The sequence below is a fragment of the Halichoerus grypus genome, chromosome 7 (genome assembly GCF_964656455.1).
Source record: "Halichoerus grypus chromosome 7, mHalGry1.hap1.1, whole genome shotgun sequence".
NCBI classification, from domain to species: Eukaryota; Metazoa; Chordata; class Mammalia; order Carnivora; family Phocidae; genus Halichoerus; species Halichoerus grypus.
The window spans coordinates 48,614,422-49,767,854 of record NC_135718.1 but is presented as its reverse complement, the minus strand read 5'-3'; the positions used below and the strand labels follow the sequence as shown (position 1 = coordinate 49,767,854).

General features: G+C 43.4%; 2 protein-coding genes, 2 long non-coding RNA genes, 1 other non-coding gene and 1 pseudogene across 29 annotated transcripts in view; 3 read left to right on the top strand and 3 right to left on the bottom strand.

Annotated features, from left to right (window-relative positions):
- LRMDA (leucine rich melanocyte differentiation associated) overlaps positions 1-173,223 on the top strand; it is a 1,038,849-nt gene extending 865,626 nt beyond the window's left edge. For both annotated transcript variants that reach the window (XM_078077548.1, XM_078077549.1), the window contains one exon: positions 173,059-173,223. In XM_078077548.1, coding sequence (XP_077933674.1) covers positions 173,059-173,160 — 102 coding nt within the window. In that variant the 3' untranslated portion in view covers positions 173,161-173,223. The remainder of the gene's footprint in view (positions 1-173,058) is intronic.
- Positions 1,253-1,359, top strand: LOC118529547 (U6 spliceosomal RNA). Its single transcript, XR_004914186.1, has one exon. It is a non-coding gene; the product is annotated as a U6 spliceosomal RNA (small nuclear RNA).
- Positions 144,563-157,380, bottom strand: LOC118529509 (uncharacterized). 4 transcript variants are annotated; one of them, XR_004914162.2, is made up of 3 exons: positions 156,977-157,380; positions 149,180-149,312; positions 144,563-145,237 (listed from the first exon to the last, which is right to left on the bottom strand). It is a non-coding gene; the product is annotated as an uncharacterized LOC118529509 (long non-coding RNA). The 4 variants fall into 4 exon arrangements; XR_013449728.1 differs by lacking the exons at positions 144,563-145,237; positions 149,180-149,312 and adding exons at positions 150,419-150,441; positions 155,945-156,144; XR_013449726.1 differs by lacking the exon at positions 156,977-157,380 and having other exon boundaries at positions 149,180-150,847.
- Positions 173,224-189,932: 16,709 nt separating the features above from the next.
- Positions 189,933-217,010, bottom strand: LOC144382462 (uncharacterized). Its single transcript, XR_013449447.1, has 3 exons — positions 216,965-217,010; positions 192,473-192,547; positions 189,933-190,834 (listed from the first exon to the last, which is right to left on the bottom strand). It is a non-coding gene; the product is annotated as an uncharacterized LOC144382462 (long non-coding RNA).
- Positions 217,011-407,531: 190,521 nt separating this feature from the next.
- Positions 407,532-1,129,264, bottom strand: KCNMA1 (potassium calcium-activated channel subfamily M alpha 1). Of its 21 annotated transcripts, none has more exons than XM_078077542.1 (31): positions 1,128,709-1,129,264; positions 912,939-913,100; positions 768,567-768,628; positions 706,852-706,945; positions 705,918-706,029; positions 648,943-649,018; positions 638,584-638,659; positions 636,316-636,486; positions 634,608-634,699; positions 615,594-615,704; positions 612,925-613,030; positions 611,100-611,182; positions 607,261-607,330; positions 600,869-601,024; positions 571,163-571,272; positions 558,117-558,185; positions 555,788-555,799; positions 548,753-548,839; positions 542,297-542,373; positions 538,541-538,549; positions 531,735-531,908; positions 504,455-504,548; positions 489,742-489,865; positions 485,532-485,756; positions 481,997-482,189; positions 451,531-451,644; positions 446,673-446,803; positions 427,802-427,996; positions 425,835-425,953; positions 424,682-424,906; positions 407,532-415,143 (listed from the first exon to the last, which is right to left on the bottom strand). In XM_078077542.1, the coding sequence occupies exons 1-31, from the start codon at positions 1,129,093-1,129,095 to the stop codon at positions 415,119-415,121; spliced, it is 3,741 nt and encodes a 1,246-aa protein (XP_077933668.1). In that variant the 5' UTR covers positions 1,129,096-1,129,264; the 3' UTR covers positions 407,532-415,118. The 21 variants fall into 21 exon arrangements, 20 of the variants coding, with proteins under 20 accessions (XP_077933668.1, XP_077933669.1, XP_077933652.1 ...); XM_078077543.1 differs by having other exon boundaries at positions 407,532-415,140; XM_078077526.1 differs by lacking the exons at positions 531,735-531,908; positions 538,541-538,549 and adding exons at positions 422,356-422,384; positions 450,696-450,776 and having other exon boundaries at positions 1,128,709-1,129,263.
- On the top strand, positions 436,335-436,423 carry LOC118524519 (small nucleolar RNA U3; annotated as a pseudogene).
- Positions 1,129,265-1,153,433: the final 24,169 nt, after the last annotated feature.

The following is a 1,153,433-nucleotide window of genomic DNA, read 5'->3' as shown; positions in this document are numbered from 1 at the left end:
ATTCAACATCTCAGTGCAAGTTAAGGCTTAGGAAACCTTAGTGACAACAGCTCACTGCAGGTGTTTGTTATCCCCATCCCACTCCATTGCAGATGGTTCAGGGTATAATATCAGGAGACCTTCCACATTTGGGCCAGGTCTCCAGTGACACTGTAAGCCAATATTGAAGACTTCACAAGAGAATGCGAGTGTCAGAGAAGGACATTGTAATACTGAGGCTGAACTGGGTGCTGCCGAGTGTTACCTATTTGAAAGGTAAGCCCGATCTGAGCTGATAAGGGGCAACAGATCCCTTGGGGGTTTTCCCAAGTGGCAGAAATGCGTTACAGAAGAGTAATTGGAAATTGTTATTTGACATGTCTCTTGGTTACTTTTTATTCCTGATAAGACCACAGGGTTTGTCCAGGAGTCGCTAGTGACTAATACGTGAAATCCTGCAATCCATTGCTGAAATGCAATCTCTTCTTTGTTGAAAGTAAGCAGCTGCTTTCTGATCCTCTGCTTCCTAACTAGCACTTCAAGTGTAGAGACCCATGGGCTTAATTTGGGTGAAATGAGTGGTGAATACAGCCTTTTGATAATTTTCTGAAACAAAATCATCGCTGGCAATGGAATGCTGTCCTTAAAATGCAACTCAATTTAACAGGTACTTGTTCAGAGCCTGCTATGGGCTCTAGATTGTGTTGTGTACTATGAGACATACAAAATAAATATCAAACATGGCCTTTGCCCTTGAAAAACTTATAGGCTTTTAGGAAGGATGATGTGTTTATGAAACACATTTTACATGGCAAGATAAGATATCGTATGTGTGCCAAAGTGAGTGGAACCTGGAATAAGTATAACAGGGAGTCAGAAAAAAGAGAGCAAGTTAGACTGGAGCTGTCAGGGAAGCTTTATGGATGAGGTAACAAAGACACCAATGTCTCAAACCCGGAACTCTACCTTAAAGAAATTGCAAGGAGCACAGTATCAGATTACTTAAAGATTATGGAGTCCCCTTTAAGTGAAAGTAAATTTGTTCAATATGAGAATGGATTAATTTCATTCAATAAATATTTATTGAGTACATCTATGTGCCAACAACTGTATCCAAATGAGGTAAGGGAAGAATAATCCATGCAACAAACACGTCTGGGTATTCTCAGGTGCTACCCTCTCTTAACATAGATACTTAAAGTTATTGCTGCTCTGTGTGATTCCAAAACCTGTGATTTTTACCACTTACCATTCTGTCTCTCAAATAGACCTTGTGCTTGCTTTAGCAGCACATATCCTAAAATTGGAATGGTACAGAGAAGATTAGCATGGCTCCTGTGCAAGGATGGTGTGCCAATTCATGACACGCCCTATATTAAAACAAAAACAAAAACAAAATGACCTTCTTATTTAGGATATCTTTGGGTTAAGAAGCCAAGTCTAATTTTTTGTGTAGTGGAGGAATGACACGTCCAACCTTGTAAGTTATAAGCAGTATAAACAGTTGCATGAGTGCTCGTGGTAAAAGGAAGACACACTGAGTTAGCACTGAATGTCCCAAATTGTTAGGTTAGGGAGTATTTGGGAAGCATTTGAAAAGTCAGCACCTGGCCCACACTCAAGACCATAAGCAGAGCCCAAGCTCTCTGAAGATCAAGTTTTTCTTGGACTTTCCATTATTACCCTTGATAGCTACTGTGGAAACCCAGTTAGAAGGGTCTTCCATCATTAGAGTTTGAAACAGTCTTGCACTGGGCTCTTTGGCATTTGTGAAGTTTGAAATTGGCACCACCCAGATTTATTGTTTAAGTCTAAAAATTCTCTATCTATTCTTCCTTGCATACTGGGGAAATCAGTTTTTGTTCACCTCTTTAAGGTACAGGTATAGCCGGGCAATTGCAAATTGTTCTAGAAAGAAAAGAAGTCAGGATGATAATGGTGGTGGCATTGGTGGTTATCATGGACATGGTAGTCATTATTCTAAATATCCACATAACTTTTAAGTAATATAACCACAGAACACTAGTAAATCCTGGAAAGAATCTAAGATATCAAACACTGAAGGGCAGAGGTGTCAGAGTTTATTTAGCTAAGCAATACCAGAAGAGAACTAGAAAATCCCCCTTTCTAGCTAGCAATCATTCTCATACCACAATGAGACCCCTGCTTGGTAACCCCTGCATATATGCCACCCATGTGACTGCTTTTTGAAGCTAATTTAGGTATCAAATTTAAATGGAATTCTGAGAATACTTTTTTATTTTTTAGTCTGCAGTGTGTAGTAGAAGGACAACTACAAGAAATTTGAAATCGCTCTTGATTCCTGTCATTTTCCTTAGTATTTAATCACTCTCTTCAGTTGAAAAGTTTGTCTTGGCCTCCATGGGTAGACACATACACATGTTTTCCCTCGTTCATCTGCATGCATGTGTATATATTGATATGCATTCCTCTTCATCATCTGTAGGCATTTTACAAATAATGGCTTGTGTGTGTGTTTTATCATCTTATTTTTTAAATGAACATGACAACTTCAAAATTTTTTGCAGAAATAGTTCTTCAATGGTAAAGAAATTCCAGCATGTAGGCTAGGGTCATCTTTGGGTTACAAAATTCCACAGAGGTGTTGGCATGGGAAGAGTATAGGCACTGTTGCTTTAGAATTTTTGTCTTTCCATTTTGGGGCAGACAAGCAAAGTTGGTAACAAAAAAGTTGAGTTAGTGGAGAACTACTGTAGTAAAGGGTCAAATGAGAAAGGTAGAACAAAATTAGTAGGATGTAGATAGAGGCAAGAGGAGGTATGGATATCCTCCACCCGTCTCCCAAACCCTTTCTCCTCTGTGAGGTCATTAATGGGCTGGGGGTGGGGTTGAGAATATAAAAGGAGTTTCGACTTCTGGGTTGAAACTTTTGTTGTTGATGAAGCATTTCGGAAAGCTTTCTTCTTGAAAAGAGACTTGGGGTATTTTCTATAGTACAGGGGATCAGAGTGGAGCTCAGAAGAGAGGAGACAGATAATTTAGAACCTAATCCAGCTTCTGGGTTTAAGAGTGAGATAGTACTACCAGATTTCCATAAACCAAGGAGGCAAGTCAGCAGGATCAAAATCTGGCCCAGGCTCCACTCGTCAAGCTATGTGTCTGTAGGTGCATCCTCCCCGTGGGGTGTCTTTTTCTAATTTTATTCAGAGCACTGTCCAGAATAGCATAGTCCATGGATATAGGAATTTTTAGTTTTCCTATAGGTTGTCCAGTTTGATTCATGTGCCTAGGAAAGGAAGCAGAGATTTAGAGGTGAAATTCCTGAGAAAAATACTTTTTAATGTACTTTTTCTTAAGCTGAGCATAGACAATAAGAAAACCTGGTGGCTCATGGAGCAAACCAGCTGCAGAGATCACCCTGTCCAGTGGGCAGGGTTAGTTTAAAAGGGAAATGACCAATGGGTCTTCGATTTCACACTTTTAAGGAGGGAGCCACAAACCCCAGGGTGTTGATACCCAAATTTCCAGATTCTCTCACCTCTAATTTCCTTTTGGGAATGTGATGAGCAAGCATGGCTTTAGTGGTTCCTCTTTCCTTATCCATAAACTCCCTGTCATAATTATCGTGCAGGTCCTTGTCCTTGGTGCCATAGTGCCTGGAGGAGGTGAGGCCTCTGGAAGAACCTGATGACTTTGAGTAGCTTAGAGGTCATTGTGAAAGCAGGGAAGGCAAGCAAGATTGTACTAACTGAAGTGTGTACAAAGCCTATTTGACAACAGCTTAGGGGACCTTGAAAAATCAGAGACCGCCATCACATATGGAGAGATCTTCCCATCTTCACCTCAGTGGCTGTTTCTTCTTATTGAAGAATGAAAACAGTAAATGGCCTAAAGCAAGCTAAAAGCAAATCCCTTGACTTTATTCATTTCATAACTACAGTCCTTGGTGGTAATATTAGTAAAGGCCCTGGCAGTCCTCATAGGTGAAATGCCAGAAAGGAGGCAACTGACTGTTCATTCACCTGCTTTAAGTTCTTTCAGAAATAACATGATTTATAATAGAATGCAAAATCATAATTGTCAGCCAAGATGTCATTTTTACTTTAGGATGTCCAGAAACAAAGGGATATTATATCCTTTGTTCTTGGAGTACCACAGATGCCAAATTATGCACAAGTTTCCCTCTTGGCATTGAGTGCTTTGGAGCCTAAAGGCAACCAGTGATTTCAGAAAGATGTTGCCTCTGGTGGTGTCCTCACCTGAATATCTCCCTGGAGCTAAGAGAGGGAGCATGGCCCTCCTAGCTTCTCTGCATTCTGATAGAGCAGGAAACAGCAAGAAGGATGGCAATCTTAGAAATGGCCGGTGGCTTGAGGTAAACTATCCTCAGCCTCACTCTAGGGAGCTTGACAAGAGTACCATTAATGTACTGGAGAAATAATTCATTACTTTTGGTTTTGTCTGTACATCAACATATGACAACAGATGCTCAGTTCAAAACATGAATATTTGATTAATATAATATCAGGCATCTGGAACAGAGAACAGTGGAATTTGTAGGGCTGAGTAAGACTCAAATGTCATCCATTCTAACCACGGCTCTCTGAATGCACATAGTAGGCATTGAAAATATTTGTTGATTAGGTTTTCTTTGATTTGAACAACTTGGTTGCTTGGTTTTGAGCCCAGATGTTTGGCATCGAGCCAGCGTTGTGTGCTCTGCATGCTGTCATCAGCCTTACCACCACAGAGATGGTTGGCAGGGGGCAGCATTCTTCCCATCCCCATGGAGGTCCCTTCTCTCTTCTCTCTCAAAGTATGCACACTGGCTATAGGCCACAGAACATTACTGCAGGTGGCCCATTGAGCTGTCCTCCACACCCCCATTTTCCCCAGTGTCCTTGTGGTTGTATCTTATGACAGAGAACAAGTGCTGGTGACAGGTACTTGGGCAGCCATTTATGCATCCATTCCATTGGTCATTGCAAACGTGTTGAGTTAAAGGCCTATTAGTTCACAGCACTGACCTGAAATCTGAGGAGGAAAGATGAGAAAACCATGGGACGGGTAGAAGAAGATTAAAATATGGGTGGGATGTTATTTATTTATTAATTCCTAGAGAACAATGGCAAAATAGGGTAGTTATAAGAAAGGGCACCTACTGATTGCATTAGTGCCAATGGCATGCACAACAGAGGGGAAGGGACACTATATGGTAGAGTAGATATACCATCCGCAGGTCCACATTTCAGATCTGCCTCATAACTCCAGTATGTGGCTTTAAGGTCAGGTCTCAGTTCCCCACTCTGTAAGATAAAGTGAATGTCCCAGGATATTCTTCAGTACTATCCTTCTGTGACATTTTGATCAGGAATTATGAAATCCTCATTTTCCCATAATTTAATACCCCTCAAATATCTAGAATTTAATTACTTATAGATAATCAAGTACACCCCTAATATTCTAAGGAAACTAGGCATGCAAAGTAGTGAAAGAAGGTATACACCATGCCTTAATATCTTGGGAAGAAGACAGCAGGCTTTGAAGTGCTATAAAACCCATTCTCAATAAAAATATAAAGATTTGTTATGGTTGGGAGTGGAGCTCTCGTTCAAAGTGAAATAGTGGCAAGTTTTATCTTCTTGAAGCATGTTCTTGGCTCAGTTATTGGTTCACACAGTGTTGGTATGACAACTTAGTGAGTAGGTCCAGGACGATCTCTGTTGCCAGTGGTAAAAGTGGTCTCTCTGCAGCCCATCCAAGAAATTGGGACTATATTTTTGTGGGTGGTTGAGAAACTAGAGCTTGGATAACTAATCTGTAGTTGAGCTCAGCAAGTAGTAGAGCTAGAAGTCACAATCCTATCTGACTGAAATAGACTCATTGTGCAGGGGGTTTCCCATCTCTTCAGACCCCAATGGAGGTAGATCAAGTGGGTTAAAGGTAAAACTCAGAAGTCACTAGAAACTCTCACTTCTGCATAGTAATTTATAGCTTTCTGAGAGGTTTATAACAATGATTAACCAAGTGGTTTAATCCCCACAGTAATCCTGTGAGGTCATATTATATCCCTATATTATAATAATCCTATAAAGTCGGGGTTATATCCCTATGTGACAGATGGAGAGTTGAGGCCTAAGTATGCCGATGAGGGTTTAGCTGTTTCTCACAGGGCATTTTTGATGGATGCTGGAAGAGCCCCCACCCTGAAGCTCCATGGTGCTCTATCTTTATAGTTTAACTTCATCTATAGGTTAAGACATTCCTTTTTAAAACGTAGATACCCCTGGGAATGAAATCACATCAAGCTTGCTATCCCTTAAATATTAGCCTGAATGATATTGCAACAATCATTTTCAACTGACCTAGTTGAGTATATAACGCTAACATGTTAAAATTAGGATAAAATGAAGAGGGATTGGGATAGATTTGGGTTGGGGAAATTTGTTTGGAGTCACCATCCTGGTGGGAGTGTAATCATGAGGACCTCAAGACTCCATTTCTGAATGAGGGGAGTCCCTGAGCAGGGAATAGTATGCAGGGCATGCAGCAAGGAAGAAAATGAAAACAAAATAACTGTTCATATTTCTAGCTTGGTTGGCCTACCTGTGTTGGATCCACCCCCCAGTGAATGGGGCAGGATTGTGATGGATGGGGTCAAATATATCTGCTGTTATTTGCCAAGTACCTGGCTTTGGGCATTGGGCCATTTCATATGTTCTCTTATTCTGCTAACTACTTAAGGCAGAAAAACCATTCCCCTATTTGACTCCAATATATGCCAGTTGAAACTGAAATCCTCATATTGAGCAAATGTACCAAAGAACACTCTATAAACTTAATGAGGGAGATGAAGAGCTATGTGCCAGAAACCTAGAAAATTTAACACTGATGAGGTTATGACTATTATATGTTTAGTTAAATTGTTGACACCGACAGGACATGGCTGAGGAAATCTACCGTCCGTTTTCTCCTTGTATCAGTGATAATTGTTCCTTGGTGTGCTCTTCTCAGTTAACAAAAATATTCCTGAAAGTTAAGTGCAGGGAGAAGTGACATAAGAAATACTTTTATTATCTCTGCTCTTCTGGGAGTTCTCTCCAGGAACATTATTTAAAATGGGACTTCTTCTGACTGGCAAATGAGTTTGGAGGGAAGGACTCATAGGTTCAGAGGTGAATGTGGATCCTCCTGAGAGTTGCAGTGTCTCCTGACTCCTGGGCTTGTACACTTGCCCTGGCAAGTCCATCTAGCACAATGCTGCCCTGGCCTTCCAGAAACACCTCTTCTCTCATTCACATTTTCCTTTCTCTTAAAAACGGACCAAGGTTCTCCTTTGCCTAGTGAATAAAATCTCAATTTCTTTAAGTGCCATTTAAGACATAAATGTGATCATGAGTTTTATAAGCTGCAAAGTACTATATAAATATTAGCTATTTGAAGAGGAATAAGAGGGTGGTGGAAAGGATATTGAATTTGGAGTGAGAACACCTCAGTTTGAGTCTTGTGCTAGTTGGGTGACCTTGGAGAGGTCACTGAAAGTCTCTGAACCTCAGTTCCTTCATTTATAAAACAAGATTATTGTAATAATTAAAGTAATTGAAAGTGACATAGTAATTAGCAAAGAGTAGACACTCAATACCTGTTAATGAAGATGAAGGCAATTTAGTCAAGCACTTAAGAACACTGGCTATAGGGACACAAGTCACTTATCTTCCTGTGTCTCTTATTCCCTACCTATAAAATGGGGATAAGATATAGGAGTCAAATGAGTTAATACATATCAGGAACTTTCAATAGATCCTGGCCTATATCAATCCTTCTGTAAATATTAAGGCTCCTATCGCTGCTGTTGTTACTTTTATTATTCAAGGACCTGTCCTGGTTTATCTTTGGAGTTTTATTTGGTTGTCCATCTTACCACTAAAAAGAGGTCCTCCACCAGGTCATGACATCCTTAAGTTGGGGACTAATTCTTTTTTTTTTATTATTATGTTATGTTAATCACCATACATTACATCATTAGTTTTTGATGTAGTGTTCCATGAGTCATTGTTTGCGTATAACACCCAGTGCTCCATTCAGTATGTGCCCTCTTTAACCCATCACCAGGCTAACCCATCCCCTCCCCCTTTAGAACCCTCAGTTTGTTTCTCAGAGTCCATAGTCTCTCATGGTTCATCTTCCCCTCCGATTTCCCCCCCTTCATTTTTCCCTTCCTGCTATCTTCTTCTTCTTCTTCTTTTCTTTTTTAACATATAATGTGTTATTTGTTTCAGAGGTACAGGTCTGTGATTCAACAGTCTCAGACAATTCACAGTGCTCACCATAGCACATACCCTCCCGAATGTCTGTCACCGAGCCAAGCCATCCCTCCCACCCCCCACCACTCCAGCAACCCTCAGCCTGTTTCCTGAGATTAAGAATTCCGCCTATCAGTGAGATCATATGATACATGTCTTTCTCTGATTGACTTATTTCACTCAGCATAATACCCTCCAGTTCCATCCACGTTGTTGCAAATGGCAAGATTTCATTTTTTTGATGGCTGCATAATATTCCATTGTATATATATACCACATCTTTATCCATTCTTCTGTCGATGGACATCTTGGCTCTTTCCACAGTTTGGCTATTGTGGACACTGCTGCTATAAACATCAGGGTGCACGTACCCCTTCGGATCCCTACATTTGTATCTTTGGGGTAAATACCCAGTAGTGCAATTGCTGGGTCATATGGTAGCTCTATTTTCAACTTTTTGAGGAACCTCCATACTATTTTCCAGAGTGGCTGCACCAGCTTGCATTCCCACCAACAGTGTAGGAGGGTTCCCCTTTCTCTGCATCCCCGCCAACATCTGTCGTTTCCTGACTTGTTAATTTTAGCCATTCTGACTGGTGTGAGGTGGTATCTCATTGAGGTTTTGATTTGGATTTCTCTGATGCTGAGCGATCTTGAGCATTTTTTCATGTGTCTGTTAGCCGTTTGGATGTCTTCTTTGGAAAAATGTCTGTTCATGTCTTCTGCCCATTTCTTGATTGGATCCTTTATTCTTTGGGTGTTGAGTTTGATAAGTTCTTTATAGATTTTGGATACTAGCCCTTTATCTGATATGTCATTTGCAAGTATCTTCTCCCATTCTGTCGGTTGTCTTTTGGTTTTGTTGACTGTTTCTTTTGCTATGCAAAAGCTTTTTATCTTGATGAAGTCCCAATAGTTCATTTTTGCCCTTGCTTCCCTTGCCTTTGGCGATGTTTCTAGGAAGAAGTTGCTGCGACTGAGGTCGAAGAGGTTGCTGCCTGTGTTCTCCTTTAGGATTTTGATGGACTCCTGTCTCATATTTAGGTCTTTCAACCATTTGGAGTCTATTTGTGTTTGTGTGTGGTGTAAGGAAATGGTCCAGTTTCATTCTTCTGCATGTGGCTGTCCAATTTTCCCAACACCATTTGGTGAAGAGGCTATCTTTTTTCCATTGGACATTCTTTCCTGCTTTGTCAAAGATTAGTTGACCATAGAGTTGAGGGTCCATTTCTGGGCTCTCTATTCTGTTGCACTGATCTATGTGTCGGTTTTGTACCAGTATCATACTGTCTTGATGATGACAGCTTTGTAATAGAGCTTGAAGTCCGGAATTGTGATGCCACCAGCTTTGCTTTTCTTTTTTAATATTCCTCTGGCTATTCGGGGTCTTTTCTGGTTCCATACAAATTTTAGGATTATTTGTTCCATTTCTTTGAAAAAAGTGGATGGTATTTTGATAGGGATTGCTTTAAATGTGTAGATTGCTCTAGGTAACATTGACATCTTCACAATACTTGTTCTTCCAATCCATGAGCATGGAACATTTTTCCATTTCTTTGTGTCTTCCTCAATTTCTTTCATGAGTATTTTATAGTTTTCTGAGCACAGATTCTTTGCCTCTTTGGTTAGATTTATTCCTAGGTATCTTATGGTTTTGGGTGCAATTGTAAATGGGATCAACACCTTAATTTCTCTTTCTTCTGTCTTGTTGTTGGTATATAGGAATGCCACTGATTTCTGGGCATTGATTTTATATCCTGCCACTTTACTGAATTCCTGTATGAGTTCTAGCAGTTTTGGGGTGGAGTCTTTTGGGTTTTCCACATAAAGAATCATATCATCTGCAAGGAGTGAGAGTTTGACTACTTCTTTGCCAATTTGGATGCCCTTGATTTCTTTTTGTTGTCTGATTGCTGTAGCTAGGACTTCTAATACTATGTTGAATAACAGTGGTGATAGTGGACATCCCTGCCGTGTTCCTGACCTTAGGGGGAAAGCTCTCCGTTCTTCCCCATTGAGAATGATATTCGCTGTGGGTTTTTCATAGATGGCTTTTATGATATTGAGGTATGTACCCTCTATCCCTATACTCTGAAGAGTTTTGATCAAGAAAGGATGCTGTCCTTTGTCAAATGCTTTTTCTGCATCTATTGAGAGGATCATATGGTTCTTGTTCTTTCCTTTATTAATGTATTGTATCACATTGATTGATTTGCGGATGTTGAACCAACCTTGCAGCCCAGGGATAAATCCCACTTGGTCATGGTGAATAATCCTTTTAATGTACTGTTGGATCCTATTGGCTAGTATTTTGGTGAGAATTTTTGCATCCATGTTCATCAAGGATATTGGTCTGTAATTCTCCTTTTTGATGGGGTCTTTGTCTGGGTTTGGGGATCAAGGTAATGGTGGCCTCATAAAACGAGTTTGTAAGTTTCGTTCCATTTCTATTTTTTGGAAGAGTTTCAGAAGAATAGGTATTAATTCTTCTTTAAATGTTTGGTGAAATTCCCCTGGGAAGCCATCTGGCCCTGGGCTTTTGTTTGTTGGGAGATTTTTGATGACTGCTTCAATTTCCTTTGTGGTTATAGGTCTGTTCAGGTTTTCTATTTCTTCCTGGTTCAGTTTTGGTAGTTGATACATCTCTAGGAATGCATCTATTTCTTCCAGATTATCTAATTTGCTGGCATATAGTTGCTCATAATATGTTCTTATAATTGTTTGTATTTCTTTGGTGTTGGTTGTGATCTCTCCTCTTTCATGATTTTATTTATTTGGGTCATTTCTCTTTTCTTTTTGATATGTCTGGCCAGGGGTTTATCAATCTTGTTAATTCTTTCAAAGAACCAGCTCCTAGTTTCGTTGATTTGTTCTTACTGTCCTTTTGGTTTCTATTTCATTGATTTCTGCTCTGATCTTTATTATTTCTCTTCTCTTGCTGGGTTTAGTCTTTATTTGCTGTTCTTTCTCCAGCTCCTTTAGGTGTAGGGTTATGTTTGTATTTGAGACCTTTCTTGTTTCTTGAGAAAGGCCTGTATTGCTATATACTTTCCTCTTAGGACTGCCTTTGCTGCATCCCAAAGATTTTGAACATTTGTGTTTTCATTTTCATTTGTTGTCATGAATTTTTTTAAATTCTTCAATTTCCTGGTTGACCCATTCATTCTTTAGTAGGATGCTCTTTAGCCTCCATGTATTTGAGTTCTTTCCAACTATCCTCTTGTAATTGAGTTCTAGTTTCAAAGCATTGTGGTCTGAAAATATGCAGGGAATGATCACAGTCTTTTGGTACCAGTTGAGACCTGATTTGTGACCTAGGATGTGATCTATTCTGGAGAATATTCCATGGGCACTAGAGAAGAATGTGTATTCTGTTGCTTTGGGATGGAATGTTCTGAATATATCTGTGAAGTCCATTTGGCCCAGTGTGTCATCTAAAGTCTTTATTTCCTTGTTGATCTTTTGCTTAGATGATCTGTCCATTTCAGTGAGGGGGGTGTTAAAGTCCCCCACTATTATTGTATTGTTGTCGATGCGTTTCTTTGCTTTTGTTATTAATTGGCTTATGTAATTGGCTGCTCCCATGTTAGGGGCATAGATATTAAAATTGTTAGATCTTCTTGTTGGATAGACCCTTTAAGTATGATATAGTGTCCTTCCTCATCTCTTATTATAGTTTTTGGTTTAAAGTCTAATTTGTCTGATATAAGGATTGCCACCCCAGCTTTCTTTTGGTGTCCATTAGCATGGTAAATGGTTTTCTACTCCCTCACTTTCAATCTGGGGGTGTCTTTGGGTCTAAATGAGTCTCTTGCAGACAGCATATCAATGGGTCTTGTTTTTTAATCCAATCTGATAGCCTGTGTCTTTTGATTGGGGTATTTAGCTCATTTACATTCAGGGTAACTATTGAAAGATAGGAATTTAGTGCCATTGTATTGCCTGTAAGGTGACTGTTACTGTATATTGTCTGTGTTCCTTTCTGGGCTATGTTACTTTTAGGCTCTCTCTTTGCTTAGGGAATCCCCTTCAATATTTCTTGTAGGGCTGGATTCGTGTTTGCAGATTCCTTTAGTTTTTGTTTGTCCTGGAAGCTTTTTATCTCTCCTTCTATTTTCAATGACAGCCTAGCTGGATATAGTATTCTTGGCTGCATATTTTTCTCATTTAGTGCTCTGAATATATCCTGCCAGTCCTTTCTGGCCTGCCAGGTCTCTGTGGATAGGTCTGTTGCCAATCTAATGTTTCTACCATTGTAGGTTACAGATCTCTTCTCCCGAGCTGCTTTCAGGATTTTCTCTTTGTGTCTGAGACTCATAAGTTTTACTATTAGATGTTGGGGTGTTGACCTATTTTTATTGATTTTGAGGGGGGTTCTCTGTGCCTCCTGGATTTTGATGCCTGTTTTCTTCCCCAAATTAGGGAAGTTCTCTGCTATAATTTGCTCCAATATACCTTCTGCCCCTCTCTCTCTTTCTTCTTCTTCTGGGATCCCAATTATTCTTATGTTGTTTTGTCTTATGGTATCAGTTATCTCTCAAATTCTGCCCTCGTGATCCAGTACTTGTTTATCTCTCCTTTTCTCAGCTTCTTTATTTTCCATCATTTGGTCTTCTATATCACTGATTCTCTCTTCTGCCTCATTTATCCTAGTAGTTAGAGCCTCTATTTTTGATTGCACCTCATTAATAGCCTTTTTGATTTCGACTTGGTTAGATTTTAGTTCCTTTATTTCTCCAGAAGGGGTTTCTCTAATATCTTCCATGCTTTTCTCAAGCCCAGCTAGTATCTTTAAAATTCTCATTCTGAACTCTAGTTCCGACGTCTTACTAATGTCCATATTGATTAGGTCCCTGGCAGTCGGTACTGCCTCTTGTTCTTTTTTTTGAGGTGATTTTTTTCCATCTTATCATTTTGTCCAGAGGAGAATAGATGAATGAGAGAACAAAATGCTCACAGGGTAACAACAACCCCAGAAAAATATACACTAAACAAATCAGAAGAGACCTGAAACTGGGGGGAAAGAAAGGGAAAGAAAGAAAAAGAAAAAGAAAAAAAAAAAGGAAAAGAAAAAGATAAAAAACAAACAAAATAAACCAGAATATGATCAAATATGATCAGGCTTGTGCATAGATCAGTGCCACACACTAGATTTTGGGTGTATTTTGGTCTGTTAGAAGAAAGTGCCTCCCAAAATTTTAAAGAAAGAAAAGCTTATATATGTAAAAAAATAAGGGTAAATACAATGAAGGGATGGAATATGACTGTAAAGATGAAAATTATAAAAGATTTTCTAAAAGGAATTGATAACATAAGAAGTTGGTTGAGAAAAGAAAGAAGAGGATTTAAAAAAAAAAAAAAGGAGAGAATGTGATCAGGCAGGAGATTGGAACAAAGCCATGCACTAGAGATTTAGGGTATGTTTTGGTCTGTTAGAAGAAACTGTATCCCAAAATTTTAAAGAGAGAACAACCTATGTATGCATATATATATATATATATATATATATATATAATGCCAAAAATAAGGTTAACTACTATGAAGGGATAGAATATGACTCTAAAAATGAAAAATAAAAAAGATATTTTAAAAAAGGGATTGATAAGATGTTGGTTGAAAAAGGGAAAAAGAAAAATTCAAAAAAAAAGAAAATTAAAAAAATTAACTTTGAAAGACTAAAGAATCATGGTAAAAAAAAACGATGAATTCTATGTGCAGTATTCCCGTAGTGCTGGAGTTCTCCCGTTCTCATTGATCGGTAAACTTGGTCTTGGCTGGCTGTTCTCGCTGATCTTCTGGGGGAGGGGCCTGTTGCCGTGGTTTCCAAATGTCTTTGCCGGAGGTGGAATTGCCCCACCCTTGTCGGTCAGGGCTAAGTAATCTGCTCGGGTTTGCTCTCGGGAGCTTTTGTTCCCTGCAAGCTTTCCATACAGCTTTGGAGGATGAGAGTGAACATGGCGGCCTCCCAATCTCTGCCCCAGAGGAGCTGAGAACTCGGGACCCCACTCCTCAGTGCACCCCCAGAGAAAAGCAGTCAGTCACTCCCATGTCCCCAGTCTCTGGCCGCACTCTGTGCTCACCCGGCCTGTGACCGAGCATTTCTATCTCTGGCACCCGACCCCATTTGGAGTCTCCAAACCCAGAAGATCCCTGCGGTGCGCTCCCGCGCCGCTCCTCCCGGGGGAGGAAGGGGAGTCTCCCCGGATCTGCCGCTTGTTGGGTCCCTGCTGGAGGAGCAGTGGCCCGACTGTGCCGCAGATCACAGTTTATGGCAACCCCGAGCTGAGAGCCCGCTCCTCGGCTCCGTCTCTGCAGCCGGCTTCCCCACTCCGATACCTGGGAGCTCTGCCGCACTCAGGCACCCTCGGTCTTTCTGTTACCCTGAGGGTCCTGAGACCACACTGTCCCAGAGAGGGTTCCATCCCCTGCTTAGCCACTGGAGTGACGTCCCTCAGCGGAGCCGACTTCTAAAAGTTCTGATTTTGTGCTATGCTGCTCTATCATAACTTGCAGGTAGGGGCCGATGGAGGCCCCCTCCCCCGCCATCTATCCTCCTGAGTATCGCCTCAGATTCACTTCTCCGCACTTCCTACCTTCCAGAAAGTGGCCGCTTTTCTGTTCAGAGAGTTGCTGCTATTCTTTTCTTTGATCTCCTGTTGAGTTCGTAGGTGTTCAGAATGGTTTGATCCCTATCTAGCTGAATTCCTGGGACCAGACGAAATTTAGGTCTCCTTCTCCTCCACCATCTTGCTCTTCCCCCTCTGGGGACTGATTCTTACTCACCTATAACTTCCCTAGGTTCTACTCAATACCTGCAAAATAATTATTTTTGTTATTAAAAATATATACAAATACATGCTTGCTACCTCTGCTCAGCATTGTACTGAAGCTTTTTGCCAGTGGAGTGAGACAAGAATAAAAAGAAAGAAAAGGCATCTAGACTGGAAAGGAAGAATAAAAACTGTCTTTATTTGTAGATGAAATGATCATCTACATAGAAAATACTGTGGAATTTATGAAAAGCTACTAGAACTAATAAGTGAATTTAGCAGGTTGCGGGATAGAAGATCAATATACAAATCCATTTTTTTTAGTTCCTTATCCTCAGTACAGCCAGTATAGCATAGACCAGTTTAATAGGAGCATAGGATGAAGTGGTAAATAAAACTGGAAAGGCAGGTTCAAACTCAGTTTGATGACTTGACTTGATAACATGGAATGCTCTTCCTTATTCTTTTTGTCTATCCCCTCCCACTTTTTCTGTCTTTGTCTTTCCTGTCTTCCTTCCTTCCTTCCTTCCTTCCTTCTTTTCTTCCTTTTTTCATTTGTTCCTTATCCTCCCTCACTTTCTTATTAGTTTATTGGGCATAAACAACTTTTCTCCATGAAAAAAGTTAGAGTTCTGTTTCTTAAAAACAAGGTTTTTTATTCATTGGGTTAAGTAAACAAAATAACTGTAGCTCTGTCACTTTGAGCTTACAGGGAACATTCTATGGAAGGAATTGCCAAAGACAGGGAGTGTAATATCAGCACACAGACACTGGAACTCAGGGTATCTAGATTCAAGTTCTGACTTTCTCTTAGCTAGTTCTATGACTTGGGAAGGTTACTTCATCTTTTTGAGGCTCAGTGTGCTTTGTCTTAAAAAAGGGGTAATGGTAACGTGACCTTTATAGGGTTATGGATAGTTCAATTCTACAACACTTTTTCAGTTTCTAGGAACTGGATCAGGACATGTAGATGGAGAATAGTTCTCTTCAAGGAATGTTTAGGGAAAAATGGAGTGGAAATAACTCCAGTGGCATAATATAGGCACAAAGTTCTGGCTTAGACTACTGGATTTCACAGATCTTAGCCTTGGTCCCACACATCATCTGTGAGATTGTTAAATATTTGATTGATGAAGTATTGAAGATTATTTAGAAATATAGGGAAAAAAACCCCACTATTCTGGGGCTTGCGAAGAGTGGGAAATGGAGCCAAGAATGTACCTATAATTTAGGGTAAAGAGCAATAATGAGGTCTCATAAAAATAAATAACCATGATGTTAAATAGACTGCAAATCATTTGCACCTTGAGGCTTTTCTTAGATTTTGTGCCAGTGGGGAAAAAAATGGAAGGAAAAAAAAAGTGATAATTGACCTTGTGCTTTATGCCAAAGGAGTTGCTTGTATACGAGATTTTGTTTTAGTGTAATCAAAGAGCCTCCCCCCACACACACACACACTACCACTGAAAATTATTTAAGGGAAGAAAAACAAAATCCATCCAGCTATAAAGAGCAACTGGCCTGGATTTGGAAAAGGCTTTAATCTACTCTGCCTGGGGTCATATTGTTTTATGCTGCTCTTGACTTTATTTCAAAGCTGATGTTGCTATCTAAAAAAACCTAACAGCTATAATTATTTCAGTTTTATTCACTGAGAAATTATTTCCAATCATGTAAGAGAAATGGATTCTAGTGTTTGTAAGTGACCTTTTATCCTGTCCTTTAAAGAAAATAACATATATGTTGGAAAAATCACTGAACAAGGAGTTTGGATGACAAGAGTTCTTAAAGTTAGAGCTGCCAGTGCTTGAGCTTTTAGACTTTAGCTAAGTCAAGTCCCAGATTTGATCCTCAGTTTTGCCCTCTGTAAAATTAGGAACAGTCATACCTATCCAGCTGCCTCATAGGGTTGGGAGAGCCAGTTGAGATGCTGGACTTGAAACTGCCATAAAAATGCAAGGTAGTGCTTGCCTTTCTCCTCCTTGCAGTAGGGCTCTGGGTCACCAAATGACAGGATCGACCTCAGGTACTTTCCAGCAAGCCAATGGTACTTTTAATACAATGTCAGTTGAGTGTTACATGGTAGGGTGTAACACAAATTAATTTTTTCCTCACAACTGCGTTTCTAAATTCGCTTGGTAGGACTAGATATTCTTCTGCTTCTGAATAAAATTTCAGTGGGTGCCCAGAGCTTGCTACTCACTCTTAGATAATAATAAGTGCTCTACCTGAGTCTCCAAACAAGTCTTGGTTCAGTTATCAATATGAAAAGTCTCGGGTAAGAATGAAAACTCTGCAATTCATCCATAGGTAATGCATCTTCTGTGTGCTGGGTAGCTTCCTCCTTTATTCTTTCATCCTCTCCCCATTCCCACACACCAGGTGAGTTGGGTGGGGAGATGGGAGAGAAGTGGGAGGCAGGATCAAACTTGCTTAGCTGATGCCCATCTGCTGGCTTGCTCTTCCAGTGGCAGATGTTTAGGTTGGCCCTTCTTGCAGGCTGTTTCATGAACAGCTGGGGTCCTCTCCGTTGCACTTCTCTTGATGATAAATCCATCTCCTGAGGCTGTGCACTTCGGATTCCTTCTTCACACCCTAGGCATCTGGGGACTTTTCTCTGCTGAGGTCTCTTTACCTCCAACAATGCAGGATCCAAGACTGTCCTATGGTGCTTTGTCTTGCACTTGGCCTTCACTTCCTCAATGGAGATACGGGTTTTTGACTTTCTAGTAGTGAGGTAGAGTTAGATTCTCAAATCAGGCCTCCTTTCTTGAGCCACCTAGCAGGCAGCTTCAGCCGCAGTCTTTCTTTCACTTGTTAAAGTTTTCATGTTTAAATCAGAAATCAGTTCCCTCTGACCCTGAAAGTGCAGGGGGCACATACCAAGCTACCTACCTAAGTGAGCCATTGAACTCCCTGTCATTCGCTTGACATGAGGGAAGAACCCTTAGCTCTTTTCCATGTGGATAAAGCATTGCAGGCAAACCTAAAAGTTTCAAAAAAAATCTTTAAAGAAATCCCTGCTTCTCGGGTGCCTGGGTGGCTCAGTTGATAAAGCATCTGGCTCTTGATTTCGGGTCAGGTCATGATCTCAGAGTCCTGGGATCAAGCCCCATGTCTGGCTCTGTGCTTGGCCAGGAGCCTGCTCGAGGGTTCTTTCCCTCTCCCTTTGCCCCCCCCCCCCCCGCTTCTCTCTCTTTCTCTAAAATAAATAAATCTTTTTTAAAAAATCCCCACTTCTCAACTCCAAACTCTTCTCATAGCCTAGCCAGTATCTTTTTGAGAATACAGAGAGATGTGTTCAGCCAGTGTTTGCAAATCCAGTACTCAGACACCTCTGTCACAAGTCCTGTTTGGGTAATCCAGCACCTCTTCTTGGTATATAGGTCTAGTTGGTTCCTATTGTCTTGGGACTTCAACTGAACTTAAAACAGAATCTTATTTTAACATTTTGTTATATTTATATCAGTGTATCCCAAACTGTAGTTTGTGGAACACGGCTTCAGAGAAGTGTTTTCCAACTCTTAATGTGCTCATTGCATGTGAGCCTTTTAAAAAATATGTGGGGACACCTGGGTGGCTCAATTGGTTAAGCGTCCGACTCTTGATTTCAGCTCAGGTTATGATCTCAGGGTTGTGAGATCAAGCCCCACACTGGGCTTCATGCCAGGCGTGGAGCCTGCTTAAGATTCTCTCTCTCCCTCTCCCTCTCCCCCTCCCCCCCACTTGCGCTCTCTCTCTCTCTCTCTCTCTAAAATAAATAAAATCTTAAAAAATATGTGGAATCTATAATAAGGAATACTGTTGGACACTTTTTAAGCCCAGTGTTCCTCAAATATATTTAACTACATAATTTTTTAACATAGTGTTTCTGAATTTTGGGAAGTACTGCTCCAGATATAAATTAGAGCATTTTTGATGAATGAGCAGGAATAGTCCCTGGTGATGCTTCCACTGAGTTTAGCTAAATATGTTCACATATTCCTCTAAAGTTTCCCCAAATAAAAAGTTTAATTCATTACTAATAGAAACGGGCTCATTTTCAGATGAGTATCTGTTTTGGAAACAGCCAATCAGCATTGGCTATATGGATGGGGAGGAAGAGTCACTAATAGCCTACTTATAATAAATAACAAAAAAATAAAAATATAAGATATTTAAACCCATTAGAATAGGGGTTTATTAATGTTTTGATATTTGCTTTAGAATTGAGAGCTTAGCTTTGATGATGTGTAAAAGTAAAGGTACAGAGATTTATTCTCATCTGCACCAGATTTTGTTCCTTCTATATTTTTTAATGTCATGATCATCAGTTGTATTGATTTGAGCCATCCTGAATGTCTCCAACTTTGTGTAGGTCCAATTGGTCAGTTCTCAGATAGACATCTTTTTCTGCATATAGCCCATTTTCAAATATGGATCATGATTTCCCTGATGGCCTATTCTATGTATTGTTTCATCATGTCTTGATAAGATGATTGACTTTATGGTTCTTTTCTGCTTCAAACTTTGTAAGAATTTATGCTGAATAATGTTTGAGTCCTGCTAGCATGAACAACTGTCCTGGTTTTAGAACTGAGAGTCCCATATCCCAGAAATTCCATCCCTGGGATACAGAAAATCTTATTTTTTGGTGATGGACGCCAGAGGTTCAGGAAAAAGTATAAAACCCATATGGCAGCCCAAATATAGATGCAGAAAGCAATGCTGTTTTTAGTGCTAAATAGATAATGCATAGATTATTTATCTTCCTTAGTTGCTGTCACTGTTTCCCCCTTCTATTGCCAACCGTGATTTGAAGTTCACACTAATGAATCAACCATTGTTGTTTCACTCCAATTGATGCAACTTGAGTGTATACCTTAAGTACATTGTAATTATGAGTATTCACGGTCCATCTATCTTTGACTCTGTTTGTTGATTAATTGTGCTTTGCATCACCACAGCGCCAGTTTAAGTTTTGACATTGTGAATATTGTGACTATATTTTCTAAGAGTTCAGATAATGAAAATGAGGGTGATTATAATACCAATGCCAGCATGACCTAGAAACCCCAGAAGAAGAAGGTTAAATGACTGGTAAATAGTGACAGATGGAAGGACTCATACAACTAGATTGGGGAAATCAATAACCAAAGGAGAGCGTCTTGCAAAACATGCAGAAAATTGGACATGGTGGAGAAGGGAGATATGAAAGCACATAGGGAGACTGAATCTCACCATTTTAGGATGAGACACACAAGAACTTCTAAATTAGTCAGAAGCTTTTGTGTTTCCCAAGAAGACACCAGGGCTTAGTTGAAAATAGTCTCTGCTGAATTATCTTGGGTATACCACCCAAACAAGTAACATTATCATATTGTTCCCTTGATCTCTATGACACTGATTTAAATTACATTGCCTGGTTTATAAATTTCAGTTAAAATGTCCTGGGGGATAATATTGGGTAACAGATGTGTTGCCCTCTTACAGAATAGAGCTAATTTTGTCAGATCTGTCCAACAACCATGGTTTCCTTAACATGTCAAGTGATTCCTTGAGCCACAGCAACAAAGTAATGTTCCTTCTAACTCTTCAGTATTTGGACTTGAAAACTGTAGTTTCAGATCATCTTGATTTCTGAAGATTTTAATGAAACTGTAGAAACCATAAAACAAAAGATTGTTGATATCCTAGATATCCTATCCAAGCTAGACTTTGCTTATTTACCTGCATATTAGCAGACAGTGTAGGTATTAGTAACTCCATTCAGCGTTTAAATTTCTTACCAAACAAATGGAACCATCTCACCTGCTGAATATCCTTACACCCTGTCTACAACACTGCTAAAAAGGGGTGTGATTTACTTACCTGTGATATTGAAACTCACAAAATGAAATTTTCAGTCACTTTTAGGTTCCTCAAAACAGAAGCACTTGAGCTTTTGGACTTGATAGAAATAGAAAGAATTAGCCTTTTTAGGTATGTGCCTACAAGATGGCTATCAGTATTGAGGGCCATAGAAATGATGTTAAAATGTTGGCCTGCTCTAAATCTTATCTTCAAAGAGTGGGGTAAGAAGAATGTACTTCACTAATTGGGAATACATTGGGAATGAGAATGGAGGACAGTATTATAGTAAAACAGAAATTTATTTGCTGTTTCTCCAAAACTCTTCGATGATCTATGAAGAGGCCACAAGAAGCCTAGGAAAGAATTATACCTGAGTTATTTGATGTTCTATGTAGGATATGACAAAAACTCATGCACGAAGTAAAAAAAAGACTCACTTTTTAGAAATAAGCCTGCTTCTAAATGAACAAAAAAATGTCACCAGAGGACAGCCAAGTCAAACAGGACTTTTCTCAATTTCCTTATTTACTAAAACTGTAATTACTTGGAATCCAACTTTGATTTTACAAGTTGAGGAAAGTTTTGAATTCACAAGTTTGAATTACCTCAGTGCTTTAAAATCATTTTCCCTGAGAAAAAGAAGTTGAACTTACTATGACATCCAATACACTTCATAGTGTTTTAAAAACGATGAGCATGTTGGACACGGACAGTTTCTGTGATGAATTCATACATGCAGCAAAGCTGATCGACAGACTTCTGGCCCATCAAAATAGGCATGTAGATACCAAGTGGAGGAATAGTTTTTGGAGAGCTGGAAATGGATTCCAGGCTAAAACCCTGCTCTTGCTAGTAAGGAAACACCAGAGTGTTCCATGCTGAGATGCTTTTGTTGATAGGCTGTTTAGCTTGGTGTCACCACATTGGATTGACACCAGAGCAGTGTAATGTGAGCTTGATAAGAACATAACCATAAGTCCAACGGAATTTTACATGTGACTGTGTTCAGCTTTACCACCACGTAAAGGAAGGGTGTCTTGAAGGCTGCGGGCAGTCCAGAGAAGCATTATTGGAAAAGGAAACAGCAAGAGTAAAGATACCCTATTATATTATCGGAGAGAAAGAAATGTTATTTTTTACTAAATATAGGTAAATCTGTTTCTATTGTATTTTCACTCTCCCTTTAAAAGTCTCATATTTATATACTTTAAGAATATACAATAATACAGCCTACAAAAGTTAAATACCCAATAAAAAGTTTTAGAAGAGTTAAAATAAATTTGTATCAGAAGACAGAAACATAAAAATAATGTCATTTTTTCTCACATTTATTATCTGTTTAGTCAGTGCTACTATTAATTATAATTAATTGCCACTGTTAACTAATTCTTTTTGTCTTACATAATAGGATTTATGTAACTGAAAGGTAAATACTATAGAACAATTATAGAGTTTCAAATAAAACCCATTTTTCATATATTTTTATGTTAAAGTAGTTATATATATATATATATATATATATATATATAAAATCATTTATTATATATTATTTTTTGGAGGAGGGGTTTCTAATATGGGTGCACCCTGGGTCACCTTTCTGAAAAGCTGGTTATCCTACTTGCCACCAGTGTGCTTTTCCTGAGCCTGTCCTGGTTTGAGGCAGGAAAGCAAATCTGATTCTGATTAATTGCTCTTACATGGTACAAGTAGCCCTGCACATTGGCTTCTGAGTAGAAAGGAAATTTCCTTGCCCGTGACTCTCAAACTATTTTATATCCTTTAGGAATCTTTTTATGTCATTTTAAAATGTCATTTATTTGAGATTGGTTATCTTCATTTTTCTGTTTGTGCTAATTGAAAAAAGGGAAATATATTAAATTTTCAATTCTCTAATAAGAACCCAAAATAGAATTGACAATTGTCCATATATATCAGTAAGATAATGTGCATCATCTACCTGCCAGTTCTTTCAAAATTGACTCTGAGTAGTTGGAAAATGAAAGTTTTATTTTCATCATTGCACCCTTCACTCACCCTTTCTCAGTAACTGGTAAGGATTCTCTGTTCACCTCTCCTTTTTGGTGTTCCAAGCCATCATGATGTGTCCCATCCTTATCATCTACCCCTTCTCAAAGGGAAGACCCATACTCTGCTTTCCCACCCTCACATCCATGTCACTGTGCTTAGGACAGAATATCCCCTTTCTCTCTTTGGATCCTGTCTTACTCCTACCTGTACTTCATGGTCCCATGAAGACCCCCTCTACTTTCAAAACTTTGTCTGGACCATTTTCTAGCTATGTACTTTGATGTCCCACATGCCTTCCTACTCAGCTGTCCTCCTGTAGGGTTCTGTAACATTTCACATAATTTCTCCTCAGATTCATCGTGAGATAGATTTCTTGCCTTGTTCTTCCCTTGTATCCCCAAGACCTAGACCTAGTGCAGGTCTAGGCAGATCATAATCGTTCAAGAAAGGTGATCAATCGGTTTATATAAATGGTGCTGCATGAAAAATATGACGTGGGAGTAGGCAAGTAATAATATCTTTACATATGGAAACATTGTCCATAATATTTAACGGGAGGTGAAAGCACAAGGCCTTGTTGAGGTGGAGAAATAAGGGGAGGGCAGGAAAAATAATCATAACCCTGACTCCTGGGCTTAGGTTTTAGTTTGTAAAGTAGCTTTACTACTCCTGGGTTGGAACTCTAGACTGTGTAAAATACACACATACGCACATGCACATACACACAGGATGGGGGTTTGGCCTTGACATATATTTTAGTTGGATGCCAGTACTTTTTAGCAGCCTGGTCTAAAGTTGGGAAAATAGCCATTCAGTGTCTAGTTGAGTTATGAGTTGAGAACAAATTTCACAACAAACCTCAATGATTTTCCACCGACTACACCAACCCAAAGACAATTTCTAATCACTTGGTTGCCATCATATTGCAAAAAAAGCAGAACACAGACATGCTGTCTGTTTCACTTAAATTTATAAAAACCCGCTGAAAGGGGATGTAGAAGTAAACGACCCATGGTAAAGCATTGTGAATGAAGAGAGAGGTGCTGTGGTTAGCTGGGTTTCTCAATCCCTCAGATTCTCAAAGCCAAGAGAAAATTTATCTTCTTCCACTGAGACATAAACTAAACTCTTTTGGTCATTAATCTGCAAAGTTGATGCCTGCCATGGTAATTCATCAAACATTTTTGTGGAATGAGTCTGGTGGGGCCTCTGGGGCATCCGCCTTTGAAATTCAAAGCACTGTTTTGTCCCCTGAGGAAGGAGTGACTTTCTCCCCTCATTGCACATCTGGAAGGGAAGTTTCTGCTTCTGCTCTTGCCTAGGCTGAGTCAGGACCTGAAAGAAGCAGCCATCTTTATGAATCATGGGCTTGTGCCATGAGACTCTGAATACTCTTCCCTGGGCTGTCCCATACCAAGAAAGAAGAGAAATACAGCAGCAGAGGCACTGTTTATAAGGGCCTTTTTCCCTGTATTACAGTTCACCACAGGAAAAGGACAATTACTGTTTGCAGTGATTTTTATAGGGGTGGGAGTCACCGCATTAACCATTGTGAAAAATGAGTAGAATCCTCAAGCTACAGCTCTCCATTGTCTATAGATAAATCAGGAAATGGTTCCGGAATCTTGAGGTCTGATCTGAATTTACAACCATGTCTCCAGGCTCAGAGACAAATACACACTCTGATGAGAATGGGCATTTCCTACAGAAAGCATGCCCCGTGAGTGCTGGGCTGTCTTTTGCCCCTCCAGTAATTGTGCCTCCTAATGCCTTGTCCTTAGCTGAGGACTTCGGAACTTCCAATCCTCTTGTGAATGGGCCCTGCCCCCCAGCCCTCACCCCCAGCTCCTGTCCTTCTGTCCCCAGCTCTGCAACGTACTTGAGACACAGTGGCCACCTTTCTGTTCCTTAAGCTATGACACCCATGTCTTTTCCACACAGGGCTGTTCACCCTGACCAAGAAGTCTCCACCCTAAAATCTTTGTGAGATTGGCTTTTTCTTGTCATTGAAGTTTCAGCTCTACTGTTAACTCCTCAGAGAGGTTTTCTGAGACCCTCAGTTTAAAGAAGCTTAACCTACCCACCCACCAGCCACTTTCCATCAGTTCTGTGTGTCACTTTCTTTGTAACACTTGATGTCTGATTTAATTTCTTTTTCTCTTTCCTTTCCTTTTTCTTTTCCTTTCTCCTTCTTTCATTCAATGCTCCCCCCCACCATTTTTCCCTCCCTCACTTCTTCTTCTTTTTCTTCCCACCCTACCTCTACCTCTGCTAAATTGTTAATTCCAAAAGAGCAAGGTTCTCAGCCATCCTCTTGACTATGATATATCTATGGTACATGTTCAATCATTCTTATGGAATTAAATGGTTTCTTTGTACTTCAGGTGTTTGGCTGAGGATAGCATGACATTTATAGTAAAATTTTTGTTACTTTTCGTATTTTAAAAACATGCTTGGATTCATGTATTTAGGTATAAAATTTACTCTTACACATTTATCTATTGATCAGCTTATTCATTCATTTCTTCAACTGATGTTTAAGTATCTTCTGCATGAGATATCTTAGCAAGATATTACAGATGTCAGAGAAGCTTCAGCCATCCAAATGATACCATTAAATGGAGAGGAACATGTTTGAAAATAGATTTTCATATTTTACGTCAAGCATTCTATGCAGACCAGTCTAACTTCTAATTTTCTTTTACTAACCAAAGTTATTTCATACTACTCCAACCATGTATCCTCCAGTAAAGTTTTCTTCAGGTTCCCACAGTGTGACTTGTCTTCCCTCATATTGTTACTTTGTTTTAGAACTCTCTTCCCTCTGCTGTTTCCTTCTGCACATTCTATGCATCCTTTGAGGCCAGTTCAGGGCTTTCCTCCCCATTAAGGGCTCCATAATCCCTTGGCTCTGATTGCTTCCTTGAGCTCTTCCATTTAGCTTATAGATTCTAGACCCTCTAAGTCTGGGAGTTTTCTACTGATGGATTTTGTTTGGATTTATATTTGTTTCATATATGTAAATTTTGAAAACCCAGTTGGATTCTAACTTCTTTGAGAAAATGAACATATTTCATAATCTTCCAGATCTCTGCCACTATCATAGGTAGTGTGGGGAACATAGTAGCAGTCAATAAATTCTTACTGATTGATTGGTGTCGAAATTGGGTTGTCATTTCCAGACGGGGTGCTGAATAAGAGCAGATCTGGTAAAAGACTCTTCAACATTCAGCCTCCCTGTAGATCAAGTACAGGCAAAGTTTACAGTGAAAGGTGGTGAAAGGCAAAATTCCAATAACAAGAGTATTATTAATCTACTTAAGCCATTAAGTGTTGTCCAGTATTAGATTGGACCGGAAATCCTGGTTTTCAACTCTTTCCTATTTGAATGCCCAAGAGGCTGTCAGCGAGTAAGAGGAAATGCGGAATGGGCTTTCAGTTGCCTGAGGAGAGGAGCTTAAATTTCTAGATTTATGGCTCTGCTTTACCTGAAACTTTTATTTTGCTTTTACTTTTATGTAGCAATCGGGTGTACTGTATTTCAGTTGGTACTTCTTAAACAGTCTAAGGGAGCTCTAAAAATAAGTACCTACCAATTTATACAATAACGTCCATAGTGGTCTTTATTGAATGCCTCATCACACGAGTGTATTCTAGAAGTCCCCCAAAGGGATGATACTTTCAGAAGGGACCTTAGAATGAAGGAGGTAGAATTGTAGTGTGAATGGTCTGTCTGTAATCTCTGAACTCAAGTATTCTAGCTTTTCAGATTCTAGTAGTAGAGAGAGGCAGGAGGAGTGTAAAGTGGCAGCCTTGTGTCCTGAATCTACTTTACTAATATGCCATCTCTTGGCCTAAATTTGCTGTATCTCAAATAAATGAATGGGTGGAACTAAATATCCTCAAAAACACCTACTACCTATAAATTGCTATGTATCAACTGCTATTGAGACAATAAAAATGAACTTAGATATCTAAAGATAACTTAAGCCAAGAAGAAATTTATCCTCACTGTCAGTAAACATGTCCTACATTTCTAGGAAGGCCCCAGAGTCTTCTTCCCATTGAGTTTCCTGATCTCATTCATATCCTATCTGACCTTCATTCCCTAATGTGAATACTCTCTCCTTTGACTCTTTATAGCACTCATATGCTTCTCTGTTCATTTGCCTTTTATTAAAATTGTCATTTAATGTAGATGCATTTTATTTTACTGAATTGACTTTAAACTGTTATTGGGTGGGAACTATGCCTCATGATTCTTAATATCTCCAGAGTGCCTATAGTAAGTGCTCAATAAATATTTGCTGCTAATAATACACCTTAGCTGATTCATCTTTCCTCTGGTGAATTTTACTCCAGCAATTATGCAACAAAATGACTTAAAACAAAGAAGGCAAAGAAAATCTAGAGTGACTTTGGAGACTTGATTAGAGCTCTAAAATGGGAAAATTCTTCCAGTTAGCTCAGTAACATAAATATTATTTTGAATGATTTTATCAATTCACCATCTCTGACTATTATTAAAACAAGTGTTTATGTTAATCTCCTCTACATTTAACAAGGTTAGGATCTCCTTAAGGTTAGAGACAATATGTTACTCCTTTTTATGTCCTTAGCCTTAGCTAGGTCACAAAGTGAGTGCTCAGTAAATATTTATTAAAACCATAAACAAATTATCTTTAACACCAAAGCTAGGAATTCTGTTAAAATATTTAGACCCACTACCCCCAAACTTGAAAGTTGCTAATGCTGCTGACCATTTAAAGGTGATACTCACTAATGGGTCCATCTTCTATGCTGGGAGGATGGTTAGGCTAAATAAAATGTGATAATAGGGATCTATAAAGTTGATGTCTTTGCAATAGCTACCCTAGGAGTAGGGTATAGAAGATGGGATTAGGAGATAAAATATAATTTCTTTGCAGTTTTATTTGGCAGCCTTGATCTTGGTGGAATGACATGTTCTTAACACTTGAAAGATGATAGGATGGCTTAATTATTACAATCTCAGGCCATATTTGAGAACTGTGATAGACTAGGGCAGATGTTGTAATCTGTGAAAAATGTTAAAATAATATCAAACTTCCATAAAATAAATCATTGACAGATTTTATAACATTAAAAATGTTTAAATATTCTGTATCTATAACATTATAAGCAAAATTAAGACAAACTAAAAGATAATATATAAAAATATAAAGATTCAGTCTTCTACTGTAGGGAGAACTTTTGAAGTTCTACCAAAAAAAAACACAGTAGAAAGAAAAATGGATTAAAGAGGTGACTAAGCAAAATTAGAAACGTAGGTGAACATAGAAAGTTCAAACTTATTAGAAAGGAAATATTTGTTAATAAAAGAATTTGGAGTTAAAAAATAGTATTACTTATTGAATGTAAGAATATAATGGCACTCTTTTTCTTCCTTCTAGAATTAACTTATTCTGATATTTCTGGGAGGCAATGCCATTTTTATTATCAATATGAAAATATGGTAGTTAGCCTTTGGTTCAATGATTCTATTTTTAGGAATCTATTCAGAGGATACAATCAAAGGTACAGCCACAGATTTATATATAAAGCTAAAAGTAATTTTTAAGATATTATTGTTTAGAGTAGTTTTAGGTTCACAACAAAATTTAGAGGAAGGTACAAAGATTTTCTGTATATCTCATGCCCTCATAGCCTCCCCCCATTATCAGCATCCTCTACCTGAATAGTATATTTGTTATAATTGATGAACCTATACTGACACATCATTATCACTCAAAGTCCATAGTTTACATTACCGTTGAGTTTTGGTTTTGTACATTTTTTGGGTTTGGACATATGTATAATGACATGTATCCATCGTTATAGTATCAGAGTATTTTCACTGCTCTAAAAATCCTCTGTGCTCTGCCTATTCACTCTTCCCTCTACGCCTGGCAATCACTAATCTTTTACTATCTCCATAGTTTTGCCTTTCCCAGATGTCATATAGAATCATATAGTATTTGCCTTCTCACATTGGCTTCTTTCTCTTAGTAACATGCATTAAAGTTTCCTTCATGTCTGTTCATGGCTTGATAGCTCATTCCTTTTTAGCATTGAATAATATTTCATTGTCTGAATATACCAGAGTTTATACATTTACCTACTGAAGGATGCTTCTATCCTGTTCCATTGTTCTATTTGTCTATTCTTTGACCAGTACCACACTGTCTTACTGTAGTTTTGTAATAAGTCTCAAAGTCAGATAGTGTCTGTCCTCTAACTTTTTCTCTTTCTATATTGTGTTGGCTACTCTGAGTCTTTTGCCTTGCCATTGAAACTTTAGAATCATTTTGTCAATATCCACAAAATAACTTGCAGGGATTTTGATTGGCTTTGCATTGAATCTATAGATCAGTTTGGGAAGAACTGGCATCTTGACAACGTTGAGTATTCCTATCCATGAACATGGAATATCTCTCCACTTCCTTAGTTTTCCTTTAATTTAGTTCATTGGAGTTTTATAGTTTTCCTTATATAGATCTTTTGCATATTTTGTAAAATTTATACCAAAGTATTTCATTTAGGGTGTTAATATAAATGGCATTATGTTTATAATTTTGAATTCCATTTGTTCAGTTTTGATATATAAAAGGGAAATTGACTTGTTTATTAACCTTGTATCCTAGAACCTTGCTATAATTGCTTAATAGTTCCAGGAGGAGGATGGGTTAGCCTGGTGATGGGTATTAAAGAGGGCACATTCTGCATGGAGCACTGGGTGTTATGCACAAACAATGAATCATGGAACACTACATCAAAAACTAATGATGTATGGTGATTAACATAACAATAAAAAAATTAAAAAAAAATAGTTCCAGGAGGGCTTTTTTGTTTATTCTTTCAGATTTTCTACATAGATTGTCATAGTATCTGTAAACAAGGACAGTTTTATATCCTTCTAATCTGTATACCTTTTCTTTCCTTTTCTTGCCTTATTGCATTAGTAAGGACTTACAGTATAATGTTCAAAAGGAGTGGTGAGGGAGGACATTATTGTCTTGTACTTGGTCTTAGTGGGAAAGTGTTTCTCACTATTAAATATGATATTAAGTAATTCTTCATAGCACTGTTTATATTAAGGGAAATGGAAAACACTAAATATCTAACAATAGATGAAAGTGTGGTGTATTCAGATGATAGACTATTATTTAATCAATGAAAATAAGTTCCTAAAGAATAACATGAAATTATGCCTATAATATTATAGGTGGAAAAAAGTAGAAAAGATGCATAGAACATCTCAATTTAATAAACATACTGAAGACTTGGGGGAAATTCACAAAATATCAATGATGCTTTTCACTGTGTATAAGGCAGAGTATGAGTGACTTTTATGGCTGGGCCAAACATTGTTCTGTCATCTTGTTTGTGTAACTATTAGGCTGACTCTATATCAGAGCACTGGAGATCTAGTTGGTTTCAAAGAGTTTATTAGTTCTTTGGACAAAAAATTTAGTATATATATCTGGTACTATGCTAGATAGTGAAACATGAAGCTTAGAATCTAATGAGGGCTATAGGTAGGTCAATAGACATTTATGGTATAAATATTATTGTATTAAGTGCTATGATAATTTAATGATGAGAATAATGGTAATGATAATGATGAAGATAGAAACTATGTATAGTATATAGCTGTTCTACTTTCTATTCTGCCATAACAAATTACACTAAAACTTGAGTGACTAAAATAACCATTTTATTACGCTCATGGATTCTGTGGTGTAGAGATCCAGACAGGATAAGGGGATGGCTTTTCTCTGCCCCACAATATCTGTAGCCTCAGCTGGGAAGGCTTGAATGTTGAGGATGAACTGACTAGAGATTGGAATTATCTTAAGGCTCATGCTTATACACTAATATATCTGGGCCTGGGCTGGGAGAATTGTATTTCTGTCTGAAAGGCCTTCAGACTTCCTGTGCTTGGTTTCTTCATGGTATCACAGTTCCAGGGTAGTTGGACTTACATGGTACTCAGGGCTTCAAGCCCAAGTTGACTGTCATTCCAGTCAGCAAAGCAGAAGCTTAATTGGAAGTGTTTCTGATGTAACCTTGGAAATTAGGCACATTCTTTTGATTATAGGTGAGTCACATGCCTACTCAGATTCAAGGGGAGGGAACATAGACCCTCCAGCTTGGTGGGAGGAGTGTTAAGGTCACATTGCTGAAAATCAAAGTGGTTGGAGATATTGTTTGAGACTACACTCTGTGGTAGACACTGTTCAGCCTGCTGTCCATTGATTAACTCATTTAATCCCCATGACAATCCATGAGGTGGAACATATTATTATCCTCATTTTTAAAGAAGAAACTACAGTCAGAGAAATAAGTAACTTGCCTAAGGTTACATAGTAAGTGGCAAAATTGGGCTTCAAACTTAGGCAGTCTGGCTTCAGAGTCCATCAGTTAAGGTAGTCAGGTTGCTATGGGAATATGCAGGACATCTACCTAACTCTTACTTGGAGTAGGAAAGAAGGAACAGGTCAAGAAAAACTTCCTGGGTTAAGTGATATCTAAATTGAAGAATTAATAGAAAGAAATTACACAATTCAATACACACACACACACACACACCCAATTAAAAATGGGCAGAAGACATGAAGAGACATTTCTCCAAAGAAGACCTACAGTTGGCCAGCAGACACATGAAGAGATGCTCCACATCACTCATCATCAGGAAAGTGCAAGTGAAAACTACAATGAGATATCACCTCACACCTGTCAGAATGGCTAAAATCAAAAACACAAGAAACAACATGTGTTGGCAAGGATGTGGAGAAAAAAGAGCTCTTGTGCACTATTGGTGAGAAGGCAAACTGGTGCAGCCACCATGAAAAACAGTATGGAGTTCCCTCAAAAAGTTAAAAATAGAGCTACCCTATGAAATGGCAGTCACACTACTGGGTATTTACCCCCAAAATACAAAAACACTAATTTAAAGGGATACACACACCCCTATGGTTATTGCAGCATTATATACAATAGCCAAATTATAGAAGCAACCCAAGTGTCCATCAATAGATGAATGGATAAAGAAGATGTGGTGTGTGTATACACACACACACACACACACACACTGGAATATTATTCATCGATAAAAAGGAATGGAATCTTGCCATTTCTGACAACATGGATGGAGCTAGAGAGTATTATGATAAGCAAAATAAATCAGTCACAGGAAGATAAATACCAAGTGATTTCACTCATATGTGGAATTTAAGAAATGAAAGGAAAAAAAGAGAGACAAACCAAGAAACAGATTCTTAATGATAGAGAACAAACTGATGGTTACCAGAGAGGAGGTGGGGGGTCGGTGAAATAGGTGATGGGGATTAAGGAGTGCACTTATGATGAGCACTAAGTAATGTATAGAATTGTAGCATACACCTGAAACTAATACAACCCTGTATATTAACTATACTGGAATTAAAATAAACTTAATAAAAACTCTAGCTTGAGACTTGAAGGATTAATAAAATGTACTTAGCTGGGGTATGGGATGGATGGCTGGGATAGGAAGAGCAAATAGCATGTTATGAAGTCCCCAGGCAAGGGAGCACAGCATATTCAGGCAACATTAAAGAGCGCCCAGCACTGGAATTTAGAACTTAGATGGTAAATTTCAAGTGATGAAGTTGGAGAAATGGGCAGGGGTCAAATCATAAGGACCTGGGAAATCCAATAATGTGCTAAAGAGTTTGGTCACCATACTGAGGGATCTCTTAGTGATATGACTGAATTCACTCTTTTTTTCCCCAGTAATTAGCTGTATATTTATTTTACATTTATGTTTTTTATTGTGGTAAAATATATAGAACATAAAATTTACCATTTTAATCACTTTTAAGTGTACAGTTCAGTGGCATTAAGTACATTCACATTGTTATATAACCATCACCACCATCCATTTCCAAAACTTTTCATCTCGCAAAACTGAAACTCTGAACCCATTAAGCAATAACTTTCCTTCCCCCAGCCCTGGCAATCACCATTCTATTATCTGTCTTTATGAATTTGACCGTTCTAGGTACATCATATAAATAGAATCATACAATATTTTTCGCTTGTGACTTAGCATAATATCTTCAAGGATCATCCATGTTATAGCTTGTGTCAGAACTTCCTTCCTTTTTAAGGTTGAATAATATTCCATTGTATGCATATACCACATTTTGTTTATCCATTTATCCATTGTTGGATATACGGGTTTTTTCCACCTTTTGGCGATTGTGAATAATGATGCTATAAAGAGTGCCTGGGGGGCTCAGTTGGTTAAGCAACTGCCTTCGGCTTGGGTCATGATCCCAGGGTCTTGGGATTGAGCCCCACATTGGGCTCCCTACTCCGCAGGGAGCCTGCTTCTCCCTCTCCCTCTGTCCTGCCGCTCCCCCTGCTTATGCTCTCTCTCTCTGTGTCAAATAAATAAATAAAATCTTTTAAAAAAATAATGCTGCTATGAACATGGTTGTAAAATATCTCTTTGAGATCCTGGGTTTTTTGTATGTTTGTTTATTATTTTTTTAGGGTTTTTTAAAATATTTTATTTATTTGACAGAGAGAGACACACAGCGAGAGAGGGAACACAAGCAGCGGGGAGTGGGAGAGGGAGAAACAGGCTTCCCACAGAGCAGGGAGCCCGATGCGGGGCTCAATCCCAGGACCCCGGGATCATGACCTGAGCCGAAGGCAGACGCTTGACGACTGAGCCACTCAGGTGCCCCATTTTTTTTAGTTTTTAAGTAGGCTCCATGCCCAGCGTGGAGCCCAGCACAGCTTGAACTCAAGATCCTGGAATCAAGACCTGAGCTGAGATCAAGAATCAGACGCTTAACTGACTGAACCACCCAGGTGCCCCTGAGACCCTGTTTTTAATTCTTTTATAAATATACTTGGAATTTAAATTACTGGATCATATGGGAATTTTATTTTTAATTTTTTTAGGAACTACCATACTGTTTTCCAAAGCAGTTGCACAATTTTACAATTTGACCAGTAGTGTACAAGTTTTCCAGTTTTTTTTTTTCATTTTCACCAATGCTTGTTATTTTATTTTTACTATATTTTTAAATAATATATATCCAAAAGGTTGTGAAGTGGTATCTCACTATGGTTTTGATTTGCATTTTCCTAATTATTAGTAATATTGAGCATCTTTGCATATGCTTATTGGTCATTTATCTATCTTCTTTGGAGTAATATCTGTCAATTAAACCTTTAGAATGAGTCCTCTGGGAGTAGGTAGAAGGGTGGGAGTAGAGCAAGAATGGAGGCAGGGAGACGAGGTAGGAAGTTGTACGAATCCAGTCAAGATGATAAGGCATCAATAATGCAACCAATGTACTGGTATGAGGGTGGTGGTGATGGTGAGAACCAGAAAATAGAATTGAAAGGATTTAGTGACTGTCTGGATTGCAGATGAAATAGAACAAAAAGATAAGGATTCTCCAGGTTGAATGAATGATGGCACCAAGGCTGGTATTCAGCCAGAATGTACTCTTACAGTCACCCTGGTTTTTAAAATATTGACATACTTTTATGACAGCTCTCTCAAGAGCCCAGAGTGCCCCTTCGTTGCTCCTCCCAACATTGCTCTGACTTTCCCCTGGAACTTCCATACTGCCAGTCTGCCTCACAATTCCCTAATTAAGAGTTAATGCTGAGAACAGTTGGGGAAGGGTAGTGCTCTAGGACCCTGCTCCAGCTCAGTGGCCAGTGTCCATTCTGATTGGTCAGGCCCCCTGATTAAGTCTTTTGCATGTTACCCCTGAATAGCAGTGCCATTCACTGACATGTGTACCAATATGGAAAAGATTTTCAGGGGATGTGGGAGGGCTTCACCAGAGGTGATGAGTTCCATTTTAGAGCCTGTTTGTGTATTCAAGCGGAGATAGTATTTTTGGCTCTAGAAAAAGAGATTTAGGAATTTTCAAACTTATGATGGTCATAGAATCCAAGAAGTTACAATCCAAAGGAAACACTCTCTCTCTGTAGTGACTCCATTCTTTGATAAAGTTATCCACAATTTGGCAACTATGAAGAGGAACAAAACCCCTAATCAATACTCTGTAAAGGTCATCTGTGCTGGAGATGTATTTTGGCAGAATGTCATAACATTCCCAGAAATTTAGGAAACCAGGGATCTGGGAGGAAGCATTCTTCTTTTTCTATAGCAACTTAAAGATTATTCCAGAGAAGGTGGTTTGTTCATTTGCTTCTGGAGGGCCATTAGCTGCAGATGAAGAGACTGGGGTTCACTATGATCATCTGGCACTCTCTCCATGATGAGCAGCCTACAGTTGTATGGAAGCTGATGAGACTTTATTTTTTTTATATATATTTTTTTAAATTTTTATTTATTTATTTATTTATTTATTTATTTATTTATTTATTTATTTATTTATTTTTGTGGGAGACCAGAATGGATGTCAGTATTGCTGCCTGCAGGATAAGTAAGGATATCCCACTATGTATTTTATTGGCAATCCTGATAGCATTTTCTCCATTGGTGGTTTATGTGTAATAGAGACCAAACTGCAATTTTCTGACCTGCCAAGATCCATTATGTCTGGTAAATATAGTTTATGCTTGACAGAATCCACACTTAGGGTGGAAAGCCATGCAAATTAAACTAAGGCTTAGGCTAATTTTTGGTAGTGAAAATTATTCTCCCTTGGTGACCTTATTCAGAATAGAATAAAACAACCAGAAAGCTATTCATGCAGTCCAGTCTTCTTTCTTTAATCAAAATAATAAAAGTCTTTGGATTGGCCCAGTTTGTGATTCTCATCACTCATGTCTTTCATGGAGCCCAATCATTTATGCTCGTAAGTTTTTCATGTTAATAGATTGGAGGTCAGGTAATAAAATTTTTTTTTTTTTGGTCTTCTTTGAGATCTATGCAAATCTTATCTCTGTGGATTTATAGAGACTCCACCACCACAGAGTCTTGGTACTTTGGCATAAATAATATTTTAACAATTCTTCTTTACTATCTGGGTTATTAAAATTTAGTCTTAGCTCAGGATGGTGTTTCATTGTTCCCCGTCTGAGTAGTTGTATTTACAGAGCTAAAAAAGGAGTAAGGCCAAACTCTAGTAATATTGATAAGTTAGAAACAATCTCAACTGTTTAGTACATTTTACTGTCCTTTCTGGTGATGACTTATATTAATATATTTAGGTTATATAGCTTGGTTTTCAATATTATCTTGATAATCCCATCTTCATTTGCAGTGGAACAGAAAAGGTAGCATCAACTCTCCCATTTTGTGGTAGGGGAATTAGAAGGCTTATTAGGTCAAGGTAACAGACTTATCCCAGATGATAGCTCTCAAGTTTTGTGAAATAGAAACTCACACAAGCCATATCCTCCTTGAAGTTGCCATTTATAGCCTAACACAGCCAGAATTAATACGGTGTTACTAAATATAATGCAACAGCAAGAAAGTAATCATTGTATTTTAATTTGAAAAGGCATTCTCAGAAACAGAACTTTGAGAAATAGCATTTATAAATGTAGACACCAGAAGAGGAAGTTGTAGGCCATTGGGAGGTTCCAATCCATTTTCTGAGAACCTTTGCTTTTTGAGCACAGGAAAAAGTCAGGTGAATTGACCAGAAGAACCCAGATATCTTATATCACTCTCATCTTTTCACAAATAGCAAGATTCTCCAGTTTTTCACTGGCAGTTATATTTTGTCAACTAGTAAAACAAATTCTTCAAAGATGAAAATTGATCTTGTGAAGATTTTTCATAGGCATCATATTGGAGAAGAATGTATTCCCTGCCTGAGAATTAAGAATCTTTCATAAATTTCTTCCCTTTGTGGTTAGACCACAGTCAGTTATAGCTCCTTAGATGAAAATCTTGTATTATTTTTCAGAGTTAGCTCACCCAGCTTTGTAGTGGAGAGCCGATTCCATGAAAGAAGCTGGCCGTTGGACCAAGCATGGATTGGGGAGGTGGGGAAGGCATGTGTGACTATTCACAACAAACTAAAAGGAGGCTCACTACTACCATCACCACCAGCACTACTACCATTACTGCTACAACTCCTCTACTACTGTTATTATTAATTTTAGAAAGGGAAGTTATCATTGCCAACCTTAATTTGCTTTATTTTTATATTTTAGTAATTGGTTGAGTGAGAGTATGCCCAGACATGCATTAATCACTGAAAAGGCATAAAGACCTAATCTCCCCAAGAGATTTTTCCCATTGTCATTTCCCAAGACATGTTGGTCGTTACCCATATAGCATACAAAATAAAATCAAACAATGAAAGAGATGTGATTCATCTCTTTTATGCCTTCTTTTGGGCTTAATTCCCAGAACTGGAGCAAACTTAAGAAGAGAGGTGGGCTTTTGAGTTCCAGACATGTTTCTTCTGAACCTTCCACTTAAAGCTAGCCCATCCTCCTGACCTTGAAAAGGTGAAAAGACCCCCATCACTGAGATTAAATAAGGCACTGCAGAGAAATAACTACAGGAGGAGCAAGTAAGTGCAATCTCCCCTGGTGTGAAGTGCGACCAACCTGAATGAATCAAACCATATTTCTAGTTCATGATCAGATCCAAATTTACAGAGCTCCTGCTCAATTATGCCACCCCACTGTATCCTTGGCTGGCTCTCATAATTGCCTCATTATTGCTGCTTTTTTATATAATATGCATCTTTGGATTCACAGCCCAACTATCTCAGCTGGAACTTCCCCTGTAGTTTTTTTTTTTTTTTAAGAAGACAAATGTAGTCATTTCCCCTCTGCCTATTCAACATGGGTGATCAGGATAGGAATGAAATACAGACTTGGCTTATCAGAGGGCAGCTTTGGCTTCTCTTATATGCCACGAATGTCATCACCTCATAACACAGACAATAGTCACTGATGAGTACATTTGAATTTATTCCCCAAAGTGGAAAGTGTATTGCCTCCATACCATGTGAATTAAGGCCATTTATGGTTTTTTGTTTATATGTTCTTTTGCTTTCCTTTTCTCTGGTGTGTGTTCAGATCAGATTCCATTATTATTTTCCCTTAATGTAAGACTTACCTTAGATTATTCTAGCTAGATTGTCAAATTCTTTGAAAACTCTTTGTAGCTCTAAGTCCAGTATGGTGCCTGGCAGTTGATAATTATCACCTGAATGAGTGAGTATTTTCCAACACTTAGAGGCAATCAGAAAATAATAATATTCCTAAAACAGTCTGAAAACATGATTTTTAAAAGAATTGGTGGAAATAATATATAAACCACATAAGTATAAGGGCATCATACAAGAGTAGCACCAACAGGATTTTATTTATTTAATTTTTTTCGGGGGGGGAGGCTGCTTGATACAAAAAAAATACCTTGTAAAAGAGAAGATTCAAACCCAATTGGTAGATTGGGGTTGATGAGTCAGTTGAAAATTTTAGTATCCTATCATGTGCTGTGCTTTTGACCCTGGAACTCGAGCATTTCTGATTGAAGACAATGGCTGGAAGTGGCAAGTTTGAAGGGCTTGAGAAAGAGGGCAATCCTATACTCCTTGTGACTTGACTAACACACACTCCTATAAGTAATCTTTTTTCCAAATGAATTGATTGTTAGGCTCTTGGTGGGAAACCACTGGACAGTAATATAGCTGTATATATACAACACACTAGCATTGCTAAATACATGGTTTTTGAATATGTTTTACTCAGTCTTTTCAGGCAAATGTAATTCCAACTTATCTTGATTTAAATATTAGACAAGGAAAAAGAGATGGCCTAGGTTTCCTTTCCCAGATGATTAAAACAAGACCAGAAATACTGCAGGGTGGAGAAAGGGTGGGGGCAGAGCAGAAGTCAGGACATCATTATTCTTTGTCTCTTCTTTTCCCTGGGGGAAATATTGGCACCCAAATATTCAACAGTAGGAAGACATTTGGAAAGTGGCCTAGTCAAAGGATCTGGAGTGATCAGGAGCTATAAATCAGATATGAGAGGGAGAGACCATATGGTGGGGGAAGAAAGTGGCGATGCAGTTCTTTCAGCTGTAGCTGTTCAAATTCGTTCTCTTATCCCATAGAGTAGGGAGCCCCATCCTGCCCCCTTTTCTACTCCCCTCACTGAACCTTCCAGAATGTCAGCTGAAATACCTTATTCTTTTCTAAACACTCTGAACCAGCGAGATGTCAGTGACCTGGAGGGGATACAGGTGAAAGCTAGAAAAATTATAAAAGAGCTGGGGATGCCGGTGATCCAGTGGGGGTTTCCTCTCTGCACCTCTAGAACTGACTTATGAGAGGACAAATAGCTAGATATGTGTTGTTTGGCCCAGGGCAGACAAGGCGGTATGGGCTAACTTGTCTCCAGTTGAGTTGCCAACAGCCAATAAATTATTGTGTCTTTTCCCCTCCAAATGCACTGTCAGTATATATTTTTTAAAAGTTTTATTGAGAATAGTTACCTCAAATTGATTTGCCCTCATTTTCCAGATTGTCTGAGTAGTTGCAGACTCTCACTGCTGCAGGCCCCATGAACTTTAAAGCACCTTGCCCTGCTCCACATAACTCTGCTTCACCCAGGGAGATTGTCTCTGGAGACAAAGATGGGCCTCACCCTTTTCCCTACTTTGTCTTGAGATCTAGAGAGTGAGATTGAGAACTTTTTCACTGGAAACATGTCACCTTCCATGCCTATTTCTGACTCCCCTTTTGGGTACATGAGCAAAACCAGTGTATTCAACCATGTGTCAGGAGGCAGATGGGAAATGTGTCTTTCCTATTACTCACCAGAAAGGGACCCTGGCAGCCATGGAGGGAATTGGTCAGGCTGTTACAGTGAACCAGACCAGAGTGGAGGAGATTGTGCTTTGCTCAGTTGTCCCATGGTCCCAGGCAGTTCCCCAAGAGACCTTGAGCCAACAAGGCCCTGTTTTTATTGGCCACCCCTCTGTTAGGCTGAGATCCTTCATGCTGAGCTTCAGAGCTAGTGAGGGTTGTGGAGCTGTGTGTCAGGATAGGGAAGGGGGGATAGGGGCCTAACATTCGGAGGCTTTAGTACCTTGCCCTTGACACTCTGTATCCATGTTTAATTAATTTCCTAACTTTGTAGGGGGGAAAGATGAAATAAATAAGGCCAACTGACCACTCCATAATTTGTTTCTGAAGTTTGGCTGGACATAAAATCTACCTTCCCAAGCCACACAACATAATTTATTTTACGATTCCCTCTGGACATTAGGTCTAGGCTAACCTTGAATTTAGAGGCTGTGCCTTCACTTCCTGGTGCTGGTGGTCACAGTCTGTCCTTTCTTGGCAGTGGCCGTGAGCCCAGCAAAACAGACCTCTGAAGGGGAGTGGATTAATCATTCTGAAGGCATGCTTGCCCCAACAGTTCCCCCACAGGATGTCTGAGAACCAGAGAGACAAGACTGTTGTAGCCTACAAGTGGCAGAAAGAGAGGTCTGAAGACAAAAAAGAAGAAAAGGGAAGGGGAAAAAAAAAAACAAAACAAAAAGAATGAGGCTTGTAAATTGTACATGCTGGAGTTTTCACTAAACTGAAAAGTATTACAAAAAAATATATCACCACTTCTATAGTAGAAACTGTGATGAGTCCAACGTTTTTATTACAATCAGGTTTTCTCTAAATATATTATGCCCTGCAGGTCAAAATGATTTACTTCTCTATTTTGGGACATCTGAGTTCTATTCTACTGTTGCCAGTATGTTTTCAGCTGTGCCAAAACTGAGCAGGTCTGCGGTTCCTTTGTAACATCAAAACGGAGACATTTATCATTGAGATTTATCATGGGACAGCCTGCCAGATGGTTTGGGTATTTTAAAGGTGAACTGTTTGGGCCTTGATTAGCTCATGTGGACTTCTAGCTAAAGACAACTCTATCAGCTGCTCCGCAGAAAGACACTGGCTTCCCCTCCACCCGACCCCCTCCCTCTGTTCTTCTAGTAATGCAGAAAATATTAATGTAATGGCAGATGTGGCGTAGATTGTCATTTCAGGAAGAAAACCAAGCCATAACCAATTCCACTGATTGCATTCTAATTATAATGTGACCTCCTGTTGCTTTGCATAGAGGCAGTATTCATTTCAGTACACCACTGTAAAACTTGCCGAGTCAACGACCCTCAAAGGGGCAATTGTAAGATTTAAGCTTGGATTTTTTTGCTCATACCAAGGACCTTTATTCTGCCAAGCCTCTGCTGATTGGGCCAGAAAGAATGTATTTGATTATATAGACTAAACTTATTGGGAACAGAGCCTTCGTGCTTTGAAATGCTTTTCATTCAAATTACATTCAGACATTCAATCAGCATTGATTATGATATGGATTGGCAATGGGGAATGCCTTGGGTTTTTGGTCTGACTTGAAAGTTTGCTCAGCTCCACCCTAGATAACTGGAACTGGGAAGCCAGCTGAGTTTCCTTAACCTTAAACTTGAGTCTCCTGTAGGAGGAATGTTTCTCTGGGGAGGCCAGGGTTTTCTTATTCCCATCTGATTCAGTGTTCCATGATCATTTCTTTACTTGAAGATTCTGGGTTGCCAGGGCTTCCAAATTGAATTAATCTCTAAGATCCATGGAATATGTGTATACATTTGTGTTTGTTTGAAATAAAGTAAGTTTTTCATTTTGCACTTTAAAAGCTAGGAGAATCCATCTTAGACTCAGATTCTAGGTCAAGAATTTGGTATCATGGATGGAATCAAGAACTGGGTGAAGACCGATGTTTATAGCAGCAATGTCCACAATAGCCAAACTATGGAAAGAGCCAAGAGGTCCATCGACAGATGAATGGATAAAGAAGATGTGGTATATATATATACAATGGAATATTATGCAGCCATCCAAAGGAATGAAATCTTGCCATTTGCAATGACGTGGATGAACTGGAGGGTATTATGCTGAGCAAAATAAGTCAATCAGAGAAAGACATGTATCATATGATCTCACTGATATGAGGAATTCTTAATCTCAGGAAACAAACTGAGGGTTGCTGGAGTGGTAGGGGGTGGGAGGTATGGGGTGGCTGGGTGATACACACTGGGGAGGGTAAGTGCTATGGTGAGCGCTGTGAATTGTGTAAGACTGGTGAATCACCTGTACCTCTGAAACAAATAATACATTATATGTTAAAAAAAAAAAAAAAGAAGATAGTAGGAAAGGAGAAATGAAGGGGGGGAAATTAGAGGGGGAGACACACCATGAGAGACTATGGACTCTGAGAAACAAACTGAGGGTTCTGTAGGGGAGGGGAGTGGGGGGATGGATTAGCCTGGTGATGGGTATTAAAGAGGGCATGTACTGAATGGAGCACTGGGTGTTATATGCAAACAATGAATCATGGAACACTACATCAAAAACTAATGATGTAATGTATGGTGATTAACATAACATAATAAATTAATTAATTAAAAAAAAAGAACTGGGTGAGGATTTGGGAAGCTCCATGTGACTTAGGGCATGCCTGCTTTCTCATCAGCAGAATGAAATAATAATAAGAATTCATAATACAGGTGATTGGAAAATACTAAGAAGCAATATAAAATTCTTCTTATTACTATTGACAAGTCAGTATTTATACGTGTGTTTTTGGGAGCCTTTGCCTGCAGGTAGACCTGTATCTCTAGAAAAATCCTGACAATACCCATGTTCCAACCAGTTGGCTCTTGGCAGACCTCACAGACACATCCTCAAGTTTTTGTTTTGACTTGCTAGTTCTCTCCCCACCCTTCCAGATTCCAGCCTGGAGGTGAGGCTGGAATTCCCATATGAGGAGCAGAGTTGCAAGGGTTTCCTCACTAAAAGCTGATAAAATAGCTTGAAATAGCTCCATTCTCTTTATCCAATTGCATGCTATCATCTGCTACCTGTGTGCAGGTGACCTTCACATATAGATTTTCAGCCTCATTAGCTTTCCTGAAAATTACCATTTCCAAGTATATGCTCACCTTGGATGGTATCCTAGAATCTCAGGGACAATAGGTTCTCTTTTTCCCATCAAGACAGCAGCAACTGGTCTCTCCTCCCCTGTTCTCTCTTTCTCTTAACTACTTCTCTAATTCCAGTTCCCTTGAGATCCTCTTAGCACCTGTCTCTTAATACTCAGACAGAACTCATTAGCAAGCCCTGTGTGCTGTTAATTCTACCACTGAGAATACTCTTCAAAATATCTATTCTCCCTATAATTACTTCTTTCTCTTTGAGTCTAATTTATTTCCTCCTGGCTTATGTAATAGCCTCTTTGATGGTTTCTTTACCTTTGGTCTCTCCACCAATCCTTTCTGCCCTACTCCAATATGATAGGCAACTTCTAAGATGGCACTCCTACCTATTTCATGCTATTCACACCCTTGTGAAATCCTCTCCCCTTGCATGTGGGCAGGGCCTGATGACTTATTTGTAATACATAGATTATGGAAAAGTTGAAGGGATGTCACTTTCATGACTTGGCTGCATGAGATCATGACTTCTACCTTCCTAGAGACTAACTTCTTACCTACTTTGATGAGATGCCACATGGCAAGCAACTAGGGGTGATCTCTGGCCTACAATGATGAACTGGGGCCCTATATTCACAAGGAACTGAAAGCTGCCAACAACCATATGAGCTTGGATGCTTCCCCAGTCAAGCCTTAGATGAAATCCCAGCCCTGGCCAATAACTTGATAGCAGGTTGTGAGATACCTGAAGCAGAGTGGAGGACCCAGTTAAGCTATATCCAGATTCTTGACCCACACAAACTGTGATACAATAAATATGTGTGTTTTAAGCTGCCAAGTTATGGTACACAATAATAACTAATATATTAGCATAGCCAGATTACTTCATGACAGCGTCAATCATTTTCTCCATACTACTAAGTGGCTTCAAGATTCTCTGTATTTGGTCTTGAACCACCTAGCTAAGCTGGTTTCTGGCTGTCCTTCCTAAGCATCATCAACTCTATACCATACATAATTCTGACTGTCCTCCCTTTACCCTTTGCTGACATTGTTGCTATTTCCTGGGTTCACTTTATGACTAAATCACGTATTTTTTAAAGGCCCACTTAAATGCCACCTCTTTCATAAAACCTTTTGTGATCCCTGCAGCTATATAGATCTCTGAGCTGCCATTGTTCTGTACCTTAGGGCACTTTTCATTTTCTGCCTCATAGAGGAGTTGAGGGCATTGTCTAAGACTACTACTGGCTTGCAGATTTTATGAAGAAGGAGACTGCTCCTGATTCATCTTTGCATGCCCTCAGAGCTCCTAGTAGAATACTTTTTGAATGGTATGCTATCAAGGAAGCATTCATGAAAAGCAAACTGGGTTGCTCACAAGATACACAAAGTAGAAGTCATCTGTGGAATTATTAGTTTATTTACTTGCCTATTCTTTCATTAATTCTTTCATTCCCTTCCATATGCCAAGCATTGTCCTAGGGACTGGGGATAAGACTGGACTCAGGGCCACTGTGATTAGAAGGGGGACCTGTACTTGGGGGTTAATGATCTGTGGTTGTCATTTTGAGATTCTTAATAATTTTATATTTGGATCTGTATTTTGTGAATGAAGTCCAGCAAGACAGTTGGATATGTGCTCAAGGCTCGTTGAATCCTTTTGTGCCTCCCTATCTCCCTAGAACGGATTCTCAACCATCCTTTCCCCTTATCCTCTGACCCTGGCAGGGGTCTGGGCACAAACACAGGGACATTTGGGGTTGCATGCCAAGTCATGGGGTTTGGGGCTCTGGGCGCCTGTGAGGATCTGTACTTGTCCCATAGTTGGAACATGATATTAAACAGCAAATAAAACACTGTGACTGGTTGAGAGAGACCACAGAAGAAAAGAAAGAACTTTTTTCTTGGTTGTTGAACAAGGGGCCTACATTTTTATTTGTGTTGGACCCTGCAAGTTATGTGGCTGGCCCTCCCTGGGAGTTTAGTGAAAAAAAAAAAAAAAAAAAACAGACGGATGGGGGTCCATTTCCAGCAGGGGATGACAATAAACAATGGGCAATAAGCAGGGTGACTTGAGAGTGCCATTGGTGTTATGACAAAAATAAAATAAGGTGATACGCTGGTAAGTACCTAAATGTGGTATGGGGAGCATATTTTACCTTAAAGGAGGTGATTAGGGAAACTTCTCTGAGAAGGTGACTTTGATCTGACATCTGACAGAGGAAAAGGGTAGGCCCGTGAGGACTATGGGGCAGTTCCCAGGTGGAGGAAGGTACTAGGTCAAAATTTTGGGGAATGGAGCAAGTTTGGAATGGTCAAGAACAAAAGCCAATGTAGGAGGAGCCTAATAACTACCGGGGAGGGGAGATGATTTGGGGTGAGTTGACAAAGGTAGGACACAGCCAGACCTTTCAATGCCTTGCTGTCCACAGCGAGGGGACAGGTTGCCTCTGAGCCTGCCCCAGTCTGAGGGCCTGTATTTTCTCACCTAAGAATGACTAAGGAGAGGTTTTCCAGCAATGGGCTATCCCTGCAGTTTTTACTTCAGTTTTATTCCTTCGTTTGTATCAACATAGCTACTTCACATTCTTTAAAGCGGAGATATTTTGCACTAAGTATGTAACTTACAAAGGATGTAAATAATCATGTGTGGGCCAAGGAATTTGGAGTTCCTGGAGAAACTCTGTAAATGCAACTCTTCAGCTTTCCTTCCCCCCAGATCCGCAAGGACTATCAGATTTGTTCCAAAGGTCACAAACTCGTGGCCCAAAATCTGGGACCAGAAGCATTTTTATTTGCTCTGCATGTTGTTCTTAAATCAACTGGAGTGTATCTTCAAGGGCTTTGGGGCCCTCACAGCTAGCTCTGTCCTCATTTGTCCTGTTGTCTCCTTCCTGTCCCTCTTCCCTTCATGCCTGGACCCATTTTTTCCCTACTGTTTCTTCTTAAAAAATGATACTCTGTAGTACAGTTCAGACCTAGAAATGTTGGTATGTGGCTGGAACATGGTGCCAAATATACAAAAGAATCAGAGTCCCTGAAGTATTTCTTCCTCATCCTCTTTGCCAGCCTCTTATCTTCATTGTTTTGGAAATCAGAGGTGGGGAAAGGCAGGTAAAATAGCCAAGAGGGGTAAGAGTGGTAGTTCCTGTGCCCCTAGGCTCACCTGTGTGCTGTCCCCAGTGGGTGGGGCCAGTGGTGCATTTCTTGTTCTCTGCCTAGAGGCTTTTCCTTTAAAGATGTGGCTCTTTGGGTAAGAAGGAAATTAAGTAATTTTGTTATTTTTCCTTAATAATGCTAAAATTATTAATCTTCAAAGATAAGTACTGTTCAGTACATAATGAGTTAGAGTTGTTGATAATTATAATTTTGAAGAGTTTGAGCTTGCTGTCAGCCAAGTAATTAAAGGGGTGGGTCCTGGGTTCTATTTTGTTCCCGATGTATGTGCTTCTGGTAAGAACTCTTCTACATATGTCAAAAATGCCTTCGTTCTAGGCCCGTGCTACAGCGAAAGGGTTAATTAAATCATGTAAAGTAGTCCACAGCTTGTGAAGAGCTCTCCTGTCCTAATTTTGCCCCTGGCCTTCAGTCTTTTCCTCCTGATGTTTCCATGGTTTTGGAAAAGCTGGACACCCTGATAGGCCCCCAGTCTCCATTGATTGAATGATCCAGGGGGTTTGGGTCACCCTGAGCCCAAGGGAGAGGCCCCGTGCCTTTTTCTCTTCTGCAACTGCACTGTCATCCAATTGCCCATGAGCCACCATTTTTTAAAAACTTCTTGCATATACTAGCACCAGACTAAAACAATTGAACAAAAAGAAAAGAGGAAGAGAAAATGGAAAACTAATGATTCAAGAAATCACATCCCACAAGATAATTCTATTTTGAAATCACAGCAGTGGCACCCAGAGGCGGACGCTCCCCAAATTACTAGTGAAAACCCTTTGATGTATCCAGTTGTAAGAAAGCCCAGGGCACTTTTTTATTATTCTTATGAGTGCTTCACATTCCCTGAAAGAAGCATTTAGCAGCTATTTTTAAATGTCTGTGTGTGAGCAAACTAAAAAAGAAAATAAAAGATCCCTAAAAATCTCCAATCCTAAAATGTGCTTATTTGATTGCTGGCTTTGACTTAGAAAAAAAGCCCAAGTTTTCACAATGGCATTTGAGGCCCTCTGAGACCTCTCCAACCTCATCGTTCCCCTTCCCCCACCTCCCTCTGCTGTGGCCATGCTGCCCCTCCTGCTCTGGCTGAGCAGCCAGGGATCAGGCTCTCTGCTCTGCCAGTGTTCTTGCTGTCTTCCCTGCCTGTGTCTCTTCCTTGGAGATCTCAGTGGCTTATTCCCTCCCTCCCTTCAGGTGTTCCTTGCAAAGTCTCCTTCTCATAGAGACCCTCCCTTGCCATGCCTTATAAAGCCATAACTTTCTACTTGGGACATGGTAAAAAGAACTTTGTAGGTGTGATTAAGAGTCTTGAGGTAGGGAGATGATTCTGGATTATAGGCCCAATGTGGTCACAACCGTCCTCTTATAAAAGGGAAGCAGCAGGATCACAGACAGCAAAAGAAATGTTGAATGATATGCTTTGAAGATGGAGGGAAGGGTCCACAAGCCAAGAAATGCAGGCAGCTTCTAGAAGCTGGAAAAGGCAAGGCAACGATTCTCCCCTGGAGCCTCCGGAAGGAACCAGCCTGCTGACACCTTGAATTTAGCCCAGTGGGAGCCATTTTGGATTTCTGATCTTTAGAACTGAAGGTAATAAACCATGTTGCTCTAAGCTTCTGACTTTGTGGTAATTTGTTACAGCAACAATAGGAAACAGGGCCCAGACCCACAAGACCTCAAACAGTATGACAAGCTTCAACTCCTGCCATCTACAAAGCTTCTAGTATTTTCTTCAGTTTTCTTTATGGCTCAAAGACAGGGGAAATGTTGTAGTACAAACATGCCAATCTCCTTTGGTACTTGAGATCAGCTTTTGTTACTTACGGGAATAGAAGCTGCACTGTGTATTTTGGGGTGGTGTGGTACTCAGGTGTGTTACCAGATAGTTCAGGTGAGGGTGAAGGAGATGGCGAATAGCAGTTACCCCTGCCAGGAACAGTGGGATGCTGCGCCTAAATCCATTTCAAAAGCCTGGACTTGTCATCATTTGAAGCCAAGTGGACAATTCTCTTCAGTTTAAGGATGGGATTGGCTGGTGGGTTTTGAAAACAATGTTTTTTATGGTCATTCAGAAGAGTGAACTTCAGAAGTCAGAGTTCACACCTGATGGGAAGGGCTTAGAATTTACCTGGTAAGAAATGTATCCAAACAGTGCAGGAAGAGCCGAGGGGAAGGTCACACAGTGGCCTGTTCCTATTCATTCATTCATGCAGTTAGCCCGATTTTAATTTGAGGGAATTAAAACATTACAAAAAATTATTCCTATAGTCTCCCCAGCTCCTTGTGCTCTTCTCCCTTCCCTGTCTCTAACTTCATCTTTTCCTCTCTCTCACACTTTCCCCTGACCCTCTACCTCCTGAAATGGCTTGTGTTTGCAGGAAATGACCTTGGCATGTGAAACTCTTTCCAGCTTTATTGACCAATGATGATAATTTAATTAGGCAATCAGAAAATCCAAAAGAATTCTCCACCACAAGTGATTTTTTACTTAACTGACCAGTGAGGAAAAGCCTATGAATCTCCAAACAAGAGAAGCAACAGGAAGAGCTGGTGGCCTCATTTGCTTCTGCACGTGTTACTTATTTAAAAACTAGAGAGTGCTGAAAGGATGGGTTTGGGAAATATGGATGCCATTCTGAAAAGGGCACTGGGCACAGTTCACACATCCTGCAGTATTAACTTGGCATGCAGGAAGGGAACATACTGGTAGTTACTTTGGGAGGCTCTCTTTTACTTCATGTTCTGTTATAGAAAGAGGGTGAAGGTTTAAGTGGCATCTTCAATGGATCTCACCATGACCTGCAAGCCCTTAACGTATCAAAGGGAGAGAGAGTGTAAAGGGGATTTTGATTAACTTTTCTGTCTTCTTATATTTAAGTACCTGGCATGGATATATTGAGATGGGGACTCATTTAGATTTTATTAAAAAATATGAATGAGATGGATAGCCAGTTAGAGATATTTGTGGAGCATCTTACGTTCTAAAGAGAAGTGTTCCAGCCTCTTATGGTCTTCTGGTTGTATAGATTTTTTTTTTCCCCTTGAGAGGTTAAAGAGTGGTCACAGTGGTTCTTCTCATCCTGCTATGTCTCTGTGGTTGTCATGGGAGTGGTGTATGCTATGACATCTGTCCTCCATTGATCCATGAGGTTGATCCAGGTTGGATTGTCAGGTGCCTTTCAACCATCATGACCCTAAGTTTGTCCCTTCTAAAAGAGATACATATTTGGTTCTAGGGAGGTCTTCCCTGGGGCTGATTTGTGAAACAAAAAGTGAAACCATTATTATGGGTTCGGTTAGAACCTGCTCAAGAGTCCCTGGTGATTCTTTGATTCTACCTACTTTTAAGGTGCAAAATCTTTAAAGTTTAAAAAGCTCAGAAAAGCTGGAGGAACTTTTTAAGATTTTGGTTGAGCTACAATCCACTCAATCATCCTCCCTCTTCACCATCAACTATCCATGTATCCTTTGACCCTTCTATCTACCTCAAAATAGTTACCCAGTACCTGTAAAATAACAGTCAGTTCATGCCTCAAAAAGCTCATATGCTAATGAAAGGCCAGAATGCAGGGCGGTGGAGCAGGTACTATTGTAGAGATGGGGCTGGTGGAGGCTGTATGGAAGAGAGAGGGTTCAGCTTGGCTTGGGCTCCACCGTGGAGCTCTGGAGGAGGACAGGAAAGGGTCCTCAGAGTTGCTGGTGTGTCCTGGTGAAGAAGAGTTATTTGCCAGGTGCTGAAGATGTGGGAAGACTCAGTTTTGTCCTAGTCTTACTTTCTCTTAAACTTATAATCACTATTTCCCCATTCAGTCTCTCATTCAGTCAACATTTTAGAGCTATGGATGCCCAAAGGAATGGGACATACACCCTCTACACACAGGGGAGCTTAATTGAATAAGGTGTGAATGAATGTGCTAGAAGTTATTGGATCTAGGTTTTATCCAGCACAAGAATAACTCATAAGTACTCCTTAACTTTGAGATTTGGTTAAATATAACCAACCTTATCTCATCTTATGCAACTGACAGCAGTGCTGTAAAAGAGACTTTGTTATTATTCTCATTTTTGTAGATGAGTTAAAACAAGAGAGCTTAAGAGATATGCAAGATCCCACAAGTAGAAGGTAACCAAGTGAGAGTCAAAGCCATCTTTGTATCCTGGATTATTTCTATAGCATCACTCTGGCTCACTTATAAATAGCTGAACTCAATAAATGACTTCATAGTTGACCAGAGCAATCTCTCCAATTAATGACACTCACATGATTTCCTGAAAGGAGACCTATATTTGTTTTGAATTAAAATATGGTATTTAGGGCATCCCTATTAAGAAGGGCAATATGTTAAATATAGAATTTTATACAATCAGAGCTGAACTGTAGATAGAACTTGTTCAATCACCCTCTACCTCGTTTCAGATGATCAGGAATACAGTTTCAAAATCATGGCAAGAATGCAGGTTTCCCTACTTCTACCAGTGTTATCTCAACTAACACATTGATTGCTTTTTAAAAAATTTTATTGTATTTTATTTTACTGTAGTAAGAACACTTAGCATGAGATTAGCCCACTTAACAAATGCAGTATTGTTAACTATAGGCACAATGCTGTACAGCAAATTTCTAGAACTTATTCAACTTATTTAACTGAAACTTCATGCCTGTTGATTAGCAACTCCCCATTGCTTCTTTATTTTGCCCAGTATCCGTAAAGATCATAATCCCAAGAGAGCAGGATACAGAGCCAATAGGGTTTGAGGAGAGTCTGGGCTTAAGAAAGGTTTGGAGCATGGAGTGAAATTTTTTATTCTGTGGTCATTCAAATGTTGGGATGAGAACATGAGTGCAGAACCACCATGATGTCTACAATCAACAGTTAGTTACACACCATGACACTATTGGATACTAGCTGCATTTGGTGGAGACTTGGTAGAACTAAGGACAGGGCCTTTAAATGGCAACCCAACTGTTTAAAATACTTGCCTTTGGCCAGTCCTGCTTTCAAGTCATAATTCTAACCACTGGGAAGTTTATTTAAAGGCATAATTCTCATTGATGGTGTTCCAGACATCTGCAAGGAAATGTTCTATGGACATGGGACTAGAAATAGAAAGTATTCCTATTATCAGTTACCCAAAAGACAAGCTTGGACCTTCAGACAACAGGGCAGGGACTGCCTGTACATATTGATGTGATTTTGACTAAGTAAGAGCTAGAATGTTTGCACATCTGTCTGGTCAGTGTCTTGCCTTTTCCTTAAAGCTGTCTCTGAAGTTTGGCTGTCTTGTTTTCCCCTTTGTTTTCATACTGGGTTCTTCTTTCTCTCCCAGGGTCCTAGGATTCCCACTGCATGTTCAGTTCTACTCACCATCTCTACTGCTGGATGTCCTCCTCCTTCCTTACTCTCTTTAAGAAGTCATTCCCTTCTCTACCACATTCCTCTCCTGGTTTTCATACTCCCCTAGTTTAGTAGTCACATTGTAGAATGAACTGATGCCTCCAGAACCTTGCGTTTATTTCCGCCTCTTTTGGTGCTCACCATTTAGCATCTGGTAGGGACTCAGGAGTATATTAGGAATTGGATAGATGTTGGAAGCAAACAAACAAACAAAAAGAATATTTGTATCTGGTTACTGCCATCTAGAGACTCCAAGGAGATCCCATACAGTCTAGTTTTATTCAGTGTGCCACACTGTGTCAGTTGTCCAGGTGATTTTTAGGTAAACATTCGCATACATACACAGGAGGATGAACATTTACCACCTTCTTCATAGTAGTAAGATTATAAGTGGTTTTCATTTTCTTTTCCTTTGAACTTGCTGGTGGTTTTATATTTTTATGCAATGAGAATATTGTATTTTATATTTATAAATTATTAACATTTTTCAATTATATTTTCAACTCTAAAAATGTTTATTTTACAAAATTTAGAAAATTAATAGTATTGGGAGAAAAATTACCCATACTTTTAACACCTCAAAACAACCCACTGTTAACATGTTACCTTTATTTACTTCTAGTCCTCTTTTTCTTGGTGCATGCATTCTGGTATGTAGCTGTGATCATGTTGCAAATGTACATTTTTATTTTGCTTTTTCAGTAAACATTAATCCAAGTGTTTTTGTGTTATGTAATATCCACAAGTTTTACTTTTGTTGACTGCATACTAGATCATCTATTTGAATATTAATACCATTGCATAATTGGATTTATCATTTCCCGATATATAACAGCAACACTAAAATGAACATTTATTAAGTGCTCACTATGTGTTGGGCATAGTGTAAGGCATAAACTAGTAAACAAATGAACTTCTGTCATTACAGAGGATAGAGTCTGCAGGAAAAGTTTGCATTAACAACTCAATGTGGTAAGAGCTTTATATTAGACATGTAGACTCATGAGAGCATTTGAAGGAACATAGAATCTAGTTTTAGGCAAGGATTGGGGAGAGTTTTCTGGAGCAGATGACCTTGAAGCTGAGACCTGACAAAAGCACAACACCTAATCAGGGAGAAATGTGGGAAGAACATTAGAGGTATAGGGAACTGCATGTATGATGGCTCAGAGGACAGGCACACAGTCTGTTGAAGGAACTGAACTTCAGTTTGGACAGAGAATGTTGTGGGGTGGATAGAGGGAGAGAGAGGAGAATAAGCAGACAGGTAAGGGAGCTGGTGGCAGAGGTGAGTAAGAGTAAGATCATCAAGAACTTTGTATGCTAATTTAAGGAGTAGAGACTTTGTCTTAAATACTTAGAAAAATTCGAGTTTTGAACTGAGGAGCTAAAAGATCAGATTGGCTTATTAAAAAGATCATTCTGACTTCAGTCCACAGGCAGAGACAGGGAGACCATTTCAGCATTGGAGCAAGTAATTCATACAAGGGGTATTGGTCACTTACTTGGTTTTGCCTTTTTCATAATCATAATAACCCTGAAATTAAATTGTCATGCATAGCACGATCTTGCTGTACTTGTTACTATCTCTTTAGAAAAGAGTGAAAGGAAAATGCTAACTGATCATAACATGTCAGGACCGCTCAAAAGCTGAGGTTATTCCACCTACCAAGTCATTTCAGTAGCACATGGTGGAGATAGGTGAGGTTTACTTTCTTGAGTGTGGCTCTCCACAGTCTATGTGGCTCACACCAGATTTCATTTCGATTTACGCATCCCCCAAAGCTATATCATTTGCCAGAAACTCAACTGCTACACTGAACCCAGTGCCACAGGATGATTACATACATTTTACAGCTATGTTTCATGGACTTACTGGATTGAAAGTGTTTGCCCAAGGTCAACTACATCATTTCCCTAAAGGAGCATTCTAGTCTGCTTCAGATAAATCCTTGGCTATTTTTAAAGTACTTCAGGATATAAGATTCCACTTTCCTGGCCAAAATTCTATTTATGGCCTAGTGTAGACCATCGTGGGATCTCAAAGCACATTCTTTATAATGTTGCTAATCTTCTTTTTCCAGGAATAGAGAACGGAAGCAGAGAGAAGTAAAATGTGAGGGCATCAGAGGCAGTCAGTGGTGCCACACCCCTGGCAGAGTACATGGTCCCCAGAACTCAGCACCAGGCTCTGGTGGGACAGGCCACTTTGGAGGCATAGTAAATGTAACCAGGCCAGAGCTCTGCCAGAATATAAGAATGGAGACAGTGACGGAAAGCAGATGGAGGCTCTGGCCTTTGCTTAGTGAGAAAACCCACCTAAAGACTGGAAAATGTTTGCAGAATCTTAGAGCACACTTGGGGTGCCTCCTGGTGCATTTACAAGTTGCTGGCCTCTGTTTGCCAATGGCTTAGCTTGGTTTTGGTGAGACCAAATTACTCTGAGTTTCTCTTGAAATTTTGAACATTTCCCCAGTTTTGTTTGGCTTACCAGCAGGAGGCTCCAGAACTAAAAATCTGACATTAGAGCATGAGAAAAATAAGTGAAAATCTTGCTTTATTTTGGAGTAGTGGTTGAGTGAGGTGCTAATGGCTGTCTAGCTTATGATTTGCTCCCCAAATTGTGTAATCCTTGGCTTGACACAAATCTTGGAGTATCATTTTATTTTTCTCCTTCTAGGAGGAAATGTTCCTCTTCCTCTGAAATGTGCAACAAAAAGATGGGTGGTCTCTTCTGATATAAGGCCTCAGGAAGAAAAGCTCATACCCTATTTGTTTTCTTGCTCATGGTTATAGGGTTAAACAGTCAGCCTGCATGCCATGGATTTTTGGAACACATCCACTTTGAACTGGTTGTGATGTTGAGGAAGACTTCATGGAGGGCTTGACACTTGATCTGGATTCTGAAGGATTAAGAGCTTTTTGAACACCTCAGAATTTCTGGAATAATGCTAACCTAAGAAAAGTTCCTTTCATGGCTTACCATCATATGCTCTTAGTGGAATACAATCAAGAGATAGATTTATTTTCTAGAATAGAGAGAATAATATTGACTGGAATTCTTGGGGCAAGGCTATAATGAGACACCTTGAAAAGGAACTTAAAGGATATGAGGAACGGAGAGAATGGAAAAGAATTTATTCCTCTGTGTTCCCTTCTTGTATGAAGATGGCTAACCTTGAGAAAACTGGCTGATATGTGGTTCATCTGGTTGCCCCATCAGTGGGCTCCTTAATGTCCTCACTTATGTTCACCTGCCATGGATGTGAGAGAAGGCTTTGAAACGTCATTGCTAAGTCACCAGCCTGGATAGGAAATGGAGAGCATATGCTCTGGAATGGGAAATTTTCCAGAATATAATTTCTAGCATGTTTTCCAGAATGGAAAAGTAGCTATAAAAGGAGTTTCATATTTGATTTAGAGACTTCAGGATAGTAAAGTATGGGCAGACATTGCAATTCACACAGTGGGGAGAAAAGGAAGGTGAGCATCCATAAGCCTTCGGTCCTTGGGCTGTGGGTCTGAAGGAATCCAACAAGATTTGTGTAATCTACCACCTCTCTTTGCCTCAGTCTAAGACCTTTCCCTTCCGGGAGCCTGTGGGAGGGGAAATGCAAGGGCTTTGTGTGTCTCTGCCTTTATAGCAACTTTATTTCTTTGCTGTAAGGAACAGTTGTGCATGTTTCCAAAAGACTGGTCTGGGGACCTGGTTTTCCAAAGCTGACTGATTGGTTCTCCTTTCTGGGCTTCCCAAGGCTCCATTTGAGTTTTAGAGCCAAGAGTTGACATAAAGACAGTCCAGAATCCGCCCCCTCATTCTCATGCCCTGTTTGAGACCTGCCAAAGGGACATTCTGTCCAGAAGAGCTTTTGTTCCATTTTAGGAAGGAGAAATATAGCTGGGTGCTCTAAGTTTTTGAGAAGTAGCTTGGTATCGAGGACAGAATCTAGATTGGGAATAAGGAGTCTTAGATTCTAAGTCCTGGGTTCTATGTGACTTAGGATATATTCTGTCCCATACATTCTGGGCTTCGTTTTTTTTTTTTTTTTTTAATAAAATGAGGGGATTGGACTAGATGATGTCTAATCCCTATTTCCATGATAACATTCTCTAATCTTCTTTGATTGGTGTGTGTACGTATGTGTGTGGGTGTGTAGAAGTTTTTTGAGATAGATTAAGGATAATATCCCGTGCACATTATTGTCACCATATGTGCCTGCGTTCCTGACACAGCTACAGGCCCCACCCCTACCATGTGCTTTCCACACTTTGTGAGCCTGGCTGTCCTTTATTGCACACCAAAGCTCAGCACACTACATGTTCCCATGTGCCCAAGATGTGCTGACACAGGCTGACTCCATGTCTTGTCCTACAGGGTGCTTCTTGAGGAATCCTAAATCCAGCTGCAACTCCCACACTAGCCTCGTTCTGAGGAAGGGGAAACGCAAAAGTGGGCTTCTAATCAGCCCAAACACATTTTGTGAAGTGGCTTCTGAGAGGGCTTTGTGAGGCTACAGTTCTCTGTATCACATTGTATCAAGCCTAGACTTGGGTGTCATGACATAGTGGGGTAGCCTCTCTAAACCAGGTCAGAGAGAAGCACGCCAACTACTTTTGACCATCCAAGTAGTGCCATGACCTAAGGATGAAGCATTAAACAAATATGGTGGAACTCTAGAAGGCAGAAGTAGGATGGAAGCTTCAGAAAGGGGAGATTTATGGCTCTCTGAAGGTAATTCCACAAATGACCTTTGCTCTGGAGTGGAATAGACTACCCCATGAAATCATGCTTTCCCTGTCCCTAGTGGAGTCCTCATGGATATGTATCAAGTTTCTCAAAGATCTTATATGAGTAATACACTTGATTCAAGTCTCAGCTCTACCACTTATATGTGGCCTCAGGCAAGTCATGTAACTTCTCTGAGTTTTATTGCCCTAATCCTTAGAAGATGATATTGCCTACCATGTTGCCTCCTTCACAGGGTAGTTATAAGATTCATAAATGATCATGTTTGTGAAATAATTTGTAAAGAATAAATTCTTAATCAGTGGTTATTGTGGAGAGTCAAAGACCCCTGGGAGGATATGTTCACTGGAACCTTTCACCAAAAGGGTAAAGCAAAAACATACCTGCATCTACATATAGATGATTTTCATGTACAACTTCAAGGTGTTCACTTAGCAGAACCATGTGTCCCTGAGATAGAAATCAAATAATCATAATAATGCTTCTGCCTCCATGGTGGAAACTACATCTCTGTTTCTCCTCTTCTACCATCATCTCCCCAGTGCTCAGACACACACCCCATTGGCTTATAGTTACGGAATGATTGAGGAAATGTGCATGTATATATATGTGTGTGTGCATATGTGCATGTGCTATATGTGTGTATATTTGTGTGTTGTAGGTGTGTGTGTTTATATTATTCATTCATGAATTTCTATGTTTAGTAGTTACACTGCAGTGATTAAACAGTATCTATGATGGGAAGTAGCAAAGAGTATCTCCTGGCTCATAAGTGTTTCACTCACTAATGAGCTAGACAAGAGTAACCCCACTGTTGTCTATTCTTCCTGCCTGACTCCCTTCCAGAAGTTAATTTTGGTAACGTGTCATATTTTTCTCTGGCTCAGTGGATTAGCTGGGAAACTATAGATTGCATCAACAATTTGATCTCCCTGGATACAATTTGGTAGTCCTGTCTATTTCGATCACAGCCTGGGTCACACTTGCTTGATATATATTTTTAAACTAATTCCTCTCTAGATTCTTTCTGATCAGGAGCAAGGCAAAATGGTGACATTGCTCTTTCATATCTATTTTAAATAGCATGTCCTTCAGGTGTTCCTTATCCTTCCAGTGTAAAGGAAAAGACTTCTAAGCACTGTGCTAAATTCTTTGCATTTACTTGGAAATTAATTTATTTATAAATATACTTCTAAAGTGAACTATGACATACTTAACAGAAAATGAACAAATCATAGTGAACAACTGTATAAATTATCACAAGTTATCATTATCTACGTAAAAAAATATAATATTACTGCTATGTGCCCTTCTCCCCACCCACCCCCCAAAAAAACCCCTCTTATGTCCTATCCTGGTCATTAGTCCTTCTTCCTCCTGAAAGATAGCCAGCGTTCAAATCTAACACCATAGATAACTTTTGCTTGCTTTTGAATTTTATATAAGTGCCAGCATATAGTGTATATTATTTTCTTTTTGTTGTTGTTCTTGTTCAGTATTATGCAGTCTTCCATACTGTTGAAGTCCAGTGTATCAGTATATTCCTTTATGGTTAGTGCTTTTGGAATCTTATTTCAGCAACTTTGAGATCAACAACTTATTTCAGCAACTACTCAAAGATCATGAATATATCTCCAATGTTATCCTTTAGAAGTTTTATATTTTACCTTCATATTTAGAACTATAATATATCTGACATTTATTTCATGTATGGTGTGAGGTAAGGGGTCAAGAATTAATTTTTTCATGAGGACATCTGAAAAAACTTTCCATTCCTTACTGCTTTTCTCATAAATCAGTTGTCTGCATATGTGTGAGTTTGTTCCTAGACTTTCTATTCTGTTACATTTGTATACTTGTCTCTTCTGGGTCAATGCCAGTCTCTTAGTTACTACAGGGTTATAATAAGGCTTAATATCTGTGATGAAGCAAGCTTATATTGGTTATACTTGGCCCATTGCATCTTCTCCATACAAATTTTAGAATCCTTTTATCTGTTTTAATAATAGCAACAACAGTGAAAAACAAGATATGGGATTTTGATTGGGATTACTTTGAAGCTGTAGGCCAATTTGTGGAGAAGTGACATGTTTATGATATGATGTCTTCCAGTCCAGGACCATGGGGATATGCTTCCATTTATTTAGGTCTTATTTAGTTTATCTCAATAATATTCTGTAGTGTGTGTGTGTGTGTGTGTGTGTGTGTGTAGAGGTCTTACACACATTTCAGTGGGTTTATTCCTAGGTATATAATTTTTAAAAATCTTATTCACTTGATTTTCATTGTATTTTATTTATTTTTTTGGTGCTAGTACCAAGAGATAAAAATAATTTTAATATATTGATCTTGAAGCCAGAAGCCTTGCTAAATTTACTTACTAATTTTAAGAATTTATAGTCTTTTTATTTTCTCTATATACAAAGTATATCTCCTGTAAATAATTATTTATTCCTTTCCAATCCTTGTCAATTATGAATAAAGCATCTATAAACATCTGTGTGAAGGTTTTATGTGGACATAGTTTTCAGTTCATTTGAAAAAATACCAAGGATTGTATGGTAAGAGTATGTTTAATTTTGTAAAAAAAAGAAACACACAAAAAAAACCAAAACACCAATTTGTCTTCCAAAGTGGCTGTACCATTTTGTATTCTTGCTGGCAATGAAAGAGTTTCTGTTGCTCCATATCCATGTCAGCATTTGGTGTTGTCAGCGTTCTGGATTTTGGCCATCCTAATAGGTATGTAGTAGTATTTCATCATTGTTTTAATTTGCAATTTCCTGATGATATATGATATTGAACATATTTTATATGCTTATTTACCATTTGTATATCATCTTTTGTGAAGTGTCTGTTTGGTCTTTTGCCCACTTTTTAATAGAGTTGCTCATTTTCTTATTGTTGAGTTTTAAGGGCTCTGAATATTTTTGATAGCAGTCCTTTATCTGATATATCTTTTACAGATATTTTCTCCCAGTCTGTGTTTGTCTTCTTATTCCCTGGATGAATTACATTGGTTTCAAACATTAAAGCAACTTGCATTCCTGTGATTTACTCAATTTGATTGTGTTATATTAATACATGCACACACACATACATGTATACACACAATTTTTTTGTTAATAGTTTGTTTATGAATTTTAAACCTTTGTTTAATGAGAAAGATTGTCCTACAACTTTTATTTCTTATAATGCTCTTGTCAAATGTTAACATCCCCAAATTTTCCTAGCCCCAAAAAGAAGCTGGGAAATCCACCCCTCCCCCTTTTATTTAAATTCTCTGGAAGACTTCATTTAACATCAGTGTTATTTCTTAAGTATTTGGAAAAATTCATGGCTGAAACCATCTAAACCCAGAGTTTTCTTTGGGAGCAAGCTTCTAATTATAGACTCAATTTCTTTAAAATATAGGGCTATTCTATTTTTTATTTTATCTGTTTTGGTAAGCTGAGTTTTCAAAGATTTTTTAAATTGTATTTAAATGTCAAATTTATTTGCATGTCAAATTTATTTGCATAAAATTATTCATAGTTCCCTCTTATCTATTTTTGTAAGCACTGTATCAATGTCCCTCTTTTCATTCCTGATATTGTAATTTGGAACTTTCTCATTTTCTCTTGAGCAGTTTCACCTCTACCCTTGCCCTCCAGAATTGTTCATTTTATAAATCCTCTCAAAAAACAAATTTGGCTTTGTTGATTATTTTAGTGTATATTTCATTTTTTTTGTTATTTTGCTGTTTTCTGCTTACTATTTTCTTCCTTCCACTTGTTAGGTGTTATTTACTATTCTTTACTTTCTTAAGATGGATAATTTGATTAGTGCCTTTTAGTCTTTCTTTTTTTCTAATACAATGTTCCTCTAAGCTTCACTTTGCCTGTATCCTACAAGTTTTTTATGTCTTATTTTCACAGTCATTCAGTTCAAGATCTTTTTTAATTTCCATTGTGACTTTCTTTTTACCCTTCAGTTTTTTGAAGTGCTTTGCTTAATTTCTAAGCACTTAGACATTTCTCGGTTACCTTTTGTAAATAATTTCTAGGTAATTCTGCTCTGGGCAGAAAATAAATTCTGCATAATTTCATTCTTTTCAAAGTTATTGACACTTGCTTTATAGCTTTGCCTATGTTTAATTTGAGTGAATGTTTTGTGTTGTTCAGTGTCTGCAGTTTTTATGTGCAATATTCTTCATTTGTTTATTTGAGGGTGTGTGTGTATGATCAAATTTCTTAATCATACCGTTCAAATTGTTGCTATAACTCCTGATTTTTGTCATCTGCTACTTTCACTTACTGAGAGGCTTATTGAAACTTCCCATTATGATTGTGAATTTCTCCTTTTTACCTCCTTCAGTGCTGTCATTTGCTTCTTATGTCTTATAGGTCTTGGGGAACAAAATTAGATTTAAGGTATGCCAAGGATAAGAGGCATTAAATATATATATATACATATACATATATATATACACACACATATATAAAAATTATATATATAATATATAATAATATCATATATTTTAATATATAATATTATATATTATTATATATAATATATAATATATATTAATTATATATAATAATAATATATATTTTAATATATAATATTATATATTAATATATTATATATAAATTTATATATAAATATATATAGTTTTAGAATTTTTACATCTTCCTGAACAGCTGACTCCTTTATTATTATAAAACTTTCCCTCTTTATTTTTAGTAATGCTCTGTGCTAACATCTAATTTACTTGATATTTGTATACACACACCCTATTACAGTAAGTACGTTTGCTAAATACTTCTACCATTCTTTCACTCTCAAATTCTCTGAATTCTTATATTTAATATGTTTCTTGTAAGCTGAATGTTGTATTTTTAATCCATTGTTAAGTCTTTCCTTGTAACTGAAGTATATAGGATGTTTAATATTTAAATTAGTGACCTCTTAATTTACGTGTAATATAGGTTCCTTCTGACCCATCCTCTCTTTTCTTAATCATCTCTTCTGTTGTGTCTAATCTTTGTTAAATACATCAATTAAATCCTAGGTTTAAACTATTGTATGTTTCAGCCTTGAATTTTCATCTGATTCTGTTTTATAGTTTTCAGTTCTTTGCTAAATTTCTCTATTTTGCTTGCTAACATCTTGAAAATATATGTGATTAATATGTTCAAGTCCATGGCTAATAACTCCAATATCTGGATGTCTGATAACTCTGTATCCTTTATTTATTCTTCTGGATTTTTTTGGCATTTGATCTTGTCTTTTGGTATGCCACATGATATTTCATAGAGTACCTGACACTGAGTGCAAAAATTATGGAGGTTATTTGGGGCTCTGAATAGTGTTATTTTCCTCCAAAGAGTATTTATTTTGTTTCTGGGAGGCAGTTAGGGTGGGGAAAAATCACCTCAATCCAGTTCATGATGGAGTGAATGGGAAACTGGGACTTTGAGAGGTCAGATCTATTTCTACTCACCTCTCCCCCTGAGATATAATTCTTCAGAGCCCCAGTTGAGGGTCTGGAATGTCTACTTGAGCCTCTTATCCTTGGCATACCTTAGATATAATTTTGTTCCCCAAGACCTATAAGACTATTTGAAGTTTGGGTCAGCTTCTCAGCCTCTTCATTGCAGCCTAAGAATTGAAAATTGCCTCGGGGCGCCTAGATGGCTCAGTCGTTAAGCGTCTGCCTTCGGCTCAGGTCATGATCCCAGAGTCCTGGGATCGAGCCCCGCATCTGGCTCCCTGCTCGGTGGGAAGCCTGCTTCTCCCTCTCCCACTCCCCCTGCTTGTGTTCCCTCTCTCGCTGTATCTGTCTCTGTCAAATAAATAAATAAAATCTTTAAAAAGAAAAAAAAAGAAAATTGCCTCAAGGGAAAAAGTGGCACTGGTTTTAGGGACATGGCTTTGTACTTTGATTCTCTCTACTTCCTTTCTCTCCAGGATCTTACCCTTCATTTTCTCACTGGCTCAGTAGCTCTCTAAGGGCTTCAAAAAAAAACTCCTAGGGACGCCTGGGTGACTCAGTCATTAAGTGTCTGCCTTTGGCTCAGGTCATGATCCCAGAGTCCTGGGATTGAGCCCCGCATTGGGCTCCCTGCTCGGCAGAAAGCCTGCTTCTCCCTCTCCCACTCCCCCTGCTTGTGTTCCCTCTCTCACTATGTCTCTCTCTGTCAAATAAATAAATAAAATCTTAAAAAAACAAAAAAACAAAAAAAAACTCCTATATACATATTTTTCTCAGCATTACTAGTTTTTCTCAGTGAAAATGTTAGTCTACAACCAGCTAGTCTACCTCACTCATCAAATTATTTATTCACACTATACAGACCTTGAATTCAGGCTAAATGATCAAGCTAAATCATCAAGATCACACACACACACACACACACACACACACAACTTAGTTTCACCACATTCTCTTCTCAGTCTGTCTAATCATAAAGCTAAGTCTCTTTCTACTCCTCAAGCCCGTCTTTCAAGTCTATCTCTTGCGTGGTTGTCAAAGAAATCCTGATAACAAAGTATTAATTCTTAAGGTGAAAGTCTTCCTAAGGAATGCCTGCATTTTATTAATAGAGCTGTTCTGGTGGCTTGCCCCTTTGACGGAAATATCCATGGTGGAGGAATAGAAGTGACAAAGTTGTTCTTGTTTGCTTGGCTCTTGGTAATGCCATAGGGGTATCTAACTGCACCACAGCCAACTTTGTCTCTGGATCCCCCCTCTCAATCTGAAACTCTTGCTCTTTCCAGTGCATTTATATTGTTTCCCCCTCATATGAAAAGGGGCTTGTCGTCCTAAACCTCTGCAAAAGAATAAAGAATTTAAACTTCCATCAGTGCTGCCCAATAGATAGGCAAATTCAAAGCCTTTTCAGAAAATGACAACCTGTTTTATCTAATAATGGTAAATAGGCAAAAAGAGGTAATTTTTTTTCTATGTCCTTCTATAAACCAAGTACAAAAAAAAACTCCATGAAGATGGGGAATTTAAAAAATGTGACATTGATCCATTTGTTAGCTGTTTGACCTGGAAAAATTCACTTAACTTCTCTTAGCCTTGATGTTTTCACCCACAAAATGGGGATGACAATAATATTCACTTTATAAGGATGTTGGGAGGATTATATGAAATAATACATGTGATTATTAATTAATTTTTCTGTATTCCAGGAAGAGTTTGAAATAAAATGACTTTAAAAATTAATGATATGAAATTCTTTTTAAAGTGAAAGGCACTGCTGAAAACTTTTGCTTTTGCTATTTTGTGGCAGATGGCAGTCCTCTTTTTTACTTAAATCAAAATCTTATGGGGGCGCCTGGGTGGCTCAGTCGGTTAAGCGGCTGCCTTCGGCTCTGGTCATGATCCCAGGGTCCTGGATTGAGCTCCGCATCGGGCTCCCTGCTCGACAGGAAACCTGCTTCTCCCTCTCCCACTCCCCCTCCCCCTGCTTATGTTCCTGCTCTCACTATCTCTCTTTCTGTCAAATAAATAAATAAAATCTTAAAAAAAAAAATCTTATGCCCTATCTTGACTAGAATGGTTGTTACCATTGCTCCGGTGTCTGCTTTTCTTAAACTGAGGATCCTAATCAACTGAAGGGGTATTGCTGGAACCAACTACTAGAAATCACTTTCCCAGATATAAAATATGAGGCCCCAAGAGGTGAAGGAGTGTGCCTAAGACCAGTAGACTGGGAGCATCCTGACTTCTAGGCTAGGAGGGAGAATGTTACAGAGTATTCCCTGATTCCAAAACAGGAAGAATTAATTTCTTCTCCAGACTGTAGTCTCTAACCCTCTGGATGATGGTGAGGACAGGTATGTGGAGTAGACAGCCAGACAGGTTTTTTGTGATCCCAGGTCCTGGCCCACCTTCTATATGGACTTGTCTTCTGGTCTTTAATAACTCCCTCCTACATTACATTACTTTCTGCCATTATAGCTTTCTTTTGTGTTTTTTGAGACTGCACCAATGACTCTGGATGGACAAGGACTTTCTGATGAAAGTATTTTTGAAATTGAAAATATAAATGGCTGTCATATTTGAGAGTCTGATCTGGTAACATCACAAATAATAGTCATATCTTACATTCGTAGGCGGTTTTCTTCTTCACGGTCCATATTTATTTACATCATTGACCTGCAAAACAATTTCAGACATGTTAAGACTAAAACAGTAGCAATAACTGCCATTTACTAAGTGTATTTTCATTTCCATACTAATCCTTTGAAGTGGACAATTTATTACCCATTTTAAAGAAGGGCAGTTGAGGCTCAGAAGGCAAAGAATTTGCTCAAGATCATAAAACCAATAAATTAGGTGGCCAGATTTTTCAAGGCAATTTATTAGGCAATACCATAGTCTTTTCACAGTACCTTACTGTCTTTCCCAAGTACTTTCTCCAACATGTAAAGAGAAATTTTGCTTTGGCTAAGGAGCTATGGGGTGTATTATGGGTGGTTGAGTCAGGAGTAGATGTTTACTCTCTTAAACCTTAGCCCAGTTCTCTTTCTACCAACCATACAATTTTACCTCAATTAGTATCTCAAATTTTTGGAACTGGGTATACTCTGAGCTTCCCTATTACAAAAATGCATTTGAGATGCTGGAGGTGGAAATGCAGTGCATGAGACCATCTAATCCAAAATAACTGATCTAAAATTCTAGTTACCATTTCTAATCTACATGGATCAGCATCAAATTTACTTAATGTAAACATCATATTATGCACAATTTCCAATTCAGAAAAAGTCTGAATCTCTGTGTGGCTTTGTTACCAATGTCACCATTATTTTTGAGCCATTGGTGTCAGGAATTGAGGAATTTGAGTTATGAGAGTATTAAGTAAGAGAGAATTTGGACAACCTCAATTTTTTGTTCTACTCTGTGCTTCTTATGTTGGAGCCAAAGCACTCATATTACAAGACCAAGGCAGTTTCTGGAGCTTAGAAGGTTTTAGTTGTTTCTTCTCCTTCACAGAATTAGTTCTTTGCTGAGGGAGAGATAATCTAGGAGTGAGCTTATGTTGGATTGTTGTGATACTTTTAATGGCTCTTTTACTTCTCTTTATAAGCTCATAAATCCCTCTGAAAGTAGAACTTGTGTTCAGGGCTGAAGCTCAGATGCTTATCCCAAACCCATCCGCAGAGGCTGACTTGATTTTGACTTCATGATGACTCATCAAAGACCCATCTACCCTAGTTTTCTATCTGGGTCCATGTTAACTGTGGCAAGGCTGGAAGACCCAGAGACTTGGCCCAGATTTCTCTCCTTGATGTTCCTTTCTTGCAAAATTGCCACTAGGGCTCCTCACTCTGACCTCTCAATATGAGATACACCTGGAGTGAATGAGGATGACAAATAGGCCAAGGATGCAAAGAAGAGAAGGACTGCCTAGCTGTGTATCTCAGCAATACATGAAGCTTCTAGCATGAGTCTGACGGTGAACACTTAAATAACCTGGTATGTCTGAACAAAGAAACCACACTCAGAAGCACTAAATCTTAGCATGATAAGCCTCTGCCATGGAGACCAAGAGAAAGAAAAGGACAAGGATCTGAGAGGGGTTAATTGAGGGTGAGGAGAAGCTTTACTCTGTTATCAAATTGACCCATTTGTATCCCTTTACCTTTCTCCCTTGAGTCATTCTCATTCCACTTGCTAGGAAATGGACCGAAACTTGGTGTTAGATGGGGAGTAAGCAAAACAATTACACACACACACACACACACACACACCCACTCTACATGGGTATGCTATCTCCCTTCCCTGAAATCTGAGGACTCCATTAACTAGTTCTCTCATTGCCTGTGACAACCAAAAAGTAAAGATGTGGGGAGTTAAAAAAATAAAAAGAGTTACAGCCTCCAAGCCGAAGTTGCATTATTTTTTCAAAAAACCATGATGTCATGGACTTACCTCACCTTTAGTGCAGCCAAGCAAATAATGTGTACTGAGCTTTCTATCATGTACCATTATAATTAGCTCTGTCAGGTCTTAGCCCTGCAACCCTCATGCAGATAATATGATAATATGTCTTCATAACCAAGTGACCTTACATGCACAATATTTCTCCCCTTATGAAGATTGCATGTCAATAAAGTAATTGAGTCTCAGAAGCTGCAGCAAGGGAAGATTTAGATGATTGGACGTGCAGAGCAGTGATGTATGACCATTATTATTCCTCTTGTCAGGGAGGCGCGTACAAGCGAGGATGGCCAGAAGATGACAGGGATGACGGGTTGCGTTTCATTAAAAAAAATATTGCTGTTAATCACCGCTCTATTCTTTTCAAAGTCACTGAGGAAAGAAACTCTTTTTTCATTTTAGCTTGTGATGAACATGCAAAATGGGAGCACATCATAAGGTTTCCAGCCTCAGCCCCTCACAGACTGTCTTTCTTCCATTGCGAAGGGGGCTAAATTCAGATCATAATGAATAGATTGGCAGTGGGAGTGTGGACAGGAGCCACCCAATTTCCCTGCTGTAGGGCTCCTTGGGTTTGCATGTGCAGAAGGAGTGCCTGCACTTCCTCTTCTCTTGGTGTTGAGGGGAGCGTGCTCACAAGCTCTATAAAAAGAAGGCAAATGTGAGAGAACCAAATCGGAGACAACTATTTTTACTTGAATTAATTTGTTTGGACAGTTTTAACACTTGGAACACTTATATTTCCATACTTTATAAAAGCAAACATGCTGTTTCTCTAGCTATAAATTTATCTTATGATATCATAACAGCTGGAAACTTGTAGCCTGGTAGGATTTTGTTTCATATTTGAACAGCTTGAGAAATATGTCGGAAACAAGGTATATTTTTCCCTATCTCTGTGTGTTTCCCTATCTCCTCTTGTTTTTGGCTATCCTGTCACTTGGGGGGTATCACTTGGAGGGTATCAAGGCTCCAGGATTTCTACTAGCTAGGCATTGTTAATTTCTGCTCCCTTGCAAACATCCTTCCTATAAATGCTGAGAACACCCTATAAATGCTAAGGAACTTCTTCCAGGGGTGTTGGAGAATCTTTCCAAGGGGAAAGAAAGCTAATAGCAAAAGCATCTTTTGTTGGCAAAGGGGCTTCTGAAGTCTTTAAATCTTCGTTCATAAGTAACTGACTAAGATCTAACAGCTTTGAAGGAAAAGAAGCTGATGGTATCACTTTTTAGTCATAGTATTAGCCTTATGATTTATGGTGTAAAATTAGCCACTGCATCCTCTCATTACGGGTATTGAGTGATTTCTCCAGGCCAGCAGGAGAGACTAGTATGGAAGTGAGAGCTCGGTTTGTATGTCTCATTGAACCCTACCATTTCCTCCCAAAGATCCATGGTGATGCTTTTGGGGAAGGGGATGTTATTTTTCTTTCATTTTCTCAACCCTCTAAAAGAAAAGACCAAGCATAAATAAATAACTTAAAGGATTTTGAATGTTCAGAGGAAATGTTAACCCACAGATGACCCAAAGTATCAGTACAGAATATAGTTTCATATGGGGTCAGTAAGTGATTCCAATCTCCTAACTGTCCCACAAACCCCCCCCCCCCGCACAATCTCCCCACAAATCCAAGGCCAAAGCCTTCTGATGGTTTTTCCATTGAATAGTATCTGGCGTAGAGATTATATTCATTTCCCAATTTGGACAGGTTTTCCCTAATAAATTCAAAACCCCCTAATAGATTTCAGGGGCACTAGGAAGACTGATGATTTCAAGTTGATACTTCCTGTTCATATGCTGACATTGAAATTTTACAAGTGGAACTTCATCCCTTTAGTTCAAGGCTTTGGTTGCTGGTAAAAACAAAACAAAAAAACAAAACACGATTCTCCTTGGGAGAACAGATTAACCGGTGATCAGTTATTTACATCTGGGTGAGAAAAAAAAAATCTTAATATTTTCTGAATACTGATAAGAAGAGAGTAAGCAACATAATAACCAAGTGTCTTGGAGGGTAAATTTACATGTGTAAGGCGAGATGATAGGGAAAGGACATAGATGTAAAAAAGGCCTAGAACTGGGAGCTTTATGCCATTGAGAAACATTTCTGTTGACTTAGAGTTTGCTTGAGCCTTACCAGAGCTTAATTCTCTCCTCTCTCATTTGTGTTCTCTCCTGGGTGGCGGTAGCGTTAGAAGCACAGACTTCAGAGTCAGCCGGCATTAGTTCAAGTCCCAGTTCTTTCACTTACCAACTCTGGCATTTTGGAAGGGTGCTTAACTTTCTGTGGCTCAGTTTTCCCATTTTTAAAAAGGGGGAATAATAGTACCGTCCTTTAGGGCGGTTGTAAATGTAACATTCTTAGAATGGTACATAGCAAAGTGTTATAAATGTTATCTCTTACAGTTATCATCCCCAGTTAATGACTGGTGATAGTTGAGAGTTGTTGGTTGGCCAAAAAAGAATTCCCCAAAATGGGGGGAAAAAAAAAAGTCTTCATCATCGTTTCTAGGACACTTGAAGAAAATGGGAATTGCTTGTCTCAAGGAAAATGACAGTTAGTCACTGGCTAAGTATTCCCCTTAACCCTCCCTCTGCTGCCTCCCCCTCTTGGGTCCCTTACCTTGTGTGGATGGAATCAAAATTGGTCTCAAGGGTTCTCTGAGCCAGAAGTATTTTATTAATTTAATTATTGTATGAATTGACATTATAATTAACCCTTGCCAAAGAATAAACTTTATTTTGGGGGGAAAATGTGTCCTTGTAGTGATGGTCATGATGATGATAAAAGATAATAGATCCTAAATATATTAAATATATTAGGAGCTATTTCCAGTGTATAATTTCCTTTTGTAAAACTTGAGTCTAGGCTGATTGTTTTCAAACTTCCTCCCTGTTCCTCTCTATTTTAAATCCAGTATGTGTAAAAATACAGCTGAGCTACTCAAACTGCAATGGGAGTGGGCCTGGGGCCCTGCTTACATGTTCTATCTTTACCTGTTCTGTCTCTCCACAGACTTCCACAGAGCTCTAGGGCCACTGATGACAAAACGAAAACATAAAATGGGAAAGAGAAGATATTTCTAACAGGTTGCAAATCCCCATGCCTTTCCTTCGCCTTCCCGGTCTCCCATGGCTTTCCCAGAGCAACATTTGGGCTAGAAGGGAATTGAGAAATGACCTGCCTCGTGGTTTTCACACCGTGCTCTGTGGAGCTGTGTGAGCACTCCAAAGAGATGTGTCAGCTGTCGAAGAGGGTCACGCAGGGGGCCCAGCAGGGTTGAGCCACCAAGCCCGGGCCTGGATCATCCATCTCAATTACATTTGTCTTTATTTTATATACTGGGGTCTAATGGAAAAGATCATTTAACTAAAATTTGTACTGCTACCATAACAACAACAAAAGGTTTTAGATTAGTGGGCTAGTCAGTCTTGTTCATTGTATAGATGAGGACGAGGGTAGGCTTGTCCTTTGCCCATGGTTACTACTGGTCAGTCAGACTGCGTCCTTAACATTGCTCTTTCCAATCCTAGCCATTTCCACTGGTGTGCCTGTGTAGGAGCTTCCAGGACCTAAAGGCTCTCACCTTGACCCTCCCCTCTCCATGCCTTAGATGGTCTCCTGAATGATTATAACACGAACACGTGGTTGCTATGGTGGTTCAGCATCTATGTCTGCCACCACAGTGACAGCTCTGACCATAGTCATGGAGGCCCAGGAAGAAGGAACAAGAAGATGAATGAGGTGCTAGGGGACTAAACGTGGGCGGTGAGGGGCAGAAGTTGAGCCACATTAAACTCAAAAGTGCAGGTGAAGAACCCACTGTAATTTTACCCTTGGCCTTCAGGACCTTGGCCATCAAAGAAAGATTGAGAAGAAAGATTGAGATCTCCCAACTCGATGGAGCTCTGACATGAGTAATCTGACCATTCTGTCAGTGGGGCCTGGACTCCTGCTAACAGGTATCAGTGTTGATGGGCACCCCTGCCTGGAGCTGCCAACCTAGCGGCTTGGATCCCTTGTTCTTTATTTCCATCCTCTCTCCCTGTTTTCTGTCACTGTGTCATGTCAAATCATTGTCAGGTGGCAGACACTGCACCCCCCAAGTACAAAGGTATCAGGTTTCAGGACACAGTCTGAAATGAATATAATAATGGGAGCCAGAACTAGGCGCAGACCACTTATCAGGCAAGGAAATAGCTAATAAGTGTTGTTAGAGGTTTCCATGGGGGAGGACCTGGAGTCCATTTCCTGGACAGGCAGGTGTAGCACAGCCTGTCCTGGGGTCCAGTTACAGACAGGCTTGTACGATTAGTATTGATGCCTGTCACTTTGTGGCTGCCGAGCTGTTGATTCTGTGAAAGACCAAAGGCTCTGGTTATCTGGTAATCAACACTGCTCTCAAGAGCAGTGCTGGGGAAATTGGGGAAACAGAAATAGCCTTTCCTGAGGAGTGACCAAAGCCATGGATCATGTTGCTGGCTTGTGTTTTCCTTTGGCTCGACCCTGAGATTGCTCCAGCCTATTCTTTACCTGCACCACCAGGTAGCCATTCTCATTTGTCATGGAATCAAATTCTCCCTCCCTTAGAGTGAGCCAGTCCAAATTCCCTATCCTGTGCCAAACACAGCTGTAACTAGCACTTCTTGTGGGACGGTATAGGAAATAGGATACTTTTGCATATTGAGGCAGAAATTCAGTCCTTTACTTGTGAAAAATTCCCAAATCCAAATGCATGGTTGATGCATAAGCCTATTCTTAATCCCACTCTACTTCACCTGTGCTAAAGATGTTTTAAATCCCTTTAAAAACATAAAAATTAAAATCCTAAAGGATTAGTAACAGAAGAATAAAAAACATAATTGATTTCCTTACACAATTCATTTTCTTGGTGACTGTTGCCTTCTGAGCTTCTTTTCTCTTTCTTCATTCCAGAAATTTAATATCTTATTTCTCCAAAGCATCAGTGTCCTGATTATAGTGAACTTTGAATAGAAAGCCCCCTCCTGCTCTCTGAAAAAGACAAAACTCCTGGGCTTTGTGACAGTTCTAATCTCGCTCTCTCTCCACCTCAGCCTTCTCTTGGCTCCATTTTCTTCCCTTTCTCTTCCCCACGCCCAACAAAAACTGGAAAAAGAAGAAGCATGATTGCTTTTTTTCCATTTTATTTAAGGTACAAGTAGGAATTGCATTTGCACAGAATATTTCACAAGGTTCATATCACCACTTTGTTAACCCATCAGTCCATCCGTCCATCCATCCATTCAATAAACTCTACTGGGCACCCTCATCAGTCAGACTCTGGCTAGATGTTGAGCAAACAGCAATGAATAAGATGAAATCTCATCTGCTTGACCTTGGGTGTTTCATTCATTCATGAATTAGCAAATCTTTATTGCCCGCTAATAGTCAGGCATTTTGTTAATGTGGGTTTATAAAGAAAAATACAATATAGGCCCTTTTTTGTTCTTAATCTTCTCATGGATAGTAGTCTGGAATGGGCCCACCCAGGTTTTCTGCTCATGGACTGGCCCACTCTGGTCCTCCATTTAATTTTATACATGAATTAAGAATCATTTATGCTATACATTTGCTCCCAGTTCTCAAGGAAAGGAAGGTATCATCAAATAGTCACTTACAAAGGAGTTTAGAGATGAGCTGCCTTGAGCCCCTCTTTCTGCAAGTCAGAACACTGAGGTTCTGGTGGAGGTGAAGTGATTTCTCCAGGTCACATGGGAAGGCAGTGGAAGAACTACATCATGGCCTTTGGGTTTTTTTTTCCAAATTTTTTCTAAGTGTGGTGTCCCAGTCACCCAGTGTCCTAGCCCTGTCTATTTTTTGAGGTTGTGGAAGCTGCCTGAATTCACTCAGGCCACTAGAGGATGACTCAGTGACCTGAGGCCATTGTGTGACACTTCTCAGAGCCAAAGGGACAGACTACCTGCAGGGAAGGGGCTGAAAGGCAACCCAAGACTCTGAGCCAGGAACAGTATGTAGGTCAAGCACTTCACCTTCCTGCTCTTCAGAAAGGCTCAAACAAGAAAAAAATTCAGAGATCAAATGCCCAGGTCAGCAGCTGATTACATTTTCAATGTCACACTTCCTTCTTTTGGGAGGCTCCCCAACGTCACCCCAGCTTATCTTGTCTTTGGTGAATACTCTTCGCTCAAATTATCAGAGTGCTGTCTTCCCAGAGGGGTTGACCCATGGGTCATCAGTTCATCCTGCCACACCAGTTCTCAGAAGCTGATTGCCCAAAAGCAAAATTTAGGAATGAAGATTTCTCTCATAGGTCCTTCTTACGCTCACCTTTCTGGCAAAGACAATGGGGGAAAGAAAAGACTGAACTGGTCACGAAAAGAAAGATTATCCTCCAGAGGGCTTGTTAGGCCTTGGGAGAAAGTGGGTAGACTAAGCAAATGCTTTGACTATTGGGATGTTGCTCATTTCCCCAACTTTTACTTTAATCCCATCTGTGGCCTCAGAAATAAGAGCAGCAAACCCTAGGCCTTAGTTATACTGAAACGTCCTATCAGTTCTGTGTGCCGAGAGGAGCTTAGATGGGCCGCGTGCCTACCTCTGTGGTTTCACACCACCTTGCAGAGTCTCCGATGTTCTCTTTGTAGAAGCAAGTGAGCTGATGGGTGTGGTGCCAAAAGTAGTAAAATGGAGGCTAGTTTCCATTTCCTGTAGCTGCTCCAGGACACCAAAGGAGAATACCAATGAGTACTTCACTTAAGTGAAAAAGAAGCTTGTGAAGAGGAGGCTCCATTGCTGTTGGGCTGTGAATGGTACACGTAAGGCAAGCGAAGCCCACCGTGTGTAGTCCCTCGGACAACTCGGATCACGTGGAGTTTGGCCAAGTTGCAGGGCTGACACTTAACCCGCTACTTAACCTTCTCTCTGTGTCTCCAGATGCACCCTCGTGCACAGAGGTGGGGCAAATAGTGCGCTTCCATTTTCGCTTCTTGCAGCGTAAGCCGCTGCCAGTGACCGGATGCCGGCTCAGGAGCGGGCACCTTGGAGCCCTGCAGAGTATGTGTTCAAAGAAGGGAAATTGGCCTCCTGTGCTCTTCGTGCCCAGACACTCACAGTTTCCAGGACTAAACAGGGACATGTCTAAATCTGTCTTGGATATTTACTCACTTTATCTTTGGCCATGGAATGTTGACAAATATTCAATATGGTTGAGTGACCTTCTGTAGGTCAGAGCAGGCTCCATTCTGATTGAGTTTAGGAGACTCATAAATCTGGCCAAGCCTTCGATTTGTCAGGTGAACAGTGCTTTGTTAGCAGACACTACAGCCAGAACCCGTGGTTTCTTTCCCTCTGCATTCCTGAGCTGCCAGGGCCCCCAACCCAAGGACCCCGCTCCTCAAACTGGTGTTCCCTGGTTTTTGAACACATTTTCTCCTCTTTGTGAACAGAGCTTTTGGGTCAAGCCCTGTGGGACGCAGACCCAATGGTGTTTTAATCCTAGCCACAGGCTCATTACCTTGAACTTTCGCAATCTAAATAAATAAACAAACAAACAAACCAGGACAAGTGAGAACAGCTGTAAGTGCCAGAAGGAATTTCAGTTTTAAATGTTGGACTGACGGACTGGTCCAGGCTCAGCTGGTTGCATTCTTTTGCTTTAACAGCTTAGCTGACCTGATAACAAAGTATCCTTTTGCAGCTTTTTTTTCTGTAAGTTGTAGAATTTTAGAGCAACAAAGGGAATTGGAGATTATCTTTACAGATGAGGAAGCTGATGTCCCAAGAAATTAAGTGATTTTTCCAAGGTTAAAGAGATACTGGTTGCCAGAGCCGAGATAAAAGTAAAGCTTCTTCTGACAATTTAGTTGTTGTTTTTTTCTTTTTGGTGGGTTTCACACACCCCCCACCCCCACCCTCCTACCTCACCCCTGCCCAATATGTTTATTGCAGACCTGTGCTCAGAGTTCCGGGGAGGTTTCTCTGGGTTCAGGGCTCTGAGTAGATCATGATCCATGAACTCAAGTGATGTACACCTGATGAGGAAAACAGACGTGCCAACAGGTAACTGTAAAACCAGACAAGAAGATGAGAAGATAACTCACAGAATCTGGTGACATTAGCACCAAGCCTCTGTGTGACAGAAAGTGTGTGTGCAGAGGAAGAAGCGTCAACCTTTCGAGAAGGAGCCACAGGGAAAGCAGAATGGGTGCATTGCGTCCTTTCCTTACCGACTTTAGGATGCTTGTTGGATTGAATTTCTGATAGGCCACACCTCTGGATTGAGACCCACTTTCCCCACCAAAGTAAAGGAAGAGGACTACCGCTGATGCTTCCTCTAGAACAACCCTCCACTAAGGGCTTTACCTTGCTTACTTTCTTTTATCCTCACAACAACCATGAGGTGGGTTCTATCACTAATTTCCACATGAGAAAGCTGAAGATCAGGAGAGTTAAGTGATTCGTCCAAAGTCACCCAACTAGTCCGAGGCAGTGATCTCTTCCTAATGCGGTTTCACTTTCTGTTAGTGCAAAACGGTGATGTCCTTGTGATCATCTCTTTCCAAAGACATGATCAAAATACAAAATCACAGTGTGATCACAGCTCCCAGGCAGGCCTGGAGCTACTCTGTGCTGCCTTCATGTTTAGATCCAAGAATGTTCTTTCTTGGATAAGAAATGGATAGGTAGTGGGGCAGGGCCAGGTTAGGGCTTTCAAAGCAGTGCCACATCAAATGGGGCCCCAGAAGGCTTAGAGGACCTTTGTCAGAGGCTCTTTGCACATTTTATGGTTGGTTGAGCTTTATGACCCAAAAGAATCCATTATTTGTTTTATTTATTGCAGACCTGAAACACCAGGCTTTGCTTTTTCTTCAAACTTACAATGCTTATTGCATGACAGAATTATTTTTCATTTTTCTTTTTCTTTCAGAGCCTTGGAATCCTGTTAGGAAATTTCTAGTACAAGCATTTGGGGAAGATACCAGTACTCAGGTTGGGCATCTGGGAGAGATAGACAAGCTCTTATTACAGCATGGAGGATGGGGAGATTACCTGGCCAAGTATCATTTCAGGTTGTGGCAGAAAGAGATTAGCTCCAATTTATCGCCGCTCACATTTTCCTCTTTTCCCCCAGTTTTCTGAGTGTCATGGAAATGATATTTGTGAATCCCAGGGGCCTCTCACAGTGGTGTCAGTTTAGAGATCTTCCCAGATACATCTAAATGTGGACATAAAATGTAATGGGAAGAAATTGAAAAAATATCTGTTTCTTGATTCTTTATTACTGTGGAGTTAAGAAAGCTATTTCTCATGCTGTTTCGCAAATTTGAATCCAAATGTATATGTTAATTTGTGTTCAGATGGCTTTTGGATGATTCAAACGCGAGGATATTTTTTTATAAAATTTGTCAATTTTCTGGCAATTTATAGATATATATTCAATGTATATGTATACACTTGCCGTATGTACATACACTGTATTGTCAAAATTGAGCCTAACCGACTATAATGGAGAGTTAAAATCAATAAATACAAAATGAATACTTTGTATTTGAACTCAGTTTTTTATTTTAACAATATAAACATGAGTGAAATTAATTTTTGGCTGCTTACTCCATTAATATTTTACCTAATTTAAATTTGAACATGACAAAGACAAACATACAAATTTTTTTCTTGGGTAATACTCTGTGACACAAAAGCACACAGGTAGATTTCAGACTCTAGAAGAAATGACTGCAAGCCCCAAAGAGGATGTTTTTAATTTCATGGAAAATTTTGCGAGGCAGGAATGCTCGGAGAGAGCTATGTGTGATATTTAAATGTGTGACATTAGCTTATTTCCTAATATTACTAGGAATTTTACTAATTAGGGCCCATTACATAGATTTGCCTGAGCTGTGGTTGACTGGGTTTGGGGTGCATCATTGTTAATGCATAATCTCTTCTTCTAATTCAGAAACACTGTTCTTCCTTTGTACTGCTCAATTCTTAACAGAGAGAGGGTCCAGCTGAAAGATGTGTCCTAAGCCAATGAGAAAGAAAGATATTGCCTCTGTTACCAGGAATTCTGTGAGTTCCCTAATCTCATTCAAGTGGGTGTAAACCTTGGGACTAACCCCTGAGCAACCTCTGGATTTGACTCTTCTCACCTGGGAGACAGGAGGGTTAGAAGCGCTCACTGGTCCTCACTTCGAACACAGGCTCACAAAGTGTCATGGCTGTATGCAATGACAGTAGCAATGACAACCCCTGAGGTCGGTGCAGGGGCGTGGGTGGGGGAGGGTCTTTTGGGGCTCTCTCCAAGTACAGGTTTACCCCTCTCTCAGAACGTAGAGCATTCCTATGAAACCTTTCATAAACTGAAGTGGGGTAAATATTGGGAGCTTCTTGTGAGCTACAGTCCTCAAGTTCAAGTAATTGACTTTCTAAATAGATAGTTAAAGATATAAATGGCTAAAGAATCCAGCATACTTTATGAGCCAATGTTACCAAGTTGTGGTAGGCAATGCTTATACATACTGCAGAGGGAGAGAGAGCAGCATAGTCCAGGAAGCCCTCCTGGAAGAGTTGGAACTTGGAAGAAGTTCATTGGCCATGTAAAATTAGATGATGTTACCTAATATTGGATGTTATGAATCCTATCGTTTGTGGACCAATTGACTAAGCAACAATGCATCTCTTCAAGTGCTGAATAAATCATCTTCTCTGCTCATGGTTCAGGATAATAACAAATTGAAGGTGTTCCCTCTCACCCCAGATGGCCTCCATTTCCCCACTACCCCATTTAGACACAAAATATGGTCAGCAATCTTGTAGTTTTGCTGAGTTTAGGAGAACTGTCTTTAAGTGGCTTTATTACTGATCTTAGGCAGGGCTGTTAACTTCATTTAGTCTTATTTCCTTCATTTATACAATGGGAGGGTAGTGGTGGATGATTTCAGATCCTTTTTAGTGCTAACACTCCATCTGACTCAGTTAAACACTTCTCATTATTACATGACTGGAAATAGGCCAGGTCAAATGATGTCCCTTCAAGCATAACCATCAGATACAGCCGCATGCTGTAAAGATGGATATTATACTGTTCAACTTATCATCATTAGTTCCCTAGTCTTAGAATGGAATGCACCGTAGTTCATATCTGTCATAGTTAGTATTTGGAAGTCTCAAAGCCTGTGAGATTATTCACATATTTATTCCTGTGTACTGCATATGCCATCCAACGTCTCCCCTTCATCATGTGTCTATGACAATATATTGAACAGAAAATCTCCATCAGCTGACTCTGACAGAAGTGTATTATTTACAGTGTTGTCAAAATGTGCTGCTTATAATTGGCTGGGCTCATAATAAGCCAACCTAAGAATCTTTTCTTCTCATATTCCTTCTCACTGGTAAATCCTCCACTTGTGTTCCTTCCATCAACAGCTTCTTCATTATTTACACAGGAGGGAACATACCCCAGATGGTTCATGAGTTATGTTATAGGGTGACTTTTTCATCTTGGGATGGTCTCTTTCTCCTTTTCTCTTTCTCTGACTTAGGATTTTGCTTATGGCAATTAAGGGTAAGGGAAATCAAGTCAATTGGAATCCATTTCTCAACAGAATTCACTTCTCAGTTTCTCCCAACTTTGGGGGACAATGTGGAAAAACAATAGTTACATGGTCAGTTTCAGTTTTTAGTCCTCATTTTACCCCTTACTGTCTGTGGGACCTTGAGAAAATTACTGACCTTCTGAGTATTACAGTTCTGTCATCTGTAAAATAAGGATACCAATAATATGTAACTCATAAGAGTTTTGGGACTATTAATCAGATAATGCATATAAAGAGGTAAATCCAGAGTAAAAACAACAACAACAACAACAAACACACTCAGGCCAAAGCAAACGTAAAGCCATATCTTTCATGCATTAACCATCCACCTAAATCTTCCTCTCCCAGAAAGGTTTCAGAATGTAATGGGCAGAATTGCCTGCTTCTTTAGCTCCATCCAGCAGGACGTGGACCTGCACTGCTGTGCCTTGCACTCCTCTCCCCAGCTATGCACTTCTTGCTCCCCTTTCAAAGACTCCTTAACATTTACATACATGTGTCATGCCTGGTATTTGCCTAAGCTCAAGTAGGTTTTCTGTTTTTATTTTGTGGCCAAAATGACCACATGTAATAGGACTTATTCATTACCTCTCCTAGATTCTAAGCTGCAAAGCCAGAGGTGATACAGCAATCATACATCTTGGTATTTACCCAAAGGAGCTGAAAATATATCCACACAGAAATCTGCACACAGGGGTTTACAGCAGCTTTATTCATAATTGCCAAAACTTGAATGGAACCAATATGTTTCTCAATAGGTGGGTGGATATATAAATTATGGTACATCCAGACAATGGAATATTATTCAGTGCTAAAAGAAAATGAGCTATCAAGCCATAAGAAGGCATGGAGGAAACTTAAATGCATATTACTTAGTGAAAGAAGCCAATCTGAGAAGGCTACATGCTATATGATTCCAACCACATGACACATTGGAAAAGGCAAAACTATGGAAAAGTAAAGAGATCAGTGGTTGCCAGGGATTAGAGGGCTGGGGGGAGGGATGAATAGGTGGAGCACAGAGGATTTTTAGGGCAGTGAAAATACTCTGTATAATACTATAATGATGGGTACATGTCATTACACATTTGTCCAAACCCACAAAATGTATAACCCCAAGAGTGAACCCTAATGTAAACCATGGATATTGGGTGATGATGGGGTATTGATACAGGTTCATCTATTGTAACAAATGTAGCATTCTATTGGGAGATGTTGATAATGGGGCAGGCTACACATGTTTGAGGGCAGGGAATACACAGGAGATCTCCATACCTTCTCTTCAATTTTGGTGTAAACCTTAAACTTCTCTAAAAAGAAAATGTGTTAATAAGGGGGGTGGGGTGGGTAAGACAGAGGTGAAGTTTGTGTGGCACCATGCTCCCTGAAGCAGTATTTTCATGGTTTCAGCTATTTCCTATCTGCCAGCCACTCTATCTCTGCCATGAATATCCAAAAAAATTTTGGAGAGTTATTTTCAAATTTCAATGGACCAGTGTTTGTGAAAAGCACTGATTTAGACTAGTATTTCTTTTTTTTTTTCAAGATTTATTCATTGTAGCAGGGAAGGGGCAGAGAGAAAAGGAGAGAAAGAGTCTTAAGCAGACTCCCTGCTGAGCACAGAGCTCAATCTCACAACCCTGAGATCATGACCTGAGCTGAAATCAAGAGTAGGATGCTTAACCGACTGAGCCACCCAGGCACTCCGACAAGTATTTCTTTTTAATTCAGTTGTTTCTTTTTAATTCAGTTGTTTTGATGAAAATCCTCATGTCCATTGGAATTCCTGAAGATTAGTATAAGACTAGTGTCCTGAGAGTATGTTTCATCTGGCATACAGAGTTAATTTGCGATTGTTAGAGCTTTACCTTGGTCTTCTACAAGAAAGGTGTTATTGTCTGTCAAAGTGAAGACATTTAGTGGAATGAAGTAACCAAAGAAAAACTGCCTGAAGGCGGGGTCGCATGACTGAGATCTATCAGGCATTTTACATTTTTTCACAACCTTGCTTCCCCTCTCAGAGGCTGAGGTTCTTCACCTTAAAATGAGAAGGTAAACAAAATCACATCTGAGGTCTCTTTTATCTTTACCGTCAGTTGACTTCTCTTTTTAGGAATTCTTAGAAACATTTCTAACTTGTCTTTGCTGAGCTTCTGAGGCAAGCCTCATGTAATGAATAAGCTCTTTCTGTGGTTTCCGGTTGTCTTCTAATGCAGAGGATTTCACTTTCAGAAGGAAGATGCGATCATCTTTCCTTTCTTGTATTTATTTTCTCTTTCTTTATTTGAAGGAGAACCAGTGAAGATTCACCTCATTTCGGTCCCATAAAATTGTACAGTTTCAAAGTTTGTAGAAGCCATCACAGTGAACTGATCTAGCATCCTGATATAACAGATGAGGAAACTGAGGCAAAAAGCATGGCCATGGATTAATTAGATGTAGAATCAGGAATAGCATGTCAGTGTCTTCATCCCTTATCTGGTATTCTTCGACAGCACCATGCCACCTTCTTCTCCCTAGAATCATAAAAACAGTACAAAGTTCCTTGGACCTGAACTTAGTTCAGTTAAGGCAAAGAGTTGTGTACATTTCCAGATGCTAAACCTGTCAGGTATATATTTGTTCAGTTTAAAGGTCTTTCTATTGTGCATTCTCTTACAAATTCTCCTTTCAAAATGTTTATAGCTCAAGCTGGATAGTGTGTAGCCTTCCACTGATGGTCCATTGCCCACCCTCAATTCCTGCATCACATCTGTGGGTGATGCTCAGGACTCTGAGAGCTTGGCTCCTGTCTAGAATTTGCAGTTTTATTTCAGTACTTTGCTGACTGGATTATACTAGTTAGCTTTTGGGGATTCTGGGACAGCAAACACATGGGACCATGATATTTATAATAGCTAGTATTATATTGAGAAAAACTAAGGGAACTTAACAGAAGAAACCTTTTCAATATCACTTTGCTAGCTGTCAGTACAGTATATCATAGAATTTAAAGTGTTTTATCCACATTTATGTTTTGACCACAGCTTTGCTTTTTCTAGCCATGGAAGATGGAATTTTTCATATACCTATCACTATCAGCTATCTAGATTTTAACTTGCCATGGGTCGTAAGGTGATATTTTGGCATTTTACAGGTTGTCTTTGTTGGATGCCAGAATATTTGAAATCTTTTGGAATAGACAAGTGATTTTTACTATGAGAGCTTGGAAATTAAAATCAGCCAATTCAATCTTGTTCTTTTTTGGTTTATATTGGTTTTTCTCTTGGTTTTTATTTCATTAAACATCTTTCTTGGGGTACCTGGGTGGCTCAGTCAGTTGAATGTCCAACTCTTGATTTCAACTCAGGTCTTGATCTCAGGGTCATGAGTTCAAGCCATGCATTGGGCTCCACACTGGCCTACTTAAAACAAACAAACAAACAAAAAATCTTTCTAGTTACATTGTGGTTGCTAATTATCTATAACGCACATGAAAATAACAGGCTTCACTTAAGCCTGACTTTGAGGAAAACAGCACAAATCCTCTTGCTGATTGAGGAAGCCCCTGTCTGTGATTGGCTTTGTTGGATGTCTTAAATCTCAGGGAAGGGAGAAATCCCATGGAGGGTGGGCCGATGGACAATGCATGTCTTCTACTCAGAGGAAATAAAGCCCAGATGGAAGGCTGAGCGGATGAGTCCCAGCCCCTTCTGTTGGTATCTAACCAGAGGACAGAATGGATAATGACTCCTCAGGCCGCTTTGTTCCATGAAAGCAAAGCTCTATTCAGGTACTCTCTAAACAGTGTTTGCCTTTGCCTTTCCTCCGTGGTAAAGTGCTGGCTTTATAGAATAAGGAGTTGAGGGGTGAGATTTTTCTCTGGTAGAGAAATCTGAACCTCATAGAATCCAATCTGAACCAATCTGAACCTCATAAAAAGTCCCTGCTATTTCAGAAGACAGTGACTTTCATCTCTTTATTTCAAGGTCCCTTCTCAGCTCAGCGCAGCAAATGAGTACAAAGTACTTGCTCAGAGCAAAGCTGAAAGAGGAGATGCTACTTGACAGGAATTGCAAGAGCTGATAAAAGTGAGAAGTGAGAGCTGGGCTTGGGCCCTGGTCTGAGTTCAGTGTGGGTGTGGAGAGGTGACAGTTCTCAAGGAACAGGAGAAGTTAAGACTGAATGCAAACCTCATTTTTTTTAAAGGGTGGCAAAAAGTAGTTTTCTGAGTAGCTCACTCAAAGGCCTGTAGCTCAGCATGTTTAGATCTTTCTATTCCATCTGGTAGTTTCTATTCTATGTGGTCCATTATTTAGCCCAAGGAATCTGTAAACTAAAGTTTGGGTGGTGTTTACTCATCTAGCCAACCATGGGCTTAGGTTTCTCTCAACTCGGAACTCACCTCATCACATGTTGAAGGAGAATGGAAGAGCCTATTAGAGACCCAAATTTTGGGTTCCAAGATGGTGCAATAATATTAACCAAAGGCCAAACTCTATAAAACAAGCTGAGATCAGGAAGGAGAAAGGAAAAAAAAATTTTGATGAGTATGTCCGTTTATGTGTGTATACATATAAAAAATATATTAGTGTATTTATAATATGCTATATATGTAATATGCTATATGTGTGTATATCTCTATCTATCCCCACCCTGTGTGTGTATGGTGTACCTACTAAAAGCCAAAGCACAGTGCAAAGCACTATGGGAAGTACTTTGTGGAATAAGGCACAGGTCCTCTTCCCAAGGAACCTAGAGGGGGATGTGGTGATCTAAACCCATTAACTATTCCAGAAATGCCTGTCTCCATGATTTGGTAGGTGAATGAGGGTAATTTACCCCTGGATTTTGTGAACAATAAAGAACAGAAAGCGGGTATCACAACATTTGCCGTGGTCAGTTTTTCTCTTTTCTCCTGAAAGGCAGTGATAATATTTCCAGTTGTATTGCCTGCTTTTAGAAAGGGTCTCTGCTGGTACCTACCCAGCAAGGTCCCTCTTTGCTTCAGGATCTTGGCAAGAGCAGGTTCTGATTCTGAAGCACTAACATTCTTCATGGCTCTGACACCTCTCAGAGGTCTGTTTGCTTCTGACCCTGCAGATGCAGGTCATCACAGATGTTTATTTGCCTGTTTCCAGACTCAGGACACATATACAGCAGTAAATCCTTCAGTTGCCAAAGTTAATCACAGCCATGTTATAGCTTATATCATTCCAACTGCCCTTTGGGAAAGCCTTGAAAATGTAGATGGGATTTGTTCTCCAGGAAATCAGTTCAACAAACCAGATTGGTGAGACGACACAAAGGGAGAAGTTGGAGTCAGGGTCCCTCCTTGGATAATATCTTATTCCAGTCCTGTCAAGGACCAAACTGAAGACTTGCTTACATTTCCAAGGAGAGACTAGTGGCAACTTGGAGCTGAGGGAAACAATGAAAGGTTTTGTTTGCTCTCCCATTAAACATTTAAAAAAAATAAAGTACTGATGAAAATATAATGAATGTTACTCATGTTCCCACCATAAATATGAAAAAGTGTTAACATTTTATTGTATTCACTTCAGATAATTTTTATTAAAAATATTATTTAAATATATTATTAAGAAATAAAATATTTGGGAAAAGATGAAGTCTCTCACATTCCTCTTCCTGGTCCCATTCCCCCGATGATGGTCCCCAAAAGGAAACACTGTCATGCTTTGGTGTGTACGTAGTTTATTTTTTTCCTTTTTACTGCATTCACACACACACACACACACACACACACACACACACATCCACAGATAGTGTGGAACATTGTTTTAGTATCTTTAAAAATTATTTCTGTATCTTTTGACAATATGTTTTTATTTGATCAACATTGTGTTTTTGAGAACTATGCATGTTGATGTGTATACAGAGGTCATTCATTTTAACTGCTGGGCAGTGTTCCATAATACTAATATAACTTTATTGATGCATTCTTGTCCATCATTTTCAAATTTTTGCTGTTGTGACAAAGCTGTAATGCATACCCATATATATCCATCCTGTGGCAGCAATGCGTGAGGTTTAATGTTTGTGTGTTTTGGCTTTTGTTTTTTTAGGCTATATACCTAAAATTGGTATTTTTAGAACTATCTTATTATTTATTTCCAAATGGCTTTCCAAAGTGGCTGCAGTCATTGCCAACCCAAAGTGTTTTGAGAGTTCTTGTTTCTCTTCTGTCCTTCGCAACACTCAGTGTATCCAGGCTTTTTTTTTTTTTCTTTTTTGCTAATATCTTCTATTATTTTCATTCTTAATTATGTCTGTGTTCTTAATTTCTTAATGATTCATGTTAGATGTTTATATGTTTCATTATTCCTTTAAAGAATTATCTTTTGTTGATTTGTTTTTTATATTTTTCTAGTTATTAATTTTGGCTCTTCTTTCCTTTTACTTTCTGTGGGCTTACTCAGTTATTTTCCTGATTTGCAGTTAACTTATTTCAGTCTTTTAAACTTAAAATAAATTCACTTTGTCTACCTGTTTCTAAGTATTGCTTTAACTGCATCCCAAAAGTTTTGCAGCAAATCTTTGACATTTGTAGGTCTAGAGATTTTGTAATTCACATGGCAATTTCCTCTCTGCCCATTAATCATTTAGGAGTTTGCTTTTTTCTTTGTCTCTAAATCATCATGTCTTTCCTGTCTTTTTATTGTTGGTTTTTAATTTATTGGCATGTAGTTACAAATATGATCTGTTTGATATTCTTTGAACATTTGGGAGGGTTCACTCAGACCCTCGCACCTGGCACATTTTTGTAACTCTATGAAGTATGCTAAAAACAAACGTGCATTTTTGGTTTTCTTCAACTCCCAAACTTGCTTCTTGCACGGTCTTCCTCTTCTTAGAAAATGATGACACTCTTCTTTCTGTCCCTTGGGTCAAAAACTTCAGAGTCATCTTTAACTCCTTACTTTTTTCTCACACTGGTATGCAATTTATCTATGTGTCCAGTTGGCTTTGCCTTCAAAATATAGCTTGAATCTGGCTATTGGAACCACTTCAACAACAACACCATAATTGTGGTCTGCTGTTACAGCCAGAACTTCCGGTGGAAGTCAGAAAAATTTCCACTCAGTTAAACGCTTCTTGTCATTACTCACCAGCAGTGAGAATGGTCCTTTAAATATGTAAATCAAATCATGTTGCTCCTCTGCTCAAAAGCTGCCAAAGTCTTCCCATTTCTTTCAGAGTAAAATCCACAGTCTCCGCCATGGCCTTCCTCCTTGCCTTGAACCCCTTGAATCCCTGTTACCTCTCTGATCCTATTTTAGGGTAGTCTTTTCCTCCCTTTCTTTGGATCACTTGATGTTGCCTCAGGGCCTTTGCACATCTGCCACAGGCTCATCTGCCTGACATTTACATGTGTTGCTATGCTACTTCATTCAGGTCTCTACACAAAGGTCTTCCTGACTACCCTATTTCAGGTAGCACCCCAAAATATTCTCACTCCACCACCACTTTTTCCTTTTATATGATTTTCTCTCCCCCTCTGCCCCTCCCCCCACACTCTCTCTCTTAAATAAATAAATAAACTCTTTAAAAAAATGAAATCTTGTCATCCATGACAACACGGATGGACCTAGAGGGTATTACGTACATTTTTTTTCAGGAGTTAAATCATCCTCTTGATGTTGATTTTGTTGAATATCTTTCTTGTCCTGTTTTTCCTTACTGATTTTGAATTTTAGTTTTCTGTCTGATCTAAAATGGAAGTTATCTTTTAAAAAATCTTTAAATATCTAGGTGTGCCTGGGTGGCTCAGTCGGTTAAGTGTCTGCCTTCAGCTCAGATCATGATCCCAGTGTCCTGGGATCAAGCTCCACATCTGGATCCTTGCTCAGCGGAGAGCCTGATTCTCCCTGTCACTCTGTCTGCTGCTCCCCCTGCTTGTGCTCTCTCTCTCTCTATCAAATAAACAAACAAACAAACAAATAAATAAAATCTAAAAAAAAACCTTTTATCTGTCATACTTGGCTGATTTGCACTAGCTACCATGTGGCTCTCTGAGAATCTCAAACCAGAAACAGATTTTATGTTAGTGGGCTGGGATTCCTGTTCCATAGTGGTTGGTATTAGGGATATTGCAGATTCAGTACTTAGCAGCTTATCATAAATCTGATCTCTGTGACTTGCTTTGTTCCTTCCTGTCACACATATACATGGTTTGATACAATCCACAGCCCTATCTTTCTCAGTATTTTTCCCTACAGGTTGGGAAATCCTATTAGATGCCAGTTTTATGCTCTGAGTCTGGCTTGTGATTCTGAGTCAAAGTTTAGTTCTCAATAAACTTCTTACTGTCTTTGTCTATTTCTATACTTAGAATTCAACAATACCATAGTTCCAGCATTTGCTGCTTGCTGTTTCAGTAATTTTGTGGTGTATGGAGAAACTTACCTTGTATTGGGTATAGATACAACTTCTAATTTTTGAAAAGTCAACTAAAATTGCTTTTTGGGGCACCTGGGTGGCTCAGTCGGTTAAGTGTCTGCCTTCAGCTCTAGTCATGATCCGAGGGTCCTGGAATAGAGCCCACATTGGGCTCCCTGCCCCGCAGGAAGTCTGCTTCTCCCTCTCCTGCTCCCCCTGCTTGTGCGCTCTCTCGTTCTCTGTCAAATAAATAAATAAATCTTTAAAAAATAAAATAAAATAAAATTGCCTTTTTTGTGGTATTTTGAGGAAGAGGTTTTGAATATATAAATCCACAGTGCCATCTTGGCAAGAAATCTTTTATATTTAATTTTTGTAGAAGAATTCATGCTTATTATCATAGTTTTGGTAACTATAGAAAAATGTCTAGAAAATATTTAAGTAACCAGTAATAATTATAGTTAACATTTCAGTGTGTTGTCTAAGTTTTGCTTTTCACTAAATGGGACTCACACTGTATATCTAGTTTTATATCATTTGCCTTTATTCCAGACATTATAGGGTGGATTTACCATGTCATTAAATAATCTTCAAAAGCAATTTTTTAACAGCTCCTTAATGTCCCAAGATATGGAGGTACTATAAAAACATAAATCATCAAAAATGTTAATATCTCGGGACGCCTGGGTGGCTCAGTCGGTTAAGCGGCTGCCTTCGGCCCAGGTCATGATCCCAGGGTTCTGGGATCGAGTCCCACATCGGGTTCCTTGCTCAGCAGGGAGCCTGCTTCTCCCTCTCTCTCCCTCTGCTTGTGCTCTCTCTGTCAAATAAATAAAATCTTAAAAAAAAAAAAATGTTAATATCTCTCACAGCATAAATTAACATGTAATTACCGAGCAAAAGTATGAATATTTTTAAGATACTTGATACATAGTGAAGCATTTCTATCTAAATATGGTATTTCCAGTTTATATTTCAATGGTAGGATAACCATTCTCTAGCCAGTACTAAGTGTTATTTCTCTAACTTCACCTGTTTGAGAGATGGAAAATTCTGTTTATATGTTTGTGCTTTGAAAAATTCCTGTATCTGTTTGTGTATTTCTATTTTAATTTCTACTTAAATTTTTATTTCAAATAAGACTCTAGGTTTCTCTCATTTTTTGGTTTGCCAGAACCAGTTTTAATATTTTCTGCTTTTTGTAATTTCTACTTATATGCTCTTTTTCTTCCTTCAGCCTCTTCTTGTGTGTATTCTTTTACTTTATGACTCCTTTGGCTGATTGTTTAATTCATTTTAGTTATTCCTGTTTATTCACAGCTTTATATGTTTTTTTCTGCTGTATCTATATTCCGTAAGCTTTGACATGAATATACTTATTTTCATTATTTCTAAAGTAGGTTGCAGTTATAATTCTATTTATACTCTTTGGTCTAATTATTTTAGGAAATCTCCAATTTTATTTCAACTTTGCTAAAATTTTTAATTGTAATTCTAGTTTTATTACATTGATATTTGAGAATTTTTTTTCTTTAAAACCTTATCAAACATATTGAGCAAATGGTCAAATTTTAAATGCCATATGGGTGTTAGAAGAAAGCTTATATTTTCTTTTTGAAGAGTATAAGGATATGTGTGTGTATGTATGTAAGTTTATATATTTATTCACATTTATATTATTCAAAGGTTTCATTCCTTTTAATAGTCATTTAACCTATCATAGGCTGACAATTGTATGATGTTTCTCAACTCATTGTTTCTGGTACTTTTTGGAGTATATATTTTGGTGTTTGATGATTATATTATCTACCACATAAGTTATGTATCCATTATATCTTCTCTGCGTTGGGTTTCTTTTATTGGCACAAAATATTATCTTCTTTTTCCAGGCTGTTGCTTTCTGCTTGAAATGTTGTTTCTTGTATTGCCTTCTGCAAGACTTTCCCTATACAATTATTTCAATTTTAAATTTTATTTAAACGTTTTTAGTGATCTGTATCATTTGATTTTCCAACACAAATTGTTACAAATATTTATGGCATTTAAATCTATTGCTATAACATTTGTTTGGGTTGAATTTTTCACCTTTTCTAATGTTCTCTTGCTTTTTACCTTTTTATTCTAGGCTTTGTTTTCATCTTATGTAGAGATTTGTAAGATTGAAATCCTTTCATTGATTTTACTCGTGGTGATTCTTTTGCTTATCAAATGCATATTGAAACTATATTTGTCTATCCAATTCAAGAACAAGTTCCTAATGAGGAATTTAAATTATCTGGGCTTAACCTGACTTTCTCCTTTTCTATATTTACCAGTTACTCCTTTTATCTGGCATTATGATATCAACATTTTATCATGAAGTTCTGATTTATTTTGCATATACAACATCTTTTCAAACTTTGAATTTAATTGTGTGCCCATGTGACAGTTCATCATATTTGATCCTAAAAATTAATTGGTTTCAAAGTTCTTTGCCATTTCTTTTATACTTTAAGTGTTAGAGTCTTGAGTTCTTGATTTCTCTTTATTGGTTGACAGGTATTCATTTTTTTGTGCTTTCTCAGGAAGGGAACATGAATGATTTATCTTTCATGATTTTAAGCTTAGCAAAATGTCTTTCTGCCAACTTTTCACATGAACAACCTGGATATAAATCTCTCAGGTTACAAACTTCTCCAGTCACTACTCTGTACAAATTGTTTCATTGTCTTCTGACATTTGATTTTGCAAAGAAGGGTGAGGTCGCCTTATTTTTGCTACTTTAGAGATAAGCTTTTATTCCTCTTTTGATTTTTTTAAGACTTTAAATTTACCATTGAAATTTAAGATGAAATGAAACTTCCTTGATACCTGGTCATTTAAATTTTTATGTTATTTAGTTCTTCCTAAGCCCTTTTACTTATAAGTTTTTATAAGTTTTATAAGTTTTTTGATGATAAATTCTCTGTTGTTTGGATTTCCGTCTCAGTAACACTCTCTTTACTTAGATCTAAATTGTCTTCCATGTCTTTCATCTTCTCCTTATTTCTTTTTCTCCTCTAAATATTGGGAAATATTTTCAAAATTTTTTTCTACATTATTCATTTAATGTTTTATGGTGTCACTCCTGTTTTATTTCCTCCAATATGGATTATCATTTTACCACTGTGTTTTGGGTGTCTTTAGGTACTTTCTTAATTCAGCCAGCTTCCTTATCATCTCTTTGTTCATTTGAGAACAAGCTCTTTTTTGACAATCTGATCCTTTTTAACAGAGTGATTTTTTTTCTATATTTTTGGATAGCAAATAGATGTGTTTTAAATCTTTTTTCTGTCTCATGTAGAAATCAACTTTCAAGTATGTCATCTTTACCCAGATCAGTAAGGAAGATTTCCTTTCCTAAGTGTTATTGTTGTCTTTTTTTTACAGACTCCATAATGGCAGGTGTATATATGTGTTTCTATATACTCCTCTTTGAATAGGACTAGTTCTAGCCTAGTACCAACAGGCAGGCTTTGTGGATTGTTCTTTGCTTCTGTCCCACTATAATTTAATAGGAGCTTAATCTTGAAGTTTGAAGTCATGTCACTTAATCTGGTATGTTGAGGAGGAAGCATTCCTCTGTATGAATCTTCTGAATTGAGTTTTATATACTTTCACTGACAACTGAATATTCTGAATAATCTAGACTATCAGATAGACTTTTCAGTTTTTCTTTGAACAGTGCCACATGCAGACTATGTTAATCAGTAGATGCTTCTCCTAGTACTCTTTCCTTACCCGCTGTAAAGCTTTTCTGCAGAGGGATAATCTATCTCCAAAATCTACCCCTATTTTCTTCATTGCTTGATTGACAGGGTATAATACGAATGGTTATAGAGAGGGAAACTGGAAAGATTGGAAATACAGATGAGGATTCTAGCCCTATCCAGCTCAGAAGTGACTTATCAGATGGATCATCAAAGTGGTGATAGAGTGGGTGGTATCTTATGACATAGCTTAAGCCAACTGGTTTGCCTATTCCACTTCTTCAAATATATATAAGTCTGGAGTAGCATTCAGTTTGGGTGCAGAATATAATAAATGATAAGAAGCCCTGAGGTTCTGGGTGAGGACCTCAAGGCCATCCTCTTGTAGAGGGGATATGGGGAGGCCATATGGGCCCCTTAACTCTTTTTTAAACAAAAGAGGTAATCACCTACCTGTTTCTGCTGCCCCCAAATGTTTGACAGTCACTGAAATACTATCAGGTTAGAAATTGTCTACTCCAACTCCTTTAGTAGACAGATGATGTGAAATGTAAGATGAGCACTGAATGACAAAAGATGTAAGGCACGTAAAGATGAGATCAGAGAGCATAAAAGGCAGGAGAGCTGGCACAGAGGTATTAAGTAGAGGATCTAAAATAAAGCCAGTATAGTGGGAGTGTAGTAGGCCAGCAGAAAAATCGTGTGAGACCAGAATGGAGAGAGATGCAGGGTCCAGAAAAGAAAACAATTTTTTTTTAAATGAGAGCAGGAGTTTGTATTTAATTAAAGTGTTATTAGAATGCCCAGGGAGAAGGGCCTTTAAACAGGTAAGAAACATAATTTGATGAGTTAGCAACAAAGGTTTCATGTTTTGTTTCACTCATTCACCCATTCATTAATCCATTCATTTATTTATATTTTCTTTCATTCACTGAATAAACACACATTTATCAAGTAACCACTAAGTTTTAGGCACTCTGATGGGGTTATATCTTAGGATTCCCAGTTGCTAATATGGAGGTATTTCCATTATGTCATGTAACTTCTCTACTTGACAGTGTGCTTTGTGTGAGCAGGGTTTGCACTTTTATATATTTGAATCTCATGTTCCTTACAGTACCTGGCTTATGGTGGTCCCTGAATAAGATGGTAAGTATAGATATTAATGATATTAATATTAATGATAAATAATATTACATTATACACATTTAAAGGTCTCTGGAGTGGGGAGGAATGTTTCTAAAAAACAGTTAAAAGATAGTCATCATCAGTGACCAGACTTCCCCACTGGTCAGAAACCCATAATGTCTTTGCAGGACTGATCAGTCAGTTGGACACATTGAATCTTTCAATCAGGCTAAATCAGCTGCCCTTTATATACGTAGATTTGTTGGGACTCTGCCACATCAGATTTGGTCATGCTGACATGGAATAGTCAAGACTTGTCTCTTTAGTTGTCAACTAAAGAGTTTCTTGTATATGTTTAGTGAAGTCTCACAGCTAAAGTATATATGAATTCAAAGAGAGCTCCAAGGCCTCTACTCTATTGTGGCTTTCACAACATACACAGTCTTCTCCTAACATATATTCCCAAGATTTTCAACAGTGGAACATCTGTTTTACTTTGAGGTAGCTATGATAAGCATCTGCTTAGAGGAATGATTTGAACAAAACCAGGGCACATTTGTTTGCCATGTTATGGATTATCTAGTCTTACACTGTTTATGAATAAATCATACGGGATGGATAAACTGATAACCACAACAGCATGTTTTATACTAGGTTTAAAACATAAATTTATGCATTTGTAAATTTTTTTCCTGTAGAAACTAAAAAATTTATGTTTTAAATAGAAGATAACATGGATTTTGACTATAGCTCAGCAGTTGGGTACACAGATTCCAGAAATTCCTTTAGTAAATTAGAACCCAACTGGCTGATTAAGGGCCCTGGTGTTCACAACTGACATTCAGTGCATTTAGTATAAGTGAGTCAAAGATAAAAATATAGTATTGTATGAGAAAAAAGTAATACACATTCCACATTTGTATAATACTTAACATTTTATCCTCAAAACTCTTTTTAAAAATAAGAAATGTAATGAAGGTTCACAAAGGTTCAGGGACTTCTTAAAGTCACACAGGCAATTAGTTACAGTCTGAATTGAAAATCACATCTTCCTATTTATATTCTACTATTCTTGGCTTACACAACAACTGGTTCATTAATAAGTTATTTTGAAACCATATTCAGGGGCTGCCAGTGACATTTAGTATGAAGCTAAATCCATAATATCCATTTTGAATGCTTTGATTTGGTGTATATAACAATTTTTAGGATGAATCAGGTGTAAGATGGAGGAGAAAGATATACAAAAGATTGGTGGTTGGGTTATTGTATTAAGGAATCTGATCTAGGGGCGCCTGGGTGGCGCAGTCGTTAAGCATCTGCCTTCGGCTCAGGTCATGATCCCAGGGTCCTGGGATCAAGCCCCTCATCAGGCTCCCTGCTCAGCGGAGAGTCTGCTTCTCCCTCTCCCACTCCCCCTGCTTGTGTTCCCTCTCTCGCTGTGTCTCTCTCGGTCAAATAAATAAATAAATAAATAATCTTTAAAAAAAAAAGGAATCTGATCTCCATTGGCCTACTGAATGACAAAATTGTCTGTAAGAGCCATTCATTATGTTGCTTCCATTGTTAAAAAAGCAGTGTCTTTACTATGTATTTTCCTGTTGTTTAACACAGACCCCACAAAAGGTAGATTTTGGTCACTCTGAGGCTGCATTATTGTTTGTCCCAACCTGGCCATCCTAAATCAGGCAAACAAACTGAAAACTAGAAATGGTGAATAATCATTTTAAAAAACCCATGTGTTCCTTTAAGCAGAAAGAAAAAAATGACCCAGTGAGACTTTAGGGTGATTTTGGTCTGCATTCACTCAGTGAGAGGCAAGCTGTTCTCATCTCCCATGACTTTGGCTTCTCTTTCATTTGTATTTTCCATTTCCTTTCCCTGGGCCAGATGTGTGGATTTCCTCGTTGTGCTCAGCGACGGAGTAGACTTTTGTGGAAACTTCCAGGGCTATTTGTAATCTCCTGGCTTTGCAGAGATCTCAGATGCTGAGAAGAACAAATTCTGATGTTTCACAGCCACAGGAAGAGGGGTCGAGATGTTGAGAGAAGGACAATTTGGGTGGAGTTTTCACATGTGTTTCTCCTTCATGGAGAATCCAGGGCGGGGATCTGGTATAGCTGAGGCCAAGTTGTATTTCTGCCCTCTTTTTTCTTGTGGTTTGGGAGAGCAGCCATGAGGAGTGAACAGTTTTAGCTTGGACTATGACTTCCTTATCCTACAATGCCAGGGTTGGAAAGGCCAGTAGAGGTCATGTTGCCCAGCTTCCCATCAAAATCAATTTTATTTTTTTAAGATTTATTTATTTGAGAGACACAGAGAGAGAGAGTACAAGGGGGAGGGGCAGAGGGAGAGGGAGAGAGAGAATCTCAAGCAGACACCCCACTGAGCACAGAGCTCCACACACGGCTCAATCCCAGGACCCTGAGATCATGACCTGAGGCGAAACCAAGAGCCAGACATTTAACCAACTGGGTCACCCAGGTGCCCTATATCAAAATCAATTTTAGATGAAGTCTGCAAGAGAGAGTGATTTTGTTCATACAAAAGTTGGTCTCCTAGAACCTAAAACTGCTTGCTGACCTTTGATACATCTGTGGCCATCAGAATTGGTGAACATTGTAGAACTGAGGTAAGTGATGGTGTCAAAGGACATTAGCTTCTCATCCGGTGTGAAAATCCCTTAGTTATAAGTGAAAAACAGAATATATATTGGTGATAATGGATTGCTATGAAATTCTGATGGTCCTAAAATGCTGTTTAACCCCAGGACCATAATAGGTGAATCCCAGAGTCTGCTAGTCACTGTTTCCTACAAAATGCCAAGTTAAATGTATGCACAGAGACTGAAAAATGGTGGGATAAGACTTTAATACTAGCCAGGGACTTTAGGGACATGCCCCAATAAAAATACTAGTATGGGTTAGTATGGATTCCACAGAAGACTTCTTTATCTTAGTCATTGTAGGCCAACTTAAAGGTCTATGCTAGAACAAAAGGAGGCCAAAAAGGTCTCATCTCTCTATATCCACTCCAAATTCAAAATCAGATTGTAATTCTTACCACTGTGCTGTGAGAAAAGGCCTCATACACCACATAGCAGCAGATGAAAGCACAAGAATGTGAGTATGTAATCCATTGTGTGGCATGAGTACGTGGGGAATGAGCAGGCAGGCATATCTTCTGGGACCATCTTATGTAGATACGTGGGAGAAAAGAAAGCCCCTGAAGAGTGGGAGGAAGTGTCCCAAGTGATGTATCTTGTTACTGTGGCTATGCAGAAGAGTATGGTAGAAAGGAATCTAGAAGGACCACATTAACTTGTATGGTCCAGTGACTCCCGCTGCATGCACCATACTGAAGAAAAGGTTTTTTAACTTGGCCAATCATACTAACATTCCTCCTCTTTCTCCTTCAGATAGATGTTGAAGGGGTCAAGAAAGGGTATGAGTGTTTCTCGGAGACCACACCCTTGTGCAGCATCCCTACCTAGAAATAGCCATCCAGTCTCCACGTTGTTCCTGATGCCATTTTACGTAGAGGACAATAGCCAGATTCAGTCCCAGCCTTATGGTTTGGGCATGGATCACACTTCTACAGTGGAATGTGTTGAGGGCTATTTCCCCACTAGTTTTACTTAACCCACTAAATATATTTTGTAAGAGAGCATATCTCAGCACACTGCCTCACTCTAAAGTTTTATCACGGAGACCAAAGAGCATGCTCGTATATGCCAGCTTCTCAGAGGAAGGGGAGGTCAGTCCCTGCGCTGGAGCTTCCCCACTGCTATGAAAACAATCATGGAGGACACATGATGTAGCACCAGAGCCAGCTACTCAGATGTCCAATGAAAAGATATATTAGTTTAGGCCAATGGCTAAGTAAAATGTCTACACCCTTTCGAGAGGAGAGTTGCTTTGAGGTGAGGATGTCCTTCTATTTTAATAAGGTAGCTACTTGAAAGAAGTACTCAGTTTCTTTGTGCACAGTGAAGACCAAGCAGAAGGCCTTTTGAGAAAGTTGTACTCATACCAAAAAAGCAGCATTTTAGATGGTAATTTGAGATGTTGAAACATTAAATAAAAAGCAGTGATCTGGCGTACCCAACCTATTTTTCTACCTTCCCATTGTTAAGAGACTTTTTTTCTAGCTCTTCACCTCCTTCTTCCCTTCTTTTTGATTTTTTAGTTGTCTGAAATATTAATCCTACAAAAGTGGATTTGGGTGAAATTGTTTCTGTTTTGATCCCTGCCTTTAATTTATTGAGGGACACAAAAGTTAAGTTGAAGATACGAAGTTGAGTTGTTTTTTAAATTGTGTTCTTAGCCATAACACAGACCTTGAACATTTTCTGCAGTTTCCTGGATGTCTGGGGCTAGTCAGTCACATTTCATTGTCTCCAGGAACCATCATGGCCCCGTCCTTAGCCTTCTTGCAGGCTTCTCTTCACTACAGACTAAGACAGTACTTGATGTTGATCTCCCCCTGGGAGGGAGCATTCAGGGTTTGGTGTTGACATTTCAAAGTTTAATCCTTTTTCGGTTTCTTTTCTCTGTGTCAGCTGAGGCTGACAAGTCAGGTACAATTGATCCTCAGTAGCACAGTTGGTTCCATTATTTGCAAATTTGCCTACTCACTAAAATTTGTTTGTAACCCCCAAATCAATACTCGTGGCATGCCTTCATGGTCATTCACTGACATGCTCAGAACAACAAAAAATTTGAATTGCCCCACACACGTGTTCCCAGCTGAGGTCAAATAAGGTCACGCTCTGCCTTCCTGTTTCAGCTCTCATACTATAAACAAATGTCCTTTTCACAGTCTATGGAGGGCTGTGCTTTTCACATTTTTGTGTTTTGGTTGGTATTTTGAGGTTTAAAATTGCCTCCAACTTTAGTGCGGAAGTTCTGTGTAGTGTTCCTACTTTAAGAAGGCTGTGACGTGCCTATGGAGGAAATACGTGTGTTAGATAAGCTTTGTTCAGGCATCAACTAAAGCACTCTTGGTTGTGAGTTCAATGTTAATGAACCAATAATATATCTTAAACAGCTTTCCTTTAAACACATCACACATAAAACAAGGTTATATACTGATTGGTTGGTAAACATCTTGTGACCAGAGGCTTTCAGGAATCCAACCCTATACTTTCCCTAAGAGCAATGGCTTGGCATATTGCTAATTCAGTATTTGCAGCAACTTTACAGAAAGTAACTACCTTAAATAATAAGAAATGGCTGTAATTATTTAGTAATTATTTGCTGTAATGATAAAGATAAATATTACAGACCCAGCATGCCAGGTGAGGATGCGAGCATGTGATGTACTGTGTCAGCCACCTGTCATAGTAAGGGACATGGGAGAACCCTCCCCTCACCCGGAACTTCTCTAACAACCCAGAGAGAGATGCATCATTTTCTGGGCCATTTCACTTGGGTCGTAGCTTATTTTCTTTCACACTCCTAGTGCTTTCCAAAAAAATGGCTGTTTAATTTAAAAAAAAATTGGCCCCACTGTTATGTGTATATATGCAATCAGAGGACCCAGGGAGAGGAGCCACCCTACTCTTTAAGACAAGGGTGGATTGTTGAATTTTATGTTCTATCTTGACATCGCAATAAATCTCTGAACCTACACCAGCCTGTATTGGATATTTAATACTGTTTTTATTTTAATACTAATCAATCATAGAAGAATGTGCTGTTATTTTTTAGTTTCATGTAAACGTTTAGATGAATAAAAACAGCATATTGATAGTTTATGCACAGACAAGGTTATTGATAATTTTGTCAAATTCTGTGTGTCGATTGATGTGGCCATTACAACTGCTGTGAATGTGGAATAAAACCGACATGACATTTTTATTTCCTGGCAGTCATACGTGGAGATAGATGGGATATGGGGAACCTTGAGCTCTGTCTCTTGGACAGGAGTAATATCAGACACCCCTCAGACCACTGCACTATTGAATCACTCATATTGGGGACCCAGCTGCTGGGGGGGAACACATAAATCCCGATTGTGAAACTTCTTTGACTACAGTTTCATTTTGGGTTTTGTTTGTTGTTGTTGTTGTTGTTGTTGTTGTTTAAGAGGAGGTTGTTAGTAGGCACTTTATGAAATTTTCAAAATGTATTAATATAATTTGGCACAGACCCCAGCTAGGCCACTTTCCTCAGCCTGCTAAGCCTACTAGCCCAGGTGGAAACTTTGTATCTTCCCCTCTTCTGATTGTGAATCCCAAGTGTCAAGACAGAATAGCAATAAGAAGTTAGTAAAATGTGAAGGTTTTCTCAGGCCCCTACAAGAGCCTAGCCAGATGCACATTTCTTATTCCTTTTGGTAAATAGATTCAGATTTGTATGATTCAGCGAACTAAAAAATATCCCCCGCTCAGAGTTCATCTCTGCCTGCTAATTGCATGAAGCTTAACAGATCCTCCTCATACAACACCAAATAAGGGCTGGCTGGAAATCAAAACCGCCTTGCCAGGCACTTTGGATTTTCCAAAGGAACTGTAATGTTCCTAGAGATCTTGATTAATGGAAATGGGGAACTGTGTGGACTGGGGGTAAAGCCCCACAGAGTGATAGCCTGGTGCCAGTGTTTATTATTTTTGACTCTAGATTTAAAATACTTTCCCCTGTCATCCCTAAAAGAACTTCCTCTGTTACATGGGGCTGATAATGGGGTTGAGGTTCAGTACTTCATGGAGAAATGCAAAAGGGAAACACGGAATGTTAATAAGCCCAGGATTTTGCCCTCTGTTCTCTATTGCTCTGCCCCAAAATACAAAACCTAATTAGTGCTTCCAGAGAAGCGTTAAATGGATTTCATGCTGTTTAATAAATTCTTTACGTGCTTTGGTGTCACTGCAGAATGTGTGGTTGAGTGAGGGTAGGAATCAGGAGAAGACATGATTGCTGTTAATGCTTCTGCCAATGCTGTTCCCTTTCAGGTGAGCACCAGGGATGTGTGTCTGTTACTCAGGTCTTCTTCTCTTCACCCGAGTTTTCTTCCCTTTGGCTAGCCTGTCATTTTCCTGGGCTTTTTCCAAAGGCTTAGCTCACAATTGTTCCCTCCCTGAATGATCAGTAATTGCTAGTGACTGATGTACACTGAGTACCCACTGTGTAGTGAGCACAGAATGGGACACAGGAATTAGGAGTTATGATCTTTACCACCAGGGAGCCTATGGTTTTTTTGGGGGGAGGGGAGCAAGAGGAGGACAGACACATGATATCTAATTTGCAGAGTAGAGTCTTTGTCTGACATTCAAAGTCCTCCATCATTTGTCCCTTATTTAGCTACTTGTCTGTGATGTGGATCTTCTCTCAGAGACTGGTCTTTGTTGTTTTCTATGTCAGTAGTTGCCCCTGCTGCACAGTAGAATCATCTGGAGAGCTTTAAAAAAAGTGCAGCAATGTCCAAGCTGTACCCTCTGTCAGTGCTTAGAGAACTTGAGCTGCATCAGAATCACCTAGAGGATATATTAAAACACACATCCCTGGGCTCCACACCCAGGGTTTCTGAGTCAGTAGGTCCAGGACTTGAAAATGGGTTTTTCCAAAAGTCATTGCTAATGCTGCTAGTCCAAAAGCACAGTTGAGGATATTTTCTCTTTTTCAATGAAGTCAGAACCTCTGTGACTTTAGCACTTTCATAAATTCTGATAATTCCATTGTGTCATCAAGATTGAGATCCATGTTGTCCACATTCCTTGCTAATGAATGCAGATTGTAGAGGTAGATTATCTTCCATGATGAATTTCTTTGGATGTTTCCTGAGATCTGGTCTTTTTTCCAACCAGACAGTTAAAGTCTCAATGGCAGGAACTATCTTCTACTCTTCTTGAATCTCCCAAGACACCTGACAAAGAGTGGACACATGGAAGTGTAATTTGAATGGTGTTAACCAAGCAAATATGGGAGGATAGATGGAAGAGTTGGGGGTATCACCAACACTCTTGGGCTCTCCATTCTCCAAAATCCAATGGGAAGTCCTTCCCTCTACTTGTAGACTCATAAATGCATTGCAGAGTTACCTTCTTCCCCTTCTCTTTCCTTCCATTGGGGAGGGCACATTTTTAATGTTTACTTTTAAAGAAAGAAACTGCAGAGAGTAGTGTATTTACAGTCATAAAGCCTGTATTCACATCCAAGCTCTGATATTTTTACTTATTTGATCTTGAGGATATTATTGAAACATTTCAAGCTTCCATTTATTCCCTTATAAAATAGGCTTAAGAACGTCTTCACATACTTCTGAAAATTAAATGAGTTTGTGCTTAAATCACTTCTAAGCATAATACAAAACACAAAGGGTACAGTAGGCCTTTTGTTTATAGATATCATAGCAAACATACCTTTTCCTAGAAAGATAGTTGAGATGCTCATGGATTGTGTAGAGCAGCAAGCAGAGGTTACCACGCATTTGAGCTTCATCCCATCATCCCAGTGTGTGGTTTGGAAGTATTGAGGCCGTTCCATCATGAATCAAGAGCCTGGGGAAAAGAAAATATCTTGTAACCACATTATTAATATGGAGAGAAGATCTTGCTGAACTTCACTGTCACTAAACTCTACAGAAACATCAGTTCTGCATTCACGTATCTTATTTCCTAGTCAGGAAGCAGGCTGTGAGCACCGAGATTTCCACACCAACCTGTTAGTGTCTTTAGTATTTTGTTTCCAGAATGATTCATATGAAATAAAGAGCCTGGTATCATAATTACTACTTTGCAGCAAATGTTCTTCCCTATAGATAAGCATGCCTTATTTCTAGAACTGTTGCTTAAAAAAGCAGCAAGTTTGCATAGGTGTGAAATAAACTCCTTGAAAGGAGAGCAAGATGGTGAACCAGGAGACCCAAGAATCCTCATCAAGCTATGAGGAGAAGCCCCTGCTCTGAGAAGTGCTGTCTATTGAGAGCTTTCGCGCTACTCAAAGTGTGGTTCACACAGGGTTCCTGGACTCTTATAAGAATACCTACTCCCCTAGGCCTCCTGAACAAGAATCTGCATTTTTTTTTCAAGAGTCCCAAGTAATTCTTTTCTTTTAAGATTTTATTTATTTATTTATTTATTTATTTTAAAGACTTATTTATTTATTTGACAGAGAGTGACACAGCAAGAGAGGGAACACAAGCAGGGGGAGTGGGAGAGGTAGAAGCAGGCTTCCTGTCAATCAGGGAGCCCGATGTGGGGCTCAATCCCAGGACCCTGAGATCATGACCTGAGCCGAAGGCAGACGCTTAACGACTGAGCCACCCAGGCACCCCTTATTTATTTATTTGACAGAGAGAGAGAAAGAGAGAGAGAGAACAAGCAGGGGGAGTGGCAGGCAGAGGGAGAGAGAGAAGCAGGCTTCCCTGAGGAGCAGGGAGCCCGATGCGGGGCTCGATCTTAGGACCCTGGAATCCTGACCTGAGCCAAAGGCAGTCAACCGACTGAGCCACCCAGGTGCCCCCATCCCAAGTGATTCATAAGCACGTTAAAGTCCCATGAGAAAGAGGAGCCTCTTAGAACTGCAGTGAGAGTCAGGAGACCTGACTTGATATTATTTTAGTTGCATCTACACCTCAGTTTCTCCATATGAAGAAAAAAAAAAAAGAGTACAGTAAGTCCTGTTCTTCCAGTTGATAGGAGTGGGTAGTAAAAGGATACCAGCAAAAAAGGGTCCAGAGCCTCAATGGCCAGTGGTCTCTTTCTCCTTACCTACCTCCTCTTTGGCAACTTTTCCAGATGCCTATTTCACTTCAAGCTGCTTTGGGTCTAGCAGGTATGATGTCCCAGCTGTGTCACCTCCAATTACTAGAAGTTAAGATTCTCCCAAGGACATCCTGGCATCCTGCACCATCTCTGCTTAAGTGGAATGGACACTCCCCTACCTAGACTTGGTGTCTAAGGCAGGCTAGGTTTCAGGAGTACAAGTGAGCAGAGGCCCTGTTTCTGGGCCACCAGGAAGGACTTCAGCCAGATAATGGCCCTCTCCAGTTACTCAGCGCATCCTGCCTTGGACAACTGGGAAAACACACAGGGAACAGCGGGAGTTGTTGAGCTCAGCCCTGTTCCCGATAGTGCGTAATTAAAGAAAACACCTGTGTGGCTGCTGAATCACTTCCCACTGTTCCCCTGTGCAAATGCTGCACTCAATAATCCTACAAGTGCCTCATTCCTTCCACCCAACCAAGGCAGCACACAGAGCCGCAATGCATAAAGCTGGCAAGTTATTACTTCAGGACCCTTACAGGATCTCTTAAGATTGATTTGTTACCAGTCCACTGGGCCCCTCCGTCAGCCTGGCTGCAACTTGGCTAACTACAACCTAAGGAAGGCTCATGGATGAGGAGTGGACCTCCTCTCTCCCAGTGCCCTTGTTTGGTCAGCACATCGCTGTATCCAAAGTAGGCTCATGGAAGAGCCCTGGAGCTATAGGGGCCAGAAATCTTTGGAGCACAACTGAAATACTGTAACTGTGGGCTGGATGCTGCCCCCAGGGGAAAACAGCCAACAACAGTGAAATGAGATGTGAGTGGGACCTATGGGTTTTATTGGAAACGCAGGAAAGGGAAATGATAGTAAATCAAAAGGCAAGGCTATCATTCTGAAAGGGCCTCTTCCTGCTGCTGAAGTTTATGGGGTGCTTTGGTTACCACCAGGATCTTGTGAGGCCCCAGCTGCCCAGAGCAGAGGAGATAGACGCCCCTCTACCAGCAGGTGGATTGGTAACAGGATTCAGTATGATGACAGGTCAGCTTTGTAATTTACTTCTTCCAGGGCAAAGCAACACTGCTTTCACTGTGAGCTTTAGAGTATTAGAATGGACGAGTGAATGAGCCTAAGAGACCCCATAAAGGGAATTGCTGGATGTCAGAGGGGAGGGAAGAGCTTCAAAGGAGCAGAACTATATCCTGAGAAGAAAGGACAGCTGCATATTGACCCCACCCACTTTCTACCACATCACTGCTTAATTTTCTTCATAGTCTTTGCCACCAACTATAGTCATCGTGTTTATATGTTTGCCTACTTATTTATTATATATCTTCCCAACTAGACTGTGACCTCTGCCAGAGCTGGACTTTTACCTAACTTGTACACAGCTGTATCTTCCAATGCCTGGCACACAGCAGGTGCACAATAAGTGTTCTGAATGAAGAAGTGAATTTTTATTATTCGGGAACTGTTATCCTGAGTAATTCTGGTTTGGCAACTTTCTGAGCTGATATAAATCATCTTTATATTTTGACGAAGTAGGTAGAAGGGTTGCTTTCCTTTATGGGGAGGAGAAGACACAAAATAATTTAAGGCCATTTTCTACTTCTGCAAAGAAGCTGCATGGACCCTTTTTTCTCTCTCAGTCTCTCGAGACTCTTGGAAAATGTACCTTGGGTCTCCTAGTATAAAGTTCTTAAACATTTTTAAGCATGGTATGCCTGTACTCTCCTAAGAGTGGGGGCTACAAGACAAATATCAAAATTTCCTGTGCTCAAGCATTTCATAGTGTGCTAGAAAATAATAGGTATGCAAACAGATGATGAGTCCATTTGTGTATAAGGGCTATGATGGAGATGTGCATAAGTTACACCTGAGGGAAATATGTTGGACTTGGGAGAAGAATGGAGGAAAAGTAATAATAGCTTCCTGGAATAAATTATATCTATTCTGGGTCCTAAAGGAGAAAGAGGAATTGGCTCTAGGTGACAGTGGCAGGGAAAGGTATTACAGGAAGAGAGCCTGGCATTAGGATGATACAGAGATAAGAGAGCCTGGTGTATTGGGAACTGCAAGTGTGAGTGTGATTGGACATGTCGTGAGAGATTGGAGTGGCTTGGTCCCCAGTCAGTATGCCCCCAACAGCAAAAGACATAAGAAAAGCACTCCAGGGAGGACAGGGGTTCCCCGATGAGAGATGATGAGGGGAGGTTGGGTGAACTCCAGTGACAGAATATATCCAGTGGAAACTTAATCAAGAATCATTGATTTGTGCTTATATACCTGGTGGTCTTTTCAACTGCAACTTCCCACTGTTCCAGCTCATCTGTCAGGCAGTGAAAGCAGCCCTGTCTGAAACAGTTATTGAGTTAGAAATCTGAAATAAAATGAAGCTTCCAAATGATCCATGGGTTTCCATTATACACATTTCCCTCATATCTTCATTACCATAGTGGGTAATGAGGTGTGAATCTGTGTGTGGCCATATACACATACATGCTTATGTATTCATCTCTTGGACAACATGTGGTACAGAAAGACAAAAAGATCTAAGACATGGACTTGCTCTTCTCCCAGTTTCAACATGGCTTTGTGGACATGTGGACATACAGAAGAATCAGACAGCAGTACAGAAGCCATCCCCATAGAACTGTTCCTCAAGGTCAGAAATGAGAAGATGACAGGATTGTGATAAAGCTATATTTTGGCAGACAAGAACTCTTGATGGCCTGTCATTCAGTGCTAGACTGTTCCCACTATCACACTAATTAGTTGATACATTTATAGCATACAAATACTTATTATCTGGTATTACCATTTCTCAGAAAGATACACAGGGAAAAAAAACGAAAACAAAACAAGCCTTTGTCATCTTGGTGACCTTGAGCTAAGAGGCCCAGAACACAAACAACATGACAGATGAACATCTTTTCCTGATTGCCTCTGACTTCCTATTTTTGATTTTTGAATATGGTTGGCGATTCTGCCTGCTGAGTAATGGACATTGTCTGTCTCCATTGTACTTCTGGGGCCTCAAATGCTCAAGTGGTCAACTCTTATGACACCAGTCCTATGATACCAAGGAGTATCTGAGATCACCAGGAACGTTTGAGCCTCCCCAAATAAAATATTCATAAAGGGCTGCTATAGAGGCTTTCTGGTTCCCTTGTGACCTGAGCTGATATTTTAAGACCTGAGTGTATAATTTTCTTTCTGGAAGTACTTTAGTACAGTCCTTGCAGCTGTCCTTGCTGCCTTAATAATGGGTATGTGCATCCGCCATTTGTTCACCTAAGACACTCGGTGCAGTAGATACAGTCTACCACGTGATAATTTGATTAACTTGATGTAACTGTTTACAGTGGAGATAAGGTATGTCCAAAACAACCTGGGATTCCACCGTGGAGTGGCTATTTCCTAGAACCACTTCTGAGCACTGGCATGCCAACTCTTTTGATAGAGAGCATTTAAGATAGGGATTGGTTAAACAGCGTTAACAGTTTGCTAGAGCTGCTTTAGCAAATACCACAGAGAGGATCACTTAAACAGTAGACATTTGTTTTCTCACCATTCTGGAGGCTAGAAGTCCAAGATCAAAAATGCCAGCAGGGTTGGTTTCTTCTGAGGCCTTTCTCTTTGGCTTGTTGATGGCTGCCTACTTGTTGTGTGCTTACGCGGTCATCTCTAGCTCTGTGTGTTTGTGTCCTAATCTTGTCTTATTAGGAGACCAGTCACATTGAATGAGGGCCTACCCATATGACCTAATTGTACCTTAATTACCTCCTTAAAGGTTCTGTCTCTAAACACAGTCGTATTCTAGTTCCTAGGGTTAGGACTTTAACATATCAATGGGGTAGTGTACAATTCAGTCCACAGCACACAAGTACTGGGGGGCTAGAAAGGCAAGGAGGGAACATTGAAACAACAGAGATAGTAACTGCAAGAAGCAGCTACCCTACCCTTAGGGCTAGAGGAATAAAAGAAAGAGAGGAAAAAGAACCTGGAAGTTTGGATACGGGGCCTTGCAGAACTGGGATCCAGACCTCTGAGGAGCGTTTCTCATGCTCGTGGCTGGTGCTAGCATCTGTGATGGGGGCACAATGAGAATGGTATTTGGGAGCACGGGAAAAAATAGAAGGAATATGTCCTTTCCCCCTCCTTCAGCCTGCCAATCTTGCTTTAGTATCCTCCATAGGTAAAACCTATCAAGTGTCCCCTGGTAAAGGAAAAATGTAATCTGCAATTCACAGCCCCAGCATTATAGGGCATATTGAAGGATAGATTTGGGCTGAGAAACAATAACTTAATCAGTATAAGTTCCTTCAGCTTCTTTTAAAAAGTCATATCTTGCTCTATGGCCTTGTCTTTATTATTTAGCAACATATGAAAAAAATCTCCAATGTCCATACTCTTCTAGAGCATGAATTCTAATGGCTGTATAATGTATTCCACCATAGGGATATACTATAATTTACTTAACCAACTTCCTATTCTTACCTATTATATCTTCTAAAATTTGGTTGTCTTATAAACAGTAGTTCAGCCTGCTAAATCTAAGCACATATCCTTAAATAATCCCTTAGGATAAATTTTTTGAAGTCCCAAAATATGAATATTTGTAAAAATTACTTTTTCTAAGATACAGAAAACATGAAATATGCATGGTTCTTTCTGTTCTGGAATATAACAGGGAGAGAATATACTGTCCTGAAACATACTGTCCTAAAACCCAGAAGAGGGTTTAACTAGTATCCAATGAATGTGAGCAATAAGCATGGCGATACGATGATTTCAGAGTAAAAGAAAACTTGCCCTTTAAGAAAGCATTTAAAGGTGAGGGGAATACTAATAGTAGCATTCGCCTTAGTTGGTAGAGACACCATGTTGTTACTGATTTTAATGCACTTGCATTCTTAGCAGAACTACTTTTGTAAAGCATTTCCCTAAATAATCCAATTTTACTTGGTGCTATGTTTGGACAAAGGAGCAGACAGGGTTTGTATCTGTATTTATGAAGTGTAGCCTTGTAGGAATTACAGTGGCCAGGGGACATTGCTCTAAATCTATAATGATGGTTGTGTTTTTGATTCCATCTTCAGTTTCTGAATTTTAGCCTTTGTAATTAAAAATCCATATCATAAAATATTGGCCTGTGATGATTTTATTTTTCTCCTGGGATGCCCTGATTATCTGAGGTATGACGTGCTTTGTTTTCTGTGGAAGAAAAATCTGGATGGTTCTGAGCCAGATGCTTGAAGCCCACCTTCCTGTCAGAGACTTGGTGTGCAAGTTTAGGTGCTACCTTCAGAAAACCTGAGTCCAAGTCTTTGCTGTTTCCCTGAGGACAATTCTGAAAAGTCACTACCCCCTATGCTGGTTTCCCGGTGTTGGGGTATGCTCAGTTTTATAAGACTAAATAAATTGATAAATTCAGCTGATTCAGAGCGTTTACATAATCTTTCCAATGTCAACAGTCATTTAAATTATCCTAACTTTATACTGAATCTCCAAAATCCAATTACTAGCTAATAATAATTGTCAGTTTTACTTTAAACCTTTAATGATAGGTCACAAGGGATGTGTAGCAGCAGGATTAAATCGCTGTAGACTGTAGCTGTGCCCAGCCTTAAATTACTCGCCTCTTATCTCTGGCTAACAGAGCCACTATATGTTTTGTCACCATTTTTGCTAAATAGAATAAATGTCACCAAAATTAATTTCATCTCCCTTAAATTAGCTTCTTAGTGTGATTTCTCACTTCAGTCAAAATTTATTTCTTCAAGAATTTAATTTCCTTCTTCATCTCTTTTATTTGAGACAGTGAGACTGTTCCAGAGCAAATGTCTTTTAATCACTGGCTAGCAAGTTTTGAGGCTTGCTCTTCATTAATAATTGCTGACCCTTTAAGGGGAATGTTGGAGGATATTTCTGTTTTATTTAAACCATTGTGTGCTTTTAAGTAGAGTAGCCAGGGATCTTTCTGAACAGTCTCAGAGAGAGTTCTGAACCTTGCATAGATCAGGAAAGATAAAGTTACCACAAAGAAAATCTTTTTCACATGAGGGATGATTCAGGAAGGAGTTTGTAATTAGGTAGGTTAGTTGCGTTTACTACTTTTTAATCACTTTCAGGTATATAGCTCCAACTATAGTTATCCTTTAAGAAAGGCATATGTTTGGAAAAACTGGAGGGATTTTAAAATTAAACTTCTTCTCATAGAACATGAGAAAAACATGGAAGGGTCACCCAACTCTGAAATGTATCCAGAAGACAGGACGAGAGGCCCCATAACAAATTTTCTTTGCTCATCAATGAAATCCCAAGATGTCAAAACAGTGGGAGCAGGGATGGTTTTAAAAAACAAAAAAGGAAAGAGAGGGAGAGATCCACTTCTAGAAATGCAGTGTGGGGAGCTCTGTGATCTGCTCCCCAGTGAAACAAGTGTAACTGGTGAAGATTATGGGGAAAAAAAAAACCAACCATTTAATGTCTCCAGATATTATCTTAGGGAAATACAGCAAATAAAGAAACATTTATGTAAAAAAGTCCACTAAAACTCAAAAGGAACAATGAGACTCTATGGCCCTTGAACCATGTGAATCCCTTTCCCCCCTCCCCTCCCTAGCTTGGTTTGATGAAGCTCCACCTTGGGCAGGTGTGGCCAAGAAGATGGGTCTCCCTTTTCCTTCAGCTCCCAATCGAGGGATCAGGTATCTTACCAAGAAAGGCAGGCTGCCAGCAATTTTTTTTATTCTTTCCAGCTCCAAGTTGTAGAGTTAAATTCCTGGTGTGTGCATAACTTTGGGGACTTCTTTCTCTACCCAACCCCCGCTTAGAAAGTGAGGTTCTCCCCCAAGTGAAGCAAACTGAGAATACAGGGCCTTGATCACTCTTGCTCCAGTTTGATTGTAGAGTGGGGGTTCCACACTGGGAGAGGCAAGCTGAGAAGACCAGAGCCTACCATTTTCTTTCTAGCACCAGGAACAGTGGCTTAGGACTTTTTTCCATGGAGAGAGGCAGTCCATAAGAACAGAAAGTTCTGAAATTTTCTCCAAAGGAACTGACTATGTGTGAAGCAGAATGTGGGGAAGTTTAAGGTTAATGGCACTTGCATAAACAGTGGAGATTTTGATATTAAGCAATTATGAAGAGGCTAATAACTATGAGAGCAAAAAGGTAAACAAGAGGTCAGTACATTTCCTCATTTTCTAGAGAGAACCATGGGAAAGAGACAGCTAACTCTCCTGGATTTACAACAGTCCTTAATGACTAACCTCGAAAGCTATCCATGCCCATATACAATTCAGTGGCACTAATTCCATTTACATTATTGTACAACCACCACCACTATCTATGTTGAAAACTTGTTCATCCTCCCAAGAAGAAAATCTTTAACCATTAAGCAATAACCCCTCATTTCTTCTTCCCCCCTCCATGGGCAGGGATTAACAACTGCCTTCTCATCAGAAATAATGGAGGCCATCTGTCAAAAAAGTAAATAAAATCTTAAAAAGAAAAAGAAGTAATGGAGGCCAAAAGCCAGTAGGATGACATATTCAAAGTGCTGAAAGAAAATAGTTGTCAGACAAGAATCTTATATCTAGCCAAACTGTCTTACAGATATGAAGATGAAATAAAAACATTCACATTCAAAAACTGAGATGTTTCATTGCTAACAGACATGCCCTATAAAAAATACTAAGTGAAATTCTTCAGACTGAAAGCAAGGACCCAGACATTAATTCAAAAACACATTAAAAAACAAAGAACACCAGCAAAGATAATTATAAAATAATAAAAGATAATATAAATGCATATTTCTTCTCCCTTATTCTCTTAACTGACTTTAAAAAACAGGATATAAGAGCAATATGGGAAAATCAATTATATTTCTATATAGAATTTGTTTTCTATATAGAAATTGTTCAGTGAACAATCTGAAAGTAAAATTAAGGAAACAATCATAATAGCATGAATGTGAGGATGGCATTACTCCCCCAAATTAATCTTACAGATTCAGTGAAATTGACTTTCTTTCCAATTTCAAAACTTACACAAAGCTTCAATCATCAAGGTTGCATGGTACTGACATGAGGATGGACATACAGATCAATGGAATAGAAAAAAAGTTCGTAAATAAGTGATCAGATTACAGTTAACTGATTTTTGATGAGGACACTAAGACAATTCAATGGGGAAATAATAGTCATTTCAATAAATGGTGCTGGGGTAATTGGGTGGTCACATGAAATAGAATGAAATTGGACTCCTACCAAGATTAACTCAAAAAGAGTTAATATAAGACCTAAGAGTATAGAATTCTTAGAAGAAAACATAGGTGTAAATATTTGTAACCTTGGGTTAGGCAGTAGTTTCTTAGATATGACACAAAAATCACAAGGTACAAAAGAGAAAAATAGCTATATTGGACTTCGTCAAAATTAAAAATTTGTATTCTTCAAAGAATACCATGTGAACATGTGAAAAGGTAACTATAAAATGGGAGAAGTTTTTTGCAAATCATATATCTGTGAAGGACTTGTATTCCAAATATATAAAGAACACAACTTAATAATAAAAAGGCAATTATCCCATTTAAAAAATGGGCAAGGGATTTGAATAGATGTTTGTTCAAAAATGATATACAAGCAATCAATAAACATACAACCAAATGCTCAACATTGTTAGTCATCTGAGTAATTCAAATCAAAACCTCAGAGATACCACTTCATGCCCTCTAGAATGGCTATAATAAAAAAAGATAGACAATAACAAATGTAGGCAAGGATGTGGTGCTGGGCATATAAAATGGTAAGGCTCCTTTGGAAAGCAATCTGGTAGTTCCTCAAAAGATTAAGCATATAGTTACCATATGACCTAGCAATTCTACTCCTAGATGTATACTCAGGAGAACTGAAAACATAACATCCACCCCCAAAAAAACTTGTGAATGAATGTTTATAGCATCATTATTCATAATAGCTCAAATAAGTGGAAAAACTCAAATTCTACCAATTGAAGGATTGATAAATGAAATATAATATCCATACAGTGCAATGTTTGGTAATTAAAAGAAATAAAGTACTGCTGTGTGCTACAACCTGGATGAATCTTGAAAACATTATGCTAAGTGAAAGAACCCAGTTACAAAAGACCACATTTAGTATAAGGTAAATATAGAGAGATGGAAAGAAGATTAGTGGTTGCATAGAGTTGAGAAAGTTAGGGGGAAGAATGAGGAATGATTACTAATGGGCATGAGAGTTCTTTGGGGTTGATGAAAATGTTCTTAAATTGTGGTAATTATTACATAACTGTGAATATACAAAAAAAAAGCTTGAATATACACTTTAAAATAGTGAATTTTTGGCTATGTTTATTATATCTCTATAAACCCTTTATTAAAAAATTATGAAGTCGGAAAACATGGATCCAATCCTGTATTCGTGTTCTTCTTCCAATATGACTTTAGACAATTTGCATATTTGTGGGTGTTAGTTTCATTATCTACAGTAGCTTGGACCTAAAATTTCTTAAAGGAGGCACTTGGCAATGTAAGGTAGGGCAGAGGAGATTAGTTAGGGGTTACGTAACCAAGAAGGCTCTTTCCACAAGGGCCAGCTTTATGGGCTTCATGATCAGAAGACCCAATGCTTGGTTTAATTCTCTGCTGTTCCCATCTTGAAATTTTTAAGTGTTGAACAAGGAAGGAGTCATGCATTTTCATTATGCACTGGGTGCTACCAATTATGTAACCATTTTTGATACCACAGATAGTAGGAATGGGCTGGGGCTTCTTCAGCATCCTGCAGTGTACAGGAATGAACAGTGTCCTGTCTACAGTGTCCTGATGAGAAACATTGATTGCTAAGGAAAGGTTGAACTCTGAAGTACTGTAATTTTTAACTAGCCTAGTAGAAACTAATCTGAAACCTTCAAGAATGGTACCTGTTCTTCAAAAGAGTTGTTTTATTTCATGTACTTAACAAAAAAGTGTAGAAGGTCCAAGACATTTTGGGGGTTTTGTCCCTTCTTTTGTTTCCTGAGACAGATAATATACCCTATATGAACCATATTTGCCTTAGCCCTGCTTCTCTTCCTCTAACTGGCCTGCTGAGATTCCGATGAATACACCCTCAACTTGTGTTATTTCTATTAGTAGATTCCTTAAGAAATTTCCAATTCAGCAGGCTCTGTGGCAAAAACAATTATTCCCAGAGAATTTCTGATGAAAAATAATATTCTAAGCTAATCACTTTACTTACATTGTTTCATCTCATTTTCCCATCAGTCTTTTCAGTTGATTATGATTATCCTAACTTTACACATGAGGAAGCTGAATCTCAGGGAAGTTAACAGAGAAAGATTAGAAGAAAATGGTATCTTCCCTTTGATTTCTCAACTGCTGTTAGATAAAATCTGAAATCCATAGGTAGCTCTTTCCTTCATTGACTTTTTTCTCAAACATAATAGGTCTTATTAGAAGAATTACTGTTGGAATCTACTGATATATGATACTGCTGTACACTTATTCTATTATAAAACCATATGGTCGTGTTATTTTCATATTGCATCAAGATTTATTATATACCCAGGTTGGGTATTTAATACTCTATATGAGACAAAAATACTGAATTGGAAAGTGAAATATTCAATTATTTCTAGAGTCATAGAATGTTAGAGTTGGAAGAAATTTTTTTTAAGATTTTATTTATTTGTGAATGAGTGGGGAGAGGAGCAGAGAGAGAGGGGCAAGCAGACTCCATGCTGAGCACCGACCCTGACATGGGGCTTGATCTCATGACCCTGAGATCATGATCTGAGCTGAAATCAAGAGTGGGCCACTTAACTGACTGAGCCACTCAGGCACCCCAAGAGCTGGAAGAAATCTTAAAGGACTCCTGTGCCAGCCTACACATTTTACACATGTTGTAACCAAGATCTAGATATGTTAATATCTTACCTATGTTCACATAATCAGTACATGATGCTAATGACAAAGACAGAAATATAATTTGTGAATTAAAGTAAATTTTAGGTTACCAGTCTTTTCACATATTACCTTATTTCTCTTTGATCAGCTTTGTCTACATGAAGTAAAACAACCAGTTTGATAGTTCGACATATTTCTTTTTAAATAGAAATAACTTGTATGAGATTTAGACAGCTTGTGGATATTCAGTATGTGTAAATTATAGGCTTTTAAGGTTTCTTTAACTCAACATAGAGTTGTCTTCTTTGAAGAGAACTTCAACTTACATAGTAGAAACCAGCAATAAATACTTTCTGGACAAGTTCAAAGGACAAGGTACAAACAATTCATGTGTTGTGAGGAACAAGAAATTCTATCATTGGGGCAATGACTCAATGGTAGAAATAAGAGGGATGAAATTGAAAATGAAGCATTTAGAAAGGTGAGAGGAAATGTTCTAATTTATATTTCTGGAGCACTTAGACTTGAGAAATCCTTATTTGTAGCTTATTGGTCTCTACTTTGGGGATCCATCAAGGTGTAAAGCTGGGCAGTTTAATAAATTAATGTGGATCGTGAAGACTTGATATCTTTTTGATATCTTCTTGATACCCACCTTCTTTCTACAACTCTATTGATAATAAAACCAGAGAGTCAAAGCTTGCTGGTGTTTTCTTTATTCCATTATATACTTTTTTTTTTTTTTTAACTCTACAGGATAATTCTCTAACCCTGTGTTTGATTCCAAGACAACCCTGATAAGGTCAGCCTTAGGGATTCCTTCCTAAACTTCAGCAAAGGACCTGAAATGACCGTTCTTTGCCTGATTCCTCTGATGAGTTAACTTAGCACATTTATGACAGAGATGACTGGCTTTTATTCCTCCCAGTTTGTTGAGATATAATTGACATATAACATTATATTAGTATAAGATATATAACAAAATGACTTGATATATAAATATATTGTGAAATGATTACCACAATAAGTTTAGTTAACATCCATCACCTCATATGGTAACATTTTTTTTTCTTGTGATTAGAACTGTTAAGATCTACTCTTTAGCAACTTCAAAATATACAATACAGTATTTTTAACTGTAGTCACTATGCTGTACATGACATTCCCAGGACTTGTTTATCTTATAACTGGAAGTTTCTACCTTTTGACCACCTTCACTCATTTTGCATCCCACCTCTACTACTGCTGGCAAACACCAATTTGTTCTGTTACTACTAGGTTTGTTTTATTTGTTTAGATTTCACACATAAGTGAGATCATACAGTATTTGTCTTTCTCTGTCTGACTTATTTCACTCACCATAATGCCCTCAAGTTCCATCCATGTTGTTGCAAATGGTAGGATTTCCTTCTTTGTTATGGCTGAATAATATTTCAGTGTGTGTGTGTATGTCTATTACATTTTCTTGATCCATTCATTTTTCAGTAGACACTTAGATTGTTTCCAAGTCTTGGTTATTGTAAATAATGCTCTAGGGAACATGGGGTGCAGATATCTCTTCAACATAGTGATTTTGTTTCCTTTATATATTTAACCAGAAATGGGATTGTTGATCATATGGCAGTTCCACTTTCAATTTTTTAAGGAACCTTCATGCTATTTTCCATAATGGCTGTACCAATCTATATTTCCCACCAGCATTGCATAAATATATCCTTTTCTCCATATCCTCACCAACGTTTGTTATCTCTTGTCTTTTTGATGATTGCCATTCTAACAGGTGTGGGGTGATATCTCATTGTGCTTATAATTTGCATTTCCCTGATGAGTAGTGATATTGAACACCTTGTCGTATATTTGTTGACCATTTGTATGTCTTTGGAAAAATGTCTATTTGATTCCCTTTCCCAGTTTTAAACTGATTACTTTTTGTTATTGGTTTATATGAATTCCTTATATATATTAGATATTAACCCCTTTCAGATATAGGATTTGGAAGCATTTTCTGCCATTTCATAGGGTTGACTTTTCATTTTGTTAATTGGTTCCTTTGTTGTGCAGAGGCTTTTTAGCTTAATGTAATCCCACTTGCTTATTTTTCTCTTTGTTGCTTATGCTTTGGTGTCATATCAAAAAATTAAGACCTATGTCAAGGAGCTTTTTCCTTTTGTTTTGTTCTAGGAGTTCTATGATTTCAAATCTTACATTTAAGTCTTTAATTCATTTCAAGTTAATTTTTGTAAGTGGTGTAAGGCAGGGGTCCAATTTCATTATTCTACAAATGGGTATCCAGGTTTCTCAACACCATTTATTGAGGAGACTATCCTTTCCCGATTGAGTATTTTTGGCTTCCTTAAGAAATATTTAGTTGAACATATATGCAGGGGTTTATTTCTGGGCTCTCAATTCTGTTTCATAGGTCTATAAGTCTATTTTCATGTCTGTACCAGTACAGAATATGGATAGTATGGGTATTTTATAAAGGGATATTCATAATTACTCTTACTTATCCCCTATGATATTGTTTTCATTTATTTCACTTGTCCATATGCTATAATCACCCAATACAGTGTTACTATTATTATTTTAAAGAAGCAGTCACCTTTCAGATCAATTAAGAATAAATAATATTTTACCTTTATTTATTCGCCTGAACTCTTCCTTTCTTCATATAGGTCTGAATTTATGACATGTATCATTTTCTTTGTCCTGGAAGAACATTCTTAACATTTCTCACAGATTAAGGTTATTGGCAATAAGTTATCTCACATTTGTTTGTCTAAGAAAGTTTTTCTCCCTCATCTTTCACTAAATGTAGAAATCTATTTTAAATATATTCTACTCTCTTCTTGCTTGTATGATTTCTGACAAGAAATCCATTGTAATTTTTATCCTTGTTCTTCCATAGGGGCTTTTTATGTCTGCATCTATTGGAAGTTTTGGGGCTGTTATAGCTCCCAGGTTGGTATATATAGGAGGCAAAAACAGAAAAAAACAACAAAAAAATATAAAACAGGGAGCTCACCACTATGTTATCCTTTGATTACTGAGATCCTCACTCCCTTCTGCTGTGATCCCCTTTCAGAATCTTCTGGTAGGTTCTTTGTTATGTTTTACTCCAGGGTTTTTAGTTACATTTATGGAAGAAAGGGTGAAGTGTGCTTATTCCATCTTGTTTGGAACCAGAAGTGGTATTTTTAATATTATATACATGAAACTGTGTTTCCTGTTTAAATTCTCTGGATTATGTTTATTTATTTATTTTTTTAAGCAGGCAGTCAGTTCACTTAGGTTCACACTGCAAGGTTCTGTCCTACTTTCTGTGGACGGTGGTCCCAATGTCAGTTAAGTTACATAGCCTTTACTGTGCTCTCTGAGGCTACCCAGTGTATGCATTGTCCAGGGTTTGTCTAGGACTTGGGCCATTTGTATCATAATTATTTTTCAAAGCCTTACTGTGTTTGGTTTGTTTTTGTTTATTTCTTTGTTTGTTCTGCACATACACAGCTCAAGGTTGATTTTGCAACTTACACACAGATTTAGGGGATTCCCGTATTCAGCTCTCTTTTTTCTTAGGTTTCCCCCACACCTTATGATTCCCAGGAATCCTGTTTCCTCATTCTTTTGGCTAGAAAATCAGGTTACTTGCACTGTCACACATTCTATGTGACTGGGACTATTTGGGGAAAGAGGCAGTGGGAGAAAAGAAAAAGAAATGGGCATTCCCTCTGCACTCTTTGGACAATAGAGGCTACTTTTTCCAATAATTCTGGCTATGGAGACAGATCTTCTCTCAAGGTTCTAGGTGATTATACTGCTGCCACTGTCATGACTACCATGGCAGATCAGGTCCATGAATGACCCTGGCCTTGGAAGGAGGCTGGGAGGAAGAAGAGAAAGGGAAATGCAGATTCTTCTGACACTCTCTAGTTTGTAGGAGTTCCTTGATACAGTTTTAACTACTTCTGTGTGGACAGCTAATGAAGTTGGATATTTTAATAAAGGCCAGCTTGCTTGCTGAGATGGAATGTTTTCTTCCTTAGGCAATAATAACATGGGGTATAATGATTATCAAAGTAGGATTTATAGTTCAGCTGCATCAAGTCCCCCAGTGAAAGATGTTACATGCACATTTCTAGGCCTTAGCATTGGCTTCTTTAATCTTGATTTCTAGGTTTGTATCATCTATGCATACTATGCATCCTATGCATACTGAAGATTTAAAACACTACTTATAAGTGGTAGTGGATCAGTGAGACATCAAAGTTAAAGAGATTAGTAAATGCCTATAATATTGTAAGCAAATGATATCAGGGTCTTGAAGTTAGGCCAAGGCCATAGAAAATATGGGGGAAATAGGAGAGATATTTTAGAGGTAATATTGAGGGCACTTGGAAGTGCCTGGAAGATGAAGGATTCTTCCTTGGAAGATAAAGAAGGGGTATATTAAAAGATAACTCAGAGGAAGGATTTTGGATTTATGTGAGGAGGATACCACAACTAGATGGGAGAATGCCAAAGTAAAGTATAAGATATAGAATGAGACTGGATTTGCATATGGAGATTTGGGACACCTCTGGCGTGTTTGTGTCCAGCTCTTGAGAGTCTGTTATGTTTGAGGTAGGGTGGGTATAAGACATATCTTGCAAGAATTTACCATCTGTTAGTGGGAATAAGAAGTGGGGAAAATTCACAGCGCTCACCATGCTATGGTGAGCGCTGTGAATTGTGTAAGACTGGTGAATCACAGACCTGTACCTCTGAAACAAATAATACATTATATGTTAAAAAAAAAAAAAAAAAGAAGATAGTAGGAAGGGAAAAATGAATGGGGGGAATCAGAGGAGGAGCCGAACCATGACAGACTATGGACTCTGAGAAACAAACTGAGGTTTCTAGAGGGGATGGGGGTGGGGGGATGGGTTAGCCTGGTGATGGGTATTAAAGAGGGCATGTATTGAATGGAGCACTGGGTGTTATACACAAACAATGAATCATGGAACACTACATCAAAAACTAATGATGTAATGTATGGTGATTAACTTAACAATAAAAAATTTTAAAAAAAACTAATGATGTAACATATGGTGATTAACATAACATAATAAAATTAAAAAATGTAAAAAAAGTGGGGAAATTAACAAAACTAACATTTGTTGAGCTCTTTCTATATGCCATAACCCTTTAAAGTAGATATTATTAAAATCTACCTTTTCAAATCTACCTTTTCAAAGCAAACTTGTACATAAGTCTTTTTATCCTATTCCATTGATCTACGTGTCTATTTTTGTGCCAGTAGCATACTGTTTGATTACTATAGCTTTCTAGTGTATCTTGAAATTTGGAACTGTGACACCTCCAGCTTTGTTTTTCTTTCTCAGGATTGCTGGATCTTTTGTGATTCCATATAAATTTTAGGATTATTTGTTCTGGTTCTGTGAAAAATGCTGTTGGTATTTTGACAGGGATTGCATTGAATCTGTAGATTGCTTTGGGTAGTTATGGCATTTTGACAACATCTCCAAATCTCTGAGCACAATATATCTTTCTATTTCTGTTGTCTTCAATTTCTTTCATCAATGTCTTATGGTTATCAGATTCTAGGTCTTTTATCTCCTTCATTAAATTTATTCCTAGATATTTTATTCTTTTTGGTGTAATTATAAATGGAATTTTTTCCTTAATTTCTCTTTTTGCTGCTTCATTATTAGTGTATAGAAATGTAACTGATTTCGGTATATTAATTTTGTATCCAACAATTTCACTGAATTTATTGATCACCTCTATCAGTTTTTGGTGGAGTCTTTAGGGTTTTTTATATGTAGTATCATGTCATCTGCAAATAGTGACTGTTTTATTTCTTCCTTACCAATTTAGATACCTTTTATTTGCTTTGTGCTATGCTACTGTTTAATTTCAATTTCTGATTGTTGCTTTTATACATAAATTCAATTGATTTTTGTATATTGATCTTGAATCCTGCTACCTACATAAACCCATTTTTTATAGTTCCAATAGATTTTTTTGTACATTCTGTGTGATTTTCTTTATAGATGATCATGTCTTCTGCAAATAAAAGTAGTTTACTTTTCTTTCTTTTCCTTTATTTTGATGAGGTCCAATATATCAGTTTTTCCTCTTAAGAATTATGCTTTTTCTAGGTTCTCTATGCTGTTCCATTGATCAATCTCTCTCCCTCAATACCATACTGTCTTGATTACTATGCTTATATAATAAAACTTGACATTGAGAAGAGTGATTCCTCCCCCTTTTATTAAAAACAAATTATTTTGGCAATTTTAGCTCCTTTACATTTCAATATAAGTATCAGAATAAGTTGTCTTTGTCTATAAAGAGACTTATTGAGATTTTGATGGGTATTGCATTACATCTTTACTGAGATGAGTCTTCCAATCCATGAACATGGTATGCCTCTCCAAGTGTTTAGGTCTTTTCAAAATTACTTTTGCCCCAAATTTTGTAAACTTTATCATAAAGATCCTATAAATATTATACTAAATTTATACCTATGTATTTCATATTCTTTGAGCAATTATAAATCTTTATCATAAAGATCCTATATAAATACTATACTAAATTTATACCTATGTATTTCATATTGTTTGAGCAATTTTAAATTCAATACAATTGTAAATTGTATTAAATTATTTATTTCGTATTCCATTTGTTCATTGTCACGACATAGAAAATACAATTTTTGTGTGTTGATCATGTATACTTCCACCTTGTTGGACTTATTTATTAGTTCTAAGAGTTCTTTGGTAGACTTCCTGGGGTTTTCTATGTAGATAGGCATTTTTATTTCTTCTTTTCCAATGTGCATGTGTTCTGTTTTGTTTTTCTTTGACTTACTGCCTTTAAAGACTTGCTTTTAATCTTTGTTAGTTGGGACAAAAGCAGCCTTAATCTAGGCTAATTTTGCGCCACTGTTGAGCCTATATCATTCTGGATACTCTACCCCAAATCCCATGATTTGCTAGGTTTTCCATTCTAGATGGTGGAAAACATGAACTCCTCTCAGTTCTATGTAATATTGAGGAATTGCTCCTTTTTTTTTTTCTCCTTTCAGGTAGTTCTGTTTTATTTCTTCCTTACCAATTTAGATACCTTTTATTTGTTTCAGGTAGTTCTCTTCCCAGACTCAAATAATTGTATTATATACATGCCTTGATCAGCTAAAGACTTGAGGCAGATTCTCTGAAGTTTTCTGGAGCTCTTTTGTTTAAGTTTTCTCCTCTTCACTAGTCTGTCCTTTGCACTCTAGCCACCTTACCTGCCTTTTCCTCCTAGCTCCACTTCCACTACTCAAAGGGACTCTGTGCTCCACTTGGGTCCCCTTTGCCTTTATTCTCTCCTACAATCTCTCCTTAACCTACAATTCTCTCCAGGCAGTAAACTGAGGCAATTCCAGAAATCACTTCCTTTATTTTCCCTCCCTTAAGACACATTAGCCTGTGCTGCCATACATCTATTGACTAAAAACTCTTTCTTTTGTATATTTTGTTCAGTGTTTTAGTTATTTAAGGTTGTGGGGGGTGAATCTGGTCCCTGTTATCCCATCTTGGTTGGAACTGCAAGTATATTTACCTACATTTATGGCTAGTATTTATTATAACACAGATCCTGATTTGGTTTGACATTCCAAAATTATGGATGAGTTGCCACTCCTTATACCATTGTTTTCTAGTGGGACCCTTGAAGACCAATAAGGAAAATTTTGCCTTCCTCATGGCAATTCAAGACACACCCTGCCCTTCATGTCCTGTCTTTTAACATGCCCACAATTCCAACCCAAGTACACCCTGCTGGTTCCATTCCAGTGTAGTGATGGTAAAATTGTCAGATTTTATTCTCTTCCTCCTACTTCAGTTCACTTTTGAAGAGGAGACAGACCAACAGACAAATTTACATCTTGAACTGGGCCCAGATAGTATATTTATAGTTGAAACCAAGTTTTAGTGCTTTCTTAATGAAAACCATGCAGGGAAATAGAGGCAGCTATTGGGCTGACATTGCATTTGAGTTAAAATCTGGCATCTCCATACCACTGACAAGTCTGACAGCTGGAGCAGCAATCACCTCATCACATCTCTCAGTTGTGTGTCTCCTAGATTTTGGCATCCTTCCTGTCTAAATTTTTATCAGATGAACACTTTTCCTTGGCAAGTACTTTAAATACCTTCAACTTGTTTTATCTCTGAACTGTTGCCCCTTGCCCTCAGATGTCATTTCTCACATGTATGACTGGAGGATATTCGGAACAAATTAGTTAAGAATGTAGCTTCAGAGAGCAATTCCTTTTGGCCTTCTGCCCTTTCCATTCTCTCCCAGAATATCAGACCTTCCTCTCGAGGAGACCTCTGAGGGCATTTATTAATTTCAGATAAGCCTACTTCATGGGCTTGCAAATTGGAACGATTGTTTATGAGTTTTGATTGTGATACCACAGGGCTTGCTCTGTCTGTGTTCAGCCATCAGCATTGTTTTCTTTGGCTTCGTTTCATTCACAATAATCAAGGACATGGGGTTGTGACCAGCAGTGAACAAGCCTCAAAGGCCTCCCATAAATCCCAGCTAAATACTGTGTTTGGAGGCTTCTCAAGATTAATGGCAGCCCTCAGCTCTCTGAGGCTTGACTGAGACCTGAGAGAAGGTGATGTTCACTGTGGCTTCATTGTTTCCACATCCAGAGATAGTAAGTGGTCTGCAAGCACCAAGGGACAGAATGTGGGCCTATACCAGGTGCCATCCACATATGTAATAAGCTTCCCCTGCCTTCCATGCAAAGCCCTTTAGAGTTTTCCCCATCTCTTTCTATAAAAAAATTCAGATTTTGACAGCCTGGTCCATTTTTTTACACCTGCAATAAACACATCTGGAGCTTTTCTTACCTGATACATTGAGAGCTGAACAAGGATTCATGGCAGTAATGCAACCCCCTTTGAAAGGTGAAAAAAATAATTTTAATTGGTTATTCAGTAAACAGACAAATCAGAAGAAATCTATAAAAGCTAAATAGATTGATATTTTCCCACTGGGTCACATTTTGTCCTTGTTTTCTAGCATCTTCATCCATGCTTGCAACTGAAATGGATTCTCCTTTAACCCTTGGTCTTTCCTCAGGGGAGAGAGAGATCATTTGGTTCCCAGTAGATGGGAAAAGACAGTTAACAAGTAACTAAGTCATTTTACCTCTAGCTTATTTATAAGCCTTACAAGTTAATGCCAAAAAGGCATGAGCTCTAGTGAGGAGAAAACAACAATGATGACAGTAATAGTACTAGTGATCATTGTCATCATCATTATTGTCATGTGCCATGTTTTTTAGAGTATGTATTATGACCATTTATTATTACTTTTGAACATTTATAATAGTACCGGGCACTATTATTTTTTTAAAGCATCTTTATTAAGATACAATTCACTTACGATAAAATTTTCCCATTTAAAGTATAACACTTTAGTTGTTTTTAGTACAGAGTTATACAACTCTCACCATTATCTAATTTTAGAACATTTTTATCACCCCCAAAAGAAACTCCGTATCCATTAGCAGTCACTACCCATTTCCCTACACCCCTCAGTCCCTGTCAACTAATAATCTACTTTCTATCTCTATAGATCTGTCTGGTCTGGACACTTCATATGAATGGACTCATAGAGTGTGATTTTTGTGACTGGCTTCTTTCACTTAGTATGATGTTTTCAAATTTCAGCCATGTTGTAGCGTATGTCAGTATGTCAACCTTTTTTGTAGCCTTAATGTTCCTTTGCATAGATATACTACATTTTGTTTATCTGTTCATCATTTAATGGACATTTAGATTTCCACATTGTTAGAGTTTTGCTAGATATCACAACCACATATTTTTTAACCTTTGGTTTTCAATTAATTTCAAACTCACAAAAAGTTGAAAAGTTAGTCCAAAGAATTTTCCCAGATTCCCCAAATGTTAACACCTTACGTAACCTGACAGTACAATTATCAAGCATTGATAAAGTGCTATTGTCTCATATAAAGACTGTAATCAGATTTCTCCTTTTGTTGCACTCATATTCTTTTTGTGAAATAGGATCCAACTCGGAATCACACACTGCATTTTCTTGTTGTGTCTCCTTAGTGTCTTTTAATCTCAAATAGTTTCTCATTCTTTGTCTTTCAAGACTGACATTTATTTTATGGAATATTCCTCAATTCGGATTTGTTTAGATATATTAGTATTTCTTTATGAGTAAATTCAGGAAATCCATATGTGGTCAGAATAGCTTAGTGTGTCCTTCTCAGTCTATTATACCAGGCGGTACATGATATCATTTTGCCCTATTTCTGATGATGCTAACTTTGATAACTTGGTTTGGATAGTGTCTGTCAGGTTTTCCCAGAGTAAAGTTATGACTTTGCCTTTGTATTTAATAAGTATCTTGTGGGAAGATACTTTGAGACCCCATGTAGGTATCCTGTTTCTTTTTTTTTATTATGTTATGTTAATCACCATACATTACATCATTAGTTTTTGATGTAGTGTTCCATGATTCATTGTTTGCGTATAACACCCAGTGCTCCATTCAGTATGTGCCCTCTTTAATACCTATCACCAGGCTAACCCATCCCCCCAACCCCTCTCCTCTAGAACCCTCAGTTTGTTTCTCAGAGTCCATAGTCTCTCATGGTTCATCTCCCCCTCCGATTTCCCCCCCTTCATTTTTCCCTTCCTACTATCTTCTTTTTTTTTTTTTTTTAACATATAATGTATTATTTGTTTCAGAGGTACAGGTCTGTGATTCACCAGTCTTACACAATTCACAGCACTCACCATAGCACATACCCTCCCCAGTGTCTATCACCCATCATAGTCTCATCACCAATCTTAGCTTCTATTTGTAGTACTTACCTGCAGTAGTCATTATTGTTGTGTTTGCCAAATGGTGATTTTCTACTTCCATTATTTCTTCAACATTTATTTATTTATTTCATTATGGTTTAGTAGAACCTTATTTTATTCTATGGGTTATAATTCATTACTGTCATTATTTATCTTTTGATTGGATTAAGATTTCCCAATTGAAGACCCTTACATTTGACTCTTGTATTTTTTTTTAATGTATTCCCATAATTTATTGTGCTATTCCTTATTTTCTGTTCCAGGATTATCTTATAATTTTCTTGCCCTAGTCCTGGAGTCAGCCATTTCTCCAAGGAAACCTGGTAACTTTTACTGAAGATATTTATAAGCCATGGTCTGGACACCATTCTAAGCATTAATATTATTTTACTTCCTCCCCATGAGTTAGGTTACAATTAAGAGCTGCATTTTTTTTAAATGAAAGAACTGTCATTTTGACATACCCATATTTGACATAAATAACACATCCAGTGTCACTCAGCTGTAGTTGAATCCAGGTGTTTTAACCCTAATGCCCATGCTTAAATTTAATTTCACACTGGGATTAGAAAATTTGTTCAATATCTCTGAGCCTTCATACCTTTATCTTCAAAATGAATCTAATGCTATTTGCCTCTCAGGGTTGTTGTGGTGAGTGAATGGAAGAACACATGGGAAATAGCATAATATTTGTCCCATAGTGGGCATTCAAATACTAGTTGAATCTGAGTTGGGTTATTCACTCATATTTATATGAACCTACTTTGAGCATTGAGATAGAAAATGTGCAGGTTAAAAAATGTTAAAAGATACAGCCCCTCCCTTGTAAGAACTTGTGAGAACATGAAACTATAATACATGAAATTTCAAGTGAGTGTTACAAGTGCTGGAATTTTGGGGGATGCATGGTCTAAGATTTTGGAAAATAGAGATCTCAGGCAGAGGAGGAGGTATTTGAGCTGAGCCATCAAAGATGATGGGATTTCATTGTCATAGAAGAACACTGAAGGTTAGGACACTGGAACATAGAGTACAGTTCAGGACCACTCATTTGTACATCAGAAACTATTAGAGTGATAGGAGACAAAATTTGCCTTTCACATGCAAATCATTCTTTATACAAGAGGATAGTCTTCCATGACAAGGTGGCCTCCATCCTACCAGATATCCAAGAAGTATGGACAGTTCTGTACTAGGTCTCCTAACGTATTGACCTGATAAATTTTGCAATACATACTATTGACAACAATTGAGGAATATATTACGATGGGGACAGATGATCTTAGGCATAATTAGATTGTTTAACTTTGCTGGGATTCCTAATGTTTAGCATCACAACCACTTCTGGGTCTGGAATATTGGTTTGTTAATTTAGTGAAATATTTTGAACATTTCTCTTGGAACTCATTGTACATAAATCTGTATTTTCATTGGTCTAGAAAATAAGTTCCACATGATGTACATAGAAAATTCTTTAACAGTTTACAACCTATAAATTGTAAATTCTGCTGCTGGAAATTTTGAGGGTGGATACTTAATAGATTCTCTTGAATGCTCTGCAACTCCCTTGGACCTCCAGAAATTGTTTACCAAATTTTGTTTATTGGAATATGTGCATTTTTTTTCTAGAGATAGGGTTTGTAATTTTCATAAGATTCTCAGAAAATTCTCAGAACCCCAAATATTTAAATGCTACTATCCTAGAGCTATGTTGTCTAGTCTGGAAGCTACTTGCCACAGATACTTATTTACATTTAATTTCATTAAAAATAAATAAAGTTAAAAATTCATTCCCTCATTTGCACATTCCAAGTGCTCAATAGCCTCATGTAGCCAGTGGCTATGATATTGTACAGTACAAACATAGGACATGGTTTCCATCATTACAGAAAATTCTCTTAGGTAGCACTGTAAGCTGTTGGTTCTCAAACTTTGGCATGCATCAAAATCACTTGGTTTTCTTGAAAACAGATTGCTGAGCCCTACTTTCAGAGATTCTGATTCAGTAAGAATGAGAGTAAGTAGAGTAAGTATGAGTAGAGTAAGTAGGTAGAGTGTATGTAACTAAGATTGAGAATTTACATTTCTAACAAGTTCCCACATGATGCTGTTGTTGCTAGTCTAGGAACCTCTCTTTGAGAACCACTGGGATGGATGAGGTTGACTGGGCTGGTAGGGTTGGGAGTGGTTGGGGAAGGGTTGGCATGGGTCATGGAGGAGAGGGAGAAACGTCTACCATAAACTATTTGACTCTGAACTTCTTGGCAATCAAGTTGTAGGTCTAGAGAAGGCCCATGGGTCTATCCCTATTTTACATTTATTCAAGACCTTTATATCTGCCTCATAATCAAATTTTATATGCCAAGTATAAACTAAGGACATATGTCTTTTGGAATCTCTTCTTTTTTTTTTTAATTTAATTTTATTATGTTATGTTAATCACCATACATTACATCATTAGTTTTTGACGTAGTGTTCCAAGATTCATTGTTTGCATATAATATCCAGTGCTCCATTCAATACGTGCCCTCTTCTTCTAAAGTTTATCTTCAGGAGAAATGTATATTATAAAGTGGCTTCCATTCTGTTTAGAGTCTAAGATCTATGCAGGCCTTGTTATTCTATAGATTACGAAAAGAGAATGGGGTTATTCAGAGGCTGTGGAGTGAGGCAGAATGGAATAAAACAAGGCCAAGTATGTGTTAGATTGCCAGGCCAGTGTTATCTCCAGGGGAGACTAGAAACCTAACTTCAGACTCCAGAGAATGAGTACGTCCTTCTTCTATCTCCTCCTCTAGCTATAGTTTCATTGGTTTCATAAGTTGGGGATAAAACCCATGCAGGAAACCTGCTGGTTATTTTCCTATACCCCAAACCATATATCATTAATCCATTATGTCACTCCTTCCCTGTCCCCAAACAGAACCTCAGAATCCTTTTTAAGATAGGACCTAGATGGACATTAACCAATCAAAAAAATATGTTTGGTACCCTGGACATGAGTGATGAAGGGTGGAGGGATTGATTTTTCTCTACCAAAAAGAGGCAGGAGACACTGACTCACATTATAAAGCAATCATGCAACCTTAGTTTCTAACCATTTTCTCGCATTTCCTGAAATGATGCTGATGTGGGGACTTCCCAGCAACACAGTGGGCTGGGTGTGCACACTAACAAGCAAAAGACATGAAAGATCCTAACTTCTCAAAAGATGTTATGAGATGATAAATGCAACTCCTAAAAAATGCTTGCTTTGATTATTTTTGGGAAGTGACAATCAATTTATTCTTCCCCTGATTGATGGTTTGCAGGATCACTGCATGGGAAAGATCTGAGAGTGGAAATTTCACTGGAAAACATTGAGGCTGCCTGTGTAAAAGCAGAATTCCATGAGCCATCTCATTCCTAATGTGGTTCCCTTTTGGCCTCATGGTGGACATAGCATCCAGGTCACTGCTGGTACAGGCAGACAAGCTCAAGCCATAGGTAGTGATGCTGAATGTGTTTGTGTGTTAAGGCGAGAGGTCACAGATGGGCTCAGTCTGGATTACTTCAAACTCAGACCCCTAGCTGAGTGCCTGGAGGCTAAGCAATGATCAAAAGGAGAGCTCTGAGCTAAGGCTGAGGATCAGCATCCTCCAGCCAGGCTGTGAAAGTAGCTGAGTGTCCCCAAATCACCTGATGTTTACAAGGGTCAGATGCAAACTTGTGACATATTTTTTTTTTCAGGAGGTTAAGTGCTAAAATAATTTTCTTCCCTATCAGAGAGCAGAAACATGAGTGATGATGACTGGAATCCTTCAGCTGGTAACCAGTTTCCAGAGAATCACAGAGAGGGCTGATCTTACATGTAGACCAAGTCAGTGTAGTGGGAAGATCACAGACAAGGAGTCCGAAAGAACCAAATTCTAATCCTATGACTACCATGAAATTGTGGTGTGGCCAGGTAGCCTAAGCAATCCACTTAATTCTCTAGGGATCCATTCTTCACCTGTAGAGTAAAGAAGATAGATTAGATAATTTTATAATTCCTTCTGGCTCTGAAAACTATTGCACAAATGGATGACTCATGATCATTGTTGAGGTAAGGACTTTCAGAGCCTGTGACCCCATATGTGATTATCTACCTTACCAGAGCATCAGCCACCAACCCATCTGTAAGGAAATTCCTGTCCACATGTCCCTACTAGATCTGCCCTTTCATGCCTCACACTCTATATCTGTCCAGTCTTCTTTAGGTTAAGCTGTGGAGTCCAAGTTTCTTATAACTATTGAGCCTGTCATCCAGTGGGTTATTTCTTTGAAGACCTGGTTGTAAAGTAGATAAAAACAAAACTCTTCTTGATAAAGCAGGAATTAGGGGATCTATAACCTCCACCCACCTTGTTTACACTGTCCTCCCAGCAACGCACAATGAGACAGTGTCACAGAAATTCCAGGAATCAGGAAAACAGAGTTAAAACCACAGGGTGAGAGGAAAGCATCATGGAAGACCATTGACTAGGTGGTCCAAGGAAACATTTCAAAAATATTATTTCACTATGCAAGTTACTTCAGTGCACTGTGGTAAGTGCTACCATAAAGTTTTATTTAATATGCAGCAAGGGCACATAGGAGGCAACTGAAGATGTTGCTTGGATGGACAGGAATCTAGAAAGGAAGTGGAAGAAGTACTTGAACTGAAGATGAGGAGGTACAAAAAGGAAAGGGCATTCCAGGCAAAGGATACAGAAGTGTGAAAGCATGTCAGGCATGGGATCTGAAGGCCATTTAATACTGTTGAAGAATTAAGTCCAAGGAAGCATTAGAAAATAATCACTTTATGAAAAATACTATATACATTGCAAAATTTGAAATATTGTCAAGACTATAAAATAGGAAGGGATCTACATGTTACTGTGTTTTACAAGTGTATGTCTAGTAGCAGCTTTCTTGGGAGACCTGGAAACAGACAGCAGAATTAGAAAACCCTAAGTAGAGTTTTTTTATTCTTTGGGTAAGTAAATACTTAGTAGTGTGATTACTGGATCATAGGTTAGAGAATATATGCACCCCTATGTTTGTTGCAGGATTATTTATAACAACTGAGATATAGAAGTAGCTCAAGTGCCCATTGATAGATGAATGGATAAAGAAGATGTGGTATATACATATAATGGAATATTATTCAGCCATAAAAAAGAATGAAATTGGGGCATTTGGGTGGCTCAGTCAGTTAAGTGTCCAACTCTTGATTTTGGCTCAGGTCATGATCTCAGGGTTGTGAGATCAAGCCCTGAATCAGGCTCTGTGCTGGGTGTGGAGTCTGCTTAAGACTCTCTCTCCCTCTCCCTCTGCCTCTCCCCTACCTTCCTCTCCCTCTCTAAAAAAAAAAAAAAAAAGAATGAAATCTTGTCATTTTCAACAAGATGGATGGATCTAGAGAGTATAATACTAAGCAAAATAAGTCAGGGAGAGAAAGACAAATACATGATTTCACTCATATGTGGGATTTAAGAAACAAAACAAAGGGGTGGGGGGGAGAGAGACAAATCAAGAAACAGTCTCTTAACTATAGAGAAAAAACTGATGGTTACCAGAGGGGAGGGGAGGTGAGTGGAGGAAAGGGTGAAATAGGTGATGGGGATTAAAGAGTAGACATCATGATAAGCATTGAGTAATATATAGAATGGTTGAATCACTATATTGTATACCTGAAGTAATATAACACTGTATGTTAACTACACTGGAATTAAAATTAAAGACCTAATAAAATTAAAAAAAGAAAACCCTGAGTAGAGTTAGCAATGGGTAATAAAAGGGAGTGCAGACTTAGAGTTGGAGCATGGAGCAGGGGACAAAGAGAGGAGATGTTAAGGAAGGCGAATCAGTACACTATAAATGTGAAAAACAACCAAAAGATTTTGCGTGAGCTTCTTTGTTGTTGTTACTTAAATGTGTTTATTTTATAAAGCTATGCTAACCACATGCTTTTTAGAAGAAAACTTGTTTCAATATTTATTTTTGTTACATGAACAATTTAGTACCAATGGAAATTATAATTAAGTAGATCCAAGGGCATAATTATGCTAATACAAGATAGGTGTCCCACAATAAAGCCTCAGGATCTACCTTTATACTTCAGACAGGTCAAGTGATGTAGCACCCAAATGTTTTTAAATTAGACCTATGACTCCTTGGTAGAATTTTGGTTCTTATTTGTTCTTATTAATGATAAAATAATTAATAAATGTTTTTCATAAAAACTTTGAAAAATATAAAAAATTATAAGAAATAAAAATAAATTTGCAATCCTACCACCCAGTGATAAATATTTCTAACATGTTTTCTTCCATTCTTTCTTCTACATATGTATGTGTATACACGTATTTTAAGTGAAAGTTGAGATTATAGTGCATACACATTTTTCTATTGTTTTTCTCACAATAGTGTATCATGAGCATATTCCAATATTTTTTTTTTTAAGATTTTATTTATTTATTTGAGAGAGAGAATGAGATACAGAGAGCATGAGAGGGGGGAGGGTCAGAGGGAGAAGCAGACTCCCTGCTGAGCAGGGAGCCCGATGTGGGACTCGATCCCGGGACTCCAGGATCATGACCTGAGCCGAAGGCAGTCGCTTAACCAACTGAGCCACCCAGGCGCCCCGAGCATATTCCAATATTATTAAATATTTTTCAAATATATCATTTGTAATGGCTGTATTTAATCTTGTCCCTGTTGTAGGATGTTTGAATTGTTTCTATTTTTGTCATTTGTCTTGTGGTTGCCCCACAGAGTGTGGGATCAATATTCCCTTCCCTCTAATTGGTTCAGATATCAAGACTAATGATGCCACACATGCCCCAAGAGACTATGGAAACATTTATTTCTTACATCATGAGGCTTTCTGTAGAGAGCAGAGCAAGCACTCAAGCTGGTCTACTTGGATTGAGTGAAGAAAGGAAAAGTGGCTTTGGTTTTTATTATGACTAGGTATAGGCTGGCATGAAGGTTCCCATGTACAGCATAGGTTTGTGGGATTTGAAGGGAAGGATTATCTGAGTTTTTAATTTGCTTGCTCAGATGTGGGGCAAAAAGGAAAGGAGAAGGATGGGGTCTGAAAGTGGTCAGCAGCCACATGCTGCAGTCAAATGATCTTACATATTAGAAAATTCCAAGGAATCCACTAAAAATCTACTAGAACTAATAAATGAATTAGCAAGATTGCAGGGTACAAGATCAGTGTACACACAGGTCAACTGTATTTCTATACATTTACAATGAACAATTAAAAATGAAATTAAGGAAATAATTCCATTAATCATGGTATGTAAAAGTATAAATTACTTAGGAATAAATTTAACAAAAGAAATATAAAACTTACACTCCAAAAACTCAAAATATTATTGAAAAATTAAAGAAGACCTAAATGACTAGAAGGACAGCCTATGTTCATGGATTGTAAGACTTAATATTAAAATGACAATATTTCCCAAAATGATCTACAGATTTAACACAATCCCTAGCAAAATCCCAGCTTGTTTTTTTATAGAAATTGACAAGCTAATCTTTTTTTTTTTTTTTTTAAAGATTTTATTTATTTATTTGACAGAGAGATAGAGAGCACAAGTAGGCAGTGTGGCAGGCAGAGGGAGAGGGAGAAGCAGGCTCTCCGCTGAGCAGGGAGCCGGACGTGGGGCTCGATCCCAGGACCCCAGGATCATGACCTGAGCCGAAGGCAGCCGCTTAACCGACTGAGCCACCCAGGCGCCCCGACAAGCTAATCTTAAAAGTCATACAGAAATGCAAAAAATCTAGAAGACACAATCTTGAAAAAGAAGACAAAGTTGTAAGACTCACACTTAACAACTTCAAAACTTACTACAAAGCTACAGTAATGAAATATGTATTGGCATAGAATAAACATATAGATTAATGTAAAAGAATTGGATGTCCAGAAGTAAGCCCTTATATTTAAGGTCAGTTGATTTTCACCAAATGTGACAAGACATTTCAATGAGGAAAGAATAGTCTTTTCAACACCTGTTTCTGGGACAACAGGATAGCCACAGGCAAAAGAATAAAGTTGGACCTTTTTCTTGTACTGTACACAAAAATGTACTCAAAATGGATTATAGACCTAAATGTAAGAGCTAAAACTATAAAACTCTTAGAAGAAAACATAGGAGTAGGGTCCGTATGACCTTGGCTTAGTAAAGTGTTTTTAACTATGACACCAAAAGTACAAGCGGCAAAAGAAAAAATAATTATGCTGAATATCACTATTAAATGGGAGGATTCTAGAAACAATAACCTCTTCCTTTAAGTACATTTTGTTAAAAAGGAGGGGGGGCTCTTAATTTCTGTAGGCCTTGTTTTCATCTATATTAGGCCATATTAACTACTTTAACCCAAGAGGAATGCTCCCATTTTGGATCTATGGGTCTCATTTTGTCAAGCATTAATTTTAAGCACCAAAGATTTCATTTTATTTCAGTGTATCACTTGCTGTGTCAGAGTATCCGTGTCCACTATGGGATATATTAAAGAAATGGGTGCTAAGACCATGGGAAATTTAGACAAAACAGTAGGATAGTGGGTAAAGTGAAGCATACCTGTTTGTCCTCTATTTTATTTTTGATAACTCCCTTAAGAGTATGGTGTGCCTTTAAATTTAATGAGAGACCCAGGTATAACTGTAATTTGAGTCCCAGCATCAGTTGAGACCATGAAGTTGTGCCAATTGTACAACTCAGCAGAGGTTAGAGTTAATGTAGAACCTCTGTTTTAAAACACAAAAGCCAATTGGTACCCTTTTTACTTTTCCATTGTTGAATTCTTTTAGTAAATTTTGGATTTATAATGGGGGTCAAGTTGTGGGCCTCCATTCCAGTTCTCCCCTACTTCTCACTTTCTTTTGATGGATACTGGATATGCTTTTGGAGGTTCTCTCTCTCTCTTGCTCAGATTTATATAAGTTTCTCTTTCCTCAGAGTTAATTCAGTGTCATCAAGATTAAGGATCCCTTCCCCCATAGCAATTGTTTTATTGTGTGTAAGGACATTAGCTTAAGTAGGGTTTATGTTGATAAGCCACATTACTCAATGTGATGGAACATAGAGTCTTTGTGGATCAATTTTATATCCTCTGGCCCTTTAAGAGGTGTGGGGATAGCATTCAGGATCTTGTTTTTTTTTAATTTTTTAAAATCAGGGTCTGTGTTATATGGTAAATGGGTGTTCTTTTCCTATAACTGTGAGGATCAGGTTTGTTTTTAGTGGCAGAGGCATAGGGAGAAGCAGCATTTAAAGCCTCATTGGGTTCTACTGAGTAATCTGTTTCTAGGAGTGCAGAACTCAGCATACCATGTAGTGACTGTTCTTTATAGCAGCAGCACCCAGTGGGCCTATATATTGCATAGGATATCAATATTGATCTTTCCCCTAATTACAGAACAGGGTCCATGCCTGATTGAGTGACAGTCAGTGGTCTTAGCTATTTCCCTGTACCTAGCATGAGTCACAAAGTACATGATGAAATTGAGATACAAAATGTAATCTGAAGCACAAACATAGGTCTAGCTGAGATATATCACTTAAAGCTACTTTAAGGAGAACCCCAATTCCTATTACTGTCCCTAAATGCCAATATGGAAACTTTGATTTACATTGGTCTTCTAGATTTTAAATCTATAAGAAAGGCTAGGTGGGACTCAGCAAATACATCTCAAAGTGGTTGATAGCTAGCAGGCTTCAAAACTGCACACTAGCCAACAGACAGCAGAGCCTGTTAGCAAGCCACAAGCAAAAGAAGAGAGTTCTCCAGATGATGGTAGTCATCACTTAGACCATCCTGCTCACAGGGTCAATTATCTTGTGGGTGTTCAGCAGAGGGTGGAATCAACCACCCCATACCAAAGTTGGATCCCATTTCAAGACTGATGACACCACACATGCACCAGGAGGGTATGAAGACATTCATTACTCCTATCATGAGACTTTCTGCAGAGAGGAAGGCAGGCATTCAAGTTGGTCCATTTGGCTTCAGTAAATGGGCAAATGGCTTTGATTTGTATTGTGGTTAACAGTTGCACCAGGGAAATGTGGGCCAAGGTTTGCACGACTTGAACTTCCCTTCTGGTGCCAAGAGAAGAAGAATCTGGGCTCTCTTACCAGCCTGCCCAGAGGTGGGGCAAAAGAGAAAGTGGAGGAATGGGGCCTATCAACTGTCAGTGATCAAATATCAGAAATAGAGTCAGATAATTTATTATGCTATTATAAATACTGCTGTAATAACCATTCTGGTGCACACATATTCATAGGAATCCGAACAAATAGGCTTTCTAGAAATGGTCTTAGTTAACAATTCTAGAAAGGTATAAATAGAGAGAAAGCTGTTGTTCAAGTATGGTTGAGTATTGACTGCTCCCTCCCCTGGCTCAAGAACCAGGAGAGTTCTCTGCCTATAAAATTTCTCATAAATGGAAGTGCATACATTGTGATGCAACCTTTTGGAATGATTATGTAAACTTTGAATATAAAAGGTAGGAATCTAGGAAAACTGAGCTTTCCAATACTTTCCTGAACATGTCCCAAGCTACTAACTATGCCCCTTGGGTACTCTGAGAAATAAGAAATACTATGCTGTGATTGTTGTATCCGTTCCTGTTCTGTGTGGCCACCTCACTTATGACAGAATTTTTATCCATGGTTATTAAGTTGGAGAGTTAATATGATTTTAAAATATGAGAGTCCATGGAAGGGTTTGTTCTTGCATATCCATAGGCCACCTGAATTTCACAGCAGCTCTGAATATCTCTAAATTTTAGAAGATAAATCGGAAGATCAAACAGTATATCAAAAAAAATTTTTTTGGAACTTCTGTTGGTCAATTGTCATTATTTGAGGGCATGTTTTGCCTTGAATTTAATGCTATCATTCTCACTAACTCAAGTGTCTAGATTATTTTTAAAATAATGAATGCATATTAGAAAGTATGGCAGATGCCTTATTTCTAGATCATGATTGTTAATACATTTCTGGGTCAACTAGAAATAGGAAAAATCACGAAAATGGGGGAATCAAGAAAAACATTCAGCTGAAGTCAGTGAAGGAAGCAGGTATTTGCCCCAAATCTCAATACTGGAATTTGGGCAGAGGATATGAACCAAAAGCTCCTTTATGAAGCGTGGATCCCTGAATTTTAATCAAATGATATCAGGTCTATAGCACAGATCCTTTTGGAAGGAAGGCTTATCAGTTTAGGCTACTCAGATTTCCACAGAATAAGAAAAAGCAAATATTGAGCACACGATCAGAAACCACCAAACACTCCACAAAACCTCACTTTAGAGTAAATGTTAGCAAAGAAAGAGATTAAACTCCCAGTAGAGCATCAGATACTGGAATTTGCACAATCTGATAAAACATATTTGTATGAAATGATTTAAGAAATAAAGATGGAATAAAACAGAAAAAAGTAGTAAGAGACTATAAAAGTAACTGATTTGAAAACTATTCATTTAAAACTTTCAGTATAAAATATGATTATGTAGATTTAAAATCTTCAGTTAGATTAAGTAGATTAGGTCATTGAAGGGAATTATTGGTAAACTAATGAGTAGATCTAAAGAAAAGATACAGAATGCAATACATTAATAAGCATGGGAAATTTGAGAAATCAGATGACGTAGAGGTTAGAATGAGAAGGGCTTCCATTCAGCAAGTCAAAGTTCCAGAGAGAATAGAGAAAAGACAGGAGAGGCAGTACTTGAAGAGGTGATAGCTGAGAATTCTTCAAAATGATAAAAGACGTGGGCGCCTGGGTGGCTCAGTTGGTTAAGCGACTGCCTTCAGCTCAGGTCATGATCCTGGAGTCCTGGGATCGAGTCCCGCATCGGGCTCCCTGGCAGGGAGTCTGCTCCTCCCTCTGACCCTACCCCCTCTTGTGCTCTCTCTCTCACTCTCTCAAATAAATAAAAAATAAAATAAAATCTTGAAAAAAAAAATAATAAAAGACGTGGAACTATATAGGAAGCAGATGGGAGAACAAGCAGAATAAATATTTAAAAGCTACACCTAAACAAAGTTATTAAAACTGCAGAGTATCAGGGCATCTGGGTGGCTCAGTTGGTTAAGCATCCAGCTCTTGATTTCAGGTCAGGTCATGATCTCAGGGTTGTGAGATCGAGTCCCATGTTGGACTCCATGCCCAGCTTAAGATTCTCTCTCTCCCTCTGCCCCTTCTCACCTGTTCTGTCTCTCTCACTCTCAAAAACAAAACAAAATAAACAACAACAACAAAAACTGCAGAGTACCACCAAAAACAACAGTGTTGGTAAGGATGTAGAGAAAAAGGAACCCTCATGTAATGTTGGTGGGAATGCAAACTTGTGCAGCCACTGGGGAAAACAGTGTGGAGGTTTCTCATAAAGTTAAAAATAGAACTACCCTATGATCAACAATCACACTACTGGGTATTTCCCCAAAGAATACAAAAACACTAATTCAAAGGGATACATACACCCTTATGCTTATAGCAGCATTATTTGTAATAGTCAAGATATGAAAGCAACCCAAGCATCTATCAATAGATGAATGGATAAAGAAGATGTGGTGTGTATATATACACACATACACAGTGGAATATTATTCAGCTATAAAAAAGAATGAAATCTTGCCATTTGCAACAACACAGATGGAGCTAGAGAGTATTATGCTAAGCAAAATAAGTCAGAGAAAGACAAATACCATATGACTTCACTCATATGTAGAATTTAAGAAACAAAACAAACGAGCAAATGGAAAAAAGAGAGAGACAATCAAGAAACAGACTTACCTACAAAGAACAAACTGGTGGTTACCAGAGGGGAAGTGGATGGAGGAATGGGTGAAATAGGTGATGGGGATTAAGGAGGATACTTGTCATGATGAGCACTGGGTGATTAAAATAAAAATTAAAAAAAACTGCAGAGTACCATAGACAAAGAAGATTTTATAAACAGCTAGAAAGAAAACAAAAATCTCCTACATAAAACTAATCTTTAGGATGAAGGCAGAAGGCAAATTTCTTAGCCTCAGCATGGAAGCCAAGAAGCAGTAGGATATTTTCAGAGTACTGATAGAAAATAAATATGAAAAAAAAGAAAAAATATATATATGAGCCTAGGAATTGTGTTAGAAGTGAAACTGTCTTTCAAGAATGCGTACAAAATAAAGAAATATGGATGTGGACAAAATGGGAAGAACTTACTACACATATTATCAACTAATAGAACTTCTACAGCAAGTATCTGAGGAGAAAACAAAAGGAAAGGATCCTGGAAGGAATATTTGAAATAATGAAGAGGACTGATGTTACATGTGTAAAAAAGTATATCTTAGAATCAATGTACTATCATAGCCTCATACCATATAAAGCTAAAGCAAGTATTTCTATAATAGGAAAATAATAGAAAAATCTACATAATAGTCACATATTTCAAAACACTTCTCTCAATTTGTGATAGGTCAAACAGACAAAAATAGTAAAGATCTGGAAAATTAATATGATTAAGCTGATTTTAATGGACATATGTAGAACTGTGCACAATTAGAGAATACATATTCTTCTGGAGCATATAGGGAACACTTTAAAAATTGACCACAGCATAAGCTAAAAAGCAAGTTTTAACAAATTTCAGAAACATGGTATCATATACATGTTGTCTGGCCACAATATAATTTGTATTTTGTTTTAGGCTTTTTAAAATCACTTGAAACACATTCACAGCCTTCCCACGAAGCTGTGCCAATTTAAACTCCTACCAACAGAGTGTGATAGGGTTCCTTTCACTACATGATCACAAACAGTGGATATCATAATTTTAAAAAATAATTAAATACCTATTTTTTTTATTTCTTTGATACCTTGTGAGGCTGAACATACTCAGTACATTGACTGACTACTTTTATTTTGTTATAAACAACTGTTTTTATTGTTTACCCATTTTCCTATGGAGATGTTAATAATTTTCATTTGATTTGTAAGAAATGTTTGCTACCTTGAGGATAGTAACCCCTTGACATAGACGATAAAAAGTAATTTTTGTCTATAATTTGGATTTTACTTTTTTATGGTGTTTTAACATGCAGAGGCATTTAACTTTTTACAAGCCAAATCTGACAATATTTTGCCTTGTTATTTCTTCCTTTGACTTTATCCATATCCCTAGAGATTGGAGAGCTCCAGTCAATTTCTGTTGTTGGGATTGTAGTTAGTTTTGTTACATTTGACTATCTGGTTAGGATTGCAAATTCATTTTGTCCCTTTAACATTTATTAAACAGCACTTAATTTCCTCACTGATATAAAATGTCAACTGTATCCTAGTCTGAATTTCTTTATAATAGAATCTACTTCTTTGCTTTCTATTTTGTATCATTAATCTTCTTTCCACTTTTTTCCAGGTTCCACATAATTTAATTATTGTAGCTTTGTTATTTATGGGGTAATGATGAGCTCATCACCCACCCCATTCTGCTGCTTTTTCTTTTTTCCTCCATGTTACTAGATACTTATTTAAAAATTATAAACATTATGCATTATCTTGTATTTCAAAACGATCTCAACTACCCTTTTTGATTAGCTAAGATGAAGTGCAGAGTTACCTCCTGAAGTAAAAAACTACAAACTTAACCAATCCTTTTGATATATTATTTTTAATTTCATTTGACCCATGAAAACCTGGGGAGAGCCAAGGTAGGATTCTAAACTGAAATACGCCTATTCATTTGGAAAGGGGCAGTAGAGAGGAAATAGTTCACTCTGATAGAACCAAAGTTTAAAAAAAAATTGTCTAATGTTATTTATCTGACATTATTTCTCCAAAGCACCTCATCTACTCTAGCCAGACAAGTCTCTTCATTATTCCTGCTTCAGGCCATGCACATTTCAAATTCCCAGCCTTTGCTGAAAATATTCTTTGCCAAGAATATTTTTTTTGTCTCTTTTCTGTGTATTAAGATCTGTTTCTTTAAGGAATCTTTTTTTAAGTCCAGACTCTAGCTCATCTAGCATGGAGCTGTCTTTCAATATTCATAGCATTTATAATCTGTTACACAGTTTAAACATTTTAGAACTTTTTCTGATTATAAAAGCAATAAAACAAACTCACAGAACATTTGATAAAGAGAGAAGACATACTTTGTATAGTTCTAACTACCTGTTATAAATTGTATATACTCCATTATAGTATTTTTAACATGAATGCATAGCTGTAACCCTACTGAACTTACAGTTTTGTAGGCTTCTAGCATATATTCAAGCTGTTCTATGTTGCTTCATTGTATTTATTATTACCATTTTAATGGCCACCTGGTGTTCTATAGAGTTAATGTACTATTATTTACTTAATCTTTGCTTTACTTTCTGTTCCCTATAACAAAAAGCTCTGCAAAAGTAAAGTGAGATCTTTGTTGTGTAGTTTTCCTCTCCATGGGGAATTATTTCCTTAGAATAGATATCAAGAATTGGAATTGAGGGGAGGAAAGGTAAGTGCATTTTTAAACTCCTGATATATATTATCAGATGACTTTCATCCATCAGTTTAATTTGTGAGAGTTTTGGTACCCCAGCAGCTTTGATTTTACTGGGCTTAAATATTTTACTATTGATTATTTAAGAGAGAGAGGGGAAAAAAAGCATGTTAAACACTTCTGCCCCTAATTCTCTGTGATCATGTATTAGTTAGCTTTAATGTGTTAATTTTGTCTCCCCAAAGAAATTGTAAGGTCCTTGCATGAAAGTAGAGACAGTGACTTTTATTTATTCTTTATGCCTCGCAATATATTTTAAAAAGTGTAGCAGGCATAATTTTCTTCAGTATTTGCTCTTAACTGATTGAAGCCTTTATAAAATTGTATTCTGTCCTCAAATTCAAGTTCAATAATGATAGATGCTTTTGGCCAGCAGATTTTTGCAGTCCTATCTCCAAAAATAAACTTTTACCCTAACCTTACCTACAGAAATTATACTTATCCTTGGAATCAGTGTTATTTGAAATTTTCAGTAAGCATGTATTTTGAATTCTTCTAGAACTTCAGACTTATTTTATTCCAGCATTTATCCAGTTAATTCATAAGGCACAAGCTGTTTTTCAGGGTTTTCCCATAGAAAGCCCAGACAAAGAACATGGTCTTGGTTCTCCCCACACTGATGTCCTGGGATTCTAGAATGTCCCTTAGCTCCAAATGAAAGTCAACTGTGATAAATGTACCCTACTGATAAAAGTTTACACCTATGCTTGTTCCCTACTTTATCCTAGATCTAGAACAGTGTGGGAGATCTGAGAGACGGTCAATAAATATTTGTTGAATGGTTGAATGAATGCATCTGTGTGCTCAGGTTGAACTAATCAATCACTCTACAAATATTTATTGAGCTCCTCTGAGGTGCAAAGCCAAGTGTACTTATAACTATGAAAATAATAGATAAAGTTGACAGATCCTATACATGGCAGGGGGCTGTCTCTAATGACCTTGAGGTCTCATCCAATGCAGTTTTCTTCAATTCATGTGCATTCCTTTTGACACTTACATGTCACATCTACAAGCCAAATAAAACTCCTCAAGCTGCATCTCTCTGATGCATGATGATCCCCCATCCATTTCCCCAAAGGCCCTGAAAAGGAGTTGTGTGCTATGGATTCTTAGTGCTGGTCACTCCTGGGCTGGGACGAGAAGGGCTCCAGATGGAGGCTTTTGTGGAGGGCTCCCTTTTATCCTTGGTTGTAAGCAGCCTGAGCAGTTATGTTATAAATGAGTCATTTACAGCCTTCTCCCCAAGTCCTTTCATGGACTTTGTTACCCAAGGTTACCAGCGTGCCTGGTGCCTTTGATTTTTGTGGGCACCGTAGACCAGAGAAAAGAGTTGTGGCCTTGGGCATCTGCATGTTGGCTTTCACACATCCTGCAAACGGGTACCTGCCAGCCCTCTTCCCCAGATGTCCTTCTGACCATTGATTTTTGCCACTCACTATTGCAGTTATTAGCCACAGTGAGGCCAGGGCGCTCAGCTCTCCACTTTAATTATTCATCCTTATGAAGAAAAATTTCTCTGGTGTGCTTTATTCTCCTCCTGCCTGGACCTGAGTGCGTGTGGACTCCTTCTTCCTTGTCTTCCCAAGTGCCTTGTGTGTCGAAGGGCCTTTCACCAGGGTGCTCGTTCCGTTTATGCCTTTAATATGCATTTTGTGCTCTGCCAAGGGGGTCAGGAGGGCACGCGGAGAAGCCAGATGGCTTACCTCTTCCCTCAGGAAACACGCCGCTATTTAGCTGGGCACCTTCCCAACTCAAGGCCGGCTGAGATTCCACTGTTTCGGGAAGGGTTGGTTCAAACGCCACCGTCCGGGAGTACAAATCCAAATTCCTCGGGCTATGCACTTCTCGACTCCACTGCCGCTCTCTGGAGTGCTCTGCCAGAAACGGCATTTTAGGAGCTGTTAGAATGGGGGGGGGGGGGGAGATAGGAGAGATGGGGAAAAAGCGACCCCTTTTATTTATTGCCTTTGCTCAGACACACGTTCCCGTTATTTTAATCTGACTGAAATAAGAAACCGTAATCCATGGATGAGAAGACAGTGGACAAACTCAGTTAAACCGTGAGCGCCCTGAGGATGTATGTTTTTCCCCGTTCCCAGTTTTTAATGTTTCTTCCCTGCTGCTGTTTCCCGACTTCAACTTTTGAAAAGCCAAGCAGTTTAACTGGCCAGGCCTGGGGAACTTATTTGTATGCAGCACAAATTTCAGAATCTGTTCTCAGCCTGTGCCGAGTGAAAAATGGCCTGCATTTTCTTGATAGCCCATGTGGTTGTAAAGAATAAATGGCTAATGAATTACAGATGAACATTGACGCAAATTAATCTTCCCGCTGTCCCTGGGTTATATGGCAGCCATTTAAAAGTTTAATCAATACACTAAAGTTGAAAACATGCAGGCACTGCAGTTGTTTGGTTGTAATAAACATCAGAGGGAACCGGGAGGTTTGCACTCAGTCCATGTATCATAATGACAGCTATTTATGTTTAATGGACTAAATATTTTTTATTGGAAGGGAGCAAATGTCAGCTTAACTTTGTGAGCCCCGCATTCAACTTTCCTTTGAGGTTGGTGAAAGACGGCTGACGTGTCATTGGAAATGAAATGTTAAGTTGGGGAGGGGGTGGGGAAGCACGACGGAGACAAAGCGAGGATAAGGAATCATTGGGAGACGTGATGCGGCGCTAACATTCTGCAGCAATTCATTAACGAAAACGTAAACTCTGATATTTCTAATGTTGCTGTAAAATGGTTTACGAGGAACAACTCTAATGGTTATTAGGGAAAACAAGTGCCCAGATCTGCCAGATATCCCGTTCAGTACGGGCTTTTGTTTGAAAACTCTTTACCAGGTCATATTTGCTGGAGATGTATAATTAGTCCTTTTTCTTAATGGGAGAAGTGGGGGAGAAATGGCATGATGACTCTCAGCCCTTGTGTTCCATAGATCTTTCCATTTGAATGGTGTCCAACGACTTTAAATAACCATGTGCTCTTTTTGGAATACTTATATCTTAATTACTTTTCAAGTCGATATTTTGTAGCACTGCTGAGTTGGGTAGGACCACATTGGCTAAAAGGGAATGGCCTCTGCCAGGAGTGGTGCCATCTCGCTGGACAGAAACAGGCTGAAATAAAAGGAGAGAAATAGCTTTGTCTGAACAACAACAAAAAAATATAGACACAGTTCAGCTTTGCATTTTCTTTTTTTGTTTTCCCTTCAAAATAAAACAGAAAAAGTATGCTATCCCTGTGGAACATGGGGTCTTGGAAAATGGCATACACTTTATTAAAATAATTAGAAATATTTTACACAATGGGAGAGCATGTTTTTAATACACCTTTTGCAACCAGTTGTCTCAGGTTCTCTTTGGTGTCTGAGCCTTCTGAAAAGTCCTCACTTTGTTTTTTCCCCTTATTTATTTATTTATTTATTTATTTATTTATTTTTGATGTAGTGTTTTAAATGCCAGAGTGTTGAGGAAAACAGTTTAACACCTATTGAGGTGGGGCTGCAGGATGAGGAAAAGGGGCGAGGGGTAAGATAATTAGCTATCTGATATTTGGACCTGTAAAAATATAGAACAACATCTGCTTATACACTAAATTTGTTTTAAATCACAAGAATTTGTGTTCTAATGGGGCCTGAGATTCAGAAGAAATCACCTTTAGGTTAGTCAACCAAACTGATGCATTCTCTGGTCCTTTGTCCTCTCTTAAGCGAAATGGGGAGACACCTTTTGTTCTGAAATCCAGAGGGTCACTGTCTGCTAACTGTGAAGACGTCCCACCCGTGACTTCTCATGCCATACTCCCCCTGCAGTCCCTGGACCCTTCTTTATTTTTTTTTCCAAATTCTTCTCACTCTCTTAGGTGATTGCTTGATCGATTTGTCTATTTGTACATTCTGTTTTCCCCATGTTAATATCAGGTCTATGGTAGGGGGCAGGTGGATGGAAAGTAGGGAGGCAGGAAAACAATTTTCTTCTTTGCTCCTAGAATCCCAGGGCCTGGCCCACAGTAGGTTCTTACAAATAGCAGTTAAGTGAATTTCAGACTATTATTTCTGATTGTCTTTAATAATCATCATTATAACCATTTTGGGGGTTCACCTATTATGATTTCTAGACACTGTGATAGTTGTTTTACAGATAATACACGATCTTAGCTCTAACCCAAGATAGTAAGAGTTATCTCCATTTTACAGAGGCAAAAACTGGGGTCTCAGGCATTTAAGGTAATTATTCATGATCACTGTTAGTGTAGCAATTCCAGAATTTGAATCTGGCCTGTCTCTCTTGCACTTACACAATACTCCTGTGTTCTGTAGGGCCTTGTGTTCTCACTGGTGATTAAAATGTGACTAAGTCACCCCAAGTTTTTATTCTAGTCTACAACCAGCCAGCTCTCCAACTGGCTGCTAATGGGCAGAAGGATGCATGCTTTCTCACCTAAACCTCACATCCTGAGGCATAACTATGAAGAATGTTGAACCATTAAGTCTAAAAAAGTAGATGTTGGTCATTTGGTGATGGGCAGTGTGACCCTCAGATACGTGTGTTCCATCATCTGAGGAAACACAAGTGACTCTGGCAAATGGTGAGGAAAGTGTGTCAGATAAACGTATGTTCAGCTACAAATGACAGAAACCCAATAAATAGTGACCTAAACATGTGTTTATTTTTCTCACGTAAAAGTAAGGATGGAAGTAGGCAATCCAGGACTGTTACAGTGGTTAAAAGAGAGGTCAGTAAGCACCCAGGCACTTTCTTTCTATTCCACTGTCCTTAGCATGAGGATTTCATCTTCATGTTCTCAGAATGACTGCTATTCCTCTTGGCATCATTTCAGCTCACCGGGCAGGATGAAGAGGGAAGGTCTTTTCCTTGCAAGGCATTCACTTTTTATTTGTGGATGGACAGTTTTCTAAAGACATCTGCCTATTTCTCATTTGCCAGACCATGTCATTGGGAGGCTGGAAAATCAAGTATTTTAGTGTTCGTGCTCTTATAGTACAGGAAGATAGGATAAAAGGGAGCCAATGCACAGTGTCTACTATGTAAGAGAAATCTCATTTTTTGTGTTCTTACAGAAAGGCTTGAAATTTTGCTAGATGCCACATATACAGCAACTTATACCATCTTTATAAGGACCTTATTACAGAAGAGTATTTATTCCCATTTCACTAGGAAGGGGTGGAGCTGGAATTTGAAAACCACATTTGTCTGATTCCATTCTGGGCCTTTTCTCTACTGCCATGGTTCTTTAGCTGCCATTTTGATTTCATAGTGAAGGATGGTAGGATTACTCCTAATTGTTCCAGCTTATGATATCTTCTGAACATGTTGTCTTCTGAATTCACTTGACACATTGGGTCTACCTCTTTGATCATTAAGCATGCACTGACATGTGCCATTTTTGAGCCTTTTGTATGCAACAATGGAAAGTTCTGTACAAAGTGGTTAAGAAGGTAGGCTCTGAAGTCTTTCTAGATTCAAATCCTGGCTCCATCAGTTACTACTTGTGTAAGCTCAGACAAATTACATAATCTCTCTGCTTCAGTTTCCTTATCTGTAAAATGAAAATAATAGTAGTGCCTATAGCATGCATATTTTGAAAGGAGTAAGTGCTTAGAACAGTGTTTGGCCCTCAGTAAATATTGGTTATTCCCATGACCGTTATTATCCACATTTACTCTGTTTCATTTTGTCTATACAAACAGATTGAACTTTGGAAGACCAGGACCATGTTTATTTTCCCCTCTTGATATCCCCAAAAGTTTCCATGCACATTGGAGAATCTGAATAAAAATTCATTCTAGAATTACACTGCATAGGTTGAAATCCTTGTTCCATTGATTTAACATCTCTCTGTCTCAGCTTCTAAATGCTAAAATGGGGAGGTTAATACTAACTACCTCACAGGGTTATTATGAAGTTTTAATGAAATAATGCACGTAAAGTTTTAGAACAGTGTGTAATAAATAGAAAAAGTTCAGTGTTAGATGTAACTATTATAGTCCTCCATGGGATCATCAGTATTCAAACACTAAAACTCCACGGTATATAATCTAATTGGTAATAATTCCAAAAGCAATTTTTCTCAGGCCATCTCAGGTACAAGGTTATTAAAAATAACCACATCTTTCAGTGAAGCCATATTGAGTTTATCCTGTGATCCAGGATGTACGGTAGATGTTGGAGACACAAAGATGCATAAAACACTGTAGGAAACACAAGTGGTGGTGGGCATGAAGAGTGTTCACTCTCAGTAATAATCAAGTGCTCAAAAAGTAAAACAATCCTAGAACATAATTTCTTCACTATTAGGGTAGCTAGGATGATCACATAACCATGTTTGGTACTATTGAGTGGATTGGATGTATACTGATCTGTTTTAGAAAAGCATTTTGGCCCTGTGCATTGAGGCTAGAAAATATTTAAATCCTTTGACCTAATAATGATACACTTAGGAATCTGTCCAAAGGAAAGAATCTGAAATGCATAAACAAAGTAACTTTATACATTCACATGATCGCCATAGTAATGTTTATGACATCAAAATACAGAAAATAGTCAATATCCAACTAGGTAGGAATGAAAAATAAATTATGGCAAATTCATAGAATTTGCAATATTATGTAGAATTTAAAAGATGTTTAAGATAATTTTTAATATGGCAGGCAAATATTTCTGCAATAAAACAAATGAAGAAAGATATATATGAGCTCATCCATGCTTATGATATAGGGATAGAAAAATGACTGGAAGGCAAAACATCAAAATGTCAACTGCATTTAGCCCTGGGCAGTGAAGTTATGCATGATTATTTTTCTTCACACTTTATTTTTTTTACAATGAGGATGTAGATATAAGAAATACCTTAAAAACTAACCTCAAACAATAATATAGTGTTTAGGCAAATAGTTCTAGAAGGAAAAGTAGTGATAGTACAGAAAAGGGTTTGCATAAGTTAGGAATTGTGTTCAGCTGCAACTAACAAACATCCCAAATAGCAATGACTTTAACAAGATTCTTTCATATAACATGAACCCTAGATATAGGCAGTCTATAGCAGGTGTGACTCCATTGGGAGCCCAAGGTTCTTTTATTTTTGTTCTAACTTCCAAAAGACCAGCTTCCATCTTCAAGTTTGATTTATAGTCACAATATTGTTGCTGTAGCACCAGCCCTTATTTCCATGTTTCAACTAGCAGGAAGAAAGAAAAGCCAAGGTTATAATGATATTCCCTCAAGCAAAGAGATTATATTTTAACAAGTTGTCCCAGGAGCCCTTCATAACATCCCCTTTTATTTTATGGCCACCATCAATGAGCACATTGCCATGCTCAATAGCTTAGCATGTCTGTGTGTAAGATAAAAGGGGAATATGGATGCTGGCATTCAACCTTGCTTCCCGATTTTAATTCCAATTCTGCCACTCAATAGCAGGTTGATTTTAACGAAGTCTAGCACATTAGTGGCACCAAGGAAGCCTCAGAAACCTAATTCTATTCTAGCCCTTCCTTGATTTTCTCTTGCAGGGAGACTACATCCCATTTGAACAGGTATTTTTAGTAGCATGCCAAGTGTTTGGGAGGCTTTGTCACCTCACATGGAAAACAGGGCACTCATTTCTGAGACTACCCCTGGTATAGTAGTTTGGGGATGAGAAGATCAATCAATTGGATTGATCCAATAGGTTTGACTTTGTTGGTTGGATTTTCATTAGTTTTGAAAAAGAAGGTCTTTGAAGCCAAGCATAAGGGCTGACTGGCAAAGAGAGGTAAACAGATAGTTTCCAGGACGATCAGGAGCATCTACCACCTGCCTTCCTTTGAGCTCTTCTCTTGGCCCGCTAATAGGAGAGGTGCATGGAGGAGGTCTATATGTGTCAATAGACAGGCTCCCCAAAAGAGAAGACAAGGACTGGGCCATTTAAAGCTCCCAAGAGACTCATTTCCAACTTGAATACAGGAAAAATGTCAGAGCAACTGAATTTTGTTGCTTTTTTTTTAAATTTTTTTATTGTTATGTTAATCCCCATACATTACATCATTAGTTTTAGATGTAGTGTTCCATGATTCATTGTTTGTGCATAACACCCAGTGCTCCATGCAGAACGTGCCCTCCTCAATACCCATCACCAGGCTAACCCATCCTCCCACCCCCCTCCCCTCTAGAACCCTCAGTTTGTTTTTCAGAGTCCATCGTCTCTCATGGTTCGTCTACCCCTCCGATTTCCCCCCCTTCTGAATTTTGTTCTTTTTAGGACTGTTCTTTCTTGCAGTGGATCAGAACCATCAAGTCAAATCATATATTGTGATAGATTTAAGCATTGAGGGATGCTGGGGGAGAGAGAGAGAGAGAATGAGCACTATGGGCATGGATTTTCATGAACTGCATTGTAAACTAACTTAGTGGGCTCCAAGGAGAACACAAACATGACACCAAGGACTCAGACTTGAATTTTGTTTATATCCATTTTATAGGCAATTTGTAGAAGAAAGAAAGGGCAAAAATAATACTAGTTATCTCATTGGGTTGTTTAGAGGATCAAGTGATCAGACAATCATGTGAAATGTACATCAGAGTGCCTACACCCAGAAGCTCAATAAACTCAGCTATGATGATGATAGTGGAGGATGAGGAGGAAAAAAGAGAAGGAGGGGGGCAAGAAATCTGCTGATGTGTTGCTCCATAAAATGTCTTTCAGTTGAAAATTTGCATTAACAAGGAGGAAGCTTTATATTTATAACTGGAAAATTAATTTTGAAAATTTTGTCATGAGATGAAACACAAAACTTTTTGATAAAGCCTGGAGTCACAGAAATACTGCTCATTTGCATTCTTCTTTGGCTCATCATTCCCTAAAATGATCTTTGTGATAATGGAAGAAGCACTGAATCAGAAGAACTGAAAGCCAACCATAGCTTCTTCCTATAATAATTTTATCTTTTTGAACACATTTTTTTTAATCTTTCTAACTCTTATTTGCTTCATCTGTGGACTGGGGGTAATATAACCTATCTGTTAATGCTAGGGATTAAATGAATGATGAATTTAAAGCACCCAGTACAGTGTCTTGCACATAGAATGAATGAGTATCTGATGCTGTGAAGGGCTATGGATGTGCCATGTTTCTGGGGGACAATCTGCCTCCATCTCCAGGGACATGCCTGATGCAGAAGACAATTCTACCAAAAGAAAACTCAAAACAGCAACTTTTATTATGTTAATGGTTAGATGGCCTAAGGACTTATTATGTTCAGGGGCAGAAATTTTGTTATGTCTTTTCCTGTTAATGTTAGAAAGAAAATCCTCACCCCATTAGAATCACTCATTGTGGTGTTGCTCAACATGTCCCAAGCCCTTCCTGCCCTTGAGAATCTGCCCAGCCTCTATGCTGTAGCTGTCAGGGACTGTAACTGCCTTTAACGTCCAAGAGTGATTGGTAGATATCATGCCGCATGGTCCCTAGAATACATGGGCATAGGTCATTCCAGATGGGAAGATGAGACATGTGAATTGAATTGCAGAAGTGAGAGTGGATATCCCATTTTGTTCCTAATGGAGGGAAAGCACTCAGTCTTACCATTTTCAGTATGATGTTAGCTGTGGTTTCTGTAGGTGACCTTCATCAGATTGAGGAACTCCCCTTTTATTCCTGTGTTTTTGAAAGGTCTTATCATGAAGGAATTTTGAATTTTGTCATTTTTTTCTGCATCAGGTGAGATGATTATATTTTTCTCAATCTGTTGATGTGGTATATTAAATTTATTTTTAAATATTGAACCAACCTTGCATTTCTAGGATAAACCCTACTCAGTCATGATGTACTATACTTGTTATGTACTGCTGGATCCAATCTTCTAATATTTTATTACAGATTTTTGCTTGCATGTACACGAGGAATATTGTTCTGTGGTTTTCTTTCCTTGTAATATAGTTACCTAGTTTTAGTATCAGTATAATGCTGGAAGCAATAAAATAAATTGGAAAGTGTTCCCACCTTCTCAATATTTTGGAAAAGTTTGTGGAGAATTGATATTATTCTTTGGTAAATCCTTGGTTGAATTTGCCATTAAAGCCATTTGCACTTGGAGTTATCTTCATAGGTTGATATTAAACTATAAATTTGATTTCTTTAAGAGACATGTGGTTCTTTGTGTTTTTCATTTCTTCTTTAGTGCCTCAGCTTTTTTATAGAAGACAAGTTGCATGCCCATTAAGCCTCTACTTTTAATAATTGTGGCTATCAGATAATCATTGTGTTATTTACAGCTTAATTACGAATTCTGCTCATGATCTCCTAGGCCTTCTGTTTGGTAAACAGAGAAAGTCTGGCTCACTTGCTCAATGCATTCATGCATGCATTCATTCATTTAGCAAACATTTTAACTACATTTTAAATTCCAAGACCCATGGTAGAGAATCCATAGATTCAAAGATGAATAAAGCAGTGTCCCTGAGTTCAAGTAAATTACATTTAAGTGGGAATAATAATGACCTGATTGGCTATGATACAGTGGGGTGTGTGTAATGGTTGTGTAATGAATGGTGCACAGGGAGAACAAACAAGGAGCCACTAATTCTGCCTAAGGGAAATCAGTGGAGGCTTCCAAGAAGAAATGCCATTTGAACTTGGTCTTGAAAGATAAGAAGAATTTTATGTGGCAGAATGGAGTCCTACACGTGAAATGCCATGGGATGTTTGGGGAAAAGTCATCTCAGATTTTCTGAGGGTAGGAACATTTATTAACCGAAATTAATTGTTTGGATCAGGGCAGTGAAAATCTGAATGGTCAATGAAAAAAGTTAAATTGCTTTAATTTTCGCAATTCTTCTATTTAGGTGTTCTTAAAATACAGCTGGTATGCCTGATCTAATATCACTGCAGAGTGGACTTCAGTTGAATTCTTGCTCCATGATGACTCTCAGATCTTTAGATCCTATTTTTATTTAAATTCTTATTTTCATGGTTGTAATAGTAAATACACATTTTCTTCAAGGAAGATGTGGTCATTGAAATAGATCTTAATTTGAGTGCTGACATTTCAGTAATGAAAGAAGAAAAACAAGATCCTGTGTAGATAGAAGGGGAGAGGGATGGAGAGGTGAAGGGGACAAAGGAGGGAGGGAATACAAATACCTGTAAAGTGTGGACGTTGTAGAATTTCTCCCAAAGTCAGTTGATTGCGACTGTTCACACTTTTACCTTCAGTACATTGATCATGTCAGGTCAACTTAAGCTGCTCTATCCAAATTCAGCTGGATTCATTGGCCTTTGAATATATCATGAAAAACAATTTCTTTGTATAAATTTGATGAGGAACACCTCTTCCTCATGAGGTTAGCTACATCTAGATTGCCATACAAGACCCAAGTTCACATGTGTTATTGCAGTTAATGTTGGTTGTGTTGCCTTTATAGAACCATGTTGGCCTCTGGGAACACCTCACTGTCACCCAGAAGCTTGCAAATTCATTGCTTTAATTAATTAATGGAGGCTCTTTGGAAGTTAGGGTCCCTTGTTTTTAATTTTCAGCTAAAGGCACCTACTGATTTCCATTCAAAAAATAGATGCTGTCTACTTGATTTGCTTATTACTCTTTGCTACTAAAATATAGCTATAATGGCTCTGTGGAATTGTCAGTTATTTAAGTATTCATGGGTATTTAGGTAAAGCCTGGATGGTTTGGAATTATTCTGACATAACTAAATGTGTCAAAAATATTTGCTCCAAGAGTATGCTATAAATGCATATGCCCAGTTCAGGGAACAAAATATAACTTTAGGTTTTAAAACAAATTATTAGTATATATTTATTGCCCACTCCATGCTGAGCACAGAGCTAGGCACCCAAGAGACTGTAGTAAACAGATCAGACTTTCTGCTCGCATGGGGCTTGGGTTAGTGGATGTTCATTCATTCATTAACCTATGACTACATACTGAAATGCCTTTTATGCGCCGGGCACTGTGATAGTACTGTGCTTTGCTATACAGGTGAAACATCAGGATGGTATTGTGCCTGGTACTTAGCCCAGAACAAGTATTTAACTGACTGTAAAATTACCCTTTCTCTTCTCTTTACCATATTACAATATTCCACATTAAGTAAGAATGTGGAAGGAAAAAAACCATTTTGGTCATAATAGCAGAGATTGCTTTTTCTCAATAAAATACACATTTTCTTCCCCTTTTGGGACCACAAAGGTGGACTTCAACTCCGTCTCCCTTGAAGTTAGATGTGGTTAGATGAATGTGGTTTAGCCGAAGAGATGTTAATGGAAGAGATGTGTCTCATTCCACAATGAAGGCTTTTGAGGAGTGGCTCTGCCTCCTTCACTTTTCCCGATGGCAGGACTTCCAGGAGATGGCAGAACCACAGCAATCACGTAGAGGAGGCTCCCTGCATTGGACATTTGGGTAAGGGAGACATAAACTTCCATTGTGTTAGGTCACTGAAATTATGGAGCTTGTTTGTTATAGCAGCTTGCATAATCCTCACTAATATAGTAGTGGGACAGTTATAAGATCCCTCCTTATTATAAGAATTATGACAATCACCACAAGATATGCTATCATTTGGCAATGACAATAAATGCTATTCAGTAGCTGGAGTTCCTTATAGTCAGGTGATGAGGGAGTACATAGGCAAGGATTATTACTCCTATTTTAGACATGAAAATCAAGGCTCATATAAGTCACGTGACCTGCCAAAATTCACAAGCCTGGAATATAGAACAATTAGTACTAGCACCAAGGTATCCTGTTTCTTAGTTCAATCTTCTTACTCTTTACCACCTTCATTATATTTATATCTAAAAGTATTAGTTGGCCTTAAATTTTGTCTACTTATTGCCTTCCTTCCCCCACTGGGTTGTAGTGTCCACGAGCTGAGACCTTCTCCCCCTACCATATCACCATCTGTAAGAGCACTGACAGGCACATAGTAGGACCTCAGGAAATAACTATGTAATGAAAGAAGGCATGACTAATAACTGAGTAAATAAGTACTTTACTAGTCAGGCATGTTGTGATGCAAATTAAACATGACCTTATACATTTTTGTGAAGGAAAGATGGAAGGAAGGAATGAAAGGATGGAGTGTAGGGGCACCTAGGTGGCTCAGTCAGTTAAGTGTCTGCCTTTGGCTCAGGTCATGATCTCAGGGTCCTAGGACTGAGTCCCGTGTCGGGCTCCCTGCTCAGCTGGGAGTCTCCTTCTCCTCTCCCGCTGCCCCTCCCCACCTCCACTTGTGTGTGTGCATGCTCTCTCTCTCTAATAAATAAATAAAATCTTAAAAATAAAAGATGGATTGTATATATGGATTGTGTGTGTCCGTGTGTGTGTGTGTGTGTGTGTGTGTGTGTGTGTTTAGAAAGAGGAAGGCACAGAGTGATGGGATTGCAGTAGCAGGGACTGATAATTTTTCACTCTCAATTATTCTGTTTTGAATAGCAAAGTGCTGTTTGTGGAAAACATTTTGACCTGAAAGGATCTCAATCAGTGCTAACTGAAAGGCTTAAATAGGTCACCTGATGGAATCCAGAGAAGAGAAGGCAAAGAAAGTTAACACAGATTTGGAGATTATTCCCGGGGTCATTACTGTACACTTACAAAGATCATATGCCAAGATAAACAAGCAATCTCCTCCAAAATTATTACTGTGAAAATTTTCAGGCCTATAGGAAAGTCAAAAGAATAGTACATTGAACACACATATATTCTTTACCTAAATTCACTGTTAATATTTTGCCACATTTGCTCTCTCTCTGTATGTCTATGAGTCTGCATGTGTCTACACACATTTTTTATGAGACATTTAAATAAATTGCAGACACCCTCACACTTCAGCCCTAAATAGTTCAGCATGAATATCCTAAGATAAGGACTGTTTCTTACAAAACAACAAAATACTAAGAATATTAACATTAATTCGGGGTGCCTGGGTGGCTCAGTTGGTCAAGCAGCTTCCTTCAGCTCTCAGGTCATGATCCCAGGGTCCTGGGATCAAGCCTGGTGTCAGGCTCCCCGCTCCGTGGGGAGCCTGCTTCTCCCTCTCTCTCTGCTGCTCCCCCTGTTTGTGCTAGCTCTCTATCAAATAAATACATAAAATCTTAAAAAAAAAATAACTCAAATCATTGTCTACTATACAGTCCATAGTTAAATTTCCTCAATCTTTCCAATGATGTCTCTTATAACTTTCATTTTAATCTAATATCCAACCAAAGTTTGCATTTGGTTGTCAAGGCTTTTATTTCTTTTTTAATCCAGTGTAGGAGTTCTCAAGGGTGACCCCCCTGACCAGCAGCATCAGGATCACTAGAGAAATTGTCAGAACTTGAAATGCTGGAGCCCTGCTCCAGACCCACTAAAAGAGAAACTCTGGGGGCTGACCCAGCAATCTTTGTTGTTAACAAGTGCTCCAGGTGATTCTCATATATGCTGGGGCACACCTCCCACCTTTCCTGCTTTTCATGACATTTAGGTTTCTGTTTTTTTTGTTTTTTTCAAAAGCCCAAGTCAGTGTCATTGTAGAATTTCCCATATACCAGATTTTTCTGGTTGCTCACTCATAAATTGATTCAGGTTTAACATTTTGCCAAATGTTGGTGATATTGGGTCTATTTCATCATGTTGAGAGGCACATCATATTTAATGATCCCTTTCGTAGTAATGCTGATTGATCATTTGGTTAATGTGGTTACTGCCATATTGATCCACTCTAAAGGTATATGTTCCCCTTTATAATTAATAAGTAACCTAAACAGTGGCAATCTAAGGCTGTGTGAATATTTTCTTCTCCAATAAACTTTCACCCAATACTTGTAGCATCTGTTGATAATACTTGCTGGAATTACTACATTGGAATATGGTGATTTTTCCAATTTTGGAAATTAATTAGCAGGCATTCATTAAATAAGGGCTTTTTCTCTTATATTTATTTATGTACTGAAGTATCATTATTAACTCATAGCTTTCTTCTCAATTCAATGTGTCAAATTAATTACTCTCATTATTCATTTTGATATCAAATAGTGCCAAATTTGGCTAGAGAGAGGATCTTCAAGCCACCTTCTGCGTTCATGACCTGCTTTCCAGCACAAGATGTTTCAGGCACTTTGTATATTTCCTGCCCACATCCTGCTTATTTTAGATGGCAATATTTTGGGGGGAATTAGTTTCTAGGTGCCAGTTGTCTGACACACATTCATACATATGTGAGTTTTAATCATTTCTTATAGATCCCTCCAATTTAGATTTGCAGTTTCCATTACCATCATCATCGTCACCATCATCACCTTCCGTATTTAGTTTTCTAGGGCTGCCATAACAAATTACTCAGACTGAATGGCTGAAATAACACCAATTCATTATCCTTTAGTTCTGTGGGTCAGAAGTCTAACATGGCTCTTCAATGAGCTAAAATCAAGGTGTTGGTAGGATTGTGTTCCTTTCTGGAGACTCACAGGGAAGCATCCATTTCCTTGCCTTCTCCAGCTCCGGAGGCACCCCCACCCCCATTCCTTGGTTCCAGGTCCCTTCTCCCACCTTCACAATGGGGGGTGTTTCATCTCTCTGATCCTTGTCACATCTCCCATTGTGACCACAGTCTTTAGAGCTTCTTGCCTTTTTAAGGACTTGTGGGATTAGGTAGAGCCCAGGCAGTTCAGAATAATGTCTCCAACCTAAAGTCCATACCCTTTATCACTTCAGCAAAGTTCCTTTTATCAAGTGAAATATTATAGTACAGTTTCCAGAAGTCAGAGTGTGGATGGACATCTTGGGGACCATTATTCTGCCTACGACATCTTCCCTCATTCTTTGTTTTCCCTTCTCTCACAGTGAACTACTAACTCCCAATAACTTCAGTGTATGTACATGTTTTCTTTACCCTACAATACACACAAAATAATATGAGAATTATAATGGCAGTAAAACTAACAGCAATAAGCTTGCTAAGTAAAGCTCAAGATTTCTTTGCTTGTATTTTTTTCCTCAGAATATATCTCACTCAGGTGTGCAGTTGAAGTATGGTGTTCCAAAATTACTTGATTTTCTTTTCTTGTGTCATTATGTTATTGATTTGATATGCAGTTAGGTTCATTTTTTTCTCCAGGTGTATTCGGTTTTAGGATTTGCTTTTTCCATCCTTTTGTATTCACTTTTGAATATGTGAAATATATGAATATAAAGAGATATATTCAGAGAAGTCTCAGCTCCATCCCGATGCCCGCCACCCTATTTTCACTTACCCACTACACGTAGTCATTCTTACTAGTCTATGGTTTATCCCTCCCATATTTCTTTTTGTAAAACATAGATGAAGAGGTGTGTTTATTTTTTAAATCTTATTTTTACTTCTTTCTTACCCAAAAGTAACTGAATTTATGTACTTTTTGGTTCCTTGCATTTTTACTTAGCAGTATGTCCTGCATCTACATCCATATCTATCCATATCTATGTAATATATATATATGCAGTATATATACACACACACACCTGGATCAACATCTCTATCTCTATATATCTGTATGCCTATGTCTACATCTATACTCTGTCTATTGCTGTATCTCTGTATATCTATATACCTACATTTATACCTGTATCTCTATCATCTCTATATATCTATACGTACATTTACATCTCTCCAGCAGTGTATCCTGGGAGTCACTGTATATCAGGTGATCATGGAAATCGTGAGAGGAGTAATACGTTTTTAAATATGCCTTCTGTACTGTCTAACTTATTAACAACAAATATTATATCTGTGGCTTAAGTAAAAAGGGAAATACATATAGAGAAAATGGCTTTTTTACGCTTTCTGCTCACCCCATCACTCCCCAAGGTAGAGCTAATCTTTTTTCTATGTTTGCATAACATTTTGTACATAATATTATTACAGCAAATTTTATTGCAGTTATTTTTATTTGACAAGTCATCTGCCTTACTGGCCTGTCAGCTCCGCAAATGTAAAAAGAGTCTCTCCCTTTCTTTTCTTCTTAATTTTGGGTATCATGGATTGTTCCTGGCACATAGTGTTTCCCCACTTACTTGTTTTGCCTGAAATTTCATTAAAGGTTCATTCAGTTCATCTAGTTTTTAATGTGTCTGTTTTTAAAATTAAAATATTTTATCGAAGTTATGAAACTCTGTTAATATCCTCATGTGAATTAGTGATCAGAAAACTAGTTGATTCTTAGAAAATGTGTGGAGGGACATGCATCTGAAAGAAGACAGTTATACATATTTTCAAAGATTTTATTTATTTATTTGACAGAGAGAGAGAGAGAGCACAAGCAAGGGGAGCGGCAGGCAGAAGGAGAAGCAGACTCTCACTGGACAGGGAGCCCGATGCAGGACTCGATCCCAGGACCCTGAGATCATGACCTGAGCTGAAGGCAGATGCTTAACTGACTGAGCCACCCAGGTGTGCCAGGACAGTTATATTTTAACTCTAGAGTTGAAACCCCAAGAAAGGGGAGAGGGAGTATGAGGGTCATAGATATTCTAGGAGGGAAGGGGACAAACCAAGGAAAGGAAGAGAGGGACATGGAAAGAGAAAGATCTCTATCTTTGTGTCAACCATATGAGCTATGCACAGCAGAGAAAATATACGTAGATGATAATAGCGATTATATTATTAGAACAGAAGTAAGAAGTGTTTTCTCCAGACACTAAGAAACCAAGGTCTGGAACAATTGAACAAGTTGCACAGGACACATACTATAGACCCGGAGCTAGAACCTGATCTTTGGACTCCTCCGCATTTCCCAGAGTTGATATGACCTTTCTTGTGCTTCTAAAAGGGGCACATCTGAAATCAGGCAGGTACCCACACTGCCCTGAGGATGGAGAGGGCCCAAGCCTTCTCTCCTTTTAGAGCTCTTTGAAGTTGGGCTACTAACCTCAGGACTGAAACACACATCTCTGTCTTTCTTGACCTCCTTCAGTGAAGTCAGCTATATTTGTGGAGGTGCATTGTTCAGCCTCAGAGCATCGTTTAAATTTAAAATCAATAAAGAAAAGTGAACCAGTAAGAGGCACAGACTGATTAAGTGCTGTCTGTATGAAGAGGTTTATCCTCTGCCACATTTCTGTTGAAATCCTAAGAAATGTGAAGAGGATGGAGGAAAGTGAAAACAGATTAAAAATTATGTCAGATACCAAAATGCAGTAAGGCAACTGCTTCTTTGGCAGGCAGTTGAGAATTGGCAACTTTGAGTTCTGATCCAGCGCAATGATGTCAACATATTCACACCCACATACACACCATGTGCGCATATAACACAGTCATACTCGAGATGCACACAGACAAAAGTAAGACATACAACATATATAACATGATTTACTACAAGACCCACAGCACGCATAAAACAGTGCACACACAGGCACCCATGTGTAACACATACACACAAAACACACAACACACACTTGTGCAGGCACATACATACACACTCATGAATTTGTTCTTGACTGGTAGTATGAAGATGTAACTCTTCCATCTGCCAACTTATCCCACGTTTTTTTTTTTGATGAAAAAATAGCAGTAGAGAGGAGAAAATCTCATCATCAGAAAATTCAGTGGAAAAAAAATTCCCAAGACATTGTCATGTATTACTGGTTATTTTTGGTGGTTAAGAGAATTATTTGAAAACAAAGAAGCCTTTCACAAAGCCTCTAAAATACAAAAGATTTAATAACATTTACATCTGTGTATCAGCCATGTCTGTAATGCAAGTCATGAATAACACATAAACCAGAGCACGGAAAGAACAGAAGTGCTCACACATCATTTAAAATCCAACCCACCCCATCGTCAGTGGAATCAAATACGCAGCAGGAGCAGTTCCAGTTGATACACACACAATATAGTCATTGAAAATGAAAATGTATTAATTATGTTCCATAAGGTTAGAGAAATGGCAGGATTCACTAACCTGTTCGATTTCTCTGTTGAAATTCTGTACCAAAAAGTACATCACAATTTGCTTTCTTATTTTTCTTAAGAAATTACAGAGCAAGCGCTTGTATGCATTTGTCTTGTTTTACTGTTCATGTACATCTGCACTTGGGGCTCAGTCCTGCTTCCTTGCTGTGCTGAAAATGGGGAAAGTTGGCTTAAGAAGATGGGTCCTTGTTGCAAGTGAGTGACTTGCAATAAAGGAATTCATTGTTGAGCAATGATATTTTCAAGTGCCGATATGTGCCCAACTCCCAAGTGGCATATGTGGAAATCCACACCGCTAGGAGAATAGTTGTGTGTTACCAAAACCTAGAGCTCACGTAGCAACACGTTTGATCAAGAAACACAGCGAAATCCTTCCTTGTTCTGATTCAAATAACTCTCTGAGGCCCAAATTTGGAATTGTGCTTTTCTGGATCAGTTCGTTTGGCTCCTACGAATTTCCAGGGATCTCCTAGGCTCTCCATATATGCTGTGAGATCCTCCCACTCCGCCATAGGGAAGCCTCTGGTGCCATGATGGAGAAGGACGAGTGCAGGGAGGTGATTTTTGTGTGGGCATTTGCATTTGACATCTGTTCATAGTGATCCTTTAAGTGTTGCTGTGTTTTATTTCCAGGAGTTAAGAGGATATTCAAATAACGTCCGTATTTGATCAGCACTTTTTGTTTGCTGGCTTTTGCTTTGATGTTTGTTTGTTTGTTTGTTTAACCTTCCTTCTTCTGGTCATTGTTTCCCCTTCTGTCTTTTGTTGGAGCCAGACCATTGCATGTGGGTCCTGAACAGTTTAATATGAGCTCTGTAAATGTCAGGGAACCCCTTCCTCTTTTTCTACCATGTATCCTATTTCACTGAGAGATTTCAAGCCCTTTGCAGTCCTCATTGCAGCAAAAGGTTAATAGTCGTCTCTTTTATGTACTATAAGTGCTCGATTCTTAAGGACAGCGTTTCAGGGCAAGCTGAGTGTAATTGCTAAATAATATAGTCATTCTCATTTTAAATGAGTGGTACTTCTGGTGTTCCGGATGCTTCTCCCTGCGTGTGTGTACGTGTGTGCATGCGTGCGCCTGTGGCAGGCATGGGTGAGACCTCCACTCGGGGGAAGTCACAGCCTTCCCATAGGAGTCTGCACATTCACGCATTTGGGTTTTAAACGTTGTGCCGCATCCCGGGCCTCCTAGGCTCTGCAGATTATGTATAATAGATGACCTGCATTTACAGAGATGTGTGCTATACAGATGTAAATGTTATTATAGCTTTTATATTTTATGTTCTTGTTGAAAGATCATTTTGTCTTTGAATAATATGGCTGTTCAATTTTTTTGGAGGGGAGGGGGTTATCTTTAAAAGAGAATATGAAATGGATATTGTACATCATATATTTCTTAAAAGTAATTTGGAATTTTAGGGTCTGGGATTGGGGCTGACTGATACACTGCCACGATGAGCTATAACCCCTGGAAAATAACAGCACCCGCACATGCCTGCATCTGTCCAACCTCATAATTCACTTTCACATTGGATTATGGATGTCTGCGTTCAGTGAGTCTATCTTCCCTTTAGGTATTATTTCAGCCCTTTGAGATAATAAGGAAAGTTTAATTGCGTTGTTAATTGATTTTTTGCACAACATTATTACCTTGATTGATTACAGAGTTGATGAAAATGTTAGACAGAGGCAGCGTGGAGTATCAGCCCAGCGAGGAGTGGGAGCCTTGTGCAGAATAGATAACCTTGATGTTAAGAGCTATATCCTTCAGATATGTCTTCCCTTGACATATTGATGGCCCTTGAAAAGGGAAAAGCTGATTGTATGCAGAATGCAATCATTAAACCCACTTCAGCTCGCTGTTGATTAATTTGTTTTTTCCTGAAGGATCTAGTTAGAGGGAAGGCCTCACTTGTACGAACAGCAGCCATTTCGTAGGCTCCATCCAGCTTGTGCTTAACCCTCTAGGTGAAGAGAAACACTGAGAGGCTGGTGTGGCTGAGACAAGAAGACCGTCTTAGGGTGTCCTGAGTGCGCACCTGCTGTTCACAGATGTCCTCACGCTCAGCAGCATCCTCTCTCCTCCACCAAAGTGTTATTTCCCCCCAAATACCGACTCTTTGAAAATTCCAAGACCAGGGATCCTTTCACTGACACATGGCGTAGGATGTGATGGAAACTTGTGGATGCCCAGGAAGATTTGTTAACTAGGCTTCTAGTCATTTCTGGAGAAGACCTGGCACTCAGAAGTTTTAGGATACCCCTGAGTATAACCGAGGTAAAACCTGGCATAAACATGCTCCCATAATTGGAGAATTTGGTTCTTATTGGGGTGTGTGTGAGGTGTGGGGGTGGAGGAGGGATTTGTATGTAGCACGATGAGAAGGAATTTCTGGAGATGGTTTATTGTATTTTCAATTACTCCTTTCCCTGGCCCTCTGTAACTCTTTCTAAGAGATATTTATTGATAGCTGTCATGGTTACTACAGTCCAGAACCGTCCTCATGGTACCAAAAACCAGGTTAATTGATCTGCTGTTTGATTGATCCATTGGACTTCTGTCCTGTTTCCCTCTACCAAACCCATACCACTTCATCCCTAGCTGCCCAACCCTGGACAGAGACTAAGAGGGCCAGTCTTCCAGGATAGAGGGGCTGGCCTTACCCCCTACAGAAGAATGGAAGCTCATATAGGTGCAGTAATTCTAGAGAGGCTCCATTTTCTGGGGAAAACAGGTGGCTTCCCTCTTCCTCTCTCTCTCTACCCCAGCTTCTACCCATATTATTCTGGAGCATTCTGACTTCTTTTGCCTTCTTCTTCCCTTTGTGGCTATCCTCAATATTCGCTTAAACCAAATTTTAATTGTATAGCATTATTGGAGGCCTACCAAGAATTACATCAGCATCCTGGAGTCCTGACACCCCCCCTACCGACCCCCAGAGGTCATGTGGACTTTGGGGCAAAAGAGAAACAGCTCCCAGAGCTCCCAGAGCCACAGAGCACCCTGTAGAAGGAATTCACGCTACGGTCCAAAACAGTTTCTCCTCAGTCGGCCCCACCGCCCCCTCCGTTCGGAGTCTTTTTCTGCTGAACTAACGACTGGCGCTCGGGGAGTCTAATATCCACAGAGTCTTGGCCCTCAATTACCGTAATGGCTTATAATGAGATTTTGGCCAAGTAGCAGGTAGCAGGTTATTACTTCCTGCTCAGCGTGGGCAATGTCTACGCTGTTAATTTGTGTTGCCGAATGTGGCTCAGAGCTGGGCATCAAACTGTCAGAGCCAGATGTATTCTATTAGGTGCGAGGCTCACATTGGCCCATGGGCAATTTTTTTTCAATATGGAGGCATGTTAACTCACCACAGGGTGAATCCTGACGAATTCAAGCCAGCCAAATAAAAGGGGTAATATCCCAAGCCATCAAAGTAGTATGTTCCAGAGACAGATAACACCTGGTACCACCCATTGTCAGCAATGTCTCTCCAACCCAGGCCATTCCACTGATAGGTAAAAAGTGCACCCCTCTTAATATTGTTGGAGAGACTCTGGTGCCTTCATTAAGTTTTAATGAGCCTGCCCCTAATGAAGGCCCTTATAATATGTTCTTCTACTGTTTACTTTGTCTTTATCTTGGGTAAAAAAAAATGTACAAGAGGTTCATATTGCTCTTATAAACTGCTTTCTACTATTAATTCTTACTTAACCTATAGTTTCTTTCATTAGCATTAGCATATATATGGACTTTTTATTTTTCCAAGGCAGGTTAGAGGATGGGAAGTCAAAGATCAGGAAATAATGAAAATATTTTGGCATTTGGCATTGAGATTTGCTAGTGCCCAAGAATTATGCTGTGCTTTCTGCAACAACATATTTTTTTTTATATAATGCAAACTTCTTTCAGTTAGCTCATATATCAGCAGATTCTTTTTGTTTTCCTTTTGGAGAAAGCAATTTAGAGTGTCCTGGAATTAGGAAAGATTATAGTAATATCAGTACAGGAAAAGTTTGTTTGGATTCTAATGAAGGGCAGATGGAGGCTGGACTAATGCGCCCAAGAAAGAAGGTCTTTCCCCCAATCCTTGCAGAGTTTGAATTATGACAAACCTAGTTGTTACTGGCTCTGCTTAATTTTATTTGAGAGGTTCTTTTTTTTTTTTTTTTTTTTGCAGCTTGAAGAATAAAAAAAAACAAAAAAGCAACTTGTCTTTATTTTCAATGACTCTCTTGAGAAATTTTAGCTTGAAGAACTAGACAGAACTGTGGATGTTTTCCCCCCTTTTGATGTAAGCTTTCTAATAGGAGCAGATCTGAAACCCAAAAGCAAATTTGTGCTTGAGAGCAAAGCCAGAATTCCCATTCAAACTCTGCAGGAGGACCCCCACTGCTCTGATTTGTTCATTTAAGATTCTATCCTTTAGAGAAAAGCTAAAGACTTTCTGGGAAATTTTTTCTGCAAGTTTTTTTTTTTTCCTATACTTCATAAATTATGGTTTCCAGGTTCAGTTCCACTCTACTTATCCAAACAACTCTTTTCTTCTTTTCTTCTGTTAATACAGTCTACACATCACTTAAATTTAGACTTTTGTTTTTTTGTTTCTTATTAAAGAGCTGGCACAACTATTATAATTATAATAATAATTATTATTATTAATTTTAGGTGCCATTGGTTTTCAGAATGTTGTTTGGAGACAGTAACTCATTTACTAAAACTCAATACACTAGGACCCTCAGTCAGCTAGCTTTTCTGTCTCTGAATTTGTGTGATCTTAATTTTATAAGAATAAAAGCTAATGTCAAGGGTTTTATTTTTTAAAAAGGAAAAAAAGGAGTCCCTTGGGTTTTCCTAGAACAGTGTTTCTTAAAGTGGGGTCCCCTAATCAGCAGCATCACTCTCACCTGGGAACTAGCAAAAATGCAAATTCTTGGCCCTATCTCAGACCCACTAATCAGAAACTCTGGGGATGGGGCTCAGCAGTCTGTTTTATCAAGCCTTCCACGTGATTCTGGTGCAAGGGCAAGTTGCATCGTAGGATTGTTTCATTTATTCCACACACAAAAAATAATCTATTGAGTACCTACATGCCCTGAGCCTCATGAAGCAAGGATGAAAAGTTGTCATCTCTACCCTTTTGGAGCTCATACATAAAGGAGATCCTAAGACCTTGAGAAATGTTCAATGAACAGTCTTCCCATCCCAGCTAAGCTTCTAAACTGTATCATCCTCACTATAGATACTCAAAGAAATCCTCATTTGTGGTCACTGTGATATACCTGGTAAGACAATGAAGCTGACTTTGGTTTTACATAATGTTGAGGTACGAGAGAAAACTCAGAAAGGTTTCTAGTTAGTCATGAGTTAATGAGATAATTTAATTAGTTAACTGGAACCCAACATTCCCCTAGTGGCTAGTCAATCACATGACTGTTATATGAGGAAAGAAAGTGTATGGGAAGAAAGTGTGTGAGAGCCATTTTACACATGCTTCGCTGACCACGTGAAAGGTCTCTCAGCTGAGATGGAGAGCCCCACCTGCACTCAGCTCTACTTCCCCTGGTCTAGTAACACCGATTTTTGTTTACTCCCTTCTCTGATTGAATCTACTCATTGCTTTTACTCCTAAAAAATTCTAATTTAAAATGCCATGCTCTAGAATGTTATACCTTTATTGCTGTTTTAAAAATAATGATAATCTTGAAATCCCTGGAAACCCATGAGTATCTCATTTCTCCTAAAGGGAAGTGGTCATTTGCTGTCAGGCCATGAAAATAAACACTGACCCATGTACCAGAGACTAATGATGGGCACCAAATAGTGGTCAAAGAGAAGCTGGAATTATTATTTTATTTTTATTTGAGCTGCTTTTGCCTTCCTTCCTTCCTTCCTTCCTTCCTCTCTTTTTTAAAAAAGATTTTATTTATTTTTGAGAGAGCACAGAAGGAGAGTAAGAAGGAGAAGCAGGCTCTCCACTTAGTGGAGATTGATCCCAGGGCTTGATCCCAGGACCCTGAGATCATGACCTGAGCCAAAGGCGGATGCTTAACTGACTGAGCCACCCAGGCAGCCACTGCCTCTCTTTTCTGATTAGTCTGGACCAGATACTCTAAGAGGGAAGATGATAGCTGGGTGGGTTTGGGCAGCTATGATTTGTGTGGATGGAGTATACACATCTTTTGTATATTTTATTGATCCAGTTTTATTCTGTTTTATTTTTGAGTTTTCTACTTTTTTTGCTGTCACAATAATTGGTAACTCCATGCCATTGGGTAGCATATTTCCTTTTGGATTTCTGCAATGAAAATGATATTTTTCTAGGAAATGCAGGTATTTTTCTTTGTATATTCGTTTGCATACTTCTTTATATTTATGCAGGTATTATGTAAACATCCCCAACCCCTGAGCCTGGAAGATGAATTAGAGCAACTGATGGCAAAGAAAATCGGTCTTCAGAATCAAGGCTAGGGGAATCCAAAACGGGGTTGTTTGGTTGCCCCATTCCCAGAAAGCCTTCAGTATAGATTGAGCAAACATGACATATTGATCATTACAGAACTTATAATTGGTGACCAAAAGCACAGTGTGCCTTTAATGGCCCTTCCTGAATAGTTGCCATCATTTTTTTTAAGAAAGCTGCTGTTTTTCCTAAATTCATGCTGCCCTCTAGTGGCAATGCTCTTGACTTCAGACGGAAGATGGAAAAGAGGAATGTGCACATAATGGTGGAAATGGTGGAGGTGATGAAGGGGTGAATTTTTCTTTCTTTTCTCTCTCCTGTCTGAAAGATTTCTGAGTTTTCTTCAATAAAAAGAAAAAAGAACACCGAGAAAGAAAAATGAAGCCATACCACTTGACCACTGTCCACTTTGATTGACAGCTTGGTTTATGTGACATCCATCAGTGAGCAGCACAGAAGGGAACTTCATGAATCTGAACTGATTTGCATTCCATCTTGGCATGCACTTTGGAATCCAGCCCATCTCAAATCCATTAAACCCCACTTAGAATACAGAGATGGGGAGTAGGGGAACATGCTCACACCAAACGGGCCTTGAAGATTCAATTTCTCCCAATGGAAAAGTAGGACTCAGCCTATGTCAGATTGATCTTTGGAGTGCTCCCCTGTCTTAAGGGCAGTTTCCTATCATTCAGAGATACCTGGGCTAGACAGGTAGAGTTGCATGGACGTCTGGTCTGGCACTGTGACCTTGGCGAAGCCACTTTGAACCTCATTTTCTGCCATTATGAAATGAAAGACTTGACCTAAAATGAAGATGTTTAAATTTTGTCTCAATGAGAATTCTTCAGTACAGTTAAAGAAATAATTTTAAACAGAAGTATTCTATTCTGTGTTTAAGCTTGCTAGGAAGTATAGCAAAATAGAGTGTTCTTGTAAGAGTGTATAAATAAATCATTGTTTAGGAAGTCAGAATAAAAACTTTCTGGCTTCATTTTAACTCAGCACAAAAAATGTAGCCTGAGAAGAAAAACCGAAATTTGGATTACTAAGAAGATTTAGCAGGTTTTGTGTTTTGTTTTGTTTTTTTTTAATGGAGGGATATTGTTGGAGCAAGGAAATCTTTACTATGGCATTGATTTCTGATGTGTATATGTTCCTATTTGATTGAAATACAGTATATGTAGAGATAAGAGCCAAACATATTAATGAGGTTTAAAAAAGAGCAAGTGAGCCCACCCTCAGACTGAGATTCTTCCCATCAGTCTCTGTCTACCTGAACAACCTCAATACAACACAATTTAAAAAGCATTGACATCTGAGGAAAAGTGTGTTGACTGTTTCCTTTCCAGGATTCACATAATGGAAACATCTGCTGCCAGATAACTTTTAATTCTGTCAGCCTAATATTTCCTCTATGTAGAAAGGACTTTGAATGGCCAGGTCAGGTCTGGGCAGGGCCACGGCAGGGACCACGGGCTCAAGGTGGGATAGTGGAGCTGGTTACTGAGGGTCCCCTCTAAGGTGTGGTTATTTCTGGAGTTTGACCAGCTTTTACATTTCCCACTAGCAGATTATGTGAGGACAAACCTGGCCCTGCATTTTTCTCCTCCTTTCCAACCTCCTTCCCTTCTTCTAAAATGACAAGCCTCATTTCAGCTGCCCTGGGAGCCCAGAGTGCATTTCCCACAGGCTCTGGCTTGTCACACATCAACCTGTCTGCCCAGTCATGTGACCGTTTGTGCAGCCTCCCCCAGGCTGGGAGGCTGGCGTCTCAGCCTTGCATTCCTATCACCTTCAGGGCAGGTTTTGCCAAGATCCTTTCTCTGCTGACTGGTTTCCCTCCCTGGCTTTTTCTTCCTCACAAACACGCGGGTGAGGCTTGACAAGGCCCAGCATTTGTGTAAGCAGAGGCTATATAATCCGTTTGCTCTCAGTGCAAATTTTAACTTCCCACTGGGCCTCCCCTGGGGGACTGAGCACTGGGGCCAAGTGCTCTCTTCTCAAAGAGATAGGTGGCCCGGCATTTGAGGTCAATCAGCTTTCTTTCAGAATGTGGATGCATCCAAACCCTTGGATGCTGTGACCCATGCTGTATTTTTGTTTTTGTTTTTGTTTTTGTTTTTTTGACCGGTGCTTGGTAGAAAGCAGCACGTCATAACCCCACCGTTCGGATGCTGTCATGCATCCAGAGTATTGATCTTTGTCCTGCATACTCTTTGTGCTAAGAAATGAATAAAAACTATCATTTACTTTAACTTATAATAAGCATTGCCGGTAGAAAGAGCCAATCCAAAATAAAACTGACAGCAACTAAACCTGCACATAATGTAATTTATTATGGACCAAAAAAAAAAAAAAAAAAACTGATCAAGATTTATATCTTGTTGGTATATTCACGGGGAGAAATTAGCCTTGGTGGAAATAATGAAAACAAAATAAAATTGAAATGAACCAAAACGACACACAATAAAGTGAGTTGACTAAACTTTAACAGAAGGCACAAGTCTTCCTGTCACAATTCAGATTTGCAAAATTTTACTCAAGGTAATGTGACTTTGTAAAAATTGATGACTCCGGGATTTAGAAGCTATAACCAGTCAACTTTGATATTGGGCAAAAGCTGAGAAATTTAGCCTTGATGTAAAAATTACATGGAAAAGAATTGATTCCATTGAAAATAAACTTGATAAAATAGAAGCGAAATGTGAAACATAGAATATGGTTTAACTTTGCATTTAAAACTTAAGGAATTAAATTGGCTAAATGGAGTTTGCTCTGAATAATTAATGCTTTCTCAAAGAAAAATTACCAGGCTAGTCTCCATGTTTATATTCATAAGCATGAAGCCAAAGCATCCTTGGGGTCAAAATGGCAGAATTCAAAGGTCTGCCACGGCAGTATCTCAGGAACAAGAGAGCAGGGCATGCTGCTCCTACCTCTCCTGGGGTTGTTTTGTATAATAAAGGAGGAAAGTTCTGGAGTGTGCTCATTTGAGAGACTAGGAGATATCCCTTGCATAGCGTTGTTTGAGGTAGTCACTGCAGTAGTCAGCAAGGTTCCTGTGCCCCTGGCTGATGGAGGGGACAGCAGGAGCCCCTACAGATGTTTTTGGGATCAGCAAGCATTGAACAACCATGGCACCCGATTCCAACCCAAGAAGCAGATAATAAACTGAGACACTTGCCTAAAATCACCCTCAGCTAGTTTGGGAAAGAAGTCTCTCACTTTCTTCTTTGACTTCTCTACCGAGAGAGCCTTTCCCCTTTTCTTCCCAGCCTGAGGCTTCTCAGAGGGGCGTGCAGACGAAGGGAAAATCTGCGGGGCATGGACGGTGGACTCTGTCCTCCTTCCACAAAAACAGCTCCTAAGCAACCCCTTCCCTTAAGACCTTTTACAATCTCTCTTCTTTTCATTTTGCTTTTGTATTTAAGTAGCTGACACTGAAGGAGGATGTTGTGCTGGGAGCCTGTAATTCTGCAGGCTCTGCTAAATCCGGTGTGATAGCCACAGCAGAGCTGATAGCTCATCGCACAGGCTGACCTCGGGGTATTGCTCCAGCCACTTCTCAAGATCATAAAACATGGCTGTTTATTCCCTTCTAGCTCCCAGTTTACTCGCGACCCACACGTAACAAAGACCGACGAATGTGCTTTCTGCGGAATGTCCTTCCCCGTGTATGATGTTTACAGCTCTTAAGGCTGGATGATAACATTCACTTCACTTCTCTCTTTCCAGCCAGATAATGTGATGGCTTTGTTTCTGTGGGAGGAAAGTGTTCAGCATAAAAACAACCCTGGTATTTAGGAATTGAGACTGTTGCCTTCTGTCATTTTGCCCCCTTCTTTAATAATGCAGATATTCAATCTGTGTATATTTTTAAGCTGTTTCAGACATGTAGTCTTAGCAGAGGTTAAGGTATGAGCGTTCAGCAATTGAAATTCCTAACTTTGTGGATTCTGTTCAAATTGTGTATAGGTAATAATTTCAGTGGTATTAATCTATTCATCAAGTATTTATTGAACACCTGCTCTGTGCTGTTTCAGCCAGTGGGCATTAGAAACTGGGGAGGAGGGAGTATTGTAGAGGTGACATGTTCACAGGTATGTATAGTGTCACATGGAAGCATAGTTCTAGAACCTTCTTCAGTGGACCAGAAAGACTCTCCAGATACTCTTTCCCTGTCACTGGACCCACCTCTTCACAACACTGTCATCACTTTTTTTCAGAGGCCGTAAAGAGTCTAGTTCCTTCCTTTACTTGTACAGATTGGAAAACAGGAGTTCCGTGAGAAGCCCTCTGTCCTTTGCCTGTTCCATAGCGCTAACTGCAAGCTCCTAGGGATCAAAATCACTAGATCAAAATCTGTTTGTCGTTACACAGCAATAATTACATTTGTGATAATAGCATTTAAAATGATGATTACCAAAACTAATGTTCATAATGATAATAGCATTGATCCTTTTTACTTTATTTTACAAATATGAATTTATCGGTCCAACCTGTACTCCATCATCAAATAAGTTTTTATATTTGTATGTTTATGTGTGTCTCGATTATTATTGTTTAGATTATTGTTTAGATTAGATTTTGACTATTACTGTATAGATACAAAAGGCCAACCACTTACTCTGAGACTTAGAGTTGAGCTCTGTTGAATGTAAAGTTGATAAGTTAATGGGCTCATATCAAAGCTAACGGGGCATGGGCTAGGTTGCAGGAAGCACTTCCCAGCTCTGAGTGTGGAATACAGGCTGCACAAAAGTGAGTGGAACTTCTTTCCTTGGGGATTTTGAGGTCCAGCAGAGCTCTTCTTCTATATATTATGGGAATGTGGGCTGGATGCGTTTCAAGAGCTAACTTAGTTGAAATCAAATTTTTGATTAACTGACCATTGGATTTGCCTTCTCCATCAGGCAGTGTTGGATCTGACATCCCTGTCTTCATAAGGGAAGCATTTGAAAATACTAAATCACTTATTTCAGAGCTAGAATGAACTTCCAAGATTATCTGGCCCCTTGCCTTCATTTTACAAATGGGGAATGCAGCCCAGTAAGGAAAAGGCACATGGATGCGGTCACATAACCCTTAGGGGTAGCGCTGGACTTAAATACAGGTCTTCTCCCACCTCTCCTTAATAAATAGACATCAGAAATGCAAGTGGAAGTGCAAGGCTGTCCAGGGGATCAGGGAGCCCAGGGGTCTTTGCTGGACTCTGCACGAGTGTACAAGGCATTTCTACTCAGGACTTTCAGGGTCTTCCCCGGCAAAGTCTCTGGTACTGCCCCGCCATCACAGTCTTGCATCAAAAGAAAAGAAGCTGCTTCTCGCCCCTCAGGCAGCCCCAAGGTCTTAACTTAACCTGCGTAATTAGAACATCCATTCCAGAGGGGGAAACATTTAAAAGATAAAGGACCTCTTTAAAACAGATTCTTCCCAATACATTTTTTTCATAATTATAGTTTTAAAAGCTTATGGTGATGGGAGAGCTGGCTACTTAAGAAAAATTAGGAGTCTCATTTGGCAGGAGCAGATTCCCCAGGGGACAGCACACTGTCATTTTTCAGGGCCCCTGAAAAGAGCCCCCCACACAGACAGATACATGTCGGCCTGATGCATGGCAAGCCTGTTTCACTTATTATGGCCAAAGCCAGATATTTTAATTAAAAACACTACATATGCCATTAAATGTGTTGTTCCCCCTGCAGTCCCAAGACGTTATAGTTCGAGGAGATACAAACAAGTGAATGCATTACAGATGTACGCGGAAACCACCGCCTACTGAGTCACAACCAGCGGGTTCCCAAATTCCAGCCTCAGAGCGCCTCCCTGTCAAAATGTTCTTTGCAAGCAAACTGTTCCCTCTGTAATTTTCACCGTTTATAGCAGTTGCCATGATGAGAGAAGAGGACCATGGGGAGGCAGGGGAGAGAGAAACATGCTGCCACCTCACTTAATTTATAAGCAGATTCGATTGTTTTACAAATAATCTTCCTGATAAATAAAGTCCAATGGCCACACATGGGATTGTGGGGTTGAATTTTTTTTTCCTTCCTTGTTACATTTATTTATTTATTTATTTATTTATTTATTTATTTAACACTAAAGTCCCATGTGAGGGAATGATCACCTCCCAATGTGAGCTCGGGTAGGATTCTCAACAGAGGCAACACTTGCTTAATTTAAGCAATTGTAGGTGGTGTGAGTTCAAAAATTTCAGCCGATTTTAACTGTCACTAGCCAGACCACCTTTCTCCCCAGGAGAACGTGAGCAGCTGGATTTCATTTTTGGCTGCCAGGCCGTCCCTGTGCCTTCCTGCAGCAGCCTGCAGACGGAGTGCCTTCCCTGTAAGGATTTTATTCAAGGTGACAGCGCCTCACACGTTGGCGCTCTGATCACCTCAAGTAGCCGAGATACCAGGGGGATGAGTGCACTCCTCCTGCAAAGTCCAAATTTAGATTGACTGAGGTTATCCTTAGGCCCCTTGACCCCAAGTGCTCTGACAGAACAGGGCTGCCAGGAACTTAGAGCAGCGAGTTCTGTCATGATGTCTGGGGAGAAATGCTCTGCAGGAGCGGGTGGAGAAGAACCCAAGTGATAGGGAGTGATGTCAGCTTTCGTTAGAGCGGCAGACAATGTTAGAATATCCTTGGCATAATATGGCACTGGTATCTCTGTCAGCATCTCTGTTTTCTGTCACCGCGCACAATCCTGGGCCTGTCTCTAGCCCTGACAGCGTCTCTTCAGATCAGGTTATTGCCAGCACAGAGACTAGCTCTGCTCCCCACCATACAGCCCTTTGTTTGAAGTCTGCCCTTTTGTCATCAATGCACTTGATGCCTATTTAAATCTGACGGTGAGTATGGTATCTGTTTTCCCGTCAAGAGATCATTGACAATATTAATACCTCATGTCCTTGCCTCATTCTCTAAGCTCTGACACCTCGCCAGTCTCCTGCATTCATCAAACAGCCCTCTCTCACCAGGACATCTATAAACATTCTTGCTTCCAGGCCCCAAGGAACAGGGAAAGCCTTAAAAAGGACTTTCATCAGTGCCGACCAGAAAGAAGGCCTGGGGAACAGGGCTCAGAACACTTCACCTCCCTCCCTCCACATTCCAGCCCACGTTCCAGGAGTAGCCAGCTTGTTTCCAGGATGGCACTTGCCGTCCAGGTTGTATCTAGGCAAGGTCTGGAGTTGACGGTTACCAAGGAAAGAGGATAGAGTAAAGAAATTCAGTCCCTGAACAGACTGGAGGGTTTACTGGAGAGAATGCACCCACTAGTGGGTGGTGTGTGTGTGTGTGTGTGTGTGTGTGCGCACGCGCGCATGTCTGCCTTTCATTCTTTTACTCAAGAGAAAGACTGTGTTCTTTATGACATCTGACAGCCCTATCCATTTCTTTTTATAAAAATTCATGCTGTCCTGGTGTTGTAGAAAGAAATTAACATCCCTTGGCCTCATCCTTCCAGATTTTTGAGGGTTTATTTGAGTCAGTTATGTTCAAGGAAGCCCTTTGTGGATTTGCAGAAACATCTGAGACACTCGCACCCAGGCCTGTAGGGGATACTGTTCCTGGAACAGAACCTGACCAGCCAAGCCAGACCAACAGGCCAGCTCCCAGCGTTGGTAACAATGTTAGTACAACCACAGGTGCTACATGATACAGTACAATGAAGGGAGCGGCTCGGTGCTGCCAACAGCCAAAGGAATCATTTTTAGCTCCAAGAAGGGTCTCAAGAAGGTCTTATCCAAGCTCGATGTTTCCAAGCACCTATGAAAAGTAGAAACTCGGGATTGGGGCCAAGGAGAAAACATGGCTAAAGGGGGAGGATTGGTCTGCAGTAAACTTGTTCATGGAAACGTGATAAACAGAAGTAATGAGAGCACCAAGACCATGAGGCCATGAAACAATGTCATCCTCGCCCTTTTGCCAACTCGCAAGAGATTCTGTGACCCCAGGAATTCCCAACTTTGTCCCAGGCCATCCAAACCAGGGAGCATCTGCCCTGTCCTTAAAAGTTTCTAAGAGCCATTTTTAATCCTTCGTTAAGAATATTTAAAGTTCTGGGGCACCTGGGTGGCTCAGTTGGTTAAACATCTGCCTTCGGCTCAGGTCATGATCCCAGAGTCCTGGGATTGAGTCCCACATCGGGCTCCCAGCTCAGCGGGGAGCCTGCTTCTCCCTCTGACCCTCTCCCCTTTCATGCTGTTTCTCTCTCTCTCTCTCTCTAATAAATAAATAAATAAAATCTTAAAAAAAAAAAAAAAAGAATATTTAAAGTTCTGTAGTAGAGAATCATCTCTTGTAGAATCACCAAAATATTTACTTAGAACTTCTGCTGTGAAGAACCTGGATAATTTCAAGTACTAATTTACCCCAAATGAGCAATAGATGGTGATTGTTGGTTTCACACTAACAAACTGACAGAAAAAAATAATCATGCATACAGGCAGCTATTTTTACAGGTAGATTTTTGGCTCATGAATTAATGTTTTATAGACATTTCTTTGCTTTTTTCTGGTTATGCACACTTCAGAGACTCAAGTACTTTTAGTAATAAGACAACTCTGTGAAGCTGAATTTTAAGTTACTTTTTCTAAGATTAGAAGAAAAATATGGCAAAAAACAAACTGTAATTATAAATATTTTCTTTGAGAAAAACTGATTTACCCTTACTGATCATACAAAGCTTTCATAATAACTATGGCAGGTGATTTCTTATGGATATTTAGAATAAATATTGAGTTGGTTAAATGATTTGACCCTACTCTAGAGGTATCTTTCATACTTAAACTCTCCTACAATCTCCTTGAATGAAACAAAAACTGTATGTGGAGTCACAAAATTATTTAAAATAAAACTAAAGATGAAAATCAATGGCATTCCAACCTGAGAATTCATCTCAGCCCTTTTGGGGTACCTGGGTGGCTTGGTCAGTTAAGCGTCCAACTCCTCTTGATTTCAGCTCAGGTCTTGATCTCAGGGTCATGGGCTCAAGCCCTGTGTTGGGTTCCATGCTGGACATGAAGCCAACCTAAAAGAAAAAGGGAAGAAGAAGCCCTTTAATGCTGGAGGCTCTTGTTAATTTCCATGTGGCATTTTGTCAACACCACCACTGTTCCTTGATCACCCAGATGTGTTTGATGCCTCCTGAGATTTGGAAGATTCTCCCTGGAAGGTCATAATCTTGATTCATGACAAAGGACTTGAAAAGAGTCACATTCTGGGAAGATTGTTTTACATCTTTTGCTTGGGTAGGACCCATCTTGAAAGTCTTAATTTTCCATTTTTAGAAACTCTACTGAGGGAACCTAGAGAAAGGGTTATGCTTTATTTTAAGGTGTACTAGGCCAAACTAGAGAAGTCTCTGAAAGGTGAAAGAGAATTTGTGAAGGAAACACGTTATTCCTAGAAGCCTGTGCTCTGGTGACATTTTATGTGAGTGTCAACTCTGAGGACAAGGAAGTAGGGTCCTTCCTTCTCGGGGCTGACTCCCTTTGCTGCCACCCACTGGATCGGTGACCCTGTTGCCTGTCTGCTTTTCTGCACCTGTGCCTCCTTGCTGATCTGATCGCGCCACCTCTGAAGATGTGTTTGCTTTTCTTTGCAGGTGTCCTGGGGAAGTGCCGCTATGTTTACTACGGGAAAAACTCAGAGGGCAACAGGTTTATCCGAGACGACCAGCTCTGATGGCAAGTTCTGTATGCTTTAGCCTGTGTCATGAGAATAAAAGAAAAAGGGCAAGTAAAAATAAAGAAAAAGCTGAAGGAAAAAACAATGGCCCACATTGCATCTCTGTGGGAAGGCTATGACTTCCGCTTTTGGTACCTTCTGCTGACTTTGCCAGGCCTGTCAAGATCATCCTTTTGCCTTAGACTGAGTGGTCACATAGAGATTGACATGATTGCCCTTAAGCAGGTCTCATCCACTAGGGTGACAGACAGTGGCAGCGAAGCACCAGGGCTGACAGGAGGAACACCATGATAGATTGCCTGGCCCCTCCACTGCTCACAGGGGAACAGAGGTCACACCTGGGGCCTCCCTGAGCATGCTCACCGGCTGTAGTCAAGCAAAAGAGACTGTGTCTTCAGCTTGTCTATTGAGTAGAGAGCCCTCTGATACCATTGTGCTGTGGGTTGATTTTTAGTGAAATAGTCACAGTTTAGAGGAAGGCTACCCTCCCTTATTCACCTTAAATTTTAATCCCTTCTATTCTGCACAGCCGCCCCTATCCCCTCCGCAACATACACCATCCTTTAGCATCTTTCTTTGTTGCAGGCAGTGCATTCTGGTTTGCAGTTTTTCAGAGAACGGAAGGTATAAGTTCTCAGCCAGGTCAGACATTTATGGCTGGCTTTGTGTTGTTACACTTCCCGTATTGGAGTAAATAGCTTTCCCTAAATCCCTAACTCAAAAGCGTAGACTCGATCTCATTTTGTATATTTCTAAATCCACTTCTTGCCCTGAATAGTAGGCAACGTCAGGCATCTTTCCCAGCACCAAGCGCTGGTTGCACCAAGGACTCTGATTTATATAAGTATGTATGTTTGTATTTATTTATTTATTATTTTATGTTATGTTAATCCCCATACAGTACATCATTAGTTTTTGATGCAGTGTTCCATGAGTCATTGTTTGTGCATAACACCCAGTGCTCCATGCAGAACGTGCCCTCCTCAATACCCATCACCAGGCTAACCCATCCCCCCAACCCCCCGCCCCTCTAGGACCCTCAGTTTGTTTCTCAGAGTCCATAGTCTCTCATGGTTCTTCTCCCCCTCTGATTCCCCCCCTTCATTTTTCCCTTCCTGCTATCTTCTTCTTCTTCTTTTTTTTTTTTTAAACATATAATGTATTATTTGTTTCGGAGGTACAGATCTGTGATTCAACAGTCTTACACAATTCACAGCGCTCACCATAGCACATACCCTCCCCAGTGTCTATCACCCAGCCACCCCATCCCTCCCCCACTCCAGCAACCCTCAGTTTGTTTCTGAGATTAAGAATTCCTCATATCAGTGAGATCATATGATACATGTCTTTCTCTGATTGACTTATTTCGCTCAGCATAACACCCTCCAGTTCCATCCACGTCGTTGCAAATGGCATGATTTCATTCCTTTTGATGGCTGCATAATATTCTATTGTATATATATACCACATCTTCTTTATCCATTTATTTATTTATTTTTAACCATACATATGTCCAGCAATGCCTGTGGCCATATTTGTAGTTTGGAGCTGGCTTGCTCCTTTGGGGGCTATTTAAAGATAGTGAGGTGATGAAAATAGAGTGATGGGTCAAGAAGTTAAAAAAGAAAAGGAGGACTATAGAAAACACCCACCAGACCAAGCAGTTTTTAATAGAAGGCACAAACCCTTTGAATTTTCCTCAGGACCTCTCAGAAATGAAATCCATAAGCTCGTGTGATGGTCTTTGTATATATCTTTGGCTAAATTCCAGCACTAATGTTACAAGAAAAAGAAGCATAATCGTACGGGTGGCTATAATTTCATTTAATATCCGATACACTGGTAAAATCACTCTAGGAGATATTTGAAAGGCTGGGTGCTCTTGAAACAACAGCATTTATTTTTCCTTCTTCTGTTTAGACCAGGTGGTCATTGTCCTGGATCTCCCAGTATTAGGTTAGATTGAGGACAGCAAAACCTGAAAGAAAGTCCTTCCAAGTTATAGATAACACAGAACTAGAGAGTCACTACTGTACAAGTCTTTGGGGACTCACAATCCCCAAGGACCTGAGACGAAACTACTTTCTCAGTTCTAGACCGTTTACGTGGCCTCTGGACTCCTGAGTCAACACAGTCCTTGAATGACTTGCAACGAGGCTGGCAGGAGTCCCTCTTGTAGATTATGCAAGTTAATCAGTTATGGAGAAAAATTTAGATCAAAATCCTCAAGGCCATTAATAATTAGAGGATGTGAAATGTTTGCCTTTATCTCTCAAATCCATTAATAACCAGAGCTGAGTACCTTTTCTCTGTTTGATCTACAAAACAGCATTGGGGTAATGCTTTAAATTAGCTGCCTTAGGTCCCACCCTGGCTCTTTGTTTAGAAGCACCAACACATGTTTTGTCCATGGCATATTATGGGCAGCCAGATTTCTGTGCAAGGGCAGCTAGACGAGTCCAATGTCATATCCAATCTACCAGCACATATATCCTTGTCTTTATAAAAGGCTTTAACCCTGCCTCAAACAATAAAAAAGCACTTGTGAACTGACCACAGAATTTTTCCATCTTTATTTTTCTTACTTGTTTACTTTTCTTAATGTCAGAACCATTTGTATCATGCACAGGAATGTCTCCCTCAATGCGAGCTTTGGAGGCAAAAAATATTTTTGGAGTGAGTTATTGACCACATTGTTTCCCTCTCTTTGGATTGTTTATTTTCTTCCAAAATGGTGTAATAACTTTAGTTAAGATTAGCTTTAATTATCATTTACGTAAAGGCCATCACTACAGTCCATTCATCTTAATGATAGAATTATTACGAGTTTTGTTTCTCTTGAAAAGGGATAATGGTCATGAATTTGTGTTGGGTTGTTTACAGTTCCACTATTTGTGGAGCAAGATTCGCTGTGTAGAGCGAGATGTTGGTCTGAGTCGTAGAGCAGGAAATGACGTTGCTTGCTTATCTTAAATTTGTAAGAATTTCCCGAACCTTGTTTTTTAAAGTAGAAAATTAGAAGGTAAGAAATTCAATCAAAGCTCAGAATTATTTCATACCTCCAATGGCCCCTTGGTCCTTCTGCCTTTTACCCAATTCCACTGAGCTTTTTCTTAGGAGATCACAGTAGCTGACATCCCTGTATCCTCTCTCCCAGGACACCGATCCGCCTTGAGAGCCCCTGCAATAGAAGGCCATCCGGAGTCCTCTGTTGCCTCTGCAAAGTCAGGGCAGACTGTCTTTTTCCTAAGTAACGCAATTTTATAGAACAATTTGTTCCTTGGGGAATAATGTTTTAGATTGTGGGGAATCCTATTAAAAGTACAACTATTACAATAATTTGCTTTTACTTTTACCAGCCTTGCTCATAAACCCTCCATCTGTTTGTTGCTTTAAATAGAGGCACATTATAAGAGATTATCACTCGATCAGGCTGCACGTCTGAGTGTTGTGCATTTTCACATATTCACGTATACTAAGGAATAAAAGAAAGCAAACCACGGATTCTGCATGAAAGGATTTTTCATTTGTTTTGTTTTGTTTTGTCTCTGTGTGTGTGTGTGCGTGTGTATGTTCCACCAGAGATGTATCTTGCACATTTTTAAGGGAAAATCTTTCTTGTTGCTTCTAAGAAATAACCTGGCTGTCTTTTTCTTCTTTGTTAATATGCAGATCAAAAACAATCCACAGGGCTCTTTTCATCAAAAACAATAACAGTGTTCAGTAGTTGCTACTCATAAAAGCAGCCTAAGTCAGATCTGCGTCACTGCCTCATGCCAAGGGTGGACAACCAGGGTCCTTTGAGACTCTTCCATGGTGTCTATCCAATGCAGCTGATCCAATGTGACATTCACCATCTGCTTATCCCAATTCTGTTTCCAAGAAGCCTTTGCTGAAGAAGAGTGTTTACCATTACTTGTTCTGCTCCCTCTAACTTGTCCAAATACCATGTGGTAAACTACCGTGACTAGGACCTGGAAAGAAAAATGAGACCAGAGGAGCACAAAACATGTTGGTTACTTAGTCATATGACGAACAGACCATCAGCCCCTAGTGGAGTACTGTATATTACTCCCAATGCATCAGCAAACACTTAAGGGATTTGAAGAATACTAGAAGACACAGCCACTGTCCAAAAATATTGTCTTCCACTATGTTTACCTGAAGTTTTCCAGCCTTAGGAGTCCTTCTTTGGGGAATTATAATGTTAATTTGTCACTTTGTGGGTGAAGTAGATAGTAAGTTATGTTATTTGTGCCTATTAACATATTAGCATGTGTTGATTTTTCTAAAGTGTTTTGGAATGTGGGCTGGAGAACATACAACCTGGGACAAGGGAGTTTTGCTAAGAAACAAAAGAGGAAATTTAAGTATGGAATATATCTGGGAGCGAGTTCCTAAAGTAGGGATGATGTAAACGATAATAAATGAAATTATGCCAAAGGAGACAAATGAGGCAGAGCTGGAAGTGGACACAGTGGACAGGAATAAATAGGGAGCTGAGGGAATAATGAGAAAAGAAGCGAAAAGACCGTTTTCCGCCAACTAGAAGGGTTGCTGATGTTCAGCCTGGCAGTGATACTTAGCAACATCTTCTCCTTAAAATGGAATTATCTTTGATACAAGTGAGGAGAGCCACTATTCAGTCACATTTTATGAGTTTCTCTGCCCAAGACAATGAAACAGTGAGGAAAAAATGGACTACAAAGCAGTGTGGGCATAAGCGGTCATATGTGTGATGGCTGCCTATGCACAAAGATGACTATGGGGTGTGATTAATATTCAACAAAAACCAGCATCCAAAGGTAAGTTCCCTTGCTACTTGGACTGGCTGAAAGATAAGGGGAAAACTTGGTGTCTGGGCAGTTAGATCAAAGAGAGAAAATAGTTTCATGCTCTTGCCAAACCTTCATATGTTCGTTAAGTTCAGAGGTGGAAGGATGTCTTGAGAATATGACATAAATGCCAAGATATTTAAGGAAAACGATGAAGGCCTCTGTGTGGGGCTGAAGATGCTGGCAATAGGATTTGAGAGTCCCTGCGTTCAGGCTGTAAATGGTAACTCCACTCATAGGACAAGTGGATGACATCTAAGTTCAACTGCATAGCCTTAATTAGCATGTTGAATAATCTGGAAATAATTAATGGTTATGTTTTCTCACATCAATTACCTTAAACCAAATTTCCTTTTCCATGTTGGAATAATTCCTTCAATCTTAGAAATAGGGATGAATTTGAGAGGTACTGGGAATAATTTCCTTTAAACACTAACTTTTCAATGTGACTCCTTGTGATGAGAGGGACAAAGGTGGCTCATGGTGGGCTTAACCATGATATTTAGACTCTTAAGTGATGGACTTTTGAAGTAGGTAAGAATTAATATACACTATCCATTCACAGAGGTTACTAAATCATAGTTTAATGATACAGGCGTACTTCATTTTATCGCGCTTGACTTTATTGTGCTTTACAAATCGTGTACATACAAGTGGTATTTTTTACCAGTTGAAGGTTTGCAGCAACTCTGCATCGAGCAAGTCCATTAGTGCCATTTCTTCCAATAGCATTTGCTCACTTTGTATCTCTGTATCACATTTTAGTAATTCTCACAATATTTCAAGCCTTTTCCTTGTTATTATATTTGCTAGAATAATCTGTGATCAGTGATTACGGCTCACTGACAGCTCAGATGATGGCTAGCATTTTTAGCATAAAGTATTTTTTAATTAAGGTATGTACATTGGTTTTTTTAGACATAATGATATTGCACACTTAATAGACTACAGTATAGTGTAAAAATCATTTATATGCACTGGGAAACCAACAATTTCATTTGACTCGCTTTCTTGTGATATTCCATTTATTGTTATGGCCTGGAACCAAACCCACAATATCTCCAACGTATGCTTGTATTCACCTGTTCTGTTATATCCTTAAAACATCAAAGTCAACAAACCCAGATTCTATGCTGCATGCTCTGTGCTTAGCCCATAGTTTTAAGTTAGACCAGCTTGTTTTCTACAGATCCCCCTTTCCCTTCTTGCTTCCAACTGATTTAATCTGTTCTTATCTCTCTGATCATATATTCCTTTCGGTATGTCTGACTTTAGTGTCACTTCCAATTTTGGCCATTCATTCTCATTTAGTTTTAGTAATCTTCCAGACATTCCTTCTGGCTTGACTCTTCTACCTTGGGCCTTTGCATTGCTACTCAGACCTTTACTTTCTTCAGTCCTTTGATGTCCCCAGTTGCCTTGGGTAAGAAATTCCATTTCAGGATGCTGTAATGCCAGCCCTGACTAGTTCACACCCCTTGGGGAAGATTGGGGGGAACTTGGACATCACTTGCTTGATGTATATTTAAAAATCCTTAGTCCTGTTAACACTCAACACTGGTTTAATTTCCAGCTAAAAATCCTAAACTGTGGCTTGTAACTGACTTCATTACTGAAGGCTAAGTTTTATCTGTGATGGTTTCTCTTATCTTTGCATTTTCCCCATTTAGCTATTAAAGCAATTCCCAGTGGTTTTTAGTTCTTCTTATGAAACTTGTTTTCCTCTTCTGCACAGTTTGGCAGAAACTAAGTAAGAGTATGGCCTTCTGTTCATTAGTGCCTATATATGAGAAGAATAAACCCCACATTTGCCTTTCCCCCAATTATACAGCACTATTTCTCCCCACCTAAGAGAACTGAGGACTAGTGTGTGTGTAGATATATACATAATTCCTTCTTTTTATACAAATGGATCCATATACAATGCCCTGCACCTACTTTTTTTTTCACTTAACATCCCTTAAAGAACAAAGATGGATGATGTGATGGTTAATTTTTTGTGTCATCCTCATTGCCCATGGGAGGCCCATGTTAAACGTTATTTCTGGTTTCTCTGTAAGGGTGTTTCCAGATGAGATTAGCACTGAACAGGGGACTCAGTAAAGTAGATTGCATTTCCCAGCGTGGGTAAACAGGATCCTAGTCCCTTAAGGGTATGAATAGAACAAAAAGTGGAGAAAAGAATTGTTCCTCTTTTTCCTGCCTCACTGCTTGAGCTGAAAACTCATCTTCTCCTGCCCTTGGACTGAAATTTACACCATTGGTTCTCCTGGTTCTCAGGCCTTTGGAGTCTGGCTGACCTATGCCCCTGATTCCCTGTGTCTCCAGCTTGAAGATGGCAGAGAGTAGTAGAACTTGTCAGGCTCCATAATCGCATGAACCAGTTCCTCATAATAAATGCCATACCATCCTGAAAAATACAGGCAGTATAATACTGCTAAAAGAAATGTTAAATTAAAAAAGGTATTATGATCATGAGTATCTATATACCTATCAATATAGGCCCACATATATATAAAACAACTGACAGAACAACGTGGAGAGAAAAATAAGCAATTTTAGTTGGGAATTGGTGCATCTATTTGGGCATCTATTACCCAGAGTGTTTCAAAAGTCTTAGTAGAGTTTTACGCTTTAATGAGTCTGGAAGTTTAAATGCCACAGTTACAAATATATCATTTGGCAGTGTACTTATGTATATTGCCCTTCTACTTATTTATTTTTGTGGGTTTGAAAAGTAAATTTTTAATTTTAACTTATTTGGATGTAACAGTTTCTGAATGACACTCTCTCTGACAGTGGCTCAGTGGAGGAAATCTACTACTTGGCCACCAAGGTCACCTGATCTGTGTCCATTAGACTTTTCCTTGTGAGGTCATTTTCAAAGTCTCTGTCATGTGTTTTTCAAAACCTTCTTCTTGGAGGATCTTGAGGCCAGCATTATAAATGTAATTCTTTCTCTCACTGAGCAACAGCCGAGAAAAGTTTTTACAAAATTTGAAAATTGACTAGAGTGAATGTAGCACAAGACAGTAGTTATATTGAATTTTAACAAGAAACATATCAATATTTAAAAATATATACAATTAACATTTCAAATATTGTTAGTGGAAGTTAGTAGCACTTACCCTTCTGAAAGGCTTAAAGCTTAAAACTGCACTAAGACTTTTGGGACTCCCTGAATAATCTAGATATGAAAACTTGGCTCTAATGTGTGAATCTATGGTTTACCTTTTAACTTTGTTATCTTTTCCATTTTGATGTGATCAAATTTCTTAATTTTTATGATATACATGTGAGAGAGGTGCAGGGTCTGTGATATGTCTACAGACATTCTTCAGTAGTTGAAATTATAAAGTTATTCTGCTATATTTTCTTCTAAAAACTATAAAATCTTGTCTTGCGTATTTAGGTGTTCGATCCTTCTGGAATTTGTGGTGGTGTGATGCAGAGTTAGAATTAGGCTTTTTGACTACATGGCTGGCTTATTGTTCTACTTCATCTTTTCTCTCCTTTTCAGTGTCAACTCTGTCATTGCCAAGTTTGCATATACATGTGGCATTCTTTCTGGGTTTCTCATTTTTTCAATGTGTGCATTCGGCTTTCCTTGTGCTTGTATTACCCTGTTTTTGTTTTTGTTTTTGTTTTTTAAGATTTTATTTATTTACTTGAGAGAGAGACAGCTAGAGAGGGAACACAAGCAGGGGGAGTGGGAGAGGGAGAGAGAAGCAGGCTTCCCGCCGAGCAGGGAGCTCGATCCCAGGACCCTGGGATCATGACCTGAGCCAAAGGCAGATGCTTAATGACTGAGCCACCCAGGTGCCCCTATATTACCCTTTTCTATTGCTATAGCTGGGCAATTTTTTCTTCCTCCCCTCTTTCCTTCATTCCTATATTCTTTCCTTCCTCCTTCCTCCCTTCCTTTCATCAACTTTATTATATGTATGATTTCTAGACAACACCAAATGCCTTAGTTTTAAGTTTAAAATTCAGTGAATACACCTGTATAACAACAATGCCAATCAAGATATGATTCATTCCCATCACCCCTGAAAGTTCCCTTATACTCCTTTACAGTCAGAACCCCTAACCCTACTCAACAGCTAATTTATTTCTGTTACTATAGATTAGTTTTGCTTTTTCATGAACTTGATATAAATGGAGTCATACAGCATATACTTATTTTGTGGCTGGGTTCTTTTGCTAAGTATTATAACTCTGAGATTTATTTACATTGTTGCTTTTTGTTACTAAATAGTATTCCGTTGTATGAAGAAACCACGATTTATTTCTCCATTTTCCTTTGCGGACATCTGCCTTTTTTCAAGTTTGGGGACAATTTTCCTTTTCTTTTATTGTGGTAAAATGCATGTAACATAAAATTTACCATAGAACCACTTTTAAGTGTCTAAGTCAGTAGCAATATGTTCACAACATTGTACAGCCCTACCATTCTCCATTTCTAGAACGTTTTCATCATCCTAAGTAGAAACCCTACACCAATTAAACAGTGACTCTCCCGTTTCCACTCCCCTCCCAACCCCTGGTAACCTTTATTCTACTTTCTGTCTCTATGAATCTGCCTATTTTACGTGCCTCATATAAGGGGAATTATATCATAGTTCTCCTTCTATGTCTGGCTTTTTTCATTTAGCATAATGTTTTCAAAGTTCATCCACGTTGTAGCATGTAGCAGAATTTCATTTGTTTTTAGAGATGAGTAATAATCCATTGTATGTATATACCATATTTTGTTTATCTATTCATCTTCATGCATCTTGGGGTTGTTTCGCCCTTTTGGCAATTGTGAATAATGCTGCCATGAACATGGATGTACAAGTGTCTAAATCCCTGCTTTCAATTCCGTTGGGTGTATACCTAGGAGAGGAATTGCTGGATCATATGGTAATTCTATGTTTAACTTTTGGAGGATCTATCATACTGTTTTCCATAACAACTGCACCATTTCCAACCACAGTACACAGGGGTTCCAAATTCTGGAATTTTTTGTTTGTTTGTTTTTGTTTTACAATATCCATTTAGTGGTGTGAAGTGGTATCTTGTGGTTTTGATTTGCATTTCCCTTATGACTCATGGTATTGAACATCTTTGCATGTACTTGTTGGCCATTTGAATACCTTCTTTGGAAAAAAGTGTCTTTTCAAGTCATTTACCCTTTTTTTTTTGGTTCATTCTTTTTTTTTAATATTTATTTAAATTCACATTCAGTGTATTTTAGTACCATACTGTCTTAATTACTATAGCTTGAAGTATTTTTAATAATGTTGCCATCAACATTCTTGTTCATGTTTGGATATGTTTTTTATTACTTTTAGGTATATATTTAGCCATATAATTCCTGGGTTATATGTTAGGAGTGTTTTTTCGCTTTACTTAAAACCTCCATGTTATTTCCAAAGAGGTTGTTCCATTCCACACTCTTAACAGGAGTGTATGAGAGTTCAATTGCTCTACACACAAGCGAACATTTTGTGTTATCAGTCTTTTAAAATTTTAGCCATGATATTTTAAATGTAGTATTAAAGTATTGTGATTTTATTTGCACTTCCCTGATGAGTAATTTTGAGCATGTTTTCATGTGCTTATTGGACATTCATGTATCTTTTTTTGTGAAATTTAAAAAATTTTTTCCTTATTTTTAAAGATTTTATTTATTTACTTGAGAGAGAGCTAGGAGAGAGAGAGCGCACAGAGGGAGAGGGAGAAGCAGACTCCTCGCTGAGCAGGGAGCCTGATCTGGGGCTGTATCCCAGGACTGTGAGATCATGATTTGAGCTGAAGGCAGATGCTTAACTGACTGAGCCACCCACATGCCCCGTTTTGTGAAATATCTGTTCAAATCCGTTACTTATTTTTAACAGGCTTGTGTGTTTTCTTATGATTGAATTGTAAGAATTCTTTATATATTGCAAATATTTTCTCCCCATCAATATCTTGCCTTTTTTATTTCTTACAGTCTTTCTTCCCCCTTCTTGGAAATTTCTCTTTTTAAAAAAATTTTTTCAGGGGCGCCTGGGTGGCTCATTTGGTTAAGCATCTGACTCTTTATTTTGGTTCAGGTCATGATCTCAGGGTTGTGAGATAGAGCCCCATGCTGGGCTCCATGCTGGTTGTGGATCCTACTTAAGATTCTCTCTTTCCCCTCCCGATGTTCCTCCCCCTTTTCTCTCCCTCTCTAAAAAAATAAAATAACTGGGCGCCTGGGTGGCTCAGCCATTAAGCGTCTGCCTTCAGCTCAGGTCATGACCCCGGGGTCCTGGGATCAAGCCCCACGTCGGGCTCCCTGCTCCGCGGGAGGTCTGCTTCTCCCTCTCCCACTCCCCCTGCTTGTGTTCCCTCTCTCGCTGTGTCTCTCTTTGTCAAATAAATAAATGGAATCTTTAAAAAATAAATAAATAAATAAAATAACTTTAAAATTAAAAAATATTTTCACTTTGCAATAGTTTCACACTTGCAAAAAAGTCACCAAAAATGGTGCAGAGTTTCTGCGTATTTTTCATCCAGCTTCCCTAAATGTCTTAATAAAATCTTATATAACCATGAAACAATTATCAAAATCAGAAAATCAATGTTGGATACATTTAATCTACAGACTTTACATTTCATTGGTTGTCCCACTAATGTCTGTTTGGTAATCTATGGTCCAGGAGTTTATTAGAGGTTAGTTAATTTTTCCTCTATTTTCTGAGAAGCAAGTTCAGTTTCATTTATTTTTCCCTCTTGTGTGTATGTTTTCTATTTCATTAATCTTCATTATTTTCTTTGTTATTTTCTCCCTTTCACTTACTTTTAGTTACTTATCTTATCCTAGTTTGCTAATATAGGAACTTAGATAATTGATTTTTAAACTGTCCTATTTTCTAACATGAGACTTTAAAGCAATACATTTCTAAGTACTATTTTAGCTTCATCCTGTACGTTTTGATATGTGGTGATTTTTATGTCCTTTAAAAATATTTAATAATATCCTTTGTGATGTCTACTCTGACTGATAGATTATTTAGAAGTGCCTTAATTTCCAAATAGTTGAGTATTTTCCAATAATTTTTGGTATTTTTCTGTTAAATTTGTGTGTATGTTTGACAGATCAAACTCTCTATGACTTTGATCCTTCTAAATGAGCTTAGCTTATAGTATAACTTATTGGATGTTTTAGGTACAATTTAAAAGAATGTGTCTACTGCTATTGCTGATATATTGTCCTATAAATGTCAACTAACACAAATTGATTTATATTTTTGTTTAAATCTTTTATATCCTTACTGATTTTACATATGCATTTTTGTTAATTACTAAGATGAATGTTGAAATCTCCAACTATAATTGTGAGTTTTTCTATATTTCCTTTTGGTCTTTAAGTTTTTGCTTTATGTATTTTAAAGCTCTGTTATTAGATACTGCTTACCTATTCAGAGTTATTATATACTCATATTGAATTGTCATTTTTAATGTCGTGCCATATTTCAAATAATATTCTTCATTCCAAAATCTACTGTGTTGTTAATGTAACTATTTCAGTATTTGTATGATTTATCTTTTTCCATCCTTTTACTTTTAAACTTCTTATTTGAAATTATTTTCCTATTCATAGCATATAATTGCTCCTCACTTTTAAAAAAATTGAATGATCTCTGCTTTCTAATGGACTGTTTAAACAATTTACATGTAATGAAATTAACAATATATTTAGTTTTAATTCTGACATCTAGCTATTTGCTTTATATTTGTACTTTTGGTTCTCTGTTCCTATGTTGTCTCTTCCTGGTTCCTTGTCAATTAATTTAGTAGCTTTAGTGTTCCAGTTCACTTTTTCTTGTATATGTAGTTGCTCTAGGGTTTACAGTAAGCATTTTCTACTTACACAGTATGTTCTTAATTCATTTTTACTTCCCATGCAATGTAGTACCTTACAAAAGGATACTTCCATTCCCCCCTGCTATCTTTTGTGCTATTATTGTGATATATTTTATTCCTATGTATATAAAATTCCTAATACATTTTATCATGTTTATTTAAACAGTTAGGTTTTAAAGAAATTTTTAAAATAAGGAAAAAGGTACACCCGCACCCACATTTTTCTAATTCCCATATTTACCATTTTTTGTGTTCTTTGTTTCTTTGTAGAAATCTGAGTTTTCATTTAGAAACATTCTTTAGCATAAAGAACTTCCTATAACATTTCTTATAGTATGATTTTGCTTACAATAAATTCTCTCAGCTTTTGCTTGTTTAGAAATGGCCTTATTTCACCTTCATATTTTAAGGATATTTTCACTGGATATAGAGTTGTAGGTTGACACTTTTTCTTTCAGCACATTGAATATGTCATTTTACTGTGCTCTGTATTGTATCATTTTTGATCTGCAGTCGTTCTAATCTTGTCCCTCTGTATATAATGTGGCTTTTTTTTTTTCCTGGCAACTTTTAAGATTTTCTCTTCATCACTAGTTTTTAGCAATTTCATTATTATGTGCTGTGGTGTGGTTTCTTTTTGTTTATTCTGTTTGCGAGTTGTTGAGCTCCTCAAATCTGAGTTTATAGTTTTCATCAAAATTAGTTTAGCTATATGTTTTATTTTTAGAAATTCATTTTTCCAGATTTTCCTACTTTCCTAACTTTAAAAAGTTTCTTTCAACTTGGCTTATTACCTGTAGTTCATGGGGTGTAACTTTCCTGTTTTTTGTACCTGCTGAATCTGATTATGATATTTTTGTTTATAATTTTTCTTCTCCTCCCCGTCCTCCTCCTCGCCCTCCTCTTATTGTCCTAGTTCTCCTCCTCCTTCTTCTTATTGGTATTTGTTTGCCAAGATAGCACTTGATTTTCTATGCTAAGGAATATCTCTATTGGACAATTTAAAATTTGCCTTTGCTTAGACCCTGTGGATATTACCATTTCCAGGGCAGCTTATAGTTTCATTTTCTGCTTATCTTTCCTTCCCTATGAGTGGAGTGGAAATTTGAACTCTATATCTCTCATTGCACAGACTTGGATTTTCAGTTTAATGTGGATAAATCTTTTACCATGTATTTTTCAGAGTAGTTAATTGGGCCCCATGTCATGTTCTTCTGGGCTCTAAGCCTTATTCAAGAGCTCAAATTCAGTTTATTTTCCTTAACAGCCTGGATCTTAAAACCTCCTCTCCTAGGCATTTATCCTTTATTCAAATCCAGTGCCCCTGTGGGCCACTTGCCTTTTATTTTCATACTCAGGCATGGTTTTGGGTTTCTTTTTTATTTTTGAAATTTGCAAATTTTCAAGTTGGTGTGTATGCATGTGTGTATTCCAACACTTTATAATGTTTTTAGTGGTGGAACTTTCTTTCATGAGCTATTTAACTGAAATTCTTACATGTCTTTATTTTTAAATATGAATGGAAAACCAACAATCACTAAATATTTGAACAATAAGATATGACATAAGCTTTACTATAAGGTAAACAAAGGAAGGTTTCAAAGAAAATAGAGTTACTCAAGATTAGAGAAAAAAACACCAAAAAATAAACAAACAAAAAACACCCTTTATTAAGATGCTCAGAGACACGTGAGCCAACCTGCCATCCATAACATAAGAGGATGTCATGAAAAAGGGAGATTCAGGGGATAAAAATGATATCTTAATGATTAAAATATTTTCAGACCACAGTGCTTTGAAACTAGAACTCAATCACAAGAGGAAAGTCGGAAAGAATTCAAATACATGGAGGCTAAAGAGCATCCTACTAAAGAATGAATGGGTCAACCAGGAAATTAAAGAAGAATTAAAAAAATTCATGGAAACAAATGAAAATGAAAACACAACTGTTCAAAATCTTTGGGATGCAGCAAAGGCAGTCCTAAGAGGAAAGTATATAGCAATACAAGCCTTTCTCAAGAAACAAGAAAGGTCTCAAATACACAACCTAACCCTACACCTAAAGGAGCTGGAGAAAGAACAGCAAATAAAGCCCAAACCCAGCAGAAGAGAAATAATAAAGATCAGAGCAGAAATCAATGAAATAGAAACCAAAAGAACAGTAGAACAGATCAACAAAACTAGGAGCTGGTTCTTTGAAAGAATTAACAAGATTGATAAACCCCTGGCCAGACTTATCAAAAAGAAAAGAGAAATGACCCAAATCAACAAAATCATGAATGAAAGAGGAGAGATCACAACCAACACCAAAGAAATACAAACAATTATAAGAACATGTTATGAGCAACTCTATGCCAGCAAATTAGATAATCTGGAAGAAATGGATGCATTCCTTTCTTTCTACCTCTAGAACAGTCAAACATCTTATACTATTAAGACCCTGAACATCTTTAAAGATGAACCAAAAGAGTAAAAAGAAAATGCCCCAAGTGGTTAAGACTGATAAAACGGGTATTGTTTTGTTTTGCTTCTTTGATTTACAGAAATGAAGAATAAGTAAAATACTCAGAAAGGGAAGTGATTGTTTTCTGTTTATGGGCTTGAATGAGACCTCCGTGTTCAATTTAAGAAAGAGGAAATGCATGCATTTCAGGAAAACTTCCTTAAAATTCTTCTTCACAGAATTTGTTTTTATCAAGATTGAAAATCAAATAATTCTAAAATCAATAAAGGGGAAAATATCTATTAAAATAAATAAATAAATAAAATATTATTGCTAAAACAAAATAAATATTCAGTAGAAGAATTGGTTAAAGGATTGAAGGAAGAAATTCCAAACTACCTTCCTCCATGAAGTAAAATAGAAAGGAAGTAAAAACAAAAATAGAGCAGAAAAGATCAGTGACAGGGGACAAATCTAAAAGGTCTAACAGTCAAGTAATAGAATTTATAGAAAAAATATATATGGAAATGAATGAAATAAAATATTTAAAGAAATAATGGAATACAATTTTTAATAGCTAAAAGATATGATAAAACAAATGGAAAAATCATGGTGAAATTTCAGAACTTTAAGGATAAATAATTAAAAACTTGCTGAGACTGAAAAAGTAAATCAGATAAATATGACGCTTTTGAAGGACTAACCTGCTATCATAATATTGAGTGCTAAATTATTGTAGAAAAATATTTTCAAAGTTCTGATGACAATGGTTTTCAATTGAAATTCTATACTCTGCCAAAATATGTAACCAATGTAAGATCAAAGTAAAGATACTTTCAGATATGAAAGAGAGAGAAATCTGTTTCCCCCGTGATCCATTTTTTTTTCTAGTCAGCAATAGAAAATAGTTTTTATTATCATTCCAGCTAAGCTTAAAAAAAATACCTTCTCTTCTCTTTTCCTCCATGCAGCTATGGATGGCTATCTGACCACATTCTGCCAATGATTTTTAGTGGATGTGTTGGGGGGGGGGGGTTCATGAGGATATCTTTAAAATAGAGAGAATGACCTCCTCTTATTCTTCCAACTTGTAGGTACAGTAGCTGGAGCTCTAACATTCATTTTTGCTTCTTTGGCTTTCTTGAGAATGAAAGCCATAGGTGGAGGATAATGGAAAAGAAAGATGAGAAACTATGTCCCAGATTACAATATGAGCTCACCATACCAGCTCTGTATTGCCTGCCTCCAAAATCCTTTTTGTAATAGAGAAATAAAATTTTATCTTACTTAAGTTTCATTTAGTTTTGACTATTCCCTTATATGCAGCTACATTGAATCTAAGCTGACACAGAAAGCGATTTGAGGATATATGTTAATTAATGAGGAATTGAATCTTATTTTGGCATTCATTTGGCCATGTGACCATATTTTGGCAAATGATCTGTAGTGGAAGTATTGTGACGGGAACTACAGAGAACTGTTTGGATTTAACTCAAGAGAGTTATCAAGGAAAACACCAGAAGGATATCTGTGCAAAAGGCCTAAAGAAGGTGAAAATAAAAACTTTGAGAATAAAATAAAGGCAACTAGAAACTCCAGGGAAAATATAAAGCATTTAAAAAAATGGCATTACTTTTTTCCATAATAAACTATAGTTACACAAGCAAAATCATTTAAACAATAAGTGTCTTTACAAGGGAAAGTTTTCTTCCAGAAATGATCACTATTTGCTTCTGCTAGGAATCTTTATTCAGACTATGACAATTACTAAAAAATTAAATTTCTTCAGGATATTTAAATGTTGGTCTCTTTTCCTGAATTTACCTGATATGTGGTGCGTCCTCTATAGGCACACTCTTATTCAGCTTGGGAAAGTTTTGTTATACATATGATTATTATTTATATTCCACTGATTCTGATTAGTTTCTTCAGGAATAGCAATTATAGCATCTTTCAAATATCTCAATAATATTATTAATAAGCCTTTATTTTATTTGTTTGTCTAATTGCTGTCATTCCTACCAAACTGATTCATTGATCATATAAACAGTATTTTTCAGCTCTATATTTCCAGAACTTAGCCTAGTATCAGGCACATCAGAAGTACTCTAGATTATTAAATGAATTAACATGAGAAAACTTTAGTTCATTATTACAAAAACATGTTACTTTTGGGCTATTTCCTCAAGGAGGGAGAAAAAGAAAAGAGTGAGAGACGATGTGATTGAAGGGGAAAGGAGAATACTGAACACATTTAATAGACATCCCTTCTCCAAAGCACTTAAGCAGCAGCAAGCATACCCTCAGAGCATGTCTGATGATATTTCAAAGCTTCTCTTCACAGATCACCTTGCAATTCCAGGTCACAAGATGGGAGCTGCCAGTAGTCCTGGTATTAAACCACAGCACCAGCTTCCAGTCCTCCTTTAAGTGAGGTGGCTTGCGATGGACTAGCCTAGGGTAACTGTGCCAACTTACAGCTGCCCTGTCCTGTCTCCCTGCCAAATGGACTCAGACTTCAAGCGAGTAGTTTCACAAGCCTGCAAGGAATGGATATTTATAAAGACAAGTTATGTCATGGTCATATTCACATAGCATCACCATCAACTCAGCATCCAGGCAAACCAGAACCATATCTTCTGTGAACAATTGGCTTTACTTAATGCAGGATGCTAGGAATAGAGACACATGGGGAAAATGAGGAGTAAGTAGGTCTGACCAACTTAACCAAATAGAAGCATATAACCTTCTTTTTTTTTTCTTTTTCCTTTCTTCTCTCTCTCTCCTTTTTACATAGGGTCTTTGTCAGAGGCATTTGACATACAGTGGAAAGAGCATGCATCTTAGAATTAGTGGACCTTGTCCTTGGTTCAGTTTCTGCACTTACTGGCTTTGTGTCCTTGAGCAAGTCCCTTTCTATCTCTGGGCCCTGTTTCCTCATTTGGAAAATGTCAACCTCATTGAGTTATGTGAGTTATATTGAGCATTATAAAGAGATAATGGATGTGAGCATCCTTTGTAAAATGTAAACTATATTGCTCTTTTTCAAACTGGGAGATGCCTCAAGGCTGTTCAGCATATTGTATTCAATTCATATGTGAAGAATGTTAAAGAGAAATATTACCAAATCAGGAAGAATTGCTTGTGTTAATAAACAGTATGAGAAAAAAAATTTGCTAATACTTAAAATTCTTCTTTGTGTATTAATCTACTAGTCAAATTTTACTGAGCATATCATCACCATCATCAAAAATATTTGAGTGCCTACCATTCATTTATTTGGTAGACATTTGTCAAGTGCTCAAGTGCAAGACCCTAGGTTAGCCCCTATGAGTGAACTAGTAAGGAAAAAGGAGAAGAGAATCCACATTCAGAATTAGATAGTTATAATAATTCAAGACTATGAAGTGGATAAGTGTTATATGAGTAATTTCTAGAATCATAGCATATCTCACCTGGATATCTATATGATACCTCACCCCTTTTAACTCTTACCTAATGCATGAATTCTGTCTATACTCTTATAACTAAGAACTCACTCTATGGGGGGACTTTTATCTCAATTAGATCTAGTTGTTAGAAAACCCTTCTTTATAGTTACCACTTGGGCCTCTTGCAGCCACACAACTAGCTTCCTCTTCCACATGATCACCACTTGGATATTTAAAGATGGTCTTCATGCCTCTTTTGTCCAGGTGATAGAGTACCATTCTTCAGATCCCATTGTCCCTTCCTTTCGCCATCCTGCTTTGTCACTTGTGAGTCTGCCCAGGTTTCTGGTGTCCTACTCAATGTGTCACATCCAACCTGGCCTCAAAAATCCAGAGTGGTTCCCACAGGGCATAATAGAATGGGACTCTAAGCTCTGTGTTGAAGGTTCTCATTGGAATTTACAATCCTAGAGATCATTAGCAAACCCTCATTTTGTTTACATGTAGTATATGTCTCTTTCATGTAGCTACGTGCTCTGATTGCATATTTGTGAAGTTTGCTTTTGAGAACCAAGTTCACAACTTCACAATTATATTTACTACATTTTATTTGTTGATGTTGTCATAAACACCTATCCCTAATACAGGTCACTCCTAATATAGTACCATCCCTACCAGGATCAAAGGAAGAATTATTCAAGGGTAATTGCATAGTATATAAGTCATGCATTGATTCTGAGAGTTTACCTGTGATTCACTTTTAATCACTTTCCACAGTTGTATTTATGATGTCAATGTTCTCCCATTTCCCACAGAAGTGGCCTGAGAATAAAAGACATTTGATTTACCCACAATCTTATTAAGATTTTGAATAACCCTTCCCTCTGGGAGTCAAAAAAACAATAAAAAGTAGACATAGGAGTCAGATAGGGACAGGAATATTGGTTTTTCTTGTTGATAAATTAAATTCAAGTATGTGGTATGGTGCCGGCCAAGACCCTACTGCCTGTTTGCCAGTTGCACAGTAGAGGTGCTCTGCTCTCATGAGCTGACCTGCATCATGGCAACTGGAACAAAATATAAAATCAGGCAAGCAAATGGGCAGTACACAAAGAGAGCCCAGAGGGGCAGACCTTCACACAAGAGGGCCAGAGTCCAATTTCCCACCTCATATTCACTTTTCCCCTGGGGTGAGTAAAGGTGCTACTTCTAAAGAGTGACCTAGTCCATTTTCTGAGCCAAAGAGGCATACTAAACAAAGGAGAGAATGGTTCCCTGAACAGTTCTTGCATTCACAAATAGGTGCTGAGTTCCATTACCCCTATCTGCTGCAGGATGAGCTGGCTTGTGTGGGTGCAGGTACCTCTTCCATGGTGACCTATCTGTCTGCACACAAGGCTCTATGGCCACGCCTGTTTGTCCTTGGCCTTGCGAGTTTTTGTTTTAGGGGCTAATGGTCCAACTGTCAGCTTAGGAACTACTCATATCCTTCCCAGCACACCATTGCCTTCCCTTGGAATCTCACACTCTATAAGGGCTGGTGTTACTTGATGTTAGACACCTGGATATGGAGAGAAAATCAGGCTTATGGGTTTGCTTTTCTCTCCCTGAAGTCCCAGACTCCAAGTTGTGCTGCCCTGGGTGTGAGCTGAGAGGAGCAAACTGCTGGCCAGAGAAGATGAGCATTGCTGTTAACATGCCCCTTAATCCCACTCCGGGGGGGGGGGGGGGGCAGGCGGTTAGAGTTATACGTTTATATTCCTTTTTATCCTGATTTCCTTTTTACTCTTAAGATCATCTTCTTATCTTCTCATTTCTGGGTACAAATAGTTGTCTGATCTTGTACAAGATACCTGAATCTTTTGCAGTCTCCTGTTCTAACCCAGAACAATTAATATATATAATCTCCCTACACAAGCTGTATGTCCCTACTTCTTCCCCTTCTAGGAGTTAGTTGGCACCATCCCCTACAAACATGGTTCCTGGGTCCATTTGCTTCTATGCGTGGTTGTTGAGGATAAGCCAGGTCATAGAAGCCCATTTACAGTACTTATAAGATACATTTGTACTAATTATTCAAACCCTCCCCATTTTTTTATTCTAATAATACACCCCCTTATTCTTTTCAAGTAATTCCATAACCATTATCTCATTTGGACTTTTAAAGGATCTCATGAATGAGGCAAATCATCCTTCTGTCTTCCCATTCTATATCCAGAGATAGAGGCACAGAATGATGGTCATTAGCTCAAGGCTTAGAAGAGAGTTGGGAGCAGAAGTGGAATGACACCACACCTGACCCCCAAGGCAACAAACAGTCTACTGCATCTGTCTGCACAAGCTTTATAGGATTCGGACTCTTGTGTGGCTGACAAGATGCTGCCCCACAAGAAGCCAGCTCCGTCAGTTCTAGTTCAATGCCCTGCTTTGGCATAGCTTCTTGAGAAATCCCATCCCCTGAGTAAATGGAAAGAATTATTTATTGTGGGGGAAAATAAAATAAAAAGTGTCACCATTATATGGTGACAGATGGTAACTACATTTACAGTGGTGAGAATTGTATAATGTATAGAATTTTTGAATCACTATGTTGCACACCTGAAACTAATATAACATTGTGGGCCAACTCTACTTCAATAATAACAATTGAGAAAAAAAATCACAGATTTGGGTGACGTTTTTGTGGCAAAAGCCAGAGTTTAAGTGCAGTGGAAACTAATGGGAGATGAAGCAATTCAATGATACAGTTTACCTCTATGCAACCTGTTTGGAGTGTTAAAATAGCTCAGATGGACTAAAGGAAAAAGAAAACACTCATTTTGTCCTCGTAGAAGACCAGTGAAAGAACTCTTGTGCTATCTGTTAAAGCCACTGGGGAGAAAAATTTGGATGGATGCGGAGAGCACTTCTGTGCCTACATATTTGTCGATATTATGTTAATGAAAAGAGTGAATTACAGACATACATCCATACAGAGCTTGCAACACTGTGAAGTTTTATCTTTAATTAAGACCCATATTCTTGCCCGTCTCTCCTATATTAGAATGAAAGTATTACTAAAAGGAAGAAAAAGAAAAACAATAGACAACTAAAACCTCCCACCAAGAAAACCTCTGCAATTTTGGATAACTCATATGCTCATATGCTAAATTATTCCACTTTATTGAAAAGAGAAAAAAATGCAAAGGAATCCATGTGTTTAGATGACTTGAGTGCATCCACACGTATCCCAAAGCAGCACGTGTCCAAAGGGCAGAGATAGCCTCATGCGATGCCTCTTTTCTTTGTTTAATTTCCTCATTCTCGAAGGAGATGTGCCCAAGTTCTCTCTCTCCTGCATTGTTTTCAAATCTGGTCACCACTGCATGCATTTCTAAATGACAAGGCGACTGGGTCTAAACTTTGATATGTTGAGAGAAAACTCAAATTGACAGGTGGGGGAGGCAGAAAGAGGAAGGCACTGCCCAATCCTCCCTCATCCCAAATGTCATCTCTTCCTTGTCCAGGCTAAGTAGGCAATCCTGATGAAGAAACGAGCAGACATTTGAAAGTTTCTGACAGGTGTCATGGGCACAGGCACTGAGTGGCCAGGAGTGATGGAGCTTGACGTGACAGTGGCAGAGTGATCGAGGCTGGCTCCAGGACATGCAGAGTTTGGTGTATGTCAATTCCAATTCTTGTCATGCCCCGACTCCAGAATGGTAACTACAAATGGACAGAGCCAGTGGGAAGTGTTCAGAAAACTTGAAAACGTTCTTTCCTGACCAAGTGATATTGCCAAGCTGCAATAACCTAGGATCAGTCACCCAAAGTAGGTGCACTCCAGCTAGGGAGGGTCAGGAGGTGGAGGCAAATCTGGTCACACTGGTTTGATGTGCTTTCCCTTGCTCTCTTTCTTTGTTCTCTGCATTGCCCTCCAAGAACAGGGTTTCAATTATTCTAGTTCTTTCCCACATTTCTGTGTGTGATTTTTGTGCTGCCAGCATTTCCCCCACCAATAACTTCTGACGACTCTAATTCCTTTAATATAATGATCTTTGCAGCAGATTCTGCAGAATCTAAATATTTGGCAAACCTGCTCTTCTGACCTGGCTGAAGAGTGATTTATAATGGGAAAGGAGAGCTAGCTTCTCGGTAACACTGTGCAAATAGTTTCATAAATATTCCTCTGTTGCATTATTTTGAAATATTACTTCTTTTAACAGTCTGCCGAAGTCAAATATTTCTGCTAAATAAAAATCCATGGCTAGTCCGCTCACCCAGCCAAAGTAACAGGTGGTAACCAAGCTCACCTGGTGGGAGAGCCCGGCTTGATTAACTCCAGCCCAGAAGTGATGGTTAACTGGCATTAGGGCATGATGGATGGCAGCAGATGTGTGTATAATCTTTAGCTTGGCCTTCCAGCTTGCTCAGAGAGTGTATTTATTTAATGGTTCTTAACTCAATACACTGGCTTGTCATTAAGCATTTTTAAATAACATAAGGACTTTATAAGTACATTCATTTTATAAAAATCCAACAAACAATTATTTGATAAAATGTCAGTGGTACATATAGGCTCTGAATCTGGTTTCCACTGAAAATCCCTTGGAGCCTCAGGCACAGTGATAAATCAACTGTGGTGTGACTGTCTGCCTTTACAAATGCCAACAGTCAATGCTGAAGTGGAATGAGAATTCTGGTGTCACAGTGACCCAAGTAGAGCCTGAAATTTGAGAATAGCAGGGCCCCTGAATAGATACTTTACTTTAATTGCAACCTGCCTGTGGAGTGCCAAGTAAGTTTTGGCCATATGTGCTGCTGCATCTCAGTTTCAGCTACTTTCTGCTCTGGTTTTGTCCTTGGTGAGTGGAGATGACCCATATAGCAGAGTATCTCCTTCTGCCTGAGAATAGTGATGGCCGGCTTGCATCAGGAACCCCAGGCCCTCCCTGTGCACACATCACTCCTGGTATCTCATCCTTTTCCATGATTCCAGCTCACATCTCTACAATGTTTACTCCCAAGTATGTATTTCTAACTAATTCTGTCTTCCAGCCTCTCGCCTTACAACTCCATACTGACAATGACCCCTGATACGCATACATCTGAGGCTGAAGGAATCCTGCTTGTTCTCTGCTGGTTCTCTACTCTGCTGGTGGTTCTGCCATTCTGCCATTGGCCCAGCTTCTTAATTTCAGTACGACTTTAAATCCTCCTCTTCCTTTTCTCCCTGTAGTCAAGCCCTCATTCAGACCTGTCAGTTTTCTTACATAAAACTTACCCCCCATTCTGATTCTTGAAATGTTTTTGTAGCTTGCTTTTTAAGTTATGTATTTTCATCATGAACTTTTCAAACAATATGGCAAAACATAAAGGAAGAAAAATGCAACCAGAACAAAAAAAAAATTAAAAGTAATATCCAAAATCATATTGCCCATAAGTATCTCATAAAATTAGATAACATTCTTCGAGACTGTTCTAATGCACATACATGGATGGATGGATGGAGAAAAACTAAAACAGATTATGCTACCCATGTTATTTTAATGAAATATAATTTTGAGAGGAAAAAAGAAAAATAATTTAAAAATAAGGGAATTGCTTAACTTCAGCTGTTTCTTTACCATAAGAGATATAAATGCCTAAATTATCTAAGGCTAAAAAACTATGAACTTTCAAATTTAAGAGACTGTGGAAATATTATACTTCTTAAAATTCCACTTCAATTTTAATCAATAGTGATCAAATTCACACAATGAAGGGTAAGTGGGTGGCCCTTTTTTACTTCCTGTCAAGATTCCTAGCCCCACCTCCCAAATTTATTTACCAAGAGTTATCACACTTAGGTTCTGTAATCACAATGTACAGAGCATAATCACTTTAGTTCTTTGTATTAATTTATTGCTCACCACCAGTCTTTTCTCTGGAGCTCCTCCATTTCTGAGTGTTTTGGTTTTGATTCCTCCTGCTTGGTTAGATTTGGTTGTGGAGTACTTTTCTCAAAAAGTTTTGTGCTGCATTCTCTGAGTTCTTTGTATGCCAGATCACACTCTTGGTCTATCAGCAAGATTTAGCCATTGCAGTACTGGTTTCTGACATTGAACACCCCATGCTCCTTTTACAAGTCACCGTTCTCTTTTATTAGGCTGGATTTCATCATTGGGTGGTTGTATTCTCATCCCCACCCCAACACCAAACAGGAAGGGAAGGAGGGGAGGAAGGAGGGAAGGAAGGAAGGGAGGAAGGAAGGGAGGGAGGGAGGGAGGGAGGAAGGAAGGAAGGAAGGAAGAAAGGAAGGAAGGAAGGAAGGAGGGAGGGAGGGAAGGAAGGAAGGAAGGAAGGAAGGAAGGAGGAAGGAGGAAGGAAGAAAGGAAGGAAGGAGAGAAGGAAGGAAGGAAGGAAGGAAGGAAGGAAGGAAGGAAGAGAGAAAGGAAGGAAGGAGGGAAGGAAGGAGGGAGGGAAGGAAGGAAGGAAGAGAGAAAGGAAGGAAGGAAGGAAGGGAAGAAAGGAAAGAAAGAGAGAGAAGAAAAAGGATTAAAGCACCTAATAAAAGTTGCTTGCTATATGATCAAGTTCTGTCACACTTGAAAATGTCTTCACTTTGCTCCTTTACTTGAATGTTCTTTAGAATGTTCCACTCATTTTTTTCTCAATATGCTATAATTTCAGTTTCTATTTTATATTTGAAAAAAGAGATGCTTATGGGACTTTTTTATGTTATTTGTATTGTTACTAATGTTATTTCATTGTAAGCAATAATACATTTTTTAGTACTTTTAACTGAAATTTATTGGGGACTTCCAAGTGAAGTAGACTATTTGCAAATAGTCTATGCCTCGAAAAGAAGGTATGTTCTTATTTATTTTTTTAAAGATTTATTTATTTATTTGAGAGAGAGAGAGTGAGCAGGGGGAGCGACAGAGGGAGAGAAAATCCTGAAGCAGACCACCTGCTGAGTGCAGAGCCCAACACAGGGCTCACTCCCAGGACTTTGAAATCATGACCTGAGCTGAAATCAAGAGTAGGCCGCTCAACTGACTGAGCCACCCAGGCACTCCAAGAAGGTATATTCCTTATTTTCAGTGTTTAAAGCTCAGAATATATCAAATAATACACCTATTTTTTTTTTTTTTTTTTGAGAGAGAGTGAGTTGGGGAGTAGGGACAGAGGGATTGAGAGAGAGAGAGAGAGAGAATATTAAGCAGGTTCCACACTCATTGTGGAGTCTGACACAGGGCTTGATCTCATGACCCTGAGATCATGACTTGAGCCAAAATCAAGAGTCAGTTGCTTAGCCAACTGAGCCATCCTGGTGCCTTCCTTTTTAATTATGTTATTTGAGTCTTCTGTTTGTTTCCTTATAAAGACAGAGGAATTAAAATCTTAGGCCAGCATATTTTTGCTTATCCGTATAACTATAGCATTCACATTCATAAATCATGTTGGTTTATGGATGTGAATGCTATATTATTGAATGCATATAATCACAACAGTTATGTATTCATTCTACATTATACTCTTTAGCCTAATATTATTAACATATATATTATATATAAATATATAAATAAAATATAGTATATTTAGGATCATTTAAGGATTTGGGGGTGAATTCAATAAGATATATTATTAAGTTTGCTAATTCATTTTCTTTTTTATTTCATCTTCCTTGTTTATAGTTGCCTTTTTTTCCCCCACATCTTCTTTTTTTTTTTTTTAAAGATTTTATTTATTTATCTGACAGAGAGACAGCGAAAGAGGGAACACAAGCAGGGGGAGTGGGAGAGGGAGAAGCAGGCTTCCCGCTGAGCAGGGAGCCCGATGTGGGGCTCGATCCCAGGACCCTGGGATCATGACCTGAGGCGAAGGCAGACACTTATAACGACTGAGCCACCCAGGCACCCCTCCCCCACATCTTCTGAGTCACAATGTATTAGGTATGTCTCCTATACAGAACTTAGAATTTCACTTTTATTTTTCTCTGTCAATATTTATGTACATTTTATTACGAAAATTTTCTAACAATTAACAGAGTTGAAAGACTTTTAGAGAAATGTCCATGGGTTTTGTTTTTTAATCCAACCTGAAATTCTTTGTGTGTGTTTCTGTGATGGTCAGCTTTGTATCAACTTGACTAGGTTTTAGTACCTAGTTATTTCATCATACACTAGTCTAGGTTTCTGTAAAGGTATTTAGCAGATGTGATTAACATCTATAGTCAACTGACTTTAAGTAAAAGATTATTCTTAATTATCTGGCTGGACCTGATCCAATCAGTTTAAGGTTCTTAATAGCAAGAAATCTGAGGTTTTCTTGAGGAAAAAGAAATTCCACCTGTGCACTATAGTATTAGCTCCTGCCTAAGAGACTCCAGCCTGCTTTTCCTGATGGCCCATACTACAGATTTTGAACTTGCCCAGCCTACCCCACCATCACATAAGCCAATTCTCTGTTATAAATATCTTTATATATATAATCACTGGTTGTGCTTCTCTGTTGAAACCCTGACTGATATGGTGTCCTAAAGGGGTCAATAAATACACTAGCTTATTTTTTATTTCTCGTCCTCCTTTTCTACTATATTATTTTATTCTATTTCTATCCTTTCTAGTCTTATTAAAGTTTAATGTGTGTGTATGTGTATGAGTGCATGTGCATGTGTGTATGTTGTAAGTGTTACATCTGCTAATGTCTTGGACACAAGGGCCAAATATACAATGACTGGAGAGGTATGTGCAATAATCCCTCAAAGATAGTGCACATGGACAAAGTGATCCAAGAAAGAAAATATGGAGTAGCTGCATGGTGTGTACAGTCCTGTACTCCTCTGTGCCTTGCTACATTCAGCCGTTAATTTCCTGGCGGTTTGAAATATTAACACGTTGATAAATATCGTACATGAATCAATGATTTCCTCAGTATTCCAGCACCATGTCTACCAATTTCAAATCACATATGGCCTAAACTCATGTAACAGAAGTATGCATTGTAGAGCATAGATGATACTTGATTTGTGAAACTTAAATGGTATGCTTTGATTTCTAGCTGTTAAACATGAGGAAGTCAGCATACTTTTCTACCTCTCATCTTTTTCTCCTTCATTGCTCCATTTCTATTTGTATAGTTTCTGTATTATTAAAGCGTGTATTATTTTATTCTGTACTGTTGTCCTAATTGCCAATTTTATATATTTACACTTAGTTGTAAGTTTGCAGTTTAATCTTTGTTATAGACTCAATACTTAGTATCAGTACCACTATTAGACTCAGACAAAAGGATCCTTTAGCAGTCCCTGCTCTGGCCTTTTTCCTCTGAATGTGGATGCCATAGACTGAATGTTTGTGTCTCCCCAAAATTCATATGCAGAAGCCCTAACCCAATGGTGAGATGGAATTTGGAGGTTGGATCTTTGGGAGGTAATTAGGTTTATATGAACTCATGAGGGTGGGGCCACCATGGTGGGATTTTTGTCTTTATAAGAAGAGGGAGAGAACCAGAGCTCTCTTTCTATCACATGAGAACACAGCAAGAAGGCAGCCATCTACAAGCCAGAAAGAGAGTTCTGACCAAGAACTGAATCTGCCAGTATCATAGTCTTGGACTTCCCAACATCCGGAACTGTGAGAAATAAATGTTTGGTATTTAAGCCACTCAGTATATAATATTTTGTTGCAGCATCTTGATCTAACAATACAGTGGCCCCTCCCCATGGGAAGAATCTACAAGAGCCAATAGGAGATACCCACCCCAAGCCTACATACTCATGTTTTCATTATAAACCCTAGAGTTGACTACCCAAACCACTCTAAAATCAATTCTATGGCTTGAAAGCAGCCAATATAAAGATGCATTACTTTTAAAAGGAACAATAGTGGGACAGACAGCTGATGTCCCAAGAGAAACTATAGCAGCTTGTGGACAACAGAATGGTATATTTGAAATACTGAAATTAAACAACTGCCACTTTATAATTCCATACCCAGCAAGAAATATCCTTTATTAGTGAAGACAAAAATAAAGTTTCTAGACAAAGACTGAGAGAATTTGCTGCTTGCAAGTGTGAACTAAATAAAGACTAAAGGAAGTTCTGGTAGAAAGAAAATTATCTGACAGAATCAACGGTATGCAGTAAGAAATAAAGAGCACAATAAGAAAGGGAAATATGTGGACAGCCAGAAAAGCATATTGACTGTACCAAAGAGCAATGTCTTGTGTGATTTGAAATACATATCCACAATTAAAATGTATGATAACAACTAACATGAAAAACATCAAAGATGCTAGACTAAATGGAGGTTAAATAGTCTAAGGATTGTCTGGGAAGAGGTGAAAGTACTAACAAATTAGATCCTAATAACTCAACAATGTATTTTGTAATATCTAGGAAAACCACTAAAAGAATAGAAGAAAAAAAAAAAGCTTTGTAATGAAGAAAATAAAGGGAAGAGAATAATAAAAATATTTGATTAATCAAAAAATTTTGAAGAAAAGAGAGACAAAGGAACCAAAACTAGATAATAAATGAAAAACATTAAGATGGTAAATATAAACCCAAATACATTGGTAATAATATTAAATGTAAATTGCCTGAATATTTCAATAAAAGAGAAATATTCTTAGACTGGATAAAACTTCAAACTCAAATTATGTTATACTTACAAGAGACAACTTAGGATAAATCGTGGAGTAGCTTGAATATTAAAGGATGGAGAAAAGATATGGAAACATTAGCCATAAGAAGCCTGGTGTAATATCAGATAAGGCATGAAGCATTACTAGAGATAATTTCCTGACAAAAGGTCTATTAGCCAAGAAGATAGAAAAATTTATATGAACCTAAAAATGACCTCAAAATATGTAAGTAGTAATTGAAAAAAAAAAGGATAAATCAATAAGCAAAATGGGAGAATTTAACATGCCTCTCTTAGTAACTAGTAGAACAAGCATACACAAATTAGTAAGAATCTAGAATCCATTAACAACATAATGAGCAAATATGAATCTAATAGAGGACATTGAATTGAACATTGACAGAATCACATTCTTTTCCAGTAGATATGGAACATTTATCAAAATTTGTGACACACTAGACTTTAAGGTTAGTCTCAACCTACTTCAATGTCTCACCCTTGACACCATTGACATTTTGGGCTTGATAAAATTCTTTGTCGTGAGAGACTGTTCTGTGCATTATAGGATGCTTAGCAGTATTCCTGGCCTCTATCCACTAGATGCCAGTATTAGCTCCCCTCCCCAAGTTATGACAACAGCACTCCTCTCCAGATACTGCCAGATGTCCTCTGGGGGGCAAAATCATGACTGATTTAGAATATGTTCTTTTAAAATAGTTTAATGAAGCCAGTGATCAATAACAAAAGATTATTAAAAGTCCCCACAGTATGCAATTAGGCAATAGAGTTATAAATAACTCATGAGGCAAAGAAATAATTGAAATGGAAATTAAAATATATTTTAAATTGAATTATTATGAAATAAAGCTTATCAAAACTTATGCAATGAAGCTCAAACAGTTCTTAGAAGAAAATATATAGAATTAAATGCATATATTAAAAAGAAGAAAGTATAAATTCAAGATAGGAAGGTCAGGATTTATGGCCAAGTGAGATTGGCAAATGTTCTCCCAAAAAGTAACTATAAAGCTGGGCAAAATTAACCAGTAATATTATGTCATTACTCCGGAATTCTACCAAAGTCATATAATGATCTGTGATAAATCATTGAATTCAGGATAAGAACACTGGGATTCTGTGGCATTCAGACCTGGGAATGGGGCTACTCCCGTTACCCCCTCCTTCAGCAGGTGATGTGGAGATTCTGCCAGGACAGGGTAGGCCATGAGGACCAGCAGTTTTTCTGACACAGTTGAGGAAGACTCACTCCATTTGGGGCAGTAAGTATTGCCCATCTTCAATGGAAATGAATTCTCTAAGACAAACAAGTGGCAAGGCCAATGGCTTCATTCTAGTAGCCTGAAGTTGTAGTCCTGACTGGGACAAACATATTTTTGGCTGAGTCTATATACATCGTCAGTGGAGACAGAGAGCTCCAAGCTATTCTCACACTCCTGGCTTACCCTGAGGCTACATATATAAAGTACAAGACTCAAAAGGAACTAGAGGACAGTAAAACACAAGGCAGACTGAAAACATCCTGGATTTTTTAATGCCTCATATTTAGAATACGTGAAGAACTCTTATAATTCAATAATAAGATGAAAAATTGAATTAAAATACAGATAAAATACTTGAACAATCATTTCATCAAATAATATATAGAAATGGCTAATATGCACAAGAAAGCACTTAATACCATTAATTCCTAGAGAAATGCAAATTAAAATCACAATGAGATATCACTATACACCCACTAGAATGACTATAGTCAAAAGAAAGACAATACCAAGTATTGGTGAGAATGTGGAGAAACTAGAAGCCTTATGCATTGCTGATGAGAATGTGAAATAGTACAGAAACTTCAGAAAACAATTTGGCAGTTACTTAAAAAATTTGAAGATAAATTTAATATATGATGCATTATTTCTACTCCTAATAATCTACCCAAGAAAAATGAAAACATATGTCCACACAAAGATATGTGCATTAATATTCAGAGCTGCCTCAGTCTTTTCTCTTTTTCTTGACAAACCCCTAGGAAGATTGATGGGAAAAAAAAAAAAAGAGAGAGAGAGAGGGCACAAGTTACAAATATCAGGAATAAATAAGGGAATGAAAATACAGATCCTATAGACATTTGAAGGAGGGTATCATGAATGATTTATGCCAATAAATTTGAAAAACTAGATGAAACATTCAATTTAAAAAAGGCAACTCACTAAAATTGACACAGGAAGAAATAGAAAGTCTGATTATCCATTTATCTGATAAAAAAATTGAATTTCCAGCAAAAGTATCCTTTAGGAATGAAGGTGAAATAAAAACGTTCACATATGGAAGAATGCCAAGAGATTTTGTTACCAGCAACAAGACTGATCTAGAAGAATTGCTCAAGGAAGTTCTTCAGACAGAGGGACAGGATAACAGAAGAAAACTTAAAACTATGGAAATGAAGAACAAGAGAAATACTAAATATATAGGTAAATATAGGGGGCTATCCTTTTCCTACTGAGTTCTTTAAAAATGTATTTGTCCATTAAAATAAAAAATTAAAAAACATTGTCCCGAGGGGTTTTCACTGTATACAAATATAATATATAAGACAGCTATAACCAAAAAGGGGAGGGTGCAGGAACCTATATTGTGGTATACTTCTTACATTACACACAAAGTGGTAAAATGTTGATTCTAAGTAGAATGTTAGAAGTTAAGATTGTATTTTTTAATCCCTAAGGCAACAAATAAAAGTTATAGAAATATATTTAAAAACACAATCCACAATTTAAAATAGAATGCTGAAAATGCCTGAAAACCCCAGAAAGGGCAGGAAAGAAGAAACAGAGGAATAAAAACCAGAAAACAATAAAATGGTAGATTTAAATCTAAACATATCAACATCACTAAATGCTAATGGTGTAAACATACCAATTACAAGACAAAGATCATCAGAATTGATAAATATATAACTAAAAGAAACTATAGAAACTCTCTGGAACTATAGAATATACATAGATTAAGAGTAAAAAGTATGAAAGTCTACCTTACAAACACTAATTTTAAAAAAAGGTTGGACCATTTATATTAGTATCAGGCAAAGTAGAATTTAGAGGGAAAAAAATAACCAAGGATAAAGGTGGGTAAATTGATATCATAAAGATCTTAACTAGGTATACAACTAACTACAGAGCTTTAAAACTGACTACTATGGGTTGAATTGTATCCTTCCAAAAAATGTGTTCAGTAAGCTCTAATCTAATATAAATGGTGTCCTCTTGAGAAGAGGAGAAGAGACACAATGTGACAGCTGTCTTAATACTTGTTACCTTTGGAGGGGCACTGACTGGAATGAGCCATGAAGGATTTTGCATAGTACCAGTAATATTGTACTTCTTGATCTGGGTGGTGGTTATATGGTGGTGTACACTTTGTGGAAAATCCATTGAGCTCTACTGTGTTATATTTTGTGTATTTTGTATTTTGTATATTTTGTGTTTCTGCATGTACATCATATTCCAATAAAAATTCTATTTAAAATTTCTAAAAATAATTAATATGCCTATTGTCTTTATGCCCAAGTTGTATAGTCCTAGAACCAATTTTAGCTTCTATTTTTCTATTCCAAACAAATAAATAATAGGTTTGTAGGTAGGTAGATAGGTAGATAGGTAGGTAGGTAGGTATAGGATAGATATCTCCAGGCCCCCCTGGAGAGTACTCATTACATGTTTGGGCAGGAGAGAATACCTTGATATTGGCATACAGTAAGAATATCTTCAACAGTTGCTGGGAATAGGGTTAAAAACAATAAAGTGGGCAGTCTGAAGAGAAGGATGAGTGGTTGTAGTAATAGTGGAGGGTTTATAAAATTTAAAATGCTATTATTAGTATGGAAGTGTTGGATTACTATATTGTACACTTGAAACTAATATAACACTGCATGCTAATTGGAACTAAAAACTTTTTTAAAAATTTATTATTATAATTATTAGAACTTGTTAACCTCAAAAGGGACAAAACATAAAACATACTCACAAAATGGACAAATTATTCAATTGGTGATATAATTGATTTATTTGATTGCTCCTATATTTCCCCTTATTATATAGTCAAGTGATAATTGTATACTATGCATAATAAAATAGAAGTTCAAAAATTAAATACCATTTTACAATTTTTTAGCAACATGAGATGATTGTTTCATAATTTCACTAGTCTTTTGTCTGCCAGAGATTGACATGCCAAATCCTTTTGTGTCTTGTTTTGATACTGTGGTTAGAAAGAAATGAATGAACATTAAATAATTATCTCTGGGGGGTGGGGGGGTGGGGTAACTGAGTGATGGGCATTAAGGAGGGCACGTGATGTAATGAGTACTGAGTATTATATAAGACTGATGAATCACTGAACTCTACCTCTGAAACTAATAATACACTATATGTTAATTAATGAATTTAAATTTAAAAATAAATAGTTAAAAAAAAGAAGTTCAGAAAGATAAAACAACATAAAAACAAAAAACCTGAATGAACCAACCAAACAAAAAAGCTAAATCTACTGAAATGATACTGTGAGGATATTTAATCTTAGACCAGAGGGCTCATTTCAGGAATGGACCTTATGCATGTTTGAAACATGGGCCTCCTGGAGTTCACCATACCTGGAAAGTTAATCATTAATTTATGTAGTCCTGCAATAAAGAGAAATGTGCTGGGATATAAAGCATTTGTCACTTGCATCCAAAGAGCAAGAAGCACCATGGTCAGAGACTTCACATCAGACAGATGGATGAGGGGAGAGGGAGACAAGGTATTTTTTAAAATAGGAGAATGACAAAATCAAGCTTCTTGCAGCTGGTTGAATACTCATTCCATGGAGTGTTATCCACAGCTGCTGTTTTTTTGTGAGGGGCTTGGGAAAAGTGGAAGCCTCTCCCTGTATCCAGTACCTAGGGGCAAGCTCTCACCTCATGCTTTGTCAGAGTATCACCTCTCATACTTGATCATCAAAGAAACATCACATACTCTGACCATGTCTGTTGGTGTCTTTCACTCAGTAGTTTTGTCCCACTGGCCAACCAGGCATGTAGACTCAAGTTAAATTTTGCAGGCTCTTATTGCCATTTTGAAGATGTTGCTCTTTATATTAAGTATAATGAGAGTTTATTGAATAAGTTTATCTTACACTGACATCGTATTTATGTTTTGCAATGAGCACCATGGCTATCAGATATACTCACTGATAAGAAATGTAGGTTTCTTTAGGAAGTTCTTGCAGAAGTCCAGTAAGAAATGGTGCTGGCATAGACAAGGACAGGGGTCAGCAAACCTTTTCTGTAAAGGACGAGGTAGTAAATATTTTAGGCTTTGTCAGCCATATGGTCTCTAGCGAAACTACTCCACTCAAAATGGCCTCGGACAACCTATTAACATCTGGATGTGTCTGTGGTCCAATAAAACTTGGTTAACAAAAACAGGAGGTGGGCTGGATTCTGCCTGAAGACCAAAGTTTGCTAACCCTGAACGAGGATAATGGTAAGGGAGACACACGGTTTTAAGGATGCTTAAGAAGTAAATCAGAAGGTCTTTCTCAGGGATCTGATGTGAAGGGGGGGTGGTGATGACCCCTAGGTATGGGTCGACTTCATAGCCTGGTAGTAGAGGCCCTTCATGCTCTATCTCCACTCCCTCTCCCATCCAAAGGTAGTACTCAGCAGTCAGTGTTTTTGGCTGTCCACATTTGAACACCTTACCAAAGCTTCCAATGTTTCCACCTATGAATCCTCACTACCCTACAGTAGATGCCCAAAACTTGGTTTGCCAGTTTTCTGGCAGTGCAGGCATGTGACTTAGGCTCCCCTGGTCAGATGTTTCTGTGTGAGACTCTGATTCAGAACCTAGGGACTCAGTTAAGCAGATGCCAGTCAGACTCCACTCTGAAGGGATGGAAGGAGAAATATCCCAGAGACTGCAGTGACTGAGATGCTAGTGACATGTCCTGACTCAGCATCGGGGCTATGTATGAGCTACAGCCTGGGCCAAGTGGCAGTAATGTCCCCACTGACATAGCCCATGATGAAGGAGGCTATGTTTGCCTGAAGAACCTCCAAACCTGGTTCTCTGGCTCTCCCAGATACTCTGTGAGTCATATAATATCCTCTAATAAGTTTCCTTCTTGAACTAGCCAGACTAGGTCCTGCTGTCCATAACTAAGAACACTCACTGGTTCCCTGCTTCATCTCTCCCTCAGGCCTCTCTCTGGGCAAAAGAGAATTCCATAGAAGTTCCTGAACCATTCTTTCTCTGCAGCATCTTTTGGTCTCATCAGGGCTATAAGGGTTGCACAAGCAAAACACTTTTTTAAAAACCCAAATAAAAGAATCATTAATAACAAAGCACACTAAGTTCAGAGGAGAAAATAGTAAGCTTGAAATCAAGTTTTCAAAAATAAAGTTGATGAGCATAGCAGCTGATAAGAGAGGAGCAAGGCAGTGCAGGCTGGAGGAAGTCCATAGTCAGGGCCTCAGAAGCAGGGAGGAGGCTGTGTACAGTTTGGGTGGGGACATAGATCAGGTGGCATATGGATAGGCAAGGCCAGATCATGCTAGAGAGGCCGTGTGAGGGAGGACGTTCAGAGAGTGCAGCAGCCCCTACAACTGCTGACCTATGATTACTTCCCAGTGCTTCTCCTTCCTGGCCTTTGTACATGCTGTTCCCTCTGCCTAGAGAGATGTCTCCCTGTTCTTCCTGCTGCTAGCCTCAGCTAAACGCCACCTGTTGTGATGGGCTGCACCGTAGATCAGGTTCTTGGGAAACCAGGCTCTGAGACTTTCATGCAGGTTTACTGGAGAGTGCCCTCTGGAACAAGTCCTGTAAGGGTGTGAAAGGAGCAGGATTGGGTAGAGAGAGAAGTTGGAATGCATGCAGCTGTACCAGAGGCCTCAGCAGATTCCACAATGGGCTCTGGAGCTTCAGAATTATCCTGCTCCGAGGCGAGGGAGTCAGACATTTGTGCCCTCTTGTAGGCCAGTTATTGGATACAAGTGCTCCAGGAAGGGTGTGTTCCCTTGGGTGGGGAAATTCTTTTCAGTTAAGGGCAATTCCACAAGTGTAGAGGAGGTGGGTGGTTAGGAAGTAAGGAAATTACAGGCTAACTCCCATCAACCCATCTCAAGTAGGTCCCATGTTATCTTTTATTTTTTTATAGCATGCTATTATTTTCCTTTCTAGTGTTTATGATGATACATAATTACATACCATATTACTATCTCCTCCAATAAACTCTAACAATCATGAGTATAAGAACCATGCCAATTATAATCATCATTTTATCCCTAGCATCTAGCAGAGTAGGTACTCAACCAATATTTGTTAAGTGAATGAATGAGTGAATGAATACAAAAATAAAGAATCAATGCAAGAAAGCTGACTTGGCTGACATTGGAGCAGAGGAGCGAGTCTGAGTGCGATCCGGACCAAGGAAGGAAGGGCCTGTGTTTACAGCTCACCTGAAGCCCCCCAGAACTACAGCGAAAGAGATGACAGTGAATGGGCTACCACAAGACAGTGTGAGGCAAAAACATACTGGACAAGCCTATGTTTTATGGAAGACCAGCCACCTTTGATTTTGCTAATACTGAGGGACTTAAACCAATAGAGTTTGAAACATGAATGTTGACTGGAAGAACAATCATGAGATGCCCTGCAGAGGTTGGTGCATCACCAACAGATCTCTAGAAGAATTCAGAGCACTTCCTGTCAAAAGATGGTTCCTCTCTCATATCATGGTGCTGACAAGTGGTAAAATTAAATGTCAGCCAAACAACTTCCTTTGTGGGTGAATGGTTTCACAATCCATGATGCATGTTCACACAGCAATACATTAAGGGTAAGATTTAACATCAAGGCGAAGACCAGGTAATTAATCAAAACCCTGATTCATTTTTACAAACCTGTGAGCAGTGCATTGGACTGCATATTGTGGTTGATCCAGGACTTTCTATTCAAATGGGGCAGACCATATAGCTCAAGACAATATGAGGTGGGAGTATAAAAATGTCACTAAGAGGGAAATGACTTAAAGACTGAGGCCAGAGACATTATGCCTCATTTCACCTAAACTTGTGCTACAAATTAGAGATTCAGCCTCCCACCCAAGGATATGCTAAAGAAAAATATTTTAATGAAAAATTCAACCAAGCTCATGGACGATATATACTCCTAGCTACTGTAAGTTTGAATATAAAGCCAAGAATGAAGAAGGGATCTCTTATTGAGCCCACAGCTCATATTACTGGGGAACAATTTTAGGCACCTAATTGAAGCCTTTCCATTAGAAACAGTGTCAGCAGAAATTCATCCTTTATATCCAGCACACCCAGCATGGAGGTTCCCCCCTTGTAGGGTGTTTGTATGTATAAGTCTCCAGGGCAATGCTTATGATACACTGAATCATTATCTTGGTGGCAAAAGAATAGATCCTGGAAGCATAGTCGTATTCCTAAAAATTTACTTTTCTGTATATGTTGACAATCCAAGTGTAGCTTTCCAATGAGAGGAACACAAGGCTGTGAACATCACGAGCTCTGGGAAAGAAACAGTGTGAAGGAAAAAGGGGAAAGGTCTCAGTGAAAACGAAGAAAGGTCACTTTAGAGTTTTAAGTGGGAGGTAATGTAGCATTGTGGAAGGAGCACAGGTTTTAGATTCAGACCCACTCAACTTCAAATGCTGTGTAAGCTTGGGTGTATGATTTGACCTCTCAGAGTCAGTTACCTCTTCAATATGACAGGGTATTAAAACCAGCCTCAGAGAGGCACAGACAATGCCATGCGCTTGTCTTCATAATTATGATGATATTGTTATGGTTGTTGTTATTACTCTCTCTACCATCTTGCCAACAATATAGGCGTTCTAGAAGTGTGTTCCTCCCCCTCATCAGGTATCCCAGAAAATGGGATTGATTCGGTATTTCTTATCCCTTTCACACTCAGACTAACTTGTGGTGTCCTACCCTCATGGTTTAGTGGTGCCCGCATCTGAATTTCCACAGGAAAATAGCTACCCTTGACAGAATGTCCCCTTGGGACCAAGTCTGTGCTTAACCCTGGAGGAATGGAGAGGAACAAGACTCCTGGAGCTCACAGGCACTGAGGGAAGAGACAGGAAACAGATCACTTACCATGACATGTGGTGGAGAGGGGTTCCAAGTATAGCCAGGGTGTGGAGGGGGAAGCCTGAGGGGGTCAGAGAATGCTTTCTGGAAAATGATCAGTCAGAAGAGTGTGCCTGTCTTAAAGGTTAGCACTAGCTCTGTTGTGCCTCAGTGTCCCAGCAGGTACCTTTATTAAGCCACTCCTAAGCTCTTTCTCCCCTGAGTCAGAGTGTCTTCTTTACATTCCAGGTCACCTAGAACTCATCATGCATTCAAGAGTCTTCCTCACAGAATACTTACAAATTAGATGAAAAGTTGGGATGATTGAAACTTAGGGCACTCTAATAAAGAGCAATAGCGATGCGGGACTTGAGTGATTTGTCAAGACTGTATGTAGGGTCCAGGGGAGAGTCACTGGCCATGTAGGCTTTCTTGGTCACACAGTGCCTTGGATACCTAGCCAAATGCTAGAACATATCATGGACTCAGTGCCCTAGCTCTGGCTTAGCAGGAGGCCCGTATGTTGCCTCAAAAACAAAGTTCTCCCCCTACCAGGGAGCCCTTAACTTGGTGGGTTTTGCCTAGAAGAATATTTACAGTGAATAGGGCAGGTGCCACTTATGCAAATTCTACAGTGAATTCCCCAGAGATTCATTACCCCCTCAGCCAGACCTAAGACATCCTCCACATGCTATTTCCAAAAAGCAGGGCCTCAGAATAGCCAGGACACCTCCCACCCCAGGCCACCACTGTCTATTGATGGAAGGAGTTCATGACATACCCACATCTCTCATGGTTGTTGTCCCACCTTTTTATCCGGGATCTTTGCTCTCCCTATGTTTCTCATATTCTGGGATTCTGATATCCCTCATGGTGAGTATATGTTTTTGTGCAAATCAGAGTCTGGGAAATGAATCATCACCCCAGCTTTGGGTGTGGGAGAGTGTGGGCCAGGGCTGGCGGATGCAGAAGAAATCCCATTATTGGGTCCAGAGGCAAAAGTATCCTGCTCTACACACCCTCAACATAGTCACGTTGGTCTCATATTATAAAATGATAGAGTACAACATGGTTAAATACATCACTGATTTGCCAATAATAGGTATTGGTGTGTAAGTCTAACTGGTGGTACAGCTGCCTGAGGTATTGATTTTACTGTCTAATGGTTGAGAGAGATGTTATCTTGATTAATTAGAAGTCAAAAACAAATGCATCTTCTATTAAATCTCTTGTGGCATTCACCTGAAAAAAATTCTACACGTCTTAAAAATGTCGGAAACCTAAAAGGACAGGGTGAGGAGGGAGCAAACCACCCCTTCCGCCACCTGTCCTAAGTGAAGATAATGTCTGTGAGTTCTGGGTAAGCTGATGTGTGCTTATCGACCAGAAGGAAAGGGGGGTGCCAATCTTTCTCTTCTTTCCAACTTCAGCCTTAAATTCAGAAATTAAAAAGAGAAAGTAGCGCCGAATATAGTACTTTCCCTGGAGTTACGTACTACAGCCTTTCTGGGTTTGGCTGGATGTAAACGTTTCACTTACCCTGCCATCCCAAAGACTGGTAAATTGTTGCGTACGGGACTTCCTCTGCAAGACGCATTTTAGAAGCACCCAAGGGATAATTTCCAGAAGCCATGAATAGAGTGCTAAACAATATTGTTCTTAAAGATGAAAGGTATAAGCATATCATCTGCATGATTGCTAAATTTTGGTCAAAGTATACTTTTACAGAAAAATCAAAGGAATTTTAGAAAGAGAAATATTACTTGGGCATTTTGGTGAGCTTTAAAAAAATAATTTATTGACCTTAAAATACCAATCCATATGACATGATAAACCATAATATAACACAAAACTACAATGAGAGTTGATCTTCTTTGGGATTTGTGAACTAATTTCTATAAAACAATCTACATTGGGTGGCTGTTGTTGTTTTTCCACATTTTCCTTTATGATCTAAAACTTTATCCTTTCTTCAGCTTGAACACTACCTGTATCAATGAAACTGAAGGTGAATCTACCTGCCATTGTGGGCATGGCAAGAGGTTGAGTTATGAGCACATTTGGAAAACATTCTTAACTACCTGTGCTGAAATGTAACTGCTCTGCCATTTCTTAACTATTTGACATTGGGAAAATGATATGGCATTTCTAAGCCAGCATCTGATTTGTTATTACTGATTTATTCAACAAATATCTATTAACAACTATTCATTGAAGTGAGGAGAATGTAGTGATAAACAAGAGATACCTAGTCCCCGCCCATATTGGAGATGAAGTTGTAGTTGTGCCATTCTGAATGGGGTGGTGTATGTAAAAGGACTTTGGAGTCTATTATCTGTTTACTAACGGTAAAAAACTATTGCTATTTGCATTACAATTGCTAGATGATTTCTCTCTTCATCAGGACTAAGCTTAAGCCATCCTATGTCATGTTGCAAAATGTTTATTTGAAAGTCTAAGCTACAGAATTTGAAAGACTGCCAAGTTCACTTTATTTTTTTTTAAGGACATTTTTCTAGCTAGGAGAGAAATTTTTACCTGCAGAGCTCAGATTAGAGAACAGTCACCTGGGTCAAGGTCACCTTGCTAAGGGCCCCAAGAGGGAGCCCCGCTCTACAGCTTGACCGAGAGTCTATTTTTCTTGCCAAGTGTCAGGATGCTACTCTTTCTCTAAATGCTTCTCCAATCTCCTTGCCATTCCTCAATTTCCACATGAGCCAGATCAGATCAAGGCAGATCTTGGCTTGAAGTTAATTTGTCCATTCAACTACCTGGCAATTCCTGAGATCCCACTGTGGGCCAGGCTCTGGGCCCTGAGTTAGGGACGCAGGAGATTCTTTTGCCCTCATGGGGCTCACTGGTTTAGATGAAGGTCTTCAGAGAAGGCCTAATTTCCTCCTCTTCTGGCAATATTGAGGGAGAAGCACAGAAATGAACCTGTGGTTGCCTGGGGATGGTGAGGTGGGGGGTGGGGGGACTTACATGAAACCTTTCTCCTGATCTACCTATTTCAGCAGCTCTATACAATCAGTGAAAAAAAAAATGGCCTTAAGAAAGCTACTCTCAGCACCCCACAATTTATAAGCACAGAGTGAATGATTTAAAGGATCTAATTTTTAGACCTTCATGTTAATTTTATGTGGATGTTTCCAAGGGATTTACCAGGAGAAAAAAAAAATATGTATAAAGTGTACCCAGTTTAGACTTACAATTATCCCCTTCCTTCTAGTGGGAAAGGACTTCATAAGTGGGCAACTCCTTTTCTCTGACCCACTGAAATCATTCACTGAAAATAAGAAGCAGAAATTCCTCCTTAAGAAGCCGAGACATGCATGAGACTTGCTCCTAGGCAGGTCTAATTTGCACCCTATCATCTATTCACATCTGAGTAAATCTTCACTAAGGGAAGCTCTTAGTCCTTTCAATTAATGGGCAGTGACTATAGCAACCTGGGGAACCTGCACTTTTTCTCCAATTCCCGTGGGATATTTGTGTTTGGCCATGGTTAATGGCAAGTGGCTTTTGATTCTTAAGTGTTCATCTTCTTGGGCATATTCAATTATATTAACATAATTCTTCCATGGGGATCATCCAGTTGAACCCATTATTTCATGGAAGAGGAAATTGAGGCCTGGCGATGAAAATAATTTTCCCAAGGTCAGTAGAGATGTAGAAAGGCCCATGACAGGAATTATTCCTCCGTGTCTATTAAAAATTCACCTATTCTGGGGGCACCTAGTTGGCTTGGTTGGTTAAGGGTCTGCTTTCAGCTCAGGTCATGATCCCAGGATCTTGGGATTGAGCCCTAGTATCAGGCTCCCTGCTCAGTGGGGATTCTGCTTCTCCCTCTGCCCTTCCCCCTGCTCATGCTTGTGCTTGCTCTCTCTCTCTCTGAAATATAAAAGAAATCTTTAAAAAAAATGAAAACTCACCTATTCTTCAAGACCAAATTTAAATCCTACCTCTTCCAGGATCCATTCCCTGAGCCCTGTTCTTCCCCTGTGTGTGCGCTGTACTTTGTCCTCCTTTGTGTCTAGCTGGCTCCTTCTCATCCTTCAGGACTCATTCTCAATGACACTTCATCAGAGAACCCCTCTCTGATTACTGAATCTAAATTTGATCTCTCCCCAAATTTTCTCTGAGGGTACCCAATTACTTTCTCTCATAATACTCATTTTTGGGGGTTGTGTTTTGTGTAATGTCTGACTCTCCCATAGATTGAAAGCCCCATGAAGATAAGGATCAATATGTACTTGGTTCACCAAATTAGACCTCTCACTTAGTCTGGTGCCTGCCCCAGAGTAGATACTCTATCGAATGAATGAATACAAGAACCTCCTGCCCTCATATTGTATGTCTCCATGGGCCCTGGTAGCACTTGCTTTTATCCTCACTTAATGCTTAATATTTCATCACATATGGATTTTTCTTATAATTTCACATATTCCTGTGTTACTTTTTCTGGTAATATTATTTGCTAATTATTAGTAACAATATCTAGTTATATATCTATACATATTTGTTTATGATTTGTCAAGAACTATCGTTGTCTTACATTTATTAAAAAAAATATCTTCTAACTATTTTAGAGGTGAGGAAACAGAGAGACTAAAAACATTGTAATGCTGGGTTGGCTCCCTCTTAGGGCGCGTGAGAAGTTGTCTCATACTGAAGGGAATCAGCCATCCCAGTTTGCCTGGGACTGACTCTGAGTTAGCACTGAAGGTCCCATGATCCATGAAATCCCTCAGTCCTGAGTAAATTGGGACCATGGGTCACCCTACATAAACTCCTTTGTAGATCAAATTTCACTGTGCTATGCCCTGGATCAGTAGCTTACATTTGTAAATTATCAACCCTCTGCATGAAAACAAAGTCCATTTTCTAGCTATACAAGTGCTTGGTATTCTAAGGTCAAAATATTAGGTGGTGTTTAAATATTTAGGGTCATAAAAATAGAGCTCAAATGTTACACAAATTTTCTTCTCTCATTTTTCATTTTACACTAAAATGAAAATCAAATGATGTCAGGCACATTGATGACCACGTCTTTATAGACATAGTAGCTGATGCCCTCTTCCACATTCTGAGGATTCCTTTACTGGAACTTTCCTCCCCTAGGGTTCTGGTTCTTATGCCAACTGGGCAATGAGTAATTTTAAGGATATGGAGCTCTATATCTATATAATAAAAAGAATATATATATAATCCTGAGGATATATGGATATATATATATATATATATATATATATATATATACATACAAGAATACAATATGTATATATTATATTATATATATTACACTAATAAATGTATCATATTAGTATATAAATTATACTGATGCTAGGGACTGAAGTCCATAGCAGACAGCCAGGAAAGAAAGATAGACATGAAGTCAGGAAATCAAGGACAAGCTGGAACCGACAAGGCTGAGTTTGAGCTGAGGAGGAAAGTCGGGAATCCATGTTGTTCTCTTACCTCCTATAGACCTCCCGCTTTGATGAGGTGGTAGGCTGCAGGAAAAGCTCATACTGGCACCTCTTCCAGGCATTGGAAAAGCTGAAGCAGATGACCCAGCAGCTGGAGGAGCTGTGAGCCTGATGTCTGTCCCATGCCAATCAGATAAGCCAGCAGATAAGTGGCGATGTATGATTCCCTCTGCTGACCTCTGGAGAGTAAAAGAATATGGCCACACGTCTACAGTCCCCTTCTAAATCTCATACAAAAATATCTCATGTGGCATTAACTTGGAACTATGCAGGGAAGGGAATTCTAGGAAACGTGCAGTTTAGCTCAGCTAATATAATACAAATCCACTGCAGCCCACCCCTTCTATACTTCACTTCCATTAATGGCCCTTTCAGCTGTAAACAAAGACAATATCAAAATTATGTAAAAGATCAGAATGCACCTAATACTGTCCTCAGAATCCCACAATCTCAAAGGCCTTCTAAGATCTTTCGCAAAGCAAGCTGTCTCCAGTGACTTTTCTGCTCCAAAGTCCATAGTTCATCCTGTTCTCATCACCATACTTTTGCAGCAAACAGAATTCTTGTTTATTCAGTGTTTTTATAATTTTTCTAAATTTATTCCTACCAAGCCTTGACTGGGAGGTAGACTGGGGTTATTCAGTTCATATTGCCGGTTTGGATTTTGAGAGTTTGAGTCTTGCCTAAGACCCAATTCTAGCCGTCTTGAGTTTCCTCCCAACTGAGTAACAGTGCACACAGGGGCCTTTGTTTTCTGCAGCACTTTATCTTTTAAAAAGAGAATTAATTTTGCCAATTTATTTTGGCCAGCACAAAATAGAGCAAAAATATCTGTGGCAGAGAATAAACCAGGTGGTATTTCCAAAAAAGAGTTGCTTCTTTTTGTCAACACTGTCCAGCCTTCTCATAAATATACGACTTCCCTGTGTTTACTGAATGCTTTGAGAAAAGGCTCTTCATGCCTGTTTATGTGCATGCCTTGTCTTCCCAACTAGCCTGCATGGTCCTAAAGCAAGAGAGCCACCTCATTGCTCCTCTTGTGCCTCCTCCAAGTGTGCCACATACAAGGGTACCCGCTCTTTAAAGCAAAGCCCCACAGAGTAGGTGTCCTGCCTCCAACGCGTTCTACTAAATCTGCATGCAAAATAATCCTTGAAGGCAAGAACAATTTACACAATTAAATCACAAAGGGGCTTTTGGGTAAGAGGCAGCCAGGGAAACTATCCACCTTGTCTCCCAAAATGGGCCCTTGCAGTGAGCATCCCAAAACGACCCCCACAACAGCTGTACAAAGCACAGAAGGCATTTTCCCAACCTCCATGTCATCACCTGAGTTGGACGCGGTTGATGTTTAGGAAGAGCTTGGCTAATTCAGTCAGCTCGGCTCTCTCTGCCGGGCTCTGACTGACAGGCCGGGCCCCTGCTCATCCCTGAAAACTAGCATCAGGGAATGACATACAGTTTGATAACATAAGATGCTTAGGTTTTTTGGCTCAAGTGAGATGTTCAGAGCTAATAGCCCTGTGAGCTGAGTTTTAGCTGCGATCTGCACCTTGAGATATCCGTTATGTCTGGCTCAGGAAAAAGGGAAAAGAATGAGAGCTTATTTCTAGAAAGGTTTCCGATGAGCAGCATTTGTCATTGAAGGGGAAGATGGGTATAATTAGCTTGTCAGTCTAGTTTGGGCTGAGCAGGCTGTCTCTGCTAAGAAAGATGGACTAACTGCCAGAGCCACTGACAGGCAGTCGATAGCGCAGCAATTAACGTCATAAATAATTCCAGAACCAATTACATCAAAATGGACTCAGAGCTTTAAAAAGGTACAGAATTCTCTTATTCTTCCTGCTAACAGCAAGAAACAGCTTTCATTTTTCTCTGTAATTACTTTTCATTGTATATAGCAATACAGCTGAGCTTTTCTGTCCATATTTAAGCCTTGTCTCTTCCCCCCACCGCCAGCCTCCCTCCTTCACCCCACAGCACAAGGCTGTGAAAGCAGTGGGGTGAATGTATAAGCTTTTAACTTGGCTGTTGCTGGAGAACTCCAGCTACACCTAAATGATTAAGAGCCAAGTTTTCGAAAATGTCATGGACAATGACAGCGGAGTGCCCCAAACAATGGCATTTGGAAATGAAGACATTTGTGAAATAAATGGATTTGTCTTATTATTTTAAAGGTTGCTGTGACTTTGCTTACACTGAATTTATTGATTTTTTCCCCCTTTTCCTTCTTCTTTTTCTTCTCCTTCTTCTTCCCCTCCTCTTTCTGTACTGTTGCAAGCGTAGAAGCCAGGCCAGACTATTCCCTCTACACTGGAAACGCGATTCAATACTGCCCATGTGTGCTAATGGGCATTTTTTTTTTTTTTTAGAAGGACGATCAGTCTCTTTAGCATAGCGTTTTGCTTAAAAGCTATTCTCTTGAGCTGTCTCAGCTCTGCAGCTCGTTCTCTATGCATTACAGTACATATGTAGATAACACAAAGGCTATTATACACATAATAGCAACGACGTACCAGATACCACCGGTGCTAATAGTCTTTTTTTTTTTTTTTTTTCCCTTTTGCTCTAGCCCCATCAGTTGCTTCCACGGCTGGTTTAGAGAAAGGAGAAGATTGTGGGGAAGCAAATTGCTGTAGTATTCATTCACAGCTTTGTTCTGGGCCTGACAAACATTTCCAACTTTTCAACCATGGTGGCATTTACTCCGGAGGGACCAGGGAAAATGGCTCAGGAAGCTCCCACCGCTTCAAAACCAGAAACAGCTGCTGGTGTTGCTTGCAGTTTGCTGAGTGTGCTCTGGCTTTGAGCTTCCTGCAGCTTACGGCTCTCCCTTTAGCAGTAGGTGTCACTGCGGTGAGTGGTAATTACAGCAGAAGATTTTAGAGGACACGGGATAATTAGGCCAGCCCACGCAGGCATAAACACTGACATTTACCATATTAAAAACTGGAGATGTCGGCATTTTCCTCCCTCCCAAGACCACAGCATTAGCAACCTCACCAACAAAGACAAGTTTTCAAGAGAACAAAGGGTCTTTGCATTTAGGGGAGTTTGACTGGGTGCCCGGTGCTTTGCAGTTGGTCCTGAATGGGTTCTGCGGACCACTTGGAAAAGGATCCAGCTGAGGTTATGAGGCTCATGTCCTGCAGTCCCGCTCCTGCCCCTTGGACACACAGAATGCCATATCCTTGTTTTGAATGGTGGAGGGGGCAGTGGAGCATGATAAATGACACCATGCAGAAAGCACCTCTCCCCTTCCACTCTGGGCCGGACACAGGTAGACTCTCTCGATATCCTCTTCACCTGGTACCTGGCACTGACACCAGGTATATTTCCTGGTTCTTTGGCAAGTGATAGGCAGTAGGAAGGTAGGTGACCTCAAATTCCAGTCCTATAAACCCAAACCACCCCTCCAAGGGCTGAGGTTGTTGAGAGGTCCCTCACCCTCCATCCCAAATAGAAAAGAAACAAGTACCTAAAGACAAGGTCAATAATACCTGGGCTGCAGCTGAAGCCTCAGTAAGGGAGTCCCTTCTGAAAGAGACCAGCCTGCTTCAAGGGCAAGGCTGAAGAATCAGAAAAACCTGGGTTTGAAGCCTGGCTATTTTCCTATTAAAGGGCCCTGGATAACTCAGATCTGCAGTTTTCCCTTCTCTAAAATGAAACAAAAACAAAAACAAAAAACTAGCCAACAGAGTTGTTGTAAGGATAAAATAGATGCATACATTGAAAGCATTGAGCACACAGGAAGAGTTTGGAAAATGACAGATAAAAAGGTAGGATGCACTTGATAAAATGGTAAAATTCTTTATGATTACAAAAGTTCATTTGCCCCAAATCGGCAACAGTGTTTGAGGTTGATTTCCCCACAGAAGAGAGGAAGCTCAAACTCAAATTGTCTCTACTTGAGAGAGACAGCAGTGATTAAATAAAGAACCCTGGGTACTTTCTTGACCCAAGACTTAGAGAGATGTTTGTACCCGATAAAGTGGTGTGAATTAGTTCTCACATTTGCTCGCTCACTGACTCTGCAGATAGAGGGTGGACATTCCTCAGGCTGAGACGACATACTGGCCTTTTAGATAAGAACTTGTCAATATTTAAAGCATATTCCTAAATATGGAGGCCCTCGTGGTCTGCACAAATTTCACTTCTCTTGAGGTGGGTTGTTGGGAATAGGGTCATGGAGCCTTGTGGTCTGGGAGAGTAAGGCAGTGTGGACCTGCAGAAAGACCTGAAGCCTTGTTCCAGGTGACTATGCGCTAACCCTGGGCAGATCACTTCCACTATTTAAGCCTGAATATCTTCACTTATAAATGAGAGAAAATAACTTACCTCCACTTACTAATGCTGTGGGAGGAGAAAATGAGCTAGCTCAGGTAAAAGACCCACTAGATATTAAGTCCTTGCCTCTTCCTTTGGGTATTCCCTTTGTCATCTATAAAACACCTGGCCTTCCTCACAAAATCTGATGTCAAATGGTATAAATACAAAGTACTTCCTTACTGGTAATATTCATGGTGCCTGAGGAGCTTTCTGGTGTGGCTGTTCCCCTCTTCAAGATGTCGGGCTCTGAGTTCCTTGTTTTGCTCAGTCAGCAACACATCCCTTCTGCAAGGTGAGCAGCAACAAGTGCTAACGAGCTGAACTGGAGACGGCTTCTGCTCTGCCACCTGTATTTTCCCAATTAAAAATAAGCTTGATAAATTTATTTCAACTACTTTAAGAGTTAGCCTAAGAGTGCTTGGACACATAAAAATCAGAATTTCCAGAATATGTCAGTGACTTGTAAAAGAGGAGGACCACATATTTTAAATGGCAACCATCTTGGATAATTTGGCCTCGCTGGAAATCCACATCTCCACAGCAGAATGGAGAGGATGGTCCAACAGTCATCTGTACTGAGCATAAGTTGACTTGCACAGGGAAGGTCAAGGCAAGATTTGTGGTTAAGCCAACAACAGGATATGACATATGAACAGCCTTTGGGACTGGGGTGGTCTTTTTAGATGGTGTCTGAGATGGTCTCAGAGCCACACTGCCTATGGTCCTCCTTGCTCTGCTAAGTTTTTTTTTCTGCAATTTAGAATCTTACGCAACCATTCGCATTCTCTCTTTTCCTTGGCTCTCAGGGAACTAAATTCTTGTCCACCCTATAGGTATGATCAGTTATTGGATAAGCACAAAGGTTTTGGAGTCAAACAAACTTGGATTCAAATTCTAGTCCCATTACTTCCTTGCTATACAACTCTGGGCAAACTTGTTTTTTCTTTTCTTTTTTCTTCCTTGTTTGTTTTTCCTGGGATACTGGGTTTAGTAATACACACTTCATAAGGTTTTAGGGTGAATTATATAACATCCAACAAGGTAATCATGATAGTAGTTATAGTAGTAGAAGTTATAGTTGTAGAGTAGTAGTAATAATGGTAGTAGAAGATACTATGTTTTACACTCTTACTAAAGTCACAACTAAAAAATGATCAGAGCTAGAATTCCAACCCATTTTCTGACTTTAAAACCTCTTTTGAAAACATTGTAGAACATGCACAAAGCATCTGGAACACAATAATCTATGATTATTGATTTCCTTATTACTTGATTTGGATGCCGGTCCTAGGTCCTGTGATTGAATTTTGGATTCATTTGAGACATCTGGATCCTCTGTTGGGCTCTTATTCCTCCCAGGACCCTTCCAAGGGGACGAATAGAATTTCAACACCACTGCCAACTTCAGGCTCTCTCTGCTTAGAGGACTAGGAAATGGGTTTGGTGGAGATGCTGGCTGTGGTATTGCTGAAGATGCATAGAGGTAAGTGTAAAACTCTAGGCCTGGGGTCAGAGATGCTGTCGAGTATTGGACATTTACTAACCTCTTCAATTTGTTTTATTTTCTGTGTAATTCAGAAAGTCTCCAGAGCCTACTCCCACCCCCCATCCCTGCCAGTATCTCTCTCATTTTCCTCATCTTCCAGGTCTGTCTCCTCTTAATCCCCCAGCCAGTAAAGGTGGGTACGTTTTGGTATGTTCCCAAGTGAATGGAACATGGAAACCACTCAGCAAACATTTTTTGAGTGAATGAAAGATTGTGATTTTGCTAGAACACTTAGAAATTTCACATGTTCAAAGATCCTCTTTTCTCGTGATGAGGAAACCCAACTTTTCCATGAGAAAGCAAACACCAACCTCTAAAATTTCAGGTTAAATTTAATTCTCTCAAATCACCAAGCTCTATTCTTACCAGAAGCAATTCAAGTGTCTCTCCCTATTGGGCTTGCTATAAGCTCCGGCTTCTGGCAGCTGATTAAAACTATTTTTTTTGGAAGGATAGAAAGGGGAGAAAAAGGGAGAGCTTAATATTCCATTTTCTTTTTGTTGTTTTGAAACCTGTTTTCACACTGTATATCATATGTATTTTGGCTTTTGTGGACTATTGGAAAAAGCACTGTAGAGCTCTCTTTGAATATAGATTTCTTCATCAAAGCTTTGTGTCATCTATAGGTTTGATAAGTGTGCCTTCATTGCCATCATTCAAGTCTTCAAAAAGAAGAATAATATCAGGGGCGGAGCAAGATGGCGGAGGAGTAGGAGACCTGGATTTCGTCTCCTCTCAGGAATTCAGCTGGATAGGGATCAAACCATTCTGAACACCTACAAACTCAACAGGAGATCAAAGAAAAGAAGAGCAACAACTCTCTGAACAGAAAAGCGACCACTTTCTGGAAGGTAGGACGTGCGGAGAAGTGAATCCGAGGCGATATTCGGGAGGATAGACGGCGGGGGAGGGGCCTCCGACGGCCGCTTCTGGCAAGTGATAGAGCCACAGAGCACAAAATCGGAACTTTTAGAAGTCTGCTCCGCTGAGGGACGTCACTCTGGTGGCGAAGTGGGGGGTGGAACCCTCGCGGGACAGTGTGTTCTCAGGACCCTCGGGGTCACAGAAAGACCGGGGGTGCCTGAGTGCGGCAGAGCTCCCAGGTATCGGAGCAGGGAAGCCGGCTGCAGAGACGGAGCCCAGGCGCGGGCTCTCAGCTCGGGGTTGCCATAAACCGTGATCCGCGGCACAGTCGGGCCACTGCTCCTCCAGCAGGGACCCAACAAGCGGCAGATCCGGGGAGACTCACCTTCTTCCCCCGGGAGGAGAGGTGCGGGAGCGCACCGCGGGGATCTGCTGGGTTTGGAGACTCCACCCGGGGTCGGGTGCCAGATAGAAAGGCGTGGCCACAGGCCGGGTGAGCGCGGAGTGCGGCCGGAGACCGGGGAGACGGGAGTGACTGACGGCTTTTCTCTGGGGGCTCGCTGAGGAGCGGGACCCCGAGTTCTCGGCTCCCCCGGGGCGGAGACTAGGAGGCCGCCATTTTCACTCTCGGCCTCCAAAGCTGTACGGAAAGCTTGCAGGGAACAAAAGCTCCCGAGAGCAAACCCGAGCAGATTACTTAGCCCGGACCGGCAAGGGCGGGGCAATTTTGCCTCCGGCAAAGACATTTGGGAACCACGGCAACAGGCCCCTCCCTCAGAAGATCAGCGAGAACAGCCAGCCAAGACCAAGTTTACCGATCAATGAGAACGGCAGAACTCCAGCGCTAGGGGAACACTGCACATAGAATTCATGGCTTTTTTACCATGATTCTTTAGTCTTTCAAAGTTAATTATTTTTTTTAACTGTCTTTTTTTCTTTTTTCCTTTTTTCTTTTTTTTTGAATTTTTCTTTTTCCCTTTTTCAACCAACATCTTATCAATCCCTTTTTTAAAAAAAAAACATTTTTATTTTTCATTTTTAAAGTCATATTCTATCCCTTCATAGTAGTTACCCGTATTTTTGGCATATATATATAAGTTGTTCTCTCTTTAAAATCTTGAGATAGTTTCTTCTAACAGATCAAAATATATTCTAAATCTCTAGTGTATGGTTTTTTTCTACTCCCCTGCCTGATCACATTCTCTCCCTTTTTTCTTTCTTTTTTTTTTTTTTTTAATCCTCTTCTTTCTTTTTTCAAACAACTTATCAAATCCTTTTTTAAAATTTTTTATAATTTCCATCTTTACAGTCATATTCCATCCCTTCATCATATCAACCCTTATTTTTGTACATATATAAGTTTTTCTTTCTTTAAAATTTTGGGAGGGACTTTCTTTTAACAGACCAAAATACACCCAAAATCTAGTGTGTGGCACTGATCTATAATCCAGCCTGATCATATTTGATCACATTCTGTTTTTGTTTTGTTTTGTTCTGCTTTTGTTTGTTTTTATCTTTTTCTTTTTTCTTTTTTTCTTTCCTTTTCTTTTTTCTCTCTTTCCCTTTCTTTTCCCACTGCTTCAGGTCTTTTCTGATTTGTTTAGAGTATATTTTCTGGGGACGTTGTTACCCTGCTAGCATTTTGTTCTCTCATTAATCTATTCTCCTCTGCACAAAATGACAAGACGGAAAAAATCACCTCAACAAAAAGAACAAGAGGTAGTACCGACTGCCAGGGACCTACTCAATACGGACATTAGTACGATGTCAGATCTAGAGTTCAGAATCATCACTTTAAAGATACTAGCTGGGCTTGAAAAAAACATGGAAGTTATTAGAGAAACCCTTTCTGGAGAAGTAAAAGAACTAAAATCGAACCAAGTAGAAATCAAAAAGGCTATTAATGAGGTGCAATCAAATATGGGGGCGCTAACTGCTAGGATAAATGAGGCAGAAGAAAGAATCAGTGAGATAGAAGACCAAATGATGGAAAATAAAGAAGCTGAGAAAAAGAGAGATAAACAACTACTGGATCACGAGGGCAGAATTTGAGAGATAAACGATACCATAAGACGAAACAACATTAGAATAATTGGGATCCCAGAAGAAGAAGAAAGAGAGAGAGGTGCAGAAGGTATAATGGAGCAAATTATAGCAGAGAACTTCCCTAATTTGGGGAAGGAAACGGGCATCAAAATCCAGGAAGCACAGAGAACCCCTCTCAAAATCAATAAAAATAGGTCAACATCTAATAGTAAAACTTACGAGTCTCAGAGACAAAGAGAAAATCCTGAAAGCAGCTCGGGAGAAGAGATATGTAACCTACAATGGTAGAAACATTAGATTGGCAACAGACTTATCCACAGAGACCTGGCAGGCCAGAAAGGACTGGCAGGACATATTCAGAGCACTAAATGAGAAAAATATGCAGCCAAGAATACTATATCCAGCTAGGCTGTCATTGAAAATAGAAGGAGAGATAAAAAGCTTCCAGGACAAACAAAAACTAAAGGAATTTGCAAACACGAAACCAGCCCTACAAGAAATCTTGAAAGGGGTCTTCTAAGCAAAGAGAGAGCCTAAAAGCAACATAGACCAGAAAGGAACACAAACAATATACAGTAATAGTCACTTTACAGGCAATACAATGGCACTGAACTCCTATCTTTCAATAGTTACCCTGAATGTAAATGGGCTAAATGCCCCAATCAAAAGACACAGGCTATCAGATTGGATTAAAAAACAAGACCCATCGATATGCTGTCTGCAAGAGACTCATTTTAGACCCAAAGACACCCCCAGATTGAAAGTGAGGGGGTGGAAAACCATTTACCATGCTAATGGACACCAAAAGAAAGCTGGTGTGGCAATCCTTATATCAGACAAATTAGATTTTAAACCAAAGACTGTAATAAGAGATGAGGAAGGACACTATATCATACTTAAAGGGTCTATCCAACAAGAAGATCTAACAATTGTAAATATCTATGCCCCTAACATGGGAGCAGCCAATTATATAAGGCAATTAATAACAAAAGCAAAGAAACACATCGACAACAATACAATAATAGTGGGGGACTTTAACACCCCCCTCACTGAAATGGACAGATCGTCTAAGCAAAAGATCAACAAGGAAATAAAGACTTTAAATGACACACTGGACCAAATGGACTTCACAGACATATTCAGAACATTCCATCCCAAAGCAACGGAATACACATTCTTCTCTAGTGCCCATGGAACATTCTCCAGAATAGATCACATCCTAGGTCATAAATCAGGTCTCAACCGGTACCAGAAGATTGGGATCATCCCCTGCCTATTTTCAGACCACAATGCTTTGAAACTAGAACTCAATCACAAGAGGAAAGTCGGAAAGAACTCAAATACATGGAGGCTAAAGAGCATCCTACTGAAGAATGAATGGGTCAACCAGGAAATTAAAGAAGAATTAAAAAAATTCATGGAAACCAATGAAAATGAAAACACAACTATTCAAAATCTTTGGGATACAGCAAAGGCAGTCCTAAGAGGAAAGTATATAGCAATACAAGCCTTTCTCAAGAAACAAGAAAGGTCTCAAGTACACAACCTAACCCTACACCTAAAGGAGCTGGAGAAAGAACAGCAAATAAAGCCTAAACCCAGCAGGAGAAGAGAAATAATAAAGATCAGAGCAGAAATCAATGAAATAGAAACCAAAAGAACAGTAGAACAGATCAACGAAACTAGGAGCTGGTTCTTTGAAAGAATTAACAAGATTGATAAGCCCCTGGCCAGACTTATCAAAAAGAAAAGAGAAATGACCCAAATCAACAAAATCATGAATGAAAGAGGAGAAATCACAACCAACACCAAAGAAATACAAACAATTATAAGAACATATTATGAGCAACTCTATGCCAACAAATTAGATAACCTGGAAGTAATGGATGCATTCCTAGAGATGTATCAACTACCAAAACTGAACCAGGAAGAAATAGAACACCTGAACAGACCTATAACCACTAAGGAAATAGAAGCAGTCATCAAAAATCTCCCAAAACACAAAAGCCCAGGGCCAGATGGCTTCCCAGGGGAATTCTACCAAACATTTCAAGAAGAATTAATACCTATCCTTCTGAAACTGTTCCAAAAAATAGAAATGGAAGGAAAACTTCCAAACTCATTTTATGAGGCCAGCATTACCTTGATCCCAAAACCAGACAAAGACCCCATCAAAAAGGAGAATTACAGACCAATATCCCTGATGAACATGGATGCAAAAATTCTCACCAAAATACTAGCCAATAGGATCCAACAGTACATTAAAAGGATTATTCACCACGACCAAGTCGGATTTATCCCTGGGCTGCAAGGTTGGTTCAACATCCGCAAATCAATCAACGTGATACAATACATTAACAAAAGAAAAAACAAGAATCACATGATCCTCTCAATAGATGCAGAAAAAGCATTTGACAAAGTACAGCATCCTTTCTTGATCAAAACTCTTCAGAGTATAGGGATAGAGGGTACATACCTCAATATCATAAAAGCCATCTATGAAAAACCTACAGCGAATATCATTCTCAATGGGGAAAAACGGAGAGCTTTCCCCCTAAGGTCAGGAACGCGGCAGGGATGTCCACTATCACCACTGCTATTCAACATAGTATTGGAAGTCCTAGCCACAGCAATCAGACAACAAAAAGAAATCAAAGGCATCCAAATTGGCAAGGAAGAAGTCAAACTCTCACTCTTTGCAGATGATATGATACTTTATGTGGAAAATCCCAAAGACTCCACCCCAAAACTGCTAGAACTCATACAGGAATTCAGTCAAGTGGCAGGATATAAAATCAATGCACAGAAGTCAGTGGCATTCCTATACACCAACAACAAGTCAGAAGAAAGAGAAATTAAGGAGTCGATCCCATTTACAATTGCACCCAAAACCATAAGATACCTAGGAATCAATCTAACCAAAGAGGCAAAGGATCTGTACTCAGAAAACTATAAAATACTCATGAAAGAAATTGAGGAAGACACAAAGAAATGGAAAAACATTCCATGCTCATGGATTGGAAGAACAAATATTGTGAAGATGTCAATCCTACCTAGAGCAATCTACACATTCAATGCAATCCCCATCAAAATACCATCCACTTTCTTCAAAGAAATGGAACAAATAATCCTAAAATTTGTATGGAACCAGAAAAGACCCCGCATAGCCAGAGGAATGTTGAAAAAGAAAAGCAAAGCTGGTGGCATCACAATTCCAGACTTCCAGCTCTACTACAAAGCTGTCATCATCAAGACAGTATGATACTGGCACAAAAACAGACACATAGATCAATGGAACAGAATAGAGAGCCCAGAAATGGACCCTCAACTCTATGGTCAACTAATCTTTGACAAAGCAGGAAAGAATGTCCAATGGAAAAAAGACAGTCTCTTCAACAAATGGTGTTGGGAAAATTGGACAGCCACATGCAGAAGAATGAAACTGGACCATTTCCTTACACCACACACAAAAATAGACTCCAAATGGTTGAAAGACCTCAATGTGAGACCGGAGTCCATCAAAATCCTAAAGGAGAACACAGGCAGCAACCTCTTCGACCTCAGCCGTAGCAACTTCTTCCTAGAAACATCGCCAAAGGCAAGGGAAGCAAGGGCAAAAATGAACTATTGGGACTTCATCAAGATAAAAAGCTTTTGCAAAGCAAAGGAAACAGTCAACAAAACCAAAAGACAACTGACAGAATGGGAGAAGATATTTGCAAATGACATATCAGATAAAGGGCTAGTATCCAAAATCTATAAAGAACTCATCAAACTCAACACCCAAAGAACAAAGAATCCAATCAAGAAATGGGCAGAAGACATGAACAGACATTTTTCCAAAGAAGACATCCAAATGGCCAACAGACACATGAAAAAGTGTTCAATATCGCTCGGCATCAGGGAAATCCAAATCAAAACCTCAATGAGATACCACCTCACACCAGTCAGAATGGCTAAAATTAACAAGTCAGGAAATGACAGATGTTGGCGGGGATGCAGAGAAAGGGGAACCCTCCTACACTGTTGGTGGGAATGCAAGCTGGTGCAGCCACTCTGGAAAACAGTATGGAGGTTCCTCAAAAAGTTGAAAATAGAGCTACCATATGATCCAGCAATTGCACTACTGGGTATTTACCCCAAAGATACAAAAGTAGGGACCCGAAAGGCTACGTGCACCCCGATGTTTATAGCAGCAATGTCCACAATAGCCAAACTGTGGAAAGAGCCAAGATGTCCATCAACAGATGAATGGATAAAGAAGATGTGGTATATATATACAATGGAATATTATGCAGCCATCAAAAGGAATAAGATCTTGCCATTTGCAACGACATGGATGGAACTGGAGGGTATTATGCTGAGCGAAATAAGTCAAACAGAGAAAGACATGTATCATATGACCTCACTGATATGAGGAATTCTTAATCTCAGGAAACAAACTGAGGGTTGCTGGAGTGGGGGGTGGGGTGGGAGGGATGGGGTGACTGGGTGATGGACACTGGGGAGGGTATGTGTTCTGGTAAGCGCTGTGAATTGTGCAAGACTGTTGAATCTCAGATCTGTACCTCTGAAACAAATAATGCAATATATGTTAAGAAAGAAAAAAAGAAGAAGAAGAATGTAGCAGGAGGGGAAGAATGAAGGGGGGGAAATCGGAGGGGGATAAGAACCATGAGAGACGATGGACTCTGAAAAACAAACTGAGGGTTCTAGAGGGGAGGGGGTTGGGAGGATGGGTTAGCCTGGTGATGGGTATTGAGGAGGGCACGTTCTGCATGGAGCACTGGGTGTTATGCACAAACAATGAATCATGGAACACTAAATCTAAAACTAATGATGTAATGTATGGGAATTAACATAACAATAAAAAAATTAAAAAAAAAAAAAAAGAAGAAGAATATCAAAAAAGCATTTTGAAAAGTTATCTTTTTGTATTACCTATGATATAATACTTAAACATATAATTACATTAAATATAAACATTGACTCCTACTTACACATATTTTCTGTGCTTCCCAAGTAGGCAAAAATCCAAGTCTATGGGGCTATTGTTGTTGTTGTTTTTGTTTTAAATAATAACTTTTCCCTTTTTACCATCACTATCCATACATACTCTCATAATAATCAAGCATAGATAATTTCTCTTCTAATAGAGTCAGCTTCTACAATGCCATCTCTCTGAATGGACACCCTAGAGTTGATACTTAAATTTATTGGCAAATGAAGATAGCAGTAGCACCCAAGAACAGGAGGTAAGATATCATTGTATAATGCATCTCATGAACCTGTCATGGTGAAGAAGAGAGACAACCCCATTTTGAGCCTATCAGTGATAAACAGAATGCAGAGCTGAAATCTGGGCTTTCAAACAATTTATTTGCCAACTTATTACTTGACTATGTTGCTACTTGTGAATTTCAGCCTGATTAATGATATATTTTCAAGAATTAAGAGGACATCTCAAAAATTAAGTTTAGAAATTTTTTGTTTCTTATATTGAACAAACTGTGTCCAGGTTTGAAGAGCAAAGAAGAAGCATTTAATTGGAAATTCTATGAAAAGAAAGGTAGACATAGGGTAGAACAGAATGCTCTTATTAATGACAGATTCATGGAAAAGTCCACATGCCAAAGGGTTAATGAAGTCTTCACTCGTTAATTTATACATCAGATATTTATTAGATATTTACTGTATATTTGGTATCATGATAATGAATTTAGCCTGAAGATATATGTGTTCTTCAGAATTGTCACAGATTTCTGGAGTGATTGCTTGGAGCAAGTAGGAGAAGGAAACTTTGGAGGAACTAGTTCTTGGTATCATTTTACATTCAAATACAACATACAGCTCAGCCTATTGGAGGAAATACAGATGAGAATTCCCTATGTTTAATATCTGTCATTAAAATGACAGCAATAAAGCCTAAAACCCAAAAAGGGGAAATCAGCTGGGTCCTTATAGATTGTCACAGCCAAGAGCAATAAAAGCTAAATCAATCACAGATCGTGGCAATAGATAATTTAGCTAGTACTGGAAATTAAATGAAAGGACATTTCCAGCACTCAGCCCCATTGTGGGAGGATGAACATGCCCTCAGAATTCAGATGGGCTCATTGAATAGTCTAGGGTGAAGATAGGGGGAAGAAGGGAAAATTATTTAAATGAGATTTAAATTGCTTTGTTTCTTTATTCCTCTGAAGGTTGCCTTTGTTATTACATTGCAATATTTAGCCATCAACATTTCTGACACACTATGGATTTCTTGGCTTCCCACCTTTGTTCAAGACAAGGAAAGGTGGCTCTCCTGAGAGTGGGCCTGTGTCTGGGCAGCTGGAACCCAATCATCAGTTTATTACTAGGGCCAATTTTGGAAAAGAGTTTTTTGGAACAGAAGCAAATGTGGAGAGGGGCAAAGAGTACCACCAGGAGCCAGGATGATGTCTGTTCCAGGCCTGTCTCTAATACTATCAATCACAGGTCAACAAATCCGGGCTTCAGAATTCTCAGTGGCAAAGGGAAAATATCAGATTCAATGACCTCTCAGATCTTGTCTAGTGCTAAGACTCTGTTATTCTATTATAAATGATCAGTATGAAGAACAGAGTCCCAGTATCATGGCCTTGACCCTGAGGAAGTTTGGCTGCTAGACAGATTGAATGCCCTGGATATAGGAACTCCATGTTTTCCCCCCTCCCCAGAAAAAATTATATCTAGAATTAATAGATGGCTAAATGACCAATGGGTAATGTTCCATTCTTTGTGGACTGGATCTAATTCACTGCAGTGTTCCCAGCGAGGGTTTTAATTTTTCTTATTTCAAATACAGTATTGTCTTATGATCTGGGCTGATGTATGGGAAATCTCTGGATCTATTTCCAATATTTGCTTTCTCTAAAGAAAGCTGCCTTGTGTTTAGTTCCTCATTATGGGATTCCCACTGGATTTTAAGCCACCCTCCCTGACCCTTCTCCTGTAAGGGCTATTTCCTTAGTATTACATGTGCAAAAGAGGGTTCATGCCACTTTCAGGAGAAGTGAATGGGACTCAGGGGTACTAAAACTACTTGTGTAGAACACCAAAGGCAATATTTTAAGGGACAAAACACCTTCCCCCTTCTGTTGGCATGAAGAATTGGAATAAGCCTGGTTACTTAAATCCAAGTGAATGCACTTACACGTAATGTGTGTTACTTGTAAGGCAGGAAGCAAAGGACAAATTAGGGAAGTAAATGGGAAGGCTCCTTGGAGAAATGTCAACTGATCATTGAATCTTAAGACCATGTCTGAGGCAAATCTAAAGACCTAAAGAGATGTCTGTAGATTTGAAAGTAAATGATATTTAGTGAACTATCGATAAAGGGACATTGATAGTCCAATGGGACTTCTCTTTGAAGAAGTTTAGGGGAGAAGCACAGTTTGGAAATAGAAAGTAAGTTAGGCTCTTAGACATCCTGACTTTCATTTCTAGCTCCAGGCTTGTGACATATTTCTGGCAGCCAGCAGGATTTCTATTCCTTCAGGAACCCCCATTTTCTCCACCAACCTACATTATTTCTTTTCCTCTTTAACTCCCATATCAGGTCTCTGAAGGTTTGTTGGCTGTTCTCAGCAATATCTTTTCCATCTATTCACAGAACTTGAAATGATGGCAAACATTTGGAGAGAACACCAGCCCATGTGCTATGCACATTCCTTCTATTACCTCAGTAGACCCTCTCAACAGCCTCAAAAGGAAGCTACACTTATTGAAAATAAGAAAGTTGAGTCTTAAAGAGGTTAAGCCAACTTGCCCATTGGGGCTAGGACCCAAATCCCTGAATGCTAAATCCAAGACCATGCTTTGAACCCACTATCTTATACTACATTACTGCTAATGTAATGGTTAGAGCTGGCCCTTTAGAAATGATGCTCGCTTTTTTTTTTTTTTTTAGATTTTATTTATCTCACAGACACAGAGCACAAGCAGGGTGAGGGGCAGAGGCAGAGGGAGAAGCTGACTCCCCGCTGAGCAGGGAGCCCGATGTGGGGCTTGATCCCAGGACTGTGGGATCATGACCTGAGCTGAGGGCAGATGCTTAATGACTGAGCCACCCAGGCGCCCCTGATGCTTGCTTTTGATGCACTATTTACTTCTGTATCACTGAAACGCTATTTAGAACTCTTTTGCCAACCTGGCCCTAAGATCTAAAAACCAAGGCTCATGACCCTTCTTTGCTACCTCCCTCCTCTGTCACCTCCAGCCTGCAACCACACCATAACACCAGCAAGCCCACTCTCCCCTTGGGGCCCTGACTAATTGCTTATCCAAGACCAGCTTCCTTCAGAATTGTCCTTTTGTCCGCCTCCTCTTGCAGAGCTGCATGGAGCCCAGGAGGCAATGTGAAGCGATTAGTCCCCATGTGTACACACAGCCTCAGCACAGCTGGATTGCAAAGCCAGTTTATTATCTTAAGAAAGGATCTGGTTTAGCCTGAGTTTACATCTCCTCTGCCTCCCATTCATGAGATGGGCTCAGGGGCTCAGCTTACATTACGTACACTCAGCTGGTATGTATACAATGCCAACAGTATGGAGGAGGCTAACATGTGTTGAATACATCTACTGCATCTTAGGTCTCTGAAGGTCACTCACTAAAGTAATATATGGTGCTAGTGTTGGTGGCTGAAGGTCAAGTCATCTTGCTTTTCATAATGCATAAACCTGAAACTCACTCAGACACCAATCATATGACCTAAACCTTGGAACAAATATTTTACTAAGTAAATCAGTGAGCATGCTGGCATTTCTATTAACCTTCAATGCACTGCTGACAGAAAATGAATAATGATAAATAATAACTCAAGCCTGTAAATCATGCTTAGCATCAGAAGCAAGAAAAAAATGCTCGTGTGTGCTACCATCTGTTAGGAGGAGAGCAGCAGGGACTTGAGGAGAGAGGTGGGAGAAGGGAGAGCAGGCTGTCGCTGACTGGGATAACCACCTTTTGGATTCAATAAACTGACTGACAAAGGGTAGGCCACTTCTGGACAGGATTGATGGAGTAAGGAAAATCCCTTTTCCTCCTGTCTCCTGTCTGATGGGCATCAGTTTCTGACTTTGATCTGCCACCCTTGGCTGTTTCTTCTTTCCCCACCTCTTGCTTCATTAAATCTGTTTCCACTGTACTCACTGGGTTTCTGGGCCATTTGTAAAGGAGTCCTCTAACTCAACAAAACCCTCTTGGGAACACTCCTCTTCTGTCCCTCACCCCTTGCTTATAGCACTTGATTCTTATTGCCCCGCAGGCAGAGATAGGAGCTGGAATACTGCCCTGAAGTTGCTACACTCCTCATAAATGTCTCTGCAGAGGGTGGTCCCAGGCAGAAGGACTTCCAGCCTTCCAGCCCAGAATAATTCACTGTGATTCCAATTTCGCAAAACAGAAATCTGACCCCCATATCTACAAGGTGTGTGAGACAGTGAGGTCTCCATTGAAACATTCCCCTTGTAGGGAAACCCTCAGTTTTTTTCAATAAAGTCCTAGACGTTGATGCTTGACATCTAGGTGCACCTCTTCCTGGGGTTGTGAGTGTGCATTTGCTTTCCTCTCTCTCCTCTTTCCTACAGCGGGGCTAACATTTACCCAGTTGGCATTGTCTTTGGATACATTCTAGCCAAGAAGCAGACAAAGGCATGTTCTACGGTCAAATTTCTTGGAATAAAAATCCATACATACGATTTTTTGCTGGTTCTGGGAGCACCCCAGGTGCCAAGGCAGCTTTGGTTGCAGATTCATTGAGAAGTCAGGCTTGAGGTCACACTGACCCTTTCTCATTTCCAGAGGATGCCAGCCTGCCTGGACAACAGGCTGACGGAGAGGAAGCCAGGACTGTCAACAGGCTTTCCATCTCAGACTCTGTGAAATGGGGAGCAACCGTTCCTGCAGGGAGGCCAGCTCATTGGGTTGAAAGGAATTGTACCGATTATAATGTGTGTGGCCGCTGGGATGCTGTCCATTCTGGCTACTTCGTGAGTTGAATGGGTTCTCCTTGGGAATGAAATAATCAAAGAGAGAATGTATTCTTTTTCTTGTTTGAAACACGAGTCTTCTTTAAATGCCAGTAATTTAAAGTTATTCTGTACCCCTTGAGATCAGAGTTATGCTAAGTGAAGATAAACCAGATAGTGTAAATGGAAGAAAAGTAGTTCTAACTGCTCACAGAAATTTTGGCTTTTGCCTTTCCTTTATTTGCTATGGGATCCATTTCCCCATTTGGATTTAGGGCCTCATCAAACAATGGGCCTGGAAATGCAGCCAAAGAGCAGTGAGTTCACAGTGGGAAACTTACTGTGAGATCCCCACTAAGCTGAGTAATCGTGGGCATCCCCCTCTGGGCCTCAGTGTCTCCTCCCATAAAATTGTCTAACATTGTGAATTTGTGTGGTAGGTTTTCTCTTCATTGGCTTCCCCCACCACCATTCTCCTTATTTTTTACCTTCCCCACTTTTTTAATTAGAGGGTAAAACAGATGAAAGGAAAAAAATGAAAGAAAAAGCAGAAAATTAGCATTTTCTTGGCTGCACATTTCAGTTATTAATATTGCAATTTGAGGTAATGAAATTCACAAAAATGCAAAAGGTTTAAGGTTTGCCTGGTAGGGTGAACTCTGCTGCATGGTATATGGCTTGAATTTCAAGGTGAGGTTCATTATGCAGAATGCACAATGTGGGCAAGCTAACAATGCCATAAACCCTTCCCTTTTGCATTTCTCGACTTTAATGTTGCATTACTGTAGATTTTGGGTTTTAATATGCTGTATAAATACGGAATACATATTTGTAAGTACAGGCGCTGTGAAAGAGAGGATTTTTCTGTTTTAAATCTCGGGCTTTGAAAGCCCAACTCTGTTTGCTCTCTGGTTGACTTTGTTAGAAAGCTGGTGGGAGAAAGTAGGGCAGGGTGAGTTACCTAGGAACAATCCTCATTTATGCCCAAATCCATTATGAAAGGCACAGGCTTGCTTTTTGCCCTCACTGCAGTTTGCGGAGGATTTAGTAATGGAGACTGAGGGCTCCTGGGAGGGGAAGCACCAGGATAAAGGGAAGATTTTGCTTGGCTCATCCCTGGCACCTGCCCAGGCCGGCCCTTCCTCCGGCTCTGCTGATGGTCAGTGCCAACTCTCTCCCTGATGTCTCTCCGATTAATGATGTTGCTCACACGGAGCAGGGGGTGGAAGTCTCTGGGCAACAGAAGAGATGAGAAAAACAGCACAGTTCATCTCTAGCAGAGAATGTGGTCAGTGAGCATGGGATGGATGCTCTATGGGGATAATGTTGAGTCCTTACTGCCAAGGACTTTTCAGGCCTCCAACCTGTCTACCCAGGTGCTCTCCACTGTCAGAGGCAGCAAAGGGACCACTCTCTTCTCCCTTAGGAGACATCATCACAGCCTCGGCACTCATGGTTGTCCGCTGGGAGACCCTTTGTCCAATGGCTGAGGTGGTAAAGGGCTTCTCATCTGGCATGGACTGAGGGGAGAAGGGCTCGATTTGTAAGAGAGGCTAATGTTGTTGGAAAGGCAGGTTTGGGGGAGGAAAGGTGAAAACCAACTTTTTTAAATTCAAAGAGAAGATGCCTTATGCCCCAGAACGTCATTTGTGAGCCCTTACGCAGGGCCACCAGGCTGCCCCCAGCACCATTCTGACCCGTGCCATGCCTCTATGGTGACAGCGTCCCTGCACGTCAGAATCACACATGCTCAGGACCAAGAGAGGCCCTCAAGTTAACACAACTCTTCTCAGTTCTCTCCTCACTAAACTGCTATAACCTTTAAGACAGCAACCTCTGTTAAGTGTCTTGACACTTTCTACTTTGCGTTGGAACTATTGGCATAATCTCCTATCTCCTTTAGTTTCCTTTGAGGTAAGATTTTATCATGTCACATTCAAACCACTCAGCATTTATGGAGGACCTACTGTGCGCCAGGCCCTATGAGATCTATGATACCCGCTTATTAATGCATAAAACAATGGTTCCTGCCCTCAAGGAGCTCACAGCCTGGTGAGGGAGGATATCACATGAATAAGCAGTGCTCATTCATTGGGGTGAACGCTGTGATAAATAAGCACACAAGTAGGGAAGAAGGAATTCTCTCTGCCTCAGGGAGCAGAAGGGTGGAAGAATCAAAGTGCATAAAGGGAATGTTAAATAGTTTAGTAGGACTGTTCCTTAGGACAAAAGGGTGGTTCCAGCTGAGGTGAGAGTGGAAAGTAGGCCAAGGCCAGGAGGTCAGGGGCGTATTTAGGTCCTTGCCTAGAGTTGCAGATTAATACCTGGTGATCTAGTTCTAGAGGCCCAAGAGGATCCACTTCCTCATCATGAGACCAAACTTGGGCCTTAGAAGGCATATGGAGCCAACCCAGAGGCCATCAATGCTCTCATTAGTGTGGGTCCTCTCTGGTCTACATGCTATATTTTGAAGAGTACACAAAGTCTCCCCTTTCCTGAAATACTTTTCTATGAGCTTATCTTTGAAATACTTTTCTAGGAGATTATCCTAAAATTCATTGGTGTTACCCATGTGGATTCAGGCACAGCGTTAAACTAAAGGCATATATTAAACTCCAAATAATTTAGCAGGTAAAGGTAATGTATTCTGATGCTATTTGTCATGAAAACCTTAAACATTTTCAGGACAACTGCCACCACCACAAACCTAAAAGATCACACACAGGCATGCATGTCAGGGCATCTGCTGCATCTAGAAAATACTAAGTCTGTGCTTGAATGAACAAAGCCCTCTTGAAGGGGGCGGAATGGTGGCTCTAGAAGCAATGATTGCTATTGTCCTGGCCTAGAGCATCTTACCACCTCTCAAGAGTCCTTCTTCCCTAAGTCAGTACTGGGGACCTTCACTAAACCACCCTCTGGAGCGTGTTTGTGTGTATGTGTGCTAATAGGAAGGAAATTACACTCTCAGTGCTGGGATACAGAGGAGCTAGCTGATACATTAGCGTCTTGATCTGACATGGCTGTCAGAAAAATTATCCATGACCCAGAAGGGGCCACACTAAAGGTGATTTATCCTCTTACTTGGCTTAGGCTGAGCTCTCCCCAGAGAAGGCCATGCCAATTAAGCAAAAAATAAGGCAAATAGTGTGTGTTGTGGTGCCTAGTGCCTCTACTCCCCTAGAGAGACCTACAAATTAATTTTCTCATCCTCTCCTTGTTCTGTAACCAGTTCCAAAATGGAAACCTCAGCAGTTTATCTCCTTAATCTCTTATTCCCTTCCTCATCCACTTTTTTCCAAAACAAAATTAAATCATTTAACAACGAATTTAATAAGCACTAAAAAGTGTAATGAACCAGATAATGAAGAAGAACTCATATTATTTTCTTTATCTACTTTGTACTTAATTTATTTTGTGTGTTTCCTTTGCATGCCTCTTCCCTGAGAGTGTTTCCAACATTAGGGTTGTAGGTAAATGTTTCATTAAGTTCCATTGAAACCTGGTAAAAATTCTTATTTGAAAGCTGGATGGACTCCTGTCCAGAACACCTGGGACAAGGTTTCAAAGCTCATGCCCAGGACCCAGCACCCTTTTTTGGGACTTGGTGTCTCTCAGGCTCTAGTGAATTTCCTCTCAAGTCTCAAATCAAATGGGTCCCTCCTGGGGCTAAGGAAGCCATACAGTTTTCCATTTTGAGTATGTAGTCTCCAGTATCTATTCTGTCTAAATTTCCTAGGCTGATTAGTCTACTTCACTATAAGGAATGGAGACAGTTCTTTAGAACAGTACTCTTCCATTTATCTGTTCACTCTGCTTGTCTCATCACCTGGACTATTACTACAGGGAGCCACAGAAGGACTGTAAGGAGGAATACCTGGCTAATTTTCCCGACCCAATCTATATGCTTCACGGGCTATGGAATAGTCATGAGCATCTTATAGAGAATGGGCAAATGATGCTCAGCCACATAGCAGAACTCCTAGGAGCTCCAAGTACTTGGACTTAGGGCTTTGTATCTCATTGCTTCAGTCACATCCTAGTTTGTCTCTCTCACCCAAGTATCAAAACCACAGACAAAGAGAAGTCCAGTCCAGCATGGGCCACACTTCCTATTCTGACTGTACTCCACACTCAAAATATATAGTATTTCTGTAAAAAGAAAATACAAGTATATTTGTTAAACCCAATCTCTGGGTTTAAAAAAAATATGAAGGAAGAGAGGAAGGAAGAAAAGAAGGAAAGGAGGAAGAAAGGGAGGGAGGTAGATTAAAAGGGAGGAAAAGAAGGTAACTCACAGATTGTGTTATATATTAGGACTTTTTATAAAGGAAAACACATCTACTAAATGACATCAACCATGACCCTATTGGGAATAGCCTTGAGGCTGGGATCAGGGCAAGGTTCCTGGAGACTGCTCTGATTACAGGATTACCAGCATCTCTGGAATGAACATGAAAGGATGGGGAATGGATGTGCCCGATATTTGCCTCCCAGCAAAGCAATTTGGGAACATGTCTGAATGGAGGCACAGAATCTGTGTGGGGAGAGGACCCCGAGCTCATGGACTATAAGGAGAAGTGTGGACCAGATTGTAGGGAACTCTTAGCTCTCTCAGGGTCTTTCATGGAAGCCCCGGGGGGAGCAGAATGAGTCGCACACCGGGGCTAGGAATCCTGGCTCTGTCTCCGCATGCTAATTCCTCAGGGCCTCAGTTTCCTTGTCTGCACAGAGGCGCGATGAAACGGTACCTATCACACGGGGTAGCGATGAGCCCTGCATGAGCGTAAACCTGTGACCCAAGACCACAAATGCTGGTGGGTCTTCAGAGCCACTGTGGAGCAGTTTGTGTGCTCCCTGTCGCTCTGAACCTGTCCCTCTCTTCCCCTGCAAACACCGCATGTCCTCAGCTCTGTGCTAACGAGGGGTTTTCTTCAGCGGAAATTGATTAAAATGTAGTGGCATACCCTCATTTTGCGTCACCATGTGTGTGACTAATAGCCACGGAATTCATGCCACAGATAAATAATTGGTCCTTCAGCCATCTTCCGTGTCTTCGGAGACACGCAACCATGATCTATCACAGCCGCAGACATCTCAATGAGCATCATCTCCAGATCATAATAGATCATGTTACATTTGTATATGCTCAGGAACATAATTTACTATTAAACGGGGCCAAGATCAGCACCAAAGAAATTATCCTTCCACGAGGGCGGACCCTTCGACTGCATTATATGCATGCTGCAGTTTTTAAAATATTAATTATATTGTAAACTAAAGGTTTACTTTATATATCATAAATCTGGGTGTCCCTTCTTTCTGTGTGCCCAATAAATATACTTCTCATCAACTTTTAATTATGCTGTTTGCATTATTCTGTCCCGAGGATGAGAGTGCATGCTAAATCATGGCCTTCTAATGTGGACTACAGCATAAGTTTAGTTAATTAAACCATATATTTTATTAGTTCTTGCACCTTCATCTTGTAAAACCATGCATTATTATATTGAAGTTGGGGGGCATAAAGTAACAGAGCAAGGGTCTTGTTTATTGTTATTATTATTATTATCATCATTATTATTTATTCTGGAGATTCAGATAATTAAGGGAAAGTTGAACTGTTTTATCTCTGGGTGGTTCTGCTGCCCTATAGACTCTGGGCATGCTATCGCTCCAAAAGCAGGGGAGCTTATCAAAGGGCCAGGAAGTTCCAGAGCCAATGATGGAAACGCAAGCATGTAGTAGGCTACAAGCTCTCTGCCAAGCTAAGAGCAGCTCCCCAGGCAGGCCCATCCAACCCAGTGCTATTCTTCCTTTACTCCGTATCTCTGGGCAAGTGGCCTGTGGTGTTTAGGACCACTTCTCGGCTCTTTAATTCATGCACAGAACAACAGGAGCTTTAAGACATGATAATTCTTGTTCCAAGTTTAGAGAAGTCTAGGGTTCTAGAATGGAAGGCTGAGATGTCCCCGAAGGCCAGAAGCTTGAGAAAAGGATGAAGAGATGGAGAAGCTCAAAGCCTGATTGGGTGACATTGCAGGTCTGCCCCTGCATTGCAGTTCACAAGGTGCTAACATGTAAAAGCTTCGGAGTCAAAGGAAATTGAGAGCTGATATCCTACTTTGCCACTTCCTAGTCCTGTGACCATGTGAAAAAGGGGTGCATAAAACTACCCCTCCAAGCTATTGTGCTGATTAAGTGAGATATACTATAAGTCAAGTGCTTAACCCAGTACTGATATACAGTAAATGCGTAACAGCAGAGCACCTGTTGCTGTTACTGCTGCTGCTGTTGTTCTTAACATTCTCAGGACCTAGCAGGTCTGATGAGCCAATGCACAGCACTGACCTGTGCCGCAGTCCCGGGGGGCCAAATCTGTGGGTGCAATCGATGATGATACCACAACACAGCTTGACTCAAGCCACCCTTGAGTAAAGGCAAGTGGCACTAAGAGCTAAAACTATTGTTTCTGGCAAATTCTCTGTGTTCTCTCATGTCCCCATGTTGACCACTGAGTTGTAGTGTCCTGTGGACCCCAACCTCCCTCAACACACCTCTTGGCATTGTCTCTAGCCATTCCCTTGGATTTCCCATCTGGACGCGCATGCCCAGGTGCCCAATGCCCTGTGCCTCCCGTTCTCCACACAGGTGCAGGTGACTGCCATGCCAGCCCATTCAACAGCGAGAGGGTCCCTAAGGCATTATGGGACCCTTTCGGTTCCTGCTCCTTTATAAACAACTCCCAAGGAATGTACTGGCTTTATCAGCTCCCTTGTTCTCTTCCCCTCCCCCGCACCAAAAAAATAAATAAAGAGCAGAGGCAAGATCTGTTTTATTTCAACTTTTAAAGGTCTTTGAAGGCACAGCTATTTGAGAACAAAAAAAAAAAAACGCATTTTGTTTCTTAACTGCAGCTCAGGTGGTGAAGCCCCCCAGTTTTTTCCACAGGGTGGGGAGGGTAAGGGGTGGTTGTGTTTTATGGTTGGCTCAGGCCCTTCTCTTGCACTCCCTTCTTCAAGTGTGCTGCCCTCCAGGACAGAGTCCGAAGCAGAGTTTGCAATAAACAAAGGCAGTGAGTCACAGCAACATGAACAGGGTTGACTGGAAGTGCCTTTGCTGTTCCCCTCCCCTTCCCCCCCGCCGCGAGAGTGTGGGTGGGGACCGGGGAAGGAACTCCCAGAGGAAGACTTCTTGCCCCTAATGGATCCCATATGCCAAGGGCTGAGTTCTGATATTCTCCAGTCCTGAAGCACCTAGGCTTTGATTTTTATTTTATTTTGGATGGGTGGAGGGATAGAATCAGTATGCTTGGGCCTCAGATCTCAAGCTGACAGTTTGGCATTAAATAAAGCATTAAACACAAACATTAATTTTTTTTTTCTAGTGTGCTTGCGTGTGGTCTTACCTCCTCCTTCTGCCTTATGGCTCTCAACTCCCTTTCCTTAAGACTTTCTTTATCTACCAGTTTTAAAAATTACAAAGAGGTTTATGCTCTTAACTATGAGACTGTCATTAGCCTCCCCTAATCTGAGGATACCGAAGGGAGGCTGACACTTTCTGTAATTTATCTTCCTGTGGAGGAGGGAAAGCTGGAAAAGACAGGAGGGTGGAAGGTAAGGGACTTCACTGGAGGTCCCATACCCAAGTGTCAATATTTCTAGTCCAACTGAGGAATTGACAGCATAAAAATCTAATTCGGGAATTTTCTGTGTCTTGAACTAAACGTTACACAAGCTCCTCCCTTTTCTGTTACTATTTTGTAGAAAAAAAAGCAAAGAAACTTTCAGTAAGATCTAGCCTGTTGACAAATAGAAATACCTCAACTATGTGCTAAAAGTTTCTAACTCCTACAGCCAAGCTCCCTTGGCTCTATTTTTACAATCTAATTTCAAACTCACACCCCTTCGTGAGTCTGAGGAATTTCAGCAATAAGGCTACAGGCAGAGAACTTCTGAAAGAATATAAGCTTGAACCATCATAGACTGAAAAACCCCCACAATCCATTCTATGCTTGACGAATCCAAGAGGACCCGGATAGAGCATAGACCTGGAGTGTTTTGCGTTTGATCTGATGGACTCTGCATCTCCCTCAGGACAAGGGGGCTTTGCAGGAAAGCAGAAGCCAAACTGAATTCCAGATGGAAAGGAAACCCAAGTGTCACCCTGGGATGCTGATGATCTGGTTTAGTCATTAAGAATGCCACAGCTAACAGAAAGCTTCATTCTGAGCCGTTAAGAATTTACTAGTTTTGTCTCTCAACCCCTACTGCGGGAGACCCCTGAACTTTTATTTTCCTTCGAGGCTGTCCTGGGTTTTCTTCTTTAACATTGTCCCTGATTTATGGTATGTCCACATTTCCCTGGATAGTACCATCTTTTGAGTTATACATCATCAGAGTGACTCATTCTGATGATGTATGGCCCCAATACATCATCAAAGCTCCTTGCTCTGCCGTTGCACTAATGATATGTTAGTGTAATACATCACCGGGCTGAGCTGCAGCGGTGATGGATGGCACCGAGTGTGATGGGAGCCCATGGAGAGGGAAGCTGAGGAGCAGGCTCCGGGTATGAACAGGAGGAAAATCAGTCAATCCCAAGTCTACCTCCCTTCCTGGTACCAATGCCCATATTGAATTAGTACTGTGACATGGGTCCTGCAACCTTAAAGAAACACAGAAGTATGCATTTTCCCCAAGGGAGGGTGAGCTCAAAGCCCATGCACAGATCCTAGGTACCTTAGGGGTTATATACGTATGGCTATAATTAAGAGATAGGAGAAGTCCGTTGGATTAAACTGGGGCACTGAGGAGCAAAACAGAAGGTGGGCTCTATACAAGGGCTTCTTGGGCAGGAGGAAAGTGAGTGCTCATAGAAAAACACAGGAATCAGAAATCTACTACCTGGATTCATAACGGCCTAACAGATTTTAGATGGGAATTCTCCCATGGTTTCTCTGCTGCTTTTCTCTCAGAGCACCTTTCTGTTTGCTTACCTCCTCCCAGGGCTGTAAATGTTCACCTTAAGGGAACTTTGAAGTGTGAGTATTTGTTGATGGGCAGATCCAAGTGCCAGACTGAACCTATATCTACTCAGTTTCCTTATCTATCCATGGGGAAAATAAATAATAGACTCTACCGCATGGAGATGGTCTGAGGATTATGGGAGTTAACAGCTCTAAAGTGCCCAGATTATGAAACACTCACCAATGTTATCCATTACTACCACAGCTTCTACAATATCACCACTGCTGCAGGTAGTGCTACCACCATCTGGGGCTAATCCTTAAAGTTGGACTCCCCAGTATCACTCCTCACCCTCCAAAGTGCTCTTTATTCCATCTCTTGCTTGGAAGGTGCCGGTGTACATTAGCATATTAAAACAGCTGAGGAATTCTGCAGTTAAAAAAACAAAATGCTACTTCTAATTCCAGTGCAAAATGGACTAGGTACTCTGAAAAATCCCCTTGCTAAAATACACCTAGAACTGGGAAAATTACTGCAAATAATTTTTTATTGCGCTGAAATTCACATTACATAAAAGTAACCAGTTTATAGTACAATTCAGTGACCTTTAGCATATTTCCAATGTTGTGCAGCCACCACCTCTATCTGGTTCCAAATTTTCACCATCCCAAAAGAAAATCCTGTTCTCGTTAAGTATTCATTCCTCATTCTCCCCTCCCACAACCCCTGGCAATCACCAATTTTCTTTCTGTCCCTGTGGATTTAACTATTTTGTATATTTCATATGAATTGAATCTTAAGATCTTTTCTGTCTGGCTTATTTCACTTAGGATAATGTTTTTTAGTTTCATCTACACTATAGCATGTAGATTCATTCATTCATGTTTTTCTTTTTTCTTTTTTTTTTTTACATTCATGTTTTTCATCTACACATTTTGTTTCTGTTTATTCATTAGTCCTTGGATGGATGTTTGGGTGGTTTCCACCATTTAGTTATTGTGAATAGTGCTTCTACGAATATTCAATACAAGTATTTGTTTGAATACCTGTTTTCAGTTCGTTGGGATATACACCTAGGAATAGAATTGCTGGGTCATATGGTAATTCTGTTTCTGACTCTTTGAGAGCCACCAGTTCCTTGAATTAATGTGCATTGATGGAAATTGTCTAGAAATTTCGGTTTCATTTTCATTCTAGAAAGATGGTTTTTTTGGTTACACAGCACAGCATTTTATATCTATTATCCATCATCTTTTGGCTTCAAATATTGCTACTGCTTTCATCTCGTATCTTTTTTAAGTGTTTGATTTTTCTCTGTTGCTGTTTTTAAGTCTTTTTGTCTTTAGTGTAATATAGTCTTATTATTGTATTGTTAATTATAACTGTTACTGTTATGTGTTCAAGTGCAAATTTTCTGCTACTTAGTAACATATACTATGTTCTTATATCTGTGAATTCCATTAAAGAAGATTAAATATAAAATCATTGAACTAAATATATAATTATAAAATATATGATTATTAAACTAAATATATAATTATATTATTAGAGAAAAATACTTGATTATGTCAATAGTTGCAGAAAAATCATTTGATAAAATTAAACAACTATTAACAAAAAGGAAACAGAACACAATGGACAAACAAAAAGTCTTACAAATAGAAGTGTCTTTCCTTAACTTTATGAAAGATGTTTAACAAAATAACTATATAAATAGAATTCTAAATTGAGAAGTTAGAGTTATTCCCTAAAAAGTGAGGCATGGGGGGAAATGAATCCCAATATCACTACCTCTACTAAATATTGTAATGGAGATCCTAGCTGGTACAGTAGGAAAAGGGTAAAAAGTAATAGGTATAAGGATGGAAATGAGAAAATAATATTGACAAAATGATATAATTGACTACATTGAAAAGACGAAAGAATCTGAAGATAAATTATAAAAATTAAGCCTTCCAAGGTGGCTGGATATAAGATCAATATAAAAAAAAAAGTCAATTGCATCTCCTTATAAGAAAAACAAAAATTTTAAAAGATATAACTTAAATAAAAGTACACCATATATAATAACAAAAAATAAATACATAGGAATAACTTTAACAAAAGACTTGCAACTTCTTGATATAGAAATTAAAAATATATACTAAAAGACATTAAAGAAACTTAAATAAATGGAGAATATTCCTTGTTTATAAATTGAAAAACTTAAAATCCCAAAGATGTCAGTTCTTCTAAATTGACTTGTAGGTTTAATGTACTTCCAATAAAAATTCCAATTGAGGTTTTTAAAAGAATTGATAAACTGTTTCTAAAATATATACATAAGACTGATGAATCACAGACCTGTACCCCTGAAACAAATAATATATTATATGTTAATTTTATATATATCTATTTATATGAAAGATACAAATAACCAAGGCACTCCTAAAGATGAATAGGACGAGGGGACATTCCCTACCAGATATCAGTACTTATTTTAAAGCTAAATAATTAAGGTACTGTCACTATGGTGTAAAGAAATCTACTTTGCAACAAAGTAGAGTCCATACAGAATTCCATACATGAATTAATACTTGATAAATGCCAAAGGAAACATGTCACATCACTGAGGAACTAGTAAATAATTGGTACAGGGACAGATGTCTTTACTTAAAAAAAATGATGAAGAAAAAAGAAATAAAATTATATACTCACCTCATACCACACAATCAATTCTAGATAAATTAAATACTTAATTATGAATATTAAACTTAAAATTTGGAATGATATATAAGGGAATACCTTCATAATGAAATTGAAATGGGAAATTATTTCTTAAAACTTAAAAAGTGCTAACCAAAAGAGTTAAAATGAGGATTTTTGTTCCTCCAAGGACACCAGAAAAAGAATAAATAAAAGACAAACCATAATACTGGGAAAAATATTTGTGTTGCATGTCACCAAGAAAGAATTAGTATCTGAAAAACATAATGAACTTCTCCAAATTAAAAAAAAAAAAAAGGAAGAAACATTTTTTTTTTTTTTAAAGATTTTATTTATTTATTTGACAGAGAGAGAGATAGCTAGAGCAGGAACACAAGCAGGGGGAGTGGGAGAGGGAGAGGCAGGCCTCCCGCTGAGCAGGGAGCCCGATGTGGGGCTCGATCCCAGGACCCCGGGATCATGACCTGAGCTGAAGGCAGACGCTTAACGACTGAGCCACCCAGGCGCCCCAGGAAGAAACATTTTTAAATGGTTAGAGGAAACCCTGAAGATTCCATTAAAAAAAGACTGTTAGAACTAAGAAGCAAATTCATCAAAGTTGCAGGATTCAAAATCATCATGCAGAAAATTGGTTGTATTTCTATACACTGATACAAACTATCGAATAGGAAATGAAGAAAACATTCCATTTACAATAGCATCAAACAGAATAAAATACTTAAGAATAAACTTAACAATGGAGGTAAAAGACTTGTACACTGAAAACTACAACATATTGCTGAAAGAAATTAAGACAACACAAATAAATGTAAAGACATCATGTTCATGGGTTGGAAGGCTTAATATTTTATGTCAATACTACCCAAAGTGATCTATAGATTTAATGTAATCATTATCAAAACCCCACTGGCATTTTTTTCAGAAATAGAAAAATCCATCCTAAAATTCAGATAGTATCTCAAAAGACTCTGAATAGTAATCTTGAAAAAGAAGAACAAAGTTGGGTCCCATGCTTCCTAATTTCAAAACTGATTAAAAACCTACAGAAACCAACAAAGTGTGATACTGGCATAAAGATAGGCATATAGACCAATTGAATATAATAAAGAGCCCACAAATAAGCTTTGCATATATATGGTCAAATGCTTTTCAACAAGGGTGCCAAGACGATTCAATGAGGAAAGGGCAGTCTTTTCAAGGCATTGGTTTTTAATACAATTGTTGGTCTTTTCGATAAATCCAGTTGAGAAAACGATATAAACATGCAAAAGAATGAAGTTAGACCCTTACTGCACACCATTAACAACAATTAGCTCAAAATGGATCAAAGAAAGATCTAAAACTATAAAACTCCTAGAAGAACACAGAGAGGAAGAGCTTCATGACATTAGATTTAGCAATGATTTCTTGGTTATGACACTAAAAACCTTCTGTGTATCGAAGGACACAATCAACAGAGTGGAAAAACAACCTACAGGATGGAAAAAAATATTTGCAAATTATGTATCTGGTAAGGGGTTAATATTCAGAATATGTGAAGAACTCTTACAGCTCAACAACAAAATAACTGGATTTAAAAATGCAAAGGACTTGAATATATATTTTTTCAAAGAAGATATACAAATAGCCAGCAAGCATATAAAAAGATACTCAACATCACAAACAGTTAAGGTAATGCAAATCAAACCACAATGATATAACATCTCACATCTATTAAGACGATTATTATTAAATAATGAAGAGAGTTGGCAAGGATTTGGATAAATTGGAACTCACCTGCACGGTTGGTGGAAATATAAAATGCTACAGCCCCTATGGAAAATAATATGGTGGTTCCTCAAAAAATTAAAAGTAGAATTACTGTATGAACCAGCAATTCCACTTCTGGATATATATACAAAAAAAAAAAAAAAGCAAAGTCTTGAAAAGATATTTATACACCCATGTTCTAACAGCATTATTTACAGTAGTCAAAATGTGGAAGCTACAAAACATCTTGACAGATGAAAGAATAAGTAAAATATGGTATATCCATACATTGGAATACTATTCAGCCTTTAAAAGGAAGGAAGTTGTAACACATGTTACAATATGGGTGAACCTGGAGGTCATTATGCTAACTGCAATAAGTTAACACAAGAAGACAAATACTGCATTATGTGAGATAGGCAGAGTAGTCAAATTCATATTAACAGATAGTAGAATGGTATTTATCAGGAGCTAGACGAAGGGGAAAATGAGTACATATTAGTTAATGGATACAGAGTTTTGTTTTGCAAGATGAAAAATTTCTGGAGATTGGTCACATAACCAAGTATATGCATATACTTGACACTACTGAACTATATACTTAAAAATTTTTAACATAGAAGTGTCTGGGTGGCTCAGTCAGTTAAGCATATGACTCTTAATTTTGGCTCAGGTCATGATCTCAGGGTTGAGAGATCGAGCCCCAAGTCAGGCTCTGTGCTCAGCGGGGAGTCTGCTTGTCTCCCTCTCTGTCTCCCTCTCCCTCTGCCCCTCCCCCCACTCATGCTCTCTCTCTAAAATAAATAAATTAAAAAGTCTTGTAAAAAATGTTTAAGATAGTAAATATTACGTTATGTGTATTTTGCCACAATTTTTAAAAATGGCTAAAGGACTTCAAAAAGCACTTCACAGAAAAGTTATTATAATGGCAAATAAAAACATTTTAAAAAGATCAAATTAACTAGTAATCGGGGATATGCTAGGTTGCAAAAATTGAGAAGTTTGACAGTACTAAGTGGTGATGGGATTGTGGAATACTGGGCATTTTTATACATGACCACTCCTAAAGTGTGTGGGCTTCTAAGCAAATCCATGTTTCAGGGACTCTATGTAAACAATTAGATCAACCCATATCATCTAAGTCACCACTGTTCTGGCAGCTCAATCTCATGCAATCCTGAAAATGAAATACTGCCTCAGTCAGCAGAAGCAATGTGCTGACCAGGCCAACCCTTGAAATGGAGACCCCACATTGAGGCCCCAGGACAGCCCCATAGATGGCAGTCTGGGAACTCCTCATGTGTACATGGGCAGGTATGTTGGAATGGGGGTTAGAGGGGCAGAGAACACCCTAAAGAGGTGAACTAAAACTTGGAATGCCCTACCTACACAGACAACTTTCTTGGTCCAAGCCAGTCTTAAGCACTATAGGAGAAGTTAGATAATTTTCAGAACGGCAGTCCAAAGTGCACAATCCCCTGTGATACAGGCCAGGGCAGAGACTTCTTGCCTAGGTATTAAGGAAATTCTATTCTTTTTTTTTTAATTTATTTATTTGTCGAAGAGAGAGAGAGAGCGTGCGCGCACAAGCAGGGGGAGCAGCAGGCAGAGGGAGAAGCAGGCTCCCTGCGGAGCAAAGAGCCCGATGTGGGACTCGATCCTGGGACCTTGGGATCATGACCTGAGCCGAAGGCAGACCCTTAACCCACTGAGCCACCCAGGCATCCCAAGGCAACTATTCTTATATACTGCTGTATATAATGTGTATCTAAGATGTGTATATAAGATGCTGTAAAGAATGCATCAATATAATAACTTTGAAAAACAATTGGCTTTTTTTTTTTTTAATTTTTTTATTGTTATGTTAATCCCCATACATTACATCATTAGTTCCAGATATAGTGTTCCATGATTCACCGCCTGTGCACAACACCCAGTGCTCCATGCAGAACGTGCCCTCCTCAATACCCATCACCAGGCTAACCCATCCTCCCAACCCCCTCCCCTCTAGAACCCTCAGTTTGTTTTTCAGAGTCCATCGTCTCTCATGGTTCTTCTCCCCCTCCGATTTCCCCCCCTTCATTCTTCCCCTCCTGCTACATTCTTCTTCTTCTTTTTTTCTTTCTTAACATATATTGCATTATTTGTTTCAGAGGTACAGATCTGAGATTCAACAGTCTTGCACAATTCACAGCGCTTACCAGAACACATACCCTCCCCAGTGTCCATCACCCAGTCACCCCATCCCTCCCACCCCACACCCCACTCCAGCAACCCTCAGTTTGTTTCCTGAGATTAAGAATTCCTCATATCAGTGAAGTCATATGATACATGTCTTTCTCTGTTTGACTTATTTCGCTCAGCATAATACCCTCCAGTTCCATCCACGTCGTTGCAAATGGCAAGATCTCATTCCTTTTGATGGCTGCATAATATTCCATTGTATATATATACCACATCTTCTTTATCCATTCATCTGTTGATGGACATCTTGGCTCTTTCCACAGTTTGGCTATTGTGGACATTGCTGCTATAAACATCGGGGTGCACGTAGCCTTTCGGGTCCCTACTTTTGTATCTTTGGGGTAAATACCCAGTAGTGCAATTGCTGGATCATATGGTAGCTCTATTTTCAACTTTTTGAGGAACCTCCATACTGTTTTCCAGAGTGGCTGCACCAGCTTGCATTCCCACCAACAGTGTAGGAGGGTTCCCCTTTCTCCGCATCCCCGCCAACATCTGTCATTTCCTGACTTGTTAATTTTAGTCATTCTGACTGGTGTGAGGTGGTATCTCATTGAGGTTTTGATTTGGATTTCCCTGATGCCGAGCGATATTGAACACTTTTTCATGTGTCTGTTGGCCATTTGGATGTCTTCTTTGGAAAAATGTCTGTTCATGTCTTCTGCCCATTTCTTGATTGGATTCTTTGTTCTTTTGGTGTTGAGTTTGATGAGTTCTTTATAGATTTTGGATACTAGCCCTTTATCTGATATGTCATTTGCAAATATCTTCTCCCATTCTGTCAGTTGTCTTTTGGTTTTGTTGACTGTTTCCTTTGCTTTGCAAAAGCTTTTTATCTTGATGAAGTCCCAATAGTTCATTTTTGCCCTTGCTTCCCTTGCCTTTGGCGATGTTTCTAGGAAGAAGTTGCTGTGGCTGAGGTCGAAGAGGTTGCTGCCTGTGTTCTCCTTTAGGATTTTGATGGACTCCTGTCTCACATTGAGGTCTTTCAACCATTTGGAGTCTATTTTTGTGTGCGGTGTAAGGAAATGGTCCAGTTTCATTCTTCTGCATGTGGCTGTCCAATTTTCCCAACACCATTTGTTGAAGAGACTGTCTTTTTTCAATTGGACATTCTTTCCTGCTTTGTCAAAGATTAGTTGACCATAGAGTTGAGGGTCCATTTCTGGGCTCTCTATTCTGTTCCATTGATCTATGTGTCTGTTTTTGTGCCAGTACCATACTGTCTTGATGATGACAGCTTTGTAGTAGAGCTGGAAGTCTGGAATTGTGATGCCGCCAGCTTTGCTTTTCTTTTTCAACATTCCTCTGGCTATGCGGGGTCTTTTCTGGTTCCATACAAATTTTAGGATTATTTGTTCCATTTCTTTGAAGAAAGTGGATGGTATTTTGATGGGGATTGCATTGAATGTGTAGATTGCTCTAGGTAGGATTGACATCTTCACAATATTTGTTCTTCCAATCCATGAGCATGGAACGTTTTTCCATTTCTTTGTGTCTTCCTCAATTTCTTTCATGAGTATTTTATAGTTTTCTGAGTACAGATCCTTTGCCTCTTTGGTTAGATTTATTCCTAGGTATCTGATGGTTTTGGGTGCAATTGTAAATGGGATCGACTCCTTAATTTCTCTTTCTTCTGTCTTGTTGTTGGTGTATAGCAATGCCACTGACTTCTGTGCATTGATTTTATATCCTGCCACTTTACTGAATTCCTGTATGAGTTCTAGCAGTTTTGGGGTGGAGTCTTTGGGATTTTCCACATAAAGTATCATATCATCTGCAAAGAGTGAGAGTTTGACTTCTTCTTTGCCAATTTGGATGCCTTTGATTTCTTTTTGTTGTCTGATTGCTGTGGCTAGGACTTCCAATACTATGTTGAATAGCAGTGGTGATAGTGGACATCCCTGCCGCGTTCCTGACCTTAGGGGGAAAGCTCTCAGTTTTTCCCCATTGAGAATGATATTCGCTGTAGGTTTTTCATAGATGGCTTTTATGATATTGAGGTATGTACCCTCTATCCCTATACTCTGAAGAGTTTTGATCAAGAAAGGATGCTGTACTTTGTCAAATGCTTTTTCTGCATCTATTGAGAGGATCATGTGATTCTTGTTTTTTCTTTTGTTAATGTATTGTATCACGTTGATTGATTTGCGGATGTTGAACCAACCTTGCAGCCCAGGGATAAATCCGACTTGGTCGTGGTGAATAATCCTTTTAATGTACTGTTGGATCCTATTGGCTAGTATTTTGGTGAGAATTTTTGCATCCATGTTCATCAGGGATATTGGTCTGTAATTCTCCTTTTTGATGGGGTCTTTGTCTGGTTTTGGGATCAAGGTAATGCTGGCCTCATAAAACGAGTTTGGAAGTTTTCCTTCCATTTCTATTTTTTGGAACAGTTTCAGAAGGATAGGTATTAATTCTTCTTGAAATGTTTGGTAGAATTCCCCTGGGAAGCCATCTGGCCCTGGGCTTTTGTGTTTTGGGAGATTTTTGATGACTGCTTCTATTTCCTTAGTGGTTATAGGTCTGTTCAGGTGTTCTATTTCTTCCTGGTTCAGTTTTGGTAGTTGATACATCTCTAGGAATGCATCCATTACTTCCAGGTTATCTAATTTGTTGGCATAGAGTTGCTCATAATATGTTCTTATAATTGTTTGTATTTCTTTGGTGTTGGTTGTGATTTCTCCTCTTTCATTCATGATTTTGTTGATTTGGGTCATTTCTCTTTTCTTTTTGATAAGTCTGGCCAGGGGCTTATCAATCTTGTTAATTCTTTCAAAGAACCAGCTCCTAGTTTCGTTGATCTGTTCTACTGTTCTTTTGGTTTCTATTTCATTGATTTCTGCTCTGATCTTTATTATTTCTCTTCTCCTGCTGGGTTTAGGCTTTATTTGCTGTTCTTTCTCCAGCTCCTTTAGGTGTAGGGTTAGGTTGTGTACTTGAGACCTTTCTTGTTTCTTGAGAAAGGCTTGGATTGCTATATACTTTCCTCTTAGGACTGCCTTTGCTGTATCCCAAAGATTTTGAATAGTTGTGTTTTCATTTTCATTGGTTTCCATGAATTTTTTTAATTCTTCTTTAATTTCCTGGTTGACCCATTCATTCTTCAGTAGGATGCTCTTTAGCCTCCATGTATTTGAGTTCTTTCCGACTTTCCTCTTGTGATTGAGTTCTAGTTTCAAAGCATTGTGGTCTGAAAATAGGCAGGGGATGATCCCAATCTTCTGGTACCGGTTGAGACCTGATTTATGACCTAGGATGTGATCTATTCTGGAGAATGTTCCATGGGCACTAGAGAAGAATGTGTATTCCGTTGCTTTGGGATGGAATGTTCTGAATATGTCTGTGAAGTCCATTTGGTCCAGTGTGTCATTTAAAGTCTTTATTTCCTTGTTGATCTTTTGCTTAGACGATCTGTCCATTTCAGTGAGGGGGGTGTTAAAGTCCCCCACTATTATTGTATTGTTGTCGATGCGTTTCTTTGCTTTTGTTATTAATTGCCTTATATAATTGGCTGCTCCCATGTTAGGGGCATAGATATTTACAATTGTTAGATCTTCTTGTTGGATAGACCCTTTAAGTAGGATATAGTGTCCTTCCTCATCTCTTATAATAGTCTTTGGTTTAAAATCTAATTTGTCTGATATAAGGATTGCCACCCCAGCTTTCTTTTGGTGTCCATTAGCATGGTAAATGGTTTTCCACCCCCTCACTTTCAATCTGGGGGTGTCTTTGGGTCTAAAATGAGTCTCTTGCAGACAGCATATCGATGGGTCTTGTTTTTTAATCCAATCTGATAGCCTGTGTCTTTTGATTGGGGCATTTAGCCCATTTACATTCAGGGTAACTATTGAAAGATAGGAGTTCAGTGCCATTGTATTGCCTGTAAAGTGACTGTTACTGTATATTGTTTGTGTTCCTTTCTAATCTATGTTGCTTTTAGGCTCTCTCTTTGCTTAGAGGACCCCTTTCAATATTTGTTGTAGGGCTGGTTTCGTGTTTGCAAATTCCTTTAGTTTTTGTTTGTCCTGGAAGCTTTTTATCTCTCCTTCAATTTTCAATGACAGCCTAGCTGGATATAGTATTCTTGGCTGCATATTTTTCTCATTTAGTGCTCTGAATATGTCCTGCCAGTCCTTTCTGGCCTGCCAGGTCTCTGTGGATAAGTCTGTTGCCAATCTAATGTTTCTACCATTGTAGGTTACAGATCTCTTCTCCCGAGCTGCTTTCAGGATTTTCTCTTTGTCTCTGAGACTCGTAAGTTTTACTATTAGATGTCGGGGTGTTGACCTATTTTTATTGATTTTGAGAGGGGTTCTCTGTGCTTCCTGGATTTTGATGCCTGTTTCCTTCCCCAAATTAGGGAAGTTCTCTGCTATAATTTGCTCCATTATACCTTCTGCACCTCTCTCTCTTTCTTCTTCTTCTGGGATCCCAATTATTCTAATGTTGTTTCGTCTTATGGTATCGTTTATCTCTCGAATTCTGCCCTCGTGATCCAGTAGTTGTTTATCTCTCTTTTTCTCAGCTTCTTTATTTTCCATCATTTGGTCTTCTATCTCACTGATTCTTTCTTCTGCCTCATTTATCCTAGCAGTTAGCGCCCCCATATTTGATTGCACCTCATTAATAGCCTTTTTGATTTCTACTTGGTTCGATTTTAGTTCTTTTACTTCTCCAGAAAGGGTTTCTCTAATAACTTCCATGTTTTTTTCAAGCCCAGCTAGTATCTTTAAAGTGATGATTCTGAACTCTAGATCTGACATCGTACTAATGTCCGTATTGAGTAGGTCCCTGGCAGTCGGTACTACCTCTTGTTCTTTTTGTTGAGGTGATTTTTTCCGTCTTGTCATTTTGTGCAGAGGAGAATAGATTAATGAGAGAACAAAATGCTAGCAGGGTAACAACGTCCCCAGAAAATATACTCTAAACAAATCAGAAAAGACCTGAAGCAGTGGGAAAAGAAAGGGAAAGAGAGAAAAAAGAAAAGGAAAGAAAAAAAGAAAAAAGAAAAAGATAAAGATAAAAACAAACAAAAGCAGAACAAAACAAAACAAAACAAAACAAAAACAGAATGTGATCAAATATGATCAGGCTGGATTATAGATCAGTGCCACACACTAGATTTTGGGTGTATTTTGGTCTGTTAAAAGAAAGTCCCTCCCAAAATTTTAAAGAAAGAAAAACTTATATATGTACAAAAATAAGGGTTGATATGATGAAGGGATGGAATATGACTGTAAAGATGGAAATTATAAAAAATTTTAAAAAAGGATTTGATAAGTTGTTTGAAAAAAGAAAGAAGAGGATTAAAAAAAAAAAAGAAAAAAGGGAGAGAATGTGATCAGGCAGGGGAGTAGAAAAAAACCATACACTAGAGATTTAGAGTATATTTTGATCTGTTAGAAGAAACTATCTCAAGATTTTAAAGAGAGAACAACTTATATATATATGCCAAAAATACGGGTAACTACTATGAAGGGATAGAATATGACTTTAAAAATGAAAAATAAAAATGTTTTTTTTTTTAAAAAGGGATTGATAAGATGTTGGTTGAAAAAGGGAAAAAGAAAAATTCAAAAAAAAAGAAAAAAGGAAAAAAGAAAAAAAGACAGTTAAAAAAAATAATTAACTTTGAAAGACTAAAGAATCATGGTAAAAAAGCCATGAATTCTATGTGCAGTGTTCCCCTAGCGCTGGAGTTCTGCCGTTCTCATTGATCGGTAAACTTGGTCTTGGCTGGCTGTTCTTGCTGATCTTCTGGGGGAGGGGCCTGTTGCCGTGGTTCCCAAATGTCTTTGCCGGAGGCAAAATTGCCCCGCCCTTGCCGGTCCGGGCTAAGTAATCTGCTCGGGTTTGCTCTCCGGAGCTTTTGTTCCCTGCAAGCTCTCCGTACAGCTTTGGAGGCGGAGAGTGAAAATGGCGGCCTCCCAGTCTCCGCCCCGGCGGAGCCGAGAACTCGGGGTCCCGCTCCTCAGCGAGCCCCCAGAGAAAAGCCGTCAGTCACTCCCCTCTCCCTGGTCTCCGGCCACACTCCGCGCTCACCCGGCCTGTGACCGCGCCTTTCTATCTGGCACCCGACCCCGGGTGGAGTCTCCAAACCCAGCAGATCCCCGCGGTGCACTCCCGCACCTCTCCTCCCGGGGGAAGAAGGTGAGTCTCCCCGGATCTGCCGCTTGTTGGGTCCCTGCTGGAGGAGCAGTGGCCCGACTGTGCCGCGGATTACGGTTTATAGCAACCCCGAGCTGAGAGCCCGCGCCTGGGCTCCGTCTCTGCAGCCGGCTTCCCTGCTCCGGTACCTGGGAGCTCTGCCGCACTCAGGCACCCCCGGTCTTTCTGTGACCCCGAGGGTCCTGAGACCACACTGTCCCGCGAGGGTTCCACCCCCCACTTCGCCACCAGAGTGACGTCCCTCAGCGGAGCAGACTTCTAAAAGTTCCGATTTTGTGCTCCGCGGCTCTATCACTTGCCAGAAGCGGCTGACGGAGGCCCCTCCCCCGCCGTCTATCCTCCCGAATATCGCCACGGATTCACTTCTCCGTACGTCCTACCTTCCAGAAAGTGGTCGCTTTTCTGTTCAGAGAGTTGTTGCTCTTCTTTTCTTTGATCTCCTGTTGAGTTTGTAGGTATTCAGAATGGTTTGATCCCTATCCAGCTGAATTCCTGAGAGGAGACGAAATCCAGGTCTCCTACTCCTCCGCCATCTTGCTCCGCCCAGCGAAAAACAATTGGCTTTTATCTTGTCACGTTAAACATGTACATTACTTGTGACTTAGTTCTACATGTCTATACTAGACAATTTCTTGCATATTTGTCATAAGAGTCATTTATAAGGTTATTCATTCCACCACTGACACTTCCATGATCTACACTTATATACAACATGGATGAATCTTAGACATATAATGATGAATGAAAAAAAAAACAAAGTCATTCAAGATTATATGTAGTATGATTCAATTTTTACAAAATTGCCAAAAATCAAAATTAAATGTCTAATACACACATGTGTACACATATATAGGTATATATATACATAATATGTGGATGGGGCAGTTGAGGGAAGCAGGGAAGAATTCACAAGTAGATTCAGAGATATTGGCACTGTTTTTGCTTTTAAGTTGTTTGGGGAAATACATGGATATTTATTTTACCATTAAGCTTCATAACTTATATATGCTATATATTCCTTTTGTGTATTAAATATTACATTTTTTCACTTATTTTTAAAGAGAAAATAAGTAAACTTTTAAAAAATCCTTTAACCAAGAATTTCCCAAACATCTTTGAGGACAGGGCGTTCTTTCTGGGGGACCTTCATTAACATGCAGAACTAGCGCCCTTGGAATGCTTTAAGTGCCTGATTTAAGAGTAAGCTGAGCTTTATTAATGTAGTTTCCCAAGAGAGCAGGCTAGGATAATGTGTGGTTTTATGTCTCCTCATTTCAATAGCAATGCCACCCAGGAGGGGACATATTCAGTCTTGTACCTTTTCAAAAATGGGAGAGGAGACTATTTGGCACTATTAAAAATAATCCAAGCCTGATTGTCCTCAATACTTCACTCCTTTGCTTTACCTTCCTTGTGTGTATAAATTGTTTTCTATTCAGAGAAACATTAGTTCACTCTAAAACAATAAGCACTTTTGGTGGCTGTATGCCTAAATCCAATCCATCATGTCCTTGCCCCAAACTTATCTCGTCTCAAAACCTAAACTGTGAGTGAGAAATTATGTGTAAATTGCCACCACACCTTCATGGTGAGCAGTGCTGGTGTTTGAAGACCCAGTGATGTCAACCTAGGGCTAGATAAGGGGCTGTTTTGGCTCTTTGATCAAAATGTGACTTAAATTAGTTATGCACAATCATACTTCTACCCCACATGAGAGAAGAAGACCTCCAGGGAATGTGGCAGTCATGTTTTCTTGGCTGAACAGTCTCAGAAATTTGGTTCTTGGCCGAACAACCGGTGCTTACTCATTTCCATTTCAAGTCAACAAATATTTATTGAGATTTATTGAGTGTTGGTTATAATTCTTGGACTTTGTGGCTGCAAATGAAAAAGATGAATTTGAAATTAGCCCCATCCTCAAGGAAGTTAAATGAGAGACAATGTTGAAAAAGAAAGAGGCCCCAGTTCTCATCTCAGCTCCATTGTTAACTTGCTAGGTGGGCCCATGCAACTCACTTTGTCTGGGGCTCTGTTTTCTCTTTCATAAATTAAAGTGTTGGGGCTACATAATTGTGAAAGTTCCTTCCAAAGTTAAAAATTGATGTTTCTGTGAATCTGGTTGAGTAGATAAAATAATCACAGAACTATTTGATTACAAGCTGTAAAGGTCATCAAGTGATCCAGTCCCCAAGGCTCGCAAATGTGCAAACCAAGGCCCAGAAAGATGATGGGACTTGTTCAAGATCACCTAACTACAATATGAGAGAGTACTGAAGGTGTGAGGATGGGGGAGGAGATGTCATTATTGGGGGTGCTTTGGATGCACTGAAATCATTGCTTAGGATGAAATATAGTCTATGTCAGAAGGCCAGTGGACAATGGGGGGATTGAGCTGACCCTCCTCCCTCAGGTATCTCTTCTGTAGAAGGGGAGAGAAAATTGAGCCCATAGGTAAAGGAATTACATGATTAATTGTGTCCAGAGGACCGTGTTGCCAGACAGAGTTTACTTTTAATACAGTGAAAGATTCTAAGGAGAATTAAAACAGAAAACAGAGAGATATCAAAGCATTTACTATCCCATTAACCATAGCCAGTGTGCCTGCCCCTCTTTTTGGCCTCAGCAGTTCAATAGCATTTACATTCTGTTATCATCTCACTTTGATTCTGCTAATGTCCTCTCCTGATATTAACCTGAGTTAAAAGAAGGCTTTCATTCCCATGAGAATCCTGCCTACAATAATTTATGAACAGTAAGCTTTGCACATGGGGCAAAGTGGGTCAGGTGAGCTCACCACAGGACACTTACAGAGCAATTCTGGAAGAAGGATTTATGGAGTTTTTCCCAAGATTTATGTGCAGGAGACAGACAAAGAAAAATGTTATCAAAGATTGGACTTGAAGCTATGTCTGCATTGAGTATCAGATCCCAAGGATCTTTCCAGAGATTTTAGAGCAGGCCAGGAACTTCTCATTAAGTATAGGGAGTTGGATCAGTTAGCTATTGCTTTGTAACAAACTATCCCAAATTCAGTGGCTTAAAACAACAATCATTTATTATTATATGTTGAATATCCGTGGGTCAGCTGGTTGCTCCTGATGAGGACTAGGTTTGCTTCATTTCAGTTGGGCTTACTCATGTGAGTAAAGGTTTTTTGAGGGGGAGGGGCTTTGCTCTGAGCTGGACTTAGTCAAGATACCTTGGTTGGGCCAGTTCAGGATTCCTTATCTTCTTGGGATCAGCAGGGTGGTCCAGGCATATCTTTCCAGTGGTGATGACAGAAGCTAAAGAGAACCTGCCGAAGCACACAAGGTCTCTTAAGGCCTAAACTTGGAACTTACACACGAAATCTCTTCCTCATTATATAGCAAAAGCAAGTTCCAGGGCTGAACCCAGATTTGAGGAGTAGGGACATAGAAGCCATTTCTTTAACAGCAAGAACTGAAAAATCCTATGGTCAAAATATAGAAGGGGGTAAGGTGAAGCATTTGAATCATTAATGGGGGTCTACCACAGGAACCTAAGAAAAGCAGTGCTTTCCAAACATTTTTTAAAAAATCAATAGACCATTTTGAGACTCAAATAAAAAAAAAATGCATCCTCTCCCAAGATAAATCCGTGGTATTTATGTCTCTGGGTTTATTAATCCTTTGAGGTTTATCCATGACTTCAAATTACAAATTACTGGCTAAGAGGGTCAAGGTGGCTCACACTTTATTTCTATTATGGAGAGAAGGACACCTGCCCACATGTGAATCTGTGAGCGTTCTCTGAGAATGACATGTGTTAATCCATCAAGAACAGAGATTTTTCTTTTTTTTAAATTTTATTTTATTATGTTATGTTAATCACCATCATTACATCATTAGTTTTTGATGTAGTGTTCCATGATTCATTGCGTATAACACCCAGTGTTCCATTCAATACGTGCCCTTTTTAATACCCACCACCAGGCTAACCCATCCCCCCACCCCTCCCCTCTAGAACCCTCAGTTTGTTTCTCAGAGTCCCTAGTCTCTCATGGTTCATATCCCCTCCGATTTCCCCCCTCTTCATTTTTCCCTTCCTACTATCTTCTTTTTTTTTTTTTTAACATATAATGTATTATTTGTTTCAGAGGTACTGTGATTCATCAGTCTTACACAATTCACAGCACTCACCATAGCACATAACCTCCCCAATGTCTATCACCCAGCCACCCCATCCCTCCCACCCCCTACCACTCCAGCAACCCTCAGTTTGTTTCCTGAGATTAAGAATTCCTCATATCAGTGAGATCATATGATACATGTCTTTCTCTGATTGACTTATTTCGCTCAGCATAATACCCTCCAGTTCCATCCACATCATTGCAAATGGCAAGATTTCATTTTTTTGATGGCTGCATAATATTCCATTGTATATATACACCACATCTTCTTTATCCATTCATCTCTCGATGGACATCTTGGCTCTTTCCAAGGTTTGGCTATTGTGGACATTGCTGCTATAAACATTGGGGTGCACATACCCCTTCGGATCCCTACATTTGTATCTTTGGGGTAAATACCCAGTAGTGCAATTGCTGGGTCATAGGGTAGCTCTATTTTCAACTTTTTGAGGAACCTCCATACTGTTTTCCAGAGTGGCTGCATCAGCTTGCATTCTCACCAACAGTGTAGGAGGGTTCCCCTTTCTCCGCATCCTCGCCAACATCTGTCATTTCCTGACTTGTTAATTTTAGCCATTCTGACTGGTGTGAGGTGGTATCTCATTGAGGTTTTGATTTGGATTTCCCTCACGCCGAGCGATGTTGAGCACTTTTTCATGTGTCTGTTGGCCAAGAACAGACACATGAAAAATGTGTCTTCTTTGGAAAAATGTCTGTTCATGTCTTCTGCCCATTTCTTTTTTTTTTTTTTTAAGATTTTATTCATTTATTTGACAGAGAGAGACACAGCAAGAGAGGGAACACGAGCAGGGGGAGTGGGAGAGGGAGAAGCAGGCTTCCCGCAGAGCAGGGAGCCTGATGCAGGGCTCAATCCCAGGACCCTGGGATCATGACCTGAGCCAAAGGGAGATGCTTAACGACTGAGACACCCAGGTGCCCTTTCTGCCCGTTTCTTGATTGGGTTATTTGTTCTTTGGGTGTTGAGTTGGATAAGTTCTTTATAGATTTTGGATACTAGCCCTTTATCTGATATGTCTTCTTTATAGATTTTGGATACTAGCCCTTTATCTGATATGTCATTTGCAAATATCTTCTCCCATTCTGTCAGTTGTCTTTTGGTTTTGTTGACTATTTCCTTTGCTGTGCAAAAGCTTTTTATCTTGATGAAGTCCCAATAGTTCATTTTTGCCCTTGCTTCCCTTGCCTTTGGCGATGCTTCTAGGAAAAAGTTGCTGCGGCTGAGGTCGAAGAGGTTGCTGCCTGTGTTCTCCTTTAGGATGTTGATGGACTCCTGTCTCATATTTAGGTCTTTCAACCATTTTGAGTCTATTTTTGCTTGTGTGTGGTGTAAGGAAATGGTCCAGTTTCATTCTTCTGCATGTGGCTGTCCAATTTTCCCAATACCATTTGTTGAAGAGACTGTCTTTTTTCCATTGGACATTCTTTCCTGCTTTGTTGAAGATTAGTTGACCATAGAGTTGAGGGTCCATTTCTGGGCTCTCTGTTCTGTTCCATTGATCTATGTGTCTGTTTTTGTGCCAGTACCATACTGTCTTGATGATGACAGCTTTGTAATAGAGCTTGAAGTCTGGAATTGTGACGCCACCAGCTTTGCTTTTCTTTTTCAATATTCCTCTGGCTATTCGGGGTCTTTTCTGGTTCCATACAAATTTTAGGATTATTTGTTCCATTTCTTTGAAAAAAGTGGATGGTATTTTGATAGGGATTGCATTGAATGTGTAGATTGCTCTAGGTAGCATTGACATCTTCACAATAGTTGTTCTTCCAATCCATGAGCATGGAACGTTTTTCCATTTCTTTGTGTCTTCCTCAATTTCTTTCATGAGTGTTTTATAGTTTTCTGAGCACAGATTCTTTGCCTCTTTGGTTAGATTTATTCCTAGGTATCTTATGGTTTTGGGTGCAATTGTAAATGGGATCGACTCCTTAATTTCTCTTTCTTCTGACTTGTTGTTGGTGTATAGGAATGCCACTGATTTCTGTGCATTGATTTTATATCCTGCCACTTTACTGAATTCCTGTATGAGTTCTAGCAGTTTTGGGGTGGAGTCTTTAGGGTTTTCCACATAAAGTATCATATCATCTGCAAGGAGTGAGAGTTTGACTTCTTCCTTGCCGATTTGGATGCCCTTGATTTCTTTTTGTTGTCTGATTGCTGTGGCTAGGACTTCTAATACTATGTTGAATAGCAGTGGTGATTGTGGACATCCCTGCCGTGTTCCTGACCTTAGGGGGAAAGCTCTCCGTTTTTCCCCATTGAGAATGATATTCACTGTGGGTTTTTCATAGATGGCTTTTATGATATTGAGGTATGTACCTTCTATCCCTATACTCTGAAGAGTTTTGATCAAGAAAGGATGCTGTACTTTGTCAAATGCTTTTTCTGCATCTATTGAGAGGATCATATGGTTCTTGTTCTTTTTCTTTTATTAATGTATTGTATCACATTGATTGATTTGCGGATGTTGAAACAAACTTGCAGCCCAGGAATAAATCCCACTTGGTTGTGGTGAATAATCTTTTTAATGTACTGTTGGATCCTATTGGCTAGTATTTTGGTGAGAATTTTTGCATCCATGTTCATCAGGGATATTGGTCTGTACTTCTCCTTTTTGATGGGGTCTTTGTCTGGTTTTGGGATCAAGGTAATGCTGGCCTCATAAAACGAGTTTGGAAGTTTTCCTTCCATTTCTATTTTTTGGAAGAGTTTCAGAAGAATAGGTATTAATTCTTCTTTAAATGTTTGGTAGAATTCCCCTGGGATGCCATCTGGTCCTGGGCTCTTTGTTGGGAGATTTTTGATTGCTGCTTCAATTTCCTTAGTGGTTATAGGTCTGTTCAGGTTTTCTATTTCTTCCTGGTTCAGTTTTGGTCGTTTGTACATCTCTAGGAATGCATCCATTTCTTCCAGATTATCTAATTTGCTAGCATATAGTTGCTCATAATATGTTCTTATAATTGTTTGTATTTCTTTGGTGTTGGTTGTGATCTCTCCTCTTTCATTCATGATTTTATTTATTTGGGTCATTTCTCTTTTCTTTTTGATAAGTCTGGCCAGGGGTTTATCAATCTTGTTAATTCTTTCAAAGAACCAGCTCCTAGTTTCTTTGATCTGTTCTACTGTTCTTTTGGTTTCTATTTCATTGATTTCTGCTCTGATCTTTATTATTTCTCATCTCCTGCTGGGTTTAGGCTTTATTTGCTGTTCTTTCTCCAGCTCCTTTAGGTGTAGGGTTAGGTTTGTATTTAAGACCTTTCTTGTTTCTTGAGAAAGGCCTGTATTGCTATATACTTTCCTCTTAGGGACTGCCTTTGCTGCATCCCAAGGATTTTGACCAGTTGTGTTTTCATTTTCATTTGTTTCCATGAATTTTTTTAATTCTTCTTTAATTTCCTGGTTGACCCATTCATTCTTTAGTAGGATGCTCTTTAGCCTCCATGTATTTGAATTCTTTCCGACTTTCCTCTTGTGATTGAGTTCTAGTTTCAAAGCACTGTGGTCTGAAAACATGCAAGGAATGATCACAATCTTCTGGTACCAGTTGAGACCTGATTTGTGACCTAGGATGTGATCTATTCTGGAGAATGTTCCATGGGCACTAGAGAAGAATGTGTATTCTGTTGCTTTGGGATGGAATGTTCTGAATATATCTGTGAAGTCCATTTGGTCCAGTGTGTCATTTAAAGTCTTTATTTCCTTGTTGATCTTTTGCTTAGATGATCTGTCCATTTCAGTGAGGGGGGTGTTAAAGTCCCCCACTATTATTGTATTGTTGTCGATGCGTTTCTTTGATTTTGTTATTAATTGGCTTATATAATTAGCTGCTCCCATGTTGGGGCATAGATATTTACAATTGTTAGATCTTGTTGGATAGACCCTTTAAGTAGGATATAGTGTCCTTCCTCATCTCTTATAATAGTCTTTGGTTTAAAATCTAATTTGTCTGATATAAGGATTGCCACCCCAGCTTTCTTTTGGTGCCCATTAGCATGGTAAATGGTTTTCCACCCCCTCACTTTCAATCTGGAGGTGTCTTTGGGTCTAAAATAAGTCTCTTACAGACAGCATATTGATGGGTCTTGTTTTTTTATCCAATCTGATACCTTTTGTCTTTTAACTGGAGCATTTAGCCCATTTACATTCAGGGTAACTATTGGAAGATATGAATTTAGTGCCATTATATTGCCTATAAGGTTACTGTTACTGTATATTGTCTGTGTTCCTTTCTGGTCTATGTTACTTTTAGGCTCTCTCTTTGCTTAGAGGACCCCTTTCAATATTTCTTGTAGGGCTGGTTTCATGTTTGCAGATTCCTTTAGTTTTTGTTTGTCCTGGAAGATTTTTATCTCCCCTTCTATTTTCAATGACAGCCTAGCTGGATATAGTATTCTTGGCTGCATATTTTTCTCATTTAGTGCTCTGAATATATCATGCCAGTCCTTTCTGGCCTAAGAGCAGAGATTTTTCTATCATAGGATTAAAAGGCTTGAGATTAACAAGTATAAGATCCAGTGCCCAAGTGTGTTTAGAAGAAAGAGCTCTGTGTGGGTTGCTGGTCTAGAATGCACCACACTGAAATCCTCTCTTGACAATATTTTCATTAAATACGATACTTTATGAATTCCAACTTTATTGCTTCATTAGCATAGTGACAGGAAGTTATATTTCACTTTTCAAAATAAGATTGTCTCTTTTTAATGGCCTACTGCTTCTGGAGAGGACATAAGCAGGGAGAGGCAGTTGAGTCTGCAGAGCTGGGTTTTAAGAAACATCACTCCTATAGACAGAGATTCCCTCCACCTCAAACCCCCACCAAGCAAGGAAAATGTGTGCAGGCCCTACCCAACTGCCAATAACACTGCCATGTGCAATTGACAAAGGAAGCTTGAGTTATTCCAATGAGTTTGTACGAATCCCTGGTGAATGAATAGCTCCCCATAAATGCACATTCGTTTGTCTATTTTCAGTGAATTGACCTTCCGAGTGCAGTAAGTAAAATAATATCCATTTGACTTATTCATCTTTTCTTGGTTAATTAAGTCAAAACAGATGGATTATTTATGAAGATGTCATTTTAAAAAGCAGGGAACCTCAACAAACAGATTTAGGAAAATAAAGTAGGAAAGCCTAAGTGACAACATTCTGTTGTTTACAGTCCTACACGGGAAACTGCCTTATCTAGAAAGCCAGCACACAAGGTAGGACTGCTTTGCTCCTTATGGCAGTCATCACATTTGCGATTCTTTTATGTCTGCGTCCGCCCCTGGATCATGAGCATTGTGGAGGATGGCACCTGTACCTGCTTTTATTCCTTGTTGTGTTTCTAGAACATACCACCTTGTCTAGCACACAGTGGGTACTCACATTTGTCAAATGAACAAAAAGAATACTTTCTAAAGCTCTTGGAATAGTTCCTTCCATGCAGTAGGCATCTTATTGCATATTAGATATTTCAACACTAATGAACCTATATTTATAACTAAGATCACTCTCCTTGGGCTTTGCTGTATTTTCAGAATTCCTTGGGGAAGATAAGGAACTTGAAAACTGTGGTATTATAATAGTATAATTTTGAGTCAAAAAATGTATAATGAAGCTGAATTCAAAGAAGGATTTGAAATGCAAAATTTGAAAGCTATTTTCCCACAGAGGCTTTATATGATGAAAATATTTTTTAGGAACTTTTTTTTCTTTTGACTCAGTGTTTAATCAGGAAATTTTAACGTGTTCTATTTTACATAAAAAGTTGGACTTATTATTAACAATAGGAATATTAATTGATAGTCACTATGAACCATAATACTGTCTTGCCTTTGGGATGAACAATTAATTATTATCACTTTTTTGTTTTTATTTTAATTAAGCACTTATGCAGCACTTTACATATTTGATGTATTTTATAACCATTAATTACAGAATTAATGCACAAACATAAATTATACATGTTCAGAAAAAAGACTCATCTTTAAATTACAAATAAAGGAGCTGTTAAGTTTGCATAGTTTGTTCTCTTTGGGGAGAAATTTCTGCTCATATGTAATAGAAGTTTCAAAAAACATTTTTCTATAAAGAATGACTGGACTAGTAAATGTTAACTAATAGTTTATAAGGAGGACTTGTGGCAGATAGCAAAAAATGAGTATGGTTTAATTTTTTAAAAAAATATCTGCTGTTTTAAGGAATACATATTTTTGGGAGCTTAATGGTTGATAAGTATGCCCAGTGCCCCTAGTGCAGTGGGTTTGCTAAAGGAGAAGTATATTTGCATTTTTCCTCCGTAATGGAGGATTTCGGGGAGAATGGAGGAGGAGAATAGAGACATCCTTTCAGCTAAGAAGCACTGTGCCTTCAGAAGCAAAAGAAAGACCCGGATTTGGGATGCAGAGATGGGCTTTTTGAGGGTTCTGTGTGTGAAACACTGAGAATCAGGGCCCAGGGTTGCTGAGCTGGGGAGTGTCTGTCATGAGCCCAGGCAGCCTGCTCTGTGGACCCAGGAAGGAAAGGGAAGGTCTCAGAAGGGACTGTGCTGAGGAGGGACTGGCCTTGGTTGTTGGAAAACAGTCCTCAGAGCTACCTTCCTCCTTTCCCGAGCTAATACAAACATTCTGAGAGGTGATGTGTGGCCTCTGGAATAAGATGATTGGGGGTCTGTCATCGGGATGACTTTGGGCAAGTTCCTCCACCTCTCGGAAACTCAATTTCCACATCTGTAAACTGGGAATAACAATCTATGTGCCCCTAGAGGGTTGGTATGAAATGAAATGAGTTAATTCATGTGAAGGCACTTTAAACAGTAGCCAGTATATAGTAAATTCTCAATCAACGGTAGTTATTTTTATTTGTTATTCTTTGTCACAAAACTAGGAAATTGCCAGGACATGATGCACCAGAGGCTTCTGTCATTGGAGTGCTTTCTTTAAGAAGCTGGTCCTGTAGTACACACATCACAGCAGGTTTTAAATTGGTCTGCTGGATGCTGAGAACATGCAGTACATTCCTTGGAAGGAACTGGGGATGTTTTGATTGAAGAACAAACTTAGCAGGTTCATCCTTGCTGTCTCCAGATATCTAAAGGAATTAGTGGTGCCTGGGTGGCACAGTCAGTTGAGCGTCCAACTCTTGGTTTCAGTTCAGATTGTGATCTCAGGGTCCTGAGATCAAGCCCTGCATCAGGCTCTGTGTCAGGCTCCACTCTCAGCACAGAATCTGCTTGAGTTTCTGTCTCCCTATCCCTCTGCCCCTCCCATTTGTGCTCTCTCTCAAATAAATAAATCTTGAATAGAATAGAATAATAGAATAGAATAGAATAGAATAGAATAGAATAGAATAGAATAGAATAGGAAATAGAGTTGCTACATGACCACAGGCAGCAGATCTGGGAGCCCTGTGAATATGGAAACATACAGTCCAGTACTTGGAACAGAAAACCCAACATATGTTTGTTGGATGGAGGAATGAATAAATGAGACAATAAATTTGTATGAGAAACAAGAGAACAGTGACTAACAGCTGGATTATCTGGAGTCAGCTAGATTTGGGTTAAAAATTGCCATGTGACCCTGGGAATGTTACTAACCCTTCTTGGCTACAGCTTCTTTATCTATAAAATGTGTACGTTGGTTGTACCAACCACACGGTATTGGTGTGAAGGTTAAATGAGAATGCATGCAAGGTAAAAGTTCAGTCTGTCATAATCATAACAGCAGTAAGAGGAACTATTGTTACCATCAGACTGGGCAAATACACGTCAAAGGCATTATAGATGGACCTGGGGGGTCAGATCAGAAAGGGGACTGAATGATTTTTAGGTTTTCCTTAAAATTATAGGTCCTAGGCCTCTATCTTCAGCAACTCTATACTCTTTTAGAAGCTTTTGAGAGTAGTAAGTGTGTGTCTCTGTATTAAAGAGGGAGGAAGAAATCTGTCTGTTAGTAGAAAGGAGTGCAGCCTGTGGCCAGGAAAAAATTGACAACAGGTGCATCTGAGGAGGGATTTCATCTGAGACCCTGTACTCTAACCACCAAGCAACCAGCCACAGAACTAGTCACTAGAGACCAGAGGTAAAAGGAAGTGAATGGAGAGTGGTTTCCCAGCAGCCATGATCTTTGCTAACAAGGTCTGTGTGTCACTCTGATTGTGGTCATTCTCCATGGTCTCTATTTCTAGCACAGGATCAACTAGAAACTCCTTCATTCTCTTACTGGTTTGTTCACTCAATTCTCCTTGGTGCCACACTCCAAACTGAAGCTTTTACTGCTGGAAGGAATCCCCTCATAAGACAGATCCAACCTGATCTAAGTGGTCTTAGATGGTAGAACCCAGGTCCAGCATACGAGGACACAGGGAGGTGGTGTAAGGAAGGACTTTCTCACAGCCTTATCAGGGCCACTGTATTGCATCATTCTGGGAAGTGCCATTGATACTGTGGTTATATGCTGCAGCATTCTGGACCTGCATGGAGGTCTTCAAAGTCACTGCATGCCTTGTCATCAGAGATGGCCCAGGCGAGGCTGGGAGACCAAGAAGTTGTGATGAGTAGATGGAATGTTGGTTGTCTTCAATCCAGAACTTTTGGGTGCTAGAGCATTCTAAGACATAGCTCTTTCCCTCCTTCTGGGAACTTATGTTCTTTCTAGGGAGAGGACTCAGTTCAGACATAGCACATGGCTACCTATGATTGAATGCTATCCCAGTTACACAGGTAGTGCATTATGGATTATCTCACTTGAAATAAAATATCTTCCTAATCTGACCAAGGCAGGAAAGAGAGTTTGATACTGCAGTTTGTTTGGAGCAAAAAATGCTTATTAACAAAATGCTATTCATGAAGAGAGAGAGAGTTTGTCTTTTCACCTTTAATATATGCCTTTATATATTTATAAACATAAATATATAACTGATAAGACTGAAGCAAGTGCAGTCTGGCACATACCACCTTCTGGTCAGAATCTAAGGTGGTGGATAAAAAATGAGAAGAGAGACAGGATGAATTTGTTCACTTTGGTATGTGTTAGCCTGGAGAGCCAGAATTGGGAGCAGAGTCCCAATTACAAGAGGGTAGTTACTTCTAACACAGTGGAGTTTATTTTGGAGACCCTTTGAGGATCTCAGCAAACTATGGATTCTTTTCCCCAGAAAAAAAAGGTGTATATATATATATATATATATTTATATATATATCTGTACATGAAGGTATCTCACATACACATGCACATACAGAATCCTGTTCATGGACCCTGGAATTCCTGGATTCTACATAAAGAGCCCATGCATAGAGCTGCCCTAATTTCTCTGCCCTTATGCTCCTGCTGTTTCTAGGGGGGAAATTTTGTTGCTGTAACTTGTCTGGAATCTCCCCGGGAGTAGGAACCTCATTTTCCTTTCTAACCAATCAGTCGGTACTTAGTACAATGCCAGATGTAAGGGTTTGTGTTTAATAACTTCAAGTCAAATAAGTAAATGTTGAAAGGCTGACTCCAAAGTTAGACCCAGAATTAGCATTTTCCCCAACCAGCCCAAGCCTAAAGAAAAACTCATGTTTTGGTATGTTTTCCTTCTCTTGTAGAGGTACTCACTGGACAAGCAAGACCTTTCAACACCTCCACTTGAAGAAGGACAGAAATTTCTTCCCTCTAAAAAGAATCTAAAACCTGCTTCCAAAAAGGTTTTTGAACCAGGGATAAACAGCCCCAAGCATGCAAGCAAACATCACAAAACATCCAAATAAAATGACACTAAAAGGTGACTGTGCCAAGAGCGCCAAGGAGCTTAAGAAGGTCGCCTTGGGGAGGCCTTTAAGGGAGGTCTCCCACCAAGTTCCCTGCAGGGCCTTGATCACATGGGCTGATTTTGGAAATGTATCTGGCCTCCTTGTTCCTGGCCAACCACCCCCTCAGCCAAAACCAACTGGGACGCAGGAATGTCTTCCAAAGGAGTGTGAATGTTACAATTGGCCCCTTTGTGAGCCTTCCTGGAAGTCCGGTGGTGCTCCAGCCCCCGGCTGGGATTCACAAGCTGAGATGAGCCTCTGACATGAACCTGGATGCTCTTCCAGGCCATGGCTCAGCCCCTGGAAAGTGGAAAATGCCACTGAGAGAGATGAGAACAGTTCAAGAAGACAGAGTGGGATGCTGCAGTGGGCCAGACCCCTTCAGAGGAAGGACAAGCATGTGGTCACTGATTTGGCATGAAATAAGAGAAAAAGTACCTGTCGACTGGTTTCATAGCACAACAGTGGGCCTCTTGTGGTGGAGAGAAATGAGGGGAATTCAACTTCCCAGCTGCCCAGATCTGCCCTTTTGGCTCTGGGCTATGTAAGACTTAGGCTGCCCTGGGGCCAAGATGCTGACTAATTCATTGGCATTTCTGCCAACAATGGGCTCTCAATAAACCCCTTGCAAGGCATATTTGTGATTATTTGAGTTCTCAGAATCTGGAAGACCAGGGTTTTGTGGTCCATATTAAGCATGAGGCCTTGGGCAAAGAAATGACTTAGCTATATATGGTTTATTCCCATAATCTTCACTTATTTAGCATTGGCTTTTAACAAACATGAGTAAAACCCAGTCCTTTTCCTTTAAGCATGTACAGTCTGGAAAAGGACCATGGGTATAGGCCCAAGCAATCGCAGTGGCAGAACGTGATGATGAACCCGTGAAGGCCAATGGGGAACACAGGGGAAAGGGTGCAAAATTCAATTCTAAAAATCAAGAAGGCTTCACGGAGTAGGAGGTGTTTGAACTGAGATGCAAATCATATCATGTGAGAGGGAAATAAACAGCCCATATCCACCCCCCAACCTTCAGAGACTCTAAGAATAAATATACACATGATTATGTAGTTACAATGCTGATATTTACCTGAAAGAAAACCTTCGTACACTTAAGACCTTGATATTTGATAATCACTTAACATCATGACATCTGGCTTATCTGATATATCTCAATAGTCTTGTGTTAGTCACTCATGAAGAGCCAACTAAGGCATGATAAATGCTAGATTATCCCCTGGTAGGGAAGACACATATGCAAGAGTTAAGGGTGGTGACACTGACTTTCAGACAGAAAAGTTCCACAGCTTTGGAACAATTCCAACATCTTCAATATCTTCAGAACACCATGTTTTCCAGTGAGATAGTCAGGCTGACCTGAGTTCAAATCCTCATTCTACTAATGTGATATGTGGCATGTGGAGCGAGCTACCACATTCGCTGGACCTGCATTTCCTCAACTGGGAAATGGTGACGATTTTACTCACCGCACAGGGTTGTTATAAGGAGTAAACAGTGATGCTTGTGAAGCCCCAGCACCTAGCAGGCCCACAGTACAGGTTGGCACCCCTTCTAATACATCAGAATTATGACTCTTGATTGGCCTAATTCAAGCTCCCTGTCATGATCCCCTATCTTAGTGCTATTTCTCTTACTTCCTACCCCAACTTCCCCTTGTGCAGAGTATAAACCAAACTTCCTGGATTTGTCTAAGTTTCCTGTAAGCCTTGGACTTATGGCTGAGTTACAAATGACCATGTGGAGGCTGCGGCCACTAGGAAAATTAACCTACTCCCTCTTTCTCTCCCCTGCCAATTTCCCACTGGCAACTCCCCCAGATATTCCCTCTAGAAGGAGCTTTCATCTACTCACTATAATACATTTTTATCACCTCTAATCTCCAGAATTTGAGAGTAAAGAGAACCAGTGTATGCCAAAGGTTTTGATGTTTATAGGCCTAGATCAAGCTATGGGAAAGACCAGAACTTTGATGGTGTGGGGAGAGAGTCTATGCTCAGAAAGTTGATCCCACAATGGCTGTTATCAGCCCACATCACCCTGTCAATAAATTTGTTAGGGCAGACACAGCTGCCAAGGAACAGGGACCTGCTGGAGACGACCTGACCAGGAGCATCCTTAATTCTTGACGGGTGGACAAGGAACACCCCTTTATCAAGCATGATGAGTCGTTTGTGCTACTTGATTAAAAAACAAAACAAAACAGATTCATAAGACTCAGTGCAGACCTAATGGGTAGGGTGGTGAATTGAGGTGCTTGACACGTTCTCCAGTTGATTTTGATGTTCACTATAGTTTGGTATTTGCCATCCACACAGGAAGAACAGGGGCCTTCCACTGGCATGAAAGGATGACCATCAATATGCTTTGTAGTTATGGAAAGACACGGTGGCTAGAACAGAGGTAGGCAAGAGGGGCTGGTGAAGTCATGGGTAGAATAGAGCCAGGGTTCTAGGGAAAAAAAAAAGAGAGTAGTCTGGAGTGCATTATGTTTGGTGTGGAGGGGATAGCAGATACCTAAGGCCAGAACCAGACAAGAGGTCAGAATCATGCTGAGAAGACACCACAGAGGAAACGAAGGGCCGGAGCAAGCAGCAGTAAGAAGGTAGGTGGCTAGACAGGAGCAATCAAACTATCCTGCCATTTCTAGAGGTGTCAGGCGTCCTGTGGGGGTTCTTGAAGGTACTTCAACTCCTAGAGGAAAAGAAAGCAAGATATAGGATGCCTAACCAGAGAGGAATAAGATAATCCTTGGCCATTTCTTTACAGAATTCTCCAAACAGTCCTGAATCTCAGTGTCCAGCTCCCGTCTGTCACTTAGCTCTGATCATGGGACGTTAAACACCAGCTACAGGTCACATTGGTGCAAGGAGCAAAGCCATACATCAGACAGTGTCCTGCACATTTTGGATATTAATCCTGACAGAGAAATCTTTAGCATTGTATAGATTAGTCAATGTAAATTCATTACCTACTTGTCATGACCATAATATAATCTGGCCTGACGGTAAAGACTAGACAGCACGGTGTTAATCAAATCTATGCAGAAAACAATGCATTTCTGTTTAGACTCAACAGTTGCTCCTCCTGCCAGATCAGAGGCTGGGTCCTTCCGGGGAGAAACAAAGGTGGCCTGGTAGGGATGCTCCTGTCCTCAGAAGAGCCTCACAGCCCTGAGCATCTTCCATTTCCTGCAAACCTCACACCCTCCATGCAATGGAAGTCCGTCCATCTCCAGTCCCCATCAGTGAGACGTTCACAGATAATAAAACAGAATGTATTCTGCAGGGTTGAACATTTAGTCCCAGGATGAGTCATTACCAAGTTTTAATCATGCTCATTAGGCAGCCATTAGAGTCCTGTCCAGCTTTTCACTGCCAGAGATGAGAGGAGAGAATGATTGTAGTAGGGGCTGCACCCTACTTGGTGAAATACTCACCATCTGTTCCCAGTTGTAACTCCCTGCGTGAAGCACCTTGGTTTATGGCCACAGCCATCGTAGATCCCTAGCACCGAACCTACTGTTTCTCTAGAGTGAGCCGGCCTGAGCCCACCAGAACTTGAAACGGACAGATTTTGACATCCACTGAAATCAGAGGCAAGCCCTCACCAACTTACCAGTCACGAGGCTTCCATTTCAGCAGAAAATGCATTTGAATTTCCACAGCTCAGAGCATTAAGGAACCAGTAAGAATGTGACTTTGAAACAAGCTCAGTGGAAATTGCTATGAACCCGTTTCTTTTCTGTTCTGGAAGCAGCTGCCACTATAGGGCAACACGGGCCATAAGACAAATGCAGAGTGAATATTTAAGATTTCTAATATCTCACCTCCTGTATACTGTTCTCTAGCTCTCTCAGTTGTATGCTGATTGTCTCTGATTGGACTGTTCTGTGTTCTTTTATTCTTGTGAAATTCGATGTTTTATTTGAATAGAGTACCTGCCAGTGGTCTTCATACACAATAGGTGTTTCATAAAGTTTTGTTGAATGATAGAATAGTACATGTGTATTTTCTTAGCTAAGAATTGGAAGACAAAGTGATTTGATTTCCTTCTAGCATGAAAGTTCTTTTTTTTTTTGTCCCTATGTCTAGTGCCCCCAAAACATTTTACCTATAATAACCTATTACCCTACCTCAGCCTTTTCATTTATAACCTGCTCATTTAGAATTGTCTCTCAACTGTAGAACAAAACAAAATAAAGGTTTTCACTGTCCTTCCTTGTTAGAGAGGTATAAAATCTGTTCTTCCACTTTTGTATCTTTCTTAAACTCAGATTCTAGCCCATGTTAATTTCAGTGTTACATTTTCTTACCTTTCCTCTCTGTTCCTACTTAAAGAATCCCCTTTAGTGTTCAATGCAGTAAGATGGGGCATCTGGGTAAGCCCTTGACTTCTAACTTGATGGCCTCCCCTTCCAGTGGGAAGTCCGGTCACCTCAGGCTTGTCACCTGTAGCTCCTTTTTGCCTCCACATTTGACCTAAGTGTTTATTACAGGATCAAGAGAGCATAGGAAAAAGGAAAAGAACCAACAAAGATCTTCTATTTTGTGCCAGCTAGTATTGGGTATTTGTACTATGTTTGTACATTTTGGAAGCTGTTGAGGGAGACAGGGAAAAGGCTGGGGAAGATCATCCAATTTAGGTACTGGGTTCTCCAAGCAATACATTGATTGATTGATTGATTGATCTTCCACTCATATAAGTGATAGAATCACAATGTTACAGGATGTCAAGTCCCTTCCTTTGGTTCGTAAGGAAATCAAGGCACAAAGAGGAGAATTCCTCCTTCAGATTGTACAGTGAGTGAGAGATAGAGGTAACACTAGAACTCAGAACTCAGGTCTTCTGGCTCCTGCTCTGAGCCCTTTACCCAAATGTTTTGTAAGGGGTACAGGTTTGTGAGGGCAGGCTCTGGATAGTACCTTCTCTGCAGGGCCCAGCACAGCCCTGGGCTCACGGAGATGCTAAGCCAGACCTTGTCTCTGGTAAGAAGGTTGCCTGGAGTCTCTACAATAGTGCCTTCCCCATTTATTCCCTATTCTACCCCAGCTTAGGCTACTCAAGACAGTTCCTCATTTCAGGTGTGTGGCTTCCCTTACAGCTCAGTCCTTGCCACCATCACAGACCTGGTCTCCCTTTTTGTGACTGCTTTCCCACAAGCTTGTCATCCACCTTCACTTTGTTTCTGTTGGATGGGCAGTATCAGATAGTGGCTAAGAGCTTGGACTTTAGAATCAAGTTCACCTGGGGGTGCCTGGGTGGCTCAGTTGGTTAGGTGTCTGCTTTCAGCTCAGGTCATGATCTCAGGGTCCTGGGATTGAGCCCCACGCTGGACTTTCTGCTCAGCAGGGAGCCTGCTTCTCCCTCTCCCTCTGTGCTCTTTCTCTTTCTCAAAAAAAAAAAAAAAAAAAATCAAGTTCATCTGGATTTTAAGTCCCATAGTTTGGCTCAGAGACCTCAGGCAAGTTATCAAACTACTTTCAGTCTCAGTTTCTTCATCTGTAAAAATGGGCATAATAGTAACTTTGTGTTCACGGAAAGGTGAGACTTATATTAGACAAAATATTAATTTATATTAAATTAGATGAAGTATGAGGCATGCCTGGCTCATGACAAATTCTCAAGATCTGATAGCTGCTCATTATAATGTTCATCCATACTAGACGCGGGGGGTATAGCTGGCAGGATTCAGAGCCAGAAAGCTATATTTAAAGATGTCCCACTCTTTATCTAATCCTATTTCCTGATATCAAGCATTCCATGCTTCCTATGTTTCCTTAAATCATCTTGTGCTCAGAGATGGAAATGTATCCTTCATTTGGTCCACACTTACCGAGCACCTGCTCTATCAGTTAAGCTGACAGACAGTAGACACTCTGCCTCCAGCCCTGTGTCCTTTATGGAGCTGAGATTGAGGGCAGTTCACAGATTCTATGACCTGAGGGCTCCAGAGGTGAGATTTGACATTTTTCAATTATATGGGAAGTACATCATTCAGGGAGGGAGTGTGTCTGAAGACCTGCCCCCTGGGGACCGCATAGGCTCCCTTTGTCTCCCTCTAGAGGGAGTCTCAGTCCAAACAACAACACATTTACATCTCCTTCACTATAGAGACCCCTATACTCACAGCAAGAGTTGGGAGAAAGGAGCTTCTCCGTGGCAGAAAGAGGGAAGCCCTCCGGTTGCTGACCCTGCATTGCCATGGCAACACCCCCCTCTGTCCATGCGTCATCTCTGCCTTAACCACTTGAGAGTCACTCCCATTCTCCAGTTAGACTCAGACTGGAGCCTCCATTGGCAGCGGAGCCCAGGTGGTCAGGGCAGCCCTTATCAGAACAGGAAAGAAACATCAATCGGAAGACATCCCAAACCCAGGAAATAAGCCCATTCCAAAAAATAGTGACTTTTGCACTTTATGTAATTTTGTATTTCCACTAGAATAATGTGAGCTCCATGAGAACAGGATCACCCCTGCCTTGTATTGATTTACATCCGCAGTGCAAGGCAGAGTAGGCATTCAGTAAATATTTGTGAAGAGAATGATTCCCGGTGTCTAGAGGTTATTTTCCAAAACGAAGGGCTTACTATATGCTAGGTATCACTGGAAACACCTCACACGAAGTAACCTCTCTATGCCTCAGTTTCCTGATCTGTAAAATGGACAAAATATTAGGAATCATATTTACTGTCACGAGTTATAAGTTAAATAACTTGGCCAAGACCACATGGTTAACCAATGATGAAGCCATAGCTTGAAATCACACAATCTGCATCTTAAGATTGCTAACAAGGCTGCAGAGCCATCTTAATGGAGAATTAGGGTCTGGGCCATCTGCTCTTATGGGTGCTTATGAGTACCAACCCCTACATGGTGTGTTCTGGTAAAATAACATTAAAATGACTATTTTCCTAGCTTGTTGGAGAAATAATACACACCAGATTGCAAGCTTGAGAGAGGAAGTTAGTGCTAGTCTCTGCCATGTGGCAGTCCTATGGAAAACTCTGGATTTGAAGTACGCTGGGGCTCTTCCCTCTTCTCTCAAGTACACTTCCCTCATCCCCATCACAGATCCAAGTCATGAGCTAGACTAAACTCCACAAGCACAAGGACAAAGTCTACCCCATTATCTTATAGCTTCATTGCCCAGCCCAGTGCCTGGCAACAGCAAGGGCTAAAAAACAAACTGAATGAATGAATGAATGAATGAAGAGATTAATGTGTGATGTGTGGGGATTGTTTTAAAAGAAAGAGCACTAAGTGTAACTATTCAGGGTTCGGAGAGAAAAAGCCAATTGACAGAGCTTTCTTTTTTTGAGACTCAAGTTTTGAATCAAATCCCAGAACTCAGATTCCAGAAGAGACAACAAAAATAATTATCTTTAAAATTCACATTGGGTAGTGTGACTTTTCTTTGGAAATTTTTGGTACATAAGTTTGGGAATGCCAATTGGGAGGGAAGATTATTTTTCCAATAAAACAATACAGAGCACTTCAATTATCCCTGGGAAAAGGGCTGTCTGTTCTTCCCTCCTCCAGCCTTTCACTGAACTCTGCCTGCTTCGTGAGGAACTATGGGAAAGAACAAGATGTGTCTGCTTCTTTCTTTTTCTCTAATAAAGTCTGTCATTAACTGAAAACTAAAATGCTGTCCTCTCCCCTGCAAGATTAATGCCCAGCTCCCCTCTGCAAGTTTTGGACTCTGAGCCACCAGTGAGGAATGGAGCCCCACTGCCTTCCTTTCCCCTGGGAAAAGCAACACACAACACATGTGCAACCAGACACACACAATGCACATGTGTGCAAGCACACACCACACACATTCACTCCCATGCCAATCTGCTCCATGCTTCTATCAGCCTGGGCCAACATGCTCAGCTGAGGGAGAGGGAATTTGGCTTCTCTGCCTCTTACGGGGCCTCTGGGTTGTTTTCATTGTTCTTGTTGTTGTTTGGGGGTTTTTGTTTGTTTTGTTTTGTTTTGTTTTGTTTTGTTTTGTTTTGTTTTACAACCTGCTGGTAGCAACAGCAGAAATCAAAGTTACCCTTTCTCTTCTTTGGGGAATCTAGCAAAATACAGAACACGGCAGAGCTAGCTATCCTGGATAAGGTGGCCATTCCTGCCTGCCTGAAAGGACATGAAGAGATGGGCTGTTGCATCTTCTTGCTGAAGCATAATAGGTAGCCTCCGCGGTGCACTCTATGAGGATGGGGATCCGTTTCGTTTACTGATGTGCCCTAGGTCCTTACAAGGGTGCCTGATACTTAGTAGATGCTCAAGAAAGACATTTTGAAATGATGAATAATTCTGGATAGTTTTTAGAAAAATGCATCATCTTTCCTCACATATGCTGCCTGGCATATTCCACCATTTCTACCCCTTCCCAAGGCAGAGTGCCATGTGCATCTCAAGGGCCTGCACACGCTCACTTCCTTGTCCCCATTTTGCATCATTTCCACCCCAGGTGTAGGGATTACTCCCCCTTCCCGGCCCTCAGAGCACTTTACCCATTTTGCTTTTCTTAAAGAAATGGACACACTGAGTTGCAATCATGTATTTACATTTTTTGTCCTCCACTGGTAAAAAGGTTTTTCTAATTAGACATTCCATTTGTTCATTTCCACGTCCCTAGCATATACTAAAATTATTGCCAGTCACTATAGCACAGTGACTGAAATGCTCTGGAGCCAGGCTACCTATTGGCTAACCAGGTGGACTTGGTCTATTTCTAACTTCATTCTTTGTTTCCTTATTTTGTAATATGGTGATACTAAGGGTATCTATCACATAGTACTTGTCAGGGTTTTAATGAATTAATGCACGTAAAGCTCTTAGGACTCTGCTTTGGGCAGATTAAGCACTCAATAAATATTCACTTTTATTTTTTATTTAGAGCTTATAGTTGACATTTGTTCTAAATTTCTTTTTTTAAATGGACCCGTCTTCAGTTGCTTAATATTCAAGCAATCTCTCCCCACTAGTAACCCTTGATTTCTGTGAACTCATCTCACCCTAAATCAGAAGGCCTTTCTGATAAAGTCAGTCTGGGTTAGACTTTGCATCACTCATCACAGAAAGAATCCTAACCTATACAAAGTTGATAAACATTTGTTGGATCGACAAGTTAATTGTTGAAAATCCGCTCTGCATTTTGTTGGGGGGCAGGTAGGGAAGCTAAGTCTCATGTCGTCGGAAAGCCTAACAAACAGTGGTGTCCAAATAGTTTCATGCATCTAATTAGCCTTGCCCAGCAGGTCAGGCTCACTTCTGCAAGCCTTCAGCCACATAGTACCTGAGATGTATTTGCCAAACATTCTAATTCTCGCAAAACATATTCATACCCATGAAATTTCTTGGCCTGTCCAATCATGAGGGGCAGATATTGTCAACTTTGAGTCACTGGACTCAGTTTAAAGATTAACAGAGCTTGATAGCTAGAGGAAGAAAGTAATTAACATTACTAAGTAGTAGACTATAATGAGTTTAATAGAAATTCTCAATAAAATGGCCAAATGCTCATAGACAGTTGGGAAAGTCTGGATTAACCAAAATGAAACAACATATTTTTTAATTTTAGTCTAGGACTTACAAAGTCCTTAATGTGGCATTCACCACCAGGGACTGTAAAGAACAGACTACTGTGAAGTAATTGGATCACAGAACATTTTTTTCTAAAACCCTCTTTTCCATTCTAGGAGCACAGTTTGAGAAATAATGGTATTCCTAAGACAGATCTTGGAGGCAAACATAAACCTTTAGTATTTTTGTTCCTACTTGCCCTTTTTTTTAAAGTTTTTTTTTTTTTATTATTTTCTCCAGCCTATTCAATTTCATAGTTCTCATATAAACACTCCACAAATGGTGTCCATATGAGTATGACATCCTCTGATTCATTTTGGGGAATAACTGCTATCTTCCTGGGTGGGATAATATCTTTCATCTGTAGAATGTAAAATACTCTATGGTATGTGGGAACTTTGACATGTCACTAGCAAGATAAGTCTTCCTGCCACCAAGAGAAGTGCCTTGTCCCAATTTAGAGGGGCTCTAATTCTTTATGACAGACTCACGAGTGTGCTGTGTCTGGGATATATTTTCTAGCTCTGGAAATTGGACCCAATCCTTCAAACCAGGACTTCCTTTTAAAGGCAACCCCATGAGCCAAAAAACAAATGGTAGATATTCACTTTTCTCCACTAATAGCATTGCTTTGCTAATACTCATTTGTTGAGTTTCTTTACTTATACTTTGCTTGGAACTTGGCCATTCTGTGACTGGTTATTCTAAGCAGAAAGGGAAGTAGCAGCTCCAGAAAGGTTGGCTTCCTCTCAATGTTCTTCATTTCTCAGTTAAATGTCCTGGTACTTGTTGCTCCTATATATTCTTATCAGGAGACTTCTCTGTGGTTTCACCTGTTGTCTGGTACCTATCACTGTTAAATATTTACAGGATGCCAGCACTCAATACATGACACATAACAGACCTACACAGGACTGAGCATCTATCCAGCAATTTACAATTCTCTTGCTGTGAGTTTCTGATGGAGCACAAACAGCAGGAAGAAATCTTATCCACCAGAAGGATGATACAGATGGATCACTCTCTTCCAAATATCTCCCTCTTTAAGAGAAAATTCAGCCTAATAATACAGAGGTCATTGGAAAAGAGATTGTGATTCTTATTCAGATGACGTGGGCAATGATAAGAGAAGAGGGCAAGGAGGTAAATGATGGTCAAAGAAGGTAGATGCTTGAGTCCAACATTGCTCAAAGTATTTTCCAATTAACATCAATTCTGCAGAATATTAACAGTTCTTAACTGAAAAAGAGATTGTTTAGTCAGATGAATTTAGAAAACCTATAGTTAAAAACTTTTTTTATTACAGGACTTATCAGAGCCTTTAATACATTAATTACTTTTGCACATCTGCAAAAGGGAGATGTTCCAAAAAGACAATGTTCTAAACACTTCACATGAATTAACTTATTTTAATCCTCACAATTCCATGAAGTAGGTAGTATTATTACCTTCTTTTCACAAATGGGAAAGTCGAGGCACAAAGATATGGCATTTCTTGCCCAGAGTCACTCAGCAAACAGATAATGAAATCAGAAATTAAACCCAGGCCATCTGACTCCAGAGCTTTTGTTCTGATCCACCATATTATACTGACTCGATAAATATTGAGGGAAGTGTCAATGGACCATGCGGGTTACTTCAAGGAAAAGGAATGGCACTGCTTATAAAATGGTTTTATAGCATGTTTGGAGTAGAGAATCTTTGATGGAAAGATGTTTGTGCCTTTTCATGTGACAATCATATCCCTGAGTCCTTCTAATGACACCAGCTTCTCCCACTTACATTATGTCCTTAAGCCTACAATGAATGGCATATGGGGGGAGTGTGAATCATAGGGTTATGTCTGGTGGTTCCTTCTTGACCCTGGGAAACCAATACTTTGGATTTCCAGTTGTTTAAGATGTTCTTAAATTATATTCCAAATTTTATGTGCTTTTAAAAATTAATAGAATTTATTTTTTAAAGAAGATTTAGGTTTATAAAGAAGATGAGCAGAAAATATTAACGGTTCCCATTTCCCCTTCTCCTCACCACCATAAACAGTTTTCCCTACTATTAACATCTTGCATTGCTGTGGTATGCTTGTTACAACTGATGAACCAATATTGAAATTGTCTTATTAACTGAAGTCCATAGTTTATATTAGAGTTCACCTTTTGTGCTGTACAGTTCGATGGATTTTGACAAATGTAAAATGTCCCATATCCACTATTGCAGTATCACACGGAGCAGTTTCAAATATTGTGCTCCAGTTATTAATCCTTCACTCCCTAGCCCCCAACCCTTGGCAACCATCTTTTTCAAAATGTTATTTACTTGGAGTCATGCAGTATGTAACCTTCGCAGATTGACTTCTTTCACTTCGCAATATAAATTTAAGATTCCTTCAAGTCTTTCATGGCTTGGGAGTTCTTTTTTTTTTTTTTTACTGAATATTATTCCATTGTATGGATGTACCACAGTTGATTGACCCATTCACCTTTTGAAAAAATCTTGGCACTTCCAGATTTTGTCAATTATGAATATAGCTGCTATAAACATTCACACGCAGGTTTCCCTGTGGATGTAAATTTTTAATTCATTTGGGTAAATGCCTAGAAGTGCAATTGCTGGATCATACATGAAAAGTATGTTTAGTCTTGAAAGGAAGTGCCACCAGACTATCTTCCAAAGTGGTTGTATCATTTTGCATTTTCAGCAGCAATAAATAAAAGTTCCTGTACCTCCACATTCTCGCCAGGATTTGATATTGTCAGTGTTTTAGATTTTAGCTCTTCTAATAGTTGTGTAGTAGCATCTAATTGTTTTAATTTGCAATTTCCTAATGACATATGATGTTGAGCATCTTTTCTTATTCTTATTTGGCATTTGTATATCTTCTTTCTTGAAGTCTGTTCAGATCTTTAACCATTTTTGAATTGGGCTATTTTCTTATTGAGTTTTAAGAGTTCTTGGTATATTTTGAAAATCTTTTCTTCTAGTCTGTGGCTTACTTTTTTGTTAAGATGACTTTCACAGAGAAAACCTTTTTAATTTTAAATCAATTCCAACTTATTATTTTTCTTTCATGGATTGTGCCTTTGGGGTTATATCCAAAAAGTCATTGGTAAACCCAAAGTCACCTAGACTTTCTCCTGTATTATTTTTAGGAGACATATTTTGCATTTTATATTTAGAGCTGTGATCCATTTTTTTTCCATTTTTTCCATTTTTAGTTAATTTCTGTGAAAGGTGTAATGTCTACGTCTAGATTCTTTTTTTTTTTTTGCCTGTAAATGTCCAGCACCATTTGTTGGAAAAACTATAGTTTTTGCATTTAATTATATCTGCACCTTTGTCAAAGATTAGTTGACTATATTTGTGTGGATCTGTTTCTGGGGTCCCTACACTGTTCTATTGATCTATTTGTCTATTCTTATGCCAATACCACACTGTTTGATTTACAGGACTGCTTTATAGCAAGTCTTGAGACAGGGTAGTGAGAGTCTTTCAGATTTGTTCTTCTTTAATATTGTGTGGGCTATTCTCTCTATTGTTTTTCCTTATAAATTTTAGAATCAGTGTGTACCCACAAAATAAGTTCTGAAGATTTTGATTGGGATTGCATTGAATCTAAGATCAAGTTGGGAAAAACTGACAGCTCACAATATTGAGTTTTCTTATCCATAAACATGGAATATCTATTTATTTAGATCTTCTATGATTTTTTTCATGAGCATTTTGTAGTTTTCGTCATATATTTTTGTATATATATTATTTACATATTTATAATATATATAATACATATATATAGTTGTTAGATTTGAAATAGTTATTTCTCTGTTTCTAGTGCCAATATAAATGACATTGAGCTTATAAATTAAAATTCCAATTGTTCATTGATGGTATATAGGAAAGTGATTGACTTTTTTACATTAACTTGTACTTGCTATAAGTATTTCTTAGTTCCAAGAGTTTTTTTCATGGATTCTTTGGGATTTTCTATATAAACCATAATACCAGTTTCAAACAAAGACAGTCTTATTTCTTCCTTCCCAATTGCATACCTCTTATTTCCTTTCCTTGTCTCATTGCATTAGCTAGAACTTCTAGTACAATATTAAATAGGGTTAAATAAGTTTGGTTATAGGGGACATCCTTGCCTTGTTTCTGATATTACAGGAAAAAACTTGTAAGTATTAAGTATCATGTTAGCTGTAGGTTTTCTATAGATGTGCACCAAGTCATGGAAGTTTCCCTCCATTCTTATTTTACTGAGAGATTTTATCATGAATAGGTGTTGGATGTTGTCCAGTACTTTTTCTGCATCCATTGTTATGATCACCTGTTTCTTCTTTATAGTCTGTTGATGTTATGTATTACATGATTTGAGTTTTGTATGTTAAACTAGCCTTGCATACCTGGGATAATTCTCATGCTCTTGGTCATGCTCTGTAATGCTTTTTAGACAATGTTAGATTCAATTTGCTAATATCATGTTGAGAATTTTTGCATCTATGTTCATGATATTTGTCTATAGTTTTGCTTCTTATACTGTCTTTGCCTGGTTTTGGTATTAGGGTAATGCTGACCTCATGAAAAGTGATAAGACATGTTCCTGTTAATTCTATTTTTCTGGACAAGATTGTTAAAAATAGCATAATTTCTTCCTTAAGTGTTTGGTAGAATTCACCAAAGAAACCATTTGGTGCTTTCTGTTTTGGAAGGTTATTCATTTCTTTCATTCTGTTTTTTTGTTGTTGTTTTTGGTTTTGGTTTTTACCATCATCACCCATTTAACTACCCACCCTGCCCACCTCTGGCAACTACCAATCTGTTCTCTGTATTTATGCGTGTGGGTTTTGTTTTGTTTTGTTAGATTCCACATATAAGTGAGATCATACAGTATTTGTCTTTCTCTGTCTGACTTATTTCACTTAGCATAATGCCCTCAACGTCCCTCCACGTTTTTGCAAGCATCAGGATTTCCTTCTTTTATATAGTTTTATATATACATATATACACATATTTATATTATCACACACAAATATATATAGCCCATTTTCTTTATCCATTCATTCATCTATCAATGAACACTTAGGTGTTTCCATGTCTTTGCTATTATAAATAATGCAGTAATAAACATGGAGGAGCAGTGATTTCATTTTGAGACAGTGATTTCATTTCCTTCAGATAATTACCCATAAGTGGAATTAATGGATCATATGGTAGTTCTATCTTTAATTTTGTGGGGCACCTCCATACTGTCTTCCACAGTGGCTGCACCAGTTTACATTCCCACCAACAGTGCACAAGTGTTTCCTTTTCTCCACATCCTTGCAAACACTTGTTATTTCTTGTTTTCATTTTTGTGTTTGATACTGGCCATTCTAACAGGTCTGAGATGATATCTCATTGTGTTTTTTATTTGCATTTCTCTGTATTTCCCATTGTTCATTACTGATTCAAGTTCTTTAATAGATGTATGCCTATTCAGATGATCTATTTTTCCTTGTGTGAGTTTTGGTGGATTTGTATCATTCAAATAATTGGCCCATTTCATCTCAGTTATCACATTTGTGGGCATAGAGTTCTTAATAATAGAATTTCATTACCCTCTTCATGTCCATGGAATCAGTAGTGTTGGCCCCTCTTCCATTTCTGGTATGAATCATTTGAATCTTCTCTCTCTCTCTCTCTTTTTTTTTTTTTTTTTTTTTTTGCCTTAGTTAGTCTGGCTAGATGTTTATCAATTCCATTGATATTTCCAAAGAATCAGTTTTTGTTTTCATTGATTTTCCCACTGATTTCCTTATTTTAATTTCATTGGTTTATGCTCTAGTTTTTTTTTTTTTTTTTTTCCTTCTCTTCTTACTTTAGATCAAATTTGCTCTTCTTTTGCTAGTTTCCTAAGGTGGAAGCTTTGGCTATTGACTTTGATCTTTCTTCTTTTCTAGTATGTGCATTCAATGCTATAAATTTCCCTTCAACCACCTGTTTTTGCTGCCTCCCACACATTTTGATAAGTTGTATTTTCATTTTCATTTGGTTCAAGATATTTTAAAATTTCTCTTGACACTTCTCTGAACCATGTGTTATTTAGAAGTGTATTGTTTAATTTCCAAGTCCTTTATTGTTTTTCTGGCTATCTTTCTGTTATTGATTTCCAATTTAATTCCATTGTGGTCTGAGAGACTACTTTTTATTATTTCTATTCTCTTAAATATGTGACAGTATGTTTTATGGCCCAGAATGTGGTTTATCTTGGTAAATGTTCCATGTATGCTTGAGAAAAATATGTATTCTACTGTTATCGGATGAAATATTTTATAAATGTCAGCTAGATTCAGTTGACTGAAGATGCTGTTCTGTTTAACTATATTTGTATATGGTTGACCCCCAGATCTGTCAATTATTGTTAGAGGAGTGTTGAAATCTCCATGTGTCATTCATAATTATGATTCAGAAATTCATAATAATGAATTTTTCTATTTCTCGTAAGTCTATCAGGTTTTGTCACATGTATTTTAACTCTGTTGTTAGACACATACATGTTAAGGACTGTTATGTTTTCTTGGAGAATTGACCCCTTTATAATGATAATGCCTCTATTTATCCCAGATAATTTTCTTTGCTCTGAAGTTTGCTTTGTGTGAAATTAATATAGCTATTCCAACTTTGATTAGATTTAGCATAGTACACCTTTCTCCATCTCTTTAGTTTTAATATAACACTATCTTTATATTTAAAGTTGGTTACTTGTAGACAACATATAGTTGGTACTTATTTTTTTTCAAAATCCACTCTCACCATCTTTTAATTGGCATTTTTAGATCGTTCACATTTAAAGTGACCATTGATATAGTTGGCTTAATATCTACCATATTGGCAACTAGTTTCAATCTATTGTTCTTGTTATTTCTTTTCTCATCTTCCACTCTTTCTTTCTTCTCTGATTTTCATTGAACATCTTATATGATTCCATTTTCTGTCATCTTAGCACATGAATTACAAATTTTAAATTTTTTAGTGATTTCACTAGAGTTTTCACTATAAATTTACAACTAATCCAAGTCCACTTTCAAATAACACTTTACTACTTCATAGCTAATATAGGTACTTTGTAAGAGAGTCTTCCCTTTTCCTCCCTCCCATCTCTTATAACGTTGTTGCCAACATCTCACTTATCCATAAGACTGAATACACTGTTGCTATTGTTGTGAACAAACTGACACCTGTTAGATTAATTAAAAATAAGAAAAAATAAAAATTTAATTTTGCTTCATTTATTTATTTTCTGGCACTTTTTCTTTTATTAGGCAGATCTGAGTTCCTCCCCTATATCATTTTCCTTTTCTCTAAAGAACTGTCTTTTTTAAATTTTTTATTTTATTTGAGAGAGAGAGAGAGAGTGAAAGAGAGAGCACAAGAGGGGGTAGGGTCAGAGGGAGAAGCAGACTCCCCACCGAGCAGGGAGCCTGATGCGGGACTTGATCTCGGGACTCCGGGATCATGACCCGAGCCGAAGGCAGCCGCCCAACAAACTGAGCCACCCAGGCACCTCTAAAGAACTGTCTTAACTTTTCTTTCAAGGCAGGTCTACTGGAGATGTTCCTTCTTTTTTTTTTTTTTTTTTTTTTTTTTTTTTTTTTTTGGTCTGAGAATGTCTTAAGTTACTCTTTACTTTTGAAGGAAAATTTTTCAGGCTACAGAATTCTAGGTTGGTGGTTTTGTTTTTTGTTTTTTGTTTTTTTTCCTTTCAACACCTTAAATATTTCACTCCACTCTTTTCTTTCTTGCATGGATTCTGTAATTTTTAACCTTGTTCCTCTATATGTAAAATATCCCCATCTTCTTGCTTCTTTCAGGATTTTCCTTTTTTTTTTTTTTTTAATTTCTGCCATTTGAATATGATATGCCTAGTTGTAGCTTTTTTAGTATTTACTCTTTTGGTATTATCTAAGCTTTCTGGATCTGAGGTTTTATTATCTATCACTAATTTTAGAAACTTTTCAGCCATTATTATTTCAAATATTTCTTCTGCTCTTTTTTCACTCACTTCTCCTCTGGTATTCCCATTATGCACATGTTACATCTTTGGTAATTGTCCCACAGTTTTTGGATGTTCTGTTCCTTTTTATTTTAAGTCATTTTCTCTTTGTGAAGTTCTCATGAATGTATCTTCAATTTTACCAATTCTTTCCTCAGCTGTCTCCAGTCTACAGATGACTCCTTCAAAGGCACTCTTAATTTGTGTTACAGTGTTTTTGAATTCTCACATTTCCTTTTGATTCTTTCTTATGGTTTCCATATTTCTGCTTACATTACCCAGCTGTTCTCTAGTATACCTTTTCCATAAGAACCATAGAGTATTAAAGTTATTTTAAGTTCCCTGTCTGGTAATTCTAAATCTCAGCCATAGTGAGTCTGGTTCCAATGCTTGATTGTCTCTTAAAACTGTGTTTTGCCTGTTAGCATGGCTTATCATTTTTTTTGTTGAAAGTCAGATGTGATATATTGGGTTAGAGAAACTGAGGTAAATAGGCCTTTAGGGTGAATTTTTATGTTTATCTGGCTGGAAGTTATGCCTATTTGTTAAAACCCAGTAAGTTTGCCTCAAGATCATAAATTGCTTCTTGTTCAAAGATTATGTGCAATAATGTTTATCACAGGGTTAATTATTGTTAAAACAAAATTTTTTTTAAAGTGAAATGCCTCACAATAGGTAAATAATGGTTAAACAGGTGCTGGAATATCTATAGGTTAGAGTCTCAGGAATTCCTATGGAGGCATTGCAAATCATGATACTCAATAATATGACATGATTAAATGCTCTGGATAAAATACTAAGCGTTAAAAGAAAAGAAAAAAAACAAGATATAAAACTGGGTGATCCATATTTATCTATCTGGGAGGAAATATACCAAAATATTAATCATGCTTATCTTTGGGTATTGTAAATATGGTTCACTTAAATGTTTTTCTTTATATATTTCTGTGCTTTCAAAATATCCCACAATGAACATGAATAACTTTTCTAATGAAAACTGTCAGAGATTTTTATTATTTTTTATTTTAATATGTTATATTAATCACCATACATTACATCATTAGTTTTTGATGTAGTGTTCCATGATTCATTGTTTGCGTATAACACCCAGTGCTCCATTCAGTACATGCCCTCTTTAATACCTATCACCAGGCTAACCCATCCCCCACCCCCCTCCCCTCTAGAACCCTCTGTTTGTTTCTCAGAGTCCATAGTCTCTCATGGTGTGTCTCCCCCTCCGATTTCCCCCCTCCTTCATTCTTCCCTTCCTACTATCTTCTTTTTTTTTTTTTTTTTAACATATAATGATAGACATTGAAATATTTTATTTTTAGGGAAGGTCTTTAAGGAGAATGGAATATTCTGGGGATATTTCAAAATGGTTTCTTCCTCACTCTCCTTGCCACTACCAGAAACCCAAGGACATTTTTCTCCAATGTATATCCTGAGAAGCCTGTAGGACTCCTGGAAGTAAAGCTCACAAAAGTGCATGGTCCCCCACCCTCACCCTAAGACTTTGTCTTTCAAACTAGTCTATGCTGAGCCTCTGGAAATTTTTAAATTATAGTTTAAGTACTCCTACTAGCACTAGCTCTAGTGGCGGCCTTTGCTCTTGGGCTTCTGCTCTCAGTAAACTATGATTCTCTGTAACTACCTCTTTCTCCAGCTTTCAGAGCAGTGGTTTAGCCTATAACCACAATTCTTTGATGACCCAAGGAGAACTGCTGATTTTCACCTTAGTGGGTTTTTTTCTTGCTGTGAGCATGGGAGTGACAACTTCCAAGTTCTACCATGCCAGACTCGAAACCAGAACACAATTTCATATGCTTTGGAGGAAAAAATATATAACACTGACACTTCCCACACTTTATTTGCTGTCTATATGGATTAACTTTTATTCTACTAGAAATTCCCTCCCCATCTCTAATTAACCATGAAAATCTTACTGCTCAATCGAGGCCCACCTCAAATGTTCTTCCACTAATGCACAGTGGAGTCTCTTGGCGACACACTTCTGTGAGACTTCTTCCCTACACCATCCACCTGACCCAAACTTTTATTTTGCTTTGACCTTTTTCTGATCATTTGAGGATCTGAACTTTTTCAAGAGACCATGGAAAAACCCTTGGGAGAACTAAAACAACCTGGGAGTTGATATCATTTCTTTCTCCCTGAGAGTCTCCTGAGGCCTTGCAGAATGATGTTAGAGACAAGAAATTCCATAGATGCTGACTATGAAGGGCATGTCCTCTCTTCCTCCGAATTTCAAGCTTCCAGTCACCCATAAGGTGACTTTGTAAGAATAAGAAAAAGGCAGGCATTCCTTCCCTAGGAACTTAAGTTCTATCTCTCATACACTAGCATGGTGATTTTGTGAGAGCAAGTTACTTTACTACCATCTGCAAGGAAATCTTGTAATACATACACACCTGTGATCTTACACTGTGAACGGAGCCCTCTTAGACATGAACGCAAAACCTGTACATTCAAACTGAGAGGCCCTGTCACTAATATCTTAAAGCATTTACAAGTGATTCTCAGAACCATAAAACAGCAGATATCTGAACCTCTCTTATTAGGTGTAAAAGCTAACATTTTATTTCTTTAAATTTTATTTTTTATGCCCATGTAAATCTTCCCTCTGTTCATTCAATTTTTATCTATTCTTCAAAACACTGCCTAAGTCCTGCCTTCTCCAGGACAATTTCAGGGACTCCTACAGCCCCCAGTGATCTCCCACATCTCTTAAATTCTACACCACTGATCTATCCCACAGAGTTCATTATATATTGCCTTATCTTGTTCACTGTTATCTCAGAAATGTTAACTTTTCCATCTAAGGAGGTTGGGATGCCCTGAGTGCAGAGACAATGCCTTTATCTTTCCTTCTATTCCCTGTTGCCTTTATTTGGGGGCACTGAGTGGTCTTTTTTGTAAACACATTCTGGTTGGATGATAGTATCTTAGGAGACAAATGGACTGTAGATTGTCTTAAACTTTTATTGCCTCAGCCCTTGATGTTTGACTTCTTGAATCTCAGCTATATGTAATTATCTACATTTTCTCTTTACTAATTTTAGGCCTGGAAAAAGACATAAGCCAATTCTGAACAAAGAAATACTACCCTAGCTTGAAAGTGTGAATGAAACATCCAGAAAATGTAAAAATAAACAAAATGTAAAAATAAATAAACTTACATTTTTTTTTTGTAAGTTTTAGTTGTTTTATTTCAAGGCTGCCTCTCACACCGTCTGCCTTCTTAGACATCCAGAAAGCAGTGTTTCTAAAGTATGTGCTTTCTGGGCACCTAGGCAGCTCAGTCGATTAAACATCTGCCCTCAGCTCAGGCCGTGATCCCAGGGTCCTGGGATCGAGTCCCACACTGGGCTCTCTGCTCAGCAGGGAGCCTGCTTCTCCCTCTCCCTCTGCCTGCCACTCCCCATGTTTGTGCTCTCTCTCTTTCTGTCAAGTAAATAAACAAAATCTTTTAAAAAATAAAAGAAGAGAAGAGAAAAGAAAATATGTGCTTTCTATCAGTAAATCCACCAGTCCATCAGAATTGTTGAGCCCTGCTGTACTAGGCGCTGAGAGAGGCCATATGCAAGCGATGAAACTAGATTGAATGCATTGTCTGCCCTCGGCAAGGCTCCAAGTCTTGTTGGTGAGTAAAGACAAGCTCAAGAGCACAGTGACTACAGGAGAGTGAATGTGATTGAAGTGTTGTGCAAGAGCTCGGAGGACAAGGAGCAGAGAAGAGCTAGAACAGGCAGGGGGAGCCGGTCCTGGACCTGGGTTAGAAACCCAGAAAAGGACTGGGAAAGCAACAAAGAAAGTATGTTACATTTGGCATGGAAAGACACCAAAAAGTAAAGACACAGAGAAGAGGAGTGCAATAGGGAATCCAATAGAGGGTACATATATAGTAGCCCTGGGAAATAAAAAGAGATGCAGGGAGGGGTCAAATTTGTAGAGGGCTTCTTACAGAAGCTATATATTAGTCAGAATCTTTTTTATCTGAACCCCAACTCAAATTTGCTTAAGCAAAAAACAAAAAAAAAGGAAAAGGAAACAGAAAAAGGAAGGAAGGGAGTAAGGGAGGGAAGAAAGGAGGGAGGGAGACAAGAAAGTAACTTATTAATGTCTGTATCTTCAGATGCCTGGATCCTGGTGTTCAAAGGTAATGTCATCAGAAATACCCTTCTGCAATTTTAACTGTATTCTCCTCTATATTAAACTCATCTCTACATGGTGGCAAATGGTTACCAGCACTCCACGTTTCCATTTTATAAACTCAGCAGTCACAATGGAAAGGGAGCTTCTCTTTTGTAATGACCCCAGCAAATGATCCCATGAGTGTCTCCGTGACACGTAGACTTGTGCCATGTGTCAGTCTCTTTACTGGTTACTGCAGCCAGAGGGATGCAGTGCTTTGCTTGGCTTGCTCTCAGTGTGCACTCTTAGAGTCCCAGGATGGAGCCTGTTGTGCCCAAACCACTTGAATTGTGTGTCAGGAGAGAGAAGAGATGGTTCTCCAAATAAAAATAGGAAGCCATTATGTAAAAGGAAATGGGTGCAGGGCAGGAAACTCTAAGGGAAACCAACTGGGGAGGCCTTAGAAAACTGGGTAGAGGGCAGCTTATGAAGTAGACATCAGTAAACAATAGCTAGAGTTCAGTGGAAGCAATTCAGAGATAACTGGGAGGAGCACAAGCTGGACAGGAGCACAAACGAGACTTTGTAGCATGGAGTCAGGCAGCCTTATAGCAATGCAAACTGAACCCCAATACTCTGAGAGCAGTGGACTTTGCTTTTACTGCGGTCTCTTCTCTGTGCTGTCCATTACAGTCATCACTAGCCATACATGGCTACATAAATTAAAATTAATTAAAATTAAATAAAATTAAAAATTCAGTTCTCACTTGCACTATCCACATCTCAAGTGCTCAATAACCACATGTGACTAATAGCTACCATATGATAAAGCACAGAATAGAATATTTTCAGCATTGCAGAAAGTTCTATTAGGTAGTGCTGGATTAAACTATCACTTCCATCATTTCAGTTAATTTTCCCAAGAAACATGTGCTCAGACATCACACTTTTCTGTTGCTGTTCAATTTAAAATAATGAGAAAATGAGAGTAGAATTATTCTGCTAATGATAGAGCCAATATAGAATCTCCAATGAGAGGCTTAAGCTCAAACCTGAAATTCAATTAAAAATGTTGATTATCTATCCATTGCTCCACCTAACCCCCTGTGTGCTCTATTTTTCTCTTCCTCTAAGCATGTCTTGTCAAGTTGGAAAATAAGTTGTGATTATTGGAAGCCAGTCATGTTGATTAAACAGATACCAATTAAGTATTTCCTGAAAGGAGAGAAGAATATGCTGGTTAATTCTGGCTTTGGAGCTCCATGGCCCTCGACTTGTATTATGCAGAGCTCCAGCAGGGTTTTAGGAAACAATTCTCCAATTGCTTCTGTCAGCGACCCGTCGTGCACCCTGGATGGCCCTGAGAGCATGACAGGAAACCTGAGAGCATGACAGGAAACCTGGACTGAATCTTCCTGTACCTGATGACAAATATTTACACCTGCCACATTCCCAGATTGCACCATCGGTTTCCTATCTTAAGGGAAACGTCGTGCTACATAGAAGACGTCCTTCAGGTTTTATAAATGTAGTGGAGAGGGATTTGGAGTGTGTCTGAGCATCTGGCAGGAGAAAGAAAGAGGATGATGGGATGGCAACCATCATTTACCAGAGATATAACAACCAAGGACTTTAATTCAATTACCACACGAATGTGGGGATTATGTAGGGATGTCATGTAGGGATTATGCCCACTGGTACTGACGATGAAACTGAGGCTTAGCGAGGTCCAGCAATTGTCCAAACATCTCAAGTCTGTCACTGAGTAGCATAGGTGGGGCATAAATCCATCATTGTCTGATACCAACTTCAAATTCTTCACCACCGTGCACTCCTACAGTATTTGCTGTGCAGACAATCGAGCTTGGCCCTTTGGTTAGGACCACCTCTTCCACTTTGTCAGGAGTCCACACAGACTCCATTTGGTAAGTCTTATGACTTTGGGCAGTGCTCAAGTTAGAGGTTTGTTACCTTTGCCCGGGGTATATCAGTAAGGATCCTGGCCCACTTCTTGTTCACATATATTCACGGAGTCATTTTTCTTCCAGCAAACAGTTATGGAGAATCTATTATGTATCAGGTGTTGGGGATATAGAACTGAATAAATAAAGCATGGACTCTGCCTTCAATAGCTCACGATATCCTGTGCTATATAGATATTTCAGTCAACTATCACAAAGCAGCAAGGCAGGTATAATGATAGAAGGAAACACAGGATTCTATGCAGCACTATTCCAAAGGTGGGGTGCTGGGAAAAGCCAGGAGCAGGCAATGAAGGGATGAAATTAAAAATAAAAATAGACTTGAGGCACCTGGGTGGCTCAGTCAGTTAAGTGCCCGACTCTTGGTTTCGGCTCAGATCATGATCTCAGAGTTGGGAGATCGAGCCCCACTGGGGGCTCTGCGCTCAGCAGGGAGTCAGCTTGAGATTCTCCCTCTCCCTCTGCTCCTCCCCACTGCTTGCACTCTTGCTCTATCTCTCTCTAAAATAAATCTTTAAAATAATAATAATAATGAATAGATTCAACTAAAAGCTAGACTTCTTTTTATTATCACCATATGACAATAAATTCTAAACAATGTCAGTGATAAAATTCTCCTTCTTCCCCGGATCATTTCTTGGTCTAAGTTCTAAATGATTGCTGGAGTTGCTGTTGAGTTTAAATAATATATATATATATATATATGAAATATATATATATATATGAAATATATATATATATATATATATATATATATATATATATGAAATCAGCACATTTTTGTCACCTGTCCTTTAAGAAACATTCTGTTCTGCGTGGAAATTAATTCAGAGAAATCTCGATTATACAGTCAGCTCCCCACCCCAATGCAGATTGACAACACTCATCCATTTCCAGAATTAAGTCCATAATGGTCCAGACAAGCTCACTTCAGAGGCAGCCTGTCTCCAACCTCTGTAACACCACATCTTCCTGAATCTGAACAGGAGATTCACAATAAGCAATGATAGCACAATGAATGGAAAGATGACAGGACTAGCTTTCTTATATAAACCCTCGGTTGTAACAGTGTTTTTATAGGTAAGGAAAGATTCTAATTCATACATGAAATGTTTTACAGATTTTGTAAATATCTCTTAAATTGACACTTTTAAAATTGTTCATCGTTTATTTTAAGCTAGCAAACAAATCAGGAAAATAATGATTACTATTAATTATTATGTGATTTCAACTGAAAAGAATTTCATCATGTAGAAGAGAGAGGTGTTGAAGAAACCATCCCGTGTGGATCCAGCACTGGTGCTGTGGGCTCAAGAGAAGGAGGCCCCCCACACCCAGAGGCTTGAGAAAGGCTGATGCATTCACAGAGCTCACAGTGGCTGGAATCTAGGATAAGTGCTGGAATCCACAAGAGGTGAGTCTGATGCTGCTGGCAGGGACCAGGTAAGGAAGGCCAGAGGCTTAGAAGGTTTTGAGCAAGGGAGAGAAATGGTTAGCTCTGTGCATTAGAGAGTCCATTGATAAAAAGTATGACCATAGGCAGCAGGCTGCTATTCTAACCACTTTATTTTTTTAACTTTAAATATTTTAACAACTTGTCATTTTAAAATAATTTCGGACTTAAAAAAAAAAAAGTGCAGGAAGACTTTTCAAATATCCTTCACCCAGAATCCACAGCAGTTACATCTAATCACAATTGATAGAGTATTATTGGTATGCTACTATTATTTTATCTATGTATCTTATTTGAGCATCACTAATTGTCCCACTAATGCCCCTTTCTTTGGTTCAGGATTCAATACAGGATACCATGCTGCATTTAGTTATTATTTCTCTAGTTAGTATCTCCTCCAATCTGGGATAGTTCCTCAGTCTCTCTTTGTTTTTCATGACTTCAGCACTTTTGGAGAGCACTGGAGACACGTGATGTCTCCACATGACTACATTCTGATTTAAATTTTTGCCAGAAATACTGAAAAATTGATGTATGTCCTTCTCTAAGTACATTTCAGGAAGTACATGGTTTGTGCCATTCTGCTGATACTAACATCACTTTGTTAGGAGAATATATGCTAGGTGTTGTCACCCTGGTTATAATTTTTTAATTTGCAATTAACAAGTATATTGTGTGGAGATATTTTGAAACCATATAAATATCCTGTTTCCTATCATACTTCCACTCACTAATTTTAGCATCCATGGATGATTCTTGCCTGAAATGATTATTACTGTGATGTTTCTCACATGGTGATTTTTCATTTCCACTGTTCCTTCTACCTGTGTTAGCTGGAATTATACTTTAAGGCAAAGCTGTTTCATTCACTCCTTCATTCATTGATGTCAGTATATAAATGTGTAAATATACATTTATAGCAGTACCAGTATATAACTATCAGTGTAAACCTATGAATTCTTATTTTAATCTGTGGGTTATAATTGATTACTGCCATTTATTTTGTTCCTCAAAATTCCCATTTGGCCATTAGGAGCCTCCTCCTCTTGGCTTCTGTGTCTTTCTAACATGTCCCTGTTTTTATTGTTGCTAGTGACATGTGTATTTGATTTTCTTTTCAAAAACAGGATTTTGATATATTAATTAGATCTCTTTTTTTCCTATTCTCAACATTAAATCATTTGGCATTGTTTCATGGCCCCACGATGCCATGTTCCATTCCCCCCACCCCCCTTCACTTTTCCCATTGTGTTTCAGCTTGGGAAATTTCTATTGACCTATCTTCAAATTCACTGATTCTTTCCCCAACCATGTCTAGTCTACTGATAAGCCCCTCAAGAGAACTTTTATATCTGCTCTCATGTATTTTTATTTCTAAGATTTCCATATGGATTTTTCTTATAGTTTCTTTCTTCAAAAATTGCCCACCTGTTTATTGTTTATGAATGTTGTCCACTATTTTTCCTGGATCCTTTAACATATTAACCATAGTTATGTTTAATTCCCTGTCTGATGTTTCCAACATCCGGTTCATTTTTGAGTCTGATTCTGCCGATTACTTTGTCTCTTGCCAAGGTATGCATTTTCTTGCTTTCTAATATCTTACTGTTTTTGACTGAGTGGCAGAGACTGTGTGGAGACCAGAAGCAGCTGAGGTAAATAGTGTTCATGCCTGGCAATAGGCAAATTTCTTCTGTTGAGCCATTAGTGTAGGGGTTTAGTCAATCTAGTTAGGACTTGGGGCTGGATTTGGGTTTTACTGTTTTTAGTGTTACTTATAATGCACTCCAGCTTTAAATTCCTTAGCATTACCTGTGTTTAGGCTGGGGGCTCTGACATGGAATAGTGCTTCTTGGTGCTCCTACTCCATTCTCAACTGTCATCCTTCCCCATGAATCCGTGCGACAGAGTGGTTTCTCTCCATGCTCTTCCCCATTCTCTACTTCAGTAACTTCTGTTTTTATCTTTTTTTATTTTCTACATTGTGCTTTTTTTTTTTTTTAAATTTTATTTATTTATTTGACAGAGAGAGACATAGTGAGAGCAGGAACACAAGCAGGGGGAGTGGGAGAGGGAGAAGCAGGCTTCCCGCGGAGCAGGGAGCCCGATGTGGGACTCGATCCCAGGACGCTGGGATCATGACCTGAGCCGAAGGCAGACGCTTAACGACTGAGCCACCCAGGCGCCCTACATTGTGCTTTTAATTTATTTTCTTGTACCGTTTTTATACTTTTGTCAAGCTGAATATTTCATTTCCTTACTTTCATTGTTTCATTTTTAGGTATAAGATTACTTATGGTTATGCATGTGATGCCTGCGGGACTAGTTAGTTGAGTGTCCAATTCTTGGTTTTGACTTGGGTCATGATCTCAGGGTCACGAAATCAAGCCCCGTGTTGGGCTCCACACTCAGTGGGGAGTCTGCTTGAGGTTCTCTCTCCTTCTCTCTGTCCCTCCCCCCACTTGTGTTCTCTCTTTAAAATAAAAACAAAATAAATCTTAAAAAATAAAAGATTACTTATTGCTATGCAGTTCCCTGCAATCATTACTCTATATGTATCCATAGGTTCTGATAACCAGTGTGTTCATTATTATTAATTTTTTTTAAAATTCTATATTTTCAATGTGTATTTCCCTTATGCAAGCTTGTTTTTCAATTCCACATAGAAGGACTTTTGGGGTTTTTAATTTTCTTAGTGATATCTAAGTGTTTGGTTTTGCATAGTTATCAGTCAGTTTTATTTACATTTCTACTTTATGAAAATTATTGCTGATTTCTTTGTGACTTATTAAGCTAAATTTTGTGACAACCCATGAGTATTTTAGAAGGAATATTCTCTATCATCACTGTGTTTTGCATGTATGAGTGTGTGTGTGTGTGTGTATGTGTGTGTACACACATGATGTGGGGAGATATTCTGTGTCCACTATTTACTGGGTTTTTGCTTGTTTGTTGTCTGGAACAACCTTAAAATTTTCCATTTGGCTTCTTTTCTCCTTCACTATTCAATTGTCAAGGGGGTCCTCTCCTTCCTTTTTGCATCTTCTCCCTGAAGTCATGCTTTTCAAAAACTACCACTTCAACTCATATGCACTTTTAAGCACCTTTTTTGGGGCATCAATAATCAAATCTATCAATAAATATTTTTAGTATTTTCACATATAAGGTGAACTTTATCTTTCTGGCTGTGCTTGTAGAAAAATTTATGTCCAGCTTTAGCTCTCATCTTTTTTTTTTCTTATAGTTTTTCTCAAACTACCCTTCCTTATCATAAGCAGATTTTGGTGAGAGTCTGAGTGAGAGTTCCCTGGGATTTGGTAATTTTTACTTCTGTAATTATTTTGAAGTTTAGTAATTCTCTGTGCGCTAGTTATTCTGAGATTGTGAGTTTTGTGTAGTTTTATTTGTTCTTCTTGTTGTTCTGTATTATTTTTACAGGTTATATGGCTTGTGTAGACCTAGGTAGCAGCTACTATTTTCAACTACCCAGAAGCTCCCCATGTAATATTGTAAAACAACACTACAATTTTATTATCAAAGACAAAAATTTTGAGGCAGTTTGAGCAGTATACCCCAAATCATGCAGCTGGCAACTGACAGAAGCTGAGAACAATAGACTGTAGTGATAAGAGCCCAAACTGTAGGATAAAATAAATCCGGTCTTAAGTACTGGTTTTCTAGCTATGTGATCATCCACAATTTATTTAACTGCTCTAAACCATCCATATCCACATTCACCAAATGAAGATTATAGTACTTACCCCTTGGTTCTTCAGTGTAAACTAAATGAGACAACTTTTTAAAGTCTCAAATATAATACGTCTCAATAGATATAAATGGAAGCCTCTCTTCCCAAAAATATTCTCTTTACAACCTTTTTTCCAGAGTTCTACAATATCTTGCTGCCTGTCCAATCAGAAAGAGCTTTGACCAACCCAATCTTGACTTGCTCCAGGGAAGAGTTAAGTTCAACCTAGCATGTGAGTATGAAACATGGCTCTCATATTTTTAAAACATCAAAAGTAATATGTCAGATTCAGAAGGGAATTTCAGAAGGGTCTAATCTTCCATTGGATGACTAAACTGCTCCAAAAGATCCCAGCAATTGATTATTCATTTCATTTTTTTCATTTTGTGGATCTCCAATGGCAAATGAAAATAATCATTATTTCCTAAGCAGCTTATTTTTTTCTTATGTTAAACTGACATCTTCCTCCTTTCAACCTCCATTCACTGGATCCAGTCTTGCCAACTAAAAGTCACAATAATAATTTTACTCCTCGGTGATCCAAGGGCCTCCAAAATAGATCTGGCTCACTGGGGTTGTTATTTGAAACCAAGTGCTCCATTAAGCCTTTCTTTCAAGACTGTGGAGCCTTCATTGTTTGGGTGGTTGGTTCTGCTCTATTTGCAGAAATAAGTAGCCTTCTGCATGATTCTCCCTAGGATAGATCATAGGATAAGGATGTTTCCCCCTGTTTACTAAGTGTACCAGACTCCTTTAAGAAATGCCTACTCTGGATCTTTTCTAGAATCCTGACCTTCCAAACAGTGCACCATCTATGGCAGTGGTTTCTTTTTCTGGATGCTAGAGTGCATTATCTAGTTATAGGATATAGATGTGTGCCCAGCAGGGCTCAGGACCAGTAATGAAAGCTATTATTTCTGATTTTCTTTAGTGCTTTCTCTTATTAGACTTTTTTGGGATAGATTTTCTCACTCTTGCTCTCATTCTCCCCATTCCTGGCAGTATTTTCTTCTATTTGATTGAGTAGTTCAGTTATATAAACTGATGAGTTGCACAGAAACATGATACAACTATAAAGGCAGCTTTCATCAAGCCAATTTTAGAATGGCTCCAAGTTTTAGATACAGTTACAAGTAGACATCATGTAACCCCATTATAGTAGTAAACATGACTACAGAATAGCAGAATATTGTCTAGTAGAGTTGTTACTTATAGACATCCCTCACCCATCATGATTTCACCACTTCACCACTTCAGGCTACATGTCATACTTTTTTCATCTAGTCTACACAATCACCAAACGCATAAAGCATCTGATATTCTAATTTCCCCAAACCAGTGATTATCATCCACAAAACTATGGTATTGATAATAGCAGTAGTAATAATAATAATAATGATAGGTTGGTTTTAGTGAGTACTGTGTGTCTACTGGGTTAAATGCTTTGTATTGACTATTTAATTTAATCATCACAAGAGTCCTATAAATATTCCATAGACCATGCCTTTTCCTAAATTTACCTTAAAATATCTCTTTCTCTTCACCAAGCTTCTTGAAAGAGTCTCTACTTTCTTTTGCAGCCGTTTGGTATTTTTCTCCTGCCCTCACCATTCTGTTAAATACTCATCACCAATAATCATTTTACTGACCAATTCTTATCCTGTTGGACCTTTCTTGAAGACTGACGTTATTGACCACTGCCTTGTTCATGCAATTTTCTAACAAGTATTATTATCCCCATTTTACAGATGAAGAAATCAAGGCTTCCATGTGTTGAATAATTTGCCCAAGGTTACACAACTAGCAAGTCAAAGAGCCAAGTTTGATAGAGAGTTCAAGCCCTTTGCCTCACTAGGCAATCCCATACCTCAAAACTTAAACTGCATAGTTCCTTAACCAACTTTACTCCAAAGATATTCACTTCATTTCTGTGACTCTTCTTTGAGGTTGAGCTTCCAAGATCCTAAACTAAAATTATGACTTACTACTCACAACAGTCCCCAGGTAACCATACCTCCTTGAATGATGTTAATCTCTCCAATTCCCTCAATCCTCTTTTCCCTGGTCATACTGCTATATTTTCCCTATTAACCCAGCCTCAGATACAGAGTGAACCAGTCACTCTATTTCTGAATAATTGCCCTCTGCTGGAAAAGGGTATCAGTTCAGCAACATCTTTAGTTCTCTTACAATTAATATTCCCATCCATTCCCTTTACCTCTTTCCCTAAGTCCAACACTCCACTTCTGCCCCTTTACTTTCAACAAATGATGAAGCCTTTTACTTCTTCAATATAATAGAGGCCACAGAAGTATGAAACAAGTGTATTTACCTCTCTTCTTTCTCCAAACTTATTTTCATTCATCCTCATCTTCCTACACCTACACCTCAAAATTAGCTGCATGTTAGAATCCCATCAGAAAATTATAAAATTCCCAATACCCAGGCAGAACTCTAGACCAAATAATTCAGCATCTCTTGGAGGTGGGATCCAGACATTGATATATTTTGAAAGCACCTCAGTGGGTTCCAATGAACAGTCAAATTGGTGGACCACTGCTCTAATTTCAAATATTCTTAGAGCAATTTCCCAAACCAGCATGATTATAAGGGTCACTTGTGATGCTTATTATACATTGAAATCCCCTGGTCCCTCAGGTGGATCTTCTAAATCTACTAATTTAGAAGATCTGAATTGGGGGCCAGGGACATTGTAAACAAATACCCACAGGTAATTCTTGTTTATAGGTTAATTTAGGAAATGCCATTCCAAAATTTTCTGTATTTCCTCTCTGATAAATTCACATTCTATCAGTTTCTCTTTTGAGCTCAAATATCTTTAAGTATTTTTCATTCTTAATCATCTTCCTTCTGCTATATATCTTCCTAAAATTACAAACATACCTCTCATCTCTTTTTATCATCAGAAGTCTTGACAATGTCTCCCATTCAGTTTTCACCCGAGGATAATCTGGCTTCTATCCACACTATTCTTCTAACTCAGGATTGCCAAGAATTACCCCAAAGGCTTTTCTATTCTGTTTGGTTTTTAACTAAATTCACTTCCTTGTAGCATTTGCAATTAACCATCCCCCCTACTCCAGAAATATTATTCTCCCTTGATTTTTCTCCTACTTCTTTGACCAGTCTTTCTCTGTCTTTTTTTAGTGATTCAGTTCTCACCATAAGTATTTTCCATAGGATTCTATTTTTCTCCCAGTTCTCAACCATAGTCTTTTTGGGTGTTCTCATCCATTCTGTGGCTTCAAACTACATACTGATTAGTTTCAAAATTATATGTCCAGTTCTAAGCTCTACATCATTAAATTCAACAAGCCACTAGTTAATCTGTGTTTCCAATTCATCAGCCCCAAAGTAAACTCAATATCACTCTGCCTATATCATCTTCTGTCTTTGCTACCTCTGTTAACATCACCCTCCTTTGAATCACCCAGCTAGAATTCTTGGAATAATTCCTGGTGTTATTGATTGTATCTGAGTTTACATGAGCACATATATTATTAAATCTCCTCACACTGGCACCATACCAAACTGAGGAATGATCTCCCGTGTACCCCGCATGAACAATTTGCCCCAACCATATTTCCAGCTCTGTATTTTGACCTCCACCAACTTTCATGAGCTTCTCATCTCAGTGATCCAATACCTCACTCTTACCTTTGGATCATCTTCCATGCTTGGCTCTACAGACTGTTTCCATGGTGATATTCTTGGCTGTCTTCTTAGACTAAATTTCTCCCTTGACTCTGCTGCCTTAGTTGGCCTTGTGCAAATTTTTCTCAAAGTCCTACACTCCCCCAAGACTAACTTTCTTGGAACAGATGCCAAGGTAACCCTTCAGCCATATATGCCCTATCCCTAAGAGCAGGAGTTTGGTAGATTATATTTATGAAACATTTCTCTCATCTTTGTTCTTCTCTCTATTCCCTGATCAATCTTAATCCAGGATTTTATTCTTTTTGCCTGGAACTATTATAATGCTCTCTGGCTAGTCTTTCCTTGTCTCCACACAGTCATCTGATTGCATTATTCCTCTGCTTAAAATCATTAACTGCTTTTTACTGCCTATAGATGAAAAAATCTGAATTCCTTAGCTTGCCATACAAATCCTTTCCTCTGGTCCCCATGTACCTTTCTAGTCTTTTCTGCAACCAATTTGTCCCCCAAAGTCTCCTTCTCTATTCCATGTCCCTCCCATTTCACCAGTCTTATCTGTTTCCAGATCTCTCTCTCCCTTTCACACACACACACACACACACACACACACACACACACTACACTCTGGCTACACTGAATCTGTAATGTCTTTACCCACCTTACCCACTTAAAGCTTCTTGAATGTGTAGCCCCAAAGTCCCCTGTTTTCTGTCATTTTCTCTGAATTTTTTTGCCCTAGGGAGAATTTATTACTTTCATCTGTGTATTTTATTTTATTTCATTTCATTTCATTTCATTTTATTTCATTTCATTTCATTTGAGAGAGAGAGACACAGATAGTAAGAGAGAGCATGAGTGGGAGGAGAGAGAGAAGCAGGCTCCCCACTGAGCAGGGAGCCTGATGCGGGGCTTGATCCCAGGACCCCGGGATCATAACCTGAGCCGAAGGCAGATGCCCAACTGACTGAGCCACCCAAGCGCCCTCTTCTGTGTTTTTTAATTACAGCACCTAATATACTGTATTATAGTCATGCACACAAGTAGCCATCTTCTCCATTATACTGCAAATTCTTCAAATGCAAGGACCGGGCTTGTTCCCTCTTTTTTCTCTAACAGCTAGTGTTGTGCCTGACAAATACAAAGCACTCCATGAATGTTAGTTGGGTGCACGGAATTGCTGCAATCTTTTTGGTCAGGGGTCTGCAAACTGCAGCTAGCAAACCAAATCTGGTCTACTGCCTGTTATTATAAACAAAGGTTTTCTTGGAACATAACCACTCCTACTCATTTACATATCACCTATGACTCTTTTCATGCTATAATGGTAGAGTTCAGTAGTTGCAACAGGGATGATAAGGTCTACAGAGCCTAAAATATTTACTATTTGACCTTTACAGAAAAGGATTTGATGACCCCTGCTTCTGGTCACTGAAGAGTATTCTTAGTAAATGTTAAATGCAATTTTATATAAAACGTAAAATTTTTACCTCTGATACCATTGTTCCAATCTGTTCTAATTTGTTCATGCTGGAGCCCAGGGCTTTAACTGCATCAAGGGTAGGATGTTCCAGTAAGTGAGAAAAAATATTTCTGTCCAAGAATCTCTCCAGCTTCTCATTTCCTTCTTTGGGAGTTCTGTTCTCTTGCCATGAGGCCCTTCTCTTATTTTGCTGAACCATTGGATGGTTTGGAAAAAATTGCTCTGGAATCATAGGCTTAGAAGATTTAAAATAAGGCAAAATATTTCTCCTGGGAAATATATTAAAAACTCTGTGTATTTATGGCTTTCCCTAGCCCAGATTCATCAGTCTAAAATAATCAGCCAGCGCCACTGGGAAGAGTAGGCTTCCCGGCTGATGCGGGAAGAGGCATATTCCGTGAACGCCTTGTGTCCTTACACGTTGCTTTGGCAGGGTGTTAATGGGATTACCCACGCTTCATTTGGAGAAGGCTTGGCCCAGAATATATATTTGGATTGTACCTGAATACCAAAGGAGAGCCTACTACATCATAAACATTCCTGAGCCCTTGCATAGATGTTAAAACCTTGGGTGCCTTTGTTGTGGTCCTTAATTCTGTTAATCGCCCTAGGTAAAGATTAGCTGCTCTTGTCAATTTAATTCAGCTTCAAACAAAGCAACAAGGTCACTATTTTTTCCCCTCCTCTCTCTCTCTCCCTCTCTTTGCCAGCAAACAGGATTGAGTTGTCATGTAGCTCTAATAGGCAGCGCGGGGAATCGTTAGCCCACCTCAACGCCCTGACTGATGGGCACTTCACTTCAATCATCTGCCTGAGCAGTAGTGGCCCAGTACTATTGACACTGTGTCAGCTTCGAGAGAAGATGCCTTAATCGGCCTCGACACCCTCTGCATTGATTTGACAAGTTGCTGTAATGACCTTCTTGTTTTTCTGAAGGATTACTGTTTACTCGGGAGGTGCTGCTGACTAAATATACTGCATCGTCATGGAAACGCTGATGGTGGAGGCTGCCCTCCCACCAGGCCCGGGGGGAGGGTGACATTGATAGCAGACCGAATATTTCCATGAATTGGTCTGTCCCACTAGTGCTAATCCCAGCCCCACTAATCGGACCTCCTCTGAAGAGCCAACTGGAATTAGGGACCAGCCTTGTCAGGTCCCCTATAAAAGACACTTTGCTCCAAAATTCATTATTTTTCCAAAATTCATGTTTGAGTTTTCCTTTCAGTGAGAAGGCACGGTCTGCTGTGACCACCTCCTGAGTGCACCTGGAACTTATTACCGTTTACATTTTATTGAAGGAGGCTGCCTCTTCCTGAACAGACACACCCTTGCACTAGAAGAAGCGGTAAGAATGGATACAAAGAAAACAACAATTTGAGCGCCAGCCATGTACCTGGCAGTGGATTAGCACTGTTATGTTTATAAATAAAAGTTGCTCTGTAAATGTTAGCTATTATTATTATCTTATTTCATTGATTCCAAGAAACAAGGTTTGCCCATCCTAACATTTCCGAAGTCAGAAATAGTTGTGACATAGTTGGAAGAAAACATTCTATTGATACCTTCTGGAGAGAACAAAAAACAACAGCGTTAAAGTAACCTAGAATCAATATTGCAGATTTTTGCAATGAGTGTTTTATATGGATTACTTGTCTGAATCCGTAAACAATCTTAACAAAATTATACATTGCATTTGGCTGCAAGTAACAGAGACTTGACTACAGAGGACTAAGCAGAACCGGGTTTATTTGTCTCTCAGACAGCAAGAAGTCTAGAAGTAAGAGGTTGCTGGCCTTGTTTCAGCAACTCGAGAATGTCAAAGCCAAGGTCTCAGCAATTCTCTTTGTCTTTCCTCATGGCCCCTGGATAGCTGCTGAAGCTGAAGACATCACATCCTAATTGCAGATAGAAAGAAGAAATAAGGGGCACGTGGGTGGCTCAGTTAGTTAAGCGTCCGCCTTTGGCTCAGTTCATGATCTGGGGTCCTGGGATCAAGCCTGCATCCAGCTCCTTGCTCAACAGGGAGCCTGCTTCTCCCTCACCCTCTGCAGCTCACCCTGCTTGTGCTCTCTCTCTCTCAAATAAATAAAAATAAAATCTTTAAAAAAAGAAAGAAAGAAGAAATAAAGGCAAAAGAGTATCAGTTACATCAGCCCCCTTCATAAGGCTTCCTCTACATCACTCTTAAAAACTTCCACTTTTCTTGACCACCCCCATATGCAAGGAAGGCTCAGTCTTTTTAAAATCATGGCATATTGCCACCTCTACCAAAACTGGGATTATGTTACTAAGGAAAAAGAGCAGAATGGATATGGAGTTGGTCTCTGACTTACTTTATGAGTAAGGTATTACTATGTGTCCACTGTACATGAAATTGAAGCTTAAAGAGATTAGGTGATTGAAGCCTCACACCTGTCTCATGAAATAGATATTCTTATTCCCATACTACAGATAAAAGATAAACCAAGCTTACAGAAATTAGGTAACTTACTCTCATTGTCTTACATCTAAGTTACCCTAGAATTTTAATACCAGGTACTACACCGCAAGTCATTCTAGCAAAGGCTTATATTTAAAGGCAAGATAATTTGTGGAGGAACTGGCCTAGGAAACATGATCGAGAGTACGTTTTTCTTCTTCTTCCAGGGATCCAGCCAGTGGTCATGGGTAGAACCCATCTTCACAGATGTCTGTGATTTGTTTGATGTTTATCAAGCATGCACAGAATGTCTGGCTGCTTTTCCAAGAATCTTGGATCGAGACCATCTGCCCATCTTTTACTGCCTACTTTAAGGCTTACTGGCCATGCAAGTGTTTTATCTCTTGGGCTTTTGTTGATTTCTGCTTTCCCTGGGAAAATCCTGAGCAACTGCAGCTGTGATTTAGAGGATACTTGGGAAAAAAGTAGTTGAGGCCTGGGTAAAGGGTAATGGATTGGAAAGTCGCAAGTGTAGTAAGATTGGGAGAGATGATTAGCTAAGGTAATCTGAGTCAAGGTACTTGGGTAGGTAAGGTAGAGAGGTAGTTTCTACTTCTGATTCCTCTTTTCTATGGGAGCTGCCCTCCCCACCCTATCTCTCAACACACACACACCATTCCATGTGGTTATGATGAGGCTATTAATCATGGAACCCCATTTAGCCCTCTGGCCCTAAGCTGGGCTCAAGTGACTAGGCTAGACCTAAAGTGTAAATAGATCCAATGATTATCCCAGTGATTTGGGGTGTGACCCAAGTAAGGCCAGTCAGAAACCTCCCTGAGATTATACATATTGGCACTGAAAGAGTGGTTTTCTTTCTCTTCCATCATGAGCCTTTAGGGTAAAGGCCTGAGGATGCTAAAAACCATTTTTCTCACTACCTGGAAAGAGCTTATCTGAGAATGACACAAGCATACAGTGGAAAGTGAATCCAGACACAGCAAGATAGCCAGAGAGCCCTGACAACGTCATCTGAGCACCTGGATCTAGCAATGCCTAAAGCTATATAACCTATTTCAAATTAGGTTGAACAGAGTCACAGCAACCAAACAACAAAGAAGTTCAATGTCTGATGTAACTAGACCCTCTCTATCACCTTTGATAAAAACGATCCTAACTAATAGTCTAGGAATGAAGCACCACTGCTAAATAAGCCCAAAGCATGGCCAACTAAAAAGTTTAAAGGAACAGCAACAAGGCAGTTATGCAAGGTTGTATGGAGAACAAGTAAGGGATGGGTTGAGAAGGATGGTTCAAGATTGAGTTTGAGAACAAGGGAGATGAGATACAACTTTCCTTTACATCGTGACTGTATACACACACACACACACTCACACATACACATACACACATATATATACATACACATATATACACACATGCACATACATGCATATGCATGGACATACACCGTATTATCTCAAGGATGTATGTGTGCATGTGTGTGTATGTGTATACTGTTATTTTTCAGATCTATTGAAGGGCTCTTGTGATTGAATTAGGAGTGCTTGGAGACAAATTTGAATTTTCTGAACGATCCTTTTTATCATTTTCTAAAGCAAAAAATACAAAGAGAAGATTCACACTACATCACAAAATGGTCAATGAATTTTTTTTGCTATGGTCTGGTGGCTAAATGAGAACTCTCCCCTCCTCTTTTCTCCCAGAAAGAGCCTCAGACACACAAAAACTGATGCTGTGTCCCTGGTTCACAAAGCCACTTCTTTAAACTCTTTCCTTTAATGAGTTTAAAAATTCAATAATAACTATGCATATTGGAGCAGAATCAGTTGTGTCATCCTTGTTTCAGTTTTTCACTATGAAAATCATATATTTAAAAATATTTTCGTGGGAGGACACATGCGTATTTCATATGCCGTCCTAGATGTGCTCTCTAGCCAAGTTGTCAGGAAGCAAAATATAGGCATATATGAAATGTTCGACTGGATCATATGCGACTTAGTCAAATAAATACCAAGATGACAGTCTCTAAAAGTGATTCACTGTAAAATTGCTAATAGACTGTACATTGTCTGTTAGGCCCACATTGTGTTTCCACTGAGTCAAATTAAAGGGTGAGGTAAGTTAGATTTGTGTGTCACTCTAAATTGAAACATGCTTCAATATGCTACTTGAGCATAATAAAAGAATCCCTATATACCACCGTATGTTGGCATGGTAATGTATTAAGCCAAGATAAATGGGGCAGTCATCTGAAGCAGAAACTAATGATAGCCAAATCAGCAGTTAACAAGCTAGGGGCCTGACATCTATCAGGTTTTGAGAGAGAGAAAAAACATCAACAGTCCTTCTGATCAACATCTGATGAGGGTGCAAAGAAAGTTCATGGGATCTTGCTAACCCATTTCTAAAAAGAAGAGTCACTTTTTTGAATGAGCAGAGGAAGCAACCGGAAGGAGGATTAGAGCTTCCTATTCACACTCGTCCTCCTGCCACCCCTCCCCCCAACAACCATGGCATCCTAGGATAACTGCCAGATGCCTTAGGGGTACTCAGCAAAATATACCTTTGTGGCAGAAAAGAAAATTCAAACAGCAATTCATGTTTCAAAACTTAAGTGATTTTTTTTTTCTTGGTGTGTTTGGGGATTTTTGTTTCCTTGCTTTAGTTTGGTTTTGGTTTTGGTTTGGTCTATCTTGATGAAAGATGTGTGCTACTCCCGCCCTTCCAGACCAGAATGCTATCTCACTTAGGGAGCATGGTAGTGACATCGTGCTTCTTCCAGGTCCACAACCAAGCTCACTGACCCCGTAATTCTGCCCCTCCTTCCCCAACAGAAGCTAAAACAGTTGTGCCTTTGGTGGCCCAGGGCTGCTCCTTCGATTCCCTTTTTCCATCCCCCTGTGCCAACCATCGTTCTTGGAGTTCACTCGTCTCTTTTTCTTCATGCTGCCTTTTTACTTATTCCTAAATGACCCACCCACTTAGGTGCCCACTCTCACATGCTACCCCTAAGATGTGGCTACTAAAGTTCCGTTGTCCATTTGTGATTGGGGCCGTAAAACAACGCTGGAGAGAATGTGTATGTCCATCTCTGTGAGCCCTGAGGCAACTTTCACATGGACTGAAATGAACTGATCAATGAATATCACATTGAACATGTGTATAGATGGTGCTGGACACAGCCGTGTCTGTATGTGTCTGTCACAGTCCAGTGCACAACCTCTATGCAGGGGAAGACATTTTATCAAGGAATGCTAAGAGACCCCTCTGCTCCCCAAGTCCCAGCCCAGGCCATGGATAACAAGTAGATATCCCAACAAACTCCTTTCTATAACTGTATTTATGAGGACTGTGATAGTAATGAATTATCTTTCCTGCATACACATTTGCACCTGAATAGGAGTTTCACGGTGATCCCATAGATTAATAGGAGTGCTACACTGGTGGGATTTGGAACCCCCTGAGTAGCCAGTGGGATCTTCTAGTTCTCAAAACCATTTGCAGAAGCAGTCACCTATGTGGTTGCCATAAAGAGCTGGGTTTTATCATGGAGGAAGGCACGTCGTGGACTTGTGCATGTTTATTATTCCCATGTGGCAAAAGAAACATGAGGTCAAAGCAACCTGGAACAAATTCTCTAAGACAACATGGAGGAAGGCCAGATAAGTGATTGGAAATCCAACTTGCCTTTCTTCTTTTTAGAAATGGGTTAGCAACCGATGTTTATAGCAGCAATGTCCACAATAGCCAAACTGTGGAAAGAGCCAAGATGTCCATCAACGGATGAATGGATAAAGAAGATGTGGTATATATATATACAATGGAATATTATGCAGCCATCAAAAGGAATAAGATCTTGCCATTTGCAACGACGTGGATGGAACTGGAGGGTATTATGCTGAGCGAAATAAGTCAAAGAGAGAAAGACATGTATCATATGACCTCACTGATATGAGGAATTCTTAATCTCAGGAAACAAACTGAGGGTTGCTGGAGTGGGGGGTGGGGTGGGAGGGATGGGGTGACTGGGTGATGGACACTGGGGAGGGTATGTGTTCTGGTAAGCGCTGTGAATTGTGCAAGACTGTTGAATCTCAGATCTGTACCTCTGAAACAAATAATGCAATATATGTTAAGAAAGAAAAAAAGAAGAAGAATGTAGCAGGAGGGGAAGAATGAAGGGGGGGAAATCGGAGGGGGAGAAGAACCATGAGAGACAATGGACTCTGAAAAACAAACCGAGGGTTCTAGAGGGGAGGGGGTTGGGAGGATGGGTTAGCCTGGTGATGGGTATTGAGGAGGGCACGTTCTGCATGGAGCACTGGGTGTTATGCACAAACAATGAATCATGGAACACTATATCTAAAACTAATGATGTAATGTATGGGGATTAACATAACAATAAAAAAATTTAAAAAAGAAAAAAAAAAAAAAAGAAATGGGTTAGCAAGATCCCATGAAATTTCTTTTCACCCTCATCAGATGTTGATCAGAAGGACTGTTGATTTTACTTTTTGGAAACAACGAACCCTGTGTGGTAGCTCCGTGGAAGTTTTCATGGGGAATAAACTTCTCCTTGACTGGGTGAGAGCTGCATTAAATTCACCTGGCCCCTCAGCGTCACCTCCTTTCCTTCACTTCAGAACACTTCCTGGTTCTGGCCATTACCTCCATTTCCCAAAGTGGCATCTGCCTATTGCCCCCAGGCCTATAGACATTCTCTCCTCCTGTCTCTTCACCTGCAAACCTCTCAACCAACGACAGTCTAGGTCTCAGTTTCTGTTCTCTCTGCTTACAACACTATCTCTAACTCCATGGTCCTCCAAGTGAGCTCCTCAGACCAGCAACACTGACATCATGTGGGAGCTTAATAGAAATGCAAACTCTTGAGCCCCTGTCTTGCTTACCCCTTTCAGAGCATGGAGACAAACAACCAAGCAGTCATCACTGATTGTGAGGCCTCACCCCATCAGTCTGGTTGTCCTTCAGAGCAGAGAATGTGCCCATTCTTGCTTGTATGCTTTGTATCCAGGTGGTGTTACTGGGGGGACTGACACATAGTAGGGGCTCAATAAATACACATTGAATGAATGAACGATTCAACAGTGAACGAGAGGCAGAAGTGGAAGGTGCTCAGCTGTCCAGGCTCTGGAGCCACATCAAATCCTGGCTCCTCCATTCCTGACTGTGTAGCCCTAGACAGTTACACTCTGTGCTTCTTTTTAGAACAGGCACGGTAATGGCCCCAATTTTGTAGGCTCGGCACGTAGATTTGGTACATTAATACTGGTAAAGTACTTTGAACAATGCATGGCATCCAGTAAGCATCCACTCTTAGGAGTATAAAAAAGGATTTTAACTCTCATATTCGTGTTGCCAGAGGATTTCACTGGATTTCCCCAAAGGATACTTGGAATTAGAAGATATATTCTATGATTCTCTGTCTTGGTACTTTTCGACACGGCATCTGAAGAGCTTCTTCTAGTGATGTTGTTTTCCACCCAAGTAATGGTTTTTATAAATCCAGAGCTAAGTTGAGGGGAGCAGGGATTTGCTGACCAGCCCCTCTCCCGCCCCTCTCACCTCCCTTTCCTCCAGCACTTTCTTCTCCTCTTTTCTCCCTCTTTCCCCTCATTTCTTTCTCGTTGTCCTTCTGCCCCTCTCCTCTCTCTGCCTCCCATTCTCTCCACTCACAGACTAATGACTTCTTCCTTGCCCCTCCTCTCTCTTACCCCATGCTTCGGGAGTTGTCACAGCTGGTTTTGGCCAGAACTTTTAAATGCCACAAAGAGTCTGCCATATACAAGATTTGTAAGTGACTCTTAACTGTGCATGGTTTTTAGCCCAAATGAATATGCTAAGAAAGTGGCGAGGGCAGGGCGGGGGGAGGAATTAGTGCAAATGAAGTCCTCAGAGTGATTTTGTTCATCAAAAACCTGCAACTGAGCTTCTTTGCTGTGCTTCCAGCTGAGGACATCTTGCTACCAAGCTGTCCACACAGCAAAGGCAGGATGGGGTGCCCAGGGACTGTCTTCCATGTTCCTGGGACCCCAGCCCCTGCAGCAGGATGCCAGTCTCACCGGCTCCAGTCAGCCATGCCGCTGCCTTGCATCAGCTGATCCCACCACCCAGGAGGCACGGAGGGAGCCTACCATGGAAAGAGCTAGTGATCTCCCCGTGGGCCAAGGCTGGCTCAGCCCCTCATGTGTACTGAAGAGATGATTCTGATGACCTCAGAGATTCCCTCAAAGTGGGAAGTCTGCGACTATGTTAACTCTTGACTCCAAACTCTTGCGGGAGGGAATTGGAATTCTGCTCTGTTCTAGGTCACCCCGCCTAACGCCTCTAACCACTGAGGCCCTTCTCAATGGTCTGCATCCTCTCAGCCCTCTGGCAGTCAGGCTCGCCTCCTCTGAGTTCTATGTTGGCCCTGTACTCTTTTTCCCAGTCTAAGCAATGAGCCAAAATGCCTCTCTCTGAAGTGGCCAAGAATGTGGGGCATTACCCACCCAGGCCAGCCGATGGTGGCTCACAGGCTCAGCTGGAGCTGGGGCTCAGCCTAGGAGGGAAGTGAGAGCGATGATGATGGACCATGCCCCTCCTTGCTTTCCCTCTCAGCCAAGAAGCCCTCTCTTCCTCCTGGGATGCAGCCTCCTCCCTTAAAAGCGAAACCAAATCGGTGCCCCTTTCTCTCCTCCAGCCAGACAGGTGACTCCTGCCGGGGCAGGAAGGGAAAACAGGCATTGTCTGCGTCTACCTCCGGCTCCCCTTCATTTCACTGAGCTCACACGTTCCCTCTTCATGTCACTGAAAATGTTATTTATCGATCCTGCTGACAGCAGCAGTAAATAGAGCCTGGGCGGTTTTACATCGCTGATGAGGAGGCTGGCGCCATAAGTCATCAGGCCCAATCTGATTCCACATCAGTCCTCAGCCCTTTTTTCTCCTCTGTATCTCATTACAGAAACGGGAATTAATACACATGGACAGAAGAGAAATGAGTTCAGCTGCTCTTAGGGCTTTTGTGGGAAGCAAGCATCCTCAGTGGCTCCTTAAGAAAAATTGACGGATGGGTCAGCCCGGTTGCGTGTGTGGGCCCGCCCTCATCGAGGCCCATTAGCTGTGTCCTGATGGTAATAGACTGTGGGGGTCATCGCGCATCTGGGCTGGAGCCGAGACTGGGGGATTACCATACAGACAGAGAGCCCCCAACCATTCTTCTGAATCTCAGGGTATAGCTTTGGGCCATGGGTGCCCTGAACCAGAAGAGAAAATGGTGTATTTTCTTGGAATGCCTATTTTACTTCAAGATTTAAGCAGTAAATGTGTATCAAAATAAACACATATATTTTAATGTGGAGTTGGTTCAAATGGATATGAATTTTAATGGGAAACTTTGAAGAAATTTCCCTCTTATGATGAGCCTCTTGGAGCCATGCTTCAGACCCTTGGTGACGGGCAATCACTTTACTCTAGCTTTGGGGCTTTCTCAAATAACACATTCGCAAAAATGAGTTAACTTATTTATCCTACTCTTCTGAAAGCACCGTACTGAAATAGGGGCCTTGCTTTGTGGAGTGCAACCCACAACGACAGACAGTGAGTCTATACCGAGAGACAGGGTATTGAGTGGGGTCCCTGCTGGCTGTAGGATGGGAAACCTGAGATTATTTTCCATGCCCATCCCTTTGTTGCTGGACTGCAGGCACCTAGCTCCCTCCGCCCCCGCCCCCCCCAAACTTGCTTTCCTCCTCTATTAAATGCAGATGGTGGTAACTGCCTGCCTGGGTCTTTGCGGGCATTAATTGAGACAATGAGGGGAATTTTGCTTGTCAATATTCTTGTAAGTGGGATTTTCTGCAGTACAGAATCGTCACTGATTTCTGATGGCAGGTACATCAACACTATAGGGACATGTGAAAAGACCACACATCATAAATTGTCCCACTGTATAAAACACAGTTGGTAGCATTGCTGAGCACCTGCTGGTTGAATGAAGACCAGAAACTGGGGAATACTAAGTGGGACTAAAGATGAAACTGATCTGAGGGACTCCACGTCTAATTGAGAACATTAGACAAGTGTCACCAATGTGGGACAGCTAGCAAGCAATAGGAAGAAATGTCCAGGTGGACTGTGTGTTCAGACTTTAAAATAAAAAACCAGTCACAGGAAAGTTTTATGGAGACCTAATGTATGTTTGTCCAAAGGACTTTACCTATAGCTATCACCTTAAAACTCCTAACATCCAAAATTTGTCTTTATTTTATAACTGAAGAATTGAGCCTTAACAAATAAAGAGGCTTGCCTATGATCCTCCCATGTCTGCACCCAGATTTGGGTGACTTCAAGGCCCATGACTAAGGGGCTTTCCCAGGGAGCCATGCCATGTTGGGAGCGGGTGCATAAAGGTTCCTGAGAAAGCCCGAATTCCTCTACCACCGACCCCCTGAGCACTAGGGCTCCCAGACTCCTCATTGTGCCTCAGTTTCTTCATTTGCACAATAAAGGGATTGACTTAGATGATCTCAACTCTGAGATTCTAGATTACCTGTGAAAAGGGAAATGAGGCGGATTTAACCTCATTCTAGAGAAACTTCTGGTATGATTTGAAGTCTTTATTCTAAATGGAATGAAGAAGGGCATGATACCACACTAAACTAGGTCTCATTTATCTCTCAGGAAATGATGCCTTTATTTTGGAAAAATAGACGTAGTAAAAGAACACAACAAAACAAAACAAAACCCTCAACTCATCCATTGCTTTAAATAAATGTTGAATATATGTGTATTATATATACAATATATATTAATATGTGGGCATATATACATGTATTCAAATATAAAATATAGATATCCATATGTAATGTATATGGTATGTACATACATAAGTCTGTGCATATGCATACAAACGTATCATTATTATCATTGTAATTTTTATGAACCTGTTTTAATTTTAGAGTGACTTTCCTTCTTCTATACTTGGAGCTTGGAGCTCTGAGTAGGGAGACATCTGAAAAATCCCAGCTTTTACTCCTTTCTTTGCCAATCTTTAGAAGTTGTGGCTACTTGTTTTCCAGCTATTTCATAGTTCCTAACTTTGCTTAAAAGCATTTCTAATTCCTCACATTTAAAAGTGGATTGCAAATGAAGTTTAATACGGAATGTTTTGTACCACGAAAACTAATGCCCCGTTTTTCCCCCCTAATGAATGCCAAAATCATCACAGACTCAAGGCTCATGAATAATGTATATCATCCAATTAAGTGCAAATGCTGTTCAGTTCTTACAACGGGTATGTGATGCCAGTTCTGGCCTTGGAATGGGCACTGAGGCTGGGGCTGGGAGAAAGGGCCGGGGAGGGTGTGTGGTTGTGGGCATGTGTGTGTGTGCGTCTGACAGCTAAGCCCCCACCAACTGTAGCCTGTTCATTATGCCCTGGGAGTTAAACTTCCCATGCTCGAGTCCACAGAGACGGGTTTTTTCCGCCCATAAATAGAACTCATCTTAAATATCTAAATCCCTAGTCCTTACCAGCCTGGGAGCTCTGGCCTGGTCACGCCGTCCTCTGCCTGTAAACCATCAATGCTAATTGGGCAGCTGACCCCTCTCCCCAGGCTGGACTGCTCCAGAAGGTCAGCTTCTGGAGGCCCCCTTTCCAAGGAAGCTACAACTGTGACTTTGTGGGTACCTCATTTTATTCTTTTGGCTCCTGATCAAGATGTCCTTCTTCACCAAGAGAACCTGGCAGCCTTTTGCAAGACCGCTGAATCAGGTGTGTTCTCAATCTTCCACTGCCAGAAGCACAGGGCCCCGAAGACATAATATAAGTCATTACTTTCCCAAACCCAGGAAAGGTGGTCATTTCACATATCTGAGCCTCAGGTTTCTGATCAGAAATAGAGGATGGTAACATCAATTGCTGTATCCCTGGGCGGGTGTATAGATCTGGGTGGATATTATCTGTCAATCCTGAAGCTTCGTGCAAATGTTTATAATTACCCTCTTTGCTTTGAGTACAGAGACATCCTCACTTACAGCTTCATGACTGGACGTGACAAATCTCCAGGACCTGGGCTGGTCTGAGCCTGATTAATGTTGTTCATAAAAATATTCATCCATCAAGATTTCCATTTGTAGCATTTAGTTGTGCCAAATAAGAGCCAGCCACTTGTTTCTTAGAATTATACCATCTAATAATGAATGCTGGAGACAGATTTTTTTTTCAGCCTGAAATCTCTTCTTATAACTCAGGGCTGATGAGTGCTGCCCTACATTTCTCGATGGATCCAATTTAACACCAGACGAAGCAGTGACTCAGACTAACTTAAATATCTCAAGACGAGTTTCACCTTTTCCTCTGAGGCCGTATCAGTTCAATTGCATAAGTGCAAATTTATTGAAAGTGGTTTGGTGCTTAGCTTTTCTCTATTGGCAGTAATGGAGTTTAAATTTATAGCAGGCTGATGAATTTCAGATAAGAGAACCATTACCTTACAACAACATTAAGGAAAAATATATAACTCCGATTGCTGAACCTCGAATGCGTATTGTTTGAATGAGGGGAGATGGATGAGGTAGGCTGACATTTGCAAATGCAATTCCTTTCCATCCTCACAGTGCTAGCCCAGGAGTTTGAAAGCATGGCATATTCCAGAAAGGGCTTGGGATAGTTATGCATTACAAGTGCATTATAACAAAATAGCAGGAGTAGGATATCATCTAGAGGTGAGGGGTTTTTCCTTCTCTTTAGTAATATAATTGGAGGTGTCTTTTGGCAATGCACCAAGGCTGTTATAGGCCTTAGGTCATTCATTTGGTACTTGTAATGTGCTTCTCCCATATGTTATTTTCCTTTTACTACATGGCTTTGTCTTCCCACGGAGTGGGACTCTGGCATCGTGGAGATGAAAATGAAGGATGCCCAGGACGAATGAGCAAAGCCTCAGAGAGATTGAAAGAGGCCTGGACTTCTCTGCTTCCTTAAAGCTCCTGGTATGTGAAAAAAATACAAAGAAATACTGAAACAGAGTTATGAAAATCATGTTATATGTTTAACCGGTTATGCTAAACAAGTTAACTCTTTAAGTTAAAAAAATACGTATTGTGCAGGGTGCAGAGGGGGCTCAGTCATTTAAGCATCTGACTCTTCATTTCAGCTCAGGTCATGATCTCGGGGTCATGAGTTCGAGCGTTGCATTGGGCTCCATTGGGCTGGGCATGGAGCTTACTTAAAAAAAATGTGCTATGTCTGAGATAATCACCAAATTGATAAAATGGGGGTTATGGAGACTATTTTTCCGAAATTTAACACAGGTTTCTGGTGATGTGATGAACCTTGTTTTTTCTCCAAATCTGCCATGCATCTTGGCAGTTGTATGAATAAGTTCATTTGGAGATACAGTTGAAGTCTAAATGCGAGGTCCTTTGTGGGTTTGCATGTCACAAAGCCTACCTGTAAAACCCTTCCCACCCCATTCCCCTACAGACCAGAGTCTTCCAAAAAGTGTCATTCTTGGGCAAGTTCTCCTTGGCTCTCACCCTCCTCATTGATAAGAGGCACATGTGTCCGTGGCAGCAGAGAGGTGGGGGACGGTCAGCACTGCAGTGGTGCTGGTGAGACCCCAGACCCAAATGCCTCCATCCATTTCCTCAAGAGGCGAGACCTTCCCACTGTTGGGGGAGGAGGGTCTTTAACCCCAAAGCCTCCGAGGAAGCCAGGCACTCTTGGGTGGTTTCTCTGTTTTCTTCACTCAGTCTGAAGTCTGCAGTTGGCCCCGCACGGGGCCTACTAGCCTCAGCTCGCCCCGAGGAGGAAAAGAAATAAGGAAAAGGACATTTCATTTCCTCCGTCTCCCTGAGAAGGCCGTGGCCTGGAAGATGAAGCCAGAAACGCGGTCTCTGTCCCAGCACTGCAGGCAGGGGAGAGAAGTGTAGGCGCCCACATAAGGGCCTTTCTGTGTGGCTTGCACGCTCTGTTCTAGAACACCAGAGGCAGCCCAGCACTTAAAATGCAGTTAACTTTAAGAGAGAAACCTCAGTGTTCTGTAAGTAATACCAGAGGGATTTGTGTGGACTGAGACGTTTGCTTTGTAGTTATACACACAGCAAATTTGAAAGAAAAGGGGCTGAATTCGGTTGGCTAGTTGTTTATTTGGAAAAGAACGGGCTATTAACGGAACTCAACAAAGTCTGAATGAAATTAAATAGGCAAACAACTTGATGTTGTGCCAGCAGTTTTCTCAGCTAACAAACAGCTTTTGGTGCAGACCAACGCTTGGAAAGGTTCATACTGTCATTCTGGGCTGAAGCAATCAACTGTGGTCCCTTGTTGTAACAGCACAACAGAAAAGACCCAGACTAATGCGGCCTTCAGTGGAAAACAGTATTTCAAATGCAAATTGCAGAACAGTGTCCAGTGTTGCTCCAAGAACGTCAATTACAATTTTAATTTGGAGTCTCTGAGGCTCTATCAATAACGCTAAGTTGTTTGTTTGGTTTTTGTTAATGTAAAGACAATGGTGCACATCAAAATACTAAAAATAAAAGTAACAACGTCACGTTCCACTTTGATTCACGGACTCATATAATTTTAAAAGTGAAAGAAAAATGAGAGATCATTTATTTCATTTTTCTTATTTTACAGATGGAGAAACTGAGGCCCGCAGGATGACCCAAGGCACAGTCTCCGGGGTACACATTCCAGCTCATTCTTCCCGAGTGTCTTGGCTGACAGAAATTGACATCCCAAAGCTTCAGAATTAGGAAGGACAGCTTACTTTTTTGGGTCCCATTTTAATTTTTCTCCAAACTCATAAAATATCATTAGACTGCTTTTTAATTTTTTCTGAAAAGCAGGAAATCGTAAGATTGATAAATAGTTTAATGTGAACCTGATGGCTTGATTAATTAATCACCAAGCTGAGGAACCACTACAATTCATATGTCAATTCAGACTATTTTCGGGAAATGATTTGAATCAATTGCTAATGAAATTGAGAAATTTAGGAGCCGCTTTCTGACTTCCAAATGACAGGGCTCATATTTAACTCAAGAGACATGACAGTTAATGACAACATAAAAAGTGCCATGAATTATTTTCCAGATCATGGGAAAATTACAACATCTCTCCATTGAAACAGCTCTCAGCTCATCAACATGAAAATAAACAGCCTTAATCACATGCTAACAAATCTTAGATGCTGTTTAAAATCTAGCTTCTTTTTGAAATAAACAAAGACCATAATCCTTAGGAATAATTGTAATATTTCATAACCTCTTCCTTAACACAGAGTGATAGATGAACCTAGTCTAACTAATATTACAGCTGAAGCCTATGGAAAAAAAAATTGGATCATCATTCTTAGATCTAATTACTTTAAACCCTTAAAATAGGTTGAGTTGAATTTTTCTTTTCTGCTTTAATTCATAGACTGAGCTTTCTAGTCCTGTTTATGTTTAAAAGGGATTTCTTTCCATAACTTTTCATTTACATCCAAACTCTTTAATTAATTTAAAGTTTCATCTGGATATAACAAGACAGTTATTGTGTCATAATGAAGTATCAATGAAAAGTGCACTGATCAATATTTAATCTAATTAAGGTGTATACAAGGCAATGTTATTATGTAATTAACTCAAAACAGCATAAGTAATACCTGCATGTTTAAATTTTTATTAATATATTTGTTAAGAATTTTTAGATCATGCTGTTTTATGGGCTTACTTGAGAGATATAAAATTAAAATGTTTGTCAAGATGCTACTGGAGCAACTATTAAATGTGGTTCTTAATCATCTTAACAGTCCTTGAGGTTCCCTTGCAGTTCTAATAGTCTCACTAAGGATGAAAGATGATCTTGCCACAAATAAGAGTCCACATGTAAAACCTTTCTGGAATTGTCTTTTTGGTGTTTTTTTTTTTTTTTTAAGTTCCCATGCCGCTTTGCAAGAATGATATATACCAGGGCTTATAGATGCAAGAAAATTTGAAATATGTTAATATTTTTAGGAACATTCTTTAAAGAGCTATATGTTGCTAGAGAGAAAAATTTATTGAACAGTAAATATCACTCGATTACTCTGTACCCGTCTCATGGGATTTTAATAACACAGTTTCACAAATTCCTATCAAATTGCAACTTGGGGGGTGGACTTTGGTGGGACAGTGATTATCTCATACAAAGACCAGAATCAATTGCTATGATTTTCAGAGCTCCAAATACACACAGTTTCAATATGGGAAAACACTTAAACAAGGGTCCTTAAACCAAATCCAGGAACAGGTCACTATGCATAGACATTAACATGAGTAGTGCTATAGAAGTATATTTGTACTGAGTAAATTATGGTGAAGAATGAGTCCAAAGTTACAACACTGAAGCTCTTTTTTAAGGGTTATTGCTAAAAATTTGCAATTACTCATGATTCCCTAAATTCCATAAGCAAATCTAACTCTTGAACCGGAAAACCATCAACTGGAATCTACCCATTTCACATACAAGTAGATGTGTTTAGAGACTCTCTCTTTGGTCCCTGTAGCTGCTGGAAAGCCCAAAACACTGGGAGACTTTATCTAAATAAATATAAAGATCACACTTGATGGAATGATGATTTTATTCCAAAGGCTTCCATTGCTTCCCTCAATCCTGCCATTTTATTGTGGAAAGAATATAGGAGTTACTGGGACAATTTATTTTGCTCCACCATTCCTAGTATGTATATCTTGCCTAAATGTGGAAGTGGCATTTCTATGTTTTTATCTCTGTGAATGAGGGAGTGAGGGATAACTCATACCATATGATCCCCCATCTCTCCTATGAGTGATGATAACAACAGGGTTGAGTCATCATATATTATATACACAACATATTTTTCTTCCTCTCTCTTGAGAAGGGCGGCAAATGCTGAAGATGACAGTTACAGAAGATGAAAAAGCCATAAAAGGTGTGGGATAAAGATGTTCCAAAGAGAAGTAAACTTCTAAATACTTTTGTGTGACTATGTTAGTAATGAAGCCATCGATACACGTGTGGCAAGCTAACAAGGATGGCTGAAAACGATTACACTCACCTCTATGTTTCTGTGGGGTTTTTTAAACCATAGTTAGAAATATCTTGAGTCCACAGTTCCTACTGTTACAAATCTTTTCTAGCTAGACAGCTTTTAGGACTAAGCAGTTGCTAAGGCAAGTAAGGGAAAGATTCACAAAGCCCTTCGTTCTATAGGCTCATGTGTGATCCCAGCTCGACGGAGGGGGCTAAGGGTTCTGCAATCAGTCTTGAAGCAAGCCGGCAGCCTGCACGTGTGTGTACGGGGGAAGGAAGTTAACAGCCTCTTGCCATACTGTCTCCGCACAGCAATGGTGAAATGGGAATAATGCGATTTGTTTACCCTTTGAATATCAAAGCTGAAATGTTAAAGGTTCTTTGCCAATAAGGGAACAAACAATCTTTAATTTCAAGGAACAGGTAACAAAAAAACAGAATAAAAAATGGGAATTTCGGTCAGGAGCGAAGAACACAGCTAGGTTATTCAGGAGACTTTCCTCATGGAGCCACTTCTGACTTTGATGGAATGAAAGTTTTCTGAGTGGTCTCTTATATTATCCTCAGCTTTTTCTTCCCAAAGAAAAATGGTTCTTTACTTTCTCTGTCATTCCTGAGCCTTTCTTTTTTATTATTATTATCAGCTTTATTGAGGTATATTTTACCTACAAAAATCATCAATTTAAAACGTACAATTCTATGAGTTTGGCAAATACAGATAGTCATGTAACAACAACAGTCAAGGTCTGGAGTAATTTCACCACCTCACAAGTACCCTCTGCCTCTTTGCTGTCAGTCCTTCCCATGCCAGCCCAAGGTGACCGCTGGACTTCTTGCTGTCACTGTAGTTCTTTTTGCCTTTCCTAGAATTTTATTCCAGTGGAATCATACAATATGCAGGCTTTTGTGTCAGGCTTCTTTCACTTAGCATAATACTTTTAGGATTCATCATGTCATTGATTATTTCAAACCGCTACATAGTATTCCTCCAATGGACATGTCACAATATGTGAACCCATTTACCGATCTACATACCTTTGGGTTTTTCCAGTTTTGAGCTATTAAGAATAAAGCTGATATGAACATTTCGGTACATGTCTTCCATACATATGAAATAAGCAGACATATGCTTTCATTTTCCTTGAATAAATACTCAGAAGTGGAAATGCTGGGTTGAATGGCAAAGGTATGTTTAACTTCATTAGAAACTGCCAACGATGTTTTTTTAAAGTGGCGGCATAACTCTGTGTTTACACCAGCAATGAGAGGTGTAATTGCTTCACATCCTCACCAACACTTAGGTTGTTGGTCTTTTATTTTAGACATCCTATTCTACTGGATGTATAATATCCAGTAGAAATTTCATCTGGTTTTAATTTCCCTTTCAATTTTGTAAGAATACTTAGCGTGTTTTCATTCCTTCTCTAGTCATATATACTCTTTGGCAAAATAACTGTTCAAACCATTTGCTGTTTTTAAAAAGTATTTTTCTTACTATTTTATCGTGAGAGCTCTTTATTTATGCTGAATACAAGTTCTTTATCAGATATGTTTTGCAAATGTTCTCCCAGGATGTACTTGCTCTTTTGTTTTCAAAATAGCATATTTCTTAATTTTGATGAAGACCACTTCATCATTTTTTTTCTTGTTATGTTTCATGCTTTTTTTGTGTCCTATCAAGAAAGCTTTGCGTAACTCAAGGTCACAAAAATGTTCTCCATTAGATTTTTCTAGAAATTGCATAGTTTTCTCTCTTTAGTCCTATGATCCATGATGACTTATTTATTATACATGGTGTGAGATAACAGGGGAAGTTAATTTTTTCAATGTGAGGTCCAGTTGTTTCAGGACTATTTGATAAAAAGAATTTTCTTTCTCCCACTGAATTACCTGGCAGGTTTCTTGCAAAACAATTAACCATATAGGTGTGAGACTATTTCTAGACTGTCTATTCTATTCTATTAAATTATATGTCCATCACACTGTCTTAATTACTGTAGCTTAATAGTAAGTCTTGCCAACAGGTTACATACTCCAATGATCCTCACTTTCAAAATAGTCTTCACTATTCTGGCTTTTGCATTTTCATACAATTTAGAATCAAATCATAAATTTCTTTAAACATCCCATTGAGATTTTGATTGAGACTATTATTTCATTGAATCTCGAGATTAATTTTGTAAAATTTGGCGTTATAACATTATTCGGTTGCCAGATGTATGAATACTGTACAATCCTCCCTATAGTAGTTGGTGGTTTCAACACACAGCTCTTGCACAGATTATTTTATATTTATCTCTATTTAATGTTTAATGTTTATCTCTATGTAATGTTTAATGTATATTGCAAATGGTATTATTTTTAATTGCAACTTCCAATTGTTGATTGCTATTATATAGAAATTCAATTTTGTATATTGACATTATATTCTGCCATCCTACTTAAATCACTCTTTAGTTTGCCTAGCTTTTTGTAGATTTCTTGGATTTTCTACATAAATGATCCTATTGTCTGCAAATAAGTATAGCCTTCCTTATTCCTTTTAAATCTGTTCACTTTTCTTTTTCTTGTTGTATTGCACTGGGTAAGATCTCCCATACAACATTAGACAGAGATAGTGACAGCAGACATTCTTGTTTATTTCCTATCATAGGCATGAAGCTTTCAGCCTTATGAATGATATCAGCTGCAGGTTTTTCATCAAGTTGAGGAACTTTCCTTTCTACAGCTGAGAGAAATTTTAAATCATAATTAAATGGAGAGGTATATTATATTCATGAATCTGAAGACTCAATATCATTTAGGTATCAGTTCTTCCCAAATTGAGCCAAAGATTCAATGCAATTCCAATCAAATTTTCCAATGCTTTTCAGTGGAAATTGAAAAGCTGTTTGCAACATTTTCATGGAAATGTAAAGGACCTAGAAATGTTAGAACAACTTTGAAAAAGTTTATTTGAAAATTTGGAGGAACTGTACTATCTGACTTCAAGAGTTATTATTAAAGAAAAAATTTATTATGAAGTTGCAGTAATCAAAGAAGTGTGATAGATGAACAATGGAACAGAATAGAGAAACTAGAAGTAGACCCCCCATAGATATGGTTAGTTGACTTTCAAAAAAGAGGGAAAAGTTATTTGGCGGAGAGTAAAGTGCCATTTTAACAAATGATGCTGGAAAAAGTTGGCATCAATATGCAAAACAAGACAAAAACAAAACTTTAGTTCATATCTTGCAATATTTACAGAAATTAAATCACAGTGTATTATGGACCTAAATGTAACACCTGAAACTATAGCATTTCTGGAAGAAAATGTAAGAGAAAGTCTTTCTTAGCCACAAGGAGAGAAGCCATAAAAAAATGATAAATTAGACTACATCCAAATTAAAAACTTCTGCTCTTTGAATGATACTATTAAGAGAATGAAGAGACAAGACACAGGTTGAGAGAACATATTTGCAAATCACATATCTAAATTACAGGACTTGTATCCAGAATATATAAAGAACTCCAAATATCTCATTATAAGAAACAAATAATCCGATTCTAAATATCCACAGACTATTAAAAGGATAGAACAGAAGTCCCAACATGTAATAGATGTTGTGGAGGAAGGAATAGAGAGAATGAAGGGAAAATAATATTCCAAAAGATCACAGATAATTTCTAAAAACTTAAGAAAGACATGCACTTAAATTAAGAGGGATGACAGAGCAAAACTAAAATACAAACTACAATAGCACCAATGCTATGTTGACATACTATAGATCCATCCAGCTCAGGGCATGAGCGGTAAAGAAAATCTACTTATCTTCCCATCTTTGCCTCAGAACCTACTTTAAGAATTCAGGTAACACTAGATTTGTCATCAACAATATTGGCTACAAGAAGACAGTGGAGCACTTACAAGTGCTCAGGAAAATACTTTAATTCTAGAAATCTATACTTGCACACGTTGTCATTTCAGGGTGAGTTTGGGCACCAAAGGTCTATAACTTCAGATCGTTTCTGAAAATAACTGCTTCTCAGATGATGAACTACATCAGGAAAGAAAATGAATCCAGAAATAAGGAGGAGTATGTAGGATGATACAGTCAACAGAGAAGGGAGAACCACTGGTTGTCAGGTCTAACTAAGTATTTAAAAAAAAGAATTTTAACAATAATATGAGCTCAAATTCCAGGCAGCTACCACATGGGCCTTGGTAGAAGCTAGGGGAAAAAATGGGGAAAATGAAAGTGTTCTATGGTTTTTACACTGCTCTGGAGGAAACAGTTACTAATTAACTGATTCAAGACTTTAAAAGAAATAAAAACTATAACTAATTATAGAATCGCTTCACATAGGGACTGCTCAGTGAATGATGTTTTGCCATAACAGCTCTTGACAAAGTTTACCATTTTTTGGATACAACTTTTTTTTTTTTTTTTTGGTATAATGACTTTTTCACCTAAAACACACTGAGTAAATATACTTTAAGATGTGGTATTTCAATGGTATATTTTTAAGCAAAGACACATTCAGCAATTTATTAGACACACTTTCTAGTCAGAGAATATCATATGGAACAAATTTAAACTACAGGTCATGGTTCAATGAACCAAAACATTTTTATTTGTGAATATATGCCAAGTGAGAAGGATAAAGAAGTGCTTCCTCTTCATCTCTTCAGTCTGTTGAGTATGTGTGCTTTTTCCATATGTTTCAATGTGTTTTTGGATTTAGCCTTCATTTTCTTAGATAGATGTTTTTCTGTCCTTTGATTTTATTTATAAGAGCTTGCAAGATAAAACATGAACTCCAAAATGTTAACTAAGAAAGAGGTACAGAATGATGAGTGCACCTTCCAAAAAGTAACTCCTTGCACCTCTCCTTCATCATCTAGCACCCATTCTGGAATTTTCTCTTCATCTTACAGTCAGCACAACAAACCTGTATTACATTATGTATCTTATTGGTTTTAATGATTGCTCCTATCTTATATAAAGTTGTTTGACTTGTTCAATTTACATATCTTTCTATTTGTGCAAATTGTGTGGGTCTCTAGGATTGAAATGGAGCACATCTATTTTTTTTTTTTTCATTAAAATTGGTAGACACGAGTCTATCTCTTTCAGCTCTGACACTTAAGGAGCTTGCAAGTTACCACTTTCATCATTACAATAAAAAGCTGGGCAAAGTAAAAATCAACAACTGTTCTTAAACCTATCACAGAACTGAGGTATTAGAGCAAACTGCCGCTCCAGAATCTAGAGACGGGGGCATCCAGAGAGATACAGCACTAGAGATATACTTACCTGGGGCTGAAGCCACTGGAAGCCATAAATTAAAGCTACTTCCTTTGCTAGTAATTCTGACAGACTGCTGTAGTCTGAGTGCTAACTAGCATGATCATGACAAATTCCTGGATGCTACAATCAGAGAGCCCACACACTTTCTTGGGTTTTCCTTCCAGGAAACCCACAGATTCTCACAGTAAGGATCCAAGAAACATCTTCTATGGTGCTGACAGGGGGGAGAGGAAAAACAGCAAAGGCAATCCTCTCCTTTCCTTTTCTATAATAAAGGCTTATTTAATCTCTGGGATGAAATACTTCAGCATAGAGCAATACGGAAACTTTATCTCACCTGGGGAAAGAGATGTCCTTTCCACCACACTCTCTTCTAGCACTTGTATCTCACCTGAGGGAGGAGAGGAAAAGTTAACAGGGACAGAGCGTAAGGAAATGTCTTGGAAGCTTGGTACAGGGGAGGTGGGGGGAAGCTGCATGCCTTGAGGAGGGACGGAAACACTCATGAAGGCCACACCATGAGACAGAGGTCCACTAAATGACTGAGGTGTCTTCCCTCCCCGACACCCAACCACCACACCAGCAAACCTTTGGGATAACAGAATTATAGCTGAGAAAGCTGTAGGACGGAGACTGCCTCTGAGAAGTAATCCAAAGAGAAGGCTTAAGGCCAAGGGAGGAAACAAAAACAGTGAGGCTAGAGGGCTCTGGACTCTCTACTCCCTATGGCTACAACAAACATTAAACACAGCCCAACTCATAGCCAGATTAATATAAATCCTCCACCCAAAAGGTCTATTTACTTCAGGAGTTACTACTGATACATGTAGACTTTCAGCAAAAAATCGAAAGGCCTATCAAAAGGCAAGAAAAAACAGTTTGAGGAACAAAGCAATCATCATAACCATATTTCAGAATTAACAGATAAGGAATTTAAATTAACAGAAAAGGAATTTTGAGTAACTATAATTAATCTGTTAAGGGTTCTAATGAAAAAAATAGACAACATGCAAGATCAAATGGGTATTTTTAGCAGAGTGGTGAAAATTATTTTAAAAAATCAAAAGAAAATGTTAGAAATCAAAAACACAAAAATAAAGAATGTCTTCGACAGCTCCCAACTGGACTCGACACAGCCAAAGAAAGAACCAGTGAACTTAAAGATAGGTTAATAGAAACTTCCCAAGTGAAACACAAATAGCAAAAAAAGTTGAACAGAATATCCAAGAGCTGTGGGATCCAATTCTCACAAGCCAAGACTGTTAAAGAACATCCCAAACCTATAGTCATTTGTTTTGTGATCCGGTTGGGCTGAGCTGTTGGTTCCTAGACAAATTTTCCTTCTGTAGACCTTTGTGAGATCTTGAGTGACAAGTTTTGTGAAATGGCTCTGGTCCTTCATTATCCCTGTCTTGTGCTCCCGGAAGGAGATGCAGTTCTGGAACTATTCTAGAATCCATTTCAAAAATTAGGGAAAAGAGAGAGAAAATGACTCCAAGTGAAATATCCCTGAGATTTCTTTGGGACAAACTCCCTAGAGGGAGAGGAAAACTCATTCCCAAGAGGCTATTCTTATCATAAGAGGGGAATCCTAGATTTTTGGAGCTGGAAAAAGCATGGACAACATCCTTGGACAAGATGTGGAGACCACGTCCCAGAGAGATTAAATGACTTGTCCAAGGTCATGGTTTGCTAGTCTCAGAGAGGAAACAATACATCTTTCTGAAATAGCACACTTCTCACAGTTTAGTCTTTCATCTCCTTAGCAAATTTAACCTTTTCCATACAGCTGTTGAGATAACCTACTGAGCATACAAGCTAAATCAACACAAGGGACATATCTCAGAAAATGCCCCCAAACTGCTTCCCTTTTCGTTGTTGAAAACCGTGAGATGAAAGTCTTTAATAACTCACTGCACAAGAGGACCATTACTGTCAGCGTATACCACTCAGCCATATATTATAGCCTTTTACTTCTCCACACAAAATTGCTTTGAAATTTACATTTGCTATAAAGGATTCAAGTCCATCACTATTAATTTTCTTCTACAAATTATGTTTAATTATCACCTCTTTCCACCTAGGAAGAAACCCTTCTTGTACTCCTGTCTCCATATAGCTCTCAAGAAGAGTTTCCTCAGCATGAATCTTTGATGCTGATTTTATATCCCTTACTTGCCCTTCCTCATCAAACTCGCAAAGCCTACTTAGAGATATGGAAATGAATGGTTTGCCTGGCTCCGCATTTCCTGCATACATGTGAAATCTGGTCTCTCTATGCAGGAAAAAAGAAGGCTAACATTTTCCAGCTTTAGCCTATGGACAATTAAGCTAGAAACATTCCATTTTAAGATTCAAAGCAGCTTTGAAAGTTGGCCCGTGATTGATTGCTTAACAGCTCATATACTACGTCTACTAAAGAAACTTCTTAGAGATTCAGCTGTCTTTCTGATGCTTCAAGAATCACCTTTATTCTCATGCAGTTTTGGAGCCCTAGATGAAACTACTTTAAAAGAAATAGAGAAATCCAAAAATTATATTATATTATCTTTTCCTTTAATTTTTTTTTATTATGTTATGTCCTTTAATTTTTATGCTTCCTTACTACATGGTATCATAAATAGCGTGGTGTTTGGAGTCAGAAACATCAACAGTCAGATCATAACTCGACCAAAAACTCACGTAACTTCAAGCAAATCGCTTAACTCTGAGTCCCTGTCCTCTCAACCTCAAACATAAAACTATTTCAAGTTTAACTAAGCTTAACATGTATTATGCTCAGCACATTCAAGGAATTCAAATGGTAATTGTCTTCCCCTTCCAAATTCAATGAAGCAGTATTTTTGTCTAAAAACTTTTGTCTGCAACTGATCAAAACTCAACTCAAACTAGCTGAAACAAAAAGGAATTTACTGATTTACAGACTAGGAAGTCCTGGCAGAGGACTTTAGACATAGCTGGATTAAGCTTCCCAATGTTGTCATGGCTCTTGATTCTGTTTATCTCTGTTCTGAACAGAACAAATGCCTGGCAAAATAGCCCGTGTAATTTATACAACGTTAGCCCCTTCTTAGCAGGCCCTCAGTCAAGAAAACTGTCTCCTACTATCTACATATCAAGTGCAGGGAAGATTCTAATTGACCTTGCTTGAATAGTGCACCCACATTTAGCCCAATCTCTGTGACCAGAGGGAAGGAACTACTCGGTCTGGCAAAACTGGGTAAGGACCTGTCATTGTGGTGGAGAGCAAAGTACCATGATTTATAGTCTTATCAGGATTATAAGGAGTGAGGGATCCTGAAGAAATCAGAAGAATGACTATCTGACTATCGGAAATAATATAAGGGGAAAAAACTAAAAATAAATAAATACTAAAACTTCCATTATGCTTTGTTGTCAATCAACAAATAAGTATTTGACTTCTTTTTTCTTTTTTCTTTTTTTTTAAGATTTTATTATTCTTTTTTGTTTTATTTTATTATGTTATGTTAGTCACCATACATTACATCATTAGTTTTTGATGTAGTGTTCCATGATTCATTGTTTGCACGTAACACCCAGTGCTCCATTCAATACCTGCCCTCCTTAATACCCATCACCGGGCCAACCCATCCCCCACCCCACCCCCTCCAAAACCCCCAGTTTGTTTTTCAGAGTCCATAGTCTCTCATGGTTCTTGACTTCTTTTTTCACGAACTGATTTTCTTTTTCCCTTCTAGATTGTCTTGTTCAGGGACCTATAGTTTATGTCAGGGATCAGCAAACTACAATCCCCCAACCAAATATAGCCTACTGCCTGTTTTGTAAATAAAGTTTTATTAAAACACAGCCACATCATTCCTTAACATATTGTCTATGGTTCTTTTCACACTACAATATCCAGGTTGAGTAGTTGCAACAGAGTTCATATAGACTGCAAAGCCTAAAATATTTACTATCTGGCTCTTTTCAGAAAAATGTTTACTGACCCCTGATCTATGTTTTAACAACACAGATAATGAGAAAGTCAGAAGAAAATGCTTACTTAGAATATTTCCTTGAAATAAAATAGAAATATTGATGACAATTAAATGTTTATGTGATTTGCACTCACAGTCTGTTAGCAATAAAAGTATTTTAGAAGTTAGAAGAATATATCTTTCCAAAAAAAGTGTTCTCTACAGAGTGGATGCTTAGTCATATTTTTAATCCATATTTAACAGCACAACCATTCACTAAATTCACTCAAAACTCCCAAATTAGGAACCATCCTTGATTCACCCTTTTTGTTCATACTCTAACTCATCCATATTTTCAAATCCTCTTAGCTCTGCCTTCAAAATATATCCTGAATGGCTCTGCTTCTCTTCATCTTTCAGCTTCCTCCTTAGTGCAAGCCAACATCATTTTTGTCTAGATGGATGCAGTAGTTTTCTAACTGGTCTCCCTACTTTTGTTCTTAATCATCTACACTCCATAATCCCCTCAACAGCCAAGAGGGACCCTTTTAAAAACAAATCAGGTAAAACTCTTCCCTGCCCTAAATCCATCCAATGACTTCCCTCTTTGCTTAGACTGAAATCCAAATTCCTGTCCTTGGACTACTAGTCACTATGTGAACTGGCCCCACTTACCTCTCAACCCTGACCAGATTAACTCTAACCACTTTGCCCCACTCCAGCTATGAAAGGCTTCTTCGGTTCCTAGAATATAACATGCGCATTCCCATGGTAGGACGTTTCCATTCCCTCCCTCCGCCTAGAACTTTCGGCTCCCATCCCTACATAGCTGGCTGATTTGGACTAGTAATATAGGAATCAATTCAAAGGTCACCTCTTCATTGGATTAAAAGATATTTTCCCATAACTTTTAAGGAATATATAACATTGTGGTATTAAAAGTGATATTCTAATGGGCGCCTGGGTGGCTCAGTTGGTTAAGCGACTGCCTTCGGCTCAGGTCATGATCCTGGAGTCCAGGGATCGAGTCCCACATCAGGCTCCCTGCTGAGCAGGGAGTCTGCTTCTCCCTCTGACCCTCCCCCCTCTCATGTGCTCTCTCTCATTCTCTCTCTCAAATAAATAAATAAAATCTTTAAAAAAAATAAAAATTAAAAAAAAATAAAAGTGATATTCTATTTTCTATATGGTTGCCACATACATAAGATTTACATTACATGTAAATACAAAGTAATTGACATCTATAATTTTATTGTTTATGACTGTTTATGATTGTTTATTGTTTATTTCCTTGATTTCCTAACATGGTCTAGATGGTAGAGTGATAAGAGCATGATGATATATGCTGGGTGAATGAACTATTTTAATATGATATAACAATACAATATTCATATATTTCTTATTTTCATAAACTTTGACTAATTGTTTCATAATTAGCTCCACCTCATCTACTTCCTTCAATTATTGAAGTTCTTTGAGCTTGTTGTTGAAGTTAACAATCATTGGCTAAAATAGACTTGACACTGATGTGTATGATCAAATAAGAAACTCTGCATTCTGTTTAGATTACTCAATGAAGCCGTATATTTTGATCTAAGAGCTGTTGATTTCAGGTAACTCAGACAAAAAAAAATATCATCATCATTAAAACATCAAATCTCATGAGTTTTTAAAACATAGTGAGACAGGAAGCATTTACTGATTTTTCTGCTGCAGGACAGAGTTTTAATTAACCCTGAATATGACCTTGGTCCATCAGGGTGTTAGCACTACATAATATAAGCTTTTATTGCACTATGACTGACCTCTGCTGGTTCATAGTTACTCTGAATATTCAGTTGAAATGGATGTATTAATGCAGGTTAAAACTGTATATTGATTCATACACTTTGGATGCAATCCTTCAGCCAAGTACTAGCCACCTTCCAGAGTATGTCAACCCCTTATTTGTTCACAAAGATATTTTGAGAAGTTGGCCAAATGCCATAAAAAATGTGTACATATGCTTGATCTACAAGCAACATCAAAAATAGGAAATGGGATTGATCTGTCATGATTTTTTTTAATGACCCCATCTTAGGTCCTGGTGGGAACTGCTTTTTCTCCCCAGTACTCATAAAACAGCCTGTAATTTTGATCAAAAATATCTCAGAAGTAGAAAGGGGAACCCTCCTACACTGTTGGTGGGAATGCAAGCTGTTGCAGCCACTCTGGAAAACAGTATGGAGGTTCCTCAAAAAGTAGAAAATAGAGCTGCCCTACAACCCAGCAATTGTACTACTGCGTATTTACCCCAAAGATACAAATGTAGTGATCCGAAGGGGCACATGCACCTTGATGTTTATAGCAGCAATGTCCACAATAGCCAAACTATGGAAAGAGCCAAGAGGTCCATCGACAGATGAATGGATAAAGAAGATGTGATATATATATATTATATATATATATATATATATATATATTATATATATATATATATTGGATAAAGATATATATATATATAATATGGATAAAGAAGATGTGGTGTATACACACACACACACACACACACACACACACACACAATGGAATATTATGCAGCCATCAAAAGGAATGAAATCATGCCATTTGCAATGATGTGGATGGAACTGGAGGGTATTATGCTGAGCAAAATAAGTCAATCAGAGAAAGACATGTATCATATGACCTCACTGATATGAGGAATTCTTAATCTCAGGAAACAAACTGAGGGTTGCTGGAGTGGTAGGGGGTGGAAGGGATGGGGTGGCTGGGTGATAGACATTGGGCAGGATATGTGCTATGGTGAGGGCTGTGAATTGTGTAAGACTGTTGAATCACAGACCTGTACCTCTGAAACAAATAATACATTTTATGTTTTAAAAAAAAGAAGATAGTAGGAAGGGAGAAATGAAGGGGGGGATATTGGAGGGGGAGACAAACCATGAGAGACTATGGACTCTGAGAAACAAACTGAGGGTTCTAGAGGGGAGGGGGCTGGGGGGATGTGTTAGTCTGGTGATGGGTATTAAAGAGGGCACATTCTGCATGGAGCACTGGGCGTTATACGCAAACAATGAATCATGGAACACTACATCAAAAACTATTGGTGTAATGTACGGTGATTAACATAACATAATAAAATAAAATAAAATTTAAAAGAAAATATCTCAGAAGTATAGCTTGTTATGTCTATCCTTTTTGGAAAACCAAATGTCTCTCTGTCTCTTAGCATCTAGCACTTCTATCAATGTTAGGGATCTTATTCGGAAGCTGTATTCATACTTGGGATACAAATCCAGCCATCGAGGAGCTAGGCCCTCACACAGAACCCCAGCTCAGTCTCCTACAATCCGGCTAACTGTCCAGGGTCTCCCCTGCCGTACACCAGGCACCGCAGATTTCAGTCCAAAAACATTTCCTTTGACCAAAAAGACCAAAAGACATGTGAGTTTATTTTGCACATTATATGCATTGTTATGATAAAGAAGAGTCAGAGAAAGAGTTCTAGATATTAAAAAAAACCAAAAAACCAAAAAACTTTGGCCTCGTCACCACAGAATTTGTAACGTTTTCATGGAGTCTCATCACGTAATTGTTACTCAGACAGGAGTTAAGATAAACATGTCTACAACTCACTGATGAACTGTAGAAACTTATAGATGAGCTTTAATTATAGGCATTCCTGGAGCTTGAGTCATCTCCGAGTGTTTCTTAGAAACATGTGGCCAGTTTTGGACGGAGAAGAGGAGAATCCCTCAATAGATACTGAATGTGGTTTCCATAAATGGATCAAAAGCAAAATTGAGAAATCCTTGGCAATTTGTCACCTCACCTCTACTTCCCCCTCCTTCACAAGTTCTAGCCCTTCTTTTTTCCCCAGGGCTCGGTCATCTTGTTTCTTAACAGCCGCCCAATCCCAAAGAGACACTTCCAAACCCTGTACCTAAAACTCTGTGTCCCTGATTTTTTTTAATGATAGACTCTTAGAAAGGAGCTGCTAGGAAATATTGTAAAAGCATTTTGAAGGACTTTAATATATATTGCCAGAATGGCATTCCATTTTTTCATCTCAGAATTGAGACCTCTTGCAGCCACATAGCTTAACTCTCAAGACTGAGAACTAAAGCCAGCTGTATCAATATGATTTTACTCTTTCTGCCTGGAAATTGTTGCTCATTAAGATAAGGCTATAAACCAATAAATAACTCCACTTTTAGCTTTAGAAATCGTTTGAAAGCTAAGTTATATGAATAATTAACTTGTTCATCTGGATAAACAGACACCCTTGTCAAAACAATAGATTGTTCATGGGGCCACGCACTCACATATCAAATTATTTTTACTTAGAAGACTTACTTAAAGGTCCTTATCTTGCTGTGCTCACCAATCTTAAACTATGACATCATACTTTGGCCATTCCCTATCAGCTCTTCACACTAAACACCTGCCTTAAACCACCTGAGCCCAGATCCCCAAACCCTGTGGATTTGTACCCATGATCACCCTCTTCTGAGACATGACTAAGACTCTGTCAAGGTAGGTTCTCCCATACTGCTGTAAGCTTAATAAAGTTAGCTTTGCTTTGGCCACAGTTTATTCTAGTGATCTTTTGGGAAGTCAGCCATTGAAAGATCCAACAAATATGTATCAACTCTCTTATTTTCTGGCACCTTGCTACACATTGGTGACAATGGTGACACAGTTCATATAATCCTGGGAGGGAGAAATGTACTAATCAAATAATTACAAATATATAAATTCCAATTGGGATTAGTGTTATAAGGTTTTGCTTATGAGAGCAAATAACCAGATAATTCGATGCTTTTAGGGAGTATAAGGAGACTGCATTGAGTAAGAAATGTTTGATCCAAGATTTCAGGGATAAGTAAGTCTAGGAGAAGATGGAGAGGGAGGGGAAGAGAGAAAGAAAGGATTGAAAGGAAGAGTGACAAACATGGAAGAAGGGGAGGAGCAAGGAAAATGGAGGGGAAGACTCAGGAACAGGGGGAGGGGGAGAGGCAGGGAATGAAAAGCAGGAGAAAGAAGTGAGAGGGAGGGAAGAGAGGGTAAGTTTGAGAGCTTTCTAGGCATGTGGAAAATCTGCACGATGACAACTGAAAAAAAAACAAAAACCTCCTTATTCTGAAACAGAGAGCAAAGGAGAAAGCATTAGGAGATAAGAGTAGAGAGGTCATATGGGACAACATATAGGCATATAGACCAGAAAAGTTGTACAGCTTAACCATCATCGATAAGAGTATGAGAGTCTCTGTTTTATCATATTATTGATAACATTAAGTATTATCATATGTTCATCTTTGGTGAAAAATTGAGAGATGAAGAATATCTCATTATCTCAATTTTTAATCTTTTGTTGACTGGTGAACTGATGAAAAAAAGGTAATTTAATTTTTTTTATTCCCTCCATATAAATTCTCTCTTCAATCCTTGACCTCAACATATGCATTGTGATTCCTGTTTTTCTGATCTATTTGAATGAGATTTTATATATTAAGTGATATTGGTCCTTCACCATAATTTTTTACAAATATTCCTCCTAGCTTGTTGTTGGGTTTTAATCTTTATATTGTTTTGTAGATACACAGAACTTTATTTTTATGTATTAAATTCATGAATATTTTCATTTAAGGGTTTTCCCTTTGCTTTTCTGCTGGCAGAGACTTTTTGAATCCAAAGACTTAAATAATCACCTAAATGTTTTGAAGACTTTTATCATTTGGATTTCTACATTTAAATCATGAAATATTTGGTATTTATTTTGTAGCACGCCATCTCTTAGGGATCTAAATATACTTTTATCCCCTTCACAATTTTCTGATTGTCGGGAGCTGTTTTTTTCTAATCTTGCCATCCCCTCTCCCCAAGTGTTTGATAATGCCTTTGTCATATTTTGCTTTTTCAAACACTAGAGTCTGTTACAAAGCCACCAATTCTACTTCATTTGTCTGTTTGTTTATCCCTGGGGCCACACTGATATAATTAGTGGGGCTTCACACTAAGTTTTAATATCTGGTTGCAGCCTGTTCCAGCTCTCACCTGGTTATTCCTCCTGTCGCACTTTAGAAGAGCAGTATCAAGTTCTGAAGAAACAAATCCTTTTGAAGTGCTCATTTGGAGTGTGTTAACAGATTCACCCTCTTACATTGGAATGCCTTTCCAGACACTTCATACAGTACACGTATTCTTTAGCCTGCTGATTCAGGCTTCCGGAGCTGTAATCGGACAAACTAAAATCCAAAGACCTGCACTTGAGGTCAGATATCCCTCCTTTCGGCATCTACTTGAGGAGGTCTTTAAATTGCTGCTTTCTCATAACTAAGATGGTGGGCCCTGTGCGTCGCATGAAGGTATCGCGAGGAGAAGGTAAGGTATGGAAAACTTTTGTGGGTAAGAGGTCAAGATTGGTCCCAGAGTCTGGAGCTAGGTGAGGCTTCACGTTGGTGCTGTGATAGGGCCACAGTCACACCAGCTCTCCCATTTTATTTTCACAGCCCCCCATACCTCACCCGCTCTTCAGCCTAAAAAGCTCCCACTTTTCAGGATCAAGTGCTGTAATTAATATAGTAAAAGCAAATACCTCAATGTTTAAAAGATACCACAATATAATCCTGCTATAAAGCGAAGAGCCTGAAAAGCAAACAAGCCTTAAATGGCCCTCCTTAACCCCAAAAAGCTTGGATTGGGGGATGTTGAGTTTTTTTCAGGAGCAGAGGGGAGACAAATGAGGAAAGAAAGGGAGAGGGAGAGAGAGAGAGAGAGAGATCTGTCACTGGGTCAAGTAAACAGCTCACAGAAAAATGAAAAGAGAAACAAGAGTGGACCTTTTTAGAAATTCAGCTGGCCCCCTCACTAGGGAGTGGAGATGAATTTCAATGAGGATGAAAATCCCCCACACTTTTCCTAGATGAGATCTCTTTTCCTCCAGCCTGTAAAGGCGGATCCCAGAGAGGCTTCCCTGAGGGCCCAGTGGCCCTCCCCTCCTCTGAGGCTGGGCTCCAGGTTGTCACACACCCCAACAAACCCCAACAAGTTAATTTGTAATCTTAGGGGGAAAATGATGGCCGCACTGTGTCTGTCACTGAGGACTCTCCCTGCCAGTTTAAACAGCTGATTAGTTAGCGCCCCTGGAATCGATCCGCATCAGTTCCACCTGCATGCACCCACCAGGAACCACTTTATTGTAAATCAATCATTCTGAAAACATCTCACAAAGGGGCCAGGCTTCGCTAACAAGCCGTCAATTCCTGCTGCCTGTTGGCAGCACCCAGCAAATGAGGAGTGCAACCAACATTTATTCAAAAATTATCTCTTCAGGGTCTTTTGAGCCTGGACAGGAGGTGGAGAAGCAGGGACGGATTGGGGCTCCCTAATGTATGCACATGCACAAGGTAGATTTGTCTCCCAAGGTTTGACCAGGCCCACCCTTTAAAAAAAAAAAAAAATAGGCAAAATACTTGCATAGACATTTCACAGAAGAAGATCTATGTATGGCCATAAGCATGTGAAAAAGTGCTCAACATCATTAGTCGTCTTACAAATGTAAACTAACACCTCACTGATGTAAGTAGAGCACCACCCAAATGATTAAAATTAAAAAGACTGACCAAGCCCAATGTCGGTGAGGATCTAGAGCTAACTGAATTCTCGAACATTGTTGGCAAGAGTGTAGCATGAGATAACTACTTTGGGAAAAAAAGGCTGCAATTTCTTATAAAAGTAAACATACCCTAGCCTATCACCAGCAATTCCACTCCAACATATTTACCTGAGAGAAATGAAAACATAGTGCATACAAAGACTTGTATACAAACACTCACAGCAGCTTTATTCACAGTAGCCAAAATCTGGAAATGGCATAGGGGCTCATCAACAGGTGAATGGATAAACAAAGGTGGTATATCCATACACAGGGGATACTACTCAGCAATAAAAAGGAATGAATTACTGGTACACACAACAGGGAAGAATTTCAAAAACATGCCAAGGGAGGAAATTTACACAAAAGAGTACTGACTCTGATTCCGTATGTATAATACTTAGAGTGAACAAACTAATCTATGGTAGGGAAGAACATCATAATGGTAGTTGCTTCTGGGGAGGCGGGGTTGAGGACTGACTGAGATGTGGCCTGAGGGAACTTTCTGGAACCAGGGTCATATTCTCTACCTTAACAGGAGTTTGGATTACACAGGTAAACGCATGTGTCAAAACTCAGTGAAGGGTCCACTTAAGATTTCCACATTACAGTGCACCTCCAAACTCAAAAGTAAGAGAGACATCTAAATAAATACTAAATTTAATAATAGATGTGCTGAAGTATTTGGGGTGATGTGTATCAAAGTCAACTTACTTTAAAATGCACTTTACTCTAAGATGGATAACTGGAGAGATGTGGCAAAAAAGCAGGTATAATAAAAACTAAGTAGGGATAGGCAGATGAGTCACTGTAAAATCCTTTAGATTTTTCTGTATGTTGGAAAATTGTCATAATACAAAGAGGGGGGGAGAGAGGAGATGGAAGGTTGGCCTTACCTGGTCAGCATTATGCCCTGGACAGCTTTGTGCCCTGTCTGAATGTCCTATGGGTCTTTAAATCAATCCTTACCCTTATCCATTGACTAGATGAAAAGATTAAATTTGGGCTCTCCAGAAACAAACCTGCCAGATAACACGGGAAAAGATGAAGTCCTCAGTGAAAAGATGTGCGGGGAATATTATAATTGGTTTCCAAGAGCTTTCTACAAAACATGTTCAACTCTTTTTAGTTAAAGAGATGGGACAGGGGTGCCTGGGTGGCTCAGTCGTTAAGCGTCTGCCTTCGGCTCAGGTCATGATCCCAGGGTCCTGGGATCGAGCCCCGCATCGGGCTCCCTGCTCAGCGGGAAGCCTGCTTCTCTCTCTCCCACTTATCCTGCTTGTGTTCTCTCTCTGGCTGTCTCTCTCTGTCAAATAAATAAATAAAATCTTAAAAAAAAAAAAAAGAGATGGGACAAAGGCATTTTGTCTTGAGATATTCTCCCCCTACCCTTGTGGCTGCTATCTGAATCTCAGTATGTGGGCAGGAAAGCCAAAGAACACTGTGCTCCCATTCTGGGTAATGGAGAGCTCTATTGTTTGCATTTGGTTAGAAGGCATGAAGGTAATAACCTGATTTTGCCAAGTGTGGTCCAGACAGCCTCATGCAGGAATGGCTCAGCTCATTTGCTGACAGATGATTGCATTGTCAACGCTGCATGGTTGAGAGTAATTGTACGATGATGACTCCCTTGTAAACCTTGCATCAGAAGGCAAAACTCCGGGAGTAGTTTGAGCAGTAGGGAGGGGTAAAATTGGACTGCGAGGGAAAACAGCTGAATGCCTGTGGCCCATTCACTTCAGTGGGCATTTGTGGAGGCACAGATGGGAGAACCAGCTTAAAGTCACTGGGGAGAAAGTTATGGTAATGAAACATCACAAGGTAATGGTGACAAGATAACATGGTTAGAAGGAACCTTGGATTGATTAGGACTTGGCAACCAAGGTGGCACCAGATTTCAGGAGGCCGTAGGTACGGTGAAACCACTGTTTCTGGTGTAGGAGCTAAGTCCCCGGCTGCTAAATTCGCTTTGCCCGAGTTCAAGTCTCAGCTGGCCACTTACTAGCTCTGTGACCATGGGCCAATTACTCCAACTCTTTAAGCCTTTTACCTTATCTGCAAAAACGGCTTAAATAACTGTAGCCCACATACGGTTGCTATGAGGATTGAGAGTGGCGTAGAAAGCTGAGAATAATGCCAGCCATGTGATGGCATCATGGAAATGTTCATTGTGACGGGAGGCAGGCTGCCTTTCCTCCAGGCCCTGGGTGGGCTTGAGTTATAGTAATACATTATTAGGCTCCGAATATTACTCTCTGCTGCTTGGCTACTGTCTGCCCTCCATTTAGGCTAGACACTCTTGTTCTGGGCATGGGCCATCACTTATCACAGTATGCAGTATACATGCAAGGTCTGCGCTAGTTTGTTTTAGGCTGAGCAAATACGTCTTGAGGACTCTTTCAGAGAATTAAGGCATAGGGTTCCTACACTTCTGGGAGGTTATCGCTAACATTTCGAGGCCTTAACTTCCTCTTCCTAGAGTAAGAATAATAATGCCAGCTTCTGCAGGGTTACTGTGAGGATGAGGACAAAATATGTAAAGTGCCTGTCGCCATACCTGGCACATAGGAGTTGCTCAATAAATGATATGCTATTATATATATAAATAATATCATATATGACACATACATCCACATGCATATATATGTGTGTGTGCCACATGTATGTGTATATACGTATGCATATATATACAACACATAAATATACACATACCTATAACTATAGTAATAACTGTCATATACATAGTTATAGTTGTAGTAATAATATAAATCCAAAAACTGTAACCACATAAATGAAGGTTGCAGGTGAATATTTATTTAAACATATGAGTCCCCTTTTTCTCAGGCAACTTAGAAAACATTGATCCAGCAAATCATCCATTTACCTGTGTCTGGTAAATTCTATTTAATTCTACACGATTCTATTTAGAAGTGATATATATTATGATAATAAAGCTTATGGGCTATTTAACACCCCATGTAGAGCAAGGGTTAAAAGAAACAATTTTTATGAAGCGCTTATTAACAATAACAGACTGGTCGTGATAGTAGTGAAGTTGATGGTAACACAAAATACACAAAGTACTGCCAGTTTAATAGTTTATGTTCATTTAAATCTTCCTTCTGAACACTTTAAAACCATCAACAAAAACAACATGTAACCTAAACTCTACATTATCATGGATGAGCAAATTAAGAACCTGGGAAACTATGCAACTTGACTCATTCTTTCATTTCATATGATGACGTATCATGTGCTCAGCATAGTGCTTTATGTTTTTGGTAAAAAGGGGCTAAGAAATTATAACTGTGTACAGAGAAGTAAAATCGAGGTCCCACCTGATGTACCCTAGAAACAAAAGTTTCTAGTTCCAAAAAATTCTGTGAATTTCAACCTCCTGCTTATTCCCCTGGTGGAGATTCTCAATGCACGTGGAGTATATTAAATGTTCTAAGAAGTCCTAGGAAAACCTCTTTGCTCAAGTCTGTATTCCAATAATTATTTGACCACAGAATCTCTCTGCCAACAAGATGCACATTCATGTTATTTGGGAAATCTGTAGTATAAGGGAACAGGCATGCAAATTCAGTGATGGCTGGTGACAAAGGCTGGGACACTGGGCAGCCTAAGGACAGAGAGGACAGAGGGGTCAGATCTACCTCTGCATTAACTAAGGATCAAGAAAGTCTCCCACATTTGAGCCAAGGTCACTTAGCCAAATGGTGGAAGCACCGGGATCGTCCCAGGTCACAGTGCTTCTGAAAAGAAAACACAGCTTTTCCACATATACGCTTCCCTTTCAATAGATGTCCTCCAAGAAGTGTGATGTTTTCAAGTGTTTTGTTCTCTTTGGGAAGTTCAGCATTGGTTTCTCCACATGTAAAACAAGGTGGCTGAACTTGTCATTTCTAATTGCATGCTGGCCTTCCATGATTCTGTGCTTCAAACGTAGACGCTGAAATGTTTGAGTAACGGCCAGTGGCCCACAGACCAGCACAGCAAGGTGTTTCTGTTGGAGCCCCAACCTCAATCCAGCTGAAAGGCAAAACTTTTCAGAGGTTTATCTCATTAATGGCAAAATGTATTAATTTAGGCTGGAAAGGCTCACACACCACATCATAACAGATACCAAGAAGAAAGAAACTACCGGGTCAGGTTCAACTGTAATATAACATTTGGAACTCAGAAAGCCCTATGGTAATTGCTTTGAAACCTCCACTTATGAATGGCTTCGCCATACCAATGGGTAACTCTAGATTACTCTAGAATTTAGAGTTCTGTCAACAGAAATACAGAGAAGAGGTTTGTGTGAGTACCTGTACCCCACTTTCATAAGTCGAGTTTCAACACCACAACCCTCTTACATAGTCTTCACAGATATTATAAGCATATATGGGATACTCAAAGAAAGGTCTCTAACCCCGTGGTCTGAATCCGTAATCTCAAATCATACATTTAGGAAGAGATTAAAAAAAAAGAAAATGACAGAGTCAGGGAATATTTTAGGGGCATGTTTGCTCAGTTAAAGGATGAGGAAAAAGAGATAGAATTCATGAATGGTCTTCAAATTTCTGACTTGAGCAACTTTGTGATTTAGAGAACAATTTTATGCAGGTCTCACTAATAATGTAATTTGACATTATCTTTAATTAAAATTGGCTTTCCAGGACTGTTCACTATGTAGTATTGATAAAGAATGAGGTCTGATTGTCCTGACCCAGCAAACAAAGTCTTGATGGCATTAGAATTCTGAAAAGCTTACTTTGCATACAGGCTTCCTCTGCACTAGTATTATTAAGTCAAAACACAGAAAAAAATTCACTGTGGGATAGATCTGATGCTAAATCTTTCTATAATTAATGACAACTTCTATGATTTAGTTTCAGCAAAAACATTATCTATCACATTGAAGTAACAGTGTAAATTTGAATTGTATTTGTTTTATAGTTTTGTTTTCACTTAATTTTAAGTTATTTTTCTTTATAGCCAATAGTTTTCAAATCATTTTGTTTTATAGTTAAGAGCTATATACATAAAGAATTTTATTCTTAATTTTATGTTTATGCATTTATAGAAAATTGTAACACTTATGTAATACCTGTTATATGTCAAGGACCTGATGTAAGTGCTTTGCAAATATTAATGTATTTAACTCTTGCAACAATGTTATGAATATAGGCATTGTCATTATCCCCACTTTACAGATGAGAAGAATGAGGCAAAGAGAAATTTCAGTGATTTGGCCAAGGTCACATGACCAGTAAAGATCCGAGATTCAAACACTGGCAATGTGGCTCCCGAGTGAATCTATGCTCTTAAATAACGTTAATAATTTAATGTAACATGAGGAAGGTCTGTACATTTTTTTCCTTTTAATATATTACTCGGGTTTCACTGTAATAGTCCTTCGATTCCTTGAGCAGAATTTAGAGAAGATGTAATCTAGGATCATTCTTTTTTTATCCAGGAGGAAATATAAGCCCAGAGGGGAAGAGGTGAGTATTTGGGGGGAGATTTATGTGTTTCTTTGTAATGTTCTTCTAGTTACTTCACCTGTATCTGATCTCCCAATTCAGATTGTGAACAGACAGAGTTAGTGTCTTTTCTATCCTCCAGAGACCGAGGACAGCACAGAATAGAGACCTACAGAATTCACCATGGCTCAAATAGACTCAACTGAGATTTAGATCAGTTAGGGATCTAATTGGCTGAGGACAGCTGGGCACATTTCTCATCTCTCAAGTGTCACAGAAGGTCCCTAATATGAGATATCATAAGCCTGCTGAGTTGACTCTAAATATCTAAAATGCCCATTCTTTTCCTTGTCCTTCCCCATTGGCCTGGAGACCTCTTACTAAGACTGCAAGACCCAGAGCAAACACCATTTCCCTCCTGATGCTTTCTGTGATCCAATCAAGCAGTCCTTCCAATTTTTCTCTGTGCCTTCCCTACCTGCAGTATCTGCCTCTTTGCTATATTTCTCAAACTGCCATATAATCAACTTTATTTCTGTCTCAATGACTGGATCCTTGAAAGGCAGGGACTATGTCCCATTTGTTTTTGTTGCCCTAGCATCTAGTGTTATGCAGTAAATTGTATCTTCCCAAATTCTTATATTGAAATTCCAGCCCCCAAGTATCTCACAGTGTAACCATATTTGGAGATAAAGTCTGTAAAGAAGTGATTAAGTTGAAATAAGCCCATAATAAGAGAGAAGAGACACCAGGGAGGAGCACACACAGAGCGAAGGTCATGTGCGTACACAGCCACCTGCAAGAAAAGGAGAAAAGGAGAGAGTCTCAGAAGAAAACCACCCTGCAGATACCTTGCTCTTGGACACCCAGCCTCCACAACTGTGAGAAACGCAATACCTGCTGTTTAAGCCCCCCAGTCTGTAGTAAAGAAGCTAGAGCAAACTAATGCAGCTAGTATGATACATTCATATGTACTTGGTGCTAAAGATAGAGGTAGACATATATTTATACTTACAGTTTTATGTTTATGTCTATATCTTAAAATAGAAGTGACTTGTCCAAGGCCACAGAGTAAACTGGTAAGAGACTGTGGTTACAAAAACAGCTTTCTGCTCATCTACATCTCACCCTGCTTTCAACTCTGAATTTTATGTGATTATGTGATTCAATTTTTGTGATTTTTCAATTTATATGAGGACCCTCCAAGAAGTACAGTGTGTTGGCTTTGACATCATAAACCACATAAACAAATTCTTATACTTTGGGAGATGATGCCTGACTGATTTTATTATATTAGGATCGATTAAAGTAAAGAATAAGGCAACAAAAGTGAAGTGTGTGTGTGTGTGTGTGTGCTGGCAAGCATGCACTAATGTGTGTGTTTGTGAATGCACACAATCACACAACATGATTAAACTTATCAGAGTTCTCTTGGGCTCTTGTTGGAAGCATGATCTCATTCATACTTCTAGTATTTTCCCAAATAAGTGCCTGTGCTTTGAGCAACAACGCTAGACAGAAGGTGGGGGTGAATATGACAATCTTACAAGAACAGAGTAAGAGAAAATCAGCGAAGGCTAGGACTAGGACAGCCAAATGCCTGCCACTGGGCTCATCTGGGGTGCACAGGGAGAGAAACGTGAGAAGAGCGAGATGGTGGGAGCCATCAAAGCACATTTAGGGATCGCCTCCTTGAGCACACACAGCCGAGCTCTGCTTCTGCCCTCCCTCAGACTTCACACACATCCTAAGTCCTTCTCTACAAACTGTTGCGGCTCAATAAGTGTTTGTTGAATGGATGAATGAATCAAAGGGCTGATTTCACTGAGAACACACTTAAATGTTGATCATAGAAAAAGGAGGTGGGTTCGCATACTAGCCTGCAGTAGAGAAAGCAATTCAATTCCCAACACTAACAGACAGTAAACTCAGGCGAAAACATGGCAATTTTATGAGACTCTTGGCTGCGGCAACTTTGTCTTCCTTTTCTTGGTTTCTCCTTTCCATTTCCACCCCCTATTGACTATTTGTAAGCACCACAGCATGATAGCCCGGCTTTTAAATTTTTTCCTGAATCTCCTCATCACTGTGTGGGCCATGGGAAGTCTCCATTGGCTGATTAGTCATTTGCTTTTCTTTTTTTCCCCTATATAGTTGAATAACTCATATGGTCCACAGGCTGAGGAATTTGGCATGTGCGAACACCACACACACAATGAATGGGAACCTTATTTGTTTAGGAAATAGAGTCGGGAAGAAGTTTAAAGCACTGAAAAGGCCAGAATTTATCCTGACTCCCTGGTGGTTGTGTAGGTCAGAGAATAAATGTAACCTTGAGTTTTCTGGGTCCCTGCAAACAGGGCAAAGGCATTCAGACCAGGGGATTAGCTAGTCTGTTAGTTAACACATGAAAATGGCTTCACAATTTTCCCCGCAGGAAGCTGGGGAAAGGGTAGCGAAGAGGGATTAGTTGGGAGGGGGAAAAAAAAAAAAACCTTGAGGAAAGAAGGATGCTGATTTTTGGAAGCAAAGAGAGAGGACAAAGTCAGATGCACATTGGAATCTGTCCTTTGGATGACTGAGGGTAGGATGGGGCTTTGATCTATATTTAGTCCCCAAAGCTCAGAGCTGCGAGGCAACCTTTGTTATGCCAGGGAGACTCATGTTGGACACCATAACAAGGGCAAGAGAGGACAGTGGGAGAGAATTACAGAAGAAGAATGAGGGTACGCAGGGAGGGGTTGCAGTGGGGGAAGGGGAGCGCTCTCTTTCTCTTTCCCTCCTTTGTGAACATACAGACAAGTCCATCAAACCCGTGGCAGGCTGCTGTGATGAGAAAGATACATAATATGATAAAGCTTGGTAGCAGGCATGTGTGATTGAACAGACCAATGAAGAGATAACATTTGAAAGCTTTACTGCTTGGAAAGCTGTTAGCAAGCTGGTGTCCCCTTCATCATGTTTAATTTTACTTTTACTACCCTTCATTTGCTTTGACGGGTTGATGTTGCCATGGTGCGGTTGGAATTCTCATAAAAGTGCTGTTACCCTTTCAAGATGGCCATTTTTTTCTAGGGTTTATACCACATTTTATAGTTATGTCAGAAGGTTTACTTGGTTTATGAATTCTCCAAGCTGTAAGATTGCTCTCGAAAAACTCCGGGTTGCCTTCAGTTCTTGTCATTTAATTTGTGATCTTTTAACAACAGTCACATCTTTGGGTGATGTCCTGACATAATTAGAAAAGCATCTTTTGGTTCATGCAAGTAAACAAAGGGCACAGAGAGAAACCAAGCCCACTTTTCATAGGTTATAGGCCCCTGAATATATGTAACTGTCTATATGCTTCTGAATATTGCACTTGATGCATGAAATGGTAATAAATAAAATACTGTGACAAACTATGAAATCTGATGATTAATATCTAACCATATAACTTGATGACTCCTTTATTTCCTCTCTAACAATTCAAGGCTGGTAAACTGTGTAAGAGGAAAACATTCTCTGTAAATCCCTACTGAGAAGCCCAGGTTTTGGGTCATGAATAAGACTCTGAACGGATCTTCAACTTCATCAATTATTATAGTCTATTCACTTACTCAAAGAGATTTAATTACTCACTGAATATGTGTCTCTGAATTTTAAGAAGGCAGAGGAATTCAAGGCACTCTCTGCCACATTTGAGAAGTAATCCAAACTGAGAATGCCAAAGGCAGCATATAATTGCAAGACACTGTGCTAAGGTCTGATATAGAATATAATTCGAATGAATTGGAATGTGACTTTATGTTAAGATTTGAGGTGAGACATCAGAAATGTATGCCCAAGTCTATCTTTCAGTTTTATGCTGGTCAATAAATGTTTAGTGCATTCCTCCACATTGCCTTACAAGATCTGAAATGTGAAAGTAGTTTTAAGAAGTGGCAAACTACCAGTCTGTATTAGTTTCCTATAGTTGCTCTAACCAATTACCACAAACTCAGTGACTTAAACAATACAAATTTATTATCGTAGAGTTTTGGGGGTCAGAAGTCTAAAATGGGTCTCCCTGGGCTCACATCACGGTATCAGCAAGACAGCATTCCTCTGGAGGCTTTAAGGGAGACCCTCTTTCCTCACCTTTTCCAGCTTCTGGAAGCTGCCTGCATTCCTCGGCTTGTGGCCCCTTTCCTCCATCTACAAAGCTAGCAATGTCCCATTAGCCAAAGTCACATCTCCCTCTGACTCTTGTACTTTCCTCTTTCACTTTTTTTTTTTTAAGATTTTATTTATTTATCTGTCAGAGAGAGAGAGGGAACACAAGCAGGGGGAGTGGGAGAGGGAGAAGCAGGCTCCCCGCTGAGCAGGGAGCCCGATGCGGGGCTCGATCCCAGGACCCAGGGATCATGACCTGAGCCGAAGGCAGACGCTTAATGACTGAGCCATCCAGGCGTCCCTAAAAACCAGTTTTATTTTATTTATTTTTTAAAAATATTTTATTTATTTGACAGAGAGAGACACAGCGAGAGAGGGAACACAAGCAGGGGGAGTGGGAGAGGGAGAAGCAGGCTTCCCGCTGAGCAGAGAGCCCGATGTGGGGCTCGATCCCAGAACCCTGGGATCATGACCTGAGCCAAAGGCAAGACGCTTAACTGACTGAGCCACCCAGGTGTCCCTCCTCTTTCACTTTTAAGAACCCTGGTGATTACAGTGGGCCCACCCAGATAATTCAAGAAAATCTCCCTATTTTAAGGTCAGCTGATTAGTAGCCTCAATCCCATCTGCAACCTTAATTCCTCTTTGCAATGTAAAATAACATATTTACAGGCTTGTGGATTAGAAGGTGCATATCTTTGGGGGGTCTTTATTCTTCCTATCACAGCACCCATTGGAGGTGGCAAACATGTGGGAGGACCCCTTGGAAAAGGATAAAGAAGGCTCTCCCTTAAAGTAGAGTGGGACTACATGACCAGAAGTCAACTTTCCAGCATAGACATTTTATGACACTTTGACATTGTACAAGGAACTGAAAATCTCTAATTTTAGCTTCCCCACTGGTATCATGGGTGTGGCAACATTTTACTGCCAGCAAGCAAATGTGTTTAAAGTGGCAGAGTAGGGGCACCTGGCTGGCTCAGTCAGTTAAGCGTCTGCCTTCAGCTCAAGTCATGATGTCAGCGTCCTGGAATTGAGCCCTGGTTTGGGCTCCCTGCTCAGCAGGGAGCCTGCTTCTCCCTCTCCCTCTGCCCCTCCCCTCTCCCGACTTGTGCTCTCTCTCTCTTTCTCGCTCTCAAATAAATAAGTAAAATCTTTAAAAAATAAAGTCGCAGAATGTTTGATTATGTATACAAACAGTGCTTATTTAACCTTTCTCTGACTATTTTACACTTTAATAACTTTGAATTTTGCTATTATAAATGGCCCTGCAATAGACATCACTATATAGCACTGATTATTTCCCTGTGATAATGTCCGAGTTGTAGTCACACTGGATCCAAAGGTGTGAACACCTTTAAGGATATTGGCAATTTCCAAAAAGTCAGGATAGTTGCAAGTGTATATCTTGGAGGAAGCACGGATGGGACAAATAAACCTGCTCATGCTCAGTCTTTCTTGGTTCCTGAGGCCTGTCATGAAATGTTTAATGATACACATTTTTATACATCAGGACCACTAAATGCAAAAGAATCACTTTATTTATTTATTTATTTATTTATTTATTTATTTATTTATTTATTTATTTTTGGTACAAAGGAATCACTTTTTATGGTACTTAACCAAAGAAACTTCAGAAAGGAAAACTCCTGTTGGAGTTACTTATGTAGAAACATGGCCTAAAATGTCAAAGTTCCACATGGCCTACAGAGCCCCCCATGATTTGCATCATGTGGTCATTCTTATGACACACAGCTCCCCTACAAATCGACTTTAGAGTCTAACATCTATGTGAGATATGGTTCACCGGTACCAAGGTACAATTGTGCCAGCAATGTGCATTCAATGCACTTACTTAACCAGGATTTATTGAGGGTCAACTATGTGCCACACCCTGTTCTAGATACTTGTGATGTAAACTAAAGATTCCTGCTCTTAGAGGGTATACCTTCCAATGGAATAGATTTGGCTACTTTTAAGTACTACTGATTGATGAAAGCATTCTTAGAACAAAGCTAATTTGAGTAATCTTGATATTGTCTATGGCCTAACTTGACCCTTAAATAGAATATAAATGAATAACCTTGCTTGGATAATATATTCCTAGATTATCTCCCAAAAGTTCATTGTCCCAGCCATTCTTTTGGCTGAAAGTAGTGATGTCAGTTGTTTTTAATCTACTCAACATCACCTCTTTTAGGGAAATGCTCCTCCCCCTTCACATGTGGTCCTGATGGGACTGCCAATCATAAAACTCCTTCCCCTTAACTGCAGGGGTAGGCTACATGTGTAGTTGGTAGTGGAAATGAGGGGGATGCCTATACTAATGATTGTATTCTTCCCAGGATGATAATTTTGCTGTAAAAATTAGAAAGGTTGCTAATTGATTAGACCCTGGCTTCTAATTATCATATGGAGGTTGGTCAAGTCTTGGAACCCCATCTGTCCTTGACTTCTAAGATGACTCCCAGTGATCCTCATGTCCTGGTATTCATACCCTGTGTAACCTTCTCCCCTTAAGTGTGGACTGACTGATCTAGTGACTCACCAATAGAACGTGGGAAGGTGATATGATGTCAATTCATGATTAGGTGACAACTGTGACTTTGCCTTGCTAGTAGACTCTCTGGTTGGCCGGACTTACTGAAACATGCTGCCATATTGGAGAAGCCATGTAGCAAAGAATTAAGGGTGGCTTCCAGCCAACAGCCAGCAAGGAACTGAGGTGCTCAGTCCAATAGCCCTCAAGGCACTGAAGACTGACAACAACCAGAGTGAGCTAGGAAGCAGATCCTACTTTAGTTAAACCTTGATTGTTACCTGATGAGAGACTCTCAAGTTGATAACCCAGCTAAGCCATGCCCAGATTCCTGACCAAAAAAACTATGAGCTAATTCTGTATTTTTTATTTTTTTTTTTATTTTATTTTTTTTTAAAGATTTTATTTATTTATTTGAGAGAGAGAGAATGAGAGAGAGAGCACATGAGAGGGGGAGAGTCAGAGGGAGGAGCAGACACCCCGCAGAGCAGGGAGCCCGATGCGGGACTCGATCCCGGGACTCCAGGATCATGACCTGAGCCGAAGGCAGTCGCTCAACCAACTGAGCCACCCAGGCGCCCATAATTCTGTATTTTTTAAAGCCACTAAGTTTTGCAGTAGTTTGTTACACAGCAATAGATTGATTATATAGTCCTTGAAGAAATACAGTTTTTTGCCTTCTTAGGAGACTAAGGCTTTTCTCATAATGATTACATAAGAAAGTAGGTTGGGCTGTGGGTTTTGAACACTCTCAGGCTCATGGCCCCTGTACAAAGTGGCTAGAAGTACACTATGTCCTTCAGGTCAACCAGCTTTAGAGTAGCTTAGGGTTATGAAATGGGGAATTGGAATATGCTACCTTTCCATTGCCCACATGCAGAGTTTACTCCACCTTAGAAGAAATTTCTGCAAGAAAGAAAAATAAGAATCAAATGGCACTAGTAGGAGAGAGAGTTTTTGAGCAATGGTCTCACTGCTGTCCTTAATTGCACATTTTTATTTAGTTTTAGCCAACTGGCATTTAAACACCATTTTAATTATGTTAGCACTGGAAAAAGAAGAGTATTTGGTTTGAGTTTCTTGTTCCAACTTCCTTTCTTAATTGCCTTTTCATTCAAGCTGAAGACTTATGGTGGCAGCCACAGCCCAGTTGAAAAACAATTCATTGTATCAGTGACTGGGCCTCATAACAGAGCACCTTAATAAGACCAAGTTCTGTACTTCCTGACTCCCTAAGATGGATTATGTTCATAGTCCATTATTTGAACGAGGGTATCTGACTTATGGCAAATCTATCTGAAACAGCATTGTAGAACTGTATTTTATCTTTAAGAAATGTATTTTATAAAAGTAAGATATTTACTTCTGTTGCAGGCAGGAATTTAAGCAGAAAAATTTCTCTCTAATGTTTGTTGAATCATATGAGAATGATGAGGGGGAACAGGGTGATACATCAACCAACTAACTTGAACAACTCAGTTGTATTTTTATTTCAGGAAGAAAGGCTGAGCTAAGGGTGCCCTGTGGTATTGCATGAAATACTTTTCTTCTTTTTCCAAGTCATGCATGTCACCCAGGAATTCACAAGGGTAGCATCTCTGTTCTCTATTACTTAAATTTGCACAAGCATGCGATCAATTCTTCTTTCCTTTCCTTCCTCTTTAGGGCTTGTGAAAGGAGTTGAAATTTACAGTCTTTGAGGATGGCAATCTTTGTTTGGAATCATAGCATCATAGACTGTAAGAACCAGAAGGGACCTCTGAGATTATCTGGTCTGAGCCTCTCATTTTACAAGTGAGTAACCAAGACCCTTTAGCAAATGATTCTGTCTGTGACTAATGCTTTTAACAACACCTGGAGCCCTGAACCAGAAGAGACCACGGTCAGGGTTCACAAGGAGCAAGGAAATCATGCACACAGGTGAGGAGTTTTAACTTCATTTCAGTACATTATTTTCTTCTTTTTTGAAAGGAGTTTGATCAAGGACAGAAGGCCAAAGGCACACAGACAATGGTGGCAGAGCCCCGGGTTCTCAGCCTGGCCTCCCCACTCTCTAAGTCTGTGACCTCAGGAAAGTCTCTTAATCTCTCAATTTCTGCATGGATAACCATGGAGAAAAACAATAGGGCCAACTTCTTGGGTCGTGGTGAAGATGGCATGAGCGACTACACGGAAAACTCGCAGCACAGGGCCTGACTCTTAACAAGTACTCATGAAACGTGTGTGATCATTATTACTGGTTCTTATGAGAATCATACCATACCAAACTTGTTAACCCTTGACAATGGCAAATCATGTCACCTTTTAGGCTTCAGATTGGCCACATATAAACTGTAGGAATTTCAGCATTAAGACTCACTCGATCTTGGATTCTCCTCTCCCGCTGACCTGGGTTTGGAAGCAATCTCCTCAACCTTCAGTGACCTCTTCCATCAGCTCACACCCTGTCTCTGCACTGCTGGACCAGAAGTGCCATGAAGGTAAAGCTCGCAGTTGACTCTTCTGTGCTTTTCCCTTGGACCTAACACAGTATCTTCAACTAATCGGTCCCCATATTAAATCAATACTTAGCTATTTAACTTTTATTACTTCTAGAGACAAGGCCAGCTTGATAGGTTAATGCCAAAAAAGAAGATCCTGGCTAAATAGCAGCTGAGGATAACATCAGAAAGTTCTCCAGAGAGCCCATGATTAGCGCCAATACCTCAGGGAACAGTGGGCTGTCCGTGCACATGGGGCTGTGGGAAAGCTGGTAGGAGGAATTGAAACAAGAATTGGACCAAGACATCAAATGAAGAGTTGGAGCTGAATGGAAAGATCAGTTTTAATGGAAGGGGAGTCTGTGGGGGGAGGTTAGGCTAGGTCTAGTGGTGGAGAGGGATACAACAATATTTATTTGTTACTTTTGGTCACTCATCCCTGAGGCAAAAGAAGAACTGGTGTCTTAGTTGATTTTTAAAAAAGTACTTGTAATGTAGTTTTTAAGTGGGAAGGTCTTTAGTTACCAAGCACATGCTCTAAGGAGCAGCCCTGGCATTGTTTTTCAACCTTGTCTGCCTTGCACAGAGCTTCTGTGAGCAAAGGATTTGGAGAAAACAAAGTGCAGTGCTTGGCTCGCTCAAATGGACTGTCCCCTGTTGTCAGGGCTTAAATTTTAAATCATTCCAGCCGCTCAATGTGGAACCCAGCAAAGAACCTTTGTCAGGAAAAGGTCAGATGCAGTTATTAACACAGAGTGACAACCGTACTTCAGAGAACAATTGCCCTCTCCTGTCCCTGCAACCTTCACGGAAGTCTTTGCTGACAATCTCTTCATTTCCTAACATTGTCAGCAAGATATTTAACAACACCTTGTCGTCCATCTTGGCCCTCTCAGAGGTGTGGGCCAGGAGAGTGCACGGTAACTTGGGAGAATAAAGGATGAAAAGAACATTTTAATCTCTGGCCAGTTCAATTCAATGCCACTGGAGTGAACGTTTAACTTTTTGTTGTTGTTTTTGGCATTGCTAACAAGACTGAGGCAACTCTGAGCCACAGCTGTGGTATTTTAGACCTGGGAAGAGTTCTGTTCATCCTCCTAGGAACCCCCAAGGAGCCCCAGAGTTCTTTGTCCCTGTGGCCAATATTGTGCTCTATATGGGTCCATTCTCCATCATTCTATCCTCCTGAGTCTCAGTCACTATAGGAAGCTCTTGGTTTCTGGTGACCTTGGGCCAGGTCAACCAACATGCTACTGTGATTTGGCCACACATTGCATCCTGACACAGCTTGATGTTCTCTGTCATCATGAGGTTGAATGGTACCTGTCCTGAATGGATACATTAATGCATTTCCCTAGACTTGCAGGACTAGGTCAAAATGGGCAAAGTTGTGAGGATATTTTGCTTTATAGATGATGGAGAAGGGACAGGGTTAACCCTTCCTGAACAATACAGGTGTAGGAGAAAGGCAGTAATGCAAAATCTTGTAGCCATCTATTAGAGTGCTATATCTTGATCTGGGTAAGCAGGACTTTAGAAGCAGAGTGGCAAACCGTACTGACAACCTCTTTTCTAAACGTGTCTGCATGTGTGTGTGCGTGTCTGTATGTGCACCTGCATGTGAGCATGCTCATGTTTCCAAAGTCCATCATAGTTATGCATATGGAGTGATGAAGACCAAAAGCAGTGGAAGGAGAAATGACATGTAGGCTATTGGCAGCCAGCACTGTTTCATGTGAGTCCTCAAATCGAGTAATCACCATGCATTACCAGTTGCTGGTCTAGATGCTAAGTATGGGTCAAGCCACTGTCCTCAGGTAGGGGGAGGGTCTCTGAATCTCTCTGTTTTCTTTGTGTGCTACTACTATGGACCCTTGAACCAGCCAGCCCTGTCCTGGTTAGATTTTATAGAAAGCTCTTTCACCGGAATGGTGATGCCTGTGGAGGGAAGGGAATCTTCTCTGGAGAGCATGTTGAGACCAAAAGAAGCCGTGACATCTGATAAAATGATGAGCTCCCGGGGGAAATCTCCACAGGCCTGGCACTAGCTCTGCGATTAGTCTTGTCCTCATTGGGGGATGCACATTGCCTTTTTCCAGCTTCTTGGAAGGAATAATATATGATTTGGATATTACTCTGCTATTGATGTGCTGGCATTTCTGCTTTAACAATTTTTAAAGAAACAAGTAGGAGTTTACAGTTCTGGGTACTTAATAATCCTGGAAGACAGCTGAGGATGGTTGCATGAATGCATAGTACTTCCCCGCCCCCGCCCCCACCCCGTTTTCCTTAGGTCATTAAACATAGCCATAAGGATTTGTACCCCATCTAAGAAAATAGTTGTGGATAAGGGGGATTTTCAATAAGATAGGGTTAGGGATTTCAAGTAAAATTCCCTCCACACCCAACTTCCTCCTGAAGATTGGAACTTTTTAATTGTTCTAGTGTGCACTGATCTGTTTCATAGTGGTTCAATTTCAAGGACCATAATTTGACATGAGCTTTCTCTAAAGCTGTATACAATAATAAGTCTTGCCAAAAATTAGTCCACCTCTGCTTTACCCACTTGAGGGTAGACATAGGCACCACAGGCAGAGCTCATAATTTTTGAACCACTTTTTGGAGATGTCATTGGGCATCACCTCTAATAATGTACTTATTCTGTAAATGAGTCTGTATCACTTCAGGTCCATGACATGAATTTGTTTTGATTTCTAGTGTGAAGAGGTGCTGAATGAGAATAAAACAACACTGAGTTGAAGTGGAATAGAAAAGTTTGTAGTTAGATGCAAAGAAAATTGTTTACAACATTTTTAATCATTTTTTATTTGACTTTTTAAAAAATGGACTTGTTTATAAAGTTTAGATTCTTACTTCTTACCCACTAGTGATAATTTGTTTGCTTTTTGTTAGGCATAAACTCTGAAACCAAAACCAAAACCAAAGCCAAACCAAATAAAACAAGCCCAACCTTACAGGAAGACCCACATAAAGTTAGAAACTATGGAGCGAGCCAGCAGTCTAGTCTGATCCATCACCATACTGTCCATGTGGCATAGTTCTTTTTGTGGGACTCAGTCTGAAGTGTTATGTTAATCTTTCAATGGAGAAAATGAAGGTTCTAAAACTCCTAGGAGGTCCCCACTTATGGGACAGAGGTGTTTGGGAGTAGCACAGATGGGGAAGGAAACAGGATGCTCAAAGGAGATGCCCATGTACGTATGACTTAGCTTCCCAAGAGAGTCAGGACAAGCTTGAGTGAATCATGTGCATCAGGGCAGAGACCTGGAACAAGAGAAGAGAAGATGTGAAGATGAAAGATATTGTGTGCCCTCACACACTGTTATGGGCTGAAATGAATCCCTCCCAAATTTGTATATTGAAGTCCCACTCCCCAGTATTTAAGAACATGACCATGTTTGGAGATAGGGTTTCTTTTTCTTTTTTAAATTATGTTCAGTTAGCCACTGTACAGTACATAATTAGTTTTTGATGTAGTGTTCAATGATTCATTAGTTAAGTATAATACCCAGTGCTCATCACAGCATGTGCTCTCCTCAGTACCCATCACCCTGTTATCCCCCCCAACTCTCCTCCCCTCTGAAACCCCCAGATTGTTTCTCGGGGTCCATAGTCTCTCATGGTTCATCTCCTTCTCTGATTTCTCCCCCTTTGGATTTCGCTCCCTTCCCCTTCTTTTAAAGACATAATTAAGGTTAAATGAGGTCACTAGAGTAGGCTGAAATCCAATATGGCTGGTTTCCCTATAAAAAGAGGAGATCAGAACACAGACACACACAGAGGAAGACTATGAAAATATAGGGAACAGATGGCCATCTACAAGCCAAGGAGAGAGGCCTCAGAAGAAAAAACTCTGCCAACACCTTGATCTCAGACTTCTAGCTTCCAGAGCTGTGTGGAAAAAGAATTTCTATTGCTTAAGCCACTCAGTCCATGGTATTTGCTGTGAAAGCCCTAGCAAACCAATACCCACATGTGCAAATACACACACAGAGCCACTTTTTAAAGATTTTAAACAAAAGTGGATCAGACTATAAAGTTTTGCAATTCACTTTTGTTTTCCATTTTTTTATTATTACGAATGAAAACTTCAAACATTCAGAAAAGTAGAAAGAATAATATAATGAACCCACTAATGTACCTACTCTCAAAATGTAACAAATCTTAATATTTTGCTGTTTTTTGCTTTAAATCTTTTTTAAGGGAATAAAACATTTCAGGCACAATTGAAACTCCTTTGGTACCCCACCCAAATCCTAGCCTCTCTCATTCCCAACCAAGAGATTACACTCTCAGGAAGTTTTGTATATTTTTGAAATTTTAATGCATATGCAAGTATCCATAAAATTCATACTATTGTTTTATGTGTTTTAAAATTTTATATTAGGGGCACCTGTGTGGCTCAGTCGTTAAGCATCTGCCTTCAGCTCAGGGCATGATCTCAGGGTCCTGGGATCAAGCCCTGCATCGGGCTCCCTTTTCCGCAGGAAGCCTGCTTCTCCCTCTCCCACTCCCCCTGCTTATGTTCCCTCTCTCGCTGTGTCTCTCTCTGTCAAATAAATAAATAAAATCTTTAAAAATAATAATAAAAATAATAAAATTTTATATTAATGGCATCCCACTTCAGGGATAATTCTGCAACATGTCTTTTAACTAAGTGTTTACGATTTATCCATTTTGACACATTTGGCGGTAGTTGATTCATTTCATCTGCTAAATAATGTGCCATTGCAAGGTATATCAAGTTTATTCTAATTTGCTTACTGGTGGACTTTTGGGCCATCTTTAATTTGTTGTTATTTCAAACAATGCTTCCATGATTGTTCTTCAACATGTCTCCTTGAGCGCATGTGTAACAGTTTTCTGGTAAGTGTATTTACATGTGGAAACCCCAAAATCCCTTCCAGTCATTAAATTAATTTGGGTCCCAGTAGCAGTGTACATGAGTTATTTATTTCTTACTTCTTCCCAGCACTTCATTTTGTTACACTTCTAAGTCTGATGATTGTGAAATATCTCAATTTCAAAATTTGCATCTTCTTGATCTTAATTAGGTTGCCTATTTTTTCATGGGTATTGGTCATCTCCTCAGTGCCTCCTCTTTAAACTGCCTATTGTCATTGCAATAGCATTGAGTAACTTTTTCTTATTGATGTATAGGAATCTTTTGTATCTTCTGAATTTTAAAACTTTGTCAGTTATATTTGTTGTGAGCTTCTTCTTGTTTGTGGCTTGTCTTTTCACTTTTTTCCTCAGACTTTGGTGAAACAGAAGATTTTAAGTAACCTTTTTCTGTGTCTTATTTAGGATACTTCCCACAGTCCTGTAAAGATATTCTTTGTATACTTTTACCTTAAATTTTTAAAGTTTTGATTTTCATACTTTTCATCTTCTAGGGAAAAAAAATATAAAGTGTGAGGTAAAGACCTGGTTTTGTTTCCCTGTGACTAAGCAGTTACCTCAACATTATTTACTTAGTAGTGAGTCCCTTCCCCACTGACCTGTGTTGGCACACCCATCACACATGGAGCTCCTACGTTTATTTGTGACTCTAATTCTGAACTACTGGTTAATTTTTCTATGTATGCACAAATACCGTAGTGTCTTAACAACTAATACTTTAATAAGACTTATTATTTGATAGGCAACTCCTATTCATTTTTTTCCTTAATCCCCTTTACCTATTTTACCCATCCCCTCACCCACCCCCCCTCTGGCAACCAACAGTTTTTCTTCTGTAAGAGTGTGGTTTTTGTTTGTCTCTTTTTTTCTTCATTTGTCTTGTTTCTTAAATTCCACATAGGAGTACCATTATAAGGTATTTGTCTTTCTCTGATCGATTCATTTCACTTAGTATTATACTCTCTAGATCCATCCATGTTGCTGCAGACGGCAAGATTTCATTCTTTTTAGGCTGAGTAATATTCCAGTGCACATATACATACCACACCCTCTTTATCTATTCATCTGTGGATGGATACTTGGGTTGCTTCCATATCTTGGCTATTATTGTAAATAACACTGCAATAAACATAGATGTGGACAGATCTTTTTGAGTTAGTGTTTTCATATTCTTTGGGTAAATACCCAGTAGTGGAATTACTGGATCATGTGGTAGTCTATTAATTTTATGAAGAACCTTCATACCGTTTTCTACAGTGGATGCACCAATCTACATTCCCACCAACAGTGTACAAAAGTTCCTTTTTCTCCACATCCTCGCCAACACTTTCTATTTCTTGTGTTTTTGATTTTAACCATTCTGACAGGTGGAAGGTGATATCTCATTTTGGTTTTAATTTGCATTTCCCTGATGATTAGTGATGTTAAGCATCTTTTCAGGTGCCTGTTGGCCATCTGTATGTCTTCTTTGGGGAAAAAAAAATCTATTCAGGTCCTCTGCCCACTTTTTAATTGGATTTTTTTTTTTTTTGGTGTTAAGTTGTATATGTTTTTTAAAAATAAATTTTGGATATTCACCCCTTATTGGATATATCATTTGCAAATATCTTCTCCCGCTTAGTAGGTTCCTTGTCGTTTTGTTGATGATTTCTTTTGCTAGGGAGAAGCTTTTTATTTTGGTGTTCCCCTTCTTGAAGTTCCCACCTCATTTTATTTTTTAAATTGACTTTTTTATCATTTATCTTTTTATATTTTTTATCTTTTATCTTTTTTTCTACCTCTTCATATAAATTTTAGAATCACCTTGTTAAGTCCCACGACAAATCACTGCCTCGATTTTGCATTATAGGAAGGGAGACCATAACCAGGCACTGAAAGTGACTGATTTGTTTACACACAAATATAAAAATTTAAGAGAAGTCAGGTGGCGCTCCGCATAGCATCAAAGTGACTATCACTGACCCAATGGCTCTGAGGAAGGGTGCAGTTGTGAGTGCTGCCAAACCCCAAAACCACTAAACTCTTGTTGCACTACCTTGCCTCTATGCTTGAAGATGTCATCACATGGCAAGCAAAGGCAACGTTTCCATCCAAGACAGTATTTGTTGACACTGGCCTGTCTTGGCACTTGAAAGCAGGTTCACAGCAAGCATTCTTGATCATTTTATTTGCCATCTGCTTTCCAGCATGAATAGAAGTTGTTTTCCCTCACACAGTTGGACTGAAATGACACATAATTTATACATAAATTTAGAGAATATGAAAAATTTGGGAATATTGAAACTTCTAAAGAATAAGCACAATGTATCTCTCCAGGTATTTAGGCATTTTTTCGTGTCCATTAATAAAATTAATTTTTTTTAATCCATGATGTTCTAAAAGTTTTGTTGCTGCTGGGAATTATATTTTTTAAATTGTATGTTTTTTAAAGATTTTATTTATGTATTTATTTATTTGACAGAGAGAGAGAGAAAGAGAGAGAGAACATGAGCACAAGCAGGCAGAGTGCCAGACAGAGGGAGAGGGAGAAGCAGACTCCCCACTGAGCAGGGAGCTCACCCAACGTTGGGCTCCATCCCAGGATCCCGGGATCACGACTGAGCTGAAGGCAGACGCTTAACCAACTGAGCCACGCAGGTGTCCCTAAATTGTATTTTTAATTGGTTATTTCTAGAATGTAAAAATACTATTAATTTTTATATTGATTTTCTATCTAACAATCTTACTATTTCTAATACTTTGTAGATTCTCTTGGATTTTTTTATTGTAGAAAATAATATTCTTGTAACAGAGTTTGCCCCTTTCTCTCCAACTCTTATACTTTTTGTTTCTTTTTTTCCTCTTACTGCGTTGGTTAGGAATTCCAATAAAATGTTAAATAGAGGCTGTGATAGCAGGAATCCTAAATTTGCTTTTAACTTTAAAGGTTTCTAAAGTTTCACCACGAAGTTAGATATTTTCAGTAGGTTTTGGAGAAATAATATTTTATCAGATTAAGGAAGGACTCCTTCATTTTGCATTTTGATAAGATCTTTCCCTTTTTAAAAAATCCACAACGAGTGTTCAATTTCATTAAATTCCTTCTCGGTATTTATTAAAATGGCTATATTTGCTTCTCTTTACTCTTAGAGGGCTTTCCTGATATACAATTCTCCATGCTTAGTTAATATGGTAGATACAGCTATATGGATGTCTTAATATATGTATTGATTTTATTTGATAAATATATGACAGTATAATTACAAATTTCATACTTAAATATAATAGTTATAGATAATATATTCAATGGTAATATGATAAATTATGTAGGACTTTCTTCTAATGAGCTATACTTGCGTAGTTTTCATAACTAAACAGGCAAATCATACGTCACATATATTGATTGTTCTATACAAATATATGTTGAAATATATGTATTTAATATAAAAATTTGGTATTATATATATTTAATACAATACTGACAAATAATTAATAATGTTAGATGAAGGATTCTTGCATCTATGTTTATAGATAAAACCAGTCTATAATTTTATTTTAATTTATCCTTGTCTGATTATATTATCCATTATACAAACCTAAGAGAGTGAACAAGACATTTCCCTCTTTTAGTATCTGAAACAATTTATAAGACATGTGTTTCTTGAAAGATAGCAAATTCCCCCATAAAACTGTTTTGTTGTTAAGGAAAGAAAGTAAAATTAAAATCTTAAAATTGATTTGATTTTTGATGGTTACTGATTTACTCTTGTCTTCAAGTTTTCTTAAGACAATTGTAGCAACCTATAATTTCCTCATCTGTTGTCCATTTCATCTACATTTTTCAAATTTACTGTTGTCATTATTCATCACACTTTTAAATGATTTTTCCCTTTCAGAGTATCTAGACTTCAGTCTTATGTTGCTTTCCTGATACTGTTTATTTCATTTTGTCCTGATGTATATAATCTAAGATTTGTCTCTTTGGGCTCCCTGTGTGGCTCAGTCAGTTAAGCGTATGGACTCTTGATTTTGGCTCAGGTCACGATCTCAGGGTCCTGGGATCCAGACCCCAGTTGGGCTCCACGTTCAGTGGGGAATCTACTTGTCCCTCTCCCTCCTCGTCTGCCCCTCTCTCAGCGCTCTCTCTCTCTCTCTCTCTCTCTCAAATAAATACATAAAATCTTAAAAAAAAAAGATTTGTCTGTTTTATTGATCAGTTTTTTAAAAAACTTTTCAGTGTATTGTGTTTACTGTTACATCTTTTTAATTTTTTTTCTGCATCTAACTTTATTTTGGTTTTCATTTCGCTTACTTTGACATACACTCATAATTTGCTTCATTTTGTCTTTTTTTTTTTACAAAGTGGCAGGATTACCTCTATTATATTCAATATCTTTTTATTTTAACATATCTTCATATATGCACATAAATTTACCTCTGAGTAATGCTTTAGCTGCACCTCACAGGCCTTTACAGGCAATATTCCTACTGGGTTTCTAAATGTGTCACAAGTTATTTGTAGTTTCTTCTTTAATTCAAGTGTTAAAGACATGAATGCTCAGCTCCAAACTTATGTGTTCTTAATTATCTTTTGTTTTTTTATTTCTAACTTTATTTTCCTGTGGTTAGAAAAGATAGTCTGCATGATATAGATACTTCTAACTGTGTTGAGTTTTTCTTTCTGTGTTTATGGATTTTATTAGGTTGAGCTGAAAGTTTGAGAAGAGGTGGGTAGGTGAACATGGCAATGAATAGCGAAAGCATGATGATTTGCTTTCATATTCAGGAGATAATTGTGATTGCATTTCCATTCCTAAAATGTTAAAAGCAAATATACATAATTATAATTTTTAAATAATCTATAATTTTCAGTGAGGAAAGAAGGATGAACAGAGGCAGGGAATAATGTAAACAAGATGCCTGGAAAAGAGACTGGAAAAAGAAAAACAAAATGAGAAAGCAAACTTAGGGCAAATATCTCAGAATCAAGACAAGTAGAGACAGACTAAATGTACTTATTTAAAAACAATGACTCTCTGACTGAATGCAAAGAACCACTCAATTTTAAGCTAATGCCATAAAAAATGATGCAGAAAAGTGAAATACAACTATTTGGGAAAAAGATAAATCAGAAAAATGTCACCAAAAGAAAACTAGTGTGGCTTTGTCAATATCAATAACATATAATTTAACCTATAATGTATGATTAGAAATATAAAAAACTATAGAGAGAGGCACTTGGGTGGCTCAGTCAGTTGAGTGTCTGACTCCTGATTTTGGTTCAGGTCATGATCTCAGGGTTGTGCGATCCAGCCCCAGATTGGGCTCTATGCGGAGCGTGGAGCCTGCTTAAGATTCTCTCTCTCCCTCTGCCCAACCCCCTCCCCCACTTGTGCACTCTCTCTCTCTCAAAAAAAAAACACACACACACAAAACAAAACAAAACTATAGAGATAAGCAGCAATTAATCAAGATGATATAAAAATCATGAATGTATATGTATACAACACACACACATACAATCATACTGGAGGATTTCCCACAATTTTCTCAGAAATTATTGGATAAAGAAGACAAAAAATGTATCATGAACATTTTCTTATATCATTTAGATCTTTAATTTCATGTGTAATGCCTTTATAGTTTTTCTTAAATAGATTCACAATGAAATTAAATGACCTCTTTTGTTGTATATTTAGCATGATTCCAATTTTTTTGTTTTGCAAAGAGCAATGTAATAGATACACATATTACGCTATTTTTAGACTCCTGTAGATTTGAATTTCTATCTGGTATCATTTTCTTTCAGTCTAAAGGACATCCTTTAGCATTTCTTATGGTGCACGTCTGCTGTCGACATATTCTTTCAGTTTTTGTTTGTCCAACAATTTTATCCTCATTTTTGAAGGATATTTTCACCGTATATATGTTTCTTGATTTCAACACTTTAAAGATGACATTATACGGTTTTCTGGCCTTCATTGTTTCTAAGAAGTCAATGTTAATTCATGTTAGTGTTTCCCTGTATGTGAAGATGTAAAGTATGTCTTTCTCTTTATACTTTCAAAATTTCCCTTGAAATTTTACTCAACAATTTTACTACGCTGTGCTTAGGGGTACGTGTGTGTGTGCATTTATCCTGCTTGGGATTTTCTGAGTCTCCTGAATCTCACAAAAATAAATGTTTTTTAAACTACATTTGGGAAATAAAATAAAATACATTTAGGAAAAAATAAAATATTTTTCTGCCTCATCGTCACCATTTCCTGCCTCTGAGACTCCACTATACATATTTGGGACTGATATTGTTCCACAGGATCCTGATGCACTGTCACTTTTCCTCAATTCTTTTCTCTCTCTTTTGAAGTTTGGATAATTTCTACTCATCTCTCTGCTTTGTTTCTTTCTATTTTCATTTCTGATTTGCTGTTAAGCACATCCATTTTTTTTTTCCATTTAGATTTCTTTTTCTTTTTTTTCACATCTAGAATTTCTAGTTGTATTTTCTCTATAGTTTCTTTTTCCTGGACTATGGGCCAAGGCTTTCTTATTTCTTTTCCTGTCTACTGGGTTTCATTCTCTACTAGATGTTGTTAGTGATGAATTGTAGAGACTCTAGATTTTATTATATTCCTCTGGAGAAATTAGATTTGTGTTCAAGTATACAATTTAATTATGATTATTCAACTTAAATTTGTGTGGGCTTGGTTTATTACATTTTCTTAGGCAGACTTGTGAAGAGCCTGCACTTTTTTTCAAGTTTATTGTTGTTGTTTAACTTGGAAGGACTCACCTTTCAAACTCTGCCCTCTCTATAGGTTTTGTCAGATCTTAGTTTTAGGCTTTGTTAGGGAGGCTCTAGAGTTGGCTTTCTAGAATAAGTTTCTATTCTTAAGGTTTGGCCTTTTTGGCATCTCAGTTGGATGCCAGAGATGTCAGCAAGGAGTTAAGGAGGCCTCCACTCCAGCCAGGCTGGACTTCCATTGTTCCCTAGCACTGCCTGACCTCTAGTTTATCTGTTCTACTCTCATTTCTGGTGAACTTTCTCTTTGGAAATCCTGTTTATCTTGTCCTGTGCAAGTACAGCCCAGGCTTAGTCACAGACTTCCAGGAAATTCTCACACGTACTTCTGGGATCTCATGTCTGCACAACTTCCTTCTTTCTTGTGTCCTATCCACAGACTTAGGTTCTGCAGTGGTCCCAAATTCTGTTCTCTACCTCCTTAGTTCAGCAAGTTTCCTGAACTCTGTTTGGACTTTAGCTTGCTGCACAGTGACCTAAAAGTTGTTCTCATGCCCGTCTAGGACAATTGTCCTTAAATGGGGCCTACATGCTTCATGTTTCTTTTTCAGGAATCAGTTTGGGCTCCCTATTGCCCAGAGCTTTATAAACTTCATAAACTTTATAAACTATATTTATTATTAGTGGGAGGACTAGTTCAGTATCAGTTTCTCTGTCATAGGTAAAAGCTAAATCCAGATACTGTATTTTTTTTAATTCTAGAAATTTTACTTGATCTTTTTTTATAGATTCTGATTCTCTAGCGAAACTCTTCATCTCTTAATCCATTTTGTCCACCTTCATCTCTATTGTCTTGAACAAACTAATTGCCTTTATTTTAAAGACCTTGCCACCCAAATCACAATGGGTCTGTTTCTATTTTCTGTATTATTTTTCTTTTAGGCTTTTGGTTAGATAGTCTTGTCTTTTTGTGTGACTCGTAGTGTTTTGTTTTGTTTAATTGAGGTATAACACATACCAAAAAAAAAAAAAAAGGGAAAATCTTAAGTGTACAATTTGATGAATTATTATATATGGATAATAAGTGTAGCAATCATCAAGATTAAGATATAGAATATTTCAGAATCCTGGAAGGCTTGCTTGTACTTCCTTCCAGTCACTAGTTCCTAGAGGTAACCATTTATTCTGGTTTCTATGTCTACAGATCAGTTGTTAAACTTCGTATAAGTGACATAGTATTTTATGTACCCTTTTGTGTGTGACATCATTCACGTTATGATGTCTTTAGGTTCACCCTTGTTGTCCTGTGTATTAGTAGTGTGTTTTCCCCATTGTGTGTATTATTCCATTGTCTGGATTTGCCCTATGGTATTTACCATTCTCTTTTTGTTGGACACAGAGTTTGCTTCCAGGTGGGGGTATTGAAATATGGTTGCTATGATTATTCTTGTATATGATTTCTGAAACATTTAAGCTCTCAGTTCTACTGAGTAGAGAGTAGTGTATATGGAGCTTTAGTTTTGTAAGATATTTCCAAATAATTTACCAAATATTTTGTTCTCATCTTAGCGAACCTGCTCTTTGGAATCTTTCCAGTAATCTTGCCCTGTGTAAGGACAGCCTGACTCTCACTCACAGACCTTCAGGGTATCCCCAGATATAAGATATTCTAGTTGTTCTACCCACTCTCCAAAGCCTGACACTATCAGTTCTAATTTTCCCCATTCTCATGGGCATATAATAGTATTTCATAATGGTTTTATTTGGCATCTCTCTAATGACTAGTGATATTGAGCATCTTCCTATATGTTCATTCATTCTAACAATGCATTTATTTTAGAAATATATAATAAAAATATAGTGATGCAAGCTGGATACTAACATTTTTCTGAATAAGGTTCTTCTTCCTTCCCAGGGAAGGTAGAGTGGAGTTTGAAGTGATGATGTCTCTTACAGATATTCTGGGGACTCCCCTGACTGTAATCCAGTGATGTGAGATGTGTACATCTTCCCCTAGGCCTTCCTCTGGCCTTAGTTTGTTCGAGAACTCCTCACAGAGCTCTATCTGTTAGAATCCTAGCACCCCTCTAGGTGCTACTCTGTGGCAGAATTCCATATATATGTATGGTACTTTAAAAGAGATATTCCTTTTATTTATTTATTTATTTATTTATTTATTTATAATCGGAAAAATTAAATTGAGGTATAGTTGACATGTACTATATTGGTTTCAGGTGTACAACATGGTGATTCCATGATTATATAGATTACAAAATGCTCAACACAATATGTGTAGTTACCATCTGCCAATCGCAGAATTTTTAAATGGCCCCAGATTCACTCTTAGTCCTTTATGGCCTGTCTTCCGTCCATAGGAAACACTCAATAGCTTATGCTGGTGGACGCAAAGGTTATTTTCAAATGCAGACCCCTATTTCCCTTGGCCCTGTTGCTCAGGTCGGCAGCCACAGCCCTTTACTCTGAGATCCTCAGACAAGGTCTGACTGTAGTCAGACTCCAGCGGATGTGTATCAGCCCCCCTAGTCGTTTCCCATAACTCACAAAGTGGGGATGCAGGTGCTTCCCCTCCTTTTCCCTTGCCAAGGGTACACAGCCCTTCACTAAAGAAGTCCTCCTCTCATAATCCATTCTTGACAACTGTATGCCCTCAGAGTGGTTGAAGGGTTTCAAGAGTCATGAAACAAGCTCTGTTATTTGCTTTGAAAATTCGCATTTCGGTGTGTCAACTCACTTTGAAAGTTTACATTTGTGGTATTGTGGTCGGCTGAATAATAGCCCCTCAACTATGTCCACCTCCCCAGACCATGGTCAGTTTTTACTGTCGCAACAGGAAACTAGTACAGGTCTCTTGGTGCCTCAGGTAAAATTTCAAATTTTGCATGTAGTTACTCAGGCATGCAATGCCCGTAGAAAACTGGAGTATTTGAATAGTTGGATTAGCCTGAGCCCTCACCGTAGGACAGACATGAAATACTTAGAAGGGCTCCTAAATTCTAAGTTCTACTCCCCTGTGGGCAGTACTGGCACCCACTGCATTAAGAGGAAGAATCCCTTTTGTGCTACACCTGCTGGCAAATACCAACTCTCTCAGTTCTATTAGCCAAGTGAGTGTGTTACTCTACCTATTCTTATTTATCTATAGAAAAGGGGATAGCATTATCTACCTTTCCAGATTTGTCTGAGGCCTGAAGTTATTTAAAATTTGAAAACCTTTTAATCAGTACCTGCCATGTAGCAACGGATTTGAAAAGCAGAGCCGTTGAGCAATTAATAGTGAAATAATTGATGACAAAATTGGTGACATCTAGATTCATACTGAAGTCAATTTGGAAGCTTTTATTGAGCATTTACTCAATGCTCAGGATAATCTTAGGTGCTGTGGAGGGTTTAAAAATACCAATCGTTAAGGTGGTTATGGGGAGCTGCCTTACAGCGTCCATGGTAAGTACTGGGCCAGTCAGTACTAGCCCAGGTAAGTGAGATGTCTCTCTGATTCCAGAAGACAGTGTCTTCGTGGAAGGCAGTCAGCTTTGAAATGTCAGTTTCCTTTCCGATAAAAAATAACTGCTCACCCGATATAAAATATATTTAGTAGGACTATTGATGAATAAATCATAAAAGATGCACACTTGAAAGGTTAATATTGACATCCTGTAAGACATAACTTTATATGCAGCACAACTATTGATCAAGCTGTGGTGATGAGCTGGAATGTTCTAGTGTGGATCATTTACAGGAGGGGCAAAGCCAGTGCTCAGAGGACTCAGGCACTTTAAGAAGGTGAAACTTTATTTAAACACACTTGGAATTTCCAGTCCAGCCCATCTGCTGATTCAATTGTCTCTTGCAACTATGGTAACAAGAGCTATTCCCTGTGTCCAAGAAGAAACATTGGATATGTTTTGGTTAATTGTGACCCTCCCATTTACCCAGATAAAGGAGTCAAAAAGAAGCTCCCAGGGCCTTGAAAAGTGCTTTCAAAGAGAACCCTGTGTTTGACTTGTTCAACCCACAAAAAACTAAGAAAAGCTTTTGGTGTTATCTTGAGCCTTTACTAATTCCTTTCTGACTAATGGACATCAACAAGATCATTATTATAAGAAGATGTATCAATTAAGAGTAATGTTTATTTCAGTAATAAATTGGACCAGAAATCAGTAGATGGCCAATAATTATCCTGGATAGAGGGTAAGATAAGTATATTCTGCTTAAGGAGCTGAATGTTCAAAGGGTACTTTTCATTTCTTTTCTCTAACTGCTACATATCAAAAGAACAGTGAAGGAACCAGGGGCTAGATCTGGCTGTTTCTGGCATAATTACATAAAGAAAAAGAAAAAAAATGTTATTGTATATATACACATATAGAAGCATATGTATATTAGCATATGCTACTATACACAAAAGAAATTAGATTATTAGATTTATTTGTTTCTTTAGTTTTTCATTTCAAAATCATTTCAAACTTATACAAGTGTTGCAAAAACAGTACAAAAAATTCTTGTACAAAAAAAAAAATTTCTTTTAACAACAATTAAAAAAAAAATTCTTGTACAAGCTTTATCCAGATTCTGAAAATGTCAATAATATGATTATCATAATCAATAAATTAATGTTGATACAATATTATTATCTAAACTATAGATCTTATTAAAATTTCATCAATTGGCTCACTAATATCCATTTTCTGGTCCAGGAGCCAACCTAACATCACACATTACATTTAATTATTATGTCTCCTTAACAACCATTAATTTGAAACAGATCCTCAGTGTTTGTCTTTTATGACTTGACACATTTTTAAAGAGAATTGGCCAGCTGTTTTATTTTTTTTTATTTTATTTTTTTTTTAAAGATTTTTTTATTTATTTTACAGAGAGAGAGATAGCGAGAGCAGGAACACAAGCAGGGGGAGTGGGAGAGGGAGAAGCAGGCTTCCCGCTGAGCAGGGAGCCCGATGTGGGACTCGATCCCAGGACCCCGGGATCATGACCTGAGCCGAAGGCAGACGCTTAACGACTGAGCCACCCAGGCACCCCTTGGCCAGCTGTTTTATAGATATTCCTTCAATTTGGGTTTGTCTGATGTTTCTTTGATTCAACTGCAGTTATGCATTTTGAGCAAGAATGCAAAAAAGGGATGTTGTGTCCTTCCTAGTACATAATTCAGAAGTTTTACCTCATCTTTGCCAATTCTCAGCAGTCAATTTGTCCCACAACTGGTAATACTAACTTTGATCGCTTTGTTGTAGTGATGTTGCTAGTTATCTCACTTTTTTTTTTTTTAGGCTTTTGAGAAATTCCTTCAAGACTGCTTAAAAATCCTGTTTATCAACCCACCTTTGTCCCCATCCCCAGTTTTAGGGTTCATTGATGATAATTACCTAAATGATCATTATTGTGGTGATTTTCAATTTCCATCATTCCTTCTATGTTTATTGCCTGGAATTCAACTGTAAGGAAAAATATCCTCTTATTCCCCATTTTTTAATTTATTCAATTAGTTATTAGTAATAGTATGGACTAGTGAATTCTTATTTTATTCTCTGTTATCAACAAGTTTTTGATTTATCCTTTCTGAGTTTCCCATGCTAAATGTGTATATTTTGTTATTTTCTCTTACATTTACACAGAAGCTAGCCTAATATAGAAATTCTTTGGGTCTAAATCTCTGATACAAATAAACTCTTGGTATTAAACATTCTTGTGTATGATGCAAGGTATGGATCTAATTTGACTTTTTTTGAGTTGGCTACCCAGCTGTCACAGTGCCATTTATTAAAAGTCCATCTTGGCGCCATTGATTTGAGGTACCAGCTTTATCATATACCTCAACTACCCCCCCCAGTGTCACACTCCCTAACTTGCAAACATTAGTCTACTACCTTTAAATTCTTGATTTCTAATATTTCATTCTGAATAAAATTTCCTATTCCCAGTTCTTACTTTAATAGTCCCTTAGTTCTCATCTGACCTCATCAACACTTCAGTCTCCAATGAATTAATCCTACCACTCTCTCATAATCCCTTAGTTCTGTTTCCATGCTCTCCTCATACAGGTAAGAGTCTGTCATCTACTATGACAATTCAGTGCTTGGGATCTCAGAAGCTTACAGGGTCAGGCAGGAAACATTAATGATTGAAACCAGCAAGACAGGGGCGCCTGGGTGGCTCAGTCGTTAAGCGTCTGCCTTCGGCTCAGGTCATGATCTCAGGGTCCTGGGATCGAGCCCCACATCGGGCTCTCTGCTCAGTGGGGAGCCTGCTTCTCCCTCTCCCACTCCCCCTGCTTGTGTTCCCTCTACCACTGTGTCTCTCTCTGTCAAACAAATAAAATATTTAAAAAAAAAAAAAGAAGAAACCAGCAAGACACAACACAGCTAGAATGTGCAGGGATGTGGTGAACCAAATGGATTGTGCTCCATCTAAAAGCATTCAAATGCATTGTTTTAATACAATGAGCGAACCCCCCAAAAATTGGTCTCCAGGCTAAATGTGTCCATTTGTCTCTCACCTTATTTCCATTTATTGCTATCCTCTAAAGCCTCAACTTTTGTTGAACCCACTATCTGCTTTCCCCATGTCTGTATCCAAGTTACTTCACATTACAGACAGAAAACTTTCAATTCACTATGACATCTGGAGGTGGGCGTTCCGTGCTCAGCAGCCATTCTTCCACATTTTTTTTTTAAAGATTTTATTTATTTATTTGACAGAGAGAGACACAGTGAGAGAGGGAACACAAGCGGGGGAGTGGGAGAGGGAGAAGCAGGCCTTCCGCTGAGCAGGGAACCCAATGTGGGGCTCGATCCCAGGACCCTGGGATCATGACCTGAGCCGAAGACAGACGCTTGACGACTGAGCCACCCAGGTGCCCCTCTTCCACATTTTCTAAAAAGCTTTCTATTCCTCTCTCAGACATGACTATTTCATACTTTCTCCTCTTCATGCGCCTTCTTATTAGGATGCTTTTAGCTGCAGTAATAGAGTTGCCAACTAAAATGATTTCTATATATAAGAAATCCACCCTCTAACTTTATTTATTTACTTGTTATTTACTTGTTTATTTCCTTAGCAATCATTACATTCTACAATCATTTGGGGTTTTGTGTACTGTTTCATTTTTTTATTTCCCACAACCAGAACATAAACTCTCTTGGGACAAAGACCACATCTTTTAGTATTCACCAAGTTCTCCGGGGTCTACCACAATGGCTGCCATACATTAGGTACTCACTAAAACTTGTTAAATGAAGGAATTAATCAGGACCAAGGCTCAGCACATGTGAAATTCCAAGAAATCCAAGACGAAGAGTTGTTGCAGGTAAAGTCTGGAGCAGGGCTTAGCAAACTGTTCTGTAAGAGACCAGATAATAAATACGTTCAGCATCACAAGCCAGACATTCTCTGTCACAACTATTCATTTCTGGTAGGATAGCGGGAAAGCCGCCCTGGGTAATACACAGTGAATGGGAGGGGCTGGATTTGGACCACAGTCATTGTCTAGATGAACAGATCTTTGCACCAGTCAGAATCCTGGGTTCACACTGCTACTTGTGGATGCTCAAGAAATTATATAGGAAACTGCATATTCACAGCTTTATTATTATTCTCAGCTGTACTTTCCTGAAAGACAGCACATCAGAGTGGTTGAGAGTATGGACTGTAGAACCAGATTACTTGGTTCAAGTCCAGGTTGACCACTGACATGATTTGTGACCATGAACAAGTCATGCCTCTCTGCCCTTCAGTTTTCTCATCCTTAAAATGGAGATAATTACAGTGTCCATGTCATAGAGGTACATGAGGATTAAATGAGGTAATCTTTGTGAAACACTTAGAGCAGGGTTTAGCACACAGAAAGCGCTAGATGTCTGTGTTAAGTAAATGTGGAATAAGTCTTTGGTTAGCACTTGGCATACTTTGTCTCATTCTTTTCTCACAGAGGCCCAGAGAGGTAATATATGTATTTTAAAGACACAGAAAGTGGGATTCAGAGAAACTAGGTAAGATTCCTATGGTCACACAGCTAGTTAGTGTTAGTATTAAGGCCAAAGAAATACATTTAGAGTTTAAAAGCTCTGTGAAGAGAGTTTAGTATATGTCTCCAACTCAATATCAATTCAAAATAAAAGTAACTGATATGGATTGGCTTCTACATTGGTTTTCAAAGATGGCTGCAAATACTCTGACAGGCTTCTCTTCAAGAGCAATCCCTTCCTTTTGAAGCTAGGTGGATTTGAGACTGCCTTGACCAATAGAGTTTGATGAAAGTGACGCTATGTGACTTTCAAGGCTAGACCATAAAGGGCCACCCAGCTTCTGCCTTGTTCACCAGAAGACAATCTCTTAGAATGCCAACCTGTCATATAGAAAGTCAAATTACCCTGAGGTTGCCATGTTGTGAGGAAGCCTGGGCCACATGGAGAAGCCAGGCATAGGTTCTTAAGCTAATAGTCCCATTTGAGCCCAGTCTGGAGTCATCCCTGCCCAGGAGTCGTACATGTGAGTGGAGAGTCTTCACATGAATCCAACCTCTGGCCGTGGACTAACTCACAGACATTTAACTCTTCCTTTCTGAGGCTCTAGATATCATCCATACGCACTGTGATCGCCACAGAATCCATGAGCAAAATAGTTGGTGTTTTATGCAACTAAGTTTTTGGGCGCTTTGTGAGTACAGACATAAACAGGACATTTTTCCAGATTTTCCTAAACTACAATTACAGTTCAGCTTATTAATTCTGGTCTTCCTTCATTCCTCAGTGGTCCTCTTTTGCTGCTACCCTGAAACTCTTTTGAGTCATCAAGCATTATAAGGACTTAAGATTTAAACCCAGAAAATCTTCCTTTGAAGCAGGGTCGCTGACCCCCAAGCTCTACTGGCAGATCACAAGCAAATCATTTCATTTGGGAGGGGTCAGTTCTCTCTAATCTAAAATAGTGAGCAAAACCTGTTTTGCAAGATTGCCATGAGAATCAAATGATACCAGAGGTGTAAAACTGCTTTAAAGGAATTTAGACTCCAGACCTTTGGCAAGAGACCTGGGAGAGAGGGTCGTTTTAATCCCCCCGGAGTTCCAACCCAAACAAATCAATAGTGTTGATGCCACAGCCATCAAAAGAGCAAGCACACTTCTCATCATACACTGGGGGCTCCTAAAGGGTCTGTGTCTGTGCACGTGTGTGTAATTTAATAATGGACCAGCCTGGTGATTTTGAAACAACTCGAGTGTCTGACATGAAAGCGAGTGAAAATACTTAGAACGAGGGCCATGAAATGCAAGTATATTGCAAATCACTCGGTTGTGCTGTCGGAGGAATCATAGTCACCATATATATTTTCTTAAATGTAGCTTCCCAGCAAACCTTTCATAAAATTCATGACTGTGACTGACCTCTGCTACATGCTTGCCTCCACAGCTTCCCCTATAACCCAGGCTTACAATGCACTGGTGGCAAATCACTGTTGATTGGCTGCTGAACAGCCATTCCTAGTGCCTTTCTCCCTTTCTTCCTCTTTCTATGCTGTCCTGAAGACCATTATTTGTCAACCTGATAAGGAAAATCTGTGTCCTAAGATTGTCGACCGAGCCAGCGAGAGAGTCCCAGTCCTTGCCCCGGGGCTCTTCCGGGTTCTTCTCCCTGCCCTGCTTTGCGCCAAAAGTGCCAAGTATGCGGAAGTAGATGTGTATAAATTGCCCCCTTTGTTTGTGCTCAGGGCTCAGACCTTTGGAGACCACTCTCCTCTGAGCCCACCGCCATTAAATAAACCTCCGATCCTCCAAGATCTCTGGGTGCTGCTTGGTTCTTCTGTTGGGCAATCCAGCCCAGGTTCCGTAACATTTGGTTCCCTGACCAGGAAACCCAACCACGCTGGCCCATTGTTGCCACCCGTTTGGGGGCAATGGCAGGGTGGTGATGGAACGAGGGGTCATAATGGAGAAGGCATGCCCACCTAATTTTCGGCAGTCTCCCACCCCGGTCGCCTTGGGCTGGCCCTGCTCCACAGACTCGAGGAGACTTGGCAGGTGAGGACCTGGTCCTGACGTCATATTCCAGTAAGGCCTGGGGCCCTAGGACCCAGACAGGCCCACCCCCATTGGGGTGGAAGGGGAGCCTGATCACCTCCCAGAGACCTCTTAGAGGTCTCACAGGAAGGGATTCCCAGGGAGGGAACGTAATAACTTCTGGAGTGTGAATGTGTGAGTGACTGTGCAGTCCGACCTGGCTTGCTCAAGTGGACTGATTCTGTGACTCCATGGGCAGGCACCTTTAAGGTCCCCAGAAGCCTAGGGAGTCTGAGTGGGCCCGTCTGCGATTCCGTGGTGAACGGCATACAGTCTATGGCGGCATCGGAATAGTTTCTGATTGTAAGTCACAACACTGAGACCACTATGGCTAAGCCTCACATAAGCTCCTTCAGGACACAGCCAGATGGGCATCTGATTGGTCTCCTCACCTCAGGAGGCACCCCCTTTGTCTGTCTCTGTGCCACCGCACACGGGGACATCACCATGGAGTCAGGGCAGAGTAAACCTACGGTTCTAGAGACCATGATCAAAAATTTCAAGAAGGGGTTTTCGGGAGACTATGGAGTCAGGATGAACCCCGGCAAGTTAAGAACCCTATGTGAATTGGAATGGCCCACCTTTGATGTCAGGTGGCCTTCAGAAGACACATTGGATGTCCCAACGATTCGTTGAGTATGACGAGTCATAACAGGAGAACAAGGACACCCTGACCAGTTTCTGTACATTGACTCCTGGCTAGGAATTGCTCAGACCCTTCCCCCCTGGGCGCGATTCACTTGCAATAGGCAGGGACAGGCCAGGGTCTTAATTGCCTCATCCAAGCAACCTAAAGAAAATCAGCAAAAGCCCCAGTCTCCAGAAATCCTGCCGGAGATCCTGAGGACGAACCGGCCCTGCCCCCACCGTACATAACCCCAAGACAGTCTATACCTGGCCCTTCAGCTCCAGACACTCTGCCGCCATCGGTTTCACCGGCGCCCCCAGGCCCAAAAGATCCACTTTCTCCAGGACCAGCAGCCAGGCTGCGCCCCAGGCCAGGCACAAGCATCCTTCAAATGCCAGTCCGAGAGATGAGGGAACCCGAGAGGCACAGTGAAGACGGGATGGTCCAACCTGGCCATTCCATGATGTATTATCAGCCCTTCTCCACCACTGACCTCCTCAACTGGAAACATAACACCGCATCCTACTCTGAGAAACCATAGGCTATGGTAGACCTCATAGAATCCTTCTTCCAGACTCATTGGCCAACCTGGGACTGCCAAATGTTACTCCACACCCTGTTTAACACAGAGGAAAGGAGGAGAATAATGAAAGGTGCATGGCAATACCTGGAAGAGCACGCACCAGCAGGAGTCATCGACCCTGCTGCCTGGGCTAATGTGGCCGCACCTGAAGAGCACCCAGCATGGGACTTCACCACAACGAGGGACAAGCTCACATCAGCCGTACCAGGAGGCCCTCCTCCAGGGAATCCGGGCAGGAGCTAAGAAACCCATGAACATGACTAAGGTATCCTCAGTCACTCAACAACCAGGGGAGTCCCCCGGGAACTACTACGAAACACTATGTGAAGCCTACAGGATATACACTCCATCTGACCCCAAGGCACAGGAAAGCTAACAGATGGTAAACACCTCCTTCGTGGCTCAGGCTGCCCCAGACATCAGAAAAAAGCTTCAGAAACTAGAGGGTTTTGCCGGGATGAACATCACCCAACTAATAGAGATTGCCAATAAGGTCTACATGAACAGAGAGGTCGCAGCCAAACGGGAAGCCAACAAAAAGATGAAAAAGAAAATCAGCCTCCTCACCACCACCCTGAAAGAAAAGGACAACACAAAGATGGGGAGACCCCAACCACCGAAAGGGGGGAAGCCCAGAACCCCCTTGGCAAGGGATCAATGTGCCTACTGTAAAGAGAAAGGGCATTGGAAAAACAAATGTCCCAACCAGGGAAAGGCTGAAAAGCCTAGCCACTACAAGGAAGAACCCTGAGAGGAGGACCTCATAAGCCTTGCGGGGATGGACTCAGACTGAGGGGGACCGGGCTCTTTCCTCCTTGGCCCCCCTGAGCCCATGGTCAAAATGAAAGTGGGGGGCCAACCAGTGACTTTTATGGTTGATACCGGGGCCGAGCACTCTGTTGTCACCTCCCCAGTGGCACCTTTCAGCAAAAGGACTGCAACCATCCTTGGGGCCACCGGGACATGGGCGATACAACAGCCCTTTTGCCAGGCTCACCAGTGCAAACTGGGAGGCCACAAGGTCCGACATGAATTCCTTTATCTGCCTGATTGCCCCATCCCTCTCCTGGGTGAGACATACTCTCCAAGCTTAGGGCTCAGATAACCTTTGAGCCCACTGGACACACTAGCCTCCGATTGAACCCAAGGCAAGAGGAGACGGGGTCTCTAATATTAGCAATTACCACACCAAGGGAAGAAGAATGGAGGCTATTCTGTGCCCAGGCCCAATCAAGCAGCCCGCCGGAGTTCAGACTCACCTTCCCTTCAGTATGGGCTTAAAACAACCCACCTGGACTAGCCCGGAATTGGGCCCCTATCATTGTTGAACTGATCCCAGGAGCCCAACCTCAGAGGCAAAGGCAATACCCCCTTCCACAAGAAGCTAAGATCGGCATCCAAGAACATCTGACCAAACTCAAAGAAGTACATATTCTAGTCAAGTGCCAGTCGGCCTGGAATACCCCACTCCTGCCAATCAAGAAGCCATGAAGGGGATACCAACCAGTTCAAGACCTGCGGGCCATCAACAAGGTGACCATCTCTCTGCACCCAGTGGTCCCAAATCCATAGACCCTCCTCGGCCAAATCCCAGGGTGGGCCAGATGGTTCACTTGCCTAGATTTGAAGGATGCATTCTTCTGCCTCCTCTTAGCTCCCCAGAGCCAGCCACTATTTGCCTTTGAATGGTCTGAACCTGATACAGGGCACCAGATGCAACTGACTTGGTCACACCTCCCTCAGGGGTTTAAAACTCACCAACCCTCTTTGGGGAAGCACTGGCAGCAGACCTCGCCAGCTTCCCAAGGGAGGCCACACAAGCACCCTTCTCCAGTATGTGGATGACCTCCTCCTTGCCAGTGACACACAAGACTGCACAAAAGGCACAAAGGCCCTCTTACAGCTCCTGTCAGACTCGGGATACTGAGCCTCATGGAAGAAGGCACAAATCTGCCAACAACAAGTCCAATACCTTGGTTTCCTCCTCACCCAAGGGAAAAGAGACCTAGGGCCAGAGAGGAAAAGGGTCATCATCTCCCTGCCACAGCCCCAGACAAAAAGGGGCCTACGAGAATTCCTGAGGGCTGCAGGATTCTGCCGCATCTGGATCCCTGTGTTCTCGGCAATAACAAGACCCCTCTATGATCTCTTAGGGGGACCAGATCGAGAACCCCCTGCCTGGACTGAGGAAGCAGAAGCTGCCTTCACAGAGATAAAGACTGCCCTAGGGCGGGCTCCAGCCCTGGGCCTACCAGATGTAGAAAAACCCTTCAATCTCTTTGTGCATGAAAAGGAAAAAATAGCGCTTGGGATACTCACCCAGACTGTTGGACCCTGGCAACGGCCAGCTGCTTACCTGTCAAAGAAGCTGGATCCTGTGGCAGCGGGACAGCCACCGTGCCTCAGGGCGCTGGCAGCCACAGTCCTACTCATCAGGGAGGCAGACAAACTTACCCTGGGGCAAGAACTTAACATCAAGTTCCCTCATGCAGTTGTGTTCCTCATGAACGCACAGGGACACCGCTTCCTTCCCAACTCTCGGCTAGCCCAATACCAAGGGCTCCTCTGCGAAAACCCACGGGTCACCCTCAAAACAGTAAGGACATTAAATCCAGCAACCTTTCTCCCCACAGAAGAGGAGGAACCAGACCATGACTGCTCTGAGGTGACTGATGAAGTCTACATGAGCCGTCCAGATCTGCAGGATCAAGCCATAAAGAATCCAGAGCTCATGCTGTTCAGCAATGGCAGCAGTTACCTATAAGAGGGTGCCCAGAAAGCGGGTTATGCAGTAACCACAACCACTGAAGTCCTAGAAGCTAAGGCATTTTCAGCTGGATGGTCAGCTCAATGGGCTGAACTATATGCCTTAGTCTGAGCCCTCACTCTCTGTGAGGGCAAGCGAGTCAACATCTATAAGTACACCTTCGCTACTGTACATACACATGGGGCCATCTACAAGGAAAGGGGCCTCCTAACCGCAGCAGGAAAAACTATCAAGGAGGAGATACTGAGACTCCTTGAAGCTGTCTGGCTTCTAAAGGAAGTAACAATCCTGCACTGTAAGGGACACCAGAAAGGAGACGACCCCATAGCATGGGGAAATCGTCTGGCAGATGAGGCAGCCAAGACCGCAACCAGTGAGGACATGGACAGAGCCCCTTCCCTCACCATGGCCCTAACACCCCTGGAAGAAGTCCCTCCACCCAGTTACACTAAAAAGGAAAAGGAATGGGCCATGGCTGAGGGATCCACCCTGACTGAAAATGGATGGTGGATGATGCCAGATGGGCACATCTTTGTTCCAATAGCAACTGGAGGGCACCTAGTTAAGGAATACCACCAACTCACTCATCTGGGAAAAACTGCATTAGAGGCCCTACTCAAGAAGCACTACTACATCAATCAGCTGCCAGCACTCCGCCGAGCAACAAGTGAACGATGCATAACATGTGCTAAAAATAATGCTCGGTCTGCACCATGGCCCCCACCAAGTGTCCAGAGGATGGGAGCAACCCCCTTCAAAGATCTAGAGGTAGACTTCACAGACGTGCAGTTGAGCAGGGGGTTAAGATATCTCCTAGTGGGGCGCCTGGGTGGCTCAGTCGTTAGGCGTCTGCCTTCGGCTCAGGTCATGATCCCAGGGTCCTGGGATCGAGCCCCACATTGGGCTCCCTGCGCTGTGGGAAGCCTACTTCTCCCTCTCCCACTCCCCCTGCTTGTGTTCCTTCTCTCGCTATCTCTCTCTGTCAAATAAATAAATCTTAAAAAAAAAAAAAAGATATCTCCTAGTAATAGTGTGCACATACTCTGGGTGGGTCGAAGCCTTCCCGACTAGGACAGAGCAAAGCCGGGAAGTAGCTGAAGTCCTCTTGTGGGAGATCGTGCCCCAGTTTGGCCTGCCATTAACAATCCATAGTGACAAGGGACCCACATTTGTGGCAGACATTGTACAGGTCTTGACCAAATCTCTCAACATAAACTGGAGACTCCACACCAATTACCGGCCCCAAAGTTAGGGGAAAGTAGAGTGAATGAATCACACCCTCAAGGGAACCTTAGCAAAGTTTTGTCAAGAGACTAACCTCCCGTGGCCGGATCTGCTACCCCTAGCTCTCCTGAGTGCTCACTGCATGCCTGGGACATCAGGTTTGTCCCCATTCGAATTAATATATGGACGGCCTCCCCCATGCCTGGGAAGCCTTCCAGGAAACTTGCATCAGGTTGGAGATAAGGGGATAAAGGAGCAGCTTCAGGCCCTGGGGGCCACCCTAAATAAATTACAAAAGTACACCATTGAGAGGGCCCCAATCTCCTTAAGGTCTCAGGAACACTCCTTCCAGACAGGGGACTCAGTTTGGGTCAAAGATTGGAAGAAAGACCCCCTCAAGCCACAGTGGACAGGGCCCCACACTGTTGTTCTAACTGCCCCTACTGCCCTCAAGGTCTCAGGTGTCACCCTGTGGGTCCACCACTCTAGAGTGAAGAAAGCTCATCATTCGGACAAGAAGCCGCGCCAGCGGAGAGTCCAGCCAGACTTCACAAACCCACTCTGGCTTCACCTTCGACGAGACCCCACCGACTGATGGACACCTGCTCACTGTGGTTGCTGGTTCTCATCGGCATGATTTCCCTCATCTTCGGAGTCGGACTCTACACTGTTGCTCCTCCTGACTGGACTTTCCCCCAGAGGCTTACTATTGTCATTGCTTATTGGGTGTCCCTAGGGTGTATTACTGCACTTACTTGTCCACAGGTTTCATCTGCTGACGGGTTAGCCACAATGGCTCCCTCTACCCAAGGTCATAGATCCCACTTTTACTGGCCCTCTGCTGTCTACTCCTGAACGCATTTCACTATGGCTTTCCTGGCCCCAGTGAGTCCTGGTCTTCTGCTACCTGGTGTGCTGTTCCTCCTCACTGCCTCTAGCTTCCCCGGCCAGGCAAGGCGAGCAAACTCTCATACTGGGAAATGGACTTTCCAGCTTATCCCCCTCAGTTCCACACCAGTGCCCTCACTGACTTCTTTCACCTGGGATAGGCACACACCAAAGGTTAACCTCCATTTTGATGGATGCCAGCCTCTTGATACCTCCTGGGAACCCCATAGACGGTGTTCCTACCATGGCCCTCACTCAGGTTACTGGCTGGTAGATATCTACATCAGTGGGGGCCCTACGCCTCAACAGCCAAACACCTGCCCTCAGTTCTGCTCACAAGCCTGGGAATTCGAGTCATGGGTGGCGACTTGGCCGGGAATGGAAGGATGGTCCACCAGGTGGTGGCACCTCAAATAGCGCAGTGACATCTGGATTTCCTTGTCATGCAAGGCCACCCCATCCTCTTGCCCTAACAATCACTGTATACCACTCACCCTCTCAGTCTTAGAATCCAATGCCACATCATGGACTACAAGAATCACTCTCCTGTTGGGCCAATATCACCCTATGGGGACTGACCCCGTGGCCAAATTTATGATTAAGTCCATGTTCACTCCAAGTCTACAGTCAACCCCCAGAGTCAGACAGAAAGTAACTCGCCCTGGCGCATCCCTGGGTCCCCCATCCACACGCAGCAAGGATCTATAGCACAACTATTAGGTATGATTAATGCCTCCCACCAAGTGCTTAACCACTCGAATCCACCCCTAGCGTCTGACTGTTGGATCTGTATGAAGTCCAGTCCTTTCCAATACCTAGGTGTCATCCTCAACCAATCTACCGTGTCATCTCCCACTTTGGCACCAGGGACCTCAAATTATCCCTTTCTGGCTCTGGTACCACTGTATGGCAACTCTTTCTCTCCCATCACGGGCCACAGTCGGGTCTGTGCACCTAACAACACTTTTCTGGCTTGTGATCAAGGTGTATATATCTGCATCACCCCGAGCAATCAATCATGCATGCTTGTCAGTCTCTTACCTGATCTTTCAGTCTTCCCCAGGAGCAATGCCCCACTCATATGGAGACCTCCTAGCCACCCTCAACACTCCCCCGTGGCCATCCCTCTTATCGTGAGCCTGCTGGCCACATCAGGTGTTGCCCTCAGCGCCACTGGCGTCGAGATGTCTCAGGTTCAGAACCAGGAGTTAACTCAACAACTCATGGCAGATTTTTCCGCCCTCACTCTGTCAGCCCTGGCCCTGCAGCACCAACTCGATTCACTGGCCTCAGTTGTCCTCCAAAACAGGTGTGGGCTCAACTTGCTCATGGCCACACAAAGGGGGCTCTATCTCTTCTTACAGGAGGAATGTTGTTTCTATGCTAATGAGTCGGGGGTGGTCCAAGAAACTCTGACCCAATTACAGGAACGAGTACATCGCCGGTGGGAAACACTCCAGAGGACAACTTGGTGGGATACCCTCTCACAATGGTTCCCTTGGTTCGCCCCCCTCGTTGGCCCCCTCCTATTGCTTCTCCTCATAGTAGCATTTGGTCCTTGTATTCTAATGCCCTTACTGGGTTTATCACTGCTCAAATTGCTAAAATCAGACTCCAGTTACTCCTTACTCACTATCGCCCCTTAGAAGATGAAAATGATGACCTCTAGACTAGGTGTTTAAAGGGGCATCAAAGGGGGGAATGATAAAGAAAATATGTGCCCTAAGATGGCCGACCGAGCCAGTGAGAGAGTCCCAGTCCTTGCCCCGGGGCTCTTCCGGGTTCTTCTCCCTGCTCTGCTTCCTGTGCACACCAATCCAGGTTCTTCTCCCTGCCCCGCTTCGCGCATGTGCCAAAAGTGCCAAGTATGTGGAAGTAGAAGTGTATAAATTGCCCCCTTGATTGTGCTCGGGGCTCAGACCTTTGGAGATCACTCTCCTCTGAGCCTGCCGGCGTTAAATAAACCTCCTATCCTCCAAGATCTCCGAGTGCCGCTTCGTTCTTCCATTAGGCGATCCAGTCCAGGTTCCGTAACAAACCAGTTTTCTGTGCAGTTAGGGGTAGCCAGTGTCCATGAGGAATAAACAAAAGTCTTCTGGGAAATGTCTTTCATAAAATATTTCTCTTTCCTCATATAAGGACACATAATGCTGGCACAGCTTTTCCCACTTAATCTTTCCATTGCCTTGACTACATAATGGATGGAGCCTTAGCAGCCATCTTGTGACAATGAGGACAACTCCAAAAGTGGTACCTGCTCTGACATCTTTGAACCAACCCCCTCCCTCTGTGAGGAAAATAGTCCAAGTTTGTGCAAACCCCTGAAGTTGTATTTTCTTTTACTTTGCAGAGGCAGACAATTCTGACATGACTTGTGCCATGTGCAGTTGAACTCTTTCCATTAAGGACTAGGTAATAAATACTATCACATATGCATGTATATACTCACATCTATTCTATCTATCACTATGCTGGGTTTGCAGGTAACTTCTACTTTCCTACCCTTTACGAAGATGGTGGAAACAAAACCTCTTGGGTGTGAAATCACTTAGAGGCCACATACTTCTCTCTCCTTCTACTGGTCCATGACTTCATAGACACTCCCTCCACTTCTCCCCATACTTTGCCACTCTGCTGGTTCAGGTCATGATCTTCTGCCTAAACCACTGCCACAGCCTCCCTGATTTTCTTCAGTTCTCCACTGTGGTACCTCCCATTCTCTATACTGAGGCCATCAAGGTCTTTCTAAAAGCAACATCTATGTACGTATTCCTGTGAAAGCAGCATTCCAATGCTCGCTTCACTCTCCTGAGAAGACCTTCTATGACTTGGCCTTTGTGTCCCTCTCCAGTTTTTCCTACAGCCAGCTCTTTTGTACCACCTCCTCTCTATGATGTTCTCAGCTCCTCAATGTCAGCCAGGCTGAACTTAAAAATCCCCTCTCTCACTATTCAAGTCTCTCTGCCTGGGTCACTCATCTTGGAAAAAATGGATATAGTAAGATATAGTAAGAATGAAAACAGGAAAATGAGAAATGAAGTACTCAGTTGAGAAATCAATATAAAGTATGTGGTATGGTGGCAGTCCGAGGCTGAAACTACAGACATTGAAGAGACATTGCACATCATTTACACGATGCCTGGCTACCACGGCAGGTGGATGCAAAAACTGAAGGACCCACTTCAGCTGGATAATCCTACTCTTCATTTTCCCTGACCAGTTTTACATATTTTTTATAGAATAAAACTGGTTCTTTTTTTTAGAATAAAACTATTTCTATATGAAAAATAAGTAAAGATTGCTTTCACAGAAGTGAAGTTGGGAGGGGCTGGCCCTGTATTCTCTGTCCTTCTACTCTCCCCAGTGGGGAGACATGAGAATGTTCGATGGGTGTCAAAGGGGCATAGACCATCCCATTTCATTCCTCTGAACAAATCAGGGCAGGGACAATTTGCAGTCCTCTTTGAGAATCTGATGAAATTTAATGACCCTCTCTTCAGAGAAAAACAATGCCCATATGCACACATTCATAAAACTCGGCTCAGAGTTTTGGAGAGTGAAGAATCCCACTTGAAAAGCAGAAACATTGACATTTAGAGGCCGTAACAGCCTCTTTCTCATCTCTCTGCTACTTAGCAGTCTATTTTTAAGAATTATATTCTTGGATCCCACCCTATGACTGGACAGTGCCAAGGGGCTCAGGACACTCTCTTCCTGCCAGTGGGACTGAAATTAAAGGCTAGAGATGAAGAAATAGGGTAAACATACCACTGATGGCCCCCAGCAATAGTTCATATGGCAAATGTTCTTTTTCCTCATCCAGGTGTTGTGGACCACTATCCTCCCCAACCTCCTCCTGTGAAATCCCCATGCTCTAGGGCAGTCCCCACACTTCAGCATATGCCCCACCCTCTTTGGGATAGTCATCAGATGCTCATCAGTTCCTCTCCTTTCTGAGCCCCATCCTGCTTTTCTCTGCAAGGATGCTATTCATCTACCTGTGTGAGGGTGAGCTTTCCCTGCACTGACCATCTGGACTCAATCCCCAGCTCATAATTTGGTCACAACCTGGGCTCTTTTGCAATTATATTTCTCCATGGGAAAAGCCAAAGGTAGGGATTCACGGAATAAAAGGTCAACAAAGAAGGACCACCATGTAAATGCAAAAGTCAAGAATGAAACTTGACAAAACAGATAATGAGAACTAATTGCATTCAGGGAAGACAATATTAACAAGAGCTGTGTAAAATAGGGGAGGGGGTGACAGTGATGCCCAGATGTAGGCAGGCCCTTTAAGACACTACATTTATGGAGATTACCATGTGTTCAACCCTGTCCTGAATATCTCACTACACAGGCTCTTCTAATCCTCACAATAACCCAAGAGAAGCACTATTTTTGTACTCACTTTGCAGATGAAGAAATAAGCTCAGAGACAGTAAAGAACTTACTCAATATCAGAGAGCCAGGATCTGCACACAGATCCATCTGATGCCAAAGCTTTTACGGTACTCCAGAACATGTGATCGATAAGGCCTAGCACATAGTAACTGCTTTGTCAATATTCATTGAATGAATGAATGAATGAATGAGCGAATGAATGAAGCAATGATGTGAGGACGAGAAGGCTCAGACATCTTGGAATTGGATTATACATCCACAGTGGAGCAGGACGCTTAAATGGAGGAGGTGATTGTATAGCCACTGAATCACTGATATTTATTGAGTGCTTACTACGTGAGAAGTGCCTTAACACTCCATGACGATCCTCTTGAAGTCAACAGAAATATACTGAGCACTAAGACACTCTGCCTGGCGCTGTCCCGGGCCCTCAGCATGGCAAATTATCTGCAAGCATTCACAGCCCAAATGCAGCAGAAAGACCTGTAATGTTCTTCGCACCATAAATAGGGTTATCTGGGACCTTAATTTACCTACTCTCCACTTGCCCTCTACAACCACGAGCAATCCATCAGGAGCTAGATTTCTTTGTCTCTGGGGATTTGGGAGTGATCAATGGGCTTGGATATAGTAGGAATCCACCCCCTCCTCCAGTTCTCACAAACTCCTCATAATAGGCTCCCATATAGCGTGAGCAATTTACAGTATAATGAATTTGTTTTATTCTGGTTCAGCCTGGCACCATGGCCCCTGCCTGCCTCCCTGTTGTTTTATTTACTCCTCAGCCATTCTCATTCTCGTAGCTGTTCCCTTTAGCTCTCCTTTTCTGTAAGGTCATTCTAAGGACAGGATGTTGCAATGGCCAAGATGAGTTGTGAACAAGTGCAAGTCAGGTGTGTGCTGGTGATTCTCTCTCTTCTTTTGGGCTCTCTGAAATCTGGGCCATAAAGAAAAATATCACATGCTCAAGATTTAGAGCCCAAATTCCGATTTTGAGGTCCGTGTCATTCAGATGAATGCCCCTGAGCCAGGCACAACAGAACAGTTATTGAGAGAGATAAGGTGATTCAGTGTCGTACCTTAGTGAGCTGTAACTCACGAGGGGTAGGGGGAGACATTTTTGTAACCACTAAAATGTGTAAGGCCAGCCTCGGCCCTATATATTGCTGTTTTCCACAATGGTTGTTTCCTGGAAAATCCATCTCTTTCACCGCAGGGTGCTAGGGGCACTGAAAATTAGTCAGTTTGCTCTACTGGCCTTGTTAACACTTGCGGCAGGACATTAATACAGGATAATAGTAATCACATTGGTGTTAAATATCTGTAGTGTTAGGGCAATAGCTTTGAATCTCAACCCACTATTTCTGATTAATAGCGATACTGGTGGTAGCACCAGGAAGATGGACTCCCCAGCCTTCTTGTCCAGACAGTATAAACACTCCAGAGCTAAATGCTTCATTTATATGTGAATGCAATTAAGATTAGCTTCTAATTATTTCTGGCACGTGCTCTTTGATGCTAGAGCCTTCGAGTCACAGTGGTCAAAGGGTAATGCATCATAACAGGTTACAACATCCCCAAGGATTTCTTGATTGACATCAGAATGTTTTGTTTTGTTTCTTTCCTCCAACTGATTGACACTATGGCAGGTGTGATGTGATGGCCAAGCTTTTAGCTGTCCATTAAAAGATATTAAATCGGAGGGATGCAGCTTCAATGATTAGCTTCCACATTTGGGGAGTGAGACCAGCTGGACTGTGGATAGAGCTTTGGGGGCTAGGATACCTCAGGGATGTTGAAATAATTTTTCAGTTGAGTCAGAGCAACTACTTGAAAAATTGATCTCCAAAATTTCTGGAGTGTCTTTTTTTTTTTCTCCTAGAGGGACGTAAGTGGAAACCAAAGGTTTACAGTGAAGCAACAAGATAAACTCCAGCTAGAAGTAGGAAATTTGCCAATGAGAAGAGTTTGTCTTTGTCTTTGCAGAAATGCTGTGCAAACAGGTAAGGAAATGTGTTTATCTTCAAAAATTGGACTGTATATTTCAACCATTCATTGGAAAAAGGAGCAGATGTGTCTCAAGAACTACAACGCACTGTAACCAAATGGGTATGTTTGGGAAGGGTTGCAAAATGGACATTCCACTATGTTCTAAAATTCTGTGTGCCAGGAGGACAAGATTTCCTTGACCTTTTGTGACTAAGCTCCCATAGTCCTGCTACTTGCTCCATAACACTGCTTTGGTTTGGACAGAGGGTCTTCAAATACATATTTGTTCATTGGAGTGTTTGAATTTTGGAGGCAAGAAATCCATGGATTTATAGCCTGCTGTCCCCTCAGGACTCCTGGGGAACAAGGACCTGAATTTTCCCTGTGTCAGTGGCTGATGAGCCAACAGGAGGAAGGAAGTATTACTAGGTAAAGATGATTCTAAAATCCTAGAAAAGCAAGCATCATGTTGTTGCTTAAAAATAAAACCCAGGCACGCCTGTTCAATGTGTTTGGGTTAACAGCTCTTAATCTTCTGGCCTTCAAGTTCTCCACCCAATGAAACCAAACAAAAATTCAGTGTCTGCTATGCATACTGATGCTAGAATCCAAAGAAAATAGGCTTTTTGAGGGGCTCACTTTGTAATGAGAGAATAGGATATAATACGTAAACCAAATAAGGACTCGGTAGTGCTAGAGCACTTGGAAACTGCACTCACCAAATGGTGCAGAAGTACAAAAAAACAACTCATTTCTCTGGGAAGGGAGAAATGATCCACAGTGTCAACAAAGACTTAACAGAGGAGTTGATATTTAAGTTGAACTTGAAAAATGAGTATTGTGGTGGCAAACACAGTGGCTCAGGTGGGAAAGGGGCATTCCCAGCAGCAGTGTGCTTAAAGGAGGGTGTCACGTGATCTCCACGCATTAGGAGCTCCCAGCAAGGCAGAGAGGAGAGCTGCTGCCAGGCCTCCAAGGGCACATTTATTTACTCAGGAACTGTTTGTTGAGGATCTTCTCTATCCCAAGGATTGGACTATGCAATAAACATCATGATGATGTGGTTAGGATATTGAGGTTAGCCTTTTCTTTTTTTTCTTTATCCTTTCTTTTTCATCTGCTATGAATGTGCCTATTACAGACACTCTCTATTATATAATTTATCATATATATCATACATATTATCCAATTATATTAAATAGACTTGATATAGTATATTATAGATACTATTATATATATAAGAAAGTAACCTATAAGAAAAGAAGTTAAAAGAGTTTGCATTCATAGTAATTTTTATATCTGTTGCCAAGTAGAAGAGGCCTGCTCAAGTGGGGGAAGGAAAGGATTGAGGTCTCTTAAAAACAATCATACATATACTATATATGCATTATATCATATACATAATGTATGTACTATATATATACTATATTATATACATAACTTATGTGTACATATGTTATATTATATCTAACATAACTTATGTATATAATATAATATATATACAGTTATGTTTACATAATACACATTTGTGTAATTATATAATTATATTTATATAATTTTTATATATATCCAAACCTAGATTTTTTAGTAGCAATTAAGTTCTTGTACCATGTCACAGTTGGTCAACCTTTATAAGATCACTGCTGAGCACTGATTTGAGATGTGTGTGAAGGCCAGAGGAGAAAGGAAAGAAGAGAGCAGTAAAGAGGGATGTGCAGATTGGCATTAGATACTCGAGGCCTTTCAATGCCATTACTTGCTGGGAGTAATGCACCATTGTAAATACTTAAGCTTGGTGGGGGGTTGGTGGTGACATAATCACATCTAAGCATTAGAAATAGAATATTGTCAGAGGATGGCTTAAAGCAGGAAGGTGGGGGGCTGGTTCGGAGCATGAGATGTGACTTACGATATTTTGAGGACCCCAGCTATGCCAGCGTCTGTGAGAATTGATGGGAGGGTCAAAATGGAGAAATACTCATTGACTGGGAGGTGGTTAGAAATGTCAGGTGTTGGCACAGAAGGAAGACATCGAGATTGGTGCTAAGGATACCCCCTTAAGCACGGCTGTGAATGTTGTGCTATTTCTAACTTAAGACATCCAAGAAGAACAAGAAATGTGGGAGATAACACCAAGTATAGTTCTGGGCAAGAGGAGTGTGGAATGTCTGTGGCTGTTCAGGAGGAAGTGCTAGATCTTAAAGCAAAGGTAGGTAAAGGGTAGGAAAAGAAAAGCCATGGAGGAAAAGACACATGGTCAGAAAGCCAGGAGGAACCAAGGGAAGAGAACCCATATTTATCTAGTATGTTTCAAATCAGACACTGCTAGGAACTTAACATGTGTGATGGCATTTAGTCCTCATAGAAGCCTAAAAATCATCTTATCCCACTTTATACATGTGGTTAAGATGTTTTGAAATATTAACTGACATTTTTCTTGCAATCTCTTTGTACCTATCAGTCTTTTCCCATATGGAGCCCATTAATTCATAGACTGAATACTATAAAAGAAAGTAGGAGGAAAAGCCTTTTGATTTTTAAAGAGCCTAGGACTTTAATTTTCCCCAAAATAAATAGCTTTAGGGAATTTGAAAACCAAGAGAGCTGTGTCTCTGATTAACAGTGAGAGCCCTGGGAAGTGGGAAGGCCAGGGTGTGTCCAGCAGGATGGGCTACAGGCAGCCTCAAAGAGTTCCTCGTGTCTCAGCAAGCTGCAAGAGCAGTGGAGAGTGGCAGGGAAATGGGAAAAGGTCTTAAAGAGCCCCACTGAGTGTCTTACAGACCAATAAAGCCAGCAGACTGGCTCCTGTCCACTCACAAAGGGCATGAAACTAGCTCAGATAGGGGTGAGCCTGATGAGGCTTTGGGTTCAGGAATGAGGTACGACTCAGGGCAACCTGCATGGACAGACAGAAAAACCACATGGGAATGGACATCTCACAGATGTCAGTGTGGGTGGGTCTTGACTAATCCAGGATCAGAAATCCTCAACCCAAACCTTAAAACTATATGAATCCCCAAGACAAAGCAAGAATCTAGGGAAAAGAAAAGGGAAACCCTTGAAAGGATTGAGATTGACTATTTGCCCCTAGCCAAATGGGGGATCCAAACACTGGAGAAAAATAAAGGAAGTTCTATTTCTTGCACCACAGAATTTGAAGTCAAAGATTCATATCTACAATAATCAGTAAAACTGTATTTAGGAGAAAAGGTTAAGGTGACTTCCAAAGGCCATGCAGGTAGACAATGATGGAGCTTGTATATAAGCTTAGGTTTGCCTGGCTCCAAGATCCTTGCTCTTGCTACTATTCTGTTTGTAATGTGCATTTCCATTTCCAAGAGTCAAGAGAAAAAGGGTCAGCTGTGTCAGACTTTGGGGTCTGGCCAGGAAGAGGTCCCTCACCTTTTGTGCTTTTATTTCCCTGTAGTGGTGAGGGCAGATGATAGAGTAAGTCAGCTGAAGACCAGCCTTGGATCTTCATCTGTAAACCTCCTATTGACTCACCTACTTCAAGAAGCTACCAATGAAGCCACTACTTCTTCTGACACACGAAGGTAGGAGTTAGAGTTGGGTAAGAACATGACTTTAGAAGGGAAAAAGTAAGTTAAAAGAGTTTTTAATTTTAGAGTAATTTTTATTGTTGTTGCCAAGTAGAAGAGGTCTGTTGAAGTAGGGAAAGGAAAGGATTGAGATCTTTTAAGGCAATAATGTAATGAAAATTTACTATATCCAGGAGCTGTATGTTAGTGCTCTCGAAAGTGTGACCCATGGGCCGATATCATGAATATCACCTGGAAGCTTGCTAGAACTTAGGCTCCCTCCACCCTGATCAACTGAATCAGAATCTCTGGAAATGGGGCTCAGAAAAAAAAAACCTGTGTTTTGTAATCCCCTCCATTGGCTGTCATGCATGCTGAACTTCCTGAAGGGCTGCTATAGAAATATGAAAAGCAATGACCCAATTTGAGGAAATGGATTATGGAGAAATATAGGCTCAGGTGAGACTGGGAATCGTAAGTATGTAAAGTATCTCATCATCATGGTTATCCAATTCTCAACACGCGCTCTTGGTGGCTAGCTTGGAGATAGATTCAAAGAGAAGGGATGGGTGTGTTGACCCTGAAGACATGAAAATTGCAGGATACGTGAGCACAAGGTCAAGAAGAAGATGAAACTGAGGAATCTAAGAGAGTGTAGTTGATTTGATTAAGCCACATTAACCACACAGGCAGGGTGGAAATAATCCCAGGATGAAGACAACTGATGGGGAGCCTTATCTGAGGATGCCGTGATGTCTAAATGTCACTTGCCTACAGGGTGTGTCAGGAGAGGTGGAGGGAGGTGGCCAGATAAAGGTGTGGTGGTACAAGTAGTTCGCTGAAGTGGAAAGGAAGTAAAAGGCAATGGAAGCTTTTTCCTCTTATTCACAATTGCTCCCGTGCTTTTTCTGATATCCCAACGAGACCCAGTCATCAGCAACATGGGGACAAATTACTGGGAAAACCAGAGAAATAATCCCCTTCCTGTAGCCTCTTGACTGGTCTTACATCTCCTCTCCTCTCGCCTTCCTGGGATTCTAGGGTTGCGGAAAGGTGAATAAATCTGCAATCCGGGTCCATCTCCCCCACCTGCGAATTAAAGTGGAGCATCAAGATGTGCACACACACAAGCCTCGCTGCTCCGTGAGAGGTTTTTTTCTCTTGCCTATCTAGAGAAATCACTTGACTTCTGTGTATGGCGTTAGACCACTGTCATTAACAACAGTGGTGTCATTTTGATGTGCTCTGTGAGGCAGTGGGCGCTTTGAAGGTGAAAGATAGAACAGACATGGATAAATAGTACTCTGAGCAACCTGCTCTTGCACCATTATAGCCGGCAATTATTTCACCGAGTGACACATCTGATAAAAAGTCAGCCACCTTCCTCCAGGAAGCATCTCAGTAGCTACAGCTAGGGACTTCTGCCCAATTTCTTTCTTTCTTTTTTTTTTTTTTTAATGGACAGAAGCTTGTTAATTTGCTGGCTGGAGACTTCTGCTGCCTTTCGTCCTCCTCTGTTGGCTCTGTCTCCGATCCTGGGAGTGGGGGGCGAGGTTTCTGTTGTGGGCTTCATGGGAACCAGCACGGGTTAGAGGCTGTTTTCCGGGATTGGCAGGGTAGTGGCCTTTTGATTGGTCCTTTCTGGGTTTCTTTTTTGCTAGGTTCCTTCTCAGCCTGTCATTACTTCTGACAGTTTTCCTTTGCCGGTTTTGGAAATGCAGATGTGACTTCTTAGAAACTGAACAGCTGTGTCTAAAGAAGACCTAGCATTTGATGGGTAGTTATTTTGATCACTTACAGCACTATGTGCACGGCATCGTCTGAGCACAGCTCCCAGTATTAACTCTCTCAGTCTTCGTAAGGGTGAAGATGCTAACTGAGGAACGGAGATGAAACAGAGACCACACAGCTAGTCATCGGCAGAGGAAGACTCAAACCCAGGCATTTGGGCTGCCGAGATCCCCTAGCTGCCTTGTTGGCTGAGCCATGCTCTGTGGAAGATGTGCCTGGCATCGGTATGGGGTAGAGGATGTGGTGTACGTCGTCAGGAGTTAGAGGGAACGGAGTTGGGCTTTCTGAGGTTTGCACTGAGACTTGTCCCTCAGTGCTTGTTCTGGAAGGATAGTTGCTTCAAGTGGCTCACGCTAGGACCCTGACCGCTTGAATGGTGACTTCCACTCATACAGGACCCACTGTGTTAGGGACCGCTATAGCCAGGACTGGGACAACCAGCTTCTGGTTAGAGAATTGTGCGTGGGAAGGACTAGAAGCATCCATTGAGGGGGCGGCAATTCCAGTGGCAGCAATGGAGTAGTGGCCCCCATGTAAGTGAGTCTATGCAACTGGGAGGTGCTCAGCAACATGGGGGATATGGACCGAGGCTTGGCTGGTTGTATCAGGCCTGGGAAGATGGTTGCTGGCAGACATTCTTTGCACTTGGCTGCCAAAGGATGGGTCCAGTAGCCCTGACTCTAGTCTGGCTCAGTGCAAAGAGAAGAGTTTCCTAAAATCCTGATATTTCTGCTTCCAAATTTGACATCCAAGGAACTTGTCTAGGTAGTCCATATCTGTGTGCATTTCCTTTTCTTTTTGTTCCCCCACAGAATTTATTATTTAGGTAGACTTCCTGCTTTAAGCAAGAATATGCAAGTTCTGCTTAAACAAAACCTGCAAGTTTTGCCATGGCCTGATTCCCTGGCATGACTTACAGATTGTGTGGTTTAATCAGGCAGTGTGTTGATGGCAATCACTAAGGCTGGTATCTAGAACTGAGGAAGTATGCTTTCCAACAGCTTTGCACAGTAAATATGGTAGAAACTGTGACCTCTTCACCTCCTTCTTTCCTTTCCCCATTCCTACTCAGGCTTTGGTAAATCTGGAGAAAGAGGTACATTACCATCCTAAGACGTTGTAATTATGTTGAAAATACAATAAGGCAAAGGTTTACTTGTCTTGTAGGGGTTTCCAAATGTTGGTTAATTATTGTGATGTGTGCCATGATTCCCACTGATTTCTACTATAGCTAGGAAAAAAACAATCTAAAGAGTTGAATTTTCAAAAGTGTTATTGAGAAGCCAAGGCAAAAAAGTCACTGAGTTACAAGAAGATGGCAAATGTAAATTCCAAGCTGCATCCTGAAACTAAAACAGAAGTAATCCAGACGTGTGGTACACCAAGAAGTGAGCAGACTAAATAGGAAGTATAGAAGAACGTATTATACCCAAAGTGCAGCAACAGTCAGTTTAACATCAGCCTTGGGATCCTGAGATGGAGGTGAGAGTGAAGGTAAATAGCTGTTGGGTAAACAACCGCCATCAAGTGTTTAGGGAACATGTAAATTCATCCTTCCTTCTGTGGAACAGTCTTGTCTATTTTTTTTTTTTTTTTACACTTTTGGGCTCTGTTTTCCAAGATGGTGTACTACCCACCCCCAGTTTCAGGGGGAGACACTTGATCCAAGCCAGGAAAGGGAATATGTATTCTCAGACTTTTCCTGAAACAATCATGAATGGGGGGTTGAACAGCTGCCTGGTGTTAAGCCTGGAGCTGCTGTAGGCCATCTTTTCCCCGACAGTGAGAGAACTTGCCTGAGAATGAAGTCAACACAGAGGAAAGCAGAGTCTAGGGACACAGAGACAAAATTCTTACGATATCATGTTAGCACCTGGATCCTGCTGCACCTGAAGCCATCACCCTGGACTTTCAGACTCATGAGCCAATATTTTACTCCTTTTGCTGAAAGGAGTTTTAGTTATAATTCTATCCTTTGCAATTACTATAAAACCGCATTTACTTCCTTGATGCCACAAGAAGTTTCATAACTAAAAGTGGTTTTGTTTGTTTGTTTATGAACCAGGATCACCCAGACTTACTAGGAAACAAACATTTAAAGTTCCAGGGATCAGCAAACTTTTTTTTGAAAGTGCCAGATAGTAAATATTTTAAGCTTTGTGGACCAAGAAACCAGACTGAGGATATCATGTGAAGACCTATATAGCCATTTAAAACGTAACCTTTGAAAAAATGTAAAAACCATTCTTAGCTGGATGGCAGAAAGAAAGAAAAAACTCAAGAGGGTGGGGAGAAAGAGAAAAAGGGAGGGAAGGAAGGAAGGAAGGAAAGAAGGAAGGAAGGAAGGAAGAAAGGAAGGAAGGAAGGAAGGAAGGAAAAAGGAAGGAGAGAAGGAATGAAAGAAAAGAAAAAATCAGCACCCTCAATTTAGCCTGCAGGCCCAGCAACAGCAACAAAAATGACACATCTTACTTTGAACATTCTTTCTGGTTCTGTCTCTTAGAAGAAAGAAAGAGGTCATTTCATTTTCATCCTGCAAGACACAGCACAAATATCCCCTTGCCATGGAGCTCCCTATAACTGCCCAGGCTGGGTCTATGCTCCCGCTTTTGTGCTCAGACTCCATCATGCTCCTAACCTCTATTCTATTCCTTCATACATTTTGACATTTAAAAATTGTGAAACTCCAAACATTACAAAATGATATAAAAATATTAAAATAAGCACTTGTGTAAAATGTGTAAAACCAAGCATACCAGTTAATGCATTACTAATATATTTGATGCCCATTTTAGACCCTTCCTCAAACACATTACCTCCCTCCTCTACGGGTACCTACTGCCCAGAGTTTGGCCCCTGTCATTCTTTTGCATTTCATTATAATTTTACACCATCTGCAAATATTCTTATATATATGTGGGTATAACATTGTTAAATATTACCTTTAAAACTTTATGTAAAATACATGGGTTCTTCTAAAATTGGCTTTTTTCCTTTTTCTTTTTTCACCCCAGGATTGTGTCTGTGAGAGTCATCAAAGTTGATTTATGTAGCTATAGTTCATTAACTTTTACTGCTCTATTGAAATACATTTGATGAATATACCACAATCTGTCTATTTTCCTGTTGATGGACAGCTAGGTTGCTTCCAATTTTTCTCGCATGCAAAAATGTGCTGTTCTGAAAATATTTTGCCTGCATTCTTGCATACATCTATGAAGGTATGTGTATAGTATATATGAAGGAGAGGAATTAGTTGGTTGTAGATCATGCACATCTTCAAATATTCTTGAGATTATTATATTTCTACCTAACGCATACCGTTTCCCCTCTTCCTAGCAGTCTGTAAGAGTACTTATTGCTCCAAATCCTTACTAAAATTTGGTGTTGTCAAAAAATTTTTACTTTTTTTTAATTGAGGATTGCTAACATATAAGAAATTGACAGAACAGTATAATAGACCTTATGTATCCATCATTCAGTTCCAAGAGTTATCATCTCATGGCCCATCTTGCTTCATTTGTACTTTTATCCATGATATATCTCTATCATATGTCATTTTAAAGCAAACCTCAGGCATAGGTATCACTATCATTTAATCTGTAAATATTTATTACATTAGAACTGTAAGAAGTATTTTAAATAATAACCCCAATAGCATTACCACACCTTAAGAAATACTTTCTTAATAGTACATTTCCAACAGTGCCATAATCATCACAAAATTTTTTAATAGTCTGTTTTAACCAGTATCAAATCAAATCTACATATCACCATTGGTTGATACATCTCTTACATCTTTTTTTAGGCTAGAGATTCCCTTTCCATTTTTTTTGTTTGTTTGTTTCCTCTTCTGTGTTTTTTTATTTAGAAAGTAGGTAGTTGGTCCTGTAGAATTTCCCATAAACTAGATTTCAATGATTGCCTCTTCATGATGTCTTTTGACATGTTCCTATAAATTATTAGTTCGTTCTACAGGCTAAATGGTTAGTGTTGTATTTTTCCATCACAATATCTGATTGTCTCATTTTTTTTTATTTTAGCAGTTGATGCTCAATGTCTAGATTCATTGATTCATTTGGTGTTACAAAATACTGCATTCTGATTCTCTCATCCCTTCTTAATTGACTAGCTGGAATTCTTAGATAAAAGTATCCTTTCCTCTACTATTAAGTTATTTAGTGATAGGGTTCATATAGTAAAGATGAGATAAAGATGACTCATTGTACCATTTACCAGTTCTTGAAAAATGACTTGGTTTACAGCCATCCTTCAATGACAACTAGTAAATTTATTTTTTGCATTATCTTTTATTTATAATGACAAAAAATGTATAAAAGCTCATGAATTCAAGTAAATTTGATGAATTTCAATGCATTCTACTTCTTGTTCTTTACAATGCTCAAGATTTCTCAATTTCGGCTAATGAAGCCTTCTTGAACTGGATTGCCTTTGACATTTTTTTGGGGGTGGGGGGGTGATACCTTCCTTGATAGCTACCATGACAGGAGATTCCATGTATTATCTTGTATTTATCTTTGTCTAGACCTGGAATCCTCCACTTTTCCCCAAGGAGCTCTGGTTTCTTTTAGGGCAAAATGACATTTGGAATCCAAAATCTGGGCACTGAGAATTGTTCATAAGATATTTTAATTCTTATTAATCTGATGGGTATATAATGGTATAAATGTATAAAACCGCACTGTGGTTTTACTTTGCACTACCTAAATGATTACTTAGGCTGAGTGTTTCTATGAGTATTTTTACCATTTGGGTTTTTTCTCCCACAAATTGTCAATTCATATCTATTATTCATTTTCTTCCATTGGACTGTGGTCTTTCTTATTAATTTGAGGAAGTTCTTTATATATTCTACATACCTGTTCTTTGTTGGCTATATTTGTTTCCAAAAGCTTCTCCCAATAGGTAACCTATCTTTTTACTGTTGCTATACTCTCTTAATGCATTTAAATATATTTTTTATTTCTCCTATGGTTTATACTTTTTTTGTATCTTGAAAAAGACCTTCCTGAAGAAAACGGTGTCCTAAGTGGAGGTCTGAGAAGACTTGCAGATCCTCTCCTGAGTAAAATAATTATAACTGGTAAATATCATGAAAATAACAACCATTTAAAGTTTCCAGACATATGTTCTAGGACATACAGTAAAAGTGGAAACATTTATTCCAGAAAATTTACAAAGTCTTGGTAAGAAAAGTATGAATCTGTGGTTCTGGAGGCATGACCCTCTCTTCCTGCTCCCCTTTCTGAGCTTGACATGATGGAAGCATACTCTGGGTTCAGTCAAGAAGATGAGGCTCCCTCTCCCATCTGTTCTCAGTGAAGGGCTACTGTATTTCTGTAACAGAAGCAAGCCACCAGGATTTGTCATCCCCCTTCTACCTCCTTGTAGCAGAGACCAATTTCCAGGTGAGTGTGGCCAAGATGTAAGGGCTCCCGTCCTTCAACCAGGCCCAACTTGTAGGGCAGAGGCTTTAGATCAAGAATACTGATTGCTCTGGGTGCCTGGGTGGCTCAGTTGGTTAAGCGACTGCCTTCAGCTCAGGTCATGATCCTGGAGTCCCGGGATCGAGTTCTGCATCGGGCTCCCTGCTCAGCAGGGAGTCTGCTTCTCCCTCTGACCCTCCCCCCTCTCATGCTCTCTCTCTCTCTATCTCATTCTCTCTCTCAAATAAATAAATAAAATCTTTAAAAATAAAAAAAATTTTAAAAAAAAAATACTGATTGCTCTGATCACCCTTGTCTGAGCATGATAGTAAAGCAAAAGTTCCATGCTTGGGGAAGCAAAGAAATGCCAGGGGTACTGCCTCCACCCAGCACCATGCTTATTAGGCAAGAAGTGTCACTCAAGAGAAGCGTAGCCACTGTCTTCATCCCCAGCCTCACAGCAGTGGCCTTGGAATTTTGCTCAGTTGAAGTAGGCCATAATAACAGAGAGATAGCTCCAAAGCTCTCCCCAGGGAAACTTACCTTATTTGGAACAGAGTGTGGGAAAGTTCAAGACTTAAGAGTACTCTTGATGGTAAGCAATTAAGAGGGGGCTGGTGGCTGCATGAGAGCATCAGCTAAACTGTAAGCAAGCTGGTTCACTAGAAAGAAACCAGGGAAAGAGACAGCTAAGTAGAGCCACCCTAGGGTTAAAACAAACCTCAACAACTTGCTTCAAAAACCACTCCTATCAAAGGCTTTTATTTAATTAGATCAAACAATGGAGGAATTTAAGCTCTAGGGTATATTAAAAAAACAATAGAGCAATTGGTGTGCAATTCATGAAGCCTAAACAGCTGGGTGTGATACCAAGAAAAACAGCTTAAGAGAGAAACAGAGAGACAACTGTGAAGCCCTGCTAAAATTGCCACAATCCCTGAGTGACATCAGCACGCATTAGGTTGAGTCCCCTGTTGAGCAAAGTGTAGGCTTCACACTTCAGGGAGAAATAAAGTTTACTAAAATAGTCTATGCAAGTCGGGAAATGAATTAACAATCAAACAACAACAAAAAGTGTCTAAGAAGGGGCTATACTAATGAGGTTCATACTTTAAAAACTCTAAGAATATATATTTTTCCTTTTCTTACTTTTGGCTTCTTTTTAAGACATAAAATTAGATAAAGTAATAATTATAGCAAGGTATTGTTGGGAGGAAGAATCGGTACTCAGAGTTGCTACAATATATTATCTAAAATGTCCAGTTTTCAACAAAAATTATGAGACATGAAGAGGAAGAGGGATGTGAACCAAACAACAGAACCACCTGTGAGAAGGCCAAGGTATTGGACTTAGCAGACCAAGACTTCAAAGCAGCTGTTAAAAATTCAAAAGGGGACACCTGGGTGGCTCAGTGGGTTAAGCAGCTGACTCTTGATTTCGGCTCAGGTCATGATCTCAGGGTCTTGAGATCAAGCCCTGCATCCGGCTCCACGTAGAGCCTGCTTGGGATTCTCTCTTCCCCTCTCACCCTACCCCACTTGTGCACTCTCTCTCTCTCCCTCTCTCTCTCTAAAAATAAATAAGTAAATCTTTAAAAAAATATTCGAAGAACTAAAGGAAACCATGCTTAAAGAAGTAAGGGAGGGTATGAGGACAATATCTTGACAAATAGAGACTATTAATAAATATAAAGAAGTTATGTATACAAAAAGAGGGAACCATGTGGAAATTTTGGAGTGAATAAGTCCAATGACAGAAATGAAATATCTACCAGAAGGACCCAAGAGTGTATTTGAATGGAGAGAATAACCACCAGGTGTGACAATAGCTTGTTAGAGTTTTGCAAGACAAAGAAGAGAGAGAAAAATGAATGAAGAAAAATAAACAGCATCTCAGAGACATGTGGGACACCACCAAGCCCACCAATATGCATAGAATAAAACTACTGAACAGAGGCGTGAGAGAATGAGTTGAAAATATGTTTAAATAAATAACGGTTGAAAACTTCCCAGAGAGGTACAGCATTCCAGCTTTCTGGAGGATCTGCCTCTGGAAGTCCTATTAACAATGTTTTAACTAATTTTTTAACAAATATGTTCAGCTCATTTTATGTCTATTTATCTATCTATTTTGACTTCTTCCTACCACCTTAATTGTGCTGCCTTTTTATGTTTCTGTTTAAAAAATCTGTTCTGGCTGATTTCAGATTGAAATATTTTTTGTTGCATTTTCTTCTCTAATGATTTGGGAATTATACACTCTGTTTCTTCCATTAAATGGTTACTCTTAAATTTTACCATCACACACTAAGCTTAATAATGTCTAAGATGAAGGAATGCCTCTGCCCTTCTTCTGAGCAGTTTGAACAATTATGAACATTTTAACTCTGATCACCACTCTATATCTATTCCTCTTATATTGTTAACCTATTTTTTCTTAGCTTATATTGCTTTCCTTTCTTACAATAATCATTTCCTTAAGTTTACTCACTTAGATTTATTTGCTACTTTATTTGCTTTCTGCATTTTGCAATTTCCTTTTAGGATCGTTATTCTTATTCCAGACCAAGAGTGGATTCTTTGGAAAAACTAATAAACTAATAACATTAATCTAATAATAAAAAACACACGAATTACCAATAATGAAATTTTAAAAATGAGGCATATCTTTAGATTTTCCCAAAATTAAAAAGAAAATAAGAGGATATGAATAAGTGCATCCTCAAAAATCTTGAAATTTTACTCAAAATAGAAAGATTCCGCTCATTGTGACATCACAGAACACCAAAGACAAAGAGAATATCTTGTATGCACCCAGAAATAAGAGACATATTACCTAAGAAGGAAAGGCAATTAGACTGTTGAGGCTGTCTAAACTAGACTAGAATTATATTCCTTACTAAATTACCATTTAAGGTCCAGTGAAAAATAAAGATCTTTTCAGACAAGGAAAAACTACGAGAGTTCATCACCAATAAATTCTTCCTAATGGAAGTTAAAAAGATGTTTATGTGAGGCTTAAAAACAAGACACAAATGACCAATAATAAGTATATAAAAAAAGAGGTACCTACAGTTAATAATACTGTGTTATACACTTAAAAATCTGTTAAGAGGGTAGGTCTCATATTAAATGTTCTTATTGTAATAAAATATAAGTAAGTATGTAAGAAGGATTAAAAAGAAAAAGTAATAGAAGAAAATATACCAGACATGAAAAGTATTCCTCAGATTGGGGAAGGTATTTTAACTGACACAAAAGGCATTAAATTAAAACATTCTTGTAAATAACTAAATCACTTAAAAATATTCATGTCAAAAATAAAATGTCCTGTATAACACCATAAACCCACTTGTCAAAAGACACAGATGGTATATTTATTTCTGATAACCACTAACTGGTATATTGTTCCAAAGATCCCACTAAAGAACTAAAAAAGCTATTCTTTTTTTTTTTTAAGGCAAACTGTCTGCCCTAGGTCTTGGTGTGCCACCAAGACAGTTTAAAGGTCAAGATTTACTGCTAGGTGGTCCCACCCTCCAGTGTAACATAGATGAATCCTGACTGTTCAGCCATGAAACTCTAAGCCAATCACATAACTATCAGTCCTTCTCTGGTTATCAGTCTGGGTGTGGCCACGGGCTCCCATCCTGGCCGGTGGGACCTGAAGGGCCATGTACAAGGTACATCTCTACAGCCACCACTTGACCGTGAGCACAGTGGCGGCCGGCACGCCGAGGCAGCAGCACACCAAAGGGACAACACCCAGAGTCTCAGTAAAATGGCGTGTTCCTGCCTCAACCAACACTGTGGCTAATTCTCCTCTGGAGTTTGCATTTTATCAGATGGTAACCACATACTGTCTTAGCCACTTTTAGCGCAGCATTCTGTTACTTGCAGTCAAAAGTATCCTGGTTAATCTAACATCCCACGTTGAAGAGAGTGTGGAAAACCAGGGACTCAGTGATAGGTGGTAGAATATGATTTAAGACACGCCCTTTGGGGGATCATTTGGCAATATCAAATGCAATTAGAACGTTTTCAGAAATGACAGAGCAACTCCAGTTCGGGGAGTTTATCCTATTGTTATATCTGTGCATAAAGATATGTACACGGGATGTTCACTGAAGCTGTGGGGGAAATACAAGATGCTGGAAACAACCTAAATGCTCATGGGTGGGAGAAAGGCTAAATGAATTACTCCTTGTATGGACAACTATATAGCCCTGAGAAAGACTGATGGATGGATAAAAAGCAATCTATACGTTATATTGATTTTAAAAAGCTATAGAGGATGTGTATAAAATGTATGTATAAAGCATTCTGTGTTCGGATTATGCTTGTATATGTGTAAACTATTTCTGGAAGGATAAAGAAGAAACTGTTAAGTATGATTGTCTATAAGGAAGGGAGCTGGGTGACTAAGATAGACCAAGGGAGGGGATTACTCATGCTGTGTACCTATCTCTTATTTTTAAAATGTGTGTGACTAGTATACACGTTCTATTATAATTCACGAGTTAATTTTCATTTTCACTAGTTAATGGAGAAAAAAACATCCTTGAAAGGCATATGCTTCCTTGGGGAGATGCCTTGATTAAAAAAGACTGTGTAAAACAGTAGAAGCCCATGATCCAGACCTGCCCAGTTGAGACCTATGGAGAAGGGCAGCCTTGGAGCTGGACTTGGGCAGCTCAGTCCCACGGCTCCTCCTGCAGGTGTGCAGAGGGCACTGTGTTGGTGCTGGGCGTGCAAGTACAGGAACAATAGTTTAAGGTGGGAGGAAACACGTGCTTGCTAGCCAGGCAGGTCCGGAGCTTAACACTTGTGACAAACTCAGAGCAGCAGAGAAAACGTCCCTGTGTCTCAGGCTTGCTCGCTGTGCACAGGACACTTAGAATTAGGGAACAGTGAGATACAGAGCCCTAGAATGGTCTTTGTGACCACTGGCCCTTAATTATTCATTTTTCCTAAAAAGAAGTATCTTAAGCATTTTTCCTGATAATAGTTATGCATGCGTAATCTACACAAACTTAAACAACACAGAAATGTAAAGTGAAAGCAAAAGCCTCTCATACGTCTTATAATTTTTCCCCTCCACTCTTGCCCTACCTTGAAAATCACTGTTTATAGTTTGACCTATTTCCTTCCAAATTTTAGTGAATTTACACATGCCTACTCATTTAACATAAGTAGGATTATAATATACATTATATTTTTTCATTGTATGCAATATAGGCCAGGAATCAGCAAACTTTTTCTGTAAAAGGTGAGATAGTAAATATTTTCAGCTTTACATACCATCCAGTCTCTTGTAATTACTTATCTGTGCTGTTTCAGCAGGAAATCAGCTATAGAGGATACATAATGAATGGACGTAGTTGTGTTTCAATAAAACTTCATTTACAATACAGGTAGCAGGCTACATTTAGCCTCAGAGACGAATTTGCCAACCCCAATATACATAAATCTACCTCATCCTTTTTACTGGGTGCCTAGTACTCCATTGTATGGACTGGATGAATAAGTCCACTTAACTCATCCCTCATTGATAGATATCTGCAACCATTTCTGCAGGACTTATCAACTAGCTGAGTTAGCTGACGCTCTCTCTCCATCCCTCTGGGAACAGGCTCGCTGCTTTCCATGGTGCACTGACATTTTACGCCTGCTCCTTGTGCTTCCACCAGCTAAGCTGACCAGCAGTCCCAAGCTTGTTTAAACACTTGTACTTGTTACTGCAGTATGTAATTTAATTAAATAGTATGCTAGCCAAAGAAACAGAAGTACTTCAGAGTTTGTTGATTCTATACAAAGTTGGTTATTTTTGAAAGACCAGATTACGGTAAATAGCTTTTCAAAAAAATCCGTCGAGTTAGGTATGGGTGAAATAACTAGACCAGAGAGTAAACCAAGGAGCATGAGGTGGGCAGTGGGTGCGAAAGCCCCACATTAGCAGTTTGGAAAGAGGAGGCCATGCTACCAGGGTATATCTGGGCTCAAGCACCACCCTGCTTCCTTGGCAATTTTCAGAAGCTGGACTGGGCAGGGAGACTGCCTTCTGCCCAGTTGACGCCCCATGCTCCCACCTTGCCCAGCCATCTTCCCCAGGTCTTGGGGGACCTATTATCTCTGATTTTTAGCTTACGTTTCCAGGCTCCCTGACTGTGAAAAGTTAGTAAGCATGAGATTCTGTTCCTTCTCTCAAAGGCCCGGTCCATTAACATTTAAAATAGTGCTTATGCCGGTATTTACATTTTGATATTGTTCATGCTTTATTTCTTTTGCACACTGTCTATTCTGTTCCCCCCAGTTTTTCTCCAAGGCAGAATCTATCTTATCTGACATTGTAAAGCAGTTAACATTGATTCTGGTGAATGGTCTACTTTGATTTTTGCTACAGGGAGATTTTAGCACAAATTCACATATATTGTTTTTGCAACAAATAGAAAAATATGTTCCACATTCATTGTGCTGTGTATGCCGAGCATGCTATTTTGTAACTCACTGTCTCATCTCTTTTATTTGCTTTCTCTGTCACTGTCGATCTTTCCTAATACTTCATCTTTTATGCAGGCTCCTTCCTCGGAGCCGGATTTGGCAGTGGAGTTTGCCTAACTAATGGGGACCATATGCTCTGCAATTACACTCTCCCCAACAACATTCAGATTTGTTAGCAAATATTGGAGAAGGCAAGTCGAAAAGCTGAAGTGCAGAGCCTGGCAGGAATTGGCACATCCTGAGAGGTAAACCTGCTCTTGCTGACCCCGTGAATAAGGTCTGGTTTGGGCCGGTGTTGGCTTAGGTAGAACAGGGATTTGTTTTTGAAAGTATCAATCCATTGGTAGGTTGTTCTTCAAATGATTGCATGCCTCTTATGTGTTCCCAACGGCATATCATGCTTACCCCTCTGGATCAGTTTTTAATACATGACTATTACCTATTTATCTCTTGATTCCATCCCTTCTCACGCTGGAGACTGGGATCATGGTGTTACTCACTGTTGGATCCGCAGCTCCCAGTAGAGGAATGTGAACATATTAGCTATTTAGTAAATATTTGGCTGATGAACAATGAAGTAATCCCTAGAATATATTAGGTGCCAATACATTATATACATTACGTGCATATAACTTGGATGGTTTTTCTCCCCACTCCAGCTCCCTCCCTTCCTCCAGGCTAGACCAGCCTTAATCTTGGGAGCCCAGCCTCCCTCAAAGAATTCAACTCACAGGATTCTGAAGATTTAAATCATGGCCCTGAAACCACAGTGCTCATTTTTAAGAGGCCTCTTCTGTCTTGAGACAAAGTTTCATTTATTGCGCTGTTGGGGGTGAGTGCGGGCAAGATGAGTCAAAACTTTAGTAGGTTGTCCTGGGTTTTGATCACTGAAATGCAGGGGGAAAGAACGTTGCTTCACTGTGCAGATGTCAAGAAAGGATAGTCAGCTTGGGAGCAGGTGGCTGAGGAGAGGAGTGTTCTAGCTTTCCAAGGGCCTGTTTGAAGGCTGCCTCTCTGTCTTTAGAGTCTTGCTTGCGGGAGACCGCTGCAGGAGCCTGTGGTCCCACCGGCCATGACGTGGCCCTAAAGGGTTCTCAGGTAGCACGTCTAGTGACAGGGGCTCTCCCTCTCAGCCACTGTCCATTGTAGCCTTGGGCTGCCGCCCACTGACAGCCTCCTTGCACCAGTAAAGGTCTGTTTGCACTTGGAGCTGGAAGGGCAATAGACAGGCAAGCCCAAGAGAAAGGCAAAGCCCAGTCCACAACTTTGCCTTCATCCAAGAGAGCTAAGTCATCTGACAGGAACCTGGGGACTTTGCCACCACCACCACCCCCAAAAAAATCCCCCAAAGACATGGAGGCTACAGAAACACAAAGCACACTCGTTGTTTTAGAACACAAATACATAAATTTTTAATCTGCGAAAAATACAAAATGAAACCATGTACAAGTTATGTACAAACCCTTTTTACAAGACAAGAGAGTTATCACTGGTTATTACAGACGACAGAGTTGGGTAGATCATTTCAGAGCACCGGCATTTATTCTCTCCTCCAGTTCCTGTTCAGTCGCAGTAATTAATCATAATCATAATCGTAATCATAATGCCGACAAGCAAAGTTTGAAAGACAGATGAATAAGCCACGCTCTTTTTCCTTAATGAACATGTAGGCTGACCTCTGTGGAAGTGTACTTTTTTTTTCTTTGTCCCCTGAGGAAACATTGAGTGCAGGTTTCGGTGTTAAGTGGGGAAAGGTTTCTTTCTCAGCATCTGGGGGGTGGGATGTGGGCCAGAAGTTTTAGGCAGATTGCGACTGTGCCACCTGGGAATGGAACATTTTTAATTAGGATTTCCAGGCCGAGTTGGGTTTATGTCTGAAATGTTGCAGTTCTGGTCAAATGTGTCTCCGGCTGTACTTAGCGGAAGGAAGAGAAAGGGAGCAGGCTGCTCTGGGGGAACAAGGCTTTGCTTTAGTGTAGAAGGGGGGCTCTGTCAACCTTGTTGGCGGGAATCCCTTACCTGCTGGCTGCCTCTCACACTGACCCTGAATCCCGTGTGAGGAAAGCTCTGGTCTGCTCTGGCAGGCGCACATCCTTGCCGTGCGTACATTCCCATCTAAGATTCTGAACAGCCAACCCAGCCATGCAACCTAAGGCAGGCAACCTGGAGAGCTTTGGGGTCACTTTTGTCCCTGTTCTGCTGAAGAGCAAGGTGGAGGAGAAGAAACACAGATGTCCTCAAGGGGATAAGCAGACCAAAGGAAACTTTTTTAAGCTTAAAATCTACCTAGAAATTCAGGTCAGTTTCCACCGTGCCAAAAAACCTCTCTCCTCCTGCTGCCTGCCCAAAAAAGCCACCAAACCAAAGTGATTGTCACATTTGTTCTAAGAATGCTGAAACCAAGGCTTCCAGTGTGTGCATTGTTCGGGAGGGGAAGAAGAATAATGGAGTGACATGAACAGGGAGGGGAAAGAAGAGGCCCACCTCAAGATCCCTCTCCTTTGAGTCCTTCTCCAGGAAGAGTGTCAGTGACCTAGAAGATCTGCCCACCCTGCATTTCCCATGGAGTCCAAAGTAACACAAGGTGGTCAACTGACAGCCCAGCCTGAGCCAGGCCTCGTGACGAGCTCTGGGGATAAAGACAAATAACAAAGTCCTTGCCCTTATCAAGTGAGTCCTTTCACTTCTGAGTCATCCCCTCCAGTACCCTTCATCTCCAACCCCATAGATGACCCACCCTTTCTTTCTTAGAGTTTCCCTCTCTTGCTTGCCATTTTCCTAGTTCTGGAGTACCCTGGATCTCCTATCCCAAGAGTATCTACTTATGTTGTTCCATTTAGCCCCTATAAATATGGCTGTAGCCCCCTAAGAGTCTTCTGCCAGATGGCCTTCTAGACCTATGCTTCCTCCTTTGGAAGATTCAGCCATGCTCCCCACTTTACAAGGACCTCCATGGGTCTGACTTCCAAATCCACAGGGCCTGCTGGAAGCCTCTCCCCAGCTCCGCTTGCCCACTGCTTTTGCCTGCAAGGTCTTCCCATAAGGAAAGCTCTCAGCTTTTACTCTGAATGAATCCAGTACAACATTGCTCAGCTGCCCACATTTGCTGGCTCCCCTTCCTGTCTTCTTTTCTTCTTTCCTATTCCTCCACATGGTTCTTCCCTTGGGCTCCAAAGTCAGTGTTTCTTTCGCAAAGAACCTTTCCAGAACCAGTCATTGCCCCAACACCCTATCCACACACCAGTCTCTACAACTCCAACTAAACTTCTACAGCTAGTATAACACTTATCTGAGGAAGGTAGGTGCTTCATATACTCTTTTTGACTTTGAATGTGCACCCTTGAGAACTCCATGCAGCTGAGAAAAATGTTTAGCTTTTCACATGCGCTCTGATGACTTCCAGGAGTAACTGACATCTCAAAACTTTCAACCTAAAAAACGCTCAGGCATTGGTGTTCATCACTCTGTTTAAAACTTTTAGTGGCTTTCCATGGCTTTCTAAATCAAGTCTCGACCTCTTGGCTTGGCCCTTCAGACTATTTCCTAATGTCTCATCTTAGATTTCTTCAGCTCCCCTACAGGATCGTGTCACCAGAGACAAAATGGCTTATGTATTGAAATCACATTCTCACCAATGAGCCATGGCCCATTAAGTCGCCTCATCCTGGAACACCTTCATTCTCTACATTTCTCCAGCCATCTATTTCCCACCAAAATACCTCCAAAACCCATCAAGCAATATATCACTCTGTGATCTTCCCAACCCATATAATTCAATGCAACCTCTCCTTCCTTTCCACCCAAAGCACTAACTCTTGCCACCACATACCTGCACCTGGCTGATGGTGCTTGAAACTGCTGTTTATATCATTTTGTTTTTGTTCTTTCTTCCTAGCTCCCAGATGCATGTCCTGGTTTGGCCTGTCTTTAGATAGTTAAGTCTCAGGCCCTTTTTCAAAAAACGAGGCAAAAAAGGAAGGTCTGGTACAGATAGTCTAACTCAACATTCCTCCCCCAGTCTAACCACATGAGGCTGTGGTACACCTCTAACTGGTGTTCAGCTGTTCAGCTAACGGATTGCTGCTTCGGGGCACACAGGCTCCTTTCCCTCTGGACGTGTTCCAAGTGAGCTTGCCAGAGCAATGGCAAATTAGGCTCTGTAGCTCCTTGGGAAATAAAATTAAGGATAAAAGTATACACTGAACTGTCTTATTTTATGGCAATTTTTAAAATATGAACAACTGGTATTGCATGGGCAACAAGCAACTAGGGCTGACTTCACTTTAAAAACCAATATGGCCATGCTCGTACAAACTGGCTGGAAATCATTTCTAATTACTACTCTCTCATTAATAAATCCAAAGGGCCATATCACCACTTTACATGATCATGGGATTTAAGTGCCAAATCATCTCTGCTGGATAGAAAAGTAAATGCACTTTGGGAACCTGGGGTAAGTAGGGGAGGGGCAGAAAGGGAATTTACCAGATGAGTTATAAGTGAAATCTCAGTTCCCTCTGCTTTTTAAAGAGGATGAGTCAAGCTCTATAAATAGTAAAGTCCTTTGAAGGACCACAGTGATTTTACCACCATTTCAAAGACCACAAAGAGGAACAGAATAGAGAATAGACAGACTATAGGGACAGAAGACAAAATGGACAGATTATGCAATAGAATGCCATGTCGAACTTGAATGGATCTGCTTGGTCTCCTATGAGTAGGCTCATGATCAAATCAATTGATTTGATATTCTTTTTTTTCTCTCTCTTCCTACCTCTCTTCCTCTTTTTGCTCTTTCCTTCCTTTCTTTCTTTACTGAGGCTCCCATTGAAAATGAAGAATGATAGGTCAAATTAGACTTATGAATGTAAGTAACAGAGAGAGAGTGTACTAATGGAAGAAAAGAAATCGAATAAACGGGACAGGAAATGAAGTGAGAAGTAAGATGGGTTGCTTCCTAAAGCCCAGATCCACCTGTGGAAATAAAAATGAAGAAAAATCACAGGAATCTAGGGGTCATGAGACTAACTACATATTGAAAAGTGGAGATATGGGTTAGTGATGAAGGGATTGACTGGAACTGAGCTTGGAGCCAAGAAAAGGGGCAGGCAAGGCTGAAATGGAGAAGAAAACACTAGGAACACACAGAAAAATCTGACCTGATATGACCCAGGAGAACCTGAATTTTGAAATTGCATTTTGAACCTAAGGAGACTCCAAAGTATGAGGCAGAGGCATGAACCTAGCTTCCATGTGTCCAGAGCAGAAACTGCGCACCACTCTCAGGAGTATCTGCTTGGGTGCTGCAGCAAGAGGACTATCATTCCAGCACAGGACAAGATTTTTTCCAAGGGCTGTACCCATGCTCCCACTCCTAACCTAGCTCAGATCTTCCCAGATCTGAAAGGCACCGTAGGGCCATTTAGGTGAATCACTTTTATTTACAAATGAGGTCCCTGGGACTCTGAGGGTTTCACAAACATTCTCAAAGTGCATAGCTAGTTATTTGCAGATGTAGCTCTTGAACACTCTTAAGCCACAAGTAAGGAAGTTGCACTCTTTCGTCTTTCAACATGAAAATAATCCCCAATTTTCTTATGCTTTCTCAGTTTCCCCCTTTTCCAACTCTAACCAAATAGTTTTAATCCCCTGTTGTTTTAAGTCTTTAATTACATTCTGTACAAAATACATCATAAGATGCCCCAACCTTTGAAAGGAGAGAGCTCTGGGTGTTCCCAAACATGCCTTAGTCACAATCACTTATATTTAAAGTCTTTTATATTGGTTCAAGGTGATATTTTGAAATATAAAATTGCTTAGATAAAAGTAAAACTTTTCTTAATAAGAAAGATGATGATGGTGATGATGTCTTTGTAAATACGTGCTTTCAGCTTTTTAAATAGCCTCTTGATGAGTCTTGGATTCCCAAAGCACCCAAGAGTCTTTAGTTTGGGTAAGGACTTTTCTGGAACCCTAAACTGGGACAGGAGATCATAGTCTTAAAAGACAGGCAGTACCGATGATGACCATCATTGGTCTATGCTTAATTTAGTCAGAAAAATGGGAACGGGTCCACCACAGTGGGGTCGAAAGATGACCTCTTCCCGGCCAGAGAGATCAACACATAGAAACTAATCAGGAAGCTCTATAGCATTGGCTGGAGCTCTTCAGTGTCTTACAATCTTGTTTCTGTTCTCATGTCACTTTGACCCTACCAGGCACCAGTTTTTGCTAAAGGAGCCACCAACCATTTTGCATACTTCCTCAAAAAAAAAAAGCTCATTTTTATTTTCTGTCTCAGAACAATTTATTATTGAATTGTTATTGAATTCATTATCAAAAGCAAAACAGCATGAGCTTGCTGCTCTACCGTAGAAGAAAATAGATTCCTGCCAATTAGTTTTGGGGCGGCCCTTTGCTATAAGAAGCCATTTTAGCCATTTTGGTCTAAAGGAAAAAAAAAGTTTTCTTTCAGCAATAATTGAATGGAAAGAAGGAAAAGAAGAAGAAAAAGAAAAAGAAAAGAAAAGAAAGAAAAGAAAAGGAGTTTAGATTCAAATCTCTAGTCAATCAGGTCATGGAGTTGACCTTGTGTTTTCAGACTGACTTGGTATGGAGAGATGGGTTCGAGAGGCACAGGACACTGTGTTTCTCTACGGGAAGATCATTTAGGTGGCCACCATCACCTGCCAGAGGACACCAAACAGTTAGGACAAATTCAGAAATGGTTATCAGGAAGAAGCGTGAAGAAGAGCCCACCAGGGTTCATGAAGGAAAGAAGAGCGTGGATTAATATGAACGTACTAAGGTGACCCCAGTGCAAAATCATTATGTAGAAGAAGGCCTAGCTTTCAGGAAAGTTGTGAAATCCAAACTAGGGATTCACCCCCACAGACCCGTTTTGCTTCTGTTGGAAACCAGGAAATGTTCATAAGCCTGAATATAGACAGCTGACGTCATTTTAGTCCGCTGTGTAGACTAGTGATGGGTTATAAGTAGTTTTTAAACAATCCAATTTTGGACGTACATTATATTCACAATACTTTTATAGAACTACTTCTACAAAATGTGACAACAGGGTAACCACAGTCTGACAAATCACTTCAGGACGGCGCCTACAAGGTGGAAGCACAACTACATGGGCTCTGCAGCGAGTAGACAGGGATGGAAGCTCATTTTGCCTACACTGGTCATTGGAGTACTTAGTATGTTTTCATGGTGATTTCATTGCTTGGCTCTGATCTGATTTGCACTAATATCCTAAGTACCACAGGGTCATGGCCTAAAGAATTAATGGAAGAGATATCATGGGACTTTGGGGGGATATTTTGGTAAGTTTGGTTTCTTCAAGTGTCCACAGTTTACATTTTTAAGAAAAGAAAAATCACTATCACATCCATGCTTCTCCATAGACCCTGATGACTGTATAAAAGATTGATCATTTTGAAGTTGAAAGATTTGCTAAATCGTTTGGAACTTAACAGTTGGCGGGACGACTAGACACGGAGCATGCAAGCCACGGCAGAGCGCTGAGACTTGGTAATTGTGTCTGATGGCTAGAAAAATCTTTGAGCACAGTTGGAAGTGGCTGAGACATTTGATTTCATTGCTGGTCATTTTCAAAGGCCTTTTCTAACAGTCTGTATTGAGTGCATTCATTGCTTTCCTTTTGTCGTTATTATGTTTTACACAGTTGCAGCAAGTTTGTATGTTCTGTCCCAGCAACTAAAGGAAAGCCTGAAAAAAACAAATAAAATCTGGGCAAAAGTAGTCTCCTTGGTCGTGGAAATTTTTCTGGCTTTTAAACAAAAACTCAGTGAAAAAACGAATGCGTTATCATATCCTATTGTGAAGTGAAACTATCCACCGGCATTTACGAACTTTCAGGCTAAAAGCTCTGAGACTTGGGGCATGGGGAAAGAGTCCAACAGACCCTTCCAAAGTTGAAATTCCTGTACTTGCATGGGTGGGTTAGACATAGGAAATGGGAAGCATAACAGCATGGAGGAGTCCCCACCATTCGCACAACAAACAGAGCAATATCTCGTGTGCATCTGGTCCTCAACTTCTACGTCCCAGGCATGCTCACAACCCTCCTGGCACCATTCGTTGGCTGGATAAACCTCATCTGGCAATTGTAGAAAAGCTGTAAGAAGGTCTTCCCTTCAAATATACGAACAAAGGGATGAGCAATACAGAATGAAAACTAAAACTACAAAAATATGACTTTCAACTGAGAAAATAAATAAGTTTCCATTTATTAAGAGCTGGTGTCAGTGCAGCTAAGATACACACCCATCCAGGAAATTCACCTGCCCCCTTTTGTCTTCTTTTATGAATTTACTAAAATACATGTTTACATCATTGGACCATTTCTAAATTGTTTTAATAATCCATTGCCCTTCATTACAATTAATTGTGGTGGTGACCATCATTCTCCTCAAAGGAAAAGAGAGAAAGAAGAGAAATACGTATTAAGGAGTCTGGCCACTTACTCATGTTGATTTTGCATTGTTTAGATATAGGGAAGATATTTGACAATGAAAAAAAAAAGAAAAAATATATTTTCTTTCTAATAAATAAAAATAATTTAAAATGCTAGAGGCTATACATGACTATTTTAGTATGTTCATTTATAAATGAAATCATTTTCTTTTCCAAAATACATGGAAGCAATATTCAAGGCAGACAAAGAGAAAGATCTGTCTACTTTATTTTTCTTGCAATTCTCGCTTATCCTAACGTTTCCACCAGTGATTCAGCATGTAAGAGGAAGAAAAGTCACATCACCATTTATGAAGTTTGTCAGGCTTTAAAAAAATAGTTCTGGTCTCCTGGGAGTCAACATTCATCTTCAACTTCTCTGATTGGTGGAATCAAGCTGCTTGTGGATTTATATTGGTTGATCTGGTTAGCCATGTGGGTACTCATGGGCTTGATTTGAATGTTTCTGGGATAGGCATTATCCGGTTCATCTGTAAACCATTTCTTTTCTGCTAAAGGGCAAAACGGATAGAGAACAAGAAGGAGAAATGAGAAGTTTAATTAGTCCTAGGGTAAAGCCTTTGGAAAGTTCATTGAAAAAATGCAAAAATGTAATCGATAGAAGCTGACGGTGAGTAGTTGCTAAGAGATAGTGCGGTGTAGGGAGAACCCCAGAACGTGGGACACCTCTGCAGCTTGTGGCAAGTGATGACCAATGCACCCTTGGGACTTGGAGGCACTGTGGGTGGACCTCTGAGAATAAGGAGGGGTTGGCAGAGGAACTCTAGCAATGTTCTCTGGGGTTCCTTTAGTGGCCTGGAAAGTTTTGGTGGGAAGGAGATGCTGAATCAAATATTGGGCATGAACATTGTGCCTGAGGAAAGATTTGCACGTTCACTGATTTGAGTGGAACATGAGGGACATTGTCCTTGACACAGAGTCAGTGATCTAGCATCTCCTCCTCTCAACCTCTACTTGGCTTTGTTTGTAACAGACGTACTTAAAGTTATACTCAATATGCCACTCTTCTTTTTTTCTTTTTCTTTTTTTGCCACCAGTTTTGAGGGTCTTAAAGTAAGCCCACAGATTTTGCTGGGCAATGAGACTAAAAATCAGAATAGCAACCAAAGTTTGAAGATGATTTTGAGATGGCTTTTATTTCAAGAAAGAAAACTCTGTGTTGGTATAAAGTTATGAAAAGAATTCCTAGTGGCAATATCTTAACCGACTATAATAACCCGAGCTGTTGACAAGGGAGCTCGACGAAGTCTTGGCATTTCATTTCCACCCTAAATACAGAGATGGCTGAGAGAATGCTGAGTCAGAGCGTTGGGGGGGGGGGGGAGGGGGGAGGGGGAATGGGAGAAAATGGCCTAGCATCCTCTCAGCATTTCAGTGCTATTTTACAGGACTCGGGCCTCGCCCCTGCCTTTTTCTAGGATTGAAACTTTCTGGATAACCAGCCATGTGTACAGACATGAAGAGATTGGGAAAATAGGACATTCTAATTTGGGAATCATATTAGTGCCTTAGGAAAAGAAAAGAAAAAGGGGGAAAGCTTTCAGGCACACCCACGGCTCTAGAGACAATGGCCTCATTTCTGCTTATCAGAACAAGTCACAACTGCCTTGTCAGTGGTCCTGGACTGATACATTAACCAAAATTGCTCACCTGGCTTGATGGAAGAGTATATGTAGGTGCACGTGCGTGTTTTTACGTCTGTACGTCTGTCTGTCTGATAGGCTAATGATCTATAAATTCAGCATCTGCCATCAGTTCATAACCGCTCTGCTTGTTTCTCCTGGATGCGTCCTCTCTCTTGCTGTGTCAAGTCTGAGCCCTCAGTGTAAACACTGTCCCTGGAGCTGGGGTGTGCCTCGGTGAGAGCTTGCTCACTACCCTTTGTTCGGCAGCTCGGTTTACCCCCAAGAAACTACCGTCTCTCGGATCATTCTCCACTCCCCTTTCTCCTGCTCTGGCTCTCTCACCTATTATAATTAAGTTCACTTTGATTTGAACAGATTGGACGATAGGAATTCATAATGCTACATCCTCACAGTGAAGCTAACTGATTAAGTGCTTTAAATTATTCCCCCTGACAGAATGATAAAGTTACAATCTGTTCTGAGATGATCTACAGCTTGCCAGACTCCTACAGCTTCTTTCTACATTCATTTATCTTTTTGTCAAGCAGAGTTTTTTTTTTTTCCTAAGCTTCAATTCCATAGATCTTTTAAAGTCATCAGCACATCTGAATTATTAATGAGGCTTTAGAGGCAAGGTTCCTGATGGACTGGTTAAAAAAGGTTGTATAGAAATCCAGGACTGTGTACACATCAAAATAATTTCAGCTCCATTTAAAAAACCATTTAGTTCAAGTGTGACATAGATGAACCATTATGCATTTGTGGAAACCAATTTTTTGTGATCTACGATTAAACTAACCTTTCAGAGAGGAGTAGAGTGTGATGGTTATCATGTTTTAAAAGCATTGCCAGGCCGCTGAAACAATTTCAAACTACGACTTTTTCCAATGGTTTATGTGTAAAGCTGATTTTCAGAAGAGCGGAACGGGGCGTCTGTGCTGTTTGCCTGAGCTGCCCTTGGTTTTGGCCGAGCCGCTGTGGGGACTGATTGTGCGAAGGGATTTAGTGCTAGGTTGGACATGCCAGGTTGGAAAGGAAACTGAACTCTGCCGATGGAAACGAGTAGGTCTTTTGGGCAAAAGACCTAAGACAGCTGCAATTTGCTGAAATTTTTACAACTGCTGCAGAGAATAATTGTTCAGAATTTAGTCTTTACAGTTCAATTCAAAGTTGGCATTTTGACCTTTCTCGGCAGAGAGAATATCAATTTCCTTCTGCTGTCGGTAAAAAAGAGCATTATTTCCCCATTTAAGCTTCGTTCTCTCTTTCCACCTACACTTTTTGAAGAAAAGCTATGCAGAGTGGCCTCTGCGTTTTGGCCATTCAGCTTCCACACAAGAAGGAGTTGTGTTCAAGCACATCCTGGAGATGAGTTGAGGTTCTCATTATGCCTGAGAAACAGGCTTTTTAATTTGGGTGCCTTATAAGATATAAATATATAAGTTGTTGGAGACTTGATTGGATAGAATGTTGAGAAAATGGAAATATACTAGTGCTCTGAGTATTCTAGTAAAATATCCAGGGGCAAAGGTATTTTACGAAGAGATTCTCCCAAAGGGCATCAGAGGAACACACACTTTAACGATCGTCAGTCATTTGCTTCGACAGAGAGTGCTTGAAGTATGACGATGACACTTTGGTTTATTGAAGCTCTCCTTCCAAAGAAGAAACTGTGCCAATGGGAGGCTACAACATTGGCCATGAGAAAGAATACTCAGGGAAGGGATTCAAATGAGTGCTGAAGTGGTCCAGGATAAACCCAAATCCCTGAGTTTATCTCCTCTCCCTGCTTCATCCCACAGGCCAGAAAAATTTCCGGGAGCTTCGTTTTTGTCCCTAAGATGAGAAGGGCAATGGATCTGGCTGTGAGGGCCTCCTAGCTGCCAGAGTAAAACAGCCCCATTTGTTAACAAGCCTCTCGAGGCTGCTAAGCATGACGTCATCCCTGCAAGGGTGGTGTGTGACCTGTCGGGATCAGGGACAGGAGGCGTGGCAGTCTCTGGCAAGTGGGCTAGTAGCACGAGACGAAACCCGGACATTGACGGCAGAGAGATGCTTCTAAAAGAGCCGGCGCACTGCCGATGGGAGAAGGCACCTATGGAGACCAGGCGGGTCATGGGCTCTCCACCACGGACTGGCAGGGAGGCATGGGCTAGGGAGATGGCGTGGGGCAGGAGGGCAAGGTCAAAGGGATCTGGGGTCTCACAAGGGAGTTGCATGGCTCCAAGCAAGTCATTGTGTAATTGAGCTCAGGTACAGTTTCTCTTCTGTAAAATGGGCTCGTGATCAGATCTTCCTAACGCTGTTGTCTGGATGAAAGGGGCTAGTGCCGGTGAGCACTCACCACAGGTCCAGATGCATGGTAAGTAAACATGAGCACTGGCATCTGTTAGTAATGGCAGCCTCCAGGACGGCAGAGGGGCAGAGTTCATAGTCCAGTTTTAAATGCCACTCTGCCACTTTCTGGCTGGATGACTTTGAACAAATCTGTCCTACAGATTCCTTCGAACAGAGATGCGAACTGCCTGTATCTCTGAGCTTGTGTGAGGATTGAGTGAGTTACTATATGTAAAGGGCTTAGAAGAGTCTGGCACTAAGTAAGCACTAAGGTATTAGCTTGTTGTATGAGGTTAGCATTAATGTGAGTATTCTCAGTACTAAAGGGCTACAGTGAGGATGGGTGGTCCTTTTCAGTGTGGCCACAGATTAACTGGGGGTGGAGATCTAAGGGTCATAAATTTGGGTGCTGGCCTGCAAAATGGGGATTTTGGCAGTAGAGACGACAGAGGAAGATTTGCTCAGGTTATCTTCATTTGGAAGGAAAGGAGAGGAAGGAGTGACCCAGTGCTCTTTCTGAGGAGTCCAGGGTTGCTACCCGGCCGTGGGACCTGTATCCTTAAAATAATGGCTTTGTACTCAATAGGTGCCCTACCCCACCCACAAGCCATCTGAGTCTCCCATTACTACTTCCATTACTGAGATAGAAGAGTCCAGGATAAGAGCTAGGACTTCCTCAAGCCATGAGGAGCCTGGCAGGGTGGGCTGTGCGAGATAAGAACCCCAGACCTGGGCTGACCTCACCGCCTGGGTACCTGCAAGCAGAGAAACAGGCTGCGCTGTGAAAACTGAGCCTCTTTGCTGGCTCTGTGGGTTGTCAGTGCTGTGGGATTTAGCCTTTTCACATAACTGCTCCCCCGAGAAGAATGCATTAAAGGAGAGACGATAATACAGCAAAGGTATCTGGAATAATTGGCCCTCTTCCTGCTGTACCACAAACTGAGGTCTAGAGAGAAAGGGCTTGAAAGGAAAAGGTTCCATGTGGCTAGAGACAACAGCTAAGAACAGTAAGCCCTAACCAGGAGCTGAAGCCTTCAAAGGTGACGCTGCATGGTTTCACAGCTCACCATTCCAGGAGGCAGGCTGGCACGTGCCTTCTGCCCGGCAGACCCCAAGGCCCCCAGGGGACCCCACCCATGCATACTGCCCTCTTCCGTCTCTGTGAGCAAAGTGTGGCTATTTCATAGAGATGAAAACCATCCGTACCAGAACTAAAGCAGCCTCCATTCATGAAAACTGACACTTCTTTGCAATTGTCCGCCATGACTCTATTTGCCTCTTTTAACTGAAAGTCTAATGCTGCCATTTGCTGGGCAGAGCAAACTGCCCGCTCCGGCCCTTTTCTGGGGTCCTTTTCTGGGGCCTTTGTGCAAGGACAGACTCTTCACTCTTCCCTTTCGGGTGGCAGGGGATAATCCCCCTCACCTCCCTATGCAATAGATGCAAGAGATGTGCGATCTCCTGGTGGGAGACAGGCAACCAAGTTTAGTGACAGGTGCCCACAGCTTGTTCTTCATCTTGTTATGACAAAGCAGGGATGGGCTGAAGAAGCTGACTGGGACACTGATTTTTACCCTGTCTTGACTTCCACGGGCCCCGAAGTCTCTATACGCTCCTCTTTATCCTTCAGGAACCTGTTGCTATAGGAACCTGGCAGGTTGATTTAATTGTCTCTGTTGGGATGCAGACACCTTTAGGCTTTTCCCATGCTGAAGAAGAGCCAAAGGTTTTACTGGTCATCTGAGATCTTGACAATGCTGGTGGGGGCACGGTTGGTGGCTCTGTCTCCCTGTACATATAAGACTATTATTCCCCCTCCCAGCCGTAAGCTCGAGAAAGTGCCAACAGCACCGCAGCATCGGGAAGCACCCAGAGGCTTTCTTGTATTTTTTTTTTAAAGATAAGCCAAGGGAGTAAAGATAATTGATAACATGATGAAAGGTCTGAAAATATTTAAGATCAATTTATTTCAGAATATTTACTGAGCACTTATATTAAGGTTCTGGGTCACAACCTGTAATATTCATACTGAATTTGAAACTTCTCCCAGTTGTGGCAGAATTTTATGTCTAAGGGTCCAGCTTTCTCTTTATCCATTTGAACTGGCTTCAGGAAGGACCCTGGGTAGCAGTCCTTAGGGATGGTGATGATTTTACCATCATCTCGAGTGAGTGTTGAGGCTGAGAAGGCTTCACCACACCTCCTGGTCTACCCACTTATTTAAGGTTCAGCCCTTTCTCAGCCTAAAGCAAATTGGACTGAATGGCTTACAAATTCTTCTCTCCTAGAACGGTACAGATAATTGAGTTTCTAGCTGTTGCTCTTTTTAAATGTATATACTTTCTCTTCAAATAATTCTTTCACTTTCTACCCTTTACCTCTTTTTCTTTCTTTTTCTTTCTTTCTTTTCTTTCTTCTTTCTTTCTTTCTTTCCTTTCTTTTTCTCCTTTTCTTTCTTTCTTCCTCCCTTTCTATTTCATCCCTATTCTTTTCTTTTCTTTTTTTATGGGGAGCAGGAAGGGGAGAGACATAATCTGAGCACCTTGTGTGCTTCCCTCCTAAGAGAACCTGAAAGGGGAATGAGGAAGTTTGGAGTCACATGGAAAACAATGGAGGAGACTCTTGGTTCTATTGAGGAAAGTATAACATAGTAGTTTCAGCTAATAGAACAGAGGTCATAATGATACCTTTTCATCACTGAATGTATCATTAGCCAAATGCTACAGTCAACCCTCAATTGTGCACCCAAGGTCCTGGGAAAGTTCCAAAGTTTCCTCTCATGTCACAGTCTGTACCCACTCCATTCTTGTCACAACATCATCCATTCAGAGCTGCTAACAGATTGTATATAAAACGCCTTTTGGAATTCTTCTCTCTATCTGCCCCATCTCTTGTTGGGCTGTAACAAGTGCCTGAAAGGCAGGTGGCAGGAGAGACGTGGATAACACAGGGCCTGAGTCGTGAGGCCCCAGATAACGGCGTGCTCTGTGAGTTGATACACATAACTGAGCAGTTTTCCTTTGGGGTCCTACTGATCAAACATCAAGGAGACCAATGCTTTTGTCACTAATACACCTCCTGGTCTAAATTAAAAGGAGGATAAAATATGAACCGAGAAGCAGGTTTGCCAAATGGAATAGCTGCCAATGTTTTCCAGCAAAGTTTATCGCCTGGCATCGTACTTTGATTTAGTAGGTCTTGCCAAGATAAACACAGAGATGTGGACAGACCGATGGCGGGGGAGGGGGCCGGGCTGGGGTGGTGCTGATGAGGGGGAAGTGGAGAAAGCTGGGTTTCTTGATGGGAAAATGCTTTTGGACTTGGAGCAAGGTACCAAGGTGGGCAGGGAGGCCACGTGCAGATTTAAAGGCAAGCCAGATGGAGAGAAGTTCCCCCAAAATTACCCAACCCCAAAACCAAGAACACCAAAACAAACTCTAAGGGATCCAGCATAGCAGCAGCATAGCGTCATCGCGCTGAGCAATTTAGAAAGTGGAGGAAGGAGGAGAAGTAGGGAAGGAAGAGGAGGGGAAGGGGGAGAAAGAAAAAAGAAAAAAAGCAAAACAAACTAAATAAAACCACAAACAGAACAATATAAATAAAAATAAACAAACCAATAACAGAATAAAATTTGTAACTCCTTTTTTTTTTTTTAATTTCACAAAAGTTTTCACAAGGACAACGTTATAGAAGAAAACCCCCAGCAGTGGCTAGGTCATGCAGAACCATTAATTGTCATACCTTGGCCCATTCTATTCATCCTTGTTGCACTTTAGAGAGAGAAGTAAGCTATGTGAGTTTTACAATGCTTTTAAACTGTCATATTTCCTGTTGAGCACTTTAACTGGCACATTCTTATCGTTATAAATGTTCTATGGGCACAACTTTATAACCTCCTTTGCAAAGAATGCATGAAAAGCTCTTCATGATCCCAAACTGGGGTATATGTGTGTGTATATATATACACACACATATATATGCGTATATATGTGTGTGTATATATACAGATATATATATATATATAGTTCTATATAAAAAGATAGTTATACATAATATAGAAATTGATATATATAGGGACAAAAATAATTTGAAAAAAATTTTTCCACTCATAGGGCTTTTTAATATACATGTATACAATTTTGCCCCACCCCATGCCTGGTCTGAATACTGCACTGCCCTGTCTTTGGTATGGGGGCAGAGGTTCAGACTCAGCCTCACCATTTTGTCAGTAAAAGTGCTTGTCAATTCACACAGCAAGCAAATCTCCAAAACTACCATGCTTGGGGGGAGAGGGGGTCTGAAATCTAAACTCAAAGCATTCACCATAAAAACACCTTTATAGAGATGGTATAGCTGTGGCATTTTTCTCCTCCCCTCCACCCCTATTCTGCTTGATGGAATTTTTTTAAGTAGGCATTTCAAATCGGTATACACCAGCCCCGGGCTAGTCCACACGTACAAGAATTTGGTTCCGGTGGAGGTTGCTGATTTGTAAGGACTACTGCCCTGCCTAAAGCCCGATTTGCATGCATAAAACATCTGACGACCGTATATTGAAAAAAAGGGATTTTTCTACCTTTCCTCTCATGCTTACTAACTGTTAAAAAAAGGAAGGAAAGAAGGAAAACAAAAGAAAAAAAATAATTATACCAAAATGTGTTTGGCTCACTGTTGCACGCTTCTCCCGCACCTCCTGACGACAAGGAGCAGCTAGCTGTTGCTGTCGTTCATCTGCCTAAGTGAATTGGCCATGTTCAAGAAACTGGGGAGGAGGAACCTTCCCACCAGCTCTCTGCTTTGGGACAGCCGGCACCACGCAGCTGTGCCAACAGTCCGAGGTGGTGGCTAGCTTTTGTCTTCATTGAGTCAACTGTGGCTCGATCCCCCCTACCTTTTGATTTATTTAGCAGGTCGGCTCCTAGAAAAACATGATCTGCTGCTGGGTTTACCTTCCTCACGCTCTACCACGCCCCAGCCCTTGCTCCTCCCTGGCATTGGGGCCCTAGCTAATCAAACAAAGGGGAGTAAAAAGGTCCCCTGAGAATGCATGGAAAAATACTCGCTCTTTCCTGAGCATTATTTATTCTGTACATAAGGTAAGTAATTCACCTTTTAAAAGATGTAAAAGTCCCAGGAAGGCAGTTTTTAATGACTTACATCTGATATTTATGATACATATGGCTTTTCATCCAAAATGTCAAAAGTGAAAGAAAAAAAAAATAGCTAGTCATATGGCATAAGAAGACAGAATAACAATTTAATAGGCAATCAAACCTCTGTTCACTTAAATGACTAGAATTTGATACATCCACGAATGGCATACTGTTCTTTCCTCCACAGTAAGGGTAGAAATGTTCACACGAACTCCCAGAGGAAGCGAGCTCTGGGACAAAAAGGCCCTGGTGAGTAAAAAAATCTCAGATGTTCTCTTATAAAAGCAGGTGCTTAATAATCATCTACACAAATGGGGAAAGCCTTTTAAATGCTTCGTGAGACTTTAGCCCAGAGAGTGGAAACAATCGATATGTTTTTGTTGCTTTTTGGTTGCTCGTTTCAAATAAATGTGTATGTATATATTATTGCGTGTGTATTAAAAAAAAAAAAGAAAGGAAGGAAGGAAGGAAAACAACAACAAAATCAAAACCCGAAGCACCCTGATAATCCTGATAAATCAGAACAAACTTTTCTTCTACATTAACTAAACTTGCTTTGCATAACTGACATGGATCACAAGGGCTCTCCCCTACTCTGCGAACTCCTTCCTGCAGTGAGCTATTTATGTCTGGAGCATGCCTTTGGGTTATTTTCCCCCTAGAATCATAAATAACTTTTGGTCCTTCTGCTTATTTGCTGTTGTGCTCAAGGGTTTTATGGTGGTGAAATAAAAATGACAACCACATGCACACTATCATACATATGCAAATATGTGTAAAAAAAGGGGGGGACTACAGGGGAAAAGGGGGGAAGTTACTGTTGGAAACACCCACTGGGAAAATGAGTGGCAGATAACAGTTTCACACACGGTGGCAGTGGGTACACACATCAGAGGCGCTCCTCCTGCACGTACTTCTGTTTGTCTCGGGACTCCCGGGACTTCGGCCGGTTCTGTCGGTTTGCGGTGGATGGGATGGAGTGCACGGAGGAGCTCTTCTTGCTGGAGGACTGGGACGAGTGGGAGGAATGGGAGAGGCTGGCCCGGGACTGGCCGGCGTTGTGGTCAAACTGCATCAAGCAGAAGATCAGGTCTGTGGGCACGAGCTCAAACTCGTACGGCGGGTTGGTGATGACATACCTGCGCGGGAAAGCAAACGGGTCACAGAATGAGGAGAGCTGGCTGCAGAGTTCCCCCTGCTCTGAACCAAGAGGATCCTCAGGTCTTGAAGAGCATCTGGAGGATGGGCTTCTAGCTGGTCCAAGGCCTTCAACATTCCCTTCCAAGCTGAACTAAATCTTCCTCTCTTTAGCTCAGGGCAGGAGGCCCGTCACAAGCCCTGGCAGAGATGCTGAATTAATGCCTATGATAGAGAACCAACCTGTGCTGCCTACGGTCTACGTGCCCCTTTCTTTTTTTTTTTTTTTAAAGATTTTATTTATTTCTTTGACAGAGAGAGACACAGCGAGAGAGAGAACACAAGCAGGGGGAGTGGGAGAGGGAGAAGCAGGTTTCCCGCTGAGCAGGGAGCCCGATGCGGGGCTCGATCCCAGGACCCTGGGATCATGACCTGAGCCGAAGGCAGACGCTTAACGACTGAGCCACCCAGGCGCCCCTACGTGCCCCTTTCAATTCAATATCAAGTTCAATTCTGATCCTGAGTAGCCCAAATGCATTCAGGAGGTTCACGGAGTGCACTGCATCTTTCATTCTAGAATGTTCTGACCATCCCAGACACACATCGCAGGATTAAAAAAAAAAAAAAATCACCGTTTCCTCTATAGTAGTACACCTCAAAGTGGGTCCTCAAGCCAGACATACCAGCATCACCTGGGAACTTAAAATGCAAATTCCTAAGCAACTCCACTCCAGATCTATGGAGTCAGATGTGCTGGGGGTGGTCAGATGCGCTCCCATAACCTCCAAACTCAGTGTTGGATACAATGTGGGCAGAGTCACTTGCATACTGAGAGCATGTACATAGACCTTTGCCTTCACAGTGGGGGACAAGAGAGGGTATTTCTGTCTCTGCCTTTGGGTTGGGAGAGCAGAGTGGAAATATACTCACCTCTTCGTGCATTGGCTGGGGGTGCTGAGGTGAGCATCTCTCAGCCGGTAAATTCCAAAACAAAGCATATTATACGTTTTCAGAGCTTTGCAGAACAGATCACCATAACAACCACCATCCTGGGAGACAAGAAAAAAACAGAGAGAAACATTTTTATTTGTCTGAAAGTAGAGGTCCAGGGGGAACAGAGCCTTTTCACGAAAGCTCGTTTTGGTGTCTCCTGAGTTGGAGGGTCCGTCCCAAGGGACTGAGGCTAAAGACGTCATTGTGATTAACAGCTTACATCTAATACTGGTCATTTTGAGAGATCAGCTAATGATGGGGTTCTCCTCTAGGTCTCTCCAGTTTTCCATCTGTAGCAATGAGAGCCCTAAAGAGAGTGTGCCTCTCCCTCATTTGAAGTGAAGGTGTAAAGCTTGAAGGTCTCAGATGCATGCTTGGCTGAGAAGAAACCAGCTCTGCGAAATGGTGATTATGTTTAGCCCCAGCTCAGCTGTAATCACTGTGATCTGACCGTGTTGTCAAAACTGCTCGAGTGATAATTAAAATCACCGCCAGGAGAAAAGACCCCACCAGGTACTATGGTGACAGACTCTTTCAGGGAAAGGACTGTGTGAAAAGCACAATTTACAGACCTCCGAGATGGCACTGGTGGAAGAGAATGTGTTTCCCCAGGAGGCGGAGAGCTGTGGGCTGAATAAGTGGGATTCACAGTCCTAATCAGTTCACGGTCACCTTCCAAGGTCTGGGGCCTGATGTGGAATGTGAAAGCAAACCCACTCACTTGGAAATGCTGGCTTCATGCAGCCAGGTGGCTTCAGGTGGGCGTTAGAACAGGAAGGGCCCTGAAGGATGACTTCTCTGGGAATAAAGTGGCTGCCTTTGTCCTTCTGCCATTGGAATTTCCACATGGGCACCGTATGACAGAACACAAACGGGGCCAAATCTTACCATTATTTAAAATCTTTATCCCTTCAAAGTCAATGATAGAGCCCAGTCTAACAAAGGTCCTTGCCCATTACCACACCAAAATATGGTGCAAGTTGGCATCAGGGTTTCAGAAGAAACAGAGAAAGTGACCCTTTCCCTGGGAGATACTGTTGTTCATGCAATAAATGTATCTGTCCCCAAGACTTGTGGCTCCACCCCCTGAGCAAATCCCTGGAGGTGGAGTAGGGCTGCGAATAAGGGTCAAGACTGCAGACTTTGGCCAGAGTACGTGAACCCAGCTGGTGCATGGGGCCCAAGGGGAGGCACTGGTCATCCCCTCTGTGGCAGGGAGGGCCTGGGGAAGAGTGACTGGGCCCAGCCTCAGAAATTCGAAGACCCAGGTCCAGAATTAGAGCCATTAAAGGATCCACATGAGATGCTATTTGTTTGGCCGGTGGCTCTAGATGCATGTTGGTGTTTCAAAAATTTCCAAGGCCTGAGTCATACCCAGATACAAACACTCCGAATCCTGGGAACTGGGCATGGCCATCAGTGGTTTTTAAAAGCTCCTCATGGGCTATGAATGTGCCTTTGGGGTGAAGTAGCCCTGCAGTATGCCAACACCCTGTGGAAAGGGGGATCCCAGCCTTGGCTGCATGCTGGAACCACCTGATGCCTCCCAGCTCATGATAGAAGATACCTAGGGGAGTGAGTAAGCGCACAGGCTCACAGGGCACAGGGTTCCTGGTGCAAATTCCTGATCGGGCCAATCCTCAGTCTCTCTTTCTGAGCCTCAATTTCCTTAGAGTGTCTGATAATAAAACCTATGTCAAAGGATTGCCATGGGAATAAAAATGAATGACTGTATGTAAAGCACAGTGCCTGCTACCCAGTAACCATAAACATCACCTCATAGTTATTTACCATAGAAGACAGAAAAGGCAGGTAACCAGCTCCTCACTGTCCGGCACCCAGTTCACCCAGCCCAAGTTATTCCCAATCAGTGGGCTCAGAGGACCTCTACGCCATGAACTCACCCCCAAGTCCGCAAAGGGCCCATCCAGCAGTGCTAACTGGGCCACGCGGCAGCGGTCCCTATTGGCCAGCGTCTGGGGGGTGCTGTAGCCCCCTCGAAGTGCATTCTCCTCAGCAATCAGAGCCTCGAGCTCTGGCGTGGCTCCTCCGGTCACCAGGGTCCGGATCAGGGTAAGGATATTGTCGTTGAAGTATGTCTGGGGAGAGAGTTGGGGGAAAAAAGTCCTTTAAGCAAACACCCTAATGTCGCAACAACAGACATCCAAATTACAACTTTTCTTGGGATCGCCTGTTTAAAGTTCTGGCCTGTCTCTTCAAATAATTTTATGTGGGAAGTGAAAAGACAGCAGCCTCCAATTATTCCATTCTTTTCTCTCCTACTTGGTTCTGCCAGGAGAGCCTGACTTTTAAAAAACCAATTCAGGGAACTTTCATTAAAGGGCTGAAATCTAAATGGTTGGTGTTTACCATAATTGGTGTTAGTAGGGAAACAAATACTGCTTCCTCTCTTCCTGTCCCGCGTGTCTACCGAGGGACTTTGGACTTGTGACACAAAATGGCAGCCTGCCCAGGCTGCTAACCCACATACGACTACTTCTGAGGTCCTGTCACCTTATGCCAGGAAGTCGCCTTCCCCAACAGTGGCAAAACTTCTCTCTGCGTTGGAAAGAGATGCCAAGAAAGTCATTGAGGCCACACGCTCTACAATTTACTACGTGCTTTGATAATAATCTAACCCAGAAATCTCTATCAATTAAATATGCCAGATAAAATTATGAGGGGGAGGATGTCCTGGTGTGTACACTTTGGGTCTTCTCTTTTTAAGTCCTCTCAACAGTCTGAGGCAAATATAGCATATTAGAGAAGTTTCCCTCAATTGTACATTTGTCTCACATCTGAAACATAACAGGTCTGTCAGGAACAAAACAATGGGAGTTTAAAAAAATTAATAGGGTGTCAAATAAAAGAGCTCAAAAAGACATTTGTCACCCAGCATAATTTGAGAAAAATCTCAAGCAAGGGTCTGCATTCCATTTTCCAAGGTAAGAAGAAATCAAGCAGGTGAAATGAATTCAAACCAGAGTTTGCCCGTGGCTTCTGAGGGCGCGCGGACCTTTGGGAGAGGGTTAGGAAAGACAGCGGCACTTCACCTCCGCAATTTCTCAGACACTTGACCGAGCAAAACGTAGTGGCGAATAAACCAGGTAAGGAGGAGTTCTCGTCCCGGGTAGCCAGCACTAGTTCTCTGTCCTGGGGGAGGTTGACTAACCGGTTCTAGGCTTTGATATTCTCATCCGCAAAATTAGCACAGTCATTAAGATCAAGTTCATATGCAAATTATTCCCTGAGGACTTCTGAGTTCAGATGATAGCTGCTCCTGGGGCAAGATTCACTTTCCTCTTTGAAATACTCGCAAAACCCACCCAGAGTGATAGACAATCCCAACAGCAAAGGAGACTAGGAATGTTACTCAGGAGTCAGACCCTAAGGAGAACCTTGTCTCAGAGATGCCGGAGCTCAGATGTGCCTCAGGGCACAGAAGCAGACCGAGGACAAGCACAGGAGAAGTGTTGCTGGGTCAGTCAGGGGGAAAGAGTCAGGCGGTGGGTTTAATGCTGGCTTCACCTCGCAGGAGCTGTGTGACCCTGGAAAGTTATTTGTCATTTTTGTGCCTCAGTTTCATGATCTGTAAAATGTATTAACAGAGTGGTTATAAGGACGATAGAACTAATACACGTGAGGTGCACAGAGCAGGGCTTGGTGCACGAGAAGCGCTGATAAACACTTCTGACTTAATAGTAGAGACTCCGAGCTCTCGCTGGTGAGAGGAATGGTCAGCTCATTCTCAACCTTCCCTTTTTAAAAATCATTTATGTTTGGGGTAAGGGGTGGGCAAACCAAGGCCATGTATTTCATCCTTGAATCTGTACTTCTCAGTTGCATCCATTCAAGGCCCTATTTGGAATCAGGAATGACACAACAAAGGTCACCAGGGCCCTGCATCCTGGGATGGGACAGCAGTAATGGCAAGAGCCCCCAGAGGTGTGTTTTAGTGGAGGTGGCCTTGGGGCACACCCACAAACATTTCCAAAGTTTTCAGAGGTAAATCCTCTTCCCTACAGTCAGATGGCACATCAGTAGAAGCAGGAGACCCCTCCTTAACATTGGGGCACATTAAATGTATGAGTGCTGGGCATAGAACTTTGACAAGGGCCTTTGAACTCTAATTACCCTTTTAGGTAAGACCAAGAGGAGGAATCTAACAGCTCGCAAAGTGGGCGGCAGAATATTCACGACCTCATATACCCAACTCTGTTTTTCGGTAGAGAGAAATTTAAAAAGCCAGTATAAATATTTTTTAAAAGGGAACCACAGTATTTAAGATATAAAGGAAAAGCATCATTTTGACTGATTAAATGGTTGCTGGAAGAAGTAAAAGAAAAAGAAGCATCTGTTTTAGAATAAAATTTTTAAAAATATAGTTTCTATAAGAAGTAAAAGATCAGATTATAAAAAAGCTGACTTCATACAACTTACCCAATTACTTTTTATGAAAGATATTTAAATTAAGTAGATGTGATTAGAGATAATTAAAAGAATCCAATATCCTTTCATGATAAAAACATTCAATAAACTAGGAATAGAAGGGAATTTCTTCAACCTGATAAAGGGCATGTATCAAAAACCCAAAGTTAACAGCAGACATAGTGGTGAAAGACGGGATGCTTTCCCCTTAGAATCAGGAACAAGACAAGGAAGTCAGCTCTCACCACTTCTATTCAATATAGCACTGGGAGCTCTAGCCAAGGCTAGAAAGAAATGAGGGGACCATATCGGAAAGAAAGAAGTAAAACTATCTCAGTTTACAGAGAACATAATGTTATATATAGAAAATTCTAATGTATCTATTAAAATTCAATTATAGATAATAAATGTGCTCAGCAAGTTTGCAGGTACAAAGTCAATATAGAAAAAATCATTTGTATATCAATACACTTGCAATGAACAATACAAGAATAAAATTAGGAAATTCCATTTATAATAGCATCACAAAGAATAAACACTTAAGAATAAATTTAACCAAGGAAGTGCAAGACTGGTACACTGAAAACTACAAAATATTGTTGAAAGACATTAAAGAAAATCTAAATAATGGAAAGGCATCCCATGTTTATGGATTGGAAGTCTTAATATGATTAAGATAGTATTCCCCCAAACAATTTACAGATTCAGTACAATCTCTGTCAAAACCCCCAAAACCATTTTTATAGAGATGGAAAAGCTGATTCTAAAATTCATATGAGGGGGCGCCTGGGTGGCTCAGTCGTTAAGCGTCTGCCTTCGGCTCAGGTCATGATCCCAGGGTCCTGGGATGGAGTCCCACATCGGGCTCCCTGCTCGGCGGGAAGCCTGCTTCTCCCTCTCTCACTCCCCCTGCTTGTGTTCCCTCTCTCGCTGTGTCTCTCTCTGTCAAATAAATAAATAAAATCTTTAAAAAATAAAATAAAATTCATATGAGGGGCACCTGGGTGGCTCAGTGGGTTAAGCGTCTGCCTTCAGCTCAGGTCATGATCCCAGGGTCCTGGGATCGAGCCCCACATCTGCCTCACTGCTCAGCAGAGAGTCTGCTTCTCCCTCTCCCTCTGCCCCCTGCCCCGCTCCTGCTCTCTCTCTCTCTCTCAAATAAATAAATAAAATCTTTAAAAAAAATTTAAAAAATAGTAAAATTCATATAAAATTGTAAGCACTCCAAATAATCAAATAATCTAAAAGAGATAAAGTTGGAGGACTCACACTTCCTGATTTCAAAATACACTACAACACTACTATAATCAAGACAGTGTAGTACTGACATAAGGACAGACATGGGACTGAATTGAGAGTCCAGAAAGAAACTCACATGCTTTTGGTCAATTGATTTCAACAAGGTGCCAAAACCATTCCATGGAGAAAGAACATAGTCTCTTAGACAAATGGTGCTACAATTCTTGGGCTTCCACATTCAGAAGAATAAAATTGGAGCCCTACCTCACACCATATGCAAAAATTAATTCAAAATGGATCAAAGACCTAAATGTAAGAGCTAAAACTATGAAACGCTTAGAAGAAAACATAGGGTAAATTGTCATGACCTTTGATTTGAAAATGGATTCTTAAATATGACACTCAAAGCACAGCAACCCCCCCGAAAAAGATAAATTTAACTTCATCAAAGTTAAAATTTTTGTGCATCAAAGTACACTATCCAGAAAGTGAAAAAAAAAGAAAACCTTACAGAATGAGAGAAAATATTTGTAAATCATATATCTGATATAGTATCCAGAATATATATATAATATATATAATCTTATGTAAGACTACATAAATAAAATATTTATATATATAAAATCTTATATCCCAACAACATAAAAACAAATAACTCAATTTTAAAAATGGACAAAAGACTTAAATAAACATTTCTCAAAAAAAGATATACAAATGGCCAACAAAATAAATGAAAAGATGCTCGACATCACTAGTCATCAGGAAAATGGAAATTAAAACCACAATGAGATACCTCTTTACACCCACTAGGATGGCTATAATCAAAAAGACAAATCATAACAAGAGTTGGTGAGGATGTAGAGAAATTGCAACCCTAACACTCTGCTGGTGGGAATATAAAATGATACTGGCACTTCGAGAAACAGTTTAGCAGCTCCTCACACGGTTAAACAGTTATATAACCCAGCAATTCTACTTCTATATATATACCCAAGAGAAATTTTAAAAATATGTCCATATGAAAACTTGTATACATATGTTTATAGCAACATTATTCATAATAGCTAAAAACGGAAATAGTCCAAATGTCTATCACCTAATGTATGCATAAATAAAATGTGTTATATCCATGAATATTATTCAGTTATATGAATATTATTCTTACCATAAAAAGGGATGAAGTACTAATACCTTGAAAACATTATGTTAAGTGAAAGAAGTCAGTCACAAAAGACTACATATTGTATGATTCCATTTATAAGAAATGTCTAGAAGAAGCAAATCTATAAAGATAGGTGGTAGATTAATGGTTGCTTAGGGCTGGGGGAAGGGGACAGAGGTTAGTGGGGGTTTCTAAAGCATACGGAGGGTTTTTTTGAGGCAATGAAAATGTTCTAAAATTGACTGGTGAAGGTTGTACATATTTCTGATTACACTAAAAATCACAGAATTGTACATTTTAAATGGGAGAATCTTAATTATAAAGAGAAATAGTTAAAAGGTAACTAAACTTATAATGGCCAGATTTTTATCCATTAAGAAGCAATAATTAACAATACTGTATTGTACATTGAAAAATTTAAGTGGGTAGATCTCATGTGAAGTGTTCTTACCAAAACAACAATGAAAAAGAGGCACTATGTTGCAGAACTAAAAATCACATGCACACAAAATCAGTGGTGTGGAAGTAAGACTAAGAAGTTGGCCGAAACTACATAGAGAAATATGTAGAGACCTTTCTTTTTCTTTTTCTTCTTCCTTCTTTCTTTCTTTCTTTCTTTCTTTCTTTCTTTCTTTCTTTCTTTCTTTCTTTCCTTCTTTCTTTCTTTCTTTCTTCTTTCTTCCTTCCTTCCTTTCCCTTTCTCTTTCTTTCTTTCTTTCTTCTTTTCTTTCTTTCTTCCTTCCTTCCTTCCTTCCTTTCTTTCTTTCTTGTCTATCTGCCTGTCTGCCTTCCTGCCTGTCTGTCTGTCTTTTTTATGAGAATGTTAGTAGATATTGAGGAAAGACAACAGAGGTCAAATTGATAAATAGTGTTTACAAGTTAACACTGTAAACAAAATTCAAGCAGGTCAAAATGAGTAAGCAAGCAAGGAAACAAATGAACACAACCTGTCTTGAGCTGAAGAATGAACTGAGGATGTGGCTCACCAAGTGAATGTGGCCATCACTTAAATCTGTAACAGGTGAATATTTAAATTTAAAATATTAAATGAAGAAAAAATGTCACCTAACACAATGCTGTGAGGAAAAAAATATGTACACGATCAGGTTAGCCAGAGACTTCTCTAGAAAACTTAAGAATGATGCCAACTGAGTTTGGAAAGGACACATTTATTCCAAGAATTCTACATGCAGCTAAATCATCAATCATTTGTGAAAGCAATAGAAATATTAAAAAAAAAACCAGAAATATTTTTGAATCTCTGAGTGTCTAAGCATTTATTGATTTACTTCATTAAAAAAATAAGGAACAAAAGTCAGCATCCTTCAAGATCATTTGAAACTTTTAGAAATTAAGAAATGAGCAAATTTGGTTTTAAAATACCGGTGAAATATATTGAAACATGGAATTTAAGAAATGGTTGTATGTTTTATTACTAAACTAAATGCAAATGTCAAAAATAATTCTTGAAAGAAAAAATGACAAAATTATTTGTTAATATGGTAATATTAATTTATTTTTAAAAGTCAGAAAAATGAGGTAGGAGAGAGGAGGATGGATATAAAGGAAGAATCAAGAGCTAAATTTTTCTAGATAATAATGCTAAGAAAATATACTTTCAAACATATTTATAGAATGTCTGGTAACTACTAATTAGAATCAAAAATAGAATATAGATAGTTTACTCATCACTAGAGAAAATATGCATACCAAAATATAGCCTATATACCCAAAGATGGATAATAAAAGACACAATTATAGAAGCATGTATAAAGCATAATGCAAAATTATAGCATTATATTTTAATAACTAAACATAAATGAGCTAAAGGATTTGATTAAATTGCAAAGGTTCTCAGACTTATTCAAAAGCCAAAATAAAAATCAAACTCTGATATTTTCAGAGACAAATAGGAAAAAGCAAAACAAAATAGGCATACAAAACTGTATTTCAAGGGAAAATTTTTAAATGTTACATTAAGCAAGTTAACTTTGTATTGATAGTTAAAATTTACAATAAAGATATAACCTACTTATGCACAAAATAATATAACTGAAATATAGAAAGTAAAACTAATTAGCAATTAGAGTAAAATAAATGTGGACTGAGAGTGATATGTAAAATATCACTGTGTTTCTAGCTTCAGTAGCTCACACAGACCAAACTATGAGAAAATTAAGGATATAATGAAAGTGCTTTAGTAGATTTGTGCTAAATTTTGCAACATTTTTAGATAGCTTCCAAACAGTAATTACAAAAAAACGATCAACGGCTCAAAGTATAAAATTTCAATATATACAATAAAGCATAAGCTGTAGAGTTTACATTTAGAAAATTAAGATAATAGTAGAAATAAAAGTAAATATCCCAACATCTCCAAGTTTAAAAGAAAAGTATTCTAAAACCTAACTATAGGTCAAGATGGAAATCAAACTTAGAATATAGAGTATTTAAAAGTTAACTATTTGAAAATGGCATATAAGAATGTCATGGATTGAGGCCAAAGCTACAGAAACAAATTCAGAGCCTTAAATGATTTTATTATTAAGTACAAAAGAATTACAATAAATAATGCTAAGCATTAAAAGAACTGTCTTTTACTGTTCTTTTTTTATCTTAGAAAAGCAGAAGGATGAAATAATAAAGTATCAATTAATGAAATCACAAGAGGATATTTATTAAAATGATAAATACAAGAAATAATTCTTCGAAAAACTAAACAAGCCTATAACAAATATAACTAAAAAAATAAAATGAGAAATAAGAAAGAGAATATAGTGTCATATATGTTTGAGAATTAACACTCCTATCCTGGAAGCTCTCTTTAGTATCACAGCTCCTGGTCATGCATAAGAACAGCTACTGTTGTTTAAGGGAAAGCAAAATAATGACCATCCACAGATAGAGAAGATTATTACGAAAAAATAAAAAAGAATACCATATTCCTTAACACGTCAACTGGATGTTATAATGTCTTATTTTTTCCAGTAAAATTTTTAAGTTTGATATATGTCATAGATTCAACTGGACTTTTAATATTTATTTATTTATTTGTTTGTTTATTTTGCGAGAGAGAGAGACAGAGACAGAGAGAGAGAGAGAGAGAGTGTGTGTGTGTGTGTGTGTGTGTGTGTAGGGGAGGGGTGGCAGAGGGGCAGAGAGAATCTACGCAGGCTCCATGCTTAGCCCAGAGCCAGACATGGGGCTCCACGCGGGGCTCTATCTCAAGACCCTGAGATCATGCCCTGAGCCAAAATCAAGAGTCGGGAAGCTTCACCCACTGAGCCACCCAAGTACCCCTCAACTGGACTTTTTAAAAATTTGATACAACTATGCTAAATTTCCTCTGGAAGCAGTTTATGAAATTGTCCTCCCAGGGACTGTAATAAATATTAAATATTTCATAACTTAACATTGTAGACAATAGTAAAAATGAGAAGACCAATCAACCAGAATAGATTACTGAGAACAATAGTCTAATAGTTCTATGTACAAATACAGGAGCTGGCAAATCTGGCCCTTGGGCCAAATCCAACCTGCCACCTGTTTTCTTAAATAAAGTTTTATTGGGACCTAGACATACCCATTTGTTTACAAATGGGCTTTTAAAGACTATACTTACAGGGATCATTTCTATAGTTTATTACAAATGGGCTTTTATGCTATAATGACAGAAGTCAAGTACTTTCAACAGAGTCTTTATGGCTCTCAAAAACCTAAGATATTCACCACCTGGCCCTCTACAGAAAAAATTTGCTGATCTGTTCTTTAATATGATAAGGAAAGCATCATACACCATAAGGAAAAAATGTTTTTTCAAGAAATGATTTAGGGATAACTGGCTATCTGGAAAAAATTCTTCAACAATATGGTAATGATTAAATAAATCATGATATACTTATATTACTTACATTGTCCAGATATTAATGTTTTCAGAGAATATTTAATGGCATAGTAACAATTATATGATGTAATAGTAAAATATGCAAAAAGGCAGGATCCAAAAAACAACATGACATAAAATTCATGTTAAAAGGGCAGACCTCGGGGCACCTGGGTGGCTCAGTCCGTTAAGCGTCTGCCTTTGGCTCAGGTCATGATCCCAGCATCCTGGGATGGAGCCCCGCATCGGGTGCCATTCTCAGTGGGAACCCAGATTCTCCCTCTCCCTCTGCCTGCCTGTCTGCCTACTTGTGATCTCTCTCTCTGTCAAATAAATAAAAAAATCTTAAAAAAAAAAAAAAAGGCAGACCTCAAGTGATACAGGTTTATTCATGTAAAAATAATTGTACTTAGTACCCCAAAATTTTACTTGGTGATTAACTCTTGGTGATAGAATTCTGACTGATTTTAATTTTTTCCTATAATTTTATTTATTTTATATGTTTTGACCGTGAAAATATATATTAAATTTCTAAAAAAGGAAATGAATGAAATTCATATAACTCAGTAGCAAAAAACCACGAAAAAATCCTATTCAAAATGGGCAAAGAAACTGAATAGACATTTTTCCAAAGAAGACATACAAATGGCCAACAGGTACATGGAAAGGCGCTCAACATCACTAACCATCAAGGAAATGCAAATCAAAACCACAATGAGCTATCACCTCACAACTGCTAGAATGACTGTTGTCAAAAAGGCAAGAAATACACGTTGATGAGGATGAGGAGAAAAGGAAACCCCTGTGCACTGTGGTTGTGAATGTAAATAGGTGCAGCCACTATGAAAAACAGTATAAAACTGTTCCTCAAAAAATTACAAATAGTACTACCATATGATCCAGCAATTCCCCTTCTTGGTATATCTGAAGGATGCAAGATCACTATCTCAAAGATACAGCTGCACTCCCATGTTCACTGCAAAACTTTTTACAATAGCCAAGACATGCAAACAACCTAAGTGTCCATTGACAGATGAGTGGATAAAGAAAATGTGGTGTGTGTGTGTGTGTGTGTATATATATATATATATATACATATAACGGAATACTACTCAGCCATAAAAAGAAGGAAATCCTGCCATTTGCAACAACATGGATGAATCCTGAGAGCATTATGTTAAGTGAAATAAGTCTAAGAGAGAAATCCAAATATTGTATAATCTCACTTACATGTGGAACCTGGAAAAAAAAAAAAAAACAAAAAAACCTGACCTCACAGAAACCAGAGAACAGATTGGTGGTTGTCCGGGGCCGGACATGGGGGATGGGGGGAAACAGGTAAAGGTGGTCAAAGGACACAAGTTTCCAGTAAGATGAATCCCATTCATTCCATAAGATGATTAAGTTCTGGGGATGTAATGTACAGCAGTTAACAGTACTGTATTGTATATTTAAAAGTTGCCAAGAGAGTAGATTTTAAAAGTTCTCACACACCCACACAAATATACAGCTATGTGAGGAGATGAATGTGTCAACTAACCCTACTGTGGTAATCATTTCTCAATATATGCATATATCAAGTCATTACACTATATACCTTAAATGTACATAGTGTTATAAGTTCATTATATCTCAGTAAAACTAGGCCAAAGAAAGGAAGCAAATGTTATAAAATAGTTCAAGGCAAAAAATGCAGCCACAAACAACCTGATGAAAATACAGCTGAATATTTAACTGATCTCAGGATACCTGATAGTTCTCTTGTTCAGCAGGCACTTTTTAAGCATAAACACTATAGAATAATTCACAAAAGTAAATATGCATTTACATGATTACATATAAGTTAAAAGTTTAGATACTTCAAAAATTATCATAAACACAATTAAAGGGCCTTCTAGAGAAAATGATAATCACTGCCGGCTGGAGCACACGGGATAGGATTTACACACCCATGATGGCAGTATGAATTAATAGGAGAGAATCCAGCCATATGCATCAAGAGCTTTGAAAGTGTTCCTATTTGTTAAAAACCCAGTAAGTTTGCCTCAAGATAATAAATTGCTTCTTGTTCAAAGATCATGTGCAATGATGTTTATCACAGGGTTAATTATTGTTAAAACAAAAAATTTTTAACGTGAAATGTCTCACGATAGGTAAATAATGGTTAAACAGGTGCTGGAATATCTATAGGTTAGAGTCTCAGGAAGTCCTATGGAGGCATTGCAAATCATGATACTCAATAATACGACATGATTAAATGCTCTGGATAAAATACTAAGTGTTAAAAGAAAAGAAAAAAAAAACAAGATATAAAACTGGGTGATCCATATTTATCCATCTGGGAGGAAATATACCAAAATATTAATCATGCTTATCTTTGGGTATTGTAAATATGGTCCACTTAAATGTTTTTCTTTATATATTTCTGTGCTTTCAAAATATCCCACACAACATGAATAACTTTTCTAATGAAAACTGTCAATGATTTTTAAACATAAAACACTGTAAGTTCTGCTTTGCAATGATAAGTTTAGAAGGTCAACATGAAAGGTTATTGTTTTGTCAAATCTCAAGGATTTGACCTCAACATGTTTCCCCTTCTGTGTTGAAATCAGTTACACTGTAACGGCACAGACTTTTTGATCAATCAGTCGCTGACATTTATTGAGCATCTACTAATCCCTAGGTCTTTGTTTGGCTTGCAATTGTATTCTATTCAAAGAGTGTGTCACTTGCAAAATTTCCCATCAACGGGTATAATTTCAGGGTGGGTCACAGGGTTTTATGGGTGGCTGAACAGCTCTGGAACCACTCACAACTCTGAACACAAATCTCTACCGTCCAACCTGTATCCTAGATCTCTCTCCTTGATTCTCCCATGCAGGCATTAAGGAGCCTCACTGTGGGCAGCAATATCTGCTATGACAGAGAATAATGACGTCTGTCTCTCAGCAGAGCACTCCTGCTCCCATTTGGTTGGCTCAACATTCAGCTGCAGAGAAGTACTTTGAGCATTTCATGTGGGTGTGTTCTGAGCACGTATCAAGGTTTCTTTGTGATCTGAGTAACTTAGTGCGAAGACAATGCTTTTTTGAAAAAGGATGTCTAGTTGGTCATAATGGAAGGCACAGATTTCTTCATACATTGATTGGTCGGCAGCTAAGCAGCAAATCCAGAGCTTTCTGCATAGAAAGTGGCTGTTTCAGTACCATGCAGCAAACAGATGCTAGGCCCTCAAATGCCAATTATAACAGACAATCCCTATGGAGAATGTGCCAGCTAGAACAAACTTCTGTACAACTCACCCGACCCAGAGGGCATCATTCTTTTCTGGATTAAAGAAAACACTAGAATCGAAGAAACACAAACTTCCGAAGGGAGGATTGTAATATGGAAGTGTGATCTTTCGCCTCCTGAACTACCCATGTAGTCTAAGGAACATGGGAGTCTCTCTTCCCACTACCAACGTCGGGGTTCCACCCCTAGTCAGGGAAGCCTTTCTTCCCGATAAGACAACATGACACCCCTGGTTATGTGTACTGACCTCAGAATTCAGCTTGTATGGTTTTAAATCCCTGATTCACCATTCAACACCTATGACAATGGGAATGTTGCCTGACTTTTCTATGCTTCCAACTCCTCACCCATGTAACAGGAACACAAAAACCCCAGTGCAGGCCAGCTTATAGGATAGCGTTAAATGAGATACTTCGTGTAACTTCAAATGCACAACAAATAATAAATGGTAGCTTATAAAAATAACAACCGGCTAGGAATGCAACCAATTTGGAAAATTCCCTCTCTCTGTGTTTCTGTGTTCTCATCTCTTATATCAGAGATCTGGCCCAGATCACACGCATAGCCTCCTTGGCCTCTGAACTTTGACATTTCTCAGATCCCATATGTAGACGGAGTAAGAGGCATGGAGGGAGCCGAGAAATGCTGGGCAGAGGACCTGACTGCACAGGGAAATCTGAGCCCGCAGTGCCACCTAGCCTGCTCTGAGGACACCCCTCTGCGCCTGGGTTTCTAACTCACTGGTGCATCTTCCTCTTTTTATTTTTTTAAAGTATAATTACCAGAGCTTATGTTTCACAGTTAATGCTGTCAAGCCTTTTAAACTAATTGGTCTTTTATAGAAAATTTAACTGAAAATTAACACATCTTTTAATAACATTGCCTTAACTTTAATGGCACTTTGCCTTTCGTTTATAATTGCTCTAAAATTGTCATTTTCCATGCCACAGCTGCCATTTTTTAGATTTGTTAGTTTTCATGGTGTAGATTTTTATTTTTAGTATTTTTCTTTCATGAAGGATGAGAACGATTTGATTTTTTTTTTTTTTTTCAATCCCGGGCCTGCCTGGCCTGATGTGACAGTGGTGAAACGTTCTGGGTGCAACAGAGCACGCTCCCATTTGCCACATGGACACCGGTGCTAGGTCCTCTGCCTTGGGATGGCCCATGGGCCGTCCCTCACCTTGCGAGCAGAAGAAATGAGGCTCTTGAGTGGAGTGTAAGGAAGAGGGCCAGGGAGGAGTCATTTGTTTATATAACATGGCACCGGATTAGCTTGGAGAACTTGGTCTGCTCCATGACACCCTCCTGGGGTGCAGCCAAAACACAATTACAATTAAGAGAGCAAATCATGTGGGTCCATCTTCCAGATGGCCACATTCTTCAGTCTTACCAACATAAGCCCAGTTATTTCTGACAGAGACCAGCTCTGATACTAGAGAATAGAATACAGAAACATATAACATATGTGTGTGAGTACATACACATACGTGTGTATATGTACACACACATATATAATAAATCTACTTCTTCGTAGTTACATTTGATCTGAAGAAATATTTGTCTATTCTGTGAAAGACTTTCATCTACCTTTGTCCTTACCTGATTACCCTAACGTGATAAGGGATTATTAATATCATTCCCATTAACAGTTGGACCCAACTGAGTCCCAGACAGTGGAAAAGACATGCACGGGCTGCTGGTGAGCTGGGACTGGAACCTGTACGTCCTAATTCGTGGGCCAGTGCCACACTGTTTCTCCTGTTAAGTCCTCGCCTTTGTTATGAAATGCAAATTCATTGAACATGCAAATACCCACCCTGGGCATTGGTGCAGTGAGCAAAGCAAAGACACGCTTGGCACAAAATGCTCATACTGAAGTTTTTCTTGGGCTCCTGGGGGATTCAGCAGCAGGGATCCCAAAAAAGGTTGAGGGTTCAAAGAAAATGGACATCATGTGCTCATCCTTCTGACTCCAAGGACAGGCCCATGGCCAGAAGCCCAAGGATGCTGGCTGACTACAGTCGTACAGGCTCACAAAATTAGAAGCAGGAGGCCTGTAAGTCTGGTTCAGTGGGATGCATAGGCAGGGACCAGTGGGATGGGTGAAGCAGGCCTGGAGAGTTCAACAGCGAACATGGTGGGCTGTAATTAAAGGAAGCATAACTCAGCTCTAGCCAACTGGTGCTTTGTGGGTATCTGGGAATCTGCTTTGTGACTCCAATCAAAATAAGCCGGAAATCCATATTTTTATGTGTAATCTTATGATCTTAAAATATTGGCCACAAATTCCATTTAAAAATGAAAAACTTTGGGAAATGCAGAACTTGTCTGTGGGATGCGTGTTGCCTGTAATGTGCCATTTTGAGACTTTTATGAGAGACGATTCATTAGAAGCCAGAGATCAATCCAGCTCCTCATGCCAATACATTGTGCTGTTTCTCTTCCCTTCTTCTCTTAAAATGAGTGCAGTAGGATGGAGTGTGGGACAGAAAAATAATCGGGGGTTACTTCAGGAGTCAACTCAGTGATGGGTGCGCCCCTCCAGCCAGCACACACAGGAAGCAGTGACCTCAGGAGGATCCTGGTGGGATCCAAAGGAAGATGACTGAAGTGTTTAACCCTGACTGAGAACTTGATGGGACATGGTCTTTTGTACTCAGAATACTCACAGTGTGGACAATAGCTTTGCCTGTCTGACTGCTTCTTGCATGTCCCTCCCCTGTATCTACCATGTTCCAAGCATGACAGCCTTCAACAACTCCCTCAGACCCCCCAAAGTCAGCTCGGCACCACTGTTCAGCTTTGCCCCCTGATCTTTCTCCTGCCTTGGAAACCTCATCACCCTCGCCCCCACGTGCTCTCTTCTGACTTTTCAGTGTCAGCTTCCAAGTTTTCAGCTGAGACAACTTTACTCTGACCATTGCAGCTAACACAGGTCTCCACACCCATTCAAACGATTTTATGTTCTTCAAATCAGTTTCGCCCATTTGATTTTATTCATTTACTACTACCGATGGTAGCTATCATTACTGATTTACGTAATCATTTACATAATTATCGCCCACTAGAATGAAAGTTCCAACAACATGAGGGCAGGGTCTTCCTCTTTCTTCTCCACTGCCAAATCCCCAGCATCCAAATAGTGCCTGGCATTTAGTTAAGTGCTCAGTGAAGGCAATGATCGATAATAATAAATACAATATTGAGCTTGTCATGTGTGAAGTGCTGCACTAATCACTTTACAGCCTTAACTCACTTATTTATCTCAACAATTCTATGAGGTAAGTGCTATTATTATCCCAATTTTAAAGATGATAAAACTGAGGCACAGAGAGATTAAGTTTACGCGGCCAGTAAATGCTGGTGCTGGGATCTGCATCCGGGCAGTCTGGCTCTTGGTTCATGACTTTTCTGCCTAGGGAGGGGCCAGGTAGAACTCAAATTGGGGCTGTGGGTGGGGCGAGGGGTGTCTGTGGAAAAGAAGTCTGAACACTTGAGCGCCAGTTTTGGCTGTAAATACAGAGACGCTTCCTTTCATCTTTTCCGTGTGTGTGTGAGCAGCAAGCTGGTACCACTCTGAAAAATACATTGCCTAGTTGTGAGCCTCTTCCTAGAGGCACATTCCCACAAGCATAATCATTCCCTCTGATCATGTGTTTCTGCTGTTGATTAGCAGGAGAAAGCCACGAGGCCATGTCTGCAACATCCCTATCTGTTCAGGGATGCTTGTGACGGATCAAAACATTATTCTTTTAACAAATGAAGCAGTAAGCAGCAGGAGTTGAGTTATGAAGGACAATATTCAGGGGATGTTTAGACACACGATTAAGTGGCAATTTGGGGGCTAGAAAAAGGAGATCATGGACATCTGAGGAGGTGAGTGTGTGCGAACATCGCGGCGTTGCTTGTAAGCGAATGACTGGGATGGAAGCTTACCTCCGGTTCCTGCTGCTTGGAGTCTCAATTTCTCAATTTACATTCCTGCCAACCTTTTCAATTCCTTCTAGTTACTGCCTTGGTTCCTGACTAATCTCCTGGTTTTTCATAAATTAGGGTTGGGGTGGAATGCAAAGAAATCACAGGTAACATTTTTGTCGGAAGGCCCGATTCAACTGGGTCTGCTGAGCCAGACCCAATGCAAGACGTCACCGTGGAACTTGTTCATCCCAGACAAGGAAAACCAGGCCTGGAACCATCGGATAGGCGTTTTGACTAATGATCTGAAAAGTCACTGTCAGTGCAACAGTTAAATACGTCTTGCTTCAGGTTTATTCACATTATTGTCCGAAAGATCAGTCACTGTGGCTGAAGTGCCTTGCACAGTTCTGGGCCCTCAATAAATGAAGCCGATGGTGATTACAATGACTGTTACTAGATTCCTGATACTCTTCTTTCCCAGGCTGGAATTCAGAAGGAATGCTTCGGGGCAGACCGGTCGCATCCATACGTGTCTTAGCTCCTCTCTCCCAGACACTTCAGTTTGCATTTCAAAGGAGATTAGAGATGGCTTCTTAAAAATTTCTAACCAACCCACTTTGATTTCTCATCTGAGTTTCCAAGAACTGACTCACTGGTGGTGCTATAGACGGACAGAGGTGCAGCTCAGATCCAGAGGGGCCCCCTACCCCCACCCCATGGCCACCCAGTGCCCCTTCGGTTGTATAGGGGTGAAGTTCTTTGCTGCTTAAAATCCATTTTATGGGCTTATTGGTATGAGGGGCTGGCTTCACGGGCGTGTGGCCTGTGCGGTCACCCATGGTCCATGCTCAGAAGGGCCCCTCACTTGGCTTAAAGCTCTGCAGTCATCATTTTGAAATTCTTAATTACGTATGAAAAAGTGGCCTTGCTAATTATATAGCTGCCTGGAATATCCCGCATGTCTGATATGTAGAAACATAAATAATTGTATAAGTTTGGATTTTATAAAATGTTAATAGAGTATTTTGGAGTTCTTGAAAAAAAAAGCTACTGTACCCAGTTTAACCATCTTTTAGTGAGACCAGTCTTCTGTAATCTCTCTAATTAGGATCAGAAGTAAAATGAAATTTCTAAAGAGATGAATTACAGAAATCCATTGGAAACTGAAGACCAGTACAGACAATTTGGCCCTGTATGAGCACATCCTGTAGCTTTCGTCATTCCTTCTGGCTTGCTTAAGGAGTTTGGACAAACTGAGCCCAACATCACCAGCAGGTAGAGAGGATAGGCCCAGAACCATCAGGCCATCAGAAAAAAATCACAAGTCCTGGGAAACCGAGAGCGCCTTCTCTAGTGACCTTTTTCTCTCCTTCTTGGCTTTGGAAAGCAAAGGTCTGGCATGATGCCTAGTCAACCTTAATTCAGATGAATATTGTTTCATAATTATTTTTAAATCCATAATTCTAATTTTTAAAATAAGATATGCTTGCAGCTGGACCACATTCAGGAATATAGAATAACCTAAATTAGTCTTAAAAAGCTTTATGTTTTTTCTTTCCTCAAATAGAGGTTCTTCTGGGATTAGCTTTAATGAATAGAGAAGAATAATGCATAATTAGCATATCAGTTGTTTAACACATTCAGGAGAATAGCCTTCTTAAGCACTTTAAGAAATGTATGTGTATAAAAACTCTCGGAGCTATGTTTATGGTTTTAATGTGTTCAATAAAACTCCTTTTCATGGATTCCTCAAAGGTCAGTTTTTATCCAGCTTATGTCTGTATTTTCATAAATTGTGAATTTGAGAATTCCAAAATAAAGAGGCTTTTCTCTATAATAAATAAAGACACTCAGTGGGAACACTTCACAATCCCCACTTGTAACCCATTCTACTGTCTGCTTTTGCCTTTCACAATTCAAGAGAGCTCCATGAACTGGGGCCTACTTTTTAATATGTTACTTGTTTTTGGTCTCAAAAGTGAAAAATCAATGCCTTGATTGTTTCGTGCATATCAAGTTATAAAAGAAACCAATGATGCTTTTGACCCCTAAGACAGCCCACCCTCCTCTCTTTGCTACTACTTCATTCCTTCCCAGCAGCAGAGAACTGGCCAGACCTGACCCTCGTGCATGGTCCTCTCCCAGGCCTTACATTTCAGTGACGAGCAGTGACCTAGGAGTCACCCTCGACACTTTGTCCTCTTCCATATTCTGCTCATATTCAATCTATCCCCAAGCCCTATCAATCTTCCTGACCAACACCACTCAGATGCACCCATCTCCCTCTAGCTCTGCCAGCTCTATCCTTATCCAAACTTTGATAGCCCCAAATTCAGATTTCCTGCCGCCATTTTGCCTCCTGAGCCATCCTCCACACACCAGCCAAGACAATCCTCTTAAAACATAAACCTGATCACATGACTTGCCAGCTTAAAACCATCCTTCAAGGTCTCCTCATTGACCTTAAGAAAAAAACCAAAGCCATGACAATGGGTTTCTTGGTCTTATAGGCCCAACCTTGCCTCATCCTCTCCTCTTCCTCTCTCACTGTGGCCCAGCTACAAAGGCTTTCTTTGGCCTCCTTAAATTGCCAGTTTCCTTCACCACCAGGCCTTTGCATTTGCTTTCCTTCTTTGAGGGGGATATTCTTCCCCACAAAATCTCCCCTCTTCCTGATCTTCCTCACACTTTCAAGTATTCATAATCAAACGTTTATTTGTACAACAGTTTGGTATCCCCTTCTAGAGTGCAAGCTTTGTGTGGTCATGCTCTCCCCAGCTCCAGTCCTGGGCCATTGATGTTGGAGGTTGGAGGTGCTCTACTCCCATATCCCGCGCCCACTCACCGCGCTCATGAGCGAGTCCAGGACACTGACTGCAAATGCTGTCCCACATGCAAATGGCTGCGTGAGGTACAGTTCTGTGTCGGGGTCATCATCATCGTCTTGGTCCAAAAACTGAACGTTAGTATCATTCACTAGAAAAAGTGTAAAATGAGAATTAGCTCAAAAGACCACACACGGACAGTGAAGCCAGAGAAAGAGCAGGCTACTGATTTAGCAACACTGAAGTCACTGAAAAGGAGAGGAAAGCATGGGAGAAGCTGTAGATGAATCTTGGGGTGGGAGCCAGTGGACTCAATGGACCGCTCTTATGTGATTGTTCAAGCTTCCCAGGCCTGGAGAGCAATGAGTTCAAGCAGCCTTGATCCATGGCAGACCACTGGAGAATGGCTGGACAGTGCTGGTCAGTCCTTTGGTATAGTTTTAGAATCATGACCGAAAAACACTTCAGGGTGTTTTTCGGTCGCCAAGTCCTTTGAAAGATGGACATATTTCAAGGATGAGTAGCCATGAGTAGCCATGCTGGGATGCTAAGTTTAGCCACAGGAAGAGAAAGCAACTTATCGAGACCGGAGAGCAGGAGACTAGGAGCACAGCAAAGGCGCATAGCAAGGAATTCACCTGTAGGCAGGACCTACAGCCTGCCCGGGGTCGGCCTGGGTAGGGTCTGGTGTCCCTAGCCCTGAATCCAGGCCCACCCCGACAGGCCCTGTTTGATAGAACAGTGACCCCAGGTGGGGTGGATCCCTGGCTGTCTCCGTCTGCTGGCTGACAAGTACTTGCTGTGCATTCCAAGTTGCATGGGGACGCCCACGTTCTCCCTTTCCCCTTCTACACAGCTCAGTCTTTTATGTGCTGTGGCTCCATGACAAGCAGCATCTGATGCTGTAGTTCGTTTCCATCTGAGGATTCCTCAAGGACTCCTCTGGCAGGCGGGTGCAGACGGATTGGCTGTCACTAAGATGTCTTCAACTTATTAAAAATTAAATGACAAATTAATTTCCATTCCCATCTTGGCTTCAGAAATTATCAGTGTTGCAGAGCAAGTAATAGGGAAGAAAGTGTGTGGTGGGGGAGGAGATGAGCGCTCGTGATTTCTGGAATAATTATGGTGCTTTTAGGAAAAGAATAGATGAGGTTTCCTTTTTCTGATTCCTTTCTAAATGTATCAGTAGTGAATTCTCTTTCCTAGAGTTATTGTTTTAATTTTTTTTTTCCTAAGCGTAACTTTCTGGATAACTTTTTCTTTCAACCTTTGCTTGTTTATTGTATAAGGCAGAATAAATGATAATAGGATAAAAGGCTAGGCATGGAATTAGTTTTAAATGACACCATCTTGTTTCCCTAGAGAAAAATTTTAATGGAGGAACATCTTTGCTCAGTAACACTTGAATTACAGGCTAGTGGGTAAAAGTGCAAAATGTGGGATCTGACAAGTAAGCTTTGAATCCAGGCTCTGTACAAACTCTGTATAAGCCTGCGGCTTCATCATTCTGCACCTTACTTTCTCTCTCTATAAAATGGGAGAGTTACTAGCAGCTCTCATGAGATTGTCAGGAGGCTCCTAAGGGATTGTGCTTGGTGAGCCTGGCCCAGGACCTTGACAAATATTAGCTGTCTGATTAAATATTCTGTCTACCCTACTACACTATGAAAATTCCCACCTTCCTTCCGCCTCTCTCAGAAGCAAGTAAGGCCTTGCTCAGGAATCCTACGGGGTCAAATGGGAGCTTTTCCTCTCCTCCCTCCATTTACCCAAAAGCACATTGGAGGCCACAGTTTTGGCTTCTTGCTTTGTGAATCAGAAAACGTGAACTCTGGACAATAATGCAGAGGAGTGTGGTTTTAATTACTTAGAACAACCAAGGATGGTGTGTGCATTGACACTCCAAAAGGGGTAGCATCTGTTATCTCTTTTCAAGACCATGGGGAAGGGCTGGTAGTAGACTTGGAGGGGAAGTGGCCACAGGTAGGGAGAGATGACTAGATCATCAGCGAACCAGGCATTTCAGTCATTGGAAAAGAGCTAAGGCAGGAACCAAGGTTCTGTGAAAATCCTGTGTCTCGTTCTGGGAGAGTCTCATAGGGAGAGCAGACAGTGTTACCCAAAGCCTATTTCACAGAACAGTAATTATATGGTGCTAACATGTGATTTTTTAACCCCTCCCCCAACGTTTTAGGTCATAGATGACTGGAAACCAGGTTAAGTAGCTTTAAACAAATGTCCTTCTTGTGGAACTTCTAGAAGCTTTTGACACACTACCATCAATTGAAACTCTCCAAGTGGATGAAGACAGGAATATACTACACAGCTTTAAAAAAACCTGGTATCCTCTGTGCTTTTTAGAAGGCATTTTACTGGTTTGGCATTATGCAGAACACATCTCAGAACATGCAGGTAAACAGTAAATATTTGTGGGGGTGCGGGGTAGCGAAGTGGTCAGACGATGATGGTATGTTTGCCAAAGGTGGTATGACCACCAGGAAAATAGGGCTTAACACAGAAGGTAAGGGTGACGTGTACACATGGAAGGTTCTCTGAGCTCACAGAAGAAATCTGGTGAGGGACGAAGGCTTTGGGAAATTCAGTTATGCTAACTGAATGCCTGCATCATTGCCTCAGATTTGGGGCACCAAGCCTTCTCTTTCCTCTTCTCCTAATCACAAATCGAGATATCCTAGTTAATTGGTAGCATACGAACTCCAAACAGAAAAAGAAATCCCTGGCAGTAATGATTTTGAAATGCCCCTGAAGGTTTCTGAGATGGAGATATTTGGATGAATTTTCCAACCAGCGGTCTGGGCTGCACAAGCTCCCTGGGCCTCTTACAACCCTAAGGTCCTCAGAAGAGCAATCCAGAAACCTAGGCTTTTAGCCAACTTCTCTAAACATGAAAAAGACACCTCTCCTACTGTCGGAAACAGAAAATAGTGCGATACTCCTTGACCTGAGTGAATTTGTCCTGATAAATAGCTACGTCTACAATAATGCAGTGCTGAATGGTGGACAATTTATTCCTTAGTTTCCAGACACCTCACAAGCAAGATTACTGTGTTAAAAGCCTGCTCTCTTATTTTGAAATATATTTTGGGGCCAAGAGAATGGCATGTTCGTTTCATTTGTGAGTCATTCGAAGGCAGGTGCTCCCCACCTCTCTATCCACCCCTCGGCAGAGCAGTACTTTTGCTGTCTCTATTTAGAAGATCAATCCCCAGTTCTGAGACCTGCTGCTGATGGGTGCCTTTTACAGAGTTATTAACCAAGTCCCAGGGAAGTGTGAAGGGCCTGACAAATGTAGTCATGACCAGAACCCTTCATCTTCCTGGTGAGTCCACTCTGAATCTCCGGGAGGCTCTGGGCCAGCCGGGTGGGGGTCAGAGCACAGACCTGTCCCTCCGTGGCCGCTAACCTTATCCTCAGCACCCTTCTTGAAATCTGGCTTTCATAAGAAAAGGTTCCCTAGGAGCTGGCTGCTTTTATGGCCTCAGAACCAGAGCTTCTGAGAAAAGGTCTCGTAGGAAAAAAAAAAAAAAAAAGGCAAATAAAGTCAGAATAAAGGAAAATAAACAGCTGGAGGGAAGGCTCCGTCTTAGGTTTCTTATCTTAAAATTTTTATATTTCTCCTTTGACTTCTCTGAGAGCTGTGAAGACATGTCAGTCAAACTGACAGGGTGTTGGAAGAGGAATATAAGGGAGAAGGCGGGAGAGCAGGGGGATACAGGGAGGGGGAAAAGGCCCAGGCCAAAGAAAATGAATTAGAGCAAAGATGCTTTAGAAGCAACTGCCAGGTCAGATGGGTGTGATCAAAGGTTTACTGATGCTGTGTGGGGAAAAAAATCATTAAGAAAGGCCAGAACAAGACAGTCGATTCCAACCAGAGCCACAAATAAAACACATTCAAAGCAGTGCCATGGGGTAGTCTTTCTGTTACAGCCCATGAAATAAAAAACAAGCCGATGATAGTTGGAAACACCAACAACAGAACAAAAGGAGATACCGATGTGAAGGAAAACAGTGCTTCTTACCCAGTTCAGTTATCATTAGAATGTGCGTCCCACTGTTTTTTTCCTGATTGACTGATACCAAAGGCAACTTGCCAGGTTTAGCTAATTGGATACAGCATTTAAGGGTTGGGGAAAGGGAGTGGAGGAAAGTACAGAAAAAGAAGAGCATGAGGGAATAACAGAGGACACATTGTAACGTAAGGGGACCCAGCACCATAGGTGGTTAGTATTGTCTTGGGGGGAAGAGACCACTCAGCAGCTTTGCAAATTCACAGATGGTAGGAGGGAATGCCATGGCTGGGTTAAAAGTTGGGTTCCACTGGCCTGTCATCATGGTCGTCCAAACCCCATCTTATTTTAGGCCAGAGTGGCATTAGCTGAGAAGTTCAACGAGAATAGATTAAATGCCCATTGTCTCCACCCAGTTTTCAGAATGGGTTTGGCTTAGACCTGAGGCTTTGTACCTCAGTGGAGGGCTCTGATTGCAGAAGCTGTCTGGAGGTGGTTCCAAGGAAAATCACCAGGAAGAGTCCATGGATTATGCCTTTCCTCCTTTCCTCCCCCTTCCCTAATTTATGCCCCAATCTCAAATCCATCATCTCAAGCTCCGTTGAGAACGGTGACCAGCATGAAGGAAACTGTCTATTCATCTCAGAGGAAAGATAGATCAGTTTTCCTTTCAGTAATCTGTCATATTGCTACCCAGACCTCTCTTCACCCCCCCCCCCCCCCCCCCGCCAACAAGCCCTACTGGAGCCCTCTATGCTGAAGGAGCTAAGAAACAGACTACCCTCCTATCCTACATGGCTGGAAGAGAGGACAACAAAATCTGCCCAAAGCTGACATTCACCCCTACCTAGTTCAGTAATGATGGGGATGTTGACCCCAGTCGTGATGGATGGCTGGCGTAACATCCCGTGCACTGGGCTGTTATCTGGAGAGGATCTGTCCATTCCTGGAGGTGTGAACCCTAGTGGAAAAGAAAGAGAGAAGGGAGAAAAGTCAGAGACATGGAAAGCTTGGGAATAATATGAGTACAAGATACATACACAATTAAAAAAAAAAAGTAGTTTATGCATTATTTACAGGTCAACAATTGGCACTCTCAGGATAAACTCCGATGTGTTGCTTTTGTGAAGGACAAAGTAGGAGGCCATTATCAATAATTCTAACCTGCCTTGATAGCTCCCTAAAAATGAGTCTCTACATCAATTACTGCTCTTGCTCACAGACTTTTGTTCCAGGCAGACAAGAAGATTGTACCTCTGTGCCTCCATGTGACAGGAAATGCTCTAGCCCATGAAAAGTGAACAGAACAATGTATACCATTGCTTCTGGTACAAAGATTTGATTTTCTGCCTCCCATCCCAGACTGTGGCAACCATGGGAACATGGGTTCCTACAGAGAGGAAGGCTGGGCAGCAGCCCTGGACAGTAACGCAGACTGCAAAGCATTCTGAGTGAGTGAAGAGGTGATCTCTGTTGCTTGAAGACACTGGGGATTGTGGTGTTGTTGTTACTGCTGCACAACCTAACCTACCCTGACTATTACGGTAAACCAGCTGATTACTTATTCTCTTGCCAGTGAGTGACTCAAGCCGGGGTTTTTGACAGATTCTCGTCAAAGGGAGGTGGGAGGAAATCTGCTTGGGGACTTTTAGGAAGGGTTTCCCTGCTCTTAAAAAGAATCACACAGGAAGAGATTGTCTTTTAATTCACTGGACATTGCTCTCGTACCTGTGGTGCCTGGAATTGTGGCAGCCATCTTTTAACCAGGATGGGCACCAGCTGAAGACAAAGCCAGCTTAATGAGATTGGCTGAACAAATGATGGAAAGACTTAACAACAGAAAGATCTATCCTTGAGGGAGCACGTGGGTGGCTCAGTCAGTTGAGCATCAGCTCAGTTTTCGGCTTAGGTCATGATCTCAGGGTCTTGGAATTGAGCCCTGCATTGGGCTCTGTGCTGGGCATGGAGCCTGCTTGGGATTCTCTCTCTCTCCCTCTGCCCCTCCCCTACTCTCTCTCTCTATCACAATCAATCAATCAATCAATCAATAAAATAGAAAGAACAATCCTTGAGTTACTGAATTAACTAGCCTTAGAGCCAAAACCAACTGACCTCAGGATTTCTTACTACATGAGACTTTGTATACAGTATATACAAATGAGATTATAATATACACTATGATAATGAGATTATGTATATATTTTATATATATAATAGTTATATATATATGTATATGTACATATACATATATATTTTCTTATGGTAAAAAATCCTGAGGTAGGATAGATTGGTTTTGTACACACACACACACAATTTTATAAATATGTAGTTGATTCTTCCACAACACAGGTTTGAGCTGTGTGGGTCCACTTATATGCGAATTCTTCTTGATAAATATAATGCAGTCCTGTAAATGTAATTTCCTTATGACTTTCTAAATAACATTTTCTTCTCTCTAGCTTACTTCATTGTAAGACTATAGTATATAATACACACAACATACCAAATGTAGTTTCCTCGACTGTTTATGTTTATCAGTAGGGCTCCCGTCACCAGGACGCTATTAACAGTTAGGTTTTGGGGACTCAAGAGTTATACATGTATTTTCAACTGTGCAGGGGGCTGGCACCCCTCAACTCCCCCATTGTTCAAGGGTCAACTGTATATATTTTTCTTTTTGTGTAAGCCCAAATGAAGAATTTTCTTTTCTTTTCATTTGAAAAAGAAGTCCTCCTGACTACTGCATATGCTCCCGGCTTGTCGCGGGTCCCGGAACCCCCTGGCATGCCGAACACGGACCTCATATGGTAAACGCGGGCATAGGAAATTGGAAAGTAGGCTACTTGGTTTCTGATTTTTGCTGTTTGAGCTTCTCAGACCCAAATCCCAAGCACATATTAGAATGAGCTTGGCCCAACCACAACTTCAAGGCTGAACGGCTGCCTCTTTAAGGATGAGCATAGAGACCTATAAACATGAGACATTTATTTACCTCATATATTCATTTGGCGAAAATTAATTTTATCAAGTGATGCACCTGGCAAGTGCTACCATCAACTCTGTGCTGGCTGCAAGACCCAGTTTGCTCCTGACCTTAGCACACAGGCAGACAGATGTTCACATTCACTTTGGTTTCCCTTCTTTGTCCTTGGGGGATTGGCTACATGTGCTTATCAGTGATTTAAGGACTTGCAGATACAAAGTCACTTGCTAAGTTTCCAAGGACGAAATTCCAAACAGACCATGTGGCCAGATCCCTGACTTAGTCTCCAGGAATGTGGCGATGTTGGATTGATTCTGCTTTACAGTACGTGTAAAGCTCCATCCATCAGGAATGAAATGACAGGTGTTCAATAATTGCCTGTTGTTTTCGAGGTGCATAATGCATGAAATGCCAGCAAAATATAAAAGGGTCTTCCTATTTTCTGTTCTCCTGTGTATAAATTTCATACTATTGAACGCCATACTTTCAGAAAGAAAAGTTTTATTTACTGTTCATTCTCTGATTGCCATTAATTTTATTCTTTGTGTTGATATGCTGTGCACAGGGTAAGTAATGTCGAGTGACAGTATAATGTCCATCTTTCTAAACTTTGGAATGTGTATTTTTCAGCCAACCACATAACCAAGAACACTCATTTTAAATGCTAGCTGTTTTCTTCCCCAGAATAGCGAAGGGGAAAACTAAACTGTTTTCATCAGAAGTTTCATTCAAAAGCATGAAAAACTACAAGTGACAGCTGTGCAGATTCGGTGGCTGTGACGTTTTTGAATTTCTTCAACTTGACAAGTAAACACCTTAAATCGGTAATGCTATATGCATAATACATGGCCTGTATTTTGACATCCATCATCAAATGCTGACTTGAGAAAATACGGGTTTGTACGTCAAGGAATAGCACCCATAAAACAGGGAGAAATGCAGGTCGCACGGTATTAGGAAAACTGTATTTCATTACAGAACCTGCAACAAGCCACAGCATCCTTTTATTTTATCTTATTTAAAGATTCCATTTTCAGCTGTGAAAAGACTCAACTCCTTTGCATGAAACCTTCATTTAGAAATGACATGCTTGCCTCATAGGCCTATTTCATTTTGCTTTCATATTCCATTTTCCCCTTCAGTCGCCAAGCCTGGTTCCATTAGCATCTGCAACTGACAAACTACGGTGGGTGTCCAAAGACACCTCTCCATTAAAAGTCCCTTCTCTCTCCTATGCATGACCCCAAGAACAGGGTGCTTTTGTTGGCAAGAAAACTTCAGCAATGATAATATCTCTTTCTCTTTTGCTACTTTTCTAGCTACATATTGTTCAAAGCAAAAGGCAGAGACAAAAGAAGTAGATTTCATCTTTTTTTTTCCTCCCCTTCCTATGGAGTTGTGTTAAAGATGAGCAGAATTCATTAACATTGTTTTCTTAGAGGTCCTAATATGGGAAAACCTGTAGTTTGAAATGACAGGGCTGACCCAGATTCCCTAAATGGCCTTGGAGAGAAGAGAAATAAATGCAGGCGCCTTTCTTCAGAAGAGACGAGGCACTCTGGCCCTTGATGGCATCGACCCTATTCGTCATAGCTGCAGTTGATAAAGGGGCAGCTCTAAATTGTGTCCAGGTTTCCCAACTGTCTTGCTCCCCACCCCATCATTGTTTGCTGCAGTGGATACATCTTTGGTCGAACTTTAAGTCTCTCTACATAAAACAGCACTCTAGTTCCGCACGTGAGAGCACAGTCACATGAAATATACTCCAGGGATCATAATCTACAGCTGGAGAATGGTGAAACTGGCAAACTCTCCTTTCATTAGTTAAACTAACACTGGAGAAATTAATTTTAGAAAACAAGCACTTATTTGGCCAGGAAAGAGGACTAAGAATGTTGGCATCTGAGAGAAAGGATGAGAAGTTCTTAATCAGGAAAAGATTCAAGTTCAATAAATCTTACCAAATTGGTCTCCTGATTTTTTACATGTGTCCCCATTCTCTCTGTTGAGCATGGCCATAGGCGGTAAGTTTGGGGCTAAAAATGACTTCCAAAGATTACATGATCTTGTTAAATTGAAGGCCCCTCCCCATTCCAATCCTCAGGGGCAGATGTGAGGGGCTTATGTTACCTTTCTGTTCTTTTGGCATTAGGCATAAATGGTCCCAATATTGCCCCCCTCGTAAGCATGCTCACTCCACATGCTGTATGAGAACTTTAGGCCAGAGACGGAGTTTTCTTTTTTTAAACTTCCTAGATTGTCTTTAGAATGCCCGCCCATAGAGAAGAAATGGAGTAGATAGTTAAAAGTATGAACTTTGAAGTCAGATGTCTTGGGTTCTAATTCTGATTCATTTATTTACGAGCTACATAACTATGAGCACAGCTCTGACTCTCTGTAAGCCTCTGTTACTTTGTCTATAAGCTGGAACTATTTCATACATAGGGCAATTGTAAGGATAAAATGAAACAGTGTATTCAAAACATTTAGTATAATGCCTGGTATAAAGCAAGTACTCAAAAATTTGACTACGGATGATAATACTTCACTAGGTACACAATAAATATTTGTGGATAGGTATAGCATCCATTACCACTTCTTCCCTACGGATAAAGAATTGAGGAAGCCTTTGGCATATTTTTTAAAAAGAATTTTCATGTAGAGTAAACCCTAGAAAATTAATGGTAAGGCAACGAGCACTGTGAATCCATTCTGGTAGGAATAATCAGATCACTTCAGTGATAAAAATGAATTTCAAAATATCTAAGGAACAAAGATTTTTGCATAGGGAGATGGTTAGGATTTTCTTTAGGTACGTTGAAAACTGGGGCCAGTTGTTAAGAAAGACTAAGAAAGTCTCTTAATTCCTTATAGCAACTGCAGAATCTCTCTGGAGCCTTCTTTTTTCAGACCTGATCTCCCGCTATTCTTGATTATTTAGGGATATAAAACTTCCTTCTTGAGTTCCAAGGCTCCTAAAATGGTTTTTACTACTCTCTGCATTCTTTTCCAGCATTTGTGTTCCTAACCAGGTGTGCCACTGTTGGGTTCAGGTGAACAAAATCAGCAGTGTCTAATGTTCTTTTCATGGTATCGGTTACTCCAGGGGCTGGTAGCACTCAGCCCCCGCCAGGGAGGTTACCTTAAGTAACTTAAGTGACCTTTAGTTAAATGAGACAAGGCCATTTCAGTTAGGATGGCTTCAAGTTAAAGAATTTAACACAAACATTTGGGCCATTCCTAAGAAGTTTAAGGAGAAGAGATAGAAGTGGATACAAAGGAGATCACCAAGGTTTTGTTTTTTCATTAGTTGTTTTGCGTGCCTGTTGCGTGCTTGCATCTATGAGCAGCATTCAGGAGGCATCATGTGGTTATAGGGAAAAAAAAAAGGCTGTGGCTCAGACAAGATTTATACCATCGAGAATGGCTAGATTTCTAGACTCGGGTTGGGTTCCAGGGTAATGCAGAGGTGAGTGCATTAGAAAATGAGACTCAGCATCACTGTTTGTATGGAATCCAAAACAAAGACAAGAGTGTTCTAGATTGGGAATGAATAAGATAGGTGTAACTAGAACCTCAAGAAAAAAATTCACTAACATCTATTGAGTGCTTACTATATACTGCACTCTGTTCATGTAATAACTTTAGTTCTCAGAACCATCCTATGTAGATACAACTATTTTGCAGATGAGGAAACTGCAACATGGAGAAGGTAAGTAATCGGCCCCAGGACACACCTAGGAATTAGCAGATCTAATTACCTGTACCCAGGTAAATTGACCCCAGGTCTCCTCTAACCCACCATGCCATGACTTTTATTATGCGTTAAAGCTGGACTAAGAACTTTTCATGGGCCACCTCATTTATTCCTCTGAACAACTCCATGAGTGTTGGAACGGTTAACATCTCCATTTGGTAGATAAGGTAAGTAAGATTCAGAATGGTCGAAGAACTTCCTCAAGCACAACCAGCTGGTAAATGGCAGATCTGGGAGCTGACCAGGCAGGCTGACATCAGAGCCCATGGATAACCACGTCCGTGCTGCCTTCCCCCTGTGTGGGATGCTCCCTCCTTCTCAGGGGCTGACCCAGGCAGGCAAGTTGGAGGCCTGAGCCAGTCTTATGGTTTTGTCGTTAAGTCACAGGGCTTGAACTCACAACCCTGAGATCAAGACCTGGGTTGGTATCAAGAGTCGAACACTTAACTAACGGAGCCACCCAGGCGCCCTGAGCCAGTCCTACTCTTTTACTGTTTTCACTTTTAAACAATAGCTGATAACAACTGGGACCCATTGTAGTTATGCTTAACTTGCTTTGGTACGGTAGCATGCACAACTCAGTATATATAATAAATGCTTTATTACGGTACTTTTCCATGGGGGAAAACACAAAGTACTTTCTAAATCTTCTGTAGTTAAATCCCCAAGCCTTTCCAGGGAGAGAGAGAGATGGAAATTCTTATCAATCACCTCCCCTAGAATAGATGGAGAAATGAAGGTAAGTGCCTCTCCCACCCCCATAGATTTAACATAAAGGAATTGGTTCAAATGGTGGGCCAAATTATCTTTTACTGTGTGCATATAAATGATGGTTAGAAATCCATATGCTACGTTAAGCTAGGGAAATAAATTAGGCCGAGTCATCTAGCTTTGCTGAGACAGGTATTCAATATGAAGTTGTAAAAGGAAAAGATCACCGTTAAAAATGATCTATAAAGACATGTTAAAATCAAGAGAAACATCTCATATTACATCACCTATGAGATGAATTAAATTTCCTGTTAATGCCAGGAAAAAAACAATCCCAAAGTGAAATGTCAGATGAAGTGAAGATCAATAAAAATATTTTGATAAGTAAATGCAACAATGCTATTTAACACATGATTGGCAACTGCTGAAACATAAATTATCCAAATTTCCCATTGCTGCTTATGGGAAAATTATGCAGATTAGAACTTGATTAGGCTTATATCATGAGACTCAATTTGGACTTTTAATCTATTAAGCTCCAATAAATGAGGCATCTGAATAGCTCCCCTGAGCAAGTATAGTAATAGCCACAGTAGTCATTTTGCAGTGTGTATTCCAACACATTCCTCAGCAGCTGAAGTCAAGAAAATTCTATGTATAAAAGCACGACTGCTTCTGCTTTCTAAGTTGTAGGAGGAACATCCACATGCAGAGGCTCGATGTGGAAGACGGATTTTTGGAAAAGTCTGCAAGAGCAACCCAGTCAAGGGAAAATTTTAGTTTAACCTTGTAATATTTTTTCATAGTAGTTTTCAGGGCCTCCTACAAAGTTGGAGTCCCAGAGTCATGAAGTCCAGGCAGCTGACCAGCTGACTCAATAAAAAAATGATAATTTAACAAGGCAGCATCTTCTGACACTGTCCAAAGGGCACTCCAACCCACCGCTTTCTGCTTAGGAACCTGAGGTGCGCTAGCCCGAGACAGGGTGCTGAAGGACAAAGTTTGCGGAGCTGGGGAGGGCGGCGTGGCGGGGTATGCCCCTGCCAATCTCAACAAATAGCTCATATGCTTGGAGTCGATAACTGCCCCAAGCCAGATCCTAAAAGCAGAACTTAAAAACCACATAAATAGACAATTCTGAGAAACCTAAACCACACCTTTGGGTCTCCTTGGCCTCTACCAATCACTCTATGTTAGACTCAAGAGCTTTGGAAATCCTCTAGTCAATCTTCCCATTTCACAGATGAAGAAACTGAGGCTCAGAGCAAAGAAGTTACTATGCCCAAAGTCATGGAACCAGTTGGTGGCAGAACCAGGATAGATGATGCTCTGCTTCCCTCCAAGTCCTTCTCCACACAAGGAACCCATTCCACAATGAGTGGGGAGAGGCGGAGGGCAACCTTGTCCCCACCCTGGCCACAGGAGTGACAAAATGAAGACAGTGTGACTTCACAAGTTCAGCAAGATGGTCCCCCAAAATCCTGGGCACATGGCTGGTTTAAGATGAACCTGTCCCTCAAGCTGGGGTCAACCTATGCTCTCCCTAGGACCTGGTGTAAAAGACTTTTTTTTTTTTGCTGGGGTTGCAAAGCCAGAAGGAGGTAAGTACAGGGCTGTGGGTGACCATTTAGCCTGTCATGGGGCAACTGAGTCAAGAGGTAAAGAGAATAAGATAGAGCTCTGACATCGTTCAAGCCTGTGGGCCCATGTGCATGAAGCCACAGGCACCACAGTTCTATGATTCCCTTTTTGTTTAAGCCTTTTCTAGTTGAACTTCTATCTCTTACAACAAAATGCTCCAAACAAAAAATCTGTCTGCTTGGTGAAATAGCTCACGCATGTCTGATTTTGTATTAAAACAAATAACTGTATCTTCATTTAAGCTTTCCTTTTCACTTCCATTGACTACGCACAAGACCTGGGTCAGTGAGACCTCTATTTCTTCTATTTATAGTAAGTAACATTGATATTGTTGACAGTACTTTTTTCTAGAGACCATATTTGATGAATGTCTTGGGAAGTTGACTCTACCCATTGTGTAATGTACCTCATTTTTTTTTAGAATTTGTGTTTTGGATCTGAATCAAACCAAAGCAAACTAAACCAACCAACCAACCAACCAACCAACCAAAGTTCTTCATAGCTGTTGCTCATTAAGTTTCTTTAAGCAGACAATGCCTTTCCTTAAAGTAAGCCTAAAGAGCTTACTGTCCCAATATCTATCTCTCAAAGGAAAGAGAAAGGAAGGAAGGAAAGAAAGAAGGAAGGAAGGAAGGAAGGGAGGAAGGAAGGAAGGGAGGAAGGGACAAAATTACTCACAACTCAAACACAACTAAGACCACAAATTTGGAAAGAAATCTAATATTTATCTGGTGTAATGTCTTCATTTGCCCCAGAGCTCATGGTGTCATAGTGAATTTTCCACAACTTCTCAATTGCTTTTTTACCCCCTCTGCATTCATCTTACAACTTAAAGATAAGACAAACTTTGGCGATACAAATCAAATAACTTAAAATTTTATGTGCTCTTTGGCTTAAGCAATTTCACTTCTAAAAATGTGTGTACAGCCATAATTTCCTTATATGAAAGATTTGATTACAATAGTCTTCATTTGTAGTTATTAAGTAACAATGTTAAATTGAAAACAACAGGAATGTTCTGTTTTAGGAAACTGATTATGTTAAGTATAATCCAATAAATATAAGGCAGAAAAATATTTAATGACATAGAAAGTGGTCATGATAAAATATTTGTGGAAAAACACAGGTTATATACTAATATATATGATCCTTTTTTGAGGGGGGAATATATCTACAGAAACAAGACTAATGTGTCAACACTAATACGTCCATGTGGTAAAATTATAGGGAATGTGAGTTTTCTTCTTTTTGCTTATATGCACTTGCTAAATTTTCTAAAATGAATATATGTTATTTGTGCAATGAGAAAAAAAATTATCAAAATTATAAATTAATAAAAACTTGAAAGCTCATGTGATCTTTAGGAGTTGAGATATGGTGGATGGATGCACCCTGTTGAGCTCTAAAGATTCTAAATATTATTTTGAGATCTCACTTGGTTTGGAAGTTGGGGGAACTAAGGTTCTAGGATGGAAATAATCAGCTGAAGTTTACACATTAAAAAGTGAGTCTTCAGGGAGCCTGGGGGGCTCAGATGGTTGAACATCCAACTCTTGGTTTCAGCTTAGGTCATGATCTCAGGGTCATGGGGTTGAGCCTCATGTGGGGCTCTGTGCTCAGCAGGGAGTCTGCTTGAGATTCTCTGTCCCTCTCCCTCTGCCCTGCTCCTCCCACCCAATCCTCTCTCTCCCTCAAAAAAAAAAAAAAAAAAAGCGAGTCTTCAATGTTCCCAGGTCTCTGCCATGTCAACCTCCCATCACTTTGTAAGAGCCACTCAAGCTCAGAGGAAAGCGTGCCAAATGCTCATGTAGCTTAAAGAGCACTGGGCACGTGGTGGAGGGAGGAACAGTCAGCTGGTTTCCAATACAGAGGAGTGGCACCTGCTAATTCTCATCCCAAGGCTCACCCACTTCAGAAATGCGGTTTCCTCTCTTCCCTCCAAACCCAGCTCCTGCCCCTCCTTCACCTCCTCCAGGAAGCCTGCCTTGACTACCTTCTTTCCCCCATTTGGTTACTTCACAAAGACATCTTTTTCTGTACTTTTTCCGTTTTCTTTATTATTTTAAACTGAACAAATAAATTACTAATTATGTATGAATTACCACACTCTAATGTTTAAATGTTTTTTCAGTGTCTTTAACGTTTCCTTTTTTTTTTTTTTTGGTCTTCATACTTGTTAGGTTCTTCATTTCAATAAGGCATGGAGTATGTCAGCCTTTCCTTTATTATTATTATTAATTCCAAATTAATTAATTCCGAATTGCTGCCACCACAAGAGGTCAAAGCCTGTTTTGCCACTAATATGAGGTCTCCTCTTTCATGCTGGATCACATTTCCAGTAAACTAGAGGCATGCTACACCAGGGAAAAGATAGACATATACATTGCAAGACAGTGATATGCAGTGGATACTAATAAAACACACACAAACCTCCCCTGTGCTGCCAAGACTATATAGCATTTTATTTCCATTACATCAATTTTTTTCTCCCCCTTTTGTGAGCATTAATCAAAGAAATGCAAAGAGCTCATTAAAGTGATAGATTGACTGAAAATGTAGCCACCTTTACATTATAAATAGTTTCTTTATGTTCTCAGTGCTATGGGCTTTGTTTTTCAGCATTTGTCATGTAGTTCAAATGTCCTTTTACTTTTTAAAACACCAAATGCCAAATGGGCCCCAGTTGTTTGGTTTAATATGAACCAATAGCCAGCGTAGCAAAAACCAGAGCTATGAAATCCCAGGCAAACTAAAACATCTATATCTTAAGGGCACAGAAAATTAAGTAGCTGTAAGAGATGGATTTGCCAAGTGATCCAAGGCATTGCCATGCAATTCAGGAAAAGCAGAATCCCATCCCCGACAACTTTCAACCGGCTGTCTCTGAAAGGTTCTCGAGACAGGACGCCTGGCCTGAGAGCAGCCCACGTTCCAAACATTTGATAGTCCTTTAACAGAAAGCACTGTAATTTTTTTTCTTTTAAGTTTTAAAGGCTTTCCTGAATATATGTTTATGCTGGCAGATGAATATATAACTGGGATCAGGTATTTCCCCATACCCACAAATCTTCACTAAAGAAGAGGTTGATTGGTGCTAATTTGATTTTGAAAAGTCGTTTACACTATAATCAATATCCCTTGACCACACCTGAAATGAACCATAACGCTGTGCTTATAAAACTTGAATTCTGGAGCTAGACTGCCTGAGTTTGAGTGCTGCCTTGTTCAGTTTCTCGTTTTGTGATTTGGGGAAATTTTCTTCAATTCTGTGTCTCAGTCTCTTCATGTGTAAAATGGGAGAGTAATATATCACGAAGATTAAGTAAGGTAAATAATACAGGCAAACTGCTTACAACAGTGCCGGGAACAGAGTAAGCACTTCCTAAGTACTAACCTATTTGATGATGATGATGATGATGATGATGTCAACAATAGATTGGTAATGCTGACAGAGAAATGTACAAAGAATCAAAAGACGTGGGTTTTAAGCCCAGCTCCACCGTTAAATCCCTATGAGAACTTAGAAGGACTCAATGCATTATTAAAACTCGGTTTTCCCATCTATACATTTGAAGCAGATAAGGCAATGCCCAATCCCTTCTGGTACTCGAAAAACCTATCGTCCTAATTCTGGGGCATCGTATATGACAGTGGAACCCTGATAACTCTAGGTTTAATCACTTATTCAGCAATGACTGCAGAGTCATCCATGGGGTTGTTTTTTGTTAAGAAGTGGAAGACACGAACCCTTTCTTCCAGTATCCTAGCACATAGTCTGTGTCAACAAACACGTTGATATGCGCATACAAGAGGCACACGCTAAATGCACTGTATCATGGCAACAATGCAACTTGCATATCACGACTCCAGGCATGACATCATATCATCTTTCAGGAGTCACCCATAAGGCACGATCCTCCCATCAGCAACAGACAATCCGGCTTCATCTCTTACTCTGTGATTATAGTTATGGCAACCGCTCTGGTCCTCAGTTTCTTCACCTGGAAAATGGGAACGACTCTAAGGTCCCTTTCAGCTCTGAAGTTTATGTCTCTTACATGACCCCAAATTTTTAAAGTAAACGTGTCCAGAATACACTAGCAAAGAGAATCAAGAGGATTTCTTTTCAGAGGCCCTAGTACAGATCCTGCCTTTCAATTGTATTTTATATCTTTGCCCAGAGAATGAAATTGCAGTGCTCAAACCAGTGAGAAGGATGTACTTTCTCCAAAGTTGCTATAATGGCCAAAAAAGCCATAAATAACCATTTATTAAACAAACAGTATGGGCTAAAGGAAGAGAAACCGCCACAATTAGGCCCCTGGGGCCTGCAGGCATGGTAACATAACAGTGGAACTCTCTCATAATCCCAGCAATATGTTACCAGTTGTTCCATTTTCTTGAAGTTATCTTCATAATCAAGATGCTATCCCAGCCATTGTGGGCTTTACAACTATTTTTAATTTTAATTTAAAGAGCAATTAAAGAAAGACAATGGATACTCGGCATAATAAAGTAAGTGATTAGCAGCATGCAAATGACAAAGGCTTAATGATAATATGGTTCTAGTCTCCAAAGGGCTTGTCAAGAGAAAGCCCTTTCTACATGTGGTTGTTCAGCTAATGTGTCTCAACCCACAATTACAACATTGCTGACACCATTAACCAGTGAAACAACATCACTTCGCGAAATCCTTGTTGTCTCATTAAAATGGAAAGGGTCAGGTAATTTACCAGCGTTGTATGTCTAGTTTTGTTGTTGGTAATTAGCAAACATTACCCAGCACGGACTCCCACTGGGAACTGGAGAAACTTTGTGAAATATTAAAGAGGAAAGTCTTTATATTTCACTAGAAAACTGAAAAGAGATGCAGTAATATTCTCCTTGTCATTCCCTTGCATTTAGGAAAAGTAAGGAGCAAGCTGGACACTCTTTAACTTAGGGACACATGATCAGAAAGCACTGGGAAGTCACTGTTCAAACAAATACCCTGAATCAGGCTGTAAACTGGCAGAAAGGGCTTACAAAAGGGGGTGGGGTGGGAGGACAGGAAAATTGCAAACTACATCTTTATTGCTCTTACCGAGGTTTTTTTGAATTAATCTCCTTGAAATAGAGGAAAGAGGCTATAAAAAGTTTTCTCCTTGGAAGGCTTTGTAATTTAAATAAGCCCCAGAATTGTTTACTCAAAAAGTTATTGATATATATATTTTTAAATGTAGAGATTGAGGAAATATATCCCAGTACCCTGACTTCCTGCCTTTCTGCTTCTTAATGAAAGGAACCTAGACCCCGCCCGAAATGCTGGCCAACCCTCGGTGTGTTGTCAGGAAGCAGAATGGTCTCGTATTCTTTAAATGGAACTTTTGGAACATAAAACACATTCCAATAAATGTGAACAGAAAATTATGAATTCATTAAACTACTTTGGTATCTTGCACTATATATAATATTTATATTCCGACTACTGTAAAATATGCTTTAATATCTTTAGGCAACTATGAGGACTTAAATATTTATAAAATGGCTAAAGATAAAGTATGGCCCTTTTATTCCTACATACAGATGATGTAAGGCGTGCAATCAAAGACAATAACACTGTCTGCCCATTTGTCATCTTAAAGGAGCCGATCACTGCGCCATCCCTCGTGTGCCATCTACGTAAGAGTTGTTGCCGACACAGGCAACTCCAGAGGAGTTTGCGTCTTAAAAACTACCTAGAGTGCTATACTTCACGGAAAACAGGGCTTTCTGAAAATGGAGACAAAACAATAAATTTGCAGGCAAAACAGCTCCAAGAGGGGCTTCAAAATACTGCTGTATTTATCTCTGGGACATCTGGGAGCAGGAAGCATTTTGATTTAATATTTCATAACATAGAGGCAATTGCTTCCTTGCATGGTATATAATTAATGCTCATAAAAAGAGGGTTTTTTAAAAAATCTACAGTATCCTAAATACAAATAAATAAATAAATAAATAAATAAATAAATAATGACACACCTGGACTTCCTTTAGAAATGTGGAACAGCCTCATATAATTCAATAAAAAGAAAGCCACCATGAATTTATAATCACCTGGGGGCCTATTAAAAGTAGGTTTATAGATTAAGTGTGAAACTTCACCCATGACATTCCCATTATTTACTGTCCTTCTTTGTACCCAGGGTTTGATTGATTCTCAAACTTCTTCCATTTCCTTCACTGCAGATTAGGCATTCAGAGAACTACCCGCACCCACCTGCCTTGACCTCTCCTGTGCACTCCTATGGCTGGGAACCACCTGGAAGTTCATGAGTCAAAGTTCATTTCTCATATAACTCGCATTTTTATAATGTCCATTAGATGCTTTGCAAACTTCCCCGCAAGCACCCTTCGGTGGCTGCCAGGTCCATGGAGATGTAAGCTTACTGAATCAGCAGCCCCTTATGAGAATCACAGATGGTTACCTTGAGTAACAAAGAGGCTAGGTCTGTGCTTCTTGCCTCAGGCGGCACCTTGGGATCTCTACTGCTTGCATCCTATTTCCAGAGACCGGTTTAATTGCTCTGGGTGAGGTTTAAAATTTCCGTGGTTAATTGCAATGTGCAGCTAAGGTGGAAAACCCACAGGCTAGGCAAACTTGTTGAATCTGTATGCAAATATTTCTGCATACAACTAGGGGGAGGTAAGGAGAGGAACAAAGATTAGAGCCATCGTTTTATTAGGTACTTAAAGGGATCCAAGACCCCATCCCCAATTAAAAATTAAAGTTCCCCAGGTCTCCGGGTTGAGGGCCAAAATTAGTAGTAGTAGTAGTAGTAATAGTAGTAGTAGTAGTAGTAGTAGTAGTAGTAGTAGTAAGGAAAAAAGAGGCCAAGGAGGGAAGACAGGTGTCCCTATCACCTAGCTGGAGCAGCATGGGCCCTACTCTGCCAGTGGCAACTCAGTGCGCCGCTGTCTGAGGCCGAGCCTCTCTGCTTCATAGAGAAGCTCCATTGTGTGGTGCCACACTAGCCCGTCTATGGAGGGAAAATCCCAGTGGTCATTGTCAATCTGCCCCAGTTTGTCCTCAACTCCTCTGTAGGCTTCTGTAAATCTACTGTGCCCGGATTGCCCACCTCCCAAAGATGTTTTGGTTGCCACCATTATTTGTTTTCTATGCATATCTACTGACAAACAGAATCAACAATTATTCCGGCCGCTAGGTACAAACAGATAACCCCATCTTGCTATTTGTTATTTTGGGGGAACGAATGAAAGAAAATAGTAAAACTATCCGAAAATAATAATGACAAAAATAGCTAATGTTGCTTGATCTCTAACTGAATCCCAGTTACTAAGTGCTTTGTGTCCACTCATTCAGGGTTGTGAAGGTCCTCTAAGTAGGCACAACTGTGGTCATCCCAGATGTCCCAGAGATAAATACAGTAGGCCATGTGTGGTCATGAAGGCTCATCTAGGTAAGTGCCACTCATACTGTGGACATGGTATATTTTCATATTTATTACAATATTCTTTTTATAGCAGATAGTGGACAAGTATATCGTTCAAACACAATCATATTATGAACATTTGTCAACAGATGGAAGTAAAGTGTCTTGGAAAGGAGTGACTTTCTCTGACTCACGTAAAGGTACTACATGGAATAGAGAAAACCCTGTCTTATTTACTTCTCAGAGCAATCTGAAGAGCCAGGTGCAATTTGTATTCTCAGAGGAAATTGAGGCACAGAGAAGTTGAAGTGTTTGCCCAGGCCTCATAGGTGGTGGAGCTCACATTCAAACCCAAGCTGCTAGCTCTAGAGCCCACACACGCCAACATTCAACTTGACAGCGAATCCTGTTTCTACAACTGTTGATGTTTTATAAAACCCCTCTGTGGCCATCACCTCTTTAGATTCACACATGATCCCTCAGGGTACTTAGGTGGGGCCACTTTAACAAACCTTAGTTTATAGATGAAGAAATGAAATCATAGAGTGTTTATCCAAAGTCAAATAACACATGATGGCCACAAGGAGGATTTAGAACCTGGTTCCTGACCCTAAACGACTGTGTCATCACTCTGACAGCCCCATTTGTGATTCAGCATCATAAATTAGAGCGACAAAACCCATCCGCTGAATTCTTCCTGCCCAGGTGTTCGGGCACCATTGGCTAGTCGGCTGCTAAGAGAAGGGTCCATCTCCACGTGGCCAGGAAAGCTCTCTGAAACCATTCAAAGCTCCCTGGAGCAGAAAGCAGCGATGGTTTCTGCCCTTTATTGAACTTTGGAGGTCTCGGTCCCACAGCTTCCTCAGGGCTTGGGCTGGTATTGGGCAATACCACCTGCAATGAGCCCAGGGAAAGGTTGAGGATCGGGAGCTATTAGTAAAGGTGAAAGGACTGGGGTGATTTACTAGAGAACGTTTGGACAAATCTGACAAGTTCAATATCCTGGGTCTTTGTAGCCCTTGCCCCGTGGCCAGTGGTCAAATCAATGAGAGTGACTAAAGCCTGGAAGAAAAGGATATGGTATTTACAAAGTATCCAACTGTTTTATCTCATTTGAGGGCAAACGAAGACAGCACAGACTACAAACAACAGAAATGGGGATTAAATCATTCATTTGCTCACTCCACAAACATCTACAGGCTTCTACTGGGTGTGAGGTGCTGTGCTACACATTTAAATATATTTCTAACAGTTGATGGGAGTGGGGAGATCAATGAAATGATAGACCAGGCCATCCTTTTGAGGGCCTATCCAGGTCAACAGTGACCTCACCTATAATCCTTTCCTGACACCCTGAGACCTTTAAGGCCCCTCTGTTGTATCATCAGCAGACACATAGCCAAGAGCCCCTTTGTGAACTACACTTGGCCTTTCTTGCTTATGAGCCTTCTCTTACTCCTCCCCAGCCTCTTCCACCTGCCTGTAGCCCCTTTATTACTTATTGATAATTGTTCCTATTTTCAAATTCAACTCCATTTACTCTAGAGCCCCTGGCCCCAACCCTTGCTGCCCAAAGCAGCCCTTGTCTTCTCATAACACACATGGTGGTGACATCCATGTGGCTCTTATATCTGGTAGAAACGCTTTACTGGAAATATGCAACAAGATGCTCAATGACTACTATGCTGCTGTTCTAGAATTTGGGGGATGATTTCCACTAGACCATTCCTTGAAGTATAATTGAAATACTTAAGAACCACTCATATTCATTAAATATTCTATAAATCCAGAACTAAAGTAATTTAAAAATCAGTTGTTTTCTTTGCAGGGCCCTTTTAAAGAAAAGAAATAAAGGTTTTAGGACTTCATACGAGTTTTTGGTTATAAATAGATGGATAAAGACAAAAATCCATTGGATGATTGGTTAGGCTCATTGGCCGGCTCTTGGCTTGCACGTCACCATCACAACATGTGGATTAAACTCATGCCTCAGAAAATTACAAATGACTCACACCAGGCATTTTGCAAGGTACTCTGGAATGTTCCTGACCCCATATTTGTTAGATATGTGTGTTTTAAGTTGTGCCATACAACTTATTTTATGTTTGTGTCATTTCCTATGGATCCCATTAGTTCCATGACAGCATGACCATGGGAAGAGTGGAAACATTAACCTCAGCCGTGGGGTATAAAACAAAGTATTGTTCAGGAAAAGAACTCTTGATTGACTCATCCTTATCCAGAATCTCATCAGGGCCCTTAGAGAGTCCATAGGATGACAAGACTTCTTTTACTTTTCTTTGATTATATAACCACACTTTCCTCCCAAAGGACCATTTATCTGGACCATTTTCGGAGTATCACACACTACCTGAAATCCTAGGCTTTGGGGGCTAGTGTGGTCTGTTTATTCTCATCTACTGCTTTTTATGGAAACGTCCACTTGGAGAGTGGGATGAATCTATAAAACCTGGAAATATTTTGTAAGTGTCTGGACAACAGAAAGCAACATCAGGGTCTCAAACTTTCCACCCTTGTACTGACAGCTCCAAAATCAAATCTATATTAACAAGGAAAAAAGCTCCAACAATTAAACGGCTCACAGAGGCAGGCTAAGCAGAGCTCTTCATACTTCTCTCAACTCTACTCTTTTTTGTATAGCTGGTCAGCAAGGAAGACCGGGACCAAGAGAATCCCAATGTCTCTGATTGCTGGGGCAAGGAGGGCCAGGGACCTACAAAATGGGGATGCACAGAACAAGAATATTAAAAAAAAAAACAAAACCTTAGTCCCTGGGTGCAAGGAGAAGTTTAGCATGCCCGGGGATGCTTCCATGACCCTTAAAAGCAGACATATAGATTCAGGCCTGTTCTCATGAGAATAGCACTTGTTCTCTTTTATGGAGTTGACCGATGTGCTGAGGAAAGCACAGGCTTTGGAATCAGTTTGGACATCAACTCCATGTGCTCTTGACAAGCTATGAGACTTTGGGCAAGTTTCCTGGGCCTCAGTTTTCTCATCTGTAAAATGGAGATAAATGACCTCTGCCTTAATAGGTTATCGGGAAGATTAAATGAGATATTGCACATGAATGCACCTGGTGCATGACTCACCTGGTAAAAAGAGGACTTACAGTTTTTAAAAAAGAAGCATTAACGACACACACAAATTTTAAGGGGGAAAGCCTGATATGAGGATGATGAGTTCGGCCCAGCACCACCCAACATCTGTTTTCTGTCTCTGAAGCTAAGATTTTCTTTCCCTGCCGCTGCCCCAAGCTGGGCACAGCCCGAGTGGGGAACTCTATCTGCTCTGCATGCAGTCAGAAGGAAAAGGTGATTTGGTCCATTTTTACTTTTAATCCCCCACCTCCACTCCCCAAGGAAGATCCTCATGTACGGAAGGCCGAGAAACCTCCACAGGTTCAGCAAGGAGCCCAGGCCTTCGAGTCTCCTGTTAGAACTATTCTTGTGTCTGTGTTTCCTTGTTTTTGTCGCTGGGAGTCTATTACCAGAATAGTCAATGGCGGTCTTAAGAGGATCCCTCATGTGGTCAAATATGCTGCGTAGGACAAATTCTCCCAAGCTGAAGTCATTTAGAAAGCAGCCGCACATGCTGCTTTGCTAACATACACGTGCACCCCCGTGCCGAGATTAGTCTCGTCACGTCCGCCGAGAAGGCGCACCAGGGCAGGCCCCTCTCTATGCTGGAGACCTGCTCCAGCCCTAAGCCAGATTTTCTTTATTGGTTAGTAAGCTCTTTTAATGAAATGTACTACTCTTATTATAGAGGACTCAAAATAAGACCTAAATCACAAACCAATAAAAGAAAATTATTGGGCCGGGTATCTAAAGTTACTACCTAGAGGCTACTCCAGCGTGGTATTTATAAATCTCTAAACAGTTAAGTATAATTGTCTTTCTGGTTTTGGGGACTGAAGCCAACAGCAGTTTCAGTTACAACTGAAGAAAAATATTTTAGCACGGAGCTTTGTTCATTCGGTGGGTAGAGAGAAATGGCTTCTCCCCCACCACCCTTTCAGGATTAAGAGAGGCTATCGTGGCAATGCATGTTATATAGGGAGCAGCTGAAAAAAATGCTTCTCTGGTTTCGGGGCGGGAGAATGTGTGTGAGGCTCTGTATATAGGTGCGGGTGGGGGGCTGGGGAGCGGCCTGGGTGTGCAGGGGTGAAGCTGTGGGAGGACTAAAAGGGGGGACACTGGGAAGGACGGAGGGTGATATGGGAGTTGAAGTTGGGGGTGGTCTGTCAAATTAACGGAAAAGCCAGATGTGCAGCTGCTTGCCCACGGCCTCTGAGACACAGAGACAGTGCCATTCTGGAAGGACTTGAAAGCTTCCACTGAAAGACCCGTTAGAACCGCAATCCCACCAAACGCCACAGTGCTCCCTCTGGAGTAAGAATGTAGATCATCGAAAACGCAGATCCGCATGTAATAAGAATAAAGAAAATACCACAGACCCTCAGTCATAAAGGACCAAAGAACTCATCTGATCCAATGTCCCTCTCATCACAAAGATCAATATCAGTGACTTTCCCTTGGCAAATGGACATGTGGTGACAGAATGCTCACTACATTTTTAGGCAGCCCATTCTGCTCTGGAAATGTCTTCCTTATGTGGGGCTAAAATCTGGTTCTCCTTCATCATTAGCCATCAGTCCTGGTTTTTCCCATGGAGTAGAAGATAAAATGGCCCTTTCAGCCCACTACCCCCTATTCTCTTGACTGCTTGGCAAGTGACAGCTTGTCCCAGCATTTCCTCATTCTGACCATCCCCTTGGCGGCATTCTTGAGTTTGTTAGTTCTTTCCTTCAAACCTTCGTAGCTCTTGACACACTCCCTCTCAGAACGACCAGTATGAAACAACCATTACTCAAAATAAATCACATTTCTATCAACAAGGTTTATGCTGCCTGTCTTCAGTGATTATTTGAAACTTAATGCTCAGAGGTCTTCATTACATTCCATCCTGTGGCTTTTGCCCCAAAGTTCCAGGTTAGGAAGGTCCTTTCGAATCATGACTTCTGCCATTCAATAATTTTGAGGTCTGAGAATCCATACAGCATCCCCCAAAGATAAAAGAGAAGTCACATTTTCTTCTCTGGAACAGTAAAAGAAATCTCAGACTTCAGGATACACCCTATGCCCCCAATTAATGCTGTCTTTCCAAGGAGCACGGCCATACTTCCAAAGAAAAATGTCATTCCCTACTGGAGGCTCTTAACCTTTGTTGAAAGGCAGACAAGGGGGAGCATCTGCTTATGTGTGGGTATCATTTAGTGTCACCGTGGCTGAGGGTCATGGAGGGCTGGAGGAACCGTGGTGTGTGTGTGTGTGTGTCCCTGCACGTATGTGTGCTGGTATGCACAAACGGACATGCTTGTGTACCTATTGGTGTGTTTGTGTAAGCCACTATATATTTTTTTAACCTGGTGGCTATAGAGAGGCATAGAATATAGAAAAATAAACCTAGAGGGGTGAGGAAAAGCAGTCAGGGGACATTCATTCTGCGTTTTTGACATATGTTTCCTTGGGAAGTTGGGAGCCCAGCTCAGCTCGTGGAGCCTCAGCTTCTACCAACATTTTCCTCTGCCCTTTCTAAGATGCTCCTCATCCTTCTGCCTTTCACCTCTCTTTCCTCAGACCTCTCTCTGAGGCTCTTCTCCACTTGTAGAGCACGAGCAGTGGGGCGGACATTTAGCTGTGACCCTCTCCTGGATGCAAAACTTCATCTCCACCCATCTTCTCTTTGTGGTCCCCTGATTTTCTGCCAAATCTTATATAGAAATGAACCCTGGCTAGAACCCCAAATTACCAACACCACATTCTCCCGCAGCCAGACCCTCCGTACTGAGGCCTCTTCCTATAAGTGCATTGCTGTCCCCTGAGAAGGAAGCTCATGATCACGCAATCTGTTTTACATCTACTCTGTCTCACAGTAAAATAATGTCCCCTTCTTTTTCCAGTTCAAGGTTCCTGGTCTCCTGGATAACCACAGTTCCTACCCAGACCCCTGCATCCTCTTCTTTCCCACTCCAAACAATGCTTCACAGGGCTGCCAGATCAATCTCCCTGAAGCTCAGGTCCAATCCCATCACTCTCTCACTCTGAAAACTGCTGTAGCTCCCCAGTGCCTACTGAAATATTTATATCTTCATAACTCAAAATTTTAAAAAATCCCTCAATGCCTAACCCAAATTTCTGCCTCAGGTGTCCCCACTGTCTTACACATAGCCTGTATTCCAGCCAGATTATACTCATCACTGTCCCTCGAACATGTCTCCGGGTTCCCCTGCCCCTTACTTCTAGTCTCTGTGACTGCAGCCAGCTCTATCTGTTTCCACCTGGTGAAATCCTATGCATTTTTCAAAGTGTCTCTCAAACCCACTCTCTTTTTCTTCCTGTCCCACGTTAGCCTCCACAGACTGTAATTCTTTCCTGGTAATAGACCAGCATTCGGAAGCAGAGCTACACATTTGCAGAGGAGGTTGCCAGGACAGGGAATGTGCTTCATGGTACCCATGTCTCCCCAGCAATGCCTGGCATGCACAGTCTGGGCACACAACAGGTACTTAATAAGGGTTTGTGGAATTGGATTGACACCTTCAGGACAGGTAGCGTGAATCTGAGGAATGCAGAGCATATAACAGGAAAGGGAACCACAGAGTAACCTTAACACCACATCCAAATTTAACCCCGAGGTTGAAATACACATGCTCCATCTTCTTGAAGAAACTCAAGCTCTGGAGGGGAACACACAGCTGGCTCTGGGGGTGAGCAATTGTTGCTGTTTAGTAGCAGGGTGGTGCTAGATCTCTGCACCACTGTCTCTCAAAAGCTATGATCAGGAGGAAGGCCAGTCCACTGGGCAACTAATATCCTTCACTTATCACCATGAGACACATGACAGAGACAAAATGGCAGATACAGCTAGTAGGCAGAAACCAGAGCCTGGTCTCCAGCACATCCCCTAGCCCCTTTCTCTCCACTTAAAGCTTTTTAGTCTTGGGAAGCTGATGACAATCCAGATAATAGGAAAGAAAGAAGGCAGACCAACTAGTTGAGCCAACAGCATTGTCCTAAAGAAGTAAAATAGTTTAAAGTTTGGGATCCCTGGGAGACCAAGAGACCCCGGTTAAAACCACTACTTCACTCCTCAAGGCCTAGTTTTCTCTTCTTTCCAATCAAAATGGTAACCTCCTTAGCACATACACCACCTCTGAGGACCAACTCAGGCAGTGCTTCCTAACCCTGGCCGCACACGGCATCATCTAGGAGTTTATAAAACTCCTCCTGGCCAGGTTGTACCCCAGGCCAGTTAAACCACAGTTGCTGAGGTGCAACCCAGCTACCAAAATTTTTTAGAAGTTTCTCAGATGATTACAATGTGCAGTCAAGGGTGAAAACCAGTGATCTAAGAAATGCATAGCATCTCAGTTGGCAAAATGCCTACCACAGAACGGCGGCAAACGTTCATGAGCATTAGCATTATTATTACAGTTCTCGTTGGTACTGGTGCTGCTGGTGCTTGTGGTAGTGGGACAGGCTTGGCTTTGGACTCCGAATTCTCACGCGGATGAACGGTTTTCAGCATAGTACCACCAAGCTCTGTTCTGGCTCTGCAAGGAATATGTCATTCTCCAAGCTCATCACATATTCCTCTCTCAGATCAAACCTCCCACGCTTCAGTTCTCCCATGCCTTTGCCTCACACCCTGTTCTTCGACCTCATGGGGATTTGTTTCCTGCTTTGTTTTGGCCTCCCTTTCTATAAGCCCCAACACTGGTTTGACTTGTCTGTCTACCATCTTACACCTGGTGGCCACTCATTTTCATATTCTCTCAACAGCTCCATGGAATCCTTCCCCTCCTCTGAGTCTCCATCCCAGACTAAAGCCATTTTGTATGTTTTCTGTTGTTTCTGCCAAGAACTGCAGAGAAAATCAAAGAGCTGTGTTGACCAGCATCATGGCACCATCACAAATCCAACCCCAGCTGGCCCTCCCCAATGCTCACTCATGCTCTCACCTCGCTCCAGCCATCTCCCTTACATGTTTACTGTAATGTCTGCTCTCAACTTTGTCACCATCAGTTCCCCATCCCAATCGTCCTGGCCTGTCCTTCGATCTTCAGGGAAAACCAAACTGGCTGCTTTGTGAAGGAAGTAGAGCGAACAGACTGAGCTGCCTCCAGCTTCATCTTCCCCATCTAGCCTTCTGTCTCAGAGGGACAGGAATCATTCCTTCTCCTTTTCAAGGCCATATCATCTTCTCCTAATTGTCTCTGTTCCTCTCTCTATCATTTAACAACTCTCCCCTAAAGCTTCAAACTTTCCCTCTCAATGGGGTGTCACCTCAGTCTACTGTAGCCAACAAATATGGTATCTTTCTCCACATTCTAAAAAGAAAAAGGAAATCTTTTCTTTGACAAGATACTCTGAAATATCCTATTTCTCTCCCTATCAGCACTTGAAAGAGTAATATATGGTTTCAAATTCTCACCTCCCATTAATGCTTCAGACCCCTGAATGCCAGCTTCTACTGGCAACCAGTTATTCAACCATTCTTGCCAAGGTCATCAACAACTTCTTGAGGGTCATATGTGCCATTTTTAGAACCTCATCTATATGACTTTTTTATAGTACCTGACAGTGCTAATCATTGTTTCCTTTCAAATCAGTTCAGCCCAACACATTCTTATGGCATATCAACTCTGTCAGCTCCTGTGCTTGGGGCACTGGGAACATCGAGATGAGCAAAAGAAGAAGAGTCCTTGCCTCTCAAAGAGCTCAAAGTCTACTCAAGGAAACACATGTAGCAACAAATAATTAGGATATATTCGAAACAGCTATCTGGAACTTATTCAACTCTCTTCCCCTTTGACAGCATCCACTCCTACTTCCTTAAATTTTTGCCCTCAGCCCCTTTCACTGGATTCTCTTCCTCTGTTTGTCCCTTTGGTGTTGACATTTCCAAGGTTCCAGGTTTGGCCCTTTTCTCTTAGTTGCTCTGCCTTCTCTCCCTGAGAAATATCCACACTCAAGGCCTATACCCTGCCATCACCAATGATTTCCAAGTCTGTACCTTCAGACCTAACTTTATCCCTATAGCTGTATGTTTGTATTTCTTCTTAGATATCTTGTTAGATATCCTACTTTCAACTCAAATGGATGAGGACCAAATTCTTTATCATCTGCCAGAAGCCTATTTCTCCTCTTGAGTTCTCAGCTTATTTCATCACTTTTATATCCACCCAGTAGCCAACTTTGAAAGTCATTATCAACTCCTCATCCTTGCTCATCCACACCTCCTTCTCACCCAACTGGCCTTCAATGGGCTATCTTTTCGGTTTCAAATCCTCACACCCTGCCTCAGTTTCTGCCTTGCCCTTGTGACTGACATCACTACAGCTGTCCTGTCAGTGCTTATTCATCCCTTCATGTCTACTACAACTGTCTCCCTACATAGCTCATGCTGCCATCTCTTCCCACATCTAAACCATGCTCATATTCTTGCCTGTTATCTCTTTAAAAGGTGGATTTAATCACCATCTTCCTATCATCCCAGCCCTTAACAAGGCTATAAGCCTGTGCTCTAGACCTGCATTGTCCAATACGGTAGCCACTAGCCACATGCCTATATTTAAATTTATAAATTAAATAAAAGGGAAAAAAGCAGTTCCTCAGTCACACTAGCCCCATTTCAAGTGCTCAATAGCCACATGTATTCAACTCATCCACAAATGTTACCTCTTCTTGGAAGCTTTCTCAACTCCTTAAAATATATAAAATGAGGAGCTTTATGTACTCTTATATTTCTAGTCTCAAACTTGTCTCATTGCACTGTAATTGTTTATGGGGGTACCTCCTCCATTCACCTGAGCCCTCAAGGATAGTGACTGGCTGCATCCAAGTCATCTTTGTGTTCTGGGCTTTTATAATGCCTGATGTATAGTGGGCACTCGTTTATTCCTCTCTCTTTCTCTCAAGAGTTATCCTCACCAGAAGGTTAACCAGGAAGAAACTCTAAGATGCTCATTTCATAATGTGATACAAAAGCACAAAGGGAAACTCAATCACATGTTCCCTCTTTTCAGGTACTGACTCAAGGGGCTCTCTGAGAATGGACCCTTCCTTCCTCGGCTCACCCTCCCTTTCAAGATCACACTCAGTTCTTGTCTTTTAGAACCACAGGGAAACAGTCTGGCAAGAGCCACTGTTGTACCAGTTGATTTAAATTGAAATGTTTTCCCCAGATAAATGCGTGCTAAATAATACACCAGCTCTCCAGCCAAAGGGAAGTGACAGGCGCTCTGTAAATAAAGGCACTTAGTTGCTGGTAAAGAGCTGTAAAGTGGTTCTGAGCTGATGTTTGCTGACCAGCAAGAAGCAGCTTCACCTGCTTTATATAATTGTCACTGCAGTCTTGCCTGCTGTATATTAAAACTGCATCTCATAGACCCAACTGTCACATCGGATATACCATCCAGCATGGGGTATGCCACCTTTCTCTGTAATTGTTTTTGACAACCAGGCATCACATCTCAAATCTTTCAGAAAGTGTCTGGTCCAGAATCCCTAGGCTGGGTCAGTTCTGACACCATGTGGGCTAGAACAGTGACACCAAAAGGCAATGTGAATAGAGGAGAGGGAAAAGGGAAAAGAGGTTTTGTTGGTCTCGGAGACCAAGTAATGCATAGTGGCAAGTGTCTGAACACAAATCTCAACAAAGACTCTACCTCCTCAGTGTTAAGACACATTTTTCATGTTACACTGTATCATGTTAGGAAAACTTGCCATAAAAATGCATGGGTATTTTGGCCCCAAAGCACACACATTTGTTCTGAGTCCACATTTCTGTCCTGCTGAGTTCTGGAGACATGGTCATGTAGCTCTCAAGACAAAGCAAAGGATGGGGTTTTATGAGGACTACAGAATAAATCATAATGAAAACTGGGTAGCAGTGGCCAGAAAGCTCTGTCATTATCACTCAGGGCAAGTTAGATTTGCTTCCGCCCACTGAAAAGAGGAACACAAAATCATTTGGTACTCTAATTCCAATTCACCTGCAGTGCGGTGGTGACAAATGCCCAGATGAAGGGTAGTGAGAATATCTGAGGCCAATGAGCATTCCTGCTGGTCCAGAGCATCTCAAGGAGGGACAGAGTGGCAGGGAAACCTAGTTTGTCCCTCAAGCCCCATGGGCTGGGACGAACCCAAGGAGTGGGCTGCATGATGAGCAGCCCAAGGTGAACCCAGAGCACTCACCCATCAGAGAGAAAGTCACTTCCTGTGCTGATGGCCAGGAAAGTCAGAGTGTCCCCAGAGGAGAGTGTTAGAAACCAAGGGCAAGAGAAGAGCAGACAGAGTAAGAAAACAAGGGGAAATGTGGGCTCAGTGCATCTATAATTCTGACAGTCTCTCACTGAGGGCAGAACAGACTGCTTGCTGGCTGCTGGCAGCATGGGCCCCATTCCACTGCGGACCAAGATACATCCTCTAAGCTACAAGCCCTAAGATACATCCTCTGCCTTCTTCTGGCCCCTGCGTGCCTGTGTGCGTGCGTGAGTGAGTGCGTGCGTGCATGCGTGTGTGTGTGTTTAGGGGGATAGGCGTACAAAAGAAGGAGTGTCCTTCTCTTGTTTTTGTAAGAAAACTAAGCTCCCTTTCCCTTTCTTCCTTATCTCCTCCCAAAACATATTTTCCTTGCTTATTCCCATGCTAAAGACAGCAAAGGGAAGGCTTTTGAGAATTGGGTATGTGCAGAGGGGAGGGAAAGCATTTTTACCAGTTTGGCCATCATCTAGGATCTGAGAGGCTGGGAGCTGGTTTCTGAGAGCTGGAAGGAAAACCCATGTCAGATGCACACGTAACTCAATTGTGCATTGAGATTCTGATCTATGGACCTTGACGATCACAATTATTAAATTGGGAGAAAACAGACATGCACTTTTCTGCCCCTCCCGCTCAGTTCCATCTCCCCCACCCCGCCCCCTAAGAGAGTGATTCTCCTGCTTCTGCTTCTCTCCATTCCCCTTGCTAGCTCCTGCCAGGAGAAGAGGAGCGTCTGATCGGGTCGGTCAGTTTGTTCACTGGACCGGGTGTTGTTAGCTTGCAGATTATTGTGCCTTAGAGCAGTGCACACGAGTCACCTGGGGACCCCGTTAGAACGCAGATTCGGACGCAGGAGGTTTGGGGTGGGCATGAGATGCTGCATCTCTAACAAGCTCCTCGGGGGATGCCCACGCTGGGGCAGAGTTGGGAGGACATACATGGAAGAACAAGTACTTAAAGGCAGGACCAAACGGTGGCTTGCCTCTTCCACTTCCTAGAAGGTCAGCTTACTGTCTCCTCATATCCTCTGTCACCTGCCCTCCCTGCACAGCTCTGGCTCTCCGGGACACAGCGGGGTAGGTAAGACTCTCGTTCAGAGCCTTGACAAGTTGCTCTGCCTGCAGCCCAGCTGAGCAAGTGGATATCAAGATTTAGACTGGGGGACAGGCAGGGTTGGTGGCGTGGAGAGGTGAAAACCAGGCTTCAGACTGGATCAGTCAGGGTTGCCTCAAGCCACTCCTAACAGACACATGAAAAAATGCTCCACATCACTCGGCATCAGGGAAATACAAATCAGAACCACCATGAGAAACCACCTCACATCAGTCAGAATGGCTAAAATGAACAACTCAAGAAATAACAGATGTTTGCGAGGATGCGAAGAAAGGGGAGCCCTCTTACACTGTTGGTGGGAAGGCAAGCTGGTGCAGCCACTCTGGAAAACAGGATGGAAGTTCCTCAAAAAGCTAAAAATAGAGCTGCCCAATGACCCAGCAATTGCACTACTAGGTTTTTATCCAAGGGATACAAAAGTGCTGATTCAAAGGGGCACCTGCACCCCAATGTTTATAGCTGCATTATCAACAATAGCCAAATTATGGAAAGAGCCCAAATGTCCATCAGCTGATGAATGGATAAAGAAGAAGTGGTATATATATGCAATGGAATATTACTCAGCCATCAAAAAGAATGGAATCTTGCCATTCACATCAACATGGATGGAAGTAGAGGGTGTTATGTTAAGCGAAATAAGTCAGAGAAAGACAAATACGTGATTTCACTCATGTGGAATTTAAGAAACAAACAGATGAACATAGGGGAAGGGAAAGAAAAATAAAGTAAGATAAAAATAAAGAGGGAGGCTAACCATTAGAGACTCCATAGTTAAGAGAATAAACTGAGGGTGGCTGGAGGGGAGGTGGGTGGGGGGATGGGGTAACTGGGTGACGGGCATTAAGGAGGGCACTTGTTGGGATGAGCACTGGGTGTTATATGTAAAGTGATGAATCACTAAATTCTACCTCTGAAACCAATACTACACTATAAGTTAACAAACTTGAATTTAAAAAAAGCAATGAAGACTAGAAGCCACTCTATTCCAAGTATGAAGAAAATCAGATATGGACGCAACCATTGGAAGTGCCGTTTCACTTGCAACACGAGGTGGAAGTTTCCACAGGAGGTGCTGGAGACCTCAAGGCAACTCGAAGAAGACCACAGCAGCCCCCTCAGTCCCTAGCAGCAAAGCCAGTGATGCTCAGAAAGCTCCCCTGAGCCGCTTTGAACCTCGCATCTGCTCAGGGTCGGGCTGCCGCTGCCTCCAAAGAACTAAGGCTTCTTTCCCTTTTCCAAATTCCAGATCTCGTCCCTGGGCCCCGCTCTCCTTGGCAGACGCTGGTCCAGAACCGTGCAGAGAAGAGGATTCTAGGAACGGCTGTTCCCAGCTTTGCTGCACTGTTGAACAGCTGTGGGAAGGGGATGGTGCTGAGCTGACAGAAGGTCACGCATGCGCAGCATGACCGGTCTGGGCGGCATGACGGAGCTGAGCTCTCCCCTGTCAGTAAGATGGCACTTCTCATCCCAGCAGCTATAGTTCTCATGGGCGCTGCTCCCTCCACCTTTGGTCCTGGAATGATGGGATTCAGGCCCCCATCAGGCCCCCAAGGCCACCCATCTGGTGGAACACTTATGGCAATGATCCTGCTGTTCACGGCAAGCCTGCACCGAGGCCTCACATCCCATCCTGCCGAGGCCCTGATTAGTGAGGCTGTTTGCTACGAGGTTTGGCTGTGCCGCCTGAGACTTCTAGATGACATCTTTACTAGCAGCTATCTGCCCAGGATCCCAGGGAAAATGACAAGGAAGACGGGGGCAGAGAAGAGAAGGCAGATGTGCATCATTTAACTCTGTCGTGCCTCCTGCAGAGAACGTGTGACCTGATGAGCATCACCTCTTGCTAAATGACTTCTCGTGTCCATATTGTCCCCACTGTCCAGGGGTCACCATCCGTAGGTCGGCATATAACAGGGCAAAGCTTAACAACCCCATGCAGCAATAACAATGGCAAAGCTTAACATAGGTCAATGGCAAAAATATATACTGGAGAGAAACATTGGGAATTGTTCTGGCAGCATCTTTCCAGTGTCTGACGTTAATCAGGGGACCCTGGTCATCAAGCCACTGTTTGGGAAGACTGAGGGGGTGGTAATTTAAAGGCTGCTTTCCTCTCTGGGACAGCAGCCTATTCTGAGTGTGGGTGTTCAGGTCTCAAGCCTGCTTCCCGCGATGGTAAGAAGAGGCAGTGGATGCCCCTTTGAAAGCCATCCCAGCAACCGCGGGTGTCACTGCCAGGCAGGCTGATGTGAGCCTCTTTGAATTACTGAGTGAAGGATATCCCTCTTGCCAGCCCCTGTCCCCTGTAGGCACAGCAGAGAAGTATTACAGGCTGTCCTTACCTTGGGAATTAGCCTGCAAGACCCCGATGCTGTCATCAAACTGCATAGATTTGATGTTGAGTGACGCCAAGATGCATTCCTTGTCCTGCAGCGAAGTATCATCAATATTATTCTGATTGGCTGACAGGATAACGCACATGTCACAGAGGTTGATGTTGACGGCCCTTAAATCAGCCCGACTTAATGGCGTACCCTTTGGCATAGAGGAAAGGAAACAAAAAAAAAAAGAAAGAAGAAGCCAAAGTGAGACCGAGGGACGAGAGGGAAAGAGGGGGAAAAATAAAAACAAATTAAAGATTGAGCCAGAGCTTTGGGAAATTATTTAACAAGTATCTTTGTTACGCCTTGACATTAAGCTGGCCTAACTACATTCAAGGGAATAGGAGCTGTGTGCTAATCTAAAGGGTAGTCAGTGCTGATGGCGGCATTTCAGGCTTGCTCTCCACACTCAATCAAGCCGTTGCTAACAGACGAGGGAGAGGAATAATGCCAGGGCCCTACATCTTCTTCCTGCTTGGAAATTGTCTTGATTTAAGAAACTGTCCTGTGGCAACCTCTGGCTTTCAGAACATAACGAGGGGGTGGGTTTCAAACGCCTGTTTATTTAATAGCAGGTCACTTCTGTCTCGGGCAAAAACAGCAGCTCCAACTAGAATTTCCAATGCAGCCAAGGGGAAATAGCCAGTGAGCGTGGTGTGATGAGGGGGTGCTGATAGCGGCTGCTCCACCTGGAGGAGGTGGGAGGGTTGGAAGGAATGTGCATCTTGTAAAGGGGCGGGGGGAAAGGAGTTAAGCTTCAAGTCATACAATTTTATTGCGTATTTTCAGCAAGAAAAAAACAAAAACAAAAACCAAGAGGGGCGCCTAGGTGGCTCAGTCAGTTAAGCATCCGGCTCTTGGTTTCAGCTCAGGTCATGATCTTTGGGTTGTGAGATGGAGCCCCACACCTGGCTCTGCACTGGGCGTGGGGCCTGTTTAAGATTCTCTTTCTCCCTCTCCCTCTGCACTCCCTCCCCTGCTCCCTCTCTAAAGAACAAAACAAAACAAAAAACAAGAAAATCACCTAATTGACCAACAACATAGGGATGGTTGAATACACCACTGGACATACGTTCAAGGGAAGTCTATGCAGCAGGTAAAGAGACCAAAACAGTTCTCCATGTAGGCATAGCCTTGGAAGGATCTCGGAAATAGTGGGTTAAGTGAGGGGGAAAAAACGCACACACAAAAAAGTTGTAGATAATTCAAAAAGTATGATTTCATTTATGTAAAAAGAAACCCACAAAATAAAACTATCTATTCATGAATATACTGATAAGTGCATGTACATTCAGAGAGAAATTTCAAGAAAAATATACACTAAACTAATAATAGTAATTACCTCTAGGGAGGAGAATAAGATTGGGGGTAAAGGAAAAAGTTTGTTTTTGACTTTACATACTTCTGTCTTGTTTGAATATTTTATAACAAGAATGTATTTGTATATTACCGGTATAATTAAAAATAAATAAGCCAGTAAACAGATTTTTTTAAAAAATCCCATAACAACAAAAAGCAGTGGGGGCGGGGGGAACAGAACAAGGAGGTAATGACAGAGAGGTAGAGAATGCAAGCTCAGGTGAAATAAAAGGATTAGTGCTAGAGGGGAGAGGTGTGACCTCCACAGGCTCTGTGTCCCTAGGAGGGATCATAGAACTGACCAGGCCAGCCCATGCCGGTGCTCCCCAGGGGCCATATGGCCTCATTTTGGAATTCACATACTGGGTTCTCCAGACTGACTCCAGCTTCTGCTTTGCCTACATGGGGATTTGAGTTGCCTTCAACTCACTGACTGTGTAGGGAGGGGGTCTGCCAACCACCAGATATCCTTGGATCCCTTCCTCCCATTCTCCCTCCTGGAGAAGGGGCTTTGAGCTGATGGAACTTGGCTGCACAGATTGAGACCATCAACCATCTTTTATGACTCAGTGACAGTCATGATTCTGCTCTCAGCCCCCAAAATACTGCTGCAAAGGGATATGATGGAGGAAGAGGCATTTAGGGCTATGGGGCTGGGAAGCTACTAGGCTCTGGAGCAGTATCTTTTGAGAGGAGAAGAACCCCACTTTTCCAGGGATCTCTTGGTACAAAACAAGTCTGACCAACTTCCTGAATCATTTTGCCAGTGCATAAGCCTCAATTGCCTACATCCATAATCTTTTAATTTTCACCTTGTAGGGAATCCAGCAGTAATTGTGATACAAGACAATCCCTGCACAGTTGTATACACATGATTTCAAAACTCAAGAAATACAAATGACATACATAGAAACACCATGTTTCTGTGGGCTGGCTCCAGATGTGGGGTACTGTTTACACAATGAAATATGTGAAGACAGAGATGAAGGCCCATTTTGTACAAATATATTGTGCTTGAGTGAGCTAAATTTTGGAGAGTTTAAAAAGGACCTGCAAATATGAGAGCTTATTCATATGCACACCAACAGGTGAGTGCATGTATGGAAGGGTACAAAGAAGGAAACACACACACATACACCACACACATGCATGTGTACACACACACACACACAGACTCATGTAGCCCAGCAAAATAATAAGCTCTTTTCAAAATACTTTTAGACCACAGTCCATGTGTCCCCAGGGGACCATGTGGAAAAGCACATGTAGGAAGACAATCGTGGAAATACATACTCAAATCTATGACGACTGGAATTAGAAAGGTATATATCTGTTTATGCTCTTCCATGCATAGGACTATTTGTTTTTCTTCAGGTGACTGTTTTTAACTACATGTGTTTACTAAATCAGTTTACTAGTTTACTAAATCCAGAATTGTTTAAAAGTTTATGAAAAATATATTGATTAGTGATTAGGAAGTAATTAGATGACTCCAAGATCATGTATCCCATGTCCTTACACTAAATTATGGAGTCTCAAACTGTTCCTTTTAGATTTGGGTCCTAGGATTTTTTAAAGTCAAGAATATCCCATGCACATATGTGCACACATACATACAAGCCCATGAAAACATTGTTAGGCTTCTAAATGAATGGAAAGCAGGGAGTGGCCAGCAGAAGGGGTTGGCAGCAGGAATAAAGAAAGAACTCTTAAATCCACTTGGTTAAAAACATAAAGTGGTACAACCAAGATTTATAGAAGCGTTAATAATGTCATAAGTAAATTGATAGAAGTAGTTCCATAAGTAAATTCTGCTATAAGCATCATAATATCTCAAAGCACTAGGTTTGGGTAGGCAAGAGAGAGAGTGTAGAGACACTGATATGGTAATGCATTTGATACCAGCCTAACTTCATGCTCGATGAGCAGCTGAACTTGGCTGCAAATTCCTTTTAATAAGGTCTCCCAGGGTTTAGCTATTCCTAGACAGAGCAGAGGGGAAGGGCTGAGTCCTCAGGCCCATAACCAGATGAAGAAGCAGACGCATGATCAAAGCTACAACTATCATATCCATCTGGGATTTTCTTTTGTGAAGGGAAAGAAGAAAAAAACATCACTAATGTGACCCTGGACTTACAGGCAATATGGACACTTTGGGGAAGTTATGAAGCGTCTCCCATTCCCGCTTGAGGTACTCAATGGAGCCCACAAACACGATGTGCTTGAGCTCATGGTAATGAAAGTTGCTGGCACGAAGTGGCATCACCAGGTTCCGGAGGCCAATCAGGGCTGAGCTGACATCACCAAAGATGCAGACCACGACGTGACCGCTCAGGACTGTCATGGCGGCTTCACTTCGAGTCTGCAACAGGGAGAAGTGTACCAGCATTGGAGAAAAGACCTCAGAGGTTGTGGTAAGGATTAAAAAAATCACTTTCATAAAGATAAACGTTTGTTGAGTGCTTACTATGTGCTTTCATTTTTATTTCATCAATGTTACAGTCACGCCATATGTATTTATAATTTGAGTATGTGTGTATACATTATACTGGTGTAATAAGTATATATAAACATATATCCACACATAAATGACCTTTTTTGACAAGGATTTAAGAAAGTTATGCCATAATACATATGAGCTGGTGCTCTTTCCTGATGATTTTTAGGGGGGGAAATAAGAGGGAATAGCAATATTTATGTTGCTTAGAAAAGAAGTCTTAGTTTCCATGAAATTGTTGATAAAATAAGCTGCCTTTTCTGGCTCTCTTGCTGAAATGATGATAAAATGGTAAGATCTATGCTAGTCTCAGCTTGAGAAGTTTGAATTTTGAGTTCTGGACTCACCAATGGGATTTCACACTACATCATTACATCAGTAGATAGAATATAACATCCTAAGGCAGGGGCTGGCAAGCTATGGCCCACAGGCCAAATCTGGTCTATACCCTGTTATTGTTTGGCCATGACCAAGGCAAGATTGGTTTTTACGTTTTAAAATGGTTGGAAAAAAAAGAAGATTTCATAGTATGTGAAAATTACATAAAATTCAAATTCCAATAAAATTTTATTGCAACACAGCCAATCTTATTCATTTAGGTATTGCCTATGGCTGCTTTTGCATTACAACAGCAGAGCTGATTAGCTGTGACAGAGACCATATGGCCAGCAAGATCTAAATTATTTATTAGATGACCTTTCGTAAAAAGAGTTTGTCGACCCCTGTCCACTGCTGCTTTGTGGTTTCCAGGGACATTCCTGGAGAGGCCCACCTGGGTAAGTCATCAGAGGAAGACTCCCAAAGAACAATTAAAAGGATCTAGAGATCGATCAGCAAGAGTAATAAGCCCATGTCTTCCCCCCGACCCTAGGCTTGATCTCAAATGAATGAATAAAATCACCCCAGTGAATGAGGACCCCAACTTCCCATGCAAATGTTTAGCCACTGCCACCCTTTTGCTCACTGTGTTAGTGAAGAGAGCAACACAGGAGGCCACTTAGTGGGCCTTTCTCCACTCCTCCGTCTGGTCCAATACCTCCCATTCTTGCCTTCCTTCCTCCCGATCCACCCACTGCATGCCTGGATGGCCCCATGTGGCTTTTGGGGAGGCATATTAATGTCCACTGCACATATCAAACTCTGCTTGATTTAATCCCTAGAATTGACCGGTGTATTGATTGTTTAAATGCCAATATTACAATTCACGACAATGTCAGCGTTATTACAGTAACCCCCAGGGAGAAGAAGGAGCCAGCTTTCACTGCCTGATCGTTAGAATAAAGCAGGGCTGTCACCATTATCGGTTTCCCTCTGCAATAGCCCAGGAACACCTAAGACAGGGGCTGTAAGATATGTCTTAGAAACAGTGACCAAGGAGGACCCACTGGGAAGTCAACATCCCATTTCACTGCTTCATGGAGAAGACCTAGAGTTAGTTTTCTTGGCTGCTTGGAAGTCTGAGTGCCTGGATACCGTTAGCAGAGCATCAACCAGTCTGTAACATGCTGTGATGGGGTTTCTAATTACTTTTAATTGGAGTCTAGCTCTCTTCAATGAGCTTGAGGAATACAAACTGGGTCCAGAGCGAGGGTTGGAAACCTACATTGGGAGGTGGGTAAGGCTCCAGTTGGCAAAGTGGCTGACCACAGGAGCTTAGCTCTGGGGACCGAAGCACCAATCCTTAGACCGGCCATAGTAATATCACCTGCAGAATCTTGTTGAGATCCCAGTTCCCGGAGAGTCTGATTCTACCAGGCTTAAGACCCACTAGAGAAACTACTCTCATGTACATCTGGTGCTTCTTATACATCTGTGAAGGTTTAACCCAAGCTGGGCCTTAATGGCCTTAAACCCTTCAAAGCACAATCTGTTTGCATCCAGTAAGACTCCTCTGGCCACTGAGATACATCCTAGTCTTCTCCCCTAGATTTGAATAGCATTTTGTGCCTCATAACACTTAGCTTTAAATACACTGTTTCATAGTTACATTTTATATCTTCTAATTAGATGATCATTTCCTCAAGATTGAGGCCACTTCATATTTTCTAACCCCACAGCAGTTAGTGTCCGGCACCCAGGGGGTCCATGCAACCCCAAAGCATCTTCACATAGCTGGCTCTTCTGAGTATTCTCATCTCTGCTCCAGTTGGACTTTGGCGAGGGCTTCTTGGACCACACTGTCTAAATAGTACCTCCTGGTCCCTTTCTAGCCCATGGCCCTCCTTGATTGGTCTTCATAGCACTGGATCCGTGTCTGAAATGTTTTTCTATCTTCATCTGTTTACCTGGAGATCTTCTCTTTGCCTTCCCTGGAACATAAGCTCTATGACAGCAGTCATTGTCAGGGGCTTTACCCTAGCCACAAAAGCAGTGCTTAGCACATAGATGGCCTGTTATAAATGTTTTGTTAAATGATGTTACTTTTCAGATGACAGAAGCAGTAACTCACTTCCCTAAACTCTTTCATGCCGGAGGGGATTTTGTTTGGATGTCAATTAGCCATACCCTCTTCAGGAATACTGGCAAGCCATTAAAACCCTGGATTCCAGATATGATACCCAGCCCTTTACCTGCCACAGGTGGGTAACACCAGCCTGAGTTCGGATCAACAGGGCAAAAGTGCAATGAATACACCAGGATGTAAATACATGGAGCACCTTCATGATTAGAACCATTTGCGCTCCTGGTAAATTGGACAATAGCTGTTTCTTGAGAATTCTGACTTTCTGTGCTTTTGTCTGTAACATTCACACCTCTAAGACAGCCTCTAGCACAACGCTGTATTGGCTCTTAATTGCTTGATTATAATTAAACTGAGAAAACACACACATACACACATTCAGATAAAACACACGGAAAAATCTAGTGTATTAGAGTACAAAGCCATTCTGAGGAACTGGGGCAGCCCATTTCTAACAAGGGAGACCATGACATCAGAAATGATAGGATTTTCCCAGCTGACACAAAGAAGCAGGGCACAGCAATCTGCGATGAGAAGGCATCTGACCTTCCTGATTATTAATCCATTTTTCATGGATTATTAGCAGGACAATAACCTGTAGGGAACCTGATGTGGGCATTAAAACCTAAAGCTGTTAATAGGACAAGTCCGCAGAGTAGAATGGATTGTTATCTAGGCTGACATTCCTAGCAGAGATCAGAAGAAGCCTACTGCCAGCTACCAAGATGACCCAACCATGAAACAGGGCTCTGAGCCCCCACCTGCCCGAGGTGGACCCATGGCTCATCATTGTCATCATCAGTAAATGCATTTTGCATCATGTGCTAAGAAGGATCCCAAATATGTAAAGCTATTATCTAGAAGAAGACAAGACATTGTTATAAACAAGTAACATTGTTTATTTTATTGGTAGCATTCACATCTCTTCATGGCATTTAGTAATAATAATAAGAAGAAGAAGTAGTAGTAGTAGGAGGAGGAGTAACTTTATTGAGTCCCCTGTGGGTTTTACTCTTCACTACAATCCTAGGAGTTAGAGTCAGTCTCATCTCATCTTCTTACAGGTAAGAGAACTGAAGTGTAAAGAGGTCAAGCAGAGCCACATCCATAGGAATTATATACATACTGCCTCCCAAGATGTCTTGCACACAGCACATGCCTGCCCCATATTGTAATAAGCCAATAAATACTCAGAGATTAAAAATTCCATCCTCGATTCGTATTCTGGTGAGAGTTCTAGCTCCTTCAATCTGAGTCCCAAATTTTAATGATCAAAAATAGTTAGGACCAGGGACTGTGCCTTCACCAGCCGGTTAGGGAAACCTCATTCCTAGCAATGGTAGTTTGGGACCGCAGTGGATGGCATAGATTCTGCGGCCTGCCACTCACCAGGATGACTTTCTCTATCTCCTTGGGTGCGCACCAGTGAAACATGCCGGTGGAATCGTACTTCTTCACGTTGGAGTCCATGTTGTCAATCTGATCATTGCCAGGAATTAACAAGGGGTCATGCCTGGGGAGAAAAGGACAAGAAAACCTAAGTGGAAAATGTAATAAATTATAAATGGAAAGTGTCCCCTGAGTCACATCTCAGAGTAGATGAAAGATGCAGAGAAAGTGGCTGTCACTGAAGGCCATTCTTTTGCTTGCAGAACCCATTCCTTGAAAGACAACTGCCCCAACCACCGCCACCACCTGGAAAGGCAGGCGACCTTTATCAACTAGTAATTCTGCCTTTCCCTCCTGTTCCCATTTCCCTCAAAATGGCCTTCACGTCATTTTGTGGATTTAGCCTCTTTTCATGGATACCTCTCCCTCCTATTCTCATTCTACCAGCTATCCAATCTCCCCCATGTGTGCATGTATGTGCGAGCGTGCTCACACACACACACGCACACACATACTCACACCAGAGTTGTTATTAGCATTGGCAATGAAGAGGAAGGAATAGGAATAGAGCCTCATGCTGAATGACTGGCATGAGGATGGAAAGCCAATTACTTGCTCTTTCTGACTACAACTTCTGACGTGATGCTCTTCGCAGTAAAAGCTTTAACAGGCTGCACTTTAAATATTTTAGCAATTTGCCCAATCAGATTTTGCTCTCCCCGGCTGAAGCCCTTTAAAGATTCAGCAGCATGTCACTTCAGAGCAGATTGACTACCAAATGCCCACATCTGGAATACATGATTTCAATACTAAACAACACCCTCTCTCCTTGCCTTGACAACTGTATTTGCACTCACCGTCCAATGACGGTCTCCCCCACCCCCACTACACCTCCCAACTGCAGCCTTCGTTGGATGAGAGCTCAAGCTCTGACGCATCTTAATAAACTTGTCTTGAATTCAGTCCCTTGCCTTGTTTACTGGTGGAAAGGAAAGATGCTGCCACAGAGCCTCTCCCCCAGTGGGTTAGCAGAGCCTCACCAACAACCTTAGGAATCACAATAAAATCAGGCAGGTCTAACAGGCTCATAGCATAAGAGACATACTCCTACATTTTGGGCCATATCCATTGTCCAGATTCCATCTCTGATAGTGATTCCATATCTCAGTTTTGGGGGAGGTCATTTTGGTTTCTACAACATTGACCACATATAATTAGGACAAGTCCCAGGCACACATACCTAGCTGTCCTTTCAGGGGAGATATCTTCCCTAAATAATATCACCAATTCAAGATAGAAAATACAAATAGGTTCAAATTCCAAAAACTTATTATAATGTGATTTTCCCTCTTAAATTATCTATTTTAAGCATCAGTGGATGACTATTTAGTTTTTAGTATTTCTCCCCCTGACATTTCTCTGATACTTCTCATTTATATGTCCACAACATAGAAAGTGGGACAGGGGGGCGCCCGGGTGGCTCAGTCGTTGAGCATCTGCCTTCGGCTCAGGTCATGATCCCAGGGTCCTGGGATCGAGCCCCGCATCGGGGTCCCTGCTCAGTGGGAAGCCTGCTTCTCCCTCTCCCACTCCCCCTGCTTGTGTTCCCTCTCTCGCTGTGTCTCTCTCTGTCAAATAAATAAATAAAATCTTAAAAAAAAAAAAAAGAAAGAAAGTGGGAGAGGAATCGCTCCTACATGATCCACAGACCTAGAATTAAGCTTTCGGGATATCAGGATATGTATCATGAACACCCGCCACTCCCCCCCAATACTCACTTCACCCCCACTTAAGATGGGAAGACTCTCACTGCATTTATTGATTCCTGAGGATTTGCTTTTAGGTGATACCAAATGGCAAATACTGTGTGAGGCAATCCTGCAAAGTTATCTTCACCAAACATGCTAGATTACTATAGGAACTGTCATATCTAATCTTCAAAGGAGAAAAACAATCCACCTTGGAACAGCATCTCCATAGCTGTTGGGAGGTCTTAAGGTGTTGTAAACCACCAGGCCACTTTCAAATACTGAACTCGGTCAAAAATGCTAAAATAAAAAGGCAGTTGCTCCTAAGAACTGGTCACAGATCAGGGCAAGAGCAACTTTTGATTTCTTTTTCATCTTTGAAACATCTTTAATAGTTTTTATAGATATCTGTCTGTGATAGGTAGGTGGACAGAAAGCACCAAAGAGAGGAGATTTCAGAAAATAAACAGAATGAACGCTTCCCAGCCCTAGAAGAACATATTTTAGTTACAAGAGGATCTCAATAAATTTTCCCTGAAGAAATAGAGCCAGCTTCAAATTCTCTTGCCCAGTTTATTGGTTAGAGAGGAAATATTATCTCAAGAAAGTTTGAGACTTGCCTCTAACGTCTCCAACCCTCATCTTAGAAAAGTAAATAATAAGCCTGATGATCAGTTATCCTTCAATGAGAGGAAAAAAAGACAGTTTTTTAATGTCAAGCCTCACTAACTGGGGTGAGGGTCTGGGGAAAGCAGATATAATTTCTTTTTTATTTTTATATTTTTTAAAGATTTTATTTATTTATTTGACAGAGAGAGAAAGGGAACACAAGCAGGGGGAGTGGGAGAGGGAGAAGCAGGCTTCCCGGCGAGCAGGGAGTCTGACACGGGGCTCGATCCCAGGACCCCGGGATCATGACCTGAGCCGAAGGCAGACGCTTAACGACTGAGCCACCCAGGCACCCCTATAATTTCTTTTTTTAAAAAAATCTTATTTGTTCTTGAAGTATAGTGGACATACAATGCTATATTGGTTTCAGGTGTAATTTGACACTAGGGTTGCAAGCCATGATTGGCACTGGAATATCCAGAAGCATCTGAGAAGTCTCAGTGGTATGCCATGCTGCACTCTGTACTCCCTACACACATTTCACCCTGGTCTGGATAATTTAAATGTATTACCCAGGATCGTCCTCAAAGGATCTGAGCTGAGAACCATTAAAAATCTCCCCAAACAAAGATATTTCCTTTTCTGACCAGCCCTGGTACCTGGACATTGAACTTTGATTTCTTGTATCATCAAAGCAACCAATAAACATGAATTTTCTATTTCGATCCAGGAATGGAGGCTACTCTGATGATTAAGATGCAGTCCCTAGTCAAAGAGAGGGTCATAATATAGCAAGAGAGAGGAAATGTCAATCAATAGTTGTGATACAGTGTGATGAGTGTTACAGCATATAAGGGTGGCATGAGAATACCAAGAAAGAAGCTGTTAATTGCCTGGTATTTGAGTAATATTAAGGAAGGCTGCCCAGAGAAGGGAACATTTTATCTTATCCCTGAAAGGTGAGGAATCTCAGCATAGTTTAGTGTTGATCCACTAGCAGCCATTAGGACCCACTCAGAGACTTGAGGCCCAAATGAGCCCAAGGATGGCACCCCAAACCATGGCTGGCAATGTTGGCTATGGTATTGTCCAACCTGAGGCATAGAAGACTCAGGCCAGGCACACTAGCTGTCCTCTGATGTGCAATGGTGGTCATCAAATAGAAGATGGAATCCACTGATTGCATATGACTGATTGAGAGCAGGCTAAGAACCATGTGTGGAATTTAGATAGAATAAATATCAAGCTTCCAAACATGAAGAATGTTATAAAAATGGAAGGGGTTCAAAAAAAAATGACATGTTTCCCAAGGCAGTGGATTTCTCATCATTTGAGACATTCCAGAAAAGCTGGGATACAGAGATTTCATTATAAATGTTGGGTGAACCTAGAAGACCTGCTCAGAACAGAAGCACCATTCTCTCACTGAGAAAGAAGTAGCTAGAAGAATTCTGGAAATATTGGGCCACTGCTGGGCATCCCAAGGCCAGAGGGCACTAAGTAACTGAAGAAATGTTGTTGTTGGAGCGAAGATGGGAGATAAGAAGAAATAAAGACTGAGTTCCATGAAGGACCATGAGTGTTCCTCATCCATTGGGTTCTACCATCTGGAAGGAAGCTTGGAACATGATTCATTCCAACAACACGAGGGTCTGTAACTACTTTGGGCCAGACAGGATGAATTTCTTTACCATGACTGTTCCTATAGTTATTTCAAGTGGCTTAGATTGGCTTAAACTGCAAAGGTCTCTGACATAGGTGAACAGTGAAAAGCCAGCTGGCCACAGGAACTTCTAAATTGAGGTTGATGGAGTTTACATCAATAAAAGAAAGTTCGAGCGTTTGCCACTGAGCACAACAACCAACATTTCTGCGGTCAGGGGAGGCCCAGGAGAAGAACCAGACAGTTTGTTGTATCTGGAAAGGAAGTCCACCAGAAACCTCCCTGAACAAAGAATCCCAGCATCATTTGTTTACAAAATGATTAAGAGAACCACATTCAAATGTTCTCAGACGATTCCTCAAAGACCACTTAGTTGGAACTAAGGAGAGATACTAGATATTGTCTTTCCTGTCTTAATTATTTTATGCATTTCCTCAACTCACAAAGTAATCTCAACTCCCTTAAAATGCACCATAACTGATTTGAGGCTCATTTGTCGTTTACCGCTGAGCCAATGTGCATGCACTATTTTAAGGTAACAGAAACTCTATGAGCTGAGGTCTATCTGCTGCATAGCTGCTAAATGAGCATAATTCTGTCCCCACAAAGTCTGAACTTTGTATATCGAAGTCTGAACTCTCAGTATCTCAGGATGCGAGTGGACAATATAGTCTTTAAAGAGGTAATTAATTAAAAAGAGGTCATTAGAATGGGCCCTAATTCAGTATGGCTGCTGAACTTAGAAGAAGAGAAAATTTAGACATAGACATGTAGAGACATGTGAAGACACAGGGATAGACAGCCATCTAGAAACCAAAGAGAGAGACCTGGAACAGAGCCTTCCTTCATTGACTCAGAAGAAACCAACCCTGCTGGCACCTTGATCTTGGACTTCCAACATCCCGAACTGTGAGAAAAATCAATTTCTATTGATTAAGATACCCAGTATATGCTACTTTGTTATGGCAGCCCCAGGAAACTCACACAACAGTCCAACTTGAAAAATGGGCACCATGTATCAGCTATCGGTCTCTAGAAGGGACCCCAGCTGCCCTTCTTGCCCCTCAGTCTCACCTGTTCATTTCAGGGACAAAAGCATCCTACAACCAGTTTAGGAATACACAGACCAGAAATACACAATATCTTCTTCAAAGAGTTTGGGCCAATGCCCCTCCCCTCCTCAGCACCACCCCACCCCAACATGCATATACAATTAGATGCACTCTTCCCGAGAGGGCACTTCTCTCTAGTCTTTTAACTTGTATCCACATTTTTGGATGGATACCTATGACAACCCAATTCAAAGGAAAGAGGAAGACTGGGCGCCAGCCAGTTAATTTACTCATTTGAACCAAGAGTCTTTCTCCAAAGGGGATGTTTTGGGGGTGGAAATCACTGAGGGCAGGAAATAACGTATTTCTTTAGTGACAATATAGCATAGTGACTCCACAACCAAAATATCTGTCTGCAAGTCTTGGTTTATCTACTACTTGCTACATCGTGCCTTGCTTCAATTTCTTCATCTGTAAAATGAGAGTGTTAATCACCATCATTAAAGGGTTACATGAGTAAAGCTCGTCATGCCCTTAGCATAGAACCTGAGGTAGAGCATGCCCTCCGTAAGTGTTAACTACCATTATTATTATTATCATTCTTTATACTTTGCTAAAAGCCCACTCATGTATTTGTAGCTCTCATGAAAGGAGACAGTAAATGTAGAGCAGTTCAATAATACAAACATGGGGTTACTACAATTATTTCTACTACTGTTGCTACCATGAATGGATAGCCACCAGGAGTTGAAGTGCTACAAATGTTGCAAGGCTGAAACTTTTGCCTCCCTTTTATGATCTACTCATGACTATAACACTTGCAGGTAATTTCTACTGCTATTACCCATCTGTGTGGTTGGGAAAGCGAGTGGATAAGTAACATGGCTAACGAGGCCCAGCCAGTGAGAGGAGAGGCGAGGTTTGACCAGACAGGTCTTGACTGGAAGCCAATGCTGCTTGGCCCCATCCCACCCCCTCCCATTTGCAGGAGGCAGCTGGATTTTGTTCATTCTCCACTGCAGAGCCCTGAAGCACAGTGCCCTGAGGTGCAAAGACAGGCAGACCAGCATGGGCTGGGGTGGGGGGGTGGGGGGCATTCATGAAATGCACAGCTCCTGTGAATAATCAGTAGGAAATTACCCCATGAGCCTTTGTCAGGACAATGTGCTAAGGAGAGCCTCAGTGATCAATTAAGCCTGGGAGAGATTTTGCCATGTTCTAGTATGTGAAGACTCCGTTCAGGAATACCCACATTTTTATAGCAACCGAGGAGCCCCAGTGAGTTAAATTTTTCATATGCATGCTTCTTGAATCTTAGCTCACACCTCCAAAGTCCACATCTAGAAATTAAGCATGCCTGACTTCAAATAAAGAATAAAAGGTCATTGTTTTGAGGATTTGCAGAGCAAGGAATGCCACTTGCCATCAATTGATCTGAGGAAGTGAACTAAATGCCCTGTTAGAGCAGAAACACAAAAAACCTGCCTTGAAGACAAGTGCCTAAAGCAAAACCACAAATCCCTTTTCTAGCAAACCTGCTATGGGGAAGCCAGTATTACATTTTAAAGAGCACAGTTCCCCTTACAGGCAAATACAGCAAATCCCAGTTTTTTCTGTGGCAGTGGGTTCAACACTGGCCTTCAGAAATTTACATTAAAGTACAAGTAAACAAACAAACAAACAAAAAAAGGTGTGAAAGAGGGAAGTTACAACATGGTTTTTGAATTGCATCCTTTGCTTGAGCTTCGGGGCCTCATTTCTCATCTCAGAAGGCCTCTCCTGTCATTCCAAGCATCCCCATTAGGTTGAGGCCCACCCTGCAGTGGTGTCCCTGGGAAACTGGAGGGCAGATAAAATGTGGGAGAATTTCTCAGCCCTTGGCAGGCTCTTTGTCCCAGTGGCAAAGACTAATTCTATGGAGTATATCTATCATGTCAAGCATCACTGTGGGGCTATGGGGATATTTTTGAGACCTCACTCTTTGTTTCAAATGTTCCTCCTGAAGCTGTCCTCTATAACCAGAGGCAGGAGCTGTTTGCCCTTCCTAGGAACTCCTACAGAAGTGAGAGATGCTCTTTCCGAGATAATAATTTGCATTTTTGTCTCATCCATTAGATGTTGAGCTTCTTGAGGGCAAGGAACTCCTATCTTACTCTCTGCTGAATTTCCAGAATCCAGCAGAGGACACAGTAGATGCTCAATAAACAACCAACTAACGAGAAGAGCTGATGAACGATCTCTAGTCTCTGACTCTAATCTCTTGGCTCTTAAACCAGTCAATAGAAACTCACCAGACCTTTTATGGAGACCTGAAAATGTGCCCAGTGATAGCTCATTCACCTTTGATATCTTGTGACAATTAGTTTGCGGAACAACCAAGGTTCTTTCACTGTTTTTCACTTTACAAGGACTATATTTGAAATAGAGCATATTGATCTAAAGGGAGACTCTGAAAACATGACTTTAACAGGTCCGGCTGTCAGGAGTGTGCCTCGAGCCAGCTGCTGGAGCTGATCAGCAGGGAGGATCACGTTGGATGGCCAACAGTGGTCAAGACAGGTGTTCTTAATGAAGCAACTATTTAGGGCTCTATTGTCAAGTCTGAACATTTCTGAAAGAAGGGTCGCTATTACATCAAGCTTCATTTGCTGTTCTGACTCTTGGAGGAGTAGTTCTCAAAGTGTGACCCCATACCAGCTGCATCAGCATCCCCTGGGAGCTTGAGAGAAATGCAAATTCTCAAGCCCAGCCCAGACCTACTGAATCAAGCTGTTTTAACAAGAGGCTCTAGATGATTTTATGCATGCTGAAGTTTGAGAACCATTTCTATAAAGTGTTGCCCAGATGGAGAAGCTATATGGTTGGAGTCAATTCTACCAGAGCTAGCAACTGTTTGCAACACACAAACTGAAAGGCTATGATTCTCTTGAGCAAGGTCAGGGCCAGAGTGCTGCAAGTGAAGGGTCTAGGTGTAGAACTTAGGCGGCACCTCACATGGCTCACCGTAGTCCTGGCCCCCCTATCCAAATGGAGAGTTATAGGGCTGGTGACAAAAGCACATCCAAGTTGCCTACCCTGACTCTCTCTGTGTGACTCTCTAGAACCTGAAGGGTTGTGTCAACACCTGATGGGGTTCCCAACCTGGATGCCACACTAACGCCTCTCTCTTGCTGACCTCCACTCCCATGAGTTAATCAGCAAATAAACAAACATAAAAATGCATATTAGGGGCACCTGGGTGGCTCAGTCAGTTAAGCGTCTACCTGGTTAAGCATCTGCCTTGGGCTCAGGTCATGATCCCAGGATGCTGGGATCGAGCCCCGCATTGGGCTCCCAGCTCAGCAGGGAGTCTGCTTCTCCTTCTCTCTTGGCCCTACCCCTGCTCGTGCTCTCTCTCTCTGTCTCTCAAATAAATAACTAAATCTTTAAAAAAAAAAAAAAGGTAAATGAAATATTAGCTCTTATAAAGTACACTTATAATTCCGTTTTCTACCCTCCTTTCTCTTCATTTCCTCTTCTACTCCCTAAAAGACAACCAGGCAGTTAGTAACTAAGTCCTTGAATGTAATGCTCAAGAGTGACAGGCTGTGCAAGTGAGTCTCTGGCTGTGCTGAAGAGGGTCTCAGGGGCTCATATTTGGGTTTTCAGGATCATAAATAATCTGCCTCATTCTGGGGTGCATTTCATGTCTGGGCAAATACTACTTCCTGTTATGTTGCAAGGACACTGGCTTTTGGTTCTGGCTCCTACCTTCACTCATCCTTTGACACTGCCCCCCCCCCTGCATATGAGCATCTCTCTTGAGACATAGCAGCCCCCATTACCCCCACGCCCACCCCCATCTCCCACCAGATGGCCATCCCTGGAGCCACCTTGACAAAACCTTCAGGCCAGGCTCTAGCCACTCTGCCAAAACCAGAGTCCCTTTCACCTTCTCTACCTATCTACTTACATCTTTTTTCCTGCCTAACAAGTCAACAGTCAAGAACTACTGCCCCTCATACATCACCTCTCGTTAGGCAGCCACCATTCTATAAGGAAGAAGGAAATTACTGCCTTTATGTCTGGGAGACAACCTGGGAGGACTGACATGTTCCTCAGTCCTAGAGGAGAGCGTGCAAGATGCTCTTGAAAGGAGAGGATGGGATAATGACCCTCTGCTGAGCATGCAACTTGTCCAGAGACCTGTGTCAAATCCACCCCAAGCCCTGGTATGATGAGCCCCACTATTTCTTTCTTCTCCAGTCCCGTGGGGGCCTGTCATTTGCTATTTGCTGGTGCATTCAGAGGCGAATTTACTTAGCTAAGCTGTCGCTGCCTTCCTTCTTTATTCTGCCCAGTTGGAAGGAACTGCGAGAGTGGCATTCTGTCCCCAGCTCTGACGGGGCTCAGGACATCTTGCCATTTTCTATTACTAGAACCTTTCAAGTTGGCAGTCCTAACAAAAAGACCCCATGGTAGGTATGAGGCAAAACAGAGGGATGGGACTTAACAAGCAGATGAGTTTATTTCACTTAATGATCAGTAAATGCCCAAGAGGCTAATCAGTTTTCCTCAAATCCTACTTCCCCTCCTATTCAGGAATCCAACCAATCTCTAATATTTTCTGGGCCTTGTGACATGAAGCTTCCCTCACCATGTTCAATTTCTCTGTTTTCAGTATTGTCAATTATCCTTGCTAGCCTGGCTGGGGACCGTCTCTTTGGTAAACACGTCCTGCACGTGTCCTCATGGCTCATGGCCCCTCTATCTGACTCCAAGTTTCCGAGGTCCTGGAGAAACAGATGTAACATGGGCTCATGTCAGGAATGCTGTGTGTCCTTCTTGGGAAGACTGTGGCCCACTTCTGGCCCACTATTCTACAGCAGACCCTGAGTGGTTTGGCACCCAAAGGACCTTGGCGAAGGCTGGGGCTGGCTGGGCCTTCTTCTCACACCTCTATTTATGTAACGTGTGTCTCCACAAGGCTGCCCTGATGGAGGGTTGCTTCTACACCTCTCCTTACACTGCCACCAGTGATCCTCCCAAAACACTGTCTCCTCAAGAACTTGCAAGGGTTTCCCAGTACCTATGACAAGGCAAAGGCAAAGGCCTTCAGGAGTGGGTACAAGAATACTTTCCGATTTCCAAGTCCAGTTATGCCACTCTAAGGACCCCTTGCTCCAGCCACACCAAGCCACTTACTACGGCCTGAGCACTCTCCTTCTTTCCTCCATTGGACAGAACAGTGAAAGAATTAATACTATGGGCTTGGAAGCCAAACCACCTGGGTTCAAATCTTCCTCATTGGGTAAGACTCACCAGATCCACCAGACTTTACGTCTCTGTTACTCACCTTCTTCATCTGTAAAATGGGGGAAAGTGTAATTCCTACTCGTGGAGTTAGAGTTAAGATTCAGTGAGTTCACAGGCATAACACTCTTGGAATGATGCCTGGCACCCAGTAAACAATGAACAAGGGTAGGCATTGATATAACTAGAGAATTCTCCTCATCATCCAGGGCTAGGTTTAAATGAAAGCTCCTTCACAAACCAGCCTCAGCCTCCCAAACCAGAAGTAATGGCAGCTCCCTCTGTTCTCACAGCCCATGCGAGTACATCTCCAAGCTGTTTCTACTTATATATGTAGAAACATATATATATATATATGTTTACCATATACACTTGCCCATCTCCTACATCAAACTGTGATCGCTTTGAAGACGGAGACCTACTCTAACCCATCTTACTTTACGTTCCTCAAAGACCTTCTACAACCCCGAATACAGTAGGCTTTCAAAAAGCATCTGCCAGATGAGAATTAATCTGAGAAAAGGAATTGAAACAGACAGCTGAAACGCACAGCCTTTTTGGATCCCATTTGAGGATATAGTGTGAGAGTCCAGGCATTCACTCTATACTGTCTACCTGCTGGAGAAATATTCTTAGTATCCACCAGCGTTTGGGAATACAACTCCTTGAAGGTGGCCATGGAAAGAACTGAAAATGATTGTAAGCCAGACAGGGATGGAGGGAATCCATGAATCTGCTTCAAGTGTAGTCAAAATGGTGTCCAGTGTGCTTTTCTTCCCCCCCAGAGAGCCTTTTCAGAGAGCTTTCATATGATGTTCAGCAGGGTCTGCGAGACCCCCAAGTTAAGAACACTCGATGTGGTTATCCAGAGACAATGTTCTTGCCCTCTACCGCCTTGCAACGGAAGGAAAGCACAGCCACTCCCACAAGGCACAGACTCACCAGCAGGGAGAAGTGGGCAATGAGGGCTTGGTGACTCGAAAGGGAAACGAGGAGAGGTTCCTTAAATCATTCCATGTTAAGAGATCAACAAGGAAGGCAGATAAAGGAACCTGGGAAACTCCGTGGCCTGCTCCTCCTGGGGGGGAACGGGGGGCGGGTTTGTGAAGCCGAAGGTTATCTGTCATGATACAGGACTTGCTGGCTTGGAGCACAGACACTTGCCACTTGGCTCAGTCGGTCTGTGAGAGTTGTTTTCTATCAGGGCGACTAAAAAACCTAGTGCGTCAGGATCCAGACATAAAACGAGGCTGTTCACCTAATGGCTGTGGGGAGAGCTAAGTGACACTGAAAAACCAGGGTGAGTCTGATCCCAGAACAAAGGGGAGACAAAGACCATGAGTGCAGAGTCCCCGTAGCACTTCCCACTAGCCGATGGTTTGCAGGGAACCCTCGCGCAGGAGCCTGTTTTATTTGCCGAAGCCACAGCGGTAAATTAAAGCCCATCCTAGCCCCGTTCTGGGCTCTCGGGTTTCTCCTGGAGCTATTCCTATCACTGCCCATAGGCCACTAAAACCTTTCCACCTTCAGAATGATTGATTCTGCTCAAACAAGCCAAGCCACAAGCCATGTCGAAAAGCCCACTTCAGATAAGTCATTAGCTTCCTTTATGGATTTTTCAGGTCAGAAGGAATGGGACCTAAGAGTCCTATCTTCTGTAGAGTTGAAAGGGAGTACTGAAAGAGGTGGGATGACCTGGAGAAGCCACAAGAGACCACATGAGCCCCTTTCTTCTTCTCAGTCAACAAGAGACGCGTAACAGAATTAGGTCCTGGCCACCTCCCTGTCTGTGCCAGACATTGAAACCAAGCGAAACTGCCCACGGGTTCTTCATTCACATGCTGGAAGTGAAAGGAAATGGAGGGCTCAGCACCCTGTCTTTGCTTCCACGGCAGAAGACGATGCAGAGCACCTGGGACGTAGAAAGTCACGGTGAAGGAGGAGCGTCGAAGACCCTCTGACTTGTCACGGGACGGCCCGTGCGAGCTGAGCTGTCATCGAGACCGCTGTGGGCAGGTGGGATAAAGCAGTAACTGTGGCCAGAGAGTAGCCCAAAGGCACCAACACCAGGAACCCAAGTTCTGTAGCTTGGCAAGCTTCAGCTCGCCTCCTGACCCACGTTTAGCAATTCTGATGTACCATGGAGCAGACAGCTCCAGCCCGGGATGACTGCTCCCTCAGCCCCTCTCCAACAGGCAATGAAAGCAAGACCCACTTTGAAAATTCTCCCCCATCATGCAAACTGACATAGGCATGCTTTTCAAAAACCCACAGCCAATCTGTTGATCATTACTTATTTACAAAGGCCTTCGGGCAGAAAGTCCTGTAAAAACCATGCTTGATACGGTATACACTAGCTTTTTCTGCTTGTGGAAAAAAAGTCCCCCCAAGGCTACCTCAAACCATCACTTTCTATTGCACATAAAATGTAGCGTGTAACACTAAAGTATTTAATATATATGGTATAATATATCTACAGGAAAGGCATTTGTGTAGAAGTATGTTACCCTGGATTTGGTAATTTGATGTTTTGCTGAAGGCTACGACTTAAAAAAGCTTCCACCTCGTACAGAAGACCTGTCATCTTGGTACCCAAGAGCCAACAGAATAAAGAAGTACCCTTAAGCAGCAAAACTTTGACACAGCTTTGAAGCATATGAAAACAGTATAACGCCTCAGAATTATTATTACTCAAGATCAAAGAAATGAGCCATACTTTACATAGCAAACAGGGACAGGGAATTTGGCTCCAAAGGTTTCAGATTTTTCAGACTTCTCTTTATTTATTTATTTGCTTCTCTAAATTTAGGAAAAAGAAAACGCCTGGACTTTTTTCTACTTTAAATGGATAAAACTATTAGCATTAGATAAGGCGATTACCAAAAGGTGAGTAAATAGGAAATGAATGCTAGCAATGACAACTGGCATCATAAAAATGAGAAGCTTGGCAGTTGGTGCATTTTATCCTCCTCATAAACTATAAACAAGCATGTAAATCAGCAATACCCCAGCAAGACTGTGTGAAGGGGCAGGCAGAAGACTGTTCAGGAAACATCTTACAGGAAGAGATGATCATAACGGAAAAGGATGTGGGGCTGGGGGAGTCCTCCATGGGAACCTGTGTCCTCAGCTGCAGGGAGAAGGACCGCCCCATCTGTGTCCTAGAAGGGTGGCCATGGAGGGCCAGGGAGACGCGAACGTATGGAGAGAGGGAAGAGCAGGGGGAAATGGCCATCATTTTATTTCAATAATCAAAGGGAGGAGAGCAGCCAATATCAAAAAAAAAAAGAAGAAGGAGAAGAAGAAGAAAGAAAAGAAAAGAAAAAAGAAAAGAGAAGAGAAGAGAAAAGAAAAGAAAAGAAAAAAGAAACGAAACATCAAGCATCAAGATGTCAGGTGTTTCCATGGCAGTGATCATTTAGGGATTACTCCTGTTTCATCACCGAGGTGCTAGAGAGTTAGGATGTTAGAGGAAATAAGCACTGGGATTGGCAGATGACTCAAAAACAACCAGGGGAAATGAAAGATGAAGAGGCCCAAAAGAGAAACCTGCAGAACTCTGTTGAAATTTGGTTTCATTTGCCATTTCCAAGACAAAGCCATAGTCAAGATGGATGGATGGAAGGAAGGAAGGAAGGAAGGAAAAAAGGGAGGGAGGGAGGGAGGGAAAGAAGGAAGGGAGGAAGGGAGGGAAGGAAGGAGGGAGAGAGAGAGAGTACACACACACTCTATTTCATAATTAATATTGCTTTTAGCCTGAGTAGAACTGGATTACTTTTGAACTTTGCTTTGGCAAGTCCACAGATGATTAGACTTTTTTATCAGTCAAAATCAATTAACAGAAATTTGATTTCAATCGACAGGATAAAAAGAAGGTAATCTTCAGGTTCATTTTTGATTGTGATGATACATCTCACATATGGCCTTAAGTACAGAAAACAGTCCTCGGAGGGACTCCAGCAGAAAGAGACTTGCCTGAGGCAAACTAACCACCCGCGTCTCTCTGATTGGTTCCCGGCGTCATTAGTGCCACCGCTGTTTAGGAACTACACACAGACAGGACATGGTGACAGCTAAGACTTTAAAGCCTATGTATTTTTCAAACAGCTTTTCAAACTGTTTTTCATGACAGAATTTTTTCAGCTCTATCATTAACTGCTGACAAGCTGACAGAATAAATACTCCAGCCTTTAAGAAGCCACCTAACGATCGGTCCCCTCCCCCGCCTCGTGCGTGCCTTGCTGGGGGAGGGGAGGCGCCGGGCCTGGGCCGGGCGGGGAGGGGGCCCCGAGGGGAGGAGAGGAGCTGGAGGGGCGCCCCGCGTGGGCCCTCGTGGCCCCTCTTCTTACCTCATCAGCTTGGGTGAGGAGCTCGGGGAGTTCCGCATGCCTCCATTCCGCTGCTTTTTTTTGGGGGACAGTGTTGATGGCTGCTCATCTTCAACTGGAAAGACAGGCAGCTCATGAGATTATGAACAGTTTGAGGGCAGACTGAGAGATACAGGCAAGATATCAAAGGACACACACTCACGGCTCAGTCACTCACTAGGAACTCATGGCTGTCTTTTAGGACCCAGTGACAAAGACCAAATGTGTTAGTCAAAGAGGCCGGCTTAGAAAAGGTGAAATCATCACCTCTTAGCACTCCAGCTTTTGAACATGCACTTGAAAGGGACTACACCAGTTTGTAAGTGCCCTGCCATAAGAGAGAAAAGAAATCATGATTTATCTGTATATAAAAAATATACACACATATATATAACATATATATATATGTGGGAACACTCAATCATTATTCTTAGAGTTAATTTCAGTTACTTCGCTGAGTAATCGAATGGGTTTTTCCAAAACCACAATCAGAAATAAAGTTGTATGGGCAACGGCAGCGGAAGAGCTGCCAGCCAGTTGATCCTACAAACGAACCAACTTAGCTGGTGCCTAATCCCTGCACGCCAGAGCGAGAGCCTTGGAGAGAGGCAAGGATCCGAGGCCTTGACAGCCAATGTTTCAATCCGTCAGGACTGGGAACATTGGTGCCTGCTGGCTCAAGGATCCCCAGCCCATCTCAGCTCTGTCCCTGCTGCTCCCTAGAGGGAGAGCATTTTGGGGCGTGCACATGGGATCCTTTCTCCACTCATTAAGACTGGGCTGTGAGGTTGGAGAACCAGGCCGGAGAAGAGCACCCGACTGAAGGAGGAGGTTGCCACTGAGTGATATCTCTGATGATGTGGTGGGGGGCAGGGAGGGAGGGCAGCAGAGGGCGTTGGAAACCAAAGGCTGTTTTCCAAATGTCTAAACCACACAGATCGCTAAGCAATGTGAAGGTTCACTCACAAACAACACAGCACACTCTACTGCTTTTGCCCAAAGACACCCACTAATAAGCTTTATAGATGTATTAGCTTGCATCATGCTTCTTTTTAAGAGAGCTGCTTGATAATTAGCAGATGCGCACCCAGCCTGTCAACCAAGGGCATCAGCAGCAAAATTCTAGCCCTCCTCTACCCACCCCCACAATTCAGGCTAAAGCTGTAATGTCAAGAAGGAAAAATATAGGATCCTTGGATTCTTAGAGTTGACTGCAACACAGACTGGGAGGAAGCACCCTTGAAACCCGGAATGCACGGCAGTTACCTTAAAGCTAAGAAGAGAAATATTAGCAGTGATGACATCAAAAGAAGCTTGACATATGTTAATGGTGTAAGTCTTATTCGGGGGTGGTGGAGTGGGGAGGAATGTCATCTCAGCTACTTGACATTGCCCAGGAAGACCCATATCCATATCGGGACATGCATTATATGATACTTCCCTGAAAACCCTAAATAAATTTAGTATGTTACAATACATGGTTTGCAGGGATTCTAATAATCCAACTATCTTCCAAGCCTGCTTCAAAGTACCCCACTTGGTACATTCCCCTATTCCACTGTTAGTCTGGGCTTGTCTATATTCTGGCTGACACGTGGAAAGGGAACAAGAATGCAGTCTGAGGTGAGAGTGATTCCAGAAGCAGCGAAGGCAAGAAAGCACCTACAAATGCCCACAGCCCACTCACTCTACCAGCTACTCCCCCGCCCCGTCCCCCTGAGGCCCAGGCTCAGGCTGCGACCCTATCAGTCACTTAGGGCTCCAGGCAGGAACTATGTGGCTGGGAGGATATCATATCTTATCAGAAATGAGTATCCACAGCAAATCACAGAGAGACTAAACAGCACTTAAAAGATTAAAGGAAATAAATACAAGCCACATAAATGGTATTGAAAAAAATCACTTAGAGTTGATATGCATCTCTCGGCAAGCAAACAGGCACTCTGAGCTTGACCTGAATTCATCTTCCTTTCACAGGATAGGGGGCCAGGCATCCCAGGTTAATAATGGGGTAGAAAGGCAATGAATGAAAGAGAAAGGGGGAGAGAGAGAAAGACAGAGAGAGAGAGAGAAAGAGAGAGAGACAGAGAGGTGTGTGTATAAGTATACTTTTGCATTTTCCCCATCTAAGGATGGGGTAGAACATTTTGCACTGATTCCACCCATAATACAAGTTCACCTTTTAATATGGACCACTTGCAATTGCTGTATTGTGTTCAGGGTGACCTAGATTAGTTGAGTCACATGACAGACTGGATAACGTGTATGCATGTGAGTGGGTCTAGTTGGGGTGAAAAGTTCTCTCCTCTGTCACACAGGCCTTCTTATGGTTAGAGTGACATACCCAGAAAGGTCTTCTACCCAACCCAGGCTACTATGACTAGCTTTATGCAAGGCCACCAGATGTTGCCATGGTTTTGTCCAATTTATTCAGTGAGTCCATTTCAGTAAGGTCCTGAACAGAAGTCCCACTCACTGGCAGTTCTGTTGGAGTCTTTTGCTTAACTATTGTCTCCCCATTTGCACTGGACCTATAATAAATAACTCTCTTTGGCTAAGTGCCCATTATCCTTGCACCTTGTCACTGTTTGTTTACGTGCAGCGATCTTCACATGGAAGATGTGTAAGTTAATACCTGTTACCCAGCTCCAGGGAGACACTTTGTTCTAGTGCTAAAGTTACCCCTCCTTCTATGCAAGGAAACTATTTATTTTCATTGCAACTCAGAAAGATCATCCATCATAATCATACTGCATTTAAACCGGGATTTGTTCTCTTAAATGAAACTCATGTTCACAGGTTTCCTCCTGCACTCACAGGCCTGGAAATGCAGATCTGTTCCCTGAAGAAATGGGTGGAAAAAATGTCTTCAGCTTAAATATATGAACGTTGTGTAATGGAGACCATTACATATGGCTTAGATCCCACGAGAGAAGCAGTGATAACTTCTTTCTCATAAGTAGGTTATAAACCATATTTAATTATTATCCTTTATAGGGATTCTATCAATTTCTGCATATTTAAAGAAAGCAGACCTAGAAAAACTTTTAGTTAAGCTATAAAATATAATTTTCATTTCATGGCTTCTGTGACTATATGTAAGGAATAAAAATAGAATTAAAAGGGAGACTGAAATTTACGTACTTTCATGAAAGACAAATGTATTGAGGTAATTGGCCACTACCTCATGCCAATGCACATTTATGGGCTCCTACTTAGCCTGCTTTTTGGCTAATTACCATACACCCCTGTCTCCGGCATTTTCACTCACATCGTGCTGTGGAAGCGCATGAAGATATGATCTTTGAAAGGAACCTGACTTACCAGCTTCTTTAAAACACAAACAAGTTCAGGAATCCAATGTGGAATTTTTATAGGAGCTGAACTCCATCCAGTCTCCAAGTGCTCATAAAATTCAAGGGCTTGTTTTTGCACATCCCTAAGTATAACACTTAATGTGCTGTTGTAACTTCCCAGCGCTCACTTGTCTAATAGGCTCTGAATCTAACAGTTTTACAGTTGGGGAAGACTCAGTGCTAGAAAAATGTCAGGCAAGTCTAATGAGGCTTCAGATCCCTTGGTTTGCGCTAGAGTTTAATTTAAAGTTACAATGATGTTTTAACATGTTTGCTTATACTTGACTAAAGAGGATTCATTATTTCAATGACATAACCTCCAGACAATGTTCTGGGAATTGATTTAAGATGTGGTGGTAATTCCAACAGCCTTAATGCAGAGTCGAACATCTGTAACAACATTTTACTCGACTTTTCATCGGCATTCTGTTTTCAAGCAAAAGCAAGGCAACATCTTCCAGAAACACTGGCCAGAGCTCTGGGCTTATTTCAAGATGATCATACATTTCACTGGATTTTTTTTAAAAAAAGAAATCCCTTTCTTTATTGGCCTCGCCAGCTTGCAAACACCGTGTCAGGGTTACCAATGCCTCTTTGGGGGCCTTTTGAGTAAAATGGGGCAAGGATTCCAACTTTCAGCTTTTCCAAATAGCCTAATGCTGACATGTGATGGATCCGGTGCTCGGGTCCAGCCTGGGACACATTCCATCGTCCCCTTCCCCGTTTCTGCCCCAGGGTTTGGGGGGATGACGCCCTTTGACACTTAAAGGTGAATTTGTTGGCCGGAGTTAAAAAACAGTTCAAAGCAAATAACCTCGGAAATGCAATAAAAGGCAAACAAACCATAAACATGAGTCGACCGGCTATCTCCATTACGTTATGAATCACCACATCTGGAGAAACCCACATCTGCACACACTTAGCAGGTCATTAGTAATGTCATATTCACACTGGAATCACTCAGAGTGAGCGGCATGCAAAGTGGCTTGAACGCAAAGGCATCTAGCTAACAGGGCTTCCGACGAAGGTCTTGAGCAAGCTGCTAGACTGGAGGCAGGGCCGTTTTAATTGTTATTTCTTGTCTGCTATGGCTTTTCTCTTTGGTATTTTGCTGCCCAACAAGCTGAATGCATGCTGAAATCGACAACAGTACATCTGTCTTCTTCAACTGAGCTCAGCATGTTAAGATAGAACGCTGAAGCGTGTGGTTATTAAAAGAGGGGTGGGCTCCCCAACTCCTTCACCTGGCTCGGCCACAAGCCGAGGATTGTGAGTTGTGTCCTTGGACTCAAATGGGTCTTTGGGATAGCGCGATCTAGCTGCAACCTTGACTGCCAAACATCAACGAGAAAAGAAAATGGAAATGAATCCTTTGCGAAATTTTTCATTAGGGAAGTTCCAAACAAGTTTTATCATCGAATAGAATTATAGCTTTACATGAAAAGGGGAGTTTCTTCCTCACAGCTCAACTGCGGTTTTCTTCTACCCTGATGGCTTCTTGAAATTCTTTTTGCTGTGTTTTTGTCATCAATGTCAGAAGGGATAGTATGTCAGAAAACAATCCTGTTTGTGCAATAATTTCCAAAAACCTACAGAGTACCCTTCTCCCTATGACATACATAGACCGAAAACTCAGTTTAGCAGCAAGACCAGACCCTTATTTCCTGAAGTCTGCTAGAATGCATCCTACTGAATAATCATTATATTCCAAGTCATCAATCCTCAATGTTAAAGTATCATTTTCATCTCAAATAGTAGGCTTGGTCAGCTTGGTCGTGATTGCTGCTTGACTTGTGTTAAAAGCCATGGGTTTGCCACTCCTAAGAAAGAAGGAGGTATAGCATCTCCTTGTATCATGAGTGATAAAAAAGAAGTGGGTGCATGTTTTCCATCTTTCAGGATGAGAATCTTGTTTTACCCAAACTGAGGGTAAGGAGAGAGGGTCAAGTTGCCAGGCTAGGGGTGTAATAGTGTGCTTCCTAGTTTCTGTGGGTTTACCAGACTTCCTCCCCAAGAAAAATCATGTAAGTCGTAGTAATACAGTCTTTTCCCAATATGCAATTCACAATGGACAAAACTCCCAAGCTGACCCAACCTCTCTCTAATATGAGGGAAAGCCTAAGACTTTCACCAGAAAATCTGAGCTAGTTAATTCTCAAGGTCTTAAAATGTAGCCACGAAAGAGCACTCCCTGGATGGGAGTGCAGACTGGTGCCCGCTTTCTGGAGGGATGTCTCCTGTCTTATAATCATAGCCTACCAGAACCGTAGCTGCCTGTCACACAAACCAGATGGGTGAGGAGGTGCAGATGCTTCCAGAAGCAGTGAAGGAAAACAACAACAAGAACAACAAATGCTAGATAAATAATCCATACTGTGAGTTTGGTTTTCTAATTGCTGTACAGGAGCACTTGACTGTTGGTTCAGGAGGAATCCCAGAAGTGGGATAGGACGTGTGCCCATCAGTGAGGTTGAGCAGCTAAGGAGGCTAGGACACAGTGAGGCAGGCATTGGAGCCAAGCTCTATGCCTAGAGGGTCATGAGCAGCTCAATATCAGAACACGGGGGAGTTGAAGTGGGTGATCTCCTTGAAATGAGAGCTTCTGGTCTGAAAACCTTGGGATAACATATATCCCCCAGCCGATGGGTGAACACTTAGCAGTATTATTGATAAGACCAATCAATAAACCTATTTTTGAAAGATCATGGAGAATATTAATACACAGATAATGAAAAGATGAAGGATGCTGCCTCTCAAAAGCAATGCCAACAATAATAATATCTCCAACATATAACATACATAATTGTCTACAGCTGATCACTTTATTATTTACATTATCAGGCAGGACAATTTCACAACTTCTAGCTGAGAAATAGGAAATACATTTATTTGGAAAATCTAGAGGATGTGGGTTGAAAATAACACTAACCTGCCATTATGTAACATGAGTTTGGAAGTGGCCCTGTGGACCCGAGCCCCCGCACAGGGGCAACTGCCCCCAGGTAGGCTGATGGGGCAGGGAGGGGAGGTTTGTTGCAGCTTTTTCATTTCTGGCTTTTGTAGAGCTAATAGGAGAATAGGGAGGAAGACTTTAAGGAACAATAGGTTACATAGAAGTTAATCACAGGGTGTATTTCTGGCTCTATTCACTGCCTGGGAAACCTGAATTGTGTAAGTTTGAGTCCATTAACACAGAGTAATGAAAGAATTCAGCTCCTACATGGGAGAGAGAAAAAAAATACTATATAAATATACTAACAGAACCCACATGACCTGGATTGCAATGTTCTCTGTGGAAACGCTGCAGGCCTAATGGATCCTATGAAATCAAACAGGGTGGATTAGATGTTACCTACGAACCCATGCCCCCCACCCATCTCAAACCATAAGCCTCATGTTCTGTATGCATCCTGGTAGGAGTCTAACATTCATCAAGTTCCCCTGTATCTAGAATCTCAGCTCATATATCTTTGCAAAAAACTTGACCTGCTGTAATAACTTGCCCAATGCTCTGCTTGGTATTGGGTAGAAAATTCCTTTTGGAGATCTGGTTGCCTTTGGCTCTTTTTTTCTTGGAACAGATTGTTTCTATCATCAAAGAGGGCAAAGAAAAGACTCAAGCAAAGACTAGATATTAGCTTCTCAGAGATGAGACGCAAAGATAAACAATGGAATTCTAAGAGCAAATACATGACTAACATGAGAAATGCAAGAATTTCCTTGAATTATTGCTATGGAGTTTGGAGATTGGGAAGGCAGTAGAAGATGGAAGATAACTTTTACTTTGAATCAAACTGAGGAAAAAAATACAGAAGTCCAACAAAACAGCCCCTTCTCAACTTTCCTTCTCTCCCTGTTCTTTACTCTGACACCAATGAGATGGTAATGACTTTGAAGCCAAAAAGTATATGTATCTGACTCCTTTTTGTAGCTCCGGCATGTGCAGTACCTGTTTGCGGGGGACAAGTTTCAGAGTAGGGATGAGCTTGCCAAGTCCCTGGCACCAAAAGCTGCTTTCTTTCTTCTTCTATTTCTCAAGTTTCAGGGTCAGCAAACCATAGTCTAGAACATGTTTTTGTATACTCCATAAGCTAAAACTGTTTTTACATTTTTAAGTGGTTGGGTGAAAAAAATCTAAGAATAATAATATTTCATAACACATTAAAGTGATAGGAAACTCAAATTGCAATGGCTATAAATAAAGTTTTATTGAAACATGGCCACAGTTGTTCATTTACCTATTGTCTAGGGCCGTTCTCACTGTACAACAGAGTTGAGTCATTGCAATAGAGACCCAGTGGCCCGCAAAGCCTGAGATATTTACTCCCTGGCCCCTGATAGAAGTTTTTTGCTGATCTATGCTCTCTTTATCTTTTCACATTTTCCTAGCCGTCCAGTTTTTGAAAAGCACTATGTTCTTCCCGATCTGCCAAGACAGCCAAACAACAAAAGGAACCCACGTGGAGCCCACGTCAAGTGCACAGATCTGGGGAAGTTGGGAGGGACAGAGGTAGCTTAGCGATCCGATTATCCCTACTATCCAACCTGCTAGGGGTCCAGCAGGTCCCCCGGCATTTGGGGAAACCAATCAGGTGAGTTTCCCATCTTCCAACTCAAGTGAAGTCAGATTCATCTACCCCGCACTTTGAGAATCAAGGCAAACCACATCTACCACGAGCAATTCCTTGAAGCTGTCAGCGTGTGCCGCAAGTCCACCCTGAGAGAGCCCGCACAAGACAACAGATTAACCATTAGACTAGATATGTTGAAAATATACAGCTTCAACCTTTCCCCAGCTAGCTCAGAGCGATATATAGATGATTATTTCAACCGTCAGCTGCCGCATAGATTTAAACCCCTGCGCAATAACTCCTGGATTCATCTGCCCCTTGTCAAACTTGCATGGCTTTAGTTGGAGGATACATGGTGTGGCAGTTTCACTGTGAATCCAGAATGATCCAGATGGCTGCTGTCTCTTTGTTAACAGGAAGCCAAACTGATGAGTTTGTAATGCATTTCTTATCAAAGGTAGTCTCGGAAAAGAAAATGCGCCCCATCAGTTTGGTTAGAATTTCACATATAGTAGATTAGGGGCTTAATCAGAACATCTCTGTTATTTTCATGAGGAAAATAGATAATTCTGCATCCATCCCATTAAAATCACTTTATGCTGATGAATTACGTATTTATAAATTTATAATTATCTTTGATTTTTCCCCTCCTTCAGTATGCTTAATAAAATCATCAGCTAGAGCCCAGAAAACAATGGTGCTTTGTAGACACGAGCACGCTAATATATTTTTTTAAGCTAATGCCGATCTTTTTGAGCTGTGTGTCTAAAATGATCATAGCGAATAAAGAGATTGTAATTTTCAACTCATATGTTTAACAAAGACAAAATGGACTATAATGGAGTTTATGGAGCCTGTAAAGGAACTCTTCCTCTAATATGGTTTGTTATCAAATAGATTTGGATTTACCGTCGGATAAATCAGGTCCTTCTGAAATGTACCAAGAGTAAATGACTGTATACTACTGAACACAGCTCCTGGCACATGGAGAGTGCTGCCAATTTTTTGTGGTGTTTATTCAGTATGTAAATGCCAGCATTAAAACAGCTATTTGTCCTGTCTTCATTCAAAATTCTGACATTTTATGCATTGTGGGTTTTGTTTTTGTTTTTTTTTTTTGCATTTTGATTTTTAAAAATTTTGCATAAAACTCTCTCTTATCTTGACTCCTGAGGGTTTTGGTGGCCCCTTAAATGTGGAGCCCAAGGCAAGTGCCTCGCTCTCCTTACTCAAGCCCTGGCCGTGCCCTGCCCATTTCTCCAGAGTGTTCTCAAGAACCTGCTGGTTCTGCCACCCTGCCTGTCATTACAAAGAAGTTAGCTTAGTTTGTATCCGCCTGTGTGTCTATACACTCCCTTGTTCAGAAGTGGGCAAGGCGAATATAAAACAAGAGTTATTCTTTTGATCACTTCATGCTGTTTGCATGAGATTGTTAAGGAAGACCCTTGCAAGAAAGGTTTCCTTGTGGATTTACAAATTGTCAGACATCCAAAGGAGTGGAGAAAAGATCGTGCTGCCTCAGGAATCTGAGATTTGCCACCTGCCTGGGGTGAGAAACAGAACAGAGAGAAGGGGTCAGGTCTCTCATGGACTTAATTTCACACTTCACATCAAATTCTCCTGGCTAACACAACGTTGATTTACATTTTCACTTTGGGGTAAAAGTTTTTATTTGCTTATATGTTTTGATTCAGAGGTTACCTTCCTTCTCTTTTTGTTTTTCCTCCCCCGAAACAGCTTCAAGCAAATATGACTGGCAGCAAATGTCCACATTTCATTTCCATTTTCACTTTACTGTTTACATCTTAAAAATTAATGTTTGCTCCAATAATTCTATTTGAAGACCAGCCTAGTGTCTAATTGTGGGTATGTGAAATTGTTTCCTAAACCATAAGGTGTTATGCAGGTAAGGACCATCATTATTATTAATATCATTAATATTACTGGTTCATCCATAAACACCATATCTTCCATTGAGCCAGCTGTGTCAAGAGCCACCTAGAATTCTAATATGTATTCCAGATGGTTGCACTGATACTTTCTTTGAAACTCAGATAAAGGTAAAATGCATGGGTTTTTAGCGCAAGCTAGGTACACTCCATGGCCCGATGAAGAATGTTCTGCCAGAACACTTTAGAAGTACTGTATGTTTTTAACCTTGGGAGGTAAGGACCAGTCTGGATTGTGATTTTACACTAAACACAGCATTTAGTATATTTCTTAAGGGCATAGTCACCTTCTAAAGATGCTCTTGAACTATAAAATCATTATCTGCATTCTACTATAATTTATCCTCAGACAGATCCTGTGCAACATTTTAAAATGCTAGCGCATGGTGGGTCCCTTTCTGGTCAACACAGAGAACAAGGTATAGAATGCAGGAGGAGGGCTGGAAGGGGTTTAGAGATATTCTGGTCTCATCCTCTTTGGGCTCAAGGCTACAGTAATATGCAGACCCAGAGCCAGGGCCCAGGTCTGCTGAATTCTAATCCAAACTAATTGCTGTCAGACTTCTGCTCATGAGAGTAGCATAAGAATACAAGTTTCTAGTCAGGCCTAAGTCCCACCTCTGATCCTTATTAGAGCTCTGATCTCAGACAAGTTACTCAACACCTCAATGTCACAAGATCTGCTGTTATCCCTGCTGGACACATGTAGACACTGGGATTTGGGGATGCTGGGGGGTTAAAAGAGATAATCAGGGGCCACATGCTGATAGCCTGAGGACCAAATACTGTCCCGACATGCTCTGCTTGGCACGAATTCTGCTCCTCCACGGGATTTTTGTGTGTAGGGCAATCTTTGAGTCTGAAGCTTATCCCTAAAAATATGCTTTACTAACTTCTGTTTGAAAATCTTGCAGAAGACTGGGCTTCCGTTCCAGGAGGGTAAAGTGTCTCATAAGGCGTGAGCTCACCAGTTGGTCAAACACGCCGGTGCTGGTACTCCAGCCACAGGGCAGGCGTCCCTATTTTACATCTCTGGCCCTGGCTCCAATGATACTCAAGTGTGCCAGAAGGATTGTAAGGTATGGCAGGTCCTTCTACATATGTCAACTCATATTGAGCTGCAAGAAAGAGTAACAGCTAACACAGGCCTTGTGGCCACACCGCTGGGTCCAAACCCAGGTATTGGCAACTTACCTAACCTCAGTTTTCTCACCTATAAAATGGGAATACTCAGAGTACCTTCCCCATAGGGTTGTTGTGAGAAGGGACTGAAAACCTAAGAAGTGCTTAGAAGAATTCCTGGCAAGCTCAGGATAAATCTTACCCATCACTATTACCTTGGCTTTGAGTAATCAAAGTAACTAGAGCTCTCGGCCATTTGGTCCTTCTCCACAAAGCCACTCTGCTCTTTTGACTTGGTTTTGCTCAGATGGGTTCATGTGCTCTCCTCTGCCTGGAGCAGCTGATCCCGTATCTGTGCACTAGGATGGGGTGAGATTCAATTCCCACCCCGCATCCTCTGCTTTGGTTTGGCTGAGGCCCAAAGATTTCAGATGGCCCCAGTGAACTGCTCAGGTCAAAATAATTAGGCTATGCCAAGTGTCATAAGAAAAAAAAAAAGCCAGAAAATGTTTAAATGGGCCTCAATTGGAGAAGGCTGGGACCATTCAGAGCAATAACAAATGAAAGTCAGATGCAAACATGGAGAAAGCCCACTGTTTCCTCTAAATTACAGGAAATTGGTACTGTCTGATTGCGAGGGGCTCTTTCCCTTGAATTTCTGGTGGGAGGTCACGAGATGGGGGCATGCATGTGGGCAACAGTGGGGGTCAGGAGAGCGATGGGGCAGAGGGACAGTGACTCTTCCACTATTCCTTCCCACAGGTCGTCTTTTCACCTACCTACTCTGTCCATCCTTCAAGAAATAGGTTAACCTGCCTCCTCCAGGAAGACTTCCCTGGCAACTGTCATAAGATAGAATCCCTCCTTTCTTTACAAATCCCTTGGCATTTCTCATCTCACACCCCTGTGACATCTCCTTATATTTTGGCATTATAGTTTGTTTTCCATTTCAATATGTCCTATTCCCCAATTAGACTTAGAAGCTCCTTTACTGTAGTTTATACATCTATGAATCTCTCACAGTGCTGAGCCCCTGGTAATGTTCCTAAGAAACAGATCCTAGTTGCCAGAGAGGTGGGGTTGCAAAGGGAAGAAGCTCAAAGGGAGCCCAAGTTTGTCCCAGCTTGGATCAAAGGCGTGGCCTTGGAAAGACACCTCCCTCCTAGAGGATTGGCATTCATTAAGTAGATGGGCATTTTCAGCTCTGATTTGCAATGGTTCTGGGCTTAATGCTCTCTCCTGTTACTTGACAGATATCACAGGAACCAGCCATGGATGGAAGGCCTCCTAACTCTCCAGCCAAAAATTATGACCCAAAACTTCCTACCTGACTCAATCCCAAAGCGCTACAGAATAAGAAAGCAGAATCCCTGATCCAAGAAAAGTGTGGCCTAGCTCAGTAGTTCTCAACCCTGCCTTTCAACAAAATAGGCTGGAAAACTTTGCAGAACACCAATGCTTGAGTCCCACCTCAGACCCTATTTAACAAAACTCATGAGAGTGGGGGCTGGGACTGGGCATTGCTTTTTCTTTTTCTTGTTTTAAAGATGCACAACAGGAGAGAACCTCAAGTCTAGCTGGAGAGACAACTGCATTATATATAGATATTTTACATGAATTAACAGTACAAAGGTGCTGCATGATAAAGTCAGGTGAGGGCTAAAAGAAATGCCCCGTATGATGAGTGCTAGAAGATATAGTGTGGTCAGGAAAAAAAGTCAGACTTGAAACAAGGGTGGGGTGGACAGAGCCGTTAGCCTTGTTCAGCTACATACCCTCCGAACGAAACACGGGGCCTGGAACACTCAGGGCATAGAAGCCACGGCGCGGAAGCCGCTCGATAGTGGTGTGCTAGGTGGAGGGGATAGCTTGGACAAAGGTGGGGAAATGGAAGGTACTAAGCTAGGGAACTATAAGAAAATAAGTTTGGCTAAAGCAGGCAGATTTATCCGAAGGCACAGTTGGGGGTATAAGGGAAAGCCAGCCCAAGGCTTTAAATTCCAAATGACAGAATTGTGAATATTAGATGTTAATCTGAATCCTCTGGCAGTTACTTTTTCTTCAGTTTAAATACTCGGATTCTGAGACAGCAGCAGGTGGTTTGCATCTAGGCAGGGTCTATCAAAAGCCCCTCACTCAGCCTCCTTTCTTGCTGCCCACTTAAAAATTATAAGGATCCAAGATAAGATACACAAGTTGTGTGCATGAAACTAAACACGAGAAGGAGGCCCCTGGCAAGAGTCCAGTTCCCTTGGAGGTCTCGTTTTTACTCTGGAGAGTGTATCTGACAGGAAAATAAAGTTATTTAATGCTTTGGAAAGGGGTTCTGTGAAACTCACAAGGCTGCTTCCTCAGAGCCCGGCCAGGTCGATCCGACCTTTACTCTGGGACACTATCTCCCATCTTCAGCTATTCGAGAGGATCCTGTCCCATCTAAAAGGAACTGGGAGGAAAATCAGCAGGGTTTTGACTTGAACAAGAATACTGATTGCAGTCAACAGTTTGGAAAACATTTTCAACAAAACTAGAGCTTTCAGGTGGATTCATTGAGAAGGAAATGTTTCCCTCAATTCTCTACTCCTTGGTTTTTCTTAACCAATAACACTTCAGCATTTTGTCTGTCAAAAGCATAGAAGTGAATAAAAGAAGAATGTACATAATGTTGTCTGGACCCTTGACCTGCACTCCTGAGACCAGTATGCCAAAAAAATTTATAAACTCAAGAGAGAAAATTCTTGGGGCAACTGGCTGGCTCCGTCATGGAGCATGCACTCTTGATCTCAGGGTCGTGAATTCGAGCCCCAGGTTGGGGGTAGAGATTACTTAAAAAAAGAGAGAGAGAAAATACTAATTGGCTTTCCCAAATTAATGGTTTCAAATTTTAAAAAAGAAAACAAGAAAAATATTTGCATTCAAAGTTCTTTATAGTCTGATAGGTAACACTTAATAATGAACACAATGAACAAATAAATGAGTCGTCGTGGGACGTATCTTAATTCTTCCCTTGCATAACCCCAATAAATCCATTGTCTCCTATCCTCTCCTGGCCAGGAGGGACACCCCAACACCCTGTATAAAAGGAATAGTGTAGGTTTAAAAAAAAAGGAAAAAAAGCATAGTTTTGTCTTTCAAAAAAATGGAAACAGGTTGTGTGTGGATGAAAGAACCAAAAAAAAAAAGTTTTCCTTGTACATTTGTTGTTTTGCTTCACCGATGCCCAAACTGATGAGCTGATTGGCCTTTGTGTGGACAACTTTGTTCTAAAAAAACAACCTAAAACCTCTGATCCTGATTGTCAGAAATTTAGCTTTGGCCCAGTAAGAAAGCAACATTCTTTGGTTAACTTGGATTCTAAAGTAATTCTTGATGAAAGGGAATCACGTTAAAATTATTCTTATCTAGCACACCAATCCCCTACCTAAGTTACCTTTATAAAAATATCCCTCATTATCCTGGTGCGGAACGAAGCCTAGGGAATTAATTTGTACAAATAAGTATTAAATAAAAATGGGGACTTGCCACATAATAATCAGATGGTGGAGGTAATCCAGTCTTAGGGGTAAGAATCTGACATTGAGTGGTTACCTTTTAAAAACATAATAACATTCATTGAACTAGGATTTGTTCTAAATGAGCGTTAAATCATGCTAGTTGGATTTAAAGAAATCTTAGCAATGGAGAGGTGTTGTCTTAGTGGAGGTATATCTCCTCAATAAACAAACACGCAAACTCAGTTTTAGAAATTCATTCTGGAAAAATAGAGGAATATCTGGAAAAGAAAAAGCAGAAAGTGTGTATGGGGGGGCTACCTAGACTACATCCAGGTAAAGGGTTTCATTTCTAGAAAAGCAGCGCCACCTGCTGGTCAACTGGCTTTCAAGCCCCTCTGTGGTTTGCCGGCCATCATCTGTCTTGTAATCTATGCATAAATATATAGCAGTATTTCTCAGCTGCTGTTATACATAAGAATTTTATTACCAGTCGGCAGATTTCTAACACACTGGTTGCAGTTTAATAATCCTCTATTACCTGAAGTATGGGTTATATAAAAACCTAGAATGTTAATTGTTGACAAACCAATTCTAATATGTAAAGCACTGTAAGTCACCCAGTAAATATCCAAATAAATCGAAAGGGATAGCTCTTTTTCCTCTAACAACGTGTTATTAAACAACACAACTTGATCACTTACATAAAAATAATGTTCATGCATTTCGATGTACTAAGAAATCGGGAAAAATGCATTATAATCTTACTAACTGAAAGCTTTTCCTTCATTTACAATTTAGAGGAAAATATTTTTGCTGTGAATATTTTTTTCCCTTCCTTTAAAAAATGGACCTAAACCCAGGTGTCATTTAGGAAATTTTCTCATATAACAAAACCTGAGTTATAAATAACTAAGATTACATCTATAAAATGCTATATTTTTAAAATGGCAATAGAGAAGTCATGGAAAATATAAGTCACTGATACAGTGAGCAGAGAAACACTACCTGTCATTTTTCAGAAAAAGATCACACAAACGCGATAGCAAAGGAACACAATAAAAGGAAGAAACAGGAATGTGATAGGTGACTCTGATTATATCTGCAAAGGAAACTGTGATATAAATTAACACCCAAGCACCCACGAAAGGCATATTGTATGTAGCTTCCCCACGAGTGATCGTTATGCAGCAGAGAAGACTGGTGATTTTGAAAGAACAGAAATAAAATGTAGGCTGTGAAATCTGGTGGTGATAACTAATGACCACACAACTTACAACTCTGATTTGATCTCTAACAGAAAAAAATAAAAAAGTACTCTACAGGATAGATGTATGCAATAGGGGCCGTATTTTTCACTTGAAACAAATAGACCCCAAATGGGATCAAAGGGCCCCAGCAAATGAAAAATGACAGTTCCTATGTTGCCCTGATTTGATCTCAAGCAAAACTACCATGCTGATAACATTCCAGAGCTTTGGAGGAAGGCAGGGCCTGGGTAAAGGATTTGGGCCCCATTTGGCCCCAATTCTCACACTAATCTCACTAATGAGAAAATCAACAAGAAGCAGAGCCCAACTATTTATAAAGCAATTTAGGAAAGGTGATGATGTGAAGTCTCAACACCAACCAGGCCTCAAAGATGGGTTGAGATCAAGACCATCATCAAGAAAAGAAATTCTGATAGAATTTGAAAGGAAAGAAATGTCATCTCTCCCCACTGTCTGTTCTCCTCTTGTTTGCTCTCCAGCATTCCTTCCATCTTCCAAGAATGCACCGTCCATGTCCATGGTATAGATGGAAAAGTCATAAGGCAGTTTCAATAAGATGAGGAATGATGAGATCAAAGTCACAGGTGCTCTATGAGATAGGTCCCGTTATTACCTCCATTTTACAGATGGGGAAACTAAGGGATAGAAAAGTCCAGAAACTTGCCCAAAGTCCCACAGTAGTAAGGGTTGATGTTCACTTAGATGAAATGAGAATAAAGACTCATACATGTGCAAGCCATTACTCTTATTATAGCAATTGGCACGCACTGAGCATCCATTTGGTGAACATATCAAAACATGACTGCTCCAGGAATGATTTCCAAAGTCCCCAGAAAACATACAAATCCCCCTGCTTCCCTCCCTTTCCCTACTCTGAGGTTCCCTAGAATTTCAGGCTTTAATTGCCAAGGAGAATCACTTAGCTCACTGCACAGTGAGATGAATGGCTTGGGAATCCCCAACTAGATAGCTGAGAAAAGACAGGAGATGTCTGCCTATTGGATATCCATCTTCATCTTCATTGAAGAAATCTGTGAAGGAGTGGCCCTTTCAGCAACTAGTCCCTTGCACATGTCACATCCATCTCCCAAGACCTCCAGGACACATGACCTGAGCTCCTTCCTCCACCCCATCTGCATGCCTAGCAAGCTCCGTTCAGGCATTTTCACAGGGTCTCTCTTCTCTGCAGGTCATCGTACCTCCTTTTCCAGTAACACCTGTTTAGGGCTTTGGCTTTGAAGCATCCCTGCTATCCCTGTTCGGATGTGTTCTCTCAGTTGGACTTGTTACAGGCCATATGTGGAAATTTACTCATTTGCACTGAAGAAATGGCCAGATCAACCTTGACAAAATGCAGAGAGCAATTCAAAGCCACTCAAAGGTAAGAGAATGAATGCTTGGTGCAGTCTGAGAGCTCTGTGAGCAATCTGGAAAACTCTCTGTCCCCTCCTTGTCTCAAGCAGAATAAACAGAATCATGACACTTAATAGGAAATTGCCATAAGACACACTCAGCCTTTGGACACCTTGAGGTGGGAAGAATTGCCACTTGGGCACTGTTGGGTTCGATCTGCCTACCTTAAGTCAGGGTCAATGATCCTAACAGTCATGAGTGGCCTGAAATCTTTCTCCATATTTGGGCGGGCTGACAGCTCTCTGCAAACCCATACCTCTCCTCATATTGGCCCTACCCCATGCATTAGTATTTTTGTGCCACCCTCACTCACAGGAAAACGATCAGGTTTATTAAATGCAAATGTCACAAGTCCTTGATTTTCTAGGACAAAAATGCCCTACATATACATGTATCCTTCATGTGGTGGTATCCCTCTCTCTCCTCATTTGATACTTCGACAGGGTTTTGCCTACTGTGATTTAATTCTGTCTAGATCTTTTTTAGTCTGGATCCGATTTAATTGCTTCTAGATCTTCTTTCCCAATATTTAAGCTTCACAAAGAATATGGATTGTACCTGCTAGTTGATAATTTTCAAGAGCCATCAGTTATGTCCTTGATTTTCTTGCTACATTTCCCCCTTTATTCTCCTTGTTTCATATATATATATATATATATATATATATATATATGTGCGTGTGTTTGTGTGTGTATACACATTGCTATAAGTTGTTTAGAGAGTTTTAGGAAACTTCACGGATCTGGGCAGTCCTGCTTCTGGCATACCATCTATTCATTCAACTGATGATTGAGAATCCCTTCATTTATTCATTCTTTTACTCCTCAAATATTTACTGAACTGGAATCCTTCAGGCCATTTCCTACTCAGGTATTCTTGCCAACACATGAAGCCCAGCCAAGGATGCCAGCATGCTGCATTTCTGACCTTGGAGGGAAGGAAGGCAGTCCCTGTGTCCTTTCTTGACTGAGTGCAATTCAACAGGCTCCAGCCCAGAAAGCTGCCATTGGCCAAAGTGGAGATCACTTTAATGCAAGCAGTTAGCTCCACTCCCAGAAGATGGCCCATGCTCTGGTCTACAGATGCCCTTCTATGCACTGTTGGTGTATCTTGTGTAGCTCGAGCTCCAGGAAGCAGTCTTTCTCACTTCACTTAAAAGTCGGCTCAGTGCAACTGACTATCCCTAACGTAGATCTGCTTCAGAAGCTTCCACTTTGAGTTTGCATAGAGTTTTCTCTAGGAATATTTGGTAGTATTTGCCCTGCAATATTGAAGGGGATAGAATGGGGGCCTTCGGGTTTACCAGAAGAGGTCAAGGGAGTTTCTCTATTGCTGTTTCCATTGTTGGTGGGAGGAGAGCTCCTTCTGTGGATGACCAAGGGAGATGCTCTTGAGAAGAAATATCTCTGAGTCTCCAGACCCTTCCCCCAGTTTGTCTGAGCTGGACTTCAGAAGAATGTCTCCCCAGAACAAGAATCTATGGGCGTGTCTAGAATCTCCCTCCAAACCAGGCACTGTCTAGCTATTTACAAAAAAGTCTCTTTAATGCTATCTGGGATCTTAAATGTGCAGGTATGACAATGCCAGACTTGTTTCTGCACAGTTTCCTCTTGGGAAAATGGCTGACTGGGGAAGCAGAACCCTTATAAGTAAACGTGGGGATGGAAGATTCCCTGATTATCTACGAAATTCACCATACTGGTTTGGGAGAAAGCCCTGGAGAGAGAAGAAACAGTACACAGCCAATTGGGTGGGCGCATTCTGCCTCATTCCAGTTCCAGAAGCTGGCATTCTCGGCAAGTCCAGGAGCCCAGGACTCTAGTGCTTTTCCACGCCATTTTAATGACCCTTTGAGGTCATGGTGTGTACAAATCCTACAGCCACATTTGGCCAACGTACAGTCACAACGAGTACAAAGGTCTTGTGCACAGAGAAATAAAAAGAAAAAGAAAATTGTGCCGTGGTACTTAGATATGCCACGTGACTTCCTCGGGCTCTGTGTGGCAGTACTTCACAGGAAATGTGTTTTGTATTTCCACTGGAGTAGGATAAGTGGTTGGAAACTACAGTGGATTTTCAGTGAATGGGATGTGAAGGACTTTATTATTTGTTTCCTCCATAGATGTAAAGAGACATGCTGTCTCCCTGAGAAAGACGGGAGGAGAAAGGTCTCATTGCCAGCCACGGGGATTTGAAAAATAATTTTCATGAGCTCTAGCTGAAGCTACCATGTGCAGCTTGAGCCAAGACCTTCGGGGCTGGTCACGTGTCCCCGCCGGTGGCGCCCACTTGTTTCTGCTGTCCAGCCTGGGCCAATAGCATTTGTGGTAACAGTTGGGAGCTGCCTGCCTCTGTCCCTGTCAACACACTCAAGATGTGAGTCTTATTGGAAATGGGGAGGATGATGAGGCAGGAAGAAGAAATGGGGGTTAGAAAAAGAAAATAGATGGAGGAGACCCCAAGACTGGGGATAATGGATGCAGCTTGGTAGGTCTCCAGTCTCAGCTGAGGCTTTAAATTCCCCTCCAATCGAAGAAAACTCTACTGAGCCCAAACAGGAATCACAACGACGGCTGGGTCAGCTGGGGAGAATTAAGCTCAAGAAATTTAACTAATGCAACTCAACTACTTCAGAGCCATTAATTAAACTTTCTTTAAAAAGATTTGAACTTCTCAGATCTGCATATGGATAATGTGCTTCAGCTGCAGAGTCCTGGTGGCTGTAGATCACGCCTTCCTTTCCTAGGGCAACTCAGAGCAGCTCCCTCCACCTCCTCCTGCCACAGCCTCTCCTCTTCAGGTCTTCCCCACCCTCAGGGGGGAGTCTCCCAACTGCCTCACCAGCCCAGCCCCTTCTTCCTCAGCGCCAGCGGAAGACTTGCTAAAACAAAGCCTCTGTGGTCCCTTTCCTGATCAAACACCTTGAATGCATTCTATTGTGTTGCAGATGAAGAACAAAACCCCTTCAGGATTCCTCTCCCTGCGAATAGGTCTTAGGCTCCAGCCTAACTGGGTGACCAGCGGTTCAACGGTTCAACCTTGTATCTGAGTAACTCAACTAGCTCCACAGTCCATGGAGCCATCCGGCTTGTTCTGGAATCCCAGCCCCAACTGTGGACTCAGGCAGGACCCCAGGCAAGTTATTGAACCCTCTCTGGGCCTTAGTTGTTTCATCTGTAAATGGCACAGTTTATAGGTGCCTCCGTTTACAGCTGCCTCGACCGTAAAAAACTGTTACTACCTCAAAATGAGGATTAAATTCGTATTTGTAAAAGATACCGTGTCTGCAATGCAGAAAATGTTGTGTTAAATTTAACAACATACACACACCCATATAGGCACACACACACACACACACACCCCCTTGCTGTGTTCACCTTGCACACGGTAAGATCAGCCACTACACCAAGTCTAGTCTCCATGGGAATCTAAGTTAAGCGCTAGCCACCTAATACCACCACATTAAGAAGCCTCAGGTTCTGCGTGATGGAGGGCCAATAGGATAATAGATCTGCCTGGAGAATGGGCCTGGAGAATGGGCTCAGATAAGACAAAAACATCAACCACTCCCCAAAAAGGGAAACGGATTTTTCGGCAAATCTTAGCGAGTTTCACCCGTCCCTCCTCACTGATACGTCTGATCTGTTTATAATCTCCAATTCACTCCATTCTGAAAAGGGCTCCCATTAGGCTCATTGCTTCTAGGCTTAAATGCGAGTCAAAGATCCCAAACTCTAAGATCTTTCCTATGAGCATGCTGGCAAACATCTTGAATTTGTTGGGCCAGATGACAGACGTCCATCTCAGATGAAGGAAGCATCCGAGTGAAGCGATGGGCACCATCCGAGGAGGAGGGAGAATCCCCGGGCATGACTGAGACCACGGGGGCTGCACATCAAGTGCTCATTTCCATCTGGATGAGACTTGAAGGCAGGACGCAGTGGAGCCCATGCGGCCGCCCCCCAAGACTCTCGCCAGTGACTTTACACCATTACTGGTCTGATACTAATTTGAGACGATGCCCAATCGCATCACAACAAATTAACCACAGACACGCGATGGCAATCAACTCAGGGGGCTATCCTGAACGCCGGCTGGGGGATTCCCTGTCTCCACGAGCCGCACGCTCCCACAGATGTTTCTAAAAGCCTCTTCCCAGAGGCCCATTTAGAGAGAAATTAAATGCAACTTTGACTTAATTAACGCTTTAAATGATAATGAATACAATGTAGATTCATAGGAGGCATTTACATTGTGTTGTAAAATTGATAAAAATTTAATAACTCTTTGTTAATAAGTTATGTCTCCCCAGACCCATAAAGCCTAAGGCACTGCAAACTCCAGACTGGGTCTAATCCAGGCTCCTGGTGCAGGTGGAGGAGGGAGGCAGAGATGGACTTGACATTTGCTCCAAGCCTGCTCTAATTCAAACCTCTGCTTGTTCATCAGTACTTTATTTCATACAGTAAAGGTCAGGATTTGGGCTCAAGGCAGAGCCTTGACAAGAGAGCTCAAGTGAAAGGCGGACTGGCCCTGGCATCTGTCGCCCGAGATAGTGGAGGAAGGGGGGAGATGGAGAGCTAACTGGCCACATCCGTCCTCCTCCATGGAGGTAAGATGGAGAATCTGATGCCCAGTGGTAGGAGCTGTCAGGCTGAGTATCGTGACAACCGGCCACCGTCCAGAGTAAAAATGCAAACATAATTTCCATGTCACCTTGCAGAAGGACCTCTGCTCAGCCTACTTGTGGCATGTCGACGTCTTTTCTAGTTTGTCCTTGAAAAGCTGAGTCACTTATTAAAGTGTCGTACTCCTGGGAAGGGAGGTGTTCCAGTGACAGGAGTACACACAAGGGACCCTTCCGTCTTTCCTCCTTCTGACCTTTCTACTTCTTGTCTCCTAACTCTGTTTCAAAGGATTTCTTTTGAAAAGTTGGCTGCCTTTTGCTCAGAAGATCCCTCTTCATCTAAACAAGGGGGCTCTTCATAGCATGTTTACCGTAAAGAATTCAACAATACTTTTTTTGGGGGGGGGAGCACAACGAGGTCCCCAACACAAGTCAGCTACTTCACCTGACACTCAGCTGAAGAAAGTAGCTATTTATTACGAGTGAAAGCATTTGAAGATAGGCATTTCAAGGGATTCTTTTCAAAGGAGATTTTGCCCACGCGTGATTTTGGCCTTACAATGCTGATTTAACAATTTGTCAATAGAACTAAAGTCACTCGAGTGTCACTTTAGTCACTTTAGTCACCCGTGTAAGCACGTGGAAAGCATATTTCTAGTCAACCCATTGCTAAATGTGCCTACCACAGAATCGAGTGAGAGGCATTGGCTTCTGTAACCTTGCCTGCTACCAACAAAAGTACCCGAAGATGCCCTCCCAGGTACATCGTTAGTCTCTCGGAATGATTAAATGGCTATCTGGCCCTATTTACCTTCCTGTTTTCACGTCCTGCAATGAAGTGCGAATGGCCAACTCAGGGAGCGTGGGCCAGGGCTAGCGCAGAGCTAGAGTGGAATCCGAAGGTGCTTGGGTGTTTGCTCTCATGGAATGTAGGGAAGGAGAAAGAGACAGATCATAACCAGCGTGCACAAGAAAAATGGGAGAAATTGCAGACCCAGAACGAATGGGCTTACAGAATGCATGGGAAACTATGATTACATTGATTTAAGCTGAGTTTCCTTTGGCTCTCCTTTTTCTTTCTATCACTGATGGTGGGAAGAGTCTTTGGTTTCAGGGCCCAGAGGTAAAATAAACAAATACAATTTGGGGGGAGCTTGAGGACGTCACCCAAAACTACACATAAAAGGAATCAGATAATGATAGGCTGTTGATTTTTAAATACAGCTTATTAACTCAAATCCCTCTTTAAGAGTTAACGGAGACTGTCAGTATAGGGTGTGTCCTGTTATAGACATTTTCCTAGAGCTAGTTCCACCCCTTGCCCTCGTATCTGATTCTATGTACTTCAAAATGCCATTAGTTCACTCGAGTGACTTTAGTTCTATTGACAATGTTAATTCTCTGCCCGTACAAACCAGAGGCTACTCGGGATAAGCTGATTTTTGTTTATTATCTGACAAGACTCAAGATTACACTAAACTGATTTTGGTATGTGTCCCTTCAACCTAATGGTATTGGACTGCTCCTCTCAACTTAACCACTGGAGTTGAATGCCTCCTTGTATTAGATTTATACCCAAAATAAAAGTCACACGCCATTTAAAATTAGCTACAGTAGTTTGCAAAAGGGTATATGTAATTGTGCAGGTTTAAACTATTAGTAAATTGAAAGGTTGGTGTGAGTGATCGCACATGTACTTGAGCTAAAACTATTTCTAAGTGCAAGTCTAAAGATCTGTTTCTCTTCCAGCACATGATTAATTTGTTCATGCCAGGGCTGCTGATGGCTTGCGGCCGGCATCATGTCACACAGGTCTCGGCAGGTTTGAATCAATAGGGTCCTATGTTGTCGCTGCTTCAAACTTTCACTGTCCCTTTCTATTAGACTGAGCAATCAGATATCAGGCAAGACCGAAACAACACGAAAAAATTCTGAACAGAGAAAAAGCACTATTTTATAAAATTCTATGGACGCAAAATGGAACTGATTAGAACCTACATCTATATTTATGTGTGTATGTTGCTAGACATCATTTTTTTAAAAATATTTGATGGTCCTAGAACATGGCTACTTGTAAAACGTCTGGGCCCATATCATCTTAGTGTCTTTCCGAAGAGCTGGTACTCCCGCCCAGGATCATCTGGAGTAGAAACAAAACCAGGACGATCGGAAAATGAAGCTTTGTGCACCGACTCCAGCTTACCATAAGGAACCATTCAGTCTTGCCAAAAGCATAAGTCTTTGATGAATCCTTACTGGTCACTATGTGCTCTACTTTTCTGACACTGTTTTTTAAAGTCTTTTGTAAAGGAGTCCTTCTTCCCTGAAGAGCTTTCTGTCTGCACGGTCTGACCTTACATCTCTCGAGTTCAAAAGAAGACAACTGTCAGAACAGAACGTGACTTTGCAATGACCGATCCTCGGTAACAGGCCACACCTCCAAGGAGAGATGCCCTGAGCAGGCGGGCCCTGCTGCTAGAAGGCAGATTTTTTAAAACTGTGTGAACACTTTTAATATATTACTACTCCTCTGGGAACTAGCTACTTTTCTTCCCACTTCAGAAAACACATAATGGGACTTTGTGTTTCAATTTAACGTCCCTTGAAAACGGAAATCTTTCCCCTTATGAGAAAAAAAAAAAAAAAGCAAGGAGGGAGACTAAAAGCAAGAGAGAAATGAATTAGGCAGTCTCCAAAGCACACTGGCTCAACTGGGAAACTACGACCAAAGCAAGCTCCGTAATAATATAATGACCTTTAATGAGTGTCTTGGGAAACAATACGGCCCCAGCATAAAAGACAAAGGGCAAAACCCATCATGGCTCTCCTGACACTAATTCAAAATGATTTTCAGAACAACTAAAGAATGTAAGAGAAGTAATCTGATCCGCCCATCTGACCTCACTTTGATTCAAGGGCCCTTCTCCTGCCATTTCTAATTGTCAAACCCTCTACATTTCACATCTGCTCATATTTAATGAAAAGCCCACTCTCGCCACTGCTCTTTGAGGCAACCAGCTCTGTCAAATGGGCACCACCCAAACCCACCACCAGCAAGGGAAGCCCAGGGATTGCTATTGGAGCCCTGCCAGTGGGATTCTGCATAGAGATAGACATTCTTTAATTGGAGAAGAAGGGCTTATGTGGGTGCACGAAGGGGCTCAAATTGGAATGGATTTTTCTAACTTATTATTAATGGTCAAAGGTGAGAGGACTCACACAGGGGTGGATGAAATCTGCTTTGTTTCGATGGCGTGAGGACGGCGGGGAAACTGATGAAACAGAGGAGGCGACCCCCCCACCCCTGAGCTGTCAGTATCAGTTAACGCTTCCACATACAGCCCAAAGCTCCGTGTTTTCTATGGTGGGGCTGATTTGGGAGGGTAGAGAAGGACAACAGTCTCACGCACAGGATGTTTCCAAGTGGATGGGACAATCCCACCCTAAGTTTTTCTTCTCTTGGCCTCCATCAATGTTTGGATTAAATTGCAGAGATGAGAAATCCCTCCAATTATGGTTTCTCCTGGATGAAATGGAAATTACACACGCTGGGTATCACGGGCCTCACACAGGGGACACACATGTTACTGTGATTGGTATGGGCAGCTCTTGCCAAGACACGACCACATACAGCCCAAATGGCTCCTTCCTTTTCTCCACTGAATTCCTGGCCAAGGTTTTAGAGCCTACTGGTTATCTGAAAACAGAAGAAGTTGTGCCTTAGGCAGACGGGTAACCCCGGTGGCTGGTGGTTCCGTTCACGGCCATCAGTCAAAGATGTGGCCAAACTGTGCCACCAAAGCTCACCACTTTGCTCTTCCTCCCCCAGCTCCTGTCTTGAACCTAGTGTCTTGCCGGACATCTTAGACAAACAAATCCCTTGTGCGGTTGCAACCGAGTTCTCCTTGCCACGTCGTAGGAACTAGCAAGAATTCTCACGATGAGAATAAAAGGGTAAAGGTTCATACTGTGGCAGCTGTACAAAAGATTTGAAAGGAACTTCCTTCCTAGAATTTTAGGCAAATGTGGTTGGGACAGTCCAAAATCCCTCTCGATACAACCTCTATTAAGTATCACTTTTAAAAATGAATCCTATTTCTTGGCACTGTTCTGGAAGAACAGTGAATTGTGAAGAAGAAAGGACGATTCTCTGGTCCCAGGTATAACCTTTCCAAGTGACTCTACAACAGTTAGATGCCCAGATTGTGCCTCAGACCCGAACAGCAGGTTCAAACACCAGCATGTGGCCCAGCATACCACTCCGCTGCATACAGTGACGTCAGGGCCCCCTCAGCCCCGGGAGCCTCTGTGGATCACTGTCCCACAAGCACACCATGCTGGGACTGCCTCCAACACCAGCACAGGTCAGTCAGCAAGTTCCCCGCATCCCAGCACCTCAGTGTGCACGCTGGGGCTTTCAGTAATATCACCAGGCAACCGTCGGTAAAATACGCGCGAAGTCCACGCGTCGGACCAGGATGAGGGAGGTGTCAGGAACCTGGTGTAGGTCAGCATTGCCGGTTGCCAGCAGCTAGACCCTGACCTTTGGTTCTTTACCATCCCTGACCTTGTGGGTGAACGAAGAAGACTGACCTCAAAGTCCTGTACAGCGGACTCCAGGAAATCATGGCAGCTCACGGCTTATAGCTTTTGTTGTTATTTGGAATCACAATTGCTACAGGAGACCTTAATTAAAGTGTGAGATTCTATTTTTGGGAAAAAATAATGCTCCTTTGAATTAGTCAGCTTTCTGAGGGAAGCCCTAGACTGCATCAGTCAATAGAGGTTTACAGGTTTAGAATACTCATTTCCAGAACATAGGACACAATCTGGCACTGGAGGAACGAGATACAGGTTAAAAAGACAAAGTTTAAAAAATAAAAGAAGAAAGAAATCCACATTCATCTTAACCCTGTTGTATTTTGGAAACTATCTAATTTAATGATTTAATAATTTAGTGATTTAAATAATTTAATGATTTAAATAATTTTAAATAATTTAGTGATTTAAATAATTTAATGATTTAATAATTTAATCTACTTTTACTTGTTCCCTCTCCTTCCTCCCTGCAACCCAATCCAATGGATAGCCTTGACCCAAATACTAAGATATGCATTTGCACACATCTTTGTATTAATACAGTATTTGACTTATTGTCACATTAATTTCCATTTATATTTATTTAAAGGAGAAAGAGGGAGACTATCACTAGACTCTACTATCACAGTCCTGCACGCCATTCCCCGAAGCACAACGAGTTAACAGAATGGGAAGGGAGGCCTTCCCTAGCAGGTACACAGGGACACAGGCAGCGAGGACGACATCCATCACCATATACAAGGTCACACTGGGAAGAAAACATCAGCCGGACGGACTCACAAGAACCACAGGGCACACAACACAAGACGGGGATGATACCACAAACAGCACAGACACGGAACTCCGTGTGTCGGGGTCAAACTTACAGGCACGGAAACTGGTGGAGCAATCATTAACAGAGACAGAAGAAAGTGGGAAGGTTCTCTCAAGGGTGTCCATGTTAGCACGCACACGGCCTGACATGCACGAGCAGTCACGCTCAGAACGTCCGCAATCAAAACAACATGCCCGTCTCATTCTCTTGTAGATGGACATCTTGGCTATCATCATGTGGTTGGATGGAGGAGAGGAAGAGCGGTAGTTAATGGCAAGGTCACACACAGCAAGGCAGCTAGAAGGGAGCTAAAGGGATTTAACACAGGTCTTAGTTCACATTAACAGTCTTGACCCAGAAAAAAAAAAAAAAAATGCAGAGTGACTGCTGGTAACAGTTTGGTTGTACATCAAAAAAAGCAGCAAAAATATAAATTGCCTTTATCATCCCCCAAGGCTGTTGTGTATTATTTTTCTCCCCCAGGTAAAGTGGGTGACTACAGGAAGCGGGCATGGCTGATTACAATCGGGTTCTTGGATGAGAAGAAGAGCACGTTAGAGACAGCAAAAATGTAACCAACATTTTTCCCCTGGCGCAATTAATACAGGAGGTCAAAATAAACACACAGCCAATCAATTAATTGCTTACTTGGTACAATAAATGGTTTTTGCAAGATGCAAAATATCTAATATGTAGGCTTTCTAATTTCCATCCATTTCTGGGCATGAGGCAGAGCCTAGGACAAGTTTTCATCAAATTAGATATGAAACGATTACATGTTAATATAGAATCTGAGGATGCCTCTGCTGAACTTCCCCAGAGTGAGTTTACATGATGCCTACAGGAATTTAAATTTACTCTTGACAGAACAAATATCCAAATCTGTCCATATAAGAAATGCAGCTACTCAAGGCTAACGCTGCGTATTTGACATTAAAGGCAGTTCACAAATAAGAAATCACCAAAAGCATATGAGATGTTGGTCTATTGGAATGCATTTAGCTACTCATGGGTGTATTTTCTGCTTAAAGCTGGGAGAATCTGAAAATCACATCTGCTTTTCTCTCCCCACCCACTGAAAATCCAGAAAGCCATCGAGCTATCGGTTAATCGTAATTTTTTCTTATACTGAAAATATTGGACAAGATAGATTAGAGATTATAAAACCTGAAGTAAGAAATTAGGTCCCACATAAAATATCTTATTTATATTTGCGTGCAGCATTGATAGCTCTTCTAAAGCTGATATCGTAGGATCTGGCCTGCCTGGGGATCCAACTTGAGTGCTGACCTACCAAGTGCAAACCTGGCTGGACATCACCGTAGTGGGTCTCAAGACACTTCACCCCTAACCTTCAAGCCAATTTATATTTCAGGACGAGGAGCTTTTTTGTGCCTCATTTTGATGCTACAACAGGCAAACGTGTTTGCTTATCACTTAGCATGAACCAGCCTGCTTCTCTCACAGGATTGGAGAAGAACTCGTATTTATTCCAGACATCATAGCCAAATAGTAAGCCTGAACCGGAAAGGTGTTATTCCCTGCGCCCACACCTTCCATTTTAAAAGTCACTTTTCCCCCTCTTTCTTTTTCTTTGTAGAGAATGGTTGCACTCTTACTTTAAAATATGGCTTCTGGTTTTGCCCTCTTTGAATGTTACAGTCACCAGGAAGAGGGGTTTAAATCTCTCAAATGGGTCAAGTCCTGTTCTAAGACCTTTATGACTTGCCATACAGTATATTTGTCAAGCAGGGGTAACATTATGATTGTAAAGAACAGGCACTGGGGGAGATGAATGAGAGATCCGTTCCTGTTTAAACTTGGCTCCCATTTTTAGTGACATGTTCTTTTAGCATCCTAGCTAGCTGGTTGTTCAGATCATCATCATGCAGCCCCAGCCCTCTTCAATGCGTGGTACATCATTCCTGAGCTGAGCTTTTACAAAAAAAAAAAAGAAAGAAAAAAAAGAAAAGAAAGAAAAGAAAAGTTCCACTATAGCATTTGAATTGGAAGACTTTAGAAGGTATGGTATGAATACCCAGACACCCCAAACGGTAGTAGTTGAAGTCAAGAAAGAGGAAAAAGTCTTCAGCTGAAGACACAAAAATAAAATTATTTTACACTCATCCAGATCTGATGGACAACTTGTAGACGGCTCACTTATTTTTGGCTTGGTTCTTTTACTGGAAATATTGATTTGTTATTTACACAGAGGAGGGAAACAAAGATAATTTTTTGTTTCACTGTAAATAAATTGTTTTGAAAAAAAATTAATCAAATGCTGTAGCAGAAGAGAAGCCCATCAAACTCTGAAATGCTATGCTTCTCATTAGCAACAGTCCCTGGTTTTCATTTCCATACTGCCATTTTGGGTTCATATATAATAATAGAATCTGACACATTTATAGGGAAAGAGAGTTCTTCTATATATACCGTCTTTAAGGACAAGGGGAGGGAGGATGAGGCAGAATAACTTTTGAAACGATTCTGTCAGAGGTAAGCCCATCATAATGGGTGATTTTAAACCTCGTACTTGATAAGGGCTTCAGGTGGAAACACAACTTCAACCCAGTGCCTCTCAGGAACTGTTTGCAACGGTTATTGCTGGCTGTTCTGGAGACCATGCATTGTTCTAAAATTTCATATTGTTAGCATGCAGGAACAGGCTGAAACTGGTAATCGAAGCAGCAAAAAACCATTTGCTATAAGAAGATTAAATGTTAATTATAAGCAGTCACATTCCAAAGCAGCATATGCATAAAAAAGCAAACATGCTATTACTAGTCATTCCTCCCCAGTCATCATTTTTACACTCACACCAAATACAAAATAGTAATCTCAAAAGACAAACAAGCACCACCACAAAAAAAAAAAAAAAAAAAAAAAACCAGCAAGAATGATCAGAGAGAGGCTCAAAGACAAGACAGAAACAGTTCAAAATGATTGAGCCCCACATGTTGACAAACCTTTGTGAATTACAATGTCTAGACCAAGGTGCCACCGGCTGGGAGGGTGGCTCTCTCGCTCTACTTCTGGAATAGTCCATTTTCATTGACACCCCCCACCCCTTAGATGTCTTCACCTACACACTTCCGGGCCCAATCTCTTAACAGGTAAGCCCAGCTGACCTCCCTTCTGGTGGAGCGATTCATCAGGCTTGAAGGATGTGCGTCCCAGCTAGGAAGAAAGAGCCCTCCTCTGGGCCATTAAATGGGTCATGAACAAGCGCTTTAACTAAAAATGTTTGATAATTTGCCCACGTGGTGGGAGCTATTCCAGAGGATGTGGACACTGTGTGTAAAATTATACTCTCAAGTTGTAAAATAAAATTATATCAAAATTAAGTCGTGGCTCTCCTGATTTGGAAAACACCACCCCTTGTCCCCTTCGACTCTCTGGCTTCCTAATCCTCCGGTTTTGTTTTAGCGAATCACGGATATTCAGAACCGCTGGTGTTTTAGTTCCATTTCCCCGTGACTGTTTTCTTTTCTGGAGCTGATGTGGGTTAGAAGGTTAATTTCAGATATCAGAGTGCCACTTAAAACTCCCAAGGTTAGGTTTCAAAGAGCAACTTTGAAAGTTTCAGTATTTATTTAAACCAGAAATAAGTTTCTTAATCTACTCCCTGGACACATAAAGTGCCCTCTCACCTTTGGTGTTTGCTGATTTTCTTTTTCACATCGTCACCCAACGCTCTCTTCCCAAATCCCAAGCCTCAGAAAAAAGGAATTTTCCGCAGGAGCTCAATGGTAATGCAAAGTAGATCTATGAGGACATCTAGTGGATCCGTGTGGAAGAGCAGCTAGTCAACAGACTACCTGAACTAGCAGGCCTTTCTCTGCAAGGGAGCAGGAAGGGACACTGTGTGCCTCCAAGAATTGACATCTGTGCAGTGTCATCTCAGTTCAGTGGTTCTTACAATTCACATCGGATGTTTAGGGGCCAGTGGGGATGAAGTGGTGAATTCTAGGAGTTGGTTCAAGAGTGGCGACTTGCAAACACGTTGGCTCTGCAGCCATGGCCAGCAGAGTGGGACCAGTTCAGCAGCAGCTGGCTGGGCCTCCTCAAAGCCGTGCTGCCGCTTCCTGAGACAGGAAACAGACAAGAGTGTGTCTCCGGTAGGTGTGAAGACTGTGGCTACTTGTCATTCCGTCTTAGGGCTTTTGGAACTTTATGCTCAATTAATTGGCCCCATAGGCCAGCTTAACTCAGGGAAAGCAGAAATATAAGCCTCTGGGGACTCCGTTTTCTCTTTGGCCCACGTCACAAGGTTCTTGTTCTTGGACCGGTGCCACCGATTCAAAGAGGTTATGTGGTTGCCAAGAATGAGACCCTGGGTCTCACCTTCCTCCAAAGAACTCTGGCTTAGCCCTTTTACAATTTGAGAAAAAGCTTTTATGTGCTTTCCTTCACCACAAGGGAGTGGATATTCATCCAATATTTCCATTAGGACTTCCTAGTGCTATTTGTAGAGATAAAATGAAAGTATTTCCCTAATGGACATCATCAAAGCTATCTGTTTACTCTTAAGTGTTTAAAAATGGGGGATTTCTCAGACCTACTCTCAGACCACTTTTCCTATATTTTCAAGGGTTGTGATCACGAGAAAAGAAACCTGTACAGAAGCGGCTGATGTAGATGTGGCTGGGTTACTGCACTTTCCTTGTGTCAAAGTGACAATCAGCTGTCACACTCAGGATCTCTGCCGGTTAGCCCTTCTGAGCCAAGCCTGGAATGAAGAGGGAGTTGGACTCCCATCCTGTGCTCAGCACCATCTGCCTCCTGCATCAGCAACCAAACTGCCAGCCAATTTCCAACTGCAGAATCTTAATTTCCAGGGTGGGTTGGAAGGGGCAGGAAAAGCAGCGCAGGACTGAGAGGCTCAGGTGGAGTTTTCCAACAGCCGGAGAAAAACTATTCTAGGTTCAAATGGAGCAAATTCAAAGGAAGACTAGCGTGGACGAAGAAAATATCTGCCTTTCAGTTCACAGATACTTTTTAGGTCGCAATGACATGTTTAAGATCAATCCCAGTGAAGGAAGGATGAATTCCAAGCCTGAACCCTGAAGCTGCTCTTCACATGCTCAGCAGCAACTAAAATTAGAACAAGAAGCCTCCATGGAACGAAAAAGTCCACCGAGGTAGAGGGTTGAGACATGCTTTTGATGTGACCCTGGGAATCGGCGAGCATTCTTTCCAGTCCTGTAAATGAGGAATGATGTCTTCACTTAGCCAAATTCCTCCTATTAGCTTCTGCAGGGAGAAGAAAGATCTGCCAGGTGGTTTTCCAAGAACAGAAAGAGGGGAAAGAAAAAGCTAGTTAATGTCAGTGGCCCTAAGTACACAGAACAGAACTAGAGGATCCTGCCCTCCACACCAAGCGGGGGCTGTGGAAGGCAGAGGCATTTGGCACCAGAGCTGTTTGTGACTGACATCCCCTTTTCTGTCTGCTTCCGAAGGATCACGAGGTACAGTAGGCACTCTGCAGGTATGAGAGTGGCACATGCCCTCGAGCCAGCCTTCCCGGTGCTCTGCAGATAAAGGGAGCCACGGAGTCCATCTTGGCGGCGTTGTGGGACTGACTCAAGACATCACTGATTTGTTTTGTTTGTACACTGAGCATTCTAGAGCCTCAAACTCTGAAGACTAGCCAGAACCAGATGACCCCCTTGCACGGTGCAAAGGCAAGGAGAGTTCTGAGTGCTGAGATATCTCCAGATGCCAGGACCACTGGACTGAACTGGTCTGCAGGCTGGGTCTCGTTTTCCGTGGAGTCTCCCGCGAGTCCGTGAGTAGAGACCTGAGGACGCTCACTGCTGGTACCACTGAAGCAGCATTGCCCAGAGTCACACACAGAAACGCTGGCCCTGAAATGGCCCCATCTTGTTGGGTGAGAGGGGTCCTACTCTGTGAGTAAGTTAGGGGCTCAGAGACTTAACATTTACTTGTTCGGACTTCTACATGGCTCACTAACGAAAAGGAACATTGTCCTTAAGCCATTTTTTCAACCTGAAACAAGTAAATGGATCTTCCAAGATGCCTGACTAACACCCACAGCGGAACTGGGTATGTCCCAGTGGGTACTGATTGAAAGGAGAACTTTATTTTAAAGCAAGGGAACTTCGTAGACTGTAGGAAATAATTACCACTGTGGAAATACTTGTCTCCAGTAAGGTGGCTTAAGATACTTACAATCCCAAAGTTTGGTGTCCAGTTAATTCTCTAGCAAGCACTTCCTCGCATAGAGAGGTACGTATATTATAATAAATACATTGCTCTCTCTATAAAATATCTCTATGCTTATATATAAAAATGTTCATTTTTACATACAAAGTACTGGTACATATCATATATATATCACAACATAGGAATATATATGTAGCATATGTGTTTCCTTCAGGATAGGAATTCAAGCTCAGTAGCAGAGACCAGGTCTAATTTATCGAAGGCGAGCATGACAATGACCTCCAATTGACGAGGCATCTACAGCTATAGTGGTAATTACCTCAGCCTACTCAGTGTCCCCTAAAGGTCCCAAGACAAGGCCTTCAAGAGAAACACTGTGGTCAAGGTCTTATTTTCAAATGGAAAAATAAGACAGCGCCAGAAGCTGGCAAGAGGCTGGGGGATGGGAAGATGAACGGAGGGGGGTTCCCTGCTCTGGGGGGTCTCCAGCCCCAGGCTACTCTGCAGACCGTGTTGGATGAGAGAGTTGGGGCATGATGTCACTGCTACATGCAACATAAATACCAAAAGAAAAAAAGAAACTGAAACTGTACAGAAAATAAAAGAAGTATCTCTTCTAGAGAAAGACAGGGGGAACTGGACTCCGGGCTACTGGGAACCCGTTTTACTCACAATATATCACTACCAGTGTGCAGTTAAAATAGAGTAGGGGCCGTATTCCAAGGCAGCAAAGAGAAAAAAAATAAATCAAAAATATGTCAATGATTAGAAGTTCAAGAAAATTCCTTCAAACACATCAATTCAGACATGACTTGTCCCCTGGGAGTCCACCCTTTGGCAAACTTATACAGGCTGGGGGAAAAAATGTAAATCATTAGACCAGGTTTGTTATACAGAAGAAAAAAATGGGTGAATAGTAGATTCTGAGAGCTTGCTCCTTGGCCAGACAGCTGAATTTGACTCTCTTCCTTGATGGAATGCTATGAAGAAATGGAAAGAAATGCAAAAGTTAAACTATACTACCACAGGATTTCCGGAAATGGAATGTCCACACTCGATATTTCTCCAGATAGTATGGCATGAAATGTTCAAAGTGAATGGGGAGGTGGGGGTGGGGCTGGAAGGGGAAGAGCTAGGTTGGGAGGGGAGGGTTAGGAAGCTGTGGATAAAGACCAATGACTGTCATCAGCTCTGCCCTCATGGAGGTGTATCATTCTAGGGTGAATTATTAATACCTGGTCTAATAGGTTTGGACCAATGACTGTGTGGGTGAGCTGCCCTCTCCAGCTTAGGGCGCCGGGCAATGTGCCCTCAAACGCACAGGAACCCCTGCAATTCATTATTCACAGTTCTAGCTCCTTATAATCAAAGTTTCTTTGCAACCAAAACCCATCTTCCCCGATTTCCTGACTTGCCTGGTATGCATGGGGATGTTCATGTTTAGTAATTCACTTTATTCTGACCACCCCTTACACATCACATCTGCATCCTGCCCTCTGTAACACAGGCTGCTATGGCCTTTTAATTAGGAAGAACAATATTTGGACAATTTTGATTGTTATCAAACATTAACCTCACAGCCGGAGGCCTCATTGAGATGAGAAGCCCGAGAGGGAAGGGGGTACAGAGAGACGGGGGCAAGACCCCTGTCACGCTGGCTCAGCTTTGGGATTCCACGGCAATCCATGCCACGCATGGTGAGAGACCACACACTTCACTAGCTGAACCAGCTTTAAGGGGAATGAAGAGAATAAAATTATTTCAAACAATTATGTGCCTTTCCCTCCAGGATGAAGTTAAAGTCAACTGCTGTTTGCTTGTCTGGAACCAGGATGGAAAAATACTCTAGAGGCCAAATCCTCATTTCTAGGGACCTAAAAGCTTTCTGCTGAGTTCCACTGCAGTGCCTATGAGTAACATTCCGTATCAGAGCGGGGGTCAGAGACACTTTCTCTCCCTCATTCTGCCTTCTACCGCTGCCTTCCTAGAGTCTGTTCTCTGTCCAGTCACCATGGAGGTCATCTAATACAGGAATTGAGGATGTTATGTCCTTGCTCAAATCTCCCAATAGCTGTATCAATTATAGGACTAAAACCCAGGTTTCTCATCATGGCCCCTGCCTTCCTCTCTGACCTCATTTCATTCCACTCTTTCCCCAGTCCCACCGGCCCCACTGGCCTTCCTTCCTTCCTTCCAACACTTCAAACTTATTCCTGCCTCTTGACCTTTGCCCTTGCTCTTCTACCAGCCTGGACAAGGTCTCAGCTTCAATGTCACCTTCCAAGGGAGGCCTTCCAGACCTTTCTGGCTAAAGCAGCATCCTGACAAGTTCCCCATACCCACAGGCAGTCTCCCCTCTCTTCATGGCATTTGACTCTATCTGCATTTAATAATTTCTATGATGATTGTTTGTCTCCATTCACTAAAGTGAAGACTTCAGAAGAACAGCGATGTTACCTTGTTCACCCCTCCATCCCTGGCACCAAGAATCCACCTGGCACAAAGAAGTACTCAGAAATACGTGGATGGCTAATCAATAAGTGAATTTCTGTGGTACTCCATGGGACCAGGTTCTTTGGCAGATATCGGGACATGGGTAATTGGCCTCGAAACTCTCCTGCACTTTCCAACCCCCTTCATTACGACAGTTTCCTTACAAAGGAGTTGACCCTTTTGTATTCGTTACTCTCGTTTACTTCCACCTTGGGATACTATGTTCCTCTGATGGATATGATCTGGGGGATGCCTGGTCATCCAAGCTCTGTTTCCGTGTTCACAGCCAACTAAGCAGTGCTGGGGTGGACAGCCTCGTAAGGAGGGCCTTTCGTGTCAATGAGTCCAGGGGATTGGAGGTGGGTTTGTTCTGGGCCTTACACCCCCTTAGATGCTCCCCTTAGGTTGTCAGAATCAGAGAATTCTTAGATCTCAAGAGCTTAGCGTCTCTTTGACTGAGAGCTCAATAAATACTCATCTTAGTGAGGTGTCAGAGCTGGGGGGAACGGGGACATGTGTGTTGAGTCAGTGGAGAAAGCATAACAATGGGCCTAAGCTGCCCCAAACTTGGGAACCAGCCGCTGAGGATTTCTACAGAAACTGCTCTGGACCAAGAGTGCTCCCATGGGTACTTGCCTAAGAGATCGAGTATCTTCGTGCTCCAGCAGAGTGATATTTATATCTTACTGGTTTTTTGTTACTGTGTCCCCCTTTAGGAATGCAGTGAAAAAAGCTCTTGTTTTGGTTGGCATATCCCAGGAATAGTGCTCTTCTATCTGGTTTCGCTTTTATGGGGTGATCTTTCATAACTCTGTTTCTACTCTTCAGAACCACAATCATTGCCTTGCCCTTCTCTCTTGCAAAAATGATTAGAGCACTGAGTGCACAACATGGAAAGGCCTTTGGGTGAGCCTGAACCCCTGTCTGTTAGGTCTGTGTGACTCTTAGCCATCTCATCCTCTCACTAAACTTGGAGCCTTGGTTTCTTCTTTTTGTAAAATGGAATAAATAACATCCCCTGACAATTACCCAGGGTTACGGTGAGGATCAAACAAAATAATGATCATAAATAAGGAGCTCTGAAAATACTAAATCACCATAGGAAGGAAGGCATCATTATTATTGTTTTCTTTAGTGTCATGAACAACTTCTATTAGGCAATGCAACATAATTACTCTCGAGGCACGCCCACTTTAAGTCCTGGTTTCTCGGGAGCTCATGATCCAAAGTTCCTGACTTACCATATCTTTCTCAAGAGGTCCCATTAGCAAGCTGCTTTGGAAGAGATCTGAGACAGGATATGCCAGAAGCTACTGAGCCCGATCTAGTCTACCCCAAGGAGCAAAGGTGTTTGAGGTTGGTTATTGGAGCAAGGGCAAATAAAGCTGATTGGTGATGGTCATGTTCTCTTCCTGGGCCAGTCTGAGGGCTCTACAAGGGAAAGCTCTGGATCTTGGTATCAAACCTTGCAGCAGTCCCAAATGGAAAGAGAGTCAGCTCCCATTTGGGAGACAGCGCCCTCAGACTCAGTTTCCCTTTCAGCCCTAGTACAGCCATCTTCACACTTGGTGGTCCCGTATCCACTGGAAATCACTTTGCAAAAATACTCCCTCCTCCATGGTCTTAGCTGTCCTCCTTTTCATGCACCGTACTGACTATGTTCAAGTGGACACAACCACCTTGGCATCCCTTCAGGGTCTGGAGGTGGGGATTAGGCACTAGGTTCACTCAAAGGTGCTGATGGTGGGGATTTTTCACCCTCTGCTCTAATAAAGCAAGGACAGGCATTTTTCCATGTCTCTTTAAACTGCTGGGTGAAACATAAACATAGTCAAGAAACCTCTTGATGTTTAGTGTTTCTTTAATAGGAAAAGGAGAAGGGAAACGAATTTGGGGAAAGGAAAAGGGGGGGAGGGGGAAAGAAACACTACTTACGCCGTTTGCAGCCGCATTTTTTTATTCTTTTGGGATCTGTGATGTCATCATGACAGGCCTTGCAGTAAAAAAATGCCCTGGAGAAAGAGAATGGAAAAACTGACACGTTTCATAATCCACCCGAATGAAACAAGCACCACATTTCCTCCACCGTGGTGCCAAATTAATGAAACACGCCAACACTAATTTCCTTTCATCTTTTGAAAGGTTTAGACGTTTACAGACGGGAATGTTTGTTGCAAGACCTTTTATTTCAAACCCAGGATTCTGCAAATTGAGTTAGTGCTTCTTTTAATATACTTTCCTTTGAAGAGGAACTGGGGGAATGGCTGCTGATGGGACACCCTGGGTCTGCTGGCTTGTCTTTCGTTTTTGAGCATGGCATTCAGTGCCGCTCATCAGAACACGCCGGCAACCAGCCCCGGGCCCTTGGTGGGGAAGTTGAATCCATCTCCGAAACCCTTGCCGTCTGGTCAGATATTTATCAAAGGGGCCCCAAGGATAAAGTTCCACTGTCAAATAAAAACATTAGCCTTGTCACTCGGAAAGCCCATTTCTTTTCAAAATGAGAGAGGTTAAGGAGGAAGGTGGACAGGGAAAGACAAAAGTGGTGAGTCAAAGGGGTCCTCTGTCAAATTTCTTCTGGCATTTCATAGCCCATAGTTGCTCCCAAACTAGAAGGACCAACTCCCATACTCTCCAGCCTCGAGATCATGTAATAAATGGAGGTTTTCTTCTCACGGTAAAAGCACAGCTCAGCTGAGCACTGCAACGGGGTGGGCAGAGGGCACTCTAGGGTTGGGTACCCAGTGGAAGCAACCAATAAGAAAATCCCCTCGACTGACCTCAAGTGTCAAGCTGTGATTACCAAGCACATTGGCTGTGTCAAAGATACTCTGGATGAGACAAAACAAGATCATTCAAGCACAGAATGCATAGGACCTAGAAGAACAGCACTGGAGGCCTATATCCTTTCAGCACAGGAGATTACTGGGAAAAAATTCACTGGAACAACCTTACAAGCTCTGGATATGGGGACTAACAAAATCCTTGGCTTCACCACTCCCAACATGAAATTGAACGCCAGGGATAAACGTGGTCTTCCCTTGACCAAGATTACAAAGAAAGAAACACAATTCTTGACCATTCTATTCCTAGATTCCTTTTTATGTTTTCACAGGACTTGCACATGTGATTGGCTCCAGGTGGAAACTAATGTTAAGACTTTGGGATCTGGAAGAGATCATGGAGGTTCCCAGGACTCAGTGTCCTTATCTGTAAATTGAGGAGGTTGTCATCAACCTGCCAAAAGTCATCCTGTGCTGGGCTTGGCTGGGCCCAGGACTTCTAAATCCAAGCCCAATGCTCTTTGTGCCCTAACAGCTCATTCACTATTTCTTTAAATGCTAGTGTTCATCCGTCTTGAAAGAAAGAAAGAGGAAAGGAAGAAAGGAAAGAAAGGAAAGAAAGAAGAAAAGAAAGAAAGAAAGAAGAAAGAAAAAGAAAAAGAAAGAAAGAAAGAAAAGAAAGAAAAGAAAGAAAGAAAAGAAAAGAAAAGAAAGAAAGAAAGAAAGAAAGAAAGAAAGAAAGAAAGAAAGAAAGGAAGGATAGAGGTAGCTGATTGTTTGCCCTGAGTGGCAATGTAGCTAAGAAAGGGGAAGGACAGGAATGGAGGAAGCCATTTTGTTTCCACTTCCTTTGGCCATTTTCTCCCCCACCTGATGCTCCTACAGATAATAATAATGACAACAATAACAGGGAACATTTATAGAGCACAGACTATAGGCCAGGTGCTATTCTAGGCACTTTATAAGTATTAATGAATTTGATCCTCAAACAACCCTTTGAAGGAGTAATGATTATCTCTGTTTTACAGATAAGGAAACTGAAGCACAGGGAGGTTACATGACCTGCCCATGGTCATGCAGAGCCAGGATTCAAGTCCACACAGCCTAGTCCCAAAGCTTAAGGTCTTAAAGAAATCTCTAATAAAGAGATGATGAAACAGTGATGAGTCTGAGTAGACTGTCGAGAAGATCAAGTGGATTACTTCATGAATTAAAGCTAGATTCTGAAAATAAAGGTAAAGATAATGAGTGAGATGGGGCCAGGGAGCGGGGGTGGGGGTGGGGTCTCTGGTCTGCAGTCCTGGAGACACATTGCCACCCAGAGGGAGCACAGTATCTAAGTTTTGCCAGCTGAGTTTTGCCAAGTGGCACTTCTTCGCAAGCATCATGCTCTTCCCCACACATCTCTGCCTCTCTCATGCCCACCTGGCAAAGCCCCCACCTGCACCTGAGCAGCTGAGCTCAGGAAAGGAAACACAACTGTGCTGACTGATCTCACTTCAAATCCATGGCCATAGATTCCAGAGGACTTTTCACACCCCTCAGGCCTACTGCATATCCCCTCCTTCCACCTCAACCCTCTCTGCTCTCCTCCCCACTTCCTCTCCTGTTCACCCCACCCCTTCATCAAGTGGCCCTCAGCTGGTGAACTTGAAACATGCATCACCAAGAAGACCCGATCCATACCCTGGAAAGCCAGTCTTTAGGGTGTCTTTGTCCTCTGGTTTCCTGTTGTGTTCAGCCAATCAGAGGAGCCAGCAGGAGACTGGAGGATGGGAAGGGAGAGTTCCTCCCTGCTGGGTCATGAATTGGTGGTGGCCCCCTCTGCACACTACAGAGCACCCAGCTCCTGCCAGGCAGCCTTTCCTACACTACAACCTCTCTCTCCAGGTTCTGATAGCTCTCCTTCCCCTTGACGCTGTAGATTCAGGGCTGAGAATGGCTCCCCTCTGTTTCTAGCTCTGAGGTGCTTTGCCATCCCTTGTTGGTTTTCCTTAACTCTCTGCCCACAACTTTATATGGTCCCTTCATAAAACTCTCCTCTCTTTTCTCATTTAGGTGTGTCATCTGTTTCTGGCCAGGACCCTCCCTGATACAGCTCCCAAACTGACACCTCCAGCCCCCATCTTTCCCCCCAGACTCCAGAATCTTAGATCTGCCTTTATGACTACTCTAAGTGCATGTTTTGTACATATCTCCTACTTAACATAGCCAAATAGAATTCTTAATTTCCTACACCCCAAACTTGCTCTTCTTCCAGCTTTCCCCATCTCAGTAAGGTGGGGAGCCAACAACCACCCAATTACATAAGCTCCAAATCTAGGCTCCATTCTTGATTCCTCTTTTTTCCCCCTCACTTCTTATATGCAGTCCACCAGTGGGCCCTATAGACTCTCTAGTAAAATACATTCTGAATCAGTCTTCTTTGTCTGCACGTCCACTCACCAGCCTAGCCCACGTTATTCTCCCTCACCTACACTATGCAGTCTCCCTGTCTCTGGGCCCCCTCTCCTGTGGCACTACATCTCATTCTTTATAATGGAAGGGAAAGACGTTTCAATAATGTAAATCAGACTATATCACCCCCAGCTTAAAACCATCAATGACTCCATTTTATAACAACCCAACCCCCGTATCAAGTCCTATGAGAGCCAGCCCTGCCTTTCTCTCTTACCTCATCTCCCCACACTACTCCGTCAGACACTTTCCTTCCCTTGGCTCCCTGCACACAACACTGTCCCCACCTGTCTCCTCTTCCCTTCCAATCTTTGTATGACAGACTCTTTCCCATCACCTCCATCTGTGCTCAAATGTGGCTCCTTCAGAGCAGCCCTCACACACAATCTAAATCAGTGCCCCAGTTGCATGAATTCTTTGATTAATGTACCATAAATAAACAAAACTGCAATTCTCTCCTCCCTAGAACATGAGCCCCTGAGAGCAAGGACTTCGTTGTTCACCACTGCTTCCCTGGCACCTGGTACGGAGTGTTCTCTAAAGTGAGTGACCTGCAGACATTTGATGGATGAATGAGTGTGAGAATGCTGCCCAGGAACGCTAGATCTGCCAAGTTTTTCAAGAGAAACCAGGAATAGGGATTTTTAAATAAAAGTTGATGATGTCTTCCTCTTGGCAACTCATTTATTTGTTAAAATTGTGAATCAAATAAATCCTGTCTGCAAGCCAAACTGAGTCAATGGGTACCATTTTGTGATTCCTACATCAAAGACTATGGGCCAAGGTCATTTGAAAAGGAAAATATTTAGTGGCAAGGAATAGGGGACAAGTGATCAAAAGTTCATCCCGAAGTGACCTTTCTAAGACTGGAATGGATGGTTTCACTCCTCTTTTCCTCTGCATCTGAAAGTTTCTGGGAGCTAAAATCCATTAGCTTCTTTGGTTGCTTGTTTGTAGGAGAGGGTACAAACTCAATCCTGGATCATCATAATCAACTTTTCCATTTTTACAAAACTTGTTTAGTTTCATTCAAATCACCAAGGCCCTTTCTGTGGTTTTCTGCAGTCTTCATCTATTTGAAATCCCCTAACTGACAGCAGTTGCTCAGACACATCACACACTATGGAAAATTACAGGCTTGTGTTGTAGCTGATTTGTGTCAGCATGTATTTGTGAATACCATAAAGCACTGAAATGAGACATATTGCACTCCCTAATACAGGAGGTAATTTGTTTTTTGGACTGCCTGGTATTTGCGACATTCATTAGCGAGAGATGCAATAGGAAATAGAATTACACAAATGGGAGCTCCGTGTTATATTTGCTATCTGGGAGGTACACGTGATCGACGGCGCCGCTGTGCTCCCCAGCACGCCCCCTCCCCCACCCCCATACATGGTGTTGAGATGCTGCTTGTGTGTCTCGCAGTCTGGACGTGAGCATAACCTTCTATTCCAGGGGACCTGGGTGGGGGGGCTTCAGTCCCATTCACCTCCACTTTCTGCTCAGGTGAACCCAGTTCTCAAGGTACTCCCGAAGAACAGTCAGGATCCATGAACTGGATTAGAAGGTTTTCCTGTCCCCATCTGAATAACGGCAGTTCTTTCCCAATTTGTAGAAGTAAACTTAAGCCATTAGCTCAGTTGAAAGAATTTTTCTTCTTTGTTGTTTTTTTGTTTTTGTTTTTCTGTGTCTTTTTTGCTTCTCCACCAACTTTTTCCCCCCCTAAAACATTTTATAACTAGTATGGCTAGTTTGCAAGAGTGGATGAAGAGGAAAAAAGTAATAGGCATCAGCTGTCAAATATCCTAGTTCTGTGCTCAGCTCATCAGGCTCACCTCTTGGCAAAGAATTAAGAAGGTAAGCTCTGGCACTGGACTTCCTGGTTTTGGATCCTGGCTTTACTACTCCTTAGCAGTGGGGCTTTGGGCAAGTTAGTTCACCAATCTGCACCTCAGTCTTTTCATGTGGAAAATGAAAATAGTAAGGCTACCTATCTCACAAGGTTGTTGAGAGGATGGTGTGAGTTCATGGCACCTGGTACTTAGAGCAGGGCTGGCACCTATTAAACTCTACATAAGAATTTGCTAGTATTATTTAATTTGGTAGAAAGTGTGGGTTTGGGAAAAAGGAAAGACCATTTCCAGTCTGGGCTGTGCCACTTGCTTATGTGCTAACCTTGGACAAATCATTTATCTCAACCTTACAGATGAGGAAACCAAAGCCCCAAGGGTTTTAGAAGACTCACCTTATGAGGTTATTCTGAGGACTGGCAATAACGAACACAGAACCCTTAGCACAGGCCTGGCCTTGAGTGGGAACTCATTACATGAAAACAATAGGCTTCCAAAAATAATTATAGACCTTTCACAATTAATCATTTATTTGAAATATTCTAAGTAACATCATTGTTAAAGTCAGACTGCTGGAGCCGCATTTTCTGCTAATAAGTTTTTCAGCGTTCATAGGATAGACTCAATATAACAATATTCCATGGTGTTCTCCAAAGAGCCCTATGATTCCTAGGCTGCTTAAACAGGTTTAAGGATACTAATAAAAGTGTCATAAAACATTGAGGTCAATGAAATCCTGGGCTGTACCTACAGAGGCTTAAGAATTGAATCTGACAACTTCAACTACTTACCTAGAAGGCCACAAATAGAAATATAGCTAACTGAATATTTCATCTGAAATTAATCCAAACCTTTTGAGATTCCATTTGGTACTTAGATTAGAAAGCTGATAATACTCGAGTAAATCTGCCTGGATATTAGGTCAAAAGTACTAGACAAGGAACCAGTTGTCCTGTGTTATGTTGTTCTCAGTCATCAAGAATCAGGTTGACCCTGAACAATCGCTTCAGTTCTCTGGGACTCAGTTTCCTCCCTTGGAAAATGAAGGAGCAGTTAACTAGGCCCTCCTAGTTCTAAAATATTATTACTCTAATTCAAAGATGTGGAATCAACTATGTGAAGAGGAGTTCATGCAAGCATTTGAAAGCATAGTCTCTTTTTCCCAAGACTCGGCACCATTGATACCCATGGACATGTTAAGAACTTTTGGGGTTACATATTGAAAGCATGCCCATTATGGTGGATCAAGATGTCTATGGCTGGGCCAGAAAGGAAGGCAGATAAATATGAACTCTTACCTTTTAACTTCTTTGGCATCACTTGCGATGAAAAATCCTAAAGTACCTTCTTGGATCTTAAGATGGTTTCCAGGATTAATTAATATACTGCTCAGTGAACAAAAACAAACAAAGAAGACACATTTGTGAGGTCATGTTCTGAATAAAACCTTGAAGGCTACACTGTACTGTTAATTTTATAGGGGGCCCACTAGTCTAATGCTTTTCCCAAAGATGTTGTGTAGAGCTTGATGTCCACAGTCCCAGACATTTAAGTGGATAAGGCCATCATAAAGCTCTGCTGCTCAGTTCCCAGGTTGGCATACTCCCAGTTGCAGAAATCAAAGCACATCTAGGTTTCAGGGCTGGGGGTATATAATGGGGTAGCCATCATGGGCTTCTGATATGATATGTAGCCCTTTGGAAACTTCTGTTAATGGTCAACATTGAATGTGATTGGTCTAATAAAGCTACTGCTATAACAATTTTCTGATAGATGACAGAGCATTAATGGGACCCCTATACGCATCCAGAAACATACACATATACATGTATTACTGCAGGGAATGGTACACGACACCTGTAACCAATGCAGAAGCAAACATTACATCTGCACGACGTTGGTAAAGACATGTAAGTGGACTCCGCGTGCAGCCTATGTAGAACAAATTGGATCTACCCAAACAGTGAAAAAGAAAAATGCCAGCAGTTGGAAATGATTCCATTCTGCTTTTACCAAAATGCATGGGAGTGTTTGAATGAAGTGTGTGTCTGGTACATCCTGATTGGGGCAAACTGTAATTATAAAACAAATGCAAATCATCCCTAAAAACAAACAAACAAACAAAAACCTTCCCCTTGCAGGGAAGTATGGACCTAAATATACACTGTCCTATTTCAAAGTGTTATAAATAGATTAGTTGACCAAGTTGTGCTTGGACTGACAAAAGAGATACATGTATCCTACTCTAATAAATGGGTGAAACAAACGAGTTTAATTTTCTGCAGATCAGGAACAGAATGCAGGAATGTATTATAAAGAGACTGAAAGGCTTTGGGCTTAATGGACAGGGAATTTGGGTACTGTGAATGCAGGAATAGATACAACAAAGGTATTCTCTGATCTGAAAAGCTGACTTCAAGGTAATAGATGTTTGGAATCAGGCTAAAGGAAGTCCTCAACTGTCTAAGACAATCAAAATGGAGGATGGTAATTAACATGTAATTTTTTACTGCTGGCAAAACCGCTCCGGGAAGTGCTGTGGCCAACAGAGTCATGCGTCTGCAGCAATACAGGGAGGACCCAGGTGAGCTTTTGTTCTGCCAGGAGGACTCAGAGGGGAGCATTATGGCAAAAGAATTGTTTGTGGTCTCAAGAACATCCACTATTACCCGTAACGAGACCTGACAGAAGGAAACCAATCCTGTGTCATCACTGTTATTAACACTAAATAATAGGCAGGGACCATGACGATTGGTCTGTTCTGCCCTAGAACCACAGGCTACAATGAGATTCTTCACAAATCAGGAAGCAGCAGACCACACTAATAGCAACAGCTTGCAACGAGCAGCAGCACTGGACAGGCACCTCCTAATTACCCCCCTGCCAATTCTTTACGTTGGTTTAACAGCCCTCTGACTTCTCACGATCATGAGGGGAAAGGGTCAGAGCTTAGACAGCTTAGATGGACTCCTTTTTCAAAGCCAATTAAATGTGATGTCGTAGAAGGGCAGAATGCTGGATTTTGCACACTTTCTTACCCCCTTTGCTGTAAGGCAGTACTTGCATGCCCTGGCTCTGTGATCAGAAATTGCACCCAAATTCAAGCATCACCATTTAGTAGCTGTCTGGCTTTTGGGCAAATTACTATATCTCCCTCAAACTCAATATCCTCATCTACAATGAGGATGATAATCATAGTCTTTCTTCAGAGGATTAAGCAAGATGATGCACTGAAGGCTCAATGCATATTGGTTATTGTTACTTTTATTATTTATTACTGCAAGAAAAAAAAGCCAAAAATGTATTTTGTTTTCAATGGAATTACCAGATTTTCTTTAGCTGGCCCCATGGAATGGAACACAGGGCTCCTTATCAAAATATCCTGTTCAAAATGAGATGAAGTTACAGGGTAAAGAACTGTACATTCCAGAATAGTGTACAAGGACATACATGAAAAATTCTGGGTATGTATGGTGTCTAAAGAAGCTAATTTCTGAAAGCTGGGAAAATCTACATTTTGATATGTATTTATATAAGAGCGTAAAAAAAGCTTCTGAGTGAAAAAAATCCTATCATGATTTCAACGATGCAATTCAAAAGGGGAAATTTGACACTCATCAATGTCTTGGTGACATATATGTGCAAAACAAGCCTTGCACAGAATCCTTTTTTACATTATGTGCTTCACTAATTGCACTCCAGTGATCAAGCCCACTGTGTCACGGGAGGACGACAGTGATAGCAAGCTTCCTATCAACGAGAAGTTTCTTTTCATTTCCTCTGTTCTTTATCAACAGTGAACAAGAATTGGCTTACAATGAGAATTGGGATTGTCATTCCAGAGACTGCAGGTTGAGATCATTTATTACAGCCTGCAAGCCTGCTTTAGTCAAGGTAGTGTGGTGGCGAGGAAAGATCTGGGGCACTGATGGAAGGCAGATTTGTGTTCAAATCTGGTTAAGCGCTGGTTAAGCGAGCAGGTGTATGTGTCAGGCCTAGGAGTTCAGACCCTGGCCTGAGGCAAGTGGATGCCACTCAGCCTCATTCTCCTCCTCTGTGAAATGGAGTGAATAATCTCTAGCTTACGGTGTTACTAAGAGAATTAAAGTACGTGCCATGTGCTGAGTGACTGCCACATAGTAGGTCCTTAATGCATGCTCACTATTAATAGTAAGCATGGTTATTAAAACAACTAAATGAGAAGCAAACAATCTCTCACGTGGTCTCAGCTCCCCATTTTGTCCTTGGTGCTAATAAATTACCAGGAGGCCCCCTATTGGCATTTGAAAGACCTTTTTACTGACTGCAGTATCCAAAACATTACCTCCCTCTATAACATCTGGAGATGGGCTAATTTGGACTGGCTTTTGCCTACAGAGTGGAGTGTCTATCTGTTCCTCAAACCTTATGCACTTCCAAGACATCACTGCCCGTGTGATTCCAGGGTGCCTTCTGGTTCTCTTTTGGAGAGGGCTTAAGGAGGGGTAGGAAGCTTTAAATCATCTCTTTACATGATGTGTGAGGCTGCAGGCTCACATTAGCAGCTATCCAGATCAGGGGAAGGCAGCCTTCTGGGTGGGAATTGAAAGAACCAGCCCAGATCTTGAAAATAATGAAGGAAAGAAATCTAGATACATAAGAATCTTCACTGTGCTGGATTCCACTCATATATTTAAGGGTTTGGTTAGAGAAACATATGCCCCTGATTCCAGAGCCCACTGCCTATAATACTCCCTATGTCAGGGTACAAGGTTTCAAAGACTCTTTGAGGAAATGTGTTACTCTCTCCAATACTGTAGACATTAAGTCTTCTATACACATGCCAAATCTAGAAAATTTAAATAAAATGTTAATCCTCCTCTTTTTGAAAATATAAAAGACATAAGGATCCTAGACAGAAGTAATTTTTTTCCCAGCAAAGTGCCTACTACCCTCAGAATGGGTTATTGACCTCCTACTGGGAATATGTAAATCTTTCCAAAGGTCTTTGCTCTCTTGAAAGAATATCCAACATTAAGTTTGTTTTGCTCTTATGACTGCCAGAAGTCTCCCTCCCTGGGCATCACGTTAAATCAGTCCTTGGTTCCAATTTTGTCTAATTCACTAGCTTACCAGAGAGATAAACTTCAAGATGTGTCATGTGAAGAATCAAGAGAATCTCTAAGAAAAAGTCCATATATCAATTAGCAGAATTCCAATAGAGACATCTTGGCAAAGATGGACTTTCCCTCATCTCAAGGAACATATAAATTATCCTCTTTCTTCTATGACCTTGCTAATTTCAACAGAAAACATTCAGTGGCAGCTGGAGGCAAAGGGCTTATGTAGCTCCTTCCCGGAGGATTCTTGCTCTCTCTTTTTCTTTGGCTCTCAGACTACTTTTTTATCTAGACTGATTCTTTGGCTTTTTGCCCACTATAAGGAAACAAATACATATTTTCTGTGGGGAACGCATAGTTGAAAAAGAGGAATGAAAAGCATGATCATATTTTATTTATTTTTGTAAATAAGTTTCTCATAGTAGCCAGCTTAGAGCCCTGTATGCAATAGGCACTTTTCAACTACTCGTGGAATGAATGAAAAATATAAATCACTGGTCTCAGCTCCAAAAGTGTTCCTTTCCCTCTCCAGTAAGGAGAAAGGTAGTCACAACTGTTCTTTCGAAAACTGAGTAGCAATTCTTACCAGTCAGGACTACTAAAGGAGCCACACCACACCTTTTCTAGGGGGTTGGCAAGTGAGCTAACAATCTCCCAGATGCACTAAGTACAAAAATGTAAATATACAAATACATAAACAGCTAGCCACTTGCGGAGTAGGAGCAATTGATTTCAATATTGAAAGCACCACTCACTTAGAGTTGAAATAGGTTTCCAAACGAAAACACCAGAACATAGAACTGGCTCGCAGGGCTCAGTTCAATAGAGAAATGTCCCTGTCAGCTTCCTCCAGGAGGGGAGGTCCAGGCCTCAAGCTACAATACATTTCATTGTATATGTCTTGCTGAACTTTAGTCAAGTTGGAGATTTGGGGCTTGACGGGGCAAAATGATTTATTCCTTTTCTCAACCACTTATGCGTAACAACTAGGAGACACCTACTTATTCCTTCTTCAATCATCATAAACTTTACTTGTTTGCTGTTTTTGGAGACAACCAATGATGAATAGTTCAACTGAACCATATTTTTTAAAGGAATCCTTTATCCATTATGGGTAAATATGATGGGTGTGTATTTCTCCTCCCCCACCCTCAATTTTTGGTAGGTGTAATGTACCATTCCCCGAACAATTACAAAATTATCAGTCACATGAGAACAGAGTTTTTACTTGATAACATGATAATTATATCTGTGTCTAGCAAGCTAATGGGACTTCATTAACTAGAGCAAGGGAATAAGAACCACCTAAGATTTCAGTTCACACCGTGCCCAGATGAATCACGCCACTGGGGAGTGGCCTCTTTGACCACCCATGGTCATATATGATTGCTATTGGGTGGGACTTTGAGGCAATTGTCTCCCCTCTCAGGAGCACAACTGCCCTGCGGTTTATGGGCTGTGTGAGGGCACAGCCTACAGAAACCCCAAATCTCAAATCTAATTGCCTTTCTGGAACTTTTCAATTTTTTCTAGGCTTTCAAATATATGCTGCTGGAGTCCCACACAACTAGACACACACACTTTTACTTAGAGAATATATGTAGGAGACACAGTGTGTATTCCATGCTTCAATATACTTGAGCCCAGTTCGCTCACGCAGAGACAGCATAGTAAAGATTGCTCCCAGTTGGTCAGACTCAAATGCCTGCCACTGCGGTCCACCAATGACATGGGCAAGGAATTGTTTTGCCTGAACCCATCACAATGAGTTTAGAACTGGCATTTAAAAATATATTTGACACATAAAGAAAACAGTAGCCATAGGGGATGGGGAAGAGACGGCTCATTTGGGAAGGACAATGGCGGCTATTTGGCTCTGGGAGCAAGCCATGTCACTTTGTGGTACACTTTATGACAAGTCATGCTACATCACAACATGCCTCCATCACAAGATAAAAGGACTCAAAGGCCAAAAGCCAGCAGCAGAGGTGCAACCACTGTGGACCTTTGAAGATGCAAAGTGTTGCAGTAACTTCTCGCAGTTGGATCATATCAATAATACCAAACTGACAGGAAGCCACCTCTATTGTCACACATCTAGTCCAAAAATCACAGAAGAAATCGGACTTTGGAAAGAGTTCCAGACAAATACCCTCACCACACACACACACACACACACACACACACACACACACACACACAATTACAAACACGAACACGTGACAGTGATTCCAACCACGGAGAGAAACAACTCTTGAGAAGATGAACACAAAGGCATCTCAATAGTATGTTTTCAACAGTATTGTTTTAGAGAACACATTATTGAAAAACTACACTGGAAATATTAACTGAAAAAGTTAAAAGAAAATGCTATCGATGAGGATTTGGTCATGCTTCATGCAACAGAAATCAGAGCAAAACAGGGTGATGTCACATGGTGAAAGCGGAGAAACTTCACATTAAGAAATGTGCCCAAACACAGTAGGGAAATAATAAAGCCACGAGTTCATCTCAATAAACAGTACTCATTCACTAAACCAAATGTGATAATCGGGCGATTTGGTAGCAGTGTTCTAAATCTGTACAGAGTACTGCCCAAGAAATAAAATATGCAAAATGTTATCATCAAAATAAGTGTAAGGAAAAAAAAAAGTTGAGTGTTAGTTGAGCTTGGTCTCTGTTTTGTGGATAAAAGGACACAAATCCTGCTCTATAAACGGGAAACCGGACATGGGGAGGAGGAAGTCACTGGGAATGTGGATGTGGTATGCAGACAGATGGCACCACAGAGCCTGGTGGACACCGAGACACATCAGGACAGGACAGAAACAGACACCAGGGGCTGGAGAGGAGCATCCTCCTTCTCAACACTGATGGCTCTGGTTCCCATCATCGGTGCCATGACTGAACACAGGGATTGTACCTGTTGGGTTTTTAGGTCTCCTGCAAAGAAGTTAGTGCGTCATCCAAAAGAATCAACCAACTGAACAAGAAAAGCAATATGCTACTTTCAATTTCTCTGTGCTCTAGTTGGAGAGGGGTTTAACTATAAATAAATAAATATATATATATATATATATATATATATATATAGACAAGGGAATGAGATTATATGTATGTGTATACATATATATAATCTCTATCTTCCTGAATTCTTGGCAAATGGTTAGTCCTGTGGTTAGCAGTGAAGATAGCGGGTGGGGGTTGGGAGGAAGGTTAACGAAGAGCGCATACCGCTTTCGGCTTCTGCAAAACGACAAGAAAAGAATTTAAAATCAAACAATTTGATAATAAATTGACTGACACCAGAAGGAAAGAAGGAACAAAACCTTTGTTTCAAATTATTTGAAGGATGCATGTGAAAACAAGGTTTTTCAGCAGAGCATGGAAAAACAGCATCATGGGGTAAAACAACAGAGGAGGTAGTTCAACACAGGCTGGGGGCAAGGGGTTGGGAAAGGAGAGGCTGGGTTCTCCGAATCCTAACACCCAGCCACTTAGAAAATGGGAGAGGGAAGGAAATGGGAAATTCTTTAATGAAGGAAAAAAAAAAATCAAAATTCTTATCTTGGGAAGAGTCAAAAACTCAATTCTTTTTTAGTATGGATATTGTGTTTGAGAAGTTTGGTGTTTTCTCAGAGGCATGATCCACATTCCCTCCAACACACCTTTTTCCACAAGAACCAATGTGCTTCCACACTGAGACCAAGCCACATGAGGGGATTAAAGTTGGCAACGGCACACAGAAAGCCAAAAACAAAGCCAAACAAGTCCTTTCCGCTCTTTTCTGAAAGGAAAAAAAAATCTAAAAATCTATATCTACAAATATGGCTTTGTTGAAAACATCTCAAATTTGTGAGTTAATTGGAGGGTCCATCAAAGAAAAGACTTTGTCTTCAGGGAAGGCTCTTAGTTATTTTTCTTAGAATAGTGACAGCAGATTCACACTGAACCATTAACAGGCTTTTTCTCTCCCTCCCTGTGACCAAAAGGTGGCAGGTGGGAGATGACTGGTCAAGGTTCAGGGGGCAGACTCCTGCCATGAAATTATACCAGGGTGGTCAAGAGGCGCTATGTGGCATTAGCGCCACCCACACCATGACACTTTCTGAAAGATGCACAAAAGTGATAAAGAGAGAAGACTGAATTACTCAGATTTACTGATGTGGCAACATGAAGAATATCATTGGCAAAAATCCAGGATACATGTTGCCCCCTCCACAGGCACAGGTGACTACTGGCCACCACATGGGAAAGCAGTAATCCCAGAAACCCCCACTTTCTCTGCTGAACAGCAAAGAGCCAGGACTCTGGCTCCCATTTTTTTGCACATAATATTCTTCACTTTGCCAACACAAAAAAGAAAACCTTATCTATACATAATTATTAACTGCCATGGCCATGTTTTACACGTGGCCACCAAATCTACCATTTTTATTTCCTCTTGGTTGATTTGATTTTCCAGATAGCTTAGCCTTTGATCAGATTGACTTTGTGAGCAATCTGATCTGGTGGCTAAGGTAACAGAGAACATTGGATTGACTTGCTCACAATCCAGTGTCTTCTCGTTTGGTTTGGTTTGGTTTGGTTTGGTTTTCGTTTGGTTTTGTTTGTCAGAGACGCAGACTGTATGTTTGGAAGTCTGGCTTCATTGAGTTATTCATCCAGATAATGAAAACTCCTTAGATGGTGATAGCAGGTACCTTCTAGTCTTGCCCTGCACTCAACATATTAAGGCACACGTTGGAGAGGATCTGTACCCCACACTATGCCACTGGAAGACTTATTTACTATAGCTAGGAACAAACCCGGATGTCATCTTAGAGGACAAAAGCCCACGTAGTTCTCAATGAGCTCTTTCTTCCAAACCCATTGATAAAAATTGAGGAGCAAAAAAATCGTCTTTATTTTATCTGTAATGCATACAGTCCTGCAACAACAAACTACCCTGTTAATGGGATGCTTCCTTCTTCCAGTGTGAACTCATATATTGACTGGGCTGTTATCTATTTCAACCAGACCCAGTCCCTCATCAGTCTGATCTGTACATAATTAAGTGCAAAATAAATAAATAAAGAGGGCTCCTGCCTCTGAGCCCTGCTCTCCTGGCTAATTTACATGAAGCTGATATTCTGCCACCTGGATTTCGGTTGCACCGGGAAAAGCACATATGGTACACAATAGGCTGCTTGTAATTTGGCTATCAAGAGAGCTGGTGTGGCCCATCACAGCCCTGCCCCATCCCTGCTGTGAAGGAGGCCAGAATCCACCTGCTTCGTGCTCATGACAGTAAACAGGGGTTTGAGGACAGGGCTTGTCCCTGGTTTTGTGCAGAGAGGGTGAAAAGTGTAAGTTGGCCCAATCAGGTGGAGATCTGGATGTCTCATCACTGTCCTCTGGAGAAACACTTTCTGAATGCCCAGTGGGGCTTGGGATGGCAGGTGGGTCTGCAATAGAAGTGGCGGTTGGGCATGCCCTGAGATGTGCCCAAGGGTCAGAGATGTGTCACATCAGGGATCCAAGCACGTCTCATAAATGTCAGCCTGGGCTGTGGCGAACTTACCGGCTCTCTCGGTTGGCGGACTTGTACTCAATGGCTATCATTAGGAGCTTGAGCTTCACAAAACACAGCCTGCAATGAGATGGAGAAACCTCCCCGTCAGTGCTTCTGAACGGCCAGAGCCACATAACAAACATGATTACGACCTCTCCATCGCCTGATGCACTCATTATCCCGGGAACCCTCACTCCACAGTCACTGTGCCAAAGGGAGGGGGTGGGAGCGACACCTCCTCATCTTCCCCATTAAACCTGATTTCTTGCAAGTGATAAGGTGCTGAATGTTCAAAGTGCAAATTGCACTCAGGTCTGGATGTCTAGACACAGACCCCAAGCAGGGATTTGTGCCTGGGGATTTATGCTGGGCCAGATTCATTAGTTACTCGGTTGGGTAGTAAAATGTTAACTGCAGAGGGAGGGAGGTATTTGGAGCAGCTGGACCTGTTATTTGGATTCCATCTCGGTCTTTTGTACAAATGGCTCATATTGTTGTTCCGAGCAGACCCCTGTGTGCTCGGAATGATGGTAATAATCCTTAGCCTCCGTGTAACTGCCCAGCACATAACTGTGGGCACCGTCACTCCTGGCCCCATCCGAGCTGCCTCACCTCATCTGCCCGGTGTTCTCACCAGCAGCCCAGCCTGCTCTGAGGCTGGCTTGCTCCTGACTCCATGCCTTCATGGAGGCAATTCCTACCCCAAATGCCTTCTCTTCTCCCGACCCTCCCTCCCAAGCCCCCGCCAAATACAGCCTTCTGTGCAGCTCTTCTACAGCCCGCCCCCCCCTTCTGGTTTTCCGTTCCCAGAACTCCTCCAGCGCCCTTGTCTGCCACAACCTCCTTCAGCTCTTCCCCAACTGCAAACTGGCTGTGGTTGCTCCCCATTGCAGTCTGTGCCTGAACGTCATCTCTTCAACCAGTGTGGCTTCTTTAAGAGTTTGGGACTTATGTGGAATCCCCATAGGGCTGCACAGGGAACCACAGACAAAGAAGCTCAAAAAATGTGTAATTTCCACTTACTGGGGTTCTAAGACAATAATAAAAGGTCCAGTGAGGTATTCATGCATAAAGATGTTCAAGGTAGTAATATTTATACAGAGAAAAAAAAAAGGCAACCTAAACGTCCAATAATAAAGCAATGGTTAAGTAAAGTATGGTACAATATAGTTTTAGCATTCAAAATGACTTTTTGAAGAATATTCAAGGTATAAGATTAACAAATAATATGAAGATACAAACATGTAAATAATGATACAATTAGGTGAAAACATATTATTTATATACTCATAGAAATAAAAGCACACACACAAAAGAATTACATTACATATGATAAGTTTCTATAATGAGCATATGTTTTAAGGACTTTTTGGATGATGAAACACTGGCTGACTGACAGGTTGAGAAGTGACCTGGTCATTGAGCTGTAGCTCCGTAAGGGGGAGGATACACTGGGTCACAAGGCGAGGCCATTCCTGGTGCTCTCATTTAATCCCCACAATATCCCTGAGAGGGAGAGTGGGCCCCAGGTATTCTGACTTCTACAGCTATCTCTATATTACAGGTGACAAACCTGAGGCTCAGAAAGCCCATGCAACTTGCCCAAGGTCTCCAGCTAGTATCTGGCAGGACATACATCTTTAACTCCAGGGAAGCCTATTTTGTACTGGGAGAGATAGATAATAAGCAAATATACAAGTGAATAAATAATAAATTTCCAGATGAGGAAAAGCACTATGCAGAAAACAAAACAACCTAAGAGGACACAGAGTAACTGGGAAGACCCATAAATATGGAAAACACACTGATGTTTGCCAGAGGGGAGAGGGTAGGGTGATGCGCAACATGGGTGAAGGGCAGTGGGAGGTCCAGGCTTCTAGCTATGGACTGAATGAGGCTAGGGATGAACACAGCATAGGGAGTATACTCAATGGTATTGTCACAGCGATGTGTGATGACAGATGGAAGCTCCACCTGTGGTGAACATAGTATAACATACAGAATCGTCCAATCATTATGTTGTGCACCTAAAACTAATGTAGCATTGTGTGTCAACTATATTCCAATAAAAAACAAACAAACAAACAAACAAAAAACCAACCAAACAAAACAGAGTAACTGGGAAGGGGTGTTATCTGCAATGGTCCAGGAGGACCATTCTGAGAAAGTAAAGCTAGAGCACAGGAGGTGAGGAGAAGAGGCAGGCAATGAAAGGATCTGGCGAAAAATCTTTCCAGGGAGTGGAAGCAACAAATGCAAGCGTCCCGAGGCAGGGAGGAACTCGGGGTGTCTGAAGATCAGCAACAAGGGCAACTAGACTGCAGCCGAGTGAGTAAAGTCACAAGTGACAGCGATTAGGGCAGGGAGCTAGGCAGGAGCAAGTTTGTGAAGACTGCTGGCTACAGCAACAAGTCTGCCAGTCTGCGGTTTATTCTAAGTGAAATGGGAGGCCTTTAGCTGGTTGCAAATAGAAAAGCGACGGGGTTGGTGAAGGCCTCATACTCTCCAGTGGAAATAACACCAATTGCTCATGCCTGCATGTGAGGTCATGGTCTCCTGTATTGCTTTCAACAGACAGTGAGATTTCAAAGGACCACTTCATCTAGGCGTATTTGGGCTCTCCTGGTGATTTGCAGGTTTGCCGATTCCTGCCAGCCGATTCTAATGACCTGGGCTTTGTGCTGATTATGCAGTTTGCTGAAACACCAACCCAAGTATCCAACTACAGCTGGAAAAATGCTCTTCTTAATTTATGTTCCATAAAGCACTGTTAACACGCACCCTTTATGGGGCTGTTACTCCTGGAGCTTAAATTGTTTAAAATATCAGATGGCTTATGCAATATTTGTTGAACCAAATTACCAGATTAGGTAACCACTTTCTAATGTAAATAGCAACTAAATGCCAAAATCTCAAGGAGAAGGCCGATCTTAATTTAGCACAGATCATGAAGAGGCCAATATGCTGATATCCCATGAGTGATTGACCACTCTGATTTGGGACTCTGTGGTTCATGGGATCCTGGATCTTAATTGCTTTTAATGACCTGATCCTGTTGGTAGAAGCCAAGAAGTAGTCCATAGTAATGGTGAATTATGTCTTCCTAGGTACTACGATGCCATTTACCAACTTGATACAAAAAGATAGCAGCTTTCCTGCATGGAGCACTGGGTGTTATGCACAAACAATGAATCATGGAACACTAAAAAAAATAAATAAATAAATAAATAAAAAGATAGCAGCTTTCTAATGCAGGAAAGTCAATAAAATCTACGCAGCCTCGTGCACATTCCTTAGCTAGCACGGTGGACCAGGAGATCTGAGTCCTCTTTCATAACTTCCAAATCCATATCTAAGATGATTCTATACTGCTTCATAAAAGCCTCTTTTTAAGACACTCTTTGACCCAAAGCTAGCCTTTACTCACTGGCCAAAGGGGTGGAGAGGAGAAGGACAGAGTGATGTCCACAAAGCAATTATATGCAAACAGCGCCACAACCATGGATTATCAGATGCAGGCCCTTCAAGACTTGCTGGGGCTGTACTTCTCATAGAGATGACAAACTCAGGTCCAAAGAGGGGCAACTCGCTCCAGATCAAATGGCCTTTGGGAAGAAAGGCCAAAAGCGAAAATTAAATCTCAGTGTGGTGTGTTGCACAAATACTTCTTAGAAGAACAAAGGAAATGAGAGGGTGTGGCCAGAAGCCCAGCATGGAGCCTTGGTCAGTACAGCATTTTTAAAAACCCAGAATTTGATACTAATAGGTGATTTCATATAAAAACTAGCCTCTCAGCCTTCCTTGATAAATCATAAATGGCCACACCGGAGCCATATTCTGTTTGGCTTAAAGGGACTGGAGCTTTGAAGCACTGACCCTTCTGGATGGGACACGTGCTCTCCAATATGCTACAGTCCCCAGCACTCCCCAGGTAGCCTATCTCTTCAGCCTTCTCTCTTTGTGGCTCGCCCCAAAGAGGCACCTAAGCTTTTAACCTCTGCCGTAACAAGTACCTTCTGCAGGTCCACAAAACACAGATCTTGCACTATGTCCCCTCCTTCTAAAAATCACAGTTTTCGGGGTGCAGTCATTAAGTGGCTGCCTTCGGCTCAGGTCATCATCCCGGGGTCCTGGGAAGGAGCCCCACATCGGGCTCCCTGCTCCGCGGGAAGCCTGCTTCTCCCTCTCTTGCTCCCCCTGCTTGTGTTCCCTCTCTCGCTGTCTCTCTGTCAAATAAATAAATAAAATCTTTAAAAACATAAATAAATTTTTAAAAATTAAAAATAAAATCCCAATTTTCTGTCAGATCCTGCCACAGAGAGTTAGCCAATGTCCAGGGAGCTCGGCTTAAGGCTGCAGCAGAGGTAGCAGGAGATAAGAACAGACCAAGGCCAGTGAATAGGGGCGCCAGTGTGTGGTGTGATAATCACTTGTTTACTCGTCTCTCTGCCCTCTAGTTGAGCTTCTTCGTGGCAAGACGCATGCTTTGTCTCCCTGGCATTCTGCAAAGTGCAAAGGGTAAGCATTCAATACATGCTGATTAAATAAACGTATGAATGAATGGAGGGCAGAATCTCATGACTTGCTGGAAGCACACATTAAGAGATAAAGTAGTCAACTAGGAAAGTCTAAGCAGAGAAGGCTTGGGAGTTGAGCATCAAATCATGAAACAAGATGCCTCTTAACTTGTTCATGAGAAGCAGAGAGATTGGAAAAGAAGGATGTCGAAAGAAATAATAGCGGTGATACACTTTGGGAATCTAATGTTTGCCTCGAATCAATATGCCAAAATGTAAATACAATTCTAAGATCCAGACAGCAGTTTGTCTTTCTTTGGGACTCTCCACAGCTCCTGTTATAAGGGGTTCACTCCCCAGAACCTGTCTTCAAACTACTCAGAATTGATGTCCTGAGATGAAATATTTACTTGTATCATCAACACCATTGTTTTTGGTAAAGCAAAATGGGCTTTGCTCATACAGCTCTTAGAGTCCTTCTTAGGGCTTTACTCAGTGTCTCCACATATATAGGACTGGGGCGGGATAAGAAAGGAGCTTAGGGTGAGGGAGGGTGTAAGAAAGAACCAAGAAAGCCTTTACAACGTGATAAACAGCAGCAATTTAATTCCTGGTTTCTAAAATAAAATGTCCCAATATGTCCAAAGCAGGAAGTCATTGCTGGTTGTGAAAATAATTACAGGGGAACAGAAATGACTTTTTTCCAGAAAAAAATGCCACTTGTCACAAAAAGGTCTTAAACCAGAAATCTGCAATAAAACTGTTGTAATAACAAGTTAGATTGCTTTCTTGATAATTATTAAGTAGAGGTCTACCAAATTTGACAATGACATTATATAATGCCTATTTTTTTTTTTTTTTTACTGCTAGCATCATCTGTTAACTACAGTAGTTTCAACCCAGATGTTCCTGAACAAAGGCTCTTAAGAATTAGAGTCCAATTGTTTCTACCTACCCAGAGGGACATAAATTGTTCTTGCCATTAAATCAGCCCCCTTGACTAGTAAGATTGCTTGGCGATGTGAATTAAGCAGAGAAACCCTTCGTAGAGCCTGCACCATCGAATGTGCTCAAGGAGGGTATGCGAAGATGTGGTTTGGGACTGTTGAAGATGGGTCACCCAGGAGTGAGGGGGTGAGGAGAGAAGAGGTACCCACATGGTGCCCTCCAAACTCAGCTCCCCTCCCCAAAGTGCGGGCCCCTCTTCAGTTATCTAGAGGGACCCTGGCGATGTCAGGCTGATGCACGTAATCAGAAATAGATGCGGATGTAAATACCGTGCATTGGGAAACCAAATCTTTAGGATCTAGGGGCTAGAATGAAAAAGATTCACATTTAGGAGCTTTGATTTAAAATGATAGGCTCTTGAAATGGAAACATCTAGTTAAAGGAAATTTGAAACAGCAGGATTTATAAGACTCGGGAGCAAGAAAAAAGGAAGTGATTTAAAATGCTCATGGAGATGTTGTTCAGATTTCATTTCCCAGTAGCTTTGATAGAGATGGAGCGGGGGAAGGCTTCAGCACACACCCCCCCCCAAACACACACACACACTCACAATATCTCCACTAGCACACCTAAGACACTTGAATTTGGAAATAATTACATTCTTTGATATGGACAATTAGCATTTGCCTAAAATATGAATAAATGCATTTTAGGAAGCTTTGCTATTATTAGTAGTCAGAAACAAAATGTAAACCGTGTGTTTGTTATGCGTACCTAACATCAAGTGAAGCTCCTAGCATCCCATTTCCAACTGAACTGCCTCCTTGATCCTCCTGCAGAGAATTCTAGATGTGGCTGCCTCTACAGCCTTTGGTTAAAAGTTTAAACAGACTTTAGGGTCATTTGTTCATTCACTAAGATGTAGGAAGATTACTGGTCATCTCTGGGTCCCTGTAGTAGAAGTAATCATAAATGTTGTATTCCCATCTGTGTTCATATACGTTGTCTTAATTACAATAACTCCCCTCAAGTAATTGGAAGAATAGGGCCAGTTTTTTGAGAAAAAAAATACTTTTTAAAGATGAGACTTGAGCCCCTCCACAGATACTTATAAAATGCTCATTTCTGCAGCCTGGCTAGATAAATCCATCACGCAACAATCAGGTTTGCCAGCTTCTCTCCTCTCCATGGCTCAGATTCAGAAGTCCTTCCCTAAAAATCTAATGATTTCGTAGAACTCAAGTTAAACTAGCTGTAGTTTGCATTGTACAGGAGACCCGGCTTTCTCTAGGCAGTCTTAGATTTTCCTCAAGTGGCTTCACTGGAAAGATCTGTCCATGCAAAACAACACAGCATGAGAGCATGATTTTCTTCTTGTTTAGGGGCCCTGAATGCAGGTGGATGAGGGTACAGAGAATCCCCCTCCAACCCCCCAGACTGTCTCAAACCAGCCCAGAAGCATCCATGCCCGCACCACCTGGCTGAGGGCAGAGCTCCTGAAAGCGAAGATCTGACCAGAGTTCCCCAAGTTCCCCAGGCATTAAATACTCTACATGGAATCTGAATTTTAACTGCTTCATCAGCTGCAGGGGGAGAGAGAGAGACAAGCTGTATTTTAAATACATGTTTTGTCCTAATCCCCTCTGAGCTGTAAAACCTGATACAATTAAGCTTTTGTATTTTGCAAGTGATGAATGACTAATACCCTCCGTGTGAGACTCAGGCCCTGGTACATGGTATTCTTGCAGCAACCCAACCTCAGAACCTGTGGTTTCCTCCAGCTCCTCCTTCCCTACCTCTCTCCTCTCCCCTCTGTGCTCACTTTCTTATCTGGAGGCAGGGGTGTGCAACCTCACGTTTACTAGTTCTTATGATAAAAACACTATCGCTGTTTCCCCCGGAAAATGTCACAAGTCAAAAGAAATCTGATTTATCCCTCCCATCTAAAGGAGAAATCAGCTTTCTCTCCTTGGAAAATCTCAGAGACCTGGGTGTGGAGAGAGTGTCCTGTGACTCCCAGTCTCCTGATTGCCTACCAATGAGAATATCTTCTTCCTTCTTTATCCCCTCTCTGAATCCAATCTCCTTACAAGGCACAGCTCAAGTGTCATCTCTTCCAGGAAGCCTCTCCTGGTCACCCCCAGCCTACCGGGAGCTCTCTGTCCCCCTGTAAGTCTCTGCCTCTGTCCTCTAGTATGTGCACCCCTCAAACACTTATCCATCAAGTACTTATGCATGCTTAATTCTCCCTGAGGATGGGCATTATTTTCCTTAGCCAGACTGCAAACTGTCTGAAGGCAGTCACCGTAGGAAAACAGAGTTCTTTATTTGTCGTTGTAAGTATTGCTATTAATCGTTTAATGTGCACATACTTTATTAGATCTAATTGCAGATTTCTCTAGAGATGGCGCCGTGCCTGGTACAATGGCACAAATATCCTAAGTTCGTTACATATCTAGTTGATTGGCTGGTGACTGACTGACTGACTGACTGAGGGCAGGACTTTTCTAAAGGGTAAGAATAAATAGAACCTGGAAATGCCACAATGTGTCCCTTTCTTTCTTGTTGCTTACATTGTATTCCATAGGACAGGAATGATAGTGGGAAGAGGAGAGGTGGGAGAAGGGAAAAGGATATTAGCTAGTATTGAGAGATAAGTAATATTTCTATTTATCAAGTCCAAAGTCAGGCAGCTGGTCACTATCAAAGGAAGGAGGTATGCAGAAATCAAATATCTTGTCCCAAATGACACATCCACCAAGTGGCTGAAATGGGGATTTGAGCCTGGGTCTTTGCAATTCCACAGGTCACACCCAGTGACATTACGCCGCATCCTACTATGGGAACCGTGCAAAAACAAGACCCTTTAGCGGCAAACATGGCCTCATACCCCAGCTCCTCGCTTCCTGCAGGCTTGGCATTGGCCCCTTGCACCCTCCACAGTCACTTGCTTCCCTGGGGAAGGTGGAGAGTGGGAGGGAAAGCGAGCAGGTGGTTTTCTGGTGTTGAGAAACCTTCTCTTTCAGATCCCAAAGCTCCTCTGCCTTGATCATACTGTCACACAAACCCAGGGGCAAGCCAGCTATGCCAAATGAAGGGGAGATGCTCAGAAGTTGCTGCCTCTTAAAAGGAACACCTAAGGGCATCCTGGGGAAGGTCCAGGACATACCCACCTTGGTTGCCAACAAGGTCAAGCGGTGTCTGCGTTCTGACTTGTACTGGTCTTCCCCTGGGCTTCTCGGCACTTAGCGCTGATCTGCTTGCTCCAGCGTCAGCATTACAGGGCTCAGTACCCCAGTGCCTTCTTCCTGTACTGACTTGGATTAGGCATGGGAAGGGGGCAGAGCAGTCAGTGGTCTGCCTGGTGTGGTGATGTGTATACGCATCCTATCTCCCCAGACATTGTAGAATACCCCACGTGAAGCAGGAATGATGGCAAGCCTGTGACATGTGGCCCACCTCTAATTCTACAATTTGGCTAAAATCAGAGAGAAACATTCCAGTGACTGAGCCCAAAGTGAGGGATGAGGGGAGTTTACTCCAGCCTGTGGTGTGGAGGGATGAGATAAGCAGTGGCGGTGGCGGGAGGTGGGGGGGGGGGGTCCCAGTCATCAGATTTTGTATCAGAATCACCTGTCTTGCTTATAAAAAGTACAAATTGGGGGGCAGCTTCCCCCAGATATTGAAATATACAGCTGGAGCCTAGGAATCTCTCTATTTAGTAAACTCCCCAGGAGATTCTTTTTTTTTTTTTAAGATTTTATTTATTTATTTGACAGAGAGAGAGCAGGAGAGCATGAGCAGGGCAGAGAGGCAGAGGGAGAGGGAGAAGCAGGCTTCCCGCTGAGCAGGGAGCCCGATGCGGGGCTTGATCCCAGGACCCCAGGATCATGACCTGAGCCGAAGGCAGTCGCTTAACCAGCTGAGCCACCCAGGCGCCCCTCCCCAGAAGATTCTTAATTAGCCAGCTTTCATCTAGCAACTACCCCAAGCTGCTCTCAATTACACAGGCCCAGCATCATAACGCTGGCTCTGTCCCTTGGGTGCTAGGTGGCTTTGGAGGGGCACCAACATCCTCTGAGTCTCAGTGTCCCTGTCAGGATAAGCCAGGGACAGTACTATTAATATAAACCACAAGATCATAGTGAAGATAAAATGAGAAAATGTAAATGAACTATTTAGAAATAATACTGCATTTTGTCTATATGAGTTACTGGTTCTGGAACAAAGCTGCATCTTCTGCTGGTACACACAGTGAAGCCAAAAGGCTGGTGCAGAGAAGTCCAAGCATACAGCTAGTGTGGGTCCCACCTGGACAGGAGAGAGCATCCTTCCACTTGAAATCTGTAAAAGCTTGCCTTGTGGGGGCCTTCTGTCCCTCCTGCTTCTCCTTCTTCCCCATTCTGTTCTCGGGGGAAATGACTTCAAATTTCATCCATGGATCCTGCTCCCTTATCTTTTCATAAAATGGCTCTCCTTGGGCCCCTGGGTAGCTCAGTCGGTTAAGCATCGGACTCTTGGTTTCAGCTCAGGTCATGATCTCAGTGTGGTGAGATCAAGCTCCTCGCTGGGCATGGAGCTGCTTAAGACTCTCTCTCTCCCTCTCCCTCTGCCCCTCCTCACCCTGCTGGCTCTCTCTTTCTCTCTAAAATAAATAGATAAATGAAATCTTTAAAAAAGGGGGGGGCGCTCTCCCAGCTTCTGAGAAAACTCCAGGCTCTCCTGCGCAGTGATCCCACCCTGCAAGGGGGCACTCTGCCAGCCCAGGAGAAGAGCAAATTCATTTCTTTTCATGCTTTAAGATGTTATTGGCTGCATATTGTTTTAATGTGGTGCATAATTACAGAAACTGCTCTGAAAATCTGTATATTTTATCTGTGCTTTATTGTACCCAGGATATTCCCCGATTCTTTTTTCTTCTACATGAACCAGCTTAAAATATATTTTGGCGTCCTTTTTGTCATCTTGAAATTGAATAGCCAATTCTTACTGTAATGAAAATACTTATGCGTCAGCCCGGTGATATACAACACTACACTCTAATTACGGCTGTGCTTTAATTAACCTGAATTGAAGAGTGTTATCATTAAACTGCTGGTAACTTTGAGTTATGGCTTTTCTTTAATTTAAAGTAGAAAACACAGATAATTAAGCCTCCAGATAATCAAATGCTTGAGGAGAGCTTCAATGTTTTGGGATGTTCCTAAATCTCATTAAATGTCCTTTCTTTATTGATTATTCCTACCTCTGCTGTATCATTGTGCTGAACGAATAATAGTACTAAGTTGAACACATTCTCATTCACATCAGAAGTTTGGTTTTTTTGTATTCCAGAAGCCGTGTTGAACAAATATTAAATTCTCAGACAACAAGTTATGTCTGAAAGAGTCTCTCTTCCTTGCAACATGTTCTAAACATGAAAATCAATCAAGGGAAATATTTACAGCAGCAAGGAGTGTCCAGTTCTTGAGCTGGCTCCGAAGGGCAATGAAGTTTCATACCACCCAGTGAGTCAGAACTGGCAAATTCACGTGTCTATGGGGCCCGGCCTGGGATATCAGTGCAAATCTGGCCTGGTTTAAGACATCAGAGGGGGGAGAACCCACATTAAACCCTTCCTTCTAACAAAATGGAGCCAGTTAGCATCCGGTGAAAATGCAAGTCCTGTGTCGGCTCATCAGATATTCAAGAGATGCCAGACATCTAGTTTTTATGTGAAATACCACTATTTTGAAATATTGGCAACTTACTTTAAGATATTAAATACCGCATGGGCCAAATCTGTGAATCAAATGTACCTTGCGGGTATCCCAGTTACAGCTTCTAGGGGGAGTGGTTCTAACCTTCCAGGTTAACACTCTTAAAATGAACTGACTTGGTTCCCAGGAGCAGAATAAGAGAAGCAGTGGGAATGCAGGCTTCCGAGGAAGCGCTTATGGTAGATATAAACACCGGTCAAGCCAGGGAAAATCAACAGCGAAGGAGCGCATCTTCATACTCTCCCCTGTTAATGCCCCCAGCACCATAGGACCCTCTGGGCATTGGCAGCTTTGCAGTGTGCTCAGACCACCCCTACATCATATAGGAGGACTCAACTGTTTTGTTTTGTTCTTTAATAGAACCAGCTTCTATTAAAAGTCCTCCTGGGCTTTCTATCTCAGGCAGGTCAAACTCCAAGGTGGAGAAAATCCCCTGGGACAGCTTCAATGTTCCAGGACCCAGTGCCTCTGAATGGTTAACTTCTTTCTGTGGCAGAAAGAGAAATAGCTCTCAAAGAAAAGAGCACATGGGAGTTACAATAGGGCATCCATTTTCAGAAAATAACTCCTTCCAAATCAATTACCTATTCACTTTTCCAGTCCATTTAGCGTTTAAACTTTCGCTTAGAGACAGGGTGAGAAATTTCAGTAAACAGCCAGACCATTTTGGATTGCTTAGGGTCTGGGCCCAGAGACAGACAGAGTACACCTGCTGTGTTCACTGACAGGAGTCTCCAGGTAAACACCAAGCTCCCAGGCACTCCGTTGCCTCTCCGCTGTGCACAGAATAGAAAGCTCTAAGACAGAGGAGCCCAAGGGCCCCCAGGACTATTGTCTTCAGACCTCACTTTCCAGAAGGCGGGCTTTGTTTGTAGGCACCCAGACAGCTCAAGGGAACAGCTTTTCTTCCTCAGCCCAATGCATTCCCAGATTCCCCTATTTCTTCTCAGTCTTTATCAGTGAGACTGAGGTTATCAAGTCTTTTGCTAAAGCATCAGTGGATCAGGCTTGATGTTTCAGCATTCCCAGGAAGTCTGTGTTTTCATAGGGGACAAAACCCCTGTTTGACTTACACCCAACATCTGAGATTCTAAGTGGGAAATCTGAGGCATCATCAAGATGGAAGTTTCTCAGGGTCTGGAACCCTTGGAACTCTTGAGGTCATATCCCTTAGATGGTCACCTACTCTACTTAGAGGGGCCATGGCAGGCTGGGGCTGCCTCTTGCTCAAATTCCTCCTGCTGAGCCAACAGAAGGAGAAGCTAAGTCTTCTCATTGTCATAACATGCCAGTTGTCCATATATGTTGGGGCTAAGTTACCAAGGGCTGGCTCAAGGCTTCCTTCTATACATTTGGTTCCACATTTCCTCAGCAAATCATGAATGCACTTTGAATAATGGCTTCTCTGATGTCTCTATGATCTGACTTGACTGAAAAATATTAAAATTCCTTTCATCAAGGAGCTAGCAAGATTTGTTTTCATCCTGGTAAAATCAGAGATATGGGTTCCTACCACCCTTCATAATTGTGTCTACGGGGCAGGAGCCTAATTCACGACATGCAGGACTGTAGTTCATAATTTAGTGCAAATGATGGATCTAAGCATAAGGTTCTCAGAGCTGCAGGGAAAAGTAGGGCCAGCAGAAATCCCCAAGGCAGGGACCACATAATGACCCACCTTCCCGCTCACCACACAGGACGGAGCGCACAGGATACCCTCAGTAATTGTTGAGTACCCAGACCGTGCTGGGCAGAGGTGAGGTGTCTTCCCTGCAAGGGCCACATTAAACATCCCTGAGGGCCAAAGAGCACATGGTGAATGGTCACTTACTCACAAACAGTAGGGAAGGACAGACCCACGAAGGCACTGGAGAGATATTCTGTGTACATTTCATTTGAGACTCCTTCCAAGTAGTATTTCTGCCACGTGTCCTCCTCAATCTAAGAGAGAAGAACACAGGTTTAAGGTATGACAGTACACCATAAAAGGGAAACCAGAGTATACCATCTGGCCAACGAATGAATGCCCTAGTTATGTGATGGTGACCATCTTCAGCAACCAGGAACACAACCACATCGTCTACAGGAAGCTGGCCACGACCCTAAGCTCATAGAATGGAAGGACATCTCCTCTAAAACATCACTCTTTTCTAACCTGTATGATTTCCAAGGGTGTGGAGGCGTAGGCACTCACCCACAATACCAGCGGGCAGGTAAATCGATACAACTTTTCTAGAGAGCAATTTTGCAATTGTTAACAAAAATTTTTAAAGTACATGTTCCTTTACACAACAATTCCATTTCAAGTATTCATAGCAAAGAAACAGACGCATATACAAGGACATTTGCAGAAGAACATCCTTTTAATGAAAAATTGGAAATAACCACAGAAGGTACATTTTTCAATGGAACACAAAGAAACAATTAAAAATTATGGTGAGGGGCACCTGGGTGGCTCATTCGGTTAAGCATCTGCCTTCGGCTCAGGTCATGATCCCAGGGTCCTGGGATCAAGCCCCACATCGGGCTCCTTGCTCAGCGGGGAGCCTGCTTCTGCCTCTCCCTCTGCTGCTCCCCCTACTTGTGCTTTCTCACTCTCTCTCTCTGTCAAATAAATAAATAAAATCTTTTAAAAAAATAAAATAATAAAAATTATGGTGAAAATGTGTATCTGTTCATATAGAAAGTATATAAAAAGGCACATTACTAAATAGTGTTTATAGTCTGACCCTACTAAAAAAATACCCTATAATTATCTGAATGTTTGTAAAGTCATAAAAGACTAGAAAACTTTATACCAAAACACTAACCATTGTTATCTGAGTGGCAGAATGACACTTTTCTCTATAGATTTCTGTTATCTGAAGGCTTTTACAATGAGTGTGTGTGTGTGTGTGTGTGTGTGTGTGTGTGTGCATAAAATAATACGTATATTTCTACTTCGGGGGAAAAATGATTTTTCCAATCACACCCTGAGTAACACAAAAAGTAAAATGTAGTTTCAGAGAGGTCTTACTCCAGATTTCATTAAAATGTGTGGGTTTTCTTTCTAATTAATCAAGCTCAACTGGTTTTCCCAACAACCCTCTTCATGCTAAGCACTTCTGGAAGGATTTTACATTGGAACTGATCTTTAAAAATTATAAAGTGAGTAACAACAAGAATGCTGAGCCCCTCTGGGAACTCAGATATCTGAGCAGATTGATTAACCTCTACTGGAGGCTACATAAGGTGGTGGGGGGAGATGAGAGGCAGCTTCCCAGCCAACAGGAAGTGACTTTTACAATGTCTTGTGCTGATGTTGAATTACAACTCATCTTGCCTATGGCCCAATAGTCAGTTAACTAGGGGAAATGCAATGCTGGAAGTTGAAAGAGACTTGGAAACAGTGGGACATGAACACCGGCCATCTACTTGGTTACACTCTGGAATACAAAGAAGGCAGGAATCATTTAGAAATAAATTGAATTCTACCTGCTTCTGTGCTATTTGTCTGCTTTGTGCAAGTCTGGATGATTAGGAGTATGTGGGTTAACCTCATTAGTTTGAGCTGCTTCTAACCTACTCCCACACATTAGACATTAGCTGTGCAATGCTGCTGGGTATGGGCTGTTTATCTACAAATTGGTCTTCCCCAGAGTGGGGTCTTTAAAAAAAAGGCACTCAACCATTTCTACTGCTAAACTGTATGATTTTAAAAATTAACTGAAACGTGTTTAAGCATAAACTTTTTAATTTCCCTGAATCCTAAGAGTTTAACTTTTTTTTAAGATTTTTTTTATTGGGGAGCCTGGGTGGCTCAGTCGGTTAAGCATCTGCTTTCAGCTCAAGTCATGATCCCAGAGTCCTGGGATCGAGTCCCACATCCGGCTCCTTGTTCAGTGGGGAGTCTGCTTCTCCCTACACTTGTGCACGCTCTCTCTCTTTCTCTCTCTCTCTGTCAAATAAATAAATAAAATCTTTAAAAAAATCCAAAAAAAAGATTTTATTTATTTTTCAGAGAGAGAGAGAGCACAAGCAAGCGGAGCGGCAGGCAGAGGGAGAAGCAGGCTTCCCACTGAGCAAGGAGCCCGATGCGGGGCTCAATCCCAGGACCCCGGGATCATGACCTGAGCCAAAGGCAGATGCTTAACTGACAGAGCACCTAGGCATCCCTCAACATTTATTTTCAAATAAAAGATATTTCTGACTTTATAAGCAAAGGTCATTAATTCTAACTAATTTGAAGAAAGCCTAGTCTGCATTAGTAAATAATCTAAACATAGAATATTTAGAATAGAATATTTCAGAAATAATCTGAAATATAGAATATTATAGTATCATAATTTGTTTTATTGGTAAATAGGATACTATATGAGGAACTGCCAATTATAAATCCTCATGGTAGAGCTTTATGGGAAAATAGTATTTTTGAAGTGGAAGAGTTCAGCCTATTCTTTCAGCAGAGACATTCCCTTTATAATGTGCTGTTTATGTTGTTAATTTAGTAACAGTTGATTTTCAAAGACAATGAAAATACGAACCTTTATCTCAATTATTATTGATTATTGGTTGTATTCCTTAGTTAATATAGTTTTAATATTGTTCTTTTAGTTATGGTCAGTATTTTCATGCCTGTGTGTCTTACAGAACTACTCTTTTGACCAAATTTTACTGTAGGTTAATCATTAAACATTTTTACTAAGTAGAAACAAAGTTTTGCAGGATAACAATATTATCCATGTTTGTTTTGAACATGGCAAGTATTCACTCATTCATTCAGCAAATATTTATTGAGCATATTTAGTATCTCAGGACCTAGTCTAGCTGCTGATTAAATCTTCCTTAAACTGGTATTTATTTTACTATATTTTTCTCTTTGCTTCGGAAGAAGCACCAGATATGTCTGGCTACGATATATCTGACCAGATATATCTGAGTTTTACTGATTTTTTTCCATATTTTTTTCCTGCAAGTTTTGTCTTTGTGGCTGATCTAGAATGCCTAAGGAACTCAATGTCAAAATAACTGGAAATATATACAGAACTTTTCTGGAAAGCAAAATGCCTCTTCTACATCCACATGTAGATTCTCAGATGCGATCTACAGTGCTAGATACAGTAGCTCCGAATGGACTATTTCAATAATGATTGGTTTCAATTCATTGTTATAACCTTTTAAGGTGCCACATCTTTTTCTAAAAGGATTTTATTTTTTTATTTGATAGAGAGCAAGAGCGCACACAAGTGGGGGGAGGGGCAACGGGAGAGGGAGAAGCAGACACCCCGCTGAGAGCAGAGCCCCACATGGGCCTGGATCCCAGGACCCTGAGATCATGACCTGAGCCAAAGTCAGATGTTTAACCGACTGAGCCACCCAGGCACCCCAAGATTCCCACATCTTTAAAACTGTTTCCATACAGATAAATCAACATGCTTTTACAGTTTCTGATAAAGGTGTTACACAGACATATACACACAAACTTAAAAGTGGTTAAAATCCTAAATTTTATGTTATATGCATTTTACCACCATTAAAAAAAAATTAAACCTGTATCTATAATTGTAAGACCAGAAGAGTCAGTAATTACAATTAATACTAAGACCTTTTAACCTGTAAGGGCAAGAATGACAATCTGGAACAGATCGATTACAAGAACAGGCCAGTGACATCAGGAGAAGCAGGGAATGAGCCCCAGCCTATGACAGACACAGCGGTACACCACGGGCTCAGACAGCAGAGCTTCATCTTTATCCCAAGGCAAGGCTCAAACTACCTATCACTTCTTACCAAGGGTTTACCCTTCTAAGTCTCAAACATGGCCTCTTTAACTTAACTTTGAAAAAGCAAAAATGAAAGTGTATATCCCTTTTTCCTTTGTCAGCAGTAATGAAATGCATTCTTTTTTTTTTTTTTAAGTAGGCTCCATGCCCAATGTGGAGCCCAACACGGGGCTTGAACTCAGGACCAGGAGATCAAGACCTGAGCTGAAATTAAGAGTTAGACACTTAATCAACTGAACCACCCAGGCACCCCTGAAATGCATCCTTAAGAACAGAAAAGTAAGTGTAAAGTATGTTGAGTTGAAAACATTTGTGCTTCACAAAAGAGACGATGGCAGTGAACAAAGAAATCTAGAAAGGGTGGGGCAAATTATTGTCTTTATGATTTCCCTTTTACAGAGGATAAAACTGAGGCACGGACAGGTTAAATTCAGGCTCTTAACCACCCACCTTGTCACCTCTTACTAGAGATGACAGGGTAAATATATAAGGAAGAAGTGGTGCTAGGATTTTGGGGGGCACGGAGGATTTGCTGCATATAAGTACCAAAGGGGGAAAGACTAGAATTGAAGCTCACCAAGGACTAAAAATCTTGAGCCCTGGAGCCCATGACCTTGTGGGAGGTCAGTGAGGAGTAACACTAATTTTGAGTTGCGCTAAGAGTGCGGGCCTAACAGAGCATGGAGGCATCCTTTTTACCCTACAAAATGGAACCATCCCAGCCTACAACTTCTTCTTTCCCAAAAACAGTAGATGCCATTCTCCACATTTGTATTGTGTGGGTATTTTTAACTGTAATGTAATGTACACACTTCCCAGCAGAAAAATGAAGGAATGGGACCAAAATGACGTAAGGAAAGGTGCCAGGATTTATTTGCCAGCCATTCAGCAATCAGTCAAAGGCAAAGCATTTCCCGAGGCAGCAATCTCTCCTCTGGCTGTCACATCAAACTCCAGCTGTTTTAGAAGAGCAAAGATGAGCAGGTGATATGCTGTGGCTCCTTATTCATCAAATACTCACAGAATCTTCAGTGAGAAAGGAAATTGAGCCATTGGACTGGTTTGTCTACACTTCTCGTTGGCTTATTTATGCTCTCTCCATTATCTAATTTTTCAACCAGTCTAGTCCAACCCCCCAAGTGAATGGTTGTACACCAATTCATGGGCAGTTGGCTCGACCATCAAAGGGTACCTTCCAACTGGAAACATGAGCCTTGGCTCCAAAGGAAGTAACACTTTCTTGATCCTAGATTTTGCATGTGTTACTAATGGTGGGTCGGGAATGACACCTTTTACTTTTTATGCTTTCTCTGATTAGAGTGAAACTGTGTTTCTCTAATGCTAACAGCCCAGTGAATGTGAAAAATCAACCATCCTGGCTGGGGTATGCTACAGCCATGGTGCTTTCTGTTCCCAGCAAAGAAAAGAGCCTGCATTAACTGTGGTGATTCCAGTCAAATAATTTTGCTAACATCTATCCCCACCTCGGGAGTCATGTAAATAATTCCAGAGATTATCATATGCCAATCCTTATTTAATTGAAAACAAGTACACTGTTTTAATCTAAATGTATTTATATTATGCACATCAAAAATAATGAACTAAAAGGAAATTATAACAACCAATGACCATTATGTTAATAGCTGCAATAAGAAGAGGTAAGTCGTTGGGGCGCCTGGGTGATGCAGTCGGATGAGCATCAGACTCTTCATTTTGCCTCAGATTGTGATCTCATGATTCTTGAAATCAAGCCCCACGATGTGCTCTGCGCTCAGTGGGAAGTCCGCTTGAGATTCTCTCTCTCCCTCTCCCCCGGCTCTCCTCCTCCCCCACCCCACCCCCTACCCCGCTCTTGCATGCATGCACGGGCTCTCTTTCTCTCTCAAATAAATAAATAAATCTTAAAAAAAAGAAGAAGAGGTGAGTCATAACATACACACTAACACGGCCCAGCGTTGGTAGGAGGAGCCCTAGTGTATTAGCAGGTATTTATTGCATTACTATTTTTTTAATCTATCCAAATTCTGAGTTAGTATTTTTCCTCTAAAGGATGCACAATTTTAAATCATAAAACTGCTTTAATAAGAACCAGCCACATCTGAATGAACATTTGTACATATAAACTACATAATACATTGTCACTGTCCTTTAAGATGTGACAGTCTAAAACAGAGTGCAGTGACATAAACTGATGTGCCTTAGATCCCATAAAAATATATTTATTCCTACAAAAAAAAAGAAAAAAGAAAAAGAAAATGCCCACAGGAAGTGTCAAGCCCTTGACTACAATAATAAACATGGGATCAGCATTTATGGTTTTTAGGCTGATGAGTGTATGGTGGTCATTAAAATGTGTGGGGTCATTTATCCCCATTCCTCAAGAGCATGCTCTGTCACTGAGAAAAATCTGATTTAATGTTGCATCTAATCATTTCTTGCGGGAAAGAACAATGCTAAGGACAATTGAGTGTTAAGGAGGCTTTATCATTGGGCTTTCTGGATTCTCTCTGTCCTCATTTCCTCTATGTTCCAATCTTAACACACTTGTCCCAGTTTTTATCAATGGGCACATGGCTATCTCTTTCACCCTCCCTTTCTCAACATTCTTCAGTATAATGGCAAATCCTAAAATCAACTCATAGAATTAAAAAACAAAACGCTCGCGTCTTGCTAGCTTAGGTCCTCACAGGCACCAGAACAGAGAATGCCTTGCTGCACAGCTTTCTGGGGGTGGAGCAAACTGGTGATAAAGTTGAAACCAAAGGAGAGAAGCAGAGGAGATGAGGAATGAATGGTGATTTCCACCTTTTCAGAATGTATTTCTTCTCTGTGCCAAATTGCACTTCAATGCTGTACTTCTTGGACGTGGAGTCAGGTCGGCTGCCCTTCTGAGAGGAGCATTGGATTTCAAGGACTCCATAACGATCTGGCATTCCCCAATTATGGCCTATTTCAGATTGCATTCTCCAGAATGTGAGAACAGGACGAAAGGATTTCAGACTCGTCCAAAGGCTTCAGGACAATGTCAATTAAAACAAATTATTTGGGATTTGATGGAATGCCAGATAACTGGTTGCTTCAGCACTGAATGAATAAATAAACAACTCCAAAGATTAATTTGGGTGGACGTGAGCCAAATCTCTTAGTCCCAGACTAGTGGGCTGCAGACTATCAAAAAAGATTCCTTCCATCAGGCATTATGAGAAAAAAAATTAACCCACATGAGGTATCCTGAGAGAGATTAACAGATCACGCCACATGCAAAAGTGTAAGAATATATGGCATTTCCCCCACTGTGTTACCCCCAGCCCAGATTATTCTGAAGACACTAAGAGTGCCAGAGGGACCAAAGCTAAAGGGTTAGTGTAAAGAGTAACATGAGAACTTTTTAAAAGCATAATTATTTAGAAATGATTTAAGAAAGTATTGCTTATGTGGCTGGAAATTGGTATTTTCTTTCAATATGTAGAAGGCTTCTCTACTCTCTCCCTATTTTTCTCTCTAGTGTAGAAAACATATTTATGCTTAAGAGATATCAGACCCTGTTAAAGGTTGGCCTGTTCACTCTCTGTCCAAATAGGACTTTGGTTTTGCTATCTTGCTAATGGTTAAGAACCTCATTTGTGCTTCAAATAATAAGGTTCTTAAAATATCACTACAAGAATTCTAATCTGGGTAGCAAGCAGGAAGTAAATGCTCTCAAGCAGACGCCTGCTGAGCATTTCTGGAGGATGATTCAGCCCTCAGCATGCAGGATTATCCAGGATGGAGCTTCTCAATCCATTTGAGGTAGGGGACCGGGGTTTTGTTTTTATTTCTAATATCCACTGTTTTGCAGACTCAAACTTCTACAAAATCTAACAAAAACAAATTCTAAAAAAAGAAAAAAAAAGACAAGGCATGCAAAGTACAAGTCCAAAATTTTTCTCATTAGATTCCACCAATATAAAATTAATCTATCAAATTGCTCTAAAAGTTCCCAAGAACTTACTCTCATTTTCTGTACTTTCTTCCTTGTGGAAGAGTAGCCAGCCAAGAGTTCACAGTACCCATCCACAGACTGCACTAAACAGATGTGCTGGCCTCTCTCTATCTTAAAAACCTAACTTCCCACAATTTCCCTCAAGCTTCAGCAAAGTAGAAGTATTCTCAACTAAGATTTCCCAGGTAAGCTCATCAGAACTTACTAATAGGTGTTATATCTCAAACACACGGAGTGGAGAGAGGGTCCCCCATGAAAATGTAGGTTATTTTGAGGGCAGAAAATTCTATCTGAATCTTCAGTGCCTGGAACAGTGCATGGTACACAGCAGTAGCTCAATAATATTTGAATGGATGAAATAAATTTGAGAAGGACAGGATTTAACAAAGCCAAACCAGGCATTTTTTTAGTGCAATGGCTAGAATCTTAACATGTTAATAGGAGTTGTAAATCTCTGGCAGGGTGGGGTGGGGACATGGTATTTAGTCACACAATCCTTTATTTCAAGGAGCAGCTCACGGAGCTAGGCAATGCTAATCTAAGAACTTTCCCTATGATTTCCCGTCACTTTGTTTCCCTTGATCCTTCTGTCAGAAATACGTATCTCTATAATAACTCTCTATTTTTCAGTTGTCAAATCTAATTCTTTCGATAGAGTTCACATCAGATGCCCCCTCACTGGTGAGGCTTTTTCCTCATTTCCCCAGCTTGATGTGCTCTTCCTTGCCTTATTGGGAATACTAACTGAGCCCACCTCTAGGGGGGTTGGGAGGGCGAACTGAGGTGATCAATATAGAATGATTAGAACACTACCTGGCCCACAGTAAGCACTGGGCATGTGTTAACTATCATTATTACCATCAGAGTATTGGAGTCCTCTGACATTCCACCAGAGCTACAGCCAAGTGGAATTTGGAACATAAGCCCTTCCCTTATGCACTCAACTTTATATCTTCCAGAAAAAGCAACAAAGTACCTTCTAAGGTGCCTATATAAGAGGTGTTTAATTAATATTTGTTGCACTGAACTAAGCAAGAGAAAACTAGAGAAAGAGACACAGAGAAACAAGCCATTTTCCTGGGCATCTAATCACAAGTAAGCACTGATAATTTCACAGCATTTAATGCCGCACCAAGAAATGAACCAACTCCTGCTTCCAAATGCTGAAAAATCCTGTATTCTTAGGTTCTAATAGGGAGCAGGTAGAATTGGGTCATTTTTCAACTTCCCAGAAAATTTCTTACTAGGAGCGATATTTTTCTGGAAAATTTTGTCATCACAGAACATCTTGGGCTACTTAACCAGTGACTTACGGTTTTCTAAATTCTAAATCCAATAACTTGGAGGCTTGAATTTGAAAGAAGGAATTCTCACGAGCTGGTGTACTGCCAATCTAACTGAAGTCCTTCCTCCTACAAGCTACGAATCCACTGCCATCCCTGAGGAAGGCACCCTCCTTTTCACCCTTGTCTCATGACTCCACTGTCTTCCCCATGGGACTTAGCCTTCTGTCTTCTCCTTGCCTTCATTTTCTTGGCTTCCAGTGTAGAGTCAAACAACAATTCAACAGGACACAGACTGAGCCCAGCAAAGGCTACATCTGGCAATTCCATTACTCACAAATTCTAAAATTGAGGCAAAAACAACTGTGGGTTGGCTGGCTGGCTGGCTGGCTATTTATTTATTTATTTATTTATTAATGAATAGGAAGGGAGTTAGAAAAGAAAAGCATTCAATTCAGCACAGGAACCAGAACATTGCCTCTGCCTTTGTAGGATCTTCAGTATTTTAGATAGTTTGGTGAGAATCTCACTGCATTCATTCCTCTCTCACTCAGGATAATTTCTCACCAGTGGGCACTTCGGAGGTTTACTTAAGAAAAGTCTTCTGAGGCTCTGAGTCCAGTGCTTCCCAAACTCTGAGGTGCATATAAATCATGTAAGGGTCCTAGTGAAATGTGGTTTCGATATCCTAGTCCTGGATGGGGGCTAAGATTCTGCATTTCCAACAGGATCCCAAACAACAAAGATGCTGCCCAAACATGAACCACACTTTGAGTAGCAAACAGCTATTTCCAAAGACAGTGAAGAACAGAAAACAAGTATTCTCCTTTGAGCACCAGAGATTAAGGAGAATCAATCACAGTCCAAAGGATTTAAAGATGAAAAAGAGTGCTTTCCATGAGTATCACTTAATACTGGAGCCAGTTACAGAGAAAGCTTAAACATAATTAAGCACTGAGTATCTAAGTGTTTGGGTTGTTGTGGTAATTAGTCTAAACAATATTTCAGGGTCCAGATTTATCTACTTAGTCTCTCTCCATTGATTCAGTGACCCCAATGATAGTTTAGTCTCCATTTCAGTGCAGGCTTTGAAGACAGAACAATGAGATGGCTATATTTAATTCAATTAAAAATAAAGTTTCAAAAAATGGCCCTGATTTGTATCCCTATTTTCTATTCAACATCCCCATTTTAGGACACAGTGTTGAGTGTGAGGACGAAAACGCTTGCCAACTCAGTCCTGTTTTAGTGACAGCAGATTCTGGATACTTATGTCTCCTATCTCTGTACAATACGGCCTAATAAAGTTGAGCCAAAGAGACTAGATTTCATTTCAGGGCAAAGGGTTTGGCCATAAACTTTTGCTTTCTGGCTGAACAGAACCATTCCAGCCGCAAGCATAAATTCTGCTAGTTTTAGGTATCAGGGTGATTGGGAAGCCAAATGGGTTATCTGTGAGCCAGGTATCCAAGGCAGAGGCACCCGCTTTATTGTGTATTCATTGTTATCTGGAAAATCTCTTGCCAGCTACAGAATATTTTCACAGGAAGTTAGAAATGACTTCGGAAATTCCCCTCTGTGGCTTCCTAGAGTGGATTTTTGGCCTCATCAAAAAGACATTTGGTTCAGAGATTGAAAGTGGGCAGCTGATAAATTGCTGAGGTATTTAGCTGGGCTTAGCAGTTTCCTTTGGGGGGGTGGTGCCAAGATCCTCAGTAGCGTAGCAATGTAGAAAGTACCAAAGCACATGCGGGCTCTGGTTCAAATCTTAGCCTCCCTAGCGCCTGAGCTAAGCTGTACAACCTCTCCAAGCCTCAATCCTCTCACCTGCACAACGAGAGCAACAGTAGCACCTACCTCCTAGGAAGACAGTTGAAATGAAGTGATGCATGTAAAGTGCTTAACATAGTGCCTGGCAAATGTGTCAAGTGCTCTTGTGGTTTAATCATACTGAAAGATGGCATTTACTGAGTGTGCACCTTGTAGAGTTCTATAAATGTCAGCTATCATTTTAAGTAATGAGTGATGATGATGGTGATGTGTTGAGATGGTGAATGTGATGGTGATGACGGTGATGAAGGTGATTGTGATGGTGATGATGGTGACAGTGATGATCATGATGGTGATGATGGTGACAGTGATGGTGATGATGGTGACAGTGATGATCATGATGGTGATGATGGTGACACTGATGGTGATGATGGTGATCACGGTGATAATGATGGTGATGATGGTGATGAAGGTGACAGTGATGGCGATGATGGTGACAGTGATAATGATCATGATGGTGATGCTGATGGTGACAGTGATGGTGATCATGGTGATAATGATGGTGATGATGGTGATGAAAATGAAGGTGATGATGATGGTGACAGTGACAGCCATTTGAAGACTCTGAAAAGTGAACAGTAGCAGGCAGAATTGACCAGAATTGGAAGTACCACCAAATTGGCAGCAAGTTTACTATTATTTTTCCTCTTTATCCACTAGCTTGACCTCAGAACCTACAAGTGAGGACCAAGACATGGACAGAGAAAGCTTCAAGAGAAGCTCCTGTTCTGGCTCAAAGACCGGTAGGAGGAATTGCTAACATTCAAGAAAGAATGGGAGAAATCATGTTTTCTCTTTTTCTTTTCTATTCTTTTCTTGTATCTGTACCCCTAAGGCATCCAGTGGTGGCAGTAGCATGGGTGGCATTGGGAGCTCGAAGGAGATTAAGGGAGGTAGGAGAACATTCACCGGATGAAGGATCTGAGGTTCCAAGACAGTGGGGCAAAGCCCTGCTGCTTTTTGTATTTGTCATCCCATTGGCTTGCCCCACATAGGCACATAGAAGCAGGAAATATACAGTAGGCAGGGTAACTAAAGCCCCAGCTTTCTGGTCAGAGGATAAGTAAGGAAGGCCCCATGGAAGCTGACAGTTCCTTGGTGATCACAGAGAAAGAAGACTTGGGAAAGTAGCCGCTTACAATTATTTACGAACTCCTGGGTTTACCCTGAGCTGTGCAGGGATGAAGATGACCCTACACAGAATATTTAGATTTTGAGAACAAACTATAATATAGACTACCCCAAGCCTGAGGCTGATGCGGGACAGATCCAAACAGCACTGCCAATGCTTTGAAAACTCAGCTGACACTGGAATTACTATCCATAGAAGCCTGGTCAGAATGCATAGCATAAAATCAAAGAGGGTGATTACGTGTCAAGATAAAATTATCACATTTTTTGTAAGATTAAAACAAAACCCAAAGTTTCAAAATAAAATAATCGAAATATCTAGGATACAACAAAAAATTATTGGGTTTATGAATAATCCAGAAAATCTCTACTTGCATCCAATGCCATCAATAGATGGCACAGATATTAGAATTACCTAACAAGATCCATAAAGTAGCTATTTTAAGAATGTTCCAACAACTGAGAACACTTTTGTAAAGAATTAAAAGACATAAAGTCTTAGTGAAGAAACAAGATAAAAATAAGAATCATATGAAAATTCTAGAATTGAATAATACAATAACTAATACACTCACTGGATGGGCTCAGCAGCAAAATGGAGATGGCAGAAGAAAGAATCAATAAACTTGAAGTTAGGGCAATATAAATTGTGCAGCTTGAACAACAGAGAGAAAAAAGATTTAAAAAAAATAAATAGAGCCTTATGGTCCTGTGGAGTGCCTGGGTGGCTCAGTCGGTTAAGCGTCTACCTTCGGCTCAGGTCATGATCCCAGGGTCCTGGGATCGAGCCCTGCATCAGGCTCCCTGCTCAGCAAGGAGCCTGCTTCTCCCTCTCCCTCTACTGCTCCCCCCACCCCAGCTTGTGTTCTCTCACTCTCGCTCTCTCTCAAATAAATAAATAAAATCTTAAAAAAAAGAAAGAAAGAAAAAGGTCCAACATTTGTGTCATAGGAATCCCAGAAGGAGAGTAAAAAGAGTACGGTGCAGGAAAAATATTTGAAGAAATAATGAACAAAAACTTCCCGAATTCCACCAAAGACAAATCTAGAGATACAAGAATCTCATGAGCCCCAACAGAATAAGTCCAAAGAAATCATGTTCAAACACAGTATAATTAAATGACAGAAAACCAAAGACAAAGAATATCTTAAAAGCAAACAGAGAAAAATGACTCATTACTTATAGGTTAATAACAATTCAAATGACTACAGATTTCTCATCAGAAACAATGGAGGCTAGAAGAAAGTAGAATAACATTTTTGAAGTACTGAAAGAACAGATCTGTCAACCCAGAATTCTGTATCCATCAAAAATGTCCTTCAGGAATGAAGGTGAATTAGAGACATTCTCAGATGAAGGAAAATAGTATTTGTTTCCAGAATACTGCTCTAAGGGAATTGCTAAAGAAAGCTGTTCAAACAGAATGGAAATGATACCAAAGGGAAAGCTGGAACGTCAGGAATGAAGCAAGAACAACAGAAAGGGGAAATATCAGGATAAATATAAAAGAGTATACTTGTATTGAGTTCTTTAAAATATGTTTAATGATTGAAAGCAAAAAATTATAACACTGTGCGATGGGGTTGTCAGTATATGTAGATATATGTAACACAACTACAACAAAAAAATGGGGAGGGTAAAGAGACCTATAGATTAATAAGGTTTCTACATTCCACCTAAAGAGGCAAATCTAAGTAGTCCTGGAAAGTTAAGTACGTGCATTGCAATCCCAAGGGCAATCAATTAAAAGATTACATAAAGATATGTGATAGGGAACACTATAGATAAAATGGAATACTAAAAATATTCAAAATAGTCCAAAAGAAGAAAGTAAAGAGGTAAGAGAACTAAAACAGAGGAAACAGACAGAAAACAAATAGCAAAATATTAGACTTACATTATAGCTAAATAGTCTAACACACCTTTTAACAAACGGATTCACAGAATGGAATTTAAAAAAAAATGATCCAAATATAAGCTGTCTACAAGAAAATCACTTAAAATTTAAAGATACAGTTTCATTCAGACAGAAAATAATGAGAAAAGTTTTTTTCCCATGAAAACACTAGTCAAAAAGAAAGCTTGAGGGGTGCCAGGGTGGTACGGTCGGTGTCGCATCTAATTCTTGGTTTTGGCTCAGGTCATGATCTCAAGGTCATGAGATCAATCCCTGAATCAGGCTCCATGCTCAGCGCAGATTCTGCTTAGGGATCTCTCTTCCTCTCCCTCTGCCCCCTCCCCACTGTGCTCTCTCTCTCTAAGATAAATAAATAAATCTTAAGAAAGAAAGAAAGAAAGAAAGAAAGAAAGAAAGAAAGAAAGAAAGAAAGAAAGAAAAAGAAAGGAAGGAAGGAAGGAAGAAAGAAAAAGAAAGAAAGAAAGAAAGAAAGAAAGAAAGAAAGAAAGAAAGAAAGAAAGAAAGAAAGAAAAAGAAAGAAAGGGAGGGAGGGAGGGTGGGAGGGAAAGAAGGAAGGAAGAAAGAGAGAAAGAAAAGAAAAAGAGAAAGAGAGAAAGAAAGAAAGAAAGAAAAAGCAAGCAAGCAAGCAAGCTAGCTCGAGTGGGTCTATTAACATCAGATCTGAAGTCTACTAGACTTCAGAAAAAGAGAATTACCAAGAATATTAGGGATAATATGTAATGATAAAAAGGGCTGATTCGCCAAAAAAAAAAAAAAAGCAAGAATGCAAATGTATATGCATTTAACAAGTTTCAAAATACACAGCAAGACCTGACAAAATAGACAAATCACTATTATAGTTGGAGACTTCAGCACTCTTCTGACTGTAATGTGTAGAACCAGCAGACATAAAATCTGCAAGGGTATAGAAGGACTGAGCAACACCATCCACCAAGTGGCACTAATTAATGCTTGATGTTCACAGAACACTCTACACAAAAATAGCAGAATACACATTCTTTTAAGCTCACATGGAACATTCACTAAGATAGATCATATAAAACATACTTTAACAATTTTAAAGGAATTGAAATCAGACAAAGTAGATTCTTTAGCCATAATGGAGTCAGACCACAAATCAATAATACCAAAATAAGAGGAATATATCTAAATACTGAAAATTAAGCAAGATACATTTAAATAATCCATAGGTCAAAGAAGAAGTCTCAAGTGAATTTGAAAAATATTTCTAACTGAATGAAAATACATATATCAAAATTTGTGGAATGTAGCTAAAGCAGTGCTTAGAAGGCTCTATATAGCATTAAATGTTTATATTTTTAAAAGAGTCCCAAATCAATAACCTTCATCTTAAGAAGCTAGAAGACTAAAATAAACCCAAAGCAAGAAGAAAAACAGAAAAATAAAGAAAATAAAACCATAAGCAGATTCTTTGAAAAGACCAGCAAAATTTACATGTGGTAAGATTGACAAATAGAAAAAAAGACACAAATTACAAAATCAGGAATGAGAGAGAAGATATTACTTTAGACCCCGTAGATGTTAAATGGAAAGCTATGAACAACTCTATGCACATAAACTGAGTAACTCAGATAAATTAGATTAATTCCTCAAAAACCTCAAATTGCCACAACTCACCCAAGATTAAATAAATAACCTGAATAGAGCTATAACTATTAAAGAAATTGAATTAGTCTTTAAAAACCTTTGGAAAAAGAAATTCAGGCCCAGATGTTTTCACTAGTTAATTCTACTAAACATTTAAAGAAAAAATTACACCAATTTCTATATCCTTCCAGAAAAAAGAAGAAAGGGAAAGGCTTCTCAACTCATTTTATGAAGTCAACCATTACCTTGATATTAAGACCAGAGAAAGACAGCATTAGAAAATCTACGGAACAGTATCTACTCACAACACATACACAAAACATCTTCATAAAAATATTAGCAAATACATCACACTATGACCAAATGGGGTTTATCTTGGAATGCACAGTAGCTGGTTCAATATTCTCAAATCAGTCAATGTAATTCACCATATTAACAGTCTGAAGAGGAAAAATAACATGATTATATCAATTGATGCGACAGCATTCAGCAAAATTCAACATACATTCATAATAAAGAAAAAAAAAACCTCTCATCAAATTATGAATGGAAAAGAACTCGTACAATCTCAAAATAAGGGCATCTACAAAACACCTACAGCTAGCATTATACTTAATGGCAAAACACTGGATATTTTCCCCCTAGGACTGGGGAAAAATCTAAGCTGTCCACTCTCACTCATCCTACTCAACATCCTGCAAGAAGTGTTAGTGCAATATGGTTGCAGGATACAGGTCATTAGAGCAAAATAATGTGTATTTCTACATACCACCACTGAACAATTGCAAACTGATTTTTTTAAGATGCCATTTACAGTAGCAAAAAAAAATTATAATAATTATGTGTAAATCTAACAAAAATGTACAGAATCTGTTTGCTGAAAACTACGAAACAATGATGAAAGAAGTTAAAGATTACCTAGTAATGGAAAGACAAGGTTCATGGATTGGAATCCATGTTCATGGATGCCAATGCTCCCCCAAATTGGTTTCTATGTTTAACACAATCCTATCAAAATATCAGTAGGATTTTTTGTAGATATAGACAAGTTGATCCTAAAATTTATATGAAAAGGCCAACACTAGAACAGCCAAAATGATTGTAAAAAGAATACATTTGGAGAAACCACATTAGCTAAGGCCAATTTTAAGCCACAGAGGACTATTCCCAGATGTGAAACCTAACAGAATTTGTCTGATTGGATTTTGAAGGTAATTGGGACTGGTAGAGCCTTTCTTCCTTCCATATTGTTCCCTTTGGGATGGCAACGCCTATAAATGTTATCCTATGGTCGTCCTATCATTATATTTTGGAGGCAGAATGTTTCTAGTTTCGCAGATCTGCAGATGAAAAGGAATTTTTCCCCAGAATGGATCATACCCAGAGTCTTATGATAAAATTTGGGACTTTTGAGTTGATGATATTTAGATGGGGTTCTGAACTTGAATCAGTGCTGCAGGGTTACAAATTTTAAAAATGTGGTGTGGGAGGTCCTGGGTGGCTCAGTCAGTTGAGCATCTGACTCTTGATTTCACTTCATCACTTCATGTCATAATCTCAGGGTCCTGGGATAGAGCCCCACTTGTGGGGAGTCTGTTTGTCTCCCTTTCGCTTTGCCCCTCCCCCCACTCATGCTTTCTCTCTCTCTCTAATAATTTTTTTTAATTTAAAAAATTAAAAAATAAATAAATAAAAATGTGGGATGAATGTATTTTGCATGTGGGAGGGATATAGATTTTTGAGGCCAAAGAGCAGACTGTGGTAGACTGAATAATGGCCCCCAAAGGCGTACCTGGAACCTATGAATGTTACCTTGCATGGCAAAAAGGACTTTGCAGATGAGATTAAGTTTAAGGATCTTGGGATGGGAAGTTATTTTATATTATCCAAGATGGCCCTAATTGTAATGTCAAGTGGTCTTATAAAAAGGAGACAGGTGGGAATTTGATTAAAGAAAAGGAAGTAGGAAATGGGACATTGGAAGTAAATGCTAGAGGGATGTGAGGAAGGAGTCACAAGCCAAGAAATGCAGGCAGCCTCCATAAACTAGAAAATGCAAGGAAACAAATGCTCCTCTAGAGCCTCCAGAAGGAACCAGCCCTGCCAACACCTTGACTTTAGTCCAGTGAAACTAATTTCAGACTTTTGGCCTCCAGAGAAGGAAGACAAAAACATTAGTGTTGTTTTAAGCAACTATTTTTTTTGGTAATTTGTTATAGCAACCATGGAAAATTAATACACATGGTTTCATTTCTCTTAGGTAGACAACTAGGAGTGGAATTTTTGGATTATGTGGAAACTCCATATTTAATACAGAGAAAACGCCTAAAAAATTAAAAACTTTCATCCAGGAAAGACAGTGTTAACAAAATGCAAACTCAAGATATAGACTTGGAGAAAATATTTACAAATCTATCAAGATATCCAGAATATATAACAAACTCTTAAATTCAAGAGTAAAAAGCAAACAACCCAATTTTAAAAATGGGCCAAACACCGATATAACACTCAACACTGGCAAGGATGTGGAGCAAGTGAAACACTCATTCATTGCTGGTGGGAATGCAAAATGGTAGAGCCACTTTGGAAGACAGTTTGGTGGCTTCTTACAAAATTAAACGTATTTTTTTTTTTTAAAGATTTTATTTATTTGACAGAGAGAGATACAGCAAGAGAGGGAACACAAGCAGGGGGAGTGGGAGAGGGAGAAGCAGGCTTCCCGCTGAGCAGGGAGCCCGATGTGGGGCTCGATCCCAGGACCCTGGGATCATGACCTGAGCTGAAGGCAGATGCCCAACAACTGAGTCACCCAGGCACCCCTAAAATTAAACATATTTTTGCCATACAATCCATCAATCGCTCTCCTTGGTATTTACCCAAAAGAGTTGAAAATTTATGTCCATATAAAAACCTGTACATGGATATTTATAGCAGCTTTATTCATAACTGCCAAAACTTGGAAGCAACCAAGATGTCCTTAGATAGATGAATGGATGAATAAATTATGGTACAACCAGACAATGGAATGTTATTCAGCCCTAACAAGAAATGAGCTATCAAGCCATGAAAAGCCATATAAGAATGTCAAAAGCATATTACTAAGTGAAAGAGGTTAACCAAAAAAGGCTATATACTATATGATTCCAACTATGTAACACTCTGGAAAAGGCAAAACCATGGAGACACGTAAAACATCTGTGTTAGCCAGTAATCAGTGGGGAGGAAGTTTCATCAGCTGTAACAAATGTACCATTCTGGTGGGAGATGTCAGTAATGGGGGATGCATGTGTGGGGCAGGGGATATATGGGAAATCTCTGTACTTCCACTCAATTTTCCTATAAACATAAAGCTGCTTAAAAAAATAAAGCCTATTTTTAAAAAATGGGCCAAACACTTCACCAAAAAAGACAGACAGATGAAAAATTAGCAGATGAAGAGATGTTCGACATCATTAGTCATTAGGGAAATACATATTAAAACCACAGTGAGATATCCTACACACCCACTAGAATGGCTAAAATAAAAATACTGATAATACCAAGTGCAGACAAAGATGCAGAGCAACAGGAACTCTCACACAGGGCTGGTAGGAATGACAAATGGTACAACCATTCTGGAAAAACTCTTTGGCGATTTCTTTTAAAGGTAAACATGCTTACCCTCTAATCAACAATTCTACTTCTAGGTATTTCCTCTAGAGAAACTGAAACTTCACATCCACACAAACTTCTACACAAATGCTTAGATCAGCTCTATTCATCATCTCTCCAAACTGGAAGCAACCTAAATGCCATTAAATGAATGAATGAATAAACAGGGGTACCTGGGTGGCTCAGTCAGTTAAGCATCCAACTCTTGATCTCAGCTCAGGTCTTGATCTCAGGGTCGTGAGTTCAAGCCCCATTCTGGGCTCCACTCATGGAGCCCACTTTAAAAAATAAATTAAAAAAATAAAGGAATGAATGGATAAAATGTGGCACATCTGTAAAATGCCATGCTATTCAGAAAAAGGAATGAAATATTGATACAATAACCTGGATGAATCAAGGGAATTATATTGAATGGAAAATGCCAGTCTCAAATGGTTACATCCTGTATGATTCTATTCACAACACATTCTCTCAAAATGATATAACGATAGTGACAGAGAACAGATCAATGGTTGTCAGGAGCTAGGGGTATGGGGAGGATATGAATGCACAGTGAGAGCATGAGGGAATCTGGGGGATATTGAAACTGTTCTGTATGCTGATTCTGGTAGCTGTGGCATGACTCAAAATATGTGCTAAAATGTATAGAGCTGTGTACACACACATAGACATCGATTTTACTGTAAGTTAATTTAAAAAATAAAATTAAAGAACAAGATAGCTGGACAATTAAAATTACTTCTAAATCTTAGTGGGACCACGTACTTTAATAAGCATTTTCCTGTAATGGAAAAAGGTCAGAAGAAAGGCTAGGTAAATGCAGGTGGATTTATGTACCAATCTCGAGGACATCAATTCAGAGCTCCATCCCTGTGCCCAAATGGTTTGAGTTACTTAAATACTTTTACTTTGATCAGAAGGAGCCTTTGAGGCTCCTTAGGATTAACTATACTTTTTCCCCTTAGAAATTTTCCTTTCTTCCTTTGATCAGTACTTTTAACCCTTCTGGACCTCACACCCTCTTTACTGATACCACCTCTGTGCTGGAAATCACCACACTGCATGCTGACCCACTCATTCCTCGCTCAACAAACCGGTCATCCTCTTCCTCCCCTGCTCAGCCACAGCACTTGGGCAATAAAGTCTCTCATATAACAAGGCATTAAGGTCTAGGGAGGACAGTACTACCTTGGTCTGAAAAAGGCCAACGCACCATGGAGGGAATGGGGCAGACCCCATTTCCTCCCTTCGCAAAATGTCTTCATTTTTATATCATGTAGTTTGGCATGGTTGGGGAAACTGAGGATACTACTTTTACAAATATTGCAAGGTGATTTCTCTCCTTAGAAGGTATTGATTTGAATACAAAACCAAGCGATGTCTCTATCAAGACATTTCTCTCAGGGAAGCAACGTGTAATAGCAGGGAAAGCACTGAGCTGAGAACCCAATGATCTAGTGGAGTTCTGGCCCTTGCTCTACCATATTCCATCCAGCTGCACAACTAGAAGTCAGTCATCCTCCTGCTTCCGCTTTTCCTATTTCTTCCTCCTCTACACGTGAGGAAGGGTCCGAAATGCCAGCTCCTTTGCATCAGGCACATTTGCCAAATGATATCCAATAAAATGCTTGTGTATCTGGTCAAATAAAAAGTAATTTAAGTAAAACTGCGTATCTTATAAACTGTAAAGTGCTATGCAAACTTAGGATACTATTATAATCTTAAAGTTCTTGACAAAATACTCACTGTATCAAATTAATGGTGGTTCTTTGCTTTGCATCCCCTAGATATGTAGAGCATAGGTTCCTCCTCCTTGTCCTGGGCATCAATTTATACTTGGTATCACTGGAGGACAATGATTACCAAAAGATTTAACAAAGGAATCTGAGATTTATTCCTAATGGTTTAATAGCATTTTGAGACTTTTGCCTGAAAAATCACCAACAGTGTGTGGTGACAGAGAACAGATCAATGGTTGCCAGGAGCTAGGGGCATGGGGAGGATATGAATGCACAGTGAGAGCATGAGGGAATTACCAAGGCTGGTGATTAGAACATTGAAAGTGGGGGAGGCCAGGAGGACGCAGCCTGTGAATGCCCAGGTGTACTCAGAAATGCGTGCAATTAATTAAAGGCTGATAATCTCCAAAAGAGATCCTTTTTATGTTTGTGACTTGGTCAAAAGGGCCTTATTTCACATTATTGACAATATCCTGCCAGCTGATAAGGGCCAGGGTGAGTGGCATCTTCTGCCGGTGCTCATAGTAAGTCCTGGCCCCTGCAGCTCCTATATATGGGCATGGGGCTCTGTCTGTACGTTATGTAATTTTTTGGTGCTGCCTTCCCCTTTTGTTCAGTCCGTGCCAAAAGCCAAATAAAAGAATCCATATGTGATTACGGCTATAAAACCAAAAGGAAAATATTAGACAAAAATTTAACATTTTGGGGTTTCTAAGTTTGTTTTACCTTTAATGCTAGGCAGACAGTTTACACAAATCATTTTGCTGCAAAGTAAAGAGTAATGAGTTAAATGTGTTCCCTGTCACCATCAATCATGTACGTTTGCCTTTGATTGACCTAACATATAAGACACATGAAATGACTTTCTAATCATGTTACGGGGAGGGAGGGATGGAAAAGGGGAGAAAATGCGGAGGAGGGAGCATAAGCCTTTTTATTTTATTCAGAAATTCCATTGACATTTTCTGGCAATCTTCTAACATGCTGTATGGGCTTCTCTTTGCTAATAATGTTTGCCTTGAGAATTTGTAAAGGTCTAAGAACTCTTTAATTCAATGTTCTAGAAATTACCAGGGCCAGAGGGGAACGAAATCCCTGTTAATAGTTCATGGATTAATTCTCTCTTCATTTGAAATCATTTTCGGGGAAGTTGCTCTTTCAGGTGGGCGTTCGTCATCTGGAGCAGGGTGAATGGCACTGGGGAAGGCAGGCAGAGCCGCTGATCTGATGAGAGTCACGGAGGAAAAAAGAAGAGGCACAGTGATGTTGACCCAAATGGGATACTGAGGCTTAGCAAATTCATTTCGGTGTAGGGGTGTTTATTTTGATTTGTGAATTTAAACAACACACTGACTGGATTTTCTGGCAGTCGAAATGGTTTATAACCAAATGTAACCAGCCTCCATGCATCCTCGCCAAGCTCTGTATTTCAAGTTTCCATGTGGAGGCCAAACTCTGTAATTTGGCAAGGGAACTACCTACAGTAGCAATGGAAGAAGTTTTCAGCATCAAAATCACCCCAAATTGTAATTGCGGTCCTGGCCCCACCCAGCTGTCTATGTAATCAAGGCTGGCCAGGCGAGACTGAGACCAATTTATTCATTTATTTATTCAACAGGCATTTATTGAGGACCTACTGTGCATCGGGTGCTGCTCCAGGCACTGGTGATTCAGCAAGGAGCCCTAGGCTTCAGTGTTGACACTGTCTCAGAGAAAGGAGGCAATAAACGAGGCCATGAAGCCACGTAGTAAAACAAAGCCAGGAACATAGATGAGGACATAGATACACGGGTTGTGGAGCAGGAGAGTGATGTAAATCTTGAAAATGTTATTCTGCTGTGTTTATGTATGGAAACTTTCTTCACCCCATGAAGTCAAGGAGAACGTCTAAATCCTTATTGGAGAATGTGGTGAAGTGAGACATCTCCTCCCTGTGGGGACCCTGGAAAGCCCCAGAGAAATGTATGAGCTTAGTTGCTGCTTCTTAATTCTCCTGCATTTGCCAGGAAAACTGTTGAACGGCAAAGCATCTCTTTATTAGAGATATGCCACATTAGACTGGAGAACTCAACATTGTGAAGATGTCAATTCTCCCCAAGAGAGCCCAGAAACAGACCCACTCATACACTGATATTTAAATAAATGGGCTCCTGAGGTACTGATAACGTATGGCTTCTTAATCTGGGTCCTGGTTAAAAGGGAGTTCTGAGTTTCTGAAGATTTAATAACCTGCCCATTTATTAGATGCACACTTTTATGTTTGTATATTACACTTCAATTAAAAATTTGTTTTTAAGCCCTTTTAAAAATGCAATTCTAATGTTTTAGAGAAGGGCCTCACCGAGAAATTAACAGTAAGCAAAGACATGGAGGATCTGATAGCGGGAAACCATGAAGCTACTAGGGAAGAGTGTTTCAGCTGGAGGAATAGCAAGTGTGTAACCCCGAAGATTAGCCAAAGTGGGTGTGGCTGACGGCAAGGAGCAGAAGAGCACTTATGAGATGAGGCCAGTGAGGATTGCTTAGGACCTATAGACCTTTGTAAGAACTTTAATCTGGTGAGATAGGACGCCATGGAGAGATTGATGCAGAGGGGTGACAAGATCTGGTTCATGCTTGCGAAGGATTGTTCTAGATGCTTTACTGAGGATAGACTGGAGTGGGAGAGAGATAAAAGCAGAGCAGGGAGGCCAGTGAGGAGACTGGTGTAATGCTCAAGGAGACAGACGATGGTGGTTTGGATCTGACAGGAAGAGCAGAAGTGGTAAGTAGCGCTCAGATCCTGGCCATATTTGGAAAGTCAAACCGAGAGGATTTCCTGCTAGACTGAACATGGTGCATGAGAAAAAGAAAGAAGCTAGGGAAGATCTGAGCAATGGGAAGAACGGCATCGCCAGTAGTGCAATGGGAGAGACCAGGTTTCTGGACAAAGGACAGGAATTCAATTCTGGATATGTCAGGTCTCAGATGAATGAGACACTCAAATAGAGATGTTGAGTGGCAGTTAGATAGATGATATTGGGTCCGGGGAGAGGTTCTGGATGGAGATAAAAGTTTGGGAATCCTCTCTATATATCTAGGACTTATGAGAATAAACAAGATTATGGCAAGTGAGTATATTTGTATTGTATCTGCAGAAATCCACTCTCATGACACCATTCTGATCAGGATGACATCACCTGTGGGTACGGAATAAGCAACAGTTTGCCTCTCACTACCTAACTTACGCTATGTGGATTTACTTTGCCAGAGAAACCCTCTGCTCAGGCACCATTAGCATCCCCTCCTAGAAACAGAAAGCCCCCTTGACCCCAGCCTTATCAGTTGCAGCCTTGGCCCCCTTTCAGAGATCCTGCCGCCCACCTCTCTCCCACTCCACACAGGGTTGAGCCCTGTTTCTAGTATGTCTCCCTCACCTGGATGAACACCTCAGGTCTGCAGAGCTTACACCCATCAGGCAATAAGAACTGTTTATTTTCTCTCAGAAGCACCTACTGAAGCCAATTAGCTTTACCCCCTGAACACAGCAGCAAATAATGTCATTTTCTTCTGGAAAGCCTGGTCATTTCCCTACCCTGACTCATCCCAGCATAGGTTCACATGTCTTGATGCCGTGACTTCTGCCCTTATAGAGCTGGCCAGAGAGAAAGGCCAACAAGACCCAGAGAATGGGTCTTGCAAAAGTGTGCCCACACATTCCAGTCATGACAGAAGCTTCCTAAAGCTTATGAGTGCCTCCTAGCCATGAGGATGACAGTGTGATTAGCACCCTGTCTGGAATACAGTAGGTGCCCAGGGAATCTCTATCAAAGAAACCATGTCTAACTACAGAAAGCTAAGATTCTGGCACTAGCTAAGGTTCCCCCTTACCATTTGCCATATTTCCTCTTTTTAAAAATAATTTATTTATTTATTTGAGAGAGAGAGAGAGCCAGAAAGAGAACGAGCAGGGGCAGAGGGGCAGAGGAAGAGGGAGAAGGAGACTCCATAAGCAAGAATCCCAATGTGGGGCTCAATACTAGGACCCTAGGATCAATGACCCGAGCCAAAGGCAGACATTTAACCAACAGAGCCACCCAGGTGACTCTACCATATTTCCTCCTGGTGTACTCAAAGGCCTGGAACGAGTTTGCTTGGTTTGACACATGAGTTTGTCAATTCCAGGCATTTTGTCCTCATGCAGGTTGCTGTACTGCTCATAACACACAGTATCTGCCACTCTAAAGTGGGTATAATAGTAGTGCCAGTGGTGGGTACAGTCCCTGTGAGAATTAAATGACTGATGTCTATAAAGCACTTAGCATAGGACTTGGCACAGAGTTAGAACCCAGGATAGTTCAGCTGTTATTAGGGTCCTGATTTATATTTCTAGCTCCTAAACCATACTGTTTATATACATGCATATAAAAAACACACAGATGCACATAAACATAACCCAAAAGAAAGGTATTAAAATGATTCCCTTGCCTATAAGTAGTGCTAGGACTATGTATTGTTGAAAGTTCATCTTAATGCGGTAATATCAATAATGGTCTTCATGTCCAGCAAAGTCCACCTCAGCCAAGATACACTCTGAATAACACGGACCTGATTTTCCTATGGCTTCCTCATTCAGAAATAGAAAAGGTAACAGAGAAGACCATGTTGTGATCGATATCAAGTAACATTTCACCCACAAGAAATAATTGCCGAGTACTTGCCATGTTCTAGGATGTGTGTGTGCGCGTGTGCACACACACACATATAAACGGTAGCTTAGCAGAGTTAAAATAGTCGGCAATCCTGAGAATAATTTAAATCTGCTAAATTTTGAAGACTCAGTACAGACTGAAAAGAAATGTTAAGAGTTAATCACTCTCTAAATTATACACAACACCCACACACACAATTTATCATGTCCAAGGACAGCTAATCCTAGTAAGAATAATAGCACAATTCACAAAGACGGCAGGTCAAGCCCCAACTTGAAACCACATATGCTGCAGAGAAATATAAGTATTACATGCTAAAACTCTAAAACCAAGAGGAAAAAAAAACATCAATGGATCTTAAAATACATCCAAGGGAGGAAGCCAAGTGAAGGATAAGTGTGGCCACTTATTCAGGGACTCAGGGGCAAGACAATGGCAGATAGGCTAAATAAATAAGTTCATGGTCTTGGTCTTTACAGAAGACCTCAGGAAGATTCTCACTTGAACCTGACAAGCGGGTGGTAGGAGATCAGATAGCGGTAAATACACAGGATGTTCCAGACCTGGTTGGCATTGTAGATGTAGACAAGTCACAGGAACCAGGACAATCACCTTCTCTCCTTAGAGGAACTCAGGGCAAAAACTGGGTCCTGCTGGAGAAAATGCTTAGCCTGCCATTAACAATAAGCTGAGGGATCCGAGGACCCCTGAGTGGCCAACTTGTGCCTCTTTCATGAAGTTATTGGCTTCCGGGTTAGCATGGATTTGTTAAATCCCAGCACACCAGAAATTGCAGAGGGCATGCCATGAAGGTTAAGCGGAACAAATTAAAGACGAATAGCCAGGAAAAAGTCTTTAACAGTAGTTAGCACACTTGAATTCGTTACCCCTAAAGATGTGGGCTAAAAATATAGATGCTCCAAAAGTTTAGAAAAATTCAGAGGTGACACAGCCAACATGGGAGCTAGGCTTTCAGGGGAGCAATGAGGCCTGAGGGTAAGGGACTTTGAAAGTAATATTGCCCAGGGGATACACAAGTGCTCCCCATATTTTCCTGGTACCATTGGGCTGGGTATCTTGGAACCCCTGCATAGCAGGAGCCCCTCTCTCTTGCTGAGTTTTGTTATCCTCACTTTCAGCCTTGGCTTTTGGTCTCACGGACCCTAAAGGCCCAGTGGGCAGCCACTGTGCTTCTGCCTGTGATATATATATACAGAGTACAATGTATTCTGCAGAACCAAGAAACAGACGCTGTACCTGCCCAGGGCAAAGGGAGAGGCTGAGCTCACACTCCACCTCTGGCTTCCAGAAACGCTAAGTGTTCTCAAGGGATGAAATCTGCCAAAGCCTCATCCCACCTCCCTCCATCCTCAAGGCCCACCTGTCCCTGTGGAAGTGCTAATGAGTTCTCTGCCAGAGGACATGGGGGACACTGGGGAAGGAAGCAATTTCTGTCAACAATCATCCATTTCTAGATTCCCTTTTCCGTCTGCCCCCCAACCAATAAAAATAAGTGAAGGCTCTGTGACCTCTGGAATGGGCGATAATATATAAAACATGCTGAGGAGAGCATCATCAGGGTGTTTATTATGACCTCCAGGAGACAAGGATCGGGGATCTGGAGGGTCAGTGCACCAGGATGACGCCGCCGAATGAGAAACACATGCTTCAAGCTGTCCTTATTTTAAATGAAAACAATAGATGCAGGGAAATCTTGCTATTTCCAGGCCACGTGCCTTAGCAAATTCCAACACAAAGACCACCTGAATGTCAAGAGGCCATGTGCAGAGAGCTACCTCTGAACACGGAGGAGCCAGCCCCGGGCAGAAATAACACGGTAACATAACCCTAGGAGGAAAATGTGTTTTCAGTTACACCAGGGCCCCGCCAGGCCTCTTCCACAGGCTCTTCCTAAATAGGAACTTGGCAGTGGGATTCGTTGGGCTGGAGGGGATGTCCTTGGCTCCAGAGGTGAGGCCCTCTGGGGTCTTGAGCAAAGTTGGACAGAAGTTCTTTCTCCCTGCTGGTAATAACACTGAGGAATCAGCGTCACAGCCATTTTATTAATTTTCCTGACAGGCAGCTCTCGTTCCATGCAGGCACCACAAAATCAAAACATACGCATGTCAAGTGCCCCATGTGCGGTAGGGCCCTGCCAAGACCGTGTTACATCAACACAAGGAAGCAGAGCCCAGGTCTCAGACCCTGTGCCTGGGCCTGTGGATAACTCCCTGCTGGAGGAAACCCCCAGAGCTTGGTTGAATGAGCCAGAAGAGCTCTCTTGGTGACAGTCCTTTATCCTGGGGTCTGGGTTCCTTGTGTTGAACACAAGAGCCGTCGGAGACACAGGCTACATCTGGCTTTGGGGCATGCCTCTCAGTCCTGCCACACAGACCCCCCTGACAACTCCATTTTGCCTGCATTCAGTTTCATCCAGGCAGGGGAACAGCAGCCTGGATTAAAGAAGCCATTAAAAAAAAAACCCAAAAAGCCACGCAATGTCCTTATTTGTGAGCTGGGTCTGAGCCTGGAGTTCTGTGGAGTTGAGGTCTTTGGGTACATAGTGAGCTGAAGGAATTTTTTGATCCAGGCATCCTTTGCTAAAGTGATGGAAGGGACTCCAAAACAATTTGTCCTTTTACATAAAGGATTATTATCTATGAATTGCCTAAGTACTGTAAATTAGGTGGGTAGAGAGGGTTAAGGGCCGAGAGAAAAGCCCTGCTCTAATCACACGGCTGGGGATGCCCAGGGTGAGCACGCGCATGGAGTCGGTCCATCACCTGCAGCCGCACTCTTCCCACCCATCCTTCCCACTGACTCCAGGGCCATCGCCTCGACTCCCCCGGACAACTGACCACCAGTGCCACATACAGCGGTAATGGCAGCCAAGGGCTAGAGGTCTCACACCTTGGATTGCAGCACTTCTAGCCCCCTTCGTGGGACCTCCTGGTAACTCCAAATTTCCCACCTCCATCCCTACTCACGCAGGAAGGGGAAATGGAAGTCTAAATCCTGAGCTAATGGCCACCAGTGCCAAGTCAGAAAGGCCCAAACTGGGCAGGTTTTACTATCCTGGTCTGCCTCCTTGATGGTCTAGGCTAAGAACAATCCAAGGATGAGGACTGGTGTTATCATTATCCAATGTGCTCCAAAAGCCCTCTTAGGAGGGTGCCTGGGCCCTCAACCCAATGTCCCAGAAACGGGCCTGGCCTGGGCTGGCCACTGTCCCGGCCTGGCCTGTGAGGACAGAGTTGGGTCTTTCATTGCCTGGGTTGGTCCAGCAGGCAGGGGACACTCTGGAGACACTGGGGTGGCTGCCCAGTCAGCTCTGTGGGTTGAGCCGGCTGATGAGGAGGCAAGCAGAGCCAGACCGCCTGTCTCACGGCGTACGGGGCACCGCTGCTGAGGGTTCGGTCCCTCGTTTCACTCTCCATTCAAATAACCATGGCATGTCAGCCCTGCTGGCCTCCTTGATTGTGCAGAAATAAATAAATGAATTATGTTGTTGGGGTTTGGGCTTCAGCACAAACACATGGTCTGCATTTATCCACACAGTGAGAGGTCCACCAGCCACTTGATGTAAAAAAGCAAAATGATAATTCTTTTCTTTAGGCGCTCTGGTGCCATATGGAATGTATATAAATCATATTTTTGTTTTAACAGCGGAGGCTTTGTTGATAGATAAACATGTGGTTTATCTAAAAAAAAAAGAGGATTGTGCTTTGAACAATCATTTAATGGCCGTGGATGTGCCAAATAAAAATAAAAACATAATTTTGAAAGAAGTTGGCCTCGTGCCCAAATCTGTAACAAGGAATTTCTCCTTAACCAAAGCGGTTAAAGCCCGTCGATCTGTTTTGAGTTTAAGCTATGCTCTCTACTCAACCCCACGACAAACTGAATCCGGGGCTAATGGGCTCTAATAGGACAAGACGTTACCTTTATGAATGACCTCATGGAGAAGAGGTTGGCGAGCATGGTGGAGAGGCCTTGAGCCAGGCAGCTCTGGGCTATGAACCCCAGCTTCAGCTCTGCAAGGCAGATTGCATCATCCCCCTCTTTCCAATTCCAGCTCGGGATGTTTAGCAGATGGGCCTGTGGAAGCAAAAGCAAGGTATGAGACCTTAGGTTGCTAAATGTTCAATTATTGCAAATCTCCTCTGGGAAATGCAGCATTGCCCAACTGCTCAGAGGCATTCAGACTCATCCTTTCTTTCTCTCGCCTGAGCCTGCTGTTTGCTGTTTCATTTGACTCTCCTATTCAGCAGACTTCAGTCTTCAGTGGCCTCTCCAGAACATTGCTTCTGCGCCTCCCAAACCCAGGTCTTCCCCTCGGGTTTGTCACGTAGCCAAACAGAGTCCACAGGGAATTTCCTCTTGTGACAGACACATCAGCCCATGCTACTAGGATGTCTGGCTAGGTTGTTCATAAATTGGCTCCTCAAACAGACTCAAGACTGTCAGATGCCTGTGTGTTTTAGAATCCTTTTTTATTTGCATCCCCGAAACTCCAGGTCAGTGGCCCCGAAGTCTGAGTGGGCCTCAGAATCACCTCGTGGGTTGATAGACATATTGCCGGCCCCTCCTTCAGAGTTTCTGATCTGGTAGGGTGCAGGGCGAGGCTGGAGAATTCGCATTTCTAATAAGTTCGAGGTGCTGCTGAGCTGCTGATCCAGGGACCACACTTTGAGAAGCACTGACCTAAATCATCAGGCAAATCACAGTGTAGACATATTACAACATCTTGCAGATGGACTGATCCTATTCAACAGTTAGGTCACACCCCAAGATAAGGACCCAGACATGCTCATCCGATTAGTTTTAAGTGGCATGAAGCAGTCAGAGATCATATGTTGGATGAAGGAATCAAGATTCAAAAACTTCTCCAGGGTTGAAAAAATGGGCAGAAAACCAACCAGGAAAGATTTTAAAGGCCTTAATGTCAAGCACAGCATTTAGGTTCAAAAAAAAAAAAAAAAAAAACAATTGTATAAATTCAAAATGAGAAGACCTAACTTGGCAGTAGAGCTGAGGGGAAAGAAGAAAAAAAAACTTAAGTGTGTGGGTAACTCAAATCCCAAAAAGAGGCCAACCGTGTGACAGATTACAGAGAAAGCCAATGCTTGCTTGTTAGAAATGGTCTCCAGATCAAGGGAAATGAATGTTTCATTCTGTTGTGAACTGGTCAGGCTAGTTCCAGAGTACTTGATCCAGTTGTAATAGTCAGATTTAAAGAGGGAAACTGATAAATTGAATAACTTCCAGAGAAAAATGACAAGCACAAGGAGAGATGGGGGTTCTGGAAAACATCTTTAGAGAAACAGTTAAGAGAGCCAGCAGTGTTTGGCCTGCAGAAGGGCCACAGCCTCACAGAGACGGGATGGTGACAACCTCCGAATACCTCAGGTGCTGAAGAGGGATTGTCTTGCTTTGTTCCAGGGGCCAGAATTAGGACTGACTGGTACACGTTACAAGAAAGCAGTTTTTTGGCTTGTTTTATAAAGGAACTTTCTAAGGATGTAATTTGTCTAATAAATGGAGAAAGCTACCTCCCAAAATGCAAGGTCTTTGTCCCAAAAACTCAGTGTTTTCCCAGGTCATAACAGAAAGACCGCTTGCTTTGCATTTGTGCTTGAATCGGAGAGCTGTGCTAGGCCCCCTCGGATGCCAAGACTTTATGGCCCTGAAATGACTGTTTCTCTCCAGATACCAGCAAGCACCAGGAGCACCCAGAAGGCTTCCCTTCACTGTCAGTACAACACACTACAGTTGTACCTACTAGAAGAGATGGAAGACGCTATTATGGAAACAAAGAACAAGTCCAGTGGGTCCTTCCTCCGCTTGCAGAAATACCACTCTTGTGAAATCCCTTCCTCAAAGTCCTGTGACAGTCTCACAGGTCCTAAGCCAGCAGTGACTCCTGGGAGAGAAGACTGTGTCCTCCCTAATGAGAGCATGGTTAAAAAGTTTGGTGTGTGGGCCATCGTGGATGGTAATTTCTGTCAAGCTGAGTATCAGAGACCTTCTCACATCATAGGCTTGATTCCAGCGGATGGCCTTGCCCTTTACCCTGTTTCTCTCCCTACTCTTCACCGGCTCGCAAAGGCCACCTTCCTCCTTTACTGGCACCGCAGAGAATACACCAGTCTCAGTGGAGAGATACTCATTTGCCTTTATATTATCTGCGAAGAATAAGGAGAAATGAGATCTAAGTAATGAACAAGTAGATCACTGAGTGTGAAAGGAGGTTTGAAGGTCACATAACCTTCATGGTACTTTCAAGCAAGCAAGCAAACAAACAAAGCCTTTTCCAGAGAATCTCTCATATCCCCAGGTGCCAGGTTTTTGAAGGTATGAAGTCCAGGCTTTTGAGCCTTGGGTCCCCCATGTTCCCATCTGGTTTGAGTTCCTTAGACATATTTTACATGTTATTACGTGGGAAAGTCAAGTTTGTTTCATTTCTCAGGCTTCCATATGGCCTCCTTTTATGGGCCATCATATCTTCACCAACTGTGGGGCAGGGAGCAGGGAGGGATGTACCAAAGGCTAGAGGAACATCTGTGTGCATGAAATGAAGAGAGGAAATTTCATCAGGAACTCAAATCCTCTGTTTCTGGCAACTCTGTCCTTCATTTGAGGGACATTTGGGTCCAGTGGAAAATGCCAGCCTCGCTGCACAGGAGTCTAGAGGCAAACCGTGGATCTGGAGAATGAGGCCTGATAAAGCTGGTGTAGCAGGACCAGGATCTCCCTTTGATCAGCCACTGGACCACTCCTCATCTCAAGAAGAAGGAATGTGAAAATACGCTCTCCTGGGAAACCAGGAGAGGTCAATTCCAGTCCCAGTTCCAGCCCTCCCTATACATATAACTTTGAAGAAGCCACCATAAGGAACAAAGTTCATTTCAGAGAAAACACTTTTAACACTACTGCCCAAGTGTGTGAGGATTTTTAGTGATAAAGCTCAACGAACTTGCATTACCATTGGGCCACTGGGATTTGGCTTCCAGGTCCCAAACAAAGACCTCTTTTTCTAGAATCTGTTTGGAAAATAAAAAATCCATGAATAGTTAAGTCATCAGAAGTGACACTTTTCTAAGATACAAACTGTTCTTTCCTTGAAAAGCTTCAAGACATTTACACTCAAATCAAAAATGAGTGCCCTGTACCATTTTCTTTCAGTGTTCAGAGATGGCTGGGCTGAGTGTTTCTCTCCATAAAATCAGATCCACTTTAGAGAACCCCAGTCCTTCTAGAAGGCCTACTGTGAGGAACCACAGTTTGGCTCAGTGGGGTGTGGCTCTATTTAAAGAGAAAGTGACAGTTGGCCATTCTGTCCTTAGCTCACTGCCTGCCAAGTGACCACGAGTTGTACCCACCAGAGCTGCTCTGTCTGAGAGCGCGTAGACTCCCAGTCTGAAGTCACACTGGGATGTTAGCATGCACAGATGGTCAAATGAGGATTAAATGTGATAATGGATGTCAAGCTCTTTTAAAACCATAAAATATGCCACAAATGTCTGAGATTACTATGATGACAAACTCAGGACCGGTTTTACATGGAGAGAAAGTAGGCAGCTTGCCTACATTCCTCTAGGCCCTGGAATACCAGCATCATTAGAGCACAGGGAATTGAAATTCTTTATATTTTAAGTCTCGTATCCAATTATGGAATTAACTGTCACTTGAAGTATGTTGACTATAACATAAGTTTACACACACATACCAGGTTCTTTCAAGAAAGCAAGTTTTAATGGGTGGAGATCTCTGGACATTTAGTCATGGGTGAAGAGAAAGTACAGAGAGAGGAAGAAAAATAATATTGTAAGGCAATGGGAAGAAAAACAGATTAAAGAGAAGGTGGGACCATCTCACGAAATAGCATAATTATAAAGCAGGGTGACAAGTGTCTATTTGCAATTCCATGAGGAATGAGATGACAATGACCAGTGGACCTTTTGCTCCCTCTAGAAGAGAGAAATAAAATGATCGAGAAAAATGTGCCAAAGTCACTCCATCCCTCGTACCCTTACTCATCTGACAGGGGCAAAGTCTCACATGTGGTTTTGCCTGACTCTGAAATCCCAAAATATTGGGGTGGTTCTAAGCAAAAATGTGTTTTCAGCAAATCGTCATGGGTCGGTTGAGGCCTTCATCATTGTTCCTGAATAATTACCATGAAAAGGTTTGTAAAAGACATTCAGCTTGTTATGGTCGTGTGAGTACTGACCAGGTTCCATCCAGATCCTAGGTCCATTGAGCTACTTGGAGTTTGACAGAAATCACAGCTGAAACCCTCCTGAATTTCTTGAAGATGTGGCATCAGTACTCATTGGAAGGAGGAAAAAAAGGAACTGACAGCCCTTTCTAAACATACAACATTAATTTCCCTACTTGATCTAAATTCAGCCAAAAACCTAAACAGCTTAAAGCACTCTCACACTAAATGAAATTTCAAATCATAAATGAAAGAAGAGTTTATTGCCTGAGGAGCTGTCACTAGCCACAGCCTTGCTAATAAAATTCACCTCCACCTACGGGACTGCTGTCAAGAAACTTCTCCAGACCGATGCTTGTGAGTCCCCCAATAGCCTCACTTTATCTCTTCCATGTCCTTGGGTTTTCCAGAGACGAACAGGACAATGGGACCTTGGGTGCCCACCACCAAGCCCACTGGCTGGAGTGCAACCCGTTCTGCAGTGGAACCACCTGCCAAGGGCTGGACAGTGGGCAGCAGACCCGAGTGGTAGGCCAGTCGCCGACAGCAGGCTCCACTCCACAACGGCCTCTGATGGGCCTCCACACAGCAAAATGGGGCAGCACTTGCCAGCAATTAAGAAATAATGGCATGGCACTGGTGCATTTGGCAGAATAGGATCTTCTCTGGGTCACCTGACTGCCTATTTCGTAGGGAATATGGCCTATAAGATGGGACACACATTCACTCACAACCCAGCGGGGAGTTATTGTGTTCAGACAGGACACCTGGTTCCAGGTACTGAGCAGCCTCTGGTTTCTCCAAGCCTCATTACGGGGAATAACCGGTTCCATATCAAACAGAGAAAGGTGCCACCTTCCCTCCCCCAAAGCTGTTTCCCTGGGAGTTCGGTGACAGGCCACATGAAGGAGCAGTGCCTCTGAATGAGAGACTGAGAAGTAATCACAAGGAAAACAACACAGACTCCAACATTTGTTTTCTTTCCAATCCCCTTGTAAACTAGAACATGAGGAAAATTCCTTTATGTTTTTATCTCTGGAGAGCAACTTTTTTCCTGAATTCAACCAAGCCAGTTCTCCTCCTGAATTTGAGAATGCCTTGTTCCGAATTCGCCCCACTCCCACCCACCTCCCCCCGGCACGTGGTCTGCTCCTCCATGTCACCTGGTCTCTGCTTGCCTAGGACACACTCTACCCCTGGACTGCCACGTCCCGAGGGCACAAGGCAGGACCCCTTCACTTACACCCATGGGGGGTTAGGGAGGTCAGGTAGCGTGCTGACCACATAGCAGGGAGTCAGGAGATACTGACTGAAGAAGTGAGTGGAGCACATAAAAAGTGGACATTGTTGAAATGGGATCTAAGATTACATCGATATTTGGACCCTGGGGGTCCAACAGATGCTTCCTTCCGGTGACCAGCGGTAAACAATGTGTTTGCTCTGAAGTGAGGCCCCGGGGAGGTTTGTACCCAGCACCCCCTTGTCCAGGCCTTTGGATTACAGCAGCACATGTGTGCGTGTATGTGTGTGTGCGGGGGTGCATGTGTGTGTGCACATGTGTGTATGCACATGCATGTGTGTGCATGTGTGTGCACGTGCATGTGGGGTGTGTGTGTGCACTTGCATGTGTGGGTGTGTGTGCACGCATGCGTGTGTGGAGGGGCATGTGTGTGTACACGTGTGTGTGGGGGCATATGTGTGTGCACATGCGTGTGTGCACGTGCAAGTGGGGGCGTGTGTGTGTGCACGTGCATGCGTGTGTGGGTGTGTGTGCGCATGCACGTGGGGGTGTGTGTGTGCAGTGCATGTGTGTGTGTGCACATGCATGTGGGGGCGTGTGTGCGCATGTGCATGTGTGTATGTGTGCATGCGTGGGGGCGTGTGTGCACATGCATACGTGTGTGCACATGCATGTGGGGGCATGTGTGCACGTGCATGCGCGTGGGTGTGCACATGCATGTGGGGGGGGTGTGCGCGCATGCATGTACGTGTGTGCATGTGCATGTGTGTGTGGGCATGTGTGTGCACGTGCAGCTGTACCAAGAGAGGAAAGAGACCGGGTGCACTTGTGCATCTCTGAGCCTGGGACAGGCTCGGGCTCTCGCTGTCTTACCTTGTTGTGATACTGCAGCATCTGAGTGATGATTCTTATCTTCGGATGGTAGTTTTTTATGGAGATTACTCTGAAAAAGAAAGAGCCAAAGCTGAGGCAGGGTCTGCCTTACTCTTGAAGTCTGATGGGAACTTGAATTTGCACCCAAACAGAGTGAATGTGGGACTAGTAGCCAGGCCCGTCAAGAGGGCTTGTGGGCACAGGACCAAGTTAAACTGTGTCCATCACTGTACCCCATGGCGTGAAAAAGAAATCCACAGAATGGCCACAGACTGTGCCCTGGGCAGAGAAGAAGAGAGCAGTCCTGTGGTGCCTTGGTGTCGGCGTGTGGACCCGCGTGTACTGGGGCGGGGGCTCCTGAGCAGGGGTCACAGGCTTACTGCCTACATAGGCATGTAAATAAGGCAAGCTTCACCCACGGGGCGAGGGAGGTTTGCAATCTCACATACCCTAGGGACGAGCCTAGAAACAATTTGCCCTGAGTCCAATTCTCCAAGTGAACAACTTGAGACAACAATGACAAATCAAACAAGCAGCTTGACAAATGATACTAATTGTCACACACACATGGCCACTCACAGAAATTATTTCTGAGCAGGGCTCTTATGATGGGATCAATGACTCAGCCTTCGATAGATAATAGTGTCTAAATGATGACTTTAATGCTGGTTGGAAATAAAAACCAAGGCCTGGCGCGGGCCACAGTCTGGTAGAAAATTCCACTCTCCCCCCAACGCAACGCCCTGGGAAACTGCCCTCCGTCTATACGCCCTATGAACCACTGCCCTCCCCCACCCCACCCCTCGCTTCTGCTCCCTGAGACAGTCACTGGGCTCTAAGTGGAGGAATAGAAACACCTGGATTCCAGTTCCAGTCTTGTACCAAGGAACTGGGTGACCTTCAGGAAATCCCTGGGCTCTTTGTGACTGTTTCCTCATCTGGACATTGGGGGCAACGGTACCTGCTTTATTTATTTCACAGGCTTTGGTATGAGCAGCAAATGAAAGACCAGATGTGGAAATGCTTTGAAATCATTAAAAGCTCTCTCCACATGTAAGTTATGGTTTTTGTCATTACCGACTCTGTCAGAGGTGACATTGCACATTTCCTTCTGTGACAAAGAAAGCTAAAGAATGGAATTCCACAGAATGGCCCACCTCCTAAGCCTAATCAGAAATGCAAGCGCGTTTATTAGGACCACCCCCACAAACTTTGCACCAAGAACCATCTCCATGCTTCATCCCTTTTTTTGTGCAAAAATGGAGAGAAGGCAGTCAGGGAGCAGTTTTTTTTTTTTTTAATTGAACATTTTTTTTTAAAGGTTTTATTTATTTATTTGGGAGAGAGAGAATGAGATAGAGAGAGTATGAGAGGGGGGAGAATCAGAGGGAGAAACAGACTCCCCGCTGAGCAGGGAGCCCAATGCGGGACTCGATCCCCCAGGACTCCAGGATCATGACCTGAGCCGAAGGCAGTTGCTTAGCCAACTGAGCCATGCAGGTGCCCCAGGGAGCAGTTTTGTCTGAAAAGCTGCAACTTGTGAATTTAGGAAATGGATCGCACAGAAGCCTCTTCTGCACAAATTCACCCTGGGCTTTTGCACTTTAAGGAATTCATTTTATTTTTGAAAAAGTGTTGTGTTGGCTCTTGCTTATAACTCAAGGACTTTGAGCCTTGGTCAGCCCTCAGAATTCAGTTCACAGCCTCCACTGGTTTTCTGCATTAGCTCATTTCAAATGGATCTTTGACATTTTAATTTCAAAAGGGGCAGATTGGTCTCATTAAACTAAGGAGAAAGGAGGATTATACAAATAAGGGAAAGACGAGCCCAATTTTTAACCCTGAACTTCCCGTTTCCTTTCACTGCCTGGGCCTTAGTTCTGATTCTGGATGGCTTCACTACATTTCTGACACTACCTTTGTCCTGTAATTTTTACACGGTGGCATCATGCCAAACACCCTGATAACTTACATGTCTTCATATTAGCCCTACCGCAGCCTAAATGAAATATTGCGATTAAGAGAAATGCCCATTTCCAAACTATTACTCATTTCAATTATTCACTTTTGGAAGGAAAAAAAGAAAGCACTAGCCCCAAACTTCTCTGGGGGTCTACACATTCAACTTTATCTTCTTTTGTTTTTTATGTCTGAAAAATCTGAAGATCAGGAAGCCTAGTTCCTTAAAGGCTACATTTTTGTCATTTCAAATGACACAAAAACGGGGCAAAGGATGGAAATCCTAGTTCAGGGAAGGGGTCACTGAAGCTCCTGATGCTGAGCTGTTGTAGTCACTTTCCAGCTGTGACTAGTTAGGGGGTGGACCCAGGTGTGGACGCACGTCCCCACTCCACCACCTCCCTGCAGGCTGGCAAGCCCCATGCGGACAAGAGTTCATGCATCAACTTCCTTAAAACAACTGCATGAAAGCATATGGCCAAAGAAAAGCGGGAGGAAAGAGAACACTGTGCCAGATGTCGTTTGCCAGACACAGGGACCAGATGCTGAGGGAAAGATGTGCTCATCCCTGAGGCACCAAAGGATGCCCCCCTCCCCACCTCAGTGACGGGAAAGCTCATGTCACTCCGGGCCACTGATGAGAAGCAAAGGAAGGGAGGTGGGAGCATCGTGATGATGCAACTTCCCAAGCCCTCACCCCAGGTACATTCTCAGGCCATAGCAAACCAAGCTGCACCGAGAGAGAGGTCTGTCTGGACCAAAGGATGGCTGCTCACAATTAGGGAAGAGTTCTTGGGAATGTAGTGGGAGGGAAATGTTTTCTCTTAGTTCATCTCTTCTCTCCAGAAGCATCTCTTTATTATTCCCTTCCAACGCAGGAGGGGAAAAAAAAGAATCCTAAGGGGCTTTAACTCTCTGGAGCTAAATATCTTTTTTGTCATTCCATTGTCACAGAACAGTGGTCTTCTGAAATGAGAAACGAATAAGGAGTGGGGGTCAGCCATGTCACGCCAGGCCAGGTCATGGCCTTCCATGTGCCTCGCCTGTTTCCAGGGAGGGCCCTGGGCAGTGTTCTCCAGAGTGTGCCCCTGCCCACCCAAAGATGTTCTGTAAAGAGAGGGGGGGCAGGGGTTGGAGTCAAATAGGTTCGATAGTTCTCCGTAGAACATTATCTTAGAAAAGCATTTTAGTATTAAAAGCACTGAGAAGGCTTTCAGTGAAGACACTCTTTCATTCTGGGAAACTGGCCGAAACAAGCTCACCAGTCAACCAACTCCTCTTTGTGGGGGATATTAATCAACATACTACAGACACACTCGGAAAGTTCCAACATGGAGCTTCTCAAGCTTGGCACTATTGCCATTTGGGGCCCAGTAATTCTCTGCTGTGGGGAACTGTCCTGTGCACTGTAGGATGTTGAACAGCATCCCTGGGATGTGAACAACATCATCTCCTTGTTACGACAACCAAGAACATCTCCAGATATTTCTAAATGTCCTCTGGGGGACAAAATCACCCACAGTTAAGTCATTTCGGGTCCACTCCCCCTTAGGGAAAATGGTACTTTACTTCAGGCCTATACCCATCTCAATCTATCTTTCCTAGTCCCGTCTGAAACATCTCAGACCCAAGACCCGTTGTGAGCCCCAGGTCTCCCCTCTGCCAGGGATAACCTTCCTGTCGACGATGCCTTGTGTCACTGCCCTCCACAGCCACCAGTGCCTCAGCTCCCCCTGGACCTATGCTTGTGGCAAGGGGTAGGGTGGCTTATGAGGGACAGAAGTTCCCACAGAGATGGTGCTCTGCAGAGAACCCAAAAGGGCAGCCAATGGGCTGCAGAGCACCAAGTCCGGAGCTTTCCCTGGCCTCCCCGGTGTTACCTCATTATGTTGGAGGCATCTTCAGCATCGGGGTCAGCGCAGTACTTGTTGGCAAGGATGAGGCACGCATCTGCTGACTCTATCTAAGACACCGAAAGGGAAATCACAGAACACAAACATATAAATAGCCACGCTTGGTTGCAGTCTTTCTCTGTTGACAGCTTTTGGGGAATCTGGTGCTTTGCAAGGAAAGAAAAAAAATAATCCTGAGAGATTATAGTTTTTGTCAAAAGTGTAGGTTGCAAGTTCTTGTTATGGTTAAACATTTCATCTTATTGTTGTTCGAGGGTACAACATGTATCTTGGCAATTAAACTTTTCAATTTGCATAGTCACTTAGATGTCATCTTTCCAGATTTCTTTAAATAACGATTAATGAAGCCTTTCAGTCCCCTCCCTGCCTCCTTCCCCGAACAATGGATCTACCCCATCATCCTAAATTTTTTAGTCGGGAAATGGCGTTAGGTGAGCTAAACCCCTTCTCTGAGGTTACCAAGTTAACTGAATAGTCAGGGATTCAGAAATTGAGACTCCAAAGTCCTTCATCTGACCTTTTTCACATCTTAACAGTGGAACAGAAGGAAACAAGAGCCCTAAATCAGATAACAGCTCAGTATTGTTTAGTATTCAATTAGCATTCAGATATTCGAAAGACAACAAATCTATGTGTATGAAATGATGTGTTACAGATGAACTCAAAACCTACTGACTTATCTAAACATGAGCCAAAATAAGATTTATGCCTTTGAGGGAATGATGAGTTATGTTAATAATTGCTTGCATCTAAATTAGGTCCTTGAACAGTAACTATTTTCTCCAAGTTCTCATTAGATTTCACATTAGTCATAACTTGGGTCATGTCTGGATAATATTAAGAGTAACTGGACTCTATAAGCATAAGAATTCTCATGCTGGCTCAGGTCTGCAATCTGTCCCACTTGTTATGTTGTATTTAATAGACCATTCCCGCATTTTGGTGGGAGGCCATGGTTTCCTCCATGGTATGTCACAAATTGTCTCTAGTTTTCTTTAATAATCCAAAGAATTTACCCAGATCCTTCTGCTTATTCACGTTTGCCAATGACATTATTTACTAAATTAAGTAGTGACCACAGTTAACGTTTAGATGTCAGTGGATTCACAATATTAATCTATACCCACTGCCATGCAAATATTGAATGTGCTTACAAAATCTATATAAAACGAGCAAAGTAGCAGATGCCACTTTGCTGTATCCTTTTCCTTTATAAGCCTCAGGTCTGCTTTATAAGAAGATTCTAACTTAGCAGATTTTGGAATGAAAGATTAGCCCTTTACCAAGTGATATCAGATATCTGCATGTTTAGTTTTGTGTTTTTAGTCTTTGGTGGTGGAAAAAAAAGGAAGCTCAAAATGTTTTACGGCCTAGTAGAATTTTATTTATACTTTATCCTTCATGTTCCTTTCCAATGTAAATAATAGATTTCAGAGCTACACTGAGTCCAATTTAAGTATTTAAGATGGGAATTACTCTATTATTATCTTGTATATGAGTCTCCTGAATCCATACAACTGGTCTACTCCCTTGAGGAGTGCTGATATTGAGGGAACCAGCAAAGTAACTTTCATTTTATGACTCGTCCAAGTGAGGGAAGTGGTGTAGCAAGTGCCAGTGGAACGAAGCTCTGGGACCAGTGGAAGGGTGATGTCAAGGCTGGTGGCATCTGACTTATCTCATTAGGGGTGTGGAGGTGACTCTTGGCCATCCTAGGAGGCATATACCCTCACCACAGAGTCAATCTCCCTCTCAGATGGAGTAAAAGCGGAAGTCACCTCTTCCTTCTTACCTTGACTCTTGCAAGATCATGTGGATTGAGGACTGAACCCTGATAAAATTCCACCTGAGTAAAATGTCGTTTGAACAGAGCCTCAAGCTCCAGGTTAGGGGAAATGCTGGCAGGGAGAGAAGAAACAGCCATTAATAAAATAGACTCAGGTATTCCTGCTTCCATGGCCTTCTTTCTCTCTGACTTCCAAAGAGAAAGACCTAGGAAAAGGCTTTCACCTTCAAGGCAGCGCCCTTTCTTGCCAGAAATAAAAGGTTCACACTCGAGAGAAATAAAACCCCAGCCCCCTGAAAACCCAAACCAGTACTGAGGTAAAATAAAGAAGCTCACGGTCTTCACAAGTCTGAGGCCAATGAGGCGAAATGTCTTCAACTTTGTTAGGAATGGAATCTCTATTTTATGAATAGAGACTGAGCTGTGACATTAGAGATTAGCCAAAGGTGCCCTGGCAGAGCCCCCTGCTCTTCCCTCCCTCAAAGCCTTTTCCCTGCTTCTCAGCCACATGCACTTCTCATGTCCCTGATCCCAGGGCCTGGATCAAAACACGTCACCTCTGAGCAGCCACAGACAGAGATAATTTACTCTCGGTACCGTTCTTGATTCACACATGCATACACTCCTCATCATTCTTAGTGCTGAGCTGTACAGACATCTTTCCCATTGGAGGACAAGAATTAAAACACTGATTGACCTATTCATCTATTTATTACTTCTGTAGAGATGAAAGATATCTACTCTCTATAGGTCTTAGGCTAGGTGCTGGGAGATGATATTTGGTTCAAACCTACTAGGTACCAAGAACTGTGTTAGTCAATGCTTGCCTAACATTCATTAAGTGCTTAGTATGAATTGTTAATGTTTCCCAGAACTTATTATGTGGCAGACACCATTCCAAGCACTTGACAAGTATTAACTCATTTAAACCTCAAAACAACCCTGGAGGAAGGGATGTTATTAACCCAAAGCTTCAAGAGGTTAATTAACTGGGCCATCTACTACAATGCTGACACTGACAGATGCTGGGGACACGAAGGTGAATCCCAGCAAGTGAAGCATTAGCCGCCAGCTTGTTGATCAGACTCAAGCAGTGGGTGAGAGAGAAACAGAGCCTGTGCAAATCCGACCAGTCTTTGAGATCCATTACTGGTCAGGCCCCTCTTGGGAAGTCTGCCTGGTCATGCAAGAAATGGTGGTCTCTCCCTGACACAAATGCCCAGTGCAATTCTACCTCTTGACTAAACCGACTTCAGTCAGTGAATATAGGTTAGATGTTGAGCTCTAATTGTTGCACACGTGCTCATCTTGAAATGCCCAACCAATATGAGGGCAGAACCTACGCATGCTACTTCTCTTGAACCTTCCATAATGCTCTGCAGAGGACGGGCCCCTCGGCTGGTAATGAGAGGCTAAGCACTGAATTGTATCTGTGAGTTCTGCTCCTGTGCTGATGGCCTGGCTGGTCTTTTCAGAACTTGGAGAATTCAGTGCTGAGAAGGAAAATGCTGGCGCTCAGACATGGTGGTCATTTTGGTACTCTAGGAACAAATGTCAAAAGGAAGGAGATGCACAGAACAGAAGCTTATAGGGAAGTCAACTTCCATGGGATCTTGGAGCAGGATTGAGGCCTGGGCCATCAACCCCCTATGGAGCCAACACCAACTCATAAGCTTTGTCCCTTGGTAACTTGGGGCTAGTACTGGCCCTATGGTGGCCTCATTTCCAACAAAAAAGAAGACAGTGCCACCCAAGTCAACATGCCTGAGTCCCTAGACTCTCTATCCCTGTGGCAGACTAACTTTTACCTAAAAGGGGATCAGACGAAGCTTAAAATCCCAACAACATTGAGCAGATGGAGAGGTCTTGCTTTCGTCAACTGTACAGCAAACATAGTAAGATCTATCTTCTAAGTTGCTTGTCAACCTAATATATTTTATCATTCACAATAGCTAACATTTATTGAGCACTTACTGTGTGCCTGATTCTGCTCTGTATACTTTACATGGATTATTTCTTTTCATTCCCCCTACGTGGTAGAATGAAACCATTGTGATCTCCCTATCTTATGAATGTGAAAACTAGGGCCCAGGGAGGCTAAATAACTTCTTCGGCAAGAGTCATATGGAATACTCGTACTTTGACTCCCTGTGTTGACGAAAGGAGAGATCATATGTCCGGGGACCAGCACAGGTTCCTATACTGAGGTTTCTAGAAATGGCAATTGTTGTTGCAGCTGTGATTAGTACTTTATACCCTGCTTCCTCTTACGTTTATGTCTTGCGTGGCCACTCTGTCGCTCCTGCCCTTGTAAAGAATCCACACCAGACAGCTAATCATTCCACACCAGACACTGTGGACACACCTGGATCGAATCGATCCAGACAGCTGATGGGACAGTAATGATGTGTTTGACCCATAATGAACTTCACTCTTACTTGCCAGAATTGCCTCCACAGAAGCAGGTGCCGTTCTCACCATGAACTAATGGGTTGGTTCCCTTTCCATTGGTTCCATATTATCCTCTCCAAGGAGGCCACCTGGGGCCATGGCCAATTCAACTCTGCACTGCCCCCCACACGGCCCCCCACACCACCACTCCCACAGACACTCAGGGAGTCCTCCTCAGGGTGCCTGGTTGGGTGGAGGGTCTCGAAACAGCAGGGGCCCCTTACTTGTGAAGAAAGACGATCTCCACATTGACATCATCCCGGTCCTTGTGCAGGAAGTCCTTCAAGAAGTTGGAAACACTCTCCAGAGTGATGTGTCCGCAGACCACAATGTGCCTGAACAGGAGAAGCCAGTTAGATGGGGCCAGCCCTGCGCTGACCCGGCACCCACCCCAGGCAAGACAGAGGAAGCGCACAGCTGCAGGGAAGCATTCATCTCCTCCCGAGGCCTCAATGAAAGCCCAGCTCCCATCCCCAGAGGGCCGTGAGGCAAAGCAGCGGTGCTGGCAGGTGCTCAGAGACTCCTCGGCAGAAAAGGCATATGGCTTCTCACCTGATGCTGCACAAAATCCTATTAAAAGCCCAACCGTTTGGCCAAGTGGTTTTATGCATTGAACAATAAGTGACATTATGCTTGTGCTTAAATGCTGCATTATCAAGTCCCTTGCAGATTCATATCTTTCCCTTTCTGCCCACAAAGCGTCCTCTTGAGAGATTTACCGAATGAGTCTTGGTTTATGACATAGAGCTTATCAGGTAATGAGATAACAAATCTTGCTGAAACGATGATTTTGTGTGTAAGAAAGCGGACTTTTATCAGGGTGGCTAATGTGCGGCTTGACACGTTATGGGCTCTGCTGGCCATAAGCAGTAAAAAGGAAATTTTGCATTTTTCCGCCATAACTCCTCCGACAATGGGGGCATGTAACACTTTACAGTAAGTGAGCATTACTCAGGGCTAAATGGGGATGGGATGCCTATGGAATCAGAGATCATGCTGCAGGCTGTGCATCCCCAGGTAGCTGTTTCCCTAGGGTGCCCTGGGATTTCCACGAGAGCCAAAGCATTTTACTTCAAGATGGGGAGAAGCTAGAAAGGGAAGAGGCTGGAATGGTTTGCCTTGATCCAGCGAGGTTTGGACTTCTGTTTCTGGAGATGGTGGCTTCCCCTGAGGAGATGAGCCTCTTTTCCAGAACTGCTGGGACAACCATCCCCCCGACATCTTTGGGCTCCTGGACCCATCTGATAAATCTGAACCAATCTGGCTACCTTGTGGCCATTGACATTTGCTATCTGATGCTCCATCACGACTAAGCCCTTTGGTGCAAGGGTTAGCCCCACGACCCAAAGCCAGGGCCTGACTGTGGAGAGGAAACCTGCTGGCTTCTAAAGGAAGACAGTAGCAAGGGGCTCAGCCCAGGTCCCTGTGCCTCTCGGGCTGCTAGGGACAGAGGCTGAATCCCTGGCCGGCCTCTGAGGCATGGGCAGGTGGCAAACACTGAAGCACGGTAATTTCGTGGGAAAAAATTTAGAACGGCTAGACCCCTTGCACCTCATAATTGCTTGGTGCACATTCCAATAAGGTAGAAACCTCATTGGCTGGAGGCAGCTCATAATGGGAGGGAGTGATGATCACTTATGCAATGTTCCATTAGATGCCATTACAAGAGCCTGCCCTTTCGTTGTAATTTGGTGCTTGACTAAGTATGTGAGAATAAGGCAGTAAACTCATTGGTGAAAGGATAATGATGCAGAACAAAGAGTAAATCAATAATATGCACAATGCAGTTAATAATACCACCATTATGGACTGTTATTGTTACGGTGCCGCACTCAGTGGCCGGGCAAGCGAAGGCCATCACGGGGAGGAAAGACTGTCCGTGGGCTGCCTCAGAAGAGACGTTCCAACACGATCACTTTGTTCTCTAGCCAGTACCGGCCAGGTTCAGGGAGGTCCCTTGGCCACCCATCCAAATGCCCCAAACCCACATAACTAACTCCCTCCCGAAATATACCCTGTGTCAGAACACGGGATGTGAACAGAACACTTGGATTACACACATTTTTATCCTGTCATCTCTTAAAATATTTCTTGTAGCACATGTGCACTTACATGGACAAAACAGGCTGCAAATGAACTTGCATGTTTTGCATAAGATTTCTGATTCTGAATTTGCCAGGTGTGTGCAGAAAGTGACCCGAGATGCAGGATTCCCTCCTGATCTGACATCTAGATCTGCATGGGGGCAATTCTAATGCCTTCTGCCCACAGACTCCCATGACTGCGAACAAGGCCAGCGTGAATCGATGTATGGGCACCCCCACAGGACAGATATGGGGTTGGGGCCCTCCCCCTCACCTGGATGTGGGAATAAGCCAGACTGGATCCCTTGCCCTGCCACCAAGGATGTGTGTGACCCTGGGCAAGCTCCTTATTCCCATTCAATAGATGAGGGAGCTGAGAGGTTAATGCCACCCAGCCAGGGTGAGCTGAGCTAACACAGGGCTCAAAGTTCTATACCAGTAGAAACCTGGTGATTACTCAAAGCTGGACTCGAATCAATGATAGGTCCGGGTAAATGCCTGCACATTCATCCTTCCCATCCTGTGCGCAAAGGACTGAATGAACATCTGCCAGCATCCCTCTCCCTGTTCTGAAATCATTCATCTCCAGGACAGATGTGTGAGAAGTGGAAGGGAAGGAGATGAGTTCACCCTCTCACCCTTGAATCAAAGGCCCCGCCAGCTGATTTATTCAGCCTTAGAAAGAGTCAGGGTTCTCCTAGTTGAAAATGTGCTGGGTACATATAAAATATATTCCAGTGCAATCAATATTATCCCTTAAGCCTTTAATTAGCTTTCACTTCTCTTAAGAAGTAGACAAATGCAGGCAGGAGAGGAGAGAAAAAAAGGATTGACTTTTCTCATTTGATGCTAGCTGTCCAATACGATTCTAGACAATTGAGAATATATATCTTTTAGCTACAGCATGATTTCTGGGGTGGAGAGCAGCCTTTATCAAAAAGGAAGAAAAAAAATCTTCCTTCAACATAATTGGTATTTCTGCTCAGGAAAAGCGAGATTGATTGAAAGCAGATTGCCTTTTTGCCCAAGGAGAGTTATTAGGTACATTATCATGGCAACCTTGGAGAACCCATATTGTTCCAATCTGTCCTATATCTGATTTGAAGATTTATGACTTCCCCCCTTTGTGCCAATAATCATTTCCCTCCATTTTGTTTTCCATACAGTGGAAGTTATCAAGAAGCCCACATATTGAACATGTTTGAATGCAGTTAGAGTTGATGGATGGGGAGAAGTCACCTCTCTAACTCAGCATCTGCATTAGAAGATCAGCTCTCACGAGCCTGTGTCTGAGGGAGCACGGGGGGCCCTGCAGGAGCACAAGGGATGGATGGTGAAAAGGGAAAATTTACTTTCCAGAAATATTATCAAGACTTTTGAAAATTCCAGGGACTGTAGTTGGGGGAAGGGTGTTATTGCAGGGAGAAGAGAAGCAGAATTTGTTGTATCCTCGATGATTGAAAATACAATTGAAAATATTCTAAGACTGGGAGCTGGGTGTGCTCTCCTTGGATACAGAGTGATGGTTATTCACGGTGCATGATTTAAAGGATGCCAAAAAGATCCTCATCCAAAATTATCTCTGCCAGATTCCATGACACCTACAAATCTACTATGTGAGATTTGTACTTTGATAGCCCTGTGTTAGCTCAGCTCAGACACTAAATAACTAAATAGTCTTAGGCAAGGTACCAATTCTGCATTTTACCACTATAAAGTCAGAGTCTTGGAGGGGCTGGAGCTAGTACCTGATTCATGAGGTTATCTTGAGGATTTATTTAAATAGATAATACATGTGAAGGGCCTAGTAAAGGGTCTGGGTCATTGCAAGCATTATTAAATGGTAGGATTCATGTGATATCTATAAATCAGTAGGTAACAGATGTAAAGTGCTCTAGGGCCCCTGGAATCTCACCTAATCCTCAAACAACCCTATGTTCCTACAATCTGCATCTTTGCAGATAACCTCTCTTAACCTCAATTTCCTTAAGTCGCATGCCTGACATCCCACAGCAAGAAAGTGACTTGCCCAGGATGTGACCCAGGTCCCCGGCTCTAATGCTCACTAAGATGAAGGTGTTGGGGTGCAGAGAGCATGCGCTGGAGTATTTCAGCTTCTGCTCCTTGATGACAGGCAGGGCTCAGCCAGCAGGATGTCCTCCTGGTCACACAGTGGAGGGACTGCTGGAGGGGTTCTCACTTGGCCAGGAGAGAGGCTTAGCCTGGGGACTGGGATGGAGAGATGATTCTCACTTAAAACATCCCAGGGTTGCAGCATCACTGGATGCTGGCTGCACGTGGTCAAGGCAACAAAGGCTGAGGGATGGCAGAAACTCTAAACCGAGTCTTTTACACTGAAGCCACACAATTTGGCAAGCCGAGGGATGGCAAAGTGATGCAGATATCCATTTTAGACATCATATGTTACGTCCAGCCCCGGATGCCTCACCAGCCTAAGGATCCTGAAGATAAATGATCCATTTACGGTGGAGAATATTTAGGAAAGTTACGCTATGACGGTAACTAACACTGTTCCCAATGTGGCTTTGGATTTGAGCTTCTTTAAATGATTGGCATTCTTAATGATGGATTTCTATAGGGCCTGGCCATGTGGTTTGTGAAGATGGCCAACAAACCTACATCAATAACCATTTCTGATCTGATGGGACTTCTTTGTTTTTAAAATTTTGTCAAGTTCTGTAAACAAATCTTTCTTGGGCTAAACTAATGTTAATGGCTGGATTAAAAGATTCCTCTCAGATGCATGAAGAAGCATCTTAAATGCTAGAATAGTAGCAGATGACATTTTGTGTAAAGGAGCTAGTCATCCAGTGTAAGCAAATTCGCCTGGTCTGGGGGCAGGGCTCCATAAACACAGGCTGAACTGAATTAGGGGTGGGTAACACTCGTGTGTCATGGAGCAAACATGGCATCAGTAGATGAGTGTGACAACCACAATAAGAATAATGCTTGACTATTACAAACTCTATCAGGGTTCACCAAACTACCGAGTGTTTTTTTCATGAGTACATATTCACTAAATGAATATGGGTGTGCCTCTCCCATCATTAAGCATCTCCACCCCCAGAATCAAATCCCACGAATTCTCCTCAATCAGTCTACTTCCTTCCTGGAGATGGCAGAGGGAAGCCAGGATGCCCCAGTTGAGTTGGGACCTGTTTCAGAGCTCAGTTCCATTGATGCCTTTCAGAATGGGCAACTTAGGGGAGGTGACCTAGGGCAGAAGGCATAAGAGGAGGATGCCAAGGGGGGCCCCCAAACTCTTCAAGGCTCCAGTGAATGAGGCCTCCAGAGACCCACTGAAGCTGAGTTGAGCTAAATGAGAACTAAAACCTACACACTTTTAAGAAGACTCGGGTAGTGCTGCTTAGAGCCAGTAGCCTTGAAAAAGGGAACCGTGGCAGGGATGGGCTCCACTCCATAGACTCATGTTCATCTTAGTATCAGAATGGCCCTTTGGGAATGTTTAGTCTAGTGCCTGCATCATTATTTTAATGTGGAAACTGAGGCCCAGAGATTTAGTACACGGTGAATGGCAGAGCAAGAGCCACCCTACCCCCTCGCTCTGATGCCTTCTAGAGAGAGGGAAGGCTGATGCTGCTGAAAGGACCTGAGCTGGGAATCAGGAGACTGGGGCCAGTCACTACAAAATGAAGGGGCCCAGACAGAGTGGGCTGCACCCGCAGACACTGATGGATCCCCCCGCCCCGAGTTCTAGCTCTCTGCCACTTCTAGTTTATGCCACCAGCATATCTTGTCTAGACGTCTGCAATACTTCCTAATTCAGTTCCCTGCTCACTCTCCCCGCCACCCCCACCCCCTCGAAACAGCCAAAGAGCAGGACTGAGGCAAATCCGACTGCATCAGTTTCCCCCTCGGGGCAGGGAGGTCTCAGATCTCTCTTTAGCAGAGCCTCATTCTAGGAAGACAATGTAAAATGCACAGCTCTGGGCTGTTTATTTTTAAAGATACTATATCCATTTTTACTGGAACAAGTATAAAGAACTTAAAAAACCCATAGCTATCCTGTCACAATAAATCACACAGAGTAAATTGAAAATCCTATACAGCTTTCCCTGAATACATTGTGCTCACTTTGTCAGAGAGGTAGATGAAACGTGGCATATATTGATCTAGATGTCTCTGTAAAACTATAATATTTATATCAAATACATATGCTAGAATCTCTTCTGTCTTTCTGCTGAGACTTCTAATCATGCTCTTTCCATCCCATCTCCCTCCAGCACCACCCCCCAACCATTGGTAGCCACCAGCTTGATGGGAATGAATTTTAAAAAGGACTTGTCAAGGGAATTCAGCAGCATTTTATCATATAGGAAGCAGGGTAGGGGTGGCGAGAGACCTTACAAACCCAAATCACACAGTGGTCAGTACTCCAAGTTCATGTTGTCCCTCCAAGGTTGAATTTGAACCATTCAGTGTCCACATAACTATTTCTCCAAGACTCTCAAACAAGCTGAGGTTTTGGCAGATTCTGGGCTTGACATTCCATTATCACTGGTGGTGCTTTCTTTGGCTGTTTTGTCACACAGCTTTCCCTGGTTTGGGTCATGTCCTTCAGGGTGACGGTTACCCAGGTTCTCCCCTGAGGTGCAGGACCCCACTGCCCAAAAGAAAGGAAGCTGATCCACCTCTCGCCTTCCCACTTCCTCCTATACTGAGAGCCTGTCCCAAAGGAACTGACTTCCACGTAGGGGAGTTCACCTTTGGCCAACAAAAGATAGCTCCGGGCTGTGTGGGTCCCATCCTTCTATCCCACCTTGGGATCTGGATCAGGACCCCCAAAGCTTGCTGGACTTTCCAGAGCTATCTGCTGACCAATGGGCTGGTTGGTAAGGTGTGCTTGTCTTGGCCACCCTCTGCCACTGTAAGTGTAGGAGAAATATAACAGTTAACCACAAGACTGTCGGATTAGATCATTAGCTGACTCTGCCACCTCAGATCTACTAACCATGTTCTACTAACTTGTGAGAGAACAGTACTTGTAAGGAGGACAAAAATGAAAACAAAACAACTGTGAATGTGTATTGAGGCCGCAATCTCAAACCCTGGCTGTAGCCATTTCCAGTTAAAACAAATGAAAAAACAAAACCAGCAAATGAAAAGCCCAAGAAGGTTTAGAGATAAGAAAATCTCCTACCCAGGGCCACAGCTAGTACTTTGCTAATTACAAAGAAAGGAAATGCCTTCTCCCTTCTAGTGAGGAAGAGAATAAAGTAATCATCTCATCCAGCTGTCAGTAGAGTTATTCTGGAAGAGACAGGCTGTTTTGCTGTTTCCCTAAACAGGGGCAGAAGGCTGAGCAAATAGATCCCAACAGTGCAGCAAAGGCACCTCTGTAAAACAGAGCCCCAAGGTCACAGGACAGACGACTGGTAGTGCCAACAGTGAGATGTACCGACCAGACCAGAACTTTCTGCACAAAGTAGGTGCATCTTACCATATGTAGATGGTTAGGACCTAAACCACGCCAGAGGGATCTATGTCTATGCCACCACTATCCTAGATCACAATTAGATCTCCATAATTAGAGCACGCACATGGAATAATCACACATCTTTTGTAGTTTGTTGCCTAAAGGGAGCCTCAGTCCAAGTCTTAAAAATAAACTCTGAGGGGCGCCTAGGTGACTCAGATGGTTAAGTGTCTGACTCTTGGTTTTGACTCAGATTTTGATCTCGGGGTCATGAGATGGAGCCCCACATCAGGCTCCAGGGCTTAGCACGGAGTCTCTCCCTCTGCCCCTCCCCCCAACTCTCTCAGTCTCTCTCTAAAATAAATAAATCTTTAAAAATAAATAAATAAGGGGCGCCTGGGTGGCTCAGTCATTAAGCGTCTGCCTTCAGCTCAGGTCATGATCCCAGGGTCCTGGGATCAAGCCCCACATTGGGCTCCCTGCTCCACGGGAAGCCTGCTTCTGCCTCTCCCACTCCCCCTGCTTGTGTTCCCTCTTTCGCTGTCTCTGTCTGTCAAATAAATAACTAAAATCTTAAAATAAATAAATAAATAAATAAATAAATTCTGACAACTGCAGAGTAGGAGGCATTGGTTATATTGACCTGTCCAGCAGGCACCCTCTCTTCTGTCAATGGCACCTCATTTTTAATTTGGGTAACCAGTCCTCTCTAATCAGATACAGTCTTGGGACCTTGACCCAAGTCATGACCATCCCTGAGTTTCTGCTTGCTGGGTCCCAGGGTGGCTTGCCTGGCTCAACCATGTCCTTTCAGAGATCTTGTCCGTCAGCTTTTTTCTGAATTCCCTAAGGTACTCTAAAAAAAAATTCCTTTTCTGCTTAAGTTAGCAAGAATCCACTTCTGTTGCCTATAACCAAAGAACCCTGAACTGGAAGAGTTGTTTACCTTCACCTAGTTTCTCCCTTAATTTTCATAAGGACCCAGTAGGCTGGTGTGGTTTTGGTTTCTTTCTCTCCCCTCTTCCTTTCCTTCCTTCTTGGAAGAGGACTTATACAGCCATCTTAAGTAGGCAATTCCATAACTGCCCGACTCTCAGAAATTACACTGTGTCTCTCCCCAGCACCCTAGCCCTTCCACGTTTTATTCATCCCATTACTGCAGGCTTGGTGGCCGCTGGCCATTTTCAAGTAAGTCAGTCTTCCTTTGACCTGGTTCTTCCAATCCTAGATGGTGCTCTGCTCTTACAAAGAAATCAGGGCGCTGAACTGCACTTTCCTCTATGCAGATCAAAGTAGATTTGCCTGTCTCTACTGGGTGGTGCTGCTTCTGAACATGAGGGACCCCGAGAAGAGAAGACCAGGGCAAAGGTCAACCACACCCTTTAGAGATGAAGGTAGAATAGAGGGAAAATGAGTCCAAGCAAAGAAATGGTTCTTACTTTTCGCCCTTGTAGAGGGGAGGTATGTTAGCTTTGATTTGCAAAGCGAGCCCCACCTCCGGGCTAACACCCCTGGTAAATCATACATCATCGCCCTAGGGCATATCTTGTTCGGACTACCTTCCCATAAAGACAATCAAGTTGACACATCCTGGCCTTGTTCCCCAGCCATACCCCAGGGTGTGGCCCCAGTTAGCACACACCACTAGCTATCCAATCCACTCTGAGTAGACCCAACATTCTAGCTGGCCTCTAGCATCTGTTATACACATAAGAACTGGGAGGAGTCCACAGGTTCCAGGGTTTGCTGGGGCATAACACACCACCGGGGGACACTGTAGGGGATGAAAAAGAGGGGGCTCGGGGTAGCATCAGCAGCTCCCCAACCGTCCCAAGTCTCTCTGCATCCCTGTTTTACTGGGTCCATCATTAGTCCACAGGTTTTTAGGGGCACAAGTCACCCTGCTGTTACCTTTGCCCCAAACTACTGCAATGGGTACATTTTAAAAATATGAATTATCAACTGCTTTTAGGAGCACTCCCTCTAAAATGCCTGCAGCCTTCATGATTTCACTGAAGAAAATTCCTGCCAAAAAGCATTTTACTGGGATGATGCTCCTACATAATCAAGCTTCTGTTTAGCTGCCACTTGTTCCTGGGATGGTTCTGATTGGTCAAAGTCTCAGGAAAGCTCCAGGAGGGCAGAATCACATGTTCTTGGTCATCCTTTAAGCACAGCACTCAGCACTGTGACTGGGACACAGCAGGGACTCGCATACTTGGGAGCTGAGCAAACATGTTGGGATGGGAACTTTCCTAAATCTGTTCTACAGCCTAGCTGGCATTTGCCTTTGAGGTCAGTGGCTAAGGTCACAAAACCTCTTACAGAGATGGGCATGGAATCTCTCTCTGAACTGCCTCCATGTCCCCTAATTAAGAAGGTATACAGAGGGGAGATAAGATTGCCTTTACTGATAATCAGTACCCATATCTGGAGCAGCCCCCATGGTGCTGGAGTGGGAGCAGGTCATTGTTACACGACACTCATACTAGATGTGGGAGCTCGAACCCCGAGAGACACAGAATCAGGTTTCCATGAGCCTCACGTTGCAACAGCTTCTAAAGTTCTTTTAATAGAAAGAGAGGATGGGCTTGGACAACTAAAAAGTTTCCTGGTGCATGATGGTAGCCTCAGTGGGACAAACCCCAAGTCTACCAGGACCCCCTATGCACAGCTCTGGAAAGACTTCTATCACAATGAATGACATCGCAGGAAGACAGAAAACACAGTGCAACTCACTCTCGGATGGTAGCGTTTGTCCTTTCGATTTGGAACTTACCCAGGAAGGATTCACCCAGTCAAACTTGAGATTGAGCAGAAAGACTCTTCAGGGCTTATAATTGGAAAAGTCATATTTGGAATTCTTTTTTCTTTTTTTTTATGGAAGAAAGAATATCTGAGAGCAAAAGTCTAGGTTTGAATATGACTTTTTATTTTTTTAGGTACACAGTTCATCTCCCACCTACATTTCTATTCTTGTTTTCAGAACAATAGCTGGAACATTTTGATAAGTGTGTGGAAGGGAAGAGAGACAGCAGGAAAGTGGAGGGGGGGAGAGGGGGACAAGCCTTCATTCCATTAGTATTATCAGGAAATTGATTTAATATGCATCCCAGTCTCTTTAAATAGAGCTTCAAATTTGAAAGGGACTGAAGATGTGGCTTACAAGAATCCAAAGCAGATGCAAAGAAAGAAGCGCCCACATCCACACCCACCAAGACCCCTCTCATCAGAAAGGAATACCTAGCATGTTACATTATACCATACAGCATCTAATGACACTTGCTTTGGGTATCTGCCCCTCGGTTCTGAATTTCAGAAGTCGTCAAGGGGTCATTTTTCCAAAGTATTAGGGCAATCTCAATTCTTTTTTCCTCCCCCAAAAGTTTAATGCTAATCAAAGCAGAATGTCTAATCAGTCCAAGATGGTCTGTCAACTTGAATTATCTGTTTGTCTTCCTATTTACTGTATCTGTCTGTCTACAGTTCTTCATATCTTTGTGAAGATCAGTTATTGGGGCCTGTGTTTCCTTCTGACTAGAATGGCTACCAGATGATCCTTCCTGGTGATATGTTGATGATTTGCTAATTTATGGCTTTTAAAATCGAGGAATCTGAAAACATTGCTGGGAGTTCAGGCTGCAAATCACGTGGGCCACGCAAGGAGAGGGCTGAATGGCTTCCCTGTCAAGGGATAGAAGTTTGTGTGAAATGCAAAGCCTCGGTCACATTTCAACTAGAGTGATGTCTGTGATATAGAAATTGCAAATGGCATCCTATAGGAAACACCCCCCACAGGAGTAACCCCCCACCCGCCACATCAGGCTGTGCAGAAGGGAGAGGGAGTGTTGCCCGAGCTGTGTATAGACGGGAAAGGAAAGGAGGCTCATGGTACTGGGCCCAAGACAACACCACACGAATTAACCCCACATCCTATTCCCAAGTGCTGGAGTCAGCCCTTATCAGAAAAAGTCAAGATGGAAATGTTATTGTAGGAAGACGGTCACCTCTGGGAACCAAGAGGGGAATAAGCTCTGAGTTTGAACTCCCCAACCACTTTGGTGGCCAAATAATGTAACGTGTAGCTCAAGAGAGATGAGGCGTATTTGGAAATCTCTATGGGTGTGACTACATTTATCCCCAGTGCCTGTGTGTAGCGAGCACTCAATAATCACATGTGAAATGGACGGTGATGAAGGAAGGACTCACGCTCACTCTCTTGGAGGAGGGTGTAGACTCTGGGGTAGATTAAGTGAGTCTTTGTAAAGAAATAACTGTTGACCTTTGGACACCATAGGAGCACCAACCCTTGTGCAGTCAAAAATCTACATGTTACTTTTGACTCTCCCTAAAACTTTACTAATAGCCTACTATTGATCCAGAAGCCTTACCAAGAACATAGTCAATTGACACCTATTTTGTACATTACATTTATTACAGACTGTATTCTTATAATAAAGCAAGCTAGAGAATAGAAAATGTTATTATGAAAATCATAAGAAAGAGAAAACACATTTACTATACTGTATTTATCCCAAACAACCCGCGTGTACGTGGACCCACACACTTCAAGCCCACGTTGTTTAAGGGTCAGTGGCAATGCCTGCTCTGGCAAAGTAGCTCCTTTAAGATTCCAATCCTTTAAAAAACAAAAAGTGGTCTAGAACCACAGTGGGCAAAGCTTGAATGTGGTTGAGAGAACGGAGTGGAATTTCAAGACCGCCAGGTAGGAGGGAATAGAAAGTGGTCTCAGGAAAATAGAGCTACCCTACAACCCAGCAATTGCACTACTGGGTATTTACCCCAAAGATACAAATGTAGGGATCCGAAGGGGCACGTGCACCCTGATGTTTATAGCAGCAATATCCACAATAGCCAAACTGTGGAAAGAGCCTAGATGTCCATCGACAGATGAATGGATAAGGAAGATGTGGTGTATATATATACAATAGAATATTACGCAGCCATCAAAAAATGAAATCTTGCCATTTGCAACGACGTAGATGGAACTAGAGGGTATTATGCTAAGCGAAATAAGTCAGTCAGAGAAAGACAATTATCATATGATCTCACTAGTATGTGGAATTTGAGAAACAAGGCAGAGGATCATAGGGGAAGGGAGGGAAAAATGAAACAAGACAAAACCAGAGAGGGAGACAGACGATAAGAGACTCTTAATCTCAGGAAGCAAACTGAGGGTTGCTGGAGTGGTGGGGGGTGGGAGGGATGGGGTGGTTGGGTGATGGACATTGGGGAGGGTATGTGCTATGGTGAGCACTGTGAATTGTGCAAGACTGATAAATCACAGACTTGTACCCCTGAAACAAATAATACATTATATGTTAATAAAAAGAAAAACAAAAGAAAGTGGTCTCAGAAAGGAACAAAGGACACAGAGAGAGAGAGGAGGAAGCTATTTCTGATCTGAGAAGAGGCACAGAATTAAACAAGAACCCAATAATAAGGAACCAGGGAAGGATGCCCTCTCTCAGTAAGTCGGCGGAGATGACTGGACAAGCAAAGTAGAGCATGAGAGGAAAATAAGATTTTAAGACTTAGTCCCATGGAAGTAGAATCAAAGATGGATGGTTGTAAGAGGGGTTCATGTAATATGAATTTTAAAACTAGGGTGTTGGCTCCCCTCAGCTTTAGAGCACCAGAAGCTGGGGTCAACAGCCAGGACTCAGGCTGTACCATGCCCTCCTCTGAAATGGCACCTCCCAGGACTTCTTTAGGGTAAGTCATCCCTGTTTGTCTCTCTAACAGAATTTTAGTCTTTTTTTTTTTTTTTTTAAGATTTTATTTATTTATCTGACAGAGAGAGAGAGACAGCGAGAGAGGGAACACAAGCAGGGGGAGTGGGAGAAGGAGAAGCAGGCTTCCCGCTGAGCAGGGAGCCCGATGCGGGGCCTGATCCCAGGACCCTGGGATCATGACCTGAGCCGAAGGCAGATGCTTAACGACTGAGCCACCCAGGCGCCCCAGTCTTTTTTGTTTTCATTTTTTGCCACATGCATTAAAATTTGTACTTGGTGTTTTCATCAGTCATAGCCTTGCTCACTGCCTGTATCCTCTTAGTGGCTGCAACATCCATGAGGACAGGTTCCACGGGTAGCTTGCTCCCCACTGAACCCCTGGCACCCAACACAAACCACATCGTGCTGGGCACGGAGGCACGCGGTGAACATCCACAGACTGAAAACGAGCCAGTAGACATGCTAACAGGAACAGAGAGTGAGGCAGGAAACGAACTGTGCTCTAGTATTTCTTAGCTCATGAAATTCTTGTCTAAGTCATTGAATACTCTTTAAAATATGACCACTGCATTAAAGAACATAATAAAGTATCTGTTTTCATTTTTAAGTGGAAAAGCATGATAAATTCTGCCCACCTCTATGGCTTTAGGGCTCCCACTTACAATCCGGAGGTGACACTTCATGTTGAAGGCAGACTGCCTTAACTCTCTCCAGGAAGACCCAGCCTCCTGAGGGTTACCACTCCCACCCAAAGCTCTGAAATAAACCCAGAGAGTGTATCTAACACAGGACTTTCCAGGAGGGGCTCTTGCTACTCTAATTCTCACTGACAATTATAAAACCGCCCCCAGACGAGCCACGGAACGTAAGGGAACAGGTGAGTATGTCTGCCAGGGCAGGGAACATTCTTCTTAAGATGCCATTCAGGTAGGCTCTGCCTGGGCGGGGGGCGGAGGGGGTGTATCCTGCACCTGGCAGATCACCACAGTCTGCCGTGGCTGGTAACCTAGGAAATGAACTCCCAGGAAGGGGTTGAAAATGTTGAGGCCCACAAATAAGGCACAAATCTCATTTTGGTCATGATCTGTCTGTCCATCCTTAAGAGCCCCTCATTGTTACAAGTGTACAAGAGGTAAATACCTTTCTAGTCTCACCAAATGACAAAAATCAAGGAAGAAATGGTTTTGTCCCCTCTCCACCTTTTGGTCCTTGACCCTGGGGGACCAGGACCCTTAGAAGCAATAGGTGAGCATAAGGAAGAGAGAAGCCCCCAGTGATACTCATACATTTCTCTTCCTCTCCATCATGTGCACAGTGTTGTGGCCCTACTCATGGGTAGAGGCGGAGGAAAACATACAACCATAGGACCATGGGGTTCAGAACAGAAAGGGATCTCAGGAGATGATCTCTAGAGACAGCATGGCCCAGTGAAGCAAATTGCCCCTGGGTTCAAATCCCAAATTTAGCCTTTATTCACTGTGTGCCATCAGGCAAGTCACATAACCTCTCTGTTCCTTAGTTTCCTCACCTACTGCAAAGGGAGATGATAATGCTTTCCTTATGTGGTTGCTGTGAGGATTAAGAAATATGCAAGTTTGTAGGTATTACTACTGTCTAAGAAGGCAGTCTTAAGGCTTTCTGCCATAGTGATTCACTCTCAACTGCAAGTATGTGGCACTCCTCTTACATAAAGAAAGGTTCTAAGGGAAGTCATAACATTTAAGTTCCACAGCTTTCTTGCATTGGAACTAGAGCCAGATTAGTCTGTAACAACTGTTCCCCCCAACCAGAAGGGGGGCCCAGACTCTTCATGAGCCAGGGGACCTTTCCTTCAAGTAGACCTCATTCACTTTCCTGGCCCCCTCTTGCCTTCTTCTTGTCCTCTATTACTCATTCTCCTCTCTCTGTGTCCTCTCAGCATTTGGCTACCAGAAATCAGTAGAATAATCCAAACGCATCCCATTCTCCCTTCTCCCCAACATCTGGCCGAGGACTACCTCAGTTGGGGGCCCCAGAAGCCCATCGTGGGATATACACAGTCTGGATGGCTCCCTGGCCTGGCCACCTCTAACAAGGGGGTTACAGCACATGGATTCCTCTCTGTGGCTGATTATTTTCCATGGCCCTTGGCCATGTGACCTCGGACCATGATCTTGTCAGTTCTCATAAACTAAGCAGGAGTGGCTGAGTCACACACAGAGAAGAAATCTCTGGGGGAAACGGCAAGGGCTGTGGGAGGAAGGAGAGCAAGCCGGGATCCCGAAGGCCATGGGAGCCTCACCCTCCTGCCCCCCACCTCTGAGCAGCTTTGATTTTACATGAAGGGAAGGAGGAAGAGACAGTCCCCCAGGGGGCAGGCTGGGCTGCAGGTGGGCTACCCTTATTAATAAGATCTGGGGTCTCAGCCCAAGAAGCCAATTGTCCCCAAGACCTCCAACCCACAGAAACTGCCTGCGTAAGCTACTCACTGAACCCCCGGTTATTGACACCCAATTCCTATTCTTAGGAGCCCTGATACATCATAATCATAATAAGATAAAGTAGAGAACAGCCAACACTCACACATGCACACGTCCCCACATCTACCATTGGCTCTGGATGTCCTCTGGGAGGTCAAGTGATGAACACTGATAAAAGCATTGGAAAAAGACACTCTGGGCCCTTGATCCCATGTTGATGGTGAAGATGTTCTGGGGATGCTACGTGGAGTGTTTACCCTATGCCAAACACGTAGATGAAAACCGAAAATGAGGTAATGAGGTGCCAACAAAATCTCCATGTTCTCCAATATCCTGAAATTGGGTGTTGTGTAAACAAAACCCTGAACTTCCCTGCCTAATTTTTGTGTTTTTGTTTTTCTGGTTTTTGGGTTTGTTTTTTTGTTTTTGTTTTTGTTTTTTTTACTCTAAATCATCTTTAGATTTCAAAGTTGTGCGTGTCTGTAGCTTTGGGTCACAAGTTACCTTAAATTCTCTGACAAGTTAATGCATTGTTCGAGAGGTTATTTCTGAGTAAAATATGCACACGTAAACAATCTCCTTAACTATGTATATGTTTTAATTACATTCTGGGCTTCCACTTGATGAAATCCTAGGGAGAAGAGTATACGTATGTGTGTCCGTGGGTCTAGGGCGTATATTTTTGCACACACAAAAACACGGGGCAAAGCATGCTATTTTAAGAGTCTGAACTCTATCTTTCAACAAAGTTTAGCTGCTTTCCTTTTGCAAATGCATTTAATTTTATCTGGAAACTTTTTGACGTTAGAAGTAGAACAACTGTAGTTTCTCATTATGTTTGTTGCCAGAGTCCATGCTTGGTTGCTCAACTAAAGACCTTATATTGCTAATTACTACCACATGCCCATATCCCAAGCGAAAGAAAACTTATTGATTCTGACAGCCCATTCTCTCAACACTGAATTCCAAATGAAAACTCAAATTTTGGCCAAACATAACATTTCATCAATCTTGTTCTACTGACTGGAAAACAACATCAAACAAAGGGTGCTAATGGCCCTTTATTACCGTTCCTTTCCCAAGCTTATATTTTCTGATGAAAGATCTAAGTGACCAAAGGGCTTTTTTAAACTACTTAGTAATTAGCTTTTGAACCAGGAAACAATGCGTAAAGTAAAGTGAATGGTCCCAGTGTTGATGACAGGACCTACTCTCTGTCCTCAGGGTCGGGGGACATCGGAGACCCAAAGAGCACATTAAAAGCAAAGTGTGTATTTTCATAAAGGGAGAAAAAAAAAAGCAAAAGAGAAAAAACCAGGCTAAAAGGGCGTGATAAAAGATGACAGAGATGGAGCCAGAACAAAAGTCATGGGAAGTCTGTGATCTGAAGTCATCAGCACTTGAGGGTTTGAGTGGAAGTGCCAAGGCGAGAAAGATGACCAGATCCGACCAGGGGCGGGTGAGAGACTGCTGGTCTGAGGCCCCCTCTAGGGCGCCCACCGACAAAAGCCACCAGCCACCCGGCCCACCCACACTGGACCAGGGAAACTATTTAGAGGAAAAACATTGTACCTGGAGTGAGAGTCTAGAAATATGTTCAACGTAGACTTCAGGGCAATTGACTCTATGGGCTTCTTCAGGGGCAGTGATAAGGAAATGCTGGCTGAGCTAGTGGGGTGGGAGGCCATAAAGAGAGCCAGTTCCTCAGAATGCCTTCTGCTTTATGGCGACCTGTTCACACCTTAAAGGGCGAAATGGACAGAGGAGCTGTTTTCCTCTTGGCAATGGAATAAATGACCAATGGGAATCTCTGGACTTCTCTGGCCTTTTGGATCCAACCAATGGCCCAGAAATCAGAACAGCTTGGTTCTCATCTCATCCAGGGCTGTTAAGATAATAGGAAGAGGAGGGCTCCATTAGAGGGAAGGTGGAGGAATGTGCTGCCTCCACGGAAGAGACGCCAACTGGCCTCCTTTCGCCCACTGTCCTTTGTTCCTTTGAAAGGAAACTGGTATCCTGTGGGTAGTTCAAGAAAATGAGTCTTTTTTTTTTCCACCTCCTCATTTTCTGAACGAAGGACTGGACACCTGAGCTCAGGATACACTGGGATCACCGACAGGAGATGAGGTTTGCTCCATCCAACCGGACCGTCAGGCAAGGAGGAGGCGAGGGGGAAGGGCAGTGCTATGCTTTTATTTTCTCTTAAAAAACAAAATAGGCTGTTCAATTGTTCATCTGAAAATGTATCAGAGGAGGGGCACCTGGTTCTGCGATCGGAGCTCCTAGGATTGGGAAGGGGCCTGAGTGATGAGAATACTCTCATCTCGATCTGGATGGTAATGACTGAGTGTGCACACAGGGACACATCCCTTGAGCTGTACATTAAAGCTGTGTGCCTCTTACTCTATGGAAGTTAAAACAAAAACAACAAAGCTGAGGACCCAAGAAAAAGCTTTAAAAAAAAGAAAAGTAAAGAATAGTTGCCACCAGCCCTGCCTGGTGCTCTGGCAGAGGACAGAGATGTTAAGGCCCTGCTGTTTACAGAGGAGTCAACCTTCTGGTTGATAATGAACCCATGCATTGATACGGATACTGATAAAATGATCGGAGCACAAAATGAAACAGTCCCTAAGAAGAAAGCATTGATGTACAGGGAACCAAACAAAAGACTCCCATCAGGACTAGTATGTCGTGCCCTGACATACCATAGATAGAATATGTCTTGCCCAGAAGGAATCTCAACTGCGTAATGAGTCCCTCTGAGGACAAGCTCTGTGTCTCCTGGCTAAAGAGAATTGGTTTCCGGGCTGCCACAGTGCCTTGACGGTAGGCCAGGTGACTTTGACCTTGCCCTCCCTAAGACTTCCCTGCTGGAGGACAAGCCCATGTTACTGCTGCACAAAAAAAACCCCTAGGATGGCATCACATTAGTCTGGGGGACCAGAATGTAATCACTAAGCCAGTCGATGTGAAGAATGAATGAGCTTGGTTTCCTGCGGAGAGATTAGAACAGAAAATACAGGTCCAGTTATCTAGAGATCCCTTCCAGGAGAAATGCAGTATGTGTCTCGGAAAGATGGGTGGGGAAGAAGGCCACGAACGGGCACAGGTCTGGGTAGTCAGTCCACGGGTGACAGCTTCCTGGGGTAATCCTGACATCACACCCCACACAGAATGTGGCCCTTCCCTCACAGAAGCTTCAGGGGCGGCATTCAGGTGTCACCACCAGAGGGGCTCTGGAAAATCACTCAACCCCATCTCTTCTGATGCAACTGACTTACTTTCTGCCTCCATGTTTGTTAAAAGTCCCGCCGAATTTATTCCGATTCAGGATGAGACCAGCAATTTCGGGCACGTAGCGGGCAAACATTGCCTACATGCATGAAACAAAGAAACAAGAGCCAAAAAAAAAAAAAAAAAAAATGGCATGCAGAGAGGATTCTACCACAGCGGAGGCAGCAAAACCTCTTGGCATACTTACTTTCTTCCACTAACCGCACTATAGGAGCCCCCGTATTTCTTGCGGTTTCCTATTAATTCTATGATTTCAGGGACGTAGCTGGCAAACATGGCCTGAGGAGAAGACAGGAGACAGAAGAGAGACTGAAAAGACAGGCCAAAGAAAGGTGGTGACCTTTTCAGAAGAGGGGGGGCTCTAAGATCCAAAAACACAAAAGGGTTAGGACTGCAAAGGTATATACTAATACGGTGGATTATAAAGATGAAAGCACAAAAGCACAAAAAGGGCAAGCTCCTGAAAATACACAGGACCAAACAAACATTAGCCAACCTGGACAACTACCAAAAAAAAAAAAAAAAAAAATCACAGTCAAGAAAAATGCAAAGGAGACAGGAATAAATAAGTTGACATCTAGCTCTTCTTGCTGAAGGGTTCACTACAGGGAGTGCATGCTGGTGAAATCACACACTCACACACACACATAGACACACACACACACAACGGCAAGGTAAGACCTTTCTTTCTAGTTAAAATTCACAGGAGAATCAATGCCTTTTTGAGTGACGAAAGACAATAAACACCAAAAGAAGATTAAAATAATATAAACTTTTTCCATTTAAAAAAAAAATCACTAAGAAGCACAAAAGGTAAATTTAGGAAATCACATGGGAGGACAGAATAGCAAGGAGAAACACAAATCTGCCATGTTTAGTCCAACAAACATTGTGCTTGTGGTTGGATTCGTGGGTCTCAGTATCTATAGGGACCTCCCAAGTGCTGAGGAAATGCTTGTGTTAGTGGACACACGCACATGTACATTTATATACATTTTTTTAAATGTATATATGTCGTATGCATACAGAACAGAGAGATATATATGCATCTTATAAATGTATGTGCGGCGTACATACGTGAAAGCTGTGTGTGAGGGAGGATTCTAATCACTTACGCACACGTGGCAAAAATCTCAACTTAAAACGAGCTACTTTGAAAGACAAAATGCAGCAACCGACCATGTGTTGCCAGAAATCGCCCTTGAAAATTACATCATAACCGACTGTTAGGATCTGCAAAGACCAGAAAAGCAAATAGCGAAACCTTCTGACTTACAAAGGGGGAGGAAAAACATCCCACGGGTCGCTGCATCGTGGAGCTAGTCGGCCGTTTACAAAACCACACTCGGCTCACATAATGATGTCCACCTGCATGAGACCCGTAGGCTTTCCATCCTCTGTGGGGACCCTACTCTTCAGGGCAGGCCCCAGCCACAGTGTTTGTTGGAAGTTTAGGGGAGGATGGTGAAGGGTGTGGGGGAGCTCTGGAAACCGCAAACTGTCTACAGAGTCTCCACAGCATCCACTGGGTCAGGTGAGAGCAGCTGTCCTTGCCGAAAGTATCAGCGGCTGAATTACATTACTAAGGGACAGACACTCTCACTTAATAAGGGAGCATCACTTTCTTTAAGACAATTAGGTTTCCTCCTGGCGAAAAGGCTGACCCCGACAAGGGCAGGGTGCCTGGGTCTCTGGGAGACAAGTCTAACATTCCGAAGAAATATGCAGAAAAGTCACCATTTGCGTTTGGATTTACTTAGCCTGATTGTAACACTAAGGCAATCACTTGCTGGTAATGCAGAAACACAGAATCAAAAAATACAAAGCTTTAAAGAAACGGACCATAGAAAATATTAATGACCATAAAAATCAACATCATAATAAAGAGTTTTTACCAGTCCCCCGAGGATGAAGAAGACCATGAAGAGGCGCCCAAGCGTGGTTTTTGCGTAAACGTCCCCATAGCCAACAGTGGACATGGTGACCATGAGTAAATAGACACATTCCCAGTATGTAAGAGCCTGGTTGTTTTGGAAATTTTCCCATGGGTCCCCTGAATTCTCCACCTAAAGCAAGGGGACAGGGAAGAAAAAAGATGACGTTATGTACGTAGGATAGACCAGGAACACAAAAGGTTCAGCAGGCTCAACACGAGGTGTCTGCGGCCCCAGGTGAGTCTTATAGCGATGACTTGGAACCTCCACGCAGGTAATGGAGAGAGTCGGGTGGTGGTAACACACACAGGCCTTCCTCGCTGATGGGGCAGAGAGCGGGAAGGGACAGAGATATGCATCCTTAGTCCGGTTTTCTTCTCATTGTTAAAGATTTGAAGCCTGCAGAGTTTGAAGGCATCGCCCCCGGCCACGTTTTACAGCATTCTCTTCAAGGCAAGGGCCAGAGAGCTGTGCCCTGACCTTTCTCTGTGAGTTCCTGCTCCGTCTCGGAGGGCCTGGCTCCTGTAGACCCAAAGAAATTTGAGACTCTCTCACCAGGGGCCTCCTCTTTTCATCGTTTTGACCAAGCGATGCCTGGTGGGCTTCGCTCACTCAGACCTTACACCCGAACCCCACACAGCATCTCTCCGAGTCTGACTCTGCTCTCCCGGATTTGCAGAATGTCAAGGATGGCTCTTTTACCCTGCAAAGGGCAGGAATTTCCCTGAGCACACAAAAATTGAGCTCATGAGAACAATTTGCTTTTGTGCAACCCCTTAGATGGAGGGTCAGCAAGCTTTCTCTGTAAAGGACCAGATAGTAAATAGTTTCAGCTTTGCGCAACATACAGTTTCTGATCTCTGTAGCAACAACTCAACTCTGCAGTTGGTGAATCAGCCAGAGGCAATACTTAAACCCAAGGGGAGTGGATGAATTGGGAGCCCTTTCAGTGTGCCCAACTTTACAAAATACCTTACCTTCCCATCGATATGATCCACCAACAAAGCTGTGGGGGAGGCAGGAGAGATGCTCTAGCTACTACTCTCAGGAGAGAGGGAGAAATGTGGGCTGGATCTCCAGGTCTACCCCGGATCCCAGCCCTGCAGTACAGCGCATGGGCAGTGCCTATGATCCACCAGCATGGCCCATGTGGGCAGCCAGCCTCCAGGCCCCCAATCCACTGAGCCTCTGGTTCTTCCTCTGCAGAAAGTTTCCAAAACCTAGCCTCTTTCGCACATCACCTCTTGAGCTCAACGTGCCATTTTCACGGAGGTTTCCTGGTGGAGCAGAAGCTACATCACAAAATGTAAGGTGAGCTCACCCTCATGGAAATACTGAAGACCATACACGGTGATTAGGGTTTTTACCTACTAAGAGTGATTTCAGCCAAGAATTCCATCAGCATGAAAGGGTGGGTGGGGAAGCCCTCAGATCTAGTGACTGAATGAGAGCCCCCCCCCCCGTCCCCCGGCTTCCATCCCAGGCCTGCCTCCCACGATAATTACAGAAATCCTGATGATGGGAGGTAACTAAAGGCACCCCTCTGCCCCTTAACACAGGTAGAGTCTCAGCAAGGGAAAGGCACCTTTACTCAAAGCTTCAGAGTTAGATGAGGCTCCTTCCAGTTTTAACAGTTTGTGTTTGTATGAAACACGCTTCCAACAAAAGCTGTGGTCCCTAAAAGCAGGAATAAAGGTCTGCCTTGAGGTGAGAATAGCTTGACTTGATAATGGAAACCTTTCAAAGAGTCATTAATTTAAAAGAATCAACGTTTTGGAGATACAAAATAACTTGACAAGTAATCAGGCAAAAGAATCAAAGGTGGCTTTTTGTAAGGGGGAAGTGGAGAGAAATTGAGGGATGTGAATTTGTTGTTTATTAAGAGATATGGGTCAAACTCCCAACCTTGTCACCAAGACCTGTTCAAGTGTTGGCTGAGGAAGCACTGCCATCTTGTGGCTGGATGGGGTTACTGCAGACAGAGGGGAAAATCCACCCAACCAGTGAGCTGAAAAACGCAGGTTAATGAAGCAAACATCATTCACCATTTGGAACTAGTTTTGGGTAAAAGGGTTGGAAACCCAGACAACTGTGCAGTTGCTTCTCCTCCTACATTCTGCAGCGAGGCCGAAGTTTCTCTTCAGGGAGAAAAATTTCAAGTAATAAAATGACGCAGGGACAGATTTACTGCAGAAAAGCCAGAGCTGAAGCATCGTCAAGGATACTTACCAAGTGGATGAACCCGGCTGCAGTTAGCCATGTGCTGATAAATATGGAGAGCAGATTCACCAGCTTGATGGAATTACTGTGCAAAAGAGACAACAAGCAAAATCCCCAAGTTACAAGAGAAGACCATGTTCGGGCTGCCTTCCAGAGTGACAGCAATCTTTAGGGGACAGGTAGCCCAACTCTACTCCCCAGGGCTTCCTCCATCGTAAGGGAAGGTCCCAGAAGACAGTGTTGGTACGTAGGGACAGAGCCAATAGAAAAATGACCTCTGGACCACTAAAAGTGACCCCTAAATTAGCCCCTCTATTGGGTTTAACTTTTCTTTACTTAAATTTTATTTTGAAAATTTTTATGTCTACAGAAATATGGAAAGAACAGTATATAAACACTTATATGCCATTCTTCTAGAGTGAGCAATTAGTATTTTGGACATTTTCTTCGTATTCTTTTTCTTTTCTCTTTTTCTATTCTTTTTTTTTTTTTTTTTGGCTGTACCATTTACAAGTACATTGTAGACATGATGACACAACCCTTAAATACTTTAGCATTTAACACCTACAAAGGATACCATGCAACACTTGTCATGCCCAAGAAAATTCACATGAATTCAGGAATGTCATCTAAAATGCACTCTCTCTTTAAATCTCTCCAGTTGCCCTGAAATTATTTAATGATGTTTTCATTCTTTCACCTTGATGCAGAAACCAGCCAAGATTCAGGCATTGCATTTGGTTATTATGTTGCTTTCTTTATTCCAAGGGTCAGGAAACTTTTTCTATAAAGGGACAGATGGTAAATTTTTTAGGCTTTGCGGGTCACAGAGTCTCTGTGGCAGCTATCCTACTTTGCTGCTATAGCATAAAAGTCAGTAAGAGAATGGATGTGTCTGTGTTCCAATAAAACTTTATTTACAAAAACAGGCAATGGGCTGGATTAGCCCTTGTACTGTATAGTTTGCTAACCCCTGCTTTGTTCTCCTTTCATCTGCCCCCCTGCCCTTTTTGTTTGTTCATTTAATTTTCTGCACACTCAGGTCAGCTGTCTTATAGAATGTCCCATATTCTGGATTTGTCTGATGGTTCCCCCATGAGTAGATCCTGTTTAAATGCTTCTGTTAAGAATATCCGCCTGGGTTGTCATCACATCAGGAAATTTCCACTCAATTACACTAGGTCTAGTCAGTTGGTTAAGGTGGGAACATGAAATCTTGCCACTTCCCTTTGGAAGGAGCTCATTTCCCTTTGTAATTAATATGTCATCTATGCAGTGAGAATCTGAGACTATATGAATATCCTGTTCACACACAACCTCCTGCCTAATAATGTCAGCATCCACCGGTGTTCCTTGAGTGGATCAGTTGGGACTCACTAAAGTTTAAGCACCCTGAAAGCAGAGGCCTTGTCTGTCTGGATCCCATGAGTGTAGTGAGTCCCTGGCACATAGTAGGGCCTTTATGCATAAATCCTGAGTGAACTCGCCCCTCCCCCTGCACTCTTCCCTCTTAGCTTCACCCCGTTCACTCCCGCTGGGGTCCAGTTCCTTGAACGCTGTTGTTAGCAGGTCACTTCCCTATCCAAAGGCTCCCTGTTGACTAAAATGTTATGTCCAAACTCCTTCCATCCTCAACACCTGCTGAAGGTTCAGGCTCACCTACCACCTCTTCAACATCAACTCTTGAAACCTCCATCACAGCCAAACTTGTGTCCTATGTCTGTTTATACTACTATCAAAGATGGTCCTTTCCATCTTTGCAAATATTTCCCTTTCTTCAGAACCTGGTTCAATCCCCACGTCCTTGTTAAAGTGGTCCCCGCACCTGCGATACAAAGTGACTCCTCTTGGCTCTTACTTCCGGCCACTGATTGGTAATCAATCCCATTGTCTTAACACATCTTTTGTAATGTTGTTTTGATTGCTGTTTATCTCTTGTGTTCCTGGCTGCATCTTGCGGAAACAAACTTTATTTTCTACCTCTCTCAGTCTCCCTATAGTGGCGTAACGCCACCCACAGGTGGTCCAGTCCATCATTCTTGATTGACTGTTCTCTGCCCTTTCCTACTTCTTTCTCATGGGGAACCGTGCTCACCATTCTAAGTGTTTCGAGTGTATTCACTCCTCTACTCTTCATGACAACTCTGTGATGTCACCCAGACCCAAACTCACACAGTAAAGCAGCGGAGTTGGAATGTGAGCCGGGGCAGTTTGGCCATAGTCTACCCTCTTGGCCACTACAAAGTCCTCTTGGACCTTGGCCTACAAAGTCATAGACTGGTGTCTGTCACAGTCTTCTGCGTCTGCCCCACGCCCCTGCACAGGATATGAAAAGGTCAGAGACAGCTGCCCCAGTGAGGTGAGAGACTCACTAGACGTATTGATTAACCTCCTGAACTGCCAGAAAAAAAAGAATGGAAAGGAAAAATTCTGGTAACTACATCTACACTGGGGTCACCATGTGGAAGAAGGCAGGAGGGGGCTGCGGTCCAGTGTAGCCCAGGGGTTGAAGAAAGAGCCCCTTAGTGGCGGCCAGATCAGCAATTCTAGAACAGGGACAAGGCCAGAGTCCAGCTTGCCTTTTTCTTCAATCTTCTTTTCTTTATGGAATTGAGCAGAGCAGAGGAACCTGTGGTCTTAGTTTTTTCTAGAGTTGGTTCTGACAATTCAAGGCAAATATAGCCAAATATTTTAAAATTTGTTTGATACTGATCTTTTGAAATGTGTGGAATGACTTCCTTCTGGTTCAAAAACAGAAAAACAATAAAAATGTCCATTCTGTCATTCTTCGTCATCTCAAGAGTTACCAGATTATAAGAGTTGCCTATAAAAATTGCCAGTATTTATTGAGTCCCTATTATACGTGCTAGGCATTATGTTGGGTTCTTCATTTTCTTCAGATTTTTACCATTCTACCTTCTGATACAGGTACGATCACTGCTCCTGCTAACTAAATAAGGAAACTGAGGCTTGGTGTACTTAAGCAGCTTGCCTGAGAAGACATGGTTGGCAGGTGGTGGGGTTAATATTCGAACCAGGGCTGTCTGATTCAAAGCCTAGTTAACACAATAATTTGGAGAAGCAGTACAGAGCTCTGTTTCTATTGCTCTTGGGTTGGTGCCACATCCCTTCCTCAAGGACAGTCCTGTCCTCAGCCTCTGACCTAGGTGGGGTGTCACTCAAAGGCTCCCACCTCTCTCTCTACCTGGGTGGCCTGAGCCACACTGGCCGATGGAGGAACTCTCGGCTCTAAAAGGGCTATGAAGTAGGGCTCATCAGAAGCATTTTTTAGGAACGGAGTGGAAGAGAAAGAACCTAAGTCCTCCCGATATTCGGGTGCAAAAAATATAAGTCCGGGGCTCTAGAAGGCCATCTGCCCTGGAGAAAGACTGCCTGAGAGTGTCACCTAAAAGAGATAAAGAGAGAAGCAGAATCCTGATGAGAGACTCTGAACCCCTGGATCCAGACATGTCCAATTCTGTCTTGAATCCCAGTCATTACCAAGGCCGATTCAAAGTAGAGTCTGTCCCTCACAATTAAAGCCATCTGCCCACAGCAGAAGGGGTCAATATCCAAAATGCTCTGAGAATCTAACAATTGATCAGGTCTATAAAGTAGGTCGGGACTATCCCTACCTAAGAAAAGAGGGCGGACCCTGTACCACCAACAACTGTGCTCAACAGCATGGTTAGTTCCATGGCTCTGCAAGTTCTGGATGGACCTGGCACTTACAAGGGCAAGCACAGATTGCTAAATCCTGGCCTTCGTTCCTTTTTCCAGATGCTACCATGGGTCATGCAACCACCTCTAGGTAGTTTCTGGAGCTGTGACTGGAAATCACCAACTCACCAAAATAATGTTTAAAATCTTCTATTTAAGCTTCTCCTGAAAGCAGAGAGATACCATAATTCTTGCCTTTCTGTTCCCTGGACCAGCCTGTCAGCCCCAGAGGCCTACTCACTGGACTTCCAGAGTGTTCTTGCTCTTGAAGGATGCCCCCCCTGCCAACCAGAGACTGTCAGAGTAGAAATAAAACATATGGATATAAGGCATCCACCCAATGAGCCATCAGGAGAAGCAACTCTGGTAACCAGTGAACTGAACATTGTTGCAGCTGGAACATCACTATGTCCTGCTCCCAACTAGTTTCTCAATGGGAATCCAAACTACAGCAAAACCTCTGTGCCTCTACCTTGTGAGTCCTCCAAGCTAACATGGGAGAGGGAGAAGCAGATGAGGAACATGTAGCTGGTATCTCAGAGAAGCATGTACATATAGTCCTTGACTTCACAAGGGTTCAACCTACAATTTTTTGATTTTACAACGGTGTGAAAGCCATATGCCTTCAGAGAAACTAGAATTTGAGTTTTGAATTTCAGTCTTTTCCTGGACTAGTGATAGGCACATGATTTCTCTTGTGATCCTGGGCCGTGGCAATGAGCTGCAGCCCCCTGTCAGCCAGGTGATCACCAGAGCAAACAACCAACACACAACCACTGGTTTTCACTTCCGGTACGGTATTCAACAAATTACAAGAGATATTCAGCACTTTATTATGAAATAGGCTTTGGGTTAGATGATTTTGCCCAGATGTAGGCTAATTTAAGTGTTCTGAGCACATTTAAGGTAGGCTAGGCTAAGCTATGATGTTCGAGAGGTCAGGTGTATCAAATGCATCTTTGACTTAGGATATTTCCGACTTACGATGGGTTCATCCAGACGTAACCCCGTTATAAGTCGGGGAAAATCTGTATTCATTTTCCGAAAGGATAATTAAATACCAAGTTGATTCACTTACACACTCCCAGATCCTTGGAACCTGAACAAAGCAGTGCCACACCAATCTCTATGTGGAGCCCTCTTGAGATATTAAAACTATCGTAGCCTTTGAGCCTCTTGGTGCTTTGGAAAAACAACCTAGATATGATGATTATTAATTTCTAAATGATTGTCATAATGATATTAAAAGTGCTTAAGGGAATTCTTGCTGTGCCTAGAACCGTTCATCATTGTTGCTGAAAGAGTCCATATTCAGCACTGAAATCTGATTATTTTTATGGCATTAGCATCATTACAGATCACTAGTATTAGGAATTTGCTTTCCAAATTAAAATGTACAACCAGACAATCATCTAAAAGCCCTCTGAAAGATTAACTCTTAGTGGACTTTCTCCATACTCTGAAATTTGAACCTTATCAGGTTGCACAGGGCTCCTTGGGAGGAGGGAGAGGGTAGCAGGGGTAATATGTGTGCTCTGCATGGCCAAAGGGCCACTGGAAATGGACATAGGTTCGTGCCCAAGGCCACGGGTCTGAGCCAAACGTGAACTTCCCTGTGGTTAGAATGATTGGAACCATCCAGATTCAAGCCCCTTTCTTGTGCCTTGAGGGAGGGATGGACTGTGACCTTATCATGAGAACCTAACTCATCTAATGAAAATCATTTTTATGTTGTCCATTATCATTTCTGGGTCCCCAACTCACGAGTTCTCAATTGCCATGAGAGAAATTTACATTACTAGATACAATGAACTATCCAAGGGCTGGCACAGATATCTTTCTGTTCCTGTAGATCAGAGACCTTTCCAGGACCACGTACATACTGGAAGAGAGAAAGTCTGTCTCTTTCTGAAAGTATAGCTACAAACCCAGAGCTAGTGTGCACCATCTTTGCCCTCACTGTATTTAACAAGACATGTCTTGGTTAACACTGAAAAATGTGATCCACTTTCTACAAAAAAGGGCAAATCTGTCCCATTCGGCTTGTCCACTATTTTCCTCCTTTGTGGCTTAGGGTACAGCCAGGTGTCAGTGGCTTTATTTTTTTTATTGTTACCTTTGCTGGACAGATGTAAGATACCCACCCCTGAAAAGTCAACAGGATAAGACCAAATTGAGATAAATGGTCTGAACTATAAGCAAAATCAGGTTCTGTCAATTCTGCCCCTTAAATACCTCTCCACCCCTCTTTGTGCTCTCCACCCTGACCCGCACTGCCCAAGGCCATTTCCTGGTCCTGCTTGCCTGGACTACTGCCCTGACTGGTCTAACGGTCTCCAGTCTTAGATGCTTCAAACCCATCATACGATCGGTGGACTAGTAGATCTTTCTAAAATGTAAATGTGACCACATTCCTGTCCTACTTAAACCCTTCAGTGATTCCTTCTCGTTCTCCAAGTTAAATCCATGATGCATAAGAGCCTTCACGGTGTGGCCTCCACCCGGACAACCCCTTGCCATCTCCATAATGAATACTCTTTTTTAAGAACTTAACCTTGGAGCCATTTCCAAGGTCATATTTGTAGTACACAGTGATTTTAGTTCTCCAAATGTTCCCCCAAAATGTGTGGGTTAGGTAAATGATGGTGCACACATATCATGGAATACTCTGCGGGAAATAAAAGTGATATGGGGGAATATTAGTAATGTTTGTCTCAACCATAGGTGGGGTTGGGCAAGTTTTACTTTATCCTTTATGCTTTTCTATATCTTATTATTATTATTTTTTTAGAGAGACAGCACAGGGTGGGGAGGGGCAGAGAGAGAGGGAGAGAGAGAATCCCAATCCCTCCACACCCAGCACAGAGCCTGATGCAGGGGGCTCGATCTCATGACCCTGAGGTCATGACCTGGGCTGATATCAAGAGTTGGACGCTTAACCGACTGAGCTCCAAGCATAGTCTATTTTAATAATTAGTAAGGCCATTGCCATTTAAAACAAATTGTTGGATGACCCACGTTTTCATCATCAACATGTACACATCAAATGAGATGTGGAATGACAGGCTTTAAAACCGAGCTACTTATTTTGCTCTGAGTGTAGAATAATTACGTGTCATCTCCTCTGTGAGTCTGCTTGTCAGCATGCAGGGCCACTGAGTCACTGTCAAAAGCTCAGACAATGACATGGAAGGGACCCTGTCCCCCTCAATAGGCCATTTTCCAGGCAAGGAGCATGGTAGGCCGCCCTATTGGCTGGCAGATTAAGGAATGGCCCTGATGCTGTCCCATCACTGTGACTTGTTTCTTTCATCTGTGTTTTCTCTGTCATTCTGTTCACTCCGGTTTCCTTTGCTGCCCACTTAATTCTCTCTCTCTCCCCCATATACTTCTCTGCTCTGTTTCTTCCAGCTCTTTGCGAAGCAAGGCAGCCAAAGGACAGAAAATGAAACTGCAATTTCAAGCCATTATTTCAAATCACATTTGCAAAGTCTCTATCCCTACTTAATGCCACAGATCAGTGGTGGGGATTGGCCACTGGAGAAAGCCAGACAAAACCCCCTAAAGAAGATTCCAGGGCTGCACCCACCCTCCTGGAAGGTCACCGTGAACACAGCAGAGTACAGAGGAGTCACCAGAAAATAAGCTCTGTGTCCAAAGCCCTATAAAAACCAAGGCTTCCTCTTCTCGGCATCAGAGCCTTCAGGATCTGGGCTCGGGGGTGCACAGAGGGAAGGAGAGAGAATGGGCTCAGAGAGTTGGTCTAAAGCCTCTAAAGTTCTTACAATTAAGTCAGGTTTTCTTCCGAGTCTGGGATCTGGCCCTTGGCGGCCCTCCTAATGTCGTCTTTGGTTTCCTAGCACAAAGCCCCCAGTATCCAGGCCCACAGGATTACTCAAAGCTCCCCCAAGGAACGATTTCTCTCACCTGTGTGCTTTTGCAACTTCTGTGATTGGAGGTCAGCACTGCCTCACCTGCCCAAGCCCAGCCCCACATGGACGACACCTAGTTTTCTAGGAAGCTTACCTAAGACCATCACTTTTCCTTGAAAAGATCCTTGACTACTGCACACTGGTGTCAAGCCTGGTTTCACTCCTCCCCTCCGTGCCTCACCGCCCCCCGATGTACCTGTGTCCCAGCACCAACCCACCACGGGTCCTGCTGGCTCTCCCTCTCCTTGCGCTCTCTGATGGCAGGATGCTACTCTGGCACCTGCCTGGCCGCTGGTACGAACGGACACTCAATTCAGGCTTGTTGAATTAACTCAGTCACCTGATAAGCAACAGGAACTGGGATAATCCAGGTTGTGGGGTTGTGCAGAAAACCCCCTCCACCACAGAAAGAGTTTAACTGAGTGGGAAGTGGGGTGCTGGGGAAATGCTGTTTGGGTCTCAGGAGAGCAGACACCCAGCAGCCTGCCACCCCGGGGACCCTCTCTAAGGCCACTCTCTCCCAACTTATAGTCACCTCTCTCCCTAGCTGGATGCTTCGGCTCTCTCCCCTGTGCACTAGGAGAATGAACCACCTGAACCGTGCGGTTATCACCAGGGATGTTAGTGCTATTTCCTGCACCTAACAGAAAGGAAGCTTCTCCAAGGAATGGGAAATTGGTGGGTCTCTTCATAAAAGTCCAGGAAAAGATATTTTATTCACCTGGCTTATCGTTCTCCCAAGTCCAAAAATGATCCATATGGAATGCAAGGAAAATGAGAACAGTTTTCTTTCCACGTTATTCCTTGGAGTAATGGCACATTCTTAAAACACTGGTGTGAGAGCATTAAAACCCCCCTAATTTATGATGTATACACAAACCAGGGAAAGAGGGGCCTTATACCACTTTCGGGAGTGTGGTTAACTCCACATAACACCTTCCACACTGGAAAAAACAAGTGTCTCTTAAATACACTCCCTGCGCTTGGCCCTGGGTACACACCGGTTCTGCCCTAAAAAATATAGTTTCGTGGGGCAACTGTGACAAAGGTAAGCATGGAGGGCCGCTAGCTTATCGATACTTTTAATTTCAAGAGTAACAGGAGTCCATTGCCCAGAAGAGCCATAAAAAGGGAGAAGGAGCCAAGAAAGTTTCCTGTCGCCCAGAAGAAATACGAAGAATAACAATATTCACTTAATATTAGTAATATTACATACTATTAAATGGAACATCAATAAATGTTCACCCCAGGGTAATAAAAATGCAGGGCGGCTGGGACACACTAGACAGGACTTCTACCGCAGTAGATGCTCGTTTGCTTTTCAGCTTGGCTAACAGAAAGCAAATTTACCCCACATGCACACAGATGAATAGTTATCGAGGAGAAACCGACATGGAATTAAAACAAACCAAATATCCAAAAAATAATAATAATAAATAAAAATAAATTTAAAATAAATTTAAAAAAAACAAACCAAAATAAACAAACAAAAAACACGAACCCCAAAGAGGGAGGCCAATAGCCTGTCACATGTGTTGGCAGGGACAGGTTCGGCAAGCTAAGTCCCAGCCTCAGTGACTGGGAAAACGATGCTGAATCCAAGGCCCCCAAAATGCAGGTGTATTAATTATAAATCACAAAATCCAGAAGTGTCCTGTTTTTAATCATTTATCAAACACGTCAACCTAAGAGGAAATGGAACATTAGCAGTGAGCTTCTTAAAGTGTAATTTCCTATAAGAGAAATTTATGGCCTGTACTTATTCTCCATTAGAGGACGTCTAACCTCTCTTATTAGTTTATTCATCAAGGCAGCCTGGTTTCGGGCCAGCTCTGCAAACCCGCAGGTCATCAGGAAAGGGATCTCTAGGGGATTTTTCCTCCTGGTCCAGTAGTGTTTTCCAGATCATAACACAGTTAACAGAAGTAGTCATGGTGCATTCGGCAGGAGGTTTTTAGGTATTCCCCAAAAGGCAATTCACAGAGCAAGCCCCAGGGACCCTGGCTATAAAGTGAACATCCAAAATGTACTTTGAAATGAAATGATTTTCTGTTTGCCATGTGAGGTTTGTGATTGTCTTTCTCAAAGAGCATTGCTTCCCTTGCTTTTACGTTCAGGTTCAATTTCTTATTTAGTGATGTAATAAAGGGGCGATTCAGAACCCGGGAGCAAGGACTTCCCAATCAATGAGCTGCTCGATTCTTCATCCACTGGGCACCGTCTCTCCAGGATGCTATGGCCGATTTCCAAGCAACCCGCACAGCCCCCAAAACTGTCTCCTTCCCCACATGCACAGCTGTTTCTCTGTTTATCAGATAGTCCCCAGCTCTGCAGGGGAGAGTAACCCAAGCCCTACTCTGGGCTTTCTCCAGATCTCTGTGTTAGATCACTCTGTTTTTTGGTTTTCTTTTTAAGATTTTATTTATTTATTTGACAGACAGAGAGAGAGAGCACAAGCATAGGGAACGGGAGAGGGAGAAGCAGGCTCCCCACTGAGCAGGGAGCCGGATGCGGGGCTCAGTCCCAGGACCCTGGGATCATGACCTGAGCTGAAGGCAGACGCTTAACTGACTGAGCCACCCAGGCGCCCCTAGAGCACTCTTTCTGAGACTAACAGAACTCTCACCTTACAATGATGAAAACAAAAACACCTGATATTTACAACTTGGCAATGGGGGCCAGAGCAAGGAAAAAAATGTGAATATGAACATCTTACCTTGTTTTAAGGATATTCAGAAACTGCAAAATTTCTGAAAACTGTATCAGTCTGAGAGCTCTTAAAAATCTCAAACCTGGAAAGAGAAATGAAATAGAGACACATTATTCTCACTGCGTGGTTTTAATGTTCACACTCTGCCGTTTGATCTACGGCTGCCAAGGTTGAAGGGATATGAAGTTCTTGCAGAAGATTAAACCATCCGGTACCTTGGACATGGTCCTTCATTCTGATTCTTGACTGGTTTAATCTCCACTGGTAAACTTTCTCATTAAAGGAGGCCTGTTTTGAGCCACTGCAGAGGAAGGTGGGGAAAGCCCAGTTAAATGAGGCTTCTCTCTTGTCCATCTCAGATTTAAAGCATTGTTTCTAAGTTACCTACTATTTTGAGAGGATTTTGTCTCTGAAAGTACTGGGAATGGGGGAGGGTAACCTTTACGCTAAGAGCAGATTACAAACAAATCAGATAACCTGATGATTTGATTTTTTTTTAAACTTTATCTTCAGCTGATAAAATGAAGAGTATAGCCCACATTGTGATCCGTTTTCTAGAAAAGTTCTATATTTTTCTCCCAATCAAAAAAAAAAAAAATCAGATCAGTAAGATCTCACACCGCATAACTTCAGGATCCAAAATGTATATATTTCCACTTTTAATACGCATCAAGATAAATGTCTGTCCTTTCTAAATTGGCAACCTCTGCTGAATGGAAATCAAGAGCCAGCATTTCTAGACAGCAGAAGAGAGGCAGGTACCGGGAAGGAAGCTACGATCCAGGCTTAGAGAAAATACAAATTATTGTTGTGTTTTAACAGCCAGGGCTAATATATATTTCTGTTGAGATCAAATTCATGAGTCAAAAACATTCTGAGTCACTCATGGTGCTTTCATGCTTGGCCATCAAGTAAGAAAATTACTTACAAAATGCTGATTATCACAGCTTTGAGATAGTTTCAATATCACACCCTTTGCTAAGGGGATTTTCTTTTACAGATTTTTGGAAAGCGTTTTGTCAAGCGCCCCCACGTGCCAAGTGCAGTGCTAAGCACAGAGTGGGCTAAATTGGTGACAGGCAGCTCTTAGCCATTGGGTGAGACTTCATTCTGCCCCCGTCCGTGAGGTAGGAAGTGGTGGGAAAAAGCTGGGGGAGTCACTGCAATGATCAAGGGAAGGAGACAGATGGGAAGTTCTCCACTGAACAGCTCCACATTGGACCCAGTTAGATTTCGCCTTGTTCAAGGATTAGGGGGCAAGGAAGGACTAATCCAAAGCCCAGGAGGGGAAAAAAAAAAATCTCACTGCACAAGAGGGAGAAAGGGATAATAGCTCAAAAGGGAAATTTCTCATCTAAAAAGGATTTACCTTCATGAACAGAAGATTTTCTCTGAAGATGCTGGCCTTCTATGCCAAATGATATTTATATTACTTTTATTAAACCAGAAAGCGCAGAGATGAGAAGGGATGTTGATGAACTGAAGGCCCAGGAGCCGAAACACAGTCCTAACAGAACTGATGAAAGGTTCACTTAACGCAGCTGAACACTGCAGAGAACAAAACTGAGAAGTAATCCCAGAACACAGAGAACATAAAGAAAAGGGAGAAAAAAGGATGAAATCTAAGAAAATGGAAATGGAGGGGAGATCACAGAAATCCAACCTATGAATAAAATGTTCCAAAGGGAAATACAAACAACCTGTAGATTATAAGTAATGGCCGGGACATAATAGAAAAGAACTTTCTAGAAAGCCAAAAAGGACTCGAGATTAAGAGGCAAAATAAATGACCAACTCTTAGAAACTCATGTCGAGGAGTATCTGCCTCTTCTTTTCTTCAAATTTTAAGTATTAACATAAATTTTTAAAAAAGTGTCAGGGTGGAGAGAGGGTCACCATGAATGCCACAAAGACTACATGATTTAATAGTAGGTGTAAATGACAATGGGCAACACTCAGAATCTTAAGACAAGGAGAATCTACCCCAAGACTTCTATACCTGTCAAGCACTTGTTCAACAATAAAGAAAACAAAACAAAACAAAAAATGTCTTCAAAAACCCAGGATCCCAGAAAATATATTGTTTGTGCAAAATATTTTCAAAGTTCTCAAGCCTCATTCAATCAGAATGAGTAGCAGAGGCTGAGGGCTATATTTTTAATAAACTCTACTGTTGGTCCTAAGCATCCAGCCCAAGCTAGATGGCTGGTCTTAGTCCAGCATCATCGGCAAACACTGCTGGGAGATAAAGGAACACATTTAGAAACTTGAGGTAGAAGACCAGCAGCACTGAAACCTGTCAGGGCACAGAAGGATGCTTTAGTCCTATATCAGCTGCTAATGGTTTCAGCCTGAAAATCCTGTGTGTGTGTGTGTTTATTTATATATTTATGTATGCATATATATATTTGTGTGTATATATATATATTTTTTCATTTATGGAAACAAAAATAGAATACAAATGACCCAAGCTTTGAACTGGATTTCTTTCTTTTTACTGTAGGTGATACTCTTTGCATCCTCTATAATTTGTCTGTAGCTTCCCACATTTTAAAGTGACTCACAAAAATAGAATAGAATAAAAGCTTCCCTTGTAATGGAGCTGTATGGAAATAAGGGTAGGAAACACAGTGAATGCAGAGCCACAGGTCCTATACTCTTGCTAGAGGTGAACTATAGATCTAGCTCTTTGAGCACTTTGTCAATAAAAAAGCAGGGAGACACTAGAAGATTAACAATGTACAGGAGAGAAAAACAAGCTGGTTCTCAGGGGAACAGTTTTTCCCAGGATGGAGACAGGAAAGAACTGGGTCCCGGAAAAAGCGACCCCAGATGATACAGGAATATTCTCATGGGCTGAACAACGGTGGGCTTTTATTTGACTGCCTTGTGTGGGTCATTTTCATGGCATTGGCTTTCATTAATACAAATGAGTAAACAAAGTTCTACGTGGGCTAAAAGAAAGCAGTCTGCATTTTATCCTTAGATTAAACCAAACTGTCTGGAGAAATGGTCATCTAAAGCACGTACCCTTCCGCTCCCTAACTGCTTTCTGCCCTTGACCCTGCTGGCCGATTCTCAGCATAGCAGCCAGAATGAACCTGGTAAAAAGTAAAATAGATCACGCCTCTCCTCTGCTCAAAATCCTCCAATGTCCCCATTTCACACAGAGTAAAAGTCAAAGTCCTCCAAGGACCCAAAGCAACACCACCCCATTTCCTTTCGGATCTGAGGGCCTCCTCCTGCTTCTGACATTATTCTCCTTCTGACCTGGCTGCCTTCCTCCGTGATCCATCTCTGCCAGTATAGACGTGCTCCTGCCCCGGGGTCCCTCACCATGGCACATGCTTGCTCTCTTCCCCGCATGGCCGCGGGGTGCATGCCCACACCTCCCGCAGGGGTATCCTTCCTGCACCCACCTCAGTGAGACCTGCCCTGGCTACCCCACCCAAACCGCAAGGCCCCTCCTTCTCCGCCCCCCAAATTCTTGCTCCTTGTGCCCACTTTACTTTTCTGCACACCATGATGAAGCACTAGCGCCTTATTTACCTAAGTGATTTACCTCTGACTCCTTAGCCATAGCATCAGCTCGATGAGGGGAGGAAATGCGTCTGCTTTGCTCATGGCTTTAAATTTGTGCCTGGCGTAAGGTGAGTGCTCAATAAATACCCACCTGAACTGAAGAAATGGATCAGCCTTTTGAAAAAGAATGAGCAGAGAGTTAAAGGGTACATACTCTGCATTCAGAACACTGAGACCACCCAGGCAGGGTGGTCTTTTCCTGAAGAAAAGAGCCATGAGCGCTGAGGGCTCACCTGACAGGTGAGGGCTGACACCCTTAGGACATCTAAAGCATCCTAACCAGGGAAAAGCCATAAACCATGGTCACTCTGCTGCACCCAGAGAGGTCCTATAGAAATACAGACAGCAACTCAAATTACATAAAGGAGACCAAGAAAAGGGAGAGGTGGAATGGACAATGCCTCATTGACAAATCATTCATCTTCTTTACTTTATAATATTGTATTCTTATCATTTATTCCCTATAACTTAAAATCTCTGAAATAAAATGATATTCTAGGAAAATATAAAATGACTCTGATAGAGAAGAATATGTAAAGAAGAAAATGTGTGTGTACCAAAAACCATGATTTATGCCCCCACAAAGATCCAGATGAGTTCAAGTGAGTTCCTTTAAATATTGAGAAATAGTAAACTTCTTCATTATATTGCCAACTAATTAAAATGGACTATTCTCTCATTTTCTGTACTCTGCATTGGTTTAGAAAGCTGGAATTACCCAGACATAGGTACTCCACACATTGAGGGGAAAAAAGGCAAGCTCATCACACTAATCACTAACCATAAGAATCCTAAATAAAACACTTCTATATCATATCTGAGACTATATTAAATGAATAACACACATGAGCTGTAGCGGATATTGTGAGGCACAGCCCAGGTCCCTTCTTCAGAGATCTTTATTCTTTTTTTTTTTTTAAGATTTTATTTATTTGTCAGAGAGAGAGAGAGAGAGCACAAGCAGGGGGAGTGGCATGCAGAGGGAGAAGCAGGCTCCCCACTGAGCAAGGAGCTCAATGCAGGACTCGATCTCAGGACCCTGGGATCATGACCTGAGCCGAAGGCAGACGCTTAACCGACTGAGCCACCCAGGCACCCCAGAGAGATCTTCACTCTTCCCTGATTTATGAAGAGGTCTCACCTAAGGTTACACACTTGCCAGGGATGGCCCCCAATAACCAGTAGATGTGGGGACAAAGACTCGCTGCGCTGCCTCCATTTGGGACAACCTTAAGGAGCCATCCAGCTGTAGAGTTCTACATGGCATTGGCTGAGGCCTCTGTCGCAACTGTACCAGAGCTGGAGCTCTCCACCCAGTCTTAGTACCTTCATCTCTCGACTCATACCCAGAAGACACAAAGGTTCAAAATCTTTGGGATGCAGCAAGAGCAGTTCTGACTAAAGTTTATCAATTTTGTATATCTTTTCAAAGAACCAGCTCTTAAGTTTCATTGATCTTTTCTATTTTTCTATTTAGTCTCTATTTCACTTATTTCCACTCTGATCTTTATTATTTCCTTCCTTCTCCTAGTCAGACTCATTGAGAAAAAGAAAGAGAGAGGAGGGGGAAAGAATACAAATAAATAAAATAAAATAAAATAAAATAAATAAATAAATAAATAAAACAAATAAGTAAAAAATGAAGAGGGGGTGCTTAGCTGGCTCAGTCAGAAGAGCAAACAACTCGATCTTGGGGTTGTGAGTTTGAACCCCCCCATTGTGTGTAGAGATTGCTAAAAAATAAATAAATAAACTGTAACAAAAAAAGGAAGAGGAGAAGTTACAACCAATACCACAGAAATACAAAAAAATATAAGATATTACTATGAAAAATTATATGCCAACAAATTGGACAACCTAAGAGAAATGGATAAATTCCAAGAAATATATAGTCTTCTAAGACTAAATAGGGAAGAAATAGAAAATCAGAACAGACTGATTACTAGTAACAAAATTCAATCAGTAATCAAAAAACTCCTAACAAATAAAAGTCCAGGACTGGATGGCTTCACAGGTAAATCCTACCAAACACTGAAAGAAGAATTAATAACTATCTTTCTCAAACTATACCAAAAAAATAGAAAGGAATGGTTCCAAATTCATTCTACTAGGTCAGCATTACCTGATACCAAAACCAAAGATACTATAAAAAAAAGAAAAGTACATACCAATATCCCTGATGAACCTAGATGCAAAAGTCCTCAACAAAATATTAGCAAACCATATTTAAAAATACAAAAAGGATCATTTACCATGATCAAGTGGGATTTATTCCAAGGATGGTTCAATATCCACAAATCAATCAACATGATACATCACATTAACAAAATGGAAGATAAAAATAGTATGGTCATCTCAATAGATGCAGAAAAATCATTTGAAAAAATTCAACATCCACTCATGATAAAAGCTCTTCACAAAGTAGGTACAGAGAGAAATACCTCATCATAATAAAGGCTATATATGACAAACCCACAACTAACATGATACTCAATAGTGAAAAGCTGAAAGCTTTCCCTATAAGATCAGGAAGATGACAAGGATGTCTACTCTCATTACTTTTATTTAACATAGTACTGGAAGTCCTAGCCATAGCAATCAGGCAAGAAAAGGAAATAAAAGGCAACCAAACTGGTAAGGACGAAGTAAAACTGTCACTATTTACAGATGACATACTACTATACATAGAAAACCCTAAAGACTTCATTAAAAATCTATTAGAACTGAAAAATGAATTCGGTAAAGTTATAGGATACAAAATCAATATACAGACATCTGTTGTGTTTCTATATACTACTAATGAAATAGCAGAAAGAAAAATTAAGAAAATAATCCCATTTACAATTGTATCAAAAAGAATAAAATATCTAGGAATACATTTAACCAAGGAGGTGAAAGACCTCTACTCTGAAAACTGTAAGATATTAATGGAAGGAACTGAAGACAACACAAATAAATGGAAAGATATTCCATGCTCATGGATTGGAAAAATTAATATGGCTAAAATGCCCGTCCTACCCAAAGCAATTTACAAGTTCAATGCAATCCCTATCAAAAAGCCAATAGTTTTTTTCACAGAACTAGAACAAGTAATTCTAAAATTTGTATGGAACCGCAAGAGACCCCAAATAGCCAAAGCAATCTTGAGAAAGAAGAACAAAGTTGGAGGTGTCACAATCCCAGATTTCAAGATAAACCACAAAATTATAGTAATCACAATAGTATGATACCAGCACAAAAAACAGACACAGAGATTAATGGAACAGAATAGAGAGCCCAGAAATAAATCCATGCATATATGATCAATTAATCTACAACAAAGGAAGTATGAATATACAATAGGGAAAAGACAGTCTCTTCAATAAATGGTGCTAGGAAAACTGGACAGCTACATGCAAAGGAATAAAACTGGACCACTTTTTTATACCATACACAAAAATAAACTCAAAATTGATTAAAGACCAAAATGTGAAACTTGAAACCATAAAACTCCTAGAAGAAAACATAGGCAATAATCTCTTGGACACCAGTCTTAGCAGTATTTTTCTGTATATGTCTCCCCAGACAAGGGAAACAAAAGCGAAAATAAACAATTGGGACTATATCAAACTAAAAAGCTTTTACACAGCAAAGGAAACCATCAACAGAACAAAAAAAACAACCTCCTGAAAGGAAGAAAATATTTGCAGATGATATATCTAAAAGGGGTTAATATCCAAAACATATAAAGAACTCATATAACTAAACAACCAAGAAAACAAATAATCTGACTTAAAAATGAGCAGAGGACCTAATTACTTTTTTTTTTCCAAAAAAGACATATAGATGGCCAACACACACATGAAAAGATACTCAACATCACTGATCATCAGGGAAATACAAATCAAAACCACAATGAGATATCACCTCACACCTGTCAGAATGGTTACAATCAAAAATATAAGAAATAACAAGCATTAGTAAGGATGTGGAAAAAAGGGAACCCTCATGCACTGTTGATGGAAATGTAAAATGGTGTAGGCACTGTGGAAAACAGTGTGGAGTTTCTGCAAAAATAGAAATACCATATGATCCAGTAATCCCATTTCTGGGTATTTACCCAAAGAAAATGAAAACACTAATTTGAAAAGATATATACAGCCCTATGTTTATTGCAGGATTATTTACAGTAGTCAAGATATGGAAGCAACTGAAGTATCCATCGATAGATAAATGGGTAAAGAAGATGTGGTGTGTGTGTGTGTGTGTGTGTGTGTGTGTGTGTGTGTGTGTGATATCACACACACACGTATATATATACACAATGCATTATTACTCAGCCATTGAAAAGAATGAAATCTTGCCATTCGTGACAACATGGATGGATGTAGAGTATTATGCTAAGTGAAATAACTCAGACAGAAAAAGACAAATGCTACAAAATTTCACTTACACACAGAACCTAAAAAACAAAGCAAACAAACAGAAACAGACACATAAATACAGAGAACAAACTGGTAATTGCCAGAGGGGTGGTTGGTGGGGGGACTGGAGAAATAGGTGAAGGAGATTAAGAGGTACAAACTTTTAGTTATAAAATAAATAAGTCATGGGGATGAAAAGTACAGTGTAATAACTTCATATGATGACGGATAGTAAATACATTTATCATGGTGAGCATTTCATGATGTATATAATTGTCAAATCACTATGTTGTACACCTGAAACTAATGTATGTCAACTATACTTCAACTTAAAAAAGGCACCCTGGAGATTATGTACCAGAAGGATAAGTATTCTGATAATACATGCAGGTACATTGGAGGTACTCAGTAAATGGTAATTTCATCATATGAAGCCATAGAATTAAAAAGCATAGGATTATATACAACTCAACAGAAAAATAACAAGACAAATAGAAAGTCTAGAAAGACACACACACACACACACACATTCACTCACTCACACACCGTATGTAACATTATTGTTATTTTAAATTATGGGTGAAATGATGATGTTGACAATGATGAAATCTACTATTATTGATTGTCTACTATTCTTAATTATTTCTTGCATGCCAAAACCTTTAACTATAGTTTACAAGTACAACAGAAGAAAATAGTTAAGGATAAACAGACTAGACAGCATGTCCAGCACACAGTTTTTAAGCAACAGAGCCAGGTCTCAACCCAAATTTGTCTACCTGCACAAAGCCCAAGCTTGTAAACACTGTCCTGCACAGACTTTGGCCAGTCAGTTCCAACTACCGGCATCAGTGCTCGAGTAAGCACTTTCAACACTGAGATTCTCTTGCCATTCTCTAGCAATTTGTATTTCTACTGGTATGTAAATGGTCATCTGCCCACATCCCCACCAGGTTGAGTACTAGGATAAGAAAAGAAAACAAGGAGGGGGGGAGGGCGGGAGGGAAAGTGAGCCTCACCATTGGAAAGGCCCCACATAGAAGCACATCACTACTTTAGGTTTCTTTTCTATGTCAACAAATGAAGTTAATTATTTTTCACATAATTATTAGTCATTTTATTTTCTTCTTTAAAGTGCTTTAGAGTGGCGTTTGCCAGATGACCTGTGTCTTCATCTTATTAATATATCTGGGCTTTGTTGGGGTACTGAGTGGTTCAGTCAGTTAGGTGGTTGGCTCTTGATTTCGGCTCAGGTCATGATCTCAGTGTCCGGATATAAGAGCCCAGCGATGGGCTCCATACTGAGCAGGAAGTGTACTTGAGGATTCTCTCTCCCTCTGCCCCTTCCCCCACTCATGCTCTATCTCTCTTTCTAAAATAAATAAATAAAAATTTTTAAAATTTTAAAATTTAAAATTTAAATTTAAAAATTTTAAATATATATATGTGTATATATATATTTGGGCTTTATTGTGCTGTGGACATTATGCTATTATCTCCCACAGTTCGTCATTCTTCTTTTAATGTTGTTTAAAGGATTTTTCTAAGTCTAACATTTTGCTTAAGGTGGGGTTTTCTCTTTTTTCTTTTCAGATTCTAAAGTTTGTTACATGGTCTGATACTTCAGTCTTCCATCACTGTTTCTTTTTGTTAAAATTCAACAATGGCCACCTCCAACATAAAAACAGATTTTTTAAATGCATCAACCTTTCCTCTTTATACATTTAAGGCAGTGGTTCTGAACCTTGGCTGCACATTTCAAACACCTGGAAAGTTTTTGGGGTTTTTTTAAGATTTTATTTATTCATTTGACAGAGAGACAGAGAGAGAGGGAACACAGCAGGGGGAGTGGGAGAGGGAGAAGCAGGCTTCCCGCCGAGCAGGGAGCCCGATGCGGGGCTCAATCCCAGGACCCCGGCCGGGATCATGACCTGAGCCCAAGGCAGACGCTCAACGACTGAGCCACCCAGGCACCCCAAACACCTGGAAAGTTTTAAGAATTACCGGTAACTGCATCTATTCTGACTTCATGGGCCTGGGTTCAGCCAGGCGGAGGGAGTTCTAAGCTCTGAGATGATTCTAAGGAGCCATCAAGGTTGAGAAGCATTGCAAACTTTCTGTAAATGGGCAGATAGCAAATATTTTAGGATCTCTCACAACGTCCCACTCTGCTGTAAATGTGTGTAAATGAATGGGCGTGGCTGTATTCCAATAAAGTTTTATTCAAATAAATAGTCCAAGGGGTCTAGTTTGCTACACCTGTATTAGAGAACCACTATTCAGGGGCGCCTGGGTGGCTCAGTCGGTTAAGTGTCTGCCTTCTGCTAAGGTCATGATCCCAGGGTCCTGGATTGATCCCCGCATTGGGCTCTTCTCAGCAGGGAGCCTGTTTCTCCCTCTCCCTCTGCTGCTCCCCCTGCTTGTGCTCTCTCTCTCTCTCTGTCAAATAAATAAATAAAATCTTTTCAGACAATGAATCATGGAACACTACATCAAAAACTAATGATGTAATATATGGTGACTAACATAACATAATAAAATAAAATTTAAAAAAATAAAGTTATTTCCAAAATATAAATAAATAAATAAATAAAATCTTTTAAAAAATTAAAACAAAAATAGAAACCCACTATTCAAATTCCACATGCACACAGATGACCTAAGATTTGTTAACATTCAGGATCTGATTCAGTGAGTCTGAGATGGGGCCTGATACTCTGCATAGTTAACCAGCCCTAACATGGTGCAGGTGCTCTTGGTCAGAGACCACATTTTGAGAAAACAAGGCTGCAGGGCAGTTGTTCTCAGACTTTGCTGCCCATGCAATCTCCCAGGGATTTTAAAACAATACTGATACCTGCCTCCCACTCCCACACATTCAGATTTAATTGGTCTGGACTACAACCTAGGGGTCAGAATATTTTAAACTCCCCAGATGATTCTAAAGTGCAGCCACATTTGGGAACCAGTGGTTTAGGATTGTTTCTTTTAACCTTGTTAATCTATCTCAGTGTATTTATTTATTTTGGTCAATAGTATGCTAATGGAATGAAGCTTTACTTTTTTACTCAGATAGTTAGCAAATTTCCCCTACCTGAGTAATCACTTGAGTAATCTAAAATCACTAAAATACCCACCAAGCATGCTGCCTCTCTACTTATATTAAATTAATTTTAAAGAGCATACTTGCTAACTATAAGTTAGAAGATATCTATAGTATAGTATAATAATAATATAGTATAAGATATCTATAGTATAATAATAATAGTATAATAATCTATAGTATAATATAATATCTATAATATAATATAATGTAGTATATATAATAATATAGTATAATATATCTATAGTATAATATATAATTATAGTATAATAATTTTTTTTATGCCTATAAAAAAATGCATTCAGCGTGGGGTGCCTGGGCAGCTCAGTCAGTTGAGCGTCCAACTCTTGATATCTGCTCAGGTCATGATCTCAGCGTTTGAGATCCAGCCACAGTGTCAGGCTCCCTGCTCAGCAGGGAGTCTCTTGAGAGTCTCTCTCCCTCTTCCTCTGACCTTCCCCTCCCACCCTGCACGTGCATGTGCTCTCTCTCTCAAAATAAATATTTTAAAAAATGCATTTAGCTCAAGATCTTAGGGAAAAAGTCATCTTAACAACATGAGGAGGTAGATGATTGCTATTTTAGTGTTTCTAACTGAATAATCAGAAAACCAATAAAGATTAAAAGTGATAAAAAAATTTATGGGGACAAACAAAAACAATCAAACAAAATAAAATAAAGTACTGGCTGATCCAATAAAGACGCAAATAGACAAAAAATTCATGCATAGGTCTATACTAATAAAATCGAAAGCCTCAGTAATAGGGATGACTTTCCAAGAAATATAAACCTTGAAAGCTGATACAACCAAAAAGGGAAATAGTTATAGAATAATAACTGATACATAAACAGAAAAATTTACTAATACCTTCCCCTCAAAGACTTTGCAACCATGTAATTTATTATTAAATTCTTTAAAACATTTACATTTCATTGAAATTCTAAACTATCCCATAATACAAAAAAGACAGAAAACTACTAAAGTTGTTTTATAAAATAGACACCAACCCAGTACAAAAAAACTGATTTTCAAAGTACAAAAATAAAATAAAATAACCTCACTAATGTTAGAAATGCCACGATTCTACATAGAATACCTATATATATATATATAAAATTATATATATATATATAAAATTCATCAGTAGATTAAAATATATATAATTCATCAGTGATTAAAATAATAATCTGGTTCTGGTTAAACCAGTAATAGTTCTGGTTAAACATAGCAGATAGAATGGAATGCTTTATCTCTGACCCCTCTCAAAACCTCACTAAAGTAATACTAGAATCCCCAAAGACAGAAAGAAGGAAAGAGAGACTATAGCACGTAAGAGAAAAGCGCAAAATGTTGGCAGATGAAAAGTGGATATTCAGTTGGAAATTAACTTGGCAGAGCTGAGGAACCTAATTTCATATTTGCATAGCACAGAGTAACTGTGTGTGTGTGTGTGTGTATACATATATATAATTATATATGTATACACACAGTTATATATAATATACATATATGTTATATATTATTATATATTATTAAATTAATTTCCAGAAGGAGAAAATAAAGGCAACTGGAAGCAGGAAAAATTCAAAATAATATTAGAATCAAGTTCCCAGGCCAAAAGAATGACCTGCATCCTCAGATTGGAAAGGTCTGTTAAGTGTCCAGCAGGTTGAATTTTCAAATATCCAAATCTAGACATATCATGGTGACATTTCAGAACATCAATGTAAATAAAGATATAAGCCCCTCAAAGCAGTGAGAGAATCAAATTATTGTCACAATTCCCATGGCTGTACTGGATGAAAGGAAACAAAGAAAGAGTATCTTCATAATTCTCAGGAGAAATCATTTTGAGGGGCGCCTGGGTGGCACAGTCGTTGGGCGTCTGCCTTCGGCTCAGGTCATGATCCCAGGGTCCTGGGATCGAGCCCCGCGTCGGGCTCCCTGCCCAGCGGGAAGCCTGCTTCTCCCTCTCCCACTCCCCCTGCTTGTGTTCCCTCTCTCGCTGTGTCTCTCTCTGTCAAATAAATAAATAAAATCTTTAAAAAAAAAAATCATTTTGAACCAAGAAAGACATACTTAGCCAGCTGGAAAAAAAATTAATCCAAAAGTAGTGAGATATAAGAACCAATGGGGGAAAAGAGTTAAAAGAAATTGATTAGTTTATGTGTTCACTGAATATTATAAAACATAATAAATAATAGAAACGACCCCAAAATTAAAATCTCTGGATGATACTACATGGAAGATGAAGATATGGAGGGGGGGACAGCAGTGGAAGTAAAAAGGTGAGCTAAAGTCCTCATCCTGTTTGTGGGGAAGAAACTATTTTTTTTTTAAGTTTATTTATTTTAAGTAATTTCTACACCCAACATGGGGCTCAAACTCACGACCCCAAGATCAAGAGTCACATACTCTTCCAACTGAGCCAGGCAAGTGCCCCAAGGGGAAGATACTATTAATTATACACATTGAGAGAAAAATTTAAGTTTGTGTATCAAAAACTTAAGAATGTATTTGGAATTATAAATTCAAAAATCTTAGAGGGGGAAAAAAAACAAAGAATTTGATCAGTCCAACTAAAGGAAAAGAATTGTGAAAAAAGAAACCAAAGAAAAGCATATTAATTAGAAAATACTATTGTAACAGCAAAAACAGCCCAATTATATTAGTCATCACAACAAAATCAGAGTTAAATTCACCAATTAAAAGACAAAGACTCTCAGATAGTAGAAAACCATCAATAACACACTCCACATGCATGCTGTTTGTAAGAAATACACTAGAAACAAAATATGAAGTAAAGTTAGAAATGAAAAGCTGGGGGCGCCCGGGTGGTTCAGTCGTTAAGCGTCTGCCTTTGGCTCAGGTCCTGATCCCAGGGTCCTGGGATCGAGCCCCGCATCGGGCTCCCTGCTTGGCGGGAAGCCTGCTTCTCCCTCTCCCACTCCCCCTGCTTGTGTTCCCTCTCTCGCTGTCTCTCGCTTTCTGTCAAAATAAATAAATAAAAATCTTTAAAAAAAAAAAGAAATGAAAAGCTGAAAAATATGTACCAGACAAATGCTGACCAAAAACAAGGCAAATAAAGTGATAATGATATTAAATAAAGTGACAGCTACTGTGAAAAATTATGAAAGAAATAAAGAGTAATACCTCATACTGATAAAAGGAACATCTGCCAAGAATGTGTAACAATGAAAAAACTTTACAGACCTAAGAATATACCTTTGAGATACGGAACACAAAATCACAAGAATACATCAAACAAACAAAAAACGTTGGCAATGCCACAGTACAATGGGAGATGTTAATGTTCCTTTTCCAGAAACTAGCGAAAAAATAAGCACAAATAAAGAATATTTGCATAACATTTAATTCCTTGGGATACATTCGTATGTATTTACCGGAATGGATAGGCAGACACATCCATTACCCACTAAACTAGGAACACACGTTCTTTAATAACAAGCATTGAATAGTCACAAACACTGACCATGTATTAGGCCACAAAAAACTTCACCAAATCCCAAAATGCAGAAATCACAGAGGCCATTTACCACAAAGCAACAGGATAAGAAAATCACAAAAAGACAGGCAAAATAGACTGTATTACATAGAGAAGAATTTAACATATGAAAAGGGAGTCATCACAAATTAAAAGGACCTGAGCATTATGCATTCATGATGGAAGGATTGGTGAATAGTGGTGATCAATATAAACAGCCATCTCATACCATAATTGAAGTTAATTTGAGATGAATTGAAATGAAATATAAATAATAAGCCACAGAAAAGCTAAAGAAAATGTAATTATGTATTTATTAGCTGTCTGCAGAGAGGAAGATTTTCTAAACTCAGATGCAAAAGGAATCATAAAAAGCTTTTAAATATCAGAGCAGCCACCATAAAAATATCAAAATTCTGTATGTCAAAAAAAGTACTGAAGATGATAACATACAAGAAAAATAATTTAATATGATATACTAAGGATGAACACTTTGTAATGCCAAAAACCCTATCCCTAGTTCATAAATAGGTGAAAAATCATAAAGGGGCACATCATGAAATAGTAAGTATAACTAGTAAACAACCATTAGAAATTATTAGACTTGTTTGAAATAAGAGTGGGAGTGGGAGTGGGAGAAGCAGTCTTCCCGCCATGCAAGTTAACCAAAAATACAGTAACATTGTGTTTTGTCTACTTAACTAGCAGTATATCTGAGTTTCACCTCCTAGAGATGACTCTATAATAAGATAATCTTATAATTTGATGGTGGAATTGTCAATCAATTCAGCATTTTCAGAAAGTTATTCTGCGTTATGAATCAAACTAATTCCATTTCTGGAAATACAGCCTAAGGAAAAATAAAAAATATGGGGAAATGCCACAGAAACAAAGATGTTCTTTGCAAAACTACTCATTAACTAAGAAAAATAGATGGCAGCTTAATACCTAAACATAGATTTTCTTTAATATTGTCCATCTTCTTCATGAGATATTATACAAGTTTGATAATGTAACAGGAGAAATGCTTACGACAGTGTTAAGTTAAAGAAGCAGGATATGGAAAGCAGAATGGTGGTTACCAGAGGCTGAGGAGTGAGGGGGAGAGGGGTTATTTAATGGGCAAAGAGTTCCAGAATCGCAAAATGTCATGTTCTGAAGATGCATTTCACAACAATGCCGATACACTTAACACTACTGAACTGTACACCGAAAAATGGTTAAGATGGAAAATTTTATGTTCTGTGTTTTTTACCACAATTAAAAAAAACAAACAAACAGGAAACATTAAAAAAAAAGTAGTAGTATATAAAGTGCATGTTCTCAGGGCGCCTGGGTGGCTCAGTCGTTAAGCATCTGCCTTCGGCTCGGGTCATGATCCCAGGGTCCTGGGATTGAGCCCCGCGTCAGGCTCCCTGCTCAGCGGGAGGCCTGCTTCTCCCTCTCCCACTCCCTCTGCTTGTGTTCCCTCTCTCTCTCGCTGTGTCTCTCTCTGTTGAAATAAATAAATAAAATCTTTAAAAAATAAAAAAAATAAAAATAAAGTGCATGTTCTCTATGATAAAACTATAAAAACCACAAGTATATGAAAAACAAAAACTAGAAGAAAAACATAAAATGATGACAGTAGTTGTGTTACAGATGCAGGATTTTTGAATTTCTTTAATTTTCTTGAATCTTTAAAAAATTTTCTGTAATAGGTACATGTAAATTTTTTTTTTTAAAGATTTTATTTATTTATTTGACAGAGAGAGACACAGCGAGAGAGGGAACACAAGCAGGGGGAGTGGGAGAGGGAGAAGCAGGCTTCCCGCTGAGCAGGGAGCCCGATGCGGGGCTCGATCCCAGGACCCTGGGACCATGACCTGAGCCGAAGACAGACGCTTAACGGCTGAGCCACCCAGGTGCCCCTACATGTAAATTTTTTTATTCATAATTTTTAGTTGCTATTGTAGAGTTGGTGGCAAGTCAGGACTGAGCTCAGGTCCTCTGGCTCTGAGCCCTGTGTCCCTATTAAGAATCAAGACCCTGAAGCCAGAGGCTCCAGGCGGGGAGGACCCCCAGCCACTGCTGTCCCTTCAGAGGGTCAGACTTGGCACCCAGGACCCAAACAACCAGGTTAGGGTCGTCCTGAGAATAGGTGCCCTGGCATCTCCACACTGGCCAGTGACACTAGTGAAGGGATTAGGACCTCTTCCTCAGATGGAAGCAGCATTGCTATTCCAGCAGAGACTGAGGGACATGGAGGGAAATGATAAATCGTTCACCATTCAGGGTTCCCAGGAACCCAGGGCAGAAACGACTCTGGAGATTCCTGCAAGCAAGGTTCCATCCGAGTAGAAGACCCAGGAAATACACAAAACACGCCTCCCAGCTTGTGCTGGAAAGCCTGCCAGTATATTCCAATTTGCTATTTTCCATTCTCTTTAACGCCTTCATCTTTAAATCCAAAAAGCTGAAAGGTTCAAATAAAACCCTGTCCTTTCCAATCCCTCCAACCCCACGTAAATCTGGAAAAGCAATTACAAGGTCATAGTCATCTGGCCTTGCAGCTGGAGAGCTCACACTGAGGCCGGGAGTCCTCAGGGTACCGGCGGGGCAGACGCGAGCACAGGGAGTCTTCTCCAGGGTGGTCACCCAGCTGCTGCCACCAGGTCCCACCTCCCATCCTCAGCTCCAGGCCCACGTGCTTCTCAGCCCCAGCAGAGTGAGTGGAGCCTTTCCTTTCCAGCTGGAGGGAGGGGACCGTCTTTCTTGCTCTCAAGCGCCCCTGGGCTTTTGTTCCTCCAGGTAGAGCTAGTGTTTTAGAAACGGTGCTGCTCGCTTGTCTGACCTGTTCAAACCTTTTCCCTTGGGAATCGTTCAGGCTGTTTTGTTCGCCCACCGTATCCCAGTCCTGCTTCTTGTCTGACAGATACTCAACATCAGTTGATATTCAAACTGCGATTGTCACCTATTCCTCCATCCATTCATTCATTCATCCATTCACCCATCCACTCATTCATTCATGCCAGACGTGTGCAGTGAGCGTCTCTCTGTACCAGTCTCCCACTGTTCCGAACACTGAAGGCACCAGGGGTGATGCTTCTGCTTCAAGAGTCTTCCATTTGAAAAGGGAAGCCAGAAAGTAGAGAAACACATTTTTTTTTTTTTTGAGTAAACAAGCACATCTTATTGATTTGATCTCTTAAAGATACATGAACTAACTCATCTTTCCCCTCCCCATTGTCAGAACCATGGTCCCAGCCACTGTTACCTCTAGCTAGGTGGGCAGCCCCAAGCTGGTCTTCCTGCTTCACTTCTATTCCTTCAGCCCACCCTGCCCCTGACCATTCTCCAGACATCAGTCAGGTCACATCACTCCCAGCCGAGAGCCGCCTCACTAGAAATCAATTTTAGATTCCTTACCTTGCTCTGGAAGGCTTCACATGATCTCGTCTCTATTCATTTCACTTCCACTCTCCCCGTCCTCACATCTCCCACACTGTGCCTCTACTCTACTCCTTGAACATTTCCCACAGCATTCTCAGCTCAGGGACTTCCCTTCCCTTCCTTTCTAGAATATTCTTCCCCTAAATCATGGCAAGACAGGCACAACTGGACACAGCCAATCTGTAGCCCCCCTCTCATTACCCTGTCCTTCTTTAGAATATTTATCACTATCTACCATGATCTTATTTGCTTGTTGATGTGCCCATTTTCCTCCGTAGAATGTCAGCCCCACTGCAGTAGGCACCTCATGCACCTGCTCACCACTGTGTCCGTCATCTTCCAGAACAGTGATGACTGCCACATAGTAAGCACTCACTGCTGAAAATGAATGAATGGATTTATGAGAAACCCTTCCAAAGGAAAGTAAGAAGACTGGATACTAAGTTAAACCTGTAGTATTACTCAGTTACTCAACTCTTACTCAGGAAATGGTCTATTTCTCTTAGCTTATGATCCCATCATTTCTGCTCATCTCTCTAGCTGCTTTCATGGTGGTCCTTGCCCATGCTGGATGTTTTAAAGCACAGAGCAGCTCTTTCCTGAAGTAAAGGGAGAGGGAAGATAACAATCCAGTCGGCACATCAAGGGTCCCAGCCACGGGGCATGAATATTTACACTCCAGGTGAAGTCCACGCAGATGTTTCAGCCTTAAGGAGACTTTCAGGCCAGTTCTAATGAGAAGGATTGACCAGGATTCACCTATCACTTGCTTGCTAATTGGAATTTCACTATACATAATTAGATAATGCAGAGGTAGTCTGAGGTACCTATTTGCCTCAGAATCCTCAACTGGGCTCCAAAGGGACAATACTTCATTTTAAAGAAGCTCCTCGTACCACTAACCTCTCTGGAAGTAAAATATATCTCTTCCTAAGTCGGAGATCTTTAGGTCCAGAAACGTAAATTTAAGCCATTAATTTCAAACTCCTATACATTATGGATGACCAAATAAAACCAAATCCCTCTCAGAAAACTGTTGAGACAGAAGAACCTTCCCAGAGGATGCCTCTTTGATCTCTGCTGGGTAAGAAGAATGAAGCACCACACAAGACAGGCAAGACAGCGTCTCCATGGTCCAATATGAGGACATAAGAAAGCAAACAGAAACGGCACTGTTGTCCCTGAAAAAAAAAATACTGTTCATAGCTCCAAAAGCTTCTTCTGAAAATGCTGACTCACCGGAAACTGGTGCCACTTAATAAATAAGAAGGAGGTTATTGCCGTCATTTGCCAAGCTTTCCCCAACATTTCTGAAATATATCCCTTAATAGCTCAAAAACATTGGGGAGCACTAGAGACCAGCCACATTCATCTAAAAACGAAAGCCTGGATTTCTGCCTGGCCCGAGAAACATCTGAGTTCAGGGGTATGCCAAGCCAAGAGGAATGGAGAAGGCTATCACCTGGCCACTGGATATCACCCTAAATCCAGCCGCTAAGAAGGGCACTTCTTTCCTGGGCAGCCTCCAGGAACACGGGATACATTTTGGGGGATAAATGCCAGGGCTGGGAGGGACCTTACCCCAAGAGGCGCAAACCCTGCTGCAGGACACCAGAGACTGCCAGAAGTTCTGCCGTTCCTCCTTCTCAGGGGTGGCGGGTCCAGATCTCACCCGGTAGCCATTATGGAACAAGTCCCCCAGAGACTTTCTGCGGCGCCTGATGGGTTTGTAAGCCTCTGTGGTGGTGCTGTTGGGTGAGTGATGGTAGACCAGAATCTTACTGGGGATCATGGTGGAGGCAGAGAGCTGGGCTGGGCTCCAGGTCCCCTTCAATTCATGTCTTGCACAAGCTAATGTTCTGCAAGGACCTGGAGGAGTCTGTTTCTCAGACCCGCGCTGCAAACAGGTCCTCCTGTCTAGCACAGTGTGGCTCACCAGCATTTATGTCCTGGTGGAGAGTCCCTCCTCCCTCACTCACCAGCACCCTTGCAAAAATCCTAGCACACTCGGGGTCCTCAGAAAGGCAGCTGGGAAGGGAGGGGGAGCACTCTCGTCCATTATGTCCTACAAGCTGATCAATCAGCTTCACTCTGTAAATTACCACATAAGCTCCTTTGGACATGGTTTAGGGGGATGGGAGAAGAAAAGGCTATAATTCCTCAAATCAAGGAGCACAGGAAGTGGTGTGGGGGTGGGGGGAGCCGCAGTTTGCATCTTACTGGGCCATTTCTTTTATTTTGGTGATCCTGTCTGATGATTGAGGGTTCTTAGGGAAGACTCCCTTATAGAATATGATGCCCAACTAGAGAGAAAAATTGAATGGTCCCACTCCTTCTGTCCCACCTCCCACTACCAACATAACCCAGATACATCAATTCTCTGCTAATCTCACGTGTAGGACTGAGGCAGAGGAGGGATTCTAGACTTTCCAGAAGACAGGAGGAGACACTCATTAGAGCTCCTGCCCCTATACTTCCCTACGTTGTGGTTCTCAGCATTTCCTCTCATCACTAACACCAGTCCCCTCTTTCCCCTAGGGCACTGAGTGTAAACAAAAATACAGCAGGGACAGAGAAAGTATTAAAAATATAGACAGAGAAATATCTATATTCATAAATTGTTAGTCAAGGCTCCCCATAATCTGGCCCCCACCTCTTTTTCCAGCCTTTACACTGCCTTCTAGCAAAGCTAAAATGATCAGATGGAATTTTCAGTGAGAGCAACTTATTTCTCCTCAGTATAGATTAGTTCGTCCCCCCAACCATGAAGTATTAAGTATCTATCATGTGCCAAGCATTGTGACGAGTATGGGTGTTCAGCAATTGACAGGAACAGTACAAGTTCAGCCATGATGGAGTTTATAGTGTAGTAGGAGAGAGAAGCAATATAAAATTTCTATCAGAAATTCATTTAATTAATAGTTTGAGTAAAGTGTTGCAAAGGAAAGCCTAAGTAGCTATCTATATGAGTGTGTGTGTGTGTATGTGTGTGTGTGCATGTGCACATGTGTGGTGCATATTTGTGTATCTGGATGGATATGTGTGGGAAATGTTGTGATGTGTATATCAGAAAGGGCTTCATATTGATTAGGAGTCCTAGCAGTTGAGTAGCAGACAGACAGCTGAAAAGAAAATAAGTAGTAGTGAGGGGAATTTTTTGTGGCTGAGGAATCCGCATGACAAATATCCCAAAGAGGGAAGAAAATGGACTGTTCCTGACTTGAAAGGAACTCAATGTGTCTAAAATGAAACAACTGATGGGAGACTAACTTTTTAAAACTTACAGTTCTCTCGAAAGGATCAATGTAACTATAGGTCCTACAGACATCAAGAGGATAATGAAGGAATATTATAAACAATATTATGTCTACAAATTTGAAAAGTAAATGAAATAAATTTTGTTACAAATACAACTTTTTCAAAATGACACAAGAAGAAATGAAAAATCTAAACAGCCACGTAGCTGTTAAAGAAATGAAACTTCAATGTCACAAAGAAAATTTCAGGTCTAAATGATTTCCATTGGAGAATTCTACCAAACATTTAAGAAGGCAATAATACCTATCTTATTGAGAAAAAGGAAACATTCCCCAAATTGTTTTATGATGTCAGCCTAGCAATGACACCAAAATCTGACAAAAGCATTACAAGAAGAAGGAGAAGAAGGAGGAGGAGGTGGAGAAGGAAGCAGAGGAAGATGGGGGAAGGAGGCAGAGAAGAAGAAGGTGGGGGGGGAGAGAAGAAGGAAGAGGAGGATGTGGAGGGGAGGAGTAGGGGGAAAAGAAGGAGAAGGAAGAGGACAAGGAGAAGAAGAAGGAGAAGGAGGAGGAGAAATTATAGACCAATATACCTCATCAACATAGGCACAGCAATCCTTAAATACATACTAGTAAAGTTAATCTGGAATAATACATTATGACCAAAGGAGTTTATCCTCAGAATACAAGATTAGCTTAACAAATGAAAACCAATAATGTTATTCACCACATTAACAAATTAAAAGAGAAAAATCATACGACCATTTTAACAGACATCAGAAAAAAATTTGACAAAATACAACACCCACATTATGATAAAGACTATAAAGCTACCTGTGATAAGAGTTTGAGACAGTGTGTTATGACCTAAACAAAGACAAATTGATTAATGAAAGAGAATAGACTCCAGAAATAGACTCATATATACATACGGGATGATATACATATATATGGGGCGGGGAGAGAAACAGAGTTAATTGATTTACAACAAAAGCACCAATACAACTGCATAGGGAAAGGAAGGAATCTCAACAAATGTTGATGGAAAATCAAGATCTCTGTAACAGAAAAGAAATGAACCTCAACTCTCACTTAACATTATATACAAAATCAGTTTTTGTATGTATATATATATAGCAACATGCATGAATCCTGAAAGCCTAACTTTGAGTGAAAGGAGGTAGACACAGAAAGAATACCCTCTCTGATCCCATTTATATGAAGTTCAAAAGCAGGCAAAACTAACCTATGGTGATAGGAATCAGGACAGTGATTACCTATGACTAAGGGAAGAGGGCAGTTATTGGCTAGAAATGGCAGAAGGAAGCTTTTCAGGATAATGGAAATGTTCTGTATCTTGCTATGGGTGATTGACTATTTCATACAAGTGCATACATCAAAACTCATCGAACTGCACCATTAAAATCTGTGCATTTTATTGTATGTCTCATACACTTCACTAAAAATATTGAGATGGACTCCTTCCTGATGACAGTGACCTCCTGGTCACCAGAGGTATTCAAAAAGTGGCTGCTTGTACCAACCTGGGGAACATGGAAATTGAGCTTGGTGTCTCAGCAGAGATCATCTGCTCTAACCCATCAATTCCCTCCCAACAGTAGGGTGGACAGTAGGTCATGAAAGTCCAGCAAATCAGAGAGAGGATTGGCTTAACAGAAAGAGCAAAGGACTTATATAATCAGGCTCTGCCATTACAGCTGTGGGGCTGAACAGGTTATGTGTTTCCTCAGTTTCCCCATCTCTCAGTTTCCCCACCTCTCAAATAGAGATTTTAATATCTACTTCACAGATGACAATCCAGATTAAATAATGTATGCGAAGCCCTGCACGGGTACTGACACAAGGTTGTCCTCAGCAAATTCCCCTCCATCAACCTACCCAAGTTCTAGGGCCCAGCTGAACTGGTATGTCTTCTGCTCATGGAATACCCCATCATTGATGGGCAACCCGGCCACCAGATGTCAATAACCCAATCCCTTCCTATATCCTCAGAGCAGGCCTGACAGCTGTTTCATAAGACTCCACTGATGTGGTCATGACAAGTATGGCTTCTGGAGCCAGATGGCTGGGATTTGGGTCCTGGCATCTCTATTTATGAGCCACGGGATCTTGGAAAAGCTATTCAAACCCTACCTCAAGTCCCTGGCTCTTAAAATGGTAGAAACTTCTCAAAATAACCCTCTTCAGTAGAAGAAAGAGTTTCTTATAATAATTTTTAGAACTTTAAAGAGAATTCTACCCAAACATATGCAGAAACTCAAATACATTGGGGCTCATTGCTCTGGACAGGTGTGTATTGCAAAAAATTGTCCTAAATTGCATCCACATTTTCCACACCCTTCAGTGTGTTCCACAGTTGCTGCCCTATATCATCTGCCCCAAGGAATTCAATGAGGGTTTTATTTGTCCCCCAGAGCCCAGTGTTGCCAACGTGAAGTACTGTGCTTCATCCACAATCACTGCAAAAAAGTCCTGCTCCTTCTCTACAATAGGCTTGTTTCTCTCGAGGTGAAGGGGTGGTGAGGAAAGAACATGAGAATATTAATCCATTCTTTTAAAAGTATCGACCAAGAGATTAATTCTGATGCAATTAAACTCTTCAGTGAAACCAACAGATATTCAATTCCCTAGATCCTATAGTTATTCAACTAATCCTATACATTTATTCAACTAAGCACCTATCTAGAGGAGAGGCAAGATTCTGGAACCCAGAATTATGGGATTCAAATCCCAATTCTGCCATTACTAGGGAATGAACACTGGCAAGTTCCTTCAACTCATCGTGTCTCGGTTTCCCTAACTATAAAATGGGAGTAGTAATGGTAACCTACCTCATAGGGTGGTCGTAAGGAATAAATCACTGTATCTATGTTAAAATTGTCCTCAGTACATAGTAAGCACCACTGAGTGTTTGCTGTTATTATTACTATGAGCCAGATACTGAGCTAGGCACACTGGGGATACAAACATGATTAGCTATAAGCCCACCCTCAAAGAATTTAGGGTATTATGGAGCAGCTTACGATCTATAATTGTATTTAGCTCAATGGGAAAGAGGACTACCTACATCATTTTATTTTAGGAGAAGACCCCCTAATTTGGTGCTAATTTGCACTTTTCTCTCACTTGCTCCTTGATGCCTGAACATCCACTGGAAGAGTAGCAGCGACGCATAGCAAGAAAGACCTGTGCTTCTGGTATCAGATAGATGTGGCTCTGAACCCTAGCTCCCCTCCTTATGCAATGTGACGACTCGGGTTGGTTATTTGAACCCTGCTAACCTACCACCACACATTCCCCATAAAGGTAATAATTATGCCTCTAAGGTGGACACACAGAAGGTTCTACACAAACACTCACTCCCGGTCTCCTCCGAAGCCCCTGCTCTTCGTCCTTATTCCTAGGGTCTGATGGTCTGGTCCCTATTAAAATGCACATTTGCCTAGGAGTCTCTGATCCCCCGGTGAGGAAGAAGGGGTTGATGGTGCTCTTGGTTGCAGGAAAACTATGAAGCCACCTGGGCATGGGAGAGGGGAGCAGGTGCAGGGTATGGGGTTCGAAAGGGGCAAACTGTGGACCAAATTGAGAACTGAACCTACTCTACTTGCTGGCAAGTCATGACCCTGTTTTTAGCTGATGGAAGAGTACTCCAATGTCTGTGATTCGAAATAGGGAAGATAAAATGTCAAGGCTGAGTCTATGATCAGGCACATACTACTGTTTATTCCCCAAATCCCAGACCATTTGAATTAAGTGCCCCAGATTACCTCCCAACACCCTTAACTCTTTTCAAAATTGGAGACCAGAGCCTGCCACCTTTGCACAGACCTCCAGTCACAAGGGGAAAGGATGCTATGCTTTGGTCCCTGATTTGTCTATTCAAGAAAATATTGCCTAATCTCCAGTTAATCTGCCTCCTCCTATGCCACTCCATCTTCTTCCCTCTTCCTCCCTCCCTCCCTCCTGAGAACGAATCCATCTGAAGGGTGAAGTCTGTAACTGGGCCCATTTCCCTCTGCCCCTCTTCACCAGCTAGTGCTGAACATCACTAACTTCTCGGTCCCGGTATTTTCCTCTCCTTTCCAAAGTAACAGCCTCTGCCTGTCCTGACACACCATATGTGATGTCGGAGACAAATGAATCGAACTACATCCAATATCCTCTCCTCTTCCCCAAAATGAAAACCTGAGCTCAATGACGAAAACTGGAATAATCCTCCCTAATCCCACTTCCCACGCTGAGCCCCAGCTGGAAAGCTTACACATGACCCCGAGCTTCCCTCCTGCCTGACATTTGGACCCACAGGAGACAGATGGCAGTCCCCAGTCACTGAAGTGCCCACAGGTTTGATGTGTGAGATTTGCACCCCCATCTACTGCAGGGAGGACCTGAATCAGTTCGCGTGGTCAAGAAATCAAATCAAAACAAAACAAAATGCATACCTAGGAATAAACTAGGACAGGGCTCCTGCCAGCTGGAAGAAGAGGGGCTGAATGTTACGCACCTGGAGCCTCAGGACAAGAGTGAGGCAAGAGAGGCACCTAGCGCACAAAATTTAAGGAGGCACCCTTTTTTAAGGCCAACCCTGCCCTTGCCTTGCCCTGAGAGTCAGTCATTAAATTTGTACCCCACACCCCTCTCCTGCCTCACCTTAGTCCCCTCCCTGGCTCCTGCAATGAGTCTATTGCCAAGTTCGCCTTTGAACATGGCTCTGCGTTTTCTGTCACGTGTGGCAAGGAAGAAACATACAGGGTTATGATGGTTGTGAACTTGGCAAACCTATAAAGTGAATGCAGAGATCAGCGTTATCCTAAAATTAATCTCAAGCAGAATTTTTGCGCCAACACTTTGAATAAAGACTGAGGAACACAGTGAATTATGTCTTCAATTACAGTTTACAAAGAACAGAGGCATTCCTTCCAAATGGGTGCTCTTGATTTAGCTCTCTATAAAGGCAGAAAGCAGAACACAGAATCTTAGGTCAGTAAAAACATTTTCACAAGGGCCTCAGGTGCCACAGGATTTAGCTATGTTTAATTCTGATGCTCAAAATTAATTTACAGTAAACTCAGAGGATGGAAACGAAGTGTTTGTTTTGGGGAGGATTAATCTACCACCTCAGGTGCACCTCAGTTATGTTTTGTTCTAATGCCTTCAATTAACACCAGGATAAACCTGGATAATCGAACTCAGGGGTCAGCAAATGTTTTCCTGTCGAGGGCCAATACTAAATATCTCAGGGTTCGGGAGCCATACAATTTCTATTGAAACCACTCAATTTGGCCACTGTAGTGTGAAAGCTAGCCAGAGACAATAGGTAAGAAAATGAGCTTGGCTACATTCCAATAAAACTTTATTTCCAGAAATAGGTGATGAACCAGATTTAACCTACAGGCCAAACTTGCCAACCCTGATCTACTGACACTCTGGAGAGACGAAGGAATGGTTAATTTGCCAACAGGTTCTTTTTCAAGTTAGTAATACTTGGTCGTTCCTTCTGTTTCCCCATAACACTCATTCTAACACCTGAGATGCTCTTTCTGTTTTCCTAGCTTAATTCAGGTATTTATATACCATTTCAGACTATGAACTCCTGGAGGTCAGGGTCTCTGTCCCTCTTCTTTGTGTATAATTTGCAACATCTAGCACAGCTTGGCACGCTGCACCTGCTTAAGATTCTTCTCTTTTGGGACAAGGGTGATTCACATCTCTGGTTTTGATATGTGAGGACTTGGAGATATGTTTAACCTAACAGGTGAAAGAGTTTCTTCCAAAGGATGGATTGTCACCCCCTCCCCAAATGCATCCTTTTTTCTAATAAGTCCTGAATAAAGCTACGTTAAAGGCATAAACCAATTTGCTCTGACCAAAAACAAGTTAGCAAGTCCCACTTTGTGATTCCCAAATCCTCGGCCCAGGTGTTTATTTCAGTCTTCTTCCCTATTCATAAATGGCGATATGACTTCTGCCTCCTTCTGTTCATATCCCCAATGTCCAGCATACAGTAGCGTTCAATAAATACGTGTGGAAGGAATGAGGAAGTGAGTACGATATGGGTTGAGCTCATAAACGCTTTGTTATGCGAGAGGCCTTTGCCAACTAGTTCAGGCAACAATATCTGCGAGGCAAGACTTTGTACTGTTGTGCTGCTTAGTAGAAACCCACCTTTAGCACTGCTTAGTGAACTACCCCGGCTTCCATCTCAGCCTGCACCTAACCCCAATTTGTCCCCAAATACACAAGGTCTCTGATCCGAGTTTGAATCGCAGGCTTCATGGACCTGCCAGTTCCGCTGGTCTCATCCATTTCTGCATCCGACTCTGAGTGGCAGGGGATAAGCACTAAAATCCCTATCCGTTCATGGAACCAGAGCAGGAGGCACAAAACTATCTGCTTATTGGTCACGTGGCCACAGATAATGTCTGGAAAGTCCTTATAGCATATTACTTCACTGATGAAGATGGATCACACTGAAGCAGGGATTCTTGATCTCTATGAAATAGTTCCTACAGCACAGAACAATCTCACAGATAAGACAAACTGTGGCAAGCTCGTCTCCGACTCTGAAAATGCCTGCCAAGACATGATTTATGTGAAAATAAATAAGGTGGGTCACTGCTATATCATTAGCAATAAGTGGATTCTTTCTTCCTGCCACAGAGTGGGGATGTAAATGAACATGACACTCATATTGTTGCTTATGCTGCTTTTCTTTGCCAACTGCCTGAGGTGTGGGTTTGCAAATGAAATCAACCTGCCATGATTTTGGACTGATTATTTTATGAGGGGGTAAGATAGGCCAACTCTTTCCTCTTCTGCCATCAGATGCCTTCCTTGTGACCATTGCACTAACTGCATGAGGGGACAGGAGAGAAGATAAACGGGCTCAAGTTGCAAAGCCAGCAAACAAAGGGGAAGGATATATATAGTCATCGATAAGTCACTGTCCCCACGGCACGTTTGGTCCTTTTCTGGGAGGTGTTAGGGCCAGAAACACTAAGCGACATGGTCTCTATCCTAAAGAAACACAAACGATAACAAAAACTTAAATCAAAAATCAAAAATAGCACATAACTAATCACAACGACTTATTGGAACAGGCTGAGATTTTGAGTACTGAGAGCATGATCCACAGATACTGCAAAACCTATGTTGTTTGGCAAATTAAACTTCCTTTCCTAATTCTTCTATCAAAACTGCTGAGAGGGACAAAAAGGACAATAAAAATAAAAATGACTTAAGATTTCTTGTGGTTGTGAAAAGGACACCTACATGACAATTTGAAAAAACTAAGTGGGTTCTAGTTTAGAGAGCACTCCAACACACCATGTTACCTTAGACAAGTCATGCTCCCTCTTTGTGCCCTAATGGGTTTCTCATGGGAAGGAAGGAGGGAGGGAAGGAAGGAAGGAGGGAAGGAGGGAAGGAAGGAAGGAAGGAAGGAAAGAAGGAAGGAGGGAGGGAGGGAGGGAAGGAAGGAAGGAAGGAGGGAAGGAGGGAAGGAAGGAAGGAGGGAAGGAGGGAAGGAAGGAAGGAAGGAAGGAAGGAGGGAAGGAGGGAAGGAAGGAAGGAAGGAAGGAGGGAAGGAGGGAAGGAAGGAAGGAGGGAAGGAGGGAAGGAGGGAAGGAAGGAAGGAAGGAGGGAAGGAAGGAAGGAAGGAAGGAAGGAGGGAAGGAAGGAAGGAGGGAAGAAGGGAAGGAAGGAAGGAAGGAGGGAGAGGAGAGAGGGAGGGTGGGTGTTTATGAGTAGATAATCTTTAATGTCCCTTTCAAATCAAATTTCTATAACTATGTGGCTCTGTGCTTCTAGAGGTCATTCATGAACAAAGAAATAATACTTGAAAAATATCCAAAAGAGAAAAAATAAAAATTCTCAAAAATCTGCAATTTCTGTAGCTACTTTGTAACCAGAACCAAATGCTCCTGCATATGGACGCCTGACTCACCCCAGTAAACTCCCCTTGCCTTCCGCTTACCCGCCTGCCCAGCTGGACCACAGGCATTTGAATGCTGGAGTGCTGGGCTTATTGAGATGCTAATTTCTGAATGATCCCACTCACACCAGGAGGACAGCTTTGGAACAAGATGTTACATCTCAGTGGCCTCACCTTGTAGAATGATTTCTTTTTATAAATGCTAATTGCAACTCATTAATTAAGAGAGATGTTATACTGGGCAGGAAAATCATAGAGTCAGCAAATCCTGCAATTCTCTCCAGCATTTATCACGAACCAAAATCTCTATCTGACGCATTTCTGTATGGCCTAGAGGGCAGCACAGGAGCTGAATATTACAGCTTCTGACTTGGAGGTCACCATGGGTCTGGTATAGAAAGAGTCTTTCGGTTTAGAAGGGGTCAAGCGTCCAACCTCAGTGAATTTGTAGAGTTCTGTAGTTGAAGTTGGAGACTTGGAAGACAGGCCTAATTTATTTCTGTCTATTGTTCAAGACAAAGAGGGTTTTTTTTTTTTTTTTTCATCTTGTCATCTCATCACCTAGGTTAGTGCTGGACACACCATGGGTGCTCAGTAAAAGTGCTGATTAAATTTAAATCATGGCTTTACCATTGGTAAACTGTGACCAGCGTGACTTCTATAGCCTCGTGGAGACTCTGGGGGATCTTTTGTTTGTTTTTTGTTTGTTTTTGTAAAACGAAATATCTCAGTGTAAATTATCTACGAAGCTGAATGTGAGCAAAAGATTCTGTTGTGAATGGTTTATTTGGGAGGTGATCTCAGGGAACACAGGTAGGGGAGTGAGGACATAAGAAAGGGATAGGAAAGCAGGCAGCAATAAAACAGTTCACCAAGCAAGTATCACTGGGGACGACTGGAGCAGAACCCCCCTGGGGGACCAGGCAGCCACGGGGGAAGGTGCAAGGAGAGCTCTCTCACCAAGGGTTGGGGGACCAGAGTACTGGTCTATCACCTCTAGTAGGTCCCTGGTTGAGGGGAGCATTAAGATCTGAGCCCAGGTGTTCTGGAGGCCGGCCAGCAAGCAGGCTTCAGTGACAGGAGAGGAGCCTCAGGCAAAGAAACGCTGATGCTGGGGATTCAAAATGCAGCCACCTCCACACAGGGGAGGGCAGCGGATACAGGTAGGGGACCAGAGGGCCTGCCTCACCAGAATAATAAAACCTACCTCTTGGGTTGTCATGAGGCTTAAATGAAATAGTATAGGGAAGGTCTTGTCATTATGACTACTCTCTGCCCAGAGCCCCCCCTTGACTGAGGGCTTCCTGCTGGGAGGCCATGGCCAGCGGCAAAACACTGCCCCAAGCGTGTCTGAAGACACCACAGGTCCAAAGAGATGCCACATCCTGTCCCCTTGGACCCTGATAATGTGTACCAGCATACTAAAGGCTCTGGGAATTCCTGCAGTGAAGAAACCCTCTAATTAAATTAGGATCTCCCAAACTTACTTGACCGTAGAGCTCTCTTTCCAGAATGCCTACTAACTTTCTGGGTAATCCACAATTCCATAAAACACATGTTGGAAAAAGAAGGCCTGAGGCTGGTGGATTTTACCTAGGAAAGCATTCCATAATTTCCAGCTCACCCCCAAAATTCTGCTGCCAAATATGTTTTCCTAGTGCCATCCAAATCTTCTGATTTCACCTTCTTTCTTGAAGAACTCAAACCCACACTGATGATTCCCTCACTTTTCATTTCTCAGGCTCATGGCTGGCACTAGCTTGCAACATAAAATTACGCTTTCTGGGACCCATATGTACAGCTTCTATCTCCAAAGGAAAGACTCCTTGCAGTCTGCCTAGAGTTGGCTAGCGCCTGCCATGTCACACTTCTTTAATAGGAAGGATTCCCTGATGGACGGGAGTCTCCAGTTCCGGCTCTACCACTTACTAACTTTGACAGATTAAATTAACTTTCCCACCATCATTTGTAAAATGGGGAAATGAGTCTAGCTCACAATTTGCTATAAAGGTTGAGTAAAAGACAGCACAAAGCATCCAATACTGTGCAGCATACAGCTGGTACTCAATGAATGCACCTGCCCCTCAAATCTCTTCCTCTAGCCACTCCCACAAGAACCCTGATTCAAGTTCTCATTGACTTAGAGAATTGTCATTGGAAGAGAGAATGGAATGATGAGAATAATTGGCCAGAATAATTCAAGCCCCTTAGTGAGTATATCTCTATCAAGTCTGCCGGCTACTTTCTGATCTCCAAAATATATGTGTGTGTGTGTGTGGGTGTGTGTGTGTGTCCCTGAGTACCTGTAGATAGGTAGCTATACAGGAAGAGAGAGAAAGAGAAATTGATAGATCAATCTATCAATACCCATGTAGCTACCCTTCCACAGATACATAAATAACTCATTCCATCCCCACAAAACCCCATATGAGGTGGCTCTAGGTTGCCCCCATGTTACACATGCAGCAATTGAGGCACAGAGAGGTGACACAGCTTGCCCAAGCTCACCCAGCACGGCAGGGGGGACACGCAGGAAGGCGGGGAGGACGGACAGAGCTGGGCTTCCTAGCAGCCTGAAAGCAGTTTCTCCACTGTTACTCTCTGAGCTTACAGTGAAAGCTAAACAAAGAAAGGACCTGGGTGAGGACTTCACATTTTAAAATACTTAACTAAGGGGCGCCTGGGTGGCTCAGTTGGTTAAGGGTCTGCCTTTGGCTCAGGTCATGATCCCGGGATCCTGGGATGGAGCTTAGCAGGGACTCTGCTTCTTCCTCTCCCTCTACCCCCACCCAACTCATTCTCTCTCTCTCTCTCTATCTCAAATAAATAAATAAAATCTTTTAAAAAATACTTAACTAAGACTAAATGTAAATGAAAACTCTAGTTCCAGAAGAGAGTGTTATAAAGCCTTAAATGAAATGAAAATAAACACGGGGTGGGGGGGAGGTGGAGGATATGGTGGAAATGTACACGTGATCATTTTCTTTTCACAGCAGGAACTTCACCCAACTTACATCACATTTTAAAATAGAGTTAAAAGAAAACATGACTCCACCTTCCCCACTTTTGTGAATTGTTTTCTCATAATCAGACCAGGATGTCTTAGGAACTAAAAGTTACAAAGTTCAGCAATTCCTGCATTTTTCTTCAAAGTTGTTCCTGTCACCTTCAAATAAACTTAACATTTTAATTTTAAGAACAGTATGGATAATACTAGCTCATTTTATACAAATTTCTGTTTATCTAACATTCATATACCTCATGCATAGAGAGATGGCTAACATGATCTTCATCTAGTTATCAAAATTTGTTATGTTGTCTGTTTTAGTTTGATGTATTCTTTGCATTTTCTGGATTGTTCCATTTCTTTTAAAATGAGAATGTGTCATTTTTATAAAAATTATAAAAGAATGACTTTGAAAATCCATAATTAAGATGTTCAGACTTCTCTTACTCTGCCCCATAAAATAGAACCCTCTTGTGTTGGAATAAAAGAAGAGCTTCCTTATTTAGAGGGACTGGAAGCATTTTTGTGGTTTCTGGGATGCAACGTGCCACACCAAAAACAAATCCCCTCATCCCGCCTTGGGGCTTGGCAAAGTTCATCAGTATGGCCAAAGTCAGGGAGGTTCTGAGCTTGGGGCTGTAGCGTCCTCTAAGCCCCACTGATTTTAATGGGAACAGAGTCCCCGCACCTCCTTGGGGACCACTGCAGTGAGGTCTGGCCTCCGGTTACCCGCATCACAAATGCCCCAGCAAGGTCCTTCTGCTCGGCACTGACATGCCTTCCTTCTTGTTGCTTTGGTGCCCTGTGGGTTGGGGCCAGGCAGGAAATGAACCAGGAGCATTAAGACTCTGACCTCCAAAAGCATGTGGTCACATCAAAGAAAGAGTATAAACAGGTCCTACACAGGGAAGTGATCAGATTTCTAACAGGCTCAGGGAAAACAATCAGGAATAACTGAAAACATAGAAATGAGATGGAACAAAAGAAAATACATTTATAGAGAGGGAAGTCTGAGGTCATCATCCTCAAGTCTTCTTTGAGGTAAAAGGGTTGAATGCAATGAGAGGGAAATGAGACAGGCAGAGCAAAGGAAAAATAGGGATCCTGGCCACTGGCTTAGTATTAAAAGATGTAATATTTCCTTTGATCTTCACAATAACTCCTTTAGGTAGCCAAAGCAAGAGCTCATCTCCCTTTTACAGGTGAGTTGTTCAAGGTCAACCAGAACCAAACCGGCAGGGCTCCTGCCTGGACCACAGCTGGGTCTCTGGACTCACATCTGGGACTTTTCTCGCCTGATCACTGGGCTGTGGGGTGTCCTCTCTTACTCCCTCCACCTTCTCACAGAAGTGAGAGTTGTAGGAATCTGATATTCCCCACAGTCCAGTATTACCATCCCCAAGCCTGCCCCAGCCCCGTCCCTCACTAGCTCCATAACAGGGCTCAAAATCATGCTGACTTGAAAAGCTTGGTGGAAATCCCATTGACATTGTCCTGCAGAGCCCCTTCTTTTCCCAGGAAGGAAGGACTCCCAGGGGAGCTCAAGTTTCTTGCTCGGGTTTAATGTGAGTCAAGGTAACGCAAGTCAGGCTTTGGTAGATGCCCAGGCATAATTTCAAGGAAAGAAGGGGTTCAAGGTGACCACTCTCTTTTGGGGAGAGGCGGGGTAGGATTGCACAGCTTGGATATCGCAGTCTGGCCAGCCAGTGTGCGAGTGTAATAAGTAACCCTCACACCCCAGTCCACTGCAAGAACTGGACCAATAACCTTAACCAACAGCACATTACCCATCCTATCAGTGCAGATTTAAGCAAAAGGCATTACACATTAAAAATAACAACACTTTATAAACTTCCTGTTGTGTGAGTTTTTTCTCCATGCTTTTTCAAAGCAACTGGCTTGGTATATAAATCACACTGTGTGCTAGAGAATATATGACACAGCTGTGAATTACAAGGTCATAATTTTACCAGCAATTTTAGATGCTGCCATAAACCATCCAAGGTCTGAAGAGAGCTCTAATATATTTTGATTTTTTCCTAAGCCCCCAGAATGGCATTCTAGGCCAGCCATTCACAGATACTTAATTTCTTGCTTTTGTTTTAGGGGAAAAATAGCCTAGTACCATCATCCCTTCCCTTCTCTCTTTTCTTCTCTAGTGTATCACTGCCTTTTCTCTTTCGTCTTAAATTGCTGGGCATCTAGCCTTAGACAGATGTTCCCTCAGCCTTCTTGGGAGAAAGATGAGTTTAGCCTTGGGCTATGACTTAGGAAACTTCTCACAGCAGTACCCTTTTTACCTAGGACTTGCCTAAGGGGATGTAGACCTGACCTTAGACCAGGTGGTTCTGTTTGGTCTGATACAGAAACATTTTTCCTGCATCGCCTGCTGGGATGTTCCTTCCCCTCTTCAGCTTGGGTTACACCTACTTTCCTGCTTTTTCTCAAATATTTAGGCCTTGGTTCATTTGCAAACACTAACTCAGTTTGGTCTGCCTCTCCTCCCCTTCTCTAGCTGCCATGGTCCAACTTCTGACTCCAAACACCACCAAAAATGCCGCTTGTCTTAGAAAGCCTTCCCTGGCCCCACGAAGGTTGCTTCTCTATCTGGTCCCAGAGCAGCGCACTGCCACATTTAGCCCAACTGGAACTCTCTTTACTTCTCTCTCTGACAAAGGAGCTCGCCAGCCCAAGTCCCATTTCTTTTGTGCATTCATTCATGTCCTGATTCACTAAGCATCGAGGGCTCCTTTCAGTCACTTCATCTACTGTGCATCTGTAGGAGGTGGTCAAAGAGAAGGACCATAACGGGGTAACACAGCAGGCTCTCCTCCAGGTCCTCGAACTTCCCCGTAGAGCTTCAACTACCCTCCCTTCCCCAGGGTAAATCCACTCCGGTTATTTTTACCATCGTGCAGATCCACCAGCTGCCTCCACACAAACACTGAAGTATCCACACTAGTCTACTTACTGGTTCCCCAAAGCAGCATGCAAACTCCTCCCCCTGCTTACCTTCTTCTCTTGTCTGCAATGTCCTTCCTCCACTCCATTTAATCAAACCCCACCCACGCTTGAAACCTCCACTCAAACCCTATTCCTCCAGCAAGGCCCCCCCGGCACAGCATCTCCCTGCTTGCAACTCACAACACCCCGCACACCATACATGTGGCTCCCAACCAGAGCATAAGTCACCCTATCTGAGCACATACCTAAATTAACTGATCAGCAGTGAGAAGGCAGGGCGTGTCATAGCTCTTGGATCATAGTGGGAACATGACTAATGGAAAGACTCCTCCTTCTTGCCCTGGCCATGCTACTTACTGGTCGTGTGACACTGGACCCATCACAGACCTCTTGGAACACACTTGTCTACATCTGCCAAACTGAGAGACACAATAACACCTACCTCACACAGTTGATTAAATACAATAACATTCACAGAATGTTCTCACGGAATTGAACAGCTGGAGAAATGGTGTATGTCTTATAAATATACAGAAATCAACTCAAGCAGCCCCACGGGCCCCACCTTCCTTTAGGTATCAAGGCCACTCCTTTTCTAGGTTACACTCCCTTGGCACTGAGCTTCCTTTCAAATTAAGAATTGAACATTCAAGCAGGAGACTCAACAACTCACGATTTAGGTCTGCTTTCACTCTCACCATGAAATACATACAGGGAGCTGACACCCTGCTCTTGACTTATAGACCATTTTTCTAGGGGGCCCCATCCCTCCAAGGCTCTTTCATCCACTCGATATGGTCAGCCCATTGATGGAAACATTGTCTGCCTGTGTCACAGCCCTTGCCCACGTGATGGCCTTCAAGGACAGATGTTGAAGAGGGAAATAAATAACAGCTGTTTCACAGATGCCTACGTTCATTCATTGAGGGCAAGATGAGTAGGACAGGGAGGATTTGCCATTTGGGTTCACTGGTATAGTCCATGGGTTTTAGTATTGGTTACTGCATTGTGCCAGCAAGATACCCAATCTGAGAAAGGCACACCAGCTTCTATCATCCAATGACTATCCTACTCAGTTGAACTCCATTAGAGATCATGTGTATAGATAAGTGTATGTCTCATGTGATCAACACACAGACAACGTGTGAATTATGTCCAAAGTACAGAGTGCATTTGCATGCATTCCAATGCTTATCTTCTTATGTTTACTCCTTAGCCTGTTTATTCATGCCTCTGTTCTATTTAGTTATCAAGGACATCAAAGTCCCATTGTAGACAAGGTGTTTTGAATTCCCATATCCACAATTAGATTAAGCTACTCTAGGCTGAAATTGTCTTACATTTCACAATGTACCCTTCATGACAAGCACAGTGCTATAATCAATACATTAGCTATTGAATGAATCATTTATTCATCTCCACGTGCATCCCCAAACCCTGCTCTTTTCTCTCTCTGCCTTTTTTTTCCAGGCCTCAAGAGGTACAGTGATTCTGCTCAAATTATTATTACTTTGGGCCCAGTTAAAAGCACGCAAAATCGGTACTCTGGGCGTCCCCGTTCCAAGCATCCTTTTATGCAAAAAGAGCTATAATCCTATGGGCAAGGAACTGGAAAACTGATGGAAGCTAAGGGAATTATTCCCCATGCAGATAATGCTGTGGTCCCAACAGTTCTCAATAAGCAAATAAAATCTCTGAAACAATTAATTTGCTGTCTAAGGCTATTTGCTCTGGAATCCCCAAAAGTACTCTGAAAGATTGCAAAATGTTGGTGATGAAGAAATAAACTACTAGGTGGAACATAATGGATTATGGAATTAAGACAGGCCAGAGGGGCACCTGGGTGGCTCAGTCGTTAAGCGTCTGCCTTCGGCTCAGGTCAGGATCCCAGGGTCCTGGGATCGAGCCCCGCATCGGGCTCCCTGCTCGGCGGGAAGCCTGCTTCTCCCTCTCCCACTCCCCCTGCTTGTATTCCCTCTCTCACTGTGTCTCTCTCTGTCAAATAAATAAAATCTTAAAAAAAAAAGAAAAAAAAAGACAGGCCAGAAAAAAATGAGAAAAGTATTATGCAAAATCTTTCAAGGTTCTAATTTTACCTTGCTTCTATGTTCATTAATATTTTCCCGGATCACTTTCTATTGTCAGGAAATAAAATAGACGTGGAGTTTTATTGTTTTCTGACTACAATGTAAAGATCACATCTTTGCCTCTGGTTTTGATCAAGATAAAAACTGGGAGGATCCAAGCCAAATGGGAAAAGCTGGGAATGTTTTTTTCTAAGGTTTTCTTTCTAATCTGTAAGGAAGTTATCTAAAAATCCACGGGTACTCTCCAATGGGCGAAGAATGAGAGACAGAACAAGCAGAAAGTCTTCGAGCACTAGATTGGCAAATTGACTTAGAGATAGTGGGGAAATCACTCTGTCTACATTGACTTTCCAATCTGTAAATAGGCAATATTTGAAAGAAGCTTGCGACGTTTGGAAGGTGTAGTCTAGAAGCCTCCAATTACTTTTAGAGTGTTTCACATACATTAACTAAATGGACTGTGGGGTCCTTATTTACTACACAGTCATGACTCATCCTTCAAAGATCTGATCTGCTGAGTATAATGATCTTGTCTTTGTACAGGTGACTAATCAACATTATGACTGCCAAGAGAGGCTAGCCATACCAATTCTGTTTCCCAAAAGAAGTACAGAAATAATTATTCCTGTTTGGGGACTAAGTCTCATAAGGAGAACTCTTTAAAAATCACCAAAGAAGGAAGCTCCAGATATCCAATTATCCTCTTCTAAAGCCTGCCCTCCTTCACTGTTCTCTGTGAGGAGGATGTACCATTCACAGGGAGAGAGCCAAGCCAAAAGCCAGTCATTCTAGACTTTTCTTTTTTTTTTTTTTTAAGATTTTATTTGACAGAGAGAGAGAGAGAGACAACACAAGCAGAGCGAGTGGGGAGGGAGAAGCAGGCTTCCCGCAGAGCAGGGAGCCCGATGCGGGGCTCAATCCCAGGACCCTGGGATCATGACCTGAGCTGAAGGCAGATGCTTAACGACTGAGCCACCCAGGCACCCCTCATTCTAGACTTTTATCATTCCTGCATCCTCCACATATCCATCAATCACAAAGTCTATTAGGGTCTTCTTCCTTGATATATCTCTTGATGTCTGCCTCCTCTCCATAACTCTGCTGCTGCCTTAATGGCCATAAGCCCTTATGACTTCTTCCCAAGATTCTGAAGTGGTCTCAGCTAGTCCTGTCCCCTGTCTCAACCCAACTCCCTCCTAATTTCTCCCACAGGATGCTCTCCACAATCTTTCCTGCAGACTACAGAATTCTAGAGGATTTTCAAGGTGACACTTCCAAGATCAGACTTGCACATTTCAAACTCCCTCACATAATACTCAAAGTTCTGGCAGATACGGCTCCTGCCTCCTGGAGTCACCTTTCCAGGGCCTTCTCCCCATCGCATTTGGGTCTCATAGAAAAAATGGCTTCTGCACGTCTCCACACATGGCTCCTTCCCTATCGCTTACTCATCATTCGGGCCTCAATGCAAGCAACACTATCTCCATGAAGCTCTCTCATCCTTCTAGAACAGAGCTGACCACTCCCTCCCTGCCAAGCTTAGGTCACTTCACTATATTTTTATTACACTTATTTTTTTTTACATGTATCTTCTTCAATTATATGCTAAACCAACTGAGGACAGATACCGTGTCTTATTTCTGCTGTATGTCCAGCACCTGGTACAGAGCCCGGCTCAGAGCAGGGACTTAATAAATGCTTGAATAGATAAATGAATCACTCGATTAAAAATTTCATAAGACCTTGCACAATTCATCTACTCCTATAGCAGGGATTGCCAAACTACAGCCTATGGGACAAATCTGGCCTCTCACCTCTTCCTTTACAGCCTGCAAGCTAAGAATGTTTATTTTTTACATTTTTAAATAGTTGAAAAAATGTTATAATAATATTTCATCGGCCAGGAACACTGTATGAAATGCAAGTTTCAGTATCCACGAATAAAGTTTTCCTGGGATACAGCCATACCCCTTCTCTCACGCATTGTCTATGGCTGCTTTTCTGCTACAAAGGTAGATTTGATGAGTGGTGCTAGAAACTCTATGGCCCCTAGAGCCTGAACACTTACCAGCTGACTTTGTACTGACCTTGGCTGATCCCCATTCTATAAAATGGGACATGGGTCCCCATATCATTTTGTCATTCATTCCATTGTTCATTCAATGGATATTTACTGAGTATCTACCATATGGGTCAAGTGTTTTGCCAGGTTCTGGGGATAAGACATAGAGCCAAGATAAGGTAACTGCATGATGAAACTCACAGTCTGGGTTTGCAGCAGGAGGAAAAGACTCATCAAATCATCTTACAAGTACCTTTGCAATTACAGCGCTGATGGGTGTCAAGGCATGGTACCGGGGGTAACCTTCCACTATGCATTGATAGTTAATGTCATTATCAAAGACTGTCAAACCAGTGTTCACACTTGCAGCACTCAGGTGGTTCTCTTTTCTCCCTTCTTTCTGTTTCTGCCTTGAGACTCTTCATCCTCAACCAGGTTTTTCTTCTAAATTGACTTGGGATAAGTTTCTGTTCCCTATATGACACTCACCTCTTTACAACCCCAGCACCAGAACAAAGCCTGACCCAAGAGAGACACTCAGGCATCATCAGTGAATAAATAAAAAAAATAATTAATTAGTTAGTGGAAGAAATGTAGGCAAATTCCTTGGCATCGCTGGGTCTCAGTTTCCTCCTAAGTGAAATCAAGGACAAGATGTTCCCAAGTCCTTCCAGTTTTGTGTTCTGCAATTCCTCATGTCCTCAGAGCGGGCCCCCATCTGGCTTTCTGATTCACTCATTTCCATGGACATAAGGCAGGCTCCCTCTGCTTCTGCAGCCTGATGCATCGTCTCCTGAATGACACATGAACCCTGCCCAAGGCAACGCAGCCCACACCAATCCATTCCACACATCACTGCTGACAGTGAACAGGGAGGATACCTTGGGGTTTTAGCCAAGGTCTGCTCAAGGTCTTTGGCACGAAGGGTGGCCGGGCTGAACACACAACAACAGAAGAGAGAGATGACCCTGGCTTCATAAATTGGCCCACTCGATCTAAAAATCATGAAGCTTTTCTTTCCACACCCATTTTTAAATTGCAGCTTCAAGATGGGTGGGAATTGTCAAGCACAAACACACATATACACACAAATCACCCCCTGTGTTGTCCATTCCCCCGACCCACATACACATGCATGCTAATGATCATTTTTTTTGAGGGTCCTGGAACATAAGGAGCTCTGAAAACCTGATCCCAGGATTACTTGGTAGCTCTTTCCCCCTCTGGAAGCAGTTGTTTTCCTTTGGTATCTCAATCCCATGGAAGTGGTATGAACAAAGCCCATTTGCACCCACGGGTCATCTGTCTTTCCTGCCCCGTGAACTGTCTGCTGCTACAGCTGTTACTGTGACGTAACTCAAGTGCTCCCTGAACAACCACAAATGCTCCCAGGATTCCTGTCAGCCCTAAAATAACAGAACCAACCATTTGAATACGTTTCCTCCTTGAAAACCCTAAACTTCCCATATGGCAACAGGACATCCAGACTTCTGTCTCTCTCTCTGTGTTGTGGCTCTCTCCTTTCTTCTGGTATCTTCCCATCATTTTTCCCCCTATCTAAAATAATTTTTTCAATTTTGCTGAGATGAAGTCCAGCCAGAGTCAAAAAAAAAAAAAAAAAGACAGAAATGTCATAACATTAAAAAAAAAAAAAAAAAAACAGGCTTTCTCTTCCCTCAAAATGAGTTGATACAAGGAATGACAACTCAGGATAAAAATATACACTACTTTTTTTGGTGTCTTTTCAGATTATTCTGCATCTGCTAGGCGGCTGAAAGCATATCATATGAAAAGCTCTATTATCTTCCCCAGAAATGACCTTTGGGACCCACCCGATGGCAGTCAATGGTAATATTATGCTAACTCGCCTCCTAGCAGGAGGACTGAAGTAGGAACACAACACTAACACAGTGCAGTCCTTCCTTAAACACTGCACTTCTGGGTCATATATCAGAGCTGCTTCATGGGGATCCATGTATTATATGACCACACTCAAGTTTATTAATAAAGCTCCCGTTTCTGTTCAGGCTTGACAAACATATCTATTCAGGATCTGCACATTCTGCCATTTTTCAAAGCCAGCTTTGCGCGCAAGAAGGAAAGTGACAGATCCTTCAATATTTCTTTCAAATCCAAAACCAATTCAGTCAAAGGACAGAAAGAACTTATCCTACTGGGCTTAAAAGGATTATATAAACAATTGAGGTCGGGCCTTCATTTTAGGGGAACAGGTAATGTCTTCACTCTGGAGTCAGGCTAGGGCTCTCCCCTCCTCCACCTGCCTGGGAATCCACTGAGGTTTGGTTTTGTATGGGCGGTGATTTCAGGGTATGCTTAGCCTGAATACCTATGCCTACTTTTCAAACTCCTAGCTATTGGCCTAAAATTTGTCTTTTTCAGGCTTTCCCACATTATCAGGGGACCTTATGAGGGATATGCTATCTCTAAGAGTTAAAAACAGAAGCCTATTTCAACCGAGGTTAATTCACCAGGATTGAAGGAGACGGAATTCTGAGAGCTACTGTGTGTTTCATTCTCACTTCCTCCCACTAGGGGGCAGAAGGACACAACAAATCTTTTCAAAACGGTAGCCTGGAAAATGCAGTTGTACTGAAGTGAGGGACTAGGGAGGGCCTCTGAGAGCCAGAGAAGAGGACAGACATTTGGAACAGGTCACTGCAGGGAAAAAGCGTGTGACATCTGGGTTTCCCCCAGGTCCCCTTCTGCTTGCGTTGGAGCCTGGATCTCTCCTCTTCACCAGACTAAAAGCACTTTTACTAAGAGGGGGGCGGGGGCGAGCAATGGCTATTGTCCAAAATGAATAAAAAACAAAAATAGGAATAAGAAGTCCTGAGACAATGTGCATTTTGCTCCAGACGCCCTAACAGTTGAAAACGGATTCTGTCCCAGTTCATAAATTCAAGTGAAGTGTTTTAAGTCACCTAAGATATTCACCTACCACACTAAGGATATTTACTGGTTAATCTGCTATAACCTACCTGTTCAGTGTTGTCAGCAGATGCCAAGTCACAGCGTTTGTAAGGATGCTAGACCACAGATGTGGTAAGTAGGAAAACAGTCTAGTATGACTAGTATGACTGTTTCTTATAGAGGGGACACCAGAATTTCTGTGTCCCAAGCGGAGAAAGAATGTTACAACCTAGACCAGTTTTTAAAGGGCAAGTCACTGGGGTCAAAAATAATTGTTCTCAAGGAGGAGAGGGAGGGGAAAGGAGAGGAGGGAGGGGGAAAGGAGAAGGCCCTACTGGACAATGAGGTGTCTACACAGCAAGAATCAGCCAAACGTGATCAACAGCGACCCTTTCAAGAGGGGTATTCGCTCCCCAGCTAGAGACAGCCTTCACCCGGCATGTTTCCCTCATCTGTTATCTTCCTTTGCCTGTAAACATTCGGGTTTGCAACTTGTAAACATCTGGGTTTACAACCTGGGCTTTATTGACTTGCCTTTCCCACAGCTGGGGAAAGATACCTCACTCACAGTTTAAATGCCAAGCTCTGCAGGACAACTAACACACTGTACTTGTTTTAAGATTTGCGGAATGAATGAAGATGGGGATAGCAGTAACAATGGTGACATTTAACGGAGTCTCCTAACTAGAGCTGAGATTCGGTAAGGTGAGTGAGTTACAGAGGGAAAAAGCACCTAGAAAAGGCTAGGACTGAACCAGGAATACCTAGCAGTAATGAAAAGCTCAGGCTCTGAGATCAGAAAGACCAGAGTTCAAATCCTTGCTGAAGTAACACAGCAAAAGAGACAGCTCACCTCTTCAAGCTCCAGCGTCTTCTATCCAGGGCTGTTAAGAGGATTAAATGAGATAGGCAGATAAAGAGCATAGTCCACTACCTGCTACAGAATACTTAGGTAGCTATAATAATAATAGCAATAACAACGGCAAAAATCAGGTGTTATTTTATTACTAGTACATTTCTTACTGATTTCAGAGGAAAGTTCATGCCCAGTTTATGAAACTGATAGGTAGTTTTGAGCAAAACACTGTGGCAAACATTTAAAGGAATGTAAAGGAATATATAACACAGCTGCTATTCTAAAGCAGAAAATCAGATCCCAAACTTCCTATAAAGAGCCAGATTATAGAAATTTTAGGCTTTGTTGGTCATAGATCTTTGTCTCATTGCCAAAGATAGTATGTAAATAAATGGGTGTGGCTGTGTTCTAATAAAACTTTATTTACAAAAATAGGCAAATGGGCCAGTTTTGCCAATTCCTGATCTAGTGAATCAGCCAGGACATATACTTCTAAAAATACTTTATATATTACTTATGAAAAGACAGCCAACATCAGAAGAGAGGCCATAAATGATTCAGATGATAATGGTTTTAGAAGAGGCAAGATCGTAACTGGTTGAGCTCAGGTGAGTAGAGAGGATGGGTGAGCACCTGCTAGACAGGGAAGCTACCAGAGTCACAGAGATGGGATATAGCCACAGCTGGGGTGGGGATGCCTGGTCAGTAGGCTGCTTGGTGACAACAGGGAAGAAATTCACAGAAAGAGGTAGAAAGGGAGACTGGGTGAGAATATAAAGGACAAAGACTGTGAGATTGCATTGTGACAAAAAGGAAGAGTTCGTTCTGCCCCTGGTCTGGCCAGGGGGGACGTTTTGCAATCCGCCCAGGAAATAATAAATGAATGGTACCCTTTGTGAGTGGGTTGCTAAATTCTCATCTGGCCTTAAAGAGAGAAGTTGAATCTAGCAACTGTCATATGGGAGCAAAGTGTCACCATACTGGTATTTGGTATTTATTTCTAGTAATACAATGTGTTTCATAAAAAATAGAGCTTTGCTCATCATCCATCATCTGCCCTTATTTTTGCCAGCGGGCCCAGGTCCAGGCTGGGGCATCTCTGTGTCTCCAGGTAGGACAACTGGGAAAGAGTGTTTGTTAAAATAAATTATCCTGGGGGTGGAGAGGGGTCAGGCCCTATCCTTCCCCAGGGGAGGGAGGTGAGTGGCTCTGGCCCAAGGGGAGGGAGGAGGTCAGGTTCCAGGGAAGGGAGGGGAATTGGGTCTGGGATCTCGCTCCTTCCTTCCTCTCCCCAAATTTCCAACATACCCTCCTCCTATTTTTCTTTCTTTTTTTTTTTTTTTAAAGATTTTTATTTATTCACTCGAGACACAGGGACACAGAGAGAGAGAGAGAGAGAGAGAGGGCACGAGCAGGGGGAGAGGCAGAGGAAGAAGCAGGCTCGCCACTGAGCCAGGAGCCGGACATGGGGCTCGATCCCAGGACCCTGGGATCATGACCCGAGCCGAAGGCAGATGCTTAACCATCTGAGCCACCCAGGCGCCCCTCCTCCTATTTTTCTTAGTAAGTCAACTCTACCCCAATTTCAGGGAGTTTAGAAAGAAATATTAACCCTAACTGACTCTGGAGGAAATATTAGTGTCTAATAAACACAAGCAAAGGTCCCTACTCTCAGTGTACCCCAGCACTTGGAATGCCTTAGAAAAGGACTACATATGTGAGACCAGAAGTCTTTCTCAAGAGGGCTCCTCTGTTCCAGTTGAAATTATAATGTGGAATATCACATGCTGGGTATCTCTCAAGATGTAAATGATTCTGATTTTAATTTTAAAAACATCCTAAAATAAGGGATTACATCAATAAATATATTGGAACTTCGGTACCCAAAAAACGGTAAGGTTTACTGGAATACGAGAATACTGGAAACTAGCCGAGCAGCCACTACTAGAATTCAAGTGAAGCCTCATGCTGGGAGAGACCGGTGTGGTTCTCAAAGTGTGGCCCCAGTCCAGGCAGGCAGCATCAGCCACTGCATGGGAACTTGGTAGCAATGCAAATCCTCAGGCTCCCCCTCCCCAGGTATACTGAAGCAGAAACCCAGCTATGTGGGTGTTCCCCAGCCGCCCCCCACCCCCCGGGTGATTCGATGCAGCTCAAGTTGGAGAACGGACTGGTCTTTCCAGGAGAGGTTAGTGTTCACGTTCTAAAGCCACTGTCCTTGATCATGAGCAGGGTGTCCGACTCAGGAGATCTGGGAAGCTGCTTCAATGTTTTGTTTCTGTTTTTTAAGTGTCTCCGGTATTCAGGTGTGTTCCTGAGTGAAGAACCACCACTGCAGGGCTTCTCAATCCTGGTACACACTGGAATTACCCCAGGAACTTTAAAACATTCTGACGGCTGAGTTCCACCCCAGTGATCCTGATGTACTTGATCTGAAGTATAATCTGGCCGAGGGGAGGTTTCAAAGCTCCCCAGGTGATTCTAACATACTGCCAAGGGTATTGGAATCTACATTCGTGTATTAATGTAGCTAATATACACTTTAGCATGTGTAAAAATCACCTGGATAATTTATTAAACCAAATTCCTTAGTCCTACCCCCCAAGGAGTCTACAGGTGTGGGGTTGGGCCTGAGAATTTTCATTTCTAATGAGCTCCTAGATGTGCTGGCTCACAGACCACACCATAGTGGCACTGCCCCCAGGAAGAACACGCTAACTTTTTAGATGCCTGCCATCTGCCCTGGGTTGGGCTGGCCGACGTTCCTCCTTCTGTTCCTCGTCTGAATTCTTATACATTGATTCTTCTTCCTTATAAAGTACCCACCCAATTAAATGATCAACATCTTAAAGGCAAGATCTAGGTTTTCCCTATTAGTGAGCCACTCTTAGGAATCGGTGGCTTGCACATAGTAGGTGTTCAGTTGAGTAAGCGCAGTAGTAGGGTCTCAGAGCTGCCCCCCACCCACCGTGTTCATTTTCTCCCTATCCAGTTTGCTGGCCAAGTCAATCCATCATGGCCCTATCTCATCGAGAAGAATCAAGGCATCTATTTTTTGAAGATGATGCAAAGGTAAATATACGTCCAGTCCTAGAGATTTAGGTTGCTTGAGCAGGCTGTTCCAATAATACCCCAGATGAAGTACAGCCATCTGGAGAGGTTTTGGTATCTATGAAAACCTACTGCTGAATTTGTTCCTTGAAGACATTCATTTTGAGGTGTTATTTCCAATTTGGCATATAACAGAGCTGTACACGTCAATGAGGATTTAGAATCCCAGCTACCTGCAGAGGGCATCTTATTTAAAGCATGTCCTGACAAAGCAATATCAAGGCAATACAACTGGAAATCTCTTACGGAGGAATAAGTTCTCTAGGAGTAGTTTCAGCCACAGCAGTGGCTACCAGGTCAGCAGTTAGATCCCCGAAAACCAGCTAAACTTGCAGCATGCCATTTTGCTGGAGCTGCCTTCCTTCAGAGTCCAGTCAAAGGGTCAGAATTCAATGAGTTCATTTCTCTTGCCACACTATAGCCATCCAGTCCCAGTGCCATTCCCAAGGTGCATGGCGCCACTGAGGACCACCCACCACCGCGCCCCCCCCCCCACCTGCCCCAAAATAAGCTCAGGCAAAGAGCAGAGCCCATAATCTCTATCATGACACTATTTCAGTATGGACTCATGGTGGTAACAGATTATTTTTATTTATTTGGTACTTGCAGAGAATAAACCAAGAGGCTCAGAAAAAGGGGCCTGGGGAAAAGGGGGACAAATGTTTTAAGGTTAAAAAAAGTAGCTAGAAGGCTCACAAGTTATAGAAATTATATTAATTCAATTTTTCCAAAAAATGGATTGAGTTGTTTTTCTTCTTAATTTCCTTTCCTATCTGGAAGTACCAAAGAAATTCTGTTTAGGGGGTCCCTCACCTTTTGTCAGGAGACTGGAACACGGAGGAAGCAGCATTCAGTATTTGATCTGATTAGACGGAACTGTTAGACTAATTTTTTGTACAGGTAACTATAACGGTTAGTTAATTTTATAGCTTGAGAGCCAGCATAATAGAACACTGAGGAACATAAACCTTGGAGGTAGATTGCCTGGGTCCAAAACTTGGCTCACTATGTGACCCTTGGCAAGTTACAGAACCTCTCTAGGCCTCGGTTTCCCCACCTGGAAAATGGAGCCATAAATGATTCCTATTTCATAGTATTGTTTGGAAGATTCCCTGGGATATTCATAAATTGTTTCTGTACATGCACACACATACACACACATACACACACACAAACATGTAAATCAACACATCCAACACTACCCTGGTTATGGAAGCACTTTCTCTTTAGAGCACACACTCCGTCTCTCCCTTTCCCCACCTCCAAAGACATTTGGCTCCCAAAAGGGAAGCCACACTTCTTCTCTTATTGTTATTATTTTAAATTAAACCACTGACCACAGGGAGAGGTTTACTTAGAAGGCTTTGGGCTTTAGAGCATATGTCCAGCCGCCTCAGGTCACTTCTGGTGGCTCTCAAAGGCCCTTCCTTCCAGACCCTGGGCAATGGAACCAGGAACCCTCTCAGGGTGGTGAGGGGTGGGGGGAGAGAATGGGGAGTTCATGGTCATAGCGGTTGACTCAGGTCAAGTTATTAGATGCTAAATACCTTATGGGCATGCAAAGTGAGCCTATCCTTACCTCTACCAACGACCAGCTACCCATTGAGTTTGAGCCAAATTGTCTCCCTTCGCTCCTCCAGCCTACTTAATCTCACACTGATCCAGCAAAGTCCAAGACAGCCCTGTAGGGGGAACCAGAGATCTTTCTTTTCAGAGCCCAAAAGACCATTTCAGAATGCAGTAGAGTCCTGGGGAAGAGAAGCTAGGGCTGGAGCCAGCCCCAGGGCCTCTTTTGTGCCTTTTTTTCTTTGCCTACAGAGGCCTTAAATAATTTAATCTGAATAGGGTGGTGGGGAGTTTCCCTTCGATGGTGTACTAATGATTTCTCTACATCCATCCATTGGTCCTTCCACTAAAACTCACTTCAGGAAACATTTGTTAAGCTTCCACTGTTTACAGGAGTGTCCCAGACGTACAAAAAATAAAAATTCAAGGTAAGTTCTCTCACCAGACACACTCTAGAGCAGCGTGGTCCAGTAGAACTTCTGTGATGATGGACATGTTCTCTATCTGTGTTGTCCGACCCCATAGCCACCAACCACATAGTGCTAATGGATACTTGAAAAGTGGCTAGTATGACAGAGAAATTTACATGTAAATAGGCCAATGTTACTAGTGGCCACCTTATTGGACAGCATGGTCCAGACTGCAAAGCCTTGCTACTTCGAATACACTCTCCAGACTGGAGGCAAGAGCATCACCTGGAAACCCGTAGAAATGCAGCATCTCTGATCCCACGCACACCTCCTGAATCAGAAGCTGCATATTCCATCAAGATCTCCTGGTGCTTCCATGCACACAAAGATTAGGAAGCACTCTTCTAGGGAGAAATTACCTCCACATTCACAGTCAGAAGATGTATACACATGGTTCTCAACCTGACTGCACTTTTGATGCAACAGGAAAGCGTTAAAAAAAAAATGCTGAGCCCGGGTCATTGCCTCCAACCCAGAGACTCCGACTTAATTGGTTAGAGGTTTGGCCTGAACATCATGAGTTTTAAAACCTCTCTGGGGGATTCTTGTAGACAGCCAAATTTATAACCATCCCAGAATAGCCTATAACAGTGGTTCTCCAAATTGGGTGAACATCAGGATCATCAGGAAGGCGTGGAAAACACAGATTGTCAGATCAAACTCTGGGAGTTTCTGATTCATTGCGTCTAGGCTGCGTTCTAAGAATCCGCACTTCTAACAAATTTTCAGGTGATGTCGATTCTGCCGGACTGCGAACGACACCTTGAGAACGACTGGCCTCGTAATTTTAAAAGCATGGGCTCCAGAATCAGATTGAACCGGGCTGAGTCCTGGATCCACATTTACTACCTGGGAAAGTTACCTAACTCCCAATTCCCCAGCTCTCTAAATTGTGAAATCGGACCAACCGTATTTACTGTGAATATTAACGCAGATAATGCCTATGAGATGCCGATCCCAGTGTCTGCTTTTAATAAGCAGTCAATAATTGTTCACTATTATCATCATGGTAAGAAAACATATTCATTCATTCAACAAGGACTAATTATGTGCCAGGCATGGTCCCAGGCACCAGGGCACAGCAAAAAAAAACCAAGACAGTGAATGTCCTTGCACAAGGCTATCACAGACCTTGCATTCTAATTGATAATATAACCCAGATGATCATATCACTCTTATAGCACTAATCATAAGAGTAAAAGAAACAAAGTTCAGGGAATTCATTCCAAATGGAAGAATGCGAAAGCTTCACATGGAAGGTGGAGTTAGGGCTGTTGCCTGAATGGGGAGAGAGGCGCCAACCAGCGAGATGGGGCAGAAACTCACTCCTGACTCAGCAGGAGGCAACATTCAGAAGAGGAGAAGCAACTAGCAGCCTGGTGGACCGAGGGGGCAGGGATTTTTAAAAAGGGTAAGGGGAGGCTGGGAGTTGAGGCTGTATGCCTGGAGTTGCCCACCAGCAGCTGCCTACCCTCTCTGGCCAAATCACATTGTTTTTATGTTTTTGGTTTTGTTTTGTTTTTTTTGAAATTTCAATATACTGAAAATTCCTGATGTCAGGAAACAGAAACCAGTCGAAGGCTTTCACCATTGAGTATTCTTTTTTTTTTTTTAAAGATTTTATTTATTTATTTGACAGAGAGAGAGAAACAGCGAGAGAGGGGACACAAGCAGGGGGAGTGGGAGAGGGAGAAGCAGGCCTCCCGCCGAGCAGGGAGCCCGACGTGGAGCTCGATCCCAGGACCCTGGGATCATGACCCGAGCCGAAGGCAGACGCTTAACGACTGAGCCACCCAGGCGCCCCACCATTGAGTATTCTTATCAAATGCAGAGGCTAGTCAACAGAAGGCTGGCTATTCACCTCACCTCAGCTGCTGTGGGTTTCTTCAAGCGAGGGAGTGGCCCTGGGGCCAGACACTGTGCAATGTAGAGGGCAACAGAAGGCCTCCTGAGATTGCAGCTGAGCCCTGAGAGAACCACCAAGTACTTGCAGAGGAAAAGCCTTGTTGTGACCCCACACGCTGCCTGCCCTGAGAAAATGGTGACATACGTCACAACTCGTCACCTCAGGTGGCATTCTAAAATTCCGGTTTCTCTCCACTCTTTAAAGTAAAAAAAAAAAAAAAAAAAAAGCAAGAAAGCATGAATTCAAAGGAAAGGAAGCTTTTAAGCAGGGGACGTTGCAGACCTAACATGTTCCCCTCAGTTGCTGCAGCCACGTAGGAAGGGGCGTCCAGAACAAATGGGTGAAGAGTGAAGAGCAGGCACATCTGCCTAGTAGTTCTCCTGGTCCCAGGAAAAGAAGGAAAACAAAACCATTACATGGAACTGAGGAGAGGGGGAAGGTCTCAGGCTCTAATGAGATTTCCCTAAGCGTCTCCTTTCAAAACACGCTGGAAAAGTACAAGGCAAAGGCACGGAGGGCTCAGAATGCCTGCCAGAACTTTTGGACTCAGAAGACTGAGCAGAGCCACTGGCTCTATGATTTGGGGCAAGTTATTTAACTCCTCTGGGCCTCAGTTTCTTTTCTGGCGAAATGAGAATATTAATAATAATTCCCCTGTGGCAGAAAAATGGCCCCCGGAAACATTCATGGTAATCCTCAGAACCTGGGACTCTGGTAATTTACATAGCAAAAGGCAATTAAAGTAGCAGACAAATTAAGGTTGCTCATCTGCTGACCTTAATATGGGGAGATTAGCTTGGATTATCCAGGTGGCACCCCAATGTAATCACAAGGGTCCTTAGAAGTAGAAGAGGGAGACAGGAGGGAAAGTCCGAGAAAGGTAATGACAGACAGCAAGATCAGGGAGAAACAATACGAGGACCCACCCCGAGGCTGGAAGCAGGGGCCGGGAGCCAAGGAATGTGGGTGGCCTCGGAAGCTGAGAAAGGCAAGGAAATGGACCCTTCCTCCGAGCTTCCAGAAAGGAGCACAGCCCTGAACACACTTGCACCTTGGCCCAGAGATACCTATGTCGATTTCTAACCTACACAAGCCTAAGAAATAAACATGTGTTAAGGCACTCATTTGTTACTGCAACAAGAGGAAATGAATACATCCGTCTTGCACGGTTGGGGGGCTGATGCCCGGCACGGGGAAGGGCGCTTTCTGATCTAGGACGGCATGATCATTGGTGGGCACCTGCCATCCTCCACACAGGGTAGGCTGGGCTCCTCTCCCCCGAGAAGTGCGCACGGCTCCCGGCTCCGTCCGTTGCACCCACCCTCGGCTGGGCTGGCATCTGGCAGAAGCCTCCTTACGTTCTTCCACCCACATGAGCTCTTTCTCCTGTGAACTCCCAAGGCCCTGACAGCCTGTACCTGGCAATTTGGGACTTAATTATACAGCGGGCAGTGTTACCTGCTGCTGCTGCATGTGTGTTTATTTTGGTTCCAAATCTAGATTCAAACCTCAGTCTCAAACAGGAACTACGTTTGTCCTTTTGGTGTTGTTATTGTTGTTGTTTTTAAGGACCTCTACTTTTTTTTTTTTTTTTTACAGTCCTGTTTTTATCACCTTTTGACACAAAAAGGAACTGCCCGGCATATGTTTATAAGCAGATATCCTCAATTATTTTAATTGCCCTGTGGCTGGGCACTACTCATTTTTCTATTTTTTAGGAGCGTTTTCTATTTTGTAGTACTGCTTGCCAAAGGCACTAAAGTCTAACATGGGTTACAAGAGCAGGTAGGTTTACTGTTTACAGTTTTTCCACCCTGGGTTCAAGGTCTGGGGCTCCTTACCGTCCCCTGACTTCATTAGCCAGAGAAGAGGGACAATGCTGGAAATCATAGCAAGACTAGGAAAGAGGGTGGCCAGACATGCTCCCCTCATCTTAGTGCTGAGCACACAGTAAGCGCTCAATAAAAGCTAGTGAGATGAGTGGCCAGTAAGCGCGTCATTATTTTTTTCTCTACTCTCTTCTCTTAACCACACAAAATGACCCTCAACAAAACCACATAAATCAAGACACAAAGGAGGACAGCCTGTTGACCTACCTTGGGGATACAGTTCCCCAAAGGAGACAGACAGAAGAGTTCTCCCCAGAGCATGTTATTCTAGTCTCAAAATAAAATACATCTCTCATTTCAAGGTACATTTATTTTAGTTAGGTAGGATAAGGATTTTGTGAGAGAAACAAAAATGAATAAGCTGGTGTGTGGGAACAGGAATTAAAATTAGCAGCGACTTGCCGCCTGCCGACGTGGATGTCCTCACATCCCACTGCCTTATTTTTGGTTCTGTTCTGGTTTGTTTTCTTCCTCAGTACTTTAAAATATGATAGGTAGGTTAGAAAGACAAGCCAGGGATAATCATGAAGCTCGTCCTATGTACGTGGTACTTTACTGACTCTGCCTCACTGAATCCCCTCAACAACCCTATCAGGTGAGTACTACGATTACCCCCATTCATAGGACAGGTGGAAAACTGAGTTTAAGACAGGTAAAATGACCTTGCTCAAAGTGACCCATTGGCCAAGCCAAGCTGTGAATTGAGGTTGTAACCCAGCGCTTGGCTTGACCCACTCCGCTCTATTGACCGCATGTGTGGAAGCCCCTAGTCTCTCCCTCTCTCAGGTGCAGCAGATCTGATCGCCAAGGTGCTAAGGTACCTTGGGAATCAGGAGACACCGCACAAGCTCTCTGTGTTTCCTGGGTCCTAGTGGCAACTCTAGAAACTGGAGGTGGACAAGGAGGAGTGGGAAGGAGAGGAGGAGGCATGAGGATGTGTGTTCTTAAATAAGATCTCTTCCCCTCCCTGCCTGCCTGAAGTGAAGCTCTCTGAGTAAGGAGAGATGGAGGGGTGCCAACAGAAATGAGCAAAACCAGCTCAGTCACCCCAACCCAGTCCTCAAACCCCCCAATCTTTTAAGGGTAAGGACAGAGGCAGAAGAGCAGCATGAATATGGACATAAAGTCAGACCAAATTGGAGGCAAATCATCCCTTCCGCCACTCCCAGGCTATGCGACCTTGGACAGGAATGAACATCTCTGAGCCTGTTTCCTTATCTTCAAAATGGGGGAAAATAATTCCCAGCTCACAGGTTTGCTCTGAGAATTAAGTGAGTTCATGTGTATAAGGGGCTTATCAGAGCGCCCAGCACATAGTAGAACTGGAATTAGCTGTTATTAGTAATATGCCGTCAGATGCACTAAGAGAATATATACAATAAAGTACATGAATACTATGCTATATAATATGCAACTATATATGATGATAAGAAATCAAGTGTGGTGGGTGTTATGCTCCAGAGAAGGTAAGGGTGGGGGTGACGGCACTCATTCTGTTTTGTACCCGCATGGTTTCAGCTACGCAGGGCTCAGCAGGTGTGTGCGAGAGAAGAGAACAGACTGCAGCTTCCTCATCTTATACCAAATCTCTGCCAGTAAAGGTAGCACCTTTTCGTTTTCCAGGAGGAGGGCAGCACTTCCTGAAATGCCCCCACTTAATGGGATTATTCCTCCTACTTTGTAAGCCATACCTCGTGGGAATGTTCATTTTATCTCTGGCAGCTCATCGGCACAATAATTGTTTCATGATGTAATAACCCGTGTATTAAATCAGACACGGGAGCCTCCTTGAAATATTATTATACTGAATTCTCTTCCGTAACAGGCAGCCCAGGGGTGGATCTCACCCAAGGGGCTTAGTTACTAAAGAACCAAAAGTATTTCATTGAAGGTGCCTTCTCCTATAAGAGGAGAAAGGTTATTTCCTGTTGTTATTTTTATTATTTCATAGTCCAAAAGTTTGTTGGTCTGTTTTCAGTTTCAACACACTTGCGCTTCCTAATGTACTACATATTTGCTTATTTATTAGGTTCGTTTTTTTCCTGTTCTTCCCCCACTGCAATGTCACAGGGTAGGACGCTGCCTATTGTATTCACTGTTGTTTCTTTTTTTTTTAGTGGGGGGAGGGGCAGGGGGAGAGAGAATCTTAAGCAGGCTCCATGCCCAATGTGGAGCCCAAAGCAGGGCTTGATCCTAAGATCCTGAGATCATGACCTAAGCCAAAATCAAGAGTTGGATGCTCAACCGACTGAGCCACCCAGCACCCCATTATTCACTGTTGTTTCTTAATCATCTGAAAAATTGTCTGGCACATAGTAGGTGTTTAATAAATATTGTTCAATTAATCAACAAATTGAAGCACGTTTTAGAGCATATTTTTTGAAGAGCAACCACAATTGATGTAAGAGTGTATCTCATTTTTCCTCCTTTTCCTTTTTCTTCTTTTCCTATTCACTCTAGTGGATTTTCACTAGACAAGAACACAACTCCAAAAATCAGGATTAAATCATTCACAAAAAGACATGAATTTTTAACAACCAAGTTCTCCTGACACAAAGACGCTTTCAGTCTCACAAGGAGACTCAGCTCCACACCCTTAGCTGGGGTGAGACCTGCTCGCTGCGCAGGAGGGGTGTCCCCACCACAGTCCTGAAGGGGCTCCTCAATCATCTAGGACCACGAGGGACCAAGAGAGAATGGACCCTGACATAAAATTCCGATTCCTGAAATGTGAAGACTAGAAGGTATTTTAAGTCCAAACCTCCCATTTTTCAGAAGGAAAAACTGAGGGTCCAGAAAAGCAAAATGGTTGTTGTAGTGCACAGAGTAATTAGAACACAGGCGGGAAGAAAAGGCAGATTCCTTTCCTACCTTCCTTCTTCCTTTCCTTCCTCCCTCCCTCTCTCTTGCTCTCTTCTTCCCTCTTCCCCTTTCTTTTTTCCTTGTCTGTCCGGAGTTTTTCAGGGTATGTGCATGCACATGGGTGTGTGTGCATGTGTGTGTATACTCTTCACAACAGGATGGTCTAGGACGAGCCCTGGTTAGCAGCCTATGTGTAATTTTGCCTCAGAAATGTTGATGATTTGATTTCACTAACTTCCCAGTCCTTCCCCACAACCTAGATCCCAAACTTCCCATGAACAATGCAAGAGTCTTAGAGGCATCCTGAGCTGAAAGTACTGGAAAAATCAAATCATCTAACCTAACCTTTATTTTACAGATGAAAAACAACAGGCTGAATGAAGGAAAGTGAGCTCCCCAGGTCACAAAGCCAGTTAACAACCCAGCTGAGGTAGCTGGGACCCTCAGCACCAGGGCACATTCAGGTCACACTCAGAACACTTCTCAAGATTTGTGGGTGGCTCTGACAGTCCCATCATGCTGGCTGGAAAACCCAATCTAAGCAAGCATGTCTCAAATCAAGGATGAAAACTTTTCCACTGAGCGAGTGAATAGAATTCTAATGAGAAAACTCGTCAAAAATAGAATCTTTATGGGATACACACACACAGATACACACTGATATGTGCATACATGATTACTGCATACATCATATAGAAAGGGTGCTTCTTTTTTTAAATACTTGATACTAGGCATATAATAAATTCACAGAGCTAGCAAGGACATCAAAAACATATTGCTAGGGGAAGCATATCTTGGCACAACATTTTTGAAAAATGAGCCATCAATATCTGTATGAACTAAAATATACGCATTCTTTGATCCAGTGATTCCTCTTCCAGGAACCTGGAACCATCTAGAGAAACAGAACTGTACAGATATGTGGATGAGGGTGTTTACTAAACCATCGTTTACAGCGCAAAAAGGAAACAATCAGGTGGTCCATCCTTAGGGTTATGGCCAGAGGAACCATGATATAATAATTTGTAGAATTTTGTGTAACTCTAATAAAATGAATTATTATAGAGCTGAAGGGACACCCATCATTTGTTAGTAAGAAAATCAAACTGCAGTGCAATGTGATGGACACACTTATTTTTACAAAGACCACCACCGCTCCATCATGTCTATGTGCATCCACGTTTGGGGCAAAGGGACATGAAGGAAAGATGGAAGTCTGTTAACACTGAGCATCCCAGGGAGAAGGCATGATTGCAAGGAACCCAGAAATAGTCCTCTGGGTCCCGTTTCAGCCTTCCTTTTCCCCTGTATACCTGCAGTAGCAGGAACATTCTGAGAGAATTATTCAGTGCAACCAAGAGAAGCTCGAAGCTGCCTCTTTCTGGCCCTGGCTCCCATGACCATCGTCTGAGCTAGTTATTTCTCCCAACAAAGTGTCCTGGTCCCGAGGCAAGAAGTGACCTGCTGAGCAGATACAGCTGGTGAGATGTGAACACAGCACCAGCAAAAGCTCATCCTTTAACACAGGAAGGGGGCCCCATCTCCTTCAAGGAGAAGGTGGCTCACGATGCTTGATGCTCCCCTGCCCCACAGAGGAACTCACAACCATAAATAAACCAGGCAGGACCCACTGTGCTTAAAACTAAGAAGCAGACAGAAGTAAGTCTGGCAGGCAGGCCTTCTAGGGCACTTGAAGCAGCTACTTGGAAATCTGGCCTCGTTCCCACGGGCTTCTCTGTCCAGTCCTAACTGCAGGTTGAATGAAAATGACCGAACCATGGAGGCAGAGGTCCTGACTAGGACAGTGTGACTGCTAGGTTTCAATTATGATAAAACTGCCTTCCCTGAAGCCCTAACTGGGCAGCACATCCTCCTGGCTGAGTGCTCCAAAGAGAACTGTCACCACCAACTCCCAAAACTCCAAGAGTTGTGCACACGAATACATAAAACTTTCCCTCTGTGGGGACAGTGCCGGCCTCTGATCCACCACAGCTTGGGAACCAGTGGGAAGAAAGGAAGAGAGGTCGACTTACCAAGCCAACTTCTGTTTAAGTACACAGACACAAACACTGGGGGGACCGTGAAGAAATCTACCACAGAGTTCACTTCCAGCCAGAACCACAGCTTATCGTTGGCTGCAATAAACTGGGGAGAGAGGAAAGGAGAAAAACATGAGAGGCACGATGCTGGCATTCGAAGTATATGCTTTTGCCAAAGGCTATGTTTTGGTTTTTCACAGGGGCCTGGAGGGAGATGTTATGTCCTTCTCATATCTATACCAATCACAGGCTATTTCTGTCTCAGAATTCGGTTACACAGTCTCTTGTAGAGAATGACCGTAGACTATGTTAACCTTGGAGAAATATCAGGCGATCTCTTTTCCTGTGGTTTTCAATAGCATCATAGGAAAGTTTGAGTGGTCTCACTTCCATTAGACTCTAACGGAAATATGACTTAAGTAAAGCATAGATGTACGCATCCACTCACACACACGGACACACAATCTCCGTAATACACGTTCCGTACGGCTCCCCTCATAGACACGCTCGACTACAAATCCTCCAAGCCCCCAGATTCTACCAACCTACCGCCTCGATTCAAGCCTCACAACTGTTCTCTCAGGATTCAACTAAGTGAGCCCCGATAAACATAATTTTACGAGTTTTTTTTTTCTCCATTTAAGACAACAATGCATTTGCATTTAGAGAGATGAGAAACAGTCGGCCAGTAGGAGTATAATAGTTACTTCAATCCCTGGTCGCCTCCTTGGAACAAGATTTTAACATGCACTTCTGAAAATGCGAAGTTAAGGAAAGGACTCTCTCACAGACTGAAAATCAGAATGTGGGTCTGTTGTCCCCCCTGGAAACACTGGGCTTCATCTCTGCAAGAGCAGATGCTCATGGGGCATGGCCCCTGGGTACAAGCGGCCCCATGATGATACTGAGTTGTGGGGATCAGACTTACCCGCAGGCCAAAGTAGAGAAGGAAGAACACGTTGAAAGCCATGTCGATCTGTAATGTGAAATCTTTGTAGAAATTCTGGCAGGATTCTATTGGGCTATTAGACAGGAAGAAGAAAAAAGCAAGAGGTAAATGAAAAGCGTCATCACGTCTTACACATACTGTGTGGTAGTGGTGCTTGGGGTAGAGGACAAAATGAATCTTCATTGACTAAAACATTTGGTCTTTCTACCCTCTGTGATGATCAAGCAAGCATGGCCAAGGGGTCTTTCCATTCAACCATTCAGTCTTTTGTTCTTTTATTTGTTTTTGTAATTATATATTTATATATATATATATTATTTTTATCATCATTCAACAGTTGAGCTAAGAATCTAAAAAGGATCATGCAGATACCTTGGAGGAAGGACAAGCAGGAGAGACCATCAAATTCCTTAATTTCACATTAACCCTTAAAGAACTGACTTCTTTCTTTTAGAGGACAGATACCAAAGCTCAAAATAGTCCCTCACACCCTCTAGCACATTAGAAGTAGAGCCCATTTTCAGTTAAACTCAGTGGCTGTGTTTGAGACCTCTTGAAAGCCATCGGTTGATGAATAATAAAGGACCCAGGAGCATTTCAGGAAAGCTGTGGAGGAGAGGATCCTGGTTGATGTTCTGGCTAGACTAAGTACGGACTTGATGTATAGCACTCTGATCTGGAGAAAGAAGCATTGCTCAACTGGTAAAGTTCAAGACCATTAAACCAAAATGTTGAAGCAGTACTCTAAGGGTTAATTTTTTTTTTTTTTTTTTTGGCATGCAAGTTAATTGGCTTTGTGTGTGTCAAGCAGCCAATGCGAACCCCCAGCACACTCTACTTTGTTCAAGAGTAGACAGTTTTTTAAAAGGGTACTGCTATACAAACTGGTACATGGCTTCCATGGGCTTTCCCATGTCAAACTGATCAGAGGATCAGTGTGTGAAAAGTCCCAAGTTTGGGGCTGGGTGGGAAGCAGGAAAGCCTCATAAGCATCTCAAAGCTGTGAATGAAAATTCATAGTAGACTGTTATCAGTAAGCAAATGGTAACACTCAGGCCAGAAACATAAAGAGGATGAGGTGGGGAAAGGGGAGGGAGTATGGGGAGAAGCAAAATACTTTCCCTGGATGGAAAGCAACGTGGACCTTTGGGCCAGGAGAGGGCCAGCTTGAGAAGTGCAGGATGGAGGATTTCCGAGTACCACCACTTTAGAAATTGCTATACGCAATACCAGTTAGTATAGTTGTACTTCTGCAAGGACAATGCTTGGTTGTTCAACAGGCAGGAATCTGTGCAGTATGGGAATGCAGGGCCCACATAGAGGCATGGTGGGTCGGTCTATGTGACTCTCCAATCATATTACATGCACCGAATTTATCCATTCTTCATCTCTATTACAAGTCAAACATGCCCTTTGTCATCTCCTAAATCACAAATAGGTGGGAAAACCTCCAGACAAGCATTGGGGGGGGGGGGGGGCAGGTTACCTACATTTGCATTTACCAACTAAGCAGACTAAAGGAAAAGCAAACGCTGAAAAACATTTCTTTTATAAAGGAAATGACAACTCCTAGGTTTTTGCTAAGGTGGGGAAGTGGGAGGGAAGACAGCATGTAATTTGCTTAGTCCAATGCTGGAAGGAGTGAGGAGCACAAAAGCTAAACTACTGCTCTTTACCTCCTCCCCTACTTGGGTATTAATTTAAATGAAAAAAGGAAAATCCAGACCTAGAGTTAATAAGAGACACTTCTGCAATCCCCAAGCCAGGATGGTGTTTTGTTTCATGTCAAAAACAAGACCCACAAGGTCCACAGGTGTCAGAGTTCTTAGCTTCTCTAGTCACAGTGAAAAGAAGTACATGAACTAGGTTGACCAGAAATCCACTATAGATTCCAAGGGAAGAGACAATGCATCTCTGTGCTACATAAGCCACTGGTGTGATGTGCTACTGATAAATGAATGGTGTGTGTGTGTGTGTGTGTGTGTGTGTAAGAGAGTGATCAAGAGTGAGGGTGGGAAGCTCTGTTGGTAAATGCTGCACTCATGTTTTTACTTGTACCAGTAGTGACTTAACTGTGCATTTAAATTCATATTCATCAAGATTGAGAGTCATAGTCAAAGGGACAGAGAGAAAGTCTTGGTTCCCAAGTCTACTATGGAAAACCCACTATCACTTCACCAAGGTCAAACAATAACCTTACTATTGCCCACACAATATATTTGGATGTCCTGTGAATTTCCTAGCTCCCATTAATTCCATGGCCTTTGTGGTAAATTTTGTAGTAAACTTAAAATGTATCTAATAGGTAAAACATTTGCTAGGCTGTGGAAGGGAATGGGATAGTGGGGGAAAAGATGTTAGCTCAATGCCATTGAGGATATTTTGGTTGAGCATAAATGGCCTTTTCCTCCATATGTTCAAAAGAACGTAAGGAATCGGACTGTAGCAACTTCTTCCCATTGATCCTTTCCTTCCTTGTAATTCCTGCTGTTCCCTCCTCTATTGCCCATATGCAAAGGCAGCAGTGAGAGGGCTTTCTGCTAAAGGACACTGTGTTGAAAAATATACCTCAACAGCATCCCTGATTTACAGAGAACAGAGCTGAAACCATATCAAACCTTTTCCTTAATACTCTTTCAAAAATTTTGAACTGATTTAACCACTGTTTCATAGTATTCCTTGAGTCCTAGACTTTAGGCTGAAAAAAGAAAAGGAGTACACTATGCTGCTTGTGCTAGCAGATTGTCCTCCGGCTGAAGCTTGCCAATGATATGGGTACGCTCTGTTAAGATATAAGAGACGAAGAGAAGCAGAAAACTCTGGGATAAAAGAGGCCCAGCCTCTGTGACCCAGGTAGGACCAGAGTGATGGGGAAATCTGTTTTCTATCCCTTTTAGCTCTTTCCTGCTTGCCACAAGAGTCCAAGGAGAAATGTCCTGCCTAGTTTTCTCAAGTGGCAATAGAACTGTTTATCAGGATCCCCTCTGAGATAAATCTTCTGAGTGCCTGCAGTCTACAAACTCACACAATCAGAGACCACAGAGTGGAGATTCTAAAGCCCCATCATTTCATTCCCTAAATGGAAACAACCCACAGAGAAGTTCACTGATCTTATAAAAAGAAAATATATAATTCAACAATAAAAGGGCTGGCCATATCAGCCAGGATTTATTTTCCTCCCAAAGAGATTGTTATCTTAAGGATTAATGCTCATTGTAGGGTAGAAAATGAAATACAAACTGCTTCTCCTTCTCATGTACAATAAGAGAGTTCCCTGTCTAGATACACAGAAGTTTCAAGAGCTAGAAAAGAAATCACTTTTTTTTAACACAAAAGAAAGTGACTCCGAAGTACACATTTAAATTTGGATTGCCGTTCTTACGAGGCATGTTCACGTCCGAATAGGCTGTATGTGGATATATGTTGCCAATAGAAAAAAAAAAAAAAAGTGGAGTTTTAAGAACTGAAATAGGGATACTGGTTCTGATCCTGCCAGTAGTAAATGGACTTTCCCTAAATTGTTCCTGGTTAAACTAATGATTTACCAATTAGAGGACACAAGATAATTGGTAAGCTGATGGACTCCTCATTCTTAGACTCCCACTGTCCATGGGTCAAATGTGATACTAAAACCTTAGGCAAGTTTTGTGTTTTCACCAGGACTCTATGATTGGGACACCTTCAAAAGAACCTCAATAAAGAGCTGCTTGTGGTTTAAATATTCAGTGTAGGAGAGTCGTCTTATTTCCTCTTGACCATCCAATAAGCACATCTTTAGTATTTAGACATCTATAGAGGAAAAGGAGACTCACTCAGAATGGCAAATATATCTCTTTCTCCATCTATTTAACAACATAATATCCAATGAAGACCCCTGAGCGGGAAGATCCAATAGTCCTTCCTGAAACTGACTTAAGACCTTGTCTTTCCAAAGCACAGGGCAAACAATGGCTAGCCAGGTTTTCTTTCAAGGGGCAGGGACTAAGGACAAAAAAAACTCACTTCCAGCAGGTGTTCCTCTGGATATCTGCATCATCACCAAGAGGGTAGTAATTGCCCTCTCTTCTCAGCCTCTGAACTCTGGTGTTTTCTGAAGTCTGTTTTCCTAACTCCCTGAGTCTGGCTGCTCAACCCAGTGGAGATATTTCTCCAGGACAGTGGTTCTCAAACTTTAGCATGTACCTGGAAGGCTTATTAAAACATTGACAGGTCGCTTCCAGAGTTTCTGATTTAGTAGGGCTGGGGTGGGGCCCTGGGAATTTACATTTCTAACAGCTTCCCAGATACTGCTGCTTGTCTGGGGACCAAACTTTGAGAACCACTGTTCCAGAAGCACTTTCTTGCAACTACACACTAATTACAGGTGTTGCTTCTCAAGAAGATTCCCATTCAGACCTGAGCAGAGATGATTAAACGTTTGAGCCCACCCCCAGATAACCAGCTGCATACCACTTAACTAATTGCTGAGATCAAGAGGTTGAACAGATATTTTCACTTCCAGGTGGGAACAAGGGGGAAAAAAATTAAGACGATACAGAGAAGTAATTACAACACCACTATGTGAGCTTCGCCACCGAGATTCTAATTAACAGAGTGCCTGAGGAGCACATCTTTAGTTTAAGATTAAAAGGAAAAATGAAGTATAGATGGGGAGAGGTTACGGAGACCATCATTTATGAGACAACAAAATGTTAAGCAGTTTAGGGACATCAACAGCAGCAGCAAATATCTGAGATGATTTAATAAATAACCACATGAGAGGGAAGGGACTAACTGAGGAACAAAATAGCACTTTGTGAAATAATTTCTAACATCTGAATTCTCCTCGCTCTTGTGGTTAGTCCCTTTTTAAATTGGATGGAGCCTTCTCAATTCCCACCAGGATTATGGACCACCAGAGAGCACCACAGACATGAATCAATACAGTAAGTTTAATGATTCCAGACTCTTCTCCTAGTCTCACCTCTGCAATGTTGCCAGATTAATTTAATTAAAAGATGTCATTCATCTACTATCATGGCTCCCTCCTGCATCATACATCAGCTCTAACCCTGACTGTGATGAACCTCTGAAACCCAGCCTCACTACATGTCCCATTTTATTTTCTACCATCTGCTCCACGCCAAGCCCTTTGCTACTATGAGCTGCTACCTTCCCTATTTCATGAATGTGACCCACATGTTCCTAATTCTAAATCTATGCTTTTGCTGTGGCCTCTTCAAATGCTCCTCCATCTTTGTGTTCAAACCTTAAGGCAACCCTCAAAGCCAACAGAAAGGCACAGCTCAGTAAATTACTCGTGGCCTCACTGACCTCTCCCATCTCTGAATTCCTATAGCATTAGGAGCAAGGCATTCCAAACTGTCTTATAATGCTGATTCTCATCTAATCCAATATAATAATACTTGGCATTGTATAGAGCTTGCACACACTATTGCATTTGGTCCTTACAACTTGGCAAAATAAAGTAGACAGTTCGTTATAATCCTCATTTTGCAGACTTCTGAGAAGTAGAGGCTCAGAAACCTATGCAAGATCATGTAGCTAAGTGGAAGTGTTGGGACAGAGACCCAATATCCTTCCTGCCATACCACCTTACTTCTCCAGAAGAACTGCAACATCCTTGGAGAGGTAAAAAACAAAACAAAACAACAACAACAAAAAAAACATAAGATGTAGCATCTACTATCTACAGACCCTGGCATGGAGCTTTTTCAAAAACAATGAGGGTTGACTGATTTACAGAGGAGGTGAAACTGCCCCAGAAAAATTTAATGTGTTTGTTGAATGGTCTGGGAAAATTCAGAGGAAGCTGACCTGTCCAACTTGTATCTAACCCTGCTCTGTAAAGACGGTCATACGGGACATTACTAATCCCCAGGAGTGCTTCTGGGGCCCCTGAGGGGGTAGTGGCATCATGGAGCCTGACCCTATCTGCTGAGGGTAAGTTCCTCTGCTTGTGGAGAAATAACTCCTAGTTATCCATCTGCTTAAAGATGATAACCCTCAAGATGCCCTAATTTTCTCTTATCCTCTCTTATTCTAAAAGAACAAGAATGGATATAGTAATGGATGATGTTTAGATACTGAGAACACTTCTAATTATGGAATAGACAGTAAAGTTTTGCATCCCATTCCATTCAACTGAAGTAAAGAAAAATGATAACATCATATAGTCGTGGATACTACAGAATCTATCTGCAACCGAGAGGGAGGAAATCTAAATGACTGGATGTTTTTCTAATAATGTCTGGATATACTGGATAAGCAAAGTGCCTGCAAAATAGAAATAAAAGCACCTAGCTGATCAGAATATTATGAGAGCAAAATATTTTTAAAGGGAGGCAATTCTTTGCAATATACTCCAAATTATTGGTATTATTATTATTCATATAATTTTAGGTCTCAGAAAAATACCTTCTAAGTTAATAGTAATAGTGGATTTAGTGCAAATGACAAGATAGTAATTAATCACTGAGAAAGTAATAATCTTTATAGAGAACGTTGTCTTCTAACCTAGACAGCACCCCAGGTCTTGAATGGATCCAAGTTGAAAGCTTTCTATCCTTTAGCTTTCATTAGTACCCCCATTTTAACTACCTTGTCAGTTATGTCCTTAAGAGCTTGTCTTTCCAATGTTGGTGCTTTTAGTGTTTATACTGAGTGGAGCATATATTCAATAACCTGTGTAGGTTTTATCTCTTTTATCAAACAGAAGCCAGCTTCTCCTGTTGACCATCATCTTGACTTTATCCCAGGACATCTGAGTAGGTATCTTCTAAGACGTTATTATTGTTGATGGGGGAGTTTGCATTCAGTCATTAATCAATACTAATGACAATGACCTCAAAAGGAGCCTTTCTAAATCTTAAAGCACTTGTTTTAGACCTTGCAATGGTTCTAATGTGAATAGAAAACATTTTTGTTACTTGATCCCAAGCCAGTTAGTTAAATGGCTTTGTTGGGAAATCTTCAGTTATGGGTTTGTATCAACAGGTCTATTAATCTTTCTGACAACATCAGGCTTCCAATTCTGCCTCCACTCAATTGACGAGATGTGAGCCAATAGCCACAAATATATGCCTCATTAGGGTCATGTTGAAATGAACTGGAACAAATGAAAAGTTGGTATATAAACCCTTACTGCTCTGGGATCCCATGTGCTCTGTCTTCTTGAGCTCTGACTGTTATAGAGAATCCTGGAAGAATGATAGCAGTAGACTTCAGAGCAGTTGTATGGCTCAGGGTATCTACCTGAATAATTGGTCCTAATAATTAAGCATTCTTCAAGGAGACAAACAAAATTACATAGATTGCCGATGAAGAGAAAAAAATATGTCAGTTTCTTACACACTGGATTTCTCAGTGAAACACACTGATAATCTGTTTTCATGAAACTCAGATGGTGAAATCTCTGTCACTTTCTGATAGAGTTCCTCTAAATTTTCTCACAAGATTTCAAGATGCTATCCGACCTTAGGATCTCCTTCTCATCTTCATTCTGTATGTTTTTATCCATTTAAGCACCCAAATAAGTAAATCAAAAGCAAAAATGTGGGCATCACGGGACATTACTAATCCCCAGAAGTGCTTCCGGGGCCCCTAAGGGGTAGTGGCATCATGGAATCTGACCCCATCTGCTGAGGGTAAGTTCCTCTGCTTGTTGAGAAATAACTCCTAGTCATTCGTCTGCTTAAAGATGGATGACCCACAAGATGCCCCAATTTTCTCTGATGGAGTTGAGAAGTTAACCTCAAGCTTGTATAGCAGTTAGGTAGTTTTGGAATTCAATGGAAGAGTTAAAATTCCAGCTCTATCGTTATTAGCTGTATAATCGTAGACAAATAATCTGAACTCCACAACTTGATTTTCTCATCTGTAAACTGGAGATAAGGATACAAACCGCAAAGGTTGTTGCAAGAATGAAATCGGATAATGAGTAAAGACTAAGTGCTGAAGAGGTGATAGTTATTTTTAAAACTAAGGTAATAACAATAGTGATAGATAAGGACTGTTTGTAGAAAAATGCCAAAAAAGGCAATCATCCAAATGAACAAAAACTGATAGAATCAATTATTTCACACTTCATTTTCCATTTGTACCTGCTTTATTGCTTCCTTATCGGATGCTGTAATAGAATTCAAATGCCCAATAGGTTGTGCAGTGAGCTAACATCTGGTGTCATTCTATATATTAGAGCATTTCATTTGGGTAATATTAAAGAAGGAACACCAGGGAAATTATATTTCCATAAAGGCAGCCACATAGTCTCATAAATATTAAATAATTAACCAAGATTTCCTGACAGAGAAAGCCATGAGTCACTTTAATGAGTGGCCACAGGAGGTTGTGTATTCTTTTCCCGGGTCTTTAGCAGAAGAGAGAGTTTCATTTGCCTGGTTGGCTTACCATGAATCTGGAGGAGAGGCAGGGGGAGGAACCAGTCATATGTCTTCTAAATATCTCTTCCAATTCTACGTCTGTAAGATCATGTATTTCTTCACTGTTGGACTCTTGGAATGATGTCCAAGACAACCTACCCACTAATGCTTGTTTTCTCCAATTTGTCTACAGACTACAATTATTTCAATCACAGTTGTTACCAGACTGGAATTAGTGTTCATATTTGCCAGCAACTTTTATGTAATAAATCAGAGTTAAGCTACTACATGAAACAGAGTCTTGCCAAATGAGTGCTGCTTTGGTTCTCACTGAACTGTCTGAGAACCCATGACCGATTGCTTCTTACTCTTATTTCGCTACCTCCACGACGCCAGCCATCTCTTCTTCCGTAAACTCTTGTTTACCTAGTAGAGGAATGTGATGAAGTAGAAAATTCAAATACACACACACACAAATACTACAAAACAGACTAAGAATTCTTCAAGGGCAGGGTCAATGTACAATTGTGAGTGGTACATGTGGATGGGGACACATGCGCACACACGGCACATACCCACAGCCTTCCAGCAGAAACGTATGCTCTCTATCCAACCCCAACCTCACTCTGGGACCATCCACAAAATAGGATCGCTTGGGTGAAGTGATTAGAAAGGGGGAGAAGAGGGAAGAGAGAAGTTCCAGGTCTGAATGAAGAGCAGGGAACCCAGACACATTGCCTGGCAATGGGGGGAGAGGGATTGGAGAGGGAGGATTGCAGTAGCTCTGACCCCTGGAGCCAAACTACTCTCATGCCTACAAAAATGTAGACCTGAAGAAGCAAGAAAAGAGGATTCATCCTAACATTACTGGATATTAAATGTTGCCACACGTGTGCCGAGAGGCCCATAGACAATCATCTCTTGCCCATAATAACCACTAGTCAGCTCCTAGACACTGGGGGGCAATTGTCTGGTGTCGCCATTTCTTAAGGAGAGAGCAACCATGAGGAAGCAGCCTAGGGGCACAGTTTCAAGGCACTTCGGACTCAAGGCTTCCCAAATAAACTACGAAGGTCTCATAATTGCATAGAGAATGGTAGGGGCTCCTAAGGTTGAGCATGTGGGTTGGGATTCCCACAGTATAACAGTCTTCCAAATCACTGTGGGATCTCTTTGAGCTGTTATTAGGCACAGACTTCAAAATTCTCCTGTTTGAGCCTTCTTGTCCTGATGTTTGTCTTGGATTCTTCTGGGTATTCCCTGGTCATCCTACTAGTCTCCTACTTAGCTTATGCCCTATGCTCCCACCCCCATCCACCTCCCTGGCTTTAATGTAATCCTGAACAGCCTGAACAGCCTGACCTTGGCAATGCCTCCTTGCTATGGGTCTACCTGCAAGGATTTTAAGTGGGAAATCCAAAACTCCCGAATCTACACAGCCAGGCCTAGCCTGCTCTGGGTCCCAGACTGATAGCCTAATCAGATGGGGGGTAATGAGGATGCAGGAGACAGATCCCTTTCCTGTTCCCTTCATGGAACTCCAATTTCCTGCCAGCAGCCAAAGAGACCTAGATCTGTCACAGTTTCAATCTTGCTATCTGCCAGCCACATCTGGACCCAAGCAGAATAGCACACATCTCCTCGGTGGTCTCATCTGAAGAGCTTCAATGACAAAGAGTGTCAATGCTGGAGACCTGCCTCGTACCGACCTGGGGAGGCTCGAGAGCACTAGGGAAAAAATAATTAGGTAAGGAAATGGTGGTTCCATTTATCTGCTTTGCTTCACTTTGAAGAATAGAAAACACTGTCACATAACATACATACTCACCACCAGGACATTGGCATTTGTTAAAAGCTACACATGAATTTATATGTGATGCTAAAGGATAATTATGATAGTTTTGTTTCTGATATCCTGAGGTTGGTTTTTTCTTTTTGGTTGAGAACTTTTTTAAGAAGACACTGAGAAAGACCTGGTACACGTTCTTCTGACATCTGGCATAGAAAACAATTACACCTTTATATTACACAAGAAAATTAAATAGCCGTGTCTTAGCTCTGTCTTTGGCTGACAGCTGAGGCGTGGAAGTTTTGTAAGTATTCCTATTTAGGAGTTTTGTTGGGAGCCCAGCAGCCTCACAGCCAAAAAGGAGAGTCTGAGATGCTGCTGATTAAAAGTCATGAGTCTGCTGAGTCCAAAACAGGAGTCACACCTTAGGAATGCCATAAAGTGACCTGGGCAGTGGGGACCAACATTACCACGGAAAATCAGAGGTGACAAGTTACCTTTAGAGACAAATTGTCATCATTAACACAGAAAATGGTAATGGCTTGTTAAGCCCTATGATTATACAATCATATCTTCAAGTATACACTCTTCTAATTTTCTCTTTAACTACTTCATGGAAATAACTTCTTACCTCCAGGAACATTTCTTTTCCTTCACTTTTTCTTTCCCATTTGCTTCTGGTTAGCATTGGAAATCACTTATTATCAAAACTGTCCTGCTCGTACCTCAGAAATAATAGCTCCTTCCACCATATTAATGGTGTCCACATGACTTCTGGATCCATTCAGAAAGTAATATCATGAATTGTGTGCTCATTGGGGTAAAGTTTCTTTTTCCTTGCTTCTTTCTGCAGTTCCCCTTTTTAATTCTATTGCCATATCTTTGATTTTCTCTAGAGTCATTTTCCCCCCTCACTGTAAAAATAAAAGGTCTGTGAGGGACCCAGGATTCCCCTAGGAAGCTGACTTCTTATGATTCTCTCTTTTGTCTCCATAAATGGATCCATTTAACCCCTCTCTATGTTGGGTTTCAGAAATCCTTTCATTTTATCTGGAAGCACTGTGTTTTTCTGAGAAAAAGGAGTGGGTCCCTTTACTGAAGAACCCCAAAGAGAAGAATCAGTTGTTTCCTTCACCAAACCCCCAGATGAAGGAAAGCTCTGGTAAAGTGAGAGCATGTCATCATGCTGGTCAGGATCACCTGCTCTGCATAGGTCTATAATTCCATCTAAGCTTTCAAAAAGGGAAATGCTTCCATTCAAAGGGCCTTTGTACTGGTAACCAAAAGAACATGTTATGAAATTCTAAGCAAAGTCTATTTCTATAGGGCGAATAGGATATGTTTCACAGAATAAGGGAAAAAACATTGTGGAAAGAGCTTCAATCTACTAAATCCCCTGGATATGAGGAACTCAGGATTCATGAGGAAAAATAAAACACAAGATATGAAGCTTCCAATTTTGTGTCATTATGACTGCTTAGTGCAGAGTTTTAATCTAAGAGGCTCTAGCAAGCTGGTTCCACCAAGAATTGTCTAGGAATTCTTATTCCTGCCATAGGATTATTAGAGTTTGGTAATGCCCACCTGTCATCGTTCTCAAATGACAGCCAAGGTATGTATTAAAATGTAAAGCATCTATTTACAGGAAATAACAAAAAATCCAGTTCAAAAAAAGAGCCTAACAATTATTTTTGTAACAGTTTATTCTGAGAATAAAACAGAGAAAAAAAAGAGCAGGAAAAAAAAAATGTTAAAAAAAAAAAGAAAAAGAAAAGCAGCTTTAAAAGGAGTCATTAGACACTCCTAAGGCAAAAATATATCTCAATGAGAGAAAATGATCACGATTACTAATCAGTAATATTGAATGCAATGCCAACATGTTTTGATAAATATGGTATTCCTTTATTGTACTACCATTGACATCTTTTAAAGTTGAATTGGCACTCCTGTTTGCACAATAAACTAAGACAAAGGCCAATGATTGTATTTTTCAGGACAGTTAGCCTAAGAGATTTTTTTTTAATATACACATTTAGATATTTATTAATCTCATTAGCTCTAAACAAAACCAAACTAGGTAACAGTGTTCAGAAAGATGTGATAAGGCACCATAATAATTTGTCATTTAGAGCACATCCACGCAGAGTTGGGAATTTGCAGGACTGATTGTCAGGTAAATGGTTACTTGGAAAACTGGCCCTTGCTTCTAAATTCCATGTTGTTAGCCTTTGCTCAGCATACATCTAAAAACAGGAGATTTATTTTTCTCTTTCCCATTGTTTTAGTCTTGCGTTTTCAAGGGACAGGGTGGCCTTCGTGGCATCACAGCAAATTGGGGGCCCACGAAGATGTCCAAAGAAAACCCTAAATCCCAGTGCTTCAGTGTATTCTAACACTTACTGCTTCAATCCCACACATGCGCCCAGTGCTCATTACATTCAGGTCCGGGCCTGGGGGTAAAGCTCGCAGCATGCACGGGCAGTGCAGGAAAAGGATCTGGTTAACCTGGAGGCAACAACCGAAAGGGTGAGCTTGCAGCATGCAATGAAAACCACAGCTTGGCCTTAGCTGCCATGCAGAAAAGACCTACATCAAAGAGTCTGCAGTGCGGCTCCTGGGTAAGAGTCGATATGAGAGAGGTAAGTTACTTCAGCAATGAAAGACACAGGCAGAAAAATGTCCCAACCACTCTAAACAGAACGCTGTACAGAGCCCTGGCATTACACACAAGAAGAGGCAGTGTAGGGGATGGGGAGGGGAGAGACAGAGGAGGGAAGGCGAGGACAGAACTGGTCGTCATGTTGATGAGATGGTTTCCCTGGCCATCCTTTCGAATGCATGTCTTATTAGAATGTATGTTGCTTCAACAAATAACCTCTAGAGTCTTTAACATCAACCATAATTTTTTAAGATGTTCTGAAAATTCAGGAGAAGCAAGGCATCAGTTACATAAAGATACACACCATGATTTCTTGTGGTTACAGTTCGTTATACAAGCAGAGCTGAGCCGGTCAGATAAATAAGAGACAGTTAAGTGCCAACATCCTTAACACTTTGGTTACAGAACTCATGGTAACTCCCAAGGTATAACATGGCAGTGAAGCCACCCAACACGGTCGTGAAAGCTCGGGGCAGCGCAGAGTAGGTAACTCTATGCAACTACCACCCCAGGAAGGAACTTATGACCCTCAATTTAAACCCACTCCCAAGGGGCACCATCTTTTCTTCATCCCAGCATGCATGGCAGGTCAGAAGTGAGTTCATCCACATATACCTTGACCATTCCACAAAACCTTAGTTACAGGTGAGACTCCCCAAAAGTGTTTTTATCAAAATCGACTGATCAGGAAAAAAAAAAAAAAGTTTTTCCTAAAGGAATAAAAATAGTACCGATTCAGCAGGAGCCCATCAAGTGCCCCTCTGATGTCAAGGCCACATGGGGTCTCTGAGAACTGCCTTATTGTGAACTGCCTGCCTCACATCTGCTTTCTTTTCTCCTCCCCCTTTGCCTCTTGTGATCTCTGACACATTGAACACAACGCAAAGGATGGTGTGGTCTAGCCCTAACTCACAATTTCTCCCTCCTGGCTCTGATTGGAGGAACGGGCACTCCTCTTAAAATGGGCTCCTGGAGCTCAGCCTTCTCCCCTGCAGGTGTGATCACAGCCCCGAGGGGGGACACAGGGATAGCAGGGTGCTATCTCAGCCTCACATGCTCTCTGAGAGCTGACCATCCACCAAGACTCGGGCGCCGCTGCGGCGTGTGGCTGGATGCGCGTAACAAAGGAGCCGCTCCCTGTCCCAGCCTCCACACGCCTCAAGATACAGCTGCTTCCACTTGGTTACAACTCATTCCTTCTGATTAGAAACCTAAAGGCTTAAGGTGAATGACATGTTTTCAAAGCGATTATAGTTTGGAACAAAACTATAACAGTCTGTACATTGATTCAACAAATTTCTCCGAGGTTCTTTTGAGACACGCACTATGCTAGTTTGGGGGACATAAAATTCAATCAAACATGGTTCCTGTTCTTCGGTCATTTTCCATTTAGTAGAGGTGTCTACCCAGATTTTAATTTCTGGAAGCATATATGCAACAGTGCCTTGCTTCCAAATTCTACCATAGGACCTTAGGCATGTTACTTAATCTCTCTGGGCCTCAGACTCCTCATGTATAAAATGCAAAGAATACCTGCCTCCTCAGATTGTTGAGAGGAATAAATGAGTTAGTAAATGTTAATTGTTTTGTTAGTGGCTGGCACATGGAAAATGCTGTGTCATTTTAGCTATTACGATCATTAGTAGCCAAATACAGTAAGAACCTGGGATAAGATGCAAAGGGCTCCGAAAAAGGTGGCCTCTGCTTAACTTTTGAGGTAGGTTATGAGTGATGAGTAAAATCTGTCAGGGACAGAGGCAGGATAAGGTACTGAAGCAGAGGGATAAGCATGGGCAGAAACCTGGAGGCCAGAGTGCACAGTGTACTCTGAGAATGGAGGGAGGGGGTGCCATATGACTGGAGCCTAAGTAGACTGTAGGATCGACAAGAAATGGAGTCGGACAGAGACTGTGAGGCTCTGTGCACCTCAGTGGCAACATGTCTAGTCTTTTTTTTTTTTTGAAAAAAGATTTTATTTATTTATTTGACAGAGAGAGACACAGGGAGAGAGGGAACACAAGCAGGGGGAGTGGGGGAGGGAGAAGCAGGCTTCCCACGGAGGAGGGAGCCTGATGCGGGGCTCGATTCCAGGACCCTGGGATCATGACCTGAGCCGAAGGCAGACGTTTAACAACTGAGCCACCCAGGCGCCCCATGTCTAGTCTTTATCCTATAGGAAACAGGGAGTTGACAGAAGCTTAAATGCAGGAGAATAAGGCCATTATGTTTTGTAGGAAGTTAACTCTGGTAGTGTTATGCAGAAGGAATCAGAAGCAGGAGCATGTGGAAGCAAAGAGGTTAATTAGTCAAATTAAATTCCAAAGGGGAAAAAAAGTCACCGACGCAGATAATAAGATAAAAACTATTGTTGCAGCACAAAGTATCCTAAGATCCTGCAAAACGTCCCTTCTTAGGGCGCCTGGGTGGCTCAGTTGGTTAAGCGACTGCCTTCGGCTCAGGTCATGATCCTGGAGTCCCGGGATCGAGTCCCGCATCGGGCTCCCTGCTCAGCGGGGACTCTGCTTCTCCCTCTGACCCTCCCCCCTCTCATGCTCTCTCTCTATCTCATTCTCTCTCAAATGAATAAATAAAATCTTTAAAAAATAAAAAAAAAAAAACGCCCCTTCTTCAGGGCAGGATGCTGCCAGGGCTCCCTAGGGAAAGGGATTACCCACAGTCTTACTATAGCAGCCACCTAACCATGTGGCTACTTCTCCTACCCCGACCCCCCCCCCCATCATTACAGTCTCCGTGTCACAGAGCATGCGTCGCTTCATCTTTGGAAAGGACCTACCCTATTAAGAAGCCATTCTCTCTGCTTTTTGGACAGCAGTCTCTAAATTATACTTAGAATCTATATACAGTGGACAAATTTCAGTACCTTGAACGGAGGGAGGGCACCCGTACATACTAGACACTTGCGAACAATGACAGACAAATTACATGTGAACACACGTAGGCATGTACGGGAGTTACAACTAACACCTTCTCTGCTCATTGTTTAAAGACCTTGGTTAGCAGTATTACCAAGCATCATACTCCACTACCTCTTAAATGTCCTATCAAACCCTATGTGCATCTAGGCTTCTATAAGCACGATGAACTGGTTGTTCTTTAGAGACTTAGATTTCCTCAGATCCCAGAGGGCTGCTGAGAATATGAATTTTGAGGGGTGCAGCTTTCTTTTGGTTGGAGTCAAGACAGCAAGAGGGAGCGGGCCATTTGTGAGAATGTGCTCTCCCTTTAAATGTTATTAAGTGTGGTGCTCCCTGAGCCCAACTTTCAAGGACAAATGTGGTGGGAACTCTGTACGCTCAGCTGCCGAGACAGGAACGGGAAAGGTCTGTATACTGCGGTGACCATGTGATCATACTTCTTTGGCGGGTTCTCAATTGTTCTAAGTGCATTCTAGTTGGAAGCTAGGACCAGAGTACAAATGTTGACCTGGGGTGGGGGAGCATGAACCCTCTGCACTTGGGACTTGAGAAGAAGAAAACATGATGAGCTGAAATCATGGCAGAAGCCCAGACTGGTACTGTCTACAGTGACGGCCGCTGTGTAATTAGCAGACACACGAGGAACCGGGCAGCTCAGCAGGAAGGCAACTTTGTGGGGCAGCTGCTGCCGCAGGGCTGATTTCAAAGGAGAGTGGGATAGGTCTTAACTAAAGCTAAAATAAAAGGTCCCACCTCGGTGGCAGTTGCCTCTGAAGACGGAGGAAGGAGTATGTCTTGTCTGGGAAGAGGGTGAATGTTTCTCAGCTACCTAATGCCTCTCCCTTACTCTCCCAGCTGGGTAAAAAGATGGATACCCAACAAAAGCTTTTCCCTCCCTACTGCTGCCCTAGTAGGTGAAAAACCCATAGACGCACAGAGCTCCAAAGAGATGACATCAAACAGCATCAGAACCTCATCACCTCCCCCCGGTTACTCTCCTGGTACTTATTGGACAGAAACCGACTGGGAATTTGCAAGAGCTAAGAGTGCCTGTCCGTGTCCCTGACGTCTTTCCCAGCGACTCAGTAAGTAGATCTGCTTCACCTGCTCCTTTCAAAGCCTGTGCTTCTGCCAAGAATAGGGATGACTGTGTGCACCTTCATATGTATGCATCGGTGTGCAATTTTAGATGAGCATGTTGAAGTGAGAGGAACTTTTCAGTAGGTAACAAGTTTACAGTTTGATCAACAGAACCGACCAAGCTTCAAGGATGCTGATATTTGGAAAGGCTAAAAAAAGAAAACAGATGATTTTTTTTGAAAGAAAAAAAAGCCCACACATACTGTATTTACAAGTACTTTACTGAATAACAGTTGGTTTTTAGTTGATTTCAAACCTCGGTTGAAATCATTCCAAAATTAATGCCATTTTTAAAATTCATTCAATGTGACCTTATAAAAAGTTTGGTGTATATTTTCCATTTGTTTTTTTCTCTTTTAAAAATTTAGTTTCTCACAAGGGAGTTTCTTTGTGCTGATGGAAGATATCAATCTTCTGATTGGGAAGGGAAAAACACAAGTCCAAATGATAAGACGCCCTCAAACAGTACAGAAAAAAAAGTGCCTCTAAAAATGGGCAAAGACCTAAAAAATGTCTGTACCTGAGTACTGTGTTGTGCTCACATCAATCTCCTGGTTTTGATAATGTGCTATGGCTATGTAACCTACAATAGTATGGTTGGAGGAAGGGTACACAGAAACTCTCTACTGTTTCTGCAACTTCTTGAGAATCTTAAACTATTTCAAAATAAAGTTATAAGAATAAAATAATCAGTTACTTTGCCTGCTTGGTTTTACTTTAGTTGGGTGTCAGGTTAGAGGTGATTCAGAGCCTCAAAAAAATATACAAATGGATTTCTTTAAAAAGTGTTTATTTGGCACCTGTTACATAAGTAGTACTGTGTTCAATCCAAAAAGATATAAAAGATATAAAATATAACATTTCACGTGGAAATACCAATATTATTAACTATCCTCCTTCCTTCTCAGAGGAACACTAATTGAGGCAGAGAATGTCGTTTATTAACTTTGCAAATTATCATAGACAATCTCTCAAGATAGAAAGAACTGTCAATAAACATAGGTTATTAATGTGATATGGAAGCTCCTAGAATTCACCCAAAGCAGTCTCCTCAGGTAAGCAGATGTCAGGTGACAAGCTGTGTTGAGTAATGCTACTGATGTTATAATGACCATGTAACATAAAGCTGGTCCTGGATGAAGCTATTCTTTATCTTGTTTTTCCCACCTCTTTCCCTTCCCAGAGTTCCGTACTTGCCTTACTAAGGAGCCAATAACCAATACCCGCTTAGTTAAGGTACAAGGGGGTACTAAAAATTACTGAGATTTTTAAAGACAACCAAAAAGCCTTCAAGAATGAATTTATAATTGTAGATTTTCAGATAAGCTGCAAGTAAGAAAGAGAAAGATTTTGGAGTATAGGGGTCTTTGCAGCACGCCCAAATCACCCAAGGGTAGCCATCCACTCCACCTACTAAAATAAGGCTTGTTCGTGGCAATTCTATTGAAAATAAAGTCAAGACCAAAATGAGGCAGTGAAGATGGATCCTTAGAATGTCAAAGACTTCACAAGGAATATGTCCACTGCTTTATCTTTCTGAGAAGCTTCCTCTACTAGGAACAAAAGAAAATTGGAGAAATGTGCAAAGAATAAAATCTCCTAGAACTGAAGCCTCACAAATGAAAACCCAGGAAGAACCACTTCAATCCTTCCTGAAATAGAAGATGGGGCACTGCTGTTAACCTAACACTGTTATTACCTGCAGGTGGTTTGGGTTTATAAGGAGTCTGGAACCTCCACCTTCCCCTAGCTGTTTAAAGGATAAACAAGCAGATCTGCTCACCCTGGAAACAAACGAGTTATATCCCCAAAGAGCTGGGAAAATCCTACTATGCAGAAGGATCCTATCCTAACTGCAGTAATTTTCTTTAGGAATTTCTTAACCAGGGGAAGACAGAAACTCACAGAATGACCCACCGGCATCTGTAAGAATGTATACCAGCTAAGGAAGAAGGGGCTGCTGAACTCTTCTGTTTCATACCCATGCTATTCCCTTGAAAACTCTTCTTCATCCACCTTTGAACACCCAGCTCAGTAGTTACCTCCTCCAGGAAGACTTCCCTGATCCTCCCCTCACCTGGAGGTAACTAAGCCCTTTCCTGGGTTTTCCCTTTCTTTATGAGTGCTTCTGTTGTGGCATTCATCATTCATGCAGTGGTCATTTATCTGTTTGCTCATCCCCTTCCCTTCCCTGCTAGACTGTGAGCTCCCTAAGGGGACAGGCTTTGTTCTTTATGTCTATGTTTCCATTAGCACCATGTCTGTGGCAAGAGGTCCTCAACAAATGTTTAGGGAAGAGGAGAAAAATAAAAGGATGGAGGGAAGAAATGGAAGGATCTGGGGAAAACTGATTATTAATCCAACAGTATCAAGACGAGGTGCCACGCCTCCTAAAGAAATTCCATCTTCTGACATGACTTTAAATGAACCCAGAATCCTGTAGGGATTGAGAACCTAAATCATTTGACAATTATATCAGCTATAATATTACTACAATCCTTAACGGATGCAGTGTCTTCAATGGACTGATATGCGGACTCCTCCTGTGTCCCAGGAGAGTTACAGGTTATCTCACCTAGATGTGATTCTCACCTACGAGAAGATTCTAAGCCCTAAATGGGGATGGTCTTGTAGATAGCAAGATTCACTACTCAGTGAAGCCATCTGACCTAGTAGCCATGAAAAACCAAAGCCCCTAGAGGGTTGTGGGAGATTCTCTGTGTCATTAGACATCACAAAAATAAATGCCTAAAACCAAATTAAAACTCATTTCTCTTAAACTAATGGATGTGTTATTTTTATTCTTAGTATGAGGATTTTCTTCTATCACTGGAAGGCCAGGATGGAAATAATATATACAGATGATTGGAGTCTCAATTCATTCTTCTCTCTTTTCTCAAATAATATATGTTTGTGCTATAGATCAGAAAGCTTGGTCCCAACTTGACATGAGGCATATTAGCAACATAAACCAAAACTCTAGAGATGTCTGCCAATCAAAGGTTAGGACTCTCTCTTGCTGATCTACTTCTCCAGGAACCAACCCAAAGAATCAAGTGTTGAAGTAACAATAAAAAGAAACAAATTAAAGGGTCCTCATAAAAACCAGGGAGCGGGAGTTTAGATGAGCATTTGAACCTAAAAGTTCTGTTTACAAACAGACTAGTCTTACTGGATATGAACCAACATGCTCCATTGTTCAAGTAATGCTGAATATAATACATTCTAACCTTCAAAAATTACAGTAATGTTTAATGCAATCTTACATCAGCGAAGATGGGTCCATCACAGTTTTTACCCCATGATGCATATGTGATGAAGGTGCTATTTGAGACTATCTCTGAACCAAGCATTTAAATCACTTAATACTGCCTTTCCTTTCATTTGTCCTCTCAAATCAGCACATATTTTGATGGACAGCTCCTTCCAGTCATCATTCTCCGTAAATATTAAGTGGATAAAAAAATCAGTACTGGGCGCCTGGGTGGCTCAGTCGTTAAGCATCTGCCTTCGGCTCAGGTCATTTTCTCAGGGTCCTGGGATCGAGTCCCACATCGGGCTCCCTGCTCCGCAGGAAGTCTACTTCTCCCTCTCCCACTCCCCCTGCTTGTGTTCCCTCTCTCACTGTCTCTCTCTGTCAGATAAATAAATAAAATCTTTTTAAAAAATCAGTATTATTTTCTAAAATGGTGTGAAATTGTAATAATTTTCTAAGTTGCCACAAGCTTCTGAAACACCACGCTCTGTGTAATTCTAAAGAGACTATCTGTAGTTCTGTGTGAGCTAACTTACAGTAGAGAAGCAAAGATGTAATAATATTTGTTTATTATGAGTGCCAACAAAATTGTAGGCATCAGAACACCACTTTTGCTCAGATGAAACTATGAACAACCATAGTGTGAACAGAGCAAACTAAAGCTATTCGGTGGACCCATTTGCTAATGAGCCAGCTTCATCAAAAGGAGGGAGAACACTAGGCACATTTAAAGTTTAACATTAATCCCATCAAATATAAAATACCTCTCCTCCGTTAAATAATTATCTATTAGTGCTAATGCAATTAAATTAGAACATCATCACTGAAACTGGAAAAAAAAAAACAATTTAATGTCATTGTGTCCTAACTCACTGAATAGTTAAAGAGTTTTTATAATTATCAACCTGACATTGACTTCGTTGTTTTTCAACTTAGTAGAGGTGTTTTAAAATTCCTGGAGTGGAGTTGTGATGTTTAAATGAGTTAAAATATGACAGAAGCTTAGGCGTGGTTGCTGGCACCTTTTAAGGGCTCATTAACTGCTACCTGCTGATGTTGTTGTTAAAGGTAATGCCCTAGACCAAGCTTCTGTCTGTTCTTGAGTAGGTCTCACTGCAATCTGGACCTCTTTTGCTTCTAGAGAAGTCCCCTATACTGCACATCGCTCTCCCTCTTGCCCACCCAGCTCCAACCACACTCACCTTTGTTCTGTTCCTCCAAACCCCACCCCCAAGTTTTTATCCATCTCTACTGGAAGGCAAGCTCCATGAAAGCAGAAAACTTACGTGTCTTGTTTATTTTTTTTAATATTATGTATTTATTTATTTGACAGAGAGAGAGACAGGGAGAGAGGGAACACAAGCAGGGGGAGTGGGAGAGGGAGAAGCAGGCTTCCCGCTGAGCAGGGAGCCCGATGTGGGGCTCGATCCCAGGACCCTGGGATCATGACCTGAGCCAAAGGCAGACGCTTAACAACTGAGCCACCCAGGCGCCCCAACGTGTCTTGTTTATTGTTCACCAGAGCCTAACCTGGTGCCGGGGACATGGTAGGTACTCAATAATCTTTGCTGAATGAATTTAAAGAATAAAAGGAGGATCAAGGAAAGGAATAAAAGCAAACTCGTGTGCCTTGTTTCTCTCATCAAACCATGATCATTCTCTCATCAAACTACCTCAGTTCCTACATATATATGACTTCTGTACCCACATCAAGGGATTTTCATCTCTTATTCCAAAAGAAGGAGTCCCTTGATAATTTAATATGCTCTAATAAATGCACCTGGAAGGAGGTTTAACATTTAATTTTTGATTTACACTTAACCACATACTTCCAGTCTCACTTGAAGGCAAAACAGAACATTTTCTTGCCAATTGCTTTTCTAGGTCATGTGAATAAGAAACTGACAGCCTGTTCTGTATTAATCCAAAGCTCTTCTTATTATGTATATTAATAAAGGAATGCCCCTAAATAAATTTGAGCCCACTTATGCAAATCTCCCACACTTCAAGTGTGTTGAAAATGAGGAAATTGTCCAGGGCTCCATACATATTGGCATATAACAGGATGTATAATTTTGGAGTTAAGAAAAACTGCTCTGGATCCAGGCCAGGGACTTAAATTCTGATCCCAATTAGTAAGCATGTGACCTCCGGCAAGTTACTGAAACTTTCTGAGGCTCCCTTTCTTCATCAGCCAAAAGGAGAAAAACACAGTACTGCCACTGGGTAGAATAATCAGATAAGTTTGTGAAGGGCTTATCTTTGCACATAGTAAGTTCTCAATAAATATAGAAACTGCTTATAGGCCTAGAGAGAGCAAACCAGAACTAAAGTCAGAATCCCTTAATAATAGCTAGCTAAGCCAGTACCTGACCTCATGAACATCTGATAAATATTGGCTGAATGAATGAAACGTGGAGGCCCTCCTCCCCCATCTTTGCGGATAACTCTCCAAGTTGTGTGGTGCTCCATAGACTTAGGAGACACATTTTGTAGAATCTCTTTCCTTGAGCCTCTTACAGCCAGGATTGCATGCATACCGTAGATGCTTAAGTGGGGAAGCGCCCCTGAAATACTGATGCCAGTTCCAGCTCATGGAACTTTATACCTAAGTCCATTCCATTTTCATCTTTGCATTGGCATTTCTATTTAAAAGGGCAAGCCAGGAATGGCCGGCTCTGGGCTAAGAATCTGGAATGCAGATGATCGCAGCTCAGCGAGTTGACTTGTTTAACTGCTTATGCTTCTTTCGCTTGCATTTAGAAAACAGCTCTGGCTGCACATCTTCCGTTTTACATGCTCCAAGTTTCTGACGAGAGAAGTGGAGAGCGAAATGCAATGCTTTTGCAAACCTGCTGATAAGCATCAGCTTAAGCTTACTTGATCTGGTGGATTTGGGGAGACGAGGAAAGAAATATTTGGGCTACAGAGTTCCAGCCCAACTCTTCTCTCTTAGTTCCAATGTCACAGGATTCACTTGCTCAAATTCCCAACATAACTGCACCACCCAATCTTAGGCCCCCCCTCCCATAGCTGCAGGTTGACCACAATAGGCATTGAACCTCCATGCCGAAATGAATGCCCAACATCACAGAGCAAACATGAAACACAGTCCTGGAGCTATGGAGGAACTGAAGGACAGGTGCATGCCTTTAGATTAAGATCCTTTAGCTTCCACTGTCCATCTCGGGGGCTTCCATAGACAAACCCACAGGAGAAGAGAAGGCATTAACATGCCTTCATTTTAGACTTAAAAGCACATTCTTCCTCATTTGTTTATTGTGGTGATGCACTTTGTTCATTTTTAATGTACAGGAGAAAGCTAACCAAGTACACTGAACCTCCAACCTGCCCCTCAATAGCATCGAGACTTATTTTTATAGCAGTGTTAAGTACTCACACCAGCCATTATGTGTACTTTTGAAGTAATCCTCATCCTGTCAACTGCTGTAGGATCCTGGGGCAGATGCTGAGCAATTCTGGTGCTCAGTGGTTAGTCAGCCAAGCCCAGTGGGTAATTTTCCCTAAGTATATATGGGCTTAAATGGCAGCTACCAATTATATCTCTTTGTAAGAGCACGCATGCGGTGGGCCCACGCTCCCAGATGCACACACGGTCCCACCTCCCCAGAGTGCGCTCTGCCTCTCCTCCCCAGAAACACTAGGGCAGCCCTTCTCTGAGGCAGAGAAGAGCCAAAAAAAACCAACTGGTGCAGTCACCACTGGTCTCTACTCTGGCTCTGCAACCTGAGCCAGAGAAAATGTGCTCCCAGACAAGACCACCCCTCTGGGATGTCTCCCTAGAAACAACTGGTCCCTGTGAAACAGCCCCACCTGTTCACAGGCACTCCAGCTCACAGCTACCCACCACCCAAGGACAAGGCACATGAGGAGCCATGACAAGGATGGCACTTCTTCCCTGTTCCAAATACTGGGTTTCCCTCCTATTAAGTTTTGGTCTCACAGATTTAGTCTTGAAGCTGACAGGTGACTGGTCCTAAAGTTCCAGCTTCAGGTAACGTCCTCAGAAGGAGTTTGGGGAACTAAACTAAGGGGGAAGGACAGAAAAAGTCAGAGTGGGTCAGATAAGGACTAAAGTTTAAATAATAAATCTGAATTCTCTTAGCACTGATTCTATGCCCCACATTAAATGATACTGTACTATTTTATTTTTTTAGAGAGAGAGAGAAAGAGAGAGCACGAGCGGGAGGGGCAGAGAGAGGGAGAGAGAATCTCAAGCAGGCTCCACACCCAGCACAGAGCCCAACGTGGGGCTCGATCCCACGACCCTGAGATCACAACCTGAGCCAAAAACAAAAGTTGGACACTTAACCGACTATGCCACCCAGGCACACTGATACAATAATATTTTTAATTACTAAATGTCTAATTTGTTCTCTTACTCCCCTCTCCTCGCTGTCCCCCTCCTCCCCGCCCCCCGTCCACTTCCCTCTTTCCCTCCCTCTCCCATCAATATCTCTTGCTCTTTGCTCACTCTTTCTCTCTCCCCTTCTCCCCTTCCTTATTAAAGAAATAGGAGCAATCTGTTCTTCCAGGCATAACAACAGTGCATCAGTATTCTTGACTTTGATGACCTCAGTTCTTACCACCACACTCTGTTGGAGAGGAAAATGACAGGAAACTTCCAGATCTCCTGCCATGATCCTTAAAGATCTGTCCAGATCACACCATTCCTTTCACTTGCTAATTGGTTTCATAAGCCTTCCTCCTTTCTTGTTTCCTATTCTTGTTTTCGGGGCAATTGCCAACATATGCACAGTTCTGGATTTTATTTTAAGTAATTCGTAGTTGACTATCGTTTATTTGTGCAATTGGTATAATTAAATCTAATTACATAATTGGTGAAAGACTGAGTAATCACATAATTAGAATGTGCAATAATAACTGTTGAAATCCCATTGTTATGACGTGCAATGATACAATTATGATGTGTAACAATGTGGTATAATTCACAGGAAACCCTGCAAAAAGGAAGAACAGCTTTAGTCCTGCATGTGGGAAATGCAGCTAAGGTTGAAGACCTGGAAAGTAGTTGTCAGCATCTAGGCTTGGACTTCTCATTCATCTTCATCTCATTAATCTAACCCTCCATGTCTATGCTCTGTGCTAATCCAAGGCTGCAACAGAGTAAGTATGAAGAAAGTACTTGTGAGAGCAGAAGCACCCACATCTTCAAGGACCAGGTTGCTGAAATGATCATCCTTAAAAGTAAAGCAGAAGAATGGGGGAGCCTGGGTGGTGCATTCAGTTAGGCATCCGACTCTTGGTTTCGGCTCAGGTCCTGATCTCAGGGTCGTGAGACTGAGCCCTGCATCAGGCTCCATGCTCAGCACGGAGTCTACTTGAGATTCTCTCTCTCTCTCTGCCCCTCCTGCCCATGCTTTCTCTCTCTCAAATGAATAAATAAATCTTAAAAAAAAAAAAAAAAAAAAACATAAAGCAGAAGCTGCAAGGGATCAACTTGAATCTCTGACACTTTCACTCCCACAGGTCAATTTCAAGTTCAAAATTGTAATCAGGACATAAGAACTACACAGATAATTAGAAGTGGGGCCAGTGATTATGGCTGGGGCCCCAGCTCCCAGTTCACAGTCTTCCCCATCCTCTCTACCTCCTATCATCTTCTTGATAATTATGACATCGATGAACCATGGGAATGCTAGACTCTTGGTTCCTTGCTCTGCTCACTGTCCATGACCTATCCCTCCACTGCACGTCACCCATCTACTTCCACGGTCATGCTCTGGACCTGGTCAGCAGCAGCAACCATCTCTTGCTATAGCAAGCATCTGCTACTTCCATCACAAACACCTGGTCCTTCAACCACAGCCTCTCACTCTGTGGGCTCACCTATTCAGGAGTTCCCCTCTGGCATCCTTCTTCAGCTTCCAAGAAACCTCCAAATCACTAACTAAATTGCCAACCACCCCGCCAGCCATTTGCTCCCTGCCCTGCATCATGACCCTCCTTGTCCATCCTGATTCCCACGCCCAGCCCTATCACCACCCCTCTGTTGCCACCCTCCATCCCTAACAAAGGCTTCCTCATGATGGACTGGACTCTTCTACTCCAACCAGCCCCTGAGCAACTAAAACCCCCAGATAAAACCACACAACTGAAATGACTGCTTTTACTCTAAATTCATGATCTCACACTGCAAACTGACACTCAATACTGACAGGCCAACTGCTATTTTTCTTGAATTGGTTTGCTTTCCAATTCCCCAAGGCCACTATTTCATAGTTTCTCTTCTCCTTTGGCCTCCCATGCCCTTTTGTGCACCATCGTGCTCAACCCATGGCCTTGCTTCATAATGTCATTAGAAGGAATACTACATGGAATAAGATCAAGTTTCACCCTTTTCTCTACCAGCAGCCCTCCAAGCCTGCACTCACATACACCAGCTCCTCCTCGGTGCCTCCTCATTTCTTGGTGCCAGTTTCCCTCCTCCCACAAAAGGGCATGCTTATCAGCTCTGGCTGGTCTCTGAGCTCTTGCCATCTCTTTCCCACTACTGGAAGGCTGGCATCCAAATATATACTTGCTCAGCCATCTCCCATTATACAAAACAAAAACATTCCTTGATCTCACATCCCAGTTAGACACTCGACTCTTATTATCTTCGTAGCCAGCCAAATTTCCAGAAGCGCTCCTTCCCTCAGTCCACCTCACTGTGGCCTACCTCTATCACTTGCTAAGTCTGCACTTAGCCAGGACACGAGCAATGCCCATGTAGCAAACTCCACACATGACTCTGGGCCCTTATCCTTCCTGATGTGCACTGGGCAGTGGACTAGCTCGTCCTCCCTGAAACACTCTCCTCTCCAGGCTCCCCATCCTGGTGGTGTTATTTCTGTTTCCCAGCCAGGTTGCTCCTGCTTTACCCAGCCTCTGCATGGGGATGCTCCTCCCTCCCCCCGGCCACCTTCTCCTCTAACTCCTAAATAATGCAATCCATTCCCATGAGTTCAAAATCATCTTTATATTTCCTGAATGTATAACTCCAGCCCAGACTTTCTTCCAAGTTCTGGCCTCTCACATCTAACTTCCTCTTGACATCTCCTCTTCCATGTCTCACAGACTTCTCAAATGTAACACCTCCGTGACATCCTAATTTCTTACCAATGCAGCCCTTCCCTTCTCAGTAAGTGGCAGCACCCTTAACCTGTTATTCAAGCCAAACACCTACAAGCTCCCATGATTCCTCCTTTTCCCTCACTTCACATCTAGCACCCCAGGGAGTCCCACCCCAAATACCTTTCTCATTAACTCCTCTGCTCTCCTACTCATTCAGTCAAGCCATCACCATCTTTGTCTCATGTTCTTTCTTATCTTCAGAGCATGATTACAGATTAAAATTGGCTTCTAATATTCATCTGTTTTATTTTGGTCTTTTTTTTTTGCATGTCTCCCCTACTAGATTATAAGCATCCCCTGATTATGTTTATTGGCTTGCTGATTTACAGCATCCAGCACTGATCAGATAATTAAGTTTCCACTGAGTGAATAAATGAATGGCCACAGTGTTTGCATCTATAAGCATCGGAGTCACTACCTCATAGCAAACTCATTAGGATCACTATAAAAGCTGGGGGCAAAACAGAGTTCATAATAAAAGAAGCTAAAAGTTATTTCAAATGTTAAGCATAGAGATACCACACCACGGACTGACTTGTGACTCCCCAAAACTCATATGTTCAAGCCCTAAACTCCACTGTGATGATGGTATTTGGATGGAGCCTTTGGGAAATAATTAGGTTTAGATGAGGTCATGAGGGTGGGGCTGTCATGAGGGGATCGGTGCCCTTATAAGAACAGACACAAGAGAGTTTGCCATGAGAAGGTCTGCAAGCCAAAAAGAGGGCTCTCACTAGAAGTCCACTATGTTGGCACCTTGATCTTGGACTTCCCAGCCTCCAGACATACAAGAAATAAATGTGCTATTTAAGCCACCCAGTCAATATAAGGTATTTTGTTATGGCAGCCGGTGCTGACTAAAACATCATATGACCCAGTAATTTCACTACTAGGTATATACTCAAAAGAAATAAAAACATACATCCACACAAAATCCTGTACACAAATGTTCATAGAAACATTATCCATAATAGACAAAAAAGTGGAATCAACCTAAATGTCCATCAACTGATGAATGGAGAGACAAACTTTGGCATATCCATACAGTGGAATATTATTTGGAGGAGGTACTAATACGTGGTAAAACATGGATGAACCTTGGGAACATTATGTTAAATGAAAGAAGCCAGTCATAAAAGGCCCTTGTATTCTAAGATTCTGTTTATGTGAAATGTCCAGAACAGGCAAATCCACAGAGACAGAGAGTAGATTAGTGGTTGCCTAGCACTGGGAGGATTGAGGGCGGGAGGTGGGGAGTGACTAATGATCGATATATGGTTTCTCTTGGGGGAGTTGAAAGTATTCTAGAATTAGACTGTGGTGATGGTTGCACAATTCTGTGACTATACTACAAACCACTGAACAATTTAAATTGGTAAATTTTAAGGTATATGAGATATGTATATCAATCAAGCTGTTAATAAGAACAAAAAGAGGAAGAAGAGGACAGAGAAGGAAGACAAGGAAGAAGAGAAGGAAAAGAGGGAGGAGGAGAAGTTATACATTACACATGTAACGTCTAACAGGCTCACCTTTAAAAGTATAAATACTCCATTTTATCTAAGTTGTCATCAATAAGATGGACACTGTTTTATGTATCACCGAGAAGGAAAACAAACTCCACCAATTATAGCCTTAAGAAGCTATCAATTGTAAAGACATTTCTTGATTTTGGAAATGTTAAAATATCATTTTAATTTTTGTATCTTAAAATGAACTATGGTAGCTTTATTAAGGTCTAAGCATCAGCTCCTGGTGTCTTCTAAATAGGCATGAACTCACTTATTTAAAAAAAAAAGAACTAACATTTATCAAATGAGTACTATAAGGTGGATACTGGCTTTGCATGCGACTTTGGCTTTGTGTGCATCATTCATTTAGTCCTCAACAGCTATCTTTCAAGACAAGCATAATGCTCCCATTTTATAGACAAGGCAATGGGCTGCAGTTAGTAAGCAGCAGAGCCAAGATTCTAAGCCATGTCTCTCACTCTACCACATTATGGATGAAAAGCTCAGGTGAGAAAACCTAGTGAGCAGAGGCCTTCATTATGGGCTTTTTAATGAACCCTATTTTTTCCTGTATCAGCTATAGAGATGTAGATCCCAGAGCCATCCCATCATCCCCCACTATTTCTTGGTCACTTCCTCCCAACATCAACTGGTGTCTATTAAAGGAATGGGCATTATGATCCATTTGTGGAGAATGTTTTGGGGCCACCCCTGAGCTCCCTACCTTCAATATGTGGGTTTGCTGTGAAGTCTCCAAGAGTTGCAAGAATGAAAACCCAGAGATCCTTAAAGATGACACAGACAGAACAAAGTGGAAAATGAAAAACACACTGAGAAAAAAAATGGTATTAAGTGCAGGTGCACCTCAATTTGTGCTGCAGATGTTTTCCTGAAAATTATGTGTAGATCAAATTGATTTATAAACTAAATCCTATTGTAAATTCAACCAGAACACTGTGATGAAAGCTTGCAGTGGAGACTTTTATAATGAGAAAACTCCTTTTGTGCTGAGAGCAGTCAATTTCCAATCTCTGTTTTGAATTCAGGTTTCTTTTTTTTTTATTATTCTTTAAGTGGGACCCACCTATATATACATCTGTAACCCCCTTGGACCTTTGGTGGACAGGAATGTCATGAAACTAAAAGACTGTTTAAAGACGTTAAAAATGTGCCCAGATTCTACCCTTTGTATAACAGTCATTTCTATAATGCTTTAAATACCTATTTCAACACAACAGGAGAGCCGGAGGATGCTTCCTAGAAGAGATGTTCAGGAATGGAATTCTAGGACCACCACTGGGGGGGGGGGGGGCAGAGGCTTAGAGGAGAAAAGCATGTCCCTGGAGTCCCCAAAAGCTGTGAGCCCTTCTCTCTTGACAGCTGACGGGGGTGGCCAGAGTTGAAGGAGTCCAGCACCCCATTGCCAGTCCTCTGGCTGTCTTGCCCATACAAAGCAAGTAGCTCCCTGGTCTTCTTCTACAGTCAAAAGTTGCAAAATGGCAACCCACACGGTTTTTGAAAATCAGAAGTGTTACATTAAAACAAAACATGGATTTCCAGAATCACTTGAATAAATAGAAGACCTGAATGACCTGCTCCATGTTCCCACTGGGGAATAATTCATTAAAGTTGACCTACAGAGAGGTCCTCCCCAGGCCTCACAACTCCTTGTTGCGTTATGTCCAGCCTGACTCCTGTGGGCATTTTCACTGGAACCCCTGAAGGGGGCGCTGCAGGGCTAAGCCCCACCACATGGTTCAACCACTTCAGCCCAGAACCAGTTCCACCTCATGCCAATCCCAAGAACGGCCCACAAATATCCACGACCTCAAGAAGGTCCTTTCTCTACCGCTGGGTCAGTTTTCAACATTTATGAGACTATTTCTTTTTCCTTTTTAAAAAAAATGTATTAAATTTTCTATTTTGGGGGGATGGGGGATCCATCTCAAATTCTTTCAGATCCCCTGGGCTCAAAGTACCTACTTGCCTGTTCACCTCGTCTAGTGACAATCAGTACTCTCTATCACTGCTGTCCCCAGAATCAACACTGGAGTCACGCCCCCAGAACTTTTACTTCACAGACATACTTAATAAATTAATTTTACCCTTTTAGACCACAGGGCCTAGAGAGAAGCACTGATTTCTTTTCTGCTTTCCATCAGCATAATACAATCTTGATGCCATTCTTCTAAGAAGAGCCTAATACCTTCATTTCTTCGAAGCACTATTAGCAGTAAGCTGGTACCAGAAACTTAATATACAAAGGCCCAAGCACTCAGGTTCACTGTGCTCAAATGGAAGAAGGACAAATCCCAAACCCAGGCAGTCCTGGCATCTTGGGTACCAAGCAGTGTATTGCTCTGGGCCTTATACACTTTGACACTGACGGAAGCTACATAGGACATGGCAGGTAAAGATCAGCCTTTTTAAAGCTCCTACCCACTGTCAGGTTTTCCAGCAACCTCAATCCATGTGGGAACTGCCAAGATCGCCCTGGTCTGTTTCTTGTCATTAGAGCTATGACCCACTGCTGCCAAACACTGGCTGAACATGCATGATCTGCCTTGTACTGTTTTAAGCACATTTGCTGCATTAGCTCATTATCCTCATGACAACCCCATTTTTTCAGCTCTATTCTACAAGTGGAGCACCTGAAGCTCAGAGTCTAAATAACTGTAATACCTCTTCCTGAAGGCACTGTTCTAATCCCCTAAACATGGCAGACACTTTGACACCAAAACTGTGCTTTAACCTCTAGGCTGACTTGCTCAAGGTCACCCCACTCTATTGCTGAGAGTGCACCCAGTGTGATCAGAATCTAGAGCCTGGACTAGCCATGTGCTCTGGACCTCTAGATCACTGGGGAGCCCAGTCTCTTCTGCAGTATCTCCAAAGACTGCCTGACAGGGTCTGGGATGAATGCTCTACCTGTCTCCAGGGCTAGGCTGGGAAAAATGTCTCCTTATCTTATTTATTTCTGAAACCTCAGGAGATTAAAAATGTCTAGCAGAAGACATAAGCCATCTGAAGGAATTCTGGGTCATTCTGGCGCATATAAAGTGGTCTCAAGGGATCTTCTCTAAACACAAGGAGCAGGAGCTTATACCTGGCGGTATCCTTCCTGGGTTTGAAACTCTATCTAGTTTTGAAATAGAAAAATTCCCCAAGCTCTTGGATCTAGTCCTCCTTACCCACTTAGCCATGTATTCCAGTTTCCTCTTTAAAGTCTACCTGAGAACAGGGGCTCCTGGGTGGCTCAGTCTGTTGAGCGTCCAACTCTTGATTTCGGCTCAGGTCATGATCTCAGGGTGATAAGATCGAGCTCTGTGTCGGGGTCCATGTTCAGTGCAGAGTCTGCTTAAGATTTTTTTTCTCACTCTGCCCTCTCCCTTCTCCCTCTCTCTCTCTCTCTCTCAAATAAATAAATAAATAAATAAATAAATAAATAAATAAAATCTTTAAAAAAAAGTCTACTGAAGACATAAATGACACTCATCCTCATGAGGCTACCTATTTTTTCTTTTCATAGAAACTGGAGATTCGGGTACTCTGAGAAGCCTCTAGCAGCCACTGACCTGGCCACCAGCATCTGTGTTTTACTAATAATGGCCCCAGGGAGCTCAATAAAATTGTCAGTCACTCACCTCCACTGATCTTAATAGAGAGTGGATAGGTGGAAGGTTTATAAATCAGGATGAGTCATTTGGTTCACCAAGGGAAAAGATAAATAAACCAACACTCCAATTAATTTTAACCTGAAAAGAAAATGCTTGTGAATAGTGCTTCAACCAAGTCCGTAGGGTCTGAACAGCCTTAATTATTCACAATGCAAATTGCTTTTACTGCTTGCTGGATAATTTCTTAATGCCTTCCATCCTGCTTCCTCTTCTCACTCATCTCCTCTCCATCTTCCTGTCCTCATCCCTGTTCTTTATTCCTGAAGAGCCAGAAGGAAATTTCTGGAAATGGCCTTCCAATCACCCAATCTTTTTCTTTAAAAATGTTTAATGAATCTTTTACTTTTAATAAATCTTCCCAAGATCTTAATTAGCTTAACCTGGGATCCTGAGACTCCCCTAGGTCTAAATAATCCCCAGATAGGCTTCAGAGGCCCCATGGACTCCCAAAAATTGTATGCAAAATTGTGAAGTTGGGATTATCTCCCAGCCCTCTGCCCACCCAGAGGTGCACATTTTTCATAAAATTCTCAAGGAGGTCTATGCCCTCACCACCCTCCAAAAAAAGAGCATTATGCATTAAAGAACTAATCTGTACCTGCCTAACCACTGTATCAAACGGACTTTTATGATGTAGGGTGGGAAAGCCTGGACTTCAGAGCCAGACAGATTCAGGTTTGAATCGCAGCTCTGTCACTTACATGCTCTTAGACAAGTGTCTTAACTTCCCTGAGCCCCTGTTTCCTCATCTGTACCATGATGATCCTAAAACAACTTCATTACAGGATTACTGGTGATTAACAAAATAATACATGAAAGCATGTGGCATTCATATACAAAAGGGGCAAAATGAAAATCCTCTCCACAGGAGAGAGAAAAAGGTAAGATCTAGGCTCATTAGTAATGACCTTGCTCTCCAGTCTTCGGGAGGTGTGTCTTAGGCTTTGTTACAAGTGAAGCTCACAGTCCCTGGGAAATCAACAAGAATTAGATAGTAGGAGCATTCTTTTTTGAGCATCATATTGAAATGTCCAATCTGAATTAAATAACATAAATTAAAATAAACCTCCAACATTCCACTTCCCCACCCACTTTACCCACTGCCCCCTACTCCCAACGTAATATGACAAGCAAGGTCTAAATCTTTCAGTCATGTAAAATGTGGAGTTGCATCACTGTCAGGTTACTAACATGACCCGAGGGAGCCTACACAGCCACCAAGTGTCCTGCTGCAAGATCCACACCTTCTCCATCCCAGCAGCAGCCTGGTTCTACTTGGGCTAGTTGGCTGCTCTGGGGTAAATACCAATGGGATGACTCTAGAAGCTTTGGCTGCTGGAGCTTCCAGGACAGCAGTAATGATTCCAGGAACATCTTGATTAGCTGGCTCCTGTTTTATTGGCCAGATTCCAGATTTCAGGGAGATAGGGCCAGGAAAATACTGGGGAAAAGAGGACCCCACTCTCCGCTTTTCTGCGTCCCAAGGCAAAGTTGCCCCAACCCCCAGGGGTAAAAAAAAAAAAAAAAGGACTTTAGCCTAATTAGCTGAGACTAGGTCAGGGATTGGAGCTGATAGCCATTCTCTAGATACCCGATTTTACATTATAAACTGGACTGTGGGGTATCCTATTGCAGGATTGAACTTCATTTAAATAATTATGCCATTTCTCTTCAGCTTGAAAGAACTATAATTCAGAAGCCATTTAGAGTGGTCATAGTTTTTCTCATCAGATCATGTTGTAACAGAGAATGTGTTGGTTTTTCAGATGGCATTGACCCAGCCACTTGCTCAACTTGGTCTTCTCTGGTGATCTTTGCCCATCTATACTGTCATCCTTAAAATTCTTTATTATCACTTGCTCCCCAGTTAGAGAAGCTATCTGTCCCCAAAACAAATTTAAAAGAAAGTGCAAGAAAGCTAGAACATGCCTAGGATGAACCAAAAATGAGAACCACATAATAGTGGTGGCCTGTTGGGATACCTTCTTGATTGGATTTGCAGACATGGTGGCAGGAAACCCAGAAGGGAGGAAGACTGGGCCGATGGCTCCAAGAGCCACTGCCAGGGCTAATGAAGATCACTAGGCCACAAGTCCATTTTCTCAAATGTGGGTATTTTGCCCTTTCTCCTGGTTCTGAGTAGTTGTTATACCTCCTTCCCTTCCTCAGTTCTGGGGGGTGGTCCCCTGACCAAGGATAGCTTCTCTAGGCAACACAGTTTCAGACAGGACAGGTTCCAGGAGGGGGAGCTCAGGCCACAGATGTGGTCACCTGGCAGAGGTCATGAGCAACATGCAGAGGGAGGTGAAGAGTCTCAGTGGTGCTGGTTCACTTGCAGAACCAAAGAGCTCAATAAACCAGAGATCTGGGGCAGTAAGGAAGTGTGTGGGAGTCTCCACTACTTGGAATATTGCCTGACATCAGAGAAGTTCCAGAATAGAGCAGTCCCTGAGCAAGCCGACTGTGCCTCTCCCAGCATGAATCTGATGGCTACAGAAGGGTTTGGGAATTTCCCTGCCACGTTTCTGCTATTGGCTTGCTGCTTAAGTCAGGGCACCGAGCAAGGGATACTTTCCATGAGTCCACTGATCTTAATCCCTGCCTCTGTCTCTCTCCTTTTGCCAAATTTACTGAATATCTGGGATGTTACAGTTCCATGGACTCAGACACACCTGGGGTTTGGCTGATCTAATTAGCCCTAGATGTGTCTGCTCCCAAATAGAGAGTTAATTATTCTAATTTCTGCTCTAACCAACAAGACATGGCCTGAGCCCATGGCTCAAAGACTCAAATTGGAAGAGAAGCCACATTCCTTCTGAGTGGTTCCCAGAAGGTGTTCTATCCCACATGACTGTAATTTGAAAGCTGAAGCTCCATCTGAAGGTGGAGCTGAGCACATAGATCTATGTACGTATCTTCTTTCCTTTGCATATAGGTCCCAAATTCCTGGATCCAAATGGAGAGCACTGGTGAACTTGCCTCATTTGCGAAGGTCCTCGCACTGCAGGAAAGGGCTGTAGGGCAAGCCCAATACCTGGAGACCGAGCCCAGAGATCAGGAAAGCAGGGTTGCTTCTCACTGATGCTGAAGACCAGGATGCCTTGAGAAGAACTGGGACCCAGCTCAAGCATCACCTCCCTAGAGCAGCTTTCCCTTAGTCCATGGAGGTGCTGAGCGCTCCTTCAGCTCACATCCACCTTGCCCTAGACTCAGCCCCACTGTAGCACCAGTTCAGAACATCTATCCCTGGAGCTACAGCTCCCAGGATTCAGATCTCGGTGGTACCACCCATTACCTGTGTGACTCTGGGGGAGCTCCTTAGCTTCTATGAAGCCCAGTTTCCTCATCTATAAAATGAGGATGATGATAATAGTAAGGTTCAGTTGAGTTAATAAGAGAAAAAAAGCCTAGAACGTGAACTAGAACATACTAGAACATAGGAAGCACTCAATATACTGGTTGCTGCTGTTGTTGCCACTGTTACTACTTGTCAGATTCCACGTAGACTGAGCTCCTTGAGGGCAGAAAACTTTTTGTTTCCGTCTGTGGCCACAACACCCAGCACAAAGCATGGTGCGTGAGGTTCAGTAAATGTTTGATGGATGAATGAATCTAGCAGGCAGTGCTGGGCTCTTGACACTCAGCTTTACTAGGCAAGGGTTGCCTTACTGAGTCCTCCTCTGAAATATCCTGAGTGAAGGGAGGATGTCATGGGGCACACCAGGCAGACAGGATCTGAGCAAGGTGAGGACAGACCAGGGGAATGAATGTGGCAGCACTGAAGTTGACCAACTGTGTGTTCTTGGGCACATGCATTTTCTCTCAGGCCTCGGTCCGTCCATCTGCTGGTGTGCCTAAACAGAGGCTGAAACTATTAGGAAGATGGGATTATTATTTCAGGAAGAACAAAGTAGGGAGGAGGAGCATGACCCATCTTTCTCCACCTGCCCCAGAAGACTCCACGGTGACTAGGAAAACCAGCAAACTCTCAACAGACCCTGCTTCTGAAGTCACGGTGGAAGCCAACTGGTATACCCAGCCATTCTCAAGGGTGTGCTGTTGCTCGTGCTACCAACCCAAGGGCCAGTTTGTCCCCATGGCAGGCACTGGGCATTCAGTGTCACACTCTGCCTCTCCCCAGATCCATGCAGCAGGAAGTCTGTGACACTCCCGCAGCTGCTCACGGGCAACTCACAGAGGTAGCCTGGGTAAGCATCACTGAAGAGGCATTTGTGGCCTTCCTCCTGGGCCCTTAAGAGGAGGCAGGAGCTGGCACCCGGCAAGCAGTCAAAGAGCCATGGAGGCCACAGGCCCAAATGCAGGAGAGCAACAATCCCTTTTGAAACTGAAACTGCTGAGGTCCCATCTGCAGCTCAGACAGCACTGTGGGCCCCTCTTTCAGGCTCATCATCTCACCCAGGCTCTGACTAAACAGCCTGTGATGCTGCAGCCTCAGCCTCCAGATTCTGGCTCTAGAATCCTCCTGCCAACGTCCTGGGGGCCTCTGTTGTTAAGCCCTGTATGACTGCCAAGCAGGAGGCCCCTGCTCTCCCAGAATCTAGAGGACGAAGGGGGTACCTATACAGCTGGAAAAGGCGTGTTCTAACAGTCCATTGTGACTTTAGACATGGTATTCAATCTCTTTGGAAATGCCAAATAATATTGAAAGAGAGAATGCTATTTTTGTGATTTTTTTTCAGGAGGGGTCATGAACTAGTAAGAGTTTGGGAACGTGGCCTGGAGGGTTCCTGCCCCTGCTGTGTGTACATATCACTATTCTATTTATGGCTGGCATTGGCCTCCTCACACTAACAGTTACATATAGAAACAACACAATAATCCAGGACTAACAGATGTACACATCCCTTTCCCCTACCTACTTCCTCCCTCAGATCTGGAATATTCTGGACTTGCAGCAATAGCTGAAAGGAGCTGACCAAACACACCGCCCAGAAACAAAGGTCCCCATCCCTCTTTGTCTGCATCCAGGAGACACCCTGGAGTCCATGGACCCATCCCAGCCTCCCACCTCCCATCCCAGCTTCCCACCTCCCCACCCCTCCCCGAGCATGAAATGGCAAGGAGAAGGCTCCCCGCCACCACAAACATTTGTCAGGGTGATTTGGTGAGGTTCAGCACTGAAAGCAATTTCTTACTCGGAAAATCATTTATCATGGACAGTCTGTCGAAAACAATCTCATTTTAAACCCTTCCCAGGGAAAAAAGAACTGACAACTGGCACTAAGTAATCTACAACACGGCCACTGGGACTCATTTATCTTTCCCTCGCCCAGACCAGGACTGGATGCTTTCAGGAGAGAAGAGGAATAAATCATATGGGCTCTGAGGAAACCTGTTCACCCCACAAGGAGGGGCTTCAGGTGAAAGGAGGAGCTCTGGGGATGGACGGCCATGAACTCCTGGTTGTGTAACTGGAGATTCTTCGTGGTCTCCATTTTACTAAGCCAATGTCCAAAAAAAAAATAACTTCGGTATTCGAAGAGAGAGGTGCACCTCCCCCATTACAAAATATGCCCTTTTTGTACTTTTAGTTCATCCTCAAAGCCAGAATTCTCCTTCTTCAGGAGTAACGAAGGAAAGGCTTATTGTTTTTTTTTTATATAATCCGAGTTCCCCTTTGCCTGGAGCAGTAATTCCTTTGCCAGACCACTGCGTGGAGTTTATGGCATATTAGATAATTATTCTGTGCATGCCGTTTCCACTGACGTCAACAGCCTGGAAACAGCCAGAATATCAAGCAATTTGAGGTCCATGGAGAAAAGGAGAAGATGGAAAAATTTCCCTGTGAAGTTCCGGGCATTTTTTTACAATTAGTTACAGATAGGAAAAGCGATCAATCAACTTCCCTTACTGAGCATCTGACTAAACCCAGGTTCTGATTCTGAGGTTCACCAGGCCCCAGAAGATGCCTGTGAACTCCAAAGTTCCATCATTCTAAAGCTTCGGCCCGTCAGTGACTTGGAAGGTACTGACAAATGCCAATTATGGCAGAAATGCTATACTTCCTGGGAACCAAATTAAAACAGAGCCACCTTCAAAGATGGGTAACTCCTTCCAGTTCTCAGAAAGATTTACATTACAGATACTTATACTTCATGATTATAACAATTTTGATTCTGAAATAAATCACTAGTTGGTACGTGTGATGTTCTAGTATCAAATTGTCCCCAAATGGCTTTCATTTTGCCTTTGTCATTATCAGGGGTCTGAAATCCTGACTTTGAAAGAAATAATACATGATTTTCCCTAAGAAAAATATAGGAGTTAACGTTAAAGGTATGGATTCAAATCCTCCTTCTGCCTCCTCCTCGCTTCACCTTAAGTAAGTCACTTTCAATACCCTGTGCATTGGTTTCCTCACCTGTTCAGTGCGGATGGCACAGGTACATACCTTATTGACTGTTGGGAGGGATCAGTGAGGTGATACTTACAAGGGGCTTAGCACAATGCCTGTCACAGAGTAAGCATTTAATTCAAAATTTTTTATTAAACTCTCAGCCAGAGGTGAATTAGGGAGTGGCCCAACTGGGCAGTTTCCTGGGTGACAGTCTATATGGCGCTCAAGAGATCAATGGAAAAGTAACAAGATAGAAAAATGGGATTTTCAGGGAGAGTAGTTAGTTATTATACATGAGCAGGAAGAATATTTGGAAAAGTCACTTGTGAGAAGATGAGACTCTGCAAGAACACATTCCAAGATCAGAGGGTCTCTGAACTACTAAGGCAGCTGACCAGGGCCTCTGAGTCATCTCTAACATCATTTTCTTCCACCTCTTCTTTATCTTCACCCACACAAAGCTCAGTCTCTCCACTATTTAATAAATATGTAAAGAACACTGATTTGAAGGGATACAAAATTATTAGCCTGCCGAGGCATCTCCTTGGTCCACCATTCCCTGAGCTAAGTTGGCATTGGGCCCAAACACTCACTGTTTTTCTCATTCTCTCTCATTATTTAAGTAGCTTGGGCAACTTGTAGTCACACAGTGACCCCTCATGAGTCACTTCCAATGGGACCAGTCCAAAACCCTCATTATCATTGGGACCAAACCCCAAGGCACCTCAGTGCTCACTGTGTGAGGACCTACACCACTTGAGACCAACAAAAGAACAGTCCATCATGAAAACTGCACCACTGGGACTTATCAGTGGATGTTATTTGGGAGATGTAGCTGAGCTTTGAATGTAGGGATCATCTTACACCCTAAGTCATATACATAGTTGTTGACTCCTCCAAAGTTAATGAGGCAATTTGTGGCCAATATTTGCTCATGTTTTAAAAAATGATAAGCAGGCCATGTTATGGAAGGAACACAGAGATCAATAACCACTCCAATAACCAAGTCTATCCTCAAACACGGACAAAATGGAAAGTAAATAAAGGTGGATCATCCACCCGAGGACTCTCGAGATCAAGAGTTAGCCCACTTTATCTTCCTGATTTTGTCCCAAAGATTCATCTCCTGTGCCCCATCAACTGGTATACACAGAGAATATAAATACATTAAAATTTCACTATTAATTTAATCAAGCATGATTCAGCAGGAAATCTACTACAAAGAAAACATTCTATGATAAGGTCCAATAGCAAAAATAAGAAGAAGAAGACCTTAAAAGCAGACTGTTTAAAATCCACCTCTTTCACTCTACCTGTATTCATCATTGAGAAGGAAGAGCATTTATTCAGCCTACCTATCTGTCAGGCATGTGCTGGGAAGTCACTCATCCCTTCACCCCAATGTTAAGGCAGGTGGTATCATGGCCATTGTAAAGACAAAAGATTCATAGAGATTATAACTTGCCCAAGGTTATATTCCTAGAAAGATGCAGACCTAGACCTGAATCACAACTCTGTCTGAGTCCAAAGTCTGTGGGAAACAATTTGGTGATTCCTCAGAAAGTTAAACATAGAATAATCAGATGACCCAGCAATTCTAAGAATTGAAATAGGAATTCAAACAAATTCTTGTGCAGAAATGTTCATAGCAGCATTATTCAAAATAACCAAAAAGTAGAAACAACCCAAATGCACATCAACTGACAGATGAATAAATAAAATGTGACAAATCCATACAATGGAATATTATTCAGTCATAAAAAGGAATGAAGTACTGATACATGCTACAACATGGATGAACCTTGAAAATATAATGCTGCGTGAAAGAAGCCAGACACAGACGTATGGTTCCATTTAAGTGAAACATCCAGAAAAGGTAAACCCGTAGAGACAGGATGCAGACTGTTGGTTGCTAAGGGCAGGGAAGTGACTGTTTATGGGTATGAGGTTTCCTTAATTTCTCTTTCTTCTGTCTTGTTGTTGGTGTATATAAATGCAACTGATTTCTGTGCATTGATTTTATATCCTGCCACTTTACTGAATTCCTGTATGAGTTCTAACAGTTTTGGGGTGCAGTCTTTTGGGTTTTCCACATAAAGTATCATATCACCTGCAAAGAGTGAGAGTTTGACTTCTTCTTTGCCGATTCGGATGCCTTTTATTTCTTTTTGTTGTCTGCTTGCTGTGGCTAGGACTTCTAATACTATGTTGAATAGCAGTGGTGATAGTGGACATCCCTGCCGTGTTCCTGACCTTAGGGGGAAAGTTCTCAGTTCTTCCCCATTGAGAATGATATTTGTTGTGGGTTTTTTGTAGATGGCTTTTATGATATTGAGGTATGTACCCTCTATCCCTACACTCAAGAATTTTAATCAAGAAAGGATGCTGTACTTTGTCAAATGCTTTTTCTGCATCTATTGAGAGGATCATATAGTTCTTGTTCTTTGTTTTATTAATGTATTGTATCACATTGATTGATTTGCGGATGTTGAACCAACCTTGCAGCCCAGGAATAAATCCCACTTGGTCGTGGTGAATAATCCTTTTAATGTACTGTTGGATCCTATTGGCTAGTATTTTGGTGAGAATGTTGGCATCCATGTTCACCAGGGATATTGGTCTGTAATTCTCCTTTTTGATGGGGTCTTTGTCTGATTTGGGGATCAAGGTAATGCTGGCCTCATAAAATGAGTTTGGAAGTTTTTCTTCTATTTCTATTTTTTGGAAGAGTTTCAGAAGGATAGGTATTAATTCTTCTTGAAATGTTTGGTAGAATTCCCCTGGGAAGTCATCTGGCCCTGGGCTCTTGTTTGTTGGGAGATTTTTGATGACTGCTTCAATTTCCTTAGTGGTTATGGGTCTGTTCAGGTTTTCTATTTCTTCCTGGTTCAGTTTTGGTAGTTTATACATCTCTACAAATGCATCCATTTCTTCCAGATTATCTAATTTGCTGGCATATAGTTGCTCATAATATGTTCTTATAATTGTTTGTATTTCTTTGGTGTTGGTTGTGATCTCTCCTCTTTCATTCATGATTTTATTTATTTGGGTCCTTTCTCTTTTCTTTTTGATAAGTCTGGCCAGGGGTTTATCAATCTTATTAATTCTTTCAAAGAACCAGCTCCTAGTTTCGTTGATCTGTTCTACTGTTCTTTTGGTTTCTATTTCATTGATTTCTGCTCTGATCTTTACTATTTCTCTTCTCCTGCTGGGGTTAGTGGGTATGAGGTTTCTTTTGGGAGTAACATAAGTGTCTTAGAACTAGAAAGAGGTAATGGTTGCCTAACATGGTAAATATATTAAATGCCACTGAATTGTACACTTTAATATGACTAATGGTTAATTTTATGCTATGTGAATTTCACCTCAATTTGAAAAAACAACCAAGAGTGGTAAAATAGAGAAGATAATGTCACAAGGTCTCTAATTCGACTCTATCCTCTGTGGATGAGGAAATTGAACCCATGGGTCTGTCTAACCTAGAGTTATACAGCAAAAGGCAAAGTTCTGTTGGTGCCGTTGGGATTAGAAATGAGCCTTCTGTCAATTAATTTCATGGGGCTGGACATCCCAGCTCCCAAGGGGCCCTGGAAGAAGAGGGAAAAAATATTGAGGGAAATATATCTTGCTCAAGCAAAACTGAGTGCATATCAACTCCTGCCTCTCTGGCTCAAGGCTAAGGTTCCTGGGACGTCTTCCTCCAAACTCCCCCCCACCAGGGAAAATGCCTTCTGTTTCTATGTGAACATGAGCCACGGAGGACTCAGCATCATGGAAAACCCTTGGCTCCCCCACAACAGAGCGATGTTCATGTTCAGGAGGAGTCTGTTCCATTTACTTCTGCTTGAGGTGAAGCGAATAATCTCAATTAACAATCTGATTACTTCTTTAATTTCCAGAGCTCGTTCATTACTGAAGCCACGCTGTCTCCAGAGAAGGACCTTAAGTAACAAGGATTTTAACATGCCTGTACTGACAATTTACTTAGCCTGGGCTTCAGTTGGGACCAGGTGACTGAAGCAATCATGGTTATTTTATTTATTATTTTGCTAACATTATCAAAATCCTATAATACCCAAGGCCCTGAAATGACATTTTCCTCTCCTTCACTATTTGTACATGTGATAGGGAGAAAATTATACTTGATGGACATGTTTAAGATACATAAATTCTTGAATAGATTCTTTCCTACTTGCTCTGATGACAGATCTCTTTCCACTGAACAAATTTAGCATCGGCATGAGAAGTGATGAGGCTGGGGGTTCATTCTCTCTCCCCCGGCTTGGCTTTCCAAAGCATGTGGTTTTTACATTCTTCCTCTGCATGCATGAGAGGGCGTGTGAAGATGTGGTGAGTGTGTGTGCATATGCATGTGTATAATGAATATTTTTCTCTGTTAAAAGCTACAGTGAAATTGATAATGATGACACGGTGAGATCCAGCTGTTCAAAGAGTTTGTAGCGTTTAGGTATCCTCTCAACGTTTCTACAGCTTGTAACTAAGCCTCAGGTCTTCTAGGAAGAAAATACCAGTTATTAAGTCAGCAACCCAGAAGTCACTCTTCATTTTTCTCTCTTTGCAACTGAACGGCACTGTCTGTGATACCTCCAGCATGCGCTCGCCACCTCCACTGCTTCCCTCCTAGCCCAAGGCGTCATTCTCTCAACTGGACTAACGAAACAGCTCTCAAATACTTCCTTCCTTTAATCCTGTGCCCCACACTCTGTTCTCCACATCACATCAGAATGACTTTTTTTTTTTTTTTTGGTAACAGCTTTATTGAGTTATGACTCATATACCATATAATCCCCCCACTTAAAGGACACAATTCAATGGTATTTAGTATATTCACAAAGTTGTGTGACCATCACCAAAGTAAACCCTAGAATATTTTGTTCACCTTAGAAAGAAAGCCTGCACCTTTTAGCCACCATCCTCCATCTTCCCACTCCTGCAAGTCTGAAGCAAGCACTCATCTATTCTCTGTCTCTCTGTATTGCCTATTCCAGACATTTCATATAAATGGAGCCATATCATATGTAGTCTTTTGGGACTGGCTTCTTTCACATGGCATAATGTCTTCATGGTTCATCCATGTTGTGGCATATAAACTTCGTTCCTTTTTATGGCCAAATAAGATTCCATCATGTGTCATCATTATCAATTTCATTGTAGCTTTTAACAGAGAAAAATATTCATTATACACATGCATATGCACACATTTTCTTGATCCAACTGTCCATTGACAGGCATTTAGGTTGTTGCCATTCCTTGGCTGTTATGAATAATGATGCCCTGAACATCTGGGTTCAGGTTTTCATTACTCTTGGGTATATTTCTAGAAGTGGAATAGCTGTGTCTTATGGTAACCCTATGATTAACTTTTTGAGGAATTGCCAGACTGCCTTCCAAAGCTGCTGCACCATTTTATATTCCCACCAGCAATGTACAGGGTTTCAATTTGTTGACTTTCTCAGGCTTACCAACACTTGTTATGAGCTACCTTTTTTAGTATAGCAATAGGAGTGAGAGTGAAGCAGTATTTCTTTGTGGTTTTCATTTATACTTTCCTGATGATGACTACATTCATGAATATCCATCCTTTGCTCATTTTTTAATTGGGTTGTATTTTTATTACTGAGTTTTAAGAGGTTTTTTTTTATATATATACTCCAGGTACAAGTTTCTTATGAGATATATGATACACATATATTTTCTCCCATTCTGTAGGCTGTCTTTTCATTTCTTGCTAGTGTCCTTGGAAACCTAAAGTTTTCAACTTTGATAAGGTCTAATTCGTGTATTTTTTTCTTTTGTTGCTTATGCTTTTGGTATCATATCTAAGAATTAATTGCCAAATCCAATGTCACAAAAGTTTACCCCTATGTTTTCTCCTAAAAGTTTAATAGTTTCTGCTCTTACATTTAAGTCTTGAACCATTTTGAGTGAATTTTGCATATACGGTGAGGTAGGGGGTCTAACTTCATTATTTTGCACGCGGCGCATCCAGTTGTCATCCCAACACCATCTTTTGAAAATGCTATTCTTTCCCCATTGAATGAACCTGGCACCCTTATCTAAAAATCAATCAACCATAGATGTATGGGTTTATACCTGGACTGTCAATCCCATTCCATTAATCTATATGTCCACAATGGCTTTTTAAAAGTATAAATCACATTATTCATCTCTCAGTAAAACAGCTCAACCCCCAGTACAAGTCATTCTCTATTCCAGGGGCTTTTACATGGTGGCACAGATTCCCAGGAGGCCCTTGGATAATATTCAGGGATTCCATGACCTTAAGATGAGAAAAATTACATCTTTACTTTCATTAACCTCTATCTCAAATTTAGCATGTTCTCTAATTATAAATGAGGGCAATAATCTAGGATAGTATCAATGACACTTCTGACTCTGTCAGCAATAAAAATCTCAGGTATTTATATATAAGATTACAATTGATGCTGATACCTCAAAATATCATTTACATTAATCCTACTTTAAAATTAAAGGGGCATATTAGAACTATTGCACTTGATCTTGATAAGAATGTACTAATAAAGAAGCCCACACACTCTATCATGAGTTTGTTTTTTATATTCTGATAACTGTATCTCAATATAACTGGTTTTCTTATCGTCCAGTGTTTTTACATTATGCATTTATAAATATTCTCAAAAGGGACTAACAGTCTCCACTAGACTGCCAAAGGAGTCCTCAGCACAAAAATGTTAAGAAACCCTGCTTTTCCCATTACCAGTTTTATTTTCTTCCCAGCACTGATCATCAACTGAAATTATTTATTCATTTGTCAATTTGTTTATTATCTGTCTTCCTCTGACACTACAGTTGGTAAGTGCCTACTGCTTAAAATAGTGCCTGGCACATAATAACCATTCAATAAATATTTATTGAGTTAATTACCAAATCATCGGGCATTTTCTAAACAAGAGCTAAACCATCGGCTTAGGGTAAAAATCAAAACTACCGGTACCAAGTTAGTGATGTATAATTCATACTGAAAATAATTTCACATTCATAGCATCAGATTTAATAAATACCAAAATAGTCTATGTCCTGTACTAGATGCTTTATATGGAGTATTTATTTACTGTTCTCAGTACTTAGGAGCAGAAATTATTATGATGCACATTGACAGTTGTGGATATTAAATCTCAGAGAGGTTAATTTCTTCCCAAGGGCACACAGCTAGTAAGTGACAGCAACAGAATTTGTAACCAGGTCTACCTGCCTCCAGAATATCAGTTTTTAACTAAAACAAAACACTTCTAGGAAAAAAAAATGGGTATTTCAGAGAAAAAGAGAAAGATTTTTTTATTGTTCAATTGAGAAAGTTGAGATCCTGTGAAGTTAAGAAATATGCCCTGGGACATAGAGTACAGCAGAGATTTCCAGTAAAATGTTCTTTCCACTGTCCTGTTTATGAGCCACAGCAGGAAAACCCCTTAGCAAAACTATAACAGAACTGGGTGCTAACAGATTGCCTGCATAAAAGGATGAATTTCTAAAAAGGTTGACTTCACAAGCACAATTAATACTAGCAGCTATCAACAAAAGTCTGTTCTTTCCTTTCCTGGGGTCCAGCTTGCTTCTCTAAATATTAGGACTCAGCCTCATTCAGGACATTAAGCACTTCATTAAGCTGAAATCCAAGTTAATTTGATTGCACAATTACAAACTGTCCCTGGCTGGAGACTGTCTCATTTATCAGGTGGCAAGGGGGCAGCATGGCCTGATGGCATGCCGGATCTGCATTTTATCCCCAGCTTGAGGTCTCAGTGTTTTCTGGTTTTGACCTCATCAAGCCTTATGGGGGGGGGAAGTTAAACTGGAGCAGGGAGACAGATGTTCTCCTTACCAAAGTTGCCAAGGACACCTGGAGCCCCATCCATTGGGTCTGCAAAGGAACGGGGCACAAGAAGAGCCCTAGTCACCTAGAAATGTCAGCAAATGGGCTCAACCCAAAAGCCTGCTGTGCCCCAGGCAGCTCATTCACATGGGGACCATGCATCCAGGTGGCCCTTTTCCTGTCCCCTGTGCCCAACTTTACCAACTGCAGGCTCACCTGTTCAGCTATTAAGCTTGGGTGTACACAGGGATGGATAAATCATTGTTTTCAACAGTAATTTTGCTGACCTTAGCAGACCCTGGAAACACCAGACTTTGTGAATTAGCATTTCCCTCTCCTCTGCTATTCTTGCATGTGATCAAACGACCCACCCTGAGTCCTCTCCAGGAGAGACCCCTCCTCCAGCCAGCATAGTTCCCTCACTGACTCTGGTATAAAGATATTAACCTTGCCCAGAGAGAAGCCTGGCCTTGGCCCTCAGCTTCTGTGACGCAATCTCTAAGTCTCTGGATGTCAGGCCTGATTAAAAGTCTTTGCCTGAGTGTCTTGCATCAGTCAGGAAGTAACAAAGCAATTGGCAGGGTGGGGAGGAGTGGTTAACCACACCAGAAAGTCTAACAATGTGATATATGGTGGGGACTTTGGGTCACATGGTATTTGTCAACTTTCAAAAAGACTGGAGACTGAGGTCAGCCTATGCTATGGACAGTCACCCAAGTTTGTATGTTGGAGCCCCCAAAAAAACTCTGACCACCTAGCTTGGTGAGCTTCCGCCATAGGCAATATTCTCTGTGTGTTGTCACACATGGATGTTGGAAAAGTAACACTGACTGTGACTCCATAGGGAGAGAACAATGGAAGCTCCATGTTTGGTACTTTGCTGGATCTGCCCTATGTACCTCTTCCCTTGGCTGAGTTTAATCTGTATCCTTTCCCTGAAGGAAACCATCTTTGAGCATAAAAGCTTTTAATGACTCTTGCAGTCCTTCTAGGGAATTATCAAAGCTGGGGGTGGTTTGGGAAGCTCTTCGAACTTGCCATTGGTGTCAGAAGGTAAGGGTGGCCTTGTGTACTGTTCATCCTACCCCTCCTTCCATATTATCTAAATTCCTCCCTGAAGGTGTCCTAAATTAGTACAGCTCGGAAAGCATGCCCTCTTCTGGACTCAAAGCTAGCACAGCTCAGACTACATTTTCACAAAACCCATAGTAAGATACAGATTTTAAGTCAAGAGCCAGTGAGACATACATCTATCCAGTATACAGAGCGCTATGGATAGAACTGAGACAAATTTTCACCCAATCACAATGACCTTCTGGAACAGTGTTTCCACCAAAGCCTGTTCAATCTCATCCTTTAGAAGTGCTCATTGTGACCCACTCTACCGCCTTCCCCGACCATTAATGAGTCGAGAGCTGCAGCTTCAAGAAGCTCGGGTCTTGCACACCACCTCGATAAGGAACCACATCACTGCTTTGCAAATTCTTGTTTTGTTTCCTAATTTTAATGTGTTTACATCTTGTCTCTCTAAAGACCTGATTAAAAGCTTCAAAACAAACCTCAAAAGGACAACAGAAATATCTAAATTTGGGGGGCCGCATTCACGCTGGGCACGGCACTCAGAGCCTTCTACAGGCACCATCTGATTGCGTGCACACACAGCTGCAAGGTAGGTATTATTGCTGTCCCTCGTCACTCTTTTCACTCCGTTCACACAAAAAAAGACCTTACAGTTTGGGAAGGCTAAGTACGTTGCCCAAGGACAAGGACTATGAAGTGGTAGAGCAGGGTAAGGCCAGGACGGTCTGATTCCAGATTCTGCTCCTAGCTCTTAGGCAGTGGCTGCCCTTCCGTTCCATCCATTCTCATTCCAGGTCAGAGCCCCCCAGCAACCTCTCTGCCCCCCAGGGACAAGGCAGCAGCAACACACATGAATGCACAAAACTGGCCAAGCAACTCGGGGTGGAAGAAGCTGGCAGACAGTTCCTCCAGCCGGCACTCTCTTCTAGCAAGGGTCACTGACCTTCTGCCCCTACCCAGCGCTGCCAGGCCTGTCTGTCATGGTTCCCCTCACTCCTCTCAGGGGAGTCTCCTTCTTCTGGAACGCCAGTCACCCCTGACTGCTTCCCCCCACCCCACACCAATTAAACTGTCACAGTTGGCTGGCTTAGAGACAGGTGCTGGCAGGAAGAAATTTGAAAGAAGCAGGGAATTCAGGAGGGACGGGGCTTCTCTCTGGAAGCTGCTCTTCGGTTTTCTGTCAAACTGGTCTGCAGACGGGTCAGATGAGCCCACAGACGTCCCCAGAGACTCTGTAGCCACAGGTGAGAGACTTAGCCTTCTGGAGAAGCGGCGGCTGCTTGTATCTGTTTGGGCACCCCAAAGCTGCCCAGGTCCTGGTGCTCCAGAGCTGAGCCTTGGACGGAATGATTTTCACTGTGGATTATGTGCATCCTGAATCACAACCCGGGGAGGAAATTCTCCTCTAAATACAGGTGCTAACCCACAGGGTGGAAGAGAAGCAGAGAATAAAGCGTGCTTTGGCTCTGCCCTGTGGACCCGTCTCACCTTACATACCGCTTTCAGTGCTGCCTAGTATTAAAGCAATGGCCAGGAAGCCTAGGGGCCTCCCTTCCCTGGTTTCATTAGTATTGCTCCACCATTTTCAAGATGTCAAATGCAATGGGGGAAAGGGGTATGACTGCTGAGATGAGAAAATATGCCACAGAGAGTCTCGTGCTTAGATGTGTTTTATAGACCAAGAGGGGAGGGTTCCCAGTCTCTCTTTAATCTTCCCAGCCCTCGGTCACGTGATCTTCATGGCAGAAGAAACAGCAGTGCCTGAGCAGATGAACCCACCCTACGGAGCAGAAATCCCTAGCTTTGGCTCCGTGGACCAACTTTAGGGTCCCTGGCAAGCAAAACTCCTACAGTATTCATCAAATTTCCAAAGGGGTGCTTGACCCACAAGAGAACCATCACCACGGCACATGGCAATCTATACATACTGCCTTCTCTAATTTTACTTGCTGTAGGTACCAACTCTTACTCATTCATGCCCCTCTAGGCACATGCACATGAGTGCACACAGACACGCAGCCACCAAATGCCCCGTCCTTGTCTACTCTCCAGCCTCACCAAGTACCCGGTAACAGATTGTGCTCCAAGGCACTGACAGGCTGCATGGCTGCCTGGAGCACATCTCAATTATTACTGCTGCTCTTTACAGACCTTGCCTTATCATTCTTGTTCATGCTATTATGAAGAGGGCAAAATCCTTAATGCACTCCCCACCCTTCTTCCTGATGCTAAAGGAAAAGTGTGTACCAAGTAGGGTCATCTCATGACATCCATGTCTTTCATCTTTCTTTATACACAGTCCCTGAAGTCCCCTCTAAGGCATCAGGATCAACTGTGTCTCAAACTGGGCCATTGGTTCCTTTTGGGATGGGAGGTAGGCGGAGGCAGAGAGAGAGAAGTGAAAATACCAGCTCTCAAAGGAAGAGACAGGGGCTCTCTGGGCATAAATAGGAACATGGATCGAATATCTTTAAGAAGGACAAGTGCCTTGGGCACCTGGGTGGCTCGGTCATTAAGCGTCTGCCTTCAGCTCAGGTCATGATCCCAGGGTCCTGGGATCAAGCCCCGCATCGGGCTCTCTGCTCAGCGGGAAGCCTGCTTCTCCCTCTCTCACTCCCCCTGCTTGTGTTCCCTCTCTCGCTGTCTCTCTCTTTCTGTCAAATAAATAAATTAAAATCTTTAAAAATTAAAAAAAAAAAAAAAGAAGGACAAGTGCCTTACGGTAGATTCCAACATCTAATGGCCCTGGAGTCCTACCTACATTTTCTTCCTGAGAGTATCATGATAAGTGAAAGGCAGTATAAGTATTTTCCACTTGGAAACCAGACTGATGAAGCAGTTCTACTGGAATCGGAGTTATCATAATGGAATGGCCATCTTTTTTGTAGCTCTGAAAATATCCAAGCTCTATATTCAAGCAAAGTCTAACAATGCTACCTTAACATTAGCTGCCAAGTTTCCATGTAAAAAGTGAAAGATGAGGGAATGAAGATGTAGCTCCGACTTGGGACCATATGTAGGAAGAAAGGTCCAGAGATGCTTCCGATTTTGTTTTTAAAGGGGCCACAGTCTAAGAATTTCATCAGTAAATGTTGAACCAAATGCTCAGCAAATTGCAAGCTTTAAGGTTGATTAAAAAAATACAGCCAAGGGGCGCCTGGGTGGCTCAGTCGGTGAAGTGTCTGCCTTCGGCTCAAGTCATGATCTCAGGGTCCTGGGATCAAGTCCCACATCGGGCTCCCTGCTCAGCGGGGAGTCTGCTTCTCTGTCCCCCTCTAACGCCTCCCTGCTTGTGTTCTCTCTCTCTCTTGCTTGCTCTCTCAAATAAATAAAATTTTTAGAAAAAATACAAGCAAGATTTATCTATGTTAACCCATGCTTTCATACCCACACATGCTAGAAATTAAACCACATTTCATATAATGTGTCCATTTAGACAAGTAAGTCAGAAGATAGCCTCTAATACTTATCAACACACATGCTTAGTATAATCAACTCAGTTTTGGTCATGTTAATACACCAGCAGAACAGACAGATTTGGGCCTCTTTTCTTAAAAAGAATATGACAATTTAAGGGGGTTATGTTCACTTCCATTTATGTCCTGGAAAATACACTCTTGTGACTTAGCAACCATGTTTAAAAAGCTCTTGCAGTTCTTAAACAAACAGAGTGTATGTTTATGAGGTCCTAACGACGTTATTTTCAGGGATGACGTTGAGTCCATGATATGTAGCTTTAGGGATTTACAGTAAGTTGTGGGTGATTTATTGCTGTGACATACAGTATTTGCCTAGAGAAAAGTGGACACTTACCTAAGCAGCATTTGCAAGTGTGTTAGGTGGGAAACAAGCCAGAGCACCTGGAGACCAAGGACTCCTCACTTTGGAGAGGGAAGGGGCCCTTTCCGGGGGATGGAGAATCAAGAGTTAAGAAGATTTTCTGGCACTCAGAGAGCAGAGCTAATTCAAGACCAGCAAGAGAGACAGTTTAGAATAAAGATTGAAGACGGGAGGCCCAAATCTGGCCTGCAGAAGTGTTTTGTTTGGCCTGCAGAGTACTTTCAAAGATCTGGAGCTGTGGGCAGTAGAATGAAGGGGGGGAAATCGGAGGGGGAGACGAACCATGAGAGACGATGGACTCTGAAAAACAAACTGAGGGTTCTAGAGGGGAGGGGGTTGGGAGGATGGGTTAGCCTGGTGATGGGTATTGAGGAGGGCACGTTCTGCATGGAGCACTGGGTGTTATGCACAAACAATGAATCATGGAACACTACATCTAAAACTAATGATGTAATGTATGGGGATTAACATAACAATAAAAAATTTAAATAAAAAAAAAAACTGGAGATTCCACATAAAGCCTGGTTTCCTCTCCTCTCTCTGAAACACAGGAAGATCAGGCCACACGAGCCTGCGTTCTGCTTGGGGACAATCAGCCGGAGCTGGGAAGCCACCTCGGGAGAGGCTTGAGCTCTCACCTCAAGCCTCTGGTCCTCACCAGATCTGTTTTCCTCCTTCCTAACATTTGCCCGCCCCCGTCTCCTGGAGCTTACCAACCTTGCTAGAGGGAATGGTATTTTTCACTGTGGTGCTCTCAGTGAACATATCCCCTAAACTGGCAAGGCTCATTTTCAGATAGAAGGATGGACAAAGCACATGTTTCTCTCTAAAATTCATCAGAAGATTATTGGGTTTTCCGAAAAACAAAAAACTGGACCTATCTACAGGTGTCATTTCTTTTTTAAGGCTGGGCTGCTGATGTTCCTATTTTCCAAAGCCAAGTCAAAAGACATGGTTTGAAATGGAATGTTTATTTTTAATTTCCTCATCTGAAACAATTAGATGACACTGAGAGGGATGGGACATTAGGCCTCTGTCTCTGGGCTTGTTTTGTTATCTGTGAAAATTTCCAGATGGATGGGGCTGACAGGAAGGGAGGAAACAGGGCCAGCTTTCCATCAGGCATGGCAGATACGGTGCCTACGGCCCACCAGACTTCCAGCGACCTACAAAAATGCCTTAATTTTCATTTCTTTCAAATCAGAAGAAGAAAAATATAATAATAATGAATATGTGATAACAAATCCAGCCTGGATTTTATTCATCTTTATATGAATGCAGTCACAAAATGTAACTTTTAATATTCTGTACAGAGAAAGGGACCCAAAAAGGCACAAGGAACTACACCCATGGAAAGCACCATGTGACCCTCCAGGCAAACCCTGGTGTCCAGACAAACGTGTCGTGACCATTTCGTCAGTAGCACCACCTCCTCTGGCCATAACGTTCTTCCCTACCACACCCTGGGATGTTCTGCATGTGGCAAGTTCGCAGACAAGGCCCCTGAAAAACACACTACACCCTGACCTTGGTCTCAGAAAGGTGGAGTGGATGCCTTTCAGTCAGCCCACTTCTAGAAATTTCCAAAGAGAAGTTTCCAAAGATTTTCATCACGTGCAATTGGAGAACAGGTATTACCACCACCAGGGATGGTTTGCTTGTGTGGTTCTGTTATGCTACCCCTTGAAGCACCCTCAATCCTTTATCTCAGCAGCTCATGGCAAGGCAGGGCTTTGCTGGACTCAGCACACACTGAAAATACAAGTCAGAGGACATAGCACAGGCCATAATGAAAGGATCCTCTATGGATTCTTAGAATCAAGGGGAGAAGGAGTTTTCTACCTCCTCAACTCAAAACCTTCCCAGAGCCAAAACACTCCCAAGACCCAGCTGTCTCCTTGGCTTCTCTACCTTCAGCCCGGATGCTCTGCAATGCTCATATTAGAGAGTGATGATATACTGTCTAGTGAAATCTCACTTGTTATCTTGTTTTGTTACCTCATTGTTCCTATCTTTGTCTTTTTCCTATGTTTATGCCCATTTTCTCTCTATTTCCTATATGATGGCTAGACTTCCTGACCCTTGCAAAAATATATATAATTTAAAAGTTTTAATGAAAAAGATCAGGTCTGACACATAGTATTTTCAATCCTCCATACCTAGCAAATGTCTTACATGCAGTCAGTACTTAACAGGGATCTCTTACCTGACTGATACCTTTAAGGGCATGGGTTCATGGCTCTCAGCTTCATCTCTGTTGTTATGATGAGACTGGTGGCCAACCCTCCCATGCTATGCTTTCCCAACAGTCTAGAGTTGGGACAGGATTGTCCCCTACACACACACACTCCCTTCTCCCAAATTCTATGAATACTGACATGTGCATCAAAAAGTCCCAAGGGCATCTTTGCTGCAAGAAATTCTATTTTTAAACCACAAATGACTCATCACCGACCAGGGTCTCCCCAAAGCTACAATTTGTCAGGCTGTCAGGAAGAAGGACAGGGGGAATAAAAACAAAGCCAGAGGTCACATCTCCATTCTCATCTGCAGCCTGTAAAACCTATCATAAAGCTGTAATAGTTCACACCAAACCTCAGGACAAGCATGGTTGTGTTAAGCATGAGCTTTGCCCTTGTGTTTGGATTAAACCATTCTGAGCGCTAACCTTTCTCTCCAGCTGGCTCCCACCCTGATCCCTTGGCAGTCCTGCATGCACGTCTGACTGTGACTTTAGGTAAAGGACCAGTGCTATGCATCAGAGAGAAAATCCAGCCCTCTTGCCTTATAAACACATGCTCATTGCAGAAGACATAAACAACTAACTGAATCTTCAAGGAAATGCATTTTCTTCATTTTCACTGAAACAATCTTTCTTTTAAAAGAAGCAAGAGGGCTGAAACAGTGTCAGATAATCCAAAGTTTTCTTTTGAAATTCTGGAGAGTGGTGAGAAGAGAAGAAAAAATTCATTCTAATTTTGGAGAGGAGAGTAGATATGGATTTATAGACATAGTTATCAGATAGTGTTTTCATAGGCAAACAAATGAGCCATTGGGCAAAATGTCCTCAAAAGTCAGGTATAACAAATTCCAGGAAAAAAAAAAATTCCAAACAAAGCCAAACCAATGCATTCAGTCTTGTTAACCTTCCACAACACAGTTGAGCTCTTACCTCCCCCTCTGAAATAGTACAGGAAAAAAAAAAAAAAAAAGGGATCATAAAATCAAGGAATTCAGAGCCTCTTGCCCAGGGGGATGAAACAAAGGAATCCCAAGCGCCCACCTGGCATTATCTTTGTTCTTTTCCATGGCCCTAAAGTTGCCCCCATGATGACAGCCTGAAACTCCAAAATGGGCGTAAAAATCACTATTTGCTTTGCTGTTCAATGGGTAATATTTGCCATCCCATCTTTGCTCACTTAGTATTTGGTAGAATGAACCCAAGGGATCAGGGAGAAAGGGGCCTGGACTGAAGAGAATTGCACTGGCTCTCCTTCCGCCCCTGGCTAGCTGGGCGTCCTTGAGCAGGTCACTTCACCTTCCTGTGGCAGGAGAGGATGCTGAGGCACAGGGAACAGTGGTACCAAGAGGACTCTGAAGTCTCTTCAAGTTCTGACATGTCATTCTCTCAAGTTACCTTTTGCGACAAACCTGGAAGGTCTAGATCTGTCTTCCCTCCCACTCCTAACATAGTCCCTGATTTTTTCCAAGGAAATGCCAAAGATGAGCCAGTCCTTGATGCTTCTGGATGCTGTCACATGTGGTGTGCAATGAGAAATGAGGCAGGAAGCTGAGACCACCTCACCCAGATGGAAGGGGGAAGGACAAAGAGAACTTACCCCCTAGGCATATCCTTATTCTCCACCTGTCTCCTCTACCAGGTTTGTGCTCACCTGATTTAAAAAAAAATGGCATTCTGGAAAGCTAGATGAGGTAGAACAATTGAGTTAGGGCTGCTCCCATGTCAGAGAATCTAGTGTGGCCATCAAAGGTTAAATTCTGCAAGGGGACAAGGACTTCCCATTGGGAGTTATTTACAGACTCTTTGCCCTGAGGGTGCCTCCTCTCCCCACCCCTCCGTGGGCCCAGCTCCTTCACCATCTGACATTCTATTCTTTCAACAGCTGCTGGCTCTCCTGTTGTGCTCCCTTCACAGATGTGCAGTGCTGTTCTGAACATCCTGCCCTTAAACTTTCCCTACCCATAATTTTCCAAACCAAAGCCTGGCAATAAAAATGTCAGTGAGGGATAGAGAAAATTGGGGGGAGTACGTAAAAAGGAAAAAAAAAGAAGAATAGGGAGATGCTTTGCACACACAGTGATTTGTGTTGACTTCCTCAACAAAGGTTAAATGCATACCGTGACTCCTCAACAAGGACATCAAGGAGGAGAATGGCAGGGAATTTCTCAGCACACCACCTAGAAAGATCAAGTTCCATAAAGGAGCTGGGCACAGAGTAAGGTGGTGAGCTTCCTTCCCTATGCCATGGGCTCCCAGCTGTTCTTCCTGTGAGGCGGGGGGGGTGGGGGGTGGCGGGGGTGGGGTGGGGGGGGTGGCCCTCTCATTACCTGCTTTAGTGTGCCAAATGACAGGCACAGAGGACGAGGTAAGCATGGTGGGGGGAAGTGAAAGGTCTTTCTACCGGGAAAGAATCCCTTCAATGGGAGAAGCCCTTGAGAAACAATCAGCTTTCCTTGTTCTTTGCTAACTTGACCCTATCCCATCACCCAGTGCTGCCACACCACTGAGATAAAAAGAAGCCATAATTTAGGAAGAAATGAATCAAGATGTAAACAGACATCAGACAGCTCACATCCCACAGACCTGTCCCACATGTCTCGTGTCCTAGGGAGGAAGCTGGGCTAGGACCCCCGTAGGCACTGCTGACTTGCAGACTTGGTGGCCCCAAAGGTAGGAAATGGGATGATGGAGAACAAAAGAGAAAATAGGACAGATGAGTCGGCTCAGGAGGCTAAGCTACTCCTCATTCTTGCAACTCCTCACTCAACCCATGGAGTCACTTCCACAGTCTGGAATTGTACTTCGAGACACCTGGAAGAGAGATGCCTTTAGACATGCTGGGTTCGAATCCTGACTCCATGATGGACGAGCTACATGGTTTGGGACAAATGCTGCATCTTCAGCCTCCTCACCTGCACAGCGGGAAGGGCAGTCACACCCACCCAATCAGGTTGTTGGGAGAACTAAGTGAGGTCGTGTGTGATGTGTATTGTAACGTGCTTAGCACCATACCTCGCACAGTCTATGATCAGGGAATGGTAGTTCTCCCAGCCACCTGCCTGTCTCTTCCTTTCTGAGGAGAATTTCCTGGCTGGGGGACTAGAGGCCCGCCTGTGTGAACACTCAACGGGTAAGATCGCTGGGGATTGGCCAGTTCCACGAAAGCTCTGGGTATCCCCATCACATCAACGGTACCAGCTTTATTTTTGGAGACGATGTAAACAATCTGGTCAATTGCTACTGCAATCTTAAAGATAATCTTCCTTAACCATACCTAACCCTAAGCAATTTTACCGCATGGAAAATCTTCAGCGTTAGTACACTGAAGAGGTCTCAAATGAGCATTCGAATGAATACATGATGAATGAGCCCATGAATATATACGTAAAATGTTAAATGAACATTGAAGACCTGGGGAGGACCATTTTCACATCATAACACTGCCATTACCCTGGAAGCCAGCCCTTGGATGAGATGCTCTCCAAAATTTGTACTGCTCTTCCCTCCTCCTTCCTAACGGCCATATCCCCAAAGCAGCATCGCTGATATGGGAAGCCAAGAGCAAAGACTGGTGAAATCAGCAGGTGCCCCCACTGTGTGCCAGATAATTTTGGAGCAGATAAAGTCATTAAGGAAAATTTTAACAATGTATAACCTTTCAGCTTTACTTGGCTAACAGCAGGTAGCTTGCCTTGCAGAAGCATGAGCCTGCACTGAAGTCACCAGCAAGCAGGACTTGACCTTCATTTTCAGTATACGCAGTATTAAATATTCATAATCCACATAACTGTAGCATAAGAAGTAGCTGAGTTTAAACATGAATCAAAGGAATAAATATCTCCCCACAGGTGAGTCATCCTTTCCAAGAATGCCCCTGGAAAAAAATGCAAATACCCAGGGCCTGGAGCCTCTGTCTCTTCCAACTTTCTCTTGAAATTCTAGAAGCAGCAGGAACTGCTGCATTATACAACCCGTGAATCCTGCCCTCACGCTGGCATCGTTGGGTCTTTTTTTTTTCTTATCTATTAGAGAAGAATTACTGTTCCTATGTCAAAGAGAGGAAACAGACAGGGATGGAACCAGCAATGGTGACATTATTACCCACAGGGTGTCTGGGGCACTTTTGACTCGGTTGTACAATTTTTAAAAAATCTTTGCTTCACAGAGTATCAGAGCGTGTGGGAGGAAAGGGTCGGCATAGCGATCAAGAGACATCAGAATTAGGAGCTGGAGTGGCATATGCTTTAAATTGGGCAGAACACCTTTAAAAAGAATGAAGAAGAAACAGTTCTTTTGGGCAATATCTGCGTCCTGTGGCTAATTTAATATCTTTTGAGAGATGGGGTTACTGTGTTTGGAGGGCTTAACGCTTCTCTGTGTCTGTAAGGAATTGACACTTGTGTCTATCCAAAGACTTGGAGGAACAACTCCCTCTGCTTGGGTATTTCTAGAGAGTCTACCGCTGGGATGATGAAGCGTAATTTTGACACAGTTTAATGTAATTCTCTTTGGCTTTCAACTCCAGGAGCTCTGAGCGCAATCTGTCTTAGCTAGATAGCAATCACTCGAGGCTGTGCAAGTGATTCTTCTGTGGCGATCACTCTAGGAAAATTAAGACCCAAAGAAGGGCTCCTCAAATCCTTGAATGAAAAAGAGCTGCTCAGGGACCTATCTTGGCCTAACAACGGGAAAGGAAAGATGTGTAGGAGAGGCTCTTTGGAAATGACTTACCCACTGCCTCTTGATAGTACAATAAGCTTGGAAAGGTTAACAAGATCAGAGAGGCACCAATTATGACACGTATCTGAACTGCCTTCCCTACCTGCTGCCACACAGAAAGGGAATAACCAAACCACCCAGCCTGCCAGCCCATTCGCACAACCTGAATCAGCCTGCCTGACACTGAGCCTGCAGGGCAGACCACCAGAGCATATTTTATATATTAATCTGCCTCTTCAAGGGGCTGGGTGCAGAGTCTTACATCTTGAACTTGTGCTGTGGAGCCTTCCCCACCATTGTTGGGGAGGCCAGCGCTGATTAAAATTCACTGAGATAAGCCACCTCACAACAGTGTCTGCCCAATTAAGCTCATACAAAGGGAAAGCCTATAGATTTATTTATTTGACTGATATATTTGAAGGGCATAAATGCTAACAAAAATTGGTCTGAAGAATACTAGGTTTTTCCAGGGAGATAATATAGTGTAACTTCCCAAGAGAAGTTTAAAGCTCTCTTTCCGAGATGCCCAAATGGCCAGCCAAACCACCAGTGTGTCCAACCGATGAGAGTTTGAATGGGAAGATGGATTTTAAGAATTTACATTCAGCTTTCTTACACATTTTCCGTTTGCATCTTATATGTGGATAGAATTTCATTTTCTCTTGTTTACTCTGCTTGATTACAATGTCTCATAGGTTCTTTTTTATTCTTGGGAATCTATGGACTTGCCATAAAGGTTACTTTACAGATTCTACTTCTTCCCCTTACTTAATGTGCACATGCTTCACGACTACACCCAGGAAGATGGAAGACTCCTTGGTATTGGCTGTGCTGATCAGGTTGCCCACAGGACAGAACCTTGGGAGATGGCTATAACCAACCGGAGTAATGCAAATGAGAAGTGGAAGGGCTGACAGAAATAAACATAAGGTCTTCTTATAAACCAAGTCTCACTATGCCAAACCACACAGGTCAGTCACAGAGAAGAAAGACTGAGGCTAGGACAGTCCCCAGGGAGAATGGGGACAAGCTTGGTTCCAAGATTATTGACATTTTTGCTGAGAAAAGCGGAAAATAGGACTGACTGCCCATCTTTGGAATAGACTCTTTGCAAGTCCATAAAAGAAACCACAGCCAGAGAGGGCTCCCAATGCTGGCTTTCCCAAGACTTGGCAAAATCATAACAAAACCCGAAGAACACTGCGGTGCTGCAGGGTATCCAGGGAAGGGGCTCTTTGCTTTGGGGAATTCCATTCCTTTCCATCCTCTTAGGTAGAGCCGAGAACACCAGAATCTACAGAACAAAAGACTACCTCTCATAGACACTGTAAAAAAGGACACAATTCAAATCCATCTAACAAGAGCATTTTATTTCTGAGAAATACAGAGGGGTAGAAAGGCTGGGGAAGGGAAAGAAGGTGCCGAGGCATCTCTCCTAACCGATCACCACACTCACCTCCATGTAAGGGTTTGCTCGGCCTGGGGCACACATACTACATGCCCAAACCCATTTCCTGAGCCTGGCATGGAAGTTGACAGGGTATGCACCCCCTGACATGTGAGAACACTCCTCACTCCTGGGAAGAGAATGGAGAAATAAGACCAGGGCTTTAGAAGATCTTTGGTTCAATTCAAATATGATCCAGAATCATTAAGAGTAGATATTTACAAGAGGCTTACCTTCAATGACATACCAGTTGGAGTTTTCCAGACTTAAGCAGCCCTTCTCTTTCTTGGCCAGGAAGAGCTGATGGAGGGAGCATGTAGAATCTTGTCTCCTGGAGGACTTTGAAAGGACCCTCCACCTGAGGTGGATGAGGGCAGTCCAGCCTTGTGCATGAGGTCGGGCTGAAGGATCTCTGATATTCTCAGACTTGGCTGATTCCCAGAGGTAAGTGATTAAAGGGATGCTTTCTTTATTTTCCCTGACAGGGCATTTTGGCCTCAGCACCCAATTGCACAAAATCCTTTGGATGGTGACCAGATGCCTCTGAGAAATTCGGAATTTAGGCGTGCATGAAATTACTACCATCCTGAGCCACAGAAAAAGAGCACTAAGCTCAGAATCCAGGCACACCAGGGTCTGTGCCAACAAGGACACAAAGCAGGTTCCTGGAATCAAACTCTAGTAGGTAGCCATACCACGGATAGAGTTCAAAGGGTGAAAACACTCTCACAGTGGACAATGAAGGCAAAGAGTTCAAGTTCATGTCACCACAGAAAGGCGCACCAGACCAGCTCAGCTCCAGCTTCCCAGATGCTGTCAGCCTCAAGCTTGCAATAGAATAGTTGGAACAAATGAGGTACCCTGGGGTGACACCTGTAGGAACCCGGGCAGAGTGGACCACCACCTAGCAGTTCTGCTCAGTGACCTCTTCTGCCTCCTATAAAGTCTTAAACGCTGTCACAAGACCCCACGTCAGGCTCACCCTAGGGTACCAGTTCACTCAGCTCACACCCCAGGGGTCTGCATGAATGTCCGCTCTAGGAAATCCTAGATGGCCGTAGGCCTGCACCTCTGGGAGTCGCCATGAACTCCTCCATCCCATCTGTTACCTTCACAAGTCAAGAAGCACCAACGAGCGATGCTCCCACAGAATATTCTGCTTGATAGCGGCAAAGGACAGAGCCATGCTTCCTAATCTGAACTCCGATAAGATTAAAGCATCAGAAACCCTAATGAGATGAGGACCTTACATCCATGGCAAGAATGGCTCAGGCCCATGTTGGCTGGATACTTGGAACCCTCCCAGTGGTTGGACACTCATACCAAAGCCCTCTTAACCTCTCGACATCTTTAGTATAAATACTTCAACAGGACACAGCTCTTTCAAAATAAATAATACCCAGCAAAAAGGCTTACCCTCAGGTACCTCTCCCTCCCCCTTGTGCCAGCAGAATCAAAGTAACCTTCCTTGTGTAAGCTTATTTTCCCCTTCAGAAAACCAACACAGAGTTGCCCTGCCTTCCTTTTACAGCCTTCTAAATTTTGGTGTTAAAGTAAATCAATTGATCAATGCAGAGGCTCATGATTGTTTTAGCAAAGAGGGCAAGACAACATATTTGAATACTCACTTTGACGAATCTATGAAGTATATTACAAGTGCACCAATGCTGAGAGCAAAGACTAAGACAACCTGCAAAAGAAGAGGAATATGTCATCACTTAAGAGCCAACACCGAGAAGCTTTGTGTTTGGTTTTTGGGGTTTTTGTTTTTTGTTTTTTTTAATTTTATTTTATTATGTTATGTTAATCACCATACATTACATCATTAATTTTTGATGTAGTGTTCCATGATTCATTGTTTGCGTATAACACCCAGTGCTCCATGCAGAACGTGCCCTCTTTAATACCCACCACCAGGCTAACCCATCCCCCCACCCCCTCCCCTCTAGAACCCTCAGTTTGTTTCTCAGAGTCCATAGTCTCTCATGGTTCATCTCCCCCTCTGATTTTTTTGACACATGCGGCAGCAGCTGGGAAGCAGGGTTCCGACTGTTTTCTGGGGCCAGCTTGGGAATCTCAGCCCCCTGGAGGTCCCCACAGGATGCCCTGATGTGGCCTCCGCACCTTGCAGTGGGCAGCAACCTCAGTGCTGGCCAACAGGGGTCAGGCCAGACTCTTGTATCTGTGGCGCTGGGTCTCATCTTGCCCTATCATCAACAGCGTCTAGCTTCTCTGCAACTGAAGTCAGCACTCTCCAGTGGGAAGGGCAGGTAAACATTTAGGGTAATACAATGGGTCATATTATGTGCAACCTCGGCCCAGAGGAACTCAAATATGGGAATATCAATTTTTCACAGCTCTGCTAAGATACCACTTACATACCATAGAATTCACCCATTTTAAGTGTACGATTCAATGACTTCAAGTGACCTGACCGAGTGGTACAGCCATTCCTGTCATCTAGTTTCGAACATTTTCGTCAATCCCAGTAAGACCCCTCACACCCATGAACAGTTAATCCCTGCTCCTGCCCCCAGCCCTAGGCAACCCCTGATTTACTTCCTGTCTCCAGGCAAGAACCATCAATTTGAAAAGCACAAATTTGCTGCTTGTACAAATGTGTGTGTGTGTGTGTGTGTGCATGTGCGCACGTGTGTGTGCCTGTGTAGTTACAACACTTCTCAAGTATTCTGGAAATGGTTTAGGTGAGGAAAGCCAAATTCGGTAACCAGCTACACGAGAATCCTAGTTTATCTTTACACTCTTCACTCAAAATTAATCGCTATTGATATAAAAGACAGTCTAGCACATCCTCCAAAGGATACCTGTCACACTGAAGCCCATCCAGTGCATATGTCGCAGCTGAGGCTGACACCGACACTCTCCATTCTAGTTTGTTTATTTAGGCTTTCACAGAGGAGACCAGTAGGGCAACTAAATGGATGCTCAGAAATAAGAAAGATGCAAAGATTGGAAACAAAAGTAAACACCACTGCCAAACACACCACCAACAAATACCTTTCAGACACGCTAATATCCGAAAGGGACTTTGGATGAAAAGAAGTGTCAGTCTCCTCAGAGTATCTACATATTGCCATCCCTCTGACATCAGCTGGTGGAGAGAGATGAATCCCAACTTATGTAATGACTGGGCACGGTCAAGCTGTGTGTGTGTGTGTGTGTGTGTGTGTGTGAGAGAGAGAGAGAGAGACAGACAGAGAGAAAGGATCACACACACATATCTGTATTTGTGTGCACCACAGTGGTGGAGGGGAAATGAAATCTGCATATGGTATTCACTGAAAACATTGCAGAACCCCATGGAGCTACTGGACAGACAGCCAACCACACAGTAAACAGTGACAAACAGCCCGACATTGCAGAAGGAAGACACAGCCTCATAGCACCTGACAAACTAGCCTTATGAAAGGAAGTGGTAAAACAGTACACCACTGGGGCTTATTTAATTCTTCCATTTTGTCTCAAAAACTAAACCACGCTGCAGCTGAATCCAAGGTAACACTGCAGTCTGCTGGCAATCACCATCTCTTCAGTGCTAATCCCCTTGGCAAGCTCACCCCAGGCTCTCCCCTCACATTCACTCATTCATTCTTTGCAAAGTCATCCACAAAAACAAACAAAAACATAAACAAGCCTCGGCTTTTCCCTCTATTATCTGAATGAGGCAGCAAAACAAATAGCTTAAGATTAACTTTGATCTGGTTGCTATTTCTGAGACATAAGCAGTTAGATCCTGGCCCCGACCTCATTCTCAAAATGCTGCAAAGAGAAGGGGCGTGGCCAGGACACAGGGGAAGAACCTCTTCTTCATTCATAAACAGCTGACCCAAGACTAATCTCTGTCAGCTGGGTGGGTGGGTGGGTGGGTGGGTGTGTGTGTGTGTGTGTGTGTGTGTGTGGGTGTGTGTGTGTGTGTGTGTGTGTGGGTGTGTGTGTGTGTGGGTGTGGGTGTGCGCGCGCGCGCTGAGCTTTGGTCAGAGCTGGCTATACAGGCCAATGAGGGGAGGGGAGGGGAGGGGAGGGCAGGGACACAGGGGAGAGGGGAGGAAAGAGGATAGAAGCCCTTGCAAATGGCATCTACATCATTATGAAACAAGCTCAGAATCTAAGCTCTCCTGCAATGGTGAGGATTTCCCAGCACTGGGGGGCCAGACGAAGTAGCTGACACTAATTTGTCCCAGCTGCCTTCACTCGGCCTCTGTGATGGGGAATAATGTGCAGCTTATTTAAGCAAATCAGCCAGTGACAGGAGGGGAGGACTCCTGCTAGCTTCTTAAGATGCAAACTCAAATATCAGCATCTCTCTGATAGGGTAAGGGAGGGAAGAAATCCAAGAGGAAAATGACCTCCAAGAGCTGAAGATCCTGATGAGTGAACCTGTTCTTGGGTCCCCATGTTCGGCCGGAAGGCTTACTCTTGAGGAGGTACAGGGTGCCCAAACTGTTCCACCCACCTGCCTCCAGGGCTGAATGATCAATGGGGAGCGGACCAGCTTCTCAGGATTAAGGCAACTGTGCATGTGATTTTTAAACTTGCTAAATGGCCCTTTATCATGTCAGGCTTGATTACATTGTCAACCTGGATCCAGGTGCTGCAGAAAATGAATCAACCCTTTGGATTACGCCATGAAAATAGGAGTCCAACGGACTCATCTTCTACGGGGCCCTGGCAAAGGACTAGCAAGTGCTCGCTCTCTCTCCATCTCTTATCTCTCTCTCTCTCTCTCTCTCTCTGATAAATCCCCCACTGTCTGAGAAATCTTCTCTAAATATGAAAAAATTCAGTCCAACTACACAAAATGGTTAGATTTTTAGCCTAAATGCTAATGGTTATGTTATAGAGCACCCCCAAATAATTATCTAAGTATTTATTTCACATCTGCTATACTCGAAGCCCTAGGAAACATGGAAAAAGTCCACTTGGAGTCATGAAATATACTTCTTTGTGGACTTAATCCTTACATAGTAATCAATGTTATGTTATGCAATTAGTGCTCAATTGTATGGCATAGGTATAGTCAATCTGTAATAAGGTATTGACTAGGTAGAGATATAAATGGGAGAAGTTGGGGATGGGCAGGAACCATAGGGGCTCTTGTCTCAACATGCTCTTTGTTCTCAGTGTCCCTTCTTCCTACCTGTAATGGCTACTCCAGCATTCCTTCAGTAAGGGGGAAGCCAATGGGAGTCCTTCCATGTGCCTCGATAGTCCCAGGGATAAAAGGCACTGAAGCCCAAGGGACATGGTAAAATGAGGCCAAGAGAAGCAGAATACCCGAGATGGAGAAACGCTAGCCCTCCAGCAGCGGAGGCACAGAAGACCTCTTACAATAACCAAGCACTTTACAAAGTGCTGTCGCAAACAAGACCTTGTAAACACAGTCTGACATATGGGACAGTATGAGCATTCCCTCTCGCAGCACACTGTGCGCTGACCTCTGCCAGAGCCTTTCCAGCTTTTCACAGGCTGGGGTCACCACCAAATCACTGCGGCTACCTGGGACAGTGCGAACTGCCATATTCTTAGCTTGACTGAAAATACCTACAAGCTATGTGGTGATACCAAGTACTGAGCGATATTTACGGAGGTGCCAGATACCTAACAAAAGTGATTTCATTAATGTCATTGAAACAAGGGTACTCTTGAGTTATCTGTTCTCAGAAATGCAAGATCAAACACAACATGTGTTTGCACAGAAGAATGCCAGGAACACAGACACACAGACACACACACTGCATTAAAACAAACAAACAAACAACTCTGTCCATAACACTTGGCACCAGGAGCCTGATGATAAGTGGAGAACAGAGAGGGGAGATCCACAGATATCTTCATGATGGACATTCCAGCAGGCCCTGAAGATCTCTCAAATGTCTCAGAAAGTTCATAAAAATGGGAAGCAAGATGGCAAAGCACAGAATATCCCCCATCAGGTCACTGAAGATCTTTAAGGAAAGGACAGTCCCAGTGAGATGAACACAGAATGAATGAATCAGGAAGGTGGGCTCTTAGACACACTGCCTGTTCTAGAAACTGGTTTCAAGTTGTTGAGTTTGACCCAAGTGCTTTCAATAGACACAAGTCATGAGTCTGTGAGGGCCTCCAGACACTGATTGGAGCAGAGGCTCAGAAAGGCAGCTCCCCCACAACCCCATCACTTGAGTGGCACTTCTTAAAAAACAGAGATGCCCTCATCCTGCCCTGGAACCAGAGAATGGCCAGCTGGGGGGAAGGGGAAGCTGGGCACCTCTATTTTTCACAAGCTCCTCCAGTGAATCTGATATATGGCCAAGAATGGGAGTCACTGAATTAAAGCCATTAGGGGAAACCACTTAGCTCAAGTCAGAGATTAATTTACAAATGTCACCTTAACCATTAGCCCATTAGAACATATGTATGAGGCCTGTAGGCTTTGAGAATCGTGCTAGGAGGACTCTAGAAAGTACAGAGAGGAGGATGAATTAATTCTCTCCTGAGCAGGTTATATATACATTCTGCTCAGCTCACAGCAGAACAAATGACCCTAATTAATGATTCCACATGTTTGATTGGGGCCTAGCCAGCTACTGGCAGCAGCGACCCCTCCGAAAATGGACTATTTTCTGCATATAATCCCAAAGGCACATCACTATTTTTTTTATTGAGGTATAATTTATATACAATAAAATTCACTATATAAAAAACAATAGACATGAGAACTCCCAAGGCAAAACAATGTGGGGACGTTTTGTTTATGAGTGACAACATCGTTCCAGCATCCAAATTAAAATGTTTGGTCTGGTGAATTTAACAACTCCGACAGACATTTATTGAACTCCTACGTGCAAAGCCCAAAGGGAGAGAGGAGGAAATAGAAAACGAACAGAGCAAAGTCAGGCCTGGTCTTTGCCCTCAACAAGCATGGAATCCAGAATTTGAAATTACTCAGGAGTCCCCTGTGGCTTTGATAAATGCCACACGTATGAACGGACACTTCTGGGATGTCCAAGGAAGGAGAGGACCCAGAAGTAACACCGCCACCACCACAGACCCCCAAAGTGGAAGGGGAAGGGGAGGCTGGAAAACCCAGGGAGAAGAAAGGAAATCCCTCACACCCCTGCTCCACCTGTCTGCTGCAGGGCAGGGCAGGCACTAGGCGCATCGGCAGAGAGACTCGTGGCAAAGGGGGCACGGGCCCGTCTGGGTTTGAATCCCGACTCTGCCCCAGTAAGCAGTACACTCTTGAGCACATCCCTTCCCACCTCCAGGACTCCGCTTCCTGATCTGTGAAATGGGGCATTGGAATAGATGAGCATCAGATCAGGACCTCAGTAAGTTATCGCCCAAGGCAAAAGAACTCAGAACTTTTGGCTTGAGAAGGCAGTGCTCTTTGATGCCAAGGGGATACCATTTGTGCATAATTGTAATTCAGCATGATGGCCGTTATGTGTTCACTAATCTGTGTCAGAGGGGCTTGTTTCTTCAAGATAATCATAAGCGGGAATCCTACGGACACTCGGATTCATAGTTTCGTGTGTCCTGTAGCACAATCAATTGCTCATTGCAGCCTGCCATCCCACAAAACTACAACACAACCTAGAGGGGCCGCTGACTGGCCCTCTCCTGGCTCTGTGCCTCATTCTGTTATTGCTATAGGGAATTGTGGGGGGGGGGTGTCTCACTCAGTCTCCTTTCCTCCTGCCCCTGTGAATCTTTGAAAACCCACGTTTCTGTAGGTTTTGCCCAGAGAAGCTCACACTCTGAGTATCAGTGTTTTCTTAAGGGGAAAAACAGAAAAGATATTTTTTTCTTCCCGATATGGCCAGTATATTCATGTTTTCCTCGCCCTTCAACTACTCTCAATAAGTCTTGCTACCAAGAAAGGTATTTTTGTTATCCTAAATAACAAAAGATTTGTAAAATATAAAACCAATATTTTGACAGTGCCATTTAAACATCCAAAGGTCCCCTAAGTTTCCAAAATAACATTCTGGCACATTACTTTTGACTTAAGTGCTTACACAAAAATGCTGCAAGTTGATTCACTGAAAGCCAAGACTCCAAACAACAGTTTAAGTACAGATGTATTCAAGGTGAAAGAAAGGAAGAATAAAGAAGTGCTTTCAGTAGTCAGTATTTAGAATTATAAAATACATGGGACTTCCAGATAAGAGTAAAATCGTGCCTTATTCAAATGCCAGCATCAGGGAGAGTAGAAAAGGTAAGGATTCAGTTGGATGGCAGGAGCCTCAAGAGAAAAGGTTTTGTACCAAGATGGAAGAGGCTATGGAGGCCCAGAGTGTCCAGGAGTCCCTGGGCTATAAAGAAACAAGCCACCTACGGAGAAGTGAGGGAAACTATGTCTCAATGAAAGACAGGTTCAATTTGAGGTGATAGATATCAGGAGTGCTATATGAAGAAGTTGAGAATTTAAATTAGGATCAGGACTGGGGATGTGTGGAAACAAAGTGAAGTACATGTCATAAGGAAGTGAGGCACAAAATAATGTAAATATAAATGTATAAGTAATGCATGAATACACGCACACACACACCGCAAGGGACACAGAGATAAACTGATACTTCACTAATTAATCACAAATACTGGGTCTCTAGCAATATTTATTAACCAACTACATTCCTAGCATGTGTCTCTGTCCATTTCCAAATTAGGTAATTTCAAAATGACTATAGATAAAAACTGGAAAATAATAGGGTTCCTTCTTAATGTAAGCTACTAAGAACAATTTTATTGTAAATCACACATCTGCTGGCAAATAGACAAATTAGGCACAATAATGAGCTTTTTACAGAGGGCAGAGTTTGACTAATATGGAATAGATATAAAGGATCCTTCTCTCTCTTTTTTTTTTTTCCCCAAAGAAGAATTGGGGGCATAATTATACGTCAGTTGCCCAATCTCTTCCCTCCTGAGGGACCATGTTGATATAACACCGGGGCACAAGTTGTGTGAATTTCTGCAGGCCAGTGTTTCCCTACTGCCATGCAGACGTCAACGGTGTTACATCTTGGGTTTTGTTGACATGCTCTTTTCATTTTGCACAACACAAAAATGCAGAAGAGTTAAATGTGCTCCTCTAAAGGCCTCAATTTATTATAACTAAAAACAAGAAACTGAAGTAGATGGAAAGCAATTGTAACACTGAGTAAGAAAACTTTCCCTAAAACCTGTGACCTGCCTGGGAATCGAGGTTTAATGACACTGAAATCTTATATCATGGCATCATAAAACTTAAAAGGCTGATTTTCTCATATTTTTACCAACAGCATTAAACTGGTGCATTGGCAAGCAAGATAAAAGCCTTCCATTCTAGGACTAAAGTTTGAGAGACCTTTCCTGTCCAATTACTGAAAAATCTAGGGGAAAAATTTCCATCTGCCGGTAGAGCTTCCAAGTTTGCAGCCAATGAGCTTTTGGGGAAATTGTCTGACTTAAGTGCATTTGGGTCTGGCCAACTGGATTTTTAATTTAATTAGATTCATAAGATGAGAAAATTTCTGTAGAACTGTCCAGTCACCAGTTGCCACTTACCATCACCAAGGAGTAAATTTATGGCCATCTTTACCCTCCTTCTCAAACTTTGCCATTCTTATAGTATATTGAAGGCAAAAATGGAAGTGAAAGCAGGGATTCAAACAGATACTTGTACACCCAAGTTCATAAGCAGCTTTGGAGGCAACCCACATGTCCATTGATAGATGAACCGATAAACAAAATGTGGTCTATATGTACAATGGAATACTAGCCTTGAAAAGGAAAAAAAGTTCTGATACATGCTACCACACGGGTGAACCTTGGCGATATTACGTTAAGTAAAATAAGCCAGACACAAAAGGACCATTATGCATGGTTTCACTTGCATGCAGAACCTTGAGAAGTCAAGTTCACAGAGACACAAAGTAGAATGGTGGTAGCCGGGGCCTGGGGGGGAGGCGGGAATACGGGATTATTGTTTAATATGTATAGAGTTTCTGTTTAGATTGATCAAAAAGTTCTGGAGATGGATAGCAGTGATGGTTGTACAATATTGTGAAGGTACTTAAGCTACTGAACTATATACTTACAGATGAATAAAATGGCAAATCTTACATGAAGCTAATCAATAAAAAAATAGAAGGAAAATTCTGAGAATCTGCAAGCAGAATCTAACAGTATATTTAAACTTCAAAACTCAAACATAATCATCTTTCCAGAGGGATACTAATATCTCTCCTCTCAATGGCAGTGGGAACTTCTAAGAAAGTTATACTACATACAGGTGACTCTTGCCTCTCTGGGAGGTTCGATCTTATTCCTCAGTAAGCTGGAATTTCCCCCTTGGTTCCAGAATCTATCCCCTATTTAACCACAGAGAACTTACATGGGTCCTCACCTTCCCCTCCCACCTTCAGCCTCATCTATTACTGATACATGAAGAAGACTATGAATTTCTCAGGGACTAGGGTTTCCTTTTTTGTTTGTTTAAATTCAATTAATTAACATATAATGTATTATTTGTTTCAGGGGGGATCAGGGTTTCTGACTAGAGCCAGAACCTATTATGTCTTTTGGTAACTGTGGCTAAAGTCCCAGATATGACAGGGATTTTTAAAAGAATGTACCTTCTACCACAATTAAAAAGAGAAGAAAAGAAAAGAATGTATGTCTTTGGCTTATAACACTTTTAAAACATGTAACAATGTCCCCTAGAAGATAATGTCATGAACACAAGACATTTGGTCCCTAAGGTCTAAACTTCAAGGCCAAGCTACAGCAATGACTCAGTTACAGCCACTTAGTGGACCTTAAAATCACCCCTAGAACAACCTAAATTTCCATCTTTTACAATAATCATTTTGCCACCCAAAGTGTTGCTTTTAAAAAAGGATTGTCATGCAACCTGGAAAGCAGGGCCACCAAAAGCCCTCCACATCAAGATGATAAACAATCATTCAAAACATTGACACCAATACTGACCAAGCTTCAAAATCAGTGCCCCGCCCCACGCCAGGCTTGACCATGAAGGCGCACGTTCATGTACTTGGTTCCCAAAGCACCACACTGTTTCCTCTTTTGTAGACCCAACAGCTGACCATGACAAAGGGGTTGACCTTGGCAAATGCCATCTAGATAAGAATGAAACTCTCAAGCCCCCTGTACTAAGGTTTACAGTGGGTTGAGATCCAAGTCTCCAAAGAGAAGGTACTAGCTTGTCCACTTTTGACATCTCTCCCTCCTTCCCTCACCTCAGAGAAAAAAAATTTTTGAATTTACTCTGGTATTCTTACAAACAAGCTGCCTTTCCTGAAGGAAGTCGAAATCTTCATGAGATAGCATTCCTCATGCTCACACATCCCCGCCCCAACATCATGGAAAATCAGAAGGCAAGGGTCAGTGGCACACATCTCAACCCGTGTAATTACGGTTGTCCTCAATGGGGGTGGATGCCCCACCCAACACTGCATCGCTGTTCATTTAGAAAGGCTGGACCACAGCCCCAGCTGCCGCCCCACCTCCTGCCACATCTTACCCCGTGGCGTGGTGATGACCAGATGCTAATAATGCCTCACAGCCTAACTGCAGCTCTGGCTCACCGCAGACCAAGTCAGAAACCTGCAAGCTCCACTTGCATGGGGCACGTGTTAGGGGTGGAGGGATGGGAGCCCGGTCGGGTAACACAGCTTCCTGCCTCTCTAGACCTCTCGCTTACTTTGGAAACAGAACAGGAGAAAGAGGATTGTCTGTGTAATGCTACTTGTTGTCTTTCAAAGCCATTTAAAAAGAGGAAGAGCACGTGTATGATGTTCAGGCCTCCTCTCTACAGGCAGACCAGGCACACAGGCTGTCTTCAGCAAGGCAGGAGCCAGAAAACATGGGAAGAATTTTGTATTTCCTATTTTTAAAAGCTTTGACACAGCTATTGAGGAGACATCAGAACCGAGGTGGATGTCCTTAAGTCTTTGTATGGGTTTTCCAAGTTTTCAATTTATATGTGGGGGAGAACCATCACCTTCTCAGGGTTCCGGGGCTCTTGTCATAATCCGGCTGTGTATTTCAGCACAGCGCCAACCTGATCACTGAAATCCCCTCCCTGTCCACTCCATTATAAGATCTCTATGCACAAGAATTCATTCCTCTGAACTCCCCACACCATCCCACAGCTACCCATTCATTCATTCATCACATGCAGTTGCCAAGTGCCCACTACAGGCTCAGGGTTGAGCTGGCACGGGATCCAGAGTAGGAAAGAATGGTCCTGCTTTAGAGAACTTGAACTCTAGTTTTGATTCTTGTGCAAAGGAGGATGACAGATGCCAAGATGAGGTTCCCAGCATCAAAAGCCTTTCCAGACATTTATGCCGTAGTCTCACAGTGGTTGTCAACATGAGTATGGATCGGAACTTATCCATAGGGCATGTTAAAACACATATTGCTGAACCTCATCCCAGAGATGCCAATTCAATAAGGCTGGGGTAGCCTGAGAATTTGCATCTCTAACAACCTCTAGGCGAAGCTGATGTTGCTGGTTCAGGGACCATATTTTGAGAACCACTGCTTTAAGCCATCAGAAAAAATTTTAATCCTTTCAAGATATGCTGCCTTCTTTGAGTATGGGTGTAAAAACATTTTAAATTGGTTGTTTTGGGTCCGTGCTATTTGGACAAAATTCCCTTAAAATATCTATAAATTTTGAAGGCTTCCAAAAGGGAGAAAACTGGTCAGAACTCTATCTTGAAATATTACTCAAAATCATTTTCATATGCTAGTTCAATGTGCTAGACAATGCCAGCCAACATGTTTTGGGTTTGTTTTTAATTAAGTTGATATATCTTCTCCATAGAAAGGTATGTCATGAATTTAGATATGTCACCACTGCTAATAAAACTATTAAAATCCCCATTTTTTTTTTTTTTTGACAGAGACAGACACAGCGAGAGAGGGAACACAAGCAGGGGGAGTAGGAGAGGGAGAAGCACGCTCCCCGCTGAGCAGGGAGCCGGACGTGGGGGTCCCGACGTAGGGCTTGATCCCAGGACCCTGGGACCATGACCTGAGCCAAAGGCAGACGCTTAACAACTGAGCCACCCAGGCGCCCTGAAAACGCCCATTTCTGATATGTGAGCTTAGATATCTGAAGACATACTTCAACTAAGATTTGTAACGGTGTGGCTGAGAAGACTGGTTTCCAAAGAAAGTAATCAAAAAGTACCACAAATGGAAAATGGGAGCTCATCGATAAACTATTTCCTTTCTTGTTGGAAAAAAGCAGTGCTAAAGAACAGTTGTCCACAAGGCTTCCAAAATCAAAGGAACCAAAAATCATGCTTCTGCCCATTTTTCCCAGACATGTCTAAGACAGAGGAAAGACAGACCAACTCCCTTGGTTCAAGCTCCACCCCCCTGCCAGAAATTTCTGGCACTAATTTGGCTTCCCTGTGTGCTCTGGGCTGACCGACCTTCCTAAGAATGCAGGTCTACTTGACATGTTCTCTCCAAAAGCAGCCAGTTATCATTTTTAAGCTGCAATTCTAAATGTTGTTTTAAATGCCATTTCAACTACACAGGGTGGCTGGATTTTTTTAAAGTCTTGTTTCTTTTTCCTTTCTTCCATTTCATTCCTTCCTTTCTTTGTTCTTTTAATCCATGATAGCAAAGCTACTTCCTGAATTTTATGTTATGAGGTTGTCAGTGTCCCCCAAACCTTTACCTAGTGGAACCCTGGAGTTCCATCAGCTTTTTCGGAGTTCCTTGGTGAAGAAGCATCAAGGCTGGAAGGTTTTCTTGGATAGCTATGATGGTAGGACCATCCCCCCGCAAAATGGGGACAAAAAAGGTAAGCACTGACCCCACTTGCCCCCCAAACCATAAGCAACCCTCTCTCCCATCCCCAAGGAAATAGCATGTTTACTGCTTTATGTATACACGATTGGCATAATTTCCAGTGTTATACCCCACAATGGAAAATTCTTTTATGAAGTCTAAATTTAACAGTGAGAATCATTAGAGATTACTTCCTTTGAATTTTACATTAGCCTTCTTCCTTGGCCCTTTTAAAAAACACAAGGGATGACAAAAAAAAAAACCCATACGAAGTTGTTAATGATTTGATATAGTGATGTTGACATCACAGTATACCTGCGATCTATTGGGGCTGTTTGTCAAAAATTCTGTTTTTGTTAAATATTTATTTAAAATTTTCCAAATATTCTGATTCCAAATGCTTGAGAGATGACTCAGAACTCTGCATTTTCAACAAGCACACCGTACCCTTTCTCCCTGTAATTCTTTTTTTTTTTTTTTTTAATTTTATTTATTTATTTGAGAGAGAGAGACAGCACAAGCATGGGGAGTGGCAGAGGGAGAGGGAGAAGCAGGCTCCTTGCTCAGCAGGGAGCCCGATGTGGGACTCGATCCCAGGACCCCAGGATCATGACCTGAGCTGAAGGCAGACGCTTAACGACTGAGCCACCCAAGCGCTCCATCTCCCTGTAATTCTGACACATTTGGAGAAACATCCACTTAATGCATTGGTTCCCTTATGAAAAGGAGAACTTTAAAGTTTCTAAAAGATTTTACAACCCAGATCACCAAGTTACACCCCACAGCAATGACACCAGCATCTCTGGGAGGTAGGACAAGGCATCAGCATTTGTCTGCTCTATTAGAACATAAAGTTCCTCAGCTAATTCCAATGTGCAGCCTGAGTAAAAGCACTCACTGCGTGTATATGAAAATTGTAGTCACCTGAGCAGTGGGTGGGAAGAATATTAAGGCAGAGCGAAGTGGAGTGTGCAACAAGAGTCAGGAGGCTGGGCAGATGGAAGCCCCACACAGTCAGGGCTCTGCATTGGCAAGAGGAGAAACCACCTAGTTCCTCCAAATCTCCACTTGAGTGATTCCAGAAGAACAGTCCTCAGTGAACTCAGTCTCACTGAGGAGCCCCACCTCTCTCACACACACCCACCACCCTCCTTGACACCAAGGCTGACGGGGAGGTGGCTGCATGCCAGACCTCTGGGGGACACAGATGGCACGTGGGACTGGGCCTGAGCCGGAGGCCCGCACTGAATGGGCCATCTGCCGCCGCCTGGATTTCAGTAGCCCGGGTGTCTTGGCAGGTGATTTTCCTGCAAGCAAAGCCACCTGACCCCCTGCGCCCTGGCACCTCTGGGTCCAGGTGCAGGGTTTGGCCCTCACATGAGGGGATGGGTGGACAACTGCTTCCTGCCGGAACCAACCACATCCAACCACTGGAGATGAACATCTGGGTCAGGCTACCAGGTAAGCTACCCAGACCAGGAGAGGGTAAGGGGAATCTAGAATGGATAGAAAAGGAGGGAAATGATGAACAGCCTGTGGTCTCAAGACTACCTACAGCAAAGGAGACCAATCTTACTCTTCCAAGTTGCAGGCCTCAGGCCTTGCCAAGAAACAGGCAAGAGTAGAACAGCATGAGTAGGATCTGGTTCAAAGATCCCTCAACTCCAACCAAGTCCTCATCTTTTTTAGCAAAATGGGGGTTATGTGCAATGTATGAGTTCCCACAAACGTCTGTCTCACGGTACTCCATCTGCAAAACCTATATCACAACAGCTCACATTGGTCCCTGGGAACAGGAATGAAGAGGCGAGGGCCCAGGGGTCCACAGAGAACTGGTCATCAGGACGATGGCACAGTGTCCACCAAAAACACAATAGGTACTTCTCCTTTGACCAAGCACCCTATCCAGTAGCCTGAGGGTGAACTTCAAGCCAGCAGCATCCAACAGAAATAGAACTCAAGCTACATCTGTCATTTAAATTGCCTAGTACCCACATAACAAAAAAATAAAAAATAAGCAGTATTTACGTTTCAGATATTTCACATGTAACCCCATATGTGCAAAATACATTTTACATCAACATGCAATTCATATCGAAAGTTATTGAGGGGCTATAGAAACAACCTGTGTGCACCCACCACACCTCCTACAATACAACAGTGTCTTACGTGACCCAACAGTTGTGGCATTTAGTGAAAATGACTCCTAGGGAAACAACACAATTGTGTTTAACAGAAAAATATCTTAAATTGCTTCGGTTTTGAGGTTCACGTTGAAATGAACCAAAGTTAAATAAAATTTGAAGACTCAGGTCTTCAGTCCCACGAGGCCACATTTCAAGTGCTTAACAGACACAGGCTGGTGGCTACTGTATTGGTTTTCATCTTTACAGAGAGTCCTGCTGGGCGGTGCAGCTCTAGAGTCCTTAACCAACTGAAAGGTCCCTCTTCTCTTTCTACCAATCCAGGCTGAGGACACTTTGAAATGTCCTGAGTGATGTGGGTGATCCCTCCTCTCATGGAGAGGAAGCACAGTGGTTAAGGGCTAGATTGTAGACCCAGACACTTAGCAGCCATGTGACCTTGAGTAGATCACTCTCTATGGCTTGGTTCCCACATCTGTCAGAAGGGAGTAAGAAGAGCAACTACCTCAAAGAGTTATAAAGATTAAATAAGTTAATATTTGTAAAGCACTCAACACAGTGTCTTCCATATAGTAAGTGCTCTATAAATAAATGTTAAATATAATTTTCCAGCATGATGCCTGCCGGTTGGCACTGAGCACACCGATAGCTCTCATTCCAGAATGATCTTACTGAAAGATGCAACAAAAATCTCTCACCTGTCAACAGCTACCAACTTTCTGACTGCCAGAATATTCACTGATTCACTTGAGAAAGACTCACTGAGGTCTTACCTTATGCAGAGCACTGCAACCCCATGCCTTAGGGGAAAAGGAGCTCATATAGTCTGAAATGTTCCACATGTCTGTCCCTTTCCCGTCCTCCAAATTATATCTTCCTGGTTCTTCAAGGCAAGGATAGAATTCCAACTCATTTGCAAGCTCCCTTTCCTTATTCAGGCCTCAGTTCAGGCCAGCTCCTCATGGAAGCCTTCCCTGACTACCCTTTCTAAAGTTGCATCATGGGTGTGTGAGTGAGTGTGCATGTGCATGCAGGTGCACACAGCACTGGCTTGTACCCTCACACAGTTTCATTTCCCTCACTGGCTTATCACTCCTTCAAATCACTTTGCTTATTTACTTCCTTACTTGTCTAACCTCAAGAAAACGTAAACTCTGTATGGACAGAGACCTGCCTGTTTTGTCTTGGTTATAATCCCAAAACCCAGGTTGGTGGATGGAACATAGTAAATGCCTTATATAGAACTGCTGAATGAATGAATGAATGAGTGAGTGAGTGAATGAGTGAATGAATGAATGAGTGAGTGAGTGAATGAATGAATGCCCTCCAATGATGTATAGATTCCCCAACTTCCCTTTGCTTGGTATTCCAAAGCACATTTCGTTCTTCATGTTTTGAGGACACTCCATTCCATACTACTTGATACATATGGTTAACTATTTTTGTGTTTATGTCTTGTCTCCTCATCTAGACTACAAACGCCTAGAAGTTGTGTCCTGAATGTTACATTCCTCCCGTGGCCCTCTTAACGCCCAGCATAAGGCACATCCTCAATGAATACCTGTTGATGAATGAATGGGAAGGATCAAGCAGAATCCCTAAATTAATCTTCTTGGTCACACATACTGGACTATTTCTACAGATCATAATTTGCAAAATGAAGTAAATATATAAATACATACATCTATCTGCGTGTGTGATATTTCTCATTCTAATTAAATGAAGCTATTTTTGTAACTATTTTCCAGTCTAGGAGTAAAACTGTACAGAATAATGCTAAATGTTAGATCATTAAGTCGGTTTTCTTTAATTATATGGCAGTGTTTCCAAAAATCTTTGAGTCATCTTCGAGATTCTTTGCCAGGGGTACAGCATGCTACAGCTAAAATGGCACTTATCTCAGTAAACACATTACTATTGCAAATGATTTGTTCCAATAAAGCAATTTCTTGGCAAAGGACTGCCATTTCTTCTAAACCCCCTACCAAGAAGAGATATATGGAACCATTAGAAGCACAAGAGGCAAAAACGCTTGCAAAGTTCCCTTTGTCAGAAGTCACCAAGATATACCCCCTAAGGCAGAAGCAGCACCAATTTGTTGGCCCTCTTCCCCAATTTCAAATCCTATGGCACTTACTTTGTGTAAATATTTTCTATAAGACAGCTGTAAATAAGCTCTCAAAACTCATACTAAAGTAAGCTATGGGCATCGGCAAACATCCCTATTTGCTCTCTTTCTTTTGTTCTCTTCCTCTGCCTCCCTCCCATTCTTTTTCTCTTCCTGTCTTTCTACGACAAAAATCAGGAGGTTGGTCACATGCAAACATAAATTCCATTTCTACAGAAAGTTGAGTTCTTGAGCGATTAAGCATACAGACCAATCATTTGAAGTGGGGGGAAAAAAATCCCATAAAGGCTAAATTATTTTCTGATGTACTTATTACATGAAGGGTCTATTATGATAAGCTATTATACTTGCAAGATAAATTGAATTCACATTTATGCAACTCATCTATTCCTAGAGAAACGCAGATAAAAATTTTATAGCAACCTGAAAAGGTCTGTGAAAGGGATATAAAAGAGATCGATACTGCAGGAGTTTAATGTCAAATTGAGACAATAGAAAAGATGGTCCAAAGCAAGGACTCAATTTCCAATTCTTTTTTTCCAAAAAGAAAAGTACCGCTAATCAAGTAAGCGGAGGAGAGAATGGCCATTCAGGCAGGGGCTGTCGGCAAGGAGCCGGCGGAAGTGTAATTAAGCTGTGAAGGAATAATGGGTGGAATGTGGAGGGTGGAAAACAGTCCACTTATCATTTCTTCTGTTCACACATATTTATTGATCTCCTACTATATGCTGGGCAACATTCCCAGCACGAGGGATATTACAGAGAATGAGGGACCAAGACCCCATATGTAGCTGATATTCTGGTGGGAAGAGGACACTTTCTAGAAATTAGTTATGACAAGACATGCACAACCTGGTGTTTACATGTACGTACAAGAAAGGGAAGGGTTTACTTTCTCTTTCCTGCTGCCTTTCGCTTGACTCTTGAGGGTCTTGCTTTAGGATGACATCTAGAATTTCTCTGGGCTTTGTGAAGATTTGTGTTGCAAACAAGGAGCTTCCTCACAAAGTCTGTCTTTTCCTTTCTCCTTCCCTCTCTCCATTATTAACCATCGGATGCAGTTAATAACCATGACAAATCATAAAAGATTTCTCCTAACTCCTTCAAGTGTGACTATCCTGATTATAGCCTGCAGGTACAGCCAGCCGTGAACCACACGCTATTTATAGGCTTAAAACCCAGGCAGAATTTGTGTCACTCGTGACGAAAATGCAAGCTTCTCCCAGGACCCAGGATCCTCCTCCCCTTCCGCAAAACCCCCACAGGCAGTGAGGATGCCCACACAGTTCCTCCCAGAGATGTGTTTAATCAGGATCCCCTCCCTCACTCCCAATCAAGGAGCCTACACAATTACTGAGCTAATCATTTAAATGACGCTACTGAGAAACAAAGCCATTTTCCTTGTTAAAAATGTGTTTGCTGTCCTATCCATTTATCTCTTTCCTTGGCAGTGCTCTGTATTAATTTATTGCCCAATAAAGCCCAGACACTAGCAGAGTTGCTGAGCCATGCCCAGTGGAAGGCCCACTATTTCATCCTAGCAAAGGCGGCCTGTGAGCCAAAAACACAAGCATACCAGGCATCGCAAACCTTGGCTGGCTAATCCTGGCTTCATTCGCTGTCCCAGGGATTTCAAAGAGAAGAGTGTATACAGCTTTGGGAAGAACGCAGGTGATTGATAATTACTGATTATCAGAGGAAACGGAGCCCAGTTTGGTCTGTTAGCCAAGGCTAAGTGCCCTTGGGTTTCCTTTCTACTGGACAGTAAACCTCACTGCCAGAGGTAAGCTCATGGTGAGCTTTGTAGGGAGAGAAGCTGAGAAAAGAAGTGGTAAAGATAGAGATGGCCGTGGGACTTGGCTTGCCGTGGTGTGCACCATCCCAGGAGACTGCTTCCCTCTAGATGAAAGGGTGATGTGTTGCTTCCTTTGCAGTTCACACTCAGTGATAGAATCCTAAGGTCCCTGTTCAGATTTGTGCTTCAGTGTAAAACCTTGGTAGTGATTATCTTGTGTATATGGAGGGTTTATCATCTGAGAATCTCTTTCATGGCTGGTTACTGGATGGTCATGGATGGTCAACTATACAGACAGCAGGTTCTTCCTATTTGGAAGGGTTGGACCACAGTGAAGCCTTCACTGATGGAAAGTTCATGGACAAAGGTTTGAGGGAATGGCCCTGGGCATCAGGATTCCCTTCTCAACTTCTGGATTAGCTCCAGTTTAGCAGGAGGTTCAAAGGGGAATAAACCCAGGAATCTGGGCCCTTGCTCAGAGAGTGAGCTCAGATAGTACCTACTAGTGCAGGAGGAAGTCCTCAAAGCCAAGAGAACGGCACACCAAGGATGGCTCCAAGGATTCAAAAAAGTCATTGAATGTTACTCTGGGAAGGAATCATCAAGGACATCTAGCACTAGGCCTGCATTTTCGGGGAGAAAACTGTAACCCAGTGAGGAATTCACTTGTCCAGGGCCCTACTGTAAGCCGAGGCAAAGGCAAAATTAGGAGGCTGGATGATGAGGAGGATAGGAAAGGCCCAGAGGGTCTGCCTTCAATTTGTCATAGTCCCCATCGTCATCCCCCCCGAGACGATATACCTGGCCAAGCTACTCACAAGCACAAGATTTATGAAACCACAACAAAACCCCCAAAGCAGATGGACATCAGTGACTTCTGCAGGAAGTTCCCAGCAGGCTACACTGCTGAGAACCATCGTCACTCAGCAGAAGGGCAAGAAGGAGGTGAGAGGAACATGCAACACTGCCACCAGGAAAAAGAAAATGGCACCCACCAAGGTCCCACCCATTTATACAAACCCCTTTCTTCCACGTGTCTTACCAAAGGTTATGCTGCCTTCCATCACCCCTCCAAGGGGCCCCTTGGTGAAAGCTGAGGAAGGCACTGTGGAAAAGCCACTGATTTGGCAGAAGAAGGCCAGCAGTTCACGGCAGCAAGTTGAGAAAGTGCCAGAGGGAGCCCTTCGCGTCCCCACCACATGCCATTCCTTCCACCTCTGAACCTTTCCTGCAACGGTGCCCCCTCTGCACTGTCCTCCCTCCGCTCCTGCGCGATCACAAATCTGACCAGTCTGTGGGGCTCTATTTACGAAGCTTCTCCTGGCCACTCCTGTCCCCACCCGCAACAGGTGTATCATGGGCCTCACTGGTTCCCTGGACTGCAGCTCAGAGCGGGCATAGCAGACATGCGCAGAATTAATGCCTGCCATGCACTTTTGTTCAATTTGACAATTACCTCCATAATAAGACCCCTCAGCAGCCATCCCTTGTATACCATCCACCAAGGTGCCTCTTGTAGGCTCTGAGGCCACCTGCACCAGAAGCTCCCAGAAGTGTCAGCTGAACAGGCAGATCCCTGGGCCTAACCCCAGATTTACAAACTCAGAATCTTGATCCAGGTTGAGAGTAACTGCCTGGGAGCGCCTCCCACGGCAATGGGCGTACAGCAGACAGGAGGGAACACTCGCCTCCCCCCGCCCCCGCCCCCTCCCTCAGGGAGAGGGGGCGGGGCTTACACGCAGGGAACCTGATTTTCACCCTACCTGTGTGGTCCCGAGGAAGTTTCTTAACCCTCTGGGCTTCAGTGCCTTCCCCTCTGAAACAGACACTGCAGGTTTGTGGCCCGTGGATGCGAAGTTTCCTGCACAGATCCAGGCTTAGCAGATACTCAGTTGGAGGCATTTGCATTAGAGTGAGGTCTATGCAGGATTCGCACTGGTTGATCCAGTAACTACCCTGAACCAAATCCACAAGTGGGTAGGTATCAAAAAGCTAGTGACTGGGCCTGGCTTGAGAGTATACTAATAACATAATAACTATATAATAACTTAATATAATATATATAACACAGTATACGATAAATTAATAATATAATATTAGCAGCTGCAAATATGTATATGGTACATCTTTTGGGCCGGGCACTATCCTAAATACTTGATTTACGGTAACATATTTAATCCCCACAAAAAAATAATTACTATTACTATTATCCCCATTTTATAGCTGAGGAAACTGAGGCCCAGGGCTGCTGGGCTATTTGCCCAGCGTCCCATAGCAGAACTGGGATTCTTCTAACGGCCACCCCTTCCTGACATACCTGGTGGCTCCATGGTTCATCCCTTCTTGTCTCTGCCCTGAGACCTGCTGAGATCTTCTCAGCAAGTCATCCTTTTGCCTCCCCCCAGAAGAAGCCCTCCCCCCGCAAGGGAGACCAGGAGGGGTGAGGAGCTACTGATACAGCCCATTCCATCCACTGGCAGGATTTTCCGGGCTGTGCTCCAGGCCAAATCCTGACAAGAAGGAGTGTCCCCTGGACCTCTGCTCCTGGGGGCTCAGATTCTGGGGCCCCTCATAATAAAGAGGCCAACTCATGCAAAATGCAGAGGCTGCACCCTGGTGGCTTTTCCATGATGTGACTGGGCCAGGATGGGGGGACTGTCCAGATACCCACTGCATTTTTAAGACTTCTGAATGATTGATGTTGTCTCCCCAGGGAGAGGAATTAGCTAAAAAGATCACATGGTCCGCATGCCAACCCATCAGAGAAGCTGGGACTGACCACAACAGAGACACCAGCACCCAAGGCCTGCCCCTGACAGCTCACCTCCCGGGACAGGAAGTGGTTCCAAACTGAGATGGGTATTCCTCCCAGGAGTCATTCTCTGGACTTCCGGAATCACTAACAGGGCCTTGATCATTTATCCATGTAACTGTCTCTACCTTCTAAATAGACTCAGCACATCACACTTCTCCCGACTCCCGCAGCACCAGACCATGTCCAAGACACCATCATCTTTCACCAGGTTATTACACCGTTCTTCTAACTCATCTTCGTGCTTCTACACTTGACCCTAAGCACTGTGGGTCAGTGGGACGGTGCTGGTGTTCACAGCTGCCCGAAAAGTCTACAGTTATCCCCATGGACATGGACTATTGAGATCTTTCAGTTTCTAATAGTTCATCCAAGGGAAAAAAGAATGCTAGAGATGGCTCCTTTCTGCCCAAACAATTAAAGATTTAAACCCTTCCATTAATCAATGCCAGGAGCTGCCCATCCAGTTTAATCACCACTGTGCGCACCCCCATTCAAAAATGAGCATGGCTTATTTCTCAAGTCAGTCCTGCTGATTATATGTACATAATCAGTGTGCTCTGTTTTAGATCTTTGTGACAATCGACGTAACTTAGTGCAAGTCTAGCCAATGCCATTTGCATTTAGGAAATTGGAAAGAATTTGCTCAGCACCCACAGTGACTCTGGCCACCTGCTAGGTGTTACAGAGGACAAAAGAGAAACATAAAATAGGATTGTCTCCTTTAACCAAAATATATGTCTCATAGGAAGACAAAACGAATACCCAACAAACAGACTGACAATCATATCAGATTGTTATGGTTAAATGGAGCTTTCAGTAGGAGAGATAATAAAAACCTTAGGAATTGAGATGCAGAGGATCAGTGTGGCTAGACTGGCTGGGGAAATAATGTATCAAAAGTAAGTAGAGTGATAAATGTGTGAAGTGTAATTGAGACCTAGCACTGCTTCCTGAATAGCAACAAATACCTAGTGCCCGAAACTGAAATGCTACCGTTGTTTCCCATGCCCGCATTTGTCTAGAAATAACAAAGCACTCTTCAAAACCCAGCCTCATCTGAGTATTACAGAAACTCGTCACGACAGGGAAGACAAAAATAATCTTCCCTGTCATACTGGGTCACCCAAAGGAACTCGACGGTAGATCCCCCCAGATCTAGGATTTGGTGGCATAGACATTAAGAATCACATGCCTTAATTTGTAAAAGAATATTAGCTCAGCTCAGGGGAGAAACTGAGGGATAGTAAAGTCATTAAAATGTCACAGCTAAAAGGAAAAATAAGTCTTCCAGCCACTCTTTCCCTTTCCACTGCTAGTCAGTTTTGAGAAGTGAAGCTGAGCAGACACACAACATATCACATTGCAAATGCACTAGGACATTCCTATATAAATGGCTTTTTTTTTTTTTTTTTTTTTACAGAGCGAAAATATTCCTGAAGACCCCCTCTTGATGAATAGGAATGGCGTCAATTCTGAATACTCAGATCTCAGAAATGTTCCCGCACTTTTTTATTATTTTTTTCTTTCTGGAAGCTCCAGCATTTTCCTTTCCAACACCTGCAACGCTGGGTCACTGGAGCTTTGCCTGCCACAGCCGACGAACACAAAGCTCTGACAAGACGAATTTTGAACTTATAGCAGGTTTTGTAAGACAACCTGATGCTTTGCTACATTTAGAATAATTATCCCATCAACTATTTACTTAAACATTTTTAAGGAAGGGAAAGAAACTGCGGTGCTTGTTTTAGGCTTTTTTATAACAGATCTTTTTGGAGTCAATACAAATATCCCAAAGCAGCCATTGAAAATCCTTAGTCTCATGGTGAGGACCCCACCTGCTACAGTGGAAATTAATGGTGGGAAGAGAGAAGAGATGGAAGACAAATCTACCCAGAACATCAAAATCCCAGCAGGAATACAAAGGGCAAGGCTGAACAAATTAATAATATCACTCCGCAGTTAACTGGTACCTTTCATCAGGGAAGCTCAACGTACTTTACAAATAACACTTATTTTCCTGTCTCAAAGAGGCAGGGAGATAAATGGCAAGCCCAAAGGTCACACAGAAAGTGTGTAAGGATTTTAAGAAGAAAATCCAGGCCTTATTCCCCAGCCTCTGGTCTAACAGATTCCTCCCTTCAAGCCCCCCGAGTGCATATCAGCTTTGCTATTTCAACCAACAATGGTGTCTGAAAATGTCCAGATTCTTGCTCCTCCAACTGAGATCATCACATACCAAAGACCGTTTGAAATCTGAAGGAAACCTTATTCTCATACTGAAATTTCAACTAGAACAACAAAAGCTTATCTAAATTAACCAATGTGCTAGAGACACCACAAATCATAGTGTAAGGGAAGACATGTGGTTTCATAGAAAAAGTTGCATGGTCAGACTAGAGAATACTTCTTTGGGCTATCTGATTCTGATTGTATGGAAACTATTTTAACCATTCTGTAAACTGTAGATACATGATAGCAATGCAAATAGTTCTTGTCTGTGGCCATGTAAACTCTGTCTTGTCCAAGAGAGGTTCAACTCTCACCCCCCTCCCCTTGTGGAGGAAACAGCTTTGCTTTCATTTGTACATTTCTTCTATTATTCCTGATCTGTAAATGTCTGTTCTTTTCAACAGTTTCCCTCATCGATTAAGTAGAATAAAAGCTTTAACACATGTGCATTCTGATAACTGATAGTCATAATTTTATCCTTTCTGTGAAAATTAATTTTTAACACCAATCCAACCTCAGAAGTGCTCTACCCCAAAGTTAGAAACACAGATGGGAACAGCAAGAGATGTTAGAACTCAGAAGAGAACTGATGGAGAAAACAGAAAAGTTGAAAATTTCCCTTGCTCATGGTAGAGCTGTAGATCTCTGAACACGAGACAGGGAACATTTTTTCTTATGGGAACGAATCCATAAATTAGAAAATATCTGTAACTTTATCCTCTATCTTGTCAATACCCAAATCTTGTTAACTCAAATATAAGGCACATTAATTGGGCCCAAGACCTCAGCTCTGACACATGCTCAAGACAGGGCAGAATGCCAACCAAAAAACTGCCAGGGCCCTGACAAAGTTCTGGGTTAGAAAAAGGCAACCTCCTTCTCTGGATGGACATAGCTCCATTCTGGGTCTTACAGCTTGGCATGTGGGATGCAAACTGTATTTGAGCCCTTTCTTCTGACTTCAGCTAAGCACCCTCAGGCAGTGTTCAACCTACACAACCGTCCATGGTGGCCCTGGATAGAAGGAACACTCACGGCTCAAGACCCAGCACCATAACAGGAATGGACAGCTAGAGCAGGGCTGCTACTCAACAGGGCAAAAGAGACTCTAAGAGGCCTGTGTCTGGGCTGACCTGATCCAGACCACTAAGGTCCAACTGAATTAAAGACCATCAATGATGCTGTGGTGCCCTGCTCTAACCACACATTGGAATTGGTGACTGCTCCGTGACTGCATGTTTTTCTCAGGGGCTCAAGAAGTGCTGGGGCAGCAATAAAAAGGGATGAAGTACTGATATATGTTACAACATGGATAAACCTTGAAATCCTATGCTAGGTGAAAGAAGCCTGACACAAGAGACCACATTATTACATGATTCAATTTATATTAAGTGTCCAGAATAAGCAAGTCTATAGAAATAGAAACACAGACTCATGGTTGCCTAGGACTGGGGGGGGTGGGGGGTGGTGAGGAGGGCTGAGGGAGTTTTCCCCAAGACACCCCAAACCTAGATGTTGTGATAGTGATGCTGCTAAAGGGACCAGGAGTTCAGGGCAGGGCTTACCAGGAAGGTTCACCTCAGTCTCCCAATCCCATCACTGGCCAGATCTGCCACTCTCCTTAAAATATGCTGTTAGAAACTCTTATTTTCAGGGGCGCCTGGGTGGCTCAGTCGATAATGCATCTGTCTTTGGCTCAAGTCATGATCCCAGGGTCCTGGGATGGAGCCCCATATCAGGCTCCCTGCTCAGTGGGGAGCCTGCTTCTCCCTCTCCCTCTGCCTGCCACTCCCCCTGCTTGTGCTCTCTCTCTCTCTCTGTGTCAAATAAATAAATAAAAAATCTTAAACAAAAAAAAAAAAAAAAGAAACTCTTATTTTCCATTCCTATCACAGGTTTTCTCCCCAACCTTTCCCTGCCTCCATTCCAGCATAGATCCCACCCCTTACCCTCCTTATTCAAGACAGGATGGCAGAGCAAAGTCCATACAGGTTTGATCCCTGTCGTTGACATCTGGCACCAGGCCCCTCCCCCTCTACAAGTTCCAGCCACACTGGCCTTTCCTCTGTGATGCAGGTGTCTTCCCCCATCCCCCCACCAAGGCCTTTGCAAATGCCACTCCCTCTGTCTGGAATATTCTCCCTGACCCTCCACCATCCAAGGCTCTTCCAGCAGATGACTCTTTCTCGTCCTCTGGGGCTCAGGCCAAGTGCTGGTCTGAAAAGCCTTTCCTCATCTTCAGTCTGTGGGTTCTCAAGCAACACTGCTCATGTGTGTGTGTATTTGAATCCTGTCAGCTAAGTCCACATACTGCAGGACTCTGTGGACTAAATGATGCCCAGGGGATAGGGGGAGGACAGACCTCCTCTATGGCATAGTTGTTCATCCATTCTGCCCTGGAGCAGCGTGACAATCTCCCATGGGGCCCAGCCTCCAGAGAGAGCTAGATGGCCTGATGAGAAACAGGAGTGGCTGCATGGTCCGGGCCCCTGAGGCCGAATATATTCCCACCTCTGGCAGGATGGGCTGCCTGGCTGTGGGAGTCAGACCAGGGAGGGCCGAAGAGCCTTTGTGGAAGCACGTGGCGGTGGGAAACAGAGGCTTTGGGGCCAAACAGGCCTAGGTTTAGCCACCAGCCCTTTCCCTGTCTGTTGGTTCCTCAGTTGCCTCATCTGTGATGATGGAGGAATGAAAAGAGATAATGGGTGTGCATACGGGTGACACTGGTCCCGCGCCTGCAGTTCAGTGAATGGCAAGTGATTGTCCGTTCCCTCTCTTCACCTGTGACTTCTTTCTTTGTCAATAATTTCAAGAAGAAATTCTCTTCTTCCAAGTGTCCAGACTGTCTAGATGGAACTTAATCCCACCTGTTTTGTTTCCAGATCAGCCAGTCCACCCCAGCCTGGTGGTCCTGCAACCCAGAAAGAAATGCCAGCCATCCCTATGGCTGGCCAGGGTGGCGCTTATCAGGGAAGTGACACGCACGTGTGCAGACTGACAGCTCCACGGGGAGAGCTGCTCTCTCTCTCTCTGTCAGGTTCTTGATAAATTCCACCAAATGCCAGGAAGTCCCTGATCCCTTCACACACTTGTCGTGCTGGGTCAAAATCAGAGGCCCCGTCAGTGAGAACTCAAGGAAGATGGTAGAACGCTGGGTTTCTTGGCATTGAGGGCTGAGCTGCAGAACACAGAGGGAGGTGCATGCTTCCATTCACGGAGGAATTCCGCAAACACTTACCTAGGCTGGACACCCAGGCGGATGCCAAGGATACAACTGGAGCAAAAGTTACAGACAGCAGCTGCTTTCAGGAAAAGTCACAATTTATCAAGGAGGCGGGCCCTCAGTCCAGAGTCACCCCCAGTGAACGAGGGAACCCAAACTGAAACAAGAGTGTGAAAGAACGGAACACAAGTCTGGGAGAGCTGCTCACAGAGGAAGAGGATGAAGGGAAGTGGCACTGGAGTTGACACCTGAAGGATAAGTAGATGTTATCCAGGTGGAAGATGTGCAATGCAGGGAAGGGAGACCAGAGGAGAAAGAAGTATCCAGACAGGGCAACAGCAGGTGCAAAGCCGGGGACGAGACAAGACTAGGGACATGGGGAAATTGGACAAAGCCAACACGACTGGAGCCCAAACACGGAGGAGGAGAGTGAAACACAGCGCTTGGGAACAGGAGCATGATTGCTAATGGTTGTGGAGAGGTGAGTGGAGAGGGGCGCGATCAGAAGAAGCAAGTATGGTGCTGGAAACAGCCCCCGTGATAAGCAACCAAAGTGCCTGGAACAAGATCCCGCAGGTCTCCTGGAAAGTAGGCTAAATTGCCACTGGACAGAGGTTGAGATTGATCACTGATAACTTTTTTTTATTTCTTAAAAGTGATACAGGCATATTAAAATGTTAAAATTAGAGCAGAAGCAACTCTAACGTGGCACCATTTTGTAACTCTTTCAGGGGAGACTCTGTGATGCTGCAAACACTGAACTAAACGATGGTGTCATTTCTCTGCAAATATATGTAATTGCCTTTTAAATAATTCTCACATGAAGGGTATAACAACTAGCAATAAACATTCATTTGTTTCTCACAATATCAGAGAATGGGACCAGCATTAACAAACTACCTTCTCCTGTTTGCTCATGAAACGGCCTTAAGTGTCTCATTTATCATGAGTTTCTGTAAGCACTAACAACTTGTAAAAAGAGTTAATTATGTTCTTGGAGGTTTAATAAAATCTACCAACTTAGGAAATATCCTGGTGGCCTTAAAATTTACCCAGAAAACTTAGCAAAAAAGTAGTAAATGCATGCAGCGGAGCTGAACGTCATGTAGATTTACAGACAGCATCTATTATCCTACAGCAGTCGTGCTAAGAATACTACCGTAAGAGTGCTAGATGGACTCTGAATCAAGTCTAGTTGCAAAGGGATCCCTCCCTTAATATAGAAAACCTTCACAGCAATGTATAAATATTGGCATATAGACAAGTCAGGCATTCCAAATCCAGAGGCTTCGGTGATCCAGACTTCTAGAGAAAGAATTATAAACTCTAATCGTTAATGAGCAAAGTAGGGATTTTAAGAACATCCATCGATCTTCAATAGTCGTTGGCATGTGGGAAGCAGAGAACGGACAGGAAACAGAGGTGACAGTCATGCTGTCACATGGGGATTACACATGGGTCTCGACTGCCCACATTTAGGTTGGTGTTTTCTCGCTCTCTTTTTTTAAAATGTGTTTTTCTTTTTCGTCGCTAGAAATTCAATTTGCCAACAGTTAGTAAACTGGAATGTGTAGAGTTTTCTCTTATTCCAGTGCCCTGGTCATTTGCTGGGGATGTTATTAGGTGTGAAATGGGCATAAGAGGGAAGTGCCAGGCTCGGAATCAAACCGCCTCTGTTCAGATGCTGGCTCTGCCCCTTACCAGTCCAGGGTCCTTGGAAATGTCAACCACCACCTCTATGCTTCCACATCTTCTAACAAAGGGATTGTAATAATACACATCTCCTGGCATCGTTTGGATGATTAAATGGGGTGTATGAAAGGTAGCTTAGCCTCTGCAAAGATTAGCGATCAGCATCGTTCTATTGGAAATGGCGGCAGGGTTTACAAGAAGGAGGAGCCCATCCCAACTGCCCTCCCGCAGTCAGAACACTCATCATCCCCTATACCAAGGTCTCCTAACCTGTCCTGTCCCCACAGACAACATCTTTTAACTGGCTTCCACCTGCACAATTAATTATCTAGTTTTCTTTTTTCCCCTTTAAACTGCCTCCTTCCAAATGTAGTTCTAAAATGGAACTTTATATTACCCCCAGAAATGGAAAGACTGTCTCACTTGCCATAACTAGAAAGTAACCCTATACAGCAAAAAAGAAAATCCAGATGACTTAGATTCTACCTGGATACTGTTACTCTAGCAAAGACTCGGCGCCTGAGGCTTGAGGCTGACTACTGCAGTTCAGAGAGGCGTTACGGGACGTGGTAGAACCAAGCAGAGACTTCCTCCCTGTGGTGCACGGAACGGAGAAGGAAGCATAACCTTCTCGCTACGTTGAGTCTGTATCCTGTATCATGTGATGCTGGCTCAGCCCATCAGCTAAAGTCCTGGCAATACCCATCTCTCACAGTGTCACCTCGGTGACTTCTATTGCAATTTGTGGAATTTTATGGATAAACAAACAGTGCTCCATAGCAGTGAAGAATATTTCCAATATTCCCTTGAAAGGAAAGTTCCCAATTAATTCTAGCCTATTGCTCTCTAAAAGTGCAGAGTGAGGCATTAGAATTCATGGAATTTGTAGACGAGTGAATTCCTCTGGCATGCAGCCACGTTATTAGCTCATCAGTAAGTCTTTGCAAATTTGACTGGAGATGGTGTGTTTGTGTGCACATATATGCATATGTGTGTGTGTGTGTCTCTCTCTCTCTCTATATATATATACATATATATATATATATGCATGCATGGGGGCGCTACTTAAACTTTATGCAGCTTCAATCAGACCTCCATCTCTCCTGAGGTTAGGCTTCTAAGCTGATGGCTCATACCTTCCATCTCTGCCTGTGAATGCTTTTGACCCAAATATTATGTGAGTCCACCAGTACACATGTCTCTTAAAACACCTTAAGTGGAAAGCATTGCCTGTTGAGGATTAGAGTAGACATGTAATCACGTTTCATACTCAGCTACGGCCTTCATCCAATACAAATGCCACATTCACTTAGGAAGGGTGTCTGTACACCATAAACAGCAGGAGAGTTGAGGGCGGTTTCCCAAATCAGCCTGCTCAGCAAATCTGAACTCATTCAGCCACAGACCCAGTTAATTCACACTTCAGAGTGCGCACCACTCTAATAAGATATGTGGAAAAGGGAAGGCGTGCACATGGAGGGAGTCCCTTTCTACTGTGTGCTATCACCTTGTGCCTCCTCATACTTGAAAACTGGATGCACTGCACAGATTGTTCAGAAGCACCCCATGAACAATTGTCGCCTTCACAGAGCCTGCACCGGGAAAGCAGAGACTACACCCCTGCACAGGGAGGCTCTGAGTCAATGTGAGGTCCTCCTCTCCCACCTGTCGCACGGAGTTTAACCATGTTAGATGATGCAGCCTGTCCAGAAGCTCCATCAGCGGCAGGGAGTCCCAATTTAGGATCCTAAATTTGACTACAGATCTTTCATATGGACAATGGGAGTCATCTGATTTGTGGACTGAGCAAAAGCCAACACCCTAAACACCTCTGCACATCTGAGAAAATGTATTTCTAAATCTAAAGGCATTTGTTTTCGAGAGGGGGGTTGGCATGAGTATCACCTGCAAGGAGGGTCAGCGGTTTCCTGGAAGGGGTGGGGTGCTGGCACGCTCAGTGCTGAGCCCGGGGACACGTGTGCGAGCTGAAAGCACACCAAGTGCTTCTCCCGACTCCCAGCACCTCACACATCAGCTTGAAGGGCTGACAAGTCCCTGGATCACTCAACACGCAGGCAGCAGACTCTCAGGGCAAAGGGAGTTAACACTGCCTTATCTTGAGCTCCACTATTAACCAACTTGTCATCACTAAACTGGGTTGTTAGTCACTGGAACAATTTGATGGAAAGAGTGAACACCAGAGAGAAACAAGTTGACCCAGATGGGCGAGCCGAGATCAAGTGGCAATAAACTGTTATCGCTCCTGGTCAGTGAATGAAAGTTCTTGCAGAGGACACATTCTGGCTCCCTAAAAACTATTCCCTATAGCATATACGGTGGTCATTATGCTGATAAAGAAGCACTGCAAAAATATGTTTAACACTAAAACTCTATGGGGGCCACCTGGGTGGCGCAGTCGGTTAAGCATCCTACTCTTGGTTTTGGCTCACATCTTGATCTCAGGGTCGTGAGATCCAGCCCCATGTCGGGCTCTGTGCTCAGTGTGGAGTCTGCTTGAGATTCTCTCTCCCTCTCCCTCTGTGTCTCCCGCTCGTGCTCTCTCTCTCTCTCAAATAATCTTAAAAAAAAAACAAAAACCCACTAAAACTCTACTGAAGGAAGTGACATCTTTCTCTAGTGATGTGGGTTTGTTGATCTGGACATTAGTTACAATTGTCTTGACAATGCATGGGAGTCCAAGTTATTAGAGGCTTCCAGTTAATAAACTGCCCCATAGCAAACAGTGTATACAGACCATCAGTTTTCTACTTCGCCGAGTGAAAAAAGGGATTAAGAGCCAAGAGATATCTCTAGTCCTGGTCTGCCACCAGGCACAGTACTAAGCCTTTGCAGACCTCAGCTTTCTTCTCTGTAAAGTGAGACTATTAGACTAGCCAACAGTGCTCAAACTGAACAGGTCACACACTAGTGTTAGAGTCCACATGTGGAGGCTTCAAAAGTAAATGGTATTTGGTAGTCACTTTATACACACTGACAAATTTAAGCCTCACACCAATCCTGTGACGGAGATAGTATTGTCATCCACATTTTACAGATGGGGAAACAAAGGCCCAGAAAGTTCAACAAATTGCCCAAGGGTCTCCCCAGCCAGCCAGACATCGGGTGGGACCTGAAACCCATGTGGTCTGGCTCCAGAACCCTGCTGTTAACTACTCCACTATAATGCCTCTCAATAACGGCAAATAACAGCTATTAGTTATAGCTAATCGATTGACAAGTGACTGATCAGAGGAGAGTAGAGGCTTAAGTTCAAAAGCTCATTCCCACCCTCATTTCAACATGCCTTTTTCTGAAAGACAAAGAGATGGAATTATATAACACAGCCTGAGACTTCTGTCTCAAAACTGAACGTCACCCACTGGCTAGACCAGAAGAAGGTTGACCAGACAACCGACATGTTGGTTCCATGGAGCTTAGCCAGGGGGTCTGTGATTCCTTGGTGCTTTGAGGAAGAATGTTGCATCTTGCTGGCTCCCCTTTTGGGAAGACAAAAGCCCTGCCTTGCAGCAGTGACAATCCTGGGCCTAAAACGGCAGAGAGGATCTTGACAGGCTTATCTCCTCCAGCTCCTTGGGAAGTTTCCTGCTGGTTGTCAGATGGAGATCAAGAAAGTGATTCTCCCAATTACCTCCCTGGCAGACAATTACAGTGGAGCAGTTCCTTTTCCACCTTGAATCAAGCAGTCTCTTGTCCCCAGTCCAACAGCCCCATTCTCCTGGCAGAGCCCAGCCCCAGAAGCGTGGGCCTCCCGAGGACATGGATATGATTTCGTGTGTGGTCAGTGTTTGAGAGGGCCCGGTGGCTCTGGCACACTGAGCTAAGTGGATAATATTCTGACGATCACCAGGCATCTGGAATTCCAGCTGGCCTCTCTGCAGGAACACCAGCTACACCTGTAGTTGCATAAGAGAAATGGACAGCTGCCACCAGAAGTTACCAAAAACCACTAGGTGCCCGTGTCTGGGACAGAAATGAAGGTCTCAAAGCTGCCCTTTAGCCCCTGTCCCTGCCACCATTCTCCTGAAGTGAGTTCTCTTTTAACGAACCATTCAAACTCTTCTAAGCTTGTCCAAAAAAGAGTAAATAATGAAATGATGCAGATGACCCCAAAGGATGAGTATCTGCTTCAATCAAAAAAGACCCGTAAAAGAAGGCTTTCTCGAAAGGTCACATGCTAGGGTTCTATGTACTGACATTTTCAGAAAGACAAAATTATAGGGATGGAAAACAGACCAGTGGTTGCTAGGGGTTACAGGTAGAGGACAGAAGTTTTATGGGGTGAAGTGAAGGGACAGTCTGTATCCTGACTATGGTGGTGGTTACATGCATCTATGCGTGTGCTAAACTTCAGAGAATTGTACACAAAGGGAAAGAAAGTCCATTTTACTGTACGAAAATTTAAAAACTAAACATGTTTAAAGGGCCCATGAATAGATTTTTCTCCAGAAGATGACTTATCATTTTTTAAAAATTGGATCATACTAAGAATACTCTTGAGTATCTAATAAGAACTTTAAGTGGGCATGGTTGCAGGGGAGATTAAATAAATAACACATCGGAGTACCCTTAAAATAAAAAGAGCACGGAACACGTAAAGGGAGAGGTAGTGCTGGGAGACAGAAGTCAATCAGGCTTTCCAAGCCCCGCCCCAGACGAGGGTCCGAGCCCCGCCCCTTCTCCTGCCACGCCCACTGCCCTCACAACTCCACTTTCTCCCGTGGTGGGGGAGGAGGGGCACCAGACTGGAGACCATCCTTTTATGCACTTTAAGTCTAGCATACAATTATTTATGTGCAAGAACCCATCCTTGGGAGCTGGCTGTTTGCCTTCAACACTGAAAGCAGGGCAAGTTTGTCCTTTAAAACTGGAAGTGCTGGCACCTGGGTGGCTCAGTTGGTTAAGCGACTGTCTTCGGCTCAGGTCATGATCCTGGAGTCCCAGGATAGAGCCCCGCATCAGGCTCCCTGCTCAGTGGGGAGCCTGCTTCTCCCTCTGACCCTACCCCCTCTCATGCTCTCTCTCTCTCATTCTCTCTCTCAAATAAATAAATAAAATCTTAAAAAAGTAAAATAAAATAAAACTGGAAGTACTAATGTCATGAATGAAGGCTGATGGAATTCTGGTCTTGTGGGAAATTCCACTTTCCGACAGGCTGACAGTGCCTCTGAAAAAGAAAAACACAATGACTCCACTTTTGAAGAGCAGGAACCAAAAGACTTAACCAGTACTTTTCAAAGCGAGGAAAATTCTATGTCATCACAAGCTTGACTAAGCCCAGTTCTGTGAAATGATAGGGAAGAGGGTAACTGTTTTGAAACCTGCAGCATATTTTTCTTTGGTGTCTCTTGAGGCTGACAGGGAGTGGCAGTGGAAAGAAGACCAGGACATTCAATATACAGGATGTTCACCAGACACGAAGTGTTCTTTAAAAGGCGCCCTTCACCTACCGTCACATTAGCAACTCAGACAGAAATCTTGGAAAGTGAACACACACATCCCACCCCGCCCTCCTCCCGCACCACAGCTACCCATGCATTTCTTCCCCATGAATTTAGCCCCAGCCTCCATGGGCTGTTACCTTCCTTTCTGCAATTCAATCGAAGTCACTTCCAGAAATGCCTAATTACAGGGTGGCGTCATTGTTACATTAGAGGTTTAAATAAAAGTCCCTGGATTCCAACCTGCTGAGATCTCCAATAATGCAAGGTGCTTACAGAGCTTTGATAAAGCACCAGTCGACCCTAACACTGAAATGGGAAAAACTGTTGCAGCTCAAAATTCAACCCTCAGGCAAAACTCTGGGGACGAGGCAGCCAAGGCACCACCTCAGCAAAAAAGAAAGGAAAAGAGGAAAAAAAGAAAAAAGAGAAACATGCACTCCATAAATTACCCGCAGAAATCAGTTTAGGCAGACTACAATTTTATTTTTTAACACAGACAACCTATAGGGAAAAATGCATATAAACCCACAATTACTCCTTTAACAGGACAAAATGTCAAAATGAGGAGATGTAGTGGTAAGTGGCCAACCACACTCTTCCATGGAAGGTAATCAGCAGGAGGAAACCTGAAAATCCACACAGAGCTGCACTGAGCCCTTGGGTGGGAGCAGGGAAAGGGGACATCGGAGCCACCTGCCAGGGTTTGGGGCAAGGAACAAGAAAGTATTCGACGTCAGCTGGGGCCTTATCTTGGTTTATTTCACTATTTCATGTTCTCAACTCCACCTCACAGACAAATAAAGGCTCCGATACACTGAATCAATTCTCCTAGGCCACCCAATAGAGGTCATCAAGAATGTGGAATTCGGCTCCAGTTCCTTAGCACCCCGAGGCCATGAATAAATCCAGAGCGCTGGGAAGGATCCCAAACATTAGAAATTTTAAAAATTGAACGAAGGAATGAAAGTTTAAAATTGCCTTCAAAGGAATTCCTCAAGCAACATAACCCCACACATATAAAATTGACAGCGGGCTCGGATTAAAGGGATCATGAAAGAATGTTATTTCCAGAAATCAGAATCCTTCTCCCTTCCCCAGGGTTGGGCAGCAGAGAGAGAAGACACAGCAGGCTCAGAACCTATCGGGGGCCACAGAGCGTGACTGTCAAGTCCGGGCCTCAGATGGAGCTCCTCCCTCTTACATTCTGGCATTTTAACAGGGGTCAACCCCATTAGAACTGACACTGGAACAGACTCGTGTGTAACGGTGCATTCATACATCCATTCGATAATTACTTACTGGGGACCTATTACCCGCCAAGGACTGCCAGAGATGCTGGGCATAGAGAAAGGTGCCAGTCATCTGCTTGTCCTCACATCAGTTCCTCACCTCTCCCCTGCTCTGTTCCCGGTTACAGAGGCTAAATCCCACAGGCCACGTGATCCTGGCGGCACCCTTGCCTGTGGTCCACTGCTGGGTTCTGCCAGTGGGAGCACTGGGGCCCTGGGGGAGGCTGGAGGGTGAAGGAAGGGAGAAGCTGGGAGGCTGCTGCCCTGTTGCTCCCCTCCTCCCTCTCCCTCTCTCAGGTGGTGCCTCTAGCAGCTCCTCCATAACACCTCCTCCTCCCTTCACCCTCGGTCCCTCGCTCTGCCTAACCTCTGGGTTGCCCTGCGGTGGCCTATTTGGCCCCTCCACTCCTCCTTAGCTCAGGTCCCCAGTTCCCACACTGAATTCCCTCTCTTGAAGCCCCCGCTTTCCTGACTGGACTCAGACCCTCACAGGCACTGAAGATGACTAACCAGATCTCTGCCTTCTTAGAATTTACATTCGAGTGGGGAGAAACCCAAAGGGTAAGAAAACAATCAAACAAATAAATACTAGTTTCTGGTCATATGAAGGATGATGCGGGAAATCAGCAAAAACGTGGCAGGAGTGGGGAGGGGGCAGGCTGGTAAGGGTAAGGGAACATCTCCCCCAAGAGTCAAAGCATGCATTTATACTCGACTATGAAGGCCAGGGGAAGAGAATGCCAGGCAGAGGAAACAGCAGGGCAAAGTTCAAGAGACAAGAACTACCGTGGTGCGGTGTGTTTAAGGAGCCACGAGAAGGCCAGTGTGATTGGGGCATGTGAGCAAGTGGTAAGTGAAGAATCTGGACGTGCAGTCAGGGGCCAGATCATGGCAGTCCTTGGAAGTCATGGTAAGGAGTTTGGAACTCATAATTGATCTGATTTACATTTCAAAAAAAATCACTCTGGCTAATGTATAGGGAGTTTTCCTTTTGTCCATAGAGAAAAAAGTTCTTAATCCCCCTCCCCCAATGGCATCCGGGTCCAGGTATATCACCTCACCTTAAAGAGCTAAGAGAGAACTAACCATCCCCCTAATCAACTTGCTCAAAGATGGACAGAGGGGGCCACCACAGCCCCTGAAGCATGCTTGTGGGGAGACAGCTGGGTTCCCTTGATAACAGTTCTATCATGTTCTGCAGCCAAAGGAGAAGAGAAATAACCGCTCATGTGCATGACAGCTCCAACACTCAAAGGCCTTGGTGGGCCCCTCCTCAACCATTCTGGAAGGTTCGTGCTGGAAAGTCCAATGCACACTAGCATAGCCTGGCATTCCGAGGTGGTCCACTGGGCTATCCAGACTTTTATTTCAGGACTCTGGGCATCAGAATCTCCAACCTACGCCCTTGGACTACCAAGAAAGCTGCAAGGATCACGCTTTGCTTCCCGGTTATTTCTCTACTACATCAGCTGGTCCTTTTCTCATTTCCTCAAAGTGACAAATGTATGCTGCCAAGCAAGGCTGAGGGAAAGGAGAAAATAGACATGCACTCCCCATCGTGCATTCGTCTCCCAAATGCTACTAATCTGGCATTTAGGTTATTTGCTCCTTTAATCAGAAAGCCATTAAGAAACCGCTGCCAGGTTTCTGTACACAGTTTTTTTCTCCAATGAAGCATCAGATCTCTTTCACAAACAATAGCTGTCACATCCAAGCACTCTGGGCCCAGCCAGCACGACTGAAAATCTCTGGCAAGTGCAGAGCAACTTTCAGGCCCGTCCGTCCCAGAACAGCCTGCCACCGCGGTAGTCAGGTCAAAGTCTCGACAATGTCCGCCTCCAGGAACTTGGGGAGACAAGAGGAGTCCATAGTTTTCAAGGAGACACAATGTTGAGTCTCCAGCATTCGACACGGGATTTTGGAATGTGATGCTTCGAGAATCGCCTTTTGAGTGAATATGTCTGTCCTGATGGCAACTCTGGGCACAGGTGTGTGTCAGGTCACTCAGAAGGGGGGACTTGTAATCCTGGCCTCAACCCCCTCCTAGTGACGGTAGATGGGGTCAGAGACAGGGCTCTGAGGAGGTGCCTGGGGGACGGCAGAGCCCCGCAGAGTGTGACATCCGGCCACACCCAGACACCACAGTCTCTATTCTTCTTGGAAAGCAATGGAGTAATAACTGTCAAGGTTTAAGGAGCACATAGCCTGAGACCTGGCAATCCCACGAACAGGAGTTTACCCTGTAGATACGCTAGTACATGTGTGCGAAGCCAAATGCAAGAAGGCATTTGCTATTGCATCATTTGCTTCAGCAAAAGATTAGTAACAATGAGAAATTCTGAATAAGGGGCTGGTGACATATATTCTGAGACGTCAGTGCAATGGAACACTATGTCGCTGTTAAAAAGGATACCTAGGGGATGCCTGGGTGGCTCAGTCGTTAAGTGTCTGCCTTCGGCTCAGGTCATGATCCCAGGATCCTGGGATCGAGCCCCGCATCGGGCTCCCTGCTCAGCGGGAAACCTGCTTCTCCCTCTCCCACTCCCCCTGCTTGTGTTCCTGCTCTCGCTCTCTTTCTCTCTGTCAAATAAATAAATAAAATCTTTAAAACAAATAAAATAAAAAGGGTACCTACACAAATCTTGATATGAACGGATCACTAAGAAATAGTTTCAAAAAATGGAAGAGTTATATATATATATATACACATGTATGTGTGCATATATGCCTGTCTATGCGTGGATTCCCATTGGAAGGATACACTAGAAATTGCTAATGAACATAATTTTCACCGCTCGGCAGGGGAAACAAAGCATTAGAAACCAAGGGTAAGTAACATTTTAAATTATATCTGTTTTCGTACAGTTTCTTTCTTTTCTTTTTTCCTTTTCTTTTTTTTACAAGTGCATATTTTCTCTCTTAAAAATAATGTTTTAAATGAGCAAATGTGATGCTCCCTGAAGCTTTGAGAAATAAAACAGAGAAATCACTGATTGGAAGTTGAGGTAGACAGAATCATGGCTCCCCAAAAAGGACCATATCTTTATCCCCAGAACCTGTGGACGTTACCTTACATGGCAAGAGAGATGTTGCTGATGTTACTTAAGGACCTTGAGATGGGGAGATTATCCTGGATTATCCAGGTGGGTCCTAAATGTAATGACAAGGTCCTCACTAGAGAGAAGCAAGAGGGTCAGAGTCAGAGAATGAGATGTCACAATAGAAGCAGAGTCAGAGTGATGTGGGGAAGAGGCCAGGAGTCAAGAAATACAGGGGCTTCCAGAAGGACAAAAAGGCAAGGACATGGATTCTCCCCTGGAGTTCCTGTCCTGCCGACACCTCATCTTTAGCGCAGTGGGACTGGTTTCAGACTTGTAACCTCCAGAACAGTAAGATCATGTGTTTATGTTGTTTAAAGCCACTAAGTCTGTGGTCAATTGTTAAAGCTGCGATCAGACACTAAGACAGGAGGAAACTTTTAAAACAGTCTAATTCATGTTTCAGAAGGGGGACACTCAGACAGGTTTGCCCCAAACTGTGGCTCGTCGGCCACAGTTGAATGAAACTCCTGCTGGAGACACACAGGTTTTCCATAACACTGTCCGTTACAATAACGTCTGATGAATGACCAACTTCTCCGTTTGTTGGTCAGATAGCAACAGAGTCACCATCCCAGCCCCACACTGGGGTGAACTCAGCATCCATCTGGCCTCTCTGCTACTCTCTGGACAGAATGGCATCTCTCCTCTAGCATGTGTCAATCCCATTTGTTCAAGCATGTGACATGGCAACAGGAAGGGAACACATGAGAGGCCCTACCTGCCAACCTGCTTAATGGGAACTATAAAACCTAAGAGAGGGTCTAGGGGGCTGATACGGAGAGGGGCAAAGCTATTTCTGGGGCTTCAGAAAAGCCCCACTGTGAGCCTGATCTTCCCTCTGCCTTTGAACCATTCACCTGATGGCACCCAAGACACCTGAGGAGGACGCAGACTTGTCTCGTTGCTCCAGAAGGTAAGACCACCCTCCATGGTGAAGACTGAGGACCCAGTCCCCATGAAGAAGGCTCTGGTGGGATACAGAACAAACTGTGAGGGGTGAGGTTTATAATCAGAGCCTTCCCCTGGCTTCGGGAGAAGTGCAAAACCAAGAGAGCACCACTGTCTCTCGTCCCAAGGCGAGAGCCAAACCAGGCGGCCCCATGACACCCAACATTATGCCATGTGGAGCCCAAACCAATGGTCTTGACTCACATTTCATCTACAGGATGTTGTTCCCAAAAATCCTTAAGTATCTTAAACAAGAGGTTATGAAAGAGCTAAAGACGGAGTCGCAAGAACCTCAATGGAACCTTGACAGCTGCTTCCCTTTGCTCGGGGAATACAGGCCTTTAACAGCCTCTTTCATTTAAGTGACAGCTTCGTTCTAGCTCCCTGGTTGTCACGCATGGGCACGGTGTTGCTCTGGTGATTTATAACCCGTTGAATCATCATCTCATTAAGTCAAAGGAGATTAGTATGTGAACCCATTTTGTAAACTGTAAGGCGCTATACACATGTCGGGTGGCAAGACTAGTAAAGCCCTAAATACACACATAATTAATTTGGCTGTGCTCTAAGACAGATGGTACAAAAGAGCCTTTACCTAGGAGAGGAAGGGGAGAGAAAAAATAAAACACATTTCCTTTTGCAGCCAGGTTATATCTGCTCTCTCATGCCTCAGCCTCTTTATTCCCAAGATCTGTACATCACAGGAGGGGAGAGAGGAAGATGCACTGCATTCACTGGATAATTTCTCCTGCCTGGATTCCAAGAGGAAAACCCAAATGAAGAGATCTGTGCATTAAACAGCCTCCAAATGAGTGTACACAGCGGTCCCAGTAGTGACACCAAACAGTGCTGATAACCCTCAGGGCAGCAACTGGTATCCATCCCAAAGGCCTTCGGCTTACCATTTCCTCCCAAGGCAGGCCCTTGAAATTGTCAAGAAACGAACAACCTCTACTCGAATATCCAAACCAGTGTCATGAATTGAATCACAAGGATTCAACAATAATTGTAACCTAGCGTGCTCTGCTGAACCAGAGAAAGCTGGTCAACAAGAACGGGGTGGCCACAAATGTCCCTCAAAGAGTCAGGGGGAAGGGGTTTATTTGAGGGGCAACGAGAACCATCAGAAATAGCCAAGGAGCTTATTAGAAATGGATGCTTGGGCTCCATGGCAAACCTACCATAATGGAAAAGAGGGTGTACTCTAGTGAAACAAAACCCCCAGATGATTCCACTACCCTCCTGAGTTTATCCCCTACATGGACAGGATGACCTCCCAAAGATCCCCTAATTTAAGGCTCCCAGTCACTCCCTGCCTGACAGCCAGCAAGTCCAGAGAAGAATGGCCCTCAGCACCTAGTGGTGTTCTTCCCAGCGCCAGTGGAGTGATGGTCACCAACCCCACAACCTGACTGGGCTCCCACGGTGTGCGGGGCAGGGAGAAGAGCGTAGGAGGTCTTCACTGCGGACAGCCAGGGCAGGGGCTGACCTGCACAGAGAGAATCCCGGACACCCACCCTACAGGCACCCAAGGAATCTGTACCCAAGTGTCAGATGGGCCCCTCTGGCTATGGAATTCCGAATCAATCTTTGGAACAAATGGTTCCATGGCCACCATTTGCGCACACATAGATGTTTACCGGCGCTGGCTCTATGAGTGTGCCATCTTACTGCACGGGGTGCCTGGGCCTTTCTGAACATCCATTTGCAGAGCCAGCAGACTATTAATTTAGACTGCGTGCTGAAATGGAGGTGGCTTTTGGAATGTGATAGGGTGGGAGAGATAGAGCCCTAACACCGGCCACCCCACCCCAGCTGACGTTCTGCTGCCACCCGTGCACGCCCCTCTTCAAAACAACCAGCATTCCAACACCAGCTACGTGCTGCCCGTACTTATTAAACCTTTCCTCCCATCTCAGAGTCTCCCCATGGAATAATCCTGTAAGGCTTGCAGTGAGGGTCCTAAGGAGGCTGCTGCCCTGACAGCCCAAACGAGCAGTAGAAAAGACCTCCTTCACCAGGCCAGCATCTGGATTTCCCATCTGCGGAACCCTGGCCCTCCTCCAGTGAGCCACGAAACGTTATTCCTGTTCCGGGTCCAAATGGATGCTTTCTGAGAAGTCGCTGCAGCCCATCGGGCTTTGGAAGGTGGCTGAAGTTGTTTCTGTACTTTCCATTACCCGGGGTGTTCTGGAATGCAGCGGCTGCGAGGTGCAGCCTGCCTTCCCGTCAAGGAGCCTGAGAAAAGGAAAAACAGGGGAGGAGAAACCTGCACAAGCCAGGCTGGGTTCAGGAAGTCAGAACGGTAGCTCTCTGTGGTTCCTGGTCCGCCCACCCTCCCCTCTCCCATTTGCAGCATGCACGGTGGAGCAAACTGCCGTGGAAAACAGAGACTTTTGTTCTAGAAGCATAGCATCAGAGGCCCCAGACCTAGAGGGAGCTCAAATTCCTTCTCCCCAGTCCTCTGCCACCACGTAGGTCCATTACAGTGGTTCTCTATGAAGCCATGCATTGGAGGTCACAGAACCGCCAGGAAGTGGTGGGAAGGCCTGCTCACTGCTCAGTGATCTCTCCTCGGCCCCGTCACCTTGGCTCCTATCCCTTGGGCAGGGCTCCACCAGCTCACGCAGAGCCCCTGTAGAATTAGAAGGAGCAATCCCTTGTGTTAAGAGCCTGGTGAGAGACTCAAGTGGGATTTCGTCCTCACTCATTCCCTCAGCCAGACGCCTTGTGCAGGACACAACAGAAGTAACTGTACAGGATGCCCCTGTTCTTGGGGGATTCCGGGCCCTGCTGATGGGAAAACCACATCCCTGAGAAAGGGCAGCCTTGGTTCTCACGACATTTTCTGGACTACCTCTGAAAACCAAACCTCAAATTCCAGTTCTATTGCTGACCAGCTCTGTGGCATTGGACAGATCATTCAACTTCTCTGTGCCTTCAATCCCTCCCCTATAAAACGGGGACAATGATAGCACCAGTTTGGTAAGGTTTTTGTGGGGATTAAATGAGCACATTTATGTAAAGCTCCGTATCATTATGTTATTAGATCAATTCCAAGAGTCACATTTTCCAACATATGATTGTAAAGTTAAAAGATACCTTATAATCAATGCATATTTTAATACATAGTTAATATAGAGTTTTTTCCTGTCCCTGTTTTCCAAAAAAGCAGTTATTAAATCAGTGATGCATCTTACTAATCAATGTATTTTAAAGTCAAGAAAATATAATTTTTGCATTACCATTTCATGCCTATAAACAAACGCAATGTTCACGACTCCCTTCTTCTCAGAGAATTTTGCAGCTTAGTCTCTACAAACACCTCTGGGGATGTAGGTGCCATTCAAGCTAGCATCTCCTTCCTTCCACAGCATCTCTGACCCCTGCCTGTGCTCTCAAACCCAAACTGCAAGGAGCTCTTGGAGGACTAGTGCTTCTCAGCCCTGACTGCTTCCTGGGATCCTAGGGAGCTGGGCCACCCTGGAGATTCTGATTTAATTAGTGGAAGTGGGGCCTGGGCATCAGGATTTTTGAAAGCTCCCCAGAGGATTATAATGTGCCACCAGGATTGAGAACTATGGCCCCAGTCAGTCTCGTCCCATTCTCCTGTCTGAATTCCCCTCCAGCCCAGCAGCTACCAAGTAGCTGGCAGCCTCCTCTTAAATTCCAGGAGAATCTCAGGCAGGCCTCACTAACTCAGGTCGAAGAACACCATAAAAAAGGAGAGGTTCTTCCTCAGGCAGGGCCTTTGTTATCTTGGGATGGGGGTAAGACCTGGAAGGCAATTTTAAGCTGGGAAATAAGGAAACCTCCCTTAATGTGATTCCCCTTCATCCTAGCCAGCTAAGCTCAGATACCCAGATAGTAACCTCTTTTGAATTTTATAGAAATCTTTTGACTGACAAATGATCTAATTTTCGAAATTCACCATGCCGAGAATGAGAAGTAACTTCTACGCTGGCTTGATTCCGTAAGAAATGGCAAATGGTGAGAGTAAGTGTCGGAAGCAAATTTCTTCTAGCAACGTTAAGTAGATCTGTTTCTAGGTAAACTAAATCCACCTTTGAGGGATTTTCCCCCCTTCCTTTTTCTCTTGCAACCATGCACCAAGCTTTTCTCTTTCTTGCAGACCTTGATCGCCCTTCATCTCTACTTTCGGAGCCGTAGTCCACCAGATTATGCACATTACTCATTTCGCCAACCACAAAGATGCTGCCCCTCTTTGGAGAATTAGTGTCAGTTAGTTTCAACTCAACTTTAATTGACCCCCCTAGAGGGGTGTGCATACATTTCCACATGTACTCAGCATTGGGAGCTATCTGATTAGGTGCTAAATGTTTAATTCTCTGAGAAATTGGCAAAAGTTACATTAAGCATGAAGATGCTTTTAAATCACAATAATGGGAACATCTCACAAAGACTTGGATATTTTCAACCCATCTGAAAGCAGAGTCCCAGTGAACCTGGGAGCATGGTGGTGAAGGAAAGCCAATTAAAGCCAAGCAGGGTGGCCTCTAGTCCCAGGCTCCAGGGTCTGGGGGCAGAGTCTCAACTGTCCACGTGGAGAAGAGCCACTGAATTTGGAGGGCGCACTGGGTGCCAGAAATCAGGTTGGGTCCTTTATGTGTACTATCTCATCTGCCTCACCGGGAGGCAAGGATTATATACAGGCTCCCACAAGGTCACAGTGATAAGAAACAGCAGACCTGGGATTCAGCCCCGGTTCCTCCGACTTCCAAGCCTCCTCCCACCAAAAGGCAGAGTAACTTGCTCCCAGCCCATGGACCCAGACCTGGGGAACAGGGTGTACTTCTCTGAATTCCAGAAGCTCTTGGCTGAGAATTCTGTTTTTTGCATCCCTGTATTGCTCCCCCTTGAACACTTAGCTAATGCTGCCATATGAGCAATCCTGGGTTCAAATCCCCATCCCTCCACTTACAAGCTGTGCAGCCTTGTCCAACCTTTCTGGCCCCAGTTTCTTCATCTTTGAGATGGAAATAATAATACCTACCTGTCTCTCACAGCTCCACTGTCTGCCCTTTCAAGTGTGTGTGTCTTATAAACACCTTCAGGGCAAGTCTTGTCTTTCTTTCATCCCCTTAGGCCTAGCTCACTGTAAGTACTTAATGATCATTATCTCATAATGGATTTTGAAGCCTACTAAGGGCATTTTTATAACTGAAGGAACTTCTGGCAAACTAGTACTATTTACCCCAGCCACCCACTTGCAGAAAAATCCTTAAGTGACGTAAGTGATGTAAAAATCCACTCCATTCCAGAAAAATCCATAAGTGATGTAAGTAAGCTAAATGCGGTATTGCTTCTTGGCCTCCACAATGGTGCAGTGTGGACGCAAGGTAGCACACTCCCTCCTGTGCTATGCTCCACCCTTGCCACTAAGTGTGGCCTGTAGACCAGGGGCAACAACACCCCCTGTGAGCTGGCTAGAAATGCCAGTTCTTGGGCCCCAACCTATGGAATCCAAATAGCTGGGACTGAGGTACTGAAGCTATTTGAACAAGATTACTAGATAATTTTTATAAGACTCATGAAGCTGTAGAACACTAGCTCGACGCCCTGCCTGCACACTGGAATCATCCAGGAGAGATTTTTAAAATACTAAGGAGCAGGTCCCAATCCTAGAGATTCTGATTTAATTGATGGGGGGTAGGCAGGCACTGGGATTTTAAAAGTTTCCCTGAGTGTTCTAGTATGCACAGATAGAGACTTTTCTCACCAGCCCTCTTTGGTCCTCACTGCCCCATCAATAGGTCTCGATTGTATTCCTTTATATCTCAGTCGCATTCAAATCTATGTGGTCCTAGCAATATACACAGTTCTGGCTTTAGATCTTCAAAGACAAGATGTATAGCCTTGGGCAATAAGAATTTTAGCAAACACTTCTGTAGGACCTACTATGTTCCAAGAACTGTTCTAAGTATATGTTAACCCAAGGATTTTAGCTATTAACAACCCTAACATATAAGTACTAATATTGTCCACATTTTATATGTGAAAAAACTAAGGAACAAAAAGGCCAAGTAACTTGTCCAATTTAGCGAATTCCAGACATTGAGCCCATGAGCTTTGCTCCAAAGTCTGTGCATTAAACTATACTGTTTGTCTTTATCAGCAATAAAATGGAAGGTTACAACTCATTTCCAGCCCTGTCTGTTGACTTTAAAACAGGATCAGCCCTTTCATATTTAATTAATTTCATATTTAATTAATTCTTTTCTTCCATATCAGAGATAACACTGGCAATTTGACAGATATATTCATGCCTCGACCCAAAGGAGTAACAAACATGGACATTTCAGGCCAATGCTAAGGAATCAACAGAACATGTTGATGTTCCACGGGACCATGATGGGTTCCTCAAACCACACCCCAGTTGCCCAGTTTTCCCGCTCATGGAGCTGGCCCACCTTACCTTCCAGAAATATATGAAAGGAAAAATGATAGAGGGGAAAATGGAAAAGAGAGAAAATGAGGCCACACTCTTCACCCTGCAGGCGTCTTCTTCAATTGGGAAAGTCTTTGAGAATGACTGAATGCTCTTAGCAAGAGATGAGGAAAAGAATATTATCTTGTGCTTAGTAATAGCCAATAAGCATGTCTTAGAGACTCTGAGGTTTCCAGAGATGATCCCACTGAAGTTCCCATCCACTAGGAGTCACAGCTCCTGCCTTCATCTCCACAGGAGAGGGACCCTGGTACTGAGGGTCTCCACCCATGGTACCCACAATCTCTCTGCCCTGGTCCTTCAGATGTCCAGAGTCAGTCCCTGAGGCCAGGAGCAGGGAGCTCTGACAGCCAAATGGAAGAGGACTCTCTTCTTATTTGCTTGGTTCCGGAGAATGGGCCTTCCAGACAGGGCCAACATGTGCTATGATAGTGAAATGACATGCGGAGAGCATTTGAGGGTGAATGGTCAAAGAAATGTTTGCTTTTGTGTTATATCACCCAGAAGTGAGTCACTGGTTGCCAGCTGCCTGATTTTGGCCCTTTCTGGCCCCTGAGTAACAGTACTTACATCCAGTGCAGCCCTCGGCAACCATTATTATGTGCCCAAAGGGCAGGATGGACTTCAGCTACTTAAAGATGTTACTCCTGTCCTTCTAGCTCTAAAATATATGGTGGGATAGTTTCCAGAAACACCAATTTACGTCCGTCCTCCCTGTGGATTGCTCATATCTACCAGGTGGTCTCAATGAGGGGATTTCTGCAAACGGGAAAACCAATGACTTGATGACAAAAGCTCTTCTTCTGGGTCATACAGTGGAGTTCATGGAAGAGATGAGTGCTAGGGAGAGGCACCAAAGGAGAAAGGAAGAGATTTTTCTCCAGACTAAAGAGAAGTATTAGGTAGGGCTTACAAGCAAGAGATTCACATTGTCCCAGTGGCAGTAAGAGGGCAAGATCTCGGACGGAGTGGCTGTGTGACCTGGGGAGGATGTACCAGCTGTGTAGGTTATCTCCCTGCCCAGGGACTCCCATGCTCGGTGTGCAGCACGGGATGCAGCAAAGCCCCAAACCCGAATGGACGTGGATGATGTCACGTAGCAAGCATCTCAGCAGGGACCGGGTGCACACATCGTTGAGTGGCCAGAAACCCATGGCTGGGCTCTTTCTCAGACTCAACAGTTATGCACAACCTGGAGTAGGGGGAAATCCCCCATACAGACACATGGAGTGAGATTTCAGTTCATGAGACCATGAAAGAAATGAAGACGACAATGTTTGCACATCCGGGTTTGTGAACTGAGCCACCTACTTCAAGTGCTTTGGCTGTGGATTAACCCACCACCTGAATCTCCATCCAAATATCCTTCCTCCTCAAAAAGCCCACCCATTTGTCTTTCCATCCTCAAGGTCCAGCCACAGCGCCATAATTACCACAAAATCCTCCCTTATCCCCACCTCTCAAGGCCCTCTCCTCTCACCTCTGCCTGTGCCTCTCAAGTCATCAATTACATTCCACCTCGTGGAAACAGTGGCATTTTCCCTGTGACTTAGAGTCACGTCATCAACTAGAGAGCACACTCCCAGCAGGCAGAGTTCAGCCATTTTATCTCCGCCTCTGCCTAGCAGAGGGCTGGCCCTACAAGAGACACCCACTAAGCTCTGGGTTGACAGGAAGAAGAGATCATGGTTCAAAGCACAGAGCCCAAACCTGAACTCAGAAGGTGTTCTTTGGAAGGAGAGCTGGGGCAGGGTGGCTGTGGCAGTCACGTCCCTTTCCCCAGGAAAAGCTGGGCTCTCAAGGACCCTTGAGCCTGGGAGCATTGCTGCAGCTCCTAGGCAGCACTGGGGACTGTCCTCGCCTTCTTCTCTAGCTGCCCAGAGTTAAACCACAGGCAGACCTCATCTGCATACCACCAGGCTGAGGGCCAAGCGCAATTCTCCCAGTAAATATTCAAAGCACCTTCTCAGAGACAAATCCAACCGACACCACCCTATAAGACCTGCCCATCCATCCCTTCCCCCTCTGTAGTGCCAACCTTCTGCCTGATACAAAGACCAGGGGCACCTAATTCGGTCTCCAAAAAAACCTCCAGGATAGAACATGTGCAGGCAGAGAAAAAGAACTTCAAAAAAGACCTGGTAAAGGCAGAGATGGGCTCACCTCCACATCAGCTTTCTGAGGGACACGTCAAATGACTGCCCCGACCACGGAGGGGAGCCCTCCCTTTGGAGGGCACAGCAGTGGGTCAGGCTCTGAGGAAGCAGGTAAATCAAACCACAGGCACCTAGCGCTGTCCAGGCAAGGCCTCCTCCTCTCTCTCACTCTCTCATGGGTCTATCAGGGCCCGACTCATAGGAGTAAATCTCTGAAACACTCAGCACAAGAACAGTCAACACCGTTTAAGTCCACGACATACTTTGCAGACATCTGTGTTGGTAAAATGATGATGGTCAACAAGCACGATAGGCCTGCTCATGAACTATGTCATCACACCCCACAAGGAGCCCAGGGTTCAGAGCAAGTGGGGAGACAGGAGGCAAGGACCGCATCTGCCTTCCTCATGACGCACCATCAGGCTTGCCCAGCGTCAGCACTTTATAGACATTCAATAAATACCAGCAGAAAAAATAAACATTCCCAATTTAGAAACGAGGAAATTTTACCTCTCTAAGCTTAAATGGGTTGCTCAAGGTCACAGAGCACACGTTTTCTAATTGAAACTTGAATTCTGGTCCTTCATCTTCCATTTTACTCCCAGCCCCATGGAGTCACATCTCGGAGCATGAGGAGGACACTAAGGTGACATTAATTAGCACACCCTGTACTGGTCACGTGCAGGCCCTACAGGTACTTTTCTCATGTAACTCATATAATCCCCACAATGACCCTAGAACAGAGATCCTAGCATGCCCCCCATTTGCAGATGAGGAAAAGGAGCCTGGTGAGTTTGAGTAACTCAGCCATGGTCACTAGAAAAGGAAGAGGCAAAGGCCATACTACTGAGAGGTCACCAAGTAGTGGCTATACACACACATACTGCATCAGGCTGAATGGATTCAAATCCCAACGGAGTCTTGATTTAGGATCCTGGGCTCATTCCTCTATTCCACTCTGTTCTCCTCTTACCATAGGCCACCGTGGTCCAAGACACTGAGGAGGAAGGCTCCTGGGGTGTCTGCTGCTCAGGGAGCCAACATCAGACGTGATGTTAGGGCTATGGACACGTGCGGTAAAATGCAGATGGCTGAACCCCATCCCCAGGGTTTCTGAGTTGGGGGCCTGGAGTGGAGACTGAGCATCTGCATTTCTAACAAGTTCCCATGTGATGCTTGTCCACAGACCATATTTTGAGTAGCACCACCACCAAAAGCATTTGAGGCAAACCTCTCATTTCTCTAGTGCAGAGTCTGGGACCAGAAAGGCTGACTAATTTGCCCAGGGTCCCCCAGCATGTCAGTGACAGAGTTGGAACCAAGTGTCCTGAATCTTAGTTTTCACTTTGCTCCCCCTAAACCAGGCTTACATTAAAGCAGCAATTAAAATAATCATTTTATTATTTTGAGTACAATTCATTTTGAGTACCAAGTGCTTTTTCTCTTTCACATCCTTTGTCTTTAGAATCACCCTTTCAGGCTAAGGGCAGTAGTCATGATTTATAGAGGAAGAAAGGAAGGGTCAAAAAATTAACAACAACAATAACAAAAATTGGCTCAAGATTACAAGCTAAGGGGTAGAACTAGCATCCACCAAGTTTTGTCCCATCCCATCTGCTCCTTCTTAGGCCTCCTCAAGCTCTAAGAAGGGAAGCTCTCTCTGCCAAGAGCAGAACGCAAAATTCCACATAGTCACTTAGCTTACAAGAAGGAGGGGCCTAGAGACCAGGGTAAAATTAAGATAATAAAACAGTAAACAGAGATTTGTAAAAACATTTAAAAAATCATATCCAGGAAGAGCTAGAGGCAAGCCTCCTGAGTCTCTAACCACTCAAAGACTGTTTATCCTTCTCTTTCCAAAATCTTTCAGGGGTTGAAGGCCTAGATCCACGTGTCTGACACCACAGCCCAGTAAATTCTGTCCCCAAGAGTCCTGGCTCTCCACAAACAAAATTAATAGCCTGCAAACTCTAAATGGGTGATTACAATCTATAAAGCAGCCCATAAAATGACATCATGGGGATTCATATTTATTTTCTTCCACTGATTTCCACTATAAATTTGCTCGGTTTATGAGTCAAAATAGTTTCTTCTGCTACGCGCCTGGGCATAAAGCACATCTAAAGACGGAAACATCTGGCCGAGTGGTCTGAAGCTCCTTTCACCTCCAGTGGTTCCCTGGTCAGTAGGACACCCAGCAGGAAATGCTGAAGAAGCTCTGGAAACCTAAAAGACCCACTACCTCTACAAACATGCCCTGAAACCTGCTGAGTTGTTGGCCCTGTGCTAGGTCTTGAGCAGTAGCCAACAAGACAGGGGTGGTGATTCTTGCCCTTGGGAACCTCGTGAGTGATTGGAGGAAAGACAGATATTAAACATCAAACAACAACCAAAAAAAAACCCTACACAAAAGGTGATTCAAAGAAAAATTACAGCAAGCTGTGAGGTATAGAATGGGAGGAGCCATCCTATCCTGGTCTGGTAAGAGATGATGTCCATGAAGGGTGAATAGGAGGGAGCTAGGCCAAAGTGGGAGACATGAATGGACATCCCCAGGAGAGGGAGCCACATGGGTAGAGGCTAGTGATTTTTGTTCTTAAGTTACATTGTGAAGAGCACTTAGGGAACGAGAAAAGTTCAGGACCGGACAATCCACGATGAGGAGATGAATTTTCTTCTATGTACAATGGGGACACACGAAGAGCTTTTAAAATGGAATTAACATGAGCAGAAAACCATTTTGGAAAGGGATTCCCTGGCCACGGTTGGAAGAATGGATTTGATGGGCAGGGTGTGGCTGGGAGGGAATGTCAGCAGATTTTTAGGCCACAACTGCAGTCATCTGTGCAAGAAGTGATGGCAGCCTGAACTGGGTAAGAAGCAAATGGATCACAGCAACACCTAGCAGGTAGGACCGACGGGGGCTTTGCTGGTGCTCAGCACAACACAGGGCAGGGCACTGAGGAGGTGCATGAGAGCTAAATGGTGATCATTTGGCATTTGCAAAATACTCTGAATCCAATCTCATTAGCCAGGGTCACAGCTGGAAGCCACTCATCACCCACAATGGGTACTAAGAGACCACCTATCCCGGCCACCATGGCGGATGTATGGCAACCCCAAGCAGTCCCCAAGCTAGAAGGAACTCTTAGCTTGCAAAAGGACACAGGAGGCAGAACTCTCTTCCTTCTATTTTACCCAGGCTCTGCAATTGCCCCAGGCTCAACGTTCATCAAATAGAGAGGCAACAGAGAGGGCGTGGCCCCGCAGTGGGTGCATTTCCCAGTAGGCTAGGCAGGGCTCTGGTTCCATATAGCTCCTCCAAAGCCAATCTCTTTCAGCCTTCTGATGTTTCTCCAGCTTCTAAACTCCAAGGACATTTAGATCAGCCCTAAACATATCTATCCTGCTTATATTCCATTTATAACCATAATTTGTACTGTCTTTACTGCTGCCTAATAATTCCATGTTCATTAATCACATTTCCCAAGAAGATTTTAAGCCACTAAAAAACAAGCACAGCCTACCCAGCAGCGCGATGCCGCACGGGAGCGTCAACTAAGTATCAGGAAATGGAATCAGCTGACTCGAGAGAAGAACAGCTGGGTTTGGAAGGAGATACTTAATGGGACTATCATGCTGCCAGATAGAGAGGAGCGAGTAGGGGAACAGGCTCAGATAGCTATTCGATCCACAGTTGTCCTCACGTACTGGCCAAGACAGCTGTCGCTCCCCAGGTGCCTAGCAATGGCGGCTTCCTTGAGCATTTGATCTGAAAAGAGGTCCCCCAGAATGATCCAGTCATTTTCACACACTATCCAACCTATGTCCCATGCTGAGTACAACCCAGATGAAATTACTGCCCATAGTTAGAGCACAATCACAGGCCAGACCTTCCTGTGTCCCACCCACTACGGAAGGAAAGACCCTGCTCCCTTATGCCCAAACATTAGCTTGGCTTACAGAAATGCATTCCCATTTCAGAATGCCTGCCGTGATTCCAGGTAATTCCTCTAAGTGCACTAATAAATCCCAGCAGCTGTTCTAGATACCAGCAAAGAAGAAGACTCCAGCTGCTCCCTTGTGAGGACTCAGGAAATGAAGCAGGCCAGCTGGAAGCTTTCTAACACTGAAATGTGGCTAAAATGGCAGCCCACGGGGTCATTTTACGTGTGGATCTCTCCATCACCATGCATCCCTTTCCTGCCCTGAGTCCACTCTCATGCCTCAAGCGAGCAGTCTCAAAATTATGGGCCATCTTCCTCTAAGCTATCCATTGCAGTTATCCTTGAAAGCCCCGTGAAAAGGAACCTGGAGTTAACACTGAGCTGCTCCCCACAAAACAGCCCCGAGTGTTGGAGAGCTGCCTAAGGCCACACAGCTGGAAGGCAGCTAAGTCGGGATTTGAATTCTAGTCCTACAGACTCGGAAGCCTCATGCTTCCCTACCCCACATTGTTCCCTACTCCTCTGGAAGCCACTCTATGTCCCTTACCCAAAGGAGCCTGATCCTCTTAACAGTCTTTTCCCCATCTGGGCCAACCACGTGCCAACCCAGTGCATAAATACCATTGTTGTGGCGAAAACTGTGTTTCCTCACTGGATCCAACATCAGCATCTTTGTACCTGCTACTTTCCTTACTTAGGAAGGATTTTTCCATGAGGCAACGATAGAGTTTGCAGCCAGCAAAGGGGATCATGGACACACATGTACACACAAACACACAAACATTTATCTCATAGCCTCTTGGCCTAAATGACCCCTCCAGATGTGCCTGTAAACCAGGTGCTTCAGAGGCTGGCCCGCGTCTCCCTGAGAGCAGCACAAGTCTGACTAAGGAATTTCCATTTGAAAGCAAGTCCTATAAAAGCTAAGCCAAGCAAGGTCTCTAATAAACAGTGACACTTTGCCCTCCCAGCACAGGGCTTAGTTAGCTGCCCCCCCCCCGCACCCCACCCTACGCCAGGTGGGTAAGAAAGACACGGATGCTTTCTACTTCCCCAGCCCTCCCACCCTGGCATGCATTCTGGGGTGGGGACCTAGATGGGAGACCTCACCCACACGGACTGCCCGGCTTCAGTTTTCCCAACTGATGGATGCCATCTCCAAAAACAGCGTGCTTTCCCCCTACCCGCCTCCCTTCAGAATGACTCAGCGAGCATGTGCGGGGTGGGAGGGGCACGGCGCAGAGTGGGGGCTGACTCTGATCTAGTTCCGGGCTCAAGGAACAGCCTCAGTCATGGGAGACTGGACAAGAAGCCTGGGCAGCGATTCAGGATACTGAAGTTCTAGACCTGTTCTTGATGACTGCCCTGGCCTGGGGCAAGACCCTGCCCCTCTCTGGCCTCAGTTTCCTCGTTGATAATTTTCAGGCCAAATGCTCTGTGATGGCTCAACTCAGTGGCTCAACTGGCTATGCAGGAAAAAATCTCCTCCTCTTTCTTCCCTTCTGGATAAAGAACACAGGGCATGAGGTTTATAGGTTTAGAGCGGGAATCACAGTCATGTATGAGGTAGAGTTTCAGCAGGATCTTATTGATGGGTGGGATTCGAAAAGGCAGTAAAACATGGGGGGGTTGAGTGACACAAAGACATGGAAGTAGGGATTTGCTTGGCTTTTTTTTTTAAGTAGGCTACATACCCAGCATGGAGCCCATCGAGGGCCTTGAATTCACAACCCCGAGACCAAGACCCGAGATGAAATCCAGAGTCGGACAATTGACTGCCTGAGCCACCCAGGTGCCCCTACTTGACATTTTTGAAGGAACCACCAGGGCTGATACTTTAAATAATACGCACGGATACAGCCAAATGGGCCTCTAAAATAAGGAAACCTTTTGTCCTGGTTGGCAAACAGGCACTGGCCAAGCCCCCATGAGTGCCCCCTCAGCTGCCCTTGCTGCTCCAGTCCCCCATCCCTCCAACTACCCCAAGATCCAACAACCAGAAGGTCAATGCCTGAGGTCTTGATCCAATAGGTGTCCGTACCATGGTACCCATGGGCCAACCCAGAGCAACATGGCGCATTATTAAACATCACTAAATGTCAGGTATCATGGTAGACATGTTGACACTTACTACTTCCTACAACCTTCACATCAACCCCATCAGATTAAGAAACAGTCTTGGAAAAGTTAAGTGACTGTCCAAGGTCATTCTGCCTATGACTGGAAAAGGCAAGACTTGAACATGGATGATAGGACCAAGTCCTTGCTCATTTCATAAAACCCCAGTGCCTCTGAGTAGCCTTGGCCCATAGACAGACAAGCTTTGGAGGCAGCAGGAAGAATTTGTTAGACAGTGGAACAAATTATTGTGGGAGCTTATGCAATCACCTTCTCCAGAGAGTCTTATAAACAAGAGGGTGTAGAATAGGCCAGGGGCAGAGGGATGGAGGAGATGGCCTAATAAGGCCCTTCCTACCCCTGAACTCCTTGGTCCCATACGAACAGGAACGCCTATTGATTTTTAAAGCCCCAATTTACCTCCTGGAGGACTGAGGAGACTTAAATACGTCTGAAAGCAAAATGAATGTCCTCTTTGTCCTCTTTCCCCCACTCCAGCTCTCCATTTTAGATTTTCTTCTGGCAGCTTTGACAAACAGAGCTTTTTCAGCCAGAGCTGCTGTCAGTTCAAAAGTTGAGTTCTGGCATCTGAAGACCAGAGTCTGCTTGAGACTGATCTCTTTCTAAAAAAGAGTCTTAAATTCTGCTGGAGTCTCTGGCAGGGGGGAAAGTGGTGTAAGAGAGCGACGTGGATGGCCACAATGCACCTGCAGGCCTACTTTGCTAAAGCCTGTGCAATTTATGCTAGAAGCTGTCTGCCGCTCCCCCAGTTTTCTCTCACGGCAAATAAGGTGACTGGTCCCAGCAACCCCATCAAGGCCCAGCAGCAGAACTAGCAGCGGCCCTTGTCAGAGGAGTTCCAGTCCGTGGGGAGAGCAGCCTGCTGTCTGGTTGCCATGGCAATGGATGCTCCTTCCCTCCTGTCTCTTGGCTCCAGGGAAAGACAAGGACACCCAAGAGAAGACAGTGGCCACTAGGGGGAGGAGAAGTAGCAACAGGCCCCCTTTCCTTGTAGCCCAGGCAGCTGTCACCCCACGTGCTGGCGATTACAGCTCTCATTGACCTTGGGTAAGCCAGGGCCCAGCTCTGGACCTCCATTTGTTCATGTGTAAAAGGAGAGAACTGGATAAGAGAGGATCAGCAAAACCTTTCCAGCTCCAAACATCCAGGATCCAGAGGCTCATGGCACCAGGCTAGTCACTGGAAATGGCCTTGCCTCATCTTTGCAGCCCTCGGCATAAAAGATACGAGGAAGCATGGCATTTCATAAGACTGGAATCCATTCTCCTCACTCAGAAACCACAGCCTTATTCATCCCCCAAAGCCACGCTGCCTCCCCTACGAGGGTCTGCTCTTCAAGAGACCATCTCTGTGGGTCATTCCGGAGAGTAGACACACCCATCATCACACACATTCCTGAGGGTGCACAGGTCTCTGGGGGTTCACTCAAGTGATGGTCTGGCAGGTGAGTCAGAATGCCATGGTACCCTATCCAGCAACTTGCATCCCACCTCACGGACATCATTGGGTTCAAGCCTCAAATTCCAGTGTGCACAGCTCACTAGGTGCTGGCCCGTTACAATGCTCAAGTGAAGAAACTCAAGACAGAAGGACACCAAAAGAGATCATTCTATCCAGTGTGGAGAGTGCTGGATGAAGTGATTGTGGGGGGTGTAAGGGAAGCTCCCCGGGCAAAGGGTAAACAATGAGCAGAAGCAGGGAGCTGTCAGGCCAAAAGCACCTAGGGTTTGGGGAAGTATTTGTAATTCTGGCTGATTGGCCAAGAGTGGAAGAAGGGGTGTGGCATGAGGTGAGGGCGGGGAGAAAGGATAGAAACACAGATAAAGAATGTCAAGAGGTTCAATGACAGGGTGGTATTTCTAGGGCTGGTCTGAGGGGAGGACAGGGGGTTCTTGGGTGAAAGTTACAAGCCGTTGCTCAGTGCTGGCTTTGGAGAGTGACGGGGGACTGGAGAAGAAGGTAACTGCCCTTCCTGTGGGCCAGATTATACTTAGCCTTCCCCATTGGCCAGCTCGGGGGTTGGGGGGGGAGTACTTGTTCCATTTAAACATGAAGAAAGTGTAACCCAGAGCCACGGAGTGACTGGTCCTACCAGCCAACTGTTCCTCTCCAGGAGTACACAATCTAGCTGGGGAGCAAAATCAGTAAGAGTGAAAAATTCGCACGTGATTCTAAACTGACGTGTGGCCACTCTCCCTACGTCCTCAGAAGTCCAGAAGCTCAGGAAGAATCCACATTGAATGGGACATCTGAGGAGAGTTTCTCATTACAAGGGAGCTGTAAGGAACGTCTAGCCCCTCTCCACACCCCTGGGCCCACTTTATCTCTAACCCATCTGAGAAATGGTCAAACAGAGCATTTCGGCTTGAGTCAGGAGCATCCTTAAACCCTAGCATAAAGCTGGTCTAAGCATAAGAAATCTGATTAGCTCCCAACACTGAGCAATCTCATTTACTAGTCCCTGCAAGTCGGTCCACGGGATTAGTGGTCTATATGGGACACTAATCAATACACAACAAGTAATTAGGGCTCCTAATACCTGTGAGAGAGCCCAAGAGAGGACAGGGCCACCCCAGCTCCACCAGCCTTGTTTTGTAGCATATGCTTCATTTTGAGTTTGGTGTTTATTAATTGCAGCATGTTAAATTCTCTATTGGACTAAGGCTTTAGGGCTAGATACTTTGTCCAGAAACATCAAGAAGAATGTGCTGGAAATAAAGTTTCAAGGGTCCTACCTCCCAAGAGAGGGAGCTGTTGGGACCCTCACAGCCCCAGGAAGCCCAATCATTTTCCCTCTAACTAGGCACTCTTCCAGGACAGGGGTCGTGTTTTATTCACTGTATATCACCAGAGCCTACACAGTACGTGATACATGGTAAGTTATGAATGAGCGAGTGAATCAATGAGTGATTAATACAGACAGTTTTCAGTCAGTCAGCAACTTTCTATTGGAGCCTGCTTTACACAGAATTTGTATCCTAATACGATGGTGATGATTTCCATTGCATTCACAGAAGTTTGGGGTTAAAAGGGAATTTGAAAGTAACCTAATCTGGTGTTACTTTTTAATGCAACCCATTAATGGATCATGAAATGGAACTACCTAATGAGTCCTGACCATCATTTTACAAGTGAAATGGGAATGGAATGCAATGGAATGAATGGAATGGAACAAATGGAATAGAATGGAAGGAATAGAATAGAATAGAATAGTTCAGTAGAGTACAATAGAACAGAGTACAGAAGAATAGAATAGATCAGAGTGCATCACATGTAGTAAGGGTCAGTATAGATCAGCCGACTTGTGTTTGTGGACTATGGGTGTGTGGACTAGATGCACCCGGCCCTAACAAGTCTAAAAGCCACTGATGAATCCAACTTTCATCCAGTGATTTCACGACCTCGGAAACCACATCCGAGACAAGTGATTCTTTTCTGGGCTCCTCTTGTTCTAGGAAATGAATTTCATCCAGGATCAGCCTGTTCCCCTTAGAGACTGTCTAGCTGTGGGAATTGCAACACAGTTCAGAACACACCACAGACACACTCATACACAAACACACACCAAACCAAAATACCATTTTATGAGGCAATACTTACTATGTAGAATGAGATGCACTATATTTTATTTTATTCTATTTCATTTTTTAGTTATGTTGGTAATAACCCATTAAATAGATTTTATAAGCTGCCCACAGTGACACTGGACTGGATGGTATCTGATAATCTGAAAATGGCAGGATGGGGTTCTAGGACAATTTTCACATCAATCCCATTTCTTTTCATTATGTTCAGCTGTGTGCCTACAATGGGCTATGTGCTAAGAAAGATAACTGCTTGGTGAGCTGGAGCCCGGCTACTTTGGGGGCTCACAAAGGAGTAGTCACAGCTTCTGCCTGTCTCTTATTGCCCCTGTGGACAAGCTCATGGAGAGAAGACTGTGTGAGTCTTGTATAGAGCATGCTAATAGCTATTGTAAATGCATGATTATTCTTGGTTCTCTTGCTGGTGGCAAATAGCAGCTATCATGGGTTTTCTCTTAAGACTTGACAGCAAAAACATTTCAAAGATTAAAAGTTAGAAGCAAAGTTTAAATGGTGTTTTGGTTTTTTGTTTTTTGTTTTTTCCCTCCAACCCAACTTGGAAGAATTTGTCTTTGGAGAACCAACCTAATCAAATAAAGTAGAATCAATTTACTGGAGACATAATCCAACTTGCATAATTGTCCTGGCTGGTTAACACCACAGCTGTTCACAGGACATGGTTCATTAAATAATGAACTCTTCATCCAGACTCTCCTTCACTGGGCTGCGGTTCTTTTCCCTCATACCACCAAAGAAGTGCTGCCTTCATTAGTGTGCAGTGTCACCGATCGCCAAGAGGATAATCGGGGGATTTATTTTTATGACATTCTATTCACCAGACATCATCAACTGCATTAACCAAAAGCCACTGTATTTTCCCCAGTAGAGAATCCTATCACTAGAGAAGCACAATAGACTGTGGGTCCTCTGTGGACAGGGACCACATCCCTTCATCTTTCTATCCCCAGTCCTAGGCAAAGTGCCTGGCATTTGGTGGGTGCAGGAGAAATATCTGTTGAATCAAGAAGAAAACATCTCCAGTGTGGGATTCCTCAAGCTTCACAGGAGCAATGTTTAGAAGTCTGACAGCACCCTGGTCGCAATAAACATTTGGTCTCAAATTGCGTCCCTTTCCTTTCTGGTTTGTTAATTTTCCACTTGACTGAACCAAATTGTCCAAGTTCACATGAAAGCAGACAGGACTCTCAAAATCCCCTCTGGCCAACAGAAGGTTCAGCCATGCCAATTTTGCTGTCTTCAAGCTCAGAGACACACTTAACCCCTCTGGGTGTAGGAAAACCTGTGCCAATCTCAGGCTTCCTAAAGAATCCCACTGTTAAAAGAGGCCACCAGAAGCTGGGATGCTGAGAGGTAGCAATGACCTTGTAAATTTCCTGAGGTGTGAGAAACCAGCAATTTGGTTTACAAAGCATGGGAAGAGAGACTCACTGTGAAACTGGCAGATTTGTGGCTTAGACCAACTCAAATGTATGCAAACACAGATAGCTAGCCCCACTCCCCGAGTTTCTGATTCAGGCATTTGCATCTCTAACAAGTTTCCAGGTTGATGCTGATTCTCCAGGCACCCCACTTTGAGAAGCACTGGTTTAGGCTGCTGATTATAAGCAAGGTTCCGGAGCAAGCTGTCTAGGTTGGAGCCCTGAATCCACCACTTACTACTCTGTAACTTTAGGCAAGTCCTTTAAACTCTTCCAGCCAATGGTACCAAGTGTCAAACGAAGGCACCAAGAGCATCTTTCTCACAAGGTTGTTGTGAAGGTCAACAGAGAACATCCATTCCTTAGCAGGGTGCTTGGCAGATAGAAAGGGCTCAATTAAAGTTAAGCACATAAGGAAGAAAGTTCTGGTAGAAAGACTGCTGGACCGGGAAGCCAGGCATCCATTCCAGTTCTAGCCCTGCCACCACTGCTGTGGGATCCTAGGCAAATGGCTTCCCCTGTCTAGGCTTCATGTCCTCATTAGTAAAATGAGCGCATTGGACATTTTATAACAGACTAGGCTGCCTTTGAGCTAGAAGCTTCCAAAGCCCTTTGCTCCTCCACCTACCACACAGCACCATACATCTGGTCAGCCTCCCCAAACACTCCCTGCCCGCTCAGGCTTTCCACTGCCAGGTCTCCAGCAGGATATTCCCAGACTGCCTTGGAATCACAGCCTGAAATCCTCTGCCCTGGAGGGTCCTCCTGCTTGGCTGATACCCGCCCGACTCAGTTAATACAAACTAAGGGGCCCACTTCCTCAATAGCTTAACTCAGGATCCTTGTTCCTGAAGCCCTATCACATCCCCCCACAATGTTTTCTCTCATTTGTAGCCAGCTCCACTTACAACACTCATTGATATTCTTTTGTGCTTGCACTCTCCACTGAAAGATAAGCAGGACTCATGGAAGTTCAGAGAGGACAAGTGTGGTTTCATTGAGAGCACTGTGTGCGGAAGGGTCTTGGAAGATGAGGCACACACTCTCAGAGGGAGATGCAGATCTGACATTTATTTTCACAGCTCAATCTAGGGGAGAGGGGTCTCGGGAGGAGATATGAAGTCCAAACTCTGAACTGAAGATACAAAACTCATTTCCCCCTCTGTATTTCCATTAGCCCCATTCCAGCCTGCTGTACTAGCTTTCTGCTAACAGCTGATGACAGGGAGAGGGCTCTTGTTGGCACCAGGCCACTGTGCATTTTGCTTTTATCAGATACTGGCAAAATTTCCCCATCAAGGAAGATAAATTCGAGGCGTTATTAATAAACCTCTGAATGTGGAGATCAGATCTGGCTGGCACTCTTAATGATCCCATCAGCAGTGAACCATTTCCAGCCAGAGGAGCCCAGAAATTTATGATTCTATGGAAGGCAACCTGAAGGCTGGAATCTCCTTGCCTGGCTCCTTGGGGAATCTTGAGCCCAACTGTGGCTTCCCTGGGTTTGGGGGGGACTCCCCCATGACCCCAGGTGAAGCAGGAGCTGAGGGAGGAGGGACACTGACAGAAAAAGCCCTGAGTAAATGTCACCCATCATTGTTTTGTATCCAGAGAGTGCTAAGGGTTTTGTGCCAATCATCTCATTTAATTTTTTTAAAGATTTATTTATTTACTTGAGTGGGGAGGGGCAGAGGGAGAGGGAGAGAGAATCTTAAGCAGACTCCGGCACCAAGCGGAGCCTGACGCGGGGCTCAATCTCATGACCCTGAGATCACGATCTGAGCCAGAACCAAGAGTCGGACGCTTAATCGACCACGCCACCCAAGCACCCTCATTCAATTTTCTTAAGTTCAGTGAGGGAGGTACTATTTTTAGGCAAGGACACTCCAGCTAGGAGAGGTTATCATTAGCAATACAGGCATCATCGTATCGGCTCACGCCTACCGACCGAGTGTTTTCCAAGTGACGGAACTTCGGATTTTGCCTGCATTTCACAACAATCCTACCAGCAGCACTGCTGCTCTCCCCACTTCTGAATCGGCACTCACGGTTTACAGAGGTTAAGTGTGTTGTTCAAGGTCATACAGCAAAAATGCTTAGCCGATACTGGGATCCATGTCTGCTGGATTCCGAAGGCCATGCTGCTACGTGTTGCCCCCGTTACAGGGGTGTGTAGGGCATAGCACCAGAGAGAACCCTCCGGCCCACTGCTCCCTGCTGCCATACATGGCTCACCCATGGTTCTGCTGCCTTCCCACAAGAAAGCCGCCCGAGTTCCTGGCTACATCACACTGGATGCCGTGGCACCAGCGTTTGGTGCAGGGCCTGGCACTAGGAGGCATGCTTTAAATCTTCTATATATAAATCAACTGATGAGCAGTCCCCACTCATGTTCTGGAAGACTTTACAAATGCGTCTCATTCCACTCTCCTTTGGGAGAGCTAAAATTAGGCTCCAGAAAAAGTGAGTTGCAAAGTTCACTAAGAGGCCTTAGAGCAAGGCAGTGGGGACACTAAAAAAAAAGGAACCCCCCAAAATCCTGTAGAGGGAGAGCTGAGCACCAAGGTGGCCATCTGCATAGGACTTGTAATCATAGTAACAGCACAGACACGTCTAAGTCCTTAAGCCCTTTACAGTTGTTAACATAGTTCATCTTCATGGCAACCCATTTTACAGATGGAAAAAGTAGGGCACAGCAAGGTTGAAGTACTTGCTCAGGGGCCTACAGGTCATGAGTGGGAGAGCTGGGATTCGAACCCAAGCCATTTAGCATGACAGCCTGTGATCTCCCCCTCTCGGCTTGCTGTGTCCCAGTTGTTGGCTGTGTGCAGGGATGGGGAGGCTCTCCCGGGCCAGAGAGAGTTCTCTGGAAGTCCACCATCCCAGGCCTCAAGCTCAGGCTGAGAGGAAAAAGCAAGGCATTTGCAGCAGCTGGAGGTTAAATTCTGAGTAATTAACATGTTTATCCATCATAGCAGAATTGTTCCCCAGAGAATTCAAGTGTCATTTCACTGTGCCTTTAATTCAGGAATGCTTTTACTGCGTCTTGCCAACAAATACTAAGGGGGAGAGGGGTTGGCAGCTCCTTGACAGAAAAGGGAGGGGGCAGAGTTTCGGCCTGAACCAAATAGAGGAACTGGAGCTCTCATCCACACGGCCAGCCACATCTTCCAGTGTGGATCCTCCAACTCCCCTCTTGTATTCATGTATTGATACAACAAACCAGCACATAATGGTTATCTATCCATTCCCAGTAGTGCTCGAAGAGCTTCACAAAATATTAACTCTTACCAGCCTTATGAGGTTTTACAGAGGAGGAAAAGGAGCACAGAGAGGTAAGGTAACTTGTCCACAGTCACAAAGCTAGCAGGAAATAGAGTAGTCTGCAGTCACAATCCATCCCCTTCGGCCCCTCACCCCCAACCCCCCCCACCAGAGCCTTCCCCGCCTTCCTGCCCTGCCAGAGCCTAAAGCCTGCCACCCCAAGCACTCCCTCGCTTGGGGCCTGACAGCCCATCCACACAGCCCTTGTCCCCACCAACCCCCATCCCACACAGGCTGCCTCATGGTGTTTATATTCCACGTGCGTGTGTTTTGTCTCCCACTAGTTTTTCATCTCCCCGAGGAGCGAGACCATATTGTCAATTTCTATGGATTCCCAGAACATCATAAATACTTCAAAGTAATAATAACAACTGCCATTCATCCACGTGAATGCAAGCTCCATGAGAGCAGAGACCTGTGTTTGTCTGTTTGTTCTCTGCTCTATCCCCAGGGTCTGGTAGAGTGCCTGGTACAAAGCAGGCCCTCAAAAAATATTGCTGCTGAATGAATGAGCCGACACATTAACTTAGCACTAATCATGTGCCAGGCATTCTAAAGGGAGCTCCATACACACTCTGCTTTATCACTGTGGATGACAGAGGGAATGAAGGCATACGTAAATAAGTGAAGGAGTGAGTCAACCAATGAATGAGTGGCCAAGGGAAGCTATTCCAAGGCTGGCATCCTCTCCATTGCCCACAACACCCACTCCTCACAGGTGTTTTGCCCCCCTGCCTGCCATCCCCCCACCAGCTCCTGGTCCAGGGCTCCTAGGCTGCCATTCGCCTCTGGGCATATTGGGGGAGCCACTCTCCAGAGCCAACTGTTCACCAGCACAAGTGAGAATGGTCAAGGAAGCTTTCTACAACCTACTTTGAGAACCCCTTGGAGCCTTTGCTCCTCTAACAGGCTTAGAAGTCAAGGCTGGATGCAGAGTACCGAGAGCTGCTTTTCTGAGCGAAGACAGTGCTGCCCCCTTCCCATGTCCTCCCTTGGCTACCTGCCCACCACAAGGCTTCCCAGCACAAGGCAAAAGAGGCAGAAATGCACTCACTCATGTATTCATTCACCCACAAACATGCCTCAAGCAACTGGGCACCTACTGAGCCCAGAGTAGTTCTGTGCTCTGCAGGGGACATACACATAAATAAGAAACAGTCCTTGACCTTGAGGAATTTTTGATCTAAGAGGAAAAAAATAACAGGTATATTAACTCAGATGTTGGCCATCTCTGGCTTATTCAGCACCTGCACTGAGATGTACAGCCTCTGATTCTGCCCTGAATGACTTATACCCTAACTGTGGTACTAGTTTGAGACCCTCCCTCCTGCCCCCACTGCATCTCAGGCTCCCAGACACAGGCAATAAGGAACAACCCATACTGCTGAAGATTTCACAGGTAAGGTGGAGAAAGGATAGGAATTGCCTAAATGGGTCTAATAGGGGATTCTGAATTCACCTCAGTTCCTTCCAGGCCATGGTACAACCAAGCACTCCTTCTCCGACCCTTCCCCTCACAGCCCCTCCAGGTAGAAACGTGGTCCTGATAAGCCAAAGTCCCTCACACTCCCTGCTAAAGCCTCTGGACCCTCACCTTTCCACTACTGTAGGCTCTATCCCTATGGACATCATCAGGGATATTCACAACTATTCCAATTCTTTCCTCCTCTTTTGGGGCAATTGGTGGAATACTTTCCTGTCTCCTCTAAAGTTAGGTGTGACCAAGTGGTTTGCTCTGGCCAATGAGTCATGGCCAAAGTGTGTGCCATTTCTGGATGGGAGCTTCCAGCCAGGGCAGTGCACCACTGTCTTGGGCGAGGATGATGTTGGAAGCAAATGCCAAGATGGAGCTTCTATTGGTTTGTTTCACTCTCTGACTTTAATGAGGAGTCACCCTCTTTCCAAACCCCTGCCCTTCCTGACATTACATATGTATGGAGCATAAATAAACCTTTCTTGCATTATGCCCCTGTCAGGGGTGTTTGTTACTGTAGCAGAGTATGGCCTAACCTGACTGATAGAGCCTGTTTGATGCACCACAACTCAGCTCTGCCCTGATCTACAGGTAAACTGTCATACCCAACTAATTCTGTCACTCTCCAAACAAAAAAAGGTCCTCCAGGTAATAGAATCCACGCAAAAAAAAAAAAAAAAAAAATCCACACTCTGCAGAAGATAATGTATGGCATCTTTTGATAGCTTGGACATTCTTCCTGAGGTCTCACCCCTGGCTCTTAAAAGACTCAACAACATAGTTTTTTTTTTTTTTCTCTAAACAAAATGGTGGAGACACCCAAAGGAATTCTGGAAAAGAAGCGTCTACCTGGTACAAAAGAACTCTGCTCTGGTAAGTGACGTGAGAAAGGTGACTGTGGGACACAAGAAGTAGTGGAATTAATTTGGACACAAGATGCCTTCAAGAGGGAGGTGATATCCCCCAAATCCTCATGAAGGCTGTTCTGGAAGAAAAAAAATAGTGAACAATGCCTTCAGAAACACATTTGAAAGTGGCTCTGAACTCTAAAGCTGAGGCTGAGGCCCCAAGCAAACCTGAAGAAAGAAGGAGCTCCAGGGGCTTGAAGAGCTCTGCATCACTGGGCTGAACCCTCCTCCTTGCCAGACAAGCGTCAGAGCCTTTGCGGGCCCATCCACTCCTGCCCGCCTCCCAGCCTGCTCCTCAGGCCAACATGCACAACGGCAGGCACTTCCAGACTTGGATGCCGCCTCACTTCTCTCTCCTTCGTACCTGCCAACCCCTCCACATCTGAGGAGGGCAGACAATTCACTTGCCCTATATATGGTAGGACACGACTCCAGCCTAAGAGTCACAAGAAAAAAACCTGAACACACCTAAAGTGTTCAGGAAGCATGTGTTTAATGTGATAGAAATCAACCCCAGAGCCAATGCTGACCCTTCACCACCCAAACCCATGTCATCGTCCACATTTAGGGTCAGACCTCTCAGGCTACGCAGGTCCTCCACTCCAGCATCCTACTCACACTCACCCGGCTTTCCTCTGTCCTAAGTGGCTCATCTCTCTCCTTCACATCCCCCATCAAAATGTATCTGACTTGTGTCCCATTCTCTCAGGGGTTTTCTAAGGAAGTCATATTTATGCTGTTAATGACTTACTCTTTTTCCCTCCCTAGGAAGGTATTTATATTTAATCAAACCACTTGCGGAATGACATACCTTTAATGTAAAGGCATGCATTACTCATAATGGAATTTTTCAGTACTCAATCAGTCATGAGGGACAGAAGACCCTTTTGATGTCATGATGGACAAAAGACCTCTTCCTGAGTACTCACCCTCTATGTCATTCTATAGCTCACATATGCCAAATAAGTCTCTTACACACAACTACAAAAATACCATGTAAGTGCCCATTCTCAAATAAGTGACTTTTGCCCTTGGCAGAGGAGAAAGGATCAGATTAGTTAACTCTAATGAGTGGTAAAAGTCCCTTAAAGAGGAAACCACTTCTCCCACAGACAGAAAAGCAGCTCTAAGAAGCCCAAGTCCTGAGGATATTGTCAGTGAAAACATACACAGGCTGCAGCCTGTTATTAATCAATTAATTCTCAGCTAGCTTTGTCCCAAGTCATCCACCAGAGGGAATAAGAAGAGATTTACAAGCTGTGTGCATTTAAATTAATATTTTTAAATGGTAGGAATGTGTAATTAATATTTTCAAAGAACACATCCACACCAGATCAGACAGTGGTATTATTTTTCACCCATGTCAAATATGCCTCTTTTTAATTCCTTTCTGGGAAGAAGACAACAGCTCTAAGTTTGTTTTGTTTTGCTTTTCTTCTTCTGAGACTCAAAATAACCATGTTCTTTCTGCTTCAGTAAATCACTACTGCAGCTTGAAAGAGTTCCTAGAAAGTTATAGTTTCATTCAGTCTTTAGGAGGAGAAGCAAGCTACAAATGCCAAGACCTTCGTGCACAAGGAAGTCTGCTGCAGGACAATATCAACCTCATTAATCAGGATACACAAGATTGTGCTGCAGTAACAAAGAAACCCTAAAATTTAAAGACTTACTATTTCATCATTTATTTCTCACTCATGCGAAGTCATTTTGGGTCAGGTGGCTCTCCAGCGTAGTTTGTTTTAAAAGATGACATCCAGGCTGGTTTTAACTTGAGGTTCTACCATCTCAACATGGTCTCTATAACTGCCATGAGAGGGCAAGGAAAAGCATGGGGAAGCAGGAAGGAGCTTTTAACTGTCCTGGGCTGGAAGAAACACACATCATTTCTGCTCAGAGTCCACCAACTGCAAGGGGTCTTGGAAGAGTGGGAGAGTCCATGGTTATTTGGTGGTCATCAAATGTCTCTCCACACTGGTTATCAGTGGGCAGTGTTGGGACACTTTATCTACTTAGCAACTGTTGAATTCCAGCCCTTAAATTTTGTGCTCCAAGTTCATTATGAAACCATCAGCAGAAGTGACAAAAGGATACGAATACCATGAAGCTCGCCAGGTATGTGGCACAGGTATGTTTATTAGAACCCGAAGTTTTCTTCTTTTTGTCCACTAAGTATCCCAGGAGGGCCAGATGGAACTACTTCCTGTGCTTTGGGAAGAGAAGAATAAACCAGAGGAGGGTCACCTTGAGCTTTTGATGATAGCTCTGCTCCTCAAAAGGAGAATAAAAGTTGTCAGGGTGGAGAAGGGAATGAGAATTGGCCAAGAGCACCCACACTTGGAAGATTTCATCGCAAATTTTCCTCTGCCTGGGAGCTAGTAGATAAATGAGATTGTTGTTCCCAAACACTGGAAGGAGGACTGGCTGTTAAAAAATATAGAGTCTAGAAATTCTAAGTTGGCCAATCTAGTGTGGAATCCAGGAATCTGCATATTAGCAAACAACCCCAGGTAATCTGATACATAGCCATATTTAGCAGCCATTGCCCTGGAGAAAAATATAAGGTTTCACTAGCACCAGGATTGACTTATTCAGTCTTAAAATAAGAGCCAAGACCAAGTAATTGGTTTGGAGCCAACCAAGATCAGCAGACCACTCAGCTCCCACCAACATCTGACAGAGGCAAAGGGCCTGAGGCTGGTCTGCATTTGAGAACAGACTGGCACATCAAAAAAGTGATTAGGGGACGCCTGGGTGGCTCAGATGGTTAAGAGTCTGCCATCGGCTCAGGTCATGATCCCAGGGTCCTGGGATCGAGCCCCGCATCGGGCTCCTGGCTCAGTGAGGAGCCTGCTTCTCCCTCTCCCTCTGCCTCTCTCCCTGCTCATGCTTTCTCTCTCTCTCTCTCTGTATCTCTGTGTCTCAAATGAATAAATTAAAAAAAAAACTTCAAAAAAGTGATTAGTGGGGCACCTGGGTGGTGCAGTCAGTTAAGTATCCGACCCTTGGTCTCAGCTCAGGTTGTGATCTCAGGGTCGTGAGATTGAGCCCTACATCAGGCTCTGCAGTCAGTGCAAAGTCTGCTTGAACTTCTCTCTCCCACTCCCTCTGCCCCTCCTCCTTATGCGCTCTCTCTCTCAAATAAATAAATAAATCTTTTTTTAAAAAGTGATTGGTCCCCTCATTTGGCAACCAAGGTTCTCAGAGTTGGATTTTCCCTTCAGTGACAAATGGAACTCCCTAGAAAGATGTTTATAGGCTTGGAAGAATGGGTTTGAGATGGGAACAAAGCCTTTGCCAATGGTAAGCACTGGCCTTTCCATCCCATGCCAGTTTGGGAACCCACTGGAACACAAGCACATAGATGGGCCTAAAAGAATAGGACTTTGCTCTGGATCTGTGGGTTTGCCCTCCTCAATTGTGGTCAGGCCCATCACTATAAAAGAGCATAATTTTGTGGCAAGAGATCTGTCATACCTACTGAGCTGTGTGTGTGTGGGGGGGTGATATGAACATGTAGACAGATTAGGTGAGCTGAGAATGCTAACTTAGCGATTGAAGAAAAGATGCATAATATATAGTAGGTATATTTACATGTGTTTTCCACTTCTCTCTCATGCCTCATGTATCACTGTAAACTCTAAAGGTCAAGTTATCATATCAGACCGGTGGGATCTCCCTCCTGATATAGAATGAAGGACCAGAGGCAAGTGAATTCAGGGAAAGGGGATTGAGGGATAAGGGTGTTCCAGATTGAGAATGGGCTCAAAGCAGTCATGCCATCTACCAGCTTAGGGCTGTCATAGGCGAGCCCTGAAGGCAATTTCTGGAGAGAACATTTTATTAGCTTCTGAGTTATCCTGAGGGAGATATTCATATGTTGGGTTACTGGATCTAGTTGGGCAAGACAAGAGACTAAGAAGTCATGTCTCTTCTGGGGATTCTGGGGCAAGGCGAACAATGAAGCAAAAGAAGTGGCTCTCTAGAACACCTGTGACTCCATTACAGACCACCGCTTGCTACTGGAGTGGAACAGGACCAGACAGTGTAGCACCCACTGGACTCTGCCCACCCTCCAAACTGACCCATGCCCTCTGAAGCAGCAATGTGGTGGCTTTAAGGCCAGGTAGAAAGTGGCCACTTTCCCAGCTGAAAAAATTCTCAAACACTTCTAGTGTCCTTATCTATAAAATGGGACAATTAGACCCACCCCCCCTGGGGCCTGGTGAGAATTAAATGATGTATTGCAATTAAAGAACCCAGTACCAAGCCTGGAACATTGTAAGTACACAAAAGCCTAGGTCTTAGCTTCCTCACCCAGAATGGCACCCACCCTGCCCATCTCACCAAGCCACTGGGAGATGATAAAAAGGCAAAAGCCCTATAAATACTAAAATCCTTGTGGCTCTGTAAGCAATTTTTGTCATGTTCTTAGCATTCCTGAATGTACATAGTAAGAGTTCAATCCATGCTCCATCCTGTCTAGAAATGGTTTTTGTCAGTAGCTGGAAAGCCAGGCCAGGATGGAGGCATTTCAAAGCGTCCAAGTCATCTGGACTGAAGTTGCAACTTTAGGGTTAGCAAGGAAGGAACTGGGGAGAAGCAGACTTCTGAATAATCAGTATAGCTCTGGGGACTCCGCATACATGCACAAGTGTGTGTGTGTGTGTGTGTGTGTGTGAGAGAGAGAGAGAAAGAGAGACAGAGAGAGACACAGACACAGACACAGAAAAAGAGATAAGTTTGAACTGACCAGGAGGCTTCCCTTCATTACTATGTGGATTTGAAATGCCAAGACTACGGCCTGGCCAGACCACTGAGGAAGAAAGACAATAGGAAAACAGAAGGCCACTCAGGATGCAAACACCTCATCGTTGCAGTGCAATAAATGGATTCACCCTTTTGCTAAATGTCAAGTTAATATTTCTCTTGGCACCAGCTGTGTTCTGCCCTCCCCTCCTTCCCCCCACAGCAAGCTTGGCCTCCCGGAAGCCTGCCCTTCAGCAACCACCCAGCCTCAGCACTGGGAATTGAGGAGGGCAGGAGTGGCCAGCACAGTAAACACAAACACATCCAGTCCAGCAGCGGAGGGGAAACAGCATTTGTGTGGAGTGATATCCTCTGACAGCCCCAAGCTCTAGCTGGGGGGAGCTCTGGGCTTCAGGCTGCAGCTCTGGCAGCTGACTGTGCCAGGGAGTGCCACTAACAGAAGTTCTCCCTGTCCTGATCACGGGCAGGGAATAGGCAGGCAAGGAAAGACAATGACCTTCAAAGCCAGTTACCAGCTGGGACCATGTGCTCACCTGCACTGCCCCAGGTCTCCTTGTCTCCAGGCCACCCTTGACAGTATCAGTAGTGTAGCTCCAAAGAGAGGAGAGGTTGGCCCCATTCTTCTGAACTCACATGGTCCTTTGAGTTTGCCCCTTGCCCAACCCTATCATTCAGGATGATAGTTGTCTATTTGGGGGTCTTCTCCCCTATTCATTAGTGCAAGGTCTGTGTCTCTGGCCTGGAACAAAGAATGTGCTCAGTAGACTAGAAGGCCATTCATTCATTCCTCAGACCACTCTACACTTCGTTCTCTTCTAACTTTCCACCTTCTTGACTGCAAAAACCATTCAAGTACTGCCTACTCCATTGCCCTCCCCTTCCTGTTCACTTCCACTGTCCTTATCACTCTTACAGCTTAGCTCAAGGCCCCCTGCAAGTCTTACCTTCTCCATGAAGCCTCTACACTGTTCTGGTTTTTTCTAAGCTTCTATTGTACCAGATTAACTGCATTCCCTACATGGAGCTTCATAATAGAAAGCTTTGTAATAGTTATTTTAACACCTCCGAACCTAATCTGTAAGCATGCTTAATAATAGGTTTGCCATACATTTTAAATGAAGACTACCATAAAGCATGTAGCACAATGTCTGGCACATAGTAAGTGCTCAAAATAGGTTTTTGTGATGATGGCAGCTGTTTAAATACACATGATGGTGACAGTGACAGTGGTGGTGATGATGATGGTGATGGTGATATCTCTGTTTTATATCTCTGACCCTAGGGTGTCATCCTCTGCTTATTTTGTCTTAATAAACTTCAAATCTTAATCCCAATGCTTTACCCTTGGTGGAAGTTTTATCAACAATGTTAACACTACTGAAAATATTTTGTTATTAATATTAATCATGTTTGCAGTTTGATAGCATAGAATCATGTAGAAAGCACTGGATTAGGGGTCAAACACTGACTTTAGTTCTTTTTCTACTCTGGGCCTCAGTTTCCTCTGCTATATAAAAATGAGTTTTCTACAAGGATCTGAGGTTCAATCTAGCGATGATATTGCAACTCTGTGGTTATTAATGAGATTAGTTGACACCAAAGTGAGCCCTTCCTCCATCCATATGGTCATCCTTACCCAATATGACTTGGTACACAAATGCAAGCCTACCAGTGGGGAACTGGAAGAAACCGGGATTTGTGTCAGCCAACCAACAGAACGCCAGTGCTCACTGAGACATACAAATGCTTTCTGTTTTAAAGGTTACTCCAGGCAGCATCACGGTTGACATTCCCCCTCCCAGCAGCAGGTTAGCAGATGTCACAATACAATGATCCACACTGGAGATGCCTATTAACTCTCCTGCATGGCACACCCAGTTTTGCTTCTGAGCTCACACTTTATGACTCTTAATGCAGCTTCATATTGCCATCCCTAGCTTCTAAAGTGTCACGACCCTCTTGTCTAAAGAAGCTTGGATCATAAGCAGAACAAGGGACTGAGCATCAAACTGTATCAAATACCAACCACATCTCCTACATCTCTACTCAGAAAAGGTTATCCTTCCCTTTCCACCCTATAGACCCCCTGGGGGTGGACACAGGATTACCCGGAAGTTCAGAGTGTGGGCTCTGTTCCACTAATTATGACCTAACTGGGTTATCTTGAGCAATTTACTTAGTCTCTCTGTGTCCCATTTTCTTCCTCTACAAAACTGTAATACATTGCCTAGGAATGTTGTGGTTGTGGGGATTAAATAAAATAATATATGCAAAGCACTCAGGGCAGAGGCTAGCTCACAATATGCATGCAATATATGTGCATTGTCATTGCCCATGATGTCGTTATCATGTAATGATATTGAAGAACAGGTAAATGAATTTCTTTATTTGATTGTGGCACCAACCACACTAAAGGACCAAAATCTTAAGTAGGCAGGCCATACTGTAAGGCAAAGTGTCGAACCTGTCAAGCCCTAATAAGGCCAGAGAAAGCAAAAAAGGGCCAGTACCAACTACGCAGATTATCCTTGGAAAATGTTTAAAGTATTATACACCCTGATGTGAGCATGTGTATATTCAGACAATGCTAGTATGACTTACTACAATGCTTAGAAATGTGTCTTATGGAAGATGGAAGATAAACTGAGGCAAGAATTCAGGCGTAACCTAAATAAAATGTTTGCCCTTTCCATCACCCAGAGCCCTGTCCGTGGTCCTGAAATTTACAAGTCCACAAAGGCTGATGGGAGTCATGACTTCTGAGAAACTGCCAAGGAGGAAAGAGAGAGATTCTTTGGAATCATTCAAATAAACACAGTTACTGAGAATTAATGTGTTTTGGCTTAATAATTGGGCTTCCTCACCTATTGTGCTCCTGATTTTAAACTTATCATAAAAAAAAAAAAAACCCCACAAAACCTCATAATGCAGACCAGAGCTAACATAAATTACTTGGAGAGTCATTGGCTCCCCTCTGTTGGCCTGGATAATAAGAAATTGAACATAGATCTTCTATTCTAAAATGAGTTAATTCTTCTATTCTCTAATTTACCTACTGCAAAGAGGTGGCAGGGAATATTTATTGAGAGTGAGGCTCTGGAAGCAAACTGCCTGGATTCCAATCCTAACTCCTCATTTATCAGGAGGCAACACTGGGCAAGTTCCTTCACCTCTTCATGTCTCAGTTCATTCATCTATAAAAATGATCATAAAAATAGTCCTCAGATCATAAAGTTATTTTTAAAATTAAGTAAGATAATGTACCTAAATTACTTAGAAAGTGCACATACCATAATAAGAACTGAGTATAATTATTGTTATTAATATTATAATTGTCTTTGTTGTCATTAATGTCAAATTAGACTTAAAGATGAAACCTTTTTTCCTCCTATATTTTGGTTTGCATGGATGCCCTTCCTTCTCTCTGCTCCTATTAACTGCTCCCTTCTATCATGTTCCTGAGCAAACTCTGGAGACAGATCAAGTAAGAAATGAGGGAAGTTTCACTCACCCACCCACTGAGCTCAACAGAAAAAGAACTCAGACATCCCTTAAAATGGGAGACAGCAAAAACACAAAGGCCACAATTCTCCTAAAAGCCATCAAGAGCTCAAGTGTCCTCAGTCCATATCACAACAGAGCCACTCTCCACCCCTTGCTCAGTCATGCTTGAGGCCACCCTCCACTTGCTTCTCCATCAGTCTGTCAGCTCCCAGAGGAGCCCAGCAGGCTCACAGGGCTGACACAAGCTGTGCAGATCACCAAAACCAAGGCCCCAGTTGTGTGGCTTCTTTGAAGAATGGTCAATGCTAACTCAGTGTTTTCAGTCCATGACCCAGAAACTCTAGCAGTCATGATGGAAGACAAACAGTGATAATGACCCCATCTGATACTGAACTCACAAAACTTTCCTAAATACTGCCGTGTATCTAACTTCCTTCAATCTTCTTAGCATCCCTCCAAAGCAGGCAATTAGTGTCATCCCCACTATACGGAAAAGGTAGCTGAGGTCAGAGATTGATGCGCCTTGGTAAAAGTCATACAGCTACCAGTGAATGGAAAATTCAGGACAGCCCAGGCTGTCTCTTCAGACAGGAAGGTTTAGTGGGGAAAGCATGGAAAAGCAGCCAGACAGAACTCTGAAAACCAGTTTCACCACTTACTAGCTGCATGACTTTGGGCAAGTGACCTAACTTTATGAGGACTCACTTTCCTCATCTGTAAAATGGAAATAGTATCTCTCATTCAGGATGTAGGAGAGTGAGCAATAATGTGAGCAAAGCACTGAGCATACTGTCTGGCATAGAGATGGGGTTAAATAAGAAGACACTCTTGTCGTTATCATCGTATAAGTCAGCCAGTTCTCTTTCTAATGTGCAGAGACACACAGAATCTGCACTAAAGGAGGCAGTAACATACAAAATGCTGGTGTCCTACTGTCCCCTCCCCATCTATGCTCTCTGATGTACTTGCCAATCACATGCCTGAACTGAGAAAGCTCAGTTATCACATGTGGCTTATCTGGAAAATTTTACATCCCTTTCTGGCCTGACTCACCCCACTGTGGCATATTCCCAGGCTCCTAACACCGACTGGCAGTAGGTCTGAGCACGGGGACTAACTAATAACTTAGAAAACCTGCTCAAGCTTATGTTCAATTTATATAATAGTGCTTTACGACATAAGTATCAGGGCAACCGTGGGTCAATGAAACATATCCATTTCCATAAACAGTTGTTCGTGTCTTCACTAGGTAGAACCAATAAGGATGAAATAATGCTGGAGGCAGTGAAAGGCATTTTATGATATCAATATTCAACCACCACCAAAATCCTCATTTTTATTTAATAAATATAAAAAGTATCAAGAAGCTACATAATCTGTCCCCCTCCCCCAAATTGCCCTATGGAGCACCGCAAAGCCTTTTTTAAACAAAGTATATTTTGGATTAACACCCCTTCTGGCTTTTCCAGTCTGCTAGTTCCTTTCATTTAGTAGATAATCAAGAGCTGTCTGTAATCAATTAAGTGATACCATGCACATAGATGGGATTCCCTCCAGGCTACAAATATTCATAGCACTGAGTATAATTTTCAGGGCCCTGGAAATACATTGTGGGATAAGACATAGTCCCAGCCACCAAGAAGTCACCACCCAGTGTAGGAGACAGCTTATAGAGTCAATAATGGTGTGGTGGACCAAGTGCTTGGGGCTGGGGGAGCACAGTGGAGAGGTATGTTGCCTGAACTTTGGGCATTTAGCTCAGAGCTGAGACCTAAGGGGGAACAAGGGAGGAGAGGGGGGGAAATGAGAGGAAGTTGTCCGGGATCAAGAAAACACTGGAGCAAAAACCCATTTGTCACAGAGCTTGGGGACCTCAGTGCAGCCACTGCACTGAGGTGGTGAGTGACAAGAGATAATCCATAAAGGCAGCAACTCCCAGTCACCCACCCAACATTGTTCTTCACTTGCTCAAGAGCCGAAACAGCTCCCAGCTGCTGCCACCTTCTGCCAGCAGGGCTGGTTCCAGGTGAGCTGTTCTGCCCAGGGGTCGTGGATGATACGGTGTCTCCTTCGGGCGGCTCAGTCCTGAAAACCCCAACTCCCCAGCTGCTGCTGTAACCCTGGCTGCCTCCACCTGACTTCCTGGGTGGCAGAATAGACAGGCCTACCACCTGCTTCCCTCCCCAGAGCACCAGGCATGGAACACTGGGGATTTGTGGGGTCACCAGGCAGAGCTAGCAGAGTTTGGGAGCAACAGGGCACTATGAACACATCTGTGGGATGGCAGCAAGGAAGCCAGAAACAACAGGCTAGCAATCAAAAGGAGAGAAATGGAAACAACAGACGCACGTGGCTCTCAGAAGAAAGTCATTTAATCAGCCCTAGCCCAGCTTCCAAACTTCAAACTCAGAGAGATACTGGACTCATTTAGCACATGATTGAGTCTATGTGTTAACCTCGCTCCGGGCAACTTTTCTGGTTTCAAAGGTGAAATTAACAAAAAGGAGATTCTTCTCTTTTCACCAAGTGGGGCCCTTACCACACAGAAAGACTCATCAGCCGTGAATAAAATAAACACAAGTTTTCATTCTGCTTCCTGCCTGGAGCTCCAGGATGACCTCACAAGGTCAAGGTGGGTCTCAATCCTGCCAGCCAATTCTAGAAGATCAACCAGCAAAGGCATAGATGATACAAAGCAGGATGTGAGTCACATTATCTTGGACTTCCCTGGACAGAGGGCCTGTTGGCTCTGGTCTTAACAGACTAAACAGGTGAGACACACATGCATCAGGAAGGGCCTGGAAAATAACCCACAGTCCTCTCAAACCACATCACCACAAACCAGTCTCATGCGTAGAATTCAAAAATAACCCGTGTGCCTAAATTCGAACTACCACACTGCAACGAGATGGCAGCATTTCAACTCATTTTGGGTTCAGGATGCTAACCCGAGCCTCCGAGCATTTGCTCAAAGGACCCAGGCATCTTGAGAGGGATCTCCCCCAGCTAGAACTCCAGGACCTCTTGCATTAGAGGATATTTCGGATGAGGTGTACTCTTGTTGCCTGAGAATACGATGGAGTGACTACAACTGCTGAAGTGTTGCCTAATTGAGGATCGACTTTCAAGAGGATGTGAGTGTGAGGTATAACTGGCACATTTTTCATGCTTCTGAGACTAAGCTGTGAGCTCCTGAGGAGGCAGAACCCACTTCCTCATCTCACCCAGCGCCTGAAGCACATAAAGGTATTTCAGTACGTGTGTGTGTCGAGTGGATAAACAAATGAAAGAAACATGATATTGGGTGAATGACTGAAACAATAAGATAAAGTGAACCCTTCTTCAGATATTCGATCAGTATTTACTCAATAATACCCCCACAGAAGAGTCCCAAGTCACCCACCTGACCCCTCCACACCCTCTTCTCTTTGCCTTGTGTTATTTTTCTCCAGGCTGCTAATTATACCATCCAAACTATAAACATTTTACTGGAAATGTGTTTGTTTTCACATACATGGAAGGAAGGTCCAAAGAGCAGGCATTTTCAGCTCATTTGTTTACTGCTGTTTCCCCATCACCTACTACAGTTCACTAAACATTTTAGGAGAGTTTTAATCATCAGACTTTTAAAACTTGCTCCATCTCTAAATAGAAATGACCGAAGATCTTTCTGCTCCATGTACCAAGGCTCTTTATATGTGTAAATTAATCAAACAATTCAGATACATTTGAGGACCCTTATTCTAAGCAATGTATCCATTTCACCTTGCATGTCTTTTCAAAAATCATTGCAATTTGGCCCCAACGTACCATTTGAGCGTTATTACATCCTCAACATTATCTTCATCACCACAACCATCAATATCATCACCATCATCAACAGTTACAGAAAACATTTATCACTGCCTGCTGAGTGCAATGTGTTCTGATAATAGGTGTTTGGGGGACATAAAACAAATAGGATGCTGAGGTCTCTGTCCTCAGACTGCCCGTCTGATAGAAACATCAAAACATACTTATGTATGTTTCATATACTGAGTGTCAAAGGAGAGGTTAATATATGTCTGATAGCAATATAATACTGCAAGCTACCTAGGAAACTTACGTAGCCATATGAAAAAGTAAAAAGAAACAAGTGAAATTAATTTCAGCAATATTTTACATAACTCAATATATCTAAAATATTATTTCAACACGTACCCAATATTTTAAAAAATTTTGTCAATAAGCTCTTTTACATTCTCTTTTTAGTTATTCTTTGAACATATGACACAGCACCTATCAACTCAGACTAGCCATATTTCAAGTGTCTAACAGCCACACGTGGCTAGTGGCCTCCATACTGGACAGCTTGAGATTAGACCAAGGGTTTTTAGAATACAGAGGAGAGGAGTACCTTTGTGGGCTGGGGGGGGAAGTGGTGTCTGGAGAAGGCCCCATGAGGGTCACCCTCCTCCCTCCTTTTTCCTTCCCTCCCCATCTGCCCTTTTCTTGGAAGCAAGAGTGTGGTTGCAAGCACAATATAGACATCCCCAAAAGAATACAAGCAAAGGGTGTGCCTAGTCCCACCCACTGAAAAAACCCCGACTCCACCCCCCTCTTCTCTTTATTCTCTCAAGCACAGTCAGTAAAGGTACAACTCCATCCCAGTACTAATGAGAGATCTGGGTCTTTACCCACAAGCACTAAAATAAGCTCCCTGAGATCTCAAAAGAAAAGAATATTCAGGCTTTAGGCAACCCTGGGGACTTAGAGTTGTTCTAGCCCTTGCATGCATCAGACTTACCTCGAAAGAATTTTTAAAGTAAAGATGCCATAAGCATATACCCCCAGATTCTGATTTAATTGGTCTTGGGTGAAACCTGGGGATTTGGGCACCTTTTAATGACTCCTAGGTGATTCTAATGTGTGTCTCGGGCTGAGAACTGCTAGGCTGGGGCGGAGGAATGGCAGGTTGGAGGAGAGGGAAGAATGGCCTGTTAGCTCTTGATGCCATCACCCACGGTGCTGAGCATTGTGCTTTGTGTAGTTTCCCATTGACTCTGTACTATCGCCCCGTGAGAGAGGTATCACTAACCCCATTCTACGGGTGGGGAAACCAAGGCTCTGAGAGGCTAAGTGACTTTTCCAGGAAAGGTTAGCAATTGGCAAGGAAAGAAACCCAAACCAGCTATGACTCCAAAAGCCATGCTCATCTCTTCTTACCCACCCTTGCCTGTCCTCATTATCAATCGTGCTCCCCATCTCTCCCACCCCAGGCTTGGTTCAAGGTGAGAAACTGGGATGCAGATGAGAGGATGAAGATTACCAGGCAGAAAAGGGTTGGAGGCAGGGGAGAAAAAGAGTAGCAGATGCATCACAGAGGGTACTAAGGCCCTGGGAGACTTCCAAGTCCTGAAGAGATTGAGCATAGAAAGAACACACCGGCGAGGGTACTAATATTGATAACTACACTTGTTTGGTATCACAACAATGAGGTAGTGATAAGAAAAGATGTCTCAAAAAAATAAACATTATCCAGTTTCCACAATGGAGGAGCTTGTCTTCCCTTATCAATGGCTAGACTGAAAAGGCCAAATAATAGAAGAGAAAGAATAATTGGGCCAGAGCAGAGATATGCCCTCTTTCTTACCTCATAAAATCACCAAGTAGTAAAAAAATTAATTCAGTACTTTAAAAAAAAGGAAGAAAAGGGCAAAGAGAGACAAAAGGAGGAGGGAGAGAGAGGGGGAAAGGAAGGATGGGAGGGAGGGAGGGAGAGAGGGAGGGAGAGAGGGAGGGAGGAAGGAAGGAAGGAAGGAAGGAAGGAAGGAAGGAAGGAAGGAAGGAAGGAAGGAAGGAATCTGGCAATAATGGAAAAGAAATCAGTCGTGCCTGACAGTATTTAAATTGAATGTCTGTGAGCATGGCTCATAATTTTTAGTGAAAGTAGAAGCTATTAAAAAGTCGATGCACGGGGCACCTGGGTGGCTCAGTCGTTAAGCGTCTGCCTTCGGCTCAGGTCATGATCCCAGCGTCCTGGGATCGAGCCCCACATCGGGCTCTCTGCTCCGCGGGAAGCCTGCTTCTCCTTCTCCCACTCCCCCTGCTTGTGTTCCCTCTCTCGCTGTGTCTCTCTCTGTCAAATAAATAAATAAAATCTTTAAAAAAAAAAAAAAAAAAAAAAAGTCGATGCACAAGATTAAAATTTAGAATGCTATTTTAATAATACTGAATTCTACTCAATTTCAAATGGCTGTCATTTTTAAGCTCCACCAATTTGAGAATGTTTGATTGATGGTGCTGGGAGCTGAGTGATGGGAAGCCTGAACTTGGTGGGTCCAGCTCTGCTGACACAGCCAGAGAGGACATAAGCTCTCATCCACACGGAATTAAGCTGACCAGGCTGAAGGGCCAACTCGGAGACTGCCCATCTGTCAAATGGGGGCAATAATATCTATCCCGCCTAAAGGAACAAGTGGGATGAGAGGACAAATGAACCACGGTTAAAAGCAAAGTACTATGAAGGCCAAGGATGTCTGACACACCTGCCCCATGGGGAGCTTGGACAAGGTCATCACTCACAGGCCATCTCCTTCTGGAAGCTTCTTCCAATACACCTCCCATCTCTACCTTAGATAGTCAATCAACAAGCCATTGGCTAGGCTTGTTGACTGGCTAGAAGAGGGCATGTCCAGGATGTTCTGTAAGTCAGAAGCAACTCCTGTGTCACTCCCCACCCAGACCCACCACTCTGAGAGACGAGGACTGTGTTCTGTGCGCCAGCACTGTGCCCGGTGTATAGTGTGTGGGCCCTCAGTAAATATCTGTAGGTCTCTCATTCAGCATACTTCTTGCCCTTAGGAGTTCTGACTTTACCTGGGGCAACAAATAAATATTTACCAAGCAGTTTAATATGAGCACTAATGGAGAGATAATCAGAATGCTACACAGAACAGAGGGGGGAAAAAAACCCAAACATTTCTACTTGATCTTGAAAAATCAATTTAATATCTTCATCATTTGTTACTATCCCTGGGGTCATCTTTAGTGCTGTTCACAAGTACCTCCTGCTCCTCACATCCGGGGCACATGACAGGAATATATTTCTCTGCTCCCTTTGAAGTTCGGCTAAGCCACGTAAGCTTCGATGGCCAATGAAACGTCAACAGAAATAGCATGAGTCACATCTTGGCAGAAACTCTGGGAGCCGTGCACAATCCTTCATGTTCTCTTCCCCCGCTAGAGCCATAGTGGAAGCACATGTGGAAACGCAGCCTCCAGAAGCCTGGGCTGCAATCAAAAGCATGAAGAACATGAAGCCTGAGTGGGAAACACACCTTCGCTACTGCCCTCCTGAGATTTGGAGGCCCTTTGTTACCAAAGCCTGTCTTCATTGATAGTCATGTCCGTAGGAGCTACAGCAAAGTACCTGTCAGGGAAGGCGTGAGGGAGCCGGAAGGGTCTTGGGAGTGACAAGGAAACAAGTGTCTAGTCTCTCTTCAGTCACACACTCTGGTACTTTCTTTCAGAGATTTCCTCCAGACACTCTGAGAAGACTGCTCAATTTCCAAAAGCCCATGAGTTAGGAACCTCATCTATCTCCTACCCTACCCTATGAAGAAAATGTCTTTGTGCCTCATGGGAATTGTGGCAGGTATGGAGGCTGGGTCCCTGGCTCAATACCACACTCTAACCAGAGTCCATAGAGTGATGGGCTTCCCCAGTGCTTTTTGTCTCTTTGCCTGGATGGCTCCACCCTCGTCTCCCTCAACTCAAGTCCTAAGCCTTCAAAGCTCCCATCCCCACTGCCTGGAACTCTCATTTCTGGGTCTTCAAAGCCCATTTCCATCCACTCCGCTCCAGAAAGTACCACCCCAGACCCAGCCCCTTCTGTTCTCCTCACGCCACCAGTTCGGAACCCATCTGACACACAACCATGCCCTGCCATAGGAACAGCATCACCTCGTTCATCTGGGCAAGTTTGCTCCCTGCAGAGAAGGGATGAACCTCTGAAACTTGATGCCCTTATTTGTGAAATGGGGTCATAGCTCTGACCTCCCATCAGGTGAGATGATGTATCTCTAAAGTGCCTGTCTTGGTGCCTGGCACATAGTAGGTGCTCAAGAAATGTGAGACTCCTCCTAGCTCCCCCTCTCCATACAAATGTCTGAGCTGGGAGGGCAGGGCCAGGTTTTCCCCTCCCCCACGAAGCCCAGATATGCCCCCAGAGATAACTCCAATGCATGTATTCTCAAGGGGGGGGGGGGCAATATCTCCTCCAAGGCGGCAAATAATGATATTTGGGGGAGGGGGGATACAAAATTGTATTCCTTTCACATAAAAGCAGATATCCATACAGTACCTAAACAGATATATAGTATATCTGTGATATTAAAATTTCATGGACGGGTAGGGGAATGATTAGGGAAAAATGTTTTAAAAGGCTCCACAGATAGGCACTAATGAGAAATCGGAATCACTGGTCTGATGTTACCTCCACTGAGAAAACAGGCAGCCTCTCTCATGCCCATCTCGGCTGAGCCTCTTATCACCCGTCTCTTACATTTCCTCTCTTGTGTCTCCTCCAAATCAATAAGATGATATTTTAGAAAATTCTGTCAAATCCACATTCATGCCTCCCCCACCCCCTCCCCGGCCTCTCTGCTCCTCCACTGATCTAATCTGCTACCTCTCCTGGGACGTGAGCCGTGCAGCTGGCTGCAGAGAAAGCAGGCACTAAAGAGCTGAGAGACTCTAGGTTTGGTTTTGCAGACACGACAGACGTGACTGTGTTGATAGCTACTTCCAGCAGCCACAAGGCAGGAAGGAGCCGGGCGCCCCTGCCTCCCCGCTCCACCCACACCCCTGCTGCCCGCCACTCTGCTCCACTCAGAACGGTCAAGGCCTGCCTGGGTCTTCCAGAGAACTAAATGAGCTGGCCCAGGGGGTGAGGGTTCGAGCTTTGGCTGGTGTGTTGGAATATGGCAGACACTGTAGCTTGGCTCACCCAAGGTAGAGTCCCTGCCCGACCTAGAGGCTGTAAAGCTAAAAAAAATCTCTTCTAGCCTCCCTTGCCGCTATGGACAACCCTGTCATACACTCTGGATGGCAGGAAGTCCAAGGAGGAAGAGGGAACGGCTTAACCCTGATGCTGCCCCTTCCCCTTTTCTTCCTACCTCCAAATACACAGAAAATCTGAAGCTGCCTGTTTGTCTTGTAACCATGAGCAAAAAGCCAAGGGAAGCTTGACATCCTAGAGAGGTCAACCCTGACATGATATAGCAGCTGAACTAGCACCAGCAACCACCTTGGTCTAGATTTCTTTTTTGTGTAGGAAAATGCTTTTCTCTGTGGGGCACCTGGGTGGCTCAGTTGGTTAAGCATCTGCCTTGGGCTCAGGTCATGATCTCTGGGTCCTGGGATCGAGTCCTGCATTGAGCTCCCTGCTCAGTGGGGAGTCTGCTTCTCTCTCTCTCTCTCTCTCAAATAAATAAATAAAATCTTTTTTAAAAAGGCTCTTCTCTGTTATTACCCAAAAGCATCCCAAGTAACACAGGGGTCAAGGGTGAGATGCATAATGCTCACCCATCTGCCTTCCCTGAGGTCTCTCTGCAAATACATCTCAACTACAAAAGAGAGCCCCGTGCCCCTCAGTGTCTGGGCACGAAGCGGGGCTCTGATGTGCTCTGTCACACTGCCACACTCCGGAGTGATGGCTCTCTGCAGGGGAGAAGCACATGCACTTCGCAGTCAAGTGGCCCTGGGTTCCAGTCCTGACTCTCCAACAAAAGCTGGGTGATCTTACGTAAGATGCCTGACCTTTCTGAATGTCCACTGTTTTCACCATAAAACAAAGTTGAGAATAGTACTTACAGCATAGTCTGGTTGCGAAGATTAAATGAGATAGAATATGTGAAGTGCTTAGCTCAGTGCCTGGTACACACTAGGTTCTCAGCACCAGCTAGTTCCCATGATGATTTCTACTTTCCCTTCTGTTTCCAAGAGTTCTCCCACTTCCCAGTCTCCCTCTGGTTCTGTCCTTCTACAGGGCCCTGCAGTGTCTCTGTCTCACTCTGGCTTTTCTCCCTTCTCCCCCACCCCATTCATTTTTACACCAGAGGGATGTGCAAGGTGCGTCATTTGCCCATGATTCTGAGAGCTCACCTCACGCAAACATAGCACCAGGTCCCCGCACACAGCAGGCCCAGACTCCTCTGGAAACAGGGGCTCTTGGTGCAGCAACTGGATTTGGCTGAGGCTGTGGGCTCAGGGGCTGGGAGTGGAACCCATGGACTTTGGGTTTCCTTAGAGAGTGAAGCTTCACCGGCATGCCTCATGTTCTGGGAGGCAGGCAAGGGCAGCCGCGAAGGTCAGAAAAGAACCCAGAGGTTGTGCCCTGCTCAGCCCCTGAACCTCAGATCAGACCAAAATGCCAGTGCTTTTAGGGACCTCGTGGCCCCATCTACACAGGGGCTCTCCCCAGCAAGCTGACTCTGCTCCTGGGAATTCACTGGGGACAGGAAATGTGTCAACGTTAAAGATCAAACAGCAAACAACTGGTATGCAATGGTTGAGGAAGAGTTGTTATTGTTTCAGAAGATGTCCTCTCCCAGTCCCAGGGAAAGCCCTTCCCAGGCTCTCAGTCATAGTTCTTCATGCACTTCATGGTCCCCAGTGATGGGGTGGGGGGCTTTCTGCAGGGACCAGCTGCTGAAGGGCTCCTAGCGGAGAGGAGATGGGTCAGGGAGCGAGGGGTCTGCTGCCCCTTCCCAGAACTGCGCTGTTTCAAGGCTTCATTGATCAGCCCAGCCTGAGGGCTTCGGAAGGAATCACGGATCCATGGACTCACTCCCATCTCCCTTTGGGGTCTGCCCCAGGATCCCAGAGCAGAACTCGGAGCTTAGCATGGTTAGGGCAACTCCTTCTCTCAAGAAGCTCACTGCCCCAAATGGAAAGCAAGACCTCGGTACATAATACTAACCCACCATGCAGACTCCTCTCCCCTGACCCCTGCAGGCCTCCACAGCACCTGACCCCCTCCTTGGTGAGGGAGGAAAATCCCCCCTCACAATCTGCGATGGCTAACATCCACGAAGCACGTGTCTGTGCTGATGCTGTTTGTTCTCGATGCTTTCCACGCACTCCACCCTGAAAGGCTCCCAGGAGCACGGGGAGCAGCGGCACTACCCTGTTCTCACCTTACAAACGGGAGCTAAAGGCCCACAAGGCGTTAGGGATGGGTCCAAGGCCACACCGCTACTGAACGGCACAGATGTACTTCAAGTCTGGGGACAGCCTCTTCATAACGATGAGAAAAATAGCAAAATGTTTTAAATAATTTTTTTACAAAAGACAAACCTATGCAACATTCACCATACGCCAAGCACTGTTATAAGTGCTTTACATATATTAGGTTATTTAAAGTCACACCAACCCTGTGAAATAACTACTAGTATTACCCCGGTTTTCCACATGGAAGTGGAGGGACAGTCATCTGCCCAACACCTCGGTGATTCAAGACCCTAAGAGCATGAATTCAGGGCCCAAGGCCTCAGTGATTCAAGACCCTAAGAGCGTGAGTTCAGGGCTCTGCTCTGTGCCAGCGCCCTGCGAGCCCAGGGGCAGCCATGCCGGTGAGGGATCAGCTCCAGCCATCCCCAGGCTTGACCTCGCAGGCCATTAAGGACTGGCCACCAAACGACATGTTTCCTCCTTAGTCTCACAAAATGTGAAAGGTGCTATTATCGCAGAAGCCAAGGCTGCTTGCACACTACAGAGGTGACACGAGGTAAATTCATTTCCTTCCTGTCAAGAGAAACTCAACAAGGGTATAATCAGGAGCTAATGTGTGCGCTCGTGATTGGGCCCATCATTGGGGTGGCACATAACTGAACAAGTCCTCCGTGCCCACAGGAGCAGAGCAAAGCCCCATCACATCGAAGTGTCACTCATCTGGCCAGCATACATCGCTTTTTAATAACATTATGGAAATCTTGCTGAAGGACTTTGGGAAGGACAGAGCCTTGAGGGCGGGGCCTCACGGAGCCTTGGGGAGCTTCAACCTTGCGAAAAGGACCTTCTGTCCCCATGCCACGCTGGTCAGCCGTTTTCCTCAGGGACTCCTCTTCTAGGCTGGGTGGGTTTATGAGTCTTGGACACAAAAACTGGGCTGGACCTGCTTGCTGAATGGACCCCAGGGGATCCCAGTGAGCAATGAGGCCAGGTCTCCAGGTTACTGAGGGAGTGCCCAGGGGACACCTAAGGGACAGATCCCTCTCCTCCCCCAACTGTTGGCAACAAGGTAATTCTTACAGACCTCTTCATAGGAGTCAGGCACTTTTCTGAGTATTTTACAAATATTAACTCATACAATCTGAAAAGCAATCCTATGCAGTAGGTACTGCTCCTATCAGATTATAGATGAGGAAACTGAGGCACAGATGAACTTGCCCAATGTCACACAGGTAATATGTCTATTTAAGCCCAGGCAGTCTGGTTCTGAAGTCCATCGTCCTAACCAGACATTCTACTGCCTCCATGAGCTGACCCTGCAGCCGGGCCCTGAAGGAGGAGACAGAGGATGGGAGACGTGAGGGTAGGCGGGGAGGTGCCTCCCTGGCGACTGGCATTCCTTCATTCACATTTTTATCAGGCACCTTCTTTGTACCAGGTACTGTTCTAGGCACTGAGGATACAGTGGAGTATAAACAGACGGGAGATTATAGTCTAGGGAGAAGACACAGAGTCATAGAATGGCAAATACAATATAGAAATCACACACAGGATGGGGCACCTGGGTGCCTCAGACCATTAAGCATCTGACTCTTCGTTTCGGCTCAGGTCATAATCTCAGGGTCCTGGGATCAAGAGGGTTCTGGGATCAAGCCATGCATTGGGCTCCGCACTCAGCGGGGAGTCTGCTGGGGATTCTCTCTCTCTCTCTCCCTCTGCCCCTCCCCTCCACTCTCTCTCTCTCAAATAAATAAACAAATCTTAAAAAAAAAAAAAAAGAAAGAAAACACAGGAAAGTCAAATCGAGTGACTAGGGCAGGAAGAGGTGTGGAAGTTAACTTTAATAGAAGCAGGAGCAGGCCTAGCTGAGGCTGAACAATTCGTTTGGTAGAAGTTTTCAAATGCCTACAAAACACAGGGAGTAAGCAATCTTTGAGGCCCTTGAGAAGCCAGAAGTCAGAGACGCATGAAGACAAAGAGAGGGAGGGTTCGCCCACCCACTCTGGGGCCTGGACTGACGGAAGCTCTGCCATCTTGCACCACACCATCAGAAGCACCCAACCTCCTCGGGTGCCATCACAGGGAAAGGGGGTGCTGAAGCGCCCCACGTGGGGATCCCCTGCCTCACACCAGAAGTGATGCCTCCCATCTCCTAGGTTCCCTGTAGAAGCTGGGAAGCATACAGGAGCAACTGGAATATTCGGTGAGCCTTACTGCCTCAGCCACAGGCCCAAAGGGGACATTAATGGAGATAGCAGAGATGCACAAGGGCTCATGCCCTAAGAGATGGAACTCAGCCAGGCTAACTGGATAGTGAGCCATCTAGGAGCAGGGAGTTAATAGGTTTTTCCAAATGGATGGTCCTTAATTTCAATTTGACGAAGTGAAGGGGATCAGGTGAAGGAAGCCAGGTGAAAAGGAGGATTAATCCATCTATCAAGGACCTTTGGTACTGAAAACATGAAAAGATGAATTCATTTGTGAGCCATAATGATTCACTACCGGGAAAAATAATTATATCAAAGCTTGTTTGGCCCCAGAATCAATCTTTATTTAACTACATTTATTTTTGGCTGCTTATCCTGCTTGCTTCTCTTGGAAACTCAAAGCATACTTTCCCTCTCTCTCTTCTTTTTTTGGTAAATTCCAAAGATTTGTTTATCTCAGAATGATCTTTGTGTGTAATGCCTATCTCCCTCTCCCCTGTCCTCTCTCTGTATTATTGGTCCTCAGCTCTACTCATTCACTCCCTGGTGTTCTCTCTTCTCTCCTCTACTTATCACTACCTTAAGATACATTATTTGTCAATTTCTTGGCTTTTTAGATAATCTGGCTCTCCCACTGGAATATATGATGGGTAAAGCAGAGACCCTGCCAGTCTCCACTGTCTTGATCTTTTTTTAAAAAAAAGATTTTATTTATTTATTTGACAGAGAGAGACACAGCTAGAGAGCGAACACAAGCAGGGGGAGTGGGAGAGGGAGAAGCAGGCTTTCCGCTGAGCAGGGAGCCCGATGTGGGGCTCGATCCCAGGACCCTGGGATCATGACCTGAGCCCAAGACAGATGCTTAACGACTGAGCAACCCAGGTGCCCCTCCACTGTCTTGATCTTAACACCAGACCAATGGATAGCCATTGAATAAGTAAATAAAAAGATACTTATAATGAACACATGAAGCTCAATCTTTTTCAGTCCTCATAGCAACCTCCATTTACTATTACTGATTATTCCCATTTTATAAATGAGGAAACTGAAGCACAGAGAATAATTAAGTAACTTAATACAAAGGTAGTAAATAAAACAGCCAAGGTTTGAACCCAGGCAGTCTGGCTCCAGAGTTCATGCTCTTTTGACCTAGATAATTAAGAAATATTTGTAGATTGGATGAATGGCTGCCTTCCTGCTTTCCTTCCCAGGCTTATTTGGGACTTTTAATGGGCCCCCTATGTATCAGGCATGGTCCTATATTCTCTATTCATATTGTTCCATTGAATCGTCACATCCTGCCTGCTCTCCCTGGCATCTGCCCCAAGTCTGGTACTTAGAACCACACCTCACTGTCCCTGTCAGGTTCTCTCAGTTCCCCCTTTGCCCGGTCCTGATCTGAAATCATGGACTCAGTTCCTTCAGAAAGAAAAACCTAAATGAAGATTCAGGAGGAGGTAATTACCCTGAGAAGCATGTGGCTGGGCTTAGCATATCTGAAAGACCTCCTCCTTTGTCCAGAAACTGAATCCCAGAGAGATGAAGTTATGTTTCATATCTATATTCACCTTTTAGCCCGAGGGACAAAGGCAAAATACATAGCTGACTATCAACTGCTAGATGCTAGGAGGGGAGGGTGGGGAGGAAGAAAGTAAAGTGTTGTTCCTACTAAGTTGGCTCTGAGAGTGGAGAAGAACCAAGGTAGGTTAGTAAAGAAGCATAACTATACAACAGACTACCCCCAATCCAGTGCTTCCTCCTCCACCATGCTGGTCCCATGGTCCATGCTGTCCATGATAGGACTGGTTATGGTTGTGCTTGACCTCACTGATCACAGCTTTATGCCCTTGCCTTGAACAATGCCTGGCACACAGTGGGTGCTCAGTCAATGCTGACTGGGTGAATGAATGAAGGATCCCCATTCCCTCCCTGCCTTGGCCTTGCCTTCATCCCTACTCCCACGATTGCCCAGCTGCACCTGGACCCCTCCCCTTGGATCCAAGTGTTGGATACATTCATGTACTGGCCAACCTTGTATACATACTCCCTTCTACCCACAAGGATGCTTATAGGACTCTGAGCCAAAGATGGTAAAATAGGGGTATCCTGGGAAACGTGCCTTGAGCCATGGAACCTGTTACTCCCCATGAACAGCCCTCAAGAGCAAGAGTGCCACAGTGACTGTCCTTCCCAAACCGTGGGACTTCGTAGACTCGGGCCAGGGCCAAGTGATGCTCTGCCAAGCAACTTAAACCCAATCATGCAAAGCCAAGTGCACTTTCATGTCCTGGGAAACAAAAACATTCCAACTGTTCAGCACATCCAAATCAATACTCCCTAGCTCTTCCCCTGGACTCTGAACACCAACCTAGTAGGAAAAGCATGGTGGTAATCTTGGACTCTCCTTTGCTTTCCTTTCCTCCCCCTATTCTAGTGTCTTGCAACCAGTACTTCAGGTCATTTGTTTTGTTCTTGTCCCTCAGACTGAAGGGCACCCGTGGTCTTAAAATTGTTAACTAGAAGTTATCTGGATGATTCAGATTAGGAATGCATTCAAACACTCTTGTGTCCTGCAACGCACTGGATTTCATCCCCCAAGCAGCCGGAGTACTCTGGCTGAGTACTCTCTCGGTTCATCTTGCAGGAAACCGTCTCTTCTGGTCACCTGAAGTGTTAAGTAGGTAACCGGACTCACTGGGGTCACTGTGTCTTGTGCCATGGCACAGACTCTAACCCCAGCCAAGCAGGCACATATGAATGGGCCACCATCTCCAAGGGAACTGCCAGACCCAAGAGTGGACTTGGTGCATCCCTCCTGGTGAACAGCACTAACCTTCTGCCTTATCCTCCTGGCTCAGGAACACTGTGCTCAAGCCCAAATGACAGTACTATCCTGCACAGACATGGTTAAAATGTAGATTGCCAGACCCGCCCTGCTGCCCGAGGAGCACGGCCAGGCACAAACCCTGCCTGTATCCCAGCACATGGCTCTACAGAAGAGAAATGGCAAAGGGTTTCCACGGAGTCAGGCCGTCAGGGTTTGAACCTCAACTTCACAATCTATGGCTTTATGATCTTGGGCAGGTCACTTAACGACACAGAGCCTCAGTTTCCCCATCTGAAAAAATGAAGAGTACAGACCTCCTGCTGGGGTTGTGAGGATTTCGTGAGATTTTGCATGTGAGGCAGGCTGGCACAAAGTCTGATGCAGAGTGTCACCATGAGCTAAGACTTACTGAGCACTAACCATATGTCGGCCTTGTGCTTGACCCTCACAGACATGGTATCATTAGCCTTCTTGTGTCCAGGAGATACGGGTATTCCCATCTCTATTTTACAGCAGAGAAGACTGAAGATCAGAGAAGTCAAGTGACCTGCACAAAGGCAAGGAACTAGAGAGGGACGGAATTAGGACTTGAACCCAGGATCTATGTGGAGGGTGCCTCCTACCAGAGCTGACACCAGGCCCATGTCGATGGGTCCCCCTGAGGGTCTGACTGACAGGCAGCTCGGCAGAGGTGTTTGGGGATCAGGGGCTTGGAGCCAGCAAGCCTGGCTCTGCACCCTCTATGTGTTGTGTGACTTGGGACTAGTCTCTTTACCGCTCAGGTACACTCCATCGTAAAAGAGAGACAAACTGCATTTTTCCTCTAAGATGGTCATGAGGCTTAAATAAAACAATGGTGCTTTGCGATCTTTCACCCAAGGTAGGTTCTTAGCCTATCCTGTGCTCTACAACATGAGGAGGTAGCATGAACACCACTTAGCACAGTGTCAAAAATTTAAATTAATAATGTAATAATTAATAATAGAAATAATAATGTATGATATTAGTCATAATAATAGCTAACACATATAGAATACCTTATATTTCAAAAGCGGTGCTAAAAGCTTAACTAAAGCATTTAATCCTCATGACAGTGCTGTGAGGTGGGTACTTTTTATTAGCCCCTTTTACAGATGAGAAAACTTGAGGCATGTAAAGCTTTGGTAACTTGGTCAAGGGCACAAAATGAGATGCTGAAAACTTAACAGCCTTGCTATTCACCGGGCTGCATCCAAACTTTATTCAAAGGATGAGTCAGTCCAGGTAAGCAACACGTCTACACTGTGCCTTGCAGAATACCCACATCTTGGTCTCACTGGAAACCATGGGGATAAACAGAGGCAAGCTTGTCTGGGTCACTTTACTATAAGACTTCCATGGTCTTTAATATGTAAATGTGCATGGAAATCACCAAGTGGGAGACAGAGTATGCAGGCTTCTTCCAAATTTGAGGGGCACCAGCATGTCTTGAAATAGGATTTCAGAAATACCACTTCTGAGTCATTTACTCTAGTCATTTACTTAGTGGAAACACTAAGTACAGTAGTACTTATCCACGGCTTCAGTTACCCACGGTCAACCACGGTCCAAAAATATTAAATGGAAAATTTCAGAAATAAACAATTCATAAGTTTTAAATCGGGCACCATTCTGAGTAGCATGATGAAATCTCAAGCTGTCCTGCTCCACCCCTCCCCGGATGTGAATCATCCCTTTGCCCAGTGTCTCCACGCTGCATACACTACCCGCCCACTAGTCACTTAGTAGCCCCCACAGTGACCAGACCTACTATTGTGGTATCACAGTGCTTGTGGGCAAGTAACCCTTATTTTACTTAATAATGGCCCCAAAGCATGAGACTAGTGAGGCTGGCAATTTGGAGATGCCAAAGAGAAGCTATAAAGTGCTTCCTCTAAGTGAAAAGGTGAAACTTTTCTACTTAATAAGAACAAAAATCGTGTGCTGAGCCTGCTAAGATCTATGGCACGAACGAATCTTCTTTCTGTGAAACTGTAAAACAGGTAAAAGAAATCTGTGCTAGTTTTATTGTTGTTAATCTCTTATTGTGCCCAATTTATAAATTAAACTTTATTATAGGTATGTATGTATAGGAAAAAACATCATATGTATAGGGCTTGGTACTATCTATGGTTTCAGACAGCCTCTGTGGGTCTTGGAACCAGCACCCGAAGATAAAGGGGGATGACTCGCTAGGCAAAAGGAAAGAGAAGAAAAAAGTGAACAGCCCAAAAGTGAACAGTCCTTCATCCTATGTCTTTTGTCCTTTTGTCCAGATCTGTAGAAGTGTGTCTGCCTACAGACCCAGACATCCACGCACTGAATGGAAGGCCCTCGGAGACCCCAGCAAGGGGTTGGACCAGGGAAAAGAAGTCAACTTGGCACAGTCCTGGGAAGTGAGGCTCTGGTCAGAGCCCACTGGGAATCAATGGCCTTTTTAACACAGGTGTGACATTCACCTGGGCTGCTGGGTTCCATCTGGTGGGAAAGAAGGAGGTTTTTATAGCTCTGCCTTGATCCCCAGCATGCTCCAGAAATATACTTCTGTAATTCCCTTAGCTGATAAGTATGAAAAAGAGAACACTGAATATTCCAATAGGGATCTGACAGAACAGGGGCACATTCATTAGCTGCTGAATTTCCCATTGACTCCTAGAAATTGGCACGATTGAGGCAAATTAAGTGCTTCCATCCCAACTATAAGCTGCCACTGTTCTTTGAAGTATATCTTTGCATTGCTGCCCTTGCAAAGGAAGGTGCCGGAACTCCATACAAAAGCAGCATCTCCTTCCCTCTTGTTCTCTGAGCAAATCTGAAATCTGGTGCCAGATTCCTTGGAGCAAATTCTAAAGCCAGGAAGGCTTTTCATAAGATTACTAAGATTGTATTGACCTTTGAAGAGGAGTTCCTTTGCTCTGCAGACTCCCTTTCTTAATGCAGTCCTTGGAATTCTCCCCATCCTCCCCTTGGGCAAGAGGGTAACATCTCCTCCCATCTCTAGGGTGGGTACAGAGAGCAGAAAGTTGCTCCCAACCCACTGAGTGAGTCAGCACGGAAACCGAGTTTAGAAAATAAATTCAGTCCCTTTCCTCCCCATCATCTGCTTTCCCCTATAAGAAACTGATGAGCAGTTCTTCTGCGTATAGAGTCGATCTGAAAACCATTAGCAAAGGTTAGACAAGAAACTGCAGCTCTGGTTTCTTTGGTTTCAGAACAAGAACAGCAATGACATTTTATGGAGCATGGCAGGAACAGGCTCTGAGATGGAGGCCAGGTATACCTACTCTCTGGCTCTATAACCAACATCTACTTGGGAAAATTTGCTGTCAGCCAGTTTTTTCAAAGAGCCTGAATCTTCCAGTGAGTCTTGGGTAGGTGTGTTTATATGCCCATTTCACAGGCAAGAATACTGAGGCCTTGGACACATGACACATTAGACACAAGAGTCGGTGGAAGACAAGTGTTCAGTCATCCTGTGCAAGAACCAGTTGCACCTGTGGACACTCTGGTTGCAGCTGTTTCATTCCAGTCACAGCCTGAGAGGCAGAATGAGCACAGTGGGTCTCATGAGCCTCAGCTGGAGACCACGGCAGCCTTCCAGGTGCTCTCACCAGAGTCTGCAAAGCAAGAGGAACTGGAGCAACCTAGAGTTCGAGCTAGGCTGAAAACCTTCCTGAGGGTCTTCCCAGCAGAATCCCTGAGAGGAGCGCACAGCCACCATGAAGACAGCCGACATGGAGGCCGGTGCTCAAAACCTCCAGCTTGGCCTGGGAAACCATGAGCCAAGTTCTACTAGGATATGCTCTACTGTAGAAAAAAGTCTAGGAGCATCCAGTCCCTACCCCACCAGTGACTTTGAACAAGTCTCTTCCCCCTGCGTCCCTGTCACTACAGACCCTCCTTAAATGGGGCCAAGTGGTGTGGAGGCCCGTCTCTCCTCTCCGGCCGCCACCCTAATTCCAGGAGCAGCACGGAGTTGCTGTTGTGACCAAAGGGCACACTGGCAAGGCTCGGTGGGCGATGCTCTGGAGTGGCTCAAAGACGGACAGAGGGTCTGGGGGGCAGAAGTTCAGTGAGCCATGCTCCACATTTCCTCCCCTCAGTCACTACTCCATTTGCATCTGGAAGGCCTGGTGGGTTCTAGCCAAGGAGTCACTGCAACAAAGATTTTCAAGGACTGCCCCCCACCCCCCACCAAGAAAAATGAATTTGAAAACCACTAGGATAATGCTCCTGGGGGGCTTTATTCAAAAGGCTACAAAAATGTAAAGAGGTATTATTACATTTATTACTGTGATATGTTTAGAGTATTACAAATCTTTTAAGAGTTTTATCAGTGACAAGGAGTTAAGAAATTCTCATCTTAATGTCACCAGGCAGCTCTGAGGGGACTAAAGGTCAAAGGGCACCAAAAAGAGGGCTGAAATCCCCAGGATGCCACAAGTAAGACTACAAGGACATTTGGGGAAGATGATCCTCTTGTCCTGGGATTTCTGGTCTCCGGAAAATCCTACAGATATTCTCCACCAGACTCCAGCCTGTTTGGTAAGCCAGCTGCAGACAATTTGGAACACAATGACCCCCATACTCACCAGAGGCCCTGGGTGCTGCTGGATAAGCCCCTCTAAGGCAGGCACATCAGCCCTTTCCTGCACATGCTCTGTCAATCAGACCTCAGATCTGGGGGGCAGCCCTAGAACCTTCCTGCCCATGCTTTCCTGTTAGCTCAGACAGCCCTCTGCTTCCCCCCCCGCACCTCCCAAGGACTGAAGGATTCAGAACCCTTGTCCGAGTATGTGGATTAAACTCTGCCAACTGATTAAATTAGTCATTCTCAAAACTAGGTCTGGGCAGTCCCCAAGAGGTCCACAGATTTTTTTGCAATATTCATGCAATGATGCTCATCTTTTTGGATCTGGTACTACTGGGTAACCTACTGATATTTAACAACAAACAACAGCAGACACCATCCTGATATTATCAAGAGCCAATGTGTTCTTCATACAGGAATTCAGTAAAGTGGCAGGATATAAAATCAATGCACAGAAATCAGTGGCATTCCTATACACCAACAAGACAGAAGAAAGAGAAATTAAGGAGTCGATCCATTTACAATTGCACCCAAAACCATAAGATACCTAGGAATAAATCTAACCAAAGAGGCAAAGGATCTATACTCAGAAAACTATAAAATACTCATGAAAGAAATTGAGGAAGACACAAAGAAATGGAAAAACGTTCCATGCTCATGGATTGGAAGAACAAATATTGTGAAGATGTCAATCCTACCAAGAGCAATCTACACATTCAATGCAATCCCCATCAAAATACCATCCACTTTTTTCAAAGAAATGGAACAAATAATCCTAAAATTTGTATGGAACCAGAAAAGACCCCAAATAGCCAGAGGAATGTTGAAAAAGAAAAGGAAAGCTGGCGGCATCACAATTCCGGACTTCCAGTTCTATTATAAAGCTGTCATCATCAAGACAGTATGATACTGGCACAAAAACAGACACACAGATCAATGGAACAGAATAGAGAGCCCAGAAATGGACCCTCAACTCTATGGTCAACTAATCTTTGACAAAGTAGGAAAGAATGTCCAACAGAAAAAAGACAGTCTCTTCAACAAATGGTGTTGGGAAAATTGGACAGCCACACGCAGAAGAATGAAACTGCACCATTTCCTTACACCACACACACACAAAAATAGACTCCAAATGGTTGAAAGACCTCAATGTGAGACAGGAGCCCATCAAAATCCTAAAGGAGAACACAGGCAGCAACCTCTTCGACCTCAGCTGCAGCAACTTCTTCCTAGAAACATCACCAAAGGCAAGGGAAGCAAGGGCAAAAATGGACTATTGGGACTTCATCAAGATAAAAAGCTTTTGCACAGCAAAAGAAACAGTCAACAAAACCAAAAGACAACCAACAGAATGGGAGAAGATATTTGCAAATGACATATCAGATAAAGGGCTAGTATCCAAAATCTACAAAGAACTTATCAAACTCAACACTCAAAGAACAAAGAATCCAATCAAGAAATGGGCAGAAGACATGAACAGACATTTTTCCAAAGAAGACATCCAAATGGCCAACAGACACATGAAAAAGTGCTCAACATCGCTTGGCATCAGGGAAATCAAAATCAAAACCTCAATGAGATACCACCTCACACCAGTCAGAATGGCTAGAATTAACAAGTCAGGAAACGACAGATGTTGGCAGGGATGGGGAGAAAGAGGAACCTTCCTACAGGTGGGAATGCAAGCTGGTGCAACCACTCTGGAAAACAGTATGGAGGTTCCTCAAAAAGTTGAAAATAGAGCTACCATACGATCCAGCAATTGCGCTACTGGGTATTTACCCCAAAGATACAAATGTAGGGATCCGAAGGGGTACGTGTACCCCGATGTTTATAGCAGCAATGTCCACAATAGCCAAACTGTGGAAAGAGCCAAGATGTCCATCGACAGATGAATGGATAAAGAAGATGTGGTATATATATATGATGGAATATTATGCAGCCATCAAAAGGAATGAGATCTTGCCATTTGCAACGACGTGGATGGAACTGGAGGGTGTTATGCTGAGCGAAATAAGTCAATCAGAGAAAGACATGTATCATACAACCTCACTGATATGAGGAATTCTTAATCTCAGGAAACAAACTGGAGGGTTGCTGGAGTGGGGGGTGGGGTGGGAGGGATGGGGTGGCTGGGTGATAGACACTGGGGAGCGTATGTGCTATGGTGAGCGCTGTGAATTGTGCAAGACTGTTGAATCACAGATCTGTACCTCTGAAACAAATAATGCAATATATGTTAAGAAAAAAAAAAAGAAGAAGATAGCAGGAGGGGAAGAATGAAGAGGGGGAAATCGGAGGGGGAGACGAACCATGAGAGACAATGGACTCTGAGAAACAAACTGAGGGTTCTAGAGGGGAGGGGGTTTGGAGGATGGGTTGGCCTGGTGATGGGTATTGAGGAGGGCACGTTCTGCATGGAGCACTGGGTGTTATGCACAAACAATGAATCATGGAACACTACATCAAAAACTAATGATGTAATGTATGGTGATTAACATAACAATAAAAAAGAAGGTAAAAAAAAAAAGCCAATGTGTTCTTGCAGTCATTTCTGGTGCCTGCTTTTTGGAGACAAATGAGTAGACTGGATGGTTCCTAAGTGGATTTGCACACCAGAGTGGTCCACAGCCAGAAGTGTTCAAGTTCAAATTGGACAGGAGTCTTTAAAAGTCTTGAACCAGTGCTAGACTTGCCAGGCAATGTTCTAAAACAGTCCTCCTAAACCCCACCCTCACCAAGATAAACAAGGTTCTACACTGGCCACCGTCATGCCAGTCAGTGACGGGATGAAACACACGTGATGTGCTGTCCAAGTTCACTGTTCGTGTAAGGTAACAAAATAGGCCTTTATATTTCTCTTAAAATAATCCAGGGCAACCCTCTTGGATGCCCTCCCTCCTTGGGAGCTTTGTACTATCACTTTGCTATCACTCAATAAACTCTGCTTTGTTTCCCACCAAAAAATAAAAAATAAAAAATTTAAAATAATCGAATTTTCAATGAATGGTTTCGTGAATGTGTCAGATCAAAGAACAGTATAGTCTCTCGTTTCTCCTGGTATAAGTGTCCTTGGAATCACAAGGGAGATACACACAGAGTGAAGACAGAAGAATATTTAATATTTGTTGGTCTGGGGTACTATGTGGCTAATGCTAACACTCATGTACCCATTCCCTCTCCCTTTCTCCTTTATGCCAAATGCCATCTGGCGCAACTTCCTGCACGAATGGAAGTGCTGTCCGAATAATACAGGAGTCACTAGCCACATGCGGCTACTGAGCACTTGAAATGTGGCTAATGAGACCAAAGAGCTAAACTTGTCATTTCATTTAAATTTAAAAAGCCACATGTGGCTAGTGGCCACCACATTGAACAGTGAACTAATGTAGAATTCAGGGCCTTGGAATGTGTATGATGTGTGTGTGTGTGTGTGCGTGTGAGAGAGAGAGAGAGAGAGAGAGCACATTTTAACAAAGCAAACATTGCTCCTTCCATAGTGAGCAATGCTCTATGGTCAGGGTCTAAGGAATAGGCACAGGGGAGTGACTGGAAGTTGCAGGCTTCTTGCTTCTCTAAGGTCTTATCAAAAGAAATTTCCTTAGCACTCCCTCTGGGCAGTATAGCAAAACATCCATTAGGAAGAAGAGCACATGCAGATAGAGACACAACAAAAAGTACAGACACATTAGAGGCAAAATATAGATGCAACCTTGTAAACTGGTTGATAATTCAGAAGGTGACAGCTCTCCCCGACTTAGCTGGAAATCCAAATGCCAAATGGGAAACATCAGTCTCTTCACGTCCACGGAAAACAATCCCCTGAATGCAGAATTAGAATTTGGTGACTATTCCCTGATCCAGCCCTTTGTATTTTTCATGAAGCTTAAAGGAGATTAATAGGGCAATCAGGACATTACTGATGAGAACCACATGCATTTCAAAAGAGGCTATGACAAATGGCTGGGAAGCCTCTAGGATGGAGGGAGAGGGGGTGTATAGGAGCCTTGGACAAGGAAGCTCCTAGCCATGCGTCCTGTCCTCATCCCGATAGCGACCACCTGGCCAAGACACCCTGGGAAGGCATTCAACCCTCCCCTGAGATCCAGTGGCCAGAAGAAGGGGCCCCATCCCTGAGTAGCTGTGAGGTCCAGGGGGGATGATGCTGGCAGCAAGCATTCCAGCAACGATCAAGCTCTACTCAGATGACTCACATTATTATTAAGCAGTTTGATCAACATAATTATTATTAATAATGGCTAACATTTATTAGGTGTCTGCGATATGCCAGAGAGCATATATGAACGTCTCTAAGGCTAACAGCAACCTTACGAGATAGATCTAGTTATTCATACTGTTAGCGCTTACAAGATGCCGTGTCAACTGTTTACCATATATTAACTCATTTAATCCTCACATCAACCCTCTAATGTGGATATTATTTGTATCCATATTTTACAGATGAAGCAACTGAGACCACAGATGTAAAGTGACTGTCATCACCCTCGCAACAAAATTGGAAGGTCAGATGACAAGAGGAAACCTCAGAAAACAATCCCCTAAATGGAAGATTAGAACTTGGTGACTAGTTTCTGATCCAGGTCTAATAAACGAGAAAGCTGGGACAGGAACCCAAGCACAGCTTATAAACAAAATCCTAAAAGCCAGGATTTAGATGCGGGCAGTCTGAGTACAGTCTGTATTCCCCCATGGCACATTGCCTCTTCAAAAGTGACAGCATCAGGACTGGAAACCCAGGCCTCCCCACCTCCAACTATTCAGACATTCCTAGAGCCATCCTGTGTGCTGGATAATCCACGCATGATTTGCCAGCTCTGGTCAATAGTGGCCTTGGATATGTCTTCCTCCCATCCATCTTGGGAAGCCTTTTCTTGTTTTTCCATTCCATGACTGAGAATAAATTTAGCTACCTCGGTAGAAAGGAAAAAGTAGTGGTCTTGGAGTTGGGGAAGAGTTTTAGAAAATGCTGTGTCAGATTTTTTACCCTCTTTGAAGAAAGCTGCTCTGTAAAAGGCCTAAGAGATGACCTACTATAAAGCTCTAGACTATCCTGTGTGGTACTTATGCCATTATGCCCAGAGCATCCTGGTCTGTCCAGAAAATTCACTATATACTCCTAGAGAGTAGGTATTCTGGGTGTTCTCAGACAAAGTCAAAACAAGCTTGTCCAGGAGACAGACTAGGAAGAGAAAACAGAGAGAAAAAAGGTAGTTCAATGGCTGGACTATCCAAGGTCAAGGTTGGAGTTTGAGGTACCCAGGATTGAGCATCAAAGGTTATGTGCAGTAGGTATATGCCACCTTTACTGCTCAAGAGAGAAGGAATATACAAACTTAAATGCTCTGGTGAACATTTCTTTGATGCCTTCCCAGCATCCATTGTCCACTTCCTCTTTCCATCAGTCCCCAAAATTCCATTCGGGGATCCATGAGTTTCCAGAGAAACTGACGCCATCCATGTCCTTCGGCAAGAATGATTGGCTCAAGACTGGGCATGCGACCTGAGCCAGTCCAATCTGAGTGCCTCAGGTCTTTGGCTGGGAATGCTGGGACAAAGCCACCTTTCCTTCCAGATGAGCATAACAAAGGAGCTCTGTCAGCCATCTTAGCACCCTAAAAGGAGCCAGCCATGGATGAAAAGACCATTGCATAACACACAACAGAGAGATGGAGAGAAACCAGACCCCTGGTGATATTGGTGAGCCAATGAATTAAGCCTCACTCTAAGCCAGCCCTAATTCTGTGCCTTTCAATTAAATGAGACAATAAATCCCCCTTATTGTTTGAACCAGCTTGTGTTGGGGTTTCTATTCTTTGCAAATGAAAGCATCTGAACTAACACAATCGAATCACTTTGGCCATCCAGTAAAATGAGAAGGCAGAGTACAAAGTGATATTATATCCCCTGAAACTGGCAGCTCCATCTCAAACAAAACTCATGTATTACTCAGTTAAAGAACAAATTGCCTCTGCACCATACCCACGTGGAAACTCCTACTTGCTCATGACGGCCTAGCTCAAATGTCCCTTCCTGCCTCCTAGACTACACTCAAGGAAAATTAATCACTTCCTTCTGTTTTATCTTTTATTCCCATTGAAACATATTACTCATTCTTTTATGTAACTGTTAACACACAGCAATTACATACTGTTCAAGGGCACATAACATGCCTTACACATCCCTGTATGCATCAAACCCAGAACAACTACATAAGTATATAGGATGCTCCAGGCTGCCTCACCTCTGACAAGTCACATAACACTCTGACCCTGTTTCCTCTCCTGTAAAATAGGACTAATACTATATCTCATAGGGTTACTGTCAACATATGACTTAATATTTATAAAGCATGCAACTGCCTGGTACATAGTACCCAATAACAGAGAGCTATAGATATTTAATAAAAAGTTGTTCCATTAATAAAATTAAACAGTTCCAACAGTAGAGTTTTTTTTTTTTTAATTTCCAATAGCTATCAGCTCTTAACTGATGGCCAAAAATTAATAGTAAGCCTAGAGGGTGGAAGTGATTTCTTAACTCTGTAGTTGGGGAGGAAGTGTGGAAACAGAACTTGCCTTGCCTTCTAGAGCAGGTCCAAGTTGGTAAATTGGGTTCTGTATGCCCTTCCAATGTCAAGAAGCAAGATGACAGAAGGACCCTTCCAACAGCTGAGGTACTTTATAGGAAACCAAAGAGGAAGAAATCACCTAAGAGGATTAGCTGGCAAACATGGGTTCACCCCCTGACTGGCCCCTCAAATCAACCTGACCAAACAATATCACAGTGGATAGCTCTTATCTTTTATCTACCTAGTACCTATTGCCCCTTTGGTAACAAAACTCCCTCACCTCAATCCTTGTGGTTCAGGAAGGGCCGCAACTCTACCCTCCAAGTCCAGAAGCAGATGCCCACCAGGCTTACCCAGTAGGAGAACTAGACCCATCTTCCTGGCCATGGTGACTGGCTCAGGAACAAGCATGTGAACCAACCTGTTCTAATGAGAGTTGGTTCTGGGACTTTTGCTGGAGCTTCTGTATGCAAAACAGAAGTTGTTTTTCCACTGAGAGCTCAGGGTAAGAAGCGACTGTGATATGCATTTGAGAAGGAAACCTGCCTGGGTATAAAACCCACACAGAAGGAAACAGAAGTATGAGATAGAAAGAGAAATGAGTGAAAGAGTGGGAGCAAGGGACCTCAGGACATCATTGGACTGCATGGAGTCAGTTAACTCTGAAGCCAAACCTAACCACTGAGCTTTCCAGTTACTGGAGGCATCAAACCCTACCCCCACGTTTTTGTTTTGTTTTGTTTTGTTTAAGCAGCTGGAACCAGATTTCTCTTACTTGCATACAAAAAATCCTGGATGATACATGCAGTTACCCTGGTGAGGCTTCCTATGAGTTAACAGACCCTGGCTTTGTACCCTGACACTCATGGATTTTGGGACAGTCCTTCTGGCAGCATCTTCTGGTGGTCCTAGAACCAGGACGGGGAGCATCTGGGGAAGGTTTGCCTGGTCCTGCTTAGGTGGAGCCCACTGAAAAGGAGAGATGATAAATTCAGCCTAGATTTCAAAGTCTGATCTTGTAGATTCTATTCAGCATTTTGTATCTTCCTCTATTCCCCTGGTTCCTCCCTAGCTGAATAAAGAACCATTTTTTGAGCAAACATGTTCATTGTTTATCTAGCAGAGCTTTCCTCTTTATTGGAATGTGGGATTTATTTTAAAAATTAAATTTCCCATGAGATGTAGTCATTTAAGTTAAAGGAAAAGCTAATTCTTCTTAAACCAATATTTTATAGATTCCAGAAACTTCTACAGTTATGATGAAGGTCTTTGGTTTTACTGCTGGATTCAGGTTCTCTTCATTACTTAAAACATCATGAGAAGGATTAGTCACAAATATAATCTGGGAAAACCCAGAAAGAACAACCTAAGATTTCAAATGTCAGCTTAAGAAAGAACGAGTAGCTTAAAAATAAAAAGCAAGATGAGGTGAAGTGGGCTGGGGTCTCTGGAACGCCAAGTCACAAAATCAGCTTAGAGTCTGAGGGAGCTTACAGATGATCAGATTTAGGGTATAGAGAAGTGTTTTGGTTCTTGATGCCTTTCTCCAAATAAAACATTTAAGCACAAGCACAATAGAAAAGCAGATGTGCTTTTTCAAAGAGGAAGGTTTAAGAAGGAGCAGTGAGGGTCAGCCGAGAACCATGCTCAGGACTCCCTGCAGCCCAGCTGGTGGCCTCAGACCCGGTCCTCTGTCTGTGCCACTCTTCAGCACCCGGAGCTACACACCTCTAGTTCAGCTGGGGCCGCACTAGCGGAAGTCCTTCCAGGGAAGCTTCCAGAACTAGTCTTTTTCAGCTAGTGGTCTATTATAAGCATCCAGGGTAAAGAGTAGGACTTATCTTATTGGCTTGTCTGTAGTAGATCTGGTTAAATACACTTATCAGTCCCAAGCCTCACCACCAGAGCAGGATGGAATCTATGGGCTGATATCTCCCCTACTCTCCCATCTGGGACATGGCACCAGGACACCACCTAGGACCTAACAAATGGTTGTCCTCCTACCCCCAGGACACTGCTAGGCTCACCTCTTCTCTATACGCCTCAGTGACCTGATCCCCCAGCATCTTTCCCCCAGGCCACCCTCTCCCTGCAGGAGTCTGTCAAGGGGGAGGATATTCCCTACCACGCCTACACTTCTTAACCCAGCCTTCTCCAAAACAAGTCCACCAGCCTTTCAGGATTACACTGCTAGGACCCACAGGGAGTGAGTGCTAAAGTATCAAAAGCTAGGATGATTTTATAAAGTAAGGGGAAATGTTCCACATCTTGGTAAAATACGTGCAAGGCCTTCACACGACTATAGAGACTTCGTGCCTGGTTCTTCCTTCTCATCCCACCATCCCCAGCCTTCCGTCATCTCTGTAGGTCTCACTCTAGAAGCCATCCTCAGTCAAGCCTCCTCTCTGTTATGATACGAGCAGAGCATCCTCAGTTTCCCCTTGATACGAAGAGCAAGCCCCAGGGTTGGTTTGTGCCCACCCCATTTCCCCAAGCTCTCACTCCTGAAGGAGCCAAGTGTGGCCTTCCTAAGGAAGACTTGTCCATATCCCAGAGGAGGTGATGTCTTATCTGCTTTTCCCATTGTGCTCACGATCGACCATCCAAACCCTAGTCCAACCCAGAAGCTGAGAGATGCTCACTGTCCAGCAGGTGATTACAAGCTGGGAGTCTGCAGTGAGACCTCCCTTCACATCTTGGAGGCTCACACCCTCTTCTTCAATCTGCCAGGCGTCATAGAGCATAGGGCATACTGTTGGTTCTGTACCTGCAGGGTGGGGGCACGGGCTGGCAGGAAGGTGGAGGACGGTGTGTCCAGCAGGAGGAAGAGCCAGCGACAAGATGTGGAAATGAGGGTACACTGTCTGAGCCAGGGTGGCAACCACAGAGCTGTGTGCATGTGTGTGTGTGTGTGTGTGTTTAAATGGGTGCTGCTTATTTGAATGTGGCATCTGTCAAGGCTCAGTGAAGATGACAGATGTCTCTCTGCTCTAGGAACAAACAACACAGCGCTGTGGGGGTGACAAAAACAGTCTCAACCAAACCAGATCAGAGAGGTGTAGTTCTCCGGGAATAATCAGAAGACAGCCGCGTAGGAGTCCAGAATCTACCACACACCTGCTCCCCTAAAAAAAGCCTGTTCTCATTATGAAACCTTAGAGGGTAGCTCCAACTCCAGGAACAAGTGTGTGTGAGCCTGGGTGGCCTCATTCATTACCAGAGGAAACACTCATTCAAGAAAGATCTGAGGCATGTCCAAGAAAGTGTCTCCAGATACTCAACCCACAAAGGCAGCTCACACAGGATGTCCACTCCACTGGCCATACTGTTGAGCCTCACCCTAAGTGAGCCTTAATCCTGTGCCTTTCAGTTACATAAGCCAATAAATAGTTTGTTCACTGCTCTACCCCCAGTACCTAGAAGAGTTCTGACACATAGTAGTTACTCAGTGGCTCTTTGTTGAATGAATAAATAAATGCCAAGACAGGAAAATCAACAGGAAGCAAAGCTGTTAAAAAAAAGAAAAAAACTAAGCAAAGTGATAATAAGAATAATTAATAATATCAGCTACAAAGAAAAGGGAAAGGATCTAAATACCCAAGAGTATAAAGCCACCGTGTATGCTAAATTATGCCAGCAGTATTTTAAATATTTCATGGAACTGACTATGCACAGAAGGGACCACCCCAGGCTGAAAAGAGCTTGTGGTCTAATCTTGGAGAAAAGGAAGAAAAATATATAAAGCATTTAGGTAAGCTACCTAATAAGGTCTGCAACCATGATTCTGGGGCAGCCAGAGAAGACTTCCCAAAGGAGGTGTCGGTGAGTGGGTCGGCCTTGGAGAAAGAATGGGAGCCTAGGAAGAAGCAGGATAGCCAATGAGCATAGACAGGACGGCTCCCAAGAACTGTCCCCTCTGTGGACCCAGGGTCCACCCAGAGAGCCTCTGGGCTTCCCAGCCCTCCTAGGGATGGGGAGGCCGGCCCCTGGTGGAGCATGAGGCTCTATCTGGGCTGAGGAAACCCTCCTTGCTTTGTGTTCTGATGGTTTCAGGGAAGTAGAGTCAAGGCTAACCGGGTCTCCCTCCACCTTGACCTCTACGGTGCCAGGGAGGGCGCTCCCCCCACTTCAGACCACTCTAAAGGTAAATACATGCCTGACCACCTGGGGAGATGGGCAGCCTCTGCACGTGTGAGGTCTTCGGTCTACTTTTTTTCCAATTTTGCTTGTTTCTTTTCATCTTTCCGTCCGTTTTTCAGATGCGTTTCTTGGGGCTCCAAAGGGCAACTCAGAAGAAACCAAGTCAAACTGCTTTGCATTTCCTTCCTGCCTGGCACTTTCCAAAGCACCCAGTCCAGCCAAGGGAGAGTCAGGCCCTCTGCAGGCACTCAGAGGGTGGGAGGGAGGAACTCAGGAACAAGGAGACTAGTGCAGTCAGGGGCCTGAACCTCCTCACTGCCAGGGTGACAGAATGATCTGGAGCCCTGACAGCTCTGGGGGGGCTTCTGAGTGAATGACCCTGGGGCTCATGAAGTCATGTGTCAGAGCAACCGGTAGACAGAGCTGGGCTTTGGAATCCCCACGCTGTGGACATAAACCTCAACTCAGTAACCTTCCATCAGTTTGACTCCAGGAAAGTCACTCAATCTCTCTGAACATTAATTTTCACATCTGTAAGGTAAATCTAATACCTGTCTTGCAGGTCTAAATTGCTTTAGGTATAAATTGGCATTTGGTAAATGAGAGCTTTTTAACTATTATTACTATTAGTATCATCATCATCATCACCATCATCAAGGTTAGACATATCTCAGACCAGGCCCCGGGCTTCCCAAGTCTGCATCCAGAGTCCTCTGCTCTAGCAGACAACAATGAGAAGGGGTGTCCAGAAGTAGAACAGACCCAGAGAAGTCAGTGTGCGCTAGCAGCCAGAAGAACTTCCTCCCAGGGAGGCCACTTGCCTGAGGTTCCATCTGCCCCCAGCAACAAGGTGGCTGGCCCCTGGATTTGCTCTCGACAAAGAACAAGAAGGCAGAGCAGAAGAGCACAGGAACTAACAGGATTCCAAGAGCTCGAAGATTCTAGGCAATAGGAAGAATGTTTCCACCTGATTGCTCCAACACCTCCCACTGCCACTGCAGAGTAACTGTGAAGACAAGGCGAGAGCAGAAGGAGGGGGAGGGCTGGGGGTGCTGGTGGTCCCGGAGCATTGGCTCCAGCCCAGAGGGGCCTGAGGGACTTTCTGTGGCCAGGTGGGACCAGTGACCACTGCCCATGGCCAGCCCGCATGGTCTATCTTGTGGGCCAAGAGCTGCCCCTGGCTACTGTTGGACTCTAAGCAGCAGGGATGAGAGCCCACCCCGCGCCCCGCCCATGCAGCCAGGCAGGGAACAGGACGCCCAGGCACCTCCTCAACCATGCAAACGGAGGCTGGTGCTGTGGGCTCCGGAACAGATTCTGACCCAGCCCAGGCCAACCGTGGCCCAGCTCTCTGTTGCCTAGGAGCAGAGCACATTTGTAGCCATGCCAGGCCCACGGTCTCTCTCGGCAGCCTACTGGCAGTCTTGCCTACCCGTTAGCACCTCAGCTTCCTCTCTTGTGCTCTCTGTTCCCCAAAGACCTTTCACATCCATTATCTCACTCAGGCTCCCGGCAGCCTGGCAGAGGGCAGGCCAGCAAGGTGGGCAGGCTGACCCTGCTTCACAGGGAAGAACGTAAAGGCCCGCTGACAAGGCAACACTGGGACCCTCCATAGTCAGTGACCCTTCATTGCACCTCCCCCAAGGGCAATGGCTTTGCACCAGGACACATGCTTGGGAGAAAGGTGTCACTCACCCTCTCCCCAACACGCAAAAAGCTGGGACAGGCTGTGAGACAATGTGGAGAGAGCCAGAAAGATGGGTGTTCAAATCCAGTTCTACCCGTGACTTAGTCCGTTTAGGCCGCTATAACAGAATACCACACACGGAATGGCTTAAGCAACGCACATTTACTTCTCACAGTTCTGGAGGCTGGGAAGACCAAGATGAAGGCTCTGGCAGATTGGGTGTGTGGTGAGGACCCGCTTCTGGGTTCACAGACGGCCATCTTGTCCCTGTGTCCTCACATGGCGGAAGGGGTGAGGGGGCTCTCTGGGGTCTTTTATACGGGCACCAAGACCATGAGGGCTCTGCCTTCACTACCCAATTGCTTCTTAAAGGCCCCACCTCTAAACACCTGCACATTAGGGGTTAGGTTTCAACATATGAATGTGGGCCAGGGGGGGGGGACATTCAGTCTATATTAATCCCTTCTTGCCCATGTGCCTTTGGCTATTTTATGTAACCACCCTGAGCCTCAGCTGCTCCATCTGAAGACATGGAGCATCACTGGGAAGGATACATGGGATGGCATGGGGAAAGGGCAGAGCACAAAGAGAGCAGACTCTCAATAAATTTGAGCTGCTCTTTGGATGGACCTTGCCTGACGCCCTGCCTCAGACCTGGTCGGTCACCCAGCTCATGGGGCAGCTGCAGCCTTGTAGGACATGGGAGCTGTGGTCCATCTGCCTGAGCTTCCCTTAGCTTTCTCTGCCATGGCCCCTCTTCTTAGTTAGAAAGGACTCTCCCCTGGATGGTTAGCTTACAAAAATACATGCATCAGTCAAATGGGCCTCTGACAAATCTCTCCCCACGCTACTTGTTTGCATAGAGGAGGAATATTATAAAGGGTCCCTGCCACTCCCCAGATCAGGCCGAAGTGGGGATGAGGGGCATATGTCCCCTTTTCAAGTTTTTATGGTCCCCCTGTCAGTGGGAAGAGAGAGGCAGGGCTGGCTTAGCTTGAGCCATCTCCCAGTGGGTACCCATGAGCACCAAGATGGCTAGGCCACGCACCAGACAATTCTAATCCTTGTGCTGTCAAGGTGACTTACAATATTAAGAGTAGTTTCAGTTTCTTAAGAATTTTTTTTTCTGAAAAATACATGGTGAGCTTCCTCAACCCAGTTTATTTCAACTGACATCACAGCTTCCTTGTTTCTCTTCCAATCAATAGTAGAATGAAGTCAAGTTGGAATTCCGGTTCAGACCACACAGCTGACATTTTTTGGATTCCCACTCCTGAGAATTCTCAGACCCAAAGGCGTAATGGGACTGGGTCATGGGAAGGTCTATGCAGTTTCAGAGGGGCAGAACGCCACGGCCCCCAGAGACTGCAGCATCCATCAGCTTGTCCCCAGCTCCACAGCAGGGACCAGAAACAGGAAGAACCAAAGACGATCATCAACAGCCACCCTTACTTTATGCCGGCCCTCAGCACTGAGTGCACAAGCTCTTCCCATAAAAATGGCATCTGTATTCTTTTTTTCCTTTTAGATTTTATTTATTCATTTGAGACACAGAGATACAGAGAGAGAGAGAGAGAGCATGAGCAGGGGGAGAGGCAGAGGGAGAGGGAGAAGCAGGCTCCCCGCTGAGCCAAGAGCCCAATGTGGGGCTCAATCCCAGGACCCTGGCTCGGTCATGACCTGAGCCAAAGGCAGATGCTGAATCATCTGAGCCACCCAGGCGCCCCTGTATTCTTGATGACCTTTTATTCAATTCAACCTCATCTGGTCCTAATAAATAGAATTACATTAATTCCTTGTTCAAAGCCCTTCTATGGCTTTCAGTGGCACCCAGATAAGATGTAAAATACTTCCTGTGGCCTGGGAGGCCTGGGTGCTCTTGCCTTCCTCCCCAGCCTGCTTCAGAAAGACCCATCCTTGCTCACCACACTTCGACCTCCCTGGCCTTCTTTTTCCTTCCCTGAATACGTGCAGCTCTCTCTTGCCTCAGGACTGGACACATGCTTTTTCTCCTTTTTGTGTAAGTGAATTCCCGCCCCACCCCCATTCTGGTCTCAGCTCAAATGCTGCCTCCTCCAAGACAACTCTCCAGACTACTCCCCAATGCAGGTTATTCCCACCCTCTTCTCTCTTCCAGACCTTTTAAAAACAGACTTATTTAACATGCATGATTATACATTTCTGCACTCATTGTCCTTTCCTTCCCTACCATATAAGCTCTGTGAAGCCAGAGACAATCTCTCATTTTCCCCACCAGCTTGCATAGTATCTGATGCCTAGCAGATTCTCAACAAATCCTTGCTGAACAAATGTGTTCATGTATTCATTAAATTCCCCAATGTCTAACTTCATTCATTCAAAGAACCTCCATGAATCACGAAGAAACCACTGCAACCAACCGTGGTACTGGAGGCTTACATTAGCTCATTTATATTTGTAGTTAATAATGCTGCCATTTTAAAATGAATAAATCCTGGGGCACCTGGGTGGCTTAGTCAGTTAAGCGCCCAACTCTTGATTTGGGCTCAGGTCATGATCTCAGGGTCATGACATCGAGTCCCACATCGTCGGGCTCCACGTTCAGCATGGAGTCTGGTTGAGATTCTCTCTCTCCCTCTTTCCCTCTGACTCTGCCCCTCCCCCTACTTGTGCTCATTCACTCTCTCTCTCTCCCCCTCTCTCAAAATAAATAAATAAGATATTTTAAAAAATAAAATAAAATGAGCAAATCCTGACTCCAAGAAGCTAAGTAACTTTTATAAGTCATGGGGTCAGCAAGTGGCCAAACCGGAATTGGAACCTCTGGCTCATAACTTCTTGCTTTTTCTACCAAATGACGTAAGTGGCAATAGCTGGGTGCCCAGGTCTGATTGGGTAGCAACTCCTAACTGTGTTGGTCCTCAACCCTCTGGCAGCCAGGGTCGGACCCAGCATGGCATCGTGCCTCCACCCCAGCAGACAGGGTGGCTTAGGCCAAGAAATGGAATTGGCATGTTTACCTGCCTCTGATTAAACCAAGTTTTTACTTGACAGCAGTTGCTGAAATAACTTGCGCTATAAATAAATAGGAACTGGGCTAGAAGCTGAACCTGCTTTCAAAACTGACTCCTCTTCCAATGGAGCTGCACAAAATCCAATCTGCTCAGGAGGAAAAAAGGGAACAAGGGGAAAAAAGCCTTTCAGTCTCTGGGGCATTTTAACTGAGGATTAATTGGAGTTGCATGCAGAAGGGAAGGCACTGTCGAGGAGTACTTGCCAGGAAAATTGAGGTTCAAGAGCCATCTGCATAGAAGAATCAACTAAGGTTATCAACCAAAGCACAACTGAGGGCAGTGGTACCTGGAGAAAATGACAGAGACGTCACAACTTCACCTCCCAAGACCCCAACCTAGGAAACAGGTGCACCTTGTCTTCTGCCTCCTCACTGCCTCCCTCGAAGGCACCACAACCCACTGCAGGGTTATTCACAGACATCTTCCACTCCCAAACCTTAATCAACACAGATACTCTTTCCCAGGACTTCCAGAGACAAGGCTTTCATTGACTTGTCCAAGATCTCTCCATAAGGTAGGTATCAGCTGAAGCAGACTGAAGCCCAGATGTTCTGACTCTAAAAAGCCTCTTATTCAACACTGGAATGTTTGTGCAGTCTCTCCTCTGGTTGTGGGGTGCGGGAGAAAAGGAAACTAGGACTAAGTGATAGTATGGTTTCCCATAGACCCTCCATTTGACAAAGACGCACCCTTCACTGTGTATTTAAACCTACCCTTGACAGTCACAGTTTTGTTTTCTCTCTTCTTTTCCCTCCCCTTGCTTTTTTACTGTACCCCCATCCAGCATTTTATCCTGCCATTTTCACCCTGCTGTGTGAGCTGTTAGCCTCCTCCGCAGAAGAGTCCTGAGAACCTAATTCCCGTGCTTTGTGCTCTGTGATGGCTCTAGCCGTTCGACATGCCTCTCACGGGGATCGTGGGCACTCTGGTAGGTAGGAAACCAGCTTCTTCCTTGCTCTTTCACTAACACACTCTATAACCATAACCTCCCAGAGTCTCAGCAGAAGAATCCCTGCCCCAGGATCCCACATAAATGCAGAGAATCTAAAATAATAACAACAACAACAACAACAACAACAATAATAATAATAATACATAAGCACTTGGAGAAAAGAATAAAACTCTGACAGACTGGGCTGAGCTGAATAATTCACTGTATCTTCCTTAGGACCCTCCTAACTTCTGTAGTTCCACAGAAGCACTACACAAATCATCAGGCACCGACAACTGGTGATGTGTTTGTTCAAGTCTTTTGCCCATTTTTCAATTGGGTTGTTTTCCTGCTGTTGAATTTGGAGGTCCTTATATATCCTGGCTATACAAAGCCCTTTGTGTGACATGTGATTTTCAAGCATTTTCTCACAGTATGTAGCTTATCTTTTCATTCCTAAATAGTGTCTTTCACAGAGCGAAAGTTTCTAAATCTTTTTTTAAATTATTTATTTATTTATTTTTTGAGGGAGAGAGAGAGAGAGAGAGCACACATGCGAGTGGGAGGGAGGAACAGAGGGAGAGGGAGAGAGAATCTTAAGCAGGCTCCATGCCCAGTGCAGAGCCCAACACAGGGCCCTATCTCATGACCCTGAGATCATGACCTGAGCCAAAATCAAGAGTTAGATGCTTAACCAACTGAGCCACCCAAGTGCCCTACAAAAGTTTTTGATTCTCATGAACTTCTGATGAAGTCCAATTGACCCATTTTTCTTTTATGGATCGTCTTTTTGGTGTCATGCCTAAAAATTCTTTGCCTAGCCAAAGGTCACAGAGATTTTCTCCTATGTTTTCTTCTAAAAGTTTTATAGTCTTACTTTATTTCTGTGGTTCATTTTGAATAAACTTTGTATAAGTGTGAAGTTTAGGTCAAGGATTTTTTTTTGCTTTTTTTTTTCATTTTTTGTTTTTGTTTTGCCTTTGAATATCCAATTGTTTCGATTCCATTTGTAGAAAAGACTGTCCTTTCTCCATTGAATTGCCTTCGCAACTCTGTCAAAAAATAATTTGGCCATATATGCTGTGAGTTTATTTCTGGACTTTCTATTCTGTTCCATTGACCTGTGTGTCTATTCCCTTGCCAATACCACATTTTAAACCACATCTTAATTACTATAGTTTTATAATAAGTCTTAAAATCAGGTAGTGTGATTCCTCCAAATATACTCCTTTTCAAAATTATTTTAACTCTTCTAGTTACTTTGCTTTTCCACATACATTTTAGAAATTAGCTTAAAAAGTCCTGTCTAGATTTTGATTGGAATTGTATTAAATCTATAAAGAAATCTGGGGAGAACTGACATCTTTATAGGTGAGTCTTCCTCCATGAACATGGTATATCCTTCCATTTATTCAGGTCTTCAGAATCATTATTTTAACATCCCTGGGTAACTTCCCTGCACATCAGAGTTTGAGAAGCATACTGCTCTAGAATGGAAATCACAGTGAAGTCATCTGGGAAGATTTATAAAATATGGATGCCTGTGTTCCACCTAGACCGACTGAGTAAGAATCTCTGAAGCTGGGCTAAGGCACTGGAAATTCTTCAGGAGATTCTAAGTGGCAGCCAGGTGTGAAACCCCTACTCTAGACTCAGACAAAGGCTTTATGAGAATTTGGGCTCCCATGGCTCTGGCCCCCTACTTGTTATGTCAGTCTGTTTAAGGCCATAGGTCCATTGTTTCCCAATCCCACTGCACATTATAATAACCCAAGGACAGGGGTTATCTCACTGAGAATTTTGATTGGTGGATTTACCAAACTCTCTCTGTCAGCCCAACACATCCCCTATACTTGAGGATTATCTTTCCCCACCCACGCCAAGAACTGGAGCAAGATTCCAGAAGCCCATCTTCCGGCAGTTTTCAGTCTTCAGAAGTCTCTCTGGAAGTTACTTAAACAGCACAAGACAGAAAATATGTGTGTGCATATGAGAAATGTCCAATGCATACGTCTGATCAATAAGATCCATGACCCAAAATACTTGCTTCATGGCAAGGGAACATCTTCTGCTTTCATAACCACCTCCTTCCCCTGCTGAGTCAGAAAAACAGCTCCATATATAACAGCTCCAAGAGAAAAACCCTCCTCTACTCTCTAAAGGCAAATGGAAGTTTTCCTCTGTCTTTCTCTGTGGCTCCTTGTAAATGTTAAATGCATGTCTCAGTTACAGCAAGGTGGGGCCTGACATATTGGCCTCCAAAATATGAACCAACTGAATGCGATGTGAGGAAAGTTCTGTTTCTATCTTTTGATGGGTTTGGGGGAGAGAGGAGCAGATGTAGATAAAAATGGATATAAAACTTAATGCTTCCGTTTTGGATGTGCACCAACCCCAGCCAGCCAAAAATAGACTCGGTGCATCAATAATATTTCTCTTTGAAACTGCAGGTCCTCGGGGCAGGGGGACTGTGAACATTCATAGAGAATAGAAGGGCAGAAAGATATGAAAACAGCAAAAGCTGCATTCTAGGCCTCCAGGTTGGGGGCCTCAGTGACAGCCATGCTTTAGAATGCCTATTTTTTAGACATCCATGTGCCTATTTCATACAAAAAGCCCTTCCAAGAATGACGAGAATGCATCCTTTCCCACAGGGCTGCCAAGTTCATTCTCAGCCCTGCTGCCCCTGACTATCTGAGGATGACATATCTCTGATTTCTAGTTCTTTGTTTGAAGTGAAACATTCAAAGACCTTTGGAATCATAAAATTCCAACATGCAAAGGGCTCAAGTACAGAACCACAACACGCTGAGGTTGGACCAGACAAGCCCTTGGTTTCCTCTCTTGCCCCTTTGTGCAAAGACAGAAATTACCTATCCAAGGTCACACAATGGGTTAGATATAGAGCTTGAGGAGGGACTCGGTATGGGCCAGAGCAGTAGTGGGATCCATGAGAAAAGTAGTTGGCCTTAGGAATCCGAGTGACCTGGGTTCCAATACCAGCCTTGCCATTGACCAGCTCTGTCAAACAAGCAGACCTCCAGCAAGTGGAGTCACAGTGTTCTCTAATTCACAGGGCAGCTTGGAGAATTAGGAGAATTAATGAGAATGAGCATGATGTGCCTTATACACAGAGGGTACTCAGTAAACAGCAATGACTTCTATAAGCCCGATCTCCTGACTCCCAGGCCAGTGCTCTTTTCACAGTCCCACCATATGAAGACCCTGAGCCATTCTAAGAAGCTCACTTGGGTTAAGGATTAAATTCTCTGCCTTCCTCACAAGTACAGGCCAGTATCACCCAGGCTTTTTTTTAATTGAAGTATAATTAATGATATAAATTGTTAGTTTCAGGTATACAATATAGTGATTCAACAATGATCCTGATCCCCTTTACCTATTTCACCCCTCCCCACAACCCCCCACCCATCACTGGAAACCACCAGTTTGTTTTCTATATTTAAGAGTCTGGTTTTTTTTATCTCTTTTTTTCTTTGTTCATGTGCTTTGTTTCTTAAATTCCACATATGAGTGACATCATATGGTATTTGTCTTTCTCTGACTGATTTATTTCACTTAGCATCATACCCTCTGAGTCTATCCATGTTGTTGCAAATGGCAAGATCTCATTGTTTTATGGCTGAGTAATTAATATTCCATTGTATATATATATATATATATACCATATCTTCTTTATCCATTCATTTATTGATGGATGCTTGGGTTACTTCCATATCTTGGCTATTGCCAATAATGAAAAGATACCCAACATCACTAATCATCAGGGAAATGCAAACCAAAACCACAATAAGAGATCACCTTAAACCTGTCAGAATGGCTAAAATCAAAACCACCATAAACAACAAGTGTTGGTGAGGATGTGGAGAAAAAGAAGCCCTCGTGCACTGTTGGTAGGAATGTAAATTGGTGCAGCCACTGTGGAAAACAGTATGGAGGTTCCTCAAAAAATTAAAAATAGAGTTACCATATGATCCAGGAATTCCACTATTCAGTATTTACCCAAAGAATATGAAAACTCTAATTTGAAAAGATATATTTACCCCTGTTTATTGCAGCAGTATTTACAACACCCAGGCTTCTTTAAAGAAGTAAGAAACTGGATTTGTACTATTCACCCAACCCTGCACCAGGCACCTCACTCCCTTTCCTTTATGTACCCTTCTGTTCTGGGTCCGTGGTTCTTGGTCAGGGTAAGGTCTGCTCTGGTCATAACTGCACAAGGGCCTGACCCTAATGCTGCCCACTCCTTGCTCAGTTCTCCAGGTCAACACCCTCATCTTCCCTCTGCCACCTGCCTGGTGACACCCAAGCCTGGAAGGACCTTCAGTGACCACACTGCCTACAGAGGAGTCACATGTCTGTTTCCTGACCCATGGAGGGATTCTTTTTTACTTTTTTTTTTTTTTTGACTGACAACATGTAAAAAACCAGCAGACTTCACAAAAATGCAGATTTCTGACTTCCCCTGAAATATCACAAACTAGCCAAATAGCCACAGTCAGCCAGAGCTCCAAAACAGCTTCCCTCACAGTCAGCCAGAGCTCCAAGACAGCTTCCCTCAGCTAGGAAGACTCTCACTGTGCTGACCAAGCCCCCCAACCAGACCCCCTCCCTGCATCACACGAGCTTCCCAGTCCCTGTGAGCATCTGGCGTTCAAGCCCTGGGATAATAATGGACTTCCGGTTTCTCAGCTGGAGACTCAAGGTGCTCCACCACCTGCCCACCGCACCTTATCCAAACTCGTCTACCAAGACCCCTGGAAAATCTCCCTGCTTCCAGGCCTCTGTGGGCAGCTATTCCACTCACAGCTTAGAATGCCCTGTCTGCTCTTTTGTTTACTCGACTCTTGATGGAGTGTCTCCTCTCCAGAAATTCCTCCTGACCACCCACACCACAAAGAGCTCTCCTTCCCCCAGAGCCTGAGCAAACAGTTCTCATACCCACCACTGCACATTGTTAGCTTTCTGTGAGTGTGGCCTGTTTTCCCAGCCAAATCATCAACTTCTTGAGGAGTTCACCAGGTGCTTATACTTGTTTGCCTCACCCAGGGGGTCAGCCATGGGCTTTGCCTAGAGAAGGTTCCGGACAAAGATGAATTGGTCAAGGGTTATCATCCATATCATCACTCAGCTAAAGGCTAGACTCTCCCACTTCTCTAGGCTCATTTGTCTTCACTCCACTGGGTCCCCCTTTTCCTCCTCCCAAATGTACCTAAGACCCCAGTCTCCTGAAAACTCTCCAAAGAGGACTTGTTTTCTGCTCCATGGATAAATGTCTCCATCTCCTCCACTCTCTGCACATATCCTAGGGCCAAGCACAGAACTTGGCACATGACAGAAGCTCAACAAATACACATTAGGTGAAAAGCACCTTACTTTTTATTCCCAAATCTTTGTTTATGCTGCTTACTCGGCCAAGCTGGCTCTGTGCCCTTCTCCCTTTCCACGAATGACTCCATTCTATGGGGCTTAGAGATCCCCTATCCAACATTCCTCTCTCTTCCCCTACTCCCTTCCCTTACTCAAGGTACCCCTCTGCCTAGGCTCCCACAGCTCTTTGCTCTTGCCTATCACAGCCATTACCAAATGGTGGCACAGTTATTTGCACAAGTCTGCCTCTCCTGTAGATGTCAAGTTCTCCCAGTGCCAGCACTGTGTGACCTCCTTCCATGTGCCTGCCCAGCTCCAAGCCATAAGTCAGCACACCCAGCCCACAAGGGAGGTGGCGTGATCTTCATGTCACCAATGAGGGAATGGAAGCAGGGACCCAGGATCTGTGCATGCGTGCACATGTACAGAGAGCAGAAGGAGGCAGGGAGATAATGAGTTTGATGGAAAGACTTCATTCTATTGTCAGGATGAAGGCACAAGAAGGGCAGCATGTTCTTTCAATGTCATAGTTAGGGCGTGGTTTGACAGCCTTCCCTAGGGATGTCTCAGTATCTAGGGGAGGGCACCTTTGTTTGGCTTGTTTAAAGGCTCAGAATCTGTGAAGCTGCATGTTCACGTGTGGGGTGTTTTTTTGTTTTTTTTTTTTAAAGATTTTATTTATTTGACAGAGAGAAAGACAGCCAGAGAGGGAACACAAGCAGGGGGAGTGGGAGAGGGAGAAGCAGGCTTCCCGCAGAGCAGGGAGCCCGACGCGGGGCTCGATCCGAGGACCCTGGGACCATGACCTGAGCTGAAGGCAGACGCTTAACGACTGAGCCACCCAGGCGCCCCATACGTGTGGGGTTTTGCCCAGTAGAAAGATAAACGATTTTTGTTCAGTAGAAAAAATAATCCCAAAGTGATGATTTTACTGCCCTGGAAACCATTAATTAGATCCGTGTCTAATCTAGCAATCTCATCCCAACATTCCTTCTCCAGTGCCTATGTAACTCCACTTTGTTATCATGTGGATTCCCCCATTAAGGAGCTAAATGCAATTTTTGACATGTGCAGAGGCTACATGTGTCCGAGTCACATTTTTAACTTTCAGAAAATTCTACTTTGACACCAAGCCTGCCACCAACCCTGACAGTGTGGGCAAGTCTCTCCCGTCCCTCTTTGGGGCTCGGGCTCCTTGCCAGTAACATAAGGAAGTGGGTCTAGGTGGTGAACTACAAGCCCTAGGAATCTTTGAGTTTAATACAAAACCTTAGAATAATTTCCTCAAAGGGTTGAACATCTTCTGGAGTTATTTTCAAAAACAACAACAGCAGCAGCAGCTAAGACTTCTCCAGCCCCAGGTATCCCACGCTATTCCATCTAATTCACACAGCACGACGTAGGTGCTGGCACCACTAGTCCCACCGACCGAGGAGGTTAAGCAAGCTGAAGCATGGTGGTTTTTAATCAGGAGACACTACATTCATCCCTCTGTCTGTGTTTCCTTCCATTCATCTCTCCGCCTCCTCAGCCAGCCAGCTAACCCAGAACAAAGATGGCTCCCACTCACTTTAGATCTAATTGGCTGAAATGACATTTAGAAGAGGTAGCAATTGCTTCTAGCTGTGGGGTCCAAGAAGAAGACTTGATGCAGGAGATGCCATTTTGAGCTTGCCCCTGAAGGTTCATGTGAGCATACTTGGCTGAAGGAACTGTGGGTGGCAGAAAGGACAGGGGACAGGAGGAAGGGGACATACACAGTGACCAGGGAGCAGTTGTGGCAGGATGCTGAGAAGGCCTTGGGGAAGGCAGATGGCAGCAGATGGGGATGGAGAGAGAGACTGATTGGTCTCAGTGTATGTCAATACCTGATTGAGAATCATGATAAGTAAGCTTCCTCGACCTGATGCTCCTCCACACCCACCCAGACCTTGAGTACCACGTGTGGGAGTGAATGAGCAGAGACAAACCAGAGTCCTGAACTCTTGGACAGTAAACAATCATGGAGGGAATCTACTCCAACCACTAGCCTCTCTTTCCCAACACATGGCCCTGAGCTAATTTAAGCTAGTCTGAGCTCACTTTGCAAGCAGTTGTCACGCTGAGCTACATCAAAAGACTCCTGAGGCCCAAATATTTAACAACCAGAACACTCCCTCCATCCATCAGTTTGGTAATTCTACCCAAGGGGGGGAAAAAAAAAGCTATTGGGGTTTCTTTTCTGGCCTGCTCATTTCTTATAAACGTGCCAGGACCATTTACAGCTCACAACCCACTGCTTTCTAAACATTTACACATTTTTCCCTCTTAACACATCCTTGGCCATCAGATTAAGTGGTAGGTCACAGGGGCTGGATGTCAAGGCCTTGGAACCTTTGGGTTTTGTCCAAACCTGCTTTCAGATGACTTCTGTGCCAACCTCCCCCATCAGCAAACATGGGGATCGTCAGAGTCCTTCAGACTTGCTGATGCCCTGGTCTGCCCTGCACCCCCTCTCAGGAACATAAGGTAGGGCAGGTAAAGACCCCTAAGAAGGCACAGATGTGAGAATTTTTACCAGCTGGGCTTCTGGTGGGCAAGACAGTGGATTTGCCCATGACCCCAAGGGCTGAGTGGCTGCCAGCAGTTCACAACACCCCGATTCCCAGAAAGGGGGGTTAGAGTGTCTCTGTTGGGGGAAGGAAGCCACCCACACCAAACTTCCTAGACTGTGAGCACAGAAATCTCACAGAAGGCCTAAGTCAGCACACATACAACATTCCTGCCCTTTGTAAGGGTGCAGTCTCTCAGTCTCTCTCTGCAACCAGAGAACATAAGTATGGCCAGCTGAGAAACGTCAAGGCGAGGAGGAAGCCATGTGGGCTGGAGAAGGGGGGAAATCTTCATGAAGGAACTGTAGAGAAATGGCCTCGTGGGCAGGGGAACGGCAGGAGCAAAGGCAGGGAGGTGAGCCTGGGTGTGGGCAGGCTAGCAGAGGGGATTGATCTCCCACAGTCACGTGGCTCCTGCTGGCCCCGCCTCCCAACTCAGGGGCAATTCTGAATACAGAGAGGCACACAACCTTCAGAGTTGGACCTGAACTTGGATCCTGGTGCCTTCCCCTACTGGCTGTCTGTCCCCTGCAAGGTCCTCAACATCGCAGAGCCCTGCCTTCCTCATCAGCAAGCAAGGCGCTGACATACACCTCCTAGCAGCACCAAGGGGAGCACTGAGGCTGTGGAGGAGCAGGCATGTGCCTGGGGCTACTGAGCAGCACAGCTACAGCCCTCCAGACCTGCACTCATCACACTGGCGTCTGAGCCACAAGACTTGCAAGCATTTTAAAAGACAGAGACCAAGCCTTTGGACTCTATCCGCAGTGCCTTGCCATAGTGCCTTTGCCATGAGACAACCATGATGAACACAGACCCCCCCCCTTCCAGGAGTGACCTGCTGCCCAGCTGCTGAGAGGGTTGTCTGAAGCCTCTTTAAGGCATGCTCAGCCAAAGAGAACTGCCTGGCCCAAGCATGCCCTTTGGGGCTAGCCCACTCCCTATGGCTGACTGGGGCTGGGGAATAGAGGCCCATGTCAGCGCATCCCAGGACAATGCTGGCAGACCATCTCGGTTCCAGCTGTCTCCACGGGGTTGGCCGAGGCTGCCATAGGCCTGCATCACAGCCCCCGCTCTGGGCAATGCTATTCCACTCCTCGCATGGGCACTGGTCCCATGGACACTCTGTAGTAAACATCCTGCACACACTCGACTCTGCCCCAGAGTCTGCTTCCCAGAAGCCGACCTGCAGCAAACCCTGTGTTTGTGGATTGAATAAATGTCTGAAAACAAGACTCACTGCCTGCTAAATCCAAAGTGTTCCCCAGATGCCATGTGCCCGGCCAGGTGGTGGTCCTGGCCCTTGTACGTCCTAGGCACTCTTGCTGCTAGCACGGCCAGAGACCAGGGGAAGGAAGATGGCACGTGCGGGGCTGTGACCGCCCCAGTGGCCATACTTGCCCACGGGCAACTCCCCCTTCCAGGAGAATCAGGCAGCTGGTTGCCAATGGGGTCTAGGAAGTTTCAGGTAGAGGGTGGGATCTGTAGACCTTCTCCACCACAAAAGCCACCAGGTTCACTTTCCCCACATAGCTGGGACAGTCAGTCCTGGGCGCGGTGGGGGGGGGGGGGGCAGGGGAGAAACAAATGAGGCAATGAAACACACCGAGGGAACCCTGCAATTTGACAGTACCCACATTTTTATCCAAAGAGTCACTGAGGGCCTTCAATGGTTCAGATAAACACAAATGATGAAGGATGGTCACTTCAAGGCATTATTTGGAAGAGCACCCTGAGGGCAGAGGAAGCTCTTCCCAATAACGAAAGAGAAACATTTTTTTTCTAGAAGATAAATGGCCAATTCCAAAATAATTATTTTATCAACTGCGGCATAAGCTTTTTTTTAAGTTAATTCAAAAAAAAAAAAACCCAAACATGAAATGCTTCACTTTTCAAATGAGGAGTTGGAACATTTAGATTTAAAACACCAGGAAGTTCTTTTAGGCAGTGACGTGAAGAAGAGAGGGAGCTGGCCGAGCCCACACGCCCTTGGGCCTGCTCAGAGCCTGGCAAAGAGCCTGGCACAGAGGGGGCAGCCGGAAAAGAAGGGGGCACAAGTGGGATCTAAGGCAGGTCTGCCCACAGTGCACTCCAGGGCAGCCTCCCTGGCCCGCTTGGGGCAGAACCAGCTTGCCTTAGAAGTCCCAGGTCACCTTTGCCCAACCTGCACCCAGAATGGCCTTTTCTACTTCAGAACCCTACCACCTGTGCATTCTCCCAAGCAAGGACCTTGCTGCGAAGGACCCGAATCTCCAGCAGTCTCATCTGCAGTCTCACAAAGGAGGCCTGCGTCCTGTCCCACTTCCAAGGACAAGGACAATCCCTCTGTGATTCCTGTTTGTGGAAAAAGAGGTAGGCCAAGGAGCAATGGCTGCTGGTCTTCCCTGCTTCGAGGATAGGAACTCCTCCTGATTTTAGAGGAGAGAAGTGGAGGCCTGATAGGCGGCATCATCTGAGATGGGGCCCACCTGGGCTTCCAGAGAAGGGGGCATAGGTGGAACTCCAGCCTCCCCCCAAACCCAACCCTGTAATCAAAGCAGCTAGGTTTTTGTCAGTTTACACAGAGCTCTGGGCCTTTACAAGTATGAAAGCAACTGCCTTAAAAGATCTCTCCTACTAGAGATCCTGGGGAGCAGGGGCCATAAGTCAGCCCACTTAGTGGCTGTGCAACCATCGGCAAGTTACTCAACCACTCTGAACCTGGCATAAAACAGCAGTTTTAACAGTGTCTGCCTCGTGGTCTGGGCGTAAGGGTTAAAGGAGGCCCACTAAGTACTCCACCCCCTGCTTGGCTCTTAGGGAGCTCTCAATAAGCATGGAAAGCCACTGATCAAAGGCAGAGAAGCTTTATTTCTTTTACTAAGTTTAAAGAAGTCCCCAGTGTTTAAATTGCTTGAAGTCTGAGAAAAGAAGCCATGGTTCTGAACATGCTTGCCCTCATCCACCTGAAGCGACACTGGTCACCACAGCCCCAGAGTGCCCAGAAGTCAATGAGCCATGACAATAAAATGCATTGCCTCACCCGTCTAAGAGGAAGGGTTCCCAGAGACCTCGGCGAGGTGGTGAGGCCGCTGCTCTTCTGGAGACCACGTGTTTGCACTTCCCCTCGACCCCACCCTCATCTCACAAGTACCTGAGGTCTGGGGGCAAAGGCTTAGCTACGAAATATTTAAGACATTTGCTTTTGCCTTGAGCCTTCAGGGAGAGAAAGAATTGTCTCTTGCTAAGGTGAGGGCCACCAAGCTGGAGAGCTCACTCTGCCAAGCTCCCCATTCTCTGGCTTCAGCACAAATGCTCGTGTGATGTCTCCCTCCAGCCATATGCATTCAGGGGAAAAAAAAAAAAAAACCTGGCTTAGGAATCTGGAGACCAGGATTAGGTCAACTGTCACTACTGGTATGCTGTATGTCATCAGGCAACTGACATCACCTCTCTGATCTCCAGCTTCGGCACTGTAAGGAAAGATCTTAGTTCCAGGTCTCACTCCTTTTAGGACATGTGAGATGTTCAAGTGCCAAATAAGGTAATGTTATGAGAGAGAGCATGCTGACAACTGAAAAGTACTATGTGCAAATATAAGGCACTATTATCTTCATTATAAACCAACTAATCTATGGTGATCACTTGGCAGGAAGGATATAAGGAAGTAATTTGAAGACAGAATTACTATTCATTGTAGAACTATTTGTATAATGTAAATGACAGCTCTTGGCCCCATCCTCTGATTCAAATTAAAAGCCTTATTCCATGGCCCCTACATGTACCTTCATTTTCACTGTTCAATTACAAACACCAAAATGAGGTGCAGATGACACCCTTGGTAATTGTCTGGTTTCTACTGAGAACTTCTCGCTTCCTAAGCATTGTTTCATTTGATGTTTGGGGAATGACAAGGCTTTCCCCTGACACCGTAGATAGAAAACACTGTCTGCTTAATGATCTCTATGTTAAACTGAGTAATAAATAACCAGAAAGACAACAGGCCAAGTAAGAACTCTTCAACGAGAGTAGTTAACAGAGAATTGTGATCCACACACCCCGACCAAAGACCATTGTCCAGTAGAGAATAGTTCTGGTTCTAATGAAGGAAAAAAGCAACCTAATGTTATTGTATTTTAAAGAGAGAAGGATTAAAATCATCAATTTTTAAACCAAAGCATAAAACTTCCTTCTATTTAATTAACAAGAAGAATACAAGAATTCTTTCCTGTGGGTATTTCAGGAATACTAATAGGTACAGAGGAAAAAAAAAGGAAAAGTAAAGAAGACAGATGAATAAATATATAGGCAGAGAAAACAAGAGTGATAGAAAAGAGAAGTGATTAAGAAGGCACCTAGGAGGCAGAGAAGACCAGACATAGGTAGGCAGAAAAGAAAACAGTCAACCAACCAAACGACAACAATAAAATGAGAAATAAAGAGCAACTGTCATAAAGTGACCTCTAATTTGGAAGATTAGCACTAAAAGCTTTTAAAGCTATGTTACAGATTTACAAGTACAGAAGTTAAAGGTTCTGTAACCTCCCGCTAACTGCTTCCTTGATGAGGTAAGATCACGTCAAGACTACATCCACCACACGCGCCAGCCGCCCCACATCCCTGCCCCAGAACGCCACGCCACGTTATTTTTCAACAGAAAACATTTGACGTCTACAAGGGTCAGCATTTCCATCAGGCCTGCCACTTACCAAGGCAATTTCCTCACCTGTAGAGTCCTTAGAATGGGGATGAACATGGTACCCACCCCATTGCAGGAATGTGAGGATTACAGGTAACGGAGGGAGGGCACCTGGCACCAAAAGCCACACTTAATAAATCCTTAATAAATAGTACCATTTATTATGGGCTGGGGTAACAAAGAGGGAGAAAAGAATGACTGTGTGTATAAACAAAAATATGTGGAAATTTTAGAACATCATTTGAAAGGTCTTTATTAGGTTAAAGGTATCATATTTAGCACCAGGCTCCTGTCATGCCCAACACAAAGAATATTCAGTCTCTATCAAAGACCTACACACTGCATCTCCTTCCTGCCCCTGGGTTTCCACACAGAGCCCTCCATCTCAGTGGGTCCCCCTCCCCATGAGTCTTCTTTAGAAAACCCAGCCTGGAATCTAATTTTAAAGCATTCCCCTTATTCCAGGTCATCATTCAGCCTATGGTTCAACCACAGAATCACTTCTGTTTTCTTCCTTCATTTCCCTTACAAAGGAGTCCTTTCATCTGGAGGCCTGAGGCATGGCTCCTTTGAAGAGACGGTCTTCCAGCATTACTTTCTTGTTCAGCCTACCTTGCCAAAGAATGAAGGCACATTTCAGGAACTGGCAGAAAATGTGCATCCTTCTCTCCTTAGTGTCCTACTCATGAATGTTTCGTCCCTCAAAAGTACTCACGAGCAAGCCACAGATCCACATCCAGCCAGAGCCTATCACGTTGTAAGTGCTCAGATGAATGTCAGCTGAAGGAAGGATCATGTATGTCGGCCTTCACAGCTTTGCTTCTAGCAGTCCGTTCCCTCAGAACATCTGTTCCTCTCCCCTTAACCTAGTGAATCCCTGCTGGTACTTCATATTAAAGATGCCTCCGCTTGGAAGGAAGGATGTGCCAAGTATCCACCCTATTTACTTTAAACAGAATAGTGGGCATGACAATGTGAAATGACTTGAGGACACTCAGTCCCAAACCTTAGGACCTCTTAGGAAGTCAATATTGATAGCTTAGTCCTGAGCAACTCTATGCCTTTCTAACCTTAGAGTTCCATTGGGGTGAAAATGGCATTCATATTTCTCTCCGAGGGGCTCTGAATTAGACAACCAAGGAAAGATGACTTATACCAAGATGGACCTATGAGACCCCATTAGGCTCTCATCCACTCACTCAACATTCATTGGGTCAGCACCTACTCTATTCCAGGAACTAGATACGAATGATACAGCAGTGGCCCAAAGAGACAAAAATCCCTGCTTTTATGGAGCTAGTATGTCTTCTAGTGGGGATGGGAGAAGATACATAATAAATAAAATGAATAAGCAGAGTATATATTAGAAAACTATGAGTGTTATAAAGAAAAAAGAGAAAACAGGAAAGAGGAGTAATTTAAAATAGGGAGAAATTTGCTAAAAAATGATGGAAAGTTACAGAAAATACAAAGAAAGCTCCTTCAGGAAAAGTGTGATGCTTGGTGCTAATTTGCTATGCAAACTTGGGCACGTCCTCTGCTCCCCCCCAAGCCTCAGTCCCTTTCTTTGCAGAACTCCCTATGCGGCCTTCTAGCACCGATGCAGCACTTCTCTAAGCAATAGGCAGCAATTTGTTTTTATTTTATTTATTTATTTGAGAGAGAGAGAGAGAGAGAGAGAGCACACACAAGCGGGGGAGGGGAGTGCAGAGGGAGAAGCAGACTCCCCACTGAGCAGGGAGCCCAACATGGGGCTGGATCCCAAAACCCTGGGATCATGACCTGAGCTGAAGACAGACATTTAACCGACTGAGCCACCCAGGCACCCCAACAGGCAGCAATTTGAATTGAGATGAGAGTCTTTCAAGATCTAATCATTGCAGTCTAAGGTTCAATGACATGAAGAACATCCCCACATCCGCTGGAGATCCCAACAAATCCTGCATGCATGCCTTTGGTCCCAAATAACTGTGAAGGCAATCACACATTCACTTGTGATTTTATTTTCTTCAACTGTTGACTTAGAGACAATTTTAAATCCAGGCCTTCCTTCCCCTCAGATACCCTCAAGACACCCTCCTGATAGGCACAAACCCCTACAAAGGGTCATAAGGGTCTCAAGTGGGACTCAGAGCAAGGACGCTGGGCCACCTGGCTTCAAACACCTTCTTCTCCTGGAACCACACAAGTGAGCACAATAGGCTTGAGTTCAGTTAAGTTAGACCCGTCCTAATGAGGTGGCACCCAACAAAGGGTTTCCTATTTGTGGACCTTTTCTTCCCTCTTTATTTCCCATGGAGCTGATACAAGCCTCAGGAGAAGGCCATTTATCTAGGAAAAGTCCAACAAGTACTCACCATCACATCTGATTAAAAGCTCCCTTTGGGGTGATTCCTTTGTGTGTCAGTCAGCATTCTGCCTGCCAAAGAAGCGGTGGTGTGCAGGTTGGGGAGGGTCTGGAGGCTCCTGGAACAGCCACTGGCCCCCATGCAGTGCCTGATGGGAGCTGATCTTCATTAGATGCTTCCTATGTGCCAGACACAGTTCTATGTGCCCTACATGTATCAACTCCACTCATAACCCGAGGAAATAGGTGTTATTCCCGTTATACAGAAGAAGCAATCAAGACATAGCAAAGCAGCTTGTCCAAGGTCACAAAGTTTGTAAAGGGGAGAGAAGAGCCCAGACCCTGCCTTTATCCACTAATACTAGAGAGCAGCGCTGTCAAAAGAAATATAATACAAGCCACATATGTAATTTTAAATTTCGTCGGAGGCACATATTTTTGACACTTAACCGATTTACTTACAACCAAAAACAGATTTAGAGACAGTAATATTCCAAATGGGGAAGGAAATCGTCAAATTGCTTTCACCTAATGCTCAGATACATTGATTTTCTTATACATTTTCCTTTAAGGTTGCAGTGTTGGCTGCCATTTTCCCGTCTGTTCCTTCTTCAGAAGTCTTGGTCTTTTTCTAGTATATAGGTAACTCACCACAAGAGATCCTGGCCTCACTCCTGGGTAGACCTAGTTCGTCTGAGCCAATCAGGTGGTCTCATTCCTTTGTCCGCATTTGGTTTAGGATGACACCTGTAACTCACTCCTGACCCATAAGATAAATAGGGAAGTGTCCTGGGGACTTCTGGAAAAATGATCGAGACTCCGAAGAAAGAGACCTAGAAGAGATGGTTCTTTTCCCATCAGACATTTTTTTTTTTTTTTTTTTTTTTGCTTTTTGCTTTCTTTTAATTGTGGTAAAATATACATAATGTAAGACTTATCATTCTAACCGTTTTTAAGTAACAGTTGAGTGGCATTCAGTACATTCACACTGTATAATCCTCACCACTACCCTTATCTAAGAGCACATTTTTAAAAAATAAAAGGAAACAAGTGACATTAATTTTAAAAAGGAAGTTTATTTAACCTAAATTAGGTTCTAGATAGGTTGTCCAATCATTTCAAGATGCCATCAATACAAAAATTATTAAGTATTCATGATATTTTTCCATCTTTCTTTTCATACTAGATTTTATACCTACAGCACACATCAATTTGGACTGGCCAAGTTTCAAGTGCTCAATGGCCACCTGAGGTTAGTGGCTCCCATGTCGGACAGCCTAGTTCTGGAGCTTCTTCAAGCCTACGCGCTCTCGGCCAGCTCCCAGGCCTCCCCAGGAGAGAGCAGCAAGCCATCTGTTGATGAAAGGTACGTGCGCCACCATGAGCCCTCCGGAGAAGCCTGTGACTCACTGTAGGACCCTACACAGCGTCTGACTCTAATGGGTCTAGATCCACATCTCTAACATTCCCCACCCCAGGGATCTCCATCATCATGCTCACACACAGCAGAAGCTTGGGAGCCTAAAGGAGAGCTTTTCCTGATGGGACAAATCTTGTGCCTCTAACCGCCCACCTGTGGGTCCATGTCCAAACTGAGAGAGTGACCTTAGCAACGGAAGCACAGACAGCACCTACGTAACCACTCGGGTATTCCCAGGTGAAACCAATAATAAATAAACACATGCCTATGTGAAAGGAGAGAAGCGTGTGTGCACAGGATTGAGGCAAACCGTGGTTGCCATGGAAACCAGCCAGCCTCACTCCAGACTGTTTCCTGACACCTTGATCACTTAGTGGCTGATGAAGCCCAATGGACATTGTCCCTGTACCTACAGAAGCCTTCCAAATGGGCCCATTATGATGAAAGCAGATTGAAAAGCAAATGGTTAAGTACTTCTTTCTATCCATCGTCACATTCACTTCTTGTTCTCAGCATGACCCAAAGGAGACAGAAATAAAACCAACTTTGTCTCAGAGAGAAATGGTGGAAGGGCATCACAGTGTGACAAAAGGGATGAGGTGGCCCCAAAAAGGGAAACAATGAAACTGTGCTACCTGTCCACCATAGTCACTGCTTGACTGGACAAATGGTTATGGCCTCAGGGATTTACTACCCGCCCAACCTGATGTGGAATGCGCCCTCTATGGCAAATCCCTGCTTTGAGTTTCTCTTCCTGGAGCCATGTCTTTGGGATCTTCCAGTTCATTCTTTCACAGATTCATTCCTTCCTTCACTCATCCTTTTTTCTTGCTGTTACTGAAGTATAATTAACATAGAGTGTTATATTAGTTTCAGGTATACAATATAATGACTCAACATACGTGTCTCAGTGCTCATCAAGGTAAGTGTACTCGGAATCCTCTTTACCTATTTCACCTATCCCTAACCCCTTCACTCCCCACTAGCAAACTCCAGTTTGTTCTGGTTTTTGTCCCTTTTATTTTCTTTTTCTGTGTTGTTACTTAAATTCCACATGAGTGAAATCATATGGTATCTGTCTTTCTCTGACTGACTTATTTCACTTAGCATTAGACCCTCTAGGTCCATCCATGTTGTTGCAAATGGCAAGATCTCATTCTTTTTTATGGCCCAGTAATATTCCTTATATATATATATATATATATATATATATATATATATATATATATATATATATATCTCACATCTTCTTTATCCATTCATCTATCAATGGACACTTGGGTTGCTTCTGTATCTTGGTTATTGTAAATAATGCTGCACTAAACAAGGGGGTGCATATATCATTTTGAATTAGTGTCTTTGTTTGCTTTGGGTAAATATCCAGTAGAGAAATTATGGGATCGTATGGTAATTCCATTTTTAATTTTTTGAGGAACCTCCATACGGTTTTCCACAGGGGCCACATCAGTTTACATTCCCACAAACAGTGCACAAGGGTTCCTTTTTTCTCCACATCCTCGCCAACACCTCTTGTTTACTGTGTTTTTTATTTTAGGCATTCTTCCTTCACTTGTTCTTGAATAAGAAGCACCATGGTACAGTGGAAAGAGCCTGAGCCACTGAGTCACAGGAATCTAGGTTTAAATCCCAATTCTGAGGATGCCTGGGTGGCTCAGTCGGTTAAGCATCTGACTCTTGGTTTCAGCTCAGGTCATGATCTCAAGGCCATGAGATCAAGCCCTGTGTCTAGCTCTGCACTCAGCAGGGAGTCTGCTTGGGATTCTCTCCCTCTGCCCCTTCCCTCATGCTCTCTCTCTCTAAAATAAAATAAAGAAAGAAATCTTTAAAAAAAATAAATAAATCCCAATTCTTAAGCTTACTGGATATGCGGTCTTGCCTAAGTTACTAAGAAAATCTCTGTGCCTTGGTTTTCTCATCTGTAACATGGGGGTGAGATCAGAAGAGTCAACATGTTCAGATACAGACTTAGATCTCTGTCCTTTCCCCTAGACTGTGGTGAGCTCCTTGAATATTGAGACCATATCTCATCCCATTTTGATCATTAACAACTACTGAGCACAGAGCCTGGTACTTCCAGATACTCAATAATATCAGTTGAATGAACAAACGACAAATACATGCTTTCACATGTATTCTATCCCTCCCTCCCTCCCTCTCCCTCTCTCTCTTTCTCTCTTAAATTTCATTCTCACAGCAATCTGGCTCAGGATTTTATCTTAGCTCAGTATAAGACAAAGGTGATTATAATATTAAAATACATGTTTCCTGTTCTCAAGGAACTTGAAGTTTATTGTATTTATTTAACAAACAATTTATATAATATTTAGTCTGTGCCAGATACGGTTCTAAGCACTTTATAAATATTAGCTTCTTTAGTCCTCATACTACCCCTTTGAGGTAGGTACTATTACTGGCTCCTGTCACTGGCCCTAGGTCACACAAGTACCTGGCAAAGCAGAAGTCAAACTTAGCCAGGCTGGCTCTACAGCCCGTGCCCTGAACCATTAGGCCAGTGCCTTTAATAGGGCACACAGGTCACCCGCACCAGTGTACGTGAATAGGGTACAAGAGTGCTGGGTTACACAGGAAGGAGGACCCTGCACTGCACCATAAGGGTGAGCAGGATTTGAACACACAGCGTGTGTGGAGCAGAAGAGTGGGAAGACTGGCTGGCAAGAGAGTAGGGGCCAGAGGATGGCAAGCCCTGACCCTCTGCATAAGGAGTCTGGGCTTGAGGACATGGAAAGCTACTGAAGGTCCCTGAGCCATGTGGGAACCAAAGTAAAGCTGGCTTTAAGGAGGCAAAGGGCATCTGGCAGTGGCATGCAAGGGGGGGCCAAAGGGAGGGGATGGAGTAAAAGGGGAGAGTGACACAGCCGTTGCTATAAATGGAGGAAGGAGGAGGTCACAGGGCCTCCACCAGGACAATGGAGGCAGCAGCATGGAGGGCAAGTTCAAGGACTCTGTTACTGCCAGGATGCGAGATGTCTGTATCAGTTTCCCACCAAGCAAGCACTCAAATCAGAAACAAGTTCCAGGGAGCACTCACAGGGTGTTTTCTTGGCCACCCAGCATAGCACCTGGGCTCCTTACAGCACTGCTTTCTAAAGAAGGTGAGCCGTGAAGGTCCCCTGAGCAGTGTGCATGGAAATGGAAGTGAAGCCCTTTGCAGTTGTGTGGCTGGCTACTGAAGACACCATTCAACGCTGACAAAGGATTCCAGCCACCCCAAACATGAAAGATTGCCTGGTACGTGCAACTGCAGTCCTGCTTGCTATACTGCCCTACCCCTCACAACCCCAGAATCCCAACCCAGCCTGGGTCTCCCTGCTACTGGAGCTCTCCATGCCCATCCCCTTTGGCTGGAAGGGGGCGGGCAAGAACTGAGGGATGGATAGGGAGTTTGGAAGTGAGCTATGGCCCAAGAACATGATTTATCAGCCTTCTTCCGAGTTTTACCAATTGTCCAAAATCTTCTATCTGGCCCCAGTTTTGCACAAATTCCCAGAGAAGGTTGTCTGGCATCAGAATGAAAGAGACGCCATGGTGCAGGCACGATAGGAAGACTCGTAAAACTGGTAAAGAGAACTTGGCTTTGACAAAAGCCGGAGTTTTCCTTATTATTTATCTATCATATTTGAAGCCTTGGAATCCCATTTTCATCTTGATGGAGGCAATAAAATCTTAGCAAACTTTTACGGCTCCCAGGATAAAGCCGAGGACTCTACCCTGCTTCCATCCAGCCACTCTTGCAGACTTTGAAATTTAAGTCAGGGCAGAAACTGCTCTTGGTCCGAGGCAAAACGTATTTATCTTTGTAAGCACAACCATTAAGATGTGAGCATGAATACCTGAGAGATAAAACATTAAGGAAGAAAACAGGAAGAAATAGGAGGTGAGGCTTCTGAAGCCCTAGAGGGAATGATGATGCATGAGCCCCCACCAAAAGCGTTTCATAGAGTGTCAGGGAGTGGGGCGGGGGGACAGGCATCCGCAGAGATCGGGAACCCGGGAGTGGGCCAAGGGCAAAGCTCTGCAGTGGGAAAGGCCATGACCAGCACGTGCTCCGTGCTTAAGAGACGTTTTGAGAGCGGACCTCACGAATGGGAAAACGGAGCTTGCGTTTCTGTTTATCTGTTGAATCACTGTGGACCTGAAATCCACCCCCTCTGCTTCTCCAAACACTAAAGCAAGTCTCCAGATGGAAAAAAACTGAAATCAGGCTACAGCATTTAAAAAAAAAAAAGAAAGAAAGAAAGAAAGAAAAGAAAAGAAAAAGAAGGCTCATCAGAAAGCTGACAACTTTCTGCTCCTCTGGAACCTAACCTATGGAGCTGGGGTATCAAATGCTAGACAGTTGGGAAACGTGGGTTCTTATCCATATGCTGCTTGGGACTATGTGACCTTGGACAAGCCTCCTCACTTTAATCACACACGAAGTGAACTTTAGGGAAAATGACCTAGAACAGAGATACCTAGGGCATCATAGGGCATAAATAACACTGGTACTACCCCCCTTCAAGCTGCTGCTCATGACAGGAATCACTAATCAATCACAGCAGTCTGGAGAGCAGAGCCCCAGTTAGTCTCTGCTGCCAAGCCTTGAATCTTCAGCAAAGCATTCTTGGAACCACTACCAGTTAATCAGAGTGGGCCCAGGAGATGACATGTTCACCAATCCCTGGACCAGATCTCTTCTAATCCTTGAACACCAAAGCCACAAAATGCTACACGTCCCACAGATTCTCATTACAAATCCCCTTAACTAAGTTCTACCTCTTTCTCTCTTTTGTCTTCCCCCAAGACTTAGTAGCCCAGGCTAAGAAGAAAACACCAGCTTTTAGGCCCTCACTCCATGTCTGAAGCTCTGAAAGTGACCTTGGGCATTTTTCTTGAGCCTCTTTACCTTCCATTCCCCCAATTCTGCTAGAAAGCACCTCTCGGGGCCGATGTCCCCTCCGCCCTCTTAAGGAGCTTATCAGGGTAGAGAATTCTATTTCTTTTCCAATGCTTTGCAATCATGGAATAGAAGACAGCCTAGGGAAGTTCAAAGACATTTAATTATCACCGTTGGTTCTTTTGAAAATTATTAAAGAGCCTGAAATTAGAAATTTAGATTTCCTCCCGATCCCTAAGAACAAACAGCTCGCTTATAAATGGCTTAATGTGTCTGTTTAATGTACACAAAATTATCTTTCAGGAAAGTGGATTGTTTTTTCATGTCATTTTGCATCTCTAAAATATACCACCTATGGCAAAAGGAGAGGGATTCGAGGTCTGACAAAATCTACCGCAGAAATAATTAGCACCAGAGGCTGTGTCTGAAAGAGCGTTAACTGAAAGAGAATCTAGTTTCTTATTTATTTCTGGTCTATCTGGATCTCTCTATCACACCCCAGGGAAGAGGAATTGTATCTTTGACGGCTGGAAGGATGGCTCACCTAGTTGCCTCCACAATTGCCTGATGACAATGACCCCGAGCCCCCAGCACAGCAACTCCCTCTGGGCCCAGCACTGAAACTTTCTGCGGCAACAATCAGATACACCCACTGGTTTGCAAAGTGGGCAGAGGTCACCGGAACAGTGACGTTTTATAAGGCAGCATCCAGGAAGCCGCTCAATCCTTACTCCCAAGGACTCGGACAGTCTTTGTTTAAACCATGTTCATTAAATTGGGAATACCTGAAAGAGTCAATCAAGGGTTTGTTGTGGTTGTTTTTTTTAAGCTCATTGAAGTTCACCCAAAATGAAGCTTCATTTGGGGAATTTCCCCAATGCCCAATCCACCAATCACCCACAGCGTTTGCACCCTTGCTGTGAATCTGGGCTTAGCCTGGCAGCTCCCACCAGCCTCCAGGGTACGCCACCTTGCTCCCGAGATTTAAAAAAATAACTTTCATGACAGTGATGTTTCCTCATTGCTCAAGCCCTCCTGGGTGCTTCTACCACTCACTATTTTAAATAAATGTGCCTCTTTTTTTTTTTTTTTAAGATTTTATTTATTTGTTTGAGGGAGAGAGAGCACATGAGAGTGGGGGAGGGTCAGAGGGAGAAGCAGGCTCCCCACTGAGCAGGGAGCCCGACATGGGGCTCGATCCCAGGACCCCGGGATCATGACCTAAGCCAAAGGCAGACGCTTAACCGACTGAGCCCCCCAGGCGCCCCCAGTGTGCCTCCTCTGAAATGTTTACAGGTACTCCTTCTACCCCCAGAAGAGGAATGGGCTTCCAGGAACATGTGACTTGCTTCAACAGCACTTCTGTCACAGCAAAGGACACAAGCTGTGTGTCACCCAAGGTCTCCCCAGACAGAGTCCGCTCGGTCGGAAAGAAGTTTTCTCTTAAAGTCAATGTTGGTGCTAGTGTGGTTCCGAGTCCCAGCACGATCCCCTCGGAGGTTTCTGACTGTTCAAAGACAACTCAAGGAGGATCCAAGATTGAAATGGTTTAAAAAAAGCCCACTTCCCCTGGGAGGACCTGGCCTTTGGGAGGTGACCTCTCCTCCTAGGGCATCCTTCCTCCAGCCGGACTCCACAGTCACACACAGGTCCTGCTCCCTCTGCTAGATGCTTCCCTTTCTGCATATTGAGATCCACCTGGAAAGGAGTCTGGGAGAGAAAGAATCTTAGGTGAGTGTGAGGCAGAGGCCCTCTCACACAGGGAGAGTTTTTTTAAATGCAACACGAAGCCAGGGGAGGGCCCCACAGGGACGCCCCGGCCTATCTCCTGTTCTCTTCAGTTGCTCCAGCAGATGAGGAAAAGACTACTCTTCTTTGTCCTGTTGTAGCTCTCCCAGCGCCAAGCACATTGCCAAGAGCACACAGGTCAGAGGTAAACCCTCACTGCCTTTATGGATTAAAGGATAGTAGAGGGAATGAGAAAACACCGTAAGGGAACAAACTATTGCCACCCTCTTGTTTCATTCCTAGAGACACCAAGACCTTGAAAGCGAATTGACTTGTCCAAGGTCACCAGGAAGGTTACAGCAGAGCCAGGATAAGAACCCAGTTAGGTTTCTGCTGACCACAGTTCCTCAGATGAAAGAAAGTGATTGTCACCTTTACTTTTATTTCCCAAATTGATCTCAAACACTGTCACTAATCCCCAAGGCCCAGAGAGATACACTACATGAACCTAGGGGAGCAAACTTTTTTCTTTTTTTCTGATGATCTTTCCTCCTGGATAGGTCTAAGGTCCAAGAAACCAAGTTGCCCACCTTATGGCTCAGAGGGAGACAATAACCTTATGGCAGCTTCCCCAGGAGCCCATGCAGGTGCCTGTGGGATTAGGCAGCTCCTGAAAACAACCCTTTTCCTTTGCAGGAAGTTATTTTCCACCCCTGGGGCACAATCCCAGGCAGAAGGCCCCTTGAGTGCCCAGCTGATATAATTAGCTCCAGAAAGATCTAGCATGACACAGTAGGAGAATGTTCTGGATCTCTCCCAGTGGGATTCCAAACCGCACGCCTTCCTGTGCAAGTCGGGGTTCAGAGGCTAACGGACCTAGCAGGCGTGTCTGGCAACCAGGGAGCCAGCAGATTGCCCTCTGAAATGCCACCTTTTTGCAATTCGGCCTCTGTTTCAAGCTATTTTTAATGTAAGCGAAACTCGAATTTAAGAGAAGGTGGTGTAGAAACAGGGTCTTTTCTTCTCTCTTTTTCAATGAGCTGCTCCCTGTTTCCCCAAGGACAGTCACTTCACCAAGAGCCACCAAAAGGAAAGAAAAAACAGCTAAAAAGAGCAACGGGGAAAAGGTCAAAATTCAGCTTCTTTGCTGAGGCAGGCTGGGAACAGACCTAGGAAGGTGAGGGTCTCTCGACCCATCAGAGCAATCTGCTGGACCCTGGATTCTCCACAGGTGCAAGAAACCAGCATGACCTGTGTATTCAGCTTCTGGATTCACCTGTGCCCAGCAAACAAGGAAGGCCCAGAGGTCTGCTTGCCCAGGAAGGCGGCACATACAGTTGACAGGTAACCTCCCAAGCCCTAGGGAAAGACCTGTATCTCAGTAGGCTTGGGAATTGAGAACCAAGCTTCCATTCAGACAGGCCCCCAGCTTCCCGGCGTTGTTGTGATCTTCCACATCAGTGCCAGGCCAATTGTATGAACTAAAATTAACTGGATGAGCAAAAACATGGGCCTGCTGCTTAAAAGGCCTGTGTGCATTTAATGGAGTTCTCGAGTGCCCTAATTCCTTAAGAAAGACAGACAGGCAAAAGTCCTGCCCTAGTTCCCTCACTACGCAAGTGCTAGAGAACATTTTTTGCAATAAAATTTTTAGGGCAAATGGTGGATTTCTGTTGTTGTCATTCCCCTGATGTAGTTGTTTTTCTGGAAAAGGCCTCATTCTGGACCCAGACCCCTAAGAATGGGGCTTCTAAGTGCACCCAATTGGGATGTTTGGGGCCTGCAGGCACGAGTCAGTCTGCCTCATCCTAAACATAGCCTAGTAAACTAAACTGGGAAGCATCAGCTTGTGTGCGGTCCCGAGCGCGACTCTGCAAGCATGTGCCCCCAGCAACGACAACGGCTGGCGACTCTGTCATCGCGTCATCCCTATTTTTGAGTCTCCCTGCTAAACAAACTTCCACACAGCTGGAATGGAGGTTCTAAGGAGATTTCAGTCCACCAGGGTATTTTTCTGGCAAATAGGGGCTGCTAAACCCTCAGCATCCTCCAAAGGCCCTGGGGGAAAAGCCAAGTGAGAAAACTCTCCCGGCACAAGAGGGTGGGCTCCAAATACAGGCATTCTGCTTCCTACAAAGCCTCCAGGGGTTGCCAGCTTTGACCGGATGGGAAAAGAGAAGTTAGTCTAACATTAGTCATAGAAACACATTTCCTCAGGCCCCTCGGGCCCAGCAGCAGGAATACACAGGATGTGTGATCAGCACTAAAAAAGTCGGGCTCCCAGGCCTGTCCAAGGACGGATGGAGAGGTCATGGGCTCTGATTTATGACCAAAGTATACTTCAAAAATCTTGCCACCCAGAGCCTTGTAGCAAAATGCAGGCATAACATTTACGCTTTCAACACTTTGAATGATTTCACTTTGCAGATTTTGCTAGAAGAACTAACATGTGTCCAGTGCCTTAAATAACATCTGACACCTAGTAGATCTTCCAGGAATGTTTCAAAGAATGAATGAATAGCTCAAAGGAGATGCCTTGCATCTACAGCAGAATCTGTGTCCTCTTCTGGTGACAGCACACTTTCCCGCATCCTTCCAACAGATCTGTGCTTGCCGCCCGCCAAACTGAATGTTGAAGACACCTTCTCATAAACTGGAGATGATGTGTTCTCTGAAACCAGCTCTGTGTCTGTCAGCTTCGCCCCATATCCAGGAAGGACTGGACATGGGGACCACGGTGAGTGTACTTGACCCTTTTTGTACAAGACCCATTTGTCATCCTGCTAAGGCATTTCCTATGACACACACTCCTACAATGTATGGCTCCCAGGGTGAGCCTGGTCTGCCCTGCAGCCCCCGGCCGGCTCCGGGAGGCTATATGAAGTGAGAATTTCCTGGCCGACTTGACACTGGTGAGTCAGGCTGGCATGAGCCAGCTTCAGAAATGACAGGGCCGGAATTGTGTGCATGGAGCAAACATCATCAGCTGGCTGGACTCAAACTAGGGCCTGCCTGGGACACTCAGAGCCCTTTCAAATGGCCATGCCCAGAACTGGTTCGGCACTCTTAAAGGACATCTGAGTGTGGTGAGGTCCGAGGGCTGCTCCATCTCTGTTGCAGGAAAGGATTTATTCTCCACTCCCTCCACACCAGCCCATTTCCTCCGTAACATGTCACTGGGCTCTCACAACAATGACAAAGTAATAATAGCTAATGCTTAGTAAGCATTCACCAGGTAATAGCCACCATTCTAAACATCGTATACACACGGAGGCATCAAATCCTTATAAGATTAAGCAGGGACTATTACTATGCCCACTGGACAGATGAGGAAACTGAGGCACCAAAATGGAAGCTATTCGCGCAGGGTCAAAGCCCTAGAGAGGGGCAAGTTGGGACTCTGCAGAAGGGCTGCAGAGGCTGGGTCCCTAAGTGCTCTACGGGACCGTGCACAATAGCCCTCAGCTTCCCTTCCTGAGGATGCATGTCCCAGGGAGAGAGGAAAAGCAGGAGTTGGAGATGCTGGGAAGGCTGAGTGCTCTACCTATCCTCCTTGTTGGTTCCAATCCAATGAGAAAAAGACACAAGGAGCCAGATGGAGAATAAGAGAGTAGAAGCCCCCGGTCAGAGAATGCTGGCTCAGCAAAGGGGGAGGGCTCCTATCTCCCAGCCCACACCCAGAAGCTGCAGCAGAAAGAATAGAAGCAAGGGTGCCTGGCACGGGAGAGCCCTGCCGTGCCCTACCTTATTGATCAGGCATCCGCCGGGAGCTACATTCAATTCCGTGTGCCGGGGAACACCAATAAAGGCACGTGGATGGGACAGACGGATGAATGGATGTTGATGAATGAATAGACAGATAAGATGGGATGACAACATAGGCACCCATCTCCCTCCCCCTCCCGCCCCTGGAAACCCCGGAGGAGAGAGGCAGCGGGGCATAAGCACTTGCCACCAGAGCCCAGAGGCCCCTGGGAGTCAGAGACAAACAGCCGGGATAAAGCAGCCTGCTCCTGGGCCAGGAGGTTTTCCTCTCCCCAGAGCTGTCCGAGGATTCCTTTCTGAAACTCTCCTTCATTTTCACAGGGGAGGCCAGAGGAGCCAACACACCAGCTAGTAAAATTAACAGCTGCTCTTTACAGAAGGCGCCGGGGAGGCCGGCTCGCAGAGCACGTGGCCTGCGGGCCAGCAGTGCACATGACAGCCAGTGTGGCCAAGATGTAGGGCCTGCAGGCCTGAACCACGCGTGTCTCCGTGGCGGGGACTGGACTTCGGCTGCTGGGCAGGGCCCGGGCGGGCTGACTGCAGGGGATGCAGGCAGGTGGAGATGTAGGGAGCGACCCTGCTGCAGAATTCCCAGACACACTCCACTGACCTTGGGAAGGGGAAATCCGTTAAACTGAGCCAGCTGGGAACCCGCTGTCGAACTTGGGGGCCCACCTGGCTCTGGCCTTTGTCTCCCCATCTCTACCACATCATTTGGTTGAGGTTGTGGGACTAAATGTCTGCCTAAGGGCCTAGATAGTACACCTTATCCATTAACTTGTGCTACGGGGAACTGTGGGGCAAATCCCTCTGGCTACTTAGAAATACTGACAGTCATGGAGCAGAGGGGGAACTTAATCTAGTTTGGGGGCTGGCAAACGTCTTCCGTACAGGGCCAGACAGTAACTATTTTAGGCAGGTGGGTATTTTGGACTCTGTGGATACCACTCAATTCTGCATTGCAGTTCAGTACAAAAGCAGCCACAGACAATATGTAAATGAGTGAGCATGGCTGTGTCCCAATAAAGCTTTGTTTATGAACACTGAAATTTGAATTTCATATAACTCCACATGTCACAAGATATTCTTCTTTTGATTTTTTTTAAAACACCATTAAAAATTTAAAAACCATCCTTAGCTTGCGAGCTTGTGAGCCAAACAGGCAGTGAGCTAGATTTGGACCGTGGGTTACAGCTCACCGATCCCTGGACTACTTAACTGTTTCCCAAAGTGTGTTCTTTATGATGCCCACAGGTGTTTCATGAAGAAAGGGTTCAATGGTGAAACAGGAATGGGAAATGCTGGGCAAAGCAAAGTCTTTCTGCCTTTTTACTGCAGGACTTCTTCGAGGCTTACATGCTGATATGCACTGACAAATCTCAAAAAGAGGAGAGAAATGAAGTCTGTCCAAGTTCCAGGAAACCCATTTTTATCCTAGAGCATCTCCTAGATCTAGTTTTCTGTAGAACCCAATTAAAGCCGTGGGGATGAAGTCTAAGCAACCGACAGCAACGGCACCAAATGTGATCCTGCCTGTCTTTGAACGTCTCCAGTGACAGGCAGTTCACCACCCATCATGAGTGTCTGCTGGATTCAGTGACTTCTCTGACTCATGTTTTCCCACCCAATGGTGCTGGGTCACAGGTAGCAAATCTAGGGCAATCTAGTGCGCCCTTCAACAGGTGAGGACAAAACATCTCCTGTTTAATGATATAAAGAAAACACCCCTTCCTTGACTTACTGATTCATATCCAAAATATAAACTCTTTGCACAGGAAATAATGAAGGGCCATTATTAAGTCCTGGAGAGGGATTGCCCTGCATCTCCTTTAAAAGAAGGCTCCTTAGGGGATTTAACAAAAAACTCAAACAAAATCTCAACTGACGCCCAAGTGCACAGATAGCAGGATCTCCCTCTTCACTATGAGAACATTCTTACTAAGAATGCAGGCCCATGACACCTCTGGTCTTTCCGCGACATAGGACATTTATAGGTGATATAAAAACTTTATGTAGATTTGCCTAAAATGTAATAAAAAGGGGAGGGGGCGTGGAGGAGAGGCAAAGAGAGATGGAAATGTGAGCTGTGAGTGAATTTGCCACCAGGCAGCCCTGGAAAAGAAAAGTAGAGGCTGCTGATGAGAAATGTCAGCAGCACCATGAGTCACCTAAGGGAGAAATGAAAGCAATAAATGTCACATATTTGATTAAGCCCATGCCCATGTGCACCTCCATTTTATTCAACTGGTCCAATTTCATGTGCAAATGGCACAACAGAACACGTCTATTTAACCCTATTAAACCGATAGGATTATTTCTATTTGAAAGGCGTATTTGATACATATTTTCTTTGGGGCCCTAGGAGATAAAGATAGAATGGCCCAGCCTATGTATATAACGTGAATGTAAAATGCCACAGGCGATGTATTTAGGGAGATAAAGGGAAAGATTGGTGTTTTTCTTTCTCCTTCTTCAACAAATCATCCCGATGACAGTAAAGCAAGTAGCATACCTTCTCAGTTCATGGATTAGATTTAGATGTTTCCTGGAGCAATATTCAAATGTATTGGCATGGGAATATGGGGAAAATAACCATAAAGAGCAGTTCTAAGAGTTCTATCTTTGCTCAAGGAGCTGATCATTGTATGGACAAAACCAGTCTGTGAAGAGAAGCACAAAGCACTGACTGTGTAAAGGGACTGGGGTACGGCCCAGGCAATGTAGACCCAGCTTACACCTTGAGATGTGGCCATTCTTGGCCACGAGACGTAGTTTTTTCTTAAAGAGATAGCCACTCGGAGATCAATACAGGAATTAACATGAATGTTCAGAAACAAGATGCTTCACAGAGATGGGGTGAGTGTGTGTGTCTACTTTAGGTCGTGTGTGTGTCTATAATTTTCCTCATTACAAATGGGTTCTCTGGTACTGTCCCTCTTGTGCTCTATTTACCTTAGAAAATTCCTTCCTAGGGAAGTTCTTCCAGTTTCTGCCTTTTGATTTCTTTATTTACTAAATAAGGAACTAAACAGATCATGGGTCAGCAACTATGGCCATGAACAACAATCTGGCCCACCACCTGTTTTTGGCAAGTTTTATTGGAACACGTCACACCTGTGTATTGTCTACGGCTGCTTTCAAATGACAATGGCAGAGTTGAGTGGTTGTGACAGGGCCCCTATGACCTGCAAAGCCTAAAATCTTTACTATCTGACCCCGTACAGAACACCTCACTGACCCTGAACTAGACTAACTATTAACCACTGACTTTGGCTTCTGATTCTGTAAAGTACAACGAAATAATACAAAAGCCTACTCTGTTTCTTGCCCTCTTTATTTATACACACCGCCTTATTCTTAGAAAAATTTAATTAGCTCACCAAACAGTAATGGAGCATATAACCACATACGTGTAAAGTGTGAGGAGGAGAGTAAGAAAATCAGGACAAAGGGAAAATGAGCCAAGAGACAAAGAGATGAAGTCAGGGGGATGTGAACGTGTAGAATGCAAATCCTGAGATGCTGTGTGTTTTCTGTGGGCCATGAACTTGGCTCATAGCAGCCACTACGAGGAGAGGGCCATGATCCCTTTCCCAGCTTAAAGTGTTCACGGAAGGTCCACCAGGAAGACCACAGCAATCCCTGGCACAAAGAACCACCTATCTCCTGAGTCTGTGCATAAAAGGGATAACATGAGGTGTGGTGAACAAAGCCCCAGCAACACCCAAACAGCTGGGGGGTATCTCCACGGCATTCACAGCTACACCGAACATTCTGTAGCGTGGGCCAGCTCCACGTCCCAAAGTGGACTTTCCACCAATTCTTCCAGTATATTCCCAAATTTTGAAATAAGCATTTACCCCCTTTTACAATCAGAAAATAATAAATATCTGCAATTTAAAAAAAAAAAAAAAAAGGAAGCCACAACCGTTGCCCGCCTGGCACTCGCTTGGAAGCAGAACCCCTCAGCCATGCGCTCCAAGCAGAGACTCTGTCCAGTCTTGCTCTTTCCTGGAAGCTAAGCCTGAGTGCCACAGCGGGAGACAAGGCAGGCTCTTCTGAGACCTGAAGCCGAAGCTCCAGGTGGGAAGTTAAAGCCCTGCTGAATGGTGACTATCATTTATCCTTTTTCACACGGAGCTCTACAACTTTATATCTAGTTTATCAATATAAAGAGTTCACACCCAGCATCTCTGTCGTTTGTGGCTTTATGCCCAGGACCCAGAATAGTGTGCCTGGTGCAGGTGAGAAATAAGCACTTACTACATGAACCATGGGCTCGTCCGAGAGATCCCAGACAGCAGGTGTATCTACAGATGTGCTGGGGTTGTCTTGGGGAATCCTCTCCAACCTGGGCCTTACCCACAATGCCCAGCTCTGAGACTCTCACCTATGACAACGAGACAGGTAAGAAAGGGGCCCAGGTGTGGAGGCCAAGCTCCTGAGCCATGTGTCAAAAAAAAAAAGAAAGAAAGAAAAAGAAAAAATTAAAAATTGAATAGGGAAACTCTGAACAGCTGGATGTCTAGTCTTGCTTCAGTCCCATTGTTGCAAGGATAAACATTTGGACAGCTCAAGACAAACACATCCTTGGGTTCTGAACAGGCAGAGCTGCTTTCTCGTGCGCACTGAGACTTCCATGTGAGATCTGCTCCCTCCTCAGAGCAAAGCCCTGCCTCCTCCTGAAGGAGAGGCCTGTTCCGGAGGCAGTGCCCGGAACTCCCAGACGCCTGCTCTCTGTGCGGCGGGGCCTGCTCTGCTCTGAGTGAGCCAGGGCGGCCTGGGCAGGATTTTCTCCAAGGAGACCTTCAGAGAGAAGCTGGCGTCACGGGAGGCTGAGGCAGATGGTGCTCCTCTGGGCAAATGTTAAGAGAATCAGGCCAAACCACCTCAGGACCTAATTGGCTCAGACAGTAATATCAAAATGTCACAGCTGAAGCAACGGCTGACAGTGGCTTAGAAAAAGAAGAGGCATTATCTTCAACTGGGAAGTAATGACACAGAAAGAGCACTAGACGGGGAGTCCAGAGGCCTGCAGGTCCGAGCCCGGTGGTGTCACTTGAGGCTGCATATTCTTCAGCCAGGTGTTGCCCTTCCTAAGCCTTGGGTTTCTTGACTGTAAGACAGACATGAACTCATTGATAAGACTGGCTCACTTGCTTCCTTGTAATGAACCCCTACAGCCCAACGGCAAAGTGGGCGATAGGGAACAAATACAACATGGCCCTCGCCCTTCAACCTGATCATAATGTATAGGGCCTCGCACAGTGCCTGTCTCACAAGAGGCTCTCAAGAATGTTACCGTGAGCAGGAGCATCAAGACGCCTACTGGTGCACTTGGCCTGTAAGTTCTGCTTCCAAAGCACATCCGCCCACCTGCCGGCACCGGGTGGGGCTCGTTCAGGCCTTGCTGCAGCGGCTTCGCTGGTGGCCTGTCCCCAGCACCAGAGCGCATGGTCCTCACTGACCCTAGCCCCTCGAGCTCCCACCTCCCCAATCCACCCTCCACCTGTCCGCTTGTATTTCTCTCTGCACAACCTCCCATCGTGATGCCCCTCCCTCAAAATCTCCTTTCCCTACAAAATTCAGTCCAACTTCTTCAGCTGGGCATTTGAAGACCTGACAAGCTGTCTCCAGCCCACCTTCCCAGGCTTCCGTCCCCTCGGGTGGCTTTGTGTTCATGACCTGGGCCTCCCTCCGCGCCGTGCTCTTTCTCCGCCACCCCTTCCCTCCCTCTGGGATGATCCCCTCTCCTCAACGGACATTCATGATGCTAGCTCACAGTTCAAAGCTCAACTCAAATGCTTTCTGTCTTATTGTTTATTATTTAGGTATTTTCCTCAGCTTCTGGCCCACTAAGTGGTCCCTTTCTTGTTCCCAAGCTTTTATCTTTGACATCTTCTCTGTCATCAAGCATGGGCTCAGTTCATCTTGAAACGGAAGTTTTAGCTCAAAGGCTCTCCTCTCTGTGAACTGCCACGAAGGCTTGCTTGATGGTCCCTATGTCCCCATGCTCAGTGCCCCCCACGCACACCCACACAATGCTTGTACTCATCGCGTTTCTCCTCCAGACACTCCTTCAATAACTTCCGTCCATGGTGCAATGGAATTAGATCATTCCTTGTTTTCCATAGGGCTGGAAAAAACACCTAGCCGAGTCATCCTCGGTAACTCTTGGCTGATGCTGATGAAGATAATTAGGGCTGTCTACAGTGGCCACGTGGAAGCGACAGGCATCACATTTGGGCAACCAAAGTGTCTGCTGATCCTCGTCCACCATCACTACCACAGGTAGAGAATTCACTGTCTGCATTTCCTCCCACACGAATGCCCAGACCCGGAATTCAACCTCCACAAGCTTCCTACACAGAATCCACTCTTACACAAGCACAAAAGAGCAATGGAGCCTCTACCAAAGACTCTGCGGGGAGGTGAGGGTGGGGGTAACATGGCACAGCCGCAGCAAGCCACCTTCACTTGCTCATTAGACGCTCCGTGCCACCAGGTCTCTCCTGGTCCTACCGACCCGGGTTGTCTTGCTCCAGGCAGCAACTGGCCTCACTGGTTCCTCTCTCCTCCTCTCCCAAGCCCCAGCTTTAAATTTCTCCCTTTTCTATGTCGCCAGCAATTAACATCAGCCACAGCTTCGCATCCAGACTCTCCAGAAGGCTCGGCTCCTGAAAGCTCCCTCAGTTCATAGAACCTTGTCCTCCTGGGAGGCTGTTTGGCCACCACTTTTGTGACACGAGCATGACATTCAGTGTCTTCTCCCCTCCCTCAAGCAGTTTGTGAGATATTCATTGCAAACATAACGTAGAGTTCTCTCCAAGAAGGATTCTGATGGGTGGAACTTTCACCACCTCCCTACACCTTTCGTCACCTCCTTACTGAGCTTTTGCCAGGAAACATCAAGGTTTCCAATGTCCCTGCCTGATCTTTGATTCACCCAACTGTCAGGACATTCCCATTCATTCTTTGAGCCAAATGAGTCTTGACCAAGCCCCAGCTTCAGGCCCAGGAAGGGCAGCTTCCAGAACTGTAACAAGAAATCATTTGGAATGCAGCATCCTTCTCAGGGGAACTCCTGTCCCAGAGCAGACCCAAGAGAGCCAAGAGAACTCTCTGGATCCTGGCATTTATCCTTTATGAGCTCTCTGCAGAATTCTGAGCACACATTTCTTCGACTCCCTTCTCCTCTCCAAGATTATCAAGCTGTGTACGTGTGCGTCCGTGTGCATGCTCATGTATGTGTGCATGCCTGTGTGTGCATGCATGTGTATACCTATGCTGCTGGCAGAGGAAATGCTCTACATCCTCCCCAACAGACCCTCTTTGCCCCAGATGCTGGCCCACTCTGCAGATACCCCTCAAACCACTGGCTCATGTACACAGAGAACCCGGCCTCTACTCCATGACCCACTGTTCACCCCCCACTTCCCAATAGCCGGAGGCCTGGAGAAGCCCCGGAAAACATGGTGTCCCTCTAAGCAGAGGCATCATGGACCAGACAGCAGGCCTCGCCGAGGAAGAGGGAGTTGGGGACTCACCAGGACTCTGCCAGTCAGTGTCTGGGCAGATATCATCACCCCCGCCCAGTCCTTCACGGAGGTCATCCAGCCGACCTCGGCTGCCGTTGCCTCCTCTTTTTCGTCCACTGGCTTGAGAGTGCCATCCGCCTGGCTTGAGCCATTGTTAATCTTCTGCGCCTCCTGGCAACAGAGAGAACAGGGTTGAGAATAGGAACCAACTGAATTCATTAAACACAACCTACCCAAAAGAATCAAAGTTGGAAGGGTCCTGGCTGATGGGGGAACTGGCTTGAAGGTACAAGGGGCAGGGAGATGGGATGCATGATGCCTTTGATTTTCTTTTAAATCTTTTTTTTTTTTAAGAATTTTTTCTTTATTTTCTCTTAAAATATCTTTGTGAAAGAAAGAATGAAATTATTCTCTTTCCATTTAAAGGGGGATAAAAAATCACTAAACTCAGGAGAGAAAGCATCTTGTCTAGGGTCATGGAATAACTACAAAGGAGATGAGGTTGGTATGCTGTGGTCTCCACCTGCCCAGGTTTCCTATCCTGCTCACAGGAGTGCCCTATCTTTCTTAAGAAAATCCCCATCTCCTCATCGCCATCTGTGTAGTTCAAAAGGAATTGAAGGCCCACAATGGCTCCAGGAATAGAGACGGATTAATTGGACCATCCCATCCCTTAAGCAAGAGCAACTGGGCCAGTGACGGTTACATGACCCATGCCAACCCAATACACCTCAAGCCTGGGACTTTTGCTGGAAAGAGTAGGAAAGGTAATCCTTCCCTGAGAATGAAGCCACCACAGAGGAAACTAGGAGAAGTGACAGAATACTGATGTCATTTGAACACCTGAATCCAGCTGTGCCTGAAATCCACACCAGAGCTTTTTAATTACAGAAGAGAATAAATTCCCCTTCATGGCTAAAAACATGCTTGAGGAAACAAGGTTGATTTCTTTAGATAAATGAGGCCAACTTGGGGCCCTAAACTGCATGCTTTTGTATGCAATGTGCCCTCTGCCTAGAATTCTTTTCTCCCACAGGGGGTCAAAGCTTCCCCCTCCCACCACCTCCCTCAAGTCTTTGCTCAATGAAATCTTCTCTGGCTACCCTTTTAAAATTCCAGTTCTGCCTTCCAACAGCACCACCTTTTCTGTTTTATTTTTCATTCATAGTCTGCCACCCCCTACCAACTCCGGCATCCTGAGGGCCTAAAAGAGTGACTTGCATATAGGTGGCTCAATAAACATTAATGAATAAATAAAAAGGGTTATGAGTATCAGCCCTTCACTGGGCCTAGGATTGCCAAACAAAATACGGGACACCCAGAGAAAACTGAGTTTCAGATAAACAACAAATTTTTTACATGACACATAGCTATACTAAAAATATATTCATTATATAAAATTTAAATTTAACTGGGCCCCCTACTCAAATATCCACTGAGATTATTTTTGCAAGTATAGATGTAGAAAAAGATGCCGGCAAATTATGTTCAGCATTTAAAAGCTTAGAATTAAGTTTCAAAGCAAACAGACACTGGGGATCACTGTGAGTTGGAGCAAGGGAGAGAAACCAAGGCAGAGGTGAAAACCTTCATCTGCAGTGAGTGGGGGTAAGGCAGAGTGAAGAAAGGACAGACCCGTACCCCTGAAACAAATAATACATTATATGTTAATTTAAAAAATCCAAAAAAAAAGAAAGAAAACAGAGATGAGATGCACAGGATGAGTCATCCTCTTGGGGATTTGCAGGCAGGCAGGAAGCTGCTCCTGACACAGGGTTCTCCCCTTCTGGCCTCCATGGGTTCAAGGGAAGCTGGGAAGCCAGAAGGCGCATCAGCAGAACTAGGTGCTCATGTTGTCTCTCTAAGTATATGAGGCCCCAGGGAGCTAGAATAGTCTAAGAGGAGGCCTGTGGTGGGGGAGCCCCAGGGTGGGCACACTCGGGGGCCACCTATTGACACTGTGGAGTCTGCTACCCAAGCAACCTAAGGCCAGTCTCAGTGGCCTGTTAGGACCCTGAGTCTTCACCATGTGGAGATTCTGCATAGCTGGGTGTCCTGAAAATCACAACAGCCCTGATCCAGAGGCCTCACTATGAACCTCAGGAACTGCAGGTGTAGATTCAGCTCTCATGCCCCATGGGACACCCCCCCCCATAAGATGGGGGAAAATATGGCCTGCCACATAGATGTTGACAGGACTAACCAGTGCCCAAAGGCATACAACACACTTTCAGTTCATTAGTCCCACCACCTCCCACCTCTCCTTGAGCCACTGGCCCTCGAAAACAGTGATTCTCAAGTTCAAGTGGGCATCAGAACCACGTGGAGGCCTTGTTAAAACAGAGTGCTGGGTCCCATGCCAGAACCTGCATTTCTACCAAGTTCCCAGAGAATACTGATGCTTCCCACCCGGGAACCCCACTTTGAGAACCCCTGTCCCTAATCATGCTGACATGGCTTAATCATCCCTGCCCTGATCTAAAATGGGATATGGATCTGAACCCCCAGCTCTTTCCCAGTGTTTCCCTTCACCCAGGACAGAACCACCCGCTTCTTTCAGAACCAGGGGCTGGGGGTGGACAAGGGCGAGGTCGGGGCAGGGCAAAGCCCTCAAATCAGAGGCTCTTGTGTCTCCTTCCAAGCAGTGCCCCCCCAGCGACGTGTCAGAGCTGGTCCATGGCCACAGGCTGCCCTCAGCCCTGGAGGCTCAGGCCCCACAGCCACCTGGCAGACCAGCAGATCTTGGAGGAGAGAAGCCGCATGGAAAGGGCCAGGAGCCAGTGAGTCCGCCCCAGTCACGGTGCTTTCAATGCATCAATAATTCAGAGCACAAGAGGTGTATTGCAGATAATGCCCTTTTGCCAGCCCTCTTAACTATTGTTTTACAAGGCATTCATTATTTTAATTACTTTATGATAAGCAAGGAAAAACACAGACTAAAGAAAGATAATGCCCGTGTTCGTATTTGCTGACACTAGATGCTGTGGGCTTAATTACCACATGTGGGAGGCAGGTCTGGGGGAGCAGGACAGCAAGGAGGCCGGAGCTCTGCACAGCGTGCTGCCAGCCGGCCAGGGCAGCCACCTTTGGCCTGCGGGCAAGCCCCCCTCCACTCTGACCTCACTCCAACCAAAGCATCCCTCGCTGGCAGCAGGTACAACCCCACGCTCTGGAGAAAAGAGGGCAGAGGCCCAGGGGCGTTGTGTCCTTGCAGAGACACACGGCAGGGAAGGAATGGTAAGGACAGTATAATAGTGACTGGCCACCATTTCTCAAGCAGAACTAAAAATTAAGTGCTTTCCATGCCTGACCTTACTCAGAGCTTATGATAATCCAACAGGCAGGTGGAGTTATCCTCATTGCACAAACAGGGTAACTGAGAGCAGGTATTTCTCAGAAGAAGGCACAGAGCTTGAGAGGGCTGGAGGCAGACAGCCCGCCGAAGCTTGGTCAGCTCTGCCACTGACAAGCTCATGAGCCTCACCTCCTCCATATAAATGCGGACCGGCATGCCCACCCCATCAAGATGGTGGCGAAGCTTACGTCAGATCAACGATGTACAGTGTTTGGCCTGGGGCTAGGCAGCTATGGTTGCCAAGACAGAGCCCCCATTGCTGGGACTGGTTGCCTCCAAAGATAATCAGTTAAAACTGCACCATCACATTGATCGGTGGCCCTGAGAGAGACGCTGATGACCCTAGGCGGGACACTGACCCAGAGAGAAACCTTAATAAATAATTACAGAACGGAGGATAAGCGAGTATAGGTTCTAACAGCTATGACTTTTCAATGAGGCAATGGGCACCTGGGAGGGAAGGCACCACAACTTCTGGAGGGGCTCCAGCAGGAGCTGCGGGGCACCCCCAGGACAGTGGGGGCAGGGATTCCTACACAGAGTGGGCCCTGGACCAAGTAGCCTCTTAGATCCCTTCTGATTCTGAACTCCATCAGATCAGCCTCCCATTAGAGATGAGGAGACTGAGGGCCCGAGGGAAGCTGCCTCCTGGGTCCCAGGACACTGCTCTCTCTCCTATGCCTCCAGGACCTTGCTGGGGGGAGGGGTGGGGTACAGTGGGGACTGGTGCTTTGTTCTGAACCCAGAAAGTAGGCATCCATCAAAACTTCCACTTCCCAGTGCAGAGAAGGACTCAGCTACCCTTCCGGGAGGCCTCCTGAGCAGGGTCAGGCAGGCTCCCTGGTATCAGGAGAAACCTGGCCCTGATCCCCACTCATCCTCCAGGGAGACCACTGTGTGCATGTCCCCCTGTGTGTGTGAGTGTGTGAGTGAGAAAGAGAGAGAGACCCCACAAGCTATAACTCCAGCTACCCCAGCCTCAGGACACCAGAGATTTTCTGAAATGGAGACAAAGATGCCTTGGGGAGAAGAGAGGAATGTGGAGGAAGAAGGAGCAGGAAAGAACAAAACAGGGTAGGGCCTGGGGGTGTGTCCCGGAAGATGCAGACCTGGCTACAGCCACCTCCTTGATAAAGGGGCTCAGTCTTACTTCGGAGGCCACTCTTCCCTCCAGCCCTGCCCTCTCTACCAGAGTCTTCCATAAAACAAGCCACAGCTCCCTCGTGCAGACAGCACGGGACATCTAATGTCAGTGCCCAGACGGCAGGGTGGGCAGGGCTGCAGGGCAAGGATGCGGGTCCAGGGGTCTGAGGGCACAGTGGACCAGTCCCCTCCTGCTGCCTGCTCATTCAGGCACTCTCCCACCGGCCTCACCCCTGCTGTGCCTTCTCCCTATTCCTTCGAGCATTCCCCTCAGTGACTTCCTATTGGCGTGGCCATGGAGGGCCTCAGGCCTCCTCTGTCATCTGTGGCCAAGGGCCTGACCAGACCACACGCACCTGGTGCTCACTACACAGAGCACACGTCAGTTGGATGCTCAGGCATTTCTCCTGAATCATAAGATCAAACACTAAAGCGTCAGAAGGGACCTCAGTAAACCCTTCGGATGCCAACCCTCCTCATTATACACATAAGAGCACCGCGGGCTGGAGGGGAAGCCACATGCCCAGTGCCCCCCAGCCCAGCCAGGAGTAACCACCCCCCCCCAGCCGCCTCTCTTGCTCTTATCCTTGCTGCCTCCTGGGCAAGATGATGCATCCCCTCAAATGCAGCCTGAAGGAACCAGCCACTCCCAAGCACATCCCTCTGCTGCACCAGCCTGCAACCTGGAGTCTGGGTGTTCCTGGGCCAGGCTTCAGGTGGAGGGGCCACGGCAGGAAGCAACCTTTCTTGTCTTCAAAGGGCCTGGCTTTCCCCAGCAATGGGAGCGGCCCTGGCCCAGTGCTGGAGAGCAAGCCCGTTCTAATCCCAGGACTCCACAACCCCCAGTCCTCAGTTCTGGGCCCCCTCTCTGTCTCTCATCCTTCCTGTTTTGGACCCAGTATCCTACAAACTTCAGGTTTGTGGTGTGGTAGGAAGAACCCAGAGGCTCACAATACTCAAATCCAAGTCAAGCTTTTCTGGATGGCCTTGAAGAAGTCAGTTCATTTCTCAAAGCCTCTTCTATAAACACCAATGAGTGCTGCCTTGTGATCTGATAAGGTGGAGCACAGCACTTAACTGTCTTGGGGGGGCGGGGCGCGCTGACGGCAGCATTGCTGTCTTCTGGTTCGGACAGGAAGCAATGCCATTCTGGAGAAAGGAGTCCTGGACCCCAAAGCCAGGCCTCCCAGAACACATGGTTCAACTCTCAGATCCCCGCCCAGCTGCATCTTGCAGGGCAGGGCCCCCATTATCTCCCTGAGCCCCAACAGGATGTTGGAATTGCCAAGTCCTGCCAGGTGGCCCACTGTGCTGGCCCCACCCTCCTGTGAGCTGCCACCGCACCTGCTGCCTGGCTGGGCTCACTCACCCCAGGGTACACTCGCACCCACACCTGTCGGCTGAGGCTGGGGCCAAGGCCACCCTGGGCACCACACCTGCTGGGTGACTGGAGAGGGAATGGGGGGGTCAGCTGCTGGGAGGAATTCAGAATTTCCTCACAGCTCCCTGCTGGGGCTGCCCCCAGAAGCTCCAAGGCTGCCTCGGGTTTGATTTCATCTCAGTTCTCTGGACACCGGCTCCTCATTCCAGATCTGGGAAGTGGCTTAAACAGCTCATCTGGGAGGAAAACTACTCTAAAAAATATAAGTCAGATTGTGTTGGTGCTGTTCCAACACCCTCCTGTGGCTCCTCGTCCCACTTGGAGGACAAGTCACAGCCTTCACACAGTCCAACGCACCCAATCTGCCGCCATCCTACAAGTCTCCCACTCACTCACTCTCTCCAGCCGCATCAGCCTCCTTGTGCTGCCGGAATGTTCCAGACCCATTCCCATCTCGGGCTAATTGCACTGGCTGCTCCCCCTGCCCCTGGAGAGCCCCACGGCTACTTCCCTCACCATTCTCAGGTCATCGTCACCTTATTACTGAGAGCTTCCCTGCCCGCCCTGTTGAAAGTGACACCCCACCACCACCACCCCGCGCCTTTGCTCTATTCCTCCTCAGAGCATTGATACCACTAGCCTGCCAACGTCGGTCCTCTCTTACTGTCTGTAAGCTCCGTGAGGGAAAGACTCGACATTTCTTTCTAGTTCACTGCCGTGTCCTCAACAGCACAATGCTGTGAGCTCCGCAGAAGCACCTGCTCCATCTTGGTGAGGGACAGGAGCCAAGGGTGTGCAGGAAGGAAGGAAGGAAGGAGGGAAGGAGGGAGGGAAGGAAGAAGGGAGGGAGGGAGGGAGGAAGGAAGGAGGGAGGGAGGAAGGAAGGAGGGAGGGAGGGAAGAAGGGAGGAGGAGGGAGGGAGGGAAGGAAGGAAGGAAGGAAGGAGGGAGGGAGGGAAGGAAGGAGGGAGGGAGGGAAGGAAGGAAGGAAGGAAGGAGGGAGGGAGGGAGGGAAGGAAGGAGGGACGGAAGGAAGAAGGGAGGGAGGGAGGGAAGGAAGGAAGGAAGGAGGGAGGGAGGGAGGGAAGGAAGGAGGGAGGGAGGGAAGGAAGGAAGGAAGGAAGGAGGGAGGGAGGGAGGGAAGGAAGGAGGGACGGAAGGAAGAAGGGAGGGAGGGAAGGAAGGAGGGAAGGAGGGAGGGAGGGAAGGAAGGAGGGAGGGGAGGGAGGGAAGGAAGGAGGGAGGGAGGGAGGGAAGGAAGAAGGGAGGGGGGAAGGAGGGAGGGAGGGAGGAAAGGAAGGAGGGAGGGAAGGAAGAAGGGAGGGAGGGAAGAAGGGAGGGAGGGAGGGAGGTAAGGGGAAGGAAGGAAGAAAGGAAGGAAGGAAGGGAGGGAGGGAGGGCAGAAGGAGAGCTGCAGCAAATGGGAAGTCAGTTCCAGGCACGCACAGCATCTAGAACAGGTAGTTTTACGAATCAGTAGTAACGATACCGCCGCTGACTACTGTTGCTGAGCATGACTGCAGTAACTCTGTAACGAGGCTATGAACGCACTCGTTGCCGAGGAGGGCCTAAGCAGTTGGCCCAGGAAGACACAGTCAGGATTTCAGCCCAGCTGTCTGATACCAAAAAGAGGTGAACACCTGTCCTTACATCCTCGCAGGGAGAGCGTGAGAAGCAAATGGGATCATGTGTGTGGAAGGATTACGGACTATTGCAAAGTGCCTATGAAAGGTTTATAATCATTATGAGGACTCAATCCGCCCCACTCCAGGGTACCGCGTGGACCGCAGAGACCCTTCTGCAAGGTCCCTGTGCCTTGAGAGGGTGGTTAAATCAAGGACAGAGACACATGGTTCCTTTCTCGGCCAAGAACCAGCTTGGAGCCATAAATCACCCTTCGTGGAGCAAATGCATTGAATCAGAAATGAACATGGCCAAGCTGACAAGCCGCAAAGCCTTCCTCCTAAGCACTGAGGTGCCCTCGCAGATGTGGCCGGAGGAGGAGATGCAGGCGATCCTGAGTCCTGCAGGGCCTCAGGCCCCTGCAGGGTTGGGCTCTGACAGGGACCTGCCTCCCCCGTCCCTGGGGCCCGTTGGTGGGGAGCACAGCAGGGGCAGGAGAAGCCGCATCTCAGGAAGTCCCACGCCTGCAGCCTCTGCCCAGAGCCTTGCACCACAGGGTGTTCCCTGGATGCTCAGTTTCCTCAGGGCTGTGGGGGAAGGAAGGACTGGAAACCCCATCTGTCCTCTCCTCTGTCCTCTCCTTGAGTCTCACAGGGAGTCCCACTCCGTCCTCACGTTTCCCTAGTCACCATCAGAAACTCATTTCCCGGAGTCTGTATTGAAGGATTCTGTTACTGAGTTATCCCTTCCACCTGCCTGGGACCCCAACCCTCACCCCGTCTCCAGCGGCAGCTCCCCACCTCTCCTGAACCCTCTTGTCCTTAAAACTGACCCAGCAGTCCCGCATGCAGCAGCCCTCAGCTGAGCACGAAACAGGAGTTTTTCTCTCTTCCTAGAGGACTAGGGGCGGGCTGAAGAGCTCGGGGCTGAAAGTCAGGAAGCTGGCATTCTAGCCCCACTTTGCCCAGAACAGCTGTGTGGCCTTGGCCAGTCACCCAGCCTCTCTGAGCAGAGACCTCATGTGAGAAATGAGAGGAAGCAGGGGGTTAAGCCCATAGTTTTCTGTTCCTGGGGGCCCAGCCTCGTGGAGTCTGTGAGGCACCCCAGGGGGTCAGCAAGGGAGGGCAGGGGAGGCAAGGCCCCGGCCCCCGTGAAAATCCAAGCATCTGCACACTGAGCCATTTTCACTGCGTAAGGTCCCATGATAGACTGTGTCTGAGTGAAGTGTTTTCTGTGGGGGCTACAAAAGTTTGAAATTCACTGCGTAAAAATCCATAGGCCTATTGTAGTTTTGAAAAGATGCTTTATTTCGTGGTGCCTGGGTGGCTCAGTCGGTTAAGCATCTCCCTTTGGCTTGGGTCATGACCCCAGGGTCCTGGGATCGAGCCCCACTTCAGGCTCCTTGCTCAGCGGGGAGCCTGCTTCTCCCTTTCCCGCTCCCCCTGCTTGGGCTCTCTCTCTCTCTCTGTCAAATAAATAAATAAAATCTTTAAAAAAAAAAAAAAAAGGAAGAGAAAAGATGCTTTATTTCATGGCAATGATTATGACATTCTGGGGGCACAGTCTTGCCTAAGACCCAGAAATGCCTGAACGTTAGTATCTGTAAACACACGGGGCTCCCGGTACCTCATGCAGACCACTGTCCTGCTTCCTCAGCCTCAGGCCTAAATGCTGGGGAATGGTCTTCCAGACACCCCCACTCCTTCCAAACAGGCCAAGAGGAAATCCCTTCATGGCAGCCTCTTTCACATCCTGGGCGTGTGGCCCAGCATGGGATTCTCCCAGGTACTGATAATCCTACATATTAGGGATTAGACAGATTACCTAAAGCAGCTCAGGCAAATAAAGCATAATGTGGGCACCACCAGCTGGGATTTTCATGGCAAGAGCTCTGCTTGGGAGGAAAAGGAAGACGGGGTAGCCCTGACACTCAGGGGTGGGGGAAGCAGGGCAGCTGAGGCTCTGGGCCCCACCTGGAGCTGGTATAAGCGGTTGGCGATACCTGCTTCTATCCTGGACAAGTTCCAATTATCCAGCCCCTCCCTTGCAGGTCAGAGCCTCCCCTGCACCCCACAGCCTCCCCATCCGCCCCCCGCACCCGGGACCCCACATGTGCAGGAGGCTCCACGTTGGTGCCAGAGGAACCTACCCAGCAGCTATCACCTTTGCCAAAACCTACAGGCTCCGCCTCCAGGGAAGGGGTACGGCACCCACAGACTCAGGCCACAAGAGCTTTAAAAGAAGCTTGGACAAAGCCAAGTGCTCTAGGATGTCAGGAAACCACCCGAGCTTACTAGGTCTCTCCGCCGGTCATAAGACACTTCATCAACACAGGCATTTTTAGGTATAGCTTCCCGGGTGCACTATCCAGTTTCTCACTCCTAGGAGCCCCCTGGGCTGTGTGTGAATAACTGCTCTTCATAGGTCTTTGTGGGAAAAAAAGATGACAGCAGAAAAAGGCTGGGTGACCTTTAACAAGGCACTTAGCATCTTTGTGCCTCAGGTTTCTTTGTCTCAAATTCAAAGGGGCTGTGTAAACGCTCCCTGAGGCTCTGTCTGGTTTGCAAAGCACCTGACCTTGCGGTCTAGATGGCAAGCCCCTCACTTGCATGTGTCCCTGAATGTGAAGGGCTTGGGGAGCAGGGGGCCCTTTCTGGCCCCTGTCAGGCAAACACTGTAAGCTGCTTGCCAGTCTCCCGGGGACTGAGGAGGCTGGGCTGGCCCTCAGGAAATCCTGCCTTCCCTCCTGCACCCACAGGCCATGTCCTCTCCTGGCAGTTTTAGACCATCTTATTCAATCCTCACAGTAAGGCTGTAAGGTAGGAATGTCTTGAGACTCAGAGAGGCTGAGTAATTTCCAAGATCACTCATCTTATAAGTGGCAGCACTGAAATTTAAATCCAGTCTATTCTAAGACTAAAGGCCATGTTTTTCTTCTATTCCTTGCTGCCTCGGGATAGGCAAAATGTGCAAGGAAGATATGGGATCTCCTCATAAAGTGCTGCTTATTACTACTACTGAAACAATCATCTTACGCCCCATGGCTTCTAAATAACACAATTTTGTTGTTCAGACATCTAAATCTGGTCATGCTGTGTGTGGATGGGGAGTTGGAGAAATGGCCCAGGGAAGGCAATTCCAACCTAGGAACAGAGTGACCCATGAGACACAATGTCCCGTAGCGAGATGTGTTCTCAAAAGGCCACGTTTGCTGCTTAAGCCTGAAAGTTAACCAACTTTTAGGACAGACGTATACATCTCAGCCACTACTCCACACATGCAAACTAATAATCTCCTCCTGCAATGAGCGTACAAAATGAGAACATACATGACAGTCCAGGGTTCACTACTCAGGCCTCAGAGACTTGGAATTGTATTAGCAGAGACCCCAGCTCTGATCCCTCAGCCAGAGTGACCCAGGCTGGGTCCCAGTGGGTCCATTCTCCTGCAAAGACATGGCCTGCACCTGCCCTGGGAGAATGGCTCATTAACCACCTAGACGAGAAAAATATCACAGGGGCCGAGGCAGAAGACAAAAATCACATTTGTTTTTTAGCTGCGGAATAATTTGTAATCACACCAGGCAAGTAAGCCAGGGCCAAAAGTTCAAAAGGATTAATAACAAATGTAATTTTCTGAATGTAGTGTCTTGGTTGGTGAATCCTGGGAACAAGATTGCAAGTTAGACACTATTATCCCCATTATGAAAATGGGAAACTGAGGCACTGAGGCTCTCTGAAGGTCTATGGTTAGCACGGTGACCTTCCAAATCCCAGCGAGGACCATGAGCTCCATATCAATCCCTTTTCTTTGCAGGAAGAATCTTGCATTTTATGGGAAGGCAATCTTACATGCCTTCTTGCTTCAAGGAGAGCACTCAAACCCCTTCAAAAAAAAAAAATCTTTTTTTAATGAAATGACTCTCAGGGTCACAGGGCCGTAGAGGTCAAAGTTGCAAGGGACTTGAGAACTTGTGCAGTCTGATTCCGTCCCTTCAGAAAGGAAGAGCCGAGGGTCACAGAAGGGTGGGGGTGCCTTTTCAAGGAAACGCAGGCTGTTCATACTGTAGAGAACCCCACGTGGCTGAGAGACGGCACGAGAAGCGTGGGAGGCACGGGTGTTGTTGTCAGAGAGCCAGAGTCTGCCTCCTGGCTTCCCCTCCTACCCACTGTGCAACCTAGAACCTCATCCTAGCCTCCGTTTTCTCGCTGGAGAAACAGGCTCACAGATACCTTCCTCAGAGAATATCCGTGAGGATCAGCCATCATGACAAACACAGAGCAGGAGGTGAGGGCTCAGTAAACAGCAGGTAATATTACCAGCTGAGTGCCAGACTAGGCACTCGTACGGCCACAGAAACAACCAGCTCAAGGTCCCACAGCTAACAGCGCCGATCGGGATGTGAATCCTTATTTTCCAAACAGCAAACCTCATTTCTGTCCACTTCACCAAAGCGGAGGCCAAAGCTGGCTTCTAGTCAAGACAGACTGGAGATGCATAACTAAGACCCACAGGAAATCCAAAACCCTCATTTTCATAAAAGGAGGCAGAAATCTCCATGCCGCAGCCAAGTTAACTTTTATGACTCAAGTTGGTGGGGGGAAAAGGCACATGAATCAAAACAGGGATGTGGGCATGGTGGGGAACAAACGAATGCTACCCAAAGACAAGGCATTTTCACGTCTGAGGGACCGGTTCATCTGGTCAGGGAAGTCATGGACTATTCCTCTCTCCCACCTTCACCCGGCTTCTGAAAAGCAGCCCAACACCATTTAGAATGTCCCCACTTCCAGACGAGTTACTGAGAGGGAGACAGTAGAGGATCAAGGGGGGGGGGAGAAGCAGAAGGAAGGGAGCCCATCGCCGCCTTGTGGATCAGGAAGAGGATCAGGCCCATGTGGGCTCTCGCTCTCCGCAGCAAAGGATCCTGGGAGGTTGGCTCACAGGCCCTCTGGTCCCAAGGACCCCACAGGTTGGGCCACACCGCACTGCTGCTCCAGGAGGGAGTTTGGAAATGAAAAGCAAGAGCACAGTGTAATGAGGTATGTCAGTGAAGGACGGCCAACAGTCCTCTCCAGGGAAGAACTGTCCTTTTCTTTGACATTATGTCATCACTCCTTCGTTGGGTATTAATATGCCCTTTTAATGAAATGACAATGATGGTAGGGCTGGCATTTGACGGTTTCTTTTTTATGTCCCTGCTTCTCAAAATAAAAAGCTGGCAACCCTGTGATAGTCTCTGTGTTTTTAAGTGTAATTGATTAGCCCATGGAAAGTCTAGGAATTGCTCACCTAGTCCTCATTCTACAGATGGGAAGTTAAGGCCCAGAGAGGCCGGGCTCATCGTGGCCACAGCCCCCTACCTGGAGCTTAGGGTGTGTCTGCTACACCCATCAGGGACACCCTCGGGGCCAGGAAAGGCAGGGCCCAAGGGACGGAGACAAGGTCTCTCAGGTCTCCAACAGCTCAGCCAGCACCCCTCACGAGAGTGGGAGAGAGGCGAATGCGTCCGCTTTGAGGGCTCGGGGCGATACCGAGGGTCCTGAGTCCCCAGCCTCACTGCCAGTTTCTGAAGTCCTCACTCCAAGTACAGGAGGAAGTGCCCAGAACCTACACGATGTCCCAGGCATCAGTGCCGCTGCAGCCACGGCCCCACACCACCACTCGGGGGACAAGTGGGGGCAAGGAACCTGCCAGCACCCCGCAGGTGGGAGGAACTGCTTGCGGTTGACTATCGCCCGCCACGTCAACAGACAGAAGCAACACAACGTGAAAAGGTGGGAAACTTGTGAACAATCTAAGTAACGGCCCAACGCCCCAAATGACACAGACCACCTCCATCCCCTTCGCTTGCCGCCCTTTCCATCCACCACGGGGGTGCGTGTTCCCATCAACCCCCGCGACGTGTCCGCTCCTGGAGGCCGGGGTCTTGGCCCGACTTGTTCACTGCCTATCCTCAAAGCCTGGGATCTGCCTCGCACAGAGAGGGGGCTTAACGGTGTGCGGCAAGAATTATTGGACAACTTCTGGTTTTTGTTTTGTTCTGCCTTGTCTTCCCTCTGTTCATATTTTCTGGAATCTCACAATCCTCCCCGGCTCCCACTGCCCGCTGCCCAGAAGCCCTCAAGGCCGGCTCTTCAGGCCTGTCTGCTACGTTCCCTGCTGTTCCCTGAGCTTGCTTTCCTGCTGGATTTCCCTGACGGGACTTGGTCCTCCTCAGCACCAACCTCTGTGCTAGCTACTCCCTCCTGGGGCACCTTCTCCATTGCTCTCCCTCAGTCAGATCCCAGGGGGCCAGTGTAAGTCCTCTCCCTGGCTACAGCCCCTACGGCTCTCCCTGTCCCCACTACCTGTTCCTCTCCTTTGTCACTGGACAGGCAGAGGTCGGCAGTCTTAGCTGTCCTTTTATCCATGCATGTCACATTGCCCCCATTAAGCCTGAAAGCCACTTGAAGTCCGAGGCTCAGGGCGTCTGACATACAGCAGGCGATTAGCAGATAGGTACTGACCGAGTCCATTCAAACGCTGCTTGGCAGCCACTGGAAAAGCAAGCCCCTTCCCGGGCACCACCGACATCCTGGCTAACCCAGGCCCGTTTCCCCCGGCTCCCTAACTGCCACTCCTCAGCGCAGCTACATTTCCAGATACAAACACCAAATCCCAAACAAGATCAGATGTCATGAGGCTTCGGAGAGGCACGTGCTTCCCCAGACAGGTCAGTCAAAAACAAGATGAACGTTCTTGTTTACAAAAGGATTTGTCCCACTCCAGGAAAATTTCCACCACGATTTAGGACCCAATCCAGTGTGCACGTATAGACCTCTCACTGGTCTTTCTGCCACTTCCGTTTGCTGAACATGGGATGGGGTTTGGCTTCAGGTCAAAAGAGCGGTCCCAATGAGGGGGTCCTACTACCTTTCCCAAGGCGTAACATGACCCCCATTCAGGAAACCAAGGCCCAGCCAGTCAGAGAGACCTCGGGAGGCAGGAAGATGGCCAGAATACCGGGCATACAATGCACTAGGGACCGAGCAATGTGAACGGCCACCCAGCGTGGGCATCCGGGCTCAGACGTCTGGGGCTCCGCAGAGCTGCCCGCCTCCCCATGCTCTGACTCTGCACCCGCCTCGGGAGGCCAGGCTGGGCTCTGAAACCTCAGCCTCCTATGCTCCTGATTTCCCACAACCCTGGTCTGGATCTAGGTTTCCAACACAGCAGCCAAATACAAGATAGTCCGGACTGGCTGTTAATGTGAAGTAATAACAATGATTCAACAGCCGGGGGAGAAGCGAGGGGACTTCTATTTCTAACTGGTTCAGATGACTGTTTCTCCTTCTGGATCCCTGATAGGAGTCGGGAATGGTGAGCACCCTAGCGCTGCAAAGCCTCAGCTCTCTACTTGGCACCCCTAGACCCATCAATCTCCTTCCCGTGGCCTGGGACCCCTCCAACCCTGGACGGCGGGGAGAGGCTCAGCAGCTCTGAGAACCTTCTTTCTCAAAGAAGGTTTTTCCAAAATTATATCAGGTTTCCTTCTACCCCCAGCTTGTCAGCGGGGGGACTCTTTTGCCTAACATGGTTGAGGAATGTCTTAGAAACTGGTGTGATTCAATCTGGCTTCGGAGGAGGTTTTCCATCCAGACAGAGCACACCGAGTGTCTGGACGTGGCGGCTCACTACCCCCAGGGGCACCCACACCCCTGCCCCGGCTCCAGACCTCAGTCAGCAGGGCACACTTGAAAAAGTGGCAGGTCCAGCCCCAGGATGAAATTAGATATAGAAAACAAGTCAGTAGGAAGCTGAAAGGCCTTGCATACACAGGGGCTCCTTCCCTGTGACAGCATCCTTCCCTTCCCCCCAGCCAGTATTCTGAGTTTGCAAATCTAGTTCCAGTGCACCCAGTATAAATGCTGAGGAGCTACTGGGGGAGGTAAAGCAACAGCTGAAATCTCAAAAGGCACAACCCTTTCTCCCGGAACAGAGGGCAAAGCCATTCAGCCTTCTCTTCCGATGGAAATTGCTTTTTCCCCTCCTGCCTGTTCAGACTAGCCTCCTTCTACAAATACAGACTGTAATCAGAGGGGGGCCCAAGACAATTGTTAGAAAATGCAGTTTGCAAAAATGCCTGTAACCTGAATATCAAGTTTACTAATGAATTACTACTGAACTGTTGTCAGTTCTTCACATTCTCCCCTGAGGACCCACAATCTCCCCTAGATGAAAAGAAACATGCTTTCCCTCCATTAGTGCTCCCTCTACTGTGCTCAGGAGGGCCATACCAGGTGGGCATGGGGACCAAGATCACACAAGGGGGAAACTTCTTTTGAATCTCACAAGTGTCTTACTGTGAAGATCTAACAACCACAATGAGGACAGGGGCCCATCTGAGGACTGTGGTCATCCTGCAAGCCCTGCGTTTCCATAGCAACTGTCAGTCCAGCCCCTAGAACTCACGGAGGTGGGACCTCCTTTGTGTGGGCAGCTCTGGAAGGAAGGTCGGATCCTTGTCTGAATCCCAAGTCTCTGTTTTTCTTCTCCTGCTACAGCTGCTTTTCTGACCAGAAGCCTGACAGAGATAGTTGTTAGTATTTCTTAGCATTGACACATCAAAAGTGAGAAGCTGGCCAAGGAGAAGGGACACAGAGAGAAGCTTCTGGGGATATGGGCAATATTCTATTTCTTGACCAAGTTGGTGGTTATAAATATTTTGTCGTCATTATTCACTATTTTGTACTTTTATGTTTATATACTTTTCTATGTATTTGTTTTATTTCACTATTTTTAAAAAGACTTTAAAAATAAATCAGCCAAACTGCTCTTAAGGGACCCATCATCATCACCCACACTTATTAAATATCTTTTGGCACAGGACAGAAGACTCAGATTACAAATGACTCTGTGTCACAGCCCTGGACAACAGAACCAAAAAGCAGAGCAAACTTCATTGAAAGTCATGGGTCTTGGGATACAGCCAGGGGCTAGGCACCAGCCAGAAGGAAGAAGTCGAAGCAGAGGTCAAAGGCAATCAACAGAGCCATAGAAGGGATGGGCTAGAACCCCCAAGAGAACTTGTTGATACAACAGTTGCTATTGGTTCAGGTTAAAGGCTGTGCCTATAAACAAGGTCATGGGGAAGGGAGTGTGTTTTACGGTTTCTACCTGCGTCAGGAGGTTATAAGATGAAGAAGGCAGGGCCATCAGAGAAAGGGTGAGCCTTCCACTACCCTGCACTGCTCCCCCAGCCCTTCCCTGCACACACCTCACACCATCACAAACTCATCACTTTGCTCATGTCAGATTCATCATCTCTCCACTCCTTCCCAAATCTTACACGTCCTTCAAGACGCAGTTTAAAACCCACCTCTTCCATGAAGCCACTCCAGAACTCTTAATTAGAATTAGTATCTCCCACTGGTGTTTGTTCAACACTTACTTCCTGTTCCCTGAGAGAAATACTTGCTTCTCTGGTTATGAGCCCTCATTACATTTGAGCACTGTGGATACATCCATCACTCCCCCAGCTAAGAATCTTCAGGTCAGAAACCTGATCGTATTAGTTCTTATAAATATAGAATATAAATATATTATCTATGGAATATGTTCTTTTTTAAGATTTATTTATTTATTTGAAAGAGAGAGAGAGCAAGCACAAGTGGAGGGAGGAGCAGAGGGAGAGGAAGAGAGAGAAGCAGACTCCCCACTGAGCGCGGAGTCCAACGCGGGGCTCGATCCCAGGACCCTGAGATTATGACCTGAACTGAAGGCAAAAGCTCAACCAACTGAGCCACAGAGGTGCCCCAATAGAATATATTCCATACTGTGTGTATATGTGTGTATATATACATTCTTATTCTACATCTAGCGCTCTGCCAAATGCATATGTAGTAGGTGTGCAACAAGCAATCAGTGTTGATTAATAAACAGGTTTAAGAGGAGGCAGGCCCAGCACCTAAGACACAGGTTCTTTAGGTTGTCAAGCAGCGCACAGAACCTGCGGCGGGGGCGGGTCACAGATGTCATGGAGAGCCGTCCAAAATCCACTTCTCTCCATACCCACTCTATCTCCCCCAATGGACAGCCAAACTTCATAATTATCTATGCGCTGCCCAGCCTTGCTCCAGTCCTCCATCCATTCCCACACCAAAGCCAGAGAGACCTCACAAACTTTAGATCACTCATATCATGCCTGTGCTTCAACTCTTCGATTAGTTCTCATTGTTCTTAAGGTAAAGTTCAAAATCCTCAGCATGGCCTTTAGAGATGCTCTTGTAAGTCTGGCCTTTGCCTGGCACCTGGTCACATAGGGAACCAGTCTTGGCCTCACCTTCTTGATGTTCCAGCCATACTGGACTTTCTTCCATTCCTTCAAAGAGTGGTCCTCCTTTCTGACTCACGGATTTGCATGTACTATTTCTTTTAACAACCATCTCCACCCTGTCATATGCCAGACTTCCTACTCATCCTCAAGATCTTTCTCCAGAGAGCCTTCCCTGGTGCCCCCTCCAACTCCATCTCTCTGTGGTCCTCCATAACACTCAAGGTGCCTGCAAATACTTGTTCAGAGCCTCTTTCCTTTACTAAACCAGGGGCTGGCCAACTGTTTCTGTGAAGGGTCAGACAGTAAATATTTTAGGCTTCGTGGGCCGTAAGTGGTACGGTCTCTAAGGCAACTACCCAACTGTGTCATTAGAGAGCACAAGTGGCCATAGACGACATGCAAACAGAGGAGAGAGATTCTGTTCCAATAAAATTTTATTTATGGACACTGAAATTTGAATTTCATATAATTTCACATTTAAAATAAAATAACTTATCCTTCATTGAAAATGTTTTTCAACTACTTAAAAAATGCAAAAACCATTCTTAGCTCACAGGCCACACAGAAAACAGATGGCAGGCCAGACTTGGCGCACAGCCCGTAGTTTGCAAGCTCCTGCACGCAACTATGAGTTCCACGGAGAGAGAGAGAAACTATGTCTTGTTCACGGATGTATTCCCCCAGCACAGGGCCTGATTCCTAGAAGGTGATTCATAAAAATTTGTTAAATGCCTTGATATGTGGATGAGAGCAGTGTTTCCCAGTGTAGACCCTGCAGAACGCCAGTTCAATGGGAAACTCCACACAGAAAGGATGATTCTTTTACCAATGAAATCTGTCAGTGTTACTGTTGCCCTTCCTGGAAATTTTCCATGTTTAGTGCATAAAGCATATCAAAAGCTCAGAACTACTCAAGGAACTTGTTTGACTCAGACCAATACAGTACTTCCCAAACTCATTTGACCAAAGAACTTTCTACTGTAACCCAAACCAACCAATATCCATGGGCAACCCCATCAGAAAGTATGACAGTGAGGACAAAAGGCAAGAACTTACGAAAACAGTCCTCAGACTTCACTGTGCATCAGAATCTCCTGGAAGACCTGTTAAAACAGAGATTGCAGGGCCCTACCCCAAAGTTTCTGCTTTAGGAAGTCTGGACTGGGGCCTAAGAATTTATATTTCTCACAAGTTTTCAGCTGATGCTGATGCTGCCAGTCTGGGGTCCCCACCTTGAAAAACACTGATCTGGGGGGACAAAGGACCTTCAAGATATAAGTCCTCCCACCTGACGTTTCCTCCTCCTTCCAAGGACCCAATTCCCAAGAACACCCCAACCTGTCTACTTCCTCACACTGGTAACAAGAAACCCTGAGCCATCTTCCTAGCATCAGGACAAAGCACCTGTAATGCTGCATTCGTCCCCCCAAAAAATATGTTTAAGTCCTCCTAACCCCCAGTGCCTGTGAATGTAACTTTATTTGGAAATAGGGTCCTTGCAGATGCAATCAAGTAATCCAATATCACTGGTATCCTTACAGGAGGAGGAGAAAGAGACCCAGGGAGGAGAATGCCATGTGAGGACAGAGACACAGGAAGAAGGTCAAGAGACAGCAGAGGCGGAAACTGATGTGATGCAGCCTCAAGCCAAGGAATGTCCAGGATGGATGGCCATTACCAGAACTAGGAAGAGGCAGGGAAGATTCTACCCTATAGCTTTCACAACAGCACGGCCCCGCAAATCCCTGATTTTGGACTTCTGGTCTCCAGAACTATGAAAGAATAAATGTCTGTTACTTTAAGCCACCCAGTGTGTGACCACCTTTCCCTCAAACAGGGTGGTTCTTGACATCACAGATATAAGAGTCACATACACAACATACACAGGACCCAGATGAAGCTCTGGCCAAGCCTTAACCTTGGTGGCCTCAGCCCTCTGATCCTATGGCCATCTCTGCATCACTGCTAGCTGGAGGGCATTTGAGCTAGGGTCTCTCTTTGGAAATTAAATGATCTAATTTGTATTAGTATGATGTTTTGTTGGATTCCTGCCCTGGGGCTGGTTTTGGCAACAAGCATGCGATCATTTTTTTAGTCTAAAAAGTCAATGAATAAATTAAGGAGACTTGGCTTTCCCCCACCCTGTTTCCACCGGTCCTGTTTCTTTCTCATTGAGAGTCGCTCACAAAGAACTTCCCAGTGACAAATAAAGAGCTTCTTTTCCTCTGAGTCTGAGCTAGAAATGCCTTCTCTAATCGACATGGAAACAACTAAGCAGTAGATATTTTCACAGCCTGAGCACCCTGGTTTTAGCCACAAATTATACCCCTCTCCTTTTGGAAAAATAAGGGGTATAACATTTATTCTCAAAAGAGGCAGACATAGTTATGCACCCAAGGAGCATATAAGGGAGCCAAGAAAGGGAATGTGGATACAGCTTGTCATTGTTGACGGAGAGAAAGGGCATGCCAAGGGATGGGGACTTTGTATTCTCGAGCTTGGAGGCCACAGAATGGAAAATCAGAACCAATCAAACACCTTCCTTGCCTCTCCAGCCCATGCCAACCCAGGGCTGACTGCTCACATGGAGTCGGTGTGAACTTGAAAGCCTTCGAGTCTTTTACACATAGGCCAAGGCCATGTTTTCTGCCACAACAGATCATGAGATTTTCGGGATGCTATCTCCCACCTCAAGGCCCTTGAAAAATAAGAGAGGGGTCTGATTCTTTGAGACAGGTGGAGCAGACATACGCACACACCAGACGTTAAGTATTCCCTCCCTCATCCCTTCCAAGGACAGCATCTAATCTCAAATGTCCAGTAGTTCCATGAACAGCACATTGGTCTTTGGCTGAAAGAGAAGACTTCTGGAACATCCACCTCCCAGCCACCAACTAGAGTTGAGAATTAAACCAGTTAGAGGAGTGGCATGCTATTGCAGAGTACAAAAGTCCTGGGTTTGCAGATTTGCTTCATTTTATGTATGTTTTGTTTTGTATCAAAATCTCATTTGAAGCAGGTTAGCAAACCTTTCAAAACTTCAGGTTTCTGAGCTACAAAATAATAATAATAAATGCTTAGCAGGGAGTTTGGGAGAATTTTGTGAGATGTTGAATATTTCTGGAACATTACTACTAACTTACAAAGCATTTACCATGGCCAGGTGTGAGTCTAAGTAGCACACATGCACGAACATTTTTCAGTGTTATGACAACTTTACTAACATCTCCCATTCTGCAGATGAGGACCCTGGGGCACAGGGAAGTCAAGGCCCTTGCCCGTGGGCACACAGCCAGTAAGCAGCTGAGCTGAACCCAGGCAGGCTGGCTATGAAGACACATCCCCATAGGGTGTCTCTGGGGTAGGAATGGAGGCCGATTCACTCATTCAACAACACTCTACCTGTACGCCACTCATAGAGGGAATTCTCACAGTGGGTTCTCATGCAATCAAATGCAGCCTTCCAGAAGCTGAAGATTTGTCAAAGCAAATAAGACAAGTGCCCCAAATTAAAGGGAGAAGGTGACACTGCAGTGGAAGAGAGAGCAAGGCAGAGGCCTATTGTGTCATGAAGGCAGTGGGCTTCTGCCTGGCCTTGAAGGGTGAGTGCAGGGCGCCCCAGTCTAAACGAGGGCCCCTTGTTCTCCTTTCTCTCAACAGTCCATTAGTTTCCTCTGTCAGACTCTCTACAGTCTAATTTCGCAGATGTTTGCAGATGTATTTGTTTAATGCCAGAAGCCGTTGCTAGACCACGAGCTCAGGAGGAGAGGCAGCTGGTTACTGTGCGCACCACGGCACAACCAGGGCCTGGAGCAGAGCAGACACAGGAGAGGTATTTGTTGAAGAATGAATGAATGAGTTTTGAAGTGCTGGTGGTTGCTTCCTAAGGGAGGTATGTGTTATGTTATGTGTAAAGACATCGCCCAGATCTACCTACCAGTGTAGTCATTCCAAACCCTTGGTTACCCCCACCTGAGAAATCCCGTGGGAAGTTTTCAAGACCATGACAGTTCCCCTAGCCCCCCTCCCCTGATTCCTACAGTGCTTCGGTTTAGGCTTATGCAGTGAGTGTCTCCCAGCCTCGCCTCCTCCTTCATGTTTGTCCAGTGACTGGGGAAGACCCGGACATCCAGTGGGTGATAAGTCCAAGTCCATCAATGGCCTGTCGCTGAGAGCCACTCCCACTGTCCTCATTTATTCCCACCAGTCAACTGTCAATCAGTCCACACCCACCCCGGAAGCATGGGTCCCAGGGTGGGCCCCCCTGGCAAGGCAGTATGGGATGCCTCTTGCCTTTCCTAGGCAGGAGAGCGGAGCCAAGATCCTTAGTTCCCTAGTGCTGAACCAGATAACTAAGAGCCCTAATGATTCCAGCAGTTGCCAAAGGCAGGAGGGCATTTAAAAATGCATGAGTCTCTGCTGGGCCATGCATCCTGTGTGGAAGCCTCTTTAACACAGCACTTCAAATAGGCGCTGGCATTTGTCACGGGCTCTCTGTCCAGTCAGGGCCTCGACTTCTGAGATGGAAAGAAGATGAGCCAAGTGTGGGGCAGAGAGAGCTGTGACACATCTCTGACCTCAGCACAACCAGACAAGGCCATCAGGAGGCATCTCGGAAGCTCCCAGAGCACCTAACAGAGCCCAGCTCAGAGTGGGCTCTCAGCCAACCCCTGCTGATGGACCCGCCGAGATGTGCTCTGCCTCCTCCAGCAAGCCATGGCCCAGCAGAGACTCAAGGAGCCAACGCTGCAGGCCTCTCTCTGGAGTGTTCGCTGCATGCCCAACCTCCCTCCAGGACAGTACTTTCAAACCTGTGACCTTCACCCACAGAGACACACGCTGTACATCGTGACCCGTACACATCTAAGACATAAGTAATTGCAACAACAGACTCATGAAACAACACCTAACCTTATTACCAGGGATGTACTCTTATATCTTCTTTTTTTTAGCATTGGTTGTGACCTGCTAAATTAACTTTATAATCCACTTACGGGTTGCAGCCAGGACTTGATAAATTCTTCTTGGGGGAATTCAGCTCCATCACGTGGCACGCTCGATTTCTGAGCACAGCGCACAGCAATTCTTCCCAGAGGAAGAGCTAGACAGCCTGTCCACTGCATGTGAGTGCCATGGTGCTGTCCCAGCCTGGACGGTCCCTGGGACCCTCCCCTAGAGCTCAGAGCCTGGCTGGAGCACTGAGGTGTGGAGACTGGGTACCAGCTGGGAGCTAAGGACTCGAGATTCCAGCTTCAGCACTCATGGGAGGCAAAAAAAGTAACAGCAGGGCTTTAGATTCTGCTGGAAAAGAGTCCAAAGCCTAGCTCTGCTAGTTAGTAACTGGGATGGGTTCTTAACCTCCCAAGAGCCTCGGTCCCCTTACCTGGACAGGGGACTGTTAATATCCACCACAGAGGGTGGCTGTGAGGGTCAGTTGAGACGCAGAAGGCACTTGTCAAAGTTTCAGGACTTGTCATACTGAGTCCGTGCCGACCAGCAGTAGGAGGTCTCTGCTGCCCCCTCTAAGCCTGACCCAAAAGCCTCCAAGGGTTTTTTTTCCCTGCGCCTCTCTGCATCTCCATATTTTACAGATTCTGCAACCTTCAAAAGAAACGGCAGGACTCCCTAGCACATGGCTAACACTCAGTAAGTATCTGAACCAAGTAGGCAAAGGCCTGGAGTTTTCCCCAATAAGTCATCCATCACTGACCGTCCTTTTGAAAATGGGGTTTCCTACAATCCCCTCCAGGGCCAGTGGTCAATAAAGTTTGTTGCATAAATTTCACTCATTCAGGGGCGCCTGGGTGGCTCAGTCGTTAAGCGTCTGCCTTCGGCTCGGGTCGTGATCCCAGGGTCCTGGGATCGAGCCCCACATCGGGCTCCCTGCTCGGCAGGAAGCCTGCTTCTCCCTCTCCCACTCCCCCTGCTTGTGTTCCCTCTCTCGCTGTGTCTCTCTCTGTCAAATAAATAAAATCTTTAAAAAAAAAAAAAAAAAAAATTTCACTCATTCAGTCTCCTCTGATATCTCTGGACATGGGATAATGCTCTACTCTCTACAGATGGGAAAGACCTAGATGGCAAATCCCAACGTGGTTTCCCCAAGGCCTCCCCGGTCTCTGTTAGTGACAGAGCCGGCTCCTCATTGCCTACACTGCCTTCTGAGGGAGCAGCAAGCTCTCCGTAAATGGCGCAGACCCCTAAAGATGATGAGACCTCCTGTGACGAGAATAAGCAGAGGGTTGCTGGGGCGGAGAGCGCAGGCCCGAAGTGAATCTCCACCTCGGGCTGCGCTGTTCACACGGTGCAGGGGTAGCAGAATACCCTTAGAGAGAGCATACCTCCGAAGCCTGGAGAAGGAAGGGAAGCTTACAAAGAGCACACCCCGAGGCATGGCAGGCTGATTTCCCTGAAGTTGTCCATAGGAAAATTCACTTCTGTAAGAGGCTAATTAGTCATGACAGCACCTCGCTTCAAATATAATTGCACCAGTCCCATGCGGGTCTCTGTGGGCCAGCCTGTGACGGAATTTCCATTACTTATTCTGTTTTGGTTACGGGAGAAAAATGTGTGTCTGAAGAAGCAGGGGGTGGGGGTCAAGAGGAAGCAGAAAAAGCTAGAATACCTTGAGTATCCATAAAAACCATCTGTGATTTTAAAACTTCATAAAGATGATGAATCTCTGTGAGCTGGAGATTCTTCTTAGAATCTCAGCTCCATCTGCGGGAACAGCTCCCTGGCAGGCAGCGGATTCTGAAATCCAAGTTTCTTGGGCAACAGAGCAAAGTGAGCTCCCCCAGCTTGGCCACTGAGGGTGAAAACAAGACCCAGGAAAGGGAGACTTCGTGTTCTTCTCACCTCACCACCAGCCTCTGAGCTGCCAGAAATGCCAGACCATGGTTACCGAACATATGGAGACACGGATATGCAGCTCTGGAAGCAGCAGTGGGCGAATATCTACAAGGATGAGGCAGAAGGGCCTCACCTCTCCTGCCTTCCAGAGAGCAATGGCGTTCAAGGGCTGGAGATCCCGCAGGGTAAACTGGTGTACCACGTTGGAGAGGATCACACCAAACTACCCAATTTGCTAAGCGTTAGAGCTGGGAGAAGGGTGGGAGCTTTAGGGACCCCTTAGGCCAGGGCTTCCCCACCCCACCCTATGACATAAAGCTTTGTTGTGGGCACCTGTCCTGTGCATTGGGTGTCACTGGCCTCCAGCCTCTATCTCCTGGATGCTAGTGGTACTCGGCCTCCCTCCCGACTTGTGACAATTAAAATGTCTCCAGACATTGCCAGATGTCCTCAAGGCGGCAAAATCACCACCAGTTGAGAAGCACCCATCCAGCCTGGCAATTCCCAGATTAGATTCCAAGGGACATTAGTTCAGTAAGCTCCCGTATAACACAAGGTCAACTAAGATTGGGAATCACTGCTTATGATACTTGCACCCCCCTGGGGATGGTGATCCCTGACATTAGTATATTAAAGGTCCTGAAAAGTTCTGCAGTAGAAAAACCCATGGGATAACTTTGTTTAATCTAGTATTTGGCAAACTTTTCAAACAAACCCCTTTATTATCTATTTGCGTCTTTCAGAGTAATGTTCCAAAGGCTGTATTGTGAGATTTTTGTATATGTGGTAACGTGTACACGTGTGGAGGGAACCATCCCTCCCAATGACCAGATGAATGGAAGCAAGAAGCCGGTCATGTTTCTAAGTATCATTAACAGATGAGTGGCAGGGCCATGGCCCTGTCTAGAAGCCTGGGGTCCTGAGTCTGAGTCTACTTCCTCCTGCATAAATGATTTGGATGTTATTTACAAAATAGGAGTCCACCCTCTCATGATCATGTCACAGTTTGGTTCTCTCATCACCATTCAGAACATCCACCTGGGAAGCTAAAGCGAGTGAACTACCAGCGTGAATATTCCTCCAGGAGAGCAAACAAAGCAAGTACCTTCTGCAGGCAGAGTAGAGGAGGGCCCCATGTTGTGATGACCATCACCAGGGGAGGATGCAGGGAGGCGCCACTTAATATCACATCCGTGTATTTCACCAGCCCATGAAAGGGCAATTCGCATTAGAGCCACTCAACCTAACCCATCTCTGTATCAACACAATGCACCTTTGTATCATGGCTGGCATAGAGCAGGTCTCGATACAGGCTGATGGAAGGTATAGGTCAGCCAGGAAAGGTCAAGCCTCCACCACTGCCATGCCTGGATTAAAATTCACAGATCATCAGTAACAGAGTAAAGGCTGCCCACTCCCCTCCTGTCTCATGGTTTCTTGGGTCCTATTCCACCCTGGCCTTTCTAGGCTGCAGAGAACTACTCTTTTTAGGGACAGAAGTTGTGCCCTCCAGTGAAGTGTCCACTGTCCATCTCGGTACCTGCATCAGTTCCAAGAGATAAGAGATCAATTTCCAGCTCCAATCAGCTGGTCCAGTGTCCCTCCTGAAGGCAGCATGTCAAGGAACCAGTTTCCTGTCCCTCTTGGCCCCACCACAGGCAATGACTAATCATTCATGCCCCTGATGGTCTCAGCTGCCAAGACCAAACGCTGGAGGAGCCATAGGTTGGCTCCCATTCTGATTCCAAAACAATCAAAATAATATCCAGAAGTAAAGTGTTGATGGTGTGACAGTCTACATTTTTGCATAAGGACTGAAATCGAATTGTACCTCTAAGCCTCTGGTGTCCCAGGGATCCTCTTTCAGCCATGAGGAGCAGCAAAGGATCCTAGGGATTGCTCGGGGTCCTTTGTGGCTTTCCAAGCAGAAGGGTGTTAAGGATACGGGAAGGGGGGAAGGGTCTGAGCTGGAGGGCAGGCCTGGGGCCCCTCTCCTGGTTTACCGCGGCTCCAGCCAGTCTGAAGAATACAGAGGTGACCACAGGCCACTGAGCTCAGCCAACAGCTGCAACAGGAATGCAGCAGCAACTGCTGGATGTCTGCGGCTTCTTCCTGGAGGCTGTGCTGCGAGAAACCTGCCAGCAAAGGGCGCAGAGGCCTGGAAAAGCACACGGCAGGTCTCTCCCACTTCCACGGTTCCAGACTCAGAGAGCCACACCTCCACTCCCCCTCTCTCCTCCCCTCCCGCTTTCCCAGCACCGTTGAGGTACTGTGGTACAGTAATGCTTACGGGGAAGCCAAAGGGACTTTACCTTCTGGGGACTTATTTATTGCTTTGCACAAAACGTACAATCGCCTAGTGTTCTTTCCTTCAACCCATTTGTATCAGCGCCACGCTAGGCTCTGGGCATCGGGTGGTGAACCAGACAGAGAAGGGCCCTGCTCAGGTGTTGATCGTATTCTATTATGATGCCTTCCTTAGAAAATCCACCTACAACAAGCAGGTGTCCTGATTTCACTTCCTCATCCCACAACTGTGGAACTCAAGTACAGTCCTCAAGGATCAGACTCAGAACTTGAAAATGGGAAGAGGCCTTGGAGATTAGCTTTGGTGTCACCATCACACCAAGGAGCAGACTGACAGCCAGAAATAAAGAGACTCACTCATCTGGCCCAAATCCCTTTGGCGACCAATGAGAAAATGGGGTCCAGGGAAAGTGAAAGTTATCGTCAGGTGGGGAGCTGGTGGCCGAGGCAGGCCCAGAAGGCAGAGAACTCAAAAGGCCCCCACCTTCAACCCAGAGTTTTCCCTGCCCCGTCATTTTAAAGGTGGAACATTCTGATACAACTTAAACAACAAACTGTTCAACTTTCAACAATTTTTAAATTATCAAGCAAGAGGCAAAACTGACTCTGCTATCATATACCTGGGTGGGAGAGACACAGAGGAACAAGGGGTGGGGTGAGGAAGGGAGGAGGGCCAAGAAAGGTGTGAGGCAAGGGATTAAGCTAGGGTCACAGAAGAGTCAAGGTCAGGGATGGAGTAGTGTCAGGGTGAGAAAAGATCAGCAAAGTCTGTTCACGGCAAGAAAGAAGAAATGGCTTTGTATTTCAAAACTAAGGAAGGCCAAGTGCTCAGAAATCAGGCCACAATCGTGTCTGCTTTTATTTTTTGTAAAAAAGTGACTTCATTTTTTGACGGATCATTTTGACATTCCAATCCACACAGCGGCATCAAGCAGAGTGAAGCACCATGTCTTCATCGTCCCAAGCCCGAATCCCGTCTCTCGCAGTCTGGGCCATTTTCCCCATGGAAGAGCCGACTGCTGGGATACCACACTGCACCAGAACCAGTATCCTTCCCGCCACGATGGAGGAGAATGGTGGGCCCCTGGCTCTGAACAGCCTGGAATAGACTTGCACGTGAGCAGAACTGGGAAATAGCGTGTTCTGGAGAAGCAGCTATTACTGGGAAGCCCTCTCCCCACACACATCTTGAGCCCCACCTCGGGATACCAGCTCAACACTCTCCTCAGTGTTTTTGAGTCATGATGAATGTGAATTCTTTCATATGAAGACATTCCACATTCAACAACAGCATCTACCAGTGTCCTCAAAACCCCAAGAGACCGGGGTGTGGACCCCCCCGGGGCCAGCACAGGCTGCTGGAAAGCAGGTGGTTCGCCGACTTGTGTATTATCGAGTAGATGAATAATCGTATTATGCCAGGTCCCTGTGTCATGCACAGGATGACAAGGATGAAAAGGACGCTGCCCTTGACGTCAAGGCTGACAGAAGTTGCTTCGATGTTATTTGTCAATGGTGAGGTCAGAAATGGGAGTCAACGTCAGCAGTTTGGGCACTAATCCAGGAGACTGACTCAGTCGGTGCCTCCTAAAAGTGTTATTCTCACGCCCCCCCCCCAACCTCTGCCCTGTCCACCTGCCACCTACACTATTAACGACAGGCTTTTTCTTTACGTGAACTCATATTTTAAATTAAGTAAATATTTTTCATGAAACCTTGTAACACTGCCATATGTAAAAAACTGGTATTCCTTATTAAAAAAAAAAAATAGAAGATAGCCGTCAAAAGAAACACAATGCAAAACAAACCCAGATCATGCGATTCCAACTAGATGCTACCGCAGCCGAAGGCTCGGGCCTGAGGGTGGCCGGGTCACAAGGGTGGGTGTTGAGAGGAGCTCAAAACACCAAAATGAGACTTCTGCCCTCAGATCACCAGAAAGACTGGAAGAAAACTGAAAAGGAACTATCTTCCTCCTGGAGACTCAAGGTCTCATGCACGGATAACCGCAAGGTATCTGGCGTATTCCCCACCGTGTGCTTCCCACACTCGGGGAAACCCTGAAGCCGAAACTAACTTGAGCGTTTCTGTCAATGTCCAGACTCTGTAACAGCAGAAGTCCTCGGCTTCTTCTGCCAAAGAAACCAGGCGCAAGGGAAACAGACAATGCTCAACCGACGCCGGGCTGCAGGCTGATGGAGGCTTCCAAAGTTTCTGCCCCCTCCCCCCAAGGTTAAATATATCCTACCGTCTCCAGGTTACAAATGGGGACAGAAAAGACCAGAGAGGGGAGAGAGCATGCCCAGGTCACCCTGCTGGTAGTAAGAGTGAAGTGGGGAAATGGAGTTCCCAGAATCCCAGGTACACCAAAGCCAAAACAGGCAAAACTATAGAGGCTTGCCCAAGTCAAAGACTTAAATTGGAGGTGCCTATTTACATTACAAGGAGATCCTTCACTCTCCAAAAGCAATCCGTTGTAGTCTGAATTTCCCTGGAACACGTAAGTGTCTGTTAACAGATTATTAACTCCTTGGCAGATTCTCAAGCTCTGAAGAAAGTTAGCAGGGAAAGGAAGGGGGAGGGAACTGGAATCCCCGCTCTGCGGGTTTGCCAGGCTTTCTGCTAAGTGCGTTACATACAGTATATCTCATTTAATGAATCCTCCCAGCAGGGTTAGGAACGACACCTCCATTTTATAGAAAAGGAAACTGAGCACAGAGAAGTAAAGTAACTCACCCAAGGCCACACAGCTACTATGGCGCCTAATGCATGGGCTGTTCCCAGCAGAACAGTGTGGTCCTCCCAGGGAAGTACCGTTTATATTTTGTTATCACCAGGTACTGAAATATGCCCCACGGGGCACAGTAACTCTTCAAAATGAATATACATAAATGCTAAGAATGTCATACACAATAAAGATGACCGTATCAAGCTTAAAACTTAGTACGGGTCAGAGGCATCAAAAGATCTAAATGTACCAGACTAGAAAGGGAGGGGATTCCTGGTGCCTGAAAGTCTACCATTCCAAGCCTACCTCTTTACACATGGGCGCACACACACACAAACACACAGTCCTTCAGCCAAAATGTTCTATGTAGGAGATGGGAAAGCAAGAGCTAGGGAGGCTTTTCCAGCTTCTGTGCAATGCTTAGCTTTCCCCCTCCTACCTCCTAGGCTCTGGAACTTATCTGGCCAGCCAGACGGCAGAGCAGAGAGCTCTATTACCAAGGGTGGGCCTGGGCTGCTTTTTGAGCAGGACTGGGCGACTGCATCCTCCTTCAGGCAATAAACTCTGGACGTAGAATAGAAGCATTGCATTACCTCGCAGTTATCAGGTGGGCAAGGATGGAAGGAAAGGGACAAGAAAAAACAGGGAGAGCAAGGGAGGGAGACAGGCAGGGAGGGTGGAAGGCAGGAGATGGGTTAAAATATATTGTCAGTGGCACAAGATAAAAATAAGAATAGTTTTTTTCTGTGATTTAAAGCATTTTTAAAAAGCAAAGACGGTGTTGCTGCGGTCTGCTGGTGCGATCGTGACTGGGATTTTTCAATGTCTTTTAAAGTTCTTATTATATAGTTTTTACAACAGGTAAAATTTGGGGGGGAAGGGGTATAAGAACATTCATGGATAGAAAATTCCGAACAACTCACCAAGAGGAGCTTGGTTTGTGATTTTATAAAGCACTGTTACATACAGTCATCTCATCCCCTTCAGCCGCCTGAGAGCTGGAAACAAGACCACTGGACCGGGTTGATGGGATTTCTTAGAGTATGCATGAGGCTTCTGATGGGAGGGCTTCAGAGAGAGGGGTCCCCGATATGGAGGTGTGGGACCTGCCCTGGGAGCTAGGACCCTGCTCTGTGGACAAAATGAATGGCTTTGGACAAATCCCTTAACCTGACTGGCCAGTGTCCACTTCCTGAAGGGCTGCATGAGACCAGGGTGATAAACTCAAATGCTCTGAAGGGTGAGGCTGGAACATAAGAATGGAAGGGACTATGGTGACCTAGAGACCACATGCACCTGCCACTCAAACCCAGATCATTGCTAAGATCTGACAAATCAGTACATTTTCTTCTTTTTAAGAGAAGCTAGAAATCTACACCTTCATGTGGACTCTCTTCATTTTTTATTTTGCAAAAAAATGTAATCACCCCGAAGGTGACACAAACCCTGGACGTGTTCTCTGCGTTAGACGTTCCAGAAATTCCCTCAAGTGCAGGGTGTCAAGGAGGCCTGCTGTCGGGCCCCTGCTTTAGGACCACACAGCACTGGCATCCCTGGCCCCGTCGCTCCTCCAAGACACACTCATCAGACAAAAGAAAGGGCAATAGAAAACTGCCACGGGGAACTAACCAATTCAGTTGCTAGAGGGGGGAAGAGCCGCTGCAAAGGTCCAGCTGGGGCCTGATCCACAGTTCCTTGACCCCAGAGAGAGATGACAAAGTGCCTGGCTGGACCATTCGATGCCGTGTCCTGCCCCAGGCAGTGTGACAGGGCATCTGAGCACGCAGCCGGAGCCTGGCGAGGTCCTTCCGGTCCTGCCATTCAAGTGGGTATTCCAGCCCCCACTTCTCCACCTTGACCAAGCACAAGCCTTCTGCTTTACTAACGAGCTCCCGGGTGGTGTAGCTGCAGCTGGTCCTTGGACCGCACTCTGAGGAGCAAGGTGGCACATCTACAACTTTCCTCCCTCCTGTCCTTTCTCTCTTGCCCTGTGCCCTGCAAAGAAGTCTCCTCTGTCCCCCTGGTTCCCTCCCCTTCTCTCCTAGATCTAACAAGCCTTCTGAAAGTGGAGTCTCTGCTTGGTGTCTTGACTTCTCCACCCACCCCCTTATCAGACTTCTCCTCCCTAGTGGACCACACTCCTAGACTAATTCTTTCATGTTACTAATAACCTTCTAATTGCCTAATTCGATGCCCTCTTCTAAGGCCCTACCCAAACAAAGCTCTCTAATTGATAATAATCATGATGGCTGATACTTATCAATTAGATAAGTGTATCAGACACTGTCCCAAGTTCTTGCCTAAGACGTCCTTCAGATGCATTATCTTACCACCTATGATATGTTCTAGGATTATCCCTATTTTTGCAAATGAGGAAACTGAGGCTCAGAGAGATTAAGTAACTTGTCCAAGGTCACACAGCTAAAAGGGGCAGAGCTGGGATTGGCTACCGAGGCAGTCAGCTGCAAAGTCTTCACTCCTTCCCCCTACATTTTATTATAAAAAATTTCAAACATACAGCAAGGTTGAAAGACTTTCACAGAGAATACATGAATATTCATCACCTAGATCCTAACATGAACATTATTACATTTTACTATTTTGTTTTATCACAAATCTATCCAAAGGTTGTCACCCTTGGTTCTATTTGAAGAGCAGCCTGGAAAATACTTTGGAGGCTCGGGTCAGATGTTGCCATTTCTGACTTAGAAATCATTTGGCATCTTCTGAAGCCCCCTCATGCCTCCCCTCTCCCAGGCTAGGGGTGGCTTGGGGGAGGCGGAAAGGGAAACGATGATCTTAGAACACCTGTGCACATCATCCACCACATGTCCCAGCCAAACTGACTTCTTCCCTGGTACAAAGCAGGGAGGGAGGGTGTTTGGGAACAGCCCCTCGAAATACCTCCCAAACCCTGAGGGGTCTTTTGAACTGTGGCAATAACAGCAAGGGCAGCTGTGCCTACCTTCAGAGGCCTTTGACCTGTTCCAGTGGGATCTGAACAGCACCCTTGGCTCTGAGGCTCTTGTGTTTTCCAGGTGCAGGTGGCCCTGGGCTCCATGACAAGGCCCAAGAGTGAGATGGGAAGGTTATCAGGGAAATTTCCCATCCCGGGGCCCTTTTGTCCACCTCAAGGGGAGGCCATTCCCATAAAATACAGTGTGAATTGTCCCCTGGGATTCCTGCAGGGCCATGACATCCCTGCCACCCCCCACCCCATCTGCTTCATGGAAAAGTCCTGCAACCATTTAAAAAAAAAAAAAAAAGAAAGAAAAAAGCTTTCTCTCCGTGTCCCCAGCAAAGACCCTCAATGGGGAAGCACATGAAAAGAAAGGCCTTGGGGCCCCTGGAGCACTGGGATGTCAGTCCTTCTCTCCACCACTTCCTGCTGTGTGACCTTAGGAACCCTCTCGCCCTCTCTAGGACAGAGCGTTCTCATCCGTACAAGCGATACTACATCAAATGGGAAGAACAAGCAAGTCTGGCCCATGTACCATCTCCAAGGCAGGGGCCCGGGGCTGGGTGGAGGGCAAGCAGGCATCTCAGCATGCACCCCAGAGCCCTGCTCTAAGCCTTTTCTTTCAAAGTATTGGCTCACTAAATCCTTACAATTCTGAGGTGGGTGCAATTTTTTATCTACATTTTACAGGTGAGGAAACGGAGGCATCGAGACAGGGAGACTTCCCTGGGTCATACGGCTAGTAAGAGGCAGAGCGAGAATGAAAGGCAGAGGCAGGCTCTGGAGCCCGTGCAGGTGACCAGCACACGTCACTGCCTGCTAGACAAGCTGGAGACCCTCTCTCTGCCCTCCGATGACACTCCATCCAGTTGAGGTGGCAGGACAAGTATCAAGACTTAAATGCTGATGAAATATTTAAATAACCCTTTGAGATAATAGTGGAGAAGATACTGCCAGGCAGAACATGATTAACTGCCAAATGAAAGCATTCAGACAGAATTGCTCTAAACATCCAGGAGGAAAAAAAAAAAAAAAAAAAGTGAGCTCATTCTGACATTATAGGAAGCCCGGGAGATTGAATGCAAACTGACTTTTGCAGGGTGAGTAAAATTTGAACAGGCCAAGAGGAAACATTTCAGCAAGAGTCAAAATTCAAAGAGGCAGCCCCCATATTTGGAGGTGGGGAACCCCAAATGACTGACGGTGGTTCAGGAGAACAGGGTACAGAGCTAGAAAGATGGGCTCAGGCCAGGCTGGAGAGGACCTCAAACACCAGGCAAAGAAGTCTGAAATTTACCCTGTAGGTAATAGGGAGCCATGGAGGAACTGGGATGAGGGTAGAGAAGTATCATGACCAAAATGTCTACACGTAATCCACTGGATACACTAGGAGGTGGCAAGGGGCGAACCTGATGAATCATCACAGGTGTTGGCCAAGGAGCCCTTGGGTCTTGACAAAGGAAAGCAAGAGGTTAAGTCATGATACGCCTCAGACCCTAACTAAGGTGTATGGGGACAGCTGAAGTCTTCAGATGGGCTTCTTCCCAGGGCTATTCAGAATTTAGCACACTGTGCCATCCGGAAATTGAGTAAATGTGATCCAAAGAGCCCCCCAGGATCACACACAGTGAATGAAATTTTTTTTAATGCTATTTTTAATCCTTCTGCTGACCAGAAACACACTGGGAAGAAATGAAGCATGAACATTGACAAGAGGCTCTGCAAACTCCCCTCTCTCCAACCTATTAGCCACACGGTGACCCTGCAGACTCACCATATGGCCCACCCAGGCAGCCCCTTCTGATCCTGGACACGTTGATCTGCTTAATTATTTGGTGGCTATAAATAGAAGGGTTGGACAATATGCTGAGGTTTTTTTCTGCCTTGCAAGCAAAGAAAGGGCCCCCAAGCGACAGAATGAGGAGTGCGAGGGTTTCACACACTCAATCCAGGCCTTTTTCCCCTCCGCATGAGCCATAAGCCTAAGGCAGCTTCAGAAACACCTTAGGTCCGCTGGGGACCTACCTCTCCCCCAGCAGAGCAGGCTTGGCCACTCACGGTTCTTAGAGGGGGCCATGGTCAGGAAAGAGACCATCCATGAGACTCGAAAGGTCCTTTCATTCTGAGGTGTCTCATTACACATGGGGTCAAGACCTAGCTCCGGTCACTCAGGGCCTTTCCTACCTTACCACCCACCATGCCCATGTTCACCCATCACTCCAGCCCCATACCATTCCCAGACTTTAGCAGTCGCCCCAAGGATTGGATTCTGGGGACCCAGACCCAGAAGGTGAGCACAGTGAATACTCAAGGGCAGGAACACCTGTTCTGGATTCCTGGTGCCCACTAAGGGAAGCCTAACACTCAGCACCCCTGACCCTTCCCTTGATGCCAAGACCTGTGCCACACTCCAGCCCATCACCAGCCACCACTCCTGCCCACTCCCCTCCCCTTCCAGGTGGCCTTTCTGTACCCTGCACATTAGCCTTCTCTTGCCCCATCTCCTTAGTTGTCCTCCCAAAACTGAAACTGCAGTGGGCATCCACGTTTGAAGTCAGATAAGCCTGGCTTTGTCTTCTGGATCTGCTACTTTACTAGTTGTAAGAACTTGGCCAAGTGGCTCAAGCACTTAATGCCTCAGTCTCCTCAATTGTACAATGGGCACAACAATAGTACTGACCTTCCAGGATTGCTCATGAGGACCAGCAAGAGAGAGCACATAAAGGGTTTCTCCCAGAGCCTGGTACATGGCAATGCTCCCCAAAGGAGTGTCACTGGCAGCTTCTATCAACATCCAGCCCCCACCCCCGGATGCCCCCGACTCAGCACGTGTTCCATGAGTGGCTGGTTTCTCCCCCTGCTCTCTTGCCCCTTCACACCCTCAGCAAGACAGCAGGAGTCTGCACATTCGGCCTCTGTAGTTGGGGTTCCCAATCCTGGCCAGTGTGAATCTGAACACATTCTTGTACACTAACACCTACTGTTTACCCTCTGCCATTGTCCCCCTCCCATCCTAGCAGGGGGTGGGGCCCACTCCACCCAGGTGGTCAAGGTGCGAGAAGAGTCCTCCTTCCTAGCCCATGTTCGCTCTTCAGCTAACGTGTTTGCCCAGCAACACAGATACCATGGTGACAGCCCAGGGTTGCCCGAGATCCTGGAAGGGATGGGTACACACAACAGATGGGAAACCAGGTGAGAGAAAAAGCCCCTAGAGGCCACCAGTCTCCCACCAAGGGGTCAGACGGCCTCTACATGAATGTTGTCCCAAAAGAAAGGTCTTCTTGGTGGTCCCAGCAGGCTTCTGGGACACTCCTGCAGCCAGGGGCTCAGACGCTCTTGGTCTTGAAACCCCTGCATTCATGGAGTCTGCTACAGACACCTACCTTCATGAGATCCCTCGCTAAGCCCCTTCCTGGGCATTCAGGGCCACTAACGGGTCGTGGTCATGGCTTGGAAAATTCATTAGGGAAGCTGATGTGGGCTGGGCTTCCGGTGACAACAGAGGACAGGGTGAGATGTCTGCCTGTCAGAGAGAATGGCAGCCTTTGCGAAGTGCAGAGACCCCTGCACATGATAGACCAGGGCCAGTTGGCCCTGCGCCGACTCAGGTGGAACATGAAGTCAGAGGCCAGGGTCAAATCTCAGCTGTGCCGCTTCCTAGCTAGGTGAATGCTGGTGATACGTTTAGCCTCTCTGAGCCTCAATTTTCCCATCGAAGAAACAAAAATTTAACAAATGCCTTCTGCAAAGCACTGTTTTGAGAGTCATAAGGATATCATTTTAAAAGGTAACAGACACATAGTAGGAGCTTGCTTCATGGGGCTGAGACTGGCCAGCATGCAGAATTACTGTGGTGACTTGTCCAGACTCCATCTGCTCTGGGAAAAAAAGACTTAGAGAATCACCTAATGTTTCTCCAACGTGAATTCTCCGAGGATGAGTAGCAAGGAAAAGAAAAAGACCTTCTCTCTCTCTTCTTCAAAAACTGCAGGCATCCAGAGGAAGTATAGTGTAGGTGGCCAAGTAGCTAGATCCTTAAATAGCTACTAATGTCTTTGATTGGAATTAATAATGAAAAGGCACCTGTTAGCTGACTTGGAGTCACTTTAATTTGCCACATGGCAATGATATTCACTATCCAATCAGCTGATCCAGGAGATGTAAAATGCCAGGCAATCTGCCATAGGTGTCTCGATGCTAAGAGACAGAGGCAGTCCCCAGGGTGATTATCAGCCCCTGGGTTCCCACCCACTCCAGAGGTTATCCTGGGCACTTCCCAGGCATTCCCAAAGGCCCAAGGACTCCCTGCCCCAGTGAACAATGCTGAGCCTGGAGGAGAAGCTGGGCAGCCTCTCCAAAGGTGAAGACCCACCCCGAGCAAGGAAAACACCACCCCTCCAAGAGTTACTGACTTCCTGCTGCGGTCACCATGGGCAGGGCCTGGAAAAGCCCCACTGGATGGCGCAGGGAATTCCCAACAGGCCATGAGCAAAAGTGTCACCATCACCATTTTTTTCCCAGGTCAGGGACAGGACATGGAGAAATAAACAGGCTCTATACCATACTGTGAGACTTGGTTTCCATAGCAACCCTACTGTGGTGGCAGGAGCACCTCCTAGAGACACAAGGCTTGCCCCAGACAGGGCTGGAATGCTGGAATCCCAGCAGCCAAGACCCCCCAGCAGGAATTAGAGATGGAAAACAAGCTCTGTTCAGGTTCAGAAAAGTCCAAGAAAACCACAGGGGGAAAAATGTAGCTACTATCTCAGCTTTCTATCAAGGCAAACTGCAAGAATATCTTGTGTGCAGAGCTGATGCAGGTCCGTGGGTTAGCTCTGCTAGCAAGGTTAATGTGAACAACCAACATCTGCGTCTTCTGCAGAAAGATTCCTTCTCTCTCTCTCTCTCTCTCTCTCTCTCACACACACACACACACACACACACACACAATGCAAGCACATGTGGGGAAAATAAAAATGCACATAGTTCCCTGTGGTTAACTTGTAGATGTGAAAAATATCGATGAATGACCAATTTCAACAAAATCCTTTAATGAAAATTTCCGATTAACTTTACCTTTGGACACTTCTGTTATTACAGCTGCAGAATACTTGGAACTTTAGCCATTCGCTATTTCCTAATCGACCTGGCACTGGGAGGGCCCTGAAACCCGAACCCCACACCAGGTACAAGCCTGCTGATACGGAATAACTCAGGAAACTCAATCACACAGGGTTGCACCAGGGACCTGCCTCCTGTCCACAGATGTCACTGCAGTCATTAGTCAAGGCCGAGGGAGGGTACCACAAACAGGCCACGGGGCCATGCTATCTCTGTTCCTTCATCAAATCCCAAAATACCACAACAACACCCAAGCTAGGGCCTCTGAGGTTACTCGAGAGGAAATCCAACGTCAAGGGACAAGGACTTAAGGTGTGGCCCTTGTTGGCCAAGGGGCAGCTTGGCCAGGGAGCCAGAGGAGAGGAGGGAGGTGGGAACAGCGCGTGTGAAAGGGGAGGATGCTAATGGGTAAGACAGGTGTCAGGAGAGAGCTGGCTGGACCCGGGTTACCTGCCTTCATGGCATGACTCTTCTGTTTCTGTGTTCTCGTAGCACCCCCTGCTGCCACAAGCACCTGGCTAAGGAGGACCCCCCCGCCAAGACCACCAGGGAAGGTGAATAGAGGTGCTGACTATGAGAATCCCTTCACCTCGGGGGCTATCTCAGAAATCTAAACAGACAAGCTGTCAGCCCAAAGACCAGCCTTTCTTCATCAGAGGGGCTACAAGATGCCCAGCAAACACGTCGCCTGCTGCCAGCTTCCCAGACACCCGTCAGAGGCTGAGGGTGGCCCCTACCCTTGGGAGCCTGGGTGCTCTCTCCGGATCCCTGTACCCCCCTCAGGAGAGCCTGTGAAGAGAACTGGGTGACCAGGCTCAAGGAGGCTCTCAAGGCTCTGGTCAGCTGCCCTAGAAGTCACCTCCACCTTCGTCAAGATGAGCCCTGAAAATCCAGGCTTTGTGCAGGAGGAAGCAGATAATCTTTCCAGTTGCCCAAGGTGAAGCGGCTAGAGGACACAGAGGAAAGGCCACTCCAGGTCACGCGGGAAGACACATCACCAGGTTGACTTCGCTTCCCTAATGGTGACAGGAAAAACAGGCCTCAAAGGAGGGGTAGAAGGCAAACAACTGGGAAGGTCACTCACGCGGTGGCCCCCTGCGCTGCTTCTCAATGACGGCAGCACCTCTGCCCCGATAGCCAGACGTCAATGCTGCGCGTACTGGCTCTCAGTGATGATGCGCTGTTTTTCTTCCTCCAGACCTTTGCTCGTGCTGTTGTGCTCACGTGGAAGCCCCCCCACCCCCCGTTCCTCTGTGCCTACCAAAGCCTGAAGTGTCCTTCAGGATTCAGGGGGAACTCCAGTTCCCTCATCAGGCTCTGCCTGGCTGTGGGCATGCCCTGGTCCGATCCTCCTTCAAGGGACCTTCAGGGCGTGGGGTCGGCAGACAGCCTCCAGCTGTTGGCTCCATCAGGGTCAGCCTCCACTGCAGGAAGCGGCTTCACCCAAGGTCACACCATTCCCGGTGTGTTCGGTCAGTATCTGGTGAGTGCCCGAGGTGGAGGAGAGAGGCCCAGCCCTTCCAGCCGGGAGACCTCAACTCTGTTGGGCCCTATTCTCCCCGAGCTCCCTGCTGGGCTGGTGAGGGCTTGGTGGGGCGTGCATCAGCCCCCCACTTGTCCCTGTGGCCACTGCTGCCTCTGCCCCCCTCCTTTCACAGGTGTTGATCCCAGCAAACATCCTATGTCCACACTCAGGTCCATTTCCAAAACACCCAGTCTGTACCAATGCCCAGCCCCTCTCACTAGTCACTGGCTGGCCATGATTAGTACAACCCGGGGTTCCTCTCATAGAAGATGCTCGATGAACATCTGCCCAACAGACGGAATCACTTAATGTTTCTATACTTGTTAGCCAAGCTCTCGCAGAGCTGGGCCCCTCTTCCACGCACACTCACAGGAGCTGTTTGTCAGGTAGACTAAAGGACGCTGAGGCCAGCAAAACAGACCATCACCCCAGGAAACGCCTTCCTCTGGCCCCTTGGGACTTGCACAACACACCTGCTCTTCCGTCTCACACATGCAGCCTGAAGACCACAGGGACACGCTTCAGCTGGGACGTGTTGGGGCCTGGGCCCCAGAACAGTGGCTCCCTGGGTCCTCCGCATTCTAAGTGATGGCTCAGCCGATTTTCCTGGAAGGTCAGCTTTAGCGGCACCTTCTCATCAGCAACGCTGCCACTGGGCGCGCGCACAGCCGGGCTCACCATGGCACTGTAATCAGAGTGGTGTGACAGCATGGTAAATGTTAAAAAGGTTATAATTAGAGATGCTGTTAAAACAACCCAGGGTTTAGTGTTACGAAAGATATTTGCAGAGTTTAGTGCAATATAAATAGGAGGGTTTCTGGTGTCACGCCTACAATTTCGAGCAGGCTGACGTTTCCAAGGGGACACTCCGTCCATGCCCATCCAAGCTGTCACTCCTCTTGCCTGATTCTTCTCTCCTTAATGTCAGAGTTCTCAGAATAGGAATCCAGGGTGTGTCCATCCTAATAAAGGGGTGATGATATTCTGCTCCTCAAAGAGCCTAGACGAGCACACAAGCTCAGTGCACCTGCTGCTGGAAACTGTCTCCTGCTTGTGGAGCTCACAGCACTGATTCTGTCAGGCCAGACTCAAAGCAATTGGGCAGAGAAGGGCCTGCATTCATCAGAATGAGAGAAGCGCTTTCCAGCACGATCTCAGCCTGAGTCTGTGGATTCTACATCCCACAGAGAGCCGCAATCAGTCATTCAACAAACACGACACCTGTAACAGTGCCTACCATTTGCCAGGCCCTCTGCACACACCCACTTCATCCTCACAATCCAACAGGGGGATTCTTGGCACACCCAGCTTACAGATGAAGAAACCCAAGGCCCAGCGACTGCGTAACTAATCCACCATTACACGGCAACATCCAAACTCTAATTTAGGTCTGTCCGATCCTGGTTTGGCTCTAACGGGGCTTATTTCTGAGCTGAGGACGGAGGTTGAGGAGGCGCACCCCTTTTACTTTTCACTCCATGAACTTGTATGTCGTTTGAATTTTTTATAAAGAGCAGGTCTTCTTCCATTACTTTTTTAATCTTCAAGACATCAAAAAGAACTGATGGGCAAGAGAAATGGTCCTATTTCTATAGAAGAAATGTATCATAGGGGCGCCTGGGTGGCTCAGTCAGTTAAGTGGCTGCCTTCGGCTCAGGTCATGATCCCAGGGTCCTGGGATCGAGCCCCGCATCGAGCCCCACATCAGGCTCCCTGCTCAGCGGGGACTCTGCTTCTCCCTTTCCCTCTCCCTCTGCTGCTCCCCCTGTTTGCACTCTCTCTCTCTTTCAAATAAATAAATAAAATCTTAAAAGAAGAAGAAGAAATAATAATAATAATAATGATGATGATGTATCATAATTGGACAGTATCTACCAACAGCCAGAAAAGTTTCTATCCTTTGCTACAAGAATTCCATTTCTAGAATTCTATCCTGAAAAAAAAAAAAAAAAAAAAGCAGAGGTGGGCAAAATTATATATAAAAATGTTTTTAAAGTATTACTTTTAATAACAGATAAACTGAAAAGAAACTAAATGCCCAACAGAGAACAGAGATGGGACAGCTTCATGACGGACTAAAGTGGTGCCATTTAAAATATTTTTGAAATATCACTAGCAACAGGAGGAAATGCTCCTTACCTGTTTCTAGCCTATAAGCCCAACTAGTCACGTGTATGAGAACTAGTATATGTGTGCTCCTCCCTACCACCACCGCCCCCAGGATATACGAAAGAATCTTTGAAGAGTTGGTACCTTTAGAGAGAGGTTTCAGGGATTAGGGCAGGTGGGTGGGCAGAAAGCTTATATTTTTCATTTTACATCTTTAAGAAATATTTGAATACCCTATGTGTTACTTTTATTTTTAAAAGCCAGTATTTTTAAAGTTTTCTATATCTTATGACCCAATCACATTTTCAGCATAACATTTCATTGCAATAATAGAATACACCAAAATAGGGATGCTGCGTTGTAGAATTACAGAAGCAATTGCTTGCTCTTTGTAATTTTTTGTTATTTCCCATGTTTTCTACCATAAACACACAATTTTATTATCATAAAAAGCCTTGTTTTTACTTTAAGGTATCCTGTTAGTCAGAGGATGTACTACCTGTAATAAAAACCTTAGAAATTTCAGAGGTTCACCAAGTGACAGTCTGCCTGCCTCAGACCCACCCCAAGGGTCCCACTGTCCTGAGTCGAGGAGAGGGAAGGGGCTGCAGGAGACCCATAACAAGTGGTCAGCTAATGCAGCAGACCCAAACTCTTAATGGCTTAGCCCCAAATCCCAGCTGAAGCCACTTCCCACCAGCCCTGGACCCCTGAAATACAAGGGCAGCCTGACCCAGAGGTACCCCCGAAGTAAACAGGGTAAGATCCTTCCTTTATTTTCACCCTCTGCAATACACAGGCTGAAGGACATTAAGCAGATGAAAAGGAACCACCAATGAGAGGTCACATCTGCTCTCTGGCAAGCACTGAAGGGGTCACAAAGATGGCTCAGACCTGGACCCGGTCCTCCAAGGATGGGAGAGTCCAGCTGAGGAAGTAAGAAGGTAAGTAACTAACTCAACTCCCAGGCAGAAAGTGATCAGAGCCCTAACAGCAAAGATATATGGGGGAAGGGCAGCTGGGGCTCAGAGGGGGAAGCTCACTTCCAGCCTGGCCTACAAGGGTGGCTTCCCAAAGAGGGAGCATGGGAACTGGGTTAGAAGTCTGGGTGGACTCAAACAGAGGCCAGGTGTGCACCTGCCCAGGTGTGGGCACTCTCCGCGGCGTGTGGACCACATATGCTGGTGACCGTACCTCCTGCCTATGCGCAAGGCTTACGGCCATCACCATGTGGGGCACCGATATTTTCAGAGACCTCTGTGCCTCCCTTTTTTTTCCTCCCTATACATATAGCTCAATTACAAACCCGCAGTAAACAAAAGTTTGTAGATGTTCACAAAATGTTTTTGAAATTCACAACTCTTTTCACCTTAGGAAACTAGGCCTAACAAGAATTTTCTGGGGACCACCCCTGGGTCTGACTAAACTCCCCACCCAATGTCTCCTTCCCACCAAAGCTTTGCTAAAAGCAGTGGAAATAAAAGCACCGATCCTATATTTGATCGATGCTCTGGACAGGGGCTGGCATTCCAAGCCAGCAAAGTGTTCTTTTAACAAAATTCAACAGGACTGTCCCCTCCCCACTGCCCACCGATGATCACATGGAAAGAGCCACATTCGAACAGGAGAACAGGGTGGACACCCAAGGGAGCAAAAGTGTGTTGACATCTAACCAGAGCTCTTCTCTAGATGGAGGCAGAGGGGTTAACTTTGGGAAAAGTTCATTAGAGAATGAAGTAAGTGGGTTAATTTAATTGGAGTGTGAAAGGCATTTTGATGGTGATGGCGAGGCGAGGTGATGATTCATTTACAATCGACAAGGTTGTACCCATCCAAAGTTGTATTCATCCATCCAATTATCCAGGGGTGATTGTACACTTTAGAAATGCATAAGGAAAAGCCCTTCACATAGTGGAGACTGGGGCAGTTAAGGAAAGTCCTGCTTCCTATCTGCCCATTAGTGTGTCACTGCCACACCCAAAAGCTCTGGGCCACTGGCCACCACTAACACCAGCTGGAAGGTGAGGACTGAATAATCTCTAAGTTCCCTTCTTAAACTGAGGCCTTTTCCAGGAATAAGTCTTGGCCTGCATCTGCTTCTGGAGATCTTTTTTTATCTCAATGCAGGGACCAGGAAGCATCCTTAGTCTTGTACCTAATCTGTTGTTTTTGATGTGCTGATTGAGTTGAAGTCTCAGCTCTTGGATCCTCCCTAATCAAAACGCTGATGAAGATACTGGACAATGTAGCATCTCATTTAAGGGCCAACAGAACTGCATTCAAACTCTAGATTTGGGAAATTTCCTTATTTCTGCTCTCTGCAGTTTCCCCTTCTGGAAAACAGGGATGACAGCACCCGCCTGAGAAGGGTGCTATAAGGACAGAAGGAAATCTTGGTGTGCAGCAAAACCTCACTGACATGACTTAAGGGTAAGTCATGGTAAAGAAAGCCCTACAGGTTGATGTCAGTTCTTTAAGGCTGGTGATTCCAGCCTGACCTATTTGAATGGAGTCCAATGTGACCACCACTTGCACCTCTAAGGGCTCACAAGCACTCAGCTTAACAATCCAATCAAAAATTATGCCCAAGGATAAGCCACAGTATCATTAGAATGGAGATTCCAGAATCCATCGTCTAACATGCACTGAGAAATACCAGCAAGAACAAAAAGTTCCAGAACACTCCAGGTGTTCTCCACTACTCAAAGACTCTCCAAAGGAAGTAGGAGGGACTGGATTTAAGAACCCCCTCCTCGAAAGGGGAACCCTCCTACACTGTTGATAGGAATGCAAGCTGGTGCAGCCACTCTGGAAAACAGTATGGAGGTTCCTCAAAAAGTTGAAAATAGAGCTGCCCTACGACCCAGCAATTGCACCACTGCAAAGATACAAAATGTAGTGATCTGAAAGGGCACATGCACCCTAATGTTTATAGTAGCAATGTCCACAAAAGCCAAACTATGGAAAGAGCCTAGATGTCCATCAACAGATGAATGGATAAAGAAGATGTGGTGTATATATACAATGGAATATTATGCAGCCATCAAAAAAATGAGATCTTGCCAACTGCAACGATGTGGATGGAACTAGAGGGTATTATGCTAAGCGAAATAAGTCAATCAGAGAAAGACAATTATCATATGATCTCACTGATATGTGGAATTTGAGAAACAAGGCAGAGGATCATAGGGGAAGGGAGGGAAAAATGAAATAAGACGAAACCAGAGAGGGAGACAAACCATAAGAGACTCTTAAACTCAGGAAACAAACTGAGGGCTGCTGGAGGGGAGGGGGGTAAGAGGGATGGGGTGGCTGGGTGATGGACATTGGGGAAGGTATGTGCTATGGTGAGCACTGTGAATTGTGTAAGACTGATGAATCACAGACCTGTACTCCTGAAACAAATAATACATTATATGTTAATAAAAAGAAAAAAATATATAATAAATAAATAAATAAAAATTAAAAAAGAACGCCCTCCTCAAAACAACTAAAAAATCAGAAGCAACATTGGAAACAAGGATTTGCAGACATTGGAGCTCAGGAAGAGCAGGACAGTGATCCCTGAGAGACAAACGAGAGGAGCCCATGATTGCCCCAGCCAGCTATCTGGAGGGTGTCTGTCTGGGTTGTGTGGCACAGAGGGGGGACCCAGGCAGAGCCCAGAGCTCTCGCTGAATTGAAGAGATGAGCTGGGATTCCAGGGAAGCCGAAGTGGCTAGAATTCACAGGGCAAGGCACCAGAGAGGAGAAAGCTGCTAAAACAGCACTCCAGAGATCAGCAAAGGGGCCTCCCTGAGTCTAAATACTGATCAGCACAGGTCTGTGAGGAAACTGCCCAAGGTGGATTAATGTGGATTAAGGAGAGAAACATCTTGAAGGGACACACAGAACAGCATGGAGCTCACACGGGCCTGGAAATAGGTCATGTCCAAACAGCCAGAACAGAAAACCTCAAAATCCATGAGGCACCAAGTTACAGACCAAATTGTGTCCTGTGGTAAAGCGCTAACCCCCAGTGCCTCTGAATGTGACAGTGTTTGGAAACAGGGTCTTTAATGAGGTAATTAAACCAAAATGGGGTCCTTAGGTGGGGCCCTAATCCAGTATGACTGGTGTCCTTTTTAAGAAAAAATTAGGATACAGACCACACAGACACAGGGATGATTATGTGAGGACACAGAGAGAACACGGCCATCTGCAAGCCAAGTAGAGAAGTCTCAGAAGAAAAAACCCTACTGACACCTTATTTCAGATTTCTAGCCTCCAGAACTGGGAGAAAATAAATTTCTGTTGGTAAGCCACTTGGTCTGTGATGTCTTGTTATGGCAGACCTAGCAAACTCATCCAGGTACTCAGAATAGCATTGCCTCTATGGTGGGGAAAATTCAGCCCTGCCTTAAGGCAGCTCTAGTCCCACCTAATAAAGTTTAAAAGTAAGACCCAAAAGGATCAAAATGTTTCCATGAAATTTAACTGTTTCCCAGAACAAAGCTCAAGAATATTTATAGGAGTACTAAAATATCCAGCACCCAACAAGGTAAAATTTACTGCCTGGCATCCAATTGACAATTACCGGGCATGCAAAGAAGCCAGAAAATACAATCCATAATGAAAAGAATAATCAATCAAAAGACTCCCCCACACAACTCTGCAATCATATCCATCATACCCAAAGTATATGTCAAGACCCTGCCATAGGACCCACTTGATCCTAGAAACCATTTTAAAATGACTCTCTAGTTCCTTGCAAGAGACTTGTTCTCTTTTTCATTCCAAAGAGGGTTCATTCCAGGTGGAGAAGGCAGAGAGAAAAAATAGAAAACACTCACTTTTCTATTTTGTTTCTTTGTCTGGTAACACTATCACCTTTCCAGAGTAGTGATACTATCCCATCCCGTTCACCTTCTAACTCTGGGGCTATTATTTTACAAAGGTCTAGGGCTATCTTTGGCTCCTTTTTATGAGCTTTAGTTCATTCTGTTTCAGCCTTCCTGAACGTCTTTTGATCAGCCCTAAGTCAAATGACTCTTCATTGCTCTTCATAAGGGCCTGTTAAAATCAGAGTTTGTCAGTGATCACTGCTTATGAACATGTGCTCTTCTTTTGATGCCTTCTCCTTTCCTTCTTCATTTGGCGATTAATGATGTAATTATTTCATTAGTGAAGCACCCTCAAAATGCCATGGTTAGAGCCTTCCCTCACTCTTGGGCTTGATTCTCTTTTAAGAGCCTCATATGAACAGCTGTCTAAAGAATCCTGAGGAGCAAGAAATCCACAAACAGACCCAAGCACCCAGTATTGTGATTCACAGTCATCCATCCTATAGGAGCAGGACAATCTGCATTATGTCCAGAGCATGTTCTTCCTGCAGTGAGGACACTTGATGGAGCTGGCCAAGCCCTTGGGATGATGAATCTTCATGGGTACCTTGCAACAGTCCACCTTAACTTCCTCCTTGTCACTGCCATTCCAATGCTCATTCCTTATAGTCATAAAGTTCCAGATAATATACCAGTTTTGGTCTCTCAGTTACTTATTTATGCATTCTTTCAATTAAGCAACCTATATTTACTAAGTACCTAGTATGCCTGGCAGCACTTTCAAACCCTACATCCCTTTGGAACCCCACACCAACCCGAGAGGTGGGACAGACAGGTATTAATACTTCCATTTTAGAGGTGAGGAAGCTGAGGCCTCTAAACAAGATTAGTAACCTGCTGGGGCCACACAGCTAATGAAATGTGGACCCAGGAATGTGAACCCAGGATGCCTTGAAGTAAGCCCTTCATGGACACTGCAATCACAGCACTAGACTGCTCACAGGGATGAATTGGAATGTCCCCTGCCCTCCCTGCCCAGCCTGCCCCAGGCCTCCTGACAATTCCCCCTTTTGATCACTCCTTTGCAGTCCAGAGGAGCAGCAATTTCTCCTTCCCATTTCAGTTACATCACAGAACCAAGAAAATGACCTTCACCTAAATCTACACCTGCCCTCACTACTAGGGGAATGGGGTGCTGTCAGACAGGCTTGAAGTGTCCAAGATGGACTCAGGCAGGGCACGAGGCCGCTGTACACTGTGACCCCCGCCCCATCTTATGAGCTACCTTCAAGAACCCTTCCATCAAGCCCGACTTGCACAGAAGTCCCATCCCCTGTGAAAGGGCAGGCTGGAAAAGTGACCAGCCCCTGGGCCAGCACAGAGAGAGCCAGAATGCAATTTCCTCTCTCATCACTGCTGTGCTGGATGGAAAGTGGGTCAGAGCTGGTCAGCCCATTCATTTAATCCAAACTCCCCCTCTCCATTCAGCTTTTAGTCTTTAGATCTTTCACTCCAAGGAAGTGCTATTTCCTCTGCAAAATAAACAAAATAAATTAAGCCTGTGCTCTCTGCTCTCTGGGCTTTTGTGTGACTGATGGACTGAACAGAAACAATCTGCCATCCTCCCGGCATCTCAGAGGCACCAAAACACTCAGCCCCTGCTCTGGGGCGTGGAAAGTCAGCTTCCAGCCACCTGCCACACAGCCTGCTGAGAACAGAGCATGGCAAAGGAAGGGACACTTGGCCACCCATTTCACCCACAAAAGCAAGAGGAGTCTGCATGCGGCATGGCAGGGTCCATCAGAAGAGTCAAAGCCTGTCAGGGCAAGAGTTCTCATTTGGCGTCAGTTACATGGGCCCATTTTTTGTTTTAGTTTCAGTTTTTGTTTTTGGGGTCCTTATTCCCACCCCAGGGCCTTTGCACTGGCTCTTGCCCCTATCTGCCATGCTTTTTCTCTTGGAAAGCTGACTCCTCCTCCCTCACATCTCTGCTTAAACATGTCCTCCTAGGAGAGGCCTTCCCTATCAAAAACAGCTCCCATCCTCAACCCTCATTACTGTATCCCATTTCCCGGTTCTGTTATCTTCTTGGCACTTATCATGGTCAGAAATTATCTTGTTTGTGCCTTTGTTCTCTTGATTGTTTTCTAACTCTACCTCTACTTCCATGACAGCAGGGTCATCATCTATCTTGATCGGCACTGTCTCCCCAGTACTTGGCAAAATGCCTGGCACATGGTAGGTGCAAGGTCCATGTTTATTGAACAAGGGAGACGGAGGGAAGGAGAACTGGGTTTTGTTTCCAGTGCCAGCTCTGCCTGCATCACACACTGTGTGGTGCGCCTAGACCAGGATCCAGATCAATGGCATGGCTGCCATAGTGCAGGAGCATGCTGGACGGAGCACTCCTGTGAGCCTGAGATCAGGAAGGCTGACCAGCAAGAGGAGACACACAGCTAGGTCTGGAGAGGCAGAGAGCAGACAGGGGACTTTCCTAACATACGACAATGGAAGGACAACAGCCATTTAGCAAAAAGGACCCTAAACCAAGAGTACAGGTGTGTTTCTCTGCACCCACAGACTTCCCATGAGTAAGACAAGGTGGTGCATCTATCGATTGTGCTGCATCTGTCGGTGGGCCCTGGGCAACTTGAGAATCTGAAGAAAGACACTAGCTCTCTTTCTAGAGAATGCATGTACATTGGAGACAAAATAGTGCCTACCTTCCCTCGAGGTGCTTGGGCTCCCAGGAGCTCATTCGCAGGCTCCAGGATGAGAACATCTCATCTAAAGGCTCTCTGAGCCCCCCATGCTGGTCATTGGCCCTCAGACCCAGTCCTGAGTACTCCTCTACAAACCACACTTCCCTCACCCCCAACCCCAGCCTACTCCCTTGCCCTCTGCCTTCTGGTAGATCTGGCCATTAAGAATATAGGCAGAAGACAGTTTTTCTTCCTGTAAGAAGGAGGAGAAAAACCAGGATGCTTCTCCCTCTCTTTCTCTGCTTTGGGCGGTGTCTCCACAGTGGCTCTACCACCTCTCGGTCTTCTGCTGTCCCCAGAGAGTCACCTCCTCTGTGGTCCTGCCCCACCTAGCAGGCCTTCCAAATTTCCAGCATCCCGAGATCCTGCTGGATTCTGAGCTCCAGGAAACCAGCTCTCCCTGACCGCCCCCCGCCCCCAGCCCTAGGAATGCTAGCAGCTTCCTGCTATTGCTGTTCTGGGGGTCACCTCTCCATTTCATGCTTCACTTTTTATCCCCTCCAATACCTCTATACTTAGTTCCCCACATAAACTCCTACTGCACTTGTTGGCATGAGCCCTGGTTTCCTGAATGGTCCCTGATGGCTCAGCCTCCCTCCGGCATGAACATTCTGGGAGGTGTTGAGCTTCTGGGCAAGGCAAGTCTGAGCTGAAGGAACAAACCCCTGGAAAGTTCAAGAAGTTGGAGGGAACGAGGAGAATCCACACTGCCTGCAAGTACAATGGCCCCAGCCTGTCTAGTTCCATTCCAGGAAAAATCTAAAAAGGATAAGCCTCACCATCACCACCTATTTAAACTGTTTACTGCCTTTTGGTGGACAAGGGAAACACATGAGAGGCCCTCAGCAGCCATCCACTAAATCATGCTCTTGCTCTGATCAGATGGCAGCCAGGGTGAGTTTTTCCAGCGTCCCTGCTCAGGAGCTCACGCTCATGGCTAAGTGCACCCTGCCAAAAGAACGGGAGTAGGCAAAGACGCCTTCAGGGCACAGGCATCCCGGGCAGCCAGGAATGGCGATCCTAGCATTAAAGACGTTAAAGACGCACACCGTCCGGATTCCATCAGCCATGAGCAAGCTTCCCTCCAGCCAGGGACAGGGTGCTGCTGGGGCACCGCACCTGGGAATGGCAACTTACAGCCTCCCTGTGCTCACTGCTAATGACTTGTCCTGTCTACGAGCTCCCTGGCTCCTTCCAATCAGCCTTCGAGGCAGGAAGGGCAGGCACTGGGCCAGGGGAGCAGGAAGGATAATCTTCACTGAGGACTGAGGCACAGACAGGCTTGGTGGCTTGCTCAAGGCTGCACAGCCACCTTGAGGCAGGGTTGGGATTAAAATCCCACCTGGGCAGGGAATGACTTCAACCACCGTGCCCTAGCTTGCACACAAAAACCAACACAAACCTCGACACCCCCATGAGGTGGGGCTTCCCCCAGATGCAGACCCAAGGTGGGGATTTCAGTGCACACTGAGTCATATGAAAGTACTAATACTCAACCATTTTTTTGAACGAAAAAATGGCAATTTCATATGGCTGGAATGAAGAGTTTATTTGGATGGCAACTCCAGGGAAGAATCAGCTGGGGAGTGGGGAAGGTAAGGAATTCAATGCAGCGTTTGTTAACAGTGAGGACGCTGCCAAAGACAACTGAGCCAGGCTCAGTCCTGCTGGGGACCTCTGGGACACAGGGCACAGCTGCCCTGCTCCACACTAGCCACATCTGGCTACTGACATTCAATTACTGAAAATTCAAGATACAGTTCCTTGGTCTTGCCATACTTCAAGAGCTCAGTAGCCACCTGTAACCAGTGGCTACCATATTGGACAGCACCGATGTAGAGCATTTCCATCATCCCAGAAGTTTCTGTGGCCAGCTCTGGTGTAGAACATGCCTCGGGGCCGTGCCACTGAGGAGCCAGATGCTGGGGTCTGCGGCTGGGGCCGTGCCTGTGGGCGCTGACTCTGTCCGGGCTCACTTTGGCTCCGAGCCATGGGGAGGCCACAGAGCTAGGAGCAGCTGCACAGGATAGGAGTGGAGGGTGCTGAGGGACGGGGCGGGGCACCCACAGCACCTGCTCCATCACTGATCCTCCCTGCCTGTGACTCTCGGCTGTGGGCGAAGCCTCTCGAGGCACAGGCATCCTGACAGCTCCCTTCTGATACCACTGTGGCCCCAGAATCCTCTGGCCTGATGAGACACCATTCTGCCCCGAACAACACACTGAAAAACACAACGCAGGCCTTCCAAGCATTTACGATCTACGGCGGGCAGCTAGGACAGAGACCACAGCACGTGGCAACTGTATAAACACTGACCGATAATCTAAATTAGGAAGTCTTTGCGGAGAAGCTCTTGTGAGCAGTGCCCGGCTAATGACATGCAGGTGTAGTATCCAAGAATGATCTAGAGCTTCAGGGATACAGTTTGGAGACCGAGTAACCCCAAAGGCAGGGTGGTCCCTGGACATCCACTTTACGGCAATTTCCAAAGCAGAACTTTGACACATTACTACTCTGGACAAGAGCCTGGCAAGGTCAAGGTAGCACTCTGAAGATGAGCCCCAAAATCTTCTCAGCCCATTGTCCCTCCCCAGGGTCCTCTCTCGGCACTGCAGAGTGGCCTAAGCTCCAGCCCTCCGGGCCCCACTGCCTAGGTTCACATCCTGTTGCCTGCTTCCTAACTGCGTCGCCTTAGACATGGTATCTGATACCTCTGGGCTTGAGTGTCCTCATCCATCAAGTAGGCACAATAATACCTTCCTAATAGGGCTCTTAGGAGGATTAAATAAGTCCATATTTATAATGTACTTAGAAGAGGGGTAGCAAGCTTTTTCTGTAAATATTTTAGGCTTTGTGGGCCAAATGGCTCAGACTGCCATTTGTGGAGTGACTCATTCAGTTGCAGAACTGACTAATTCTCGAAAGGAGATGATCCAGGGTCTTCATTTCATGCTAGGGAAGGAAGGCCCAGAGAGGCCAAGGGACTTTCTCCAGATCACACAGTAAGGATCAGGACGAGACCCTCACACTCTAACACATAGAAACATGGACACACACGGACACTGACACAGAACACACATACACATGAGCACACAGGTCCATGAACATGGACACGTGCACACACTGACACATAAACACACACACACACACACACACACACACTTCCTGACGCTTTTAGCTTTTTCTTTTACAGATGGACACAGCATGCCTGCCCAGGAAGAGGCCTAAGGTCCTGGAGAAAGGGACTGTGTCCTGTTCACTGCCCTCCCTCTCGGAGCTCTTGGGCAGCCCGCCCGGGGCCTTGAACCCAGCTGGTGCTCAAGTTTAATTGGTGGAAAAATGCATGAAGTTGCCACCTCCACAGGCCTCGGGTCCAGAGGCGGAGCTTGGTTAAGAAATGCCAGCCACTGACCACATCGCCCTGTGTTTGGAAGTGCCCCTCCCCGTCCCCGGAGAGGCCCTGTCCAGCCTGGCCCAGCCTGGGAGCCAGCCTGCCTCTCCCCAGTCTCTTGGCAATGTTGCTCATTAACGCCTCGGCCACAGGTGGGAGAAGCTGGGCTGAAACACAAACCCAGTCACTTGATAACACTGGTCTGGGGCCAGAGTCAGAGGTTTCCCCAGGGTGGAGAGGGCACAGCAGGAACCACTGGCTGAAGCCTGGGGGTCTTCTCTAGCATGAGGATTTTCTAGCTGAACTTTATAAATAAAAACCATCCTACCAGAGGGTGGCATGGGTCACAGCCCCCTACCTGGCTTCCCTTCAGACTAGCATCTTGCAAAACAGTGGCTCAGAGAGTCCCCGGCCCTGCTTGGCCTGGGAGAATGTCCCTCTTTCATGCCCTGTCCCAGAGGGGAGGTGAAGGGCTCAGGGGCCCTGCTTCTCAGGACCATCACACTGTACTTCCGGACCTGACCTGTCACTTGCTCCGGGCCTGTGTTTCCACCACATCTACCAAATGGGGTGGATAATCTCTCCATCCTAAACACTGAGGATCCAGTCCCAAGGGAGAAAGCCTGACTTCAGGAGAGATGGGAACAAGGAGGGAGCAGCTCAAGAACGCCTGAGGAAGAACTCTGCCGGCCCCTCCCTGATGAGCAGAGCGACGCCGCTCTGCAAGTGAAGTAATTGATGGAGCACACTCTAAAAATATGAACTAGGTTAGCACTCAGGGTGGTTTATTGCTCCAGAGGGAGTTAATTCAGGCATTTGAATCTCCCTGGAACGGGGACTGTGAGCCTACAGCAAGCAGGCTTGTGAGCTGGGGGCCTCTCAGAAACCAGCTAAGATGTGACGTTCACTTCAAACATGGAGCAAGAGGAATCCAGAGAAAACGGGCCGGGACGGCGGAAGAGAAAGAAAACTCTGGAAAAAGTTGGGGGCACACCAATCAATGAGGAGGCAGGAGAGGACAGAGGGCTCACTCCCACTTGATCAGGCTGCAAAGACCCCGGCCTCCTCGCTTCACTCCAAGCAAGATCATCAGACCAGCAGCATCTGGAGCACCTGGGCCCTTGTCAGAAATTCTGAATCTCGGGCCCCAGCCCAGACCTCCTGATCTGCATTTTCACAAGACTCCCAGGAGATTCCTGGGCATACCAAAGTTGGAGGAGCACTGGATCGGAGTCAATACCCCTGAGTTCTATTGCCTTCAAATTGCTGTGTGACTTTCTGAGAACTACTTGACCTCTCTGGGTGCTGGAGTTTCCTCGTCTGGGCTATTGGGCCAGGGAGCCTTGTTTCTCTCTCACAGGTTCCAGGAGGTTCAAGTCAGACCCTCCATCTGCAAGCTCTTGGAGGAGGGGAAGGATCTCTATTAAGAAATGATTCCATGCCTACAGGGCTATGCTCCCCTCCCTTTTCTTGATGTTTTTAGTGCACAGAGAGGAAGGTGGAGAGATGATCCTTGAAGCACACACTGAGGCCAGGAAGATGGTCTCTTAATTCCTTTTTAAACCTTAATGCCCCCGAATTAACAAAAAAAAACCTAAAAAAAAAAAAAGTGATACGGCCTCTTGCTAATGGGGAAGCAGCAAATCCGAGGCATGCTACTAAGTAAGCCGGAGCATTGCATCTAGAAATCCCAGGTCTGGCACTGTCCCTTGCCTTAAGGCAACTCAGGTATCACTACTGAACTCCCATTTGAGACAGGAGAACTCCTAGGCTCAGAGAGGTTAAGGGAGTGGGTCAGAGCCACACAACCAATGACAGGCAGGGCCAAATCCAGAGCCTGGCTCCCTGCCTTCTAAGGCAAACTCTCCTCAGGGCTTCAGGGCACCTGTGTCCCTGACAGCCAAATCAGCCCGGTGTGCAGACAGACAAGAGGGGGAAGTCATTCTAATATTGGTCTGAGCTGCACAGAATTGAGAAGATAAATCTGCCGTGAGAGGAAATTACATCACAGAGCTGAGACAGAAAGTTTCTAAATTATTGTATATCTTGTTTCATCAAAGTCATTGCTTTCCTCCATGAGCTCCGGGGGCTGAGACGGCCAAGCACTTGTCTTCCACACAGGGCCATGGTTGTGTGTAAATCTACAGGAGTAGGGAACAAAGGGATATGGCTCGAATTCTAAACCAAAAACAGAGAAGAGACTTAAGTACACCCAAAATGGAACACACACACACCGGTAATTTGGATGGTCCGCTCTCAGAAGACCAGGCCTTGGTCCTCCAGGGCTCCCACCTGTGGCCCAGTCACAGTCTCTGATGAGGCTGGGAGTAGCAGGGAGACCTCAGCAGGAGCAGGGCTCCTTGCCCACAGCTGGCTTCCGAGAGCACTAAGAGCAAAGTGCTCAGCCTTCCAGGCTCTAGGAAGGGCCCTCGGGCCAGAGATTCGGCTGAGGGCAAACCTGGTGGCCCCTGACCCAGGGACACCAGGCAGTCTGCAGGAAAGAAAGGCATCCTGGCTGGACCTTGCATTCTATGGCACCTCCTGTCTCTGGAGCCGCCTGGTTCTTCTCAGGCCTTAGAATTCATCTTGCATACAAATGCTTGGGGTTGGGGTTGGGGGAGCCTGAGTTTGAATCTGGACTCTGTTACTCACTAGCTGTGCCCACCTTACGGGGGCCACTTAAACACACTGAACTTCAGCTTTCTCATCTGTAAGATTGGGAGAATAACAGTACTGGCTTCAGAGGGCTGTAGGGAAGATGATATAAGATGCCATGTACAAAGCATCTTGTTAGCGCCACACATCGCAGGCATCTAATTTCCTCCCGTGTAAAACAAACAACCTGTTGAGGGATGCGCCCTTCCTAGGAACAATCTCTTCCCTCATATATTATACTGAGAGTGAGCCAGACCCTCCCAGATGCCCAGTTCCACCCCTCAGCCACCCCCCAACTACAGGGAGCGCTGCCCACATTGCGCGCCGGGGCTGGCGAGCCCACACTCTGCCTCAGCCTGTGGAGATGCCCATGGGAGACGGACCTCAATCCACCCTGGCAGGGAATGGGGCCACCCCCAGAAAGTGCTCCTGGCAGGGGTTCAGCTGGCAGGAGGTGAGAAGTCCAGCAAAGGCACACCCTTGGCAGGAACATCAGGAACGCACCGCAGCTGCTGAAGGTGGAGGCAGAGACCAGCTGTGTGGCTCAGGGTGACCCACCCGTCCCTAGCCCAGAGCTCGCTGCCCCTTCGAGGCCTGGCTGCCTGTGTCTCACCCGTCATACGGCCTAGCATGGCTCCTTGCCCGGCCCTCCCCCACCTTCCCCTGGCCTCTCCAACTAGAGAGGGACAGTGATGGGTGTGGCTCTGGTCCCCTTGAACAGACTGCAGTGACAGAGCCCAGGTCTGTGTCTGTTGATGGCTGGCAGAGATGTTTGGGCAAAACACCTAGCTACCTGAACCTATTTCTTCAGCTCCAAAGGAAGACTCATCCAATCACCTACCTCCCTCACTCATTCAACAAACAAGCATTGAGACCTACTGTAAGCCACACACTGTGCTTAGAAGCCCTGGGACCACAATGGTGACAACAGCAGAAAGGATCCCTGTCCTCAAAGAGCTTATCCTCCAGTGAGACACACAGGCAAATGAAGCACACACACACATCATTTATATCACGTATGTGTTAAGTTGTGATAACTTCCAAGAAAGGAGTCACTGGACTCCATTTTCCAATCAATCACTGAAGGCTTCAAGAGTCAGAGGAAAGAGTAATGCATGAGACAGGCAGCATCTAGCCCTGGCAAGAGAGTTAAGGGGTCAGAGAGGGGCAAGAAAGGAAAGACCATGAGCAAATAACCCTTCCATGCCCATTCACAGAGCCAAGGGTGCACCCATTACATCACACGGAATGGAGATGCCCACGGGAGGCAAATTATCCCCTTCAATTTGAAAGCTCGCATCAATAGTACTTAAAAAGAAAGAAAAGAAGGAGAGAGGGAGTGAAGAGAGATGAATAAAGGGAAGGGAAGGGAAAGGGAGAGAAGAGAAAAGAAATAAATAGACACCTATGCCGAGAACACACAACTGGAAGAACACAGAGCCTGTCCCAAGATCTCAGGGTGACCTCTGGGCCAGACTGTGAAGGACACCGTATTATAAAGCTATTGCCACCTCCCTCTGACACGCATCATCACCTCCCATAGCTCTTGGCCTTATATCTCCATCTGGTAAAACGAATCGCACATTGCAGAGACCATGGCTCCGCTGTTAGGACAGGGCAGGCTCCACATCAAATCAAACAACCACACTTTTATCAACTCCTCTTTCCTGATTGTGTTCCCTCGTGATGGAACAGGGCTCTGTCACGCAGTCGTCTGCAACCATGTGGGCTGAGAGGCATTCAGCGGATGTAAGGCCAGGCGATCAGAAGACCCCAGGGGCTTCTGGGTCCCATCAAGGACAATCTGATAGGGTTCCAAACACTACAATTTCATCTAGTTTAATTGTCAGCCATAGAATCGGGAGACAGAGCTCTCAGTCACAGCATCAAAGTCGTGGGGACATATGGATCTGCCGAGACCCATAAAGGTCACCTTTATTACAATACCTCCATTTGAGATAGGGAAGGTAAGCTTGAGGCATATGACCTTCCCAAGGTCACAGCTGCTTCCTGGAGAGTCCAGAACCCAAGCTGCCAGACTTGGGAGGAAGCAGAGCATGGTGGTCCAAGACCACAGACTGGGGAGCCCCAAAGTTTCAGAAAGGCTACCCCAAGGAGGCAGGGAGGAGCCATGCTGGGGGCCACTAGCCAAGTCAGTCTACATTCACTGGGGCCTCTGAATTAGACCTCAGAGCAATCCCTGATGAGGTTACATACACATCCACAGAGATGCACCCACAGGATGGGAAAAAGATACCACTGTCCATCAATGTTACACTTTGATCCAGTTACCAGATCTCATCCCTGGCAGCACACTAAGAACATTACATTTGCACATTAAGTAATTGTCCTCCACATAGCATGATCATATTGTATTTGACTACTTTTCTTGTTAAAAGAGCTCCTTTATTTAATTCACATAAACATTTAAAATAGACCACAATTGCATTCCCTTGCTTTGGCATTTCTTCATTATTTTTCCAGGACACACAGAGCCAGGGGATTCTGGAGTCAGACTACCTGACTTCTAATCCTGTAGCTAGCTGTGCAACCTCGTCACGTTACCTAGCCTCTCAGTGCCTGTGACGGGCTGACCTCTTCAAAAAAATTCGTGTTGCATTCCTAACCTCCAATACCTCAGAATGTCACTGTGTTTGGAGATAAGGTCTTTAAAGAGGTGATTAAGTTAAAATGAGGCCTTAGGTTGGGCTCCAATCCAATATGACTGGTTTCCTTACAAGAAGAGGACACAGGGCGCCTGGGTGGCTCAGTTGGTTAAGCAACTGCCTTCGGCTCAGGTCATGATCCTGGAGTCCCGAGATCGAGTCCCGCATCGGGCTCCCTGCTCGGCAGGGAGTCTGCTTCTCCCTCTGACCCTCCTCCCTCTCATGCTCTCTGTCTCATTCTCTCTCAAATAAATAAATAAAAAATCTTTAAAAAAAAAAAAAAAAAAAGAAGAGGACACGGACAGGTACAGAGGGAAGATGAGGTGAAGATACCATGAGAAGATGACTGTCTACAGGCTAAGGCCCTCACAGCCCCCAGAAGGAACCAACCCTGCCTGATCTCGGACTTCTTGCCTCCAGAACGGCAGGAAAACAAATGTCTGTTGTTTAAGCTTCCCCCGACCCCCACCACGCTGTGTGTGGTACTTGTCATGACACATCAGCAAGCTTGGCTTTCCTTATCAGCAAAAAGTAGAGCAAAAGTCCCTTCCTCACACCGCTGTGTTGAGCACCCCGTTCCTCACACTTAGTAAGTGCCCAATAAATGCTTCTCCCACGTCTTATTACTAACAAGTAGACTTAACCCAACCTGGTCTCAGCAAACCGATGATCTTACTCTTCTGTGTGAGCAAAGAGGCTCACAATGAACGCACCGAGTACTCAACTCTGCAGGCAAGCCCCCTCCCTCACCCCAAGTACCTCACCGCAAACCAGTCCGAATTCCCGGACCTGCACTCAGGCCCCTTTGTTCCTCCCACTCATCAGGCTGCCTCTCCTGCTCATCACTGTTTTAGGGCCCTGCCTGTCGATCCCCACGTTCTCCCACCCAACACCTCCGAAGGCCCAAGTAGGCAGCCTGGTTCTCCTCCAGTTTATCAACGTCAGACCATGTAGGATGTGGCTCCAGAAAATGGCAGTGACAGAAAAACATGTACAAGCCATCCGAATCCCCATATTATGGGAATCCTTTTGGTTTACTGGAGACAGAGGATTCCTGGTCAAGATGGTCTACTTGGAGACAGCTGGAGAGCTGACATGGCGCTGGACAGCGCTCCTGGCCACCCAAGGATAACGCAGCCTGTCAGAGGCTCCTGGTTCTTGGTTGGTCTTGCAAAGGGCCCCTGCACGTAATGGCCACCAGAGGGGGCTCCTGAGGGCCTACGACGAGTTAAGTGGAAGGTGGTGGAAAACTTGCCATGGGTGTGTGAACCCACCTAACGCTGAATGAGAGCCACTTGGGTCAGGCCAGCGAAGGAAGGGGCCATCCGGAAGCCCTTCAGAAATCAATAAGGCTTCCAGAGGGATCCCCCAAGAACCCAGAAGCTTAGCCAGACTGTGAAAACCCCAGCACTCTGCTACCTCAGCAAGTAGCAAGAGATTCAGTGACTGTGGCTTCCAAACCTGCATGGCATTGGTGATTGATTAAAATTAAGGTCATTTAGAAACCCAGAAACCAAAGCTATTCTGACTCTGAAGGGAATTTTAATTTGTTGATGGATTTTCCCGCTGATGATTGGGGGGAAAGATAGCAATTCACAATGGGTCTGAGGCCAAAAATGGGGCCACATAAGCCAGGAAGTCATTGAAAGCGCCTCAGTCTTTCTTCAACTGCATCAAGAACAGGCTGTCCCAGGATGCAAATTTTTCTTTTTTTTTTTCATTTTAATCAGCTAATAGCAGATGAAGACCTAAAAATGCTGCCAAAATTCTTTAATCTCATCAGTCACGGTGAGCAAGGAAGCAAAGGCTGAAGGCTTACTTGTGCCTCAGGCTCTCTGCTCTCTGAGTCCCTTTTGGAGTGGTACGGGATTTGGGGGCTGGGGCAGAAACCCTAGAAGCCATCTTCTTCACCAGTCGCCAACTGTTTGGAGGGAACTGGAAAAGAGAAGGCAGTGGAATTCTCTGTCCCCTGTGCCAGTTCTGGAAAGGAACTTAGAAATGGAAATCTATTCATTTATCCCACAAATGATCATGAACAGCCTACAGAATGCCGTGGTTACACTGAAGACTAAGATGGACACAGTCCCTGCCCTCATGGGGTTTAGGGTCCAGCAGCAATGATTCTGACTGAGCGCACCAAGGAGGTGATCCCACAGACTTCTGTCATTAAAGTCCCTCCCTGGAATGCAAGCTGGTACAGCCACTCTGGAAAACAGTATGAAGGTTCCTCAAGAAGTTAAAAATAGAGCTACCCTATGACCCAGCAATTGCATTACTGGGTATTTACCCCAAAGATACAGATGTAGTGAAAAGAAGGAGCACATGCACCCCAATGTTCATAGCAGCGATGTCCACAATAGCCAAACTGTGGAAGGAGCCCAGATGTCCATCAACAGATTAATGAATAAAGAAGTTGTGGTTCATGTATACAATGAAATATTACTCAGCCATCAGAAAGGTGAATACCTACCATTTACACCAACATGGATGGAACTGGAGGGTATTATGCTAAGTGAAGAAAGTTAATCAGAGAAAGACAACTATCATATGGTTTCACTCATATGTGGAATATAAGGAATAGTGCCGAGGGACAATAGGGGAAGGGAGGGAAAACTGAGTGGGAAGAAATCAGAGCAGGAGACAAACCATGAGAGACTCTCAACCCTAGGAAACAAACTGAGGGCTGCAGAGGGGCGGGGGGTGGAGGGATAGGCTAACTGGGGGATGGGCATTAAGGAGAGCACGTGATGTGATGAGCACTGGGTGTTAAATGCAACTAATGAATCACTGAACATTTCATCAAAAACTAATGATGTATTATACGTTGGCTAACTGAATTTGATTTAAAAAAAAAAAAAAAAGTACCTCCCTGGACACTACAAAGGGAAGACGTGGGGTAGGAGACTCTAGGTGGAGTGTCCACACAGAGAAAGTAGGAGTCAGGAGATGAGCTTCCCCTAGAAACATAAACCAAAGGCCACACACCTCCTGAGCACCCAGAGATGCCGAGGGAGCTTGGCCACCACATGAGGCCTCAGGGTAGGGACTCTCCTCAGGAACAGTTGCTCTGTGGTGAGGACAAAAAAGAAAAATCTAATCCCTGAATCTTATTTTTAGCAGCACACCAGGCAGAAGAGGAGAAATAAGCCACTCGACTATAATCCTGATCATAGTGAACAAGTAATTTCATCATTTTGAAAAGCTTGCCCACAGAATCTACCATCTTACAGGGTCTAACCTTGTTTCAAGCGACAAGGGTTTCTCTAGAAGAGCCACTGAAAGTGATCTCCCTGAGAAGCGCAATTTCCAGGCATTTGTTTTCCCGAAATTTGGATTCTTCTGTTGGGTTCTTTTAGGTAATGTAAGCACAACTAGGCCAGCTGAGGAAGTGAGCAGGAGCAAAGTGGGGCGGGGAGTGGGAGTGGGCATGTGGGCATCCCTGTTCACAGAGGAACACACCTCATTTGTCCAAAGAATAAATACACACACTCACGTGTGGACACACACACGGACACACACACACACACGGTATACTTGCGTTTAATAGAAAATACAGAAATTTTTAAAGGAAACAGAAAAATTGGTATTTGGACAATTAGGCCGATCCTGCTATAACAGCTCCAGTGAAATGCCTTCTAAAGGCTGGTTTTCCCACCTCTGAAAACTAACTTATTTCTTCTTGTTCTGTTGTTGGTGTTGGGCACTACAGGATAAATATCTGTCCCAGCAGAGGCATCTGCCTAATCTTTCACCTGTGAGAGAGAGCTTTGGGGCTTGTGGGTTTTTTTCCAGGTGTCACCCCATTTCATCCTGCAAACAGCAAAGGAGGCAGATAGAATCTGAAGATGAGGGAAGTGGGGACATTTGCTTGAGGTGTCACAAAGGGTAAGTCAGGCGTAGAGCTGACTGTCCATTCAGTGTGACACTGAAGGTGTGCCTACTGTGAGCCAAGGGACACAGCCCTACACAAGATGCTCCCCAAGCTCTCCCTGTCAGGAGCACCCACAAATGGGGCAGGAAGGACCCCACCATTCCCAGGCCTGGCAGGATGAGGTAGGCAAACCAAAGGTGCCCAAATGCTCATTTCCCAGAAGGACCACCCACCAGGGTGCTCTGGCTTTATCCTCCCATCCCGTGGCCTGACCCAGGTCCCTGGAGGGGCATAGTGCTGCCCCTCTCATGAGCAGATCCTCTCTGTCAATACTCGGCCTCTCTCCTGGCCAAACCAAAGCACAGGTGTCTGTTGAGTGATTTCTTTTTAGAAGTGGTCTCTCTTCCCTAAAATTTCTCAACAAAGACCAGTTGACTACAATTGGCCAAGTTTCATCTAGACCCGGAATTACAGCTGATCCCATGAGGGAAGGTACTGGGGAAGGTACTGGACCCCAGAACTGAACATCCACATTCCTCAAAAAACAGGGTAGAACTACATCCTGAGAGGAGCTGCCAGAGCATAGACTGGGGCCCTTAGCCTGGAGCAGGGAAGGCCAACAAGGCCATCAGCCACATCTTCAAGACTTCTGAAGAGCTGCCAAATGGTTAGACACATTCTGCCCATCCCTAAGGGTGGACCAGACCAGCAGATGGATGATTTAGAAAGAAGCTCCTTCTAACTTTCCTAGGATAGAATGGGCCCCTTGAATAGAAAGGGGGTCCCTGGCACTGGAGGCATTCAAGAGAGGTGGGACGGCCCCTCAGTGGGACACTGGGGCAGTGATAAAAGTGACAGGTGGAAAGATGGGCCGATGGGACCTTTTAAATTTCTTCAACTTTGAGAGTCTCCAATTGGAGAGAATGGACTCAAAGCCCCCAGACACCTGGTCACCTGCCTACAGGGATCTCCTCTGGGCCTAAAAATAAGATTCCCAGAGTCTAATCCAAATTAGATCCTAAAAAATGTGTCACCGTGGCTATAAATATGTCTCTTTGAGGGCCAGTTGATATGATTATTTTAATCAGGTACATTCCCTGGAAGAACTGCCTGCTCCCTCTTCAGCCCCGAATGCGTTCTGCACAGGCTTGGTCCTCCCGCCCTCACTCCAAGCAAATCCATGGATGAATGTGGTGTGATCATTCACCAAGGCTCCCAATAGAAGACAGGGCTGGGAATGCAAATGCCCATAGGGACCAAACAGCAAAGGGTGTAAATTAGACACAGGGTGACATGAGGGGGAGTATTAGGGGCTGACGAGTTCCCCCCCCCAATCCATATGTTGAAGTGCTAACTGCCAGTACCTGAGAATGAGACTGTGTTTGGAAACAGGGTCTTCAAAGAGGTGGTTAGTTAAAACAAGGTCCTTAGGGGTGGGCCCTAAGCCTATCCGACAGGTGTCCTTGTAAGAAGAGGAGAGGAGGACACAGACACACACATGAGGCAGACATTATGAAGACCCAGGGAGAAGAAGACCAAGGAGAGCGGCCTCAGGAGAAACCCACCCTACGGACACCTTGACCTCAGACGTCCAGCCTCCATTGTAGGACAATAAATGTCTGTTGTCTAGCCCCCCAGTGCAGGGGATTTGTTGCTGCAGCCCAAGCTGACAAATACAGGGAGAGTGGGCCATTGTCCCGAGGCTTTAAATTTTTTAACCCCTCTCTCTCAAAGATCAGCCAAATAAAATGGAACCCTGGACCTCGCTTTCACCAGTGCATGACCCTCTGATGGAATTTCAGGGGAAAGAAGGCAATAAGGTGTGGGAGAAAGGGCACTGTGTTCCTGGTCGGGAGGACTGGTCATCTCCAGGCTATTTTAACAAGCGACGACGTGGCCTTGGGAACTATCCAATCATCTTAGCCCCCAGTGCAGCATCAACTAACTAAAACAGTTGGACCTAATGACATCTAAGGGTCCCTCCAGCACTAACACCCTCTCCTTTCAAGTCCTCAGGCTTGAGGACCCCCGCTAGCAAGGGGCAGCTTTGGGGCCCAAGCCCAGACGGGGAGGCCCCAGACGGCAGAGCGAGGCAACCAAAGGAGAAGAACACAGAGGTGGGGGTGCTGTGGCAGGGCAGCGGGGCTGAGTCTTGGAGCTAGAAGCTTCAGTCCCCGTCCCGCCCCTGTCTTGCTCCTCCATTTATCAGCTGCAAGGCCTTGAGCACCCACCTCCACCCACCTCCCATCTGTGAATAAGACAACTCGAGCGTCCGTGCCGGACACCAGTAACACATCCCACCACACCAAGTGTGCTTGCCATCCCTAGTGGACGAGACAGAAGGGCAGACACCGAGGGGTTTTCTCAGGACGGACATCCACTGCTATACATCTCATGAGATGACTCCCCAGAAAGGCAGGGTGAGTCTTCAGAGTTGGAACTGAGGTGCCCATCTTCTCCCCACCACTATCCTGGGCGCCAAACGCCCACAGGGCCCTAGAGGTGCTCTCGGATTGTGGCCCTGTGTGGGGTGAGGCAGTAAAGAAAGTGCAGTTCGCCTCTTCCAAAGGATCCATGCAAGGCTAGAGTGAGAGTCTAGAGATCCCTACACTTTGCACTTTACACAAAGCTTCACCAATACCCTCTCCCAAGTAGGAGCATGCCCATTTTACAGATGAAGAAACCAAGGACCGGGGAGGTTAAGCAAGACAGTGAGGAAGAGTGGAAAGAAATACAGGGCGTGGGCCCTTACCTTGACCTTGAATGAAGTTATTTAATATCTTATTATCAAATTACGTGCAAATGAAGTCACGTAGCTAGTCCTAGCAGTGTCTCAGGGCTTCAACTCTGCACATTCCGTGACCACATTTCATAGACTCAAATCACCTCAGAACTGGAAGGGCCCTGGGCAATGCCAGATCTGATCCCCTCGGTATACAGGTGAGGCAACTGACATTCACACAGTGTCTTGCCCAGCGTCCCACTGTGAGGCTCTGGCCAAGCAAGGATCAGAGCCCAGGACGTCTTCCGTAGACCACCTTGCCCTGTCCCATTTCCCTTGAAAACACTCCTCTCTAAAAATGAACAAACCACAGAGAGAAGTTCTTCCGGGACTTTGGGTAGTGGAGAGAAGTTTCCATCCCTACCCTCAGCAAATCCGGACCCTTCCTCCAGGCTGCATGCTGCTGGCCTCCTACAGTGACTTTGAGCAGGAGAGCAAATGTGTCAAGTGCTCCTCTCACAGGATAAGGCTGCTGGGAGCTGCTCAAAGGACTGGAATTAGAAATTCTAATTATTAGAACTCTCCGAATGCACCGAAGGACAACGTATAATTAGCACATGTCAAAAGGCCATCCCCAAAGGGGACACATTATAAATCAGAAAACAAAGATGGTCCAGAGAGAGATTGGGGAGCTAGGCTACTTGGCCTCCCGCCTCTCCCTACAGCCCTAAATCCAATCGACTTCCCACCCTCCAAGTCCTCCTAGTGCCGGCCTCTCTCCGGCTGCCTGGCCCTGAGCCCCGGCCCGGGGCCGACTGCTCCCCAAGCCCTCCGCCCTTTGCAGCAGAGGGACTGCCAGCCTCCTGGAAGGCCTTCTGCACAGGGATCCCCCTATTCAGGACCGCTGGTCTTGAGCCGGTTAGAGGCTTGTGGCGCCTGCTGTCAGGGCTGCAAATAAGGGTTTAGTGACAAGCCTCTTTGTGGGAAAGAAAGGCCCAGTGGAGTGATAATGTCATTACCTGCTGCACAGGTGTGGTTGTACCTGGGCGGCCTCGAAGCCAGAGCTGCTCCTGTGATTACAGCTCAGGGCACTCCCCCGACCCCAGAGTGGGAAAGGCCAGCGTGGAAGGGAGGGGACATGTTTCTTACAGGAGGGAGGGAGGGAGGGAAGGAGGGAGGAAGGAAATGGAGAAAGGTTTCTTCTGCCGACTTATATGCCATAAAATTTTCCTAATCATTTCCTGTATTAGTCACAATACTCGAGATTGGGGAGAAAAGGCAGTCAAAGACACAGCAATAAGACATGACCCTGCCCTAGAGGAATTTACGTTAGTGCAAACTCAAAAGGTTAAAAAAAAATTAAAAATTTTTTAAAAGGGACACCAAAGGAACTCCTGCCCGGAGGCAGGGACACCTGGCTGTGCGACTTGCCTCGTGCAGGTCATTTATCTTCCTTCAGCCTCTATCAACTGTTCCACGGAGATAATACCAACCTTGCTCATCCCACAGGTGTTGCTATGGAGAACATATGATAAACCACAGAAACAAGTCCTTGGGGAAGTGCCTACAACATAACTCGTTATCATAACATAAATCAATCTCCAGTCTGGTGGCCAATAATAAAAAGGATATCTGCGTTTTCCCACCTTCCCTGGTTTTACCCAAGATGGTACCCAGTTCCTTGGACAAACATCACTGGAGTACAGAAAGACAATTTATCAGGCCACCGTATATCTGTGCTTACCAAGGAACCTTCCAGATGTTGATTTATTTTCCCATATGGTGTCGCCCATAGGAGAAAGAATGCATCTATGCCTAGGAATGACAAGAATGTTTTACTCCAAGAGCAATGAACCCCATTCGTTTGCTAGAGGCTGCTTGGAGCACTGCGTTAAGAAGGTTTCTGAACCCGCATTTTGGCTTAGCTGGAAAGAATATCCTGATAGATGAAGGATGTCTGTCATGAGTAAGGGATAAGAGGTGGCACTTTGTCATTTATGACTTAGACAGATGATACTCTCTCCCACCCACACCCCTTGTCGCATGCCTTTATAGTTGTATGCCCCAGTCACTCAAGAGTGCTGAGTAGTGGTCAAGTCTCTGAACCTGATTCCCTCTGTGTGAATTGTTAAAATTAAGTTCTTTGAGCCAACAAAGCTAAAAGCTTGACCCCAGCAAGAAGCAGCTATCCCTAATAAATTAGCAGGTCTTCAGTCCCTGTGCAAATGTGCTGGCTTGTCTCAATCCTGTTATGTATAAACTGAGAACGAGACCTCATAAATTTGAATGCCATTATCTGGGGTCTGTGGACCTTGGGCACGGCCACACACACTCACCCAGCTAGAATGCCCCACAGGTACCAGATGGCCTGTGGCCTGTGACATCTTTTTAAAGTCTTTGCAATGTTCTGCCTTCAACACTTTTCAAGACAATACTTTCTTGGAGTTTATCATGGGTGTAATGGGGTAGGGATCCCTCCCATTTACCCTCCTCATGTTTCAAAAGGGACCTCTGGCCATGTCGGCATTTGGTGAAGAGTCTTCTTTCCTTGGTTGCTCTGCTCACAGTTTCATAAGACTCTGTTATGTCTCTGCCAATTCCCAACAGAGCTGGGCTACTGTCAAACCCTATACTACCATGCAAAAGAAGAGCTGGGCCAGTGGACACTGTGATCATGACCAAGAGGGTAAGAGAAGAGGCTGTGTCCAGGCCCCACAGCAGCATCTGTGCACCAGGGATGCTCCAAACATAAACAGCCTCAGTGAGTCCTTAGGAAAGAGGGACCCTGGCGTGATCTTACATTTGCAGTTAGAACCACAGACTGTTGGGGGCAAAAAGCAACTTTGAACCCATCTAGTGACTACAGATGTGGAAACTGAGGCCCAGAACAATTAAGCTGCCCAATGTGCTAGGATAACCCAGGAATTGTGTCTATAGAAACATCACAAAACCATGCATGTTCTTAAGTAATTCATAAATGTGTGTTTTTGTGATTTGGTTTCCTCCTAAGTCATCCCATGACATTCTCAATATCCAACATTATACCTAAAAGCCCTTTCGTTCTCAGGGCTAAAAGCACATCGTCTTACACATGGGAGGTATTCAAGATTTTTTACATAAATGAAAAAATGGGTAGTGAATGTAATTCTGAAGAAAGATATTCAATGCAATTCTATTTATAATAGAAAAAAGGGGGAAACTAAAGGAAAATTTAAGGAAAAGGGGTGAGCATCCATATCATGGGACATGAGTCATTTAAACATATGTTTATGGAGTCCCGATGCATGTGAAAATGCTGATTATATGACGATGTTAAAGAAAATAGCAGAACAGTAAATTGTACATACACTGTGATGTCAGCACTATAAAGAGAAAATGAATGGTAATATTGTTGGACGAAAATAAAGCAAAACATGAATGGTAGTAATGTTTCTGATGTGATTACAGGTGATTTTATTTCTGCTTCTCTGCAAGCATCTGTCCTTTTCAAATATTTTACAATGTGTCCAAAGGACTTTGATAAGCAATGGAAGGGGACTAAGAAATAGGAAAGAATGTCCAGAGGTATTACTCATCCTTGTTGGAGTTTGCAAAGAAACAGAATTTGTCTCTTCTCATGTAGATAAGTTGATGAAGCAGAAAGACACAGAGGCTGGCCAAGGAGGCAGGCTCCCCGCTCCCTACCCCTGCCCAGAGGTCACTCTCCACTCCAGACATTTGTGTCACTGAGCAGATGCTGTCTTGGGACATCCCCTGAACTGCCGTCCACGGTCTTGTCCCTGAGGCTAGTACAAGTTGTTAACCTTTCGTGTGGGTCTCTCTCTTGCTTCCCTCCACTGGACTGGGAACTCCTTGAGCAGAGGAGGCAGCCCCTGCTGTAATTCCTTGCATCCCTACACAGCCAAGCCTAGAGATTTTTTTTTCAATACTTGACACCTCGAAACTCAGGAAATACTTGCTCATCAATTGACTAATTGGGTAAGTTAAAGAGGAGAATGGTCCCATGGGGCACCATGGCCTTCAACCAAGACAGAGGCTGGTGCACCTCCTTCAGGACGCACTGACTTCATCAACCAGGATGTCAATGCATGTCAACTGTGATGCTGGCATCTGCCCCCCATGGGACTGAGCCACCGACCAATACATCACAGGACATTCAGACCTCAGGGTGTGTCCCTCACTTCCCCCCAGACCTGGGCTGGCTACAGGCCTGACAGGGAAGGGCTGGTCCTGCCTGCCTCCCATCTGGCCGCAGGGATCCAATTCCAGTGTCTGACCTGCAGATGGGGCTGGCACAGGGACCCAGGGCTCCAGCAGGCAAATCATGTTGTACAACTCTGGTCTGATTGAGATCCGATCTGCAGTGCCCCCCCAACCCCCACAAATTGCAGCAGAGTAGATCTTCCTCCAGTTGAGCCAAAGGCACTCAGATAGGGTCATGTGTACTTTTCCTGTATTATTAAAGCATCCAGGCAAATAAGGAAACAGATCCCCTCTCCTGAAGCAATTCTATCCTTTAAGCCTAAACTTGCCCCGGAGCTCCTGCACATCTGGAACCTTCTCTGAGTTCTTCTGAAACCCCAGGGACTACTACAGGCTTCTTCATGCCTTCCCTAGCACAGGCTTTACTGCTCGTTGAAAGCTCTCCCTAAGAACCCTACCCATAGTGGGTGCCTGGGTGGCTCAGTCGTTAAGCGTCTGCCTTCGGCTCAGGTCATGATCCCAGGCTCCTGGGATCGAGTCCCACATCGGGCTCCCTGCTCTGCGGGAAGCCTGCTTCTCCCTCTCCCACTCCCCCTGCTTGTGTTCCTGCTCTCGCTATGTCTCTCTCTGTCAAATAAATAAATAAAATCTTTAAAAAAAAAAAAAAAAAAAGAACCCTACCCATAGTAATCTCAACTTTTATGAAACTTTTTTCTCCCCGTATGATGAACATATTAAGACACAGACACACACACACACACACACACACACACACACACACACACACCTAGTGTATACACGTGATTTCCCCAATGAAAGCATATCTTCCATATGGGCAGAGTCTGATCGCTTACACTTCCTGTATCTAGCATGAGCCAACAGCCTTGAGTTAGTGGACAGATGAACAAGTAGGTTTGTTAACAAAATGGCCAAGTGATAACTCCAAGAAACTACTGGAAGCAGATCCTCCAAAATCCAGTGCCTTCCCAAATCCAAGGAGAGATGCGACTCAATCATGATATGGTAGAAATAAAGTAATAATGATAGCGATAATTTCTTAGAACCTACTAGGCGCTAGGTACAAGGAATTTGATATGTCTCACACAAAATCTTATAAGTAAGGTATCATTATTATTATTCATGATCATTGTTATTCCCGTTTTGTGAAGATCAGAGGGCTATCCAAGGTTGAGAATATTGCGGTTGGGCTCTGTTGGGATAATATCATAAACTGTAAAGGGCTGCCGGTCTTAGAACCACCCTTCTTGACCTCAACCGGGGTGAGTCCAAAACTCTGGAGCACAGAGAGTCAGGGATGACACATGATGTAGGTGGGTTATACCAGACTCCAGATGCTCCCAGGAACCAGATCCCAGGCAGAAAGTAACGGCCATGACTTGCCTTTTGCTAAAGTGCTGAAAAGACAACTCTCATCCTTCAATTTTATTTAATCAAAGCAAAGAATTCATAAGAATCTGCAAGCGTTCATTCATCAGACCGATTAAATATTTGATAGCCCTGCAGTTTAATTTTTTATGGCTCAGTGTGTGGTGGGAACTGTTCCAAGGGGGGCACCACTGTCCCCACAATGGAGCAGAGCTGGCCCAGGCAGCCAGAAGCAGAAGCATGACGGGGCTCTGCTCCATTCCTGCTCATCTGCCCCGACCACGGTAAGATACCCCTTCTGGAACTCTGGGCCAAAGGGCCACAGCTACCATTTTCTAAGTTCTCTTTTTTTTTTTTAAAGATTTTATTTATTTATTTGACAGAGAAAGACACAGTGAGAGAGGGAACACAAGCAGGGGGAGTGGGAGAGGGAGAAGCAGGCTTCCCGCAGAGCAGGGAGCCCAATGCGGGGCTCGATCCCAGGACCCTGGGATCATGACCTGAGCCGAAGACAGACGCTTAACAACTGAGCCACCCAGGCGCCCCCATTTTCTAAGTTCTTAAAGAGAATGTACAAAAAGGAAAGAGAAGTTGTGGGAAGGCAAGGCTGAGGACCTCACAAGGTCAGGGAGGAACTCAGGTGACCCCAAATATCCAGGTCCCAGGAAGGGGAGGCAGCCTCCTCCTTCTGCCTCTTTCTGAGATCACCCAACCACACAGTGGAAAAAGCTTCTGGACAAATGTGTGTCAGCATAGGGGTAAAGTAATCCCATCCATCCCCTGGCCAACTACTAGCACCATGGGGCCACCCCACACCTTCCACTGCCTCTTCCAGCAACACCCGGCCACCTGGGCCTTCCTTACAGCTCACCTGAGCCCAGGCTCACCTGAGACTCTAGGAGTCTACAGAGAAAAAACAGCATTTGGAAGTAAGAGCGCTTCACAGCCTCCAACTGTTTTCTGCAAGGCTAGAGAAGGTCTCTCTCCCAGCCCTCTGATTATCTCCAAAATGAAATTCCAGCACACTTTGTCTCCTATACCCCAAAACGCTCAAATCACACGCAGCATGCTTTCAATCCCTTAATTGCCCCCCAACTCACCCCACAGCCCCTGAGTCCCTCCCTCCATTTCTCTCTCAGTCTCTCTCTCTCTCTCTCTCTCTCTCTCACACACACACACGCACGCACGCACATGCACACACGTTCCTCTCTGCCTGCTGCGGAAAGAACTGGTACCTAAGCCTTCAGCTGATACCCAGTCACCATCCATCCAATTAATTTGTTCAAGGGTTTAAAGGGGCCAAGAGAGAAGACTTTTGCATTCCAGCAGTCATCAGAGATTTCTGTTTTAATTTCTTTTTAATTGGCTGCACCACTAACAGCATATCAGAAATCTCTCTGCTCTGACCTTTCCTCTCTCCTCAGCTCCCTTCACTCTTACAGGGGAAGGACATCCTGGCAGTTTGCTAGAAAAGTAAAGAAATGCCACAGCAGAGCCCAACTCATTTTTCCTGCTGTCCCTATTCATCAGCAGCCTAATGAGGACGCGTGGTTGTGACATAAGCTTTCACTTCATCGGTGTGTGGCTCACTGGGGCAGGGAAGTGGAGGAAAGGGATGTGCCTCTCCCAGAGAGAAGAGCTGCTGTGTCCCGATGGTTAGGTTGGAGGGCTCACCTCCCCCGGGGTCTCGGGCTCTAGCTCTGCTCTGCAGACCCCTTCCCAGGGCCCTCAGTACTCTCTGGGAAGACAGGAGCCTTCCAGCAGCCTGTGCTGGCCGGCCCCGGGCCTCTCTGGTGGTGGGTGTGCTGTCACTGGATATCGCCATGGAAAAAGTAGGAGAGTGTGGGGAAAGGAAAGCTGCTTGCCCATTTTCCTCGTTTAAGAATCTGGTGAAGGGGCGCCTGGGTGGCTCAGTCGTTAAGCGTCTGCCTTCGGCTCAGGTCATGATCCCAGGGTCCTGGGATCGAGCCCCACATCGGGCTCCCTGCTCCGCGGGAAGCCTGCTTCTCCCTCTCCCACTCCCCCTGCTTGTGTTCCCTCTCTCGCTGTGTCTCTCTCTGTCAAATAAATAAATAAAATCTTTAAAAAAAAAAAGAATCTGGTGAAACGACGAGCAAAGCTTATCTCTACACTGGGACGATTCACGCAGTAAAAACAGCACTGAGACATTTAAGGGGTGGAGACAATTTATTTGATGTCTTGGCATAGCCACCCAAGCAATTATCATAACGGCAAAAGGGCATGCTGGACAGTCCTCCTCCAGGAAACCAGACAGTTTTCATGACTTGTGGTTGACATTTTAATAAAGGATCAACATCAGGCCACAGGCGGAAGCAAGTTGAGGACAGGATCTGGCCTAATAGGGTCAGGGTGGAAGGGAAAGAAATGGCATACAGAAAAGTAGATTCTTGGGGCAAAAAAGTCCCTGTGGGAGCCAGCCTGCAGGTCCAGCATGGTGGGATTCCTGACTTTCTTTTATCATTTGGGAGAAGGGAAAGGTTTTCCCAAGAGGACAAAGTATAAACCACCCCAGTCAATAACTATGCAGAAACTTCTCATATTTGATTGATAGCTTATAAATTACAAAGGACTTGGGGCAACTTATCTCATCTGATCCTGTGAGCTGGGTCACATTTTATAGACAAGGAGACTGGTTTGCCCAAAGTCACAGAGCTAGTAAGTGAAGGAACTGGGAGTCAGACATTTCGGGCCCCCTCCCCCCGCATCTCCCCCCACCCCACTTACAGAACTTGCTGCTGCCCCATCATAATCCAATTAATGAGAAAAACAGTAACTGATACTATATGCTTTGCCTGGTGGTAAGCACTTTACATCAATTATCTCCTATTTTAATCCTCATATTGAGGTTGGGAAAGAAAGGATATAGCCCTCATTAGTCAGATGGGGAAACAAGGCTCAGGGACATTAATAACTTGCCCAAGGCCCCAGGAGCAAGCAGGGCAGAACCAAGCCTCAAACTCCGAGCTCCCGCCACTGTATCTCAGTGGTTCTCTGTTTTCCCTGGGCATCAGAATCCCCTGGGGGGCTGGTTAAACCAAGGCAGGCTGGGCCCCAACCCCAGACTCTCTGATTGTGAGGGTCTGGGGTGAAGCTGAAGGATGTGCATTTCCACCAAGTCCCGAGGTGGTGCTTCTGCTGCTGGTCCAGGGACCCCACTTTGAGAACCGCTGGTCTATCTACCACGGCCTCCTGCCGTTCATCAGCTAACACACTCATCCTGCTAGAGACGTGATAAAATGAAGTGTGCGGAACGTGACTGCTGGAAGCAAGGACCGCTCTCCTGACACTTCTGACACTTGATACCATAACTAGAGTACACAGCATCCATGAGACGCTTAAGCACCAACCACCGGCATCAGCTGAACATCGACTGAGGGATGCTCTACACCAATTTACACTAAAACTCGCTCTGTGCTTCATCTGGACCTCCCCCGGCTGAAAGTGATTCTAGCATCTATCCTCCAGCCAAGGGATCTCATTAGCATTAAAACACCTCTTCTTCAGAAGCAGGGAGAGCACTTCCGGATGCACGGCCCCCATCACCCTGCACCTCCACACGCGTACCCTTATGTCCATCAGATCCCATACTGCATTTAGAGCACATACATTATGAAATGTACACAGAAATTGCCACCTAAACGAATGGTAAAAGTAAAATCGATGTTTTAGTATTTTCTTCCTGTATTCCAAAAACACAGTTTTGTGCATCCCACTTTGGAGACTAAGGGTCTAGAATTCAGAGTTCCCACTGAACACGGAATGTGATCCCAGTTCCAGGATCTGACGCTGAGAACCTGTTGATTGCCCCCCTGTCCCTGCTCAAGAATGGCTGTGCTCTTGTTCAGGAAAAGTGCATTCCTTAAGCCCCTCAAAGTTACCCTGATAAGCCCCCAGCCCAGCACAAGTGCTCCATAAGGAGCTTGCAGCTAAAGCTTCTCGATAATGAGGGTCCCTTTTCCAACAGATGAGAAGCACTGAGGAGAGCAGAGAGAAGACAGCGGCTGCTACATCTCACCGGGGGAGAACAGGAGACCGAGCCTCCCTTCTACAGGCTGCAGGAGGAGAGGGTACTGGGTGGTGAGTCAGAGAACAGGCCTGGGATCCATCTCTGTTAATAACGATGGCTGAGGCTTATGCATGCTGTGTTCCCCCCGGCATCAGTGTCCTTGCCAATCAAATCAGGTATCCAGTGACCAACCATCCCAGTCTGCCCAGTTTAACTACGGGGCTTCCCTGGATGCCAGACTGCTGAAACCAGGGCAGTCCCAAGCAAACCAGGATGGTTGGTCACTAAGGTGTGGACCAGGCAGCAGTTCTGGGTGAGCCTGAGTGTGTTATCAGCCCCACCCTGTAAGGCGTCTTAGCAGAGCAGGAGGGAGTCTGAGGCCTGTCCCTGCTCTCAAGGGCTTTGCAATCCAGCAAGATAGAGTTCACAGTAGTAATGGAAATATGCCCTTCCCTCACCCTCACCTTCACCTTCTTCCCACCCCTCGCCACCCCCAATTCGAGCAGGACAGCAGGGCAATTAACCCAGGCTCTGGGGGTCACTGTCTCCATGGCTTCAGTATTCTTTCATTTAAAAGGGAGCCGATTACACTCCCATTTCTGAGGGTTGTTTTAAAGACTGAAGGAAGTCACACATGCAGAACACTGTCTGAGAGCATGCGCTCCATCAGAGCGGACTCTTCTTAACCTCTTGACCCTTCCAATCTGTTATGAATCGAAGGTGTTTGCACATAGCAGTACTCTGCTCACAGGAGACACTCCACTAGTAGGAATTGTTAGGAATACTTTTGTTATTAAAGACGCTGACAGCAGGTGTAGTTCTGCACCTGCTGGGCACTCCAGAAGCCGAAGATGATAAGAGTGAGGGTGTGCGGAGGAAAAGGCACAGGGAAGCCAGGCCTGAGCCCAGGCAAAGCCCAACCGGCTTCTCCCAGCCCTGCTCAGAACAAGCAGCACATTTTTCCTCTCTCAGTTTCTAGTTGGAGCTCATAGCCCTGAGCGGTCACCATGGAGGGGCTTCCCTCCCTCCTCAAACCCCCAAGTTCTGAAGAAAGGTACTCAGGCCTCTTCCCCCTGCTGCAAGGGCATATTCCCTCAGGCCATGACAAGTCCCTGGCTAAGCATCGGCTCAGGACCACTTAAGGCTCTCGGAAATCAGCTTTCTAAGAGCATAGCACGTTCCAAGAATCCCTACAGGTAAATGTCAGCAGCATTCCCCATAAACTCAGGGGGCCAGTTGACGCGGGGGGCCAGGGAGAGTACCCTCCTGCTTAAGGGTCTCCATCCAGGACAACCTTAGAAGCACGCATATATAGAATCCAAATCAGTAAGACTCCCACAAACAACTGGATCTGAAATTCCACCATTAGGCATTCACTTCTTTGATACTGACATCTTTCCTTGGGCAATACTTTTATTTTTATTTATTTATTTATTTATTTATTTATTTATTTTGGTTGCCTACAATGTCCCCAGAACTAGAACACACTTATAAAACGAAAACCAAAAGTCACCTCTGTCTCTGCCCTTCGAGATCTCACTGGCTAACTGGAGACACAAGTCACAAAGAAGCGCAATACACAGAGAAAAAGAGACACGGTCACACTCATCTTCAAAGGGATCCTACCCAAATGCCCCTTCTCCTGCACTCCCCTTGCACTTTGAACATAGTACCCCCGTAAAAGCAATTAGATTAGTGGGCAACTGTTTTCAGTGCACAGTTCTCTATGAGTTCCCCAAGGCCATTTTTATCCTTTTATGCCCCAAACTTGGTACACTGGGACACAGTAGGCATTCAAGAAAGATTTGTGTAATTCATTAATTAATGACTATTTAAATAAAAGTAACACTGAAATGCAAAGCATTTGAGAAGGGCAATGATTTAAGACCGTGGTTCTCAAAGTGTGACCCCAGGCCAGAAGCATCACCTGGGAACTTGTTAGAAATGCAAAGTCTTGGTCCCTTCCCAGACCTCCAGAGCCCCGGATCCTGAGGTTGGGGCTGGTCTCTGTTTAAGCAAGGCCACCAGGTGATGCTGATGCCTGCTCAAGTTTGAGAAGCAGTGACTTCAGCCTTTATCATCAGATACCTTCTGCGAAACAGAATTACTACACACTTCTCCTTCATCTATTCGCTCCACACGCACTTATTAAGCGCCTACACAACAAAGGCCAGGTGTATCCCCTGGCTCTCTGGTGGTCCATCGATGTCCACAAGATGGCAGCAAATGTGGTAAATCCCCTAAGCAGTTTGCCCCCAAAGACCCTCAAAGGCTGTTCCCAGTCAACATGAAGAAAGACCACCATGCTGGCCAGCTGACTGCCCTTCAGGATGTACTGAGGGGATGAGCTCCCCCAGCAGGAAGCTGCTCTGGGGAGAGGGGACAGACGGCATCCTGACACCCAGGAACAACAAGCCTGGACCTTGCTGGAAGGGATGGGGCAGGGCAGCAGCCCCACCCCCAACACGGGCTGTCAGCACCTGACCTTGAACTTCTCAGCCCGCTTGTTAGCAGCCTCCTCTTCTAAAGAGGAGCTCGCAGTGGCTGGGCCCACTGGCTCAGAGGCAGTTCTGCGGGTGCATCCCCCTGCCCTTGTCCTCTCCCCATCTCCATCCCCAGGGGCAGGCCCAGACCGGGGACCATGTGGGGACAGTACTTCAGTCCTGGAAGGTGCCAGGGCCCAGCTGCAGCCCAGGTGCTCCTCGGGCCCAGGTGGCAGTGCTCTGCGGAAGCCAGCGAGATGGGAAGGACACTGTGCTCCTGATTTAGGGGCAAAGTTGCCAGGCCTCCTCCCAGACCTGGTGTCCGAGGCACACAGCTCACTTGCTGACACTTCAGCTGAACTATTCTCCAGTTATAAAAAAGGGGCAGCTCGGCCACCCTCTCAGCTTACAGAGCCTTTAGCCCAGAGTGGATGGCCAGTCCCTCCCAAACACTTGTGGGCCAGGAGCTAGGGATGCCTGCTCAACTCTCCAGGCCACCTGCCCTTTCCGTCTTCGCCCTCCAGGTAGAGGGGCCTATGAGTAATGCCAGAAGCCTCACGCAGGAGCGGGAAGGTCCCATGGCCCGTGTGTGATCTCAGGGCAGTGGGTAGAGATTGTAAGGTTGCCAGGTCAAAAACAGGATGCCTCCATCACATCTCAATTTCAGATAAACAAGAAATAATTTATTGGAATCATATGTCCCAAATATTGCAGAGGACATACTTAAACTTAAAAATTATGTCTTATTTAGGGTGCCTGAGTGACTCAGTCGGTTAAGCGTCTGCCTTCGGGTCAGGTCATGATCCCAGGGTCCTGGGATCGAGTCCTTCATTGGGCTCCCTGCTCAGCAGGAAGTCTGCTTCTCCCTCTGCCCCTCCCCACTGCTCGTGATCTCTCTCTCTCTCTTTCACGCTCTCTCTCAAATAAATAAAATCTTTTTGAAAAATATGTCTTATTTATCTGAAATGCAAATGTAACTGGGCATCCTCTATTTTTATCTGCTAAATCGAGCAAGCCTTCTATATTAGCAAGCCTGGAATAGGAAAACCTGGCTCCCCCCAAAGCGGAACTCAGGAGAGGACAAGACAAAGTGCCTTGAAAGTGATCCAGTGTAGAGTAAGAGCTCAGCAACGTGATTAAAGTTGATGATTTGCTTGAACAACAAGATGAAGGCACCAAGGTACATTGGAAATGTTACAGCTGCTAAATGTAAATCAGCATAGCAACGACATCCAAGGGCTGCTGTGGGGATTAAATGACATATTCGATCTAAAGGGCCTAGTGGAAAGGCCTGGCCTCTGGTCAACCAGCTCAGTGCTGGGTCCCAGCTCTGGCTCGGATGTGCTGGGTGACCTTAGCAAGTCACTGCCCCCCACCAGGGCTCAGTTCCCTCATCTTTAGATTAGGGCAGGGCTTCTCAACCCTGACTGCTCTGGTCCGGACAGTTCTTTGTTTTGGGGGGGCATCGCGTGCACTATAGAATATTACCCACCCCGGTTGTGCCAGACATCCCATGGGAGGGCCAAGCCATGCCTGGTTGAGAATCATTGGGTTAGAAGATAGCATGTCCTCATGTCTAGGGTCCTGCCAACTTTACGTGTGGGTTTGCAGAAAAGATTCTTCTTAAACACCCAGCGCCCATAATGAATGTACCACAGGATGTGACTTACTAAGGTTTGATTACATGTAAACTCTTCAAAATGTATCCCCACCTCAACCCTGACTCTAGCATTAGAAACTGGCCTAACTGGTTTCCAGTAAATGACTCCAGCTTTTTGATAGCTATACAGATAGCAGTGACTTAATAATACTCAAAAATTAAATTACCCTTACCTTGACTGGAGCTTCTCAGGCAAACACAGTTTATTAGTCTAATACTATTGTAACTCCTACTGCTGATCTCTATAATGTGTGGAGGCTCCTAGGACACACCAGGACCCCACTAGGCCCTTTGGATCGGTTATGTCATTTAATCCCCACGACAGCCCTTGGATGTCGTTGCTATGCCGATTTACATTCAGCAGCTGAAGAAGCAGGTTCAGAGAGGGGCAGCAATTTGCTGCAGTCACGGAGTCCACCTGACTTCAGAGCCTATGATCTTTCCACTAGAGAAACCTTCCACCGCATGCAGCTTCCCCGGGGAATGGGAAATGCACTTCTTCGTGGGCCACCATTCCAGGTAAAAAAAAAAAATTCGCAGGCTTTCCCCTCCAGAACCCAAATCTCTAGGGGCAGTACAAGGCCAGGGGGCATGGGGGTGCAGCAATGTATAGACGCGAAGTTCCCCCTCGGGCCACACAGAACGCCAGGCCCTGGGGGGCTGCCGCTGGCTTGTGGGTCCCGACCTTGCCTTTACCTTGCACTTCTCACTGTAACTCCCGTGCCGGCCACAGAGCCAGCCCCATACTAGGAGCTCAAGAAATGCTTGCTCATGAATCTCTGAATGTGCCTCCATGTCAAAGATGGGGACACTGGGGCCCACCTCTTTCCCGGCAGGTCATTACCTAAGGGAAAACCAACCTCTGGCTCTCAGGTTCTGTCCGTCCTGCATCCAAAATCCCTCTCCCGTCCAGTGCTGAGTCACTTTATTTTGGTAACTTGCTCTAAGGATCCCCGCATTCCCTTCTGTGTTATGAGTGAACGGAGAACTGATTGGGCTTGAGTGACCTGGTTGCCTGGTGGCCCAAAGGACTGGCACAGAAGACCACTGAAGAATTCTGGAGCCGTGGCCTGGAATGAGGGCTTGGCCAATCATGTGTCCATGCCCTCAGTTACTAGGGCACCTTGAGTGGGGCTGCCTCACTCTTCCGTGGCCCAGTTTCCCCCTTGGACAGCAGGCTGAGCGAGGTTCCCCCCCACGGTGTGCTATTATTACCTGGCACACCACAGAATGAGGCCACTGCTACAATGAGGCCACCCCCCCCCCAAGATTCTTCAAAATCCTGCTCTTTGGGGCAGCACAACTGGGCAATGTAGGGCAGCAGCTGCTCCAATTTGCCAAGGACTGGGGGGTGGAACTGGGCATTGCAGGGATGAGCTGGTAACCATGGCTCTGGGACACCCAGTGCCAACAGAAGGAGCCACAGAACAAGAGGGCATAAACCGTGGGCCTCACCCTGGGGGAGATGAGTCTAAAAATCACGCACGCGCGCACACACACACACACACACACACTCCGGGGAATCTAATTTTAGTAGCCATTCGCTCCAGCAAGGCACTTTGCAAGCAGTTATTTTGAGAAATGCTATTAGCCACTGGGTTATTTTTAATACCCCTTGTGGGACAGGCATTTGTGACACAAACAGCAGCTGAAAGGCAGTAAACTCGGGGCCTTGGACGTGTCCAGGGTGTAAGGCTAGCCCCTTGGGATAGCAGATGGAAGGAGCGGGCAAGCATGCTGTGTGCCCGGCTGGGTCCCCTCCTTTGTGACTACCGCTCTGCTCACCAGGGACAGGCGGCTAGATTCGAATGAATGAGAAGTCCCTCCCGTCTGTAACAGCCAAGCTGCTAAGAGGCCAAAAGACTCTGCTGTGATCCCCACGAGCCTGCCATCCCTTAGTGTCTCCCCACAGCCCACAGGTCAAACCCCACACCTAAAGTCCCCAACTTCCCAAACCCTCCTGGTGCCCGGCCTCCTCACTCCCTGCTTTCCCAGATCCTCCCATGGCCCAGACTGCCCTCCTCACTTGGAGCACCCCCTCCCCATCTCTCCTAATCAGCCCATGCTGAGCTCCACACTCTAAACACCTATCATAAAAGAGCCGTACAGCCCTGCTGGCATCCTGCCTCGAATAGCTTGCAGATTTGGTCACCTGTGCACAGCGTTCCCCATCAAGGAGCTGCTGCCACTGACGGAGTGTTTACGATGGGCCAGGCATCCTGCTAAGCCCTTTACAAAGCTCAAGGGATTCTCCTAAGGGTCCTAGCTGGTATCCTCATCGTTCCAACTTCAAAGATGAGGAAATTGAGGTACAGGGAAGTTGTCCAAGATCTCATAGGTGGGTCCAAGCAAGGCCATGTAGCATGGAGATTCAAGGCCCAGATCAGGGGCCGGACTGCTCACGCGAAATCCCAGCTCTACGCCCTGAGCTTCAGACCGTTCCTCGCAAGCAGTCTGCGCGCTCAGTCTTTGCCAGGTTCCTGGGAAGATGGCACGTGCTGACCCTTGTAAAGCCCCTCCCAAGGTGCCGGGTACACAGCAGGCCCCGGCTACGGGTCAGCTCCTGTCACTACAGTGGGGGCAGGGGGCCCAGGGTGTCAAGCTCATATTTACTGGGCTCCTACAATGTGCCGTGAGCTCTGCTAATGCTCAAGAAAACCTCGTGAAAGTATATAAAGAAATTAAATTGAGAAAAATGAAATCATTTGCCTAAGGTCAAAGCTGGTAACTGGGGATTTCAACCAGTAGTTGAATACAAATCTGAGTTTTAACTAGAATCCTCTGCTGCTGGTCTAGTCTCTGGAAATAGTGATGTGTCTTCACATTCTCCAAAGTTCCCGGCCCTGGGTCAGACCCTTTAAATGTACTTAATAACTACTCCAGGTTTCTGTCAAGTCTTTCTAAACGGGCCCCCTGGTTGCAGATCAGGAGCCCTTCCCCATCCCAGGGTGCCCTGGCTTCTCACCCGCTTTGCCACCCACCCCCTCGCAGGCATGGTGCTTCGAAAGCAGAGGAAAAGCAGCAGAACACTTGATGAAGCCTCACTGAGGGCCAGGGCCTGGTGTTTGGATAGCAGTAAGCTGCCCGTGGGGACCCAAGGCCCAAAGGTCAGGAATCTGGGACAAGCCGGACATGCCACTGTGTGCTGGAGAAGTCCAGAATCATGAGGCGTCAAGCGTGAGCTGGAGACAGGATGGCAGAGAGAATGCAAGCCTGACTGAGCAAGTGTGTGTGAGTAAATTATGTGTGTGGTTCAATTTTAGGCACCAGGCAGATTTATAAAGCTCATCGCCCTCCTAGAGTTGCCTGCAAAAGGCCACACGTTTAACACCACACTCATCAATCAGCACAGGAGGGGAATGCATGCCCAAGCCGGGGCTGGGAGCCCGGGGGCTGCAGCAAAGAGGTTATCCCTGTCCCCGATGGCTCACTGTCTTAGCTGAGGACACCAGATTGGCCCCTATGGAACACTGGGCGCACCATCAAACAGAGAACTCTGATATGGTGCTTATCAAGTTATCTCACTTCCTATGGACCTACTATGTGCAGGGGACCCCTGGTCTAGCTCTGCTTGTGTAACACTGAGCAAATCACTCTACCCTGGAGTCCTGTTTTCCTCCCCTGCCCAATGAGGATGAACTGATAAAACACCCCATACAGACCTCCTGAATGAGGGGCCACAAAAGACAAGCCCTAGGCAAATGCTGGCTTCCAGTGTGCAAGGTAAATGAGACAGAGAGAGGTCTTTGCCCTCCAGGGGCTCATAAGTACTATAAAGGGGGTGGACTCAACATTCCAAAGACAATGAGCACTGGCCAAGGGATAAATATACAACTGACCATGCCACTCAGGGGAATGGGATTATCACGGCCAAGGACTCTGAATGCCACAGAAACTCACGACACTGCACTTGACTTTAAAAGGTGGCTTCTGCTTAGTCTGTGCGTCATACCAAGCAGACCGTGAGCAACCCAGGGACAAGGTCCTCATCTCCATTAGGGCCGAGGGCAGGATAGGGGCAGGGGGATCCCTCAGTGGGGTGTGCAGGAGTGCAGCCCAGCTGCCTGGTTGTACTCAGCACACACATCCCCCAGCAGGGGCAGCTTCGCCTGCCACCTGACCCCACAGCGGTTTCAGCGGGGTCTGGTCAGGCAGGTCTGTGGGGGGAGAAATGGGGAAGAAAGACCCAGAGGCAGGCTGTGAACTGGCCGCCTCTACCCATAGGAGCTCCCCAGATTCTCTGCAGGTCAGAGAGCAACTCCTGCTTACCACTGGGGAACTCCCCAAGGTCAGATGGTCACATACACAATCCTTTGACATCAGTGGGAGTGGTTTTCCAGGAAGTGGGAAAATGGGATCTGGAAAACGTGGCATACTCATTTGCCAAGGGCTGCTATAACAAAGTATCACAAACCGGGGGGCTTAAACCACAGAAACATATTATCTCACAGTTCTGGGGGCCAGAAGTATGAGATCAGGGTATCAACAGGGGCAGGTGTTCCTAAGGGCTGTGAGAGACCATTCCGTGCCTTCCCGTTAGCTTCGGATGCTTTGCTGGCAGTCATGGGCGTTCCTTAGCGTATAGATGCATCACCCCAACCTTCTGCCTTCATCTTCACACGGCATCCTCCCTGTGTGCCTGTCTGCGTTCACATTTCCCCTTTTGATAAGGACACCAGTCATATTGGAGTAGAGCCCACCCCAATGACTTCATCTCAATTTGATCAATCTGCAGGACCTTAATTCCAAATAAGTCACATTTACAGGGACATGGGGCTGGTACTTCAGTATCTTTTCAGGGGACATAATTCAACCTATAAGACTTGGGTTCCCCAAAGGAAAAACAGTTTTTGTTTTTTTCAAAAAGCCAAGTTGGAATTCCTAGCGTCACTCATGTACTGGGGCAGAGTCCTGAGAAGCAGGCTAGATGTCTAAAAGGACTTCCTGGCTCCAGCCCAGCCCTGGCCTTTCTGGCCTCATGCCTCCATCACTGAGATGGACTCCTTGCTAGTTGGCCTAACTTTGGTCAGTCTTCCTTCGACGCCCTCCAGCATGCTGCTGCCCGACCTTGAACCCTACCATCAAGTCCCACTTCTATCCTGCCCCACCCCCATCCTGCTCTACAGCCCCAGGAGCTGCCCTGCCTAGAGGACAGAATGTGTCCCCACCCCCCACTACCTTCTGCACCCTGATGATAAGCACCACTGAGAACATCGGCTGAGCTTCCTTGACTTCTCAGGCCATTTTCTCCTTCGTGAAAGGAGAAAGAGCGAATTTCCCAAACATCACTCCTGGAATGTTCTCCTGAGACACTGGCAAGGAAACACCCTTGGAGGCCAAGTGGAGGCTGCCACCTCTCAGGGGCTGGCACATGTGGACACAGGCAGCGGTGCTGTGGCCTCAGGCCATGGGGGGGGCACAGGAGCGAAGGGGCCCGACACTGCACAGAGGCAGAGAGGAGGCCCTCAGACTGGAGATGGATGTCTCGGCCCCCTGAGCGGGCTCTGCCTTGCTCCGTGAGGCTTCTCATGGAAGGCTGCCAGTCTCTGGAAGTCGTCCTGCCGGGGACACTCACTGGCACCAAGATGGCCAGACATTCTCAGTGAGAATCAGTCTGATAAAGAAGCATAGCCCTCCTCGGAGGCTGAGAAGCCCCAGCATCAGAAGGAGGCAGAAGGCTTACATGGGTGTGGACAGACTTGATCTCCAACGAAGACTGGCCTGAGGACTTTCTTGTCTACCTCTTCTTCCTTGTCCCCAGGGCCCCTGAAGCATCTTCAGTGTAGCTGTACCCACCTGGCCAGCCCCCAGTACCACCCTGGACTCTAGACCCTTCCTTACCACCTCACTGACAACAAAATCCTATCTGTTACCTTTCTAATCAAGATCTTCCTCACCAGGGGACAGGCTTTCCAGATAGGAGAGCACCTCATATATGTGACAGAGAATGTTCTGGAAAAAGCGCCCTTCAAGGAAGAGATTTTGAATACCCAGTCAGGCCAGCAACACCACATTTATTGACTTACGTGATTTCACAACAGCACCGTGAGCAAGTTATGAATATTCCAATTTTATGGGTAAGGTAACTGAAGCTCAAAAAGTTAAGTGAGTTTCCTAAGAAAGATACAGAGCTAAGTAGAGGGCCGATGCCACACTCTGCACCACCGGGGACATATTCTCTCCACTCCCGCAGTCTACTGGCTGCCTTTACCTGGCACCCCCTGAGTACCTCCAACCCAGCCTCTCCAAAGTTCGACTCATTGCCTCCCCCGCTCACACTTCCTGGTCCCCTTCCTCACCAGTCTCCTACCCCCACCTTGCTCTTCCTGTATTCTTTCTCACTAGGTCATCACCATCTACTCCACTGGCAAAGCAAATGAAAACATCAGTATCCCCCAAGGTCTTTACAGGGGCCAACGCATAGCAGTAAGCAACATCTCAGAGAGCAAACCTCAAACTTGCCTGGGGAATCAACCACTGATCTGTCCTCGCTCTCACTGGCAAAACCCTGCAACGTCCCTTAATGAATTTTCTGAAGCAGAGTGTGCTTTATTATCAATTGTCATTTATGAATACTCAAAGTCCAGCGGGGAGAGATCATCATGGTTAGCCTGGGAGTGAAGGCTGTTTGCATATCACATTTGATGCGTCTGGAGCGTCAAGTACCTTAATGACTATCCACCAAGTAAGCCTCAAGGATAGGACTGTGCCTAGCACCAGACACAGACGGATTGGGAAGTCATATACCAAGTCCACGCTGGTTGAGGTTGAGTGAGCTCACACCCTCAGTCTATTCCTGACACTGCTTCTCTCACCTTCTGACAACAAATCAGTGCCACATTATTATGTCCAGACCCCCAGACAGTCTTCTAAAACCTGACTGCCCAGCCTGAGACCATGTGATGTATAAGGAGAGAGGGCAGAGGATCGATTCTTTATTATAAAGTCTCTTGATCTCCTAAGAGAGAGCTCAGTTCAGCCTGACCTAGACCACCAGGACCAATGGCACAGAGTCATCGAGCCAGAAGCTATGATGGCTCATCCAACTCAGCAAGAAATCCAGAGGCCCCGCCAGTCTTCTGCTCAGACTCGAGATCTGAGGTGGGGGGAAGTGGAGAAAGTGAGAGGTGCAACCAGCAGGTGAGAAATCAGAAAGAAATCATGCCTTACCCCCTTCCCCACCCTCAGGAGCATGGGCAGTACAGAGAGAAGAACCCTGCCACTGGCTTCGGAGGGAAGCGTCCACGTACGGGTCACCACGGCGACGTGAGCCCAGGCCTGCAACGCCTTCTGCCCAGAGTCCTGTGGACACAACCAACCGAGTGCAGCAAGCCTGGGAAACCTACAACAGCTGAGGAAGCGAGGAAAAGGTGCCACCCCAGTGCCAGCAACCGAAAAGAACATCTGAACAAAATATGATGAGGAAAGGGGAGAAGGCAATGCGGCCCCCGGGCAGCCTTGCTTTGGGAGAAGTGGCAGCAAGATCGTGCCACAAGGAGTGGAGGTCACTGAGGAGCTGCACAGCAGAGCTGCCAAGATCAGGACGACAGGACGGGACAGGGGGCCCTGCATGGGGCAGAGAGGCTGAGCACACCTGGCTCCCTCTTGTCACCAAGGAACGACAGCAGCGTGTGTCAGCAGCAGCCCCAGGAAGCCCCAGGAATCACATGGCAGGTACACCAAAAAGAAAACTGGCTGGGGGCAGGGCCTTGTCCCTGATGTGGCAGGTGGCAGCTCCAGGAAGAAGGACAAGTCCGGGCACAGTCTGTACCTGGCATGGCAGCCAGGTCAAATGGCCAGCCAGATGCAAACAGTTGGCTCCCGGTGCAACGGGTTCACCAAACTCAGGGAAGAAATATCATGCGGATTCAGTTTCCCTTCTGGAAATCCTCATGGTGGGAGCTCACTTGCCCTGCCTTACAGTTCTCTGGGTCATGCAAGACTTCATTTTGTCAACCACAGCCTTGCTGTAAGAGCCAGGAGGAACATTCTATCAGCAGTGCAGTCGACAGCACCGGGACCCAGGAGAAAGGACCCTCCCTATCGACAGGCAAACATGCCCGCGTTCACAGATGGAAAACATAAAAAACCTCCCGCCAGACCTGCAGAGGCACTCTCAAACACAGAAAGCAGAGAATGTAGCACTCAAAGTGAAGAAGAGATTTGAAAAGAATCACCGGTTGGAAAGGCAGTCTATCATCAAGGCCAAGGGCACAGGCACAGCCCTGTTGTGAACTCTGGCCCCAGCACTCGCTACCTGGGGAGCCTGAGCAGGGCTCCATCTCTCTGAGCACCTGGATCCCAATCTGCAGAGTGAAGACACTCAAAGCACAGGCCTCTAAAGCCTTGTTCTAAGGCTCATTCAAGGTCATGCACACAAAATGCTTGGCACAGTGCCTAGAGCATAGTAAGCACTCAGTAAAAGATAACTCTAAGGATAATTGAAGCACTGAGGAACCATCTATTCCATGTCTGCAATAAAAGTCGAGAGAACTCATCTCTGAAACAAGATGTGTTGTGAAGGACAAATTTAAAAAGCACTCCCAAGAGGCGCCTGGGTGGCTCAGTCAGTTGAGCGTCTGTCTGCCTTTGGCTCAGGTCATGATCCCAGGGTCCCAGGATCGAGTCCTGCATCGGGCTCCTTGCTCAGTGGGGAGTCTGCTTCTCCCTCTGCCCCTCACCCTGCTCGTGCTCTCTCTCTCTCTTGCTCTCAAATAAATTAAATCTTAAAAATAAATAAATAGCACTCCCAAAATAAAGAGGAAGAAAGACATAAGCAGAAATACTATGACATCTAAGACCGCAGGTTATATAAAAGATGACAGCTAAAAAGGACAGGTAGTCAATTCAGAATAAACTGAATCAAAAATTTATGAAAATGCAAGAAAACTTTCCAACACTGAAGACAGATCTGGGACTAAAGATCAAAAGGCTGACTGATGACCAGGGGTCTACGTATGTATTTATTCATTTCATAGTGAAGAAGTGTAAGCTTCCCAACAGTAGATGGTGAACAACCTAGGAAAGGAAGAAAACTCAGGCTGGTAGTGGGTTACAACCCTGCAAAACTCAGCAACAAGGCTAAGTTGTCCTCCACATTAGAAGAAACAAGGTGCAATGAATCAGAAAAAATATTTCAGAAAGCTTATATAGGTGTTAAGCTTCTCACATTTCCGAGAAAGACATTAATCAAAGTAAAAGCTTCAATAATAGGGAATGCCCATGGTAATAAAGATCTGGCAATGAACAAGAAGATCCATTAGGTCTCAATTGTTATAATTGTGATATATCACAAAACAAATTAAAAATTAAAAAGTAAGCTTCCTTAAAGAGAAGATAAAATGTAAAAACAAATAAAATGCAGTAATACAGCAGAGACTTAAAATATCAGAATATACAATAAAAATATGAATGTAATATGATAGGAGTAGAGGAATAAAAAGAGGGAAAACTTACTGTTACTTACCGTACATGGTAGAGAGTCAAGAGCTGCTGTTTCATTTTTTACAGTAACCATTAGCAAAAGATGATTGAAGAATATTTTTAAAGATTTTCTATTTATTTATTTATTTTAGAGAGACAGAGAACATGAGCTGGGGGGAGGGGCAGAGAGGGAGGGAGAGAGAATCTCAAATGGACTCCATGCTGAGCGCAGAGCCAGACGCCGGGCTCCATCTCACAACCTCGAGATCATGACCTGAGCCGAAACCAAGAGTCGGATGCTCAACCAACTGAGCCACCCAGGCGCCCCTGAAGAATATTTTTAAATACCTGAGAAGCAACAAAGATAGAACTAACCTTGTACCAAAGAAAAGTAGAAAATTAAATTTAAAAATTGTGCATCATAGCAAGACAAAGGAGACTCAGAAACAGAAAAAAAAAAAAAAAAAACAGAAGAAAGCCAGAAGGGTCAGAACATATTAGCTTTTAGAATAAAAAATACATATATACATCACACACACACACACACACACACACACACACACAAAAGGGATGATGCCAGGTTGGAGGCACTGGTGTCCAGATCAAGAGAAATTCAAGACAAAAGACATCAGCAACTCAAGAGGTTTTGTGTCGATAAGGAATATAATCCAAAATGGGTGTCTAAAAGTCTGGGATTATCCACTAAGTAAGAAAGCATCAAAACATGTAGCAGCAAATTTTCTATTTTTTTTCAAGTAAGCTCTATGCCCAATGTAGGGCTTGAACTCATGACTCTGAGATCTGGTCTCATGCTCCACCCGCTGAGCTAACCAGGTGCCCAGCAGCAACTTCTCAAAAATAAAAAGAGACAAGGGACAGAAACAGTAGGAGAGTTTATCAAACTGTTATTGCTCTTTCATAAATTAAATTGGCCCAAACTAAACACGATTATGAGTAATTGGAAGAACAACACTCATGGTGGTAGACTCCATCCTTCCTGTTTCACAGGGGAGGAGCCTGGGATGGGAAAGATGAGAAGATAGAACAGTGGTTCTCAAAGTGTGGTCCCCTGCCCCTCTCCCCCCACCCCGCCGCCCCGCCCCATCAGCATCACTGGGGAACATGACAGAAATGCACATTCTCAGACTCATCGCAGACCCAACCAGAATCAGAAACTATGGGGCAGAGCCCAGCCCAGCAGGTGGTTCTGATGCAGTTCCACGCTGAGAATCACTGATGCAGTGATTAAGCCCACAGACTCCCCAGGCCCCGGTTAGTCATTGCTGGGTGACTTCAGACAAGATGCTTAACCTCTCTGTGCCTCAGATTAATCATCCACAATCTGAGAAGAAGAATGTCTCCCTCTGGGTATGGCTGTGAGAGACAATGAGATCACTTCTGTAAGGCACTCACAGTGCCTGGGGGAAGCACTCACTGACGGCTCTCACTCTGATTCCGGGATGCACAGCAGGGCCCCCCTCAGACCGCACTGCTCTTCTGCCCACCCCCCCAGGTTCAGTGAACCTTTCGTGCCCACTCCTCCGTGCCTGTGCCCAGGGAGGACTGCCGCCCCCTGACTTGAATCAATGCCTTCTTGTGGTTGGTTCCTACCCTGCTGCATGAGGCAATGCCCTAAACCCCTCCCTGACGCTCTCCAGCTGGAGCAGACGCTGAGTGACTCACTGAGCTTGTCATTCCAGGGCCTCTTCCCCCCCGCCCACATCGCCCTCCCTTCCTGCCTCCCAGCCCCACTCGTCCTCCCCCTGGAGAGTCTGCAGAGCTGGGCAGAGGCAGAGGCAGACCCAGACCCAGAGCCCTAGGCAGGCCCCAGGACACTGCCCTCAAGCACCAAACCGGCACTGCTACCCAGAGCGGGAGGGAGCAGGGCAGGCAGAGACCTCGGGCCACACAGCAAATTCTCTCCATCCCTAGGCAGACCAGAGTCAGGTGCGTCCTAGTGAAATGAACACGTCCCAGGAGGCAGGAGACAATGTCTCCACTCATAAAGATGTAATTCAAGTTTGAGAAATGGCAGTAATTTCACTGTTGCTGGCTGTGTGTCATCACAATTAGATCATATGCTCAGGCATTTTCGAGCTACAAGTGCCCAAGGAAATCAACCAGTGTAAGCCCTCCTCTGCCAGGTGAGACTCATGAGGTACAGAGAGGCTTGCGGCAGCCCCGAAGTCACACAGCAGAAGAACCTAACAGAGAGGACTCAAACACACTGAGGACTGCTGAGGGCGCCAAAAGAAGCTTCTTTCTACTACATCAGGTTGCCCCGAAACACAACAGCTACAGTCACTGGGAAGAGAAAAACAGTCACAAAAAGAGAAGTTTCTCCTTGATACCGATGATTGTGCTCCTGCCACCAGAAACGCCTCTCTTCGATAGCGCTTTGCGTCGTGTATCACTTCATTCATAGTCAAACATGCCCAGGAAGATGGGGAAACTGAGGCCAGAACAGGTTGAGCCAACTGCCTCTGAATACTTTCTCAGGTTACTTCTTTCACCCTAAATGCCTGCCCCTACTTCCACCTGCCCCAAAGCTTCCACACTTCAGGCCCTTACAGAGCGCTCTCCTCCAGGAAATCCTCCCTCTGAACTTCGTCTTACCCCTAGAGGAATCAGATCTCAGGTTTACTGTATGCCGCCCGGCTGATCCTCAGACTCCCAGCTGTGCCTGATCTGGAAGGAGCGAGCACCACCCCTACGTTTCTCATATCCCATGGACATCGAGAGAAGGACCAGGTCTGTCTGAGGCAGAGCCTGAACTCTCACGTTGCCGAGGTCAAATGTTACCTCTACCCCTTGTGCACCCTGTGGGCAAGCTACTTGAACCTTCTAAGCTTCAGGTGTCCCACCTGGAAATGGCAATAATACCTTCCTCCTAGGTTGTTGTGGGAAGTAAATGAGATTACATGAGTAAAGTCACAAGCACCAAATAGAAGTCGCTATGATAAAAATGATAAGGATGATAAATAGCATCAGTGTATAATACATACTTTTCAATTTAGTTTGATTTGTCCAAGACCACTTGGCAACACTACCAAAGAAATGTAGACAAATCAGACCCTTTTGGAGTACAATATTACAGATACCTCAACTCTAATCTCTCTAGGTCAGAGATGGAGAGCGGGGTGGTAACAGACTTCTTGGTTTAAAAACGTAATAATGAAATTGATCTTCCAAACAAAAACTAACCTAGCCATCTCAAGAATCCCAGGGAAGTATACAAAGAACAGTTCAAAGGTGACACTATCACCTCTTCATCTTAGGAATCTATGTCTCCTTTTTTTGAAGCAATGAATATATAGTTTACAAAAAGGCACAAAAGACACATCATATCTAGGGGTGTGAAGTCTGTTGGAAAAGTACGTCCAACTCACAGGAGCAAAACACATCAAAGGCAATATACAAGGGAGGGTAACAATGATTCACTTGTGAATAGTTGATGACCTCATGACAAAGACTAATTACTGGCCCAGGTAAAGCAATCTACCTGGAGAAGAATCATGGCAGCCTTCCCATAGACTGATTTCTTGATCCCCCTCAAACACTGTTGTAATACACATTGAGGTTTCTCCTCCCTCTCTTCCAAAGCTTGGAGAATCAGTTCAATCCCCTAAAGAGAGAGTATACTGACGTCTCTCCTAGCATCAGTGACTTGGAGAGAAAGATCACTTCACTTATATCCTAGACACATCTATATGCCACCCAGTCAGTGCATTCCATGTGACCCAGGGTTTAGTGCTAGGCTCCTATAGAAAGATCCAGAAAAGTCTGGTAGCTTTATTTCCAATTGAAGAGGTCATTAAATTCACAATATTTTAGCAACTAACTTTCTCAGAGATTCTGAGCACATCCTCTGGTGCCTGTCTGCCGTCAGATGTTAAACGGATCTACCTCCTGCATCTGGCCATCCAATGTTGGTCCTACAAAACCCCAGGCACCCTTCCAGCGGGTAGAGAGACAGGGGCAAATCAGTCAAGTCCCCACCTGCGTGCGGCTGGCATTCTTTAAATCACTTCTCTAGAAACCTAAGGGAGCAAAGATGCTGACAGATTCTCTAGGGCAGAGCGGGGGTCCTTGCCGTATCGGTCACATTGCCAGGTTTGACTGCAAAGATGCTGATGGATTCTCTAGGGCACAGTGGGGTCCTTACCATATTGGTCACAAGGTATCAAACCCAAAAATCTTTGTTAGGCATCTTACACGAGTTGTCATCACAACAACCTTCTGGATCAACTGTTTACTCACTTAACAAGTCAGGCACCAAGGGAGTGGACATGTGACTTGCCCAAGGTCACATAGCTAGACCATGTTCATCATGATGAAGGGCGGGGGGAGGGGGTTGTAGGGAGGGGCAGGAACACAGGTTGCTGGGGTGTGGCATTGGAGGGGCACTCCACAACGGGATACAACTGAGGAGCATCGTCAGCTAAAGTGCTCCCAATTATCCCTTGTTTGGGTTATACTCCTGCCTGGAAGAGTGTGTTTCTCACACTGATCCCCGCGGGCTTCTATGTCACCAGCTACATAATTTATTCCATGTGTCCTTTTCAGTCTTATCATGTTTCCAGCATTCATGTCTCCCCTCTGGAAAGACAGAGTGGGAGTGTCTCTTCCCCCATCGCCCTCCGGATACAGTGTCTATACCGCTGGAAGGATTTGAACCCAGCTCTGTGCAATTTCCAAGTAACAGTCTATACCTTGCTTAAGATCAGCCATGGGGTGGGGAGGCAGTGATGGGAAACTAGCAACCACATGGGGCAGGGGGTAAAGAACTAGCCCAGATCCTTACAGACTTTTCCATCACAGCCCCTGAAGGTGAGAAGAGTGAACACCAACCTCCCACCTAGCAAGGGGAGCCTGGGTAGGAACCCGAGGCAAGCCTTCAGCAGGCAGGAAGCTTCTTGAAAGTTTTATGTTTTATCTTTTAAAATGTATGCATATTTGCATTTCTCCCGTGATAACTGTGATTGAATATTAAAGAATATTTATTCCCAAACCTTCAAAAAGAACTGGTTCTCCAGGAAAGCATGCCATGTTTAGACAGAGGCTTCCAGCACTCCCCATGAGGCCCTGGGCTGTACTTGGAAAGCTGGGAAGGAAGCATGGATCCAGGAGACCTAGGTCCCCTGAGAATCCGTGACCATCTGTTCATTCATACCATCCACTCATTGATTCATCGCTCAGAGGAGCCCCAGGTTAACGGCTGGTAGCTGAGTCAGCAACTCTCAAGGCGATCACCTTCTCCACCTACTCATGAATCACTAACCTGCCACCCCTTGCTACGTGCCTGGAAACAAACAAAGCGGTGAGTGAAGTGGTACCTGGGCTGCACGTTGCTCACCAGCAGGAACCAGTGCAAGTGAGGGGAGGGCAAACAGGGCAGGTTTGAACACCACTGAACACCCTGGGTCATTTGTTCATTTTCTTCATCAAATACCGCTGCATATTTGCCATGTGTAGTGTGCAAGGCGCTGCAACCGGACAATGCCGCACTCAGCCGGGAATCAGAGTTTTGCAAAGACCGAGGACACAAAACTAATAGTCAAGAAACCCTAACAGAAGAAGAACCATGAGAGACGATGGACTCTGAAAAACAAACTGAGGGTTCTAGAGGGGAGGGGGGTGGGAGGATGGGTTAGCCTGGTGATGGGTATTGAGGAGGGCACCTTCTGCATGGAGCACTGGGTGTTATGCACAAACAATGAATCATGGAACACTACATCAAAAACTAATGATGTAATGTATGGGGATTAACATAACAATAAAAAAATTTTAAAAAAAATAAAAATAAAAATAAAATCTTGAACCAAAAAAAAAAAAAAACCACTTCAAAAAGATAAAAAAAAAAAAAAGAAACCCTAATAGAACGTACAAACATTTAGTGCTTTAAGACAGGGTATGGGGGAGGAGGGTGCTGGGTAGAGAGAGAGAGATTACTTCTAGTTTGGAGCATCCTGGAGGAGGAGGATTTGGCCCCAGGCTATAAAGAATTAATGGGACCTAAGAGTACACAGACCAGGAAGCAGAAAGGATAAAATGAACTACCACATGAGGCAAGGAGAGGGAGTAGTTAGGTGGGCTGGCACCCAGAGACATAAAGGGGAGGGAAGACAAGGAGGAAATATGGAGATTTCTGAACGCCAAGAAAAACATATTTGGGCTTTTGTTTTCCTTTGGCTAATTAGAAGCCATGAAAGAGTATTTGATGAGGAAAGTAAAATAATCGGCTAACATCTAGAACATTTAATTGGGCAGTCAGATGTATAACTAATCAGAAATGAGAGTCGTACGGCCAGCTGGAAGACTACTGCAGTGGTCCAAGCAAACAGCAAAGGAAGCCTGAACTGGGCAAGAGGCAGTAGCAATGGAGAGGGGGAATGCATGCAAGCAATGACAGGGAGAATCATTAGCATCTGGCAACAGACTAGCAAAGGGGCAGGAAAAGCCGGTCCCGGAAACCACGGTCCCTGTCAAAAGACACACTTTCTCCTCTTAGAGAATGGTAGCATGGCTCCCCCATCCCTCTTTGGTGAATTTAACCCCACTGGCTCATGTGTAGAGCTAATTAGACTTTCTTCTGAAAGTTCTGAAACCATCGACAGTGAGCCTCCTCGGTCAGACCCTCACCATCAGGCCCATGCCTCATCCTGTTTCCTCTTATCCTCTCCACACCCAAGAGGTACAGCTCAAGGGAGCCCCACTCCTCTGGGTGTGGTGAGAGCCAGGAAACCTGTCCTTTCACGAACAGCCCAAAATCAGAAAGAATCTTCAGGGCACCCTGTCAGGGCTTCCTACACAGAAAGAAACCAAGGACACAGAGTTGCTATTCCCAAGTAGTGTGCACACGTGTGTGTGAGAGAGACAGAGACAGACAGACAGACATGGAGGGAAAGCTCTTAAATGCGGAGAGAGAGAAAAAGGGAGAGGGAGCCAGAAAGAGAGAAGGAGGCAGTCTTTTTTCTGAAGCCTTCAGCTCAGTCCCAGGCTCAGAGCTCTCAGCCCCTCCCGCCGCCAACAGAGCTTAATTCCGGAGGAACAGGCCACTCATTCCAGACCCGTGTTTATTCTGCCCGTTCAGGATAAAGAGCACCACACTATTTCCCAAATGGGCTAAAGCAAGAAAACATTTGTTTCTACAATTCACAAAAAAATAATTTTTAAGAACAGAAAATGCGTTGCAGCCTCAAAATTAATTTTTTTCATTCAAAAGGTAAATGGCTATATGGAAGACTACAGGGAAGTATATATCCTCGCAACTTAGTTTCACTCCCCAATGAATAGAAGAATGTCTGTTAGAAAGTAGGCACTGTTTTCTCACACCTTAAAATGTTCTATCAGTGTATACTGGAGAAAAGCAACACAGAGACTCTCGAGTATTTCCCCCTGAAATGAGGTCTGAGGGCCGAATCACGGAGCTCAGCGAACCCCGCCTGAGCAGCTCAGCAGACAACCGGCGCTGCCCCAGCCCAGAGCTGGACTGGCAATCATCCTGATAAAAATCTCCAGACTGGAACCAGAGCGCCAATATCAAGGGATTATCCCTGAACTGGCTGTTCTTTCCCGCAGGCGGGCTCCGAACCCCTGGCTGGCCAGAGCGCTAATCAGCCCTGTCCTGGCTTGCTAACCAGGCGCCCACTAACTGCCTGGAAAAAAAATGCACAGGCGGAGACTGAGCTCTGGGATCTGAAGGGACCAGGCTTTCTCTTTCTCCCTCTGCATCCTCTAGGCTCCCTTTAGGGAAGGTAATGAAAAAAGACACTCTTTCTCACACACTTCTGGTGAGGTTGCATGAAAGCTGCATGACCTTTCTGGAAAGCAACTTGGCAATGTGTACAGAGAATCTTAAAAACATGCGCATTCTGGCCCAGCAAATTCCACTTCTAGGAGTCTGTCCTAAGGAAACAATCTGTGGTGTGAATAAAAATGGACATATACAGACCTTAACTATAGCACAGCCTAAAACAGTGAAAAACTGGAAATAAGTTACACAACCAACAACAGGAAGATGGTTTAACAGACTGCAGTGCATCTACTTGAGAAACTAACGTACATCATTAAAAAGCACATCTTTAGGGCGCCTGGATGGCTCGGTCAGTTAAGTGTCTGACTCTTGGTTGCAGCTCAGGTCATGATCTCAGGGTTATGAGGTCAAGCCCTGGATCAGCTCCATGCTCAGTGAGGAGTCTGCTTGAGATTCTTTCTCTTTCTCTCTGCCCCTCCCCTCGCTTGCATGCTTGCTCTCTCTCTCTCTCTAATAATCTTTTTTAAAAAAGCATTTTCAACAAATTATTGATGAAATTGGAAAAGATCTATATGTGCATGTAAATGCACAGAGAAAAGACTGATATGCAATATATCCAAATATTGACAGCAATCATCTCTGAGATGGAACAGTTGCTTTCATTTTTATACTTTCTAAAAATTGCAGTAAGATACACATAAAATGAAATTTACCATTGTAACGATGTTTAAGTGTACGGTTCTGTGGCATAACTAAGTCTATTCAAATTATTGTGCAACTATCATCACTTTCTGTCTCAAGCACTTTTTCATCTCCCTAAACTGATACTAAACAGTCTCCCCACACCTGCACCCACTAAACAGTCTCCCCACACCTCCCCAAATCTCCCCACGCCACCCCAGGCAGCCACGCTTCTCCCTTCTGTCTCTCTGAATATGAATACTCTAGGGCTCTCATAAAAGTAGAACCATAATACAGTATTTTGTAACTGGCTTCTTTCGAGGAGCATAACATTGTCAAGGTTCATCCATGCTGTAGTGTGTGCCAGAATTTCCCTCCTTTTAAAAGCTAAATAATAGGGGCGCCTGAGTGGCTCAGTCGGTTAAGCGGCTGCCTTCAACTCAGGTCATGATCCCAGGGTCCTGGGATCGAGCCCCATGTCGGGCTCCCTGCTCGGTGGGAAGCCTGCTTCTCCCTCTCCCACTCCCCCTGCTTGTGTTCCCTCTCTCGCTGTCTCTCTCTGTCAAATAAATAAATAAAATCTTTATTTAAAAAAAAAGCTGAATAATAGGGGCACCTGGGTGGCTCAGTTGGTTAAGCATCTGACTCTTGGTTTCAGCTCAGGTCATGATCTCAGGGTCGTGAGATCAAGCCACGAGTCGGGTTCCACATTCAGCACAGAGTCTGCTTGAGATTCTCTCCCTCCCCCTCTGCCCCTCCCCCCACTCACTCAAAAGCTGAATAATATTCCAGTGTATGTTTATCCATTCTTCTGTCAGTGGCTACTTGGGATGAGTCCACCTTTTGGCTATTGTGAATAATGCTGCTATGAATATGCGTGTACAAATATCTGTTCAAGTCCTTGTTTTCATTTCTTTTTGGTATATATCCGATAGTGAAAGGGCAGCATCGTATGGTAATTTTTTGTGTAATTTTTCAAGCAACTGCCATACTGTTTTCCACAGCAGCTGCACCATTTTACATTCCCACCAGCAATGCACAAAGGTTCCACTTTCTCTACATCCCCCCACACTTGTTATTTTCTGGATTTTGGCTAATAGTCATTTTAATGGGTGTACGTTTATGTATTTTCAGAATTTCTTACCAGGAGCATGTGTTACGTTTATAATCAGAAAAACAACGTTGTTTTTTTAAACTGAGCTGGGGAAAGGCTCACGCCCTCCCCCTGCCCTTAGCACAGCACGGTACCATCTCACGGTGCAACACACAGGTCTGGTCCTCTGTTCCGTGAGTGCCCCCTGTCTCCCTCCCCAAGCTCTATGAGGTGAGAAAGAAATAGAAAGAAGAGATATGGGGCTCACAGAGTCCTGGAATACGATCCAAGTTCCACCACCTACCCGCTGTAAGCCCAGCAATTTCGCCTTTCTGTGCCTCCATTTTTCATCTGCTAACTGGGACTAATGATACCAACTCCTTATGGTTGTAAGGTCTTGCACTGTGCCTGCCATAAAGTAGGTGTTTGATCAGTAATGATCCCTATTCGTTTCTGGAATTGCTCACAGCTCTGCCCCAGGAACGAACACAGCACACCTATTAGTAAACACAACTTACTTGATTGAAACTCATCATTGTGAAGATCCCAATTTGATCATTTGTATCTCCCCTAGAAAGCCCTATGGAGTACAATGTTTCACAAACATTAGTCCTGTTATTTGCTCCCCACAAAAGGGATTTAACAGTCAAATAAGTTTGGTAAATACAAACATAGCTATCTCCAAAAAGAGTGAAAGAATAATCACCATTTTAAAGGTCTGCTATAAAGAAACCTACTGACCACCGATACCTTTTTGGCAAAACACCTGTTAGCGTCCCGTGGAACTGACTCTGAGAGATGCTGCTTTGTGCCGCATCCCACGTACAGCCTTGAAACCTGGCTTCTCAAGGACATCCAGCCTTGGATTTCCCAATGCAAATGCCTGTGAGTATGTTAGGATTAAAATTTAGCAAGCATGAGAACCTGGAGCGCTTGTTAAACCAGAAAGGGCCAAACCGATATCAGCCTGTTTCTGATTGAGGAGATCCAAGGTAGGACCTGCATCTCTAACAAATCCTCAGGTGATGCTGCTGATCCAGGGACCCCACCTTTACAAATACTGAGGTAGACAGTAAAAAAACTCCCCGCCTACAAGTTTAACACAGGGCATAGATGAAATCTGTATATAGTTGACCCTTGAACAACGTGGGTTTGAACTGCATGGATCCACTTATACACAGATTTTTCTATAGTAGAGTATTGTAAATGTATTTTTCTCTTCCTTATGATTTTCTTAATAACATTTTCTTTTCCCTAGTTTACTTAATGGTAAGAATACAGTACAAATAATACATTATATGTTGAAAAAAAAAAAAGAAGTTAGCAGGAAGGGAAAAATGAAGGGGGGAATTGGAGGGGGAGATGAACCATGAGAGACTATAGACTCTGAGAAACAAACTGAGGGTTCTAGAGGGGACGGGGGTGGGGAGATGGTTAGCCTGGTGATGGGTATTAAGGAGGGCACGTTCTGCATGGAGCACTGGGAGTTATACGCAAACAATGAATCATAGAACACTACATCAAAACCTAAGGATGTGATGTGTGGTGATTAACATAACATAATAAAATAAAATTTAAAAAAATTTTTAAAAAGAGGTTAGTGTAAATAGTTTCCCCCCCCAAAAAAAATACATATAACATACAAAATCGACTGTTAATCAACCGTGTTAATCAACTGTTCATGTTATCAGTAAGCCTTCCGGTCAACAGTAGGCTATTAGTACTAAGTTTTGGGGAAGTCAAAAGTTATATGTGGATTTTTGGCTGTGGTGGAATTGGCATCCCAACCTTCATGTTGATCAAGGGTCAACTGCACTTCCGGCAACACTAAAGAAATCAAGTCTAACTCAGAACTTGAAATATCCATTCTCTTCTGGGATAAGTTCTCAGAGGAAACATGTCATATTAGTTAGATAATCAGACTTTGGAATCAGAAAGAGCACATCTGCAAATCCCGGCTCTACAACCACCTGGAAAGAAGCATAGACAAGTTACTAAAACCTTCTAAGATGTAGCTTCATCTTCTGGTTCACAGAATTTCTGATGCTGCAAGACTGCATCCCAGCATGCAAGATACTAGCAAGAGTGCCTGGCACTTAGTAAGTGCTCAGTGAATACTGGTTGTTCTTTTCAATTCCTTTGTTATTTAACCACCTGATCTAGGAAGTAGCTCATCATCTGTGTGCTGTCAGGTGACACCTTAAAGTCAGTGGCTAGGGCAGATGCTGTTGTCCCTCCTTCTCCCACCTACCGCCCTGCACAATGTGCACTTGCTCTCTTTGTGGACCCCGTGGGCCCTCCCGCACTTGTGGCACTGGGGCTGGACTCTTGCACACGGCCACTGCAAATATCTGCTACCACTGGTCATTGTCCTGGAGACAAACCAAGTGTGGGTCCCAGGTGTTCAAGGAGAGCAGCACCACACATAAATTCCAGGCGAAGCAAACAGGTTGGGAGGGGCTCAATTGCATCCCCTACAAAATTCATATATTGAAGTCCTAACCCCCAGTACCTCATAAGGTGACCGTATGCGGTGACAGGGTCTTTAAAGAGGTGATTAAGTTAAAATGAGGTCATGAGACAGCAATATGACTGGTGCCCTCCGAAGAAGAGATTAGGATACAGCCAGGTACAGAGGGAACACCATAAGACAACGCCGGGATAAGGCGGCCAGCTACAAGCCAGGGAGAGAGGCTTCAGAAGGAACCAACCCTGCCGACACCCAGCCTCAGCTGTCCAGCCTCCAGAACTGTGGGACACTAAATGTCTGTTGTTTAAGCCCCCCGGTCCGCGTTATTTGTTATGGCAGCCAGAGCAAACAGATACACGGACCCACAGGGGCTGGCTACCCTCACCTCACATCCCAGCATCACGCCATGTGAGAGGGAGGCAGGCAGCCTCCTCAGACACCACGGCTGAGGTGAAGAGAGTGTGCAAGTCCTTAAACTTGGGGCTCTGGTTGCAACTGTTAGCCCTGTAGCTTGCTGGCCATGGGACAAGTCATTGGTACCCTTTGAACCTCTGTTTCTTCCTCTGTCTCTAATGGGGCTGCTCTAAGGCTTGAGGCAGTATGTCTGATCTAAGCCTTAGAGTCCAAGCCATGGTCGCACCCTTAACTCTCACCAGCAAAAATGCAGTAGCCCTCCTAACAGGCCCTTCTGCTTCTACTCCTGCCCTCACTTCCTGGCCTCACTGCTGCAAAATCAAGCTTTTAAAAATGTCCATCACCCCACATGCATGGCTACTGAAAGCCCTCTGATAATGCTCCATCACACTGAGAAGGAAATCCAGACTTTACACCATTGCCCACCACACCCTACAAGAAATGGTCCCTGCCAGCCTCCCGTCATAGCACTTTACCCTCCCTGCCCCAAACTCTGTTCAGAGTGGCTTTTTTGCTATTTTGGAAACAAGCCAGCTTATTCCTACCTCAGGGGGTGCACACTAGCCGTTCCCACTGCCTGGAATGCTCTTCCCCCAAATTTCCGCCCAGTTAGCTTCCTCTCAGGTGAAATGTCTCCTCCTCGGAGAGGCCTTCCTCCCCATCACAAAGAAACCTTCAGGAGCATCTCACACTGTTGTCTTCTTAGATGATAGCAACAATTTTGCTGCCTCCCTGAGAGCAAGCACCATGCCTGCCCCGGTCACTTCTGCTCCCCCAGCGCTTGTCCAGTGCCTAGAAGGAGCTCCATCAATGTGGGCTGCCTACTTTGCAAACCGTAGAGTGCTGCATACATGTAGGAGAGTGTCACAAAGACCCAAAAGAGCCAGCCAAATAATTCAAAGAAAACAGGGTGGAGGAAGGGATGGGATGGGCAATTCAGGGTGAACATGGAGGGGCTCCAAGTGGTGATTTAAGAAATAAACCAAGCAACCCATTTTCTTAACTCTGAGGCTTGCAGGCCAGAGAAGCACAAACCGCACTGACGATTCATCTACTCTATTCGTGCTTTATCTGCTCCAACCAGCCATAGGAACCACATCAATTACAGGCGGCTGCAGTCCTCCCGGAGCCAGGCAGCAAAAGCCCCTCCTCGAGGGTGGCCTGGGCTGAGTCACCCTCCTTGCCCTGGCCCTACTCCCCTCCTGCATCTGGGTCTTTCTCACTCCCGCAGCAGGCGGGCCTGTGATTCACAGATGGCCCATCACTCCCAGTGCCAGCAGAGCACCACCCAAGCCTATCTTTAGAAGTTCCGCAGGCTGAAAAATCAATTTACCCGCCTGGCACCTGGGCCCGGAGCCTCCCCACAACCATCAGTGGCCGGGAGGCTGTGGCTTCTTCCCCCGGCCCGCCCTGGGGCATCAGGCCTTGCTCAAGGTCCAGAGGGCCTGGCGGAGCCACCTTGCAGACTTCTGAGCCCAAGTATATGCTGATCTGCCCTGAGAGGGAGGCCAGGCCTCGCCAGAAGCTGCAGGCAAACACCAGAGCTTGGAAAGTACTGGCAAAGGGAAGCAAATCACTCTGTGTCCTGGCTGTCCAGCTGGCACATTCCCCAGGTGGTCATCTGATCCTAATCCACGTGTGGCCCCATGAAAGCCACTTCCCCAGGTGGTGTGAGCTCAGTCTCCTCAGAGACTGGACCAGAGGTGAGAGAACAGAACATGACTCCCCACTTCAGTAAAGACTCAAGAGGCAAATTCCAAATGCCTCCTCCCAGCCCACCCTGAGGCTTGCCACTTTCTGGAAATGACCACATGTGAATCCCAGAGGCTAAAGGGAACCCAGTGTTATGGGGTGTGGGGAAGAGATCACACCATCCAATTAGACCCTGACCCTATCAATCATGCCTTCTTTCTTTCTATAAAGACTCACTGAGGACCTGGCTCAGTGAGCAGCCTGGGTGATAGGGAAGCTGGGGAGTGAGGGCAGAGAAAAGGAGGCCTAGCCATGTTCCTGCCTTCTGCACCCGTGAGCTCTCCATGCTCAGCCTGAGGTTTCCAGAGGGCTTCAGACCTTCTACCTCTTCACCCACATCTGGACACGCTATCTTTATAGAAGCCAGGCGATGCAGCCTGTGTCTTCCAACAATGCAATCTAGGGCCTGCCCACCCCCACGTCTCCCCGTTCTTTCTTTTTTTCTTTTTTAAGATTTATCCATTTGTTTTAGAGAGAGCGTGTGCCTGTGAGAGCGGGGGAAAGGGCAGAGGGAGAGAATCTCAAGCAGACTCCCCGTTGAGCACAGAGCGCAACGTGGGGCTCAATCTCATGACCCAGGGCTCCATCCCACGATCCATGAGATCATGACCTGAGCCAAAAGCAAGAGTCGGACACCGGACTGAGCCACCCAGGCAACCCCCCCATTATTTCTGACATACAGTGACACCCCAGCTGTCCTGAAGCAAATATAAACAGAGAGGGGGCTCCCACCCACTGGCTTCTAGTTGAGAAGTGAGAATGATCTGGAAGTATATAAGGACTCAAAAGCCATCCCTGAGAACTGGCAGAAACCCAAAACTGTGTTTGTTTCCTAAATGCTAAAGAGGGGTCCAAGCTTACGTCCCCATGGGAACCAGGCTGCTGTGGTAAGTAAGGGACTGTCCATGGCAAGGGCCACAACTCTGCCTGGCCAATCGTCACCATGAGGGGACCCAGGCCCACAAATGTCTGTCTGCAATCTTTTTTTTTTTCCAAGAAAAGCTAGAAACCCAGTTTTGTTTTTTTTTAAATCCCAAACCTGCCATTTTATAAATGTAGGCAATTAATGCAAAAAAAAAAAAAAAAAAAGCACAAAATGAAACTTTGAAACCATGCAAACCAATCCAAGCACATTTGCAGACCACCAGTCTGTCCCCTCCGAAAGGGAGGCACAGTGACTGGATTCTGGGGAGCACGTTCAGAGGATTCCGTCCTTCTTGGCTTCTCCCCAGGGAGGACTTCCTGGCCTGCCCCTCAAATAGCAGCACCAGCTGGAGGGTGAGACTTGACCGACAAGCCCGGAAATTTGGCTCCCACCACTTTAAGGAGGGAACAGGTGAGTCAGGTGCGCCCAGTGTTCCCAGTCACGGGGATCGGAGATGCGGGGCACACAGCCACAGGGCTTGCCCCCATGACAGCATCAGCTCAAGGGTGAAGCATCTGGGGCCTGTCTTGCTTCCTTCTTGGCCCACAAAGGCAAGAGCAGATGGCAGCCCTGGAGCCCCCAACTGCTGGGAACCCAGCTCCATACACCATGCGGGTGTCATTTCCCTAATCCTTGTCACTCACTCCTCTGCCTGCCAGGTCTCTTTCCTCCTCCTCCCTCTCACTCTAGGCTCATTCCTCTTCTTCCTGAAGATTCTGCTCAGAAATCACCTTCTCCAAAGAGCTGTCCCCTACGCAGGGCCACTCGCCAGCCCGCAGGTTCACCAGCCCCGGCACATCCCTCTCGGGGCACTCAATATTCACGCATCTGGCTGGCCGCCTCACCAGCTAGGAGCTCCTCAAGGGGAGGGCTGGGTCATTCCATCCCATGATCCCCGGCAGCAAGCACAGATATCTTGGAACAGAGAAGAAGTTCTGTGTAGAACTGAGCCAAGCAGGGTTGTCAAGGGGCAAGTATTTTCTGAGCACGGATCCGTGCCAGGCACCATATAAGGAGCGCACAAGACCCCTGAGATGAATCCCATGCATCCAGGGGCTTCAGGGGATCACAATCATTTGGGGGTGACAGATGTTTAAGAAGCTCCATCAGAGGAACTCCCCCCGACTCCCCGTTATCCCCACCCACAGCCCCACTCCCAGCCTTTCTCCATTCCTGCCCTCCTGCCCCTCCACACATCTGCACTTGCTGTTCCTTCCTCCCACAGCACTCTGAACAGACACCTGCTCAAAGCTCACCTTCCACAAGAGCTTGTCTACCTGTGCCGTAGGAAAGCGCACCCTCCTCATCACTTCCTTCCCTTTACCCCCCTTTATTGGTCCTATTGTCCCATCACTATCTGACTTACCCTGCTTACTTAATGATCCTGTGTATGGTCTGCTCTACCCCTAGAACGTAACCCAAGAGAGTAGAGCCTGTGTCTGCTGCCTAGGACAGTGCCGGATGCACCAGGAGCTAAATGAATAAAATAAGACCCTACCCAACAGCATGGCACGAAGCCCTCTGAGCCCCCTATGTGCCCAAGAAGCAGCTGGGACCCCTGCTTCCTCCTCCTCCTTTGCTATCAAAGTGAGCAGGACACCTGCAGAACTTTCCACTTCTCACACCTTATCACATTTCTGTGGCTCAGGTGCCGCAAAGCAGGGCAAGAACCCCCCCTGTGGAAATGTAAGAGGAGATGATGAGGGGGTGCCAGGTGAGGGGAGCTGAGGAGGGGTGATCGGCGTGAGTGCACAGAGGTGGCAGTCCACGGAGGCGTGTTTGGGGAGCTACCTGTGTGCGAGCAAATGTGTCTGATCGGGGAGTGGAAGCGTGTGGGCCTGAGTGGGGGGCGGGGTGAGGGGTGAGAGTGTTCGCGGGGATGTGTGAAAGCAGGCGAGGGTGAGGGGAGGCGGGCACCCGTGTGTGGGTGCATGCAGGTGCGCACCTGTGTGCATCTGCACGTATGTGAATGCGGGAAGAGTGTGTTGGTGGGAGAAGGTGTTGGTGCTTCCCCTCCCCGGGGCAAAGGCAGTGGAGAGGCAGAGACGGGGACCAGGTGGCCACTGCCCTTGGGTCTTCAGCAAGAATTCCTCCCTCTGCTGCCTGCTGCCTCGCCTAGAAGGACACCATGTCACTGGAACCCAGGCCTCCTCCATTAAAGGACCAGAAGGCAACTACAGACCAGCAACCAGGCACTTCAAGCAGCCCCTGGAAAACGGGGCCCCCACACCGAGCGTGGGTGCCTCAGGCCCCCCGGGGATGGCGTCAACCAGCGTCCCTCGGAAGGAGCGCAGGCTCCTTGTGATTTTGCACCTGGGCTGAACATATAGATCTGGATTCCCTGGAGGTTCTGGAAAGTGAAAGAGGCATTAGGGCAGTGTGGGTGCTTTTTCATTAACTACACATCCTACGAGAATGTCTCAGCTCCTGGGAACAGCACGCCTCGGAAGTAGGATGACCGGACGGTCTTTCTGCTGAGCTAGGGCTCCTGGAGCAAGAAGGCCTGTTCCCTGCCCGCCCCATCCAGCAGGCTGTGAGACAAGATGCAAACACCTGAGGAATGTTCTCAGCCTCTCCTCTGCCCCCTACCTGCTCTGATTCCTGCCTACCCCGCCGGTCACCTCTCCTCCCACCGTCCACCTTGCTCACTGCCTCCAAACACGGGCCTCCATCCATTTCTTCATCCGGCAAGAAGGTACTGAGCATCAGTACCTCCCAGGCATTCTTCTGGGCACCAGCGACACTGCAGTCAGGGAAGCAGACAATAAGCCACAGCAACAAAGCGAGGTATAAACCCAAGCTATGTTGGATGGTGACACGTTCCCTGGAAGAGATAAAGCTGGGGAGGGAGGCAGGAGAGGGGGCAGTTAAACAGAGTAGCCAGGGGAAATCTCCAGCAGCCCAGCTCACTCCCTCCCCAGAGGCTTCACAGCTGCTATTTCCACATGCCCGAAGCACTGTTCCCCCCAGACGTTCCCCATGGTTTCCTTTTCCAGGCAGGTCAATCTCATTCCCCGCAATGATCCCTTCCTTAGACACATCATCCCCTTGCATGTCCACCTACGTAAAACAGAGGCCCCTTCACGCTCCTACCACTCACTACCCCTCAGCCTGCTTCATATTCTTAAACCGCTTATCTGAAGTTAAATTCTCATTCATCTACTACGTTCCCGCCTGCCCCGTTGGAATATAAGGTCCAAAAAGAGAGAAGATTTGGGTCTGTGTCACCACTGTATCCCTAGTACCTAGAACAAATGCCCCACAGGCCACACGGGGCCCGAAATTCTGCCGTCCAGCTTTCCTTTTGGTTAAGCAATGCCCTCCCCAGGCACCTTTTCTTAAATCCTCCGGGTGGGCTGGGTGGCGACACAGAAAGTCATGGATGCTAACGTGAACCCATCATTTCTCTCTCTGGGGACTGCTTACAAATCTCAGACAAAGCGTTGGCTTTGAGGGAGGGGGCTGAGGAGAAGGGAGAAAGCACAGGGCTGCTTTCCAGAGCACAGGAGAGAAGGCGAGGAGACGGGCGTGTTGGCCCCAGCTCTGCCCCAGCTTCTGGGTAAGCTCGCTAAGCATCCATTCCTTCCTGACTTGCAGCTGAGAGGGAGCTTTGTGGTCACCTGAGGCCTGGGATTCCAGGGGCAGGGATGCATCAATGGGGAAAGGACACAAATTCAGCTGCCTCTCCAGTCTGCCACCAAGGACAACATGTTTGTGGTCTGGTCTCCCGGACGGCTCTCCACAGGACGGTGACAGAAACAAAGCGGGGAAAAGCCAACAATGGTGAGAAGCCACGTGCCCTTGTATTAATGCACACTCAGTGAAGATCATCTCCCCGTTGCTAAGCACTGGCTGTACACACACGGTTACTATTAGAAAGTTAATCATGGAAAATGCTGAGGTTTCTTTCCCCGGCCCGGCATCTCTCGGCTCCACGCTACAATTTCATCTTCCATATAATGTTACCGGACAGTGCCATTGGGCTCCGTCCACTCCCTTGTCCCAGGCCTCTATGACCTTTCCGTTCCCTTCAAGCTGCATCTGCCACGTCAGCCCCGCAGACCTCGAAGACGCACCGGCCCTGGCCTGTGCCCGGCCCGAGACAGCACGCTGACATTTTCCATGTGGCCGCACCAGCTAGTGAAACGCTCACGGTGGGGAGATTAAGACAACTCGCTCCATCACCCAAGTTGCTTTAGGAAAAGGGAAAACATCACTAGCCCCACCTTGGCTGCGGACGCCATGCCTACACCATCTCTACCCAGAGATCAAAGGCTGGAGCAAAAGCTGCTTCTCCATCCCCGCCTTGCAAAGCATGGACTGTTTCCCACCTCGCACTTTGTGAAAGCTCAGCAGAGAAGGGAGTCGTGTTCGAAGGCCAGCCTCATAAAAGGCTTAGTACCTACTTGTCAGTCAACACCCCAGTGAGCACATAATTGATTTCCTTGTTTTATGACTATTTGTGGGCACTGCTTCCCATTCCATTAGCCTGGATAATCGAGAGGAGACTGCAAAAGAGTATTACCAACCCAACCAAGGTTATTCAGTTCCCTCTTGCTGCCTCTCTAACCCAAAGACTGTTATTTTGGCTTTTATTAATAATAGCAAGAACAATAAATAACAAGCGTACTTATAAAGTACATTAATCCTGCTAGTACCTCAACAATAAAGGCCTTCCTCGGTGAAACACAGAATGGAAAATATTTTCTAAGCCTCGAGCTAGGAATCTTCAGACAATGTGAGAGCTTTCTGCTTGGGGACACTAAAAATAAGCCAAACGACTTGTTGGAGGGTGTACAACGTGAAGTCTGGGACTAGCTTGGGTTGGGTTCCAAGCTCTACCAGCTGTGTGACCTTGGGCGAGTCACGTGACCAGCAAATTTCCACATCACACAGGGACTAGAAAAGATTGAATGACAGGGTGCCCTTAAAAGGCTTGGCAAGGTATCCATGCATAGCAGCACTCCCTAAACATTAGCTCCTATTTTAATCCTTACTACTGATGATAATGATGTGTGCTCTTTGGTCCCCACACCAAACCAGCAATGGAGATGAGAATGGCGTGTCCTCCACTGTCCCTCAGCCTATCTATGTGCAGCACCCAGGGCAGGCCCCTGGTCACCCCATACCACACAGTCCTCTGCTTCCGGCAGCCAGTTCAGCCCTCGCCCTCCCTCCCATCCTCAACTGAGAGGAAAGGGCACCGCCATTTTAAAGAGACACCTGCGAGTCATCCAAAAGACTTTCTCAAGGACTGCCCTGAGGGAAAGGCAGGGACTACAGCTTAGCCAGGGTGCCCAGGTTCCTGTGGGCATCATCTCTCCCAACAACCCTGGCCTTTGGAAGACATCTCTAAAGGCTCAGCTGCAGAAAATTCTTTCAAACTCCTCAGTCTAGTTATTTCTCCAAAGTCCAAGAGCTTTACTTCTCATTCATTTTCTCAGCAAACACTTACTGAGCATCTAGTGTGTGCTGGGCTCCGGGATGGGCACTTGGGAGACAGTGGTGACCAAGACACCCAAGGTCCCCATCCCCAAGGGACTTACTGTGGGAGGCAGGCAGACAATGATCAAGTAAACAAAGAAAATAATTACAAATTGTGATAAGGGCTTTAAAAGGAGCAAACGAGGTGTTAAAACAGAATAGCAAAATCACACACTACAAAATTTTACTTGCATGTTATGTTTACTGCATGTTTTTTCTCTCTCCTAAATAGAACCAAGCTCCTCACAAGCAGCGATTTATGTTTGTTCACTAGTATATGCTGTATACCTAGAAGGATGTGTATGGAAACACAATACATATTTGCTGAGTAAGTGTTATTGGATAGTCAGGAAGGCTTTTCTGTCCCAGTGGCTTTAAGCTAAAACAAGACAGATGAGACAGGGCCAGCACACAAAAAGCAGGCAGAACAATGATCCTAGCCACAGAGGACAGCACATGCAAAGGCCCTGAGGTCGGGAGAGACTGCCATCTTTATGTCACCCTCATCCAAAAGCAACCTTCGAAAAGCCACAGGAGGTACTACCTTCCACCCAGCACATCTCTCTGAGCCCTGTCTCCTGTCTTCCCCTTATACATTCTTGCTCTCATCTGGTTTCCTCCGTTTCCTGGTGCCTTATGCCTGGTGGCAGCAAAATGCAAGGTTAGGGGCATGCACACTAGTGCCAGGAAGCCAGGATTTCAACCCCAGCTCTGCCACTTAATGCTTCACTGATTTGGGGCAGGTTACTTGACCTCTCTGGGCCTCAGTTCCATTATCTCTAAACCATGGATAACAGAGAACCAATTCTGAGAGCCGCTGTAAGCATTACACAAGTTATAAGATGTGAAGCTCTCAGCTCACTCCCTGACACACGGGAGGCACCCAATTAATGTGAGCATTATCATTGTCTATTTTTAGCATTGTCATCGTTATTATTAGATGCCCCCCTCTACCTGGCCCCTTAGGAGAGGTAACTGGGTAGGGGAAAGACACCCACCCCACTACCTCATCCAGATTCCCAAACATCCAACCCCTCTTGCCTTGGGGGTGGGTATCAGTCAGATGTGCCCACCCCACATTCTCAAGCAATACCATGATTTCTGGGGACCCTAAGAGGACTCAAAGACCATGAACCATCCCAACTGGCTCCGTGGGGCCACCTCTAGCTCCTTGGCAAAGTAGGGGGATTCTGTGACCCACAGAGGGGATCTGCAACCATGCCTGAGATTTACATCTCCCCTAGCTGATAGTCTTCCCTCTATTTAACTTTGTAAAAAAACACCTGCAAATGTTTTGCCTTTTCAAATCACCTCTCCTCCCCCTCAACACCACCCCCCCCCAAATCCCAGTAGTTTCAAAATTGAGTAACTGTTGGGAACTGCAGTTAAAGATGCTAATTTAAACATACACGTCAGACAAGGCAAGCTGGGATCGTTTTCTTAGCAACAACCCCTCACCCACCCCTCCCAGCTGTCGCTGCCCAGGAGCAGGGCTCCAACAAGCTGGCAGGGGAGCAGGACAGACAGGGGCAGAGTCTGGGGGGGGAGCCTGGCTTCGGGCCTGCTTCCGGCCTCTACACTCGGAGGGCGACCTTCAAAGGTCCAAACTCTGCCCAGCTGCCAAGGGAATGAGAAAGAGGTCTCAGGGCAACCAACTGTTTAAGCAAACCCGTTGGATCATATTTTGAACTTACAGAGCTTCTAGCACAGAGCGCTCTCATTTCCTTTAATAAACCCAAAACCTTCCCTCTGAGTAAGCTTCACACATTATAATAGCAGCACCTACTATCAAAGCACAGTAAGACTCCTTTCCTTGTCGTTCATATCATAAATGTGAGCATGGGTCCCCTAGAGGAGCAGTCACATCTCCAAGTGGCAGTGTAAAATGTCCCCTCCTTGGGGCACCTGGGTGGCTCAGTCGTTAAGTGTCTGCCTTCAAGCTCAGGTCATGATCCGGGGTCCTGGGATCGAGCCCTGCAGCAGGACCCCTGCTCGGCGGGAAGACTGCTTCTCCCTCTCCCACTCCCCTTGCTTGTGTTCCTGCTCTCGCTATCTCTCCCTCCATCAAATAAATAAATAAAATCTTTAAAAATAAAATAAAATAAAATAAAAAAATAAAATAAAATGTCCGCTCCTTCACACGGTCCTCCAGAATCCTCCTCCCCACCCTCAGATGGGGGTGATCCCCCAACTCTCTCAGCCTCTTCGATATCTCACTGATATAGCAAGTTTATGGTCAGGCTAGCACACATCTGTGTCCTCCAGTCCCCACCCCAGGACTGGCATATCTTTGAGCAGAGAATCCATGTCTTACTCAGCCTTGGATCTTGCCTCCTGCACTCAATGCCACAGGTAAACACACACACTATCTCCCAGAATGCCTGGCGCATAGTAGGTACTTGATAAATAGTTCTGGATTGTTAAGATGGATCACTTTATAAATGCAAGGGAAGAGCTGACCCAATTGAAGGAACAGTCAAGGAGGAACAGTAAAAAAGAAAGCAGTAGATACGTAAGAAAACAATAAAGGAGTTAAACAATGAAAGTGTTAAGTAAGACTATCCCCAGTTGGTCTCATTGGTAAATATGAGCTTTCTCATATGTTGGGTTTACTTAACATGGAGGTATATGAATCCTCATTTAAAAAACAAAGTCCAGGGTGCCTGGGTGGCTCAATCATTAAGCGTCTGCCTTCGGTTCAGGTCATGATCCCAGGGTCCTGGGATTGAGCCCTACATCGGGCTCCCTACTCCGCGGGAAGCCTGCTTCCTCCTCTCCCACCCCCCTGCTTGTGTCCCCTCTCTTGCTGTTTCTCTCTCTCTCAAATAAATAAATAAAAAATCTTAAAAAAAAAAAAAACGAAGTCCAAAGCTACCACATAAGAAATGCAAAGCCAGGTAACCCCTCCATGTGAGAGAAATTCCCTGGGTTTGGTGATGTGTAGGCCAGACGGTGTCAGAGGGGTATACTGTGTGCAGAAATGCTACTGAAAGAACATACATGGGGGACTTGTATCTCTAGTTAAGAAATTACGGAGATGTTCTGTTTCTTGATTTGGCTGCTGGTGACACGGGTAAGTTCAGTTTGCAGAGATGCATAGACTTTATGGTATGTTCATTTTTCCATATCATAGTATAGTTCAATTAAAAAAGTAAAAAAGAAACAAGCAATATTTCCCCCATGGAAACTTATCTTCACTGCCCAAGTGAAGTCAATGCAAGAAAAGGATTTGCTTTACAAAAATTCACTCTGCAGAGAACTCAGCTGTTCTGAGTTGAACTGAGCTGTTCCGCATACAAAGCAAGATAAAGTCTCTAGTGCACAAAGGCAAGCAAGAGGGCTATTGGAGATGTCGAAGGGGGACGTGGAGTGTTTGAGTAATTAAACAGATGTGGAGAACTTTCCATCGGCATGACAAGAGGAGAAGCTCTGATGGAGTTTGCTCTTCATCCCCACGCCGACCAGACTCCAGAATCCAAATGTTGAGGAAGCCAAGAATGTGCAAACTATACTCTTTCAGAATAATAAGAAGGCTATTCCTTGCTCCTCTGGGAACCTTCAAATGTGTTGGAGTTTCGACACTCTCAAGATGGCAGAGGAAACAGAGCCTGATTTCAGAAACTTCAACATGATGGTGTGTGTCACCGGTGTTCTGAGTTCTGAATGATTGACAGTCCTGTTGACCCGGCTCTAGAAGACAAAACAAAAATGCCGGGCACCCTGACACAGCTGTGGGCTGCTTATTTCGCTTTATTTAGGATGGCATCTAGGGACCGAGGGATCTGGGTCTAGTTGTCCACAAGCTACTCCCCACCCGTTTGTTTTGTTTTGTTTTGTTTTGTTGCAATTGACACCAGAGCATAGTGGACAACCAGAGCCACCCTGATGGTAAGAGAAGGCTCTGAGAAGTGCCCTGAGAGTTAAGCAGGAGGCAGGAGAGGACACATTTCCCCCAGATCCTGTGGTCAAGGGCAGTCATGGATGACCTGCATGGACACGAGCTCCAGCCTCCCTCAGCACCATCACTGCCTGACTCGCTGACCCAGTCGATACCCACCATCAAGACCACAGTCCTCAAATAAGGCTAGACGTGTTCACTCTCAGGAGGGCATGTTTTTCTTTGCACAATCCCGTCTAGAGGATCTTTAGCATGACTTCATTTTATGCCTACCTTGTACAGGTTAAAATAAGATAAAATTAACATTTTCATGGCCTCGTGCAGTTTTAATCAATGTAATTCGACATTCATTTGTGGAGTACTAGTTGTGGTCCAGACACTCTTGTAGGTCCTTGGAATCAGAAAATGAGAAGATAAAACTGAGAACTCTCCCCAGAAGAGAACACATCCCCAGCTCTGGCTATGCCCTCACGGGTTGGAACCTGTTCTTTTGTGATGCCTTGAGGCTTCTTTACTGCACTTATGCTCATAACACCCAGAGAGGGCAGACTTAGAGACTCAGCGGTCGGTCAGTACATTTATTGAAAGAAAATGACAGGCCCTACAAGTGGTTTCTAGAAACCCTGACAACATATTCTCACCCTGGCTTCTGCTCCTCCTTCCACAAGCTGTGTAACATCAGCCAGAACACCCCCAGCCACCTGCCATGCCCACACAGTTGGAGCCTGGGTTCCAGGGTGGATCAGGTGACTTTGGGCAAGTCAACCCCACTCCTGGGGTGCAGCTTGTTCATCTGTAAAAGGAAGGAACTGGAGCAGATCATCTTGATCTCTCTCCCAGGTTCGAGTATTCCCTAATGCCTTATGCATCCAGGTATATGGGAGCCGCCTTTTTCTATTTGTGAATGCAAGAGACAGCTCAACATCACCCTGTTCCTCTTTCATAGCATGGTCCCATTTTGTTCAGGTTCCTACCTCTTCTCTACACTGCCCTGGGCCTCAGGTAAGCTGGGCCCATTCCCTTGCCAGCTCCTAAGTCCTGTCTAGTCTATATCTAAAGGCATTCCTATTCCACTTGCTACTGACTGACTTCGTGGAGGGGAATTGGCCTACGGAACAGATGGAGAATTTGCTGGGAGCCTTCCAAGAAAGATTCCTCTCTCTATCAAGTCCTCACCGGAAGAGATGGTCCCGCCATGCCTCTGGACATTGCCATGTCCAGATGCGATGCCTGGACCTGCTGCAGCCATTTTATAGCCATGAGAGGAACGAGATTTAGGATCAAGCTGTTACTAAGGACAGCAGGGTAGAGAAACAGGAGGAGCCAAGACCTCAGACATCACTCAGGCAGACGCATCCACACCAGACAGCCCCCACCCCTACCCTAGCCATCTCTGTTCTACTTGCGGGAGATACACTTCCTTACAGCGTAAGCCAACTTGAGTCCATGTTTCCCATTACTTGCACCCCAAAGCATGCTAGCTACTGTAGTGGACCACCAATCTGAAAAGATTAAAAATATTCTGAAACACACTTAACACTACAACTATACTCTACACAGCTGAATCTTCCTTTCAGGTCTAGGAAAATGCTCTAGGACACCATCTGGATGGAGGTTACCCTTTCAGATAAATCCCTGACATCTCTTCCATTTCTTCCTCATAAGCCAGTAGCATCCAGATATTTATACTTTGTAGTTGCTTGGTTTCCAGACAAATGCAAGTGGTCTGCACATTCCAACAAGAAACAGCACTGACTTGCCCTTCTCCATGGAAACAGTGAGCACAGCCATGAACTCAAGCACGATAGCAGAAGAATCAAAATTGGCACCTTGAAGGCAGAATTATGTGTCGTGTTCGTGATTCAGAGCTTGCAAAGTGTTATTATTCATTTTGTTCTACCTGTGAATGAGTCCCGGATTTCTCAATCTGCTGACTAGCTGAGACAGATTTTAGCACAGTATCAGGGAGAGACATAGGTTCCCTCCTCTCTCTCTCTTTCTCTTTCTCTCTGTCTCCCTCTCCACCACCACCCCCCACCACCTCTCACCAAGGTAACAAAAAGAAATGATAATTAAAGTCAATGAGCATTACATGGTGCCACCATGTGCAATAAAAAACGCCTCCCATCTTACATTGTCATTTCCTTTTTAAACCCTCCAGCGGCATTGTGTGCAAATATAGTAAACAGCATAGAGGGAAATAATGCTGCACATACTTCTGGGAGCACGTCATGTCCCTTTAAGACAAGGCCCACTGTTCAGTTCCATTCTAGGCCAGAGCTCCGGTTTCAAGCCTGCGGCCCCCTTACTGCCTCATGCAGTATTAATATGGCCCTGGCATGCTCCCAAATTTGCATTGTAAACCATAATCTGGGGCAGCTCCCACAAGACAAACTGGTTTGGGGCTCCCTCTTCATCTCCCGGGAGGGGCCTCCGCCTCTCCAAGGCCCGGCCACCCCTTCTCCAGGGTCCCCCACCTTCAGCCTCAGCCAAGGCAACAAACCCAGGCTCGTCCACAGGCAGTTAGCAGTCCCAGCATGCTGCGTCCTCTGTGGGTGCTGCTTACACAACAGCAGATGAACAAGACTGGCCTGTGGTGATGGGGGGGCGGAGGGAAGTGCCCTCCGACACCAGAGCCCAAGCCCAACTCCGAGTCACCTCTGCAGCCTGCAAGCACCAAGAAAACCCCCCGGGGCTGCATGGCCCTGTGGGTTCTCCTCTGATCGGCTGAAGGAGCACTCTCTCCCTGACCCTCCCCACCACTAACCAGAGGGCAGGGTCTTTCCACGGTATAATTCTCGGAGAGCCCATAAACCACCTTCATGTATTGAAAGGGAAAGAGGGGAGGCAGGTCACTGCAGTGGAGGTGGTGGGGAGAAGCAAGGTGGAAAAAGAACAAAAGGGTAGGGGTACAGCTCAGTGGGCCCCAAGGCAGCCTTCAAACCCTCGGGCTCATGTGGGTTCCACGCTGCAAGTGAGACTCAGCCCGCAGCCTCGTCTGTGAACGCTCCCCTGTCTGAGGCATCCTGTGGTGCGTCGGGGAAAGACCAGGCTCTGCAGACAGTCTGTCTGGGTTCAAATCCCCAGTCCGCTACTTAGGAGCGGTACGACCTTGGGTAGGATGTTTAACCACTCTGTGCCTCAGTCTCCTCATCTGAAATCTGGGAACAAGAACAGTGCCCATCTCCTGGGGTTGCTAGTGAGGACACAACACCGTGCCTAGCACCCGGTAATTGCTCGGTGCGTGCCCCAGAGCTTGGACCCAACAGCCCACATGAGAAGGGCACGGCTCTGAGCAAAGGGTGAAGCCAAAAGGTACCCTCAAGAATCCAGCAATCTGGGCACCTGGGTGGCTCAGTTGGTTAAGCGACTGCCTTCGGCTCAGGTCATGATCCTGGAGTCCCTGGATCGAGTCCCGCATCGGGCTCCCTGCTCAGCAAGGAGCCTGCTTCTCCCTCTGACCCTCCCCCCTCTCATGTGCTCTCTCTCTCATTCTGTCTCAAATAAATAAATAAAATCTTTAAAAAAAAAAAAAAGAATCCAGCAATCTCCTCAATGTGTTAAATGCAAAATTACCCTTATAACCCAGCAATTTCACTCCTACGTATATGCCCAAAAGAATTAAAAACAGGTGCTCAGGGGCGCCTGGGTGGCTCAGTCGTTAAGCGTCTGCCTTCGGCTCAGGTCATGATCCCCGGGTCCTGGGATCGAGCCCCACATCGGGCTCCCTGCTCGGCGGGAAGCCTGCTTCTCCCTCTCCCACTCCCCCTGCTTGTGTTTCCTCTCTCGCTGTGTCTCTCTCTGTCAAATAAATAAAATCTTTAAAAAAATAAAATAAAAACAGGTGCTCAAACACTTGCACACAAATGTTCGCAGCAGCATTATTCCAAAGAGGTGAAGATCGAAATGACCAGCAGATGAACAGATCAACACAATGTGGTATATCCATACAACGGAGTGTTCTTTAGCCAGAGAAAGGAATGAAGTGCCGACACACGGATGAACCTTAAAACATTATGCTCAATGAAGGAAGCCAAACTCACAAAGTCACATATTGTAGAATTCCACTTCTATGAAATACAAAAATAGGCCAATCTATAGAAGCAGAAAGTAGATCCATGGTTCCAGGGGCTAGAGGAAGGAGGAGATGGGGAGTGACTACTAATAGGTATGGGCTTTCTATTTGGGGTGATGGGAAAGTTCTGGAACTAAGTGGTGGTGATGGCTGCATGACCCTCTGACTACGTATTTTTAAATGGTTAAAATGGTCAATTTTAGGGGCGCCTGGGTAGCTCAGTCGTTAAGCATCTACCTTCAGCTCAGGTCATGGTCCCGGGGTCCTGGGATCGAGCCCCGCATCGGGCTCCCTGCTCTGCGGGAAGCCTGCTTCTCCCTCTCCCACTCCCCCTGCTTGTATTCCCTCTCTCGCTGTCTCTCTCTGTCAAATAAATAAATAAAATCTTTAAAAAAAAAAAAGGTCAATTTTATTATATATATATAATTTAAAAATACACACACACACACAAAGAAAAGGCACAGCACACAGACCCTTCTCCCCCCAAGACCTCTTACCTGATGGGGGTTTGAAAGGACAGAGGAGCTAGGGTCGGGGGGCTGGGGGCTGCTGACACATACAGAATTCTGCTCCTGTGCTCCCGTCTGCCCTCTCTTTCCCCACACCACACTGCCCTTGGTCTCTCACATAGGCCGTGCTGCCTACCCTCTCCGGGCCTTCCTTGTACTATTTCCTCCACCAGGAGTGCACCCCTGCCTCCTCCAGGACACTAACTCCCCTCGTGCGGGGCGCGGGGTGGGGGGAGCCCGGAGGAGGAGCCCACCTCACAGGAGATTCAATTCCTAGATAATCTAACACCAGCCCGCCCCAAAACCTCCCGAGGGAGAATGACCATAAGACCCCAAGCAGTTCAAGGCACCAGAATGAGCCTCTATCAGGGAAGTCGTGGGCTGAGGGACCGCAAGGCCCTGAGCTCAGTTTAGAGTGAACAGCCTGGCCTCGGCCTCAACTACATTGACCCAGCGAGCCAAGCACTAGGCCTCCCCCACCTCTTATCTCATTCAAACCTGCAGAAGTCAAAGCATCTGATAGAGGAGGAAATTCAGGCCCTGGGAAGTGAGCCACAGGTATGCACCCTGCAACCACAAAAAGCCAACATGTGAATTTAAAATTCATTTCCTCTTCTTTGCATGAGTTGAAACAGCAGCTCCCCAGCAGGAGAAACCCAGAAACACAGGCTATGCTCAAGAGGAAACCCTCACAGTCACTGGGCTTACACGTCTGGGGTCTGGTGGGCTCCGTTCTAAGAACACACTCTGAACAACGAAGCTATCGCCCATGATGGGAAGCAGGATAGAGGAAAGAAAGATCTTCAGGGAAAGACGTAAAGATTTGTCCCAGCCACTGCACTGTTTGTGGGTCCCTGAGGAACTACCTCTCTGTGTCCTTTTGTTTGTAAAATCATTTTTTAAAGAAATCACCTGAGTCTAATATAAAATGGAATAGATTGTCTCTGAGATCCCTTCTGGCTCTAGGGCTCTAATTCTGAAATGACTAACACTTGTCCTGGAAAAATCTGGAAAAGTGGTCATCTTGTCCAGAATCACTTATCAGAATCCATGGCTGGGAGCAGACAGCATCCCATCAGGTGGATGCAGAGCGTGAAGTTGAGCTACCAGCAACTTTCTTCCTGAGCTTCCCACACCAGCGCCCTACCCCTTCCCTGCGCCAGTACCAGACGAGAAAGCCAAGGCACACTGACCCTGCTCCTACCACATAATCTGAGATTTTTAATACAACGTAGCTCCGTCGCACTCCGAATTCTGTCCTCCTCACCCACCTTCCTGATTTCCGCTGTGTCTACATGTCCTGCACTGAAATTCACTGCACATTGTTCTTTAAATCAAATTTCAATGGTCTCCCTTTTTTAAAATTAGCACTGTCCTGAGCAATAATATCTGCGAAAGCACGAGCTCTGATGTGCTAGTTCTATTTTTTCACAAGCACATTCGAATACATAACTATAATAAGAAATTCGTCTGTGTCCCACCTCAAAGCATCCCACCAGTGTGGGGATGCTGCAAAACAGTCTTCACTCATTTAGTCTTTCCCAGCAAACCTCTGAGGTGAATGCTGTTTTCTCCCATTTTAGAGAAAGTAAGCCAGGGCTCAGGGAGGCTAGTTTCTAAGGTAACACGGCCAAAAGCACCACTGCCAGCCTCAGACTCGGGCTGTGCCTTCTTCCAAATCCCAAGTCTCTGCCACTCCTGTAAGAACCCAGCTTGTCTGCAGGCTATGGGGGCGCATAAAAGTCAAGAGATTGTAAATAATGCTGATGACCTTTATCACCTATTCTCCTTAATCCTGTCCTAAGAACTTGACAGTAAGATTTTCCATGATAATCTGAAACAAGAGTAATTCATCTATGCATGAGCAAAGCTGACAGCCAGAGCACTGGGATAGGGAGAGCAATGCATGAGCCCAGACTGGTTAGCTCCGTGGGCAGGTGCCCCTCCCCCACACCAGCAAGGTCACAGTTATTCCCCATCTGGGCAACACTGGGCTCAGGCCGTCCCAGTTCAAAGGCTGCACCACTGGGCCTGCCAGCCCTCTTGAAAATGTACAGCTTAGTCACAAGGGACTCTGGCTGTGCGTGTGTATGACTCAGCACACATTCATCAGGCCTCCTGGGAAAACAATGGCAAGAGCACATGGGGTCAGTGGTGTCATCTGTGAATGCAGGAATGCCCAGGTCTTCGCACACCAAGCCACCAAAGAAAAGGGCTTCCATCCCAGCCTGGAGAATGTGAGAACTGGGAGGGCCAGCACTCCTTGGCATCTGGTCTGACCCCTGGTAGGATGGCAAGAAAAAACCAGAGCCAGGAAGGAGACAGCAAGGGCACTGAGCTGTGTGGGGCCAGGGCTGGACAGAAGCAACCCTGTCTCAGGCAAGAACCTTGGTCCTGGAATCACACAGCTTCGGGCAGAGCCAGCATCCACAGATACAGTCCTCTTCTCTGCTCATGCTGGGTGGAGGAAATTGTCAATTACAGGGCCATCCCCTAAATTCAGGAATCAATAAAGCGTAAGTGGAGAGCCCTATGAATTCAACAACAATAACAAAGAAAAATGAGGAGGAAAAGTACCCAGCTCATTATCCCTCTGAAGCATTTTCCACTAACAAGTCAATATGCATCAGAAATAATCTCCTACAAAAAGCAGCAACTAGGGGGGAAATGCACTAAATTGGTGCTCAGAGAGAGAAGAGGCTTGCCATGCATTTCAGTGTGATGCAAAACCCCCTGTGTGTCATGCAATATGTCAACTGCAGAAGGATTCCCCAAGCAGGCACGTGATAACACGTCATTTGAGTCCAACAAGATGCCTTTGAGCCTCCCCACGATGTGTGCAAAAGGGGCAGATTCTCTCCTACAGGGCACTGGGCTCTCTGGACCATCTGACCAAGTGAAGAGGGCAAAAGGCTGCCAGCACATGAGGGACTGAAATGAAGCAAATGAAAAGAGAGATACACCCTATACAAAGCATCCTCCTGCTGGGGAAGAAGGAGCAAGGGTCAATATATTTATCCCTGGGTCTTTTTTTTTTTTTTACTTATTGAAGCCTGGAAAACACTTTCCTCCAAGTCTTAACCATCAGGAACTAGCCAAAGGCCAAACCCCACTCAAAAGAGAAAACACAAACGCTAAAATATTGCATGTACTGACTATTTTTAAGATAGGGTTAGGATTTCCTCGGTGTGTTTCCACCATGGTGGTGGTGGTAGAAGCAACGAGGTAGTTCGATTATTTACAGCAGAATTTTACACTCTCTTCATTCATATAATCGCTCACTTATAGATAAAGCAAACAAGACGTAAAGAAGCAAATGACTTTTTGAAAGTAACCCAGCTGGTCAACAGTAGAGCAAAACCCAAGTCCAAATGGAAAAAGTCTAGTTATTTTAATAAAAGCCTCCCCTGGCACTAGGGGGCCCTGACTTCTGAGTCCAGGGCATCTGGGTGATGCTGGTAGGTGCTTCCCAAACTCTACCATGCCCCCCTGCACATGTTCTCTTGGCAACTGAAACCACTCTCTTCCTTGGCTCTTCTACCATCTGTAATTAATTAATTCTATCACTCTTGTTGACAACTTTCTCCTCTGCAGGAATAGAAGGTCTACTGCTATGCTCAGGACAAACATAGAAAGTACTTAAAAATATTTGTAGAAAGAATGCATGTGCATTTCTGATGGATGGATGAACATTCATGCATTCAACAAACACGGGCTGACCATCCACATCATAACAGGCCCTTGCCTTCTTCACCCTGGGAAATCACTCAGGGTTACTAACATGTCCATTGAGTCCTAACAAGGTCATGTCACACATGTGGGGATTCAATAAGGGAAGACACAACCCTGACCCCCCAAGGAGCAGACAGCTTATGAGAATGCAAGCCAACACATGTAAGGGGCTGCATGACATGGTGGACAGGGCACTAGGAAAGCTGGAGCTCTCTGGTCTAGTTTTCCATCCCCATTCAATGGTGACACAGCCTTAGACAAATATTTTAACTTCTCCAGACTTGACTGCTTAATCTGCAAAAATAAGACAAAGGGAGGAAAGGCATCCCAGAGTTGGGAACATCCAGGGCTAGAAGAAGGGCCCCTAGGAATCATAACCTCCTTGAGTGAAGGGGCCAGTCTTTCTTCCATATTCTACCCCCCCACACACACCGCTCTTCATGCCAGGCTCTGCCCCTCTCATTCCCCTCCACCACCCCTCCCCCTTAAGGTTCACCCCACCCTATGAAGGGGTCACTCCTCCAGCCACTGACCTTCCAAGATCCCTCTCAGGAGCACCAAGCAGCGTTTCCCAAGCCCTGACAAAGCAGGGTCTGGGTGTGGGAGAAGCAACTGCCTGTTGCTTACTGACAACTCAGGGCAGAAATACCAGAAATACAAGGAGTATAGCTGCTCCTTCCCACCCATGCCCACCTCTACTGGCTCTATAAACCCAAATCTCTGTGGGCGCCTGGATGGCTCAGGAGGTTAATCGTCTGCCTTCGGCTCAGGTCATGATCCCAGGGTCCTGGGATCGAGTCCCACATCAGGCTCCCCGCTCAGCGGGGGGTGGGGGGTGGGGGGGGTCTACTTCTCCCTCTCCCTCTGCCCCTCTCTCCACTCATGCTCTCTGTCGCTCCCTCAAATAAATAAATAAAATCTTAAAAAATAAAAAAAATAAACCCAAATCTCTGAAAGGCATCCATTTTCCTTAGCTCTGTGCCTACATGTCCTTACTCCTGTCTAAAGAAAGGAGAACTCTTCCCTCTCTCACTGCATCTACTCCAGGGCTGGCCCACTACACTGCCCAGTGCTGGCCTTTGTACCTGCAGTCCCTGCCAAGGGCACACTTGAACCAGGCAGCTGTGTAAACCCAGGCCAGGCTTCCCATCAGGGAGTTACCAGGCCTTCCCCAGCCTCTCCCAGGCATGGAAAACACCCAGTCCCACGTTCCCCCTGGAAACCTAAAGATACCAGCTTCAAGAAAACTTAGCTCAAAGATGACTGTTGTTATCTTAGTTATGAAGCCAAACACTACAAACAGCCTAAGTATCCCACACTGGAGAAAGGCTAACAAAGAAATGGTGGTACAGCCATCCTGAATAGCATGCAGTCATTAAAAAAACTTACAACAGCACAGAAAATGTTTATTAGAGTAATGGGGGCAGCATACAAAACTGGATAAAGAGTACGATCACAGCTAAGGAAATTGAAATAATCTGAAAATCTGTACAAAGAGGCTTGAAGGAAATGCATCAAACCAATGGGTGTCTCTAGGTAGAAGAGACCAAAGACAAGGTCCCTCCTCTATATTTATGTATATTTATAACAGCAAATATAAACAATACCTTTGAAACACATCTCATCATTTCTCACGGAGGAACATATACTCAGAAAGATCAGGGATCTTGGCATCAAAAGATCTGGGTTCTAGGTTCAGGGCTATCTGTTTCTATGGCATGTGACCTTGAGAAAGAAAAGTCCTTTGTTTCTATTTCTTACTTACAACCACAACTTATACCTACAACCTACACCTCTAACCTACAACTTACATCTACAACCTATACTTACAACCGACATCTACCAATTACACTTAACAACTATACCCACACCACACCTACACCTATGACCTAAATCTATATATAACCCACAGGGTCGCTGTAAGGGTTGTGGAGCTCACCCAAGTGCCAGTCCTTACATGAAAATGTTATAGGGAGGTAGGGCATAAAATTATTATGATTTCTTGAGATCGACACTCATATACACACTTCCAATATCGACAACATATCAGTTCACGAAGTGGGTCTCGATCCCAGGGGGAAACACTAACACACCAGAAAATTCTTATCAGGGCTCAAAGTCAAAACGAACACCATGTGAGTCCTGTTCACCTACCCAATACTTCTCAAGGCCTAACAAATTTGATTCAAAAAGTTTATCACCCGGAGTGCCTTGGTGGCTCAGTCGGTTAAGCGTCTGCCTTCAGCTCAGGTCATGGTCCCAGGGTCCTGGGATTGAGTCCCGCACAGGGCTCCCTGCTCGGCGAGGAGCCTGCTTCTCCCTCTCCCTCTGCCCCACCCCCTCACTCGTGCTCTCTCTCTCTCAAATAAATAAAAGCTTTAAAAAAAAAGTTTATCACCCTTCTGTTGAAAAACACAGAAGAAGCTTTAATTCAGCTTTGTTTTTGTTGTGTTTTTTTTTTAAAGACAAAGAAAAGGAAACATACTGGCAGGTGCATTTTGTGTAATTATTTGGTTTGGCAACTACCTCTTGGTCTAGAAACAATGGTTTAGAATTTTCCCCCAAGTGAGGGCACGCTAGTTGGCATCTAGGAGCAAAAGGAAGCCAGCACCCTTTCTTGTTTAAAAAAATTAGAGAACACGGGCTTTCTGAGACGGCTATCCTACTGTGGTCTTTCTTCTTGGTGTTGTTCAGAACTCACTGAAGATACTGCCACCAAGATTCAAGAGTCCTTGACTAAGACAAAGGGCCTCTTCTCTCTCTAGCAGACGTCACTTCAAAAGTCAAGAACTCTACTCTTCTCCTTACCTAGTTGGTAAAGTCACAAGAGGTGGAGGCCAAGGCTGGGGCATGACCCCCACCCTTCACCTCCCCCTGAGACTGGATTTGACTTCCAGTCCCACCATGTACTGGTCAGTAACCACAGGCAAGTCACCTCACCTCACCAAGCTTCAATCTCCTCACTGGTAATAGCAATACCAACGTTTTTAAGCTCCTAGAATGTACTAGATACTAAAGCTTACATCTAATAACTCATCTATTCCTTGCAACGGCGCTATCATGAGAAGTACAGTAGGTACTATTACTGTCGTGCCCACCTTAGAGATAAGGAAATGGAGACACAGAGAGGTAGGTACCTTGCTCAGGGTCCTACAGCTACTTGGCAGTAGGATGGGATTGAAACCAGGTGGTCTATCTCCCACGCTCTTACCATTTACTCTGTAACATCTGTTAACTAGAGAGGGGAAAAAAAATGCCAGTTGACAAGGTCATCATCTGGACTTTAAAAGCCAACTATCTAAAATACCACAGTAGATCCTCAATAAATAGTAGCATTGCTATTTCCTCCCAACACAGCCAAATCTGTACCCTTCTCTCAACAGCCAACTTGACAATGCTTCCTGTTAGATACAGAAAGGATGCATAATTCAACACAGCCAATGGCTGGGAAATAGAAAACAAAACTCAAAGCCCACTGCATAAAGTTCGAGGTCCTGGGGGCGCAGGCTGGGTCTTCTTCGTCTCTGAGCCATCTGCACAACCTAGTAGAAAGCCTGGCACAGAGCAATCCGAAAAAGCTTACTGACCCTCTTGCATTTCCTTCAAAGACACCCCCCCGCCGTCTTACTTTATATTCCTGTTTGTTTCCCAGAGACAGCCCTAAACGGTAGGTATCACTAATTCTAAAATCACCAGGGGAACTCACAAACCTCCCCCCGGAGTTGGGAGGAACCATGTCCCCTAACACCAACCCCCTTCACTTTTCACTGCAATCACAGGAAATGCCTTGCTTTTGGTCCATCCTAAGCCACACCCCACCAGGTGCCAGCTCAAGGGACGGTCCTTTCTGCCCCAAGGGCCAATCACTCAGTAGAATCAAGGTGAGTGTGTGGGACCCAAGCCATGCTATAGGAGAAATCTCATCCTCACTGCCTCCCCCTGGGCCCACGTTCCCCAAGCCGTAGACAAAGGCCAGAACAGGGTCACACAAGGGCTCTTCCATGCTCTGAGACATGTGAGCTGGCTTGAAGAGGGTCTTCCATGTTAAGATCCTCCCATGAATGTGAAAAAATAAAAATCACTCAAAATTCTTTCTTCTGGTTTAGAGTGTCAGAATTTACTCGACAATCCCTGAAATCTTCTCATCTGTCTTGCTGTCTGTATCCCCCCTCGTCCTCTTTCTAGTCTGCCTGTAAAAGATGAAATAATCTGGGGCACCTGGGTGGCTCAGATGGTTAAGCGTCTGCCTTCGGCTCAGGTCATGATCCCAGAGTCCTGGGATTGAGCCCCACATCGGGCTCCTGGCTCAGCGGGGAGCCTGCTTCTCCCTCTCCCCCTGCTCATGCTCTCTATCTATATCTGTGTCTCAAATGAATAAATAAAATCTTTAAAAAAAAAAAAGATGAAATAATCTTAAAAATTAAGAAAAAAAAAAAAACCCTACCTAACATGAAAAACTAGGAACAATCTGTTATTAAGAATCTAACAGCTCCAGGCGTCTGGGTGGCTCCGTCGGTTAAGCAACTGCCTTCGGCTCAGGTCATGATCCCAGGGTCCTGAGATTGAGTCCCACATCGGACTCCCTCTGCCTCTGCGGCTCCCCCTGCTTGTGCTCTCTCTCTCTGTCAAATAAATAAAATCTTAAAAAAAAAAAAAAAGAAGAAAGAATCTAACAGCTCCTAAGGAGCCATTAAGCGTCCTAGAGGCAACGCTGGCCCCACTGTCACCCAAGTCAACACAATGGGCCATTCAGACCATAAAGCGCTGCCTGCCCCTCTGCCGGCTCGGACGTGCTTTATGGCTCTCCTTCGCCCTAATGTTTTTGGCGGGGCTCAGGAGGAACGCAACCGACCTCGGTTATGATGATGGACGCGCTGGCTGCTGGCAGAGTGGGGCCTTTGAGGAAGCACTTCACACACACACACACACTATATATATATATACACACAAGCTACATTCCCCAGCCTCGTCACACGTACTCTATGTGTATGCTACACCCTACAACCCACACACGCTCACACTCTCACCCTTGGCCACCAGCACCCAGGAACCCCCATGGTGGTCTTGGGGGGCCAGGACACCCTGCCAAGCTCTTTGGCCACTGACGCAGCCCCGTATGCCGTTTCCTCTCACCACTTCCAACTCCAGAAACTTCAATGGTATTATTATCCCCACCTGAATGCCTTAAGCGAGACCTGAGTTCAAATCCCAGCTAACCAGCTGTGTGGCCTTGGCAAAGTCACTTAACTGCTCTGGACCTCAATTTCCTCTGTGTATCTTGGAGAGTGGCAATAGCAAACCCCAGAGCTAATATGAAGTCAGTCCTCAACAGCTCAGCCAAATCATAAGTCCTAAGTCTTATCAACCCCCTTGTACCTCCCACCTTGACCCCTCCTCCATAGGCCCCACCCTGGATCTTCCACAACCAAATGACTAACAGGTTAAAGCCTAAACCCAGGGGATCCTGTTACAGCTCCATAAAAAACACCTAATCTGATTGGTCCACGCCTGATTGGCTGTTAAGACACTGAGTAGGGCGCCTGGGTGGCTCAGTCGTTAAGCATCTGCCTTCGGCTCAGGTCATGATCCCAGGGTCTGAGATCAAGCCCCACATCGGGCTCCCTGCTCTACAGGAAGCCTGCTTCTCCCTCTCCCACTCCCCCTGCTTGTGTTCCCTCTCTCTCTGTTTCTCTCTGTCAAATAAATAAATAAAATCTTAAAAAAAAAAAAAAGACCCTGAGTAAGCAGGATACTGCAGGGGAAGTGGTTAGCACAGGGTCTGGCACAGACTCCCTGCTTAATACAAGTTACCCCCAAGGCTGGGCTGCTCCAAGAGCACGTCCCTCCTCCTGCTGAGCAGTGACCTGTCTCCCTCATGCCACCAGTTGCGGTCCTGCATCTACCCGTGGGGCCGAACAGATTCCAATACAGGCCAGTTGGTCCAGGAGGCCCCCTGGGAGAGACTGGGGCCTCCAAGACATACATAGTCCATGCAACAGCTCCCCCACCCTAGAAAGGAAGCAGATGTCCCCAAGGAACCCCCTTCTCTTAACTCTCTCCCCTCTCCAGAGCCTGCTAGGTCATTCTCTCATGGTACTTCCCAGCTCCCGGGAGGAAGCAAGGGCATTTTACAGATGGTCAATCACCCAAGTCAGATGTCCGAGATCACATGGTGATGGGAATGGAATTAAAACCTAGTTTATCTCCCGACCCCTTCCACTAAAACACCTGCAATTCTAAGTTTACAGGTTAGGAAACAGACACCCAGGTGGGAAGTGAGTGGCCTAGGATTTCCCAGATAATGGATCACAGCAGTGAAGCGAACCCAAGGCTGGAGGCAGAAGTGTATCCTCTCCAGGGCGGATCCGGGCAACACCTTCAAGGATGGGACCCATCTCTGACAGCATCGCTCATCCCCAAACGTCCAGGCTTACCCTACTCCAGTCCCCTGCTATTTCTGGGGCCATCAGAGGAGGACAACCCAGCACTGGGGCGCCATGGGTTGGACTCTCAGCCATACTTCTCTGTTCTGAGCTCAGTCTGTGGGCACCAGGCACGAACATCACCCCCTCCCAGAGTATCTGCACCACCTACCTCCAGGAAGGCCGCAGCCGCCGAAAGAAAACAAAGCGTAGCTCACTGCCAGCCCAGCCCTGCTTAGTAATCTGCCCTTTGCATCACCGGGGGAGCGGTGGGAATGCAGCTTCAGTACCTGATGGTACATCCAAAAAAAGTCAGCTGAGGGGGCCCACAGACTCCCACCTGTCCTCTCCCACCCGCCACTCTGGGAGGGTGTCAAGGAGCTGCTGTTTCTTTTTTCTCCCACCCCAAGGAGATCAATATGTTGTGCAAAAACATCTCCATCCAGCCAAGCTCTCCTTTACACCTACCTCCATCTGGACCATCCCTCATAGCATTCCGCTAATTCACCAATAATTCCTCCTAGAATTATCATGATCAATTTCACAGTGCCGGGCTGCTTCCTGCCTGGCAGTGCCCCAGCCAGGGGGAGCTGAGCAGGCACATCCATGCTCAACCCACTGGAGCTGTAGGTCAGCAGGTCGGAGCCAGAGGGACACACACACACCAAGAGCTGGCTTTCAGGGAAATAAGGCAAGGTAATGAATGCATCAAGGCTGGTGTGTTTGAAAAGGGAAGTTCAGCTTTGTATCCATAGACATGCTACCAATTATTGAACGCCTACTCTGTGCTAAGTGCTTTGCAAAACTTATCTCATTGACTACTTAGTGCAACATTTTACAAATAAGAAAAAAGTCACATAAAAAGATGCTGTCATGACCCCAGGGACAAAATGCACCAGGACGCAATGCTATCTTCCCTAATAGGCAGGCCCTCCTTTGGGAAAAGCTGTCACTATTCAGACTAACAATTTTTCTGCATAATTTTCATAATGTTCAGGTTCTTGATAACATACTCATGGGTAAAAATAATGCTTAGCAGTTCTCTGGGTAAAATGATGGTATTAATATTAATTGTAGTGTTGGCAGTAGTAAGAACAGCACTAGTAACTGGAAAATTATCATGCATTTTAATGACTATCAGGCACTATGCTGGTTCTGTACATATAATATTTTATTAATAATCCTGTAGCAGGGTGCCTGGGTGGCTCAGTTGGTTAAGCGTCCAACTTTTGATTTCAGCTCATGTCATGATCCCAGGGTCCTGGGATGGAGCCCTGCATCGGGCTCTTTGCTCAGCGGGGAGCCTGCTTCTCCCTTTCCCTCTGCCTGTCACTCCCTCCCCTCTCCGGTTGTGCGCACTCTCTCTCTCTGTCAAATAAATAAGTAAAATCTTAAAAAAATAATAAAAAAATAGGGTGCCTGAGTGGCTGAGTCGTTAAGCGTCTGCCTTCGGCTCAGGTCATGATCCTAGGGTCCTGGGATAGAGCCTCACATCGGGCTCCCTGCTCGGCAGGAAGCCTGCTTCTCCCTCTCCCACTCCCCCTGCTTGTGTTCCCTCTCTCACTGTGTCTCTGTCAAATAAATAAATAAAATCTTTAAAAAATAATAATAATGAAATAAAAATACTTCATTGCTAAAAAATGCTAACCATCATCTGAGCTTTCAGTGAGTATTTAATCGCTGATCACGGATCAACATAACAAATATAGTAATAACGAAAAAGCTGCATTCCCACCGCTCCCCCGGTGATGCAAAGGGGGTGATGTTCGTGCCTGGTGCCCACAGATTTTTCATTATTTTCTCCCAGATACTCTGGGAGGGGGTGATGTTCTCAGCCTGGTGCTGAGAAAATGAAACCAATAGACTTGCTCTACCCAGGGTTGCCACAAACCTTCAATTTGTAAAAAAATACAGTATCTGCAAAGCACAATAAATCAAAGTTCAATAAGACAAGGTATACCTGTACATTCAAAATATTAAGAGTAATCACTAAGAGAATAGAATATGATCTATAAATTGTGAACCAGCAAGGGAATAAAGGAGGGGATGTGGAAATGTCCATCAACATAGAAAAGGAAAAAAAGGAGCAAAGAAAAGGATTGGTAAAAAAAATAAATAAATAAAACAGTAGGGAAAAGAACTCAGAAATTATATCAGTGATTATAATAAACATAAATGGATTAAATTTATCCATTAAAAGACAGAGATTATCAGACTGGTTTAAACAACTGAACAAAATTCAATTGTGTTATGATTACAAGAGATATATCTGAAACAAAACCTTATTAAAGATTGAGAATAAAGGGACACAAAGGATATATCAGGCAAACACTAACCAAAAGAAAACTGATGTAACATGTAATTGAAGTCATTCAAAACTACTACAGGTCTCAAAACAACCTTCAAAATAGTGCAAAGTAGATTTGAAATCCCTATTTTGCATAAGAAAACTGAGGAACAAAGAAGTTAATTTCCTTGCCCAAGGTCACACAGGCAGCAGGGGAAGAAAGAGGATCCACATTCAGGTTTCTATCACTCCAAAACTCATGTTCTCAACCACAACACACCACTGTTCTAACGTTACCTTGGGAAACATGTAAAAGACATGTTTCATAAGCAAGGCTTGGTGTATAAGTAAGGAAAATGGAGAAGGGATCATGAGTCACTGAAGAAATAAGAAAGAACAACCTACCGGTTCTCAATCCTGGAAGTAGATTAGCTAGAACATCTAGGGAGTTCTAAGAAAGGCCAGTGATTTGGGCCGCACCCCAGACCAATTAATTCAGCATCTGTAGAGTAGTACGGCCCAGGCGTCAGTATTTTAAAAGCCCCCAAAGTGACAGTTACATGCAGGCAGGGTTGAGAACAATTTAACTGCACACAAACTCAAGGACAGCCTAGTAAAAGATGGAGGGTAGTTTTAGGTCGCTGTGGAAAGCAGAAATTAGATGACCCTACGACCTCATCCCTCCAACCTACAGATCAAAAAAGAAATCTTCAGAACAAGGGGAAATATGTGACCCCTTCTTCCACATGATGAGGGAAACCACATCTGGGAATATCTGGGAAAAGAGCTGACAGAATCCCTGTACTAACACCCCTTCCCTGCTTATTAAAGAGAACAGAATGAATCACAGAATCTTAGGGGTGGAAAGAATCTTATAGGAAACTTAAAATGGATCCTAGAGACTTGGCTAACTCTTAGAACTGCCTTGTGAACTTCATAAAAATATACAGTTGACATTTGAAAAACATGGGTTTGAATGCGTGGATTCACTTATATGCAGATATTTTACAGTAACGTATTATAAATGTATTTTCTCATCCTTAACAATTTTCTTAATAACATTTTTTCTACCTTACTTTATTGGAAGAATTGTAAGAATTCAGTATATAATATATATATATCATACAAAATGTGTGTTAATCAACTGTGTTATTGCTAAGGCTTCCAGTCAACAGTAGGCTAGTTGTAGTTAAGTTTTTGGGGAGTCAAAATTTACCCCTGGATGTTTGACTGTACAGAGGTTAGCACCCCTTACCCCTTCACTGTTCAAGGGCCCATTATAGATCTCTGTGCCCCACTGTTAGGGGAGAGTGATTCTATGTATCTGGCTCAAGATTGAGAAACAATGTTTTTTAAAAGATACTCAGAGGCTTTTGGAAAAAGATGGTGGAGTGAAGCCACATCAGAGTAACTCCATCTCCCAAGACATAATTAAGCAAAACAAAACACACACCTCCCTCAAAGAAAAGGGGTGAGGAGTGAGAACCAACAGTGATCAAACAAGGAATGCTATCAGCATCTAAAGGGAAGACCTGGGGTGAGGGTAGGGGAACAGGATTTGGCGTGCCTTATGAAGCTGCTATCCCCACACCACTCCCAAGAAGCATTATTGGTGAGGCCATAATCCTGAGACTTTTTACCAATTACTACCATTGTTATACTACTATTCCTACTCTTCAGAAAGAAGCAGACCGTGGTTGCACTGTTATTTTTTTCCCTTGTCTGACTTGATGGGAGAGTTGAAAGGATAAACTGGAAACTTCTAGAAGACAGCCGTAAAGCTGGGGTTTCAATTATTCAGGGTCCTCCCTCCCTCTCAGATGGGCATAGGCTCCAAGGCTCACTGCGTAATTCAAGGGATCATCTAAATGTCAAGGACATGCCCTCACAGAAGAGAGTATACCCACCATAAGTGGAATGAACTTGGAACAGGACATTGAACAAAATCTCAAGAGAGCAGCACACAGTCCTAACCGAAGGAACACACAGCTCTGAGCTCCCACTCTCCCTCATCCCCATGTTCCCTACAATGCTCTCAGGCATCAGAAATCATCTCAAACTGCAGCTCAGATACCAAGGTAGAGGTTTTGAATAAGTTACAAAGGAGTCATTAAAAAAAAAAAAATTGAATGTCATTTTAAAAAATCATTTGCCCACTATCAGAGCAAATAGAAGGACTAGACAAAGCCACCCAAGTTCAGCAAAAGCAAGATAGTATCATGGCACTTGTATACATATACTAACCAGGGTAAAAATAAGGAACACAGCATACAGAAGACGAAGAGCCCTGTCTTGAAGAAAACAGGACCGAAGAAACAGGAAATTCCCTCCAAGTGCTTAATGTATAGGAGAAATTAATCAGAATATATATTCACTAAGACAAGAAAAGTTAAATTACCAAGAAGTTAGAGCAAAGGAAACAAACTGAGGACCAAAATGACACCCTTTCAGATTGCTGAATAAGCTGGAGACAGAAAGAATACAAGTAAAAATTGAATTCCTCCATAGGGGAAAGGCTCGACACCAGACAGCTCTGGGATTTACTAGATATTATCAACCTTGACGATGTAAAAATAATGGTAGTACTAAAATAAGGCAGAGGCAGGTGGTAGGAGAAAGTATGTGAATGCATCTTGCTGCATCTTTTATAGCATGCACTTAAAAGTCTAAAATTAAAATCAGCTGTTGACCAAAAGGAATGACTGCAATGTTTCAATATTTTTTGCCACCTCAGTGATATCTTTTAGGAAATATATTTCAGTGAAGAAATATTAATCCAGAGCGCAGCACTTCCTTCAGAGGCTTCCTCTTAGAAAATCAAGCAAAGTAAGTGAATATTCTTTGTTAAAATTAGAATGGAGAGTGTGATCCTATTATTCTAAAATTATTCCTGTCAATCTATGGTCTATGTATCTTTCCAGCCATATATATCCATAGAAGGATTCTTTAGTGATTTCCTCCTACTGCTTAAGATGATTATTCCTAGGTGGTGAGATTTTTAAATTATTTTTACAACTCTCTGTGAATTTTTTTACAGTGATTATTTTGAAAAACAATTGTTGTTATTTGTAGAGGAAGGAACTCTCAGGTGGTTGAGATGGTCGCGGCCAAGTCTGAGGACCACTGAATGCAGCCCAGGAATCTGACGCCTCAATCTGGCCCAGAAATCTCCGTGCAGCACTCCTGGGAAGCATTAAGCCACCCAGCCCACCAAAACCTCCAGGGAAGTAGCCAGCCACCCAGCCCACCAAAACCTCCAGGAAGGATCAGGCACTCACTCACCGACGGTCCCCTCCCACCGCAGGGCGACTCTCACTGCACAGTACAGCTAATTTTCCCACTGCTGCTACCCTTGTGATCACGTCTTCTAGCAATAACACCTACTTGTTCCTGAATTGCCCTAACTGGGAGCTAATCATGTTCTTCTATATTCTCCTTTAATCCTCAGAGCAAACTTAAAAAGTTACAAGGTTTCATGAGTTTTTCCCATTTCCTGCAGAACAGACTGAGCCCTGGAGAAGTGAATTTTCCTGAGGCCCCACGGCCAGGAGGTGGTAGGTCTGGGCTCCAAAACTCTAAAGTCCATGTTTTTAACCAAAATGCTTTGCTAGAAAGTGCTCCCTGGGGGCACCTGGGTGGCTCAGTTGGTTGAGCATCCATCTCTTGATTTTGGCTCAGGCCATGGTCTCATGGGTCGTGGGATCGAGCCCCATGTCAGGCTCCCTAGTCGGCTGGCAGTCTGCTTAGATTCTCCCCCACTGTCCCTCCCCCACTCACGCACACATGCATGTGCGCTCTCTCTAATATAAATAAATCTTTAAAAAAAGAAGAAAGTGGTCCCTTGCTTTGATCCAAGACCCACCTTTCTATAACTTCTAACCAATGGCACTTACTCTGCTCCCTAGGGACACACCAAAAAAGGTTAACCCCTTTCCATATGGCACTGCCTTCCAATATAGGAAGACAAAAATCCTATGACCCTCATCTGCCCAGCCTTCTTTCTCCCCAAGCGATCCCACACCAGCTGCAAAAGATACAGGAAAAAAAGAAACCTGTTTTTTCTGACCTGTGATGAAGTCACTGAATGATGAATTTAAATGGAATCATGAAGTTTCCAAGATGCTCTTATCTATATGCTATCATTTAAGTTCCACTTTTAAGGAGTTCCTAATAGTTGGGTTCCCTGGGAAAATCTCCCAAGAGAGTTTCATGCTACAGACAACTGCCAACACTGCAGGTTAATGGATGGGGGTAGTGGTGTGGATAAAGTAATTTATATCTGGCACAGAAGTGTATTATATGCATTTTCCAATTTATCTTCCTAATTATATTTTTTCATAGATTCATATTTAAATGAGTTTCTACTCCCCTAACGCAAGCTGACTGGCAGTGAGGGGAGCAGGATGAAAATGTTAAGAAGATTTTCCACCCAGTGTGAATCCTTCCTACGCCTTCGCTGAGAGCTCTCTGGGCTAGGTGGGGGGCCACAGGGTTGGGGTGGAGGGTGGGCTGTCTTTGGTTTATAATCTCCCCAAGTCTGATTTCCACACACAGATGCACCAGCCTGTCCAGCCAGCAGTATATACCATCTGGCATCTCCCGTGCCAGGAGCCACAGGGCAGCTGGACACAGGGGCCCCCAGGCCCTGCCTAGAACACATTCTCCTAGGGGTGTGCACTTCCCAGCAGGGCCTTGTTCCAGGGAAAGACTCTGCTGCCTCGGTCTTGCACAGAGGTCGGCAGGCCTCCACCAAAATGCACACCTGTGTTTAAAATGCACACATTTTAAAGCATTACTGCTATGTTGGCAATGGGGCCATGGAACGGGGCCTGGAAAACATGGCCTCATGCCTCGGCGTAGGAACAGAGACCCACTATAGCTCAGTCCAGACTGAGTCAAGCTGCTGACCCCACTACCCTGTCCCTAAGTCCTCTCCTGCAGTGTCCTTGATTTCACCTTCATGTCCCCAGATCCAAGCCCCCGAGTCCCCTTGGGTATATGCATTGTTCTCTACTTCCTCCCCATGGCTTTTCCCCAGGCAAAATCTGAACTCATTTATCACAGCCCGTCTGTCCCTTACAGGGGAGGGGAGACACCCAACACCACAGCCCAGAAGGAACCTCCGCAAGGAATCAGTCAAAAGCCAGACACTAAAATTACATTTTCTCACTCCCTTCTCATTTGGAGGGAAGTCTGGGTAGGGCTGGCTGTGATCACACACTCTCTGCTGTAAATGAGCTGCCTCCCTCTCCTTCTCTCTCTTCTCCCTGTCCTGTCCCCTCTCTGTGCCTTCAAGGCCTCCCTCCTCCCCTGAATTCCCAGCTTACTGCCTCCCTCTCACTTGCAGTGTGCTAGGGGCATGCAGCTCCATAGGGAACGTGCAGAAAGCTCTGGTCCCCCATCAGGACAGGGTGAGCATTGCCACTGCCCAGCATGGACATACAGGACGCAGGAAGCAGCAGGGGTACACTGTGTATGTGTGGGGGGGGGAGGACAGAGGGGGCCTCATATAAGGGAACAATGCAGGAACATTTCAGCCTCAAAGAAGCTACAAAAACACCAGCACAAGGGGAGGGGCAAGATAAGCTCTTCAAAGGAGGCAGCCCGAAACATCCAGAGTCCCAGGCCACTCCTGTCTCCTTCTTCTGGAAAAGGTCACACAAGAAGGTTATCTTCCAAGATTCACAGACAATGCCCCTTCCCCTTGGTGCTGCCTGGCCCCATAGTGGCTGAATATTTCCAATGGGTAGAGGAAGGGATAGTCTAACTCTCAAAAATGCCTGTTCCCCAGGCAGCTATCTGTCCTTTCAGGACCTCCTTCACATTTTAAAGCATTACTGCTGGGTGGTTACTCAGGGAGGCACAGGAAAAACCTCGAAGATGTTGAACCAAACCTGGAGAGTTGAACTGAATTTTTACTTGCCTTATAGGCCGCCTCCTATGAGTCAGGCACTGTGCTGGGTGCATTTGCACACCGACCCTCGGTCCCCCCGCAACAGTGGGTATGGTATCATCACCCCCTTGTGCAGGTGAGGCCTGAAGCTCAGAGAGGTTAAGGAACTTGCCTGAGGCCATTACAAGTCATGGCACACAGCAAGGACATAAATCTAGTCCCAGAAACCATGATCTTCCTACCACACCAAATGTTTGCCCTAAAGAGTGCCCATAACTCCACACAGGAACCCAGCCCAGCCTGAATAATCCATCAGGGCAGAAGAAGAAAACTCCTCTGTCAAAATGAAAGATGCTAATAGCAAGAGTATTTAGCTGGGAGTGTTCAGATTTCCATAAAAATCTCCTTGTGCGAAGATGAGCTGAAAAAAATCCTGCTGAATCTGCCTCTTAGAAGCCAGTACCTCCTGGAATCCAGACATCTGTCCCCAGCCCGCTGAAGAGCCCCACTGGTTCCCCACCAACCTGCAATCCCCACCATGAATTACTGAGGAACCATACAGGGCTGGGCTAAAGGAAAAGAACGGGTCAATTATATTTCACCCTACCCACTAAACCTTAAATATGATGCCCAAGATCAAACAGCCCTTGCCTTTCATTTTTCTTGGCTTTAGGAAGGCACTGAGGGGGTATGGAGCCAAGAACACAAGTGTCTGAGCATTTACAGTAATCCAGCCTCACCCCCAGACTGGTCCCCCAGCCAGGCCCACCCCATATAGCTTTTCCAGATCAACTGGAATTTGGGGTGAGAGCCAGTCTTTCCATCCACAGTCAGCCTTCTCCATGGAAGGCACATGTTTCCAGGACCTCTCCTAAGCAGGTATTCTGAGAAGAGTTCTAAAGCAGAGACTGAGAAGTGAAGTCAACATGGAATTGCTTTCCCTTTGGATTATCCGACTCAGGTAGTACCCACGACCGGCAAGACCCAAGGAAATGGGCTGACCCTAGAGAGGATCATTCAGAACAAGGGTGGGCAAACTAACAGCCCGCGGGCCAAAGCTGGCCTGACGATGGTTTTTGTAAATAAAGCTTTATTGGAACTAAACCATGCTAATCTGTTAAGTATTGTCTACTGCTGATTCCATGCTACGCAGGCAGAGTTGAGTAGTTGCAACAGCATGGCCCACAAAGCCTAAAATATTTACTATCTGGCTCTTTACAGGCAAAAAAAAAAAAAAAAAATTGAAACCCTCAATTTAGAAAAACCTTCAGAAGATGTTGGGCCTATCTCCTGAGTCTTTCTAAAAGCAAATAATATCTCTAGAATATATTTGGTACAGTCTTGCATGGAGGTAAAAGGATGGAAAAAAGAATAGCCCTGCAGGGCCCCTGCAGCCCCATAGGAAGCCAAAAAGAGACAAGATGCCTGGAACCCAGTGCCTCACATGACAGACGTCCTATTTACAGAAGGGCAATCTGCGTGCCACCTCTGGGAGGCCGGACCGACGCACCCGCTACAACCACACAGCCTCCCCCTGCTCCCACATCCCGAGCCTGAAAGCCTCAGGTAGGTAACACCGGCTTCAGGAAAGCAAGCACGCATTTGCACCACCCCACTCAGCTAGGGCCCAAGAAGCCTGCCTGAAGCTGTCCCTCAGCAGGATTCATGCAGCAGACAGCACTGGCTACCAGCTCCAGAGCCTCCCACGTGCAGGCCACACACATGTAAGTGCACGTAGGGAGGTCCAGGGCAGCAGGCTGGATGAAGATCTGGGAAGCCGACCTGTAAGCAACCACCCTTTTATTTAGCCCCTGCTCTGGGCAACCAATGGGCATGACTCTTACTACAGGCAACAGCACATGGGGCAGGACTCAGGAGACTGGGGGCCCTCACCAACTCTGCTGCTAACACCTCATACAACCTTAGAAGAGTCATGTCATATCTCAGGGCCTCAGCCTCTCCCCCTGTCAAATGGACGCATACTACCCGCTATGCCTAATTCACAGAACTCAGACGTGAGGCAAGTCATCACTGAACATCTACGACTGGCCAGACATTGTTTCTAAGCATGAGATATCGTGGCAAGCATGACAGGCAAAAGCCCTACCTCATGGAGTGTACCCTCTAGGGTTGGGACGGAGCCTTCTAAGACATGCATGCAGGAATACTTTGAAAAACCATGACGTGCTACCCTTGCATCATGGATGGGGACATTATCCTCCCACTCTGGACCAATTATGCACCGGACTCACACACACAGCAGACCTGTTCTAAATGCCTTGCATGTAGTAACCCTACAATCACAAGCAGCCCCCAACACCAAGGAAGGCACTTTGAATACACACACCCCACAAACAAGCAAGCGGGGGCCCAGAGCAGGGAAGCCGTCTTCCCAGGATAACACAATCAGTCGAAGGCAGAGATAGGCATTCTGATACGAGGACACATGTATCTACCCCATGGCATTGCCCTGCCTATACTGAGAAGGAAATTAAGTGTCCTGCCCCTCTTGATAGCTCCCATGCTGGCTGGAGGTACTGAACTTCCTGTGTTGAACTCTTCTATCATGAACTGGGGGAGTAAGGCCATGCCACCCCAGGCTAGCAGGACTGCCCCCGGAAGGAGGAAAGGAAGCTCCATCCTAGGATGGACGTCCTCTAACGTCCTCTAACGAGAGGACAGCTTCTAACAGGACAGCTGCACCCAGGAGAGAGGCCTCAAACTGACAGGGAGATGGTCCTTGCATCTCCCTCTCTGGGCCCCTCTCCTGGCCGGGCTTCTGCAAGCAGGCAGATCTCTAGTTGCGGGCTGCCAACGGAGGCAGGCCAAGACTAGGACGCGGGCAGGGCCACATTATGCTATGTAAGGCAGTAGATCTGGCTCTGTTATTTCCCTAGTGCCAGCCCCAAGTTTTCAGTGAAGCCCTGTGTCAATGTCCCGGGCCAGGTGTCCAACAACACAAGGAATGAAGGAAAGGCTGAAAAGCTATGCCCCCAAACTTGAGCCACAATGGTTAGAGGAAAATGGTGCTCCCTTAACTAGTATCTTGCTGGAAGTACTAACAGGTGAGACATTCCTCAAGAGAAAGGTAAAATTGGAGAGAGTCAAGGACATACCCTTTGCCCACATGGAGTATTTTTCTCCACTGCCCATGTTGAAGGATCAAAGTCCTGGCTTCCTGAGGCAAGTAACAGCTTCCTTTTCAGAAGAGAAGGATGCTATTTTAGGGCAGAGAATGGAACGTGGAGGAAAGGGGTGAGATTCAGGGACTGTGCAGTGACCTGCCCCCCCCCCCCCCACCTCAGCCATCCAAGAGACTCTCCTGAGCTGGGCAATGATGCTCACATCTGGTGTGCTCACCACCAGCGCCAGGGTGGAGCAAAGTAGAAAGGAAAAGAAGGCAGAGACAAAACCCCCTTTTGGGGCAGTCCTGGTACATCCAGTTGGGAGGATGGAGCCTCAGAGAAGACAGAAGACTGGCCCTGCTCCCAGGCCCAGAGGGGATCATCACTCCCCAGCAGCTCCCATCTGATACTGGTTCTAGCTGGAGCTGCCTCTCTCTCGACGCCTCTAGCATAGATCTGAGTGTGCTGCGTCCCGAGGGGTGCCACGGCATCCTGAGCTGTCTTCATTCTGCCGCTGGAAGCAATGGGAAATCCCCAGAGCCTCAGGCTGCCTCTGGGATTTCACACTGTTTTCTCCTGCCTCGCTTTCTCTTTTATCTCCTGGATTCACATACTGCTGTGCTGTCTACATGGTTGTCAGCCTGCCCGTCTTAGCTCTGTGACCTCATGCAGACACACAGAACATACGAGCTGGAAGGGGCCTTGGAAAACATTCCCGAGCAAGCATCTCAGACTCGGGCACGCCTCTCCCCCGGAAACCGGGTTGTGTCTAGGCAGAAGCGAGGCTGGGGAGTGGCAAGGGCTGGCTGTCCTGCTTCTGAGCACATTTTCAAAAGTGGAGCATTTTTAAGGTAAGATGTTGACATCATTGCTAAGTCCGTGAAGAAAAGATGCTAGAAGCAGTGTAAGAATAAGACCCTGAGACAAGCAGAAAAGGTAGTACATGTGTGGTACTGTTTTTATATGCTGCCCCCCAACCTAAGCATGGCACAAGCCCCCCAAGCTTTGCCTCCCAGATGGAAGGCCCCAACCAAGGTTTTGGTGTCAGGGTATATAAAACCACTCAGAGAATATACTCATGGATCATGAAATTGATTCAAAGATGTAGGCAGAGTACTATTTACATATGAAATAAAATATATATATATCATGGAGTGACAGGAAAAATCTGCACAACTTTATTAAGTAAACGTGTGCATGGAGTGGGTAACTATGGCTGATGCTCCTATATTTTGAGGAGAGAAATGGAGAAAGAGCCCATTCACCTTTTATTCTTTTCTCCCCTTAAAGAATTTCAGTAGAAAATTCTCAAAAGCACCAAGTTTTTTTTCCAGCTTTACTGAGATGTAAGTGACATATAACCTGGCGGGAATTTAAGATTATTACTTTGTATACCAAGTTCCTAGTGGCCCCACTTTACAGATGAGAAAACTGAGACCTAGAGAAAGAAAAGAACAGAAGCAGACTAAAATCCCAAGCCCCTGAATCCCATAATCAATGTTCTTTCCAGCCAAGTATCACTCAACGATAGGGCACCCCACTAAGAGGCCAGGAACTGTTTCCAATTGAACTCATCCTGCCCTGTGACTGGGACAGCATGCTACAGAGACACATCCTTAACTAAAGAATTCTGCCAAGCACAGCAAAACTTTGAGATTCCAGCCAGGGTTCGGCTGATATTACAGACTTGATCCTTCAGGAAAGACCCTCTGTCCCCTGAGCACGGCGTGTGTCGAGCAGAGACCCTTCCATCCAGCCTGGCCGGCACGTCTATTCCAGCCATCACTAAGATGGTAGAAGGGTACCCAGAAGTCACCCTCTCCTTCCGGAGATTCTGGGAAGTTGGTTCTGCAAAGGGACACTCCACAGTTCTAACAGGATAGATATTTGCACAGTCCACAAGGGGCAGGGGGGAGGTCACCTGTCAGTGACAGAGGCACAAACCTCCCTGAGCCTCAGTGGGAAAATACTCCCTAGACAAATCTGCAATTTCCAGGCACTTCTGAAACCTGGAAGAATAAGAAAAGGGCTTGGATACAGAAGACGAGAGAGATTGTATTCAAAGAGACAGCAAAGTCCTGGGAGCAGAGAGCCGGCGGGTGCACTGGGTGGCAGGAAAGCGGATGGCACTGTGTAGGATGGGACCCTAGTTTGCCTCTGCTGCAGAAAGGCAGCACGGGTGGGGGTTAAAACAGGGACCTCCGCTGGGTCAAGCCCCTGACCAGGCTTGAATCCTAACTCCTCCATTCACCAGCTGTGCGACCCTACTGTGGTGCTTTAATTCTCTGGGTCTGTTTCCTCATCTGAAAACAGGGGCAAAAACGGTGTACAAATGTTATACATACGGGGAGGACGAGGAGGGTGAATATAGGCTGAGCACTTGGCTCTCTCCACGTGGTGAGTGTGACAAGTACCCACGGAGGCTTCTGCCTACTGGGTGGTCAGACAAGCTGCGGACATATGCACTACAGCTCTCTGCTCCCCTTCTAGGTTTCAAACATCAAGTAGTGGGGCGCCTGGGTGGCTCAGTCGGTTAAGCATCTGCCTTCGGCTCAGGTCATGGTCCCAGGGTCCTGGGATTGAGCCCCACATCCCTGCTCAGTGGGGAGCCTGCTTCTCCCTCTCCCTCTGCTGCTCCCCGCCCCCCGCCACTGGTGCTCAAATAAAAAAATGAATAAAATCTTTGGAAAAAAAAAAGAAACATCAAGTATTAGGAGTTTTCTTTAGGAATATATACATGTATTCACGATTGCTTTTATTTTTTGCAGCTTCCTTGAGGTGTAATTCACAAGTAACATTTTAAGATATTTAAGTGTGTATCATGGTGAATTGAAGTACGTATACATTGTAAAAGGACTTCCACCAAGAAGTGCTGAGATCTGACACTCCAGAGGGCCTACTTTTGTTCTTCCTGCCTTTGCCATGATGTGCACGGTTTTCTCTCATCATGGACACACCACCGGCCGGGATGCAGCCCTTGAGCTCATTTAATTGTGCAAAAAGTTGGGATGCCTGGGTGGCTCAGTAGGTTAAGCATCTGCCTTTGGCTCAGGTCATGATCTCAAGGTCCTGGGATCGAGTCTTACATTGGGCTCCCGGCGCAGTGGTGAGCCTGCTTCTCCCTCTCCCTCTGCCCTTCCCCCTGCTTGTGCTGTCTCTCTCTCAAATGAATAAATAAAAATCTTTAAAAAATAAAAAGAATGCAAAAAGTTAGGAAGCAGCCTTTGCATTACTACTCCCCAAACAGCACAGACATTAACATTTTAGTGACAAAAAGGCAACATCCATTTTCTCAATAGCATCCTCTTGATGAGTGAAATATTAATCTAAATGGTTTTTTTTTTCCTTTTTTGCCCTTTGGGTCTCCATAAAATTACTTCTGTTTTGAATTTTTGAAAATGTGGCCCATCCATCTTTTAAATGTTCCTGAGTTGGCCCTCATGAATAAATGGTTCTTGCCATTGCCCCAGCTCTTCACCTCCCCCTGCACCAGAGAAAGGGGCCCTGGGAAGATGAGGTGGCAGAGGACAGAGGCAAGGTGACACTGCCCAGTAAGATGAAAGCTCCTCTCTGACTGGGCGCAGGGTGAGCACTGATCCAGAAGTATGCCCACCTCCTGCTGGGCACTCACCAGGCCCCCTGCACCGTGAACCAAGCAGTTCATCCATAACGCACACCTAGCCAGAGCCTGGGTGCCTCTGTGGGCCCAGAGGAGCCACTGAATTGCTCAGCAATGAGCCCACCTCCGATGTCTCAGGTGCATCACACTCCCAGAAAGCAGCTTCCGTCTCAGGGCTGTTCCCAGGGAAATGCCCACACCAGGCCCAGAGCGTCCTGCTGACCCACCCTCAGGGCTCAACGTCAGCAGCAGGCTGTTATCATGAAGGTGTAGGTGGCCAGGAGATGAGCTCAAGGCAACCACAAAGACACAAGGTCCTATCTGAGGGTCATCTCGCCCCTCCCCCTGCCTTGTCCCACTGCCTAGTTGATGAGTAAAGAGTCCAGTGGTTCTGAAGCCCGGAAGGGCATCAGAATCCCCCACAGAGCTGGTCTAAATAGCACAGATTTCATATTCCACTCCTGGATATTTCAATTTAGTAGCACTGGAGTGGGGTTTTATTTATTTTTTTAGGTTCTAACAGGTGATTCTTGTGGCCACGACTAGGAACCACTGGCCTAGGCTACTCACTACAAATAATGGGAGGAGAAGCCCACAGGGCCCCCTCTGTGTGGCGATACAAGCTCTTCAAAGCAAGCTGAACAATTTCTTCGGTCAGAGCCGGATTTTCCACCTCTGCGGGTGAGTCCAGCTGTTTCTTTAACCCTCTGAAAGCCCAACAGAAAAACTGTCACAGGTGCCCTGAAGACATGTCCTGAGGAAAAAAATCTCTGATGAGGTGAGGAAGACTCCACAGAAATTGCTTTTGCAATTCAGAAATGAAGAAGACCAAGAAAGAGTCCAAAAGAAACTTTGCCTCCATCTAATGAGCACACATACTTTCCAAGGCCTTCCGGTTCCTGGAAACATTGCCGTCTGCAAAGACTCCCAGCACTTGAAAGGCCCTAACTTCACAATCATGGCACAAAGCCCACGGAGTCAACCGCCACAGTGCATCTTCTCGGACTAGGCAGTTCCTGAGGGACTTGGGGAAGGTGGGAAACAAGGAAGATGCGGGAACAGTCAATCACAAAGGGGGTCAGGTGGGGTTGGCGACGACATCTTACTAGCTACCCCCATCATGTGAAAGTGATTTCTCTTCTGAGAAAAAACATCCGCTGACAAGAACTTTATCTACAACACTTCTTCCCTATGTCTTCACTCCGACACACACGTTTGCACACATACACAAACAGGCACACACGCACACAGGTGTGCCCCACAGAAACATGGAGCAGACAAAGAACTCTCCTGATCAGGAAGAGGAGAGCATTCATTCTCGGGAATGGTCGTGGGAGAACAGAGAAATGGAGAGATGGAGAGATGTGTCTGATGGACTTCAGGGAAAGGATCAGTAGGGCCTTTCCTCACGGGCCAGAGTGATTATATGACAAAGTCACAAGGCCTTTGGTGCTTCTGAAGACTTGATTTGAGCCCAAATAAAACTATGGATCGAGGGCCATTTCTGACTATTATAAGAAGTGAGTCTCCAGGCTGACAATCCCATAGGTCAGGAAAAAAAAACAAAAAAAACAGAATTATATATCTTAAAGAAATAACCTGAAAACTAGAATCAAGGAACAGCCAACCTCCCTTCTAAGAGAAAATAAAAATCATTTACTCACATGACACTTCAGTGTCACCTGCTTTTTCAACCTTGGCTTTCTGAACCAAACATAAAAAAACAGTTGTAAAACTTTACTTCAGCCAACCTCACGGCAAAAAAAACTAACAGTTTCTTATAGCTTTAAGCAGAGTCCTGTGCCAAGCACCTTGAAGTGTTCCAAGATCCCAGCCCCCACGGTGGAGCAAGAATGATGTATGAAGCCATATAAAAACATCATTTTCCATTTGGTGCAGAGAGCATGGAATAAGACTTTGGAGGTTAAACTAAACAGATGGAAAGGGAACAGTATAGGGATCCAAACTTAGCTCCCCCGTGCCCCTTGCACACACATAGGCCTCACATGGGTGACATCTAGAAATGAAGTTAGTGCGGGAGAAGCCAGGAAGCTTGGTTGTGTTTTAGGGGGACTCTGGTTCTGCGCTAGGGTCAACTAGATAAATCCCAATGAACGATGAGATTCTTGATCATCACTACCTAAGAACGAACTTGGGCAAACACTGACATTCTATAAAGAAGCAACAGCAAAATGCAGGTTTTTGAAAGCATTCTGAGCTCCTCTCAAAGAGGGCTGGGCAAGAATCCAGAGTGGACACATGGTGTAGCCAGAGAGAAAGAGCTTGGACTTCAGATTGAGGTTCTAAGCCACTTTTTACCACCTACCATCTGGGGGACTTTGGACAAGTGAGCGAACCTCGCCGAGTCTGTTTCTTCATCTTTAAAAAATGGAAATACTGCCACCTGGGTGGCTCAGTCAGTTGAGCATCGACTATTGATTTTAGCTCAGGTCATGATCTCGGGGTCCTGATATGGAGCCCCGCATCGGGCTTATGCTCAGTGCAGTGTCTGCTTGTCCCTCTCCCTCTGCTCCTCCCCACACTCGCACTCTCTCTCATTCTCTCTCCCTCACACACAAATAAATAAAATCTTTAAAAATGGAAATACCAAAAAAAAAAAAATAGAAACATTTTTCAAAATGACTGGGAGAAATTGAAAGTCGTAATTCAGGTGACGGAGGTCTGTCTCCTACAGAAGCATCAGTGTTGTTGATGACAATGAAGACAGTGATAGAACAAGGCCACTCCTCACTCATCTCGAAGCCACGATCATGCCACATCAGGTAGAACCCAGGACCCTGGAGATATGAACCAGGTCCATCTAGAACCCAGGATCACGATGAGCATGGGTCCCAGGGTCATGGACACGTCCAACCAAGTGCCTCATGCTCAACACCAGGGGATTATCTTTCATCAGCACCCAATGGTCATATTGTGATGATGCACCTGTGTGTCAAAACACACTAAGAAAATGCAGTCACTGGGGCATTTCCCCAGCTCCAGCCTCTGGCCCATCGATCACGGATACAATCAAATCCCGATGCCTCAAACTCCTCTCCCACGGGCCCTCTGGGGCCAAGACCGAAAGTCACCGAGGCAAACAAGCATGTGTTCTATTTGTTGGTCCTCTAGCTGTAATTGCTGGTTGGTTGGAGACTAATATAAATAACTCACTCAGATAATTCTGGCAATTAAGTCTGGCAAAACAGCAGGAGATGAATGTGACATATAGTGAGCACAGAGGAGCAAAAGAGGCAGGTCTCTCAAAGGCAGGGAGAGCTAGGCAAAGAAATTAACTCCAGAGCGGTTTGCAGGGAATCAGGCGCTCCAGGCTCATTAGTTCAATCTTGGCAGCTATCAATCACTGCCAAAAGGCAGTTTAATCTGGCCACAGAGCTTTCAGGAACACGGAATCAAGGCCCACAGTTAGCCCTTCAATCTTGAGTTCATGAGTTATGAGCATCCCCCAGCTGGGAGGGCACAGGCTTCTCCTTCACAGCATGTGCCCTGGGCATAAAGGATGTGTGGATAAATACAAATACCCAGACAGCCAGAGGTGACAGAAACAGGTCTATAATATTAGCCCAACTGGGTTTATGAGAAACAAGTGTGCAGTTCAATCCTGTTTATATGGTTCATGGGAGACTCTGGAGCAGTGACAGAGAATATAATTCTCATGCTCTTTAGGGCTTCCAGAGATGAACAGGAGACCCAGAAAAGACAGTAATAATGTGCTATTAGCAGAGGGGCTGGGTGATTCTGAATCCCCCTCGCCAATGTTTTCAAAAAAACTTTAAGCTGTCTGGCCAAGTTAAAAAAATTCAGACTGCCAGGGAAAAGGGTTTGTTTTTTTTTTTTCTCTTTACACCATTCTAGAAGCAAGTAAGCTAACATCCCAATCTGGAATTATAGAAAGATTGCACCAAGCAAGGCATTTGGGTGTGCAAATTATAACAAATTCTAAATAACAGCAATATGAATTAATAAGAATTCTTCTCTTTCACCTTCAGCCGAATAATTTGCAAAGTTCCATCTCATATGATCCTTACAACAAACCTCTAAAGTGGGTATTCTTATCCCCCTGGTATGGATAAGAAAAAGGCTCAGAAAGTGGGTTCTTGCCTCTCCAGATTCCAGATGAACTCCTGGAATGTTCGTAATTCTGGTCTTAGAAAAATAAGAACACAGATGTCAGGACATGCCTCTTGAGTCCGGTGATACCCAGGTGGCACCTCACTGCAGGTGCAGACTCGCAGGGGCAGAGCCTGAGGAGATAGCTATTTCATGAGATCCATCTGACAAGGGTTATACTAGGGGAGGGGAGAACAGAGAGGAACAATCGAGGCCCTGAAAGACAGAACTGAGAACTCGGGCCCATGGTTCAGCAGCTTACCTGAGATGACAGGGGCCCTAAGGAAGAAGACGCCAGGCTCCCGGCCAGTCCCAAGGAGATAGGTTCCTATTACAAAGTTGCTATCAGTTATGCACCTTTTGTCCACAGACCTGCCCCGCTAGTCAGAAACACTGCTGCATCTCAAAGAAGGCCTCCACAGCAGCCCTGGAGTTCCAATAAGGTCTCTGCTTGTCCAGATGGAAGAGGGCGAAGGCACAAAATAAACTCAAGAAGCAGAGGCTTGGAAGTAAGCATTGAGCCAGACATCTTGACATAGAATCGCCGGCAGAGTCTCCATGTGCTGAGCCCCAAGGCCTCTCCAAGCAACACTGCTTTCTAACAAGCGGTGTTAAAATGGCTGTGGCCTATAAGCCTTCGGCGGAGAGCAGGTGATACAACTTCATCGCAACACCCCCATGCACGCTTAGGCTCCTGAGCTACATGGGGAACGTGAGGGACTGACTTCCGGCCATATGCTGGAAAAGGCCTGATGGGTTATGTTGCCTGGGGGCTTCAGCCCCAGAGGCTGGGCCCTCTCCATGCCTTTGGTTAGCCCAGCCCCTGTTGCCTGGCAACATTCAGTGGGTGTTCAGAACGGTTTCAGCTGGTCTGTAATAGGTGGGATCTACTGGTGGTCTCTTAGGGACAACTGCAACAGGGCTAAGAGTTGGAATGTTCGCACTGGTGCAGATCCACCAGCTTAAGACACTGAAATACCTTGTCCGGGCCCGTCCCCATCACGCTGCCCAGACACGCGCCCCCACCCCACAACCCCAGACCTCCCCATGATCCTGCAGCTCAAGAGCTGGCGCCTGGTGCAGGGGGCGGGGGGGCGCCTCTCCAGGACTGCACAGGTGCACAAGGTGTGCAGTTACAATACGATATGAACACCCTCCACGCGTGTGCTGTCGGCAGGACCGCAGCCTGACCCGCAGCACTGCCCTGGTGGAAGGGCTACCAGACCCAGCTGTGCCCAGAACCATTTGAAACCACACTATCTATTCTCCACATGGTGAGAGGCCTCCCTTCGTTCCCGCTGGGACTGGGGACTAGGGAAGCAACTACAGCCCCACAAGTTACAGTCACACCTTTGAGTTTATGTAAATATCCACTTGATTTCGAGGAAAAGGGAAAAAAAAAAAAAAGGAGCGGCTGCAGCTGGCTCCACCCCGGACTTGAACACCCAGCTGCTTTTTTACACCATTTCCCGCCCAACAGGGAGAAACCACCATCTCCCCCACCACCATCCCAGCAGAGTCACGGCACACCAGCCCTCAAGGGCTCATGTGTTTAAACTGCACATGATGACCCATCGGCAGCTCACAGAACCAACTTCACAGCTCACAACTGGCATTTTTCAACTGAAACAGAAAACAACGTAACAGGGAGCGCCTGGGTGGCTCAGGTCATGACCCCACGGTCCTGGGATTGAGCCCCCGCATCGAGCTCCCTGCTCAGCGGGGAGCCTGCTTCTCCCTCTGCCTGCCGCTCCCCCTGCTTATGCACTCGCTCTCTCGCTCTCTCTGACAAATAAATAAATAAAATCTTAAAAAGAAAAAAAAACGTAAAGGGGGAAAGTCTGCCTTACAGAAAGATGCTGATCCGTGGAACTTTGGTTTCATTATATTCATGGATATATGTAATGAGTCGAGAAAGAAAAAGTATCTCTTGTTGTGGGTCTCGAGGGGAAAAACAGTTTGCAAGCCCCGATCCAGCTAATCCCACCCTGCCACTGATGAGGAAACTGGCCCATGCAAGGCCACCGGAGGGCGTGGCGCATGGACGTGGCTAGCAGCCCACAGGGCCTGCAGCCTTCACTTCTCTTGGAAGCAGCTCTGGCTCTGGACACGGATATCAGGTTTCCTGGATGCTAAGGAGCCAGCTCTTCAGCCCCCAAGAGTGGCACTCAAGTGGTCTCTAGTGCGGCTGTGACTTTGACCAGCAGACTAAACCTAGCGCCTGAACTCCTGACCCCAGCCACGAGGCCTCCACCGAGACGCAGCTGTCAGGGCCTCCCATTCCCCCAGCCAGGCTGAGGGCGGTGTGGTTCGTGTCCAGCCTCCACCTCCAGAACCTTCCTCTGTCACCTCCAAAGTCACCTTCAGACCCATGTTCGTCAATGAGAAATCGCATAAATCCCACAGGAGAGACAACTGAAACCCGAAACCATGGAAAACATAACTTCTTTTTCCAACAGGACCTGGTTAGATAAGAGCTAACATTCATTGAAAATTAACTATTTGGCAAGCATTGTGCCAGAGGCTTGCACACATTATCTCACTTGACATATAATAAAGCCCTAAATGGTAATATCACACACACACACACACAGCCATCATCTCTACCATGTGTGTTCTATTCTAAGCATCCCATATGCATTGACCAATCTCACCCTCAGCTCTAGACAGCAGGTGTTATTACAGCTGCCATTTTGCAGGCAATGAATTGAGGTAAGAGAGGCTACATGACTTACCCGATATCACACAGCTAATGGACGACAGAGGCAAGACTGGAACCCAGGTGGTCAGGTTTCAGAGCCCACCCTTGTAACTACCTCTACTGTTTATGATTAGCTCCATTTCCAGGTGCAGAAACAGAGATCCAGAGGAGTTCAGTCATCATGCTGACTCTACCCAGAGACTACCTGTGAGCCAGGGTCCTCCTGGACCACCTGTCCACCATACTTAACAGTGGGTAAGGCAGGGCCAAGAGCATCAGGATGGACATGGATGGGTAGGCTGAAGACCCTCTCAGGGCCAAACCTCAAGTCTTTAATAACTGCCTCCTGGGGAGGTCCAGAGGCTTTCAGGGGAAAAGCCAGAGTGATAGAAATACTCACACAACTCGGGACAATAGCTATTTTATTTTGTTTTTTAAAAATTTTTTTATTTGAGTATAGTTGACACAAATGTTAATGATAGTTCCAGGTGTATAACGCAGTGATTCAAGTTCTCTGTATGTGAGGCTATGCTCAGCACACAAGGGTAGCCACCATCTGTCACCACACGATACCACCACAATCCAGGTGACTATATTTGACAACAGCTACCTCAACCAGAAGGGAGGTTTTTTAATTATGTTATCACTTTTGACTACTACAAAGAGCCCAGACAAGAGAGAGCTAAAGCTCTTACTTGACTCCTTGAATTTTGGTTTGTTAATTACAGGGTCGGGGATCTGGAAAGGACCCTAAAACATCTATCACTCAATACCGTCATGTCACTGATGAGGAAACCAGGGCGTTTGTGTGAAGTGTCATGCCCAGGGCCACACAGCTAGCAAGTGACAGAGTCAAGATGAAATCCTAGGGCTCTGGGATTGGCACTTTCTGGGTCTGTCCACAGTAGTTTGTCTATTCTCCACCCCTGCTGACTCTGCTCAATAACTAGCTAATGCACATGTCTAGAGCCCAGCCCACAGCTGACTCAGCGCACCTGGACAATCCCGGGATCCTGAGACACAGGCTCAGCTGCCCAAATTTCCACCAGCGACTATGCCAGTCTCATGTGTATTTAGATTTTTTGAGTAAGCACCTGAATTCTGTGTGACCGATTTCAGCATCCATTGGAGGCAGCTTCTAAATTTAGAATTAACATCCCAGGCAGTCTGTTGCACAAATGTATACTTCTTCGGGAGATGTTGTCAGAAACAGTAAAATTGACACATATAAAACAGTTTCTTCATTCCTTAATAATATTGAGCTGTGAAAATAAAGTATCTCAAACAAAGCTTTAGCCACAATGCCCTTTAAAATTAACTACAGTAGTCAAGGACTGTCCAGATTTGTTTTTAATGAAAATTCAGAAGCATCCCATCCTTATTCGCACTTCCAGTGCAGCTCCCTGGGCCTGGCACTTAACTCTAGCCACTTGTCACTACCCAATCTAGAGTGTTAGTAATTGATCATTTGGGGTGCCGGCCTGTACTCTATGTGATAAAACCACGTTTGCAGAAGCTGAAGCATCTGCTAATTTTAATCACCGCCTTCTTTGTCTATTCCAATTAGTTACTTACATTCCCTTACACATGTCTCCCCTGTCCTCTGCATATTCATTCAGTGGTGCCTGGAGAGGGAGAGGCCTTTCATTGAGGACCTCTTAACCAAGTAGCTAAAGCAAAGCAAAGCAACAATGCAGTGGGACTCACAGTCCACGTTGACTTGCCACCTTCCATCAAAACACCTCATCATCCCTTACCAGAGCAGATGGAAAAAAAAATTACTCTTATGCCCTGAAATTTTCCATTCTTGATCTCAGCCCAAAGGTGACTTTTTTATTTTTATACTTGAGCAAAAAAAAAAAAAAGTTCAACTATTTTTGATTCATGCCCAGGCTAAAGAAACACACTTTGTTCTTGTTAAAGCGAAGTAAGATTTTTTTTTTCTTAACACATAGGTAACTCATACAACTGAGCTTACAAGGCCCAAGCCTTCCAACTAGCTAGTGTTCACAGTGGTAGCACCTTTGCTGTAATTGGAAAGCCAAAAATCAATAGTCAGGGTGAGAGGGAGCTGGGATTCCACTGTCTGTATACCTTGTCCCCAGTTCCACTCAATACTTTAAGAATCACGTAGAATTCTGAAATTTTTCAGCTGGGTGACTGAGCCTGAAACTTTTCCTGGATGATAAGGGATAGGTCACCTGACTGCCTCTGTCCCCAGGCCTTACTCACCTGCCCTCTTCCCATCCATCCTACCCACTCCAGCCCCCTCCCACACTGCTCCTTCTACTCTTGCTCCATCCAGCTACTCCCACCTCCATGGAAGAAGAGGGGGGATGGGTAGAGCACCTGGATGACAAGCATTAGGAGTGCAAATCACCCTTTATCTAACCAACCCCATAACCCCGTGTACCTCCCTGCTTCCTTAATGAACCCCCTGGATTGCAGCTGCAAGATTCTCCTCTCCACTCTCTCCTCCTGCCCTAACACACACACACACACACTGCAGGCCCAGGGGAGAGCCCACAGTGATGGGGCTGCCTCCACCCACCCTTGCGGGGGGGCCTGTGTGCCACACACTTGGCAAATCCTCAGGCCCAAGCCCTGCCTCTGCCCCTCATTAAGTGTGTTCCTGTGAGCAAGTCTCACCCACTCTGCAAACTGGGCCTGACCACATCTGTCCTGGCTGCCCCACAGTGCTGTTATGAGAGTCAAGGGAATCACGGAAGTGAGCGCACTTGGGACTCAGCCCTCAACGTAAACGTGTGTTCCTATTAATAGGCACGTAGTGCAGTACAGTGCGGTATGTTCCTTTAGGATAAAGTCCAAGAAATACTGGCATTAAGTGAATAACACCAGGCAGAAAACAAGGCACTAAAAGAGAAGAACAGATACTGGGATCTATAGGGCTCCTACTAAGGGCAAGTTTACGGTGGCTACAGCAATCAGTGAAGACTTCCTGGAAGAGGAGCCTTTGTACCCAGCCTAGAGTGGCTCACCACGCTGATCCAGGACCCAGAGCTCTTCAAGGGCATGGGATCTGTCTCATATGTCTCGGTTTGCCCAGCCTCTTCCTGGCACCAAGTCATCTCATCATGGAGGAGTGCTGAGTGAATGGAAGGATGGGCAGAGCCCTGAATGAACAAGGGACTCAGACACCTGGGGGAGGAGGACGGAGTCCCAGGGAAGAACACACAGGTCAGGAGGGCTTGTTCAGGGCATGCTGCAGACCCATCGGGCAGAGCGAGGCTCCTGGAGGGCAGATGAGGAAGGGGTACTTGGAAAGGCAAGCCGAGGTCTAGGGCGGAGGTGCGGACGGTGGGGTCCAGGAAGCATTCAGGCTTCTGAGCACAGAGAGGAGCAAAGGGAGTTCAGAGTGATGTCATCAAATCAGTATCTGGGGAGATGGCTGTGGCAGCTGCGTGCAGGACAGGCTGGGGAGTAAACCTGGCAGAGCGATCAGAAGGCAACTGCAATAATTCAAGCAGGTGGTGCGAAGGGCCGGCGGACCGCATCACGCTTCTGGCAGCACCGGTCTTGGGGGCAGTGGGAGCTCCATTGAGGGCCACGCTCGGCAACTGTCCTCATTAGACTGGACCGCAAGTGTCCACCCGTCCTCCCGCCTGACACCCGGCCCCGGCTTCCTGCAAGTGGTCACCTTCCCCCTCCTGAATCCTGCTAGAGTGGAGCCAGTCCATTTTTAGATGACAGCTCCCTCAGTACACGCTCCCTTAAAGGAGATAATAAACAGGGATGAGGCCGGGGGGGGGGGGGGGGCGCGGGGGGGGGGCAGGGAGAGAGCCTCCACGGCTGAGCGCATTTTCCCAAAGTGGTGTCCTCCCAACGATTTCATAAGGTAATATGTTGATATGACAGTTAAGACTATGATTAAAAAAGAAGGTAGAGAAGAAAGTGGGAAAGGAAGGGCCGGAAAGTTAACCCACGTTCTGTTCAAACATCAGTGAGACGTACCTCCTGGTGGGGAGGAAGCTCCAATGACAGGCCACCTTGATTCCAATCCAGCCCCTGTCGCTTCCTAGCCTGTGACCTTGGGCACCTGGACTTTTTGTGAGTCAGTTTCCCACGTGTAAGATGACGTTAATGATAGTTCCCACCCAACAAGGGCAGTTGTGAGAATTAGATGGTTGATCAGTGCAGGACTGGGCGCTCGGGCTGTGCTTGATAAGTGGGCGGGTGACATGGCTACTGGGGGGGACTGTGCTAGAGGCTGTCTCCCCAAGCACAAACTGCCTCTGACTCCCAAGGCTTGTGAGCAAGCCCCCTGCACTGTGGTGTCCCCTAGCAGGGGCGCCACTGGGAGCTCCCTGCTCCCACTGGAATTCCAAGATGAAATGTGTCTCCCCCACAACCCCAGTTCTCTCGCCAGGGGACACCCAGAACAAGCTGATGCCTCTTCCCCATCACAGACCTTCAGACATGGGATGGTCACTGCTGTGTCTCCACAAAACAGTCCCTTCTCTACGGTGTTTCTTTGTGTTTCTCTCTCCCTTCACTTCTCTCACACTCACCTGCTGCACAGAGATTAGGCATCAGAGATAGCTAAAGAAGAAGAAAATGTTCTTTAAATGGAATAGCCAAAAAAAGAGCTTTGAAAATTATTGCCTAGGGGGGCGCCTGGATAGCTCAGTCATTAAGCGGCTGCCTTAGGCTCAGGTCGTGATCCCATCCCAGAATTTAGCCCCGAGCCCCGCATTGGGCTCCCTGCTCAGCGGGAGGGCTGCCTCTCCCTCTGCCCCTCCCCCTCCACTCAAGCACTCGGGCGCACGTGCGCGCGCTCTCTCTCTAATAAATAAATAAAATCTTAAAAATAAAAGAAAATCATTGCCTAGGAATGCAATCCATGGGCTCTGGAGGCCTATATAAATAGAATCCCTTAGGCATGAAGCTGTAGCCCTCTGGGGAATGCCCTGCATCCCACCCCCAGGAACCCTGCTCCAGAGAAGACGGAGGTTAGCTTCAGGTCCCCCTGATCTCCCAGGGCCCTGCTCAGGGCAGCCACCTGAAAAGCCCAGCAGCAGGAACACTTCTCACCACGCATGAATGCTGTGGGAAGCATTTGAAAATAAAGTTTCCAATTACTGCTGGCATTTCTGGAGTGTCCTGCTGCTGGCTGCAGCTGTCCTACGGAAGGCCAGTGACGTCACCTGCAGGCCTGGCTGTGCTGAGTTCCAGGGCTGGGCTGGGCCCATGTCATTGGGGAGGGGAACCTGCCATTTCCTCCCGAAGGCCAGCTCTGCTCAGGCTCACCGCTTCCCTTCCTGGGTAGAATTCCATTGTCATGACTTGGATTCACACCAGGAAAGGTCCAGAAACTATTCCGAGGTCCAGGACAACCTTATTAGATAATTTCTAAAATCTTAGTATATGCCAAGCCTTGTTGCGGGTCCAGGCAAGCCCCCCAGATGAGACCTACTCCCCAAATTCTCACTGTACGTGTTTCACAGAATGAAAAAAAATGGTCTGCATTCCTCTGCTGGAGAGAAGGAAAAAATACAAAGATAAGAAGGGAAAGAGAAAAAAGGGAGCAAAAGTCAAAGCAGAAGAATGGGTGGGGAGAAAATGGAGGGGGTCAGGGGAAGAAAAGCGGGAGGGAGGGAGGGAGATCCACATGCGAGGCTCTTTTTTGCCTCTGAGCTCCCCTACAGATACTTGCCATCCCCCTCCTCCTCCCCACTGTTCCAGGAGCTCAGGTCCAGTCCTCTGTTAGAGCTGACCAAGAGGAGAGGGTGCACCATGCCTACAGGACAATGTAACAGACTGGGCCCAAGCCCAAAATAAGAGTCCAAGCTCAATGCAAAACTCAGATTTCCCATGGGTTGGGATTGGATTAATTGGGAATAGGATTTGTAGGCTGAGCCTGACCAAAGATCCATTTCTGTCTCCATATTAACCAAATTCAGGCCCCACTCAAAGTCAGAACCCCACCATCCGTTCCCACCTCAGGACGGGAGGCCTGGCCAGAGCCTTGCTATCTGAGACTGGCCCCTCTAGCTAGCAGCCCACCTTTCAGCCATCGTGGCTGAAATTATAATTATTAAATTATATTTATTAACTATTTATTATAATTATTAAATTATATATTAAATTATAATTTAATAAATTATAGAACCCTTCCGAAAGGAGAAGGAAATAGGAGAGACTATGTATTTTTCAGAATCAAGAGAAATGAAGGGAAAAGGGAAATCAAGACCCTTTCAAAAACTATCAAATAGGGCCTTCAGAGCAAATCTGTGCAGTCAGATTACATAAAAGGCAACTGCATCTAAGAGGTTTAAGAATTAACCCAAGGTTACATAGCCATTAAATGAAAGCCTGCCTGGGTCCCACGTGTTTTTTCCAATACATTATAATGCATTCAACTCTGCAAAACTGCAGATTTTTTTTAATGTTGTCTCTGATGTACCCTTATTCAGAATTGCTATCTTTATATTTCTAATAAAAATAACCTGTAAAAGTGCATGCCTAATGCTGAAGACCATATTTTCAATTTGTTATTATATTTTTCATTTCTGGAAGGTCTATTTCTTTTTCTTCAAATATCCAAACATTTTTAAAATTAGTATGTTTCTTGCTCATTTTTTTCAACAACTTATTTTTTTAACATTTGAAATACATTATATATCCAATTGGTCTTATCCATAAAACCCCTGGGGATCTGATTCTTCTATTTGCTGTTCCTGCTGACTTTCACTCATGGTGACTTGTTTCCTTGTCTGTTTTCTAATTTGGGGGTAAAGGCCCATGTTTTAATGGCTGGGTTTTACCTACAGGAATCTTTCAGTGCTTGAACTATGAGTATGTCCCTCTAGAGAGAATTTTTCATTTGATTCTGACAGACCCTATGGAATGCTATCAACCCAAAACAACATCAGGTTACTTTCACAGCTTGGGGTGTCTTGGGTCACACAGGTAGTATAAATTCAAACCTGAACCTGCATGAAGGCAGATCTATGATGACAAATTCTCACAGAAGACATTGTTTCACCCTCCCTCAACCATGCCAAAAGTGAAACAGATAAGGTCCCTTGTCTCCTCCCTTCGCACTGCCCTCTCCACCCCCCACCCCCTCCCAAATGTTTGTTGGACCACCTGTTCCCTGAGGATGCAGCCCTCCCCCCCTCAAGGGCTGGCTTTATGCAGGAATCTCATTTCCAACTTCCCACCTGTCAAGGGCCCAAGGTCTGGTCTCCTGGGCCTTCATAAAGGCCATGTTTTCAATCCTGTCTTAAAGTCTGACACTCCCTCTCCCTGATTTCTTCTTAGACATATCAAAGAATCTCTGAAGGCCTGGATCTGGGCCGTCTTCTGTACTTCACTGAAAGCTGGATATGCTTCCTCTCATCTCCAGAGCCTAGAATTCCCAGGGCCCTCTAAAGCAGAAGCTTTAAAAACTTTAAGATTTTGAAGCCTTTATGGGGGGGGAGGGGAGCAGCCCAGCAAGGTTTTAATGACCTACAAGGCTAATAGTAATGAAGAAAAGTGCATTTCACTGTGCAGTCAGCAGTTTCTATTAAAAGGCATCTGAACTATTATAAAGAAGAGAGAACAAAGAAGAAATATTAGAACAGAGCCAAGTAGATGTGAAAGGAATCTACAAAGAATGCAGAGACATTCCTGTCTTTTTATTTTGCTTGGTTATTCCTCATCTGTGGCACAGCAAAATAAAGGTGACACCTTCTCAGCGTGTGCATGTATGTACACACACACACACACACACACACACACGATGTTGGCCTTTGTTAAAGCTGGAAATAAGTGCATCATTTAGAGAATAATTCAGTTTTCTAAAGAAATCTGATCACACCAAACACCTGATATCAGTACAGGCCCCTAGAGATTCCATTGTTTATTTCATAGCCTTCGCTCACATCATCCTCACAAAAAAAAAAAAACCCTCGGTTTTTCACAGGCTGTTGACAGTCAACCTCCTGGATAACTGGCCCTCCCCACTTTCTTCCACCTACCACTCTTTCCTCTCAAAAGCATTCACTGATTCATCAATAACACGCTCACACACACTTCAATTATGTCTGCAGGTCCAAAACTTCCTTACTCAAAACCACGGAGCCAGATGTGTTTTAGAATTCCAACTGTTTCAGATTTTAGAAAATTAATCAGGTGAATCTTTGGGATTTGGGCCACAAATCACTGTCACACACACTACAGTTTCTACAGGGACACACAGAACTCTCCAGACTAAGCTGGATGAATAAAGACCATTAACAGCCTTTATGGGGGGGGGGGGGGCTTCACTCTGAAAAGTGAAGGTTTTCAGAGCTTTAGGGATTTGGGAATTGTAAACAAGGAGTTGTGCAGCCAGATCAATGGGTTCTCTGTCAAAATCTCTCACACTTAAATCCCCAGCCCAAAACTCCTTGGGACTCAGCAAAATCCATGCTCTCGTTCTCAGAAGAGGAAGAAAAGGACAGTGACCAGGAAAAGGAGCAATGCATTGAGATGGGTGATGGCCAGAGAGAGCCTGAGCCTAGCCAGGCCTGGAAGCCACGGGTTTACAGGCATAAACCCACAGAGCATGTCAGGAAATGGCCCCAAATTGTCTCTAGCAAAGTCTCAGGTACAATGGTCAGGCTCAGGCCGGGTAGATGGTGGCAATCAGTACAGTTGGATTCTAGTCTCAGATCTGTGACAAAGTGCTGTGCAATGTGAAGCAAAGCTGTGGCTTCCTCTCATACAGTGTGAGGAGCCAGATCTCACCAGTAATTTGCAAATGGCAGGAATTAGCCCACTGGTTGATCATGAAATTTACTTAATGGAGTATGAGCAATATTTTTTAAATAAAATAAATAGAGTAGAATAAATCCAATACATCAAGTTGGCCCATGTGGTAAGAACTGTTTCATGAATTTTTATTCTGTGAGATATATGTATGTAGGTAGACAGATATAGAGATATATACATAGATACACATATGTGTAATCTAGTACATTATATATATATGTATACATATGGGCATACATATATAATACACAGATATATATATACACATACATACACAATGTCCAATGTATTTCTTCCTATGGGACATGGTCTAAAAATTTTCAAATTTACTTGCTAAGGAATTTCTTGTGAAAGGCAAAAATGAACTACTGGGATTTCATCAAGATAAAAAGCTTTTGCACAACAAAGAAACAGTCAACAAAACCAAAAGGCAACCGACAGAATGGGAGAAGATATTTGCAAATGACATATCAGATAAAGGGCTAGTATCCAAAATCAACACCCAAAGAACTTGTCAAACTCAACACCCAAAGAACAACTAATCCAAGCAAGAAATGGGCAGAAGACATGAACAGACATTTCTCCAAAGAAGACATCCAAATGGCCAACAGACACATGAAAAAATGCTCTACATCACTCGGCATCAGGGAAATACAAATCAAAACCACAATGAGCTACCACCTCACACCAGTCAGAATGGCTAAAATTAACATGTCAGGAAATGCCAGATGTTGGCAAGAATGCCAAGAAAGAAGCACCCTCCTACACTGTTGGTGGAAATGCAAGCTGGCGCAGCCACTCTGGAAAACAGTATGGCGGTTCCTCAAAAAGTTGAAAAGAGAGCTACCCTACAAGCCAGCAATTGCACTACTGGGTATTTACTCCAAAGATACAAATGCAGTGATCTGAAGGGGCACCTGCACCCCAATGTTTATAGCAGCAATGTCCACAATAGTCAAACTATGGAAAAAGCCCAGATATCCATTGACAGATGAATGGATAAAGAAGACATGGTATATTTAGGCAATGGAATATTACTCAGCCATCAAAAAAAAAAAAAGAAATCTTGCCATTTGCAACAACGTAGACGGAACTAGAGGGTATTATGCTAAGCGAAATAAGTCAATCAGAGAAAGACAATTATCATATGATCTTGCTGATATGTGGAATTTAAGACACAAAACAGAGGACCATAGGGGAAGAGAGGAAAAAGTAAAGCAAGACGAAATCAGAGGGGGAGACAAACCATAAGAGACTCTTAATCTCAGGAAACAAACTGAGGGTGCCTGGAGGGGAGGGAGGTGGGGGGCTGGGGTAACTGGATGACGAGCATTAAGGAGGGCATGTGATGTAATGAGCACTGGGTATTATATAAGACTGATGAATCACTGACCTCTACGTCTGAAATCAATAATACATTATATGTATTAATTGAATTTAATTTTTTTTAAAAAGAATTTCTTGTGAATCTTTCTGAACAAATATCCTGTGAATTATTTCTTCTGGTATCACATAATACAGGCAACTCTGTATTAAAGTCACCCCAGACTGAAAATCAAGAAGAGGTTTTGCTAAACCCTTTGTTTTTCAAGATGTGCTTTAAAGACTAGGACTTGACTTCTTATTTTGTCTCTGCTGCTTACTATGACCCCTTGGGCACATACCTAATCTCTGGGCCTCAGTTTTCCCATTTGTGAAATGCAGAGGTTGACCATCGCAGACCCCCCAAGAGCAACTGCTCATGTACAACGGGAGAAATAATGGTCGAGAGGATTCCATGAGTTAATACTAAACATAGTCCCTCGGGCACTTGGTAAGAGCCATATAATTTCGTTTGTAAGATTAAATTAGGATTACTTTCCACATCTGATGTTTCATGATGCTTTTGAGTCCAGCATTTATAATGCACATACAGCTTCACCCGGTGGTTGGAGCCAATGGCTATTTTCGGAGGCCCTCGACCCCGGCCGCTGCAGAGCCTGGGTCTGGAGACCGTAACCACCACCTTTCTCCTGCCTCGTCTTAGCCCTTGGAAGGCTCAGCTCATCCCCTCAATAAATTATGACCAGAATTCTGTGTTTGTTACCCAGCCTCCTGGGAGACGGGCAGTGGCACAGCAGAGGGATTACTCTGGGTAAATATTTCTCTAAACTTCATTCTTGCCACCACCAGTGTTCAGGGCGAGGGGGCCAGGCTCCCAACAACCCCCACTCTAACGCAAGGGAGCCTGGGATGCTGCAGACTTCACTGTGTCCCCAACACAGAGCAAAGGGCCCCACTACAGGGGGGCTCCCACAGAAGGTGGCGTCAGGGGGCGGCAGGGGGCGGCAGGAGGGCGAGGAGAATTCCTGAACTGGGCTCTCGCGGAGCTAGTGAGTGCCTTGTACAGAATACAGCTATTGCAGCAAGCAGGGTATCGACTTTACAGCACTTAGTACTTGGATCCGCAAACGGCCACATTATAATTCCACCCCTCAGCCCGTTACGGGTATCCAATCCCGCTTCCACCCGCACGGGAATCTCAGCAGCACCTTTCCTGACACATGGAAGCCTGCCTTCCTAGGCGCTTTTCCAGGCCCCAGGGAGCACAGTGAAAGGCTCCCTGAGGCATACAACCTGGGGTTATTCTACCCAACTGTCCCCAGTTAACAGCTGAGAAAACTGAGGCTTATTATCGCATGGGCCTATAAAGCACTGGTCCGCAATGCTGTCTGCACATTCATTCGAACCACCCGGGGAGCTCGTGGCTTGCCCAGTGTCCCTGCCACTGACCCAAGTATTTCCTTTGTTTATCTTCCCAAGGGATTCCACCGCGCAGCCGGGGCTGCGGGCCAGTGCTCCCAGTCCTGGTTATCAATCTCACCAGTGCTGCAGAGCCAACTGGACCCCCCTACCCCCAGGGGGGTCTGATTCACTGGCTTCAGAGTGCAGCCGGAGAACTGGCATTTCTAACAAGCTTCCAGGCTGATGCTGCTCCAAGGAAAGAATCAGTGCTTCCCTGGTGGTCCAGAGAGCAGCAGAACTGTGAGGACCAGGACTCAAGGCCCACATAAGAGCCTCAGTTTTCTCAGCTGTTGGCTGGGAAGACGGACTCCTCGCTTAAGAAGCACCGGTCTAAAGCCGAGCCCCTCAGACTTCCACATGCGCACCTGTGAACCAGGCTGAACTTCAGATCCAGGCTCAGCAGGTCTGGGGAGGGACCCAAGCTGCTGGTCCTCTAACCGTGCTTGGAGCGGCAAGCCCAGACTGGTGTGCCTACCACCCAGGGCTACGTTCTTCCCATGCTTCTCACTTCAGGCAGGTGTAGGGCCGGGGAACTCGCCCCTTCCCTAACAGGGATTTGTCTCCCTGACACTTCCACTCTGATGTTCTCACTCTGTGGCACAGGATAAGGCGAATGGGCTTCTCTCCCAGGAGACCTCCTAGGTATCTCGTCCCTCCCTCCACGCCTTGGCCTCTCTCCACACAATTCCAACAATTCCCGCCCGTCCCTTTATCTCTTCTTCTTCTGTCAGGGCAAACACAGCTCTCCACCAGGGGTGTGCTTCCTGGGTGCCCACCACATGCTGAGTCTGGGGACACAAGGGCAGAGACACCGGAAGAAACAGCATCCCTGTAAGAGGGGTGCCATGGGGGCTCCAGAGAAGGGACACTGAGAGCTGGAACAAGAGGACTGCGATGGAAGAAGCCCCGACCATCCATCTTCAGGCCAGGGCATCTCAGGACCAGCCCTCTGCCCTCTGGGGTACCAGCCCCGTTCTCCAGGGAGGAGAGCAACCTCAGCCTGGAGGTGCTGCCAAAGGTAGATGAGAAGAGCGTTAACAATACTTACGTGGTCTCACAGCTACTGGCTGCTAGGCACTGTGCTCTACAGTGGGTTACCTCTTTAATCCTACCAAAACCCCAAGAAATGCTCATTACTGTGGTGTCCCATTTTACAGATGAAGAACGGAGACAAGATGGGAAGTAATATGCCTGACAGGGAGTGAGAGAGCTAAAACTGAACTCCAGGTTGAAAAAGCTACACTCCTCACTGCCACGCCGTACTATCGAATCGGAGGCTGGGAGGTGCCTAGATGCAGCATTCTTCCAAGATCAAGGTTTCCGTGCAAGACGGTCACTCAAGGGTAGGTTGCTTCCGGAGCTGTCCCCATGCAGTAATAAATAACAATTTCATTTGACTCAAGATACTAGGCTATTTTAAATAATATATACATAAATTACTTATATATAATTATAAAACAGAATATGTCATTATATCATTATAATACATAAACATATCTATCAAATGAGTATATGTATGTGCATGTATCTCTTTAATCTTACAACATCCTTATTAGGCAGAGAGTAAGTCCTCCACTTTACAGATGAGAAACTGAAGGAAGAGAGTTCTAGCAACTTTCCCAGGGGCTCACAGTTGTGAAAAGCCAGGATTTTGAGCTCTGACAGCCTTGTTCCCAAGTCATGCTCTCGATCCCCGACTCCACTGTTCACACTGGCTCCCTCTGACTATACTATCAGTTCAGAGCACTGTTCAAGGCTTCTAGGTGCTGTCTGTGCCCACACCATGCCCAGCTCCATCACTGAATCCTCTGTAGGTGCCTTGATAAATGCCTACTAATGACCAAACAGGTGCCTCCCACCCTATTTATAGCTCCCAGCATGGCCAACTGGCTATAATTAGCACAGCCTCCCCCAGGACTGCAGCTAAATTAAACCAGTGGGATTAGAGGCAAGAGCCTCGCTCAGTGCCTCCGGACCTCCAGCAAAGAGCAGTGCTGGTGCACAGGAGTGCCAGCTAGTCGGCCTTTCTCTTGGATGGTGCCTTGATCCAAGGGTTTCCCAATGGCCTCTAGTGGCCTTAGCTCAGTTCTGGGGGCTGATTTCTCCTAGTATCCCCTAATCAAGCGAAAAGAAGAGGAGTGATCCCTTTCTCTGACGTTCAAGGAATCAGGAGTCTGGTCCTGGCTCTGCCTCTGATCAGCCCAGCAGCCAAGGGACTCTACTTCTCTGGCTTTCAGTTTCACCTCTTGAAATGAAGAGGCCAGATGGGTCCATTGCTAAAGTCCCTCCCAAACATTTCCCAGAACTCAACAGGTGGCTGCTGGGGATGTCCTGGGGTTGGGGTAGATGCCAGGAATCTCTAGACAAGGGCCTAGGGAAGGTGCTGCCCACCCACCAGGGAGCTTGCTGTGACTTCTCAGGCCACTGCACTGTGGGCCTGGGGAGAAGAGCTGCATGGCCTCTTGCCACCTCCTCGAGGCTGAAGAGGGAATGGAAGAGACAGTTTTAGAAGAGAGCTCATCCTTCCCTGTCACTCCAGGGCTTCTGGCTGCCAGTGCTCTGCTCATTCAGGACTTAGATGTCACCTCCTCGATGGCCTTCCTGGCCTCCTGATCTAGACAACCCACCCCTCCATCATTCCTACCCCCCTTCCAGAGCACTAATGAGGACTGGAAACTCTTTCTCACTTCTGTGTTAATGGGTACATTATCTCCCCCTGTGGAATCCTAGCCCCAAAGGGACAGAACCCAAGTCTGTCTTCTCGACCTCTAGAGTACATGGTGTGGACCAGCCACTCCATCCACGTCTCCTGACTGGGTGAGCCATTTCTACCCACACAGAGGCTGCTGTGCTGAGCATCTGGCCCCAAGTTCTCAGAGGCTTTGGGCTTTCCCCTAGTTTTCCTATCCAAACAGTGAGTCCCCAAGCAGGGAACCACTAAACCAGAGAGGTGGGCCTGGAAGGCCTCCTGGAGGAGATGATCTCTGCAGGGATGAGTCAGTGACATCTAGCCCAGGAAGGGGAAAGGATGGAGAGAAGAGAAGGAACAAAGCACAGAGGTGAAAATGGCCCATGCAGGAGACAGAAGCAGCCGGAAGTTTCTAAGAGCATAAAGCACAAGAGAAGTGAGGTGGGGTGGGGAGGCAGGCAGATGGCAGTGACTGAAGCCTTAGACGCCACGCCAAATAGCATGAATTTTATCCTACAGCTTGGGTATCAGCAAACTTTTCTGTAACAATCTGTGCAACTGCTCAGCCGCCATTGTTACATGAAAGCAGCCACAGAAAATATGAAAATGAATGCACGTGGCTATGTTCCAATAAAACTTTATTTACAGACATTGAAATTTGAATTTCTCATAATTTTCATGTGTCAAAAAATAATATCCTTCTTTCTTTTTTCTCCAACCAATGAAAGATGTATAAATCATCCTCCGCTCATGGGCCAGACAGAGGTGGCCGGCTGATCTCTGCTGAAGGCATTGGGGAGGTTTTGAAAGGTTTTAATTAAGTGAATGACAAGTCTAGGTGACATTCTCAAGGTCCAGGTGACATCATCAACCTCTCTTGTGGTTCATGGAGGATGGGCCAATGGGGGTGTTTTTCTAAAGGCCAGGAGACCCTTTAGGAGGCCCCTGGTATGGGTTAGGTGAAAGAGAGAGAAGGACCCAGGAGAGAAAATTAGACACAGAGTCTCCTCCTGGGAAGTGGTTTTCATTCTCATCCACTGGGGCAATGAAGCAGGTGTCCCCAGATCTTTCTTACCAAAATTATGAGCCACTACCTCTATGAATTGCAATTAAATGTAAACAAGCAAGGAGAGTCTGAATCTGGATAACAGCCCTTAATCCTAGCAAAGCAAATCTATACTAATCACTTTACCTCCCCACAAATACCTAGCTAAACTTTCCATAAAATGCTGTTTTTAAAGAGGGAAAAAAAAAAAAAAACCTTCGATGTCTATAATAATGTCACTATGTGTATATAAGCAAATGCCCTTGGGGCGTCTGGGTGGCTCAGTCGGTTGGGTGTCTAACTCTTGGTTTCGGCTCACGTTGTGATCAGGGTGGTAGGATCGATCCCCACGTCAGGTTCCACCCTCAGCGGGGAGTTTGCTTGGGATTTTCTCTCTCTCCCTTCTCCTCTCCCTCACCCCACTTACACTCTCTCTTTCCCTCCCTCTCTCTTTCTCTCTCTCTCTAAAATAAATAAATAGGGGCGCCTGGGTGGCTCAGTCGTTAAGCGTCTGCCTTCAGCTCAGGTCATGATCCCAGGGTCCTGGGATCGAGTCCCGCATCGGGCTCCCTGCTCAGCAGAGAGCCTGCTTCTCCCTCTCCCACTCCCCCTGCTTGTGTTCCTTCTCTCGCTATCTCTCTCTGTCAAATAAATAAATAAAATCTTTAAATAAATAAATAAAATTAAATAAATCTTTAAAAAAACAAAGAAAATGCCCTTATTTTTCAGAGAGGCATAGTAAAATCTTTGGAGGGAAATTCTGTGATGTCAGGAATTGACTTCTTTCAGCAAATTAAAAATGAACGCAGCAAAAAAACAGCATCCGTTTCTCCTGGCCGCCCTCCAGCCCACAGCTTGCGGAACGTAGGGCATGGCCTGCGCACATGTGAGAAGCCTCCCCGCTCCCTCCAAGGAGGCTTCTGTGCTTGGCAAAGGTGAAAGTCCCGAATCACAAGCAGGTGAGAGCAGAGAACAAAGCCCAAAGTGTTCCTTCAGCTGAGCCATTACTTGAGGGTCCTGCTGCCCCCCACAGTCCTTTGCCCATGGCCCAAGATGAGGCTGTCAATTTCTGACATGGCACTTATTGAAGCTAACTTTATCAAGCCCTTATCATGTGGCCTAATGCTTTAACCTCACGACAAGTCCCTGCGGGATATACTACTATTTATTATCTCCACATCACAGATGAGGAACCTGAGGCTTGACATACAAACTGAGCAGGCCCACAGGTCCCCAGGCTTGGCCTAATGCTCTGCTGTCACTATCTTAAAATCCTCAGTAATTTTTCTTATTATTTAAGTTCAATTAATTAACATACAGTGTATTAGTTTCAGAGGTAGAGGTCAATGATTCATCAGTGGTATATAACACCCAGTCTCATTACATCCCGTGCCCTCCTTAATGTTCATCATCCAGTTACCCCATCCCCCCACCTCCCTCCCTCCAGCACCCCTCAGTTTGTTTCCTAGAGTTAAGAGTCTCTTATGTTTTGTCTCCCTCTCTGTTTTTGTCTTATTTTTCCTCCCCTTCCCCTCTGTTCATCTGTTTTGTTCCTTAAATTCCACATATGAGTGAGATCATATGGTATTTATCTTTCTCTGGCTGACTTACTTCGCTTAGCATAACACCCTCTAGTTCCACTCACGTTGTTGCAAATAGCAAGATTTCACTCTTTTTGATGGCTGAGTAATATTCCATTGTATAGATACACCACAACTTCTTAGCAATTTTTCAACAAGGGACCTCAAATTTTCACTTGGCACTGGCCCCCGCAAGTCAGGTAGCCCATCCTGCTGAGTGTGGCCTCAGTCACATGGCTCACTAGTGAGCCCAGGCCGTTAGACTCTAGCACCGGCCCACCCAACCATGACATGGTTAGAAATTACATTCGTGAAGGGCCTCTTAGACTCCACGCTCCTAAAGGCAAAGCCAGGCCAGACACCAGGATTTGTGTGACACCCAAGTTTGGACTTCTCTCTAGGCAGGACAAAGACTGGGTGGCCTGGGCCAATCAGCCGCTGACCACAATTCCCCTTCTCCTACCACCCTCTCTCTCCTTGGGGAACACATGGCGTCCCTATCTACTTCACAGCAGCCTTGGGCTGATGACGGGGCTGCATGGGGGCTGGCCTTGGAAGGGCCACCCTGCATTGCGTGGTCCAGCCCTACCATCTGGCTCTGACTACAGATGCATGGTCCCCTTGACAGTCAAAGGAAGACTTCAAGGAGCAGCTGAGTTTTAGGAGAGGTGGAAGATAGCCAGGACAAAGGCAGGCGATTATCAGTTTCCCATAACTGGGCAAGAAAGCCTGCTGTAAAAAAGAAAGTAAAACCTCTCTTTAAAAATTCAGCAAATGAGGAGACATGCCCTTGGGATACAGCTTTGAGGTGCTATTTCTCAAACTTTCCAAGGGTTGAGAAGATTGGCAATTTCCCCAGCAAGATCAAATGTATGTCAGCCCAGCCCCACCCGGGCAAGGGCAGAGTCCATCCCCAAGTCACCGATGCCATCACTGATGTTGAGCTAGTGAGCCTGGGGTTGAATCCCTGGACCTGCACTCACTGGCTAATTAGCTTTGGCAAGTCACTTAACCTCCTTCACCTCAACGTCTTCCTCTGTAAACCGGAAATAACAATGGGTTATTGCTACCCAGGGTTGCTATGAGGCATAAACATGTTAATATGTGTGGAATAAGAGTTTACCAATTGCTAGCAATTTGTTTTTTTTTTTTTTTTTAAGATTTTATTTATTTATTTGAGAGAGAAAGAATGAGAGACAGAGAGCATGAGAGGGAAGAGGATCAGAGGGAGAAGCAGACTCCCTGCTGAGCAGGGAGCCCGATGCGGGACTCGATCCTGGGACTCCAGGATCATGACCTGAGCTGAAGGCAGTCGTTTAACCAACTGAGCCACCCAGGCGCCCCGCAATTTGTATTAATAACATCATCTTCCAGCTGGAATTTAGGAATGTGACGACATGCTCACTCAGCAGGAAGCAGCCCCTACCCTAAATCTCTCCCCTCTGGAATCTCTAAGATGAGCCATTGGGATTGCCCTCTCTTGACCAACTGCAAGGAAGCGCCTGTCCCCAGCAAAACACTCAAAAGGGCAGGCCACAGAGCCATGCCCCTCTGGGGGCCTTCTTGACCTAAGCAGTTGAGGCCTTGGCAGACACCCAGGTGTTTGGTTCCATATTAGCTTCCTGATGAAACTTTCAACTGCCTTATTTAAGGGACATGTGACTGCTTAGTTATGGGCATGGTCCCAAAGCGTAGGGCAGGCAGCCAGACAGGGAAGCCCCACTTCCTGTGTGATTTGTCTGCACCCATAACCAGCCACCAGCCCCAGCTGCCAGTTTGCAGGGCAAAGCTGACTCTGGCCAGGTGAGGTAATTCCAGCACCTCCATCCCCTCCTGCTTCAGTCAGCAGCACTGTGGGCCTCCAACCTTCCTCTGGCTACAGATGTTGCTCACGGGGCCGGGACTAATGGTCATGGCTAATGGACACCTCTGTGCCAAACTCATAAGTGGGGCTGCTCTTGCCGACCTCTGACCCCTTGGAGCCTGGCCCTCGTGGTTTTGCCCACTCCTCCTGGGTCCTGACCCTTTGCTTCTGCTCCCTGGACTCCCAGGTTGGGCTTCTTCCTGGTCAGCCCCACCCTGGCCTGACCATAGCTGATTCCACTGTGAGCAGCTGAAGATCATCAGAAATCACATCAATGTATCACTGGCCCAGTTTCACAGAAAGATGGATGAGGACACAAATGGCCCCTGGAATCCAGGTTCTGGCAAACACGAACTCGACAGAGCCTGGGTGGGTATCATTTCTCACACAGGGACACCAGTTCCAAAGGCGGTATCTGCGGGGGCTGGTCCAACACCTGGAGAGTCTAATCCCAAGAAGAAATGATTATAAAACGTGTAGCCTAGGGCACCTGGGTGGCTCAGTCATTAAGCGTCTGCCTTCGGCTCAGGTCGTGATCCCAGGGTCCTGGGATCGAGCCCCGCATCGGGCTCGCTGCTCAGCGGGAAGCCTGCTTCTCCCTCTCCCACTCCCCCTGCTTGTGTTCCCTCTCTTGCTGTGTCTCTCTCTGTCAAATAAATAAAAATCTTTAAATAAATAAATAAATAAATAAAAATAAAACGTGTAGCCTTTGGAGTCTATGTTGCTATAATTTTCTGAGATCTGAAGTCAGAGTAATATGATAATCAGCTTCATAACAAAAAGTCCATCCTTGAGGGGAATTGGTCCATCCTTCTCTGATCAATGACCTAACTCTCCACACAGGCAGAGCAGGGTCAAAATTTGTCCTGGGTTTGGGGTAACATCCTTGGTTTTGTGGCAGAAGAAAGGAGAAGGGTGTTGACTCCTTATGGCTTTGGGACTCTCTCCCAGACAGCCCATTCATGTCACCCACTTTCCACGCTCAGCCTCAGTGCTGGCTCAGAAGGAAAGACCAGCATGTCCAACCTTACCTCCTAAAGGCTTGATCTCCAACCCCCAGCCCTGACCAAGCCCAGGCAGGAGATACTAAGGAGGAATAGCCCGATATTCATTCAAAAGGAATCTTCCATTTCTGAAAAGTAAAATCTCATTCATAAAAGACACAATTTCAGGGGGCTAAGGTAGAAGTAGGATGATTAACCTCTGTTTCCTCCTTCATATGTCATGCTTTATCACACTTTATCAAGGACCTGACCTGGTGATTTGTTGATTTCTTCAGTTGCTTAGTTCAGTTCCCAAAACCTGGAGAGCAGGACTTGGGTACCCTGCCAGGCAGCAGCTCGGGGCCAGAGAAACTGTCAGACCACAGTGCTGGCTCTTTGCTAAGCCCTGACTCCCTCAGGCCAGGCCTTCATCCCTGCCACCCACCCAGTCTTCCTTGGCAACAAGCACCAACAGCCCAACATACAGATAAGAGCATTAGCTCATGAGCAACGTTTATGTGTCTCTCTAGCCACAGAATGTGGTACATTTAAGTTGCTCAATACATGTTTTTAACCAAGGAAATGCTCCCTGGAATCCAGGCTATGGTGTGTTCAGTCCCACACTCTGTTTCTGATACAGACACCAAAGGGTGAGCTGGGGGAGCCTGGTCATCTGATATCCCCTCAGAGGCCAGGGGTCCAACCCAATCCTTCAGATCCTAAGAAGTTCCGCAGAGGAGCCAGCACTCACCAGAACTCACGCCCTGCACCCCCCCTTCCCAAGTCACCTCCAGCTCCCTAGATGCACCCACACTCCCGCCCAAGGAACACCACACCCTTCTTCCCCTGCCCACTCCTCCCACTTACCCACTCCGACACGTTGCTCATGTTCTTCCCTCACCCTGAAATGCCCTCCCTTACCTTCTCTAAACTGTCCTTCAAAACCCAGAAGATGGGATCGCTCCCTCCTTCGAGTCCCCAGAGCAAATCTCTGGTACTCAGCATACCCTCCCTGAGCTCAGACCACATGCCAACAATTTGCTGCATGACCGGGATGAGGGGTGAAATGCGTCCCTGCTCCCAAGCGGCTCACACTGCTGGGGGAGGTGGGCAGAGAAATGAGTCACTGCCGCTCAGGGTGAGAAATGGCAGCCTGAGGTGCCTCAGCGAAGACCACAAGCTCCACGGTCGGATGAGCAGGTGGGAATCTCCACGTCACGACATGCTAGCTGCGTGAACTTAAGCAAGTCACTTAACTGCAAACATCTCGGTTTCCTCTTCTCTAACTTGAAAACCATTGTGGTTCTTACTTCATCGAGTTGCTGTCATGATTAAATGAATCACTACAATGAAAGACATTTATTAGACTCAACAATTCCTGTAATGAGTAAAGATAAGCTTCGTTTTGTACCAAGCTCTTGCCTGACTCCCCTCACCAAATGGGAACTCCATGCACAGAGAAGGCTCTCAAGAAAGATTCCTTAACCTGCCGTGAGCATGCTCTGTACCTTGTCACCTTTCTCTGTTCCCTTGACCTCTTCCATCGCTGTTTGTTTATAAAATATATATTCTTCAGGGATGAGCTCAGGTGCCACCTCTGTAAGTAGGCTGACATGTTTCATGAGTCTCCAGGTGAATGGCTTTCCTGCCCTGTGTTTGGATTTCTTTGGCAATCAAGAATGCAGGTCCTCACCACCATTAATGACCCCCTTTCGTGCAGGGGCACTATGTGCCCCCATCAGTCTGCAAAGCTCCTTACGGATAAGATTGAGTTCACTCATGTTTTCGTTCTTCGGTGCCAAGCCTCCAGTGACAGAATGATTACAGCCGTGCTATTTCTGTGGGGGAACACACCAACATTCCTCTCTGAAACCTCTTTCTCATAAGCGCATAAGCCAGAATGGCCTTCTGGAACCTCATTTTTATCAAAAATAGAAGTCAATTTGACCAACCACACTTTATATCACAATGAAATTGGCTGGCCAAATCAAACAATGTGTTTATCAACACACACTTTCTATCCCCTCTATAGAGTTAAGGGCCCCAATTTTTATCCAACATTGTACGTAACACCCTCCACTTCTGAATCTGAAACCAGTTGGTTTCTCGCATCACTGGAGAGACTTTGCCAGACCTGTCTCCATTTGTAAGACTGGATCACACGGTCAGTCATTCTACTGAGCTACTCCCGTCCACGCTCCTGGCTCTGGGGACCGTGGAGGGAAACGGATTCTCACATTTAGACACAGACTCACTGTCTCATATCTGACAGCCTTTGACAACCTCTGCTCGTGCTCTATAGGAAACATGCTCTGGATCCTGTGTGGGCCACCCTCCATGGTCCACATTCATGGCCGACAAGTCCTGTTTGGGGTAGGTAACAGTTTTTGTTCCATTTCATGAACAAACAGAAGGGCAGTCATGAATTAAATGATTAGAGCCCTTATCAGTAGATAGTGATGTTATTGTTTATTAAAAAGCTAAGAATCCATTCCATTTTTAAATTAAGCAATAAGCCTCTCATATAATAAATTGGAAGAATTAAGCCTAATATTAATGGAGTGAAATCATGGGGGGGGGGTGTAAGTTCTAGAACTTACAATTTTTTCCCCCACATACAACATGCTGGTAATGAAACAACAGGAGAAAGAAGTTTTTATCCACAGGCCATTGGAGCACGTATTTGCCAAAGCCAAGGTTCCCATATATGCTCCTGTGGCTGTAAATTTCTAAGGAAGTATCATTTTCCTAAATCAGCCCTCACTAGTGACTCCTACCTCTATTTCTATGTTATCTCTTTTTATTGTTTGTTTCATCTCTTTCCATTACAGACTAAGAATTTTCGACTCCAGTTAAAGTGCTCTGACCAGAACCCAGGCTTAAAACCTCGATGGGTGGTCTATGCACTGCTCTCTTCCCCCTGCTCCATAAAATGACAGCATCCTAAGTTCCAAATAACCTGGCACAATGGTTCTAAACAAAGCACCCCTTGAAATGATTTCTTCGGAAAGATAACGCTCCTGCCACCTTAATGGGATAAAAGACACAAGGCCTGAGCACTGTGTCTCCTTGAAGACAACCCCGAGGCAACAGCAGCACACCCTGAAGAAGGCAAGGAGCACTTTCTGAGAGCGCAGAGTACAGGCTTGTGTAAACAGGCAGTGAAACTCGCCAGGCAGAGATAAAACATTTGCACTTCTCTCCAAGCATGCTAAATGGGAAAGCAAAACTCATTATACAAGCTAAACCTCTTCTACATTCTTAAGTGTCCAAACAAACTTCTTCCCGGCAGCATGCACTTCTACGGCCTGGCGTGACTGGGATCCGCCAAAGGGGAAGGGAAAAAAGGAGCCTTTTTGCATGAGCCCAGGGAGAGGAGAGTAAAGAAAAGAGCCCCGGAGAAGCGCAGGAAATCCGTGTGGTGAGCGTCTCTCGGAGGGTGACTTTCTGTGGCCACAGCTCTGAGGACATCGTTAGCAGAATCAGTCAAAGGCACACATTGGACCTGCTCTCAGTAATAATCCCCTGCTTCACAGATCCTGGTTTGCTTTCCCAAGCACTTGTGTATCTTGTAGCGATCCACAAGCAAACGTTTCCTGAGCGTGTCCCAAATGCGGGCCTGATGCGGAGATAATCTCACCCACAAAGCCTCTCACAGACTTAATCTTATATATGTGTGTGCTACTCAGAAAAAAAGAGACCCAGCTCTGCCTTCAAGATGTTTCCAATTTATCTGAAGAGATAAGAGTCTCATAAAAAGATAAATACTGCTGCAAAGCACCCTGTTTCTACTTAATGTTCCTCAAACTGTGGTCAAAATCATAACCACATGAGTTTGTTAAAAAATAAAAGAGAGAGAGACCTGGCCCCACCTTTGGACATTCTACTTCCATGGTTCTGGGGTCTAGGATGCTGGGTTTTTTAAAAAGTGTCCCTGGGGATTAAAAAAATAACAACAAAAACACTGCCCTGAGTGGCAAAACAGGCAGTCACTCATGTTGGCCAAGGTCCAAAGACTCCAGCAAGGTCAGACCCAAGGGGGACCTGCAAGGGCAGACAGCAGAGAAGCAGGAAGAGTAAAGGTCGGGGTGGGGCACAGGGTCCCAGCAAAAGTGCAATAAATATGTAGGGGACATCACGCAGAAGATTCTGGATGCAACAACAGGTTGCACTGGAGAAGTGAAAGACAGACCGATAGTGGCCAAAATAAGGAAGGTCATGAATGACCATGAATGACAAACCCATACATGGCTACTTAAAACAAGAGAGGTGAGGGGCGCCTGGGTGGCTCAGTCGTTAAGCGTCTGCCTTCGGCTCAGGTCATGATCCCAGGGTCCTGGGATCGAGCCCCACATCGGGCTCCCTGCTCGGCGGGAAGCCTGCTTCTCCCTCTCCCACTCCCCCTGCTTGTGTTCCCTCTCTCGCTGTGTCTCTCTCTGTCAAATAAATAAAATCTTAAAAAAAAAAAAAAAAAAAAAACAAGAGAGGTGTTACAAATAAAACAACTTTGGAACACAAGGGAAAGAGAGAGCAATTTGGTGTGGCCTGGGATAGTCGAGGAGGTAACATTTGAGCAGAGCAAGTAAGTCACTTAGCCTTTGAAGGTCTCAGTTAAAATGAAGGGGTTGAACCAGAAGCTCACCGATGTCCCTCTTGTTCCAACATTGTGTGATGTGGATGACACGCTGCCTTCCTGCCCGGAGTCTTCCAACTACACAAGCAATCCACGGCCTCTCCCCAGCTTCCGATGCCTCCACCTCTAACACCAGTTTTTGAATGCCACTTAAAGGAATAAAAACTGCTAAATGAATCTGGAAGTTTAAGCCACACAAGCATGTGTGTAAATATTCCTACCACTGTTGTGTGTTAAGTCCAAACATAATTCAATTATTTATCTCCCAGCATTTCTCCTACCATCACAGAACGTCCCTCTCCTGAAAAGAACCCATCTGCTCCACGGCAGATACTCTAGTGGGACTCAAATGCTCTACTCGACCAAGTGCTGGCCTCAAGAAGAACATGGAGCAGGAAGAAAGCAAGGGTGGCCACACACCTCATCTGCCCCCGCTGAGCTGGTGCCAGACGGGAAAACAGAAATAGAGCCACGGAGCCCAACAGCAACACCTCAGAGAGTGCCAGGAGGCAGGGAGCAAGGCCCAGGCAAATAAACACATTCGGACAGCCTGTGCAGTACGGACACATCCAGGCCTCAGAGGGACTGCATCCAAGCCGGCCAAGGTCAACTCCCATCAAAGGCTTAGTCAGCCTCCTCTTCCGGGGGCTCAGAGTCCCCTGGCCAAGACTGCTCACTGTGGCAAGAGGACTGGACACGGCCACAGTGAGGCCAGAGGCTAACGTGGCAAAGGCAGGCAAAAGGCACCCACAGATTGCAGGTGGCAGCCTCGAGACAGCCGGGCACCCACCCCAACCTGGGGAAATCCTATCCCACTCAGCCTGACCTTTTCCTTCGTGAAGTCTTCCTGGCTTTCGCTAATTGGGAGTGGCCTGTTGCCCCTCTGAACATCTAGAGAAGTGGTTCTCAAAGTGGGGTCACTGTACCAGCAGCTTCAGTGTCACCTGGGAACTTGTGACATGTGTGATTTCTTGGGCGCTACCCCCAGACCCAGTGAAGCAGAAACCGCGCCAGTGAGACCCAGCAATCTGTGATTTGACCAAGCCCGCTGGGGTGACTGTGAAGTCGGCTGGAGCTTGGACACCACTGATCTAGAGTCCAGATGCTAAACCACTAACTCTCTGTAGCGTGGCCACTGGCTCTTCCCATGTGTTTCCCTGGGCTCTGGGTCCACAAGGGCAGTAACCTCATTTTAGAGGCTGCATCCCAGGTGCCCCGCACAGGGCTCTGCAGCAAAAGGACATGTTCAGCTAACACCTCTGTGAGTTCATGAGTTTGGATTCCTATACCACCGTCGGGGATATTCTCAAATCACAGAATCTGAATGCAAGAGGCTTCGGGGCCCAGCCAGCCCAGCCAGCCGCCAAGGCCCAGCCACTACCGCGCTGCTCTGGGTCTCTCCCACTTCAGCTCAGATGCTCTGCTAAAGCTGGGCAGTGTTCCACCTGATCAGTTCGCTCGGCAAACACTGAGCACAAGTGCCAGGCACTCTAGCGGCCCCCGGGGCACGTCGGTGAACCCGATGGGCAAGGACACTTGCTCTGAAGGACACTGTGGCCTTGTCCAGTCCTCTTGCTACAGTGAGCAGTCTTGGACAGGGGAGTCTGAGCCCCCAGAAGAGGAGGCTGACTAAGCCTTTGATGGGAGGCCCTGGGACAGACCCCCAGTCGACAGTAACTAAAATCAATACACGTTAACCCTAAGAAGATAGCAGAAAAACCCAAACTGGGGAACATTCTACAGAAACAATTCAAGAGTGCTCTTCACAAATGTCAAAGTCATGACAGATAAAGTCGTGCTGCAGCCTGGAGGGGACCAGGGAGACACAACAGGTAAATGTGACGTGGGATCCAGGATGGAATCCTGCAAAAGAGAGAGAGAGGACATCAGTGGGAGCACTGGTGACATCCACAAGTCTGTGGCTGGGGGTTCGGAGGAGACCAGATTCAATTCCCAGGCGCTAGCACTCCTGTGTCGTTGCTCCCTGGGGTGTGGCCAGGAGGGGAAGCTGGGTGGAGGGCAGACGGGGACTCCCTGCACTAAGCTGCCACTTTACTGTATGGTTTGGGTGATGAATCCAATCCAGAAACAGGGATCAACATGTGGGGGGTGCAAGTCACATGTCCAAATAGAGGGGTTCCCACAGGCCTATCTAGAAGGTGACATGTAAGCAAGACCTGGAGGCGGGAAAGGGGTTGACCAGAGGTGTGAATGAATAGGAGGACAAAGTCAGTCTTTCCAGGGCCTCCACTCACGGGTTCCTCTTCTATGTGGACCAAGCCTTACTGCCGTCTGAATACTTCAGGCATCGCTGGGTGCCCCTAGCCGCCTCTCCAGAGGGCCCTTGCAGTCCTGCAGCAGTGTGTGTCCTAGAGGCCGGCGCCCCCTGGAGAGGGCAGCCAGAGAGCGCACAGCGGGGAGGGGCCTGATGAGGACCACGGTCAGGAGCCGGGGGCCCCTCCACCTTCTTTATTCGGGACCGGCCCTGGTTTCCTTTTCTTGCTGGCAAACTACTTCAGTTCCTACTCTCTGCTTCCCTGGACCCTGTGCCTAAGCATGTGGGCTTCCCTGAGCATTGTCCAAATTTGCCCAGAACCCTGTGCAGTAGAGCTCAGAGTGGGGTCAGTGTGAGCGAGCAGACATGAGTCAGAGCTGTAACTCCACCTAATGACTAAGGATAAACGTCCCACCCAAAGCTCCTGGTTTCTAGTGTTTTCAGAAGCACAGACCATCAGAACACAAAAAGCAAAACAACTCACTCTGTGGAACTTAAAAGAATATGCAGTCCCAGGTTCTAGGGACCTCAGGCAAGTCTCTCCCCCCAGGTGTTAGTTTCACCATCTATAAAGTGATATGGTTGGATTAGTTAATCCCCAAGATTATTTCCAGAACATTCCATGATCATTAAGTATCAAATTAAATTGCACATAGTAATTGCAGCTCTGAGTACCATGTGGGGTAGTCAAGGTAGCAGTGATGAGATCTATGGTTTCCTACCCCAAATGAATCACCAGGGTTGCAAATGACAGTTATTAACTATTAATAATATCTTATATTGTCAAGTGCTTTCACATTTACAAAGCACTTTCATACAAATTATCTTGTATGATCCTCATAAGAGCCCAGTGAGAGTGGTAAAAAAGATGCTATTTCTGTTGCACAGGTGAGAAAACCAAGTTCAGCAGCCATTCAGTGAGAAGTGACGGTACTAAGCCCAGACCATCGGCCTTTGGATGCCTCTTCTTCTTTCTGTTGCTTGGTGCTGACTTTGCTACCACACACATGCAACCACCTAGGATTCTGTCTCTGTCGCCTTTGATTAGGTTAGTGAAGGCATTCTCACTGCAAGGAAACCTAGGTGTCTGCCTGGTGGGGAAAGCTTCCAAAGTGTGCCAAGAACTGTGTTGGCTTTGCCCATCTAATGGGCTTTTGGAGGCACAGTCCTTACCCAGAGGGCAGGTGAGAGCATCCCACACTTGTTTCCCTGCTGCTTGAAATAGAACAGATGAGATATCACAGCTCACATGTTGAGCTCACTGCAACATCAGATATTTTAAAATAATTAAATAAAAGGAAATGGGAGCATGAAGAAGAAAGCCCCAATTTCAATCTAGTACCCCACACAAATGATAAGAAAGGATGATGGCCAAAGTCTGGGCAAAGAACAGCTCCCCTGGAATGGCCAGGTTTATAGCAAGTCTATCCTACATAAGATCCCTTGGCCAACCTTCCTACCCGTATGAGTACAACCACCCCTCACCATTTGGGTACTATTTACAAAGGGTAAGAGACACCCTCCCCTCTTGCTATACCAGGGTAGAAGATGCACTCTGACCAGCCTCTGCTATCCCCTAACCAAACAGCCTGTTCTCCCATGTGCAGAGGTTGGCCCAGGCATGCCCAGAGTGGGTGACTAACTGCCTTTGTATCATGTTAGAAAGGCAGGCCAGGTGACAGCTTTGTTCTCAAGCTTACTCTATACACACCTCATGTCCATACCTCAGTGCCTCACCACCTTGTGTAGGATACTTACCTCCCTGGGCCTCAGCCTCCTCGGCTCCAAATAGGGGTTAAAAGCATTCATCTTACCTCTGTTTCTCAGAGCTGGCAAAGGACAGAGTGAGATCACACTTAAGAGGACACTTTGAAAACTTACAAGTTCCACGCAGCACTAAGAGACCATAACACAACAAGCCCAGCTTCCCTCCACTTAGATGGGATACAAGACCAAGTTCCGGCCAGAGGCGCATGGGAACAGCGTCCGGCCCGTGAAACCCTCCCACACATAATCCTCTTCTCTCCTATCCCCTCCGCTAGCTGAGGACCCAGAGGAGGCCTCTGGGGATCTAGAAAAGGCAGAGCCACAGACAGAAGGAGTCTGGATCCTTCCCTGGACACCCCGGCACCTGCCCTGTTAGGAATACCCATGTTGGTTGTAACCTTTGTATTGTGTTAAGTTATTGTTGGAGGTTGTTTGAAATAGCGGGTAGGCCACCTGGACAAGCACAATGACCCAAGGCAGTCCTTGCTTTGAAAAGTCCCACAGTGGGGTTGTAAATTCAAGCAAACAGAGAAGGAGTTGCAGTAGCAGACAGCTAAGTTTCTACTTTATTTCCTCAAACCAATGATGGGATAAAAATGAGACCATATAAAAGATGTCCCCAGGCTGATGGACTCCACGGTCCCACAGTCCTTTTTTTTTTTTTAAGATTTATTGATCAATTTTAGAGAGAGAAAGAGAGAGCACGAGTGGGAGGGGCAGAAGGAGAGAGAGAGAGCCTCAAGCAGACTCCATGCTGAGTGCAGAGCTGACGCGGGGCTCAACCTCACGACCCTGAGCAGGACCTGAGCAGAAACCAAAAGTCAGATGCTTAACCAACTGAGCCACCCAGGCGCCCCCCACCGTTCTCTGCTGTGTCTGAGTTCAAGCTGTTTGAGGAACAGTCAGTGTAAGACACTTTTCAAAACACAACCATTATCTACAGTTTGTTGTTGAGACGTACTTTTTTTTCTCCAACACCTAGATTTCCACTCCTGACAGTGTGGATTGACCTCTAACTAGTCAGACGGGTTAGGTTATCTGATCACAGTGTCAATGTCTTCATAATGTGGACGGACCACACCGGAGGAGGCCAGATAAGACACTAATAATCCAACAGAAAAATAAAAAAGTGTAAAGGATCTGCAAGTTCAAAAACATAAAACAGAAGTAGCTCTTGAACATCTGAAGAGGGGTTTGTCCTCACTTATGAGACAAAATAAATACGAAATGGAAATGAGGTACGTCTCACCCACCAGACTGGCAAAAATCACATGTGACAAGACTATTGCAGAGGGTCTGGGGAGAAGGCGCTCTCTTGCACCACCTGTGGATGGGGACACTGGTCCTTCTCCCGAGGGAAGTCAATTCGGCAGTATCACCATGCAAGCAGCAAATCCCTTCCAACTCAGCCATCCAGCCATTCCACTTCTAGAAATCTACCCAACAGATATCCTCATACATGTGCAAAAAGACTCACGCACAAGATTATTCATTGTTTGGGGCGCCTGGGTGGCTCAGTTGGTTAAGCGACTGCCTTCGGCTCAGGTCATGATCCTGGAGTCCCAGGATCGAGTCCCACATCGGGCTCCCGGCTCAGCGGGGAGCCTGCTTCTCCCTCTGACCCTCCCCCCTCTCATGTGCTCTCTCTCTCTCTCAAATAAATAAAATCTTTAAAAAAAAAAAAGATTATTCATTGTTTGAATTGCAACAGATGGGAAACAGCCTAAATGTCCAACGGTACAAATCACACAAGTACATACAGGCTATTAAACAGATGAGAATCGGCTTCAAAGTTTACAACATCCCACTCCGGAACGTCACAGGGCGGGGAGGAGGGCCAAGCAAGCACACGCCCACTGCGGTCCTACCAGCATTCACAAAGCTCACAAGACTCCGACGCTAGGAGGAAGCCTCATCGTTCAGATGCTACAGGAACCCCACTCAATATTTGACAAGGTGTGAATCTCTGTCCGTGCGGCTTCTCGCTGGTGTGCTTATTTTAAGCATATGGAAAATTAGCCATAATGCAAACAACATAGCAACAGCTGTGTTTTCATCTTCTTGGCTATCTTGACGTCACCAACATCAAATACAAGCTCCAAAAAAGAGCTAATGATATTGTTCCCAGCAGCACACCCCAAAAGGCCACACACCTTCCCACCAGCTGAAGGACTCCAAAGCTGTCTTTTTTTTGTAGGTGTGATTTCCCCTCTCTGCGGGGTAGCTCTTTAGCAACTCAGGGACAAAGCCAGCCATCTGAGACTTGGGAACGATTCGATCATAAAAAGCAAAAACCTTTCTGGAGAGAAAACATAACACAAAGATATTTATTACAGCACTGCTGTAGTGGGGGGAAAAAAAACACCCTAGAAGTCCATCAAAAGAGAATGGCTGAATCTGTTACGGTACATGAGTATTTTGCAAATATTTTTGAAAATGAGATCTCCATCTATGGACCTGGAGGAGTGTCCACGATATATTATTAAACAAGAAAAGCAAGTTGCAAGGATAAAGAATATAACGAGATCCCCTTTGCATTACACAACCATAAAGCCCTATCTCATGCCCACGAGGCCCTACGCAATCTCCCCTCGTCCAATTCCTTCCTCCTCCCTCCATGACTTCATTTCCTACCTCTTTTCCCATCTCACTCCCTACTCCAGTTAACAGAGCATATTACCAGGCCAACCCTGCCACAGGATCTTTGTACTTACCCTCAGCCTCAAAGCTAATCCCAGAGATCTCATGGCTTTCTCCCACATGTACATTCTCACCCAAATGAAAATACTTCCAGACCACCCTTCCCACCAAGCTCCGCTGCTTGAGTAATAAAGGACAAGGCCAACTGCTAAAGACAGTAAGGTTTGAAAAAGCCGAGTGAAGAGGAACACACGGGAAGGGGACTTTGCTCTGCCTCTTACTTACTTAAGACTTGGGAAAGGTCACTTGAACCTCTCTGAGCCACAGGTTCTTGCTGCGTAAAATCCAAAATAAAGTTACCTGTTTGGCCCCAGTGGGCTGGATGTGTGTGACAGTGCTTTATCACACTACATAAATATCCCTGGGAGACATCACCGCTGTGCCTGCCACATGGGATAATGTCAAAAGCCTGCATACAGAGAGCCTAGGCTTCCTCAACTTTGTTTCCAGTGAGTTGCCATTGGTCTATGAGAAAGCTATGCATTCTGTACTTGACTTTGGCCCCCTGGCCGAATTCCATTACTTCTAATAATTTATAGATTCAGAGTCTAAGATTTCCTCTAGCCAGATGATCAGATCCCCAGCAAATAATGATACTGTTATCTCTTCCTGTCTGATGCTATGTCTCGCTTGCCTTTCTCTTGTCTTACTGCACTGGCTTGGACCTATGGTTCAAGAGTGAACAAGTAGAGGTGATAGTGGACATTCCTGTCCTGTTTTTAGCTTAAAGGGAAGGCATCTCATGTTTATCTATTAAAAATAACATTCGCTATAATTCTAGTTGCTATCCATCACCACATAAGAAAGTCCTGTTCTGTGCCCAGTTTGGGATGTTTCTCATGAAATGTCAACTGGATTATATTGAATGCTTTTTCCACAATCACAGAGATCATCACGTTTGTGCCCCCTTCACCTGTTTTAATAGAGGACTGCTCAGCACCAGATACCCCACCCCAATGCTGACTTTCAAGGTCAAGTGCAACAAGGCCTGTGACCCTGGACATAATGATGTCATCCTACCTCAGCAGCCAGAGATGTCCTGATGGTTACCTCCACTCTTCAACACTCTCTCTGGGCTAATCTCTACCTCACCAGTCCCTCAAACACCCTGGCCTTCACCTGTATGGAGGGGACATCAACAGAAAGTTCACTGCCAGCCCATCTCCACGACAAGGAAAATCATCCCAAGTCCATACTGTGGGAAGTGGGCTGATTCTACCATTTTCTCAAAATGGTAGCTCATCATTTTGATGTAAATAGTTCACCATCCACCTCGGCGTGTTCTATGATTCATGTGAAACGATTTCAAAATGGAACAAAATGTATGCCTTAGGGGTAGTGAGCTCCCCACTCCCAGGGGTATGTAAGCAGAGGTGGGAATGCCCCCATGATATTGTTAGAGAGGGTATTTCCACACAAGATAGAAAGTGGCCTGGGTCTCCTCATCTGTAAAATGGGGGTGATAGACAAATCAAAAGGAAAAGGAGGAGGAGGAGAAGGCAGTGGTGGTTCTGCGATAGAGCAGAAGTAGGACATACTGAGCATTTCCAAGCACTGGACCCACATCTCCTCACTTAGTCCTCAGTAGACCTTTTATGTAATGGGATACATAGAGAAGTTAGTACGAAATACACGCATACACACACCTTGTTCAAGGTAACAGAATCGGCAGGTGACACAGCCCAGGGATGCACCAAGGGCCTCTACTCAAGGCTTCAGGCTCCCTCCTCTATACCACTCTGCCTCCCTACAGGGCATGAATCTGCTTGTTAAACTGCCTAACACAGTGACAGCCAATAATGGGCACTTCATGATTCCCCCCTGGGGGAGATGACCAAAGGTCCTTGTCACCAAGCAAAGGCCATTTTCTCATTTGCGAAGCAAAGGAGAGACTTCATCCTGGCCCTTCATGCACAGGAACGTCTGACTGTGTGGCTCTTATGTCCAGCCTTTTCCACCTTTTCAAATATATTCAGAAACATGATCTCATCTAAGCCTCACACCTCTGAGAGGCAGAGCCTTGACAGAGAAGGTCACTGAGGCTCACATGTGAAGGTTCTGCCCAAGGTCTCATGGCTGGACTAGCATGCTCATGTCCAGAGACACCAGGGACACCATCATTATCTCCATCCCAACCAAACCTCTCAGATAAAAAGAAAGGAAAATCTCATAAGTTGCATTAAAAAGCAAAGCTACAATTAAGCCTATGTTCAAATCCAAATTTGTGATGTTGATTAATGTATGATATGCACTCCAGAGCTCTTTGGTGACATCAGTGGGGAAGCAGCAAGCCCATGATCTGGCCAATCAAGCACAAATAATGCCATTGTCTTTAGGCTCAGACCATACGACCTTTACAGCCTGGTATATACATTTGTTCTCCTTTCATAATCTGGGAACAAAAATTTCTCTTAGGGCTCACTCCCACCAGCCCCAAGATGAAGAAGCTCCTGCATTTGGTCCCAACACAGAAGGCAGCAAGCCTGTGGAGGCTACAGCCTAGTTCCAATGGTCTGTTTATCATCAGAGGTCATCACCATGGTGCCTCCCGGTCCCCTGGGTCCTGGTAAGCATCAGGGCCAATTTATTTGCTAATGATTCAACCAGAAACCCTGTGGGCCTCAAGGAAACCTCCTGGCCCTCAAGGACGTGGCCAAGGTCAACCTGGTCAAGAGATGTAGCAAATTATTTGGACCCAGACCCAAAGCAGGTGGCACAGACCATGCTAATGTTCAGTTCCAAGAAGTGCTGCATTCTGAGCAATGGGTGGAATAGATGTCCAGTCCTTGCTTCTTTGCTTAAAGGAGATCCATGCCACCTAAGAAACTAACCTTGCTTCTCACCAAAACCATACTCTACTAAAGGGCACTGAGAATGAGGCCATCCCTTATACATATCACCATCCCACTTAATGGGAGGGGCCTTCTGAATTTACTCCAACTTGCCAGGCACAAGAAACTCACCAATGGTTGGCAACAAAATTTGATGGAGGCATCCCAGCTCTTGCATCGCCACCTGGGCACCGAGGCTGAGAAAGACGCCCTGATAGTAGTAACTTGTCAGAGTCTAATGACTCATGTGTCCATTGTAGACAAAAGTGCTCAGAGAAAAACGACAGAGATTCACTCTTGTAATGCGACATGAAGAACAAAGAAGTCACATGTTGTATGATCCCATTTATAGGAAATGACCAGAACAGGCAAATCACAGAGACCAAAAGCAGGTCAGCGGCTACCAGGACTGGGGGGAGGAGGGAATGGGGAGCGGCTGCTCAGCAGTAAAGAGTTTCTTTGGGGGTGATGAAAATGTTCTGGGGTCAGATAATAGGGATGGATTCACCATCAAATCTACGAATACACTAAAGACTATTTTAAAAGGCTAAGCTTTGGGGCGTCTGGGTGGCTCAGTTGTTAAGCTGAGCCTTTGGCTCAGATCATGATCTCAGGGTCCTGATATCAAGCCCTGCATCGGGCTCCCTGTTCCGCGGGAAGCTTGCTTCTCCCTCTCCCACTCCCCCTGCTTGTGTTCCCTCTCTCACTGTCTCTCTCTGTCAAATAAATAAGTGAAATCTTTAAAAAAATAAATAAAAATAAAAAATAAAAGGCTAAGCTTTATGGTATGAGAGTGACATCTCAATGAAGCTATTATTATGTTTTTAAATTGTGCTGGTGGACAGAGAGAATCTGAGCGTACCAAATTAGCAGGTGCTTCTCCGCCCCACATCTTCCCATTTGTTCCCCCTATACTGACACAGGTCCTCATATCCTAAGCACTCCTGGCAGCCCTGCAGCGGTGGGATGAGCACCCCACATGCCGTCCTTGGACTGTCCAGCCCTCAGCAGGCCCCTCCCGCCAAGTGACCGCCCTCATCCCCGCCATAGGCTCAGGGGTTCTAAGCAACCAAGGCAGGCACGGGAACATTCTCAGAACAGTCCCAGGAAACACCTCTGGGAATATTCATTCATCTAGTAGGGAAGCTGGCTGCTTTCAGAAAACCCAGCAAAGGATGAGGAAGTATATGAAGCCTGAGAGAGACAGCCACCTTCCTTCTCCAGAAGCTGGAGCCGGTAGGAAGAAAGCGGTGCGCCCGACTGTTGACCCCATGGCTGTGTGACTCCAAGCTGCGTGGAAGGAGAGGTACGCTTTGGGGCTGCAAGCATGACAGACTTCAGAGGAAAACAAATCAGGCAAAAAAACTGCTAGAGGTTCCATTAGCAAGACAGAGCAAAAAACAGGATTCCCACATCCCCCCCCTGTTGCCCTCAGGGCCCCTCATGCTGCTAAAAATAAAGCAACAGGCCCTGATATTTGTGATGCCAGAGTTCTCAGGAGTCCCTGCAGGGCCAGCCTCCCTCTGGGCTTCCTTCCGTGTTCCTTGCCTCCCTCTCCCCTCCACCTCAGCAGGGGTTTCTACAGCGTGGCAGCAGGGGAAGGGGGGAACGCAGGGGGTGGGGTTGCGGGGACAGCAAGGAGTCCAGGACAGAAAGGAGGCTGGGACAGATCTCCTTCTGATGGCCCACTTCAAAGATGTGGGGCGGGGCGTGAGAACCAAACACCGGGACAGGTGCTGTGTCCCTTTGGGAGGACAAGGTCTGAGCATCTGTGTTAGCGGGGGGAGGGTACAGATCCATTCAGTGACGGGACACCCCACGCTCACCCCTTGGGGTCCTGGCGGGCGTTTAGGGGAAGGAGTCGAGAGTGTGCAGGCAGGGAGACGGCTGGGGCAGTCTGTCAGCCTGAGTTCACAGCCACCCCCTCCCATTATACAGCAGGCTCCCTCCACAGACCCACCACCCCCGGAGTGCCCAATACTCATGCAGAACCGTAGTTTCTCAGAGAGAGAACAGCCTCAGGAGCAAGATGGCTGGGGGATCGTGAGTGGGGACCGGGTGTCGGTTGCCTGCATCCCCATCCCGGCTCTACCACTTACCGGTGTGACCTTGGACAAGTTACTGACCCTCCACTCTCCAACTCTAGAATGAGGATAGTAACGTTTCCTACCCCAGAGGGTTAGTCTGAAGCTCTTACAATAGTGCCGGACACTAAACGATGTGCAATGAATGCAAGACATTAATGGGGACCCACTGACAACCTCTCCAGGGAAGCCCCTGACATGGGGGCCGGGCAACTCCGAATTGTCTGGGGCCGCCCCACATGCGGCAGCATGTTGACTCTTCCAGCCCCAGGGAAGCAAATGCTGGTGGTGCTTCTCCAGCCGGGTGACAGTCAAAATGGACACACAGCGAGGACAGGATTCAAACCGAGATTTGCATGACACTAAGCCTGGACCTTTAACTACCTACCCCAAACTGCCTCCTGTGAAACCCACTCTAGGCCCCCCAAAAAAAACCTTTCTCCTCAAGGACAGTGGGGAGCAAGGAAATAAGAAATGAAATGAAATAATGAAATGAAATAATGAAATGAAATGAAATGAAATAATGAAATGAAATGAAATGAAATGAAATGAAATGAAATAAATAAGATAAAGCAATCAGCAGACATGGCATTTATTAGTTTTATAAATTTTTTTTTAAAGATTTTTTTTTTAATTTATTTATTTGACAGAGCGATAGCACAGGTAGGCAGAGCGGCAGGCAGAGGGAAAGGGAGAAGCAGACTCTCTGCTGAGCAGGGAGCCCGATGCGGGGCTCGATCCCAGGACCCTGGGATCATGACCTGGGCCGAAGGCAGCCTCTTAACCGACTGAGCCACCCAGGCACCCCAGCATTTATTAGTTTTTAAGCTACCAAAGTCTCCTCTTCAGGTCCTTTGAGGTTAACTTATGCCAGAGCATAGAAACCAGGCTGTCATTCCCTTCCTAAAGATTAGCAGACAGTTCTCATCCCAAGCGGACAACCAGAAAACCGACACTTTTCTCTGAGGGCCTTGGGGTCCCTGGAAACCCCAGGTGCTGGCCTCCCGGCCCACCCCACCCTCACCCCTCCCTTTCACAGGCAGCCCAGGGTGCCCACCACACACCACTGCGGCCCACAGAGGCTCTGGGAGACAGCCGGCCCTGTCTGAGGTGTGGATCCAAGAACACAGTGGCCCATAAAACAGCCTCAAGGCTGGGCACCAGGAATGGCTATAAAAGCCCACAGTTGTAACAGCAGACTCCCCTGCGGCTGGAGCAAAGAAGCCAGCTGCTGGGCTCCCCATGAGCCGCAGAGGGCTGTTTCCTCCCCAGCACTCCACCCAGCTGTAGCCCAGGGACACGGGACTGTAAGGTCCGCGGAGGCCACCTGGCAGAAGAGGCCCTTCGCTAAGGGCTCACTAGCCGCCAGGGACTGCACCAGATGCCCTCCCGGAAGGAGGTCAAATAGATAACGCAGGAAAGAGCTGGCCCCCTGCCTGGGGCCAAGAAGGGACTCTGTGAATGGTACCCTTCATCTCTCCGAAGCCTAAAAGTGCCCAGCAAGTTGGGCGTGATTCCCATCTTCAGGCGGGGAAACCGAGCAGTTGCACAACTAGGAAGTGACTGCACTGGGCTTCGAGCCAGGTCTGTCTCCAGACATGGGCTTTGCCCACCTCCCTTTGTCACTTGCTCCCGGAGAGACTGGGCAACGGGCTGCCGGGGATGCTAGTGGAGGCCTGGTGGTTCTCTACGAAGCGGCCTCCCGACACAGGGCACACCAGCTTCCAGGGCAGCGTCCCGGGCATGCTGGGCAGTCCGCAGCGGTGTCTCAGGCAGCAAACCCCAGCAGCCATGGCTGGAGGGGGGCGGGGGTGGCTGCCAACTCCTAGTCCCCTTTCTAGGAAGCTTCTCCTCGTCACAGGTAACGATGACAGGAGCGGTTCATCTCTAGCAGGTGCTTCCTAAATGCCACGTACTTTACCTGCTTTCGCTCACTGCATGGACGCAGATGCTCTTTGTGGGAGGTGCTCAGTTTCTGCAGAAAACTGAGGTTTATGGAGGATACACACCTCGTCCAAGGTACGCAGCTGCAGACGCAGAGCCGGGACTGAGTCCCCGCTCCTCACCACACCACCCCACCTCTCGGGGGTCATACCCACAGAAGCGTCCACTTGGCCACCGTCTTCCCAGAAACACCATAATGTCTGGAGCCTGGGTACTGCCCTCAGGCTCCACCTGCCACCCTTCGCTCAAATGCCCTGGCCTTCCTTAGCTGCTTGTGCCTTAGACCCTTTGCAGGTAAGACTGCTGAAAGGCCAGGTAGATCCTGAGTGTGGGGTCACCCAGCCCTGCCCTGTACCCACTCGTGATTGTCTGAATCACGACAAGTGAGTCCTCCAGAGAAACACCCAAACCCCGAAGGTCCTTAAAACAACGCCCCAACCTGGAGTCAAGAAAGATATGTTTGCACCTGGCAGTCCCTTCTTCCTAAGCCCCTTCTGGGGGCCCCAAGCCGAGGGGTGCTGAGCAGGCAGTATATTGCCCTATCACTAGCTCCCCCTTGGTGATGTGGAGCTCCCTTCCCGAAGCAGGCAGAGCCACTAGGGATTTCCTGTGTTCAGCCAACAAACCCTTGCAAAGAGCCGTCTTGGCTGTCCAGTGCCACCTTGGGCACCCTGACCATGGGGAAGACCCTACAAGACCTGTAGCAAAGCTGACCTTCCAGAGACCCTCGCCCCCACCTTGGCAGTGGCCATGCTCCATTCTCCCTCCCCATGACCATGTGCCTGCAGTAAATCATCCTGGCCTGGCCTGGCCTGGGGTTCTGACTCCACTAACTAGATGGGGCAGGAGAGACGTGTGCAATGCTGGATCTGGGATGAAGACAAGAACTGCAGGGTAGGGAAGGAACAGAAGTCAGGAAACGGTGTGAGTGGGATGTCTGAGGCTGAGGAAACCAGTCTCGTGTCACTCAGCAGTGAGAAGGGGTAATCAGGAGTGGCCACGGAGGACAAAGGGCAGTACTGCAGAGTCAGGCCAGCCAAATGAAGGACCGGTCTTCCTTGCCTGTTTTCAAGGTGTGGCCCCCCTGCTGATCGTGCTGGGGACTCCCCTACCCCCAATACCCTTTACAAACATCATTCGTTGACACACTGTGGTCGGTGGAAGCACAGCCCCACGATGTGCTTGTCCTAATACCCAGTGTCTTATCTGGCAAAGGGGGCCCTGCAGGTGTAATTAAGTGAAGGATCTTGAGATGGGGCGAGTGTCCTGGATTATTGCTCAACGTGAGCACGAGGGTCCAGAGAAGAGGGAAGCAGAGGGAGATCTGACTGCAGATGAGAACACAGGAGATGTGGTAGTGGGAACAGAGACCACAGTGATGGGTTTTTAAAGACGGGGGACAGGTCACAGGACCAGGACCACAGGTGGCAGCTGGACGCTGTGAAAGGCAAGGGAAGGAGCCCCCATCAGAGCCACCAGAAGGAACCAGCCTGGCGGATGCCTTGACGTTAGCCCTGTGAAACCAATTACATACAGACTTCTGGCCTCCGGAGCTGTGGGAGCATAATCGCTGGTGTCGTGAGCCACTAAGTTTGTGGTAATTTATCACAGTGGTGATCAGAAATGGAAACACACACTCACTCCACCTGCGAAGTCAGGATGTGCTCTCCATGCTCAGCACCGTGCTGGCCACTAGAAGCGAAGTGATGAACAAAAGAGACCCATCCCTGGCCTCCTAGAGCTTATAGTTACTCTCTCCTCCTCCTCCTTCATTTCTCTCCCGGAGCCCGGGGCCTGGAGTACACTGCCATCTGCCCCTCGAAGTCTCCGTGTCCTTCCCACTTCCAGCCCACGCCTCCAGGCAGCTTTGCTGGGGCCCCCGGCACATTCTTCACCCACCCAGGCCTGCCTAATAACACCTCCTCTCCTTCTGGCCCCACTTCTGTGGAGAAGCCCTCCCTGAGCCTCTCCCACAGCCTGTCATCACACCACAGACTTCCACGTCTGTGTGTGCGTGTGTGCACGTGAGTGCACAAGGGGGCCATTATGTGTCTTCCTAGCCCTCGGCACTCTCGCCAGACCAGACTGAACAAACAGTTCTCATCAGTGAGTGACATCAGGTGTCGTCTGGACTAGGCCTATGGTCATTGAAATTCAGCAGACACAACATTTAAAGAGAAAGAGCATGAAGGTCTTTAAGTAATCAAATCTTTCTTTAAAAAAAAAAAAAAAAAAAACAGGTGATCGGCACTATCAGGCCTGAGTCAGAAACAGGAGGAAGTCTGGGCTCAAGTTTCAGAAGCAAAGAAGGGGATTAAAACCCCAGACTTCAAAGCCTTCAGGGACGAATGTCACCATGACCTTTGAGCAGTGGTCAAACCCTCCCAGGCAGAGGCTGCAGGTAAAAGGTCCCGAAGAGGGAGGGACCATTCGGGGAAAGCAGAAAGCACCGTCATGTCCAGTGAGACCGACTGCCACCCAGTTCCCACCCTCAGACTCCACCCCAGCCTCCTGGGCCTGAGGCACACTGTCCCCATCCTGCATGGCCGCCTCTGCCCTCGGGCGGGGCTCAGCTAAGTGAGCGCCTCCTCAGAGAGGCCTTCCCTGGCCACCCACAGAAGCAGCCCCTCAAACACCTCGAGGCCATCGCCCTCTTCCATTTTGTCCACTGTGAAATGATCTTATTCATTCACTGATTGATTGTTGATTAAATCTGCCCACCCCACCCCCCGCCTCTGCTCCCCACCTACCCAGCCCTTTCCCTTGCTGTTCTCACGGGGCACATGGGGGTGCTGGAGAATGCAGAATGAACCCTCGCTGTGCATATCCAGGACACACTGGGATACAAAAGCCCAAGCCTGTCCTCACAAAGCCCCAGCCTGGTGGCTCCCCGAAAACAGCCCGCCAGCCAGTGTCTCTTTCACTAGCACAGAGTCCCTTTCTTCCCCGGCCAGCAGCACCATCCTTTCTCCACCCGTTTCAAGTCGGGAAAGATGGGAATGGAGATTTCTTAAGGTCAAGCACAGCAGATCCCAGTCGAAAACAACTCACTGGCTCAGTGACAGAAGCCAGACACAAAAGGCCACGTATTATGGGATTCCATGTATGTGATTCCAGTTCAGGCACATCCACCGAGCAAGAAAGTAGATTATCCGGAGGCTGGGAGGACGGGAAGGGGGAGTGACTGCTGAATGGGTACAGGGATTCCTTTCACAGTGGTGAAAATGTTCTGGAATTAAACAGTGGTGATGGTTGCACAACTTCCGTGAATATACTAAAAATTACTGAGTTGTACGCTCTAAAAGGATAAATTTTATCTCAATTAAAAAAGAAAAGACCCATTGACTAATGCAATGGAGTGGTCGGAACTGCAGGTTTTAGAGTCAGGCTGTCCAGCCTCAGTTGTGAACTTGTGTGAACTCCAGCAAATGACCCAGTCTCTCTGTACCCTGGTTCCCCTACCTGTAAACGGGGGTAATAACTGTGCCAACGTCAAAAGGGTGTAGTGAGGATTGAATTCGATCATCACTTGCAGGGAACTTTGGTTGACTGCTTCCCAGATGTCCATCTTCTCCCTTCCTTGCAGACCCGTTTTCCATTTAGAGGTCTTTAAGGTTCTGAGGACACTGACCATACAGCCTGGCCTCAGCCTGGCCGGTCAGAGTGACCCTCGGCACCTGTGCAAGGAATGCTGGAACAAAGGGGCTTTAATTCCTGCAGGCATGAACATAACAGCACATGCCCTCCAGAGCTGTGGCAGCCATCTGGGAATCCAGAGGCAAAGAAGCCTCAGGATGAAACCAGTTGTAAGGAAAGTAGATTGGAGAGACAGAAAGAAACTGGGTCCTTGGAGACATTGAGCCACTGGATCAAGTCTCACCTGAAGTCACTCAGCCTTTCAATTACATGAGCTAATGAAGTCCCTTTAATGTTTAAGACAATTAAAGTCAGCATTTCTACGTACTATCAAAAGCATCACAACTGATTCAGCTACATAAAATCCTTCACTTTGGGCCTAGCACATAGTTCCCTAAAAGTGTGAGCTATTGTGGCTTTTTTCCAAATTTCTCCTATGCTATTCACCAAGGTCAATGTTCACCCTGATGTCTAGAGATGAACACTACTGGTTTATAACCAGATTCTTGCTTATAACCCTATAATTCAATTCCACATCCCTCTGACGGCAAGCCACAGACAACTTCACCAAAGACCCTAAAATCAACACACACAAGTATTCATGAGGTGCTTTACTGTGTGCTCACACAAGACTAGGTAGGCCAGAGGAAAGTGTAAGAGAAGAAGAAGGCGCTGTGGTTATAAAACCGACAGAGAAGTTTACAATCTGGTCTGGAAGGCAAGATCCAGGGCCATAAGACAGGAAAGCATATATCTGCCTCCTTATGTGATTTAAGCAATTCCATGTGAACACTAAGACAGTTTGAGGAAGAAAGACATGAAAGTCCTGGGGGCCTCTGGTGTCTCCTTGCTCCCTCTGCTTCCACACAGGGGCTCAGAAAGATCCAAACACACTCGTTCCGAGAACCTATAGAGAAAGCAGCAAGCCAGAGCCCAGCTCCAGGCCTGGTCTCACTCCCACAAACCCCAAAGATCAGGCACACATGCCATGTACATGGCCAGAGACCCAGACACATTCCCGGTCATGTGCACCAAGCTGCCTAAACTATTCAAGGATTCAGCCAATTTCTCGTCCCCCAATTTCTCTTCTTCCCAATGCAGCAGGAAGGAGATGCATGAAGCACTTATTCTGTAGAACCCAGGGGCAGGTGGGGAGCCTCAAATCCAGAGAAGGCAAAATGTAATGATGCAAAAAGAGATCAAGATACACGAATATTCATCTTCCTTTCCCTTATGATCGAAACCCGATTTGTGAGAGTTCATTGAGCTCCATTTCCTCTGAATCCCTCAGAGCTCTCAGGGTCTGCATCTCCTAACTCTGCCTGAACACAGCACGCAATGTGGGGCGCTTGCCTCCAAGAACTGTGGTTCCACAGGTGCACTCCTATGTAAAAATCCACCAACCTGCACACTTAAGATCTGTGCGTGCCCTCTATATATTTAGACCTCAGTTTAGAAACTGAAAGTCAAAAGATTGGCAGATTTCCTCTCACCCTTCCAGGCATGTTTTAAGTGTGATATTCTCAGGGGAGGCTTCCTCTCTTCACCGCTGAGAGTAAGTCCTCAGCTCCTCACCTTGCCCTACACACATCCCTGACACGGCTCCTGGCCCCAAAACACAACAATGAAGGTAAAGAGTCCCCTTGAGACCTTCCCAGGAAGACAAAGCTGAGGCTGACTTATTTCTGGATCCCCTGCCCTGTGCAGATATATAGAGTACATGCCCAATAATTGTTTGTTGCGGGAATAAATGACAATCTGGTACTTTTGCCCATACAATAGGACTGTTAAGTTCTCAAGGTCTGTGTCTTCCACCTCCAAGGATGCCTATGTGACCCTGGGCAATTACTTAACCTCTCTGGGTCTCTCCTCCTGAACAACATCTGTCTTTCAGTGTTGCTGTGAGAATTTTACCAGCCAAGATGCAAAGTGGCCAGCTCAGAAGAGGACACATTGTAAGCTCTCAGTAAATGGCAGCTCCCCTGCCCCAACCTCCCCCCCATCACAGTACAAGATTTAAAACTTCCAGAAACCCAATAAACTCTGCTTGACTGGAGCTGACCAGTCCCACCCTTGGGTGCTCTGTGTCTCTTTCCAATACACTCTGTGCCTGGTTAAAGAACTCAAAGCTATCTGGTTCCAAAAAATGCTTTTGTCTAAAGTCAGACCCAATGGGGGTAACAAGTAAAGGGAAAAGCCCATGAAGACATCTGGGCCAACTGAGTTTGGCTCTCAAGGGGCCTTCCTTAGAGGAGGCGGTCCAGGCTGCAAGCCGGCTCATGCAGCAATGCAAGCATGCACCGAGGGGTTAATTAGCAGTAAACAGATGCCGAGATTCACCCCTGTGCTGTTACTCCCCATGCGTGGCAAAAACTATAATCGTTCTGTTCCTTGACAGGATGTTTGCGTTTGAACTAAAATTGCCTCCTCCACCCAATTTGCTGCAATTCGGTTCCGCACGGTCCGATGAGGGACTTGGCTCCTCTCATGATGGCTGGTGGCTGGCCCGACAGAGGCCCCTTCACACGGGGAATGAAAGAAAGTGATGGGCGGGGGGCAGAGGGGAGGGAAGCACGAATCTGTCATTTTATCAAACACAGGCAGAGACCGTCTGCAGGTGGGAAGCCGCTGTCCAACACTTACACAAACAGAGCGCACAAAGTATCCTTTCTTCTGGGGAAGCTGGCCAAGCCACTGGCAAACAGAGTGGGGAGAGGCTACCTCTGCAGACATCCACACCCTGGGCCTGCCCAGGCTGGACAGGCATCCCGTGTCCTCAGAGCCTGGTGAGGGAGTCCCGAAAGGCTCGATCTCGGCTTCCAGAGACAAATACCCTCAGCGCTCAAGAAGCCACAGACAAGAAAGAGATTCAGTGCCCAAAATATAATTTTAACCAGTGTGGAATACTAGTCAATTCATCGGCAAGAGTTCGTTCATGCCCATTTGTTCATTCATTCACTAACATCTACCAAGTGGCCACCTTGCGTCATGCATCACGCTTGGTTCTGGGGACACAGAGGAAATACCACGAAGTCCACAGTGTGCCCACTCCTGAAGGATCCATTGTTGGGAGCTTACCATCTTGCCAGAGCGCTGGGCAAGTGCAACCACGCAGAACCCTCCAGGGCGACTCCACCCTCCACCTAACATAGTACTTTGTCTGGGGGGGCGGGGGAGGCGCTCAATGGCAGGCTTGAATAGATCTACTCCTGCTGAATAGCATCATGCCACCTTCTCCATAATAAAAATGGTGACCACTATGTACTGAGCATCTCTCATGTGCCAGGTAGAACTTTCTCTGTGGTCTGCATCTTACAGGCAAGGGAAGCGGAGGTTTGGGGAGGGTAGACCACTTGCCCAAGACCACATAGCCCATCAGAGGGAAAGACGAGACCTAAGCCCAGATCCTTGCACCCCAAATCCTACACCTCTCCATGTCACCCAGCAAACAGGAAAGAGCACCCATGTCTGTCCCTCGCTCGGTCCCAACTCAACTAGGGTCTCCCCCAGGGAAGCACCACCATGACTAACGTCCCTGGGATCCTCTTCATAGCCTGGCCCAGTATGGGACAACTTACTGATGATGAAAATATTTGCTTAACTGAGTGACTGTGGCAGAATAAACGTGAAATGGGGGGAGGGGGCAGGTGGGAAAGAAAGATGATCTGGAAGTCTTCCTGGAGGAGTTCAGTGTACAGAACGATGTTTTTGTGCCTCAGAACACATAATCCCCAGGAGAGGAACAAGTCTGAGGACAAATACCAGATGTTATGTAAACCTTAAAACAGACACCTCGCCTGCCTCGGTGTATCAGACTAGCACATATTCCTAAACGGGGGAACCTGTCAAATAAGAAGGAAACCTACCCAGGTGAGGAGGCAGAGGCTCAAGAAGGCCCTCTTCTTGGCCCTTCCAGCCCAAAAGGTCCCCTGGTCCATTTACAGCTCCCTAGGCCCCTATAGGCACTCACAGGACAGGAAAGCCACCCAGGACAGAAGACAGATGGGCCCACCAGACTCAAAAGCCTCTTTGTAGACCTCAGCCTTTCGGAGAAGCACTTTCCAGGCCCTCCCTCACTTCCCATCCCTCTTGTCCCCTCTGCTCTAGTCTCCGTCTGCCTGACGACGTGGAAGGTGGGCGGTGCCGAGCAGAACACTTAGGAGCAAAATCAAAACTCTTACAAAAACACAGGGAATTGTTGGACAAGGGACCCTGAGAATCACCTCCTCCAACCTTCATTTTCCAGGTGAGCAAACTGAGGCGCTCCCAAAAGTGACCCTTTTAAAGTGAAGTCTCTCGTCCTCCAAAATTCTTCCTTTCCCTCCCCTCCCTCTCCTCCCTTCCCCCTCCTTCCTACAGTGGGTGGGGTGGGGGTGACGTGGAGGTAGAGGGAAGGGAGTATTTCTGACTCCTCTTTTCTTTTACCCTAAGCTCTGTCGTCATCTGTAATATCCAAAGGAAAAGTCACCAGCTCCCCAGGGACCCATCTTGGTACTCACTGCTGGCCCCTGGTGACCGTGCTCCCTCAAGTGACCCCCTCCTCCTACCTCAGCAGCATCCTCACTGTGGCTCTTGATGGAGGAGAGAGGGCTAAAACAACTTCCTCAGACAGAAGCCCTCTATGGAGCACCTAAGAGGTGCCGAGTGCTCCTAATGATCACCTCATCTTACCCGCACAAAAACTCTATGTGGCAGATATTTTTAGTATTCATATTTTACTGATGAAGAAAGTGAACTTGGCAAGGTTAAGTAAATTGTCCAAAGCCACCGAACTAGTGTAAAGTGAAGCTGGGATTCAAGCCTGCCTTTGTCCCTACTCCAAGGCTAAGCTATAAAGTTCACAAGCCTAAACTTAAGAGAGACCAAAGTTAACATTCAAAATGAGTATTCTGCCCCTCTGTGGTGGGGAGCGGGGGTAGGGGGGTGAATTACATATCCACTCCAATGCTGCCAGAACTCAAAAGCACTTGGGGAACTTTTCTTTGGAAATCACCTACAGAGGTCATTTACATGTCACCCAGAACTTTCAGATTCAATACATCCTAACTGCACATGTGGGGAACCAGAAATACTTTACCCACACTGGCTTCCGCTCTTATTCATTATACTTGCCTGCCAACCACCTCAGTTTCCTAAAATCACAGTGGCTTTCAAATGCCGAGAGGTATCACCCCAGCAACATTCAAAAGAATGCACTGATGCTATCAACAAACCTGTTCCCAAAGACAGACCCTCATTTTCCAAGTAAGAATGAAACCATTTGTTCTTTCGTTCTTGCATTTAGTCAAAAAGCATCTTGTGATGCTGGACACTGTTGCAGGTTGCTAAGGAAACAGAGATAAACATAAAAAGTTTTCGGTCTTGGAGTTCTCAACGTGGGGACAATATTTCAGGCAACTTTTGCCGAGGACCTCAAGTGCCCCAAACACTATGGATGCAAACATGGACATACAGTCCCAGACTTCAGGAATGCTACATTCCAGCAGGGGGACAGGCATGCCAGCCATCCCTCTGGAAACTGGGTAAACTAGAGTAGAGAGTTAGGGAAAACAGAGTGACCGCCTAAGCTACTGTCATGGTCCATCTTAGGAAGAGTCAGTCCCCAAAGGGGACCAAAGTGAAATAACAATCATAATCAATACTTATACAGCACTTGTTATGTATCAGGTGCTACTCTGAGCAATTAACACATATTATATCCTCCCAACAAATCCATGAAGTCGTTGCTATTATTAGTCCCACTTTCCAGGTGAGTAAACTGAGGCACAGAGAGGTTAAGCAACTTGCCAAAGGTCTAAAAGTCACCAAGTAGCAGAACTCTGATTTGAGGCCAAGCCGTCTGGCTCGAGGGCATGCTCTCGATGACAACACTGAACCAAGTGGGATGAGGGATGCTCATCTGGACATGTAAGTTCAGGTCTGCCAGGTTTTAGAAAAGCAACCACGTTATACTCATGTTATTCTTCACGTTTGGTCCCCCGTTGTCTCAGCAATGAACTCGAACTCACTCTGCTTAAACATGAAATCTGAACGGGGTGGAATGGAGTAGAGTGAAGTGACATTTCCAAGGGAGAAGCACTTCACTACAGGGAGGAAGATGAGGGACCTGGGAACCAGCCTCTGCCTCCATCCCTGTCATGCTCTTGATGGTCCAGGCAAAGAGCCACTCAAAGTAATATTCGAAGTGGAAGACAGCTGCAGGTCAGTCACAAGGCAGGGCACAGGCAACCGCTGTCAGTGTACCCCCTTACCGTGGTGGAGAATGAGGGGCAACCCCATCTGGTGACAGCCAAGTCACCTTTGATCTCTCTGTCCTCTTCGGAATGTAGAGAGATGGGGCAATGTAGCCCCTTGGTGTTTAACAAGTGTTTAACAAGGAGGGTCTCCTGCAAGTTGAAGGCCGTGACAAGAAGGCTTTCTGGAGCCAGAAAAGCCTGGGTTGGAATGGAGCCCTGCCACTTATGAACGGACACCCCTTGGCCAAGTGCCAGAACTACTCCAAGGCTCAGTGTTTGCACATCTATAAAATGGGACAAGGGTCGTAATACCTACAACATGGGCTTTTTGAGAGGATTAAGTGACATAAAGCACGTGGAGTGCTTAACACCATTTGCGACACCTAGCAGCGCCCAGTAAACGTCCAGTGGTATTAGTGGGTCGTAGTAATCGACGGGGGAAGCCCTCACCCCAGTTTTCCCCCAGCATGGCCACTCTGGAGCCCCTTCTGGAGTCTGGGTATTCTCCAAATCCATCTCCTACTCCTCCTGGCTGCCCTGCTCCATTTCCCAGGACCCCTTGCTGTTAAGGTACTATGTGACTAAGTTCTGGTCAATGGACTGGGTGGGTAGAAGTGATGTGAATGGCTTCCAGGACTGTTCCCACAAAGCCACCCCTCATGATCTTTATTTCTCACTCCCCATCTGTCAGATGGATGACGAGGATTCAGCAGAGACCGTCAGAATCCCCTAGAAGATGGCAGGTCCATCCACGGGTAGAAGGAGCCAAGGTCCCCGAATGACTGCGTGGAACAAGTCCCCACGCCATCCCACCCCACACACACCACTAATGGCACTTTATATGAGCAATACATACACTTCTAGTGTATTAAGTCATTGACGTGTTGGGGTTGCTTGCTGCAATAGCTGGCCTAGCCTGACTAATACATGTAATTAATCATGCCTCCAGATGGCCTCACGGGTCCCTGTTGGCTCACTGCTTCCATGACCCCTGCGTGCACCACAGAATCTAGATACCATAATACGGTTGCAGAGAGAATCAGCAGCTGTGACTGGTTAGGCATGGTAAGCCATGAGGAAGAGCAAGCAGCAGCAACTCAAGAGAAGTAGTGGAAGGACCGCTAGTCTAGAAGAAACGAGACAGCCCAGCAGCAATATAACCTGTGCTCATGGTCAGCTATAGGTTCTCCATGGGAACAGTGTAGTGCCCTGAAAAGAGCATGGTCTTTGAGGCCGTGTAGACTAGAATCCAGGTCTACCCACGACTTCCCTAGGAAAGTAAAACTCCCCGAGCTTCAGTTTCCACATCTGCAAAATGTGGGTAACAGCACCTGCCTCCGTGTTCTGTGACACCATGTTGCTATCTTGAAACCAGCCATGGTGGGCATATTTACACGGTAGGAATTGACAAATGCTACAAATAGGGGCTTTTTTCCTAGAGATTAAACACTCACCAACACATCAATGGATAAAGGAGTCAGCTAAGTGGAACGGGAGAGGAAGGACAAGGAAAGAGAATTCCAGGTGGAGCGAAGATCATCTGTGACATGAAGGAAGTCCTATGTGGCTGGCTCCAGAGGGTTGGAAAAAAGAGAGGCTGAGAGGAACCCAGAGAAGGGGCTAGGAGCCGGATCTGGTAGAAGGACCGCCCTACATGATAGCTATTTGTTCTAGTCATCTATTGCTGCATAACAAATCATCTCAAAATGTGGTTTAAAACATTTTATTTTATCAATTTTAAGACAGGAATTCAGGAAGGGATGAGCTGGCTGGATCATCTGTGATTGTATCAGCTGGGGTTGGAGGACCCATTTCCAAGATGGATTCTTCCCACCACGTCTGGTGCCTTGTTGCTCCTTGGAGAGTCCCTCTCCTTACCCCTCAACCCCATGTGGCACCTCAGCCTCCAAGCCTGTCCCTGTGGCCGGGACTTCTCACAGCATGGTCTCAGGACAATCAGACGTCTTATACATGATGGCTGGTTTCTCAAAAGCCAGTGTTCCAGGAGACCAAGAGAGAAGCTGCAAGGGTTCTTCTGACCTAAGTCTCAGAAGTCCTAGAGTCATTCCCACCTCATTCTACTGGTGATGAGTAAGTCACAGGCTGGATTCAAAGCAGGGGAATACCCAAGAGGATGAATACCCGGAGGCTTGGTTTGTCAACGGCCTTCTTTGAAGACCAGCCACCCCACCATTACTGACTGGCAGACATGCACCGCCTACTCTCCAGGACCACCGGGAGGAGGCACAGGTCAGAAAAGGAGAACTACCAGCCCTGCCCACAAGGGGCAGCAGAGGCATGAGGCTCACCCAGGATGGGCTGGACACACAGTGGTGAGTGTCAGAGGACCGAGCAAGGCCGGGCAAGTGCAGAAGGCTTCCCAGGAAGGGGACACTCCCAGCAAGTGAGCCAGGCCTCAAAGAATGGGGGAGGCAAAGTGGAGAGTTAAAAGGGAAGAAATGAGCCATCCCTGAGGTCACACCTGGCCTTCTACCACATCTGGGCCACCCACAGGCCAGGCCAGGCCACCTGCACATTCCCCAGGACAGGCATGTCACTCAGCCCAGCAGTGGTGCCAAAGCAGCTCCTGATTCTGCCAGCCCATCACCACCCCCACGAGCCTGGCCCCTGCACCAGGGCTCAGGGAGGGGCCCTGGAGTGTAGACCTGTTTACTCTGGCTCGACCTCCTCACCCAGAACCAGCAGGCAACACAACCAGCAGAAAGGCCAGTTATGCAACCACCCTCACAGCAGCCTGCCAGCCCCCGAGATCCAGCCTGGCCGCCGGGCCCAGGAGTGAGCCTGCTGCGGCCTGCCGGCCATGCCTGGGCTCCGACTGCCATTTTCCATAGAGGTGCAGGATGCTCTGCTGACGAACACCTGGGGACAGCAGGGGCCGGGGGACGGAGCTAAAAATAACCCAGCTGGCAATGGAGAGGCCCTTGCCAAATCCTCTGGATCCTGTTATTCTTCATGCACGGGCCCTAGGGGCACACACAGGCTGGCCCCCAAGCATTCGCCCTTCTCCAAGGCTTGTGCTGAGAACAAGTGAGGGGGCCTGGGAGCCCTCCTCCATCACGTCGGGAGCTGTCCAGTAGTCAGAAGTCACGGAAACAGCCTGTCCCGGAGCTGGGCCAAGGGATGGGAAGGCTGGGTCCACCTTCACACCCCCACATCCCCAGTGGTCTGTCTGGCCACCCCCTTTCTGACCAATTCTCAGTGTTCTCCACCTTTTCCGGACCTTAGGTTCTTGATGTTTCTCTTACTTGTTTGGCCATTAAGAATTAAGGGCCTTGCACTGTTTTTAATTTCTTATGTAAGTGTATACAACCAAGCTAGACACCTAGAAAAGCCACCTGTGTGGACGTGTGGGGTGTACACTGCACAATTCCAGGGGCATCGGTCATGACTATGATGTGAATGGTGCCCCCTGGAAGCAGGCAGTGTGGCTACTGGCATTGCCCAGAAGGAAACAATGCTTTACACAACTCCATATCCTTGGGAAAAGGACAGCCGTGCTAATAAAGACTCACAGACTGACCACTTCGTCTCCCAAATATTCCATGCACGGGGTCTGGCAAATGCAAGGCCACAATACCCAATGGTCTAGAAAGAAATCCATATTGTGATACAATAATGTATTTCCAGGCTGTGGAGGTGGAGAGTGGCAAGGAATCAATCTTTCTAAGGCAAGGGAAGATTCATAACCACTGAATGAGTTAGCCCTACCCTCTTCTGAGTGCACAGATTAAATTCTCTGCCCCACCGACATCTGAAATGTACTTTATTTATAACAGATTGGGGAATTCAGATATAGTTAGATGTTTTTCACAGAATTCCCATTCTTTTAATAACACGGTTTCAGAGTTTCAAATATGAGCAAATAGCATGTGGGAATAATAAGGCATCATGTCACATCAGGATGCTTACATTCACAGTTTAATGATAAGGGTTTGCTGGTGGGTGTCAAACTTTTCCACTCTTCATGCTCTCCTGCAGGTGCATGCACAAATAAAATACACACATACGATACACACCTCAAGTTTTTAAAAATATGCTTGAATTCTGCATCCTACTCCTAATATCTCCTGTGCATGTGTTAATATCAAAAATAGTGGTTAGGGCGCCTGGGTGGCTCAGTCGTTAAGCGTCTGCCTTCGGCTCAGGTCATGATCCCAGGGTCCTGGGATCGAGTCCCACATCGGGCTCCCTGTTTGGCGGGAAGCCTGCTTCTCCCTCTCCCATTCCCCCTGCTTGTGTTCCTGCTCTCGCTATCTCTCTCTCTGTCAAATAAATAAATAAAATCTTTAAAAAAAAAAAAAATAGTGGTTGTATCCAAAACTTCAAGGAAGACTGATACTCAGAAAAATGCCCCATATTTATTCTGTGCCTCCAAATACCCACCAACAGGGAGATATGGCACATGTGCCAAAGTTCATAAAGTCTAATTATGTATTTATTATCTGATCTGAATCTCAGAGCAGCCCTAGAGTTGTGCAGTGAGCAACCTGTACAACTGCACACAGCACACCTGCCAATCAAGTAGAGAAAGGGTGATGATCCCATGTTCCAGCAAGGAAAAGCAAGACTTAGAGAGATTAAAAGGACTAAATAACCTTTAAGATTCATTTCTATCCTCATAGTATAGAATTCTCTGAATTTTCTAAGGGACCTCACACCTCATTTAGGGATGATGCATGAGTCTCCACACACCAGCTCTTCTTTTCAGTCCTACCTATGCCTACATGTTTTCCCTCACTCTTTGGCACGGATGAACTGAGCAGAGCCAACCTACCACTACAGGAGCTAAACCTGTAGGTGCACAGGGCCAGGATGAGACCCACAGGCTCCACAGCCCGCCTTCCTGGACTCAAACCTGGCTCTGCCCCTCACGTGTGGGACCCTGGGCAAGGTACTCAACCTCTCCATGCCTCAGTTTCTTAATCTGTAAAGTACCGCCTATTCCACTGGGTTGTTGTGAGGATTAAATAAGATAATACATGTAAAGAGCTTAGAAATCACTAGACACACAGTAAGCACGCAAAGTCTGTCATCCAAAATGTTATAGATATACAGATATAGATGTTCTCTGAGCCTCAGTATTCTGATCTATAAAATGGGGATTATAAACATGGTTACTCCATAGGACTGTTTTGAAGGTTAGATAACATAATAAACATAAGGAGCTTATTAAAACAGTGCTTGATGCATAATAACTACTCTAAAAAAAAAAAGTTTGTTATTTTTTTCCCTAAGAAGTCAGTTATCCCAGTACACATAGACTTACCAAAACAAAAGCACCAGTAAGGGATCCATGGCATGCCTGAAGAGGAGGAACAAATGGCCCAGAGAGACTGTCTGAGAGTCCACTGCTGTTGGCTACAACAGGTGACAGATAGGATGTATTAGAGAGTAGAGGTCTTTGTTTTAACTTAATTCTTCCTGAGGTCAGGAAGTGCAGAGGAGCGTAGGTGAGGTAGGGAGGAAAGAACGGACCGCTCACTTGCTGGTTTCTTTTTTCACCATTAGAATCCTTTGGAAGCCTTGCCTCGCATTTAAATAGCATCATCCCCTGGAGATCGCTGTTTCAGCTTCATTACCGTCTGTGTTCACAGAGTACAAATAGAAATCTTTGTGATTTTATTAATTTCCATGCAACTCAGGAGAGATTTGCATGATAACATTTCAGCTCCTGACTTAAAGAAGGGACCAATTAAAAATATAGTGCTTGTACTGCCTGTCACCAGAAAATGAAAAGATACCCAGAGTTTTAAAAATCTCTGTCATATCTGGTTCATGGCTATAAATCAACCATTCAGTACAGCAGATCCAATAACTACCGTCTCAATTTTTAGTTTATTTTTGTAAGAAATACTTGCAGGACGTCTGCACCCCCTAATATGAGCATAACGACACTACAGACAAATCTAAAGAAGTATTTTTGTCCGGGCTTCGTCAAGTCCTACACAATCGCCAATTCACTCAATAATACCCAAAAGCTACCTGGAACCCTGCAGATCTGTGAAGTGCTAGTGTAATGCGTCCGTGACAAGTTAAAATGTAACACGTGGCCCCCAGTAGCATGATCTAATTGATGTTATGTAACCTAAGACTATTCAGTCCAATCTGATGTACTAGCTGCTCACAGTTTGGGGGTGGAGGGATTTTATTTCAGAAGTTATTGAATGGGGGGTGCCTGGGTGGCTCAGTCGTTAAGCGTCTGCCTTCGGCTCAGGTCATGATCCCAGGGTCCTGGGATCGAGCCCCACATCGGGCTCCCTGCTCCGAGGGAAGCCTGCTTCTCCCTCTCCCACTCCCACTGCTGTGTTCCCTCTCTCGCTGTGTCTCTCTCTGTCAAATAAATAAATAAAATCTTTAAAAAAAAAAAAAAAAAGAAGTTATTGAATGTGTGGGGATCGTCCCTTCAGACACTCGCTCGTTCCTTTGCCACAGAAGCTCTGATCAGCCCATCCTGGCTTCTGGAGGCTGGAATGCTCCAGGAACAGAGCCAAGATGAACATTCTCACTCCAGGGTTGCCTTCTGGGGCAAGTCAAAGAAAAGCATCAAAGGAGGTTGATTTGCACGACCTTCTCTTTAATGAGAGGTTTCTTTTTATGCCCAACCTCCCCAAAGCCAGCATATCACAGTGCACCACTTACAGTCTATAATCTAAGACCTCTTCAACCTTGCCTCCACACCAAAAATTAAAACTGAAACCTAAACAATGATGTGGCTATTTCCTTAGAAGTAATAGCAGAGTCACAAAAACCTACTTCTGAGAACTTTTTTTTTTTTTAATGACAAGTTTGAGGGTATTTCCAAAAGGGTCTATGTCCTTAGATTGTAATTTTTAAATATGCCACCACATCAAAGCCAGTATTGACGTTCCGGGGACACATCAGTCAGATTTCACTCTTGTGATTTATAATAGAACCAGAGCTGCCCGTTGGCCTTGAATGATTTGCTCTTGGGTTCTTCAGCAGGTACAAATGATAACTTTAGGATCTGAAGAAATGGCTATATATTGAAATCACTGAGTCAGAGAACATGTTACATATAAGAAAACTGAGGCCGGGGGACAATGACTTGCCTGAGACAAGAGAGCCACTCATATGTCAAAAATCAAAACTCCAGCAGCCTTTAACTTTACTCTAAGAATAGACACCATTAAACCAGACTCCTCAGGCAGAAGCAGGGTTGTTCTGTCTGCTCTCAGTGTGGATACCACCTAAATCAAACAAGGTCAGGTTGGGTACTTCTCATGGGACTGCCATTTACCAACCCTTAGAGGAAAATTACTAGCTGCCCCAAGGACAAACATGAGCACCACAGTGAAGAATGTGTCTGGAAAGAAAATGTGCCCAAAGATAATGGGGGGGTCATCTCCAGGAGGTAGGACTTGAAGGAATTTTTTTTCCTTTTTTTTTTTTTTTATTGTGGTAAAATAGGCATAGCAGAGAACTTACCATCTTAACCGTATTAAGTGTATTGTTCAGGAGTATTAAGTATATTCACACTGTTGTGCAGAATGTTTCCATCTTGCAAAAATGACACTTTGTACCCATTAAACAACTCCCCATCTCCCCCTCCCTGTAAGCCCTGGCAACCACAATTCCACTTCTATCTTTACGAATTTGACTATTCTAGGTACTTCATTTAAGTAGAATCATACAGTTTTTGTCCTTTTGTCTGGCCCATTTCACTTAGCATAATATCCTCAAGGTTCATCCACGTTGGAGCACGTTTTAGAATCTCCTTTCTTTATAAGGCTTTATAATACTCCATTGCATGTATATAGTACATTTCGTTTTTTCATTCATCTGTCAGTGAACATTTGGGCGGCTTCTACTTTTTGGCTTTTATGAATAATGCTACTATGAACATGGGTGTGCAAATATCTTCTTTTGGATTTGTACCCAGAAGAAGAATTGCTGAATCATATGGTAATTTAATTTTTAATTTTTTTTTTTTTGAGGAACCACCATACTTTTTTCCACAGTGACTGCATCATTTTATATTCCCATCAACAGTGCACAAGGATTCCAAATCCTCACAGCTTAGCCAACACTTGTTACTTTCTGGGTTTGTTTGGTTTTTTAATAGTAGCCATCCCAGTGGGTATAAGGTGTCCTTTTTTTCCCCCTAATGCCTTGCTGTACATTTCTACAATGAACATAGAGTACACTTACTCTATGTTGAGGATAAAAGTGCCATACACTTACTCTATGTTGAGGATAAAAGTGTAGGAGTACACTTACTCTATGTTGAGGATAAAAGTGTAAAACACTGAAGTTAAAAAAGAAATCTTATGGATGGATGAAAGACTTGACTGTAAGACCCAAAACCATAAAACTCCTAGAAGAAAACACAGGCGGTAAGCTCACTGACATCATTCTTGGCCACGATGTATTGGATTTGACACTAAAAACAAAGGCAACAAAAGCAAAAATAGACAAGTGGAACTACGCCAAACTAAAAAAACCTTTGTACAACAAAGGAAAACATCAACAAAATGAAAAGACAACCTGCTGAATGGGAGAAAATATTTGCAAATCATATATCTGATAAGGGGTTAGTATCCAAAATACATAAAGAACTTATACAACAAAGGAGAAACAAAAGCAAACAATCTGATTTTTAAAAAATGGACACTCCTCCAAAGAGGACATCCAGATGGCCAACAGATACATGAAAAGATGCTCAACATCACTTGTCATCAGGGAAATGCAAATCAAAACTACAATGAGGGGTGCCTGGGTGGCTCAGTCAGTTAAGCATCTGCCTTCTGCTCAGGTCATGACCTCAGGGTCCTGGGATCGAGCCCCACATAGAGCTCCCTGCTCAGCGAGAAGTGTGCTTCTCCCTCCCCCGTCCCCCCACTCATTCTTTCTCTCTCTCTTTCTCTCCAAATAAATAAATTCTTTTAAAAAATAAAAAATAATAAATAAATAAATAATGAGCTACCACTTCACACCTGTTAGAATGGCTATTATCAAAAAGACAAGAAATAACATAGCCAGGAAGTGAAAAAAAGGGAACCCATGTGCACTGTTGGTAGGGATGTAAACTGGTACAGCTACTCTAGAAAACAATATGGAGATTCCTCAAAAAATTAAAAATAGAATTACCATATGATGCAGCAATTCTACTTCGGGGCATTATCCAAAGAAAACAAAAACACTAACTCAAAAAGATATATGCACCCCCATGTTCATTGCAGCTTTACTTACAATATGCATGATATGGAAACAACCTAAGTGTCCATTGATAGAGGAATGGATAAAGAAAATGTGATTGATAGATAGATACACAGACAGACAGACAATGGAGTATTATTCAGCCATAAAAAAGAATGAAACTTGCCATCTGCCACAACATGGATGGTATTGAGGGCATTATGCTAAGTAAAGTAAAATAAGTCAGACAGAGAAAGAGAAATACCATATGATCTCACTTACATGTGAAAGATAATGGGGGGTCATCTCCAGGAGGAATTTTTTTTCCTTTTTTTTTTTTTATTGTGGTAAAATAGGCATAGCAGAGAACTTACCATCTTAACCATATTAAGTGTATAGTTCAGGAGTCTTAAATATATTCACACTGTTGAAAAAAAGCAAAAACAAAAAAACTTCAAAGATAAGAGAACAGATTGGTGATTGCCAAAGGCTGGGAATTCAAGGTGTACGAAATAGGTAAAGAAAGATACAAACTTGTTGTTATAAAATCAATAAGTCATGGGGATGTAATGTGTAGCAAAGCAACTATTATTGATAAAACTGTGTTGCATATTTGAAAGTTGTTAAGAGAATAAATCTTAAAAGACCTCATAACAAGAAAAAAATTCTGTATCTATAAATGGCAACAGATATTAACTAGACTTACTGTGGTGATCATTTCACAACATATAAATATCAAATTATTACGCTGTACACCTGAAACTGATATGATACTGTATGTCAGCTATACCTCAATTAAAAAAAAAAAAGAAATCTTACGAGGAAAATAGGGTTGCGCACGAGCTTAAGGAAAGGATGCCATTTTTAAGACTGAAACAAACCACTGACTTCTCTTGTGTGTTCAGCTAAAGACACCATTCCTACACCCTTCAAGAATCTTACACCTGATCAGCTGTAGCTGACACAATTCACAGGAGAAATGGCCATAATTCATAGGTGGCTAAAACAATTCCCGGGAGCACTTTCTTGAAGCACTTTATAAAAAGTGCTCCCAGATGCACAAAGAAGAAAAAAAAATGCATATGAAGCTGTTGCCAGCCACTGTTGGTCATGAAAATCCCCAGCACCTGGATAAACCCTGCTTCTTCCAAACCTTCCCACAAGCCTAAGAGCCCTTTCTCTGAGTTCTCCACTTGATTATCACTGGATACCCACTTTTTCCCCTCCAGAGCCATAAAAGGTCTATACTCCAAAGTCACATAAAGGGAAAACAAGTTAATGCAGCAACTGCTCCCCAAGAGGGGCAGGATTCTGCTCCTGTATGATAGACACACAAGGAAGATCCCCACGGAGCCTGTGACTCCCGGTGTCTGGGCCACAGGCCACCCAGGCTCCATACTATCAGTTAGCTAGACAACACTTCTCACTGGAAGGGCTGAAATCTTCCAAAGGTGAAATCATTCTTTCTACTGTTCTTTACATAACGCTTCACTCCTTGGGGGTGAGGTCACTTACTCATTGTCATGACTTATTCATTAAGACAAAGGTGCAGGAACTAAAAACAAAATCCATCCAATTATATATTTACCCAACCTCTAACTCCCAGAAGAGAAATTCTATTTTTCATTGTGTGAACATCTCCCTCTACCCCCTACTCTCCCTCATCTTCTCCTCTTGCATGTTCTCTTTTCTTTTCTGGTTTCTTTCTGTTCCACAGAATAGGAGAAATGGCGACCGTAATATATGGAAGCCCAGAGAAGAGGTAAGATGAGCGGCTGGGAGGAAGTACCCTCAATCCTAAGAAGCAGCTCTACTTAAATGGTGCAAAAAGAGGCTCCAGATCCAGATCTGCTCTCTCTCCTTCGGGAACAGCCGACACCTAGAAAGCAGAGTCCAACTCAGGCGTCTTAACAAAGGATCGCACTCTACATCTGGGTTCCTGGCATGGCCCCAGAATCACATCTGCTCCCAGCCAAGTCCAACACTAAACTGTGAAGGGAGCTAAACTTTGGAACACAGTGCATGTGTCATCGACAAAGAGGTAACCTGATGGCCCAGGGACAGCCAAAACCTCCACCCACAGCTTCTAACAAGACCAGACACATCCTGGAGGGCAAACTATCAGAACCAACAGCCAAAATGGGCCACTTTCCAAACTCTGGGGAATGGGACAAGGAGAAACCTTACAACCCCAGGGGAAGGACACCAGGAAGTCATTAAGAGAAAAAGAAAGTAGCTTGAGAGGGGATAGAACTATGGGCATTCTACCCCCCAACAATATTGCTGACATTAACCACCACCCAACTCTGAGCCTTCCTGGGCTGGATTTAGAACCTGAAATCTATTATCTACCAAGATTTGTTCTGTGTGTCATGGAAACAGACCAGAAGCAAGACAGGTTAGTGCAAGGAGAAGGATCTTTCCATTCATTCCAAAGTGGGTTGCCCTCTGGGGAACAGCAGCCTCAGAAGATCATAAGCACCCCCATCCCCAATGATGACGGAGCACAGGGCTCCCAGCCCTGGCACTGGGGAGAAAGTAGGACCCAGGCCCTAAGTTTCCCTTCCACCTCTATGACTTTGTAATGCCATGTGCTTCTAAATTAGCGAGATCAAGTCCCTGTTGCTGTCCACTAACCAGCCAACTTCAGTCTCTGCTCCCAGACTTGGCAGGAATCACTATGGAAGAAGGGAAGGAAGGAAGGAAGAGCAGCAGGAAGGAGAGAAGAGAGGAATATAGGCATTTCGGCTAATTACCTTTGAAATGCCCAGAGTAAACCAGATCTGGAGCCCTCAGAAAACCAGGTAGGGAGGCCAATGAAACAGCAAGGAATACAAAGTGAATGAGATGTCTTAAATAATTTCATGTTTGGCCATGTAAAAAAGCATTAGTCATACAGGTAATGAGATCTTACAGGGAGATGAGGATGTTAAGTATATCCATTCTGGACCTGGAGTGTCAATTACATTTCCAAACTGGCAATTAGACAAAGACAATCACCAAATAATGCTGAAAACAAAGCAAATTCCATCTTCCATTATTCTGAAGCTGCCCTTCCATCCCCTGCCTGACTAATCCAGCTCACAAACAGCTGCTCACCATGAACTAAATCCTTGCTAGCCACCGGTCAAGAGAGACCTGGGTGGCACAAATAACTGAAACCCAGGAATGACTCAAACACCATCATGTCACCAAATCAAGCCCCTCCCTTTCACCCAGACTTACTCTGTAGCTTCTAACGAATTACCCAGAAAAAGCAGCAAAATGTATTTGCACCTACTACACTCCCACCCGGCCCCCAGCTAACCAGCGTGGAAAGGGCCTTCCCAACATATATGTGTGCTTGTGTTTAGAGGACTCAGTTCCTGCCCTCGGGGCGTTTGCAGGCAACTCAGAGACCAGACATGAGCACACCCCATGAGAACATAGCTGGTAAGTCACAACTGGGTCTTATTTTTCCCCTAGCACCAGCTCGGTTTCGGACACATAGTACGTATGTACTTACCAGGTCATAAAAGCAAAATCAACAACAACAATCGTAACCATACATTAATCTGAGGACCTATTCTGTGCTGAACATTGTGCTAAGCCCTTCTTCATTCTGGCTGCTGAAGATGCTTTTGGCTGAGAGTTTACTCCAGCTTCTACTCTTTGACAGTGGAACGACATGAACAGCACACCTCAAGGAAAAAGTCCCTGAGAATAGGAGCTGCAAACAACCGGGCTAAGGTGACAAAAGGAGCTACTTTCCATTTCACCTGCCAGAATCCTTGAGAAGAACAGCTGGAGGGGGCACAGCACAGCCCCCACCCCCCCACCCCCGTCTCCCCCACACTCAGGATCTGTCTTGAGGCCAATCCTTTTAAGTTCCCAGGTCCCTGCGGAAAATCAGGCTGGCAGTTTTGCTGCCCCCTGACTTCAAACACCCCGGAGGGAGTGGCCAGCAACTGGCTTCCTGGCGCATCACCAGAGTGCAGCCCGGGCGACACCACGAGCCTTTAATTTTGCAAGAAGGTGGTTTGGCTGAGTTGCCATCCTGGACTTCGGGAAGCCTCACCCCTTGCAGTGTGACCGACTGGCGAGAGGGAGAGCCCGCAGGTTGATGGGCCAGCAACACACACACCACACCCTGTGCATCCACAGAACGCGGCTCTGGCCGCCACAACCCAGCCCCAAACCAACAGTGCTTGTGGGTTCCTTGGGAGCAGGTACCCGAACGGTTGGCCGTAGCAGGAAGGGCCCAGACTGAACCACAGCATCGCGGAGGGGCCTGAGCCGAGTCTTCTCCACCTGGCTGTCCTGGCAACAGTGAATCTTCCTCATCCCACCCCTCCCCTGCTGCTCTAGAGCTGGGAATTTCCATAGTCAAACATAGGCTTTTTTTTTTTTCCGGGAGGCACTGACTGGAGGCTGAGGAGTGGCCCAGATCCTTGCTCCTCAAAGTGTGGTCTGCACAGCAGAAGCACACCCGCCCCTGTCCGGTCAGATGCGCAGGACCTCAGGGCTGACCCTGGGCCTTCCGGGCCACAAGCTGCATTTTAATGCTCCCCAGGTGATTCATATGCATATTAAGGTGTGAGAGCCCCCCCCCCCCCCCCCCCCCGACCAGATCAACAGATGTTCTCTCCAGCCCTCGGAAGAAGAGCTCTGATATCCCAACTGAACACTCCTTGAGACTCCTACCCAGAATGCTAGGAAGCCCCTGCCTCTGAGGCTGAGATTCCTTCCCTGTGTGCCCAGGGCCAGGATTCCACCCACTCAAGAGAAGCATTTCAAAAAAGGAGGCACTTTCGGTCTGCTCCCTGCCGGGCGCAGAAAGGCTGTGGAATTTCAGAGGTCCTGCAGGAGGTCTGACCTTGCCTGACCCCTAGACACGTGTCCACGAAGGGCAGGATTCCCGGCAGGGCCCAGGAGCTGCAACGTCACTGCATAAACACAGCCCTCCCCCCCCAAGGGGAGCCACAGAGGCGGCCCTCCAGGGGCTCCACCGCTCTGAAGGCCCGAGAAGGTGGTGCTGGCTGCTGGGATTCACAGGTTAGCACGGCCACTGCCACCATGAGCTGGGACACCCCCGCTGCCCACTTTGGGCAAGAGGTCCTGCCACCGCACCCCAGGGCCAGCCTGACTGTTTCAGCAGCACCCTTCTCTTGCCCTGGTGAGACTAGAGAGAGAGACCCAAAGCAAGCACTTACTCCCCACTACCAGGCACCCAATGAATGTCCCCACCCAGGGAGGAGGACAGTAGCAAGGCAAACAGGGGGCCCACTTGGCCTTACCCTTGGAATTCCCTCTGCCCCATGCCAAATGATAGGGCAGCTCTTCCCATCCTAATGATGCATGTTTGGGTAAGTCCCCAGCACACCTGGATACAGAGTCAGCCCAAGGCTTTAGGGCACCAGCGTCCTCTTAGGAAAGTCTATAAATAGGGCTAGAGAGAGTAGCTACCCCACAGGGCTGTGCTCTAGGACAACCCGCAATTTGCAGATGAGGAAACTGAGGCACGAAGCAGCCAAGTCCTTGCCCAAGGTCACAGGCTGACTCTTGGGTACGGCACAGCAGGCTTGACAGCTAAGCAAGTCCGCTCAACGGGAGCTCAGGTAAGCGCAGTTTCACCCATTTCTCTACTACAGGACGTCCCCAAGCCTGGGATGTGACTCTCCAAGGGGGCGCTCAGGAGTGCCATTGATTCACAACGTTTTCCACAAGGTAAGGGCAAGTGCTCCACAGAACACACTTTGGGAAACACCGCTCTGAGGAGAGCTGGTGCTGGTACAGAGAACCCTGGCCAGGAAACTGTGACATCATCAGGGGACCAGGTCTGTGAGCTCTGGACTGGGGTAACAGGGATGGACGTGGTCCCTACTCAAAGGTATGACGCTGGCCGGACCCTGCCCTCCTACCAAACTGTTCGCATCCTCTCGGTCTACCGCTCCTGGAGCCAGACGGTGTCAACACTAGTCAACACTAGTCCACCAACGTCCCCACCATCCAAAGAGCAACCGTCAAAACACAGAGCCTTCCCTGGCTGCCCCTACCCCAATCCTCCAGCCCTGCAACAGCCAAGAGCCATGAACCCAAATCTCAGTCTGACCCTAAGTGGTGGTTGGACCCAAGGACAGGAGACTTCAGAGTCTAGAGGTTCCTTTTGGCTCAAAAAAGTTCTACTTGTTGTAGTCTGTGCCCCTCTGGGGCCAAAAACGTTCAAGGAATCGAGGAGAAAACAAATTCACCACTTTGTGGAGCTATTTACAGGAAGCCTGCTTAGTGCCAGGCATTTGCTGGGTACTATATACCCATTATTGCTACTCCTCATAAGCATCCTACAAAGTAAGCCTCATTATGCTCCTTTTACAGATGAAGAAATCAAGGCTTGACATGGCTGCCAGCCAAAGATGCCCTGCAAATAAGTGTGCGATCAAGGATTTGCACTCGGGTCTGACTGCCGAGTCTCTACTATAAAGTGTGCATTTCCATGAAGAGAGCCAGGTAATGGGAAGCAAACGCCCTCTGCTCGAGGGAAGGTCTGTTGGAACTCCCCTGTGACTGGGACCTGAGAGCTTCTCCAAGGCCACCCTAAGTGATCTGATCAGAGAGAATTAGCTGAAGGTCGTCCAGTGCAGGCAATCCCCAAGATGAGATGAGACAGCAGGGCCAATCTGGAATCAAAAATTCTGAGGCACTGGAGCTCCAGCCCTGATTGGATGCGTCGGGCCAGACCCTGGGTAATTACCAAGCCATAACGGGATCTGATATTTATATTAGTCACGAACCTGACAGAGAAAACGTGTTGTTTTCTCAGACACAGCCATGGAGACAATAATTCATTACATGCAGACCGGGCTTGATCAAGCCCAAACTTCTACAGGGTGGATAGCTCAAACTGAGAGCAGGCTTGAGCCTATGCCTGGCCACATTCAGGTCCCCCAGCAAGCCACAGCTCCCTCAGAAAGCTGGCCTCAGTTTCCCCAGACTAATCTGAAGAGAAGGAGACTGTGTGCTGGAAGAGGAGAAGGCAGGAATAAAGACACAGAAGCACTCCAAGGCTGAATTCCTAAAGAATTTGCCAGAAAACTGCAAAACACATTCTGAGCTAGAAACTTTCCCCATAGTTTCTCAACTCCTTCCAACCACTGACACTGAATCACAGAGCAGGAAGGGGCATCAGAAGTCACAGAATTCAATCTCCACATTTTAAACACAAGGAAAAAGAGCCCAGAGATGTTAAATGACTTCTTCAAGGTCATGGCCTGATCCAGGCTGCCTGAGCTGCTCACTGTTCACTACAGTCTACAACTGGATTGGACCTCAAAACGTCACAGCCTCGTGAACACAGAGCTCTGATGAAACCCAGCAGAGAAAAACAATAATGTGATAAAGTACAGCAAAGAACACAGTACTGGATGATTGTGCCCAAGTTCCCAGCCAGGGGAAATGTGATTAGTTCTCTCAATTCCCAAAAAAGTCCACATTCCATTCTTTTCAAAACAGTAAAGTCACTCACCACTTGAGATTCAGAGGCCAAAGGTGCTAATGATGCGAGGCCCCATGAGGAACACCCATAGTCCCAGCTTCCTTTGATCAAAAAAGATGGTGCCGTCCCAGAGGCCAAATACTTGTGATGTCGGGACACCCTGCGGAAACTTACCTCCCATGGAATTTCAGAAGCTAGAAACCAACCCTCCACGAGACCCCAGCTCCTGTTCAAACCATCTTGGGACTGAATGAGGCTGAGGGTGAGGACATCTGAGGGCTGACAGAATTCTGTGCAAAAGCAGCCTCAGTTTGCTTGGGAAGCCTAGCACTAAAATCATTATTCCAAACTTAGGACAAATGCATTCTTCCATATGGCACCTCGACAACTACCAAACACTTGGAAAGTAAAAAGAATGAAGGACAAAAAACCATGATGGCAGTAAAAATACAGACCTCGGGGGTAGAAAGAAAAGCTCAGAAAAGGTCTAAGTTACTATTAATGAGCTGGCTACACATGGTTCAAGTGAGCAAATCAAGGGGTAGTTATTAAGAGATTCTGGGCATGTTTTAAAGTCTACTCTAATGGTATCAAAAGGGACCTGACCTCGTCCTCCATTGGCCTCATAAGCTCCCAACCAATTGCAAGCATCTCTCGTCCCAGGTTGATTTTTTGTAGAAATTTCCAGTAAGGTCAGCTCAGTTGGTCTCACAGCTACAAAATACAGCCTAATAGACAGGGATAATTTTTTCTAATGATCATTGCCAAAAACCTCTTTTCTTGAGAAGACTGACAGAAGTTATGCTTGGTCATCATTTTATGAAAGAGATTATGTGAACAATCCAATTAGCATTTCATCACGGGGACTGCAGTGACATCTGTGGACCCCTAGGGTAAAGGGACGTGGAAGCTGTGTTTAAAACCCTACGATCACAAAAACACCACAACTTATTTTGACTCACTGAAAAGTTTTCGTTATGATCAAGAATGCCCAATGCCTTAAGGATGAGGAGGCTGTTAAAAACTGCACCCAAACCACTCAGTGGTTTTGAACATTTTAGATGCCCACGACCAGGAGCTATCCCTCCCCTAAGGGCAGACACAGACTCTCAGTAAAGGAAAAACACAAACAAAACGCCAGGACTCAAGATGGGAGGAGGAGGAGAGGAGTGAACGTGTGATCAAGAAGGCTCTATGAACAAGCGGTTAAGAGGAAGGCTAAGGTGAGAAGCATGGTCTCGGGGTCTCATGGTTCTGACTTTGCTTAACCTGTTTGCTTCTCTGGAACGTGGGAGGTTTCCCACCTGGACAAGTAAGGTGAAACCTCTATGGCAGAGGAGGTAACGCCAAAGCTGGCTGGTCAACATCTGGAAGCCTCAGGAGAAATGGGAGGAGGAGGACAGAGAGATGGCTTTTATTTTTCTCCCTTATTTCCAACACACCAGTATTTTCCAAAACACAAATGTGCTGCCACAAAACACAGCTGAGCTCCAGCACCCAGCGCGGTGTATAATTAATGATCAGGAGAGAGAGCCTGGGTTCACCCTTGTGCTTCACCAACAGCCCCTGGCTTCCCTACTTCCCACAGCAACTAAGGAGGCTGCTACAAGTTGTGGAGCCCTGTGGAAGTTTGAGGGGTCCTGGGATTAACTTTACTAGAAAAAGGTGTGAACATCCCAAGATCTGCCTCTACCCTGGGCCGTTCCCCTATTCCCTTTGATCTCCCCTCCCTCGGAAAATGTTGGCGCTGCGAAGTCCCCTAGGATGGGAATTACTCAAACACAATGCAGCTCCGTCCCTTTTTTCCAGTTCTTTTTTATCTTGCAGTTTTCTGTGAAAAACTGCCCCAGCCCTTCACCTTCAGCCAGTGGGGGGAGGAGGGGGAAGAGGACATCTCTAGGGACAGGGCGACAGACCAGGCAGTCAGCCTAGCAACCATACTTAAGGTGTAGTGAGCCTCGGCGCTGGTGGGCGTCTCTGCGCCAGGAATAGCTTTAAGCCGACATCCAGCCACCTCAAAAGCGCCGGGGAGGAGGCTCCGCGCGAAACCGCGGCCTCGGAGGCTCTCGCGCGGACCTCCTTGCTCCAGCTCCCCGCTGCTGGCGGAATTTCCGGGGACCTAAGGAGGGTGGCGTGGGGGCGAGAATACAGAGGCTGAAGAACCTGGGGTGGGGGTATGTTCCACGAGAATATCTAAGGGATGGGGAGGAAGGTGACATCAAATGTGCGACCTCGCCACATTCCTAAAGTGGCAGCCTCCGTAGGTTGCCTCCAAAACTGGGATGCATCTCCCCAACTTTCCCTCGCTGTCCCCGAGGTCCCCCCCCCACTTCCTCTGGCCAGGTTCCTCCCCCGGGATTCCCCAGTGCAAAAGATTTTCTCCCCTGCCCAAAGGGTTTCCCCTGCCGTCCGACTCCGCGAACTCGGCTCCCCAACAGGTTTCTGGAGTGCGGGCCGACGTGCTCCCGGTCTCCCACCACCAGGAGCCCGGCCGCGGCGGGCGAGGCGGGCGGCACACGCACCCGGAGGCCCCCCGCGGCCTCGGGCCCCGCGTGCTCCGCTCTCCCTACCCCGCACCCCGGCCCCCGAGCGGCGCGCGTCCCCCTGCCCGGCCCCAACCGCAGCCGCCGGCGACCCCACCATAAACAAGGGGACGGGACTGGGCGTCCGCGTCCCGGAGCGCACCGGTCGGGGGCAACTCCTCAGCCCCGGCGCGCCGCCCGCCGCGCCAAGCGGGGCGCGGGGAGAGCGGAGGGAAGGGCAGGCGGCGCGGGGAAGGCAGGCAGGGATGGAGGGCGGCCCGGCGCGGCGAGGAGCGAGGAGGTGGGCTGGCGCAGGGGGCGGGCGCCCGGGGCGCGCGTTACCTTCGTCTTGCCCCCGCAGTGGCAGCAAACGGTCCACAGGTACTTGAGCGTCCGCCAGAGCAAGATGATGAAGAGGCCCCCGAAGAAAGTCACCATGGAGGAGGCCAGGAAAGCCCACCACATGCGCTGGCCCCGGCTGTCGCACGGCACCTCCATGGTCATCGGGATGATGAGCGCATCCATCTTGGGCTCGTGGACCGAGGACGAGGAGGAAGAGGAGGAGGAGGAAGAAGAGGAGGAGGAAGAGGAGGAGGAGGAGGAGGACGCGTCTAGGCTGAGATGGTTCGCGTGGATATTGCTACTCATTCTAAGACTGCTGCCTCCGCCGCCGCCGCCGCCGCCGCCGCTGCTGCTGCTGCCGCCGCCGCCGCCGCCACCATTTGCCATAGCTAGCAACGGGCAGCCGGCGCAGGGGCTCGGGGGAGCTCCTCCCGCCGCCAGCGCCACCCCGAACACCCATCAACAGCCATATTGCTGCTACTGCTGCCGCCGCCGCCGCCGCGGAGCGCGGGGAGGGGGCGGGGAGGCGCCTGGGCTCGGGGCGCTGTGCGCGACCTGGCGGGGTGCGCCGAGATATATACGGCGGGCCGCCGCCGCCCGCCCTCCCCCCGGCCGCCCGCCCGGGGGGGGGAGGGGATGGAGCGCGCGGGCTGCTCCCCGCCCCGGCCTGCGCCCCGCTCGCCCGGGGCTGCGCCGGCCCCCAGCGCCGAGAGCGAGGGAGCGCCGCGGGCCGCCCGCGCCCGGGGTCCGCGCCGCCCCCGGGCCCGCCCCGGCTCTGCGCGCCGGCCCACCGTGTGCCACGCGAGTGCGCTGCGCTCCGGCCCGGGACCCTCCCCGCGCGCAGCCCGCGTCGCTCACCCGCCGCTCCTGGCTTATTAGGCGGCAACTAGTTAATAACGGGTAATCAGCCCCCTCCTCCGGGACGCCCCCGCGCCAGCCTCTAGTCCCCAGCTGCGCTCGGCTCCGGCTCGCCGCCCCTGCACGCGCGGGGCCACGGAAGGTCCACCGCGTCCGGCTGCCGGGCCGCCCCGGCCGCTAGCCCATGCCCCCCGGGATCCCTGAGCCGCGTCGCCACGCCGCTGAGCCTCCTCGGCCTCCGCTCGTTCTTCCTCCTCGCCTCCTCCGGCTCCTCCTCGTCCCCGTCCTCGCCGCCCGAGCCTCTTCGGCGCGCTCCCCGCGCTCCCCGCAGCCGCCAGCAGCAGCAGCTGCAGCAACTGGAGCGGGCGCGGGCTCAGGCCGCCCGAGGCGGGAGGGGAGGAGGCCCGCAGCGCCGGCTCGCCTCTGCTCGGGGCTGGACAGGGGGCAGGCTGACCCCTCGGAGGCCCCCTGGCACGCACCCCTGACCCCCCGAGCGCAAGGTAGAGCGCCCCAAAACAAGGCTCGAGATGGGGCGCCTCTCTCCAAGGTTCTGCGCCCCCAGCCGAGCGACCCGGGGGCCCGAGGAGGATGGCGGGACACCCATGGCAGACCATTTTTTTTTACCAAAGGACCCCCCGGTGGGGAGGGAAGGGGTGACCAGCTATCGACACCACGAGCCGGACACCCCCAAATCCTCGGGCTTCGGGAATGAGGAGGACCCTTCTCCAGGATACACACCCTAGTTCGACCCCCTCTGGCCCCTAGTTTGCTCTTCCCTACCCCCTTCCTTGGTGCCCCAGTGCCGCACGCATGGCTGGAGGCTAGCGGGTGGTCTGTGGCTCTTGACAGCAGCAGGTGGTTTTTCTGCGTTTTCCTTATTAAGGGACAGAGGCTGCCTAAGAGAGTAGAGAGAGATGAGCAAGGGGGACCTGGCCTCAGGGATGATGCAGGCTACAATAGACAATTGAGTTCCCCAAAGTCGCTCCCCTTTTATCTAGCCCCAGGCCCCATCGTGTGAGGAGGCCAGCTGCGAGAAGGGGTTCTCTAGGCGCCACTTAAGCCTGCCTTTCCCCATATAGGGTCTTCCCTCCTACCCCCACCCTTCAAGAGGAGGAGGAGCCTGGTTTTGTTCAGCAGCCTCTATTCCCACACCACACCTCTTGTAACGCTCCCAGAAATTTTGCTCCCTCTGTACACTGCCCTTCCTCTTGGCTACCAGTTGGACCACAAGTTTTTCCAGTGCTAATTAGAAGGAAGATGGTCATACTCTCCCCTCATTGCCCACAGTGGTTTCCCCAAAGTTTCCAGCTCATTAGTTTAAGCCTAATTGGAATTCTCAAGTTCCTTTCAGCCCTTCCTGTGGTGAAGGCCAAGTTAGCATCCTTTACTATAGGGCCAGGGCTGCTTCTGCCTGAGTGAGAGCTCAGCCTGGCCCCTCGCCTCTGGAGGCCCTCGGATGCTGGGGAGGACCCGAGAAGGGAGGCTTAGCTGGGCAGAGAGGCTGAAGGGAATATTTGCAGCTTCTCCAAGCCTCATCCAGAATGTGTTCATTGTGCTCAGGACACATACCCATTAGAAAAGAGTCAGGGTCAAGGTCAAAGGGGGAAATAGAACGAGGTAAGTGTTCTTGAGTATTTGGTACTCAAAAAGCAATGCGTAAAAGAGAGCAGCACTGGGTGTTGTACACAACTAATGAGTCCTTGAACACTACATCAAACACTAATGATGTACTACTATATGTTGGCTAACTGAACATAATAAAAAATAAATAAATATAATCTTACTGGGTGCCTGGGTGGCTCAGTTGGTTAAGCGACTGCCTTCGGCTCAGGTCATGATCCTGGAGTCCCTGGATCGAGTCCCACATCAGGCTCCCTGCTCAGCAGAGAGTCTGCTTCTCCCTCTGACCCTAACCCCTCTCATGTGCTCTCTCATTCTCTCTCTCTCAAATAAATAAATAAATAAAATCTTTAAAATATATATATATATAATCTTACTATTCAAAAAAATATATATATATAATCTTACTATTCAAAAAAAAAAGAGGAAAAAAAAAAAAGCAATGCATAAAAGGGAGCTACAGACGGTATTTTCCAGAAAGCGAAATTGTCACCCAGATAGTACCTGTAGCCTCATCCTTCGTGTTCAGCAACCTCTCTCAACACATCTATGCTGCATTAGTCCCTGCAAAGACCCTGGGTTCTTCCCAGCACTGGGTCGGCACGGGTCGGCCCCAGAAGTGCTGTGATGGTTGCAAGAAGGTAACTGTGACCTTGAGACGCCTTTGATTTATTAGCCTTCTAAATGGCTGTACTTTACTCCCTTTGGGCCTCAGCACATGCCGGGAAAATTAAGGACTTTCCTTAAATCAAGTACAAGATTTGAAATTTAAAAATAAAATGCCCATAGCAAAAAAAGAGCAGGGAAAGATAGGATTGTCTGCCCACAGGGATACGAAACCCCCAGAATGGATTCCCTTCCCCTTAAAACTGAGCTTCCACACACCATGAATCCTCTCCAGGCCTTCCTGGACAGCCCCCACAACCTGAGTTCCCCTAAAGTACCAGTCTGGGACTACTAGCAAGAAGCCACAGGTTGCTGTGACTTCTTCACCCCAACTGCAGAATCCCCACCTGTTTCTCCTCCGCTGTCTCCTCCGTCATCCCATCATGAGTCGGGATTCATCAGAGTCCCTCACCATCAAAGTCAATAGCCTACCTTTCGTACAACCCCAGTCCCACACTACCTCCCGGGACGGCTCGACTGGTAAGCAGTGAATGAGAGAGCCACCGTCCACCAGAGAGAGCCCTCAACGGGCCTTTGCCAGCCTCTTCTGCTACCACCCTAGCATCCGCCAACTTCAGCACCAGGTTCGGAAGACCCACACCTGACCTGGCCCAAGTGAGGAAAAAGTTCTACGCAGAACAGAACCAACCTCAAACTCAAAAGGAACCTTCAGTACCTTGCGTTTATCGTGTTTCCTTACTTGTAAAATTGGAATAAAAACAGGAACTGCTCTGCCTACCTACCTACAAATAACAAAGGCGTATTTGTAAGGATGAAAAAGAAAACATGATACAGGTCTGGGTTATAACTACTGTGACCCAAAACACAGCCAAACGCCAACCGCATCTTCTGACCCCAAACCAGTACTCGTGTGTGTGTGTGTGTGTGTGGGCAGGCACCAGACCGTGGAGCAGATGAGTCCAGGCATGACTATTGCTCCTTGCCCCGACTTTGCTGTTCTGCCCACAGCAAGGCCCCTCGCCTGGGTTAAGGACTGAGGCAACGTGTCCCTGCCCTCTGCTGCAGCCATGACGCTGTGGCCTGGAGGGCCTCACCGGCAGTCCGCGGACAGACTCCAGGGCAGAGGATAGAGAGGCACCTATGGATAGCCCCAGGGCATTCCCCCTTCCGTAGGTGTGTCTGCAGGCTGGGAACCATGGCCCATCACACAAGCACCAACAGCCTAACCACAAAGACCAACTTCAGGGGCGCCTGGGTGGCTCAGTCGTTAAGCGTCTGCCTTTGGCTCGGGTCGTGATCTCGGGGTCCTGGGATTGAGCCCCGCATGGGGCTCCCCGCTGAGCGGGGACCCTGCTTCTCCCTCTCCTCCCTGCTTGTGCACTCTCTCGCTATCTCTCTCTCTCTCTCAAGTAAATGAATAAAGAAAATCTTAAAAAAAAAAAAAGACCAACTTCAGCCTCCTCCGTTCTGACAACAATATAGGTCATGTATTTATTTCTAAATACATTTATAAACTTCTCAGAGGGGAGGGCAGCCTCTTTATCACGTGAACACATGCCTATGGCAGCTTTCAAAGCCAACCAGGGTCTCAGGTTTCTAAAGTATTCTCATCTGAACAGTCTCAACTGACGGAGAAGAAATAAATAAAAGTACATTAGCATACAAACCGAAAAAGCAGAGCGACTAAAGTAATAACCAAGGAGAAAAAAAGAACCCTATTTACTTAAATGTTGGCCCAACGTCATAACTAATGTACACTGGATTTCATTTTTTTTCGGGCCTGGACCCAGTTCCAATACTCTTGACATAACAAATCATGGTGGTTTGGCTGTGGAAGCCAGGGGGACACCGTAAGTGATCTAGCGCCCTCTGGTGACCCTTTCTGGAACTTGACGTTATTTGGTGAATGTTTGAAAAGGGGACCTATTAAAACATTCAGAAATTTGGTGGGAAAATTCCAAAGATCCTGCAACCACAATAATATTCATTACCCAGTTTTCAGTCCTACCATCATATGAAGCATTGTGATGCAGACGGCTAACAGGGTTGATATTGTTACCATGCTTTAATGTCAGATCTTCTAAGCTGTAACTACCATTGGTAACATACCAATCCATCCATTACCACCATGTTCTGTTCTAAATGGTTTAAGTATTCTCCCCTTCCTTACTCCCTTCAGTCTCTATAATCTCTTTGTGGTATAAGAAAGGACAGTAGCCATTCTCCCATTTTACAGCTAGGAAACTGAGTCTTAGATCTGTCAAATTACTCAGCATAAGAGCAATTTCTCTTTGTGATTTATAATGGACAAGGAAGAACACAGTGGCCCAGTGCTGAAACCATGCCCAAGAGCCTCCAAGTTCCAGAAGGGAGCATTGGTCCCCAAGATGAAGAGAGGGACTCAGAGAGCAAGCTTTGAAGGGTTTGTTTATAATAAATATTTGTTTACTTCTGCTTATAATAACTCAGACTCAAAGAATTTGGAAAATAAACATTTCATAAAGGAATATAAAAATTACCTAAAAATTACCACAGCCCACCAAAAATCATGATTGATATTTTCGTATATTTCACATTATTTTCTTAGAGGGGTGTATTTTTTAAAAATTGGGGTTAGATTGAACATCTAACTTTTATCCTATTTTCCCTTAAAATTAAATTGTATTTTTCTCCGTGTCTCGATATATCACCAAAAAAACACTTTTTAAAAATAATCGAATAATATTTCATTAGATGGCATACTGCTGACATTTAGGTTATTCCAAAATTTAACATTTTTTAAAATAAGTCCTAAAACCATGCGTAAATGATCCACAGTAGTCGAAAAGATGTCCTGAAGAAGATCTCTGCTGATATTCTTACATCCTAGACCCAGTACCCGTCTTCCAGGGAGGGTACACGTGTGAGCCAACCTATCTGTGGGATACTTCCCAGTCTTGCCCCGAATCACTGGCCTCAGATCAGCCAATGCTGAGTGAAGAATGTGAAGAATAGTGTCCTATCATCCTCTGTCATTGTTCCCAGTGCCAACCAGTATACAAACTTGCAAGAATATAGTCTTCATTCCCCTACACTACCTCCTTGGCTGGGTCAAAGTAGACCCAGCTCACGGACCGTGACCTGGTTTGAATTTGACTCCCACTTGCATTCCACAGGACTTCCAGAATAATGATTCTGCAAATTCCCATGTCCCTTTCATTCTCTGATTTGTGTCCCTGCCCCTGAATGCCCATTCTATAGACCTTGCTTCCGGGAGGTAGGCAGGGCAAAAACTAGTCCACCCATTTTTTTTTTAATTTTTTTATTGTTATGTTAATCCCCATACATTACATCATTAGTTTTAGATATAGTGTTCCATGATTCATTGTTTGTGCATAACACCCAGTGCTCCATGCAGAACGTGCCCTCCTCAATACCCATCACCAGGCTAACCCATCCTCCCAACCCCCTCCCCTCTAGAACCCTCAGTTTGTTTTTCAGAGTCCATCGTCTCTCATGGTTCTTCTCCCCCTCCGATTTCCCCCCCTTCATTCTTCCCCTCCTGCTACATTCTTCTTCTTCTTTTTTTCTTTCTTAACATATATTGCATTATTTGTTTCAGAGGTACAGATCTGAGATTCAACAGTCTTGCACAATTCACAGCGCTTACCAGAACACATACCCTCCCCAGTGTCCATCACCCAGTCACCCCATCCCTCCCACCCCACCCCCCACTCCAGCAACCCTCAGTTTGTTTCCTGAGATTAAGAATTCCTCATATCAGTGAGGTCATATGATACATGTCTTTCTCTGTTTGACTTATTTCGCTCAGCATAATACCCTCCAGTTCCATCCACGTCATTGCAAATGGCAAGATCTTATTCCTTTTGATGGCTGCATAATATTCCATTGTATATATATACCACCTCTTCTTTATCCATTCATCTGTTGATGGACATCTTGGCTCTTTCCACAGTTTGGCTATTGTGGACATTGCTGCTATAAACATCGGGGTGCACGTAGCCTTTCGGGTCCCTACTTTTGTATCTTTGGGGTAAATACCCAGTAGTGCAATTGCTGGATCATATGGTAGCTCTATTTTCAACTTTTTGAGGAACCTCCATACTGTTTTCCAGAGTGGCTGCACCAGCTTGCATTCCCACCAACAGCGTAGGAGGGTTGCCCTTTCTCCGCATCCCCGCCAACATCTGTCATTTCCTGACTTGTTAATTTTAGCCATTCTGACTGGTGTGAGGTGGTATCTCATTGAGGTTTTGATTTGGATTTCCCTGATGCCGAGCGATATTGAACACTAGTCCACCCATTTTTGCTGGTGGGAAAAGAAGGAGCCAAAGGTGAAGAGATTCTCCTTGATACCACCCAACTTGTTCCTACTTCCAGACCAAGAGACTTTTTCTTTTTAAAGATTTTATTCATTTATTTGACAGAGAGAGACCCAGCGAAAGAGGGGACACAAGCAGGGGGAGTGGGAGAGGGAGAAGCAGGCTTCCCGAGGAGCAGGGAGCCCAATGCGGGGCTCGATCCCAGAACCCCGGGATGATGACCTGAGCCGAAGGCAGACGCTTAACGACTTAGCCACCCAGGCGCCCCGAGACTTTTTTTTTTAAGTAGGCCCCACACCCAATGAGGAGCTTGAACTCACGACCCTGAGGTCAGCAGTCGCATGCTCTACAGACTGACCCATAGAGCACCCTAAACCAGACCAAGAGACTTTCTAATCCTTTTCTTAGAGGATCCCTAATTCGGTCTTTGCAAAAGCAGTGGTTCAAGATCTGGGCAGTCTAGTACGCAACTCATCCCTCGGACCACAAGGTGCTCTAATGACTAGACCATATAAGGGACTGTGCAGATGACCCAAGGGCTTCCATCCTGCCTCCGCCCGGAAGCTCATGTCGCATTTGCACGTAAGTACAATGCTGAGACCATCCTTCCCACTTGTAAGCCTTCTTGAGCATAAGGAAAGATGAGTCAAAAACCCATCCTGTGGGTTTCATGGACTTCTAATTCCAACTTGCTCTGTTGGTGTCTGCTTTGGGCACAATGATATCCAGACCAGGATCCATCTCTTCCTTCCACACTGACGACTGGCCTCCCTGGAGGTCACATCACTCTTTCAGCTTTAGTATCTATCTCACAGTTGTCCATCTTTCTACTTCCCGAAGATGAGATCATGATTTCATGGCTTCAAAAATAATAAACTATGGTATTTTTATGAGAGGTAAGTCCATCTGTGTGAGACCAAGAAATCCTGCTTCTGCAATGTTTTTGCAAAACTAAACAAGACAAAAAGCTAAGCTATCAATATCCTGGGAGTTGCAGAAGAATAAGACATAAAGGAAACGGACAAATAAACTGGCTGCTGAGTTTAAAAAGGAAAGTTTATGAAAAGTTTTTTTTTATTTATTTTTAAAGATTTTATTTATTTATTCATGAGAGACAGAGAGAGAGAGAGAGAGGCAGAGGGAGAAGCAGGCTCCCAAGGAGCAGGGAGCCCGATGTGGGACTCGATCCCAGGACCCTGGGATCATGACCTGAGCCGAAGGCAGACACTTAACCATCTGAGCCACCCAGGTGCCCCAAGAAAGTTTATGAAAAGTTTTTATGGAAGGGGTTTGCCATGTTTGGGCAGAAGAAGACAGACTTCAAGAATGTAGGAAACACAATTCTAGGAATACTACCTGAGGACAAGAAGGAGAGGTAGATCCTCACCATTGGCCAAGACCTGAGTCCCTGAGTCTGCCACCAAGGAAATTCCTCCTTTGCATGGCTCTCCTTATTAAGGAGAATTGCCTGGCCATTCTAGCAAATCCAAACCTACAGAGGTTTTTCCAGGTGCTGATGCCACTTCTGTTGGGAGGCATCCCCCGAGTGCTTTGCCAGATCTTCCTTCCTGGGGACCTCTTGCATGGGCTTATATGAGCACAAACCTTAGATACTTGAGATACTTCTGGAAAGACACCTTGCACTATGCAGCTGGAACAGAACAGACTGTTGGAGGCAGATGCTGCCAGGTATGTGGCTGAGTCTTTGCTTTCAGAAAGCCTCCAGGAGCATCAGAACCCTACGCTAAATGAATTTTCTGCAAGGTGCTACACTGGATTGGAGGCTTACGAAAATATCCTTTTGGTTATCGATAAATCTCATTTTTTTTCTTCCCTCCTTATAACAAAATCGAAAACTGTTAAGTTGAACAAAGTAACCCACAAGCTGCCCTAACAGTCCTGAGAACTCCCGGGGTGATGGATAGTCATGGACTTAAAGCTTTTTATTTGCCTTGCTCTTGGCTCTTCTATCAAGATCTGTCTTGGTGACACTATACTGAGACAGATTGGCTGGTATGCATAAGTGGCTTTTATTTCAGAAGGTAATACATATTCTGTTTAAAGCACAATGGCTCAGATGGGAATTCCAGCCCCTTTATCATTACTGTAGAGGTTCCATGGTTCATAATCTGGTGGCCATTGAAATGGCTTTCCATTAAATTCAATGGGGGAGACCATCAAAGTCAGAGCCAATCTGAAGACTGAACAGAATTCATCCCCACATTGCACTGCCCAGAGGGTTTGCTCTGCTCTTTCATCCATGGGGCCTTCGGGGAGACCGGGGTCCCCAGCACCTGGGAGCTGAGATCGCAGGCAGAGAAATGGCATGTAGGAAGTACACGCCCTTCCTTGTAGGGCGGTAACAGTCATGATTAGCCACATGATTACCACTCGACGTGGCCCCAGATTTAATGCAAGAACTTCCCCAACTCTTAGATCATCTTCACAACTTTATCACTGCACTGCCTTTACTAGGTATTACTATTTGTCTCCAAGTGACTCCTCTTAGTTACTCAAATTTATTTCAAAAGGAAATTTTATAACACTAGCTTTGTTTAAAACCAGCATTGCCATAAATACAAGGTAAATAAATGATAATAAAAACACAAGGTAGAAACAGAAATATGTAAATAATAAACAGAAGAGAAACAAAAACAGACGTAATGAATAAAAACGATGTTATCAAATCAGAGCTTAGTGTTATCAACTGAAGACCCGCACCCTGAGGCCTGGACTCTCTGCTAAACGGAGAAATTGGTGAGAGTTACAGAGGTGGTACAGGCAGGCGGGCTGTCTCCGTGGCAACTAGACTTCACAGAGGATTGAGCAGGGTATGGCTTTCTCACTGAATACCAGGATGGAATCTGAGATAAAATCGTCCTTTGGACCACCTGCGGTCACAGAGCTCATCCTTTGAGAAACGCTGTACTTTCCTATTTGAGGTAGTTCTTACAGGATCCTATAAAGCAAGCATTATCCTCACCATATAGATGTGGAACCTGAGACTCAGATAGGTTAAGTACCTCGTGCAACGTCACACAAAGAGCTCATATTTGCTCTGAGGCCTTTCTACAGGTCAGGGGACAACAGCACCATTGGTGGTCATGCCCTTCACCCTTTCACTGGGCCATCAGAACTCTAGAGCTGGGAGGATCTCTGAGGTCTTTCTGTCTGACATTTTCTTTTGAGAAGGGAGGACGGTAAGGCTTGGAGGTATGAAGTAACCTGCCCAAACTCTTTGCTCACCAGTGGCTGAGCTGAAGTTCGAATCCAACTCTCCCGTTCCTCATCTGGTGCCTTCCCTGCCCTTTCAAATGCCACCCGGTCAGCAGATGGGCCTGTTGAGGACTGGGGGGGGATGGTGAACTTTCCTCACCAACATCCCTTTTGCTCCCAGCAGGTCTCAGAAATCCTTTCTTGCTGACCTTTCTTTAAAATGCTAATCTGGGTCTCAGAGCTCCATGGGGTCCTTTCCCCCATGGGGAGCCCACTGCCCCAGTGAGTCCCCCACTGTAGGTCAGCACAAAGGACCTCAGAAGTTTCCTAGGCTGGTGGCACCAGGAAGTTGGCCCCCACTGCATCTGGGCCTCTGTGCACCCTGCAGGGGCGGGGGCTTCCTAGTTAGCCCACCAAAAGCTCCCCAGTGGGGGGCGTTCAACACAGCAGGTGCATCTGGCAGCCCAGATCCTGGGCCTCTCGCTGGAAGCCAGACACAGCCTGAGGCCAAGATGGGAGCTTTGAAGAACCTCTGTGGGATGAGCCCTGGGGTTGCAGGCAAGCCAGGGCCTTTCAAGGCCACGGGGAGGCTGGTGGGTGTGAAGGCGAATAGCAGGAAAGGGTGTCCCTGTGGAGAGAAAGAAGGCATTATGGGGTGGAGCTGTGCAAAATTTCACAGGAACAAAAGTGTGAGACCTGGGAGAGGAACTTGGAGATGAGAAGGAGAGGGAAGAAATGAAGTGAAACATTAAAGGAAGGAGAGGGAGAGAAACAGAGACAAAGTCAGAGAGAACTAGAAAGAAAGAGACATGAGACCAAGACACAAGAAGACATAGAGACACACAGCTGCCCCGAGCTGGTTGCCTCTCCTGGGGGCTCCACTTTCCTGGGAAAGCACAGCCACAATTGTGGCTGTAATACAAGAAGGTTCCAAAGCTCCAAAGCTTCAGCAGTAAGAAACAAGTCATTTCCCCTGTAAAGGAATGACACAGAATCCTGGCGGCCAATCCCAGCAGGTGAACCTTCCCATCTCCTCCACCCCCCCTCCCAACCCCCAACACCCTGGGCTGTCTCACTGTCCAGGAGAATAGGTACTTGAGATGCTGGGTCTGTCTGCAGGGCACAGGCCCAGGGAGACCCTGCAGCTCTGTAAAGTCTCCTGGTTTGCTGGGGGTGAGCCTGAGCTGGGGGAGTAGGAGGTGAGATGAGGAAGGAATCCCTTCATTACATATACTCACCAAGATGAGGACTGACAATCAGACTCAGCAGGATCGATATCTAGAAATTGCCACACAGCCAAGAGAAGCTCCAAACAGCCAGCATTATCAGCCTGCAGTGGGACACGCTTCTAGAGAATCCCACCCAGCCCAGCCTGCTTGTCAGGGAAAGTGATCAGGACACCGTCTCTCCGGCTGACAGTGCAGTCCTTTAAAGCCAAGGGTGGGGCAAGAGAAGGAAGTGTTGCAACCTAACATGTCCTCGTCCACTTCTCTGGGGCCCAGCTCCCCAACTCTGCAAAGGAAAAAACATTATTTATTTATTGGGTAAATATTTATTAAGCACCCACCATATGCCATGCGCTGTGTGTTATTGACAGTTCCAATAAACAGTCTTCCCACCCAGAGCAGTTCTCCCAGCACCACACGAGGGCTCCCTGGAGGACCTAGCACATGCATTAAAGTATTTTTACATCGTAACCCAGTGGAAGTGCACGTTCAGCCCTGAAGGGTCTACATGTGCCGGCTCGGGAGCTAACAGAACTGGGTTCAAATTTCAGCTCTGCTCCTCTCCAGGGCCGTGGGGTCTGGGTTAAGTTTCTTAGGTTCTCAAATTTCAATTTCCACATCTGTAGAGTAGGGGGGGAAGTGCCTCCTTGATGAGTTCTTATGAGGATCAAATGAAAGAATGCTGATCAAGCCCTTAGCACAGCACGTGGCACGTCTGGACCCTTTACTGTCACTTGCTATTATTAATAAAAGCAGGAAAGTGGTTATATAAAGCTATTCCCACTTTCTCAGAGGCTCCATCCTCTGAAGCATACAATGAGATACCTCCCTCTACACTCTGGTCCATTGCCATGTTACCTTGTCTTTGCACCCCTGTCTCAACCCAGGAATGATGGTGTTCCTGTTTACCTGTCTCTGTTTGCTGTAAGATGTTGTCTCTTCTCCTGCGACTAAAGAATTGTTCCATCCTCTTTTCCCCCTTTCCAGAACCTTTGCTCATTTCTCTTCTCCCGAGGTTAGCTACATTCTCTGGCCCCAAGAATGCATGTCTCAGCAACAATAAAAATCTCACATACTCACAAGTAGAAAAGCCTGGAGGGAACACATGGTAGAGAAATAGGTCCCATTCCAACAAGTGGGTAAAGAGATTTAGTTATCTTTTTGTAGCTTATCCATATCATCAGCAAAGATGAGTGTTTGCTGGGTACCTACTATGCATATGAAAGTGTATTAATTGCTGGAAAAAAAGATACACATCCTCAACTGAGGCCGGGAAGGATTCCCAAAGATAAAGCCACATTGACTATGAACTCACAATCCAAAATCTCAAAACCCATGAAAAAGCAATCACATCATGAACAAAAGTCAATAAATAGAAGGAAGCCAAGCTCATATAACACAGTCAAGAACTTCAGGTAAGAGAATAATATGATGGAGACCATAAAATTAATGACTTTAAATTATTAAAAGCTTAAAAGAAGGAAATAGAAAATAAAAAAAAAAAACTAAAAACTAAAAATGGAACAACCACAATAGAACAAAGACCAGTAGGTTTGGAAAAGAACCAAAAAGAACTTATGGGAAATTTCTCTTAATGACTACTGAACTTTTAAAATTCAGTGAGTAGGACAAATAGTAGATTGGACTTGGTTGGACTATAAGAATTAGGCAAATAAAAACAGGTCTGAGAGATATACCCAGAACGTAGTGTATGGAAAGAAAAAAGAAGGAAAGAAGAGCTTTGACACAGCAAACACGCAGATAGAACAAGAATGCCTGTCCTGTAGTATATTTAATGAAAGTTCCAGGGGCGCCTGGGTGGCTCAGTCAGTTAAGCATCTGCCTTTGGCTCAAGTCATGATCCCAGGGTTCTGGGATTGAGTCCCGAGACGGGCTCCCTGCTCAGTGGGGGAGTCTGCTTCTCTCTCTACCCTTCCTCCCCGCTCGTGATCTCTCTCTCACTCTCTCCCTCAAATAAATAAATAAAATCTTTTTTAAAAAATGAGAGTTCCAGGAAAAGACCAAAGAGAGGGGGGAGAGATAATATTCAAAGAGATAATGGCTGAGAATTGATGAAAAACAAGAATTCACAAATTCAGGAAGCACAAGTTCTAAGCAGGATAAATAAAAACCCACCTACAGATGCCTTGAAGAGAAACTGCAATTCACCAAAGTCAAAGAGGAAACTATTCAAAGCAACAAGAGAGAAAAGTGAAATTACCCACCGAGGAATGACAATCAGCAGACTTCTCAACAGCAAAACTGAAACCAGGGACAGCAGAACAATATCTTCAAAGGACTGAATGAAAATAACTGTCAATCCAGAATTCTACACTGAATGACATTGTGACTCAACCGTGAGGTTGAAATAAAAGGTTTTTAGACAAGTGAAAACTGAGAGAATCTGTCACCAACAGACTCGCCCTGTAAGAGTTTCTAAAGGATAAACTTCAGGGGGTGGGCAAGTGAACCCAGAAGAAAGTCAGAAAGAAGCACTGATGAACAAAGACACTGGTTACCATAGAGGGAATTCTAAACAAGCTTGATTTATAAAACAACAACAATATTATTAAGGATAAATTTTGGAACCCAAATACTAAACACAATAACATGTGAGTGCATCCGCCTTAAGCATATCAATATTCATCAAATATTTGTAAGAGAGTGGAGGTATAAATTAACGAGATTGTGACGTCAAGTGAACATGTTAACATTTTAGGGGTAACCACTGAAAAAATGAAAACCAAATGGACAGCTCCCAAATCAAAGAAGATGAAGAGGGAAATGAAGGCAGCAAAAAGGAGGAGGAAGCAGCATAAAGTAGGGTAAACAGAAATAATGAAAGAAAATGATGGCTACGATCCAAAAGACAAGAAATAACAAGTGCTGGCAAGGATGTGGAACAAAGGGAATACTGTGCCCTGTTGGTGGGAATGCAAATTGGTATAGCCAGTGTGGAAAACAGTATGGAAGTTCCTCAAAAAATTAAAAGTAGAAATACCATACAATTCAGCAACTCTACTTCTGGGTATTTATCCAAAGAAAACAAAAACATTAATTCAAAAAGGTATCTGCACCCCCATGTTCATTGCAACATTATTTTTTTTAAAAGATTTTATTTATTTGAGAGAAAAAGAGAGCACAAGTGGGGGGTGTGGAGGGGCAGAGGGAGAGGGAGAAGCAGACTCTCCACTGAGCAGAGAGCCCATCATGGGGCTCGATCCCAGGACCCTGGGATCATGACCTGAGCTGAAGGCAGATGCTTAACTGACTGAGCCCCCCCCCAGGCACTCACATTACAACATTATTTACAATAGCCAAGACATAAAAACAACCTAAGTGTCCATTGATGGATGAATGGATAAAGAAGATGTGGTTATATATATACAATGGAACACTGTCAACCATAAAAAAGAATGAAATCTTGCCATTTGCCACAACATGGATGGACCTTGAAGGCATTACGCTAAATGAGATAAGTCAGACAAAGAAAGACAAATACCATATGATCTCATTTATATGTGGAATCTAAAAAAAAAACCCCAAAATAGAGAAGAGATTGGTGATTACCAGAGGCTGGAGGTGGGGGGTATGCGAAATACAGTTAATAATATTGTACTGTATATTGTATATATGAAAGTTGCTAAGAGAATAGATCTTAAAAGTCCTCATCACAAGAAAAAAAAAACTGTAACTATGTGTGGTGATGGATAGTAACTAGACTTATTGTGGTGATCATCTCATAATATGTACAAATATCGAATCAGTTTGTTCTACATTGGAAACTAATAGCATGTTATATGTCAACGATATCTCAATTTTAAAAAAGAGAAAACAGTAGAATGTATTCAAACATATCGAAAATCACAGTAAATGTAAATAGATTCAAGTAAGCAATTAAAAGAATTCCCCGATTAGATTTGAATTGTTTCAGAATGTGTGTGTCCCAGAAACACACCTGTAATTTAAGGACCCAGAAAAGTTGAAAGTAAGGGACTGGAGGGAGATGAACCAGAGAAATTCTCACCAGAAGAAAACCACGTTGCTGTTTTATTCTCAGACAACACAGACTTTAAGATAAGAATGAGCAGAGCTGACGTACCTGGATTGGTGGGTGAAGAGAGGGAGTCGTAGACGGCAGACGGAACTGAGGAGCAAAGATGGGAAGGGAGGGTGTGTCTGGCAAATTTCAGTGGCCCACATTCAAATAGGGAGTAAACAAATTCTTTTTTTTTTTTTAAGATTTTATTTATTTATTTGTCAGAGAGAGAGAGAGGGAACACAAGCAGGGGGAGAGGGAGAGGGAGAAGCAGGCTCCCCGCGGAGCAGGGAGCTCGATGCGGGGCTCGATCCCAGGACCCTGGGATCATGACCTGAGCTTAAGACAGATGCTTAACCGACTGAGCCACCCAGGCGTCCCCAGAAATTCTTAATCATATCATAATGTTCTGTTATTTTTTAAAATGCACATTTTGAGCATCTTGGTGCCAGGCCCCATGCTAACTAGTTTGTCTACGTTATTTCTACTCCCTCGATAACCTCAGCACACGGCATCTTGCTCACATGCTTGCTGAGGGTTGCTACGGGAAAGAGAAACTACCCACAGCCCAGACCAATGGGAAGAACCACTACCAAATGTGTCCCTAACCGGGGGACACCCCCAGGCCTGGCTGACTGCCCATAGCCGGGGCCACATCCGAGGCCTGCACTTCCCCCACTCCTGATGGAAACCCCGGCTGGGATGAGCAGACGGTCTGGTTTCCAGGACTCCTTTATCAGAGTTCTTTCTCCCTGCCATAGCACGGGCCACCCTGGACATCTCTGGAGAAAGCATCACTACATCTTACTAGAAACAGAGAGGCTTGAGTTAGCCAGGGAGACTTGAACTATTAACCTCCGGCTCAGATCCCCAGGACACAGCCCGAGGGGAGGTGATTTTCTGGGTTACGTTGGCTGCTGCTGATGGCAATAAAACAAAAAGGAAACAACACAAAACACTACTTTTTCTTCTTCCTTACCCCCATGCTACACCCCAGCAAGGGAGGCTGGCTGTGGGAAATCAGCTGATAAGAGAAACAGAATACAATAAGGCCATTTATCCAGAAACAAACTGGCCCTTCAGTTTCCACGGGACATCCCATAACTCACCCCTTCAGGGAAGCACTTGCAAGTCAGTTGCCTTGCTCTCTGGGCACAGAGCACCATTAACTTAAAAAATGGATAAAGTGTTGCGAGAGAGACAAGTCATCAAGCATGGGGCTGGGAAAAGTGGTGTGGGCTTCATTTATGGAAACACACTGGCCACTTACAGGCTGCGAACTTCCCCAACAGGATCTTCTGGAAAAAGCTTCTCCTTCCATCTGGCAATCCCACCAGCAGGAGACCTGGGCCCTGGGAAACGAAGCCTCCAATTTCAATCTGCCAAATGCCAGTGCTTTTGCCTCTCAGCTTACTCTCAAGGTGGGGTCCCTTCTCTGAAGTCAAATGAGGATGGAGCCTACAGCTCCACCTCTGGACCCTATTTTTAAATATCCTGTGATCTAATTATTTTTACAACCAAATTTTCAGTGGACAGTTGGGCCGCCTCTGGGACTCTGTAATTACCTGGCCCTATTTGCAGGTTTAAGCACATGGCCCTGAGGTTGCCCGAACACAGGAAAAGGTTTTCTTGTGCATACGTTGCCTTCGTTGCCAAGTTATTCATAAATCATTAACCAGTTTTAAAGACATGTTCCACAAAAACCTTCTTCTGGGCTCCATCCAAGGTGGTGGAGCCAGCATGGTCTTGGATGGATATTTCAGGAAAGCTAGGAGCAACCGCAAGGAAGCGTGGTGCCTAATCATGGCACTTGTCTGGATATTGTAGGAAAATTGCGACCAAAAATACCTCGTGAAGACATAATGACCACACGGCCTGAGGCAGACTGGTGGGGTCAAGGTGTTCGGTTTTTTCCAAGAACGGCACCTAGACTACTAGAGTTGAGCTTTGCTTGGAAAATGCCTGTTCAATACCAGGGGATGCTCTGGCAGTGTGGAAAATAAAGACTGCCCTGCCTCTACCACCACCAAGAAAATCTACCACAGGGCAATGGCACAAAGAGAAGGACGGCAGAGTCAAGAGCCACCTGTGATGGCAGACGGATCTGGGTTCAAATCCCAGCTCTGTGCCTTTCTAGAAGTGTGGCCTTGGACAATCGAACTAACTCCTCCAATTGCCAGTTTTCCCATCTACACAAATACAAACCATTGTGTCAGGATCAAAGAAGATCACAGATAAAAAGTCTTTAGTGCCATGTCTGGTAAACACTTGAGCAATGGTAACTGTTAGAGTATTATTATCATAATCGCTTTCTCATTATTAAGCCCTTATATCTGTAGAATGTTTTGGAGTTTGTAAAGGGTCTTCCTAGCCTGCCTTTCTTCCCTCCCTCCCTTCCTTCCTTCCTCCTTCCCTTCCTAGAAAATCTGACTAGGTAATTTACTCATACAATTAAAAAAATCAAAACAATATACAAAATGCAGCCTTGTGTCTGTCCATTCGCTCCCTTCCTCACTGAGGACCCTTCAGGCAACCACTTTGTCTAGTTTATGTATCCTCCAGTATTTCTCTACACACATACAATACATATATATTCAGATTTTCCCCCTTTCTTATACGAAGGTGGCATTCTATATGCAATATTCTGTTCTTTGATGTTTTTACCTTACAATAAATCTTTACTATGGACAGGCCCCACTGCAGAACTTTCCACATTGGTACAGGAAGCTGCATCCTTGTCTTTCTCTCCCCTCCCTCCCTCCCTCCCCCTTCCTACCCCCACCCCCTCACAGCTGCACTCTATTCCATGGTGTGGTTCTGGCACTGTTTGCCTAACCAGCCCCTCTAGATGTTTCCAGTGCCATCTTCTATTATTCCTGACACCACCGTGCTAAAGAGGCCCGTCCACCATCATTTTGTACAAGAGCAGGCACACTCTATGAGTAGTGGCGAGATCAGGGACTCAAAGGGCACGAGCATCTGCGATTCTGGGCAACATGGCCAACTGCTCCCCATCAGCTCTGTGCCATTCTTCCCCACCCCCTCCAATGACGGGAAACATTCCCTTTCCATTCTTTTCATTGTTTCTTCTGCTAACTACCCCTCCCTCCTCCCCACCTCCACCTCATGTCCCCAAACATGCCTGGCCACTGTTTGTTTTTTTCTTTTTCCATTGTAACCATTTTCAAATGTACAATTCAATGGCGTTAAGTACACTCACAAGCAACCATCACTACTACCCAGCTCCACAGTTTTATCATCAGCCCAGACTGAAGCTCTGTCCCCATTAAACAATATCTCCCAATCCCCCTTCTCTCCATCTTTATCTGTCCATGTAGCATGGTTTGAGGGGAACCAAGCCTCCTGAGAGACTCCTACCTGTGTTTGGATTCATAACATTCCTTTAATGATAAGGGAACAAAGCTTTCCATTGTATTGGGAGAGATCAGCCAGACAGCAATAATTGCCCTGGAAGAGGAAACCAAAATCTTTAAATTTCATATAAACTGGTGAATAATTCATTTCTATATGAAGCTTTCCATGCGGGGGGGGGGGGGGGGGCGGAGGGCGCCGGAAGGGGCAGTGGTGATGTTAGAGCTCATGGCGTGGGGGATGGGGCTCACAGAGGGAAGGCTGGGTCTCTGCTTACCCCACCACAGATAAGACCTCCTTGTCAGAGACTGAAGGGCAAACTCATTTTTGCATCAAGCAAGTACTTTGTTTTCTAAGCCCTGGATCATGCTGTCCCAGGCTGTCCAGGCTTGTCAGGATTCCTCATTCCAAGCTCTATACTTCCTGAGGACCACAAGCCAGAGGGCTCGGAGGTGGGGAGAATGGGCCTCTGAGAGGAAAGGAGGTGGCAGTAGACGGAGGAGATACATGTCGGTGAAGTGCTCGGCAGAGTGCTCAGTCAGTGGTGATGAGGACGAAGATGCTGGAGACGGAGATAATGCTGATAATGGATAAACCTCCTCCAGGATCAGCTGCCTGAATGGGGGTTCAGCTCCTAACTACTGCAGCTATTAATTTCCTTATTCTGACCTGGAATCTGTTCCCCTCCAGCTCCCCTTCAGGGATTTGAATTCTACCTCTTGAACCATCCGAAATCTCACCATTCTTCTAGAGACACACACAGGTGCCAGTGAGTTACAGAGAGCGACCATGGTTCTTTCTGGCATCTCCTCTTCTGTAACCTGAGTGTCCCATCGTTCTTCAGCTATTCTTCACAGAATCTGGTGTCCAGAGCCTCGGCCAGCATTCTGACAGACTGAAATAAGGGAGGCAGGGAGGGTGTTGTCCTGTCCCATGCAAGGGAGAAGGAGCACAGCTGAGGAATGGGTAAAAGTGGAAAGACTTGGAGACTGAGAGAACAGGATGAAAAATCAGGATCTCCTTGGGTCAGAGGCCCAGACAAAGAGTTCCTTGGGTCTCACTGCAGACCGCAGATCCGCCTCCATGCTGACCTGTCAGCTGCGTCAGCCCCGGGGCCAGGCGATGCCAGGACTTGACAGGGCTCCGTTAATTAGTATTTCTGAGGTTCGCCTCAGGTGAGCCCGTCTAAGGAGGGTATTAGGGAGGCTCCCAACATCCTCTCAAAGCCACCCTCTCTATCTTTAGGTGGAGAATTAGCTGTGATACAACAACTTTGAACTCCACATCCCAGGAGTCAGGCACCACCATGACTGGAAGATCTCTCTCTCTCCCTTCCCAGTGATCACCTGGTTGCAGCACAGGACAGAGCAGAGGAGCTCTGTGTAAAGTGGGAAGGACACACAGTGCAGCTTTACTCTTGTCCCCTGGAAATCCCTGCGGACTCCAGAGCCCAGGGAGAGCGATGGTGTCAGAATCAAGACCTACTAATGGACAGCAGTTCATAGGGTGGCAGACCCCAGGTGGTTGAACCCCAGTTACATTGTATGTATATGCACATCTTTTTCAGTCCAATGTGATTTTTCAGCTCAAATTATCTAAGTACCTGCTCACTGCTGCAACTTAATAGCTTAACCCCCTAAACATTCGTTCCTTCCTTTCCATTGAGCAAATCTCCTTTATCCATTTTCTTTCCTGCTCATGCTATTCTTTACCGCCAAAAACCTCCCCTGGAGCAAATACCATGTCAACGCCCGCTTCTCTATTAAGCCCAGCAGCAATTTCACAAATGGAAGCAGAAGTGGCCTTTGATACACAGAACACAACTCCAAGAAAGAAAGCTCATGGCACTGTTGTCCCCTCTAAGGGTGTCACCACACAAGCATGAACAGAATAATGATCACAAGCTCCCTGCTTCTCCCAGGTCACTGACCACAGGGCCATGCAGCCAGGGGCAAGATGCCTGATCAGTGTGAAGGGTCCCCGTTACAGAGTCCCTCAGCCTGGTTACTTCCGCATTGCCCCCTCCAGCTCTCCTTGCCAGAACACACGGGGCCTCAGCAGATTCACCATCACCGTGCATGGATGTGGAGGTCAAGGGCAGGCTCTGTTTCTTTGCCTTGGCCCCAGGCAGAGGATATGTGTGGCTGCACGTAGCCAGCCCCCTCCCAGCCTGTGGCTGCAAGCTGTTCCCAGCAAAGTAGCATCCCCTCATTGACACTGCCCAATTTCCCTCCCAGGCTCCTTCTCTTTTCTTTTTCGGATGGTAGCAACTGCCTGAGTTAGCTCTTCTAAGTCAGTTCCACCTACCTTTAGTCAAACTCCACTCCTGGTTTGGTCATCTTCCAAGACAAATTCAGAAGCCACAGGGTGCTGGAGAGTTGCCCTCGTGGACAGTTGCCCAACAGAACTTCAATTAATTTCTCAGGTTGCCAGCAGGACCTCTAACATGGGAGGGGAGTTTAGCATCCAAGCCTGGCAGGGCACTTGGCTGGCATCCTGGGTGGACATTTAGGATGCCGAGCCTCTTTACTTCTGCCTTTTACTATATGAACCAGTTCCTGATTCCAATACACATGCACACACAAACACACACACACACACAAATCTTTTGAATTCTACATTATTTCCCAAAGTCAAGAGTCAGAATGAACAAAAGGTGAAAGAGGTGGTGAGGTGGGAAGAGACAGAAGCAGGGAGAACAACATTAATAGTCGCTCTGGTCCACCTGTCACACTCAGACCCCTGCCGAAGCTCACCCCACATCTCTGAACTCTCGCCCTTCCTGTTCCCCAGCCCCTACAGTGGCTCCAGAATTTTCATATATAAGGACTTGATGATCTGGTTGGAAGGGAGCTAGGAGCTTATTTTGATGCTACGATTAGGTATTAATCGTGCTGTTCTGACTTTGGATAAGTACTGATTTGAGGTGGCTGATGTGAGTGAACAGGGCGTTCCCACTGCCTAGCACGATGTCCACTCCAGTGGAGAGGGTCATCCTCTATCCCCTCAACTCACGATGTCCATTCCCATGTACCTAGCTTTGCTCCAATCCTCCCTCCCCCTCATGCAAACTGCACAGACCTGCCCAGGCTTGGCTTTTCAATGAAACCCAATTAAACACCATTCAATGACCATTACTTACTTGGCAGCTGGGTATGATATCTGGATAGATGCCAGGCACCGCCTAATAAAGCCCTGAATCTATTCAGGTCTTTACAGTTTGCAAAGCTTTCATCTCCAGTATCTTACTCAACGTTCAGAGCTACTACTTATGGCAGCAATGAGAGGGTCATCATCCCGTCCAAAACGGTCATCATCCTGTCAAAAGACAAGGAGAGAAACAGCATGTGCGCACAGATTTTAGACCCACAGACCCAAACTGAAATTCCACCTCCCATAGCTACTGCTTTGTGTGGGCTGGGACAGGTTTTGTGCCTCAATTTTCCCATCTATAAAACGGGACTGTAGTTACCCACCTTGCAAGATTTTTGTTAGATCTAGAGATAACCTATTTAAGGTACCTACCAAAGTGTGTGGGATGGAGTATGAGTTCCTAAATGGTAGCAACTTTGATGGTGAAGATGCTGAGGATGATGGTGATGATGGTGGTGGTATTGGTAGTGGTTTTGTTATTTATATTTTCTGTTTTTTCTACCGATAATCATGACTAGTATCATTTAAGGGGGAAAAAAACACCAAGTCCTTTCAGGTACTCCTGATGAGCACTTTATTCTCCTACTCTAGGGCAACATGTTAGTTGTGTGGAAAGCCCATTATGAAGCCAGCGGCCACGGGCAGGTGCTGTCTGAACGCCTGGCCCGCGCTTCATTCCCCTCGCTTGGTCTCTCTCCATGCATTCAAGTCCAGGTAATTGTGCCCAGCGGCTACCAGTTCCCTTATAATTGTCCTCAAATTGCTCCGGGTGGCCTTTCCAGGCAGGAGCTCTTCACAATTAGTCCACACATCGAGATGTTGAAAGACAAGTGATTATTTTGGGGAATTACTTGTCAGCAAGAAGATGCAGCTCTGATAGGACATAATAGAGGCCGCGTGTTAATTACAATCAGCAAGATGCTATCACATCATTTCTTAATCCACAGCTCATTAGGCATTCCAGCCTTAGCTCCTGCCATTACCGAGGGCTTGTTACAATGTGCAAAGAAAAAGGCATCTCAAATGAGCACAGTTTAAGGACTGTGGGGATGCACCCATATGCAGGTGGTCAGCAAGCATCTTCTTAATGAGCCTAATTTTGCCTTGGATCCAAATCACATATATACCTAGGAGGGCAAGCACACCCATGTAGACACACACATGCATGCATGTACACACACACACACACACACACACACACACATGCACACACAGAAGCAGACACTCTCAGAACATCTTGTGAAAAATGTCCAAATGTTTCCTGATTACATTTCCTCTGCTTCACTTTCCTTGGCTTTTTTAAAGGAACTAAGAATTATTCTTTGAGATAGGAAACCAAAACTCTCAATTATTTAATATTCACTATTTCTTGAGGGCCTACTGTGTGCAGCACCTGCTACAGGCACGGGGAAGGGGGATGGGTCACAGACAAGAAGAACACATGTCCTCCTGGAGTTTTTTAATCTAGTTAGGGAGAAAGGCTCAGCGCCTGCAAAACAAGAAAGTAAAAAGTGAGAGCAGGTGGAAAATGAGGGTATAATCATATTCTAAATGCTCCTGGCATTCTGAGAAGCAAAACTAGAAGCTGGGCTTAGCCTAGAGGGATGGGCCAGACTACACAGGCATGGGGCAGAAGCAGGGAGGAAGGTCTTTGTGAGGAGAGAGAAAGCCTGTGTGTGTGTGTGTGTGTGTGTGTGTGTGTGTGTGTTGTGAGTTTAGGTGTGTGGGCAAGCACTTAGCAGGGTGCGGGGGTGGATTACAAAGCAGTGAAGACCCAGAGAATGATCTCGAATATGTGATTAGATGTGGCGTAAGTGATATACTGTTTTAGGCTCTTAAGCAAAGAGTATAAATTGATGACAGGAGTTAAAGTATTTTTGAAGGTCAATCCAGGGGCTGTTTACAGATTCTTTAAAACCCTGTTTTTTTCCAAGAAACTTCACTGACTTACTTTAGCCTTGCAGGGTCTTAATTTCCTTTAAGAAATAAAAGGAAATAAACTGGGAAAGTGAGAGATAAGGGAGTGCATGCATGTGTGCATACATGTGCTTGTGTGCGTGTGTATGTGTGTGTGAATCTTAACAAGAAACCAGATAGGTCTTCATAGTGCTAATCTGATGTTTTCTGGGCTAAAGTGTTGGGGGTAAACAGACAGGGAAGGATGCCCTTGGCCTCTGGAAAGTTTATGGGAAACTGGCTCCCACAATCTTGTTTTAGAACCTATAACCCTGGCAGGACCCTTCCATGTCAATATGATTTTTGACTAAGGATTTTTCATGCTTGCTGAGAGTG

Bases quoted from the DNA above. Each gene is read 5' to 3' on its own strand.
- KCNMA1 (XM_078077526.1), bottom strand. From the start codon at position 1,129,095: ATGGCAAATGGTGGCGGCGGCGGCGGCGGCAGCAGCAGCAGCGGCGGC. The intron at 504,549-542,296 runs GTAAGTAGTGTT...CTGTCTTTCCAG, and splicing joins AAAATGCGGCTGCAAACGGC to TTGAAGATGAGCAGCCATCA. The intron at 450,777-451,530 runs GTAGGGGTGAAT...GTATCCAATTAG, and splicing joins CCCCATCATTACTGAACTAG to CTAAACCTGGCAAGTTGCCT.